Raw genomic sequence first — 1,153,433 nt, forward strand, 5'->3', positions numbered from 1 at the left:
TGAAGGCTGTGATTAGGAAAATATTAAAGACTGGCTTAAATGTGATGTTGGTAACACTGGCTAACAAGTATAGACAGGTGATGGAATAAGCCCCAGTGTCATCAGTGACCAAAATCCTTGCAATGAAAAGAAGGGTCCAGTGATAATGTGCTGAGAAAGTGACATCCAGTGAGGAAGCTTTTCACTGCCTTGAGGCAGCTATCCAGAACTGCCTTAAAAATAAAAAATTTAGCAACACAAAAAAGTTGTGGCCTAGAAGCAAAAACGAATTGTGGACTTATCATAACTGTAGTGTAGTGTAATGGCTATATTGATCTTTTCAGCCTTGCTTATGCAGTCAGTTTTGTGTGTTGTGTAAGATGTGTGATAAAAAATATATGCAAAAGTGTGTGTTTAATTCTGTTTTTCTTTGTTTTATGTCCCTACAAGTACTGGTACAATATGTATAAGCAAGTAATTGATTATCCGACAAATCAGTTATCAGAACACACCACACTCCAACTGCTTTGTTAATTGATGCTCTACTGTAAACACAAATGTAGAAGAAAATGTAAGGGAAAGTAGAAACACTGTGGGTTTTATTTTTTTTTCTCTAGAGCTTTAGTTTCTTTCTTGTAGTGAATGAAATAATCGCAGGTAATTAATGTGTTCTAATGGTAAAATCGGTGTTTATTGTCAAATAAAGTTTATTACAAATAAATAATAGATGTGTGTGTCACATCTTAGTACTGTAGAATGCCATTAAGTGATAGTGTTCGGGGATGTAAAAGGGTGGAATATGAGGGGAAGGGAGGCAGTTAAAAGGGTGGGAGAAAATAGGTTGCCAGATTGTTGTGATGCACTTCCCTCCAACATAGGTCTGCAAACCAAAGAGAGCAGGGTTCCCACCTATCTGCTGCACCAAGTCACAAATAGCAGCAACAGGATGTTAAACAAAGTTATACGAATGCTTCCATAGCTCGCCTTCCGAATCACTGACGACACAGTGTGCACACACTCCCATGGGTATTTACTTTCCACAAAGTGCATTAGCACTATATGCAATACAGATTTGCTACTTGTAACAGTAATACAAGTAGTACACATAAACAGAATATACATAAATCCCTGTACACTTTTCTAAACTGCCAGGGCAGTTGATTTTTAGTCATCCTGTACAACAGCATGAGCATTTTCTGGGAAAGGCAATTTTCTGAACCCCAAACACTTCTTGATTTTCAGTTTAGACAGACTATACCACCTCAGCATTTCCTGTCCAGTTCTCTCATGTGAGTAGGCGAAATAACTTCACTGAGCTTGTGTTTATATAATGGCATTATTTGCAGCTGTTAAGTAAGCTATTGTCAACTATCACAAGTAACTCTGCACCAAGTGTAACACAATAGTGATATGTATTAGACAGTGTCGATTTCATGGCCTCTACTATCAGTGTATGGAATGTCTTTCCCGTTAGGAGATATATAAAATGCACCATCCCAGCCTCAGCTCCCTCTACATTTGAAGGCCCAGAGATTAAGTTGGTTTCCTCTGCAGCAGGAGGAGGTCACATACGGATTGGGGGCTTCAGAAATTTCAGCCTAAGTCAAGCAGTGCATTATAGCAAATTACTGTTCCAGAGCTGAACATGATCAACCCTATTCCATCAGATACATTGACACCCTCCATGCAATATATTCTGTGGATGTATGGTAGGTGACTACACTCAGTTGAGCCTGCTCTAAAAGTGCCAGCAGTCTCATGGAAGAGGTTTATGTGGTCTACCAGTGAGAGTGGTGCAGTAACTTTTTGGTCATTCATTAATTCACCACCAGGTGATCACTGTGGTTACACACCTCTGTAATACACTGTAAATAACACACTGCCAAGATGTTAAATTACCAATCAGATCCCTTTCCCACCAACAGTACATGTTTACGGGAACATACTTTACATAAAAGCTCACTTAACAACTTAAAATAGGTACTCTTAATAAACTGAAAAGAACTCCACTGTACACTGAGGTGACAAGTCATGGGATACCTCCTAATATCAGTTCCAGATGTCCTTTTGTGTGACGGAGTGCAGCTACTTGATGTGACTTGGCCTCAGTAAGTCATTGGAAGACCCCAGCAGAAATATTGAGTCATGCTATCCCTATAGCCACAAACAATTGCAAAAGGCAGGGCAGGAGATTGTGCATGACCTGAGCTCTGAGTTGTCTCCCCTAAATGTTTAATGGGGTTCATCTCAGGTGATCTGAACGGCCAGCTCATATGCTCGAATTGCCCAGAATGTTCTTCAAACAACTGTGACCCAGTGACATGGTGCATTGTCATCCACAAGAATTCCACTGTTGTTTTGAACATGGAGTCCATAAAAAGCTGCAAATGGTCTCTTAAGTAGTCAAACATAACAATTCCCTGTCAATGATCGGATTGGGTTGGTTGGACCAGGGGACAAAGTCCATTACATGTAAACTCGGTCCACACCATCATGGAGCCACCATCAGCTTGTACAGTGCCTTGTTGACAACTTCAGTCCATGGCTTTGTGGGGTTTGTGCCACACTTGAACTCTAAACCTTTACCAAATGAAATAGAGACTTATCTGACTGGCCCCCGGTTTTTCGGTCATCTAGGGTCCAACCCCAGGAGAGGCGCTACAGTCAGTGTTTTGCTGTTAGCAAAGGCACTCGCACCAGTTGTCTGGTGCCATAGGTCATTAATGCCAAAGTTCATCACACTGTTCTAAAGGATACATTCATACATCCCACATTGATTTCTGCAGTTATTTCATGCAGTGTTGATCATCTGTTAGCACTGACAATTCTATGCCATCAGCCAGGTATTGTCCATGGTAAAAGGTAATGCTTGAAATTTGGTACTCTAGGCACATTCTTGGCACTGTGGATCTCGGCATATTGAATTTCTAACAATTTCCAAAACAGAATGTACCATGAATCTAGCCCCAACTACCGTTCCACATTCAGTCTTCTAATTCCCTTTCAGCAGCCATAATCATGTCGGAAACCATTTCACATGAATCACCTGAGTTAAAATTACTGCTTTGCCTATGCACTGCCCTTTTATAACTTGTGTATGTGATACAACCTCCTTCTGTATATGTGCACATCACTTTTCCATGACTTTTGTCGCCTCAGTGTATAAACGTGAGTTCAGTAAGTTATTGTGTCTCCTTACATAAAAAAGAACAGGATGGGAAATGCTAGGGAGGTATAGGAGGTATAGTCTGTAAACTCCAGGAGCACTCATGGTGGAAGGGGTCACTTTTACTGGAAGACTGTTCCTGTCAGGATGACTAAGAGTCAATTTTGCCTCACATTGTTATACAGTGTGTGGGGATTTACGTGGAATCTGTCCTATTCTTGCATCTGTATTCATTGTAGTGTTAACACACTTTGTGGAAAGTAAACACCCCCAGAAGTGGCTGTATACTGCTCAGTGATTCATAAGGCGAGCTGCAGAAGGTTTGGATAACTTTGTGCAACACCCTTTAGGTGTGTCTTGTGACTTAGTTCGCAGACTTGCAAGGGAGGAGGGATGTGCGTGACCACAGTTAGGCACCACGCCTTCCACTCTCGTGCATCTTCTAATCCCCACCGCCCTCTGCACTCCCACAGGACACAATCTGTCCCTTAGTGCAGTTCTGTTGCACTTAGATGGAGTACACACATTTAATTTTTGTTCTTACTCTGCTATTTTTAATAATCTATGGTTTTTTCCTGTCTTCTGCAAGAAAAATATGATCTTAAATGACCCCCACTCTCACACTCAAATTCCAGCAGTCAAGATTTTTAGTATGTTGTTCATGACATTCCTCCCTACTACTACACAAAAATGTGACTACATGAATTTTTTCCCCTATTTGTCCATTATTGGTCCTCTTTGACTGGGCTGCAAGTAAAACAATCTAGTGGGTAAAGACAGTGTACTTGCATCTGGAAGGTAACAAGCTTCCTCCATGGTCAGTCATAAATCTGCCCAACAGTTGTAACAATGAGCAGTAATAATGGCACTATAGAATGCTCTGCCAGGAATGTCTCTCAGAACTACAGTTTAGATAAAATACTTACTGTGCTAAACTGTGAGCTGATATCTGACATGCATACCATTTAATCAGGTACTTGAAATAATAATCTTTTGTATGTGGTTGACTGGTTATGGTGCAATGATCCTGAATAACAAGGTAGGTCATTAACTGGTATTTATTCAAGGCAGCAAAATGTAATGTCAAATTGAACTCTATCTACACCAGTCAACACGCCAGCTGCATCACACAAAAATCACACTTGACATGACAAAATTCAAATTCCTGTTGTTCCAATAGCTACAAGCACACAAAAATCAAAATATTATCCCACACAAAATATGTCCCAGACCAAACCAAAGAGTTTATAGGCTTCATACAGTGCAAAATTTCAGTATTAAATTTTTCACAACCTCCTTACCATTGTCCACGTTTCTGACTCAACAATATGCCTGCAATTGCTTTATAGAACTTTCATTTTTGTGAAATTAGTACAAGGTGTACTCCAGCTCAGGAGCAAACAGCTAGAACCCTTCATATCATTTGGGAAGGAAGTGGTCTTGAATAGGGAATTGCTCTTGGCTTTGAAATATCAAGGAGTGACTCTGAACAGTATGTACGTATAAGAAATAATACCTAAACATGAAACAGAAAGTGTCTGCCAGAAATAACATTGTGGATACTGATGAGTACCACATGCGAAGATCACCTCTACAGTGTGAGAACTAGCCATGTGTTCCTCAAGTGCTGAATATGCATGTTTGGTGTGTTCCAAGTCGAGCCATGCCAGAAACATAGATGTGGTGCTTAATGAGACATATTGCATTGTCATGGGTTGTTTAAAACCTACACCCATAAATAGACTTTACTGCGCACGGCTGCAGTCTGTGGCAGCTGAAGTCACACTGCGAGCAGCGATGGGAGTGGAAATTGGGTGGGAGTAAGGGGGAGGCTGGGGCTGGGGGACAGTGAAGTGCTGGTGGGGAGCAGGGATATCATATTTGGCAGTGTGCTCAGATAAAGGGTAGTCCACTTGTTTCCTGGCCACAGTTTGTCGGTGGCCATTTATGCGCATGAATGACCACCGACAAACTGTGGCCAAGAAATAAGTGGACCAACTTGTTGTTGATCACGCTGCCCAACATGACATTCTTCATTTCAGCGACTGCTTCACATCCTGTGCCATATGGATCCTCCCCACCAACACCAGCTTTTCTGAATTGCACAGGTGGGAATTGTCTCTGCAATATATCACATGTTCCCATAACCCTCCTGGCCTCAATCTTCATTAGTCATTGTTCTCACACATTCAGCCCCTTCCCTGTTCCCATTGTAGCACTAAACAGCCCTCATTTCACCAACACATGCAGTCTTTTTACTTCTCTCCTTTTCCGCTAATCCTCCACACCTCTCGCCTGCTCTCCGTCTAACCCCCTGACTGCCTAGCTGCCCTACCCTCTCTCCACCTCGTCCCTGCATGCTTCCCAGCAGCACTTTACTGACCCCCCCCACCCCACCCATATCCTACTATCCCTTTCCCTCCCTGCACCAGCCTCTTATTTATCCCAAACACTGCTGCATCTGTGCTATATGGTTAGTAGCAACTTTCCTTCTCCTTAGGCTGAGATTTAAATATTTAAACATAGCCTCAGAACTGCTGTTCCATTTATGGACAGAAGTAATCAAGATGATGTGACATTTCTAGATTTCGTAGGTTTTTGACTCTGGGCTATTGGTTTAGTCTTGGCTGTTAGTTTTTCATTGCTCCAATGCCTATTAAGGAAAGTACATTCACATAGGACACAAGTAGGTATTTGACTGAATTGAAGACTTCCATGAGAGCAGTGCACATCATGCAAGTGCAAATAGTCCTTCCCCATACAAGTGAATTGCAAATGCAAATAGTTCTTCCCCATACAAGTGAATTTTGTGTGCATTTCAAGGAAACATAACAGAGCCATAACTTTTCCTGTTGTGTGTAAATGAGCTAGTGGATAATATTCCTTGCAATCTGACATTTTGTGAATAATGTGGATGCCTGTCAGTGTAATTACAGTTAAATAATGTCAAGTCTGATCTAGACAAAATATCAGTGTGGTACAAGTCAGCTATTAATTGAGACAAATAATAAACTTGTTGAGGTCTTGAATACTTAATTTTGAGGAAACTGTGATATCATAATCCAATGAAATATTTTTGCTCATTACTTGTATTTATTATTGACTATGAATGGTTCTCTAAATTTTGAGAACATAAATGTCTTGGTAGTGAGTGTTGAGCAATCCTGTGAATAATACCAGTCAGCTGTAGTAGACAGAGGTGTGTGATGCATTTCAATAGATTAGATTGGTTGCTGTGAGACATGAATCAGGGTGAACAGGCAAGTACAGACTTTGCATTCGGGAAGAAATAAGCAGATGTGCTGGACAATTGAGCATTGTGTGGGGGGACTTGGATGAATAAACAATTTGAACTGATTGCTGATAAAAAGTTAGGATGTGAGAAGCTAAAGAACAACATCCAGTGCAAGTTGAAAGAGGCTCATAATCTCACTGGGGAAACTGTATTTTCTACTGGCTCTATTCAAATGACTGGTAAAAAGGTCTATTTCTTCAGGATCTTTGTTTTGAATACTACTACTGTGTACTTAGATGTACTGAGCTTTGTCAACAGAAAGATAGCAACAGTTGAATTAGTTATTTCTTTTGTACAGGGATTTTTTAAAATATATATCTTTCAGACGAATACCATGGACATCATACTGTTCCTCCATATCCGCAGTGCCTAAGGCAGGCTGTTCCAAAACTCCCCCATACGGCTCGGGTTCTCAGTTTGCCCGCAGGCAGACATGTGTAATATATACAGCCCACCAGGTGACCCTATTGCACACGCTCTGTGGATATGCGAGTTACTTGGTGACTGCTGCCACTTGGCCAGGGCAGCATGATCACCTATGCTATGGCCCATATGCTGAACTGTATGTGCATCATGTTTACTCACCTGTGGCTGGCTGCACACAAGTGGGCATTCAAGTTGGAACAGCTCAGCCTAAAGTCTGGACAAGAACTGTTGAAGTTCCTATAATTTCCATAATCATTGTAAAAAATGTTGTTGGCAGCAGCACCAGCTGCATCTTGACATGCCATTGCCAAAAAGCTCCTATAGTTCTGAAACATCAGATTCTAAGAGCTGCTTCTTCTAATTTCCTTAGTAGCTCTTAAGCAATCAAAGCATTCTTGTAATTTAATACAACAACAATTGTCCATGGCATGCTCCATGCATGAGTAGCAGTCTTTGCCATCAGGATCCTCCCCACCAACACAAACTGTAGGAACTCATCCTGAAACTAATCCTGAAACTAATCACATTTGCGGTCTTGCCTCAACCTTCACTAGTCCCTGTCCCCCACCTGTGTCTCTTCCATCCTGTGCTCCTATTCCAGCCTCACGCATACCTGTCCCAACAACTCACCTGCAAAGTCATTTCTCCATACCTACCCCCCTCCCACCCCAGCCTAGCAATCCCAATGCTTCACCTAGCAGGCCCCCATTTTTTCCCAACCACATCCCTTCATGCTTTTACAGCATCTTTCCATATCCCTGCTCTGTTATCTGTCCCTATTCCTGCCTCTTCTGTACCCCTACCCTGGCCAAGGTCACTACTCAACCCAGTGGAACCTCAGCACCCAGATATATGTCTGTGTGTGTGTGTGTGTGTGTGTGTGTGTGTTTTCTGTCTTTTTTCATCTAATGGACTTTGTGCAATAACTAAAGAATGTAATATGCCTTTCAGCTCTTCAATGGCTATGATGAGTAGCAATCTATCATAATTCGTATTGTCATGTTAAACTTACAACACTTTCACCCTACATCAAATTTTGACTGAAGTTTTGCATGTGCAAAAGGTTTGTGCAAAAAGAAAGCAAGCTTTAATGAGCAAATTAGAGATGAAAACAACACTCATTTGCTTTTTTGACAGTAGGGGTCCCGTGCATAAAGAATTTGTTCCTTCAGAACAAACTGTCAACCAAGATATCCATGAAATGCTCAGGAAATGTGTAAATCAAGTGAGATCGCAGACAAGTGTATGCTGTATCATGACAAAAGCGCCCCATGTCTGACGGCCACTTTCATCGTGGAATTTTTGACCTCAAAAGACATTCCTGCTGTTCCACAGCCCTCCCCCCCCCCCCCCCCCCCCCCCCCCCCCACCCCATTCACCTGATCTGAGTCCTTGTGATTTTTTTTTTTTCTTTCTTTGGGGGGGCTTGTGGAGAAGGTTCAAAAGAATGTGACCAACATTTAAAAGCCCCCAACCAGTTGATGCCTTTCAGCACTGCTACTGAGACTGGGAACAAAAATTCCCCTGGTGTGTATAGCTGTTGAGTGGAACTACTTTGAAGGGGACAATATTGTTTGAAAAAATAAAAACTTTTCTTAGATAAAAAAAATCTGTCTCATTACTTTCCTCACACACCTAATAGTGACCCTGTGTTGTATACCGAGGCACAACAAAATACGAACCCCTACATCGTACTGATATGACCTATTATGCAAAAGTCACAGTCATCACACCCACTATCTCTTTTTTTCCTAACTACTTCTCCCACCACCCTCCTCTCTTTGGGAACTATTACCTGCATCCGGTCTGAGGAACAGCTTCCTATTGCAGCCTCTAATGGTGACAGGGCTCTCTCATGGGACTCCTTTCCCTGGAAACGGATCAAGAGGGCCGACACCAGACAGTGCCTGAAGCAACTGCGGTCTGTGGGTCCTAGGAATGCCTGCTCTTCATTTGTTCCTACACTCATTGTGGATAGTCCCTTACAAGAATCCCAGCCACCAAAGGACTAAAAGAAGAAGAATGGGAACAAGGCTTCTCTGGTGACTCCGGAGGTGCCAGATCCCCCATGTAATCGGATTCTGAGCCAATTCTCATTTAAGGGGTTTCATTCCCTTTGGTGTTAGGCAATGATCCCGGGGCATGACTGGTCCTTGTGGCCCCTTCATGCCTAACTTTGGCAGCAGTAACACGATAATTCAGTGGAACTGTAGCTTGTCACCTGTCAGAACTACTACAACTTACGTCGTCCTCTTCTGCAGTTTGCATTGCTCTACAAGGAATGCACTTCACTGATAACTATTCCACAACACTTTGTGGTTATTGTGCATTCTGTTGGAACCATACTGGCCCTGTGGCCCTGAGAGGGCATCTGGAGGAGCCTGTACATTGGTTGCACAGATGTCATCAGTTAGTGGATTCCCATTTGTACCACATTGAAAGTAATAGTGGTGCGGGTGCAAACAACCTCAGCGGTTATCATTTGCAAAGTTTATTTACCTCCAGGTAGGCTACAGGACTTCAGTGCACAGCACCCTTTGAAGGAGTATCACTTTGTCTGGTAGGAGCTTTCTGACAGACCAGCTTAACAACTGTGCCCCCCCCCCCTTTTCTCCCCACGGCACCTTTCCAGCTACCTGATAATGATGTGTTCTCTCAATCTTGTGGCTGTGCTATTTCAGTCACTACATCAAAACTTTGTAACACCTACCACTTTTGATACTGTTGCTTCCTTGTCACTGCTAGAATGACCAATTACAATACAGAGGGTGCTTTGAAGAGCGAAGTGACAGTTGCGAGCCTCCGGGTACTTTTGCCGCTCTCACCCACCTCCTTCTCCTTGTCAGATTGTACTGACAACATTGTGCAAGATGTCTCCAATGTAGTTACCCATGCCACTGGAACTGCTATTCCCCTTTCTACAGCCCCCCCCCCCCCCTCCAATTCTACAGGTTCTCCTACATTGCCAGCCAGTGCCTTGGTGGACCAAGGACATTGCAATAACTACTCAGAATCACCAAAGAGCCCTGCGACGTTTCGAATGACGTTCTTCATAGATCAACTTTATCACTTTCAAGTGGCTTCATGCTGAGGATCACTATCTAACTAAACACAGTAAGAGGGAATGATGGAAGCACTACATCTTCTCCCTGCAACTGTATACCTCTTTCTTAACTAGAGGGAGAAGATAAGTAATTGCAAGCATCTGACTTAAGACAATGAATGAACATCATTTAGGTTGAGTATGATTGATGTAGAGGAATTATGGACAAAGTTTAAACTTTTTGTAAATCACACCCTGGGGAAGTTCATGCTGAGTAAGTGGATTAAGGACGGAAAAGAGCCACAGTTATTTGATAACGAAATTTGGAAAATGCTGAGGAAGCAGACTGTTGCACCCTCAGTTCAAAAAAGAGCGCAGAAATTACGACATGCAAAAGTTAGAAGAAACTCATGCATATGTAAAATGATTGATGCATGAAGCATACAACTTCCACTGTCACACCTTAGCAAAAGATCTTGATGAGAACCCGAGAAAATTCTGGTCCTACACGAAATCGCTAAATGGATGGAAGGCTTCTATTCAGTCACTCGTTGACCAGTCTGCTGTGGCAACAGAAGACAGCAAAAGGAAAGCTGAAGTTTAAGAAATCATTCATACAGGAAGGTTGTACAGCTAAATGAGAAAAAAGAAAATATGCAGACGACTTCCGAATATGAGATGGGTAAAAGGAAGGACCCACAAAATCGCAAATCAATATCCTTAATATCAGTTTACTTCAGAGTTCTTAAATATGTTCCAAGTTAGAATATATAAAAATTTCTGTGGAACAGAAAAGCTTCTGTCCACAAATCAGCATGGATTTATGAAACACAATGCCCTTTTCTCACATGATGTGGCGACAGGCAGATTCTATATTCCTAGACTAATGGAAAGCACTTGACATGACGCGCCCCCCCCCCCCCCCTCCCCTCTCTCTAGACTGTCGATGAAGGTCCAAGCGTATGAATTAGGAATTCCCAGCTATGCGAGTGAGCGCCTCAAAGACTTATTAAATAATAGAACCTAGTTTAATGTCCTCGACAGCGAGTGTTCATCAGAGACAAGGATATCATCAGGAGTGCCCTAGGAAAGTGTGAAACAACTTCTCTTCTTCTCTGTATACTTTTAATTATCTGATGGACAGGGTGAGTAGCAATCTGCAGCTGTTTGCTGATGACAGTGTGGTGTATGGGAAGTTGTCATCATTGAGTGAGTGTAGAAGGATACAACTTGACTTAGACAAAATTTTTTGTTGATTTGATGGACAGCTTGCTCTGAATGTAGAAAAATGTAAGTTAATGCAGATGGGTAGGAAAAACAATTCCATATTGTTCTAATATAGCATTAGTAGTGTGCTGCTTGACACAGTCATATCAATAAAATATGCATGTGCGATGTTGCAATTCAGTATGAAATGGTTTAAACACATAAGGGAGGTAGTAGGAAAGACAAATGGTCGATTTTAGTTTCTTGGGGAAATTTAGTAAAGAGTAGCTCAATCTATAAAGGAGACTGTATACAGACACACTGTAAATATATAGCATTATATTTTGTGATGTTACTTGATAATGCCCAAGGGGGTGACATTGGCTAATCTGAAATGACACTTTTTAATTTTTTTTTTCAAATGAGAAATAGCTTCATGCGGAAAAGATGCATTTAAAATGATTTTTTAAAATCCAATTTCTCTCTCGTTTCACTGACATTTGTGTAAGAAAAGGTTTCTTAAAAAACTGGCCAGGTGCTAGTAGAACTCTCACACCAAGGGTCCCCTACAAATTTAATTATCTACATAGACAGTCAATCCTTTCCAGGAATTGAGAATTTAAATTATTTTTGAATTATCGACATTGATACTGAAAAGATCTCAGTCCCAGGGATTCCGGGACTTTCGAGAAAGCTAATTTCAAGTTGGAAGTGGGATTACAAATGACAAAAGAAATAACAGTTTGTTTGATATAATTACAAATTAACAACTTCCTGTTTTTTCCCCTCATTACTTGTCCTGTGACACCTTTCTTCTTGCAAATTGTGTGATTCAACGTCAAGGAGAAGTAGGCATAAGTTTTTAATGAGAGAGTGAAGCAACTTAAAATCACTTAATAAAAGCAAGTCTTCTGGTCCAGACTGTATACCAATTAGGTTCCTTTCGGAGTATGCTGATGCATTAGCTCCATACTTAACAATCATATACAACCGTTTGCTCGATGAAAGATCTGTACCCAAAGACTGGAAAGTTGCACAGGTCACAGAAATATTCAAAAAAGGTAGTAGGAGTAATCCACTAAATTACAGGCCCATATCGTTAACGTCGATATGCAGCAGGATTTATAACATATATTGTGTTCGAACATTATGAATTACCTCGAAGAAAATGGTCTACTGACACACAGTCAACCTGGGTTTAAAGAACATCATTCCTGCGAAACACAACTAGTTCTTCATTCACATGAAGTGTTGAGTGCTATTAACAAGGGTTTTCAGATTGATTCCGTATTTCTGGATTTCCGGAAGGCTTTTGACACTGTACCACACAAGTGGCTCGTAGTGAAATTGCGTGCTTATGGAATATCATCACAGTTATGTGACTGGATCTGTGATTTCCTGTCAGAGGTGTCACAGTTCATTGTAATTGACAGAAAGTCATCGAGTAAAACAGAAATGATTTTTGGTGTTCCCCTAGGTAGTGTTAATAGACCCTTTGCTGTTCCTTATCTATATAAACTATTTGGGAGACAATCTGAGCAACCACCTTCGGTTGTTTGCAGATGACGCTGTCGTTTATCGACTAATAAAGTCATCAGAAGATCAAAACAAACTGCAAAACGATTTAGAAGAAATATCGAAATGGTGTGAAAAGGGGCAGTTGACCTTAAATAACGAAAAGTGTGAGGTCATCCACATGAGTGCTAAAAAGAACGCGTTAAACTTTGGTTACACGATAAATCAGTCTAATCTAAAATCCGTAAATTCAACTAAATACCTAGAAATTACAATTACGAACAATTTAAATTGGAAGGAACACACAGAAAATGTTGTGGGGAAGGCTAACCAAAGACTGTGTTTTATAGGCAGGACACTTAAAAAATGTAACAGATCTACTAGGGAGACTGCCTACACTACGCTTGTCCGTCCTCTTTTTAGAATACAGCTGCGCGCTGTGGTATCCTTACCAGATAGGACTGACTGAGTACATCGAAAAAGTTCAAAGAAAGGCAGCACGTTTTGTATTATCGCGAAGTATAGGAGAGAGTGTCACAGAAATGATACAGGATTTGGGATGGACATCATTAAAAGAAAGGCGTTTTTTGTTGCGATGGAATCTTCTCACGAAATTCCAATCACCAACTTTCTCCTCTGAATGCGAAAATATTTTGTTGACACCGACTTACATAGGGTGGAACAATCACAAAGATAAAATAAGGGAAATCAGAGCTCGTATGGAAAGATATAGGTGTTCATTCTTCCCGTGCGCTATACGAGATCGGAATAAAAGAGAATTGTGAAGGTGGTTTGTGAACCCTCTGCCAGGCACTTAAATGTGATTGGCAGAGTATCCTTGTAGATGTAGATGTAGAGTATCAATGTATGTCACAAATGGTCATATCTTTTGATAGCATTGACTTAGAAGCTTTGACAGATCTAACTGTACCTGAGAAAAGGGTTTGAGAAGTCAGTACAGAAACCTACAAATCATATAAATATTTAAAAGATTGTGCAATTAGTACATAGTAAAATTATGAAGTCAACTATTATAATATAACAATTATTGATCGGTCTTTCCTTATCCCCTCCAGTAAGTCTGCCCTGATCCAAGATTTTGGCCAACTTTTCTGTAACTCTTCCCATTTCCTAAACCTTTTTCTTCATGCCCATTCCTTTCACTTGAATCTTTCTGCCAGAAGGAGCCACTGCCTCCAAAATATCATGTGTTTCCATATGTTTTTGTGTTTTTTCGTGCCACTCTTTATCACCATTTTTTTAATCTATTCTACTGAAATATTGATCTTCGTTTGGCCCAGTTTTCGGTTTTTATCCATCCTATTAAAATACTGATCTTTGTTTGGCAAAGTTTTTACTTCACAAAGCTGAGTTGGTAAATGCATGCTTTATGTTAAAAATGTCTGCACGATCTAAAGGGTAGGTGTTCAGTTTGTGCTTCATTGCGTGATCACATGATGAAGATTAGCCATAATGGCTGCTTATTCTTAAATCCTGTAACTGAACTAAAGCCCATTTTTGTAGGCTCATTTCTCCTCATGGGGAGATAGTTGCTATTTCTTATTTTCACTGCTAATTTACAGGAAATGTGAAAAAGAAAGCTGTTTTTAAGCAATGGATCTTTGCTGTCCTGGTGTTAGTGGCTGAGTGTCTGATGCTACTTTCTTCTCTCCCTTTTCCCCCCTCCCCCAATTTTGCTGCACCTTACTATTGCCAAACAAAGTAGGAAAAGAAAAGTTTAATGAGCATAGCATTACTTTGTAGTTGTTATGAGTTTTGCAAATCTGCTGTGGGAAGTGTAAGGTTTGAGTGATGTCCAACATAAAATGTACACCTCATGTACCAATTAATCATCACTAATTGAATTGCTTCACATGAAGTCAGCAATACCTGGATGCCCGTGGCCACCACTTCCAGCATCTCTTATAAACAGGGAACTACATGTTTTTGAACATTACTATTACCTATTCTTTTTTTGTTAGTTCATTGTTACTAGAATCTCAAGCATGAGGCATGTTTTATGTGGAACACCCTGTACTTTCAGGTCAGAAGTTATAACTTTTAACTGACTGGTTTAATAACAATAAAATACAAACAGTGCTTTACAAAAGTTTACAAATATCATACATTTACAAGCATCCTACCAGACTTATAAACATTCATTACAATAGTGAGATTACTGTGATACACTTTTTCATACAAAAGAGTCTTATACTAGATATGGTCTTTTTTTGGTCAAATGTATAAATATGGATCTTCACACTAGAAGCAGTGCTAAAGTGTTTTCAGTGTACACTGATATTTAGCACACTAATAAAATTCGTCCTCGAAAACTGTCAGTTAACTTGTGGAGCACGTAGCCAATAAATAATAAAAGCGAAAGTGATTTGGTATTGTTGGCATTACAAAATTCCATACGTATTTCGGTATATAGACCGGTGTTGACAACATAAGTAACAAAATATTGAGCAATTAATTACATTCACAACAAACAATCTTTTATGCCTCGAGGAATAACATACATATTTCCTTTACAGCATTTTCACTTCCATTCAATTACTGAAAGAAACATAACATCCAATGTTATTTACATAGTTTTCTTGGTAGTAGGAACTGCATAAAAAGCTAAAAAAATTACTTGCTTGCAATTATTCACAGGATGATTTTCAAACTTTTTGGTTGACTTGGTGTTTTACATACAAGGGTAATCCCAAAAGTAAGGTCTCCTATTTTTTTTATAGGTACATAGATCTGTTTATTTCTACAATGGTTTACATCAGTTTACAGCTTGAACATTTAGCTATTTTTCGACATAATCACGATTTCTGTCAAAGCATTATTGTAGACACTGTGGCAGTTTTTGTATGCCCATGTCATACTAGCTTGTCGCCATGCTGTTCAGAAAGTTATGATTCTCTGCTTTCACCTCGTCGTCGGAGCAGAATCGCTGGGATCGCAATTAACGCTGACAGGTACTGTGAGACTCTGAAAAAACTCAAACGGGCAATTCAGAACTGGAGAATAGGAATGTTGAGCAAGGGCGTACACATTCTCCGTGACAACGCTTGCCCACGCATCGCCCGGCAAACCATTGCTCTCCTCCAACGGTTTTAGTGGAACATAATCACCCACCCACCCTATAGTCCTGACTGGGCACCCAGTTCCCTAGGTTAAAAGAACATTTGGCCGGAAAGCGACTCAGCTCTGATGACGAGGTGAAAGAAGAGGTTCATAACTTTTTGAACAGCATGGCGGTGAGCTGGTATGACATGGGCATACGAAAACTGCCACAGCATCTACAAAAATGCATTGACAGAAATAGTGATTATATTGAAAAATATCTAAATTTTCAAGCTGTAAACTGATATAAACCACTGCAGAAATAAACAGGTCTATGTACTTATAAAAAAAATAGGAGACCTTACTTTTGGGATTATCCTCGTATATACCCTACGACCGTAGCCTTGTCAAAGACTAGGTGCTGTGATAGCTGCCAACTCCACTAAGAGACTGATGGTGTTGTATTGATTTGCTGATGCGAGGTCTACGAGGAGCAGCAAAGGCTTTACGTAATGGCATCTACACCATTCGTTTTTATACTGTTTCTGTCAAAGTTGGCAACATGTTAACAGATTTGGTGGCATCCCCAAATAAACTGGGGTAGTAACTGTCAAAATTAGACATGACAATGTGTGTTACTGTTATGTACAAGAGTACCACTATGAAAATTATCCTGTGCATTACAATTCATTTGATGATCAGGGTTGCCTGAGTAATTGGCATGAGTTGTTAATTAAAAGCTTCATAAAAATGGAATCAATAAGAACTTTTCTATGAATGTTCTGTAATGGTTTTGTTTTTAAAAATACAAAGATGCCTTAGACCAATGAGAAGTAGAAAAAAAATGTTTACATGTAAGAACAAAACTACTAAAAAAAAGATAAAACTGAAATCAAAGGTATTTTGATGGGAGATATTAAGAAACATCCACAATAAAGATGCTATACTTTCAAAGGATATGAAAGTTACAGCATCACTTCTCTGTTACCTTATTTTGCCCACTTAGTATAATATTTTATTTTGGTCTTGTATCTAAGTTTCAAGCTTTTAACTTCAGCTTTCTATTTCAGTTTTTTATGTAAATATTCACCATAGACCTCAAAATTGTTCCAATGATTTTAGTTAGTAAAAACTGCAACAGGAAAATTAATGTGAATGGTCTATGGTAATATTAATTTATAAAGAAATTACTATTGTTACAAGCCTGTTTCTCAATGTGGAACAGTATCCTTCTGCGGACTCTTTATTGTCTTATTTTGAAGTGCAGTATCAAAATATAGTATCTTATTTTGTCTTTACTAGCTGAAAATGCAATTTAAAGTTACTGAAATTGCTGAAAGTGACATATTAATAAGAAGTTATCCAGTATACGGGTCCTGTATTCTTATTTTTAACAAAAATCGTAACTTTGCACTATAAAAACACTAGCATAGAATGGAAGTGGAATGTACTGCCTTCATTTTGTATATGGTCACAGGTATGGAGTAATATAATATGCACAAAGGATAACAGTTACATTACATTAATGAGTAGACATACAGGAAAAAATAACTATGTGCATTGCGTACTACACCTGATAACAAGCAGGATCAAGTATAATAAATAGTTATAGACATAGTAATACAATTTCGTGCAAGATATGCACTCCCCTCTACACTGTAGTCGCTAGGCTTAACAATAATTCATTTGACAGATGAAGAAAGCACAAAAAATATCCTGTATATCTTGGAACATAAATCTAGATCTGACTATGCTTCTGCATGAGCTTTAACAGTTAATTAAAAATAGCTATTGCATTGTTGTACCAGCAACCATTTGTTCCCCTTGAGCCTCGTAAAATAGAAGCATCAAATTTTGAAGTTCATAATTTTTGTTCTTTCTTTTCCCTTTCAATCCCCCCCCCCCCCCCCCACAATTTATCACGTGAATGGTGCGTAAATAGTAAATCAAGTTATCACAAAGGACAGCTACACTCTTATTATTATGTCACAATGCATATCATTTCATCAAGTCTCAAATACAGCAAAGTAAAATTTTCACTGTAGTTTACAAAGTATCTTTTGACAGAATAAAATTTTACTGATGTTTGGTTAGCTGATCTACAGAATTCATTTATGCCTGTAGTTATGACAAGTGTCAAATCTGTCATCAGTACAAACAGCAGAAGGCCAATGGCGTGCACTATTTGGTTTCCAGAAGGTAGTCTCTTACTTGCATGCTTATGAAATAAAATGGGTTGATGTCTGCAATATTACACGATACATGTGACTATTCTATTCAAATCGATTTTAACTAGATTTTTAACAGAGTCAATGGAATTAGGAAGGTATTTAAAAATTACTGCCTTCTTTACTGGAGTGATCAGGAGTTACAACTACATATTAGCAGAATACACACATGCTTTGAACCGGATGCATACAACTTGGAAAACAAATAGCTACTTGTGTCATACTACTTGATTTCACTACCAATGAGCAAAATGAGTGGGGCAGTTCCATTACAGCAAGGATCACAAATGAGCATGCATTCCTATATCGTTGTAAGGTTTTTAAATTAACTTGTAAGATATGAAAACTATCCCAGCTAGTGTTTCCCATGTTTGGTTGTATTTTCATACATGCCAGATAAGCTCTCTTAGTCCAATGCCATTACACTAGGAGATGGAAAGTAAGCACACTCATAGAAAATATTTTCAAACAAAGGCATTACCAGATATTAAGATAGGACAGGCAGTAGAATTAGCAGAAAGAGAGAGAGAGAGAGAGAGAGAGAGAGAGTGAGTGTGTGTGTGTGTGTGTGTGTGTGTGTGTGTGTGTGTGTGCCTTGGTTAACTGTTATAATTTTTTGTAAAACTGTGAAAGTGTAAGACTTTTATTCAAAATGTCCACAGGGCTTTAGCACAATGTTGCTGATCAAACAGATTCCTATTGTTTCACTGAGATACATACCTTTTCTGAAAGTATTTTTTGTTTCTTTTGACACTTCTACACTATTTAATGCATTTTATAATACTATATGGTTACATTGTACAGATGCATTACAAAACTTTGGATGTACCTTGGTCATTTGTGATATGTATGTACATAAATTAACAGATGCAAAATGTTATCTTACACGTTTATGAGTTACTCATAATACATTTATCTTATCTCATTTCTCTGTCAATTTCACTTGCTTGAACAAACATCAGCAAAACAAAGGCAGTGACTTGTATGAGGTTTTTATAAAATGACACAGTGCATAAACAGTTTGATGTGCACATTACTAGAAGACTAGTCAAATAGTTTATCAAAATATATGCAGCAAATATTTGTTTATTGACACAACTTTATAATCAAATAAATTCTCAAAATATGGCAGTGACTTCTTGCAATGAAAGGTGCTGATATTGTATAGGGATTGCATGTAGATTAGTTTATGTACAATTGTAAGTTCTTTAATGAAATGTTATATTACACAAATTTTTATCTGGGAAGTATAGCTCGAACTGTGGGGAAAACTAGGTGCAAAATTCAGAACATGACAATTATTGTAGTTGTAGGAGTGACAAATAACTTCACTTGTGACAATCATATGGTGGGTTCAAAAACTGATGAATCCATATTCAGTATATTTTTTCTTTGCCAGTTGTATCTCCATTTGTGAGTTAAGTATTCACTTACCTGTAGCCCTCTTATTCAAGTACTTTTTCTTACACAAAGCTGAAATGAGTCATTACAGACTATTTAAAAACAAGCTTTGAGCAACATTTTGAAATTTGTAGATTTTTTTACTAAGTTATAAAACTGTAGCAAATTTTTTAAGCAAAATCAAACTGATTTTGTGAAATTTGCCAGTGAAATGTAAGAAGGATGTGAGGATGCATTAGTGAGTTATTTGAAAAAATCAAAGCACACAGCGAAAGAACTGGGACCTGCATTCATGCTACTTAGTTCAGCAGACAACTATACCACTCTACAACAATGATATGGAATGTGGCTGCCTACAAGGCCATATCTTTGGGGAGAAAAATTAATTCTGTACTTCTACAGAGGTAGTACAGAAATTTGCAAAAACCAACCTCTTTTTCACAATGTATATACCTGGCAAGATATTTAAAAATGCTGATACAATTTATGGCAATATTAACACCATGTGGTACTCATTCAATAAGCAATAGATTCATTTGTTCCAGCTAGTGGTATATAATCTTCATCGCTGGTGATAAGCTGTCCCAACAGTCTAGTGTACCTTTACTTTTATTGGTGCACACACAACTACCTGAGGCTGACAGACAACCAGAAGGGAATGTCACAGTCACTACATGCCACCTTCATCCATTGCTCGGTTCATGTCTTCAACCACTCGCCCTAGTTCTGGCCGAAGTTCAGAATCTCGTCGAAATACTGTGTCGAGGAACTGGGGATCACCAAAGAAGTTGAAAATTGAGTCAATTCGTGTGATGCTCTTGTCAGTAAGGTGACGTCCAACCAGTAAACCCAGCGCTGTACGAGCTTCAGCCAGGGCAGTTAGAAGATACATACGATCATAACTGAAATCCACCTGAAATATGAAATAAGAATAAGTGTGGAAAAAAATATGACAACTATATCATGTGCACTTGCGCAGGAAATCAATGTGCCACTTAATCTTTTTTTTACTTGGTGGCAGTTTTGTTTTAAAAATCTAATATCCTAAATTTCTAGTATTATTCTCTAAATGAACAAGTTAACTATCCTCTTTATAAAATACGTAAATGCAAACATAATAAGACACACAATAACAAATTATCATTTATTACTACACTTCGGAAACACTATTAACTAGGGATGCCATCTTTCAAGAAAGCCTCAATCAAATGAAGTGAAGAAAATGCTAATATTTTACAATAAATATCATTAGTAATGTACTGAATTTTTTGTATGTATAATTTCGAAACATACCAAAATGTAGTTTTAATATTGTGTTAACACAAAAATAAAAGAGAAAGTCTTCTCTTTTTCACTCTTACTTGTAATGTACAGATTTGCCATTTAAAAAAGGAATGAATTTTTTAATGAACATTTAAATGCAATATATAACAAGTCCAGTTCAAAGTCTAGACAAAAAAACACAGAGAAAAAAATCTTGAAGAAAATGTCCAAAAGTAACATGACCACTGTTTTGTATTTTTGAATGCCTATTTTGTGTAGTTCTTTGCTGCTTTCAGTAGTCCTTTACTGCCCCCCCCTTTCCTTTTTAAGAAGATTCAGGAATTCACCACAACATTCAGAAAAGTTCACTTTTATTGGACGTTCTCTTTTCACCACAGCCCTGGACATCCAGTTTCTTTATTCTGATCGCTGGCTCTAGATCATATTGAAAATTCTTTCACCAAATGATTTACTGGCAGGAACTGAAATTATGTGTAACGTACGCTAAGCAACTGAGAATGGGAGATGTCAATTGTGGTCTGCTGCTTAAAGAAATCTACCCAAACCTGGTCTTCTGCTTTACTTTTTGTCATGCCCAGATTATGCCTTCTGGAAATCACAGAATTCACTGCATAACTGATCTTCATCGAGGGTGAAATTCAATTTGTTGGTAACCTTTAAAACACAGTACCATTGCAGATGAAAATCTTCCTGTTCTTTAAGCAAAAAGACTGAACACATTGTTCTCATAAAAGTCATATTTTTGTGACAAATAATTAATGCAATGCGTCAAAAAAGATTGTGACTCGTTTTCAACGTCTGTGATTTGCTATTTCTTCCACGGCTTCATTATATTTCTTTCCTAATAGTTTATCTTGCTTCCTGCTATCTAAGGTTGCTCTTAAGGTAGCTTATTATTAAGTCCAACTCAACAGAAGTAACTAAGCTGTTTTCTAGTTTTCTAATGGCAGTTTCAAACTGGGGCAAAATACAGCGCAGAAAACCAATAGCTTTCAGGAAAAGAAGTTCAGTATCTTCAGCGTCATGCTGCACATTTGATGCCACAAACTACCAAATCAGTCTTGAACAATCTTTCTCAAGCTCTGAAATAAAATAGTTGCTGGTAGGCCAGCAGTATACAATTCTGTCAATTGCAGGATGTAGTGAGTGCCATTTTAAACATCTCCACTAACTCTAAAATTCTCTCAGTGACTGAACATGTGGAACAGATAAACAAAATTCACTGTCGATTTTGAGAACTCGAGCATCATAATCAAATGTGTTAAGACCAAGTTTTACGGTATTATAAATTTATGACGAGGCAGTTTCAACTGGCTCTCAAAGTCAACGGATTTTTGTTTTTCAGTAAGACAAAAACAGATTTTTTTGCCATAGTTCACTAGAGCACTGTCAGCATTGTAGGACCTTACTTGGTTAAGATGAAAGACATTGGATTCTTTAATGTTCTCTATTCCATGAAAAATATCTTTGTGGGTTTCTTTGGAGTCTTCATAAAAATCTAGCAATCTCTGATGTATCCTGCAGTTTTATATTTCCTCAGTTTGAAGTGACTGAGGACACAAAAAAAAAAAAAAAACTTTATGAAGCTCATCATGACTATATGAGCCAAGAATTTTTTCGATATAGTTGTTGTCTTAGTTCTCCACACGAAATTTTAGATGCAGTATTACTGTCTGGAAACAAGGAATGATGCAATGATAATCCTGTGACTTGTAGCTAAGACCATGTTTTACACTGTGATAAACAGATGCAACTTCAGCACGTATCATGACATTGGACATATGTTTCTTCACAAAGAAAGTTGTGATTGTTTTTAGCGTTCCATACATGACTCAGTAAAATCGTAACTCTTATAGGGTCACTTTGTTGTCAGTCAGTCTGTCTGTCTATTAAGATCCCTTTTTCTCTGGAATGGGTATATGTACGAAGATGAAATTTATGTCACATACTAAAGTATGTGGTCCTTGGCAGCATAAAAGCTTCCAAGTCAGTGTAGTCTAAAGATGTGGCCAATTAGGTCACGTTTTTTGTACTCGTAAACTCACTCATCAAAAGTTATAGGGTGCTTCCCACTGACATAGAATTATGAAATTTGTCAAAAAGCAAAGTTTTATAGTATCAGTTAAAGAAAAAAAATCTGAAAATTGTTAATTCATAATTATATCATACGACATTCATGGAATTCCAAGGACCAATATCTTGCCAGTATCGAAACTGTAGATATTCTCGATTCTTCGGATAGAATTACTATCTGTATACATAATTAAGTTTGTATGGAACCCTGAGAGTGTGAGTCATGCTAGCACTTGGCCAATTTTATTTTTGTGGCACTGCTGTTGTGCCAGAATGTGTTTTTGTGTCTTCTGATGAGCCACTACAACTTTTCTTCATTGAAATTTGATCACAAACATGATGGGGCAAATTTACACATTTTGCTGTGAAGTCTTTTTCTTTTATCTATCATGTGAAAAAATCTTTGTTTTCTAACCAATTTTTGTTGAAACTTCTTGGTTCTTTGTTGTAACAGTTTTCATCAGAACAAACTTGATGAACTGTTTTCATCATCAGAGGAAGCACAAAACACCTTTTCAGAACAATGATCATTTCCAATTCGTAAATGTTCAAGCTGGACATGAAATGTGCTGCTGGCAACTTCACTACCCAATAATATCCAATTTAACAGGAAATTGTGTGTTCTGAACCATGTTTAGCACCTGAGGGAGGAAAGCCACATATCACTGTTTCACTTTGTTCTCATGAAGTGTAAATTCAGCACAAAGGTTCCTGGACAGTACTCTAATATGTAGACAATCCTGTCAAAAATTGGTGAGGTGGCAATGCTACCAATAATCCTAATAAACTTCACATTCACCTTCAAGAAACGTAAGCCATGGTACGTTCCATAATATTTCATTTAGAATACGTTGTTGAGGCATGCTAACAAAGATAAATTAAAATGCGGTTCAAAAAATATTTTTTTTAGCACTTATACAAGTGTTTCTAAATCAGCTTATCCGTTTCAGTGAGTTACCTGTTTGGAAATGATATTGTTAATCATTGATAATTGTTTAGAATTATGTAATATGAGTTTTTTTAGATCACAGTTGTTTCCTATTCGATAATTGTCTTTGCCGTGACTGTTGTGTTTGATTTAGACCCCTATCAATAGACTCGTAACTTTTTGGCCGAACTTACCCATGTGGGAACTCCAGACGATGAATGCCGTATGATCATTTCATTTCATTTTATTTGTATCATCAGGAAACATCAATTAAAAAATAGAGAGAGAAAACTTGAATTCCCTTAAATGAGAACTACTTCAGTCAAGACCATTTGTGGGTCAGCAACGGAATCTTGGGGGGCGCAAATTTGATTCTGAGTTGTTGTTATTCCAGCAGTGTGGGCTAATCTCTTTGTGGGTATCAATACATTTTATTGGTTATAATTTCAACAAAACATCATTGTTTTTAAATGACATCTGCAAAGACGATATGGGATAGTAAGGAAGGTGAGTCAGAAATGGTAATGGTAATGGTACACGACGTGCTCCTTGCTACAGGCCATATAGATGTACATGTAAATGACAATTGGGCAAACTTCCCATTGCAACCAAATGAAATCAGTTAACAGCCATACGCAGAAATGTTTATGTTCATGATTTTACTTAAGCGAGCTGATAAATGCAATGGAAAGAAAACACGGGAGGACGTAGGACGGGAGGGCAATGGAATACCACTTTAGGAAGAGTGGGAAAGATCTTGGGTAGAAACTCCCTTAATTCCAAGCGTGATGATACATAGTCAAAAATTCCTGTCATACGATATTGTTCAGTTTTCTAGGTGAGGGTGATGAGGGGGACAGTTCTTTGTAGCTGATTCTTGGGAGAGGTGGGAGGATTAGGGGAGTGTGATGATGTGGCATGAGAAAACTGTTTGCAGACTAGGTTTGGGGGGGAGGGGGTAGTGCCTGTCTGTAGAGTCCCTAGTGAGACTTTCAGCATACTAGGCAAGAGAATTCTTGTCACTGCAGATACACCACCCATGGTTGGCTAGCCTGTATGGGAGAGAATTTTTGCTGTAGAAGAGATGTTTCCACATGGGTAACCTTGGGTGCAGGGCTGAAGGTGACACCTTTGGATAGGATTGATACTTGGGGGAGGGAAGTTGAGTTTTTTTGTGGAAAGTTAATAACAGTATTTTGGGTCCGTTTGGGTTCTGAATTTCAAGGGAGAGTGTTTTGGAGGATGTGGCAAATTTAAAATGTCAGCTAGGCAAGATCTGGGTGCTATGAGGGATTGGTGAGGGGTTTCACTATGGGTAGGATAGGTAAGTTGAGGGTAGAATGTCCATATGTTGGAAGATTAATTGAGTTGATGTCTGAGATGATCTTCCAGGTGTTGCAGAGCAAGGATTTCAAACATGGAAAAAAGATGCATGTAGTCAGGATTGCACAGTAACAGTATTTTTCAGAGGGAGCAGAGATGGTTCTGGATTGCCTGTGCCATGGGGTTGGGCTTTTGCAGTACCAGGTTTGTGAGGAATAGGGACTGGTAGAATTTGAAAAGATAAGATCACTGTGAAAGGAAGGCTCAGTTCCTGAAAAGGGATTTTTATGGTTAGGTATTTGGGACAGGGGGATTCTATGGCTTAGGCTGCGTTTAAGGAACATGTTGTGGCATTGGGCTTCAGCTAGGAAAAGGGGCACTTTTCTGAACTGATTCAGATAGATGGAGCAGGGTCCGTTTAGGCTGGGATGGTGCTAGGAAAATATGAAATGACATGGGGAAATAGACAACTGAAAGCTTTAAATAGTTGTAAAGGGAACTGGATAACAAAGCACGAGTTTAGGAAATGAAAAGGGTGGAAGAAATTGTGCCGAGGGCAATAAAATAGTCCTGTAACTTAACTCGTGTCACTGCCCTCACCACAATTTCTTCCATCCTTTTGTATGTGGTTTATTGCATGTAAGTTATAGTCAGTGTGGAAACCAAACAGGAAAGACATAAAATTCTGACGGAAGCAATGTGTGAAAAGGGCTGGGTCAAGTGGAGATGAAATTTTGTGGTTTGTTACTAGAATAGTGTTGTAGCTGTGACCTGGTTGATGGGTGGTTCATAGAATAGCACGCAACACTGTTGAAATGGCCCTGACTGGTGCCACAAGGTCTCACAAGTCACACATGACCATGGTGGTCAGGGCCAGAGACGTGAGAAGAAAAAGGTAGGAACAGATGAGGATGGACAATAAAGGAGAGACAATATAAATGTAAACTGCAGGACAGATGATGTGAGATGTAGGATGGAAGGGAGCCACTAGGCAGTATAAATATAGGCATGTGATGGCTATGACATTCCAGCTCCCACACACTTGCCACAGGTATCACAACTCTGTGGAAGACCCAAGTGAAGATCTGCTCAATCCATCCACTAAGCACTTCCTCCTACTCCAGTCCTGTCACAGGCTTATCCTGTCTCATAACAAGCAGGGCCACCTATGAAGCATGTATGACACATACCAACTCTGGTGCAATTGCTGAACAGCTGTTTATGTTGGTGTGATAACCAGTTGCCCACCAGAATGAGTGGCCACTGCCAAACTATGGCTGAAAATAAAGTCACCACCCAGTGGCACAACAAGCAGCTGAGCACAACATGCTCAAGTTCAGTGGTTGCTTCAGAACCTGTGGCAACTGGATCCTTCCTTCCAGCACCAGCTTATGTGAGCTACACAAATGGGAGTGATACTTGTACCACATCTTTCGCTTCCATTACCCTCCTGGCCTCAGTCTCTGCTGATCCGCTGTCCCCATAACCTCCACCCACCAATTTCCCTTTCCTGTCTCCACATCACCCTCACTGTGCACTGCACCTCACTGGCTCTGGTACCCGTATATCTTATTCCTAGCCTGTGCAGCTGCCACCCCTGTTTGGAATTCCTAGGATCTCTCTCTCTCTCTCTCTCTCTCTCTCTCTCTCTCTCTCTCTCTCTCTCTCTCTCTCTCCCTCCCTGTGTGTGTGTGTGTGGGGGGGGGGGGGGTTTACAATATTTTGTAAAATGCAGACTGAATAAGGACAAATAGTTTATAGCAGTTTTAACAAAAGTAAATTATTAATGCAGTTTTTAATAGTTACTTCTGTTTGTATGTGCATGATTTGACTCATAGCATGTCCCTGCATGTTCTTTTTCATGGCAAGATCTACAAAAAACAATTACTGAATGAATTAACATTAATGAATCACTGTGAACAACATCCTTAACACTTTTTCCAAAATCTATCTCTTTTAAGGTTAGTCACATTTTTCATACATTCTTCTCCTTCTCATCTTCGATGTTATGTGATAATCATACAAATACAAAGTATCCATCAGAACACAGGTTCTGTTGTCACTGTATATCTTTAGATATATACATACCTCATAAAATGAAACAACAGCCATGGCAGTTGAATGAAACCGCTGTTTGAAGCGTTCTGCATGATGCAGCTCTTCATTGCTGAACTGCCCATTTCTGTAGAGCACTCCTAACTTCACAACCAGTTTTATGATGTTCTTCACCAACTTTTCCGCTTCTTTGCGATTTCCAGTCTGTTGAAAAGAAAAAGAATAAATGTAAATTTAGCTTATCTGTAAACCACTGTAAAGGTAAATAGATAATATGTGGTAGAAGCAATGTAAATCATGGAAAAAGTTAACAGCAAGACATAAGTAAATGAAATTAAATATGGTAAACAATTATAAGGCAGGAACAAATATAACAACAGCAATAATTCACTTTAAAAATAAAATAAAAGTGAGAAATATATAAAATAATCATTTCCTGTTTGACTTACTGGTAATATTATGTAACGGCTGTATTGCTATTCACCATATAGAGGAGATGTTGAGTCACAGACAGGCACAACAAAAAGACTGCTATACATTGGCAATGAGCAGAGACATTCGTCATGTGTGTGAGAGTTGTGCTTGTGTGATGGTGTGTGTGTATTTTCTGCTTTAGAAGAAAGCCTTTTGGCTGAAAGCTCAAATGTATTGCAGTCTTTTTGTTGTGCCTGTCTGTGACTCAGCATCTCCTCTATATGGTGAGCACTGATCTACCCTTCTGATAATATTGTAATCATTCCATCCTGTATTTTCCAAGGAAAAGGAACCGTACAAACATTTGCATAAAATGATTCGGAAAGATAGTGCATCTATGAGCAAAGTCCCATTCTATTCCATTGTCCTGACTGAACAATCTCATCAAGTTTAGTGTCCTAGCCAAGCCTACTAACATGCTACAAGTTTTTAACATGAGAAATATACATGTGGTACAACAGTTTTTATAATAATTATGGAGGCTTGATGGTGGAAAGTCAGGAGATGCCAGTGCCAATAATGAGGTATCTTTTTAAATGGCGAAAAGCTTCAGATTCTGAAGTGATACTATATTAAAATCTTCTGATTATCTTTTATGACAACACACTGCACTATATGTTGATGACTTCATTACATGTTTTTGTATAGTACTGCATCCTCACTATAGGTGAGTCTTTCTCAATTGATGCTCCAAGTGATCTTTCCTTCTTTTCCTACCTGCCACAACCTATCCCTCCTTCCTTCCTGAGGAAGGTATTATAATTTCTAAAAGTTACATATTGTTGTTAACACTTTTAAATGTATCTATCAGTAGTGCTACAAATTTCACTTCTTAGAAGTAAGCACTAGCCAGCTGTTCTATCTGCTTGTAATTCTTCTTGTCTATTAAAACTCTGAGTAAATTAAATATATAAACTTGTATATGAGAATTCCAGCAAATAGAAGAATTTTAAATAAAAAAGGGAGATCATGTAGTGCCAATAATTTTCTCAGCATCACTTGGAAGTCACAAAAACTTTTTACTCCTTGAGAGTTAGATGCTAGTATCATGTTAACAATTACTCGAGAGGTGGACTGTCTATATGCACGAACAGCAGAACCAAGTTCCTAGACCAAGGTGTAATAAGCCTGTGGTGAACAGCATTTATAATGTTGTGAAACAACCCACTAACCATGCCAAAGAACTGCTGTTCTTCTCATTTTCAAGTGATTCATAATGAGATGAATATTGGGGTTTTGGAAAAATGTCATGAAACAGGGATTTTCTAGTCTATAACATATCTTAACCATATAACTAATTAAGAGTTGTTGATGGTGTATCTTTAAAGGTGGAATATCTCTTTCAACAAGGAGATTACCAATAATGTTCATGCAAACACCTCCATGATGCCTCAGTTGTGGTGTACAGGGTGTAGTAGGTCTAAAACAGAATGTGCTGCTGACCTGTAAGCAACACATCTATAGTTTAATTAGATTACAATGAATAGCTGGTAATCTGAACATCTATCCTGGTTCATGGGTCAAGGTCATATTGCAGTCTCCTAAGCTAACGTCTTCCAGAGGCAGCAAAACTTTTATTTTCAATATTTTGCACAGTTGAACAAACTTAACAATTTAAATCACTTTCATAATCTACTCATTAAAAGATATAATCTTTGTTAAAGTTTTAATGCGGTAAGACAAATATAACAGTTAGAAAGTGAGTATGTCTCGAGGCAGCTTAACTACCCACAAGCAAATACCCAGCTAATTTTTGTAGAAAATTTACGTGTACATTGGAAGTATAGGTTATGGGAAATGCAAGTGGCTTATCTGTCACAGTAGACAAGAAACTCAAATCCTCCAAGATAGAAGCTGAAGTTGCATGCGAATCTGTTTGGGCAGGACTCAGTATCAGGAGTGGGCATAAAATGGTAAGTGGATCCTTTTGTTGCCCATCATACACACCTCCTGACCTAACCAAAAACTTTAGAGAGAACTTCAGTTCATTCGTGCATAAGTTCCCTTGTCATACTGTAATCATTGGTGGAGACTTTAATCAAACAACAATCAATTGAGAAAATTACAGTTTTGTTAGTCATGGGTGTGACAATACATACTGCAAAACATTACTAAATGTCTTCTCTGAAAACTACCGAGAACAGATAGATTGGAGCCCCACTCACGATGGAAATATATTAGATCTAATGACAACAAATATATCTGACCTCTTTGAGGATGTCCATATGAAGACTGGTATCAGTGAGCATGGTATGATTATGGCAACAATCCTTACCAAATACACAGGATAATTAAAACATGTAGAAAGATATACATACCTTCAGCAAACTATCAGTAGACTCTAAGCTCAATGAGGAACTTCAAACTTTTAGCACAGGACAGGAACATGTAGAGGAACTATGGCTCAAGTTTAAAAGAATAACTGATGATGCACTGGACAGATATGTATCCAGGTGAACAATTCATAATATGAGGGACCCTCCATGGGATCCAGTCACAGCAAAGAAACTTCTAAAGAAACAAAGACTACCGCACAATAGGTAAAACAAAGCACTGGGCTATAGAAAGAAAGACACTGAATGAAATGCATTTAGCTACCAAGTGAGCAATGCGTGAAGCTTTGAATGTTAACTGTAACAGAATCTTGTCAAATGATCTTTTACAAAACCCAAAGAAATTCTGGCTGTATGTAAGGGCTGTTAGTGGGATCTAGATTACTGTCAGTCACCCACAAATGAGGTGGGAACTGAAATTAAGGGTAGTAAAGCAAAAGCTGAAGTGCTTAACTCCATCTTAAAATGTTCCTTTGCAATGGAAAAACCAAGAATTGTCTCAATTTAATCCTCATTCCACTGAAAAGATGAGTGTAATAAGTGTTAGTGTCAGTGATGTTAAGAAACGGTTGAAATCGTTAAAACTGAACGAAGCTCAAGGGTCGATGGCATCCCTATCAGATTCTATAGTGAATTTGCGGCTGAGTTAGCCCCCCTTTTAACTACAATCTACGGGAGCTCGTTGGGGGGGAGGGGGGGAGTGCTCAGCATTTGGAAGAAAGCACAGTTCACATCCATTTACAAGAAGGATAGTAGAAGCTGATCTGATGGAATTACGTTTTCCTGGAGACATATGAGTCTAAACTTTATCTTTGATAAGGATAGAAACTGAAGCAATAGATTAAAATTTGTGCCATGGCTGGGACTTGAACATGAGTCTCCCACTTACTAGGCAGATGTGCTAACCACTACATTATGGCTACCACAGGCTACCCTAGACCAATGTTCTCCCTAACACAAACTTCAGTTCACACCTTCAGCCCATTTTCCTCTTCTTAAGTCATCAGTATTGCTGAGGCTCTCCAGCACTGGAATAGCACCCCAGCCTTGTATACAATGGGGAAATATTGTCACAATGCTATGGTGGTGTAGTGGTTAGCACATCTGCCTAGTAAGCAGAAGACCCATGTTCGAGTCCTGTCTGCAGCACAGATTTTAATTCATTGCTTCAGCTTCTATCCTTATTGATGATGGAGGTACACGCAGGATTTAACCCAAAACTGGACTAGGGTAGTCCATGTAGCTTTGGTAGCCCTACTGCTTCAGTGAAGTAGGGGTTAACCCATTTGTCTAGTGGGCAGGAGAACTGGGTTCAAGTGCCAGCTGTGGCACAAATTTTAATTCACTGCTTCAGCTTCTAGCCTTATCGAAGATAGAGGAAATGATCCACAAAACTACCACCCAATATCCTTTGTTGTAGAATCTTATAGCATATTCTGAGCTCAAACATAATGAGATATTTCGAACAGAATGACCTCCTCCATGCCAACCAGCATGGATTTCAAAAATATCGATCATGCGGACCCCAGCTTTTCTGACATGATATACTGAAAGCTTTGGATCAAGGCAGTCAGGTAGAGGCAACATTTCTTGAGTTCTGAAAAGCATTTGACTCAACAGCACATCCAGACTTGTTGTCGAAACTATGATCAAATGAGGTAGCAAGCAGAAAATGTCACTCGGCTGAGGATTTTTTGGTAGGGAGCACGCAGCATGTTATCTTGGATGTAGATGCAACTTTGGGTGCACACTAGGAAAGTGTGTTGGGACTCTTATTTTCATGTTTATATTAGTGACCTTGCAGATGATATTAATAGTAACCTTAGAATTTTTGTAGATGGTGCAGTCTTCTATAATAAAGTACTATCTGAAAGAAGGTGCACAAATATTCAGTCAGATCTTGATAAGATTCCAATGTGGTGCAAAGATTGGCAATTTGCTTTAAATGTTCAGAAATGCAAAATTGTGTACTCCACAAAACAAAAAAGAAACATACACTGAAGAGCCAAATAAACTGGTACACCTGCCTAATATTGTGTAGGGTCTCTGCAAGCTTGCAGAAGTGCCACAACACAATGTGGCATGGACTCAACTACCTGAAATAGTGCTGGAGGCAATTGACACCATGTATCCTGCAGGGCAGTCCATATATCTGTAAGAGTACGAGGTGGTGGAGATCTCTTCTGAATAGCACATTGCACGGCATCCCAGTTTGGCTCAATAATAATCATGTCTGGGGAGTTTGGTGGCCAGTGGAAGTGTTTAAACTCAGAAGAGTGTTCCTTGAGCCACTCTATAGCAAATATGGACGTGTGGGGTGCCACACTGTCTTGCTGGAATGCCCAACTCCTTCAGAATGCATGATGGACATTAACTGATGCAGGTGATCAGACAGGATGGTTATATAAGTGTCACCTGTCAGGATTGTATCTAGACATATCAGGGGTCCCATATCACTCCAACTTCATAAGCCCCCGCCATTACAGAGCCTTAAACAGTCCCCTGCTGACATTCAGGATCCATGAATTCATGAGGTTGTCTCCATACTCGTACACATCCATCCACTTGATACAATTTGAAACAAGACTCATCCGACCAGGCAACATGTTTCTAGTAATCAACAGATCAACAGTCCAATGTCGGTGTTGATGGGCCCAGGCAAGACGTAAAGCTTTGTGCTTTACAGTCATGAAGGGTACACGAGTGGGCCTTTGGCTCCAAAAGTCCAAATCGATGATGTTCCATTGAATGGTTCGCACACTGACGCTTGTTGATGGCCCAGCATTGAAATCTGCAGCAATTTGCGGAAAGGTTGTACTTCTGTCACATTGAACAATTCTCTTCAGTCATCGTTGGTTCCGTTCTTGCAGGATCTTTTTCTGGCCGCAGCGATGTAGGAGATTTGATGTTTTACAGGATTCCTGATATTCACGGTAGACCCGTGAAATGGTCATACAAGAGAACCCCACTTCATTGCTACCTCAGAGATGCTGTGTCCCATCACTCATGTACCGACTATAACACCAAGCTTAAACTCACTTAAATCTTGATAACCTGCCACTGTAGCAGCAGTAACTGATCAAATAACTGCACCAGACACTTGTTTTTCATATAGGCATTGCTGACCGCAACACTGTATCCTGCCTGTTTTCATATCTCTGTAACTGAATATGCATGCCTATACCAGTTTCTTTGGTGCTTCGGTGTAGAATCCTACGATTGTAATATCAATGAGTCACAGCTGGAATTAGACAACTCAAATAAATACCCGGGTGTAACACTTAGTAGGGACATGAAATGAAACAATCATGCAGGCTTAGTCACATGTAAAGTAAAAGGGCAGCACAAGTAGTCACAAGTTTGTTTGATCCATGGGAAAGTGTCACACAAATGCTGAAGAAACTGAACTGCAGACTTTGGAGGATAAACATAAACTATCCCAAGGAAGCCTACTTACAAAGTTTCAAGAACTGACTCTAGGAATGTACTACTACTCCCTTTGTATCACTCACACAGGGATCGTGATAGCAAGATTAGATTAATTACAGCACACACAGAGACATTAAACAATAATTCTTCCCATGCTCCATACATAAATGGAATGGGACATACCCTCTCCCATGCACTTCACAGTGGCTTGCAGAGTGTAGGTGTAGACAATGTGCAGATCATATTCGTCCAGCATTTCAGAATAAGAGCACTTAGTGACTTGCATCAAACTTTACACATAATTTCAAACTTCATTAAATATTTCCTCTACTTTAAATAAGAACATTTTAGGTTAGGCTTTACTGTGACTGTTATTGACATTGAATGAAACAACAAGTTTACTATTACCAGTCACTGTTTATTTCTCTCCACGGCGCATTTCAAAGGTTTAAACCTCCATCATCAGATGGATTTACATTTGTTAGTATGACATTTGTATGTGTGTGTGTGTGTGTGTGTGTGTGTGTGTGTGTGTGTGTGTGGAGTAACTTGTGGCACTGTCTAGTGGAGAAACAAAACACTATTTCAGAACATGGTTTTGGGTTACTTTTGACAATAAACTACATGTTTATCTAACAGTAAAAATAAAATAAGTAAAATAGAATACCTACAGAGGTCACAGGTTTTTTTCACTGTTGTAACACATCATATGTATACTGTCATATTTTATAAAAAAAAATATGCCGTTTGGAAACTATATGGTGCAGATATCATATAGCAGAAGAGAAAACATTATCACAAAGTACAAATAATATACATAGTAACAACATTATTACAGAATAAATTTTTTAAGGATTTTGGAGATGTTTGTTTTGAGGCGTCGAATGCATGTGATGGAATAAATACACTCCTGGAAATTGAAATAAGAACACCGTGAATTCATTGTCCCAGGAAGGGGAAACTTTATTGACACATTCCTGGGGTCAGATACATCACATGATCACACTGACAGAACCACAGGCACATAGACACAGGCAACAGAGCATGCACAATGTCGGCACTAGTACAGTGTATATCCACCTTTCGCAGCAATGCAGGCTGCTATTCTCCCATGGAGACGATCGTAGAGATGCTGGATGTAGTCCTGTGGAACGGCTTGCCATGCCATTTCCACCTGGCGCCTCAGTTGGACCAGCGTTCGTGCTGGACGTGCAGACCGCGTGAGACGACGCTTCATCCAGTCCCAAACATGCTCAATGGGGGACAGATCCGGAGATCTTGCTGGCCAGGGTAGTTGACTTACACCTTCTAGAGCATGTTGGGTGGCACGGGATACATGCGGACGTGCATTGTCCTGTTGGAACAGCAAGTTCCCTTGCTGGTCTAGGAATGGTAGAACGATGGGTTCGATGACGGTTTGGATGTACCGTGCACTATTCAGTGTCCCCTCGACGATCACCAGTGGTGTACGGCCAGTGTAGGAGATCGCTCCCCACACCATGATGCCGGGTGTTGGCCCTGTGTGCCGCGGTCGTATGCACTCCTGATTGTGGCGCTCACCTGCACGGCGCCAAACATGCATACGACCATCATTGGCACCAAGGCAGAAGCGACTCTCATCGCTGAAGACGACACGTCTCCATTCGTCCCTCCGATCACGCCTGTCGCGACACCACTGGAGGCGGGCTGCACGATGTTGGGGCGTGAGCGGAAGATGGCCTAACGGTGTGCGGGACCGTAGCCCAGCTTCATGGAGACGGTTGCGAATGGTCCTCGCCGATACCCCAGGAGCAACAGTGTCCCTAATTTGCTGGGAAGTGGCGGTGCGGTCCCCTACGGCACTGCGTAGGATCCTACGGTCTTGGCGTGCATCCGTGCGTCGCTGCGGTCCGGTCCCAGGTCGACGGGCACGTGCACCTTCCGCCGACCACTGGCGACAACATCGATGTACTGTGGAGACCTCACGCCCCACGTGTTGAGCAATTCGGCGGTACGTCCACCCGGCCTCCCGCATGCCCACTATACGCCCTCGCTCAAAGTCCGTCAACTGCACATACGGTTCACGTCCACGCTGTCGCGGCATGCTACCAGTGTTAAAGACTGCGATGGAGCTCCGTATGCCACGGCAAACTGGCTGACACTGACGGCGGCGGTGCACAAATGCTGCGCAGCTTGCGCCATTCGACGGCCAACACCGCGGTTCTTGGTGTGTCCACTGTGCCGTGCGTGTGATCATTGCTTGTACAGCCCTCTCGCAGTGTCCGGAGCAAGTATGGTGGGTCTGACACACCGGTGTCAATGTGTTCTTTTTTCCATTTCCAGGAGTGTATTTCTGGTGATATATAAATCCTATTTTGACAAGTTAATGTAGCTTAAACTTCATACTCGTTTATACAACCAGGTGGCACGTTATAAACTTCCAGTACAATAAGTATGTTGGCTACAGTGGTAAAATTTTAGTTGGGATTCACAGTTAGGCTGGAGGCAGAGGGAGAGGAAGAGAAAGAGAAAGTGAGACGCAGGGAGAAGGTGGAAAGAGTGATTGTATGAGAGCAAACTCTACAAAGCAGGGGGGTCTTAAGATTACATCTGTTACGTGTAATAACTGCCTAAAGGTTGGGGCTATACATTGGTTAATGCTTTAAAATATGCAGATGGATGTACAATTTTGGCCAGGAGTTGCTGTACAGAGTTTCAAGCTGACAGGGGGTACAAGCTGTTGGTGTGATGATATATTTGCAAATGAGGTCAATCCCTTCAACATTTGGGGGCTATCGTGGTAACATAACTAAATATTTATGCTAAATATTAAGGTGTCCACCATAATGCCACCTACACTGGTCAAGGGCTAACACCATGGCCATCACCCAGCATGTCCACCTAGTTTGATAGTCGTTGCTCAGAGTCCTGGTGGCATAAAAGGATAGGCATCTACCTACTCTTTCTCTTATGTAAGAAGGGATGGGGCGGGTTTAACAGCTCGGGCACCAACTGTATGGGTCATGGATTGTCAGTGAGCTATGGTCGAGAGGACATACGATGACACCCATCACATTGGATTCATTACTGCTTGGGCTGCTTGGCAGGAGTAGTTGTCCACGTATGGGGGATGTGGTGGTGGTCATGATATGCTATGCATTTGGTGCCATCTGAAGTGTCCTTTACTAAATGACCTGCACTACCATCAAAATTTTAAAAAAAGAGAAAAGGTGGTTCAAACCCGAAAATGGGGATTAGATTTTAATTTACCGGAATTGTGATACAAGAAAGCAAAGGGTGCGGTCCAGTTCAGAACTTAAGGAACAGGTTGACATGAAGACTTAACACAGGGTTCAGAAGAATCTGATAGATATTTGAAAGAGGGGAACAGAGAACTGCAACATGGGAAATGATAAAAATACTACAATAGCTCTGAGCCTCACACCAGCCATATACACACCCATGTAGTAGAGAGACAGCCCCTGGAGTGAATGTAATTTAGGGTCTTTGTGACTGAGAAAGAAAAATTCAGTGGAATGGTGATAATTCATTTTCTTGTCAGCTGCTAGTGGTTTGGCATTTTCATAATTACATTGAATTAGTGAATGGATTCCAGAAACGTCAGGCAGCAGTTGCAAGAAGCAGGTCCGACTGCAATTTCATAATTGTCTGATGTAAAACAGAAAAAACAGCTGTCAAACACAGCCACTACACCAAGCACCTGGAGATGGCACAACAGAAAAGAAAAGAAAAACACAGTTTGTGTTATACTTTGAGGGAAAAGGAGGTCATTACACTAGATTTAAGTAATCTGCCATTTAATAGAAGATAAGAACAATAATGGGGAAATATTGTTTCTGTGTGTCATTTGTTTTGGGTTGAGAAGATAGACAGACATATAAACTGAATGATGCAGTTTATCACTGTCGCTACATCATGATGGGAAATCTGCAACTACATTTACAATTATACTCTGCAAAATACCGTGATGTGCATGGCAGATGGTACGTCCCATAGTACCAGTTATTAGTGTTTCTTTCTCTTCCATTCACATATTGAGCATGGGAAGAATTATTGTCTGAATGCCTCCGTGCATGCAGTAATTATTTTAATCTTATCCTCGCAATCCCTACTGAGCGATACATAGGGGGTTGTAGTATATCCCTAGAGTAATCATTTAAAGCCGGGTCTTGAAACTTTGTTAATAAACTTTCTCGGGATAGTTTATGTCTGTCTTCAAGAGTCTGCCTTCAGTATCTCTGTGACACTCTCCCATAGATTAAACAAACTGTGACCATTCATGCTGTCCTTCTCTGTATAAGTTCAATACCCACTGTTAGTCCTATCTGGTATGACTCACCCAAATGCTTGAGTAATATTCTAGGATGGGCCACAAGAGTGATTTGCAAGCATTCTCTTTTGTAGACTGATTGCATTCCCCAGTATTCTACCAATAAACCAAAAACTACCACCTGCTCTACCCACAACAGAAGCGATGTGAGCACCCCATTCCACATCCTTACAAAGTGTTGCACCCAGGTAGTTATATCAGTTGACCAATTCCAACAGTGACTCACTGATATTATAGTCATAGGGTACTACATTTTTTCGTTTTGTAAAGTGCAAAATTTTAGATTTCTGAACATTTAGAGCAAGTTGTCAATCTCTGCACCACGTTGATATCTTATCAAGATCTTCTCTCAGATGGTACTTCATTATAAATAACTGTATCATCTGCAAAAAGCCTGAGTTTACTATTAATATTATCTGCAAGGTCATTAACATACAACATGAACAGCAAGGGTCCCAACACACATCTCTGGGGCACAGCCAAAGTTACTTCTACATCTGATGATGACTCTCCATCCAAGATAACATGCTGTGTCCTCCCTACCAAAAAGCCCTTAATTCAGTCACAAATTTTGCTTGATACTCCATATGATTGTACTTTTGACAACGAGCATACATGCAGTACTGAGTCAAATGCTTTGAAAATAGAGAAACACTGCATCTACCTGGTTGCCTTCATCCAAAGCTTTCAGTATATCAAGTGAGAAAAGTTCGAGTTGGGTTTCATATGATCGATGTTTTCAAAATCCATGCCGGTTGGCATTGAGGAGGTTGTTCTGTTCAAGATTCCTCATTGTGTTAGAGCTCAGAATATGTTGTAAGATACTACAACAAATCGATGACGAGGATTTTGAATGGTAGTTTTGAAGATCACTTCTACTATTCTTCTTGAAGACAGGTGTGACCTGTGCCTTTTCCCAAGAAGTGGGCATGGGTTTTTTGCTCAAGGGATCTAAGATAAATTATAATTAGAAGTGGGACTAACTTAGCTGCAAATTCAATATAGAATCTGACAGGGATTCCATTGGGGCCTGGAGATTTGTTCAATTTTAACAATTTCAGCTGTTTCTTATCTCCACTAACACTAACACTTGTCATTCATCTTTTCAGTGGTACAAGGACTAAATTGGGGCAGTTCTCATGGGTTTTTCTTTGCAAAGGAACATTTGAAAACAGAGTTAGCATTTCAACTGTTGCTGTGCTAGCATCAGTTTCAGTTCCTGCAGTGGCTGGGACAATAGAAGCAGCAGAGAGGCTGGTCGGTTCTCTCATGAACACATCGTTCACTCATGTTTCCTCACAGTGATTTTTTTCTGTTTCAATAACAATTATTCTGCATTGTTGCTACAAACAAACATATTTGTAAAACAGGGCAAATGCGTATAATCTTAAAGTTTTGTTCTAACTGTGACATGTAAACAAACAGTGACGTACTCTAACTGTGTGAGAATCTCAGGGTGATGCTAAGCTGCTAGCAAGGCTGCAGTGACGTGGTACAGAGGTAAAGGTACTGGACTTGTATTCGAGAGGAGTGGGCATCAAATTTCTTTGTGAACACAGGCTTTGTGTTGAAGTTTACACTTACTAACAGTCTTTAGTACATATTCACTGTACACACAAGCAGTGAACAAGAGGTACAGAATCACACTGTATATTGAAGCTAAGCTCATGGCAAAGTTGTTTTTTTTCCCTATGACCCCCTGCTTGCCTCATATGGACAGTGGGTGGGCTGGCAGCAGTACAATACTACACTCTTTGGCCAAGAGCATTCTTAAAAATCTACCAAAGATGAGGGAAAAAGCAACATGAGGACTTTTTTCATTTTAATTTAAAAAGATTAATGATGGACTGCTAAAAGGACAAAAAAAAAATACATAACATTTAAAAAAAACACAATTTCTATGTGCTGATATTCTTCTATGAAAAGGCTCTGAAGCACTGTACTTTCACTTAAAATGTGGAGGACCTGCACTGAGTGAGAAGCATTGTGACAGTACAAAATATGTTCCATAGGATTGAGGGGTGTGGGTAAAAAGATAAGGGTCTGTCAGGGAGGGAAACAATGCTCATTCCAATGGTATATCTGTACCCAGTGTCACAAGCAGCTGACAGTGCTTGCCATCTTTTTTCATTAGTTCATGCCTTTTCTGCTTTGACCGATCAAATACATGAAGACTAACGCGTCCTCCAAACAATATGTTTATACAATTTAGAAGGAAAAAAGGACGATTAGGATTTAATGTCCATGTACAAGCAGATTACCAGAAATTGAATACATATTCAGACTGAACATGGACAAGACAGGCAATTGGTCACATCGTTTTCAAAGGAACCATCCTGTCATAAGGCTTAGGTGGTTTGGGGGAATTGTGGAGAAACAAAGCATGTAACTGATTCAGTCACTGAAACGGGAGTTATCACAATGTCTGAAATCAGTCCATATTTGCTGCCAATAGTGCTGTGAGCTGCGAGTGGCTGTCACAAGACAAGTGCTGGGAAGAGGCCACACCCTTGAAATGTTTGCTGTGTTGCCTGGTAGAATCCCATGACTGAGCTGCTTGACATAAGTGAGCACTGTTTTGGGAATGGTAGTTTTCGTTGGTGCTCCCTGTATCTGCATATTAGACCGGTTGCTTTGTGATAACAACTGCCGCCTAAGACCTGGACTACTCTTGGACAGTACGATTCTGTACTTCTTGTTCACTGCTAGTATACTCAGTGAATACGCAATACAGAGTGTTAGTAAGTGTAAACATCAACACAAAGCCTGGGTGTTCACACAGAAATCTCATGCCCGCTCCTCCTGAATGCAAGTCCAATACCTTTACCTCTGCACCACATCACTCCTTGTATAAAATTTAAAATTTCAAGCCTTGCTAGCAGGAGAAATAATGAATGTATATGTTGATTATTTATCTGCCTTTCATATGCATCCAGAAAGGGGAGGGAGGGCAAGATAAGGCACTGGCCACATCCTTTAATTCAGGGGGCGGGGGGCAAGATGAGACTTGTAAGTAGCCATAAAAAAGTTCCAGTTCCGAACCTGTTAAAAAGATACGTAACACCACTATTAAATAACTTTCTTTAGAGAACAGCAGCTGACTGCACTATATTTTTTCCTTTCACTAAGAGCTGGAGGGAGAGGGGGGATGGGGGAAGGCTTGTGTGGCTGTCACTTCATTCAGAATAAATTGTGCCGGTTCCTCGGCATGGTGGTAGCTTCACAGATGCCCGGCAGGAAGGACCAGTTCAAAGTCCACGGTAAAGCTAAAAGTGGCTACATTATACATACACCCCAGTCTGACGGTTGTTTTCTAGCATTCGTCTCCCCTGGTTCATTCTTTACTCAAAAAGTTCAAAAATTTAGCTTTCAAACCACTTTTATTAATATGTAAGTCAACCTCAAAAATAGAAATTATGAAGATAATGAAATAAAACCGTTAATATGACGAGTTTTATAAGAAAACATTGTTTTTCAGTATCAACCCAAGATTACTTGTATACAAATAAAAATACCTTTTGTAATCATTTTCTAGCTCTATTTCCTAATTTGTTGGATGTGCTGCAGATAAGCATATGAGTGTCTAATTACAGATCATTAACTGAAAAAGTGGTTTACATATTCATATTGATTATATCAAATAACATACTTTGCATGTATGCTTCAATTTGGGAATCAAAGTAATTTACACTGAGGTGTCAAAAGTCATGGGATAGCGATACGCACATATACAGATGGCAGTAGTGTGGTGTCACCACCAGACACCACACTTGCTAGGTGGTAGCCTTTAAATCGGCCGCGGTCCGTCAGTATACGTCGGACCCGCGTGTCGCCACTGTCAGTGATTGCAGACCGAGCGCCGCCACACGGCAGGTCTAGAGAGCCGTCCTAGCACTCGCCCCAGTTGTACAGCCGACTTTGCTAGGAAAGGTTCACTGACAAATATGCTCTCATTTGCCGAGACGATAGTTAGCATAGCCTTCAGCTACGTCATTTGCTACGACCTAGCAAGGCGCCATTACCAGTTTGTATTGAGATTATTATTGATGTATCAACAAGAGCGATGTACACCAATTATGGATTAAAGTTAAGTATTACATCAACTACGTACTTTATTTGCTACTATTAATTCCCTTAACTGTTCCAGACCTCGCGCCGGCCTGCGTGAGCTTAAGCGCGTGCCTTTCGGCTTCACCTCATAGTGACTTGGCTGTCTTGCCAAGTCACAACAAGTAGCATACTGTACACTGTATTGATGTGATTCATATGAAAAGGTTTCAGACGTGATTATGGCCACATAATGAGAATCAACATACCTTGAACATGGAATGGTAGTTGAGGCTAAATGCATGGAGCATTCAATTTTACAAGTTGTTATGGAATACAGTATTCCAAGTTCCACAGTGTCAAGAGAATGCCGAACACAAATTTCAGGCATTACCTATCACAAAGGACAATACAATGATGAACTTCACTTAACAACCAAGAGCAGCGTTGTTTGCTTAGAGTTGTTAGTGCTACTAGACGAGCAACACTTCATAAAATAATGGCAGAAATCAATGTGGGACATAAAACGAATGTATCTGTTAGGACAGTGCAGTGACATGGTAGCAGATGACCACGTAAGTGCCTCTGCTAACAGCATGACATTATCTTCAATACCTCTCCTGGGCTCATGAACCCTAGATGACTGGAAAATTGTGGCCTGGTCACATGAGTCTTGATTTCAGTTGGTGGGAGCTGGCAGTAGGGTTTGAGTGTGGTGCAGATCCCTCAAAGCCATGGACTCAGACTGCCATAGAAGCAATGTGCACACTGGCGTTGGCTCACATGGAATGGACTGGGTTCTCTGGTCCAACTGAACTGATCACTGATTGGAAGTGTTTATGTTCAGCTACTTGGAGACCATTTGCAGCAAATCATGGACTTTATGCTCCCAAATAATGATGGAATTTTCACATCATCGTGCCGAAACTGTTTGCGACTGGTTTAAAGAACATTCTGGACAATTCAAATGGATGATCTGGCTACCCAGATCACCCGACATGAATCCCATCAAACATTTATGGGGTTTAATCGAGAGGTCAGTTTGTGCACAAAATTCAGCACTGGCAGCACTTTTGCAATTATGGACAGCTATAAAGGCACCATGACTCAATATTTCTCCAGGAGACTTCCAACAACTTGCTGAGGCCATGCCACTTCAAGGTTCTGCACTACACCAGGCAAAAGGAGATCTGACATGGTATTAGAAGGTATTCCATGACTTTTGTCACCTCTGTGTAGTTTCAAAACAATACTGAGTAGCTAATATTTGAGATATATTATGTTTTATGAGCTTCGTGTCAAATTCAGTTCTGAGGTTCTGACCCATCCACTGATTCATCGAATCAGTCTCATAAAAAGTAACAATTTCAAAATCTGCCCCCTACTATATAAATTTCTGCCGACGCCTATACCACTTTCATGGACTTTTACCATTTCTTTTGTAACAATATTCACATTATTAACTGTCATTTTTGAATGAGGGCATATTGTGGCTGTAACATTTAGGTTAGGGTATTTAATGATATTAAAATGTTCACACTAGTGAATGAAAAGTTTTAATAAGCACACCAGACAAACTTTAGGTGTGCCCCAGGGCAGCGTAATAGGTCCGCTGCTTTTTACGATTTACATAAACTATCTAGTTGATGGTATTGAAGCAGCATTAGACTGTTTGCCAATGATGCTGTAGTCTACAGGAAAGTAGTACCACACAAAAGTTTTCAGTGAGGATTTGCAGACAATAAATGCGTGGTGCAACGACTGGCAGTTATCCCTCAATATTAGTAAGTGTAATCTACTGCGTATAACAAGGTGAAAATACCCATTATAGCACGAGTAAAAAATAAATGCCCAGTCTTTGGGAGCGGTAACATCTGTCAAGTATCTGGGTGTGACTATTCAAAATGATCTCAAATGGAATGAACAGAATACACAAGTAATGGGCAAGGTGAACTCTAGATTGCTGTTTATTGGTAGAATCCTGAAGCGATGCAGTCCTTCAACAAAGAAGATTGCTCACAACACGTTAGTTCGTCCAGTCTTGCGAGTATTGTTTGTCTGTATGGGACCCTTACCAGTTGATTCAAGAGATTCAGAAGGTCCAAAGAAGAGGGACAAGATTCGTGTCTGGTGCATTTAGCCATCGGGAGAGCATTACAAATCTCATATAAAGTTTGAAGTGGCACACACTCGCAGATAGGCGACGCGCTAAACGGAAGGGGCTGCTCACTAACTTCAGAAATCCGATCTTCGCTGAGGATGTAGAGCACATATTATTATCTCCAACTTTCAGATCCCGGAATGATCACCATTCAAAGAAAAGGGAAAAGGGAAATTAGAGCTTGTACTGAGGCGCTCAGACAGTCGTTTTTTCCCTCGCGCGATCCGCGAGTGGAACAATGGGGGGGAATATGACTTTGGCGCGAATTGTGCCCTCCACCACGCACTGTGGAGTATATATGTAGATGTAGTCACCTCAGGAGAGATCACGCTACTACCACCATCTCTAGCCTGGGCAATGGCCTCAATTCGGCAAAGAAGAGGTTACACAAGTTTCTTCAGGCATGCTAAATCCAGGTGAAGTCACTCAGTGATAATTAGATCCTGTACACCTACAAAACTAGGGCGATGTTCAGAACGAATTTTCACTATGGGGCAGAGAGTAAGTGATTTAAAACTTCTCAGAAGATTAAAACTGTGTGCCATACTGGGACTCAAACCTGGAACCTTTGCCTTTCGCTACGATAAGTGCCTTAATTGAAATGGCAACTATGTAGAAAAGTAGTATTTAAGTGTGGCTTTCATCTGCATATAATAAAAAAATTCCAATACTTTATTTATTTTTAATTCCAAAACGTAATGTATTTTGTGGATAGCCTTCGTAGATGAGTTTTGCTTTTTGGGGGACAAAATAACTGATGATGGTCGAAGAAGAGAGGATATAAAATGTAGAATGACTCTGGCAAGGAAAGCGTTTCTGAAGAAGAGAAATTTGTTGACATCGAGTATAGATTTAAGTGTCAGGATGTCTTTTCTGAAAACATTTGTATGGAGTATGGCCACGAATGGAAGCGAAACATGGACGATAAATGGTTTAGACAAGAAGAGAATGGAAATATGGTGCTACATAAGAATGCTGAAGATTAGGTGGGCAGTCCCTCCATGAACCATGGACCTTGCCGTTGGTGAGGAGGCTTGCGTGCCTCAGCGATACAGGTAGCCATACCGTAGGTGCAACCACAACAGGGGGGTATCTGTTGAGAGGTCAGACAAACGTGTGGTTCCTGAAGAGGGGCAGCAGCCTTTTCAGTAGTTGCAGGGGCAACAGTCTGGATGATTGACTGATCTGGCCTTGTAACACCAACCAAAATAGCCTTGCTGTGCTGGTACTGCGAACGGCTGAAAGCAAGCGGAAACTACGGCCGTAATTTTTCCTGAGGGCATGCAGCTTTACTGTATGGATAAATGATGATGGCGTCCTCTTGGGTAAAATATTCCGGAGGTAAAATAGTCCCTCATTCGGATCTCCAGGCGGAGACTACTCAGGAGGACGTTGTTATCAGGAGAAAGAAAACTGGCGTTCTACGGATCGGAGTGTGGAATGTCAGATCCCTTAATCGAGTAAGTAGGTTAGAAAATTTAAAAAGGGAAATGGATAGGTTAAAGTCAGATATAAAGGGAATTAGTGAAGTTCGGTGGCAGGAGGAACAATACTTTTGGTCAGGTGAATACAGAGTTATAAATACAAAATCAAATAGGGATAATGCAGGAGTAGGTTTAATAATGAATAAAAAATAGGAATGCCGGTAAGCTACTACAAACAGCATAGTGAACGCATTATTGTGGCCAAGATAAATATGAAGCCCACCCCTACCACAGTAGTACAAGTTTATATGCCAACTAGCTCCGCAGATGACGAAGAGATTGATGAAATGTATGATGAGATAAAAGAAATTATTCAGATAGTGGAGGGAGACGAAAATTTAATAGCCATGGGAGACTGGAACTCGACAGTAGGAAAAGGAAGAGAAGGAAATGTAGTAGGTGAATATGGGATGGGGGTAAGGAATAAAAGAGGAAGCCGCCTGGTAGAATTTTGCACAGGGCATAACTTAATCATAGCTAACACTTGGTTCAAGAGTCATGAAAGAAGGTTGTATACATGGAAGAAGCCTGGAGATACTGGAAAGTATCACATAGATTATATAATGGTAAAACAGAGATTCAGGAACCAGGTTTTAAATTGAAAGACATTTCCAGGGGCAGATGTGGACTCTGACCACAATCTATTGGTTATGAACTGTAGATTAAAACTGAAGAAACTGCAAAAAGGTGGGAATTTGAGGAGATGAGACCTGGATAAACTGAAAGAACCAGCGGTTGTAGAGAGTTTCAGGGAGAGCATTAGGGAACAACTGACAGGAATGGGGGAAAGAAATACAGTAGATGAAGAATAGGTAGCTTTGAGAGACGAAATAGTGAAGGTAGCAGAGGATCAAGTAGGTAGAAATACGAGGGGTAATAGAAATCCTTGGGTAATAGAAGAGATATTAAATTTAATTGATGAAAGCGAAAATACAAAAATGCAGTAAATGAAGCAGGCAAAAAAGAATACAAACGTCTCAAAAATGAGATCGACAGGAAGTGCAAAGTGGCTAAACAGGGATGGCTAAAGGACAAATGTAAGGATATAGAGGCGCATATCACTAGGGGTAACATAGATACTGCCTACAGGAAAGTTAAAGAGATCTTTGGAGAAAAGAGAACGACCTGCATGAATATCAAGAGCTCAGATGGAAATCCACTAATAAGCAAAGAGGGGAAAGCAGAAAGGTGGAAGGGGTATATAGAGGATCTATACAAGGGCAATGTTCTTGAGGACAATATCATAGAAATGGAAGAGAATGTAGAAGATGAAATAGGAGATATGATATTGCATGAAGAGTTTGGCAGAGCACTGAAAGACCTGAGTCGCAACAAAGCTCCGGGAGTAGACAACATCTCATTAGAACTAATGACAGCCTTGGGAGAGACAGGCCTAACAAAACTCTAGCATCTAGTGAGCAAGATGTATGAGACAGGCCAAATACCCTCAGACGTCAAGAAGAATATAATAATTTCAATCCCAAAGAAAGCAGGAGTTGACAGGTGTGAAAATTACCGAACTACCAGTTTAATAAGCCACGGGTGCAAAATACTAACACGGATTCTTTACAGACGAATGGAAAAACTGGTAGAAGCCGACCTCGGGGTAGATCAGTTTGGATTTCGTAGAAAGACTTAGAGAAAGCTTTTGACAATTTTGACTGGAATACTCTCTTTCAAATTCTGAAGGTGGCAGGGGTCAAACACAGGGAGCGAAAGGCTATTTACAATTTGTACAGAAACCAGATGGCAGTTATAAGAGCCGAGGGGCATGAAAGGGAAGCAGTGGTTGGGAAGGAAGAGAGACAAGGTTGTAGCCTATCCCCGATGTTATTGAATTTGTATATCTAGCAAGCAGTAAAGGAAACAAAAGAAAAATTCGGAGTAGGGATTAAAATCCACGGAGAAGAAATAAAGACTTTGAGGTTCGCCGATGACATTGTAAGTCTGTCAGAGACAGCAAAGGACCTAGAAGAGCAGCTGAACGGAATGGACAGTGTCTTGAAAGGAGGATATAAGACGAACATTAGCAGAAGCAAAACGAGGATAATGGAATGTAGTCGAATTAAATCGGGTAATGCTGCGGGAATTAGATTAGGAAATGAGGGGCTTAAAGTAGTAAATGAGTTTTGCTATTTGGGGAGCAAAATAACTGATGATGGTCGAAGTAGAGAGGATATAAAATGTAGACTGGCAATGGCAAGGAAAGCGTCTCTGAAGAAGAGAAATTTGTTAACATCGAGTATAGATTTAAGTGTCAGGAAGCCGTTTCTGAAAGTATTTGTATGGAATGTAGCATGTATGGAAGTGAAACGTGGACGATACATAGTTTGGACAAAAAGAGAATAGAAGCTTTTGAAATGTGGTGCTACAGAAGAATGCTGAAGATTAGATGGGTAGATCACATAACTAATGAGGAGGTATTGAATAGAAGCGAAATTTGTGGCACAACTTGACTAGAAGAAGGGATCGGTTAGTAGGGCATATTCTGAGACATCGACGGATCACCAATTTAGTATTGGAGGGCAGCGTGGAGGGTAAAAATCGTAGAGGGAGACCAAGAAATGAATATACTAAACAGATTCAGAAGGATGTAGGTTGCAGTAGGTAGTGGGAGATGAAGAAGCTTGCACAGGATAGAGCAACATGGAGAGCTGCATCAAACCAGTCTCTGGACTGAAGACCACAACAACAACAGTTGGGCAGTTCACGTAACTAATGAGGAGGTTGAGAATGAGGAGGTGCTCAACAGAAGTGGGGAGAAGAGGAATTTGTTACACAACCTGACTAAAAGAAGTGATCAGTTGGTAGGACACGTTCTGAGGCATCAAGAAATGACCAATTTAGCACTGGAGGGAAGCGTGGAGCGTAAGAACCGTAGTGGGAGACCAAGAGATGAATATACTAAGCAGATTCTGAAAGGTGTTGGAGTAGTTAAAAAGCTTGCACAGGATGGAGTAGCACGGAGAGCTGCATCAAACTAGTCTCTGGGCTGGAGCCCACAACAACAAGAGCGTGCCATTCAACACTATTATTCTGCGGCGTTCGTTGTATGAACGACGTGGACGACGCGAAATTGATCTGTAGTGGTACTCACGTATGCTTTGGCCAGCCGGTAGACGTTGTCGAGTAGCGAGCCCGTGGTTTCGTCAATGAAGACTTTCGCCACCGACTTGTTGCTGGCCATGCGGCCGAGGATCTTCTTCTGGGCGCGCAGGCCAATGTCCCGCGCGCGGAAGCCCTCCGACATGGCTGCAACAGTGGAAGGATGCACTCACTCACGGTAGCTGAAATAGACCTCTTTGCAGGCGCTACATGAAGAAACAACGACGATTAGTAAAATATGTTTACGGAACAACATCGCACAGCACACAGAAAGTACTGACAAATACACTACTGGCCATTAAAATAGCCACACCAAGAAGAAATGCAGATGATAAACGAGTATTCATTGGATAAATATATTATACCAGAACTGGCATGTCATTACACTTTCACGCAATGTGGGTGCATAGAGCCTGAGAAATCAGTACCCAGAACAACCATCTCTGGCAGTAATAACGGCCTTGGTACGCCCGAGCATTGAGTCAAACAGAGCTTGGATGGAATGTACAGGTACAGCTGCCCATGCAGCTTCAACACGATACCACAGTTCATCAAGAGTATTGTGACGAGCCAGTTGCTCGGCCACCATTGACCAGACGTTTTCAATTGGTGAGAGATCTGGAGAATGTGCTGGCCAGGGCAGGACCTGCAACATGCGATCGTGCATTATCCTGCTGAAATGTAGGGTTTCGCAGGGATCAAATGAAGGGGAGAGCCACGGGTCGTAACACATCTGAAATTTAAATTCCACTGTTCAAAGTGCCGTCAATGTGAACAAGAGGTGACCGAGACGTGTAACCAAATGCAACCCATATCATCACGCCGGGTGATACGCCAGTATGGCGATGACGAATACACGCTTCCAATGTGCGTTCACCGCGATGTCGCTAGACACGGATGCGACCATAATGATGCTGTAAACAGAACCTGGATTAATTGGTTTGCCATTCGTGCACCCAGGTTCGTCGTTGAGTACACCATCATAGGTGCTCCTGTCTGTGGGGTAACCGCAGCCATGGTCTGTGAGGTGATAGTCCATGCTGCTGCAAACGTCGTCGAATTGTTCGTGCAGATGGTTGTTGTCTTGGAAACGCCCCATCTGTCGACTCAGTGATCGAGACGTGGCTGCACGATCCGTTACAGCCATGCGCATAAGATGCCTGTCATCTCGACTGCTAGTGATACGAGGCCGTTGGGATCCAGCACGGCGTTCCGTACTATCCTCCTGAACGCACTGATTCCCCCGTTGGGATCCAGCACGGCGTTCCGTACTATCCTCCTGAACGCACTGATTCCTTCTGCTAACAGTCATTGGATCTCGACCAACGTGAGCAGCAATGTCGCGATACGATGAACCGCAATCGCGATAGGCTACAATACGGCCTTTATCAAAGTCGGAAACGTGATGGTACGCATTTCTTCTCCTTACACGAGGCATCACAACAACGCTTCACCAGGCAACGCCGGTCAACTGCTGTTTGTGTACGAGAAATCGGTTGGAAACTTTCCTCATGTCAGCACATTGTCGGTGTCGCTACCGGCGCCAACCTTGTGTGAATGCTGTGAAAAGCTAATCATTTGCATATCACAGCATCTTCTTCCTCTCGGTTAAATTTCGCGTCTGTAGCACGTCATCTTTGTGGTGTAGCAATTTTGATGGCCAGTAGAGTAAGTCTTTATTTACAGATAAGGTACACAACAGCTGCGCGGAGTGGCCGCGCGGTTAGAGGCGTCATGTCACTGATTGTGCGGCCACTCCCGCCGGAGGTTCGAGTCCTCCCTCGGGCATGGGTGTGTTTGTTGTTCTTAGTATAAGTTTGTTTAATCAGTGTGTAAGTCTAGGGACCGAAGACCTCAGCAGTTTGGTCCCTTAGGAATTCACACACATTTGAACATCAGCTACACAACAAAACATTATTGCTATCCCCGCGCCATGAGATGCCCCAGCTCGTGCTGACGCTATAGCCTGAACTACAGATCGCACGCTTTTACTTGGCCACTGAGCGCAGGGTGCTGGGTGCTGGGAGTGGAAGTTTGCGATCGTCTCGCAGCGCTTTGGCTGCTGGGACAAGGCCCGCCTCCTTCTTCCAGAGCAGCCACCTTCGCACATAGATCAACACTAATTCACAACGGCTACTTATCGGTACGCTGCACAATACTGTTACGTAGTAATGATGGCAGGGACAGTAAGAAATTCGGAGAGGCGCGAAGTCAGCCGACTTTCATCAATCACAGAGGGGCCAAGCAGAAGTGCGTGAACAACAATGAGCTAATTACTACCTAACAATGAGAAGACTTACGAGGGTCACAGTGTGTAGATACATCCTTCCCGCTTGTTTTCAAACATAGTTCAATCTGTTCCCGTGTGTGGCGCCGTCACAGCATGTCTTGAAGATGGCTGCTACACTTGACGTTCGTCAGAAGCAACGTGCTGTCATAGGATTCCTGTGCTGTGAAAACGAGACAGCGGAAAACATCCACAACAAGTTGAAAAAGGTGTATGGAGATGCTGCTGTCGATTGCAGTACAGTTAGTCGGTGGGCAAGCATTTTACGTGATGAAAGCGGGAACGGCAATATTGAGGATTGTCCTCGCAGCGGCAGGCCTCTTACTGCACACACTCCAGCCAATCTGCAGAGAGTTAACGAATTGGTGACTGCTGACAGACGCATCACAGTGAACGAATTGTCACGCTACGTTGGGATAGGGAAAGGAAGTGTTTGCAGAATACTGAAAGTGTTGGCGTTAAAAAAGGTTTCTGCCAGGTGGGTTCCCAGGATGTTGACAGTGGCTCACAAAGAAGCAAGAAAAACGGTATGCAGCGAACTTTTGGAACAGTACGAGAATGGTGGAGATGAATATCTTGGAAGAATTGTGACAGGTGATGAAACATGACTCCATCATTTTTCACCAGAGACGAAGAGGCAATCAATGGAGTGGCATCACGCAAATTCACCCAAGAAAAAAAATTCAAAACCACACCATCTGCTGGAAAAGTTTTGGCTATGTTGTTTTTCGATTCCGAAGGGCTCTTGCCTGTGGACATCATGCCAAGTGGAACCACCATAAATTCTGATGCATATGTGACGACACTGAAGAAACTTCAAGCTCGACTGAGTCGTGTTCGACCACATCGGCAAAACCAGGATGTTTTGCTGTTGCACGACAATGCACAGCCACATGTCAGTCAAAAAACCATGAAAGCGATCACAAAACTCGGATGGACAACACTGAAACACCTACCAAACAGTGGCTCCAACAGGTTGGTCCAGAATTTTACCGTGTGGGTATACAGGCGCTGGTTCCAAGATGGCGTAAGGCAGTTGAGAGGGATGGAAATTATGTGGAGAAATGAAAATATTGTTCCTAAAGGATGCATCTACACACAGTAAAACTTTCAAACATTTAGAATAAAAGATGGATTTTTAAAAAAATAATGTGCATTTCTTTTGGAGTGACCCTCGTACAATGAATCTGGACGCATACACATCATGACTTTGCACCCATTTCAATATTCCCCTCCGCCAACCTGTTCAAGACTGCAACACCATTTTGAGATGGGTTGAAAACTTAAACACACTCCATAATGAAGAAAAAGCTACCTGGCCTGTCAACACTGCACATACGCCCGAATGCACTGAGCGAGTTACGGGTGTCTGCACTTGAGCTGAACGACCGGTTCGCTCGCGTGTTGCTAGTAGGGATCACAAGGTGTATGCGTAGTTGCAATCCACGCCACTGAACCCAACCAGCACTCGGTACCTCGCGATTGCCGTAACGTATTGTGTTGTAATTTGGTTTACGAGCGAAAACAATGTTGCTTACGGCAGTGTGGATTTTTATTAGTAACTGGCGGCTGAGTTCGGAGTTGCGCCATAATTATCAGTGTACTGTGGGATTTTTAGAGTAAGTTTTCAAGTGAAAAATAATGGTTTGCTGCGCGATCGCCAGTTGTACTAATCACTGCAGACAACTAAGTAAGTTAGGAATTAAATTTCACGTGCTTCCTAAAAACAATGAAATGAAACGAAAGTGGATAAATGCTTGTAAACATGGATATTCATTTTCTGTCGAAAATGCTCTTGTCTGTTCAATAATTTCACTGATTCGGATTATGAAACGGATCTGAATATTCCTTCGAAACGCAAGTTTAATACTGGATGCTGTTCCAGCTCTACATCTACCATCCCCTGGTGCTGTCTTAGGGCGTAGTAATGGACCTAATAATGTGAGAAATATTCGGGCACACGTTACCGTAAAGAAGTAGAAAATATTTTAAAGGTAAATACTTTACTAACTATTGAAGAAGCTACAACTAGACAATAACTGTGAAAACAAACACTGTTGCAAATGCGCCAATGTGAGGTTACGCCAACATTTTGAAATTATGAAAACGGAAATAAGAGACCCGAGGCAAAAGAACGCAGATTTTTGGGATCGTCTCTCACGACGTAGGACTGAGTTACATGAAATTAAACATGTTCAAATAGTGATTCAAGGCTCTTTTTCTACCAGTCAACAATAAGTGGTTATGAAAGAACGGTTTAAAAACTGGTCCTCTGAGGATATTGCAAAGGGTGCGACTTTACACCGCCTACGTTATAAACTGTTATCTTTCGTCAGAGATGTACAGAAATAGCCTTTACCTTGTGAAGTCACTATTAGAGAGAAGACTCACGCAACTTAGCGTTTCATCCCTTTTTCCTGATTTAAGCCTTAGTGTTTTGGAAACGCAAACTTTTAAACAAAATTTCAAAAAGACGTAGCTCGGAAGTATTGCATTAGCATTTCACCGAACACAGAAAAAAAACTGTCTAACTAATACAGAGCGACTAATAATAACAATAATAACTAAAACATGGAAAATCTCGATTACATTCATACCTGCGTATCAGGTAAATATTTGTGCGCGTACTTATATGCTTCAATGCAGCGCGGGAAGGTTCACGGTGACGTCACAGCTCACAGTCCGCCTGTGCGTCACTCCTACCGAGTATTCTAGTAACCGTGGGTGCCATATTACGATGCTCCATACCTCCGAGTTCCTAATTTCATGGCTGTCTTACGAAATCAGTTTCCAGGCCACATTATCTCCAGATATGGCAATCTTCACTGACCTACTCGCATCCCTAATCTAAGCTTAATTCAGTTATTTTTGTGGAGATACCTCCTGTCCCGAGTATATATTAACTAGCCACACTGCCTTGAATATCTTAAGATGACAGCCAAAGAAGAAAACGTTCGCATTCCACGCCAGATGCCAATCGATGCTACTTTTCGGTTTTCAGAACCGCTTAGAATCAAGGATAAACCTAAATACCGGTAGCCAAAATCTGAGATCTTCAAATCATAAATGACGCAATGGAATTCCCAACATAAACTTAGCCTATGCACTATCATAAATGAAACTATTTTTACGCAAAACTAACTGCATCATATTTGAAAATCGTGACGGACCCTAGTAACGAACATGTAATGGATAAATGCGTGTCAGAACTGACACGAAAGTCGAAAGCGAGTCGCTGGAAGTACCAGGTATATTCTCTCTCCTTATTTATGTAAATATTATCAGCCAGTACAAACAATGTCCAACACAATCAAGACTACATACAGAATGACTACTTACTGCGATAGCGCACAATAATGTTACGCCGTTACGGTTTGCAACGATCGTGAACATTCCGGAGCGCCACTTGGCCGACTTTCACCCATCACGAAGGGCAAGTTCAAGTGTGCAATCTGTACTGACGCCCTATAGAAATACTGGCAAGGTAACGAGACAGCACGGTGTTTCAAATCCAGAAGTCGCAAGGTGGAAACCACAGAGAAAATCAGAAAGCTTTTATTTGCAACACCTTCCGGCTGCTTCTCTACATAGTCGCCGCTCCGGTTCACACATCTGTCGTATCGTGCTACCAGCTTTCCAGTACCCTTGTCATAAGAAGGCAGCCAACTGTGCTGTCAGCCAATTCCCTATGGTGTTTATCAGGTCGTTGTCTGTGCCAAAATGCTGTCCGCCCCCGATAGCAGCTGCGTGGTCAGCGTCGCGGAATGTCATGCCAAGGGTCCCAGGTTCGATTCCCGGCTGGGTCAGGAGATTTTCGCCGCTCAGGGACTCGGGGCTGTGTTGTCCTCATCATCATTTCATCCCCGTCTCCGACAAGCAAGTCGACCAATGTGGCGTTGAATGCAAAAAGTACTTGCCCTCAGCGGCCGAACTTCCCCGAGTAGGGGACTCCCGGCCCACAATGCCGTACGCTCATTTCCATTTTTGTCCCAAATTCTGCCCTCCTGTCCCGCGTTTCTTGTCAGCATATGATGAAAATCAAAGGGAGCCGAGTCTGAACTTTATGTGTTCAAATGTGTGTGAAATCTTATGAGACTTAACTGCTAAGGTCATCAGTCCCTAAGCTTACACACTACTTAACCGAAATCATCCTAAGGACCCATGCCCGAGGGAGGACTCGAACCTCCGCGGGGACCAGCCGCACAGTCCATGACTGCAGCGCCTAAGACCGCTCGCCTAATCCCGCGCGGCTGGACTTTATGCTGAGTGATCAACAACTCCCATCGAAAACGCTGCAGAAACGTCTTTGCTGCAGCTGGAGCGTCCAGACCAGTGATGTTGAACTTTGGCTATCTGATCGTGCCAGCCATAGATGCTCATGTTTCGTTTCTTGGCAAACTACAACATGGCTGCTAGGAAATGTCACTAGAACACGAAAAGAAAATACTTTTCAATTCCGCTCCCTCATCAGCCTATTACATCATATGTTGACATAAAGTTCAAAATAAGAAATTAGTCTGCAATTCTTTGTCACATGCAGACCGATGGAAATTTATTTGCCAAACTACAATATGGCGGACGATGCAAAGCACGTGTATTTGCAGACACGCTGCAGTTCTATACTCAGAGACCAGACTTATACATCCAGATTGTATAGAGATCAGTGGTTCAGCCGGACATTGACATAAAGAAGAACAAAGGCTCATGACAACAGTCTTCCTCGCTTGTTCTGAGTCACCCAACGTAGACGTTGAAGAGTCACGCTGCAGTGATGGTCGTGCCACGTTCCACGAATTCCAACAACGAAATTCCTTTTCGGTCCCGGAACACTTGCTCGTGGAATGAGGATGAATCAACTGTTAACCTGCTCTGTTGTTTCTTAATTTTCGAAATGGACCAATGTCTCGTTCCAGTGTCAATTTTGTTCAAAAAATCTTCTTCATCATGGTGGTTCTGGAGAAATGTTAAGGCGGCGCCCATTCGCTGTGTTTGCTGTTAGTCGGACAGCATCTTGAGAACCCATCTCGCACATTTGTCTCTCACTCAAGATGGTACAAAGAGCTTTGCTTGAAATTTCGCGAAATAAATAACTCAACAAAGAAACTGTAAACTGTCGATTTTCTCGAATCGCTTGATTCACTCACTGAACAAGATCATCGGTTGACATTCGTTTCTTTCCCAGACTTGCTGCATGATGAACGTTTCTACATCTCGCTTCAAATTTCCTGCACCATTGCTGCACTTTGTTGTCACTCATGAAAGTTTCACTGTACACATTACTCATGCGTCAATGAATTTAGGCAGCTTTGGACCCCTCAACATGTTTCTGAGGGAAAATTCTATTGTTTCAGCACCTACAGATAGAATTTCTCGCATATTTTCATTTAATTTGTCCAATGGCATAATTTTCACGAGAAATGCATGTAGGGAAATAAGAAATGTGCAGTATGGATATTATGTAACGCTGATAACCGACTTTCTTGAGGAAGCATCTTACATCCTCATACAGTGGATTTGGAGTGAAGTGTTCAATCCACAACAACAATACCAGAAGTAAATATAAATTTCCACACAGGCTGCATCCCCATCTCAGATTCAGAGAGGAGTTCTATATTCTGATACAAAAGTCCGTAACAGGTTGCTGGCATACTGAGACAGAAAACTGAAACTGCTCCGATATTAAAAAAAACAAAGTAAAAGAATACTTAAGAATATTTGGGCTGTGGGATGCATATTCTGCTTCACTATAAAAGTATTAATCAGGTTTTGATTTTGGCAGTATGCAAAAATATGTTAGCGTTCTATGTGAAGCAGATAAATACTTTGAAGTGTTAGACACAAACTGTAGCTGAGTAGTGTAAAAGAAGTAGTGGCCTTTTCCAAGTAGCTGTCGTTCTCCTAAATTACATTACTGTACTACTATATACGGTAAGTCGCTGTTTAACGTTGTTACCAAAAATCTCTTGATGGATTTACTTCTAATTTTTATAGAACCGTTATTGGCAAAAATCGAAAACTTCTTGGTCGATTTACTTTAAATAATTACACGACGCTGTAATAAACTTTCTGACGGACGTAATCTATATACACATGGTGTATATAGATATCTACATACAACATACAGTGTATATCAAAAAGAATTATCCGATTTGACACGTCTATATTTCTGAAACTAATAAATATATAAATGAACTGTATTTTTTGATGAACGGGAAACTCCAAAAGTATTTTTTCATATCTTTTCATGGGTGTTCAATATGCCTCTCTTGAGATGCACAGCATATGTCAATGCGGTATTCAAATTGTTCCCACATTGCAGCGAGCATGTCTTGAGTTACAGCTTCCACAGCTGCTGTTATACGATGTCTCAGTTCATTCACTGTTGCTGGTAATGGAGGCACGTAAGCAGAGTCTTTTATAAACCCCCACAACAAATCAATGACTATGGCGGATGCGTTCAACGTCTGTGTCAGACACTCGGGGACGGCCCAGCGATTTGCCTTTACACAAACAACCAACCTGTTTCTTGGAATTGCCCATGCCATTGTCTAATGCTCTGTGCTACAGGAGTACGAAAGTCACGCTGAGCAGTTATTACTGAACCGCACTGCGCAAAACATACACTCCTGGAAATTGAAATAAGAACACCGTGAATTCATTGTCCCAGGAAGGGGAAACTTTATTGACACATTCCTGGGGTCAGATACATCACATGATCACACTGACAGAACCACAGGCACATAGACACAGGCAACAGAGCATGCACAATGTCGGCACTAGTACAGTGTATATCCACCTTTCGCAGCAATGCAGACTGCTATTCTCCCATGGAGACGATCGTAGAGATGCTGGATGTAGTCCTGTGGAACGGCTTGCCATGCCATTTCCACCTGGCGCCTCAGTTGGACCAGCGTTCGTGCTGGACGTGCAGACCGCGTGAGACGACGCTTCATCCAGTCCCAAACATGCTCAATGGGAGACAGATCCGGAGATCTTGCTGGCCAGGGTAGTTGACTTACACCTTCTAGAGCACGTTGGGTGGCACGGGATACATGCGGACGTGCATTGTCCTGTTGGAACAGCAAGTTCCCTTGCCGGTCTAGGAATGGTAGAACGATGGGTTCGATGACGGTTTGGATGTACCGTGCACTATTCAGTGTCCCCTCGACGATCACCAGTGGTGTACGGCCAGTGTAGGAGATCGCTCCCCACACCATGATGCCGGGTGTTGGCACTGTGTGCCTAGGTCGTATGCAGTCCTAATTGTGGCGCTCACCTGCACGGCGCCAAACACGCATACGACCATCATTGGCACCAAGGCAGATGCGACTCTCATCGCTGAAGACGACACGTCTCCATTCGTCCCTCCATTCACGCCTGTCGCGACACCACTGGAGGCGGGCTGCACGATGTTGGGGCGTGAGCAGAAGACGGCCTAACGGTGTGCGGGACCGTAGCCCAGCTTCATGGAGACGGTTGCGAATGGTCCTCGCCGATACCCCAGGAGCAACAGTGTCCCTAATTTGCTGGGAAGTGGCGGTGCGGTCCCCTACGGCACTGCGTAGGATCCTACGGTCTTGGCGTGCATACGTGCGTCGCTGCGGTCCGGTCCCAGGTCGACGGGCACGTGCACCTTCCGCCGACCACTGGCGACAACATCGATGTACTGTGGAGACCTCACGCCCCACGTGTTGAGCAATTCGGCGGTACGTCCACCCGGCCTCCCGCATGCCCACTATACGCCCTCGCTCAAAGTCCGTCAACTGCACATACGGTTCACGTCCACGCTGTCGCGGCATGCTACCAGTGTTAAAGACTGCGATGGAGCTCCGTATGCCACGGCAAACTGGCTGACACTGACGGCGGCGGTGCACAAATGCTGCGCAGCTAGCGCCATTCGACGGCCAACACCGCGGTTCCTGGTGTGTCCGCTGTGCCGTGCGTGTGATCATTGCTTGTACAGCCCTCTCGCAGTGTCAGGAGCAAGTATGGTGGGTCTGACACACGGGTGTCAATGTGTTCTTTTTTCCATTTCCAGGAGTGTGTAACACAAAACTATTTCTTTTGTACAGACATCATTTTTACTACTTAGTGGGTGCACATTGCTGCTACCTAGCGGGCACCATGTAAAACTCGAGAGTTTGGGCTTTTCAAGAGTACATTGTTCGCACACATATCTCAAATAACATAATAGTTATGATTTTTTTAAATCGGTGGATCTTTTTGATATACCTTGTATAACAGGGAAAAGCTGGTATCAAATATCTCGAAAAATTCTTGGCCGTCTTACTTCAAATTTGTACAGGATACACCAATAAACATTCAGACGTACGTAGGCTCTGTTAAAAAAGAAAATAAAAAACAATGTATAGGTTTTCTGTTAAAATAGACTGCGATAAAGCAAATACTATAGTATGCTGTACTGTGAAAGAAATTGTGCTGTTTTGTTTTCTTTCTCGCAGACAATTTTTTGCTATGATAGCAGAGCATTTAAACCACTAGAAAAATTGTTTCTCATGTTATATATTCTTCCTCCTTACATATAATTTTAAACAAAATTGTTTACACAAAAATGTGCTGTTTTTTTTCTTCAAGTCGGTTTTAATACAGAACAGGAAAGTTGTTTTTCTGACTTATCAGCTCCAATTAGCATACCACTACGAAACTTTGCAGATTAAAACTATACGCAACACTATCTTTGGAGCTGCTATCCTCACACACCCAACAGCAGGAGAGGTCTCTCATACCCTGTATACCAATGATCCCAACCAATTTATCTATTCATTTTAAGTGACTTCAATTCGCAATCGATGTTTTGTTGGGAATTATCAACAAAAAAGCCTCGATGTGTGAGAGAGAAAGAAAAAGAGTGGGGGGGGGGGGGGGAAGAGGAGTTGGGCATAAAGGGGACAAAGGAAATCAACTTAGATGGAGATTGAGGGGAGGAGGAGGTGGAGAGAGACAGGGGAGGAGGAAAAGACAGAAAGAGGGAGGTGGAGGCGGTGGACAGAGAGATGCTGAGGAGGAGGAGGAGATGGACAAAGAGATGGAGGAGAAGGGGATGGACTGAGAAAGGGGAAGAAAGAGATTAGATCTTACATCCAATACTCTTACATATTCCGCAATTGCAAAGGGTTAAATAAATCACTAGTAAAACTGGAGCAAATCTCTTCATATTAATTAACCTAGAAGTTAATCTGAACAGATTAACACTGTCCATAATCTTATCTTTCGTAGAAGAGACTTTGGTGGCTGGTCCTGTTTATTATTGTATAACTTTACACGTTCCACATCCCTGAGCGCTCTCCTTTATTATGGGATATTTGGCGCACGATGTACGAATGAATGAAAGCATAGGCCTTGTGCGCACGTGTAGGCCTCTTGCACCAAAATACGTCTACCTGTGTAACGTGCAACACAAAAAGTCATTTGAATCCGGAATTTAATACCGTTACGATTTACTGATTCGAGTCACATATAACATAATAATACAGTCTCAAATATGTGTGATATGATTGTAACCGGGATTGATTTAAAATCGCACGAGGCACTTATAGGAACACCTTTTCAACAATGTGTGCGATACTAATTTTTTTAAATGTTATATTTTATTTTCCGATAATGCGTGAAGGTAAAGTATAATAAAATTTTATTTCAAAATTTTAAGCACTAGCGGTATCTACACACCTTATCTTTGAACGGTTATATGGATAACATAATATACATTACTTAAAACACGACCAGCCACAGATGAATCTTATGAATATCTTTGAACGGTTATATGGATAACATAATATACATTACTTGAAACACGACCAGCCACAGATGAATCTTATGAATAGCTTTCGCATTGCAGAAAAAAAACACATTTCCGAATAAAAGGTTTCTCCGTCACAAAATTAAAAAAAATGGCCCACTGCCTACTTACGCCTTATATACATTGAATCTAACTAAGTGAAAGTGTTTTCACAATGTAGGAAGAAAAATGTAATCAATGCTCCAAATTTTTACCATCGCTCTAGTTACGGGCATGCGGAACACAACACTTCCCGCCGTAACAGGCACTGACCGTTCAGTCTGTCTGGAAATTAGTTGTAAAGAAGTTGTTAACAGGTAATAAGTGTCGTAATACAAATTTATAATGTTCAGACCTGTGGATAGAACAAAATTTGACGATATAATTCGCAGAACTGTGCAACACATCACAACGTTGAGGCACACCGGTTAGGAGAGCCTGGTGCACATTGTTTTTAGAGCAGGAAACTGGAAACCTAACGCTGCATCTTTCGGCGGCAGAGAAAAACCACAAGGCATAATAGGATGGGTTAGACAAATAATGTACGAAAACTTCGAAACGTGTTACACGAAAACATTGTAAATACATACTGCCTGAACTCAAATTAGTGAAAGGAACATAAACAGGCTGCAAATGAGCACTATGGGAGCAAGATTATCACTAACGTTAACTAAAACAAATTTCATTGCGATTATTGTCCAACCGTTTCGCGCAGCGGCCTACTTCGACAGACGAACCGCACGCGAGCCTTGTTAACAATGTATAGTAGATAATCTCTGTCGACTATATTGTGGCGCAAGTCGGTAATAATTCATAGCTGACCGCATGAGAGAGGGAGAGCTCGCGAATAAATCTCTTATTCCGGTGTTTAACAAGTGAAATGTGGTTTAATAACATTACGTCAAATGTATTATTTAAACTCTCGAAAATACACACATTTTATGTCACTGACCAGCTATTTCCATTGCTTTAAAAGAACTGTACAATCATGCGCACATAATCCTAAAAGAGTTTTATTATCTTCAATGTAAAATTGTTAACAGTTAATTTACGCCGAAAAAAAAGTATGGCGGCGTGGGATCACTGACTGAGCATGGATTAGCCGCTTCTGATAATTGTATTGCGGGCGGAAAGGAACATGCCTTACCTGTCATTTCATCCATGAACTGAGAGAACTGTTGGGTTGATCACTAACATTTAACTTGGCCATCTACGTAGGAAGGAAGACAAGCATTTTAACAATACAAAAACCTCCTATTTTCAAAACGTTTACTGCGCCTGCGCAACAGAAGTTTACAGGTCGCCAAAGATCTTTGCTCTAAGAAAGTCTTTGTGCCACCCTCTTGCAGGTGTTTCTACAGCCCTAGAAGCAGCGAGCGGACGTCCGAGCGCACCTGCAACTTGCGTCACGTGTCTGCAGAGCACTGCTGGCGCCACTTCTGCGCGGAAGCACTCGCCTAATGAACAGCGACGCACTGGGACGCCGCTCGTCGTCGTCCGCAGTCACGCTGCGTAGTGCCTCCAGCGATTTACGATTCACCTCTGCTACGGCGCGAAAGCGCTTCCCTTTCAGGTGCCTTTTCATTCTAGTGAACAGTGTAAGGTCACAGCGCGTGTGCGAAACAGCTGTCGTTTCAGGCCAAGAACTGCTCGACAACAGACTCTGTTTCAGTGACAGCGTTGTGCTAGAGGAACTACACTATTGGCCATGAAAATTGCCACACCAAGAAGAAATGCAGATGATAAACGGGTATTCATTGGACAAATGTACTATCCTAGAACTGACATGTGATTACATTTTCAAGCAATTTGGGTGCATAGATCCTGAGAAATCAGTACCCAGTACAACCACCTCAGTAGTGGGACGAGGTTCGTGCGGCCCCACTTTCCATTGTTGCCAAATTTATTCAAGGCACCACTGCATACCTAATATAAATAGGTCATTTCATATTTTGCTTTCTAACCGATAGATAGGAAGACTCGGAAGTTTAAATTTTTCCAGTACATTATTAAAAAATAACTAAAACCATATGGACAAATGTTCCAAACGAAAAAATAATAAGAGGAAATAAATAATGAGAGCAAATAAAAAATTAATACGATGATTAAAATGACGGGACAATGAATTATAAATACAAAAAATTATTTTCTAAGCCAATTATTTTAATAGAAATAACGATCGCAGTCGTTTCGATAAAGATGTAAAACAAGCAAATTGTACCTGACGGGATTCGAACCAACAACTTTCAGCACACAAACCAAAATAACTTATCCGCTACACTACGCCGCCGTTTTGTTGTTGCCTGTTTTTAAGGCTCTTGTGGATCATAAGAATTCTGAAATGGGTGAATAACTGCAGGGTGTGATGCCTGCGACCGTAACCAACACCAACGTATAGGTAGCTCGAAGAAGTCGATAGCGCTATTGTCGACCTCTCCTATCCTGTAACATACTGAAGGAAGTCATAGGCAGTATAGTGTACCCCTTAACACATTGTATAAACAAATGTCTAGCTGAAGGATATTTTCCTGATGGGCTTAAACTGTCTAGGGTAGTTCCAGTTCATAAAAAAGGGGATAAAGACTCTGCCTCTAGTTACTGGCCAATTTCCATAGACCCATCTTTTTCTAAAATTCTGGAATGCACAATTTACAAACAATTATCTGATTACTTTGATAATATAGGAATTATTAGTGGATCTCAATATGGATTTAGGAAAAACTTATCAACAATTGATGTGATAGATGCTGTTGTAAAATACATCCATCAAGTATTTGAGGATAAAGACTTCGCTCAAGTCACTTTTTTTGTCCTACGTAAAGCCTTTGACTGTGTAGAACATACACTACTACTAGAAAAATTGGACTTCTATGGTGTTAGAGGTAACAGCCTTAAACTATTAAGATCATTTTTACAGATCCGTAAGCAAGCTGTCTGTGTTGGCAACTGTCTAGTGCAGAACTAGTTAAGGTTGGTGTCCCACAGGGATCTGTACTGGGCCCTTTCCTGTTCCTAATGATGATTAACGACCTGCCGTCATGTATTAAATCAAAAACTGTACTATATGCAGATGATACTCCTTTTCTGAACAGCAGTAATGACCTCAATAGCCTTAAAACTTGTGTTACAGAGACAGTTGCTCAAGCATCATACTGGTTTAAAGCAAATGGATTTTTGCTTAGTGAAAATAAAACTCAGCAGATATTATTTAGTCTAAAAGACAAGCTACCATCTGATGATCCTAGTTATGTTAAGTTTTTAGGGGTATATTTGGATGACAAATTATTTTGGGGTCAACATGTCAAGTGTCTTAGTGGTAAGTTGTCTAGGTAACCTATCTGTTAAAGTGACTAATGGATTTTGTACCTAAAAATTATGTTACAATATCCTATCTCTCATTCTCCCAAAGCATAATAACCTATGGTATGATTTTATGGGGAAACTCCAGTTGAGTGCGTGACATCCTTCTACTGCAGAAGAAAGCTATTAGGGTAATTACAGGCTCATCATATAAGGCACACTGTAAACCTTTGTTTTCTGAGCAAAAAATTATGACAGTGGTAAACCTATATATATATATATATATATATATATATATATATACTATGTTTTAATCTACATGAAAAAGAAGCTACCCAAAGCTAAACGCAGAGAAAATATACATTGCTACAACACTAGGACGAATAGATGTATTTATATTCCATTCCACAGACACTCAAAATCACTGAACAGTTATGAACTAATGGGGCACAAATTATTTAATAAACTTCCACTAGCTATGCGAGATTTACCAGAGCAACCATTCAAACAAGCACTGTATGACTGGTTAGTTGCCCACCCATTCTACGACATAAAGGATTTTATCAATTGTAAAATTATACTGTAATAACAAACCGATTACTCTTTTGCCACAGGAATTGTACAGCAATATAAGTATGACTTTGTAGGATTTCATCAATTGTAGTATTACACTGTAATAACAAACCTATTGCTCTATTGCAACATGAATTATATTGTATTATATGTATGACTTTGTCTATTGCCTTAATGGCCTAACGACAATAAAATTATTCTGTTCTATTCTCTATTCTTCTCAGTAGGAGAGTAGGTCCTAGTTCCGGTCGGCAGACAGTTTTAATCCGCCAGGAAGTTCCAAAACAGAGCAGCACGCATTCTGGAATCACTTTGTTATTCACCGGTAAAGAGATCCCTTACAGGTTTAACAGTCCTTTCAGGCACGTGTCGGACTGTGAGGGACTTCATTTTTATCTGTCGCCAACGGAGACGGAGCAGAAACAGCTGCCGTGCGTGCTGGACATGAGCACTCCCGCGGCGCAGCTCGCAGCGAGTGACGCACTTCCAGCGCTCAGAATGGGAAACAGACAGCAGAGCATCAGAGGCGCACTGGAGAAACAAACCACTGGCCAGACATAACACTCGCGACTCCAAATAAGCGCCGTCCCCGCTATGAAGCAGCAGCTGCCACCGGAAACTCTCCGGCGGCCGATGACGTACGATCAGGCGGGGCGTCCATCACGGGACCTGCTTGTCTATTTAGTCTGGAGTGGTCATTAGTCTACAAGGCAAGCCCCAGCGTGAAGTTACGTTCACCTTATAGGTGCAGCCATAGGCATCCGAAAGATGGGGGAGGGGGGGGGAGGAGTGGGGAGGGGTGGGCCGGGACAAGAGTGGGGTCGCTTGCTCCCTCTTGGAATACGGGTACAGGATTTTTTTATTCATTATAGAATTCTCGCTAATGTCCAGCAATGATTGTGTACGATACTACTAAACTACTTACTTAGTGTTGCCGACCGCGTCTTGAAATTCTGTGAATTTAATAGTCACTATGTACACTATGCAGGAGTAGGTTTAATAATGAATAAAAAAATAGGAGTACGGGTAAGCTACTACAAACAGCATAGTGAACGCATTATTGTGTCCAAGATAGACACAAAGCCCACGCCTACTACAGTAGTACAAGTTTATATGCCAATTAGCTCTGCAGATGAAGAAATTGATGAAATGTATGATGAGATAAAAGAAATTATTCAGGTAGTGGAGGGAGACGAAAATTTAATAGTCATGGGTGACTGGAATTCAAGAGTAGGAAAAGGGAGAGATGGAACCATAGTAGGTGAATATTGATTGGGGCTAAGAAATGAAAGAGGAAGCCGCCTGGTAGAATTCTGCGCAGAGCATAACTTAATCATAGCTAACACTTGGTTTAAGAATCGTGAAATAAGATTGTATACATGGAAGAACCCTGGAGATACTAAAAGGTATCAGATAGATTATATAATGGTAAGACAGAGATTTAGGAACCAGGTTTTAAATTGTAAGACATTTCTGACCACAATCTATTGGTTATGAACTGTAGATTAAAAAACTGAAGAAACTGCAAAACGGTGGGAATTTAAGGAGATGGGACCCGGATAAACTGAAAGAACCAGAGATCGTACACAGTTTCAGGGAGAGCATAAGGGAACAATAGACAGGAATGGGGGAAAGAAATACAGTAGAAGAAGAATGGGTAGCTTTGAGGGATGAAATAGTGAAGGCACCAGAGGATCAAATAGGTAAAAAGACGAGGGCTAGTAGAAACCCTTGGGTAACAGAAGAAATATTGAATTTAAATGATGAAAGGAGAAAAAATAAAAATGCAGTAAATGAAGCAGGAAAAACGAATACAAACGTCTCAAAAATGAGATCGACAGGACGTGCAAAATGGCTAAGCAGGGATGGCTAGAGGACAAATGTAAGGATGTAGAGGCTTATCTCACTAGGGGTAAGATAGATACTGCCTACAGAAAAATTAAAAAGACCTTTGGAGAAAGGAGAACCACTTGCATGAATATCAAGAGGTTTGATGGAAACCCAGTTCTAAGCAAAGATGGGAAAGCAGAAAGGTGGAAGGAGTATATAGAGGGTCTATACAAGGGCGATGTACTTAAGGACAATATTATGGAAATGGAAGAGGATGTAGATGAAGATGAAATGAGAGATATGATACTGCGTGAAGAGTTTGACAGAGCACTGAAAGACATGAGTCGAAACAAGGCCCCCAGAGTAGACAACATTCCATTAGAACTACTGACAGCCTTGGAAGAGCCAGTCTAAACTCTAAACTCTAAACTCTAAAAATTGGTGAGCAAGATGTATGAGACAGGCGAAATACCCTCAGACTTCAAGAAGAATATAATAATTCCAATCCCAAAGAAAGCAGGTGTTGACAGATGTGAAAATTACCGAACTATCAGTTTAATAAGTCACAGCCGCAAAATACTAACACGAATTCTTTACAGACGAATGGAAAAACTTATAGAAGCCCACCTCGGGGAAGACCAGTTTGGATTCCGTAGAAATGTTGGAACACGTGAGGCAATACTGACCCTACGACTTATCTTAGATGAAAGATTAAGGGAAGGCAAACCTACGTTTCTAGCATTTGTAGACTCAGAGAAAGCTTTTGACAATGTTGACTGGAATACTCTCTTTCAAATTCTGAAGGTGGCAGGGGTAAAATACAGGGAGCGAAAGGCTATTTACAATTTGTACAGAAAGCAGATGGCAGTTATAAGAGTCGATGAGTATGAAAGGGTAGCAATCGTTGGAAAGGGAGTGAGACAGGGTTGTAGCCTATCCCCGATGTTATTCAATCTGTATATTGAGCAAACAATAAAGGAAACAAAAGAATATGGTTCAAATGGCTCTGAGCACTATGCGACTTAACTTCTGAGGTCATCAGTCGCCTAGAACTTAGAACTACTTAAACCTAACTAACCTAAGGACATCACACACATCCATGCCCGAGGCAGGATTCGAATTTGCGACCGGAGCGGTCGCTCGGCTCCAGACTGTAGCGCCTAGAGCCGCACGGCCACTCCGGCCGGCAAACAAAAGAATAGTTCGGAGTAGGGATTAAAATCCATGGATAAGAAATAAAAACTTTGAGGTTCGCCGATGACATTGTAATTCTGTCAGACAGCAAAGGACTTGGAAGAGCAGTTGAACGGAATGTATAGTCTTGAAGGGAGGGTATAAGATGAACACCAACAAAAGCTAAACGAGAATAATGGAATGTACTCGAATTAAGTCGGGTGATGCTGAGGGAATCAGATTAGGAAATGAGACACTTAAAGTAGTAAAGGAGTTTTGCTATTTGCGGAGCAAAATAACTGATGATGGTCGAAGTAGAGTGGATATAAAATGTAGACTGGTAATGGCAAGGAAAGCGTTTCTGAAGAAGAAAAATTTGTTAACACCGAGTATAGATTTAAATGTCCGGAAGTCGTTTTTGAAAGTATTTGTATGGAGTGTAGCCACGGTTGGAAGTGAAACGTGGACGATAAATAGTTTAGACAAGAAGAGAATAGAAGCTTTCGAAATGTGGTGCTACAGAAGAATGCTGAAGATTAGATGGGTAGATCACATAACTAATGAGGAGGTATTGAATAAAATTGGGGAGAAGAGGAGCTTGTGGCACAACTTGACTAGAAGAAGGGATCGGTTGGTAGGACATGTTCTGAGACATCGACGGATCACCAATTTAGTATTGGAGGGCAGCGTGGAGGGTAAAAATCGTAGAGGGAGACCAAGCGATGAATACACTAAGCAGATTCAGAAGGATGTAGGCTGCAGTAGGTACTGGGAGATGGAGAAGCTTGCACGGGATAGAGTAGCATGGAGAGCTGCATCAAACCAGTCCCAGGACTGAAGACCGCAACAACAACAACATGTACACTACTGGCCATTGAAATTGCTAAACCACGAAGATGACGTGCTACAGACGCGAAATTTAACCGACAGGAAGAAGATACTGTGATATGCAAATGATTAGCTTTTCAGAGCATTCACACAAGGTTTTCGCCGGTGGCGACACCTACAACGTGCTGACATGAGGGAAGTTTCCAACCGATTTCTCATACACAAACAGCAGTTGACTGGCGTTACCTGGTGAAACGTTGTTGTGATGCCTCGTGTAAGGAGGAGAAATGTGGACCATCACGTTTCCGACTTTGATAAAGGTTGGATTGTAGCCTATCGCGATTGCGGTTTATCGTATCGCGACATTGCTGCTCGCGTTGGTCGAGATCCGATGACTGTTAGCAGAATATGGAATCTGTGGGTTCAGGAGGGTAATACGGAACGCCGTGCTGGATCCCAACGGCCTCGTATCACTAGCAGTCGAGATGACAGGCATCTTATGCGCATGGCTGTAACGGATCGTGCAGCCACGTCTCGATCACTGAGTCGACAGATGGGGACGTTTGCAAGACGACAACCATCTGCACGAACAGTTCGACGACGTTTCCAGCAGCATGGACTACTAGCTCGGAGACCAAGGCTGCGGTTACCCTCGACGCTGCATCACAGACAAGAGAGCCTGCGATGGTGTACTCAACGACGAACCTGGTTGCACGAATGGCAAAACATTTATCCGGAGTAATCCAGGTTCTGTTTTCAGGATCATGATGGTCGCATCCGTTGGCGACATCGTGGTGAACGCACATTGGAAGCGTGTATTCGTCATCGCCATGCTCGAGTTTCACCAGGCGTGATGGTATGGGGTGCCATTGGTTACACGTCTCGGTCACCTGTTGTTCGCATTGACGGCACTTTTAATAGTGGACGTTAAATTTCATATGTGCTACGACCCGTGGCTCTACCCTTCATTCGATCCCTGCGGAACCCTACATTTCAGCAGGATAATGCACGACCGCAGGTTGCAGGTCCTGTACAGGCCTTTCTGGATACAGAAAATGTTCGACTGCTGCCCTGGCCAGCACATTCTCCACGTCTCTCACCAACTGAAAACGTCTGGTCAATGGCTAGCAACTGGCTCGTCGCAATACACCAGACTCTTGATGAACTGTGGTATTGTGTTGAATCTGCATGGGCAGCTGTACCTGTACACGCCATCCAAGTTCTGTTTGACTCAATGCCCAGGTGTATCAAGGCCTTTATTACGGCCAGGTTACTGATTTCTCAGGATCTATGCACCCAAATTGCTTTAAAATGTAATCACATGTAAGTTCTAGTATAATATATTTGTCCAATGAATACCCGTTTATCATCGGGATTTCTTCTTGGTGTAGCATTTTTAATGGCCAGTAGTGTACAACAGCGCAACGTGCCGTTTCATTAGCATCTAATTTATTTCTCACGATTTTTCCATACTTTTGTCCAACGCCTGTAGTGCCCTCAATCTCTTATTTGGCGCTTACTCGTAACGCTTTTATCGTGTTGCAGAAAGGAACGGATCCGACACACTGATGCGCTGATTACCGGCGTAACACACAATTGGCAGCAGTCTGTGTGACCCTCAGAAGTCCCAAATTTCTTTAAGAAAAAAAAAACTGAACGCGAGAAAATGCCGTACATCCAGTAACACCATCAGTTCTGAAGTTCTGTAAGCAAACGAAGTGTTATTGTTGTCATTTAAGTTGGAGAAGGCTTTTTTCAAGTTTATTCCACGTTTCTTCATTTCAAAGTCTGTCTATTGTTGCTAATTTTTGTTGACATTCAATAGGATTTTCTCAATTCGTCTGACTTTCTTTTCGATTTCAGATTTTTAATTCTGAGTTTCAACCTAACTTCGTGGCAATATGAATAAATATTTCTTGTGGATGTTTGTTAGTTTTTTTCCCATAACTCGTTGCATACCGTGAGTTTAATCTTATGAGGGTGTAATTTCAGATCGTTGAATAAAAAAGGTGACGTCCATGTTAATATTAATCAGTTATATAAAAAATTGAACTTTTGGAATTTTGCCCCCTCTTAGATACGTTTCTACGAACGCCCAAGGGCACAGCCACAACCTCGCACCGCAGCTGACTCATTGTCGGTCCTTGTACTCATTGCCCACCATGGCGTGGTAGACTGGGTTCGATTGGCAGCTCCCACTGTCTTACTCCGGCGCGTGAAAGCAACTGAGAAAACCACAGTTTAAATACTTGAGATTATTACAGGACTCGGCAGCAGCAAACAGTACGAAACGGAGGTACTAATGGGTGCGGAGGTTACCAGAAGTTGCCAAATACTGTCACGAATTATGTAGAGAATGGTAAAACTGACAGAAGCCAACCTCAAGGAAGATCAGTTTGGGTCTTGGAGAGACGTAGGAAAGCAGGAGAAAATATTGACCCTAATACTTATCTTAGGTTCACGAAAGGCAAACCAAGTTTATGTATAGCATTTGTAGATTTAGAGACCTCGTTTTTTGGAAAACACACTATGTAATTCTGAAGGAAGCAGGGGTAACTTACAGGGAGCGAAAGGTTATCTACAACTTGCATAGAAATCAGAATGCAATTACTATAAGAGTACCAGAACATGGAAAGGGAAGCAGTAGTTGAGAAGGGAGTGAGGCTGGATGTTATTTAGTTTGATGATTGAACTGGTAATAAAGGAAAGCAAGGAGAAAATTGAAAAGGAAAGTAAAGTTCCGAGAGAAAAAATAAAAAAAAATTTTCACTGACACTGTAATTCTATCAGAGATGGTACATGACATAGTAGAGCAGTTGAATGGAACGGACAGTGTCATGAAAAGACGGTATTAAATGAATATCAACTAAAGGACAAGAAGAGTAATGGAAAGCAGTCCAATTAAACAAGAGGATGCTGAGGGAATTACAATAAAAAAATGAGGCACTCAGGGTAGTGGACTAGTTTTTTTGTTTGGACAGCAAAATAACTACTGATGGCAAAAAAGCCTACGCCCCCCCCTCCCCCTTCCGCCACATGGATCTTGCCGTTGGTGGGGAGGCTTGCGTGCCTCAGCGGTACATATAGCCGTACCGTAGGGGCTACCACAACGGTAGGGTATCTATTGAGAGACCAGACAAACGTTTGGTTAGTGAAGAGGGGCAGCAGCCTTCTACTAGTGCAACAGTATAGATGCTTGAGTGATCTAGCCTTGTAACATCAACCAAAACGGCCTTCCTGTGGTGGTACTGGGAACGGCAGGAAACAAGGGGAAACTATCGCTGTCATTTTACCCGAGAGCATGCAGCTCTACTGTATGGTTAAATGACGATGGCGTCCTCTTGGGTAAAATGTTGCGGAGGTAAAACAGTCCCCTATTTGAATCTCCGGGACTACTCTGGAGGATCTTGTCATCAGGAGAAACAGAACAGGCATTCTACGGGTCGGAGCGTGGAATGGTGGATCCTTTAATCGGGCAGGTACGTTATAAAATGTAAGAAGGAAAATGGGTCGATTAAAGTTAGATGTACTGGGAATTAGAGAAGTTCGGTGGCGGGAGGGACAGGACCTCTGAATACAATGTTATAAATACAAAATCAAATAGGGGCAATGCAGGAGTAGATTTAATAATGAATAAGAAAATAGGAATGCGGATAAGCTACTACGAACAGCATAGTGAACGCTTTATTGTTGCCAAGACAGACACGCAAATGGCTCTAGGACTATGAGACTTAACATCTGAGGTCATCAACCCCCAGAACTTAGAACTACTTAAACGTAACTAACCTAAGTACATCACACATAGCCGCTCCCGAGGCAGGATTCGAACCTGCGACCGTAGCAGCAGCGCAGTTCCGGACTGAAGCACCTAGAGCCGCTCGCTCACAGCGGCCGGCCATTCGTATGAGTGCTAAAAGGAATCCGTTAAACTTCGGTTACACGATAAATTAGTCAAATCTCAAGGCTGTAAATTCAACATTACTAAATACCTAGAAGTCACAATCACGAACGACTTAAATTGGAACGAACACACAGAAAATGTTGTGGGGAACGCTAACCAAAGACTGCGTTATATTGGTAGAACACTTAGAATATGTACCAGATCTACCAAGGAGACTGACTACACTACGCTTGTACGCCCTCTTTTAGAATACTGCTGTGCCGTGTGGGATCATTCCCAGATAGGATTCACGGAGTATACCCACGTGGTCTAGGGCGCCTTGCCACGGTTCGCAGGCTCCCCCCGTCGGAGGTTCGAGTCCTCCATCGGGCATGGGTGTGTGTGTGTTGTCCTTAGCGTAAGTTAGTTAAAGTGAGATTAAATAGTGTGTAAGCCTAGGGCCGACGACCTCAGCAGTTTGGTCCCACAGGAACTTACCAGCACCACTGATGGAGTACATCGAGAAACTTCATAGATAGACAGCACGTTCTGTATTATCGCGGAGTAGGGGAGAAAGTGTCACTGAAACAATACAGGATTTGGGGTGGACATCATTAAAACAAAAGCAGTTTTCGTTGCGGCAGAATCTTCTCACGAAATTTCAATCACCAATTTTCTTCTCCCAATGTGAAAATATTTTGTTGATGCCGACATACATAGGGAGAAACGATCATCATAATAAAATAAGGGAAAACAGAACTCGCACGGAGAGGTATAGGTGTTCGTTTTTTCCGCGCGCTGTACGAGACTGGAATAATAGAAAATTATTGTGAAGATGGTTCCACGATTCCTCTGCCAGGCACTTAAATGTCATTTGTTGAGTATTCGTGTAGATGTAAATGCAGACCTAGATCTACAGATATACTGAATTGTTGGGACGACACTTTTCTTATTCTTTCAGTTCACAATTTACCAAGCGATCTTTGTCACGAACCTCCACAATGAAGTTTGTTTTGGTCACAACGGATGGTCCCTTACAACCTCAATTTCTTCGTGCAGGTTCCAAAATGCACAGCAGACAGCTTTCCCAAAATAAGTTATTTTGTCGTGGCGTGTAAACGAAAACGACCACTCGTAACAGACGAGACTCAGTACACGTACAAAACGGCACGAGCGCTGCAGGAGAAGCGCTCGCCGCCAAGAAGTCGACTGAGGAAAGAAATTCGCTTGTTTGGAAGGCGCTTAAGTTATTCCTGCATTTGGTGTGCGGCGGCCCTCACCGGAAGTGGGAGTTGTCTACGTCGGCACTACACACTTCCCGCGCTTTATGCTAACGACCGCGAAACCGGTACAGCGCCGGCCCCGTGCCTGGATGCGAACTCGCTCTCCTCACAGGAGAAGGCCGGCCTCATGAGGTCAGCATCAGGAAAAACCCCCGACGGGCGCTTCGGATAACTGAGGTGTGTGTGTGTGTGTGTGTGTGTGTGTGTGTGTGTGTGTGTGCATCGAGCTACAAAGGCGCGTTTACTAACTCGCGTTGAGTTCGTTACTGGCTGCTTTCGTTACCAAACACTACAAATGGTTCAAATGGCTCTGAGCGCTATCGGACTCAACTTCTAACGTCATCAGTCCCCAAGAACTTAGAACTACTTAAACCTAACTAACCTAAGGACATCACACACACCCATGCCTGAGGCAGGATTCGAACCTGCGACCGTAGCGGGCGCACGGTTCCAGACTGAAGCGCCTAGAACCGCTCGGCCACCCCGGCCGGCGCTGCATCACAGACAGGAGCGCCGCGATGGTGTACTCAACGACGCACCTGGGTGCACGAATGGCAAAACGTCATTTTTTCGGATGAACCCAGGTTCTGTTAACAGCAACATGATGGTCGCATCCGTGTTTGTCGACATGGCGGTGAAAGCACATTGGAATCGTGTATTCGTCATCACCCGGCGTGATGGTATGGGGTGCAATTGGTTACACGTCTCGGTCACCTCTTGTTCGCATTGACGGCACTTTGAACAGTGGACGTTACATTTCAGATGTGTTACGACCCGTGGCTCTACCCTTCATTCGATCCCTGCGAAACGCTACATTTCAGCAGGATAATGCACGACCGCATGTTGCAGGTCTTGTACGGGCCGTTCTGGATACAGAAAATGTTTGACGGCTGCCCTGGCCAGATCTCTCACCAATTGAAACGTCTGGTCAATGGTGGCCGAGCAACTGGCTCGTCACAATACGCCAGTCACTACTGTGGTATCGTGCTGAAGCTGCATGGGCAGCTGTACCTGTACACGCCATTCAAGCTCTGACTCAATGCCGAGGCGTATCAAGGCTGTTATTGCGACCGGAGGTGGGTGTTCTGGGTATTGACTTCTCAGGATCGATGCACCCAAATTGCGTGAAAATGTAATGACATGTCAGTTCTAGTATAATATATTTGTCCAATGAATACCCGTTTATCATCTGCAATTCTTCTTGGTGTAGCAATTTTAATGGCCAGTAGTATATTACGAATTGTATGATGTGAGCCATTATTCATCTGTCTTGTGAAAATATGTGCGGTAATTTATGGAATATTAATTGCAAGGTCTCTCACGTAATCTGAAAACTGATGAAGTACGGAGCAATGTTTGTATCCTTGCTTTGAATAGGAAGAATTTTAAGCCGAGTGTCTACACAAGAGTATCCTTCAAACATGCTTCAAAATACTTGCAGAGACATTTCCATGATTTGAAAGTTAGGATGTATGTTGGTCCTCGGACAGGTTTGCCATATCTAGCTGGGACCTCGTCGGAACATTCTGAGGCCCCAGTGCAAAAAGTAAGTAAACTATTATTTAACGTGATTACTTTTTATTTAGAACACAATTACATGGAACTTGTTGTGGCAGAAGTAGTTGGTACACCACATGTTTCGGAAGATTTCATCTTTTACAGCATGTCTCTTTTCCCTTTTAATAAAACCATGTAAATCAGCTTGTAGTTAAACAGGCAGCATAAGACTGATTCGACAGTCCCTGGGCCAGCAGCGAAAATATGTACTCTTTCCACAGTAGCGTTGTGTGCTCGAATAAAAAGCAAATACTTTCATAACTTTAGCAGTTGGCATTAGCCTTCAGGATTTTTGGTTTCCTTAGGAAAGTAAATCCACCTTTCTTCCACGGGGTGTTAATCAAATGCTATGGTATAGAAAGCCATAGTATCAAATTTCGAAATCAAAGTAATTATTTCTTGGTTAGGGTTCTCCTTCTTTAACTTGTTCAAATTCATCTTGGTTAGCATGTCAATGAAATTGGCGGTCTTCCATTTATTCAGACATCTTTGAGTGTCGATTAATATATTTATTTTTCAATTATCGAGATTTCATTCTTCTCGATGCTTTTTATATATTTTTTCCAACAGAGCCAAGTTTGACTGCAGAAACATGAAGCAAATTTCACTGATAGGCTGCAGAAAAAATCTGAAGTTATTTTAGGTGGCCTGTCTTCGACGTCAATAAATTTTTAATGGAATCCAAAACTGCGGTCATTAACGACAGCCATCTAATTTTTGAATGAGAAGAGTCTGATGATTGACATCAATGTATAAGCAGAACTCTTTCAGCTTCTCTATCCATCCAGTGCATATTGAAAAATAATTACATATTTTCAGGAGCATTTTTTTCAATGGCGACAGTTAAGACTCCAGCAGCGCTTGATATAGTATTGTGGAGAATATGGGCAGGCCATCCAGTTCCTTCTACATTTCTTTCTAGTTCTTTTTTAATGTGGTGAAACACATTCCGCTGCCGCGTCGATGAAGCACTCCGAAGTTGCTATTTGCTACTGTCTCCACAAAAAGCGCTTAATTTATCTAATGGAATTTGTCTTAAAGTGCCTAGATAAAACTTTGCAATTGCCTCCGATGTTTCGTTATTCAGCGAATCAAACTGCAACAGCTTCTGTTGGATCCCGTCAGTTTCAGGAAAGGACTGAACCACTAAAGGAATGAAACTTCTTGTAACTCTTCTATGAATTCGTAAGCGGAGTGTGGTCCATGCTGCAGACTTCTTTGCGGCGACTTTTGAGTCAGGATGCGTTGCTACATTCAGTCTTACGGCACGGTCAAAAGAACTAGGGACTGCTGATGCTTGACAACTTTGTAAGCTGTTGTTAGTTAATGTCAATATCTCACTACAAGAGTTTCCTCTAAAAGCATGCTTTCTAATATATTATGCTTATTATCTTGATATTGTTTTAATATCTGCACTGAATTAAGCAGAAGTCGTAAAACATAAAATCTTATTTTGTTTAAGAACTGGAAATTAAGGATAGAAACGATTGTCACTTCTTACAAAAGCATAATAAAACAGGTCACATATATTGCTGAGCAATCGACAAAAAACTAAATGCTTCCTGCCAAACTGATATTTTGTTTTCTATATCCGTGGAAGCGCTGTTTAAAATGACTCAAGTTCGACAAAAACAGAAATTCTTTGAAGTACTGTAATTCTATTGTCAGTAACAAGAAAGAACTGTTTGTTATCCTTTCACTTGACTCAATGTAAAAGCTTTAACTATTGCATTAATATTGGGAATTTCGGAGAAAATAGGTTAAATCTACTACACATGTGTAATACTAATAAAATAAATCTTTCAATTGTTAAAAATATACTTCGTGAATGAGAAAACTTAGCTGCCGACTTCGTACAGTGTGTAGTGATGGAGGCTCGGCTTTTTTCACCTCCACTATATGTTGGTTTCAAACCTTAACACGAGAGAGATCGCGGTCGAAGCCACCGAGGGTAGCGAATTGGAGAGATTCGACAGCTATCGATTCGGCTACTAACTAATTGCGCAGGATAAAGCATACGAGTAAAGAAACGTTTAGGCAGTAAAGAGCCGATATTTCAGTTTTTGTGGAATATTCGTTGCTCAGTAGCAAACACATTCGATATGCAACGGCCCTCGTCACAAGCAAATATTCAGCGGTCAACACAGGACAACAACAATGATGGTTGGCACGGGAGGGGACACCGCCACCGGGGCTCGCGTAAATTTGGATACGCCGCGCCGACTGGAGTGCTTCCGGTTAACTGACGTTTCGACTAAACGTTCGGTACTGGAATGTCAACAGGTGATGTCTTTCTTTGGCTCGTTCCGTCCCGTGACCTTTGCTGGGGAAGACAAAGTGGTGAGTGGATTAGAGGCGAGAGGAGGTAGCCTTGAGCGGTTTCTCGCCGCAAGTGATGCCAAGGTCGGCAGCCGCAGTCCAGTCGGGTCATTGTCCAGGCCGCGCCGCGCCGTACGTAACACGACGCAAGACAGACGGGCTACGCGTGTCCCCTACCCTCGCGTGCCCTTCTTTTTATTCCGGCGCTTCCGGTGAGAAGCTCGCAGCCACTGGCTGCCAGTGCGGGGACGCAACTCTTCACACGCACTCCGCTCGTCATGTGCAAATGTAAACGTAAACTACATGGAAGCTACCCCCGCCAAACACTCGTCAACGCCAATTAGTCACATGGTTTTTGTGGAGCACTGCTATCCATAGTGAGATGACGCAGTACATTGTACCCCTCACGCATAGCTGATTCTTTGGGACTTTGGGAGCTGAGCGCGCCTTTTCCAGCACGGACAGTCGTGCTGTTAAGTTCCCATGTGCAGTGCCAACAGTGAACAAGGGTAGAGATTATGCTTACGGTTGGCGGTGTTTTACATGGTTTTACGACGCTTCAGAAAACGCTAAATGCAGAAGAATATGAACACATTTTACGGGTTTTACTGGCTACAGTAGGGGAACAGCTTGGTGACGAGGACTGTATCAACATAAGAATGCATCCTGTCATAAAAGCACCTGGAAGGAAATGATCTTCACCAATACCATTCTTGAAATGGACTGGCTTGCCCACACTCCCGTCCCGAACCCAATGGAACAACACTGGGACTTCGCTTCAGACCCCAATGTCGAACGTCACCTTCTCTGGTTTCGGCTCTTGAGGAAAAATGGGCTGCCATTCCTCCAAAGACATTCAGACACCGCAATGAAACGGCCCACCGCACAGTTCAAGAAGTCATACAGGCGAAGAGTGGACACATCCCACATTAATGTCCACTAATACATGTCTGGATGCTTTTGAAGAGACAGTGTATGTAAGGGATAACTCTGACCGTGGAATACAACTGACCAACGCTGTTTCGACTACATAATAAACTGCTTACGTATGTAGTTGAAGGCATAGGGTTCGCACAACCGACAAGCATGTAGCCATACATTTTTCAAGCACCATGATATTTTACACATATCAAAGGAAATTTTGCATCACCTCGGTTCCGAGAGTTCCGGAACATGTTCAGAAAATTGGAATAGAGACCAACATAAACGTCATTTCCGCCGTTTTTATTGCTCGTGAAAACCACACATTGCATGTTGTACCACCATACAGCGACACCAGAGGTGGTGGTCCACATTGCTGTACACACCGGTACCTCTAATACCCAGTAGCACGTCCTCTTGCATTGATGCTTGCCTGTATTCGTCTTGGTATACTATCCACAAGTTCATCAAGGGGTCCAGATTGTTCCACTCCTCAACGGCGATTCGGAGTAGATCCCACAGAGTGGTTGGTGGATCACGTTGTCTATAAACAGTCCTTTCCAATCTATCAAAATGGTTCAAATGGCTCTGAGCACTATGGGACTTAACTGCTGTGGTCATCAGTCCCCTATAACTTAGAACTACTTAAACCTAACTAACCTAAGGACATCACACACATCCATGCCCGTGGCAGGATTCGAACCTGCGACCGTAGCAGTCGGCGGTTCCAGACTGAAGCGCCTAGAACCGCACGGCCACTCCGGACGGCTTTCGAATCTACCCCAGGAATGTTCGATAGGGTTCACGTCTGGAGAACATGCTGGTCACTCTAGTCGAGGGATGCCGTTATCCTGAAGGAAGTCATTCACAAGACGTGCACGTTGGGGGCGCGAATTGCCGCCCATGAAGACGAATGCCTCACCATGTGCTGCCGATATGGTTGCACTATCGGTCAGAGGATGACATTCACGTATCGTACAGCTGTTACGGCGCCTTCCATGACCACCAGCGGCGTACGTCGGCACCACAAAATGCCACCCCAAAGTAGCAGGGAACATCCACCTTGTTACACTCGCGGGACAGTGTGTCTAAGCGTTCAGTCTGACCGGGTTGCCTTCAAACACATCTCCGACGATTGTCTGGTTGAAGGCATATGCGACACTCATCGGTGAAAACATGATGCCAATCCTGAGCGGTCCATTCGGCATGTTGTTGGGAGCACCTGTACCACGTTGCATGGTGTGGTTGCAAAGGTGGACCTTGCCATGGACGTCAGGGTAGGCGCTGCACCCAATAGCAAGCGTTTTTGCCTAAGTGCCCCCCCCCCCCCTGGATGAGACGACGTCAGCCAATAGCCCGCTGACAAGGACCGCACCACGACAGGAGCGCAGGAGCGCCCTCTTTTTTTTTTTTTGTCATCAGTCTACTGACTGGTTTGATGCGGACCGCCACGAATTCCTTTCCTGTGCTAACCTCTTCATCTCAGAGTAGCGATTGCAACCTACGCCCTCAATTATTTGCTTGACGTATTCCAATCTCTGTCTTCCTCTACAGTTTTTGCCCTCTACAGCTCCCTCTAGTACCATGGAAGTCATTCCCTCATGTCTTAGCAGATGTCCTATCATCCTGTCCCTTCTCCTTATCAGTGTTTTCCACATATTCCTTTCCTCTCCGATTCTGCATAGAACCTTCTCATTCCTTACCTTATCAGTCCACCTGATTTTCAACATTCGTCTATAGCACCACATCTCAAATGCTTCGATTCTCTTCTGTTCCGGTTTTCCCACAGTCCATGTTTCACTACCATACAATGCTGTACTCCAGACGTACATCCTCAGAAATTTCTTCCTCAAATTAAGGCCGGTATTTGATGTTAGTAGACTTCTCTTGGCCAGAAATGCCTTCTTTGCCATAGCGAGTCTGCTTTTGATGTCCTCCTTGCTCCGTCCGTCATTAGTTATTTTACTGCCTAGGTAGCAGATTTCCTTAACTTCACTGACTTCGTGACCATCAATCCTGATGTTAAGTTTCTCGCTGTTCTCATTTCTACTACTTCTCATTACCTTCGTCTTTCTCCGATTTACTCTCAAACCATACTGTGTACTCATTAGACTGTTCATTCCGTTCAGCAGATCATTTAATTCTTCTTCACTTTCACTCAGGATAACAATGTCATCAGCGAATCGTATCATTGATATCCTTTCACCTTGTATTTTAATTCCACTCCCGAACCTTTCTTTTATTTCCATCATTACTTCCTCGATGTACAGATTGAAGAGTAGGGGCGAAAGGCTACAGCCTTGTCTTACAGCCTTCTTAATACGAGCACTTCGTTCTTGATCGTCCACTCTTATTATTCCCTCTTGGTTGTTGTACATATTGTATATGACCTGTCTCTCCCTATAGCTTACCCCTACTTTTTTCAGAATCTCGAACAGCTTGCACCATTTTATATTGTCGAACGCTTTTTCCAGGTCGACAAATCTTATGAATGTGTCTTGATTTTTCTTTAGCCTTGCTTCCATTATTAGCCGTAACGTCAGAATTGCCTCTCTCGTCCCTTTACTTTTCCTAAAGCCAAACTGATCGTCACCTAGCGTATTCTCAATTTTCTTTTCCATTCTTCTGTATATTATTCTTGTAAGCAGCTTCGATGCATGAGCTGTTAAGCTGATTGTGCGATAATTCTCGCACTTGTCAGCTCTTGCCGTCTTCGGAATTGTGTGGATTATGCTTTTCCGAAAGGCAGATGGTATGTCGCCAGACTCATATTCTACACACCAACGTGAATAGTCGTTTTGTTGCCACTTCCCTCTAGCCGAAGGAAATATAAGCGCCGCTGCTGCCAGCCTCGGTCGCACAGTATTCGCACAGCACCACACCGGGACTCGCGGACCAGCACAGTTGTTGACCGGCTCTACAATGGCAGTTATTAGTGATCCATATCTATTGCTTACAGGGACATTGTCTATAACGAAGAACATTTCTCGTCTGCATGTCGCCCATCGCTTGCGACACCGTTGTAAATCCAAAGTTAATAATAAAAGCTATTAATGTGATTTGCTTGAATTGTCGTATAGCATTCCGAGAACGCAGCATTCTTTAGGCACCCTATACGAGACGAGTGGGCAGGGCCCCACACTTATCTCTTCTGGCCATAATTAGCATTGTCCTTTACTTTTAGAATAGTAATGTAAGCGAACTTCGCGACTGTGTGCCAGAGATATTCGATTGCTTATATTTTAAGGTTGTGCATTGCACCCTACGCTAATTCCGAAGAATATTTTAATTACGTGCTATTGTGTTTTTATTGTAGGGTGGCCTGATGATATTACTTGGTACCGAAACTGATAGTCATTAGGCAAAATAACAGTGTGATTACAGACACATTGTGTTGCCCGCTGCTCCAACTGGCAATGTGTCATGTTATCCAAAGTTTTTTTAACATCTCGTTGTCTTGCAAGCGAGCTCCAGCTTTTTTTTCTTGTCTTGCAGCAGTGGTCTCCCGAAAGGTGGGCAGGAACTAGAGCCGCTGTTTCATGGCCGCCTCGTCCACCTGATCTTCTTGTAGCGCCAAGTGAAAGTTCCTGCACATACACGAGACGCTTGTGGAGGCTGCAGATGATCTCACCACGAGAATTCTCGCCTCCCCCGCCCCCACCCCCCGTCACTGCTACGCTACAGTTCGAGCAGCACCAGGGTTGTCCATTGTCCGAGCTGATAGGGCTGAGCTTTGTCTGACCATGTCGCGCCTGCGTAGAAGCTTCGGAACGTTATTGTCAACAGTTGTTTTGAACGTAGCTTTATGTTCAACAAATGTATTCCGGAAGACGTTATCCAGCAAGAGTGCCAATTCAGCGAATATGCAAAAAATGTACTGGGTGGACACTTGCATACTTCGCAGAGGATAAGAACCAAGCATATGACGAGCGGAGCGAACGAAAGAGATGTACACGAAGCTGTTGCTAATAATTCATGTAGCACCGTTCAGAGATCGCGGTGCTACACCAAAGTCGGCAACTCAACTCGATACGCTAGACGTCAGCGAGATCTCGCTGCAATCCGCAACAACGTATGGGAGGCGCCCCAAAAGAAAAAAAAATGGCTCTGAGCACTATGGGACTTAACATCTATGGACATCAGTCCCCTAGAACTTAGAACTACTTAAACCTAACTAACCCAAGGACAGCACACAACACCCAGTCATCACGAGGCAGAGAAAAACCCTGACCCCGCCGGGAATCGAACCCGCACGACCACGACCACGAGCTGCGGACCCCAGAAGAAAAGCAGTGCCCTCACGCTAAGGTCACTATAGTGTCGAGCATGTGAGAGCTCAGCCCAGTTCGTGAACTCAGCTATAGCAGTCAACACCATCGTGTAGGACAGTTCAAAATGGTTCAAGTGGCTCTGAGCACTATGCGACTTAACTTCTGAGGTCATCAGTCGCCTAGAACTTAGAAGTATTTAAACCTAATTCCATGGACTGTGTACAAAGCCAGACCAACAGGCGTTATATGCATTGGCCAAAACAGCATAGTGCATTGAGAATGGCTAGTTGCTAGCCGAAATCTAGATCTGCCAATAAAAATTCCAAAGGACGACTGATAGCTGAAATCTATTATTTACAAAAGGAAGAGAAAGTATTTTGTGTGCTAGAATTTCCCCTTTGTCAATCGGTGGTTTGTGTCCGAGCTTTCCGTGTCAAGTTTCACAAGTCACCAATAGTTTACATAAGCACAGTGAAGTGGCACAAGAAATTCCGTGAAGATGGTTGTGTGTGCAACTGTGTGAGTCAGTCAGCAGTGGACTGCATGCGGGACAAGATGCTGCGAAGTCCCTAAGTCTACCCTTCGAGCTAGTGCAGAACGGAACGTCCCTTATCCAACGCGTGGAAAATCTTCCGTTAATTGAAACTTCCTGGCAGATTAAAACTGTGTGCCCGACCGAGACTCGAACTCGGGACCTTTGCCTTTCGCGGGCAAGTGTTCTACCATCTGAGTTACCGAAGCACGACTCACGCCCGGTATCCACAGCTTTACTTCTGCCAGTATGTCGTCTCCTACCTTCCAAACTTTACAGAAGCTCTCCTGCGAACCTTGCAGAACTAGCACTCCTGAAAGAAAGGATACTGCGGAGACATGGCTTAGCCACAGCCTGGGGGATGTTTCCAGAATGAGATTTTCACTCTGCAGCGGAGTGTGCGGTGATATGAAACTTCCTGGCAGATTAAAACTGTGTGCCCGACCGAGACTCGAACACGGGACCTTTGCCTTTCGCGGGCAAGTGCTCTACCATCTGAGCTACCGAAGCACGACTCACGCCCGGTACCTACAGCTTTACTTCTGGCAGTATCTCGTCTCCTACCTTCCAGACTTTACAGAAGCTCTCCTGCTTCCGTTAATTGAGTAAAAGTTGAGCCGTACAAATTGCAGCTCCTGCAAGCCAAAAGCTATGATGACAAGTAGCGCCGTCTGCAGTTCTGCATCGATATGCAGAACCACCTTGAAAATGTCTTCGCAATCAAATTAATCTTCAGTGACGAAACAGTTTTCCATCTGTCTGGAAATGTCAACCGACACAACACGCGCTTAACCAACAGCCGAACACGTTTGGGATTCCAACAAGCTAACGTGTTTTATGCTGTGTCCAACAAGTCAGTCAGTCTTCTTCTTCTTCGTTGAGAGAGCTGTCAATGGTGTTACATATTTCGACGTGGTACAGCTGTGGCTCATATTGCAACCTGCAAATTGAAGCAGGGATTTCATCTTTGAACAAGATAGCGGCCCTTGGTATTTCCACAATTGTGTACGAGATTAACCGAATGAGACGTTGCCACGTTGCTGGATAGGCCGTCCTACGGCCGCTGGTCTGGCGCTACAGTAGTGGCCACCACGATCCCCGGACTTCACGGCTAGCGATCTTTTCTTGTGAGGCTACGTCAAAGATATCGTTTAGCAAAGGTAAATTTGTAAGTTTTCTAATTTTCGCTTCTAAATTTCGACTCAGTAATTACGGACCACGACTCTGTACATCAAATTGAAAAATTTATCTTCTGTGTCATACCAGATAATTACCACATGCGACACTGCATCGTAGCAGCTGTTCACACCGTTAGTCTTGATATGCTGCGTGGGGCATAAGCACAATTGAGCTACCGATTAGATGCGTGCGCGTGACAAAGAGTGGAGAGATAGAACATTTACAAATAAAGTAAATTTGTGAATTTGTCTTTCACACATTATATAATTTGTTGCATTGTTCTTAACCATTTATCTGTAACGATTTTTTTAAGTGTTTCGTGGACGCCGTAGTTACCCTGTACTCGCTATTTTATCAAATTAAGCAGAACAACGGTAAATTTGAAAATTTTCTAATTTTTGCTTCTAACTTTCGACTGAGTTGTAACGGACCACGACTCTGTACTTCAAATTGAAAAATTTACCTCCTGTGTCATCCCAGACAGTTTCTATCAGTATTGCGGGAACATCTTGAATACAAGCCAAGTACAAACGAGCAAAAATATTCCAAATATTGTATTGTGCTGTGCACTGGTCGCTGAAAGTTCTTACCTCTACTCTCCTGGACTAACTGTTTAAAAATTACGAAACGTGTTAACCATGTAACGAGACTTTGAAGGACCTCGACATTTAACACTTCTAATGCTACCACATATACCGCACGTGACAGACTAAAAGCCTAATGCGCTTTGGCCAACGCAAAAGAACTTATCGTGGGATACGACAAGTGCTTAGAAGCCTCACAAGAAGAGCTCAAGGCAGAATTTCTGAAGAGATGGAAAGAAAACTAACGCAGGCTTTGGAAACCTTGGGAAATTACTACGAGGAAAATCATCAGCGACCTATTCCAGGAAAATCTCAAGCTTGCGTACTTCACCTGCCTAATAGACAGCTGGCAGAAGAATGGAAGGGGGTTGAGACCGGATCACTGACCCCAAAATATTTTAGATTCAGTTAACGCCGCACGCCGTCATTTAAAAACAAAAAAGACTGCAGAGAGCGTACAGGAAAAATAAGTGGTAGAAACAAAAGTGTACGTAAACTGACTGGATCAACATGGGGAGCACACAGCTGTGGGACTTGTTTTGCAGCCAGTGAATATGCGGCACCATTATGGGAGCCATCTTGCCATTCCGAGCAAGTACTTAGCTACTTTCCGTCTGATATTTTATGGTGCTATGGCCGCAAGTGGGTAAATTTTGTGGAGAGTTGTAAGCCTCAGTTATCTCGCGAAAATCCTGATAGTCTCATTGAAAGTCTACATCTACATATATACTCCGCTAGCTATCAAGCGGTGTAAGCCGGAGGGCACAATTCGCGCCAAAGTCCTACTCTCCCCCCCCCCCCCCCCCCCTTCTGTTTCAGACGTAGATCGCGCGAGGGAGGAACAACTGTATGAACGCCTCATGGTTCCGGCGGAGGTTCGAATCCTCCCTAGAGCATGGGTGTATGTGTTTGTCCTTAGAATAATTTAGGTTAAGTGGTGTGTAAGGAGGAGGAGGAGATTATTGTTTAACGTCCCGTCGACAACGAGGTCATTAGAGACGGAGCGCAAGCTCGGGTGAGGGAAGGACGGGGAAGGAAATCGGCCGTGCCCTTTCAAAGGAACCATCCCGGCATTTGCCTGAAGCGATTTAGGGAAATCACAGAAAACCTAAATCAGCATGGCCGGAGACGGGATTGAACCGTCGTCCTCCCGAATGCGAGTCCAGTGTGCTAACCACTGCGCCACCTCGCTCGGTAGTGTGTAAGCTTAGGGACTGATGACCTTAGCAGTTAAGTCCCATAAGATTTCACACACATTTTGTTTGAACGCCTCAGTACGAGCTCTTATTTCCCTTGTCTTTGAATGGTGATCATTGTCTGTATGGGCCCCTCACCAGTTGGGTCTGATTCAAGAGATTGAGAAGGTCCAAAGAAGAGCGGCAAGATTCGTGAATGGTACATTTAGCCATAGCGAGAGCGTTACAAATGTCATTGAAAGTTTGAAGTGGGACACACGTGCAGATAGACGACGCGTTAAACGAAAGGGGCTGCTCATTAAATTTCGAAATCCGATCTTCGCCGAGGATGTAGAGCATATATTATTACCACCAACTTTCAAATTGCGCAATGATCACTATTCAAAGATAAGGGAAATTAGAGCTCGTACTGAGGCGTTCAGACAGTCGTTTCTCCCTCGCGCGATCTACGACTGGAACAGAGTGAGGGAAATAGGGCTTTGGCGCGAATTGTGCCCTCTGCCACACATCGTTTGGTGGCTAGCGGAGTATATATGTAGATGTAGACTTTCAATGAGACTGTCAGGATTTTCGCGAGATGCCTGAGGCTTACACCTGTCCACAAAATTTACCCACTTGTGGCCATTGCACCATAAAATATCAGACGAAAAGTAGCCGGCAAAACAGGGAGGAAAAACAGCAAACCGGCGCACGGCAATTCACGTACAACCCCTGAAAATTTCCAACTCATTTTATGTCAAGGAAGAGCTTTACCCAGCGGACATTACCGATAGGAGCGACCCGAGACCTGCCGCGTATCTTTGAAGTTAGACTCAGTACAAAATAGAAACTTGCTTCCCAAAGAAGAAATCACAAAAGCGCAGCAACTGAGTTATAGCATATGGAGGACACTGAATAGATTAAGAACAGGAGTCTCACAATATAAAGTAAACATGGTTAAGTAGGGCTATCCTGAAGATGACCAGTGTCAATGCAGTGACAAGGCTGTTAACGGTGCATAATTTCAGAAAAAGGGAGTTTAGACGTTCTTGTCTGGACACTGAAAGTAAGTAAGAACTTGAAACTTCCTGGCAGATTAAAACTGTGTGCCGGACCGAGACTCAAAGTCGGGACCTGTTGCCCTTCGCGGGCAAGTGCTCTATCATCTGCCCTACCCAAGCACGACTCACGACCCGTTCTCACAGCTTTAATTCCGCCAGTAACTCGTCTCCTACCTTCCAAACTTCACAGAAGCTCTCCTGCGAAACTTTCAGGACTAACACTCCTGGAAGAAAGGATATTGCGGAGATATGGCTTTGTCACAGCCTGGAGGATGTTTCCAGAATGAAATTTTTCACTCTGCAGTGGAGTGTGCGCTGAGATGAAACTTGCTGGCAGATTAGATGTGCGTGCCGGACCGAGACTCTGACTCGGGTCCCAAGTTCGAATCTCAGTCCGGCATACAGTTTCAATCTGCCAGGAAGTTTCTTATCAGCTCACACTCCGCTGCAGAGTGAAAAATTTCATCCTGGTACTAAGAACTTATGAAGCACGCACTTCCGTATGTGGCAGACTGTGCCGCCTCGTCAGTCACGGTAACAACAGCCCGCCTCTCAAAGAAGAACGTGACGTGGCCGTCCTGTTTACAATGCAGTCAGCGGTACAAACTACTGCAGCCTGCAGGATTGTGTCAGACTTGCCGCTCTTTCCTCGTGGTATTTGCCGGCACACAGGAAAACTTAAAGACTCACTTCTCGGATTTAAAGGTCAGTGGGACTGCCATTTTTTACGTAGAATAACGATAAAAAATTTAATTCAAGGTGAGACAGCTTGTGCGAAATATGTTTTCCTCATTTACGGCACAACAGGATCCGCCCAGATACCCGAGCACTTCAGCGCGCCGCTTCCGTGATACGGGGAGGCGAGCCAGCCACAGATCAAATTCGTCTCGCGGATTACTGATGAGGACTGGTGACCCGGCAGCCTGGAGGTGGTTTATAGGAGGTTTTCCACATCCAACTAGGTAAATGCTGAGCTGGGAATCACGTCTGGCCCCAGATACACGCTCCGCAAGCATTTAGAAAAACATTACCGCACTTGAACATAGATTTACTCTAGACTCAGACAGATTGGGTAGAGCGATTCCGCCACGGGGACAGTGGTGGTGTCAGGAAGGGCGCACCACTTTCGTGTTGGGGCCTATACACCACCAGGCCGACCATGTGGTGCAGGCCCTTACACAGGAAATTTTGTAATAATTAAAAGTAAAAAGAGCATTTTAGAGCAATTTTCGAATTAAAAGCCTATAACGCGGCATTTAAAGTTCATTATTTATTTAATATGCAATGAGTTATTTAATTAATTGATGAGATTAGAAATGAAAAGAACTGAAATCATTATGGTATTCAATACTACTTATTAACTACCTGTATTATTAAATGACTAAATTGGTTACCCAATAGTCTTATTTGCAGGTTGCCTATCTAACGACTCCCAGCGAGAACAAAAATTTTTATGTCATTATTTCATTCTGTTAATAACCGAATTAAAAAATTTAAAATGCTATCACAATGTCTCATTAAGAAGTATATTCAAAAATGGTTGAAATGGCTCTGAGCACTATGGGACTTAACATTTGAGGTCATCAGTCCCCTAGAACTTAGAACTACTTAAACCTAACTAACCTAAGGACATCACACACATCGATGCCCGAGGCAGGACTCGAACCCGCGACCGTAGCGGTCGCGCGGTCCCAAACTGAAGCGCCTAGAACCGCTTGGCCACACCAAGAGGTATATTATGTACAGGTTTAAGAGACTAAGATAAATATTACAATTAAAAACTGCCTATATATCTCGAAGCAGTGTAACTCATGACGCGCAAGTTACCCACACTGCTTTCGTCCACTATTTCAGAATGACAGGTCTTAGCTGCTTCCAGCGAATTTTGTACATAATTTCAAACCTTTTCGATACTTGTTCTCGCTGACAGCCCCCACAAAGTAATGAAAAGAATGAATTTTATCGCTGGCCACATTTTCACTGTTCATTCAAATGTGAAGCGTAATGGGTTGCAGCCGAAAACAATGTAACAGTCGTCTATAGAGTTCTGACAACACTGAGGCGTTGCCACAGCACACATACAAAATCGCGTTACCTGATTGATGGATGCACACGTGCGAAGCAGCCGCCCCAAGCCCACCGCAACTGTCAGGGATCTTCTTTCATTGACTGTACTATGGTTGAAACCACATCACAATATTATAAAATGGCTGAGTCTTTGAAATAAAGGAAGGAAATCTATAATTTTCGTAATGAGTATGGCCAAAAATGTGCTGGCTGTAAGTTTTAACAGCCAGATCCAGTTTCCCCCTTTAAAATTTGGAAAACGAAAACACATGCTGTAGAATGCAGAAAATTACCCTATGCTGTTCGAGTTAAAGAGGGGGCCACGTCATCTATACAGGGAGAAATTACTACGAGAGTCGTTCAAGGCTCAATCAACGGCTTATTTAGTTATTGTTAATTATCTGCCATTTTATTTGAATCCGGAGGCATAATTAGCCCTTTTCGTAGATGATACAAGCATTGTTGTGAAGTCGACGCATCAACAGAGAAAATAATAAACGATGTCTCTGTAAAAGTTACTGACTGGTTTTGCATAATAGCTTCAGACTTTGAAAGAACACAGCTCATCCAACTCTGTTCTGTTATAAATATACCACCTGCTGTTAATCAAGACACGAACAAGAAGTAACATGAAACTTCCTGGCAGATTAAAACTGTGTGCCGGACCGAGACTCGAACTCGGGACCTTTGCCTTTCGCGCGCAAGTGCTCTACCATCCGAGCTACCCAAGCACGACTCACACACCGTCGTCACAGCCTTACTTCTGCCAATACCTCGTCTCCTACCTTCCAAACTTTACAGAAGCTCTCCTTCGAACCTTGCAGAACTAGCACTCCTGAAAGAAAGGATATTGCGGAGACATGGCTTAGCCACAGCCTGGGGGATGTTTCCAGAATGAGATTTTCACTCTGCAGCGGAGTTTGCGCTGATATGAAAATTCCTGGCAGATTAAAACTGTATGCCGGACGAAGACTCGAACTCGGGACATTTGCCTTTCGCGGGCAAATGCTCTACCACCTCCTTTCATTCTGGAAGGAAGTAACATATACAGTAGAAAGTTCGAAGTTCTCAGATATGAAATTGATGAAAACTTAAACTGCAAAAACCTTATAACAGAAACGCTAAACGTTGACGTTCAACAACTTCTGCCATAAAAATAATTGCCAACTATGTGATACAGGAGTCAGTAAGGTAACGTATTTTGTATATTTTCATTCTGTGATGTATTATGGGATAATATTCTTGGTAGCTTTTCACTTAGACAAGAAGTACGTATTGCATAAAAGAACACAATTAGAATTATGTGTGGGGTTAAAAAATATACATCTTTCAGGAATCTCTTTAACCAGCTGGGAATATTAAGCACAGCCTCAAAATACATTCATTCACTTTTCGAATTTATTAGCGATCAGGCAGAGGCCGAGAGTAATAGATATTCACAGGTACAATACTAGAGGGGAAGGATCTGCATTACCGTATAACGAATCCAACTTGGGAACAGACATGGACGAAACGCACAGCTATAAAACCTCTTGACAATCTACCGATGGAAATAACCTGTTCGACAGATAGGAGAAATATTTTCAAATGTAGATTGAAGATGCTTCTCCTCAACACCTCATTCTATACCACAGATAAATTCTTGATATGCTATAAACATTTCTTTAGACGACGTCGCTAACGGACGCTGGAAGTGCTCGACCTGGAGGTAAGCCGGTCATATCCTAATAGGGGAAAAATTTCAAATGGTTCAAATGGCTCTGAGCACTATGGGACTTAACATCTGAGGTAATCAGTCCCCTAGAACTTAGAACTACTTAAACCTAACTAACCTAAGGACGTCACACACATCCATGCGCGAGGCAGGATTCGAACCTGTGACCGTAGCGGTCGCGCGGTTCCAGACTGAGGCGCCTAGAACCGTTGGCCACCCCCGGCCGGCCTGGAAAATTTTCACTGCCAGTTTTTGGCCGGCGGGAGAGGAGAGATGGTGCTACAAAGTTCCGGATCACCCTTCATACCAGCGTCCTGGATTATCTTCCAATGCTCTCCGCATTACCCGTCAGATGGGGAAGCTGAGCTTGACGGTTCCCTCGGTGCTATACGAGAGGACAGGCAATGCGCCGGCAGTGGGTTTCCCTTCATCCGCAACAACACAAACCCAACACTACACTGTACAAGCAGTCCACACTTCACTGTACAAGCAGTCCTCACAGTCACTCACACGATACGTGTACATACTTGACACCTCATGACAGATCGGAGGAAGACATCTATGCAAGGACTTTGCCACGAGCGGTGATGCAGGACTATCGTATCTGTCTCCGGAAATCCATTTTCGGAGTATAGGACTACGATCTATGAAACAAGTAACTAACTGCTTTAATAAGAAGGAGTGGCTCCAAGGTCTGGGAAGTCAACACGAGCGGGAGGGCGGTGTGTTGACCCCATGTTCCTCCACAGCGCATGCCAAAAATGTTCAAATGTGTGTGAAATCTTATGGGACTTAACTGCTAAGGTCATCAGTCCCTAAGCTTACACACTACTTAACCTAAATTATCCTAAGGACAAACACACACACACACCCATGCCCAAAGGAGGACTCGAAGCTCCGCCGGGACCAGCCGCACAGTCCATGACTGCAGCGCCGCAGACCGCTCGGCTAATACCGCGCGGCCAGCGCATACCTCCATGCCTCCCAGTGACGCCATGTGGACAGGATGACACGGAGGTCGGTCGGAAATTGCGAAGTTCTCTGGGCATTCTTTTTTTCTTTTTCACGTCGCAAGACGAATTTTGTGCATCAAGTGACGTCACTCATCGCAACACAGTTTAAGTTTTTGTTGGTTGGTTAGTCGGTTAGTTGGTTGGGGGGAGGGAACAAAACAGCGGTCATCGGTCCCGTCGAATCAGGGAAGGATGGCGAAGTACATCGGTCGTGCGCTTTCAAAGGAACTATCCCAGCATTTGCCTGAAGCAATTTAGGTAAATCACGGAAAACCGCAATCAGGATGGCCGGACGCGGGTTTGAACCGTCGTCCTCCCGAATGCGGGACCAGCCACCTTGCTCGTTTTTTTTTTAATAAGTTTGTTGGTGCGGTTACTTTTCGCAGCAAGTGTAAAAATATCTGTTACAATAATTTTAAAAGTATTTTTCTTTCTGCTGCCTGGTATTTATGTGAAACACTTTTCGCCTTTTATATTAAAACAGTCTTCCATGGATATTTCCATGAAGAATACAGTTTTCTAATTACTTGTGATTCTGAAACTTACCAAGGCTGATCACCTTTGGCTAATCCCTGCACCGCATTTGTGGCTGTTTTTTTTTTTATTTTTCTCAAAAATAGGACTGGAACAGCAATTTGTTGTAGATTATGTTACATTAATTTTCAGTAATTTAATTCAAATCAGCCATTTGATATGGATATTAACTGTTACTCCTCGTAAGGAAAAATATATTCTATGTTGAGAACTATGTGGTTGTAGTAGTGTGGAGTCCATTTTCGTTTTGGTTCTAAGTTACGTAAATTATTGTCGCTTAAAGCAACTGCACTGAAATCCGTCTACGGTCATTGTATCTGGAGTGAGAGTATTATGCAGGAGCAAGAAGATAACAGACTTTTATTTGTGTGATTCGCCTGGAATCCAAAATCGGTGTTGGTAAAACACACATATGTTATGGGTAAAACTGAAGAAGCGTTCTACCAACCGATAGCTGACATTTGCGGTAAAGATTTTTCCCTTTTACCTATAGGTAGAAATTGTAGTGACACTGTTAGAAGTTATACGTGAAAACAAAAATGTATCATGCTGACGGTCCCTTTAATATAAAAGCCGAAACTTTTCTGGAATGTAAGAGTAAATAAATATTCTATTGCAGAAAGGAAAGGTCATTAGAAGTTCTAAAAGAAAAGTTTAAAGTGTGTTTACTACGAAGCGAAGATACCTGGGTGTTCAGTTGGCGTACTCTTCCTTTCTCCGCGTGGTTACGTAGCAGCTCCCAGCGACTGCGCCTCCCTTCCCTCGTGGACGTAACAGCTGTTTCGAAACTAGTTCCCATCGTCGCGTGCTACTCATCCTACAATGCGCTACGCTAAAGGAACTCCCACGAATGTTACTCGTTCTTCAGACACTCCGCTCACTAAGATCCTAGTCTCTGCTGATCCTCAAGTATATTCACAGATGCGCCAACATAAGTCCTGGTTTGCACTGGAACGAATGGAAGGGAACACTAGTGAACGGGCAACCGCTGACAATTCGCCAGTATTCACAGCCATTCGTTTGTACCTGTGAATAAGCGTTTACACCAGAAGGAACGGAAGAGAACACGGGATAACGAGTATAGCCTATGGTTGCTGCGTTATTGCTTTTTAGTGCTAACAATTGTCACGTTGGATACAACATTACAGCAATCATGCAGAACTCTGATATTCAGAGAGGATTTTATTCCAATGCGAGAGTCATGTTTTTGACGAAGTAAGCAAAATGGCGTAGGAAAAAAAAAGTTTGATCTGTGAGTTTGTGCGCACACTGAACTACATTTTTAGTTAGCATTATTCCAAAACCTCGCACATATATCAGTTGACGCGTTTTGCTGGCTTCTCATTACAAATGGGGAGGGATTTAAAAGGGGAACACTAATCATCGACGACCAGCATAAGCTGACGGCTAGCGTTTACATTCTGATTAGTAGCAGATGGGAATATTTACGTTATTAATTGTTTCGCATCTCAGTAGCTGCTATGAATTAGACAGTTTCTGATGTCAGCAATGACATGCGCGGAGTACTTAAAATATTTCATTAATGTGTTAGGGAGATAACGTCAATTAAATATGGTTAATTAAATGGGAAATATACATATCAACTGTCACATAGCCTTTAATCTGCTAAATCAGGGGTTTCCAACAAAATTTTATCGAGGACCCCCTCATCTGTGAAACCACTAGCAATAAATTAATAATGGCCGATTGTCGTCTGAAATGCGAGTTTCTGTGTAAAGTGACTGTCAGTTGTCAGCTGCAAAGAGGCAGCGTGCGCAGTCTAACGGCATACCGCATAACTATTTGCTTCTAATTCTAGTTTTGCGCTAGAGTGTGATCGCGTCAGTTGGCTCTAGGAAGACGCTAGACGCAGAAGTTCGCTATATTTAATATATTTTTTATTCTAATAGCATCTTGCCGACCCCTCTGGCATAGCTGTTAAGATCGACAGATGTAAAGTCCCATAGTGCTCAGGGCCATTTGAACCATTTGAAGCGTCTAGAACCGCTCGGCCACAGCGGCCGACCAGACAAGACATCTGACGATAGATTACCAAGCTGATATGCTTATATGTGCTTAGTTTTCATCTTTGGGATCAGGTGTACCAGAAAAATGCTTATTACCGAAAACTGCGTCATACAGTAATAATACAGAATGAGATTTTCACTCTGCGCTGATATGAAACTTCCTGGCAGATTAAACCTGTGTGCCGGACCGAGACTCGAACTCGGGACCTTTGCCTTTCGCGGGCAAGTTCGCAGGAGAGCTTCTGTAAAGTTTGGAAAGTAGGAGACAGGGTACTGACAGAAGTAAAGCTGTGAGTACGGGGCGTGAGTCGTGCTTGGGTAGCTCAGTTGGTAGAGCACTTGCCCGCGAAAGGCAAAGGTCCCGAGTTCGAGTCTCGGTCCGGCACACAGTGTTAATCTGCCAGGAAGATTCAGTAATAATACACTTTGAGAAAGAAGGCTAAAAAGTGTTCAGTTAATACAAAATAAATGGTTACCATTATGCATATGTGACGTATATGTTTTTTCTGAAAATCTCTTCATCTGCACTATTTTCTCTCAGCTGACGTATCAAAACACACTTATTTAAAAAGTTAAAACGGAAGAAGGGTGGCGAGTTTTCATGAAGACTCAAGGAAAACACCGTATACTTAATCCTCAGTTCTATTTGCAAACTGCTTCGCATTGCCTTGGCTGCATTTGTTTGCTTCCATTCGCTTCGTCCTGTGTATCGTTCCCTGATAAAAACAATGGACTGCGAAGGTGATTGCAAGTATAGCGAGAGACCACTGTCGTGATATACGCTACCGCACAAATGGCAGACTGATTTTCTAAAATACTTAAGAAACTGTCAAAAATGCTAAAGAAAGTACAATAAAAAAACACGGAATTCACCAAAGAACATGACAGACCAAATATGTAAAACAGAAAGTGAATTACACACATATTCAAAAGATGAATGAATCAGTGTAACGGACAAGTACATACTTTACTGGTGTATATCCACTATATGCACAAGCTTAGTTAACGAATCTACAGACATTGGAAAGAAGAAATGCACAAACATAATGGATACAAACTGGACGAAAGATGGATGGAAAAGTAGAAGTACTACGGAAATTTACCAAAGAAAAGAGAAAGTATGGGAAGCAACGGCAAAGCGAAAACTGACATTTATTATTATTATTATTTAAATTATGCAGCATGAGTTTACACAAATAAATATTCCAGTATCTTCTATATAGGCATCAACAACTGACCGGAACAAGGAGAAAAAAGATTTGAAACAACTGCCAAGAATTAAAAAGTGGAAGGAGTAAATGCGAATAAAAGGACTTTACAAGGGAAATGAACTTGAAGACAATATTGTATAAAGGGAAGAGGAAGTAAATCACGTTGGGATGGAAGGTTATATTACTGCGAGAAGAATTTGACAGAGCACTGAAATACGTACATCGAAACAAGGTCCCTGGAACAGACGATATTCCCACTGGATTATTGAGAGCATTCGGAGAGCCAGCCTTGAAAAAATTATTTCACTTGGTACGGAAGATTGATGGGACAGGCGAAACACCATCATACTTCAGGAAGAATGTAATAATTCTATTTCTGAAGAATCCAGGCGCTGACAGGTGTGAATATTACCGAACTATCAGTTTAATACGTCATGGTTACAAAAATTATTTAAAAGATACTGTAATGAGAAAAACTGGTACAAGCCGATCTCAGGGAAGATCTGTTTGAATTCCGAAGAAATGTAAGAACACACAAGACGATACTGACCTTACGGCTGATCTTAGAAGATAGCTTAAAGAAAGCCAAACCCATGCTTATAAAGAACAGATTTTGACAATGTTGACTGAGATGTCTCTGAAATTCTGAGGGTAGCATAGATAAAATACAGGGAGCGAAAGGCTATTTACAACTCGTACAGAAACCAGACTGCAGTTGTAAGAGTCATGGAAGGGGTGTAAAGGGAAGCAGTGGTTGCGAAAAGAGTGACATAGGACAACAGTCTATTCCAGGTGTTATTCAATCTGTACATTCAGTAAGCAGTGAAAGAAATCAAAGAGAAATTTGGAAAGCGAATTAAAGTTCAGCGAGGATAAATAAACACTTCGAGATTTGTCGATGACATGGTAACTCTATCAGGGACGGCAAAGTACTTGAGAGATCAGTTGAGTGAAACGCGCAATGTCTTGAAAGCTAATCGAATGTAGTCGAATTAAAACAGGCGATGCTGATAGAACTAGACTAAGAAATGAGACTCTAAAAGTAGTACAAGAGTTTTGCTATTTCGGCAGCAAAATAACTGATGATGGACGAAATAGAGGAGATACAAATTGCAGACTGGCAATAGGAGGAAAAGTATTTCTGAAAATGAGACAGTTGTTGAAAGCGAATATAAATTCAAACGTTAGGAAGCCTTTTGCGGAGATATTTCTCTGGACTGTAGCCTTACACGGAATTGAATGAAACATGGACGACAAGCAGTTTAGATAAGAAGATAATAGAAGCATTTGAAATCTAGTACGACACAAGAGTGATGAAGATTAGATGGGTAGATTGCGTAACCAAAGAGGAGGTACTGAAGAGAATTGAGAAAAACGAAATTTATGGCACAACTTAACTAAAAGACGGGATGAATGGATAGGATACATCATGAGGGGTCAATGAATTGTTAGTTTGGCAATGGAGGGAAGTATGGGCGGTAAAAATTGTGGATAGCTTGACTTCAAAGAACAAATTCAAGACAATGCAGGTTACAGATGTTTCGCAGGGATGAATAGACATGCTCACGATAGTCTGGAAATTGCATCAAATCAGTTTTCAAATTGAAGTGCTTGACAAATTTCTAGACGAGAGACATTGCCTTAAAAATAAAGTATGAAATTTACAAGGATACCTATATGTGCGAACATTTTAGGTTAGGCTTTACCGTGATTGTTATTGACATTAAATGAAACAAGTTTACTGTTACCAGTCACTGTTTATTTATCTCCACGACGCGTTTCAAAGGTTTAAACCTCCATCATCAGGTGGATTTACCTTTGTTAATATTACATTTGTGTGTGTGTGTTGTGTTACGATTTTTTGGAGGAACTTGTGGCACTGTCTCCAGTGGCCACAGGTTCCTTTCACTGTCGTAACACATTACATGTATCAAGTGCGTCAATACATGTTGTACGTGTTCGTATCAATGCCCGTCCAACTCTGAAGAGCACGTCAGGATTCTGTTGAACTTCGTAGAATCCATCAATCATTCGACCTATCAATTCATCTGTGGTGGCAATTGGAGTAACGTAAACCACAGCCTTGACACGTACCAAAGGAAGCAGTTAAGGGGCGTCAAGTCAGAACAACCAGCTGGCCATGCAAGACGACCTCCTTGTCCTATCTAGTGTTCCCTAAGATCGAAACCTCCGCTCACGGCAAGAGTAGATTTTCCTGCTGTTCCAGAACTGTGGTATGCAGGAACTCTAAGGAAGCTTCTTCAGTTAACAAACGTGGCAGTATTACAAGTCACAGCAGATGATTATTCACAACTTCCACCCACATGTTTACGGAGAATCTTCGCTGGTGCGATCTAAAAGCAACCAACGGCATCCGGGCTCTCATAGTCCCAGATGTTGCTGTTCCTGCTGTTAAATTACTCCTCACGTGTAAGGAAGGCCCCATCTACGAATAAAAAATGTACGTGAAAAGCAACCTCGTTCAATCGTCAGTGTACGAAACAAGGCAATCAGTTGGTCCTGAAACCTGCATCCTTTGAAAATGGTACAGTTAGGCTGTACTGCAACACTCTTCAAACAGGTACCTGACCCGTCGCGCGTGCCGCTTGGACGTTCATTGCTTAATCGACTCTCTTGTCACGCCTGTCCATACCAACAGGCTGAGGAAGCAAAGTCCATGTTTCTCGTAAACGTCCATGAAATGTAACAAAGGTGTTATGGTGTCGGTGTCTTCTCTTAAGGCAACGATTTTCGTAGGTACAAAGAACTGCTCTTACATTTCCCCTCGCTTCGCCGTAATAGATAATCATGTCAGTGAGCTCAGAAAATCCATACTCCGTGTTTCACTGAGTACTAGCAGCAAGAAAATTTTAATTCAGGACCAGAAATATACACGACACTGAAGATACAGTATTAAAACACAAGCTGAGAGACGTGACTGGCACGACTGCACAGAATGACATTGTCACTGGAAGCTGCGCAACAGATCGGTAGGCACCGGAGCGTATCTTGAACGTACGCATAATGTAGCGGACTGGCCAGACAGACAATCCACTATGACCGGTAGCTGAAAGGCACGCGTTTAAGCTCACGCAGGCTGGCGTGAGGTCTGGAACAGGTCAGAGAAATAAGACTAGCAAAACAGGAGGTAACTGGTAGAATACTTAACTTTAATCCACAATTGGTGTACATCGCTCTTGACGGTTCATGTTATAATCTCAATATAAACTGGTAATGGCGCCTTGCTAGGTCGTAGCAAATGACGTAGCTGAAGGCTATGCTAACTATCGTCTCGGCAAATGAGAGCGTATTTGTCAGTGAACCTTTCCTAGCAAAGTCGGCTGTACACTGGGGCGAGTGCTATGACGTCTCACTAGATCTGCCGTGTGGTGGCGCTCGGTCTGCAATCACTGACAGTGGCGACACGCGGGTCCGACGTATACTAGCGGACCGCGGCCGATTTAAAGGCTACCCACCTAGCAAGTGTGGTGTCTGGCGGTGAGACCACACATAACTCTTAAACGGCGGACGGAAACGTATATGTTCCTTAACAAAAAATGATCGTTTTTGTGTGATCTATCATCCCTTCGCGTTTGTTGGTGAGGTCCTGCAGCATCCTGCATAACAAGCAGGACAAACTGACTGTCAATAGAAAGTGATGTTTTAATAGAAAACATCGAACATAAAAGAAGTATTTTATGCAAGTGGTGTTGTACTGCTTTAATGAATGTTCAGATCTGCGTTATGTAACACACAACTGTATCGCTTTATTGTATCAGAGACGAACGATTTCAGTCTAGGATCAGACCATCATCGGGTCCCAAAACCATCTCAGTTATTCACTTGCGTGTTTGGCCTAACAGTTATCAGATGCACACTGTACTTCACTAATAACAGCTGTATATATGTGGCATATAAACAGCTACCATTAGCGTTGTACAATGTATATCTGATAATTGTTATTACAGTTACGCAAATGCAAAGATGAGGGTTTTTTTGGAATCGATGATGGTTTTATCCTGTACCGAAATCGATCGTTTCTAATAAAATATGCCGATACAGCTGTGTATTGCACAGTAGCGGTTCTAAAAATAAAAAAATGTGTTAGGACGTCTCTTCTGAAAGTATTTGTTTGGAATAGGAGTGAAACGTGGACGAAAAATATTACAGACAGAAGGTTGATGTTTTTGAAATGTGGAGTGCTGAATATCTGACAGAATAAGTAATGGAGATGTAAAACGTGAATAGCGTGGGAAGGGGGTGGGGGGCAGAATTTTGTGGCACAACTAGACCAGAAGAAAAACTAGGTTAATAGGACATGTCCTAAGGCAGCATTAAATGGGAAAAAACTAAATTTGTATGAAGTATTTGGCTGGGATGCTCCTAACGTCAGGTTGAGCTGCTTCACCATAAGAAGGTGCGTCAAACATTTTAGCTTACCTGGGCCATACAGGACGAAGACGAGCATATTTGGGCTGCGCATAATATACTTAACACTAACTATAATAGCCGAGAAAAAAAGAGAGGAGAGAATAGCATCGTGTGACGGGAATTTCAAATTGAAAATATTCTTTTTATCACAACTTTACTCCCACGGAGTTTTATGGTTTCTTTAATGATCGTGTAATAGCTGCTTACTTGTTGGGCCGCACTAACACTTGCTTTGGGGCGCATGCGGCCCGCTGGCTGCAGGTCACGTCGGAGACCCTGTTTTAAAGGTTTTATTTGTTCGTTCACAGTAACGCCCTTTCCTGTTGTTGTGTCCAGAGTCTTCCTGACTGATGAGTGGAGGTGACTGTGAGCAGTGCTTGTGTAGTTCCGGTTTATTGTTTGCTTGATGATATCCAAGAGAGAGAAGTGTCGGAACAGAACATACTCGTCTGGAATAACACGAAGGCGGCCACCGAACTTAACATCCCCCTGCGGCGGACGAATGACCATCAAGATTAACAGTTTATAAATCACTTATAGGACCAGTGCTTACATATGCCTGGGAAACTTGGTCCTTGACGTCAAAAGATATTGGAACGCTAGATGCCTCTGAGAGAAAGGTGGATCAAAGAATTGTTGGTGGATGGAGGACGGGGCAAAAATTTGAGCCGTGCACTGTATACAAAGATCTGCCTATAAGAATTTAAAAAATGCACCTATTGGAACTAGCCAGATTGAGAGTGCAGGGGCAGATGGCACGGATGAGTTATATGGTAGTATCTGAAAGGTTATCGGAAGGAAAGCCAGGAGTTCAAAGAGGCCGAGATCGATCGAGAACCACTTGGATCGATGGAGTGATGGAGGACCAGCAGAAAATGGGCTCTAGAGGATACTAAGTCGAGGAGTGGATCGTGGTAATTGATGAAGAAATATTGAAGAGGCCAAGATTCACAGCGAACTGCAGAACCACAAAGAAGAAGAAGAAGAATACCATACACAAAATGTATGGAATCAACACAACAAGAGTACCTTGATACGGTTGAAACCAACGCTGCCAGACCCCAGAGGGACACGACTAGTTGGTGAGATGCGTGGCTGGCGACTGCGCCGCTTTAAACAGACGGACCACACTTCAGTGAATCACCGACCACCTCACTATGGCCGGTCGAAGCGTCGTCTGGAGTGATGAGTCAGGCACTCGTTAGTACATCCCTGCAGCGGAGTGTGAATGCGATGGAAAGACACTCGAGCCGACGCAAGCACATTCCTTTTCCATTTAGTTTATTGTGAAGTTTAAGACCTGTATTATTTAAAATAGGGCGTAAATGTGACAGTTTTAATATTATAACAACATAGATTGTTCCTAGTTTAGGTGTGCATGTGGCCATAGCATTTTGAATTATGTAAATAAGCCTTTGTCGCCCATAATCAACACTGCCTTGTATATCGCCAAGTTCTTGTCTTTCTACAGGGGGAATCCAACCTTCAGCAACAAAATTTTGTAGTTATAAGTTCTTAGGCTTCCACGGTCAGTGTCATTCTGAATAAAATAATTTTGGGTATTAGGTCGCATCATTATAAAACGCTATAGCAACTAAACTGCTGACGTTTCGGCCAACATTTCAGCGATTCTCTTCAGGACGGTTAACTGCTGGGTACTGCTGAATGTCGTCCCCTATACATGGAGTTCGAAATTCCCGTTACAAAGTTCTAGGACTTGTAGAGGGGAGTGAGTATATAATATTTTGAACAGGAACCCATGTCAGGAAACGTACAATTTCTGTTCTACGACGGTTTTAAGTCAGATGTTTAACTCATCCATTTCTTCTTGAGGAAATGTATTATGCCTGATGCAGTACAATTATTACGTAAGAATTCGAAAGGAAACATAACGGAACACCCGTTTCGCACTTAAGCACATTTGCTTGCATTAACACATAAACATTACCTGTTTACATTATTCCAAAATAAAAAAAAGGAGCGAGCATACTGTACATATAGAATAGTACCGGCTCGATGTGGTGACCATCAACGTTGTAACAGACATTGTGCCCACGAAGCATGTTATGGTCCACACTACCTCCACCTGGCGTCTCTTCTATTTCTAGTGCAGTCCCCAGAACTCTTCCAGCAGATCTTCCTCTGTCTCTACAGAGGTCTCGTAAATTAAACTTTGCATACGAGCCCACAGACGTTAAATAACATCAGGTGACCGTCTGACGTAATACACGACGTCTTGTCTATCCTACTGCGTAGCAGTATAAGTAACCCTGAAACTTTACTCATTCCCTCAGCAGACGTCGACGCGCTACACATCCCAACTGAAACCGTCGTAGAACGGAAACGGTTCCGTACGTTTCCGTAAATGTACTCACTCCCCTCTACAAGTCCTAGATGTTTGTAAACGAAGTTTAAGAACACTCCGTACAGTATTTCAGTTATATGGTGGCTACCGACGTCATCATCATCATCAGTTATCTGCTATATTAGCAGGTCCTTTGCCTCTCCATTTTCTGCGATCCATTGCTTCCTTCTTAAGGCTGCTGTATGTTGTACCGTCCATCATGTCATCCAGTATCTGGAATCTCTTCCTTCCTCGCTTTCTTTTCCCTTCTACATAACCTTCTAATTCTTTCTTAATATATGCCCAATCCAATTTCTTTTTCTTCTCTTTATTACATCTAGTAACTGCCTTTTCTCTCCCTCTCTTCTCAGTACTTATTCATTTTTTACTCTGTCCATCCAACTTATTCTTTCCATCTTCCGCCATGTCCAGATCTCAAAAGCCTCACCGAGCGAGGTGGCGCAGTGGTTAGCACACTGATTTAGGTTTTCCGTGATTTCCCTAAATCGCTTCGGGCAAATGCCGGGATGGTTCCTTTGAAAGGGCACGGCCGACTTCCTTCCCCATCCTTCCCTCATCCGAGCTTGCGCTCCGTCTCTAATGACCTCGTTGTCGACGGGACGTTAAACACTAATCTCCTCCTCCTCAAAAGCCTCCAGCCTTCCTCTGTCTTTTTTCCTCATAGTCCATGTTTCAGCGGCATATAGAAGAACACTCCATACAAGACATTTTATGAGTCTCTTTCTGAGTTCTCTGTCCAGACCGCTGCAGAAGATTCTCCTTTTCTTATAAAACGCCTCTTCTGCCATTGCTATCCTTGTTTTAATTTCTGTGGTGCACTTCCAGTCGGTGTCTATCCTGCTTCCAAGATACTCAAAATTTTGCACCTGTTCTAGTGTTTCTCCATTCAGCACAATTTTTATTTCCTTATTTCCTCCTATTGCCAATACTTTTGTTTTATTTGTGTTAATTTTCATTCCATATTTTTTTCCGTTAGTTGCAATGGTGTCCACCAAATCCTGTACCGACGTCACATATCTGAAATGTCAGTGGACAGTTTGAAAAAGAATGCTATGCAGGGGGATGGCTGTAGGGGGGGGGGGGGGGGGGGATGGCTGCACGGTAGGCGATTGCTGTGCTTCTCTGGGAGGTGACTGGTAGGTAACTCTCGTAGCTGATTGGTAGGCCAAAGCAAATCGGCAGCTTGTACGCGTGGGTAGTGTTTTCCTGCAGCGAAATTTTGAAATGACAAGGCAGTTCTCTCGTGACCGCTGTTTCTGCTGTTAAACCCGCTTCAGGCGATGCCAGTGGCTGGGCAACACATGCGGCCAGGTCCTGGGTAACTCGAAGCCATCCTCCGTGTTCATGCTGTTAGGGCGTTTGGTTCAGTGTTGCCAACAGTTAAAGTGAGCTCGCCACCAGTTTCAAGTGCAAAAACCACCAGAAAACCACTAACCAAAATGGCCCTACTCTCATAATCTCTAAAATGTCTACTAAATTTTTTAAATTATTATGAAATAAAACAATAGGTACGTTATTAATTAGTTTCATATTTATTATTAAGTAATAAAATATTGAAAATCATTAAATCAGCATACAACAAATAAATCAGCCACTCTAGGTCAGGAACATACAAAAATTTCTATAACATCAGCTAATTATTTAAATGTATTCATCTTCTTCAGATGAATCATTTTTGTCTGTATCATCATCGTCGGTTTCAGACTGATGCGGTTCCTTGGTACCTATTTGTTTTACAACGTTTATTGGAATGTCATATTCGTTGCAGCATTTTACTTCCAACTTCAAACCACCCTATACTTAGAATATCAGCTAAAAGATTTAACTTCATTCTATTCCTCTGCTTGTTTTTTATTACATTGATACTGCTAAACCGTCTCCCAACATCGGCATTGGAATGAGACAGTATTAGGAGAATAATCGCAGAAGTCGGTAATTCCTCAAATCTGGATTCCCTTTGAGCATCTTTGAAATACAATACTTCATTCCAAACTTTTTTTGTATCTTTGGTCTCGTTCCCATTCAACAAATGAATTTTTCGCCACTGATCATCCATTCTTGCTATAAGTTCTACATTTTTATTGAACTGAGCCATTACATGAATTATATTTCCTTTGTTGTGATTTAGTGCTTGTTCAACACTTATCCTGGAAATTTATTTCATCACGTCAAATTTTCTGGTAACCTGTTTTTTATTTCTTCAATTTTATGCACAGATTACGCAACATTTCTTCGTCTTCCCGAAGAAATTCTTTTTCTCTCATTTCAAGCAACTTTTCAAAGCGGAACCCCCGATAACATCTTCTATCGAAGAAATCACGAATAAATGGTTCAAATGGCTCTGAGCACTATGCGACTTAACTTCTGAGGTCATCAGTCGCCTAGAACTTAGAACTAATTAAACCAAACTAACCTAAGGACATCACACACACCCATGCCCGAGGCAGGATTCGAACCTGCGACCGTAGCGGTCGCTCGGTTCCAGACTGTAGCGCCCAGAACCGCACGGCCACTCCGGCCGCCAAATCACGAATATTTTGAGTAAAAATATTAACTTTATTTGCAGATAACGTAACTTTGCTGACAAGCATATCTATCAGGTTGGGCAACTGATCAAAGAGTTTGATGTTGTCTGTATCTCTTGATTCGAGCATTTCATTGACTGTTTATTTCAGTTAATATTGGACATAAAAATGAAATATATGCGTAATTAATCTCCTTCGCATACATAGCTTCCAATAACTCTGCCATGTGACACCTTTCGCGCACTTTAGCTACGGAAACATGTGTTGTTAGCTCTGACCATTGCGTTTCTTGATACAGCGGGTTCTATTGATAACCACCTTGTCTGGGTCGCTTGAACTATTTTTAACGGTTTCTGTCCATCGTTGATGTTTTTGTATAGATCCTTATAAAGAGACTGTCTGGAAGAGGATGGTGATGATGTTTCGGATTGTGGGGCGCTCAAATGCGCTGTTATCAACGTCCGTAAAAATTCCCAACCTTTACTCAGTCCAATCTCGCCACTTTCATGAATGATGATGAAACGATAGGACAACACAAACACCCAGTCATCTCGAGGCAGGTGAAAACCCCAGACTCCGCCGGGAATCGAAGCCGTGACCCCGTGGTCGCGAAGCGAGAACGCCACCGCGAGACCACAAGCTGCCGACCTGGAAGAGAGCGACTAAACCAGTGATATGTCTCTTTAATTAAAAACTTCAAATTTCTCGGTAAAAATTCTTTTGCAGCAGCTGAAACAGCCAGTTGCATGGAATGGCACAAGCAACGTACTAAAATCTGGTGTCGTACCTCTTCTTTCAGTTCCGTAAATACTCCGTTATTTACTCCAACCATGACACAGGCATTATCTGTACCAATGCCCATTAAATTTTCAAGTCGCAAATCGAATCGTTGAAATGTCTTCTTTATAACAGAGACACCAGCTTCAGCATTACATTCGTGCAGTTCAGCAAGGTCAAGGTATGCAGGTTCTATTTTTTTTGGTCTAATTTTCTGTAATAAACTATAATCAATCCCAAGTATTTATGTACAGCAATGTCAGTAGATTCATCAATTAATAAGCTAAACTGATCTCTACAATGTTGTTTTAGAACATCAAAATGGCTCTGAGCACTATGGGACTCAACTGCTGTGGTCATAAGTCCCCTAGAACTTAGAACTACTTAAACCTTACTAACCTAAGGACATCACACACATCCATGCCCGAGGCAGGATTCGAACCTGCGACCGTAGCGGTCGTGCGGTTCCAGACTGTAGCGCCTTTAACCGCTCGGCCACTCCGGCCGGCTTAGAACGTCAGTAAAATGCGGTGCTAATACGTTTTTTATAACTGAGGTGCGCTTAGTTCGGGCACCTGAACTTTTTTGCTATCTTTTGCATGACTTTGATAAATTACCTCTCCCAAATGGTCGACTACACATATGCATGGCTGTGAACAATGCAAGTCTTGCTTCTTCCTTTTTCTTATTTCCAATGGGCTCTGGCTTAAAAGCAATTTTAGGCTGCATTATTACAACCTATAACAATTTACTTATCAAAGAGTGGTCAAAGATGTAAATCCGATCAATGAATGACTAATCTATTAGAAAAAAGGTTTCTTACCTTTTTATTTTGTAGATGCTTTTTTGAAATCCAAAGAGACTTCAAATCTCCATAGCGACTCCTTAAGACAGTACCACAAAATTTCCGCTTCGCTACGTGACCCGTAGTACTTTCAATAATTTGAAGCCACTTTTTTTAAATGTGGGTCTTGAAGCCATGCATCCAGAAACTTTTGCGAATATTGTGTTTCCAGCATAGTTGTCCACGTATGAAGTCGTGAAATAAGACCATACACTGAGAATCACAATTGTGTAGTGCACACCACGAACGACGACAGTCGAGTTACTTTTTCTGCGCATCTGACGTGACGCACCCTGCTTGAGCCAACAACAAGCGCTCAGTGGTTATTCGAAGCGACAGTGAAATAAGTGAGCAACCATTGTTTGGAACCCGTTGCTGCACTCCCTCCACTTGCGCAAGCCGCCTCCTTCCGTGAAATGAACTATAACTAGGTGCCACCAAATACTGTTGATCCTACAGGGAATCGCCGCATGTAGTCTAGCGAGTGTGATGGTTTGTTTGATGTCACATGGTAGTGCATCAGTGTTGTCTTCGCAGTAAAAGTCAAATACTCCTGAAATCAAATAAAGTAGAAATAACATATTTAGTGGTTAAGAGATTGGATTTTCAGTAACTGAAACTGAATTTTACTAAACCACTATAAAATCCACCAGCCACTAGAAGCAATATCTCGCCACTAAAAGGAGGGTAGAAACCACCAGTTTTAGTGGAAAATCCACTAAGTTGGCAACACTAGTTTGGTTATTTCAACAGCTTCTCTTATTTTTCGCTGCCGAGTGCACGACTGCAGAGTACACACCGCGAGGTTTTAGAATACTGATACAGAGGTCATATTACTGGTGGTATTCAGCAACCTGTTGTTCTGTCTGTTCATGCTCAGACACTCGAGCGCTAATGGGTCTCCTAGATTCACCAACATAGACTTTGCCGCATACACATTAAAGTTTGTAGACGCCTGCAGTGTAGAGAGCATCTACGGGCTTCAACAGATCTCGGATTTTACGGCCACTCTCAAATATGGATTTAATTCCTCCGCGACGCAGGACCTTTTGCCTACACGGTCGCTGACCCCCTCTCACATGAGATAAGAGAGCAACAGGAAGAGTTTATTCTGTACCGTTGTCTATTTTGCCTGTGACGAACTTCCAGAAACTAAAGGTCGTTTATACCAAAAAGTTGAAGAGAAGAATAATTACATTAAGTTGCATATCTCTGGCGATATTTACTCCTATAGGATGTTAATGGATTCTGCTATAGGTACGTTGGTAAACAAGAGTTTTATGTCAGAGCTGTGCTTGTCATCAACATATTTCACTTAATAGGGCAAATTTTATGAGCAGGCAGACGGAATGGCAATGGGTTCATCCTTTTTCACCTCTAGCAGCTAACATTTTCATGGAAGCTTTCGAACAGACGGTGCTTAATTCCACACCAGTAAGCCACGCAGCCGGCCGGTGTGGCCGAGCGGTTCTAGGCGCTTCAGTCTGGAACCGCGCGACCGCTACGGTCGCAGGTTCGAATCCTGCCTCGGGCATGGATGTGTGTGATGTCCTTAGGTTAGTTAGGTTTAAGTAGTTCTAAGTTCTAGGGGACTGATGACCACAGATGTTAAGTCCCATAGTGCTCAGAGTCATTTGAACCATTTTCTAGGGGACTGATGACCTCAGATGTTAAGTCCCGCCGTAGTGCTCAGAGCCATTTAACCATTTTACGTCACGCTACTGGCTCAGGTACGTGGACGACACGTTCGCCACGTACATTAAATGAATTCGCAATTGAGAATGACAACCATAAGCTGTAGAATGGAATGACGACAAAGAAAATTTGTGCCGGATCAGGACTCGAAACCGGGCTTCCCGCTTTCTGCGTGCGGTCACCTTACCATTTGGCTATCCGTGCACGACTCAGTGCCAGAGTCAAACTTCCATATGTCGCCAACCACATGTCTACGGCCCATACTCGTACATCCATTATGTATATTCCAGTGCAGGTCAGACATTGTACTTGAAAGTCGCTTGCTTAGTATCGACAGATAAGTACGATATTGCCGTGCCTGTGTTATTCTGATTACGATGCAAAGTTTCTTTGGTCATACATGCACGTCCAAAGAATCTTTGCATGGTAGTCAGAATAACACAGGCACGGCAATATCGTTCGTCGTATGGTCGCCTGGGGAAACAGAATAACTCCGATTCCATCAGCACCTCAACAGCTTACATAATAACATACATTCCACGCTAGAAATGGATAATAACGGGGTGATTCATTTTCTGGGTCTGGAGGTGTAGTGGAACATGTAGCGGCAAACTAGGACATAAAGTTTACAGGAAACAGACGCACAACAACAGATACGTGCATGCGGATTCGCAGTACTATCGATTATGTCCCATAGATGTTCGATGGGATTCATGTCGGGCAATCTGGGCGGCCAAATCATTCGCTCGAATTGTCCAGAATGTTCTTCAAACCAATCAGGAACAATTATGCCCCAAAGAAACGGCGGACTGTCATTCATAAAAATTCCACCGTTGTTTGGGAAAGTGAATTCTATGAATGGTTGCAAAAGGTCTGCGAGTAGCAGAACATAAACATTTCCAGTCAGTGATCGGTTCAGTTGGGCAAGAGCACTCAGTCCATTCCATGTAAACACAGCCCACACTATTATGGAGCCGCTTCTAGCTTGTACAGTGCCTTGTTTGCAACCTGGGTCCATGTCTTCGTGGGGTCTGCGCCACACTCGAACCCTACCAATAGCTCTCACCAACAGAAATCGGGCCTCATCTAATCAGGCCAAGGCTTTCAGTCGTCTAGGGTCCAACGGATATTGTCACGACCCCAGGAGAGGCGTTGCAGGCGATGTCCTGCTGTTACCAAAGACACTCGCATTGTTTGTCTTCACCCATAGTCCATTAACGCCAAATTTTGCGGCACTATCCTAACCGGGTACGTTAGTCGTACGTCCCGCATTGGTTTCTACGGTTATTTCGCGCAAAGTTGCTTGTCTGTTAGCACTGGCAACTGCGTGCAAACGCTGCTGCTCTCGGTCGTTAGGTGAGGGCCATCGGCCACTGCGTTGTCCGTGGTGAGTGGTAACGCCTGAAATGTGGTATTGTCGACTCACTCTTGACACTGTGGACCGCAGAATACTGAATTCCCTAAGTATTTCCGATATGGAATGTCTCATCCATCTATCTCCAACTACCATTCCGCGTTCAGAGTCTGTTAATTACCGTTACGCAGCCACAGCCAAGCCGAAAACCTTTTCACATGACTCACCTGAGTACAATTGACATCTCCGCCAATGCACTGCCCTTTCTTATCTTGCGCACGCAATACTGCCGCCATATGTAATGTGGATATAGTGCAAGCTAGCCAATGGTGGCGGCAGTTCTCCGTCTGCCAAACGACTAGCTTGCAACAGCTTGTCACCTCACCTCAGTGTAAACACGGCTACCAATATTTGTTCGACACGATATTTCGTGTTTCACACACACACACATATATATATATATATATATATATATATATATATATATATATATATTTGTGTGTGAAACACGAAATATCGTGTCGAACAATATATATATATATATATATATATATTTGTGTGTGAAACACGAAATATCGTGTCGAACAATATATATCGTGTCGTTGCAATATATATTGCAAGCCTACAATGCAACTACGGCACACTCAATATGTCATGTGCTACACATTTATCGTACAGTTCCAACTCGAATTTTACTCGTTTTTCCACTTTCTTTTCGAAAATTTATCACTTTAAAATGTTTTCACTGTAGCGTTCCACAGTATTCTAAGCATTCGAGAGCTGTTGGACAGAAAACGTAAACACCAGTCGGGGATTAGACCTTAGACTTGTTCCAACTGGCCGACTGCTGTCTAGAAGGCAGCATGAGGAGCGATCTATGCCCATGGGACATGTGATCAGAATGTCGCAAATTCCTCCAGCCGTTATTGCCAGTAGGTGAATACTGGTGGTGACGCCGTTTCTTTATTCAGGCAACACAACGCTGTGTGGGCCCCATTCCAGACCTCACTACCTCAGCAAAAGTCTGAGGTGATACGGAGAATCGAAGCCGGGCCCTTCTGCTCTGAACGCAGCGATGCTAACCACATTTTTGTCGTCTTCCTTTCGATCTGTTTCTTCGTCGTTATTCGTCAGTGGTACTGTGTGGATGTTGCATGATATCTCTTAAATTCTATCGATGAGAACTTCACTCAATTTTGTTATTATTACAGAGGGCGGCCAGTCTCCTGATCGAACACCCTGAGCTACAATGCTGGCACACCATTCAACTATGGTGGTGGTTTGTCCTTTAAATACAGTGCAACCATGTCATCATGAACACAACGTTCGAAACCTGTTGTCGTGCACAAAGCAAGGGATCCATGACAAATAATGCGAAAGGCTGCCACCATACGCATAACCCGCTGTCTGGCAACTTTCATGTCAGTGCGGCAGCCTCCAGACAATGCTTACGAAGACGGGCCTCTTCCTGCTTCAGCGCCACTGCCTCCAGTGCTTCATGCACACCCGCCAAATCTGTGGTCAGCTTATAGGGAATGCTGTAGACCACGTGTGGATTACTTCGCTTCCACCTTATACTGGAACACACCGAAATCCTTCCGTCAAGAGGCAGCAAAATACACCACTGGCCATTAAAATTGCTACACCAAGAATAAATGCAGATGATAAATGAGTATTCATTGGACGTATATATTATACTAGAACTGACATGTGATTACATTTTCACGCAATTTGGGTGCATAGATCCTGAGAAATTAGTACCCAGAACAACCACCTCTGGCCGTAATAACGGCCTTGATACGCCTGGGCATTGAGTCAAACAGAGCTTGGATGGTGTGTACAGGTACAGCTGCCCATACAGCTTCAACACGATACCACAGTTCATCAAGAGCAGTGACTGACGTATTGTGACAAGCCAGCTGCTCGGCCACCATTGACCAGACGTTTTCAATTGGTGAGAGATCTGGAGAATGTGCTGACCAGGGCAGCAGTCGAACATTTTCTGTATCCACAAAGGCCCGTACAGGACCTGCAATATAAGGTCGTGCATTATCCTGCTGAAATGTAGGGTTCTGCAGGAATCGAATGAAGGGTAGAACCACGGGTCGTAACACGTCTGAAATGTAACGTCCACAGTTCGAAGTGCCGTCAATGCGAACAAGAGGTGACCGAGACGTGTAACCAATGGCACCCCATACCATCACCCCAGGTGATACGCCAGTAGGGCGATGAATACACGCTTCCAATGTGCGTTCACCGCGATGTCGCCAAACACGGGTGCGACCATCATGATGCTGTAAACAGAACCTGGATTCATCCGAAAAAATGTTTTGCCATTCGTGCACCCAGGTTCGTCATTGAGTACACCATCGCAGGCGCTCCTGTCTGTGGTGCAGCGTCAAGGGTAACCGCAGCCATGGTCTCCGAGCTGATAGTCCATGCTGCTGCAAACGTCGTCGAACTGCTCGTGCAGATAGTTGTTGTCTTGCAAACGTTCCCATCTGGTGACTCAGGGATCGAGACGTGGCTGCACGATCCGTTACAGCCATGCGGATAAGATGCCTGTCATCTCGACTGCCAGTGATACGAGACCGTTGAGATCCAGCACGGCGTTCCGTATTACCCTCCTGAACCCCCTGATTCCGTATTCTGCTAACAGTCACTGGATCTCGACCAAAGCGAGCAGCAAGTCGGAAACGTGATGGTACGCATTTCTCCTCCTTACACGAGGCATCACGACAACGTTTTACCAGGCAACGCCGGTCAACTGTTGTTCGTGTATGAGAAATCGGTTGGAAACTTTCCTCATGTGAGCGCGTTGTAGGTGTCGCCACCGGCGCCAACCTTGTGTGAATGCTCTGAAAAGCTAATCATTTGCTTAAATTTCGCGTCTGTAGCACGTCATCTTCGTGGTGTAGCAATTTTAATGGCCAGTAGTGTATGATGTGGCGCGGGCACTAAACAATTAGAGAGTATTGTTCAGTGCCTGCAGTCACGTCAGCACAGTACTCTTCCGACCTAGCAGTCAGTGTTTACGCAGAACTTGAACCAGTCCAGAGTGTCTGCGAAATTACATTCAGTGATAGTGACTCGATCAACGAGTGTCAACAGTCTGCAAAGTTATATTAAATATCACTGTATTAGGTTTAGGACATCAAGTGTGATACATCAAACTGTACCAAAGTTCTTACTGTGTTGCCACGTCTTTGTAATAGTGCCACCCTATGAAAAAATTGCTGCAAGTGTTCAAACCAGCCGCAATTAATAAAAATTAGCAGAGAACAGGTTTTTTTGCAATGTGAATGTTTGGGCTGAAGTAATATACGATTCAACTACTACATTCACAACACCGGTAACGGCAAGAAACAATGAAATATGTTAAAATAAAATGTCATCACGTTAGTGGCTGGAAGCTTCTTAACAACGTACCGTATGTCCTCTACTTACAAAGTAAGTACCTTAACACCGTGTCATAATAGTGGCGACTGTGACAGGAAGCACAGTTTCCACCCGGGAGAAAGTTAAGTCGCAGCGCCAACGGCGGTGGCAGACGGCATAAAAAGCGACAGCGCCGTGGTGGGGGCTCGGTGTCGCCGCCTATCGACCGGCGTCGCGACCTCACCCTCTGCCTCGGCGGCCCATCTGGCCTGGTTCGATCCGAGCGGATCGGGTGCGAGCCGGCGTGGCACGGCCACAGGCCGCCCGCCCCCTGCTGCCCCTGGGGGCCGGGGGCTCTGCCGCCGTCGCACATCCTCCCCGCCTCCTCCACTGCCATTCAGGCCTCCGACCTCGGTGAGGAGTCGCCCGCCAGCCACCACCTCACCCTCAGTACAGCTGCGTTCACACGGACAGTGCTTTACGGCACTGTGCGGCCGCGGTAGTGTTGCCGGTAACGCTTCTCTAGTCTGGCTACCTTACCTGGCGATATTGCTGTATGGCCGGGTAATACACCACTGGCGATTAAAATTGCTTCACCACGAAGATGACGTGCTACAGACGCGAAATTTAACCGACAGGAAGAAGATGCTGTGATATGCAAATGATTATCTTTTCAGAGCATTCACACAAGGTTGGCGCCGGTGGCGACACCTACAACGTGCTGACATGAGGAAAGTTTCCAACCGATTTCTCATACACAAACAGAAGTTGACCGGCGTTGCCTGGGGAAACGTTGTTGTGATGCCTCGTGCAAGGAGAAGAAATGCGTACCATCACCTTTCCGACTTTGATAAAGGTCGGATTGCAGCCTATCGCTATTGCGGTTTATCGTATCGCGACATTGCTCCTCGCGTTGGTCGAGATCCAATGACTGTTAGCAGAATATGGAATCGGGGGGTTCAGGAGGGTAATACGGAACGCCGTGCTGGATCCCAACGGCCTCGTATGGTTAGCAGTCGAGATGACAGGCATCTTATCCGCATGGCTGTAACGGATCGTGCAGCCACGTCTCGATCCCTGAGTCAACAGATGGGGAAGTTTGCGAGACAACAACCATCTGCACGAACAGTTCGACGACGTTTGCAGCAGCATGGACTATTAGCACGGAGACCAAGGCTGCGGTTACCCTCGATGCTGCATCACAGACAGGAGAGCCTGCGATGGTGTACTCAACGACGAACCTGGGTGCACGAATGGCAAAACGTCATATTTTCGGATGAATCCAGGTTCTATTTACAGCATCATGATGGCCGCATCCGTGTTTGGCGACATCGCGGTGAACGCGCATTGGAAGTGTGTATTCGTCATCGCCCTACTGGCATTATCACCTGGCGTGATGTTATGGGGTGCCATTGGTTACACGTCTCGGTCACCTCTTGCTTGCACTGACTGCACTTCTAACAGTGGACGTTCCATTTCAGATGTGTTACGACCCGTGGCTCTACCCTTCATTCGATCCCTTCGATACCCTACATTTCAACAGGATAATTCACGACCGCATGTTGCAGCTCCTGTACGGACCTTTCTGGATACAGAAAATGTTCGACTGCTGCCGTAGCCAGCACATTCTCCAGATCTCTCACCAATTGAAAACGTTTGGTCAATGGTGGCCGAGCAACAGGCTCGTCACAATACGCCACTCACTACTCTTGATGAACTGTAGTATCGTGCTGAATGGTTCAAATGGCTCTGAGCACTATGGGACTTAACATCTGTGGTCATCACTCCCCTAGAACTTAGAACTACTTAAACCTAACTAACCTAAGGACATCACACACATCCATGCCCGAGGCAGGATTCGAACCTGCGACCGTAGCGGTCACGCGGTTCCAGACTGAAGCGCCTAGAACCGCACGGCCACACCTGCCGACTATCGTGTTGAAGCTGCACGGGCAGCTGTACCTGTACACGCCATCCAAGCTCTGTTTGACTCAATGCCCAGGCGTATCAAGGCCGTTATTACGGTCAGAGGTGGTTGTCCTGGGTACTGATTTCTCAGGTCCTATGCACCCAAACTGTGTGAAAGTGTAATCACATGTGTGCTCTAGTATAATATATTTGTCCAATAAATACCCGTTTATCATCTGCATTTCTTCTTGGTGTAGCAATTTTAATGGCCAGTAGTGTAATATTAATATAGATGTGCTCAAAGAAGCCGGCTTGCGTAATCAGCGAAGCGCTCACAGTGTCAAGAAAGAAGGAGTCGGCCTAGACAGATCACAGAACGTGAATACCAAGTAACGGTGAGAGTGGCACTCAGAGCTCTGGTTCATCGTTGTCATCGTTCCGACGTGCATCCGGTGCTCCAATGATTCCAAGGACCATTAACTGGCGGCTCACAGAAAGGGAGCTGAGTTCCCGGCGCCCTTGCGCCCACTACCGTTGACCTCTACACACCAACAAGCACGTTTGCTCTGGTGTCAGGCGTGTTGACACTAGAACCTCACTGACTGGTGCAGAACTGTCTTCAGTGACGAGTCCCGCTTGGGAAAGTGTTCCGATGACCAGTGAAGTTGTATCTTGAGACGCCCCGGACAGTGATCGGATAGCAACTAGACTGTCGCCCGCCGTACAGTCCGACAACCAGGGGTGATGGTCTGAGGTGCCATTTCACAGCAGGATCCATTCGGTTGCCATCCGTGGCACTTTACAGCAAAGCGATACGTCGACGATATTCTACACCCCGTTTTGTTGCCCTTCATTGCAAACCATCCTGAGCTTACATTTCAGCAAGACACTGCCCTCTCACACACAATAAGAGTTTCTATTGCTTGCCTTCATGTTTCCCAACCTTGACCAGCAAGGCCGCCGGGTCTCTCCCCAGTTGAGAATGTCAGGAACATCCGAGCAGGGCCCTCAAACCAGCTGGGGATTTTGGCGATCTAACGCGCCAATCAGACAGAACTTGGCACGATATCCCTCAGGAGGAGATCCAACAACTCAATCAATCACTGCCAAGACGAACGACTTCCTACATAAGGGACAGAGGTGGAGCAACGAGTTATCGACTTGCTCAATTTGTGAACCTGTTTCTCTGGAATAAATCATCCATTTTTTAAAAATTGTAATCATTTGTTTGTCTGTACATGTACATCACATCTACGGATTTGTCTCCCACTCGTATAATTCCTTCGTGGTGCGTCTTTTTTTTTTTTTGTTCTTGTCAGAGTGTATTACAGAACATATGTGGATCTATTTGGAACAGCAGGTGTAAGCCTTTGGAATCCAATAACCGACGAGTGTCTGCAGCTGGGTATAGTAATCGAGCGAGGTGGCGCTGTGGTCATCACACTGGACTCTCATTCGTTAGGACCACCGTCCAAATCCCCGTCCGGCCATGCTGATTTCGATTTCCCATGATTTCCCTAAATTGTTCCAGACAAATAGGATGGTTCGTTGGAAAAAGGAACACCCCTATTTCCTTGCCCATTCTTTCGTAACCCTAGCTTGTTCTCAGTCTCTAGTGACTGCGTTGCCGACGGGACGTTAAACTCTAATCTTCCTACGCTTCCTTTGGGTATAGCATACCTGAAGAAACCTATCGACCCTCTTCCTCGCCCAACTTACGTAATTGTCAATGTTAGGGGCAGTGTTAGTTTCCTGGGGGTGACAAATATTTGTCTGGTTTACTTGAAACTGTATTTTTCCATGGACTTTTTTCCTGCACTGAATCGCAAAAAGACTTGTGATTTTTCGGAGAGCCTGACTGTGGACAGAAAGGGAGGATATTTGATGGTTCATCGGCAGGATCTCTCTACTTAGCAAGCCAAGTAAGACCTCTTCAATAAATTTCTATTAGTGGCTTGTGAACTTCTTTTCTCGGAAGGTGTAGGTAAAGTGACACGCCACAGAACTCATATTTCTGAACAATACCTGTTATTTCATGTCTTTAGGTAGCGTCTCGGAAGAGAGTCCTTTGCCACTTGAATATTTGAATCTGCAGCAGAGTGTGCTTTTATTTTTGAATGACACGATTTCTTTATTGCCTGACGATATTTTTTCGAGTTGTTAAACAAGTACGTCGAAATCTCATTTGGCCAGATAAGCAATCAATGCGCAAATTGCCAGTGCGACGGTATTTTGAAATTGTACCGGCGATGATCTTGTAACGGCGAAGTTTTAAGTCCTTCGCCATTCTCCAAACTTACCTTACCCTTCCTTAATTAAGAACGAAGCCAAGTCTTTAGAAAGTCCAACAAAAGAGAAGTTCACAGAAGTTAAAGTGGATATTGAGGGCGCACAGGGCAAAACGAATGATTGAATCGAGGTCGTAGTGGCTTCTTGTTATTAAGAAAGGACTCTCGAGCTTAACACTGGGCAAATGAAGCAAATGAAAAAAAACTCCTTTGCTGTTGAACAAGTGCAGTAGCACAGCGTGTCCCAAAAGGTACGTTAAAACTCCAATAACTCGACTTTGTTTGCCTCATGCACCACATTATATATAAGGTAATTTACAAAAGTTTTCCCTTTCGAGATGAAAAGAGCAACGTGACTGAAAAAAATGTTTTCTCTCTTTTTGCATGGTGTCCTGAGCGCCATAAATGAATCGAAGAATGTAATCGCTACAGGAAAAGGGACAGAGTGTGGCTTGATTTATTGAAACGAAATCAGGCACCTGAACTCAGAGAAATTTCAGAGCGCGATACGGAAACCATCTCCCTCTCGACTTCCATAAGAAAATTGCAAAGGGACTTCATGGAAACAAAGAGTGTGGATCTGAAGCACAGTGTTGGGAGGCCAAGGAGAAGTGGCGAAGATACGGTGAGAATTCGACAGGTGTTGTAGCGTTCACCACAGAGGTCTGCTCCTAAGGCATCAAACAACTGCGAAGAACCAGAATAACGTTTTTTGAATTGGTGCATCAATTAATCAGTTAATTACAAGACGAGTGATATGGGACACCGTGTATATTTTTTATTTATATTGTAGTTTGATGTACCTCTCCACACAAGCCTCTATATTTCTGCTCAGGCACTTAAATCTAAATCCGCTTTAACCTGCTCAATGTACTCGATCCGTGGTCTCCCTCTGCAGTTTTTACCTGCCACACTTCGCTCCATTATCAAACTGACGATCCCTTGATGTCTCAGGATGTATCCTATCAACCGATCCCTTCTTTTAGTTAGGTTGTGTCATAAATTTCAGTCCTCCTTATTTCAATTCAGTACCTCTTCATTAGTTACTAGATTTTCCCACATAATCTTCAGCACCCTTCTGTACCACCACGAGTGTTCTGCTTATCAACCACGTTACATTCCCACAAAAAGCTAGACTGCACTTAAACAATTTAATTTACATTATATGCTAAGAAATTTTAGTTTTTCAGAACTCCTTTTCTTGCTATAGTCAGTCTGAATTTTGAATCCTCTATATTTCTTCTATCATAAGTCATTTTGCTGCCTAAATAGCAAAATTCGTCAATTAGTTTTAGTATCTCATTTGATAACCTAGTTCCCTACAGAGCATCTAACATAATTCGACTGTTTTACTCTGAACTCTTGTTTTGCTTTTGTTGATATCCTTCCTTCCAAGACACTATCCATTCCGTTCAATAGATCTTCCAAGTCCTTTGAGATCCATGGTATAGAAAAACGCTAAAGGTTTAATTCTTTCTCCTTCAGCTGTAGCCGAATAGCTCCTTGGTTTCCTTTGCTGCTTTCTTCAGGTACTGATCGAATGAAATCGAGAATAGGCTGTCTCACTCCCTTCTCAACGATTACTTCTCTTCCACCCCCACCTCCTTCGTTTCTTATAACTGTAGTTTGGTTTCTGTACAATCTGAACATTTTGTCTGTGCTACCTTCAGAACTTCAGAAAGTGTATTCCACTCAACATTGTCACAAGTTTTCCCTAAATTTGGAAACGTAGGTTGGAGTCTCTTCAGTTTATAAGTTGTACGAGGGCAGTTCAATAAGTAATGCAACACATTTTTTTTCTCGGCCAATTTTGGTTGAAAAAAACCGGATATTTCTTGTGGAATATTTTCAAACATTCCCGCTTCGTCTCGTATAGTTTCATTGACTTCCGACAGGTGGCAGCGCTGTACGGAGCTGTTAAAATGGCGTCTGTAACGGATGTGCGTTGCAAACAACGGGCAGTGATCGAGTTTCTTTTGGCGGAAAACCAGGGCATTTCAGATATTCATAGGCGCTTGCAGAATGTCTACGGTGATCTGGCAGTGGACAAAAGCACGGTGAGTCGTTGGGCAAAGCGTGTGTCATCATCGCCGCAAGGTCAAGCAAGACTGTCTGATCTCCCGCGTGCGGGTCGGCCGCGCACAGCTGTGACTCCTGCAATGGCGGAGCGTGCGAACACACTCGTTCGAGATGATCGACGGATCACCATCAAACAACTCAGTGCTCAACTTGACATCTCTGTTGGTAGTGCTGTCACAATTGTTCACCAGTTGGGATATTCAAAGGTTTGTTCCCGCTTGGTCCCTCGTTGTCTAACCGAACACCACAAAGAGCAAAGGAGAACCATCTGTGCGGAATTGCTTGCTCGTCATGTGGCTGAGGGTGACAATTTCTTGTCAAAGATTGTTACACGCGATGAAACATGGGTTCATCACTTCGAACCTGAAACAAAACGGCAATCAATGGAGTGGCGCCACACCCACTCCCCTACCAAGAAAAAGTTTAAAGCCATACCCTCAGCCGGTAAAGTCATGGTTACAGTCTTCTGGGACGCTGAAGGGGTTATTCTGTTCGATGTCCTTCCCCATGGTCAAACGATCAACTCTGAAGTGTATTGTGCTACTCTTCAGAAATTGAAGAAACGACTTCAGCGTGTTCGTAGGCACAACAATCTGAACGAACTTCTCCTTCTTCATGACAACGCAAGACCTCACACAAGTCTTCGCACCCGAGAGGAGCTCACAAAACTTCAGTGGACTGTTCTTCCTCATGCACCCTACAGCTCCGATCTCGCACCGTCGGATTTCCATATGTTTGGCCCAATGAAGGACGCAATCCGTGGGAGGCACTACGCGGATGATGAAGAAGTTATTGATGCAGTACGACGTTGGTTCCGACATCGACCAGTGGAATGGTACCGTGCAGGCATACAGGACCTCATTTCAAGGTGGCGTAAGGCCGTAGCATTGAATGGAGATTACGTTGAAAAATAGTGTTGTGTAGCTAAAAGATTGGGGAATAACCTGGTGTATTTCAATGCTGAATAAAACAACCCATGTTTCAGAAAAAAAATGTGTTGCATTACTTATTGAACTGCCCTCGTAAATTACTAGGGACTCCGGTGTTTCATACATGTCCCCGGAACCAAAACAGATCGTTCCCGGGATACATTCTACCAATTTTCACACCCTTCCGTAAATAATTTGTTAGAGTATTTTTCAGCCGTGACGTATTAAACTGTTGGTTCGATACCATTCACTCCTATCAACACCTGCTTTCTTTGGAACTGAAATTATTAGTTTCTTCTTCAAGTCTGAGGGTATTTCTCACGAGTCATACGTCTTGCACAAGAGGTGAAGTAGTTTTGTCATGACTGCCTCCCCCAATAATGACAGCAGTTCTGATGGAAGGTAATATACATCCGCGTTCACATACAATAAGCATAACTATGCCGTTCTGGATGCCGTTATGTGGATACATAATGGCCAACTATCTATGCACGTATCACTACAGTAGCCTAAGTTGACTGATGGTACTTACGGCGATGATAACTACAAATACAGAGTGAACATTAATTGGAACTGACAAACTGCAGGGAAAGATTGCTGACTGGAAATGGAGGAGAAAAGATCCTATGCACATGTGTCCGTAAATGGGCGGTGTCCATGCAACGTCCAGGAACACAGTACAGAGCTGCTTCGCATCCAAGTTACAACGGATGCTCAAAGTGGCCTCCATGGGGTTGCAGGTGACAGGGATAGTAGCGGTTCTCGCCGTACTTTGGTTCACACTATGTTGGCGGGACACTTGCCTGGAGCTTACACGAGAGTTCGTCTACATATTCTGTAGAACATGGTCCTCCAGATCTGATGTACGCACAGTCCGCCATCTCCCTGCATGTTCATCTGTCTCAAAGGACCCAAAATCACGCAAACGCCCAAAAAGAGCTTGAAATTTTGTGTAATGTTGTTGGTGTCTGTTAGGGTACTTGTTTTGGTATAGTCGTGCTACCCCTCGACCTTCTGCTTGGCCGTACACAATCACGATCTCGGGTTGTTCTCAACATGAATAACGGACCATTCTGCTGCTTACAGTACGCTGCGTCACTCACACAGCCTGCAACACACAAGGAACACACGACGCGTGGTCAGAGCAACTGTCATTCGTCAGCGCCATCTACGGTGGCAACGGTGCATTTCCGTATGTTCACGCTGTATAGCTACGTCTCGCTATCACAAATACATACATCAAAAAAGGTTTTGCATCACCCCGGCTCCCAGAACGCCTGCAGATACACGTTGAATGTAGATATTGTATCACAGACACAGTCCCTTTGACTGTTCAGAGATGTCACTAAACCGGCCCAAAGATGTAAACAACCATGGCAAGAGGCAGCGCCTATTAGACGAAGGGATCCGACAGCCGATCAGTTCCAGTCATTCTACCAGGAAAGAGGTACGCGGCTAGTGTTGTCTCTAGTTCAACCACACCTAGACGATCAATACCGTGCTTCGATCGCGTCCGCATTGTTACTTTGTGCCAGGAAGGGCTCTCAACAACTGAACAGGCGTCTCGGAGTGAGCCAAAGCGATGTTGTTCGGACATGGAGGGGTACAGATAGACAGGAAGTGTCGATGACATGCCTCGCTCAGGTCGCTCAAGGGCAGTGGATGATCGCTACCTACGGATTATGGCTCGGAGGAACCCTGACAGCAAAGGCAATACGTTGAATAATGCTCTTCCTGCAGCCACAGGACGTCAAGTTACGACTCAAACTGCGCGCAATAGGCTGCATGATGCGCAACTTCACTCCAGACGTCCATGGCGAGATCCATCTTTGCATCCACGACACCATGCAGTGCGGTACAGATGGGCCCAACAACATGCCGAATGGACCGCTCAGTATTGGCATCACGTTCCCTTCACCGACGAGTGTCGCATATGCCTTCAGCCAGACAATAGTCGGAGACGAGTTTGGAGGCAACCCGGTCAGGCTGAACGCCTTAGACACACTGTCCAGCGAGTGCAGCAACGTGGAGGTTCCCTGCTGTTTTAGGGTGGCATTACGCCGTTGGTGGTCATGGAAGGCGCCATAACTGCTGCACGATACGTGAATACCATCCTCTGGCCGATAGTGCAATCATATTGGCAGCATATTGGCGAGGCATTCGTCTTCATGGATGACAATTCGTGCCCCGATCGTGTATATCTTGTGAATGACTTCCTTTAGAATAACGACATCGCTCGACTAGAGTGCCCAGCATGTTCTGCAGACATGAACCCTATCTAAAATGCCTGGGATAGATTGGAAAGGGCCGTTTATGAATGACGTGACTCACCAACCACTCTGAGGGATCTACGCCGAATTGCCGTTGAGGAGTGGGACAATCTGGACCAACCGTGCCTTGATGAACTTGCGGATAGTAGGCCACGACGAATAGAGGCAGGCATCAATCGAAGAGTACGTGCTACTGGGTATTAGAGGCAGACGTGTGTACAGCAATCTGGACCACCACCTCTGAAGGTCTCGCTGTATGGTGGTACAACATGCAATAAAAAGAGCGGAAATGATGTTTATGTTGACCTCTATTCAAATGTCAAATGTGTGTGAAATCTTATGGGACTTAACTGGCTCTGATCACTATGGGACTTAACTTATGAGGTCATCAGCCCCTTAGAACTTAGAACTACTTAAACCTAACTAATCTAAGGACATCCACATCCATGCCTGAGGCAGGATTCGAACCTGCGACCGTAGCGGTCGCGCGGCTCCAGACTGTAGCGCCTAGAAACGCTCGGCCATCTCGGCCGGCTGGGACTTAACTGCTAAGGTCATCAGTCCCTAAGCTTACACACTGTTTAACCTAAATTATCCTAAGGACAAACACACACACCCATGCCCGAGGGAGGACTCGAACCTCCGCCGGGACCAGCCGCACAGTCCATGACTGCAGCGCTTTAGACTACTCGGTTAATCCCGCGCGGCTGACCTTTATTCCAGTTTTCTGCAATGGTTCCGGAACTCTCGGAACCGAGGTGATGCAGAACCTGTTTTTGATGTGTGTATATCCAGAACGACTAAATTCATAGAGGGCGGTTTTAGTCAATGTATAGCGGACTATGTGACGAATTTTATGATGTAAGCAAATGTTTTGTAAAGTTTGTAGCTGCCAATGTAGAGCAGAAGTTTCTGCGTCCTCTTCTTCTGAAGGCGAGATTGTGGCGCTGTTATCTCGTTGTTATATCATCACGTTTCACACAGGCTGTATCGTCGAAGTCCTCTTTCTCTTATCTCAGGAAAAAGTGTCTAGATTATAGAATTTTTAAAAGCGAATCGCTTTCACGTTGGAGGGGTAGTGCCAATCGTTACACTCAGCCCATCAAAGAAAGAGGCTGTTACTATCAGTGCAACTTAAATTCCAATCGCAGATTTTAGCGGCTGATGAAATTACTAATTGAATTACCGAAATCACGGGTCGATTGCGCGGATATTCAGCAAGTCCACAAAATTAATATGTAAATCTCTGCCAGCTAATTAATTATGCGTGAAGTGCTGAAAATAGCGCCGGCCGCAGGTGGCCGAGCGGTTCTGGCGCTACAGTCTGGAACCGCGCGACCGCTACGGTCGCAGGTTCGAATCCTGCCTCGGGCATGGATGTGTGTGTTGTCCTTAGGTTAGTTAGGTTTAAGTAGTTCTAAGTTCTAGGGGACTTATGACCTCAGCAGTTGAGTCCCGTGGTGCTCAGAGCCATTTGAACCATTTGCTGAAAATAGCAATGTGTTGCGGAAGGATAGACCTATCAGACAGTGATGTCGGATTAATTATGTGATTTTTGTAAAAGCCCCAGTATTGCGCTGATCATTAGGAAAAATTATTTCTGTTGAAATTTTGTTCGTGGCCCACACGATCCCGGGATGAATTGTTTCTCTACTCGCCCTCACGTTGTCACTGCGTGCGAGGAACAACCCTCGCTCCCTCCATTAATGGAGTGAACATGTTGACAGAATAACCAGCTGCAGACGCGAGAAACAGGATGCTGTTGCCACTACACGCTGATTTACTGTAATTTATTGGGACAAGCTAAGCAGCATATGAAACATTGTAGACAAGTCCAAATTTTTCATGTAACTCACTTTTTATCAAAATGAATACTCACAGAATTACTGTGATCGTGGATTATCGCATCGGCTTCTATATAAAAAGAACGCCAACAGATAATGACACAGCTCTCTTTTGTTTGGACGGTGGGGGAAGCTGAAAAGAAAAGAGTCTAAGCACTGGGGCTAAATAAGGATGCGGAAAATAGGGTAGACATAAGGTACGAAATAAGGTGGTTCTACGCAGAATAGGTGTGGATAGAAATAAGACAAGAAAAAGGACAGTGTGAGAGGACATGTGTTCGAAGCCAGCGAGTAACTTCCATAGTACTAGAGGTAAGAAAGAAGGAAGGAATATCAGTAGTGTTCCGGTGGCATACAGGTCATTAGAGACGGATCACAAGCTCGGACTGTTTCAACGATGGAAAAGGAAATCGGCCGTGGCATCCTGGCATTTGCGTAGAGCGATTAAGGGAAATAACGGAAAACCTAGATTTGGATAGCTCGACGGGGATTTGAGCCATCATTCTCCCGAATGAGCGTCCGGTGTGCTAACCGCTGCGCCACCTCGTTCCATGCTCCGAGAGGGATCTGTACAGGGTACAACGGTAGGAAAATACATAGGTTTGAATATATCCAAGAAATAAATGTGAGCGTTGGGTGTAGGTGCTACTGTGAGATAAAGAGGTTGGCACGTGAGTGGAAGACATGACGGGTCATGTCAAACCAGTCCGATAAGTGATGACCCCTCCCCTGCTCCCCAAATATATATATATATATCATCTATCTTCAAATTCTTATCCTTGAATGACAAATTAAACTAAGGCGGCAGCAAAGATAAGGGCGCTCAAGTGAGCTACTAATTAATCACAAAAACACGCAAAAGCAAACAAGCCTAATGCTACTGTCAATCGCGCAACTAAGAGAATTAATTTAGATCGCAGCCGAGAGAAGTGTAATATGACAAGTATTACGGTAACCAATGGACAATGTTAGGATACAAGAATATTAAACTACAGAGGAATGTGGAAGGAAGACTACGGTTTAACGTTCCGTCGACGACGAGATGATGAGAGTCGGAGCACAAGCCCGGATTGTGTAAAGATGGGGAAGGCAATCGGTCGTGACCATTCGAAAGAACCATCCAGGAATTTTCTTTAGGCGGTTTGGGGAAATCAGAGAAAATTTGAAGCTGGATGGCAGGACGGGAATTGATCCGATGTCCTGATGGAGTCCAGCGTGTTATCACTGCACCACCTCGCTGTGTTTAGCTATAGTAAACGATCTGCCCAGAAGTATACGGACCCCTCTATGTAATGCGGAAATGAGCACTAGAAGCCACGAGAGGAGGAGCTGCGAGAGGAAAAAAAAGTATTGTGTTGTCAGTATAGAAGCAGCAACAGTAGAACTGGTAGCTCAGTGATGTCGGACGTGGATTAGTCATTGCAGTGCAAGAGCCATCAGCGATATTTCTACCCTTCTAAACCTATCCAAGTCAACTGTTAGTGACATAGTTGTGAAGTGGAACGAGAAGGAACAACCAGAGCTAAGCCAAGACCAAGCAGACTTTATGTACTGTCGGCCACAGGCTGTCGAGCATTGCGGAGGGTGTGTGTAAAACGATCGCAGAAGGAATCATCCATTAGTTCCAAAGTGCTACAAGCAGTCCAGCTAGCACAATGACTGTGCGTAGCGAGTTAAAAAGGTTGGGGTACAACGATCGAGCAATTTCTCATAAACCAAACGCATCTGTAGTGAGTGCTAACGATGTAAGCGACACTTGTGGTGGCGTAACGAGCTACAGGGTGACACACGTGAGACGGACGGTTTTGAACTGCGTAGTACTGAGGGCGCGGTGGTGGGAGGTGGTCGTGGTGGGGATAGTTCTAATCCACACAAGACGCCATTTCATTTACTCAGTCACTATGGAGCAGTGGGAATTTCAACGTCGAGTGTTTGTCTATGAAAAAGTGGCGAGTCCATTATCGCTATGCAGCGATTGTTTAGTGCGCGGTTTAATGTCGGTCGACATGAAGCTGTTCTTAGCTGTAACACAATCCTCAGATGGGTGGAAAACTTCAGATCAACTGGAAACATACTGGATAAGAAGCACCCTGGCCCGAGACGCAGAGTAACGACACCAGAAAACGTTGAAAGGGTAAGGCAAGCGGCAGTCAGAAGCCCAGGACGGTCAGCTAGACATCATGCTAGAGAGTTACGAATCAATCGTAAATCGGTTGGACGAATTTTGCATGAAGAATTAAAATTCCATCCCTACAAAATGCTCATTGTCCAACAACTTAAGGAAACCGATTTTGCTGTACAGAATGCTAGTGATTTTGGGATCGAATGAAAATGAAATTTTATTGATGAGCGATGAAGCTCATTTTCATTTAAATGGGACCGTGAATAAGCAAAGCCTACGTTACTGGGCTCCAGAGCATCCACACCTTATCCACCAGCGTCCTCTACATTCAGAAAAAGTAACAGTCTCGTGTGCTCTTTGCTCTATTGGCATTATTGGACCCTATTTTTTTGAAGAGAATGGGGCCACAGTTACTGTTAATTCGGTTCGTTACATTCGTATGCTTGAAACATTCTTGAAACCAGAACTAAGAAGAAGACGAATCCCTTTAAAATGCATTTGGTTCCAGCAGCATGGGGCAACATCGCACACCACAAACACTTCAATGACAGTTCTTAGACTCATGTTCCCTGGCAGGATTATCTCACGTTTTGGCAATGTTCCTTGGCCTGCCAGGTCTCCCGACTTGTCAGTATGTGACTTTTTTCTGTGGGGGTACCTTAAGAACCGTGTCTATAACCACAAACCACGAAATTTGGACGAGTTAAAGAATGCAATCATTCAAGAAATTGCTGCCATCCCTGCAAAGATTTTAGTCCGTGTGATGGAGGATTCTGAGAAGAGACTTGAATCCTGCATTCGAAATGATGGACATCAATTTGACGACATTATTTTTCACAAATAACTTTGTTAACTAAAATGGCAAATAATGAGCTTTCATTTTGTGTAAATAAAAATAAACATGCATTAATTTTAAAGTTGGCTGAGTATTATTTCATTAAAAATCGTCCGTCTCTCCCCTGTACATCACTGGACAGTGGACGACTGAAAAGGAGTGATTTTGCGTGATGGATCACACTGTGACAATCCGCTGCAACGGTTTGTGTTAGGCGAATAGCTGAAGTACGTTACCTGTCGTCATGTATCATGCCGACACTGAAGTACGCGTGGTTTGGAGTTGAGATATGCGGTTGCTTTCGTGATTAAGGTGTGGTCCCCTTAGAGCGCTTGAGAAAACGCTAAAAGCGGAAAGATGTGAAAATATTTTACAGAACTGTGTACTGCATACAACAGAGGAGCAGTTCGGAGACGACCATTGTTTGCATCATCATGGCAATGCGCCCTGTCATAAAGCATCATCTGCGAGGAAAAGACATTAGCATTGCTGAAATGTACTGACCTACCCAGAGTCCAGACCGGAATCCAATGGAACACTACTGGGATGAGTTACAACGCCGACTTCGCTGGTGGCCCCAGTATCAAACATCACTGCCTTCTCTGCTTTCGGCTCTTGATCAAGAGTCCGAAGCCCGTAGTCTAGTGGCTAGCGTTGCTGCCTTTGGATCGCGGGGTTCCGGGTTCGATTCCCCGCCGGGTTGGGGATTTTCTCCGCCCGAGAACTGGGTGTTTGTGTCCTCCTCATCATTTCATCATCATTCATGAAAGTGGCGAGATTGGACTGAGTAAAGAATGGAATTTGTACAAGCGCTGATAACTGCGCAGTTCAGCGCCCCACAAACCACACATCATCATCATCTTGATCAAGAATGGGCAGCCATACCTCTTCAGACATTGATACCTCATTGGTTGGTTGGTTGGTTTGGGGAAGGAGACCAGACAGCGTGGTCATCGGTCTCATCGGATTAGGGAAGGAAGGGGAAGGAAGTCGGCCGTGCCCTTTCAGAGGAACCATCCCGGCATTTGCCTGGAGTGATTTAGGGAAATCACGGAAAACCTAAATCAGGATGGCCGGACGCGGGATTGAACCGTCGTCCTTCCGAATGCGAGTCTAGTGTCTAACCACTGCGCCACCTCGCTCGGTATTGATACCTCATTGAAAGTGTCCCTAGCAGAGATCAATCCATCGTAAAGGCTAAAAGTGGACACGCTTCATATTAATGTACAGAAGTACAGAGACTTTTGACCAGATAGTGTACAGCTTACAGAATGAACAGTACGAAAACACGCCAAAAAGAGAACACACTTTGTTAAAGTACACACTGATAAAATCTGTGTACTAAAAAAATATTTGTGGGGAAAAAGGCAGATTATTTGTTGTTCGCTATTACATATGAATTTGTTCCGCCAACAAGCGAATGAAGACCCTCCTAACATAATTATACGGATGATTGGTGAGAAATAAATAGCATTTTGTGTACGGTGAACCCTGTGGCGCGTTGTCGAGTGGACGAGCTGAGAGCGGCGAGAAAATGCCTGGTATCACTCGTCACTCTGTTACAGATAGCGCGCGGCTATTTGTGTGTGTGTGTGTGTGTGTGTGGAGAGCAGCAGCGGGCAGCGGATATACTGCCGTAATCTCATCGGCCGGTAAACAAACACCGTTACTGGCCCGAGAAATGAGTACCATCTGCTTTCTGTGCAAGCGCTTCAAGATGTGCCGCTGTGCTTGCGTAAATCTCCCGGACAGAGTTTACAGAGCAAAGGAGAATTTTACCGCAACAGGAGCTACAGCGAATGAGCAGCGCAAAGCATTATAAGCGTATGATGCCACAAGAACATCGGACGCACCCTCTACATGAGCAGTAGCCGCGACGAACAGGCAAGCTGTGTCGTGCATGGTTAGGACGCCCAATGAAACTCAACTCAAGAGTATCGTTAACACTGGTTAGTGGGTGAGGAGTACAGGACTGATTACGCTACTGTGTGAAGTCTACAATCCGAAGTACTATCTGTATCACCTAACAGCTAAAAAACGCTGCACAGTTCCAATTGTAGGTTGCCTATCTCACGGTTTCCAGTGGCAATTATTTTCATTATTTCGACACTCATTAATAAATATGACTGTAATGCAAAACATCACGCAACGACAAAGCAGTTTTTACTCGACTCTCATAGTTTTCGGTATTCTTTCATTAGAGTGCTGTGATAGATTTCACCCATAATATCTTTGTACCAACTATTCAATAATGACGTGCTCCCCAATAAAAGAACAAATATTTATAAGTTATTTTAAAGAAATTACATACTGTTATGTTTACGCAAATGATTAACGTTAATTGAATAAAATTGAGAAGAAAACCAATGCGGGTTAATTAACAAATTTCTATAAAATAATTATAACCTTCCTAGTGTTACATTGGTTGAAACATGAGGCTTATATAGAAGAGCTTTGCAACAACTGCTCGACAGCAACGTGCTCCTAAAATAGCGTAAAACATCTCGGATTGATTTTATGAGCATGACATGGAGCCATAGGAGCAACGACATATAGGGCATAATTTACTACTAAAAATCATCCACAAAGTAAGTTATAACGCGCCTAGTATATCTACAGATATGACTTGTTCCTACATCAAAATCACAAGTATCACTAATGTATCCAAAGTATAGCTAATTCTTCCGATTTAGATACTTGAAAATGGCCTAAGGCTAAAACTGTACAATCGCACATGAAATAAAGAGAATGGCAGCTGAAGGCATTATGAAATATTTTTTAAAAAAAAGGTGAAGTATTAAAATTAGACTCTGCGTACATGTGTAGAGGTCTTGTAACACACTGCACAGAAATTACCCATACTTTATTCATCCACTATTTGAGAATGACAACACTTAGCGACTTCTAATAAACGTTACACATTAATTTCAAACCTGACAGCCTCACAGACTGATGAAAGGGAAAAACTTCATCGCTTACCACATTTTCGCAGTTCTTGGCGTAAAACTTCAGTATTATGCATGATGTTTTAATTTATTACGTCTTTACTACAAACGCTATTCGCAACACATTTTGTAGACAGTATCAATCACGGTTTTGCACATTCAGTCATAAAGATTTTACATCCTTAACGTCAAATATTTAACACATTAACTCATTTGTAAAGTAATCAGATGCTGGACGCTGTTTTAGCCATGCACGGCCGGTTCAAGACAACTTTTTCCACACAAGCGACTTATCATTCGGTGCTCCCCTCCTCCCTGCGTTTCGCTGGTGAACTTTCACTGGTGTCAGATTTCTCTGCTAATTGTGATATGGCAGTGTATACAAATCTTGCACTTGGGCGCCCCTGCCAGCTGTAGTGGAGTCATGTATAGAAATCTTTCGTAATTATTTTTCGCTTTTAGTCTTGTATGAGCTCAATGGATTTTAAACATTTTAAGACTATACGACAGAGATGTGTTAAATGTCATACTTATTTCAGTGTCTTTGCTCCTTATCATATCTGAAATAGAATACCTATAAATAACATTTCACTTTGTTTAATTATTATTTTCCTAAAAAATAAAATAAAGAAGAAAGAAAAAATAATTTTGTATAATTTTTATTTGAGATTGCAAACTAATGTGATCGGTATCTGACAAGGATTGAGACTGACTCGAAGAACAAGGAGAGACTGGCAGATTGGCCTGGGGGCCATCAGCAGTGGTTAACTGACTGAAGGGCAAGAAAGCAGGATAATGAAGTTCTAAAGAGTAATCCAAGAGCGAAACCATAATGTGTAGAGAAATATGGGGTGAAACCCATCCTGTATAATGAGAAGGATACAAGAGCGCAGCGAGCACACAACTGAAGGCAGAGCCTCAGTGTGGCTAGCTCTGTAGTCTACACTAATTGAAAGGCAAGTACTGTGGTATCACGAGGAGAGTGCTGTTGAGGCGATACGCAGATGTAGCAGTGCTGTCTAGCAACCATCATCGAGCTCTTCGCTTACCGCCTGGAATGCATTCCGATGCTATCCACACAACACGCTGGTCCTGCAGGGCAGCCGAGATGCCCGGCGTTACCAACCCTTTCCACCCCACCCCTAGGAAAGCTAGGTGGATCAGACAGACAAGATAGCGAGTTAATATGGCATTGTTATCCAACTGAGAGCTACATTTAAAATTTCAAGTCTCTGGCACGTTCGGTGTTTTCACCAAACAGACAGACAGACAAGAAAGTAATCTAATAAAGATGTGTTAAAAAAAGACAAAAAGAAGGGAAACAGACTGTCGTCATGGGAAAGTGTTCGACACAGTGACCCATACAGACTGGATTAACGAAGGTACAAGAATATGAAATAGGTTCCCAGTTATGTGAATGGCTTGAAAAGTTCTTAAATAATAGAACCTAGTATGTCATCCCCGACAGTGAGTGGTCATCAGAGACAAGGGTATCGTTAGGAGTGCCCCAGAGAAGTGTGATAGAATGGCTATTATTCTCTACGTGCATAAATGATCTCGTGGGCCAGCTGAGCAGCAGTTTGCGTCTGTTTGCTGGTGATGCTGTGGTGAACAGGAAGGTGTCGTCATTGAGTGACTGTAGCCAAGTGGAACTACCATAAATTCTAATGCATATGTGACTTAGACAGGATTTCTAATTGATGTGCACTGAGTGTAGAAGTCAATGCAGCTGAGTAGGGGGAAAAAAGTCATGTGACTTTCGAATACAGCATTAGTTGTGTGCTGCTTGATACAGTTACATAATTAAATATCTAGGAGCAACGTTGCATAGTACGAGGGTCACCCCAAAAGAAATGCGCACTATTTTTGTAAAAATACAGTTTTCATTCTGCATGTGTGAAAATTTTACAGTGTGTAGATACATTCTTCACGCTTGTTTTCAAACTTAGTTCAACCTGTGCCATCACAGCATGTCTTCAAGATGGCTGCTACACTTGACGTTCGTCAGAAGCAACGTGCTGCCATAGAATTCCTGTACCGTGGAAACGAGACAGTGGGAAACATCCACAAGAGATTGAAAAACGTGTATGGAGATGCTGCTGTCGATCGCAGTACAGTTAGTCGGTGGGCAAGCAGGTTATGTGATGTAAGAAGGCACGGCAATATTGAGGATTGTCCTCGCAGTGGCAGGCCTCGTACTGCACACACTCCAGGCAATGTGCAGAGAGTAAACGAACTGGTGACTGCTGACAGACGCGTCACAGTGAAGGAATTGTCACACTACGTTGGGCTAGGGGAAGGAAGTGTTTGTGCCAGGTGGGTTCCCAGGATGTTGACAGTGGCTCACAAAGAAACAAGAAAAACGGTATGCAGCGAACTTCTGGAACAGTACGAGAATGGTGGAGATGAATTTCTTGGAAGAATTGTGACAGGTGATGAAACGTGGCTCCTTCGTTTTTCATCAGAGACCAAAAGGCAATCAATGGAGTGGCATCACGCAAATTCACCCAATAAAAAAAAATTCAAAACCACACCCTCTGCTGGAAAGTTATGGCTATGTTGTTTTTCAATTCCGAGGACTCTTGCTTGTGGACCTCGTGCCAAGTGGAACTACCATAAATTCTGATGCATATGTGACGAAACTGAAAAAACTTCAAGCTCGACCGAGTCGTGTTCGACTACATCGGCAAAAACAGGATGTTTTGCTGTTGCACGACAATGCACGGCCACATGTCAGTCAAAAAACCATGGAAGTGATCACTAAACTGGGATGGACAACAATGAAACACCCGCCTTACAGTCCTGACCTGGCTCCATGTGACTGTCATCTCTTTGGGAAACTGCAAGTCTCTTTTCGTGGAACAAGGTTTGAAGATGATGACTCCTTTGTGCACGCTGCTAAACAGTGGCTCCAACAGGTTGGTCCAGAATTTTACCGTGCGGGTATACAGGCGCTGGTTCCAAGATGGCGTAAGGCAGTTGAGAGGGATGGAAATTATGTGAAGAAATGGAAATATTGCTCCTAAAGGATGTATCTACACATTGTAAAACTTTCAAACATGTAGAATAAAAGATGGATTTAAAAAAATAGTGTGCATTTCCTTTGGAGTGACCCTCGTAATATGCAATGAACGAGCACGTCAGGTTGACAGTAGGGAAGACGTACGGCCGACTTCGTCTTATAGGGAGAATTTTCGGAAAGTGTCACTCATCTACCCATAGAACAATAGTGCAACCCATTCTAGAGTACTGCTCGAGTGTTTCGGATCCCCTCCAGGTCGGATTAAAGAAAGACAGCAGCCTGTTAGATTTGTCACCAGTAGTAGCGATCGAAATGCAAGTATTACGGAGATGTCTCGGGAACTTAAATGGGAATCTCTGGAGGGAAGCCGACGTTCTTTTCGCGGAACAGTATTAAGAAAATTTAGCGACATCTGAAGCTGACTGCAGAACGATTCTAATGTCCCCAACGTACATTTCGCGTAAGGGTCACGAATTAAAGAGAAATTAGTGCTCTTGTGGTTGTATGTAAGCAGTTGTTTTACTCTTGCTCCATTTTCGAGTGCAACACGAAAGGAAATGACTAGTAGTGGCAAAACGCACCCTCCGTCACGCACCGTACGGTGGCTTGCGGGTTATGTACGCAGATGTAGATGTGGAATACAGTCCCGATGTCAATTTCCAGGCAATTTTGCGCCACTCTATATGTTACACTGCAGCTCATGCAGTAACCACTAACGTGCAGTAACCACTATCGTTTTAGTAGCCATTTTCTTGAGCAACTTTAATGTTTGCATCTCAAACACTTAATTTTGGTTTTACTTAACAAGACAATGAGCAAATAGTAGTACTGCTACTGAGATGAACTAGCGGAGGTGAGTTAACAGTGCCGTCCTTGAAACAGCCTCATGGTGTCGCAACAAAACAGGCCCATAAACTGAAAGAGAATCAGCAAGCTTAGTTTAAAGTTTTTTGTTTACCGCTCGGCAAAATATTGCACTGGTCACTGTACAGCTTCGCTACGTATGATGTCCTCGGGCAGAGCATGAATCAAGAAGAAAAAATGAGTTGTAAAGAACAGTATGAAACGAAGAGATATATTGGTTGGATACATACACTACTGGCCATTAAAATTGCTACACCACGAAGATGACGTGCTACAGACGAGAAATTTAAACGACAGGAAGAAGATACTGTGATATGCAAATCATTAGCTTTTCAGAGCATTCACACAAAGTTGGCGCCGGTGGCGACACCTACAACGTGCTGACATGAGGAAACTTTCCAACCGATTTCTCATACACAAACAGCAGTTGACCATCGTTGCCTTGTGAAACGTTGTTGTGATGCCTCGTGTAAGGAGGAGAGATGCGTACCATCACGTTTCCGACTTTGATAAAGGTCGGATTGTAGCCTATCGCGATTGTGGTTTACCGTATCCCGACATTGCTGCTAGCGTTGGTCGAGATCCAATGAGTGTTAGCATAATATGGAATCGGTCGTGTCAGGAGAGTAATACGAAACGCCGTGCTGGATCCCAACGGCCTCGTATCACTAGCAGTCGAGATGACAGGCATCTTATCCGCATGGCTGTAACGGATCGTGCAGCCACGTCTCGATCCCTGAGACAACAGATGGGGATGTTTGCAAGACAACAACCTTCGGCACGAAAGTTCGACGACGTTTTGCAGCAGCATGGACTATCGGCTCGGAGACAATTACCCTTAACGCTGCATCACAGACAGGATGGTGTACTCACCGACGAACCTGGGTTCACGAATGGCAAAACGTCATTTTTTCGGATGAACCCAGGTTTTGTTTACAGCATCAAGATGTGTTTGGCGACATCGCGGTGAACGTACATTGCAAGCGTGTATTCGTCATTGCCGTACTGGCGTATCAATCGGCGTGATGGTATGGGGTGCCATTGGTCACACGTCTCGGTCATCTCTTGTTCACATTGACTGTGCTTTGAACAGTGGACGTTACATTTCAGATGTGTTACGACCCGTGGCTCTATCCTTCAAAAATGGTTCAAATGGCTCTGAGCACTATGGGACTTAACTTCTGAGGTCACGCGACTGCTACGGTCGCAGGTTCGAATCCTGCCTCGGGCATGGATGTGTGTGATGTCCTTAGGTTAGTTAGGTTTAAGTAGTTCTAAGTTCTAGGGGACTGATGACCACAGATGTTAAGTCCCATAGTGCGCAGAGCCATTTGAACCATTTTGAACTTCTGAGGTCATCAGTCCCCTAGAACTTAGAACTATTTAAACCTAACTAACCTAAAGACATGCCCGAGGCAGGATTCGAATCTGCGACCGTAGCGGTCGCGCGGCTCCAGACTGTAGGGCCTAGAACCACTCGGCCACCCCGACCGGCTCTACCCTTCATTCGATCCCTGCGGAACCCTACATTTCAGCAGGAAAATGCACGACCGCATGTTGCAGGTCCCATGCGGGCCTTTCGGGATACGGAAAATGTTCGACTGCTGCCCTGGCCAGCACATGCTCCAGATCTCTCACCAATTGAAACGTCTGGTCAATGGTGCCCGAGCAACCGGCTCGTCACAATACGCCAGTGACTACCCCTGATGAACTGTGGTATCGTGTTGATGCTGGATGGGCAGCTGTACCTGTACACGCCATCCAAGCTCTGTTTGACTCAATGCCCAGGCATATCAAGGCTGTTATTACGGCCAGAGGTGGTTGTTCTGCGTACTGATTTCTCAGGATATATGCACACAAATTGCGTGAAAATGTAATCACACGTCAGTTCTAGTACAATATATTTGTCCAATGAATACCCGTTTATCATCTACAATTCTTCTTGGTGTAGCAATTTTAATGGCCAGTGGTGTATTACCACATGAATCGTTGGTGAAAGCTGTCGTTGAAGGGATGTTAGAGGGACAAATCAGAGGATCTTACACAGATTTGAGTACATAAGGCAGACTGATGATGGTGTGGGCTGCAGCATTTGTGCTGAGACGGACAGGACATCTCGTAAGGTAGAAGAGTGGACAGCTGAATCTCACGAACCTAGCAGTTGGTCACCCAGATAAACAAAGCAGAAACCTATAAAGTTTCTGTAAAAACTGAAACTGTTAGTATAGAGACTGCAGAATGGTAAGCGAACGGCGTGTTCTCCGAGCCAGTTCAGTAACACGCTATATTTCGTACATGTTCTCTGGTGCAACTACGCTATATAAGTACCTGCCACGGCGTTTACTTCTTTCCACTCGCACACGTAAAGCGCTGCGGAGCACGGAAAGGCCGCGTAGTCGGTCGTAAAATGGACCGTTATCTACCGGATACGACGGGCTGACGGCGACATCGACAGCGCGATAACGGCTCCGCGAGAATTTAATGGACGCTTTCGACTTCTATCGAGTCTTATCTGTTACGCAATGTTGTAGATGTGATTCTGCAGCGATACCTACCTCATATCGCTGCTTCTGTTTTGGTCAATGCAAGATATCGTGAACACACACATTCCATCGTCATCAAGCAACAGGTTTTAAACAGTACACAAAAAAATGTGGAAATTCCGGGTATTGTATTCCTTCTAGTTATTTCCTTAAGTAGACTATGGAGGGGAGAGCCTTCTGACGCAATGTGTCAGAACCGAAACGCTGTACGTAGAGCTGACAATGACTGGGTCTTTGTCGGGGAATTAGCACCAGAAACTTCACAGACTATTGCTAAATGCCTCATTAAAGTCTCTTGTCATTACAGTCAATGACTAGTAGCGAGATGCATCACAGAACCTCAGCACGAAGTGCGGACAAATGAGTAAAACAAACTTTAGTATCTACAAGTAATCAGCCAGCGTAACGTAGAGGAAAGAACGCTACCAGAGCAATAATAAGAAAGATGACTTATGATTCAAATTAACGAACGATGGTAACAACAAAATCTAACTCTCCAGAAATTCCAATATACACTACTACGTTCAGAATGCACCTATCAAAAATGGTTCATATGGTTCTGAGCATTATCGGACTCAACATCTGAGCTCATCAGTCCCCGACAACTTAGAACTACTTAAACCTAACTAACCTAAGGACATCACACACATACATGCCCTATGCAGGATTCGAACCTGCGACCGTAGCAGTCGCGCGGTTCCGGACTGAAGCGCCTAGAACCGCTCGGCCACCGATGACGGCAATGCACGTATCGACCAGAAACACTAGCACTGGGGTCGATGAAAGTAAGTGAAGAAATCAAGAAATGAGAAAAAAAGACAAACAACACATCGTCAGCACAAACATTTAAATTACGATGGACACAAACACAGCGAAAAAATTTTCCTCTTGATTTCACTTACAACATTAATATTAGACAGGCACGTTCAATGAATAAGTTAGTGCTGGCTGACTAGACGAATTGTGCAACACACTGAACCGCCTTTTAAGGCAGACCTAACTGGTTTATGAACGTACGTGAAGATGTGAAGGAAACTGGCATACAAAAGCAAGGGCAAAGCAGACCTATAACGAAAAATAAGAAGAAAGATAAGAGTTCTGTTCTCCATTGACGAAGAGCAAACTTCGTTTACTAATGTACGCTCAGCGGTCACGTTATTTTGTTTTAGAGCTATGAGAAAGAGGCAAGAAAAGTCTGCTAGGAAGTTTCATATAAGCGCACACTCCGTTGCAGAGTGAAAATCTCATTGAGGCAAGAAAAAGTAAAATAAATAATTTTAGAATAACGCTAACTGACTTTTCTGTCGTTGCTTGGGAGAACATGATAATAACATTAAAAAGGATGTCACTTCCTTATGTTCTGCAAAATTATATTTATTTGGTCCCGAACCGACTTTCGGCTTCTCAGGTCATCTTCATGTGACAATCCATCTTCGTGTGACAACTGACTCCTCAAACACAGATAAACAGGATGTGCGACTTAAACAGATATTATTTGTACAAAAGATACAGAAATGAGCAAGTGTTTGCATAGGAAAACATCACAATAATTACATTAACTAAAAAAGGGGTAAACAGAATTTTTATGTAGAGATACAGATAACAAATGATGAGAAATGAAATGGACTTATAGCCAGAATCTAATATTTGTAACGAAAACTTAATTTAACTAGAGGGGAAACTGAGTTTGATCGTCTAATACGTGGCTGGCATTCTGTGTCACGAGTTTGTTGATTTTCATTATTTCCATTAGGGTCATCTTTCTGTTTTTTTTTTCCTTTTTTTTGGCAGAATGTAAAACTTCACAGTCTACATTATATGATATAGTCATTGTGTTGTGTACGCATAGGACTGTAATTCCTTAGTCTGGCTGTTTCTAGCCTTCTACCAATGGTGCGGGATGACGGAGTGCTGCACGGAGCCCATTACTTGTTCTCGGATAGAAGGCACAGATGTAAAGGGGTGACGACGTGTTTTGTGCATAACACAGCGATTGTCCCTTGTGGCCGTTGGACGTGGTCGACGGGAACCTTGTCTTCACACTCCTGTGCAGTCCAACACCGGGCCACTGTCACATTCCAATGCGACATAGTTCCCGATAACGCACGAAGCGGCCAACCGGCAAAACAGAGTCCCACAGTGAGAACCCTTTAAAATTCTGTCATGTTCTGATAACGCTGTAACATCCTCGTGTCGTTCACAGTGATCACTGAACATCCGACGCTGTTCACATTCCTTACATACCCGACCAGGCCTGGTAACGACGCTAAATACGAACAACGGTACGTAAGGCTCTCTGATGGCTGTTTTACCCACACACAGAACTCAAATCCTGATAATTTATACAGGGTGAATTTCTCCACCGTGTACAAACTCTAGGGATTCTTCGATGATAGGATATGGAACAAAAAAGGTCTAACGAACTTAGGTCCGGAAATGCATGGTTTCCATGCTAAAGACTTCATACTCTGTGGCTATCATACTTTGTTAAAAAAGACTGCAGTCTAATACGCGTTGTACCGCGCAGCCACAGTCACAGTACGCATGGGGAGGTGGTACTGTTCCTCATAGTCACGCCCTAGCGCCTTCTCCTACCGTAGTAATTGCTAATGTTGTGTCACTTCTCTTGCTGACTCACTTTGTAGTGGATACGATACAGCGTTGTACACAGTGGTTCTGCGTTCGAATCGAGAGCTTGCCGACATGGTGTTTACATACGAAAAGGCAAACGGTAACGGGTGGCGGGCAGCAAGGTTGCATCGGGAGACCTATCCCAGGCGGCAACAACCACAGCATTCAACGCTGTTTCGCCGCTTGAGACAGGGTGTTTCTCAGGAAGCAGGAAATCATGAACGACGTGCCCGAGATGTTCGGACACTAGACTTGGAGGAAAACGTGATTAACACTGTGGAAGGCGACCACCGTTTGAGTATCAGGCAGTTGGCCCGCCAGTGCTGGGTAAGCCCGACCACTGTGTGGAACATTCCCCATGACAGTTGTTACTACCCTTATCACTTACTGCGTGTCCAGTGCTTACAAGCGACATTCCCACATAGGGAGCGGTTTTGTCTCTGGTTTCTTCACCGGGCGACCAAAATCCCCAGATTTGTGTCATCCATCATATTCACAGCATAGTATTTACAGGGTGTTTCAAAAATGACCGGTATATTTGAAACGGCAATAAAAACTAAACGAGCAGCGATAGAAATACACCGTTTGTTGCAATATGCTTGGGACAACAGTACATTTTCTGGCGGACAAACTTTCGAAATTACAGTAGTTACAATTTTCAACAACAGATGGCGCTGCAAGTGATGTGAAAGATATAGAAGACAACGCAGTCTGTGGGTGCGCCATTCTGTACGTCGTCTTTCTGCTGTAAGCGTGTGCTGTTCACAACGTGCAAGTGTGCTGTAGACAACATGGTTTATTCCTTAGAACAGAGGATTTTTCTGGTGTTGGAATTCCACCGCCTAGAACACAGTGTTGTTGCAACAAGACGAAGATTTCAACGGAGGTTTAATGTAACCAAAGGACCGAAAAGCGATACAATAAAGGATCTGTTTCAAAAATTTCAACAGACTGGGAACATGACGGATGAACGTGCTGGAAAGGTAGGGCGACCGCGTATGGCAACCACAGAGGGCAACGTGCAGCTAGTGCAGCATGTGATCCAACAGCGGCCTCGGGTTTCCGTTCGCCGTGTTGCAGCTGCTGTCCAAATGACGCCAACGTCCACGTATCGTCTCATGCGCCAGAGATACACCTCTATCCATACAAAATTCAAACGCGGCAACCCCTCAGCGCCGCTACAATTGCTGCACGAGAGACATTCGCTAACGATATAGTGCACAGGATTGATGACGGCGATATGCATGTGGGCAGCATTTGGTATACTGACGAAGCTTATTTTTACCTGGACGGCTTCGTCAATAAACAGAACTGGCGCATATGGGGAACCGAAAAGCCCCAAGTTGCAGTCCCATCGTCCCTGCATCCTCAAAAAGTACTGGTCTGGGCCGCCATTTCTTCCAAAGGAATCATTGGCCCATTTTTCAGATCCGAAACGATTACTGCATCACGCTATCTGGACATTCTTCGTGAATTTGTGGCGGTACAAACTGCCTTAGACGACACTGTGAACACCTCGTGGTTTATGCAAGATGGTGCCCGGCCACATCGCACGGCCGACGTCTTTAATTTCCTGAATGAATATTTCGATGATCGTGTGATTGCTTTGGGCTATCCGAAACATACAGGAGGCGGCGTGGATTGGCCTCCCTATTCGCCAGACATGAACCCCTGTGACTTCTTTCTGTGGGGACACTTGAAAGACCAGGTGTACCGCCAGAATCCAGAAACAATTGAACAGCTGAAGCAGTACATCTCATCTGCATGTGAAGCCATTCCGCCAGACACGTTGTCAAAGGTTTCGGGTAATTTCATTCAGAGACTACGCCATATTATTGCTACGCATGGTGGATATGTGGAAAATATCGTACTATAGAGTTTCCCAGACCGCAGCGCCATCTGTTGTTGACAATTGTAACTACTGTAATTTCGAAAGTTTGTCTGCCTGAAAATGTACTGTTGTCCCAAGCATATTGCAACAAACGGTGTATTTCTATCGCTGCTCGTTTAGTTTGTATTGCCGTTTCAAATATACCGGTCATTTTTGAAACACCCTGTACTTTCATAACATTCATCTGTGGGATACTACGCAGAACCCCCTTGGTATGGTGACAGCGAATCATCAGCATCCATGCAGCCGGATGTGTGAGCCAGGATTATTGGCGACAGTATTTTGGGACCAGTCTTCTTTCCACGTCGCCTAACAGGCCGGACCTATAGACATTTTTTGCGGGTGACTTTGCCTCGCCTGATGGAAGAAGTGCAATTGATGATTCGAAGGTTTATGCTGGTTGTGCTCCAGCCCACATTGTCGTTAACGTCCAGACGCATCTTATTCGTGTCTTTCCTGGCAGATGGGTCGGACGATGGGGTCATGCGATTTCTGGTTATGAGGCCATCTGAAAAGTATCGTGTATGCAGAGCCCATTCCAGATGTGGATACACTGGAGCCCCGTATACATGCTGCCTTCGACACTGTTCGGATGCAACCTAGCCGATGTGAAAGTGGGAGACAGAATATGCTACGGCTCGTACACACATGCGCTGAGGCACATCGAAATAACCTACAACACATACTGTAACTGTGGCTGCATGGTACAGAATTAGACCGCAGTCTCTGTAACAATGTAAGATTGAATAAATAGTCTCTAGCGTGGAATCCATGCATTGCTGGACAAAAAATTCATTAGACCTTCTTCGTTCCCTATCCTCTCATCGATCAATACCTAGACTAGAGCTCATACACGGTGGAAAAAATAACCCTGTATATTGTAACGAAACAGGCTGTATTGGGTCATATTGAGTACCCGATACAGCAGGTTTCGTAGTATGCGATACACTCTGATACAGATGCGAGTAGTGTAGAAGGACACTTATTGAATAAGTTCACTTAGTGCAACAGTGTGAAATAGTTGTAACGAAAATGTTAAACTGTGTCACAGACCAGTTAATGTATGTTCTTAATCAGGTAAAGTAATGTACAGTTAGGTTAAGTCATTATCACTTTGCTATGAATTTTGGGACGTTTTGAACAGGAAGAACAAGTTCTGGAATCAGTGTTAATAGTGTATACATGTTAGTAACTGTTTTCATTCAGTTTCGTAATTAGAATTCAATTAGTAAAATTCATTGTTTACCAGAACGCAAATTAACTGTGTTAACCATTAATTTTGGAAAAGCTTAACATTTATGTATCTTTGCAACTGAGGACAACATATTCTTACGGAAATCACCAACTAAAAATCAGTAATTAAACTCGTAATTAATGATTCTGGAACATTCTATATGGAATTTCAGTGTAATGTCCACATATTACGAAAACTAGAGAATATTCCTTTAAACTGGGGACATAAACTGATTCAGAAAGACAATTTGTATCATGTTAAAAGAACGATTCATCAGTTTTTTGTAACACGATTTAAAGATTTTGTTATGTACGTAATTATTCCTCATTTTAGCCTTCAAATGTTGTAAAAAGTCATTTTGAACGTTACCAGCCAAAAATTGTTTCATAAAATCGCATAATTAATTAAATTACGTAAAGATATTCGAGAATGTTCTGGATTGAATAATACGAATTTAATTGTTAACTGTATGTATGTTTCAAAATTGCACTTGTAAAAGATCGTTAATTTCGGAAATATGCATTAATTTCTACTAAAACTCTGTAATCTCAGTTTTGCCGGATTAACTTATTGCAGTTGTTACATCAAACATGAAATAACATAATAATGTCAAAGAACGTAATTGTTAAAAGATGTGTAAATACACCTTGTCAAAAGCCTTTGGGGGCGGAGGGCAGTTGGAGTACCAGCAGGTGTGTTACGGTGCCTGTAAAGTCTTGACAAATAAACAAGTGTTATCAACAGATTAATTGGTGTACGTCTGGTAGTGACCCAAGACTTTCTAAAAAATGTAAAACATGGTACGATCAGCTGTACTATGTTAAACCTGAATTGATGGGATTGCAACGTTAGATTTGGTGAATGGGGCTAGTATGAGAAGTTACGTTAGATTTGACGTTGGAGCTGGGCTTCTGGACCTGGTTAAGTTTTAATAGTCGCCGATGGTATGTACGAAGTACTTTGAAATCCGACCATGTCTTCTGGGTGAGTCATCTTTTTTTGTCAGGCAGTGTATACTCGAAATCAACAATACTGTGCGTGGCGGAGGATATTTCTCGTACTATTATCGTTTCCTTCCTTCCCAGTTTCATTCGCACATACTGCGTGGGAAGGAAGACTGCCCCTAAGCCTCCATGTTAGCTCTAATTTCTCTAATTTTTCCGTCGTTGATATTTCAGAAGGTGTATGTAGGCGGAAGTAATATGTTTCCTGACTTCATGAATCTTGAACTCACAGGGCAAACATTAGTCACTTCCTCAAAAGACCGTACTGGACGATTTGGAGCGTTGTAGATGGTGTAAAAGTAGTACCAGCGGTCACTGGGCCCTTCACCGATGTGTGACTGACGGTATTGAAGTTACGTGTACGTACGAGTTACTTGTATGGAATCAGCGCAATAGAATGGGTTGCCTCTGCGACAGTACCTAACGGTGACTGCTGCTGCGTTGCTCATCTACACCGCAATCCATAGGAGCAAGTCATTTGCGACTTTGCCTGATATTGGTCGTACCTTAGGTACTTGGGCCATGCACGGCTCTGTTTAAAAAAGGACAATAGCTCGATGTAGTCACAGGATCGAGCAGCTATTTCGCTGCAAACAATAACCTGTAGCTGTGTTCCTGCAGTCAAATAGTCTAAGCACTGGCTAGAATCGCCAATTAATAAAATACATAGAAATATATAAATGTTTGATGGATAATTTAATGGTTCAAATGGCTCTGAGCACTATGGGACTTAACATCTATGGTCATCAGTCCCCTAGAACTTAGAACTACTTAAACCTAACTAACCTAAGGACAGCACACAACACCCAGTCATCACGAGGCAGAGAAAATCCCTGACCCCGCCGGGAATCGAACCCGGGAACCCGGGCGTGGGAAGCGAGAACGTTACCGCACGACCACGAGCTGCGGACGATAATTTAATAACAAGGGTTCTACTATGACGTCTGTAATAGACGGAGAATTACGCTGAATAATGTTTGTTCAAGAAACGGCATCTCTGATAAATGGGGAGTGGTCATATGATATTCAGTTAAATTACAGACGTAAAATATCCTTGTCAGATGCAGACAAGTTACGTTGAGAGCGTTACAAGGATGGTAGCAAAATTCCTAAACTAAACAGTCATGAAAGATACGCGAAAACTAAGTCCATTTCGTAATTACAATACACGAACATTCACCAGCTCGAAACAGTTCATGATGATTCACAAATTAACACATGCGATGCTAAGAATAGTAATTCATACTCTGTTTATTCTCAGTTCCATAAATCAAGCGGAAACGGAGACCTTTTCTGGAACACCTCAGACCTCGCGAAATATGCAGTCCCTTCAGGAGTTAAAAAATGGTAGCGGCCGTTCACTGCCTACAGTCAAACATCTCCACGATAAAATATCACTCGTTATTCCTCTTTCCAGAACTCGCGTATAAGTGTCCAGAATCGCTTCCTTGAGCTCTTCATTCGAAAAGTCCCAGTCTTCACTCGACTCCCGTAGTGTTCCGCTACTGTTGTTTGTCCATTGGCAGAAGGCCGTTCCCACCGGAAATACGTGCCACAGACATGATTTGACACATCTTGTTCACATCCTGGAGTAAACTAATATCATACAAGAATATTACATCCGGTTACACTCAGATCATTCACAGTAATTACAAATAAAGTGTTGTTCATAAAAAATAAGCTAGTATTCTTGCACAAGTGCACTCACGTTAAATGACTACGAATTCTCATAAAATATTATTCAAACAATTATTTACGCCTTTCCTTTGGTTCTCTTTTCAATTGAGGTGTCCGCCGACTCATCGATTCACCACCTTTAAATTTGCACAGTTTTTAACAGCACTTGCAGTCACCATCTGAATAAAGTTACTGGCAATATAGTAAACTGTTTACGAAATAAACACACAAGTATGACAAAATATGAGATACTGATATTGTGTTCATTTGCTGTGTAAATGTGGAGAACACGATGTTTCAACAAACATTTGCGCAATTAAAAGGATATAAAAGACGTAATTAATCTAGAAATAAAATAGCTACAGGTACGTAGCTTTCAGAGACGATGGCTGTAGTGTAATGCTATCATCTGAGTTATCGTTTGTTGATATCGGATGAAGAGCTCCATTCTGCAAATGTTTATTCACAGTGAAATATTAAATTCTGTAGTTGTCCAGAATGAGATTTTCACTTTGCAGCGGCGTGTGCGCTGATATGAAACTTCCTGGCAGATTAAAACTGTGTGCCCGACCGAGACTCGAACTCGGGACCTTCGCCTTTCGCGGATAAGTGCTCTACCATCTGAGCTACCCAAGCGCGACTCACGTCCCGTCCTCACAGTTTTACTTCTGCCAGTACCTCGCCTCCTACCTTCCAGACTTTACAGAAGCTCTCCTGTGAACCTTGCAGAACTAGCACTCAGATGGTAGAACACTTGCCCGCGAAAGGCAAAGGTCCCAAGTTCGAGTCTCGGTCCGGCACACAGTTTTAATCTGCCAGGAAGTTTCATACCAGCGCACACTCCGCTGCAGAGTGAAAATCTCATTCTGGAAACAGCTTCCAGGCTGTGCCTAAGCCATGTTTCCACAATATCCTTTCTTTCAGGAGTGCCAGTTCTGCAAGGTTTGCAGGAGAGCTTCCGTAATGTTTGGAAGGTAGGAGACGAGGTACTGGCAGAAGTAAAGCTCTGAGAAGGGCTCGTGAGTCGTGCACTTGTCCGCGAAAGGCAAAGTTTCCGAGTTCGAGTCTCGGTCCGGCACACAGTTTTAATCTGCCAGGAAGTTTCTGTAGTTCTAAAAGTATTGAAATTATTGTTGTGTCACTGGATGTGCCTCATTTTTCTGGGATCGCCGGTGTACTCAGATTTGCTTTAGTATTTGATGTGAATTATTGTTATAGCTTCTCAAAGAGTAGTGAGAAGCTATCTTTCGGCTTGTGTGGCTCTCCGCCATATGTTGGAGCATGGTCTCCTCCACGAAGGTCGTGCGAATGACAGCCGTCAAAATTCCCCATACTGAGATTTTTCCATGTCCGGCCACTCTGCTAGTCTACGCACCTGGACTCGCTCGTGCCGGTCACATAACCGGCTGATGGAACTGCTCCGGCGCGACCTGAGACCTGGACCCATTAGCATTCAGACGTACAACAAATCCATCTTACCTCGTAACACATGCGGTTGACCACTTTTAAATTGGCATAGTTTTTCAATAGCACTTGCAATCAACATTTGAATAAAGTAACTGGCAAAATAGTAAACTGGGCGGCCAATTAGCTCGCCTAAATACGCGCTCGTTACACCATGGAGACGTGGCAGAAAGGAGTTACCGTATTTGGACATGCCCATGATAACTCCGTGAATGAAGTTATCCGACTGTTGGCGTATCAACGCGTTCTGTCGAAAGTGTCTCCAGGGAATGTTGTACCACTCCTACGGAAGTTCCACGGCGTATAAGCAGCCGTCATAAAAAGTTCCCAACCGACAAGAACCGGATACGAATGTCTAGCCTTGTAGGTATAAATCGGTTTCAAACCGGACAGGAATTGCCGCTGTCAGTAACCGTAACTCAACCAGTCTCGGAGTGAACACTGGGAAGGGAACTGCGTGCAGCAGACATTCGCAGTTGGGTACCTTCGAAAAGGGCATAGCTCACAGCGGCATATAACGGTGCACGCCTTCAGTGGGCCAGACCTGATAACAATTGCTCAAAAGCGGACTGGAAGCGTTTAGTGTGGTCCAGTGACTCGCTATTGCCGGCCGAAGTGGCCGTGCGGTTCTAGGCGCTGCAGTCTGGAACCGCGAGACCGCTACGGTCGCAGGTTCGAATCCTGCCTCGGGCGTGGATGTGTGTGATGTCCTTAGGTCAGTTAGGTTTAACTAGTTCTGTTCTAGGGGACTTAGGGGACTAATGACCTCAGAAGTTGAGTCCCACAGTGCTCAGAGCCATTTTTGACTCGCTATTTTGCACCGACCGCCCTGTGAGTAGTTTAAGAGGTAATGAGTGGAGGCTGTAGCACTTCTGTGAAGCTCTAAGTGCGCTACCATGGGTTGGGCCGCGACATTCTGGTTGCCGTGGACATAAATGAGGATGTGTATTTCACCATTCTACGTCTATATGATGAGTGCGCTGTGGACACTCCAGAGATGACGACAGCCATGTTCACAGGGCGGCACATATAAGATCCCGGTTTAACAGCCACTCACGCACCCATTCACAGCTCGACTAGGCCGCTACAACACACGACCCTATACTCAAAAAAATGGTTCAAATGACTCTGAGCACTATGGGACTTAACATCTGATGTCATCAGTCCCCTAGAACTTAGAACTTCTTAAACCTAACTAACCTAAGGACATCACACACATCCATGCCCGAGGCAGGATTCGAACCTGCGACCGTAGCAGTCGTGCGGTTCCGGACTGAAGCGCCTAGAACCGTTCGGCCACAGCGGCAGGCTCCTAAACTCGAAGAAAATGTTAGAAACTGTTTGCAGCAGCAGGTGAAACTATCAACATTCTCACAGTTTGGCAGTTCTGTGATACCTAATCACCAGTGAATGACTTCAGTTTGATCTGGCATACTTCAAGAAACTTGTGGAGTGTTCCAACGAATTGAGCCCATTATCGAGGCTAGAGGCAGTACTGTACGATATTAGCATCATATCTCCTAGAATTAACTACTTTTTTGTCCAGTGCTCTTATTACTAGAAAGTACTACCTACAGTTAACTCTACGGTCAGGCCTAGAAGGCTCCACAAAGCTGTCACCATATGGGGTCACAGGATATCAATATACAGTCGCACATAGTTAGCACTCCACTCTTCCAGTTTTTTAATTTTGATATATACGTTTGTCATTGCGTCAATCGTTGGGGATAATCTGACTTATATTATTCTTGAAGAATCAAGCGTGACGAGATCGATGAAGTTCCCTGCTACTTTTTATTACAATTTGACGCAACATCACTACGTAACTTTCAGATCCGATGATGACATAGTAGATCTGTCGAAAGTGTTAACAGTAATAAAAATCTGGCAAACTTGGTTCTTCAACAATAACATACCGAGCGAGAAGGTGCAGTGGTTAGCAGACTGGACTCGCATTCTGGAGGACGACGGTTCAAACCTGCGTCCGGCTATCCTGATTTCGGTTTTTCTAAATCGCTGCAGCCAAAGTCAGGGATGGTTCCTTTGAAAGGCCACGGCCGACTTCCTTCCCTAATCTGACGGGACCGATGACATCGCTGTTTTGTCCCCTTCCCCAAATCAAGCAACCAACCAAGAATAATAGGATTTTAATCTTGCCTTTTCCAGACTGGAGTCGCTACTTCTCCCTTCATCGACTCCTCAGTGCTGCTTTGACTCAGTTACACCGAAATCCAGTCCACAGTCCATCATGGACCTATAAGGGAACGAACCCAGGTACTCTGCGCGGTACGCAGACACGCGCTCGTCATTCGGTTACGGAGGTGGACTGCTAAAATACTGGTGATGACAATTTATTGCACCATCAGGATTCGAAGCAGCAACTTTCGGTGGGAGCACCACTGTATAAGCGCACGTTGGCGATCTAGGATAGAAAGGCATGTATACATGGAATTGAATAGAAAATTCGTCATTGAGACTCATGAATGCGCCATATAAGAAGCGTCTCTCCCAGTGTACAAAGGGCACTAATTACGAAATTTTGTCTACTGCCTAATTATTCGTTTAGTTATATTTATTCAGAGCGGTAGGTAATTTTAGAGGAAGTCAGAAGCAGCATACACGACACGCGATTTGGAATTTTGACGACTGAATCTCTTCAAGTTGTGACATGAATTTTATGATTTAGTGTTTCATTTACTGTTGGTGATTGTGGTAGCATGCATGAAAAAGGCTCATAGATATAGTGCGAGTGCGACAGTAAATGTGAGCAAATTTCTGGTCTACTCATGTCGTCATTAACCACATTTGATGTCTTCTGTAAAGACCAAACTTTTGAAGAACTGCGAGCGTAATAAGAAGGAAGATGAGAGGCTTTAACGTTCTTTCAAGGACGAAGTCATTAGTGGAACGTCACAAGCTGCGATTGGGGAAATATGAAAACAAGACTCGGTCCTGTCCTTTCTATTTCTTTCGGTATTTGCCTTACACAATTTAGAGAAACCAAGGGCAACCTGCATCTGAATGAGTTGACGGAGATGTGAACTCAGTTCTTCTAAAACGCGAGACCAGTATCTTACAATGCGTCAACGTTTTCGTTGTGCACATAAGCACGCTGGCGGAAATAAGCAGGACTTGTGAGTCAGTCACCGGGCATGGGAATTCTGTCGACGTCAGATTCTCAGCAGAGGCGCTGTCCCTTTATCTGTTATCTGGGGAGATTTCTGCCTAGTATTACGCCCAATTCGTCACAAGCGGTCAGGCGCTTTAAGCTGGATGGGGTTTTTCGACGTTGTATCAATTTGCTTGACAACTAAACAGCTAATATTTTGGAAATAACGTGCAGTTTGTGGATAGGCTTATATTCAACATTAATTTAAGAAATTGTCCTTCAAGCAGGACGCAAGCGGTTTCACGAGGGAGGCTAGAAGCTTTCAAAGCATTCATTAGACCCACATATATTATCTGAGGAAAAGTATCCGAACAGCTACTAGTGGTCAGTAATCTGGGGTGTGTCCCCCCTTCGTGTTTATGACGGCTTGGACTTTGCTGAGGATACTTTCAATTAGGTGCCCTAAAGTCTGAACGTGGGGGTCTGCAACAAAATCGACATTTTAGCTCATCCCAAAGGTGTTCCATTGTGCTCAGGAATGTTATTGTCCACAAACCATTGCCTCGCGCATGCTGCTTTATGACGTGATGCGTTGTCATGCTGATGCAAAACAGTCATCATCTCCGAACTGTTCTCCAACAGTACGCTGTAAAACGTGTCTATATCCTTCCACATTTAACACCCGAAGCAGGAAGAAGCTCCCCTACAGCAACACAGCTTCCTCCGTACATCACTGCTGGTACTAGTAGGTTCTCCAGGCATTCGCCAAACCCAAACCCTTCGACAGCATTGCCGCAGGTTATAGCGTGACTCGTCACCTCACATCACTCGTTTCCAATCACCCACCGTCGAGTGATGTCGCTCTGTGTACACCACCTCAAGCGTCGCTTAGCACTACCTACAGAAATGTCTGGCCTACGAGGAGGAACTGATCGACCATTCTGCCCCATAATTTTTAACTTATTGCTCACAGTTATTATGCTAACTAGACTTCTGGTAGCACTTTGAAACTCGCGGGTAATTCCATCCGCTGATGTCAATAATCTTCTGACAACCACCGTCCACAATAGTCTACGTTTCCCGTCCGTCAGCACGTGACGTCTGCTTAGACTTGTTTTAGCTGTGGTTGTTCTTCCTCACTTCAAATCGCCTCATCAATAGTCGACTTCGGCATCTTTAGAAGGTTTCAAATGTCCCTGGTGGTCTCGTTACTCAGGTGACATTCGGTGACTAGTCTACGTCCGAGGTCACTGGCCTGACCGACCGATTCTGCTGTTACTGCCGATAACACAGTATTCTGCGCCTCCTTTTATACTGGCCGGACCACCCCTCCTGACATCTAGTTTATGGACATCTTTAACCAGATAGTGTAAATTGACAACTCTGGCCGGCCGCTGTGATCGAGCAGTTCTAGGCGCTTCAGTCCGGAACAACGCGGCTGCTATGGTCGCAGGTCCGAATCCTGCCTCGGGCATGGATGTGTGTGATGTCCTTAGGTTGGTTAGGTTGAAGTAGTTCTAAGTCTAGGGGACTGATGACCTCAGATGTTAAGTCCCATAGTGCTTAGAGCCATTTGAACTTTTTGACAACTATCGCCCAACTAGACTGAAGCACGGAAACCACTTAAATGGCAGAGCTGGAGATTCTGTGTGATATAGTACAGGGCTATTACAAATGACTGAAGCGATTTCATAAATTCACTGTAGCTCCATTCATTGACATATGGTCACGACACACTACAGATACGTAGAAAAACTTATAAAGTTTTGTTCGGCTGAAGCCGCACTTCAGGTTTCTGCCGTCAGAGCGCTCGAGAGCGCTGTGAGACAAAATGGCGACAAGAGCCGAGAAAGCGTATGTCGTGCTTGAAATGCACTCACATCAGTCAGTCATAACAGTGCAACGACACTTCAGGACGAAGTTCAACAAAGATCCACCAACAGCTAACTCCATTCGGCGATGATATGCGCAGTTTAAAGCTTCTGGATGCCTCTGTAAGGGGAAATCAACGTGTCGGCCTGCACTGAGCGAAGAAACGGTTGAACGCGTAGCCCGCGGAAAATTGGCTCATGCCACAACTGGAGACCGACAGCGCCGACTTCATCTTTCAACAGGATGGTGCTCCACCGCACTTCCATCATGATGTTCCGCATTTCTTAAACAGGAGATTGGAAAACCCATGGATCGGTCGTGGTGGAGATCATGATCAGCAATTCATGTCATGGCCTCCACGCTCTCCCGACTTAACCCCGTGCGATTTCTTTCTGTGGGGTTATGTGAAAGAGTCAGTGTTTAAACCGCCTCTACCAAGAAACGTGCCAGAACTGCGAGCTCGCATCAACGATGCTTTCGAACTCATTGATGGGGACATGCTGCGCCCAGTGTGGGAGGAACTTGATTATCGGCTTGATGTCTGCCGAATCACTAAAGGCGCACATATCGAACATTTGTGAATGCCTAAAAAAACTTTTTGAGTTTTTGTATGTGTGTGCAAAGCATTTTGAAAATATCTCAAATAATAAAGTTATTGTAGAGCTGTGAAATCGCTTCAATCATTTGTAATAACCCTGTACATGTCGTCTGTTTCGCATTTTTTTCGCTGGATCACTCGGGGGACTGATTTTCCATTAACGAAAATATACGCCATTCGAAGCTGTCAATATTGTAACTCGATGCACTCGGACGCTGTTTTCAGTTTGTAAAATATCAGGTTACTACAGCTAAGTGCATTTGTACATTGCAAGTTAATTTTCCGTACCTTTTAGCAGTAATACAGTCACTGTTAAATGTGTTACAAATTGTTGGCACGCTCGCATGACGTTAGTTCATTTTTAGCAGCCTGAATTTACTCGCATTTCACTATGCCGGCAAGCTTCTTCCGTTTATCAGTCGCACAGCACACAACAGAGAGGATAATTTTCATGCTTGTGACACTGAAACTTTTAATCGTCTTCCATATCATGGAGAGCACATTCGTTGGTTCTGCAGTACAGAGACTGTGCAGTTTCTGATAATACCGCCAACCACGTATGAGGAGTATTCAGAAAGCAAAGACTGTTCGATCACAGCAGAAACATTCTGTTTTGAAAAAATCTTTTACTGGCGGTTTTAGTTTCATTTCACCATTCACTTCTACAAAATTTTCGTTAACATTGCACTAACTTTAATCCATCTAAATAGTCGCTGTCCGCTGGGAAGAGTAACGGTTCACAACGGCAGTCTGGTTTTCCTCTCCTTGAAATTGTTCTCTACCGATCCTTTATTTCAGATGATGTGATGATGTGTGAAATCTTATAGGACTTAACTGGTAAGGTCATCAGTCCCTAAGCTTACACACTACTTAACCTAAATTATCCTAAGGGCAAACACACACACCCATGCCCGAGGGAGGACTCGAACCTCCGCCGGGACCAGCCGCACAGTCCATGACTGCAGCGCTTCAGACCGCTCGGCTAATCCCGCGCGGCTTATTTCAGATGATCGTTGAGTACGTGTTAGGGAGTGTCGGGCGGTTGGTCGAAAAGTTCCCGGCGGAAATAGTGGCTATTATCTTTGGCACGCTCCGAGGCTTGTTCCGTTTTTGATAGTTCCTCATTTCTCCACTAAAGGCCTGTTGGGCCTATCACAGCTTCACCAGACGCTCGAGCTCTGATAGTTTCCGGGGTTCCAGCTACCGTAGCGCTCACGGGCCACAGCGTCCCGTCGTACTTAGCCCCTACGGGCAGCATCCTAGTTCATGTCATTACTTGTCAACCACGACTTGGACGAGATCTTGGGCTTCAGTGTGTGAGCGGAATGATATCGAACAATGAAAGAGGGTGATGGATGAACCGTATTATCTAACAATTCTGTTGCATCCTGTAGAAATCTGCGGCACGAAGAAAAGGGGAAAAATGTGTGATCAAGTTTATCGAATCTTGTTAGAAGTAAAATAGGTTGTAACAAAAATGTAACGGATGAGAAATGAGAGTTTTATGGAGATAATACATGTAGAAATCCTGCGACAGAAGATTGAGGAGAAAAAATGAAAATGGCGTGGACATGTGAACAGAATAGATGAGATACCAAGAGTGATGTACAAGCTGAAGATGGAGATCAAGATACAAAGATTAAGACGAAGGAAAAGTGGCTAAAAGGAGCAGCAGAAGGCAGAGAGAAGAAAACCAAAAGAGCGCCCTTTTCATCACAGTAAACGGTAGCCAAGTTTTTTCGACTCAAGTAAAGAGGACAGTACAGACAGAAAAAAGATAATTTAAAGTTGAAAAGAAACAAAATGAGTTTTTGTTCTATCTGTATTTTTTTTAAATCGAATGGTTTTCGGATTATTAGACTATGTTCAGGAAACTAGTATGTTGAAACTATTAATAGTTACGGAACTGGGTCGACAGGGATCTTTTTGGTTGCACTTGGCTACGTTAAGACGGCTTTGAGGTTTTGTAATATCAAAATTCTACGCCTCATTATTATGAAAATGGAGGTTACTGCTACGCTGAATCCGAAGGTTATTAAAGAGGAAGTTTAGTAAGTGAGAATTTCAGATAAGAACTGTGATCTGTGTTGACTAAGTGCTGCAGTGTATCGAACTGCGATTTTTTCCTTCAGGGCTGTATTAAGGAGAGTGTCATTTTAAGCAATAGGCTGAAGTTTAAAACAGACAGAAGGTGAACGACCGCAGGAGACATTCATGCATTTTAAACGGTATGCGTGTGGAATGAAATAAATATACACGCTCTGATAAAATAACTATGGAACACGCATACACTGTTGACCGTATTACTTGTGTTTTGCACTAGTTGGACATCAAATTCCCATCCTGGCACCATTACGTGAATGTTGAGACTCTCAGCATGTCGCAAACTGCCGAACGGTGGACTCTTAGCGCAAATCCCATTACACTGAATTTGAATCTGCTGTTTATGGTTGTCAAACACATTACCAAGAGCGTCCATTTTGTCTTGGCGTAGCAGCGGTCGCAGATTTTATTGCATCTTCGGCGAGGCAACGCCATTGCAAGGCATGTCCAAGGAAGTTAGGGTATGTCTTCTCTGACACATCTCTCGTCTTTGACGGAACTCACTTTCAGAGGCGGCAAGAAAAGACATCACAGATTACGAGAAATTTGTACGTCAGTGTCTATTTATGAGAATGAACTAAACAGATCTGAGAGCAAAGTCAAAATTAAAACTATTAAAAGAGTAAAAACGTTCTCACTTTCGAGAGTTAATTCTTTTGTAATCAAACATAAAAAATAGCTCATCTACTGTGGGAGTTTATGTGATGTAAAAGTACAATATACAGAGAGCGACGTACACTCCTGGAAATGGAAAAAAGAACACATTGACACCGGTGTGTCAGACCCACCATACTTGCTCCGGACACTGCGAGAGGGCTGTACAAGCAATGATCACACGCACGGCACAGCGGACACACCAGGAACCGCGGTGTTGGCCGTCGAATGGCGCTAGCTGCGCAGCATTTGTGCACCGCCGCCGTCAGTGTCAGCCAGTTTGCCGTGGCATACGGAGCTCCATCGCAGTCTTTAACACTGGTAGCATGCCGCGACAGTGTGGACGTGAACCGTATGTGCAGTTGATGGACTTTGAGCGAGGGCGTATAGTGGGCATGCGGGAGGCCGGGTGGACGTACCGCCGAATTGCTCAACACGTGGGGCGTGAGGTCTCCACAGTACATCGATGTTGTCGCCAGTGGTCGGCGGAAGGTGCACGTGCCCGTCGACCTGGGACCGGACCGCAGCGACGCACGGATGTACGCCAAGACCGTAGGATCCTACGCAGTGCCGTAGGGGACCGCACCGCCACTTCCCAGCAAATTAGGGACACTGTTGCTCCTGGGGTATCGGCGAGGACCATTCGCAACCGTCTCCATGAAGCTGGGCTACGGTCCCGCACACCGTTAGGCCGTCTTCCGCTCACGCCCCAACATCGTGCAGCCCGCCTCCAGTGGTGTCGCGACAGGCGTGAATGGAGGGACGAATGGAGACGTGTCGTCTTCAGCGATGAGAGTCGCTTCTGCCTTGGTGCCAATGATGGTCGTATGCGTGTTTGGCGCCGTGCAGGTGAGCGCCACAATCAGGACTGCATACGACCGAGGCACACAGGGCCAACATCCGGCATCATGGTGTGGGGAGCGATCTCCTACACTGGCCGTACACCACTGGTGATCGTCGAGGGGACACTGAATAGTGCACGGTACATCCAAACCGTCATCGAACCCATCGTTCTACCATTCCTAGACCGGCAAGGGAACTTGCTGTTCCAACAGGACAATGCACGTCCGCATGTATCCCGTGCCACCCAACGTGCTCTAGAAGGTGTAAGTCAACTACCCTGGCCAGCAAGATCTCCGGATCTGTCCCCCATTGAGCATGTTTGGGACTGGATGAAGCGTCGTCTCACGCGGTCTGCACGTCCAGCACGAACGCTGGTCCAACTGAGGCGCCAGGTGGAAATGGAATGGCAAGCCGTTCCACAGGACTACATCCAGCATATCTACGATCATCTTCATGGGAGAATAGCAGCCTGCATTGCTGCGAAAGGTGGATATACACTGTACTAGTGCCGACATTGTGCATGCTCTGTTGCCTGTGTCTATGTGCCTGTGGTTCTGTCAGTGTGATCATGTGATGTATCTGACCCCAGGAATGTGTCAATAAAGTTTCCCCTTCCTGGGACAATGAATTCACGGTGTTCTTATTTCAATTTCCAGGAGTGTATTTGATTGACAGCCTGGCAACAGTATTCGACAAGTCATTCTAACTGAATAGTGTTAAGTATCATTTATTATTTCACACGGACAGCTAAAACAGAGCAGGAAACGGTTAGTGTTTATTAAGCAGTTTTGAACTGCTAGATATTGAATATCATACAAAATTACAAGTTGCAGTCGTCTGCTGTCAAGGGCCAGTGTCGATATTACATCTTAGTTGCCTAATACCTTGCATCAATAATCTTTATTCATACGTTACTTTCAAACAGTTGCCTGTTCTTTGAATATCTTATTATGTACTATGACAGAGAGAGCGTAGTTGAGTGTGTGCTAGTTACGCGTACCTCTGACAGATAAGAAGTGAATCTAGCATTCTGTAGGAAATCCGTTTAGCGGGGGACAACAGCTTTTCTGACAGTCGCTAATATACTCTTCTGTAAGATTAATTTTATATTACAAGAACCGGATTTATTTCAACAGAAAAAAATCTATCCGTATAGCACGAACATAGGAACAAAATAGGAGAGTTATAGCGGAATAACGTGCAAACCTTTTCACGCAACCGTTCGTTATACCTTGCATTTTCCCGATCTGACACCGTTTCGCTCCTGCGGCGTATTCCGTTGTTGTAGCTTAAGGCGAGTTGCCGACTCGCTGGACGCCTGAGTACGGTGTGTCAGACGCGACTTTTTTTTCCCTCGACCACATCCGACTCTGATTCTTTATCTGCATCCGGGAATGGCTTTCGCTGCAGCCTTTCCATAAGCAGCACTAGAATTATCAGCTGTCTCCGACGCCATGAGTCAGCTGTAAAGCAACCGAAATATTAGCAGAATAGTAGTCCAAAAGTGACAGGAAAACGATTGTATTGGTAACAACTTGTGGTTTCTACGAGCAGACAGCAGGGCAAACTGAGTGCTACTCACTCACGGCTAAACCCTCGTAGACAGAGACTGAGGTGAGCGCAGAGCTCGAGACGTTGTTCTCGCTTTTGAGAGGGCAAGGGTTCAGTTCTGCATCAGGCCATCCAGATTTAAGTTTTCTGTTGTTTTCCCTAAATCAGGGCAAAGTAAATCCTGGTATAGCTCTTTTGAAGAAGATGTGGTTGATATGTCTCATCTTTTTTCACTCTGAGCTTGCGCTCTGCCTTCGTCTTTGTAATCTTAATGTTATTTTATTTCTGAGAGTAATGCACCATAGAACTATTTCGCATCCATATTACCTCAAAATGTGTAACTGGGAACTGCAAGATAACTTTAATTTCGTCTTTGGGGCAAAAAATACCTATGACAGTTTGGAATATCAAAAGTGAAAGAATACTAATTTCAAACCTTCCCACTAGCGTGATGGTTCAGTTATCCTGTGATAGCAGCAGCAGGAGACCGCTCCAAAGTGGCGTCTGACATCAAGATTCGTATAAAACATTAAAAAAAAGAAAGAAAACAATACGAACGAATATTTTAAGGAAATAATTTGGTTGGAAAAGTTGAAAATGTTGAAAGAACAAAAGTTTTCAATTTGAACGTCATTGTAATTTTTTTAAAGGAAAAGCAAATATATACTTTGAAAATTCGAAGCACGAATTGTTACCAATATTGCATTGGCCACCGCGCCATTCGGTTCAGTGAGCGGACGCATGGGTATTATATACTGTAGGACTGATAGTTTCGGATCGTTTTTCTCGTGAATGGCTGACCATCTGGCCGTATGGCTGGGGCATTGTAACTCTATGCGGTAGTGCTGCAAACACGCGCCGTCCCACTCTAGACTTCATTTCCCAGCCCTGGCACTCCCCTTGTGAGTGCACCCCACTCGCCAACAGCACTCGGCAGACCCGGAGGGTCACACATCCAAGCGCTAGCCAAGCCCGACAGCGCTGAACTTCGGTGCTCGACGGGAACCGGCTTTATCACTGCGGCAAAGCTACTAATAATAATAATAACAATAATGATAAGAAGAATAGTAATAAATGTTGATCGTGTTAGGACAGCAACCAGCCACAAATTTACTTTGAGTTCCTTTATTCAAAGGAAACCGTTACCGGTTTCGAATCGTTGCGATTCATCATCAGACGGTTTACACGCTTTCTTTCTACATTTGGTGTGTTTTTTACAGATTAATTGTCCTAAAATATAAATAAAACACAATTACAAACACGCCACACACAGATGGTTGCGTTGCAGATTTTCGTTGCATGTGACTTACGTGAAACGTCGGTTTCGAGTGATTGTTTCTATAACGTTCATCCAATCGATGTAAATGCATTCCCACTGCATCCCACTGCATACTGACCTACCGTGAACCACCATTTAGGCTAAGTGAGGATGACGGGACGGAGTACAGGGTCTTGGCAGCCGAATGCCTGCAGCTCTGTTATTTTTTTTTTTTAGTTCCGCTGTACGTGCCGGCCCGGCAGCGAGGGCAGCGCCGACTGTGCAGCGGTGCGCCAGTGAGAGCGAGGGTAGGGAGGTGCTTGACTGGTTAATATCTATACCCGCTGTATCGTGAGAACTATTACGTGTGCAACAACGAGGATGCAGTGGGAATGCATTTACATCGATTGGATGAACGTTATAGAAACAATCACTCGAAACCGACGTTTCACGTAAGTCACATGCAACGAAAATCTGCAACGCAACCATCTGTGTGTGGCGTGTTTGTAATTGTGTTTTATTTATATTTTAGGGCAATTAATCTGTAAAAAACACACCAAATGTAGAAAGAAAGCGTGTAAACCGTCTGATGATGAATCGCAACGATTCGAAACCGGTAACGGTTTCCTTTGAATAAAGGAACTCAAAGTAAATTTGTGGCTGGTTGCTGTCCTAACACGATCAACATTTGTCTTCAAAAACAGCCACGGTCTCCAACATGTCATCATATGACAAAATTGCAGAATAGTAATAATAAAAACGCGATCTGAGGCGGTTTTTTCTTTACACTATAAACAGCTATTCACATCTGTGCAGACCGAGCGAGGTGGCGCAGTGGTTAGCACACTGGACTCGCATTCGGGAGGACGACGGTTCAATCCCGTCTCCAGCCATCCTGATTTAGGTTTTCCGTGATTTCCCTAAATCGTTTCAGGCAAATGCCGGGATGGTTCCTTTGAAAGGGCACGGCCGATTTCCTTCCCAATCCTTCCCTAACCCGAGCTTGCGCTCCGTCTCTAATGACCTCGTTGTCGACGGGACGTTAAACACTAACCACCACCACCACCAACATCTGTGCAGCGGTGCGCCAGTGAGAGCGAGGGTAGGGAGGTGCTTGACTGGTTAATATCTATACCCGCTGTATCGTGCGCCCACGAAACCACTGTGCTAAACTGATTGAGTAAAGAATGTCGTCCGCACACGTTTAGTAGCTAAATCACACGCTGCTTACCTGATTTACTGACCTACCGTGAACCACCCTTTAGGCTAAGTGAGGATGACGGGACGGAGTACAGGGTCTTGGCAGCCGAATGCCTGCAGCTCTGTTATTTTTTTTTAGTTCCGCTGTACGTGCCGGCCCGGCAGCGAGGGCAGAGCCGACTGTCAGCAGAGCGGTCACAGGTCATCCTATTCCTGGCGCCGCCGCTCGCCGGCACGCAGCGTGTATTAATGATGGCCTCCACAGCCACGGACACGTCTCTGACACACGGAAAATCTGCCTCTGGCCCAGCGTGCCGCCTATGTCGAGGGCATTTGTGTACTGTGTTGAAGAACCTACGAGGAACAATAATAACGCAATATGCAGCTGAGATTAAAACCGGAGGAATGAAGTCTCCTTCTTTTACTGTTTAACCCGTGTATTTAAGAAGCGATGAAGGAAATTTGGTAAGTGGATTAAAATTCGGACTGAAAGGATATGACCTTTAAGATCTGCTGTTTCCGTTCCTATTCTCAGTGTAAGCGAAGAGGAATTACAAGGCCAATTAAATGGAATGTACAGTTTAAGGAGTGCACAATATGACTTGAGAGTAAATCGAAGAAAGACGACAGAAATTAGGAGTAGCAAAGGTGAGAGTAGCGGTAAACTTAACGGCAAAATTGGTGATTACATACTAGGCATAGTGGAGGAAATTGCGAATTTGGAAGCAAAAATAAAAAATGGCGGACGAAGCAAGGAGCACTTAAAAAGCAAACTAGCATAGTCGAAGAACTGGCGGAAGTGGCCGAGCGGTTCTAGACTCTTCAGTCTGGAACCGCGCGACCGCTACGGTCGCCGGTTCGAATCCGGCCTCGGGCATGGATGTGTGTGAAGTCCTTAGCATAGTTAGGTTTAAGTATTTCTAAGTTCTAGCCGAGTGATGACCTCAGATGTTAAGTCCCATAGGGCTCAGAGCCATTTTTTCTAGGGACTGATGACCTCAGATGTTAAGTCCCATAGTGCTCAGAGCCATTTGAACCATAGACGAAGAGGGCATCCTTGACCAAAGGAAATAAACTTGTGTCAAACATCGGCCCTAAACTGTAGAAGAAATTTCTGAGAGTGTACGTTACGAGCACGGTATTGTATGGTAGCGCCTCATGGGTGTGGGAGAATGGGAAGTGAAAAGAATCAGCGTCTGAGATGAGGGTCTGTAGAAGAATGTTGAAAATTACGTAGACTGGTAAAATAAGAAATAAAGACGTTCTCCGCAGAATCGACGAGGAGAGAAACATCGACAAGAGAAACGGACAGTATGATAGGACATGTATTAAGACATTAGGGAGTAACTTCCATGGTACAGAAGGAGCTGGAGACAGCAAAAACTGTACGAGGAGACAGAGATACGAATATAAATGGGCGTGTTGTTGAGGAACATATTGATAGGCACCAATGTCCACAAACGCCATCGAACGAGGCTACAGAGTGTATAAGTTTCAGGGGCCACCACCCGACCTCGGACAGTCTTTCCGGTTGCAAACCTGAGTTGCTGCGTTGACGTAATGCAGCCCAAATTCCTCGCAATAGACCCGACAGCGCTCAGGACGTCAGACTGCGTCCAAGCGCCCATTCTCATGTTGCTATAAGCGTGCAAGAGTTCGCGGAGTTGCGCAGATTGCCTAACTGGCCACCCTTACTCTGCTGCTGCTGCATGCGGCACCGAACCAAAGGCAAGTTGTGCGTGAAAGAGCATACGATGATACGCGAATGTTACCGATCGAAGCCGAAGCGTTCACTCACAGCTGCGCTTTCAAGCGAGGAAGACTTCTCAAGCCATGCACTTCATAGTTTCCACTGCCCGCTGACGAACTAATTTCGAGAAGAATGCTTCAAATGGCTCTAAGCACTATGGGACTTAGCATCTGAGGTTCAAATGGCTCTGAGCACTATGGGACTTAACATCTGAGGTCATCAGTCCCTTAGAACTTAGACCTAGTTAAACCTAACTAACCTAAGGACATCCATGCCCGAGGCAGGATTCGAACCTGCGACTGTAGCGGTCACGCGGTTCCAGACTGAAGCCCCTACAACCGCTCGGCCACAGCGGCCGGCTCGAGAAGAATGAACATAGAATGTGATATTTGCTGTGAAGACCCCGTGACTGTTTTAAATAAATAATACGAACTGAAGCCCGTGTCTCTTTGACATCAGAAGTAAACATTACCTCAACAGCAACGAAGGTGATAAAGCATTAAATGAAATATGCTGAAAATTTTTTTAAAAAATATGTTATGTTACATTTAATTATACTTTCGGTTGCTAAAGAAATTATGTCTATTTACACCGAAGGTTAGAACGTCACCGTCCGATATTATTTCTTGACGCATGCTTATTAGTGAGGCAAAAATCGGTACACTGCGGGTTATACCAATAAAGCTATAGTGTGCAATACAGAACCATGCTTCTCTGCAACTTCGCTGGCATAACCAACAGAGTATTGAATCTAGGCTCATTAATGAGAATGTATCAAGATATATTATTAGACAATGGCATTCTAGCCTACAGCGTACGTAGATACAGAGTCATTACAATGCGTGATCTGAAGACGAGTTTTAGCAGCCGAAACTACAATCGGCCGCATGAGTGGCCGAGCTGTTCTAGGCGCTACAGTCTCGAACCGCGCGACCGCTACGGTCGCAGGTTCGAATCGGGCATGGATGTGTGTGATGTCCTTAGGTTCGTTAGGTTTAAGTAGTTCTACGTTCTAGGGGACTGATGACCTTAGAAGTTAAGTCCCATAGTGCTCAGAGCCATTTGAACCATTTTTTTGAAACTACAATCAAATACAACGTAACATATTTTTGCGATCAAGACAATTAAAAGATTGTCTAATTTTTTTAAAAAAGAACATCTAAACACACATAATTTCGCTTTCCTATATCACCTGCTAATGTCAAATGTTACTAAATGTGCTGAACGTTCAGTGTAGGCTGCAGACAATAGTGGAGGAAAGTAAAAGGAAAATAAACACTATGTGTTCACAGTAATGCTAAAAATAGACATGGCACTCAGACCTCGAAGAGAAGTGATGATAGTAAGTAGGTTTTCTTTTTGCTTACCATAAGTATAGTTTTCCGAATGACTTACCTGTGGCATAGAATGTTAGAGTACCCGATAACTTCTCAGTAGAGGTGGTCCCACAGATTACCAATTAGATTTAAATCAGGGGAGTTTAGTGGCACGGGAGTACGGTAGCCTTATCCTGCTGCGCTTCGAACCATGCACGCACATTGCGAGCTCTGTGAGACGCTGCACTGTCCTGCTGGTAGATGCCATCAAATGGTTCAAATGGCTCTGAGGACCATGGGACTTAACATCTGAGGTCATCAGTCCCCTAGAACTTAGAACTACTTAAACCTAACTAACCTAAGGACGTTACAAACGTCCATGCCCGAGGCAGGATTCGAACCTGCGACCGTAGTACCAGCGCGGTTCCGGACTGAAGCGCCTAGAACCGCTCGGTCACAGCGGCCGGCGAGGTGCCATAGTGCCGAGGAACACCATATTGCATGCAGGGATGGACAGATGGTTCAAATGGCTCTGAGCACTATGGGACTTAACATCTGATGTCATCAGTTCCCTAGACTTCGAACTACTTCAACCTAACTAATCTAAGGACATCACACACATCGATGCCCGTGGCAGGATTAGAACCTGCGACCGTAGCAGCAGCGCGGTTCCGGACTGAAGCGCCTAGAACCACTCGGTCACAGCGGTCGGCAGGCATTCTGCGTCCTCGTGTATTGTCTCTCATGCGATAGAATCCTGGTGCGATTTACCAAAAAGATAAAGCTCGTCCTCACATGGCAAATCTCGCTATGAGCTGCCTGCCTGATGGTGAGCTATCCATGTGGCCTGCAAGATTTGTCCACATTAGAATATGGGTGAGACCAGCTCGGGCATCAACCCCGTCCCAGTGGCAGTATCCAGGATATCAGGGACCGGTTACGTCTGTTGTGGGCCGGCTTGCCTCAGGAAAGGTTACTACGGCTCTATGATACTCTTGCAAACCGAATCAGTGCATGAATCCAGGCCAGGGGCTGTGCAATGTCATACTGGTAAGTGGGTTCAAACTGCAAAGTTGTTTGTAAATTTGACTCGATTTTGTCAGCGCGGAAATAACATCGCATACACTCTCAACCCGTGAAGTTTATTTCGTTTCCGTCACCCACTGCGGGTGCTTCACTTTTTTTTGCTAGGTGGTGTTCGATCACGAGAATGGTAGAAACGGACGGCCTTTTACGACGACTAAATAAATAAAAAGTTTCAATGGGAACTTTCCTCCGGTACATTGCTGATGTTATTATTTTAATTGCCCAGTGCAATTGACTGCGGTTCATTTAACGTAATGACACGTTCCATGATGTTTCCGTGATCCTTGGAATAGAAATTAAGAAAATGTCAATGGTTGAAGACGTTAGTAAAGTATATGTCCTGAGTGCTCACAATGGTCCACACGCGGAATGCTGTGCCGTGCGTGTTCCAAGTGGTTCTTACGACTAATAAACGGTGGATACATTAGTTTCAACCTGTGCTCTGTGCTCACTCAGAGGCATTTATTGCCCCATCAGCGGGAAATGCAAGATACAAGTCTCTTCCCATTCGCAGCTCGTGGTATTTGTCGGATACCGGAAAGAAACAAATCACCGCAGGCAGATATTATGAATATATACTACGTAAATCTCACAAGTAACAGATAAAACAGCGATTTCATTTGCCTAGATACAAAATAGCTTTTATAACGTAATGATCTCAGCCATGTACATTGATAAGCCAGAGCATTATGACCACCGACATAATATCGATATAAATTCGTCCGGGTGATAGCAGCGTCACCTGGCGAAGAATGACTGCTAGTCAGACACAAGTACGATGCATATACACTGAAGAGCAAAAGAAACTGGTACACCTGCCTAATATCGAGCACAGCCCCTGCGAGCACGCAGAAGTGCCGCAACACGGCGTGGCATGGACTCGTGTTGTAGTGCTGGAGGGAGCTGACACCATGAATCCTACAGGGCTGTCCATAAGTCCGTGAGAGTACGAGGGGTACGGATCTCATTTAGAAAGCACGTTGCAAGATATACCAGATATGCGTAATAACGTTATGTCTGGAAAGTTTGGCGGCCAGCGGAAGTGTTTAAACGCAAAAGAGTGTTTCTGGAGCCATTCTGTAGCAATTCTGGGTATGTGGGGCGTCGCATTAACCTGCTGGAATTACCCAGATTCGTGGGAATGCACAATGGACATGAATGGCAGTACGTAATCAGATAAGATGTTTAAGTACGTGCCACCTATCGGAGTCGTATTTAGACGTATCAGGGGTCCAACTGTACACGGCACACACAATTACAGAGCCTCCACCAGCTTGAACAGTCCCCTGCTGACAATGGATTCACGAGGTTGTCTCCATACCCGTACACGTCCTTCCGCTCGATACAATTTGAATCGAGACTCGTCCGACCAGGCAATATCTTTACAGTCATAAACAGTCCAATGTCGGTGTTTACGGGCCAAGCGAGGCGTAAAACTTTCTGTCGTACTGTCATCAAGGGGAAACAAGTGGGCCTTCGGCTCCGAAAGCCCATATCGATGACGTTTCGTAGAATGGTTTGCACGCTGACCCTTGTTAATGGCCCAGGATTGAACTCTGCACCAATTTGCGGAAGCATGGCGCTTCTGTCACGTTGAACGATTCTATTCAGTCGTCGTTAGTCCCGTTCTTGCAGGATCTTTTTCCGGCCGCAGCGATGTCGGAGCCAGGATGTTTTACCGGATTCCTGATATTCAAAGTACACTCGTGATGTGGTCTTACGGGAAAATCCCCACTTCTTTGCTACCTCGGAGATGCTGTGTCCCATAGCTTGTGCGCCGACTATAGCACCACGTTCAGTTTCACTTAAATCTTGATAACCTGCCATTGTTGCAGCAGTAACCGATCTAACAACTGCACCAGACACTTGTTGTCTTATATAGGCGTTGCTGACCGCAGTGCCGCATTATGCCTGTTTACGTATCTCTGTATTTGAATAAACATGCATATACCAGTTTCTCTGGCGCCTCAGTGAAGTTACAGTGAGTGTGCTGTCCGTGTGTGGAATGTGGAAGGTTCAAAAAATGGTTCAAATGGCTCTGAGCACTACGGGACTTAACATCTGTGGTCATCAATCCCCTAGAACTTAGAACTACTTAAACCTAACTAACCTAAGGACATCACACACATCCATTCCCGAGGCAGGATTCGAACCTGCGACCGTAGCGGTCACGCGGTTCCAGACTGAAGCGCCTAGAACCGCACGGCCACACCAGCCGGCGGAATGTGGAAGGCGCGCGAGGATATCGAGGATAGATTGTGATGGCCCGGAGGCTCCGCACGGATTATTGGGTGTTCGATGAGTGCTGTGGTGAGTGTTTTCAGCACGCGGCAAAACCAAGGTGAAACCACGTCTAGACGTCGTAGGTTGGGCGTCCACCCCTCATTACAGATGTCGGACGTCGTAGGCCGGGTAGACTGCTAAAACAGGACAGGCGGGAACTGTGGCGGAATTGCTTATAACGTCAAAATTGAATGCTGGACAGAGTACAAAAATGTCTGACACACTCTCTATCCAACACTCCTAAAGGTGTGTCTCCACAGCCGACGACACATACGTGTGCCAATGTTAACATCACGACATCGGCAACTACGACTGAAATGGGCACGTGACCTTCGGCACTCGACGTTGGCGCAGTGACAGAGCGTTGCATGGTCTGATAAATCCCAATACCTTCTTCGTCATACCGATGGGTGGGCGCGAATCCGTCGTCTTCCAGGGGGAACAGCTCCTTGACACCTGGACTGCAGGACGGAAACAAGCTGGCGGCGCCTCCATTATGCTCTTGGGAACATTCACGTGGAGATCTATGGGTCAAGTGGAACTTGTACAAGGCACCATAACGGCCAAGGAGCATCGATCACTGGTTGCACACTACTTCATGACGATCGGTTTCCCGACAGCAGCAGTTGGCATTTTTCAGCAAGATAATGCGCCATGTCACAAGGCAAGGAGTGTGACGGAGTGGTTCGAGGAACACAGTGGTGACTTCCTATTGACATACTGGCCCCCCAACTCGCCAGATCTGAACCCGATTGAAGACATCTGGGAATGGATTGAACGAGGCGTCAGAGCTCATTGCCCTCCTCCCCGGAATTCAGGAAAATTAGGTCTATTAGGTAGGTGGTCATAATATTCTGGCTGATCAGTGTATCTGACCCTGTAATGGTCGAGAGTTGTGGAAATGCACCTTGAAATATTATCTAATTCACCCTATTCTACAAGTTTGGTCGAGTGGTGCCAAAGCACAGTAAAACGTATTAAAACTAAAAAGGAGACGATGTCGGAAAAAGAAGAAAATTTCTTTTAAAAAATTACAGGCTTTGAAACGTATCGTGTTGGATATGATCTCTACTGGCGCGTTGAGTCTGTAAATCTCATATGCAGGTTTCCACCCTTACGATTCGTAGCAATGTCAGTGAAAACAAAAATGGACGTAACTTGCTGCATTTTAAGTTCTTCTCAAAAATTCATCTCACTAACTCCTCATTAAAACATGTACCCACTTCTTCTTTTGTCACACTCTAGAGAGTTTAATGTCAAAAAACTCACAAACAGAATGGCTTCTCCGTATGTCGCTACAGCAGTCGATATCATTTTCGTGCGTTAGCTTCATGTAATGCGTTGACCGATCTGTTCCTCATTACTATTAAGAAGGGCCTCAAGCAAGGCTAATGGACCATATTTCTCTGTCTGCATCTAAAGAGGATGTGAGAGAAAGTCGTGAGGAACTCAACTACGAAAAACTAGGAAAACAAATTCGCTTAGAAACATTCACAGGAACGGAGGGGACGTAATTTTTTTAAAGACTGCTCATTTCAACGTTCGCCAGCGCAAGTAACCTAGGGAGGACCACTTCTCGGTGCTCGTAAACGGTCCAGCGATGCAGTTCCTCCTCCTCCACCGCTGCTCCACCGAGCGTGTAGCGTGTCGGAGGTTCTCCGCCATTCCACGGCCAACACTGCGATCTCACGAAGTGACTGAAGCTACGACACCGCTAGCAACCTCAGCTCTCCCACTGCGTTCATCAAACCGCAGACAGTGTTAATCATTTCAAAAAATGTTCCTTGAGTAACTTTCTACACCCTTCTGTTATACGTTTTTGGTCATTGCAATACACTACTAGCCATTAAAATTGCTACACCACGAAGATGACGTGTTACAGACGCGAAATTTAACCGACAGGAAGAAGATGCTGTGATATGCAAATGCTTAGCTTCTCAGAGCATTCACACTAGTTTGGCACCGGTGGCGACATCTACAACGTGCTGACATGAGGAAAGTTTCCAACCGATTTCTCATACACAAACAGCAGTTGACCGGCGTTGCCTGGTGAAACGTTGTTGTGATGCCTCGTATAAGAATGAGAAATGCGTACCATCACGTTTCTGACTTTGATAAAGGTCGGATTGTAGCCTGTCGCGATTGCGGTTTATCGTGTCGCGAAATTGCTGCTCGCGTTGGTCGAGATCCAAGGACAATTAGCAGAATATGGAATCGGTGGGTTCAGGAGGGTAATACGGAACGCCGTGCTGGATCCCAAAGGCCTCGTATCACTAGCAGTCGAGATGATAGGCATCTTATCCGCATGGATGTAACGGATCGCGCAGCCACGTCTCGATCCCTGAGTCAACAGATGGGGACGTTTGCAAGACAACAACAATCTGCACGATCAGTTCGACGACATTTGCAGCAGCAAGGACTATCAGCTCGGAGACCATGGCTGCGGTTACCCTTGACGCTGCATCACACACAGGAGCGCCTGCGATGGTGTACTCAGCGACGAACCTGGGTACACGAATGGCAAAACGTCATGAATCCAGGTTCTGTTTACAGCATCATGGTGGTCGCATCCATGTTTGGTGACATCGCGGTGAACGCACATTGGAAGTGTGTATTCGTCATCGCCATACTGGCGTATCACCTGGCGTGATGGTATGGGGTGCCATTGATTACACCTCTCGGTCACCTCTTGTTCGCACTGACGGTACTTTGAACAGTGGACGTTACATTTCAGATGTGTTACGACCCGTGGCCTTACCCTGGATTCGATCCCTACGAAATCCTACATTTCAAGGATAATGCACGACCGCATGTTCTGGGTCCTGTACGGGCCTTTCTGGGTACAGAAAATGTTCGACTGCTGCTGCCCTGGTCAGCACATTCTCCAGATCTCTATCCATTTGAAAAAGTCTGGTCAATGGTGGCCGAGCAACTGGCTCGTCACAATACGCCAGTCACTACTCTTTATGAACTGTGGTATCGTGTTGAAGCTGCATGGGCAGCTGTACCTGCACATGCCATCCAAGCTCTGATTGGATCATTGCCCAGGCGTATCAAGGCCGTTATAACGGCCAGAGCTGGTTGTTCCGGGTACTGGTTTCTCAGGATCTATGTACCCAAATTGCGTGAAAATTGTATCACATGTCAGTTCTGGTATATTTTTCCAATGAATACCCGTTTATCATCTGCATTTCTTCTTAGTGTAGCAGTTTTAATGGCCGGTAGTGTAGTAACACTAGGAACGAAATTTTGCTTATTGTGCGTGTACAGTATAGTAAGAAGAATGCGTGACTAAAGTTGTAGGTGATTCGGGGGTATACACGATGCACAGGCCTGCCACATCTCGCATGAACAATTACTGTACCCTGGATGGGAATCGCGTGAACTGAGCTGGGATGACAGATGCAGATACGTCATTTTATGCTGTATGCCAGAGTCCGTCACTCTAATGGCCGGCGAATGTGGAGTACGTCTCTTGGCAAATCCATGACGAGATGTTTTCACTGGGTGAGATGTCTGGAAAACGTACTGACCAAGTCAACAGCATAACACCCTCTTCATCGAGGTAGGTCAGGATAGCACGGGGAGCATGAGTTCTTGCATTATCTTGTTGAAAGAGAACGTACACTTGTAGTGGAAGTGCAAACAGCTGTGTGCGCGCATAATTTGTGGACACATACTCCGAGGACGCGTCCGCCTGCGCAGCCAGGTGCGTCGCCACGGTAGCTCAAGCATGTTCGATGACGGGACTGGCCACCCTCACTGTTTTTTTTATTTTTTATTTTTTTTTAAAACTTAGTGGCGTCCTCATCGACGAAAGATGTCATGCGACATCCGCACAGAACCACACACGAAAAAGGACGAAGTAACTGATCGAGAGAAAGAAGGAAAGGAGGAAAAAATGGTCACCGTAGATGGCTGCCATGCAGAGGACTGGGTTCCAGCCCCGGCACTGCCAAAGGGTTTTCCTTGTCAGGAGGTCTGGTTCGGGGTGTTCTAAGCCTAGTGATGCCAACTGAGGAGCTGCCTACATGAGACGTAGCTGCTCCACGGTCTGGAATGTTGGAAAAGGCCGGGAGAGCGCTGAGCTCACCACAGCCCATACATATCACATCCGCATGACGCCACAAGGCAGCGAATGACACAGCAGCCAGTCGACATCGCTTGGGCTTTGAAGACGTGGGCGAGGAACCCATATTTTTTTTTAAATTTATTCCTAGGACGCGCACGTGCGCATGATGGGTGAACTTTGTTTCGTACGACTTATGAGGCTGACGTATCAAAGAATAGAAAATCCAGGATGGGATGTAACAATATTATGAAGAGGAAAGTTGCCACTCACCGTATAGCGGGGTGGTGAGTCGCAGATAGGCACAACAAAAGGATTTTCACACTTAAAGCTATCCGCCCCCGGTAGCTGAATGGTCAGCGTGACGGATTATCAGTCCTCTGGGCCCGGGTTCCATTCCCAGGGACTGGGTGTTGTGCTGTCCTCATCATCATCCTATCATCCTCATCGACTGCAGGTCGCCGAAGTGGCGTCAAATTTGGCACCCGGTGACCGGCCTGCCCGACGGGGGGGGCCTAGCCGTGCCATTAAATAAAACACTTAAAAGCTTTCGGCCAACGGCCTTTGTCAACAATAGACACACATACACACACACTCACGCAAACGCAATTCACACACACAACTGGTTTCAGCTGCCTGAGACTGCAGTTGTGTGTGTGAATTGCGTTTGCGCGAGTGTGTGTAAGCGTATGTGTGTCTATTGTTGACAAAGACCATTGGCCGGAAGCTTTAAGTGTGAAAATCTTTTTGTTGTGCCTATATGCGACACAGCATCTCCGCTATATAGAGACTGACGTATCCACACACATAATGTACTAGGGAATGAGCAAGGCTCGGAACTAGGTGCAAGAGCTTAATAAAGGACTATTTTAAAACAACAGGCTGGTCGGAACGACATCATTCTCCGAAATCCAATTCCTGTATAACGTTCCACCGGAGACCAGGTGTTCCTTACACCCAAAATAATCAGAAAGTATCCCTCAGCAAAATCCGCAATACTGTCGGTCGATTTCGGTTTCACTATGGGCATGTACAAAGATTGCTTGTAAATACCGCAGGCGTTACAGACGCTGCACACCAAGATCTATGGTTTCTAGGGCTGCCCCACCCCACAGTATTGTTTTCCAGACGGCACGTCACGGGTGTAGCAAACTTGACTGAAATCGCTCCAGCAGTTCCTGACCTATTATGGAAGAAACGCACACGCATATATACATTTATATACACGTAGTGGGGAATGTTGTACCTGGAGAATAGCATAGCTAGGAACAACTGATGGTTCCTGCTCTGTCTGTCAGTCCAATGACAGGTTTTAAGGGCACCTGAAGGTATGCGCACTAAAGACAATCTAAGCAGTTTCCGGCATTTTCTCTCTTTTTGTTGTTGTTGAGAAACAAGAGGTTGTGTTTTGTTTTGTTAACAGTTTGTAAATATATTTAGTTACATACATCTAAGTACTACATAATATAGTAAAGCTATTTCGAAAGTATTCTTAATTCTTCATTTATAGAATTTAATGATGAGTTAAATTTTAGAAATTTTTAAAACTAGTTGAATAACGTGTGGACGCTTAGGCCATACTTCGTCGGTCTTGCTCTATCTTGTATTCTGAAACGGTAGAAGGTCTTCTATGATGGAACATCTGATATTTGCATGAGTTTCTTTAACGTCTTAAAATTTATCCCTGTCTTGAATATGGAAATTTGTGTTATTTTTAGTAGCTTCTGTTTCAAAATGTGCTTAATTACACCTAGTTTTTTATGTATTTTGTGGTAAGTTCCTATGGGTCCAAACGGTCCCTAGGTTTACACACTACTTAATCTAACTTAAAGTAACTGAGGCTAAGGACAACACACACACCCATGCCCGAGGGAGAACTCGAACATCCGACGGGTGGAGCCGCGCGAACCGTGGCAAGGCGCGGGAGACCGCGCGATTACCCCGCGCGGCTAGTTTTTGATAATAATTCTACGTAATCTAATTTCAGTTATTGATTATTAAGATATCTTGAAGTTATAATGTAACAGATAGACTATTCAGTACAGTACTGGCAAGATTTTCTCCATCGGGAAATTTAAATTTCAATATATTATTTGTTCCTAGTCACATAACCCTGTTCTAGCTTGGAAAACATTTTCACATTGGGAAAAACATTACTTTTCTAGAAAATTTTTTGTCATTTCAGAAAAAGACTGCAGAACATTAAAAGTGAATGCTATTATTTAAAAATGGAATAGGAAAATAAATCAAAATTCTATTACAGGGTTGGCTAGAAACGATAATCTGCACATGCTCCAAGGTACAACATTTTGCCCTAATTATGGAGAGGAACGGCTAAGAAAATATTATACGACTGTGGAACGACACATAAAGATTTTAAGAGAAAGTGTCCTTCATGAGCAGACGCATGAGATTTAGCCGGAGGTAGGCAGCCGGCTAACATGTGTCGGAAATGGACAAACAAAGGAACTGGATGCGGTTGGCGGCAGTTGAGGACGGATGCAGCCAGATCCAGAGGAGACTGGTAGTATCAACTGTCCAGTCACGAGGCAGGTTGTACTCGCAAGTCACGGGTAACGGGGCAACACAACTTTCGAAACGAGCTGATACAATTTTTAAGAGACATGCCGATATGTTTCAACTGTACAACAGAGAAATCCGCACAGCACTGGAGAAGAATGTTGTGAACAATTTCTGAAATTACTGTACAGCACACACAGGTTACAATCCCACACGCAGAAAGTCAGCACTAGACTAGGCAGTACGACGTTTACATCCTCAACTCGGATGGGCGGCAGTGTGTGACGAAGGGCACACAGAAAACATTATTTTGCCCATTATGTACCTGATTTGCAGAGAATGACCATCGGCACGATTATGTGTAGGGCAGAATCTCTAACTGGATGTTAGTAGTATATTACTCGGCACTCAGGGGATTTCAGGAGGAAACCTTGACACGTCACGCAATGCGTTCCCTAAAGCATCGCCCACCGGACGCCCTTCATTATCTCGGGGTTCCGTAGTAACACGGGAAAAAAGCGAAAGAATCGACAATATGTATACAGGGTGGTCCATTGACCGTGACCGGGCCAAACATCTCACGAAATAAGCGTCAAACGAAAAATCTACAAAGAACGAAACTTGTGTAGCTTGCAGGGGGAAACCAGATGATGATGATGATGTTTGGATTGTGGGGCGCTCAACTGCGCAGTTATCAGCGCCCGTCCAAATTCCCAACTTTTCTGAGTCCAATTTTGCCACTTGCATGAATGATGATGAAATGATGAGGACAACACAAACACCCAGTCATCTCGAGGCAGGTGAAAATCCCTGACCCCGCCGGGAATCGAACCCGGGATCCGTGCTCGGGAAGCGAGAACACGACCGCGAGACGACGAGCTGCGGACGGGGGAAACCAGATAGCGCTATTGTTGGCCCGCTAGATGAGATGGCGCTGCCATGGGTCAAACGGATATCAGCTGCGTTTTTAAAAATAGGAACCACCATTTTTCATTACATATTCGTGTAGTACGCAAAGAAATATCAATGTTTTAGTTGGACCACTTTTTTCGCTTTGTGATAGATGGCGCTGTAATAGTCACAAACATATGGCTCACAATTTTAGACGAACAGTTGGTAACAGGTAGGTTTTTTAAATTAAAATACAGAATGTAGGTAAGTTTGAACATTTTATTTCGGTTGTTCCAATGTGATACATGTACCTTTGTGAACTTATCATTTCTGAGATCGGATGCTGTTACAGCGTGATTACCTGTAAATACCACATTAATGCAAAAAAATGGTTCAAATGGCTCTGAGCACTATGGGACTTAACATCGATGGTCATCAGTCCCCTAGAACTTAGAACTACTTGAACCTAACTAACCTAAGGACAGCACACAACACCCAGTTATCACGAGTCAGAGAAAATCCCTGACCCCGCCGGGAATCGAACCCGGGAACCCGGGAACCCGGGCGCGGGATGCGAGAACGCTACCGCAAGATCACGAGCTGCGGACCCACATTAATGCAATAAATGCTCAAAATGATGTCCGTCAACCTCAATGCATTTGGCAATACGTGTAACGACATTCCTCTCAACAGCGAGTAGTTCGCCTTCTGTAATGATCGCACATGCATTAACAATGCGCTGACGCATGTTGTCAGGCGTTGTCGGTGGATCACGGTAGCAAATATCCTTCAACTTTCCCCACAGAAAGAAACCCGGGGACGTCAGATCCGGTGAACGTGCGGGCCATGGTATGGTGCTTCGACGACCAATCCACCTGTCATGAAATATGCAGTTCAATACCGCTTCAACCGCACGCGAGCTGTTCCGGACATCCATCATGTTGGAAGTACATCGCCATTCTGTCATGCAGTGAAACATCATGTAGTATCATCGGTAGACCATTACGTAGGAAATCAGCATACATTGCACCATTTAGATTGCCATCGATAAGATGGGGGCCAGTTATCCTTCCTCCCATAATGTCGCACCATACATTAACCCGCCAAGGTCGCTGATGTTACACTTGTCGCAGCCATCGTGGATTTTCCGTTGCCCAATAGTGCATATTATGCCGGTGTACGTTACCGCTGTTGGTGAATGACGCTTCGTCGCTAAATAGAACGCATGCAAAAAATCTGTCATCGTCCCGTAATTTCTCTCGTGCCCAATGGCGCAGAACTGTACAGGACGTTCAAAGTCGTCGCCATGCAATTCCTGGTGCATAGAAATATGGTACGGGTACAGTCGATGTTGATGTAGCATTCTCAACACCGATGTTTTTGAGATTCCCGATTCTCGCGCAATTTGTCTGCTACTGATGTGCGGATTAGCCACGACAGCAGCTAGAACACCTACTTGGGCATCATCATTTGTTGCAGGTCGTGGTTGACGTTTCACATGTGGCTGAACACTTCCTGTTTCCTTAAATAACGTAACTATCCGGCGAACGGTCCGGACACTTGGATGATGTCGTCCAGGATACCGAGCAGCATACATAGCACACGGCCGTTGGGCATTTTGATCACAATAGCCATACATCAATACGATATCGACCTTTTCCGCAATTGGTAAACGGTCCATTTTAACACTAAGCAAATACCGTCCGCACTGGTGGAATGTTACGTGATACAACGTACTTATTCGTTGGGACTATTACAGCGCCATCTATCACAAAGCGAAAAAAAGTGGTCCAAATAAAACATTCATATTTATTTACGTACCACATGAATATGTAATAAAAAATGGGGGTTCCTATTTAAAAAAAACGCAGTTGATATCCGTTTGACCTATGGCAGCGCCATCTAGCGGGCCAACCACAGTGCCATCTGGTTTCCCTCTTCAAGCTAGACGCGTTTCGTTCTTTGTAGTTTTTTCGTTTGACGCTTATTTCGTGAGATATTTGGCCCGATCACTATCAATGGACCACCCTGAATAATTAAGGTGAGTACGACCAACTGATCACTTCATTGCGGATGTTCATCATCCTGGAACGCTTATGGGAATCGGCGAAATGCCGCGAGTAACGAAGATAATGGGCAAAGAGCAGTACACCAGTTATGTGTGGATAAGCTGATAATCTGGGTGTCCGGATGCCGCAGTGGTCAGCGCTTGTACTTAGTAAGCAGGAGATCCGAGTTCGAATCCCATTCCGGCACAAATTTTCAGCTTCCCCAATTTATTTAAGTTAATGTCCACTGATGGCTGATCTGATCGATTCGTTTGTGTAGAAACTTTTTATTGGGAAACTGCGTTGACCATATTTCTCCACATGATTCCTTCAGTCTCTACATACTTGTCCATCTCTTAACGTGCTTCTGCCATTGTTAAGGCCCGTAATAACACTTCACACGTCTGGCCTAGGACAGCAGGTGGTACTGTGAGGCAATATAGGCGGCTGGCAGCCAGCAGGGAGCGCGACGCTCGTGCAGCGGCGGCAGGATGCAGGCTGCGACGTAATTCGCCCCGGCACAAGTGGCGGCGGGAAAAAGCCGGCGGCCGGCGCTGGCGCAGGCGGACACTGCGGCCGCAAAAAGGCGCCGGAAGGCAGGCGGTCTGACAGGCAGGCGGCAGAGGAGGGGCGCCCACAGCTCACTACCACCTCCCGTCGCCACAAGCAGTTTCCCTCATTTGTACAAAGCAAAGAGAGGAAGGGGCGTACGAGTCAACCGTTCCGTGACACGCGGAGCAGTATCACAGCCGGAAATGCAGTCGTGCGAGTAACTGGCTGTAGACCGTTTCCAGGAACCACTGTAATTCAGAGACAGCGCAGAAAATGTAATTGAGGACCGTCTTTCAGTGGCTTGATCTCCGCTTCTCTCGCAATCTCATCGGATAAAATTCTGTCGTTGTTGTTGTGGTCTTCAGTCCTGAGACTGGTTTGATGCAGCTATCCATGCTACTCTATCCTGTGCAAGCTTCTTCATCTCCCAGCACCTACTGCAGCCTACATCCTTCTGAATCTGCTTAGTGTATTCATCTCTTGGTCCCCCTCTACGATTTTTACCCTCCGCGCTGCCCTCCAGTACTAAATTGGTGATCCCTTGATGCCTCAGAACATGTCCTACCAACCGATCCCTTCTTCTAGTCAAGTTGTGCCACAAACTCCTCTTCTCCCCAATTCTATTCAATACCTCCTCATTAGTTATGTGATCTACCCATCTAATCTTCAGCATTCTTCTGTAGCACCACATTTCGAAAGCTTCTATTCTCTTCTTGTCTAAACTATTTATCGTCCATGTTTCACTTCCATACATGGCTACACTCCAAACAAATACTTTCAGAAACCACTTCCTGAACCACTTCCTGACACTTAAATCTGTACTCGATGTTAACAAATTTCTCTTCTTCAGAAAGGCTTTCCTTTCCATTGCCAGTCTACATTTTATATCCTACTTCGACCATCATCAGTTATTTTGCTCCCTAAATAACAAAACTCCTTTACTACTTTAAGTATCTTATTTCCTGATCTAATTCCCTCAGCATCACCCGACTTAATTCGACTACATTCCATAATCCTCGTTTTGCTTTTGTTGATGTTCATCTTATACCCTCCTTTCATGACACTGTCCATTCCGTTGAACTGCTCTTCCAAGTCCTTTGCTGTCTCTGACAGAATTACAATGTCATCGGCGAACCTCAAAGTTTGTATTACTTCTCCATGGATTTTTACCTACTCCGAACTTTTCTTTTGTTTCCTTTACAGCTTACTCAATACACAGATTGAATAACATCGGGGAGAGGCTACAACCCCGTCTCACTCCCTTCCCAACCACTGCTTCCTTTTCATGTCCCTCGACTCTTATAACTGCCATCTGCTTTCTGTACAAATGGTAAATAGCCTTTTGCTCCCTGTATGTTACCCATGCCACCTTCAGAATTTGAAAGAGATTATTCCAGTCAACATTGTCAAAAGCTTTCTCTAAGTCTGCAAATGCTAGAAACGTAGGTTTGCCTGCCTTCATCTTTCTTCTAAGATAAGTCATAGGGTCAGTATTGCCTCACATGTGCAACATTTCTCCGGAATCCAAACTGATCTTCCCCGAGGTCGGATTCTACCAGTTTTTCCATTCGTCTGTAAAGAATTCGCGTTAGTATTTTGCAGCTGTGACTTATTAAACTGATAGTTCGGCAATTTTCACATCTGTCAACACCTGCTTTCTTTGGGATTGGAATTATTATATTCTTCTTGAAGTCTGAGGGAATTTCGCCTGTCTCATACATCTTGCACACCAGATGGTAGAGTTTTGTCAGACTGGCTCTCTCAAGGCTGTCAGTAGTTCTAATGGAATGTTGTCTACTCCCAGGGCCTTGTTTCGACTTAGGTCTTTCACTGCTCTGTCAAACTCTTCACGCAGTATCATATCTCCCATTTCATCTTCATCTACCTCCTCTTCCATTTCCATAATATTGTCCTCAAGGACATCGCCCCTGTATAGACCCTCTATACACTCCTTCCACCTTTCTGCTTTCCCTTCTTTGTTTAGAACTGGGTTTCCATCTGAGATCTTGATATTCATGCAAGTGGTTCTCTTTTCTCTAAAGGTCTCCTTAATTTTCCTGTAGGCAGCATCTTACCCCTCGTGAGATAAGCCTATACATTCTTACATTTGTCCTCTAGCCATCCCTGCTTAGCCATTTTGCACTTCCTGTCGATCTCGTTTTTGAGACGTTTGTATTCCGTTTTGCCTGCTTCACTTGTTGCATTTTTGTATTTTCTCCTTTCATCAATTAAATTCAGTATCTCTTCCGTTACCCAAGGATTTCTACTAGCCTTCGTCCTTTTACCTACTTGATCCTCCGCTGCCTTCACTATTTCATTCATCAAAAAAATGGTTCAAATGGCTCTGAGGACTATGGGACTTAACATCTGTGATCATCAGTCCCCTAGAACTTAGAAGTACTTAAACCTAACTAACCTAAGGATATCACACACATCCATGCCCGAGGCAGGATTCGAACCTGCGACCGTAGCAGTCGCGCGGTTCCGGACTGAGCGCCTTAACCGCTAGACATTCATCAAGGCTACCCATTCTTCTTTTACTGTATTTCTTTCATCATTCCTGTCAATTGTTCCCTTATGCTCTCCCTGAAACTGTGTACAACCTCTTATTCTTTCAGTTTATCCAGGTCCCATCTCCTTAAATTCCCACCTTTTTGTAGTTTCTTCAGTTTTAATCTGCAGTTCATAACCAATAGATTGTGGTCATAGTCCACATCTGCCCCTGGAAATGTCTTACAATTTAAAATCGGTAAACCTCTTAAAAGAACACAAGATCGCTGTGGATTGCGAAGAGTTAGCATCAATCGCCCATGTGACGTGAGTCATGGCAGGCAGTCAACGTGTCGATTGCCCGCTGGACCTGATGGGATACCAGTTCGATTTTACACAGAGTACGCGAAGGAACTTGCCCCCCTTCTTGCAGCGGTGTACCGTAGGTCTCTAGAAGAGCGTAGCGTTCCAAAGGATTGGAAAAGGGCACAGGTCATCCCCGTTTTCAAGAAGGGACGTCGAACAGATGTGCAGAACTATAGACTTATATCTCTAACGTCGATCAGTTGTAGAATTTTGGAACACGTATTATGTTCGAGTATAATGACTTTTCTGGAGACTAGAAATCTACTCTGTTGGAATCAGCGTGGGTTTCGAAAAAGACGCTCGTGTGAAACCCCTCCTCGCGCTATTCGTCCACGAGACTCAGAGGGCCATAGACACGGGTTCCCAGGTAGATGCCGTGTTTCTTGACTTCCGCAAGGCGTTTGATACAGTTCCCCATAGTCGTTTAATGAACAAAGTAAGAGCGTATGGACTACCAGACCAATTGTGTGATTGGATTGAAGAGTTCCTAGATAACAGAACGCAGCATGTCATTCACAATGGAGAGAAGTCTTCTGAAGTAAGAGTGATTTCAGGTGTGGCTCAGGAGAATGTCGTAGCACCGTTGCTATTCACAATATATACAAATGACCTTGCGGATAACATCGGAAGTTCACTGAGGCTTTTTGCGGATGATGCTGTAGTATATTGAGAGGTTGTAACAACGGAAAATTGTATTGAAATGAAGGAGGATCTGCAGCGAATTGACGCATGGTGCAGGGAATGGCAATTGAATCTCAATGTAGGTAAGTGTAATGTGCTGCGAATACATAGAAAGAAAGATCCTTTATCATTTAGCTACAATATAGAAGGTCAGCAACTGGAAGCAGTTAATTCCATAAATTATCTGGGAGTAGGCATTAGGAGTGATTTGAAATGGAATGAGCATATAAAATTAATCGTCAGATGCCAGACTGAGATTCATTGGAAGAATCCTAAGGAAATGCAATCCGAAAACAAAGGAAGTAGGTTACAGTACACTTGTTCGCCCACTGCTTGAATACTGCTCACCGGTGAGGGATCCGTAACAGACAGGGTTGATTGAAGAGATAGAGAAGATCCGACGGAGAGCAGCGCGCTTCGTTACAGGATCATTTAGTAATCGCGAAAGCGTTACGGAGATGATAGATAAACTCCAGTTGAAGACTCTGCGAGAGAGACGCTCAGTAGCTCGGTACGGGCTTTTGTTGAAGTTTCGAGAAAATACCTTCACTGAGGAGTCAAGCAGTATATTGCTCCCTCCTACGTAAATCTCGCGAAGAGACCATGAGGATAAAATCAGAGAGATTAGAGCCCACACAGGGGCATACCGACAATCTTTCTTTCCACGAACAATACGAGACTGGAATAGAAGGGGGAACCGACAGAGGTACTTAAAGTACCCTCTGCCACACACCGTCAGGTGTCTTGCGGAGTATGGATGTAGATGTAGATGTAGATTGAGGAGAATCAGTGCAGTAAGATGCATGGATGTCGAGGTTGGCGGAATAAATTTTCAGTCAGCAGCGGAATGTGTGCTGATCTGATACTTCCTGGCGGATCAAAACGGTGTATTGGACAGGGCCTCGAACCCGGTAGCAATGTCTTTCGCAGAAAGTGTTTCTTCTGCTAAAAGCAATGGTCATAGGCAAGTGCTTGCCTACGAAAGGCAATGGTCCTAGGAAAGAACTCGCCCATGAAATGCAATGATCCCAAGCAAGCCATTCCCCACAAATGGCAATGGTTCCAGGAAAGAGCTAGGTTGTGAAAAGCAATGGTCCCAGACAAGAGGTTGCCTGCGAAAGGCAACGGTCCCAGGCAAGAACTAGCTCGTGAAAAGCAATGGTCCCATGAAAATATTTTTCTGTTTAGGGCAATGGTTTCTGGCAATGTTTGCCTGTGAAACGAATTGTACCAGATAAGTACTTTGTTGCGAAAGGTAATGGTACAAGGCGAGTGCTTGCCCATAAAAGTCAATGGTTCAAGGCAGGCAAGCGCTTGCCCATGAAAGGCAATGGCCCCTAGCAAGTGCTTGCCCATGAAAGACAATGGTTCCAGACAACAGCTCGCCCATGAAACTCAATAGTCCCAGACAGCTGCTTGTCTGCAAAAGGCAACAGTTCCAGGAAAATACTTTCCTGTGTAGGGCAATAGTTCCAGGGAAATGTACCAGACAAGTACTTGGCTGCCAAAGGTAATGGTTCCAGGCGAGTGCTTGCCTGAGAAAGGCAATGGTCCCAGGCAAGAGATTGCCCATGAAAAGCAATGATCCAAGGCAAGATGTTGCCTGCTTGTGAAAGGCAATGGTCCCAGGCAAGACGTTGCCTGCAAAAGGAGATGGTCCCAAGCAAGAGCTTGTCCATTAAAGGCAATGATCACAAGCAAGACGGTGTCCCACAAAAGACAATGGTACCAGGCAAGAGCTTGTTCACAAAAGGCAATGGTCCCAGGAAACTGCCTGAAATGGTGTACCACTCGCAGCCATGTAACATGGAGTTCGAACAATCGTCATAAAAAAGATCCTTACAGTTGGGGCAGGACTCGAGTGGCATTCCTCGTCAATGTCAACCCATTCTCTGATGTTTTGAGAGTGTTTTTCGTACCATGACTTGGGCCCAGTAATTCATCTTATTGCGAACTTGGAGCAGGATAATTATTTCAGCATTTTCGGTGACCAGGTGTTGAATTTTTTTCTACATCTTCACCACGAGTGTGTTATGGACCCTCCTGTCTTCTAAGATGACAACAGCCACGTTCAAAGGGCTGTACGTATATGTTCTTGGTTTGGCGAACACTCAGGCACCCTATCTGAAGAAACTCGTGGACTCTCTCCTCACTGAAATGAGGCCATCATCGAGGTAGAGACGGTGTTACACGGTATTGGTGCGGTGCCTCCTGCAGGTGACAATTTTTTTCTCTCCAGTGTGGTTATATCTACCAATACCGTAGCCACTAAGACCGCTCTGAAGCTGAGTCTGTCAGGGTACGCTAGTGCGATGGCGCCCGACCAGTAGTATCCTACTCAACTGCCGCTGATGGGAGAAATTTTCATGACGAAATTTTGATTGCTATGACGATTTTAGAGCTCCGACATTTCACACGTTGATTAATAGAACTTTAGCTTTAATAGTCCTCCTCCTGATAACCCCTTCTAAGCAATCCATCTCTAGATAACCTCTGGAATGCTTTTCGAAGGAAATGGTCATGATGTCAGTGTTTTCAGAAGGCTACATGTCCTTGAGCTATACTTTCCATTGTATTGTGCATCCTGGAGTCACTGATCATTCCATTGCCGTTGATTAGTGACAGCTTTCCATCATAAGTTAAAGAGAGCCCCTTAAGCGTCTATCCGTTCCTCCGCCAACTTTGACAAGTCTACTGGAAGAATGACGGTAATTACTTATAGCGGAAGTCTTCGGCCACAATAGCTGATGATATTATCCAGACTCTAAGCTGCGACTTGGATGCAACCCGGACTTAGAACCTATGCGTTGATCGCTAGACACTATCCCTAGTCATGGCCTGTTCATTGATTTCATCGTCATTGACCCATTAATTACCATACGAATTTAATTCTTTCCATAAATTACAATCGTCCAGTAGACACAGACATAGTCTCAAAATCGCTACTATAATGTGAATAATTATAATCCATCCATTACTAACTGGTTGTTCACATGTGTCAGCTATTAGTGCGGCTAGGATGAATTTGTTTGGTAACGAGAGAGAACACAGCCCTAACCACTGACAAATAATCTCGATACAATTTACTTTCGTTACTTTTCTCGAAACTTTTACGCTACCACGGACATCCACATGCTCATTTAATCTCGTTAAACACGGTGGCCACTTGTGGCCCATATCAGTCTCAGTCCACGTCACATAGGGATTGTGATGATACATCGTGGCACTGCAAACGACAACGTTCGGCTGTTATCATTCTGCAAACCAGACATCGGCGATAAGGGCGAGCAGGGCGTAAAAGGTGCTCAAGTAGCGTCGTGACAGTTGTTGCGTATTTTATAGCAGCACCGGACTACAGGAACTAATGTTCATTTTTTATTTTCCATTAGCTATAGGTATACAACACTGATAGCAGACAGACGGAATCACTCCTACCACAAATTTCCGACAGTTTTCATTAGTTACCCTTGTTCAGTTGGACAGAAACTGCAAAGCAAGTGAGCCGTGGCTTGTCTGAAGAATCGTCCCGACACACAGCTGGAGAGGGTGAGCAAATTCTTCCGTGGTCCATGGAATGCTTCTATTCCTAACGTTTCGTCCAATACTACGTTGGACATCCTCAGAGGTATGGCTGGTCCTGCTGAGTCCTGCCGACTGACGAGTCGGGCGGCGGAGAGCGGCCTAAATACCGAGGAAAGTGGGCGTGGTCTAGCTTGCACATAGTAGCAGAGAGAAAACTAGTCAAAGGTAAAATGTAACTATCGAAAATAGTCCGTCATAGATAAAAATCACTTATCGATTCTGTAACGCCACTGTCCATATCTCGCTTCATTTCGAGGCCTCTTCTTTTCTATTAAAATTATCTTCATGTTTATAAATTTCAATAGCCTCCCTATACAGTCGTGGATAATAGTTCGTGGTAGCACTTAAAACTGTAGTTTCAGAAAACTTAACTACATGGTCACGGGACTGAAGTGCATGTTCGGCAACGGCCGATTTATCTATTTCACCCAGTCGGCAAAGCCTTTTATGCTCCTTTACCCTCGTATTCACACTTCTTTTCGTAGTACCAATATAGACCTTGCCACAGGTACATGGAATTTTATACACACCGCTAGATGATAATGGTGGCCTTCTATCTTTAACAGAACGAAGTACTTGTTCTATTTTTCTGGTAGGTTTGAATACCGGTTTCACTTTATGTTTCAGCAAAATTTTGCCGATTCGATCTGTAACCTTACTAATGAAAGGTAAAGTCACCGTGTTCTTCCATTGATGTGTACTATCCTTGTCCTTTGGCCTGCTGTAATTAGGTCTTAAAACTCTATTAATTTCTTTGTTTGAGTACCCATTCAACAGGACCAGCCATGCCTCTCAGGATGTCCAACGTAGTATTGGACGAAACGTTAGGAATAGAAGTATTCCACGGACCACGGCCATATAACCCGAAAGAATTATCAACAGTACCATCCGGTCGTGAAAGCCTTCATTGTAGGGTGAGCAAAACCGCGCAAAACCTGTGCGCGGTGGCTGCACGGGGGTCCATCTAGGGCCCGATGTCTGACAAGAGTCACCTTGTTACGCTGCCTACCCCTAAAATGCAGCAACAGTTAACTATTCCATAGAAAGACGTTCTTTACGTCATCGTAAATTAAGTACGGAAAGTGATATAACGTAGGAGTACCTTATTTGAAGTGGACTCTCGGAAACGACGATGTAGTGACATCAAATCAATCAGGACTGAAGCTTATCCCAGTCTGACAGTCACGACAAACTCATAATACAGAGGGTCCAAAAAAATGTATCCACTGTTTAAAAGTCCATAACTGGCAAACTAATTGACGAGTTGTCTCATCTTTGGTAGTGTAGTAGTTTGTAGTTCCGGCTATCGCCACACAAGCGTTGTATTGCGTTGTTTTGTCAGATGACAGTCGCCAGATAGTCAGTGTTTTGTTCTTAGTTGCACCTAGTTACTCGAGTAAACATGGCTGGTGCACGGCTTACATTCGAGGAAAGGAAGTCAGTTTTGATGTGGTATTTTAAGTACGAAAACATTAATGAAGTTCAACCGTAATGGCGAAATGAGTATCAAACAGATCCACCGACACGTTTAACAATTCGTCACATTCGAGACAAATTTGAAGCCGAAGGCTGTGTTAAAGATGTACACAAACAACGATCTGGACGACCTGTAACAGTAACAAGTCCAGCTAACTCCCGTCGTGTGTTACAACAGTTCACTCGCTCACCACATAAGTCTGTGAGACAGTGTGCCCGTGAAACTGGAGTGAGTCGCTCAAGTGTTCGGCGAATTTTGAAGACAGCAAAGTGGAAGTGCTACATCCCACGATTGGTACACGCAATGAACGAGGGCGACCCAGATCGTAGAATGGAGTACTGCGAGTGGTTTACTAATATGGTGCGCAACGATGAAGATTTTGCAGAGAAGATTGTGTGGTCTGATGAGGCACAGCTCAAATTTGCCAGGAGTAGATGTGTGGTGTGGGTTGTCTTACCGGGGGTTGATTGGGCCATTCTTTGACAGCACAGTTACCGGTGAGGTGTACCTTCAGAAGCTTCAGACATCCATTTTACCTGCCATCCGACACTTGTATGGAGACGGAAGAATTTACTTTCAACAAGATGGTGCCCCAGCCCACTACCAAAATAGTGTTAGGGCGTATGTGGACGAAAATCTACCAGGAAGATGGATAGGCCGTAGAGGTGCTGTGGAGTATCCACCACGTTCCCCAGACCTAACTCCTCTGGACTTTTACCTGTGGGGAACACTAACGGACGTCGTTTATCGACAAAAGCCACGCACATTGGATGAACTTCGAGAATTCATCGTACATTCATGTGCAAATATCCAGCTGAACACGTTGCAGTCAGTAGTTCGTGCTGCAGTTCGGCGGCAGCATTTGTGTGTGGACGTTAATGGTGACCATGTCGAACACCTACAATGATATCTTTAAGTTGGGCCTTAAGCTACACTTTCACCAAAAATTAGGCAACTCTGTCAAATAGTTTGCAAGTTATGGACTTTTAAACAGTGCATACATTTTTTGAACCCCTCTGTATTCTAGGTTCAGCATTTCTGACCAGTGTTCACTAATATCATTTCATGTCAGTGAAGCAAACCTGATACCATCCACATGGATCCGTTCATTACGCTTAAATGAAATCAGTTGATGTACACTGTGACACAAAAAAGTGAAGCGATCAGAAGGGCAGGATGAAGCGAAATGAAACTTCCCGGTTTGATAGGGTATGTGATACTGCTTCAGTGATTACAAAATCGACTCAGAATTACAAAGAACTTGGCAGTATGAGCCCACTAATCTGTATGACGTTGCACCCACTCTGGCGTGGGTGAATGCTCTGATTCGGTTGGGAAGGGTTTCTTAAAACCACTGTACCCTCTCCTACGGCAAGCTGGCACACAGATGTCGTAACTCGTCCTTTACATCCTGTTTATTGGCACTGGGACAGAGGTGATGTCCGAGCTGATACCAGACGCGTTCTGTCGGGGACAGATCTGGGGATTTCTCTAGCCACAAGTTTTAGAAAACTGCAGCTTGTACAATAACTGAGGCCCGAGATTGTGAGGCCGCGACTTGACCACGAACGGTGGAGGCGACTGAGTACTTATCTTCGAATTAGGATGTGGACTCCGTTTGTACTTCCACCCCGTTCAGAACACCGAAATCGGAACCAAATAGCACACGCGAGCTCAGGCGAAGTCCACCGCCCGTACACCCGCTAGTAGGAGGCTCTGTACTTCGGTGGCCCACTGCTTCCGATCTCTGAAACTTAAATCAGAAGCGACAATAGGGAACCAAACAACCCTTCCTTCACCTTAATACTTAAACTTATATAGAAAACTACTTCGATAAAATTGACAATAATAAAACTGATTTCATTCCTTTAAGCAGAACCACGTACACGAATGATGCAAACGGAACTGGCTCATTAAAACCCAAGCATCACATGGAGCACCTTATGTGGGTCTGTAAGGTACCACACGCCAATCTTTAGACACGGTATACAGATCGTTCGGTAAGGCTGCGCACACGTATCAATGTTTTAGACACCTACGTAATGTGTTCCAGGGGCAGAAAGAAATTCAGTTTTCAGTATTTTAGTTATATACCGAATTTTAAAATTTAAAATGCTGCCATAACCTATTCATTAACAGGTGTAACCTTACGTTAAAGGTTTATCACAATAACTCAAGAATTAAACTTAGAAACTATGTACATGTCTTGACATTGTGTAACTCACGGCGCACAAATTATCCACGCTATATTCTTCCAGTATTTGAGAATGAGAGCAGTTAGCACCTTCAAACAAATTTCGCATATAATTTCAAAGCATGTTGAAATTTTTTGGCTGAGACCGTGCACAAAACCGCGAAAGTTAGGAAGCAATTCATCGCTTACTGCAATGTGCAACAGAATTAAAGGATCACTGTGTCGAAACGCGGTAACTGTGTCACATTCCGTCACGTGAGTTTGAAGTTTCGCTCAACGGTGCCGACAACCTTCGTGCGTAATGGTGCAAAAGCGCGGGACGTGCGACGTCACGGCTTTACGACGCTTCACATAGCAAGGTGTCGACATTTACGAAAAAAAGGACCAGAACTTGGAATTAATTTGAGGCGGGTTAATGATGTGACACCGGTACCAAATGCCACCACAATTCTGCCCAATCCCACCCTAGACGTTTCACCCGATAAGAATGTCGTCACAGTCCATCTTACCCATATTTCACCGCTTCTTTTGACGCCTCTGCGACAGAGGTCAGATCCGCGATGCCCAACATTGCAATCACGCGGTTTTCTTATGGATGGCCGAGGATAACGTTTCAGACATACCGCTGCTCAGAATCGAAACGAAAAGGCCTTAGCGGGTAGTATGAAGGGCATCAATGAAACCACACCTTTCCTTGGGATGTTGACTCCCACATAGTTAGCGGTCGAAATGTGCAGTTCACAGTGTGTGAACAATAGTAAGAAGTTGTTGACAACCTTCGACATTGCTGACACCCTGGAACGTTTTAACCCTATTATATGGAGAGTGAATGAATGTGATCACACCCCTTTAAAGTGCAGTGCGACTGCAATTTTTGCTTCCTTTCGCAGGTTGGAACCACTAGGAACTGTACAAAACCTTTTGACAAAATAATGTGATCTGAAGCAGCAAAGAGTCCTTATACTTTCTCACTGCTGCTCTTTCACAGCCCCCTGTGGTGTGCTCACAGAGGGGTATGACATTGACACAGGCGAGAATAAAACTGCAAAAGTCCCTCTAAGACTTCCCAGATTGGCAAAAGTCTCGGTGGCACCCAACCACATTTATTGAGAATTTTGAAACTGTACCTTTACTGAGAAAACCTCCCAAGGGGCCTGCATGTAGGTAACCACCTGACACACGTCTGAGGCCTGTTGCCTGCCTGCAGGCGCCTAGGAGTATTTTGCTGCTTTTCTCTGTAAAGGCACACTTTTGAAATACTCAATAAATGCATGCTGGAGCCTCCTAGAATTTTGTGGACTGGTGGCGTATTAGAGGGATCCTCTGCCATTTTATTAATGCATGTGTCAATGTTGCACCTCTCCACGATCACATCATAGGAGCATGAGAAACAGAGGCATGAGAAAAGCATAAGGGCCCTTTGCTAGTTAAGATCAGGTTCAAATTTCTTTAAATGATTTTGAATGGTCCTTAGTCGTTCCACACTTAACACCAGAGCAAAAATTGTAGTCGCACTGCACTCCAAAGGTGACAACATGTTCAGTGGCGTTGCAGCCCCACGATGTCCGTTGAAATGGGTTGAATCGCCAATGAGCTGCCAACAGTGCCAAAGGTGGTCCAGCATGTCCTTTTGTTGATCGCACTCTGACTTGTCGCTTTCGACCACGAAATGTGTGTGACTCCACGTCCCAGTGAAAGGGCCGATTTCACTGACGCCCTTTATGCCACACCCTGAGGCATTTTCGTTTCGATTCTGAGCGGCGGTACGTATGAAATGTTTCCTAGCCCACTCACAAGAAAATCGCATGATTTCAGCGCTGTTTGTCGTGGTTCCGACCTCCATCGCAGAAGCATCAAAAGAAGGGGTTAAATGTGGGAAAATGGCGTCGTAACAACCGTCCTATCATGTGACACGTCCGCGGTGTCGTCGGGCAGAATTGTGGTGAAATTTGGTGCCAATGTGACACTCTGTCTGAAGCACCGTCGAGCGCGTGGGCGGTGTCTCACGGCGCCACACATTTGCTTCGTTACATAGGAATGTTACAGGCGCCTTTGAGCCACATTTTAAATTTATTCGTTGGAAGGATACACAATCGTGAGGTTTCGAATAAGTGATCCTTTAATTTTGTTGAGCAGTGTACATTTTCGATGCAGTATAACCTTAGCATGAAGCATGATATTTTAATTCATTAATTCTTGAATACTAACACATTTTGCATACAGCATACACATAATCCACTGAATGTACCTGCAAAATTATATCAGTGAATGACACGTAGGTTAGGAGATATGACGTCATAAACGTCGAGATGCGTGAAAAACTAGCTTTTCGTGTAACGATTCTTTAAATAATCGGCGAAGGGGTTACTTTTATTGACTAGTGGGCGAATTTGGGAAGACGGTGGCTCTTATTAACCAAAAAAGGTCCAGTGAAGGGCTAAGAATGCAGTGTTGAGACTGGGATTCCCACAAGCTAGGAGTGCAGTCGGAGAAAGATGCTCTTTGGGATATATGTTGGGGTGCATATATAGAAGAAAATTAATCGCCTTTGGAACTTCCAACGCACTTTGAGCAAACATTTATAGAAGAGAGCGTCAGGGACTTTCAGTGTGAAGGAAGCGAGGGTTGGAATCAGCCGATGGCAATAAGATGTCCAGAGTCGAGGTTCTGCGTGTCTGAAGTTTGGAGGTACTTTTTGGTGAGTAAAAGGGCGAAACCGGTAATCAACGTTGTTTCACCCTTTTTTATGCTTTCCAGTTCGTAGACAGAACGGGTTGTTCTGGAGCTGGGGGAGTCCAAATTGAGAATGTTTGGGAGAGGGGGTTCCAGTTTCGGCAGCTGTCTTACGACGACGAGAAACCTCCTGAAAACCTTGGTGAGTAGAGTGTCAGAATAATGAAATTAAGGGGACTGACTATTCTGGCAATAAAACAATTTCATCACTTGAGACAAAAAGCCTCTCAGATCTGCGATGAATTTTAGCACTGAATGGTAGGCACAGATGGTAGCAGGAATGTAGCAAGAGGTGCTGACAGATCTGATGATGGGGATACCCCAAAAAGGCGTTGTGGTGAAATGTTAATAGAAATTAGATTGATGACCAAGCCTAGTGTGTTTCCATTCAAAATAATTTCATTTGTTTAAACATCAGTAGAACGTTTTTACTAGTAACTGGAATTCACGAATTATATTTCTTTTTCTTTTGCGGTGTCTCTTAGGAGAGCTGAAAGTTACATTTAAATATAATCTGCAAGAGTGTAGTAAAATTCTGCTTCGCTGTATCACGAGTAATAGCGAGGTTAACTGCTCGGATGAGACACTGACGATGATGATAAGGCGGCTGGAGACGGAACCGGGGGCGCCGCTGCCGTGTATTTCTGGCCGCGCTTAATGAGTGTAGCGGGCCAAAACTAACTGGCTTCACGAACTTCAGCGACGGCTCTGAGGGGGCATCGTCGGAGCGAGAGGTTTCTCCTTGATAAGAAACAGGGCATGACGACATAAACCTCAGTTAGACTTCCGCTCGCCAGACAGTATGACTCATGAATTCGCAGTAGGCGTCTGTCACGCGCGAATAACAAACGGCCGTATTTACTTTGGCGCAGAAATGACAGCGACGGATCAGCGAAACTACGGCAGGGTTCCAACACCAGCAATGCTGCCTATTACGCATGATGCTAAAAATGCCGTAAACAAAAACTTACAAGTTATCCTACATGTGTCATCGGCTAAACTCGTAATTCCTGTAATATATGACTACATTATTCATTGCAGAGGTTCAAATGGTTCAAATGGCTCTGAGCACTATGCGACTTAACTTCTGAGGTCATCAGTCGTCTAGAACTTAGAACTAATTAAACCTAACTAACCTATGGACATCACACACATCCATGTCCGAGGCAGGATTCGAACCTGCGACCGTATCGGTCGCTCGGTTCCAGACTGTAGCGCCTAGAACCGCACGGCCACTCCAGCCGGACATTGCAGAGGAATGAATTGATGTTTTGTTTATAGATGATGGCTTTAGTACCCTGAAGTTACTTTAATCGACAACAAAAAGAGAAACGCCGCAACTATCTACAATTTCGTGGAACGAACGATGTTCACTGAGGTGACCAAAGTCACGTGATACCTCCTAATATCGTATCGGATCTCCTATTCCATGGCGTAGTGCACCAAATCGACGTGGCGTGGAGTCAACTAGTCTCTGCCTCTATAGCCGTCCATGATTACCAAAGTGTTGTCGGTTCAGCATTTTGTGCACGGGCTGACCTCTCGATTGCGTCCAGTAAATGTTCATTGGGATTTACATCGGGCGATCTGGATAGCGAACACAGTGAAAACTCCTGGCTTATGCAGATGATATAGTGTTGCTGAGTGAAACTGAAGACGAACTGAAAGACATGTACAGATCTCTCAGGCACAGTGCCAGCAGAATCGGGCTTTTGATTAACCAAGAGAAAACCGAATATATGGAAATAGGTCGAGTCATAAATTCAAATCCTTACTTTTAAATTCACTAACATTCTAAATTCAGAAAACTGCTCCAGTTTAAATAACTTGGATCACGTTTCAACAGTAAAAATATCATAACAATGGATATAAATGAAAGAATAGTCTCAGGGTCAAGATATCTGTACTCACTAAGCAAGCCACTCAAAAGTACAGCTTTGTCAATCACCACAATAATGAAGATATACAACACTATTATCTGCCCCATAATACTGTACGGATCAGAAAGCTGGATGCTTACAAAGAATGAAAGAGAAAAACTGAATGTTTTCGAAACAAAAGTAAAGAGAAAAATCTGGGGATCTGTGTTGGAGAATGGCGTATGGAGAATTCGAAAGAACAATGAAATTTATCAGTTAATGAAGCAACCCACTATCATCCAGAAATTAAGAAGTAGGAGACTGCAATGGGCTGGACATGTGGCCAGAATGGAAAACAACAGAATCACCAAGAAAGCATTTGAATGAACTCTCCAGGCAACAAGACCATTGGGCCAACCTCGTGCAAGGTGGATAGATGACACAGAGAAGGACATCGCAGCATTAGGAATTCCCCCAGGGTGGAGAGAGGCTGCGAGGGATAGAAGGCACTGGAAGCAGATCGTTGATGCAGCGCGTGGTCTACTCGGCCTGTGATCACTGAGGAGAGAGAGAGAGAGAGAGAGAGAGAGAGAGAGAGAGAGAGAGAGAGAGAGAGAGAGAGAGAGAGACCTGGACAGCTAAATCATTTATTCTTCGCACCAACAGCGAACAGTAGTCGACCGGTGACACGGCGCATTTTCATTCATAAAAATTCCATCGTTTTTTTGGGTAGAAGTCCATGAATGGCTGCAGATAGTCTCCGAGTAGCCGAACATAACATTTCCAGTCAATGATCGGTTCCGTCAGACCACAGAACCCAGTTGATTCCATGTAAACATAGTCCACACCATTATGGAGCCACCAACAGCTTGCACAGTGCTTTGTTTGCAACCAGGGTCCATGGATTCGTAGGGTCTGCGTCACACTCGAACACTACAATCAGCTCTTACAAACTGAAATCAGGACTCGTCTGACTAGATTCCCAGTCGCCTAGGGTCCACAGGACATGGTCGCCGGCTCAGGAGAGGCGCTGCTGGCGATTTCGTGCTGTTAGCAAAGGGTATCGCGTCGGTCGTCTGCTGCCATAGCCCATTAACGCCAAATTTCGCCTCACTGTCCAAACGGATATGTTCATAGCACGTTCCACATTGCTTCTGCTGTTATTTCACGCCGCGTTTCTTCTCTGTTAGCGCTGACAACTTTACGCAAACGCTGCTGCTCTCGGTCGTTAAGTGAAGGCCGTTAGCCACTAAACTGTCTATGGTGAGAGGCAATGACTGAAATTATATATTCTCGGCACACTCTTGAAAATGTTGATGTCGGAATACTAATTTCCTAACGATTTCCGAAATGGAATGTCCTATGCGTCGAGCTATATCTACCATTCCTATGGTGCGGCCATAGTCACGTTGGAAGCCTTTTCACACAAATCCCCGGAGTACAACTGACAGCTCCGTCAATGCACTGCCATGTTATACCTTGTGTACACGATACTGTCGCATCACTGTCCCATGACTTAAGTCACTTCAGTGTATTTATCCGTAAACAGTTAACTTCCATCTTCAAGTGGCGGCGTACATCGCCTATTCAACTGACATGTTTACTTTGCTGTTTTATGAATGAATAAAGTTGGTTAATAATGTACATGGACATACATGAAATTTATGCACCGGTTTCGGGAATCACGCCTGTGGAAATAGTTCTCTCTCTGAAATAATGCTAACTACAGAAGACCATAGGGGATTGTCATTACATGGTAGTGTGGCCCTTTACTGTTCCTTATCTATATAAACGATTTAGGAGACAATTTGAGCAGCCGCCTTCGGATGTTTGCAGATGACGCTGTCGTTTATCGACTAATAAAGTCATCAGAAGATCAAAACAAACTGCAAAACGATTTAGTAGAAATATCGGAATGGTGCGAAAAGTGGCAGTTGACCTTAAATAACGAAAAGTGTGAGATCATCCAAATGAGTGCTAAAAGGAAGGCGTTGAACTTCGGTTACACGATAAATCAGTATAATCTAAAGGCCGTAAATTCAACTAAATACCTAGGTATTACAATTACGAACAATTTAAATTGGAAGGAACACACAGAAAATGTTGTGGGGAAGGCTAACCAAAGACTGCGTTTCATTGGCAGGACACTTAGAAAATGTAACAGACCTACTAAGGAGACTGCCTACACTACGCTTGTCAGTCCTCTTTTAGAATACTGTTGCGCATTGTGAGATCCTTACCAGATAGGACTGACTGAGTACATCGAAAAAGTTCAAAGAAAGGCAGCACGTTTTGTATTATCGCGAAATGTGGGAGAGAGTATCACAGAAATGATACAGGATTTGCGATGGACATCATTAAAAGAAAGGCGTTTTTCGTTGCGACGGAATCTTTTAATGGCTCTGAGCACTATGGGACTTAACTTCTGTGGTCATCAGTCCCCTAGAACTTAGAACTACTTAAACCTAACGACATCACACACATCCATGCCCGAGGCAGGATTCGAACCTGCGACCGTAGCAGTCGCGCGGTTCCGGACTGAGCGCCTTGACCGCGAGACCACCGCGACCGGCGACGGAATCTTTTCACGAAATTCCAATCACCAACTTTCTCCTCCGAGTGCGAAAATATTTTGTTGACACCGACTTACATAGGGAGGAATGATCACAAAGGGAAATCAGAGCTCGTACGGAAAGATACATGTGTATACGAGATTAATAGAGAATTGTGAAGGTGCTTCGATGAACCCTCTGCCAGGCACTTAAATGTGATTTGCAGAGTATCCATGTAGATGTAGATGTAGACATGGGGATTAGGCCGTAGTCCAAAGCATGTCTCTGTGTCTAAATTTTCTTCCCATAATGTTGAAAACGCCTGCAGAGAATGCAAATACTCTGAATTTTCTAACTCAGTGCTCAGCTAGCCGCCCTGTTTATACCCAACCACACAACGGTCGGGTCGTGAAGGAAGTCGACCGCTGTCTTAAGATCGTGGAACCGCGCAGACGCGTGTTAGCGAGCTTGCATTGAGGAACATTTGGCACTTTTCGCTTTCTTTAATAATAAAGCCCACGGCTTGTCTCATTTCAATGCTTCTTCTTTATTACTGTGGTCTCTTTGTTCGTCCCAGTGTGGTAATTATTGGACATTGACATACCGGAGAAACGAATTTGGTGGTTTCCTGTCTAAGCATACATTGCTTAGATCATGATCTAAGTGCTATGCAGTTACCAAGGACGCCAATACTCCTGTCTAGATACACAAACGTTCCTTAAATCACGGCCTAAGTCCTATATAAGAAGCTTCCAAGGATGCTAATGCCGGCAGTGGAAGCCTACAGACCACACTACAATTTTAGAAAAAGAACACTTTCTCTAACTTTAGATAAGTACTTTATAGTATGTTTGTGCGTTATTATTAAGTTGCAACACAGGAGAAACACTTAAGTTGCGTTAGAAATCCGTGCCCCCTTCTGAGGATATGTTTGGGTCGAAACTTATACCATTATTTTTCTCGTCACTGTAAGATCTTTCATTCAAAGACTAACTAATGGCCAGTATGCGTTGCAATGCCTCTTTCAATTGTTTTGTAATTTATTGGAAGTAGATACACATGAACGAAACATACACTAACGTACAAAACAATGATTTCTTCATCATTGCTTTATATCTGAATAAGTTTATTCATGTGTGAGCCATGCGTGGCTCGCTCTCGTGCCATCTCTTAGTTTACATCCTGGGCTTTTTTTTTTTTCGTGCTCCCACCTCGTTATGTTAGTTTCAATTTCTGTTGTCCCTGAATTGCTGCTTTGTCCGCCCGTGAGCGGCAGCAGCAGCTCCTATCGATATAGCCCTCACGTGTTATATCTGCTGCACTGCTAGTACTTCCCGGTTGTCGTCTGTCGTGGGGGGTCAGTTGGAATGCGCCAAGAGTGCAGTTCGGACCTGCCAGTCGGGGAGTTGGAACGCGGCACTAGTTCAGTCGGTTTGAAGCAGCAGTGAGGCCCGCATCTCCATGGCTCGCCCGACCGTTAACGCCACACATCACTTGAGCCGGTGACGGTCATCGTGGATCTTCGGTCGATCGTCCTACCGGACGACGTGAATTGGCTCGCCGATCGCTTCTGGGGTGGCTGTGTGTGCGAATCGACTCCCGAGTAGTGTCGTTCAAGTCTTCTTGCAAATGTTTGTCAAACTGTGTGTGTAGTTGGTGTCATTTCCACTGACAACTTGTTTTAAATGTTGACGGGGTACTGGCATTGAGTCGGTCGGCTGGAGCGGATCAGCAAGCAAGTCTCCGGGCGGCGCAGTCGGCCGGGCCCGCGCGCTCTCTCTACGCAGTGTTGGAGCGTCTGGGGGACCGTTCGAGTGCTGCGAGGTTCGTGGCTCACCGACCCAGGACATGGAAGTTGAGTGGTGATTTAATTACCGAAGCCACGTCTGTTCACGTTGTGCCGTTGGTTGGTGGTTCGCTGTTGGTGGTGTTCCTGGGAGCAACAGCGAGTGTTCGTTAGTGAAGATTTAGCCGCCGTGTGGTGGAATTAACTATATTTCTCGATTTGAAATTCAAGTGCACCAGCGGAGTTTTCTGCCTTGTGGCCGTTAGTGTTCCGGTTACCTGCCCTGGTCGCTGACGTAAATTCAGGCAGCGTCCTTTTCTCACCTGATGTCGCTGTCCAACATGGTGTGTAGTTTTTGACAGCTTAATGTTTATGGACGGCTGTATCTGTAACGTTTTGGCTTTGGAAACCTCGTATACTGGTCGGTGGTTAGCAAGTCGTCTTTCGGTGGGTTCCTGACTGCCTCTTGGTTGTGTTGCCGTCGGATCGAGTATAGTTGGGCCGACTTCTTGTCTCACCTAAGCGAACGTTAAGAGTTCAAGGGCAGACCGAGCCCCCTGGAAACTTCTGAGCGCCGTTGCCTATACTGCCTTCTTATTAGCGTTTAACTGTGTATTTTTAATGGCTCATAGCCGATGGTTGGAATTTGTATGCTTGTAATTGTGTTTTATAAGCAAAGGCCTTCAGCCGTTTTAAAAGTAAGTTTTTCAAAATTGGGCAAGTCTTACGTTGTCTGAAGATAAAGCTTGGGCCTTCTGCCTGTTGAAAATTTATTGAATTGTTTTTTCTTTTTAAAGCATCGGCCTTCAGCCGCTTTAGGTTTTAAGGATTCTACTTATTAAGTGTTATCTTTTGGGAGATAAAGCTGTGGGCTTCCTGCCTGTTGAAAATTTATTGTAGTGTGTTATTTTTAAAAGCATCAGCCTTCAGCCGCTACAAGTTTTAAGGTTCTTACTTATTAAGTATTACTTTCTTTCAAGATAAAGCTGTGGGCCTTCGGCCTGTTGAAAATTTGTTGTAGTTGTGTTGTTCTCAAAATGACGGGCCTTCAGCCGCTTTAAAATTTTGGATTCTTACTTATCGAGTCTTACATCACTTGCGCTTAAATACTATTTACGCTTAAAGGCTTTGGGCCTTCTGCCTTGGAAAATTGTAATTTTTTTTTAACAAAGGCCTTCAGCCGCTTTGAAGTAAGGTTTCTTATTGGTAATGAAGCCTAGAGCCTTCTGTCTCAAAAATAATAATAATAATAATAATAATAAATAAATAAATAAAAATTATAGAAATTGTATTTAATTCATGGGCCTTCAGCCGTTTTAGAATTGAAGACGTTTTCTGTCGATAGTCAAGCTTAGAAGTTGCGCTGTAATGTTTGGACAACTAAATAAAGTGTTATGTTTGGAGTGTAAGTGACAGCCGCTCATTCTGGCCCCCTTCCACAATTCCTACTACTTGTCCTGTCCTGCGGGTTTAGCAGGGCGTCTCAATGTGCTCTGGGATATAAAATGATTTTGGTCTTTTCGTCCTGTGCAAAAACAAATAAATTTTTCGCCTGTCACCCTGATGAGCATGCAACATATAACTGGCCATGCGAAAAGCATTGATTTTCCAGATGTAATCCACATACTTGGACTGTCCTTGTTCTTTGGCGATGGTAATTGAGAATGCTGGGCAATGGGGAAATGTCTGGAATGAAATGACATGCCGATATGGTTGATAGGAATATGTGGAATGAGCATATCATTTCCGTTTGAATTTCGATTCAGGATTGTCGCCTCAATGATGTGCCGCGTAAACTTTGTGGCGAGGAGCCTTGTTTCATTGCACAGTCGAGGTGAATTAATGTTGCACAGAGGAATTATTGGTGCCCCAATTTTCAGTTACAATGTATGCGGAGAACACCAGGAAGATCCAAGGAATCCAAAAACTCAAACAGTTTAAAGTACCGTCCGCATTCACGACGCTGTCATTCAATTTGTATGAGAGGTAACGTGTTCGTGGATGGTGTAGTTGGGTGCACCGACTTCGGTGTTTTCTGGTGCCAAAATAAGACGTTCGGAAAGCCATCGATGATTTTTGTAATTCTTGGCAATTTGTGGGGAAACGTCCACGTAAACGATCAGCTAAATTTCCTGCTGCGCGTTGCCCTTGTGATTCCAAAGCACGCGATCGAGCAGCTCGTAAACGGTCAGATAAATCTCTTGCCAGTTACTGAGCAACTCGTAAACGATGCTTGAGTTGCAGGTAATCACTTTCTTCTTCGTGCCTGGCTGGTGGACCCACCAACTGATGCGAGTTTAGGACGGATGATCATTTTCAAGGAGAAAGTAGCGACAACTGTGCAAAGTTTCACTCAATCGTATAAACTAATTATTTTGCTTATGTACGGAAATTACTGTATAGGCTACTCACTTTTTTCAAACAAATTGTCATACAGGATTACCGACATGTGGGTGCATTCAGAAAAGTCGAGAAATGCAGCATTGTATTTCTCGCAGCCGATTTAAACAGTAAAGCGGTAGAATGTTGCTCGAAAACTAATAGCTACAAACTTTCTCCAAAGAGTGCCGATCATGTTGTAAAACACCGCATGTAAATGAGGTTATCACTTTTTGAGCTCATACGTGCATAACAGACAGAGAAATGTTCAAACGGGATCATCAGTCGCTAAGCTTACACACTACTTAACCTAAATTATCCTAAGGACAAACACACACACCCATGTCCGAGGGAGGACTCGAACCTCCGCCGGGGCCAGCCGCACAGTCCATGACTGCAGCGCTTTAGACCGCTCGGCTAATCCCGCGCGGCTACAGACAGACAAACACTCATTTTTACATATATAAGGATTATATAGTATATTTTGAAAAGGAAGAAACAATATAAGCTATAATTTTTATGAAGTGTAGTAGTAGACCGGCTTAAGACCATACAGCTTCATTATCAGTACCCTATCAGTTTAATAAGTCACAGCTGCAAAAATACTAACGCGAATTCTTTACAGACGAATGGAAAAACTGGTAGAAGCCGACCTCGGGGAAGATCAGTTTGGATTCCGTAGAAATGTTGGAACACGTGAGGCAATACTGACCTTACGACTTATCTTAGAAGAAAGATTAAGAAAAGGCAAACCTACGTTTCTAGCATTTGTAGACTTAGAGAAACCTTTTGACAATGTTAACTGGAATACTCTCTTTCAAATTCTGAAGGTGGCAGGTGTAAAATACAGGGAGCGAAAGGCTATTTACAACTTGTACAGAAACCAGATGGCAGTTATAAGAGTCGAGGGGCATGAAAGGGAAGCTGTGGTTGGGAAAGGAGTGAGACAGGGTTGTAGCCTTTCCCCGATGTTATTCAATCTGTATATTGAGCAAGCAGTAAAGGAAACAAAAGAAAAATTCGGAGTAGGTATTAAAATTCATGGAGAAGAAGTAAAAACTTTGAGGTTCGTCGATGACACTGTAATTCTGTCAGAGACAGCAAAGGACTTGGAAGAGCAGCTGAACGGAATGGACAGTGTCTTGAAAGGAGGATATAAGATGAACATCAACAAAAGCAAAACGAGGATAATGGAAGGCAGTCAAATTAAGTCGGGTGATGCTGAGGGAATTAGATTAGGAAATGAGACACTTAGAGTAGTAAAGGAGTTTTGCTATTTAGGGAGTAAAATAACCGATGATGGTCGAAGCAGAGAGGATATAAAATGTAGACTGGCAATGGCAAGGAAAGCGTTTCTCAAGAAGAGAAACTTGTTAACATCGAGTATAGATTTAAGTGTCAGGAAGTCGTTTCTGAAAGTATTTGTATGGAGTGTAGCCATGTATGGAAGTGAAACATGGACGATAACTAGTTTGAACAAGAAGAGAATAGAAGCTTTCGAAATGTGGTGCTACAGAAGAATGCTGAAGATAAGGTGGGTAGATCACGTAACTAATGAGGAGGTATTGAGTAGGATTGGGGAGAAGAGGAGTTTGTGGCACAACTTGACTAGAAGAAGGGATCGGTTGGTAGGACATGTTTTGAGGCATCGAGGGATCACAAATTTAGCATTGGAGGGCACCGTGGAGGGTAAAAATCGTAGAGGGAGACCAAGAGATGAATACACTAAGCAGATTCAGAAGGATGTAGGTTGCAGTAGGTACTGGGAGATGAAGAAGCTTGCACAGGATAGAGTAGCATGGAGAGCTGCATCAAACCAGTCTCAGGACTGAAGACCACAACAACAACAACAACATCAGTACCTTGTATAAACTATTAAAGTTCCCGTCACATACAGGGTGATTCAAAAAGAATACCACAACTTTAGGAATTTAAAACTCTGCAACGACAAAAGGCAGAGCTAAGCACTATCTGTCGGCGAATTAAGGGAGCTATAAAGTTTCATTTAGTTGTACATTTGTTCGCCATTTCAGCCAATAAAGTTTTTGGTCTCTTTTTCTTCGAAGGTGCTACTGTAACTGGACTACAGTATCTGGAGATGTTAGAGAATTGGCTGTTCCCTCAGCTCGAACAAGAAGCACAACAATTCATATTTCAGCAGGATGGAGCGCCACCACATTGGCACTTATCTGTCCGTAACTACCTGAACGTCAACTACCCGAGGCGATGGATCGGCCGCCAGGCAGCCCGTGACAGAGCACTTCATCACTGGCCTCCAAGAAGCCCTGATCTTACCCCCTGCGATTTTTTCTTATGGGTGTATGTTAAGGATATGGTGTTTCGGCCACCTCTCCCAGCCACCATTGATGATTTGAAACGAGAAATAACAGCAGCTATCCAAACTGTTACGCCTGATATGCTACAGAGAGTGTGGAAGGAGTTGGAGTATCGGGTTGATATTGCTCGTGTGTCTGGAGGGGGCCATATTGAACATCTCTGAACTTGTTTTTGAGTGAAAAAAAACCTTTTTAAATACTCTTTGTAATGATGTATAACAGAAGGTTATATTATGTTTCTTTCATTAAATACACATTTTTAAAGTTGTGGTATTCTTTTTGAATCACCCTGTATTATAAAAAAACACCGATATTTCATAAAAATTGTAGCCGCTAGGTGAATTTCCTTTCTCCACCAAATGAACTGCGTATCTACGGATGCACTGCAATCAGGGTTGCAATTTGGGTTGTGGGGCGCTCAACTGCGCCGTTATCAGCGCCCGTACAATTTCCCAACCTTTGCTCAGCCGAATCTCGCCACTTTCATGAATGATGATGAAATGGTGAGGACAACACGAACACCCAGTCATCTCGAGGCAGGTGAAAATCCCTGATTCCGCCGGGAATCGAACCCGGGACCCCGTGCTCGGGAAGCGAGAACGCTACCCCGTGACCACGAGCTGTGGACATCAGCCACTTTGTGGAATAGAATCAAGATTATTTAATATCTAGGAAAGTTTTCCTAATGGACTGGTATCTACTATAGATGTGTTGTCCAAGTGTTCCAACATTAACTGTGTACAACTTTTTCAGAATTTAGTGCTGGTGTCTATAGTTCGGTGCTGCATTACTTTGTCAGTCCCTGGAACTCTGTTATATTGGAGCGTCACTGGAACTGCGGTCGGCGGTTGTTAACAGCGGAAGCTCAGCGCAGTCCAGAACACAGCACCCGTGTCAACAAAAAGTTGTAACAGCGCAGCTCTCCCCAGATGTTCGCCGTCCTACTCCGAGCAAAAGAACGGTCTGCGGCGTGAATCTGGCGCCGTGTTACGGGAGCTGCTGCGTGCAGCTTTACGCTTCAGAAGGAATTTCAATTTCGTTCGCTCCACGAGTAAATTCGGCGTGATCTGATTATTCCACATTGCGACTGCTGACGCTCGGAGACTATCTTTCTCGAAGACGTTGGCGAAGTATTCCAATGTATTACGCTGAAACAACAATTTCCTGTGGAAAGGGCAGCAACATCTATGTCTACAACGATACGATGAGCGACACAAATCGCGTTATCACTGTCGTCGTGGCTGCAGATCGAGGTGCGCACACTTATGCTAACAGGATATTTCAGGATGTCCAGAGTGATCCCCTGTTTTACAGGAATGTGAAGAAATAAAAAAAGAATGTAAGGTTCGACGAGTACATTACAATCCCTGTTAGACGCGGCAAAGAACTTGGAAGAGCAGTTGTAGGCCACTGATACTGCCATGAAAAGAGGCTATAAAATGATTATCAACTAAACTAAAACAAGGGTAATGAAATACAGTGGAATTATATGACGCGATGCTGAGGGAATTAGATTACAGCATGAGGTACTGAAATAAGTACCTGAGTGTTATTATTTGTGCAGCAAAAACGAAAAACATTTGTGAAAAAGAAAAATTGGTTTGTTGTTGTTGTGGTCTTCAGTCCAAAGATCTGGTTTACAAGCTTCTTCATCTCCGAGTAACTACTGCAACTATATCCTTCTGTATCTATTTAGTGTATTGATGCCTTGGTCTCCCTCTACGATTTTTACCCTCCGCGCTTTCCCTCCAATACTAAACTGATGATCAAAAAAATGGTTCAAATGGCTCTGAGCACTATGGGACTTAACTTCTGTGGTCATCAGTCCCCTAGAACTCTGAACTATTTAAACCTAACTAACCTAAGGACATCACACACATCCATGGCCGAGGCAGGATTCGAACCTGCGACTGGAGCGGTCGCGCGGTTCCAGACTGTAGCGCCTAGAACCGCTTGGCCACCCCGGCCGGCAAACTGATGATCCCTTGCTTCAATTCTCTTCTTGTCTAAATTATTTATCGTCCATGTTCCACTTCCATACATGGCTACACTCCGAACAAATGCTTTCAGAAGAGTTCCTGACACTTAAAGCTATATTCAACGTTAACAAATTTAAATTTCTCTTCTTCAGAAACGCTTTCCTTGCCATTTCCAGTCTACATTTTACATCCTATCTACTTAGACCATCATCAGTTATTTTGCTCCACAAACAGCAAAACTCATCTACTACTTTAATGTGTCTCATTTCCTAATCCAATTCTCCCAGCATCATCTGATTTAATTCGCTTACATTCCATTATCCTCGTTTTGCTTTTGTTGACGTTCATCTTATATCCTCCTTTCAAGACACTGTCCATTCCGTTCAACTGCTCCTCCAGGTCCTTTGCTGTCTCTGACAGAATTACAACGTTGTCGGCAAACCTCAAAGTTTTTATTTCTTCTCCACGGATTTTAATTCCCACTCCAAATTTTTCTTTTGTTTCCTTTACTGGTTGCTCAATGTACAGGTTGAATAACATCTGGGATAGGCCACAACCCTGTCTCACTCCCTTTCCAACCACTGCTTCCCTTTCATGCCTCTCGTCTCTTATAATTGCCATCTGGTTTCTGTAAAATAAATAGCCTGTGTTTGACACCTGCCACCTTCAGAATTTCAAAAAGAGAGTATTCCAGTCAACATTGTCAAAAGCGTTCTCTAAGTCTACAAATACTAGAAACGTACGTTTGCCTTTCCTTGATCTAAGGTAAGTCGTAGGGTCAGTATTGCCTCACGCGTTCCATCATTTCTACGGAATCGAAACGGGTCTTCCCCGAGGTCGGCTTCTACCAGTTTTTTCATCTGTAAAGAATTCGTCTTAGTATTTTGCTGAAGTGACTTATTAAACTGATTCGGCAATTTTCACTCCTATCAGCACTTGCTTTCTTTGGGATTGGAATTACTATATCGTTTAAAATCGCATATAAATCTGAGTGGCAGAAAATATTTTCTGGAGTATAGCCTTGCACGGAAGTGAAAATGGACGCTAAAGAGTTCACATAAGAAAAGAATGGCAGATGTTTATATGTAGTCTTCAGAAGAACGGTGAACGTTATGTGGATATGTCGAATAATTAATGAGGATGAAGCAAATGGAATTAGTTAGAAGAGAAATCAGAAATTAACTAAAAGAGATCGGTTCATTGGACACATCCTGAGGTGTCAAGGAATCGTCAGTTCGGAAAACTTGGAAAGTGTGTGTGTGGGTGGGGGGAGGGGGGGGGGGGGAGCTACAAATTGTAGGAAACCAAGCGCTTGCTACAGCTAGCAGTTTGAAATGGATGTAAGTCACACCAGTTATGCAGTAGTTATGCTTGCACAGGCAATACTAGCGTGGAGAACTGCATACAAACCAGTCATCGTAGCGGGGGTGGTAACAACATGATGGGTACAGCCTGCGATCGGCTACAGGCGGATTTTGTAACACTCAAACACTGGCCGGAAACACGATGCGCGTGAAACGCTCACAACACAAACAGTGAAACAGTCGGAGCAGTGAGACACCGTTACCTACACACCGCGTCGAGCGAAGCGTGTCGGGAGGTACTACGAGTATATTAACGAGCTATGTACAGCAGTGTAACGACTTCGGAGTAAGCACACATGAACAACGATCCGCGTCGCGTGACGCTTTACAGTCGTCGTCACACGTTCAGAAATGATTAGCGTGCTGGTAAAGGGGACAAAGAAAATGAATGTACTAACACGTTTTGTTCCTAGTAACTCGAATGGGTTACGCTAATGGGACAAGAGAACGCCGAAAACGGCTGTAGTGTAAAGGAAATGACAGGCAAATCTCCACAAAGGGTGAAACATTTAACTGTTCCAGCAGTCTAGAGCAGCCTCACATGTATCATAATTAGAGTTGCAAAACTGTCGTAAGCCACCGCACACTGTCATAAGGAGGCGCTGTCTACGGTAGGTTTGGTCAGTTAAGATCGTAACCGCGTTAGCTGTACGTTTGGTGCGTTGTACAGCTGTCGGGCGTTACCTCATTTCGATCGCTTTGTTTGCGTATGCGATCAGTGTCTTAATAGATACCTCTAGAAACCGGAAGCGGTGAACCGTCTTGAAACTGAGTGAGGACCGCGCAACATACGGAACATTTTTGTTCTGCATGGTTTACCTCCAGTCTGTTACTAAAAAATAAACAGTATTTATAGCAAAACTTAAACTGTCAGTGTTCCGTTCGGGTATTACTCGATATTGTTGGTTTACCACGTGAAACATACGGATGTTGTAGTAAAAATAAAAAAAAAGCGATACAGATTTATCATTTAGCTACGGGAAACGCTATTTCCTCAAAAAAGGTACAATAAAAAAAGCGCAGAACAAAAGCATATCAAATGTCGCTTCAATACTTCGACGAGCTTATATAACCATGTTTCTGTTATTCCCAAACAACACTTGCACTTATCAATAATAAGACGAAGCAATTGCCTTCGATCATGACGAAGAACGTTGTACAGAGTACAAAGTAATAATGATAATTACATAGACTTCTTTATGATTGCGAAAAGTTACACGAGCAACTGATTTTTATTAGTTGTAAAATGAAATTTATATTTTGTAAGAATATAAAATGCATAATGCACGAACACTGAACGATCTGCGGTTCTAACTACGGGAAAACAAACAAGCAAAGTCGTCGTCTCCCGGTTTCCCTCTCATAATTCATTTACGTCTCTTTCCCTACCAATGCTACCAATATTACCGGTAATCCTACCATTCACTACATTATTTATGTACTGTACTAAAACTCACGAACCGCAGCCTTCGTAGAGAGCTGGTCTGCAGTATATCGATTAGCCCTGTAGAGACAGCAAATCCTGTAGTATTCTGTACCTAGAACCGTGTTGAAGTTCACGCCAGCCACACTGTCGCCTAATAAACAAAATACGAACGAACTGGATATCCTAATAGCTTTGTTACTGTCTAGAACAGTTCCCAAGAAACATAACACAGCATGTCGTAAAAATAGCTTCGTACCATTACAGTTCAAAAGAGGAAAAGTCAGATACTGTAGGGGGTGTCTCAGAACTCGGCGCTAAAACTTCAGGAATGGTTCAAATGGCTCTGAGCACTATGGGACTTAACTTCTGAGCTCATCAGTCCCCTAGATCTTATAAATACTTAAACCTAACTAATCTAAGGACATCACACGGATCCATGCCCGAGGCAGGATTCGGACCTGCGACCGTATCGGTCGCGCGGTTCCAGACTGTAGCGCCTAGAACCGCTCGGCGACGTTCAGGAATGGATTCCTCATGTAACGGGGAGAAAAAAAGGCTATGTGAGCATGAGTCCGGCGGAAATGCATAGTTACAGAGTTGTTCGAGCATATTACGCACTGCATGAGGAAAACGCAAGATGCCGATTACAAGTGTTACACAAGTAATAAATTTGTGAATCAATGTGATTTGGGCCTGAATATTCTCCAGCAAACGCACCTGAAGTGCAGTGATCGCCAGTTAAATACGCAGCTGTCGGTTTATGTGTGATTAGTAATTGTGATGTGCACTCTGCTCTGATGTGACACAAAACTGCCAGGAACGTTAGCCAGCCGTTGTGACCGAGCGGTTCTAGGCGCTTCAGTCTGTAACCGCGCGACCGCTACGATCGCAGGTTCGAATCCTGCCTCGGGCATGGATGGGAGTGCTGTCCTTAGGTTAGTTACGTTTAAGTAGTTCTAAGTTCTAGGGAACAGATAACGTCGGATTAAGTCCCATAGTGTTCAGAGCCATTTGAACCATTTTTGAACGTTAAATATATCCGTAGTAATTAGCAAAGAAGTATATAGGGTGGTTTGTAATTGCCTGTGCACGTGGTTTGCAGTCTGCAAATGCACACCAACCAAGAGATCTTGACCATGCATTACATGTACGCTTTGGCGGACACCAGTGCATTGAAGGCACGTCGCTTGTACCAGGAACTCTGCCCATTTGGAAGATTACCAGACCCAAAGACATTGACGGAATTCATGGCTGGCTCTGTGAATACTGGAGTTCCACACGTCCATCAGGCAGCGGGGGTCGGCCAAGACGTACACCAGAGGACGGTATACTCAACTCTGTGGTGGAAAGTCCTGGCATCAGCACGTGACGATCTGGACACATATGTGTGGAAAAATGCTATGTCGACACCATCTGCAATATGTACAATCCTTGTCTCCTGCAGATCATCCTCCAACAGTAACGTCCTGCCAGTGATTCCTGCAGCAATGTGTTATGACGCCCAACTAAGCAGCTGTTGTTTTATTCACAGATGAAGCCACTTTGGCAGGCTGTGATGGCCGAGCGGTTCTAGGCGCTTCAGTCTAGAATCGCGCGAAAGGCTACGGTCTCAGGTTAGAATCCTGCCTCGGGCATGGATGTGAATGATGTCCTTAGGTAGGTTTAAGCAGTTCTAAGTTCTAAGGGACAGATGACCTCAGATGTTGCGTCCCATAGTGCTCAGAGCTATTGGAACCATGAAGCCACATTCACAAGAGACGCAATCCAAAATCTGCTTAACCACCAGGTGTGGATAGACACAAATCGATAAGCAACTAACCAATCGTCTCACCAACAGATGTTCTCCATTATCGTCTAGGCAGTCGTTGTTGCCAACTACTCGTTGGGACCAAACGTCCTTCCAAGGAGGCTTACTGAACAGAACTATACAGATTTCTTCGGCACTGCGCTGCACTGCCTGACTACTTGGAAGACTTGTCACACGTATCGCGTCGACAACTGTATTTGACGCACGAAGGTGCTCCCGCACGCTTCAGTCTGTATGCCCGGAGGCACGGCGTGAATGCACATTTGTCTGAGCGTTGGATAGGTAGAGGCGGACCGATTGCTTGGCCACCCCGTCACTCCAAAAGAAATGAACACTATTTTTGTAAAAATACAGTTTTCACTCTGCATGTGTGAAAGTCTTACAGTGTCTAGATACATCCTTCCCTCTTGTTTTCAAACTTAGTTCAACCTGTTCCCGTGAGTGGCGCCGTCACAGCATGTCTTCAAGATGGCTGCTACACTTGACGTTCGTCAGAAGCAACGTGCTGTCATAGAATTCCTGTGCTGTGAAAACGAGACAGTGGGAAACATCCACAAGAGGTTGAAAAAGGTCTATGGAGATGCTGCTGTCGATTGCAGTACATTTAGTCGGTGGGCCAGCAGGTTACGTGATGAAAGAAGGCACGGCAATATTGAGAATTGACCTCGCAGTGGCAGGCCCTCTACTGAACACACTTCAGACAATGTGCAGAGTTAACGAAATGGTGACTGCTGATGACGCATTACATTGACCGAATTGTCACGCTACGATGGGATAGGAGAAGGAAGTGTTTGCAGAATACTGAAAGTGTTGGCATTAAAAAACGTTTGTCCCAGGTGGGTTCCCAGGACGTTGACAGTGGCTCACAAAGAAACAAGAAAAACGGTATGCAGCGAACTTTTGGAACAGTACGAGAATGGTGGAGATTTCTTGGAAGAGTTGTAACAGGTGATGAAACATGGCTCCATCATTTTTCACCAGAGACGAAGAGGCAATCAATGGAGTGGCATCACGCAAATTCACCCAAGAAAAAAAATTCAAAACCACACTTTCTGCTGGAAAAGCTATGGCTATGTTGTTTTTCGATTCCGAAGGGCGCTTGCTTGTGGACATCATGCCAAGTGGAACCACCATAAATTCTGATGCATATGTGACGACACTGAAGAAACTTCAAGCTCGACTGAGTCGTGTTCGACCACATCGGCAAAAGGAGGATGTTTTGCTGTTGCACGACAATGCACGGCCACATGTTAGTCAAAAAACCATGGAAGCGATCACAAAACTCGGATGGACAACACTGAAACACCCGCCTTACAGTCCTGACCTGGCTCCATGTGACTATCATCTCTCTGGGAAACTGAAAGATTCCCTTCGCGGGACAAGCTTTGAAGATGATGACTCCCTTGTGCACGCTGTCAAACAGTGGCTCCAACAGGTTGGTCCAGTATTTTACCATGCGGGTATACAGGCGCTGGTTCCAAGATGGCGTAAGGCAGTTGAGAGGGATGGAAATTATGTGCAGAAATGAAAATATTGTTCCTAAAGGATGTACCACACACTGTAAAACTTTCAAGCATGTAGAATGAAAGATGGATTTAAAAAAATAGTGTGCATTTCTTTTGGAGTGACCCTCGTAAAACTCCCTGAACTTTCACTTGTGTAGTCACGTAAAGTCTCTCGCGTATTCTACTGCTGTTGTGGATGAACGTATTCTCCGTGCACGCATTGAGGCAGTCTTTCAGACAGTACGAATTACAGCAGGCATTTCTGATCGTGTGCGTAATTCAGCGGGGCGACAAACGGAGCCCTGTGTTCAGCCAGAAGGAGGTCACGTTGAACATTTCCACTGATATGTAGCCAGAAAGCTGGCGTTACCGATGTACAATACAGTTTGTAGGAGCTAAAGGTCGAAGAAAACTTTAATGATGTATTTCCAGACCGATTTTAACGTAGCGTTTTTTTTTATTTATTTATTTTTTTTTTTTTTTTTATTGTGGCACGAGGAATCCATTCCTGAACTTTTGCCGTCGACTTTTAAAACACCCAGTATACACTTTCGTCACAACATACCTTTGAAATTTTCGCGCGCGCTGGCAGTTGGTACCACTGCAGTCATGTACGCGCCAGTCAACCCCGACCTCTTCAATTGCATTCTGTCAGTGGCGGCGCAAACATGTCAGTCCCGAGAAGCTGGAGGAACTCCTCCAAGGAGGGACAACGAGCAGTGATTCATTTCCTTGTTCGAAAGGGGTGAAATGGTCTGAAATTCATCGTAGACTTTCAGCACAGTAAGGGAATAGTTCCTTGTCACGTAAAAGTGTTTTTTTTTTTTTTGGAGCGAGATGTTTGGGAAGTCGCCGGACAAGTGTGACGTATGAGAAGGGAGAAAGACTCCCGTCAATATCCACCACGGTCCAAAACATCCAGCAAGTGCAAGAGAAAGTTTTAGAGTAAAGGCGACGCCACTTCGAAGGCAGCATATTGTCTATTCATCTACATTGTGTCTCACCTGTTTGCAGTTTGGTTTCAAGTTTTCGCAGACCTTTCCTGTTCATACGAGCTGTACCTACTGCATCTGTTCTTCCTTCGGGCAAGTAGTGGTGCAGAGATGGGCTTGTATACCAGTCGTTCATATACAGTGCGTTTTTTATAACATGCAGTTACTAAGAAAACCTCAAAACGTGTGTATTTGATGTTAGCACTCCTGGCATGCTCATTTCCTTTCGTGTGTACAGGGTGGTCCATTGATCGTGACCGAGCCAAATATCTCACGAAATAAGCGTCAAAGGAAAAAACTACAAAGAACGAAACTTGTCTAGCTTGAATGGGGAAACCAGATGGCGCTATGGTTGGCCCGCTAGATGGCGCTGCCATAGGTCAAACGGATACCAACTGCGTTTTTTTGTATAGAAACCCCAATTTTTTATTACATATTCGTGTAGTACGTAAAGAAATATGAATGTTTTAGTTGGACCACTTTTTTCGCTTTGTAATAGAAAGCGCTCTAATAGTCGCAAACATATGGCTCACAATTTTAGACGAACAGTTGGTAATATCGGTAGAACATTATGTAGCAAATCAGCATACTTTGCACCATTTAGATTGCCATCGATAAAATGGTGGCCAATTATCCTTCCTCCCATAATGCCACACCATACATTAACCCGCCAAGGTCGCTGATGTTCCAGCCGTGGTGGATTTTCCGTTGCCCAATAGTGCATATTATGCCGGTTTACGTTGCCGCTGTTGGTGAATGACGCTTCGTCGCTAAATAGAACGAGTGCAAAGAATCTGTCATCGCCCCGTAATTTCTCCTGTGCCCAGTGGCAGAACTGTACACGACGTTCAGAGTCGTCGCCATGCAATTCCTGGTGCATAGAAATGTGGTACGGGTGCAATCGATGTTGATGTAGCATTTTCAACACCGACGTTTTTGAGATTCCCGATTCTCGCGCAATTTGTCTGCTACTGATATGCGGATTAGCCGCGACAGCAAAATGGCTCAAATGGCTCTGAGCACTATGGGACTTAACTACGGAAGTCATCAGTCCCCTAGAACTTAGAACTACTTAAACCTAAGGACATCACACACATCCATGCCCGAGGCAGGATTCGAACCTGCGACCGTAGCGGTCACGCGGTTCCAAACTGACGCGCTTAGAACCGCACGGCCACACCGGCCGGCCCGCGACAGCAGCTACAACACCTACTTGGGCATCATCATTTGTTGCAGGTCGTGGTTGACGTTTCACATGTGGCTGAACACTTCCTGTTTCCTTAAATAACGTAACTATCCGGCGAATGGTCCGGACACTTGGATGATGTCGTCCAGGATACCGAGCAGCATACATAGCACACGCCCGTTGGGCATTTTGACCACAACAGCGATACATCAACACCATATCGACCTTTTCCGCAATTGGTAAATGGTCCATTTTAACACGGGTAATGTATCACGAAGCAAATACCGTCCGCACTGGCGGAATGTTACGTGATACCACGGACTTATACGTTTGTGATTATTACAGCGCCATCTGTCACAAAGCGAAAAAAGTGGTGCAACTAAAACATTCATATTTCTTTACGTACTACTCGAATATGTAGCAAAAAATGGGGGTTCCTATTTTTAAAAAAATCGCAGTTAATATCCGTTTGACCAATGGCAGCGTCATCTAGCGGGCCAACCGTAGCATCATCTGGTTTCCCCCTTGAAGCTAGACGAGTTTCGTTCTTTTACGTTTGACGCTTATTTCGTGAGGTATTTGGCATGGTCACTATCAATGGACCACACTGTATGCGTCATTAGCAGTTAAAGGGTTAGTGTGGTAAATGGGCCAATGCTAGTAGTTTCGGCTGCAGCGTCGGCGCCAGCTAACACGCCCACAAGCTGCTGCGGGGACAGCAGCTGCAACGAGTCCCAGAGACTATCAGGGAAGGGCCCGCCGGGTGGTGGCGCGTGCTATCTGAACGGCGCCCAGACGTCCGGCGTCTGCTGTCCCGCTGGGCAGCTGCCGCGACGACACAGCAGTCGCTCCGGCGGAGGACGCTCTTATGCGGTGTCCAGTGCTTACTGAATGTCAGGGTCAGTTGTAGCTAAGGGGGTCCATTTCTAGGGCTTCTGCCTCGATTATGTGTTCATCATGTCAACACACACGGTGCTGGCTCGGTTCAGGTGTGGTTGCCGAGAAACAGGTGAGTGCAGAGAGATAGAGGGCAAAATACACTCACAAGATATAAACAACGACGCGCCACGAAGGAATTATTTAGATGTGATGTGGATGTACAGACAAATGATTACAATTTCAGAAAAACTGGGTGATTTATTCGAGAAGAAGAACTTCACAAACTCGGCACGCCAATAACGCATTGGTCCACCTCTGCCTCGGCTTGGCGTTGATGGACAGACTTGTTGAATGTACTCCTGAGGGACATCGCGCCAAATCTTGTCCAACTGGTCCGTTAAGCTGTCGGCAAACGGACCGTGCTGTCGAACGTTAACGTTGAGCGTGCCAAATTCAACGTGCTGCTGAACGCTCAGGAATGATGCGACTTGTGCATACGGTACGTGGGCCTCAACGTGGTATACGCGATCGCAACGCACTCCGGCAGCAGTTGAGCGATGTTTCTAGTTCGTAAATCACACTTTTACTCAACGGGCGCGCGTAAAATTCCCATGTTAGCACTATTAAAACGCACATTTCCTCCATCGTCCACGAAAAGGAAAGTACCATGTCCAATCAATAAGGACAGAGACATATAAAAGTTCCATTACAAACAGTGCGGTACAAATTTGGAATACTTCTCCGCATAAGATAAACATTATTTCATCATTCCCACATTTTATTAAAACCCCAAGGTCAGTCTTACTCAATCACTGTTCCTACCCAACAGCAGAATCTTTGCAACATGTGAATTACGAAGCGAAAAAATATCTTTATGGAAGTAGCGCAAGCTGTCCTGTAGATTAAGCCAATCGAACAAAGACACCCCTCAAAAAAAGGTGCACTTATATTTACATAATATCAAATATCATAGTATATACTTATATTAAACTAATAATAAAGTACCAGAACCTAATAAAAACGCTAATGTTAAGAAATGAAATACGGAAGTGTCAAGATGCGAACCACCGCCCCAACTACATACGAGACAGTTACGCTACTCATTACGCTAATCCAACAACACGCAGAAATTTCTCGCAATTAATCCAAGTATGTTACCCGTTCAGAAAACGTTATCGTAGATACGTTACTAATTGAAATTTAATTATAACAAATTGTACAAGAACAATGCGTTTTGGGTGGATCATCCTTGTGTAACTGCCTTCAAATAGCCTACTCTCATAAGACGCAAGTTACAATAATTCTTTTGCCATGAATATGATGTTTCTCGTTATTTTATTGGAACGAATCACAGAATTAACAACGGGTTTTCCAATTATTCTCAATTTGCTGGTGCTCAGAAACGGCATATATACATGTAGGCTTGAAATGAATGCCAATATGGCGCATCACGACTCTGTACTGAAGGGAGACGGCGTGCGTGTGACGTAGGTGGCGTTGTGCCATCTCATTGGTCAACGCTCAGACGTACGCTCAGAATATCTGACATGCCAGATATTGCTCTGCACGTTCTGAAAGACTCCCGAGCGTGCTATTCCACGCTATGACGTCAGAAACTCGGCACGCTCAACGTTCAACGTTCGGATGCACGGTCCGTGTGCCGACGGCTTTAGGTTGATGTGCTTGGAGGGTCCTGTCCCAAAATTTCTTACTTGTGAAAGATCGGGCCACTTTGCTGCTCAAGGTAGGGCTGGCAAGCATAAAGACAAGCAGCAGAAACTTTCGGCCGTGCAGGCGAGCGTTACCTTGCTGCAACGTAAGCCCAGGATGGCTTGCCACGAAGGGCAACAAAGCGGGATGTAGAATATGCTCGACCAACCGCTATTCTCTAAGGGTGTCGCGGATGACAACCAAAGGGCTCCTGCTACGAAATGAAATAGTATCCCAGAGATTCACTCCCACTTGTCCAGCCGTTGTTACCCCATCGCTGTCCGGGCCGTCTCCAGACACGCCTTCGCTGGACATCGCGGCTCAGTCCGAAGCCGGAATCATTACTGAAGACAATTCCACTCCAGTCAATGAGATTCCAGGACGAAGACCTGTCTCGAAACGCCCCGAAGGAGGGAGGCCACGGTGCGTTCAGGGCTCAGTCCTCGCATTCGGCAGACACTGGGTTCGTTCCCATCCAAGTATCAAGGTCCTATTTGCCGCAAATAGTTCCCGACGTACGTCGGACATGTCCTTCGAAAGATTGTGGCCAAATTCCCATTACGTTGTCAAACACTCCAAGCATTGTTTATACGGGGGCTGGACAAAGATGCATGCTTGAACATAAATGCAGATACTTACCAAGCCTGCAGGTTGCGGTGTTGTTCAAATGGTTCAAATGGCTCTGAGCACTATGGGACTTCTGAGATCTTCAGTCCCGTAGAACTTAGAACTACTTAAACCTAACTAACCTAAGGACATCACACACATCCATGCCCGAGGCAGGATTCGAACCTGCAACCGTAGCGGTCGCATGGTTCCAGACTGTAGCGCCTAGAACGGCTCGGCCACCCCGGCCAGCTCCGGTGTTGTATTTCACCACGAATGGCGCTTGTGCAATGTTCTCAACACGTTGCAAAGGTCCGTCGTTTTCAGAACAATGTTCTCCGTAACTGTGAGTGTATTATGTCGGAGCTCCGTGAATTTGAACGTGGGCAAATGGTTGGTCCTCGCATGGTAGGTGCTTCCGTGACGAAGCTAGCAGAAGTGTTTGGTATTTCAAGAGCCACTGTATCGAAGATTTATACCGCATACAGGGATTGCGGAAAATCAACATCCGTTACGTCTCAACGCGGACAAAAGTGTGTAGTAAGTGACCGTGACAGACTATCACTGAAGTGGATTGTGGGAAAAATAAGGCAACAAAACCTGCAGAAGTCACTGCAGAACTGAATGTCGCACTCGCGAATCCTGTCAGCATAAAAAACAACACCAAGGGAGCAGGGAATTGCAGGGCTAACTGAAATACCGAACCCAGTCATCGGTGATGTCTCTAAAAGGAAAACGTGGAGCTGAAGCCATACAACTTGGACTATCGGGCATTAGAAGAAAGTCAGTGGGTCGGATGAGTCTTGTTTCAGACTGTTTCCAACTTCTGGCCGAGATTACGTCCTAAGGCCGAAACGTGGTGGAGGTTCGGTGATGATCTGGGCATCCATATCGTGGCATTCCTTGAGTCTCTGCTAGGTCGCATTACTGCCAAGAACTATGTGACCCGCTACAGTCTGGAACCGTGCGACCGCTACGGTCGCAGGTTGGAATCCTACCTCGGGCATGGATGTGTGTGTAGTCCTTAGGTTAATTAAGTTTAAGTAGTTCTAAGTTCTAGGGGACTGATGACCTCAGCAGTTAAGTCCCATAGTGCCCAGAGCCATTTGAACCATTTGAACCAACCATGTGACCATTTTGGCTGATCCAGACGTTGTACAAGGTTTGCTCCGGCAGTGATGATGCTGAATTCCAAGATGGCAGGTCTCCTGTTCACACAGCTCACATTGTACAGCATGAGGATCAATTGTGTCTCCACCGGCCATCACCAGACCTCAGTATCACTGAGCCTTTTCATTCTACAATTTTGAACATGGCCGATAATGCAGCAACCGTAGACGAAATTTATAATATTACTTGAAAATACAGCTCTTCGGTTGCACAGGTAAAAAATGTTCAACCTTACCTAGGTTTCAACTGCTCTAAGGCAGCCTTCATCAGAAGTAAAAAATGTACTCTATGTAATGTAAAAATTTTTTACTTCTGATGAAGGCTGCCTTAAAGCAGTTGAAACCTAGGTAAAGTTGAAAATTTTTTACCTGTGCAACCGAAGAGCTGTATTTTCAAGTAATATTATAAACTTTTTATTCTACTTTGGAGAAGAGGGTCCGTGATCGCTATCCACCTCTGTTACCGTTGCCTAAACTTGCCACCACTGTGCAGGAAGAACACTGCAAGACTCCCTTGAAAAACATACAGAACCACTACTTATCCATTCTGAGACGACAGGAAACTGTTCTGAATGCCAACGGTTTTCCTACATCATATTAGGCACTGTAATGTGTTGTGTTTGTGGTGTCTCCATATTTTTGTCTAGTCCCTGTATTGGTCAAGCGTTTGTCATCAACTGGACATTAATTTCTTGAATCCTTAGAGCTAAAGACACAAGGCAAATGTGCAAGAGACCTACGTTTTTTTCGTAATACTGGTACCTGATTTTTAAGGTAACTCAAATTCAATTGATTGGTTGTTTGGGGGAAGAGGCCAAACAGCGAGGTTGTCGGTCTCGTAGGTTTGGGGAAGGAAGTCGGACGTGCCCTTTCAAAGGAACCATCCCGCCATTTGCCTGGAGCGATTTAGGGAAATCACGGAAAACCTAAATCAGGATGGCCGGATGCGGGATTGAACCGTCGTCCTTCCGAATGTCAAATTCAGTTAATCCCACACGTTCAAACTGGCGAAAAGACTAGATACGGGTTTCACTGCACCATCAATGACGTAGTCAGTCAGAAGCTAGCTGTGAGTAAGCCGGTTATGCAAGAAAATCGCAAACTACAACTCATCGACGAAGGCCGTCACTCGTTCAACTCATTATTGGGAATAACTGATGATGTTCAAATGTGTGTGAAATCTTATGGGACTTAACTAAAAATGGTTCAAATGGCTCTGAGCACTATGGGGCTTAACTTGTGAAGTCATCAGTCCCCTAGAACTTACAACTACTGAAACTTAACCAACCTAAGGACATCACACAGATCCGTGCCTGAGGCAGGATTCGAACCTGCGACCGTAGCGGTCGCGCGGCTCCAGACTGAAGCGCCTAGAACCGCTCGGCCAGTCCGGCCGGCTTATCCTAAGGACAAACACACACACCCATGCCCGAGGGAGGACTCGAACCTTCGCCGGGACCAGCCGCACAGTCTATGACTGCAGCGCCTGAGACCGCTCGGCTAATCCCGCGCGGCGGGATTTACTCGCTGGTGCGAATTTAATCACATTGGATTAAAGGAAGAGACAGGATGTTCGGAGAAGAACAGCTCAGTTTGCCAGGTTTCTTTAATCAGCATTAGAACGTGAAGCAAAAATTCTTCAATTTACAGTGGGAGATGCTCCTGTAGATGTTGTGCATAAAGAGAGCCGCTAGCCCAAGATGAGTGAAGAGACACACTACTTTCTCCACCGTAGTATCTCGTGCAGGAGTGATGAGGGGTTAGAGCTTACACAGCTGGACAGTTGGTCTTCCGTGAACGGGAAAGGGAAAGGAAAGGCGGCAGAAACGACTGGGGCACGGCACGATCGCTCCGGCATAGTGGCTTGTGGAGCACAGCTATAAATTTATCGAGTATTGCAGTCGGAAAAATAATCGAGGAATGGTCGACCAACTTGTGCGACTTCAAGCGTAAATAGCGCGGAATCTGTTCCCAGCCCTAAAACTAATTAACTCAACGCTGAATTAACGGTGCAAACTGTACCGTGATGCCGTGCGCTCAACTCGAGCAAATAACGATTTTATGAGGCATTAAATCACGAAAAATGTTTTTAAGCAACCTGCTGCATCAGAAATGAGTCCAGCGGCCGGCGATCGTTTTACATAAACATGAATGTCTGATTAATAATCACCAACTTTTATTATTAATTATGACTGCTGAGTGCATTCCTCTCCGGTGTACCGAGGTTTGCAACAGCAACACGATAAACCGGGTGAAAATTGTAAAACTGAATGCTTCATTGTAGATTAAATTTAACGAAATATTGACGCATTACATGGGACTAAAGCCGGCTGAAGTGGCCGTGCGGTTAAAGGCGCTGCAGTCTGGAACCGCAAGATCGCTACGGTCGCAGGTTCGAATCCTGCCTCGGGCATGGATGTTTGTGATGTCCTTAGGTTAGTTAGGTTTAACTAGTTCTAAGTTCTAGGGGACTAATGACCTCAGCAGTTGAGTCCCATAGTGCTCAGAGCCATTTTTGAACATGGGACTAAGTTAGTCACTTGCAGGCAACAGTAGCAGCTGTATAGAAAAAATATCGATTATTCTTCAGTGATTGCTATTTCGCGTATTATGTTAGCAATTTCGCGTAACTTTATTTCACAGGTCCGTCTTGCTCACACAAACTTTCACACTTCACTATTACCGGTTTCGGCAAATGTCGTCTTCAGATATGTTACAAATGAAAACAGTGTGTAATCAACTAAGTTCATTTTGCTGACGCTAAATCTATAAAAGTCCTGGTGCTACATAAGAAAGATAAAAAGTGTTTACATGATTAACAGCCATGTATACCAGCCATACATACCATAAAATAATGTGATGTAGTATCAATGTCAAATTAAACATGTAGGTACATAGTAAGTGCTGGTGATGAACAGAATGCGTCTGGTATTTATACAGGGAAACTGAGGCCAGCAGAGGGCACTATAGCTAGTGTAAATGATTAACCAGTATCTCAAAAATGGTTAAAATGCGGTATGCGTAGTCATTAATTACAGTTACACTACTGGCCATTAAAATTGCTACACCACGAAGATGACGTGCTACACACGCGAAATTTAACCGACTGGAAGAAGATGCGCTGATATGCAAATGATTAGCTTTTCAGAGCATTCACACAAGGTTGGCGACGGTGGCGACACCTACAACGTGCTGACATGGGGAAACTTTCCAACCGATTTCTCATACACAAACAGCAGTTGGCCGGCGTTGCCTGGTGAAACGTTGTTGTGATGCCTCGTGTAAGGAGGAGAAATGCTTACCATCACATTTCCGACTTTGATAAGGGTCGGATTGTAACCTATCGCGATTGCGGTTTATCGTATCGCGACATTGCTGCTAGCGTTGGTCGAGATCCAATGACTGTTAGCAGAATATGGAATCGGGGGGTTCAGGAGGGTAATACGGAACGCCGTGCTGGATCCCAACGGCCTTGTATCACTAGCAGTTGAGATGACAGGCAGCTTATCCGCATGGCTGTAACGGATCGTGCAGCCATGTCTCGATCCCTGAGTCAACAGATGGGGACGTTAGCAAGACAACAACCATCTGCACGAACAGTTTGCAGCAGCATGGACTATCAGTTCGGAGACCATGGCTGCGGTCACCCTTGACGGTGCATCACAGACAGGAGCGCCAGCGATGGTGTACTCAACGACGAACCTGGGTGCACGAATGGCAAAACGTCATTTTTTTCGGATGACTCCAGGTTCTGTTTACAGCATCATGATGGTCGCATCCGTTTTTGGCGACATCGTGGTGAACGCACATTGGAAGCGTGTATTCGTCATCGCCACACTGGCGTATCACCTAGCGTGATGTTATGGGGTGCCATTGGTTACACGTCTCGGTCACCTCTTGTTCGCATTGACGGCACTTTGAACAGTGGACGCTACATTTCAGATGTGTTACGACCCGTGGCTCTACCCTTCATTTGATCCCTGCGATACCCTACATTTCAGCAGGATAATGCACGACCTCATGTTGCAGGTCCTGTACGGGCCTTTCTGGATACAGAAAATGTTCGACTGCTGCCCTGGCCAGCACATTCTCCAGATCTCTCACCAACTGCAAACGTCTGGTCAATAGTGGCCTAGCTACTGGCTAGTCACAATACGCCACTCACTACTCTTGATGATCTGTGGTTTCGTGTTGAAGCTGCATGGGCAGCTGTACCTGTACACGCCATCCAAGCTCTGTTTGACTCAATGCCCAGGCGTATCAAGGCCCTTATTACGGCCAGAGGTGATTGTTCTGGGTACTGATTTCTCAGGATCTATGCAGCCAAATTGCGTGAAAATGTAATCACATGTCAGTTCTAGTATAATATATTTGTCCAATGAATACCCGTTTATCATCTGCATTTCTTCTTGGCGTAGCAATTTCAATGGCCAGTAGTCTACTTCACATGGCAAAACGAGCTTCTTACAATAAAATATCTACTGACATACTATACGTGGAATTGTTGGTTACACACTGTTTTTGTTTATAACAGATCTGAAGATGGCAGTAGCCGAAACCGGTAATAGTGACGTGTAAAATTTTGTGTGATCAAGACGGATCTGTAAAATAGAGTACCAAAAATACGATCACGGACTCATTTTCAGACTTTATATCTTCAATTGATAATTTCGCCTAAGTTTTCTTTCCCGTCTTCCTTTCAATTGATAATTTTGCCTAAGTTTTCTTTCCCGTCTTCCTATAACGTGCGTCTGAAAAGTCCGGTGAATGACCTCAGAAAATAAAGGTGATAAGAGTTACAAACAAAATATCTTTACTGGCCTTCAGAGTAATCGCCATTTGCTACACACATCTGCTGTAAAGCTTTGCATCATACGCATCGTGTGGAATCGCTCGAAGCACCGTGGTCGCGCGTTGTTGGATAGCCGAATCATTGCAGAGGACCGAGACCCGGGGCTACCAATGTGATCTGGAGACCAGGCAATAGTCAATGGCATTATGTTCATCGGCTTGTTCACCTTTCTGGGGAAGACCTTCATGGTGCTATCGAAAAAGGAAATCAACATCGTTTTGATCTTGAATTTCGTCAGCCGATTTTTTTTGGGAGGCGGGGAAAACGATGAACGTCCTGCCATTGAATGTCACTTAGTGTCCAGATTGTACTTATAGCGCCAGGCTTCATCTCCTAAAATTACAGAATAATGATACTCGTCGACAATATAGTCCACTCCTAAAGCCAAAATATGTCGGCAGCATCTGATGTTTACAGCCATTATAGGATGAACGGAACTGATTTGATTCAAATGGTTCAAATGGCTCTGAGCACTATGGGACTTAACATCTATGGTCATCAGTCCCCTAGAACTTAAGAACTACTTAAACCTAACTAACCTAAGGACATCACACAACACCCAGTCATCACGAGGCAGAGAAAATCCCTGACCCCGCCGGGAATCGAACCCGGGAACCCGGGCGCGTGAAGCGAGAACGCTACCGCACGAGGAACTGATTTGAGATTATGACAAGAGTCAAGAAAGCACTTGCTTGTCGTCATGCTATGAGTCGCAGAATACTCTGCAGTTTAAACACAGCACGGGAGCATACGTCATACTAGGGACTGGAGCGGAGAAACAGTAAATAGTATTGCTGGCGCACAAGGAGAGGCGGAAGTTTCGCAAGGCCAGTGTCAGAACAGGAAATATGTGGGTACCTGTATAGCGCAGTGCACGTTGGCGGCAATCAAAACACCCGCGCAAATCACTGACGTGCGATATGCCAGAGCGCATTATGTTTGTGTGTGCGCGTACGAGATTTCCATGGCCCTTGCTTGCCGAAGCTACGAATCCTCACCTTTCAATATCTTAGCGTCTCTTCCATACAACTTCACAAAAAGAAAAAGTTTGTAGGACTTTCTACATTTACAATTAAAACCTCAAAGCAAAGCACCTGACATTTGATATCGTCCCTCCATTCTTACTGTAACTTTCCACAGTCGAATGAAGGAATGATGCATTTAAAATTCTTGGGGATTTAAGAAGCCGCTTCAGCTGCATTTAAATCTTTTTATAATCAGATCACAACATGTTTAATGACACTGAAAACCATATCCGTAGGTGTCCCACGAGCCGGGTGTGATCTGATAACAAAAATATTAATTATAGCTGAAGCGAATTCTCAATCCCCCAGATGATTACTCACAGCTGTGGTTGCCCTGCCTACAAGGTTTTCTGCAATCTACGTCAGCTTCCATTTAATGAAGTTCGAATATTCAGCCATCTTGCATGTACGGCTCACACATGAATGTAAAGTACATTTTTTCGGTGTACTGTTACATTTCTTCACAATAATCAGACGCATATGTAGGAATTTGCTTCAATATCCCCCGCAAATCTAGAGGGAGTACACAGTAATTGTACAATTAAAACTCTCATAATATCAGAGAATTCGAATCGCTAACCTCACACTACGAGACAGCCAGGCTATCCTGAGGCAACGAAGATACATTCATGCATAGTTTTTAACCAGAGACAATTTACCCGTCTCTAGCGATTTCAACGTCGACGGGAAGTTCTCTGACCGGTTTTCCTCTACATCTCTCTTTCGTCCTTCTATCCATCCTCAATAAAATGATTCAAATGGCTCTAAGCACTATGGGACTTAACATCTGAGGTCATCAGTCCCCTGGACTTAGAACTGCTTAAACCTAACTAACCTAAGGACATCACACACATCCATGCCCGAGGCAGGATTCGAACCTGCGACCGTAGCAGCCGCGTGGTTCCGGACTGAAGTGCCCACAGCCGCTCGACCACAGCGGCCGACCATCCTTCATAGACACACGTATAATATGGTATCGTATATGAAGCCGAACAAGAACTTGAAATAGTTCGTAAGTTATCCGTGTGTCAGTACCGTCCTTTTTGTAGATTGCGTTTTTCGGCCTGTAGTCCGAAAACTGGTTTTATGCACCTCTCCAAGCTGGTCTATCTTGTAACAGTCTGCTCGGACACTGTATCCTACGTACATTTAAACCCGCTTACTACATTCAAACCTTGCCTTCCTCCTCAGCTTTGACCAACCACCCCCTCTATTACCATATTAACGATTCCTGATGCCTGAGAACGTGCCCTGTCCCCCGATCCCTTCTTTTGGTAAAGTTGGGTCATAAATTATTTTGCTCCCATTCAGCACCTCCTCACTGGGAACTGGATCTACTCATCTAATCTATAGCGTTCTTCTGGAACACCACACCTCGAATGCTTCTATTCACGTCCGTACTTTGGTCCACTTTCCTCTTTCATATTAGGCGACAACCCAAACAAACGCCTTCAGAATCTACAGAGCGTGGGCGAAAATATGGAAATAAAGTCACAACACGTTACCACGCCTTATACCGTCTAGGAAAATCGCTGGTTCCAGTCGTCTCGGAACGGATACGTACAAGTCCTGTACGGTTTTCAAGGGAACCTTGTACCACCCTTCCTGCGAAATAATGGCGAGTTCAGCTAACAATGATGAAGGTGGATACCCATCACGCACTCCTCTCTCCAAAATGGATCAAAAGGCTCAATAATACTAAGATCTGGTGACTATGGTGGCCAGGGGAGATGGGACAATTCATCTACGTGCTCACAAAACCAAGTATGGACGATTTGAGCTCTGTGAACAGCGACCCTCTCGTCTCGGAAAACAGCATCACCAATAGGGAACAAACATTATATCATGGGATGGATTTTATCTACCAAAATCTTTGGAAGTAACGTGACGTTGAACAATACTAATGGGGTCCATGAAATACCACGGTATGGCTTTCCAAATCATCATCGATTCCCCATCATGTTTCACTGATGGACCGTGAACCCGGACAGAAGTCGGAAACCATGTGAAACAACACTAATCCGACCAAATGACTTTCTTCCATTGCTCCCTAGTCCAATCTCTATAGCTTCGGCGCCACATTTTCCTTTTAAAGACGTATTGGAACTCGCCCTGCAATTCCATGCTTACGGAGTTCGTGTTGGTTTTGTGGTGACAGGATTCTCGAGGGCGAGATGCAGTTCTGCAGTCACTTTTGTACCTGTCCTCGTCACATTCCTCTTCAATAATCGTCTGTTACGATCGCTCAACAAACATTTGCGTCCACGTTGTGACTTAGCGGGTGATGTTTCTCGCTTTACCTGTATGCGATATAAATCTTTGATGTGGTGCCTCTAGAAATACCAAACACTTCTGCCACATTGATTACGGAAGGACCAATCATACGAGCACTAACAATTTGCTCACGTTCGAATTCACTTATCTGCAACATAGTGCACTCACGACTACACAGAACGTTTTTGTGACCATGAGAGGCTGGTTAGCACACTGGACTCGCATTCGGGAGGACGACGGTTCAATCCCGTCTCCGGCCATCCTGATTTAGGTTTTCCGTGATTTTCCTAAATCGTTTCAGGCAAATGCCGGGATGGTTCCTTTGAAAGGGCACGGCCACTTTCCTTCCCAATCCTTCCCTAACCCGAGCTTGCGCTCCGTCTCTAATGACCTCGTTGTCGACGGGACGTTAAACACTAACCACCACCACCACCACCATGAGAGGCACTTCAACGTACTGCGGACACTGCACGGGTGCCGTTCCTGGTCAATTGCGACAGCGCAACGTGCAGGCTTGACTACCATCCGCATTTATGTACAAGCACGTATTTCTTACGCTGTTTCCATATTACTGTCCATCCGCTGTATTTCCTAATATCTGAACTTATTTTGTATACTAACATGTATCTGTTTTCCAGGAGAGGTTTTCTTGCTATTGACAATCTATTTTCTATCAACTGCCTACTTCTGCGAAAGCGAATTCATTTGGTTCTCACATAGCAATAGCTGTTCCTCTACTACTTCAAGTGTCCCATTTCGTAATTTAGCGTCCCTCAGTATTACCTGACGTAATGTTGCAACATTCCATTACCCTTACTGTTTAGATTATTGATGTCCATCTCATAACTTGTTCGAAGGAATTGTCCCTTCCATTCTACCAATCTTCCAAGGCTTCTTGTATCTCTTGGCACAATTACAATGTCATCGGGAAATGTTAAAGTTCTTACTTGTTCTTCCTGAGCTTCAATTCCGTTTCTAACTTTTTTATTTTATTTTATTCTTTTACACTGCTTGGTCCATGCACGCATCGAATAACGTCGGGGATACTGTACAGTTCTGCCTCTCTTCCTTCGCTATGCCTTCATTTCATGCTCTCCGACGCCTAGAGTTATTATAGTCTGGTTTCTATACAAGTTGTAAATAACATTTCTCTCCCTGTGTTTTATTGCTGATAATTCCAGAATTCGCGTCTTCCAGTCAACATGGTCAAAAACTTTTTTCAAAATCCCCAAATGCTTCAAATGCGGCCTTGTGTTTCTTCAACTTACCTTCTACGACAAATCGTATGATCAGGAATGATGACAGTGCGCCTTCGTATGCATCTTTATTTCTCTTATTGTCTTGTGTCCGTATGGAAGCAACAAAATCTTTTACCGTTTGTTCCAAAATGTTTTCATAAAAGTGCGAACGTTAAAATGATTTTACGAGTGTAGCTCAAAAGCGAGCGAGATGGCATAGTGGTTAGCATAGTGGACTCGCATTCGGGAGGGCGACGGTTCAAATCCCCTTCTCACCATCCAGATTTAGATTTTACGTGATTTTCCTAAATCGCTCCAGGTCCTTCATAAAGGGCATGGCACATTTCCTTCCCTATCTTTTCGTAATCCGAGCTTGTGTTCCATCTGTAATGACCGCGCTATTTACACGCATATATATATATATATATATATATATATATATATATATATATATATATATATATATACAGGGTGTTACAAAAAAGTACGGCCAAACTTTCAGGAAACATTCCTCACATGCAAAAAAAAAAAAAAAAAAAAAAATGTTATGTGGACATGTGTCCGGAAACGCTTACTTTCCATGTTAGAGCTCATTTTATTACTTCTCTTCAAATCACATTAATCATGGAATGGAAACACACAGCAACAGAACGTACCAGCGTGACTTCACTTAGTTACAGGAAATGTTCAAAATGTCCTCCGTTAGCGGGGATACATGCATCCACCCTCCGTCGCATGGAATCCCTGATGCGCTGATGCAGCCCTGGAGAATGGCGTATTGTATCACAGCCGTCCACAATACGAGCACGAAGAGTCTCTACATTTGGTACCGGGGTTGCGTAGACAAGAGCTTTCAAATGCCCCCATAAATGAAAGTCAAGAGAGTTGAGGTCAGGAGAGCGTGGAGGCCATGGAATTGGTCCGCCTCTACCAATCCATCGGTCACCGAATCTGTTGTTGACAAGCGTACGAACACTTCGACTGAAATGTCTAGGAGCTCCATGGTGCATGAATCACATGTTGTGTCGTACTTGTAAAGGCACATGTTCTAGCATCCCGTATGAAATCATGGCGGTGAATCGAGGAAGTACAGTACAGTACATACTGACGAAACTAAAATGAGCTCTAACATGGAAATTAAGCGTTTCCGGATACATGTCCACATAACATCTTTTCTTTATTGATGCGTGAGGATTGTTTCCTGAAAGTTTGGCTGTACCTTTTTGTAACACCATATATATATATATATATATATATATATATATATATATATATATATATATATACTCCTGGAAATTGAATTAAGAACACCGTGAATTCATTGTCCCAGGAAGGGGAAACTTTATTGACACATTCCTGGGGTCAGATACATCACATGATCACACTGACAGAACCACAGGCACATAGACACAGGCAACAGAGCATGCACAATGTCGGCACTAGTACAGTGTATATCCACCTTTCGCAGCAATGCAGGCTGCTATTCTCCCATGGAGACGATCGTAGAGATGCTGGATGTAGTCCTGTGGAACGGCTTGCCATGCCATTTCCACCTGGCGCCTCAGTTGGACCAGCGTTCGTGCTGGACGTGCAGACCGCGTGAGACGACGCTTCATCCAGTCCCAAACATGCTCAATGGGGGACAGATCCGGAGATCTTGCTGGCCAGGGTAGTTGACTTACACCTTCTAGATCACGTTGAGTGGCACGTGATACATGCGGACGTGCATTGTCCTGTTGGAACAGCAAGTTCCCTTGCCGGTCTAGGAATGGTAGAACGATGGGTTCGATGACGGTTTGGATGTACCGTGCACTATTCAGTGTCCCCTCGACGATCACCAGTGGTGTACGGCCAGTGTAGGAGATCGCTCCCCACACCATGATGCCGGGTGTTGGCCCTGTGTGCCTCGGTCGTATGCAGTCCTCATTGTGGCGCTCACCTGCACGGCGCCAAACACACATACGACCATCATTGGCACCAAGGCAGAAGCGGCTCTCATCGCTGAAGACGACACGTCTCCATTCGTCCCTCCATTCGCGCCTGTCGCGACACCACTGGAGGCGGGCTGCACGATGTTGGGGCGTGAGCGGAAGACGGCCTAACGGTGTGCGGGACCGTAGCCCAGCTTCATGGAGACGGTTGCGAATGGTCCTCGCCGATACCCCAGGAGCAACAGTGTCCCTAATTTGCTGGGAAGTGGCGGTGCGGTCCCCTACGGCACTGCGTAGGATCCTACGGTCTTGGCGTGCATCCGTGCGTCGCTGCGGTCCGGTCCCAGGTCGACGGGCACGTGCACCTTCCGCCGACCACTGGCGACAACATCGATGTACTGTGGAGACCTCACGCCCCACGTGTTGAGCAATTCGGCGGTACGTCCACCCGGCCTCCCGCATGCCCACTGTACGCCCTCGCTCAAAGTCCGTCAACTGCACATACGGTTCACGTCCACGCTGTCGCGGCATGCTACCAGTGTTAAAGACTGCGATGGAGCTCCGTATGCCACGGCAAACTGGCTGACACTGACGGCGGCGGTGCACAAATGCTGCGAAGCTAGCGCCATTCGACGGCCAACACCGCGGTTCCTGGTGTGTCCGCTGTGCCGTGCGTGTGATCATTGCTTGTACAGCCCTCTCGCAGTGTCCGGAGCAAGTATGGTGGGTCTGACACACCGGTGTCAATGTGTTCTTTTTTCCATTTCCAGGAGTGTATATAGCAGATGTCAGAAAAAGAAGGTTGAAGTACTATGGACACATCATCAGGCTGTCACCAAAACGACTAACCAAGAGAATTCTAACATACGCACAAAGGGTCAAATCAGCAATACCATGGATCACACAAGTCAAATTGGACCTAGAAGCAGCAAAAATCGATCCAATAGAAACTGAAGACAGAAATGTATAGGGGGCAAGATACACAAGTGGAATGTGAGGGCAGAGAATGAAGTCCCAAAGAAACGAGAGACAAAGTGGACAGAAGATAGAAAGAGACGTCATGGAGATACAATGAGAAAATCGTGGAAGATTAGAAAGAACACTCAAATTAGGCAGAATGCTCTGCGTGATCCTACAGGGTCTCGACGCAAATAATAACAACAATAATAATAATAATAGTAATATATAAGGAGTTAAGAATACGTAGGCAGGAGGTACACGCCGTGAAGCCGCTAGGGGCAGCTGCTGCCAGAGCACAGACGGACCAACAAAAGCCCAGTGTGTCGCTTTAAACAGACGATCATATAGTGAGATGCGGGTTCAGACCTTCAGCACACGAGGCCGTCGCAACAGAATCAGCTGCACTGTGCGGCAGTAGACGCGGACCAACTCTGGTTCACACAATCGAATCTGCGTCTATCAGACCAGGTATAGACAACTTTCTGACAAACAGTTTCTGATTAAATCATTGCCATTTATTTCTTATACTGCCATTACTGCCGCTTTGATAAGCAGGACGAGTAATATATAGCTCGAGACGTCGTTTTCGCTGAGTCATAGCGGCGAATATTCTGACGTTCACAAAAAATTTGGAACGTTTTAACTGCTGAATTATGATGACGACTTTTTTTTATGGTAGCCCTATTACGTCAGATGTAGGCGAATATTCAACTCAGCTGCGGTTAGAGAAAAACGTCAACTGGGCTCTTTATCTCGTGAAAACATAAGTGAAATACAGGAGCTGGACAAGAAAACTGCACACCACGATAACTGCATGTTTGAACATACATGCAGATAGATGCTAGCCAAGACTCCACAATGCGCTAGCCGGCCGGGGTGGCCGATCGGTTCTATGCGCCACGGTCTGGAACGCGCGACCGCTACGGTCGCAGGTTCGAATCCCGCCTCAGACATGGATTTGTGTGGTGTCCTTAGGTTAGTTAGGTTTAAGTAGTTCTAAGTTCTAGGGGGCTGATGACTTCAGAAGTTAAGTCCCATACTGCTCAGAGCCAAGTAGTGCAAGTCCACAGTGCGCTGTTGTACTTGATCACACACGGCACCTTTACAATGCCCTCAAATCGTTGCAAGTGTCTGTCATGGACCGAACAATGTTCTGCGTGGTTCTGAGTGGATTATGTCTCTGCTAAGTGAATTCGAACGACGCCAAATTGTTGGTGCTCGTTTGGTGACGGCTTCCGTAGCCAACTGAGTCGAAGTATTTGGTGTTTCAAGAGGCGCCTTATCAAGATTCTTATCGGGTACAGGGTAAGCGGAAAATCATCATCTGCTACATCACAACGCGCATGCAAGTCGAATAACATTTCTCCGGAAACATGTAAGTCTCAACTTTATCTTCGTTAAGGATTTATTGCTTCAGCTTCTACCCTCAGCGGATGACAGTGTTTATTGAGTGATCGTGACAGCGGACATTGAAGAGAATTGTGACGAAAAACAAGCGGGCGTCAGCTGCAGAAGTCATTGCAGCGTTGAAAAAGCCAACAGACTTATGATGTATGGAGAGTGTAGGAAGAACGCAGTTCGTTCTTGTACGGTGTATGCGGCAAGATATCCCAAGAGACGTCAACAATCTCGGCGTTTATTTATCATCCTCTTCGAGCAATGACGTGAAAGTGGTAGAGCAACACTTGCACAGCGTAACAGAAGGAAACAAGCGACGACAGAAGACGGGAAATCAATGTTCTTGCTGCTGTTGCAGTTATCAGCCCGTTAACTCCCGCGCGATCGCACGAAGACGTGGCGTGTGTCAGGCTAGTGTCCTAGACATTCTCCATCTACATAGGTTCCATCCCTATAACGTTTCTCTATCAAGATCAGCATGGAAACGATTAGGAGAATCGTGTTAACTTCTGTACATGGACGTTAAGACAGGCCATTCTTGATGTATCATGCATCTTGTTTAGCGATGAAGTTCGTTTACCAATAACGGCCAGGTAAACCGCCGAAACACGCACTACTGATCCATCGACCAATCCCCGTTCGCTTTGTGAGGTGGAACGTCAGCGTCCGTGGAGTGTAAGCGTGTGGTGTGAGATAGTGAGCCCTATTCTTCATAGACAGAACACAACACGCACCAGCCTCCTATTATACCATTTTCTACAGATGCTGGAAGATGGTCATCGGCAGACTAGGAGGAACCTGTGGTACCAACATGAAGGCTATACAGCCCATAGTGCACGAAGTACTACAGCATATCTCCACAAACTGTTTCCAAATCGTTAGATTGGACGCGGAAGACCTGTACCTTGGCCGACCTGTTCCCTGGACTTCACGCCTGTAGACTCTTTTCTGTAGGGGAAAAAATGGTTCAAATGGCTCTGAGCACTATAGGACTTAACTTCTGAGGTCATAAGTCCCCTGGAAATTAGACCTACTTAAACCTAGCTAACCTAAGGACATCACACACATCCATGCCCGAGGCAGAATTCGAACCTGCGACCGTAGCGGTCGCGCGATTCCAGACTGTAGCGCCTAGAACCGTCTGTGGGGAAACATGACATACTATGTCTATAAGGGCATACCAACTACATCCGATGGTATGTGACGATGTATTACTGCAGACTGCTCGGACATCCCTGCTGAAATGCCAGCACGTGTGCAGCAATCGTTCCATTCCCGACTGGGCCGGCCGCTGTGGTCGAGCGGTTCTAGGCGCTTCAGTCCGGAACCGCGCTGCTCCTACGGTCGCAGGTTCGAATCCTGCCTCGGGTATGGATGTGTGTGATGTCCTTAGGTTAGTTAGGTTTAAGTAGTTCTAAGTCTAGGGGTCTGATGACCTCAGACGTTAAGTCCCATAGTGCTTAGAGCCATTTGAACCATACCCTACTGAAAGCTTGTATTGCCGCTGTCTGCGGTCGTTTTCAACACCATGATGGTAAATTGTCACGTTACTGGTCAGAATTCACGTAACTAGGTATACACTCGCATTGTTTTTGAGTTTGTGCTACCACACGTATCGTACAAGTGTCGCTGTGGGAATTTTTCAAACTACGACTCGTAAACGACTCACCATAGAATCTTGCAGCAAACAGCACAGAAATTTTAATTTACTATACTTTTAGTTTGTTAATGCTAATAGGCCTTGTTCCATTAAAAAAAGTATTTTTGGAGAAGAAATACACTTTCTAAGTATTATTACAATCTGTTGGTTGGATAACAACACGAACCCTTGATTACCAATCCAATCTGTGAAAATCGCACTTCCCATTTCCACAGTATTTGCGGTGTAAGTTTTAGGTGGTTCATCCCGTAGGTACGAATTGACCGATTACAACTGAGACTCACTGATATTGTGATTATAGGTTAACACATTATTTTCGTTTTGAGAACTGCAGAATTCCATATTTCCGTACATTTAGAGCACGTTATCAATATTTGCACAGATAAAAAATCTTATAAAAATTTGGATATTCGTCCAAATCCCTTTAGACAGCACTTCCTTATGTGAAACGTCAAATACGCAAAAAATAAAAAATAAAATCTGACGTTACTGGTAATACTAGCTCCCTTGTCATTAGCAAGCTATGTGAACAGTCTCACTACACAACATATATGTGGTATATCCACTCATGAAATTGTAACAAGAGAAGTAACGCAGTTCGATCAGCTAAAATTGGATACAAATGGTCCTAAAATACGGAGATGTATCATTTCTGCTAAACGTCAAAGAGACAACGAAGAGAGATACTAAGCGAGGGTCAGTGGTCATATAAATTCCACTTCGCTCTTTTAGATTTGGGTTTGTTGTAAGGAAGGTGCGAAGATTAAGAGGCGAATGTCCTTTCACTAGTGACGGAATACAAGCTCGGATAACGGAAGGTTGGAGAGCGAAATCGGCCGTACCCGTATCGTCCGCGATTTGCCTTAAGCGAGTACGGGAAGCCAAGTAAAATCTGTATCTGGGTAATGTGAAACGTTTCTTAACCACTGCCCTATCTCGCTAAATAGCTTAAGGCGAATGCTGGGATGACCCTTCGGAAAAGGCGTGGCTGATTTCCTCCCCCGTCTTTGGCCCACCAAACATGGAATTCCGTATCTACTGAGGTTATCAGCAAGACGTGGAACACAGTCTTCCTTCCTTCAGCGGAAAGATGTCTAATATCTCGTGGGAACTTAACTACGCATAACTCGCAGACTCACGAAGATAAAACCGCTAGCATTATCACCTCGCACTGGCGCATGTAAACAGTCATTCTCCATTTCCTCCATCCATGAACCGACCAGGGAGATATCCTAATTTATGATACAGCGAAAATCTCCTCTGTCATGTGCTTTATATAGATACGGTCTGCAACGACCCAGGACTGATGCTCTGTAAACTTTACTGCATCCACTGGTGCCCAGTTTTTTCAACTGAAATTATTGGTAGCGTTCGTGCCTATCTCGGCTTTTGCAGGGGATCTTGTTATATCAATATTATTTTCTGTTATTAGCATTCCTCTGCCCTATTCGAAGTTTATCTAGGAATTTTGTAAATACTCAGAAGAAAACGAAATGTTAGCCATGTTTAATTGAAACAGAGTTTGTTAAAATAATAATTATAAACATAAATACAAATCATAGTCTGCAAGATCGCATGAATTTGTACCTTTTAATGTACCAAAAATATTGTTATCACAGTTTACATTTTAATATCAATGTAAAAACTTCGAAAATTATCGTTAATACATTTTTGACTTTGTCAGTAAGAGGGGCAGTCAAATGAAAACTGAACTACGCCGCAACGGGACCATGGAATCGTTCCATTCAAAAGTAATCACATCTATCGCATTGGAAGACGAGACGATCGATTCCTGTTTCGTAGAACGCGGTCGGCCGGTGAAGGATCCACAACCGCAGCTACTCTTGCATTCCTCGACCGACTGCCTTTCTTCAGGTGGCCAAATATGTGAAAACCACACACTGAAAGATTCAGGTTGTAGGAGGATTTGTAGCGTATCCCAACAATATAGCTGAAGTGTAGCATTCGTCCTGGTGGCAGTGTGGGGGCGGGCGTTACCGTGCAACAGGTTGATTCCGTCCGAGAGCATTCCAGGCCGTTTTGACTTGCTGGCGCGTCACGGTTTCAGCAAAGTGTCTTCATAGCACTGGACCTTGATTGTGGTTCCGCGCTCGAGGGGCGGCTCTACGAGCAGGGGAAATAGCTTGTTTTGCGATAACGCCCCCCCCCCCTCCCCACAGCAACTGCCAATCACACGGCGGCTACGCGTCAGCATTTTTTTTTTTTTTAAACAGTGGAACATCCTGTGTGCAGCCCGAAACTTCCACCATGTGTTTTTTTGCGTGCATGGACACCGGTTTCGGTACGACGGGTAAGTGCAAGAGTGGCTGCGGTCGTGGATCCGTGAGCAGCCGACACGTTCTACGAAACAGGAACTGATAGTCTCGTCTCCGAGTGGAATAATTGTCTTAGCGTGTGTGGTGATTACCTTTGACTGGATACAATCCATTGCCCCGTTGTGCCGGGTATTTCGTTTTCGTTTGACTGCCCCTTATACACTCCTGGAAATTGAAATAAGAACACCGTGAATTCATTGTCCCAGGAAGGGGAAACTTTATTGACACATTCCTGGGGTCAGATACATCACATGATCACACTGACAGAACCACAGGCACATAGACACAGGCAACAGAGCATGCACAATGTCGGCACTAGTACAGTGTATACCCACCTTTCGCAGCAATGCAGGCTGCTATTCTCCCATGGAGACGATCGTAGAGATGCTGGATGTAGTCCTGTGGAACGGCTTGCCATGCCATTTCCACCTGGCGCCTCAGTTGGACCAGCGTTCGTGCTGGACGTGCAGACCGCGTGAGACGACGCTTCATCCAGTCCCAAACATGCTCAATGGGGGACAGATCCGGAGATCTTGCTGGCCAGGGTAGTTGACTTACACCTTCTAGAGCACGTTGGGTGGCACGGGATACATGCGGACGTGCATTGTCCTGTTGGAACAGCAAGTTCCCTTGCCGGTCTAGGAATGGTAGAACGATGGGTTCGATGACGGTTTGGATGTACCGTGCACTATTCAGTGTCCCCTCGACGATCACCAGTGGTGTACGGCCAGTGTAGGAGATCGCTCCCCACACCATGATGCCGGGTGTTGGCCCTGTGTGCCTCGGTCGTATGCAGTCCTCATTGTGGCGCTCACCTGCACGGCGCCAAACACGCATACGACCATCATTGGCACCAAGGCAGAAGCGACTCTCATCGCTGAAGACGACACGTCTCCATTCGTCCCTCCATTCACGCCTGTCGCGACACCACTGGAGGCGGGCTGCACGATGTTGGGGCGTGAGCGGAAGACGGCCTAACGGTGTGCGGGACCGTAGCCCAGCTTCATGGAGACGGTTGCGAATGGTCCTCGCCGATACCCCAGGAGCAACAGTGTCCCTAATTTGCTGGGAAGTGGCGGTGCGGTCCCCTACGGCACTGCGTAGGATCCTACGGTCTTGGCGTGCATCCGTGCGTCGCTGCGGTCCGGTCCCAGGTCGACGGGCACGTGCACCTTCCGCCGACCATTGGCGACAACATCGATGTACTGTGGAGACCTCACGCCCCACGTGTTGAGCAATTCGGCGGTACGTCCACCCGGCCTCCCGCATGCCCACTGTACGCCCTCGCTCAAAGTTCGTCAACTGCACATAAGGATCACGTCCACGCTGTCGCGGCATGCTACCAGTGTTAAAGACTGCGATGGAGCTCCGTATGCCACGGCAAACTGGCTGACACTGACGGCGGCGGTGCACAAATGCTGCGCAGCTAGCGCCATTCGACGGCCAACACCGCGGTTCCTGGTGTGTCCGCTGTGCCGTGCGTGTGATCATTGCTTGTACAGCCCTCTCGCAGTGTCCGGAGCAAGTATGGTGGGTCTGACACACCGGTGTCAATGTGTTCTTTTTTCCATTTCCAGGAGTGTATTTTGACGCCATGTTTGGCAGAGAGAGTTTTTCTGAGTTCTAAGTTACGGACTGTGTTGACAATGCAATAGACTTGTTGCGAACGATGTTTGCTGCTAATGTAACTGTGGTGTCACCGCCAGACACCACACTTGCTAGGTGGTAGCCTTTAAATCGGCCGCGGTCCGTTAGTATACGTCGGATCCGCGTGTCGCCACCATCAGTGATTGCAGACCGAGCGCCGCCACACGGCAGGTCTAGTCTAGAGAGACTCCCTAGCATTCGCCCAGTTGTACAGCTGACTTTACTAGCGATGGTTGACTGTCTACATACGCTCTCATTTGCAGAGACGATAGCTTAGCATAGCCTTCAGCTACGTCTTTTGCTACGACCTAGCAAGGCGCCATATTCAGTAATTAGAATGAATTCTGAACAGACAATATTGTGAATCATGTACCGTCAAGAGCGACGTTCATCATTAATGGATTAAAATTAAGTATGAAACTAATTACGTCCGTTTTCTGAATACTAATTCCTTCTCATGTTCCACACCTCACGTCAGTATAGTTCTTCCCTCCTCACGCCAGCCTGCGTGAGCTAAAACTCGTGCTTCTTGGCCTCCTCTTGTGAGACGGTGTTGGCTCTTCTGCCAACACAACAGTAACGTTTTGAACATTCTGGCGAGTTTATACGAAAAGAGTTTCGGACTGGAAGTAATCCAGTCTTTTTCTTCCTCTACAGTTTTTACCATCTTCATCTCCCTCTAGTACCATGAAAGTTGCTCCCTGGTGTCTTAACACACGTCCTATCGTCCAACCCCTTCTTCTTGTCAATGTTTTCCACCTACTTTATCGTCGCCAGCTCTTAGGAGAACCTAGACTAGACTAGAAATCAACTCTGTAGTAATCAGCATGGGTTTCGAAAAGACGATCGTGTGAAACCCAGCTCGCGCTTTTCGTCCACGAGACTCAGAGGGCCATAGACACGGGCTCCCAGGTAGATGCCATGTTTCTTTATTTCCGCAAGGCGTTCGATACAGTTCCCCACAGTCGTTTAATGAACAAAGTAAGAGCATATGGACTATCAGACCAATTGTGTGATTGGATTGAAGAGTTCCTAGATAACAGAACGCAGCATGTCATTCTCAATGGAGAGAAGTCTTCCGAAGTAAGACTGATTTCACGTGTGCCGCAGGGGAGTGTCGTAGGACCGTTGCTATTCACAATATACATAAATGACCTTGTGGATGACATCGGAAGTTCACCGAGGCTTTTTGCGGATGATGCTGTAGTATATCGAGAGCTTGTAACAATGGAAAATTGTACTGAAATGTAGGAGGATCTGCAACGAATTCACGCATGGTGCAGGGAACGGAAATTGAATCTGTATGTAGACAAGTGTAATGTGCTGCGAATACATAGAAAGAAAGATCCTTTATCATTTAGCTACAATATAGCAGGTCAGCAACTAGAAGCAGTTAATCCCATAAATTATCTGGGAGTAGGCATTAGGAGTGATTTAAAATGGAATGACCATATAAAATTAATCGTCGGTAAAGTAGATGCCAGACTGAGATTCACTGGAAGAATCCGAAGGAAATGCAATCCGAAAACAAAGGAAGTAGGTTACAGTACACTTGTTCGCCCACTGCTTGTATACTGCTCATCGGTGTGGGATCCGTACCAGATAGAAGAGATAGAGAAGATCCAACGGAGAGCAGCGCGCTTCGTTACAGGATCATTTAGTAATCGTGAAAGCGTTACGGAGATGATAGATAAACTCTAGTGGAAGACTGCAAGAGAGACGCTCAGTAACTCGGTACGGGCTTTTGTTAAAGTTTCGAGACCATACCTTCACAGAGGAGTCATGCAGTATGTATTGCTCCCTCCTACCTATATCTCGTGAAGAGATCATGAGGATAAAATCAGAGGCCACACAGAGGCATACCGACAATCATTCTTTCCACGAACAATACGAGACTGGAATAGAAGGGAGAACCGATAGAGGTTCTCAAAGTACCCTCCGCCACACACCGTCAGGTGACTTGCGCAGTATGGATGTAGATGTAGAACCTCCTCAATTCCTATCAGTCCACTGAATTTTCAGCATCTTTCCATAACACTATACCTCAAAAGCTCCAATTCTCTACTTCTCCAGTTCCCCCACAGCCCATAATTCACTTCCGTAAAATGTTATGCTCCAGAGGTACGTACACGTGGTAGTTAGAAACATGGAAACACCAAAACCGCAACACATTACCATGCCTAATAGGTATGGTAAAACCGCTGGCTTTCAAAACAGCTTCCAGTCGTCTCGGAATGGATAAATACAGATCCCGTATGGCTTCCCACGGTACCTTATTCCAGTCTTCCTATAAAATAGTAGCAAGTTCAGCTAACGATAGTGAAGGTGGATAGCAATCGCGGTCTATCCAACGTAGAACATAAAGGCTCAATAATACTGAGATCTGGTGACCGTGGTGGAAAGGGGAGAAGGGACAACTTATCCCTGTACTCAAGAAACCAGTCTTGGGCGATGCGAGCAGGGAAAAGGGGCCCTATCGTCTTGGAACGCAGTGTCGTTTTCGAGGAACAAACATTGTATCGTAGGGTTAACCTGATCAGCCAAAATAGTCAGATACAGCGACCTCGCAAAGTAACCATGGGGCACATGGTATACCACGATGTAGCTGGCCGAAACATCACCACAACCCCGCATGTCTCGCTCTTGGGACGTAAACTCGCGCAGAAGTTGGGAACAGTGTGCAACAAGACTCATCCGACCAAACGACTTTCTTCCACTGTTCCACAGTCCAGGTTTTATGGCTTCGGCACGACGTTTCCCTGTTGGCGCATCTGCATCGCTGTTGAGTGTTCTCAGCTCGCCTTGCAATTCCTTGCTTATGGAACTCCCTTCATGTAGATTTGGTGCTGACAGGATTCGAGGGGGGGGGGGGGGGGGTGACTTCCGTAACTGTCGTTCTCTTATTTTCCTTCGCATTCCTCTTCAATGACCGTCTGTCATTATCGCGCAACTCACACTTTTCTCCGCGTTGTGACAGTGAAGATGTGTTTTTCAAATGTCGCTCTGAGCACTATGGGACTTAACTTCTGAGGTCATCAGTCCCCTAGAACTCAGAACTACTTCAACCTAATTAACCTAAGGACATCACACACATCCATGCCCGAGGCAGGATTCGAACCTTCGACCGTAGCGGTCACGCGGTTCCAGACTATAGCGCCTAGAACCGCTCGGTCACCCCGGCCGGCAGATGTGGTTTTGTGCCTTCTCTGTGTAAGGCATGAATCTTCGATAAGGCACCTATTGAAACATCAAACACTTCTACTCCCTTGGTTACGGAAGCATCCACCATAGAAGCACCAACAATTTGCCCACGTTCGAATTCACTTAGCTGCGATGTGATGCACTCAGAACTACGCAGAACATTGGTCGGACCATGATAGACACTTGCAAGGGACTGACGACCCTATACATTAGTCCCTTTAGTCTCCAAACCACCCAACACTTGCAAAGTATTGAGAATATCGCACAGGTGCCGTTCGTGGTCAAATACAGCAGCGCAATCTGCACGTTTGGCTAGCATCTGCATTTACACTACTGGCCATTAAAATTGCTATACCAAGAAGAAATGCAGATTATAAGCGGGTATTGAATAGACAAATTTATTATAGTAGAACTGGCATGTGATCACATTTTGACGACCGGTGTGGCCGAGCGGTTCTAGGCGCTTCAGTCTGGAACCGCGCGACCGCTACGGTCGCAGGTTCGAATCCTGCCTCGGGTATGGATGTGTGTGTGGTGTCCTTAGTTAGGTTTTAGTTCTAAGTTTTAGGGGACTGATGACCTCAGACGTTAAGTCCCATAGTGCTCAGAGCCATTTGAATCCTTTTTGATTACGTTAACACGCAATTTGGGTGCATAGATCCTGAGAAATCAGTACCCAGAACAATCACCTCTGGCCGTAATAACGGCCTTGATATGTCTGGGCATTGAGTCAAACACAGCTTCGATGGCGTGTACAGGTACAGCTGCCCATGCAGCTTCAACACGATACCACAGTTCATCAAGAGTAGTGACTGGTGTATTGTGACGAGCCAGTTGCTCGGCCACCATTTACCAGACGTTTTCAATTGGTGAGAGATCTGGAGAATGAGCTGGCCAGGGCAGCAGTACAACATTTTCTGTATCCAGAAAGGCCCGTACAGGACCTGCAACATGCGGTCGTGCATTACCCTGCTGAAAGGTAGGGTATCGCAGGGATCGAATGAAGGGTAGAGCCACGGGTCGTAACACAACTGAAATCTAACGTCCACTGTTCAAAGAGCCGTCAATGCGAACAAGAGGTGACCGAGACGTGTAACCAGTGGCACCCCATACCATCACGCCGGGTGATACGCCAGTATGGCGATGACGAATACACGCTTCCAATGTGCGTTCACCGCAATGTCGGCAAACACGGATGCGACCATCATGATCCTTTAAACAGAACCTGGATTCATCCGAAAAAAATGACGTTTTGCCATTCGTGCACCCAGGTTCGTCGTTGAGTACACCATCGCAGGCGCTCCTGTCTGTGATGCACCGTCAAGGGTAACCGCAGCCATGGTCTCCGAGCTGATAGTCCATTCTGCTGCAAACGTCGTCGAACTTTTCGTGCAGTTGGTTGTTGTCTAGCAAACGTCCCCATCTGTTGACTCAGGGATCGAGACATGGCTGCACGATCCGCTACAGCCATGCGGATAAGGTGCCTGCCATCTCGACTGCTAGTGATACGAGGCCGTTGGGATCCAGCACGGCGTTCCGTATTACCCTCCTGAACCCACCGATTCCATATTCTGCTAACAGTCATTGGATCTCGACCAACGCGAGCAGCAATGTCGCGTTACGATAAACCGCAATCGCGACAGGCTACAATCCGACCTTTATCAAAGTCGGAAACGTGATGGTACGCATTTCTCCTCTTTACACGAGGCATCATAACAACGTTTCACCAGGCAACGCCGGTCAACTGCTGTTTGTGTGGCAGAAAAAAAAAGTGTGTGAAATCTTATGGGAGTTAACTGCTAAGGTCATCAGTCCCTAGGCTTTCACACTACTTAACCTAAATTATCCTAAGGACAAACACACACACCCATGCTCGAGGGAGCACTCGAACCTCCGTCGGGACCAGCCGCACAGTCCATGACTGCAGCGCCCTAGACCGCTCGGCCAATCCCGTGCGGCTGTGTGTGAGAAATCGGTCGGAAACTATCCTCATGTCAGCACGTTGTAGGTGTCGCCACCAGCGCCGACCTTGTGTGAATGCTCTGAAAAGCTAATCATTTGCATATCACAGCATCTTCTTCCTGTCGGTTAAATTTCGCGTCTGTAGCACGTCATCTTCGTGGTGTAGCAATTGTAACGACCAGTAGTGTATGTTCAAGCATGCATTTCTCGCGATGTCCACACTCTTGTCCTACCCCTGTAAATATGGGGATAACGTTATTCAAATATTTATCTAAATTTTCTCCGGACGTCTTCAAGCGTACAGCAGCTACATGTCCTTCCAAAGCCACAGCTACCAAGGGCCTCGTTTTAAGTGTACTTTCGAAAGTATAATTAATTACGTGGAGCGACGAGTGACAAAAGCGCCAACAGAGGTGTCCTTGACGCCTGACTGACCCTCCTCTTTAGTTTACCAGTATTGTCTTTCTTGAGGCCTTCGCGCTACGATGGCGTGGGATTGCGGCGGAAACACAAGCGGACCGAGAAAGGGAAAGGCGACTTCGTGCTGGCGAGCATTTGGCGGTGTTCTTGTAATATTTCTGGCTTAGCCAGCCATCATATTAGGCTCCAAGAAGCTGTTCCCAGAGCAGTGGAGATGCAAGAAGTATATAGATGACGAAGTGTGGTGTGCGGTACCTGTGACAGATGTTAGATTCGGTAGCACTCCCGTGAGAAAGACCCCCTTCATAATGCTACTGCTCTGTGATTGGCTGCTGGGTTCGGAGCAAGGGCGCCAAAACGTTAAAGTACAGTTATTATTATTAGTTAAACAACTCATTGGAATGACTTCACTTTTTAATATAAATATCTCTCAACAGCTGACTATCAATCAGTCATTTTAGAATTATTAAAAACAATTTAAATCAAAAGCAAAAGACTGACGAAATTGCAGACGAAGCACTTCGGAAGCGTCAGGTCACGCGTCTTCTGGTATGGCGTGCGAAGTGTTTCGGGGTGTTCGTCACTCTGGATTAGGCAGTCGAGAAGAACAGACGTGTTGTCTGTCGTAGGATGTGTTTCCAAGTTTTATTGAAGTTCCTGTTCTGGATTAGGCAGTCGAGTTGTACAGTCATGTTGTCTGTGGCAGGATGTGTTTGCCAGTATTCAGTATTAGAACATTCACTCCGGTAGTCATCAGGCACAGACACGTGCCACAAATAGTATAAAGATACATTTTCGTAAACATTGTGTTTGATCATGTACTTTGCTGTATCAGAAGGTGTTGTATTAAGATCATACAGTCTTCTCGTGTGGCTATATTAAAATACGCGAGTGGCATGCCAAAGAAGTGATACATTATTTCAGAACACAATCTCGCTAAAAGTCAGTTTCAGCCTCAGGATACAGAACCTACGACCTGCGTGCTGTTTTCTGCGCTGGGGACATAAATTGGAAGACAGCAGGTTAGTGAACCATAACAGAACCTTCGTATTCCACACAGTGCAGTGGAAACAACTAGGCGTCTCACGTGTACTGCATGCACAGAACAAATGTGCTCAGTGACCCGTCATCTGCAGTAATGCAGAGGAGGTAAAGGAGGATGATCGTTATTATCACCAACAATCAATTCATTCTTCCTTTCTTGCCGTATTCTGCAGCCTTCGAATTAATCCGACGATCGAGGCGTCGCAGCAGGAAAACACTGGACTCGTATTCGGGAAGAAGGCGTTTCAAATCCCCGTCCTCCCATCCAGGTTAAGGTTTTCAGTGATATCCCCAAATCACTAAAGAAGAATGCCGGTATGTTCCCTTTTATAGAGAATGACCGACTTCCTCACATCCTTCCCCAATCCGAACTCCTGTTCCAATGGCGTTGCCGTCGACGGACAGCAAAACCATAATCTTCTTTAATGTGGTTTCCTGTTTATGAGATACTGGCCTCTTCTTGCAGTACCAAGAAGCGAGTGTCGCAACTGTAACGAAGTAACAAAAAATATTAAAAATGGAGGAAGTCTGAGCAAAAAGCGTTGCTTCTCCCTCTCGCTTCTGTTTCCTGGAGTCTAAATGTTTCTCAGTCTTTCCTCGCTCTACAGATCAGGAATATGCGACGATACTATCGGGCCACGTACGTACGTGTCTTTCAACCGCAGTGCGCAAATTAGACAGTAAATTCTGTTGGAAAAAATCCTCCGGAGAGCGGAGCATCGGGGAAGCGGCAACATGCGGTAGACGACCGCCTTCCGGTATGTGGAGGTTTCTCAGAGGCTACGAATTATCTGATACACCAAATTTAAGATACACGGGGCATTCAATAAGTAACGCAACAGATGCTGTTTTCTAGACCAATTTAGGTTAGACAATTTGCATTGTGTTGTGGGACATCGTGCAGTACTCCCGCTTCAGCCCCTGTAAGCTCTGATAGGTGGCCCCGCTATCGTATCCTTCAAATTGGCATCTGTAACGGAGGTTGGTTCCAAGCAGAGAGCTGCCATTGAGTTTCTTTTGGAGGAAAACCAGAGCATCACGGATCTTCATAAGTGCTTGTAGAATGCCTACAGAGACCTTACAGTGAACAAAAGCACGGTGAGCAGGTGGATGATGCATCTGTCATTACCACAACAAGGTCGCACATACCCGTCCGTTCTAGAGGGCGCCGGCCGGTCACACGCAGCTGTGACTCCTGCAATGTTGGACGTGCGGACACTCTCACTTGAGGTGATTCAACGGTTCGTAAGCAAGCACCCAGCTGCACAATTCAGCGTTTCTGTCGGTAGTGCTGGCGCACTGATCCACCAGTTGGGGTACTGTAAGGTGTGTGCCAGCTCGGTTCCCCGCCGCCAAACATGAGACTCTAAAGACCAACGAAAGACCATCTACGCAGGACTGCTTCCGCGTTACGAAGCTGAGCGTGACAATTTCTTGTCGAACATCGTCACAGGTGGTGAAACACGTGTGGTTTGGCTCCACCAGCTCCCATCTCTTCCCCAGGCTCAAAATTTTCCTCGGTGGACGGACATTCTCTTCACATGAAAAAGTGGCAGCCGAAGTTGAGCTTTCGTGATGAGATCAGGGCATTGAAACATAGCTGGACGAAATACATCACTGTAGAGAGAGAATACATTTAAAAACAAAAATGATTCACTGAGGTAAGACATATCTTTCAGCTCCGTTTCCAGAATTGTTCAAACTATCCTTCTATTGTTGATTATAAACTTTATATTACAAGTAGTTTTGAGAGATGAAATAGTGAAAACAGGACAGGATCGAATAGGTAAATAGACAAGGCATAGTAGAAATCCTTGGATATCATAGGACATATTGAATTTAATTGATGAAAGGCAAAAATATTTAAAGATGCAGCACATAAAGCAGTCGAAAAGGAATACAACGTCTAAAAAACCAAATTGACAGGAAGTGCAAACAGGTTGAGCAGGAATGGATAGACGACAAATGTAAGGATTTAGAAGCATACATCACTAGGGGAAAAATAGATATCGTCTACAGGAAAAATAGAGAGACGTTTGGAAAAAAAGAAGCAGCCCTTATCAAGGGCTCAGATGGAAAATCAGACCTAAGCAACGAAGGGAAATCTGAAAGATGGAAAGAGTATATAGAAAGTCTATGTAAGGGAGATGTACTCGACGGCAATACTATGGAAATAGAGGAGGATGTAGATGAAAATGAGATGGGAGATATGATACAGTATGAAGAATTTCACAGAGCAATGAAAGATCTAAGGCGAAGTAAGGCCCCGAAGTTGACGAATTCTGTCAGATCTACTGATTGCCTTGAGAGAGCCAGCCCTGACAAAACCGTTCCATCTGGTGTACAGGATATATGAAACAGGCGAAATATCCTCAGACTGCAAGAACAACGTAATAATTCAGATTCCAAAGAAAGCAGGAGCTCGCAGGTGTGTATATTACCGAACTATCAGATTAATAAGTCAATGTTGCAAAATACTAACACGCATTCTTTACAGAAGAATGCAAAATCTGGCAGAAGCCGATCTTGGGGAAGACCAGTTTGGATTTCAGAGAAATGTTGGAACACTCGAGACAATACTAACTCAACGGCATCTCTTAGGTGATAGGTAAAGGAAAGACAAACCAACACTTGTAGCATTTGTAGACTAAGGGAAAGGCTTTGACAAGGTTGACTGGAATGCTCCGTTTGAAATACAAGGAACGGAAGGCTAATTACAGCTTGAACAGGAACCAGACGGCAGTTATAAGAGTCGAGAAGCATGAAAGGAAACAATGATTGACATGCGAGTAAGACAGGATTACAGGCTATCGCCGATGTTATTCCAGCTGTACTTTGAGCAAGCAGTAAAGGAAAATCAAGAAAAATTTGGAGTAGGTAGAAGAATAACTAATGATGAGTTAGTAAAGCGAACAGGAGTAAAAGAAGAGTAGGGAGAAAAAATAAAAACTTTGAAGTTTGCCGATAACATTGTAATTCTGTTAGAGACAGCAAAAGACTTGATAAAGCAGTTGAACGGAATGGGCAGTGCATTGAAAGGAGGATACACGATGAATATCAACAAAAGCAGAACGAGGAATGCAGTAGAATTAAATCAGGTGATGCTGACGAAATTAGACTAGGAAACGAGACACTTAAGGTAGCAGATGAGTTTTGCTATTTGAGCAGCAAAATGATGGCGAGGTAGAGAGAGGCTATAAAATGTAGGCTGGCAACAGCGAGAAACACGTTTCTGAAAACCAGGAATTTGTTAACGTCTAAAGTCATTTTACGTGTTCAGAAGCCATTTCTGATTTGTCTGGAGATTTGTCTTGCACGGAACTGAAAAGTGGACGATAAACAGCGCACACGAGAACAGGAGAGAAGCATCTGAAAGGTGGCACTACAAAAGAATGTTGAAGATTAGGTGTGTGCAGTAGACTGAATAACTAATGAGGAGATAGTAAAGCGAATGGCGGCAAAAAAAGTTGTGGTACAGCTGAAATAAAAAGAAGGGATTGGTTGACAGGGCACCTCCCGAGGCATCAAAGACTTGTCAGATTCTTGATGGAAGTGGAGGAGGGTAAAAATAGTAGATCTACATCTACATGATTACTCTGCAATTCTCATTTAAGTGCTTGACAGAGGATTCATTAAACCACAATCATACTATCTCTCTACCATTCCACTCCCAAACAGCGGCGGAAAAAACGAACACTTAAACCTTTCTGTTGGAGCTCTGATTTCTCTTATTTTATTTTGATGATCATTCCTACCTATGTAGGTTGGGCTCAACAAAATATTTTCGCATTCGGAAGAGAAAGTTGGTGACTGAAATTTCGTAACTAGATCTCGCCGCGACGAAAAACGTCTTTGCTTTAATGAATCCATCCCAACTCGCGTATCATATCTGCCACACTCTCTCCCCTATTACGTGATAATACAAAACGAGCTGCACTTTTTTGCACCCTTTCGATGTCCTCCGTCAATCCCACCTGGTAAGGATCCCACACCGCGCAGCAATAGTCCAACAGAGGACGAACGAGTGTAGGGTAAGCTGTCTCTTTAGTGGACTTGTTGCATCTTCTAAGTGTCCTGCCAATGAAACGCAACCTTTGGCTCGCCTTCCCCACAATATTATCTATGTGGTCTTTCCAACTGAAGTTGTTCGTAATTTTAACACCCAAGTACGTAGTTGAATTGACAGCCGTGAGAATTGTACTAATTATCGAGTAGTGGAATTCCAACGGATTTCTTTTGGAACTCATGTGGACCACCTCACACTTTTCGTTATTTAGCGTCAACTGCCACCTGTCACACCATACAGCAATCTTTTCTAAATCGCTTTGCAACTGATACTGGTCTTCGCATGACCTTACTAGACGGTAAATTACAGCATCATCTGCGAACAACCTAAGAGAACTGCTCAGATTGTCATCCAGATGGAGGCAAAGACATGAATACAGTAAACAAGTTCAAATTAGTTATGCAGAGATCAAGAACAGTGTGAAGAGCTGCGTCAAGTCAGTAATCAGACCAAAGACCACGCCGACAAACTAACATTTTCACACGTGTCAGTTACCGTAACTATGATATATCCTGCATAATAAGCAGTTACTTGTACAACAGAACGGCGCCTGTGCCTTTCTCGGAGTTACAGAGGCTGCAGCGATCCGGAAACCGACCCCGGATACACACAAACGTACGGACAGAAAAAAACCAGCGACAAGTGTGTGTCGGCGGGCAGCCTAGTTCCTGTGGCGTCCGCGGCGAGCGCTGCTGTCGCAGCACCACTTGCCAGTCGGCCGCTGCCGGCTGGAGCGAGCGGAGTGACCTCAGGTGACGTCAGCGCCGGGCTACCGGAATCTGCGCGGCTTCCAGTCACCGGGCGAACGCGTCTGGTGATGCGCGCGAGAGCAGATTGCGTCCCACACTGTGCACCGCTGCCCCCTTCCTTCTGACAACAGCAAGCCGGCTTCAACGACGCTCCACCGTGGCTCACGCACTCCACACTCGAGAGTCGATGCGTAGGCAGGGGTGGAACTGGCGGCCGGTCTAACACGTACGGCGACACGGCTCTTCACTGTACTCAAATCGCCATTCCTTTTACTTACAGCGGTTCATCAATTGCTCAACGTCGGACGGTCAGTTTTGCCCTGTTTTCGGAAACGGAGAATATGGAAAAATCGAAACATGTAATAGTAGGAGAGCCATCAACAGTTGTGGACTGTGATGCAGAAACGATTTAAATACAAGAAATACTGCCAAAATCCGGATATATTCTGACAGGAAAATAAGAAGGAGATGTCTGAGCTTGGGATGCAATAAGAAACCTAATTTCTCTGTCATTATTATCCACAATACGGAAGAACACAAATCGGAGTGGCTGGTACATTTGCGACATATGACGCGGAATGTTCGCACGTTGCAAATAGAACCGAGAACATAATAAAAGCCCTGGAAGTGGACCATAAAGCTGCACTATTAAGAGCGTTTATCATGCACGCCCCAAACATACCGTCAGATAATTGTGGTACTGTTCTACAAAAACTACAGCTCTCTGAGGATTCAACTGAATCTTGATGAACTCAAGTGTCAAATCCGCTTCGTCACACCCTTATGTTAGCTTAATTTTGTTATTCCTTTACTGCTTCAAATTTTTGCTTCAAATTAGTTAGTTCCTCAGGGTAGTCGCTTATGGATCTACTATTACATCTGTACTCTGCAAGCACATTTTATTCCCCTAATTCTACTCTTGTCTGATACCTCTCCAACATTACACAGTGTCTGCTGTGATGATCCAAAAAGGGCAGGTTTCTTGCTCAGAGCATACAAGAGGAGGGGGAAAAAAATTTACTGGAACGATTGGTACACAATTATTGGGTAACGAAAACTCATTCTAAACGAATGGTATTTTGTCCATAAAGTATTTTACTTGCACTACACCATCACCACATTTGTCACATAAAGTTGCCTCTTCCAGATAATCAGAGATTTCGCCAAGCAGAGCTTTGTGCAAAACGGTGTTCGTGTATGCAGGCCGTTTCTAGACTCCTCTTGCAAATCTCCAAGATACATGGCGGAAGCTGTGCGAAAATGGATGGATCAGGATTCCACGTTCTGACCTATCATACGTAAATAATAGAGAAGAGACTGTTACACTCGGTCCGATTCCGCTGGGTAAAAGAGCGGCACAATAACAATTTCCCGTAACTCTGATAACTGTTAACTTTTCTAATCATACGACTGACGTGGTAATAATAAATAGTCAATGTCAGATACCGGCTTAATACAGCACCATCAGCTGAAGAGAAAGTGCTGCATATATGTCACACAAATGGTCTATATTTCCTGTGTATCTTGGTAATGGACATTGTTACGTTTCTCTGATCGTTATATACTTCATGATGTAATAATTGTTTTGCATGTCTTTTTCTTATCACGGCAGAAGTATACCTCTATGTTCCTCTTCAAACCATCATTTACGGAGAGCAGTCAACACGCCGCTCGCCCAACATGTAAAGAGAAGAGGAAAATGTGTAGGCAAAAATGTCACGGAAGGTGCCTTCACAATTCTACATTTTCAGCTACCTTCACTTCTCGGAAGTAGATGCAACACGACATACTTCTAAAAAGTTTTATACGCTTCTGAAGATATGGTACACTTATTGCGTTACTGAATGATATACAAGACTCTTACAGCAGATGTTCTTGCTTGGATATTCAGCCGATAACAAAAGATCAATGTCAACTCTCAGAATACAAGAGGGAATCTATCAAACCATTTACGAAAACTGTTTCATCTGACATCATCATCAATTCATTAGGCCAAAAAAACCCAAATTTGCTTCATAAACGTCCACAAATGGCTCACACACACTTTATGGGCGAACATTTACAGACTTCGCAAACATAACTAGACATTCAAACTCCACATTTTCTACTCATGTGTAGCACAGTCAAGTCGAACGGTCATAACGCCCTGCCGAACTTCTTCTAGCTTTATATGATCAATACGCTCACTCTCAGAATAGATAGCGAGGTTTTGCATGGCACATGGCCTTTGCCAAGCAACGGTTGGCAGCATACACACGTACGAAACAGTTAAGATGGTTCACCTGTTCGCACGTGTGTGTGTGTGCGGTCAGAGCGGTAAGGTAACGACAACGTAAATGCATTCACCAGGAAAGTAAATTTCTTACCTGTCAGGCGGGAACGAATGGCGGACGAAATCTTGACTGACTTTTGGAGACTGTTTGAAAAGATACCGCCTCCTGCGAGACGGAACACCACCACAACTATTGTGCGCTGTTGTAGTTTATCGTGGCTCGTGTCACGACTAAACGCTGCAGCACAATGCCTCGGGGCGAGAGCCAACAGTAGAGAGCGAAGAACAATAACACACGCGACACGATATCAAACCGCTGGCCTCCGCTCGGCAGAGACTGCAATTACCGTCCCCGCACACTGGAAACACAGCAGCGCCATGGCTCGCGGCAGTTCTGGTTTTTGCAAAATACGTAGCCGAGCGCCGAGACGCTGCGCGGAGCTGGTCCAGCAACGGTCGCTGGACACTATCCAAGATCCGCACACTGGAACGTCCTTGAAGCGGCAATAATGACGTTACGCGCGCGCCCACGCTCCGGAACTTACTGGAACGGTTGCAATCCTTTCACCTGGTCTTCGACTATGTCTTCTTCTAGGAGAATTCCTGGAGAGTCTACACTTCACCACTTCACTGTGTTTTAGTGACGTCAAATCCGCGCGGACCAGTAGGGAAAGGACGTCACAGAGCGCTGTCGGATACTGCGTGTGGTAACTAACGGCACTTGCGAGGAGCAGAGAAACCACTCGTGGAGGGATAGCAGGTGCGTCACTTTGACAGCTGCGTTTTCCACAGGTGGCACGGTTGAAGCGGTACTGGCTGTGGCGGACGCGGATTCCAGCGGGCGGTTGGCGGGTGCTGTCAGTCAGCTGCAGACCGTTGTAGCGGGGCTGGAGGCGCCAACACGCGCACGCCGACGCAGGCACGCGCTAACGCACTGGCACTCGCACCTGTACAGTGTCCCCCCCTCGTGGCGGCAGCTGCGCGCTGACTGGCTACAGCGCCAACGGGCGGCCGCTTTTGAAGGAAGGCCAGCGGCTGCGGCGCGACGGTTAGGAGGGGCAGCCCCAGCCGACTGGCCACCTGGCCGCTGGCTGCGCTGCGATGACAGCTGCCCGTGACGTCACGGTGCGCTCCCTGCACGCAGCGGCAGGACCTCTAGGTCTAGGCCTCTAGGCGATCAGTTGCCTGCTCGACGAATCATGCAGATCAGGGGTGAGGCGTGCTCGTAAAAGCTGTAATTGCCGATTACAGTTACAGATAAAACGCTTTTTTTTCTTTTTTTTTACGTCTAAACGTTCTTGGTATATACATGATGTCTCACTCAAACCTCCCTGATTTCAAGGACCCAGGAGAGAAAAACCACAGTAAATACAATGAAAAATGCACCACATTGCAGAACGTCTCATAGAATTTATATTCCCGCGTCAGAAGTGCCAAGTATCGTCGCCAGAGTGCATCAAGGTCTCATGAACTGTAGAGAGCCTGTAGGCTCGCTAATAAACTGTAGAGAGCCTGTGTAGGGAGAGAGTGGCCAACGGGACGACACGGCGGCCATTTTTCTGCCAAACTGCGGGCGGGACTTTTGAATGGCCAGCGGAGTAGTGGAGTACACACTCACCGAATCAAAAGAACAAGACAATACGGCGAAATCATTCGTTAAATGCCTTTCTTTACAGCTACAATATACTCATAGTAGCCTACTACGTACAGCAGAGGAAAATTTGATACAGTGCCTGTAAACATTATTCGTTACTTGCATTTATCTCCTTTAAAGTTCGTTTACTAGACATATTGCAATGAAAGTAACGCAAATAAAAAAAATATAGTGTATAGCATTTGTTTTGTATCGGAAGTGCATAACGCTAAAAAATGGCTCTGAGCACTATGCGACTTAACTTCTGAGGTCATCAGTCGCCTAGAACTTAGAACTAATTAAAGCTAACTAACCTAAGGACATCACACACATCCATGCCCGCAGCAGGATTCGAACCTGCGACCTTAGCGGTCGCTCGGTTCCAGACTGTAGCGACTAGAATCGCACGGCCACTCCGGCCGGCCCATAACGCTAAAGATTTAACCTACCTGTATTACGTCAGATGAATGAAAGTCGTAAGGAGTTGTTGTGACATACAAAAAGTATGAGACGTATTAGTATTTCTTGTCACGTCTTCAAACTTTTTGCATGTCACAACTAAACAACTCGTTACGACTTTCTTTCATATATATATATAAAACTTAACTACCGGATACGGTACCCCACAGTAAGTAGGCCTATTAAAATCTATCTTCAAGAGTATCTACAATTATTTGCTACGAATAATGTTTCAGCAAACACGACAACTGCGGAAAACGTGCTTACAACTTGCCTGCGTCAACAGTCAGGCAATAATACTGAAAGCAAAATAATGCCTAGTGTTGTGATTCGGAACGAAGTAAAGTTTGACGCTATAACGTCGAATGAGCATGACACAACAATTACAGGAACTTTCCGTTTCCAGTAAGGACTGTCAGATATTGGCTTCAGAAGAGTTTGTGATGCTACCAGTATGCACGCAAACGCTAATTACGTACTAAAAACGATATACAACTAAATCGAACATGCATGCACAACGCATAACAAGTCTCTCAATAATCAAATACCTTTTAATCGTTTCCAAAAGTCCTCTGAACTTCAATTCAACTTAAAAGCACGGCGAACATAGGAAGCGCAAGAGACGTTTGGCAGAAAAATGGCGCCAAAGCTAATCAACCAATCACCGGCAACTTCACCTATGACCACTCTCTCTGTGTACAGGCTCTCTAATTAACTGAAAATGGCGACGCCACAGCAGCGCACACAAGCAGTAGTGTGGATTGCAGAAACAAATTCGCCGATTACTGCGCAATTTCATTATCGTCGAGTGCATGAATGTGATCCACCTGATGTGAAAACAATTAAGGAATGATATTGGAAGTTTCTGGCAACAGGAAGTGTTCTGAAACATTCTGGCGGTGCACGTTACGGAGTTTCAGAAGAGACAGTGGAGGACATGAGACAAACGTTTCTCAGAAGCCCACGTAAGTCAATTCGTCAAGCATCTAGGCAACTAGATGTGCCTCGATCAACATTGCATCGTGTAGTTCACCAGCTTCTTCGTATGTGTGCTTACAAAGTGCAAATTCTGCAACATCTGACGCCAAACGACAAACCACACCGACAACAATTTGCTGCGGATATGCTGCAGCGTATTGATATGGATGCCAGCTTCCTGGAAAGATGTTGTTTATTCTCAGATGAGGCAAACTTTCATCTATCAGGAAGGTTTAACAGGCATAATGTTCGGATTTGGGGTTCGCAAAATCCACACGTTGGTGAACCATGAATTTACTTTCAAAACATTTTCTTAAGGAATTTACTTTATTTACTAGCGATTCTTCAAGAACTTTAACACATTTAATCACACTATGTGAGCGTGGAAGTAGTTGCCAGTGGGTAACTGATGAAAACAACTTAAATTTCAGCAAATGAAAATTTTATTCCTAAAAACACTTTCCTTAAAAAAAATTACAGATTTAAAAACTATAATCAGAAAGCACCCTCTAAATATCAACTTACAATTTATTCAGAGACAGAAATAATAATTTTTTTTTGAGTATGAGCTTTCGGGCTGAGAAGCTTGCCGCTCCCTTTTAACACGGCGGTAGTCACGACCGCTCACAACAGCCTCTGAAAGCCTCTGGTGCAAATCTGCAACACACCAGATTACTTTAAACTAAAAATTTTAACAACCCACACAAACACATAAACTATGCACCCCATAGGAGGGATGGAAATGGTACAAAACACTCACATTAAAAAATTTCTTGCCACCGAAAGTGCAACTTGTTTTAAAAGAAAACTCTTAAGGTGGAAGGATGGCAACTTTATATACTATAATGACCATTTAAACAAAACCCATGAAATGCAGTCTTTCATTAAATGTACAAACATGGTCTACATTACACATATACCGCCTCTCAAGATGGTAGGCAAGATAAAAAACATATTTCGTTGACACCGAATCCGACAAACATGACAGAGGGAGCTATTAACGTACGGCAGACCGACAGACAGACAGACAGACAGACACTAACTGCCTAATAAATGCGGACGAGAGACAGACGAGCAAGCTGGTAACGAGAGACTGACCAAGAACACAAATATAATTTAACCAGCAAGTGAAACAACATATCACGAATCACTTAACTTTTAATAAACTGCGCTGGCCGAAGTGGCGAGCGGTTCTAGGCGCTTCAGTCTGGAACCGCGGGACCGCTACGATCGCAGGTTCGAATCCTGCCTCGGGCATAGATATGTGTGATCTCCTTAGGTTAGTTAGGTTTAAGTAGTTCTAAGTTCTAGGGGACTGATGACCTCAGAAGTTAAGTCCCATAGTGCTCAGAGTAATTTGAACCATTTTTTTTTATAAACCGCGATGTCTGGTGAAGACCTGGCGCTGCACCCCCAAAACGCTCTCCCGAACCGTCCGCTGCCAGCCGCTTCAACGGACGCAGGAAGGCGCGCCGATCTCCCGTCTCACGGCGTCGCAGCTCGCACCGGCCAGCCGATGTCGTGGGTTGGCTCCTGTTGCTCTCGTGTCGGCCGCGAAGCCACTACCCCTCGCTATACGGCGCGGCCCACTGGACCGACGTGGCGACCTCATATGCGCCGACGCTCAAGACGGAGAAGACATCTTGTGTCCCAGCGCGATCGTCCAACCGATCGATCCAACAGCCAATGCCCATTGCCTGAACAAACTCGACCAGACCCTAGCACTCCGGGCGACAGACAGACACTGACTGCCCCACACTGAGCCGGCTGACCAACCGACCAGACTCGCCCTGACTGACAGACTGCCCCCTTGCCGAGTTTTTTTTTTCCTTTATTGAATTTCAATTCCCCCCGAAGGGGGCGGGCTGGCAGCAGCTTAGTATGCCGCTCTTCAGCCTACAGACTTTGTTAGAAATATGAAGAGAATAAATAAGAAAAACAGGCGATAAAATCGGAGACTTAAAGAGTAACATGGCGAAAAGAAATCGTGGAACTTAAAACAAAGAACAGAGGGATGATGACGCTAAGAAAATACATACAAAGCAGACAGGTAAAACAATAGACAGACAATTAAAAAAAAAAAAAACACGGTGACAGTCTGGTTTCTGTTCGCAAAAGACATAAAATTCACACCCAGCGACAGCATGGTTTCTGTTCGCAACACGAGAAAGACGAACAACACTGAACAGTCACTGGAACACTGCACTAAAAAGTTGGCAAGTGTGACATACCACAGCCGACAGCAGGTGGGGGGGGGGGGGGGGGGGAACTGGACCCTTGCCGAGCTGATAGCGCCCCTTAAATGCACGTGAACAGGCAGCTTTTCCCCTTTCCCACCAGAGGGAGAAACCAAAGCTGCAATTGCCACAGCGGCGCCACCGCCAGAAACGGAAGGCGACTGCTTTACACTACGCGCTGCGGCGCGCTCTTCAAAACAGCAAATTTTACCACGGCTCACGTTGTCATTGAACATGTTCGTGATAGCTCTAAACTAAACGTCTGGTGCTGGCTAATGCAGGACAGGATTATTGGACCGTTTTTCTTTGTGGAACAAACAGTGAATGGGTCAGTGTGTCTGGAGATGTTGGAGGAGTTTGTGTACCGTCAGATACAAGACTTGCAACCCAACGTCATTTTTCAACAAGATGGAGCTCCGCCGCTCTGGTCAACGGCTGTTCGCAAATTCCTTGATAGGAAATGTCCCAGCCGTTGAATCGGACGTGGAGGACCCATTGCCTGGACACCACGTTCACCCGACATTAAGCCGCTTGATTTCTTCATGTGAGGATTCGTCAAGGCGCGCGTGTATGCGACCAAAGTGGACGATATTCCTACGTTGCGACATCGTATCGCTAATGCGATTGCAACAATAACAGAGGAAATGTTACAAAGAACTTGGCAAGAAATTATATAGACTCGATAGTCTTCGTGCTACAAATGGTTCACATGTAGAGGTGTATTGATGATAAATAAATAAATTCTTTGAGATGCTCTACAATGTGGTGCATTTTTCATTGTCGTATCTTCTGTGGTTTTTTTTTTCTTTCCTGGGTCTTTGAAATCAGGGAGATTTGAGTGGGACACCCTGTATTTTTCTGAAATTTCGGTTGTGGACATACTCACACTTGCGAAATGCACTGTTAGCCCGGGGGCGGTTAAGACATTAACGGCTGCCAGTGTGACAGGCGCAAGCTTGAGGGGCCACAGGGGCTGGTCAGCTACATGCTACACCTCTGTAACTTACCAGCAACAGCGATTACCGGTGCTCTTGCATCCCAATGCAAAGTCCATCCATCTCTCGCAGAGTGCAGAGTGAGAAATACAATACTTTCAGTTCAGTTTACAAAAGTGATGTGTAAATAACCCGAATGCACCGTAAGAAATACTGCAAACTGGCAAAAACGCCAAGCGCATACGTGTTTCGGCGTGAACCGCTGATAATAAGGAGGGAAGAGGCAATGATTTGGAGAATATGTAAAGGCTGTAAGTAACTTGCACTGCAACTTTACAAACAAAACGCTGTTTTTGATTTAAAACAACCAAAATGTACAAACATTTGTATCCAATCTGCAGAGTAACTACGGAAAATGCTTTATAAATAAAAGCGAAATGCGTCTGGTGTAATTCTCTTTGATTAAATTGCAGTAAGTTCAAGATGGAAAAATCAATAATAACTGGCAACAGGAGTTTGTGCAGTAGTAGGGTTTAATGCTTTTTCCTCCAATGTTGCACGAAATTTATGCGCAGCCCCATCTTATTGTTGCGGCTAGCTGGTAGTTTCTTGTTTATCCCTTGAACCCGCGCCGCGATTGTTCGAACAAGCTCGATACTGCTCGACCCCCTTCGAACGCGAGTATCGTTTGTAGTGTGGAAACGCGTGTAGCCAAGATACTGATTCGGGTGTCATTGTGAAGAGCTTACGGGGCACTGCTAATGAAAGATGTCGATTCATATGACTCGTACATACGCTCGGAATTATAGAAAACGCTGGCCAATGGAAAGTCCCAGTCGAAAGGAATCCACAAAGTCTAAAATGCGCCAGTGCGAGAGTTACGGTAGCGTCGAGAAGAAAATGGAAAAATGGCGCAAAGCGACTACCTAGTTGGCTCATCGGGCACACAGCGAACAGCGATAGTCCAAACCTGTGGTTTATCTGTTCTGTAACCATTAGACTGTGCAACTATTGTACTAAAGATATTGATAATTAAATTATATATTAATACGAAACCTTTATTATGATTTTATGCAGAGGTTTTCACGAAAAATACGTTCCACAGATCCGATCTGTGCACACAGAATTTTCTTTATTTGCCCGTTTCGAGCATGGCGACCTCGAAGAAGAACTCAATACAGAGTATCGTGTGAAATGATGTTACGGTCCATATCATTTCACACGATATTCTGTATTAGGTTCTTCTCTGATGTTCTGATGATCAACCATAGCCGAAACATGTAAATAAACTTTTAACAAATGCACCCTTGTTATTAGCGACCAGATAAAGATATGCTCACATTTCATACAATGGTCGCAGGCCTTTTGCGCGACTTTATGTACCAGCTTAAACTATGCAGACACCTGTGAAATTTAAATTCATCTTGTTATATGAATCAGGGTTAGGTCTACGAGTGTCTTACGAATTTTATAAACAGCATGGTTTTGGTATCTTGTCAAAAGTAGATATAGTGCGAACTGTGGCTGAATAAAACATGTTTGATTGCGCTCTTGTACTTTACAAATTTTGGTCAGCTAATGTCCCATTTTCAATGCTGGTTCCATTTAGTGTACAAATACTTTATCTGTTCACAATGTCAAACAATATCCCTAGATCTGACAGGACAGTTTACACATACAAACCGTTCATTGTTATTTGTTTGTGTAATTTTAGCTATTCAATAGAATGCCATATTGTAATTTACTGTAAATAATTTCACTTCTATTTTCACCCTTGAAATTAAGTTCATCGCTCTGGAAAAGAAATATTTTACTGTGACCATACATGCTATACAGCTAGTTACTTAGTTTCATCACCAGCTGCGACATAGTTGCGAATATAAACAGTGATCCAGGTACTGTCAAATATTTTTTATTCCAGTCTTTGATCACAATATAAAATCGTTCGACGATGACCGGTTTCAGTCAGTAATGATCATCTTCAGATCTGTTGTACACCATATCCTAATGTGATAAAGCTGTAATAGCATCGTAATGGCGTAGAACAGATCTGAAGATGGTCATTACTGACCGAAACCGGTCATCGTCGATGAAATTTATATTGTGATCAAAGACTGGAATTAAAAAAAAAACATTTGACTTAGTTTCATGTTTCGTGGATCATTTGTACCATTAACTGTAATGGCGTGGAATGAGTCATTTTGTATTCACATTAGGCATTCCTATCTAAATGTGGCTACATGCTGATTATCTATAATATTTCTAAACTGTTGTGAGTTGGTAATTTCCACCCAACACCTTTCACACATTACAAAATTAGAAATTCGTCTACGGAACAGAAGGCGTTGTCAAGGATAGACTTTTTCAGTTCTATTCAAGTTTGATTTTGCTGTCTGACATTTATATGACTAGGTAAGCGATCAAAAATTTTGGTGGCAGCACTATGCACCATTGTTCGTGCTAAAGACAGCGTTAATGTGGAGTAATGAACGTCATTGTTTCTTCTGATATTGTAATTACGCACATCAATGTTCCTTTTTATCTGCAGTGGATTATTTACACCAAAATTCACCAGGGAATAAATATCTGTGATGCGTTAGTAAAAATTCGTAACTCCTTAAACAGATGTCTACAAGACGATGTGGGTGAGCACCACTGATTATTCATACGGAACACTTTTGAGCAATGGAGACTTTACTTCTTAAAGATGAGTCACCCCAGAGCATTATTCCATACTGAATGAAAATATACAATTTTATCAACTTAACAATTTGTCTCTCCCCAAGACCTGCAATGATTATTAGTCCAAATGTGCTTGAACTATTTTGTTTCAAGAGTTCTAAAACGTACTTTTTCATGTTTATATTGTCATCAATATGGCCACCTAAATTTTTTTTGAAGTTTCCACCCTCTTTATTATTTCCTCGCCATGTGTTACACTTATCATTGATGTAGTATCTCTAGATGTGCAAAACTGAATATGTATATCTTCTCAAAATTGAGAGAGAGACGATTCGCAGAAAACAAATCAATGATATATTTAAGAACATTGTTTACCGTTTCTTCTATTGTTATATGTATATTTGAATTGATTAAAAAACTAAAAAGCATCTGTAACTTGCCATATTTTCTATAACATCCTTTAAACTGTTACTTATGTTAAGCTGAGCCGCATTTTGTAAATGTTGACGGTTTATACTGCCATGCAACGTAGAATGGTGTGTGTTACAACAGTTTCCATAGAATTTAACAGCACTCACAAAGTTTATGTCCAAAAATGTGTTAACTTAAAAACACATAACAGAAACACACAGAGTACTGGCCGCACAGAAGTATACGATACGTAAGTTATTCCCACAATTCATGCTTTATTAACGCTAAAGTCATCCATGGATATTTCAGTGAAGATCAAGCAGAGAAAAGATCTCCTGAGTTTGCCAAATCCTGAACGAAGAAACTTCCTTTTTATCTTAGTGCACAAAACCAGTAAGAAGTACAAAACGAGCGCCCTGCAAGGAAAGAGAGGAAACCCGTAACAGGCATCTGAAGATGGCTTTGTATTAACTGCAATGGCTTAATTTAAATAAACTTCTATAAACCATATTTGTGGGTAGTTGCTGCTGAAATTATAAACGCTAGAACACACTTTTGTATGACTACAAGGGATAGTCAAAAAGTTTTAATTATCACATCGAAAAAATAAAGTTAAGTAATCATTATTTTGTTTTCTGGTATATGTCTGCAGTCCTGGTATACACTGAAACCACAGAGCAGCAGTACTAACTATTCACTCTAAAAAAGACTCTCACCGCGGTAGCTGATGGCAGTAAGCATTTTCTCAACAGTCAGAAGACGGTGTATTGCTTCCAACCGATATTAACTTGTTTCCGATGTCCACCAACGTTGGTTTTCACAATTGTAACCTAGTGCACTGACATTTTTGTAGGCATATTGTTTCTTCGTTAACGTTGTCTTGGGATATTGTGATCTACACAGGACATGCACATCCTAGTGGGTAAAACTGATAATATAGTTTCGTTCAGAAATACGTAGAGGCACCGAGTGCAGTGTGGGTTGTTAGTTGCGGCTGACTGTATAGTTGGCTGCACTGAGAAATTATAGGCTATTCCCAGCAGCCACCGCGGCGATAATCTTCTGAGAGTGAAAAATCGGTACAGTACAGCAGCACATCATTAGGTGACTCAACACAAAATGGCGCAGTCAGTCTATTTTGTCAGTGGGCTGTGCCATTATATCATGGCTAGTTTAGCTGCATACTTCGCTCCCGCAGTGTGAGTATATCATTGTGCATCACGCAGATAAACAAAAAATTAATTACACATTATTTTGTCGCGGTGGTAATTAAACTTTATGAAAAACCCACTATCAATGATGCGAAGCTTTTGTATAGAATTGTGGTGAGATGGCGAAGTTCTTCCGAGAAATTTACTACGAATTAGGATCCAACAATGACTGAACTTTTATGTACCATATATTCAGTTGAATAATTCATTGATTACATGTAGTGATAAGATATATTCCAATTTGTAACACATAAAGCCCTACATAGAAACAATAACATCATTTCCCCTTACACAGAGTTATGTTTATACAGGACTGAAAGACTGGTAAGATACTGTACATGAACACATATTTTATTATTGTTGCATTACATTAAAAGAGCCGTTAGAATAGGATCACAGGAAAGTATGATATATATTAATACAAACTTAATTTTTGTAAAGAAGAACTCAAGTATAAAAATGCTTGGATCACATCACACAGCAAATTTCATGCCAGGACTCCACCATCACAACAACAATAATTACAAGTAAATCACACCCATGTCAAATGTGATCATACAGACTCATGAATAATTTATAAATGGGCACCTGATGATGGCAGCACCCTGCCAAAACACGTTGTGACCAACGATGTGATGTTAGTGAACGCAACCACAGCAGCAAATTGTTTGTAAGAATAAGAAACTTCTACTCCAGCATCCAACTGACGGATATACAGTAACGTGAAGGTGTTCCTCAGCGTTCAAGAAATGGATCGACTGTTTTCTAATGACTTTCATTCATCTTCTATTACAAGCATAATTGTTATTAATTCAGGATGGAACTGAATAATGCAGTATATCAGTTTTGGAGAGAAGCAACTTTTTGTTTGCACGTAGTGAGTTGGTCGATTCTCCAGTCAAACCATTGTTCACAGTGGCATTCTACTCTCCTACTATCAGGACACACTAGGTTTCTGTGGCTGAAGGTGGACGGTAAGCCCCTGTGACTGGCACATACTTACGAATTTTTTACAGCCAATACCACTAACACAACAACACTTGTTCACTTTCCATGTTTTCATTCCTTAATGTTATAAGGGTTAAAATTTGGTGCAACTCATTTCAGACACAAAGAGAATTTGTAGTAAGAATAAATGAGCTGAATGACCATATTTCCACTGTAAGTAGCCCCAGTGCCCTAAATTACGGGCCTTTTTGACCTTCAAATTTGAATATCCATTCTGTGACTTCCGCCATTGTCACTGTCATAGCCAGTAGCAACTGACAGGAAGTCAATGAAATGTGGACTAAAATTTGACCTATGTAGAAGGCCGAAGTTTTTTCTTTATAAACTACACTGTCTTGCTGACACAGATCCATCTGACGTCCGATGTCAGCCTACTGCAAGTGCGGAAAGTTGAAAGATAAGCACCTAATATGATCATCCCCTCCTACCTACATTATCGTCCACTATCTCGACTAAAGACCAACGTCAATTTCCAACGCTGTGTATCACCAGTTAACGCAATTGTAACGATTACAGAGTCGTAAGCTTCTCAACCTCGGGGTAAGTGTAGAGGCTGAATGAAGACTATCCACTGATCATGAAGAACGCTAGACTATGTGTAAATAGCTCAATAGTCTGTGAACAGGCAGCGATACGTCCATAATAAGAAGCGAAATACCCTGGAAGAGGGAGACACGTCTTGTCTATGTTACAAATCGTCGACGACATCACGCGTGTTGGATTGTTGCCTGTGACGAGACAGCTATAGGCGGCTTGACTAGACACATAGCATCACTGCAATTAATACGATGAAATTTTGGGCTGATTCTGTGTAAATAAATCCGTAGATAAAAAAGCGAATTCTTATACACTCCTGGAAATGGAAAAAAGAACACATTGACACCGGTGTGTCAGACCCACCATACTTGCTCCGGACACTGCGAGAGGGCTGTACAAGCAATGATCACACGCACGGCACAGCGGACACACCAGGAACCGCGGTGTTGGCCGTCGAATGGCGCTAGCTGCGCAGCATTTGTGCACCGCCGCCGTCAGTGTCAGCCAGTTTGCCGTGGCATACGGAGCTCCATCGCAGTCTTTAACACTGGTAGCATGCCGCGACAGCGTGGACGTGAACCGTATGTGCAGTTGACGGACTTTGAGCGAGGGCGTATAGTGGGCATGCGGGAGGCCGGGTGGACGTACCGCCGAATTGCTCAACACGGGGGGCGTGAGGTCTCCACAGTACATCGATGTTGTCGCCAGTGGTCGGCGGAAGGTGCACGTGCCCGTCGACCTGGGACCGGACCGCAGCGACGCACGGATGCACGCCAAGACCGTAGGATCCTACGCAGTGCCGTAGGGGACCGCACCGCCACTTCCCAGCAAATTAGGGACACTGTTGCTCCTGGGGTATCGGCGAGGACCATTCGCAACCGTCTCCATGAAGCTGGGCTACGGTCCCGCATACCGTTAGGCCGTCTTCCGCTCACGCCCCAACATCGTGCAGCCCGCCTCCAGTGGTGTCGCGACAGGCGTGAATGGAGGGACGAATGGAGACGTGTCGTCTTCAGCGATGAGAGTCGCTTCTGTCTTGGTGCCAATGATGGTCGTATGCGTGTTTGGCGCCGTGCAGGTGAGCGCCACAATCAGGACTGCATACCGTCATCGAACCCATCGTTCTACCATTCCTAGACCGGCAAGGGAACTTGCTGTTCCAACAGGACAATGCACGTCCGCATGTATCCCGTGCCACCCAACGTGCTCTAGAAGGTGTAAGTCAACTACCCTGGCCAGCAAGATCTCCGGATCTGTCCCCCATTGAGCATGTTTGGGACTGGATGAAGCGTCGTCTCACGCGGTCTGCACGTCCAGCACGAACGCTGGTCCAACTGAGGCGCCAGGTGGAAATGGCATGGCAAGCCGTTCCACAGGACTACATCCAGCATCTCTACGGACGTCTCCATGGGAGAATAGCAGCCTGCATTGCTGCGAAAGGTGGATATACACTGTACTAGTGCCGACATTGTGCATGCTCTGTTGCCTGTGTCTATGTGCCTGTGGTTCTGTCAGTGTGATCATGTGATGTATCTGACCCCAGGAATGTGTCAATAAAGTTTCCACTTCCTGGGACAATGAATTCACGGTGTTCTTATTTCAATTTCCAGGAGTGTATTTTAGCTTATATCTCACAGCGACTGACATTACCTTATTTAATAAGTGCATGGGCGCTGACATCAGTTGCAAAAATTTACATATTGTTTTTCACCGGTAATTAAATGGTGATAACAAATTAAGAACACGTTTCATTCTTCGTACGCAAGTTAAAGACAGTTTTGGAAGGAGGTGGCTTCAAGTTCAGTATGGAAAATCTTAACGTGTCACAGCACGAGAGATATAAATAGATTTTGACGTTTAGGAAGAAAGTATTACATAGAAAAAAGACTGCTAGTGTCTCTCGACTCTACTGTTACAGTGTGAGGTGTGCATGTCACCTTGGTCATTCTTTCTTTCGCATATCGATATACAAGCATCTGAGAGCAAACCATGTTGATCCGCGATCTTTGGTTGTGTTGTTACACGATCTATGCCTGAGGCACTCACAGAGTGAGCATTACTATTAGTCGAGCTATGTTGGGAAGCAGACGTTTAACTGAATGGTCGAATTGAACTACTAAGTACTGAATACAGATTTGCTGTAAGTGAATGAATAAAATGATGATGAGAGTATTTACGGATTTTGAAAAGATTTTTGTGAAGAACGGCGATTCAACGTAAATCTGCAGCTTTGCATACTTGCGCGTAGTTAGCACCCTGTTGTAAAATTCATTGTCGTACCTAAATTTTGTTGAGAAATATCTCACGGATTGCTCACACGCAGGGAAGTTAGTTCGCCTCCCCCTCAAACACATTTTGTAAAGTAATGAACATCATGTTGGGTAGGTTAATCTTTTGTAAAGGAAAATTTTGTATGAACAACCTGTTAGAATTGTTTCTAAAAGCAATCATTTCTGTATAAAGTCAATATTGGTCACGGTCCTGAAAGTCAAGTTATGAAGTAGTTCTTTGCTATAATATTGTTATGTTCAAAACTATCCACTGTGATTTAAGGAAACACACCACCGTTTACCTGACTGCGCAGTACAGGGCTCAAATAATCACAATTTCAGTAATTTTGTGTACTACACTACACACACACACACACACACACACACACACACACACACACACACACACATACAGGGTTTAAAACAGAAAATTTACGACAGCAGATGGGAAATGTGAAAATTACATCAGGAAGAGAGTTGCCTCAGCTTCGGGAGGAACAAGAAATCTCATTTAGTTAGCCTTGGTAAGAAAGAATACAAAGATACAGGTATACTGAATATGACTGTAGTTGAACCATTTACAAATGTCATGGAATATTGGCCGACAAGGTGCTAATAGACCTGAACAAAAGATCACGCAACAAGTATATCACGAATGTAACGCGGAAGAAAAGGAGACTTCAGAACTAGGTTTTATGCCTAGGATACCGCAATTTACAGAGGTAGCAGTTGTTTTCTTATACCAGGATGGGAGAACTCAGTACGAAAGACGGCCTAATAAGATGTTGGATTACTGTCCAGGAAAATGCTGAAGAGGAGGTCGCCCTAAAAAAATGACTGCAGAGACTTTCAGCAAGGCTGCTGCCATACGGACAACTATGCAGTTCCTGGTGCGAAAAGCGGGGAATCCCGTAAATAAGTAAGTGAAATCCTGTATTCATTCACTTACACCTTTGTATTTTGTTTATTTTTTTTAGATTTCTATATGACGATTGTCTGAAACAATTACTTTAACTTCTTTCTCGTGTTACACTGTAGTAGACATGATCTGCATTCTTGTTTTTATAATGAGTTAATCCAATTACTGGCACGATTGAAGAAACAGAGATCACGTTCATTCGCAGGTACCCAGAGTTACTGCACCTAGAGCAGCTAGACAAGCTACCAGTTACTTGAGAAATTGTTAGTACGCGTCTTCCATGCATCTGGAGCCTTGCTGTTTGTGTTCCTTAGACTTCGGTTGAAGGGTGTGTGATGGAGGATTCACATAGCCAACACGACGTATGACGTAAGCCATTGATGTTCACTTGGGCTATGGTTCGAGAAATATGGGACCTGGAAAGTAGTTTGTTCGTGCTCTTTCAGCTATTTTTTGAACGTAAAAACGTCTGGCAATTCGTACTCTCTTTCTAGAACATTCCATACTCTTTCAACGCACAGTCATTCATACAGAGATGTGCATAGTCTTCAAGCGCAGTGTTAATCAGTTTTAACGTCAATGGCTTCTTGAGCTCCACGCTTTCGGAACTAGGCCATTTACAATAGCCTTTCACCATAAAGGTAGGCAAGCAGTTCCTAAACTTTGTTTTTACAGAAAATGAACCGAAAATTGGTAAGAACGCTTTCTTAAAATGTTTTACACGTTACAGTAGTTAGAGAAATGTGTAAAAATAGTCAGTCAATTCAGTTATTTATCCGCTAATCATCTTGCTGGGATTGGGAGCTCCTGTTGACTTTTCACGAGTTTGCGAATAAACTTTGGGTTTTTATCCTCCGCCTTCTGCAAAACACAATGTATTTATTTTCTTTTTACCTAACCGTGTTTCGACACCAATGTGTCATGTTCTGTGGGTCTCGATTTATTTCTGTAAAATTTCATACAAAGTTCATGGTTATTTTTCTATTTTAGGCCTAAAAACTGTTTTCTCAAATCTCGTTTTGTGTAAAAATCGTGTGAAAATAGGTGGGTAAAATATAGAAAGGTGTATTTAACTACATTAAAAGAAACCACGCAAAATATTCACAGCTTAATGAAGAAATGGAAGTACAGGATATACATAAATACTACTTTTAACAAAGTATTTTAAAAAATAAACAAATTCCCTACGACTTCTTTGCAGATGAGACACTTCAGAAGATAAAAAGCATAAAAACTAGCCAACGTGTAGAACTCCACTTTTCAGAAGTAATGTTGTTTCAAGTTAACAATCAAGACGAAATAAATAAAATATAACTGTAATAGTTTTTATGCCTAATATAAAAAGACAACTATGAACATTGTGTTACATTTTACAGAAATAAATCGAGACCCACAGAAGATGACACATAGGTGTTGAAACATGTTTGGGTAAACAGAAAAAGAAATACGTCGAGTTTTGCAGAAACCAGAGTACAGAAACAAACTTGTTTCTCTGCTTCATCAGAGCACATGTTGTGGCATATGTCACAATCTCCATCCTCTAGGAGTGACATCCAAGACGTGTTTGTTATGATGTGAGATTACAGTCTATGGTGTGCCTTTTCTTCAACACACATCTTCCATTATGCTGTCGGAGCCTACGTCTCTTCTTACAATGAGGAACTCAGGAAAATTACTTCGTCCATCGTCCATAATTTTGTCTTCCTCTATAAACCCAACTACACTAGTCACTATTACATCTTAAAATGGTTCAAATGTGTGTGAAATCTTATGGGACTTAACTGCTAATGGTATCAGTCCCTAAGCTTACACACTACTTATCTTAAATTATCCTAAGGACAAACACACACATCCATGCCCGAGGGAGGACTCGAAACTCTGCCAGGACCAGCCGTACAGATTACATCTTAAAGTACTGAATTTATTTCTCTAACTTCCTATCCCACTTATTATTCTCAAGATCTTCCTTTTCATTCTCTGTTGGGCGACTCTCAGTTTTGGTGTTTTCACATGTACAGTTTCTGTTTTGTGGTAAAAAGGGAATAGCAGGCAAATACATTTTTACAGAGTGCGAATATACTTTCGAAGACGGTGTTCCAGTTCCGCGTTCAGATTCTCTTCATTGTGTTTAATGTCAGTGTCCAACTGTACTGTTTCTCAGTTGCCTTACGAATGCAAATGTGTCGCCTAACTCAACAACATCTGTGTTAAACATCAATATCTCCCCGCGTACTGATTACGCAGCAGTCAGTATTTGATAGCGATTCAGATTCCCCTCCCAGTCCGATTATCGATCTTGCAGTTTAATCAACGATTTCGCCGCGCAGTCAGAGATACTCGTGTTGTCCAGCCAACAGGTTGTCTCGTGGCGCTGTGGAGGGCGTAACCAATGTGTGCGCCGGGCGCGGCCGCCGGCGCGATACTGCGAATAAATACAGCGCGGCCGGGAGAGCCGTACTCGCCCTAAAACCGCATTCGATAAGGTTTGGCACATGGGACTCGCAGACAAAGACATCCACACTAGTTGCCGTCTCCATTTAGTTAAAATTTTATTCTCTTTTTGCGCAACAGACAGCTGTTCGCAACTATAAAACGAAACAATAGGCAACTACACAACACAGCTGCAGGGGTCCCACAAGACTTTATTTTCTCTACCAGGACTGTTGATATTTTTAAACATATCAGGAGTCCGATATATCGATAGTTGAAAGAATATCACGATGGGGCCGCCATATATTGTAAAAGTATCGATATATTTTGTTATCGTGACGGAAGAAAGATCGACGTAGTGGCGTATAAAAATATCGGCTGCAAATTGTAAATATAGTGTCAGTTTTAGAGCTTTAGTCTTAGGCATTGATGTATTATTAGATATTCTGTACGTCAACAAGCTAGCAGCCCGCCTATCCCAGTTGGAACAAGGACTGAAAGGAAAACGATGCACGTTCACGCTTGCCGATAATCACTTTGCTAACAGTGGCAACTGAACGGTGTCCCAAGGTGTCCCAAGTATCGCCCCTGCGCCTAATATCACCTATTTGTATTTCCAAGCTGTTCCGCGTGCCATCTATGAGTCTGTGTAGTAAACTTAAGCTTCTGCAGTTTTGCCACAGACGGCACTAGTTGCAAACTTCTTAAGAGTAATAGCGGAAACAGTGTAGCATTTGAAGTGTTTGCGGCTGTGTCAATCGTTTTAACTTCCTGCAGCAAATCGAAGGAACTACCAGGTTTACTGATAACAATTTCGTTTATACTACTAGGAAGTATGTTAAATAAGGATTGCAATCGTATTATTAATAGCGAGAAAAGGTGTTTTGAAAAACTGTAACGTGTATGAAACTTCCTGGCAGATTAAAACTGTGTTCCGGACCGAGATTCGAACTCGGGACCATTGCCTTTCGCGGGCAAGTGCTCTACGAACTGAGCTACCCAAGCACGACTCACGCCCCCTACTCACAGCTTCACTTCTGCCAGTACCTCGTCTCCTACCTTCCAAACTTTACAGAAGCTCTCCTGCGAACCTTGCAGAACTAGCACTCCTGAAATAAAGGATATTTCGGAGACATGGCTTGGCCACAGCCCTGCGAATGATCCAAAATGAGATTTTCACTCTGCAGCGGAGTGTGCGCTGATATGAAACTTCCTGGCAGATTAAAACTGTGTGCCGGACCGAGACTCGATCTCGGGACCTTTGCCTTTCGCGGGCAAGTCTCCGCAATATCCTTTCTTTCAGGAGTGTTAGTTCTGCACGGTTTGCAGGAGAGCTTCTGTAAAGTTTAGAGGGTAGGAGACGAGGTACTGGCAGAAGTGAAGCTGTGAGGAGGGGGCGTGAGTCGTGCTTGGGTAGCTCAGTTCGTAGAGCACCTGCCTGCGAAAGGCAAAGGTCCCGAGTTCAAGTCATGTTGCGGCACACAGTTTTAATCTGCCAGGAAATTTCATATCAACGCACACTCCGCTGCAGAGTGAAAATCTCATTCTGTAACGTGTATGTTTTGGTTGATTGTACTGTGTTCCCAATATCGCCCATCAACTGGATCGTAATATCGCCAGTAGGCGATATTGGGAGCAGCTATTTTAATTTGTTAACCGATCTATCTCGTACTTATCTCAAACCAAGGGAAAAGAAGAAGAGACAGACTTGGAGCACGTCAAATCTTGAAGCTGCATGTCGGGCTGTCCAAAAAAACAAAAAAAATGGGCACGCTGAGAGCATCAAAGATCAACGATTCGAGACTACATTAAAAGATGTGCAAAAGGGGAGAATTAACAGGAAGCTGCAGTTGTAAGACAGAAATTTGGAAGGAAACATACGTTGACATAAAAAAATTCTTTGGTTTGACGAGAAATGATGTAAAGCAGATGGCATTCCAACTTGCCTTAAGGAACAATCTGCCCCATCTCTTTTCAAAAACTGGAAACATGGCAGGCCTAAAGTGGCTGAACGTGTTTATGAAAAGAAATTGTTCCCAGTTAACAATACGAACGCCACAATCACTGTCAAGAGCTAGAATCATAGGCTTTACTCAAGACAATGTGAGGTCATTTTTCTGGATTCTCAGAGCAGAACTTGATAAAATCACGTTCCACCCTGCTAGAACTTTTAATACTGACGAAACTGGAATAACAACTGTCCAAAGCAAAAATGTGAAGGTGATTTGCACAAAAGGAAAATCGGCAGTCTACAAAATGTCATCAGCAGAGAGAGGAAAGCTGAACACCATCATCACCTGTATGTCAGCTGCCGGCCAGATATACCTCCGACGATAGTGTTCCCCAGAAAGAAGCAGGACCTGAAGCTAATGAAAGGATCCCCTCCTGGAGCTATTCCAGGATTTCACCCATCAGGCTGGATTCAGTGTGATTTATTTTGTAAGTGGATGAAGCATTTTACCTCTTTTGTAAAGTCTACTGCAGAAGACCCAGTTGTTAATCCTGGATGGACACTACATCCCCAAAAGGAACCTAGACGTTATAAACTTTGTCAGAGAAAATCACATCATAATGGTCTGCTTTCCTCCTCATAGCAAGCATAGGATGCAGCCACTGGATGTTGCCTTCATAAAACCTTCTACAATCAAGAAATTGAGAAGTGGATTTCCAATAATGAGGGTAGACTTGTGGCTCAATATGACGTCGCTGAACTCAGGGGCAAAGCATACATTAGAGCAGCAACCATGAGTAATGTATTGAATGATTTTCGTGCCACTGGTATCTATCCTTACGAGGAATCAGTATTTACTGAAGCTGATTTTATTTATGAAGCGAACGATAACAGACCACAGTCTATTTCTGAAGCTCAGTGTGGACCTCAATTACTTGCAAATACTGCCACAGTTGAAGTAGCACGTAGGCCTATTTCACACATTGTTGACAATGAAATTCCATCTGCTGGTAAAAATGAATCTCATTCCTCATCTGCTTCCATGTCATTGCATCCTTTAATCTCGCCCAGACATAAAAGCTGTACCAAAAGTTCAACCAGCATCTCACGAACGAAAGAATGGGGAGAGCGTTGTGTTGACTTCTCCTTATAAGAAGAAGTTGGAAACCTTTTATGCTTCTAAAAGCACAAACAAGTCCAATGAGGCTTCAAAAAGTGGAGCAACACGAAAGAGGAATCCTGCCACCAAGAGGAAAGTTAAAAGAAAGTAAAAAATCTCTGACAGTGAGGCTGCTAGCGAACCTTCACTGGTAGACACCGATGACGATCATGACCTGGGTGTTGATTCTACAGATGCCACCTGTGCATTTTGTAATAGAAGTTTTCCGACGATTTTAGTGGAGAACAGTGGCTTTCAACTGGAATCACAAATTTTGTGATGCAGCGAGTGGCGAGCGGAAAAAATATATATGTTCTTTCAGTCTAAATAACTAAGTTAAATTTGTTTTACATAATTCTGATATTAATAATCCCACCTTGTGTATAAAATATTCTCGGTATTCTTGCCGCGTCAGTTCTAGATAAAATCTCGAGCTTTCGACGATTACCTCCATCGTCATCGTCAGGAGCTGACTGTCTCTACTGCTGCTATGGTAGCAAATCCCACCTTATTGTACAATTGCGTTATAGTTTTCCAATAAATTCCAAACAACTTGATTTGGTCTTACTTTTAACTTATTTTTTTTCAGAGAACCATATTCAAAACCACCTACAAAAGCTAAACAAATATGGCATGTGCTTTTAATTTTGGTGGGTGGGCGATAACAGGAACAGGGGTAGGCAGTATTAGGAACCCACTCTGAGACCATTCCCTATCACCGCTTTCTAAATTTTCCAAAATAACTCAAAGTAGCATAGTTTTAGAAGTAATTTGGCCTATGGAAACCAAAGACGGATAGTTTCTACTAATATTCATTTAGTTTAAAGCTTGATTTCACCAACCAAGAGGTTGATAAACAGGAAAATAATAATGGTAGGCGATATTGGGGGCCCTTACCCTAAGTGGCGGAATGAAAGATGCCCGATGGGTCCATCATTCGGTTTCGTCACATATCGGATTTGTCAGGAACGCTTCATGTCGACTTCTATGTTTTTTTCATTTCGGCCAAATCCAGTAACCTTGCAGTTGTAGTGTCAAAACTGTGTGGTGAAGTTAAACGTTGCAGTTTCTGTTGGCAGTCCTGAGAGCTGAATACGTCAGCATTCAGCCTCACATGTGTCCGCCCACCGTAAAGACCAGTCTTATCATTTAGATTTTTGTTCATCATTTTCAGCAAATTGTTTTTTAACGCAACTGGTCTGCTATTTCCTCACATCGGAAATCTTGTTATTCCATTGACACCGTCACCCCCAACTGCAATCGGACTTCTCCTTTGTGCCACCTATACTTTCTTCATACAGTTGAAGAGAAAGACTGGACGTAATGAAAGCTCAAAAAGTAGTAAGAGTCCTTCACGCAGTGAAAGTAAAATTATGTTCTACTACAATTTCAAAAGAGCAGTTTCAAAGATTTACCGGAAACTGAGGAAAAAAATAGAATATAAAATAAAAATATCGACACTCGATATTATCATTTCGTTATCGATATATTGATAAAAGGCGGAATGAATATGACCGATACATATCGATATGCTTGACGTTACGATACATCGACGTTTTGTCAACAACCCAACTCTATACACCGACGACATTCGACAACAACCGGGAGGCCGATTGTCTTCTTCCGCCGACAACACAGCCGTGTATAGAAGCAGCTACAACATAAAAAATTTTGCACAAAAATTCAGGAAGATCTAGACGATATGCAACCATGGACACTTTTTGGAAGGTCACTCTGACTGTTGGGATGATTCATGCCAACCTTTCTACTTACAGGGTTTTTGCGGTATGAGTACAAATACTGTGAACATTGATATTTTAATATGTCCGCACTTAAGTGTGTAAGTTGTTTTATCTCTGCTTCCAACTATATTCCCTCAAACTTATCATTTACTTTACCACTTGATGTATTTTTGCACGGTCGCAACTACACAAGGAAGTGGACTACATCAGTCAGAACAGACTATCCTTTTGCATCCACACTTCAGTACGTGCGCTGCAGCCCAGGGAAAAACTTCAATGGCTTCTTGGTGCCATGTGTACTAATCAACGTAAAAATATGCTATTCGTAATAGCTGTAATTACTAGGTTGCAAATGAAGTAAATGCTGATATAGTGTTGTTCAGTACATGGTCCACAGACAGCATTAGAAATACACTAATGGCCATTAAAATTACTACACCACGACGATGACGTGCTACACACGCAAAATTTAGCCGACAGGAAAAAGATGCTGTGATATGCAGATGATTAGCTTTTCAGAGCATACACACAAGGTTGGCGCCGGTGGCGACACCTACAACGTGCTGACATGAGGAAAGTTTCCAACCGGTTTCTCATACACAAATTGCCTGGTGAAACGTTGTTGTGACGCTTCGTGTAAGCAGGAGAGATGTGTAACATCGCGTTTCCGACTTTGATAAAGGTCGGATTGTAGCCTTTCGCGATTGCAGTTTATCGTATCGGGACATTGCTGCTCGCGTTGGTCGAGATCCAATGACTGTTAGCAGAATCTGGAATCGGTTTGCTCAGGAGGGTAATACGGAACGCCGTGCTGGATCCCAACGGCCTCGTATTACGAGCAGTCGAGATGACAGGCATCTTATCCACATGGCTGTAACGGATCGTGCAGCCACGTCTCGATCCCTGAGTCAACAGATGGGGACGTTTGCAAGACAACAACCATCTGCACGAACAGTTCGACGACGTTTGCAGCAGCATGGACTATCAGCTCGGAGACCGTGGCTGCGGTTACCCTTGACGGTGCATCACAGACAGGAGCGCCTGCGATGGTGTACTCAACGACGAACTTGGGTGCACGAATGTCAAAACGTCATTTTTTCGGATGAATTCAGGTTCTATTTACAGCATCATGATGGTGGCATCCGTGTTTGGCGACATCGCGGTGAACGCACATTGGAAGCGTGTATTCGTCATCGCCATACTGGCGTATCACCCGGCGTGATGGTATGGGGTGCCATTGGTTATACGTCTCGGTCACCTCTTGTTCGCATTGACGGTACTTTGAACAGTGGACGTTACATTTCAGATGTTCTATGACCCGTGGCTCTACCCTTCATTCGATCCCTGCATAACCCTACATTTCAGCAGGACAATGCACTATCGCATGTTGCAGGTGCTGTACGGGCCTTTTCTGGATACAGAAAATGTTCGACTGCTGCTCTGGCCAGCACATTCTCCAGATCTCTCACCAACTGACAACTTCTCGTCAATGGTGGGCGAGCAACTGGTTCGTCACAATACGCCAGTCACTACTCTTGATGAACTGTGGTATCGTGTTGAAGCTGCATGGGCTGCTGTACCTGTACACGCCATCCAAGCTCTGTTTGACTCAATGCCCAGGCGTATCAAGGCCGTTATTACGGCCAGAGGTGGTTGTGAAAATGTAATCACATGTCAGTTGTAGTATAATATATTTGTCCAATGAATACCTGTTTATCATCTGCATTTCTTCTTGGTGTAGCAATTTTAACGGCCAGTAGTGTACTTTAGTTAACAAGGGTAAATTTTGTTGTGCCTCTTTAGTTTCTTCGATTTCACAACCGAAAATTTGCAAATCTTTCACGTAAGCAAGGGAGGATAATTGGGTGAAACACACAAATAAGATCATCTAAATAAATTATAACCTCCACAAAAACAAAACTATGAAACTCAAATTGTACACATCTACACAAGAAACACAGCCATACACTCAGTGACCAATACGACAAACTGTCTTGCTTTCTGCAGAGCACAGCTCAGCGTCAACACGCCCACTTGCGATGAGACTTCCAGTCAGAATGTACTGACTGGACAGCAAAGTTTCTCAGTGCTGAATCAAGATACGTGTCATATTTTTGTTTACAGTATTGGCCTTCCTTTGATTTCCGTTTTCTTTTGAAAATATGCTCAGGACGAAATTTTGCTAGTGACATGTTTGTACTGTTAGTGTGCAAAAAATGCGGCTGTAGCGTTCGTGTGCGAGAAATTTGGTCCACGCTGAATGCTATGTGCTTAGCTAAGCAGACGAACAGTATTTCTGAACAACTGCTTAAAGTAAGTAGGAATAATGCCATCTAAAACTAGAAACTAAATTCTGTTCTAACAGGCCCCAGAAGGGCAAACGGTACCGACCGACAGCCGTGTCATCCACTACCGATAGGCGTCACTGGATGCGGATACGGAGGGGCATGTGGTCAGCAAACCGTTCTCCCGGCCGTTTTCAGTTTTCGTGACCGGAGACGCTACTTCTCAATCGCCCCTCAACTGGCGTCACAAGGGCTGAGTGCACCCACGTTGCCAACAGCGCTCGGCAGACCAGGATGACCACCCATCCAAGTGTTAGCCAAGCGAAACAGCGCTTAACTTGGTGACCTGACAGGAACCGGTGTTGCCACTGCTGCAAGGCCGTTGGCAATAACGCCATCTACATTATGTATATTAGGAAAGATCACGTGACAAGTTTCTTGTTCAGCAGTTGCACTTGGATGTTGTTTGTTTGTCAGAAGGTCGTGTTATGGTTCGTCCAAGAAGCAGAAACGTCCACCAGCACATGCCGGTATTCGGCAGCGGTTGGATCCTGGCCTACTTGGACTGTAATTATTCGTTCCACGACGTTGTCAAGCGCCTTCGTGGCGATCCCTCGACTGTCATCCGGATACGGAATCGACGGATTCCGGAGGGCCATAATCAACGCCACACAGGACCCCAGCGGCCCTGTGTGACTAACGTTGTACAACCACAGAACATACAGAACCGACAAGCCTACACAACACGCGCAGTGAAATCAGGAACCTCCCGAAATGACAAACGCACATTTGTGGACACAGTGAATTCATGAAAAAGTGTCGTTTAAACGAAACAAAAATATGAGAACGGCTGTCGTTAGATGGCCGATTAACGACTATTAAACATACAGCATAATCATTTACCTGATTTTTACGAAGCTTAATAACGTGTTATGGTAGGAGGAGGTGTCTCTACGTCACTTCCACGATCATAACTGCAGCGCGAGTAAAATCTTTCGTGTATAATATTGCACCATATCGAAAAATAAAATAAAATAAGTCCACAAGTTTGTACAGATTTTCTGTGAGCTTCTTTGTGGCGTAGAAGGTGTATTTGTAGCGTTTACGTGGCAATAGTGCACCTACCCAGACTTGATCATCTAGTATCTGAGAATGACAGCACTTGCTTTTCCTAAATTCCCCCCCCCCCCCCCCCCCTCGCCCCGCGCACTTGGTACAGTTTTTATAAAATTTGTATGTATATCGCTTAAAATAGACCTCAAATTACCCAGACTGTATTTGTCTAGTGTTTGATAATGATAGTATTTAACGATTTCCAACAAACATTAAAGATCATTTCAATCCTTTTCTAAACTTTTTGTCGCTTACGTACTTGAACACATTAACTCAGTTGTAAAGTGAACAGAAATTTGGAGCTGTTTTATACATGGGAGTTCGATTCTTTAAGAAATAGGGGGTTCGGTGGTATTATACAGGGTGTCCGAGGAGGAATGGTCGTTATTCACAGATATGACAGGAACGATCGTTGGGAGCAGAAAAGTCCAAAATGAAATTTTCACTCGGCGTGCCGGACCGAGACTCGAACTCGGAACATTTGCCTTTCACGGGCAAGTTCTTGGAGGTTAGGAGACAAGGTTCTGGCGGAAGTAAAGGTGTGAGGACAGGTTGTGAGTCGTGCTTGGGTAGCTCAGGCGGTAGAGCAGTTGCCCACGGAGGGCAAAGGAACCGATTTCGAGTCTCGATCCAGCACACAGTTTTAACCTGCCAGGAAGTTTCAGAAAAGTCTAATAAACATGGGCTCTAAAATGCATACCTTAAGAGCTATGAGCACTTGTTCAATAGAAAAGGTCTGTTTTACAGTAGAGAAGATGAACAAGTGCTCATAGCTATTAAGCTACGCACTTTAGAGGAACCATATTTACTGGGAATGTGTGTGAAATCTTATGGGACTTAACTGCTAAGGTCATCAGTCCATAAGCTTACACACTACTTAACCTAAATTATCCTAAGGACAAACACACACACCCATGCCCGAGGGAGGACTCGAACCTCCGCCGGGACCAGCCGCACAGTCCATGTCTGCAGCGCCTCAGACTACTCGGCTAATCCCGCGCGGCCCATATTTACTGGAGATATTTTCTAGTTTTGGTCCATACTACTACCTACAAAAATATGGAAAGCTAAAAGCTCGCAGTAGGACAGATTCGTTTCCCAGTGTCGAAGATGAAAAGTGCTCATAGCTCTTAGGGTATGAATTTTAGAGCCCATGTATAGGGGAGTGTATTGCTTGATCGGTCCTGCCATATCTCTGAATACTGACTGTGAAACGTCCCCTTAAAAAAAATTTACAAATTGATTTGGGCAGTGGCCAATAATGATTTGATAAAATTTTTCATAATTACAAAAACAAAGATATCAAATGCACACACTTATTGATACAATGTTGGTCAAAAGCTAAAATTTTCTCACAGTCCATAAAGACAGTCCTCATCATTCGTCACAGTAAAATTGCAGTGTTTTTCTCAAAGTCTGAGCAGTAAAAGACAATGCACACGGAAGTAGTGGATTTCCACGCAGTCTTGAAGAAGTAGTGTTGTCCTTCCAACGGAAAGACAGTGCTGACTCTTGACATGCAGACAGGTAATGGGCCACAACAGAGCAAACCCACAGCTGAGTCAGTCGAAGTTTTGAAGAATACTGGTAGGTAGGTCATCACAGAGCAAACCCACTGTAGTCCTGGTAGAGATTATGGTATAGGTGGGCCACCAAAGGTGCAGATCCACTACAGTCCTTGTAGAAATAATGGTACTGATGAATCATCAAAGATGCAGACCCACTGTAGTCCTTGTAGAGACGGCCAGCAGCCATCTGCTGCGACTGTGCAGGTGCACAATCACCATTGAAGAGTCTTGCAGATAATATAGCAAGTCCATGAACCACCACTTGTGCACTCACAAAAATTTTTTTGAAATGTCCTTCGAACCAGCAATGCTGTTATCCAGTCCCTTGCTGAATTATTAACACACGTGCAAACACTATCAGTCCCTACTTCTCACATATTGTCCATATACTATGACCAACAGAAACGTGTGCAGTGAAATGATACTTAATTTGAAGAACTGGTGTCAATTACAATTTTATAACATGAGAATACAATAACAAAGGTACAAAATACATCATTAAAGAACATAACAATACAGATAACATTTGTAGTAAAACAGGCTTTACAGAAGAATCGAAATAACATATACAACAGTGTTACAGGAATTATGACATGAGTACATACATAAAAGATCAGAATAACTTTCGAAACATCAACTTCACACGTGAGCATTAAAACAAAACAGAATAAATAATGTCTAAACATCTTTACAAAGAAAATAACATATTATTTGAAAAATTCTACAACATAACTCCTGTTAGCTAAACACATAAAGACAGGAAAAACACAAATATACAATTTAGAGCCCATGTTTAGGGGAGTGTATTGCTTGATCGGTCCTGCCATATCTCTGAATACTGACTGTTCCTCCAGGGGCACCTGGCATATCTGACGTATTTTATGTAGCGTAGGCGATTTTATTTATGGCTTTTGATTTAATGATCTTACAGCCAACTATAGTTTGTACATATCATTAACAACTGTCACTTTTGATATCCCCGTACAAATTTAAATCCACTTATAGCAAAAAAGTTATAATTTTTATCAAATTTGTACATATATCTATACAGGGTGGTCCATTTATCGTGGCCGGGCCAAATAACTCACGAAATAAGCGTCAAGCGAAAAAACTACAAAGAACGAAACTTGACTAGCTTGAAGGGGGAAACCAGATGACGCTATGGCTGGCCCGCTAGATGGCGCTGCCATAGATCAAACGGATATCAACTGCGTTTTTTAAAATAGGAACCACCATTTTTTATTACATATCCATTTAATACGTAAAGAAATACGAATGTTTTAGAAAGACCACTTTTTTCGCTTTGTGATAGATGGCGCTGTAATAGTCACAAACACATGGCTCACAATTTTAGACGAAGAGTTGGTAACAGGTAGTTTTTTTAAAGTAAAATACAGAACTTAGGTATGATTGAAAATTTAATTCGGTTGTTCCAATGGGATACATGTACCTTTGTGCACTTATCATTTCTGAGAACGCATGCTGTTACAGCGTGATTACCTGCAAATACCACATTAATGCAATAAATGCTCAAAATGATGTCCGTCAACCTCAATGCTTTTGGCAATACGTGTGACGACATTCCTCTCAACAACGAGTAGTTCGCCTTCCGCAATGTTAGCACATGCATTGACAATGCGCTGACGAATGTTCAGGCGTTGTCGGTGGATCACGATAGCAAATCAACTTTCCCCACAGAGAGAAATCCGGGGACGTCAGATCCGGTGAACGTGTGGGCCATAGTATGGTGCTTCGATGACCAATCCACCTGTCATGAAATATGCTATTTAGTACCGCTTCAACTGCACGCGAGCTATGTGCCGAACATCCATCATGTTGGAAGTACATCGCCATTCTGTCATGCAGTGAAACATCCTGTAGTAACATAGGTAGAACATTACGTAGGAAATTGCACCATTTAGATTGCCATCGATAAAATGGGGGCCACTTATCCTTCCTCCCATAATGCCGCACCATACATTAACCCTTCAAGGTCGCTGATGTTCCACTTGTCCCAGCTATCGTGGATTTTCCGTTGCCCAATAGTGCATATTATGCAGATTTACCTTACCGCTGTTGGCGAATGACGCTTCGTCGCTAAATTGAACGCGTAATTTCTCTTGTGCCCAGTGGCAGAACTGTACACGACGTTCAATGTCGTCCCCATGTAATTCTTGGTGCATAGAAATATGGTACGGGTGCTGTCATTGTTGATGTACCATTCTCGACACCGACGTTATTGAGATTCCCGATTCTCGCGCAATTTGTCTGCTACTGATGAGCGGGTTAGCCGCGACAGCAGCTAAAACACCTACTTGGGCATCATCATTTGTTTCAGGTCGTGGTTGACGTTTCACATGTGACTGAACATTAACGTAACTATCCGGCGAACTGTCCGGACACTTGGATGATGTCGTCCAGGATACCGAACAGCATACATAGTTTTGTGGACTGGCAAGACAGCCAATCCACTAGGACGGGAGGACGGTAGGCACGCGTTTTTGCTCACGCAGGCTGGCGTGAGGTCTGGAACAGTTAAAGGAATATAGACTAGCAAAAAAGGTACGTAGCTTCTGGAATACTTAACTTTAATCCATAATTGGTGAACATCGGTCTGACGGTACATGCATCACAAGATAAATAGCAATTGATAATGGCGCCTTGCTAGGTCGTAGCAAATGACGTAGCTGAAGGCTATGCTAACTATCGTCTCGGCAAATGAGAGCGTAATTTGTCAGTGAACCATCGCTAGCAAAGTCGGCTGTACAACTGGGGCGAGTGCTAGGACGTCTCTCTAGACCTGCCGTGTGGCGGCGCTCGGTCTGCAATCACTGATAGTGGCGACACGCGGGTCCGACGTATACTACCGGACCGCGGCCGATTTAAAGGCTACCACCTAGCAAGTGTGGTGTCTGGCGGTGACACCACACATAGCACACTCCCGTTTGCCATCTTAATCACAATAGCCATATATCAACACGATATCGACCTTTTCTGGAATTCGCAAACGGTCGATTTTAATACGGGTAATGCATCACGATGCAAAAACCGTCCGCACTGGCGGAATGGTACGTGATACCATGTACTTATACGTTTGTGACTATTACAGCGCCATCTATCACAAAGCGAAAAAAGTGGTCCAACTAAAACATTCATTTTTTTATGTACTTCACGAATATGTAAAAAAAAGGGGAGTTCCTATTTAAAAACAAAAAACGCAGTTGATATCCGTTTGACGTATGGCAGCGCCCTCTAGCGGGGCAACGATAGCGCCATCTGGTTTCCCCCTTCAAGCTAGACGAGTTTCGTTCATTGTAGTTTTTTCGTTTGATGCTTATTTCGTGAGATATTTGGGCCGGTCACTATCAATGGACCACCCTGTATACGAAATGTAAAGTCAGTTACTGGAAAGGGTGTGCTTATTCGATATTAGCTGATGCATCCTGGGAGGTGATCAATTTTTTTTTTTTTATCCTGTGTGGTTATTCGGGCAGGTATGCGCATACGAGCGGGCTTGTAGCCAAAATCGTAGAGGGAACGTCAGGCACGGAGCGTTTGTCCTGGGAACGCAGCTACTTCTAAGCTCGGCAGGTGTTTCTGGGAAGGCCGGCGGGCTGTTGTCCGGCTGACGCGGCAGCCCCGCCCCGCTGACCTGCCTCGCCTCGGAGGATGCTAAGTTCACCCAACCTGGGTATGATGTGACGTCATTATGACGTATATACGCTTTAGTCGAATAACACACCTATCGACTTTTACGAACGTTCGAGATACTAAACTGTCGACTGCTAGTGGTTTGTTTTGACATGTGCGATTCTGAAAACAGCTCAGTGTGGCAGCGTATATGTACTTCGCCAAAATAAAAGTAAAAGAGCTGGATATTAGTAGAAATATTCCTGACCGTGGCCTTGAAAACACCACGGACAACACGTTTCTTAAAAAAGTGAAGTCTTCTTATGTCCCGACCAGATTAGATTGTGTGATTGTTGTATTGAATGCTTACGCCGAAAATAATATTTATTTACTATCAACATTTTAGTATGGTTTCATACAATTGGTCTTGTCAGTACATATTAGATTGTAGCAGTCTTGCTGACTTGTTTTCTTAATTTATATAGCTGAAAGAGAACTCGTGCACGTTTATTAGCTCAGTAATTTATATGTCCATCCCAAGATAGTCTTTTATCAACCATAATTCCAAGTAATTTTACACTCGGACTGCAGAGACAGGTACCTTAGTGTCCAGTAATGACTGGTGTGTAGAATGATTGAATTTCGAACTTAAAAAGAAAAATATGAGGCACTGTTGAAGAAAAATCGTCGACCGGAGATGAAATACAAGGGGAAGTGGATTTCTCAATGTAATCATAACCAAAGGTTAGTGTCTAGTACTGATTGACGTATGAAATAATTGAATGCAGTGTCAAAGCATTCCACGGTGGTATGATAAACCAGACGTACTGTTTATTATGCCGTGTATACAACCACAATAGTTTTAGCATGTACCTGGGCATGTCAATGTGGTTTATGTCAGCAGTATAATTTGCTACGACAAGATTATGCAAAATACGAATTGCATCACAACATGAGCGGATACCTTAAACTATGCAGAAGTCTTGTTACTTTTGCTGGATGCAGCTTGCAGAAGATGGCAACAGTAAAGGTCTCTTACTCGGAGAACCAATGTGTTAGGTCATCATATACTCAGTTCAGCTTTGGAGTCTACTGTTCACAAACGAATGGCGCAGAGCACAGCGCTATCCTGTCACAACCTCTCGAAAGTTCACAAAAGTCGAATAGTTGATATACGGTTTCTATCGTTTTCGATGTAGCGTGTGTACGTCATAATGACGTCACATCGTATCCAAGTCCGGTGAACTTAGCATCCTCCCCTCGCCTCGGGCGCTGACGGCTCGCGCTGTTATCGCTGATAGTCGCGCCTGAATCACCTCTGGGCGGACGCGCGCGCGTCACCCTGTAGCGGCCAGCGGGCAGCAGCCGGCGGGCACACTTCTTCCTCTTACGCGCTCTGGCCGCCCACTCGAGGACGGCCACACGTAATGACGTCCCACACGGGATGTGTTTCGCAACGCGATGCACGCCACACGCGGTTGGTGCACGCTGAGGAAGCAGCTGGAGCATCACACGGGACATACTTCTCAACGTGATTTGCGACTTGTAATGTCATAATAAATTCAATGCGCAGACACACGATTAAATTTTCTGTCTTTTCTTTCCAGATTTATTATGCAATTAGTTAGAACCATTTCGATATACACTACTGGCCATTAAAATTGCTACACCACGAAGATGACGTGCTACAGAAGCGAAATTTAACCGACAGGAAGATGATGCTGTGATATGCAAATGATTAGCTTTTCAGAGCATTCACACAAGGCTGGCGCCGGTGGCGACACCTACAACGTGCTGACATGAGGAATGTTTCCAACCGATTTCTCATATACAAACAGCAGTTGACTGGCGTTGCCTGGTGAAACGTTGTTGTGATGCCTCGTTTAAGGAGGAGAAATGCGTACCATCACGTTTCCGACTTTGATAAAGGTGTACCCAACGACGAACCTGGGTGCAAAACGTCATTTTTTGGATGAATCCAGATTCTGTTTACAGCTTCATGATGGTCGCATCCGTGTTTGGCTACATCGTGATGAACGCACATTGGAAGCGTGTATTCGTCATGGCCATACTGGCGTATCACCCGGCGTGATGGTATGGGGTGCCATTGGTTACACGTCTGGATCACCTCTTGTTCGCATTGACGGCGCTTTGAACAGTGGACGTTACATTTCAGATGTGTTACGACCCGTGGCTCTGCCCTTCATTCGATCCCTGCGAAACCCTACATTTCAGAAGCATAATGCACGACCGCATATTGCAGGTGCTGTACGGGCCTTTCTGGATACAGAAAACGTTCGGCTGCTACCCTGGCCAACACATTCTCCAGATCTCTCACCAACTGAAAACGTCTGGTCAGTGGTGGCCCAGCAACTGGCTCGTCACAATACGCCAGTCACTACTCTTGATGAACTGTGGTATCGTGTTGAAGCTGCATGGGCAGCTGTACCTGTACACGCCATCCGAGCTCTGTTTAACGCCCAGGCGTATCAAGACCGTTATTATGGCCAGAGGTGGTTGTTCTGGGTACTAATTTCTCAGGATCTATGCACCCAAATTGCGTGAAAATGTAATCACACGTCAGTTCTAGTATAACATATTTGTCCAATGAATACCCGTTTATCATGTGCATTTCTTCTTGGTGTAGCAATTTTAATGACCAATAGTGTACTTCTTGCATCTCCATTGTTCTGGGAACAGCTTCTTGGAGCCTAATATGATGGCTGACTAAGCCAGAAATATTAGAATGTGTTTCCTCGCCTTGCCGCTGCTGTCCGGTAAGGCGTGTAGCTTTGACAGCTTTCTTGATTGTAGGCCGGTGAGTGATATATTCTACTTTGGTGGTAGTGGTTCCTTTCTCGTTCCGGGCGCTCTAAACGCAGTATTCTGGGGACGTAGTGCCGCCGGTTTCGGCTTTGGCGGTTTGTTCCATAGTTGCATTTGGTTTATCGGACGTCAGGTAGCTTCAGAAAGATTATCATTAGTTATTTGTTAGACTGCCACTAGTTACCATCTTGTGAAGTGAATGCAACTCTAGGCTGCCTATCTGATCGCTCGCGACAGTGTTTGTTGCCGGACCTTCTCAGAGGTCGATTCCTGGAGCACCGTCTGTGGCACCTTGGTTCTTGTAAGACACGTGTTTTCTAAAAGGACGTCTGATGGCCAGTAGTTCAGTGTAACGCTCTTTCAGTCCACGCCTTCTGCGGGTATAATCTGCCTCAGTACCCTTTTAGGAACTTATGTATTGGTCCTTGTGTTTTATTATTGTATTATTAATTACAATACCTTGTAACGCCTACACTAAAGGTTATATATGTCTAGTTAATAGTTCTGGTCGCCTTCTGATATGAATCTAGCAGTGTAGTGTTCAGTGGAAGTTAAGGGTTGTATTACAAAGTTTACCATCATCTTATTTCACCCACTTAGTGATCAGTTCCTTCTTTTTTAATTAACCATTGCTACTGTATTTGCTGTTTTACAGCAGGTTTCTAAATTTTCAATATTATTTCCGTTCCTGCCTTGTTAGACCTTCAGCGGTGATTGTGGTCATTTGCCTTAGCATTCTAATTTGGTATTTGTATTTACGCAGTAAGCCTTGAAGACTTATTTATTGCCATTCCTGATGTCTGATGCCTTCTGCTGTGTTTGTGGCGTCTTACCTTTAATATTTCAATACCTGTAAGTTGTAAATTGCAGCGAGTTCTTAAAAATTTCTTAATTTATTGCCATTCTTGGCGTGTAAGGCCTTCAGCCATGATTGTGGTCACTTGCCTTAAAATTCTAATTTGGTATTTGTATTTGCACAGTAAGCCTTTAAAACCTTATTTACTACCATTCCTGGCGTCTGATGCCTTCTACTGTGTTTGTGGCGACTTGCCTTTAATATTTCAATACCTGTAATTCGTAAGTTGCAGCGAGTTTTAAACAGTTCTCAATTTATTGCCATTCCTGGCGTGTAAGGTCTTCTGCCCAGATCACAGTGGCTTGCTTTTAAAACATTATCCGCTGTATCTGCATTTAATGGTGATTTGCTAAATTGTAGCTCACTGAAAACAGTATTATTTACACAGTTGTTTATGCTTTCACTAATAACGTGTGGTATTTTTATTTATTGTTGAGTCTGGAATTGCTGGTTTAAAATAAATTGTGTGTAAGTGTAAAAGGCAACCAATAGTAACTAATTACGGTCCCGTCCACAATCGTAACCGAATCCTGCCTTCCCTTGACTACCAGGTTTCACATATAGGGCAGCATGCTTGTCGAGAACCGTCGTTATGGAATGGTGCGCCAAGTCCCGTGCTGTCGTAACACAGAAGATACGCCAAGTCAAGTGGGAGACACTGGAGCAGCCGGCCTATGATTCTGATCTCTCCCCGTCTGATAATCACGTCTTTGGACCCTTAGAAAAAGCCTTGAAGGGTAGACGAGTTCTGTTGGATGAGAATGTACAGCAGGCACGTACTTCACACAACATGAGACGGTCTTGAAAGTCTCTTCGGGTTTGCTGCCGGATCCTAAAATCAACTTGACTCGATATTTCAGCGATCCAACTGTTCGCCAGCTTCAGGAAAATGCTGCTTCTGCTGATGAGTCCTGCTGAGAACTGACGCCAGGCAGCAAATCGACGTCCTATATAGGCCACTGTTCAGTACACGGCGCATGCGCCGCTCATCACGGTCGCTGCCCTCCAAGACAGGGAGGTGGCGCCGCCCTTAGTGAAACACTGCTGGCAACGATATATCGCACTCAGGGCCGCACCGAAGAACGTTCAGTTTTGATGCGAGATAATACAGGATTCCACGTCTTGCTAAGAGGAAATCAATTGTCTCTGTTGATTAAATTATCCGCCAACCTAAATTCAACCGCCTCTTTATAGACACTGTTCCAGAAACCGGAAATGTTGGCAACTACCGCAGTTTCATCAAATTTCATGCTGGGTCATTTAAGCAATGTTCTGCTACTGCCGATTTTTCCGGCTGTTGTAGCTTCGTATGACGGTGATGTTCCACACACCTGTCATGCACTGTGCGCATCGAACGGCCAATGTAAGCTTTCCCACATTGACACGAAATTTTGTACACCCAGGGATTCCTAAGCCCCAAATCATCTTTCGCAGAGCCGAGCAGTGCCCTAATCTTAGAAGGTGGACGGAACACACTCTTAATGTTAAAATTTCCTTAAATTTCGTCCAATCTTAAACGATAAGCCTCCAGCATAAGGAAGAAAGGCCACCGATCTATGTTCCTCCGGAGATGGTCCAAACTCCATAGCCCGACGAATCTGCTTCTCGTATGCCTCGGAGCTTACGTCGATTTTGCCTGATTCTGGACTCTGAGCTTTCTAACGGAAACTTTTTGATCCCCCTTATAGAATTCATAGAATTCCGTCAGTACCTGTTCCTTGTTTGCTTCTAGCGGTTTAATTCCTGTAAACCATACAAAATGTCAATCAAGATGAATGCACTGAATACTGGAATGCCAGTCACAGGTCTCTTGTACTGTGACCAAAAACTGTGTACTGCATACTGTGCAATAGTGGTCCGTCATAAGAAATTAGAATTTCCAACTATGACAGTTCCTTCCCTTGTGCCTTCCCCCTCATCCCCAAAAATCCCATCACATTCTTGTTCAAAATGGCTCTGAGCACTATGGGACTTAACATCTATGGTCATCAGTCCCCTAGAACTTAGAACTACTTAAACCTAACTAACCTAAGGACATCACACAACACCCAGCCATCACGAGGCAGAGAAAATCCCTGACCCCGCCGGGAATCGAACCAGGGAACCCGGGCGCGCGAAGCAAGAACGCTACCGCACGACCACGAGCTGCGGGCACCATTCTTGTTCCAAATTATCATTTTGTTAACCTTTCCATGTGCATTGCATCACTTTGACATTCGAAGAAAAAAGAGTTTCCAAGTCTCAAAACATCCAGTGCTAGTTTTTTCCCTCTCCAACCAGATGTTTTTGTCCTGCACTATCATTTATTTTACTTTGTGAAGATCAAAAGTCTTTCTCATTTCCTGCAATGGGTACGCCAGAAGATTCATAGTATTTTTTTCTTTGAAGACGATTACAAGCAAGAAATAGCGAAAGTACGGAAAATGGAAAACTGGAAAATTAAAGAATGATGCAGCAGGAAGTACACTGTCAGAAAAAAAAAATTGTACAGCCGTTTAGAGGTTTCCAATTCACTCAAGATTTGTTGTTGTAAAAGTACATATGATGAAATGATTATATTTACACATCAGTAGCACAAAAGCTTCTGAGGTACCACCATGTGTCGACCATGCAGAAACACCCATATCAGTTTGTGGTGTAGCCTGCACAGGTGGCAATACAGGCGCTGACTCTGCCATCCAGTCGATCCCACAGATGGCGAACACCATCCTGGGACACGTTATGCCAAGCCTGCTCACCCAGTTCACATAGTTCTATAAGAGTAGTTGGCTGACGAGTCACACAAGTCGCTTCTCCTTCCATCATATCCAACACATCCTCGACTTGAGACGAGTCCGGAGATCGTGCTGGCCAGGGATGTCGCTGCACAGCTTGCAGAGTGTGTTGATCTCCACTGGCAGGGTGCGAGTGAGCATTATCCTATTGGAACAACACATCACCTTCCTGTTGCAAGAATGGCAAAAGATGGGTCTAACAACGTTCTGCATATACCGTGCGGTTGTTAGCGAACTTTCCAGAAAAATACCAAAGGTGAACGAGAGTTGAAGCTTATCGCACCTCCGGCCTTAAGGGGCTCCGGAAAGGCTCAAAATCATGAAAAAATCAATTTTTACTTTTTTGCGTTTTCTGAATCTGCAGACTATTACCTTTTAATAGATATATAATTTGTTCAATTCCGAAGACTACAACTATTTTTAAATTTTTTTTGAAATGTGTTCTACATGAGCGTGACCCACTGTGGCGCTGTTAAACTGCTGTCAAATGGTGTTATTATTAACGTCCGTGTTCATCAGGTACATTTTAGTGATGTGAGATAAAGTATGTGTTGTGGCTAACCTGTGATGGTTCAAAATATATCGCTGGTGTGATTGTCGATTGTTTCATGTTTATTTACTCTGTCGTTATCTCGAAAATATTCGTAATTAATTCTGTTTCTTGAGTCTCTGTTTTGTTGAAGTATAATAATGAGTAAAAGTAAAGTTATTAGAAATCCTCTGAAGGCTTTTAAGAAAAGGAGAAATGTTGGAAAGCCAAAGGTATGTGTTATTACTGTAAACAATAAAGACGATAACCAAGTGAGTGAACCTAACCTCTCAAGTACACCTGCCCATATCAGTCAAAGTGGGAAAGAAAATACTTCACAGAAGAAGCTTGGTTCAATGAGTGAAAACTATGAATGTTTTATGGGCGAATCGGATGTGAATGAAATATTTGATATGTTGGTTCTCAAAGGAATTTTTTCAAACTGTGTAAGATGTATTCATTGTAGTGAAGTTGGTCTGGAACTCTCCATAATAAAGTACGTAGGACTTGCTAGTGAAATACAACTGAAATGTGATAAGTGTTCATACATGACCACCTTTTGGAACAGCGTTGCAGTAACTGAAACTGAAGAAAATGGTAGCAAAATCTACGAACACAACAACGAGCGATTCTTGCTTTAGACAAGGAACGCCTTCGCGCTGCAGACAGGGCTGTAAAGAGTCTAGAAATACAAGCAAGAGTAAACAGGAGGAGGAACAAGAGCAAGCTGGAGGAGGAGTTTGCAGAGGATGAAGATAATCCATCCTATGGACCTGGAATGCACTAAAAAGTTAATCCAATCTTTGTCGCTCGATTCCCAAAACTTTTATTGTCTCATACTAATTACATGTTTTCTAAGGATCTTCCAAACATATTTGTTTCAAACTTTCAGTAAATGTTACACAGTACCTTCTGCATAATTTAACGCAGCCTTTTTTCCAAAAAACTGTATATTTTTGAATATATAAATAAAAATTGCAAAAAAAGTTGTGAATTTTCATTACAATTGAAAAAAAATCATCTTTAATAACTGAACTAAAATTTTGTAAAATCCCTGTGTTAAGTTGTAGGCCATATTCCAATAAATAATCTGTAAAAAGTTCAACTTCCTACCTCAAATACTTTGTGAGGAAAGATGTAATTTATAAGCGTTATTTTAACATTGCAAGTATAAGGCGTTCCGGAGCCTCTTAAGGCTTTGGGTGGAGCCCAGGGGCCTTGGACAAGTGCACTCTACCAGACAGTACTCATCAGGTCTATATCGTATGCGAAAACGACCATCATTTGCGTGCAAGCAAAATCTGTGTTCATCGCCGAAGACCACAGTGCGTGATTCTCCAAGTGTTCCTGTGATGGCACCAGCCGAGCCGTGCACGGCGATGCTGTAGCACGAGTGGAGCACAGGCTAGAGGTGCCGACACGTCGCGCGGCTGGCACCAGTACCTCTTTCTTGTAGTGTCATCTTTGCCATCGATTTCGCTTTGGCTGGCCGCGAGTCAGTTGTTCATCGCGGGTTCTGCAGCGCAGAGGCAGCAACCCTCACTATTTGGTCTGTCGGTTGTGCTTACAACGGCGTTGGGAGGTTGGTCCTTACTTGGTGAGCACGCAGACTGCGCGTGGTACTATTGGGTTCCGGCACGAGGCGTGGTGTTTGGCCATTCTCGCCTTGCCGTGCATGTTGAGAAGAGCACATGGTGTCTGATTTAAACAGATGCAGTTGTGTGCTTATCTAGATTTGTTGTCTTCAGTGTGAATTTGGTGACGAATCTAATACGTCAAAGTTGTGTCACACGCGGCATGATTACAGGGCTTGGACTTTCCATCTTAGTTTCCTACCACTTGATGAACGATCTGCAGCTATATGTAAGGAAGCCAGGTGAGCTACTCATTATTGAGCGCTTCTGTATCTACAGTTGTTGGAAACTTGGTGATTAAGTACCAAAGTTTGCACCTTAGTTTACGAATAACAAAAGACTGTGCTGTCTCGTAAAACTACATCAAATTCCATGAAGGTGTAGTTCTGGTGGGCTCTTTAGTATTTACTCCATCAGAAATTTTGTTAATGTTTTATACATTTGATATGCATATTTTAACAGGGGTTTAGGAAAAAGTTTTATGCTACTCCTGTGAGGTTGTTAAATTTATCTGTCTTGTTGTATTAAATTGTGCAAGGTAATAAACATTGTTTAACAAATGCTGTGTATGTTTGATACTTACGGCCCTGCTGCTTCCTGTCTTATTATTGGACGCCAACAGCACGTTCCAGGTGTGCGTGCCCGTAGTCCCACAACTAATAACTGGTTCGCAAAAGTTCGTGTAGACTCGTCTGGGCTCACAAGTCCTCTTATGTGTGCTGTGTAGGCGTACGATCTGTCACCGCTACATTTACAATACGACGATCCTGTCGTGCGTCTGTGCTCCATGTACGTCCAGAACCTCATTTTTGGTTCAAATGCTTCTGAGCACTATGTTACTCAACTTCTGAGGTCATTAGTCCCCTAGAACTTAGAACTAGTTAAACCCAACTAACCTAAGGACACCACAAACATCCACGCCCGAGGGAGGATTCGAACCTGCGACCGTAGCTGTGTTGCGGTTCCAGACTGCAGCGCCTTTAACCGCACGGCCACTTCGGCCGGCACCTCATTTTTGAGTGTGTGAATCTTCACGTGACCACTGATACCAACATCGTTGCACGATCAACGCGGCACGTCTAACTTGTGTGGCAATTCTCCGAAAGGATCGTCCCACCATGCGGAAGGCCACAATTGTCAGCCTTCAAAGCCGCTCAATTGTAAGAAGCTCTAGTGCGTATTTGTGGTATGGTCGCCTGCTTGCTTCACACATTTGTAGCACACTTAGCCTTCTGGCTGTGAGCATTCCCTATTCCAGGGTAGATACAGATGGCGCTATGTTAGCTATTCTGCGCTATCTGTTGGCGAACGATATTGAAACCATTATCAATACATCTGGTATCCCAAGTGGTATAAGCCGTTGGGGAATCAAAATCGACGTCGTCTTCCCAGCAATGTCTTTTAATGCAGAAAATCGTGCATACGACAACATCTGGATGATATCAAAAGAGAGACGGGGAGAACTACTGGCTATTTGAAAGCGGAGTGTCAACTAGCGATCAGGTGGGCAAGAGACCACGTTCCTCTGTCACGGTCGTCTCTGGACAAGGGCAGCGATGTGACAGAGCAGGTCAGGGAAGTCAAACAGCGTCCGCTATCTGGCAGAGACGGCCGCTGGTGGCTGTGCCTCCACGGTTGACGACCCGGGGCAGATAAGCTCCCCGTCAGCCGCCGCCGCCTCGTCCTGCACAGGTGCACGTAGGGCGACAGCGGCGCTCTCAGCCGACACCACAGCTGCCTGCTCGCCGACGCCTTTTCCTTCATACAGTGCACTTTACGTTTGGACGACATCAGTATATGGAAACGGCAGTATCAACGTTAAAAAACAAAGGTAATTTTAATGAAGCTTATTAAAACATTCAAAACGAAATTGGGCTTACATTTACACACATTACAAAAGGTGACTACCTGTTTATTTAAATTTCTAGCTGCACCCCAACCGAGTATTTTTGCGTTTGTCCTGTAAAAATCAGAACATATCTATGTACTATACGTGCCTTTTCTTCCTGTTTTGCAACTGGTGCTTGCTTCTTCTTGCATCGACAAAAAATGGTTCAAATGGCTCTGAGCACTATGGGACTTAACGTCTGAGGTCATCAGTCCCCTAGAACTTAGAAGTACTTAAACCTAACTAACCTAAGGACATAACACACATCCATCCCCGAGGCAGGATTCGAACCTGCGTCCGTAGCGGTCGCGCGGTTCTAGACTGCAGCGCCTAGAACCGCTCGGCCACCCGGCCGGCCAATGCCCAGACTAGCCTGTTATTCCTGAAGAGGGGTAGGAGCCTCTCCAGTAGATACAGGGGTAGCAGTCTGGTGTAGTGGGACGCGATATTGAAGCGTCACCCATCCACTAGTGTCAGCCCAGTTTGCAGGTGAATATAAGTTTAATTTAGTGTTTTGTTTATGTATTTTGTAATATTTGTAATGGTTGTGAATTATCTAAAGTTTTGTATTTATTTTTATGTTTCATGAACGGAGAGGGCGGCGCAACGAACGGAGACAGCATCTTCACTGCCGGGACTAGAGAGAAAATTGCTGGCCACTGTATGTCGCGCGTCGACAGCTAAAGAGCAACAGAAGATCCTGAAACCGAGTTGTTGCGTCGTGCTTCTAAAAACTGAAAAAATAAGAATTTGTAATGTTTCTACAACAATGACGTCATAGAAAGTTTAATCATATTGTAAATGTTCAGTTCTATCTTGTCAAGGCTCAGGTTCACGTCTATATGTAGTATATAGGAAGATAATAAACCAGTGTATACTAAAAAAGTTTAAATACGTGTTCCGAGAATTTATTTATGAAGAATTATGTTAAGGAAGAAGTATTACTGATTTATTTGACAAGATTATTAACTTGTGACAACGTTCACCGCGAGTTTGAGTCTTGAAAGTTTATTCAATGTGGTTTCAATATTTATTAAAGCCGATAACGCGCATTAATATAATTTCTGAGAAGAAACAAACGACATCTAAATTGAAAAAAGTTTGCGCAAACCAATTGGACTGAGTGACGTAATTCTGCGCATACGACTCAAATGATGATGCTTTAATTACAGCTTCGTTCAAGAACCATTCAGAGACAACTTTAAAAGAATTTAAATAATTTTGAAGTATTTTGTAACTGACGTAGGTGACGAAGTCTGCACATGGTCATATGTCAAAAAAAAATCATTTATACAAAACATACGTCGTTACACTACACTGGTCGATTGAATTATCTGGCCTTGTAACATTAGCCAACATGGGCTTGCTGTGCTCGTACTGCGAATGCTGAAAGTAACGGGAAACTACTGATGATGTTATTTTCCCAAGGGCTTGAAGCTCTTCTGTCCGACTTACTCCTGATATCATTCTCTTGGGTCAAAAATTTCGGAGGTAAAATGGTCCCTATTCGGATCTGCTCCTGTGGACTACTCAGAAGGATGTAGTCATCAGGAAAGCCGGCCGGTGTGGCCGAGCGGTTCGAGGCGCTTCAGTCTCGAACTGCGCGACCGCTACGGTCGCAGGTTCGAATCCTGCCTCGGGCCTGGATGTGTGTGTCGTTCTTAGGTTAATTAGGTTTAAGAAGTTCTAAGTTCTAGGGTACTGATGATCTCAGATGTTAAGTCCCATAGTGGTCAGAGCCATTTGAACCATTTACTCATCAGGAAAAACAAAACTGGCATTTACGGGTGGGAATGTTGGAATGTTAAATTCCTTAATTGTGGAGGTAGTTTCGGCTGGTCTGGGCGGAGGTTCGAGTCCTCCCTCGGGCATGGGTGTGTGTGTTTGTCCTTAGGATAATTTAGATTAAGTAGTGTGTAAGCTTAGGGACTGATGACCTTAGCAGTTAAGTCCCATAAGATTTCACACACATTTGAACATTTTTTTCTTTTTTTTTTTTGGAGGTAGTTTAGAAGATTTAAAAAGGGAAATGGTCGCTTTGAAGTTAGATATAGTGGGAATTAGTGAAGGGCAGTGGTAGAGAGAACAAGACTTCTGCCCAGGTTAGTGCAGTTTTAAATACAAAATAAAAAACGTATAATGCAGAAGTAGGTCTAATAATAACTAAAGAAATAGGAGGCAGGTAGGCTACTATGAAAAGCATAGTGAACGGATTATCGTAGCCAACACCCACCACAATAGTACAAGTTTATAAAACAACTTGCTCTGGAGATGATGAAGAGATTGAAAATTTGTATGAGAGGATGAAAGAAATTATTCAGACAGTTAAGAGATGATGGGGTACTGGAATTCGATGGTAGGGAAAAGGAAAAATAGTAGGAGTACGCCGCGCGGTTTAGCCGTGCGGTGTAAGGCGCCTTGCCACGGTTCGCGCGGCTTCCCCCGTCGGACCTTCGAGACCTCCCTTGGGCATGGGTGCGTGTGTTGTCCTTAGCGTAAGTTAGCTTTCGTTCGTAGGAGAACATGGACAGGAGAAAGGAATGAAAGAGGAAGAGCCTTCTGGTAGAAATTTTGCACAGAGTGTAATTTAATCATTCCTAACACTTGGTTTAAGAATCGTGTGTGATGGTCGTGTACGTGGAACGGACCTGGAAACAATGGAATGTTTCATATTGATTATAGAATGGTAACTTAGTGATTTTGAAACCAGATTTTCAATTGTAAGACTTTCCCAGGGGCAGGTATGGACTTAGACTATGATTAATGATTATGAACTGCAAGTTAAAACTACAAAAAGATAGAAAGTTAAGGCGATGGAACCTGGATAACTTGAAGTAACCACACGTTACTGAGAGTTTCAGGAGGACGATTAGGCATTGACTGACAGAAACAACGGAAAGAAATACGTTGGGAAACGAATGAGAGAACTGAGAGATGAAATAGTGAATCCAACAGAAGATCAGGTACGTAAAAAGACAAGGTCTCGTTGATGTTCTTTGATAACACGGGAGATAATGAATTTATCGACGAACGCAATAAATGAAGTAGGCGAAACTCAATGCAGGCGTCTAAAACATGGGATTGGGGCACAATGCCAATTGGTTAAGCAGATTTTGGTAGAGGAAAAATGCAAGGCTGTAGAAGCATGCATGAATATGGGAAATTTAATGGCCGCGTATAGGAAAATTAAAGAGGACTTCGGAGGAAAGAGAAGCAGCTGTATGGATATCAAGTGTTAAGACGGCAACAGAGAGCAAAGAAGGGAAAACTAATAGATGGTGGGAATATAATGATAGAAGGGCTAGGGCTGTACAAGGGAAAGTAACTTGAAAACAATATTTCATAAAGGGAAGATGAGGTACATGAGGATGAGATGGGAGACAATACACTGGAAGAAGAATTTGGCAGAATACTGAAAGATGTAAGACGAAAAATCAACATATACGAAAGTAATTTCCGGATCACCCCAAGGAAGTGTGATTGGATCGTTTTTGTTTACAATGTACACAATGCAGAAGAAAGCTTCGGGAGGTCTGTAAGAATGTTCGCAGATGATGCGGTTGTTTATAAGAAAGCAACAAAGCCAGAAGACAGTTTTGATTTGTAGAATGACGTACACAGGATTTATGAATGTTGCAGACCCTGGCAGGTGACCCTGAACGGAAATAAATGTAACATACTGCGCATACATAGGAAATGAAACCCACTACCGTACAACTGTACTATTGATGACAAATTGCTGGAAGCAATAAATGGTTCAAATGGCTCTGAGCACTATGGGACTTAACATCTATGGTCATCAGTCCCCTAGAACTTAGAACTACTTAAACCTAACTAACCTAAGGACAACACACAACACCCAGCCATCACGAGGCAGAGAAAATCCCTGACCCCGCCGGGAATCGAACCCGGGAACCCGGGCGTGGAAGCGAGAACGCTACCGCACGACCACGAGATGCGGGCGCTGGAAGCAATATCTACCGTAAAATATCTAGGAGGAAACTATCCGGAGCGACCTTAAGTGGAATGGCCGCGTAAACCAATAGCAAGAAACGCGGATGCCAGACTAAGATTCCGGGAAGAATATTAAGGAAATGTAAAGAAGATGCTTACAACGAGCTTGTTCGGCTGATACTATTGCCCATCACTCTGAGACCCTTGCGAGGTAGGATTCATAGAAGTAGAGAAGATCCAACGAAGAGCGGTGAGTTTCGTCACGGGATGGTTTAGTCGGCACGAGAGCGTTACGGAGATGGGTCAAATGGCTCTGAGCACTATGGGACTCAACATCTTAGGTCATAAGTCCCCTAGAACTTAGAAGTACTTAAACCTAACTAACCTAAGGACAGCACACACACCCATGCCCGAGACAGGATTCGAACCTGCGACCGTAGCAGTCCCGCGGTTCCGGACTGCAGCGCCAGAACCGCACGGCCACCGCGGCCGGCGTTACGGAGATGCTCGAGAAACTCCAGTCGAAGACGCTACATGACAGTCATTGTGCGTCACGGAGAGGTTTGCTATCGAAATTCCGAGAGAGCACTTTCTGGAAAATATCAGACGACGTATAACTTCCTCCCACGTACATCTCACAAAATGACCAGGACGAGAAAATTCGAGAAATTAGAGCTAATGCAGAGACTTATCGACAATATTTTTTTCCATGCGCCATGCGCGAGTGTGCCCGCATCTCGTGGTCGTGCGGTAGCGTTCTTGCTTCCCACGCCCGGGTTCCCGGGTTCGATTCCCGGCGGGGTCAGGGATTTTCTCTGCCTCGTGATGGCTGGGTGTTGTGTGATGTCCTTAGATTAGTTAGGTTTAAGTAGTTCTAAGTTCTAGGGGACTGATGACCTAAGATGTTAAGTCCCATAGTGCTCAGAGCCATTTGAACCATTTTTTTTGCGCGAGTGTAACACGGAAGGGCGAATGAGTTGGTGGTACCAGAAATATCCTCCACCTCACGCCTTCAGGTGCTCATGTGGTCTGCCAAGTATTGATGTGGATGTGGAAACTGGATCCCTGGAGTAGACGACTATGTGGACGCGATATAGAGGGCCATGTGCTCAGCACATCGTTCTCCCGGCTGTTTTGCCGACTTTCCAGACCTCGGAGCCGCTGGTTCTCAATCAGGTAGCTCCTCAGTCGGCATCACGAGCGTGAGTCCACACAGTATCTTTATTCACAACAAGGAAAAATCCTTGGTCATGAATCGAACACGGGTCCCCTGCATCCCGTATGGCAGCCATCAAAGGTAACCACTCAGCAGCAGAGGCGAAAAGGAATAGACAACATTCCCACAAATTAGACTACTGGCCATTAAAATTGCTACACCACGAAGATGTGCTACAGACGCGAAATTTAACCGACAGGAAGAAGATGCTGTGATATGCAAATGATTAGCTTTTCAGAGCATTCACACAAGGTCGGCGCCGGTGGCGACACCTACAACGTGCTCACATGAGGAATGTTTCCAATCGATTTCTCATACACAAACAGCAGCTGACCGGCGCTGTCTGGTGAAACGTTGTTCAAATGGTTCAAATGGCTCTGAGCACTATAGGACTTAACTACTGCGGTCACCACTCCCCTAGAACTTAGAACTACTTAAACCTAACTAACCTAAGGACATCACACACATCCATGCCCGAGGCAGGATTCGAACCTGCGACCGTAGCGGTCACGCGGTTCCAGACTGTAGCGCCTTTAACCGCTTGGCCACACCGGCCGGCTGAAACGTTGTTGTGATGCCTCGTGTAAGGAGGAGAAATGCGTACCATCACGTTTCCGACTTTGATAAAGGTCGGATTGTAGTCTATTGGGAATGCGGTTTATCGTATCGCGACATTGCTGCTCGCGTTGGTCGAGATCCAATGATTGTTAGCAGAATATGGAATCGGTGGGTTCAGGGGGGTAATACGGAACGCCGTACTGGATCCCAACGGCCTCGAAACACTAGCAGTCGAGATGACAGGCATCTTATCCGCATGGCTGTAACGCATCGTGCAGCCACGTCTCGATCCCTGAGTCAACAGATGGGGACGTTTGCAAGCAACAACCATCTGCAAGAACAGTTCGACGACTTTTGCAGCAGCATGGACTATATCAGCTCGGAGACCATGGCTGCGGTTATCCTTGACGCTGCATAACAGACAGGAGCGCCTGTGATGGTGAACTCATCTACGAACCTGGGTGCACGAATGGCAAAACGTCATTTTTTTCGGATGAATCCAGGTTTGTTATAGCTTCATGATGGTCGCATCCGTGTTTGGCGACATCACGGTGAACGCACATTGGAAGCGTGTATTCATTATCGCCATACTGGCATATCACCCGGCGTGGTGGTATGGGGTGCCATTGGTTACACGTCTCGGTCACCTCTTTTTCGCATTGACGACACTCTGAACAGTGGACGTTACATTTCAGATGTGGCTCTACCCTTCATTCACTCCCTGCGAAACCCTACATTTCAGCAGGATAATGCATGTTGCAGGTCCTGTACGGGCCTTTCTGGATACAGAAAATGTTCGAATTGTGCCCTGGCCAGCACATTCTCCAGATCTCTCACCAATTGAAAACGTCTGGTCAATAGTGGCCGAGCAACTGGCTCGTCCCAATACGCCAGTCACTACTCTTGATGAACTGTGGTATCGTGTTGAAGCTACATGGGCAGCTGTACCCGTACACGCCATCCAAGCTCTGTTTACTCAATGCCCAGGCGTATCAAGGCCGTTATTACGGCCAGAGGTGGTTGTTCTGGGTACTGATTTCTCAGGATCTATGGACCCGAATTGCGTGAAAATGTAATCACATGTCAGTTTTAGTATAATATATTTGTCTAATGAATACCCGTTTATCATCTGCATTTCTTCATGGTGTAGCAATATTAATGGCCAGTAGTGTATTGACAACCGTGGAAGAACTACTCAACCTGGTATGCAAGATATAAGAGACAGGGAAATATATCTAGGTTCAAGAAGGATGTAATAATTCCAACTCCGATGAAGCTCTGAGCTCTGAGTATTACCGAACCACCAATTTAATAAATCAAGGCTTCAAAAATACTGACACGAATTGTTTACAGAAGTATGGAAAAACTGGTAAACGGCGACCTACGTGTAGATAAGCTTTGGCTCCGGAAAATGTAGGAACACGCGAGGCAATACTGACCTTTTGTCCGCCTCATTAGGTGAGTAGGCAGCGCGTCTAACTCCCATGCACTGGGGTCAGGTTCATGTTACCGTCCGGGTCGGAAATTTTCTCCGCTCGGGGACTGGGTGTTGAGTTGTATTCATCGTTATCGACACGCAAGTCGTTCAATGCGGCGTTAACCGAAAGGACCTGAAACTCGGCGGCCGAAATTCCCCCGGTGGAGACTCCCGGCCGTCAGTGCCATACGATCATCATCAGTGACCTTTCTACTGATCTTAGAAGATAGGTTGAAGAAAGACAAACATGTGTTTAGAACATCTGCAGATTTAGATGATGTCAACTGGAATAAACTTCTTGAAATTCTGAAAATAGCAGAGTTACACTACAGCGAGTGAAAGATTATTTACAGCATGTAGAGAAACCAGATTGTAGTTATGTCGAAAGACGTGAAAGGGAAGCAGTGGCTCAGAAGGAAGTGAGCCTATAGACAATGTTAAACAATGTGTACAAGCAGTAAAGCAAACCAAGGAGAAATTTGGAAAGAGCATTAAAGTTCACGGAGAAGATGTACAAAATTTGAGGTTTGCCGATTCTGTCACAGGCTACAAAGAACATGGAAGCGCAACTGAATGGAATGGATTCTCTTGAAAAGAGATTAGAATATGAACATCAATGAAAATAAAAACACGGGTAATTGAACGTAGTAGAATTGAATTAGCGATGCCGAGGAATTGGATTAGGAAATGAGGCACTAAAATTAGTAGATGAATTTTGATATTTAGGCAGAAAAATAAATGATGTCGACAGAAGTAGAGAGGATATAAAATATAAACTGGCAACATAAAGAAAAAATTTGTGAAAAAGAGGAATTCGTTAATATCTAATATAAATTTAACTAATAGGAAGTCTTTCCTGAAGGTATTTGTCTGGAATGTAGCGTCGTACGGGGTTGAAACGTGTTGATGAGTATTTCAGAATAAGCTCTTGAAATGTGGTGCTTCAGGAGAATGCTGAATATTAAATGGGCGGTCTAGGGGTAAAGAATAGGGGGAGTAGCGTCTTTGGCTTCTAATCAAAACGTCCTGAGTCCCACGTTCTAAACTGCCAACTGCTTAAATTTTGAATAAAACTCACAACAATGGCCGAAGACTTTGGGCATAAGAAGTCATCATCATACTGCCAGCGACCACGTCAAAGAGGGCGGAGGAGCGGACAAGGGTTCACGGCACTCTCTTGCCCTTGGGATAGGGAACTGTCCCTAAAAGGCAGAAGAATTAGCAGTGACCAATGGCATGGGGATGTAGAGAGCAACGGGAACTACTGCATTAAAGACACACAATTTGTAACCACTGGACATGTGGCTTGTTATTGAAAAAGTGTCGTGATGATCTCTCCATTGGTAAAAGGTCCTGGACTAGTCTTCCATTAGGATCTCCGTAGGGGACTGACATGGGAGAGGCGATCATGAGGACAAGTTTGGATAACCAATTAAAGAGTAGCGTTCTGCGGGTTGGGGAGTGGAATGTCAGATGTATGAACATTATAGGGAAGCCAGAAAATCCGAAAAGGGAAACGCTATGCCTAAATACTAGATATAATGGGGATCAGTGAAGTGAAATGGAAAGAAGGCAAGGATTTCTGGTCAGACGAGTATAGCTTAATTCCAACAGCAGCAGAAAATGTTATAACGAGAGTAGGATTCGTGAACAATAGGGAAGTAGGCAGAGAATGAGTTACTGCGAACAGTTCAGTGGCCATCCCCATCAGAACCAACACCGGCATCGATAGTTCAGGCATACATGGTGACAAGTAGAAGATGAAGAAACAGAGAAAGTATATGAGGATACTGAATGGGTAATTCAGTACGTAAAGCGAGAGGAAAATCTAATAGTCATGGGATGCGGTTATAGGGGAAGGAGTAGAAGAAAGGATTGCGGGAGCATATGGACTTGGTTGTGGGAAGGAGCGAGGAAAAGACTAATTGAATTCTGCAGTAGATTTCAGGTAGTAATAACGAATACTCTGCTCCAGAGTCAAAGGGGAGGAGATACTTGGTAAAGGCCGGGAGGTACGGGAAGATTCCAGTTAGATTACATCATAGGCAGGCAGAGATTCCGAAATCAGAGACTGGATTGTAAGGCGTGCCCAGGAGCAGGTACAGACTCAGATCACCACTTAGTAAAGATGAAGAGCAGGATGAAGTTTATGAGTCTAGTCAGGAAGAATCAGTTCGCAAAGAAGTGAGATACGACGGTACTAATGAACAAAGGGACACACTTGGGATTCTCTGAGGCTCTGCGATATGAATAGCCAGTAGGCAGTTCAGTTGAATGGACATCTCTAAAAAGGGCAGTCACGAAGGTTGGAAAGAGAAACATGGACATAAGGAAGGTGACTGCGAAGAAACCACGGCTTTTCGCGGATGATGCTGTAGTATACAGAGAAGTTGCTGCATTAGAAAATTGTAGCGAAATACAGGAAGATCTGCAGCGGATAGGCACTTGGTGCAGGGAGTGGCAACTGACCCTTAACATAGACAAATGTAATGTATTGCGAATACATAGAAAGAAGGATCCTTTATTGTATGATTATATGATAGCGGAACAAACACTGGTAGCAGTTACTTCCGTAAAATATCTGGGAGTATGCGTACGGAACGATTTGAAGTGGAATGATCATATAAAACTAATTGTTGGTAAGGCGGGTACCAGGTTGAGATTCATTGGGAGAGTGCTTAGAAAATGTAGTCCATCAACAAAGGAGGTGGCTTACAAAACACTCGTTCGACCTATACTTGAGTATTGCTCATCAGTGTGGGATCCGTACCAGGTCGGGTTGACGGAGGAGATAGAGAAGATCCAAAGAAGAGCGGCGCGTTTCGTCACTGAGTTATTTGGTAACCGTGATAGCGTTACGGAGATGTTTAATAAACTCAAGTGGCAGACTCTGCAAGAGAGGCGCTCTGCATCGCGGTGTAGCTTGCTCGCCAGGTTTCGAGAGGGTGCGTTTCTGGATGAGGTATCGAATATATTGCTTCCCCCTACTTATACTTCCCGAGGAGATCACGAATGTAAAATTAGAGAGATTAGAGCGCGCACGGAGGCTTTCAGACAGTCGTTCTTCCCGCGAACCATACGCGACTGGAACAGGAAGGAGAGGTAATGACAGTGGCACGTAAAGTGCCCTCCGCCACACACCGTTGGGTGGCTTGCGGAGTATCAATGTAGATGTAGATGTAGTAGATGTAGATGAACACAAGAAATACTTCATTGGATCGAAGAAAGAAGGAAGTACAAAAATGTACAGGAAAATTCTGGAATGTAGGAATACAAGTCACTTAGGAATTAAATAAATAGAAAGTGTGCGGAAGCGAAGGGAAAATGGCTCCATGGAAAATGTGAAGAAATCAGAAAAGAAATGATCGAAAGAGAAATGAAAAAGAAAAATCAAGACAACCTTTTGTGAAATGAAAAGCAGGGGCGGTAACATTGAGTGCAATGGGCATTTCACTGTTAAATGCAGAGGGGAGAGCGGATAGGTAGAAAGAGTACATTAAAGGCCTCTATGAGGGGAAGGAGTTGTCTGACGACGTGACAGAAGAAGAAACAGGAGTCGATAAGGAAGAGATAGGGGATCCAGTGTTAGAATAAGACCACAAAAGAGCTTTGCTTTGGAAGAGTTAAGATCAAATAAGGCGAAGGGATACATAACATTCCATCAGAATTTCTAACATTATTGGGGGAACTGGCAAGAAAACGACTAGACACGTTAGTGCGTAGAATGTATGAGACTGGCGATATACCATCAGATTTTCGAAAAAATATCATTCACACAGTTTCGAACATAGCAAGATCCGACAAGTGCGCGAATCATCCCACAATCAGCTTAACAGCTCATGCATCTAAGTTATTGACAAGAATAATGTACAGAAGAAAGGGAAAGAAAGGTGAGGATCTGTTAGATGCCGATCAGTTTGGTTTTAGGATAGGTGAAGGCACCGGAAAGGCAGTTCTGACATTACGGTTGATAACGGAAGCAAGACTTAAGAAAAGTGAAGACACTGTCTAGGATTGCCAATCTGGAAAAAGCGTTCAACAACGTCAAATGGTACAAGGTGTTCGAAATTCCGAGCAAAACAGGGGTAAGCTATAGGGCAGACGGGTAACATACAATATACACTGGAACCAAGGCGAAACAAGAAGATTGGAAGACCAAGAACGAAGTGTTCTGATTAAAAAGGTTGTAAGACAGGGACGTAATTTTCGCCCGTACTGTTAAAGCTATTAATCGAAGAAGCAATGACGGAAATATAGGAAGGATTCAAGAGTGGAATTAAAATTCAAGGTGAAAGGATATCAGCGATAAGATCTGCTGATGACATTGCTATACTCAGTGAAAGTGAAAAAGAATTAGTGCCCGTTGAATGGAATGAACGGTCTGACGAGTATAGAATATGGACTGAGCGTAAATCGAAGAAAGACGAAAGTAATGAGTTGTAGCAGAAACGGGAACAGCGGAAAACTTAACTTCAGAATTAGAGGTCACGAAACAGAAGAATAGAGGAATTCCGCTACCTTGGAAGCGGAACAAGGAGGTCATGAAAAGCAGACTAGCACTGGAAGAAAGGGCAGTCCTGGCCAAGAGAAGTCAGCTAGTATCAAACATACGCCTTAATTTGAGGAAGAAATATCTGAGAATGTACGTTTGGAGCACGGAATATTTTGTTAATGAAACATGGACTGTGGAAAGAATTTGAGATGTAGCACTACAGAAGAATGTGGAAAATTAGAAGTACTCATAAGGAATGAAGAAGTTCTCCGCAGAATCGGCGAGGAATGGAATACATGGGAAACACCAACAAGAATAAGGGATAGGATGACAGGAGTGTGGCTGCTGAGTTATTGCCGGGAGCAGTACTTGTCTGATTCGTGTACAAAAGAGAAAGTTAAACTGCACAAAAATGGCACAGAGACATTCAGCTAGTATTAACGAGGTGATGGACGCTTTTACGGAGCAAACTTCCAAATTACTAGACGAAAATGAACGACAGGAAGCACTTCATAAACAGCTAAGTCAGCAGTTAGAAGCTTTATCGGCACAACAGCAACCGCAATCTTCTTTGAATGAAATTACTGTCGTAAATTTTGCCCCTTCATCCATTGATCCTATCGCTATGAACTACATAACTCCCTTCTCCGGCAAACATCGGAGGAAGTTACTGTGTTTGCAGACGATGTATTAGCCACGGCCGCATTAAGTAGCTGGTCAGATGAAACATGCTTGCGGATGGGCAAGTTATGTATCAGGGGTGAGGCAACAACGTGTATCTTGTACCATGAAGTGCCAAATAAGAATCCACACTCAGTGAGTTATCGCAGGTTTTGCATCAGAGGTATAGAAAACAAACCAGTACACGGTTTTTTCAGGGAGAGACTCACTATTTTAACACATAAGCTACATGAAACAGTGGAATCATTTTCTGACAGAATACGCAAAATCAATGGACATACTTACAAATTGACACACAAACCAGATGCGGGCAGAGCCTCGCTCAAAGAAGAAAAAATAGAGCGTTGGACGTGTGTCTCAGAGGAATTCAACCAGATTTTTCACGACGGGTGTGAATAGAAAGCTCTGAGGTTTAGCCGACGCAGTTTGTGTTGATACGCGTTTATAAGTGGTCAGTGCAACTAGGATGCGTGTTGAATGGAAGATATTCAGATCTGGTAAAGAAGTAACCGTTGTGGTCAGCAGGGACATTTGCAGGCACAGTGTTGCCAATCACAATGCTATAATTGCCAACAGTTTGGCCATAAGGCTCGGGGTTGTGAATTTAGGAAACAGGGCAACTACAGTGCGAAAAAGTAACCGTTAAACACCAACGGGAAAGTTTCTTCCGTCGGGAAGCATTGGCAGTAAAGTGCAGTACTGTAAAAACGTAGGCAGAGACGAATTGTTGCTTCATAGCTTGGGTTAATGAAAGGAAGTATAAGTTTCTACTAGATACTAGGGATTATGTATCGGTTGCGAGTCTGGACCTCGTGGAGAAGAGGTGACCGAAAACGCCGATATACAGATTGTGCGCAATAGGGGATAACAAAATAAATTCACTGGGGACAAGACAGCTCAAGTTTAGGATAGGAAACTAAAGTTTTCGTGAACAAGTGGAAATGTTGCTAACTGTGGGACAAGTATTATCTGCGATATTCGGCGCAGATTCTCCGGTTAGGCATCATGCTAAAATCGACCTTTGGCAACAAAGAGTTGAACTCAACAGAGACTCGTTTCCGATGGGTGTAAGAGTTGTAAATGTCTCCGTGTCACAACGTACATCCATGCTGCCTCCATTTCCAGTCAACCACAGGTTCAGTTGGACTGGAGGATCCAGTTCACTTCATGTAAACACAGCCCACACCATTATGGAGCCGCCACCAGGTTGTACAGTGCTTTGTGGACAACATGGGTCCATATACATGACATGTTTTAAAAAAGTAGCCTACGTCGATCTAAACGTTTATTAGAGTTATTTCTAAGGGTAGAAACTGAAGCAATCAGTTGGTCAGCTATTTTTCGAGATTTTTGGTAACAACGTTAATCGACGACTTGTCTTTATACAGGGTGGAGCGATTTCGCGCACTCGGGCTTCGCAGCGCGACTCCTCACATGCCAACGATAAAAAATGTCTGTCACAAAATTTCGTCCGGCGAGTACATCAGGCAGAAAAAGGACGTTAAAGAGTGGCAATATGGCAACACTGTAACCACATGTATAGTAACTACCTCTGTCAAGACAAAACACTTCGGCTGTACGGTTAGTGCAGAAGATAAGAGTTTTGGGTTAGCATGCAGGAGGTCGAGGGTTCGATACTGCGTTCAAGCGTATGTTTTTCATTTGGTAAATGTAGTCCAGGTGGTACGGTATCTGGCATCTTAATCGTCAGCAGCGGTTGCAGGGGGTCCTCTGGAAAACATTTGCACTTACATACTACAATCGGAGAAATGTCTCAGGTTTGAAAGAAGCCCTTTCCATGTCGTGGGCTCGAATTTATTCGCACCAATTCATCTACTAGATGTGAAATCTGTTTTCTTTGTACCTTCCTCTAATGTTCACATAGATTGGTACTAACTGTTATTCTTGCCTCGTTCAGGTGCATTACATTTCGTTAAGGCCTTACGTTATCAGTAGGACTAGCAACATGCTTTGCAAATAAAGTCCAAATTTTGTTACTATTTCTATGTGTTATCACCATGGTCCAATTAATTGTTTCAACTGTCTATTTCTTATTTGCCTAACCACCTATCTGTTGTTTTCAGCATTACAAAATGTTGTAAATTTAGGATGCATGTGACATAAGAAACGGTATATACTACAGTATGAAATGTCAGAATGAAATTATCAAGTAAAAAAAAATGCGCCCCAACCCAGGGTTGAACCCTCGACCTCCTGCATGCTAACCCAAAACTCTATCCATTGCACCAACTGTACAGTACAAATTATCTGTGCTATCAGCGGTAGTTACCATTCATGTGGTTACAGTGCTACTGTATCGAAAACGATTGTTTTGCTGTTTTCACTTCCTTCCTCTAGCGCACAGTTATTAAAGATCAGTAAAAAAGCGACTCATTGCTGTACATAATTATGAGTTGACGAATTAAATATTTTTGGTTACTCAAATGAAACTATATGGTTCCAGAGACCTTTTCATGCCTCAAACATCTACGATATACACATGCAGAGTGAAGCAACGAATGAAAATTTGTATCAAGGCCGGAATTCGAACCCTGGTCTCCTACTCACTAGACAAAGGCACTGTCCCGTTCGTCATTCTTGCACAATTGCTTTGCACTGCTGCACGGACTACCCTAGAATGTGTCACTCCTCGATCCATATTCCCATTGATGCGTCAGTCCAGTTGGTATTCTTCCTAAACTGAAACTGTGCTGTTCTTATTTAGGGGGAATACCAAACTGGCTGAAGCACGAATGGGAATTTGGACTGAGGATGGAGGCGTGCTAGGACAGTCTGTGCAGTTGTGCAAAGCGACTGCGCCAGGGTGGCGTGGTGGTTGGCATATCTGTCTAGTGAGCAGGAGACTCAGGTTCGACTCCTGGGCTTGGAACAAATTTTCATTCTTCACTTCAGTCTGCATATGTACATTTCACGTTAAGCATGCAAGCGAGAAAAAAAAATTACAAAAGAATTTTTTTCTAAAAGAATTTATCCACTTTGTAAGCGCTGGAGGACTTGCTTTGAGCGTAGGGGAGATTATGTTGAAAAGTGATACAGCTTTGTACCACTTCTGCACAATAAATAATATTTAAAAAAACATTTAAGGTTTTCATTTGACTCACCCTCGTATGGCGACAATGACTGCAAAGTGTGCTGCGAATAGAGTTGCTAGATAAGATAATAAATTAGAACGGCATGTCTGAAGTTGAAGTTTTACTGCGCGCCATTTTAAGCGTAAGTTTTTCACGCTTCTTAAGTCATACTGCTCCGCCTCCATAGCTGAGCGGTCAGCGTAGGTGATTGCCCTGAGGAGCACCCAGGTTCGATTCTCGGGAGTGACATTTATTTTTCCTTAGTGGGAGGACTGGTTCGGGGTGAACTCAGCCTCGTGATGCCTATTGAGGAGCTACTTGAGCGAGTACTAGCAGCGGCTCCACCGTCTGGGAAGTTTGCCCATCGGCCGGGAGAGTGCTGTGCTGGCCCCACACTCCTCCATACCGCGTCCACATGACGCCGCGAGGCAGAGGAAGACACGGCGGCCGGCAGATATCCCTTGGGCCTTCATGACCTGGCGAGAGGGTCGTTAAAAGTGTATGACGTCATATCTCCTGAACTTCGTTATGTAAAAGATATATTTTTCAAGCACATTAGTGGTATATGTGGATCCTGTCTGCAAACTATCTTACGAATGGAGTTAGTACTAAAGAAGTAATAAAAAAAAAGTCGTATCCGATGTAGAAGTTTTACTGCATGAAGCCCGCATCTCGTGGTCGTGCGGTAGCGTTCTCGCTTCCCACGCCCGGGTTCCCGGGTTCGATTCCCGGCGGAGTCAGGGATTTTCTCTGCCTCGTGATGGCTGGGTGTTGTGTGCTGTCCTTAGGTTAGTTAGGTTTAAGTAGTTCTAAGTTCTAGGGGACTTATGACCACAGCAGTTGAGTCCCATAGTGCTCAGAGCCATTTTTTTTTACTGCATGAACAGCGAAAATGTAGTAAGCGATAAACTTCGTTTCTTCTCACATTTTATGAGATGTTTCGTAAAAGTTTGAAAGGGTGTGTAAAGTTTGACTAAAGTACTGAGTGCTGTCAGTCTCAAATACTGGATTAATAAAGTCCGCGTATTTGCGCGCCGTCAGTTACCCCGTCTCAAGACAAACACACAGTTTCCAACTATAATACTTGGCTCATTGTGTTGAACTTTTAATATAAGATCATACTTCTCAATGGGTGGATTATCAAAGCATTTTAAATTCGGTCAGTAATCACGCGAAATATTGAAAATCAAATTGTTGTTGTCCCTGGAAGCGGTTGCATAGGCAACTTGCAAGTGAATCTCTGTTCCGGGTTCCGAGATCGTCGCTTGGTAATATACACTGTAGCGCCAAAGAAACTGGTATAGACATTCGTATTCAAATCCAGAGATATGTAAACAAGCAGAATACGGAGCAACGGTCGGCAACGCCTATAAAAGACACCAAGTGTCCGGCGCAGTTGTTAGATCGGTTACGTCTGCTACAATGGTAGGTTACCAAGATTTAAGCGAGTTTGAACGTGGTGTTATAGTCGGTGCACGAGCGATGGGAACCAGCATCTCCGAGGTAGCGATGAAGTGGGGATTTTCCCGTGCGACCTTTTCACGAGTGTACCGTGAATATCAGGAATCGGTAAACCATCAAATCTGTGACACTACTGCCGCGGGAAAAAGATCCTGCATGAACGGGACCAACGACGACTGAAGAGAATCGTTCAACGTGACAGAAGTGCAACCCTTCCACAAATTGCTGCAGATTTCAATGCTAGCCATCAACAAATGTCAGCGTGCGAACAGTTCAATGAAACACCATCGATATGTGCTTTCGGAACCGTCAACACCAACATTGGGCTGTCGATGACTGGAAACATGTTTCAGATTGTATCGAGCGGATAGACGTGTACGGGTATGAATCCATCGACGTTGCATGTCAGCAGGGGACTGTTCAGGCTCGTGGAGGCTCTGTAATAGTGCAGTTGGAGTGATATGGAACTCCTGATACGACTCTGACAGGTGACACGTACGTAACCATCCTGTCTGATCACCTGAGTCCATTCATGTCCATTATTGCATGCCAACGGATTTTGGCACTTCCAGCAGGACAGCGCGACACCCTACATGTCCAGAATTGCTGCAGAGTAGTTCCAGGAACTTTCTTCTGATTTAAACACTTCCACTGGCCACCAGACTTCCCACACGCGAACATTATTGAGCATATCCGGGATGCCTTGCAAGGTGCTGTTTAGAATAGATCTCCACCCCATCGAATTCTTACTGATTTATGGACAGCCGTGCAGGATTCATGGTGTCAAGTCCCTCCCGAACTACTTCAGACATTAATCGAGTCCATGCCTCCTCGTGTTGCGGCACTTCTGAGTGCTCGTGCGGGCCCTACACGATATTGGGCAGGTGTACCAGTTTCTTTGGCTCTTCAGTGTAGATGAGAAAGGGAGCGATACAGACATTAATTAGTCTACGATAATGGTGCAACGGCACTTCAGACCGGTGTTCCACAGAGGTGCAACGGAAGTCTACACCGTTCGGCGATGTCACGATGGCAAGCAGTTTCAAACACACGAGGACTCTGGAAAGGGATATTGTAACGGTATGACCATCAGTAAACGGAGAAACGCTGCGCTCTCGGGACAGTCCCCTACGTAGCCCACAGAAGCCGATCTAAAGCGGCAAGCAGAATGCTGATACGTTCTACGAATAGCACAACTTTCGCAAACAATTCGAGAAGAAACCTTATCACTTGTTGTTGCTACAAGTTCTCACGTCTGAAGACAGTGTCAGTCAGTTGCAAACTAATATATATTGTAACAGCATAAGGAACAGTATGGTTTTCGTAAGAATCTTGTCTTAAGTCATCAAGCAACTTTTTCTTCTGTGAGTGGTGCAATGATCAGATACAAAATGCGAATCACAGAAAATGCCAGCACTGTTGTCCGGTACGTTCGCGGACTCAGTACTTACGAGGTGCATTCAAGTTCTAAGGCCTCCGATTTTTTTTCTCCGGACTGGAAAGAGATAGAAACATGCGCATTGTTTTAAAATGAGGCCGCGTTCATTGTCAATACGTCCCAGAGATGGCAGCACCGTACGGCAGATGGAATTTTACCGCCAGCGGCGAGAATGAGAACTGTTTTAAATACTCAAAATGGCGACGTTTTCCTTACTTGAACAGCGTGCAATCATTCGTTTTCTGAATTTGCGTGGTGTGAAACCAATTGAAATTCATCGACAGTTGAAGGAGACATGTGGTGATGGAGTTATGGATGTGTCGAAAGTGCGTTCGTGGGTGCGACAGTTTAATGAAAGTAGAACATCGTGTGACAACAAACCGAAACAACCTCGGGCTCACACAAGCCGGTCTGACGACATGATCGAGAAAGTGGAGAGATTTGTTTTGGGGGATCGCCGAATGACTGTTGAACAGATCGCCTCCAGAGTTGGCATTTCTGTGGGTTCTGTGCACACAATCCTGCATGACGAGCAAAAATGCGAAAAGTGTCATCCAGGTGGGTGCCACGAATGCTGACAGATGACCACATGGCTGCCCGTGTGGCATGTTGCCAAGCAATGTTGACGCGCAACGACAGCATGAATGGGACTTTCTTTTCGTCGGTTGTGACAATGGATGAGACGTGGATGCCATTTTTCAATCCAGAAACAAAGCGCCAGTCAGCTCAATGGAAGCACGCAGATTCACCGCCACCAAAAAAATTTCGGGTAACCGCCAGTGCTGAAAAAATGATGGTGTCCATGTTCTGGGACAGCTACGGCGTAATCCTTACCCATTGCGTTCCAAAGGGCACTACGGTAACAGGTGCATCCTTCGAAAATATTTTGAAGAACAAATTCCTTCCTGCACTGCAACAAAAACGTCCGGGAAGGGCTGTGCGTGTGCTGTTTCACCAAGACAACGCACCCGCACATCGAGCTAACGTTACGCAACAGTTTCTTCGTGATAACAACTTTGAAGTGATTCCTCATGCTCCCTACTCACCTGACCTGGCTCCTAGTGACTTTTGGCTTTTTCCAACAATGAAAGACACACTCCGTGGCCGCACATTCACCAGCCGTGCTGCTATTGCCTCAGCGATTTTCCAGTGGTCAAAACAGACCCCTAAAGAAGCCTTCGCCGCTGCCATGGAATCATGGCGTCAGCGTTGTGAAAAATGTGTACGTCTGCAGGGCGATTACGTCGAGAAGTAACGCCAGTTTCATCGATTTCGGGTCAGTAGTTAATTAGAAAAAAAATCGGAGGCCTTAGAACTTGAATGCACCTCGTAATGTGTTCTTGGCGATCTCACAGTTTAAATATTATAGCGTCTTTTTACGCGGTGAAAGAGACCATTACAGGATAAGTGTATCTGGAGATTGTACCACAGGCACAGTACCTAAGTGTGTCCTAGCGTTCAGCTGGCAGCGTCAGGGTGCTCCACTTCATTGGCACCTCGATATTCTTAAATTCTGAAACACGGCAATGATAAACCGATGGAGGAGTCGTACTGTGGACAATGGTCAGAAATTAGTGTCACGGCCTCTGCATACGTATCTGGCTTACCTTATAAGCTTCTTTGGTGCAGGTGTGTAGAAAAACTTCAGTGATGGTGTAAAATTTTCCAGTAAATCTACCAGAAAATGGCTCTGAGCACTATGCGACTTAACTTCTGAGGTCATCAGTCGCCTAGAACTTAGAACTAATTAAACCTAACTAACCTAAGGACATCACACACATCCATGTCCGAGGCAGGATTCGAACCTGCGACCGTAGCGGTCGCTCGGTTCCAGACTGTAGCGCCTAGAACCGCACGGCCACACCGGCCGGCTAAATCTACCAGAGCTCCACCCTGCTATCGATAACTCTTTTGCACTGATTTTGATGTGAATGCGCTTCATCGCATCTAGTATGTATAATTTTTTTCGGTTTTCACTCTTCCGACTGGTTTTATGTGAGATGTCACGATTTAATCTCTTCTACCAATCTCTTCGTTTCGGAGCAGCGCCTGCACCCAACGTTCTCAATTGTTTGTCGTATAAAATCTAATCTCTGTATTCAACTACAGTTTTGCCTCTTACAGTTCCCTCCAGTACCAAGAACTATCCCATCCTGTCTTAACACATGTCCCATTACCCTATCGCTCATTCTATTTAGTGCGTTCCATACCTTACTTTCCTCGCCGATTATGCAAAGAACCTCCTTTCTTCTTACCTTATCAGTCCTCATTATTACAGACTTCCTGATGATAAACGGTATGGAAACGATAAGGGCTTCTGACAAATATTTTGTAGATTCCTCTCTCTCTCTCTCCCTGAAGAGCACAACAAGTTCTATAAACACTTCTGAGTTATCGTAGACAAATGATTTAAATCATTTGTAACAACCGTATACATGGTGGTCAGAACAGTTTGAAAAGTTTGTGAGAGTGCTGCAGCGTATGTTGCATTAATAAATCATCGTTAAGTAAAAAATTCGAAACTTCGCATCTTTTCCGATTAAATAGCATCAAAGTTAGCCAACCAAGCGGTTGCGCGGGAAAATTGAAGCGGTGCGCCAAAAACGGTTTCGCCAAATGTGTTCTACTTTTGGTTTCCAAAAAGCGAAAGAAAGAGCGTTACAAAATTTGGACATGGAACGGTAAGTAAGGATCGAACCCGAGCCAAAGGCTGAGCAGTCTCGTGCGCTACCATCCGCTGTTATCTACGCTATGACAACAGCAGACACAACTTGTATGTGGAGATCCACTTGAATTCGCGGGCGCAACGGTCTGATGGACTAAATTCAATGCTAATTAACTAGGAAACGACGCAACGAATCGGTTTTTTTGTTAACAATTATTTCTCAGCACAATCTACCCTGCAGTACATTTACAAGCTTTACAGGCTGTTGCTGACCACCTTATATACACTATGTGATCAAAAGTATCCGGACACCCACAAAAACATACGTTTTTCATATTAGGTGCATTGTGCTGCCACCTTCTGCCAAGTACTCCATACCAGCAATGTCAGTAGTCATCAGACATTGTGAGAGAGCAGAATGGGGCGCTCCGAGGAACTTGTAAGTAGGCTGTTTAGGTTTTCTTATTGGTAACGCCACGTAGCGCTCTGTATGAAAAATCACTCGCAGTGCTGTGTGCAGTCTGTGGCTAGTTTGCATTGTTGTCTGCCATTGTAGTGTTGGGCAGCTGGATGTTAACAGCGCGTAGTGTTGCGCAGTTGGAGGTGAGCCGCCAGCAGTGGTGGATGTGGGGAGAGAGATGGCGGAGTTTTGAAATTTGTAAGACTGGATGTCATGAACTGCTATATATATTATGACTATTAAGGTAAATACATTGTTTGTTCTCTATTAAAATCTTTCATTTGCTAACTATGCCTATCAGTAGTTACTGCCTTCCGTAGTTTGAATCTTTTATTTAGCTGGCAGTAGTGGCGCTCGCTGTATAGCAGTAGTTTGAGTAACGAAGATTTTTGTGAGGTAAGTGATTTGTGAAAGGTATAGGTTCATGTTAGTCAGGGCCATTCTTTTGAAGGGATTTTTGAAAGTCAGATTGCGTTGCGCTAAAAATATTGTGTGTCAGTTTAAGCACAGTCATGTACAATTTTTCAAAAGGGGACTTTTCAAACTCACTGACGTCGAACGTGGTCAGATGATTGGGTGTCACTTGTGTCATACGTCTGTACGCGGGATTTCCACACTCCTAAACATCCTTAGGTGCACTGTTTCCGGTGAGGTAGTGAAGTGGAAACGTGAAGTGACACGTACAGCAAAAAAACGTGTACAGGCCGACCTCGTCTATTGACTGACAGAGATCGCCGACAGGCGGGCATTTATCCAGACCATCACACAGGAATTCCAAACTGCATCAGGATCTACTGCAAGTACTATTAAAGTTAGGCGGGAGGTGAGAAAACTTGGATTTCATGGTCGAGCGGCTGATCATAAGCCACATATCACGCCGGTAAATGCCAAACGACACTTCGCTTGGTGTAATGAGAGTAAACATTGGACGATTGAAGAGTGGAGAAACGTTATGTGGAGTGGCGAATCACGGTACACAATGTGGCGATCCGATGGCAGGGTGTGTCTGTGTGGCGAATGCCCGGTGAACGTCATCTGACAGCGTGTGTAGTGCCAATAGTAAAATTCGGAGGCTGTGGTGTTATGGTGTGGTCGTGTCTGTCTTGGAGAGGGTTTGCTCCCCTTGTTGTTTTGCGTGGCACTATCACGGCACAGGCCTACACTGATTTTAAGCACCTTCTTGCTTCCCACTGTTGAAGAGCAATTCGGAGATGGTGACTGCATCTTTCAACACGATAGAGCAGCTGTTCGTAATGCACGCCCTGTGGCGGAGTGGTTACATGACAAAAACATCCCTGTAATGAACTGACCTGCACAGAGTACTGACCTGAATCCTATAGAACACCTTTGGGATGTTTTGGAACGCCGACTTCGTGCCAGGTCTCACCGACCGACATCGATACCTCTCCTCAGTGCAGCACTCCGTGAAGAATGGGCTGCCATTCCCCAAGAAACCTTCCAGAACGTGATTGAAAGTACGCCTGCGAGAGTGGAAGCTGTCAAGGCTAAGGGTGGGCCAACACCGTATTGAATTCCAGCATTACCGATGAAGGGCGCCAAGAAATTGTAAGTCGTTTTCTGCCAGGTGTCCGGATACTTTTTATCACATAGTGTACTGTTGAGGGCTTATAAGAGCTAAATTATAAATTCTCTATTACCCTCCAAGTGCTTTGAGAGTAAATTCTTGTCTGACTGTCGAGATTTCTGCTCTGCATTGAATTTCTCTAAACCTAATTGCCGGCCGGACTGGCCGAGCGGTTCTAGGCGCTACAGTCTGGAACCGAGCGTCGGCTACGGTCGCAGGCTCGAATCCTGCCTCGGGCATGGATGTGTGTGATGTCCTTAGGTTAGTTAGGTTTAAGTAGTTCTAAGTTCTAGGGGACTAATAACCTCAGAAGTTAAGTCCCATAGTGTTCAGAGCCATTTGAACCATTTTAAACCTAACGACATTCGTTACTTAACTACACAGTGCAGAATAAGAGCTAAATATGTCTTTGTAAATAGACCAGTCAGTTTTCTAAAGGGGGTATTGAGATGACAACAGTATATCGAAAAATTGGAGGAGTTGAATGCGTTATTTCTAATTTGTAACGAGTCTTTTTAGGTAGTGTGACATTTAAAGTGTGAGATAATCGACCTTTTTTAACCAAATGTAGCCCAGAGTTGAAAAAGAATATGGGAATAGAAAATTGAGGATCTGTTACGTGACATACAGTTTGGGTTCCCGAAAGATGAGGGCTCAATAGAGACAGTTCTGACATTAGAATTGATAATGGAAGTGAGACTTAAGAAAAATCGAGACGCGTTCATAGAATCTGATGATCTGGAAAAAGCGTTCGACAATGTAAAATGGTTAGAAATTCTGAGAAAAATAAGAGTTGGCTATAGGGAAAGACGGGAAATATGCGACATGTACAAGATGTACCAAGAGGTGAGAAAAAGACTGGAAGACCGAGAACGAAGTGCTCGGATTAAAAACGATGTATAACAGCCATTCAATCTTCCTTCCCTACCGTTCAGTGTATACATCGAAGAAGCAATGACGGAAATAATGGGAATACTGGAGAGCGCGATGACATTGCAATCCTCAGTGAAAGTGAAGAATTACAGGAGCTGTTGAACATGAAGAGTTTGAGTACGGAATTTGGATTGAGAGTAAACCAAAGAAAGAGGAACGTAATGATGAGTAGGAGAAATGATATTAGCGAGAAACGTGGCATCAAAATTGTGGACCACGAAGTAGATGAGGTTGAGTAGTTCTGCTAGCTCGGAAACAAAATAACCCACGACGGACGAAGCAAGGTGGACATAAAAAGGTCACTAACACAGGCAAAGAGAGCATTACTGACCAAAAGAAATCTGGTTGTATCAAACTTGAGGAAGAAATTTCTGAGAATGTAATTTTGGAGCACAGGATTGGATGGTAGTGAATCATGGACTGTGTGAAAACCGGAACAAAAGAGAATCGAAGTGTCTCAGATGTTGTGCTGCAGAAGAATGCTGAAAATTAGGTGGATTTACAGAATAAGAAATGAAGAGGTTCTTGGCAGAATTGGCGAAGAAGGGAACGAACACTGACAAGAAGACATGACAGAATGATAGGATATGTGTTGAGACATCAGGAATACCATCTTTGGTACTAGAGGAAGCTGTAGAGGGTAAAAACTGTAGGGGAAGACAGATATTTGAATGTATGCAATAAATAATTGAGGACGCAGGGCGCCCATACAACCCTGAGATGAAGAGGTTGTCACAAGAGAGACATTCGTGGCGATACACATCGAATAAATCAGAAGACCGATGACTGGCCGAAGACCCACCACCTGGCACTCATTCTCATAGAAGGCAGATACAGACTGTCATCGTACTGCCCTGCTGACACACTAGTCTGCTTACCTCTTACATGTGAGCAGACATGGTGCAAAATAGCGTTTGATCACTGTTAGTAACATAAGTTGCGAGGTGCCGGGGTGGAGAAGAGTTTGTACCTCTTTAATTCAGACGAATTTTGCATGAGAGCGAGAAATGCTCTCGACCCCCTCTTTATCTACCAGCTAATTAACTATGCGCGCAACGGTAACGGAAGAAAATGATGGTGGACCCTGCTAGTTGGTAAAATAAGGAGTGTACACTCACAATAATTTAATAAAAATCGTAAACTACTCAAAAAAAGAGAACTTTATCATAATAAACAACAGGAAATGGGATTCTGCCTATATCTACGAAATGATATGCGGATTAAATATTACAATGAGACTTGTTGTATATCAGAATATAAATGCACATGATTGTCGACACACACACACAGTAGGTTAAAGGAGAGGGTATACTGAAATATTATGAGAATAAGAGTTGGGTCGAGAGCAAGGGGCTCCTACTCTCTGTGATGCAATAGATTGACGATAATGTCCGGAGGTCCTAATGAATCAAATGTTAATCTCCCGACTACATAGCAGTATCGCAATTAGTAGTGTAGGCGCCGACTTCTGGCGTGCAGCAACTCTGTGTCAACCCCTGGCCACGAAGGCTGTCCGAGAATTCTAAGTTCTTCCGAAAACGAGCGACCAAGTCGCAAGACCAACTTCGAAGAAGATCAGATCCCGAATTCCCCTCTGTGATCCGATGCAAGCTCAACTCCCTACTCTCCTCGAAAATTGTGAATCAGCATTCAGTTCTGATTCCAAAATTCCCCCACACTGTCTCAGAACATCAATTGCGCCAATAGCGACCGTTCCCTCCAATTTCGAGCAGGGCTTTATGACGTCAACTAGCCTCAGTTTAAGTTGACCAATTGTGCCTCTGCTAATCAGCTGAGGACACTGAACTTGCCGTTTGACTGGCTACGAAAACAGCCTGCCTAGACCACCGGCCATCCGGCGCCAGACAGTCGCACACAGCAGGGCACGGTCCACAAGTATTCTCAGAATCAAGAGGATAATGCAGTCAGTCGGTGCCAGAAATCTTCGTTCCGGACGCGCCGGAACGGTAAACACATAAATTGCACTGACACTCAAACGTCTCGCAGGTCGTTTCGCCCCGCATACAGTAGGCGAAACTCGACCGACGTCAGTAGTTCCGCCAGGCGTTTAAACCTATTGTTCGAACCCCTCAGAATTCAGGGAATTGCAGCCCTCAACCGGAAACGCAGTGTGCCGCGTCCTCCGATGCTCACCTCTCACAGGCCACCCAGGGAAGTAAAACAACATGTTAAAAGTATTTTTTGAGCTCTCAGTACAAATACTCTCATTACTATAACCTTATTCGGTCTGTTACTACCGTGCAATGACATAGAACATCAATAAAATTGATGAAAATGAGAGGAGACATGGAAAAGAGGGCATGGAAGCTCTCCGAGTGTACACAGTTACCATAATCATGGGGCTGGATATAGTGAAGACGTTAATTTTTTTCTTTGACAGTTGCTAAAACAGAGTAAGTCGCCAGTTTCTCGAGTAACCGAAGAGTACGTGCACATGAGCCATAAAAACTGCATTTTGACGACAACATAGCCTCGAAAGGTGTCTGGCAACATCCTTGTCTGACCACTTCAGCATTAGGTTTTCCGTGATGTCCCTAAATTGCTCCTTGCAAATGTCCGGATGGTTCCTTTCAAAAGTGTACCGCCGATTTCGTCCCTCATCCTTTCGTAATCCTTTTGTGCTCTGTCTCTAATGACCTCGCTGTCCTTCCTCCCTTCTCCAGCGTTTGCTTCTCACAAGGAAAAAAGTTAACTCAAAAAGGAGAGATTGAGTTCAGTTGGTGCGGTCTTTTTTTAAGTAAGTTAGCTCCTTTCGAAAGTTTAAGCTATGAACTGCTATACTCAGAATGTTGAAACACGATTTTGAATATATCGCTTAAAAGCAAATCCTAGGAGATCTGGTAAGATCAGTAGGTATATGAAAGACAGTATACCAGTTACACACAGACGTGATCACCTTAATTTTTGGTTACAGCCAATTCATATATGCGTCTCTTTAAAGTGTAAACCTACTTCTCGTCAATATGGTTTTGGTACCAGGAGTTGCGGCCTTTGCTGGAAGGACTTACGAAATTTATTTAATTACATAGAAATAACAATGAAATGTTTATGTTAATTTTTATTGCGGTTTGCCAGTACAGTGACAGAACTATGAATTTAAAAAATGCTCTACATCTAGGAGCAGAGATGTGGAACATGTAACGCATACAGAGAGAGAGAGAGAGAGAGAGAGAGAGAGAGAGAGAGAGAGAGAGAGAGAGAGAGGGAGGGGGAGGGGGGGCTGTCAGACTGGCATGTTGCTCCCACGAACATGGAGTCAGAGAGATGACCCTTCAAAAACTTTTATAAGTCTTAAGAATCTAGACAGAACAAAATTATGGCTCGCTGCTGGGTCGTTCCATGGTTACGGACATCACGTTTGTACATTGTTCACTGAAGTATTAACATGAAAATTAAAAAAAGAAAACAGACAGACCTACATATGAACAATATACAGGGAAGGTTTGATGGTTTGCTTATACGGGGTACGCTGCCACGGGTTGGTTGTCCGCAATTGGTCAGGGCTGAGGAAATTGGATATTTTTTTATTTCATCCGTCTCAGTTGCAGTGACACAGAATTCTACTGCAAGCTTGCCGGTTTCGCGCTGACAGGCCCATTCTCAAGCCACACACCTTGCTAATAGTACCGGTAACCACTGCAGCAGAATTTTGTATCAGTGCAGCTGAAACGGACGAAATAAAAAATTATCCAGTTTCCTCTCTGGTAATCTTGTCCAGTCCTAAGAAAAAAACAAATTAATAATGATTGTATTAAGCAATACTTGTCAGATGAAATGAGCGGAGAACAACTGTCACTTCATGAAGTTAGAAACCTCAGAGTTTGAGAGACCCTAGTGGAGGATATTTGTGAAGGGGAGAGAGATAAAACGCATACGATTAAAATACGCACATTAAGACATTATTTGAACCGCAGTTGGACGACAACAGAAGTTTTCCGTATGTTATGTAAAGTAGGGACCTCCAGTAGCCTGTCAGATCATGGACTAAACACGTGATGGAACTATTTGAGACTTCGCCATGGGTTACAAGCCCTGACGTCAACGAAAGCTTTCCAGTATACGTAAGTGGTAACATCGAGCGGAAACCTCTAGGAGAAATCCGAAATTAAAGTATTTACGCGTCAAGGGAGCCAGCTAATGGAAATATCCCGAAAGGCTATTATCGAGAGTCAGTCGCAGCTTAGATGGCATATAAGCAAGAGGTAAAGTGAGAAGAGTCTGATGGAGCCGTTTGATGGAGAAGTCTGACGGAGCAGTCTGATGGAGAATTCTGATGGAGTAGTCTGACGGAGGAGTCCCAAAGCAGTAGTATGCCAGTCTGCCGCGCAACCTGAGTATGCAGAACTAATATTCGCAGCGATAAGTCGGTGATCAGAGCTGGAGACACACACAGCAACTGCAAGATAAGTAATCATTATCTAGTCTGGGGAATAGCTCTGAACAGAGACGATCTGTCTTTGTCTCAATGAACAGCTAGCATTTGTACCTTTGTAATTAACAAGAACAATTTACAGAATAGTAATTGTCTCTTGTAAGCTTAGGCGAGTGGCCTGTTGATAAGAGTAATACAGAAAGAAATACAAGTAATACAGAAAGGGGTTAGGAATTGGCACCTCTTTTATAAGTTATCAAAGAGAATAAAGATATTACTTAGATAAATACTGAATTTTTCAGCATACCCAGCCTGCCATTAATCCTAAAAGATTACCACTGTAACCAATAACCACCCAGTTCTACCCCTGAAGAGCTTTCTCCCTCTCATCTCCGACAATAAAGGTGGACACTCAAACAACCCTCAGATTGTTGCGAACGTTCCAATGGCGCTACAAAACTGTGCTGGGACGCGACAATCTGTTAACAAAAAAAGGAACAGGAAGTGTTACACTAACAAAACCTTCACTTTTCATGGACTGACCCCCTAGTACAGACTATCTGCTGCGACAGTGGCAGCAGGAATGATCATCGTTCTTTGTATTACATTGCTTTCTCCGTGTTCCATAGCTCTGGTCGTAGATGTATGGTCCGTTCACATTTATGGAATTCATGGATGCCTTGTTTGCCCAGTTCTGCATTCCTACCAACAAAAAATAAATTGAGGGCCTCTACGTATATGCGGCATCATTCGAAATGAGGCGAAATGTGATAACATTGTTTCACAGCTCAAATTACCTGACGTGTTACTGCATCGCCGTAGGCGTGAGAAAGAGGAGTCAAGAGTCAGACTGAGAGAGAAGCATTTACAGACAAGGACAGAGGTAGATATGGCTTAGTAACATGAAATGTTCCCCGCCCTTGGTGCAACAACACCAGCAACAGCTCGAAAATACGTCTGCAACAGCCTATAACAGGCTGATCTATTAGTAACTAGCTGATTCGGCGAACTCTGTTCCGCCTTAAAGCCAATAAATAATCAGATTTTGGATGTTAAGTTCAATTTTTTATTACGAAATACAAATAAAAAAATTAAATATTTTAATGATTCTTTATTCTTTATGTTTTTTGATGCATAGCTTCCACTCTTCAATTAAGTACCTTGTGATACACGACATTTTTAGTTTTATTATCAGACGCAAGAACAAACAACGCAGATGGTCTTCCGACCCGTGAACATGCCACATATAATTGACCATGTGAAAAACATGGATATTCCAGATTTAAACCACAAACTTTCAAGGATTGTCCTTGTGATTTGTTAATGGTCATGGCGAATGCAAGACGGATAGCAAATTGAACTCAAACAGCATATCGGTTGGGATCATCGGGATCCTAGTAAAGAGAACTTCCTCACCTTCGAACTTTCCTTTGAGTATTGTCGCGTAAATAACATTGTTCATCAATTTACTTACGACCAAACGCGTACAGTTGCAGAATTTTGGTTGGTTTATGTTTTGAAGCTTGATTACTACGGAGCCAACTTTTAGGCGTAAATGGTATGCCAGGCACATCCAAGGAGTTTAAAAATTCAGTTGGATAGTTGGTGACTTCATCTTCCTTTGTTACACAGTCAATAGATTTGAATGAATGCATTTTATCAATGATGTCATTCTGAATTATATAGTTTAGGTCATCTACATCTTTATTCTTAGCCGCTAAAATTGCTCGCTCACTGAACCATTCATTACTTTTGTGGTTGGTAATGATGTTTGGGAATACTTTGTTGATAAGTTCGTCTTTCGATGAGACAAAGTTACAGAAATTATGAGGAAATGAAATCAATCCGCTCGATTCTTCGACAGGTATTCGACCATTACTGATAGTCAGCAATTGCTCAGAGAAATCATCAGCAGATGTATCATTGAGCAATGCAACTCTCATGTTTGTTGTCAGTTGAAGTTTCTTCACATAGCGCCATAGATTCGTTGATTTGAGGCAAGCATTTATTTCGTCCGCAACCGTTGATCTTGGAAGTACTGGCAGTGTTTGGCGGAAATCGCCAGACTGTGAAATCATTGCTCCTTCAAAACATCTCGAGTCATTGCGTAAATCTTTCAATGTTCGGTTAAGTGCCTCTAATGCACGTTTATGCGCCATTGTGCATTCGTCCCAGATGATGATCTTGGATGCTCTGTTGTTCGCTCGACGATTTCGCATTGCCAACCGAGCCGTTTCACGGGCTGCCCCACTTTGCTCTTGTGATTGAGAAGCACGAAGTCGAGCCATACTAACGCGGCGCTTCCCACGGGCAATTTGTTGTTCTTCTTCAGTCCTTTCATTCGCAATGTTTTGTATCCTTCTTGCATTACGGCTTTGTCGACAAATATTCGATCGTCTTGGTCGCGGCATTGTTAATGATGATTCAAAAAAATACAAATTATTTCTTTAAATTTTTAATTACTGATATGTACTGATACTTAACCATAGACGTTTAGCTGTCATTTGCGTATTGTTATTCTATGTCAGATGCGTTTTTGTTATACCACATTTTATAGTGACGTTTAGCTGACATTTGCGTTTTGTTATTCCATGCCAGATGCGTTTTGTTATACCACGTTTTATAGCGGTCGAACGGGATAAAAAGTATCCTGTGTCCGTCTCCTGGTTCTAAGCTACCTCTCCACCAATTTTCAGCCAAATCGGTCCAGCCGTTCTTGAGTTATAAATAGTGTAACTAACACGACTTTCTTTTATATACCGGGTGATCAAAAAGTCAGTATAAATTTGAAAACTTAATAAACCACGGAATAATGTAGGTGGAGAGGTAAAAATTGACACACATGCTTGGAATGACATGGGGTTTTATTAGAACAAAAAAAAACAAAGTTCACAAAATGTCCGACAGATGGCGCTGGACAGCAAAACGTCAGTGACTGCGCATGACAATCGTGTATAAAAGGAGCTGTAATGAGAGAGAGAATATTGCTCTCCGCCTTGCCTATCGCATCCGTCTCCCCTCCCCCACGCGGATCCTGTATGATCTCATCCCCTTCCCCCACCTCCTCCTTTTCCTTGAAAGGATTCGTATCCTGTACACCTCACGTAAACTTGATCCTCCTCACCCGCTCGTTTCCCCACTCCTCTCCCACCCCCGCCCGCTGCCGCGCCTGTATTCGCACGTCCCACCCGGTCTCCATCTCTCCACCCTCCATGCCCTCTCCCAAGGTGGCTTCCGCCGGCTCCCTCTCCCTGATGATGTCCTCGTCCCCTCCATCTACCCCTCCTATCAACTTTGACCCTGCCCCACCCCCCACTTCCCGTGTCCTTTCCTTTCGGCACCCTCCCTCCCTTCTCTTCTCTTCCCTTCTTTTCCCATCTCCCTGTCCCCTCCCTTCCCCCTCTTCCCCCGGGCTTCCTCTCCCCCTTCCTCCCTCCCCCTATCTCCCCTGCCCGTGGCATCTCTGCTCTCCCCTCTCGCTCTCCCACTCCCCTCCCTCCTCCTCCTCTCTTGGCAGGTCCCCGGACTCGCACACGTATAGTGAACATTCGCGCGCCGGAGATCGTCGCCTTTTGTGCTTCGTGTGTGTGACGTCATATAGTGTTTTTGGTGTCCGCCGTCCCACTCCTACGTTCACTTGTGCCGTCGGACTCACCAGTGTTTTGTGCGCCGTGCCAACGTGTTTTCAGTGTTGTTATCGTCACCTGTGAACGACTCCGTGTTTTTTATGTCTCTGTGACCTCTCTCTTTTGCCCGTCACTTTGTTCATTGTCATTCACCATGTTTCATACTCTTGTAAAACGCTATGGCTGAAGAGCGGCGTAGTGTGCCGCTGCCAGCCTACCTGAATTGTACAGGTTTTAAAATAACAATAAAGTAAAAAAAAAAAAAGAGAGAGAATCAGATGCGCCAGCAATCGCAGCATGTTGACACCTGAAAAGGAGCTTTTAGTGAAGCTGTATTATCAGACGCGTGAAAGATCTCTTGCGCGCGTCGTTTGGTGATGATCGTGTGCTCAACCGCCACTTTCGTCATGCTTGGCCTCCCAGGTCCCCAGATGTCAGTCCGTGCGATTATTGGCTTTGGAGTTACCTGAAGTCGCAAGTGTATCGTGATCGACCGACATCTCTAGGGATGCTGAAAGACAACATCCGACGCCAATGCCTCACCATAACTCCAGACATGCTTTACAGTGTTGTTCACAACATTATTCCTCGACTACAGCTATTGTTGACGAATGATGGTGGACATATTGAGCATTTCCTGTAAAGAATATCATCTTTGCTTTGTCTTACTTTGTTACGGTAATTATTGCCATTTTGATCAGATGAAGCGCCATCTGGTTGGTTGGTTGGTTTGGGGGAAGAGACCAAACAGCGAGGTCATCGGTCTCATCGGGTTAGGGAAGGACGGAGAAGGAAGTCGGCCGTGCCCTTTCAAAGGAACCATCCCGGCATTTGCCTGGAGTGATTTAGGGAAATCACGGAAAACCTAAATCAGGATGGCCGGACGCGGGATTGAACCGTCGTCCTCCCGAATGCGAGTCCAGTGTGCTAGCCACTGCGCCACCTCGCCCGGTGAAGCGCCATCTGTCTGAGATTTTTTGAACTTTTGTATTTTGTTGGTTATAATAAAACCCCATGTCATTCCAGGCATGTATGTCAATTTGTACCTCTCTATCTACATTCTGCCGTGATTTATTCAGTTTTCAAATTTATACTGACTTTTTGATCACCCGGTATATAGATACTGTCATGCCATACCGTAATATGGCCGCATTGCAGCAATATTGACGACAATATTATTGCGGCCACATATTGCTGTGAAATATGGACCGCGTAAACGTCAGTGGAGCAGTTCGCCAGGGAGGCGGGAGCAATATTTCACAGCCAGGACAGTGTAAGGCCGCGCGCTGCCCCGCGTCACCGGCTGCCCTGGAGATGGGCGCCGGCCACGCTCGCTAATTTCCCACGGCGCGCCAAGGAACGACACGGCTGGCTCACTGGCCGACGCCGCAAATAACTGTCGTGGGCTGGCGGAGCGATGCGCTCTCCCCAGTCCCCGTGGCGGAACAGCACCAGGAAAGAACACCCTGTACACTGCAGTCCACTACTGCAGGCTGCGCAATGTCCGGGCTCTGCGCGGCGACTTCAGTCCTCTTTATAGTGTCACGTACACTACTGGCCGTTAAAATTGCTACACCAAGAAGAAACGCAGATGATAAAAGGGTATTCATTGGACAAATATATTACACTAGAACTGACATGTGGTTACATATTCACGCAATTTGGATGCATAGATCCTGAGAAATCAGTACCCAGAACAACCACCTCTGGCCGTAATAACGGCCTTGATACGCCTGGGCATTGAGTCAAACAGAGCTTGGATGGCGTGTACAGGTACAGCTGCCCATGCAGCTACAACACGATACCACAGTTCATCAAGAGTACTGAGTGGCGTATTGTGACGAGCCAGTTGCTCGGCCACCACTGACCAGATGTTTTCCATTGGTGAGAGATCTGGAGAATGTTCTGGCCAGGGCAGCAGTCGAACATTTTCTGTATCCACAAAGGCCCGTACAGGACCTGCAACATGCGGTCGTGCATTATCCTGCTGAAATATAGGTTTTCGCAGGGATCGAATGAGGGGTAGAGCCACTGCTCGCAACACATCTGAAATGTAACTTCCACTGTTCAAAGTGCCGTCAATGTAAACAAGAGGTGACCGAAACGTGTAACTAATGGCACCCCGTACCATCACGCCGGGTGATACGCCAATATGGCGATGACGAATACACGCTTCCAATGTGCGTTCACCGCGATGTCGCCAAACACGGATGCGACCTTCATGATGCTGTAAACAGAAACTGGATTCATCCGAAAAAATGACGTTTTGCCATTCGTGCACCCAGGTTCGTCGTTGAGTACACCATCGCAGGCGCTCCTGTCTGTGATGCTGGGTCAAGGGTAACCTGCATCCATACTCTATAGTCCTGGTCGATCTGCTAGAAGGCACTCGGCTGAGTTGTGCCTCAGTAATCGCTCGGTAAGGCGTATTTTGCATTCTAACCTAAAATTTCATCCTTACAAAAGGGCCATTGTGCAAAAATTAAGCCCAGGAGATTATGAACAACCACTAGACAGCAGGACACGGTGTTTTACCAGGTGGGCATCTTCAACCTAGTGCGTCAGTGTGACGATTGTCTCAATGCTCACTGCGATTTTGCCTGACTCGCATAACGATTCTGAACTGCACGGCCTACGAACAAACTTTTTAATCACACTTTATTGGAAGGCTGGTTATTGTATGATTACATGATTGCAGAGCAGTAGTCACATCCATTAAATATCTGGTATTGTGTTGTGTTGTATTGTATTGTATTTAAACTGGGGACCTAGAAATGACGGAGAGGCTTCATCCCGCCGAGGCCCCCAGTGGTTCACAACCCCACAACAGGCCACAGCAGTCCACCCACCCCACCGCCGCCCCACACCGAACCCACAGTTATTGTGCGGTTTGATCCCCAGTGGACCCACCCCCCCTCCCTTCCCCCCGGTAACGTCTCATACCAGACGAGTGTAACCCCAAATGTTTGTGTGGTAGAATAATTATGGTGTACGCATATGTGAAACCGATATTTGCGCAGCAATCGCTGACACAATGTAACTGAGGCGGAATAAGGGGAACGAGCCCGCATTCGCTGAGGTAGATGGAAAGCTGCCTAAAATACATTCATAGCAGGCCGGCATACCGGATCTCGACACTAACCCGCCGGGCGGATTCGTGCTGGGGACCAGCACGCCTTCCCGCTCGGGAAGCAGCACGTTAGATCACGGGGCTAGCCGGGAGGGCTAAATATCTGGTAGTATGCGGATAGAGAAATAATTTAATATTGAACGACCATGTAAAACTAAATTGTACAACACCAAGATGGCAGACTGATGTTCATGGAAAGAATGTCCAGTAAGTGCAATCAGCCCACAAAGGAGGCAACTAATACAAAAACCATATTCGATCTCTGTTGAGTATTGCTCTTCATTCTGGGTCACTTACCTGATAGGATTTATAGTTGAAATAGAGAAGACCTAAAGATGAGTAGTACGTTTGGTGCAAGTTTGTTTCGCAAGCGCGCAAGCGTCATGGCGGTGCAGGTCCAATTCAAGCGGCATACGCTACAAGAGAGGTGTTGTGACTCACGGAGTGATTTGCTACTAAACCTCCGTGGGCGTGATTTACTAGAACAGTCAGCCAATATACGAGGGGCGTTCAGTAAGTGATGTAACACATTTTTTCCTGAAAGCTGATTGGTTTTATCCAGAATTCCAATACACCGTATTATTACCAGTATGTTTGGCTACAAAAAACTATTTTTCAACGTTCAATGCGAGGGCCTTACGCCATCTTGCTGGGATGGGCTATACTGCCTCAGGGTACGACTCTACTGGTAGACATCGGAGCCAATGTCTTCCTGCATCAATAACCTCACCATCATCCACATATTGCTTCCAGTGGAGTGCATTATTCATTGGGCCAAACAGATATGAGCCGTGGCTGGCTCATGTTAAACATTGGATTAAAACTTGATTGCTATTCTGTGTTTAGTCTCCCGCGGTTATCGTGATTATGCTGTTATCCTATCTCTCCGCGAGTGGCAGCAGCGGTGTGTATCAATATTCGACCTTGCACTATCTTTGGCCTGGCGCTTATACACTACTGGCCATTAAAATTGCTACACCAAGAAGAAATGCAGATGATAAACGGGTATTCATTAGACAAATATATTATACTAAAACTGACATGTGATTACATTTTCACGCAATTTGGGTGCATAGATCCTGAGAAATCAGTGCCCAGAACAATCACCTCTGGCCGTAATAACGACCTTGATACGCCTGAGCATTGAGTCAAACACAGCTTGGATGGCGTGTACAGGTACAGCTGCCCATGTAGCTTCAACACGATACCACAGTTCATCAAGAGTAGTGAGTGGCGTATTGTGACGAGCCAGTTGCTCGGCCACCACTGACCAGACGTTTCCAGTTGGTGAGAGATCTGGAGAATGTTCTGGTCAGGGCAGCAGTCGAACATTTTCTGTATCCAGAAAGGCCCGTACAGGACCAGCAACATGCGGTCGTGCATTATCCTGCTGAAATGTAGGGTTTCGCAGGGATCGAATGAAAGGTCGTAACACATCTGAAATGTAACGTCCACTGTTCAAGGTGCCGTCAGTGCGAACAAGAGGTGACTGAGGCGTGTAAACAATGGCACCACATACCATCACGCCGGGTGATATGCCAGTATGGGGATAATGAATACACGCTTCCAATGTGCGTTCACTGCGGTGTCGCCAAACACGGATGCGACCATCATGATGCTGTAAACAGAACCTGTATTCATCCGAAAAAATAGCGTTTTGCCATTCGTGCACCCAGGTTCGTCGTCGAGTACACCATCGCAGGCGCTACTGTCGGTGATGCAGCGCCAAGAGTAACCGCAGCCATGGTCTCCGAGCTGGGTGATGAACTGTTCGTACAGATGTTTGTTGTCTTGCAAACGCCCCCGTCTGCTGACTCAGGGATCCAGACGTGGCTGCATGATCCGTTACAGCCATGCGGATAAGATGCCTGTCATCTCGACTGCTAGTGATACGAGGCCGTTGGGAACCAGCACGGCGTTCCGTACTACCCTTCTAAACCCATCGATTCCATATTCTGCTAACAGTCATTGCATCTCGACCAACGCGAGCAGCAATGTCGCGATACGATAAACCGCAATCACGATAGGCTGCAATCCGACCTTTATTAAAGTCGGAAACGTGATGGTACGCATTTCTCCTCCTCACACGAGGCATCACAACAACGTTCCACCAAGCAACGCCGGTCAACTGCTGTTTGTGTATGAGAAATCGGTTGGAAACTTTCCCCATGTCAGCACGTTGTAGGTGTCGCCACCGGCGCCAACCTTGTGTGAATGCTCTGAAACGCTAATCATTTACATATCACCGCATCTTCTTCCCGTTGGTTAAATTTCGCGTCTGTAGAACGTCATCTTATTGGTGTAGCAATTTTAATGCCCAGTAGAGTATGTTCGGGCTTACTGCCACAAAGGCTTACCTATAATTTCTCTACGCGCGCCCCATTCGTGACTGGAACTGTAAAATGTAGAAATGCACAGTGCTACGCAAAGTTCCCTCCGTAGATGTATCTTTATTTTGTCGTACCATAACTTGTAACGAACAATGTTGTATAGCCATCGAGTTTCGTATAACCTGGATGCAGTCACGTTATGACTGACGGTGAGTCTTCCTACAGATTTTCTCTACACGCAGCCAGCCAACGCCCCCTTGAACTGCGCCTCTGGGAACCAATATCGGCCAGCCGGCTGGTGGCTGTTGTCTGGTGGCTGGCGCGCCGACATGTGCCGACTTCCTTTAAATGTGGGTCACCAGTTCCGGCCGCGGCGTGGCAGCTGGCGTCGGTACGCAGAGGAACGCGGAGGGAGGGGCTCACACCCCGCCAATCTGGGGGCCGCGTTTCATTACTCGTCTGCAGTTGGGTTCCGGGTTCCCTGGAGCCTAAAACTCTTAATATTCCAAAGACATTCATGTCTCCATCGCAGTGGCGTCACTGGGCTGGGCCCCCGAAGATGTTGGGCCCCGGGCCACCGAAAGAAAGATAAAAAAGGATTAAAATGTAAAGAAAAATTGGAAAAAATAGCTAAAATTTATCAGCCAAATGATGTCTTTCCCCAAATAAAAAATCAAAGGTGGTTTTGGGAACCATCCTGACGTAAAGAAATGTGAAACATCTAGTCAACACCGGGTAACAAACGCCCTGTGTTCAGTGTGCCTATATACCTGTAAACGAAAGCAGACGTAACACGCGGAGTTCGTAGAAAAGCTACATTTAGTTGAATCTGAAGTGGTCATAAAGTACTGCACACTTTAGAAAAGAGTTGGAAAATGGACATCTTGGTGGAAATGGAAATTTTCATCCTTGGCCAAAAGTCGAAAAACGACATCCTAAATCAAGAGAGGGAGATTAAAAACTCATATTTCATCAACAACATCAAGGCAATACTCTTAAAATAGAAAGTACATAAAAATATAAATTAAGATTGTATATGTATCTAGGTCGCTACAATATCTTTGTAATTACAAATATGGCATTTCAGTCTTTGATCGCAATTTTTTATTTTCAGTGACCGGTTTCAGGCTAGCTGCCCATCTTCAGATCATATATTGCAGTTACAGAGTAACTTGTCAGTACAGAACTAAGTTACTCTGTAACTGCAATATAAGATCTGAAGATCGGCAGCTAGCCTGAAACCGCTCACTGAAAATAAAAAAAATTGCGATCAAAGACTGAAATGCCATATTTTTATTCAGTGAACGATCGCGGAAAGCCCGTTAAGACAATCATGTCTAGTTTTGATATCTTTGTAATTCTTTAACATAAATTTCTGTACTGGCCTTTTTAATATAAAATTGTTAATTTCTCATTATGTAACATATCCAGTCTAGCAATATAAATGACGCGACAGTAAGATGTGCGAAAGACATTGCAAGTGACTGTTAACACTAGGACCGATTTATCGGTAGTCAAATCGAAAAAAGCTTTGTTTTGACCGCCATCTTGTTTCTCTGCACTGTTGAGTAGTCCGCGATATCGTCTTTCAAGCCATCTTTAAAAGTTTGTGAACTGTGGCTGTGATGTTTAAGAGTCATAGAGAAGGAGCTATTATAACATATCGTAAGAAGACAGCCACCTCACAAGAAATGATGTGAGTGGTTAATTACAATTTTTCGTGCGAAAAAAGACCAACATACAAAGGTACGTCGCCTTTTATTGTAGTCAAGTCAGCGTAAGTTGGTTCCTGGCACGCCGGCAGCTGTGGCCCAGTGGTTCTAGGCGCTTTAGTCCAGAACCCCTCTGTTGCAACGGTCGCAGGTTCGAATCCTGCCTCAGGCATGGGTGTGTGTGATGTCCTTAGATTAGTTAGGTTTAAGTAGTTCTAAGTCTAGGGGACTGATGACCTCAGATGCTACAGAAGCCATTTGAACCATTTAATCCCTGGCAGCTGCAGTGTGTTGGGCGCGAAAGCTTCGCTCGCCGACCGCGCGATTTCGTAAATGTCTCTTTGGCGACGCCTCAGTATTGTCGCAGCTCTATAGGCTACTGTTCTCGCCTGAGCTTCAAAGTTAAAAGCTGGCAACAGTGTTGCCGACAGTCAGGAAACTTCTTACGCCATCTCGACTGTAAGTTATCCTTCTTTTTCTCCACAGGATTTGTACAGCGCACACCACGACCAAACAATAACAAAGGACTTCAGTATCTACGTGCACTAGTGTTGGTATAGCACTTGCCCGCGAAAGGCAAAGGAACCGAGTTTGAGTCTCGGTCTGGCACACAGTTTAATCTGCCAGGAAGTTTCATATGAGCGCACACTCCACTGCAGAGTGAAAATCTCATTCTGGAAACATCCCCCAGGCTGTGGCTAAGCCATGTCTCCGCAATATCCTTTCTTCCAGGAGTGCTAGTTCTGCAAGGTTCGCAGGAGAGCTTCTGTGAAGTTTGGGAAGTAGGAGACGAGGTACTGACAGAAGTAAAGCTGTGAGGACGGGGCGTGAGTCGTGCTTGGGTAGCTCAGTTGGTAGAGCACTTGCCCGTGAAAGGCAAAGGAACCGAGTTCGAGTGTCTATCTGGCACACAGTTTTAATCTGACAGGAAGTTTGACCAGTGTTGAATGTGTTTGTAGAACCACTGGAGCCTTACGACGAGGTCTAACTTCGAAACAAGTTGCTAACTGAATATTTTAAGTAGTAGTCCATTTTGTGATTGGCAGCGGTATTTGGAAAACCCTTTCGCACAATATATCTTTAAATTGTCTTAAATTTATTGATCCGTTTAGTGAAGATTCTCGTTGCACACAATATTGAAAGTTAAGATTGGTAGCGACCAGAAACAAATGAACGTCTTATGGCAGTCACACACAAACCTTTCGACTTTTATCGAAACAGCCACTTCCTTCATTCCGTTTATAAGACACCTATGACTTAAAAGGCGAAACAGTTTTTGGCTAAAATACGGTATCATATTTGAGATTCCTCAATAACTGTTAGAAATTCTTATAAAAATTCTTATGACATGTGCTTGGAAAACGTGTGTATGAGGACACTATAGTGATACAGTACATTTGACGTGTCACACAATGTCTCTACGAGCATACACAGAGATAACTTGGCAAGGAAAATTCGTAGGGAAAAGTACGATTTGTAGTACTGCAATATTCCTGAAATTGCAAGGTACATCAAATTCATACATCTCCAACACAAACTGCCTCCGACAAAGCTTGATAAGTGGTCTGGACTATTGGTTTTCAAAATCAAAGTACTTTGAATATTAATTCTGTGCCGAAGATCTCCATATTCATTAAATCTAAATCCCTGGGAGATTTTATGTTATGTGTCTGCAGAAAGCTGCACTCCATGTGACGCCTGTATTTTGGGTGCCAGGAATTGGGGGAACTCTGTTGTTTTGTTGACGGCTCATCTTCTGACTGCTGCACTTTTACAACAGTTCACGGTTTTCTTAAGATTTTGCTGACTGTGACGGACACATTCATGTTGCTGGGCAGTCGCCTCTTTTGAAACTGATGCAAAACAACGGCGCAAGCCGCTGCAGAAACCCCTGTATTGTGGAGACCTGCGTCACCTCACGATATTTTAACTGTAAGACGATACGTCGAAAGTAGTCACTACTACTATCCAACGTTAATACAGGAGCGTAACTTGGCTGGATCGACCGCAGCAGTGTCCCAAGGGTAGGTGTCTCGGAAAAGAGGAAAAAATAGGAAAACAATTAGGAAATTTTAAAATACAAAGGAAAAGAGGAAAAACTATAAAACTGATCAGTCAAGAGAAATCAAATTGTGTTAAATCATTCTCGCATAAAGATATGGCTGTAATTGACCTCCCTTATCTAGGTCAAAGATGAGTCTGCATTAGATACGGAAATGAGTTAACTCAATTTACAGAATGAAAGGGGGGACTAGATGTGAGCAAGTGTTTCAGCCAGGGCTGTGACGGAGCATCCGTTATGAGCGGCGTTTGCAGTAGTGTGGGAAGTTGAATCAAGACATAATTTAAATGTAATCCTTAAAGACTTTGTAGAGGCTAAGAGGCTAGTCAGGAAACAGGTCTATGTTTCGAAACATCTACAAATTTTCTGGTCACAGCATGCGTCGGTGGTAGGATTTAAGTGACACTGTGAAATATATGCACCACTGTGTTAACTGATGATTACTATTTTATTTTCTGCAGACAGTCGCTTTTATTGGTATTAATATATTCAGGGTAGTTTCTCTGCTAAGCGCGAAAATCATTTTTATGTTTCGAAGTGGGGACGTTTCAGATATCAGCGAGTAAGTGGGTAATGGTATGAATATTTACCGATGGCCTTTGCGACACTTGTCTTCAAAGCTGACTTTGTGCTCAGCTATCATTTGTGGCCTGTGGATCTACGTTGGTGATATGTTCTGAAATAAACGTCGACAAGTTGAGTTCAGTGTACCATGTCCTACGCTATAAAGTGTAAAATTAATGACGCGCCCACATGTTGCCAAGGTTGTTTCGAGTACGCTGAAAATGTTCTCTGCTAAGCCCTTAAATATCTTCCACACAGTCCCGATTTCTCTCCATGCGATTTCCATAGGTTTGGCGCGCTGAAGGAAGACATTCGTGGCCGTCCGTTTGCTTCGAAGAATGAGGTGCACGTCTGCGTAAAGACATGGTTCCAGAGACAACCGCAAACATTTTTCCATGAAGTCATTGACCGTCTTGTCTCACAGTGGCATACATGTATTAATAGTTATGGCGGTTAATTATGAAATTACAGTTTACTTACTTTTTTCCATCTGTCTCATTTTCATTTGGTTGCCCCTTATAGCTGAATATACAGGGAGATTCAAAAAGAATACCACAACTTTAAAAATGTGTATTTAATGAAAGAAACATAATATAACCTTCTGTTATACATCATTACAAAGAGTATTTAAAAAGGTTTTTTTTTCACTCAAAAAAAAGTTCAGAGATGTTCAATATGGCCCCCTCCAGACACACGAGCAATATCAACCCGATACTCCCACTCGTTCCACACTCTCTGTAGCATATCAGGCGTAACAGTTTGGATAGCTGCTGTTATTTCTCGTTTCAAATCATCAATGGTGGCTGGGAGAGGTGGCCGAAACACCATATCCTTAACATACCCCCATAAGAAAAAATCGCAGGGGGTAAGATCAGGGCTTCTTGGAGGCCAGTGATGACGTGCTCTGTTACGGGCTGCCTGGCGGCCGATCCATCGCCTCGGGTAGTTGACGTTCAGGTTTCATAACTAACCTTTTTCGTAGGACTCTCCATACAGTTGATTGTGGAATTTTCAGCTCTCTGCTAGCTCTGCGAGTCGATTTTCCTGGGCTGTGAACAAATGCTTGCTGGATGAGTGCTACATTTTCATCACTCGTTCTCGGCCGTCCAGAACTTTTCCCTTTGCACAAACACCCATTCTCTATAAACTGTTTATACCAACGTTTAATACACCACCTATCAGAAGGTTTAACACCATACTTCGTTCGAAATGCACGCTGAACAACTGTCGTCGATAACACAAAAAGCTTTCTGTTGAGCGGTCGCCATCTTAGCATCAACTGACGCTGACGCCTAGTCAACAGCGCCTCAAGCGAACAAATGTACAACTAAATGAAACTTTATAGCTCCCTTAATTCACCGACAGATAGTGCTTAGCTCTGCCTTTTGTCGTTGCAGAGTTTTAAATTCCTAAAGTTGTGGTACTCTTTGAATCACCCTGTATATTCTGATCAGAGAGAGTTTGGTTTTGTATTTAATTAATATGTGTCGTAGCTAGTGTGCAGTATTTATTGTTAAACGGATACGAAGAGCTGTTAGTGTATGGGTAGCTCAGGAAAAAATTGTAAAAATTAAGTTTCGCTTCAGCACAATATTCAAAAAGAAGTAGTCTTTTTTTAAAAAGGATTTGTTACTTAAAGGGTGTCCCATAAAGAAAGCAATTTTTAAATTGAGTGCATCTTGCGGTTTTTTATGTTGCCAGACCTGAAATTTAAGCGACTGTCATCTGTTGCTATTGCATTAACCGATTGTAATTGTCAATTGGCATTTGTGCTTATTATCATCATCTAAAATGGATCAATACACGATGGATCGACGCATCCAGATTTTGAAAGTGCACGTCAAGTACAGAGAATACTGTTCAGAGACCGTTCGAAGACTTTGTGTAATTTTTGGTATACAAAGTGGGCCCAATGTGTCAACAGTGCAGAAACTGGTAAGGAAAATTGGAAATACAGGATCGACATGAACATTCAGATCAGCTGGACGTCCTCCTCGTCGATCAGTAGAGAAAGTTGCTCTCGTCAGAGTCCGGTGAAAACGATTTGCCGCCGTTCTCAGCTGTTAGCCATTCCGACAAACAGTTTACATCGAATTTTAACAAAAGATTTACATTTGCATCCTTTTACGATACAATTAACACAAGAGCTGAAGCCGATGGACCATTTGAAGCGCCGAACATTTGCCGACTGGGCATTCACAAAACAAGAATTCGATAGTGATTTTCATGAAAAGATAATCTTCATGAGACGATAATCTTTCATAAGAAGATAATCACTTGCAGCATAATGGTCATGTGAAGAAACAAAATTGTCGAATTTGAGGCACAGAGAATCCTCGAATGGTCAGTGAGAAGTGTCTATCCAGAACGAGTCATTTTTTGGTGCCGGTTATGGCGTGGAGGACAAAGTGAGCCACACTTTTTTGAACACGAAACTAGAAAAGCAGTGACAATGACCGGTGATAATTATCCCCACATGGTAACACAGTTTGTATGGCCGCAATCACAAGAACTGAATGTGGAACACACGTGGTTCCACCAGCGTGGGGCAACCTCACACTGCCGTTGAAACAAGGCTGCTGGGAGGATTCTCTGTCTCATCTCTCACAGTGGCGATCAGAACTGTCCACTGAGATCGTCTGATTTGAATCCATGTGAATTTTTTGTGGAAGTATGGCAAACCTTGTCTTTATGTGAACAACCATCCCTCAACTCTAGGCAGAAATTAGACTTGTCACGGGTCAAATTCAAGCGGAACTTGGCTCTAGAGTCGTCGAAAATTTTGTCCACAGGATGGATGTGAAGACGAAGTCGTGGAGGACATTTCCCTTATGTTTTGTTTCATGTGTAATGGCAGTGTTTGTGTTTCCTATTGACATAATAAAATTTTCAAACAAATTACGTGTTTTATTACAAAATTAAAAATTGCCTTCTTTATGGGACACCTTACATTTATCTTTTTGGCTCACGAAGGAGGAGAGGAACTGTGGAATTGTCTAATGTAATGTGTGTGTCCTTAGCAGTTAAGTCCCATAAGATTTCACACGCATTTGAACATTTTGTGTGTGTGTAGATGTGTGTGTGTGTGTGTGTGTGTTGAAACGCGTCTGCCAACTTCATGTCTGGCTCGTTTTATATAGATCTATTTCGGCCGCTAAATAGGATTAATTCTGCCAGTAATTCGATATAGGAACAAGAATATCCAGTTATGGCGGAAATAATTGCCGTCTAACATATACTCTGTACCCTCATTCTGCCCTTTACTGTGTAATATAATGTACCTGTTAATATGGCAGTGCAGGAACAATACTGATTTCCCAAATGTAACAAAAGCTGTGCGATGTAGCAACGATAGGGTCAGTGTGTCATTGCTTTGTCGGTTACTTACGAAGTCTCGTGGAGAGTGGGAGTCCTAGACTGCCGCTTCCGGGAGACAGCACTGGGTGGCGGCGGCGTATTGTATTTCCTTTGACGGCCAGCCGTGAAAATTTCTGGACAAAAGCGACTGCGAAAATGACGTGTCTCCGTCCATGTATTTAATGGCGGCTGCGTGGCGTCTTACCTTGACGTTGCATCTGAGGTGTGCTGCCTTACGGGGGCAGCGCAACTACTTCGTGCCGCGCATAGGCGTTGCACACTTCAAATATTTAATACGCGATCTTTGTGTGTTTTCGTTGGCCTGGTCGGCCAGTTCAGAGTTTCAGTAGGGAGGAGAAAGTCGGAAGGGTAGACTACGCTGCTTACAGGGCAGCAACTTGTTGCTGACGTTGATTGGCCGATAGCAATTCTGGCTAGGACTGTTGACATTTCTAAAAATATCAGGTATCCGATACATCGATATTTAGTGGTGTTATTATCGGTGATCGATATATCGAAAAATGTATGTCTATTTCGATATATAACTTGCAAAATATCGACGTACCGGCATGTGAAAATATCGGGCTGCACATTGTAAATATACTGCCGGTTTTAAAGCTGTTTATTTAAGTACTGAATTATTATTAGATGTTCTGTACATCAACAGGCTAGCAGCCTGCCTATCCGCATTAGAGCAAGAATAGAAAGGAAAGCGATGCACGTTCACGCTTGGCGATAACCATCTTGCTAACAATGTTAGCTGCATGTAAGTGGCACAAAAAAAAGGTCGCGATGGGAAAAAAAATGGTCGCAATGGGTCGGTTTCGTCACACATCGGATTTGTCCGGAACACTTCACATGACTTCTCTGTTTTTCCATTTCTGCAAACGCCTGCGAAATAGCAGCTGCAGCATTTCCCCTCATGCCTCCGCTCACAGCAAAGACCAGACTTGTCATTTAGATTTTTGTTTATATTTTCAGCAACTGTTTTCGAAGAATGTCGATGTGAAGAAATGGCACACTAGTTGCGTTAAAAATTGTTTTGTAACGCATCTGTTGTGCTATGTATTCACATCGGAAATCTTGTTATTGCATTCACACCGCCACCCGCCAGTGCAACCGGATTTCTTCTACAGTCAATACTTGCTTCACACGGGCAAAGAGAAAGACTCGACGTGGAGAATGCTCAAAAAGTAGTAAGTAAAATAATGTTCTACTACAATTCCAAAGCAATTTCAAATATTTAACGAAAATTCGAAAAAGTACAATATAAATTAACAATATCGGCAATTGAAATCGCAATTTCGATATCGATATATCATATATAGCTGAAAATAGCACAGCCGATATATATCGAAGCTTTTTGGAAAAGTGTGGGTATATTGATATTTCGATATCTTATCAAAACCCCTTGACTACTGGCGCGCTGATTTTTCGGAAGTGCCACAAGAGACTGGGTATTCTAAACGGCAATTTTGTCTAGTTTGATAGTACAACAAGCAGCTACTCGTTTTGCTTAGCTGATAATAGATTTGGCACGAGGCCACGAGTCAAAATAAAGAATTTTCCTACACTTTCTTTTGCGAGCTGTTCAGGGAGACACTTGTGTCAATGTGACACTCTTACGCAGACGCTGAGACGAAACTCTGAGTTCAGACTATGATAGGGAGAGACGCTTCGACCTCTGGATCTGACTTTGGTGCCGTACAGATTCGTCTAGCGAACTTGTTTTAGGTGTAGGCGGGTAAATGTTGCTTCAGTCTGGTGTATTTATTGGTGCCGATCAGGCATCGGCTGATTGTTGGGACCGTCGCGGTAAGATGTGATTTTGCGTAGTATCGTTCTTCATGAATTTATTACTCACTTATTTAATTTCTTTCTGCAGTCCGCGAGTGGATGCTTACTACAGTGCATGTCACCAGCTCCTTGCCTGTCGGCTTAGTATCTCTCATTGTAACGTTTATACCGGCCGTGGTGGCCGAGCGGTTCTAGGCGCTTCAGTCCGGAATCGCGCGACTGCTACGGTCGCAGGTTCGTAGCCTGCCTTGGGCATGGATGTGTGTGATGTCCTTAGGTTAGTTAGGTTTAAGTAGTTCTAAGTTCTAGGGGACTGATGACCTCAGATGTTAAGTCCCATAGTGCTCAGACCCATTTGAACCATTTCTTTTTTCTTTTTTTTTTTTTTTTGTAACGTTTATAGCGCGGTTACTGTATTTCTGTCAAATCGATGTATATCGATTACAGTATGATTCCTGGTGGTAATATTTTTCATTCCGTGTTCCATTTTTTCTTCTATATCTAAATCCATACTGTGAGAACCAGTGTGAATGCACGGCAGAGGGTACTTCACACTGTACGCTGTTATGGCTTTTTCCCTTTCCATTCACGTGTGGAGTGCGGGAAGAATTGTTGTGCTGTGCTGTGCGTACTGTAATTAATATAATCTTGTTCCCACGATTCCTATGGGAACAATATGTAGGCGGTTGTAGTATATTCCTAGAATCATCATTTTAAACTGTTCTTGAAACTTTGCAGATACACTTTCTCGACATAGTTTCCGTCTACAATCCGTCTTCAAAGTCCTTGCAACTCTCTCATACATGAATAAAGTGTGAATGAGCTAGCTTATTGTTTTCACCTGCGTATTGTTAGTCTTTTTTTAGAATATAGGTTTTCTGGATGTGCGATTGCACTACGTGCGTACCCATGTTTGTAAAATAAACAGTTCAGTGACTGTACTTCCTTTTGCTATTATTTCTGTAGGTAAGTAACCTCTGCCACTGCTGATTAGTGATTTTGCTAGGGCCGTCAGCCATTACTCATATAGGGGTGCCATTTTGCTCTAATTTCGTTGCAAGAAACTTAGTTCACTTTCATGAATAGTGAAGAGCGTCCTGATTGCTGGAAAGTCCAGCCGCCAGCGGACATTAACCGAAAGTCACGTCGAAGCTCACGACCGTCCTCTTGTAGTGTATATGTGTGTGTATGACATTAATAACATTGTCCGTCCCGATAGCTGAGTGGTCAGCGCGAAGGAACAGCACGCAAAGGGGCCTGGGTTCGATTCCCGGCTGGGTGTTGTGTTGTCTTCATCAATATCATCTCATCCCCATCGACATACAAGTCGCCGAAGTGGCGTCAACTCAAGAGACTTGCACCAGGCGAATGGTCTACCCGACGGGAGGCCCTAGCCACACTACATTTCATTTCATTAATGACATTAACCGAGAGTCACGGCGAGGCTCACGACCGTCATTTTACAGTGTGTGTGTGTGTGTGTGTGTGTGTGTGTGTGTGTGTGTGTGGCATATAGGAGAGGGAGACAGCCGCACTAGATGATCTTGACCCGGGAGCCCCACGAATGTTATTACGCCGCTGCTCAGGTGACAACTCGAGGCGAGCATGCGCTCCTGGCGTATTGTTCATGCAGTGTCCCGCCCGCTACGACTAGAGGTTTCTGTTTACACGTCGGCGCCAAAATTGCGAGTATTGTGAGAGCTTTCTGCTGTGCAGTTCGGCGCATGAAAGTTGGAAGTGATGTTCTGAGGAACCGTCCGTCTTGCTAGAAGTCGAAATATCAGGAGCTATCAAAGATAACGGAGTTTATGAAAGACCAAAGCAAAGTGTATTGTGTATGTTCTTCACAAAAGTTGTATGAAAAATTCTCCACACTTCTGACCACTGAAAGAGTAAAAAAAAGTGTCGTCCAAACATTTCAAATTACCAACATTTGTTTACTCGAGAAAATATATACACGCAAGTTTATAAAACAATATTTAAAAGGCAATAAATAGCGCCTGTTATACTTTGTAACTTGTGTTGTTATCTTCCTAAGTGCCTAGTAACATCTGAAACTATTTCTCTCGTTTGTTGATGTGTGGGCAAATGTGCCAACACCTTGTAGATAGAGGAGGCTGAAATGCACGCTATCTAACGCAGACGGGCGTGAATTCTGGAACAGGATAAGTAGTGAATGGTAGCAAGAAAAGTACGTTGCTTTGGGAATACTTAACTTTTATATAGTCCTTTGGTTTACAACGTTCTTCTTGTTGAGACAATTCATACGATAACTATCAAACTATGTAAGGCTAATGGCGCCTTGCTAGGTCGTAGCCATGGACTTAGCTGAAGGCTATTCTAACTGTCTCTCGGCAAATGAGAGAAAGGCTTCGTCAGTGTAGTCGCTAGCAATGTCGTCGTACAACTGGGGCGAGTGCTAGCCCGTATCTCGAGACCTGCCTTGTGGTGGCGCTCGGTCTGCGATCACACAGTGGCGACACGCGGGTCCGACATGTACTAAATGGACCGCGGCCGATTTAAGCTACCACCTAGCAAGTGTGGTGTCTGGCGGTGACACCACATTTGTCACATATGACTTTTTCTGTACTGAAATAAATTTCATTATCCATCTATTGGAAAACATGTATACATTTTTGCTTTAAAACATTTGGTCTTTTTTGTCGGAGAACGTTTGTAGAAAAATATGTCAAGTCCTCAGTGAACCTTTGCATATGTCACGAAAACTAAGTAAGAAATGAAATGAACGTTAAGAAGACGCAAAATTCGTTGCCGTAACATGAGTGAACGCGGCGAGAATTGAGTATAAATTCCGACGTTAGCAGCCTTGACGTCACTGATCTATTACAGGCACGGGAGGCGCACCCCCTACGAGCCGTCCACTGCAACCACAAAGTCGCCTGTATAAAAATGGCCTTATGTGACATGCTAACTAACAAGAAGGATGGAAGCTTTTTCCGCGCTGCCGACCATGAGTTCATTAAAGACCAACTTCAGTTTCGAACTGAACTAGTTTTGGGAATTATATCGGCGGGGCTTTTCGAAGGAACCGATGCAGTTCTGTACTGTAGTGATCGTAGCGAGACAACAGCAGATCTAAGTCATGATTGGCTGGTCAGGGATTTCTGTATGGTAAACGTATTACAGAATGAATAGTCCATAGTTTTCGTGAAGCTGATTCAAGTCTCTTTTTAGTTGATAACGCGGGTCGTTCAATAATGCCCCAATTCTTTTCTCACAACTGTCAGTACATACGGGAAAATGTCATTTCTAGGAGTTCAAATTTGATGTTTCTGCTATACGTGTGCGAAGTTCCGAACAACTGTGGCAGATGAAAGAGCTGTAGTGAATGGCGTCCACGCAAATCACCAGTTAGAAGCAACGTGGTGCAACTGAATTCTTGATTGCGGAAAAAGAAATATCCACAAATGTTTGTGTGAACTGCATAGTAATGATGCAGTTGATGCCTCTGCGGTTGGGAGATCGGTCTACAAGAGAGTCCGCCTATTTAAATATCAGGGATGGTTGTTTTCACGAAGAACTCGTTATACGAAGTAGAAATCTATGTCGGGATCCTGGCAGGAAACCGATCCTTCCAGAGCCTGACACAACTGTTTTCGTCCACATGTCTTTTGAGACGGTGAAGATTCGGCTATATAAAACCGTGATCCAACCCGCTCTACTATATGGCTGTGAGACGTGGATTATACGAAAGCAAGACTTTCATAAACACCTCGTATTTGAGAGAAGAGTCCTTAGAAAGATCTTTGGTCCGATGTTAGATGCAAAAACGGGTGAATAGAGGATGAGCCACAAGCATGAGCTACATAAACTTTACTGAGATGCCAATATAGCATGAATCGTCTGAAGCAAGCGAGTGCAGTGACCTGGACATGGGGCTCGATGGAAGACGACAGGTGGCAAAGGAAGCTCCTGGATATCAAATGTTCAAATGGCTCTGAGCACTATGGGACTTAACTTCTGAGGTCATCAGTCCCCTAGACTTATAACTACTTAAACCTAACTAACCTAAGGACATCACACACATCCACGCCCGAGGCAGGATTCGAGCCTGCGACCGTAGCGGTCGCGCGGTTCCAGACTGAAGCGCCTAGAACCACTCGGCCAACACGGCCGGCTCCTGGATATCATCCCCACTGTTAGGAGGCCCCGGAATTGCCAATGAAGAGGAGGAGGGATGGTTTCCATGACGACCAACAATAGTCAGTGATGGTTGTTGTAACCTCCCAACAGACAAAAAACATAATGTATAGCATTCACATTTAGTGTAACCTCGCAACAGATAAATTCCGTAACCTACCAATAATACAATGTGACTAACCTCCTAATAAAAAATGTGACTCATATATAACCTTTCAATCATTAACTGACTGTGAATCTAAACTGGTAAATTTTGGACTTCAGAAGTGCTGCGTCATGGCCCTGAAAGTTCGTTCTGAATAAATTGAAAATTCTTGCCTCAATGAAGTCACCGGATAAGGCGTATATATCTGCTCCTATAAGAAAATTTTCTGGCACAGCCCAGTGCAATGCTGTCCGATAGATTTGTCATGCATAAAAAGAAACAACTGATTTTTCTTTACAATAATCGGAATGACCATGGATTGGAGAAATTAGTAAATTCTTTAAATTGAGATGAACGATTGTCAAAAGTTACTTTTTACAAGAAAGATTATTATTAAGAGTTTTTTTTTACGTATACATGGAACTTGATATTACAATAGTACATATGCACGACGCTACTTTTACCTTATACTACAACGCTCAGGCACCGCCATCGCTCCCCACGACCGACCCAGCCAACTCAATACACCAGACTGCACGCTACAACTTACTCCTACTACCACACAGTTCCTACTGCAGGCAACACTGCTCTCTGGTCTGAGATTCTCTTATAGTTTACATATCGCAGGCAGTGCGTGAGTAGTCCATCGAAATTACATCTGCTCGAGTGCTAGCAATAAATTCCTTAGTCATGGACCTCTTACATTGTGAACGGACGGTGGATGGCAGCGGTGGACAGAAGACGACAGTGAAAGAAACTTGTAGCAGCCCTCGGTCCGTTGGGCCTGTTCGCGTGAAAATAAAAGTAAGTTAGTCAATGAGCAAAGAGAGTTAAAGCGTCAGGAAGTGCAGAAACTGCTCTCCATGATCGGCCACGTTCAGAGCGTCCTGTCACGGTCACTGCTTTCGATATGGTGAATAGCGCGGATTTCATTATTGCTGCAGATCGATGCATCACAACTCGCCAAATGATTCTATAGCTATCGGTGAGCATTTAAAGTGGGTGTGTAATGACTGAGGCGGTTGGAAATTCAAAGATGGGTTACACGAATGCCTCAACAGACCACAAGATTCAAGAAGAGTCATTTCACTGAAACTATTGGAGTAGTCTGAGACCAACAGGGAAGTCTTCCTGCCACGTTTCATTACAGGCGACGAAATCTGCGTACATCACCTTGAGACGGAAACAACTAGGCATTCATTGGTGGGGCGCCACTGACAGTCACCTAAAAAGAATAAGTTCAGAGCAGCTCCCTCTGCTGTCAAAGACACCAAGTGTAGCGGCAGCTGCCGAGCCGAGAGAGCGCGCAGCAGAGCACCAGCAGCACTTCTCTGATAAACTGTAAATTAATTTAGTCTTTGTTTTTTGTTCACGTGCTTCTGAAAAGAAGTGAACTGTGCGTGTGTATTTTAATGTGTAGACTAGTGGTTAGAAAATTAATCGTAGTTTTTGTTTTTTCGTAAGTCCTGCGAATCTCCCTATGTAGGGCGGCTTCCTTGTGTAAATTTTCCTGTCACCAGAAACTGCGTCACGCCACTAAGTTTTAATTCTGTGCTAGTAGACAGCACACAGTTTAGATCACTGCATTCTAGTTTGAATATTTATCTCGTGCAGTAACTTTTCGGCGAACAGGATGGGTCACGATCTGTAGTTCTAGAGCGCTTCAGACAGAACTTTCCTGATCATGCCGTTGTAACAGGGGGTGACTTCAACTTGCCAGGTATAGACTGGGAGTTTTATGCCCTCAAACTGGTGCCAGAGACAGGCAATCGTGTGGCGTTGTTCTTGGTGTCTTGTCCGAGAATTACCTTGAGCAGATTGTTGGAGAAACAACTCGTGAGGATAATGTTTCAGACCTCCTGGCAATATACAGACCTGAAGGTATAGAATCAGTTAACGTAGAGGAAGGTATCAGTGCTCATAAGGCTGTGACAGCATCTATGACGACGGGTGTTACAAGGAATGTTGAGAAAGGTAGGAAGATATATTTGCTCAGTAAGGATGACAGGACACAAATTTCAGAATATCTCAGCAGTCAGTATCAAAAATTCGGTGATGACGACAAAGATGTGGAGAACAAATGGAAAAAATTCAAAGGCATCATTCAATATGCCCTATACAACGATATTCCGAATAAGGTTTTAAGGGATGAGAAAGATCCACCATGGTTTAATAGCCGAGTTAGAAAAGCGCTATGTAAACAAAGAGCACTTCATCTCAGATTCAAGAGACGTAAAACCCTAGCTGACAAACAAAAGCTGAACGAAGCGAAAATGAGCATTAGGAGAGCAATGAGTGAAGCGTTCAATGATTTTGAAGGTAAGACGTTGTAAGAGGTCCGAGCAGATGTAATACAGATGTAATTTTATGTAAGAGGTCCGAGCAGATGTAATTTCGATGTACTGCTCATGCGCTGCCTGCGATATGCAAGGTATAAGAGAATCGCTGACCAGAGAGCAGTGTTGACTGTACGAACTCTGTAGCAGTAGCAATAAGTTGTTGCTAGTCTGCGCTAGTCTGGTGTGTGTGTCTGTTCTGGTCTGGTCTGGTGTATCATGTTGGCTGGGCCGGTCGCGGTGCAGCGATGACGGAGCCTGAGTATTATTGTATAAGGTAAAAAAAAAGCAGCCTCGCGCATATCTAGTAATATTATGTAAACTCCCATGTATATCTTTTAAAAATGTCCTAATAATAACAAGCATTCATTTCAATTTAAAGAATTTAATATTTTTTTCAATGCATGATCATTCCGATTGTTGCAAAAGAAAAATCATTTGCTTCCTTTCATAAATAACAAATGTATAGGCCAGCATTGCACAGAGCTGTGCCGGAAAAGAGCTATTGTAAGAGCAGATAGTTGCCGACTTTATCGAGTTGAGAATTTTTGCTTTTTATTCAGAATGATCTTACAGGGCCATGACGCAGCACTGCTGTCGTCCAAATTTTTTTATTACGAGGTTTAGGAATTTTTCTGTTTCGAGCTTATATTAAATGAGAAAAGAATTTTGTGGGTACATTAAATGGGAACCAGTTTTGTTCTGAGGTTACACTAAAATTAGAATCATTAACCAAATAATATTTAAATGATATTTTTTGTGGGGAGGTTACACTTGGCGACATCCGGCCAGGATCGTATTTCTTTGTGAATCTCTGAGAAGTAGTCATATATCTGCTCTTATTTACTTAAATGTAGTTTGCATGTGGCGCAACGCATTTACTAATTTGTCACTCTTTCTTTCACAGATCATCAGCAATTTATTGCTCTTTGTTGTAATTGTGTTTGTTCCATTTTTGCTTCGTCTTTGTTTCATTTTTGTGCTTAATTTTGATTTGTGAAAAATGCCGCGAAAAACTGTTAACAGTACATCGCGATGTGCAATGAGTGAAATAGCCGACTCGAATAGCTTGACCGATAATATTTGCGACACTCAGTGTAATAATGATAATCCTCCATTTACAGACAATCAGTGCGTACCGACCACTAATATTGATTTTGATCCTAAAGATGAGCTAACAAATCCAATTATGTCCAGAGTAAATGTAACAATTGATGACGCGGCACGTTCCGTTACAACGCTGCTCAGTTTGTCACACCGGATTTGCAAAATTTGAATTGTGAGCAAATAATTGTTTCTAACGAAGGTGAACAATGTACTCAAAGTACGTCAGATTTGTTTGATTCCGATGTAGTGGCCAACAGTGCACATCCGATTGGCAAACCTTTTTGTAAATCACAGAATGACCAAATGGTTATACAAAACGTGACACATACAGATACACCATCACACGGCACAGAAAATACAGCAGCTAATTTTGGGATGGATCAAGTTATGGCATTATTACTACAACTCAATGAAAAATACGACAACCAGAATAAACAACTTAAAGAAAATATCAAAGAACAACTTAACGAATCGAACAAACAACTTAATGAAAAACAAGACAACAATTTTAAGCAGCTTAGTGAACAGATTACAGCCGTTGCCATGCAATGTCATGATACTAAAGAACAATTACGTGAAGAAATTAAGGCTTGTGCTAAGAACAGTAGTGAAGAAATTAGATCTGTGGCACAAGAATTAAATAATACACATGCAGCCACAAATTACTTGGAGATGAAATTAGTGCAATCGCTAAACAATGCTCTGAAAACGCAACACAGTTACGCGACGAGTTTAAATTAATGTCAGCAGAACTTTCACGCACGCTGGATGCGAAAGTAGACGCGAAATTTGACCAACAGAACAGCCAAATTGACGAGCGTTTTAATCACCACCTACAAAACAGTGAAACGCGTTACCGTAAATTTATACAGGAACAGAATAAAGTAAAGCGACAAGTCATGGAAACAATTACTGCACAGAGACAGGAAGATAAGCGTAAATTGTTTACGAAAGCAAAAACATACGTAGACAACAATATTGCTACAGTATCAGACGAAATTAATGCTATCAAACAGTTGAACACAAAATTACATGATGAAATCTCTGACCTTAAAAAAAAACAGACACACACACAGTAGACTTTCAGACAGTGACCGACAGACTTGAACAATTAGAACTAATACAGGATCCCAATGCCATCAAAGCAGACGTTAAGAAATTAAACAAAACCACACGTAAAATACAAGAACAAATTAATGCTTGCGATACTAAAAACGATGATCAGGTAAAAATACTGACTGAAAAATATGATGAACTGGCCTGTCGTATTGATGTTATTGAAAGTAATAATGACACCAAATCAGACGATACGTCACCAGTTTCGTTTAATCAAACACCCGAATTCCAAAATTTACAGCAGACGATCAGTGAGATAGGTTCGTCCAATAATACATTACGTAGAAAGTTGTCATCTTTACAGCACGAAGTGACGGAGATGAAAAATATTTCAGCCTTTAACACATCACAGCATACGCCACTTTGCGAACATTTGACAGACTTACACAGCCAGTATAATTTAGGTAATTTTCAGAGAGTACGTGACTTAGATTCCGAACAGTCACAGACAAATAGATTCTCATACAATCCTGAACCTGTTCAGACATACAGAGACGATAATTTTGATTATAAGCCCTTTCTATCCGTGAAAAAATTTAAGGTATTTAATAATGACAGAACACAGGTACACGCTTTGGACTGGATACGACAATTTGCTTTTGTATTTTCAACAGCATTGCCTGTAATGCAGAAACTAGAACTGGCCTGGATACAACAATTTACTTTTGAATTTTTACCGCCATTGCCTGTAACGCAGAAACTAAAATTTATTTGCCGTGTGTAAGTGACCTCAGGGGATTCATTACACTTCGATGAATATGTGCCGTAGCGTGCACAGGGCCCCGAGCCGTAGCAGTGCTATTTCATCTTTAGTTTTCTGCACTGCTGCCTTTTCTTCTACTATCCTTTGTATCTATTAAAATATTCAACTATCGATCTATCTAGGATCAGAAACGTGTAAAGAAAACCCGATATGACAAGTTTTACCGAAAGTGACAATTTTCATTAGACACTCCCGAAATGGCAAGAACTACCAGCGTAACTTTAATAACAGACAAAATTTTAATTATCAGTATCGTCAAAATTATCAGCAACAGGAACAGCATTTTGGTAACAATAGAGGCTTTTCTCCGCAACAGCAACAAAACCAGCCGGTTAGCATACCTAACCAACAATGTAGTCTGCAAGGTCAACCAAGCTTTAATGTTTCGCCGTCTACACGTATAGCGTCGGCTCCGCCAAATAGCAACGCACAGCAACAAGGAAATCAGTACGTGCAGAAAACACACCATTTCAACCCATATCGCAATGCACAGTATAGAAATGACAATAATGACAGACGTAAAAATAATGGTCACAATTTTCAGCGTACGTTTAATAACAGTCGGTCTTACCAGCAGCAAAATCATCCGCAACAACAGATTATCATGAATGAACCAGACAGTAGATATCATCCCGAACGTAATACGTCAGGAAGAAATAACAGAATAGTACAAATAGTCGAGATGCCACAGCATCCTCCCGAAAATAACAGCACGCCAGAAAGAATTTGACTAGATACAGAAAAGATTGAATCTTCCAGCAACGTAAGCAATACTTTTGACACGCAGAATCTTGTTCACGAAAATGTTATTACTTTTGACGACATCCGAGACCAGTTATTCAAAAAACCATTTCACACCCTGTCATTGAAGTAAAGATTGGATCATTCAAATTTTCAGCAGTAATCGATTCTGGATCGCATATGTCAGTTATAAATGAGGAAACTTTCAACGAATGTAACAAAAAGAATACCTATCCTATATTACCATTAGACAAAACTAATGTAAAAGGAGCAGTATCTGGTAAAGGAGTAGATGTAAAATTACAGACACATTTATCATTTTGTATTGCAGGTCATACATTTCACTCAAATTTTTGGATTGTTCCGTTATTGACAACAGACGTTATTTTAGGTACGAATTTTCTAGTACAACAGGACGCAATTATTGACTTTCAAAATTCCTATTTAATGTTAAAGGATGAAAATGTACAACTGGCATTAGAATTACAGCACTCTTTATCTGCAGAAGAACAAACAATTAATCGTACAGAGGTCATTTCCGCATCACGTAACATAGACTGTCATTCCACATTGTTCACAGATACGTACGTACACAAATATAATACTCCAGACGAAGCCGACTATGATTTTATGCAAATGATTTCTGATAAAGTTAAACAGAGCAATGCAAATACAGACGACGAACGCACGCAACTGCGCAAAATTCTTTTACAGCAAGCTCCAGTTTTTGACAACGTCCCTGGTACTATGTCCGGTTTTATGTATGAATTTCAAGTTAAACAGCACGACACATTTAAAGCCAAACATTATCCCATTCCGTATATTCACAGAGAACAAGTTAAGAAAGAATTGCAAGCTATGCTTGACCAAGGAATTATTGAACCGGCAGTTAGTCCGTACATAAACCCACTCCATATTGTTAAGAAAAAGGATGGTTCACTTCGTCTCGTACTTGATTCGCGTCACATCAACGACATTATTATTAATGAATTCAAGCTTTACGTGACATTACTGTTCCTACGACGAAGAAACAACTACGCAGCTTTTTGGGTTTAATTAACTTTTTTCGTAAATTTATTCATTACTCTGCTTTAGACACCCTTAGATTATGTCAGTTGACGGGTAAAAACACTATTTGGTCCTGGGATAGCCAAGCACATTCTGAATTTGTGAATCTGAAAGTAGCTTTGTTGAACGCACCACTTTTATCACATCCAGATCTTACTAGAAATTTTTCCATTGCTACCGACAGTTCTAACACCGCTTTAGGCGTACACATTTTTCAGGAAATTGAAGAAGGTGGTACTACAGTAATTAAAAACATCGCTTTGTGAGTCGCATTCTGTCACCTGCTGAACGCAATTATTCCGTTACAGAACTTGAAACATTATGTGTTGTATGGGCATTTACGAGATTTAGGCATTTTCTTTATGGAAGACACACTGCCGTTTACACAGATCGTAGAGCTATACAGTTTTTTTTACTTTTCGCTAAATTTACACACGATAGATTAAGCAGATGGAAACTTTATTTACAGGAATTTAATTTTACAATTGTTCACATTCCCGGTACACAAAATATTGTAGCAGACGCACTATCCCGTTCTCTCAGCAACAATCAGCAAGACATCGCAACCAACTTCTGCAAAGCAAATTTCAGCGTCATGTATATTCAACAAGTTGCATTTGAAAATTTCATTTCGTCGTCATTACGAGACATAGCACAAGAGCAGAGTAATGACAACGTATGGAAAGAAATTAAACACCTTTGGCAAGATAGGAATAATGTTACCATTAGAAACCATTACACTGTACGCAATAATATTCTGTTTCGCCACTCTCACCCTGACAGCAACAACTGGTTACTATGCATTCCTGACGAGGTTGTTAACAAATTAATTTGGTATACTCATTTAAGTTACGCACATTATGGAGCCAGAAAATGTTTTCTAATACTGAGACAGAACTGTTATTTTACCAACATGGAGAAACGTATTCGACGAGTTTTAGCGTCACGTAAAATCTGCCAGAAAGCTAAGTCAGACACGACTTCACATATTCCTCCGTTACATCCCATTGTACCTGTTAAATTGAGACACATGGCCGCTGTAGACATTATTGGTCCGATTCCCAGAACTAATAGAGGTTTTTGCTACATCTTTGTCGCCGTTGAACTCACTTCAAAATTTGTTACCTTCACTCCGTTACGCAAAGCTACTGCTAAATCTGTTTCGAAAGCATTTGTAAAACATTTTTTATTTCATGTAGAGCATGTATTGAAAGTAATTTCCGACAATGGACCACAATTTCGATCTGCTATATGGACACGTATGTTACGAACAAGAAACATTTCTCCGATCTATATGTCCAAGTATCATGCTTCTTCGAACCCTTGTGAACGATTAATGAAAGAAATTGGTAAACTGTGTAGAATATACTGCCATAAAAGACATATTGATTGGGACACACAAATACTCTCATTCCAGGATGTAATTAATTACATACCAAATGAATCTACTATGCTATCTCAGACTGTTATACTGAAAAATGTTGAACCACCTAACAAAATTAAAGAATTAGTATCCTTTCCTACCTCTCGTCGACTACGACACCATGAAATAATTGACATTGCGCTGAACAACATCAAACGTGCCACAGAGCGCCGGAGAAGACAGCAAAAATAGGTTTGTACACGCCGTGACTTTCACATTGGACAGAAGATATTAATACGTACACACTATTTATCTAACAGAGGAAAGAATAGATGTAGTAAATTTGAGCTTCTATATGCAGGTCCATACAGAATTCGCAGCATTCGTCACCCCAATGTAGTACACGTCGAAACTCTGAGAACCAGAAAAAGTAAAGGCAATCACCATGTCTCCAATATTAAACCCTTTATTGAATGAACATACTTTATGATTTATCACACTGTAATGCCTTTTCCTGACTTTTATATGACCAATGATGCAATTATTTATATGAACACTTACTGATGATTATTATATTTTTTCTTGGCAAGTGCCCGGCAAGGTAAGGTTAGCAGGTCGCTTTTCTTGTCGTTACACATCAGACCGTGCACATTTTTCCAGATAAACTTACGCATTTTATGACCACTTATGCAATTATATCTATGTGATTACTTACTGGTGATTATCATATTTTTTTCTTGGCAAGTGTCCGGCAAGGTAAGGTTAGCAGGTCGCTTTTCTTGTCGTTACACATCAGACCGTGCAGATTTTTCCAGATAAACTTACACATTTTATGACCACTTATGCAATTATATCTATGTGATTACTTACTGATGATTATTATATTTTTTCCTGGCAAGTGCCCAGAAAGGTAAGGTTAGCAGGTCGCCTTTCTTGTCGTTACACATAAGACCGTGCACATTTTCCAGATAAACTTACATACTTTATGAACAATTATGCGATTCTATCTAGTGACATATTAATTTTATCAAATTCTTTCTCCATTAAAATCTTCAACTCTCGCCTCTATCAACTACACAACATACAAGCTGAACACAAAGAAAGTCATTTCTTGTCGTTATATATCAGATGTGCACATTTTCCATTTTTCATGTATGTATGATTGTTTTCCTGTTTGTTTGTATGCACTATGAAATCTTTAAGATATAACAAACACCAGTTGACTTTGACATTTTTGCCTTATGATATCTCAACATCGTGACTATTTTTCATTTTTTTTGCTACTACATTATGATACTCTGTGCACATTTTTGCACCTGCACACTTCTATGTTTTTGACATATTACGTTTTCCGTCATGCTATGCTGTATGCTTAATTATATCACTAGAAACCAGTTTTTATTTAATGGGTATATGATTTAAATGCAAGACATTAATCATTGTTCATCATTTTCAGAAAGCAATAACGTGTAAATGAAATAAATGAAACAAACCACAGTGGATTACTATGAAATGGGAATTTCACCTTCGGAATGAACGAAAGAAGATGCAATACCTCGTCACGAAGAGTAAATGGATCAAAATTAACAAACATTAACATGAATATACTATACACATCGTATGATAGCAGTCTTAACTAATCATTTTTCTTTCAGAATACGAGGCGATTGATGCAGGCTGTCAGACAGAACTACACAACTTAGTTTTAGTGATGAAATACGCTAGAAATAAGGAACTCTATACTATGAATAGTTGTATGAAGTAAATGGTAATATGAATAATGAAGTGTTTTTTTGCAGATGATAATGAATGATGATGAATAGTGATGAAGAATATGGTAATATGAATAATGAAGTTTTTCTTTGCAGGTGATGATAGTAATGAAGTTATGGTGATATGAATAATGAAGTTTTTGTTTACAGATGATGATAGTGATAAAATTTATATGGCCACTAAACGCACCACTTTTAAGTTTTTCTTTGCAGATGAGGATAATGATGAAGTTTATATATTTACTGTTAGTTAAGAAATGCTATGTAGTTATTTAGTATTTGTTGCAGTTTGTTTTGACAGTATGTCTTATGTCGCATGGTATAGTGACTGAAGGTTTTGGAAAGGACAGCTAGCGTACATACATATTGAGTACACGTTTCATTACCTGTTAATTCGAAGTTCACTACTTTTCAGCATAATATGCGTTTCTTCTTTCAGCTTAATAATCCATTTTGTATTTTTCCAGGAGAAGTTTTTCATGAAATTAATGTGCTATAAGCAGTTAGCCATTAAACCTGTTCTAGTACTTGCATTTTTTTTTACCCATTTGTGTGTGTCATTCATGAATGTGATCACATATACTCCACTTGTTTCATAACCTTGCTACAGCTGACTCATGACAAATGACGTTACTAATCCTTATTTGCAGCAATAAGTCAAAAGCAAATATTTTCATGCCCCAGCAATTAATTATCGATCCAAACGCAATGCATTGCTAGCACAAAAAAATGTATTACCAGTCTCAAATAATGCTACCAGTTTAAGAGAGTTCTGAGTAATACTGAATGATGTCTTCTAACCACAGACCTTGAGTAATAGTTACAGTGTGTTACATTTTAAATATGTCCTATATCACTTGAATGATGAGTTCTGAGTAATACTGAATGATGTTTTGTAACAATGTATAAATGCTATGCCAATAACTTCTGTAAATAATATTTTTGTTATACTCTATAAATGATATGCCAATAATTAACTCTCATTTTGAATGATAACTTCTGAATAATACTGAATAAAGTGTTATAAAAATATAAGAATACTTTGTAATTGGCCAATGAGTGCCAATAATTATTTTAAATATATCGTATGTCACTTGAATGATGAAAAATGTTTAGTACTATTCAATACTTGCTATATGTTTAGTAACTGGCCAATGAATGCCACTGTTTATTATTTTAATTTTGTATTATATCACCTACATGCTATTATATATGAATACCAGTAGCTTGATGCTATACTCATTAGCTACTGGTTTGTAACTGGCCAAAGAGTGCCAATGATTACTATAACTAGACGAATTATGTAAATGGTATGCCATTAATTAACTCTTGCTTTGAATGATCACTTTTAAATGGTTTGTAACTGGCCAATGAGTGCCAATATTTACTGTCATCAGATGACTTATGAATTATATTCTGTAATACTCCATATATAGTACAGAAATATTTAGTAACTGGGCAATGAGTGCCACCAATTACTCAAATCGGTTGATAGACTAGTGTAATTCTCAATGATGACTAGCATAAGACTTAATGTCCTTCATCTTCTGACCTAATTACCAGAAATTACTGCAATATACGTTTGTCCTGTCTATCCTTATGATCATGGAGCACTATATTTGGTTTCTGCACTAATTCTACGTTGGTGAAAGAGTGTGGTGTTGACACATCATGGTGTCCACTACCTTGAACAATGGAGATGTGATTATGGTTCCACTGTTTGGTGTACCTAATGTACTACCAAAATGATAACATTGAATATTCATACGACATTTCAGTGTCTTGGCTACACTGATTAATACTTCAGGGAAGAGAACTTCAGATTGTCTCACTTGCTGTTGTGCTTCTGTAGAAAGATATGGACTTTCAGTGCAGCTATGTGCAACCTACTGTGCTACAACCATGATGCAATCCTTCCCTTTTCTATCCTAGTTCTTGTAAAATGGTAAAAAATACTACAGTGAGTATGCACTTTATGTCATTTGTTAATATGTTTTGTACTCATTGTGTATACATTTTGTCATTGCTAGGTATGTTCTGTACTACAGTGCATATGCGCTTTATGTCATTTGTTAATATGATTTGTACTCATTGCGTATACATTTTGTGATTTCTTGATATGTTCTGTACTCAGTGCATGAGCACTCTATTTCATTTCATGTTCTGCACTTATATATATATATAAACTTAGTTAATTAAGAAAAATTTGTTGCTCATGGCAAGTCCAATTGACTCACCATCGCTGCCAAATTTTTGCCACCCCCCCTCCCCCCCCCCCCCCCCCCCCCCCCCGTGGCGGGTTATGTAAGAGGTCCGAGCAGATGTAGTACAGATGTAATTTTATGTAAGAGGTCCGAGCAGATGTAATTTCGATGTATTGCTCATGCGCTGCCTGCGATATGCAAGGTATAAGAGAATCGCTGACCAGAGAGCAGTGTTGACTGTACGAACTGTGTAGTAGTAGCAGTAAGTTGTTGCTAGTCTGCGCTAGTCTGGTGTGTGTGTCTGCTCTGGTCTGGTCTGGTGTATCGTGTTGGCTGGGCCGGTCGCGGTGCAGCGATGACGGAGCCTGAGTATTATTGTATAAGGTAAAAAAAAAGCAGCCTCGCGCATATCTAGTAATATTATGTAAACTCCCATGTATATCTTTTAAAAATGTCCTAATAATAACAAGCATTCATTTCAATTTAAAGAATTTAATATTTTTTTCAATGCATGATCATTCCGATTGTTGCAAAAGAAAAATCATTTGCTTCCTTTCATAAATAACAAATGTATAGGCCAGCATTGCACAGAGCTGTGCCGGAAAAGAGCTACGAGGTTTAGGAATTTTTCTGTTTCGAGCTTATATTAAATGAGAAAAGAATTTTGTGGGTACATTAAATGGGAACCAGTTTTGTTCTGAGGTTACACTAAAATTAGAATCATTAACCAAATAATATTTAATTAATTATATTTTTGTGGGGAGGTCACAACGTTGTCAACCGACCTGAGTAAAAACCCTGTAACTGTAAAATCAGTAAGTGGGTCAAAGTCATCTATTCCTTCTCTCAGCGACCACACCGGAACCGAAACGGAAGATAGCAGAGAGAAGGCCGAAATACTGTATTCGGTCTTCCGAAGTTGTTTCACCGCGGAAGATCGTGACACTGTCCCTCCTTTCAATCGTCGTACGAACGTCGAAATGGCAGATATTGAGATAACCGATGGCGGAACTGAAAAGCAGCTACAGTTGCTTAGTAGCGGAAAGGCTTCAGGACCAGATGATATACCTGTAAGATTCTATAAAGATTATGCGAAAGAACTTGCTCCCCTTCTAGCAGTAATTTATCGTAGATCGCTGCTCAAGCGATCAAGGTACTGGGACAAAGCGCAGGTCATTTCCATTTTTAAGAAAGTCCGTAAGACAGATCCACACAATTATAGACCTATATCGTTGACGTCAATCTGTTGTAGAATTATGGAACCTTTTTTTTGCTCAAGAATTATGACGTTTCTGGAAAATGAACATCTCCTGTATAAAAATCGACATGGACTCCGCAAACAGAGATCCTGCGAAACTCAGCTCGCTCTGTTCCTCCATGAGATCCACAGCACAGTGGACAACGGCGCTCAGGTTGATGCCGTGTACCTCGATTTCAGGAAGGCGTGTGACACCGTCCCGCATCGCCGTTTAATGAAAAAAATACGAGCTTACGGAGCATCGGAGCTATTGGATTCAAGATTTTCTTGCAGATAGAACTCAACACGTCGCTCTTAATGGAACAAAATCGACAGATGTAAAGGGAATGTCCGGAGTACCACAGGGAAGTGTGATAGGATCGTTGCTCTTTACTGTATAAATAAATGATCGAGTAGAAAGCGTCGGATGCTCTTTAAGGCTATTCGTAGATGATGTAGTTGTCGGTACCAAAGTAGCAACGCCACTAGATAGTAAGAATTTGCAGAACAATCTACAGAGAATTGATGAATGGTTCAGGCTCTGGCAGCTGACCCTGCACCTACATAAATGTAACATATTGCGCATATGTAGGAAAAGAAATCCACTACTTTACAGCTTCACTATTGATGACAAACAGCTAAGGACAGCGTCTAGGCTTAACTAGCCAGAGCGACCTTAAGTGGAATGACCATATAAAACAGATAGTGGGAAAATCAGACCCCAGACTCAGATTCATCGGAAGAATATTAAGGAAGTGTAACTCATCCATGAAAGAAGTGGCTTATAAGGCACTTGTTCACCCAATTCTTGAGTACTGTTCGTCTGTTTGGGATCCCTTTCAGGTAGGACTGACAGAGAGAAGATCCAACGAAGAGCGGCGCGTTTCGTGACGGGATCTTTTAGCTGGCGAAACAGCGTTCGGAAATGCTAAACAAACTCCACTGACAGACGTTACAAGCGAGGCGTTGTGCATCACGGAGAGATTTGCTATTGAAATTTCGGGACAGCGTTTTTCAGGAAGAGTTGGACAACATATTACTTCCCCCCCCCCCCCCCCCCCCCTCTCTCCCCACATACATGTCGCGTACTGACCACTTGGAGAAAATTCGAGAAATTAGAGCCAATACAGAGGCTTACCGACAATTATTCTTCCCACGCACTATTCTCGAGTGGAACATGGTTGGAGGGATCAGATAGTGGTACCGAAAGTACCCTCCGCCACACACCGTTAGGTGGCTTGCGGAGTATGATGTAGATGTAGATGAAAATGTTTTGGTGTAGTTGTTACGATGCAAATTTTCTCTTAAACTGTCACACAACATACTATATGCTAATCCCCTTGATCAATGTAGTCATTCTCTTATGCTGCTCCATAATTGCAGACTATATTCTGTACCTCCAGTTACTCTCCTTTTTATTGCCTTCGTTTCGCTTCTCGTTTATTAAGGTACAGGACAGGAGAGTTAAAGAGCCTATGAGATGACTGGGAAAAGACAAGACTTTTCTTAAAGGCAGGGTCGTAAACTTGTTAGTCCAGGGCTGAAATTCAGCCTCAGGGAGCAAACACAGCATTGGTGTCCCCCCATCCCACACACCCTGGGCGGTTAACGGGGACAGGTATCCGCCAGAGAAAGACTCTAGCAGAAAGATAAAGAATCTAGCCGGCTATCACTTTCCAGAGCTTGAGAACCGCCGTCGCCTCTGTGGCCACGCTACGTAATAGCGCGAGAGATATCGTATTTCTCAGCTTCAGAATCGTATTGCGGAGTGGATGAAGTCTCCTGGTCGCTTCCTCACATCACAATGCTATTGGTTAATAATGACGAAATCTGCAAGAGTATGAGTTTGTTTAACCTTGTTACTTGAATTTTACTCGACGGAACTCGGATGTCCGCGTCTATTGACCAGCAATATTCCTGCTGTGACAGAAAGAACGAAGTTTCACAGCGATGACACTACTAGAAGATGGAGGAGTAAACACTTGCTGCTATGCTACAGGAGAGTTATGACTCGGCACTGGGAGATGGAAGAGTCAAGACGTCTGTTGAGATGGGTCCTGAAGCACTGAGTACAGAGAGCGAGCTAAATTCAAAGCCCCAACTGGTACCGCAGATGCCTGCAGCATTCGTGCTACGCGAATTTGGAAATATGTGTCAGCGTTGCTACACCAATGCAGTGGGAACGTGAAATTAGTTCACTCCCTTCAGGAGCCAGTTATACAGTTTAACCTTTCCGCAGCCAGCTAGTTGCTTTCATGTGCACTTTCGTGAGCTTTCTGGTGTCCATACCTACTTTTCCGTATCCTTTCTGTAAACAACTAACCACTCTTGCAGTCACTGGTGACATCTTCGAAGCACTCTCGTAATTATTTTTTTATCGTGCCCATCCAGCTTTGCCAAGGTTGGATCTTACAGTTACTGTCCTTTGTCCGGATACTAAATGTTCATTCAGTTATATCAGCGGGTAACTCGTACATTGATGTTTACGATACTACACCTCAGTGTTATAGTGACCGCTTGTTTCTGTTATAGATAGCTGGTCACTCCCCTCATTAATGTGAGTGGTCTGGTACACATATTTTCATGCTTGACTGGGAGATCCCTATTTAATTATCATTTCAGTTACGTATTTCCGTTTGCACTCAAACGGACATTATTATTTCCTTTAAATTAATTTGCGTTATCATATGGGATGTCTCCCTTTTCTGGAGGTCACCAGGAATGGGACTCAGTATGATAGGGGCATGCTAAACAACAGAACCGACGCCCCACACACTGGTGGTGTCATTCTCAACAATTCAGAAGCGTATGTGAAGACTCTGAACAAACTCAAGAATCGTTTCCACTGTATTCGGTCTGACAAGAATCCAAAAGGAATTTGCTCCAACACGACAATGCAAACCCACACACAATTCTCAGAACGTGGCAACACATCTGGAAATTAGCGACACGATTGCCTCATCTACTCTATAGCCCAGACCTGGCGCCTTTGGACTTCCATATGTTTGGACCACTTAAGGGTCACTCCACAGGGCTCAACTGAGGATAACGAGAGCGAAACGTGGCTACGAGGACTTCTGCCAACAGAAAAAAATACATGCTCTTGCACAACGCTGGCGTAAGGCCATAGAGCTTGATGGATACTACGTAAAATAAATAACGGTTGGTATCCTAGTCAAATTCTAAGTCAAGAAAAAATGCGCTCTGAGAAAAAATTGTGGCAAATTATTTATTGAACGATCTTAGGACTCACGCGTGAGGGATCCAGCAAGCAGTTCTACTCCACATCGTGTCGTGCCGAGCTGCCTGAACAGGCAACAACGAGGGTCAACTGGTGTCCGTCGTATCTCAGCGTTCTGTGTGCTCGTAGGTTACGTCGCGCTATCATCTGTGTGGCCTTCATTCTTTAACTGCCTGACTCACCCTTTTTAAATACCGAAAACGCTGTCTCAATTGAGATCTGATTCTTATGCTGAGCGTGTAAAATACAATGGTGTGCAAAATTTATGGACGAAAGCAACTTTCGTATGGCGTGTCGCTGTCAAGTAACATAGCTCGATGAAACATTGGCAACAGTTTAGCACAGAAGATAACGGTCAGAAATATGCAGTGAGATGAACAGAAATGACACTTTTAGTCAAAGACAATAATTACACTGAAGTCAGACTCTTGTTAGGATCCTGACGAACAGAGGACTTGATGGAACTACACAAGAACTCATAAAAGAAATTCTGACAGACACAAAAGCAAGGGTGAGATTCAGAGGAGCACTGTCAGAAGAATTTGAGATCAAGACTGGTGTTAAACGGGGAGATGGATTGTCACCATTGTTGTTCAGTATAGCACTGGACGTAGTGATCAGGCAGTGGAGAGCAATAAAAGAGGAAATGGGAATACTAAAGACCCATGTGGGGGACAAAAAGGACAACAGGGCTCAAGTGGACTGCCTAGCCTTTGCAGATGACATAGCAATAGTAAGTGAGACAGAAGAAGACGCAAAGACACAACTCGACAATTGGAAGGGCATGGTTCTTAAAAGGGCGTGTGATCACCATGGACGGCAACGCATGCTCTGCAACGTGCTCCCTTGTTGGCCACAAGGTGGGACTGAGGATCGCCTATAACAAGACAAAGACATTAAATACCACTGCAGACTGGGAAACACCGGAAGGCACTGTGCAAATGGTGGACAGATTTAAATACCTGGGAGAATTTATAACAAGAAGGAACAGGAGCAAGGAGGGAATAACAGAGAGGATAAAGAAGATGAGGACAGCCTTCTGCATGACGAGAGAGATATACAAGAAAAATAATATATCCACAGAGGCAAAGATAAGCCACTGCAAGGCAACGGTGAGGAATGCAGTATTATATGCTGCTGAGACGTTGACACTAGGAAGAAATGGGACAGAATAACTAGAGAAAGAAGAGAGAAAAATACTGTGAAAAATACTAGGTCCCAAAGAGGTGGAGAGAGGTGGATGCGAAGACCTAGGGAAGAATTGCATCGGATCATGAGAACAATATCCGGGGAAATCAGATTCAAAAGGGCCAGGTTTGCTGGACATGTAGTTAGGATGAGTATGGACAGAATGACGAAGATAGTGTGGGAAACAACAAGGAGGACAATGGGAAAGACAGGAACCAAGTGGGTTGTTGAACTTCGGAAGGACTGGTTGGAATTGGGGATCAAGGTCGAAGGAAAGGAAAATTGGAGGAACAAATACACACCGACCAATATACCGGAGATCAATGACAGAGAAGAGTACAGGAAAAGACAAGAGTGTCACCGAAAGGAGAAACGGAAATTGAAGATCTCGGAAGAAGTGCGGGCAAGAAGAAGAGAAAGAATGAAGAGGTTCTGGGAGAAGAAGAGAAAGAATGAAGAGGTTGTGGGAGAAGAAGAGGTAAATGCAGTCCACGAAGGGTCTACCCGTGGTGCTACAGAGGCCGTAACGCAAGGAGAAGAAGAAGTCACCGCGTCCCCTGGACGTTACAAATGGAAGGGCATGATTCTTAAAAGGGCGTGTGATCACCATGGACGACAACGCATGCTCGGCAACGTGCTCCCTTGTTGGCCACAAGATTGGTGAGGAGTTGCTTTGACAGGGCGTTCCATTCCTACAACACCGCACCTCCACCTGCCGTGTTCATGCGGTCGCTCATTCTCACTCATAAAAATGAAGTGAGGGCCCCATGCAGCACTGAAAAGATGCTCGTGGGGAGTGAGTGCAGTGTCATAATAATAATGTTGATAGGTGAGTGTTCCACGTTCAAAGATTTGGAGATCAGTACTCCCATGCAGCATCTATCCCACTCCGCACCACAGCACCCGGACTACCAATACGATCATTTTCGGTGCATTACTTGTTCCCTTCTCCCGCCATGTGATGGTACGTCCAGAATCACTACTCACAATGAATGTGCTCTCTTCCGAGAAGAGCACGGGACCCCTCTCCTCGCTGCCGCAATCCATATGCTCTTGGCGTCTTCGTAAACGGTGCCGTCGACGATTTGACAGAAAATCCTAGGAAGTTCTGGTCTTACGTTAAATCAGTAAGTGGATCGAAACAGGATATCCAGACACTCTGGGATGATGATGGCATTGAAACAGAGGATGACACGCGTAAAGCTGAAATACTAAACACCTTTTTCCAAAGCTGTTTCACAGAGGAAGACCGCACTGCAGTTCCTTCTCTAAATCATCGCACGAACGAAAAAATGGCTGACATCGAAGTAAGTGTCCAAGGAATAGAAAAGCAACTGAAATCACTCAACAGAGGAAAGTCCACCGGACCTGACGGGATACCAATTCGATTCTACAGAGAGTACGCGAAAGAACTTGCCCCCCTTCTAACAACTGTGTACCGCAAGTCTCTAGAGGAACGGAAGGTCCCAAATTATTGGAAAAGAGCACAGGTAGTTCCAGTTTTCAAAAAGGGTCGTCGAGCAGATGCGCAAAACTATAGGCATATATCTCTGACATTGATGTGTTGTAGAATTTGAGAACGGGTTTTTTGCTCGCGTAACATGTCATTTCTGGAGACCCAGAATCTACTCTGTAGGAATCAACATGGATTCCGGAAACAGCGATCGTGTGAGACCCAGCTCGCTTTATTGGTTCATGAGACCCAGGAAATATTAGATACAGGCTCCCAGGTAGATGCCATTTTCCTTGACTTCCGGAAGGCGTTCGATACTGTTCCGCAATGTCGCCTGATAAACAAAGTAAGAGCCTACGGAATATCAGACCAGCTGTGTGGATGGATTGAAGAGTTTTTAGCAAACAGAACACAGCATGTTGTCCTCAATGGAGAGACGTCTACAGACGTTAAAATATGGCGTGCCACAGGGGAGTGTTATGGGACCATTGGTTTTGACAATATATATAAATGACCTAAGAGACAGTGCCGGAAGTTCCATGCGGCTTTTCGCGGATGACGCTGTAGTATACAGAGAAGTTGCAGCATTAGAAAATTGCAGCGAAATGCAGGAAGATCTGCAGCGGATAGGCACTCGGTGCAGGAAGTGGTAACTGGCCCTTAACATAGACAAATGTAATGTATTGCCAATACACAGAAAGAAGGATCCTTTATTGTATGATTATATGATAGCGGAACAAACACTGGTAGCAGTTACTTCTGTAAAATATCTGGGAGTATGCGTGCGGAACGATTTGAAGTGGAATGATCATATAAAATTAATTGTTGGTAAGGCGGGTACCAGGTTGAGATTCATTGGGAGAGTCCTCAACAAAGGAGGTGGCTTACAAAACACTCGTTCGACCTATACTTGAGTATTGCTCATCGGTGTGGGATCCGTACCAGGTCGGGTTGACAGAGGAGATGGAGAAGATCCAAAGAAGAGCGGTGCGTTTCGTCACAAGGTTATTTGGTAAGCGTGATAGCGTTACGGAGATGTTGGCAAACTCAAGTGGCAGACTCTGCAAGAGAGGCACTCTGCATCGCGGTGTAGCTTGCTGTCCAAGTTTCGAGAGGGTGCGTTTCTGGATGAGGTATCGAATATATTGCTTCCCCCTACTTATACCTCCCGAGGAGATCACGAATGTAAAATTAGAGAGATTCGAGCGCGCACGGAGGCTTTCCTGCAGTCGTTCTTCCCGCGAACCATACGCGAGTGGAACAGGAAAGGGAGGTAATGACAGTGGCACGTAAAGTGCCCTCCGCCACACACCATTGGGTGGCTTGCGGAGTATAAATGTAGATGTAGATCTGGTGCCGCAGTTGAGCTTCGTCGATCACCTCCTATGTTTCGGAAACGAGTCTCTGTGATTCGGAACGCTCCCCACGCACGCAAAACAATGCTGCGAGCACTACGAAACTCTTGCGTTACACACCTCACACTTCGCTCTTCTTTTAGTTTCCAGATGACTCCTACCCGTGTGAAATCGTCCAGATGTTGTCTTTGGACCATGTTGTAGAAAACAGCACCACAGTGCACCGTATCTGCTCGCTGACCGATACACACTGTGTCATTTCCCTTTGCTGTAACTGTTTCGTGTTGTGCGGCCATCCCATTGGCGCTGCAGCCAAGCTGACCCCTACGCCGTGCGATGTCCGACTTTCTATGCACGACTGGGCGACATATCGCGACATGCTCCCACAATTTTATTCAGTTACAGCGATTATTTAATATGTTGTGTTGTTTTATCTATCTCGTCCTTAAATTTTGAAGAGCAATGTACAAGACCACTGGGTAGCTAGTGTCAAATCAAGGGACTTCAAGGAAAAAATATCACTGACGAATCCACTTCGACCAATTCGCGTTAGTGGTGTTGCTCTTTACACTGAGGTACCCGCTTCGATGGGTGGTGGGAATCGTTTTCGTCACAAATATTTGGCTGTCATGGGATGGAGACTTGATGGCCTGACCTTCCCTAACTACGTGCGAAAATGTTCCTGTATGAATCTTAAATCTTGCTACAGTCCGATCCGATATTCACAATAAATGATTTACGGAAACCTTGGTGAAAACCTAAATCACAATGACGAGACGGTGACTTAAATACCTGTAGATAGCCAGCTAAAGTTGTTAGAATGACAATAGGATCAGAAAATGAGAAAAAAGAGATTCAAGAATTTAAACCCGTTTGACTTTGAGCATTCTGCACTGAGAATGTGTACGTTCTGATTAAAAATAGGAAAAGTAGTCGTAGAAACACAACCGGCTCACAAGAAAAAGTAATTTTTTTTATATAGCGAAGGAATATTGCTAAATAATGTCCTCGAAATTGCTGATATTGTAGGCAAATTCAATGACAGAGAATAATATATTTTCTCGAAAAATTGGACACGAAAAATACCCGCGTTCTTGTTGCGAATGTTGGCTTTCTGACAAAATGTAAATGTTGCAGAATCCTTCAGTGCCGAAACTGACTATATTTAAAAGTAGGCCATTTTGCTAGTATTCGGAACTAAGGACGGAATTTGGATCCATCATTATATCATCCAAAGAACATTCAAGACCACGAGAAAAAAATCCGGACATTTTATGCAAGCGCATGGGGAATGTTTTGTTTAGTGTGAAGGTGTTGGTCACTGCTTTTTGGGGTTCCCAGGGAGTAATCCTGTGAGATGTATTCGCACAAAGGCGGACATATAACTAAGGGCAAACGTACTTTATTACTGGATCGTTTCTTCAAGTAACTGTTCATCGAAATCACGGCAAAAGGATTGGCACAGGAAGTCTCTTTCACGTGAACAATGCGCTAATCAGCACAACAGTAGTCAAAATGGCGAGAATGCATCATCATTTAGAGTTAGGTTTGGTGCCATATTGCTGTAGTTATTCACGCAAGTTGAATAACGTTACAGTTTGTTTTATGGGAATACTTCTCATTGTTCCATGAACCACTCGTTAGCATACCTGCCAACCTTCAAAAACCAAAAATCAGGAGATTCAGTTTTAAAAATCAGGAGAAATGAGGAGATATGAAAGATCAAAAAGCTGTGGCTCATTTTTGTATACACCTAAGACAACTGAAAAGTTTTCCTTTAAGGTGCCACAAAGCTATATAATGGCTAAAAAACATCGAAACATTGGAAATACCCAAAATGTTGATTCCGTAACCCTTATTTGTAGTTTTGCCCAGCTAATTGCTGTTAGGTTGGGATGTTTTTTGGCATTAGAAAAAAAAAGTATGATTGCCGTAAAACAGCATCCACCATACTGATTTGTGACACAAGAAAACTGTAAAAATAGGCTTGCCAACTGGTTCTCCGGTGTATGCTGAAATCTTAACACAACCACTTTTTTATTTTTCAAGGGCAGCATCTACTTTCTCCTCGTAAGATTTCACATGTTATATCTCTGCATGTTCAAAGTTAGCTAGTATTTCACATTTTCAGGGAAACTATGTCATTACAGAAATTCGTAAAATTCTCATATTTAACTCTAGCTATGTAGCCTATTAGTATTCAGTATTAGCGAGAAACATTGGAACAATCATGAGAACATGTACAATACCTTTCTTCTCACAGGTGAAGTTGAAGCTGCTTCTGCAGTAGGAAACATTGCAGAATCTGAATAATGATGATGTACAAACAAACTAAAACAGTTACCAAATAAAATAGTAGTTCACTCTTAAAATGTTTCGAGATAATACACATTAGTGTTCTCACTTATTTAACAATGTTGTTATCCGTTCACATAGAGGTCTATCATTTCCTCCTTAATTAAATTTCCAATACATGATGAGGATGGAGAAAATATGTTAACACACAGGTATAATTATCTTTTCACGAAACACTTCACATTTCTATTGATTTAAGGAATTGAGTGTTGAAGACTTAGCCTTTCTGAGAAATTCTTTGTTGAAGGTTTGCTGAAAGCAGTCAACCTGTAGTCTTGATTTTACTGTCAACAATCACCGGTAGATGATCTAAACTGTGTCCTTGTTTTAGTTACTTGACTACATATCCTCTCACATTCTGCATTACTATGAGGGACCGTTAGAATACCTAACATAACACGAATTAATTTGTCAAATTTTAGGCTCCCATCACTATTTCTTAGTTTTCCTATCAGAGACCACTGCACATCAATTCTTTCTTCCCTTAAGATTTCATCCGGTATATCATATATCTGAAATGCACATAACTGGGATTGTAATTCATCCACGGCATCATGCTGTTTACCTTCATCTGCATTGAATAATACTGGTAACTTTTCCACAAAATACTTTAGGGTAGAAAAGGATGCATTGGAAGCAGATCTGATTTGCACAACTGTTGCATTCCTCAGCATTTCACTCTTCAATGGGAATTTGTGAACCATGTAGTCACAGGCGGCAATTAAGTATTTCCGAACAGATGAGAAGAATTCCACTTTCTCATCATGCTTGAGGCAATCCACAAGTTGAGAAGTACAACTGTCAATGACCAAATCACAATCATCCTTCTGGTTTCTTCTGCTGTGGTAATCAACCACAAAAGGAGAACAGGATTTTATCACTGTAGGTTTACAAAACAAATATCGTAAGTTTGACGATAACTAGTAAAAATCGGGAGAAATACTGGAATAATCGGGAGGCGGGAGAAAAAGTGGAAAATCGGGAGTCTCCCGCCTAAATCGGGCGAGTTGGCAGGTATGCCTTAGGGTTTCTTCTCGTCCCAGTCCTGTATGGAGCGCGGAAACGATGAGTGACTGAATGACTCTGAGCCTGCTGCAAATAATAGTATCCCTCCTTCGCGAACTTCAGGGGTGGGACACGCGGGCCGCGGCGTCGTAATCAAACTTTCGGTTGAGGGCAGCTTTACCTACATAAAGTATACATTCTGATCCCATCGATTTCAGTCTTTCTTTACACTAGAAGCCACTCCTCTCTGTTCACTACACGGTATACATAAAGTGCGGAAACACACTCAATTATTTATAGCACAAGAACCAAACATTGTACAGGTATCTTATAAATGTAATTTTGAACAGAAACACTGAAAGGTTCTTTTTTTCGTGTATACCGCCACAGCGTTTTTTTGTAATTTGCCGATAGTCAGAGCTAGTCGCAAACATGGCGAGTTCAGGTGCGGAATGAGCTCTCTGTGTGTTGGAGTTCGACAAAAACAAATGTGCTACAGCTGTTCAACGGATGTTTAGAACCAAGTACGGTAAGAAGCCTCCAACAAGGAAGGCCATTTACCACTGGCACAACAAATTCGTTACGACGGGCTCCTTATGCCTGGTAAAGTGAAGCGGACGTCCCAGTGTGAGTGAAGTGATGTCGAGCGCGTAGAGAGACATTCGTAAGGAGTCCAAAGAAATGGGTGTTCGCATATCGAATTTTTGTAAAAAAAAAAAAACTTTCAGTGTTTCTCTTCGAAATGCAGTATGTATGACATCTGTACAATGTTTAGTTCCTGTGCAATAAATGACTGAAAATATTCCCGGACTTTATGTGCACCCTGTATTTTGACAAAGGTGAAAAGGTGCAGTGGGCTGTCGTGCAGCATCTCCGATCACAGTCGGCTGTCTTCTACGACACACCGAAGGGGTTGGCGCAGTCGTTGACCCGCTTTCTGTACGACCAAGGTGTAAGTCACCGTCTGGTCATACAAACTGACGTTTTTCTATGTTTCCCTAAACCGCTTAAGGTAAGTAACAGAACGGTTCCTTTGAAAAGGAATAGGCTCTGTTTTATTTCCATCATTTCCCAGTCTGAGCTTGCGTCTCCCCTTCTATGATGTCCGGACGCTAAACGCTACTCTTGTTTCCTCTTGAACACTAAATACATTTTCAGCAGCCAAGCTCGCTAAAATCGTTTATTCATATTAATAACCGGTTTCGACAATTCTTTTCTGCCATCTTCGGATTTGCAAAAGGTGGGACCGAAAATGCTAGGCCACAGCACGTAATATAACAGCACACGTAAATTTGCAGTACATGGAATAGCAATATACCTATGTTTACATCATTGCACAATCTTCTCCTTCACTGCAGTAAGTGGTATGTCCATGATGGTTGTTCTTGTTGTGGTCTTCAGTCCTGAGACTGGTTTGCTGCAGCTCTCCATGCTACTCTATCCTGTGCAAGTTTCTTCATTTCCCAGTACCTACTGCAGCCTACATCCTTCTGAATCTGCTTAGTATATTCATCTCTTGGTCTCCCTCTACGATTTTTACCCTCCACGCTGCCCTCCAGTACCAAATTGGTGATCCCTTGATGCCTCAGAACATGCCCAACCAACCGATCCCTTCTTCTAGTCAAGCTGTGCCACAAACTCCTCTTCTCCCCAATTCTGTTCAATACCTCCTCATTAGTTATATGACCTACCCACCTAATCTTCAGCATTATTCTGTACCACATTTCGAAAGCTTCTATTCTCTCCATGCTTCACTTCCATACATGGCTACACTCCATACAAATACTTTCAGAAACGACTTCCTGACACTTAAATCAATACTCGATGTTAACAAATTTCTCTTCTTCAGAAACGCTTTCCTTGCCATTGCCAGTCTACATTTTATATCCTCTCTACTTAGACCATCATCAGTTATTTTGCTCCCCAAATAGCAAAACTCCTTTACTGCTTTAAGTGTCTCATTTCCTAATCTAATTCCCTCAGCATCAGCCGACTTAATTCGACTACATTCCATTATCCATGATGGTATCGTGAACTATATTAGAGGTACGAATGTCGGTTTTCAAACAACAGCTATGTACACACATAATATTACACCCATTACACTTGCTCACATTCATCGTCACTTTACATCTGACATATCCCAGCATATACGATCTAAGTTATACGTAAGTATATCAGATGGAGCAGTGGTAGTACAGATCGATACTATCATTTCATATTAGATTAAGGCATGGATCTACTATTCCATATAATTACATACCCCTACATTATTATCATAGCACTTAATCCAAGTCAGTATTCTACATTTTTAAGAAAACTGTTTGTAAAATCACGTGCAACATTCATAAAAAGTAATTTATACATAAACATCTTTACATCAATTAAGAGAATTTTTAAAAACATTTTATAAATACTCGTATTAATTCTCTACCAAATTTTCCTTTATACAAAATCACAACAAATACGACAACCTTTAACCACTTCTTCCGAGACACAGATATATGAAAGTGACCACACGGGAAGACGCATGTTTCAGTACTAGTGGTAGATACGTTGAGAAATTACTTAATGACGGCTTTGTCTGTTACAGAAATATTTCCAGGCAACTACGTTTTCTTTCTGAGTAAAGCAATAGGAAAATGCAGACTCTGCAACTGAAGGTGAAATAACAATACGACGGCTGCTGTATGTTAACAATCTACTCACAAATTCCTGGAACAAAAACTTCTCTGTCTGACAGAACATTAAGAAAAATCGATACTTACTGGAGATGGAGCGCTCGGTGGATTCTGCAGCTGTAAGCGGAAAGCTGATTTAGAAACAGAAACGGGCAGTTTCCAGAGAATGGACAAGCAGGTCGAAATCGCGGGAAGTAAACAATGGTTTCGATCCGCGAATGCTGCGCTGAATCACCCGCACGCTTCAGGCTGTGTACATCACTGGACTGAAGTAGGCCACCTGTAATAACGGACCGGACGTGACGTTTATTTTACATACTGACCGCGCATGGCGCCCGGAAGGACTGCACGCAAACTGCAAATTGTTTTGTTTCACAATCTGTATCACTAAACGACTAGCACGGTCATCCGGTCACCTAATCTCAGCTCCAAGTTGCCTGTGTAACGGCTTCCATGGATAAAAAAAAAAAAACTTGATTTCCAGTATTTCATACAGTTATTGACCAAACTGAAAAAAAAAATAAAATGCTGTCGTAATCTACTTATTAAGAGGCAAAATCTTACGATAAAGGTTTAACACTGTAAGTCAAATATTAAAGTTAGAAATGTGTGAATGTCTTGAAGCAGCACACCACACGGCGCGCAAATTACACAGACTGTATTCATCCAGTATTTGAGAATGAGAGCACTTAACGACTTCTGAAAACATTAGACATATTGAAACCTTTTCGAAACTTTTTCTCGCTAACAGACCTCACCCCCTCCCGCAAAATAATTAAAAGAAAAACGTTTATCGTATAATACATTTTTCACTTTTCATACAGCTGCTCACTATTAACAACATCAGTCTGAAAATAAGGAAACGTATCATGTAAGGTTTCGTTTGGAGTGTCGTCCTATACGGATGTGAGACTTGAACAACTGGAAGAGAAGAGAGAAGACGGCTACAGGCCCTGGAGATGTGGTGCTATAGAAGGATGATGAAGATCAGCTGGAGAGACAAAGTAACAAATGAAGAGGTGCTTAGAAGAGTACAGGAAACCAGGTCTCTGTGGAGACACATCCAAACAGGAAGAGACAAACTTGTAGGGAACATCCTACGACACAACAACATCCTTGGAACAATAGCAGAAGGAACTATTGAGGGAAGGAATCGGCGGGGGCGACCAAGGATAACATACATGCAACAGATCATGAGTGACCTTGGGTGTAACACATACGTGGAAATGAAGAGGAAGGCAGACAGAAGAGAGCAATGGTGCTCTGCTGCAAACCAGCCTCAGGGTTGAACACTAAAAGAAGATACAGTAAAGCTTCAGCATCAAGTATGACATTTGCATTAATTACTTCTTTACTAATAACTCTGTTCGCAACGAGTTTTGCAGACAGCACCCACATACACCACTGAATGTGCCTGCAAAATTGGATCATTGTACGACACATATTTCAGAAGATAATGAGCTGATAAACATTGAGAGGCATGAAAAAGTTTTGATTTTGGTTTTGTGGGTACAGAATCGGAAACTAATAAAATAAAACTAATTAAGATTTTGCATCTTCCACAATAAAGTTTTTACATACTTAAAGTCAAATATTCAACATATTAGCCAATATGTATAGTAATCACAGGTTTCAAGCTGTTTTGCACATGGGAGTTGGATTCTGTAAGGAGTCGTGAGTTAAGGGAGGAGGTGTTACTGGTATATGTCCATAATACATAGTCCTAGTAAATGAGATCCATCAAGCTACGTGATCCTCTAACTCATCGCGGAAAAAATTCGACAATCGTTTCACAGAACCTCTTAGGCATGTTCTGACATCAACTTATTTTCTGGTCGACGAAACCGATGGTGCTCCGCGGTGTAGCCATGCGGTCTTGGGCGCCTTGCCACGGTTCGCGCGGCTTCCCCCGTCGGAGGTTCCCTTGGGCATAGGTGTGTATGATGTCCTTAGCGTAAGTTAGTTTAAGTTGGATTAAGTAGTTTGCAAGCCTAGGGACCGATGCTCAGCAGATTGGTCCCATAGAACTTACCACAAATTTCCAATTTCAAACCGATGGTTTGGTGATGGGTAGTCTGTTATGGCCTGTCGTGGTGAACCTATACATGGAACCCTTTGAAGTAAAGGCACCAGAATCCGCCAAGTTGAAACCTGCGCGTTTCTATCAGTACTTGGACGACATATTTGATGTCTGGTCACACGGAGCGAAAAAGCTTCAAGAGTTCCTGGAACATTTAAACTCTGTCCATTGTAATATAAAATTTTCACGATGGAACTTGAAAAAGGGGGCCAACTGCCTTTCTTAGACGTGTTAGTTAAGAGAAGATCGGACGGATCTCTGGGCCAGAGTGTATATTGAAAACCTACCCACTCTGATCTTATCTTCACCCCTCGAGCCACCACCATCCTTCGCAAAGAAATTCAGTGCTGAAGACTCTGATCCATAGATTTCGAACACTTTCAGACAAGGATAGCCTCGTCGGAGACTTACAACATCTATGGCTGGGATTCCAAAGGAATGGGTATTCAGGGCATCAAACTAAACGGGAGATATAGTCAAAATCAAGAACGCCTGAGAAGTTGAGACTGAGGCCCAGGAAGAGAAACTAAAAAACGTTTATCTGCCTTATTCTGGCCCCATAGCCGGAAACATCGGTAGAATCCTACGGAAACTTGGGATCCAGTGCATTTCGCTCCCTTCAAGTAAGATAAAAAGTACTCTCTGTAAGAGACGATTTAGGTCTCCGAAAGCCGGGTCTGTGTCACATTCCATGCATATTTGGCATGTCTTACTTTGGGCAGGCTGTCAGAACAGTCGAGGAGAGATGCAAGAAAAATTAACGACACGCTCGACTAAAACAACCGCCTCGAATATAATAATGAAATGAAATACGATGAGACCAGTGTCGTGGTGCAAACGCCAAGTGTCTAGGACAGCATAGTTAAGGAGTATATCGAAATAAGTATGTCAGACAACGCAGTAAAGAGGAATGGAGATTTCAGTTTAAATGACTCTCGGGGTCCGACGCTCAATTTATTAAAATCTCGCCCACCATCACATCCATCAGAGTTGGAAAACGCTGACTGAATTTGACTTTCACTGAGTATGAGTGCGTGCTCGGTAAAACAAAAAGAAAGAGCATCAAAGGGTGCAGCGGACGTCGGTAATCGAACTCGGCTGTAAATAGCGGAGTGAGACGAACAACAGCTCATAGTACAGAATAGTTGGAGTCCAGGCAGGGAGCGTACGTAACAGTAAAAATCACAGCACCTGAAGAAGACGGCAGAGTCGGTCATCGAAACACTGCGCAGAAAATGGAAGCAACAACTCGGATGAACATCCGAAAGCTCACCATTACTCCATCAGGTTGTTCTTAGATGATGCTGTTGCACAAAGAAAACTTGCAACGCTAGAAAATCGCAGCGAAATGCAGGAAGAGGTGCAAAGGATCATGCTGAAGGCCTTGGCATTTGACCTTCAACATAGACAAATGTAAGGCATTACTCATAAATACACAAGAAGATCCTTTATTGTATGACTACTCGATTGTCGAACAAACGCTGGAACCGCCATATCAATTAAATATCTGGGAGTATGAGGACGGAGCTATTTAAGGCGGAACGAACACATAGAACTAATTGTAGGAACGGCGCATGACAGACCAGAAGCTCTCAGGAAAGGCAGTCCACCCGAAAATGAGACTTACAAAGGCCTGATTATACCAGCACTTGAGTATTGCTCACATTCGGTGACTCTTGACAGGTGCTACTGATACGGGAAGTAGAGGAGGGCCGACGAAGAGTGATGCATTACCTCAGCAGTGCCACCTGCTTGCTACCAGGCCTGTGTTGCAGCTGACCTGGAACTTCAGAGAGCACCCCTGTTTCTGGCAGCATCGATTCCTAAAAATGTGACGTGGAACAGCTACACTTTTAAAGCCGAAGAGATTTTATCTGTTGTGTTTTATTTGCCGGCGAGCTTTTACACTACCTGTATCGGAGACCTACACGGGAAAGCGCTCACCCGCTTCGATTTTTCATTACGCAGTTGGCTTGTTCGCGCCCGCTACTCATAACACCGATTCAGACGAAAAGAGCGCGTTGCTCTCCTGTTTTGAGTGCTCGACTCTTCTTCTTGTTCAGTTGCACATGATAGTTCACAGTGGACTTCGAAAGCTATTTTACATTTTCCATTTTCCATTTTATTAGGCCATCTTCTCATCTGGTGTCCCCATCACCACATTGCTGACGTGTTTTAACATTGGTTCAGCTTTCACGCCAGTATAAAAGAACTACGCCTGCGTACAGCCACTAAAGTATTTTTTACGTATTTAATTGCTTACCCATGAGATTTTTGATTTCATCTTTCATACGCTACTCATGAGAGTAATGAAACTTGGTCCTTCCTGAAAAATTCCAGCAAGCCGCGAGCGGGACAAAAAGGTTCCAGTTTGTGACTATTCTGTAAGGTATTATTTATTCGTTTATTTATTGAGGGATCATCTCACACTCAGAATATGCAAGTATGTTTCTATGACTATAGGACAGATTGTCGCCCGTGGTCTCGATGAATGAATCATCCAACAACTTGTCTGAAATGATTCACGAAAAGCTAAATTAGTGCAGCCGAACAGAATATACTCAGTCCTCCCGAATATGAGGTCAGTATCTTAAAACTACACAGCATCGTGCGGTTGATTCCTAATGTACAATATTCTTAGATTTACACAAAGTTTCCTTCATACAACTTACAAAACATAGTTTTACACTTTATCGCTGCACACATTAACAGCACTCGCTGTTGGTTCCTGGAGCACGAACATACTGCTACGGCACTTGCACTAACTCCAGTCTGCTCAGAAAACGAGCTTCAGGCCGGTGAACAATACCACATACGTCCCAGTCACGTCTTCATGCCCTCCCCACAGTCCGCCGGAAAAACTGAGTCAGCAACCCCCTACCATGATGAATGAGTTGCTGAGCTCACGAGAATGACAAGACATTGTTATCTAGCACTATAGATCTTACTATGTTGTAAAAACATTCCATTGTGATGTGACACGATGTTGTAGCTATCCCTCTTCATTATTTACCATTGTTCTGACTCCTTTACGTAGTCTTTAATTGTGCACCATGCATATATGCTTTAGCTGATTTTTTGCACGATGTATTTCAGTAATCTTTTTCAACTCCATGAGCAATTTATTATATTATTCCTGACAGAAAATGCTGTTTTGAGTTTTTTGGTTTTTTCTTGGCAAATGTAAGTCCAAATTGGCTCTTTGTCCATGACTATGAACCGAACTGTTATTGAAATAAAAGGTGTACAACTTTGCTTCCGCTGTTTGCCGATAGATGGCGACAACGGTAAGTGGCGGTCTAAAGAAACAGATCGCAGACGTCAGGCAGTTAGCTTGGACCTCGGTCAACACAACCTCATTCAAACATTAGTCGATTTGTGTCGGCATCATAAAGTTGTTCTTGATTGAAAATGTCACTTTACGAGCCTAATTCTCGTCATTTGCGGGAGGTGTACTGTTTTGTTTCAGTATGACGAAAACAGCGGCTGAGTCTATCGAATGGTCTCAAGTACGTATGGCAAGGACGCTATTTGTGAAAGAATGTGTCGTGAGTGGTTTCAACGCTTCAAGAACGGTGATTTTAACGTCGTAGACCGGCATGGTAGTGGAAGAGAAAATGTTTTCGATGATGCAGAATTGGAGACATTGCTGAGTGAAGACTCGCGTCAAACTCAAGAAGAATAGGTACGGTTAGTGGGAGTGACACAGCAAGCCATTTTAAAACGTCTCAAGGCTATGGGCATGATTCAGAAAGAAGGAACTTGGGTCCCGTGTGAGCTGAAACCAAGAGACGTTGAACGGCGTTTATGTGTTCGGGAACAATTGCTTCAGAGGCAAAAACGGAAGCAATTTCTGCATCGCATGGTGACCGGAGACGAAAAATGGGTTCATTACGATAACCCTAAACGCAAAAAATCATTGGGATAGCCCGGCCACGCTTCCAAGTCGACGGCCAAACCGAATATTCACGGCTGCAAGATCATGCTCTGTATTTGGTGGGACCAGCTCGGCGTCGTGTACTATGAGGTGTTAAAACCAAGTGAAACAACCACAGGTGCTCGTTATCGAACGCAATTAATGCGTTTGAGCAGAGCATTAAAAGACAAACGGCCGCAAAACAGCAAGAGACACGATAAAGTGATTTTGCAGCACGACAACGCTCTACCCCACGTTGCAAAAGAGGTCAAAACGTACTTGGAAACGTTAAAATGGGAAGTCCTACCCCACCCGCCGTATTCTCCAGACATTGCTCCCTCTGACTATCGCCTGTTTAGATCAATGATGCATGGATTGGCTGACCAACACTTCCGAGCTCATGAAGAAGTCGATTCGTGGATCGCTTCAAAAGATGAACAGTTTTTTCGACGCGGGATTCGTACACTGCCCGAAAGATGGGAGAAAGTAGTGGCCAGCCATGGAAAATACTTTGAATAATACATGTGAAACCAATTTGTTTCTTTTAAGCCTCAAATGTTGGGGGAAAACGGCGGAAGCAAAGTTGTACACCTTATATTTAATAACAATTTCCCTGATATGCCAAAGAGATTGGTAGGCGTACTCACTCGGTGTAGTAAACACATCCAGAATCCCACACCAATGTAATGAATGTGGTAAATATAGGAATGATCGGGAAATTCCCGCTGGCTATATAATAACTTCTAGCTTTTGAGGTAATAATTGGAAGTAGGGAGGAGTGGAGGAATGAACCACAATTCTGTCTGGGGCCGGAGTGTACGGGTACAGCCTAGACTTGGGAGAGCAGTCCCTCTAGGCAAGCTGGTTACGGTATTCCAAGCGGAAATATTTGCTATCTATGTCTGGAGGAGCATCTGCGTAGTGCTACAAGTATCTTGGCATCGACATTCATTCGCACAGCCGAGAACCAGAGATCACAGATCTTTGCAGAATGCCATGAAGCCCTTGCGAGACTAAAGGAAACCAACAGGGTAAACCTACTGTGGGTCCGTGGCACTCAGGAATCTGTGGCTACGAACAAGCTCATAGGGGGGAACAACGATTTCGGCTGTTGGAGCAGAGCCTGTCCATCACCGAGCCGACAGTAAAATCAAAGCTGCGCAGTTGTATCAGGAGGCAGCACGTAAAATACTAGTGCTAAGATCCAAAAACAAACACGTGGCTAATTACTGATGCCGAAACCATATTTCAAGAGAAGTTCTTCTCAAGATAACAGTAATAACAGGCCATGGGAACTTAAGGAAACACCTGCATATGTTGGTTATAGAGAAAGAAGCCTCTAAGTGTGGATTCTGTGACGAGGGGGATGAAACCATACCGCAATTAGTCTTCGAATGCCACGCGTTGGACGCCAAAAGATTCAGAATGTTTGGGTCATTAATTTATGAAGAAACTGTGTCTAATAAAGAACTAGTAATGGGTCTCTCACTACTCTTTAAGGGTACTGGCTGAATTTACTGGACTGACAGGGAGAGAATGTTGTTGTTGTTGTTGTGGTCTTCAGTCCTGAGACTGGTTTGATGCAGCTCTCCATGCTACTCTATCCTGTGTAAGCTCCCAGTACCTACTGCAGCCTACCTCCTTCTGAATGTGCTTAGTGTATTCATCTCTTGGTCTTCCTCTACGAGAGAAACCCCACAGGAAACTCAGTTTCGATGCGCGCTTTAGGGGACTAAGACCACTGTTGTTTTGTCTCCCTGCGCAGATTAAATCAAATGAGATACTTAAAATGAGCCCGACTACTACTACTACTACTACTACTACTACTACCACTACTATCACTATTAGTTACTATTCTTGTGGCCCTTCACTGTAATTTAAAAACTGTTTTCTTGTTTTGTACTTCCGATCCCCAGATAAGAATTCGACAGCTAAGAATTGAGTGCAGGCCGAGCGGTTCTAGGTGCTTCAGTCCGGAACCGCACTGCTGCTGCGGTCGCAGGTTCGAATCCTGCCTCGGGTATGGATGTGTGTGATGTCCTTAGGTTAGTTAGTTCTAAGTCGAGGGGACTGATGACCTCAGATGTTAAGTCCCATAGTGCTTAGAGCCATTTGAAAAATTTGAATTGAGTTCACGTAGAAATAATATATCTACAAGACAATGGTTGTTACAAACTGATGGTAGAATCCTAATAGCATAACGTGCTGATGACATTCTTCTTGTCAATATTTTTGTGTGTTTCCATGTTACTTGACAATCAATTTTCATCCCTACAAACTTTCTGTATGTTACGTAATCTATAGATTTGTCCTCTATCATTAATGGGAAAGAGTTGTTGTCCCCCTTCATGCCGAAATGCATACCCTTTGCTTTGTTTGTTTTCAACGTTTATTTGTTAGATACTGCCCCATCGCAAACATCCTTGAGAGTTTCATTTGCCTTCTCCAGCAGGAGTTCTGGCGCTTTATCAGTGACTGTGATGTTGCCGTCATTAGAAAAAATGTTCAAATGTGTGTGAAATATTATGGGACTGCTAAGGTCACCAGTCTCTAAGCTTACACACTATTTAACCTAAATTATCCTAAGGACAAACACACACACCCATGCCCGAGGGAGGACTCGAACCTCCGCCGGCACCAGCCGCACAGTCCACGACTGCAGCGCCTAAGACCGCTCGGCTAATCTCGCGCGGCCTGTCATTAGAAAACACAACTTTTTCTCCATTGTCTTAAGCTGTCTGGAGTAATTATTTTAAGAGAAGAATTGGACCCAATATGCCACCCTGAAGAACATCTGTGTTTATATGTTTCTTGTGTGACAAATGTTGTACTAAGAATTTAACATCAACAAAATGGCTCAAATGGCTCTGAGCACTATGGGACTTAACATTTATGGTCATCAGTCCCCTAGAACTTAGAACTACTTAAACCTAACTAACCTAAGGACATCACACAACACCCAGTCATCACGAGGCAGAGTAACATCAACAGAAAAGTGATAACCTGATGACCTCAAAAAACCTGGTCAAAAGATTTTTCACTATCGCCATGATGCCCATCCGGCTTGTGTACAATGTCCAGTCTGTTAGTGTGCCTTGAAGGATAATTGCAAGCACACACGCGCACTGTCTCTTTAAGGCTTCTGAGCACGGGAATTTGACCGCCGAACTGTCACTCACTAAAGACACATCATTCCAAGATCAAATTGCTATCGTGAGACAGAACACTGAAGATATGACTCACAGTGGTCGCCTGACCTCAGCACCCACTGATGACTGCAGGCTGCGAATTACCGCTCTTGCGTACACGGAGGAGAAGACAGCAGAACTGCGCGCTACCTTTCTGGACTGGGACGTCTATTTCGACGCAGACAGTACAGAACCCATCGAGGTTATTAGAGACGGAGGACAAGCTCGGATGGGGTCAGGGATGGGGAAAGATATCGGCTGCGCCTTTCAGAGGAACCGCCCCGGAATTTTATTAGATTACTTTTGGGAAATCGTGGAAAACCTAAATCTGAGAGGCCTGACGCGGGTTTGAACCGTCGGCCTCCCGAATGCGAGTCCACTGTGGTAACCACTGCGCCACCTCGCTCGGTACCGCCTTGATATGGTCGATTTGGCCTCGAGGCATCCATTACGAAGTACACTGGAAATTCCACTGCGCTAAGATTGGCGTAGAAGGTGGAGAGTGGAGCACCTGGAATGACATCGGGTGGAGGATTTGTATCACATTTGGTGGTCGTCGTGGAAGAGTCTGGACGTGATCAGGTGCCTATGCATTTCAGGTGTACAGTCACGGCTTCGGCAGGGAGGTGGGTCCCTCAAGCTCTGGGCTGGTAAAGTTGTACAGCATTAATGGCTGGGAGACCCCGAAGTGCGGCCTTAGCCGCCTGATGAGATACGGTTTTTCCTATCTTCCACTTCCGCAAGCATCTTTTCTTCGCGATGTATGAGAGGTGTGTGGAATGAAGATGACTATCATGATGTGCGCGTGGTGTAGTGCCATCTTCTTGTCGGAGATGATTAGGGAAGGGATAGGATGAAACCCTGCTCCAGCACACAGCCTATTCCTCTCGAACAGCACCAAGTCGTCCGCCGGTCATGACGTCCGCACCCGACGGACGGATCACCTTCAACAGTGTCGCACGACTTCACCCCGCGACACACTGAGGAGGGGTTTGGAATTTAATCCAGCACATTGGCGCAACGACTGGTGATCAGGAACTATACGCCACCAGCCCTCGTGTCCTCTCTACCATAAAGGCAAAGGGAAAATTGCACAGAGCATCCTGCGTACCTGGATGGTTACCCACCAAAGTACTGTCGACGCCCGATGGTGCTTAACTTCCGTGATCCGACAGGAACCGGAGTAATCACATTGGCACAGCTCTTTAGGCCTCGCCTCAAGTAACAATGCCTCTTGTGGCTATCGAGGTTACGTTTGAGGAATGTGCAATAGCAGGAAGTGTCCTCCAAGCTATTGTTCAGATGTGCAATCAGCTTTCTGGCGACAGGTTCATCTTCCTTGAAGTGGTACTAAATGCAATCTTTTTGTAAGTTGTAGTTCTTCTGTCACTTTCAGTAACATATTTAACGTTAATGTCGAATTTTCTTTGATATGATAAACTTAATTATGTAACTCGGCGCGCCTTTGTAACCAAGTAGCTGCCGACTGATTCCTTCAGTCTTAAAATATAACATCACAGAATGCACATCAGATTTAATGGCACAGTATTCACTGCAGTGCAGCTTTGGTAAATGATATCTTGGTACACGTGCGCCTACCTGACGAAAGATGACTGTGATAGTGGAAACCATTTACACTACTGGCCATAAAAATTGCTACTACACCAAGAAGAAATGCAAATGATAAACGGGTATTCATTGGACAAATACATTATACTAGAACTGACATGTGATTACATTTTCACGCAATTTGGGTGCATAGTACCCAGAACAGCCACCTCTGGCCGTAATAGCGGCCTTGATACGCCTGGGCACTAAGTCCAACAGAGCTTGGATGGCGTGTACAAGTACAGCTGCCCATGCAGCTTCACTCAACACGATACCACAGTTCATCGAGAGTAGTGACTGGCGTATTGTGACGAGCCAGTTGCTCGGCCACCATGGACCAGACGTTTTCAATTGGTGAGAGATCTGGAGAACGTGCTGGCCGGGTAGCGATGTCGCCAAACACGGATGCGACCGTCATGATGCTGTAAACAGAACCTGGATTCATCCGAAACAATGACATTTTGCCATTCGTGCACCTAGTTTCGCCGTTGCGTACACCATCGCAGGCACTCCTGTCTGTGATGCAGCGTCACGGGCAACCGCAGCCATGGTCTCCGAGCTGGTAGTCCATGCTGCTGCAAACGTCGTCGAACTGTTCGTACAGATGGTTGTTGTCTTGAAAACGTCCACATCTGTTGACTCAGGGATCGAGACGTGGCTGCACGATTCGTTACAACCATGCGGATAAGATGCCTGTCATCTCGACTGCTAGTGATACGAGGCCGTTGGGATCCAGCACGGCGTTCCGTATTACCCTACTGAACCCACCGATTCTATATTCTGCAAACAGTCATTGGATCTCGACCAACGCGAGCAGCTGTGTCGCGATACGATAGACCGCAATCGCGATAGGCTACAATCCGACCTTTATCAAAGTCGGAAACGTGATGGTGCGCATTTCTCCTCCTTACACGAGGCATCACAACAACGTTTCAGCGGGCAACACCGATCAACTGCTGTTTGTGTATGAGAAATCGGTTGTAAGCTTTCCTCATGTCAGCACGTTATAGGTGTCGCCATCGGCGCCAACCTTGTGTGAATGCTCTGAAAAGCCAATCATTTGCATATCACAGCATCTTCTTCCTGTCGGTTAAATTTCGCGTCTGTAGCACGTCATCTTCGTGGTGTAGCAATTTTAACAGCAAGTAGTGTATTATTTAAATAGTGTGGGGTCTAAAGCCGTTTGGAGGTCTGGCTATTGTTTGTGCATGTAAACTAATACGGGCGGATATCGCACATTACGGTGGGACGGCGATTACAGCATTACCGCTAGTTGCGGTACATGCTGGGCGTTGAGCTATGCCGTGCTTCTGCCTCCTGGCTTAGAGAAGCGTGCCACGCCATCGAGTAAAGAGGGTGCCTTGTCAATGCTGACGATGTCACCAAAAACATAAGACGAGCACTTATTTGTCAAATATGTTAGCATTCTTTGCTGTATTTCAAACTGTCAATTTGAATTTTACACTGAGGTCGAATGATGATTGCAGTGTTCGTTTTGGAGAAATGTCAGTGTGAAGAGTTATTGCTCATTGACAGCAAGAATACATGCCACATTAATTGAAGAAGTATCGTACCCATTTTTGCAATGGGAAATTATGCTGAATTCTTGACTTCCAGAATTTATCGCTATACCGTAAGATGAGGTCGCAGCTTTATCCACAATCAAGCGTAAAGGTGGGTCTAAGTCATAGTAATCACCGATCAATAGAAAAGCCAAATTTCTATAAAAGCTGCTTATTAACATCGGGAACACTGCAGCGCTTATATTACATTTGAGGAGATACTCTTTGTAACAAGGTTTAAATAGCATTTCCTCCGTTATTTGTTAAGTACAGTGTATATTGTACTCGTATGAAGTTACAGCAGTTTACGAAGAATGCTTTTATATGTCAATTGTGAATCTAGAGATGATTGAGTCTAAACCGGTCATCCTAGTATGAAATGGCGATAAAGACAAAATAAATTTTATATTTTCATCAGCATAGAAGCACAGAATGCAATATTCGTGGGTGGGATCATACATAAAAACAAACAAAACTCCGTTGTATGAAGACATACAGATGACACACAATATGAGTTGAAGTTTTCCTTAAAGAACGTAACAGAGCCGAGACAGAAGTGAATGCAAGTAAGTGTTGCCCTGCTGTGAACTCACAGCATAGATTTAACGGCGTAGAAACCACCAGAAGCCATCCGAAGGCTGCGGCCCTGGCACGGAAAAGTCTAGCACCAACAAAGAGAGCGATTGCATTGTCATACTCGGCGACTGCCTCAGGAAAAAAGCTCAGAACTACGAGACCTCGTGCGGAAGCAAATACCACCAGTTTGGAGTATGAGCGGAAATATCAGTACAGTTTCTGTTCTACTTAATGTGTGTGTTTCGGTATCTTTGGTTGTTTGCCGTGTAGAGTTACAATGAGAGTAATTGGCGTGCACAGGACGGCATGTGTACCTAATATGTTCCAAACGTGCATATAAAAACGGGATTTCCCGGTGGTTATACCTTTGGTTCTATTGGTGAAGAAAAGGTAGGGTCAAGTATTTTGCGTAGCCCACGGGGTAGGGGCTATTTGTGTAGCCAGTAGAAGGATCGTCTTAGTGTCACTATCCAAAGTACAGGGTCAAAGTATGAGTATTACACACCTCCTACTGCTTAGGCAAATGGAGAAAATCTGTTGGTTCTTTCTGGATTTGATGTGGTGTACGGTGGGCTTCATGGGACTTGATGGAGACACCATTAGTTCATGGGTGGTTCCTCGGAAAACTCCGAAAAAGTTTTTTTTACTATATCTTCGCCGTCGCCAGCTGATCATAATCGAGCCGAGGATTCCAAGACCGCTATACACAGAAAATGGCTGAATTTTTTTACGATATATTCCTACGATCCCGATCTCGAGTAACCTTGAAATTTTTTAATATCTTTTCCGTTTCCAAGATACAGAGGTTCAAAGTTATTCTGCTTCTACACGTAATATCCGGTATGAGGTGAAATATAAATAATAAATAATCGCAGTAAATTGCCAACTTTTAACGATATATCCTCTAGGCATTTATCTATAAGAGCTATTTCCTCGTTTCCAAAAAACTGCATCCGTCATCGAGAAACACCCCAAAAACTTATTTTTTGGGTACCAAAATCCAGTCGCGGATTCCGAGAAGATTATGCTCCACAAATGCCTTGAAAATTTTCTTCGTATCTTTGTCTGTTTCCGAGAAACAGAGGTTCAAAGGTACCCTCTTTGTACGCGTAAATTACGCACGCGCTATCTGGTGTGAGGTATGACATAGTTTGCAAAGTGACGTAGCAGGAAGAAATATATTGTAAAGTGTCTCCATTATCATCTTGGAACCCCATGTTGAAATACTGAAGGCATATGCAGAATTTTTTTCATGCATAATTCTGTCTGAGGTGCAAAATTATTTTTGCATTATTTAAATTTCACGTAGTAAACTATTTAAACATTACTGACCAACAGATTTCTTTTTACATGAATTACTTGCTCTGCTGCAATAGGGAAAAGAAAGAATGCTCATATCGGAGCACAGAAAATGCGAATAATTCCTGTATATTTAAAATAAAAGATGCTGACTGAACAGTGGAGTACTAGCTGCTCATTCTGCGTTTTTCAGCACCTTTAAAAATGTTCCCAAAATTTTTGGCATACGAACACTTTCGCGCTTTTTATGTTAAGAGACAAAAGGGCATTGGCAGTGGTAAAGAGCCCGGAAAGTAATAAATAATTTAAGATAGTAGACAGTGTTTGTGTTATTTTCTAGAGCGAGGAGACAGTGCGGGTGACAGAGAAAGTGAGGGACACAGTGATAGTGGAACATGGTTGATAGGATAGTGGTAGGAAAAGAGTGAAGGAGACGATGCTAGGAGGGGAGGGGGAATAAAGAGGAAAGATGTGGAAGTGGATGAGAGCCAGTGATAATGAGAGGCGAGTGCATGAAAATCACAGTGAGGAAGAGAGACAAAGTGACAGTGAGAAGAGACAACAGCAGTAGAAATGAAGCACTGAAATATTAGCAGTGAGAGAGGGCAAGAGAGAGCCAATAACAGTAAGAGGAGACTGTAGTTTTAGGACAGAACAAAGGGGACTGTGGTTGTGACAACACATGCGTCAATGACATAGAGATATAAAGACATGATGACTGTGACTTAGCTGAATAAGTGAGTGAGAAAGGGCAACTGGGACTGGATAGGTATGAGCGATTTAGGGTGATGGACCAGTGAGTGTGAGTGAATTATAATTGGGGGAGCTTGCGGGAGTTTGAGGTGAGTTGCACGTTAAAAAAAGTGCGAATATGTTCGCATGCCAAAATTTGTAGGAAAATTTTAAAGGTCCTGGGGAAGGTAGAATGAGGCAGTTGGTACCACACTTTCAAGTTAGTCTTTTATTTTAAATAAAACATTATCGTATTTGCAATTTATGCTCCGATGGGAGCATTTTTCCGCTGGTATTAATCTATGATGCTTATTTATAGGAAAAATACATGTGTAATAAGACAGTGTACGGCTACTAGGCCAATCGCTGTTATCGTTCCACCTTTACTCTCTGACCCATGATGGGATCGCAGGGAAAGGCGATTATATTTTATTCTTTTGTATCGTACATTCAAATGTACGTAAATATCCTGGTGTAGAAAAAAAGCATATTACACAACATGTACTGTATTCATCAGTGAGAAAATTTTACAATAAATGTTAGCACTGTTATAACTTTTATTCCAAGGCGTGAACTACAGACAGTGTTCGAAACTAATTGGTTTAAATAGTTTATTTTTGTCACAGAGCTTACCTTATCACCGTGTCATCTCCTTTAAGGGGACAACACCCTGCCTATCTAACCCATGTTAATTTAGGCAAGTATTTCACCTATTCCTGAAAAAACTATTTGATGCAGGACCTTAATATTTATACTTTTTGTTACAAGATGCTAACAGAGTCAACTGTACTAAAATCTACTTTATCCATTTTATAGTTTTTAAGAAATACTTTTTTAAATTTATTAACGAAAAATATTAAGTTTTTTCTGCAGAAAATATTTTTTGTGAACTTCCTAATGGGGGAATATTAATGAATGTAGTACCAGAGGTGGATTTTTATGTTATGCAGCGTCTCTGAAAATTTCATTCATTTATCTATGATAGTTTCTGATATAATGGGGCATATGTACTGAAAATTTTAATTTGCGGGAAAAATACTTTAAAGAAAAACTTTTGAAATTTGTTACTTACAGTTAATTAAAACTGTCCTGCTGCATATGATGGGCGTTCTTTGGCCACTAGCAGGTCTTCCAGCTTCTTTTTCATCTTCCTGGATGTTTGTCTTGCTTTCTTGGCCATATTATTTGCAGACCTGTCTGCATCGGCTATCCTCATCTTATCGCAATGTTGCAGCCCAGTGATCATATTTTCACCAGCATTAATTCCCAGCTTTTTCAATACCAAACACTTTCCAATATTACCGTAGTAGCAGCATCATGAACTCCTAGTTTCACTGTATGCATGCCTACAAATACAGTTTTACGAAGGCGGTTCCAAATTATGCTGTTGAAACATTTATTTGGGTTCTGTGTCTGCCCGTGCAGACATTTCCTTATAAGGTCAGGGCGAGCCAAGCCTCTGAAAATAGGTTTAATTGCTGTAATAACAGCAGCAGCAAGAGAATGCTGGTGAGAATATTCTCCAGTTGCCTGAGCCGTATTTTATTCGCACCACGAATTTTCTCCTGATGGACACAATCCATGACATGGCTTATCATCAGTAGATGACTTATGGAAGAATATGGCCCAAACATCTCTCTTCATTGCCTCCAGATTTTCTTTATTTCTTCTAATGACCTGCCAATAGTGTACCTGCAAGTTTTCTATAACAACTACTCGCAATCACACTTGAACAAAACTAACCGCGTGTTTGAAAGCGTGTTGTTTACAAACCGCAGAAACAAAAGAATACCTACAGTTGCATTCCAAGGATAGCCAACCCACTCGCGAGTAAGAAAAAATCCCTAACGTGCAATGTAGGGGATATAAAGATCTAAAATATATGCAGAAAAGTGAGTGACAGGAAAGTGGGCGTGCCACATAAACAAACGTAGTAGGAAAATGCTCTTTAAATGCTCGAAAAAAAATTTTCAGCAAAATCCTTTTCAGAGAACTTAAATAAAATCTTAATCTATCGAAATATGATGAAAAGCGAAAATCGAATTTTTTCGACCTGAACCACGGTGTTGCCTCCTTAAAAAATAGTTGTCTAAAAGCACAAGAAAGAAAGAAAAAGCAAAACACGACGGAGGAATTATCCGAATGGCACAGAAATCGGTGAATGTGATGTACACATACGGATAAATAAATGATTACAATTTCAGAAAAATTGGATGATTTACTTAAGAGAAAGAGCTTTACAAACTGAGCAAGACAATAACGCGTTTATCTATCACTGGCCCTTATGCAAGCAGTTATTCGACTTGGTATTCATTGATAGAGTCGTTGGGTGTCCTCTTGAGAGGTATCGTGCCAGATTCTATCCGATTGAAGCGTTAGGTCGTCAAAATCCCGAGATGGTTGGAGGGCCCTGGATAAAATGCTCCAAATGTTCTATTGGGAGCCGTCCGGCAACCTGGCCAAGGTAGGGTTGTACAAGAACGAAGACATGCAGCAGAAACTGTCGCCGTGTATGGGGGGCATTTATGTTACTGAAATGTAAGCTGGTCGTCGGGGATCAGTACGAAGTGGGACTCATCACTTAAGACAATTCTACTCTACTCAATGAGGTTCCAGACTGAAAATGTGTCTGGAGACACCCCGGAATAGCAGTGGGACACCAACCTGACTGTTGCCCGCCATATGGCCAGACAACCAGCAGCTACACTATTGATGACAAACCGCTGGAAACAGTATCTGCCACAAAATAACTAGGAGTAACTATCCAGAGCGACTTTAAGTGGAATGGCCACATAAAACAGACAGTGGAAAACAGATGCCAGGCTCAGATTCGTAGGAAAAATCTCAAGGAAATGTAACTTATCCACGGAGGCAGTGGCTTATAAGGCGCTTGCTCGACCGATATTGAGTATTATTCATCTATCTGGGATCCCTACCAGATAGGACTGATAGAAGAGGTAGAGAAGATCCAACGAAAAGCGGCACGTTTCGTCACGGGACCGTTTACCCGGCGCGAAAGCGTTACGGAGATGCTCCACAAACTCCATTGGCAGACGTTACGAAGAGGTGTCATGCATCACGGGGAGATTTACTACTGAAATTTCGACAGAGCTCTTTCCGGGAAGAGTCTGACAACATATTGCCTTCCGCCCCCCCCCCCCCCCCCCCCACTCCACACACACATAAATCTCGTGTAATGACCACGTTGAGGAAATTCGATAAATTATAGAATTATAACGAATACAGAGGCTTACCTACAATCATTCTTCACATGCGTTATTCACGAGTGGAGCAGGGCTCAGTTAATGGTCCAAAAGTACTCACCGCCACACACCATTAGGTGGTTTGCAGAATATGACGTAGATGTACTGCTTGTCTCTGTGCTTGCTAAACCATACTTTGGACAGCAAGGTCTCCAGATCTCTCCCAAGCTGAAAATATGTTGAGCATTATGAGCATGTCCCTTCAACCAGCTCGGGATTTTGGTTATCTAACCCGTGAATTGGACAGAAATTGGCACGACATCCCTCAGGACAACATTCAGCAACTCTGTCAAGCAATGCCACGCCGAATAACTGCTTGCCTAAGGGCCAGAGATGGAACAACACGGCGTTTACTCGCTCTATTTGTGAAGCTCTTTCTCTTGAAGAAATCATCCAATATTTCTGAAATTGTACTCATTTATTTTTCTGCACATGTACATCACATCTGCCGACTTCCGTCCAATTCGAACAATTCCTTCGTGGTGCGTCGTCTTTTTTGTCTTAGAGTATTATATCAACAGGTTCTACATTGAAATACTAAATTTTTACAGGAGTGTTGACCTTTATTATAAATTTTCTCGCTAATCACTACATTGCATGTTACCTAATAAGCTTTTCTCCGATAAGACACCTTGTGATGTATCGATACGAAAGAACAGATTATAATCATCTTACTCTCCAATTTCATCGACGGGCAGCGAGTAAAGGTGCGAAGGAACGCAACGATTTAAATTGAAATTTATAACTTTGGCCTAGTATATGTACGCGATCCTGTCTTGCAATTACACTACTGGCCATTAAAATTGCTACACCAAGAAGAAATGCAGATGATAACGGGTATTCATCGGACAAATATATTATACTAGAACTGACATGTGATTACATTTTCACGCAATCTGGGTGCATAGATCGTGACAAATCAGTACCCAGAACAACCACCTCTGGCCGTAATAACGGCCTTGATACGCCTGGGCATTGAGTAAACAGAGCTTGGATGGCGTGTACAGGTACAGCTGCCCATGCAGCTTCAACACGATACCACAGTTCATCAAGAGTAATGACTGGCGTATTGTGATGAGCCAGTTGCTGGGCCACAATTGGCCAGACGTTTCCAGTTGGTGAGAGATCTGGAGAATGTGCTGGCCAGGGCAGCAGACGAACATTTTCTGTATCCAGAAAGGCCCGTACAGGATCTGCAACATGCGGTCGTGCATTATCCTGCTGAAATGTAGGGTTTCGCAGGGATCTAATGAAGGGTAGAGCCACGGGTTGTAACACATCAGAAAAGTAACGGCAAAGTGCCGTCAATGCGAACAAGAGGTGACCGAGACGTGTAACCAATGGCACCCCATACCATCACGCCGGGTGATACGCCTGTATGGCGATGACGAATACACGCTTCCAATGTGCGTTCACCGCGATGTCGCCAAACATGGATGCGACCATCATGATGCTGGAAACAGACTCTGATTCATCTGAAAAAATGACGTTTTATCATTCGTTCACCCAGTTTCGTCGTTGAGTACACCATCGCAGACGCTCCTGTCTGTGATGCAGCGTCAAGGGTAACCGCAGCCATGGTCTCCGAGCTGATAGTCCATGCTGCTGCAAACGTCGTGGAACTGTTCGTGCAGATGGTTGTTGTCTTGCAAACGTCCCCATCTGTTCACTCAGGGATCGAGACGTGCCTGCACGATCCGTTACAGCCATGCGGGTAAGTTGCCTGTCATCTCGACTGCTAGTGATACGAGGCTGTTGGGATCCAGCACGGCGTTCCGTATTAACCTCCTGAACCCACCAATTCCATATTCTGCTAACAGCCATTGGATCTCGACCAACGAGAACAGCAATGTCGCGATACGATAAACAGCAATCGCGATAGGCTACAATCAGACCTTTGTCAAAGTCGGGAACGTGACGGTACGCATTTCTCCTCCTTACACCAGGCATCACAACAACGTTTCACCAGGCAACGCCGGTCAACTACTGTTTGTGTATGAGAAATCGGTTGGAAACTTTCCTCATGTCAGCACGTTGTAGGTGTCGCCACCGGCACCAACCTTGTGTGAATGCTCCGAAAAGCAAATCATTTGCATATTACAGCATCATCTTCCTGTCGGTTAAATTTCGCGTCTGTAGCACTTTATCTTCTTGTTGTAGCAATTTTAATGGCCAGTAGTGTATTTTTACCCTAAATAGGCATCGCATACTAATATTATTATCATAGTAATGCTACAGCCGCTGTCGTAACTAATGGAAAGGAGCTTCAAAATTGAGTGTTTAATGAACTAATACGTCAGAACGGACAACCTCCGTCCCACAATCATCACGGCAGCCTCACAGTGGTGGAGTGGCCCAGCCGCTGGAGAGGCTCGCCCCCTAATTACCCCTTCCGGCCAGAGGGAGGTGGAGGCGTCTGTGTATGTATGCGGGTACGCTGTGGGTGAGTTGGGCACATCCAGTAGACTGGAGTTTCGTTGTTTTGCTGTCGTCTTCAGCACCAAGATAGTGTCGCTGCAGTTCTCCACGCTAGCCTGTCCACTGCAGTGCAAGCCTCTTCATCTCTAAATAACTATTTGCAACCTACATCCATCTGAACCAGCTTGTAGTGAGGTCTCCTTCTCCCTCGACAAGTTGTACTTCCGTCCCCTCCCCCATACGTCACTCCATTGTGAGATCAACCGTTCTGTGACACCTCAGGACGCGTACTTGTTTTACTGTTTATCATCCACGTTTTTACTGCCATATGAGGCCACACTCCAGACAAATAGTCTCAGGAAAAGACACTTGAATTAACTCAGCTCGCTCACGATTATCCGAGTGCAGATTATCTGCGTACAGTTCGGCGATTTCTGAAAAAAATAAATAAATAACGAAGCTTGAAGCATTCTGTGATAATTAGAACGAATATTTTGTATCTAGAACACAAATTTATGGTTGTGAACACGCAGATGACGACAACATCCGTGAGTGGATAGTGATGCCTATGAACCGGGATCTGAGAACCTAAGTGAGGCGAATATAACAAACATGCTGTGCTCAGGACAGGAAGAGAGCGAACAAGAGGCGATCGAGAAACGGGAATGCGTTGGGCTGTAATTAGAGTGTGCATGACAAAATTAGTTTGTTTCTAGCGATATTCTGACTCTTCGAAACATGAGAGCCGTCGTTATGAAAGAAAATGACTGAAAAAGAGAAAGAGAACAAATTGGACGATTTTTTTCCGAATATGAACCGATAGCAAATGGTACGAAATAAAATGCGTTTTAAATGTAGAATTTGTCATTTTCCAGCGAGTAACGTGTACGTTATAAAACCGGCGATCAATTAATGTGACGTTGCATTTTTTGTAAGTATACTAAACAGTAGTTTCCGTTAAAAGCATATGTGTTTTATATTATACATGCAGTCCAAGGCTCGCATTAACCGAAATAATCGTAGTATGCTGTTTAATTAGTTAACACATTTTTCTTTTTCGGAAACACTTTTCTTGCTATTGTCAGTGTGCAGTTTATCTCCCCTCTAATTCGTCAGTTAATTTTCTGTCCAAATAGTAAAACACGTCTACTACTTTAAATATCTCAAGTACTTATCTAATTCCCTCAGCATCACCTCATTCACTTCGACTATAATCCATTACCCTTGTTTTACTACATTTGATGTCGTTTTTATAACGGCTTATGAAGATACCACGTATACAGTTCAACTGAGCTTCCATTTGTCGTCTTTCTGTCGTCTCTTCCAGCATTACAGTTTCCTGAGTAAACCGTCAAGATTTAATGTCTTCTTCTTTGATCTTTAATTCGCCTTTGTAACAAATTACATTACATGTTGCAACGATATTAGCGATAAGATTAGTATGAACTTTATTTCGATGTCGTAATTATCTGCGAGAATTTTTATTTTCTTTTGTTAAAAAATAGGTGAACGGATAATCAGTCTTCCTTCTTCTTGTTCGAGCCTCGCTACTAGAAGACCGACTCGTCCATTGCACGAGGAATATATTTAAGTCATTTACGATTTTAAGTTAGTAGCTGTAACCCTGCACACCTGTAATAATGAAAACTTTTGTATATTTTTTCAGCCTTTTAAATTAGTTGGAAGTCAGTTTGGTGGCGCAAGAATCGCGCACCATAAGCACGCTATCGTATTCACGTTTCAGCATTCATAAGTCGAACCTGCAGTCTATGTTTTTATGCAAACTATTTGTTTGCGGTTACCAATTAACAATAACACGGTTTTGTGTCATCAAGTTTACTGCTTTCCATTGACGAATTCGGGGTCTATAGCAAAATTCGCATGAGCGATGAGCTACTCTCACGCAGAAATATTTTATGCCGAAAGAGCCGTGTTGGGTAAATGCGTTTCTGTAATTTTCACAACTATATGTTTTCTCTTCTTTCTGGCAGTGTGATGTTTCCTTCCTTCACCAACCTTTTACTTTTTATTTAAATTTAAAATCGAAAAAATTAGCACCTTAGAATGGAGGAAACATTACATTTTCCAAATTCCTTGCTGGCTTCCTTTACTGATTATGTACATACGCTGAAGGGAGGAGGACATCCTAAAACCGTGCCTAGAGTCCTTTTCGACATGTCTAATTCATGTACAAGCTGAAGAAAACGTTTCGCTCCCTGTATTTTATCGTCGCTGTCTTCAGAATTCCAACGAGTGAATACCAGTCAACATCGTCGAATTTTCTTCTATAAATGTAGGTTTGTCGTTTTGGTGCTTCATATGACAGGCAGAACATAGTCAGTTCATTCGCTGGAGAGTGTTCCTGAAAGTTCCTTTCTCCAGACAATGTTGTCAACATAAGAGGGTGAATTAGTAAGTCTGACTAATTTAAACGAAACATCGGGAACACTGAGATTCTTTTCCTACTTTTACTGGAGTGTGGGCTGCGATGAATATTTATGAGGAGTTGAAATTGTGTGCTGTATCGGCTCTTGAACTAGAGTCCTCGCCTCTCGCAGAACGTGCGCTGCCAACTGCGCACCTGTGCACAGTCCGCGGTGCAGCTCAAAGCTTCAACTTTCGTTCCAAGTTCCAAAGAAAGCGCAGTTGAATCCGGGATCGCTTCTTTTTTCGGACTTGACTCTAACACCAGTGTGGTTGGGCGGTCTCTTTCTGCAGTATCGTGGTTTGGTGCCAAGGACGGCGATGGAACTCTTCTCAACATAATAACGCAATGATGAGGTCAGTATTATGAATACCAGCAAAGACGTGGCACCTGAAGCGATCGCACACAGAACCTGGCATAAGGATCTCGAATCGTGTAGTGTTCCCTAATAACAAATAACAGTCCGTCTTGGTTTTGACCAAGATGGCTCGACTTACACATTCAGTGGTCATTCTTAACTGTACAGAAGAATGATTGTTCACTGACACCATACACAATGTCTGATACTACTGATGGCTTCCTGTCATAGCGTTGTAATTCTGGCTTACTCGCCACAGCTGCTCATGTATCGAAGGAGACCGCAAGCGGTTCACAGAGCAATAATTCAATCAATGACTCACTCACGTTGATGAGTGCTAAGGTCGTCTTAGTGGTCTCACATCTGCCATTGTTTCCCTGATTATCTCCCTGTCATATGCTGGTAGCAATCGAGTGTGCCACCTCAGTAAAGGGATACTGTTTATCAAAAAGTACGTTTGAGATGTCAATAGAAACCACTGTTTAACTGAACCTGTTGATCAAATCACAATAATATTGTCCTACATCAGAACAATGAGACAACACAGCCACAGTGCCCACTTAGGCGATACAGTATGAGATCGACATATGATGTGACTTGCGAAACAACCTGCGCTGGTGGAGGGCATAGATACGTAGTTCACAGTGGGATGAAAGCGATATCTTTGTTTCTCCACAATACACGGGGCTTGAAGAGGAAAGCCAAATTTCGAGTCCTGATGTGCCTCCAAAAATGTTTAATGTAAATGAAGCAAAGCTACTTCTGTCTACTTTGTTCCCTAGTAAATGTTTTACATATTGCATAAAAAGTTTAAAAAAGCACAATTGTTAGATTCGCATATGTCCTCCGTTATGCATTATTTCTCATCTGATTCTACGGAAATTATTCAGTAAAAATGATGTTTTTCGTATCGTACATAGTGAACACATTTCTTTTTGCTATTGGCCACGCTTCGACGTGAAGTAAATCACTGTGCACATTTTGAAAAGTTTTCACAGAAAAATGAGTCTCTGGCCGGTTAATGTTTGGTACATTTTACATCACACATAGCCATGTATAAAATGTAGGTAACATACAGAAATTATTGCTAACGCTGGAAGCAGTACCGCACCTTCTTTCCACTCTCAAATAAATATGTGGTACATATGAGAACGAAATCTTTCGCGACGTTACTGTTGCACAAATCAGTCTCGGACTTCTTACCGCGTCAGTTCCGGATAAAATCTCGAAGTTTCGAAGATTACATCCTCGGTCTTCGTTAGGAGCAACTGACTGTCAAAACTGCATATTTTTTTCTTTATTGTAATTTCAGTTACGCACAACGAGGGCGGGTTGGCAGCGGATAAAAACCGTTCTTCAGCCAGAGGTTACATAAACTGTATTCAAAGATGGTTAAAACACATAAAAGGTGACAATGACAAATGGTTTTGCAAAAAATACATAGAATGACGATCTTGACGATTTTACTAAAATCTTCTGCTGTGGTGGTCTTATATAGCGCATAGACGACTTCTGATTGATCGGTAATTACGTCATGCCTTCGCAGATGGTGTCAACGTCGGCGTTGGTGGCGTCACCAGTCCGGCCGAAGTCAAACATTGCGGGGAATATCTCTGGCTCTTCTTTGGCCCGAAAGCTCTCTTCCATGCACCACTGAGATTATACCCGCTGTCACGGTTGAAGATCTCACACGTTCTTATTTCTGCAGCCTCTTTAATTACAGAATCCCAGTATTTAGAACCCCGGGATAAAACGTTATTTTCGTTAAATAGTATTTTATTTATATTCGCGAGTCTGTGCTCAGCAACTGCAGATTTCTCCAGTTGTCGATTTTAACAGCGGTCGGAAACGGCGAGGGCGGGCTGACCGATGTAATTCCTTCCGCTCTCACAGGGGTGTTATTAATCTCAAAGATCCTGAGGCCGAGCTCGTCATTAACAGAGCGTAGCATTTCCTTTATGTTCTTAGGAGATTGGAAAATACACATTGTACCTCGTCTTCCGAGGAGTCTGCCTATTTTTCTGGCTACAGTTCCGCAGAAAGGAAGGAATGCAAGCGATGGTTCAAAAATGGTTCAATTGGCTCTGAGCACTATGGGACTTAACTTCTGAGGTCATCAGTCCCCTAGAACTTAGAACTACTTAAACCTAACTAACCTAAGGACATCACACACATCCATGCCCGAGGCCGGATTCTAACCTGCGACCGTAGCGGTCGCGCGGTCCCAGACTGTAGCGCTTAGAACCGCTCGGCCACCCCAGCCGGCCTGCAAGCGGTGGCTGTTCACGTGAATGTTCGACACCTTCACGTTTCCTTTCCTTGGAGCACGCTTACTTCATACCACGTGACCCATAGCCGCTCTTGCGGAACACATACTTCAGTGGTCCTCGTCAGACGAATGTTTTATACGAGGCCTGTTCAGAAAGTAAGCTCCGATTAATTGCCAAATTGAAACCACAGTGAACATCAGAAATGTTTTACTTGTAACAATTAGCTACACCTTTCAGCTACTTCTCTACGTAGTCGCCGTTCTGATTGTCATAGCGTTGTACCAACTTTTCAATAGCCTCATCATAGAAGGCAGCCGCCAGTGCTTTCCGCCAATTCTCCACGCTGGCCTACACCTCGTTGTCTGTGTCAAAATGTTGTCTTCAAAGACAGCGGTTCATGTGACCAGAGATGAAACTCAGGGGGAGACAATTGCGGACTGTATTGTGGGTAATCTAACATTTCCATTTGAAAACGATGCAGGAGCATCTTCATTGCCCCTGCAGAATGCGGCTGAGAATTGTCGTGAAGACGAAACAGCACGACAGTTATGTAATGTTAGCTGCATAGCTGCAGGCGAAATTTCTCACCAGGCCCTCGTACTTGGCGGCAGACCCTATTTTCTAGACATCTTTACGCACTCACTGCGAGCTCAGAAATGAGAAGAGCGACGTGATGCTAACTGGGGTTATACTAGAGACACTACCCAACACATCTGTGCAAAGCTTTATCGGATTTTCATAGTCGTTTCCATTTCGCGACCGATCGGAGCTTACTTTCTGAACGCCCCTCGTACATGTGATACATGCCTGAGGCGAGATTGGCGCACACGAGGCTATTGCCACACGCTATGCTAGCGCACCTGCTTTGTGTTTCTCTTTTCTGTACGTCGCTGGTAAAAGCCGAAGCATGCACTTGGAAGTGTGCTTTCAAGCTGGAAAAATGTTTGCACCTGTGCAGGATTCGGCATCCGCTGCTACACCATCGGTGATGACTGATCTCACTTCAAATCCAGTAACACTTCTTCCGAATACACCTCAAATTTAAACAGTTGTGGTGTAAGACGTCGTGGTCTCCTGACCTTCATTGCTTACATATTCCGCCCTCACAATCATATTCTGCACATCAAGACGCTTCATTCGAACCCAAACTCGATAAGATAATGTTGTAAGAATTCATGTAAACGATATGCAAATAACAAGTAACCACACCATGGTTGAAATACTCGAGGTTGACATACACACACATATTCAAGCCACGATGGTCGCAGGGGCTTGCTTTTAGTTCTGGAGATGCAAACCACACGCCAGGGGGCTGGTCCCTTCAGAGGATGACTCAGCCTATCTATGTCGGCCGGTGACCACCCGTAGAGCAGACAGCGTTGGCCCGAGTGAAAGGAGGAATGACCCCATGTTCGGCTTAAAAGCAAATTCTGGTACACTGTGTGTGAGTGGCCAGCCTACGCATTCTTTACACATACCACACAGTTTCAGAGATTTTCACAGGGAGACAGCAAACGCCAAACGCCAAACGCCAATGCTACGGATTTCCGGATTGGTCGCCTTAAACGAAACGTCATTCTCCCGTTTTAGAAGAGCAATGCTCATTGGCAGACGATATTTCTGACGCTTTGAGCTGAAGGAGTAATGGAAGAGACCAAAAGATATACCCCCTCACATCTGGCGTGGAGAGTTGCTGTTCCGTTGTCGCTCTTGGAGCGGGAACACGTAACGAGAGTGTGCGCGCTCGTATGTGTAGTCAAAGAGCGAGGAACAAGTCTCTCCTCAGTACTTTACTGGGAGAGCACCTCTGTTGAGAGCAAATCGAAGTGCGACTCTATATTAAGCGTTGTTCACTGTGTTGACCGACACACTTATTGTGCAGTGTGAATGGACAGAGTTATAGTTAAAGGCCTGCGAGCGAATTTTTTAGTGGCATCGCAGTGGACGGTGGACTAGTTATCTGACTGGTGTACCACGCCAGTAGTTAGACTAGGGGCGAATAGCAGTCCTTGACTTCATCAAGGCGTAGGGAGAGTTTGATTGGCGAAGGTCAATCCAGATCGAACGAGAGTTATTTGTCAGCAGCGAGCGGCACAGACGGCAGTCATCGCAGCTTATGGTATTGTGCACTACAGGTCTTGCGAGCCCCATATTTCCTCCACAACAGTACACTTCACTGCATTTCACACGCGACAGCCTCGACTGTACCTAGCAACATTCTAATGGATAATTATTCAAGTTGAGTAGGCGTGGCTCTCAGCCATTCTGCCAAGTCAATAACAATCTTAAACATTGTACAGAAATGTCATTAGCGAATCCTATCCTTGAGAGGTAACTTCACATTCTGAAAAGAACCCGGAAATAACGTGTTAAGTTCATAACTAAAAGTGCCATTGTGATTTCTCAGAATTTTTGCAAAATAAATTATAATTTTCGTTAGTTTCATGTTTTTCTTACACTAACTAGCACTACTCCAGTATCCAAGTATCCCGCAAGTTACGTACGAAATTTTGTGAATTTTTGTGTCATTTCCTTACAGTGGACGACTCCAGAAGATATTTATTGCTGAATGTTTTTCACACATTTCTCTTTATAACGTTAGGAGCGTCTGTCTGACTTCTGTCTGTCTGACTTCTGTAGTAGAGTGGGGGTGGAAATTGCATCTTGCAGGAGCCACAGGGTAAAGGGTACATCTCAGATTAATTCGTTGCGCAGAATAACATCTCAGATCAATCTCGCGCTCACAGTGGAAATGCTGTCCTACGTTTATTAACTTGTAACCATTATTTACATACGTACCACTGCGAATTAAGTACCATACTGGGTGGTCTTCATAAAAATCAACTTTTCATAGAAGCTTTTTTAATGTCACTCAAACATTTGCACCGGTTTACCTTATTATAATGCGTAGTTTCTCAGCAAGAGAAATAGCAAGTCGAAAATTTTTGTCCTATTTTGTCAGAGCAGCTCATGCTAGTTGCTCTAAAAAGTGGAAATTGGTGGAATTTGTTTCCGCGCTGAGAGAGCTCTCGAGGAACCACAGCCGAAGTATGTTTGCTGTTTATAGTAGTGTCCTGATGCACCCAGTACTTCTTTTTGTTTTTCAGTTTTATGGGCTTTAAACGATGGTAAGACATGATAACGTCCTCTTCAGGACAGCTATTAACTATAACTGAAGCAGGAACGTGGTTCGTGCCCTCTTATTGTGTGTCGTATCGCTCCAGGGACAACACGAGTGTAGCACGTATTAAGAGTCGCGTGTCTCGGCTTTGTTGCAACGTGTCGTGTGGCACAAAGCATCACTTAACTGGAGTAGCGTCTTAGTGTGATTAGTGCGCATAGATTAGAATCCACAGCAGCCACTGACGGATTTCTGACGTCTTACCGATCCCCGCCAACCACTGATGTGCCTTCATACCTAGTGTCTCATATTGCACTCTGAATTGCCGTGAAGAGATTTCTTGGGACAAAATAAATTCAAATAAATGTTGCAACGGGTTCTCCTGCGATTACTAGCGTAAGTGAGCTGTCCTATACATTACGGGTTTGTTCAAACTTACTGTCGAGAGCACTTAGATTCTACAAAAATCTAGCAAAGAGATCACCATCCACCAAGTCCCAGAGTTACCCAGTATCCAACTAATCCCTGCAACTGAGTTACTGCACTAAGTATCTAACTGGTAGTCACTTGTGCAAGGTTAGTCTAGAAATGTCGTCTAACAATCTGCAACGGCGCAGATCCTTTCTTTCGACTGCAATATATACTCACTTTCGTTGGTGAACTATTATTAAACTCAGCTTTCTATGAAGCGGAGTACTACGCGGTTCAGCACGGAAAACCTGTCTCCAAACAAGCAGCACTACGCGTGTCAGAACTGTGCATAAAACTTTCTGTTTCCTACTGCTTAGATGATTCATTCTATGAGGTCTGATTAAAGCTATTAAATAAAACACGTTTTTGTCTAAAATGTCTGTGCTATATTCTCATTTTAACGCCACACATGTTGCTACCAAGTCCGCCGTAACCTTGACGTACGAACTTATACTTGCTCGCAGTTTCTACTGTAATGTTCAGTAACATAGCACATTCTCTCGCTAGTAGCCAGCCTAACTACAAAACTCGCGACGTATTGTCCAAAGAACCACAACTATTATCAGTCAACTGGTAAGTTCAGACGATGTATACAAGTTTTGTATGCTCGCTCAGTACTACACAGTTCACCAATACTCAGTAATCTAAAGTTTATCAACTGCTACTGCGTAGCATGTTACCCGGAATTTTTCGAGCCGATCGAAAAGAAGTAAAAAAGTTCTCCATAATTCTCGATACTTCTTGAGAAGTTGTTTGTACCCGATTTCATCACTTTCCGAGCCACTGTCCTTCTCAGCAAAAGCAAATTACAACTTTTTTACAAAGTTACGAGACCTTGACGCTTCACGTTACTAAAGTTGCATTATGACTCATCGAGATGAGAGCGCGTCGCGAGCGAAAATCTCTCCCGCTTCCAGAAAGCGCGACCGCTCACCTCTCTAATTGGCTGCAACATACTGTAGCGAATCACGTTGATAGCTTTTCGCTGACAGCGCGATAATTTCCTTCTAGGACTAATTTCCAACACCGAATTTTTCTTTTTCTTACCATGTGTGCGAGTCACTGCTCGATTACACAAATGATTCATACACTCATTGATCATTAATTATTTCAAATTCCAACGTACATACGTCACATATACAGGTTGGTCCATTGATCGTGACCGGCCCAAATATCTTACGAAATAAGCGTCAAACGAAAAAACTACAAAGAACGAAACTTCTCTAGCTTGAAGGGGGAAACCAGATGGCGCTATGGTTGGCCCGCTAGGTGGCGCTGCCATAGGTCAAACGAATATCAACTGCATTTATTTAAATAGGAACCCCCAGTTTTTATTACATACTCGTGTAGTATGTAAAGAAATATGAATTAGTTGGACCACTTTTTTCGCTTTGTGGTAGATGGCGCTGTAATAGTCACAAACATATGGCTCACAATTTTAGACGAACAGTTGGTAACACGTAGGTTTTTTAATTTAAAATACAGAAAGTAGGTCCGTTTGAACATTTTATTTCGGTTGTTCCAATGTGATACGTGTACCTTTCTGAACTTGTCATTTCGGAGAACGCATGCTGTTACAGCGTGATTACCTGTAAATACCACGTTAATGCAATAAATGCTCAAAATAATGTCCGTCAACCTCAATGCATTTGGCAATACGTGTAACGACATTCCTGTCAACAGCGAGTAGTTCGCCTTAAGTAATGTTCGCACATGCATTGACAATGCGCTGAGGCATATTGTCAGGCGTTGTCGGTGGATCAAGATAGCAAATATCTTTCAACTTTCCCCACAGAAAGATATCCGGAGACGTCAGATCCGGTGAACGTGCGGGCCATGGTATGGTGCTTCGACGACCAATCCACCTGTCTTGAAATATGCTATTCAATACCGCTTCAACTGCACGCGAGCTGTGTGCCGTACATCCATCATGTTGGAAGTACATCGCCATTCTCTCATGCAGTGAAACATCTTGCAGTAACGTCGGTAGAGCATTACGTAGGAAATCAGCATACATTGCACCATATAGATTGCCATCGATAAAATGGGGGCCAATTATCCTTCCTCCCATAATGCCGCACCGTACATTAACCCGCCAAGATCGCTGATGTTCCACTTGTCGCAGTCCTCATGGATTTTCCGTTGCCCAATAATGCGTATTATGCCGGTTTACGTTACAGCTGTTGGTGAATGACGCTTCATCGCTAAATAGAACGCGTGCAAAAAATTTGTCATCGTTCCGTAATTTCTCTTGTGCCCAGTGGCAGAACTGTACACGACGTTCAAAGTCGTCGCCATGCAATTCCTGGCGCATAGAAATATGGTATGGGTGCAATCGATGTTGATGTAGCATTCTCAACACCGACGTTTTTGAGATTCCCGATTCTCGCGCAATTTATCTGCTACTGATGTGCAGATTAGCCGCGTCAGCAGCTAAAACACCTACTTGGGCATCTTCATTTGTTGCAGGTCGTGGTTGACGTTTCACATGTGGCTGAATACTTCCTGTTTCCTTAAATAACGTAACTATCCGGCGAATGGTCCGGAAACGGATGATGTCGTCCAGGATACCGAGCAGCGTACATAGCATACGCCCGATGGGCATTTTAATCACAATAGCCATACATCAACACGATATCGACCTTTTCCGCAATTGGTAAACGGTCCATTTTAACACGGGTAGTGTATCACGAAGTAAATACCGTCCGCACTGGCGGAATGTTACGTGATACCACGTACTTATACATTTGTGACTATTACAGCGCCATCTATCACAAAGCGAAAAAAGTGGTCCAACTAAAACATTCATATTTTCTTATGTACTACACGAGTATGTAATAAAAAATGGGGGTTTCTACTTAAAAAATCGCAGATCATATCCGTTTGACCTATGGCAGCGCCATCCAGCGGGCCAACCATAGCGCCATGTGGTTTCCCCTTCAAGCTAGACGAGTTTCATTCTTTGCAGTTTTTTCGTTTGATGCTTATTTCGTTAGATATTTGGCCCGGTCACTATCAATGGACCACCCTGTATAATGCGTTCAACCCATCACTTACTCTGACAGCATAACAAATGAAAATAATAATGTCAAAGAAATGAGGATAATAATTACTCTTTCAAAAGTGAAAACATTAGTTAACTCACGAGTATTCCGTTATGAACAAAATAATGTTTAATTAAGTTTTTAGCTACAAGGTGTTTAAGTCATCCACTAATGTAATTATGAAATAGAATTTAAAAATTCTATAAGGTACCTCAAAATTATGCGCTGGTTTCTTGTGAATTCCTTTATTGTGTCTTGTCATCACGTGTTTCGAGATTATCCCACCATCTGTTTTCACGTACTGTATGTGTTGCAAGAGTCTTGTAATGGTCATTACAATAACACAATAGTCAAGAGTAATAAAACGTAGATGTCCCATACATACCATTGAGTACATACTCTATGTGATCAAAAGTATCCGGACACCTGACTCAAAATGACTTACAAGCTCGTGGCGCCCTCCAACGGTAATGCTGGAATTCAGTATGGTGTTGGCCCACCCTTAGCTTTGATGACAGCTTCCTCTCTCGCAGGCATAGATTCAATCAAGTGCTGGATGGTTTCTTGGGCAATGGCAGCCCATTCTTCACGGAGTCCTGCACTGAGGAAGAGTATCGATGTCGGTGGGTGAGGCATGGCATGAAGTCGGCGTTCCAAAACATTCCAAAGATGTTCTATAGGATTCAGGTCAGGACTCTGTGCAGGCCAGTCCGTTACAGGGATGTTATTGTCGCGTAACCACGCCGCCACAGACCGCGTATTAGGAACAGGTTCTCGATCGTGTTGAAAGATGCAATCGCCATCCACGAATTGCTCTTCAACAGTGGGAAGCAAGAAGGTGCTTAAAACATCAATGTAGTCCTGTGCTGTGATAGTGCCACGCAAAACAGCAGGGGGTGCAAGCCCCCTCCATAAAAAACATGACTACACCATAACACCACCGCCATCGAATTTTACTATTGGCACTACACACGCTGGCAGATGACGTTCACCGGGAATTTACCATACCCACAGCCGGCCATCGGATCGCCACATTGTGTACCGTGATTGGTCACTCCATACAACGTTTTTAGATTGTTCAGTCGTCCAATGTTTACGCTCCTTACACCAAGCGAGGCGTCGTTTGGCATTTACCGGCCTGGTGTGTGGCTTATGAGCAGCCGCTCGACCATGGAATTCTAGTTTTGTCACCTCCCGCCTAACTGCCACAGTACTTACAGTGGATCCTGATGCATTTTGAAATTCCTGTGTGATGGTCTGGATAGATGTCTGCCCTCTTCAACTGCCGGCGGTCTCTGTCAGTCAACAGACGAGGTCAGCCTGTACGTTTTTGTGCTGTACGTGTCCCTTCACGTTTCCACTTCACTATCACATCGGAAACAGTGGACCTAGGGATGCTTAGCAGTGTGGAAACCTCCCGTACAGACGTATGACACAAGTGACACCCAATCGTCTGACCATGTTCGAAGTCCGTGAGTTCTGCGGAGCACCCCACTGTGCTCTCTGACGATGCCTACTGACTACTGAGGTCGCCGATATGTAGTACCTGGCAGTACGCCTTCATGGAGTTGCCTAGAACTTTGTAGCTGTATAGCTGAAGGACGTTACCACTGTACGTTAAAAAGCAGCACGTAAGGAGCAGATAAAGGATCGTATTGATAGTAGGTGCTAATCCTTACTGTTAATGAAGAAATCACATATTCAGGTGGGAAGCTAATAGGCGGTTGTCTGAATATTAGGCAGACTACACTACTTTCTTGCATGCACTTCTCTGTGTTGGAGACATACGTAAACCACAACCTGGTACAAATTTTCATACAACTGGATGTGGAACTGGGTGCACGGAACTAATCAGGTTTCCAGTGCGGCTATTTTATCAAATTAACTTCAAGTACAAGTTATTGATAAAATTAGGAAACGGCATTTGAAACTGACGGCCGAACAATTCTACTGCCGCGAACATACACTGCTCGTAAGGTCCAAGAAGATAAGATACGTGAAAATTTGGGCTCATACGGAGTCATATAGACAGTAGTTTTTCCCTCGATCTACTTGCGATTGCAACAGGAAAGGAAATGACTACTTGTGGTACAGGGTATCCTCCGCCACGCGCAGTACGATGGTCTCCGGAGTATCTACGTAGGTGCAGATGTACATGGTTACAGTGTACTCGAGGTGTGAGCCGCGCATCGACCATGTACAGCTTACACTACATACTCGCATATTACTTCATAATATGTGATACGTATGCCTGTCAGCTTCTCGTTGCTCCACTCTTTGATACACCCAGTGAAGAACTACCTCGCTGCCAGATGAGGCAACAGCCAAACAAAGAAACGCATAAAAATGACAACTATACAGATAATACGTTTTTTCCCGCAGTAATTTCTCAGTTTTGTAAGGCTGCTACATTAGGATATGGACACAAACCGGGACGTCAGTTTGCACGATACACACGGGGGTAATGTGGGCTGCCTACCTCCCAGGTAACTAACTCTCAATTTTCCAGCTAGAACAAAGTGAATTCGGCATTAAAAGGGAAATACAGCCCTTATTACGAAGACGACCTTTTATACAGCACCTTAAGATACAGTCAAAGCTTGCTTTAAGTCTAAGTTCAAATAGTACTATTAAAGATTGTTGAGCGAGGTCGCAACCAGCCACAACTATTTTTCAAAGAAAACTTCAGCTCATTGCCATGAATGGTCTACGGCAGCTACCCTCATCTTCAGATGGAAACGCTTATTTTATTAACATTCAATCATATATTATTACTGAATTCATATGGGCAATATAAGAACAAAGCGTCGTTCACAGGAAAACACCGCAGGAGCAAACGAAATGCCACTGACGAAACTGACAGCGTAATAAACGAGCTGCAGACAACTGAAGACAGGCAGATTGGTCAGAAACCGATGATGACAATGAAATATAAGTTTTTTAGATGGTTACCTTTGCCTGTATACCAAAAGCTGGTGCTTTATCGCAAGCTATTTCCCGCTTATACGAAGGCTGTTCGGAAAGTAAGATCCGATCGGTCGCGAAATGAAAACCACAGTGAAAATCAAAAATTTTTTATTCGCAGCAGTTAGCGACACCTTCCAGCTACCTCTCTAAATAGTCGCCGCTCCAATGTAGACATTTGTCGTTGCGTTGCACAAACTTTCCAGTACCCTCGTCACAGAAAGCAGCCGCCTGTGATTTCTGCCAGTTCTCTACGCTGGTCTGCCTTTCGTTGTTTGTGCGAAAATGTTGTCTTGGTAGCCAGCTGTTCACATGAGTAGAGATGAACAACGGAAGGAGCCAGTTAAGGGCTTCCCATCGAAAACGCTGCAGGAACGTCTTCATTGCCCCTGCAGAAAGAGATTGAATTTTTTCCTGAAGAAACAAACGCATGCGATTTATGTTATGTGGGCTGCACAGTCAAAATCTCACACCAGATCCTAATACTTGGCGGGAGACACTGTTGTTTTAGGAATTTGTACGTCATCACTTTGCGCTCTGAACTAAAAGAGAGACGTGAAGCGATCGACAGGCACACAAAAGACACTGCCCACCACATCTGTGCATAGTATTCAATCAACAGCACATCAAGTTGGTGCCAGGGTACTTCCAGCCACTTTCTCTATAGCGAATAGCCAGTCTGACTTCTATATCAATATTTATTTATTGCTATTTTCATACTGTCTAAAATTAGATACTGTTTAAAGATTCTTCGAACTTGTTTATTGATATGATTAATAACTAAGTTACATTTTAGCAACAATTTATTGGTAACAATAATAATAATAATAATAATAATAAAATGATGATTAGATAATGATAAACATATTACCTACGAGGAGGAATATTGAGAGAAAATGTAAACAAATAGACGTTTAAAAAGAAAATATGAACAGTAAATTTAGCAGTAAGAAACGTTATAAGCAAAATTCAAAACAAGACTGTTAGAAAGAAGATTGTCACCTAATAAAGTTGTGGGCTCCGCTTTTCATGAGTAAGAAAGATAATTTCCAATGTACGGTAAACAATGTCGTGTTAATTGTTATCACAGGGTCACGAGAAAAATCTCCGCCAATCTACCGCTGTACGGTTGTCGAACACCAAAGTCCACGCATTAGCTACGTAAATTTCGGTAGGAAATAACTTGATCCCAGGGTCCCTCAGTGCACGTAGTTTTTGAAGGCAGACGTAGAAAATCTTTACAGTGAGCATCAAACATCAGGACTCGTTTCAGCCAGCCGCTGTGGTCGAGTGGTTCTAGGCGCTTCAGTCCAGGTTCGAATCCTGCGTCGGGCATGGATGTGTGTGATGTCCTCAGGTCCATAGTGGCCAAACGGCAATTACTTTTATTCTGAAGAAGGTTGGGTTATCCCGACTGAAACCTAGGTAAATCTAAGTAATCTGTGCAACTTAGGATGTTGATTTTTAAAATTAAAATTAATATTTACACAGTTGCTGACAGGGCCGCGAAATGTTGAAAATATTTACCTACTTCTTTGTTTCCTTAGTCAGAGAATGAATTAGACTATATGTCCGGAAAAAATTCCATCACACAGTTACGTTTTTGTAAAACATCTTTATTATTTAGGGTGAGGGTCACGGAGTCTTGCGACATCGGCAGTTTCTTACAGCTTGCTAACAGACTGAATTGTTCCACTACACAGCACCATATTGAACACAGTGGTCTTCAATCTATTTGTTGAAATTTAGTCCAGTATCTAATATCGACATATAATAGCAGTTATCCACTATTAAGACGCTAAAGTCTAATGTAATTCAAGTTACCAACACAATTCAGCAGTGTTCACGTCATTTACATACAGTTAACTACCATAACGCGTTACCATCTGAACTACATGGAGGAGGACGTGTACGTTGTCCGACCTTCCACTTTTATTTATCTATATGCTAGATTATACATATCACCTTAAATGCCCAACCATAAATGCATTTTGAAAGAGGAAATTATTCTCGTCACTCGCATAAATACAGGGTGATGTATAAACTCTAGGAATTGATCGATGAGAGGAACGGAACAAAAAAGTTCTAACGATCTTATGTCCATAAATGCATAGTTTCCATCCTAGAGACCACTTATTCAGTCATACTGTACAGAGACCGGTCAAATACGCGCTGTACCAAGCAGCCACATTTAAAGTATGTTTTGGAAATTGTTTCCTTGCGCCTCAACGCATGCGTGCACGCACCGTTGCATGTTCTGTCTCACACGTTCACATCGGCCAGGCTGCATCCGAACAGTGTCAAAGGCAACATGAATACGCCGCCCCAGTATCTCCACATCTGGGACGGACTCTGCATACACGATACTTTTGAGATGGCCCCATAACCAGAAATAGCACGGACTGAGATCCGGTAAACAAGAAAACCAAGCAATGGGCCCCCTCGTCCGATCCATCGACCAGGGAAACCACAACTGAGATGTGCGGCGAAGTGGACTAGAGCACCATCATGCAGAAGCCACATAATCCTTCCAGTCATCAATGGCATCTGTTCCAGAGGGGGAGGCAAATTCACTCGCAAGAAACGCCGATAGTTCAGCCTATTAGGTGGCGTGGAAGGAAGACTGGTCCCAAAATACGGTCGCCAATTATCCCGGCCAACACATTCCCACTGCACCGATGCTGATGATTAGATGTCACCATGTCATGGGGATTGTGCAATACCAATCTACAGTGACTGTTACGAAAGCTGAAGCTACCATTCCTCGTAAAGGTGGCCTCATCTGTGAATAGCATGGATGACACAAATCCCGGTATTGTGATTGCCTGGTGAAGAAACCAGTGACAAAACTGCTCCCGATGTGGAAAGTCTGTTTCTAGCAAGCCCTGAACACGCTTTAAGTGATAAGTGTAGTAACAATTGTCCTGGAGAATGTTCCACACGGTCGTCTGGCTGACCTTGCACTGGCAGGCCAGTTACCTGGCACTGACTCGGCGGTCGCCTTCCACAGTGTTAATCACATTTTCCTTCAAGTATGGTGTCCGAATATTTCGGGTACGTCGTTCATCATTTCCTGCTTACTGAAACGGCCCTATCTCATACAAACGGCGAAAAACTATTGCAAAAATTGAATGCTGTGGTTGTCGTTATATCTACATACATACTCCGCAATCCACCATACGGTGCGTGGCGGAGGGTACCTCGTACCACAACTGGCATCTTCTCTCCCTGTTCCACTCCCAAACAGAACCAGGGAAAAATGACTGCTTATATGCCTCTGTACGAGCCCTAATCTCTCTTATCTTATTTTTGTGGTCTTTCCGCGAAACGTAAGTTGGCGACAGTAAAATTGTACTGCAGTCAGCCTCAAATTTCCTCAGTAGCGATTCACGAAAGGAACTCCTCCTTTCCTCTAGAGACTCACACCCAAGTTCCTGAAGCATGTCTGTAACACTCGCCTGATGATCAAACCTACCAGTAACAAATCTAGCAGCCCGCCTCTGAATTGCTTCTAAGTCCTCCCTCAATCCGACCTGATAGGGATCCCAAACGCTCGAGCAGTACTCAAGAATAGGTCGTATTAGTGTTTTATAAGCGGTCTCCTTTACAGATGAACCACATCTTCCCAAAATTCTACCAATGAACCGAAGACGACTATCCGCCTTCCCCACAACTGCCATTACATGCTTGTCCCACTTCATATCGCTCTGCAATGTTACGCCCAAATATCTAATCGACGTGACTGTGTCAAGCGCTACACTACTAATGGAGTATTCAAACATTACAGGATTCTTTATCCTATTCATCTGCATTAATTTACATTTATCTATATTTAGAGTTAGCTGCCATTCTTTACACCAATCACAAATCCTGTCCAAGTCATCTTGTATCCCCCTACAGTCACTCAAGGACGACACCTTCCCGTACACCACAGCATCATCAGCAAACAGCCGCACATTGCTATCCACTCTATCCAAAAGATAATTTATGTAGATAGAAAACAACAGCGGACCTAGCACACTGGGGCACTCCAGATGATACCCTCACCTCTGATGAACACTCACCATCGAGGACAACGTACTGGGTTCTATTACTTAAGAAGTCTTCGAGCCAGTCACATACTTGGGAACCAATCCCATATGATCGTACCTTAGTTAGGAGTCTGCAGTGGGGCACTGAGTCAAACGCTTTCCGGAAGTCAAAGAATATGGCATCCGTCTGATACCCTTCATCCATGGTTCGCAAGATATCATGTGAAAAAAGGGCGAGTTGTTTTTCGCAGGAGCGATGCTTTCTAAAGCCGTGCTGATGCATGGACAGCAAATTCTCTGTCTCAAGGAAATTCATTATACTCGAACTGAGAATATGTTCGAGAATCCTGCAACAAACCGATGTTAAGGATATTGGTCTGTAATTTTGATGATCTGTCCTTCTAGCCTTCTTATATACAGGCGTCACCTGCGCTTTTTTCCAGTCGCTCGGGACCTTACGTTGGGCAAGAGATTCGCGATAAATGCAAGCTAAGTAAGGAGCCAATGCAGTAGAGTACTCTGTGTGAAACCGAATTGGAATCCCATCAGGACCTGGCGATTTATTTATTTTCAACCCATTCAGCTGCTTCTCAACCCCAGGGATGTCTATCACTATGTCCTCCATATGGGAATCTATACGAGACTCAAACGGCGTTATGTTTGTTTGATCCTCCTGCGTGAAAGATGTCTCAAATGCTAAATTTAAAATTTCAGCTTTCGTTTTGCTGTCTTCCGTTGCCAGGCCAGACTGATCAGTGAGTGACTGGATGGAAGCCTTCGACACGCTTACCGATTTTACGTAAGACCATAATTTCCTTGGGTTTTCAGCAAGATCTTTTGCTAAGGTATGACGGTGGCAGTGGTTGAATGCTTCGCGCATCGTTATTTTTACAGCAGCACGAATCTCTACTAACTTTTGCCTGTCCTCATTCTCCCGGTCTTTCTTGTACCCCGAGTGCAACTGCCTTTGCTTCGTGAGCATTCTCCGAATTGCGCTGTTAAACCACGGTGGGTCTTTTCCGTCCGTAACCCACTTTTTCGGCACATACTTGTCCAATACGTGATTTACAACGTTTTTAAAATTTGCCCATAATTCTTCCACGTCCATCGTACCGGAAGTAAATGAAGTCTATTCATTTACTAAGCAAACACCATGTCGGCAAGCTCTCGATTCGAAAACGGAACCACTACGTTCAACGTTGTATCACATGCACTGCGAGGTAAGTCAGCATGAGAAATGAATCGGTCACAGCATTACCAGCTACTACGGTAGGAGAGGTCGCAAGGGCATGACGTACGAAGAACAATACCACCCTTTAGGAGAAAAACATGCATAGTGTAACTGTGGCTGCATGGTACAGCGCGTATAAAGACCACAGTCTTTGTGACAAAGTATGATTTAATAAATGGTCTCTAGCATGGAAACCATACATTTCCGGACATAAGTTCATTAGACCTCTTTTGTTCCGTATCCTCTCACCGATCATTCCCTAGAGTTCGTACACGGTAGAAAAAATTACCTTGTGTAGGTAGCTGAGTTCTATGTTTCAGACCTCGTCAGTGTGTCCTGTTCTTTTACATACAGCCTCCTATGTCTTTTTAAACGTATCTGTAAAATATTCTTGTCTCCTAGACTGCGTGGCTAGTGGACTAACCACTCGTTGACAAGAGTCGACGATAGCACACCCTGCTGAGGGAACATAAGCGCACCGCACAAAATATCAGTCTAACCGTTAAAAGCGCACCCTGGTCGCTTTGGAGCAGTGATAATCGTATGAGGCTGGTGACCCGCCATGATAAACGAGCTCACTAATGCGCCGCTTGTAGAACACGGGAACGCGAGTGAGTCCCGGATCAAAAACTTTGGTGGATTAACGACGAGGGCTCTTGAGCCAGCCAGCTTGGATGTGATTTTTAGGCGGTTTTCACATCCACTAAGGTGAATGCCAGGCTGGTACCCATGTCGTATATTAGGTACACTTTCTGAAAACACTTTGAAAACGTTACCGTATTTTTAGACGAGATTTACACAGACAGATGGGGTGCGCAGATTCTTTACAGGAGCAGTCGTGGCGTTGAAAGGGCATCCGCCCACCAGATGGCATTAACGTCGTCGAAACCCATGTAACAATATCGACCCCGTGTGGAATCGTGAAAGAAAAGAAGAGGAGGAAGGGAAGTATAAGATGGTGTAGAAATGGTAGTAGGTTGTCACGTAACCCTCCATCGCTGACGTATGTTATAGCAGCGCTGCGGTGTGTATCTGCCAGTCGGTAGCATGGCATCAGCGCACTAAGATCGGTCGACAAGGGGAAGCGAGAGAATGGCAGGAAGGAATTATGGTAACGTGACCATACTCTGAATGAAAATGCCCGATTAACACAGACTGTCAATGCCTCAAAAAGAAAGGGTGTACAACTCGCAGTCATGTATCATGGCGTAGGAACAGTGGTCATAAAAGAGATCCCAACCGAGAAGCGAGAGCCACTTCCTCTCGAAGGTAACCGGTTTCTAAACCGTAAGGAGTTGATGGTGTCAGTGAACGCAAGTCCAAATCAACCAGTTTGCGAGTGAACGCTGTGGAGAGAACTGCATGCAATGGACATGTGGAATCGGACACCTAAAAAAGCAATTACCCGCAGCGGTACATAAAGCTGTACGTCTTCTATGGGCCATACAAGGCAGAAACTGGACAGCAGCTGACTGGAGTCGTGTAGTGTGGCTAGACGAGTCGCTATTTGAGCTCTTTTCAAGACACGAGATACCGAGAGCAACAACCGTCTAACGAGGGATTAACCATCAGTGCCTGGAGGGTGTAGTTCAGGCCGGAAGTGTTTTTGTTAAATTTTGGGGGTGTTTTTGTGTCACGGCATGGAGATTTACATTCCGGCTATGGTGAACACAGACCAAGGTGTTTACTTCAACACCCACAGTGATCAGATGTTGTCCTTTCCTCTACATTTGCACGATGAATATGCTTTGGACACTTCCGTCTTCGAAAATTACAATGGCAGTGTTCACAGAGCTGCTTGCGTAATTTTTGGTTTGACGAACATTCAGGCTTCTTATCGCACTATGGCTGGCTCGCTAAATCAGCCGATCTCAGTGTGGGGTCCTGCCAACTCGTCTCTTATAGGGTGCCTAAAGGATGCTGCTTTCTCGGATAGCTGTACAATTCAAGCTAAACTTCGATTTACAGTGGTGTCGCAAGTGATGGGCGAGATGCACATAATCATTGTTCTTCACTATGTACAACGTCCATGCAAGTAATGGATATGGATCACAAGGCCGGGTCTACTTCTGTCCGTCTTCTACTGTCCCGCCGAGGCTGGCAGGGGCGGCGCTTATATTCCCTTCTTGTAGAGGCCGCTCCTGTCGTGGTGCGGTCCTAGTCAGCGTGCTATTGGCTGACATCGTCTCACAGCCCTCTCTGCTGTAACGTTCCAGGCCGATGTGCCGGAGCTTGTCGCTACGGCAGAACACTTAATGCAACAGAAAATATCTGGGACAGTGCCGCTTCTGGAACAAAGGTCCCATTGTTCTCCTTGTGTAAACAAAATCGCCACTTGGCCTAGCCTTCTTATATAAACAAACCGGTGTAATTTATGATCCTCACGTAAACAACCTGTTCACTTGTGCTCATAGTTATGTTTACACAAGTGTAATTTATGACCAAATCTATAATTACCATAATTTATGGCCCAAAATGGCCTCCTCCCCTCCCCCACTCCTGTAAGCCAATTGTATAAATGTCAGACTGGGCTGAATTGTCATAATGAATATAATTTATAACCCAAAAATGACGCCAGACACACTGACACTACAGCTGATGTGTGAAATGCTAGTGATACTTGCAGTTTCGATATGCAGTTTGCCGCAGAGTGCTGTAGCCAGTGACATTTTCTGCAAGCAGTCCAACGTATGACTATCTACCATTACTGTTTACAGTTTTCAGGCTATCTGTTACAATTATTCTGATTTTCTCTCAGTATTCCAAATACTCACTTTTCAAGATTGTCATCGAAGTAAACATGTAAAAGTTTTATGTTTACCACCACAAAGCGCTATTGAAACGAGTACACTGATATTCCAATAATGCTTCTTAGACTTCAGCAAAGCCTTTGACACTGTCGACTTCGATATTTTACTTGTCAAGCTTAGAAGTGAAAATTTATCACCAAATGCAGTGTAATGTTTTGCTCTAACCTGACCTTTCGCCAGCAGTGCGACACGTCTGGGACCATTAAGTCACAATGGAGGCGGGTAGTACCAGGTGTCGCCCAGGGTTCGATATTAAGTCGTATACTCTTTTCGTTGCAGATAAATGATGTGTCTTCTGTTTTATCCCACTGCAGATACGAGTACCACATGTACGCTCATGACTTCCATTTGCAGCTAAGTGCAAAACCGATACACCTGAACACAGCTATCGACAATCTCAGTACCAACCGGTGTGCGTTATCAAAATGGGCGCCGGATACAAGGTTGAAGTTCAACCCATTCAAAACCTAAGTGGGGCTGGTTGGTCATTCCAGGCGCATTGGCCAGAAGTATTATCAATTCATCTATAACCCTAAATGGGACAAATATCAACTTCTCTGCTTTAGCAAAGAGTCTAGAAGTGATACTAGACGAAAATATAAATGGGACTGAGCAGGTAACTGCAGTGTGCAAGAAGGCATCAGCATCTCTCCACGCCATACAAAAATATGAAAAGCTCTTCTCTCTTGAACTGAAAAAGAAACTTGTACAAACACTTATACTGCGATGTTATCCTCCAAGGCTTTTGTCAGGAAAGCTCACGGCGCCAGGAACTGGCCATGAATGCCTGCTTTCGATATATCTGAGATGTTCGACTCTTTGATCATGTTTCACCATCATATGCATAGCTATCCTGGCTGTGTGCAGCTAAGCGCACAAATGTCCATACCCTCTGTCTTGTCTGTCTGACCTACGAACACTGTCCACCATATCACTCCTCGACCTTAACGCTCTGGTCTTAACTACACGGTAGAAACAACCGTTCCCATCAGAGCAAAATCCTTTCTTCCCACTCCATAGTTCAGCCACTTTTCGAAGTCCTTCTCAGTGGCAGGAACCCTACTCTGGAATAACGTGCCACATTGTGGTAGAGAACTGAATAACCTCTCCAGTTTCAGAACTAATGACACATGTACTAAAGCAACAATAAGGATTACCATTGTCCCTGTACACACTCGTTGCCCTTTCACATCCTTATTTCCAACCACATCTTCCTCGTGACTCAGTATTCTTAAATGGTGCAATATCCTTAAATATCCTTTCCTCAGAACTTTCTTTATCAGAAAAGATCTATATTGTACACTTCTAAATACTTTTTATATCTGCCGTTATTATTATTATTTTTATTATTATTATTATCATTGTCATTGCTCTTCTTACTATTATCGCTATTAGTGGCAGCATCTGCAGTAGCACAAGTACTGCTAGTATTAACTTTATTAGTTCATAGGCAATATAATGTACTCAAACTGTCACTTCAGACATTCAAATCATTTTAATACTGTTTGCCGTATTAAAATTATTATGTCTTAGGAAACTGTGCCAACCCCCGCACACCCCCCCCCCCCCCCCCCCAACCATGAACCATGGACCTTGCCGTTGGTGGGGAGGCTTGCGTACCTCAGCGATACAGAGAGCCGTACCATAGGTGCAACCACAACTGAGGCCAGACAAACGTGTGGTTCCTGAAGAGGGGCAGCAGTCTTTTCAGTAGTTGCAGGGGCAACAGTCTGGATGATTCATTGATCTGCCCTTATAACACTAACCAAAATGGCCTTGCTGTGCTGGTGCTTCGAACGGCTGAAAGCAAGGGGAAACTACAGCCGTAATTTTTCCCGAGGGCATGCAGCTTTACTGTATGGTTGAATGATGATGGCTTCCTCTTGGGTAAAATATTCCGTAGGTAAAATAGTCCCCCATTCGGATCTCCGGGCGGGGACTAACCAAGATGTACTTGAGGGCAATATTATGGAAATGGAAGAGGATGTAGAGGAAGATGAAATGGGAGATATGATCCTGCGTGAAGAGATTGACAGAGCACTGAAAAACCTAAGTCGAAACAAGGCCCCGGGAGTAGACAACATTCAATTAGAACTACTGATGGCCTTGTAAGAGCCAGTCCTGACAAAACTCTACCATCTGGCGATCAAAATGTATGAGACAGGCGAAATACCCTAAGACTTCAAGAAGAATATAATAATTCCAATCCCAAAAAAAGCAGGTGTTGACAGATGTGGAAATTACCGAACTATCAGTTTAATAAGTCACAGCTGCAAAATACTAATGCGAATTATTTACAGACGAATGGAAAAACTGGTAGAAGCCGACATCGGGGAAGATCAGTTTAGATTCTGTAGAAATATTGGGACACGTGAGGCAATACTGACCCTACGACTTACCTTAGAACATAGATTAAGGAAAGGCAAACCTACGTTTCTAGCATTTGTAGACTTAGAGAAAGCTTTTGACAATGTTGACTGGAATACGCTCTTTCAAATTCTGAAGGTGGCAGGGGTAAAATACAGGGAGCGAAAGGTTACTTAAAATTTGTACAGAAACCAGATGGCAGTTATGAGTCGAGGGGCATGAAGGGGAAACAGTGGTTGGGAAGGGAGTGAGACAGGGTTGAAGCCTCTCCCCGATGTTATTCAATGTGTATAGTGAGCAAGCATTAACGGAAACAAAAGAAAAATTCGGAGTAGGTATTAACATCCATGGAGAAGAAATAACAACTTTAAGGTTCACCGATGACATTGAAATTCTGTCAGAGACAGCAAAGGAGTTGGAAGAGCATTTGAACGGAATGGACAGTGTCTTGAAAGGAAGCTATAAGATGAACATCAACAAAAGCAAAACGAGGATAATGGAATGTAGTAGAATTAAGTCGGATGTTGCTGAGGGAATTAGATTAGGAAATGAGACACTTAAAGTAGTGAAGGAGTTTTGCTATTTGGGAAGCAAAATAACTGATGATGGTCGAAGTAGAGAGGATATAAAATGTAGACTGGCAATGGCAAGGAAAGCGTTTCTGAAGAAGAGAAATTTTTTAACATCGAGTATAGATTTAAGTGTCAGGAAGTCGTTTCTGAGAGTATTTGTATGGAGTGTAGCCATGTATGGAAGTGAAACATGGACGATAAATAGTTCGAACAAGAAGAGAATAGAAGCTTTCTATATGTGAGGCTACAGAAAAATGCTGAAGATTGGATGTGTAGATCAGATAACTAATGAGGAAGTATCGAATAGAATTGGGGAGAAGAGGAGTTTGTGGCACAACTTGACTAGAAGAAGGGATCGGTTGGTAGGACATGTTCTGAGGCATCAAAGGATTACTAATTTAGTATTGGAGGGCAGCGTGGAGGGTAAAAATCGTAGAGGGAGACCAAGAGATGAATACACTAAGCAGATTCAGAAGGATGTAGGCTGCAGTAGGTTCTGGGAGATGAAGAGGCTTGCACAGGATAGAGTGCATGGAGAGCTGCATCAAATTAGTCTCAGGACTGAAGACCACAACAACAACAACAGGAAGCTGAGATGTATAAGAAAAGCCACTGTACGGTTGAAACTGGTCCGATGTACTCGCTTCGGCGGTACATATACTAAAATTGGAACGATACAGAGAAGCGCCGGCACGGTAGCTCAGCGTGTTCGGTCAGAGAGCCGGTTGGCCTCTGTATTAAAAAACTGAGTGGAAAGATCAACCACCGAACGCAACGACCAAACACAACGATCAATAACGAACAAAACACACACAAAAAAAAACCACATGAGTTTAAATAAATAAAAACATTTCGATGTTTTACAGTTAGGACCCTGCAACAAATACGCTTTGATACATACTAAGTTTACGTTAACTTGTTATGAAGTTGTTCCTGCATTATTTATGTGTTAAAAACAATGAGTTCACCCCAAAGAAGTGTGACACGATAGGTTTATAGTGGACTTGTAAATAACGGTGGGAAATCGAGAAAAATGCAAGTAATAGTGCACACAAACGAAAAACATCGATAAATTACGCTGTAAACAATGTGCTACCACAGCCCGTTTAAAAGTACTTGGAGAGTGTTGTGCTGTCTGTGGAGAAGCAGTAGCAGCCGAATCAGTCTGAGGCAACGGTTTGTGGACAATAACATTCCTGAAATGGACTGGCCTACGAAGAGTCCTGACCTGATCCCAGTGGAACACGTTTCGAATGAGTCAGGACGTCGACTTCGCTCCAGACCGCAGCGTCCAACATGATTACATTCTCTGGTTTCGGCTCTTAAGGACGACTGTGCTGCCGTTCCTCTACTGAGATGCAGACACCTGATTGCAAGTGTTCCAAGCAGATTTCAAACAGTCGTAAAGGCGATGGGCGGTCAAACCACACATTAATGTCCACTAAGAAGTATCCGGATACTTTTGATCACATAGTCTACGTTCGCAGATAGGCAGGGGGGTGGTGCAAAGTAGATATGGGAAAAGTCGTTCATCCTTGGGAACTAGTTCACTGGTGATCGCTCTTTTTTGGGAATCGTTCACCGTCCACTGTGTTTGGTCTACGGTTCTAATGTAAAATTGAAAATTAGTAGCATAAGTGACTGAAGATGGTAGGCGCCAAGAGGGGGTACTTGCCTCCGCCCTGGAGTAATGAGTTTTTTTCACAACAGAATTATCACAGACTTGTAATTTTCGTGATTCTGCAAAACATCTCGTTTAGCCAACTGTAGCGTTATGTGGACGATCGCAGTGAAATAATATAAGACGGCACACGAATAACCGGACTCGAGTACAGACTGCTCGCCAATTACGTACGATTTGTTGACCGCTACGACCAGAATAGATAAACATGTAATAATTAGGCAGTGAAGAAATAACAAATAAGCTAATGCAAACAACTTCGAAACAGTAGACGACGACTCTAAGCAACAATGAGCAGCTAGTAGTCGGAGGCGATTTTTCGTGCGCCACCCTGTACCACTGAAATAATACTGTAGGAGTTATCATATTCTCTTTACAAAATCTGACACCATACACTCGATTACGAAGCGCGAGCTTCATTCGGTTGGAAGTCGGTATGCCCTTCGTAACAATCAACATGTTCTTTTACCTTGGATAAAAAAAAGACTAGTGTGTGCTGTGCCGACGTCCTTTGCATGTGTAATAACAACAAATCTTACCTTTTTACAAGTATTTCTTCTCCTGTTTGTCGAAATAGTGAAGTAAGCTGATACGCCATTTTGTTACCCGAAAAGACGTATGTACTACGTACCACATAATTTTTATGTAATTTACGTATTTGTAAGATACATTTTAATTGCCGGTCGTGGAAGCTGAATAGAATACGAAAAGAACCAGACGTTCAGAGTTCAAAAAGGTTTGGAACAGATCTAGAATGGGCGTGCAAAGCGATCGGACAACAAAAACTCGATACTGAAGTATGAGCAGTCGCCCGTGGAATTGCGACGAGTAGCCACACGAAGAAAGACGTGTCCGGCAGAGGGAGACTGAGACTGAGACAGAGACGAGAACGAGACTGGCTGACGTGCCGTTCGGGAACGAGACCGACCGTTTCCCATTCCCGTGAACTATAAGTAGAAAGACGCGACCGAAACCGATACAGACGGGAATGAGGCTGGCCGACGTGCGGTTCGGGAACAAGACCGACCGTTTCCCATTCCCGGGAACTATAAGTAGAAAGACGCGACCGAGACCGAGACAGACGGGAACGACACCGGCCGATGTGCCGTTCGGTAAGGAGACCGGCCGTTTCCCATTCCTGGGAACTATAAGTAGAAAGATGCGACCGAGTCCAAGACAGATGGGAACGAGACTGGCCGACGTGCCGTTCGGGAACGAGACCGACCGTATCCCATTCTCGGGCACTGTAAGTAGAAAGACGCGACCGAAACCGAGACAGATGGGAACGAGACCAGCCGACGTGCCCATTGGGAACGAGACCGACCGTTTCCCATTCCCAGGAACTATAAGTAGAAAGACGCGACCGAGACCGAGACAGATGGGAACGAGACCGGCCGACATGCCGTTCGGGAACGAGACCGACCGTTTCCCATTCCCGGGAACAATAAGTAGAAAGACGCGACCGAGACCGAGACAGATGGGAACGAGACCAGCCGACGTGCCCATTGGGAACGAGACCGACCGTTTCCCATTCCCGGGAACAATAAGTAGAAAGACGCGACCGAAACCGAGACAGATGGGAACGAGACCAGCCGACGTGCCCATTGGGAACGAGACCGACCGTTTCCCATTCCCAGGAACTATAAGTAGAAAGACGCGACCGAGACCGAGACAGATGGGAACGAGACCGGCCGACATGCCGTTCGGGAACGAGACCGACCGTTTCCCATTCCCGGGAACAATAAGTAGAAAGACGCGACCGAGACCGAGACAGATGGGAACGAGACCAGCCGACGTGCCCATTGGGAACGAGACTGACCGTTTCCCATTCCCGGGAACTGTAAGTAGAAAGACGCGACCAAGACCGAGACAGATGGGAACGAGACCGGCCGACATGGCGTTCGGGAACGAGACCGACCGTTTCTCATTCCCGGGCACTATAAGTAGAAAGACGCGACCGAAACCGATACAGACGGAAATGAGACTAGCTGATGTGCGGTTCGGGAACGAGACGGACCATTTCCCATTCCCGGGAACTATAAGTAGAAAGACGCGAGCGAGACCGACGGGAACGGCACCGGCCAATGTGCCGTTCGGGAAGGAGACCGACCGTTTCCCATTCCTGGGAACTATAAGTAGAAAGACGCGACCGAGACCGAGACAGACGGGAACGAGACTGGCCGACGTGCCGTTCAGGAAGGAGGCCGACCATTTCCTGTTCCCGGGAACTATAAGTAGAAAGACGGGACCGAGACCGAGACAGACGCGAACGAGACTGGCCGACGTGGAATTCAGGAAGGAGAGCGACCGTTTCCTGTTCCTGGGAACTATAAGTAGAAAGACGCGACCGAGATCGAGACAGACGGGAACGAGACCGGCCGACATGCGGTTCGTGAACGAGACCGACCGTTTCCCATTCCCGGGAACAATAAGTAGAAAGACGCGACCGAGACCGAGACAGATGGGAACGAGACCAGCCGACGTGCCCATTGGGAACGAGACCGACCGTTTCCCATTCCCGGGAACTATAAGTAGAAAGACGCGACCGAGACTGAGACAGATGGGAACGAGACCGGCCGACATGCCGTTCGGGAACGAGACCGACCGTTACCCATTCCCGGGAACAATAAGTAGAAAGACGCGACCGAGACAGATGGGAACGAGACCGGCCGACACGGCGTTCGGGAACGAGACCGACCGTTTCTCATTCCCGCGCACTATAAGTAGAAAGACGCGACCGAAACCGATACAGACGGAAATGAGACTGGCCGATGTGCGGTTCGGGAACGAAACGGACCATTTCCCATTCCCGGGAACTATAAGTAGAAAGACGGGACCGAGACCGAGACAGACGCGAACGAGACTGGCCGACGTGCCATTCAGGAAGGAGAGCGACCGTTTCCTGTTCCTGGGAACTATAAGTAGAAAGACGCGACCGAGATCGAGACAGACGGGAACGAGACCGGCCGACGTGTGGTTTGGGAACGAGATCGACCGTTTCCCATTCCCGGACACTATAAGTAGAAAGACGCGACCGAAACCGATACAGAAGGGAATGAGACTGGCCGATGTGCGGTTCGGGAACGAGACGGACCATTTCCCATTCCCGGGAATTATAAATAGAAAGACGCGAGCGAGACCGACGGGAACGGCACCGGCCAATGTGGCGTTCGGGAAGGAGACCGACTGTTTCCCATTCCTGGGAACTATAAGTAGGACACAACCGAGACAGACGGGAACGAGACCGACCGACGTGCCCTTTGGGAAGGAGACCGACCGTTTCCCATTCCCGGGAACTATAAGTAGGAAGACGTGACCGAGACCGAGACAGATGGGAACGTGACCGGCCGACATGCCGTTCGGGAACGAGACCGACCGTTTCCCATTCCCGGGCACTATAAGTAGAAAGACGCGACCGAAACCGATACAGACGGGAATGAGACTGGCCGATGTGCGGTTCGGGAGCGAGACGGACCATTTCCCATTCCCGGGAACTATAAGTAGAAAGACGCGAGCGAGACCGACGGGAACGGCACCGGCCAATGTGCCGTTCGGGAAGGAGACCGACCGTTTCCCATTCCTGGGAACTATAAGTGGAAAGACGCGACCGAGACCGAGACGGACGGGAACGAGACCGGCGGACGTGCCATTTGGGAACGAGACCGACCGTTTCCCATTCTCTGGAACTACAAGTAGAAAGACGCGACCGAGACCGAGACAGACGGGAACGAGACCGACCGACGTGCCGTTCGGGAACGAGACCGACCGTTTCTCGTTCCCGGGAATTATAAGTTGAAAGCCATGACTGAAGTGAACCGTGAATGACCGTTCCTTAGAATTCGTTCCTCGCTCGTTCAGTTCATCTTGGTGAACCGTTCCTTTGGACCTGTTAGTTCGCGAACCTCCCATCTCTAGTGCAAATCATGTTTTGAGTAGTTTATATAATCTTTTCTGTAGTTTATAAACGTCACGCTGCTGGGTACGCTGAGCGCTCAGTAGGGTCACATCTGAAACTCACACTTGATTCCTCTCTGTGGGACGTGCACTGTGGCACCAGCACTTAGCGAGACAGCGACAGCACGGAGACCACCGGGTTCGCCGGCTGGCTGCCGCCGCGACAGCTGCCAAGGCAGGAGTCACGAGGCCGTCTCCGTTCCGTGTCTTTGTCATTCTGTGCGGACGGCCACGGCCGTGGCTTTGGCGCGGTCGATTGCTGAGAGCCGCCAGTTGCCAGCTGACGTGGGACATGCAGGCGCGCGGCAGTGGTCGGCGACCGGTTCGCGGGATCACGGCGGCTGCACTGCTCCGCACAGTGAACCATCTGTCAGAGCGCCGACCGACCGACCGCCAGCTTCCGGGCTAGCGCTGGTTTATCCAGTTGGCCAAAGTATACGAATTCACTTGACATGTGAGCAGTGATACCTGTTGTCTACCGTAATTTGTTTTGGCGATTTTATTCAAGCTTTCAAACAGTTGCGATTAGAGTTGGAAAACTACTGTTAACAACTGCCAACATCAGGGTAGGAGGTAGATCCTCGGAGTAGTGAGAAACTTAAATCAGTAAGTCTTCCGGCCCAGACTGTATACCAAATAGATTCCTCTCAGAGTATACTGATACAATAACGCCATACTAAACAATCATATATACTACTGGCCATTAACATTGCTACACCACGAAGATGACGTGCTACGGACGCGCCGCGCAGGATTAGCCGAGCGGTCTAAGGGGCTGCAGTCATGGACTGTGCGGCTGATCCCGGCGGAGGTTCGAGTCCTCACTCGGCAGGGGTGTGTGTGTTTGTCCGTAGGATAATTTAGGTTAAGTAGTGTGTAAGCTTAGGAACTGATGACCTTAGCATTTAAGTCCCATAAGATTTCACACACGTCTGAACATTTTTTTACTACAGACGGCAAATTCAACCGACAGGGTTGGGTTGGGTTGTTTTGGGGATGGACACCAGACAGCGAGGTCATCGGTCTCATCGGGTTAGGGAAGGATGGGGAAGGTAGTCGGCCGTGTCCTTTCAGAGGAACCATTCTGGCATTTGCCTGGAGTGATTTACGGAAATCACGGAAAACCTAAATCAGGATGGCCGGACGCAGGATTGAACCGTCGTCGTCCCGAATGCGAGTCCAGTGTCTAGCCACCAACCGACAGGAAGAAGATGCTGTGATATGCAAATGATTAGCTTTTCAGAGCATTCACACAAGGTTGGCGACGCTGGCGACACCTACAACGTGCTGACACGAAGAATGTTTCCTACCGACTTCTCATACACAAACAGCAGCTGACCGGCGTTGCCTGCGTTGTTGTGTTGCCTCGTGTAAGGAGGAGAAATGCGCACCATCAAGTTTCCGACTTTGATAAAGGTCGGATTGTAGCCTATCACGATTGCGGTTTATCGTATCGCGACATTGCTGCTGGCATTGGTCGAGATCCAATGACTGTTAGCAGAATATGGAATAGGTGGGTTCAGGAGGGTAATACGGAACGCTGTGCTGGATCCCAACAGCCTCGTATCAATAGCAGTCGAGATGACAAGCATCTTATCCGCATGGCTGTAACCGATCGTGCAGCCACGTCTCTCTCTCTGAGTCCACAGATAGGGACGTTTGCAAGACAACAACCAGTTCGACGACGTTTGCAGCAGCATGGACTATCAGCTCTAAGACCATGGCTGCGGTTATCCTTGACGCTGCATCACAGACAGGAGCGCCTGCGATGGTGTACTCAACGACGAACCTGGGTGCATGAATGGCAAAACGTCATTTTTTCGGATGAATCCATGTTCCGTTTAAAGCATCATGATGGTCGCATCCGTGTTTGGCGACATCGCGGTGAACGCACATTGGAAGCATGTATTCATCGCCATACTGGCGTATCACCCGGCGTGATAGTATGGGGTGCCGTTGGTTACACGTCTCAGTCACCTCTTATTCGCATTGATGACTCTTTGAACAGTGGACGTTACATTTCAGATGTGTTAGGAGCCGTGGCTCTACCCTTCATTCGATCCCTGCGAAACCCTACATTTCAGCAGGATAATGCACGACCGCATGTCGCAGGTCCTGTACTGGCCCTTCTGGATACATAAAATGTTCGACTGCTGCCCTGGCCAGCACATTCTCCAGATCTCTCACCAATTGAAAACGTCTGGTCAATGGTGGCCGAGCAACTGGCTCGTCACAATACGCCAGTCACAACTCTTGATGAACTGTGGTATCGTGTTGAAGCTGCATGGGCAACTGTACCTGTACACGCCATCCAAGCTCTGTTTGTCTCGATGCCCAGGCGTATCAAGGCCGTTATTACGGCAAGAGGTGGTTGTTCTGGGTACTGATTTCTCAGGTTGTATTCACCCAAATTGCGTGAAAATGTAATCACATGTCAGTTCTAGTATAATATATTTGTCCAATGAGTACCCGCTTATCATCTGCATTTCTTCTTGGTGTAGCAGTTTTAATGGCTAGTAGTGTACAACCGCTCATTGGACGAAATATCCGTACCCAATGACTGGAAGTTGGCACAGGTCACACCAATTTCAAGAAAGGCAATAGGAGTAATCCACTAAATTACAGGCCCATATCACTAACGTCGATATGCAGCAGGATTTTGGAACATTTATTGTGTTCGAACATTATGTATTACCTCGAAGAGAAGGGTCTATTGACACACAGTCAATACGGATTTAGAAAAAATCGCTCTTGTGAAATACATTTAGCTCTTTACTCTCACGAAATGTTGAATGCTATCGACAAAGGATTCAAATTTATTCCGTGTTTCTGGATGTTCAGAGCGCTTTTTCCACAATATCTCACTAGTTGCTGCGAGGTCTGCAATCATTACGAGATAGGATTAACAGATTACATCGAGAAAGTTCAAAGAAGGACAAGACGTTTTGTTGTGAAATAGGGGAGATAGTGACACAGAGATGATACAGGATATGTGGTGGACATCATTACAACAAAGACGTTCCTCGCTGCTTCTTGATCTTCTCATGAAATTTCAATCATCAAATTTCTCCCCTGAATGCGAAAATATTTTTTTGACGCCGACCTGCGTAGGGAGAAACGATCATCACAACAAAATAAGGGAAATCAGAGCTCACACGGATATATATATGTGTTCCTTTTCTCCGCGTGCTGTTCGAGAGTGGAACAGAGAAGTGTTGTGAAGGTGGTTCGATGAACCCTGTGCCAGGCGCTTAACTGTGATTTTTAGTGTAGCCAAGTAGATATAGATGTACTGTTGAAATGTTCAAATGTTTGTGAAATATTATGGGAATTAACTGCTAAGGTCATCAGTCCCTAAGCTTACATACTGCTCAACCTAAATTATCCTAAGGACAAACACACACACTCATGTCCGAGGGGGGACTCGAACCTCCGCCTGGACCAGCCGCACGATGTAGATGTACTGTATGCTACCGCAGACTATCATAAATAAGAGTAAACTACGATAGTTTCCTGGTAGACTTGGTCAGCTAAGACCCCAACGGCATAACCTATACGTTAACTGTGTTGAATACAATCTCATAACGATTGCTTTCTTTAAGTATGCGATCAATGTCTTACTTGATTCCCCTAAAAGCCGAAAGCGGTGAACCATCTAGAAGCTCGGTGACGGTATGTAAAGAGCCATTTAACCCACGGAACGTTTTTGTCCTACATGGACATGCTCGTAAGTGTTGCTTAAAAATAAAAAGTATTTATGGCAAAAATGAAATTGTCAGCCTATATTCCGACATAATTGTCGTAAAGGAGTGTGACTATAATATAAGTTAAATGTTTATTTGACACTACAATAGTGAAGGCACAGTCACAATACATAAAATTTTCCTTCGAAACAAGGGGTTACATTACCGGTTTCAATGAACAACGTCGTCATTTTCAAATGTAAAACATCAGTTGGAGAATATACGAAGGCTGGAACTTTAATAGTGGCAACTATTTATTTACAGCTCGTACAAAATAGATACGTGTATCGAAGTAGTCACCAGCATTGTGTATAATCCGTTGCCAGCGATGTGCATGTCGAAGAATACTCTTAACAGTGCCAATTGTGTTGACAGTTCGAGCTGCACGGTCTACGGCCCGACGAATTTGTAGCAGTCCTGAAGCGAATGCCGTGAAGTCTTTCCTTCAGTTTAGAAATCGAGTTGAACTCACGAGGGCTTAAGTCAGGGGAGTGCAGTAGGTGGTATAGCACTTAGCAGCCCCATCAGTCAAACAAATCAGTAACAGCTTGCACTGTACGTGCTTGAACATTGTCCTGCAAAATGATGGTCAGGTCCTGCAGAAAGTGTCATCACTTCTGTCTCTATGCTGCTCATTTTTGGAACACAACCTATTACCACCTTACAAGGGGAGGCCGCCAATTGTGAAATTCAGATTCGATTCATACTGCGCATAATAAAAGCTCATGGCCAGAGGTGTAATGTGGCAAAGCACCAAGATGCACTTCTCAGCCGCTGTCGAGAAAATCGACAGTTAAAAGAAACCGTACCGGTCAAATACTCTCTACGATTAATAGTTTTCTACAGCGTCGTGGCGCAGCGGTAAGCGCTCGGATTCGTAATCCGAAGGTCGCCGGATCGAATATCGCGCCATGCGAGGTTTTTTTATTATTAGTTTTTAGTAATTCATATATATATATATATATGTTGGTGAAGGCGGATCGCTCTCCAATTGTACCGCTTCCATTTTTCCGTTTGTTTAACAGGGTGTACCAAAGCTCTCACGTCCGCACTGATTTTCGACGATGTTATAAGTTGCGCTAGGGACCGCATCTACCTTCTTTCGAAGTTAGCAGGCAACTACGCTGTTATTCGGCGGCTCGTTTCGGCCCATTCAACATCTGTCCTTCAAGTGTAACGAGCGAGTAACGGAATTTATATTTCATACCTGCGACAGCAAATTTGTGTTCGTGGGGTCTCTATTCTAATTCGAACGTTTACTTACGCTGTACGTATTCGTTTCGGAATATCGTTTCTACGTCTTCCGTTAACTATACATGGTTAACATTATGAAGACAATTAATCACATTTCTGAAATACAACTATGTTTTGCGGTTTTTCCACGACAAACGACTTTCAACAACTTATTATATGCATAATTGTTGCAATTGATTGCCGGGAATTATATATATATATATATATATATATATATATATATATATATATATATATGTGTGTGTGTGTGTGTGTGTGTGTATACATTTGAATTACAAAAAACAAATACTAAAAAAAAGGTTGATGCAATTTTGTCATATGATGACATTTTGGAGACCGTGGCTGTTTTTGAAGACAAATGTTGATCGTGTTAGGACAGCAACCAGCCACACATGAGTTATTTGTGGCTGGTTGCTGTCCTAACACGATCAAAAAAAAGGTTGCATCGCGCGAGATTCGATCCGGAAGACTTTCGGATTACGAACCCGAGCGCTTACTGCTGCGCCACGACGCTGTAGAAAACTATTAATCGTAGAGAGTATTTGACCGCAACGGTTTCTTTTAACTGTCGATTTTCTCGACAGCGGCTGAGAAGTGCATCTTGGTGCTTTGCCACATTACACCTCTGGCCACGAGCTTCTATTATGCGCAGTATGAATCGAATCTGAATTTCACAATTGGCGGCCTGCCCTTGTTAGAGAGAGCAGTGATGACACCGTGCTGCCCTGATCTACGTCGATACAGAGGGTGCCCTACCGCCGCCCTGACAAGCCACCACGACTGACGACCTCTGGCATAGAGCTGGAGCAGCAGGGAATCTGTTGGAAAACTCGATTCGATGCTGTGCCAGGATGTACTGCGCTACAGAATTAAAGGATCATTTTTTCGAAATCCTGTAACTGCCTTTCATTGCAACACATGAGTCTGAAAACTGGCTCAAAGATGCCTTGAACCATCCTCTGCAATACTATGAAAGTGTGGCTCCCAGCGATGTCACACTCGAGCTCGTCAGTGCTTCAAAAAGGAAGGGGTCGATACAAGCGAAAGGAGACAACAGCTCGGAAGTTCATGTGAGCTGTAAGGTGGGTTAATGATGTCACATTCCACCCTTCTTTTTCCGTCTCTGCGTCTAAGGTCAGAACTGCGACACAGGGCGTTGAAATCACGCGGTTTTCTGGCGGTTGTCCGACGGAAATATTTCAGACATACCGCCGCTAGGAATCGACACGAAAGGGCCTCAAGGCGTGTCGTAAAGGGCGTCACTGAAACCACTGTTTTCCGTGGAGAGTTCATTCCACACATTTCCCGGTTGAAAACGCCGGATCGCACTGCGCTCAGCAACAGGAAGAAGTTCTTGGCAGCCTTTGACACTGCAGACGCCCTTCGACGTTTCAACCCTTCTTTAAGGACATTGTGAGGCAGCATCATATTGAACTTGGTCGCACCCCTGTGGAGTGCAGCACGACCGCTATTTTTGTTTTGGTGTACAAGTTCGAACCACTAGGAACCGTTCAAGATCATTCGACGAAATTTGAACACGATCCAGAACAGCAAAAGGTATTTATACTTTTTTAGCCCTCAAAAATCAAATGGTTCCAAGCACTATGGGACTTAACATCTGAGGTCATCAGTCACCTAGACTTAGAAATACTTAAACCTAACTAACCTAAGGACATCACACGCGTCCATGCCCAAGGCAGGATTCGTACCTGCTACGTTAGCAGCAGGGCGGTTCCGGACTGAAGCGCCTAGAACCGCTCGCCACAGCAGCCGGCTTTTAGCCCTCCTGTGTCATAATCACGCGGGAGCGCAATATTAACATAAGCTGGATAAAACGACAAAGGGTCCTCTTAGACACCCCCCCCCCCTCCCCCCCCCCGCCCAGTTCAGTAACACCCTCGGTGCCGCCACCCACGCACCCTGGCTGAGCACGTTAGAAATATAAGTTCAGAAATTTTGGTACAGCCTGGCGACTGCTAGTGGGCCTGAGGGTTAGGCAATCCCTTACACACCCCTTGGATGGCGGTTTGCTACCTTCAGGCGCTACAGCAGCTGCCAGGATGGTGCTAAAGCTTCTAACATGTATTTTAACGTGCTCATCAAAGTTGCGTGGGTGGCACTGAAAGTGTTACCGAACTGGGGAGGGGGGGCGTCTTGGGGGCACCCTTTGCCGTTTTATTCATGCACATATTCATGTTGCACTCCTGCATGATCACACCACAAAAGGATGGCATGCAGGAGGGCTATAAAACGAACCCGTTTAAATTCCTTTGAACCGTTTTGAATGGTCCCTGGTGGTTCCAACCTTTCCACCAGGGCAAAAACTGCGGTCGCTCTGCACTACAAAAGGGTGCGCTCACGTTCAAAGTCCCACAATGTCCTACGGAGGAGCTGAAATGACCGAGGGCGTCAGCAGAGTCAAAGTTTGTAAAAAAACATTTCCTGTTCCTCACAGCACTACGGATTGTCGTTTTCAACCGCGACGTGTGTGGCAATCAATGCACTTGTGAAGTGGGTTGTTTCATTGACACCCTGCCGGCCGAAGCGGCCGTGCGGTTAAAGGCGCTGCAGTCTGGATCCGCAAGACCGCTACGGTCGCAGGTTCGAATCCTGCCTCGGGCATGGATGTTTGTGATGTCCTTAGGTTAGTTAGGTTTGACTAGTTCTAAGTTCTAGGGGACTAATGACCTCAGCAGTTGAGTCCCATAGTGCTCAGAGCCATTCATTGACACCCTTTATGCCGTCTTCTGAGGCCTTTTCGTTTCGATTCTGAGCAGCGGTGCGTCTCAAATGTTTTCCTCGGCGACCTATTTCAACGACAGGTGTTGCAGTTCTGACCTCCATCTCAGAGACGTCAAAAGAAGGGATGAAACGTAGATGAGAGGGTCTGTGACGACCTCATCGTGTAACGTCTCCACGGTGACATTGGGCAGAATTGTGGCGAAATTTGGTGTTGATGTGACATCACTAAAGCACATTACAGCTCACACGAGCTACTGAGATGTGGCCTTTTCTTCGCATGTATCTACACCTCGCTGTTTGAAGCCTCGCCGAGACCGAGGGTGAAATAGCAGTGCTCCACGCCTTTGCGCCATTACAGAGGAAGGTTGCAGCCACCTCTGAGCCAAATTTCTAACTTAGCGTCGCAATGGACGGCAATTACGGGGTTTCAAAAAAAGCTGAAACGTCTCTGTGAAGTTGTTTCATAAGACGCTTGTCGAATTCGGTACAACTTATTCACTTTACTACCTGATTTTAGCTCAATTCATGAACTCTTCCAGAAAGACTGAGCACTCAAATAAGGCCTATTGAATATTATATGTGTGTTTTAATATGGGGTTTCGGTTTTGTTTTGTGGGAAACGCTGAGCTGGTCATCGTCTGCTGGGAGCAGACGATGTTGCTTCTCGTTCGAAGGAGAGCACAAGATGACCAACTTAGGTTTCCAATACCTGAACAGAGGGGTTTACCCATCATAGTCGAAGGTTGTGTCGAGGGTGTTTTTGTGTGCGAGGTTGGTGACGGAGGGCTACCCCTCTGGGAGATTCCGCTGCACGGGGAGCTAGGTAATCTCGAAAGAGAAAGCGACACTCTTCGGAGAACTCTTGGTGAGTACGGATCGTAGCTCTTAAGGGGGGTTTCAGATGATAGGAAGCAGATTGAGTTAGGACTTCGTTATGTTTAACTGTTGAAATACTTAAGAACTTCAGCTAAACTGAAGCGTGTGAAGCGAGTTATTTTTCCGAATGTGCCATAATTATATTGCTTTAAATAGGCGATTTTTGGGTGTTTGAGTTAAAAGAGTGGAAGTTACTTTATTCATTTTGAACAACGATGAAGTAGAATTTTAAACGGTAAATCTGATTAGGGAAAGCTGGTTAGGATCACTTCAACCGTACGTGAGTGTAATACTGTGTCGAAGCTAGTATGATTTTTAATGATTCTTAATCTTATATTTTGTGGAAGTTGCTTTTGTCTTTGTGTGTCGATTTTGTGCGACGTGTTTGGTAATCAATGACCCTTCGGGTCCACCACGGCACCGCGATAGGCTTTATTTTAACAGTTTTCTGTTTAATGAGCTACAATTTCTGCAAGAATATCTGTTCTTTCGTGCGCTTTCTACAGAGCAGCAGAACAGTTTGATTCGAAATGCGCCACGTGCTCTAGTTCTGCCGTTTTCAAGCATTAGACGCAGTTAGTATGTTGAATGATTATCGCACTACCTCGTGCATTGGTTAAACCTGTGTCCAGAATAGTGCATGCGTAGAATCGTAATGCGTATCTCACTGAGGTATTTTTATGGTATGAATGCAAAGGAGATGATAGTATCATTGTCTCCCTCTCCCGTTTTCTGTGTTTCTTCTTGCTGTAATGAAATTGTGCTCTGTTACATTCTCTTGTAATTCTTACTTAAATGTTTCTAGTAAGGCACTAGTTATGTGTAGTTAGGATGTGCAACCAAATAATTAGATGCAATAAATAATCTACGTGAAAGATAAATTCTGTGGTGTTGATCTTACCCACTTACTCAGATTTCCAATCCAGAATTAATCAAGTTGCTTCATGCACGACATGGAGTGCTATTTATCTGACTACTTATAGAAATTTGCATACTTGTAATTGAATTATTAAAGTAGTTAAACTAATAATTTTCCAACTCCGTCTTTTCCTAAATGGTTAGGAAGGGCTTTGGCTGGTAGCGACCCTGAATTTCTGAATTTTTATCATTATTTGTGCGAGAGAAGCAGCGAGAAGTGCGAGATAACGTATATGGCTCGACGAGAAAAGTCTTAAAGATAGTAATACGTTACAATGTGAGCCATTAATTTTGTTGTGTAATGTAGATCCTGTCGTTGCTGCTGGAGGTGACAGCTGTCTTTACTAAATTTCTTACCCTATACTTCCCCAAGTCACTTAAAAACTAATAATCTCTTTCTTCTGGTATACTGTACATGTGCAATAAAAGTTTCGTTGTCTACTATCGTTCCTGGTGTCGCAATTTCAGTGTCCACCTGTGTGCTTTTGTTGCTATTCACGAGCGTTTCGCTGTAATAAGGATGTTTAAAGATCATCAGTACCATGGAGGTCTGGTGCAAAACATACGAACGTCGGGATTTAATGACGACATGATGAAGAAGTTGGACACAGATCCATTCACAGACCCTCACGTTACAGTACACAAATTGGAATGCAAGCACTGTTTGTGAGACTGATGCGTGAGGAAAGAAGGGACCCAGTTCCTTCTCAAAATGCACAACCGCTTAAGGCTCTAGATTTTACTTCCCAGAACAGAATTCTGGGAGTGGATTTTGCAGCGTTACGCCCACAACCACATTATGCCACTTATGTTTTGTCAATGGACGAGATGTCATTGTGCTGTGTACAATGCTCACGACTGGCATATCTGAAAAGACTGTCATAGTACACGATTGGTTGATTTCACCTTGCATGTTTCCCCTTCGTCTCGCAGTTACTGAATGCTGGTCGTTAACGCTGCAGCACTCTGTTGTAGAAATAATTCAAAAGCCAAGCTCGCCTAAATACTGTTTACTGGATATCCGGTTTCAACACACTAAAGGTGCCATCATCGGATCTGAATGTAGCTTAACATTTATAAACCATTTGGATATAACGATATCGTTTATAACGATATCGTTGGATATAACGATATCGTTATATCCAAATAGTTTATAAATGTTAAGCTACATTCAGGTCCGATGATGGTACCTTTAGTGTGTTGAAACCGGTTATCCAGTAATCAGTACTAGGCGATCTTAGCTTTTGAATTATTTCTATAAATAAGGAAATTTTACTTATTGCTCATATCGAATAGAGAGGGAAGAGTACTTGATTAAATTTTTAGATGATTTGGAGGTGTACAGGGTGTGATATTTAGTACGCAGCGTTGCCACATTTCGTTGCGCCAAATGACGAACCTGTTTTTGAGCTACGCCACGCTGGGCCTAATATTGTTCCCCATTAAATGTATGCGAGAAAGCGATCCTATCGCTGTTTCCAGCTTGCCTAACGTCTCACAATAGGTCACTTGCCTGTGCTCTTGAATCATATTGGCACATCGTCAATGTTTTATGGATCAACAATCGACATTGGTCAACCTCCACGGAAGTCCACATACCAGTCTGACCCGTCTTTCATGAAGCTGACTGATTACCAACACTTCAAGAAAGTGATTTGAGATATTGTTGTCGATTTTACGAAAACATAAAAAAATTCATCGAACAAAAACATTGACTTGAAGTATCCCTTTTTCATTACTTTGTTTCCTTAAACGCTCACAATATACTCACCCAATTTATGACCTGTCATCGTTTTAACAATAATAATAATAATGTCGTGTGGCCAGGGCCTCCAGTCGGGTAGACCGTTCGCCTGGTGCAAGTCTTTCGATTTGACGCCACTTCGGCGACATGCGCGTCGATGGGGATGAAATGATGATTAGAACAACACAACACCCAGTGCCTGAGCGGAGAAAATCTCCGACCCAGCCGGGAATCGAACCCGGGCCCTTAGGATTGACATTCCGTCACGCCGACCACATTTTTTTTTTGCATTTTGTTCTTTTTTGATCGTTGTGTTTGGTCGTTGCGGACGTCACATGAGATTCGTTCAAGTTCGTTTGTTGATCCTTCACTCAGTTTTTTTATTACAGAGGCCAACTAGCTCTCTGACCGAACACGCTGAGGTACCGTGCCGGCTGTCCACTCAGCTACCGGGGGCGAACGTTTTAACAATAAAAAGGACAGACTTTAAAAGAATAGTGATGTCACCTCTCAATAGAACCATCCAGAGGTAATTTGTAAAAGTTATAAGGGTGACACTTGTGATGAGTTCGACAGATGTACTCAATCTGTACAGAGTACCTGACCAACTGACTGATCGTATGACTCGGGACGTTCTTTATGGAACGCGTTGAAGTACTACGATTCCACATAAAATTATACAAACCGGCACAGTTAGGAGCCGAAGGTCCAGCTACAGAGCTCGCCCGAGCCCACCGCCAGCAGCGGGTGCCCCCCTCCCCCCCCCCCCTCCAGCTGGCAGTGGCAGGCAGCAGGCAGCAGGCACGTGCTTTATCGACTGTGGCAGCTGGTCGTTCTCGTCCACAAGTCAGCTCCCGCCGCCCCGCCAGGGACAGCTGGAGCAGCAGAGGCGACTCACGATGTCACAAGACATAATTATATCCGCGCTAACGAGAACACAGCTGATATTCCCAGCTAACCGGTTCAGTGAATGACATCTTGTCCAGTAGCGAAGCGATGTTGATCAATACATCCCCTTGCACTTTAATTTTTTAATCTGGCCGCTCTAGATGATCGAACTATCTTGTAAAAAGAATTGTATAACTCCAGGTGTTCGCTGAAAGTGCCATTTCACTTTTTCCCCTTCTTTCAACGTCTACTTCCTCTTTTTCGTTTTGCTTGTCACTGACTCTGTTTCATTCCAAAAGTATGAGTCGCGTCGGTCCGTGAGGTGTATTTGGATGACGTAATCGTTGGAAGAGGTAACGTATATGACAGAAATTCGACCGTGCCCTTCTCAAAGGAACGAACCCATAGTTAACATTAATCTGTTTAGGTAAAGACAAAGAACATAGATCCTGGTGGATAGACGCGCATTTGAACCCCTCTCCTGTTTTCTCTTGCTCTGACAGCATAACTACGAAAGAAGATTTCATCACTTTTATAACACTTTGAATTCATTGATTTAAAAATATTATTTGGTTATTTCGATTCGACCCAAGACGACCATACAGTATCTTCTTCACTCAACTCATTGATTTGATTTGACATCCCTTGGTTTATAATGGTTTAATTTGTTTCGACTGCACATGATCGTTGTCGGCTTGAATTACCGAAGCAGGTGGTACAGTGGCTAGCACACTTCACTGTTTATGGTGAGAAGAGACCAAACAACTTGATGCAGTCATTCCGCAAGTTCCTTATTTCATATGTCTCATACGCCGAAACTTCGTTGACTTTCTATGGTTGTTGTTGTTGTTGTTGTGGTCTTCAGTCTTGAGACTAATTTGCTGCAGCTCTCCTTGCTACTTTATCCTGTGCAAGCTTCTTCATCTCCCAGTACCTACTGCAACCTACATCCTTCTGAATCTGCTTAGTGTATTCATCTCTTGGTCTCCCTCTACGATTTTTACCCTCCACGCTGCCCTCCAATACTAAATTGGTGATCCCTTGATGCCTCAGAACATGTCCTACCAACCGATCCCTTCTTCTAGTCAAGTTGTGCCACAAACTCCTCTTCTCCCCAGTTCTATTCAATACTTCATCATTAGTTATGTGATCTACCCATCTAATCTTCAGCATTCTTCTGTAGCACCACATTTCGAAAGCTTCTATTCTCTTCTTGTCCAAGCTATTTATCGTCCATGTTTCACTTCCATACATGGCTACACTCCATACAAATACCTTCAGAAACGACTTCCTGACACTTAAATCTATACTCGATGTTAACAAATTTCTGTTCTTCAGAAACGCTTTTCTTGCCATTGCCAGTCTACATTTTATATCCTCTCTACTTCGACCATCATCAGTTATTTTGCTCCCCAAATAGCAAAACTCCTTTACTACTTTAAGTGTGTCATTTCCTAATCTAATTCCCTCAGCAACACCCGACTTAATTCTACTACATTCCATTATCCTCGTTTTGCTTTTGTTGATGTTCATCTTATATTCTCCTTTTAAGACACTGTCCATTCCGTTCAACTGCTCTTCCAAGTCCTTTGCTGTCTCTGACAGAATTACATGTCACCGGCGAATCTCAAAGTTTTCATTTCTTCCACATGGATTTTAATACCTACTCCGAATTTTTCTTTTGTTTCCTTTACTGCTTGCTCAATATACAGATTGAATAACATCGGGGAGAGGCTACAACCCTGTCTCACTCCCTTCCCAACCACTGCTTCCCTTTGGTGTCCCTCGCCTCTTATAACTGCCATCTGGTTTCTGTACAAATTGTAAATAGCCTTTCGCTCCCTGTGTTTTACCCCTGCCACCTTCAGAATTTGAAAGAGACTATTCCAGTCAACATTGTCGAGAGCTTTCTCTAAGTCTACAAATACTAGAAACGTAGGTTTGCCTTTCCTTAATCTATGTTCTAAGATAAGTCGTAGGGTCAGTATTGCCCAATGTGTTCCAGGGTTTCTAAGGAACCCATGGTCTAATCGAAAAATATTGTGTCCTTGAAAACTGGGACGTCTGTGATGGACTTACAGAATCTCCTTAATTTCACCATAACAGGCGCAGATAATGACGTAGACGCTAACATCCACCACCGGTGGCTGCACAATATAAGCAAAGCAGATTGGTAACTTTCAAAGGTAGAATTCAGGAGAAAACAACTGTAAGGATGCGAACTTGATGTTGACGTCAAAGCCTATGAATTGGTGCGACCGTTGCAGAAGTCGCAAGAAAAGAGATCCCGACATTTGTTAGGAAGTCAAAAGGCTTTAAAATTCCTTGTAGTCCCGTCGTACAGCCTGTAAGACGCAGAACATGGCAGGAGAGAACATACTACCAGAGATGTCTAGGCGAAATAGAAATACGAAGAACGCTGAGTTTCTGTCGAACAGTTAAACGACAATATGATGGAATCTTACAGCAAAGAGACACATTTGTCGAAAACAACATGGTAGTAGATGTTTGGAGTTTTTCATACGAACTTGGGCAACAAACAGGGTTCGATTAACCGCTGTGTTATCAAGTCTGAGATGAGCCGATGGCACGTTGACGACAGATTGGAGACATCAGTACACTACCTACATAGATTTCTGTTGCCGGGCTATACAACGGTGGAAGACACAGAGTACCATCAGCAGCTTCACTTTGAATTACCAGAGCGACATGCGAATAAGAGTGTTGTGATTCAATTTGCCCAGGAGGGAGGTAGGCTGGCAATAATGAAGTTAAAGAAGATGAAAGCATCAGGAGCTGACAGAATTTGGCACAAGTGCTGCATCAGCTAGTGGACCAAATTGTACCATATATGACAGTGTTATTAAACGAAAGTCTTTTGCACGGACGGGCGCCAAAAATCACGAATACCTTTATACTGAAAAGAAGAGGAAGACAAAGACCCAAAAGAACCTAAATATTACAGGCCGATTTGTTTGGTAAATGCTCTATCTAAAGTACAGGAAAGGCCACTGTGTCGCCGCTAGAGGTACCCAGAGACAGAAAATAAGCATGAGCCCCTTGCAGTACAGTTGCAGGAGAGGTAAATCTACCGACGATGCGATAAATTACGCACTGAATATTACGAACACCTCAGAAGTCGAGTATGTCATAGACATTATGTCTGATATAGCTGGGAGTTTGCTAATTTATGGTGGCCCGCACTGTTCGAAAGAGCGAAACAGATGGATTGTCCCATGTGTTCCCATATCAGCTCACAAGATTACCCAGGGCTCTGTCTGTGGTCCAGAGTTCTGGGATTTTGGAACAGAGCTGCTACTGAACCAGCTTCAGAGTATAACAAATATTAGAGGCTGCATCCTTTACGTAGACCATATGCTAATAACTGTATCTCCCAATACAAAGGTTAAATTAGAGTAAAATAGTAGGGTAGTTCTTGAAAGACTACGTAACTGGCATGTGGAAAACAATCTAACGATAGCAGCACACAAAACAATTTATATGTTGCCAAAGAGGAACGTGTCGAGAAGCCCTACAATCAGAATAACTGGCCAACTTGTGAAAAGAAGTATAGACGTAGCCATCTTGGTACAAATATCGACAAAAAGCAAAACCTTCCTGCACGTGTAGAAATCGTCTGCCGGAGAGGCATTAAAATCCTGAACAAAATAGTAACAATTGGCCAAAGGAGTTTTCAGCTGGGACCAAGTGCAATAAGAACGTATCACAGTGCAATCTGAATCGCCATTGTGGGGTACAGACTGAGCGTTCTGCCTCATAGAACCAGAAAGGTAAGGATAGTGCAGATTCTTAGCTGAGCAGAAAGAAGTGTACTCCTGCGTCTGACAGGATCGTATACAACGACATCGACTGAGGCGCTGACACCAGGCTTCCTAACTCTGGACGTCGGCTTAAGAAAGAGGGATGCACAGTAACGGTTCAAAAACGGTGAATATGATTAGGTAAAGGAGTTACTGGGCACAAGAGCCACATGGAACTAGAAAATAAAAATACAACAACGCATCTCAGACACTTGTGACTGTGAGCAGTCGGCACCCCAAACCACATTACTGGGAGTGCGCCTTTGACAAGATGTTTCAGACCAGGACAGGAACGTCTTTGGTAATACAACAGTCTGTAATATAATATGGGATGAGGAACTGTGGTATAAGCTGAACTCGCTGACAGCTAAAATATCAGCTTATGGAGTGCAAGTCTACATGTGTGAGAGACAACCAAGAAGAGGCCATACACCGTGAAAACGAGACGCACCACGGCAGCACGTCCACCTACAGTAACCTTTCGGAGGCAGTGAGCAGATAAGCCTCAGCGAGGATCAGGGAGGATTTATTGAGGCCCTGACAGCCAATCTCTACACCTACACTGCAGTACGAGCATAGCCTCTATGAAACCTGAGTTGTGCCACAGCGCGTCAGGGGCTAACTATCCAGACAAATGAGGAATCTAGCTTGGTTCTGATACCAAGTATAGCAGTGCTGTGTAATCCCGTGTAGCGTAGTACTGGATAGCAGTGTACTCCTGCATTCTAAATCACAAAACGTGTGATCCAAGCGGAATAGTGGCATATGCCTTCTGGATTCCGGATGAACATATATTCTAGGGAAAAAAAGAACCATGATGACATAGGTAGATGTGATGTACATGTCCATAGAAATGAATAAAAATTCAGAAAAGTTGAGCTTCACAAACTGAACAAGTGTGAACCATCAATTAGGGCGGTTCACAAACAACAACTCAATTACACATGTTATTCCAAAACGTTATCGTGGAAGTAGGGGCCAGGAGGTGCTGGTAAAATAACACACACTGCTGAAAATACTTTTTATTTTAAAAGACTTACTAAATAATAAATTTTTAAGCCTGGCTTTAAAAAAAAAAAAAACAATTTCAAAAACAATTTCCAATAGATGACAAATTTTCTTTATGATAAGGAGATTGCAAGGTATGACGTTAACAACTTCCCAATAAGATTTTAAACTTATCATATATATATATATAAGAGAACAATTGCTTAAAAAAACCTTTAAGTAGCTGGTTTCTTCTAAAGTTAAAATAGTTGTCTTTTGCCAATTAAATAACTTATATTACACCTGTCAGTTGTTACAAGATAAATGTGAATAAGCCAGCACACAAACCTTGACACATTAAAGGCAGTTCCAAAAAAAAAAAAAAAAAATTTCTTTAGCTGGGTGAGGGAGTGACACGTCTAAAGGGGCCCAGATCACAATAGTCGGAATAGTTATTGGTGGTCTACAGGGCCACAGCAGATCAGCCCCAAAACTTGCATTACAAGTCAGCATCTCCCCGAGTTACCCAAACCCAAAACGTGTAGCAAGGGCTGTGCCTGTACAGACTCTGAACCACAGAAACACACGACACCGACCCTAAATCACCTAATCGAGGCCTGAATAAACGGCCCGACCAAGAAGCAATTACCATATTCCCGCGGACAGGCAAACGAAAACTGTGCTGGGAAGACCCCAACAAAACCACTGGTGCAGAAACTCATACACTTCACTAGAACTTGAAAAAGCCCTTATACATAAATATAACTCCGTTACATAAAAACAGTACTCAACTTCTCACACTCCACCAAAGCGCCGGGAAGACGTTGCACTTCCTTATGCCCGTCAGAGTCAACCGCTGCCAGTGGTTTCAAAGGACGATAAGAAGACATACGGTCCCACGCGCTGATCTCCTGCACCACGGCTTCTAAGCATCATAAGCCACGTATATGCAGGTAAGGCAGACCTTTTTTTTTTTTTCATCAGTCTACTGACTGGTTTGATGCGACCCGCCACGAATTCCTTTCTTGTGCTAACCTCTTCATCTCAGAGTAGCACTTGCAACCTACGTCCTCAATTATTTGCTTGACGTATTCCATTCTCTGTCTTCCCCTACAGTTTTTGCCCTCTACAGCTCCCTCTAGTACCATGGAAGTCATTCCCTCATGTCTTAGCAGATGTCCTATCATCCTGTCCCTTCTCCTTATCAGTGTTTTCCACATATTCCTTTCGATTCTGCGTAGAACCTCCTCATTCCTTACCTTATCAGTCCACCTAATTTTCAACATTCGTCTATAGCACCACATCTCAAATGCTTCGATTCTCTTCTGTTCCGGTTTTCCCGCAGTCCATGTTTCACTACCATACAATACTGTACTCCAGACGTACATCCTCAGAAATGTCTTCCTCAAATTAAGGCCGGTATTTGATATTAGTAGACTTCTCTTGGCCAGAAATGCCTTTTTTGCCATAGCGAGTCTGCTTTTGATGTCCTCCTTGCTCCGTCCGTCATTGGTTATTTTACTGCCTAGGGAGCAGAATTCATTGACTTCGTGACCATCAATCCTGATGTTAAGTTTCTCGCTGTTCTCATTTCTACTACTTCTCATTACCTTCGTCTTTCTCCGATTTACTCTCAAACCATACTGTGTACTCATTAGACTGTTCATTCCGTTCAGCAGATCATTTAATTCTTCTTCACTTTCACTCAGGATAGCAATGTCATCAGCGAATCGTATCATTAATATCCTTTCACCTTGTATTTTAATTCCACAACTGAACCTTTCTTTTATTTCCATCATTGCTTCCTCGATGTACAGATTGAAGAGTAGGGGCGAAAGGCTACAGCCTTGTCTTACGCCCTTCTTAATACGAGCACTTCGTTCTTGATCGTCCACTCTTATTATTCCCTCTTGGTTGTTGTACATATTGTATATGACCCGTCTCTCCCTATAGCTTACCCCTACTTTTCTCAGAATCTGCACCATTTTATACTGTCGAACGCTTTTTCAGGTCGACAAATCCTATGAAAGTGCCTTGATTTTTCTTTAGCCTTGCTTCCATTATTAGAAGTAACGTCAGAATTGCCTCTCTCGTGCCTTTACTTTTCCTAAAGCCAAACTGAACGTCACCTAGCGCATTCTCAATTTTCTTTTCCATTCTTCTGTATATTATTCTTGTAAGCAGCTTCGATACATGAGCTGTTAAGCTGATTGTGCGATAATTCTCGCACTTGTCAGCTCTTGCCGTCTTCGGAATTGTGTGGATGATGCTTTTCCGAAAGTCAGATGGTATATCGCCAGACTCATATATTCTACACACCAACGTGAATAGTCGTTTTGTTGCCGCTTCCCCCAATGATTTTAGAAATTCTGATGGAATGTTATCTATCCCTTCTGCCTTATTTGACCGTAATTCCTCCAAAGCTCTTTTAAATTCCGATTCTAATACTGGATCCCCTATCTCTTCTAAATCGACTCCTGTTTCTTCTTCTATCACATCAGGCAAATCTTCACCCTCATAGAGGCTTTCAATGTATTCTTTCAACCTATCTGCTCACTCCTCTGCATTTAACAGGGGAATTCCCGTTGCACTCTTAATGTTACCACCGTTGCTTTTAATGTCACCAAAGTTTGTTTTGACTTTTCTGTATGCTGAGTCTGTCCTTCCGACAATCATATCTTTTTCGATGTCTCACATTTTTCCTGCAGCCATTTCGTCTTAGCTTCCCTGCACTTCCTATTTATTTCATTCCTCAGCGACTTGTATTTCTGTATTCCTGATTTTCCCGGAACATGTTTGTACTTCCTCTTTTCATCAATCAACTGAAGTATTTCTTCTGTTACCCATGGTTTCTTCGCAGCTACCTTCTTTGTACCTATGTTTTCATTCCCAACTTCTGTGATGGCCCTTTTTAGAGATGTCCATTGCTCTTCAACTGTACTGCCTACTGCGCTATTCCTTATTGCTGTATCTATAGCGTTAGAGAACTTCAAACGTATCTCGTCATTCCTTAGTACTTCCGTATCCCACTTCTTTGTGTATTGATTCTTCATGACTAATGTCTTCAGCCTACTCTTCATCATTACTATATTGTGATCAGAGTCTATATCTGCTCCTGGGTACGCCTTACAATCCAGTATCTGATTTCGGAATCTCTGTCTGACCATGATGTAATCTAATTGAAATCTTCCCGTATCTCCCGGCCTTTTCCAAGTATACCTCCTCCTCTTGTGATTCTTGAACAGGGTATTCGCTATTACTAGCTGATACTTGTTACAGAACTCAATTAGTCTTTCTCCTCTTTCATTCCTTGTCCCAAGCCCATATTCTCCTGTAACCTTTTCTTCTACTCCTACCCCTACAACTGCATACCAGTCGCCCATGACTATTAGATTTTCGTCCCCCTTTACATACTGCATTACCCTTTCAATATCCTCATACACTTTCTCTATCTGTTCATCTTCAGCTTGCGACGTCGGCATGTGTACCTGAACTATCGTTGTCAGTGTTGGTCTGCTGCCGATTCTGATTAGAACAACCCGGTCACTGAACTGTTCACAGTAACACACCCTCTGCCCTACCTTCCTATTCATAACGAATCCTACACCTGTTATACCATTTTCTACTGCTGTTGATATTACCCTATACTCATCTGACCAGGAATCCTTGTCTTCCTTCCACTTCACTTCACTGACCCCTACTATATCTAGATTGAGCCTTTGCATTTCCCTTTTCAGATTTTCTAGTTTACCTACCACGTTCAAGCTTCTGACATTCCACGCCCCGACTCGTAGAACGTTATCCTTTCGTTGATTATTCAATCTTTTTCTCATGGTAACCTCCCCCTTGGCAGTCCCCTCCCGGAAATCCGAATGGGGGACTATTCCGGAATCTTTTGCCAATGGAGAGATCATCATGACACTTCTTCAATTACAGGCCACATATCCTGTGGATACACGTTACATGTCTTTAATGCAGTGGTTTACATTGCCTTCTGCATACTCATGTCGTTGATCATTGCTGATTCTTCCGCCTTTAGGGGCAATTTCCCACCCCTAGGACAAGAGAGTGCCCTGAACCTCTATCCGCTCCTCCGCCCTCTTTGACAAGGCCGTTGGCAGAATGAGGCTGACTTCTTATGCCGGAAGTCTTCGGCCGCCAATGCTGATTATTTATCAAAATATAGGCAGTGGCGGGAATCGAACCCGGGACCGAAGTCGTTTTGATTATGAATCAAAGACGCTACCCCTAGACAACGGGTACAATTCAAGGCAGACCTACCCCGTGATTTGGCCAACTTCTCGGCTTTCAGGGGCTAAGTCTTCTTCAGGGGAAAAGGCAGACTTAGCCCCTGAAAGCCGAGAAGTCGGCCAAAGCACGTGGCGAGCAGTTGACGACCCCAAACAACAGGGCCCCGCTCGCGCCACCACCTCTCTCGGTCACCGCCCAGTACGTACTCTTCGATCGTCACGCCACCGTACACTTGCTCCACCTTCCGCCAGAGGGCGGTAGCGATCCAAACAGCGCGCCAAACCGAAAGCGCCACCGCAAACACTAGACGCGAAGCGAAAGCACTCCACCTGGTGCGCTTTTCGAAGAGATAGACACAACTACGGCTCAAAGTGAACAAGTCACTACCGCCTGGAATTTCATTGACTGGAGTAGAATTGTCTGCAGTGATGAGCCCCGCTTCGTACTGATCCCCGATGTCCAGCGACGACGTGTCTGCTGACGACTCGGACACCTTCGAAATGCCCAACTGACTGTCGCCAGCCGCACAGTCCGACAACCAGGAGTGGTGGTCTGGGGGCCGTTTCTTTTAATAGCAGCACCCCTAACAGCACAGAATACATCGACAATATTCTACGCCCCGTTTTGTTGCCCTTCATGCCAAGTCAACCTGAGCTTACGAGAGTTTCTATTGATTATATCCATGCTTGCCAAACCGTACCTTTGCCAGTAAGTTGGGTTGGGATGTTTGGGGAAGGAGACCAGACAGCGAGGTCATCGGTCTCATCGGATTAGGGAAGGACGGAGAAGGAAGTCGGCCGTACCCTTTCAGAGGAACCATCGCAGCATTTGCCTGGAGTGATTGAGGGAAATCACGGAAAACCTAAATCAGGATGGCCGGACGCGGGATTGAACCGTCGTCGTCCCGAATGCGAGTCCAGTGTCTAACCACTGCGCCATCTCGCTCGGTTTTGCCAGTAAGGTCGCCGGATCTGTCCACAACTGATAATAGTTTGAAGCATTAAGGGCAGGGACCCCAGTCAGCTCGGGATTTTGATAACCTAACACGCCAACTTTATAGAATTTGGCACGTTATTCCCCAGGAGGACATCCAACAACTCTATCAATCAATACCAAGCCGAATAACTGCGTGCACAAGGGCCAGAATTTGACCAACACGTTACTGCTTGCTCAGTTTGTGAAGCTCTTTCTCTTGAACAAATCATCCAACTTTTCTGAAAATGTAATACTTTGTCTGTGCATGTACATCACATCTACCGATTTCCTTCCAATTCCTTCGTGGTGCTTCCTTTTTTGTCTTAGACTGTATATAAGCGCGCCAGATGGCCAAAGGGTAGTGTATGGCATTTTTTCTTTCTTTCTTTAAAATTTGTTATCGTTTATGCAGAAGTTCTATGTAGATACCCTGCCCCTTAAATTCATAATCCTCAGTTATACTAACGAATTTGAAATTTCGATATTATACGTTATATTCATGCCAACTCACGTGTAACATTTGGTCTATTTCATAGCTAGCTGGCAAACTAAAAGAAAATAGCAGATAACATAAAAATTGATTTTTTTCAGTCTATTTATGTGCAATAAGGTATATTTACTTGTGCTGAAAGTCAACTGTCAGTTCCTGTACCTAATGTTTCGAATTACACACATCATCGTCCACAGTACGTTTCATTGGCCTATTAACGTTGTCTTTCAGATCAGCTTTACACAAAAGCTAAACCATGTAACTTTGACGCTCTGTTTGTTTCTTCAACCAATAAGTATCGGAAAGGCTTTTCCAGCAAATGGTAATAGGAAATGGGCAAGTAATTTGCTTTTTTGGTAACGCTCGTTTATTTTTTTTTTTCAGTCGTAAATGTTTGCGCGGAACATTAAATTTTTCTCCTGTGGAAAGAAGAGTACTGTGATATAACGTTTGTATTACCCTCTGCCAGGCACTTAAATGTGATCTTCAGAGTATCCATGTAGACGTAGATATTGTCTAAGAGTGAGTTTTTTTCTGCAAAAGCGACTCGATAATTTAAGTAGTGTCGAATGGGATGCATTTCAACGAATAATTTCACCGGTTCTCTAGCATTCATATCAAACTCACCATAAATTAAAAGAATATCTAGCAAGTTTCATTACCGACTCGCACTCCTGACGCGCTGTCACAAATGTAGAGACAATAGGATCCGCACGCTGCACTGTTTCAAGCATTAGAGCGGGTCCCATTCGACGATATTTACGCCTGTAGCGGAGGATATACAGCGTCTTGTCACCTAGCCTCTTTTGATGTTATTGTTGTAATTGAGTCAACTATCATTGTTTGCTCATTAGTGAAACAACGTGACAAAGAGAAGTGTTTTGTTGCAAGATTGGTTCACATCAAATTACATAAATTACGAACGTTAGGTAGATATAGTTTTTCCTTTTTGTGTTTCTAAGTCGAGTGCCATCTCTTAGAACAATGTACAACATGTATAATAAATTATGTTTATTCGAGACATTTGTTTCAAATTAACGAGTTACATGGAAATATGCATCTATATTGTGAGAGTCAGTCCAACCAACGCATAAAAATATCTGCATAAAGTATAATATTGTAAAATATAACAAACTTATAAATATCAAAAGAAAAACAATACGTGCTAGATATTCAGATGGGGCACTTGTCTTTTGTTGACTACATTGTCAAACCGCACAGCGACAGTAATCTGTAGTCATAGTTCAACATGTTACAGGAGTAAAACGGCTGTTATGGTGCAACCAGTACGCAGTTTGTTGTATCTGAGGTGAAGAATAAAGCTATATTTTGGAGAATAACGTCACAAAATAATGTACATAATTTACTGAAAAAAGAATCAACCAGATTCTGTACTTGAAATATAAAGAAAACAAGGTAAGATGAGAATTAACACACGTTAAAAGTGGAAAACAATGAAAAGCGAACAAGACTCTTAACAATCTGCACTGTACTTCGCACTCTCACTTAATTTTGTAACATATATGAGTAATTCGTAGATGTTAGAAAAAACTCACGAAGTATGTGCAGTGTTTTGAGCCAACTGGAGAACCCAGAAGTTACGCATGGCACATGTGTTTTGCAAACATTTCAGAGCAAATCTTAACAAACACTGTAAAATTGAACTTTTTGCAAGAGATTTCAAATACAGTTAAAAATTCAATCTTTCCACTTAAAAAACTTTAGTACCTCCAAAATCTTGGAAGATAAAAAAGAGGCAAAAATTACCAATACTGCAAATAACTTGTTCTAACCGTTTGCATATGGTCATTTGCCGGAAACTTTGTTTCCATACCTAGAAACGTTTACGAAGTATTCGGGGTGTCCAATTCAAGTGCTACAATGTGTTAATTACGAACTGCCACGCTCTGACAACTCCTGTGGAGTAAGTCCGCTGCGAAATCCACATCCGATAGTTTCTCCCCAGTGTATGTTCCTTAATATTGTACTCCTTTCTGGACCAAGGTAAGTGATTTTAGGTCTTTATGTAGATTGTTCTTATTCCTAGCATTGATACTGTGCATTGAGCTATTAGTTGGAGATAGAAACATATTATTTGCAACAAATTTCATTAAGGAATAAATATATTGAGAAGCAATGGCTAAAATAATAAGCTCCTCCAAAGGGTTTCTACGCTATGTTCTTGAATATGCATCACAAATGAGTCTTATTACACGCTTTTGCACTCTTAAAATGCGTGTTCGATTTGACGAGTTATTCCAAAATATGATCTCGAATGACATAATAGAATGAAAGAAAGCAAAGTATGCAAGTTTTTCTTACACTACTGGCCATTACAATTGCTGCACCACGAGGATGACGTGCTACAGACGCGAAATTTAACCGACAGGAAGAAGATGCTGTGACATGCAAATGATTAGGTTTTCAGAGCATTCACACAATGTTGGCGCCGGTGAAGACACCTACAACGTGCTGACATTAGGAAAGTTTCCAACCGATTCCTCATACACAAACTGCAGTTGACCGGCGTTGCCTGGTGAAACGTTGTTGTGATGCCTCGTGTAAGGAGAGAAATGCGTACCATCACGTTTCCGACTTTGATGAAGGTCGGATTGTAGCCTATCGCGATTGCGGTTTATCGTATCGCGACATTGCTGATCGCGTTGGTCGAGATCCAATGACTGTTAGCAGAATACGGAATCGGTGGGTTCAGGGGGGTAATACGGAACGCCGTGCTGGATCCCATCGACCTCGTATCACTAGTAGTCGAGATGACAGGCATCTTATCCGCATGGCTGTAACGGATCGTACAGCCACGTCTCGATCCATGAGTCAACAGATGGGGATGTTTGCAAGGCAACAACCATCTGCACGAAGAGTTCGACGACGTTTGCAGCAGCACGAACTACCAGCTCGGAGACCATGGCTGCGGTTACGCTTGACGCTGCATACAAGACAGGTGCGCCTGCGATGGCGTACTCAACTACGAACCTGGGTACACGAATGGCAAAACGTCATTTTTTCGGATGAATCCAGGTTCTGTTTACAGCATCATTATGGTCGCATCCGTGTTTGGTGACATCTCGGTGAACACACATTGGAAGCGTGTACTCGTCGTCGCCATACTGGCGTATCACACGGCGTGATGATATGGGGTGCCATCGGTTACGCGTCTCGGTCACCTCTTGTTTGCATTGACGGCACTTTGAACACTGGACCTTACATTTCAGATGTGTTACGACCCGTGGCTCTACACTTCATTCGATCCCTGCGAAACCCTACATTTCAGCAGGATAATGCACGACCGCATGTTGCAGGTCCTGTACGGGCCTTTCTGGATACAGAAAATGTTCGACTGCAGCCCTGCCCAGCACATTCTGCAGATCTCTCACCAATTGAAAACGCCTGGTCAATGGTGGCCGAGCAACTGGCTCGTCACAATACGCCAGTCACTACTCTTGATGAACTGTGGTATCGTGTTGAAGCTGCATGGGCAGCTGTACCTGTACACACCATCCAAGCTCTGACTCAATGCCCAGGCGTTTCAAGGCCGTATTTACGGCCAGAGGTGGTTGTTCTGGGTACTGATTTCTCAGGATCTATGCACCCAAATTGCGTGAAAATGTAATCACATGTCAGTTCTAGTATAATATATTTGTCCAATGAATACCCGTTTATTATCTGCATTTCTTCTTGGTGTAGCAATTTTAATGGCCAGTAGTGTATTTGAAAATGCACTAACTCACGGAATAATGTAGCTAGTGAGGGAAAACTTGACACACATGCCTGAAATGACCTAGATTTTATTGAAATAAAAAACGAGTGCGAAAATCGGCCAACAGATGGCGCTGGACAGAAAACGTCAGTGAAGCCGCATAAGAATGCCCTCAACTGCAAAATCTGGGCTGCCGAAAATCCTAGAACTGTCGCGGAAATCCCATTGCATGATGGGAAAGGCGCGATGTGGTGTGGAGTTACCACGTCAATCGTGATCGGACACTTTTTCTTCGTGGAAGTGCGGGGTGGTGCTTTTCAGACTGTCAGCTTTAGAGGTGCGAGGCATCGCAGTGTTTTACAGAATCGCATCACCCCTAGCATGGCCGATAAACACCTGCTGGAAGGTACAACTGTTACGCAGGATGGCATTCCACTCGATATTGCTACATGTGTGGAATATCTCTTGCGCACATCGTATGCTGAGCCGCCACTGCCATCGCGCCTGATCTCCCAGGTCCCCAGATCTCAATCCGCGTGATTATTAGTTGTGGGATTACCTGAAGTCTCAGGTCTACCGCAGACGTCCGACTTAATTAGGGGTGTTAAAAGCCAACATCCCACGGCAATTTCTCACCATACCTACTGACATGCTGTACAGTGCTGTTCACAACATTGTCCCTCGACTACAGGCTTTGTTGATGAACGATGGCAGACAAGTTGAACATTTGTTACAAAGAACATCGTCTTTGCTAATAACCAATAGTTATGCTAATTATTGTTTTATATCATATGAAGCGCCATCTGTTGATCATTTTGTGCACTTTTTTCGTTTCAACAAAACCCCACGTCATTTCAAGCATGTGATTCGATTTTTATCTCTCTACCCACATTATTGCGTGAACTATTGAATTTCCAAATGTTAACAGACTTTCGGGTCACCCTATACTTCAGGCTTCCAGTCTCGTAAACATCTTGTTTGCGAGCAGTGAGACGTTTCTTGTTTGCTGTCGCTGGCTTTCTAGCTCTGAGACTTCTTCCATCTAAATTTTCTGAACGTCATCTGTTTCCATTAATTTCTTCGTATTACTTCTTTTCATGATTGTTTCTCACATGTCTAACTGCAAATTTCAAGTCTATGTATTTTATCGCTTCCCACTGTCCACCTTTCCTGCCCTCTACGGGCCCTCCCTGTAACCTCATATCCCCTATTTAAGCTCTGCCTCGTTACGTCATGCCCCACTTGTCTGTATCTCTGTACATCCACAACGTTAGACTCATACGTTCAGACATTATTTACGTTTCCATTGTAAAATTTAAACGATGACTTGTTGCATTTGTACCCTGTTTTCTTACAACATTGTTATGTATCTTTAATAATATAACCACCTGAAAATTGTCTTGGAGGCAGAAACCGGTTGTACAATTAAAAAAATAAAAACTGCATCTGGTGCTGTAATTCGTTGCCAATCATAACAGAAGTGTCTGACTGTGGCACCGCACGGTACTTTTAAGTCTACATTGTGCCCACCAGAGTACTGATTATCAGATGATGTTCGTGTGTGACGAACGAAAGTGGTTATAGTAAGTCATAATGTGGGCGACTAGTGTCTGTTTTATCTGAAATTTAACAGTATCTGTTGTTGCACTTCACTGACAGAACGTCGGCAATTCACAGGGGACCAAAGGGAACTCAATTAGGAGCAAGGCCCACTAATGTTGCTGGAGAGCAGGTCTTTGGAGATAAGGGCTGGAAGACTGCGATAACACCGACGAGTAAAGTAAACGTTCCCTAACGCCAGAGAATGTTTCAGACAGGTCCACGTCCTCCTAGTCCGGAGACGTTTTGCTACCTAACGGGACACGGCCCTTAGTCCACGCACTTCATGAAACCAAACAACGTCCACTACACGAGAGAAACAACTTGTACCTTTCAAAAATGTACACGCTAAATATTTAAGTTTCAAGCGTCCCAAATGACCTGTAATTCCACTGAAAACTCCGTTGGCCTCTTACCTGGATAGTGTGTCAATATGGTGAAATAAAACTAAATTGGTAATATACTTTAAATTTTGATGACTTGAAATGTTTATTATAACTTATTATTGCAGACAGTTGCTAGTGTTCAAGGCGACAATCAATCCGAAATTATTGTGTTACTATATTTCTTTCGATTGCCATCATTAAAGCAGATAATAAAAGTAGATTACAGTAAGATCTATATAATTTACTGAACAGCTACTCCTCGAGGCAGAATACGAATTGTATTCTATATTTCATCACAGTAAAAGTGCCTCTTGTGACAAGTACTTTGCCTTAAGAATTTCTCCATGCTCATATGAAATATTATGAATTATCTCTAAACTGTTAATGGAAATGAACAAACATCTTATTCAATAACTGGATGCACCTACACACATCAAAAAAAAGTTTTGCATCACCTCAGTTCCCAGAACTCCTGAAGATAGACGGTGATTGTGGATATTGTATGACAGACACAGTCCTTTTGACTGTTGAGAGATATCACTGAACCCGCCCAAAAATGTACAAAACCGTGCATGAGCAGCGCCTATTAGACGGAGGGGGTCAGACAGCCGATCATTTCCAGTCATTCCACCAAGAAGGAGGTACACAGCTTGTGTCGTCTGTTGTTTAACAGTGCCTAGACAGCCAATACCGCGGTTCGATCGCGTCCGCATTGTGACTGTACCAGGAAGGGTTCTCAACAAGGGAAGTGTCCAGGCGTCTCGGAGTGAACCAAAGTGATGTTGTTCGGACATGGAGGAGATAGAGAGAGACAGGAACTGTCGATTACGTACCTCGCTCAGGCCGCCCAAAGGCTACTACTGCAGTGGATGACCGCTACCTATGGATTATGGTTCGGAGGAATACTGATAGCAACGCCACCATGTTGAATAATGCTTTTGGTACAGCCACAGGACGTCGTGTTACGACTCAAACTGTGCGCAACAGGCTGCATGATGCGCAACTTCACTGCTGACGTCCATGGCGAGGTCCATCTTTGCAACCACGACACCACGCAGCGCAGTGCAGGTGGGCCCAACAATACGCCGAATGGGCTGCTCAGGATTGGCATCAAGTTTTCTTCACCGATGAGTGTCGCATATGTCTTCAACCAGATAATCGTCAGAGACGCCTTAGACCCACTGTCCACCGAGTGCAGCGAGGTGGAGATTCCCTACTGTTTTGGGGTAGCATTATGTGGAGACGACGTAAGCCGCTGGTGGTCATGGAAGGCGCCATAACGGCTATGCGATACGTGAATGCCATCCTCCGACCGATAGTGCAACCATATCGGTAGCATATTGGCGAGGCATTCGTCTTCATGGACGATAATTAATGCACATCTTGTGAATAACTTCTTTCAGGGTAACGACATCGCTTGACTAGACATGAACCCTACCGAACATGCCTGGGATAGATTGAAAAGGGCTGTTTACGGACGACGTGCCCCACCAACCACTCTGAGGGATCTGCACCGAATCGCCGTTGAGGAGTGGGACAGTCTGGACCAACAGTGCCTTGGATAAATTGTGGATTGTATGCCACGACCAATACCGACAAGCATCAATGCAAGAGGACGTGCCACTGGGCCTCAGTGGTGCCGGTGTGTACAGCAATCTGGACCACCATCTCTGAAGGTCTCGCTGTTTGGTGGTACAACACGCAATGTGTGATTTTCATGAGCAATAAAAATGGCGGAAATGATGTTTATGTTGATCTCTATTCTAATTTTCTGTACCGGAACCGAGGTGACGCAAAACTTTTTTTGATGTTTGTATTTGTATAGCTGTAATTTGTGTAATATGTCGTCAATGTTTTCAAAAATATTCACAAGACATAGGCTTGATACAGTTCAATCACTTACGTATTTGTTGACATTAAAAGTGATCTAGGAAAACAAATTTATAAATTAATATACACTGCCTATTTATATTCTATGACTTCCTACGGAACTGTATTAAGGGCCGGGTCGTGTCCAAGAGATAATGTTTCCACTAGACGTAAAACTGATGTTCTTTGTCCTCCCACAATCGTCTTGTAGATAACTAGCAAGTTGGTAGGATTTTTGGTGCAGTATCACAACGCATATTATATTCCCTCATGAAAATCTGTTGTAAGGAATTCAGGAAATTCATCAGGAATACCGACGTCTGAAATCATAATACTAAAACGCCAAATTAATTTATTTACTCTTAATTAACTGACAACGCTACTGTTAAAATCTTTGATCGTTTAAGCAATGATATAAAATGCCTGACGAATAAGAAACTAAATGTGAAATCGAACTGAGCTATGGTTATTCTTCAACAGAAGCACTATTGTTTTGAAACTGGTAGCTTATGTAGTGCAGACTAATTACATATTTATGTTAGTTGCATAATTCTTTTTGAAACGAAGCTCTTTGTTTTGTAAATAAAAACCGCCTTTTCTTGCTGTACTGTATTTATTTCTCCCAGATGCGTTTTGCCTTTTTCATCTTCAGTGGGATAGTTCCTCGCATTTTTGTTGGCATCTGCGTTTCATCTCATCTGGTCACATGCTGGAGGTGGCACTTGCATGTTTTTATGTTCCGAACCGTTTTCTTCACAATATTCTGGTTTGCTATTGCTGTTGCGCATTATTAGTCTTCTACCACTATTTGTAGATATTTGATCGAAAACTGTGATTTAGAGACATAATTATTATGAGTTCACTATATGTCTCGTCCATTTTAGATTGTTCTTTATACATCGTCTGCATGCAGAGATATTTAAACATGATTAATTTAATATCCTCTTGGTTGACTCATTCCACGGAATTTCGATAAACCGTGCAAGCGATGAATGGAAAATAACTAATTAGTTACTGGTGGGTAAAAAGTTTACAAGAACTGACCATACAGCAAAACACTCGTCCCTTTGAATACTCTCATTCACTAACAGTTTTTAGTTTGGTATTTTCAGCTGTTCAGAAAAATATTTTAGGTTTACACTTTAAGTGAGTCTGGTTGTAGCAGAAGAGTCGCTAAATTTTCTATCATAAAAGCTTATGCAGTAACTGCGCTGACAACATTGCACAAAAGATATATTCTGCAGCTTTGAACACTAAGGGCTCTTCTTACAGATCTTTATTGACTACTTACCCGCATGAGTTGGCGTACTTGCTCTAGTAGCAGACTTTTGATTCCTTCAAATTAAAAGTACATGTAAAATTCAGTAACCACAATCATGAAGGAATAAATTTCGTGTCTTATCCTATATTAGACAAAATTACCTGATTGCCACAATATTGTAAGTCTGATGCTGTAATTAAGCCGTAACGAGCAAACACTACACTACAACTATTGATAAGAACTTTTCAAAAGCAGAAACATTACTGTGTTTTATTAATAGGGAAAGCAGGAAAGGTGTTAGCACTGGATTACACAGCATACGTGCACTTGGAGAGTCCCGGTGAATACATATAAGAGAGCAGCTCAATAAATACCCGTGTGTGGAGGCACATGTTATTGTTAACGCAATTAGTATTATAATCGTGCAATTTCATGTGCTAGACGACGTTGAAACAAAAATGTCAATTATTTATAACTTAGTTTGGACCTGAAAGTCGTTTCAGTAAGCTGTGCTACGTGGGCTTCGCCGAAATGGATTGAAGCGTTGTATCGCTCAGTGATATGGTTCGTTCGCTTTTGGATGGGAAAATGTGTGGTGAAATAAGAGCAAAACTGGATGCTGTTCATGCCAACGTTATTATTCAACAAATTTAAACGTGGTCGAATATCTGCTTTTGGCGAGAATTTCTCAGCAGGCTAGGAACCGAAGAAAACATTGAAAAATCCACCATCTGATTCTTGTAGTTGGTCGAACGAAATTATACGAAGGCCGTAGCTTTGTAGACGGGAACGGCAATTAATATTTACATTACATGATAAGATGGCGGTGATAAAGGATGTTGCGATTGGTGACAGTGGACAGCAAGTCGGTGCGACTTACACTACCAAGCTCTGTTTGGAACGCTTCAAACGAGTTTGGAAGAACTTCTTGCGTCGAGTTTCATTGTCTAAAAGACCTAGAATCATTAATGTATCCTGAAACCCAGCCAGTGATAAAAATCAGACTAGTTTCCGGTGAAACTGCTCGCAGGAGGGCGAAGGCGGTCCCATCGACTGGAAAAGTTATAGCAACGATTTTTGGGATGCATAGAGTGCATAATGGAAACATGACTTAAGAAAAATCAAGACTGGTTCGTAGGACATGTCGATCTAGAATAAGCATTTGGCGATGTAAACTGGTGCAATTTGTTCGGTCTTCTCAGAAAAGTGTGTAAACGCTATAGGTAAATACAATACGAAGAAGGACCAGATAGGGAAGAACAAGAATGAGAGACCAAGAACGAAATTTAAAAGGGATGTAGGTCAAGAATACATCGAAGATGCAATGATGGAAATAACAGAAATGCTCGAGAGTGGGACTGAAATTCAAGTTGAGAGGATATCAATGATGAGATACGCTCATGACTTTGCTATCATAAGTGAGGAAGAATTGCAAAAAATGGCTCTGAGCACTATGCGACTTAACTTCTGAGGTCATCAGTCCCCTAGAACTTAGAACTAATTAAACCTAACTAACCTAAGGACATCACACACATCCATGCCCGAGGCAGGATTCGAACCTGCGACCGTAGCGGTCGCGCGGTTCAGACTGTAGCGCCTAGAACCGCACGGCCACTCCGGCCGGCAAGAATTGCTAGATTTGCTGAATGGAATGAAGCATAGAATAAGTATAGAAAATGGACTGAGATTAAATCGAAGAGAGACGAAAGCAACGGGAAACAGCAGAAATAAGACTAGCGCGAAACTTGACATCAGAATTGGATTGGGTTTGGTTGGGTTGTTTGGGGAAGAGACCAAACAGCGAGGTCATCGGTCTCATTGGATTAGGGAAGGATAGGGAAGAAAGTCGGCCGTGCCCTTTCAAAGGTACCATCCCGGTATTTGCCTGAAGCGATTTAGGGAAATCGCGGAAAATCTATATCAGGATGGCTGGACGCGGGATTGAACCGTCGTCCTCAGATTTGGGGACCATGAAACAGACCAAGTGAAGAAATTCTGTTACCTTGGAAGTAAAATTACGCATGACGATCGCAGCATAGATGGTATAACAAGCAAGATAGCACAGGCATTCCTCGCTAAATGTAGTGCAGCTAAAGGCGCTGCAGTCTGGAACCGCAAGACCTCTACGGTCGCAGGTTCGAGTCCTGCCTCGGGCATGGATGTTTGTGATGTCCTTAGGTTGGTTAGGTTTGGCTAGTTCTAGGTTCTAGGGGACTAATGACCTCAGCAGTTGAGTCCCATAGTGCTCAGAGCCATTTGAACCATTTTTTTGTAGTGCAGCAATATCAAACACAGACCTTAATTCGAGGAAGAAATTTCTGAAAATGTACTTTTGGATCGCAGTATTGTACAGAAGTGAATAATAGACTTTGAGAAAACGGAAAAAGACAAGTTGAAACGTTTGAGATGTGGCGATATTGAAGGATACTGAAAATCAGATGGGCTGACAAGACAAGAAATGAGGAGGTTCTCGAAGAATCCGAGAGAAAAGGAATATTTTAAAACACTGATGAGCACAAGAAGCATGAATGATAGGAACTGTATTAAGACATGTAAAGATGACTCCAAAAATAGTTCAAATGGCTCTAAGCTCTATGGGACTTACCATTTGAGGTCATCAGTCCCCTAAACTTAGAACTACTTAAACCTAACTAACCTAAGGACATCACACACATCCATGCCCAAGGCAGGATTCGAACCTGCGACCGTAGCGGCCGCGTGGTTCTAAACATGACTCCCATTGCACCTGAGGGAACTGTATATGTGAAAACTGTAGAGGAATACAAAGACTTCAATGGAGTAATACTCGTATATGTAACAGATAATTGAAGTTGTTGGTTGCTACTCTGAGATAAAGAAGATGGCACAGGAGAAGAGGTTGTAGCTACCCGTAACAACATTCATGGCCCTAAAAAAGAACGTCGTACTAACAAGACTTTTTAGAAATACAACAACGGGACACTGGGCTGCTTAGACAAGAGACTGAAGGGAAGACAACCCCATACGACGACGAAGAGTGTGCAGCTGTTTCACCACGACAGCGTACCAGCGCATATTGTTGCTACCGTACCCAATATTCGCTTGGCATAGCATCCTGCAATTTCTTACGGTTCAGAAACATCAATGAATGGCTCGTAGGTATAAAAATTCTGCGCTAATGAGAATAGTCTTTTATAATTCGACACTTGATATTTTTTGAAGGACTTAAAAAGGGGAAGAACGTCGGGAAAAGTGTATACCTACATCTACATCTATACACGTACTCCACAAACCATCATACTGTGCATGGAGGTGGGTACGCTATACTACTGCTTTTTATTTGCTTTCCTCTTCCATTCGCACTATATGCTGCCGCAAGAGCCCTGCTTTCTCTTGTCTTGTCTTCGCTACCCTTACGCGAAATCTATGTCGCTGGTAGTAGGATCTCTAAATTTTCTCAATAATGTTTCGCGAGAAGAATACCTTGATCCCTCCATGATTCCCATTTGAGTTTTCAGAACATTTCCTTAATACTCGCGTTTCGATTGAACCTTCAGATAATAAATCTAGCACTCTACCTCTGAATTGCTTCGAAGCCTTCCTTTAATCGAGCCTAGTGGGGATCCGGAAAATTTGACCAGTACTCAACAATCGGTCGCACAAGAGTTCTATAGTCGAAATCCTTTATAGATGAGCTACACTTTCATGGAACTCTCCCAATAAACCTAAGTCGCCCATTCGCTTCTCTATAGCCGACCTCAATTGCTCGTTCCATTTCACGTCGGCTTGCAACGTTACGCCTAGGTGTTTAATCGACGTCAAGCAGAACGCCACTAATATTGTATTCGAACATTTCAAGATTGTTTTTCCTTCTCATCGGCATCAAATTACATTTTCCCACATATGACGCAACCTGCCTTTCATCTCACGAAACAGAATTTCTATACAAGCCATCCAATCACTCTGTGTGATCACATTTTCCCTTACACTACAGCGTCACGAGCAAATAGTCGCAGATGGCTGCTCACCCTATCTGAAAGATGGTTTATGTATGCAGAGAACATGAGCGGTCCTATCACACTTCGCCGAGGCATTCCAGACGATGGGAACTGTGTTGAAAAATTAAAAAAAAATGTTTTTGAAAAAATAAAAGAACTTCATTTCCATCCCTAACACGGGTGCTTAATGAGCCGCCCACGTATGAGAGCAAAGAGGCGTGCGCGTGAGGAGAAGATTACGTCGCGTGATACTCACCCGAGACCACTAGGCGGCGGCGACATCGGCAGCGGGCGCAGGGGGTGCGAGCGGTGCGGGGGCGGGGGAAGGGTGCACAACTGCTGCAAAACAAAAATACCATGCCAGCCAGCTACAGGTGGCGCGACGGGGGCTTGGCAGGGAAGCTGCGCTACTGGCGTGTGCTGTGCTGCCGCCTCGCCACTTCGTCCTTCAGAAGTGTCAGCACTGTGTCAGTGGCGCAGCACAGTAATAAGGAGGCGCTGCATGCAACTAGCTTCTACAGTGTGCCGCAAGGAACCATGCTTTCTAGTCTGGCGAGCAGCCGGAATCTCTCCATTCACTTCCCGACTTGCAGCGCTTAACATTACTCAGCTTCTGGGTGACTAACATGTTTATTGTACACGTCACACTTCTGCAAGTTGAATTTTTTGGATTCAAAAAAGAGACGTACTGCCTTAAAAATGGTTCAAATGGCTCTAAGCACTATGGGACTTAAAATCTGAGGTCATCAGTCCCCTAGACTTAGAACTACTTAAACCTAACTAACCTAAGGACATCACACACATCCATGCCCGAGGCAGGATTCGAACCTGCGACCGTAGCAGCAACGCGCTTCCGGACTGAAGCACCTAGAACCGCTCGGCCACATCAGCCGGCGTACTGCCTTTAATATGACGTCTTTTGAGATTTGTAAGACGAAAATACGAAGGGTAGTAGGAAAGTACACTACTGGTCATTAAACTTGCTACACCAAGAAGAAATGCAGATGATAAACGGGTATTCATTGGACAAATATATTATGCTAGAACTGACATATTACCTTTTCACGCAACTTGGGTGCATAGATCCTCAGAAATCAGTACCCAGAACAACCACCTCTGGCCGTAATAACGGCCTTGATGCGCCTGGGCATTGAGTCAAACAAGGCTTGGATGGCGTGTACAGGTACAGGTGCCCATGAAGCTTCAACACGATACCACAGTTCATCGAGATAAGTGACGGCTGTATTGTGACGAGCCAGTTGATCAGCCACCATTTACCAGACGTTTCCAGTTGGTGAGAGATCTGGAGAATGTGCTGGCCAGGGCAGCAGTCGAACATTTTCTGTATCCAGGAGGCCCCTACAGGACCTGCAACATGCGGTCGGGCATTATCCTGCTGAAATGTAGGGTTTCACAGGGATCGAATGAAGGGTAGAGCCATGGGTCGTAACACATCTGAAAAGTAACGTCCACTGATCAAAGTGCCGTTAATGCGAACAAGAGGTGACCGAGACGTATAACCAACGGTACCCCATGCCATCACGCCGGGTGATATGCCAGTATGGCGATGACGAATACACGCTTCCAATGTGCGTTCACCGTGATGTTGCCAAACACGGATGCGACCATCATGATGCTGTAAACAGAACCTGGATTCATCCGAAAAAATGACGTTTTGCCATTCGTGCACCCAGGTTCGTCGTTGAGTACACCATCGCAGGCGCTACTGTCTGTGATGCACCGTCAAGGGTAGCCGCAGCCTTGGTCTCCAAGCTGATGGTCCATGCTGCAGCAAACGTCGTCGAACTGTCATCTCCACTGCTAGTGATACGAGGCCGTTGGGATGCAGCACGGCGTTCCGTATTACCCTCCTGTACCCACCGATTCCATATTCCGCTAAGAGTCATTGGATCTCGACCACCGCGAGCAGCAATATCGCGATACGATAAACCGCAATCGCGATAGGCTACAACCCGACCTTTATCAAAGTCGGAAACGTGATGGATGGTACGCATTTCTCCTCCTTACACGGGGCCTCACAACAACCTTTCACCAGGCAACGCCGGACAACTGCTGTTTGTGTATGAGAAATCGGTTGGAAACTTTCCTAATGTCAGCACGTTGTAGGTGTCACCACCGGCGCCAACCTTGATTGAATGCTCTGAAAAGCTAATCGTTTGCGTATCACAGCATCTTCTTCCTCTCGGTTAAATTTCGCGTCTGTAGCGCGTCATCTCCGTGGTGTAGCAATTTTAATGGCCAGTAGTGTATTAATTGTAAGTAAATCTGCGACCATGACGTTGGAGGCAGTGTCATTCCTTCTCTACGTTTCACTCTTCAATGCAGCAAATTTTTCCGAACGATAGACGATTTGCTGGAGGCCTGGTTGTAGAAGTACTCTTTTTGCATGTGCAGGAAACGCTGTAACTCGAAAATCGCCTCTTCGCCATTCTGGAAATGCCTGCCACGCACTGGTTTCTTCGTTCGAGGAAAGAGCAAGAAATCACTGGTGCTTTATCAGGAGAATATGGAGTGGGTTGGCGTGAGAAGAATCTGCTCTCCAGAAAGATCAGTATGTGCGACGACATCCTGTGCAGAATCAGCTGGGGCGCTGTCGCGGAGCAAAAACACCATGGGCAGCTTCACTCGATACTTCGCCTTGACAGCCTCATGTAATCTCGTCAGGAGATTTCAGCAGTACGCTCCTGTGACGGTTTATCATTTCCGAGCATAGTATGTGAACAAAACACCAAAGGTAGTCGTACAAAACTATCAGCATTAACTTGTCCGACGATGCTTGGGTATTTGCCTTTGTCGGTGGTGGTGAATCCACATGGTTCCGCTGTTTGCTTTGTTCCTTTGTGACGCGGTCATAGTGATACACACCCAGCACAAATTCATGGTAATTGGGCGGAGTAAAAAGTCACGGGGACACAGCTTGAACATTTTACCTGTTGTCTCGCTTCGGTGGGCTTTTTGAATGAGTGTGAGCAGTCGTAGAAGACAACTGCGGCGACCTACGTCATGTTCAAAATGTCGTGCAGGATGGTGAAAACCGAGGCATGACCGATTTATCACTTTTTGCACTATCGCTTCAGTCTTAGTAAGCTGGTCTTTGAACACAAGGCAAATCCGGCAATTTTATTCACAGTGTGGTCATGGGTGCGTCCAAACAGACAGCTTCTTTCTGCCAGTTTGTCATGTCTCCGTATCGATCCATATGACAGCGCAGATTCCATAGAAACGACTGCCACATACACATCACTTTACTGGCGCGACTCATTTCAGCGGTCGAGGATGACATGTCTGCTAACAGTTCTACACCATCTACAGCGCTGCAAAGTTCCCAGTATGCTCTTTCAGAGGGATGAGTAAATTTTTTTGTGGCGAGCGTATTTTTCACCTCTTTCAGGGACGTGCTCAGTGGGAGAGCGGTATTGAAATATTCATCATTCCTATAGTATGGGGACCAACAGAGGAAGTAGATATGGATAAGACCTTCGACTGTGGTCCGCACCAGCAAATCTGGCCCGTTCTCTGTGACGCTAACGTGATTGAGCACCTCATCGAGGGGATGAGGATGCTGTGCAATATTATTGCCAGTGGCCTGAACTGTCTATTTGTTCCACCGAACATCTTTACAATTGAAATTGAATATTTCGTCACCGTTTGTTTGCTAGGCGCGAAAGTGCCGGGGGGAGAGGCTCATCCACATCTAATAGCTACGAGAGAGAAGTTGAGCGAACAATGTAGTCTAGTACTGAAATTCTGACGGCGATACATTTCTTTCCCCTGCCTGACAAAAGAAATGAAGCACCCAGGAGAAATGGTCCAGTGTCGACGCAACTTGGTGTACGTACGCATGATCGGCAGGTATGTAAATGATTAGACAGGTAGAATGTATTACTGTCGTGCGCGTTTAGTGCTATTGCCAGGCCTGGTATATTTCTGTAAGGGGCATGAACAGTGTTAGGTGTTTAGTGATCGCTGTGAAGAACACGATGAGGCCATGAGCTCGTGCTAGACCACATAATCAGCAGCTGACAGAGTTCCAAATGGGCCGCATTGTGGCTCTCCATTAGGCCGGTTGTTCGAGTAGTGCAGTATCTAAATTTGTGGCGCATTCGAATGTGACAGTGGCACGATGCTGGACTGCAGGGGAACGCGGGGGCAAGCGCGCTCACCTTCAAAATTCTTATCGACCGTATCTGACCACCGCAGGGGACGATCGTCGTATTGTGCACCGAGCACATCGTTACCCCTCCACTCCTGCACCCACCATCTGAGAACAAGTAATGGACTTCCTGCAACATACTGTGTGTCACCCCACAACATTGGTCAGTGACTAGTAGCAGCCAGACTATGGCCGCCATTCACGTCACTAACACAAACAGCTGCGTTTGGAGTGATGCCGTGACTGGGAAGCATGGATTGCTGATCAGTGGCGTCGAATTGTGTTCAGCAATAAATCGCAGTTCTGCACTACCCCGAGTGAGGACTGTCGGCTGGTATGGCAGCTAGCTGGGAAGAGGTTCGATACTTCTAATGTTTTGGAGAAGCTCAACAATCATGTCCATTATAATTATCCGGGCTGTTATGCCGTGGTTGGTTGATGAATTCTGTGTCAATTCCCAACGTTTCGTCCCCGTCTGTGGAGGACATCTTCAAGGGGGTCTGTAGCTCGATGGAAGGTCCAACACACCCACTGGCTCGCTAATGACTGCCGCTAAATTCCGTGACCGCGCTTCTACGCCGAGGCGTGACGTCACGTGTTTTGAAAACGTCAGTGCAATTGGCCGCTGTCCGCTGCCGTCGATCGCCGTTGCCATCACCCAGTGGTGGACGGGTGGTACACTTCTTCTTCAACACCGGCGTCCACATACCGTTTAATTTCACGCCCTCCTCCTTTCGATTGTAATTATTGGGGAGTTTGGCGATTTCGATTGTCTCCCTGTAGAGCCTTTCGTAATATCCGCTTGTGGCCGCTAGTACTTGCGTCTCCTCAAAACGAATACGGTGGTTACCTGGCTGGAAAGCACGCTCCGCAACAGCTGATCGTTCCGTTTCTCCTCTTCTACAATTGGCCTTGTGCTCTTCCAAACGTTTTGAAACAGTTCTTCTAGTGGTACCCACATAAACATCTGCACAGCTGCATGGGATCCTGTTCACTCCAGCTTTTTCCAATGGTTTGCGAGCGTCCTTGGCAGGCTTAAGGCATTTCTGTATCTTCCTGGTGGGCTTGTAAATTACGGTAATATTCCGCTTCGTCAAGATCCTCCCTATTCTTTCCGTTACATTTTTAACAAATGGCAGGAAAACCTTAGATTTTGCAGTAGCCAGTACGTCACTATGGTTTCTGCGTGACTGTCTCAACGCGCGTTTTATTTCAGCGGACGAATATCCGTTCTTCATTAGTGCATTGTGGAGATGTTCCATCTCCGCGTCGAGCAACTCAGGTTTAGCACTGTCCGCTAACGTCTTGATAGTCTTGATAACACCCCGCTTCTCAGCAATGTTACTCCTGGTGTCATAGAGTGGGGTGCTATCAGAGACGGTACGGTATATCACAGACATTCTGCGTTTTTATGTGTTACATCTCATGCGACAGCTTTGTCTTGGCATTTTTCAACACGGCAATGCTCGTCCACACATGGCAGGTGTCTATATGAACTCTCAGTGTGATGCTGAGGTAGCCCTGTGGCCAACAAGATCCACAGATCTGTCCCCAGCAGAGCATTTGTTGGACCAGCTCAGACGTCAGTGCCATGCCAATGTCATCTTTCAGGATATCGAGGGCCAGTTACAACAGTTGTGAGCCAGATTGCCTCGCGAGAGAATATAACGCCTTTATTAAGCACTTCCCAACCGAATCAGCGGGTCAGACAGAGTGCAACACCACTCTGATCAGTGGACTCGTACCGATAGGTGTGCTCATATTGCCAACTTCTTTGTAAATGTGCCTCTGTTTTTTCGCTGAAATAACATCACATACCCTCTCAACACGCGTAGTTTCATTTCGTAGTCTCGTCCCATTCCGTGTGCTGCATATGTTTCGTCAGGCAGCATTTATCTCGCGCAGAGCTCATGGTGGTAAAGTTAGAGGGTTTCCAACTCATACTGAGGTTCATCAGCATTCGCTGCTGGAGTAGCAAAATGGAGAAATGATAGTGAATCGCCGGCCGAAGTGGCCGTGCGGTTCTAGGCGCTGCAGTCTGGAACCGCGAGACCGCTACGGTCGCAGGTTCGAATCCTGCCTCGGGTATGAATGTGTGTGATGTCCTTAGGTCAGTTAGGTTTAACTAGTTCTAAGTTGTAGGGGACTAATGACCTCAGAAGTTGAGTGCTCAGAGCCATTTGAACCATTTGACAGTGGTTCACGAAGTTTCCTGTATCTTATATCTTAAGGTGGCATGCAGAGTAAATGTGAAAATGTAACAGAATACGCGAGAATGGAGGAGAAGTTACGTCGCGAGCGAAACATGGACCTTCAGGGTGTGAAACTGTAGCAGCTAGGTGATCGCCCACACTCAAGGAACTCAGCTACTAAAAATAGCTGGTGAGAGGCAGCGTAATGGCGCGCTCGCTCCACAGTGCTAATGAGACGTGATTTATGGGCTTGGCTGAAGATACTGGGCGTCGATGCAGCGTACAGGCACGACACGTGGGCGTGCGGCGCTCCGGCAGTTAACCCGGCGACGTGCGCAGGTCACGTGTCAGCCAGTGGCGGCTGCGATCACGTGGCTGGCACACGGGGCCACAATTGTTCCGCAACGCACCAGAGTCTAGAACAGTCGCCGTTTGTTGACGGAGGCGTTAAAGCTACCTGTTCAAAACATTGGTAACCCTCTCAAAACAGCATGCTGCTCGCATTGGAGCGCTGTAGATCTTCTAGAACTGGTACCCATCACTACTGACGTAGATCATGGCACTAAAACGTTGTGTATGTGCCAGCTGCTTGTGTTGAATAACTGCAGTTAAATGGCTTGCGCGGATATTTGTGTCATGATACACATCTCGTGTCACTATACACACTTGGGCTCCTTGGTGCTTCCACTCCCGCGCCTCAGAGAACAACTGGAAAATGATCAAGAGTACCCAGGGGAATCACCCAGGCAACTGTGCGAGTTATATTCAAGGTCATGATATAACTACATCATTGATGGGAGGCTCTCAGCGAACGGGAGCACTAGCCATTAAATTTGCTACACCACGAAGATGACGATGACGTGCTACAGACGCGAAATTTAACCGACAGGAAGAAGATGCTGTGAAATGCAAATGATTAGCTTTTCAGAGCATTCACACAAGGTTGGTGGCGGTGGCGACACCTACAACGTGCTGACATGAGAAAAGTTTCCAACCGATTTCTCATACACAAACAGTAGCTGACCGGCGTTGCCTTGTCAAATGTTGTTGTGATGCCTCGTGTAAGGAGGAAAAATGCGTACCATCACGTTTCCGACTTTGATAAAGGTCGGATCGTAACATGTCGCGATTGCGGTGTATTGTATCATGGCATTGCTGCTCGCGTTGGTCGAGATCCAATGACTTTTAGCAAAATATGGAATCGGTGGGTTCAGGAGGGTAATGCGGAACGCCGTGGTGGATCCCAACGGCCTCGTATCACTAGCAGTCGAGATGACAGGCATCTTATCCGCATGGCTGTAACGTATCGTCCAGCCACGTCTCGATCCCTGAGTCAACAGATGGGGACGTTTGCAAGACGACAACCATCTGCACGAACAGTTCGACGACGTTTGCAGCAACATGGACTATCAGCTCGGAGACCATGGCTGCGGTTACCCTTGACGCTGCATCACAGACAGGAGCGCCTGCGATAGTGTACTCAACGACGAACCTGGGTGCACGAATGGCAAAACGTCATTTTTTCGGATGAATCCAGGTTCTGTTGACAGCATCATGATGGTCGCATCCGTGTTTGCTGACATTGCGGTCGCTGTGAAACCCTACATTTCAGCAGGATAATGCACGACCACATGTTGCAGGTCCTGTACGGGCCTTTCTGGATACAGAAAATGTTCGACTGCTGCCCTGGCCAGCACATTATCCAGATCTCTCACCAACTGAAAACGTCTGGTCAATGGTGGTCGAGTAACTGGCTCGTCACAATACGCCACTCACTACCCTTGATGAACTGTGGTATCGTGGTGAAGCTGCATGGGCAGCTGTAGCTGTACACGACATCCAAGCTCTGTTTGACTCAATGCCCAGGCGTATCAAGGCCGTTATTAAGCCAGAGGTGGTTGTTCTGGGTACTGATTTCTCAGGATCCATGCACCCAAATTGCGTGAAAAAGTAATCACATGTCACTTCTAGTATAATATATTTGTCCAATGAATATCCGTTTATCATCCGCATTTCTTCTTGGTGCAGCAATTTTAATGGCCAGTAGTGTATATATAGAGATAGATAGATAGATAGATAGATAGATAGATAGATAGAGAGAGAGAGAGAGAGAGAGAGAGAGAGCGATGTTAAGACCGCTAATGAAGGGTTGAGCTAATTATAAAAGATGATATTGCGAAGGAGAAGAGGGTGCTTGAACTTCACTGGTCCCATTGGTTGAGATGGGTTTCCCACCAATTTTAAGTCAAGTGACCATTACAGAGTTACGTCAGGATCTTGAATATAGGTCGCACAGTTGCCTGGGGGTTTCACATGGGTCCTTTTGATCAGTTCCCAGTGGTTCCCCGTGGGAGATGGAGTCGGGGCACCAATGAATCCAAGAGTGTAATATGACAACGGATGTGTAACATGATACCGGATGTGATAAGATAGTTATCTGGCCTTGATCTGGCCCTCGATAACTAATACTTGCCAGTTGTGGCTGTATGTGTATGTGGCTGTATGGTGTCACAAGCATATATTGCTCACACAGCTGCAGGATATCGAAATCCTGAAACTTTTCTCAATGCGTGGCAGTATGTTTTGGAAATGGTGCTCACCGGGCGTGACTTGAAGCGACGCTCTGGAAGTGATACATCGCCCGAAGTTTACCTGTTTCTGAACTGGTCCCGCTGCCCTATTGATGTGCACATAATCACACGCTGAATAATGTTGTCCGATTTGTTGCTGTATCAACCCAGAATAGTGTACTCGTAGCCATGTAATGCAGCACAGGAACAGTGCTGTAAAGATGCTGACTGATAGGGACTAGGGACAAGCGTCGCGCCTTGTCAGCGATAATCGGTTTCAAGCTCTACAGGAGATGCTGCTGTCAGTGAATGCAGTTCCATCTCAACCAGTTTACCACTGGACTCTGGAAGGGAAGTGCATGAAATGGACATTTGGAGTCGGGAGTTACACTCGCTGTGAGCAGGCGGTGCAATTCAGGCTGCAAGTGTTTCCGTAATTTTTTTCGTACCATGATTTGGCCCCACTCATTCAAGTTACCCTGAACATGAATCAAGATGTTTACTTCAGTATTCTCCGTGACCAGCTACTATACTTTCTTCTGCATTTTCATGATATCTTCCAAAATGACAGCAACTGGTTTCAAACTGGTTGCGAACGCTGAAGCAGCCTATCGCAACTCTACTACTACTCCCTTAAATCACCCGGTCAGAATCCAATAGAAAATGTCTGAGGCTATTTGGAGCAGCGGTTGAAACGAAGCCAATAACATCCTCATAATATGGTAGCTGTAGTGGATCTAATCATCGAATAGTGACTTTATCTGGACATGGAGTAGCTGAAGAAATATGTGGACTCTCTTCCTCGCCGAATAGAAGCCATTATAAAGGCTAGACGCGGTGTGGCACTGTATTAACGTGAGATCTCCATGGGGGTGACTAATATTTGGTCCAATTTGTCGTTAGTTGCAGGTCCATTTGTAAATCACAGTGCTTTGCTAGCCATGGCCCTATTCCAGGTGGTATGCCTCTGCCGGACGTAGAGATGACTTAGACCAGTTGGAAGGAATGGATGAATACATTATGTGGTTTGAGGATAAACTGAGCAGAGACCAAAGAGTGATAAAGAGAAGTGAAAGGTACAGGTAAAGTCTGTGACGGAAGTCAATGACTTGGCTAATGGCCTGACAGCATGCAGAGTGCGGCCTTTCTCCACTATGGCACTGGAAGTGGAAGGATACCGGGCCCATCGCCCCAGAAGCCTTTTACCTTTGGGAAAGCTGCACAGTACTCAGATGATAGCAGGCTGAGTGGACCTGTGGCCCTCCTAGAGGGACTGGAGTTAGTAAAACTCCGCGCCCCTATCTGGGTTTGAAACTGGGTCCTAAAGGACTGCAGCCTAGTGCCGTACTGAGCAGACCACCACAACCACGACGGCGAGTAGTAGGAAAATAACCACTTCTTTAATATCAAAATGAACTTCATTTTGATATTAGTAGAACATGTAAAAGAATTCTTTTCTCTAGAAAATTACACTGGATGCCTGAAGTAAGGAAGATATCAGAAGTGTGTTGACATAGGGAAAGAGAATCTTCTTTATTTAGAGAGATCTGCTGATATTCAAATTTGATGTGGAACTGAGGAAGCTGTTCCTTAAAGCGTATGTCTGGACCACACTATAGTAAAGAAACGAAACTTAAGTACGTTAAAAATTAAGTGGATAGGTGAACTAAGAAATAAAGCAGTGCTAAACATAGTAGGCGAGGGAGACCTATTCGAAAATGTGACGGTTCCGTGGTCCGGGGGGGGGGGGGGGGGGGGGGGAATCGAGCGCACACGGGCACGGGGTTGGTTACGTTGTTTGAGAGCACGCACAGAACGCTTGTAAAAGGGGCTGGCGTCGGATAGCCTATACTAGCTGCGCATGCGCACGAGTGAGCTGAAGGAGCTGAAGGGCTGTCGACAGTGCCCACGCCCTGCGCTTTCAACATTGTAACAGCCTAAACGATATCCATGAATAGTTGTTTTGGGATCGGAAGGAGCGATAAAAGGGAAAATAATAAAGGGAGGCCAAGTCTAGAATAATGAAGGAAATTATAGAGGATTTAGGCGTAGACATCCGGCATAAGAAGTCAGCCTCATTCTGCCAACGGCCTTGTCAAAGAGGGCGGAGGAGCGAATAGAAGGTTCAGGGCACTCTCTTGTCCTAGGGGTGGGAAATTACCCCTAAAGGCGGAAGAATCAGCAATGATCAACGACATGAGGATGCAGAAGGCAATGGAAACCACTGCATTAAAGACACGTAACGTGTATCCACAGGACATGTGGCCTGCAATAGAAGAAGTGTCATGATGATCTCTCCATTGGCAAAAGTTTCCGGAATAGTCCCCCATTCGGATCTCCGGGAGGGGACTGCCAAGGGGGAGGTTACCATGAGAAAAAGATTGAATAATTAACGAAAGGATAACGTTCTACGAGTCGGGGCGTGGAATGTCAGAAGCTTGAACGTGGTAGGGAAACTAGAAAATCTGAAAAGGGAAATGCAAAGGCTCAATCTAGATATAGTGGGGGTCAGTGAAGTGAACTGGAAGAAAGACAAGTATTTCTGGTCAGATGAGTTCAAATGGTTCAAATGGCTCTGAGCACTATGGGACTTAACATCTATGGTAATCAGTCCCCTTGAACTTAGAACTACTTAAACCTAACTAACCTAAGGACATCACACAACACCCAGTCACCACGAGGCAGAGAAAATCCCTGACCCCGCCGGGAATCGAACCCGGGAACCCGGGCGCGGGAGGTCAGATGAGTATCGGGTAATATCAACAGCAACAGAAAATGGTATAACAGGTGTAGGATTCGTTATGAATAGGAAGGTAGGGCAGAGGGTGTGTTACTGCGAACAGTTCAGTGACCGGGTTGTTCTAGTCAGAATCGACAGCAGACCAACACCGACAACGATAGTTCAGGTATACATACCGACGTCGCAAGCTGAAGATGAACAGATAGAGAAAGTGTATGAGGTTATTGAAAGGGTAATGCAGTATGTAAAGGGGGACGAAAATCTAATAGTCATGGGCGACTGGAATGCAGTTGCAGGGGGAAGGAGTAGAAGAAAAGGTTACAGGAGAATATGGGCTTGGGACAAGGAATGAAAGAGGAGAAAGACTAATTGAGTTCTGTAATAGTTTCAGCTAGCAATAGCGAATACCCTGTTCTAGAATCACGAGAGGAGGAGGTATACTTGGAAAAGGCCGGGAGATACGGGAAGATTTCAATTATATTACATCATGGTCAGACAGATTCCGAAATCAGATACTGGATTGTAAGGCGTACCCAGGAGCAGATATAGACTCAAATCACAATACAGTAGTGATGAAGAGTAGGCTGAAGTTCAAGACATTAGTCAGGAAGAATCAATACGCAAAGAAGTGGGATACGGAAGTACTAAGGAATGACGAGATACGTTTGAAGTTCTCTAACGCTATAGATACAGCAATAAGGAATAGCGCAGTAGGCAGTACAGTTGAAGAGGAATGGTCATCTCTAAAAAGCGCCATCACAGAAGTTGGGAAGGAAAACGTAAGTACAAAGAAGGTAGCTGCGAAGAAACCATGGGTAACAGAAGAAATACTTCAGTTGATTGATGAAAGGAGGAAGTACAAACACGTTCCGGGAAAATGAGGAATACAGAAATACAAGTCGCTGAGGAATGAAATAAATAGGAAGTGCAGGGAAGCTAAGACGGCTGCAGGAAAAATGTGAAGACATCGAAAAAGATATGATTGTCGGAAGGACAGACTCAGCATACAGGAAAGTCAAAACAAACTTTGGTGACATTAAAAGCAACGGTGGTAACATTGAGAGTGCAACGGGAATTCCACTGTTAAATGCAGAGGAGAGAGCAGATAGGTGGAAAGAATACACTGAAAGCCTCTATGAGGGTGAAGATTTGTCTGATGTGATAGAAGAAGAAACAGGAGTCGATTTAGAAGAGATAGGGGATCCAGTATTAGAATCGGAATTTAAAAGAGCTTTGGAGGACTTACGGTCAAATAAGGCAGAAGGGATCGATAACAGTCCATCAGAATTTCTAAAATCATTGGGGGAAGTGGCAACAAAACGACTATTCACGTTGGTGTGTAGAATATATGAGTCTGGCGACATACCATCTGACTTTCGGAAAAGCATCATCCACACAATTCCAAAGACGGCAAGAGCTGACAAGTGCGAGAATTATCGCACAATCAGCTTAACAGCTCATGCATCGAAGCTGCTTACAAGAATAATATACAGAAGAATGGAAAAGAAAATTGAGAATGCGCTAGGTGACGATCAGTTTGGCTTTAGGAAAAGTAAAGAGACGAGAGAGGCAATTCTAACGTTACGGCTAATAATGGAAGCAAGGCTAAAGGTAAATCAGGACACTTTCATAGGATTTGTCGACCTGGAAAAAGCGTTCGACAATATAAAATGGTGCAAGCTGTTCGAGATTCTGAAAAAAGTAGGGGTAAGCTATAGGGAGAGACGGGTCATATACGATATGTACAACAACCAAGAGGGAATAATAAGAGTGGACGATCAAGAACGAAGTACTCGTATTAAGAAGGGTGTAAGACTAGGTTGTAGCCTTTCACCCCTACTCTTCAATCTGTACATCGAGGAAGCAATGACGGAAATAAAAGAAAGGTTCAGGAGTGGAATTAAAATACAAGGTGAAAGGATATCAATGATACGATTCGCTGATGACATTGCTATCCTGAGTGAAAGTGAAGAAGAATTAAATGATGTGCTGAACGGAATGAACAGTCTAATGAGTACACAGTATGGTTTGAGAGTAAATCGGAGAAAGACGACGGTAATGAGAAGTAGTAGAAATGTGAACAGCGAGAAACTTAACATCAGGATTGATGGTCACGAAGTCAATGAAGTTAAGGAATTCTGCCACCTAGGCAGTAAAATAACCAATTACGGACGGAGCAAGGAGGACATCAAAAGCAGACTCGCTATGGCAAAAAGGCATTTCTGGCCAAGAGAAGTCTACTAATATCAAATACCGGCCTTAATTTGAGGAAGAAATTTCTGAGGATGTACGTCTGGAGTACAGCATTGTATGGTAGTGAAACATGGACTGTGGGAAAACCGGAACAGAAGAGAATCGAAGCATTTGAGATGTGGTGCTACAGACGAATGTTGAAAATTAGGTGGACTGATAAGGTAAGGAATGAGGAGGTTCTACGCAGAATCGGAGAGGAAAGGAATATGTGGAAAACACTGATAAGGAGAAGGGACAGGATGACAGGACATCTGCTAAGACATGAGGGAATGACTTCCATGGTACTAGAGGGAGCTGTAGAGGGCAAAAACTGTAGAGGAAGACAGAGATTGGAATATGTCAAGCAAATAATTGAGGACGTAGGTTGCAAGTGCTACTCTGAGATGAAGAGGTTAGCACAGGAAAGGAATTCGTGGCGGGCCGCATCAAACCAGTCAGTAGACTGAAGACCAAAAAAAAAAAAAAAGTTATACAGAGACGACGAGAGAAGCAAAGACAACAAAAGTTGTACGATAGCATCAGGCCATTCGAAAGACTGACGACTTAACACTGCAGACGTTTTTCATTTTGTAACCTGTAGGTTGCAAGTGCTACTCTGAGATGAAGAGGTTAGCACAGGAAAGGAATTCGTGGCGGGCCGCATCAAACCAGTGAGTAGACTGAAGACAAAAAAAAAAAAAAAAAAGTTATACAGAGACGACGAGAGAAGCAAAGACAACAAAAGTTGTACGATAGCATCAGGCCATTCGAAAGACTGACGACTTAACACTGCAGACGTTTTTCATTTTGTAACCTGTAGGCCCTGTTTTGTATATGGATTCACGAAGCTAAAAGTGTGCGTGCTATGCATATAAATGCTAAATTTGCGACTACGGGTTACAGAATAAAATGGAGCTGCAACGTTGAAAATACAGTCGCCAAAAATGTAGTATTGGATGAAATATACAAATGTATAACGACGCCTGAAGATGGGTAAAAATCCGAAAGCGTCTGGATATAAATATAGGTATACAAGAAGCAGTTGGTTGCTGCATTTTTATATTTTCTTCCCTAACGGATGGGGGTACCCCGTGTATCCTACCCAGAAATTTGTTTAACTCCTAGACTTCCAAGCAGTTAGAACTGTGTTTAATCGGTATTGGCTTCTTCTTTAGTAACAAACAGTCCTATCCACTGTGTTTTGCTAGTTATTCCTACATGTTTAATGTTTTCTTCTCGCTCTTCCTGATCTCCTGGCAAACTTTCTCTTACATCATGGAAAAACTAAGACCTTCAAGGTACGCACGAAGAGTCCAGCCTAAACGATATCCATGAATAATTGTTTCGGGATCGGAAGGAGCGATAACACTGAGGCCTTTCTCGACAGCAGAAGCAAAAACATTTCAGTAAACATGCATCGGTGAATGAGCCTTTTGCGAGATAATTGCATGTGCACGGCTACGAGCTGCTGCTGACGTCAGGTATGAAATATTTTCCTGATCAGTAGAAATGTATATGGAATATAAACTTTTTAATTAAGTCTCCATCTAGTTGGGCTCAAATTTCACCATGGGCCATTCTGGGGAATGCGATGAATAAGTGATGGGCACCGGAAATTTTTTCTGCTGATGCCAGCCGACATGTAACGCGCCAATATGCTCCAAGATGTGCGTATAGGTTAGTCAGGCCCTGTACCTTTGCCTCCAAGATCACCTAACCTCAAACCTCTTGCTTTTTCTATATGGGATCATGTCAAAAGTGAAGTGTACCACACTGCTATCGATAGTGTTGAACTGGAGCAGCAAACTGTGCAGTTTCGTCGAGGTTTACGAGGTAATCTACGGGTGTTGGAAAGAAATGGTAACTCAGTCTGTAGCTCCGGGTCTATACTTAGCATTTCTCTTTCCAGATTGCGGGATCCGGAGTTCGATTCTCAGCCAGGCCGAAGACTATATTCATTCGGGGATTGGGTGTCTGTGTTGTTGCAATCATTTCATTTCATCTTCATCCACATGCAAGTACTTGCCTTACTTCGCCACACTCTGTTCTGCTGCCTTTCGCAATATGTACAGATTTCAGGCAATTCGTTATGATGCAGCCCGCTGATGTACACAATTCGGAGCAGCGACGCCATCAGATCAGTCTATCTACATAAGTTTCGTTATTATTTATCAGAAATAAAAAAATTCTTCCCATGGTTGGTTAGTTTCATATCGAACGTATGGTAAATACATCTGTTCTGCGCGAATTTCGTCTACAAGATGAAAGTCATTGTACGTCTCTTCATCAAAGCAATAGCATTTATAGCTAAGATTTATCAATATACTTTCCGGAAACTTTTCAACAGTGGTGAAGGCACTACAGCTGCGTTGAAATATGCCAATCAGATTGCTTTATCAGGTAATCACATCTGAATACTGGCTGAAAATCTGGGTGAAACTTCTTTCAAAATTTTAAATGAACATTTAGCTTAATTTTTCAAGATAGGTTTTCAACTCACTATTTCGAATAGATATTTCACTATGTGTAAGCTCATTCCTATAAAGCTACAGAATTTTGGTGGCAAATAGAGGCGAGATGCCTGGGCTGATAATATACTATAAAAGCTGTGGCAGCGGGCTGACAGGTTTCCTGTACTCACAGCAGGGGTAGTCCGCGGTGGACTGCAGCCAGTGGTAGATGAGCCACCCCTCCAGCTCCAGGAGGGTGGAGCGGCCCAGCGACACGAGCCCCCAGCCCGCCAGCCTGGTGCTTCTCTATTCTGGAAAAACAACGACAACAGCGTCATCACACCTAATACATCACAGTACGATCTACAGGGTGTTCAAAATGAAAGTGGCCCACAAAATACAGGGTGATTCAAAAAGAATACCACAACTTTAGAAAGGTGTATTTAATGAAAGAAACATAATATAACCTTCTGTTATACATCATTACAAAGAGTATTTAAAAAGGTTTTTTTCACTCAAAAACAAGTTCAGAGATGTTCAATATGGCCCCCTCCAGACACACGAGCAATATCAACCCGATACTCCAACTCGTTCCACACTCTCTGTAGCATATCAGGCGTAACAGTTTGGACAGCTGCTGTTATTTCTCGTTTCAAATCATCAATGGTGGCTGGGAGAGGTGGCCGAAACACCATATCCTTAACATACCCCCATAAGAAAAAATCGCAGGGGGTAAGATCAGGGCTTCTTGGAGGCCAGTGATGACGTGCTCTGTCACGGGCTGCCTGGTGGCCGATCCATCGCCTCGGGTGGTTGACGTTCAGGTAGTTACGGACAGATAAGTGCCAATGTGGTGGCGCTCCATCCTGCTGAAATATGAACTGTTGTGCCTCTTGTTCGAGCTGAGGGAACAGCCAATTCTCTAACACCTCCAGATACTGTAGTCCAGTTACAGTAGCACCTTCGAAGAAAAAGGGACCAAAAACTTTATTGGCTGAAATGGCGAACAAATGTACAACTAAATGAAACTTTATAGCTCCCTTAATTCGCCGACAGATAGTGCTTAGCTCTGCCTTTTGTCGTTGCAGAGTTTTAAATTCCTAAAGTTGTGGTATTCTTTTTGAATCACCCTGTACATCACGCACCTTAAGACAGGCAACCGACCTTATATCTCCATCTAGGAGCAGATGGCGTAAGTTGGATTGCCTACCTTAAGGGGCGTGATATATTTACCGAGAGATTTTTGTTTTGCCTAAACTGTGCAAACAAGCGGCGCTGTCCCCTATTGTAAGCTCATTACCTATTTTTATAACGTGTATGACATGTAGTTTACTTATACTTTTTGACAGTGAATTGCTGCCTAAGACACACGAAACTGAATTTCGATTAGGGACACTTACCACAGTTCACGTGCAACAGTAATTAGTACCATGTGGTTCGATCGTATAGCACACATCTGTGTAGTTGGTCTCTTTCGAAATAAATATCAGGACTATTGAAACAACATAAAACCTGTTTCAAATATTAATGTTTATTTTTTTCAGAGTACAACGGCAATAATCACTGTACTGAAATCAATCAGTGAAGTTGCATAATCTCCGCTTGCTTTTACCCATATAAAGTGAAAAATGCTACAAAATTAACAGATGTGCAGTAGAAGCAGCGAACTATTATTAGACAAGTATGAGTCAGCACAAAAAGGCACCACAACAACGTAAGAAGGAAAAAAGGCACTACTTCGGTAACTTTTTCCAAGTTTTCACTCTAGTTTTGTATTGCGAATATTTTAGTCTTATATTTGATACTCAACAGTTATCAACTTTATGCTGTTACATTAGTAACTGTAACTTTCAGTTCCAACGATCAGAGAGTAGATATGTTTACAATGTGGTGCCTCTCCAGCCCTGTTCGCTTGAAGAATTACTATGTAGCGTATTATGTTGTGTACAGAAGTTAGTTGGGCTCATAACTTATTTTCTAAGTGCTTTACTACTGCCTTTATCTTTCTTTTTCAAACAGATTATATGATGATGACATGTTGATACTTTGAGAGTGACAACTGAATCACTTTATTCCATACTAAATTTGTCTCGGTATTTAAAAATTGCTTTCTTAGCTGGAGTGGCCGTGCGGTTCTAGGCGCTACAGTCTGGAACCGAGTGACCGCTACGGTCGCAGGTTCGAATCCTGCCTCGGGCATGGATGTGTGTGATGTCCTTAGGTTAGTTAGGTTTAAGTAGTTCTGAGTTCTAGGCGGCTGATGACCTCAGAAGTTAAGTCGCATAGTGCTCAGAGCCATTTGAACCATTACTTTCCTAAAAAATTGCTGGAAGCTTAATTAAAAAAAAAGAAACAAGTAAGCTGTGGATAATCAAGGGAATTGAAATCTCATGCAAGAAGAAGAGGGAAATTTGTATAAAGGCCAAAGTGAGTGAACATCAGACATTATTTGCATATTACAAAAAATACTGTAATATTTTAAGGAAAGTCATTACAGTGTCCAGAAGTATGCACATTCTGACAGAAGTAAATAATGGAGATAATAAGATTAAAACTATATGGGACATTGTCAAACAGCAGACAGGACAGTCAGTCAGTGTACAAGATACCACAAAAATTAAACTAAATGACACTGTTGTGACTGATAATTCACAGGTTGCAAGTACTTTTAACGAACAGTTTCTAAGTGTAGCAGCAATAGCAGGATTACATGGTTCAGTGGCAGAAGCATGAGACTATATTAAAAATAGATGTAGCACCAACATCCTTCAATGACATAAATATAATTCTCAAAATTCTAAAAAAACAAAAGCTCATGTGGTGTTGATGGAATTTCAAACAGAATCCTGATGGAATTTCAAAAAGAATTCTGAAAAGTTATTCCAGCTTAAAAAGTAATGTCCTCAGTAACATATGCAATGTATCACTGACACAAGGACTTATTCCAGACAGGCTAAAATATGTAACATATCTCTTCACTAGAAAGATGACAAGACATACTTAAACAATTATGGTCTAATTTCCTTACTGGCATTTTCTTCCAAAATATTCGGAAAAGTAATGTTCTCGATAGTAGTCTCACAATTAAGTGGAAACAATTTACTTAGCATATGAAACTTCCTGGCACATTAAAACTGTGTGCCGGGCCGAGACTCGAACTCGGGACCTGTGGCTAAGCAATGTCTCCGCAGTTTCCTTTCTTCCAGGAGTGCTAGTTCTGCAAGGTTCGCAGGGGAGCTTCTGTGATGTTTGGAAGGTAGGAGACGAATTACTGGCAGAAGTAAAGTTGTGAGGACGGGGCGTGAGTCGTGCTTGGGTAGCTCAGATGGTAGAGCACTTGCCCGCGAAAGGCAATGGTCCCGAGTTCGAGTCTCGGCCCGGCACACAGTTTTAATCGGCAGGAAGTTTCATATCAGCGCGCACTCCGCTGCAGAGTGAAAATCTCATTCTGGATACTTAGCATATAACAGTTTGGATTCCAGAAGGGTTGATCAACTGCAAATGCTATTTATACATACTCTCATTAAACAGCACAAGCATTAAATAGAAAAATATAGCCAGCTGGTGCTTTTCGTCATCTTCCCAAGGTGTTTGGATGTGTAGATCATGTTACTCTCGTAGAAAAACGCAAGTTTTATGTAACTGGTGCCTTTACACAAATCTAGTTTGAATCATTCTTAACTAACAGAATGCAAAACGTTGTGATGAATAACTCAAAAAATTTCGGAAGGATAGACAATTTCAGTGACTGGAGAGAAATCTCAAAGGGAGTCCCACAGGGTTCAATTTTGTGTCCACTCTATTCCTTATTCACTGACAGATACAAATTGCAACACCAAAAAATAATGTAGTGTAACGAAATTTTGGGAATACATTTCTTTAGGTAATATATTTAAGTGATTAACATAGCTGGATCACAGGTTGATGTAAGTGGGAGGTAAGCCGTTGCAAATGTGAAATTCTGGTAAATTAATAATAGGTGTAACCGCCAATATGCTGAAATCAAGCACACAAATAAGCATGAATTGTGTTGTACAAAAGCCGGACGTCAGTTTGCGGGACGGATTCCGTGCATGTTGCACTTGGTCGGTCAATACAGTGACGGCGAATGCTGTTTGTGGATTACGCTGGAGTTGTCGTCGGACTGTGCGCCATATGTGCTCGTTTTGAGACATATCTGGTGATCGAGCAGCCCAAGCTAACATATCGACACTCTGTAGAGCAGGTTGGGTTAAAACAGCGGTATGTGGGAGAGAGCATTATCCTGTTGGAAAACACCCCATTGAATGCTGGTCATGAGTGGCAGCACACCAGGTTGAATCACCAGACTGACGTAGAGATTTACAGTGATGGTACGTAGGACAGCCACGAGAGTGCTCCTCCTGTTATAAGGAATCGGACCTCAGATCATAACTCCACGTGTAACTCCAGTGTGTCTACCGCGCAGGTTGGTTGCAGGCCGTCAACTAGCCTCCTAACCAACATACGGCCATCAGTGGCTCCAGGGCAAAACCACGTTTCATCATCAAGCACGACTGACCTCCACTCTGCCGCCAAGGAGCTCTCGATTTTCACCACTTAAGTTGCAAATGACGGTGTGAAACATCCTCTTAGAAAAATTTATGAATGATTGTGCTGATAAACCCCTTACGTAATTTGATTTTCAAACAGCTGAGCAAAACTGAACGTGCTCAGACATTTCTCTCTTTACTTATTCAGATCATCAATAAACTGACATACAATATTTTTAGCACAACGCAATCTGACTTTCAATAATCCCTACAAGAGACTAACAATAACCTGTAACTTTCATGAATCACTTACCTCACAAAAATCTTCGTTACTCGAACTACTGCAATACAGCGAGCGCCAATACTGCCAGCTAAATAAAAGATTCTAACTACTGAAGGTACTAACTGCTGATCGGCATATTTAGCAAATGAAAGATTTCGATAGAGAACAAACAATGTATTTACCTTAATAGTGTTCAAAAGTCATTATATATCTATATATATATATATATATATATATATATATCAATTCATGATATTCAGTATTACAAATTTACTCTTTCTGGCGGACACACGTCCAGATCGTCCGCTCTTAAAATTCTGTCATCTCTCTCCCCACATCTACCACTGCCGGCGGCCAACCTGCAACTGCGCAACGCTACGCTCTGTTCACATCCAACTGCCCAACACTACAATGGTAAATATTCTATCAATGCAAACCAGCTACAGTCTGCACACAGCACAGTCAGTGATTTTCATACAGAGCACTACGTGGCGTTACCTCAAAAAAATTTCACAAACTGTTTTGGGAAGTGGCCAATACATATTTGTTAAGAATTTTTTATATTAACGCTAACAAATATATCAAATGCACACACTTATCGATACAATATTGGTCAAAAGCTAAAATTTTCTCACAGTCCGTAAGAGCCGCCAGCAGTGGTGGATGTGGGGAGAGAGATGGCGGAATTTTAAGAGCGGACGATCTGGACGTGTGTCCGCCAGAAAGAGTAAATTTGTAATACTGAATATCATGAATTGATATATATATATATATATATATATATATATATATATATATATATATATATATATATAATGACTTTTGAACACTATTAAGGTAAATACATTGTTTGTTCTCTATCGAAATCTTTCATTTGCTAAATATGCCGATCAGCAGTTAGTGCCTTTAATAGTTAGAATCTTTTATTTAGCTGGCAGTATTGGCGCTCGCTATATTGCAGTAGTTTGAGTTACGAAGATTTTTGTGTGGTAAGTGATTCATGAAAGTTATAGGTTATTGTTAGTCAGGGCCATTCTTTTGTAGGGATTATTGAAAGTCAGATTGCGTTGTGCTAAAAATATTGTGTGTCAGTTGTTTGATGATCTGAATAAGTAAAGAGAGAAATGTCTGTGCACGTTCAGTTTTGCTCAGGTGTTTGAAAATCAAATAACGTAAGGGGTTTATCAGCACAATCATTCATAAATTTTTCGAAGGGGGTGTTTCAGGTGGCTTGGGGTCAATGGAACGCACACTACATGGCGTCAGTGGAATGCCCGCCACAGAGCGTCTGATTCGGACCTGTCGTTGAAGTAAACGACTGATAACAGTTCGTTGTGTTACTGTGGTGCCAACTGCTACTCGGATTACTACTGCAGACGCAGTCGGTGCGCCAGACCCATACGGAGAACACGATTGTTTTATCTCTCGGTAGTACGTCGTGGCCATCCGTAGCGTGGCATTCTTGCAACCGTACATTCTCGTTACCACTACCGTCAGTAATCACGTACAGTTGTTACATTCCTGTCAATTCATTCTGCAATATCGCAGAAGGAACACCCAGCTACTCGTAACCCTTTCACACGAGCTCGTGCAGAATCCGTGATTTGTTGACAATGACGTCTATGTCACCTAAAGGCATTCTTGACTAACATCAACGCACAACGTCCAATCTCAAAGGTAATTAACGCTCACTACTCATTTGCAGCCTAATAGTGGCACTAGTAGCATCGCTCTTTTGCGACTGTTGGGAAATCTGAATATACGTCATCTTTCAGATGTAGAAATGTGCTTACCAACTTTCGTTTATGTCGCACATCTCCTTCTTGCTGCTGCGGTTTTTCCATTAGTGTATATGTGAATGACGTTTCACTTACACAACTTACACACAACAAGCAGAATTACTACTTTTTGGAGACGATACCAGTATTATAATAAATTTTATTAGAGCGAGAGCAACAAAAGGATAGTAAATGATACTTTCCAAATCATTATGAAGTGGTCCGCAGGAATGTACTCTCGCTAAATTTTGAGAACAGCACACCATATTCAGTTCTGCAAAATAAATAGACTCATACCGACAATAGATGTAGCAAATGAGCATAATTCAGTAAATAGGGTAGATCGTTTCAAATTTTTGAGTGCATGTATTGGTGGAAACCTGAAATTGAAGAAGCATGTTAATGAAATTTTCATACAATTAAGCCGGCCGCGGTGGCCGAGCCGTTCTAGGCGCTTCAGTCCGGAACCGCGCGACTGCTACTGTCGCAGGTTCGAATCCTGCCTCGGGCATGGGTGTGTGTGTCGTCCTTAGGTTAGTTAGGTTTAAGTAGTTCTAAGTTCTAGGGGACTGATGACCTCAGATGTTAAGTCCCATGGTGCTCAGAGCTATTTGAACCATACAGTTAAGTTCAACTACTTTTCCTCTTCGTATAATTGCTAATCTCGGAAACAAAAGAATCGACTTCTGACAATATTTTCATCAAATGACGTGTTATGGAATAACTTTCTGGGGTAACTAATCACCTAGAAAGAGAGTACTGATTGCACAAAAGCGAGCAGTAAGAATAATATGCAGCGTTCACCCACGGACGTCACCTGGGCAGCTCTCCAAGGAGCTACTCATTTTAATTCCGCTATCATAATACATATATTCGCTAATGACATTCGTCATATACAGGGTGGTCAGAAAATGTGTGAAATGCTTGGAGGGATGTTACAGGGCAGGTTGTACTGAGACATAAACGTTAAGAAAGAAATTCGATACGTTGCGCCGTTTCCGAGTTATTTAGCATTGGAGTTAGCCAATCAGATCGTCGCGCGCGTAAATTCAAGTTTCAGATAACGAGACAAAGCACTCGTTGGGCAACACTGCCCCTGGCAGGCCGCTTGAATGTGAGCGCGCGACGCCCCGATTGGCTAAATTCTATGCTAAATAACTCGGAAACAGAGCAACGTATCGAATTTCTTTCTTAACATTTATGTCTCAGTACAACCTACCCTGTAACATCCCTACAAGCATTTCACACATTTTCTGACCAGCCTGTATAATCCATCACAAACTGCTAACAGTGATGTTCACACATACAACGCTAGAGGGAAAAATGACATTAATTACCATTATTAAAGCTGTCAGTGGCAGAGAAAGGAGTTCAATATGCAGCGAAAAAAATTTTTTTGATCATTTTCCCAGTAATAGCAGAAGAAGATTTAAATCTAACTTAAAGTCATTTCTCCTGGACAACTCCTTCTATTCCCTTGACGAATTTGTACTTAAAAATTGGTAGCCAGTAACAAAAAAATGCATTCATTAATGTTAACGATAAACACACTATAGGGTTGCCATCTGCCACGATACATCTGGATCGTCACCGTTATGGATGTTCTTGTCCCGACCCAATTTTGTCCCGATTTCGCAAAATACTGTTATGAGCTTGGCTCAGATACTGAAGTAACACTATCTGTTGGCGCAACATGTAAATGCAGCCTCAGTTAATTTTATGTCAACAAGTCTATGTTCACAAGGCCGTCTCGCAGCACCTCCTACATCTAGCACCCTCATTCGCGAAAATACCAGACTTCTCCAGTAGTACGTGACTGGAACTATTTAAGCAGCACTGCGTGGAAGAATCGGGCAATTCCCATTTGAACAGCGATCTGGAAAGACGATTCTTTCTATACGTAATACGAACAACGAGTGCAAGATAGTAATGTCTGAAGTATATACAGCGGATACACAGGACGTGAGTATATAGTGACGTGTACTTCGGTGACTGAGTGTTACTGTCGACTGTTCACCGTCTAATAGCTTATAGCTTACGAATATGCCTAAGGATGGAAAGAGAAAGTGTCACTTCTCGGATCATTACACAAAGGAGTGGTCTTTTATCAAGAAAGGACATACGGATCATGAAGCATTGTATGAGATTTATAGTTGTTTCGTCTCGGTAATTCACCGAGGTAAGGGAGATGTGAGGCATCACATTTCTACAAAGAATCAGACAAACAGATTCACGATGGTATCGACATCAAAGCCTATTTCTACATTCATGATTAAAGAAGATACCCGCCGCGCGGGATTAGCCGAGCGGTCTAGGGCGCTGCAGTCATGGACTGTATGGACTGTGCGGCTGGTCCCGGCGGAGGTTCGAGTCCTCCCTCGGGCATGGGTTGTGTTTGTCCTTAGGATAATTTAGGTTAAGTAGTATGTAAGCTGATGACCTTAGCAGTTAGGTCCCATAAGATAAAAAAAAAGAAGATACCCAGAAAGAACTGCTCGTTGTTACTGTAGAGCTAACAACAGTTTGTAAAGTTGTCATGCATCATCAGTCCCTAGTTCTCTTCACCGTAGCGTAAAACTGAATGTAGCAATGCATCCTGACTCAAAAGTCGACGCAAAGTAGTCTGCAGCCAGGCCCAAAGCTACAGCGGTTGTTAAAAATATTCTTGGGCCACACTCCGTGTCCGAATGCATAAAAAAGTTGCAAGAAGTTTCATTTTATGGCATAGGAATCGACGCATCGAACCGCAAGTCTGAAAGATGTTTCCTTCAGTGGTTCAATACTGTACTGAAACTGACGGAATCCAACAGAAGCTGTTGAAATTTGATTCTCTGAATAACGAAACATCGGAAGAAATTGCAAAGTTTTGTGTAGACGCTTTAAGACAACTGCAAATTCCATTAGATAAATTAATCCTGTTTTGTGGAGACAGTACCAATAGCAAATTCTGGGTGCTTCGTCGATGTGGCCAGCGGAATACGTTTCACCAAATTAGAGAACAGCTAGGAAAAAGTCTAGAAGGAATTTGATGCCCAGCCCATTTTCTCTTACAGTACTATATCAAGCGCTGCTGGAGTCTTAACTGTCGACATTGAAATAATTATTATGGTAATATTTTTCAATATACACTCTTGGAAATTGAAATAAGAACACCGTGAATTCATTGTCCCAGGAAGGGGAAACTTTATTGACACACTCCTGGGGTCAGATACATCACATGATCACACTGAATGAACCACAGGCACATAGACACAGGCAACAAAGCATGCACAATGTCGGCACTAGTACAGTGTATATCCACATTTCGCAGCAATACAGGCTGCTATTCTCCCATGGAGACGATCGCAGAGATGCTGGATGTAGTCCTGTGGAACGGCTTGCCATGCCATTTCCACCTGGCGCCTCAGTTGGACCAGCGTTCGTGCTGGACGTGCAGACCGCGTGAGACGACGCTTCATCCAGTCCCAAACATGCTCAATGGGGGACAGACCCGGAGATCTTGCTGGCCAGGGTAGTTGACTTACACCTTCTAGAGCACGTTGGGTGGCACGGGATACATGCGGACGTGCATTGTCCTGTTGGAACAGCAAGTTCCCTTGCCGGTCTAGGAATGGTAGAACGATGGGTTCGATGACGGTTTGGATGTACCGTGCACTATTCAGTGTCCCCTCGACGATCACCAGTGGTGTACGGCCAGTGTAGGAGATCGCTCCCCACACCATGATGCCGGGTGTTGGCCCTGTGTGCCTCGGTCGTATGCAGTCCTGATTGTGGCGCTCACCTGCACGGCGCCAAACACGCATACGACCATCATTGGCACCAAGGCAGAAGCGACTCTCATCGCTGAAGACGACACGTCTCCATTCGTCTCTCCATTCACGCCTGTCGCGACACCACTGGAGGCGGGCTGCACGATGTTGGGGCGTGAGCGGAAGACGGCCTAACGGTGTGCGGGACCGTAGCCCAGCTTCATGGAGACGGTTGCGAATGGTCCTCGCCGATACCCCAGGAGCAACAGTGTCCCTAATTTGCTGGGAAGTGGCGGTGCGGTCCCCTACGGCACTGCGTAGGATCCTACGGTCTTGGCGTGCATCCGTGCGTCGCTGCGGTCCGGTCCCAGGTCGACGGGCACGTGCACCTTCCGCCGACCACTGGCGACAACATCGATGTACTGTGGAGACCTCACGCCCCACGTGTTGAGCAATTCGGCGGTACGTCCACCTGGCCTCCCGCATGCCCACTATACGCCCTCGCTCAAAGTCCGTCAACTGCACATACGGTTCACGTCCACGCTGTCGCGGCATGCTACCAGTGTTAAAGACTGCGATGGAGCTCCGTATGCCACGGCAAACTGGCTGACACTGACGGCGGCGGTGCACAAATGCTGCGCAGCTAGCGCCATTCGACGGCCAACACCGCGGTTCCTGGTGTGTCCGCTGTGCCGTGCGTGTGATCATTGCTTGTACAGCCCTCTCGCAGTGTCCGGAGCAAGTATGGTGGCTCTGACACACCGGTGTCAATGTGTTCTTTTTTCCATTTCCAGGAGTGTACATGGTAAAGAAAGGGAAGCTGAAGGAGTTCTGCTTATATGTTGATGTCAATCATCAGACTCTTCTATCTCACTCAAAAACAAGATGCTGTCGTTAATGCCCGCAGGTCAGAGAATTCTTAAATTCTGAATTCCATTAAAATAACTTTTTTTGGCCGAAGACAGGCCGCCAAAAATAATTACAGATTTGTTGAAAAAGATGAAATCTTTCGAAAAATATGGTGTACTAATTACTTCTGCCGCAACAAGTTCCATGTAATTGTGTTCAAAAAGCAGTTATAATAAGGAAATTTTTTACTTCATTTCTACACCCCCATCTCAGAGTGCCCGTCGAGGTTCCAGCTAGATATGTCAACCGTACATGTAAACATATCACGTAAACTCACTCGTTCCACATCATTTCGATAAAATAATCGTTCAAATGATCTGTGGAACGTTTAACTAACTAATTACAGATACTATTTTTGAGATGGGTGGCTGTAATAACTTTTTTTGGCCCTTTTTCCTACAAAAGGTAGAGTTATCAAAAGTTCCTGTAATGATATTGCGAAAGGATTACGCCATTTAAATTAATTCCTTGACCGCTATTTTGCAGTCACATTTGTGGGCACTGGAAAGCTGGAGAGAAATCTACACGGTCTCCTAGCGGTTCTACATTTACATCTACATCTACATGGATACTCTGCAAATCACATTACTCGATGACTTTCCGTCAATTATTACACCTTTTCTGTCCCAAAAGAGGTAACCACGTGGTTGAAGGCGCAGGCGGCCGAATTTTACGACGAAGGAATTTCCAAGCTCGTCCATCGCTACGATAAGTGCCTTAATTTAAATGGCAACTATGTAGAAAAGTAGTATTTAAGTGTGGCTTTCATCTGTATATAATAAAAAAAAATTCCAATACTTTATTTATTTTTAATTCCAAAACGTAATGTACTTTGTGGATACCCCTCGTATGTTCCAAAATCCTGCTGCATATCGACGTTAACGATATGGGCCTGTAATTTAGTGGATTACTCCTACCACCTTTCTTGAATATTGGTGTGACCTGTGCTACTTTCCAGTCTTTGGTACGGATCTTTCGTCGAGCGAACGGTTGTATATGATTGTTAAGTATGGAGCTAATGCATCAGCATATTCCGAAAGGATCTTAACTGGTATACAGTCTGGACCAGAAGACTCGCTTTTATTAAGTAATTTAAATTGCTTCACTACTCCGAGGATATTTACTTCTACGTTACACATGTTGGCAGGTGTTCTCGATTCGAATTCTGGAATATTTACTTCGTCTTCTTTTGAGAAAGCATTTCGGAAGGTTGTGTTTAGTAATTCAGCTTTGGCAGCACTGTCTTCGATAGTATCTCCATTGCTATCGCGTAGAGAAGGCATTGATTGTTTCTTACCGCTAAAATACTTCACAAACGACCAGAATGTCTTCGGGTTTTCTGCCAGGTTTCGAGACAGAGTTTCGTTGTTGAAACTGTTATAAGTATGTCGCATTGAAGTCCGCGACAAATTCCCAGCTTTCGTAAAAGATCGCCAATTTTGGGGATCTTGCGCCTGTTTCAATTTGGCATCTTTGTTGCACGTGGGTTCCGAATTGATCACAGGTGCCCTATGTTGGCAGAGGTCAGTCGTAGAACCTCATTAGGCAAGCACGTCTCCGTGGGGTGTTGACAACTTTTCTCAGAAGCCAGGCTGCGGCCCCCTCCGCTGCTTTTGTGTGAACACGGATGGCGCCGGTTCGCATGCTGGACTATGAACGCCGCGCCTGCCGTGTCATCCCTTGGAGACAGTATGTTCGCGACATTTTAGCTTTTCTGTGGTAACTTCAAAGTCCCGGACGCGTTGGTGTCACTCAGTTAGCGTCGGAGCTTCGGTTCCAACGAGACTGCACTGTGCCAGTGAGCACACGGTTCACAAAGGCCGACCAATCAACGCAGCACTGCTTCAGTGCAGTGCCAAGTGCCAACGTCGTCATGGTAAAACGTGCATCTTATATGGAAAAAAGTGGGTATCTGCTGCCTTTTTTTTTTGTAAATTTTGTTGAATTTCTCGTCCGTCACATTGGCAGTAGCTTGTAATCGTCCCCTCCACGTTGAATTTTTGGTAAGTTGGAATTTGGACCGGACGAAGGAACTTCTTGGGCAATCGGGGACTCACGAGAGATTCGGAGAGGGAGCAGATGGGAGCTGATGGCCATCTGGAACTGCTTGGCACAGTTTGCTGTTCTTGAGGAGATGTAAACTTTCGCTGTCTGTGGTAGCACGATCTGTAATCTGAGCAGCTCGCTTGTCTTACGCTCCTGGTACGCAACTTCCGTTGCTGATTTAATCGAATTTGTATTTTGTTTTGATAATCTCATATTCGTGGGCTTCAAAGGTGGGTATATCTTGAGGCGTTATTGTCTATGCAGTCTTTCTTTCATTTGTTACCTCCCACAATGTCAGTGCCACTTTTTGTCAACGTAAATCATCATTCATTAACATTCGTTCTCTGAGAACTTCTGTCTAACTATTATGGAGCTTAAGAGTAGATAAAATTCTGTTAAAGGTAGAGCTGACTTGTATTTCAATATCCTAAACTTGTCCTACAACTTTCCTGGTCAGGCGAGGCACTAACTAATAAATATAACCGGGTACACTTCCAAGTTGTGCGTTGCTGTGTCGTCGTTGTCTCTGCGTACAAAGGTCAAGTAGAAACGTAATTATGAAGCTCCAACACAATTTAGGAACCAAGACCTGCAACTTGGATTAGTAAATTTCCTTTTTTTTCCCCAATTTTTGTCACAATTGCGTTCAAAAATTTTTATTTGCGGTGACTAGTTTCGTACTACATTGTCCGTTCCCAAACCACAGCGTTCGTTGTAAACGTTAACGTACTTTTGGAGGGAGCTGATACTAACGGTCATGGTGAAATTTCTGGATCATGAGAAAGCATTACTGTTCTGTACGTATAAAAATAACAGTTATGGTTATTGTATACGTGTGCGCCGGTCGAAATGTACGGTAACGTTTACAACGAAGACAATGTAGTCCGAAAAATAGAGTCCCATTTTACTACACATTTTCCTACCATAAACAAAAAAATTTTAACCCACTTGTAACAGAAACTGTAGTAAAATAATTCTGAGAAAGTAATGAGCACTGAACATGCCCGGCTGATGTAGCACAATAGCATTTATAAGAAAAAGAAACCTTCAGTATATCTGGAAACCAATGCCTGTTCAGATACGGATCGTCGAATACCTGTAGGCCTACTCACAGCCTGCGTTTGATTTGCGGTTCATTCAGGATTCGCAAGCGTAGTAATTTATGACAATATGCACGCGTGGACAGATGAAAATTCTCGAGAAATCACGGCGATGAGGCATTAGAATCGCTTCAGTATCAGTGTATGGGCTGGAATTGTCGCTGATGGACTCAGAGGGACACACATTTTACGAAACAGATTAACAGGTGAGGTGCATCACCGTTTTCTGTGCGATTAATTGCCAGCGCTATTGGAGACTGTCGCACTTGCAGAAAGTCGACTGTGGTTTATGCGTGTCGGACCACCACCCCATTCTCTACGGATCGTATGGCAGTATGTGACTACAACGTTTCACGGCCTCACCGTTCAGTCGACCTGAATCTGTTGAATTTCTCGCTGTGGGGACGTTTAACAATACTGCTGTACGAGCAACCCACCGACAGTGTGCAGACCTCAGAGGGATGTGTGATGAATGCACGTGACGAGTGAAGCCAGGCGTACCTGGAATAGTACGCGAATTATGGCGAAGCAGGGCTGAAGAATGTGGCAGGGTACTTGGTAAGCACACGCAGCACTGTCTATAGCATCAAATTCTACTGACAGAGAGAGGGGAATGAGAGGAGGGATTGGCCCATATCACAACAGCTATTGATTCCCGGATATTCCATTATGGAAACTTTTTTTTCTGGTTTTGACCGATACTGCCTCCTGTAGGAACATGTGACACACGTTTTAAAAGAACCTGTATACTTAACAAAATTTCTGGATGGCCAATGTGTTTCCTTAAGGCACTATGCCTAGTTAGTGCAATAGTGTACACTACTGGCCATTAAAAATGCTACACCAAGAAGAAATGCAAATCATAAACGGGTATTCATTGGACAAATATATTATACTAGAACTGACATGTGATTACATTTTCACGCAATTTGGGTGCATAGATCCTGAGAAATCAGTACCCAGAACAACCACCTCTGGCCGTAATAACGGCCTTGATACGCCTGGGCATTGATGCAAACAGAGCTTGGAGGCGTGTACAGGTACAGCTGCCCATGCAGCTTCAACACGATACCACAGTTCATCAAGAGTAGTGACTGACGTATTGTGACGAGCCAGTAGCTCGGCCACCATTGACCAGATGTTTCCAGTTGGTAAGAAATATGGAGAACGTGCTGACCAGGGCAGCAGTCGAACATCTTCTGTATCCAGAAAGGCCCGTATAGGACCTGCAACATACGGTCGTGCATTATCTTGCTGAAATGTAGGATTTCGCAGGGATCGAATGAAGGGTAGAACCACGGGTCGTAACACATCTGAAATGTAACGTCCACTGTTCAAAGTGCCGTCAATTTGAACAAGAGGTGACCGAGACGTGTAACCAATGGCACCCCATACCATCACGCCGGGTGATACGCCAGTATGGCGAAGACGAATACACGCTTCCAATGTGCGTTCACCGCGATGTCGCCAAACACGGATGCGACCATCGTGATGCTGTCAACAGAACCTGGATTCATCCGAAAAAATGACGTTTTGCCATTCGTGCACCCAGGTTCGTCGTTGAGTACGCCATCGCAGGCGCTCCTGTCTGTAATGCAGCGTCAAGTGTAACCGCAGCCACGGTATCCGAGCTGATAGTCCATGCTGCTGCAAAAGTCGCCGAACTGTTCGTGCAGATGGTTGTTGTCTTGCAAACGTCCCCATCTGTTGACTCAGGTATCGAGACGTGGCTGCACGATCCATTACATCCATGCGGATAAGATGCCGTCATCTCGACTGCTAGTGACACGAGGCTGTTGGGATCCAGAACGGCGTTCCGTACTACCCACCTGAACCCACCGATTCCATATTCTGCTAACAGTCATTGGATCTCGATCAACGCGAGCAGCAATATCGCGATACGATAAACCGAAATCGCGATAGGCTACAATCCGCCCTTTATCAAAGTCGGAAACGTGATGGTACGCATTTCTCCTCCTTACACGAGGCATCACAACGTCGTTTCACCAGGCAACGCCGGTCAACACCTGTTTGTGTACGAGAAATCGGTTGGAAACTTTCCTCATGTCAGCACGTTGTAGGTGTGGCCACCGGCGCCAACGTTGTGTGAATGCTCTGAAAAGATAATCATTTGCATATCGCAGCATCTTCTTCCTGTCGGTTAAATTTCGCGTCTGTAGCACGTCATCCTCGTGGTGTAGCAATTTTTATGGCCAATAGTGTAGTTTATTTAACAATTTACGATATTTGTTAATTATTGTCACTGGTCTGTGTCTAGGTCTACAGCGAAAATTCGTTTTTGACGTAACTCATCAGTGCAACTTACCTACGCTCGCTGGTGATAAGAGTGGAGGAAGCATCACAGAGAGTGCGACACGTATTGAGAGCGCAGGAGGCAACGTGTTGAATAAGCATGGTAGCAGCGCGTCCGAGCTACTTTTCCGCTTCGAGCGCCGCGACGGAAAAAATGTGAACAATGCATGGCTAATAATGCTGCGCCCAATCCTCCACAGCAAAGATGCGGCCTGTTGCGCTCAAAGGCTGCCATAATTGTCAGCCGTAACATCTGAAGCTGACTGCGAGCTGAGCTGGGTGTCGCCAGTCTGCATTGCGCAGTAGGCAGCCGTCACCATCGGTAGCAACGTGAAGATTGCTGCAACTTCCCACAGTCGCCGGGTAAGGTACGAGGGTGAGTCAATTGAAAACCTTAAATAGTTTTTTAAATATTATTTATTGTGCAGAAGTGGTACAAAGCTGTATCACTTCTCTACATAATCTCTCCCACGCTCAATGTAAGTCCTCCAGCGCTTACAAAGTGCACAAGTTCCTTTTTCCTTTAGAAAAAAATTCTTTTGGTAGTCCGCGCAACCACTCATCCACTGCGTGGCGTACCTCTTCATCAGAACGGAGCTTCTTTCCTCCCATTGCGTCTCTGAGTGGTCCAGACATATGGAAATCACTTGGGGCAAAGTCTGGTGAGTGTGGTGGATGAGGTAGACACTCAAAATGCGGGTCTGTGATTGTTACAACTGTTGTACGGGCAGTGTGGGGCCTTGCATTGTCATGTTGCAAAAGGACACCTGCTGACAGTAGTCCACGTCGCTTTGATTTGATTGCAGGCCGCAGATGATCTTTTAGGAGATCTGTGTATGATGCACTGGTGACAGTGGTCCCTCTAGGCATGTAATGCTCCAAAATGACCCCTTTTTCGTCCCAAAAGAGAGTCAGCATAACTTTCCCTGCCGATGGTTCTGTTAGAAACTTCTTTGATTTTTGGTGATGAGCAATGGCGGCATTCCTTGCTCGTTCTCTTCGTTTCCGGTTGATGGAAGTGACCCCAGGTTTCGTCCCCAGTAACGATTCTTGCAAGGAAGCCATCATCTTCTCGTTCAAAGCGCCGAAGAAGTTCTTCACAGGGATCATCACGTCCTTCTCTCATTTCAGGAGTCAGCTACCGTGGCACCCACCTTGCAGACACTTTGTGAAACTGGATCACATCACGCACAATGTGGTGTCCTGACCCATGACTAATCTGTAAACATACTGCAATGTCATTCAGTGTTACTCGGCGGTTTACCTTCACTCTGGCTTCAACTGCTGCAATGTTCTGTGGAGTCACAACTTGTTGTGCCTTCCACTGAAGTCACACCATTTGCGAACTTCCTACTCCATTCGTAGACTTGCTGCTGTGACAAACATGTATCACCGTACTGAACCTTCATTCGTCGATGAATTTCAATACGTTTCACACCTTCATTACGCAAAAACCGAATAACAGAACGCTGTTCTTCACTGGTGAAAGTCGCAAGTGGGGCGGCCATCCTTACACTGATACTGCGACGGTATGTATGCATCTGCACTATGCTGCGACCTACAGACCATTCTGCACGCTGTTTGTAGCACGCTTACCAACTTACAGGATAACGGCGCGAAATTTCAATTTGTTATTACAAATTTAAGGTTTTCATATGACTCACCCTCGCATTTGTGATTCGCTATAAGAGTATAAAGAGCGATCTTCACTGTGACTGTCATAATGGCTGTACATAAATGCGTATTTCGGTTAACTTCTAAGCTACAACTAGTGAATTTACAAGTGATTGTATTAAATGTTTATGTTACTACGACCGATAATTCGACAAATAGAGACGTTCAAAGTCAGTACTTTATCACAAGAGTGCAGAAAAAGTAGTACTATATTAAAAGTAAGGAACAACAAAAGGAATCATTTCCCACCATATACTGCCAGAAGGAAATTTCATAAAACAAAACAAGAGCTAAAAATGGAGCGTAGTGGACAATATCGTTTACAGCAACACTGACAGTATGAAATAAAGGACGTGTCATATGGAACCTAGCTATCCCCTGACAACTTGCTCGTCAATATTACTTAATTTAGCTGAGAAACCTTGGATTGCTCGGGTCATCATTTTGCCAGTTTTTTTTATTAGAAACAACGACAATAAATGAACTATGTTAGTATTTAAGAGTACAAAAAATTTAATTTTCATGTCTTCGTGAAAACACGTTTGAAATTATGAAACAGGCGTACAAAGAAACATGGATAACGTAAAAATGTATTAGTACAGTGTGCGTACGCCTTCGCCAGCACACAGGTCGCCACTAGGAAATATTGTAAAGCAACCGTGCCTATGACAAGAGAAGAAGAAGGCACGGCCCCAGTCTATGCGCCGATAACGCCCCCTGGTCAGCGTGCATATAGGCCGCCGCCGCCGCGCACCTAGCTGTTTCAATCTCTCAATCTCAGTACCTCAGAACGTCGCATCGGGACTCAGTTCTCATTGCACCTCAATACGTCGCACTGCGCTCCAGTCTTCCACACTGATAGTTGTCGCCTCTCACCTTAGCTAGATGTGAGGGAACGTTATTCATTGTATATAGTTGCGATATGGACACGGACAAGATTCTACACTCCTGGAAATGGAAAAAAGAACACATTGACACCGGTGTGTCAGACCCACCATACTTGCTCCGGACACTGCGAGAGGGCTGTACAAGCAATGATCACACGCACGGCACAGCGGACACACCAGGAACCGCGGTGTTGGCCGTCGAATGGCGCTAGCTGCGCAGCATTTGTGCACCGCCGCCGTCAGTGTCAGCCAGTTTGCCGTGGCATACGGAGCTCCATCGCAGTCTTTAACACTGGTAGCATGCCGCGACAGCGTGGACGTGAACCTTATGTGCAGTTGACGGACTTTGAGCGAGGGCGTATAGTGGGCATGCGGGAGGCCGGGTGGACGTACCGCCGAATTGCTCAACACGTGGGGCGTGAGGTCTCCACAGTACATCGATGTTGTCGCCAGTGGTCGGCGGAAGGTGCAAGTGCCCGTCGACCTGGGACCGGACCGCAGCGACGCACGGATGCACGCCAAGACCGTAGGATCCTACGCAGTGCCGTAGGGGACCGCACCGCCACTTCCCAGCAAATTAGGGACACTGTTGCTCCTGGGGTATCGGCGAGGACCATTCGCAACCGTCCCCATGAAGCTGGGCTACGGTCCCGCACACCGTTAGGCCGTCTTCCGCTCACGCCCCAACATCGTGCAGCCCGCCTCCAGTGGTGTCGCGACAGGCGTGAATGGAGGGACGAATGGAGACGTGTCGTCTTCAGCGATGAGAGTCGCTTCTGCCTTGGTGCCAATGATGGTCGTATGCGTGTTTGGCGCCGTGCAGGTGAGCGCCACAATCAGGACTGCATACGACCGAGGCACACAGGGCCAACACCCCGCATCATGGTGTGGGGAGCGATCTCCTACACTGGCCGTACACCACTGGTGATCGTCGAGGGGACACTGAATAGTGCACGGTACATCCAAACCGTCATCGAACCCATCGTTCTACCATTCCTAGACCGGCAAGGGAACTTGCTGTTCCAACAGGACAATGCACGTCCGCATGTATCCCGTGCCACCCAACGTGCTCTAGAAGGCGTACGTCAACTACCCTGGCCAGCAAGATCTCCGGATCTGTCCCCCATTGAGCATGTTTGGGACTGGATGAAGCGTCGTCTCACGCGGTCTGCACGTCCAGCACGAACGCTGGTCCAACTGAGGCGCCAGGTGGAAATGGCATGGCAAGCCGTTCCACAGGACTACATCCAGCATCTCTACGATCGTCTCCATGGGAGAATAGCAGCCTGCATTGCTGCGAAAGGTGGATATACACCGTACTAGTGCCGACATTGTGCATGCTCTGTTGCCTGTGTCTATGTGCCTGTGGTTCTGTCAGTGTGATCATGTGATGTATCCGACCCCAGGAATGTGTCAATAAAGTTTCCCCTTCCTGGGACAATGAATTCACGGTGTTCTTATTTCAATTTCCAGGAGTGTATATTTACATCTACATATATACTCCGCTAGCCACCAAGCGGTGTGTGGCGGAGGGCACAATTCCCGCCAAAGTCATATTCCCCCCCCCCCCCCCTTCTTTTTCACTCGCGGATCGCGCGAGGGAAAAACGACTGTCTGAACGCCTCAGTACGAGCTCTTATTTCCCTTATCTTTGGATGGTGATCACTGCGTGATTTGAAAGTTGGTGGTAATAATATATGCTCTACATTCTCGGTGAAGATCGGATTTCGGAATTTAGTGGGGAGCCCCTTCTGTTCAGCGCGCCGTCTATCTGCAAGTGTGTTCCACTTCAAACTTTCTATGAGATCTGTAACGCTCTCGCGATGGCTAAATGTGCCAGTCACGAATCTTGCCGCTCTGCTTTGGACCTTCTCAATCTCTTGAATCAGACCCAACTGGTAAGGGTCCCATACAGACGAACAATACTCCAAGACTGGACGAACTAACGTATTGTAAGCTATTTCCTTTGTTGAAAGACTGCATCGCTTCAGGATTCTACCAATAAACCGCAATCTAGAATTCGCCTTACCCGTTAATTGTGTAATCTGATCATTCCATTTGAGATCATTTCGAATAGATACTTGACGGACGTTACCGCTTCCAAAGACTGGGCATTTATTTTGTATTCGTACATTAATGGGGATTTTCCCCTTGTTATACGCAGTAGGTTACACTTACTAATACTGAGAGATAACTGCCAGTCGTCATGCATGATGCAGCATGTTTTCTCGCTTCTCCGTGTTTATGACGTCATATCTCCTGATCTATGTGTCACACAATGATATAACTTCGTAGGTACGTTGAGTCGCATACGCGGTTACTGTCTGCAAAAATGTGTAGCGAAGAGGGTTAGTAGAAAAGAAGTAATAAATTTAAACGTCACGCGAAATGTGGCAGTTTTTCACGCATCTCAGTGTTTATGGCAACATATCTCCTGAACTACGTGTGCTACCGTGACATACTTCTGTAGGTGCATTTAGCGGTATATGTGGATACTTCCTGCGATATTTATGGCGGATACAGTTCGTAGCACAGAGGTAATACATTTCAATATCATAGATGACGCGGCAGTCTTTCACGCATCTCATTGTTTATAACGTCATATCTGCTGAACTATGATAGGTAGGTGGTTCTTATCCAAACAGAGATTGTTGTGACAGTAAGGGATATGCGTACCAAGTTTGGCCGAAATCGGTCCAGTGGTTTAAGGGGAGACGTGGAAAACACACACACACACACACACACACACACACACACACACACACACACGTACATACATTTTATAATATGGATAGATATGATATTATTTTACCCGTCTTCCACATATTTTCTGAAGTAGTAAAGCCTTGGTAAGTACTTGTAGCTACGTTTTACAACTCCTTCATTCTCTTTATCGTGAACTGGAATAACTAACAGTTCGTGCAACCCTCTGAAGCATGCTTTTTAATAATAATTTTGCTCTCTCGTTTAACTCTCCCAATGTAAATTTTAAGGCATTGCGTTATGATCAGACATGCCCCTAGCTATGAACAGCTTTTTCCGCATCTACGGGCCGTGAAAACCGTTGTGCCATGCTGCGTAGTAAACCACTAATCACGAGAATGACAAGAGTGTGCAGCTTGGGATGCGACGGTCAACTGAGGCAGTCTCCCCTTCGGAACAAAGTGACGAACTCGCCCTGTATTCAGGATGAGAATACTGGCGCCACTGCCTTGAGGGATATACAGATCTCTGAGTAGCCTGACCAGTCCTGTGAGGTTTCACCTATGAAGCACATCTGGGATGCGACAGGAAGAATACCACATACAGGTCATAAGTTTCCCACGTCCTATCTCACCTATCCTCCCCATGAACCATAGACCTTGCGGTTGGTGGGGAGGCTTGCGTGCCTCAACGACACAGATAGCCGTACCGTAGGTGCAACCACAACGGAGGGGTATCTGTTGAGAGGCCAGACAAACTTGTGGTCCCTGAAGAGGAGCAGCAGCCTTTTCAGTAGTTGCAGGGGCAGCAGTCTGGATGATTGACTGATCTAGTCCTGTAACACTAAACAAAACGGCCTTGCTGTTGTGGTACTGCGATCGGCTGAAAGCAAGGGGAAACAACAGCCGTACTTTTTCCCGAGGACATGCAGCATTACTGTATGATTAAATGATGATGGCGTCCTCTGGGGTAAAATATTCCGGAGGTAAAATAGTCCCCCATTCGGATCTCCGGGCGGGGACTACTCAAGAGGAGAAAGAAAACTGGCGTTCTACGGATCGGAGCGTGGAATGTCAAATCCCTTAATCGGGTAGGTAGGTTAGAAAATTTAAAAAGAGAAATTGATAGGTTAAAATTAGATATAGTGGGAATTAGTGAAGTTCGGTGGCAGGAGGAACACGACATTTGGTCAGGTGAATACAGGGTTATAAATACAAAATCAAATAGGGGTAATGCAAGAGTAGGTTTAATAATGAATAAAAAATAGGATTGCGGGTAAGCTACTACAAACAGCACAGTGAACGCATTATTGTGGCCAAGATAGACACGAAGCCCACGCCTACTACAGTAGTACAAGTTTATATGCCAACTAGCTCTGCAGATGATGAAGAAATTGATGAAATGTATGATGAGATAAAAGAAATTATTCAGATAGTGAAGGGAGACGAAAATTTAATAGTCATGGGTGACTGTAATTCGACAGTAGGAAAAGGAAGAGAAGGAAACGTACTAGGTGAATATGGATTGGGGCTAAGAAATGGAAGAGGAGGCCGCCTGGTGGAATTTTGCACAGACCGTAACTTAATCATAGCTAACACTTGGTTCAAGAATCATGAAAGAAGGTTGTATACATGGAAGAACCCTGGAGATACTAGAAGGTTTCAGACAGATTATATAATGGTAAGACAGAGATTTAGGAACCAGATTTTAAATTGTAAGACATTTCCAGGGGCAGATGTGGACTCTGACCACAATCTATTGGTTACGAACTGTAGATTAAAACTGGAGAAACTGGGAAAAAGTGGGAATTTAAGGAGATGGGACCTGGATAAACTGAAAGAACCAGAGGTTGTACAAAGTTTCAGGGAGAGCATAAGGGAACAATTGACAGGAATGGGGGAAAGAAATACAGTAGAAGAACAATGGGTAGCTTTGAGGAATGAAATAGTGAAGGCAGCAGAGCATCAAGTAGGTAAAAAGACGAGGGCTAGTAGAAATCCTTGGGTAACAGAAGAGATACTGAATTTAATTGACGAAAGGAGAAAATACAAAAATGCACTAAGTGAAGCAGGCAAAAAGGAATACAAATGTCTCAAAAATGAGATCGACAGGAAGTGCAAAATGCTTAAGCAGGGATGGCTAGAAGACAAATGTAAGGATGTACAGGCTTATCTCACGAGAGGTAAGATAGATACTGCCTACAGAACCACTTGCATGAATATCAAGAGCCCAGATGGAAACCCAGTTCTAAGCAAAGAAGGGAAAACAGAAAGGAGGAAGGAGTATATAGAGGGTCTATACAGGGGCGATGTTCTTGAGGACAATTTAGGGAACTGGAAGAGGAGGTAGCTGAAGATGAAATGGGAGATATGATACTGCGTGAAGAGTTTGACAGGGCGCTGAAAGACCTAAGTCCAAACAAGGCCCCGGGAGTAGACACATTCCATTAGAACTACTGACGGCCTTGGGAGAGCCAGTCCTGACAAAACTCTACCATCTGGTGAGCAAGATGTATGAGACAGGCGAAATTCCCTCAGACTTCAAGAAGAATATAATAATTCCAATCCCAAAGAAAGCAGGTGTTGACAGATGTGAAAATTACCGAACTATCAGTTTAATAAGTCACGGCTGGAAAATACTAACGTGAATTCTTTGCAGATGAATGGAAACCTGGTAGAAGCCGACATCGGGGAAGATAAGTTTGGATTCCGTAGAAATTTTGGGACACGTGAGGCAGTACTGACCCTACAACTTATCTTACAAGAAAGATTAAGGAAAGGTAAACCTACGTTTCTAGCATTTGTAGACTTAGAGAAAGCTTTTGAGAATGTTGACTAGAATACTCTCTTTCAAATTCTGAAGGTGGCAGGCGTAAAATACAGGGAGCGAAAGGCTATTTACAATTTATACAGAAACCAGATGGCAGTTATAAGAGTCGAGGGACATGAAAGGGAAGCAGTGGTTGGGAAGGGAGTGAGACAGGGTTGTAGCCTCTCCCCGATGCTATTCAATCTGTATATTGAGCAAGCAGTGAAGGAAAAAAAAGAAAAATTCGGAGCAGGTACTAAACTCCATGGAGAAGAAATAAAAACTTTGAGGTTCGCCGATGACATTGTAATTCTGTCAGACACAGCAAAGGACTTGGAAGAGCAGTTGAACGGAATGAACAGTGTCTTGAAAGGAGGGTATAAGATGAACATCAACAAAAGCAAAACGAGGATAATGGAATGTAGTCGAATTGAGTCGGGTGATGCTGAGGGAATTAGATTAGGAAATGAGATAATTAAAGTAGTAAAGGAGTTTTGCTATTTGGGGAGCAAAATATCTGATGATGGTCGAAGTAGAGAGGATATAAAATGTAGACTGGCAATGGCAAGGAAAGCGTTTCTGAATAAGAGAAATTTGTTAACATCGAGTATTGATTTAAGTGTCAGGGAGTCGTTTCTGGAAGTACTTGCATGGAGTGTAGCCATGTATGGAAGTGAAACATGGATGATAAATAGTTTGGACAAGATGAGAATATTAGCTTTCGAAATATGGTGCTACAGAAGAATGCTGAAGATTAGATGGGTAGATCACATAACTAATGAGGAGGTATTGAATAGAATTGGGGAGAAGAGGAGTTTGTGGCACAACTTGACTAGAAGATGGAACCGGTTGGTAGGACATGTTCTCAGGCATCGAGGGATCACCGGAGGGCAGCGTGGAGGGTAAAAATCGTAGAGGGAGACCAAGAGATTAATACACTAAGCAGATTTAGAAGGATGTAGGCTGCAGTAGGTACTGGAAGATGATGAAGCTTGGACAGGATAGAGTAGCATGGAGAGCTGCATCAAACCAGTCTCAGGACTGAAGACCACAACAACAACGACATCTCACCTATAGATTTGTGGTTAAAACAGGGGTTTAGTTTTGAATATTTACCATACCCGTGTTTTAATAATAAAACAAGTGTAACATACGTAAAGACTAAGCGCCTCTGTTGTGATTCGACAGGTTGTTCGACTAGCGGGGCGCTGATGAATAACCACAACAACACTGAGGTGTCTTATCGTAAGACGGTTCCATTCGAACAGGCCTCATTCTGCCGTCTGAGTAGCAATCAGTTAGCATTAGTTTACATTACATTGTGAGCATATAGGATTGTGTTTGTATACCTGATCAGGTTCATACCATATTGCCTCCAAACGGAACAGAAGCAGGAGATTGGAATTGAAAAACATGCTGTAATTGTAGCATCAGTAAGGCTGTTCTAGTAAGACAATAGCAACAAAGGTTGGCGTAGCCCAATCTACAGTGGTGTATACGTTGCAGTGATTCGAGTAAACTGGTGCCACTGCAAGAGTTTCGCTATCTGGAAGACCCCAGTTCATATATACAGAGAAGATCGGTTCATGTGTGTACAGAGTAAACGTCAGAGGACCCGTAATGCACCTGAAACTCACGAGGAAGTAAATAGTATGCAGGCAGCTCCAATCTTTGTCGTAACAGTGTAAAGCCGTCTCCGTGAACATGGTTTAAAAGGGTTACATAGCGGCCAGTAAACCTTTATTGCGCAAACAATATAAGGGGAAATGATTGCAGTTGGCATAAAAATTGGAGCGTGCAGCAATAGTATGAAGTGTTATTCAGTTTCAAGTATTTGGAAGCCATTGTCGAATGTTTATCCGTTGACTTCGTGGAAAATTATAAAGAGTCAATGTGTGTCGTAACGGTTAAGCATGGTGGGGGATCGGTCATCGTGAGGGGGTGTTTTGGGGGTGCTAAAGTCTTTGATCTAGTGACAATATAGAAGGGTATATCACAGGATACTGATCAACAGTGCAGTTCCATATGTCAAGAGACTTATTGGTTCGGGGTTTGTTCTGCAGCAGGACAATGATCCCAGACATGCTTCTAAATTCTACAGAGGATACGTCAATCGAAAAGAGAAATATGGAGAACTGAAGAATATGATTTGGCAAACTGAATTATCTGACTTCAAACCCAATGAACCCTTATGGCATGAACTTAGCAGGATGGTCAGAAAAAATAGATCATTTGATGTTGAAGATCTATGGAATAATTTGCAGACGTGTTGGACTGCAATATCTGTAAATTCTCTACAAAATCTTATCTCCAGAAAGCGAGGAGTTTCTCCAGCCATTCTGAGGACACAAGGGACGCTTTCAAGAGGCTAAAATCTAAAACAATTTGTATCACGCTTAATGATAGAGAAGTATTTATTTTGCTTGTCTGTTTAGTTTGTATGATGTGATTGTAGATTTAAATAAAGTATGTAGCTTTTTTCATGGGGACTGAAAACTTTTTACCGGTAATGTACTTTCATACCAGAGTTCAGCCAGCAGTCTTCATGAACTGACACAGAGTGTGTTTCACCCACGGCAATAAATTCCTGAAGATGACATTTGGAAGCAGTTTCCTTCCATGCCACAACAAATACGAGGCGGTATACTTGCATGTGGGAGTCACATTCATACTGGCGTTGATGGTACAAATGAGTTCCGAATGAACTGAAAATTTGGTCATTTACTATCCATGAACAGCTCATGAAGTATTATAAATTTCAGACTGGTTTTTCAGTGTGTAACATTTTCTATTTCTCACCTTAAACGACTGTCTGACTATTCGTATCGTCCTAGGATAGTCGTTTCCGAGGTGTAGAATGAGATACAAGCTGACTTGCATATTTATTATTCTAGAATCCTGCCATTCCAAAGATGTAGAGACAGTAACAAAGGCAGCGATATTATTTGTACGCTTCACCGTTCTGCCTTCGGCAACCGCAACTTTAGTGGTTGCGGCAAACACGTCACGTGCGGATGGCCGTTACAAACGCACCGCAAATAAATACCCGGCACGGCGGGTGGATGCAACCGTTCGTGTTTCGCCATTGAAGCCATAGGAAGGCCGACACTGGAACGCAGCTTTCAACTTGCTTTCTGGACACGGGCTTTGCTTTGGGACTCGATGGATTGAGTCGATGAGGTGGGGAGGAGAGGGGCTGCAATGTGCGATTGGATGTTTTTTTTTTCTGTTCTGCGCATTACGTCACTGTCGAGAAGCTCCGCTCAGTTTGCACCTCTTCTCACGTGTTGAAGCATGTTGTTGCTCTTTGTTTTCCTGTTCTATCGACTTTGTTCGTTCTGTTTGACAATAATAATTTCGAGCTGTGTTGCACCCCCGGAACTGAAGAATGTAACGAGAAACCTATAGGTAGTAGTATTTCCTATCATAATCTTCCGAAAAATCGAGAAACATGTGACCGGTAGGTTCAACTCTGCGGAAGAAGAGATGTTATTAACATTAGAAATGCTACTATCTCTAACATACCTTTTAAAGGGGACTATCGTTCACTTGATCTCTAGGCCGAATTACTGAAACTCCCACAAAAGAAAATCTTAAAGCCGACTGCAGTGCTTACATTGCACCATATTACGTCCAAATGCACGTCTGCTGCTGTTCCACCCTCTATCCAACAGGTACCACACAGAATTGTAGAACGAATATTCGTGAAACTCGTTGACTTAAGCTTAATACACTAGTTGCACTGTTTTCAAATAAGAAACTGTTATGTCTTTCTTTGCACGCTGTGTGATTATTAAGTGGATACAGGAGCAAGGAACAGATGCTGTTCATGGACACAGAATTCAGATATTAATTTATTCTGCATCTAACATCAAATAGTAAAAATAATACGTAACTTTGTTGTTGTATTTGCGGCGTCAGCTGCAAACAGTAGATCTGAACGTAGAAATATATACAGATACAAAAGATTTATAAATCTGTCTAGCTTAAATACAATATTTATTCAGCAGATTTTGAGCCCTGGCCACTATGAGAGTCTGTAAATGCTATTCAACTGGCAAATACACAAAAATGGGGTCAGCGCATGGGTGTTCGAACTTCAGAAGACCTGCCGCTGGTGCGCCGGAGAGGGGATGCTTACATATCATTGGCAGCCGTGAAATCGTTCGTGGCAGCGCCCTCGAGCAGTGTAACTGGCGGCGCCGTATTTGAAAGTGCGGCCGACCGGATAACGGCCGTTACCGCAGAAAAAAATGGATCAAAGCGTAGAAACAGAAAAAAGAAACTGGAGAAAGAACTAATACTACTGGAAAAAACAGCGTTTAGCAACAGAAAAGTACGTATATGAATGCGTGGTGTCTATTCTATCAGACTTATTGGAAAGGGAAGACACCACGTATTCATATAACTGATTCGTCTAGATGAGCAATCGATTCACCTTCTTCAGTACGGCTGCGTAAGTATAAGGGGCGTTCAAAAAGAAACGAGTCGGAGGCTTAATTACAGAAATCAGCACATGTATGTTATAAGTATTGTTGAGACGCTTGCCCCACTGTGACACAAGGGATGAATGGCTGTCTCATAAAATTCCCGGGGCTGTGATGTTAACCAGTCCCGCACCTACAGCTGGACATCGTCGTCCGCGGTGAATCGTTTGCCCCTCAGAGCCTTTTTAAGGGGAGCAAAAATGGAGTAATCACAGGGTGAGAGGTCCGGACTGTATGGAGGGTGGCCAAGAACCTCCCATTTGGATTTCTGCAGGAGTGCCACGGCTGTGTTGCCCGTATGAGGCTTTGCATTGTCGTGGAGCAGAATGCTCCCACAGGTGAAATTGCGTGGTCGTTTCGATTTGATCGCTTGGCGAAGGGTAGTCAAGGTTTGCATGTAACGCTGGGCATTCACTGTTGACCTGTGATGCTGGAAGTGAATCAGAAGGGGCCACCTTGGTCAAAGAAGAACGTCAACATAACCTTTCCTGCGCTCGCATGGATGCCCTTGGCTTTTTTTGGTGATGGTGACCCTGGATGCTTCCACTGGAGACTTTGTCGTTTTGATTCTGTTTCGAAGTGATGACACCATGACTCATCTCCAGCCACTACTCGTGCCAGGAACACATTCCCTTACCGAGCATACCGCTGCAGATGAGCAAGACAGTGGGCCATTCGACATGCTTCCTGATGTGGTTGAAGACTGTGGGGCACCCATTGGGCACACACTTTGCGCATGTGCAGTCGTTCCTTCATGATGGTGTGAACACTTCCGACGCTCAATCCGGCCACGGCGGCTATGGCTTTCACTGTCACTATGCGGTCCTAGTTAATGAGTGCATCCACCAGCTGGACGATGTCATCAGTAACGCAGTGTGGTGCTCCAGTCCGTGCATCATCTGCGCTTGTGCCGCGCCTTGACGCTTGCAAGGGACATACACTGTTCGCCGTACACTTGTGACATTCGTCGATGAATGTCCGTTCCTTCTAATCCTTCCGCTGTCAGAAAACGAACAACGCCTCTTTGCTCTTCATTTGACGCCTCCATGACACAGTTTGCAATGCGACTGATAGCGTTGGACGATTGATGCATTCTACTGCTAGCTCTGTCTAGTCACGTGACGTGCACGCGTGCCCTCTAGCGACCGACTGTGAACTTCCACGCTCTGGTCGGAACCACACCTCGTTACACGCGCCACGACCTTCTCCTCCTGTCACCGGTTTGAGCATTCCAGATTCCGGCTCGTTTCTTTTTAAACGCCCCTTATACATCCGGCCTCCTGCGGGACTCTCAGAGTAGCGAGCATGGAGGAAATGGACAGCGACTGCGAATAGATGGCGGTCGGTGGGAGTGTGGGTAGGCCGGGAGGGGTGCCGAGACAGTCCACTGATTCCGGATTCGAAACCTCGTGTGGTACACATTTATATAAAACAACAGGTTTGTGCTTTCGCAGAGGAAGCTATGCTGGACTTTTGACACATTGCAAACCAATAACGACATAGGTATATAAAGTTCTAGAAAACATCTTAGAGGCAAACAAATTAAAAGTGTCGTCAGCTGCAAGAAGAATTGCCACTGAAGTCGGGTGGGTACAAGGAAAAATCCTTTTTTTACGCTGTATAGGAAAACTTATATTTGTGCGAGAAATGTGATTAATATACAACTATCAGGATTTTATATTTTAAAAAAGAAAGATATTTAATTATTTTCGTTGTTATTCGGACATTTTGATTAATGTGTGTCGATTAATCTCAGTTTTCTCTGTTACTGTCGAGTGTCTAGTAACTGTGACTATTGTGTCTTCTTATTACTTCATACCTACATGAAAAATACACTCCTGGAAATGGAAAAAAGAACACATTGACACCGGTGTGTCAGACCCACCATACTTGCTCCGGACACTGCGAGAGGGCTGTACAAGCAATGATCACACGCACGGCACAGCGGACACACCAGGAACCGCGGTGTTGGCCGTCGAATGGCGCTAGCTGCGCAGCATTTGTGCACCGCCGCCGTCAGTGTCAGCCAGTTTGCCGTGGCATACGGAGCTCCATCGCAGTCTTTAACACTGGTAGCATGCCGCGACAGCGTGGACGTGAACCGTATGTGCAGTTGACGGACTTTGAGCGAGGGCATATAGTGGGCATGCGGGAGGCCGGGTGGACGTACCGCCGAATTGCTCAACACGTGGGGCGTGAGGTCTCCACAGTACATCACCGAGCGAGGTGGCGCAGTGGTTAGCACACTGGACTCGCATTCGGGAAGACGACGGTTCAATCGCGTCTCCGGCCAGCCTGATTTAGGTTTTCCGTGATTTCCCTCAATCGCTTCAGGCAAATGCCGGGATGGTTCCTTTGAAAGGGCACGGCCGATTTCCTTCCCCATCCTTCACTCACCCGAGCTTGCGCTCCGTCTCTAATGACCTCGTTGTCGACGGGACGTTAATCACTAATATCCTCCTCTCCCTCCACAGTACATCGATGTTGTCGCCAGTGGTCGGCGGAAGGTGCACGTGCCCGTCGACCTGGGACCGGACCGCAGCGACGCACGGATGCACGCCAAGACCGTAGGATCCTACGCAGTGCCGTAGGGGACCGCACCGCCACTTCCCAGCAAATTAGGGACACTGTTGCTCCTGGGGTATCGGCGAGGACCATTCGCAACCGTCTCCATGAAGCTGGGCTACGGTCCCGCGCACCGTTAGGCCGTCTTCCGCTCACGCCCCAACATCGTGCAGCCCGCCTCCAGTGGTGTCGCGACAGGCGTGAATGGAGGGACGAATGGAGACGTGTCGTCTTCAGCGATGAGAGTCGCTTCTGCCTTGGTGCCAATGATGGTCGTATGCGCGTTTGGCGCCGTGCAGGTGAGCGCCACAATCAGGACTGCATACGACCGAGGCACACAGGGCCAACATCCGGCATCATGGTGTGGGGAGCGATCTCCTACACTGGCCGTACACCACTGGTGATCGTCGAGGGGACACTGAATAGTGCACGGTACATCCAAACCGTCATCGAACCCATCGTTCTACCATTCCTAGACCGGCAAGGGAACTTGCTGTTCCAACAGGACAATGCACGTCCGCATGTATCCCGTGCCACCCAACGTGCTCTAGAAGGTGTAAGTCAACTACCCTGGCCAGCAAGATCTCCGGATCTGTCCCCCATTGAGCATGTTTGGGACTGGATGAAGCGTCGTCTCACGCGGTCTGCACGTCCAGCACGAACGCTGGTCCAACTGAGGCGCCAGGTGGAAATGGCATGGCAAGCCGTTCCACAGGACTACATCCAGCATCTCTACGATCGTCTCCATGGGAGAATAGCAGCCTGCATTGCTGCGAAAGGTGGATATACACTGTACTAGTGCCGACATTGTGCATGCTCTGTTGCCTGTGTCTATGTGCCTGTGGTTCTGTCAGTGTGATCATGTGATGTATGTGACCCCAGGAATGCGTCAATAAAGTTTCCTCTTCCTGGGACAATGAATTCACGGTGTTCTTATTTCAATTTCCAGGAGTGTATATTAAACATTTTTGCCGCTTGTGATGCACAAAATCTGTTTACTACATGGAAAACTCTTCTGATTATTGCGTGTGCAGTGCTATTCGAAGTGAAGGACGGCGGGTCAGAAGTTTTCTAGTACAGAATACTCACACAGAGTGTCGCAGAAAGAATGGCGAGTATTCATGAATATGTCAGAAACCATCATTCGAAGTCTAGTCAATGGGGACTCTAAAATGCATACCTTAGGAGCTATGAGCACTTCTTCATTCTCGATACTATGAAACAAATCTCTTCTAATGCAGGCTCTATACTTTCTACATTTTTAGAGGTGGAAGTATCAACTAAAACAAGGAAAAAAATCTTTAGTAAACATGGGCTCTAAAGAACATAAATTAAATGCTATGATCACCTGTTCAGCTCAGCTATTGTGAAACATATCTCTTCTACTAAACAAGTTGAGTCCTTCCACCACCAGGACAACAAAATGAGCATCCCAAAAGGCTTTTATCAAAGCCAGTAGTCTCCATTAACATTGAAGGAATATCACATGAGAAAGAAACTCTGCTGTCAGACATCTGCAAACACACAAATTGTGACTTTCTTTTGATACAAGAGACCCACAGAGGCCACAATGAACCGAATCCAAAGGTAAATGGAATGAAATTGATCGTCGAAAGACTAAGCGCTCAATATGGTAGCGCAATATTTGCCAGTCCGGACCTTCTAAACCTATCCACAGGCATAACGGCAGAAGATGATACAGAAATTCTGACCGTTGAAGTCTAGTCATGCGCAATAACATCGGTATATAAACCGCCAAAGACAGACTTCAGTTTCAAGGAACTTCTGCCGCAGATCAACAAAACTGGTTACGGGTGATTTCAGTGGTCACAGCTCATCATGGGGCTACATGGACAAGGACAAGAATGGAGAACACCTTGCAGATTGGGCCGAAAGAATGGAACTGAACCCCATACACGATCCTAAGAAACCATCCTCTTTCAGCTGTGGAAGGTGGCGCTCCGGATATGTCTGATAACATCTTCGTAAGTAAACGTATAGCACACCAGTGGAAGAAAGATGTTATGGAATCAATCTCACATCCTCAACTTCGACTTATAATCTGTTTTGTGGAAGTAGCTGTGGTACCAGAAAGAGACCCATTCAAGAGACGATTTAATTTTAAGAGAGCGCAGTGGAGCAATTTCGCAAAGATCTGGATAAGGAAGTGGAAAATGTGGAACCCGTGCCAGAAATGAATGACCAGTTTGTCGACCTAGTGAAGACCATATCACAAGGAAATATCCCTAGGGAATGCAGAACTTATTTCAATAGTGATACAAGTCCATTACTTCCACTTTTCTGTCTATAATGCTTCTGAAATTAATGGTCCAAACAAACAAAAAATGGTTCAAATGGCTCTGAGCACTATGGGACTTAACTTCTGAGGTCATCGGTCCCCTAGAACTTAGACCTAGTTAAACCTAACTAACCTAAGAACATCACACACATCCATGCCCGATGCAGGATTCGAACCTGCGACCGTAGCGGTCGCTCGGTTCCAGACTGTAGCGCCTAGAACCGCTCGGCCACTCACCCGGCTTCCAAACAAACAGAAAGAAACGTTCATCTCTAGCAAGAAACCATATCCTTGAATATTTCTGGTTTCTCTAATGCAGATTTTTCAGCGCTCATTTAACTTTAGGAATGAACAAAAATGGACGAGTACCACTATTGAAATAAGCCCTTCATATATTTCAGGACTTAACAAAGGTTCAAATTCACTGCTGGAAAAATATGAACAATTATTCAATGAGGACCCTTTTTGTGAAGAAACAATTGAAGCAGGTGAACAGCTGATGTCTGACATATGTGCCTCCAGAATAGAAAAGTGGTGCAGTCTAGTGACACAGTTAGAGATGAAGCATAGCAGTTATAAAGCTTGGAAACTCTTGAAAAACCTCAACAATGACCACACTAAAGTTCCTGCTGAAATGGCTAAAGTAACTCCTGATCAAGTAGCTAATCATCTGCTATTAAATGACAAAACGAAAAGAAGATATGTCAAGACCAAACTACAAAGATATGCTGAAGAAAATGACTTTATTGCCTGCCCTTTAACATTAGCAGAACTAGAGGACGCCAAGCGCTGCATGAAGAATAACGAAGCTCCAGGATTATATAATCTACGATTAGAACAAATAAAAAGGTTCGGACCAGGCACAAAAAGGTGGATTTTAAATCTAATTAATAATTGAATTTCTAAACTACAGGTACCCAAAATCTGGCGTAAAGCGAAAGTGGTAGTCTTACTGAAACCTGGGAAGGATTCGACAGATCCCGAGAACATTCGACCAGTCACATCTGTGCCATCTATACAAACTGTAGGAACGAATGATCTTGAACCGCATATCAAGCTATGTAGACCGGAGCCTAAACGAACAACAGGCAGGATTTCGGCCAGGAAAACCATCTTGTGACCAAATCCTCAAACTAACTCAGCACATAGAGAACGGATATGAGAGAGGTCAAATTACAGGTGTGGCGTTCGTGGACCGAACAAAAGCATACGATACAGTAAATCACAACCAACTCATAAGGAAGATTTATATAATCACCAAGGACTATCGACTAATGCACCCAATGCTTACTTCAAACAGGCAGTTCTTCGCCATCCTGAACAACAAGAGAAGTTGACGGAGAAGACAGGAGAGTGGTCTCCCCCAAGGCAGTGTGCTGACGCCGATGCTGTACAGTATCTGCACCAATGAGCAACCAGTCTGGACAGATACAAGATCTTTCATCTATACCGACGATACAGCAGTTGCAGCCCATGGACGTACATTTGAAGAGGGGGAAATGAAACTGACTGCAGTCTTCGAATACCTGACAATATTCTATGACAACAACAACCTAAAGCCTAACCCATCCAAAACACAGGTGCGTTTCACCTGAGAAATAGACAAGCTAGAAGAAAACTGGATATAACTTGGAGGGAAATGTAATTACAACACACATACACCCCTACATACCTCGGAGTAAAGCTTGACCCAAAACTCACTTTCAAAGATCACTGCGAGAAAACAAAGCTCAAAGTCTGCAGCCAAAATAAAATAATATGGGACCTCACTAACAGCTCAAGGGGAGTTCAACCAAATGTCCTACGCGCGCACATCTGTCCTAGCTTTATGTTTCTCCACAGTCGAATATGCAGCACCAGTGTGGCAGAACTCTACACACACCAAGCATGTTGATACCGCTCTTAACGAGACAGGCTGCATCATAACAGATTGCCTACGAACAACTCCAATCGACAAAATCTACCTGCTGGCAGGCATAGCTCCCTCGGAGATAAGACAAAGAACAGCGGCAGAAGTTGAAAAGAAAGAACAGGAAAGCGATCGCAGGCACCCCATGTTTGGAAGTGAAGCACCGTGTTCAAGGCTGAAATCTAGAAAGAGTTTCTTGCAAACAACTGAAGCAATTACATCTTTACTTTCCACTCGCCGAATTAAGATGTGGTGGGACAAAATAATTGAAAATAATAGCCAAAACCTAAAGGAAGAGCCTGCTGCTGGTTTCCAACTACCCTATCAGACGGTTCAAATGGTTCAAATGGCTCTGAGCACTATGGGACTTAACTTCCGAGGTAATCAGTCCCCTAGAACTTAGAACTACTTAAATGTAACCAACCTAAGGACGTCACACACATCCACGCCCGAGGCAGGATTCGAACCTGCGACCGTAGCGCCTGTCAGACGTGGAAGACTTTGGACAGACTGCGAACTGGAGTGACGCGGAGCAAACAAAACCTGAAACGACGGGGATACATTTCTGGAGACGCAGCCTGCGAAGGTGGAGATCCTCAAGATGATGCAAACCTCTTGGTCTGTCCGAAGTTGCCTGAATCCTGCACAGTTGATGAACTGATCGCAGCAGATGTTCCAGCAATCAAGAGTGCCGATTTCTGGGTCTCAACACCAATTTGACTTGTAGAAAATACTGTGTATCTATTGTAGAGACGTTTGATTTCATACATAATCTTACTGTACTATCCTGGATACGAAAATAGTAATAATAATAATATACTATAGAAGTGCTCATAGCTCTTACGGTATAGAGCCCATGTTTACTAGACAATGTTTTCTTGTTCTGGTCCATATTACCTCCTCTCAAAATATGGAAAGCAAAGAGTCTGCATTCAAAGACATTTGTTTCACAGTATCGAAGACAAATAAGTGCTCATAGCTCTCAAGGCACGCTTTTTAGAGCCCATGTTTACTAGATCTCTTTGCTTCGAATGATCGTTCCTGTCATACGAGGGGGAGTTGGAAAATAAGTTTCCCCTATCGACTGTGGGCAGAGTTGTATGATATGGACGAAAGACGACACGCAGGTGAACGCGCACGTGCAAGACACCGATAAACCTTTGAGAAGAGGTCAACCGCGATCAAGCAGATGGCGCTGTCGCAGTGCCTGCGCAAAGCGGAGGCCAGCCGCTCAGTCTTTTCCCGGAGCTATGGAGAGAAGGTGCGTTTTGGAGTTGTGGTCAAAGGCGGAAGTGAGAGCTGTTATCCGCTGTGAATGGGCATGTGGAGTATCAGGCACAGAAATTCATAACCGCCTTGTTGAGGTGTATGGGTCAGGTGGGATGTCGAGGCAAATGGTGCGGAGATGGTGCCAGCAATTCAGTGAGGGACGTCAGCAAGTGCAGGACATAACGAGACCTGGATGGACGGGCACGGCCACTACAGATGCAAATGTCAGGATGGTGGATGACGTGATTAAAGCGAACTGGCGTGTCACCATCGACGGAGTAGCGGCAGAACTTGGAATCAGACATGAGTGAGCTCACAAGATCATCCACGACCTTCTTCGATACAGGAAGGTGTCAGCACGATGGCTGTCCCGCCAACTGACCCCGACACACATGGAACAACGCATGGCGTTCAGCCTGGAACAGGTCGTAAGTTACCATGAATCTGGCAATGACCTTCTGTTTCGGATTGTGACGGGGGATGAAACGTGGGTCCACCATGACACGCCCGAATCGAAGGTCCGAAAGAAGTTCAAAAGCACTCCGTCTGCAGATAAAGTGCTAGTCACCATTTTCTGGGACGCCAAAGGAGTTTTGCTGCTGGACTTTCTTGAGGATGCAACCATCAATGCTGCGCGGTACTGTGCCACTCTGTCGAAATTAAAAGAGGTGATTCGGAAAAAGCGGCCTGGCCTTCTCAGATCTGGCGTTCTGCTGTTGGATGACAATGCGAGACCATACAGGATGACGACAACGCAAAACCTTATTGAAACTCTTGGTTGGGAGCGCCTACACCATCCGCCTTACAGTCCGGATCTCGCACCAAGTGACTTCCATCTGTTTCCTGCTTTGAAGAAGACTCTCGGCGGAAGGCGCTTTGGCAGCTATGCTGACATCAAACAAGCCGTTCAACGCTTCTTCCGTATGCAACGCCCTGATTTTTTCCTGGAAGGCTTTTTGAAGGTTAAAAAGCGGTATGACAAATGTCTGAATGTACTTGGAAATTATGTAGAAAAATAAAGATATGTCTTATCTCTAACGTCTCATTCTCTTTTTCTTCCTTTCACACACAACTCTAACCTCAGTCGACAGGGGAAATTTATTTTTCAACTGCCCCACGTATCTCTGACTATTGACCACTGCTTCTGGGACACATTATACGGGGTAAATCACGTAAAACTTGCATCACAGATATTTCGGAAATGGGAAGTGCTATTGAGGTACGATTTTCACAGAATGGATTGGTAGTCAGGGGCCGTATTATTAGCCAGTCAACAGATTGTAATAACTTTAAGAAAGTGTATTTTTTGAGCAAATACACACTTTTTAAGTGGAACAATGTCTATTGACATTAACAAACTGTAAGTAGGGTAAATTAGAATGTCAGAGGTGTTTCTTACAGGATTCTAGTAAGAGTCGTTTACGAGATATCGTATTTTGGAAAGTTCCCTCACCGACACGCGTTATTGCTAGGTACGATGTTGTTATGTTCGCTTACACTGTGCTTGTGTGTTCCACGAGTACAGTGTGACTTACTAGTCCCTCATTCTATGACAGTCTAAACAGTAGGTCGTCACTGGACGATGGGATTTACCAGCTCATAAGAAGCCGATATGCTTAGGGTGTGTGGAGAGAGTAGGAAGAATGCAGTTACTTTTTCGTACGGTGTATGCAGCAAGATATACCAACAGATGTCAACCATCTTGGCAATTATTTATCATCCTCTTCAACCAGTTACGTGAAAGTGGTAGTGTGACACCCAGACAATATAACGGGAGAACACAAGTGACGTCAGAAGAGGAAGAAATTAGTGTTCTTGCTGCTATTGTAGTAGATCCGGACGTTGGCTCCCGCGCGATCGCACGAGGAAGTGTCCTACGCAGTCTATATCGACATAGCTTCCATCTCTATCACATCTCTCTCTATCAGGAGCTGCATGCAACGATTACGAGAATCGTGTTGGCTTCTGTACGTAGACATTACGACGGGATACTCCAGGTGTATCATGTATCTTGTTTGGCGATGAAGACACATTTACCAGTCAAGGCCAGATTAACAGCCGAAAACAGGCACTATTGGTCTATTGACTATCCCTGTTGGCTTTGTTAGGTGAAACATCAGCGTCCACCTAATGTGAACGTGTGGTTTTGGATAGTGAACCATGAGCTCATAGGCGCGTTTTTCAGAGACGGAATACTGAACGTGCCCAAGTATCGCAGCCTCCTAACAGACCATCTTCGAGGGATGCTAGAAGACGCTCCTCCGCAAATTAGAAGGAACTCGTGGTACCGACTTGATGGCTAATGTTCAAATGGCTCTACGCACTATGGGACTCAACATCTGAGGTCATAAGTCCAGTAGACTTAGAACTACTTAAACATAACCAACCTAAGGACATCACACAACGCCCAGTCATCACGAGGCGGAGAAAATCCCTGACCCCGCCGGGAATCGAACCCGGGAACCCGGGAACCCGGGCGCGGGAAGCGAGAACGCTACCGCACGACCACGAGCTGCGGACCCCTGGATTTGGCGCCTGTATTTTCTGGGGGAAAGCTAAAAGACGCTGTCTACGAGAAGACACCAATTGCACCCAACGATATGCAACAACATCTTACTGCAACCTGCTCGGACATCTCCGCGGAAATGCTAGCACGAATGGAGCAGTTGTTCCATACCTGACTGGAAGCATATATTGCTGCTGCCGGTGGTGATTTTGAACACAACATGTGATGGTCAATTGTCTCGTTACTGGTCAGAATCCACATACCTAGTGTATATACTCGTATTGTTCTGTAGTGTGTGCTACCACAGATACTGTGTGGGAACATTTCAAAATACGGTGTCTCGTAAACGATTCGTACAAGAATCCTGCAACAAACACCACTGGCATTCAAATTTAGTCTACTTTTAGTTTGTCGGGAGGCATTGTTCCATATAAAAGCGTATTTTTGCACATAATTACGGTTTCTAAGTGTTAAAACAATCTGTTAAGCGGCTAGCAATACGAGCCCCTGAGTACCAATCCATTCTGTGGAAACCTCACATCAATAGCACTTTCGATTTCCGCAGAATTTTCTGTACAAGTTTCACTCCGTATATACAGGGCAGTCGTAATTTATACGTACATCAATTCAGTAGAAGGAAAGCAAAAAATGAGTTTCAGTGGCGTAAAAAATACTAACAGTCAGTCCCTGTGTTGAATATGTTTTATCGTATCCATAATTCATTGCAAAGTCTTCCATTTTTCATAAAGTGATGTTAGTTTGAACGGGACAGTGCCACACCCGAACGTGAGAATATGCCTAGGGCTGCTACCGCTTCTCGACAGTGATGTCACGCGGAAACCCGAGATCGCTGCCGAATGCATAAGCCGAACCTTCTACGTAATAATCGTAAGACTGAGTAGTGTTGTGCAAGACGATTCTGGCTTTTATTCACCCGTAAGTGTTGTGCAAGACGATTCTGGCCTTTATTCACCCGTACTCATGGGGCTCTCGTTAGTTTAGTAGTAACATTCATTCTCTCCACGTGAGGGTTGTGGCCATTGTCTACAGCACAGCAATACTACATAGTTCGCGAAAGCACTGCAGCCGACTTACGAGTATTGAATATTTGTCGAGAGCGGCAGAAAGCAAGTTGTCTTTCCAGCAGCAAGGCGTGTCATCCGAGGTCCGCAGGCGGCTCAAGAAGGGCGTAAAGCGAGGCGGACAGGCGCCTGCGCGGCGGCAGGGCCGCCGTAAAGCCGCGAGGTTGTTTACTGCCGCCGCTGCCGGGGATATTACTGCGCCGGATGAAAACACTCCGCGCCAAAGCGGTGCGGCAGAGGCGCCGCAGCCAGCAATTACGACTGCAAGGGGAGCATGGGGCTGCCGGTATTGCAGAGCGGCTGTCTGCTGGGAAGCAAAGCAAAGAAGAAAGGCGTAGCAGCTGCTCCGGTAGCACGTGTATTCTTCTCCTTGAGATCTTTTTGTGCTGCAATGTGCGATTTGTGCTTTTACCAGTGTGTGTGTGTGTGGGGGGGGGGGGGGGGAGGGGAGGGATGTCTTAGGAGTTTAGTACAATTATATATGTTACTAGCATGGACCGTGGCGTTGCCCATGGTTAAACACTTATTTATAAATACACTCCTGGAAATTGAAATAAGAACACCGTGAATTCATTGTCCCAGGAAGGGGAAACTTTATTGACACATTCCTTGGGTCAGATACATCACATGATCACACGGACAGAACCACAGGCACATAGACACAGGCAATACAGCATGCACAATGTCGGCACTAGTACAGTGTATATCCACCTTTCGCAGCAATGCAGGCTGCTATTCTCCCATGGAGACGATCGTAGAGATGCTGGATGTAGTCCTGTGGAACGGCTTGCCATGCCATTTCCACCTGGCGCCTCAGTTGGACCAGCGTTCGTGCTGGACGTGCAGACCGCGTGAGACGACGCTTCATCCAGTCCCAAACATGCTCAATGGGGGACAGATCCGGAGATCTTGCTGGCCAGGGTAGTTGACTTACACCTTCTAGAGCACGTTGGGTGGCACGGGATACATGCGGACGTGCATTGTGCTGTTGGAACAGCAAGTTCCCTTGCCGGTCTAGGAATGGTAGAACGATGGGTTCGATGACGGTTTGGATGTACCGTGCACTATTCAGTGTCCCCTCGACGATCACCAGTGGTGTACGGCCAGTGTAGGAGATCGCTCCCCACACCATGATGCCGGATGTTGGCCCTGTGTGCCTCGGTCGTATGCAGTCCTGATTGTGGCGCTCACCTGCACGGCGCCAAACGCGCATACGACCATCATTGGCACCAAGGCAAAAGCGACTCTCATCGCTGAAGACGACACGTCTCCATTCGTCCCTCCATTCACGCCTGTCGCGACACCACTGGAGGCGGGCTGCACGATGTTGGGGCGTGAGCGGAAGACGGCCTAACGGTGTGCGGGACCGAAGCCCAGCATCATGGAGACGGTTGCGAATGGTCCTCGCCGATACCCCAGAAGCAACAGTGTCCCTAATTTGCTGGGAAGTGGCGGTGCGGTCCCCTACGGCACTGCGTAGGATCCTACGGTCTTGGCGTGCATCCGTGCGTCGCTGCGGTCCGGTCCCAGGTCGACGGGCACGTGCACCTTCCGCCGACCACTGGCGACAACATCGATGTACTGTGGAGACCTCACGCCCCACGTGTTGAGCAATTCGGCGGTACGTCCACCCGGCCTCCCGCATGCCCACTATACGCCCTCGCTCAAAGTCCGTCAATTGCACATACGGTTCACGTCCACGCTGTCGCGGCATGCTACCAGTGTTAAAGACTGCGATGGAGCTCCGTATGCCACGGCAAACTGGCTGACACTGACGGCGGCGGTGCACAAATGCTGCGCAGCTAGCGCCATTCGACGGCCAACACCGCGGTTCCTGGTGTGTCCGCTGTGCCGTGCGTGTGATCATTGATTGTACAGCCCTCTCGCAGTGTCCGGAGCAAGTATGGTGGGTCTGACACAGCGGCGTCAATGTGTTCTTTTTTCCATTTCCAGGAGTGTAGATGTTAATGCCGAAACTCACTATTCACGCGTATGCACTATCATAAAATCCATCCCTTATTATATCTTTAAAAGTACGTTATAGGTAAAGCTTATTTACAACATCTTCTACATACAGGGATACGAGGGGAATTCAGAAAGTAAAGGCACATTTGTGAAAAGCTGTACTTATTCTGATGACAGAAAACTGAAATATGCGTTATTTTTCTACGTAACCTCCCTGGACTTCAATAGAGTTTTCCCGACGTTTTACGAGTTTTTATTATTTCATCAGAAAATACGTTTTTAGGTTGCATCTGTAACCAATTTCGCACCGCAGCAATGACGTCTTCATCACTTTCAAACCTTCTTCCCTGTAGTGCTTCCGTTAAGGGTCCAAACATGTGAAAATCATTTGGAGCCAGGTCTGGATGTTCACGCACATGTCCGCAGCTCGTGGTCGTGCGGTAGCGTTCTCGCTTCCCGCGCCCGGGTTCCCGGGTTCGATTCCCGGCGGGGTCAGGGATTTTCTCTGCCTCGTGATGGCTGGGTGTTGTGTGATGTCCTTAGGTTAGTTAGGTTTAAGTAGTTCTTTAAGTCACATAGTGCTCAGAGCCATTTGAATCATTTCCAGCACCTCGAATCTGCTCTTAAGGAAATCAAAAACTTTGCTTTGTTTGAATGACATCCTAAAATTCCGTAGTTCTTACAGGCCCAGACGCACTCAACTCACTAATGAAGCTACTGAAGCGGGAACGTGTGAAGATCGCCGTGTGTTTGGCGGACGCGAGGCAACGAACGAACGGCACCAATTAATTTGGAGTACGCGATGCTGCGGAGCCCGTGTTGAGCTCCACCCACATGGTTCGCTGCTAGCGAAGTCAGATGTCCGATCACGTCTGGTAGGTAACGTAGCTCACTTCGCACTACTTTGTGCTTTCGTCCCAGGCGCCTTAGTCCGCGCCATACCGTTGCCAAAAGGTGGCCTAACGGTAAATGTTCGCAAAGGTACCGGGCCGGTCACTACCCTGTGTCAGCGCCCGGGGTGGGAATTTCAGCCCCCAGCTCACCCAACTCTGCGGTACGACTGCTGCGACATGAGTGCCACACTACTTCCCTCGCAAGCTCGCAAGTAAACGGATGACGCACCTTAGACGAAAGCAACAGTGACAACATGAGAATGATGATTTAGTTCTAAATGTTTTGAAATGCTTAACTACTACATAACACTTTTTCAGAATTAATAATCAAATATATTAATAGTATTAATAGTAAGACTGTATCAAAAACTCAGTGTTCGGCTCCACAAACTTAAATTATATGTAAAGTTTTACTCCAGTGCGTGGGAAATAAACATCCCAGGTTGGGATGCATAAACTAAAACCAGAGGAGGGGATGGTCTTCTGCAGAGGGAGGGAAATCCCCCCCCCCCCCCCCCCCTGCAAATCGCACACTGTTCTGCTGTGTATGCAACTGAAGTCTTTCTGTATCTGTCGCAGTCTCCATGAAAATAAATGGGAGACAGTGTGAGACACCGGTAATTTGGTTATCTTCAGTGTTATGTTAATTAAAACAGATATTTTATACCAAGAGAGAACGCCGGCCGCTGTGGCCGAGCGGTTCTAGGCGCTTCAGTCTGGAACCGCGCAACCGCTACGGTCGCAGGTTCGAATCCTGCCTCGGGCATGGATGTGTGTGATGTCCTTAGGTTAGTTAGGTGACCTCAGATGTTAAGTCCCATAGTGCTCAGAGCCAAGAGAGAACGATGGTTAGAGGAGTTGTCACTTTATTAAATGGAAGGGCTGATACTGGCTAGTTTCTCCGTAACACAATAAAATTGCATTCGCTGGGAAAATTAAATTTTTATCTGGCCGTAGAAATGAAGAGGCAGGGAGCCTTTCTAAGGGCTGTGGGCAGCCCCTATTGGTGGGAATTTCAAAAAGTTTCTTTGTCCCAGAGCTGTGCTGTACAGAAGGCTACCTTGTGTTAAAGCTGTGTATAGGGACGTTGCAGAGTATATAACTACGAACAGTGTGCATGTAGACAACTTAGAACAGTGGGTCAATATGGTGCCAACGAAAACTAATGTACTGCCAATAAGTTTGAGAGAAATACATGCAGAATTCTGTGCTTTCGAGTAGGCTTTATTTTCTATGTTCTGTACTGGTATTAAAGAATCTGTTGATGTAGTGCATCGTGTGTGTGATTACTGGCCAAAAATATATATAACCATGTACGTGTTTTTATTTCTTACCTCCCATTATATTGCAAGTAGTAAAGCTGTTGTCACCAGTATTTCAACTGCAAACATGCAATAGCAGAAAATTATGTCACTTAACTAAATTCTCTGATAAAGACCATCGCAAGCCAGTGACTAACACAGTCGGTCTCGTGACAAGACATAGTATTCATTATATTCTACAGAAACCCATTGTCAGCACCTGACGTAGGGTGGGTGAAGCGTCAAGACTTCGTTGCAAGCGACTAGAGATATGACGGTGTGCAAGAAGACCGGAAGAAGAATGGCGTACACCTTTCCGACGACATACGTAAATTATTGTGGGTCCATCCAACTGCTGCAAGACAAATGTTCTCACATCCGGATGGAGTCCGCTTTGAGCATGTATGTCTTTTCAAAAACACTGTTTCAGCCCAAATGCCGACTATTACAGGAGATATTGCAGGGTGTAGATGGTGTGACACACACGACATTCAGTGAGGTCACTCATATCCCTCCACTGAAAGCCAAACACAGAGTTCATATTTGACGATATTGTTGTGGAAAACCAGAACCAAACTCGGCGATATTTCTGTCGCCATATGGCTGTTGATGTGTTTTATCTGACTCAGACAAATTCCAAAATCCCAAAACAACTGGTGAGTGAGATAATGCAAACCCCACTATAGCATTCAAACAGGACACCCTGAATTTAAAATATATTTACCTGGCTCATGTAGGAACCGATATATCGATCAATGATTTTGTAAAGATATGTTCATATTGCTGGAGTAACTCACAGTATGGGTTTGTCGTTATTGATGAGACAAGAAAACCGAAAATGGCGCGTATAGATGGAACTTCCAGGAGTTTCTGTTTACACAAGTATAGCCATGCAAAGAGGTGAAAACATCGGTATACGCATTACCATGGATAAATTCACACGCATGCCGGGTGCTCAGTCTGATAGGATGGGTGCCTACAAACTCGCGAACGTAAGTTGCAGGCGAATGTAACGAATTAGAGACGTATTGTCATACCCTTCTGAGACTGCATAATACACTGAATGATCGGGTTTTGCAGTCGAGAATAAACGACTTAATTGAAGGAGAAATAGCCGTTATTGAGAAGGAGACAGTATATGAAAAGGTTAACGCAAGTGAAAGGAAAGTAGGCGATTTAACTGAAGGGAAAATAGCTATTACCGAGAAGGGGAAGCAGCGTAAGAAGAAGAAGAGCGGATACATAAAACCTCACACTGCACACTGCACACTGATTAGTATACAATGAGATTTCGACTAAGCATAAAGTCATCGAGGCACGGGAGGCCATTGGAGTGAAGGTACGGTTGCTGGGGTTAGGGCATTTGAAGCGGGAGCAAACACTTCGAGAAACCTTTAAACCAGATACTGAGTATCTCAATGAACTCTCAGCCAAATACCACCACGATGACGGTGACGCTATTGCCGATTTCGTGAACTGTTACGGCGATGCTAGGATAGACAGTGTTAGTGACGAAAAGCCACACATGTTGGACGTGCAGCCCGTAACTTTAAATGAAAAAACAATACAGATCGGCGATAGGCAGCTGCAAAGAACACACGGTTTACTGAACCTTATTTTCCTAAGACCCACGAAAACTGTAAACTATTTGTAAATGTATTGCGAAATATTGCTTTTGACTGATCTCCAAAAGGAATGCAAAAAGCCGAAGCAATGTGAAAGACAAATCCACTATAAAACCTATAGTGTTGATGGTATTGACATTCAGCGTAAAAGAGTGAGCAATCGACTGTACATTATATATTGCGGCAACCCCAATGAGCTAATAGACCAGTCCATGCTGCTCATGTCATCAGCTGCCAGTTGTTACACAGCTCATTCAAATGAAGTTCTTTCAACAATGTCTGAGCTTAGAGGGAGTTATCAAGTACCTAAACTGAAGTTCGAGATCTGCACATAACAGCACGCAAAACACACCTTCGAAGAAATGTTCTGATTAAAGTTTTGGACGACCTATAGCAGGCGCATCTTGTCGATATGAGGGAATATTCATGTGTGAATAACGGATTCAAATATATTTTAATGGTCATCGATACTTATTCTACATTTGCCTGGGCATTACCCGTGAAAGCGAAAACAAGGAAGGACGTCACACATGTGTTTGAATGATTGCTGCGAATCGAAGCCCGGACAGACTTCAAACAGATCACGGCGGCGAGTTTTGCAATAGATATTTGAAGACTGTGATGGAGCGATATGGAATACATCACTACTCGACATTGACCCACCTGAAGGCAAGTATTGTGCAACGTCTGAACAGAACCGTGAAAGCCCAAATGTGAATGCGAGTCAATCTTCGTGTGTCACACAACTGGACCGTTGTGCTCCCGCAAATATTTATACAGTATAATCTAAACAAACATCTCACAACAAAAATGAGATCAATCGACGTTGGTGATAACAGACTTCTAGATACAGTATACAATCGTATTAAAATGTAAGATACGCGCAAATAACAATTTACTCTATGTATGCATGTATGTACGTATTTCAAAACACAAGACAGAATTTGAGAAGTTATACATACCAAACTGGTCAACCGAGGTATCCGTTTCCAAAGTGCAGAGAACGAATCCTAGAACCTACCTCTTAAAAGGCAGTAGTGGTACTCACACTGCAAGTTGTTTTTACACAGAAGAGTCGCAGAAGAGCTCGGAACCAGATGTGTGTCTTGTAGAGAGCGTCTTACGGCGTCGAGGGAATAGAGTGGTAGTTAAATGGCTTTGTTTTCCTGCACCGCAAAGCAGCTGGATCGGCGCTGACGTTTTGCTATATAACAGGATGCGTAGACCACAACCACCTCCGTAGCATAACATGCGTGATGCAAGATGCATTACAGGAAGAGGCGGTATTCTCGACAAACTACTAGTCGAATTACACATACCTGGATATAAGTGCTGTGAAATCGATTGGCACGCGATAAAATGTGCTCGACGAAGCATCAGAACCATCCGGCACTTCTTGGATGGAGCAAATTCCACAATTGTTGTGAACGGCTGCCGATCACGACCGATTCCTATCAGACGATCAGTCCGACAAGGGTGTCCCTTGTCAATGTATTTGTTCGCTATAGCGCTGGACCCCATGCTGCGTGACATCGGACGGATGGTAGATGGTGTCGCTCTCCCAGGCGTCACCTTCCGCAGTGCGGCATACGCGGATGATGTCGGTGTGTTCGTCGCAAACGCTAGGGACATCGATTCAGTTCGCCGAGTTCTCAACGTTTATGAACGAGCATCCGGTGCCATGTTAAATTCCAACAAAACGGTGCTGCTCCCGCTAGGACCACGATCATTGACCATCGAACGCCCATGGTACCGAGTTGTGGGGAAACAACGTATCTTGGGCCTTGAGGTGACTGCCTGTCCGCAGCGCATGTTAACACTCACGTGGAGGCGGCTTCTCACGCGCATCAGAGGACTTTGCGTGAGTCACGCTGCTCGACGACTCGACCTCCATCAACGAATCCAATTGATTAATACTTACATCCTATCAAGGGCATGGTATGTAGCACAACTCCTTACGCTACCGAAAGAAACCGGCAGGGCCATCTCACAAACAGTATATTGGCTCTTGTGGCGGCATGCACTGTTCAAAGTTGATGCGCAGACTTGTACACTGCCAAAGGTCGATGGTGGCCTCGGACTCATTGACTTTCCCCGCAAATGTGCGGCCCTCCTTATTCACCGTATCGCCACCTTGCGTGAAACTGACCCAGGCGGGACAACAGCTGTTCTTTTTGACCGTTATCGCCCACGATCGGCGCGCGCACCAGTATGTTTGACACATATTCCGTTCCGGATGACGACAGTCAAGGACTATTACCTCAATCAAAGCTACGCCCTAACAGTGGCCACTGACAAGGCACGCACATCGAAGCGCCTTTACCAGGCACTTCGAGGCCAGCCCACGCCACATAAATTTGAGGACAGACGACCGTCGGTCATCTGGCACCAAGCTTGGGCTAATATCAACAACCCAGCCCTTCCCACGGCAGTTTCAGCGCTATGGTACCGTGTCGTAAACAATTTAATATCCACTAATCATCGCCTGGCGGCCATCCGCCTACGGCCCTCGGCTGCTTGCGGCCGATGTGGTGACGTCGACACCAGAGAGCATCGCCTCTTATGCTCCCACGTCACAGAAGTGTGGGACCTTGCACGTGTGCTCATAGCGCTGATCGTTGGGACGACACCAGAAAATGTGTCCATCGACTGGTTCCTTACCCCTGATATTCAAACCCACCCCCGACCAAGACGTAACGCAATGGTGTGGCTCTTGGGCCACACCATTTTCACGATCTACGACCTTTCCCTCACCGATGCTGTCTCTTTCATGGACTACCTGTGGAGTCAGCATCGCCTGGCGGAATCTGCTCGGAACTATACGACTACCTTTGCACGATTTCTGAAAGTTGCAATGATCCATGGATATCAAAAGGTGTTCCGGGTTGACTAAGGCCCCTCGTCTGGGAATTGCCTGGGTTTACCCCTGGATCCTTGTCAATCGGACTTTGCAACAACCTTTGACTTGACTATACCTAAGATTCGCAATTGGAAAAATTATTGCAAAACATTATTGGAAACATAGGAAACACGCCATCTATCTTAGAAGATTATTCCTTCGTTAATTCTATGGGCGATGGGATTATCTCGCCAGTTTCTTTTTCTTTTGTGTGTGGTGCCGTCCCTGTTTTTAATTTGCCTTCATTTCTGTCTTTATTTATTTCTTCATTTTTAGTTCCAAAATCACCATTTGCTTCACACCTGCAGAGAGAGGTGTCTTTCTGAGTAATGTGTCGTCGCCCCCTGAGGCATAGCAGAGTATGCCCCCGCTTTTATTTTCGTTTTATGGCAAAAGGTCTTGCTACTAAAAGCACCCTGCTGCACGTGCTGCGATGACACTCGAGGATGGCGGCAATTTTGGAGAGGAAAAGGTAGGGCTATAGGGGAGGAAGGAGGCCCATAAAAAAAAAGGATGTATGGAACACGACATGGCATATGCAGCAAATAAAGAACATCACACCGCCGATCGAATTTTAGCTGATAAAGCTAAGGCAAAACGTGCGAGAAGAGACATTGGTATAGGTCAATGCATTGCAGCATTTGCAGTTGAAGAAATTATGCATGGCAAAGTGAAGTTAGGCTTGGGTGTGAAGACGTTCAGTCAAGTTATGAGTGCTGCAAGTAGGGCGCTAAGGAAGAAGATGACAAACAAAGGGTGCATGAAAAGCTGTATCCTTACAGCCCTGAAGCAGAAATGAGAGAGAAAAAAAGATCGATTAAACCACCCAGGGTCCTACCAATATCCTAGACGTCGAGTGGAAGTATTCCCTTCCTCATTCTTGGTCTAGCCGGTCCCTCAGCGGTGGGTTTAGTTGGCTGGGGGTGCTGCGGCTATTGCTAGGACGGTCAGGAACGCAAAAGACTCTCAGCAGCAAATGCAGGAGGAATGACGACATAACCGTATGTGGAGGCAGCAGCCATAGGAAAACGTCTATACGCGAAACCCTAGAAGAAAGAACTAGATTTCTTTCATAAACAGACAGAAAGCCCCTAGTAGTCCTACCAGACAGGGCGCTTACAAATACAGATCTACTTAACTTTGTTAAGAATAAACTCAACATCCCACGATTCCGAGGTATGTTTACTGCATTAGAATGTTAGTGAGATGAATAGTTATGAACTCTGCTGTGTTCTGGCGAAAGAAGTACATTTTAACACGACAACAAGGGAACTTATGTATTACTCGAAACTTGTCACTGATAACGTTTATTTGAAAAAAAATAAAGGGAATAAGAAATGTGGTGAAAATAAATCGCTGATTATGTCGAAATTTCAAGTAATGGATGATGTGGATTGAAACTGGCCAAAGAATTTTATTTCTGTTTCTCAGTGATCTGCGATACGAAAACTGCTAAATTTGCAGAATCCTGTCAACAGCACATCAAAGTGTAAATAGTTGTATTTGATGAACTAGAAGATGTTTTTGTTGAAAACTTACAATCCTTCATACTGTATAGGGCCAGAAAATAACAGATGGCATACTACGTGTTGTTAATTGTTTTCATTTATTTCATATATATGTATTTCATATATGTATTCATATATGTCATATTTCTTAAATAATTGAGATATAGAAATAAAACCCAATGGTCACTTTCAGTTCATATCATTCGTTATTAAAAATACGATGGGGCATAGGATTCCGCCGAGGTTTCAACAGAAGTGGCTATTTATTTTGTCCATACCTTAATTTTTTTTTTCAAAGAAATTTTGTCTGTAACGAGATTTGCGTAATATGTTTGGCTCTGAGCACTATGGGACTTAACTGCTAAGGTCATCATTCCCCTAGAACTTAGAACTACTTAAACCTAACTAACCTAAGGACGTCACACACATCCATGCCCGAGGCAGGATTCGAACCTGCGACCTAGCGGTCGCGCGGTTCCAGACTGTAGCGCCTAGAACCGCTCGGTCACCTCGGCCGGCCGTAATATGTTTAAGTCCTCTTGTTGCTACATTTGAATCCGCTTTCTTCGACAAAATACAGAAGAGTTTATAAATATTCATCTTAAAACATTTTAATGCTGTTGAAATTGCTGTAGAAGCATGTAACAGCATATTATTGAACTAGCAACTGAAGAAAAGACAAGTCTGTAATTTCTTCACATATATTATTCCATACTCACAGCAATTCTCATGTCACCAGCTATTATGGCACTTAAATAATACATTATTTCATTGAAAAAATTTGTAGTCCCTTGAACATTGCGTCAGATATGGAAAATTCACATATTAATCATCTGGCAAAATACTCTCCTCTTTGAGTGCTATCATTTGCCAAATCCGGTTTCCTTATCTGAAACTGTTTATGATATGTGAGGAATTATATGAATATGTCATTTTGGGTTTTTAGTTGGACTCGAGTTCGAGACAAAGTACTTTACATATAATCCATTTTATAGAGACTGGTGATAGGTAGCAACAAACTTGCAGGTTTGAAGAATAATTCAGTAGTTAGCTACATTTCATAAGCAGCAATGTATGGCCCAAATGCACCAAACGCAAATTCAAGCGATCTCTTTTTTTGTTTTGTTTTTAATGCAAACTTTCCGGAATTCTTGGAGTAGTTAACTTAAAACTGAAATATCACAGTAAATATGATAATTAATGAAATGACAGGCAGTTCATGATGAAGCTGATTAATTAATCTATGAACTGTGTAAGAATATTTTTTTTATCTGAATAGTTTCTTTAAAATCGTTTGCGAAAGGCTGTACATCGGCCAGCAGGCCCACGACGTTCTGTTTGGTCTCAAGGGCTAACTGGCATTGTCTGAGAATTCCCATGCTGTATGCTATGACGCCAGACACCAAACAGGATTTCTGATTAGCCAGCGCAGGGAGCATTCAGGGAACCTTACATGGCCTCACAAGGAAAAAAGCACAGTAGTTATCACGGAAAAAATGCGCAGTTCCCTGCAGGGCAGCGAGCTTTCAGATGACACAGCCTGCAAGGGAGCTGTCGAGTGGGGCCGGCAAGCACGAGTAAGCCTGCAGCAAATCCTCCTCTGTGAGAGACAGTTTAACGGTAGACCATCGGATGGCATTGTTCTTGCAGGCAATAGATAAGAAAGGTGTGGTCGAAACTAACTATGCAATGCACTCACTCCGTCTTCAGCCCACGAGTGGCCTACCGGGACCATCCGACCGCCGTGTCATCCTCAGAGAAGAATGCGGATAGGAGGGGCGTGTGGTCAGCATACCGCTCTCCCGGTCGTTATGATATTATTCTTGACCGAGCTACTATTCGGTCGAGTAGCTCCTCAATTGCCATCACGAGGCTGAGTGCACCCCTAACTATGCACTGGTACAAAGATATTGGAATATTATGTATGTGAGTTAATAATCTGATTAACAATTTATAGTTTAGCGTTAAGATGTTTGTAAGGACTTTAGTAGTCAATTTGAGCACAATTATGTGTGTAAGCGAATTATCTGAACTTCTAAGGGAGAAGCTTTGTCTGTAGGACAAGTTTCAACCATGTACCCCTGGTAGCACATGGGAACCATGCCTTTGTTTAATGATTTTGAAACTAATTTTACTACTATTGTTTTGAGGAACAAGGGACCGAAATTCATGATGTTTTCGCGACTTAGGAAATTTAGGAAAATGTTCAAATGTATGTGAATGCCTAAGGGACCAAACTGTTGAAGTCATCGGTCTCTAGGCTTACACGCTACTTAAAGTAACTTATGCTAAGAGCAACACATACACACCCACCCATGCCTGAGGGAGGACTCGAACCTCCGGCAGTAGGGGCTACGCAATCCGTGACATGGCGCCTCAAACCGTGCGGCCACTCCGCGCGGCGGAATTTAGGAGATTATGTTTTCGTTTAGGTCTTATGTTCACATGAACAGCGTCAGATATCATCTTGTACGGTCTTAAACCACTAATAAGTTGTATTTTTTGCGTCCCTTTCTAGTTCTGTTTCTTGAATGCACGTACAAACGACTGTTTTTCTTCTGTGGACTGGGATCATATGTATCCCTATGTCTATTCTGCAACGATTATGCACAACTAAGAGGTGTAAGCTCCAATTGATACTGAAAAATTTAATTCCACGAGGGGACCAGTTGAACTTATGCTAATATCTATGCTTTGTCTTTGACGTTGCCCACTCTTTTATTGTTTAATAAATCCCCTGTGGAATTTCTCAGAAGTCTACATCTACTGTTTTCACGATGCCAAACCCAAATCTCCCTAAAACTTACTGATTCTACCCATTATGTGTTCCTTGAAATAGTTTCAGCTCGGCGGATACTGGTCAGCCAAGGTCAAAAGCAAATAATTTCGCATTACCTCTTGTCTATATGAAGTTACAGTGTCATCTTTAAATTCTTTAAACATTTATCTCATGGGGTATCCTATTACGATATAAGTGAACTGGCATTTAGGCCATTGCAATCAACCTGTTTGAAAAACCCTGGTCCTCCTAAGATACCTCCTATTATCAGAGTTCACAAATAGAATCAATCAGATCAACGCAGGAAAATTTTGCAGTGTTTACATTTTTTCATAAATTTTGCGATGTGGTCTATACGTATACTAAAAAGAGTCAGTGACATACTGCGTCCTTGTCGTCCTTCACGTGTCGTTTTTAATTTGATGTAATTCCTCCTTTCTGTATTGAGAACTAGTATGTAATTCTGTAAAGTATTTTTGAAATTTGATTCTCTGGCATTTATGGCGTCCAAAAGTTTAGCTCTGTACAATTGACTGAAGACCTTCTTAAAAATCTAAAAGTGCGGTATGTGTTTCTAAATGTACTTTCGGCATTTTTCTATTATTTGTTTAAGATTAAAGATGTTATCCGCAAAGTAGTGACCTTTCCTGAAATGAGCTTAGTCCTCACCTCATATTATCTCTTATATTGTCTGTACTCTGTTGTTTATTATACTTGAATACATTTTTACGCCAATTTTAGCAAATATGTGCCACGATACTTTTCACTTTTTTGTCAATCGTTATGTATAAAAAGAGAAACGGTCTCAACAATTTGCCACGTACGTGGAATAAGTTACCATATTTGCTCCAACATTCTTTCATCCTGGGATGTTCACATCATCTGCTCCACAAATTTCTTTCTTTGTAGACTGCTTAATTGTTTTTTCAAATCTGCTAGCGTTATCGGCTCTTTAATATCACGGCTTGTTCCCATTTCTGTATCATCTTCAATTACACCTTTATTTCAGAATAAATTCTCTTAGTACTCTCTACGGTTCTTATCTTATTTAGTATTCAGTTTGGCTATATCTCTCTCCGAAGAATCAAGAGATGTTTATATTTTATATATCATGTTTTGTTCAATACGTACATCATGTTTCACATTATTTACATATGTATTCCAAGACTGTTAGTACAGTATCCTTACTAGACGTTTAATGTTGCAGGAAAGTATGGTGAGAAGTAGTGTGTGTTACTATTTTTGATATGTGTATTCTAAAGGCGGTTAACTTACATATGTTAGCATTTTCTTTGTAACCATATAAAAGCTAATTTCCAGGTCGCACTCATACACTACCAGAAAAATTTTCTGATAATTTTTTTTATCGATTTGTTTGTTTGTCCTGGAATGATTAGGAGCATGACGCGCTGTCTTACATCTAAAACATTCTTCATACACCTAAGATGAAATCCAACACTTTGTAACTATTATTCTTCATTTTGATCTACAGGAGGGGATATGATCGTACGAGAAAGACTGAATAATCGAGGTGTGGCGTATGGATGTGATAAGGCAGCTAGAAAAACAGGAAAGGTAAATCAAAAAGTTACTGAGCCGAAATGGGATACGCTGTGAATAGTTAGGTATGGCAAACAGTGATTACTGCCAACAATTCAATGATGGGATTATTCTCATGAGAATCGACACCAAACAAATGCCAATAATAACAGTTCGGGTGTGCATAGCTCCCTCAGAAGATGAATGTAAAAAGATACAGAAACCATATAAGGATACTGAAATATATGAAAATCTAATAATGATGGGGGAAGAAAAATAAGAAAGTGTCTGGTAGTGGCAATGAGAGAAGAGAGAACTAACAGAGTCCTGCAATAAATTTCAGCTAGTAACAGCGAACACTCTGTCCAAGGATCACAAGGGAAGGTGGTATACTTGGAAAAGGCCCAGAAACACGGGAGGATTCCATTTGGGTTACATCATGGTCAGACAGAGATTCCAAAATCAGATATCAAATTGTTAGGGATACTCAGGAACAGACCTGTGTTCTCACTTGTCGGTGAATGATGTTTTCTGAAATACACTGACGAAAAAAAAAATCGTGACACTAAGAGGGAATTGTCTGACATAAACGACAGTTGATTGGCATGTTTCCACATTTGAAAGATGATGTCTATTCAATGTTCGCGCCAGTCGCATAAAATTGGTCCCATTAGCGCCACTATAAGGACACAAATCAAGTTTGCTTTAAATACAAGCTGTAACGGTCGTGAGAATTAGTTAGTTTGGAAACCAGTGATTCACCTGTTGTGTTGGAATTCATTAGTAGCATACCGGGGGTGTTTTACAGCAGGATAATGTTGCCCACATACCGCTGTAGTTACCCAGCATACTCTACAGAGTGTTGACATGCTGCCTTGGGCCGCTCGATCACCAGATCTGTCTCCAATCGAGCACTTTTGGGACATCAGACGATAACTCCAGCTTAATCCACAAACAGCATTAGCTGTCGCTGTATTGACCAACCGAGTGCAAAAGGCAAGGAACCCAGAAACTGAATCCAGTACCTGTACAACTCAATGCATGCACGACTGCATGCTTGCAATCAACAGTCTGGCGATGACAGTAGATATTAAAGTATCAGCATTTCACATTTGCAATGGCTATCCCGCGCTTACAGTAAGCCGTGAACTTGCAATATCACTTAAATATGTTGTAAGGTGGCAGAGTAAATGAAGGTCAGATTTGCACCTTACATGAGAGCTTTATATATCACAATGGTAAGGTGAATATGGCATCTAACTTAATTCAGTGGTAATGAGCAAATTTGCCTACCAGTATGTAATGCAAAAAGGGATGAAATTCAATCGATGGTAACTAACACACCATTCCTATAATGCATGTTTGAGCAGAAGGTGAAACAAGCAGCGAGAGGCGTTTTAGTTTGGAATTCAGAGGGAGGACGCAGAGGCAAGGCCACGCTACAGGGGATACCACGTAAACCACTTAAAGGGGTGTCCCAGGTGGAAAGTCAATGACCGACCAGGTGACTCAGATGGGAAGAGTGAGTATAACAGCCCATCTGAGGGAAGACAGGAAAGAAAGCTTTTAGAAAACTGCGTTTCGGAATTCCAAATGGATACAAAACAAGACCAGTGACGCATTTTCGATCACATGTCCAGCGAGTGGTACACACGTGTGAGAGTCAATGTATGCATTAAGGCGTCTGGACTGGGCACAAAACGTCCGATTGGCGGAAACGCGCTAGGAAGGAGAAAAGAGACAAAGTAGGGTAGGGACTTTGCGATTGGTAGAGAGAGTTTCCAAAAAATAAGAGGAACGCTCTTATTGGTCGAAAAAAACCGTGACGTGAAGAACGAAAGAACCCAGGTAGGGAGACAGTTTGGCTATGAGTAAGACAAGACGGAAATTTTCGGGGACTCTTCTCTGAACTGGAACGCAGAATGGAGTGCACAACGCTATGTACGACACAGAGGAGTAATTTAGCTCCAACTGTGGGGAAACAAACCAGCTAATTAGTTAATTGCTCTTGCGAGAACTGAGAGGGCATTATAATATGCACGCTGCTCCAACCATGCAAGCGTATATCGCCACATTCTAAGACTGGGGATGAATACATGTTCTCTCGCATAACGAGAAACATAGGGAAAGTTTCTGCAGGAAAAGTCAGCACAGGTGTAATTAGTTTTATAGGAATTTCAGCGGAAGAGAGTGGCCTAGCAGACGACAGCTCATCGCAGCTTAAGGTAAATACCGCGTGCAGAAGTGTTAACTTGTTGGTTCACCAGCTTGCATCCAGTGTAAACTCGAGCGACCTTGAGTAATCTTTTGCTCAATTTGTCACATAACTAAACATCCACCATCCACTTGATGGTCATCCTAAAAATAGTACCGAACGTTGAACTGGAATCGGACGATTTTCGTAGTACTGACCAACATCATACTGTAAGTGTAGAAACAATTTTGTAAAGAAACTTCTAGTTAAACTTTAAATTGTCATGTTTAGGAAAATTTAGCCTTCTGAGAGTTAATATTTAATGTTTTTGTGTTTAGGATTATTTCACTTTTTGATGCTGATGAGATGCATTATCTTGACAACTGTTATTTGTTGTCACATTGAAAACTGTGTATTTTTGTGCTAATATTGCGACATTAAACATGTCATTTCAACTTACACAGTTTTCTTCAATCCTAGAATAAGTAAACCACAAAATATTGTACCTTACAATGTTGCCTAGACAAATGTATTCCCCAAATTTCATTACTGTATATCAATTATTTTTGGTGCTGCGATTTTTTTCTATCACTGTATTTATGTGCTGCGGAGCACGAATTTTTCAAAAATATTAAGTCATTCACCGCTAGTTCTAACAGTCTGGAGCAGTGGATGTCAAACTTGCCGATAATGCGGACCTCCTGTTTATTTGGAAAGTGACCTGCGGACCGCCTTGGAATGTTGTCTGAAATTTCACATGGTATTAGAAGAGGTACTAATTAGAATTACCGCTGACAATAAAAGATCAAGAAAAATAATGAAATAAGTAATTTATTCTAAAGATACATGATTGTTGCCATGCGAACTAAACTTCAGTTGAAAATACAGTAACTTACAGTAAGACAGTAACACTACAGAAATATAGTAACAGAGAAATTACAGTACTACAGTACAGTAACTAAAACACAATGTCTTCTTTTTAAAGGAAATCCACTTGATAAATAACGTTCTCAGACGTATGATCACTGACGTGATCAATGATATTCCTTATGTTTTCCATAATCCACTGAAATCTGGAATACGTTTTGCCACCATAATTCTTAGGACCGATTCTACATTAAGACGGTTTCGCTTTAAGGTTTTAATACTACAAAGAGCAGAGAAGGTCTGCTGACATAAGTAAGTGGTACGGAAAGGCATCAAATGTTGCAATGCATTTTTTGACAAGTCTTCATACTTACAGAGCACACGCAGACAGAAGCTACAAAGTTAATTTTACCTGAACACTTTTTTTCATGAAGAATTGCAGGATAGTTCCAATAGCTGTTCTTGTTCTGTATCAGAGAGATTCATAACTTGTATGTCATGTATAGCAGGTAGACGGGGGGCACGAGCGCAATTTTGATATCAAATTGATATGTAAATTATTTAAATTCATCAATTAATTACATCTACATCTACATGGATACTCTGTAAATCACATTTAAGTGCCTGGCAGAGGGTTCATCGAACCACCTTCACAATACTCTATTATTCCAATCTCGTATAGCGCGCGGAAAGAACGAAGACCTATATCTTTCCGTACGAGCTCTGATTTCCCTTATTTTATCGTAGTGATCGTTCCTCCCTATATAGGTCAGTGTCAACAAAATATTTCCGCATTCGGTGGAGAAAGTTGGTGATTGGAATTTCGTGAGAAGATTCCGTCGCTACGAAAAACGCCTTTCTTTTAATGATGTCCAGCCCAAATCCTGTATCATTTCTGTTACAGTCTCTCCCATATTTCGCGATAATACAAAACGTGCTGCCTTTTTTTGAACTTTTTCGATGTACTCCGTCAGTCCTATCTGGTAAGGATGCCACACCGCGGAGCAGTATTCTAAAAGAGGACGGACAAGCGTAGTGTAGGCAGTCTCCTTAGTAGGTCTGTTACATTTTCTAAGTGTCCTGCCAATAAAACGCAGCCTTTGGTTAGCCTTCCCCACAACAATTTCTGTGTGTTCTTTCCAATTTAAGTTGTTCGTAATTGTAATATCTAGGTATTTAGTTGTATTTACGGCTTTTAGATTATACCGATTTATCGTGAACCGAAGTTTAACGAGTTCCTTTTAGCACTCATGTGGATGACCTCACACTTTTCGTTATTTAGGATCAACTGCCAGTTTTCGCACCATTCCGATATTTCTTCTAAATCGTTTTGCAATTTGTTTTGATCTATTAGTCGATAAACGACAGCGTCATCTGCAAGCAACCGAATACGGCTGCTCAGATTGTCTCCCAAATCGTTTATATAGATAAGGGACAGCAAAGGGCCTATAACACTACCTTGGGGAACGCCTAAAATCACTTCTGTTTTACTCGATGACTTTCCGTCAATTACTACGAACTGTTACCTCTCTGACAGGAAATCGCAAATTCAGTCACATAACTGAGACGATATTCCGTAAGCACGGAATTTTACTACGAGCCGCTTGTGTGGTACAGCGTCAAAAGCCTTCCGGAAATCTAGGAATACGGAATCGATCTGAAATTGACAATAGCACTCAGCACTTCATGTGAATAAAGAGCTAGTTGTGTTTCACAGGAACGATGTTTTCTCAACGCATGTTGACTGTGTGTCAATAGAGAGCTTTCTTCGAGGTAATTCATAATGTTCGAATATAATATATGTTCTGAAATCCTGCTGCATAACGACGTTAACGATATGGGCCTGTAATTTAGTGGATTACTCCTACTACCTTTCTTGAATATTGGTGTGACCTGTGCAACTTTCCAGTCTTTGGCTACGGTGCTTTCGTCGAGCGAATGGTTGTATATGATAAGTATGGAGCTAATGCATCAGCATACCTCCACCCCTCCCCCACCCCACCCCCACATGAAGTCATGTATTTTGCTCAGCCTGCATGTGTGTCCCCGCACTCTACGCCCTGCCCAACCCCTTCTCCTTTTGGCGGGAATTTAGAATTTTAGCGGAAATTTCGAATTTTCGTTGTACAATTCAATTGTCAATTCAGAGGACGTGATATTAACGGAAATTGTTGATGGAAATTATTTATAAAACAGGAATAGGTGGTAGAAATTGAAAAAAAAATTCAGAGGACGGGAAATCGGTGGATTATGCTCTGAGAAGTACATAATTTGCATTTTGTAGGACAGGGTGCTCTTGTTTAACTTCTGATTGCTTCATAGTTTCATATACTGTGATTGCAAAGTCGTTTGGTATCTCAGTTTTCATCCCTTCCCCATCTTTTGCACCATGCCGCCTTGCACGACTTTGGGACAGAGGAGGACGGACTGGGTCCGCATTCATGACGGCTGCTGCAGCCCCCTCGCCTCGCGGGACCCGACCAGATATGCCTAGCCCTGCCTCCTAGTCTGCTCAGGTGGTTTCAGACGAAAGGACGCTGCGCCACGCGCATTTGTAACTCTCCCTAGGTGTTAGATGAGACAACCCGTACCACGTTCGCTGCTTGGCTCGATGTTTGCATCTGCACGAGGAATACGCCACAGGGGGGAGAGGGAGGGGGGGGAAGGGAGACAGCTGCTGGAAATCGGCAGATGATTGTAATATACAATGCTGCTCTCAAGGTGTGCTTTGTTGGGCATCTTCCACAGAAAATAGAATTGTTTTCGAAGGTTAGCGTCTTCCTCCACAGCTCTGTCCTAACTAAAACAACATATATTTCGGTGAATGCGGCTGGCATTGGGCGTCCCAGACTATCCATCTCTCTCAGAATGAACAAATGGTGTTTTTCTAAAGATAGCAGATGCATTCAAGTCTTCCAGCCACTTGGCAGCAAAGAAAGGATGTTTCCAGTAGGGGCCTCTATCTGCTGCACAGAACTTTTTTGTTCCCCACGTCAACCACCCGCACCAAGCCTGCCTGAAAAAGAAAAGGAAGGTTAGGTTACTGTCCTCACCCCACAACTTTACCCTGACTAACAGCAACATGTATTTCGTGGGATGCAGCTGACATCAGAAGTATTAAGCTATCTGTTTGCCTCAGAAGGAAGAAGAGTGTCTTTCCAAAGCTGGCAGCTACGTCCAGTTTTCCAGCCACTTGCCAGCAAACAACGGATGTTTGTCTCAGAATATTTTTTTCGCCCTACAGATGCGATCTGGTCCTCAAACACCTGCACCAATCTTGCTTGAAGAAAAAGCAAGGCAAGATATAACTTGCCCATATGGCATTCTGAGTTCCTATTGGTCCTCTGCAAAATGGCGGAGTCTCAAGGTATATAAAGCCCAATCCTCACCACAATCATCATCAATCTTTGACAGTACCTAGCTGTGTCAATGTGATTCATGCAATATAAAACAGTCAACCAGCAGTGATGCCAGCGGTAGCGACGGTGGGAAAGGCAAAACTTGGGTCAATTGCCACGTAATGTGTTTATAAAAAAATTATGAATTCAAATTGCGATAGTTATAAAATTTCGTAGCGAAAGTATTCAATATTTTCCAGACTGTGATACAGTTTCGTAACAAGTGGCTATAAAAGTTCCTCTTTTTCTAGCTATTGCAGCATTCACTCCAGATGTGTTGGCAGAACTACAACGGCAGCTGGAAGCTGAAAGTCGCTAGCAAGCCGAAAAGGTTGTGCTACCATCATGCAAGTACATCTCCAAATTCTGTGTGATGGTTTCATGACCGTAAAACAGCTCTTTAGTTTTCAGAAGGTAATAAGTGTTTATGAAATTTTTGATCTCGCTGATGCAAAATTAGAGAATCAGGTGATAGACACCGTCGGCCGGTAGAGGTCTAAATGAAGCAAGAACGAAAGTACATTTGTAGTACAAAGCCGTTAGACTTTTTTTAATCGTATACGGTTGTGTGAAGTACACGACTGGTCATTAAAATAGCTACACCAAGAAGAAATGCAGATGATAAACGGGTATTCATTGGACAAATATATTATACTAGAACTGACATGTGATTACATTTTCACGCAATTTGGGTGCATAGATCCTGAGAAATCAGTACCCAGAACAACCACCTCTGGCCGCAATAACGGCCTTGATGCGTCTGGGCGTTGAGTCAAACAGAGCTTGGATGGCGTGTACAGGTACAGATGCCCAGGCAGCTTCAACACGATACCACAGTTCATCAAGATTAGTGACTGGCGTACTGTGACGAGCCAGTTGCTCGACCACAATTGACCAGACGTTTTCAATTGGTGAGAGATCTGGAGAATCTGCTGGCCAGAGCAGCAGTCGAACATTTTCTGTATCCAGAAAGGCCCGTACAGGACCTGCAACATGCGGTCGTGCATTATCCTGCTGAACTGTAGGGTTTCGCAGGGATCGAATGAAGGGTAGAGCCACCGGTCGTAACACATCTGAAATGTAACGTCCACTGTTCAAAGTGCCGTCAATGCGAACGAGTGGTGGCAGAGACGTGTAACCATCACGCCGGGTGATACGCCAGTATGGCGATGACGAATACACGATCCAATGTGCATTGTCGCACGATGTCGCCAAACACGGATGCGACTATCATGAAGCTGTAACCAGAACCGGGATTCATCCGAAAAAATGACGTTTTGCCATTCGTACAGCCAGGCTGCTGCAAACTTCGTCGAACTGTTCGTGCAGATGGTTGTTGTCTTGCAAACGCCCCCATCTGTTGGCCGGGGGATCGGGACGTGGCTGCACGATCCGTTACAGCCATGCGCATAAGATGCCTCTCACCTCGACTGCTAGTGATACGAGGCGGTTGGGATCCTGAACCCACAGATTCCAAATTCTCCTAATAGTCATTGGATCTCGAGCAATGCGAGCAGCAATGTCGCGATACGATAAACCGCAATCGCTATAGGCTACAAACCGACCTTTATCAAAGTCGGAAACGTGATGGTACGCATTTCTCCTCCTTACACGAGGAATCACAACAACGTTTCACCAGGAAACGCCGGTCAACTGCTGTTTGTGTATGAGAAATCGATTGGAAACTTTCCTCATGTCAGCACGTTGTAGGCGTCGCCACCGGCGCCAACCTTATGTGAATGCTCTGAAAAGCTAATCATTTGCATATCACAGCATCTTCTTCCTGTCGGTTAAATTTCGCGTCTGTAGGACGTCATCTTCGTGGTGTAGCAATTTTAATGGCCAGTAGTGTATATATCATTCATTGTTGAAGATGTTGCTATAGATCAAGAGGAGGGTGAAATTCTAGTAAGAATTGAACTTTTTATTTCTTTCTTTTTGTAGTCATGTATAATCAATATCTCGCTGTATGCAAATTCAGTAGAAATTTGTTGTTGTTTTGTTTCTTATATTCAATATGTTGTTGTAGATGACTTCCACTAGATGGATCGGTGGCTCCAAAAAACAACAATTTCAAAGAGTGTGAAATGCTGGAGTGGAAGAGGAGAAGGAGATATTTGACTGGGTGGGAGAACAAGCAGAAAGATCGACTGAACTGCTCAGTCCGGGGACCCAGAGAGTAAAAGGTGATTTTAATATGACCGTCATCGCTACAGAAAATAATTTTTATTCTGGAATGCTGATTTACTTTATTGTTGTTATTTGTTTACAGCATATATTTACTCATAAAAAATGTTGAGCATTGTACTTAATTTTTTCCATTATTAGTATGTTACACAGATGCCATCAATATCTCCATGGCAACAGCTTGTTGTGGAATGTGCACCTAGAGCAGTAGTTGCGGGGTTACGTATCAAACGCTCGCCTGATCGACGTGCAAGGTCGTGCAAAGCGTTGCCCATTTCAGCGCGAGAGGCGGCTTCGGCTGCTGCAGAGCCTGCCCCAGAACCACTGCGTACCCTCTGGCGTCCGTTGGTGGTTCCGTCAGACCAACGATCTCCCACCCCCAGACTGGTGACGTTGATGGCTCCGATATGCAGCAGCATCATCGAGCACCCTCTCCACAGCAGGGTGCTCCTGCAGGAGCTCGCCACCGCCACCTCCTCCTACTCTGGCTACGGCTGCTAGCCCTCGTCGGCAACGAAAGGTATGTGTGCCTCGGAGCATACCACTCGCCCCTGAAGGTGCGTCCTTCCCAGCGCCCTCATCCACCAGGTGGACGCAATCGTGTCCTAGTTGTAGTATTAACGATAATGAACCTATGGCTAGCGTTAGTCCTCTATCCCGTCCTTACAGTGAAGGACATCAGATTAGCGGCGTCATGAGCCCTACAGAATACTTAGCAGTTGCTAGGGCCTTTGAGGGGTTATCTCAGTTAGTTAGTTAGTTAGTTAGTTACGTGTTCCATCGATCGATAGCACAGAAAACCGTTATGATGTGGAACGTGTCAAGTGCACAAGAAATGCGCACAGGAAACAAGGTTTTTCTTTCTTTCTTCTTCTTTTTTGTTTAAATTACAGTGTCATACCTAAATATTTCTATTATCTATCTCATTCCCTTAAATGGCACAAAATGCATATATTATATCTCCAGAGTTATTTACTCATATTCAAGAATTCATCTATGGTATAGAAGGAGTTGTCAAGGAGGTATGATTTCAATTTGTTTTTTAAACTATTACTGCTGTCTGTCAGACATTTTATTTCATCGGGTAATTTATCAAAAGGTTTTATAGCAGCATATTTTACTCCTTTCTGTGCCAAAGACAGGTTAAGTGAAGGATAGTGTAGGTCTTTCTTTTTTCTGGTATTGTAATCATGAATGTCGCCGTTGATTTTCAACTGGTCCATGTTGTTGAGAAAAAATTTCATTACTGAGTAAATGTACTGTGAAGCAATTGTAAGAATTCCTAACCTTTTAAACAGATGCCTACAAGATGTGTGACCATGAACCCACACATTATTCTAACTACTTTCTTTTGAGCAGTGAATACCTTTTGCCTAACTGTTGAGTTGCCCCAGAATATTATTCCGTATGACATCAGAAAGTGAGAATATGCAAAGTATGTTAGCTTGCTAATTTCTACATCCTCAAAATTGGCAATTATTCTGACTGCAAAAGTTGCTGAACCTAGTCGCTTTAGGAGATTCAAAATATTAATTTTCCAATTAAGATTTTCATCTATATGTACACCCAGAAACTTAGTATGCACTACCCTGGCTACTGATTAGTTTTGATGTGTTATGTTTATTGAAGAAATTATACTTTTTGCAGCAGAAAATTGGATGTACTATGTTTTTTCAAAGTCCAGAGCAAGCCCATTCGCAGAAAACGAATTAATAACTTTTCCAAAGACCTTATTTGTATCGTTTCCTATCGGACTTCCTTTTACTGGATTAATAATTATGCTTGTATCATCAGCAAACAGTTTCAGTTCAGCATCTTGTTTCACATAAGAAGGGAGGTCATTCGCATATATCAAGAATAGGAGGGGACCCATGATCGAACCTTGTGGATCACCTAATGTAATTTCACCCCAGTTAGATGAAGTGGCAAACTCCTTTGAATCACTTGAAGCATATAAAGAGACTTCTTGCTTCTTGTTCTGTAGAAATGAATTAAACCACTCATATGCTGTTCAGTTTATACAATAGAATTGTAATTTCTCCAACATAATGTCATGGTTCACATAATCAAATGCTTTGGATAAGTCACACAATATTCCTACTGGTGACATTTTACTATTCAAAGACTATTATGTTGACGCTGGAATTGTATATTGCCGTCTCAGTGGAACAGAATTTCTGAATTTACTAGAATTGAGAATTTACTAGAACTGAGAATCCAGCTGGGGAGCATTGTGGCCCAGTTAGGTTTCTAGAAGCATGCCTTCTAGTGCTGAAGGCAGAGTTCCTCAAACCCCTAGATAATCTGAGATATAATGCCATTAAATGCAATGCAGTACTCTTCTGCGAGTTGACTCACTCTCCTGAAAAGCAGGATGCTGCTGAGCAGAAAACCTTACACTACATCTAGGGTGATAATAGTGTTATAACTCGGAGTACATCAATCGCCGAGTGGTATCGTGAATCCAAATTGGGTGCTGTACTGGCCCAGTTTTCCGAGATGGAAGTAAGAGGGTCAGCTAAAGCACTCAGCCAAGTAACACCCCGTGACCTCTATATGCATGTCTTTCATCTGTTGAATGGAGTGTCGAGTTAAACTCCATGAGGATATTAAGAACAACCAGCCTTATATGAACGTTCAAAATTAAAAGGATAATGCTTGTTTTTTAATGGTCAATCCTGGCTTGTGAAAGAAATTACACAGAAAATCTGCAGCAAACATTTCGATACAGTATAGGTCTTAACATTCGTGGATGATGGTATCGAAGTCCCTGTAAAGGTTCAGAACATACCAAAATTTGAGGCACAAAATCTCAGATTGTCAGTTCACTTTTATGGCCTGAAGAAGAAGCAGAAAACCAAGCCAGATGAGCGGACAAGCATACTGTAGTTGAACCTCTCCATTTTTCAAAATATACAGGTGAGCGTGACCTTTATGTAAACACCCTGCTATTCTGTGGAGGTGATAGTCAGCGTTACGAATGGACCAAAGACGTGTCCCGCCTCCTTTACAGCCACGTGTCGAAACGTAAAGATAAGAAACTCATTTGCTTCAGGTGTCTAAACACCTTTTCAGAAGAGAAGTATTTAAAATGGTATCTGGAGGATTGTGAATACAAGGAACTGGTAAGTGTTGTTATGCCTACATAAAATAACAAGTTTATTAAACTGAAGAATGCCTACCACTAGGAACGATGTCCGTTTGTTGTATACGTAGACTTTCAATGTCTCCTTGTCCCTATCAGTCATTGTGAAGGGAACCCCTTAGCATCACATACCACCTTCAAGCAAATGCATATCAAATTTCATGTTCACGTGATTCAGGTCTGAACCACTGTGGAATTTAATGTCAAGGATAATTCTGCAGTCTGGTTGCTCACTGATCTTGAAAACTTCCCATGGGATGTTGATAGGCTTCACAGCACCAACATCCTCATCAACGAATCGGAGGAGGATACAAAATTATACAATGATGTTATTAACTGTTATATTTGTGGGCTGCCATTAGACAGAAAAGCTGAAACTCTGCATGGAGATCATTGTCATCTTACGAGGAAGTTGTGTGGTGCAGCTCACAAAGCATGCAATTTTAAGTATCAGTTACCACGACACATATCCATTTCTTTCCATAATTTAAGTGGGTATGATGCTCATTTTCACGTTGAGAAATTGGTTAATTTCTGTTGGGAGAAAAATCAGGTCAGTGGCCTGCCTCACAGTGTTGATAAGTATATTTCATCCTTCAAACGAATGACGCCAAAAATTACGCTCCGCCACCTGGACATGCTACGTTTTATGCAGGTGCCACTACAGAATCTCGATGAAACCCAACCTCGTGATGACATCCAACTCTCCCGATCTCCATACACCGACGAGGAAAAGTTTCAGGTTGTGGCTACGAAAGGAGTTTTCCCTTATGACTGTCTGGATAGTAAGACGACACTCGACGAAACCAGCCAATCTGCATTTACCAGTACTCTCACAGGCGACGCCTTAACTAGTGCAGGTTAAGAGCGTGTCTGAATGTCTGGTGGGAATTGAGCATTCCCAATATGGGTGAATATGCAAGACTATACATGGACACCGACATCACTTGTTTCTGGATGTTTTTGAAAAATTCCAGAGTGTGTGCATGGCCACATACTCTCTGGACCTTGGCTTTTATTATGCGGTACCTGAGTTGTCTCCGGGTGCAACGCTCAAGAAAACGACACACACCATCGAACTTTTGACAGATGCTGATATGGTTCTTTTCTTTGAGAGCGGGATCTGTGGAGGACTCTGCCAGTGTGTCCATAGACACGCCTAGGCAAGTAATCCACGTGCGGGGTTCAACAAATCCCTCGATTCAAATTATATTCTATATTTGGATGTGAATAACTTTTACAGGCATAGCATGATGCAGCCACTACATCTATCTGCATCTACATGGTTACTCTGCAATTCACACTTAAGTGCTTGGCAGAGGGTTCACCGAATCATTTTCATACTACTTCTCTACCATTCCACTCTCGAATGGCGCGTGGCAAAAAGGAACACCCAAATCTTTCCGTTCGAACTCTGATTTCTCTTATTTTATTATTATAATCATTTCTCCATAAGTAGGTGGGTGTCAACAAAATATTTTCGCATTCAGAAGAGAAAGTTGGTGATTGAAATTTCGTAAATAGATCTTGCCGCAAAGAAAACCGCTTTTGTTTCAGTGACTGCCACCCCAACTCGCGTATCATATTAGTGACACTCTCAGCCCTACTGCAAAATAACACGAAACGAGCTGCCCTTCTTTGCGGTTTTTCGATGTCCTCCGTCAATCATACCTGGTAAGGATCCCACACCGCACAGCAATACTCCAGCAGAGGACGGACAAGTGTGATGTAGGCTGTCTCTTTCGCGGGTTTGTCTCATCTTCTACCACTACCGTTTGGTGGGTTTCAGTGGGTGCCCGAAAACGAATTAGAGGGATTAGGTGGAAAAATACTGGGTCTTGTGTCTAATGTAGGGTATGTGGTGGAGGCAACCTCATATATCCTGTTAGTTTGCATGAATTTTACATTTTCATAAACAGCCACAACACTGTTTTCACACATTCGTCTTCTTGAGCTAATGGACAGCAGGGCACCCAGAGAATACCAGGTCTTGAACAGATGCAAACTTGAAGATTCGCTGCAGCCATGTGAGATTCTCCTCGCCTTTGACGTAAACGATGGTCTCAGGATGATCAAATATTCGAAGTGACGTCATCATTTCTTCATAAGGTATACCAGGATCGTCCCAGTGAAGTCCATGAAAGAAACGTGTTAGCCAGTTTGCATTCCTCCGTGCCTTAGCACAATTGACGTTCTTGAAAGGTCTTGGTGATGCAGTTCTTGCTGAGAATATTATACCAGCATCTACGTATGCTATGAGTGCAACATCTTTAAATATGATTTCTCTGCACTCATCATCATAGAAACGTTGAATTACGTCAACGACGATCACACTGCAAGTTGTCACTGAGAAATGCTCTGGGCATGCCACAGCACTTGGTCATTTATATAGCACGCTGCACAACACCAGTAAGTGGGCAATAGTTAATCACACGGTCAAGTAGAACTGGAGCGTGCGTTGCAGTGTGTTCTGGGAAATTTGATGACGATTCAAGTTCGATTCGTGCATCTATTGGCCCAGATTGAAGTATCTTATTATGCTTAGAACAGTCTATTATGATGATTGGTGGCAGCTCCTTGAATTTCCATGGACTGAGTAGGTATCCTTCCTCCTCAACACCTTCAAGTGAGAAGCACGGGATCTTGCATACCTGTCAAATGCTAGAATGTGTACATTCTGATCCCACTGTAGCAGTAAATTGCTATACAGATACAATTCTGAATTCCAGTATACTCTGGCATTAGTTAATTACAGTTGTCAAATACGGTGGAATCATTTGCTAAATCCCCCCCCCCCATCTATTGGTCTGAAAAGCAAGTATCATGAATCTCGGTGTTTCCAGTTGCACGGAGGTTTTAATAGCCCTTGTTTGTCAGCTCGCTGTCAGTAGCACGGAGTACTCGAAAACCTCCCATGAGCTGAAATTCAGTGGCAGATATGTACCATTATTGAGAACTTTTAAAAGGTTCAAACGCTCCTCGTCGGTCACGTTGATGAGTGGCATTTTTCATATAATTTTATTAATGATTGTATGATTCTCCTCCTGAATTCCTTGAATGTAGGAGTAGCTAACTCTTTCACCTCATACCAGAATAAGCTCCTGTTTAGCATTCATAATAATCTACATCTACATCCATACTCCGCAAGTCACTTGACGGTGTGTGGCGGAGGGTACCCTGAGTACCTCTATCGGTTCTCCCTTCTATTCCAGTCTCGTATTGTTCGTGGAAAGAAGGATTGTCGGCATGCTTCTGTGTGGGCTCTAATCTCTCTGATTTTATCCTCATGGTCTCTTCGCGAGATATACACAGGAGGGAGCAATATACTGCTTGACTCCTCGGTCAAGGTATGTTCTCGAAACTTTAACAAAAGCCCGTATCGAGCTACTGAGCGTCTCTCCTGCAGAGTCTTCCACTGCAGTTTATCTATCATCTCCGTAACGCTTTCGCGATTACTAAATGATCCTGTAACGAAGAGCGGTGCTCTCCGTTGGATCTTCTCTATATCTTCTATCAACCCTATCTGGTACGGATCCCACACTGCTGAGCAGTATTCAAGCAGTGGGCGAACAAGTGTACTGTAACCTACTTCCTTTGTTTTCGGATTGCATTTCCTTAGGATTCATCCAATGAATTTGTCTGGCATCTGCTTTACCGACGATCAACTTTATATGATCATTCCATTTTAAATCACTCCTAATGCGTACTCCGTGATAATTTATGGAATTAACTGCTTACAGTTGCTGACCTGCTATATTGTAGCTAAATGATAAAGGATCTTTCTTTCTATGTATTCGCAGCACATTACACTTGTCTACACTGAGATTCAATTGCCATTCCCTGCACCATGCGTCAATTCGCTGCAGATCCTCCTGCATTTCAGCACAATTTTCCATTGTTACAACCTCTCGATACACCACAGCATCATCTGCAAAAAGCCTCAGTGAACTTCCGATGTCATCCAGAAGATCATTTATGTATATTGTGAATAGCAACGGTCCTATGACACTACCCTGCTGCACACCTGAAATCACTCTTACTTCGGAAGACTTCTCTCCATTGAGAACGACATGCTGCGTTCTGTTATCTAGGAACTCTTCAATCCAATCACACAATTGGTCTGATAGTCCATATGCTCTTACTTTGTTCATTAAACGACTGTGGGGAACTGTATCGAACGCCTTGCGGAAGTCAAGAAACACGGCGTCTACCTGTGAACCCGTGTCTATGGCCCTCTGAGTCTCGTGGACGAATAGCGCGAGCTGGGTTTCACACGATCGTCTTTTTCGAAACCCATGCTGATTCCTACAGTGTAGATTTCTAGTCTCCAGAAAAGTCATTATACTCGAACATAATACGTGTTCCAAAATTGTACAACTGATCGACGTTAGAGATATAGGTCTATAGTTCTGCACATCTGTTCGACGTACCTTCTTGAAAACGGGGATGACCTGTGCCCTTTTCCAATCCTTTGGAACGCTACGCTCTTCTAGAGACCTACGGTACACCGTTGCAAGAAGGGGGGCAAGTTCCTTCGTGTACTCTGTGTAAAATCGAACTGGTATCCCATCAGGTCCAGCGGCCTTTCCTCTTTTGAGCGATTTTAATTGTTTCTCTATCCCTCTGTCGTCTATTTCGATATCTACCATTTTGTCATCGGTGCGACAATCTAGAGAAGGAACTAGAGTGCAGTCTTCCTCTGTGAAACAGCTTTGGAAAAAGACATTTAGTATTTCGGCCTTTAGTCTGTCATCCTCTGTTTCAGTACCATTTTGGTCACAAAGTGTCTGGACATTTTGTTTTGATCCACCTACTGCTTCGACATAAGACCAAAATTTCTTAGGATTTTCTGCCAAGTCAGTACATAGAACTTTACTTTCGAATTCATTGAACGCCTCTCGCATAGCCCTCCTCACACTACATTTCGCTTCGCGTAATTTTTGTTTGTCTGCAAGGCTTTGGGTACGTTTATGTTTGCTGTGAAGTTCCCTTTGCTTCCGCAGCAGTTTTCTAACTCGGTTGTTGTATCACGGTGGCTCTTTTCCATCTCTTACGATCTTGCTTCGCACATACTCATCTAACGCATATTGTACGACGGTTTTCAACTTTGCGCACCGCATGTCATCAGAGTACCCGATAAGCATTTTTTACTCTTCTGCTGTTCTGCCCACAGGCTCGTCTATGAACCATCCTGCATTTTCCAAACGATTAAAATCCGAGGGTGATGATGAGACGTATGTCTTAAGGGTGATGCTATGCCGACAGTACGTTTACGATCAATCTCTACCCCATTAAGTTCATATCGTATTACATGGAACAGGAATGACAAAGCATTACATGTAACCTTTGATCCCTCTATATGACTACCATCCTTTTTCTTAAATGATCCGTCCAAATATATGAAACTCTTGAATGGAAGAGTTAAATCGTCTTGGTGCTAAATGACAATCCTAATTTCATCGTTCTTGTTAAATGTCGTTGAAGCATAAGGTTTATGTAAGAGGTATTCCTGTCGTATGATTCGCTCATCATATTCCACTGGGTGAGATATATTGAACGATGACATGATTGCGAGGCTTCAAGCCTACTGATTTAAGAAACTTATAATTCGCACATGTTATCACGTTGCAGTGCTGCTGTGAAGTGCTGTACTGTGCTGTTCTGTGCGCTGTGTGCGCTGGTTTTAAACCTTACGTCCATCTTGTCTTAGACGTAGTCGTACAATGATTTCCTCACCACCAAAGCCAATAATTTATTCCGATCCACAATACGCAGCTCCAGATAGTCCAGTGTCTAAACTGACACTGGGTGGTATGCAGCGTTGGTAGGAATCTCAACAATCTTATGCAGTGTTCTAACCGATGGGAAGAATTCATAAATTGAATGAACCAATCTATAGTTGAGATATGAATTCGTTGCAATGTTACACTCAAGACGGTTTATATCCGTCTTCAAAACCTATCCCTTTGTGAAACCCAGTAGTGGGCCTCTTGAACTTTTCTGCTTAAAGTCAATCGATGCATTCACCGACTTTATTTCAGATTTAAGTGTACTGATGTTTGCAAGGAGCTCAATCGCTTTTCCAGACTGTTTTAAAATTTCGTTTAAATTGTTAGTATAGTATGCATCAAGTTCAATTTACACAATTTCGTTTTTACCATCTAAGGAGTGTGTCAGAACTCTCCATTACACTGAAAACAATATGTTCCACTTAACGCTGTTCTTTGCATTGTGTAAGTACTCAAATATCGACAGTAACAATCTGAGGGCGAAACTTGGGAGCGCGATTCTAAGCATTGTTGTGAGACGAGGTCTGTCTGCGAGAGTCAGTGTTGCCAATTTAGCGACTTTGTCGCTAGAAATGGCGACTTTTGCCTTCGTCTTAGCGACCAAAAAAACTTTTTAGCGACAAAAACTATTTAGCGACTTATCTGGCGACTTTTGGAGTACTGACGACTTTTGAAGTACAAATGAAAATTATTTTTGGGCCAGTATTTTTATTAACAAAACTAATAAGATTTTAACTATAGAATGGGTACTACACTGACTTTGTTCTAGATTTATTAAGTTAAATTAAGTTCTTAGCAGATCATGTAGCATTGTTCAGCATTTAGTAAACCTGAATGTGGGAATTGCGTACAGAATAAGAAAACCTTGACTATAGAACAATTCTATTTTGACTAAAGTTCAGTCTTGATCACACCATTTATGTTTCAATGATATAGATAACCGGTTTCGGTTATTTTTACATAACCATCATCAGACCCACGGCTCCCTTAGGATGGTAGGCAGAGCAGCTGAGGAGAGCTCCGAAACCGGTTACCTATATCATTGAAACATAAATGGTGTGATCAAGACTGAACTTCAGTCAAAATATAATAATCTATTGATCGCCGTATTCCAAAAATGTTAAAAAAATAGAACAATTCATTATTCATTACCCACTAGTCTGTTATCGTCGATAGCATATCGATCTATAATTCTTCAACTTTCGAACTCCCTTTATTTTTCGAATTGACAAAAAACATACGTAATATTAAATATAATAAAATACGTTTCTGTCTAGCAACCTCTAATTTTTCGAAATGTTAACTCGCAGTCAAATTATTACCACATGCACAGTGGTAAAGCAAGAACAATTCGGTGGGGGTACCTCAGACATTATTACGTTTTAAACAATGAACAATGGGACTGATATCGAGTTATCGAGTGAGTAGATTGTTTCATGACCTCTGGTTCACCTGAGTTTTAATGTATTTTCAGTGATTATAAATTGGTGAAACTTACGTTGTGGTGGCTTACATAATGGATTTACCGCAGAAGAAGAAGCAGCACGCTCAAAAATATCGGGATGCGTGGGAAGCAGAACCTGAATTCAATGGGTGGCGGAAACCAGTCGTTGGAGACTTATCCAAGACAAGATGTCAAGTATGTGCAAGAGAGTTTTACGCTAAATTGTGTGATATTAGAAAGCATTCGAAAACTATTAAGCATAAACAAAAAATTGATTAAAAAAAAACACAAACCACCTTATCTGTGAAAATTGTTCCGAAAACTATATTTAGAATAGCAAGCAGAGCGGAAGGCACCCTTTCTTTATTTATTGCTGAACATTGTTCTATTTTAGCTGTAGATCATTTAGGAATACTGTGAAAGAAGGTGTTTTCCGGTGTTGAGGGCGCTAAAAACATGCAATTACATCGTAAAAAGTGCACTAACATTATAACTGAAGGTTTGGCTCCATATTTTACACAATCATTGGTTGAAGATATAGGTAACCAAAAATACAGTGTACTAATAGATGAATCCACAGATGTATCAATATCTAAAATGTTAGGTATCGTTATACAGTACTATAATGTAAACAACCAAACCATTAGATCAGCATTTCTCAAACTCGCTGTAGTAGATCAGCATTTCTCAAACTCGCTGTAGTAGATCAGCATTTCTCAAACTCGCTGTAGTAGAAATCTGCAAGAAATCTGGCTGCTGTTCTTGTGAATTCTTTGAAAGATCTCAAACTTCCAATCGCTAATATGGTAGGAATTGGCACAGATAATGCTTCTGCAATGGTTCGAATAAACAATGGGCTTTTCGAACAACTCAAGAGAGAATACGGTTTGAAGCATTTCGTATTGATCCGCTGCATTTGTTACTCTCTTCAGCTTGCAGCTTCGCACGCCTCAGTGAATACCATACCTAGAAACATAGAGTTTCTTGTACGGGAAACCTACAATTGGTTCTCCATTGCACCCAAAAGACAGGAGGAATATAAAAAGGTTCATGAGACAATAAATTGTGGAAAACAGCCACTAAAAACTTTGAAGGTCTGTGCAACACGTTGGCTTTCAATTGAACCAGCAATTCGAAGAATTCTGGAGCAGTGGTAAGAACTAAAGCTACATTTTTCACTTGCTATGGTTCAAGACAACTGTTACGCTGCCGATCTTTTGTACAAGATGTATTGTGACGACTCAAATCATCTTTACATGTTTTACCTTAAACATGCTTTAAAAGACGTACAAATAACAATAAAAGCTTTTGAAGGAGAAGACAATGACCCCACTAAATTACTAGATACACTTATATTTCTCATGCAGTCACTCGGACAAAACATAGTTTTTCCAACTGTTGATTTGTTGACAACACCAGTTCCAAGCGAATGTATGTACGCAAATCCCAACCTTGGCTTTATGTTTGAACAGAAATTGTCTGAGTCAAGTTTGTCTGAAGAAAATAAAGTTTATTTGAAGAAGAGATGCATTCAGTTTAGTCTGAAACTCATAAAAGAAATTCAACAAAGACTGCCAAGTAACGTTACGATCCTGAAAAAAAGTCAATGCTGAATGTTGAAGAAATACTTAAAGTGAATAAAAATAATGCTGTAGCGGATGTAGCCAAAGAATTGGGTTTTAGTGGCGATTTCATAGACGGTATGCTGCAAGAATGGCATAATATCAACTTCATTAGGTGGAATAACACTACTAACACTGTTCGATTTTGGAGTGAGGTTTTGCAGTATAAAAATGCCGCAGGGGAGAATCCTTTTTCTTCGATTTCACAGCTAGCAATAACTGTTCTATGCCTACCGCATTCAAATGCAGAAGTGGAAAGAATTTTCAGTTCTATGAACATTATAAAAACTAAACAACGTAACAGTTTTTCGTTAAAGACAATTAATGCTTTGATCATATTGAGAGACCAGCTGAAGAAACAAAATAAAGATTTTGCTTCATTTGATCATTGGAAGTAACTCTTTTGCGACAAAACCAGTAGAACTGCAACATCGCCTTCTGAGCGACGTTCAACCCTCTACATCAACTGCAGTTGTGTCAGAGCATGAAACAGAATAGTTATTCCATCTTCTAAGTGACGACGATGAATAGCTCACATTCCGGTATGTATATATTTTGTAACCTAATTTGAGTTCTTGCTTTCTTTTGTTACAAATATAGTTGTATATTTGTAGTATATTTGACTACTGTGATTGAAACAACAATTTATGTGTTGCGTCAATTATGATAACATGTTTAAATAAACGTTAGCGTATTTTATATGTATGTTGTTGCAAGCGATGCGTCATTTAATTAAGACAATATAGCAATTACGTATGAGACAATTTTTATTAATATTTTATTACGCCCCCCCTCCCCCCACTGGCTTATTGCACTATTCACAGCACGAAATTTTCAATGCACCCCTAGTAAAATCAGTTTTAGCGACTTTCTAGCGACTTTTGATATTCAATCTAGCGACTCGGGTTTTTTAGAGTTGGCAACACTGGCGAGAGTGTCAGTCGACAGCTCGGAGTCAGAAGACGTGTCACGCTGCCCTCATGTCGGTGATGGCAGATCTCACCAGACTCAAGGCCTGATTTCAGTTATACAGCCAGGAGAGGTTCAGATGGCTTAAATACGCTTGAAGATGGAATTCAAGGTAAAATTGGAAAGCATAACGCAAAAGCAGTTGCAGGGTTTGGCTCGTGATTCTTAGCCCGAGTTTGTAATAATACCATGTTTTGCTTGCCAGTTAAAGAAGCTTCCTTATCCTCCAAATAATGATAATTATTCTCCACGTATAAATAATATGATTTACTTACTAAATGTTAATGTAACTTTGAAATTGAAATAATTTGTTAATATAGCACTCACAAGGGAACCTCCCCATCGCACCCCCCTCAGATTTACTTACAAGTTGGCACAGTGGATAGGCCTTGAAAAACTGAACACAGATCAGTCGATAAAACAGGAAGAAGTTGTGTGGAACTATGAAAAAAATAAGCAAAATATACAAACTGAGTAGTCCATGTACAAGATAGGCAACATCAAGGACACTGTGAGCTCAGGAGCTCCGCGGTCCCGTGGTTAGCGTGAGCACCTGCGGAACGAGAGGTCCGTGGTTCAGGTCTTCCCTCAAGTGAAAAGTTTAGTTTCTTTATTTTCGCAAACTTATGATCCGTCCGTTCGTTCATTGACGTCTCTGTTCACTGTAATAAGTTTAGTGTCTGTGTTTTGCCGCCGCACCGCAAAACCCCACGGAATACATCTCACGTATTTAATGCAATCGCGTCCAAAGTAGCGAACAGCCAACTGCCAGCCAGGGAACCTCGTTAGCAGGAATACTCTCTCTTCCGTGCGCTGTGTTTCGATGTTTGTTTAGGTGTAGCGTCCCCATACTATGGGGCCGCATCGTCCACACAGTCATTGAGTTGCAATGACTGTGTGCACGATGCGGACTATTCTACACCTTATTTTAGATCTATATGACGATGCTATGCTGATTATATTTATATGTTTTGACGATGCCATTATGGCCTTATCACTTTAGGACATGGTGTAAAAAAGATCCGGGGATGGTTATTACGGACTGAAACCGGTCATCGTCTAAAGAGTTCATATTGTGATCAAAGACTGGAATAAAAAACATTTAACTGGTTTTTTCTTTATGTTAAATCCAGTACAGAAAATAAAGCCTTCTTGTAAGCACAGAATTCAGGATGTATTCTCTCAAACAACTTGGCAGTACATTAGTTTTCCATGGCACTATATTAACCCATTGTTCGAAGTCTATTCATGCACACTGTTCATACTTAGATACTCTGCAATGTCTTTAGACACGGCTTTAAGACAAGGCTACCAAGTGTTCAGTCTTTCCAACACAATGGATAGCACCAGCTGTAGACTGAAAAATTTTTTACGGTGGAGTGCTGTAGATAAATGGATGTCTTATCTGATTTCTCATGGAGTGCCGAGTCATTGTACACTGTTGTAATAGATTGAGTTAGAGCAGCACAATAAATGTCTGGAGGAGGACGGCTCGGATGATACTCGACGGTCAACTGCTGCTTGATGTTGGCTTTGGAGCGACACAGTTCATCCCAATGCTCTCTGTAAACCGCACTTTAGCACTTTTGGCTTCATTCTAGATCTCTGTCGCAGCACACCAGTCTATGTCTGTGGTTGCTTCTATACCAATATATAATTATTACACACTATAATAAGTAAATATTATGCAATGAAGTGAACAGTAGTGGTGCACGGGGCTTAATTGGTATCTTCTCATCCACCACATCCTCACATTGTCCATGCAATATCACTGGAATATTCTGTGATGGCGCGGATGATGGGGTCCAGTACCGACCTGCGTCATATTGTTTAGGACTCCCGGTGCGCTTCACCCAGTGAGGGGCTTGCTGGGCATCTTCAACCGACAATAACAGCTCATAGTCCTGCTCCATCAAACTGACCAGGGGCGCAACAGGAACCCAGGATGCCGCCGCTGTTGCGGGTCCCGACGGGCTGGGACACGTCGCTGTTGCAGACCCCAGCAGGCTGGACGGCGTCGCATCTACATCTACATCTACATATCTATATACATACTCCGCAAGCCACCATACAGTGCGTGGCGGAGTGTACCTCGTACCACAACTAGCACCTTCTCTCCCTGTTCCACTTCCAAACAGAACGAGGGAAAAATGACTGCCTATATGCCTCTGTACGAGACCTAATCTCTCTTATCTTATCTTTGTGGTCTTTCCGCGAAATGTAAGTTGGCGGCAGTAAAATTGTACTGCAGTCAGCCTTAAATGCTGGTTCTCTAAATTTCCTCAGTAGCGATTCACGAAAAGAACGCCTCCTTTCCTCTAGAGACTCCCACCCGAGTTCCTGAAGCATTTCCGTAACACTCGTGTGGTGATCAAACCTACCAGTAACAAATCTAGCAGCGCGTCTCTGAATTTCTTCTATGTCCTCCCTCAATCCGACCTGATAGGGATCCCAAACGCTCGAGCAGTATTCAAGAATAGGTCGTATTCGTCTTTTATAAGCGGTCTCCTTTACAGATGATTCACATCTTCCCAAAATTCTACCAATAAACCGAAGACGACTATCCGCCTTCCCCACAACTACCATTATATGCTTGTCCCACTTCATATCGCTCTGCAATGTTACGCTCAAATATTTAATCGACGTGACTGTGTCAAGCGCTACACTACTAATGGAGTATTCAAATATTACGGGATTCTTTTTCCTATTCATCTGCATTAATTTACATTTATCTATATTTAGAGTTAGCTGCCATTCTTTACACCAATCACAAATCCTGTCAAAGTCATCTTGTATCCTCCTACAGTCACTCAACGACGACACCTTCCCGTACACCACAGTATCATCAGCAAATAGCCGCACAATGCTATCCACTCTATCCAAAAGATCATTTATGTAGATAGAAAACAACAGCGGACCTACCTCACTTCCCTGGGGCACTCCAGATGATACCCTCACCTCTGATGAACACTCAGCACCGAGGACAACGTACTGGGTTATATTACTTAAGAAGTCTTCGAGCCACTCACATATTTGGGAACCAATCCCATATGCTCGTACCTTAGTTAGGAGTCTGCAGTGGGGCACGGAGTCAAACGCTTTCAGGAAGTCAAGGAATGTGGCATCCGTCTGATACCCTTCATCCATGGTTCGCAAGATATCATGTGAAAAAAGGGCGAGTTGCGTTTCGCAGGAGCGATGCTTTATAAAGCCGTGCTGATGCATTGACAGCAACTTCTCTGTCTCAAGGAAATTCATTATATTCGAACTGAGAATATGTTCGAGAATCCTGTAACAAACCGACGTTAAGGATATTGGTCTGTAATTTTGAGGATCCGTCCTTCTACCCTTCTTATACACAGGCGTCACCTGCGCTTTTTTCCAGTCGCTCGGGACTTTACGTTCGGCAAGATATTTGCGGTAAATGCAAGCTAAGTAAGGAGCCAATGCAGTAGAATACTCTCCGTAAAACCGAACTGGATTCCCATCACGACCTGGCGATTTATTTATTTTCAACCCATTCAGCTGCTTCACAACCCCAGGGATGTCTATCACTATGTCCTCCATACGGGAATCTGTACGAGACTCATCGGCGGTATGTTTGTACGATCCTCCTGCGTGAAAGATTTCTCAAATGTTAAATTTAAAATTTCAGTTTTCGTTTTGCTGTCTTCCGTTGCCAGGCAAGACTGATCAGCAAAGAAGAAAAACCGTTACACGCCTTGACAAAAGCACAAAGAGGTCATCTTCCTCACACGACAATAAGCGCAGACATTAAGTAGCGGGTACTTAGTCTTCTGCGGCTTCTTCCTATTCTGTTGCTGCTGCACCGGAGCGGCGCTGGACGATCTCGACTGGCGCTTCATACTGACTGACTGCAAACTGACGCTGCAGAGCTGCTGGACGCATCTTATATCCCCGACGTGACCAGATTCTGCGTTCCTATTGGCTTTTGCCAATTTCTTGCGCCTCTGGTGGTATAACTGTATTAGGGAGGTGCACTTCCTTCCAGGAGAACCAGTGTTCAAGTCCCAGAAAGGGCACCGCCATTTTTAATTTCCCACCAGTTCCTGGGTGGGGATGGGATGGGACGTCAGCACAGCCCTAGACAATGAAATTCCTGCCAAAATTGGAAAGTCCCACCATTTTTGAAATTCTGGTCAGTAGGTTAGGTGTGGGAGGGGGTAGGGTGGGGAGGGAGGACTGGACTGGGACCCACGTGTAGGCTAACGAAAGCACATGACTTCATCTAGGGTGGGGCTGAACATGATTGGATGGGGTAAGTAATTGACCCAGTTAATTAGTTTGATATCAAAATTAATTTGATATCAAAATTGCGCTCATGCCTCCATCTCCCTACTACTGCCATAGAGTTCCTTAGTAGTCAAAGAATTCTCAGTCCAACAACTAACAGGTTGTGGGACAGGGAAATATTCTGGAAAACTTGCAGCTAATGCACTCAAATGTCCTACAATCGTTTTGTGGCACTTCAGTAGACAGTTTTCACCCTGCAAGTTCTTGATCACTGGAAATGATGAATAGATATTCTTTTGTGCTCGTACTGCCTACAGCTGCAGCTTCTTAATTGTAGCTTCAACTTTATTTTTAACCTGGAAGATATTTTATTCCTTGCAGGTCTATGTTAAGGTCGTTGAGAAAGGAGAAAGTATCCACCGAATAGACCGCTTTACACAACCAGTCAAAATCACACCATATTTCACTTGAAAAAGAATGTTGCTTGTCCAGAAGAAACAAGCGTATTTGATCACGCAGCTCAGAGAACCGATATAAAGCTTTACTTCTTGACAAGAAAAGCTAAGTGTGTTCACTGTCAATTTCTTCACTTAAAACTGTGAAAAGACGGAAATTTAGATAACATGATTTACTTCATCCAGAATGCATCTCCAACTCTCGGGCGTTTTTCTCGCTGCTAAAGCTTCTCTGTGTATGAAGCAACGAGTGCACTTTACTTCTGATGGCCGTCTTCAAAAATCCAAAAGCACGTGCTTCGTCCGTACTGACAGCCGCACATTTATTCCACGTAATATTCTTGTATCATGAACCGATTAAGCGCACAAAACACTTCTTCTTCGAAGAGTATCCGTTCGGAACAAAAGCTCCTCATAAGTTGTCTCTTTACACTCAGTACGGCTGAAAACGAATAGATCTGCTTTCCTGTTTATGTCTGTACTTTTATCAGGTGGTTGCGATCTATCTTCCAAGACAATTTTACATTAACCGCGCCGAATTTGAGTCAAGAGCTACTCGCAATGGCGGATCTAGGAACATGTCTTGGCAGGAGCTGCTCATCGTTTTTTTTAGAAATCCCAGAATTGGGGGAGGGGGGGGGGGGCGCATGATGCTTATGAGCATAAGAAAGACTAAGGTTTACTTTTTTAACTGAAATTGGTGGAAGTGGTGCCAGCTTTCCTCCACTTGAAGAAGAAATCCACGAAATTCCGAGGCTTTGTGCCGTTAATGTACAACCGCTTTTGGATAAGTGCCCTAACGAAGAAGGAGTTTCTCCCACTTGAAGTAGTCCTATATAACGGTTGACAGGCTTCAGGGCAGAAGTTTAGTAAAAAAGGAAAACATTTAAATTTATAAACGTAGGAATAATATCTAACTGCTTTCTTTTCAGTAACTGAAAAAACACTTATCGCTTAAAATCTGTGAGTTTCATTTTACGAGGGTCACTCCAAAAGAAATGCACCCTATTTTTGTAAAAATACAGTTTTCATTCTGCATGTGTGAAAGTTTTACAGTTTGTAGATACATCCTTCCTGCTTGTTTTCAAACTTAGTTCAACCTGTTCCCGTGAGTGGCGCCGTCACACCACGTCTTCAAGATGGCTGCTACACTTGACGTTCGCCAGAAGCAACGTGCTGTCATGGACTTCCTGTGCTGTGAAAACGAGACAGTGGGAAACATCCACAAGAGGTTGAAGAAGGTGCATGGAGATGATGCTGTCGATCGCAGTACAGAGTTAGTCGGTGGGCAGGCAGGTTACGTGATGAAAGTAGGCACGGCAATATTGAGGATTGTCCTCGCAGCGGCAGGCCTCGTGCTGCACACACTCCAGACAATGCGCAGAGAGGTAACGAATTGGTGACTGCTGACAGACGCGTCACAATGAACGAACTGTCATGCTACTTTGGGATAGGGGAAGGAAGTGTTTGCAGAATACTGAAAATGTTGGAGTTAAAAAAGGTTTGGACAAGGTGGCTCACAAAGAAACGAGAAACACGGTATGCAGCGAACTTTTGGAACAGTACGAGAATGGTGGAGATGAAGTTCTTGGAAGAATTGTGACAGGTGATGAAACATGGCTCCATCATTTTTCACCAGAGACGAAGAGGCAATCAATGGAGTGGCATCATGCAAATTCACCCAAGAAAAAAAATTCAAAACCACACCTTCTGCTGGAAAAGTTATGGCTATGTAGTTTTTCGATTCCGAAGGACTCTTGCTTGTGGACATCATGCCAAGTGGAACCACCATAAATTCTGATGCATATGTGACAACACTGAAGAAACCTCAAGCTCGACTGAGTCGTGTTCGACCACATCGTCAAAAGCAGGATATTTTGCTATTGCACGACAATGCACGGTCACATGTCAGTCAAAAGACCATGGAAGCGATCACAAAACTCGGATGGACAACACTGAAACACCCGATTTACAGTCCTGACCTGGCTCCTGGTAACTATCATCTCTCTGGGAAACTGGAAGTCTCTCTTCGTGGAACGAGGTTTGAAGATGATGACTCCCTTGTGCACGCTGCCAAACAGTAGCTCCAACAGGTTGGTCCAGAATTTTACCCTGCGGGTATACAGGCGCTGGTTCCAAGATGGCGTAAGGCAGTTGAGAGGGATGGAAATTATGTGGAGTAATGAAAATATTGTTCCTAAAGGATGTATCTACACGCTGTAAAACTTTCAAACATGGAGAATAAAAGATAGATAAAAAAAATAGAGTGCATATCTTTTGGAGTGACCTTCGCATTACAACACGTTTCAAATTCGTCGCTGGCTTCCTGCCTAGGTGCCGCGGACTTCCAGGGGTCGGTGCACCCCACTTTGAGAAATACTGGTCTATAGTGTTCACTCCTCGTGGCTTCTTGGGCTATACTGCAATCGTGGAGAACTAATGACTGCTCGAGTTTACGTTCCACATTCTGTGGGGATACACTACCAATCTGGACACAGAGGGAAGTCGAAGCTAAAATGGCATGCGTATTGTAAAAGTACAAGGATCTAGTCGCCTGCTGGCAGTTTGCCAGAGTCGGGCGGCCGTCAGTGGGAGTGGCTGGTTACCTGCGGAACGTAGCGAAAGGTGCGGGCGGCGGAGTCCCGTGCAGGCGCAGGCGCCGGCTGTGAGGTGGCGAGGGCGGCGGCTGTCTGGTCCTGGTCTGGCGCCCTCAACAGGTGGCCATCCCACAGGGTCAAGGCCCTCGCTCTGGCGGAGGCGGCGGCTGTCGCGTGCTCGCGACTCGCTGGGCTGCGGGCGGCGGACACCTCCTGCACTGCCTGCCAATCACAAAGGCACACGCTGTCAGCGCCAGATTCTTTCTGTAAAACAGACGTAGAATAATGACACGGCTGGAAGTACACGGTAATAGAAGCAAAGACGTTCTGGTAGGTACAGGGGTCGGAAACTAGCCGATGATGACAGGATTGCGAATGTGCGCTGACGACTTCAGTTCGATATATTGTCAAGTTCTTACAAACCAGTAATCTTCCCCCCCCCCCCCCCCCCCCCCCGTCGTTAATTCATTAAGAATTTCACGCGGGACCTGCAAATTGTGCTTCTCGCTGTGGGGCAGCAGCCGTATTCAAACTCCGTACGCTACTACACTACTGGCCACTAAAATTCCTACACCACGAAGATGACGTGCTACAGACGTTAAATTTAACCGACAGGAAGAAGGTGCTGTGATACGCAAATGATTAGTTTTTCAGAGCATTCACACAAGGTCGGCGCCGGTGGCGACACCTATAACGTGCTGACATGAGGAAACGTTTCCAACCGATTTCTCGTACACAAACAGCAGTTGACCGGCGTTGCCTGGTGAAACGTTGTTGTGATGCCTCGTGGAAGGAGGAGAAATCCATACCATCACGTTTCCGACTTTGATAAAGGTCGGATTGTAGCCCATCGCGATTGCGGTTTATCGTATCGCGACATTGCTGCTCGCGTTAGTCGAGATCCAATGACTTAGCAGAATATGGAATCGGTGGGATCAGGAGGGTAATATGGAACGCCGTGCTGGATCCCAACGGCCTCGTATCACTAGCAGTCGAGATGACAGGCATCTTATCCGCATGGCTGTAACGGATCGTGCAGCCACGTCTCGATCCCTGAGTCAACAGATGGGGACGTTTGCAAGACAACAACCATGTGCACAAACAGTTCGACGGCGTATGCAGCAGCATGGACTATCAGCTCCGAGACCATGGCTGCGGTTACACTTGACGCTGCATCACAGACAGGAGCGCCTGCGATGGCGTACTCAACGACGAACCTGGGTGCACGAATGGCAAAACGTCATTTTTTCGGATGAATCCAGGTTCTGTTTACAGCATCACGATGGTCGCATCCGTGTTTGGCGACATCGCGATGAACGCACATTGGAAGCGCGTATTCGTCATCGCCATACTGGCGGATCACGCGGCGTGATGGTATGGGGTGCCATTGGTTACACGTCCCGGTCGCCTCTTGTTCGCATTGACGGGACTTTGAACAGTGGACGTTACATTTCAGATGCGTTACGACCCGTGGCTCTACCATTCATTCGATCCTTGCGAAACCCTACATTTCAGGAGGATAATGCACGACCGCATGTTGCAGGTCCTGTACGATCCTTTCTGGATACAGAAAATGATAGACTGTTGCCCTGGCCAGCACATTCCGCAGATCTCTCACCAATTGAAAACGTCTGGTCAATGGTCGCCGAGCAACTGGCTCGTCAGAATACGCCAGTCACTACCCTTGATGAATTGTGGTATCGTGTTGAAGCTGCATAGGTAGCTGTACCTGTACACGCCATCGAAGCTGTGTTTGACTCAATGCCCAGACGTATCAAGCCCGCTATTACGGCCAGAGGTGGTTGTTCTGGGTGCTAATTTCTCAGGATCTATGCACCCAAGTTGCGTGAAAATGTAATCACATATCAGTTCTAGTATAATATATTTGTCCAATGAATATCCGTCTATAATTTGCATTTCTTCTTGGTGTAGCAATTTGCATGGCCAGTAGCGTACTTTAATATATTGACCTTTTATTTTTAAACAACAAAACATCACAGAAAACAATTGGAAATTAAGTAAATCAGAAATTATGTTATAACTTATTCGTTCAGAAATCTCCCTCGCTAAAGGCTCAAAGAAATTGTATTCGGAACTGTTCGTTGTGCCCATCTGTTACGTAATACATCACACTTTATTGTACTGGATAGAGTCGCGTGTGAAGCACCCATGGTACAGGCCACCTTGAATATATTAAACAATCGATCATGCATGTATAAAAAAGTTTCATACGCCTGGTTACTTTCTAAGTGAGTTAATGTGTTAAATATTTGACGTTAAGTACGTAAAACCCTAATGGTTGATGACGCTAAATCCAAGTTATATTGGTTTTATAATCATTTATAGACTTGGAGAAAGCTTTTGACAATGTTGACTGGAAAACTCTCAAATTCTGAAGGTGGCAGGGGTAAAATACAGGGAGAGAATGGCTATTTACAATTTGTACAGAAACCAGAGGGCAATTATAAGACTCGAGGGACATGAAAGGGAAGCAGTGGTTGGGAAGGGAGTGAGACAGGTCTGTAGCCTCTCCCTGATGTTATTCAATCTGTATATTGAGCAAGCAGTAAAGGAAACAAAAGAAAAATTCGGAGTAGGTAGCAAAATCCATGGAGATGAAATAAAAACTTTGAGGTTCGCTGAAGACATTGTAATTATATCAGAGAGAGCAAAGCACTTGGAAGAACAGTTGAACGGAATTCACTGTGTCTTGAAAGGAAGATATAAGATGAACATCAACAAAAGCAAAACTAGGATAATGGAATGTAGTCGAATTAAGTGGGGTGATGCAGAGGGAATTAGATTAGGGAATGAGACGCTTTAAGTAGTAAAGGAGTTTTGCTATTTGGGGAGCAAAATAACTGATGATGGTCGAAGTAGAGAGGATATAAAATGTAGACTGGCAATGGCAAGAAAAGCGTTTCTGAAGAAGAGAAATTTGTTATAATCGAGTATAGATTTAATTGTTAGGAAGTCGTTTCTGAAAGTATTTGTGTAGTGTAGCCATGTATGGAAGTGAAACATGGACGATAAATGGTTTGGACAAGAAGAGAATAGAAGCTTTCGAAATGTGGTGCTACAGAAGAATGCTGAAGATTAGATGGGTAGATCACATAACTAATGAGGAGAAATTGACTAGAATTGGGGAGAAGAGGAGTTTGTGGCACAACGTGACTAGAAGAAGGGATCGGTTGGTAGGACATGTTCTGAGGTATCAAGGGTTCACCAATTTAGTATTGGAGGGCAGCGTAGAGGGTAAAAAACGTAGAGGGAGGCCAAGCAGATTCAGAAGGATGTATGTTGCAGTAGGTACTGGGAGATGAATCAGCTTGCACAGGATAGAGTAGCATGGAGAGCTGCATCAAACCAGTCTCAGGACTGAAGAACAAACACAACAACAACAAGTTTCCGATTATTCACCGATAGAGTAACGGAAAAATGAAAACCAGAACCGAAGTTTTACCTTGTGAGCAACGATGGTTTAGTAAGCGATAACATGTCTTCCCATGGTTTTTGTGGGGTTATAACCGAGAAAAAGCTTAGAAAAGTTTTGAAATTATGTTTAAATTTCCTGTGAATTTGCTAAGTGCTCCCATTGTTACCACAGGACGAGTGCAGTCTAGGCTATTCGCGCTCCGCGCACCTGTTATTCACGCATATCAAAGTTTAAGACGTCGTACACCCTGAACGACGTATTGCGCAGCGATATAGTTTTGCAGGTACATTCAGTGGTATATGTGGATATTGTGTCCAAAATATACGGAGAATAGAATTAGCAGCAAAGAAGTAATAAATTAAAACGTCGTGCCTGATGCTGACGTCTTAGTGCCGGAAGAGCGAAAATGTAGTAAGCGATAAACTTTTTTCCTTTCATTAGTTTGTGGAGGATATTTGCGAAGAATTTCGGAAAGGTTTGAATTATATTTGAAGTTTGTAGTGTTCTCATTCTCAAATACTGGATGTGCTATGAGTTACGCTACTTCGTGAAGTACACGCAGTTTTTATCTTTCATTTTCGGCTTATTTTGTCAACCGTTTAAAGTGGCATTATACCTCTTAATGAGTAGATTACCAGAACAGTGTGAAGTTTTAAATTCGGTCAGTAATAGTATCAAACACTGAAAGTCAATATTTTTCCGCCGTGCTATACGCGTCTTGCAGCTGGTAACTGGTGACCGTTTTAACTGTTCACTGGTACACAGGGTGATTCCGTGATGATGTTACAAATTTTCAGGGATGATGGAGAAGAGTAAAAGTATCAGTTTGACGAAAGGACCCTGCTCTGGAAAGGACCGAGTGAAAAGTTATAAGCGAAAACCCTTGTGATACCGGTGACAGTGGAATATGTGTACCGGTATTGTTGCTGCTACGGTTGTAGGGTAGGCAACTTCTAGAGGTGGTAGTATGGACCATAACAAGAAAAGATGTTCAGTGCTCCTTTGACCACTTGTTTAGTAGAAGATAAGATGAACAAGTGCTCATAGCTCTTAAGGTATGCACTTTAGAGCCCTTATTTACTGGACCTTTTTTCTTCTTTTGGTTCATACTAACACCTACGGAAGCGTCTAGCCTACAACCTTAGCAACAACAGTACCCGTACACAGATCCCACTGTCACAGGAATCACAAGGATTTTCGCTTATAACTTTCGACTCAGTGCTTTTCGGATCAGGGTCCCTTACGTCAATGTGATACAGTTATCTTCTTCAATCATCCCTGAAAGTCTTAACACATTCATGAAATAACTGTGTAAATGCTTGAGATCTGAGGCTGGAAAATAAAATAAAGTATTTCACCTTCTTTATTTGTTTATCAAGTCAGGAAAAAGTACATATGTACATCTACACATATATTACGCTAGCCATCTTATGGTCTGTAGCAGTGTGAGCCGAAACAAGCACTTATTTTATTTATTCGTATCGCTCAAACGCAGTTTAAAAATACAGTTATATAACACTAGTATTTGTATATAACAAGAATACGAAAATACAAAAATAGATTTAAAACTAACTAAATCTCAATATCTATGTTCCTAATCCATATAAGAGCTGTGTCATCAGCTTTTATTAGGTCGCTCCAACTCCCTGATAGGAACGCAAGGGGGATCATCTCTAATCTGCTTGATTGTCTGGTTCGGAGCCCCACAGTCACAAATCAGAGACTCTTAGCACTCCAATAGTAAAGAGAGGCTGCGCATTGTCCATGCCCAGTGCGAGCTCCGTTCAGTTTGATCCATAGTTTCCTGTCGAGTTCTGTGTCAGCAGTATCACAGTTATGTTTTCGGAATCACTCATGCTCTTCAAGATTATCAGAAGGTTGACAGTTCTATCGCACAAGTCTCTCACCCCAGTATAACTGGCATCTACCTGATCTGCTTGCCTCTGGAGAGAATGGATGATATACAATTTACTAAAAACAATCCGATGACGAAAAAGTGTAACTCTCGTCAACACCATGATAAAACATAGATATTTTCGTGTTTGACTGTGAGAAAATGTGAACAAGGAGAGGAAATTAAGTGGTGGCCTACCACAGGGCTCCGTCTTAGCCCCCCTATTATTCAATCTACACACATTAAAAAAAGTTTTGCATCACCCCAGTTCCCAGAACACCTGAAGATAGACGCTGACTGTGGATATTCTGTGGATATTGTATCACAGACACAGTCCCTTTGACTGTTCAGGGATGTCATTAACCCGCCCAAAGATATAAACAACCACGCATGAGCAGCGCCTATTAGACGGAGGGGGTTCGACAGCCGATCATTTCCAGTCATTCCACCAGTAGGAGGTACACTGCTCGTGTTGTCTGTAGTTCAACCATGCCTAGACGGTCAATACCGCGGTTAAATCGTGTACGCATTGTTACTTTGTGCCAGGAAGGGCTCTCAATAAGGGAAGTATCCACGCGTCTCGGATGAACCAAAGCGATGATGGTCGGACATGGAGGAGATAGAGAGAGACAGGAACTGTCGATGACATGCCTCGCACAGGCTGCCCAAGGGCTACTATTGCAGCGGATGACCGCTACCTACGGATTATGTCTCGGAGGAACCCTGACAGCAATGCCACCATGTTGAATAATGCTTTTGGTACAGTCACAGGACGTCGTGTAACGACTCAAACTGTGCGCAATAGGCTGCATGATGTGCAACTTCACTCCCAACGCCCATGGCGAGGTCCATCTTTGCAACCACGTCACCATTCAGCGCGGTACAGATGGGCCCAACAACATGTCGAATGGACTGCTCAGGATTGCCATCACGTTCTCTTCATCGATGAGTGTCGCTTATGCCTTCAACCAGACAATCGTCGGGGACATGTCTGGAGGCAATCCGGTCAGGCTGAACGCCTTAGGCACACAGTCCAGCGAGTGAAGCAAGGTGGAGAGTCAATGCTGTTTTGGGGTGGCATTATGTGGGGCAGACGTACGCCGCTGGTGGTCATGGAAGGTGCCGTAGCGGTTGTACGATACGTGAATGCCATCCTCCGACCGATAGCGCAACCATATCGGCAGCATATTGGCGAGGCATTCGTCTTCATGGACGACAATTCGCACCTCCATCGTGCACATCTTGTGAATGACTTCCTTCAGGATAAAGACATTGCTCGACTAGAGTGGTCAGCACGTTCTCCAGACGTGAATCCTATCGAATATGCCTGGAATAGATTGAAAAGTGCTGTTTATGGATGACGTGACCCACCATCAATCTGAGGGATCTGTGCCGAATCGCCGTTGAGGAGCGGGACAATCTAGACCAACCGTGCCTTCATGAACTTGGCGATAGTATGGACGACGAATACAGGTATGCATCAAAGCAAGAGGCCGCGCTACTGGGCATTATAAGTACTGGTGTGTACAGCAATCTGGACCACCACCTCTGAAGGTCTCGTTGTACGGTGGTACAACATGCAATGTGTGGTTTTCATGAGCAATAAAAAGGGCGGAAATGATTTGTTGATCTCTATTCCAATTTTCTGTACAGGTTCCGGAACGCTCGAAACGGAGGTGATGCAAAACTTTTTTTGATGTGTGTAAATATCTCCGACCTTCCCAATACCAGGTCAACAAAATTCTGCTACATTAACGATATCGCTCTTCCTTGTAGAAATAAGGATTTCGGACATGCGGAGACACTTCTCACGGAAGATCTAGCCGTTATGAGCTCCTATTTTAGAAAGTGGCGACTCAAACCCAGTACAAGTAAAACTGAAGTATGTACATTCCATCTGAACAACAAACAAGCTAACGCGGAGCTCAGCGAGAAACTTAACGGAAACACTCTTTGTCATGACAAATACCCTCAGTACCTTGGTGGCACCATTTGACCGCGCCTTTTCATACAGAAAACGTTTTGAAAACAGTGCTGCCAAGAAAAAGACTCGAAACAATCGCTGTGTCATTGTAACAGGCACAGAGGCGAGCGAGTGTGCCTTGCTTAATCCAGCCCTCTTCTACCAGCGCACCGAGCGAGATGGCGCATTGGTTGGCACTCTGGACTCGCACTTGGGAGGGTGATGGTTCAAACCCGTGTACGACCATCCTGGTTTTCCGTGATTTCCCTAAATCGCTTCAGGCAAATGCAGGGATAGTTCCTTTGAAATGGCGCGGCCGACTTCCTTCACAATCCTTACCTAATTCGCTGGGACCGATGACCTCACTTTGTTCCCTTCCCCAGTAAATCAACCAACCAACTACCAGCGCCACATCATCATAACGCGCCTGTGCTTAACAGACAAAGGACTGCTCCTTAAGGTAAGAGTGAATTTAAAACAACTTTTCCAAACATCATCAGCGTATGCTTCAGTATATTAATGTCAACATTGTTAAGGTCTCAGAAAGATCAAATGAATATTTTACACAAAATATCGAACTTAAGAAAAAATAAGTGGCTCTAAATAATAAGCCGAGAAAGACAAAAATTTGTCAGAATATGCAAATGTACGTCACAATTAAAACTTAGAAGTCTCAACTTGATCAGCGCAATGTTTTGATCAAAATCGGCGTTCTTACGAAAATTTGAAGGCGATAAATATTAGACCCAGAGAGACGAAAATTCGTATGTAATCTCAGTTACATGTAAAAACCCTGTATCTGTGTCACCAGTAAGCTACCTCTATTAGTTTTCAAGTTATTTACTAAAAACCAAATTTGGAACCGAAACCTTTTCATTCACGGTAGATTAAGTATCAATTGTATTTGTAATAAAATTTTCTAATTACACTCGGTTCCAATCAGGGAATAATAAATCTGTACCAAGTTTCAAGACTGTATTGCAGATAATAATAACTATATAGAATCTTAAAGACGCTGTTCAGATGTCATGTTCAACTGTCGCTTCCGTTCTAAAAATTCTATCCGGCAGTCGACCCAAAAAATTTTCGGTCACTAAATCAAACTTAACTCAGTTTACATAAAAATTAAGAAGATTTTAAATTGTTAAACGATAGAGATCTTAATTAATACATGCCCGAGAAAACGGGCTATTTAAATACTGCTACCTCTGCCTAAGGCGGCTGATAGCAGATGTCTCGTTTGGTGGTCCGCTGCGTCCATGTATAGTCAGAGAGGCAACTGCAGAAGACACTTCGCACCGAGATGTCTGCGTCAGTCAAACGCCCGCATGCGCTGTGTCTCGGATGAAGTCAGCGCCGCGTAGCTACAAAAAGTGTTTTCGGTAAAAGTAAGAAGTGAACTCGCGAGGAGTGTGCACCGTCCTGGATTGCTTAGATTTCACGGAAGCAACTGTGCCGTCCGTAACGTTGACAAAACCGTGCGGCAAGTGGCGAGATTATTTTTTACTTTCAAGGCGAGCAGTAAACTTTTGGTGATTAGAAGTAAGGGCGATACGGCACTTTACTTGGAACTTCCCCAGATGTAGCCTCTGAACTGTTAATAGTGCTGTTTCCGAGAAGGCTATTAGTTAGAATTAAGAGTTATATTTTGTGGATGTGCACTTTTACTGAATACATCAATCAGTAAAAATCTCAAAACTATTATTTATAACCATAGTTCCTGATCCAGCCGCTTAAGTAGCAAGTAGGGTCATTAGCTTCCAGTGAGCACAAAGAGTGATGTGGACTTGCAGGCTGGAAATTATTGTCAATATATTCTCCATTGCTTCCTGGCTGACTGCAAAAATAATTTTCCGGTTCTTGGAAACGGCGAAGATAAGTGTAAAGCATGTACAGACAATTTGAGTGCCTATTATAACTAAACACACTGACCATTGGATTATTACCCGCCGCCCCACAAGTGGATACAGCAGTCGCTTTCGGCCTTTAATATTCCAGGGTGAAATAGTGCGAGTCTTGGAAACCTTCCATAGGAAATGCTCGAATCTACACTGAAGAGCCAACCCGCGCGCCGCGCAGAGTGGCAGCGCGGTTTAAGGCGCCATGGCACGGATTGCGCGGTCCCTTCCGCCGGAGGTTCGAGTCCCTCGGGCATGGGTGTGTGTGTGTTGTTCCTAGCATAAGTTAGTTTAAGTAGTGTGTAAGTCTAGGGACAGATGACCTCAGCAGTTTGGTCCCTTAGGAATTCACACACACATTTTAGGGCCCCCGCGAGATTGCAGAAGTGCCGCATCACGACGTGGCATGGACTCGACTAGTGTCTGAAGTAGTGCTGGAGGGAACTGAAACCATGCGGGGCTGACCATAAGTCCGTAAGAGTACGACGGGGTGGCGATCTCTTCTGAACAGCACGTTGCAAGACATCTCAGATATGCTCAGTAATGTTCATGTCTGGAGAGTTTGGCGGCCAGCGGAGGTATTTAAACTCAGGAGAGTGTTCCTGGAGCCACTCTGTAGCAGTTCTGGAAACGTAGGGCGTCGCATTGTCCTAATGAAAATTCCCAAGTCCGTCGGAATGTACGATGGACATGGATGGATGCAGGTAATCAGATAGAATGCATACGTACGTGTCACCTGTCAGAGTCGTATCTAGACGTATCTGTGGTCGCAAATCTCTCCAAATGCACGCGTCCCACATCGTTAGACAGCCCCTCCAGCAGCATGAACAGTCCCCGCTGACATGCAGGTCTATGGAGTCATGGGGTTGTCTCCGTAACCGTACACGTCCATCCGATCGATACAATTTGAAACAACTCGTCCAGCCAGGCAGCATGTTTTCCGACATCTACAGTCCATTGTCGGTGTTGACGGCCCAGGCGAGGCGAAAAGCTTTGTTTCGTGTAGTCATCGGGGTTACACGTGTGGGGCTTCGGCTCCGAAAGTCCGCATTGATGATGTTTCGTTGAATGGTCCGCACGCTGACATCTGTTGATGTCCCAGCTTTGAAATCTGCATCAATCTGATGCTACCTGTAGCTCGACATATGCAAGCAGCCCGTCCAAAAATTTTCAAATGTGTGTGAAATCTTATGAGACTTAACTGCTAAGGTCATCATGCCCTAAGCTTACACACTACTTAACCTAAATTATCCTAAGGACAAACACACACACCCATGCCCGAGGCAGGACTCGAACCTCCTACGGGACCAGCCGCACAGTCCATGACTGCAGCGCCCTAGACCGCTCGGCTAATCCAGCGCAAGCAGCCCTTAGTGGCTTGCTTTCCACGTATTCTACTTTAAAATTGTGGCTAAAGCTTTTTCGCTTAATATTTATCTTATACGCGTCGTGAAAGTACTGTTTTTTTTCTTTTGTACGGTTAATCAGTTTAAACTGTATTTCTATGCTTTTACAGAAAGAAAAAAGTTACCAAGTTTGCTGTTGTCAAATAAAACTTTGCCTGTGAGATCGTGTACTAAATACTGTTCATTTTAACATTCAACTGTCTATATTTTAAATGTGAAGTAGCCTACCTATATTTACAGCTACCACATGGCACTCTTGGTGTAATGTTCACCTGCCCGCACTTGCTAACGCGGGCGGCTCAGTCTGTTGCTTCCTGTGGCTTTATAGGTATGAGCAGGCCAAAGTGGCTCGCCTTTCATGTATTATTTTTAAATTTTTGTGACTAAAGCCTTTCTGGCTTGATATTTATTTTATACGTGATAGTGTCTCTTTCTGTTAGTCGGTACTTACACTTTTATATTAAAAAATCTCTTTTCCCATAAATTTGTACTTATGTTATGGGCCACTTTAAATATTTAATTTCTGATGAAGGCACTCGTGGAAGTGTTGAAACCTGGTCAGAAAGACTAAAAATTGTGACCGAGGGCTTATTTAGTTCAACTTTAATTCTCCAGGTCACCAGGAAACATCTTGAAATGTCTGCGTAAGCAGAAGAAACTAACGATCAAAGTCCGAAAACAATCTATTGGACTGATCAATTAACCAAAACAAATTCTCCCAGTATAACACCAACACAAGATAGTGATTCGTCTTCGAATCACAACTGCATACAAAAATAATATAGAAAACGACAGAAATAAGTTCCTACTAGCCTCCGCCAGAGACTTCTCCGATATACCAAGCCTAATCCAGAGATCAGCGAGAAGATCCTAGCCAGGCTGTCGGGGCGGCAGCTATCCACGTCTGCTGGCGGTCGATGAACTCCCGATGTGCGGCCGAGCGCCGGCCTTTATAGCGCTTCGGCGGATGAGTACCTCGGAACTATTTTCCATTACGTGGTTCGACGTATGAAAATAGTTCCGGGATCTGCAGCGACCTCTTCCTTATGATTATGAGGGCCGGCAGTGGCCCCTGGTGGCCCCTGGTGTCTTTGCAGTGGTGTTGTTGTTGTTGTTGCTGATTTGGCCATTCATCAATATTGCCTGTCGGTTGTGTAGTGCTTCGGTGTGCGTGCGAGCGGGCAACCCGCGGCTGCTGGCTGTCAGTTTGGTTGCTGATACTCTAGGCGCCGTGATGTCTGGTGGAGAAGGCCACAGCACATCTGTTTACCACGATTCATGTCAAGCGGTACAGAATTTTGCCTCGAGTGTATCAAGACTTCGTGGTAAGTCCTTGGAGGAGATTGATCGATGTGACAGCAGGGAATTCGGACCGTACACGCAGTTAGTGATATAGTCGGCGCCTTTAAAACCAATAGCATCGGGACTCCAGAGAATATAGAATACAGCAACAAGCACACAAAATTTAGGAGAAAACATTGCTGCATGAAAGGCTGAGGGCTGAAGCCTCCATAGGGCCGACACGTCGTTACCAAGCCGTCCCCGGGGCGTCCCGCGGCGCTCGGGTTCGCCAGCCAGCGACCCATCACTGCCACTCACCGCCGCGCCTCTCCCGTTTCCGTCTTGGTCGCTAACGACCATCAGAAGCAGCCTTTGAAACATTACATACTGCACCGGCGAACGTTGCTCTGGAAGTAATTCATGACCAGATGCCGGCCGAAGTGGCCGTGCGGTTAAAGGCGCTGCAGTCTGGAACCGCAAGACCGCTACGGTCGCAGGTTCGAATCCTGCCTCGGGCATGGATGTTTGTGATGTCCTTAGGTTAGTTAGGTTTAACTAGTTCTAAGTTCTAGGGGACTAATGACCTCAGCAGTTGAGTCCCATAGTGCTCAGAGCCATTTGAACCATGACCAGATGCTTAATTCGAAGCACATGAACAACTTGTGGCATCACATGTATAACTTGCTACCTCTAACTTGTACACGTGTACACCGAGGTTAAAAAGTCGAGGCTGGCATACACAACATCATGGCCACAGGAATTTTCGTTCTAAAGAGGAAACCAGCCCACTGGGAAGACCGTCCCTTCAGAGGGCTGGGTCAACAATATACATACTTTGGCCGAAGCGACTGCCCAGAGAGAAGACAGCTTTTGCCCGTGTGTTCGACTTAAAAGCAAATTCCGCTACATTGTGTGGGAGCGCCCAGAAGACGCATTTTATCACGGACCGAGTGTGTAGTTATGGAGTTCTCACAGGAGGACAGTATACGCCTAACGGAAATGCTACAGATTTCCACATTGGTCGACTTAAACGAGACATCATTCTCCCTTTTAAAAGAGCAATGCTGATTGCCGGAATATTTCTGACGCAAAGAGTCAGAGGAGTGAGGGAACACAGCGAATGATATACCCATGCAACTTTTCCAGAAAAATGGGCCGTTCCGCATTCGCTCTTGGAGCGGGAACACGTAACAAGAGCGAGTGCGCTCGTACGTGTAAGCAAAGAGCGAGGAACAAAGTCTCTCCTCAGTACTTCACTGGGAGAGCACCTCTGTCGTTAGTGAATCGGAGTGACACTCTATACTGAGTCGCTCGCGATTGAGCGTTGTTCACTGTGTTGGCCACCACACTTATTGTGCGGTGTGAACACGGACAGATTACTAGCTAAACGCCTGCGAGCGACTATTGAGTGGCATCGCGGTGGACTGGTTATCTGACCGGTGTACCACGCCAATAGTTAGACTAGGGGCGGATAAGAGTCCTTGACTTCATCAAGGCGTAGGGAGAGTTTGATTGGCGAAGGTCAATCCAGACAGAAAGAGATAGTTGTGTTATTTGTCAGCAGCGAGCGACGCAGGCAGCAGTGGTCGCAGTTCACGTTATTGTGCGCTACAGCGTATGCGAGCCCCATCTGTCCTCCCTAACAGTACACTCCACTACATTTCTCACGCGACATTCTTAAAGAAAAGGGAGAAAAGAAACTTTCCATACTTTGTAAAATAATAACATTCCTATCCATAAGAGGCAATCTACTGTTCCGAAAAGAACCCGGAAATTTATTATTATTTTATAAGAAAAATTTTCACTTGATTCCTCAGAATTTTTTTGTAATAAATAATATTGTTCGTTCGTTTATTGTTTTTCTTACACTAACTAGCAATACTCCTGTGCCCAAGTATCCCACTACTTACGTAAGAATATATAGAATATTTTTGTGTCTTTTCCTTACAGCCGACGACTCCAGAAGATATTTGTTGCCGAATGTTTTTCAAGCAGTTCTTCTTGGTACATTAGGAGCGTCTGTCTGACTTCCGTAGTAGTGTGAGGTGGAAACAGTTTCTTGCAGGAGCCAAAGGGTACTTGTTGGATCAATCCATTGCGCAACTTGACAAAAATAAAACCCACACACTCGCATTGTGGTGGCAATTTTCATGTGATATTTACCGAAGTCAGCAACTGCATTCATTTAATGGCATAATCTTTAATAATAATAATCTCTGAAAGCTTCCAACATGTGTGCTATTCACACTGACTTGTTTCATTGATACATAACTTGTAACTACTCTGTCTTCTCCACGGAAGAAAGTAGTTCAGATACGATACTATCTCTGGCAGCCAGTCCGACGTCTCTGTATGGTGCATGTGGAACGTATCTTGCACGGGTTTGCCTCTTGGACTAGTGCCAGCCAATCAGTTCTTTTTGTTCTTTTTATTCTTGTTTTTCTTAGTTTTAATTGGATCCTACGAACGCCACCAGAAGCTTCCCAGTCGCCTTCGCGTAATGAGTGTAAGGGGCTCCGTCTAAACCGTTTTCTCTGAGGATCAATCGTGTGCCGTGAATCATTTTCAAGTGTGCCTTCTAGTACTCGGACCGCCCCAATGGGCAGGAGGATCCTCGAATAATGCACCTAAATAATTCGATAGTCGTGTGCGGTAGGATGCATGGTGGCGGAACGCCTCAGGAGTCGTCGTCAGATGGACCCCCAAGTCCAGAGCGTTTTCAGGCGCGGCTTGCAAAATGTAATACAGAACGATGCCCTTCAGCCAGTTGACGGCGTTCGTCCTGGTAGTGGGAAACGGTATCTGGGTGTAGGAACTCGTCAGGCGTGACAGACTCTTGCTGTCGTCGCAACAGAAGCGCCAGCATACGTTGTACAAGATCCCAGCATCTGCCTGTCACAGCACATGTCAGGCGGTGCGCGTCCGAATCGACGACGGCTCAGTGGGGACACAAAGGGTCGTCAGTGAGATGGATGGAATGGAGGCGCTGGTGTGTGGCTAATTTGCCGTTCACCACAACATACCACAAGGAACGAGCGTACGTGGGCAGGTAAGGGGTTTGGACGGCTCGTCACACCCTGGTCCAGCGGACGGTTGGATGTTGTTGTTCGACGTTGTTACTGATAGATGCGGTAGTAATCTCTCGTGCTCGGCGCCCTTGTTGCCGGTAGATCCTCGGTCATGTAGCTCAGTTCGATCAGGGAATCGCGGATGTGGGCAAGAGACGGAGCTATGTGGCCCTCGGCGACCGGTGGACGAAGATCTAGCGGCGCGACGATCTGTAGCAGCGTCCCCGTCTAGCTGTTGTGAGCACGGGTGTAAACTCCGATGTTCATACCTCCATGCATACTGTATGAGATCTCGGTATTTTTCAAACTGTTGAAACACAATAAGAGTTTGTGCAGTGGTAGGATTTAAAACTGTTCCCTCCACTGTTTCATGAAATTGAGAAATCTGTGCTGCGGCTGGTTCGTAGTTTCTTTCGCAACCTTCGCACTCACGCCGCGCGAGTCAAATGTCACGTGATTGATCGTCAAGCTCGATACTGTATCAAACGCTGCGGCGTATCGCGAAATCTCGAGCCCGTTCGAAAGTGAGTATGTTTGCCCAGCCCTAGTAGTAGGTAGGATCACAAGGCAGACTCATATAACGACTTGCCAGATGTTCACATAGGGTGGGAACGGACGGGAGAGCAAGAGCCCTATCGTACTGGAACAGGGAGAGACAATGTGGATGCCTCTACAACTCTGGGCGCCAAGTAGCGAATCTTTTATTATTTATATTTACTATTTAAATCCAACTGTGCTGATGATACTTGTACTGAGAACTTGTTAATAATAATAATTTCAATATCACTCAACTAATCAGAAAACGATAATTACTAATCGTAGTTACTGTCAGTGTTTATTGATAGAAAGGATGCACCAATCAAAAGTGCGCCCTGAGAGGAAAGACACCAAAGTACTAAGATAGCTCACCATTTGTGTACGATCGGTTTCTGACGAGGCAATACATGAATCCGTATTTAAAATCTGATCTCATGTCAAGACGGAACAGTTCGTCGAAAAAGTGCCTCGGATGACGTAATTGTGCGATGCTGTGTTAATCCAAGGCAGTCTACGATCTGTTTTCGAGGTGGAAACATGCGCACTAGTGTGAAGTGCAACTACGCGTAAAGATGGAATTAATTGTTAAAGCTGCCTCGGAAAACATATTTGTGCGATCTCACTTGGATTATAAAATCGTGTGAAGCATTTTGAGACTTTTACGGTGCTCGGGAACTAATTATTAATGACCAGGAATCTCGTTATAAATATAAACGATAGACTATCTCTAGAAATCGCTTTACCAATTTTGTGATTGGACAAATAAAACAAAATTAATTATAATCCTAACATTTTACGATGATCATTAAGCTTAGCATTTAAACTTATGCTCTTGTCATATTATTTAACGCTTTTTGGTGCACTTCCATACAAAACCGAGCATTTGTCTGTAGACACTGTAAAGGAACTGTCTGTACACATCTAGCTCGGCAATATACATAGCAAGTCATTTTACGCTTTTTGCTGCACTTCCATATAAAACCGAGCGTTTGTCTGTAGACATTGTAGAGGAACTGTCTATACACATCTAGCTCGGCAATGTATGTAGCCAGTCTAGATACTTCACCTCATGTACACGCTTGAATGCCTTGTTCCTCGACATTTGCTAAATATGGCTCACGTTGTTGGGAACGCTCCCTGTGCAGTGACAATAATAAATGGTGGAAGAAATCGAAAGAGCAGACGTTGGTGGAAACGTCAAATGTTTGCGGAGGGGCTTCGTTTAGGCAGTAATTTACTTTCGACTTTGTAAGTAGAGGACAGTATGTTTTTTTTCCGACATCACTCACTCATACCTAACATCTGTTTCGGCGGTTCTTTGATAACCAACTTCTTGTTGTTGTGAATTTTATATTCGGAATTACTAACTAGCCACAAACACGACGCCGCGTGGAAATCTTCAGTTGGGTGCAACACTTTCTCCGGTGGCCACATCTTGATAATTGATGTTTAACAATAAGAAAAACAAAAGTAATAGAAAAACCGACGACGTGTTACCACGGCGCAAAGAGAATAACTAGAGGCTCTGTCTACCAACACGTCCACACTACGACATGTTGGGCAACTTCGTCTAAGAATTTTCTCATGTGTCCTATTTGGAACACGGGTCAAAAGTTCTGCGATTTTGTTGAAAAAGCGTCTCTATGGGCAAGAAATGTCTCTCAGTTGTCTAGATAAAAAATCGCTCGATTGTCTATAGACGTTGTCTAGATATAAAAATTGCTCGACTTTGTGCACTAGTGTGTACAAGGCTTAAAGCTCGCGACCGACGGACAAGAAACTGATTGCAGCAACATCTACGGGACGCGGGATAACAAGTTGGCTACAATTCTTACGAGAAGTGGGGGTGGGGGGTGGACGCACTGTACTTTCATATGTAAATCCCACGTAACATCACTATGCGCCCCCGAGTACATATTGTGTGGCAGGCAATATTTCGAACATTCTTTCCCCCCATCTGCTGTGATAAAGTTTTAAGATCTCACGGCATAGTATTACAAACTATATCAGATAAAATTTCTTATCGTATGCGAATTCCCTGAAATGGTGACTAATACTGTTCGCTTTGTCATTAACAGTTGTAACAGTAACACCATTGGGTCTATGATATCTCTGTGCGTACATCAGACATTATTTCCGTGACTGTAGATGATTCTCCACTCAAGATAACATACGCGAAATTTTTTGTTCAAAGCTAACCATTCCTAAGCCATCGATGCGAACGTATCTTTTTAACAGGCGACAGCCTGATACTGAACACAAGAGTTTTCGAGAATACAGTAACAACGGATCCACCTGGTTACCTCTCAGGGCTCAGAACACTGTGTGTGAAAAACGCGAGTTGTTTGATTTTCTTATGATCGACGCATGTGGAATGCATGCTGATGCCTTCGAGCGGATCACCTAATTTCAAGGTAAGTCTTTATGTTCAAAACCAAAATAACGGTTGAGACTTTTGTCAGTTCACATGCAAATTCTAAATGGAAGGTCCTAGGGCTTACAGTTCAAGCAGTTTTAGCTGCTTTTCAACACGTTTTCACTACCGTATCAGCCATCTTCTTGGTAATGGATATGACGAATAATTACAACATATCTAAGTTTTCTTGTTCCAAGGAACATCTGAAGATACAATTTTCTTAGGGTTTTGGAAGAGGTAGTTTGCTATGGTAGTTGTCAACGTTTGCGTGTATCGATCTTCTGGTATACTAGCATGTTTCAATTGATGGCAGCCCATCTTTTGGAGTAATGCTTCCTATCGTACCTATTTTTCAGTAAGCACTGGTTCTCAAGAGACTACCGATAATGTTTGTACACCAACAGAGATCTCTGTCGTCTTTAATTATACCGCTAAGTACATGTTTTTCTGGAGCTTGCTAGAATATTCACGTGAAGCTAAAGCACAGTTCATTTGAGTGTTCATTGTCAGACCTTTATGATTTTATTTCCTATTTGATAGATGTTTCTAAGCTGCATTGCGGTAACCTATACTAGTCCCGTGGGTTACAATGGACGTGCGCATGGGTCTCTGAACCGACTTAAAGTTGGTAGGAGGCGTAATGGCTGGCCAGGATTACACTATCAGGTAACTTAATATTTTCAGTAAATGAGTAAAATATATGATTATTTATAGAGACTGTTGTTCCCCGGCAGCCGGCAGTGTGCACGAAATATCGCACGTATCCGTTCGCAAGCGGTGACCGCGACGCAAAAAGAACTCGGCGATAATTCCGTAATCAACGGAACACATAGGCCGTCACCAGCTAATTGCGTTGCTTTCTGTTTGGGGTCGAGCGTGGAATTTTTTTCCCTTTATTGTTATTTCATATCCCTAACCCCTCTTGGGCGGTGGGTGGGCTGTTAGCGGTGCAATATTCAGCACTGTAACCAAGCGCTTTTTTAAAAATATAACACAAATGAGAAGAAGTATTATTAAGCAGAAACATTACAAATAGTTTTAAAAACAAGAAATAATATGAAATTTTGTTGGCGTGCATATAATAAACATTAAAACTGTTTTCTTCTTTAAATTAAAACTCAAAGAACTAACAGCGTATATATATATATATATATATATATATATATATATATATATATATATATATATATTATCTCTGGAACAATAACAACTATTGGAAAATGACTTTCACCGGTATCAATGTAGGGCTGGGGCCCATGAATTTACATATTTGGGAACATTCTAAAACGAAAGCATATGTGTTTTTTAACACAAACTTATGTTTTTTTAAATGGACCTCCTATATTTTTTCTTCAGCAATCCATAGCATGACAAAGCACATACACAATGGTGTTGATTGCATCGCAATATTCCCATTACATCCCGAGATATTGAGACGCGAAGTTGACGCTTGAAACACCCGACATGCGCTGCTAGCGCACGTCCTGAGGCTCAGGCGTGAACCCCATGCTGCCCGTAATCGCGATGTGATTGACATGTGTAATCACACCTCCATACTTATCAAGAGGTCCGAAACGAATAATATGGTCTGCTGCCATCAGCTCTCATAAGCACATAATGGTTTCCCTCTTGCACGTTTTACGTATCTACGTACACAATATGAACCAGTACCGACCGGTGTACACCCGTCACGTTGTCTTATTTATCCTGCACACCCAAAATAAGGTTTATCTAATGCGCTATATGACCCATTGTGCCTGTCGCGCAGGGCCTGGCTCTACCTAGTCAAGTGTCCAACGTAGTTCCCACTACTGCCACAGTTACCACTTCGCCTTGTTTATGATTTGCGACCAATGCAAACTCCTGTACTCCACCACCCTCCGAGCATCCCATTTGTTGTTGCTTTGGCGTGCAGTACACCGCTTGCCAGTATAGTCGTGCATCAGAGTAATCTAGTGACGGCACGGAGGTAGTACACATTGTGAATAAACGTTGTGTTGTGGAACCTATACTGTACAGTATAATGTACACACCTGAAGATATGGTGGAAATGCTGCTGATCTGTGGAGAATGTACGTTGACGGGAAATACGTTATGAGATTGCTTGTTTGTTGATAGTACTGTTAGCGAACATTATGATTATTAAGTTAATATGTCTGTTTTCTACCCTACTCTGCATACCTGTACTGTACCCTGTTGTAGGTGGACGAAATGCTGTTCAGGCAGAACGACTGCACAGAAGACGATTCCCTGACAAGCCAGCGCCTTCGCGCCGGATGTTTGGTCGTCTCACATCTCGTCTACGTGAAACGGGAAGCTTAAATCCAAGACCTCGACATCGTCCTAGAACACGCACAGATGAACGTGCTGAAGTTGCTGTGCTCGCTACCATAGCTGTGAATCCTCAAATCGGCACACGTCAAATTGAACGTGAAGTTGGTGTGTCGAAATCAAGCGCACAGCGTATTCTTAAACATAAATTTCATCCTTACCATGTTCATTTACACCAGGATCTTCATGAAATTGACTTCCGCAATAGGGTCGGTGGGCTCAGCAAAAACTTCTGACTAATCCAAATTTTTTTGCAGATGTTCTCTTTACCGACGAGGTATCATTCTCCAACAAAGGAATTGTCAATATGAGGAATATGCATTATTGGTCCGCAGACAATCCAAAATGGCTCCGTCAGGTAGAGCATCAACGTCCATGGAAAGTTAATGTTTGATGTGGGATTATTGGAGGTACCATTATCGGACCTTTCTTTATAAATGGCATCCAAAATGGCAGACAATACTTCAGATTTATACGACACAATCTTCCTGTTCTCTTGGACACCGTACCTCTGAACCGGAGAATGGTCATGTGGTATCAGCATGACGGATGCCCTGCACATAACGCCTTACGAGCACGACGACTTCTGAACCGTAAGTTCCCGGGTAGGTGGATTCGACGGGGTGGCCCAGTTAGGTGGCCTGCCCGATCTCCGGACCTTACACCGCTGGATTATTTTCTTTGGGGAGCAGTGAAGGACGCTGTTTACCAACATGAACCAACAACACCAGAGGACATGAAGCAACGCATTATTGATGCTTGTACAGCCATCAAAGAGGAAAAAGTAGCACGAAGTAGGGCATCCTTTATCCGCAGAGTGACCCTATGTATGCAAGCCAATGGACATCACTTTGAGCATGAGATGTGAACGCTACGTTTAGTATGTAGTGCTGGTATCACAGTGGAAGTTTCTACAAAGGGCCATTTTATCCAGTGATGTTAAGAAACATTTGTTTGCAACAATTTGTCATTTAACGCATTAGATAAACATAACATTGATAATTATATGATAATAAAACTAATTGGTTAAACATGTTTACATTCATCTTCTATGACCTACCTGAACTTCCCAAATCAAAACATTTTTACCTAAACAACGGTAAAACTTTTAGTCCACTTGCTCGTTTCACTAAAACCATCAACATGAAATATACTATTACGAGTGAATGATTAACTGTCACTTGCGCTAGATCTACAGTAAAGTAAAGTTTTAACGTTGAACGGCATTACCTTTTTAGTAACGGATTAACGATAAGCGAAGTTAACTTTGTGACTAACGTTGCGGTACACAGATATGTATCAGCGCATCACCCCTAGCCTATGGGATAAATACCTGCTGGAATGTACGACGTTAATGCAGGATGGCACCAGACCGTATTATTCGTTTCGGACCTCTTGATAACTATGAAAGTGTGATTACGCATGTCAATCACATCGCGATTACGGGCAGCATGGGGTTTACGCCCGAGCCACAGGACGTGCGCTAGCAGCGCATGTCGGGTGTTTCAAGCGTCAACTTCGCGTCTCAATATCTCGGGATGTAATGGAAATATTACGATGCAATCAACGCCACTGTGTATGTGCTTTGTCATGCTATGGATTGCTGAAGAAAAAATATAGGTGGTCCATTTAAGAAAACATAAGCTTGTGTTAAAAAACACATATGCTTTCGTTTTAGAATGTTTCCAAATATGTACATTCATGGGCCCCAGCCTTACATTGATACCGGTGAAAGTCGTTTTCCAATACCTGTTATTGTTCCAGAGATATTTTGGGTGGACAAGATAGCTGGGATACCCTGTATATACAGGGTGTTACGAAAAGGTACGGCCAAACTTTCAGGAAACATTCCTGACACATAAAGAAAGAAAATATGTTATGTGGACATGTGTCCGGAAACGCTTACTTTCCATGTTAGAGCTCATTTTATTACTTCTCTTCAAATCACATTAATCATGGAATGGAAACACACAGCAACAGAACGTACCAGCGTGACTTCAAACACTTTGTTACAGGAAATGTTCAAAATGTGCGCCGTTAGCGAGGATACATGCACCCACCCACCGTCGCATGGAATCCCTGATGCGCTGATGCAGCCCTGGAGAATGGCGTATTGTATCACAGCCGTCCACAATACGAGCACGAAGAGTCTCTACATTTGGTACCGGGGTTGCGTAGACAAGAGCTTTCAAATGCCCCCATAAATGAAAGTCAAGAGGGTTGAGGTCAGGAGAGCGTGGAGGTCATGGAATTGGTTCACCTCTACCAATCCATCGGTCACCGAATCTGTTGTTGAAAAGTGTACGGACACTTCGACTGAAATGTGCAGGAGCTCCATCGTGCATGAACCACATGTTGTGTCGTACTTGTAAAGGCACATGTTCTAGCAGCACAGGTAGAGTATCTCGTATGAAATCATGATAACGTGCTTCACTGGGCGTAGGCGGAAGAACATGGGGCCCAATCAAGACATCACCAACAATGCCTGCCCAAACGTTCACAGAAAATCTGTGTTGATGACGTGATTGCACAATTGCAACATTACCTTCCTTCAATTGGGCCAACTGGCGGTGAATCGAGGAAGTACAGTACATACTGACGAAACTAAAATGAGCTCTAACATGGAAATTAAGCGTTTCCGGACACATGTCCACATAACATCTTTTCTTTATTTGTGTGTGAGAGATGATTCCTGAAAGTTAGGCCGTACCTTTTGTAACGAATCTGAAATGGGAGAAAAGGATTTATGGATTTCGGGAGGAAAGAATATGTATCATGTGGTTGAAGGGTGTGGGTTGAAAACGATAAGGATCTCTTAGGCAGCAAGATATGGCAATCGCTGCGGCAAACCTCACTGTGTGCCTCATGAAACGTTCTGTGTGCAGAAACATTCAAACAGTGGTGAATTCTTTTAACTTTTACCTGCAAAGAACTAAAAATGATAATAGTTAACTGCAACAACCAGTTACGTTATCATCCATGTTCCGCCGACCCACAGTCAACTTGTCAGTCATTCTACAACGAATAATTCTTCTTGCAGTTCTGCCAGACGCTTTTTCATAAACTGGTGTCCTATTCCGTGTCATACAGCCAGTCACTCATCTACAGTAAGCTACTACCTGACTACCCGCTGTTTTGCAACATACCTCTCCTTCCTGGAGGTTTGTACTCCATGCTGTTTTTTTTTTTTCTTTGCTCCTTTCAACATACATTAATAATGGTTACGTACGTTCGTATGTCGACAGGTGAATAATTTCTTAAAATGGTTCAAATGGCTCTGAGCACTATGGGACTCAACTGCTGAGGTCATTAGTCCCCTAGAACTTAGAACTAGTTAAACCTAACTAACCTAAGGACATCACAAACATCCATGCCCGAGGCAGGATTCGAACCTGCGACCGTAGCGGTCTTGCGGTTCCAGACTGCAGCGCCTTTAACCGCACGGCCACTTCGGCCGGCATAATTTCTTAGAACACAATAACATGGAAATACGTTGCGTTGTTTTTTTTTTGGTTCCTTGTAGAAGGTTCAAAAATCTTCTGTTTGTTCCACAGAGTTCAGTTCCACCAAACTTTGGCATAAATGTTAGACACGTTATCACTAGGCAAAGCGACCATAAACACTGTATATTTGACACAAATATCGACTATTCTCGATTAATATGATCCTCATTCTTCTCTCACCTCCATCTGTAACTGTGCCAGGACACACTACATTTAGCTGGCTGCTGTGGCCTAGCGTTTCTAGGCGCTTCATTGTGGAACCGCGCTGCTGCTAGGGTAGCAGGTTCGAATCCTACCTCGGGCATGGATGTGTGTGATGTCCTTAGGTTAGTTGGGTTTAAGTAGTTCTAAGTCTACGGGACTGATGACCTCAGATGTTAAGTCCCGTAGTGCTTAGAGCCATTTGAACCATATGAACACTAATTTTTGGGCACATAGTATGTACAGGTAATATGCGTAACAAATCATCTGAAGTTACCATAGAGCTTGAAGAGATACGTGGAAATGTACTCACATACATTCGTGTAAATCTTCTCATAATTGCAATTACTCCTCACAAATTATGCAGTATTTCCGTCAAATTTTGTTTTCACAGATTAACAACACAACGAAGGAAAATCTTACGGTGCTTAACACTAACATCTGAACCAAACTGAGGATGCACTCGCCAACAGCACATTTGAAAATCCATGTCCACACAGGATTCGAACCGCGACCTCCGCTTGAGGAGCCACAGATGCCACGCCGAGTTCACAAACTCCTACCCAGCCGGCCATTTTCGACACGTTCGCAGACAGCGATACAGCCGCTGTGACGTCTCCAGGCGGCTTTTACTCGTATCTGCAGGGCGCCGCCGTGCAGAGTGGCCGCGAGGTTTGAGGCGCCATGCCACGGATTGCGCGGCCTCTCCCGCCGAAGGTTCGAGGCCTCCCTCAGGCAACACACACCGATGTCCGAGGGCGGACTCGAACCTCCGGCGGGAGGGGCCGCGCAATCCGTGGCATGGCGCCTCAAACGGCGCGGCCACTCCGCGCGGCCTGTATATTAGCCCTCCACCTAAAGGCGCCCTTTTAATCGCCAAGGCTTCCGACGAAGTTCTTACAGTCCTCCCTGGTCGCTGACGGCACAACTGCTCTGCATGTTCTCTCAGCACTATTATTCCTGGCATGGTGACAAATACAAAAGTTGCAATCAAATCAAACACGTGCGGTATTTTCACTAATTAAGATGACACGTACACATATCAAAAGTAAAATTATATGCACATTTATGTAAAACATATACAGTCAGAATTTATCATATGTAGACGTACCTCATTATGGTACACCACGTCTAGAGGATAATATACAGGGTGGTCCATTGATCGTGATCGGGACAAATATCTCACGAAATAAGAATCAAACGAAAAAACTACGAAGAACGAAACTTGTCTGGCTTGAAGGGGGAAACCAGATGGCGCTATGGTTGGCCCGCTAGATGGCGCTGCCATAGGTCAAACGGGTATCAATTGCGTTTCTTAAATAGGAACCCCCCCTTTTTTTATTACGTATTCGTGTAGTACGTAAAGAAACATGAAAGTTCGAGTTGAACCAATTTTTTCGCTTTGTGATAGATGGCGCTGTAGTAGTTACAAACATATGGCTCATAATTTTAGACGAACAGTTGGTAACCGGTAGGTTTTTAAAATTAAAATACAGAACGTAGGTACGTTTGAACATTTTATTTCGGTTGTTCCAATTTTATACATGTACCTTTGTGAACTTATCATTTCTGAGAACGCATGTTGTTACAGCGTGGTTACCTGTAAATACCACATTAACGCAATAAATGCTCAAAATGATGTCCGTCAACCTCAATGCATCTGGCAATACGTTTAACGACATTCCTCTCAACAGCGAATAGTTCGCCTTCCGTAATGTTCCCACATGCATTGACAATGCGCTGACGCATGTTGTCAGGCGTTGTTGGTGGATCACGATAGCAAATATCCTTCAACTTTCCCCACAGAAAGAAATCCGGGGACGTCAGATCCGGTGAACGTGCGGGCCAAAGCATAGTGCTTCGACGACCAATCCACCTGTCATGAAATATGCTATTCAATACCGCTTCAACCGCACGCGAGCTATGTGCCGGACATCCATCATGTTGGAAGTACATCGCCATTCTCTCATGCAGTAAAACATCTTGTAGTAACATCTCTAGAACATTACGTAGCAAATCAAAATACATTGCACCATTTACATTGCCATCGATAAAATGGGAGCCAATTATCCTTCCTCCCATAATGCCGCACCATTTCTTGCCGCGTAATTTCTCTTGTGCCCAGTGGCAGAACTTTACACGACGTTCAAAGTCGTCGCCATGCAATTCCTGGTGGATAGAAATATGATACGGGTGCAATCTATGTTGATATAGCATTCTCAACACCGACTTTTTGAGATTCCCGATTCTCGCGCAATTTGTCTGCTACTGATGTGCGGATTAGCCGCGACAGCAGCTAAAACACCTACTTGGGCATCATCATAAGTTGCAGGTCGTAGTTGACGTTTCACAGGTGCCTGAACACTCCTGTTTCCTTAAATAAATTTTCCTTAAATAAAGTAACTATCCGGCGAACGGTCCGGACACTTGGATGATGTCGTCCAGGATACCGAGCAGCATACATAGCACACGCCCGTTGGGCATTTTGATCACGATATCGACCTTTTCCTCAATTGGGAAACGGTCCATTTTAACACGGGTAATGTATCACGAAACAAATACCGTCCGCTCTGGCGGAATATTACGTGATACCACGCTCTTATACGTTTGTGACGGTTACAGCGCCATCTGTCACAAAGCGAAAAAAGTGGTCCAACTAAAACGTTCATATATCTTTACGTACTACAGGGATATGTAATGAAAAATGGGGGTTCCTACTTAAAAAACGCAGTTGATATCCGTTTGACCTATGGCAGCGCCATCTAGCGGGCGAACCATAGCGCCATCTGGTTTCCCTCTTCAAGCTAGACGAGTTGCGCTCTTTGTAGTTTTTTCGTTCATGCTTATTTCGTGAGATATTTGGCCCGGTCACTATCAATGGATCACCCTGTAGACACATTTCCTTGCTGTATGTATCGATAAGCAGGCTTACTTATTTGTTTCTGTCCACTTTGCGATAAGAAGCTATCATTAGATATAAATCTTTTCTTAACGTAAATACAAAAAAGAGAATTTTAGCTTGTTTTGTTACTCTATTTATAAAAAAATTATTCTCTAAAAAAGATGTAGAATATCTCATGCGATAGCGAAAAGAGTCCTCAAGAGATAACGTATATCTCGTCCGCTCACTGCTGACCACCGGTGAGGCCGGCCGAAGTGGCCGTGCGGTTAAAGGCGCTGCAGTCTGGAACCGCAAGACCGCTACGGTCGCAGGTTCGAATCCTGCCTCGGGCATGGATGTTTGTGATGTCCTTAGGTTAGTTAGGTTTAACTAGTTCTAAGTTCTAGGGGACTAATGACCTCAGCAGTTGAGTCCCATAGTGCTCAGAGCCATTTGAACCACCGGTGAAAACATTAACGAGCAGGAAGGCTGCGTTCTACGCACGTGTGTATAGTATACACATCCTCTACTGCGCATGAGCGGATCCACGGCAGATTAAGCAGTTCTATTTCTCGCCGACGGATAACCGTCAGCTAAAATCGCAACTTCACCCGTTCTCCCTCTATATGTCACTCCGTCTCCACCTGACTTCTACATGTTAGAGGTATCGTATCATGGGGCCCATGAAAACGTTACCGTTCCAGACTTACATGCTTGGGCCGCTGGTGAAGACTTGTATACGTTATGTGTGTCGTGTAATACCGACGTCCGCTGCTCTAATCGTACTAATCACACTCAAAGAGAAGTATCCAAAGACGCAGCAACGCGCACAGAGGAATATGCAACACGTTGCTCGTGTGAGGTCCTAAAGCATCGACTACACACAGGCACGACACATGGCGCCGCGGGTTACAGAACCAATGCTGCCTTCGCTCTTCGCCGCTACGTCACAGCGCGTCACTAATATTTCTCTGTTCCCTTTCAGTGGAGCATTGCTACTAATTGCGTTCTCTCTTGCAGACTAGTCGCAGCGCTTCAGCTATTTCTGTATTTCCACTGCTTCTAATTATTTTGTTCCAGCGCTCCTCTCATTAAAAAGGCCTCTAACTCGCCTCCTACACCAACTGCGCCTACGCCTCCGGTTGCTGCTGGCTCCGATCTAATGCAGTTTTTTCAGTTTCAGAACTACACCAAATGTCTCAGTTGATGACGGCAGTACAGCATCTCATTACTGCACAAGCCACAGCTGCATCAAATCCGCCACAACAGCTAGCCACATCCACGGCACATGAATTCGTAGATTCCACCGTTCTGAGCTTCCACGCATAACAAGAGGAATGGAAAGAGTGGTACGCTCAGTTCAACGCTCACTGTGCTACAGGCCGCGCGGGATTAACTGAGCGGTCTGGGCGCTGCAGTCATGGACTGTGCGGCTGGTCCCGGCGGAGGTTCGAGTCCTCCCTTCGGCATGGTGTGTGTGTGTTTGTCCTTAAGATAATTTAGGTTAAGTCGTGTGTAAGCTTAGGGACTGATGACCTTAGCAGTTAAGTCCCGGCCGGCCGAGGTGGCCGTGCGGTTCTAGGCGCTGCAGTCTGGAACCGCGAGACCGCTACGGTCGCAGGTTCGAATCCTGCCTCGGGCACGGTTGTGTGTGATGTCCTTAGGTTAGTTAGGTTTAACTAGTTCTAAGTTCTAGGGGACTAATGACCTCAGAAGTTGAGTCCCATAGTGCTCCGAGCCATTTTTGCAGTTAAGTCCCATAAGATTTTACACACATTTGAACATTTCTGAACTGTGCTACACAAGAATTGCAATGTACATTGAAACTTTCTTATTTCCTGTCAACAGCCGCACAGGAATTTACTGCCTTGCTCAGAAGCTACTACTGACTAGTAGATCAGAGTTGTTAGTTTTTGAAGACTTACACTACTGGCCATTAAAATTTCTACACCACGAAGATGACGTGCTACAGATGCGAAATTTAACCGACGAAGAAAATGCTGTGATATGCAAATGATTAGCTTTTGAGGACATTCACACAAGGTTGGCGCCGGTGGCGACACCTACAACGTGCTGACATTATGAAAGTTTCCTACCGATTTCTCATACACAAACAGCAATTGACCGGCGTTGCCTGGTGAAACGTTGTTGTGATGCCTCGTGTAAGGAGGAGAAATGCGTACCATCACGTTTCCGACTTTGATATAGGTCGGAATGTAGCCTATCGCGATTGCGGTTTATCCTATCACGACATTGCTGCTCGCGTTGGTCGAGATCCAATGACTGTTAGCAGAATATGGAATCGGTGGGTTCAGGAGGGTAATACGGAACGCCGTGCTGGATCCCAACGGTGTCGTACCACTAGCAGTCGAGATGACAGGCATCTTGTGCTCATGGCTGTAACGGATCTTGCAGCCACGTCTCGATCCCTGAGTCAAGAGATGGGGATGTTTGCAAGACAATATCCATCTGCATGAACAGTTCGACGACGTTTGCAGCAGCATGGACTATCAGCGCGGAGACCGTGGCTGCGGTTACCGTTGACGCTGTATCACAGACAGGAGCGCCTGCGATGGTGTACTCAACGACGAACCTGGGTGCACGAATGGCAAAACGTCATATTTTCGGATGAATCCAGATTCTGTTTACAGCATCATGATGGTCGCATCCGTGTTTGGCGACATCGCGGTGAACGCACATTGGAAGCGTGTTTTCGTCATCGCCATACTGGCGTATCACCCAGCGTGATGGTATGGGGTGTCATTGGTTACACGTCTCGGTCACGTAGTGTTCGCATTGACGGTACTTTGAATAGTGGACGTTACATTTCAGATGTGATACGACCGGTGGCTCTACCCTTCAGCCGGCCGCTTTGGCCATGCGGTTCTAGGCGCTCCAGTCCGGAGCCGCGCAGCTGCTACGGTCGCAGGTTCGAATCCTGCCTCGGGCATGGGTGTGTGTGCTGTCCTTAGGTTAGTTAGGTTTAAGTAGTTCTAAGTTCTAGGGGACTAATGACCACAGCAGTTGAGTCCCATAGTGCTCAGAGCCATTTGAACCATTTTTTCTACCCTTCATTCGATCGCTGCGAAACCCTACATTTCAGCAGCATAATGCACGACCGCGTGTTGCAGGTCCTTTACGGGCTTTTCTGGGTACAGAAAATGTTCAACTGCTGTCCTGGCCAACACATTCTCCAGATCTCTCACCAACTGAAAACGTCTGGTTAATGGTGGCCGAGCAACTGGCTCGTCACAATACGCCAGTCACTACTCTTGATGATCTGTGGTATCGTATTGAAGCTGCATGGGCAGCTGTACCTGTACACGCCATCCAAGCTCTGTTTGACTCAATGCACAGGCGTATCAAGGCTGTTATTACGGCCAGAGGTAGTTGTTCTGGGTACTGATTTCTCAGGATCTACGCACGCAAATTGCGTGAAAATGTAATCACAGGTCAGTTCTAGTATAATATATTTTGACTCGACAGTGTCGTCTTCAACGTAGCTGTGAACAGCAATATACTGATGCAATAATTCATGCAGCTATTTTATACAATGTACCACACAATAGTATTCGTGAACAAATTCTTTAAACATTCTGAATCCACATTGAAACAAGTGTTACAAATTATTGAACATCAGGACACGTGTCACAGTGCCGTGTAATTCTTTGTGGTAGCTCCCATTTGCAGAGTAACGCGAAGTGACAAATAGGTGTGGCCTTGTGACCGATCACAGCACGCAGTCGGGTCACCACGCCGTAAACAGAATACACAAGCGTCAACTCGTGTGTCTGGTGTGAAATCATGTCGCCTCTCCTTTTCCACACGTAAAAGACAACACTGTCCTTCTTGGAACGCGACTTGTTTTGCTTGTGGAAAGCCAGGTCTTGTGCAGTCTGTGTGCCTGCAACACAGAAAAAGAACTCTACCCAAATTTGCTCTCGTATGTGCGGAGCACCTTTCCACTCAGTGAATGTACTTCTTTCTAAACAGGCTACCGGTACTAGTAATGACCAAATTCAGGATGTGCCTAGACCCTGCCCAGGTTCTGTGCAACGACAGTTGAAAAAACCGTTTCTGAACTTGGTCATTGCCTGACATTTTGTGCGGCTTCAGTAGTACACTGGCGCTTCTGTTACAGTGCTTAATTGTGCCACTTATGAACACCTGGGTTCGCTACAGTTGACAAAATCTTGCACACAACTTACTGCGTTTAACGGTCAGGACATTTCACTGCTTGGTACATGTTGTTTGCCTGCCACAGTCCAGTTTCTCACCAGAATAGTGACATTTACAATCTTGCATTCGCGAGACAGTGATTCACTTGATTTGTTCGGTCTTCGTATTCAGGACAATGTACTTTCTGTTTCTGCTTTCAGTCCAAATTACATTGTTACTCAATTGATTCTGGAGTCTTCTGAAGGAATTGAAAGAGAAAATAAGTTTGTGGCGAATGTGACAATGAAGGACAATGCGCATCCTAAGCTTTTCCAGGTGTGTCCTGCCCCTCACGCACTTAGACGCAAAGTCGAAAGTGAACTTAAGGCATGGAAGTACAATAGTGTTGTTGCTCCTATCCCGACTAATCAACGGGATTCTCCCTTAGTAATCTTACTAAAGCCTTCTGGAACATTTCGCCTTGTGTTGACTTTAAAACCACTGTGAGTAGACAAACAATAATTGTAAGTTATCGATTGCCTCGCCCTGGGGAGTTAAAGGACGGGCTTGGCGCAAGTCTCTATTTTTCAAAAATTGACTTACGCGATGCGTATTTGCAAATTTCGCTAGACGAGGAATCTCTGAAAGTGTCTGTAGTCAACAGACATTCAACGTTGTTCAAATTTTTTCGCTTACCCTTTGGTAGCGCTTCTGCGCCTGCGATATTCCAGCTCTACTTAGACCAGCTTAATGCAAAAGTTCTATTCTGTTCAAATTACTTACGATAGTGTGCTATCAGGACGTGCACCGGAGGAACACATCACTAACATTCGTACACTTTTCAAGTACTTTCTACTGCAGGTCTGAAGTGTTGTCTGGACAAATGTGCCGTTTTTCAGACTGAAATTCAGTACTTACGCCATGTTTTTAGTAGACCGCGTGTTTGTCCCCTTCAATCACATTTGCTGGCCGTGCTGGACCCCCCTGTCCCGTGGAACGTGACGGAATTGCAGTCAGTTCTCCGGAAGTTGACATATTATATCCGGCTCTTACCCAACGCAGCCCAGATTCAGGCTCCGTTGCATAGTCTGATCCGGAAGAATGTGACTTTTATTTGAACCAAAAAATGTCAGAATGTATTCGAGAAACATAAAGATGCGTTGTTGTGTGGCAGATGCCTTTTTCTTTTCGATCCCGCTAAGCCTGCGATTTTGGCAGTGAACGCTTCTTCGTTCGGAAGCGGTGCTGTACCCTCGCACAGATTTGGTTCACAGATAGGTCTATTGCTTTCGCTTCCAAGTTATTGACCAAGACTCAGTGTAACTATTTCCAAGTCGAGAAGGAAGCGCTCGCTGTTACCTACGGCATGACGAAGTTTCACCATTACCTAGTGACGTACCATGAAGCCAACTCAGTCTTTGTTTCAAGACCTGTTTCCGCCACACGCGTCTCACAAGGTGCAACGTTGGGCTTTGTTATTGTCACAGTATCAGTACGAAATATTGTACTGGCCCACGTCGAAGCATGCAAATGCTGACACCCTTTCTCGTCTTACTGGTTTTTTTTTTTTTTTTTCTTTGTGGTTTTAGGGCGCAAAACTTCTATGGTCATTAGCGCCCAGCCCGTGACGTAGAAAACCGGAAAAAAACGAAATTTAAAATCAGCAGCAATGGAAACAAAGTCAGAAAATCTGAGAAACTAAAGGCAGAAGGAATGCTTAAAAGTCCACTATAGAAATGGGTTGGTTGTCCCAAAAAAAAAAAAACTTCAAATGACTGACGTCATTTCACTGTCACTAATAAACTGCAAAACACGGTCAGCTGAGCGCGTGTCATCTGCTAAAATCGACGATAGATCAGGCGATAGCTGTAGACGGGAGCGTAACGGATTAAAATAGGGGCATTCAATTAAAAGGTGTCTGACCGTCCACAGCTGAGAGCAGTGGGGACAGAGTGGGGGAGGATCACCGCTTAAAAGATTTCGATGACTAAAAAGACAGTGCCCTATCCGGAGTCGAGCTAAAATTACCTCCTCCCGACGACGCGTTCGGGAGGAAGAGGTCCAAGCGCAAGGAAGGGCTTTCACTTCCCGCAATTTATTGTGGGGAAGTGTTGACCAATGCGCATGCCATAAAAGAGTAACTTGGCGACATAAACCGCTCCGTAGATCGGTAAACGGAAGAGACTGAAGAGCTGGCCGAGGAAGAGAGACTGCAGCCTTGGCCGCTATATCGGCCGCCTCATTTCCACTGATACCAGCGTGTCCCGGGAGCCAGAGGAACGCCACTGAGACGCCCCCCAGGTGGAGCAAGCGCAGACAGTCCTGAATCCGGTGGACCAGAGGGTGCACAGGGTAAAGAGCTTGGAGACTTAGGAGAGAGCTGAGAGAATCTGAGCAGATTACGTACTGTATCCGCTGATGGCGGCGGATGTAGTGGACAGCCTGGAGAACAGCGTAAAGCTCCGCAGTATAAACCGAACACTGGTCGGGAAGCCGAAAGTGATTTGGGGTGTCGCCAACAATATAGGCACTCCCTACACCTAACGATGTTTTCGAGCCATCGGTGTAAATAAATGTGGCTTCCGTCATTTGTGCACATAGAGCAGCAAATGCCCGACGGTAAACAAGTGTAGGGGTACCATCCTTGGGAAATTGACATAGGTCTCTGAGCAAGTCGATCCGGGGACGGAGCCAAGGCGGTGCTGTACCCCAAGTTGTCAAGAAGGTTTTAGGAAAGCGGAAGGAAAGAGAATGGAGCAGTTGACGGAAGCGGACTCCCGGGGGTAGTAGGGAGGAGGAGCGGCCGGCATACCCGACATCAAAGGAGGCGTCGAAAAAAAGGTTATGGGCTGGATTAGCAGGCATGGAAGACAGATGGCTAGCATAACGACTCAGAAGGACTGCCCGCCGATTGGACAGCGGAGGTTCAGCAGTCTCAGCATAAAGGCTTTCCACAGGGCTGGTGTAAAAAGCTCCAGACACTAAACGTAATCCACGGTGGTGGATAGAGTCGAGACGCCGAAGAATAGACGGCCGAGCAGAGGAGTAGACTATGCTTCCATAGTCCAATTTCGAGCGCACTAAGGCGCGATAGAGGCGGAGAAGGACCACTCGGTCCGCTCCCCAAGAGGTACCATTCAGGACACGGAGGGTGTTAAGGGAACGCAGACAGCGAGCCGAAAGATAGGAAACGTGGGAGGACCAGCACAGTTTTCTGTCAAACATAAGACCCAAGAATTTAGCGACGTCGGAAAACGGAAGGTTGACAGGACCTAGATGTAAGGAGGGCGGAAGAAACTCCTTACGTCGCCAAAAATTAACACAAACGGTCTTACTGGGTGAGAAACGGAAGCCGGTTTCGAGGCTCCACGAGTGGAGGCGATCGAGACATCCTTGAAGACGTCTTTCAAGAAGGCTGGTCCGTTGAGAGCTGTAGTAGATCGCAAAATCGTCCACAAAGAGGGAGCCCGAGACATCAGGTAGGAGACAATCCATAATTGGATTAATGGCGATGGCAAACAGTACAACACTCAGCACGGAGCCCTGGGGTACCCCGTTTTCTTGGGAGAAAGTACGGGAGAGAGTAGTGTTCACCCGCACCCTAAATGTGCGCTCTGCCATAAATTCGCGAAGAAAAAGGGGCAGCCGGCCTCTAAAGCCCCAAGAGAACAGTGTGCGGAGGATGCCTGTCCTCCAACAGGTATCGTACGCTCTCTCCAGATCAAAAAATATTGCTACCGTTTGGCGTTTCCGGAGAAAATTGTTCATGATATAAGTGGAGAGAGCAACAAGATGGTCAACAGCAGAACGATGCTTTCGGAATCCGCATTGGGCTGGTGTTAAAAGACTGCGGGACTCCAGCCACCAAGCTAAACGGTAATTCACCATACGCTCCAAAACCTTACAGACACTACTCGTGAGAGAAATGGGGCGATAGCTAGAGGGGAGATGTTTGTCCTTTCCAGGTTTCGGAACGGGAACGACAATAGCTTCCCGCCATCGCCTGGGAAAGGTACTGTCGGTCCAAATTCGATTATAAAGGCGAAGGAGGTAACGCAGGCTATGGGTTGATAAATGCAGCAACATTTGGACATGGATACCATCCGGTCCTGGGGCGGAGGAGCGAGAAGAAGAGAGGGCATGTTGGAGTTCGCGCATGGAGAAAAAAGTATTATAGCTTTCGCGATTTTGAGAGGAGAAAGCAAGATGTCGCACTTCCGCTGCACGTTTCTTCGGGAGAAACGCTGGCGGGTAATTTGAAGAGCTCGAAATCTCAGCAAAGTGCTGACCCAATGAGTTAGAAATTGCGACGGGGTCCACTAAGGTATCATGCGCGACAGTGAGCCCAGAGACCGGGGAGAAACTAGGCGCGCCTGAGAACCGTCGAAGCCGACTCCAAACTTCCGAGGAGGGAGTGAAGTTGTTAAATGAGCTAGTAAAGAATTTCCAGCTTGCCTTCTTACTATCGCGGATGACGCGACGGCATCGCGCACGGAGCTGCTTATATCGGATACAGTTGGACAAAGTTGGATGGTGACGGAAAATGCGAAGAGCACGTCGCCGCTCACGTATTGCGTCACGGCATGCCTCGTTCCACCAAGGGACTGGAGGGCGCCGGGGCAATTCGGAGGTGCGTGGTATTGAACATTCCGCAGCTGTGAGAATAACGTCGGTAAAATGTGTGACCTCATCGTCGACGCTGGGAAAGCGACGGTCATCGAATGTCGCTAGAGACGAAAAAAGTGTCCAATCGGCTTGGGCAAACTTCCAGCGTCGCGAGCGCATATATGGCAGTTGAGGCTGCAGTCGAAGAACACATGGAAAGTGGTCACTCGAGTGTGTATCATCAAGGGCGAACCATTCGAAGCGCCGAGCTAGCGGAACAGTACCGACCGCAAGGTCCAAATGGGATAAATTTGCCATGGAGGCAGACAAAAATGTGGGGACCCCAGTGTTGAGGCAGACTAAATCCGCTTGGTGGAAGACGTCTAGCAATAGTGAGCCACATGGACAAGGATGTGGAGATCCCCAAAGCGGGTGGTGGGCATTGAAGTCCCCAACCAGCAAATAGGGGGGTGGAAGCTGATCAAGAAGATGAAGGAGATCAGCTCGTGTCATTGGTGTAGACGATGGAATGTATACCGTACAAAGAGAGAACGTGTATCCAGAAAGGGAAAGACGGACGGCGACAGCTTGGAAGGAAGTGTTTAAGGGGATTGGGTGATAATGGAGAGTATCATGGAGCAGAATCATGAGTCCTCCATGGGCTGGAGAGCCTTCAACAGAGGGGAGGTCATATCGGACGGACTGAAAATGAGGGAGAACAAAGCGGTCATGGGGACGCAGTTTTGTTTCCTGAAGACAGAAGATGACCGGCGAGTAGGATCGTAAGAGGATCGACAATTCCTCCCGATTGGCGCGAATTCCGCGGATATTCCAGTGGATAATGGACATAGGGTGAACAGAAAATGGAGGAACGTGACCAAGGGTGCTGTCAACTCAACGACTGCTCAGAGCTTGCGACCGACAGCATGGAATGGCATTCAGTCGAAGGCAGAAGATCCTGATCCATAGGTTGGTCAGGAGCAGCTCCTGCCACCAACGATCGGCCAGTTGACCGGCCACCAACAGTGCGCCTCGGCGACACAGAAGATGGCCGAGGGCGATTTCCGCCAGGTGGTGCTGTAGATGGGACACGCCTTGGCGGAGAAGGAGAGGAACTGTGTTTCTTCGTAGCCTTCTTGGAGGTATGTTTAGATGATTGAGGAACCGATGGTTGTGAAGTTGCAGTACGTAAAAACTCTTCACGAGAATGCTCTTTTTTTGAAGACTTGGCGTCTGACTTTTGGGCTCGAGATTTAGCAGAACCCGACGAAGGGTGAGCCATAGAGTGGGCAGGCGAAAGAGGTGAAGTTGAATGGGCGATCTTTGCGCTGGCCGATCTGACGACCGTGGTACTAAATGTGAGGTCGCAAGTCTGCGTGGCCGCCTCCTTTGTTGGCCGAGGAGAAGCAAGGACAGTGCTGTATTTTCCTTTCTGAGGCACGGTGGGCTGTCGACTGGCGAGTAACTTTCGAGCAGCAAAGGTCGACACCTTTTCCTTCACTCTTATTTCCTGGATCAGGTTTTCGTCCTTAAAAACAGGGCAATCTCGAGAGGAAGCAGCGTGGTCACCCATACAGTTGATGCAGCGAGGGGATGGAGGTGGACAAGCACCCTCATGGGCATCCCTGCCACACGTAACACATTTGGCCGGATTGGAACAGGACTGGCTGGTGTGGTTGAACCGCTGACATCGATAGCAACGCGTAGGGTTTGGGACATAAGGGCGAACGGAAATTATCTCATAGCCTGCTTTGATTTTTGATGGGAGTTGAACTTTGTCAAATGTCAAGAAGACAGTGCGGGTTGGAATGATGTTCGAGTCAACCCTTTTCATAACCCGATGAACAGCCGTGACGCCTTGGTCAGACAGATAGTGCTGAATTTCTTCGTCAGACAATCCATCGAGGGAGCGTGTATAAACGACTCCACGCGAGGAATTTAAAGTGCGGTGCACTTCAACCCAGACAAGGAAGGTGTGGAGCAGAGAAGTACGCAGCAATTTTTGTGCCTGGAGGGCACTGACTGTTTCTAACAACAGGGTGCCATTCCGTAATCTGGAACAAGACTTTACAGGACCCGCAATTGCGTCGACACCTTTCTGAATAATGAAAGGGTTGACCGTGGAAAAGTCGTGACCTTCGTCAGACCGAGAAACAACAAGGAACTGTGGCAACGATGGAAGAACCGTCTGTGGCTGAGACTCAGTGAACTTACGTTTGTGAGCAGACATAGTGGAAGGTGAGGAAACCATTGCGGAAGAATCCCCCATGATTACCGGCGTCTCCGATGGCGCGCTCCTCCCTTGTGGGGGCCCTCACCGAGGGCACACCCGCCTTAGGTGATTGTTCACACCTCAGGTCACACCTCCCGACAAACGGACGGAGGGACCAATCGGCACTTTCGGAAGGTATCAGCTCGGGTAATCACCCCTCCCTGGGCCTGGCCTTTACCAGGGGGTACGTACGTGTCCTACCTGTCTACCCGGGGCGGGGAATTACGCGTTACCCCGTCACCGGCTACGCATGGAAGTGCGTGGGTCGGCCTTCAGACACGCACAGGGAGGAAGAAAGAGACAGGGAAAGGAAAGAAGAGAGGTCTCAAACGCCGCAGCGGAGAAAAGGGTAAAGAGAAGAGGTAAAGAGAAGAGGTAAGGAATAGAGAAGGACGAAGAAGGATGAAGACATACAAGCAAGGAAGGCGAAGAGTGCGGTACAGTTACAAGCGTCCGTCTCCGGACGTAGGCACAAACCATACTCCCCAGAGGGGGAGAAAGGGAAGGAAATAGCCAGAGGTGAGGGGGGGGGGCGAAGATGGGGGATGGGGAAGGATACGGAAAGGGAAGGTATGCAGCCCGGAAAGGAAGGAAGGCCACATTAGCTCGGGGTCCCGTGCTCGCTACACACGTATCCACAAAAGAGTTGTGGATCCCCTGGGGGGCGTCTTACTGGTGATCCTGATGCTGAATTCGATGGTACTGCCGCATTTTGCCGTCAGATCGATGTGCGGGACACTGGACGTTTACAGACTTTTCCACTGCTCTACAGAAAAATTGCACCGATCACAGAAGTAGATGCTGACAGGAACCTTTTGTTGTACTACACCCGTACTGCTTAGCCTCGTTCAGTGAATAATATTCAGAATTCTTTTGTGTGCCGACATTTTGCTCGTCGGTGTAGCCTCTCCGTCCAGTACGGTTTGATTTTATTGCAAAATGAGTCTGGAGAATCGCGTGTTGTAAAAAGATATGTTGCGTGAGCCGTGGTAAAAATTGCTGTTTTGAAGAGCGCGCCGCAGCCTGTAGTGTGAAGCAGTCGTCCTCCGTTTTTGGCGGTGGCGCCGCTGTGGCCTTCGCAGCTTTGTTGTCTCCCTCTGGTGGGAAAGGGGAAAGGTTGCCTGTTCATGTGCATTTAAGGGGCGCTATGAGCTCGCCGGTCAGTCAGTCTGCGTCTGTCTCTCGTCCGCATTTGTTAGGCAGTTAGTGTCTGTCTGTCGTTTGGAGTGCTAGTATGTCTGTCGTTCGGATCAACCTTTAAAGCCGGCAAAATGAGAGTCTTTCCACTCCGCCAGTAAGAGAACTCAGCGAGTGGTTGCCTTGTCGGGGCTTAGTTTCTGCATCTGAATCTGCGCGTTAGGCCGCCAGTCTGCTCAGGCAAGGGTCATTGGCGGTTGGATCGATCGGCTGGTCCGTCGCGCACTGAGACAAGAGATGACTTGTCCGTCTTGAGCGTCGGTTCATGCGAGGTCGCCACGTGAGTCCAGTGGGCCGCGGCGTATAGGGGTAGTGACTTCGAGGTCGACACGAGAGTAACAGGAGTCAACCCACGTCATCAGTCTGGCCGGTGCGAGCTGCGACGCCGTGAGACGGGAGATCGGCGCGCCTTGCTGCGTCTGTTGAAGCGGCTGGCAGCGGACGGTTCGGGAGAGCGATTTGGGGGTGCTGCGCCAGGTCTTCTCGAGAAATCGCAGTTTATTAGAAGTTAAGTGATTGGTGATATGTTGTTTGATTTACTCTTGTTAAATTCTACTTGTTTTCTTGGTGAGGTCACCAGCCGTTTTGCTTTGGGGTCGTCCCACAATTCTTCTCCGTTTGCCCACACGCGGGAAGGTGGTTATTTATAAATTGGGTGGTCCGTTTTTCCCTTGTGGAATAGGGGCGGGTTAGAGCAACCTGCAGTTCGGGTTGTTCGGTAATCTCCCAATCGATCTACCGTACGTTAGTAGCTGCCTCTGTCATGTTTGTCGGATTTGGTGTGTTAACGAATTTATTGCTTGGAGTGTAACGGCCTAATACCTGAAATATGTTTTGATCTTTGGAAACTTTGATATTATTGCCTTTGATCTTGAGAGGCGGTATCTATGTACTGTAGAGTATCTTAACTGTTGTTTGGCCAACCTTGTAGAATTTTATATAAGATTGCGTTTCATGGGCTTTTATTTAAATGATCATTTTAGTATATAAAGTTGCCACCCTTCAACTGTAAGACTTTTCTTAGAAGTTAAAATCAACTTGCACCTTCGGTGGCAAGGTTAATATTTTAATTGTTAGTTTTTTGTACCCTTTCCATCCCTCCTACGGGAGGTGCATAGTTTGTGTGCTTGTGTAAATTGTTAAAACTCTTGGTTTAAAGTTATCAGGTGTATTGCAGATTTGCACCAGTGTAGTCTTTAGAGGCTGTTGTGAGCGGTCGTAACTACGGCTGTGTCAAAAGGGAGCGGCAAGGTTCTCTGCCCGAAAGCTCACACAGTCAAAACTTGTTTCTTTCTGCCTCTGAATAAATTGTAACTTTGATATTTAGAGGGTGCTTTCTGATTATAATTTTAAATCTATTTCTTTTAAAAAATCTTTTAGGCACTATTAAAGTGAATAAAATTCCCATTTGTTAAAAGGGATTTGGTTATGTTTTCATCAGTTACTCCCTGGCAACTATTTCCATGCTTATACAGTGTCATTGAAACGATGTTCTTGATAAATCGCTAGTAAATAAAATAAATTCTTAAGAATATTCTTTGAAAATAAATCACGGTACATTTCGATCCGCGGACCTCTGAGTTATGGGCCCAGCACGCTTCCACTGCGTACCAAGGACAATAGCGAATTGTACGCACAAAACATTTAGCGCGTCGGCACTGTACTTGGCCGGGCATGGACGCCCACATTGAACTGATGACGCACAGTGTCGGGCTTCCGCTGAAAATCTGTCGGAGCCGCCCCAAACGTTTGCAGCTTGGCCAAAGTCTCAACTGCCGTAGCAACCAGTGCATATTGAATTAGCTGGTCCATTTTCGAACACTCGTTGGCTTATTGCTGCGGACTCTTTCAGCAAACATCAGTTTGCAGTGCCCATGAACTCGCTTCCGTCACGTAGTACCATTCAGGCTTTGTCATCTCTTTTTTGCTCGGAAGGTTTGCGTGAAGTTTTGGTTACAGACAACAGACCATAGATTACTGCTGAGGACCTTGAACAGTCTTGTGACATGAATGGTGTCACCTTACCAGTGCTCCGTTTCAACCTCAGTCGGAAGGGGAATACGAACGATTTGTAGGCGCGTTCTAGCAACAGAGGACCAAACGACGTGCCTCCCACACAGGTAGCAAGCGCTGCCGCTCTTCTTTGGAACGTACCGCTCCCAGCCCTGCGGCGGTCCGTCTCCGGCGGAGTTGCCTACACGGCCGGCGCCACCGCACGCTGCTGCAGTTGCTGCACCCACCATAGCGCACGGCGCTTCCCACGCTCCGCAAGTACCGCTATGCGCCTAATGTTTGATATAGAGCTGAGTTTCGTGTTATTTTGCAGGGAAACACATCACATTTTCTACCTTAAACTAAAGATGTTGTTTGTGGCTTCCGTTGGTTATCCTGCACACATCCAAGTTAATTTCATCCCAAACTCGCTGTAGCATTGCAAGTGTAACTTTTTCAGTGGCGGCGTAAATTCTTGCTCTAATTTCAGGCAGAGAAGTCGGCACAGGAGGTACAAACACGATATACTTGATGAATCTCCATTATAAATAATCGAGTGGTATCAGGTCAAGGGAACGTGGGGGCCATGTAATTGGCGCATCATGGCCGACCCATTGATCTTGAAAGCAGTCACTGAGAAAATCTCGGATGTCAGCCAGGTAGAGGGATGGTACACCATCTTGCATGAAGTAAACATTTCGTTCTTGGTCATCCTCATCGATCTGTGGTATCAAAAATTGTTGTAACACATCCAGGTACACTATCCCGTTGATGGTTCTCTCGCGGAAAGAAAAGATGCCGTAGACTTTGTTCTTGCTCAATGCAAAAAAAACTTTCAGTTTGGGGCTGTCATGAACACGTTGCAGTGTTTGATGTGGATTTTCACTGCCCCAAATCCTACAGTTATGTGTATTAACCTTGCCACTTAAGTGACAAGTGCACTCGTGAGAGAAGATGATTGTCCAATAAGTGTTCATCCTCATGTAATCGATTTAACATATCCACACAGAAGTTCTTTTATTGCTTGTACGATCGTCAGTCCGTATGGTTCCAAATTCAAACGGCTTCTCAACACACACAAAACAGTCGTATGTGGGATTTACAGTTCGCGAGGTGCACGCCGGGTCGATTTCGTAGGGCTGTTGACAAAACACTGTCTCACTCGCTCACGACGTCGTCAGCTGTGCTTGGACGACCTAGTGATCTCCCATGTCTTACCGAGCGCCCTGTTTCTACAATATTTATTCCACTCATGAACTGTAGGCCTCCTAGGAGGATCTTTATCGTACTTGGTACGGAAATTACGCTGAACTGTTGTCGCCGACACAGAGCTAGCACGCTCGGCTCCATTGAAGGCAGCCATCTTTAAGGGGGGTAGGACGTCAAACGGGTCGACTTGGAGCAGGAGAGGCACCACAGGACATTTTTATTTACACTGTCTATACTTTTACAAATAAATCCATAAAACTTTGTCAGCATGACCAGGAAGGATTCAGAATTCACACTAATAGCAATAGAAGTTCGAAAACATAACGAAGTAATTTTTTTTACATGTGAAATTTCATAATTTTTTCACTTACTAATGGTAGAATTTGTTGTTATAGGCACACTTTTCTTAAGTAAGAGAGATTTTTCGATGAATTTTGCACAGCATACAAACCAAACTTAAAGGTGTACGAAACTCTAGAATTTTCCAAATCTATTAAAAACTGCGGTAAAAATTGAGGTAATTAACTTGAAAATTTGTGTTTTTCCTAAACATGAAGTTTAAAATATAACAGTTCATTCGTTTTTTCAAAAATTAAATAAATTCTAGAGTTTCATACACCTGTGAGTGTGGTATGTATGATTTGCAAAATTCATCGAAGAATCTCTTTAATTTATGAAGAAAAGTGTACCTAACGCAACAAACGCAGCCATTAGAAGCGAAAAAATGATGAAATTTCACACGTAAAAAAAATTTATTTTGTTATGTTTTCGAATTTCCACTGCAATGAGTGTGAATCCTGAATCCTTCCTGGTGATGCTGACAAAGTTTCATGAATTTTGTTTGTAAAAGTATAGGCACTGGAAATTAAAATGTCCCGTGATGCCTCTCCTGCTCCAAGTCGCCCCTTTTGACGTATAAATATGACAATATTGTCTTCTATCTTTCATTAATGACAGAAATATTGAAATTGAATAGTATGGATGACAGTGGAGACATTTGTCCAAAGCCGTGAGTTGTCTCAGCTTGTGTGATGTCATCTAAAATTCTAACATTCCTCTTCTCGTACATACTTCCTGTTATTCTTGCTATATATTGTTGGAGACCCTTGTTCACAAAAATTTAGAACAGCTTCACTCACGATCAGTCATAAGCCATCATAAAACCCGACCAGGATTATCGGAAGAAATACTGCCGGAGTTGAACAGTAAATGCCTGTACATTGAAAATGGTCATGATCAAGGCTTCGTTATGTTTCGAACATGGCAGACAAATATGAAGATGTTCAAGCACGAATATGCCAAAAAGATGATGATGATAATTTGTGCCTCTCGCATCATACGGTCTAAATTTTGTTGGCTTTCGGGCCGCGGAAATGTTAGTTCCAATGACCACGTTCTTTGGAAAATTGTTACAGTTTTTCAACTATTTCAGCAGCTCTACTTTGTGGTGGGAAACCTTATTCGATCGTTTAGACAATTCTGAAAAGACACTGAGATACAAGATGGTCTTCTAGTTGTTAGCCTGTGACAGCTCTTCAGAAACTGAGCGAGGGACTCGCACTCGGGAGGGCGACGATTCAAATCCCCGTCTGACCACCTGTGACTTCCCTAAATTGCTTCTGGCAAAGGCTGGGATAGTAATTTGAAAGAGAGCAACCGATTTCCTTCCACATCCTTCCCTAATCCGAGCTTGCACTCCGTCTCTAATGACTTTGTTATCGACGGTACTTAAAGACTTTCTCCCATCCTTCCTTTTATTCTTCAGAACAACTATGCATCTGTACACTAGGTGTTACCAGATGTGAACAACAGAAACAAACGGACCACTGAAACAGCAACAGTTGCTGTCATCCTTCTTGGGGAACTTAATCACCACTCTGTGTGCCCTTTAGAGGTGTGATCAAACGTATTAATAAAATTGGATTTAACTAAGAAATCACTACAAGGAGAGAGAGGTATCTTTGATGTAACATCGAGTTTGTTACCCGTTAAGGCGAAAAATATTAAACATCTACGGGACGAAGGTGTGCAGAAATACACAGCCAAGGCCAAAGATGTTTGGGGGTCTATAAATATCCGAAGCAGTTTTGTAAGAGTTTGGGAAAGGTGGAGAGGATGGCTGGAGGGACGTCTGAATGAGAAGCGAGCTTGATTTGCGCTGTCAGTCAGAGTACTTCAAAGGATTTTCTAGAATAATATCTGAAATAATCGCTTTAAATGAAAAGTCTGTATATCTTGAGAGGCGTGCAGCTATTTTGGTGCTAAATACAAGTATAGGAGGTATACGATAAAGCGGAGCTAGTTAATGAAATATCTGCTTTCAAGTTCCAGGCGAAAGAGGTAATTAAGGGTACTAACACGGCTTCCAATTTGGATATTTTAGAGGTATTTTCAGGCAGCTTGAGGATGTTTATGAGAACATAAGGTCAACTACATCTTATGAATGCAGGTTCAGCAAACTATAGACGGTAAAAAACAATTTAAGGCCGAGGAAAGGTGTAGTGGCACATAGCAATACGTCTCACTACTACATTTTACTAGACCGATGGAAGATGTGTGTATGAAAAACGTGACATTATTAGTAGGATAAAGAACATCTACTGTGTCCAGGTTTGTTGGAATTTATGTGCAGACGCGAGAAAGAAAAATGCGGGCACAGCGCAGAAAACGACGATGGTTATATACGAGGGTAATCCCAAAAGTAAGGTCTCCCATTTTTTATAAGTACATAGAACTGTTTATTTCTACAGTGGTTTACATCAGTTTACAGCTTGAACATTTTATTATTTTTCGACATAATCACCATTCCTGTCGATGCATTTTTGTAGACGCTGTGGCAGTTTTTGTATGCCCAAGTCATACCAGCTCGCCGCCATGCTGTTCAGGAAGTTATGAACCTCTTCTTTCACCTCGTCGTCGGAGCTGAATCGATTTCCGGCTAAATGTTCTTTTAACCCAGGGAACAGGTGACAGTCACTGGGCGCCAAGTCAGGACTATAGGGTGGGTGAATGATTATGTTCCACTGAAACTGTTGCAGGAGAGCAACGGTTTGCCGAGCGATGTGTGGGCGAGCGTTGTCATGGAGAATGTGTACGCCCTTGCTCAGCATTCCTCTTCTCCGGTTCTGAATAGCCCATTTGAGTTTTTTCAGTCTCACCGTACCTGTCAAGCGTTAATTGTGGTCCCAGCGATTCAGCTCCGATGACGAGGCGAAAGAACAAGTTCATAACTTTCTAAACAGCATGGCGGCGAGTTGATATGACATGGGCATACAGAAACTGCCATAGCGTCTACAGAAATGCATCGACAGAAATGGTGGTTATGCCGAAAAATAGCTAAATGCTCATACTCTAAACTGATGTAAACCACTGTAGAAATAAACAGGTCTATGTACTAATAAAAAATAGGAGACCTTACTTTTGGGATTACCCTCGTAATTTGGACTGGCCAGTGACGGGTCACTTGCACTTTGCTCTAGGGGTGCTGTGGACTCCAATGGAGAAAAGGCCTGACGACAATGGTCAAGCAGAAATGAAAAACGAATGTTGTAATATAGACTCTGTGCCATGCTACTTCGAGTTAAGTACGAATTTATAGTTCCGGTGAAGCATTGAAGCATCGTCTATGAACATGTTGTCTGAAAAGCTTTGTTAATTATCAGATATTATGTGTTGAGAACTTATTTGAATATAGAAGAATTGCTTAAACAGTGTTTTGTGATTTCACAGTAAGTTATTTAAATGTAGAAGCTTTCTTATAACCTCCGACCCTCTGCAATCGGAAACGAAGCCCGTGGTTAAATACGTGGCACTGCATAGCAGGACCACAATATCAAGAGAAAACAGGACGGCGACCGGAAAATTCGGAAAAGAAGGTAACTGTTATTACTTGGGAACGAGTAAAGACTTGGCCTCTCGTAATATATCGATCACTTGAAGTCAGCCCACAACAAGAGAAACACATCATGTGGCATCCTAAGTGAAGGATACGGAAAGAGACCTATAAAACTAAAATTTTATGGAAAACGGGAAGATCTATGTCGTTACCTAGGGCGACAGTTGTAAACAAGAACTGTATCGTAAGCGTATACGCTGCAACGGTACAAATGACAGCAACATTATTCAAACTAAAGGGATTGTGACTCTAAGTAAACCCAAACAATATAGACTGTCACGATCTTTAACAAAACGAATAGCAAATGGTCGAAATGGCTCTGAGCACTATGGGACTTAACATCCGAGGTCATCAGTCCCCTAGACTTAGAACTACTTAAACCCAATTAACCTAAGGACATCACACACATCCATGCCCGAGGCAGGATACGAACCTGCGACCGTAGCAGCAGCGCGGTTCCGGACTAAAGCGCCTAGAACCGCTCCGTCACAACGGCCGGCTCAACACGAATACCAGTTGACCATAGCAACTAGGTCAACAACGAATACTCGTCTTATTAACGTGTTAGAATATGTTCTCGACTCGTAAATCACGAGACGATAAACTGACTACAGAGAAGATTTTCGGTGAGCGGTTTGACGGGTGCTGTGACGGCGTGACTGCAGTTGACTACGGTAGCGGCTACACGGTGACTGTCCGAGATTGCGCTAAGCACAGGACGCCTTCGACAAGGCGCTACAGCGGCTGGCGCGACAAATTAGGTGAGCTTTACAATTTACCGCCTCCAGAACTTGTGTGCAGTTATTTAATCTGCAGCAACTGGCTGTGAACGACGTTGACTAACATTGGGTGATAATGTAAATACAACCAAGGCTTTTGGAGCGAGGAACGCTTTAAGTCGTACGGTAATTTATATTACACGCCTGTAACAATCGGAAGTGTGGATAGTACGGTTTTAGCGGAAATTCTAGATAAACTTAAAGCATTAGGAAAACTAGCTGCACTATCTCAAAACAGCAAAAGTCAAGCAGATAAACTACATGATCTCAAAACAGGAAAAGTCAAGCAGATAAACTACGTGAGCTATCTCAAAATAATAAAAAATCAGGCGATTTTGTCGCAAAAAATATATAAAACCTTAGCCAAATTACCAAAGAAGTTCGAAAAGAAAATACTCGAGCATTGTGATATAGTTAGACAGGAAGTGAAAATATAGTTTAAAGATGTAAATGATAAGATGACACAGTTAGAGAAATCATCTTCGAGCAGTACGAAACTATATGCAATCAAATCTCAGAGGCTCAAGACAGGGTAGAAATACACTCCTGGAAATTGAAATAAGAACACCGTGAATTCATTGTCCCAGGAAGGGGAAACTTTATTGACACATTCCTGGGGTCAGATACATCACATGATCACACTGACAGAACCACAGGCACATAGACACAGGCAACAGAGCATCCACAATGTCGGCGCTAGTACAGTGTATATCCACCTTTCGCAGCAATGCAGGCTGCTATTCTCCCATGGAGACGATCGTAGAGATGCTGGATGTAGTCCTGTGGAACGGCTTGCCATGCCATTTCCACCTGGCGCCTCAGTTGGACCAGCGTTCGTGCTGGACGTGCAGACCGCGTGAGACGACGCTTCATCCAGTCCCAAACATGCTCAATGGGGGACAGATCCGGAGATCTTGCTGGCCAGGGTAGTTGACTTACACCTTCTAGAGCACGTTGGGTGGCACGGGATACATGCGGACGTGCATTGTCCTGTTGGAACAGCAAGTTCCCTTGCCGGTGTAGGAATGGTAGAACGATGGGTTCGATGACGGTTTGGATGTACCGTGCACTATTCAGTGTCCCCTCGACGATCACCAGTGGTGTACGGCCAGTGTAGGAGATCGCTCCCCACACCATGATGCCGGGTGTTGGCCCTGTGTGCCTCGGTCGTATGCAGTCCTGATTGTGGCGCTCACCTGCACGGCGCCAAACGCGCATACGACCATCATTGGCACCAAGGCAGAAGCGACTGTCATCGCTGAAGACGACACGTCTCCATTCGTCCCTCCATTCACGCCTGTCGCGACACCACTGGAGGCGGGCTGCACGATGTTGGGGCGTGAGCGGAAGACGGCCTAACGGTGTGCGGGACCGTAGCCCAGCTTCATGGAGACGGTTGCGAATGGTCCTCGCCGATACCCCAGGAGCAACAGTGTCCCTAATTTGCTGGGAAGTGGCGGTGCGGTCCCCTACGGCACTGCGTAGGATCCTACGGTCTTGGCGTGCATCCGTGCGTCGCTGCGGTCCGGTCCCAGGTCGACGGGCACGTGCGCCGTCCGCCGACCACTGGCGACAACATCGATGTACTGTGGAGACCTCACGCCCCACGTGTTGAGCAATTCGGCGGTACGTCCACCCGGCCTCCCGCATGCCCACTATACCTCCTCGCTCAAAGTCCGTCAACTGCACATACGGTTCACGTCCACGCTGTCGCGGCATGCTACCAGTGTTAAAGACTGCGATGGAGCTCCGTATGCCACGGCAAACTGGCTGACACTGACGGCGGCGGTGCACAAATGCTGCGCAGCTAGCGCCATTCGACGGCCAACACCGCGGTTCCTGGTGTGTCCGCTGTGCCGTGCATGTGAACATTGCTTGTACAGCCCTCTCGCAGTGTCCGGAGCAAGTATGGTGGGTCTGACACACCGGTGTCAATGTGTTCTTTTCTCCATTTCCAGGAGTGTATTAGAACTAAATGAAAAACTTATTTAAATTTCCGGTGATCCAAATACCTTAACTAATTTGGAGAAGCGTCTAGAACAATTCGTAGAGAATAAAGTACACGAAAAACTGGATAGCAACAACGCTATCTCTAATTCTGTGGACGATAGTATTAATAATAAGAGTGATTTACAGAAATTATGGGAGGAATTAAAAGACACTAAACAGGAACTTAGAAGTAAAATAGCTATATTCAACAATGGATTACCGGCAGAATTATTAGAAGAATTACAAATACGAAGTGGAGTTGGTTGTGCTAAGCAGTTTCCACAGTTAAATCCGGAAGGAAAAGTACGTTCAACGTATTTCTGAAGAGTATTTTCTCAATCTATGCCTCAGAAATGGGATTATAACAAAAAAATAAATAAATCTTGCACTAGGATATTTATCAGCTGATGCAGAGGAATGGGGAACAACTCATTCAGAGGAATTTAAATCGTGGGAAGATTTTCAACAGAAATTTAAGATAAAATATTGGCCCACAAGTTTGCAAGAAAAACTGACACTAGAGTTGTTAGAGCCGAAGTATTATAGTAGTTCATGGGGTACATATAAGAAGTATATTGAGTGGCATCTACCTAGTTCTACGTATTTAGATAGCCCACTAGACGAAAAACTTTATAACACTGATACAACAAAAATGTTTAATTCCTCAGGATAATCTGCCCTCTTTGCATATTAGGCGGGGTGAGACCGCCAGGTTCCGAGTTAATTGCTTCATTTTTTTCCGCTTTAGCTTCCTATGAGGCAGTTTCTTCCTCTTTAACTGTTCTGTAGCCTTTCAGCTTTCTCCTACCATCTTAGAGAGATTTTGCCAACCTGAGGGGTAGCTATTAAAAGGCTACAGATACATCTATATTTCGAATGCATAAGTATAGCTTAATCTTCGTAAATCGTTGCAGGAAAGTAAAGATTCGCTATAAAAATTGAAGAAAATAGTAGAGTACAATAAGATTTGGTATTTATTTCTACAATCTTTACAAAAATGATCCAAATTCTCTTATATGTTTCGTATGTGGGATTTCGTTTTTCTTCCTTCCATATGAACAATAAGTTGGGCAGAGGAGTCAGACATCCTTTGCTGAATCACGTTGTATTTTAACCTGGCCGCATCATAATACGAAAGGCCAGTTGCGACTGTAATACTGGCGACGGATTGACCACCTGGACTAATATTGTGATTATCAACATGCTGCATGATGACTGTTGAGTAGACTCTTTAAGTGAAGTCAGAGTGTTAAGACTGGAAGGGTTAATTCCAGAATAGAAATTTCAGCCGCACCACTGGTGAACAGACGTTGACCACTTTGCCGCTTGCTACAAGACAGACACAAAGTGGATTTCTAACACTGATTAAGGAGACGTTAACCGACACCAGCTCTAAAGTTAAATTCTTGGGAGAAATTTCTGAACCATTTGATATAAAGACTGGTGTTAGACAGTGAAATGGACTCTCCCCATTACTTTTTAACGGTGTGCTGGAGAAGATAATTACAGAATAGCGAGAGCAAAAGTAAAGTCAACATACAGATCGATCAATCAATTTAGGTAGAAGTAATATTAGAGTAGATTGCCTCGCCTTTACAGATGATGTGGCAATTTTAACTAGGGGTGTTACCACAGTCCAAAAATAAACTGAAATTCTGAAAGAAGTTGCGGAAAAAGTAGGACTACAAATATCATTCGAAAAAACGGAATATATGACAAGCAACACACAAACACAAAAGTTTTTGAACATTAAATATGGAAACATAAAAAGGGTTTCTCAGTTTAAATACTTGAGGGAAGTCATGTAAAAAACGGTCTGGAAAAAGGTGCAAACCACGTTCGCTGTCAAAAAATGGCAAATGCATTAAGCTTAACACAGAATATGTATAATAAAAAGTCACTTTCTAAATTCAGGAAACTTTGGCATCACAGCACTGTAATCAAACTTGAATGTCTTTATGGAGCAGGAAGTTTCATTTTAATAGAAAGAGAGACACTGAAGAAATTAAAAAGAAAGAAAAAAACATTATTAGGAAAATATTAGGCCCCAAAATTACTGATGGAGAAACTTATAGGCTGAGAAGTAATAAGGAAATAGAAGAATACACAGATATTCTCTTACATGGTGACATGAGGAAACGAAGAGTTAAATTCTATGGGCAGATTAAAAGAATGGTACCCACTGACAAAACAAATAGTAGAATTCCACGAAAAGAGGAGTAAGGCGAAAACTGAGCCAATTAAACGGATCGCTGCGATTAAAGAGGATCTTAAAGTAGTCGGTATAACTCAGGCAGAGGTTACAGATACGAGAATAACATTCAGACGAAAGATATTTCATTGGGAAGTTAGTCAGAGAGAAATTATAAAATGGACTGGAACACCGTGGTGAAATGAAAGGATGAAACAAATTTGGACACAAAAGAAGGGCAACCATCAAAAGCGACATTCATTGATTGTACAGGGTGGCGCAGAGATACGGGAAATTTCGAGATAACGTCATTTCCATGAATAAATTCATAAAACTAGTAACTTATTAACGAAAGTGAATGTATTCAGTATGCCATTATTCAGAATGTCTTTACAATCAAAATGTCCAAAAGTGTCTCTTTACTTTTTAAAGATGACATCGGAAAGATGTGCTCCCATTCGGCGTTCACACTCTAACAGCCTGTTATGAAAACTCTGGAATGCGCGGTGTAGCAAATCTTGGGGAATGGCAGTGATTTCGTTTTCAATGTTCTCCTTCAGTTCATGGATTGTTGCAGGACGTGTACGGTACACCTTGCCTTTAAGATATCCCCACAGGAAGAAGTCGCACACACTAAGATCAGGGGATCTCGCGGGCCATGCAATGTCACCGTTAAGTGAAGTAATGCGTCTTCCAAACAATTGACGAACTGCTGCCATCGATTGTCGAGCAGCGTGTGACGTGGCTCCGTCCTGCTGAAACCACATGTTTTCGACGTTAAGATTAAGCTCGTACAGTCTCGGTGTAAAGAATGTTTGAGGCATTTCAACATATCGAGCGGATGTTACTGTCACTGCACTACCATCCTCCCGTTCAAAAAAATAAGGGTCGATAACCCCATGACATGATACAGCACACCATATTGTGACCTTGGCGCTATGTAGTGGTCGCTGGTGAAACTCACAAGGCTTGTCCTGTGCCAAATAACGAAAATTCTGTTTGTTCACGAATCCGTTCAGGTGGAAATGGGCTTCGTCTGATATCCATAAGTCACCAAGGAAATTCGCGTCCTCGTTGATTTTAGCCAATATCTGGCTACTAAACTCCATACTTGACGCTGGGTCTCGTTCATGTAAGTGTTGCACAATCTGCAACTTATAGGGATGGAAGTCTAATTTGTGCAGTATTCTTTGTAAGCTTCGTCGCTTAATCCCTAGCGAAGATGCATGCTATCGAACGGAGCGGCGAGGACTTCTCTCGATTGCAGCTCTAGCAGCTGCAATGTTTTCTGGGGTACGTGCCGTTGGAATGCCACCTGGAGGTTTCTTTTTCAAGGCAGATCCTGTTTCTTCAAAATTACGCACCCACGTTGTAATCGCATGCGCAGATGGGACACGTCCATGACGTCCAAGCTGGTAATGCTGTCGAAATGTTCTCTGCGCGGCAGTCGCACCATCACCATTTTTGTAAAACGCTCTCACAGCTACTGCACGTTCCGCACCAGTCCAATTCTCCATGGTTACTAAATGGCAATGCGTTCATATCAATTGTGCAAAGTTTCGAACATCTGCTGGCGCTACAGTGCTGCCAACTGTAACGTTCAAAATTTCCCGGTCCCCTGCTCCACCCTGTACCTCGCGTGGTTCTATTGGGCCCATACGTGAATAATAATAATAATAAACAATAAGTTGGGTTTTATATACGTTTTATAGGGGAGGTTAACTACTCGAATGAATAATATATTTTTCTTAGTACAGTTGTACGCGTCACATGCTGGGTGTGTTTAGAACGACCAAGTATTCACACGTTTGTTACGATTCAGAAAAGTAATTAACAAAGACATTAGGGAAAATGACAAAAACTGAATGATGGATAAAGTGTGACTATCAAGTCTCTACTGGCTACCCAGACAGGTGGGTTAGGATCAATTTTCGGAGTCTGCGACGGTAAAGATGTGACAGTCCGTTCTGTAGGGAATGCCGATCGTCTTCTCTCTCCGGCGTCGCAGTCAAGAGCCTTAGCAGAAGGGCACTATTGGTTGGGGGGTGGAAAGGGAATCTGTCTTCGTGGTCTCGATCCTAACGCACTTATTCTTATACTTTCTTTCTTTCTTCTCCATCGGCAGTGCCAATTCTATCCTCCCTCTATCCATATGCATATGTTACTATCGATGTAACCTTTCTCTTATCCGGACCACTCTTGTTCTCTATACACCGAGTGATCAAAAAGTCAGTGTAAATTTGAAAACTGAATAAATCACGGAATAATGTAGATAGAGAGGTAAAAATTGACACACATGCTTGGAATGACATGGGGTTTTATTAGAACCAAAAAAATACAAACGTTCACAAAATGTCCGACAGATGGCGCTTCATCTGATCAGAATACCAATAATTGGCATAACAAAGTAAGACAAAGCAAAGATGATGTTCTTTACAGGAAATGCTCAATATGTCCACCATCATTCGTCAACAATAGCTGTAGTCGAGGAATAATGTTGTGAACAGCACTGTAAAGCATGTCCGGAGTTATGGTGAGGCATTGGCGTCGGGAGTTGTCTTTGAGTATCCCTAGAGGTGTCGGTCGATCACGATACACTTGCCACTTCAGGTAACCCCAAAGCCAATAATCGTACGGACTGGGGTCTGGGGACCTGGGAGGCCAAGCATGACGAAAGTGACGGCGGAGCACACGATCATCACCAAACGACGCGCGCAAGAGATCTTTCACGCGTCTAGCAATATGGGGTGGTTCTAATAAAATCCCATGTCATTCCAAGCATGTGTGTCAATTTTTATCTCTCTGTCTACATCATTCCGTGGTTTATTAAGTTTTCAAATTTATACTGACTTTTTGGTCAACCGGTACATAAATGATTTGGTGGACAGGTTGGGCTGTGGTGTACGGTGAGGTGTCGAAGTTGAGTGACTGTAGGAAGATACAAGACGACTTGGACAAAATTTATATTTGGTGTGATGAATAGCAGCTAGCTCTAAACGTGGAAAAAATGTAAGCTAATCTGGATGAGTAGGAAGAACAAACTTGTAATATTCGGTTACAATATCACTAGTGTCCTGCTTGACACAGTCAAATGGTTTAAATATCTGGGCGTAACGTTGCAAAGCGATATGAAATGGAATGAACGTGTGAGAACTGTATTAGGGAAGCAGAATGGTCAGTTTAGGTTTATTGCGAGAATTTTAGGGAAGAGTGGTTCACCTGTAAAGAAGACAGCATATAAGACGCCGGTGCGACTTATTCTTGAGTACTGGTCGAGTGTTTGGTATCCATACCAAGGCTAGATTGGAGCAAGATATCGAAGCAATTCAGAGGCGGGCTGCTGGATTTGTTACCTTAGGTTCGAACAACACGTAAGTATTACGGACATGCTTTGGGAACTCATATGGGAATCCCTGGAGGGAAGGCGACGTTCTTTACCAGAAACAGTATTTAGAGAACCGGCATTTCAAGCTGACTGCCAAACGATTCTACTGCCGCCAACATACACTGCGTGTAAGGAACAGTAAGATAATATTAGGGAAATTAGGGCTCATACGGAGGCATATAGATAGTCGTTTTTCCCTCGTTCTATTTTCGAGTGGAACAGGGAAGGAAGCTTCAGTCCGGAACCGCTACGGTCGCAGGTTCGAATCCTGCCTCGGGCATGGATGTGTGTGATGTCCTTAGGTTAGTCAGGTTTAAGTAGTTCTAAGTCTAGGGGACTGATGACCTCAGATGTTAAGTCCTATAGTGCTTAGTGCCATTTGAACCATTGTTTTTTAGGGAAGGAGGTGACTAGTAGTGGTACATGGTACCTTCCGCCATGTACGGTGGCGAGCGGAGTATGGATGTAGATGTTGATGACACCACATTTTCTCAGTAAAGCCATCAGATTACGATAAAAATGACACAGCGACACAGACTAACTTTCTTTCTTTAAAACGTTCAGTTTTCTCCAGTAAGCCGCGCGGGATTAGCCGAGCGCTCTCAGGCGCTGCAGTCATGGACTGTGCGGCTGATCCCGGCGGAGGTTCGAATCCTCCCTCGGGCATGGGTGTGTGTGTTTGTCCTTAGGATAATTTAGGTTAAGTAGTGTGTAAGCTTAGGGACTGATGACCTTAGCAGTTAAGTCCCATAAGATTTCACAAATATTTGAACATTTTTCTCCAGTAAGTTGAATGGTTGGAGCTCATATTAGTGACGTCATGTGAACCGGGGTGGGGTGGGAGCTGTAGAGAAGAGGCTACAGAACAAGCCAGTACCTGCCGCATACCAATGCGCCAACTGTTGAAGAGTTACGAAGGTGGAAGCATTACCTTTCAGTCAACCCTCGTACAAGTGAACCTGTGGCGTCATCTGCGTGCGTTTTCCTACTGGTTTCGCTCTGATAAGGTCGCGTGGCTGTCTGTAGTTCGAGTCAGGTCTTACCGTCAAATAGATAACAACTGCAATGTACGCCAGCGAAGACTACACCGACACGATACTGATCTAAGGGGAGACGCACGGAAATGCAGCTGAGGCACGAAGGCCGTCGTCACAACGCTTTACAACTCGACGTCTACCTTCTGCGGATGTTTTCAGACGTACAGAGATGCGTTTAAGAACCGAAGGAGCTTTCCAGGTACAATGTATCGCGGAAAAACCAAACCACGAAGCAGCCAATGTTGCTCGCAACGTATTGGAGCACACCCATCATTCGGTAGTCACGGCTTAACTGAAAATAACGTTTACGTACACGTAGTATAAAAGAAAGTGCTATCGTGCTATTGCATTTATGTTGCAGTATTGTTTGTACCTACAATAATAATATTGTTGTTGTTGTGGTCTTCAATCCAGAGACTGGTTCGATGCAGCTCTCCATGCTACTCTATCCTGTGCAAGCTTCTTCATCTCCCAGTACCTACTGCAACCTACATCCTTCTGAATCTGCTTAGTCCATTTATCTCTTGGTCTGCCTCTACGATTCATAACCTCCACCCTGCCCTCCAATACTAAACTGGTGATCCCTTGATGCCTCAGAATATGCCCTACCAACCGATCCCTTCTTCTAGTCAAGTTGTGCCACAAATTTCTCTTCTCCCCGATTCTGTTCAATACCTCCTCGTTAGTTATGTGATCTACCCATCTAATCTTCAGCACTCTTCTGTAGCGCCACATTTCGAAAGGTTCTATCCTCTTCTCGTCTAAACTATTTATCGTCCATGCTTCACTTCCATACAGGGCTACACTTTATAGAAATACTTTCAGAAGAGACTTTCTGACACTTAAATCTATACTCGATGTTAACAAGATTCTCTTCTTCAGAAACGCTTTTATTACAATTGCCTGTCTACGTTTTATATCTTCTCTACTTCGACCATCATCAGTTATTTTGCTCCCCAAATAGTAAAACTCATTTCTACTTTAAGTGTCTCATTTCCTAACCTAATTCCCTCAGCATCACCTGACTTAATTCGACCACATTCCATTATCCTCGCTTTGCTTTTGTTGATGTTCATCTTATATACACCTTTCAAGACACCTGCTCTTCCAGGTCCTTTGCTGTCTCTGACAGAATTACAATGTCATCGGTGAACCTCAAGGTTTTAATTTCTTCTCCGAATTTTTCTTTTGTTTCCTTTACTGCTTGCTCAACATACAGACTGAATAACATCGGGGAGAGGCTACAACCCTGTCTCACTCCCTTGCCAACTACCGTCTGGTTTCGGTACAAGTTCTAAATAGACTTCCGCTCCCTGTATTTTACCCCTGCCACCTTCAGAATTTGAAAGAGAGTATTCCAGTCAACCTTGTCAAAAGCTTTCTCTAAGTCTACAAATGCTAGAAACGTAGATTTGCCTTTCCTTAATCTATTTTCTAAGATAAGTCGTAGGGTCAGTAATGCCTCACGCATTCCAACATTTCTGCGGAATCCAAACTGATCTTCCCCGAGGTCGGCTTCTACCAGTTTTTCCATTCGTCTGTAAAAAATTCGTGTTAGTATTTTTAAGCCGTGGCTTATTAAACTGATAGTTCGGTAATTTTCACATCTGTCAGCACCTGCTTTCTTTGGGATTGTAATTATTATATTCTTCTTGAAGTCTGAGGGTATTTCGCCTGTCTCATACATCTTGCTCACTAGATGGTAGAGTTTTGTTAGGCCTGGCTCTCCCAAGGCTGTCAGTTGTTCTAATGGAATGTTGTCTACTTCCGGGGCCTTGTTTCGACGTAGGTCTTTCAGTGCTCTAATAATATTAATATGGTCATTATTATTATTAATATTACAAAAGTCATTAGATCTCGCCCAGAAATACCTATTTCTCATCGTAATTAGGACAAAGAAGAGCTGCAGCGCATCTGGGGATATCGAGGTCTTCTGTACAAAGGTTTCTGGAGGAACGAAAATGCCATCCCTTTAAGCTGCACCTACTCCAACAGCTATGTGGAAACGATTTCCAAAATCTGGTATCGTTCTGCAGACGTCTCATAAATAAAGTAGCCGCTGGATTTAATCAGGCAGATTTTATTGGCCAATGACGCAATGCCAATAGACAGAATCCACATTTATCGAATCTGCAAAACATAAGTGGTTACCACGACATCACAAGCAGGTGCACTTGGTGTTAATGTATGGTGCGGCATTCTAGGAGAACACATTACAGGTGCAGTTTATTTTGCTCCCAGGCTAACGGGTCGGCTGTATTTGCAATTCCTACAGAATGAGCTTAGGTATCTCCTAGAAGACGTCTCATTCCAGTTAGCTGTGAGGCACTGGTTTCAGAACGATGGTTATTGTAGAAGGGTTAGGGAATATCTCAACAATGTGTACCCCGAACGGTGGACAGGTCGTGGTGAGATTCCCTGATTTAATGTCCTTGGATTTTTTGTTATGGGGCTTTACCAAAGCCAGGGTTTACGAAACGGTACCGAAAAATCCAGATGTGTTAAAAGAACGAATACGTCATGCTTGCGCTTCAGTATCTGCAGAAATGTTAGTAGGTGTCCATGCTAATACCGAGAGGCGTATACATGAATGCATCCAACAAGGCGGACATGCCTTTCAACCTTTGTATTATAAATAATGTAATTAGAAAGATCTGTCATTCCACAACATAGGTTTAAGGTAAGATCGATTATGATGTTGATATTATTTATTGTTCTTTATTGCAGTCAAATATATGATAGCATTTATGTAATACTGCCGGTTGTGAAGCACGAACTGGTGCCTTATGTATTGTTAATAAATTAGCTGTCATATGTTGATATGCCTTGGAACAGGAAATTTGTATGCACTGGCCCGTGTGCATATTGTTTTGGACAGAGACATTCATTCTTCTACCTTGTACACAGACACCTTTCTCAAGGCCAGTAACAAGAAAGTTTTCTATAGGATCTGTTATAGCTGTAAAGTGTTTGCATTCAAGCGCTGATCTTAGAATTAGCAGGGACTTTTCTCTGTTACTGTGTAGTCCCCTACACTGTTCTGCCTAGGCAAACCTTTCGGCGTCTGTGGTATCCGGGAGTAACTAACGTCAGCGGCGAACGGAGGACGGCGTGCACGGGCCACCATATACACTACTGGCCATTAAAATTGCTACACCACGAAGACGACGTGCTACAGACGCGAAATTTAACAAACAGGAAGAAGATCAGTGATATGCAAATGATTAGCTTTTCAGAGCACTCACACAAGGTTGCCGCCGGTGGCGACACCTCAACGTGCTGACATGAGGAAAGTTTCCAACCGATTTCTCATACACAATCAGCAGTTGGGAAACGTTGTTGTGATCCATCGTGTAAGGAGGATAAATGCGTACCATCACGTTTCCGACTTTGATAAAGATTGGATTGTAGCCCATCGCGATTGTGGTTTATCGAATCGCGACGTTGCTGCTAGCGTTGGTCCACATCCAATGACTGTTAGCAGAATAAGGAATCGGTGGGTTCGGGAGGGTAATACGGAACGCCGTTCTGGATCCCAACGGCCTCGTATCACTAGCAGTCGAGATGACAGGCATCTTATCCTCATGGCTGTAACGGTACATCTGATGTGAACCATGTCAGCCGACAGTGAGTGGTCTTCCTCACTGAAAACCATGTCTCAACCCGTCTTCCTCCCTTCAGCTGTTGCCTAGAGTGGAATAATCTCACCTCTCCTCAGCCAAAACAGTTTAACAAAAGCGTTCAATTCTTTGCTAATACACAACTTACTGATTGCCGAGAGTGACGAATATTGCGACCAGGCGACAGACCGATCACAACCTCCATACACTCCTCTCCTGGGATAAAAAATGGCGGATAAAACCAAACACTGACAAAACACTGGTTGATGAAATCTCGTCTTATCAGCCAAATGGTGACGGCGTGTGTGCGAAAAGTTTCGACGAGTTCCGTAGTCGTCATTTTCAGACTGCAGATAATCCGAGAAGGTTTCAGCAATAAATTCTCCGAGATAGCCTGCATTCTGGTTTTACTATGAAGGGCGTTCTATAAGTGACGAAATACATTCTTTTCTCGACCAGTTTCTGTTCAAATAATGTGAAATTTGTTGTGGGATATCGGTGGACATTATCGGCTCAGCCCCTGTAGTTTCATGAAGTTCCGATAAGTGGCGGCGTTATACGTAGTCTTCAAAATGGCGTCTGTAACGGAGGTGCCTTCCAGGCAGAGAGCTGTCACTGAGTTTCTTTTGGCGAAAACCAGAGCATCGCAGATATTTGTAGGCGCGTGCACAGTATCTACGGAGATCTGGCAGTGAACAAAATCCCGCTGAGTTGTTGGGCGAGGGTTTTGTCATCATCGCAAAAAGCTCGTGGAAACCTGTCCGATGTCCCGCGTGCCGGCTGCCCGCACACATGTGATTCCTGCAGTGTAGGGACGTGCGGACACACTATATCGAGGTCATGGACGGGTCACAACCGAGCATTTCTCTGGGCGTCTCTGCCTGTAGCGCTGACAAACTCGTCTACGAGTTGGGGTTCTCGAAGGTTTGTTCCCGCTGTGTTCCTCGCCACCTAACAGTAGCCATAACGAGCAACGAAGAACTATCTGTGCGCAATTGCTTGCGTGTTACGAGACTGATCGTCACACTTTTCTACCAAACATCGTCACAGGCGATGGAAAACCGTAAAGTCATGGCGACCGTCTTCTTTGACTCTGAAGGGGTTTTTCTGTTCCTCCCTCCAGATGCAACGATCAACGCAGAAATGTACTGTGCTACCGTCAGGAAAGTGAAGAAACGATTCCAGTGTGTTTGTCACCACTAAAATGGAAACGAATTTCTCCATTACAACGGAAGACCTCACACAAATCTGCACGAAGGTGATGAGCTCACAAAACATAATTGGACTGTTCTTCCTCATCCACCCTACAGCCCGGATCTCGCACTTACCGATTTCCAATGTCTGGCCCAGCGAAGGATACACTTCACGGGTAGCAGTACGTGGATAATGGGGAAGTTTTTGATGCAGCAAGACGTCACCTCTGACGTTGAGCAGTAGAGTGGTACCGTGCGGGCATACAGGCCCTTGGCAGTAAGGTGGTGTAACGCCGTTGCATTGAACGCAGATTGCGTTGAAAACCAGGGTTTTGTAACCAAAAGAATGAGGAATAATATGGTGTATTTGAATCCTGAATAAAGCCAACCTGCTTTCAGAAAAAAATGCTGTATTACCTATTGAAAGCCCCTCGTATTTACACTACTAGCCATTAAAATTGCTACACCAACAAGAAATGCAGGTTACAAACGGGTATTATTTGGAATAAATATATTATACTAGAACTGACATGTGATTACATTTTCACGCAATTTGGGTGCATAGATCCTGAGAAATCAGTACCCAGAACAATCACCTCTGGCCGTAATAACGGGCTTGATGCGCTTGGGCATTGAGTCAGACTGAGCTTGGATGGCGTGTACAGGTACAGCTGCCCATGCAGCTTCACCACTATACCACAGTTCATCAAGAGTAGTGACTGCCGTATTGTGACGAGGCAATTGCTCGGCCACCATTGACCAGACGTTTTCAATTGGTGAGAGATCTGGAGAATGTGCTGGCCAGGGCAGCAGTCGAACATTTTCTGTATCCAGAAAGGCCCGTACAGGATCTGCAACATGCGGTCGTGCATTATCCTGCTGAAATGTAGGGTTTCGCAGGGATCGAATGAAGGGTAGAGCCACGGGTCGTAACACATCTGAAATGTAACATCCACTATTCAAAGTGCCGTCAATGCGAACAAGAGGAGACTGAGACGTGTAATCAATGGCACCCCATATCATCACGCCGGATGATACGCCAGTATGGCGATGACGAATACACCCTTCCAGTGTGCGTACACCGCGATGTCGCCAAACACGGATCCGACCATCATGATGCTGTAAACAGAACCTGGACTCATCCGAAAAAATGACGTTTTGCTATTCGTGCACCCAGATTCGTCGTTGAAAAATGGTTCAAATGGCACTGAGCACGATGGGGCTTAACGTCTGATGTCATCAGTCCCCTAGAACATAGAACTACTTAAACCTAACTAACCTAAGGACATGACACACATCCATACCCGAGGCAGGATTCGAACCTGCGACTATAGTAGGCGCGCGGTTCCAAACTGAAGCCCCTAGAACCGCTCATCCACAGCGGTCGGCCGGTTCGTCGTTGAGTACACCATCGCAGGTGCTGCTGTCTGTGATGCAGCGTCAAGGGTAACCGCAGCCATGGTCTCCGAGCTGATAGTCCATGCTGCTGCAAACGTCGTCGAACTTCGTGCAGATGGTTGTTGTCTTGCAAACGTCCACATCTTTTGACTCAGGGATCGAGACGTGGCTGCACGATCCGTTACAGCCATGCGGATAAGATGCCTGTCATCTCGACTGCTAGTGATAAGAGGCCGTTGGGATCCAGCACGGCGTTCAGTAATACCCTCCTGAACCCACCGATTCCATATTCTGCTAACAGTCATTGGATGTCGACCAACGCGAGCAGCAATGTCGCGATATGATAAACCGCAATCGCGATAGGCTACAATCCGACCTTTATCAAAGTCGGAAACGTGATGGTACGCATTTCTGCTCGTTACACGTGGCATCACAACAACGTTTCACCAGGCAACGCCGGTCAACAGCTGTTTGTGTATGTGATATCGGTTGGAAACTTTCCTCATGTCAGCACATTGTAGATGTCGCCACAGGCGCCAACCTTGTGTGAATGCTCTGAAAAGCTAATCATTTGCATATCACAGCATCTTCTTCCTGTCGGTTAAATTTCGCGTCTGTAGCACATCTTCGTGGTGTAGCATATTTAATGGTCAGTAGTGTACACATCGAAAGACGTTGTAGCAAATACAGCTGAATAGATATCAGATTAAGTGTCAAGGTCATTCCACTGATGTTACCGTATGAAACGAAACAGGCTACCTCGGTGAACAAATTCAATTTCAGTGCAAATTCACTGCCTAACAAAAAAAGTGAAACACCCACAATCGGAGCAGGAAACTAAATGAAGCTTCACGAGTTGAAAGATGTTATTTCAATGACTACAGAAACGAATCAAGCTTACAAAGACCTTGGCAGTATCAGCCCCGTTATCAGTATGCCCCCGCATCCCGTCTGGTCAGGATGCTTGCACTGACTCGGTTGGGAAGCGTATTATAAAGCCGTTTTGTGCTCTCACGACGCAAGGTGGCCCTCAGCTGTTGTAAACTCTCCTTGATGTCCTGGACACTGACGTCTTAGGAGGTCGCACACGTGTTCTACTGGGGACACATTTGAGGATCTTGCTGGCCGTGGGAGTTCCGCAACACCACGCAGACATTTGATTGAGCCAAGTACCTTATGTGGACGACCAATGTGCTGTTAAAAAAATTTTACCACAGTAGTGTCGCACGAGAGGTAACATGTCAGGAAGCACCACGTCCGTGACGTACCGTTCAGCCATCATGGTACACTCTACCAGCTTGTAAGCGTATTGTCATATCGCTGGATTAGTTGTGGAGTATCTTTGCGGGCAGTCGCGTCTGTCGAGTCGAGCACGGGACACGGAACTGTTATGTTGTGTTGTGGGTAGCTCTGCATGTGAGAGGCATTGTTAGTATGGAAGTTGAAGTGTTCCTACAAGTGCTATTACAGTAAAGTGGTAAAATAAGTAAATGATTCAGAGGAAAGTGCGTGAAGAAGTAATTTAAAAATGAGCAGTGCCGCCGATAACGTATTTGTGTATCCTTCGATGCGTGTCGTACCGTACTGTATCAATCATCCGCGCCGTGTTCGGTCTCCCAGAATGAACTAATGTGAATCAGCAAAAATTAATTAACATAAAACAGTGCAGTCAAGTGCCAATGTCTTGTAGCAGGCGTGAGGACGTGCGTTCGGTCATCGCGTTCCGCATTATCAACAATCAGCCGCGCAGCGACGGTTACGCGCACGCTCGTACAAGTGAGAACTGAGAACTGAAAAATTAACTTTACTAACAGTGTTATATCATTACTAGTGTCAAGGAGGACTTGTACCAAATATCTGTGTATGAGTGACGAACGGAAGAACTTTCGTGTGATCATTCGGCTTCCGCATCATCAACAATCACCCGCGTCGTGTCGGTTACGCTTGCGCTCGTCCGAATGATATTGTGGACTGTTAATCAACCATCAATTGGGATAACACTTCTGAATTAGAATGTAAACAGTGCAACTTGCGACTTTCTTTTGTCGTCTCAGAATATAGTTGTTCATACCAGACGTCGGACAGTGTTGTGTTTTAACGTTGGGTGGCTCCTCTAAACCCGCTTGCATATTTCGATAGATAATTTCAGGCAAGCCAGCAGCAGTGTGGAGCAGAACAGTACGACCGCCGCGGGATTATCAGGTACGTGGTATGGACAGGGTGCACGGTCAAGAAAAGCAGAAGCGACAAACAGTTAAAGGGACCCCACCCATTTGTACTCCCAGCCATGTTACAAGCTGTGCCCTGAAGTGGTACCTGCTGGTAGCCCACACCACGACGCTGTGCCCTCCAAAACATTGAATGAATCTCAGCTCACCCCAGGTCAGCGTCATAAACACCGGTATAGTGCCGAACGGCCATTGACCAGTGATCAGAATGCACTGCCATTCAGGAGCAGCCCTTGCTACCCGGCACCACTCCAAACGCAACCGTTTGTTTCGCGTTGTTAAAGGCGGCCTACGCGTGGAACTGCAATCTGCTAGACCAGAGGCTGCTAGTCAGCCAATAGTGACAGGCGATGACACAGAATGTTGGAGAGATTCCGATACTTGCTCTCCAATGGCAGGCACTGATGCGAACGGGTTTCGATGTGACTGGTGCATACCACAGCGATTCTCCCATATATGGTGGGACGTGGCAGGCTGGAACCTTGAAAACGAGTATTCCTGCCCTTTTGATCCCATGCAGTCCAATATGGGGCCACTGTCACGTCCGAATGCCCCACAAATTTGGATGGATGCAGATTCGATCAGCTGGCCAAAAGGAGACCCACAATTAGGTTCCTTTCAAAATCCATCAGGTGCTGATAAGGCTCTCATCGCCTTAAAAGTGATCACTCGACACACACACACACACACACACACACACACATATATATATATATATATATATATATATATATATATATATATATATATATATATATATCCCAGAGTTTAGTGCAGGTACTCGGGGTAATGGAACATATCTACGTGCTGACGCTGACAGAGGACAAATGTAAACATAAGTAGAACGCACACCCGCCATTCCGCCAACCATTGTCAGTTGAAGAGTTGTGTGAGTAGAATGTACACCAACGAAGAGAAGGTAGAAACGCTACTCATCTATGGGGAATGTAAGTTAGCAGAACAGTTGTTACAGTACTGTTTTCTTATGTACGGGTACATTTGGTACAGTAGTTCAGTCCTTTTAAATACTTTTGTGTAGAGTAGGCATACAGTAAAGGCTGTCCTTCCCCCAAACTGCATCGACATAACGTGTCTTATTGTTGTTGTTGAAGACAGGCGAAATACTACGAAGGCAGCGGAACTGAAGAGAGAGCCATATCTCGACAAGAACTCTCTTTCCCGACGGATGTTTTCTCGTCTTTTTGCGACGCTTCAGGGAACGGGAAGTTTCAACCCACGACAATACAATCGTCGTAGCACTCGCACAGACGAAGCTGCCGACGTTACTGTTCCCGCTTCCGTTGATATGTATCCACATGTGAGCACACGACAGGTTGAACACGAGATTGGCATTCCTAAACCTAGTGTACATCGCATTCTTACACGTCACCGGTTCCACCCTTACCATGTACACCTACATCAAGAATTAAATGGGAATGATTTCCAGAATCGTGTACAGTTCTGTCTGGGCACATCCATATCTACATCTACATTCATACTCCGCAAGCTACCTGACGGTGTGTGGCGGAGGGTACCTTGAGTACCTCTATCGGTTCTCCCTTTTATTCCAGTCTCGTATTGTTCGTGGGGAGAAAGATTGTCGGTATGCCTCTGTGTGGGCTCTAATCTCTCTGATTTTATCCTCATAGTCCCTTCGCAAGATATACGTAGGAGGGAGCAATATACTGCTTGACTCCTCGGTGATGGCGTGAACTTCATCAAAAGTCCGTACCGAGCTACTGAGCGTCTCTCCTGCAGAGTCTTCCACTGCAGTTTATCTACCATCTCCGTAACGCTTTCTCGATTACTAAATGATCCTGTAACGACGCGCGCTGCTCTCCGTTGAATCTTCTCTATCTCTTCTATCAACCCTGTCTGGTACGGATCCCACACTGGTGAGCAATATTCGAGCAGTGGGCGAACAAGTGTACTGTAACCAACTTCCTTTGTTTTCGGATTGCATTTCCTTAGGATCCTTCCAATGAATCTCAGTCTGGCATCTGCTTTACCGACGATTAAATTTATATGATTATTCCATTTTAAATCACTCCTAATGCCTACTCCCAGATAATTTATGGAATTAACTGCTTCCAGTTGCTGACCTGCTATACTGTAGCTAAATGATAAAGGATCTTTCTTTCTATGTATTCGCAGCACATTACACTTGTCTACATTGAGATTCAATTGCCATTCCCTGCACCATGCGTCAATTCGTTGCAGATCCTCCTGCAATTCAGTACAATTTTCCATTGTTACAACCTCTCGATATACCACAGCATCATCCGCAAAAAGCCTCAGTGAACTTCCGATGTCATCCACAAGGTCATTTATGTGTATTGCGAATAGCAACGGTCCTACGACAGTCCCCTGCGGCACACCTGAAATCACTCTTACTTCGGAAGACTTCTCTCCATTGAGAATGACAGCAGCAAGTCCTCGCCAACCCCAACTTCTTCTCCAATGTTCTATTTACCGATGAATGTTCCTTCTCAAAGAAAGGACAGGTAAATACAAGGAACATGCATTATTGGTCTAGCGACAACCCACTATGGCTTAGACAGGTGGAACATCAGCGTCAATGAAGAGTTAACGTCTGGTGTGCGATGCTTGGTACCACAATTATTGGCCCTTACTTCAGCATTGGTAGTCTAAATGGCACAGCGTATGCCAACTTCCTCAGACGAATTCTTTCTCCTCTACTGGATGAAGTGCCGCTAAGAACCAGAATGCTTATGTGGTACCAAAACTATGGATATCCAACACATAAAGCCCTGCGTGCACGTCGTGTTCTAAACCGAAGGTATCCTGCCAGATTGACTAGTCGAGGAGGAACAGTTCCTTGGCCTACTAGGTCTTCTGATTTACATCCTCTGGATTTTTTTCTTTGTCTATCGCGATATTCTAAAAATTCCAGAGGACATGCGGGATCGTATCGTGCTTGCTTGTAATTCTCTTCAGCAGGCAACACTGGAAGCAGTAAATAATTCCTTCATTCAACGAGTGCACCAGTGTATCGGTGTCCAGGGTCACCACTATGAGCCCCTCTGAATGTTACACTCCTGGGCAATGGTACAGGAGAGTCAAAATCAATTTTGTTTTATGTCTTTACTTGGTTTTCATTTGTTTTTTGACAACTCCAGCAAATGGACGAGTTTGTGATCCTTGGCTCAAAGTCAGTGTTGTGTTATGTAATTAATAACGTTGTGTTTCAGTGAATGGTACACTGTAATACATTTTTGAACAGTTTTTTAGGAGAAGAAATGAATTACCGAATAAAAATACAAGATGCCACTTAAAAAAAATCATACTGCTGTTCATATCTTTGTAAAAAACAAAGCTACAACGAAGGCAATCATGCTGATTGATGTCCTCCAAACGGCTAAAGAACATTTCCTTGAAACATTTTGTAATTTGCATCTGGACAAACAGTTATTTAGGGTGGTCAAGATGTGTCGTGTCTGTGAAGTGGTACCGACTTTGTGGCTGGACTTCCGTGTGTGAGGTAGGTGGGGTAATATTATCTTCATTTACTCATCGTAAGGACTGTGGGTTGTTTGCCCTTGAGCCCTTATATTATGATGGTTCTTCTACAGGTATCGTGTCATTGTGGAACTTCAGTGATAGCACGAGGCACTCGAACCCATGCCAGTGTTTCGCATTCCATGCCTGTGCATTCCACTCAACATCTGATGCCTCTCATACACCGTAACAGGGCTGGTGTTAACACTAACGCACTCTGGTGGCCGTTCTATCCTTCACAAGGGATTGCAATTCCCATCGTTTACGTGCCCGCTGATGGTGAGCACGTGAACGAAGATACTTTGAGATCGTACCATGTCTTCTGGGAGCTTCACTTCTTTCGTCATGCAGCGTAATTATATATCGTCACACGCCATCAGTGCAGTACGTGTCTCGTGAGAGATTACAAGAATCCTACATCAAGTAAAGAATTTGTTTACTATATGATCGCGCCCTATTTTCCCCGTCTGTTGCAGAGAACAATAACGGTGAAAAGAAGGTACTGAACACAATTCTAGCTGAGAGACATTACTGGGGCTTCCTGTTGCCGGCGTCTCTTCTTATTCCAGCAGCGAAGAGGAGGGCGGGCGCATCTGGCGGAGTGGGAATACATCACACAGGCGGCGCAAATTAACGCTGCGAGACAGACAATTACCACGGGTCGCGGCCCAAGTTCCGCGCGCTATTTATTCACAACTGTGCGCTGCAAATTCAGCCGGCAGCGGCAAAGCGGTCTCGTCAACAAACGCTCTTATTTCGAGGCCCTTACAAATAATCGGTAATGGCGACACTTATGTTCACACTAGCTTGAACTACACTACGACGGATCAGACCGTTTTTAGAAAAACAAACTAATTTCTACATACTTTTTTATATTACAGAATTCATTCCAGTTAGAATTTTAGTTACTGACAAAACTCTACCACCTGGTGAGCAAGATGTACGAGACAGGTGAAATACCCTCAGACTTCATGAAGAATATAATAATTCCAATCCCAAAGAAAGCAGGTGTTGACAGATGTGAAAATTACCGAACCATTAGTTTAATAAGTCACAGATGCAAAATACTAACACGAATTCTTTACAGACGAATGGAAAAATTGTTAGAAGCCGACCTCGGGGAATATCAGTTTGGATTCCGTAGAAATATTGGAACACGTGAGGCAATACTGACCTAACGACTTATCTTAGAAGAAAGATTAAGGAAAGGCAAACCTACGTTTCTAGCATTTGTAGACTCAGAGAAAGCTTTTGACAATGTTGACTGGAATACTCTCTTTCAAATTCTAAAGGTGGCAGGGATAAAATACAGGGAGCGAAAGGCTATTTACAATTTCTACAGAAACCAGATGGCAGTTATAAGAGTCGAGGGGCATGAAAGGGAAGCAGTGGTTGGGAAGGGTGTGAGACAGGGTTGTAGCCTCTCCCCGATGTTAGTCAATCTGTATATTGAACAAGCAGTAAAGGAAACAAAAGAAAAATTCGGAGTAGGAATTAAAATTCATGGTGAAGAAATTAAAGCTTTGAGGTTCGCCGATGACATCGTAATTCTGTCAGAGACAGCAAAGGACCTGGTTGAGCAACTGCACGGAATGGACAGTGTCTTAAAAGAAGGATAATGGAATCTAGTCGAACCAAATCATGTGGTGCTGAGTGAATTAGATTTGGAAATGAGACACTTAAAGTAGTAAAGGAGTTTTGGTATGTGGGAAGCAAAATAACTGATGATGGTCGAAGTAGAGAGGATATAAAATGTAGACTGGCAGTGGCAAGGAAAGCGTTTCTGAGGAAGAGAAATTTGTTAACATCGAGTATAGATTTAAGTGTCAGGAAGTCGTTTCTGAAAGTATTTGTATGGAGTGTAGCCATGTATGGAAGTGAAACGTGGAATATAAATAGTTTAGAGAAAAAGAGAACTGAAGCTTTCGAAATGTGATGCTACAGAAGAACGCTGAAGGTTAGATGGGTAGATCACATAACTAATGAGGAGGTATTGAATATAATTGGGGAGAAGAGAAATTTGTGGCACAACTTGACTAGAAGAAGAGATCGGTTGGTAGGACATGTTCTGAAGCATCAAGGGATCACCAATTTAGTATTGGAGGGCAGCGCGGAGGCTAAAAATCGTAGAGGGAGACCAAGAGACGAATACACTAAACAGATTCAGGTTGCAGTAGGTACTGGGAGATGAAGAAGCTTGCACAGCATAGAGTAGCATGGAGAGCTGCATCAAACCAGCCTCTGGACTGAAGACAACAACACATCAACATGAACTAAAAATTGTAGACGTCTGTTAAGGGCTTTGAGACGAAAACGTCGTAGAAAATATGCTCTGTATTCTACGTCTATGCTCTCCGCAAGCCACGTTGTATTGTGTGGCAAGGTGTTCCTCGTGCACATAAAGGGGGCGGGGAGAGGACGCTTAAGGCAGCAGGAACTAGCCAATCACAGGCTAGTGCAGTTCGCGTCGCGAGTTTCCTAGCCGCCTTGAACGGTGGACAAAACGCGTACCGTTTCTGCATTCTGTTTCTGCTTTCCCTGTTTTCTGCATGCCGTTTTGTTCAGGACGACTGGTTCACAGCTTGTTCGAGTACATTGGTACGTGAACAGAGGTGCTTTCTGACGGCCGTACTTACGCTACGAACTACGAGTATGAAGAGAATGTGGGATGCGTTTTGCAGCTTAGCTTAAAGTTCTGTCTGCAAAGTTTCAGGTGTTTAAATGTTCCTTCACTGAAGCTCATACTCACCTGCAATTGTTCAGGGAGATTCGTTGTGTTCCATACTCGTGGCACAGAATCGGCTTACCACTTGTTCATTCGTCCTACAGGAGTATGGTAGCATCACTTTCTCGTTAATTTACGTGCGTTCAGGACTTGTTATGTATGTGGAGTTTTCCTTTTTTCAATTTTTCATATATCATGGATTTATATATCACATGGCCCATCACAGGACAAGTATAATCTGATGTTTTGTATTGCTTTTGAGTTGAGTCTTAATAATCATAAGTTAGTACACATACATCGGCACATTTTAGAGCCTCTCATAATTTTTCTAGGGCTATCCGGCAATTTGGATGCCTTCCACGTAAAAATCAGCTGTGTGAATTTAGGTTATGTAGGGTAAGGAGGGAAAAAGACCCGTGGACCTTCAGAATGGGAACATCCAAGAAAAAGAACTTTGCAGAATATTTCTACGATTTATTTTAATTCCCGGGTCACTCAATGAAATACACGCTGAAATGTGATTTTAGAATCATTTTTATATTCATTTTAATACATATACTTAATTCGACTGCGAACTTTGAATTCTGCATTCATCAAGGATATTAGTCAAAGCGAAGAATAACTGCAATTACTAAAAGATTTTAGAAACCACAATCAGCGGAAACCTTTTCAATTCTTTGCATGCTCAGCAGATAGTGTTGCTCCAGCGATTCCGGGACTGTCTGGTGGTTATCAGATTACGTTCGACATGATTGTCATATAGAGCGGGCGATAAAAAAGCTTCTGTTTGAGGAAGTCGTTGCAGTGCGACTCCGATGCGAGAATGTAAGCAGCGACATGTAGGCAAGGCATTAATAGGCATTCGTGTCTTTCCGATGTGCGTGCGGTAAATTCTGAAACGCGAACTATGATGACGTTATAACCAAATGCGTCCAAACAGGACTAACGTGCTGTTACTCTTTTCTTGGCTGACGAAGGACAAATATCGGTAGCCATCCGGAGAATGAAGAACGTGCTTGGGGCAGCACGTCTGTCGAAAACCGCCGTTGTCGAGTGGTACGCCAAGTCGCCTACTGCTTCATGACAACACACGTCCCCATGTCGCAAATGTCGTAATGCAGAAGTTATGGAAACTCACATGGGAGACAATCGAGCACCCGCTCTATAATGTTGACCTCTCCACATACTACTATCACGCCTCCAGTCCCTTAAAACAGGCCTTGAAGTGTCGACGATTCCTGTCGGACTAGGACGTGCAGCAGGCAGGAGTTCTTCGCGCAGCAGGTTCAAAATGGTTCAAATGGCTCTGAGCACTATGGGACTTAACTTCTGAGGTCATCAGTCCCCTAGAACTTAGAACTACTTAAACCTAACTAACCTAAGGACATCACACACATCCATGCCCGAGTCAGGATTCGAACCTGCGACCGTAGCAGTCGCGCGGTTCCGGACCGTAGCGCCTAGAACCGCTCGCCCACCCCGGCCGGCTATCGTGTTGAAGCTGGATGGGCAGCTGTACCTGTACACGCCATCCAAGCTCTGTTTGACTCAATGCCCAGGCGTATCAAGGCCGTTATTAGGGCCAGAGGTGGTTGTTCTGGGTACTGATTTCTCAGGATCTATGCACCCAAATTGCGTGAAAAGATAATCACATGTCAGTTCTACTATAATATATTTGTCCAATGAATACCCGTTTATCGTCTGCATTTCTTCTTGGTGTAGCAATTTTAATGGCCAGTAGTGTAGAAACCTATTGCGATCAGGTACCCTTTTCAGTGCATCGGCTGCTTTATAATAACCACTGTGCTGCTCATGGTTATTGCTGCAGAATACGATTTCAACAGCCTTCTTATTTGAATATTTTTTCGTCATGGAGGCCGTTGACATCACAAAGTGTAGCAGTAATTTCTTTAACCGGGGCTATCACTATAGCTTTAGTGATGCGAAAAAAGTCTTTAAGCGAGATATTAGTCGCTTGCTAGGTACAATGACACACTATGCACGGATTTCTTCTGCCAGGAATGACAGTCTTTCGGTGCACGCGAAGGCACATCTGTAGGCTGTCCCAGGAAAGTTGAGACAAACGTCGAGAGGCTGTAGAAGGTGTCTTGAGGAACAAACTGAGGATAGGAACCACTGTCGAGAAACTCATCCGACGAAAGCTACAGAGTGCCAAAGTTTTAGGTGCCGTTTCGCAATGTTCTTTGTTATTCGGTGATCGCGCCTGATTGCCACGATCGCCAGATAGAGTTGTGTAAAAACGCCTTGTCTCCTATGAGTGCGATGCTCTGTTGTCTCGGTGGATGACAGTTTCAGACACGGGTTTCTATCCGCAGTTTATTTTTCTCCTGGAACCCTATAAAATCTTCAGTGTTTTTCGGTACGCAGGAGATAAATAAACTGCAGATGGAAACCCGTGTCTCAAACTGTCATCCACCAAGATAGCAGGGAATTGCATACATAGAAGACAATGCCTGCCTACGCACCAGATAGCTCCACCTTCTCCACTGGCGGTCGTAATAATCACTCGCAATCACTGAGTAACAAACAACAATGCGAAACGTTTCACCTACGGTTTGTTAGCGCACAACGACTTGCTGCCAAATGCACGGCCTAATGGTAGCGTCGTTAGACGATGTTTCTGGACGCGGCTTCCTATCCTCGGTTCGTTCCTCAAGACTCCTTCTACAACACCTCGAAGTTTGTTGCAACATTTCGGGGACACGCTGTATACGCTACACTTTTCAAAGCGACGCACAAGTCTGCCCAGCACAATAGAGTTTGAGCAGTGTTTCCGATTAGACGGTCCGACATAGCACACTTGTGTTACCGGGGGCGTTGGGGCTAGGTGCATTACGAGAAATAGCCTGCAGTATATCCATAGCTGTCTATTGTCTCATTTCTAGGACGTTTCCATTGCCACAATAGTTTGCGGTGAGCTCGTAGCGTGAATACATGCACTGACGTAATATCTCATTCACAGGGTTTTCAGCTTTACAGATGTATTAACTCTGTGATCAAGGTTAAATCAGTTGTTTAAAGCGAGAGGCTTTGTTCTACGCTTTAGGATCAATACCGGCATTTAATCTATTCGTCCGTGAATTTAGCCAATGGCATACATTGCTATCTTACTTATTCGTTATTACGATGGAAATTTAAAATTGTATGGGACTCGTTTTTGTACTAATTCAAATGCCTCGTGGAACTGTTTTCGAAATGCTTCGTTAGAGAAGAAATGTGGCCTTGCAGTGGAAAGTTCTCACTTGTTTGTTGAATAATAATAAGAAGTTACTCGATATTTCTCTTCTGTTACTTCGATCTCACAGTCATTTCTGAAAATTAGCATGTTTTCCTGGAATGTTCCCACGTGTTCAGGTGTTCTTAGTTAAATCGGTAACTGACACGAGCACAATTCACTGGACAAGCTTTGTCTTCAGCACAACCGTTTTTCAGAGCAGCTGCCATCAGTAAAAGAATTTTCAAATTCTTTGCATGTCGTTTACAGCAAGTATAACGTAGATTTGCGTTCCTGTGAACTTCGAGAACTTCTGCTGACCTTGAATAGGTGTTACACCATACAATTTGAGTCTTTATTTACTCATTACTTGTATTCTCTGTATAAGACAGGGTAGAAATATACTTTCAAATCGTATCATGAGATTATAAAGTATTGATTGTAATGTTGCATTTACTTGAATGCATGCTCAACCTTCCCTAAATTAATCGTTTCGCTAGTAAGATCTTTCCTACTTCTAAATACATAGAACAAATAGCAGTCAGATCGCACAACTCTTCTTTCACAGATCAAAATATTGGATAAAAGAGGAAATATTCTCAAGGTGTTTTCACTGAAATCATTCCTGTTATGTACTCAACGTAGATCAAAATAATTTTAAGTTTCCGTCTTGTAAGACTAGCTCTGGTTCTTCCTCCTACATGGTCGATTGCCATTCCCCGGTCTCGGTAGGTTTCTACTATTCGGGAAGTGGCAGCAGTGCAAGAGAGTCGTGTGGATTGAGTCTGTTGTTAAACTGACAGCATCTTCCACATACTCTGCAGCAGCGATGCATTTATATTCAGTGACGGGACTAAGAATCCAATCCGATGTTAGTCTATCGAGTAATAGACAAAAAATTGAGTAAGCAGTTCCTTTAGCGCTAAAAACACTTGGAAATTTCCTCCCGTCGGATATTTACCATAGCCTTTCTGGCATGGGATGGTTTATTGTGTTACCGGACGCACAGTGTTCTTAATCCTATCCAAATAGATGCGAATTCCAAGTTACATCCGCAATCCTCTGATCTTTTCCAGCATATGTTGCGGTAGTCGAGGAATATGCATATCATCTATAAAAGACGAAGCATCGGGTGTATAAGGCTAGACGTAAAGAATGTGACATCCGTGTGCAGGTTGCCGTAGCATTGAGCATTGTTGCTACAATAGTTAGTCAATTAAAACTATTTACATTTATATTACATATTGTGTAAATAAAGCATGATTAACAGTGACTGGTTGCTGTTTTTTACTTTGCAAGAATCAGCTTGTATTTCGTATGCAGCCATGTTCTCACAATGTAAGTTTTATATAATATGGCAGGCAGAAAGTTTTTATTTCAAGTGCCATTAATACTGTGCCACTACGTTTTATTTGTGACAATGCGAGTGCAACTACTGAAGTACTACGTACTAGAAAAGTAGCAAAAAAAAATGTCCTTTGAATAAAGAATAATGAAACTCGAGAGGGTAGCACCGCTCGGCGCAAAGACTACGCACCATTTACTGGTATATGTCTGAGACACTTCTCCATGGTTTTGCACCTGGAACAGAGGTGGAGACGCGGAACAGAGTACCCGGAATACAACTGCACTGAAAACGCGACCTGTGAAAAACGGCACTTACAAGGGAACCACTCCATCGCACCCCCTTCAGATTTAGTTATAAGTTGGTGCTGTGGATAGGCCTTGAAAAACTGAACGCAGATAAATTGAGAAAACAGGAAGAAGTTGTGTGGAACTATGAAAAAAATAAGCAAAATATACAAACTGAGTAGTCCATGTGCAAGATAGGCAACAACAAGGATGACGTAAGCTCAGCAGCGCCGTGGTCCCGTGGTTAGGGTGAGCAGCTGCGGAATGAGAGGTCCTTGGTTCCAGTCTTCCCTCGAGTGAAAAGTTAAATTTTTTTATTTTCAGACTATTATTATCTGTCCGTCCGTCCGTCCGATGCGAGGTAACTGTGCCGTAGTATGGGGACGCTACACCTAAACTAACATCGAAACACACGACGTCAGTCGACTACAGCGCACGGAAGAGAGAGTGTTCCTGCTAAAGAGGCTCCCTGGCTGGCAGTTGACTGTTCGCTACTTTGGACGAGAGTGCATTAAATACGTGAGATGCATTCCGTGGGCAATATGAATCCAGCAAATATAGCTCGCGACTTACTACAATGAACAGAGTCGTCAATGAACGAACGGACAGATCATAACTTTGCGAAAATAAAGAAAGTAACATTTTCACTCGAGGGAAGACATGAACCAAGGACCTTTTTTTTAAACTCATTTTTGTTCGTTTTTGATCGTTGTATCTGCTCGGGCGGACGTCGCACGACACCCGTTTCAGTTCGTCGTTGATCCATTAACTCAGCTTTTTTTTTTTTTTTTTTTTAATTGCAGAGGGCAGCTAACCCTCTGACCGAACACGCTGAGTTGCCGTGCCGGCTTCCTCTCGTTCCGCAGCTGCTCACGCTAGCCACGGGACCACGGCGCTCCTGAGCTCATATTATCCTTGATGTTGCCTATCTTGCTCATGGACTACTCAGTTCGTATATTTTGCTTATTTTTTTCATAGTTCCACACAACTTCTTCCCGTTTTCTCGATTGATCTGTGTTCAGTTTTTCGAGGCCTATCCACTGTGCCAACTTATAACTAAATCTGAAGGGGGTGCGATGGGGAGGTTCCCTTGTTAGGACAGTTCCGTTTCCACTCTTCATTTCTTTCTAGACTGAGACCTTTGCTCTTAGTCATCATGGAAACCGTCTCTATACCACTTCAGTAGAGAAGACAAGCAGAACAAAATGTTACATTGAGATTACGAAAGTACACTTCGTTGTAGTTATACTTTCTCAAAACTGACTCAGAGCTATGACGATTGCGTTCTGTAGTAAATTTGTTGTGAACTATTGGAAATCTGTTATGAACTATACTAAATTTGCAACCTGACAAATAAATGTAGGATCTTTGAAAATGGTCGCCAACATTATGTTTTCGGAATACATAACAGAATACACAAGCGTGTTCATTACACCTCATCATTTTACGTATGAAAATTGATGTCAGGCATACGATCTCGTCTACTGCACTGAAATGCAATAATTCCGTCCGTGAAACTCGCTAAGACTGCCTTACAAGACTTGAATTTCCCGCACACCACGTCGAACTTCCTCTTCTAACGCACAGATGTTTCGGCGTTTACTGACATGCACCATTAATTTGAGGTAAAGCCAAAGAAATAAAATCACCAAGAGTTAGGGCAATTGTTGGTCATCATTATACGACGTGAGGCGATCCGGAAACAGTCGTAGAACAACTCAATTGCTTCCTGGGAAATGTTACAGGTGGCACCATCCTGCTTAAACTACAAATGTTGAACGTCCATTCCACTGAAATGAGGCCTTAGAAAGTCTCTTTATCATCGCATGCTCTCTGTTTCCATCAGAAAATGGTTCAAATGGCTCTGAGCACTATGGGATTTAACTTCTGAGGTCATCAGTCCCCTAGAACTTAGAACTACTTAAACCTAACTAACCTAAGGACATCACACACATCCATGCCCAAGGCAGGATTCGAACCTGAGACCGTAGCGGTCGCGCGGTTCCAGACTGTAGCGCCTAGAACCGCTCGGCCACCGCGGCCGGCTGTGTTTCCATCAGTTGTCACATCCGATCCTACCTTATCTTCATATATAACGGCTTCTGATGGTCCCCGCCAAAAATCTACAAGAAATCGTGAACCACTGTAGATGGATCTCTCTCTCTCTCTCTCTCTTGCACCATTCAAGCATTTTTCACCTCCAGAAACAACAGTTCTGTTTATTGACAAATTGTCACTAAGTGGATGTGCACCACGTCACTAAAAATGATCTTGTTCGCAAAATTGTTGTCTTTCTATAGTCTTCTCAGAATCGCGCCAACAAAACTTCACCTTCCCTCATTATCGGCTTCTTCCAGCTGCTGCGTTAAATGACCTCGGTAAGTATGATAACGGAGATCATACCGGATAATTCGCTATATTGAAGCATACCTTATGCCCTGTTCTCGGGAAAGGCGAAGAACCGACTTTGCTGGACTAACGGCAACACTACAGCGCAATGTTTCGTACAGATCGCCTAGGACGAGAGCGCCCCTAGCTCTCTAATGTTCACTATTGAACCCGTTTCACTTAACTTACCAGTAAGTTCGCAAACTGTCGATTCATTCGGTAATTCATTGTACAATAGAATCGTGCTAAGACATTTCACAGTTGCTGCATAATTTTCTCTGTTCTGATAAAATGTTTTCACCATTAGCACACGCTGCCGAATGGTAATCAGCTCCATGGTGTAATATTATTGGATTTCAGATACGTTGCATATGAGATATTTGCCATAAAAGAAAAGGACAGCCAACGAGCTGTAGTTCGTAAAGATGCTAAGCATCACATCGCGAGAGTAAAGAGACGAAATATTTATTTAATTTGCGCCTATACCAAGACTTGCGTCCAGCGTTTAAATACTCTAAATAAACACTATGATCCGCTGATCGCAGATATTTAAAATCATTGCCGCAGCGCTTGATAGCAAGAAGTTGCGAAACAGAAGAAAGAACAATCTATCTTTTTAAGAAATATTCTAGAGACTTCATTATCCCTTGTACTTTTGGTCGCCGACATGTTAAGACGTACTACATAGCATTGCTGCAAGTTGTATTTTTATTTTGTGTAAAAACTATGTGAAACGACGAACAAACATTTCGGTAACTCGGGTGTGGATACAATGTACTTACGCGCACGCGAGAACATTTAATTTTTAAGAAGGAACGGACTGACAAAGCAGCGTTTATTGGACTGCGCCATGTACAAAAGAAATATCAGATGTAAGTCATGCATTTATTGTGTATTTGTCAATGTCTAGAAGTTTAAAGCCAATTTGTTCAAAATATATTAATACTTTACAATGCAGTAATTTTCTTCTAATTCTTTTCTTTCACTAACCAAAAATGATGTTCAAATTGTACATGGGTTTTGTTGCAGGTTCGCTCTTTATCGCGGTGTCTCGATTGTATTTGGGAGACCACTAATGTGTTCAACTTCCGATCTGTTAATCTTTCTCTTACGAAATTCCACTAATTTGCTCTCATTTCCATCTTTATATTCAAATAGGTATTTTCATCGAAGATTCTGATTGCGTGAAGGCAATCCGGGTCAAAAGGTCAATTAAGAAAACCCCTTCGCGTAATCAATCCGTACGTCTCGTGAACACAATCGAGAACCGACGCATCGGTGATCAATTAATAATCTCACTCTCTTTTTAAGTCGTACTAAAAAACGGCGACACAGGTTAGCCGTAATCTAGCGTTAGGTTGCATTTTGTCAGTAAATATTACCAACCAACAGTTAGAGCATCAGTATTATGCTGCTATTTCTTATACAGAATAAGCAAGTTCCTAACGCCAGAATGGATGGACACACAATGCAGAAATGGGAGAAATTGTGACCGAAGCGACAGTCAGAATTTTAATGGGAATCGAAACGATACACAACGATGTGGTCAACCGACAAACTATAATTCAAAACTGGCGCGCTTTTTGAAGGACATAAAAATAAATAACAAAGTGAAAGAGACACTTGTTGACAGCAAGTTATGACAAGCATTTTGGATCAGAGCATATGATTATGTGAACTTCTGTACCTGAAACGAATGTTCTATCGACCTGTTCTCTTACAACAACTTGATAGACTCGCTGCGGATGGGACAGGACAAACTAAGCGTGCAAAGACAAAAATATGTACAAGCGGAAGAAAAAGGCATTGCGAGCTGTCAGACAGTAGCAGCAGGTGTGTTGGGGTGGTGAGGCTCGGGGGGGGGGGGGGGGGGGGGGGGGAAGGGGGGGGGACACAGGCAGGCGGAGACATCGACCAGGCGCTGCGCCGTGTCTGGCGCTGCCGGCTCGGTTTATTGCGTCTGCTCTCTCTCTCTCTCTCTCTCTCTCTCTCACACACACACACACACACACACACACACACAAACCTCGCGCTCCGCTCTGTCAGGTTAGCTCCCTGCGTCTGAGGCGGTCGCTCTGCCCGACTAGCAAGCTGAACACGCTTCCGCGACTCCCAAACGAGTACGTGTCTTACATGCTCGTCTGAAAAAAAAGAGCCTGCAGACGATCCACAGCTATACTAAGTAAACTGATCAGCCAGAATATTATGACCACCAACCTACTATCGATATAAACCCTCCCGGGCGACAGCAGCTGCACCTGGCGAGGAATGACTGCTCAGTCAGACACGAACGGTGCATGTACACTACTGGCCATTAAAATTGCTACACCAAAAAGAAATGCAGATGATAAACGGGTATTCGTTGGACAAATATATTATACTAGAACTGACTTGTGATTACATTTTCACGCAATTTGGGTGCACAGATCCTGAGAAATCAGTATCCAGAACAATCACCTCTGGCCGTAATAACGACCTTGATACGCCTAGGCATTGAGTCAAACAGAGCTTGGATGGCGTGTACAGGTACAGCTGCCCATGCAGCTTCAACACGATACCTCTGTTCATCAAGAGTAGTGACTGGCGTATTGTGACGAGCCAGTTGCACGGCCACCATTGACCAGAAGTTTTCAATTGGCGAGAGATCTGGAGAATGTGCTGGCCAGGGCAGGAGCCGAACATTTTCTGTATCCAGAAAGGCCCGTACAGGATCTGCAACATGCGGTCGTGCATTATCCTGCTGAAATGTAGGGCTTCGCAGGGATCGAATGAAGGGTAGAGCCACGGGTCGTAACACATCTGAGATGTAACGTCCACTGTTCAAAGTTCCGTCAATGCAAACAAGAGGTGAGCGAGACGTGTAACCAATGGCACCCGATACCATCACGCCGGGTGATAAAGCCAGTATGGCGATGACGAACACACGTTTCCAATGTGCGTTCACCGCGATGTCGCCAAACACGGATGCGGCCATCATGATGCTGTAAACAGAACCTGGATTCATCCGAAAAAATGACGTTTTGCCATTCGTGCATCCAGGTTCGTCGTTGAGTACATCATCGCAGGCGCTCCTGTCTGTGACGCAGCGTCAAGGGTAACCGCAGCCATGGTCTCTGAGCTGATAGACCATGCTGCTGCAAACGTCGTCGAACTGTTCGTGCAGATGGTTGATGTCTTGCAAACGTCCCCATCTGTTGACTCATGGATCGAGACGTGGCTGCACGATCCGTTACAGCCATGCGGATAAGTTGCCTGGCATCTCGACTGCTAGTGATACGAGGCCGTTGGGATCCACCACTACGTTCCGTATTACCCTCCTGAACCCACCGATTACATATTCTGCTAACAGTCATTGGATCTCGACAACGCGAGCAGCAATGTCGCGATACGATAAACCGCAATCGCGATGTGCTACAATCCGATCTTTATCAAAGTCGGAAACGTGATGGTACGCATTTCTCCTCCTTACACGAGGCATCACAACAACATTTCACCAGGCAACGCCGGTCAACTGCTGTTTGTGTATGAGAAATCGGTTGGAAACTTTCCTCATGTCAGCACGTTGTAGGTGTCGCCACCGGCGCCAACCTTATGTGGATGCTCTGAAAAGCTAATCATTTGCATATCACAGCATCTTCTTCCTGTCGGTTAAATTTCCCGTCTGTAGCACGTCATCTCCGTGGTGTAGCAATTTTAATAGCCAGTAGTGTAGTATCAGTGAGCATGCTGTCCGTGCGTCGAATGGCGAAGGCGAGCAATTTGTCTGAGTTTGACCGAGGGCAGATTTTGAAGGCCCGGAGGCTCGGCACGAGCATTTCGAAAACTTCAGGACTTGTTGGGTGCTCTAGAAGTGCTGTGATGAGTGTCTTCAACACGTAGCGAAACCAGGATGAAACCACGTCCAGACGTCGTGGGGTAGGGCGGCCGCCCCTCATTACAGGTGTCGGGCGTCGAGGGCTGGACAGACTGGTAAAACAGGAAAGGCGGCCAACTGTGGCGGAACTACCATCAGGCTTTAATGCTGGACAGAGTATAGTTGTGTCTCAACACTTCCAAGGATGGGCCTCCGCAACTGACGACCCAAGCATGTGCCAATGTTAACACCACGACGCCGGAAACAACTTAAACGGCACGTGACCATTGGCACTGGCGCAGTGGCATACCGTTGCATGATCTGATAAATCCCGATACCCTCCACATCATGCCGATGGGAGGGCGCGAATCTGTCGTCTTCCCGGGGGATAGCTCGTTGACACCTATACTGCGTGGGGAAGACAAGATTGTGGTGCCTCCACTATGCTCCGGAGAACCTTCACGTGGGCATCCATGGGTTCGGTGGAGTTCGTGTAAGGCACCATAATGACCAAGGAGGCCGTACGCTGGTTGCTGACCTCGTACTGCTCTTCGTGACGGTCATGTTTCCCGACAGAAGTGGAATTTTTCAAATATAGTGACTCATAAAAGTATTCGGCCACCAGTGTTACATTTTATTTTTACTTCATCATATACAGGCATCACATATTACAGAAATGGCCTCGGCACAAAATGATAAAAAAAACTATGTAATAAATAGCAGAACAGCATTTTCTTATTTGCAAACTTAACTCAAACAACATATACAAAAATACATAAAGAAACAAGCCCACTATCACAGCCACAAAAGTTTTCGAGTGGCAAGTATAACAATCACAAGCCTTTACATTTTAATATCTTGTATGCAGTCCTTTTTGCATAATCACTTGTTCCAAATGTTTACGGATGCTGTGAACGAGTTTTCGCGTATAATCAGGACTTATTTGTCGCCATTCTTCCAGTATTCGTTCCTTTAAAGCATGTTTTGATGTCACTATCGTTTGTCGTACTTTTCGCTTCAATTCACTCCACAGATTTTCTATTGGGTTAAGTCTGGACTCTGAGGAGGGGTATCCAAAACCTTAGGGCAATTATACAGCGTCCATCGTCTCACAATATCCACTTTATGCTTCGGATTATTGCCTTGATACAATTTGAATGTCCTCGAAAGCCAGAAACTTGTAGCATTTCACGGTAAGTTTAGGATACTCAGGTACTTATGCTTGTGCATTCTACCTTCAATGAATACTAATTCGACTACCCCAGATGACGATATGGAACCCCAAATCATGACACCTTCACCACCGTGTTTAACTGTGGGTTGCATATGCTTCGACTGAAATTCTTCATGTGGTTTTCTCCACGTCATAGGAGAACATCTGCACTTAACATTCATCGACAAAAATTACTTCGTCCCACCAACTGATACTTTTATTTAATTGCTGCTTCGCGAAGTCCAGTCGTTTCTTTCAATTCCTCTCTTTTATCATAGGCTTCTTCATGCTTACTCGATCATTATACCCCTCTCATCTCAGAATTCGTCGGACCGTTTCAGGGTGCACGTTCTTCCCATATTCCTGCTGCACTGTGGGAGCAATTTTCCTTGCCGAGAACCTTGGATTTGTTTTAATTTTTCTTATTACTCCGCTTTCCTCTCTTCTACTCAGTTTCTTTGGTCCCCCTGTTTTTGATTCATCTTCAATTCTATCTTCTTTGTTTAATCTCCATATAAAGTCCCCTACAGCAGTTTTACTCATTTGTAACAATGTGGCAATCTGTCTTTCGGAACGTCCTTTAACGTTATTGAAAATAACAAGTCGTCTCTTTTCAAATGACGTATTTTTTCCTTCACCATGATCGCTGGAAAAGTGGTTGAGATGGACAAGTATTCATTCCTGTTGCACTTGAAACCGATTGTCACTGACGAGGCGTTGACACTTGTCTTCAGTCCCTGTCGGCTAGAATCTTTTCACGACCACTTAACTTGTGTTATGAGGTTGTGAGAGGTACTCCATTAGTTGTAGACACATTGGACTGTCGGCGTTGATGCACCAACAAATTCGACAACGTCGTTCAAGCTTTGGTCGCGTGCACATCGGAATCATGTCTTTCGTGGACAGCGCTGTTACCGAATGAGCTATCCAGGCAGTAGTCACGACGTGTCCTCACAGCTGCTCTTCTGTCGGGCTCTTCCAATGTCCACATTGCACGCTGGCTCTCCTGCAAACCTTGCGTACTAGCACTTCCGGAAGAAAGGGTGTACATCAGAACTTCTGAGAAGTTTGGGAGGTAGGGCAGAGGTACTGGCAGAAACTGTGAGGACAGGTCGTGAGTCGTGCTTGGATAGCTCAGTCGGTAAGGACATTGCCCACAAAAGGCAACTTTCCGTAATCGAGTCCCAGTGCACCACGCACTTTTCGTTCCTTACGTCAGTTTCCAATATTTCGCTCAAAATAACGAAGTTACTTTGTGACGTGTCTATCCGTCCAGTAGCATGTCACCTCGGTATGAATGCGCCACTGTAGAGTCAGAGACAACTACACAACGGGCGCTGATAACCTCGCTGTTGTGCGCCCTAAAACACTAATCATCATCATCACAACTACACAAATAAAGAATCCAAGTACCATAACCGTATCTAGTAGAACACTCAACAGAAAACTCTAATATAACTGAAGACAAATAGCTTCCAACAATTAAATTCACAGCTGGATAATGCAATCCGTGACTGACAGTTCCTCTTGTAAGTCCATAATTACCACGTTGTATTCTGAGCTGGCTTCCTGGAGGTCCACTGAACAGGCGATGGTACGGCTCACTGATGACTGCAACAAGAGGCAGCTCGCTGGCTTCTTGGTGGGGACCCCAATCGTGGACTTCCGTGAAATCGCTGTGGGCTGAGTGTGGACTCACTGTAGAGGCCCACTGGCGCTGGTTATACTGTCACGCGGATGAATACACACAATCTGCGTGACTGGCTACAACTGGCCGTGATGACAGGCTGCTTGCTCATTGGCTCTGCGCTAACATGATGTCCTCTGGCAGCTGACTGATGTCTGTGGAAGGCGTGGCAAGGTAGTTCTGTCGGCTGTCGTGCCTTCATAAGGCGGCCGTCGCTGTGATGCTTGTCGAGCAGTCGCACCTGCTATGCACGCAACCGGTGAAACGGCACCGTATCACGGGATGTCACCCGGCGAGCCCCGGACGATGTAACACCCACAACAAAAGGGGCCCCGTTCTCTTGTGTATAGAAAGAGAACAGTAGTAACATGTCGAGAATCTGCCGACAAACATAGACCGGTACAGTGTGTTTTACTATTATAGCTACAAAGCCAAGATGCGTATAGACGAGAATGAAATAAGCAGATAATTCTAATAGAAATAGGTCCGAAAACCAAGGGCCACGAGGAAGACAGGTCGCGGCGCGTACGTCATAGCACGTGATACTACAGGTCTTACGAGTGCCAGCAGCCTTCTCCGGTGGAGAGCGAATAACTATTTCAGACGACTGTAATAATTTTTGACTGCGTGTTTAAATGCATATAGGTTCTCGACAGTACACGGCAAATATTATGACCTATAGAAGGTATCTTTCCAATGAAGTATTGATTTCCCGTGGGTCCTGCATGGAGCCGAGCGTTCGCGTAGTGCGACGGACAAGCCGACTAGTACGACGTCACAAGTTCGTTGCAGGGCCCGTATATCTCGCTGGCCCCTGTTTCTGCGATATGATGTATTATGACTAGGGCCCGGATTTTAATTACCTAAAAAAACAGTGAAATACGCAAGCATTTATGACCTAAAACGTACATAAATATGACCTTAAAAATAAAATATGACTTAATAGAAGTTTATTTAAAGTATTCTTGTTTGTTTATTTAATTTTTATTCACCAAAAAGTAATACATAATTCACCTCTCAAAATATTGTAAGTATAGTTCTTTCTTTCTGTAGGGTTTGTGGCTAATCTGCACCTATTTTTTTAATGTCTGAATGTTTTATTTTCTAAACACAAAGCACAGCAAAAAGATCATCTATCGAAACAGTAAAACAATGTTTTTATTTCTACATAGTATTTAAACAGTTTCACATTATTTAATACCTTATGTCAATCTTCAGTATCTGCAAAGTTGCACTGGATCACAAGGTGCATCTTCAGGTTCTCCATTGTCAATGATCTACGGTTGTCACTGAGGATAGTTTTGTACCTGGAAAAGCTCCTCTCCACTTCACAAGACGTCACTGGAGCGTATTTGAAATCAGCCAGGTCACTGGAGTTCAGCTTTGTTTTAGTATCTTCAAATGTTGCGGCATTCCTTGAAAGACTGCCACTAATTTTGCACAGTGTAGAATATCCAGGATTCCGTTGGAGAACACTTTTCAATTTGGTTTTCACTTTACCAGCCGCATGACCACCAGCTCGACCCAACTCACTCTGCACATGTTACACAATACTCAGGGCCTCACATAGCTGAGTGTCAACAGCTTCCAGTCGTTTGATGGCTTTTGATCTCACTGAAAAAATGGCGTTGATGTATGCCAAGTTTCGAGGCAATGTATCTGTAAAAACTTCTTTCACAATTTTGATAGCACTTGATTCAAAGCTTTGAAGCTCACAGATGATTGTCTTTATTTGGGTGTAGTTGGTGCAGTAATACTCAGGAGCATTAAGCCAAGAACCCCTATATGTAAGAACAGGTTTAGATGGGAAGGGCGTTGAAGGTGCTTGTTCCTTGAATTTTTGTACCTGTAGCGGAGCCTTCACACAGATTTTCGTGCCACAGGAAATTAATTTGTCCACATCAGGGTAATTTGATCGCACATTTTCGGCAACTCTGTGCAACGCATGTGCAAGGCAAGTGGCGTACACCAGACTAGGGTAGAGAATCTGAAGCCCTTTGGCTGCTTTAGCCATATATAAAGCACCATCTGTTACAAGCAGCAAAACCTTGTCTGTTTTCACACCATCCGGCCACAGTAGCTTCAGAGAGTTGTCAAACAAAATAGCAATCGTCGAATTGTTTGCTCTATCGAGAGCTACACACGTTAGTAGGAACATATCTCCAGAGCCATCAACTTTTAGAACACCAACAACAACATTTGCAATATATCGCCCACTAATATCCGTAGTTTCATCTATCGACAGCCAGATCTTTTGCTCAGCAATAATAATTCGTATTTTGTTGAGCACATCATTGTAGCATGCGGATAAATAGTTCTTTCTCAGTGTGGATTCATCTGGAACTGGATGCGTTGTGTACTTCTCCAAGAACCGTCTGAAGCGTGGATTGTTCAGCTTTTCCAATGGGATGCTGCAGGACACCATCATCTCACACAGATCCTTGCAGAATGAGTGCACGGTTGACAATTGACCTGTCTGTTCAAATAACAGCGTTTGCCTGCTGTTATTTTCAGCACTTCGTTCCACAAAAGCTGCTGTGTTTAGCGGTATTCCAGTGTTGCTGCACATTAAAGCGCTTCTCTGCACTAACTTTCTCACAGTATACAAAATAATATTTTCCCATCAGTACTAAAGAACTTCTCTCCAAATTCTCGAACATATCCTCGCAACTTCACGCTGTCGGAGCACTTTGCTTTAGGCATGTTGAATAAGACAAAGGCTGTATTCGAACTGGTTACTGGGAACGCCTGTGCGACTGCGATGATTATTACGGCAGAAGCCGCCTTTCTTGGCTCTGAGAGCGTGTTGTCGACTCTGCGTAACAATGTTTTATGTTCACGAAACTACTGTTGTGGTACACCGATTTTCTGCTATAGTCCTAAGAAATAAAGTTGTGTACTAATTTATCTGTTTACCTTTCATTACAGCACGTTAAATATTGTCTCGTGAGCATATTCATGTTCTTATTCGTGTGTCCCGTAAGATACGAGAAAAACGGTATATGCACTTTTGGCAAAAATTGACGGAAATATGATCTATTATATTAAAAGTTAGCCGCAATATGACCTATTATTAAAATTTGTTGAAATATGACTTTATATGCACATTCAAAATACATTTTTCGACACTAAAATGCCTAGATTTGTGTATAAATTGTTCTAAAATTCACCCTATTGTTCGAAAAAAATACGACTTGTCATTAAAATCCCCGACAATCAAAACTGCAGATATGCACTTGAGGTCGTATTGCAGTAGCTGTCCCACATGGCAGCCGTTCATGTGAAGGCAGCCTGCTGCACATCTCTTCATCGATTTTCACACATGTTTAAAAATCCCAGGCATATTCTAGACACACTGAAAACCATGTAAAACGGTTTCCGGAGTTCATCGGCACAATCAACACGGGTAGACTACACCAAAACTGTTAAATATCCCCACAAAAAAGAATTCCAACGCATTCAAGTCAAGGGGTCTGGGAGACCATAGCTCTGACGAACCACGACCAATACACTTGTTGCCAAAAATTCGAGACACATATTCCTGAGGAGATACATGAAAGCGTGCCGGTGTATCGTCATGCATGCACTATATAGGCATCCTCTCCTCATAAGGAACATCATCCCAATAGTCGATTAACTTGTGTTGCAGTGAATGAAGCAACACACGACCAGGAAGCCTGTCAAGTAGAAAATGTGGCCCTGTCAACCAATCACCAGCGACGCTTTATACTTGGAAGAAGCCTGGAGATACTTTAGGGTTTCAGACAGATTATATAATGGTAAGACAGAGATTTAGGAACCAGGTACTAATTGTATGACATTTCCAGGGGCAGACGTGGACTCTGAACACAATCTATTGGTGATGAACTGTAGATTAAAACTGAAGGAACTGCAAAAAGGTGGGAATTTAAGGAGATGGGACCTGGATAAACTGACAGAACCAGAGGCTGTAGAGAGTTTCAGGGAGAACATTAGGGAACGATTGACAAGACTGGGGGAAAGAAATACAGTAGAAGAAGAATAGGTAGCTTTGAGAGATGAAATAGTGAAGGTAGCAGAGGACAAAGTAGATAAAAAGACGAGGGCTATTAGAAATTCTTGGGTAACAGAAGAGATATTGAATTTAATTGATGAAAGGAGAAAATACAAAAATGCAGTAAATGAAGCAGGCAAAAAGGAATACAAACGGCTCAACAATGAGATCGACAGGAAGTGCAAAATGGCTAAGCAGGGATGGCTACAGGACAAATGTAAGGATGTAGAGGCTTATCTCACTAGAGGTAAGATAGATACCGCCTACAGGAAAATTAAAGAGACCTTTGGAGAAAAGAGAACCACTTGTATGAATATCAAGAGCTCCGAGGGAAACCCAGTTCTAAGCAAAGAAGGGAAAGCAGAAAGGTGGAAGGAGTATATAGAGGGTCCATACAAGGGCGATGTTCTTGAGGACAATAATATCGAAATGGAAGAGGATGTAGATGAAGATGAATTGGGAGATATAATACTGCGTGAAGAGTTTGACAGAGCGCTGAAAGACCTAAGTCGAAACAAGACACCGGGAGCAGACAACATTCCATTAGAACTACTGATAGCCTTGGGAGAGCCAGCCCTACCATCTGGTAAGTAAGCTGTATAAGACAGGCGAAATACCCTCAGACTTCAAGACGAATATAATAATTCCAATCCCAAAGGAAGCAAGTGTTGATAGATGTGAAAATTACCGAACAATCAGTTTAATAAGCCACGACTGCAAAATACTAACACAAATTCTTTACAGACGAATGGAAAAACTGGTAGAAGCCGACTTCGGGGAAGATCAGTTTGGATTCCATAGAAACGTTGGAACACGTGAGGCAATACTGACCCTACGACTTATCTTAGAAAATAGATTAAGGAAAGGCAAACCAGCGTTTCTAGCATTTGTAGACTCACAGAAAGCTTGCGACAATGTTGACTGGAATACTCTCTTTCAAATTCTTAAGATGGCAGTGGTAAAATACAGGGAGCGAAAGGCTATTTACAATTTGCACAGAAACCAGATGGCAGTTATAAGAGTCGAGGGGCATGAAAGAAAAACAGTGGTTTAGAAGGGAGTGAGGCAGGGTTGTAGCCTATCCCCGATGTTATTGAATGTGTATATTGAGCAAGCAGTAAAGGAAACAAAAGAAAAATTCGGAGTAGGAATTAAAATCCATGGAGAAGAAATAAAAACTTTGAGGTTCGCCGATGACATTGTAATTATGTCAGAGACAGCAAAGACTTGGAATGGACAGTGTCTTGAAAGGAGGATACAAGATGAACATCAACAAAAGCAAACCGAGGATAATGGAATGTAGTAGAATTATATCGGGTGACGCTGAGAGTATTAGATAAGGAAATGAGACCCTTAAAGTAGTAAAGGAGTTTTGCTATTTGGGGAGCAAAATAACTAATGATGGTCGAAGTAGAAAGGATATAAAATGTAGACTGGCAATGGCAAGGAAAGCGTTTCTGAAGAAGAGAAATTTGTTAACATCGAGTATAGATTTAAGTGTCAGGAAGTCTTTTTTGAAAGTATTTGTATGGAGTGTAGCCATGTATGGAAGTGAAACGTGGACGATAAATAGTTTGGACAAGAAGAGAATAGAAGCTTTCGAAATGTGGTGCTACAGAAGTATGATGAAGATTAGATGGGTAGATCACATAACTAATGAGGAGATAGTGAACAGAGTTGGGAAGAAGAGAAATTTGTGGTACAATTTGACTAGAAGAAGGGATCGCTTGGTAGGACATATTCTGAGGCATCAAGGGATCACCAATTTAGTATTGGAGGGCATCGTGGAGGGTTCGCACTGACGCCACTTTGAATAGTGGACGTTACATTTCAAATGTGTTACGACCCCTGGCTCCACCCTTCATTCGATCCCTGCGAAACCCTGCATTTCAGCGGGATAATGCACGACCGCATGTTGCAGCTCCTGTACGGGCCTTTCTGGATACAGAAAATGTTCGACTGCTGCCCTGGCCAGATCTCTCACCAATTGAAGACGTCTGGTCAATGGTGGCCGACAAACTGGCTCGATGATAAATGGGTATCCATTGGTCAAATATATTATACCAGAACTGACATGTGATTACATTTTCACGCAATTTGGGTGCATTGATCCTGAGAAATCAGTACCCAGAACAACCGCCTCTGGCCATAATAACGGCATTGATACGCCTAGGCATTGAGTCAAACAGAGCTTGGATGGCGTGTACAGGTACAGATGCCCATGCAGCTTCAACACGATACCACAGTTCATCAAGAGTAGTGACTGGTGTATTGTAACGACCCAGTTGCTCGGTCACCATTGACCAGACGTTTTCAATTGTGAGAGATCTGGAGAATGTGCTGGCCAGGGCAGCAGTCGAGCATTTTCTGTATCCAGAAAGGCCCACACAGGACGTGCAACATGCAGTCGTGCATTATCCTACTGAAATGTAGGGTTTCGCAGGGATCGAATGAAGGGTAGAGCCACGGGTCGTAACACAGATGTAGATGTAGATCTGAAATGTAACGTCCACTGTTCAAAGTGGCGTCAGTGCGAACAAGAGGTGACCGAGAAGTGTAACCAATGGCACCCCATACCATCAACCGGGTGATACGTCAGTATGGCGATAACGAATACACGCTTCCAATGTACGTTCACCGCGATGTCGCCAAACACTGATGCGACCATCATGATGCTGTAAACAGAACCTGGATTCATCCGAAAAAATGACGTTTTGCCATTCGTGCACCCAGGTTCGTCGTTGAGTACACCATCGCAGGCGCTCCTGTCTGTGATGCAGCGTCAAGGGTAACCGCAGCCATGATCTCCTAGCTGATAGTCCATGCTGCTGCAAACGTCGTCGAACTGTTCGTGCAGATGGTTGTTGTATTGCAAATGTCCCCATCTGTTAACTCAGGGAACGAGACGTGTCTGCACGATCCGTTACAGCCATGCAGATAAGATGCCTGTCATTTCGACTGCTAGTGATACGAGGCCGTTGGGATCCAGCACGGCGTTCCGTATTGCCCTCCTGAACCCACCGATTCCATATTCTGTTAAGTCATTGGATCTCGATCAACGCGAGCAGGAATGTCGCGATACGATAAACCGCAATCGCGCTAGGCTACAATCCGACCTTTATCTAAGTCGGAAACGTGATGGTATCCATTTCTCCTCCTTACACGAGGCATCACAACAACGTTTCAACGTCTCGTGTGAAGACCGGATGGAAGCAAATTGGGGTGAAGAGTTCTGGAGGGTACGTCACAGGACACGGGAAGTACCGCGACGGTACGGCGCGAGGGACGGACGGTTGACGGAAAGACTTGGTTAGCAGAGTAGTTTGCGCGTGGTCGCTGAGGAGTGCCGACCTGTGCTCTTGTGCGATTTCCGTGCCTTCTGCAGAGAAGACGTAGTGTGCGTTTAGAAGTGAATGTCTCCTGAGCTATGTTGTTGCTCATAACTAATTACGTGCTGTAGGAATCTATTGTTTCAGTATTATTCAACTTATGTTTTATATAATTGCTGGACCATCGACACCAATAAGTGTTTTGCAGAAATATACGGCATTCTCAAAAGTACTCCTGCTATCGTACCCATCATTTAAAGTCGTTGAAATAGTACCTGCAGATTTTATTTAATTGCAATCTTCCATTTATAAATTTTTACATAAATTCGCAATTCCCGAGTGATAGGAACCTTCGACCATTCGATTCATGTGTGTATTCATATTGTATACTGTAGACTCAGTAGTATTTGGCTTGTAATGCGGCAACTACGTATCCCAGCTCCTAGACAACGAAACCAGACAAAAGTTTTAATATTGCAACTCTGAGTCTGAGGGTGCGTAGTATTTTGAAAGGCCGCATGTCTAATATAGCGAGAGTTTTCAGGTTGCTCGCTTAAATATAGCACGCCCGTCCCGCCAAGACAACCGGTGGTGCAGCGTGCGGAGCGCTAGCAGAAGCTGGAAGCGACGCAGCCATTAGCCGGAGGCGCCGTTCCAGTAACGACGCGTCACATTAGCGCTCGCAGATGTAGAGGGCGCCGCCAGACACACTGCAGATTGCTGAGTGCACCTGCTACCTGCCGAGGGGCAGATCAGAGATAAGCCCCGATAACAGCGCAGCTAAAAGTGTCGAGAAAGCAAGTAGCAGAGGCGGAATTACTGGCAGATTACAGGGAGCTTTAAAGCTGAAAGCCGTCCTCTGTTTCAGTCTTTTGTGGCAGGTAGGACACGCGCCATTATCGTCCTGGTACCGCGCTGTAGTGGTGTGCACGTGAGGAAGCGGGTGATGGAGTGGTGTGCAGTGGCAAGGAGCAGCGTACCACATGACACTGCAGCCAACAGCGTCATTCCGCCGCCTCAGTCATTAGCCTGCGCTTCGCCTTGCCCGTAGAAAATTTAGCGTTGATTTTCATGTTAGTTTATTATGTTGTTCATTATGCGTGGTATTGAGCAAGCATGACAAGTGTTACGCTAAGAAGTGAAACCTAGAGTTTTACGAGCGTTTAAATTTTTCTGGGATAGAGGTCGTCATAAACTTGTGGCAATACCGAAAAAACTGGACACAGATCAGAAAGAAATCTGCTGTTTAGAAAATTTACATTGGAATCAGACAAAATACGTGCGTTTAATAATAATGTCAACGAATTCCTTAATATCTGTAGACGAGTGCTCTATTATTGAAATTGTATTCGGAGAGTGTCTTTCAAGAAGCAATTGTTGAGATAGGAAATGACATAAAGGTTAATAGAGCCATAATCAACAACATTTACTATGCTAATAGCACAGTACTGATTGAAACTTCATGGCAGATTAAAACTGTGTGCTGGACCGAGACTCGGGACCTTTGCCTTTCGCGGGCAAGTCCTCTACCAACTGAGCTACCCAAGCACGACTCAAGCCCCGTCCTCACAGCTTTACGTCCGCCAGTACCTCTACTCCTACCTTCCAAACTATACAAAGCTCTCCTGCGAACCTTGCAGAACTAGCACGCCTGACAGAAAGGATATTGCGGAGACTAGGCTTACCCACAGCCTAGGGGATGTTTCCAGAATGAGATTTTCACTCCGCAGCGGTGTGTGTGCTGATATGAAACTTCCTGGCAGATTAAAACTGTGTGCCGGATCGAGACTCGAACTCGGGACCTTTGCCTATCGCGGGAAAGTGCTCTACCAACTGAGCTACCCAATCACGACTCACGCCCCGTCCTCACAGCCTTCATATCAGCGCACACGCCACTGCAGAGTGAAAATCTCAGGTTGTGGCTAAGCCATGTCTCCGCAACATCCTTTCTTTCAAGAGTGCTAGTTCTGCAAGTTTCACAGGAGAGCTTCAGTAAAGTTTGGAAGGTAGGAGACGAGGTACTGGCAGAGGTGAAGCTGTGAGGCCAGGACGTAAGTCATGCTTGGGTAGCTCAGTTGGTAGAGCACTGGCCCGCAAAAGGCAAAGGTCCCGAGTTCGAGTCTCGGTCCGGCACACAGTTTTAATCTGCCACGAAGTTTCATATCAGCGCACACTCCACTGCAGAGTGAAAATCTCATTCTGAAGACAGTACTGATTGCTGATAATGTAGATGATCTTCAAAAGTAGCTCTGAGCACTATGGGACTTAACATCTGTGGTCATCAGTCACTTAGAACTACTTAAACCTAACTAACCTAAGGACATCACACACATCCATGCCCGAGGCAGGATTTGAACCTGCGACCGTAGCGGTCACTCAGTTCCAGACTGAAGCGCCTAGAACCGCACGGCCACAACGGCCGGCTAGATTATCTTCAGCAACGTGTCACATAGTACGAGTTTAAAGCAGTAATCTAGGTCTGAATATCAACATCAAAAAGAAACATTCCATAACTGTCAAATTGAAGCCCGATTCCTTTGCAAATGCAAATATACGATCAGCGGTTCCAAAATAAAGAGTGGAAATATTTAAGTACCTTGGAACATGACTCTGTAAAGACTAGAGAAGAGGCATGGAATGAAAAATTTCGCGTAGAGGCCGCCTGTAATGCTTTCATAAAATTCAAGACAATTCTCATTAGCGTAGACCTAGACCTAAACTTCAGAGTTCGATTTGTATCATGCTACGTCTGGTCTGTATTTCTACATGGTTATGGACGACTGACTTTAAATATGCAAAGAAGATCGAAGTTTCCGAAATGTGTGTTTACTGCAGAACGTTTAAAACAGAGGGGACAGCAAGCATAACTTACATCGAAGTATTGTGACGAATACGCAAATAACAAAAAATGTTAACAACTTTTGAAAGAAGAAAAACAGCATACCTAGAACATAGCTTATGGAACACCAGATATATACCTGTAACTAACTCCGTTCACGGGTCCTGGCAACTCCATTAGTACCGATCGGTTGGCGTGTCATCATGTGCCAATGATGTCACTGGGATGCGGTATGGAAGATCGTGGGGTTAACATCTCGCCTTGTAACAAGGACTTCTTGTAGCCGAGCGCTATCTGTTGCGCAAATACTGTGATTGACATTACATTCTCGGCCCTGAATGTCAAGTCGTCTGAAGTTCGAGGAGTATTACGTGATTATTAGCCCCTAGTCTCTATCCTGAAGAGAAAACTGCACAGCAGAATTTCAGTTAGTGAACTCTAGAATGAGCGATCAGGGTTTGGACGTGGAACAAATTAAGTAATTTTCTCTCACAGGATGTTTGTAATTACAGATTACTAGAAGGGGTAAAAGTGTGCTATTGTACGGGGCAAATTAAATCGACTCAGTAATTGCGTTATTAACTTTTACTGAACAGGTGGAGCGTACTCCTGAAACTGCATTTACATGGAACACCCATAAAAATAGTAATTCTATGGCACTTGACGAGCAACCGATGTCGATCAATATTAGTCAAGAAGGATTTGTGGACTAAAGTAACGCAACTTGGACGTGCGCCGTCCGAGGTGGCCGAGCGGTTCTAGGCGCTTCAGTCTGGAACCGCGCGACCGCTACGGTCGCAGGTTCGAATCCTGCCTCGGGCATGGATGTGTGTGACATCCTTAGGTTAGTTAGGTTTAAGTAGTTCTAAGTATAGGGGACTGATGACCTCAGATGTTAAGTCCCATAGTGCTCAGAGTCATTTGAACCATTTGAACTTGGACGTGCAAACTACTCATACACAGAGATTTGACTAAAAAATTCATCACTGTGTATTACTAAGTGACAGTGAAAGCAATAATGACCATCAACTGGACAGACGATACATGAAGTGCATTGCGACTGCTTAAAAACACCAAATTTGGTTCCATTTGAGTTTAAACGATGCTGAAATCATCTTTCATAAGAATTCCGATCTCCTCCTGACGATGGAATTTTAGAGAAACTTAACTCAAAATCGACCTAATTCCCATCCAACAATCACTACTTACTAGCTAACGGAGCAGCACGTGCTTTCTGCTCCTCAACTACTCCGCGTCCCAGTAAGTTCTCTCCTAACCTTAAACTATGTACTTCGCCTCTGCATACAGAGAGCGACAGAACTCGGCGGGCATGTACTGATCAGTCATCAAGCTGATTTTTTCCCCTGTCCATTTCGGCCTAAAATTTTTAACGCCTTTCAAAGACTGAAATTTTGAAGATGGCGTCCCAATGCTCGGATTTGAAATGGGCAACGGCGCAGCCCAGTCCTTGAGACACGCGGACGCGTTCGGCGAGAAAGCGTCGTGACAACATATGGCCATTGGAGCAGTCTTCGAAAATAATATTCACCTGCCTTCCATGGCTGCTACAACAAAGCTAAGGCAAGAGATTCTCTCTGAATTTGCGAAGTTTCAACCATTTATTATTACACATACATTCATTCAAATTGAGCAGTCATCCATGTTTGGGACATGTGGTTAAAGATACACAGGGGCGGTGGCAAGGGGGGGGGGGACTGGGGGCTATACCCCCCCCCCCCCCCACCCTCCCAATGGAGTATCATATTACACTGGATAAAATGACTTTAGAAATCAGCAAATATATTGCTTCAACAGATTCAATCATTTTTTGTAATTATGTAGCAATATAGGTTGCAAAGAATTTCAAACACATTTTAACAAAAGAATAAGACCGGAAAATTGCTTACTATCTAAACCAATAAATATCATTTAACTTAAAATGGGCGTCTTATTATTTATTAATATATACTGGATTTATAGTAATGTACAAGTACCACTTACAATAATCAAGAAAGCTAAATATGCCGGGTTTGCCTACCAACACTTAAATTGCTGACCTCAGACAAAAATTTCGAAATCGCCGGACATCTGGGTCAAATCGTATTATTTTCCCGGGCACACACATTCTGTAGACACGTTTTCACCCTGAACTCCAAAAAAAAAAAAAAAAAAAAAAATAGTTCAAATGACTCTGAGCACTATGGGACTCAACATCTTAGGTCATAAGTCCCCTAGAACTTAGAACTACTTAAACCTAACTAACCTAAGGACATCACACACATCCATGCCCGAGGCAGGATTCGAACCTGCGACCGTAGCAGTCCCGCGGTTTCAGACTGAAGCGCCAGAACCGCACGGCCACCGCGGCCGGCGAACTCCAAAACAATTACCCAAAACTACTTTAAGTAACACCAAATTTTACCAATTTGCAATTTGTCGGTGGAGGACCCCAACTCTCCTCTCGTTAAGCGATATTCCACTCCCCCAAACCCCCTGCCCCTATGACGAGAGACAATAATATGGAATATCGTCTCTATAAGGTATCTGTATGCATTTTATGTTGGTTTCACGTTAGAATTTTCCATAATTGTTCCTTTACGTACTTTACGGTTGTGTCCAGTCAATGTGAACAGTCGACGAAATGGATTGCCCCTGTAAAATTTTTTTCTATACAAATTATCCTAATATGGCGATTTAAGTTTGCTGAAACTTGTAATCATTGTGAATTTTTATGTGATCTGGGTGAGTAAACTTCTGTTATAAGAAGATCAACCGTGTTTAACTACAAATATATTCTCCAGTCACATTAATGTGACCAGCTGTAAAATGCGTGAATAACCACCCTTTGCAGAGTGAGATGTACAGGAAGAGAGCCAATGAGGTTCTGGAAGCTTGACGTAGTCACGTCGATTAAATATTTGGGCGTAACATTGCAGAGCGATATGAAATGGGACAAGCATGTAATGGCCGTTTGGGGAAGGCGGATAGTCGTTTTCGGTTCGTTGGTAGAATTTTGGGAAGATGTGGTTCATCTGTAAAGGAGACCGCTTATAAAACAGTAATACGGCCTATTCTTGAGTACTGCTCGAGCGTTTGGGATCCCTATCAGGTCGGATTGAGGGAGGACATAGAAGCAATTCAGAGGCGGGCTGCTAGATTTGTTACTGGTAGGTTTGATCATAACTCGAGTGTTACGGAAATGCTTCAGAAACTCGGGTGGGAGTCTCTAGAGGAAAGGAGGCGTTCTTTTGGAGAATCGCTAGTGAGGAAATTTAGAGAACCAGCATTTGAGGCTGACTGTAGTACAATTTTACTGTCGCCAACTTATATTTCGCGGGAAGACCACAAAGATAAGAGAGATTAGGGCTCGTACAGAGGCATATAGGCATTCATTTTTCCCTCGTTCTGTTTGGGAGTGGAACAGGGAGAGAAGATGCTAGTTGTGGTACGAGGTACCCTCCGCCACGCACCGTATGGTGGACTGCGGAGTATGTATGTAGGTGTAGATGTAGATAGCACTGACATCGACTGGGTTTAAATTCAGGGAGTTTGCTGGCCAGGGGAGTACAGTAAAGTGATCCTGATTGCTCTTAGAACCATGGACGTACAGCACGAACTGGGTGACACGTTGCATTGTCCAGCTGGTAGATACCATCGTGCCGGGGGAAAAGTAAACTACACGTAGGAGTTGACATGGTCCCTGTTGATGGTGCACACCTGTGTTGATCCATTATGCTTCCAGAATGGTGACGCATTATTCCCCAGGCCACACACAACGCCCCCTCCTCCGTCCTGGACGCCTTAGCTTTCCGATGGTTTCCGCCGTACATGCCAACGACCATCTGTCCGATCTGAAAAGACCACCTCTCGCCACTCAGTGGATGTTCGGTTGCGGTGCTGACGTGCTAATTCTAGCCTCCATCGCTCACGAACTGCAGTCAGCGTGGGTGCATGAACCAGACGCCTGCAGCGGAACTCATACGGAACAACATTCGCTGAGCGGTCGTTGAGTTGACACTGGTGGTACGCCCTTGCTTCATCTGTACAATCAATTGCCCAACAGTTGCACATCTATTTGCCCATTCACATGTCTTCAGCCGTCGTTCCCCCCTGTCATCTACGCCCCATGATACATCACAGTTGCCTTGGCTCCAGTTTTGGATAGATCCATTTTCCCATGCGTGGTATACTTTAACCACTCTGTCACGCCAGCAGTTTACTAACTTAACCGTTTAGGAAATGGTTCCACACTTAGACTGGAACGTAAGATCATGCCCTTTTGGACATAAGATAAATTGCTCCGTTTTCACATTACGACAACGACTACACTCTTTTCCGCGCCTCCCTTCTCGCTTTTACACTACTGGCCATTAAAATTGCCACACCAAGAAGAACTGCAGATGATAAACGGGTATTCATTGGACAAATATAATATACTAGAACTGACATGTGATTACATTTTCACGCAATTTGGGTGCATAGATCCTCAGAAATCAGTACCCACAACAACCACCTCTAGCCGTAATAACGCCTTGATACGCCTGGGCATAGAGTCAAACAGTGCTTGGATGGCGTGTACAGGTACAGCTGCCCATGCAGCTTCAACTCGATACCACAGTTCATCAAGAGTAGTGACTGGAGTATTGTGACGAGCCAGTTGCTCGGCCACAATTGGCTAGACGTTTTCAGTTGGTGAGAGATCTAGAGAATGTACTGCCCAGGGCAGCAGACGAACATTTCCTGTATCCAGAAAGGTCGGTACAGGACCTGCAACATGCGGTCGTGCGTTATACTGCTGAAATATAGCGTTTCGCAGGGATCGAATGATGGGTAGAGCCACGGGTCGTAACACATCTGAAATGTAACGTCCACTGTTCAAAATGCCGTCAATGCGAACAAGAGGTGACCGAGACGTGTAACCAATGGCACCTCATACCATCCCGCCGGGTGATACGCCAGTATGGCGATGACGAATACACGCTTCCAATGTGCGTTCGCCGCGATGTCACCAAACACGGATGCGACCATCATGACGCTGTAAACAGAACCTGAATTCATCCGAAAAAAAGACGTTTTGCCATTCGTACACCCAGGTTCGTCGTTGAGCACACTATCGAAGGAGCTCCTGTCTGTGATGCAGCGTCAAGGGTAAACGCAGTCATAGTCTCCGAGCTGATAGTCCATGCTGCTGCAAACGTCGACGAACTGTTCGTGCGGATGGTTGTTGTCTTGAAAACGCTCCATCTGTTGACTCAGGAATCGAGACGTGGCTGCACGATCCGTTACAGCCATGCGGATAAGATGCCTGTCATCTCGACTGCTAGTGATACGAGGCCGCTGGGATCCAGCACGGCGTTCCGTATTACCCTCCTGAACCCACCGATTCCATCTTCTGCTAACAGTCATTGGATCTCGACCACCGCGAGCAGCAATCGTGGAAGGTTACAATCCAACCTTTATCAAAGTGGGAAACGGTATGGTACGCATTTCTCCTCTTTACACGAGGCCTCACAACAACGTTTCACCAGGACACGCCGGTCAACTGATGTTTGTGTATGAGAAATCGGCTGGAAACTTTCCTCATGTCAGCACGTTGTAGGTGTCACCACCGGCGCCAACCTTGTGTGAATGCTCTGGAAAGCTAATCATTTGCATATCACAGCACCTTCTTCCTGTCGGTTAAATTTCGCGTCTGTAGCACGTCATCTTCGTGGTGTAGCAATTTTAATGGCCAGTAGTGTATATCTCCACTGCCACATGGCGACTGCGAGCGATTATTGCAGATCGACGTCGAACACAGGTGATGGTTAAATTAATGTGATTGGACCGTGAAAATGTGAGAGCGTAGAATCAACGTCAATGTCAATGTCAAGCATGGTTCAAAAAGCATGGTACAAAAAGGGTGACTGAGTTTTACCGAGGACATGTGGACCGATGACAAGTAAGATACCAAGATCATATGGACTGCAACGTGTTTCAAAGGGAGCAACTGGATCGAAGAAGTCAGGGAAGATTGGACAGTACTTTTGCAGCTCTAGTCTCCTTATTTTTCGTCACAATCCTCTTGAATGACCGTCTGTCACGAACACTCAATACACACTTTCGTCCCAGTTGTGAGTTAACTAACGATGTTTTTCCGCTTTCCCCGTATGCAGAAGAAGTCTTCGATACAGTGCTCTTAAACTACAAACAACATCGGCTATCTTGGTCACAGGAGCACCTATCATACGAGCACCAACAACATGCCCACGTTCTGATTCATTTAGCTCGGACGTAACGCACTCACAACTACACAGAGCACTGCTGTCACCACCTCTGACGCTTGCTACGTACTGAGCACATTCTGCAGGGACTTCTTGGTCAAGTACAACCTGCATTTATTTAAGCCTTTCGCTCCCTGTATTTTGCCCCTGCCACCTTTAGAATTTGAAACTAGAGTATTCCAGTCAAGACAGCATGTTAGTGAACTATAACAGAACCTTCCACACAGCGCCGTGGAAACAACTAGGCGCCTCACGTGTACTGCATGCACAGAAAAAATGTGCTCAGTGACACGTCATCTGCAGCAATGCAGAGGAGGTAAAGGAGGATAATCGTTATTAACACCAACAATCAATTCATTCTTCCTTTCATGCCGTAGAGTCTGCAAAAGCAAAACAGCTGCTCGCAGTGCCACGGCCAGGTGTGGAGGTGTGTGCTGTGACCTTGCGGAGCAGTCTGGAGCACGGCACAGAATCGGCAACATCAACTTTGATCCAGCGCCAGGGTCCGTGGGCAGGGTGTGCTACCGAACCGCGTGGGGCATGCCAGCTACTCTAGCTTATGCCTGGAGTGGCCTGTTCAGGATGTTGTCTGGGGAGCAGCCGTGCCTCGCAGCACAGGCAGCTGCTGTCGCGCTGAGGAGCGGAAGCTAAAGAAGACACAAGCTGCGGCTGAGCGAAGGAAGTGACATCAGCTTGGTGCCAGCAACGCGGGTTGCGGGCAGTGACAGTGAAGTCTTGGCGTCCGCCGCTGGGCCACGCATGGCACGCTGGCTGAGCTTGTTTACATCCTGGCGTAGCCGGCCCAGAGAGGTTGCCACGATAGCGGCGCCGTGTAGATAGAGGGCAGGGTGGCCGACGTCGCCGTCTGGTGGAACCTCGGTGGAGTGGAGCGAGTTTCAAGATGGCCAGGTAGGAAGCAACACACTTATCGACTTCCAGAGACAGCAGCCTGACCTTGGGAAGCAGGAAGTTGAGAAGCAAAGCAGCGAGGCAATCTTGTGGACTTGTAGCAGGGGCTGGTGGTAGTTTGCCGTCAACACATTGACTCTAGATACCGGCTCCCAGGTTGATGCCATATTTCTCGACTTTCGAAAGGCTTTCGACTCAGTTCCGCACTGTCACTTGCTACAAAAAGTGCGCTCTTACGGTCTGTCCAATGACATATGCGGTTGGACAGAAAGTTTTCTAACAGACAGGGAGCAGTATGTCGTCCTCAACGGGGTAACTTCAACAGAAACTCATGGACTGTGCGGCTGATCCCAGCGGAAGTTCGAGTCCTCCCTCGGGCATGGGTGTGTGTGTTTGTCCTTAGGATAATTTAGGTTAAGTAGTGTGTAAGCTTAGGGACTGATGACCTTAGCAGTTAAGTCCCATAACATTTCACACACATTTGAACTTTTTTTTTTTCAACAGAAACAAGTGTAACTTCAGGTGTGCCCCACGGCAGCCTAATAGGTCCTCTGCTTTTTATTCTTTACATAAACGATCTCGTTGATGGTATTGACAGCGGCCTTCGACTGTTAGCCGATGATGCTGTAGTCTACAGGAAAGTAGTATCACACGAAAGTTGTGAACAAATCAATGAGGATTTGCAGAAAATAAATGCGTGGTGCAATGACTGGCAGTTATCTCTGAATATTAGTAAGTGTAACCTACTGCGTATAACAAGGCGAAAATCCCCGTTAATGTATGAGTACAAAATAAATGATCAGTCTTTGGAAGCGGTAACATCAGTCAAGTACCTGGGTGTGACCATTCGAAATGATCTCAAATAGAATGATCAGATTACACAAGTAACGGGTAAGGCGAACTCTAGATTGCGGTTTATTAGTAGAATCCTGAAGCAATGCAGTCCTTCACCAAAGGAAATAGCTTACAATACGTTCGTTCGTCCAGTATTAGAGTATTGTTCATCTGTGTGGGACCCGTACCAGTTGGATCTGATTCAAGAGATTGAGAAGGTCCAAAGAAGAACGGCAAGATTCGTGACTGGTACATTTAGCCATCGCGAGAGCGTTACAAATCTCATAGAAAGTTTGAAGTGGGACACACTTGCAGACAGACGAAGCGCTAAACGGAAGGGGCTGTTCACTAAATTCCGAAATCCAATCTTCACCGAGGATGTATAGCATATACATACATATATTACTACCAACTTTCAAATCGCGTAATGATCATCATTCAAAATATGGGAAATAAGAGCTCGTACTGAGGCGTTCAGACAGTCGTTTTTCCCTCACGCGATCCGCGAGTGGAACAGAGGGGGGGGGGGGGGGGATATGACTTTGGCGCGAATTGTGCCCTCCGCCACACACCGCTTGGTGGCTAGCGGAGTATATATGTAGATGTAGATGTAGATTGTTCCGGCCTGGACCGGAACACTGTGTGCCCTGGAATCTAGTGTTGTCAGCTGCGGTGTGTTTTAAGCTATGATGATTACTGTGCTGCCTGTGATTAGTGCAGTTTTTGGTGCAGTCGAGTGTGTCTATGTTGGCCAATTAACTTGTCAAGAAGTCGTATTTTTCAACTATGGTGAGACAACTGTAGGATCAGTGTATTAAAATTGGAAAATTTTATTTGATTGTTGTTGTGGTCAGTGAAATTTTACCCTATCCTTGTTGCTAACATTCACTGCTTTGTTGTCCTTGCTTATTCTGCCCATCAGAGACTAACTCGAGCTGTTGTATTGAGTGATGCGAATCAGACATAGAGTCTACTTGGTAGTCTCTAGGACCTAGATTTAGCGTTGAGTATTTGTGAAGCGAATAGTTAGGAACTGAGAAAGATAGTAATGTTCAGTTGGAAAATCCAAGCAGATTCTACAAGAGCAGATTGTAACACCCTAATGAACCCCAAAACCCAATTAGGAAAGACCATCATGACGTAAAGAGGGGAAAAGTTATCCTGACAGGTACGACAACTTTGCCGATAATATAACAGTAGAAAGTCTTGATAAACACCAACATTAAGCATTACAGACTGTGTTTTGGTAGAAAGAAAGAAGAAAGAAAGGTCATGTTTAATTATTTGCCAAACATAATTTGCCAAAGTAATAATTTCAAATTAATACCATGGAAGTTAAGTCCAAAGAAATGTCGGTCAGAGATAACTTTTATGTGGAAGAGAGTTGTAAACGCCACGAAGAAATTCAATGCGTCTACAGAAGTTAGTCCGCAGCTCGTGGTCTTACGGTAGCGTTCTCGCTTCCCGCGCACGGGGTCCCAGGTTCGATTCCCGCCGGGGTTAGGGATTTTCTCTGCGTCGTGATGACTGGGTGTCGTGTGTATTTCATCATCATTTCATCAACATCGACTCACAAGTCGCCGAAGTGGCGTCAACTAAAAAGGACTTGCAATACGGCGGCCGAACTTCCCCGCATGGGCCCTCCCGGCCAACAATGCCATACGATCATTTCATTTCATTCACGGAAAAAGTAAGTCGCTTGCAAGCTATCGTGCTATCAAGTCACACGAGAGCAGCTCTTGCCATAGTTGAGCGAAAGGAGCGCGACGAGATTGTTTTACTTTCAAGGGTCGTCGTTGCGTGACGTAGACGCACAGATTTTGTGAACTGATATTCAGGCTAGAGACTTGAACCGAGATAGTAGGCTGACTGTGTATACCGAGTTGTTGGACTTTATTAACGGAAGTAGGCAATATTGGACTCAACATTCATACAAGTGAACTTATGGAAAGGAATGGACAAAGTTTCAAAAGACTATAATACACGTTTAGTCTCGAGTAGGAGACATTGACACGAATACATGAAGAAGATACAATTACGCAGAGGGTTAAAGCTGTCGAATTCTCACGATACTTGAAACTAACAGAACTACCAGTGCTAATTAATTGTGTATGCGTGTGGCGCAATGTTTATAAAATATTTAGCGAAAAGGAACAATAAAATTGTTCATCAAAAGTGGAAATTCAACGTGTCGCCTCCATCATTCTATGAATATTTGGTAATTGCTCTTCAAAAGTTAATGAACAGTGACTATTTAACTTGGAATTAAATTCGTAGGCTGTTGGTTGTGACAAGGAAGGTTTGGACATACATAAATTACGACGCAAGATCATTAAGACATTGTTAAAGAGTATCTGTGGATCTCGCGTCATATAGAGCGAACAATTTTACTTAGCAACGAACAAACAACGACCAATACGATCTGCAATTGAACTTTTTCCTCGCTTTTGGTGATGTGGACGATGCGCCTGAGGGAAGATTAATCAATTACTGCACTAAAGTGTTAACCGGGCACATAATAATTCAACTTCAAACCATAAGAGACAATCAGAGTGCACAGTTCGCATTAATAAGGTAACTGTGCGGACTCGCAATCAAACTTTAATCATTACGAGAGTAATGATTTCTTAAGAGCTTTTTCAGATCTTGTCTCTTGTTAACCGACGGAGACATCCATCATCGCGCATCGCGTCCGGACTCCACCGACCGAGCTGTAGCAGTAACAGCTCCATGGCGTAGATAACACCAGCACGCGGCGGAGAGGGGACGTCACAAGATGCAGTCCAAGGACAACATACATCTTGATCTTCACTGTGAGTCAGGGTTCGCCTGTTCACGACAAATCGAAGCTATTTTTCGTCTACCCCCGCTCCCCCTCCCTCTCCCCACCCCCAACTCTCTCGACTCTTTGTACTCATCCCAAACGTTAGTTGCATGTAGATTACACTGAACAGCAAATTTGAAGTGAAAGTGTGTAAATTGCATGATTTTGATTTAGTTATATTTATTTCAGTATAAAATGATACAAAATCATCATCTTCATAAATATTTAGCTCTAGCTTTTTCTAAAAAAGTAATCTACATTTATGTATAAATAATTATTATGCATTCATGTTCCAAGATTTAGCATAACAAATTTTAAGTGAATAATTACTTGAATTATGATATGTGTTATGGATTGATAAATTTCAGTGTCAGTTTGGAAGTACAAAAGTAAAGTATTAAGAAAAAAAATGAAGATAATATTACATGAATGAAAATACTTTGTAAGTCTGCATTGTACCAGAACTATGTAAAGCACAACAGAAAATATATAAATTAACTGGTCACAAATGTATATAAAGGATTACAAATGTTAAATGTCCATATGTACAGTATATACAATTACATATTTTGTTCAGAGATAAATTCAGAAGATGACCGTTTTCGCTTGGCTTGACGTTCATACACATACTCGGGAACATCCATTATGTCAGGCCAGCAGTAATCTGCTAAAATAGTAAGGCTCCACTTTTCGGGCTAACTCTTCTCAAATGTGGCAATATCTTGATAAATCGCTCCCCATGTTCATTACGTACTGCACCACAATCTTTGGGGAAGAAGTCAAGATGACTATGTAAGAAATGCATTTTCAATGACATGTTGCAACTAAATTTTCCATAAGATGACAACATGTTATCTACAATTCCCTTATAATTTATTGCTCGTTTGTTCCCTAAGAACTGTAAACAGACTGTCTAAAAACATTCCCACCTCGTATGATTCCATCAAAAGTATGGTCTCCAAAAAGCTCTCGAGTCTGTGGGCCTACAAAGATGCCCTCCTTTGCTTTGGCATCACTTAAGTAAGGAAATTTTTGTCTTAAGTACTTAAACATGTCACGATCTTCGTTCATTCCATTAAAAAAGTTATTCATGAGACCCAACGTGATGTGCAAGGGCGGGAGCAGAACCTTTCTAGGGGATACTATAGGTTCACTCTTAATGTTCTTTATACATGGTTGAAGAGCTTTTCTGGTGGGCCATTCATATTTACACAGAGAAAGCAGCAATATTTAGTATACCGTAACTGTATATCTAATAGCAGTGCAACCACTTTCATGTCACCACAAGTGTGCCATTGAGAGTCATTATACTTAATTGCTGCAAGTAAAACTTTCATGTTTTGTTATGACTCTTTCATAAGCACACTACGCCCAACTGGAATAAAAGGAAGCTCATTACCAATATGTAAAATCATTGCTTTGAAGCTCAACTTTGACGAATCAATATAGAGTCCCCACTCATCAGAGTTGTAATTAACTCTGAGAGCCTTAATTAGACCATTTATGTCTACACATGCCACAAGACTATCTTGCATGTTAAAAAAAGGAGTGAGTTGTTGCTCTCTTCAGCGACAGAATGAAACATTTACTTTGCTTTCCAGAAAATTGCGCTGCTGCAATCTTAGTGCTAAAATCTCAGACTTAGCTTTAGAGAGCTCCAAACTTCTAATGAGATCACTTAACTCCTTTTGAGACAATTTTTGTGGATCATCAGTTGATGATATATTTGGAAGAAACTCTGGATCTTGTGATGTACTTAGTTCAGGACATTCAGAATCCCCATCAGAAGCAATCTCGTACTGTGTCAGTGGTTCAGGTTTTGGCAATCCTTCCCCATGTAGAACTAGACGTATGGCAGATGGAATGTTAGGATAGATCACTGTCCGCTTGTTCTTCTTAGATATTCCCTTCTTGATAGGAGGACCCAAATCACATGTGGAGCCCAGGGTTTATTGTGATCACCTATTATGTACCAAAAATAACAACTGTAAGCCTTTTTAAACAATGGAGTTATTTGCTGTTTTTGTGAAGCAAATGTCACTTCTCCACACACATAGCAAAATGTGTCAGCACCGTTAACACAGACACGTGGCATTATTGTTCACTTCAATAGCAGTCAACTTGAACAATTGGTACTTAATCTGGAAACAAATGTGCAAAAATTATTACATGCATTAATAAAGTCACTGAAGTTGAAGAGGAGAGAGACAAAAAGATCACTAAAATTGTTATCAAAATGTTTATATCCAAAATATTGAACACAAGTAAGACCAGGGACAACAATATAATCCATTGTTACTAGTTATTATGACTTTGAGAAACCATTAGAATTGATAAGAATTGGCTATTTTCATTCGATTTACATTTTCATTGTTGCACAGTGTATCGTGACGTGCAGGTCGTGCTGGTTTACGAGCCAATTGTCGACATGTCTTCAATTGAAACGGAAGACGGCGGCAAGACCACAGTTAACAAACAACTGTTCGTCAATTTGATATCTGAGCACATTATCGTGTTACAAAAATATAGAATATCGAAAGTAGTGTCAGAAAAGAATAATTATTGAATACTGTTGTCGAAGGAAATTTTCCCACAGAAATGGCAAACACTACAGTGTTGCACAGATTAACAATCTGCTCGCTGATATGAAGAGTCAAATAAAAATGAAAACCGATCTGAAGAAAAAGGAAATAATCCGATTAAACTTAAAGACTGGGAAAATGATGTATCCATATGACTTCCCTAGGAAGATAATTCTGTTTTTAAAATGGTTGCAGGGGCTATTTCGGTTGGTGTCAAGCACGAATCAAATGCTGCTAAGCACTGCTATAGAAATGAAGATCAGAGGGAAATGTCATACGCAGCTATGTGTCCAGTTGTTGCTCCTTCGGCAACATGACCGACGACATCAGCATACATTCGGCCTGGAGAAAATCCCTTACAGCCTACGAAGCTGAAGAAAAAAATCTTATCTTTACCGCAACTTCAGAAACTTATATTGTTCAAACAATTGGAATTACAAAACCTTCAAATACGAAACGAAAAGAAAAAGCTAGAAAAAACTGTACAGGATAAATCCACTCAAATAAATTACCAACATGAAACATAAATATTGTATTGTCAAACTGTCGCATTACCAAATCCTTTCCATTCATTTCTTTATTGTCTACAAGAAAGAAATAAAAATACAATTCGTACATTTATTTGATCTCTTGTAGCTACGCGACTTTCAGTTATTGTTACATTGCTTGTATGTTCCTTATTACATTTGGATAGTACAGAATTAAGCCAAGGTAAAACATCTAAATAAATCCGAGCATTTACCGCCGCTTCTGTTTATCACGAACCTCGCTTCCACTGCTTTCCAACTGTCTGTCGGTAGTCTCGTGTTCATCAGGACATTCACTTTCGTCGCTGCCGTCTTCTGTAACTTTCCGGTCCTCCAAATGAAACTGAAAGTGATCTTTCAGGTGCACAGAGATGTTGCGCAGTACCGCACACGTTACTGTTAGTTTGTGACACTCTCTCTCTCTCTCTCTCTCTCTCTCTAAAGGAAGTGTTACAACGTCAGCGATGATCGGAAATCGTTGCTCCAACTGACCAAAGGCTCTCTCCATTATCGTTCTTCCTGTGCCACGGACCAAATTGAATCGTCGCTGATCAATATTTCTTGCTGGCTTCAATTAAGTGACTAAACATGGATATATTCTGTACCCTGAATCACAAAGTAAGCAAAATCCCCGTTGTACCCTGAAATTATATTTCTGATTGGACTACATCTCCATATTCTAACATCATGCACGCTACCAGGCTATTCGCCACTTATGCTACTAAATTTCTTACCACCATCTACGGCCGCTTGCACATTAATAGCGGTATAAACCTCTGCAATTGACAAACTTATCATCATTTAATCTTGGTTTTCTATTTTCTCTTTGGGTGCAATACAAAGCCCCTACAACATTTGGCAGTCGAAATATTTTTTGCCATTCTAGATTAGCCATATCAATCTCCTGTATTTTGGAGGGGAATCGAATACATTCATCAGCTTTTAAAACATAACATCGTTCACTGGTTTACATACTATTGTCCGGTCAACTCCAAAATCCTCGGCCACGCTAGTCTGCAATCTAGGATCGCCCACACAACGAAGAAATATCTCCATCTGTTTTCGGGAAATCAAGACTAATATATGCGTTTCATCACTTACTGCCATAAATTCCACAGTCAAAAAGTCCACATTTTGAGTTTCGAATCTTAACAGCTCTTTACACCTACTGATATCTCTCCGAATCTGATAACGGTTCTCATGTCTGACCGGCAGGGACATCGCAAGGCGCAGACTGAAGGACGGTTGTTAAGAATTAGCATGCCGTACCACCGTCTTACAAAGAACCAAGCTGTATCTCAGCTTGAAGAGTGAATGAGATTCTACGCTTTATTCACAGCTTAAGTCCAGCCCAAGATACATCTTGGCATTGAATCTACAACGCTTATTCACACACAACTTAGATACGCCTTAAAATCGGGACTTAGCTGCATCTCGATTTTACTCACATCGCTCATTCTACTGCTAATTCCTGCTGTGTTATTAATTGCTTGATTAGTGTTAGTTAGGGTGTCGGCTTTAGTTGTATATATTTTAGGCTTTGTTATTTTTGGATTATATTTATTGCTGTGTGTTTTTTTGTTTTCCTTTTACTGTTGCGTATTTATTTTTGGTGTAATATTTTTTATGCCTCTTATGGTAAAGTTAGAGAAATTCAAGAGGGTAGATTATTGTACCTTGCATTCTGTTGTCAGATATTAAGCTTTTGGTACAATGAGTGGTGAATACCTTCATTGTGTCACCTTGCGTATGTGCTCAGAATTACTAAACTTGATTGATAAAAAATTTCACTATCGTTTATGCTCACACATGCTCTAGCTTATTGTTAAAGCTCTCTGTTCACAAATCCTTCAGCCACTTTACATCCACACAGTTTCCTACAGCTACAGATTTTTATATTCTTCCGTATACTGTGCATGATTTGGCCTGGTTATATTTTATATATTTGAATATCTTATGCAATATGTTATTCTCTTATGCTCAGTTCATGAAAACAAATACTATAAAATGACTTAGTCTACAGTGGGAAGATGAGAGTGAATATGAAGTGATTTGTGTGTGTGGTGGGCGGCGAGGGGAGGGAGGGGGTGGGGGAGATTTTGAGGGATGTGATGTGATGTGGGAGGCGAGAGCGAGGTAGAGCTGTGGTGGAGGGTGGACATAGCGGAGAGGAGAGGGCTTATTTACGTATATTTAAGGGGGAGGGAATTTTGTCTGACCATTTTTGTGATTCTGTTGTATTGAGAATAATAATTACTGAGCATGTAAAGTAGAGACTTCTTATCGATGTGTTCCGAAAACTTGAGAAATGATTCATCACTGGCCTGGGGTGTTTGAAAGGTTGTGACAATGCACGATCCGACGAGGGCTTGTGTGTGTGCAACAGCGAACGGATAACGTTTTTCCTTTTATGAGTCTCTAACTTTAGAGCTTTCTACACTACTAGCCATTAAAATTGCTACACCACGAAGATGACGTGCTACAGACGCGAAATTTAACAGACAGGAAGATGATGCTGTGATACGCAAATGATTAGCTTTTCAGAGCATTCACACAAGGTTGGCGCCGGTGGCGACACCTACAACGTGATGACATGAGGAAATCTTCCAGCCGATTTCTCATACACAAACAGCAGTTGACCGGCGTTGCCTGGTCAAACATTATTGTGATGCCTCGTGTAAGGAGGAGAAATGCGTACCATCACGTTTCCGACTTTGATACAGCTCGGATTGTAGACTATCGCGACTGCAGTTTATCGTATCGCGACATTGCTGCTCGCATTGGTCGAGACCCAATGACTGTTAGCAGAATATGGAATACGGAACGCCGTGCTGGATCCCAACGGCCTCGTATCACTAGCAGTCGAGATGACAGGCGTCTTATCTGCATGGTTCTAACGGATCGTGTAGCCACGCCTTGATCCCTGAGTCATCAGATGCGGACGTTTACAAGACAACAACCATTTGCACGAACAGTTCGACGACGTTTGCAGCAGCATGGACTATCAGCTCGGAGACCATGGCTGCGGTTACCCTTGACGCTGCATCACAGACAGGAGCGCCTGCGATGGTGTGCTCAACGACGAACCTGGGTGCACGAATGGCAAATCGTCATTTTTTCGGATGAATCCAGGTTCTGTTTACAGCATCATGATGGTCGCATCCGTGTTTGGCAACATAGCGAAGAACGCACATTGGAAGCGTGTATTCGTCATCGACATACTGGCGTATCACCCGGCGGGATGGTATGGGGTGCCATTGGTTACACGTCCCGGTCACCTCTTGTTCGCATTGACGGCACTCTGAACAGTGGACGTTACGTTTCAGATGTGTTACGACCCGTTGCTCTACCCTTCATTCGATCCCTGCGAAACCCAACATTTCAGCAGAATAATGCACGACCGCATGTTGCACGTCCTGTAGGGGCCTTTCTGGATACAGAAAATGTTCGACTGCTGCCCTGGCCAGCACATTCTCCAGATCACTCACCAATTGAATACGTCTGGTCAATGGTGGCCGAGCAGCTGGCTCGCCACAATACGCCAGTCACTACTCTTGATGAACTATGATATCGTGCTGAAGCTGCATGGGCAGCTGTACCTGTACACGCCATCCAAGCTCTGTTTGACTCAGTGCCAGGCGTATCAAGGCCGTTATTACGGCCAGAGGTGGTTGTTCTGGGTACTGATTTCTCAGGATCTATGCACCCAAATTTCGTGAAAATGTAATCACATGTAGTTCTAGTATAATGTATTTGTCCAATGAATACCCGTTTATCATCTGCATTTCTTCTTGGTGTAGCAATTTTAATGGCCAGTAGTGTAAGTATTGTTTCTTTAACAAATCTGCAAAAAAAGGATTTTCGAAGATATCGTTAGATGTTCTTTTTGTCCGAGAAATCCTCCTCCAAACTTGTGAAAGTTATTCGACACATCTTGAACGCTCATCAGTTGGCCGATAACGTTAGCTATTTGCAAGCGGCGCTGATACTTATCACGATATAATCTTCCAGATGAAAGTATAATTGTACAGATATTGGGTCATACTCATAAAATGATTTTATCCTGGAGCAAAATCTTGTGACTAACTGTAGTCGGTGAAAGCTATATGTAAAGCTGTACGATTCGCAAAACGAAAAATGCAGTAACTTTTGTTTGCAGAATTAATGAGTCACAAATGCAGTCAGCGAAGATAAACGGATACCTGGGACTAACAGTGAGAGGGGATATTAAATAGAACGATTAGTTAGTCTCAGATGTAGGTAAAACAAGGGTCAGTCTTGGATCGATTGACTGAATACTTCAATTAATCACCGGACAAATACGCTCGGCCACAATAGACACGAAGGGTGGACGACGATGGGTGAAACGAAATGTCAGGAGGTCGTTCACCTCATGGAGCAGTGCCACGGACATGGAAAATTACATATATTCCACGAAAGATGTGCAATATCTCTCGAAAACCGACGAATAGAGAGAATTACTGAAAAGGCAGTGGCGTAAACATTATAAGTGCAATGGGAATTCCGCTGTTAAGCGCAGTGGAGAGAGCGAATAGGTGAAAAAATACATTGAAGGCGTCTACGAGGGCTAAGACACATGATTAAGGAAGAAATGGGAGTTGATATAGAAGAAAAAAGTGATCCAATGTTAGACGTAGAGTGAAACAGAACTTTGGAGGGCTTGGTATCAAATTAGGCAGAAGGGATGATAGTGTTCCTTAGAAAGTCTTAAATCGTTAGAGGTAATATGAATCAAGCGACTATTGAGGATCTGTTAGATGACGATCAGTTTGACTTTCCTAAAGATAAGGGCACCGGACAGGCAGTTCTGAAGCTGCATTTGATAATGGAGGCAAGACTTAAGAAAAACTGAGACACGTTCATAGGATTTGCCGACCTGGAGAAAGCGTTCGACCGCTGTAAAAGTGTGCAAGATGTTCGAAATTACGAGAAGAATAGGACTAAGTTACAGGGAAAGGCACCTAATATAAAGCATGCACAAGAACCAAGAAGGTACAAGAAGTACGAAAGATCAATAAGAAAGTGCTCGGATTAAAAAGAAATATAAGACAGGGTCGTAGTCTTCCGTTCCTAGTGTTAAATGTATACGTGAAAGAAGCAATGATGGAAACAAAAGAAAAGTTTAAGATTAGTTTTGAAATTAAAGTTGAGTGGATATCAATAAAGTTGAATGATGACAGTGCCGTCATCTTTGAAAGTGAAGAAGAATTACAGGACGTGTGGAACGGAATTAATAATACACTGGGCAGAAAATAAGGACAGAGTAAACCGAAGAAAGGTGAAAATAATGAAGAGTAGCAAAAATGACATTAGCGATAAGCTTAACATCAATACTGGAGACTAAGGAATTCTGTTACCTTGGAATGAAATAATACATGAAGGAAAAAGCAAAGAGGACTTAAAAAGCAGACTATACAGACATAGAGGGCATTCCTGGCCAAGAGAAGTCAGCTAGTATCGAATGTAGGTCTTAATTTGAGGAAGATACAAGTAAGGATAAACGTCTGCAGCACAGAACTGTATGGTAGCGAATCATGTTGAAAATCAGCTGGACTTGTAAGGTGAGTAATGAGGAGGTTCTCGCAAGGTGAAGATAGAAACACAAGGAAAACACTGACAAGAAAAGGGGACAAGATGACAGGATACGTGTTAAGACATCAGGGAATAACCTACATGGTACTATAGGAAACTGTAAAAACTAGAAGACACAGATTGGAATACATCCGTCGTTTGCATCGAACCAGTCAGAAGACGGATGACTTAAAAAAAACTGGTAATATCTTGTGCACACGATTGTAGACAGGGGAGGCTGAACGTAGCGTTTTTGGGAGGATACTGTTGGAATAGTGGTGGTAACAGTTGGTAACACGTTAGGGAAGTGGTGGGGGAAAGGTGGCCTGCCGCAATACCGCAGAGGTTGCGGCCGGCTCTCCGCAGCCACACTGCGGCTTGCGTGGAGTCGGAGGGCTCGCGTGACGTCTGAGAATAGCGAAGTAGCGGGTCGTTTGTTTATAGGTCGCAGCCATCACCTCAACCGACGCCGTGGATGCGCGGAATGGCTGCTTCTCGAAAATTCCCCTCAAAGTCTCGGTGCTACACTTTTGTATCAAATTCCATTCCCTAAACCCGATAATGGAAACCGGTCTCACAATCACTACGGAATATGCGGTAGACAGTGTTTGTAACTGTCTGTAACGCTAAATGATTAAACGCTCACACGAGCACCCGGTCCCAGTTACAGGTTTCCTCTCTAATGGCTTCCAGAGGCAACAAAATCTTGATTTTCAGTATTTCATACAACTATTTATCAACTTTAAACTTAAAATTCCCATCGTAATCTACTCATTAAGAGGTATAATCTTAAGTTTAAGGTTTAACATAATGTGTCGAGTATCCAAGTTAGAAACTGTGTACATATTTTCATGCATCACAGCTCACGGTGTGCAAATTACCCTGACTATATCCATCCAGTACCTGAGAATGAGACCACTTAGCGACTTCCAACAAACTTCACAAATAATTTCAAACCATTTCGAAAATTTTTCTCGCTGACGCACCCCTCTTCCACTCTCCATCCCCACAAGATAATGTGAGCAAAAAAGTTTCGCGATTACTACAATTTCCTTGTTCATGCAGTAAAACTTCAGCATCAGTAATAATGCCTTAATTTATTACGCCTTTACTAAAAACTCTGTTTGCTACCCATTCTGCAGATAATATCTACATATACTACTGAAGAGGCCTACAAAATTATATCATTGCACGACTCATAGCTTAGGAGAAAAACCAACTTTAGGAAAAATGTAAATATTTCTCAATATCTGTTTTGACTTTTTCCTTACTCTATCGGTGAATAATCCGAAACTTGTGCAATCAACATAATTATCGTTTTGTTTGTTCAGCTATAAAAGTTTTACATGCTTAACGTCAGCTATTTCACACATTAACTCATACGCAAGGTAATCATAAGTTTGAAGCCGTTTCACAAATGGGAGTTTAATTCTTTAAAATACCTTAGGCGCGTCATGCCCAGTGTTTTTTCAAATAGTAGATGACCAGAAACCCCTACCCCTGATTCTGTAAAGAGTCGAATTACCATGCATAAAACAGCTTCAGACGTCGGATTACTCAAAGAAAAGAGTTAACGTGTCAAACAATACACGTTAAGCATGCAAATCCTTTGTGGTAGAAGAGGCAAAATTTAATGGTGTACAAGGATGCTTGCATCATGTGTTGTGCTGCTTAGACACACGAAAACTTACGCATAACCGTATATTATATTGTTTTGGGAGTGTCTGTTTTACAATAACAAAAGTAATAATAACAATAATAATACTTTGTAGCTCTGTAGATTTTACAAAAAACCTTATGACTTAGTGGACCATAAGCCTCTTTCAAATTCTGAAAGAACAATGTATGCATCTAAAAACCATTGGAATTATTAGTGAATCACTAAATCCTACAAAATATTAGGTAGAATTCGGGAAGAAGTATGGGAACATTTTGAGATTAAAAAAGGAGTGAGAGAAGGTGTTGCACTCTCTCCATTAATTTTCAACTGTATCTTACGAAAAGTAATTGAAGCGTGAGGAAAAATAAAGTCAGAGCTTAAAGTTGACAAACTAACAAAATTGGGAAGAAGCAAAACTAGGATAGACTCCGAAGCATTTGAAGACAACCTGCCAGTTCTACGTCAGGGCATTCGGACAGCACAAAAACAGATGTTCTTAAAAAGCAGAAAGAATCGGTCTCAAAATATAATTTGAAAAATGCAAAATATGTTTGTACGTCCTAAATTGTTCTATATTCCAAACCGGATGTCCTTGACGTCCGTCTTAGAAAGTATATTTCTACAGGTTCGATCTTCTCCGTCATCGTCCAGCACTCTGAGCCATAGGTGGTAACTGGCTCAATAGTAGCTTTACACATATGAAGTTTCATTTTTAAAGCGTTTTTGTGGAGCATAAAAGGGAATTAGTTTTGATATTGCTTCCCTTCCTAAGATCAATCTGTTCCACAAGTCATCTTCACATGTTCCATCTTCATTAATTACACTCCCTAGATACTTAAAACTTTCACAATCATCGATAGTTACATTGTCTGATATTTCAAGATGTACCGATTGCGGTCCAGTGGTTAAGTATTCCATTCTCTTGATGTTCAACTTCCAACCGCTGTGACCGAACTGTTCTAGGCGCTTCAATCTGGAACCACGCGACCGCTACGGTCGCAGGTTCGAATCCTGCCTCGAGCATGGACGTGTGTGATGTCCTTAGGTTAGTTAGGTTTAAGTAGTTCTAAGTTCTAGGGGACTGATGACCTCAGATGTTAAGCCCCATAGTGCTCAGAGCCATTTGAACCATTTGATGTTCAACTTCAGTCCTCATACGCTATGATCTTCTATAAATTTTCTCGCTCTATAGGAGGTGTCTTTTTCATCGATCGCAACCAACACATCTGCGAACAAAAGGACAGTGTGGCCTTCTAAATGAATTCCCATTCTACTCCACTTACTTTTCCAATTCTGCAAGACGATTTGTAGATATGTCTTGAATAATTTTGGAGATAAGCAACAGCTTCGTTTCTATTCTCCATTATTTTCTTTTTTTTTTACGATTTAGATTTGATACCCTACCTTTGTTCTTCCGAGAAATATCTTTGTGTATGTTATACAGGGTGAGTCAGGAAGAAATGTATATGCTTTCAGCGGCGAGAGTATTAGTTATTCCGAATAATAAAGGTCATAGTTATTAACATACACTCCTGGAAATGGAAAAAAGAACACATTGACACCGGTGTGTCAGACCCACCATACTTGCTCCGGACACTGCGAGAGGGCTGTACAAGCAATGATCACACGCACGGCACAGCGGACACACCAGGAACCGTGGTGTTGGCCGTCGAATGGCGCTAGCTGCGCAGCATTTGTGCACCGCCGCCGTCAGTGTCAGTCAGTTTGCCGTGGCATACGGAGCTCCATCGCAGTCTTTAACACTGGTAGCATGCCGCGACAGCGTGGACGTGAACCGTATGTGCAGTTGACGGACTTTGAGGGAGGGCGTATAGTGGGCATGCGGGAGGCCGGGTGGACGTACCGCCGAATTGCTCAACACGTGGGGCGTGAGGTCTCCACAGTACATCGATGTTGTCGCCAGTGGTCGGCGGAAGGTGCACGTGCCCGTCGACCTGGGACCGGACCGCAGCGACGCACGGATGCACGCCAAGACCGTAGGACCCTACGCAGTGCCGTAGGGGACCGCACCGCCACTTCCCAGCAAATTAGGGACACTGTTGCTCCTGGGGTATCGGCGAGGACCATTCGCAACCGTCTCCATGAAGCTGGGCTACGGTCCCGCACACCGTTAGGCCGTCTTCCGCTCACGCCCCAACATCGTGCAGCCCGCCTCCAGTGGTGTCGCGACAGGCGTGAATGGAGGGACGAATGGAGACGTGTCGTCTTCAGCGATGAGAGTTGCTTCTGCCTTGGTGCCAATGATGGTCGTATGCGTGTTTGGCGCCGTGCAGGTGATCGCCACAATCAGGACTGCATACGACCGAGGCACACAGGGCCAACACCCGGCATCATGGTGTGGGGAGCGATCTCCTACACTGGCCGTACACCACTGGTGATCGTCGAGGGGACACTGAATAGTGCACGGTACATCCAAACCGTCATCGAACCCATCGTTCTACCATTCCTAGACCGGCAAGGGAACTTGCTGTTCCAACAGGACAATGCACGTCCGCATGTATCCCGTGCCACCCAACGTACTCTAGAAGGTGTAAGTCAACTACCCTGGCCAGCAAGATCTCCGGATCTGTTCCCCATTGAGCATGTTTGGGACTGGATGAAGCGTCGTCTCACGCGGTCTGCACGTCCAGCACGAACGCTGGTCCAACTGGGGCGCCAGGTGGAAATGGCATGGCAAGCCGTTCCACAGGACTACATCCAGCATCTCTACGATCGTCTCCATGGGAGAATAGCAGCCTGCATTGCTGCGAAAGGTGGATATACACTGTACTAGTGCCGACATTGTGCATGCTCTGTTGCCTGTGTCTATGTGCCTGTTGTTCTGTCAGTGTGATCATGTGATGTATCTGACCCCAGGAATGTGTCAATAAAGTTTCCCCTTCCTTGGACAATGAATTCACGGTGTTCTTATTTCAATTTCCTGGAGTGTGTATCCCGTTCTTAGCAGTTTCCGAGGAAACTTACGAAAACAATGGGCAAAAGGGCAATTGCAGGTGATAGTACGACGGGCGTTCAATAATTACTTATAGAAAGCAAAAGATTTTTTTCTCGACCAGTTTCGGTTGAAAAAATGCGGAATTTGTTGTGGGAGAACGTGGAATAGTCGCGCTTCACCCTCCGTTAGTTTTATGGAGTCCCGATACGCGACGGAGTCTGTAACGGTGACGGAAACCCAGAGCAACGTAGTTATTCATAGGTGCTTGCAGAACATTAAGAAGACCTGGCAGTGAACAGAAGCGGCACGAGTTATTGGGGGAGGCGCCTGTCTCGGTTCAGCAAGTCGCTCAAACCTGTCCGATCTCCCGCGTTCCGGACGGCCGTACGTAACTGTGACTTCTGCAGTGTTGGAACGTGCTGGCACTCACTCGAGGTGATCGACAAATCACAATCAAACAGCTCGCTGCAAAAAACGGCCGTCTGCGTCGGTAGTGATGATACACTCGTCCACTAATTGGGGTGCACGGCCAGTATCTCGCACATTCCGACTTTCATTTGTGTGGCCCAATGAAACTTGCACTCTGCTGGAGGCAGTACGTGGACGGTGGGAAGGATATTGATGCATCAAAGACGTTGGCTCCGGCGTCGACCATGCGGTCATACTGGCCCTCACAGTAAGTCGGCGAGAGCCGTCGCACTTAACGGAAATTATGTTCAAAAATAGGGTTCTGTAGCCAAAAGGCTGGGGATTAATACGGTGTATCGGAATCCCCAATACAACCAACCTGCTTTTAGGAAAAAAGTATGTTGCACTATATATTGAATGCCCCTCGTAATTGTGATCTAATGTTTTGTTTATTTGTGTTCCATTTCCTCAAAAAGTCCACCATTTTGCAGCTCTTCTAAAGAGAAACTGTGTTGCTAGTCTGAGATCATTCGTACTGTCCTTTGATTGAGTACACGCATGTAAAACATGAGGGAGGTGTTCCTCCTTTGTGCCCTCTCTGCGCTTGTAGACTTCACTTTTGAGTCAACTCCACAAACAATAGTCTAATGGAGTATGATTAGTGCTAGTGAAGAAGGTGTAATATCCACAACACTATGTTCTAGCCACAAGATGTTAAAATGAACTAAGTGTACAAACTTCAACAAATATTATCGATACTACGTATAAAAAGACTGTATCGTGTAAAAATGACGGTAATTATTTCATTATTTCTGTAATAATTTAATTTCTGTGTGAATTAAAACTATTATCAGAGAACTACACTCATGGACAACGACAATCATAATCTCTTTTTGTTATTTGTGATAATTGTGGTTCAGTTGTTCTTCCTGTGCTAACGGGTGAGCTGTTCGGACGTGAGACGTGTGAGGTCTGTAAAGAGAAAACCAGTAACTATATTGTTAATTATTATTTGAAAAATAGAGTCGCTATTGTCTAGACGTGGATTTGTATTTATTTCAATTGTAATCCAATCTAGTTCATGTTTTTAAGTGTTAATTTTCAGACCCGCAATTAAGAGCGCAGCCATTAGCGCTAGTAACTTACAGCGCAGTTTACTAGTAGCTGGTATAAAAAATATGAAACATTTTCATTGAACATAATTTTAAATGCTAAAGAATAAAGAACAAGAGACTTTTATCTAAATATATTAACTTGATATAAAATAAATCGAGAATAACAATAAATTGACTATCGTCTGTCTGCCGCCATCTTAGTAAAAATATCTCCGCGGCAGTTTTGAATCGAGAATTTTAAAAAACATAAATGTTGTTAGATATAAATGAATGGAAATAAATGTGCACCGGTGGTCCAGGAACTACTTTAAAAGTCAGAATTCAACTCAGTTTCAATCATTAAAAATAGTATTCACAGCACGTTACGTAATATCAATTTCTTATTTGCTGATGTATGAAGCCTAATTATTTCTGACGATTTACATGAAATATTTTAATAGGAGACATATGTCAGTGTTGTGCGTGGGTAGTATTTTGTGAGTAAATGTTCCCTTTGCTAGAGAAAAGTGCTTCCATCTTAAGTAACAGTTGTGCAAAATCTGATAAATGATATGCAATTTAGTGCCACTCACACGACTTTACGGATTACATTTCTTCATAACGTCAAGTGGAGATTTCTTTCGCAGAATAACAAATATTAGCCGGGATAATCATTTTTGAGATCAAACGAATTGTTACGCTGACAATAGGTAACTGGTTTTAAATATTTCTTGATCCACCTGAAATATCATTTATAAGTAATTAAAGTCATGAAATACTATAAACCGGTTCCGCCACAAAGAACATGCTATCTGATGCCAAAGATTTTCAAACAGCTCTATGTGGGATACGGTTAAGAAAAGCGCGTATGTTCATTTGAAACTTTTTGTTCAGAATCACCAATTCTGTCGCTCCTGAAAGCATGTACCTTTCCTCCTGACTCATCCTGTGTATGATATACACAAAAGACGTCTATAAAAAAGCATTTCAAAATATACAAAAAAGCGACACTACAACACACCTGTCAAACCAGAGGGTCTTTTGGAACTGAAACATTCATTTTAAACTAAAATTGAAACAGTAAAATGGTCGTTTATAGTGTCTGCCGTTTGCAGAATGTATTCCTCCTCTGCGCTGCTCGCCTCACGTCTCAGTGCCGATACGACGCGCAGCGACGAGGTGGTTCGATGTGTCGGCGCTCCCGGTGTCGAATCAGAACAGCGAAAGGCAGCGGCCGGTGGCCGGCGGCGTGGTCGCGCGATCCGAGATATCGATTACCACCGGCGGGCTCTCGCCGCTGAGCCGACACGTGAGTTGGCAGCCGCTCCAGTAGTGGCGTGCGGCAGTCGTGTGAAGTTAGCACCCCTTTTTCGAGAAATATACATTTTTTTCAGAGTTCTTGATAGATATGGCATAGTTCTAGAGTTCTTTGTACAAAATTTCAATAGTTCTGCAGAATTTAGCGAAGAAAACAACAATATTCGAAAAAATTTTCGTATCGAAAACGTTCTTTGGCAATTTCCGCAAAATGTAAATAAGTACAAGAGTTCTGAGCACAGTTCTGAACAGAGCTCCAAGAGTTCTTTCGAAAATCCAAGTAACGTTTTTTTGTGCAGCTAATAGTTTACGAGATAATTGCATTTTAATGAGAAAATCTTTTCACTTACTGTGAAGTTGGCACCCTTTTTTTCACAAATGTATACTTTTTTCAGATTTCTTGATAGATATGCCATAGTTCTAGAGTTCTTTGTACAAAATTTCAATAGTTCTGCAAAATTTAGCGACGAAAACAATATTCGAAAAAATTTTCGTATCGAAGACATTCTTCGTCAATTTTCGCAAATTGTAAATAAGTACAACAGTTCTGAACACAGTTCTGAACAGAACTCCAAGAGTTCTATCGAAAACCCTATTAACAATTTTTTGTGCAGCTAATAGTTTACGAGATAATTGCAATTTAAGGAGAAAATCTTTTCACTTACTGTGAAGTTGGCACCCTTTTTTTCAGAAATGTATACTTTTTTCAGATTTCTTGATAGATATGCCATAGTTCTAGAGTTCTTTGTACAAAATTTCAATAGTTCTGCAAAATTTAGCGACGTAAACAATATTCGAAAAAATTTTCGTATCGAAAACATTCTTCGTCTATTTTCGCAAATTGTAAATAAGTACAACAGTTCTGAGCACAGTTCTGAACAGAACTCCAAGAGTTCTATCGAAAACCCAATTAACATTTTTTTGTGCAGCTAATAGTTTACGAAATAATTGCAATTTAAGGAGAAAATCTTTTCATTTACTGTGAAGTTGGCACCCTTTTCTTCAGAAATGTATATTTCTTTCACAGTTCTTGACAGGTATGCCATAGTTCTAGAGTTATTTGTACAAAATTTCAATAGTTCTGCAGAATTTAGGGAAGAAAACAACAATACTCGAAAAAAATTTTCTATCGAAATCATTTTTTGTCAATTTTCGCAAAAATTAAACTGGTACAACAGTTCTGAGGACAGTTCTGAACAGAACCCCAAGAGCTCTATCGAAAATCCTAATAACATTTTTCTATGGCGATAATAGTTTGTGATAAATTGATTTAATGTGGGACACACTTTCTCTACAGAAAATATAAATATATTCGTACAACAGTTCTGATGACAGTTCTGGACTCCACGTGAAGAGTTCTATCGAAATTCCTAGTAGAATTTTTTAGTGCAGGTAATAGTTTAAGAGGTAATCGCAACTTAATTAAGAACCCCATAAGAGCTCCTACTGTGAAGCTGGCACCCTTTTTTTCAGAAATATATATTTTTTTCAGAGTTCTTGATAGATAAGTCATAGTTATAGAGTTCTCGGTACAAAATTTCAATAGTTACGCAGAATTTAGCGAAGAAAACAACATTGTATAACAAAGCTGACTCAGGAACCCTTTCCTTTTGATACAATTCTTCCTGTTGCCACAATAAATCACTTGTGCATAGATTCCAACTGTACTGATCATTACAAAAATACAATCATTGACCAGCGGCGCACATTTCTTGCAGCGTTGTACAAAGCATTCGGCTTATCCGCTGTGAAAATACTACACTTAACGCTATTTTAAAATTTACGGTGGATGGCTTCCGTTTATCTACAATGTCAGCATCTATCGAATTATCTTCATGCAAACGTGATGCCTGGATCACTCACTTCCCCTTTTAGGTACGGAGGAAACTAGAGTTCAGTCTTGTGGAAGTCAAAAAAGGAAATGTGGGCAGCCCTTCTTTTACCGATAGCAAACTCTAGAGAAATCTCCACACTTGTTTTTCTTCATCATGCCAACAAAAGAAAAACTCTCCCTTCATAGCTCTATTATCATTCCAGTACTAGTAAACCAGTTGTCCGCTTTCACATTTCGACCTGACTGATATATAGGTTTACACAGTCACAGAACAACATCAAATTGTTTATTGCTCAGTTGGTAAATCCTTCTGGTTGCAACACAGCGTATATTTCCAAATTGTACAGGTAAAATACTTAAGAATCCACACTTAAGAATCCATACTCGTTTGTTTTGATTGATACATATTGGCGAAAACTGTACCTTCCACAGAATCCTTCCAGCTTCTTGCCTACTGTAACATTTTCTCCAAGGGTGTAAGATTTGTGGTAGTTGCGTACAAACACAGTAAATATTTCCCGAATAGCTGTTAGCTTGTCTAATTGTCTCCTTTCATCACGAATAGCGCGACTGTAAAATCTAAGGCTCTCCAGAATAAATTTGAAACGTTTTATGTTCGTTTGCGAGGCGAAATTTTTCAATGCCATCACCATCAGTTCCACACAGATCTTCCAGGCTTTATCTGTTACTTTTGTTAACAACAATTAAAAACAAGAGACTGATGAAGGCTTTCAATTCAATATCATCTATTGATTTTACCCCTCTCTCACGCTGAAATGAGGCTTTGATGCTCTCAAAATTCTGATTGGAATACAAAACTACAATACACAAATATCGTTATCTATGAGGTAATTACAGCATCACAAATGCTGCTTTGGCTGCACCTATTGGTACAGGTAAATTTCGAATAATATTATGCTCTTCGAACAATATGCTTCGAATTTCTTCAACATTATCTAGTACTTCCCACTTAAAATAATAAAATTCCTATAAAATAACGCAACCAGGCGCAGTGTATTAATCTGATATTTGACGTTCAGACAGTGGACACTGACTATCAAACAGTTCAAACAGAATTTAAGTGCAGTTTACATTCTGGATTAGCTTTGTACTACTTACTACGTTGATAAACAAATAAACTAATCGCTGAAATGAAATACGAAAGGGCACAGTGGATAAAAACGAGCAATCGGCTCATATCTCATCAAGAGAGTATTAGCGTCGATACTGAATCATACATACAACAATGAAAGGCACACATGAAGTGTATGTTTTTAGAATCAGGAAGAACCAGATGAATTTTATCACGTAAAACAGTAATTGATTTGAACTCTCATGACATCCAGGACCCACTAACAGCTAAAAATATGCCCAGGACCCTCATGGATGAAAGTTATATTGCAACATCACCAGCCGCTAGGATACATAAAAACATGTGCTGTGTGTAACGAATAAATTTGAAATTGATGTCGTTAATATTGTTGCAAACATTTGTTCTAGCTAGAAAGGAAGTGTGGAAGTTTGATGAGTTACACTACAGCGAGAGTTAAAAGTCTTTACAATGCATAGAAATGTAAGTATATTTACTGAATATATCGTACAAACGAACTAAGTAGTATGTTTAAATCCTAATTCAATACATGACTGATAGAGGTGTTATAATGTTGAGGGGATACAGTATTAAAGTTAATAAGAAGTTCGAAATTTGTAAATAAGAACCTCGTTTATTTGGTCCTCAATAATCCGGATTTCCGGTTTATCCGGATTCATATTTTGTGTCCCTTGGTATTTTTCTCTTTTTTTTCTTATAACACGAAGATGTGTAGTCGGTGAGGTACATAGGCTGCTTATCACCAGGCCGGTAATTTAGTCTAGTACTGAGTGATAAGGAACTCGGAGTGTGTGAATGACATTGTTTCTCAAGTATTGTACATTAATATAACGGTGTATTGATGCCCATCAAGTAAGTTGCATAGTAACCACGCCAACAGCACTCCACCACAGCTCATTGTACCTCTGGTGCGATTCTCGACAGGTGTGACACCATCTGGTTAGTGGCGCGTGTGAATGTATCTGCTCTCTCAGCCATCTGTTTGTTTTGCACTGACGAGCCTTCTCTCCTTGAATCATCTAAGCGTGCACATCCCACGCTTCCACCTACAGTTACTACAGTCAGTCTTAAGAAGGTGTACTGGCATTTGTATAGTGCTGAACATTTAGACTTTTTGTATTTAGTAGAATATACATCCGGTTTTCGATTTTCGGTTTTCCAAAATAAAAGTGAGAATTTACGATCGTACTCATAGCTGTACTTCCAGCAGTACTTCATCTCCTGCGTTCCCAATTTCGTAGAAGTTGTCCTACGAAAATTGCAGAAGAAGCACTCCTGGACGAAAGGATATTGTGACGATATTCTTTGGTCACAGCCTGGGGTTAGAGACCCGGTCCGGCACACAGTTTTTATCTGCCAGTAAGTTTCACATCGGCGCACACCCACTGCACAGTGAACACACAATCTATTTCATAATCTACTGGCACCATAAAAATGTTATGAGGGTTTTTAAAAGAACTCTTTCGGTGCTATCCAGAACTGGCAGCAAAAGGGTTGTGCCAATTTATTATAATGTAGACCAAGTGGGTCTCTCGAAAATGCTATTATCTCATTAATTGTTATCCCCACAAAAAATGTTATTACAGTTGTCGGTAGAACTCTTAGGGTCGTATTAAGAAAAGCCGTCAGATCTTTTGTACGAATTTATTACTTTTACATGACAAAAGTGAGTCCCACATTAATTATCTCATATAATGTCATCGTCACAAATAATGTTATTATAGTTTTTGGTAGAACTCTGTGGGTGATATTCAGAACTGTCATCAGAACTATTCTACGAATTTTGCTATATTAGATAAAGTGAGTATCAGATTAAAACAATTATTGTATAAACTATTATCGCCACAAAAATGTTCTTATCATTTTCAATGCAACTCTTCCGGTGCTATCCAGAACTGCCAACAGAACTGTTATACAAATTTATTTTTTCCAAACTGACAAATAATTTTTTACCATACCAAAATTTTGCCGTGTTATTGTTTTCTTCCCGAAATTCTGTAGAACTATTCGTGTTTTGAGCAGGGAAATCTAGAACTATTGCATATATATCAAGAACTGTGAAAAAAATTTATATTTATCATAAAAGGGGTTCAAACTTCACGGGAAATGCTCATAAGCATTCCTTAATAATGACAGTTACTACGTAAACAATTACCTGCACAGAATATGTTACTAGTTTTTGCGATAGAACTCTTACAATGCTATCCAGAGCTGGCATCAGAGCATACGAACAGACATAATTTTTTTTTTGAGTAAGAGTGCCCCACAATTAATCAATTACCATACAAACTATTACAACCACAAAAAATGTTATCATGATTATAGATAGAAGTCTTGACGTGTTAACCAGAACTGTTCATCAAAACTGTTGAACGAATTTACTTTTTCTGTGGAGAAAGTGGGTCTAACATCAAAGCAGTTACCGTATAAACTATCATCGCCACAAAAAGATGTTATTAGGATTTTCGATGGAGCTCTTGGTGTTCTGTTCACAACTGTTGTACGAATTTACTTTTTGCGAAAATTAATAACGAATGTTTGCTATACGAAATTTTTTTCGAGTATTGTTGTTTTCTTCGTTAAATTCTGCAGAACTATTGAAATTTTGTACAAAGAACTCTAGAACTATGCCATATCTATCAAGAACTCTGAAAAAAATATATATTTCTAAAAAAAAGGGTGCCAACTTCACAGTAAGTGAAAAGATTTTCTCATTAAAATGCAATTATCTCGTAAACTATTAGCTGCACAAAAAAATGTTACTTGGCTTTTCGATAGAACTCTTGGAGTTCTGCTCAGAACTGTGCTCAGAACTGTTGTACTTATTTACAGTTTGCGAAAATTGACGAAGAATGTTTTCGATACGAAAATTTTTTCGAATATTGTTTTCGTCGCTAAATTCTGTAGAACTATTGAAATTTTGTACAAAGAACTCTAGAACTATGGCATATCTATCAAGAAATCTGAAAAAAGTATACATTTGTGAAAAAAAGGGTGCCAACTTCACAGTAAGTGAAAAGATTTTCTCCTTAAATTGCAATTATCTCGTAAACTATTAGCTGCGCAAAAAAATGTTACTTGGGTTTTCGATAGAACTCTTGGAGTTCTGTTCAGAACTGTGCTCAGAACTGTTGTACTTATTTACAATTTGCGAAAATTGACAAAGAATATTTTCGATACGAAAATTTTTTCGAATATTGTTTTCGTCGCTAAATTCTGCAGAACTATTGAAATTTTGTACAAAGAACTCTAGAACTATGGCATATCTATCAAGAAATCTGAAAAAAGTATACATTTGTGAAAAAAAGGGTGCCAGCTTCACAGTAAGAGCTCTTATGGAATTCTTAATTAAGTTGCAATTACCTCTTAACCTATTACCTGCACAAAAAAATTTCACTAGGATTTTCGATAGAACTCTTCACGTGGTGTCCAGAACTGTCATCAGAACTGTTGTACGAATATATTTATATTTTCCGTAAAGAAAGTGTTCCCATATTAAATCAATTTATCTCAAACCATTATCGCCATAGAAAAATGTTGTTGGGATTTTCGATAGAGCTCTTGGGGTTCTGTTCAGAACTGTCCTCAGAACTGTTGTACAAGTTTAATTTTTACGAAAATTGACAAAAAATGTTTTCGATACGAAAATTTTTTCGTATTTTGTTGTTTTCTTCGCTAAATTCTGCAGAACTATTGAAATTTTGTACAAAGAACTCTAGAACTATGCCATATCTATCAAGAACTCTGAAAAAAATATATATTTCTGAAAAAAAGGGTGCCAACTTCACAGTAAGTGAAAAGATTTTCTCATTAAAATGCAATTATCTCGTAAACTATTAGCTGCACAAAAAAATGTTACTTGGATTTTCGAAAGAACTCTTGGAGCTCTATTCAGAACTGTGCTCAGAACTCTCGTACTTATTTACATTTTGCGGAAATTGCCAAAGAACGTTTTCGATACGAAAATTTTTTCGAATATTGTTGTTTTCTTCGCTAAATTCTGCAGAACTATTGAAATTTTGTACAAAGAACTCTAGAACTATGCCATATCTATCAAGAACTCCGAAAAAAATGTATATTTCTCGAAAAAGGGGTGCTAACTTCACACGACTGCGTGCGGCCCGTGACATCGCTGTGCCTGAACATTCTGCGACAATACTCTGGTCTACACAGAGTAAACGGTCCCTGCGTTCGAAATTATACTCTATTCGTGTCAGTAACGCACATTACTTTAAAACCGTGACAATAACAGAATTTCTTTAACGTAGGTATGGGATGCTGCAAAACTTTAACCAGAAGCGAGCAAGATTCTAATGGTGCCATTTTCCATGTAACTCATCGTGTGGCTTTTAGGACGTATAATGCCACAAGAATAACATTTCAGACGATATAGACAAATTTCATTGTATCACAATGATTTATATTATCAACTGACAATTTTATGGAAAGAGAACTAAAAGGTGAGGATATTTTATTAGCACGTATAAAGAAGATCTTTTTATGCTATTAACATTGAAGAGTGTTCGTAATTACTTTTAATTATTATTTGTTAAGGTGAAAGACGTACGGAAATGTGTGACGCTGCATCTCTGACAATGATAGAATTCTGATTGACAACCAGAAGAAACAGAAATTTATTACTCTTCCTACAAGTCATAAGGAAATCACATCTCAAGTATCTGACCGCGATTTTAACACATCCTTTAACAACCCCTAACAACTGTTCTGCAATGCTCCTGTACGAAATACATAACTTACCCTACTGGCCATTAAAATTGCTACACCAAGAAAAAATGCAGATGATAAACGGGTATTCATTGGACAAATATATTATGCAAGAACTGACATGTGATTACATTTTCACGCAATTTGGGTCCGTACCTCATGAGAAATCAGTACCCAGAACAACCACCTCAGCCAGCCGTGGTTGCCCAGCGTTTCTAGGCGATACAATCAGGAACCGCGCGACCGCTACGGTCGCAGGTTCGAATCATGCCTCGGGCATGAAAGTGTGTGATGTCCTTAGGTTAGTTCGGTTTAAGTAGTTCTAAGAACTAGGAGACAGATGACCTTCGAAGTTAAGTCGCATAGTGCTGAGAGCCATTTGAACCAACCACCTCTGGCCGTAATAACGGCCTTGATACGCCTGGGCATTGAGTCTAATAGGGCTTGGATGGCGTGTACAGCTGGCCATGCAGCTTCAACACGATACCACAGTTCATCAAGATTGTGACGAGCCAGTTGCTCGGCCACCATTGACCAGACGTTTTCAATTGGTGAAAGATCTGGAGAACGTGATAGCCAGGGCAGCAGTCGAACATTTTCTGTATCCAGAAAGGCCCGTACAGGACCTTCAACATGCGGTCGTGCATTATCCTGCTGAAATGTAGGGTTTCGCAGGGATCGAATGAAGGGTAGAGCCACCGGTCGTAACACATCTGAAATATAACGTCCACTGTTCAAAGTGCCGTCAATGCGAACAAGAGGTGACCGAGACGTGTAACCAATGGCACCCCATACCATCACGCCGGGTGATACGCCAGTATGGCGATGACGAATAAACGCTTCCAATGTGCGTTCACCGCGATGTCGCCAAACACGGATGCGACCATCATGGTGCTGTAAACAGAACCTGGATTCATCTGAAAAAAAAATGACGTTTTGCCTTTCGTGCACCCAGGTTTGTCGTTGAGTACACCATCGCAGGCGCTCCTGTCTATGATGCAGCGTCAAGGGTAACCGCAGCCACGGTCTCCGAGCTGATAGTCCATGCTGCTGCAAACGTCATCGAACTGTTCGTACAGATGGTTGTTGTCTTGTGAACGTCCCCATCTGTTGACTCAGAGATCGAGACGTGGCTGCACGATCCGTTACAGCCATGCGGATAAGATGCCTATCATCTCGACTGCTAGTGATACGAGGCCGTTGGGATCCAGCACGGCATTCCGTATTACCCTCCTGAACCCACCGATTCCATATTGTGCTAACTGTCATTGGATCTCGACCAACGTGTGCAGCAATGTCGCGATACGATAAACCGCAATCGCGATAGGCTACAATCCGACGTTTATAGAAGTCGGAAACGTGATGGTGCGCGCTTCTCCTCGCGCTTCTCCTCCTTACACGAGGCATCACAACAACGTTTCACCAGGCAACGCCGGTGAACTGCTGTCTGTGTATGAGAAATCAGTTGGAAACTTTCCTCATGTCAGCACATTGTAGGTGTCGCCACCTGTGCCAACCTTGTGTGAATGCTCTGAAAAGCTAATAATTTGCATATCACAGCATCTTCTTCCTGTCTGTTAAATTTCGCGTCTGTAGCACGTCATCTTTGTGGTGCAGCAATTTTAATGGCCAGTAGTGTATATTATCCCTTCCACGTGTGGCGTGCTGTAACGCAATGAAACACGCATTTGTGACCAAAAGCGGTTGCTTCCACGGGTATGTTTTTTACACGTAACAATTGTTGTGAAACCTATTACATTCATTTTTTCCTCCCTGTCGCGCAAGTCAGTCGTTAACGGCTGGGTGAGCCCACGTGATGTCCTCCTGCTTGCCACGTGCCCGGCGGCGGCAGCTGTGACGTCTGGCGGTGCGAGGAGCGCCCCCGGACTTTGCAGAGGACGCGTAAATACCGCCGACCTCCGTCCTTGGGGAGAAATAAATGCCCACTCTTACTCTCGCGCCGCTGCGCAAATTAAGCCTCGCGGTGAAATGGGAAGCCATGTTTCTCCGAGCCTCCACAATGCTCTACTGACGGCTCAACAGCGTCCTCCTCGAGTCTAGAAAACGTACTGCAGTAGTGATGCAAGGACGCACTTGTCAGTCTAATCTTTTGTAGATAAAAAAACATTAAAAATAAAATAGTAACGCCGTCGTTGGTTTCCGAAAGGGGGTGTTCCTGTCGTCTTGTCTGTTCCAAAACATTCTCTGGCAGCATGCTTTTAATGACACACTCGTTCATCACTGATTATAAGTACGCTTACAGAGAGAGGTCGCCAGGGTTGAGAATGACTTTAAAACCACCTACTTCGTGGCGTAGGCTAGGGTTCAAAGTATCACACCCAGCAACCATTCGCTCTGAAGGGCTCCCGTTTGCAAGTAATCGACAGAACCGTACTTTAAAACCACCTACTCCGTGGTGTAGGCTAGGTTCAAAGTATGACACCCAACAGCCATTCGCTCTCGAGGCCTCCCGTTTGCTAGTAATCGACAGAGCCGTATTTCATAGTTTCGTGAGATTGACCAGAGTGCTGAAATTAATCAGTAACTTCAAAGTGATGCCACAGCGTAGCGGATAAATTACGTGGCTGGTACGCGAAAGGTTGTGGATTTCAATCCAGTCGTGTCATACCTACTTCTTTTAGTCTTAATCTAAACGACTGTGATTGTTAATTTAAATCACTTACTCGGTTTACGTCTAATTCGTTTCATTTCTAATCGTTTGCCCCTTCTTTTTTCACTTAATTCTTATTTGCTATAATTTTTATTTCTTTCTCCGTGTGATACTAAATATTTTTGTTTATCTGCCGTAATATTTAAATTTTAGAAAACCCCAATCTATTGAACAAAAAATAAAAGACGAAATAATCTATCAACATCAAAAATTCATTTTTCGTTACGTGATGTACGTTTTTTGGATGGTAATCATGGAAATATTTAAAACATAAATTTTTCTTGGATCATGGACGTATTAAAGCAGAGAATAATTTAAATTAAACAAAGTTTATAAATACAATAAAATTCAAGCGAAATAGGTGGTTACGTAATAGAAACAACGATTGCAATAATATCGAATAAAATATGATGAATAATGATATTAAAAATCACCTGGATAAAGAGTCCAAATGAAAAACGAATGAAGAGTGCAAATAATCGAAATTTATGTATTGATTAAGGTGATAGTACCAAGGATTAGAAATGAAACAAATTACAGTTATACCAAGTAACTGATTTAAAATAATGATCTCAGTCATTTAGCTAACGACGTAAGAAAGAAGTAGACTCTGTACTTCGTGCGATTTGGACTCACAGCCTTCAGCATCCATACGTATTAACTTATCCTCCACGCTTCGGCGGTGCTTCGAAATTACTGATCATTTCAAGGCTATAGTCTTTCGAAGGGATGCTCAAATTTTGTTTCCTCGATTGGTCGCAGACGAGGGCCCACCGGGGTGAATGGCTGCAGGATGTGATACATGGGACCCTAACTTACGCCACCCTGTGGGTGGTTTCGATTGTTTATTATAGGCAAACTATGAAAGATAGAAACACGTTGCGCATGTCACTAAAACTAGGAAGGTTCAAAATATTATGTTCGCACAGACATTGTACTATAAAGTCCATATACTCAACATGAGCAGCATGCGTTGCTCGCGAAACATCGGAACGGTAGTCAGTTTCATTCCACACATGAATCAACAGGTTCACCGAGCGAGGTGGCGCAGTGGTTAGCACACTAGACTCGCATTTGGGAGGACGACGGTTCAATCCCGTCTCCGGCCATCCTGATTTAGGTTTTCCGTGATTTCCCTAAATCGTTTAAGGCAAATGCCGGGATGGTTCCTTTGAAAGGGCACGGTCGATTTCCTTCCCACTCCTTCCCTAACCCGAGCTTGCGCTCCGTCTCTAATGACCTCGTTGTCGACGGGACGTTAAACACTAACCACCACCAACCACCACCACCATCAACAGGTTCTTGTTTACTAAATCGATAGCTTCAACAATTCGATCTCAGCTCTTGAAGAGTAGCTGCAATAGGTGGGACAAAACTCTGCCTTTTATATACCTCCACAGAAAAAAATGCAAGGTGTGAGATCTGGTGACCTGGGAGGCCAACAGTAATGAATAAGATCTTGTCGTCCACCTCGTCCAACCGAACGCTGTGGGATGATGTTGTAAAGATAATGCCGTCTCTCAGGGTGATAGTTAGACGGAGCGCCGTGATGCATAAGAAATTGAAAATTTCGTGAAGTTGAGGAAACAACCAATTTTGCAGCATGTGCAAGTATGACATTCGTGTCGCGGCTACCTCCTCAGAAAAAGAAGATCCATAATCTTTATGGACAGAAACGGCACAAAAACCCATTCAGTTGGGGTCCGTGTGTTTCATGTTCGACGACGACACCAGAATTTTGTGACCCCCAAATTCTTACAATTGGCGGATTACTTTATCCAATAGATGAAACGTCTTTTCCGCGTGAACACATCTCAGATACACTCGACATTTTCATCACGCGTGGCCGACCAGTGCTCTTCTCTCTGCATATGCAACCAGCTTCTAAGAATTCTGTACGCCAGTCATAAATATGCTTGTGCAGAATCGGCTTCTTGCTGAATCGTCGGTTGGATGCTGATTGCACTTGAACAGCGTATTGAATTCACGCAAATTCCACCACACAAAATCATTTCTCTTGTGGTGTTGTCGCCCTAAGGCTACAAACAACAGCGCAGCCATGTCAAAACTTTTCGACCTTGCTCTACCCAGTGACATGCGCAGTGTGTTTCTATCTCTTATAGTTCGTCTATAATAAACATGTGAAATATGTTCCTTCCTTTTGAATCAGCAGATATAGCTTTTTTTCCCAGTAGTGTAACTTCCAGTTTACAAGGGCACAACCGTGTTACAATGTACTGGAGAACTTACGATGAACTCTAGTTGACGTTCATAACCCCAGAAACACGACGGCTGTTGTGGCCGAGCGGTTCCAGGCGCTTCAGTCTGGAACCGCGCAACCGCTACGGTCACAGGTTCGAATCCGACCTCAGGCACGGATGTGTGAGATGTCCTTAAGTTCGTTAGGTTTAAGAAGTTCTAAGTTCTAGGGGACTGATGACCTCAGATGTTATGTCCCATAGTGCTCAGAGCCATTTGAACCATTTTGAACCAAAAACACCTAATATCTACTCCTTCGGACGTAAAGCAGTGCCATCGAGAATCTGCTCAGAGTTAACATCGAGCAATGTTGCGCAGTGGTAAGACCTTGGTTTCGTGTCCAGAAGGACGGTGGTTCAAATCCCACTCAAAACATTCACGTTAATCTTTCCCGTGATTTCCCTAAAGAGCGCGAGGAAAATACTGCGATGGATCCTTTGAAAGAGCGCAGACAACTTCCTTCCCAGTCCTCCCTGAATTTGAGTTTTTGCTCTGTCTGTAATGGTACTGTCGTGGGCGGGACGATAAACCATAACGTTCCTTCCTTTGTTTCAGATCTAACAAGTTGCTTCCTCCTAATTTCTAGGACCTGCGTGGCCTCTGTCCGGAACTTTAGTTACATCTACCATAGCCCACTTACGAAGGACTTCGAGGCTGCAAGCTGCTTTCTGTGGTAAAAGGTTGTTAAACGTGATTCTAGGTGGCTGCTCATAATTTCGTTGCTAAGCAGTGGACTGGATGATTCCTAAATCCAACGATAAAATTTCGGAAGTTGTCCAGGTTTATTGTCTAAGTATTTTGGTATGAGGCATTCTTAGTTTCTGGTGGGTCGTTGCAGAGTAATCACGTAGTTAAGATTTACTCGGGTGGTTACCCCAGCTGTCTTCGTTTCTGTTATAATGGATTCACAAAAATGAAAAGGCCTGAAACGTGTGATCACGAAAACGTACAACACAAAACAGAGTTATGCAACGACCCTCACACAAAACACGTACACTTTCATCACACTGTGTTCACTCTGTTATGCCAGCGCACAATACGTAACAAATGCAGATCTGTTATCTTACAGGTGTTTTTCAAAATTTCGGCCACCATGATCACGGCAGAGTGCACAGCGACATAGCATAGGTTGGTTGGTTGGTTTGGGGTGTAATAGGACCACACTACAAGGTCATCACTCCCTTTTTCCTGACGCAAACAAGGCTCAAGGTAAAACAATACCCACATTTAGTTTGGGAAAGTAAAAGGAGGTAAAAAAAAATGGTTCAAATGGCTCTGAGCACTATGGGACTTAACAGCTGTGGTCATCAGTCCCCTAGAACTTAGAACTACTTAAACCTAACTAACCTAAGGACATCACACACATCCATGCCCGAGGCAGGATTCGAACCTGCGACCGTAGCAGTCGCGCGGTTCCGGACTGCGCGCCTAGAACCGCGAGACCACCGCGGCCGGCTAGGAGGTAAAAGGAATGGGTAACCACCACGAAAGAGAAATCGAAGGAAACGAACAAAAAGGGGGAAAACGTTTACCACAAGGAAAAGTAGAGGAAGGTATTAAAACCATAGAGCAGATGGTCTGGGCTGGCTGATCACAAGAATAAAAAGAGAATGAGCCAGCCACTCTGAAATACACTAAAATGTCCAGCCCAAAAAGACAAGGCGAGATGGACACACACAGGGAACATATGGACAACAAGGCAAACAAAATGCAAAAGAAACGGTGACAGAGAGTGAAATCGGAGGGAGGGTGGAGGCATCGGATAGAAGGGCAGACGTCCACCCTTAGTTGGTACGATAAAAAAAACCTCACGAATAAAACCTCCTGAAACTGAATCTGCTGATTATATGCTTATAAGTCCCAGGACTTTTTCAGACTACTTTCGAGGCTGTGGCAATTCAGGCAACCACGTCCACGTAGTATTTATGTAAATTAAGCTCTTTTGATTCCACCTAAAGGAGAAATCGAATAGTGTCATATCTGGTCCCCGAGATGGTCATGGAACAAAACCATTGGGATGCATGCACTGTTTCAGAAATGTAGACGAATGTGATTCCTACCAAGGAATGTCAAGTGTGACCGCGGCTCATTAACCTCCTCTGCTTGGAGCAGCCAGTGCCGTCACCTGGCTTCCACTGGGCGTCTGCGTTGTCCCCATCATTTCATCATCACCACTATTTGTGGTAGTGACTAGATTGAATTGTGAAATGAAAATGGACTGCGTAAAAAGTGTCACTTCTTACGGGCGCTGATGACTGTGCAGTTGAGCGCCCCGCAAACCAAACATCATCGTCATCATCACCAGGCTCCGCAGAGACGTGACCTCTGCACCAGGGACAACCAGGGACATCTGTGAACTTTGCTATTGGCCATCGTGTGCTTCGTGTTATTAAATTTTTCGTTCCAAAGTGAACTGACAAATTAACTTCGCTATTTCTTGGGGCTGTTAGCCCACAAACAGTTAATGTACCATTAAAATGCAATTCTGACTTAACCAAGTACGGTCAACGTAAAAGCTTGCTCCATGGAAGAGACTCGAGTTCATATATTTACTAATAAACTTGTTCTGCATTGCTTACCTGCGCTCTGTTCTCACTGCACCCCCAGAGGGGTGATACATGTTATTTTTAATTACACTCCTGGAAATGGAAAAAAGAACACACTGACACCGGTGTGTCAGACCCACCATACTTGCTCCGGACACTGCGAGAGGGCTGTACAAGCAACGATCACACGCACGGTACAGCGGACACACCAGGAACCGCGGTGTTAACCGTCGAATGGCGCTAGCTGCGCAGTATTTGTGCACCGCCGCCGTCAGTATCAGCCAGTTTGCCGTGGCATACGGAGCTCCATCGCAGTCTTTAACACTGGTAGCATGCCGCGACAGCGTGGACGTGAACCGTATGTGCAGTTGACGGACTTTGAGCGAGGGCGTATAGTGGGCATGCGGGAGGCCGGGTGGACGTACCGCCGAATTGCTCAACACGTGGGGCGTGAGGTCTCCACAGTACATCGATGTTGTCGCCAGTGGTCGGCGGAAGGTGCACGTGCCCTTCGACCTGGGACTGGACCGCAGCGACGCACGGATGCACGCCAAGACCGTAGGATCCTATGCAGTGCCGTAGGGGACCGCACCGCCACTTCCCAGCAAATTAGGGACACTGTTGTTCCTGGGGTATCGGCGAGGACCATTCGCAACCGTCTCCATGAAGCTGGGCTACGGTCCCGCACACCGTTAGGCCGTCTTCCGCTCACGCCCCAACATCGTGCAGCCCGCCTCCAGTGGTGTCGCGACAGGCGTGAATGGAGGGACGAATGGAGACGTGTCGTCTTCAGCGATGAGAGTCGCTTCTGCCTTGGTGCCAATGATGGTCGTATGCGTGTTTGGCGCCGTGCAGGTGAGCGCCACAATCAGGACTGCATACGACCGAGGCACACAGGGCCAACACCCGGCATCATGGTGTGGGGAGCGATCTCCTACACTGGCCGTACACCACTGGTGATCGTCGAGGGGACACTGAATAGTGCACGGTACATCCAAACCGTCATCGAACCCATCGTTCTACCATTCCTAGACCGGCAAGGGAACTTGCTGTTCCAACAGGACAATGCACGTCCGCATGTATCCCGTGCCACCCAACGTGCTCTAGAAGGTGTAAGTCAACTACCCTGGCCAGCAAGATCTCCGGATCTGTCCCCCATTGAGCATGTTTGGGACTGGATGAAGCGTCGTCTCACGCGGTCTGCACGTCCAGCACGAACGCTGGTCCAACTGAGGCGGCAGGTGGAAATGGCATGGCAAGCCGTTCCACAGGACTACATCCAGCATCTCTACGATCGTCTCCATGGGGGAATAGCAGCCTGCATTGCTGCAAAAGGTGGATATACACTGTACTAGTGCCGACATTGTGCATGCTCTGTTGCCTGTGTCTATGTGCCTGTGGTTCTGTCAGTGTGATCATGTGATGTATCTGACCCCAGGAATGTGTCAATAAAGTTTCCCCTTCCTGGGACAATGAATTCACGGTGTTCTTATTTCAATTTCCAGGAGTGTATATAGCGCTCACGACACCAGTATTGTATTATTAGTGAGATTTATCTTTCGTTATTGTCTCAAGCGCCAAATAAGCAACATTTTCAGCTACAGTTGATGGCAATGCTTCGGAAGTAATTCCTTAACGCCAAAATCAGTGGAGAAAAGTGGTTGCTCGGTTGCTGCTGTCTCTTTCTTTCTTTCACTTACGCCATAGTCCTGCAGCGATCGCAGGGTCGGCGTGGTTACAACGAATTTGGCAAGGTTAGTTTTATGGGTGGCCAGATGCCCTTCCTGCCGCCATCCCGTACCCCCAGGGATGGAATCAGTGTACCCCAGCTGTCTGCATCTAGCGTAAATCGTGAAAGAGTGCAAATGTGTTTCAAATGTCTGTGACGCGTGTAACTGAAGCGGAACGTGGGGACCAGCCCGGTGTTCACCTAGTGGGATGTGGAAAACCGCCTAAAATCCACATCCAGGCTGGCCAGCACACCGGCCCTCGTCGTTAATCCGCTGGGCGGACTCCACCCGGGGCCGGGACGCCTACCCGAGTCCAGGAAGCACCGCGTTAGCGCTCCTTTTTTTTGTTCGTTGTTGATCGATTAACTCAGTTTTTTTTTTTTTTTTTTTTTTTTTTTTTTGTTACAGCGGGCAGCTAACTCTCGGACCGAACACGCTGAGCTACCGTGCCGGCGCTCTCTCGGCTACCCTGGCGGGTCGCTCGGTTGCCGCTGTATCTCTCTTAAATAATCGTGACGGGTCTGGCAGTGGGTTTTCCGACGCCGGGCGTCGTATCACATACACCGCCTGAAAAGGAACAAAGTGAGACGCTAAGATGAAAGTTTGGAAGCGCAGGCCGAGGAGAGAAAAAGACGAGGGCGCGTTTTGTGTCGCCGCTGACGGCGCTCCCACGCATTCTGCCGAGGAGCTTCCACCCAGGCGCGGGTGTCTGGCTTTGTCAGTGTCAGGCGCCGCCAGCCAGGGGGGTTCCCTTGCCTCTTTCTCGCGACGGAGCTGCTTCTGCATATTTATCTTATTCCTAGGGGTTTAGCGCTCATTTTCTTTCATTATCTAGCGAGGTGGCACAGTGGCTGCAACACTGGCAGTCCACATTTACGCATGCTGTAGTTTCGTTAAATCAGATCAAGCGGCCGTCTTTCAATAACTGACGCCAATTCCCTTACGCACCCTCGATCTCTCTGACACTCCATTTCGCTCCAAGTGCCAAGCCGCTCACAGGGATCTAAATTACAGACTTCCTCACCCATCTGCTGGGGTGATCACGATTGAGAAAGTACGATACAGGATTGCAACACGTATATTTAAACTGTACAGAGGGTACAGAAAGCTTTGAAATGTGGTGCTGGGAAAAGATCAAGTGGACAGATCGCATAAAAATTGACGATGTACTGCGAAGAGTAGGAGAGAAGAGAAGTATTCTGCGTACAATTCTTCAGAGAAAGGCCAACTGGATTGGACATATACTTAGACACGAGGGACTCATAGATGATGCCATCGAAAGGAAACTCAGAGGAAACGCAGGACGAGGAACAAGAAGAATTTTATTGTTTTGGACACGTCTGCTTGCATGTTTTACTTTTTTCACGCATTCGTTTGCGCTCCACAGATGCAGTAATATTGTAGAGGGCCTTGGAATCGACAGGTGGCGCGCATGCTACGGTAACTTGCGCATGCGCGCCTGCGGCACTTTTACGTACAAATAGAGCGATTGCACCACTAGCAATCTCCAGTGTCAAACACTCGCCTGAGGATGGCTGTAAGGTTGTCAGCCGAAATATCGTGGAAAGAAGCCGATCAGATCCGGCTGCAATCCCGAAATCTTGTGGAATGTTCGATACGCCGGGAAAACTTCAAGAGTCACAAGAATTCAACATCTGGACGACATGAAAGATGGAAGGAGATAAAACAGGCTGAAGGAAGAAGCCGAAGACAGGGAACAGTGGAATCAGAAATTCTCCGTACGAAGACATGGACCTGCCACTAGGCAGAATACTACATAATTATAATAATAATAATATAACAGAGGGTACAAAGAAATTTTACAGTCGAGAAACTCTCAAAATTCTTTTCAAGTTTTTAACTTATTTGCCGTGTCATTACTCCTTCCTCTTTTTTCTGTCGGACTCTGATGCCGAATTCAAATACATATTCTGGTCTACCTTGAAAAACACGGTCTTTTCAACGACAAACACAGAACGGATTTCCTGCTCAAAAGATTTTCTAAAAGCCACATGCACTCGCATTTCCATGATTTTCGATTCAGTATCTGCCGATATTCTAAACGTTTTATAGTTGCTTTTGCTTAGGTGCCTTGCAAAGGAATTATGTCCCTAGGGCATATGTAGCTAAGCTGGACTGAAAAACAGAATGCATTACGTTTCCTCGGTAAAGAGACTTCGACACGGAAGTAATTACGAATGTGCTCCACTGGTCAAATAACTGAGATCGTAGTGTGCAGAAAAATATCCGCTACCTGTCACAATAAAAGGTTATTTATTTGTCACACGACCGGTTTCGGGCATGCGCCCATCCTCAGGTGTTCATACATCCATGTACATCTTTATACTTCTGAAGATCACTGTATAAATACAAAAAAAAAAAATTATTTGCTGGTGACAAGACAGATACAAGTGGGACAACTGTAAGTGGCAAGGCATGATTTGACGAAAATATATCCGTACTTACATAAAGATGAAGCACCATTAATTTAGTTATGCTGTGATAAAGGAACAGCCACAGAGTTCGACAGCATCCACTGCGGATAAAATTCATTTCAGATCGTAGTGTTAATTGTAATGTTCGACTTCTCTGTTTTCTGTAACCTAAAACAGATACTCGATAAAAATTGAAGTAACATTTTACCTGATTACTAACTGTTCCCAGCCACATCTTGTGTGGTACAGTCTGGTTAAATGGAAAAGAAAGAAATAGAAAGTATACGTTTCTAACTTGTATGGGAATCGGATATATGTCCTAATCTCCTTGTCCCCCACTGGCTCTGCCCCTTTCCTCCTCTCCCTCTCTTTGTCCATCTCCCCGCTCTCCCTGTCCATCACCTCCCACCCCTCTCTCTCCATTTCCTACTGCCGCCTCCCTCTGTCTATCTCCTCCTTTCCGCTTTCTGTATCCTTTCCTCCCAGCCCTCTTTCCATCTCCTCTTCCCCCTCTCCCAGTCCATCACCTCCTACCCCTCTCTCTCCATATCCTGCTGCCACCTTCCTCTGTCCATCTCCTCCTTTCCACTTTCTGTATCCATTTCCACCCAGCCCTCTTCCATCTCCTCTTCCCACTCTCCCTGTCCATCACCTCTACCCCTCTCTCTCTATCTCCTACTGCTGCCTCCCTCAGTCCATATCCTCTTTCTGCTTTCTGTGTCCTTTCCTCCCAGCCCTCTCTACACCTCCTCTTCCTGTTCTCCCTGTCTATCACATCCTACCCTTCTCTCTCTACATCTCCTACTGCCACCTCCTTATGTCCACTCCTCCTTTTCGCTTTCTGTATCCATTTCCACCCAGCCCTCTCTCCATCTACACTTCCCCTGCAGCTTTCTTTATTGTTACTGCATATTTAGAGTCTGTAGTAAAATTCTAACCATAACCCAAAAAGGCATACATACAACTTTCCTGTTTGCTAACGAAGTTTCGCTGTTTTTATACACACGCACACACACACACACACACACACACACACACACACACACATATATATATATATATATATATATATATATATATATATATATATACTAGTGGAAATTGAAATAAGAACACTGTGAATTCATTGTCCCAGGAAGGGGAAACTTTATTGACGCATTCCTGGGGTCAGATACATCACATGATCACACTGACAGAACCACAGGCACATAGACACAGGCAACAGAGCATGCACAATGTCGGCACTAGTACAGTGTATTTCCACCTTTCGCAGCAATGCAGGCTGCTATTCTCCCATGGAGACGATCGTAGAGATGCTAGATGTAGTCCTGTGGAACGGCTTGCCATGCTATTTCCACCTGGCGCCTCAGTTGGACCAGCGTTCGTGCTGGACGTGCAGACCGCGTGAGACGACGCTTCATCCAGTCCCAAACATGCTCAATGGGGGACAGATCCGGAGATCTTGCTGGCCAGGGTAGTTGACTCACACCTTCTAGAGCACGTTGGGTGGCACGGGATACATGCGGACGTGCATTGTCCTGTTGGAACAGCAAGTTCCCTTGCCGGTCTAGGAATGGTAGAACGATGGGTTCGATGACGGTTTGGATGTACCGTGCACTATTCAGTGTCCCCTCGACGATCACCAGTGGTGTACGGCCAGTGTAGGAGATCGCTCCTCACACCATGATGCCGGGTGTTGGCCCTGTGTGCCTCGGTCGTATGCAGTCCTGATTGTGGCGCTCACCTGCACGGCGCCAAACACGCATACGACCATCATTGGCACCAAGGCAGAAGCGACTCTCATCGCTGAAGACGACACGTCTCCATTCGTCCCTCCATTCACGCCTGTCGCGACACCACTGGAGGCGGGCTGCACGATGTTGGGGCGTGAGCGGAAGACGGCCTAACGGTGTGCGGGACCGTAGCCCAGCTTCATGGAGACGGTTGCGAATGGTCCTCGCCGATACCCCAGGAGCAACAGTGTCCCTAATTTGCTGGGAAGTGGCGGTGCGGTCCCCTACGGCACTGCGTAGGATCCTACTGTCTTGGCGTGCATCCGTGCGTCGCTGCGGTCCGGTCCCAGGTCGACGGGCACGTGCACCTTCCGCCGACCACTGGCGACAACATCGATGTACTGTGGAGACCTCACGCCCCACGTGTTGAGCAATTCGGCGGTACGTCCACCCGGCCTCCCGCATGCCCACTATACGCCCTCGCTCAAAGTCCGTCAACTGCACATACGGTTCACGTCCACGCTGTTGCGGCATGCTACCAGTGTTAAAGACTGCGATGGAGCTCCGTACGCCACGGCAAACTGGCTGACACTGACGGCGGCGGTGCACAAATGCTGCGCAGCTAGCGCCATTCGACTGCCAACACCGCGGTTCCTGGTGTGTCCGCTGTGCCGTGCGTGTGATCATTGCTTGTACAGCCCTCTCGCAGTGTCCGGAGCAAGTATGGTGGGTCTGACACACTTGCTCCGGACACTGCGAGAGGGCTGTACAAGCAATGATCACACGCACGGCACAGCGGACACACCAGGAACCGCGGTGTTGGCCGTCGAATGGCGCTAGCTGCGCAGCATTTGTGCGCCGCCGCCGTCAGTGTCAGCCAGTTTGCTGTGGCGTACGGAGCTCCATCGCAGTCTTTAACACTGGTAGCATGCCGCGACAGCGTGGACGTGAACCGTATGTGCAGATGACGGACTTTGAGCGAGGGCATATAGTGGGCATGCGGGAGGCCGGGTGGACGTTCCGCCGAATTGCTCAACACGTGGGGCGTGACGTCTCCACAGTACATCGATGTTGTCGCCAGTGGTCGGCGGAAGGTGCCCGTGCCCGTCGACCTGGGACCGGACCGCAGCGACGCACGGATGCACGCCAAGACCGTAGGATCCTACGCAGTGCCGTAGGGGACCGCACCGCCACTTCCCAGCAAATTAGGGACACTGTTGCTCCTGGGGTATCGGCGAGGACCATTCGCAACCATCTCCATGAAGCTGGGCTACGGTCCCGCACACCGTTAGGCCGTCTTCCGCTCACGCCCCAACATCGTGCAGCCCGCCTCCAGTGGTGTCGCGATAGGCGTGAATGGAGGGACGAATGGAGACGTGTCGTCTTCAGCGATGAGAGTCGCTTCTGCCTTAGTGCCAATGATGGTCGTATGCGTGTTTGGCGCCGTGCAGGTGAGCGCCACAATCAGGACTGCATACGACCGAGGCACACAGGGCCAACACCCGGCATCATGGTGTGGGGAGCGATCTCCTACACTGGCCGTACACCACTGAATAGTGCACGGTACATCCAAACCGTCATCGAACCCATCGTTCTACCATTCCTAGACCGGAAAGGGAACTTGCTGTTCCAACAGGACAATGCACGTACGCATGTATCCCGTGCCACCCAACGTGCTCTAGAAGGTGTAAGTCAACTACCCTGGCCAGCAAAATCTCCGGATCTGTCCCCCATTGAGCATGTTTGGGACTGGATGAAGCGTCGTCTCACGCGGTCTGCACGTCCAGCACGAACGCTGGTCCAACTGAGGCGCCAGGTGGAAATGGCATGGCAAGCCGTTCCACAGGACTACATCCAGCATCTCTACGATCGTCTCCATGGGAGAATAGCAGCCTGCATTGCTGCGAAAGGTGGATATACACTGTACTAGTGCCGACATTGTGCATGCTCTGTTGCCTGTGTCTATGTGCCTGTGGTTCTGTCAGTGTGATCATGTGATGTATTTGACCCCAGGAATGTGTCAATAAAGTCTCCCCTTCCTGGGACAATGAATTCACGGTGTTCTTATTTCAATTTCCAGGAGTGTATATAATAAGCCTTCTCGGTTAGCCGTGCTGTCTAACACACTGCTTTCTGGACAGGAAGGAACGCCGGTCCCCGGCACGAATCTGCCCTGACGATTAGTGTCGAGGTCCGGTGTGCCGGCCAGTCTGTGGATGGTTTTTGAGGCGGTTTTCTATCTGCCTCGGCGTATGCGTGCTGGTTCCCCTTATTCTGCCTCAGTTACACTATGTCGGCGATTGCTGCGCAAACACTTTCTCGATGTACGCATACACTATATTACTCTAGCATGCACACATTGGGTTACACTCGTCTGGTGTGAGACGTCGCTGGGGGGTCGACTGGGGCCGAACTGCACAATAATCCTGGGTTCGGTGTTGGGCGGTGGCGGGTGAGTGGACTGCTGTAGCCTGTTCTGGGGTTGTGAACCACTGCAGGCTACGGCGAGGTGACAGCTACATCGCAGAGCCAGTACGCAGGATACCACGGACCTGTTATAACAGTTGTGGTTCAGTTAGCTTCAGGATAGAATACAATGGCTTCGTTGCGCCTTTCCTACCCCAATCAGTGCCTGTATCCTGGCCAGAAGGGGTGGATTGTATTACTAATAAGCGAGCTTATACTGTCAAGTTCTCTGTAAATTTGCCTCGATTTTGTTATCATCGAAGTGACATCATACATCTTATAATTTGTTGAAGTTTCATTTCGTTTCCTCCTTCCTTTCTAGGAGGCAGTGTATCATTAAAACGCTTTATAACGTAGTCTTTAGAATCCTATGAATTCGAAACTTGGGCGCCAAATTTGGCTGAAGTGACTGTTTCCAATAATTAAATATTTAAAAAAAAAAGGGGGGGGGGTTGTGGACTGTAATTGTAACATAATCTGCAACTGAAATGGTTACACCAGCATGCTGCTGCTGACTATCTGAAACACGGAAGGCAGTCACCGCCTTCCAGCACAGTCATCACAGTGTAGTTTCACCAACTGCAATATAATCGCGTATACAAACAGTGATCCAATACTGTCAAATGTTTTTTATTCCAGTCTCTGATCACAATATCAATTCTTTAGACGATGATCGGTTTCAGTCCGTAATGACAATTCTTAGATCTAAAATATATAAATATATACATATAGTGAGCAGTGTGTCTTTCAACATAAAACAGCAATATGTATCACAATATACTGTCATACAACCAGGGAAATGTACAGATAAAATATGGTATAACGTACCTTTTTTACCCCATGTCCTAAAGTGATAAGGCCATAATGGCATCGTCAAAATATATAAATATAATCAGCACAGCACTGTCACATATAAGGCGTAGAATAGGCCACATCGTCCACATAGTGATTATTGCAACTGGCTACTGAAGTACAGTAGCAACCAGAAACCTATTTGCCTACACCCTCGCTAGATGTCGCTGCTGTGGGCTTACCTAGATGTAGTTATCATTTACGCAAAAACCATAATCTGATAAAAACACATTAGGAAAAATGCATGTAGTAGACATATTAAAATTAATGACTATCATAGAAACCAATTGTGATACATAAAAAAGATGAATGCAGTTACTCATATAAAATTATTAAAAGGAAATATATGAAGAGTATAGGTCTGACCATTTTTTATGGTGAATTTACAGTCAACAATTAATATACGTAATACATTGCCTGTGGCAACCTATAAATTGATTGTGAAAGATAAAATGTCTATATGACCGTTGAAAAAGAGACAGATCAATGATCAGCGCCCTCTGTTGGGTCGGCCGCTAGGATGTTATGTAGGCGCGCACCGATCATAAGAACTTAACCACTAGAGGCCTTTACATACATCGTGACACATCTCCCACAGAAAACGATGAAATGTATATATATTTATATATTTTAGATGTGAGGATGGTCATTACGGACTAAAACCGGTCATCGTCTAAAGAACTGATATTGTGATCAGAGACTAGAATAAAAAACATTTCCCGGCTTGTGTGGCCGTGCGGTTCTAGGCGCTTCAGTCTGGAACCGCGTGACTGCTACGGTCGCAGGTTCGAATCCTGTCTCGGGCATGAATGTGTGTGATGTCCTTAGGGTAGTTAGGTTTAATGAGTTCTAAGTTCTAGACGACTGATGACCTCAGAAGTTAAGTCGCATAGTGCTAAGAGCCATTTGAACCATTTGAAAAAAACATTTGACAGTGTAGTTTATTACGGAATAGAGAGATTATTGGACAATACTATCTCGTCAGACAACCACCTGACACCCACCACCACACCCCTGCAGCTACGTGCAGGGTGGTGAACTGCAGGCGTCCAGAGCTATCACGGCCAGCCTCACTGCGCATTGTAGACGTCACATCGCTGTAAGGGTAAAAACTACGTGGGAAGACAGATATGGAAATACTTCCAACAAATAACTGAGGACGCCGGGTGCAAATGTTACTATGACATGAAGAGTTTGGCACGGAAGAGGAATTCGTATCAGGCAGCATAAAAGATAAAAAGTAAATAAAGAAAAGAGAGAGAGACATGTAGAGGGTTGGATTCCCTCCTTCGAAGGCACAAGATTCCAGAGCCTGGACTACCCTCAGGGTGTAATCTACGTCTTCGAAGCGCTAGTTGCTGTTGCTGTTACGTTTGGTGTCTGTCTGTCTGTCTGTTGCCTTCTGCTGTTGCTGTCTGTCCATCCGCCTGCCTGCCTGCTCGCCGTCCATCGTCGTCGCCGCTGCCTGCTGTCTGTCCGTCTGTTCGTCGCCGTCCATCGCCGCCGCCGCCTGCTGTCCGTCCGTCGCCGTCCGACCGCCATCGTCCATCGCCGCCGTCGCCGCCGCCGCCTGCTGTCCGTCCGTCGCCGTTCGTCCACCATGAGCACCCCCACCTCCACTGTCCTCTACATCTCCCGATCCCCCTCTTCCACAGCCACTTCCTGGAGTGCCGCCCCTGGTCTCCCTCCTTACACCTCACCTCCCCTTCCTCCACTTACCTATCCCCCCTATCTCCTCCCCTGCTGTATACCCCCACCTCTACACCCTTCCTCGCACCCTCAACAGCTCCCACTACTACCCCCACCCTCACATACGCTTCCGTTCATGCCTCTGCTGCCGCCCGTCAGGTGGTAAGCTTCCCCTCTCTCACCCACTCCATCACTTCATCATCCCCTGCACGCATCACCTCACACCGAGCCTCGATCGCCGCCACTGAACCGGCTGCTTCTCCCAGCACCTCCACTACATCAGAGGGCTCGCCACCCGCCACCACCCTCTCCTTCCCGTCCCTCTCCCCTCCTCCCAGCCTCCAGTCTCCAAAAAACCCCAAAAGCGCGTCATTACCGACTCTGCTCCCGCCACTTCCCACAAAAAGTCAGCACCACCTCCACCTCCTCCTGTCGTCTCATACTCCAGCCCCCACCCTCCACACCTTTGTCCTGTCAAATCCCGATCCTAAGTTCCTTGATGCCCGTACGCTCACCATGAAGATACGAAAGTATTTACCTGGTGCTCCAATCTCCCAACTCATACCCTGCAGGGACTCAGTCCTTATCAAGTCCCCGTCCCCCTCCTTTCACACAGACCTCCTCCATAAACTCCCACGATTTATGTTTGGCCCCCATGCATCTCTGACACCCTTCTTTTCCTCTTCCACTCCTCGTCAGCCCCAGCCTCACCCTGCCCTCCCCCCCCCCCCCCCCATCTACACTGCTGTGATCACCAAGCTCAGCCCGGTGATCATGGAGGATGAGGTGTTGGCGGAACTAAACTCCCACCCGGACCTGGAAATCCACTCTGCCCACCATACCCACAATGCCTCTGGTCCCACCTACTCATGCGGGTCTTCTTGGAGTCCGCCCCCTCCACTGACGTCCCCTCCATTGACCGTCTCTTCACCCATGGTGCCCTGATTTACTACCGTCGCCACCCTGTTGAACCCTCCAAATCCCCTCCCCAATCCTACTGCTGCTAGCAATGCCTCATGTACAATGACCACCTGACCCCCAACTGCAAAAATCCACCTGCCCCCATTGCAAGGCCTCCAACTTTCTTAAAAATTGCCCCAACCTCACTGCTCCTCGTTCCTGTAACACCTGTGATGGCCCCCATCCCACCTACTCCCACAAGTGTAAAGCCAAACCCCCTCCCCCCACCCCCAAGCTTACAGTACCTGTCCGTCCCATTGATCCCCCAGTCCTCCCAGCAATTCCCTCTGTCCACCCCTCACAGCTGAGGACATGATCCAGTTCCATACTGTTGTACTCCAAAACATTCACCCTTTTCAACGCCCCCAAACCTTCCAACAGATCTCCCTTGCCACCCACTCCATTTTCCACCTGAACACCTTTGCCACTTACTCCCACAACCAAGCCCACTTCACCTTCACCCATCTCGACACTCTTGTTTAAGCCTCTACCCTTCCCTCTCTTCCTCCCCTCTCTTCCCACCATGGCACGGCATGAGTATTGCATCCTCTTCCAGAACATTCGCTCCTTCCGCTCCAACAAATACCTACTCGTGCACACCCTCCCTCGCCACCAGGTCGACACCTTCTTCTTGGACGAAACCTTTCTCGAGCTCCACCATTCTATCTGCACCTCTCCCTATATCCTCCACCACACTAATGCTCCTGGTCCTCGTGCGCAGGGTGGAGTTGCGATTGGCCACCTTATGCATATCCCCATCCGGCAGCAACATCTCAATGGCCCCACAGAACACCTTATCCTCAGCGTCTTCTCCCCCTCTCTCACCATTACCTGTGCCATCATCCATGTCCGCTCCACTGCTCCTCTTCCTTATGACTTCATCTCGCACATTGGCCTCACCTTCTCCACCTATGTGATTGCCGCCAACCTCAACATCCATAGCCACTCTCCTGCCGCCCTTCAGCGGTGGCATCAGTTCCTCTCCACAATCCAAGGTTACCTTGTTCCCCTTCCCCAGCACACCCGACCCAAAAGTGACACCACCCCAGATGTTGTCATTGCCTCCGCCAACCTCCTTGGACGTATCGCCATCGCCATCCTTGACCCCACAGGTAGCAATCACCTCCCCGTCCTTCTCACCATAATGTCTGCTCACCGCCCCCCTCCAGCTCCCCACCCTGCACCCCCTCACAACGTCGTCCATGACTACCACCATGCCAACTGGCATGCCTACCAGGAGTCCATCACCACCCAGGTTGAAAGCCACCTTCTTACCTATTGCCATCCTCATGACATCGTCCACACCTCGTCCTACCTTCAGAAGGTAATTACTGACGCCATGGAGGCCCATGTTCCTACTAAAACCATCCATCCCCACCGTCCCAGCCTCCACGGGCTGTCCTCCTCCTCTGTGAATCCCGCCGCCTCTATCGCTCCTTCCTGAGCACCCATGACAGGGATACACTCCAACGCCGCCGGCAAATACAGCGACATGTACGAAACCTTATTACAGCAACGAAACGCCGAGACTGGCTCCAGACCTGCACACAACTCAATGCCACCCTCCCTTTCAACTCCTCCAAGTACTGGTCCGCCTTCCATCGCCTTACTGGTTCCTATTCTGCTCCCCACTACCCCCTTCTCTATAACGATCGCCCCCTTCCTGACAACCTCAGTAAGGCCAACCACTTCACTTCCTAACTTTCCGAGGTCTTCTCCACCCCAGAAGATCCCCACTTTGATTATTCTCTTTCTCCCTCTGTCATGGAATGTGCCGATACTTCGGTCGCTCTACTTGCTCCTAGTCTCCACTACTTGGGGCAGTTGTCTCCCTCCGACATCAACACTCCAATCACAGCATAAGACATTAAACTTATCCTCCTGTCCAAACGCAACACGGCACCTCGTCACGACTGTGTCACCTACCGTCACCTTAGAGAAAGCCCCTACTCCTTCCTGATGTCCTCACCCATCTCTATAATGTCATCCTTTCTACTGGTTTCTACCCTGATCTGTGGAAGACTTCCCGTGTCCTCTTATTCCTCAAACACAACAAACCCCCATCTGCCACCTCTTCCTATCGTCCCATCTGCCTCACCTCCGTCTCCAGTAAGGTCTTCGAATCCATCCTCTCCTGCCGTATCCATCAGCACCTTAATCAACACCATCCTCTCTCCTTTACACATTGTGGCTTCTGACCCTCCTTTTCCGCTGAAGACCAGCTCCTTAACCTCATTCACCTTCTCTCCCTCCAGTCGCTCCACCATTTTTGTTTCCCTTGACCTCCAAAATGTCTATGACCGTGTATGGCATCCCGGTCTCCTCTTTAAACTCCAAACCTACACCCTGCCTATCAATTTTGTCCATCTGGTCGCTTCCTTCCTCTCGCGCCGTCCTTCCTATGTCACCCTCCACAACACCAACTCCTGTCTCTTTTATACCACTGCTGGCGTCCCCCAGGTATCTGTCCTCTCCCCTCTCCTTTATCTCTTGTATACGGCTGATATGCACAAGCCTCCCCCACCTGTCCACCTTCTCCAGTATGCTGATGACACCGTCTTCCTGGCTTTCTATCCTACCCTTCAATGGTCCCAACGCACCCTCCAAACCCACCTTAACCAGTTCACCACTTCATGTAACCAGTGGTTCCTCCATCTCAAACCCTCCAAAACCCAGACAATCATCGTAGGCTGCACCAACTGCTCCTTTCGTCTCCATGATTTGTACTGTTTTGGTTGGCAGGAGAGCCAACACCGTGTTACTAGAGGAGGCCGAAAGGCACGCGTTTTAGCTCACGCAGGGTGGCGTGAGGTCTGGAACAGGACAAGGAAATTAGAATTTAGAAAAACGGATGTAGCTGGTGGAATACTTAACTTTAATCCATTAATGGTGAACGTCAGTCTGACGGTACATGATTCACAAGATCAATAGTAACTGATAATGGCGCCTTGCTAGGTCATAGCAAATGACGTAGCTGAAGGCTATGTTCAACTATCGTCTCAGCAAATGAGAGCGTAATTTGTCAGTGAACCATCGCTAGCAAAGTCGGTTGTACAACTGGGGCGAGTGCTAGGAAGTCTCTCTAGACCTGCCATGTGGCGGCGCTCGGTCTGCAATCACTGATAGTGGCGACATGTGGGTCTGATGTATACTAACGGACCATGGCCGATTTAAAGGCTATCACCTAGCAAGTGTGGTGTCTGGCGGTGACACCACATCTACCTCACCCTTTATGATCGTCCCATCCAGCTCACCCCCACCCTGAGATACCTTGGCTTCACCCTCGACCATCACCTCACCTGGACCCCTCACCTCCAGACCATCCAGCAGAAAGCCCTTTCCCGCCTCCACCTCCTGAAACTCCTGTCTGGCCGGACATGGGGATTGCATCCTTCCACCATCCTCCACACCTACAAATCCCTCATCCGTTCTATCCTGTGTTATGCCAGAATTGCCTGGATCTCTGCACCTACCCGCTTTTACAAGGCCCCCAAATCCTCAAACGCCGTGCACTCCGCCTTGCCTTCCATATCCGCCTTCCTTTCCCCACATGGTTCCTGGATGAACTCACCTCCTCTTGTTCCTCCAACATCTCCGCATCCTTTACATTGTCTGCAGGCTTGATCCCCCCCACCCTCTGGTTTCCACATTCCTCTCCACCCCCCCGCCCATTGCTGTGCCTCTATCGCTGTACGCCTCCCTCTCTCCACCTCCACACTCTCCATCTCCTTCACCAGGGCAATTCCCAGCACCTCCCCATCCCAGATGATGAACTTCGCTGTGACATATACCCTTCCTTCCAACTATAACCTGACCTTGTTCCCCCCTCCCCAGGGCCCCCTTTTTCGTCTCCCCACCTTCTCCCAGAGCGGATTTTTCTGCTTAACCCCCTTCCCCCCGAGACCCTGCACCCCATCCTTGCCTCTTTCCCTCCCCAATCCCTCCCTACCTGACCCCTCTTTGGTGGGCCCCCCACCCATCTCCCCCCTCTCTTCTCCTCCCTCCAATCTTCCGTTCACCCTCATCTCCATGCACCTGGCAGATCCTCCGTTTTGATCATCGTCAGTGTGCCACGTAAGTGCTGTGTTTAATGCTGTTTCTCCTGTGCGTCAAGAGATGTATTTTAATTCTGTGTTGGCCTTGTACCTAGTGTTACAGTCGGTGTTTGTTATGTGCTATGCCATCCGTCGATACTTTTATGCTTCAGTCATACTGTGCCTTGTGTTCTTTAATTGTCCCAGTGTGTAGTTTTTTGTGTGCACTACTATTTTACGGTTTTTAATCTCCATTTTACAGAAGCCCCTTTTTTGTCTATTGTCTTTCATGATGTTCAACCCTTTTTATATCTATGTTTACCATGTTTTCACCTTTGTTATTTTTGAATGTCTTCTATTGTTTGTTCTATGTCATTCGGCTGCAGAGCAGCGCATATGCTGCTGCCAGCCCACCCCGTTTGGGAACTGAAATACAATAAATGAAAAAAGAGAGAGAGAGACACAGAGAGAGAGAGAAAGAGAGAGAGAGAGAGAGAGAGAGAGAGAGAGAGAGAGAGAGAGGAAGAGCCAATATTCCGTAGATGACGAGGTGAATAGGGGCGGAGCACACCCTCACACTGGACGATGTGGAAGAAAACTAAGGTAATCGTGTTGCCAGGGAATTTCATAAACGCCTGGTTTTCGAAGACCTAGGTCATCTGTCAGTGCGGAAAATCATACATTGGGGAGACAGTCCGCACTGTAAAAGGGAGGTGCCGCGAGCACAAGCGCCATATCGAATTACGCCAGACCAATAAATCAGCCGTGGCTGACCATTGTATAAAGACTGGCCATACTATGGACAATGAAAAAACAAAAATACTCGGTCAGTTCTCCTACTTCTGGGACTGTGTTACTAAAGAGGCCATCGAAATCCGACTGCAGGGCGATCTAATTAATAAAGACAGCGGTCTTCAACTTAGTCAGGCTTGGAACCCTGCACTCAGCCTGGAGAGAAAGATGCGGTCCCAGAGATCGAGGGCCGCCCCCGACGGCGGCAACAGGGAGACTGCAGACCCTAGTTCAGACCCAGGCGCCGCTTCCCCCACCAACCTCCAGTAGCCGCCGCGCCGGCCGCACCGAAGACACCAGGAGAGGAACGGTGGAGGTGGTAACGGCTAGTATATACAGTGCGCCGAGAGGAACAGCACAGAATTCGCCAGGAACCACCTGAAGATGGAAGCGTATACGTCTGCCGAAATATTTTGGAGAAATTACGACGCTACCCGGTCGGATACCCGAGAACTGTTCAAACTGGAAATATGACAGGCAAACAATAATACACCACGATATCACAAGGCCAGGTGTGTGATGGAGCAGTTAGAGTAGCACAGTGGCGAGTTCCAATTAACTGCTGCCCCCCCCCCCCCCAACCCGCCAGATCTTAACCCAATCGAACACATCTGGGCTTTGATTCAATGTGGCATCAGAGCTCATCGCCCCCCCTCCCCGCAACTTACGGGAATTAGGTGACTTGCGTGCGCAGGTGTGGCACCGACTCCTTCAACCGACATACCAAGGCCTCTTTGCTTCCATGCCAAGACGCGTCGCTGCTGTTTATCAGAGGTGAGCACACCGGGTATTAGGTAGGTGGGCACAATTTTCTGGCTGATCAGTGTGTTTTGACTCGAGTCTTAGCAGAAAACTGTCAATCAGGTGACAGAGAAATGAAAGAATCGCAGAGCCAGGCCACAATACAGTATAAATATGTAGGACGCATACGGTACTATAAAATGCAGTGCTGTGAGAAAGAGGGTAGCTAATAAGCGACAAGAATAGTAAATGACAACGGGGCAGGATATGACGCGAAGCAACTGATGCTGCTACGATAGCTACAATCCTCTACATATTTCACAACTTATGATGGCCTTATTCGGTTTAAACCGGTCCTAGAATAATAAAAAATACGTGGTTTAGACAGTGCTGTGTTCATAAAAACTCAACATGTTAGTTTTTTATGTTACACTAGTGACCTACCGCGACTTCGCACGGGTAACAGCAAGTATGAATGATCGGACGATATACACTACTGGCCATTAAAATTGCTACACCAAGAAGAGATGCAGGTGATAAACGAGTATTCATTGAACAAATATATTATACTAGAACTGACATGTGATTACATTTTCACGCAATTTGGGTGCATAGATCCTGACAAATCAGTATCCAGAACAACCACCGCTGGCCGTAATAACGGCCTTGATACGCATGGGAATTGAGTCAAACAGAGCATGGATGGCGTGTACAGGTACAGCTGCCTATGCAGCTTCAACACGATACCACAGTTCATCAAGCGTAGTGACTGGCGTATTGTGACGAGCAAGTTGCTCGCCCACCATTGACCAGACGTTTTCTATTGGTGAGAGACCTCGAGAATGTGCTGGCCAGGGCAGCAGTCGAACATTTTCTGTATCCAGAAAGGCCCGTACAGGACCTGCAACATGCGGTCGTGTATTATCCTGCTGAAATGTAGGATTTCGCAGGGATCGAATGAAGGGTAGAGCCACGGGTCGTAACACATCTGAGATGTAACGTCCACTGTTCAAAGTTCCGTCAATGCAAACAAGAGGTGAGCTAGACGTGTAACCAATGGCACCCGATACCATCACGCCGGGTGATAAAGCCAGTATGGCGATGACGAACACACGTTTCCAATGTGCGTTCACCGCGATGTCGCCAAACACGGATGCGGCCATCATGATGCTGTAAACAGAACCTGGATTCATCCGAAAAAACGACGTTTTGCCATTCGTGCATCCAGGTTCGTCGTTGAGTACATCATCGCAGGCGCCCCTGTCTGTGATGCAGCGTCAAGGGTAACCGCAGCCACGGTCTCCGAGCTGATAGTCCGTGCTGCTGCAAACATCGTCAAACTGTTTGTGCAGATGATTGTTGTCTTGCAAACGTCCCCATCTGTTGATTCAGGGATCGAGACGTGGCTGCACGATCCGTTACAGCCATGCGGATAAGATGCCTGTCATCTCGACTGCTAGTGATGCGAGGCCGTTTGGATCCAGCACGGCATTCCGTATTACCCTCCTGAACCCACCGATTCCATATTTTGCTAACAGTCATTGGATCTCGACCAACGCGAGCAGCAATGTCGCGATACGATAAACCGCAATCGCAATAGGCTACAATCCAACCCTTATCAAAGTCGGAAACTTGATGTTACGCATTTCTCCTCCTTGCACGAGGCATCGGAACAACGTTTCACCAGGCAACGCCGGTCAACTGCTGTTTGTGTATGAGAAATTGGGTGGAAACTTTACTCATATCAGCACGTTGTAGGTGTTGCCACCGGCGCCAACCTTGTTCAAATGGTTCAAATGGCTCTGAGCACTATGGAACTTAACATCTATGGTCATCAGTCCCCTAGAACTTAGAACTACTTAAACCTAACTAACCTAAGGACATCACACAACACCCAGTCATCACGAGGCAGAGAAAATCCCTGACCCCGCCGGGAATCGAACCCGGGAACCCGGGCCGGGAAGCGAGAACGCTACCGCACGACCACGAGCTGCGGACGCCAACCTTGTGTGAATGCTCTGAAAAGATAATCATTTGCATATCACAGCATCTCCTTCCTGTCGGTTAAATTTCGCGTCTGTAGCACGTCATTTCGTGGTGTAGCAATTTTAATGGCCAGCAGTGTATGTGGCGTAGCAGTAATAATTATATACCTTCCTCGTGAATCAGTATATCTACTAATGGTTATCCAATCAAAAATAGTTCCTGACATTAGTCTTCACTTACAGACAGAAACGTTCGGCGCGGTACTCTAATTTATAATGTGCATAGATTTGCACAAATATTGTGCAAATGTTGTAACGCAATACCGCAGATATTTATTTATAATTAGATTAATTACATAAGATAATCAGTTTATATTTATGTAATTAACGTAATTTGTCTTTGCTTTCTTCCATTTACGTGACTGTAGTAGCAGTTGTTTGGTTTTCTTTTGCTTCTGGCGGCAAACAGAGATATCACAGCAAACAAAAAAATGGTTCAAATGGCTCCGAGCACTATGGGACTTAACATCTATGGTCATCAGTCCCCTAGAACTTAGAACTACTTAAACCTAACTAACCTAAGGACAGCACACAACACCCAGTCATCACGAGGCCGGGAATCGAACCCGGGAACCCGGGCGTGGGAAGCGAGAACGCTACCGCACGACCACGAGCTGCGGACACACAGCAAACAAATAAATAAAGAAATGTTAGACATTAGATACCTTTATATATTGGAGTTTTTATGTTCTCAATTGAGTTGCTATTGGTGGTGGCCGAGTAAGCTTCAAAATTACTTCCACAAATACAAATACGAGTAGTAGCAGAACAAGTAAAAGTTACTCGTTTTCACCCTTAGGTATATAGGAAGAAATGTTTCAATAGCGCTGTCGCCATAGACAATAATGCTCGACGTCTAATGCGGCTGCTCAGATAAATACGGAAGCCGCCCTTGCGCGTCGACAACAGCCTGGTCATATTTTTGCAGCAGGAGCGCGCCCAGTCCAGAGCTCGTGCAAAACCGGCTCAGCAGCGAACAGGGAAGCCCACATCATCTCGTTAGACAACAGCCGACGCTGCATCGGACGGCCGGCCGTAAGCGCTCAGCAGAGAGTTACATAAAGGGGTGACCGGGAGAGAAAGGGGGAGGGGGGAGGGAGTCTGCTGTTAATGTTACTTGGCGTTTCTGCTCGTGCTTGCGTAAAAACGATCCTAAGGCCTGTAAACGGAAACTTCTACCTGTATTTAAGAAGTACTGACTAGCATTGTTAAAGCACTTGTTCCACTGCGATACGTGGCTGTGAATTTCCGTCTCGTAATAATCCTGGGACTGCGTTGTGAACCAGTTCCGAATGTATTGCTTGACGTCCTTGTCCGAGATGAATCGTTTGCCTCTCAGAGCCTTGTTCAGCTCACCAAAAATGGCGTAATCGTAGGGAGACAGGTCCGGACTGTAAGGAGGGTGACTGAGGACCTCCATTTGAATGTCTGACAACTGCTTGACTGAGTTTACCGTATGGAGACTTACATTGCCGTGGAGCGGAATGACTCCGCAGGTGAGCTGCTGTTGTCGATTGGATCGCTTTGCAAATAGTAGTCAATATTCATGAGTATCGCTGCGCAGTCACTGTTTTCCCATACTGCAGGAAGTCAATAAGAAGGGAGCTCTCTTGATCATACAAGAACGTGAACGCAACCTTTCCTGCACTTGTCTGAACGGCTTTGGATTTTTTGTGTGTCATCGACAGTGCATGCTTCCGCTGAAGACAACGTCGTTTCGACTCGGGTTCAAAGTGATGAACCATGTCTCGTCTCCAGGGACCACTCATGACAGGAACTTCTTCCCTTCCTCTGGACAGCGCCGCAGAGATTAAAATATGAGTCCCATAGCGCATGCTTCCTGTGTTGGTTGAAGACAGTGAGGCACCACTGAGGGAACACTTTGCGAAATCTCAATCTCTCCTTAACGGTGGCGTGAACACTTCCGACCCTCAGTTTGACCTCTGCAGCAATCATTGCTACCCTAAAGGCGCCCATTCGCATGCCGACAAGTGAGCCGACATGTTCGCCGACCCATCCGACTGTGTGTGGACACTGGCGACTGCTTGGTAGATCCCACCTGCCTCTACTGTCAAAGTGTGGGGTAGCAGGTAGCGGTCAGGGCTAGTAGATAGCGGTTCGGCGGTCAAACCGACGCACCCAGACCACAGACCCAACCACGAACCCATCGCACACACACAGGCGAACGGTTCGGGGCAGATCCTCTTGGCAGACGAGTCGGCCGATTTGTCTGCCTGTGTATGGGGCCCTTAACCCGTCAGTCTTGAATAATGAGGGCATCCACCTGCTCGACAATGGCATCGGCAACACACTGTGCCGTTCGAGGCCGTGCACCACAGGCCAGTGTTATCGGTCCTTCCCTGAATCATCCCTGAATCATTTGTGCCAAGCCTTGACCCCTGCGTCAGACATGCAGTGCTCTACGTACACTCGTCTCATTCTTCAGTGAATTCCCACTCAGCGCACTCCTTCCGCTTTCTCGAAAAGCAACCCCACTGCTCTTCTTTTAATGCTTCGATATCACTGTTTTCATCCCTACTGAGTGCAGTGGATGGTTGACACATGCATGTGTTCGCTCTGTTGTCATCTGGGTGTGCGCTAGTGTGCTTCTAGCGGCGAGTTTAGACTATTAGTTCTCTTACAGGAACTGCACCTTCTTCTGAAGGCAATGACTTTACGATCCTTTCAGCTGTTTTTATCTCACAGCCCTCAGATCATTTCTTTTCGAATGCATCCTAAACATATAGAATTCCCTGTTGGGTGTGTATAAGATGAAAAGAGCGTCTAACTTGTTCGGAGAATGGACCAAGATATACTCTACATGTTGGCTGACGGCTGGTTGATCTGAGGGAGGGGACCAAACACTGAGGTCATCGGTCCCATCCACGCCACCCCACTCGCCTGATATCTTCTGTTTCAAGTTAGTCCTCCACGATGGCAGCTCGGTGGGGTGCGCGTTATCATCCGTCAGGAGGAAGGTGGGACCCACTGCGCCCTTGAAAAGGCGGACATATTGGTCAAAATGACGTCCCGATACACCTGACCTGCTACAGTTCCTCTGTCAAAGACATACAGGGGTGTACGTGCACCAATCATAGTCCCACCCCACACTATCAAACCACGACCTCCATACAGGTCTCTTTCAAGGACATTAATGGGCTGGTGTCTGGCTCCTGGTTCACACCAGATGAAAACCCGGACAGAATCACTGTTCAGACTCCACCTGGACTAGTCCGTGAACATAACCTGCGACCACTGTTCCATTGACCATGTACTGTGTTCTTGACACTAGGCTTTACGGGCTCTCCTGTGACCAGGGGTCCGTAGAATGCACCTTGCATGTCTCCGGGCCAATAAACCGTGTCTGTTCAGTCGTCTGTAGACTGTGTGTCTGGAGACAACTATTCTAGTGGCTGCAGTAAGGTCCCGAGCAAGGCTACCTGCAGAACTCCGTGGCCGTCTGCGGGAACTGATGGTGAGATATCGGTCTTCTTGTGGTGTTGTACACTGTTGACATCCCGTACTGTAGAGTCTGGACACGTTTCCTGTCTGCTGAAATCGTTGCCATTGTCTTGAGAGCACACTTTGTGGCACACCGAGGGCCCGTGCTACGACCTGCTGTGCTTGACCTGCCTCGAGTCGCCCTAGTATTCTACCCCTCATAACGTCATCAATATGTGTTCTTTGAGCCATCTTCAACACACAGTCACCATTAGCACTTCTGAAAACGTCTGCACAGTTATTCGCTGCACCGTACTCTGACATGCACCAACACACCACTGCGTATGTGGACTGCTGTCAGCGCCACCGTGCGACGACAACAGGTCAAATGCACCGTATGGGCATACCCCGAGGTGATTTAATCCCGCAAACAGCCCACCAGAGCGTTGATCACCATGTATCAGCATTATCCTTAATTTATGAGCATGAGTGTAGATATTCAGCACGGAGCCGCACAGCTTCTGCTACTGGAGCACGTAGCGTAAAACTGACAACGTTCTCCCTTTCCATGCCCAGTTGTCAATGGCTTTGTTGTTCTGATCCAGATATACAGAGGTGAACTATCATACTGAAAAGCCCTTAACCGGTGGCTGCATCACTGTGTAGTAGCAGAGTCCTCTTGTAGAAGACGTCGAGGAGACCAACGTCCCCACTGCATACTGACGCAGCCAACGGCTAAGAGCTATTGAGAAAGACGAAAGTCTCAAAACCGGTCTAGCCTACAAATAATAAATATGAGCATAGACTGTTAACCTCTGTAGTCAAATTTATTGTGCCTATTGATGCACTATGCAACAATATGGCAGTTCCGATCTTTCGGGTTACCCTGGACATGAACAGGAATTTTTGTTTCAGGTTTCTCGGTGACCAAGTATTGCTCTTTTCTCCACCTTCTCATGGTGAGTATGCTGTGGACAATCCAGCCGTGTCCACAGGGCTGCAAGTATGCGGAACAGTGCGTGAAACAGACCAGTGGACAACCTTGCGGTTTGGTAGCGCCTTGAGATAAAGAAACTCGTGGGCTCTGTTCCTCGCCGCAACGAAGTCATCATCAACGCTAGAAGGAATACCCGAGTTCCTGGCTGCAATATTAGGCTGTAATGTCCACAAAGAAAAAACGCCAAGAGAATGGAGCAAATGACGCCTATTGCAGTCCTCGATGCTGACTTCAGAATAATATCGAGAAAGCTCAAAGTGAGGATGAAATCTGTTTTTGATAAAAGCCTTGGGATGTATCAGCACAGCACCATACCTGGACGCAGCGTTACAACTGCAGAGGCGACTTCCGCACAACAGTGGAAATCAAAGGTGGCTATTTACTGACTTCGAACTAGGCTCTGACCGTATTAGCCACGAATACCTACTATAGACGCTCCAGAAAATGGATTACGGAGATAATTTGACGGACTTCATAAGGAAATTTATCACGAACGCTAGCTCCAAGATCTTACTCAATGGACACTTCAACAAAGACCCACGAGGCAAGGGTGTCCGCTGTCAACGGCGACGCGAGAAATGCATCCTGGGACATAAATGCAGATTCTGGCCAAGCCTGCAGGTGGCGCTGTTTATTTGACCACGAACGGTACCTACACCATGTACTCAATACATTGCAACTGTCAGTCGTGGTCATAACAGTGTTCTGTGTAGTTGTGAGTGCATTATGTCGGAGCTGAGTGACTTTGAACGTAAGCAAGGTTCTAGTGCTCGTATGGTGGGTACTTCTGTAACTGTGACGTAACGGGCGAGTTGTGGTGCCCTGAAAATACCAGGTGTACCGGTATGAAATGAGCGTTAAGACAGAAATGTGTCGATAGGGAACATTTGTTGTGAACGAGCCTTAATTTTTTTTGTTTGGTTGGTATGACATCCGTCAAAGATATTTAGTATGCATCAAGTGATGGAACAAACGACATCATATGTTTTCATCGTGTTAACAATGTCGAATTTTGTACCGGAAAGTGATGATTTGCGGCAAGCATTAACTTTTTGTTTACATTTGAAAAAAAAAGTGCTGCAGAGTCGCATCGAATGATTGTCGAGGCATATGATGACCATGCTCTATCAGAAGCAACATGCAAAAGATGGTTTCAACGGTTCAGAAATAATGATTTTGATGTAAGAAATGAAGAACATGGAAGACCACCAAAAAAGTTAGAAGACGCCGAATTGCAAGCAATATTGGATGAAGATGATACTTTGAGTCAGAAGCAAATGGCAGCAATGCTAAATGTTGCACAACAAACAATTTCTGACCGTTTGAAAGCTAAGGGAAAGATCCAAAAGTGTGGAAAATGGGTGCCACATGAATTGATGGAAAACCGAAAAACCATTTGTCAAATTTTGCTTCAAAGACATGAAAGAAAATTTTGCATCGAATTGTTACTGGCGATGAAAAATGGATTTCTTTTAAGAATCCTAAACGGGAAAAATCGTGGGTTAATCCGGGACAACCATCAACATCGACTGCAAAACCAGATCGATTCGGCAAGAAGACAATGCTCTGTGTTTGATGGAATCAGAAAGGTGTGGTGTATCATGAGCTTCTAAAACCCAGTGAAACTGTGAATACTAATCGCTACAGACAACAAATGATCAATCTGAACTGTGCATTGATCGAAAAAAGACCAGAATGGGCCAGAAGATATGGCAAAGTATTTTTTTTTACACGACAGTGCACCTGCACACAAAGCAAAACTGGTTCAGGATGCAATCAAAACACTTGGCTGGGAGCTGCTACCCCAGCCACCGTATTCACCAGACTTGGCCCCTTCCGACTACCATTTGTTTTCATCAATGGGACACGAGTTGGCTGAGGAACACTTCGATTCCTACGAAGAATCCTAAACGGGAAAAATCGTAGGTTAATCCGGGACAACCATCAACATCGACTGCAAAACCAGATCGATTCGGCAAGAAGACAATGCTCTGTGTTTGATGGAATCAGAAAGGTGTGGTGTATCATGAGCTTCTAAAACCCAGTGAAACTGTGAATACTAATCGCTACAGACAACAAATGATCAATCTGAACTGTGCATTGATCGAAAAAAGACCAGAATGGGCCAGAAGATATGGCAAAGTAATTTTTTTTTACACGACAATGCACCTGCACACAAAGCAAAACTGGTTCAGGATGCAATCAAAACACTTGGCTGGGAGCTGCTACCCCAGCCACCGTATTCACCAGACTTGGCCCCTTCCGACTACCATTTGTTTTCATCAATGGGACACGCATTGGCTGAGGAACACTTCTAAAATTGGGTGTCCAATTGGTTTGCTTCAAAAGACGAACATTTCTATTGGCGTGGTGTCCACAAATTGCCAGAAAGGTGGTCAAAATGTATAGAAAGCAATGGTCAGTACTTTGAATAAAATGTTTTTACTTTTCAATTCAAAATTAGTGTTTCATTTTCACAAAAAACGCTCATTTCATATCGGTACACCTGGTATTCTAAGTTCAGAGTTGGCGTGGCCGCACGGGACGCTCGGGAAGCCAGTTCTCATGAGCAACCGTGTGGTGCCGAACATTGGCCGGAGCAAGAGGGGTAGCCCCAGCGCGTGGTGGCCCAGGCTGACCATGTGGCTCGGAATTCCAAGTTGACACTGTGTCGAGGTCTGTGCTTTGTGTCGATGAATGAATTTGTATGCCGGGAGTGCCAAAGGTGGCGGACGTTGTGAAACCATAATGGCAGACATTCCACAGTTCATGCAGAAATAAATGATAGCCAGAGGAATCATGATACCTTAAAAGAAACGTGTACATTACCATTGTTTGCACGACGATTCTGATGGTGTAGTCAGATTTTCAATATCTTTATTAGTTTGAGGTTTAGTATGTGACTGTAAATTATATGCGTAACGTCCAGGAACGAATTTCCAAAATCTAAACGGTTCATCCGATTTTGTCGATCGACGTGTCTTTAGAAAGCTATTAGTGTAAGCCTAAATTGGTATGAATTACAGGCATGTAACTTGAATAGTACTTGAGTTATTGAAGGTCAAAGTGGCCGATTTCTGTTGATTGCGTCAGGCCCCAACTACTCCACAATTACACGAAAAAACGGTAGCAGCATGCTTATAAATACAGGGTTATTACAAATGATTGAAGCGATTTCACAGTTCTACAATAACTTTATTATTTGAGATATTTTCACAATGCTTTGCACACACATACAAAAACTCAAAAAGTTTTTTTAGGCATTCACAAATGGTCGATATGTGCCCCTTTAGTGATTCGGCAGACATCAAGCCGATAATCATGTTCCTCCCACACTCGGCGCAGCATGTCCCCATCAATGAGTTCGAAAGCATCGTTGATGCGAGCTCGCAGTTCTGGCACGTTTCTTGGTAGAGGAGGTTTAAACACTGAATCTTTCACATAACCCCACAGAAAGAAATCGCATGGGGTTAAGTCGGGAGAGCGTGGAGGCCATGACATGAATTGCTGATCATGATCTCCACCACGACCGATCCATCGGTTTTCCAATCTCCTGTTTAAGAAATGCCGAACATCATGATGGAAGTGCGGTGGAGTACCATCCTGTTGAAAGATGAAGTCGGCGCTGTCGGTCTCCAGTTGTGGCATGAGCCAATTTTCCAGCATGTCCAGATATACGTGTCCTGTAACGTTTGTTTCGCAGAAGAAAAAGGGGACGTAAACTTTAAACCGTGAGATTGCACAAAACACGTTAACTTCTGGTGAATTTCGAATTTGCTGCACGAATGCGTGAGGATTCTCTACCGCCCAGATTCGCACATTGTGTCTGTTCACTTCACCATTAAGAAAAAATGTTGCTTCATCATCGAAAACAAGTTTCGCACTGAACGCATCCTCTTCCATGAGCTGTTGCAACCGCGCCGAAAACTCAAAGCGTTTGACTTTGTCATCGGGTGTCAGGGCTTGTAGCAATTGCAAACGGTAAGGCTTCTGCTTTAGCCTTTTCCGTAAGATTTTCCAAACCGTCGGCTGTGGTACGTTTAGCTCCCTGCTTGCTTTATCCGTCGACTTCCGCGGGCTACGCGTGAAACTTGCCCGCACGAGTTCAACCGTTTCTTCGCTCGCTGCAGGCCGACCCGTTGATTTCCCCTTACAGAGGCATCCAGAAGCTTTAAACTGCGCATACCATCGCCGAATGAAGTTAGCAGTTGGTGGATCTTTGTTGAACTTCGTCATGAATTGTCGTTGCACTGTTATGACTGACTGATGTGAGTGCATTTCAAGCACGACATACGCTTTCTCGGCTCCTGTCGCCATTTTGTCTCACTGCGCTCTCGAGCGCTCTGGCGGCAGAAACCTGAAGTGCGGCTTCAGCCGAACAAAACTTTATGAGTTTTTCTACGTATCTGTAGTGTGTCGTGACCATATGTCAATGAATGGAGCTACAGTGAATTTATGAAATCGCTTCAATCATTTGTAATAGCCCTGTATATTTATTCGTCTGTGTCTTTGTTTATATCCGATATCTGGTTCCGCTTCCCACGGATTTTGAATCCGCGTCAGACGGCATGGACGTCGAAGACCTCTAGAGGTCTCTGCAGCGTCGCGCCGTAAGCCGTGGCGGCGCGCGCCTCCTGGTCCACATTTAATGTGAGGGCGCCACAGTGGAACACGTGGTCCCAGCGGCCAATAGCGGCGTCCCCGATAGTGTATTTAAGTGCCCGCCTCTCGCTCAGTCAGTTGCTTTTAACTTTCCGCATTTTTCCGCCATTTTACACTTTAAGACACCGTTTTATTGCCTATTTTTCTTGTTTCTTTTCTTCTTCCGTTTTTTAAAAAAACGTCTGTAGGCTGTAGAGCAGCGTACTAAGCTGCTGCCAGCCCGCCCCCTTCGGGGGGAATTGAAAATCAATAAAGAGAAAAAAAAGGTCAGTCAGTCTGTCTAATCTTTGCGTGCGTCTATTGACATCTCGCCTCAGACAACGTATTTACATTGCTTTGTTCCGTGTACGAGTGGACGTGGTTGATTCGTGAGGTTTTCTTGTGACTCCATTGTTTCTTGCTTGTTACGGTTCTTAAGGTCTCGCTCGGTTGTCCTTCGCTGTTTGTGTCCGTCCTCTCCCGTTTGTGTTGTTCGCGAGCCGCTCCGTGGGTCCCGCCGCGCTTTCCTCCACGACAACCCCACGACTGTTCCGGTCGCTGCTACAACACGATATATTCATGAAGAAATTGGACAAATATTTACTGTGTTTTAGAAAGCGCAGAGACATTAGGCTGCTGGCCTACTTCTGTTTCTATTCCTTTGATATATGTTTATTTAATTTTTTTATGTATTTAATAATGATGTCTAAGCGTGTTTATGGTCCAGCCATAGGAATATTCATTTAATTTCAAGTTATTTAAATGTAAATTCAGTATTTCGTATGTGTTTCAATATGTTTGTGACTGTGCATTGGCTTGGAGACATGGCGGGAGCGCTCTAGCCAATCACAGCGCTCGTAGGCGACTACCGAAGTCAATGGAGAGACTGGATGGAAGTCGGGGAGGAGAATCGGGTGGCAGGGGACAGGGGAGTGATGGACGGGAAGGCGCGATGGACGGTCGTAGGAAATACTTGGAGAGTGTTGAGCAGTTTGAGCATGGTCGCGGGAGGTAGAAATATTTCGTAGTGCCGACTTGTGCACTTGTGAGATTTCCGTGGTTTCTGCAGTGAATAAGTAGTATGCGTTTAGAAGTGAATATCTCACGAACTATGTTGTTGCTCATAACTAATTACGTGAAGTAGAGGTCTATTGTTTCCCTGTTATTCGCCGGCCGAAGTGGCCGTGCGGTTAAAGGCGCTGCAGTCTGGAACCGCAAGACCGCTACGGTCGCAGGTTCGAATCCTGCCTCGGGCATGGATGTTTGTGATGTCCTTAGGTTAGTTAGGTTTAACTAGTTCTAAGTTCTAGGGGACTGATGACCTCAGAAGTTGAGTCCCATAGTGCTCAGAGCCATTTGAACCATTTTTTCCCTGTTATTCAACTTATATTTTATTTAATTGCTGGACCATCGACACAAATAAGTGTTTTGCAGCAATAAACGGCATTCTTAAGGGTACTCCTGCTATCGTACTCATCATTTAAAGACGTTAAAAATAGTACCTGCAGATTTTATTTAATTATAAAAATCTTTCATTTATAAATTTCTATGTTGCATTCAAAATTCGCAATTGCCGAGTGATAGGAACCTTCGACCATTCGATTCATCTGTATATTCATATTGTATACTGTATACTCAGCAGTATTTGGCTTGTAATGCGGCAACTACGTTTCCCAGCCCCTATACAATGAAACCAGCCAAAACTTTTAATATTTCAACTCTGAGTCTGAGGGTAGATAGTTGAGGGTCACCATTAATTCTTTTAGAAAGCCCACAGTAACCAAGGTATCCGCAGTATTTGGAGTTTCGAGGGGCATCCTACCGAAGATTTTGTACCGCATACAGGTGGAGAAACATCATCCGCTGAGCCACAACACAGACGAAAGCGTGTGTTGAGTTATGGTGTCAGTGAAGAGGACTGTGACGAAAAATAAGATGACGACATCTGCAAAAGTCGCTGCAATGAAGATCGCGCCTCGCAAACCCTGTCGGCACCAAAACAATACGAAGGGAGCTCCAGAGGCAGTGAACTGCTGGGTGCGCTGGAATTCTACACCGCACACATCAGTGATGTAAATGCCGAAGCCATAAAACAGCGACTGTGGAACAATGGAAGAAACTCGATTGTTCGTATAAGACTTGTTTCACTCTGTTTCCGTATTCCACCCGAATTTACGCCTGGCGTACACCATACCAGGCCTACGACGCAGACTGACTGTGTCGAGACTAAGACATGGTGAGGGTTTGGCGGTGATTTATGCAACCATGCCTTGTTATTCCATGGGCTCCGTAGTTACTCTGCAAAATCATGTTACTCACAGAGATTATGTGACCATTTTCACCGACCACGTTCCTTCCATGGTACAATGTTTGTTCACCAATGGTCATCCTGTGTTACCGAGCGAGGTGGCGCAGTGGTTAGCTCACTGGACTCGCATTCGGGACGACGACGGTTCAATCCCGCGTCCGGCCATCCTGATTTAGGTTTCCGGGATTTCCCTAAATCGGTTCAGACAAATGATGGGATGGTTTCTTTGAAAGGGCACAGCCGACTGCTTTCCCCATCCTTCCCTAACCCGATGCGACCGATGACCTCGCTTTTGGTCTCTTCCACCAAATTAACCAATCATCCTGTGTTCCAAGAAGACAGGGCCGCTGGCCTACATTAGAGAGAAGGGTGCGTGATCGCTATGCACCTGCATTATCGTTATTTGAAATCGTCACTGTTTTGCAGTAAGAATGGTAAAGATTCCCTTGAAAACCATACGGAACCTATATTTATCCACTCAGAGACGACTGGAAGCTGTTTTGAATGCCATCGGGTTTCCTACGTCACATTAGGTTTTGTAAAGTGTTGTGTTTTTCGTGTTTCCACATTTTTTTCCACCTCATGTAGAAGGCCTAACTCTCCATAATATCAAAATTCTGCATGTCGGACGCAGGGGACATCTGTGTAACACTGTCATCGCTCCTGAAGATCTCACGAAGTCAGAGGCGGTATTATGGGGTATTAGCGTGATGTTTCGTGGGCAGAGGAGGGGGGGGCGTGGTTATGACTAATGTTTTTGCCTAGAATGCTTACCTCACGAAACGATTCTGAAGTTAGAATAAGAGAAATTCGAGCTCACAGAAATTTACCATCAATCTTCCTCCCCATGCAACATTCGCGTCTACGTCAAGAAAGTACCCTCCACTAGACACCATACATCTACATCTACATTTATACTCCGCAAGCCACCCAACGGTGTGTGGCGGAGGGCACTTTACGTGCCACTGTCATTACTTCCCTTTCCTGTTCCAGTCGCATTGGTTCGCGGGAAGAACGACTGCCGGAAACTCTCCGTGCGCGCTCGAATCCCTCTAATTTTACATTCTTGATCTCCTCGGGAGGTATAAGTAGGGGGAAGCAATATATTCGATACCTCATCCAGAAACGCACCCTCTCGAAACCTGGACAGCAAGCTACACCGCGATGCAGAGTGCCTCTCTTTCAGAGTCTGCCACTTGAGTTTGCTAAACATCTCCGTAACGCTATCACGCTTACCAAATAACCCTGTGACGAAACGCGCCACTCTTCTTTGGACCTTCTCTATCTCCTCCGCCAACCCGACCTGGTACGGATCCCACACTGACGAGCAATACTCAAGTATAGGCCGAACGAGTGTTTTGTAAGCCACCTTCTTTGTTGATGGACTACATTTTCTAAGGACTCTCCCAATGAATCTCAACCTGGTACCCGCCTTACCAACATATAATTTTATATGATCATTCCACTTCAAATCGTTTCGCACCCACACTCCCAGATATTTTACAGAAGTAACTGCTACCAGTGTTTGTTCCGCTATCATATAATCATACAATAAAGGATCCTTCTTTCTATGTATTTGCAATACATTACATTTGTCTATGTTAAGGGTCAGTTGCCACTCCCTGCACCAAGTGCCTATCCGCTGCAGATCTTCCAGAATTTCGCTGCAATTTTCTAATGCTGCAACTTCTCTGCATACTACAGCATCATCCGCGAAAAGCCGCATGGAACTTCCGACACTATCTACTAGGTCATTTATATATATAGTAAAAAGCAATGGTCCCATAACACTCCCCTGTGGCACGCTAGAGGTTACGTCTCTCCATTGAGAACAACATGGTGTGTTCTGTTTGCTAAAAACTCTTCAATCCAGCCACACAGCTGGTCTGATATTCCGTAGGCTCTTACTTTGTTTATCAGGCGACAGTGCGAAACTGTATCGAACGCCTTCCGGAAGTCAAGGAAAATGGCATCTACCTGGGAGCCTGTATCTAATACTTTCTGGGTCTCATGAACAAATAAAGCGAGTTAGGTCTCACACGATCGCTGTTTCCGGAATCCATGTTGATTCCTACAGAGTAGATTCTGGGTTTCCAGAAACGACATGATACGCGAGCAAAAAACATGTTCTAAAATTCTACAAGTGCAATAAGGATCTTTATTCTTTGGAGTATAGCAGTTTACCGAATTTTTTAGGCTTCTGTACCTCATTCGGTACAAACAAAACGCTTATAGGATCACTTCATTGTCCGTTCGTCTTTCTGTCTGATTATTAAAAACCCATTTTCTAAGTCAAGTTGAAATTTATGCCTAACGCTACGCTCTATGGTCCTTTGATGGTGTGACAAATGTAATAAAAAAATCGGCCATTCGTGTTTAATATTTTCACACTCGTAAACTCCCTCATCAAAATCTATAGGGCACTTCCCTCTAGTCCAGAATACCGAAATTTGGTGGCAAGAAGCCAGGTTTCGCAGTACAAGTAAATGAAAAATCAGAAAAATTATAATTTGTAATTATATCACACAAAAAATGCCTCTTTTAATTTGTTATCCGAGTCCAAAATTAAAATTAAGACATTCTCGAAAGTCTTGGTATTCCCGGGACCGATATCTTGCCAGTATTAATGTCAATAACAGGCAAAATTCGTCGATACCCAACAGGGACTAACTGTCTATATGCATAATTAAGTTTGTACGGAACCCGCAGTGGGCGAGTCCTGCTCGCTTTGTCTAAAAGGCTTCGCAGAAACGCCCTTTGGCAGGTGCAGGTGGCTTGGCTGTCCTCACTGCAGTGGAAGTCAGTCCCGTGCCTGGCGCGGCGCCGCCGCTACCGAAGTCACGGCAACGGCTGGGCGCGTGCCGGCCGGCTGCCTGTCTGGCGCATCGATTATTTAGCAGCCACTCCGCACCGATTGCCGAGCTGGGTTGCCTAATGCACAGGCGCCACAGACATCGCGTGACGTTTCCGGGAAGAGGCAAAACCTCGACAGCTGACGGCCACGTTCAGTCGTAGGCGCCTTTACGACAGGCGTATATTACGATTCACAAATTAAAATTTAAAATCTATAATCATCACTCGAGTAAGTAAGTCAAGAATATATGGAAATCACATTAACTACTCCCCTGCTCTTCCTAAACCCCTTTAAGGGGAGTCGTACCGCCCTAAATGACAAAGTTTGACATTTTTACTTTTATGCGAATTATGAAAATATGGATGTTTATGCTTAATTTGGTGTTGGTTTTATTGAAATATTCCATTATTTACTATTTTAAGTAAATATATGAAAATAATCATGCAATGACATTTCCGAGAATTTCGTTTTCCATCATTTCGCATATTGGCATTTTTCTCTGGAACTATTTAGTCTAGAAGGCTGTGGTTTCTTCTGTTTTGTAGAGACTGTCCGTTTCATAAGTTGCCAACACTGACGGTACTTCTCAGTAAACTCTTTGAACTGTACATTTGTTTGTGTTTGACAACAACAGTTATCCACTTGCCGCGTTTTATTTTCTGTGTTTCCTGTGATAGTTTTCGTCATGACTAAACCAAAAGGAGTGTTTAAAAAATACGAAACAAAAGAAACAGATGCTACAGAACAAATATAGCAGCAGTAAAAAGTGTGGTTAGTTGCGACGGGCAGGATAATTTGGTTGTAAATAGTGACAGTCCTACTCCTCCGAGTGCTTCCAAGAAAAAACTGCTGGGTAATGATGTAAAATACAACGCAGCTTCAGACAGTGAAACAAACTTCAATATCATTACTAATCTCCATACATTTATTTCAGCTTTGTGCGAAACAGTGTGTTGTCCTGTATGTGGAGGGGAAATCTAAATTTCTGAAAAGCTATCTAAACGCAATGGTCTGGTGTGCACTTTACAAATAATATGTTTGAACTGTGAAAACGAAAAGACTTTCAAGACTTCAGAAGTAAGTGTAAAGAATGGACTTTTTGACACTAATCTAAGATACTTCTACGGACTTAGATGCATAGGAAAAGGCCATTACGCTGGTATGGCTCTTTGTGGCTTGCTGAACCTCCCTAGTCGCCCTACAAAGAAAGAAGTAGTGTCAAAACGTGTGCTATGGACTCAATAACTACAGCAGCAGAGCAGGCTGTAACAGAAACTGGTAGTTCTGATATATCAATATTATTCGACAGAACCTGGCAAACAAGAGGTTTAAAGTCAAAGAATTCATGTGCATCTATTATCAGCATCGACAGTGGGAAAGTGTTGGATGTTGATGTGTTGACCATGTACTGTCAGGGTTGTAGGCAAGCGGGCTGTAAAGCAAACTAAGCACGAAATGAATTGTCAGAGAAACTATGAAGGAACTAGTGGAGGGATGGAGGTTGCTTCTGCAGTGAAAATGTTCCCAGCATGACCGTGCTGTTCGCTACATGAGTTTTCTTGGGGATGGAGACTCACGATCGTATAAGACAGTGGTGATGGCAGAACATGTGATAAAAACATCACATTTATATACTCAACAGTTCCTGAGAAAACGGGGCATTTATATAGCCAATTTAACATTGTCGAGATAGGGCAGTACGACTCCTCTTAACCTCAATGATCCTCTTCCTAATTTTAAGAAACTCTATCTGAGAGCACCAGCCCATTTATAATATACGAGTAACTCCGTTTTCATATATTGAATTTGAGCTATTTCGTGTCACGACCGCTATAAGCAAAATTACCTTTTGGAAAGGCCCGACAAATCGTTCCTTCGGTGAACTTACCAAAGTTCCTACAGTGAGACATTATCGTGTAAACTAAGACAGCTTTAGGGTCTGCGACTATCGCCAGCCGCGAGGTTCTCCAGGGCCGTCGACAATGCCGAGCGAGCACGTCTTACACAGAAACAGACTCCGATCTCGAAGAACGAAGCCTCAGAACGAGAAACCATTCTTGATGCTGGCACGAAGAGTTCGTCCTGGAGGCTGCCTTTAATTCGCGTTGTGCCATATTTGGATCATACTTGAATATTATTGTGCTGAATAGAATTGTGATTCTTGGATAGATGCTTCACGAATTTCTTGCCGCGTCAGATTTGTATGCAATCTCAAGCTTTCGACGACTTCCTCCGGCATCATCGTCATGTGTTATCGTAGGCCATGTGTCATTTTATTTACTTGGCCTAATTATGTCATGCAGGAGTTACGAAATTGGTTGGTTGGTTTTGGGGAAAGAGACCAAACAGCGAGGTCATCGGCTCATCGGATTAGGGAAGGACAGGGAAGGAAGTCGGCCGTGCCCTTTCAGAGGAACCATCCCGGCATTTGCCTGGAGCGATTTAGGGAAATCACGGAAAACCTAAATCAGGATTGCCGGACGTGGGATAGTTACGAAATCACAAAGCTTCCGTATATTACCACACATTATGTCAACGTCTATGCTGGAACAAACATTAGTAGCGATTTTGCTTTTGTTAATGGCGAATGACTCAGCTTATATCTTTGTCGGCTTTCAGGGTATCGAAGGTCCGTGATTTCGTGACGTCTCCGTTACATTACTAAGCCAATAACACCGTTTGACATAAAAGTGGAGCACTCAGATGGGATGGAGAAAACAAAATCATAATTTACAAGTTCAGAATGTATGTAATGCTATTCCAATGATTATAATAACAAGTCAGATTTAGAAAGAACACATATTGACACAAGAAGATAGTCCTGTAGCGTCGAACCTTCAAGAGTTCCCTCAGTCACCGCTAGCCCTGACATGAGGTTATGTTCGATGGCTTCCCACACCAAGCTGCCAAGAGTAGAATGGCTTCGATTTTGCAAAACATTAGAAGAATAGTACTTCTCTTCAGGTCACTGATATAGTCACCGACGGTGGACGTCAGGGGCAGTGCAGAACCTCAATTCATCGCTGAACACAATGCGACGCTGTTCATGAGCAGTCCATGCTTCCTCGACCCGGAACCAGTACAGTCACAGTTGTTTGTGACGAAAAGCCAGCGGCTGTGGCCGAGCGGTTCTAGGCGCTTCAGTCCGGAACTGCGCTGCTGTTACGGTCGCAGGTTCGAATCCTGCCTCGGGCATGGATGTGTGTGATGTCCTTAGGTTAGTTGGGTTTAAGTAGTTCTAAGTTATAGGGGATTGAGGAACCTCAGATGTTAAGTCTCATAGTGCTCAGAACTATTTCAACCATTTGTGACGAAAACCTACACGGCTGCTGGAAGCCTCCAAAAAATTGTGCAGGATGGAACGGAATGTTCCAAGGAGTCCTTTACTTGTTCTGGGATGGCAGGCGCAGATGAGAAGGGGTTACGCTGGTTCGGTGTAAAATATGGCGACCTCCCTTATGGTGGTCAGAAATGGTCGACCGGAATCTTGATGAAGACTTTACCTGCCCACACGTTCTCATCCAGTCCCACATCATAACCGAATGCTGCACAAATCTGGATATTGTTCGATTCGACCAGCTTGCCACAATGAGGTCCCTGTTCTACTACTGTCAGGTACTGATAACGCTGCCTCATCCGTCGCGCACCTCCGGGTCATTCATCATGATCACTCAACATGTGACGCTGTTGACGCCTCTTATGTATCTTAGAAGGTGTGGTGACCACACTAAACACCAACAACATAACGCAGCTTGGTGAGCGATCCACCAGGCACAGAGAATTGCTACTCCAATCACCTACATACCTGCCAAAGGTGTGTACGTGTACGAATTCACGTTGACATCCGACCCTATCTTCTGGGTGCTTCACTTACGGCCTGCAGATAACTTCTGTCTATGACGACGGAGGAATTCGTCCAAAAGCTTGTGACTCCACACAAATTTAACGTAGCAAGAAATCCATGTAGCATTTATTTAAGAACTTCACCGCGAAAAATTACTTTCTCATTATTACGACTCCTGCATTTTCATTAGTATAACACATTTGCGTAGATGTGCAGGAAACGAAACAAATTCACAAATTATTAAAACAGCAGTTGTGATCCAGCAGGGGGTCGGTGCATCCCCATTGCCCCGTTCTACTGCCTTTATAATCGTACAGGGTGAACCCCAATACCACTGACAAAATTTCAGAGCTCGTTCTGGATACACTACCTGATCAGAAATATCCGGACACCCGAGTGTAACGCGAAATTCACAGTTAGAAGTCAACTAGGTGTTGAACTGGCGGTTTGCAAGAAGGTAGGTAGGAGGAGGTATTCAGACAGCTATACTTTGCGTATGTGCAACAAATTTGAGCAACTGTCAGAGTTGAGTGGAGTGGAGCCTCTTGTAACAGTAGGTGTGGGGAACATGCAGCAGTCCTCAGCAGTTAGGAGGCCTAGGTCAGTTGTAAAGTCTAACAGAAAGGAGAAGGCTCTGCTGCTAGGTAGTTCACACGATAGAGGTGTGGGACAGAAGTTGCAGGAAGTGTTGAGGAGTGAGTACCATGTCACCAGCATTGTGAATCCTAGTGCAGGGTTGGCTCAGGTGACTGACAGCATAGGGGAGTTATGTAGGAATTTTACAAAAGAGGATCAGGTAGTGATAGCGGGTGGAGCAGGGAACAGTCTTGATAGGGATGGGGAATATGATGTCGGTGGTGACTTGGTTAAAATAGCTACTCAAATTGGTGGCACTAATGTACATTTCGTGCAACTGTTTCAGCGTCATGATCGGCCTCACCTTAATGCGGCTGTTACGCGCGTTAACGTGGGACTGGGGAGGCCACTGATGGCAGAAGGCATGGATCACATCTCAGTGGCGCTAGTTGAGTCTAGCAGCAGATCGGGATTCACTAAGCAAGGCCTACACCTCTACAGGTTTGGGAAGGGGAGGCTGGCAAAGCTTATAGGTGACGGTGTAGTAGGTGATAGTGGGATCACTCATGGAAAAATTCTTGTAGTAGGTGATGTTAGAGCTGCACCTTTTTTGGATTGAAGTCAGCTTAAAGGAAGTCCCTCTAACTAAGGACTCACCTTCAGAGGACGTTATGTTTCCAAGCAGAGAAGGAACTAGCATATTTAATAAAAAAAGAGGTATTAGAGATAAAGTTAGTGAACTTCATGTAGATGTTGACTCTGTAATTATTGGTATATCGGAGCACCACTAAAATAATTTTACAGTTCAGAGGCTTCCTTTACCAGGATACGGATTAGCTGGCTGTTTTTCAGGGAGTTCCTTGCGGGGTGGGGGGAGTGGCCATATACGTAAAACACAATATTACATTTGAGTCTGTAGACGTATCGCGGCACTGCACTGAATAGATATTTGAATGTCGCGCAGGGGCAGTTGAATTTTTGTGAAACTAAACTTCTAAATGTTGTTGTTTCTAGATCCCCTAACTTTGACTTCAGAGCATTTCTGCTCAAGCAAGAGAGGGTTCTTAATTCACTTTATAGGAGGTACCAGAAATTAGTTATGTGTGGTGACTTTAATATTAATTTTGTATATGATGATGCAAGAAAATGGATGTTGGTAGATCTCCTAAATTCATATGATCTGATGCAGACTGTGCTTTTCCCCAACCAGGGTGCAAGGGAACAGTAGTACAGCCATAGACAATATTTTTATTCATTCTTCATTACTAGATGGGCATTCTGTTAGTAAAAGGGTGAATGGCCTTTCAAACCATGATGCATAAATTTTAACTCTAAGACGCTTCTGTACTCAAACAAATGTCACATATAATTACAAACTATTTTTATAGTGCCGAATACATAAATGACACATATAAAGCTTTCCTTAACACATTTATCATGCTGTTTTAGAGTTGCTTTCTATTAGAACGATCTAAACGGGGTACTAGCAGTACTGGCTGGCTAGTGGGATAAGGATATCATGTAGAAAAAAGTGGGAATATATATCAAAATGTTAGAAGTAGTCACAATCAAGCTACAGTAGTCCATTACAAACAGTATTGTAAAGCGCTTAAAAATGTTATTAGGAAGGCAAAGAGTGTGTGGTATGCAAATAGACTAGCTAATTCACAGGAGAAAATTAAAACCATATGGTCAGTTGTGAAGGAAGTGTCTGGTCAGCAGCACAAGGTCGACGATATAAAGTCAGTTCGCAGTAAAAATATTTCTGTTACTGATAAATCAGATATATGTACAGTATTTAACAATCATTTTCTGAGCATTGTTGGTGAATTAAATGAAAATTTAGTTTCTACAGGGCATCAAAGAACTCTCTTGGCAAATGCCTTTCCGAGATTGATGTCTGAAATACTCCTCTGTGATACAGAAAAGGGGGAGACTGAGTCAATAATTAAATCACTGACGACTAAGGACTCAAGTGGATATGATGGAGTGCCTAACAGAATGTTAAAAATACTGTGCTGCAGATGTTAGCCCTGTATTTAGGCATATTTGTAATTTTTCCATTAGGAATGGTCGGTTTTCTTAACGATTAAAGTACTCAGTCCTAAAGATGCTTTATTAAAGGAGGAAGGGATAATTTAGACAATTTTAGACCTATTTCTATGGCATCACTGTTTGCTAAAGATATTGAAAAGGCTGTGCATGTAAGGATAATTGATCATTTTATATCATATGATTTGCTATCAAACGTACAGTTCGGCTTTAGAAGTCGTATAACAACTGAAAATACTATATTCTCTTTTCTCTGTGAGGTACTGGATGGGTTAAACAAAAGATTTCGAACGCTAGGCATATTTTTTTATTTAAATAAGGCGTTTGGTTGTGTTTATCACAAAATATTGCTCCAGAAGTTGGATTATTACGGAATACGGGGAGTAGCTCACAACTGGTTCACTTCTCACTTTAGCAACACACACCAAAAGGTCATTTTTCACAGTGCTGAGAATGGCTGTGGTGTGGGGTCTGAGTGGGGCGCGGTCAAGTGGGGGGTGCCCCAGGGATCAGCGTTGGGGCCACTCATGTTCCTTATTCATATAAATTGGTTCAAATGGCTCTGAGCACTATGGGACTTAACATCTGAGGTCATCAGTCCCCTAGATCTTAGAACTACTTAAACCTAACCAACCTAAGGACATCACACACATCCATGCCCGAGGCAGGATTCGAACCTGCGGCCGTAGCAGTCGCGCTGTTCCGGACTGAAGCGCCTAGAACCGCTCGGTCATCGCAGCCGGCTATTCATATAAATGATATGCCCTCTAGTATTACAGGTAACTCTAAAATATTTCTGTTTGCTGACGACACTAGCTTGATAGTAAAGGATGATGTGTGCAACATTGGCTTGGTTTCAAATAGGGCACTTCAGTACATAAGTTAATGGCGTGTAGAAAATAAACTAACGCTAAATGACAGTAAGACTCAGTTTTTACAATTTCTAACACACAATTCAAAAAAACCTGACCTTTTAATTTCACAGAATGGGCATATGATTAGTGAAACTGAACAGTTCAAGTTTCTAAGTGTTGAGATAGACAGTAAACCATCATGGAAAGCCCACGTTCAGGATCCTGTACAAAGACTTAATGCTGCCATTTTTACTATTCGAACGGTATCTGAAGTGAGTGATCGTTCGACACGAAAATTAGTCTACTTTGCTTATTTTCATTCGCTTATGTCGTATGGTTTTATATTTTGGGGTAGCTCTTCTCATTCTAAAAGGATATTTTTGGCTCAGAAACGGGTGGTTCGAGCAATAAGTGGTGTAAGTTCACGAACCTCTTGTCGACCACTGTTCAGGAGTCTGGGTATTTTTACATTGGCCTATATATATATATATATATATATATCTAAAAAGAAAGATGATGAAACCTACCAAACAAAAGCGCTGGCAGGTCGACAGACACACAAACAAACACAAACATACACACAAAATTCTAGCTTTCGCAACCAATGGTTGCCTCGTCAGGAAAGAGGGAAGGAGAAGGAAAGACAAAAGGATATGGGTTTTAAGGGAGAGGGTAGGGAGTCATTCCAATCCCGGGAGCGGAAAGACTTACCTTAGGGGGAAAAAAGGACAGGTATACACTCGCACACACACACATATCCATCCACACATACACAGACACAAGCAGACATTTCATATATATATATATATATATATAGGGTGAGTCACCTAACATTACCGCTGGATATATTTCGTAAACCACATCAAATACTGACGAATCGATTCCACAGACAAAACGTGAGGAGAGGGGCTAGTGTAATTGGTTAATACAAACCATAAAAAAATGCACGGAAGTATGTTTTTTAACACAAACCTACGTTTTCTTTCAATGGAACCCCGTTAGTTTTGTTAGCACATCTGAACATATAAACAAATACGTAATCAGTGGCGTTTGTTGCATTGTAAAATGTTAATTACATCCGGAGATATTGTAACCTACAGTTGACGCTTGAGTACCACTCCTCCGCTGTTCGATCGTGTGTATCGGAGAGCACCGAATTACGTAGGGATCCGAAGGGAACGGTGGTGGACCTTAGGTACAGAAGAGACTGGAACAGCACATTACGTCCACATGCTAACACCTTTTTATCGGTCTTTTTCACTGACGCACATGTACATTACCATGAGGGGTGAGTTACACGTACACACGTGGTTTCCGTTTTCAATTACGGAGTAGAATAGAGTGTGTCCCGACATGTCAGGCCAATAGATGTTCAATGTGGTGGCCATCATTTGCTGCACACAATTGCAATATCTGGCGTAATGAATGTCGTACACGCCGCAGTACATCTGGTGTAATGTCGCCGCAGGCAGCCATAATACGTTGTTTCATATCCTCTGGGGTTGTAGGCACATCACGGTACACATTCTCCTTTAACGTACCCCACAGAAAGAAGTCCAGAGGTGAAAGATCAGGAGAACGGATTGGCCAATTTATGCGTCCTCCACGTCCTATGAAACGCCCGTCGAACATCCTGTCAAGGGTCAGCTTAGTGTTAATTTCGGAATGTGCAGGTGCACCATCACGCTGATACCACATACGTCGACGCGTTTCCAGTGGGACATTTTCGAGCAACGTTGGCAGATCATTCTGTAGAAACGCTATGTATGTTGCAGCTGTTTGCGCCCCTGCAATGAAGTGAGGACCAATAAGGTGGTCGCCAATGATTCCGCACCATACGTTTACAGTCCACGGTCGCTGTCGCTCTACCTGTCTGAGCCAGCGAGGATTGTCCACGGACCAGTAATGCATGTTCCGTAGATTCACTGCCCCGTGGTTTGTGAAACCCGCTTCTTCGGTAAACAGGTAGAACTGCAACGCATTCTCTGTTAATGCCCATTGCCAGAATTGCACTCGATAATTAAACACATCACCACGTAATTGCTGATGTAGCGACACACGAAACGGGTGAAAGCGGTGACGATGCAGTATGCGCATGACACTACTCTGACTCAGTCCACCGGCTCTCGCAATGTCCCGTGTACTCATGTGTGGGTTCATGGCAAAAGCAGCTAACACACCAACTGCACCCGCTTCTTCTGTGACGGGCCTGTTACGGACCCGTTTGCGTGCTACGACAATACCTGTTGCATACAGTTGGCGGTAGATGTTTTGCAATGTGCGGCACGTTGGATGCCCTCTGTCCAGGTATCGTTCTGCATACACCCTGCACGCTTCAGCTGCATTTCGTCGACACTCGCCATAGATGAATATCATCTCCGCCTTTTCAGAGTTCGAATACACCACGGTCACAGTTCCTACAACACTACAGTATCACAGACGTCTGGTAACACGGTGTACTACAGTTGGTCTGCGTGCGGAGACGATTGCAGAATAACAATAGCAGGAAGCGCTACATGCGGACATTGCGACAGCTAGACCAAACCACAACAGTGCACTACAGCCACACTCGTAAACACGGTCGTCATCGTAAACATGTCCCTGCAGATGCTGCTCGCCGACCGTGGCCCGTGTTTGTTACAACATGCAACAGAACGTCGGAGGTTTCAAGCGTCAACTTTAGGTTACAATATCTCCGGATGTAATTAACATTTTGCAATGCAACAAACGCCACTGATTACGTATTTGTTTATATGTTCAGATGTGCTAACAAAACTAACGTGGTTCAATTTAAAAAAACGTAGGTTTGTGTTAAAAAAACATACTTCCGTGCATTTTTGTATGGTTTGTATTAAACAATTACACTAGCCCCTCTCCTCACGTTCGGTCTGTGGATCGGTTCGTCAGTATTTGATGTGGTTTACGAAATATATCCAGCGGTAACGTTAGGTGACTCACCCTATATATATATATATATATATATATATATATATATATATATATATATATATATATATAATTAACTGAGTGAAAGCTGCTTATTCTTGGGAATAAGCTACTACTGTTAACAAGAAATGACAGTAAGGACTATATATATATATATATATATAGTCCTTACTGTCATTTCTTGTTAACAGTAGTAGCTTATTCCCAAGAATAAGCAGCTTTCACTCAGTTAATACTCGGCAGAATCAAACCTGCATTTGGATCTGACTTCCTTAACTTTTGTGCAGTATACTGCTGCATCCATTTTCAATAAGCTACCACCAGAATTCAAAAATCTTAGCAGTAATCCACCCGCTTTCAAACAGCAACTGAAGTGTTTCCTCATGGGTCACTCCTTCTATTCTGTCGAGGAGTTCCTTGAAAAATTAAGCTGATTCTTGTTGTTTTGTTGATTGCGTTTACTTAAACTTCTGACTTGACTTTTTACGGGTTCATTAACATTTTATTTTTATCTGTTATTACTTTTATGTTGTAATTTCATGTACGGACACGTTACATGATCTTAGAGATTTGCTCCTCAATTTGGTCTTACGGAACTTGACGTGTAAGTAAGTAAATAAATAAACCCTGAGGCAACCTGCGAGTATGAAATGAGGCGGAAATTACTGTGCTGTCAGTAGAGAAGCAGTAACAGCGGAACTGGTCGATCAAGAGAGTTCAGTGACTTCGAACTTGGATTACTCACTGTGTATCACCTGAATAACAACTGCTTCTGGGACATTTCAACCTTTTTAAACGTGTGCGTGTCGATTGGTGGTTATGTGATTGTGAACTGGAAACATGGAGGAATAACCACAGGTAAACCAAAACCAAGACCTCGCGTACCGACGGACACAGACCGTCGAGCACAGTGGAGGCTGGTTGTAAAAAATAGCCCGAAATCACCGGAAGGAATCACTAATGAGCTCCAAAGTGCTACCAGTAGTCCATATAGGACAGTGGCTGCGTATAGTAAGTTAAAAGTAATGTGGTACAATGATCGAAGAGGTCCTCATAACACACATTTCTGTAGTCAATGCAAAGAGACATTTTAGGTGCAACGAGAGAACCCACTGGACAGTGAATGGCTGGGATGGGTGAAAAATGCTATACCCTTTGGCATCCAGATGGAAGGATTTATGTTTCGCAAATCCCAGGAGCAGGTTGTGTACTGCGTACAGTAGAGGAACAGTTCGGAGACGATGTTTTATTGTCCAATTTGACAAAGCACCCTGTGATAAAGCAACATATGTGAGACAACGGTTTGTGGACATTATTGAATTGCCAATGGAACACCTTTGGGATGAGTTAAAATGTCGAATTCACTCCAGATCCCAGTTCCCAACATCACTGTCTTTTCTAGTTTCCGCTCTTGAGGAAGAATGGGCTGTCATTCCTCTAAGGACATTCAGACAAATCATTGTAAGTGTTTCAAACAGAGTTCCAGCCGTCATGAAGGCGGAGGGTGACACATCGCTAATATGCATCCGAACACTTTTGGTTAGATAGGAAATCTTCTGAGTATTTTCGTATAAGACTCTCGTGACACGTTACAGAGGAGTAACGCAATTATGATTTATTTCATGTTGGTCATCTACCTTCTTTGTGAGAATAGCTCACAACAGTGAAGAAGCCAGTAACATGCAAAGGAAATAGTGGTTGCTGGTGATTTTAATGTGGGTTTATTGGAAAGCCCTGTCGGTGAACAATTATTGCAATAAGTAACACTGTCATTCAATTTAATTCCTACTGTGAACTTTGCAACTGGGGTATTTAAATGCTCTGACACTGCTACTGATAATATCTTTGTAGACAAATCTAGGAAAAAAAGTGAAATTACAGAACCAATAGTAAATGGGCTGTCTCATCTAGTCATGCAGTATCTTGTATCAAATGTTGAAAGTTGTCAAAGTAAAAAATCTATTAAATCTGAATACAGGAGGGTAATAAATCGGTCAAAAACTGGAAATTTTAAGAGATTGTCCAAAGACATGGACTGGATAGATCTTTACAATAATTCTGACACATATGTAAAATACAAAGCATTCATTAATGAAGTTACTTCCTCTTTTGGTCGCGCGGGATTAGCCAAGCGGTCTAAGGCGCTGCAGTCATGGACTGTGCGGCTGGTCCTGGCGGAGGTTCGAGTCCTTCCTCGGGCATGGGTGTGTGTGTTGTCCTTAGGATAATTTAGGTTAAGTAGTGTGTAAGCTTAGAAACTGATGACCTTAGCAGTTAAGTCCCGTAAGATCTCACACACATTTGAACATTTTTGAACTTATTCTTTTGGAAATTATTTTCCCCTAAAGGTAACTCAAATCAAACAGAAGTCTAAAAAACATCATGGATTATACAAGGAATAAAGATGTCATGTGGCACGAAAAGGAGACTGTATCTACTATCTAGGAACAGCTCTGATACTAGCATTGTAATGCATTACAAAGAATACTGCAAAATATGGAAGCAAGTAATCCAGAAATCTAAGCAGCTTTATTACGAGAAAAAGATAAGTACATCAGGCAACAAAATAAAAACTATATGGAATGTAGTGAAGACAGATACAAATAAGGTCAAAGTGGGAAACAGATAGCTCTAAAAATAAATGGTGTGTTGGTGACAATTGCATGTAGAGTTGGAAACCTGTTAAACAAGTACTTCGTTTCTGTTAATGACAGCTTGTGGTTATAAGGTTCCGTAAACAGTGCAATGAAATACCTGAGACCACTCTTTACAGATAGTTTCAGCAAAATGGAAATGCCACTCATGTCTCCCAAAGAAGTAGCATCAATCATAAAATCCTAAAAATCCAAGTATTCTAGTGGTTATGATGTCATATCGACGTCGTTAATCAAAGAGTACTCATGGAACATTTTCGGACTGGCTATAATATGCTGAAGTTAAGGCTCTTTACAAGAAGGAGGATAAAGGGAGAGATACGATCAAACTATCGACCAATTTCACTTTTGCCAGCTTTTTCAAAAATATTTGTTCAGCAAGCAGTCAGTCTTTATCTGACTGGGAATTAATTACATGTGGTGTTCCTCAAAGTTCCATCTTCTTAAGCATCTGACTGCAAATAATATATTACTTTTGAATGCATAATATATTGTCCAAGTCACAGTCTGGGTCCCTTAAGGTTTCCGATATAGAGAAAGCTATTTACACGTACAGTGAGAATGTACTTAATTCATTAGATGACAAATTAGAGACTACTGGCATTTTCTGTGAGCTGTCAAAAGCCTTTGACTGTGTGAATCACAGTATTCTCTTAAGTAAATTGGAATATTATGATGTCACCGGCAGTGCTGTCAAATGGTTCGAATCTTATCGACCTACCAGAAAACAAAGGGTGTTTTGCGAAATTAATTGTTCAGCAAGCAGTCAGTCTTTATCTGACTGGGAATTAATTACATGTGGTGTTCCTCAAAGTTCCATCTTGGGTCTGTTGCTTTTTCTTCTGTACATTAATGACTTCTCGTCTGTTACATTGCAAGGTGCTAAGTTTGTTATGTTTGCAGATGATACAAACATTGCAACAAGTAGCAAGTTAAGTACAGATTCATAAATGGCTGCTAATCAAATTTCCACTGAGATTAATAAATAATTTACAGCTAATTCATTGTCATTAAACTTTGAAAAGACCCATTATATGCAGTTCAGAACCTGTAAGAGATTTCCTTCCAGCATGTTTATGACATGTGAAGACATACAGATCGAAGAGGTTGACTGTTAAACTGCTAGGATGAAAAGTCGATAGTAAATTCAGTTGGGAAAGGCATACACAGAGCTGCTGAAGCGCCTAAGCACGCCTTTATTTGCAGTATGAATGATGTCAAATGTAAGAGCTATAAATATTTAAAAAATCTTGCCTCTTCCCTACTTTCATTCTATTATGTTATAGAGGATCATATTCTGCAGTAATTTGTCAAACTGAGTAAAAGTTTTTAGCATGCAGACTCATATTTGGTGTAAATTCGAGAACATCGCGTAGAACCCTCTTCAAGGAACTTTGTAGGCTAACCAGTATTCTCAGTACATTTGTTCCTTAATGAAATTTGTTGCAAGTAATGTATCTCTATTTCCAACCAAAAGTTCAATAGATGGCATCAATACTAGGAATAAGAACAATCTACATAAAGACCTAAAATCAATTTCCGTGGTCGCAAAAGGGGTTCAACATTCAGGGACACATATCTTCAATAAAATGCCAGCAACCGTTAAAAACGTGGTTTCAGATAAAGCGCAGTTTAAACAGAGATTGAAAGACTTTTGGATAGGCAGCTACTTCTACTCCATAGATGAATATCTTCACAGGGACTGTTGGACCAGTTTAAGTAAAAATACCTGTTAGATTTCACTTTTAACAGCACTTGGTCACAACAGTCAAAATTAGGTATTTTGTGTATGGTAAATGTATTAAAAGTGCATAATTATGTTCGTTCTGACAGCATATTAATTCGGTAAATATTAGCGGTTCCAGTTTACTGTAATGTAGTCACCTATTTTAATGATCTCCTGACAAATGGTTAGGGTTGTGAGTATTATATTCAAACATTTTGTATTTTTTAATTCGTTCCAGACCCACGAAAATAATCTCATTTTTGGGTCTATGGAACGAAAACGGAATCTAATCTAATGTAATCTAACCAGCAAAACGTAGAAAACAATACGAACAGCACTGAGACAGGCGTAGAAATCCTGTGGCGTGGTTGCCTTCGTTGTGCTGCTCTTTCATCGTGTTCAGTGAACACACGCACACGAGATAAATACCGGCCAGACGTTCATCAGTAAATCTGTCCATACAACCGTGTGTCGCTGTTAACGTACAGCCAATATTGCCGGAAAAACAAACCAGTGACGTAAACGAACAGCACTCAGCGCATCCTGGGGACGAAAATTAAACTGGGATTTATTGTTGTCAATAGCAAGTCAAGTGAGTAAATGGAACAAGTTTGTTTCCAAATACGGCACAGAGCGCATACATCGGCATTTCCTTTGTCTTCCACATGCTTTCAGTTCATGTATGTCGGCTGTTTATAATTAAACTTTCCTTACTTAACACGTTATAACACGGAAACTAATTACTAAATGGGGACCAAACGTGGTACCATTAATTTGAAGGACATGGGGTAGAGAAATAATGCAGAATCAATTCAGTTGAAACATTTTTAATGTGCTGCTACAGTACATCATACGATTACACACAGGTACATTACTGCTACAAAAGGAGGTATTCAGTGACCAGAAGAGTGTGAAAGTACAGGATTGCATTCTGCTCATCAGAATGAAGCATATCGGTAGGCATGCTGGCTACCTCTCTTGATATGCTGCACTTCAGATCAGAACATGTGTGAATATTCCCCAGGTAAGCCGGCCGGTGTGGCCGTGCGGTTCTAGGCGCTTCAGTCTGGAACCGCACGACCGCTACGGTCGCAGGTTCGAATCCTGCCTCGGGCATGGATGTGTGTGATGTCCTTAGGTTAGTTAAGTTTAAGTAGTTCTAAGTTCTAGGGGACTGATGACCACAGATGTTAATTCCCATAGTGCTCAGAGCCATTTGAACCATTTTTTTGTTGCCCAGGTAAACCCCGTCCTTCAGGTAGCCCCACAACCAGAAATCACAGGGAGTGAGATCATGTTTCGCAGGAGAGCTTCTGTAAAGTTTGGAAAGTAGGAGATGACGTACTGGCAGAAGTAAATCTGTGAGGACGGGGCGTGAGTCGTGCTTGGGTAGCTCAGTTGGTAGAGCACTTGCCTGCGAAAGGCAAAGGTCCCGAGTTCGAGTCTCGGTTCGGCACTCAGTTTTAATACGCCAGGAAGTTTCAGTGAGATCATGTGATCGTGCCAGCCAAGCATTTGAAAACGACCGGCTAATAATTCGATCGTTCCAAATGTGTTATGGAGAAGCACGTGAACTTCTCGAACCATGTGCAGTGGGGCCCCATATTACATGAAAACTGTTAAGTTCAATGCTCCTCTCTCCAGTAGAGTGGGTATGACGTGCTGGCGAAGCATATCACAGTAACCCTGGCCAGTCACACTGCACGTCTTTGGTCCTGAAGCTCCAACCTGTTCGAAAAAGAATGGGCGAATTATGAACGCCGGCCAAAGTGGCCGTGCGGTTCTAGGCGCTTCAGTCTGGAACCGCACGACCGCTACGGTCGCAGGTTCGAATCCTGCCTCGGGCATGGATGTGTGTGATGTCCTTAGGTTAGTTAAGTTTAAGTAGTTCTAAGTTCTAGGGGACTGATGACCTCAGATGTTGAGTCCCATAGTGCTCAGAGCCATTTGAACCATTTGAACCAATTATGAACGTAGCCTTGAAGCCACACCATACGGCGACACATTCGCCATGCAGAGGAACTTCATGCACAGTGACTGGAGGTGAAGATCCCCACGTTCGGCAGTTCTATGTGTTCACCTCACCCGTCACAGAAAAATGAGCTTCGTCTGTCTATAGGATGCTCCAGGGCCAGCCCTCGTCAACTTCAATCCTTGCGAGAAAGTGGAGATCGAAGTCAACATGTCGTTGTGTGTCGTGTGGCGCAAGCTGCCGTGCGATATGGATCTTGCACGGATACCATTTGAGAATGGCTCGGAGTACCTTCCCTACAGTAGACCACGGGATGTTCAACTGTCGTGACACAGCAAGCCCACTGCCTGACGATAGGGAATTGCGCGCAGCGTTGTCTGCCATAGTAACAGCGATTTCATCAACTACCTGTGGTGCAACCGGTTGTCGGCCTTTTCCCGGAGCGACACCCGGTGCTCCAGTTGATTCGAAGTTCTTCATCATGCTCCGCACGGCAGGTGGAGAAAGAGGAGCCTTCTGTAATCCTCTGAGCAGGCGATATTCTCGAAGTGCAGCTCCAGCATTACTGTTGTTTTGATAATAGAGCTTCACCAATAATGCCATGCTCCTTTTGTACCAGCTGATGTAGAGACGTTAACAAGTACACTGCGACTGGTCAGGCGTGTGAGACTACGAAACATGATGACTGATCACGAAACCTGGTGGCCATAGTTGGAAGTTGACGGTGGCCCTGTGACGCATGGAAGTCATGCACCCCATACTCTGGACATTAATGCTACTAGGTTTGGCATTTGGCCGGTACTTAGTTCACGTGTTATAACGTTTTAAATAGGGAAAGTTTAATTATAACCACGTGGTAGATACAAAGACAAATAGAAGTACGAAATTCAATTATTGTGTAACGAGCGACTGAAGACCACGGGTTCTTCGTACCAAAATATTCAGAAAATGACGCTGGACAAATTCTGAAGTTTTGTCAGTGGAGTTCAGATAAACCTTGTAGAAGCACAAGCGTGCCCATTTCCATCAACAGTTTTGAATCAATGATTAGATCTGGAACTATTTTATTCAATATGAGAGGATGAGAACAGGGTAAGCAGAATAAAACTGGCCCAAAATATGGGCAACCTGTGTCACATAATCCGTCCTGGATCCGGAAGATGGGTCCCCTGTCTTAAGATGCATGAAATATTTTCTGGGCCAATTTACTTACAGCTGCCTGTTGATTATGTGTCTAAGGGCGCTAAAAGTCTAAGGTTATCAGTCTCCCCATCCCCCCCCCCCCACCCCAGGACGGAATTAGTATACCCATCTGTCTGCGTCTAGAGTAAATTCTATGTGGAAGTGTGAGAAAGTTTCCGAAATGTTTGTATACAATGTATGCCAGGCGGGACCTGTATACCACACTTAGTAGGATGTGGGGAACCGCCTAAAAACCATATCCCGGCTGGCCTGTGGACCGGCCCTCACCGTTTATCTGCCGGGCATATTCGAACCGGCACCGGCGCGTCTCACTGTATCCCGAAAGCGGGCACTTCAATACTCACAGCTTGCCAGCCGTGTATCACTGTTATCGTACAGCCAATACTGCCGGAAAAACAAACCAGTGACATAAAGAAAATGGTTGAAATGGCTCTGAGCAGCATGAGACTTAACATCTGAGGTCATCAGTCCTCTAGAACTTAGAACTACACTCCTGGAAATGGAAAAAAGAACACATTGACACCGGTGTGTCAGACCCACCATACTTGCTCCGGACACTGCGAGAGGGCTGTACAAGCAATGATCACACGCACGGCACAGCGGACACACCAGGAACCGCGGTGTTGGCCGTCGAATGGCGCTAGCTGCGCAGCATTTGTGCACCGCCGCCGTCAGTGTCAGCCAGTTTGCCGTGGCATACGGAGCTCCATCGCAGTCTTTAACACTGGTAGCATGCCTCGACAGCGTGGACGTGAACCGTATGTGCAGTTGACGGACTTTGAGCGAGGGCGTATAGTGGGCATGCGGGAGGCCGGGTGGACGTACCGCCGAATTGCTCAACACGTGGGGCCGGACCGCAGCGACGCACGGATGCACTCCAAGACCGTAGGATCCTACGCAGTGCCGTAGGGGACCGCACCGCCACTTCCCAGCAAATTAGGGACACTGTTGCTCCTGGGGTATCGGCGAGGTCCATTCCCAACCGTCTCCATGAAGGTGGGCTACGGTCCCGCACACCGTTAGGCCGACTTCCGCTCACGCCCCAACATCGTGCAGCCCGCCTCCAGTGGTGTCGCGACAGGCGTGAATGGAGGGACGAATGGAGACGTGTCGTCTTCAGCGATGAGAGTCGCTTCTGCCTTGGTGCCAATGATGGTCGTATGCGTGTTTGGCGCCGTGCAGGTGAGCGCCACAATCAGGACTGCATACGACCGAGGCACACAGGGCCAACACCCGGCATCATGGTGTGGGGAGCGATCTCCTACACTGGCCGTACAGCACTGGTGATCGTCGAGGGGACACTGAATAGTGCACGGTACATCCAAACCGTCATCGAACCCATCGTTCTACCATTCCTAGACCGGCAAGGGAACTTGCTGTTCCAACAGGACAATGCACGTCCGCATGTATCCCGTGCCACCCAACGTGCTCTAGAAGGTGTAAGGCAACTACCCTGGCCAGCAAGATCTCCGGATCTGTCCCCCATTGAGCATGTTTGGGACTGGATGAAGCGTCGTCTCACGCGGTCTGCACGTCCAGCACGAACGCTGGTCCAACTGAGGCGCCAGGTGGAAATGGCATGGCAAGCCGTTCCACAGGACTACATCCAGCATCTCTACGATCGTCTCCATGGGAGAATAGCAGCCTGCATTGCTGCGAAAGGTGGATATACACTGTACTAGTGCCGACATTGTGCATGCTCTGTTGCCTGTGTCTATGTGCCTGTGGTTCTGTCAGTGTGATCATGTGATGTATCTGACCCCAGGAATGTGTCAATAAAGTTTCCCCTTCCTGGGACAATGAATTCACGGTGTTCTTATTTCAATTTCCAGGAGTGTACTTAAACCTAACTAACCTAAGGACATCACACACATCCATGCTCGAGGCAGGATTCGAACCTGCGATCGTAGCGGTCACGCGGTTCCAGACTGAAGCGCCTAGAACCGCTCGGCCACACCAGTGACATAAACGAACAGGACTGAAAGCATCCTGAGGACGAAAATTAAACTGGGAATTATTGTTGTCAACAGCAAGTAACGTGAGTAAATGGAACAAGTTTGTTCTCAAATAAGACACAGAGAGCATACATCGACATTTCCGCTGTTTTCCACATGCTTTAAGTACAATACAGACACAAAGACAAATGGAGGTAAGAAATGCAATTATTCTGTAACGAGCGACTGAAGGTCACAGGTTCTTCATACCAAAATATTCAGAAAATGACGCTGAACAACTTCTGATGGGAGCAATGTAAGTCAGGTTCCCTATCTTAAGGTGCATGGAATGTTTTCCGGACACTTCTGTTTTGTGCACCCTGTATAGTGGTAACAGGTACATCAAAGGATGTTGGTCGCAAGTGTATTTTTTCTGTGTGTGCATGTTCATACTTGGACATAAAACGCGGCCAGAGGCCGGTAGCTGCAGAGCCTTAAGTTCACGGCAGTCGCGACATGCATGGGACAAATGGTATGGCAACCTTGATAATTCTCTAAGTCCGGCTGACAATCTGGAAACACTGTAGATTGTGGCAGTTCCTGAAGGAATTCTTATTTTCTTTTCGATCTGTTGTCTACGCCGGTGGTCTAGCAGTAAACCGCGTGCCCGCTGAATGCAACGTCTGGCGGTCTCAACCATTTGATGCCGAAACCTTTCATCTGACTGCTGAAGTATGAGTATAGTAGTACTGCAGCTACAAATTATTTCATTTTCTGACACACAGGCAATAACAGTATCGCCCAATAACCTTTTACAGATATCTTGGCAGACTGACTGCCTCTGAAAGACACATGCACCAAAGCTCTCTGGGACCCATTTGCTGGCCCCACTAGAGACTCCCATGGCGGTGTTACACTCCCTTGCAGATTTTGGAACGTGCATCGCTTTGGATAGCACAAAATGCTTTACTGTTGTTGAGTAATGCTCCACAAAAAAGTCTACGATTTGCATTTCACGCTTGACAACAACGTTGGCGGACCACCCATTTTAATATGAGTAGTGTATTACAATAACATGCAAGACATGAGAATGGCTTGAACTTATTTTATAGTTTGTGATCGAAATAAAATACCTTACGTCATTGAGTAACACTATTGCTAATGCTTCGTATCTCGTTTCTTTTCCTTTTGGAGGCTTTTCTCCACAAATTTTTTATCAAGAATTTGCATGATTTCGTCAAGGTATAGTGAATAAATATTGTGTAACGTGTTTTATTGTCGCTGTTTGATTGCTTACCGTAAGTGCATGCGATAAACTGTGTGAATATCTTGCAGCCCATGCTCTATAGCACAGCAGGCAGACTGCACATTTTGAGTTCTACGTATGGATTTATGGAGAACTGAACGCTCATCGAATCTCGTACTTAAGATATTCAAGTAGACTTAAAGTAACAAAAGTGAGGATTTTTTAAACAAGCCAGTACGGAAGTGCTCGTTTCATAACTATGCCCTTGACATGTGGGCCTGCGTGACAAAAAGAACAACCCAAATTCATATCGTTGACGGCCGATTCGAATCTTTTCCGAGACGATTCCATCATGAAGCACCTTGGTATTCGCAGTGCAGACATCTATAACCACTAATGCAGCCTACTGAGTCGAGCTTGCGGGAGTATTTAATATGTAAAGGTTTTCTTCTCCAATTTTGCAGCTCCATTAAATAAAACGTCAAATTAAAAACCTGAATACACTGGTCTCCACTGCCGTTAGAACTGACAAATCACACTGCCCCTGAATCGCAAAACGTGTGGATCCACTGAGCTAACAAGAGGCTGGTAGCAGCAGTTGTCTTATTACCATTGCAATATTCGTCGCTGAGCCTCGTAATGCAATGCTAAAAATATGAACAGTTGTTACTTATGTGAAGTACGGCAAACCTGGAGTCCAAAAATTAAATTCTGTCTCATTGTCTTATCTTACATGTGGATCATGTAGCGTCAGACATCGAAGTGAAAAGGGAATGCCAATTAAATTTAGCGGGACGATTCAGGATCGCATACGGGAGTAAATGCACCATCACAGGGTTGTTAAATGTTTGAAACGATGTTGCCAATTCTTAGCTGTGTGAGAGGCAGCTCTGTAACGAAATTCTTGGCGTGCTCGTCTTATATGGGCTTCCATAGGGGATGTGTGCATGTTTTTCGTTTCTCTGCAACGTTATCTCCTGATAAATTGTAGTGTCAGCTATTTGTATTAAGGAATTCAGCTATAATAGAAGGAGGTTGTTGACGCCTATGTTATATGATTTCAGCGTAGAGTAGCAAGGCTAGTGATATTCGCTTCGCTCATACAGCATATAAAACATTACAGTATATGATTTTCCATGACAATTACGGTTTCCCCAAAATAGAAACGAATAAAAAAAATGGTTCAAATGGCTCTGAGCACTATGGGACTTAACATCTCTGGTCATCAGTCCCCTAGAACTTAGAACTACTTAAACCTAACTAACCTAAGGACATGACACACATCCATGCCCGAGGCAGGATTCGAACCTGCGACCGTAGCAGTCGCGCGGTTCCGAACTGAGCACCTAGAACCGCGAGACCACCGCGGCCGGCAGCGAATAAAACAATTACATTGATAGTTCTCAAGAAAAGTTTATTCCATTGGAATAAAAAGCAGTTGTCAATCAACCATGCCCCACATATCATGAAACAGTCACATATCAAACTCTTTGCATCTCTAAATCGGCCGAGTGTATATGCAGTCGTGTGCCATATAAAAATAGAATTTCACGACTACCACGAGAATGCAGAAATACACTACGTGATCAAAAGTATCCGGAAACCCCGAAAAAATACGCTTTTCGTATTAGGCGCATTGTGATGCCACCTACTGCCAGGTACTCCATATTAGCGACCACAGTAGTCATTAGACATTGTGGGAGAGCAGATTGGGGCGCTTCGCGGGACTCACGGACTTCGAACGTGGTCAGGTAATTGGGAGTCACTTGTGTCATACGTCTGTACGCGGGATTTCCACACTCCGATACATTCCTAGATCCGCTGTTTCCGATGTGATAGTGAAGTGGAGACGTGAAGGGAGACGTACAGTACAAGAGTGTACTGGCCAGCCTCGTGTGTTGACTGACAGAGACCACGGACTGTAGAAGAGGGTCGTAACGTGTAATAGGCAGATATTTATCCAGACCATCACCCAGGAATTCCAAACTGCATCAGGATCCACTGCAGGTACAATGACAGTCAGGCGGGAGTTGAGAAAACTTGGATTTCATGGTCGAACGGCAGCTCGTAAGCAACACATCACGCCGGTAAATGTCAAACGACGCCTCACTTGTTGTAAGGAGCGTAAACATTGGACGATTGAACAGTGGAAAAACGTTGTCTGGAGTGACGGATCACGGTACACAATGTGGCGATCTGATGGCAAGGTGTGGGTGTGGCGATGCCCGGTGAACATCATTTGCCAGCATATGTAGTGCCAACAGTAAAATTCAGAGGCGGTGGTGTTGTGGTGTGGTCGTCTTTTTCATGGAAGGGGCTTGCACCCCTTGTTGATTTGCGTGGCACTATCACAGCACTGCCCTACCTTGATGTTTTAAGCACCTTCTTGCTACCCACTGTTGAAGAGCAATTCGAGGATGGCGATTACATCTTTCAACACAATCGAGCACCTGTTCATAATGCACGGTCTGTGGCGGAGTGGTTACACGACAATAACGTCCCTGTAATGGACTGGTCTGCGTAGAGTGCTGACCTGAAACCTATAGAACACCTTTGGGATGTTTTGGAACACCGACTTGTTGCCAGGCTTCACCGACCGACATCGATACCTCTCCTCAGTGCAGCACTCCGTGAATAATGGGCTGCCATTCCCCAAGAAACTTTCCAGCACCTGACTGAACGTATGCCTGCGAGAGTGGAAGCTGTCATCAGGGCTAAGGGTGGCCGAACACCATACTGAATTCCAGCTTTACCGATGGAGGGCGCCACGAACTTGTAAGTTATTTTCAGCCAGGTGTCCGGATACTTTTGATCACATAGCGTATGTTGGTGGGGATGGAAGCGAAAAGAAACGCACTTAACTAATTACTCAATGCCACACAGTAATCAAGTAATTCGAGTATCCAGATGAGAAGAAATTGTGAATTATATTTATTAAAACAGAAATTAGACTGCACGTATGGGCAATGTACAACTCTGTGCCATCATACGTTTTTCACCCTGAGATCTATACATGTATTGTATACTACCTAGTTCATTCAATGCTTTCGTAATGTTTCTATCTTTTCTGCTCCCTAAATGATGAAAAAATCGAGATCCGTATCGCTGCATGTCACTGATGGGCCCTTCGAATTTTTCCGGCGACTTTTATTGTTTGTTTTCGCCTGGTACTCTTACAACGACCAGTATGCCTGCTCCCACGAGGTTCTGGATCGCAGTTGCCAGAATGCTTACGAATTGTATTTGAAATCGAATATCACCATTAAAATTCCGATATTAGTCTACGTAGCTGTTTTTCGAAGCAAGAAGAAACCCTACTTTATCCACTCGTACAACTCACTCGAACAGCAGCAGCACAGAATGATCAAACATAGTCTTCAATTTATTGTGGTAGTACTATAACAAGTAGCTGAGCTAACCGTAAACAATGGTCATAGTCACAAATTTGTAGCTATCTGTAATACTGACAGAGTCCGTACTACATGTTCTTTTACTGAATAATGCACTGCGACTCCAATTTATCTGTCGCCAAGGTGGAAAATCCACAGAAGTTGTAGCAGAGTTCTGCCTCCTGTTGTCATTTCTCCTTATTGGGCTTTCTCCAACACAAGACGCGGAGTTAAATGGAGTGTGTTCTGTGAGGCGAAACAACCGATATTCCATTCTTGCAGATACACTGATCACGAGCAGCGATACCAAGCAGGGATAGGAAAGCTCTTGCAAATGAACGAATAACAATAATAATGGTAGCAATAAGAAACTAATAATAAATGAAGTTTATTGCATTACAGAAGAAGGTTGACATGAAAAATAAAAATAGGCTGATCGTTGGGTCGGTGCAATGCAAAGGTTTTCTTAGTACTTCGTTTCTGAATTCCATTCTGGCTATTTGCAGAAGAAAAGAGAAAACAGAAGGGATACACCTCGCTAGTCTAACGACATCTGAACCACCAGTTACCCTTTCCACGAGACGAACATAGAGCCAAGGAGCAAACATGATACTGCTGCGTTCAGCTCCCTGCCATTGCTCTCCTGGAAGTTAATGCAGAAGTTCACGACAGGAAACGAAAAATCAATTGCACTTTAAGCATGCGATGACTTTCTGAGGGTCGAAAAATTAAATTTACTCTCACGATGTCATACAAACGTGATGGCTATTCAGGTTACTTCACCAATATGAAAAGAGAATGTTACGAGAGTTTAGCAGGATTAGTCAGCACCAATACCGAAAGCGAGTGAACGACCACAGAGGTGCCAAACAGTGACAGTAACATTGCCAAGTTTCAATTGCTCTAGCACTATGAAGACCTTCTTGGACAGTTCACGTCGTCCTCATCGTCATGCAGAGACTGCTCCGCCAGCCCTCAGTGGGGCTACACTACAAGACGCCAATTTAAGAGAAGGCTTGAAACCAGCAGCAGGTTACGACACTGGAAAATATGAATGAACTGCACACGTGTCTTGACAGGCTTTCGGTGAAAGCTGAAAATTAAAACGAGAGCAAAACTTCCTTGCCCAAAGGAAGAAACAGTGTTGGCCTCGACGGACTGTATCTTTGTCTGGTCTTGCGTCAAACACGACTAGAATATCAGGAATACCAACAAAATGTGGAGACATTATGGATTATACACTAATACATCGATGTAAAATTGTGGATTCATAAGAAAAAGTTTCATATATGACTACTGACGCAGAATCAAAACACAAGAAGTAGGCATATGTGCAGTTTTGCATTTTCATTCGTTTCCACCTCCAGACCTACCGCTGATAACGCGTATTAACAACCTTGTTCAGTGCTTCCGTAATTTTTGCGGTCTTGTTTGATACCGAGAGGTTGGACAAAATACAAATTCATGACACTAAAAGTTGATTCGAAACTTTTCTTTTTCTTTGTTGGTGATTTAACTTAGTATTCACGAAGCAAACAACTATGGCAACTCCTGCGAGGTTGCCAGAACACTTACAACATGGAGGGTTAACATTCGTCACTTCTTTGCGACAGTTAGCAGCCCAGTTAAAGCAGTCGTGAAAGGAATTGATATTTTTTCATCAAAATTAGAACTGATTTCGGGAGCATAGAAAGTGAGCACTTCAGCACTATGTGGTCAAGGCATCGCTGTAGTAAACACACTCTCATTGCCATTATCGTAGCTGAGGTGCATATCTCGCATCATGAAAGATAGAACAAAGCGTTACTTATGCATGAAATGACCTTCTTCGACTACAAGATTTTCACTTTACTAACTCAGTATAACACCTTCAGTGGGAATTACTCAAAAGATTTCATCGAAATGACGAGAAACTGCATGCGAATTTAGCAGGACAAATCAGTCACACACCTGCAAATTACTATCATGACAATAGAGCTGGCAAATAATGACTACGATTCGAAGTCTTGACTACGCTAGAAGAATGCGCTTTCGTAGCTGTTATTCTGTGTGATCAGATTTGTCAGATATGCAGTGCAAACACGTGTCCAAAAGAGTAGAAAACTGAATAATACTCCCCTGAGTATTATTCCCGTTTCTGAGACTCAAATCGTGGGTACAGCCTAGCTAGGACTCACGTTTATTTGCACTAATAACAACGTACACCATTAAATAACAGCAGGGAGGCTGACAAATACATTCAGAAAAGCTTTCCTGACACTCAAATTTATGTTCAGTGTTGGCATGTTTATCTTTTCAGGGAATCTATTCTTTCTATTTCCAGTCTGCATTTTTTTATCTGCTTTACTTCTGCTGCTAATAGGTATTTCACTGCACACATAGCAAAACTTGTCTACTACTTTCACCCTCTCATTTTGTTCACTCAGCATCGTCTCAGTTTGCATACGGTTTTTTCCCCTTCTATTTATGTATACACATCAAAAGAACTAAAAGTCGCGAGTGTAACGACGCATGAAGAGGCGGCAGTGACGGCCATGGTTACCTTCGGTAAATGCAGCACACTGAGCAACTGAGCGTGTGTAAAGATCACAGAGAATGGCCCTAGTTGTTTTTGCGCCCTAAAACAGCAACAAAAAACAAAACAGATCTATATCTTTCTTGTATAATTGCGAGACGAAAGAGAGAAAAATAATAGTAAACTAAAGGCTAGCCGTCGTTTTGAATTTGCAAGCGTATGAGCGTTTCCAGCCATGACAGACAGTCTTAACAAAAATTCAGTAAACATCTCCTTTATTTTCATTAACAAACACTAAAGCATACCGACGCCAACGAAAATAAAAAAGTAAAATATTACTTTTTTTTGTAGAACTCAAGACCCCAAACAGGCCAGCCTAACAGCAGACATACTTGACAATTTCACCATTACGAAACGTGACACTATTTTAAATTAATCTCGTCCGCTGTCTGAGAAGGATGTATCCTGAACGAAAGTCTACTGGCGTGAGACACTTGGCATCTTAAAGTACATCACCATTCATTCCAGACTCTGATTCCGATCCCCGACACCACACCCTCCCCTTGTGGGTGCGGTTTTCTGTCTACTGCACCCACAGAAATACCACGCAATCTGAAACCTCTTTTTCCTTTAAACGTCTAGCATAGATGATACAGCTATTGGAGGGATCGAATTTATTTCACAGTACAGAAATTAAAACTGTATTGTATTAGTTTTTTGTTTATTTATTTACAATATGCTCCATTACAAAAATTTTAATACTACATGTATATAGTGTGTGTGTGTTGTATGGTGAAGATGTGATGCAGAAGGGAAGGGTGAAACCCACTGCCAGCAATGGCCTACTACTCGCGAATAGCACCAACAAGGCCGTCAAGCTTAACATCCCCATACAACAGATGGATCACCATCAACAGTGTTACATGCCGTCGTTTCACTAGACACTGTGGAGAGCTTTGGTATTTAAAACACTCGGACATTGCTACAAAGCCTGGTGACTGGGAACTTTATGCCGCCACCTCTCCTCCCCTTGCTGGCCAAATAATGGCAGTGAAAATTTTTGCCACCACCAGGATTCGAACCATCTTACCCCTGAATCTAGCGCCGCCACATAGGCGTACTTTATCGACCTCGACCTGCCTTACTCAGAAATATATCCTTTCAAAATTAATAGATGATAATTTGTTTAGAGGACCTTAGCCCGATTCATAGCAGCAGAGCCTTCTAGAATAGTTTCAAAGCCAACAGAGAATAAAACTTTTCCCTTTCATGCCAAAGTAACCAGACCTTAGCCCCACTGAAAATGTGTGGGCAAAGGGTACGAGATCCCTACTGCCTGGTGCAACGAATGCAGATGATCTGTTATCAAATATAGAGAATACCTAGTGCGAAATAAACGATCATCAGAATCTGTCGACATTTAGCAATACAGTAGGGTGTCATGAGAGAACGAGATACTCATACACCCCAACAGTATTGAAGAAGGTGTAACAGTGTCATATTACAGCTGACACAATTGTGCATGTCATATTCAAGGTCTCTGTCAACATGTGTCAAGGTTCCTGCTGGTAGGGCGATGGGAATGGCATGGGTGGGGGAGGGGAGGGGGAGGATCGGCCATTCGAGGTCTGTACACAGTGGCTATTTTGCTGTCGACCAGCAGGGAGTTCTGCCTGTTTGGTGAACAGAGCACTGTAATACACTATCAGCAAGGGCCATGCATTGCCTCCAAAAAGCTGATAAAGACGGAAAGTAAGTACAAGAATATTAATAATGGGGAGTAGAGGGCGAACAATTGACAGGGACTTCCTGCTCTCAGGCAATTTCCTCAGAAGGACCTGAATTATTTATCAAATAATACGTCACACACCTCCAATCAGGGCTTAGTGTGACTATTACAATGTAGCCCAATACACATCGAAGTATCTGACATGCATAAAAATGACATTTTTACTCGTATTAACATATTCTCGCCCACAGATTTATCCAGCTATTGTGTACCACAGCGCAGTAATATACATCCCAGACACTGAGTTCCCTCTATACAACTCGTCAGACCTCTACCATTGCTTACCTCACCTGTTAAGGTGATTTTAAATGCCTGTAGGAGTAAACATTTGCTTGTAGGATTACCCACAATGTACTGGCGACGACTGAAAATGTAATGCTTTCACACAACGAAAAATGTGACGTGTAGTACGTGAGATTTTCTCAGATGTATATGGCAGTCGAACACGTACACTGTGTGTGTTGGCAGCTACCTGAAAATCAGTTAACATATGTATGAGGAGTACACTCACATTTAGAAACCTAATATGTGTTAGACAAACCATACAGAGAGAGTATCTCTATACACTGACAAACCATTTCAGAGAAGGACTTAGAAACAATTTTTATGACTGTTGTGCCCATATGTGCAGTGTATTATTTTGTGGAGAGGTAAGACCACTGCTCTGTCCTTGTTCTACTTTACACTGTATGCAGAGCAAAATTATTGACAACCTGCTTCCACGCACATCACATAAAGCGATGTAGGATCAGAAGTATCCGGACATTAATGTGAGATCTGTCAAATGGGAAGCATTGCTCTATTCCCCATTAAAAAAAATTAAAGTGGAAAAATGCCTCACACTTAGTCTAGTTCGATATTCACATAATCTAGATGTATTAACACACAGTCAGTAGTCCAGAGTGCCTAGGAACAACATACCAATAATCTGCCTACGTTCACTAATTAAAATAAATTCTTGTCATTCCAACTGAATCTACCTTATACAACACTGCACCTCAATCCTTAAGTGTGCTGTGTAGGGCTCTATTGCTCTCGCACTGTTCACAAGATATGATGTGTTCAACAGAAGAAATAGCTCATGTGAGAATGAAAGCCCTATAATTACAATTTGCATAAAGTACATATGATACGGGCATTAATGTGAGATCTGTGAACAGAAAGCATTGTTTGCGCACTCGATAAATGATCTTACATTTAATTTAGTGTAGGAAGGTTACACACGCACGGATAACAAACGACTGTGCTCGTCCTGTATGTAGTCTCTTAATCGTCTGTGATACTTCCAGCAATAATACACTACTTTTTACGACACAGATGCAACCCAACCACCTACAATAATACAATTAATTTGCATTCGATGGGCTTTTATCTCGTTTAAATTAGATGGTGCTAACGTAGTCATAGCGATCAGAGATTCGCAATTAACTAGTACATTAGGACAACCAACCTCTACGTATGTTTTGGTGTTCCATTGAAGAAAGTCCAAGTAATCCTTGTGACAACTCTGCCCTCAACATCGTATGTCTTGCACAAAGACTACGCCTCTGCGACACCTAATATGTAATACATAACACACAGTAAGGTCTATTGCACTTGATACACAACATTATCACAATCAACTTGTAGAAGAAAGTCCTACATCAAAACAAATACCCCACAAGCCGCTGTACAGTCCATTTATAGACAACTGAGGACCTATGATCCCAATATTGAGGGTAGATACAATGCATACACAAGGGTTAAGGAGCACTTTCATTCACACACACTAATGATGTGGAGTTACAACTCACTGCAAATTAAGCTCATATTACAATACTAATTTTTCATTTAATTTTACATACAAAAAGGTCATTTGTTATGGAGAATGATCCTAGGCTTGTTTCATGCAGCGAAGTACCCTTTAGGTAGCTGTTGGAAAGTGATTGGTAGACAACAGCAGCTGGGGTGTGAATGGGGAGGGAGGGGCTACATGCATAGATATAAACCCACCAGCTCATTTAGCCGTTAGTGCCATGCTACTGTTCATGAGGACATTATATTTGACCGGTTGCCATTCATAGCGTGTCAATGTAAGTATTTCACCTGGCGTTGAGTTTGAGGTGGTAGCTGGGACAGAGAACGTGCTAACTTGTAGGAAGCTTCAGCTCACGCAAATACAATGGCACGGCTTGTGCGACAGACTGCTGTACATTGAGAACCAGTTAACAAGTTCAGCCCATATAAATCAACATCAATGTTTTTCCCCAGTACCAACACCAGCAACGTGTGTCTTTGCGCCTTAATAGTTTTTCTGTGGCTGTTCATTATGAAGAAGTTGATTTTGTATATTGGAACCAACAGCGAAAGCTGTAAGTGCGTCTGTACGCCGAAAAAACTTGGCTAGATCATAACACATGCCTTGGGAAGGGCAGGGGATCCACTTTACCTCTCTGTCAGGGAGTTCGATTGTAGATGAAGTTTTCAATTTTTTTCATACAACTTCTGGACTAAAGAAATACTATAGCAGTTTCAACTTGCTATAAATTCTAAATTAATCAGTTCATTACTGATGGCATCATCACCGAGAGGTAGACCAGGATGCGATCAATCATGGAGGAGAAAAAACTCAGGAACCCACTTGACAGGCATTGGGGATTTTCAGCTTGTTGTGCTAATCGCATTTTGTCAATCTATTCGCATCATGTAATCATTTTTATGGATGGCGTGCGCCGTGACCAATTTCTTGGCATAAAAGCTTCTCCCGTGGAGTAAGTTCTTGCAGAAGATGAGATCAAGACTTTTCCTTGTACCTTTTTTGTAATCTTTTGCATTGTAGATTATCTGAAGGTGGCCATCACAGGCGAAATGCGTAACTGACATGTGGAAATAAAAAGCGCTGCAAATAAGACTGTGCTTTTTCCCCGATCTTACACTGGTTGTTGTATCAAACGCAATGATGGAGTGTAAGAAAAATTTTGAAAAAAATAATAAATTATGGTTTCTTTAAGTTACAGTACGTGCATAATTTCCTTCCTAAAAGAGAACGTGGGTTTAGCTGAAATTTACAACTATGGAATGGATTGTCCAAGCTTGACTCTGTGGAGAGTCGTCTAAATTTTATTGTTCACTTGAGCATTTCGTATGTGTATATGACATGAAACTGAAATAAATCAATATTTTTTCCACAAGTTGTGATATGTGTTAAATTCTGTTATATATGGTACTACGTTTCCCTGGGAATAGATGTATTTTTTCACAATATGTAAAGTAATGATAATTCCTACAAAAATGTTCTTATTGTAACTGCAACATGTCTGTGGCACACAGCACACGAGGAAAGCGAAGGTTTACACTTTATGCGAGCTGTGACATGTCTACATGGAAAGAATGTCACTTCCAGTTGAGACGTGGCACTGCGCTCTCTCAAAGTCTCGATAAAATAAATATAAGATTTTGTGTATTGAATCATGAAAGTTAGCTAATTAAAAACGCATGTCAGTAAAGTAGTAAATTACAGGGCTGTTCGGAAAGTAAAGTCCGATCGGTCGCGAAATGAAAACCACAGTGAAAATCAAAAAAATTTTATTCGCAATAGTCATCCACACCTTCCAACTACCTCTCTAAATAGCCGCCGCTCCGACTTAGACATCTATCGTGGCGTTGTACCCTCGCCACAGAAAGCAACCGCCTATGTTTTCCGCCAATTCTCTACTCTGGTCTGCCTTTCGTTTTTTAGCCAGTGGTTCATTTGAGCAGAGATGAACAACGGAGGAAGCCAATTAAGGGCTGTATTGTGGGTGATCAAACAATTCTCATCGAAAACCCTGCAGGAGCGTCTTCATTGCCCCTGCAGAATGTGGCTGAAAATTTTCTTGAGGAAAGAAACGCATGACATTTATGTTACGTGGGCTGCATAGCTTCAGGCGAAATCTTTCACCAAATCCACATACTTGGCGGGAAACACTGTTGTTCTAGGAGTTTCTACGAGATCACTTTACACTCCGAACTGGAAAGAGCGACGTGAAGCGATAGAAGACACACTAAAGACACTGCCCAACACATCTGTACAAAGTTCCATTGGATTTTCACAGTGGTTTCCATTTCGCGCCTAATCGGACCTTACTTTCCGAATACACCTCGTATCAGAGTTCAAATGGTGAAAACAGTCTGGAAATCAGACTAAGGGTACGAGAGAAATTTTCAGCTTAATTCTGTGGGCCTGTCAGAATTAAGGCGGAGATATCAGGCACGAGTGGCAGCGAGTGGCTTACATATGGCCCAGTGTGGGGAGCAGCTCCCAGTGTTGCAAGGCAGCATGGTGGCTATTGACTGCTGGGCTCGTAGATGGTACACAGATGTGCAGTGTTACCAAAGGAGGCCTAAAGCAGAGAGTTACGATAACTGCAAACTCTTTCAGTTTCTGTACGTTGAGGTGTCTTCCACATTTTTGTGGATAAAAAACGCCGCCTCTGTCTTTTATTTCAATCATCCTGTGTGTTGTGGGAGCAACATACCTTAAACCATGTAATGTCCTGCTTTATGTGAGAGCCAATGCATCGCAATGTGTTAACGTCAGTTTAGAACGTGAGACCGACATGGAACCCATGGAAGAAAAACAAAATGTATGATTGTGTGCACAGCTGCATTCATACACTGCTTCGATGTATTACAGTAACAAACGATGTGTCAAATTGCTTATGAAACAACAACGCAAAAACTCTCTCCTTATGATTGATAGTTTGTGCAATAAGGTCTTATTTGAGTACTGGCGAGAGAAATTTACACTGGTCTGTGTCTATTTCCATTGAATAGAGAACACCCTTTCGCCTGACTTCAGACGGACGAGTTCATGAGCTGTCGCATTTTGGGGGAAATATAGCCCCTTGAAAAGTTTGTTGTGGCAGGCGTTGGGACAATGGTCACCTCTACTGAAATTCGGTTTCACGTTCTGCTCTATGAATCTTCATAACAAAGGAGGTCAGAGTTGAAAATATATTTGATATCCAGTGAATGGCAGTGGCTGACATGACGAAGTGATGGGGAGAGGACAGGCAGTCATTGTTACAGCAGACACAGTGGTACGCTCGATTCTGACAAAAATTGGTTCAAATGGCTCTGAGCACTATGGGACTTAACTGCTCAGGTCATCAGTCCCCTAGAACTTAGAACTACTTAAACCTAACTAACCTAAGGAGATCACACACATCCACGCCCGAGGCAGGATTCGAACCTGCGACCGTAGCGGTCGCGCGGTTCCAGACTGTAGCACCTACAACCGCTCGGCCACACCGGCCGCCGATTCTGACAGAAGAGTGAAAGTGGCTCCATGTAAAAATCACCGAGTAAGCTGTGTTAGTGCTCATACCGAGCGAGTAACGTTGTATGTGTAATATTCATGTAGGAAGTGGCTTCGAACATGTGCAGTAAGTGTATTATGTTAGTGACAAACTGAAGGGGTTAATGTAAACAGTCAAAGGACAAGCGAATGGTTATTATGTCATACCACGACCGAGGATCAAGGCAGATGGTTTGTGGCGTGCTGGGAGGCTGCGCATTACTCAAGTGTTGTGTAGAGAACATAACTGAGAACCGTATGGTCGCGAATCGTCGTTTACCGTAGTGGCATCCGTATGGAGAATAATTAGCAAAACATTCCGGCCAGATTTCACAAATCCCGTGTGGCAAGGCAAGGCAGGGAAAGGCAATGCAGAGAGTACTGAAGAAGGTCCCCAAAACAGATTATCGGTGGCGTGGCGTTTAAACAATTATGTGAGTGAAGGGTCGTGCAAGGCATTCTTCTGTTGGTAACGCTCCAGCCTGTCGGAGTGAACTCCTTGAATTCTGATACGTGCCGTCTTGGAGGATGCGTTGTTGTAAGGAAGAGTGTACAATCACTGATTTCAAGAACATTGTGTCTCCATAAGAAAGCTCACTTCTACCAGAATTTGGAACCGTCTTATTTGGTAGTGGTGCACCTCTCCGTAAGTGTGGTTGTATGTAAATAGGTAACAGTAGAATTCACGTATTGTGGAGCACAGCATTTCCGTGAGCTCTGCGAAAGGTAGGTCGGGTAAGTTTGACAGATGACTGACGTGCGGCGGATGTGCAAGCAAACAGCGCTGACAGGAGGTCAGTGTACCCAGTCTGCCACGCACCCCTCTGCTCTACCCTGTACTGTGACGCTGGGTTATATTTTAAGTTGCGCTGTCGAGTAGAGTTTGTCATTACCGGCCATAAACCAGTTCACATCGATGCAGCAGCACACGTCTTGAATAGGTTTCTTCTAGGTTGCACGGTTGGATAATGTTACACACTTCTTCTGGAAGCAAATTTTACGCAGGTGAGCCTTGCTGGAAGCTCCCAAGGGTCATGGCGTTCTGGTGCTGCTTTCAGAAGAGTTGACGGAGCTCTATTATGAGCTGCTCCCTTTGCAGTAATTTATGCATCTCGTTTCTGACAAATATTATACATAAAATCTTTACCCTTTGCAAGAATTGTGAATAAACACTTGGAAAACCACATACCATGTTGAACCCATGGATCGTCCATTTGTTCCCAATACCTCAACCGCCTGCAACAGTGGAAGCACACTGTTTGATCTCCATCACCAGTATAAAAGAACCCAATCTCATATAGTTTGTCAGAATGTTGCTTAATAGCTAACGGCTAACCATCAAAAGATTCCAGCCTCACATCATATGTTCTAAATTTATGGCAAGGCAACTGAATGTTATGCACATCACACGTTGGACTACACAATAGCGCTGAGTCAGAAGATGAATGTGGGGGTATATCGATCCTGTACAGGCCACAGATATACTTTCACAGACATCCGCTACGTTACTATATACTTTCAAGAACCAAGGTGATGACACTTCCAGCCACGTAATCATGATTTCACATATTCTTGCAGACATAATCCAGTTGTATTGCGCTATATTCTAACCACTAAGATTCCAGCTTCCCACTTCGCTCTACAATCCTTAAGTGTGCTGTGCGGAGTTTTGTGGTTGTGTAACAGTGTCCTGTAGAATGTTATCGGATTCCACGCATGTAACCAGACATAGGTGGTTTAGCTCCAGTCAGAATTCTATACTGTGTTGCAGACAATAGATCATCCACTCTGACGTAGCTACTCTCATAGGTATTACAATTAAGTTCTTGTATTGTGTGTTTCTTAAGGATGCCACACCCAAGCGGGTGTTGGTGGCTGTTGAGGTCTCAAGTCGTTCTCAGACTGGGGTTAGTTAATGCTGTTTGGACACCATTTATATGTTTATTTCATGGGGGAGTCATGCCTACTTGGGTTGATAGTTTTGTCCTGGCTCATGCCAATTTACTGTCAGATTTCGCCTAAATCTGTGTGTGTGTGTGTGTGTGTGTGTGTGTGTGTTCATTGATGGAGACGTCTCACTGTAGGTATCTCGAAAGACATATTTGGAATGAAGTAATATATCTTTGGACGTACAACCCCGAAAGTGCAACACCTCTCTTGCAGCATTTACCAGAAATGCTTGTCGCTGACCGTCCTGTAATATTTTCACGCCCACTAAACGATTGAAGTTCTTTAGCTCACCACATCGTTGAACTAACCCCCTGGCGACTATACTAATCTACAGCAAGCTATTCTCGGTGAGAGACAACAGCAGTGATGAATTCCACCTGTCGGAATCAGAGTGGTGAGGGGTCAAGCCACGCTCTTTTTTGCTCGATGGTGAGGCTGAGAAGCTAGGTGTTCGACAGGGAGAGTGTACTAACGACGGCACGTGCGGATAGCAAAACTGTTCAGGGAATTTCAGGTTAACGATCAACGTATAATACACTACTGGCCGTTAAAATTGCTACACCAAGAAGAAATGCAGATGATAAACGGGTATTCACTGGACAAATATATTATACTAGAACTGACATGTGATTACATTGACACGCAGTTTGGGTGCATACATCCTGAGAAATCAGTACCCGGAACAACCACCTCTGGCCGTAATAACGGCCTTGACACGCCTGGGCATTGAGTCAAACAGAGCTTCGATGGTGTGTACAGGTACAGCTGCCCATGCAGCTTAAACACGATACCACAGTTCATCAAGAGTAGTGACTGGTGTATTGCGACGAGCCAGTTGCTCGGCCACCATTGACTAGACGTTTTCAATTCTTGAGAGATCTGGAGAATGCGCTGGCCAGGGCAGAAGTCGAACATTTTCTGTATCCAGAGAGGTCCGTAGAGGACCTGCAACATACGGTCGTGCATCATCCTGCTGAAATGTAGGGTTTCGCAGGGATCGAATGAAGGATAGAGCCACGGGTCGTAACACATCTGAATTGTAACGTCCACTGTTCAAAGTGCCGTCAATGTGAACAACAGGTGACCGAGACGTGTAACCAATGGCACCCCATACCATCACACCGGGTGATACGCCAGTACGGCGACGACGAATACACGCTTCCAATGTGGGTTCACCGCGATGTCGCCAAACACGGATGCGACCATCATGATGCTGTAAACAGAACCTGCATTCATCCGAAAAAATGACATTTAGCCATTCGTGCACCCAGGTTCGTCGTTGAGTACACCATCGCAGGCGCTCCTGTCTGTGATGCAGCGTCAAGAGTAACGGCAGCCATGGTCTCCGAGCTGACAGTCCATGCTGCTTTAAACGTCGTCGAACTGTTCGTGCAGATGGTTGTTGTCATGTCCCCATGAAACTCAGGGATCGAGACGTGGCTGCACGATCCGTTACCGCCATGCGGATAAGATGCCTCTCATCTCGACTGCTAGTGATACGAGGCTGTTGGGATCCAGCACGACGTTCCGTATTACCCTCCTGAACCCACCGATTCCATATTCTGCTAACAGTCATTGGATCTCGACCAACACGAGCAGCAATGTCGCGATACGATAAACCGCAATCGCGATAGGCTACACTCCCACCTTTATCAAAGTCGGAAACGTGATGGTACGCATTTCTCCTCATTACACGAGGCATCACAACAACGTGTCACCGGGAAACGCCGGTCAACTGCTGTTTGTGCATAAGAAATCGGTTGGAAACTTTCCTCATGTCAGCACGTTGTAGGTGTCGCCACCGGCGCCAACCTTGTGTAAATGCTCTGAAAAGCTAATCATTTGCATATCACAGCATCTTCTTCCTGTCGGTTAAATTTCGCGTCTGTAGCACGTCATCTTCGTGGTGTAGCAATTTTAATGGCCAATAGTATATTAGTAGAATTGATACGGAGACGGTGGAAATATAAAGCTAAATTGGCCGACTACTGCACTGCCTTCGAATTAAAAACTTATGGATCTGGATCTTTCGGGACGCTGGTATCAGTGGTCACACAAAAACATTCTCACACATAGACGAGCTTCTGGACGTCCACGCTGCACAGACGTCCGCAAGGATTATCGTATTGTAAGGGCAGTAGAGGCAGATCGTACAGACACCACAGCACAGATGGCTTGTGAGCCCAGACGTGTCAACACGTTGCGTACCGATTATTAGCAGTGGGACTACGAGCGCCCACATCTCTAGCCTGTCTTTCATTCACACCACAGCATCGAGGTGCACGGCTCGACTGATGCCGCCAGAGGATCACTTGGAAGACAGAATGGCGAGCCGCGGTCTTCAGCGATGAAAGCAGATTCTGTCTGCACGCACGTGATGGTCGTTTGTGCGTACGACGCAGACTTGGTGAGCTCTGCCTCGTAGGGTGTATTCGTCCAAGTTACACTGATCCCACCCCAGGTCTTCTGGTGTGGTGTACGATAAGCAACAACTCTCGTTCACCTTGGAGGGGACGCGAACAAGCTCTCGGCACGCGCAAAATGTTGTTAGACCCGTTCCTCTGCCGTGCCTGCAACAGGAAGGTGATGTGTTGTTCCAACAGGACAATGCTCGTCCACAGACTGCCCGTGAAACGCAACGTGCTCTGCAAGACGTGAAGAAATTTCCCTGGCCATCATGATCTCCGGACTTGTCTCTAGTCAAAATGGTTCAAATGGCTCTGAGCACTATGGGACTCAACATCTTAGGTCATAAGTCCCCTAGAACTTAGAACTACTTAAACCTAACTAACCTAAGGACATCACACACACCCATGCCCGAGGCAGGATTCGAACCTGCGATCGTAGCAGTCCCGCGGTTCCGGACTGCAGCGCCAGAACCGCTAGACCACCGCGGCCGGCTGTCTCTAGTCGAGCAGGTGTGGAATATGATGGGACGAGAAATGACTGCCGCGCGGCTTAGCCCAGCGGTCTAGGGCGCCTTGTCACGGTCCCTGCGGCTTCCCTTGCCGGAGGTTCGAGTCCTTCCTCGGGCATGGGTGTGTGTGTTGTCCGTAGCGTAAGTTAGTTCAAGTTAGATTAAGTAGTGTGTAAGCTTAGCGACCGATGACCTCAGCAGTTTGGTCCGATAAGACCTTACCACAAATTTCGAAATTTCGAGAAATGAGTCGTCCGACTCGTCAACCAACAACTCTCACAGAACTGCGGGAACAGACTGAGCGGGCGTGGTATAACGGATGTCAGGACAGCATTCGTCATCTGAACGATGGAGTGAATGATAGAGTCAGCGCTTGCATTACCGCCTGTGGACGCTACACCATATACTAAAATGAGTGTTTTAGCATCGCTCAATACCTGCTTTGCCTCAGAACTGTTTATGCTATTGATCTGTAAATGTAATCATTTCATGTAGTCCATATGCACTGTTGCAACAACAGACCTCGAGTGAATTGGGAACCTCTAGAAGGGTGTGCAAATTTTTTTTCGGCAGTGCATTCAGAAATTCCTTGACCCAGGGATTTTTTAATTACAGTTATTAAATGTGAAATTAGAAGGAAGGTCAGCGTTGGCCGTAATATTGATGGTTTTTTGACAGCAAAATAGATTTTCAATCACATATTGATCATTTCAGTGTTGTGGTGTACAAATTAAACTCATAGGCACTGGTGTCAAGTTATTATCAGTAACCAAAGCTATGAAACGATCACAATGGCGCCGGCCGAAGTGGCCGTGCGGTACTAGGCGCTGCAGTCTGGAACCGCGAGACCGCTACGGTCGCAGGTTCGAATCCTGCCTCGGGCATGGATGTGTGTGATTTCCTTAGTTTAGTTAGGTTTAACTAATTCTAAGTTCTAGGGGACTGATGACCTCAGAAGTTGAATCCCATAGTGCTCAGAGCCATTTGAACCATTTTTTATCACAATAAGTCACACTTACTGTGATAGCTTCATAGATTTGGTTACTCATAATAACTTGACACCAGTGCCTATGAGTTTAATTTGTACACCACATCACTGAAGATGATCACTATGTGATTGAAGATCGATTTTGCTGTCAATAAACCATCAATTGGCTCTGAGCACTATACGACTTAACTTCTGAGGTCATCAGTCGCCTAGAGCTTAGAACTAATTAAACCTAACTAACCTAAGGACATCACACACATCCATGCCCGAGGCAGGATTCGAACCTGCGACCGTAGCGGTCACGCGGTTCCAGACTCAAGCGCCTAGAACCGCACGGCCACACCGGCCGGCAATAAACCATCAATATTACGGCCAACGCTGACCTTTCTTCTAATTTCACGTATATGGTCGTTGTGCACACAGCACTGTATGGAGTCGCCAATCAATAAGTTATTAAATGTGTAAAGTTACATTGATTAAATCTGTAAAACATTCCTGATTAAAGCGTTTGTATCCACTGCGCTGTTTCAAATTACTGTGGCTTCCCTGAAAATATACATAATCTAACTGTTTTATATATTTGTGTATAGAAGTAACTTTAATATTTGTCTTTTAGAGTGATACGTATAAGCCAATTGTCAACTTTCCGTCTCAGAATTTGGTGAATATTTTTTGAGACGATTTTTATTCACTTAGAGGAAAACTACTGAATGGACTTCTATCAATTTACGTAAATAGGTCTCTCAGTACGCTGTGATCATGAAAATAAAATAAAATTTATATTTTGTCGTAACACCCAAAATTAACAAAAAATGAAGCCTGCCACGTGTGCTCCCCGCCTTGGGGATTTCCGTGTTACGCTCCGACAAGTATTGATCCGTTCTTTCAGTAGCTGCATGCGCTATAGGCTCTTAAATGCAGCTTACTCACGGCCACCAGCCAGTCGTGTCCCTACAGCTTACTAACCGCTCGTCTTATTAGGTCCTATATAAGCGCATCTATTTCAAGTTCCTCATAACAATTCCTGTCTGCAATGCATTTGATGGCGTTAGAGAGAGACCAGCAAACGCAGCAAACGCTGTCTCGTCTGGACTAAATTTGCCTTTCTCCACGGGCAGGCCACAGCACATACCAAGACAGAAAACTACTAAATTGGCTGAGTTAGCAAGTAGACGCCTTTTTGCATGCAGTGGGTGATCTAGCATATTACACGATTTTTCGTCCCGAGCAGGGTGAGACAGTGAGCACACTGGGCTTGCATTCGGGAGGACGCCCGTTCAAACCCGCGCCTAGTCACCCTGATTTAGGTTTTCCGTGATTTCCCTAAACAGCTTCAGGCAAATTCCGAGATGGTTCCTTCGAAAGGGCACGGCCGCTTTCTCCATCCTTCTCTAGTCTGAGGTTATGCTCCGGCTCTGATGATCTCGTTGTCGACGGGATGGTAAACACTAATCTCCCCCTCCTCCGATTTTTCGTTTTTACGTATTGCGTTTCAGATTCAAACCGGTCCTCGAAAATATTTTACAGTAAAACAAAAAGGTACTTAAAGTAGAAACGTGTAATTCAATACCCGAAGATAAGTAGTTTCCATCTATATGGATAAACGGTTGAAAGTTGCATTTTTTGTTTAATCACTGTAATTTCGTAACGTAACACTAACTCGACTACCGTCTAATGTGTCATTTGTTTCTATAAGTAATGCCAACTTATCAGATTTTTTTGTTCTTACTTGTTTTTTCTGTTTGTATTTTCATGTAAGTACTATGTGTGTGTATGTGTATACGACCGCGTGTGTATTTGTGCACATGTAAGAAAGCTTTTTTAACACATAAAATTAGGAGTGGAATGGTATTTGTGATGCTCTTTCTGGATGTTTATCTACTACGTAATTAGATAGTGCATAAAATGATGGTTCAAACGGCTCTAAGCACTATGGGCCTTAACATCTGAGGTCATCAGTCCCCTAAGCTTAGAACTACTTAAACCTAACTAACCTACGGACATCACACACATCCATACCCGAGGCAGAATTCGAACCTGCGACCGTAGCAGCAGCGCCGTTCCGGACTGAAGCACCTAGAACCGCTCGACCACAGCGGCCGGGGTAAAAAATGAGTTACTTATTACATACACTTGGTCATGGAATAGTATTTCTTATTCCGCCTTTGTTTTGTAGTTGTAATAGTTTCCTTGCAAAGCTAGCAGGAGTCTTTCATTATTTATTCAAACAATTTCGATGCATACTACTACACTGCCTGACAAAAGAACTGAACCACCCAGAAGAGCAGGTGGAAACAAAATGAAACTTCACCGGTTCAGAGGGTATGTGATGTTACTGCAAAATCTAGTCATATTTTTAAAAAATGAGCCCACTTATCACTATGACGGTGCACCCCTACTGGCCTGCATGCAAGCACTGATTCGATTAGGAAAACAAAGTAAGAACCTACTGAATATCAGACCAGCTGTGTGGCTGGATTGAAGAGTTTTTAGCAAACAGAGCTCAGCATGTTGTTCTCAATGGAGAGACGTCTACAGACGTTAAAGTAACCTCTGGCGTGTCACAGGGGAGTTTATGGGACCATTGCTTTTCACAATATATATAAATGACCTAGTAGATAGTGGCGGAAGTTCCATGCGGCTTTTCGCGGATGATGCTGTAGTATACAGAGAAGTTGCAGCATTAGAAAATTGCAGCGAAATGCAGGAAGATCTGCAGTGGATAGACACTTGATGCAGGGAGTGGCAACTGACCCTTAACATAGACAAATGTAGTGTATTGCGAATACATAGAAAGAAGGATCCATTATTGTATGATTATATGATAGCAGAAGAAACACTGGTAGCAGTTACTTCTGTAAAATATCTCGGAGTGTGCGTACGGAACGATTTGAAGTGGAATTATCATATAAAATTAATTGTTGGTATGGTAGGTGCCAGGTTGAGCTTCATTGGCAGAGTCCTTAGAAAATGTAGTCCATCAACAAAGGAGGTGGCTTACAAAATACCCGTTCGACCTATACTTGAGTATTGCTCATCAGTGTGGGATGCGGGCCAGGTCGGGTTGACAGAGGAGATTGAGAAGATCCAAAGAAGAGCGTCGCGTTTCGTCACAGGGTTATTTAGTAAGCGTGATTAGCGTTACGGAGATGTTTAGCAAACTCAAGTGGCAGACTCTGCAAGAGAGGCGCTCTGCATCGCGGTGTAGCTTGCTGTCCAGGTTTCGAGAGGGTGCGTTTCTGGATGAGGTATCGAATATATTGCTTCCCACTACTTATACCTCCAGAGGAGACCACGAATGTAAAATTAGAGACATTCGAGCGCGCACGGAAGCTTTCCGGCAGTCGTTCTTCCCGCGAACCATACGCGACTGGAACAGGAAAGGGAGGTAATGACAGTGGCACGTAAAGTGCCCTCCGCCACACACCGTTGGGTGGCTTTCGGAGTATAAATGTAGATGTAGAAAGGCTCCATAAAACCGTTGCATCCTCCCCTTAGGCGAGATGCTCAACAACTGTTGTAACTATTTATTTTCAGCCGTAGTGACTATGTTTGTGAACCGTGACTGTGTGGGATAATTATTTATTTCTAGTTACTGCTACCAGTCAATTTTTATTTTATGTTTAATCTAACATAATGCAACGCGTTTCGAACATGTTCTGTTCATCTTCAGGCGTTTATACATACATACATAGAGAGAAATGTTACTTGAAGTTAAACAGTCTTAAACTAGATTAATCTAGAACTCTTTGTCCATTGTTTGTTACTGTAGCTGACGGTGATGACGCCCTAGCTTGTTCTACAAATACCATGAGCGAACGAGCATTGTCCTGCTGAAAAATGGCTCGACGATACAGTCGCATGAGAGGTAGTACATGACGACGCGGGATGTCCGTGACGTACCACTATGCCGTTAGATTTCCCTCAGTCGCTGCCAGCCGAGCCCTTTAGTCATCCACTATTGTTCCCCACATCTTGACGCCAGGAGTGATGCCGTTGTTCCCATCCTAAACATTGGTAGATTGGGGCCTCTTCTCAGGGGGCCGCCTTCCTCGTCGACGATGATCATCCGGGTAGTACACAACCGCGATTTTTCACTGAACAAAATACGACGCCACTGACCAACAGTCCACCCTTTCTGCTCACTGCGCCACTCCAAACGCAGCTATTTGTGCTGTGGTGTTAACGGTAGGCTTCGCGAGTGACTGAAATTCCCTAGACCGACTGCAATGGTATGGGATGGCAAAGGGTATCCATCATTTGTTCTCAGATGGCAGACACAACTGAGGGGCTTCTTTCAATAGTGGTACAAGTCCATTTTTGTTCATATTGAGATACAGAGTCCTAAAGTTAAATGAGCGCTGAAAAATCTGCAGTTGAGATACCAGAAATATTCAAGCATATAGCTTCTTGCTAGAGATGAACCATTATTTCTGTTTGTTCGGCTCATTAATTTCAGAAGCGTTATAAACAGAAAATTGGAGGTAATGGACTTGTACCACTATTGAAATAAGCCCTTAAAATGTTACGATATGCTTGGTGCATAATATGGCGATCTTCCCTTGTGGAGGGCAGACGTGTTCGACTGTAACGTTGACGACGAATACGCCTATGCAGTCCAGTGTCTGGCCATTGTCACGTCCGAATGGCCAGCTATTCGGGACACTGTACGATCGGATCAGCCGGCCAAATGGAGACCCACACTGCGTCTCCTTTCAAACGCTATCAGGTGCTGATAACGTTGTCTCACACCAGTACGTGAGACCTCCGTGTCCTTCACAGTGATCACTCAACATCTGGCAGTGTTCACACTCTGTATATACTCTACCAGGCCTGCTCACAACACTAAACAAGGGAAATACTAATGCTCTTCAGTAGCCGTTCTATCAGTCACAGAGAAATGGAACTCAAATCATTTACGCACCCCCCCCCCCCCCCCCCCCCACTGATGGCGTGTACGTGTACAAAGTTTCACTGACATCCGACCAAGTCTTCTGTGTGATTCACTTTTTTTTGTAAGGAACTGTACTGTAAGATATATGAGTATTCGTAGTAAAGGTTTTTGTGTTGCCTTTTTTGGTCCGATGAAACTGTTATACCTTGAAACATGTTGCAATACTTAGTAATTCAAGTGTGTTAACAACGGTAGCGGTCTCTGAAAAACCTGTTTGTACACCTGAAAGCTGTTAACACGGACCAAGGATTGTTTCCTCGGCTGTAGTCGGTGTTTTGCGTACTGACAGAGCGCAGACGAACCGCCAGGTTGGGCGTAGTGTAAAGGCAAGAGCGTCAGACCTACCACAGTACAGACGGGTAAATGGCTCTGTAAATGTCAGCACAAACTGGAAATGCAACTGTGCGCACACAGGCCTCAAAGCTGCCGCTAGTCTTTCACTCAAAGCACTGCGCCGCTTGGCTTGTACTACCATGCGAGCAACTGAATGTAGAACAGATACAGGAGACGCCTTTGACCTCGATCGCTCGGAGCCGCACGAAACCCTGCTTAGACTAACACTCGATGGTAAGGGCAACAGTGTTCTGTTTCATTTCCATGCAACTCCACGCTTGTGTGCTAGCGTCATTAGACGGTGGCATGTTGTATCTCCACTTAGAAGTGCTCGATTTGTGTGAATGGTATTCCTGCAGTATGAATGTCCCTCTTTGAGTGATCAATTGCGGGTTACTTTGTAAGCTGTGTACAGTGTTATCATGAACAGAATTAATCCTACGAATGTCGTCCATATACGTATTACGGACAAAGTTGCGACGTGTTGAAGATGAAGATGAAATCGGTGCTGAGGATAGAGAGAGCGCGGAGATATTACATAACATAATAATTCAGAAATATAATGGGGATGACACAGAAATACATGACGCTGGATAGATATACTGATTCTGAAGGACGGAAGGAACCTCGAGCTAAAGGAGCAGCCCACGATTTTCATATCCAGAGCAACAGAAACAGTCTAGTTAGAATGAGTACCAACTATCTCCACAGAAATAGTCGAGGCCCATTATATTAGAGGATATGGATGGCCCAGTATATTAGAAGATATGGATGACAGGATATTTATGAAGACTGTTACAATCGTGGCTTCAATTCATATAGCAAACTAAAGAGGCACTGTAAGTTCTTTAAAAGTAAATCAAATTGCAGATTAATCCTGAATTATGTGTCTAGCAAAGGGCGAGCAGGAGCTCGTGTCAAAGGAAAATTATGTGTCTATCAAAAGATGAGCAGGAGTTCGTTTCAAAGGAAACAGACTGTCACAATTACAAAATATAAAAGGGCATGTAATATCGTAGGCTGACAGAGCAAGATCATATGATATGAAGTTCACTATTGGCATCTGCAAATGTGGGCACTAGAAGCGTCTGAAATGGTTGGCTTGGACAATTTCAAAGCTTCGATTTCTTTTATCGCCAATCTTAAGGCTGAACATGACAATTTGATGCAGGCATACTACTACATTTGTCACACGTAAGGACGTAGAAGACGATAATGGTAGACGTCAGAAGGAACAACAGTTTGTGGAGGAAGTGAACATGTTTGTGACAGGGCAGAGTGTGAAGAAAGGAAATATTTGGAATAGTGACCAGAGTTAATTCCAGTGTGAAATGTCGACGTCATCAACACTGTCTCACAGAGGAGACAAAACTACAGATAATTTGTTGCCGTCTGTACATAGCTCTACACACAGCTACACAATGTCTGTATCAATGGCTGGCAGACTAGCGACCAAGTTGTACATATGTTTTCAAGAGGCACAAGACACCTTCGGCCCAAATATTTCAGAGAAACTTGAAACAACCTGGGAACAAACAAAAGTGGAAAAATGACAGAAGAACACACGAAAGATTTCCTAAGTTCAGTCTTTCACGAACATGTAACAAGCGAAAAGAGTCGGCCGCGGTGGTCTAGTGGTTCTAGGCGCGCAGTCCGGAACCGCGCGACTGCTACGGTCGCAGGTTCGAATCCTGCCTCGGGCATGGATGTGTGTGATGTCCTTAGGTTAGTTAGGTTTAAGTAGTTCTAAGTTCTAGGAGACTGATGACCGCAGATGTTAAGTCCCATAGTGCTCAGAGCCATTTGAGCCAAGCGAAAAGAGCCTATTGCTGTGTGATTCCTGGTCAGGGCATACAGATTGTACCCTTCTGAAGCAGGTTTCCAAACAAAGATGTTATGCTAAAGATATTGGCACCGTAAACAACCAAATGTTGCCAAACCCTCGATTGTTACTTTTTTCAGCAGTATAAGCTCTATATCAGAAGGACTGCTGATTTTGTGATACTAAAATGTGCCACAACAAAACTAAAGATACATGATCGTTACTTCATCATTAAACTTCCCTCTGTGATTTACAATCAATTTTCTGAACCAAAATATTCAACTATGTTGCAATATGCTTGGCGAAAGGGAACTTGTAACACTGACGTAGGCAGCATTTGAAAATGAAATTGGTGTGGTTGTATATGGTGTCTGCTAGAACGCGACAGTGATTTTAAATGTAAGATCGTGGCTCTACTGAGATGTGCACATTGTTCTCTTCCACTTTGTTTCAACCACTTCATCGAAATCCCGCATCTGTACTATGAGGGCTAATATAAGAAATATTTGTTGTGCAGGATATGTGAGTTTTGCTCTCTTATAATTACTTCGAGCAGGGGGCTTCTGCTACTGCTGATTGAAAATGTAATGATATACTGACGTAACTGAATCACGTATAATTTCCCTCCCATGCTACTGTTATCTTGTTGCTTTGTTTCTCTCTGTTAAAATGTCACTTGTGGTAGAATGCAACGTTTTACACGAAAATGACGCACACCACTATTGTTTTTATGATCAAGTGTTACTATAAGCATGGTTTCGTGCTGTTCTGGGCGTTCGAGACCTAAGGTTTCCCTTGCCAGTGGGCTTCAGAGACGATAGACGACTCTGCGTGCACGTGATGGGCAATCGCAGGTATGGTATATCTCTGAACGAAGCTTCATACAGCGTTAACATGAAATAGCACAGACGTTCAACATCAGTTCTGAAATGTAAGGTAACCTCCATGTTAATGTGCGACGTTTTTGGAGGGACCTTAGCAGTGCTTGCTATGTGTCAAATGTTGATGTTATTGTTGGAGTTGATCTTATTGTCGTATTGTACACGCGATAATGCGATCGTTTGTGCGCAAACGTGAAACAATAAGGATTCCTACAAAGCAGATTTTACCGAATAAAACGTAATCCAAAACGTCAATTAAAATCATTAATAGCAGTCCTAATATAGGAGATGCACGCAAGTCTGTAACTAAGATCATGCCACATCAGTCAAATACTTACAGCGACATAACAGATTTAGCATCACATAAATCAGATGGCAGGTATCCAGCCATGGAAGTAAAACTTGGACAATAAACAGTCAAACAAGAAGAGATTAGAAGTTTTAGAAATGTGGTGCTATACTTTAACGCTGAATGTAAATTGGGTGGTGGGGTAACTAATGAAAAGCTACTGAACACAACTGGAGAGAAAAGATTTCTATGATACAATTTGTCTAAATGAAGAAATAAGTTGACAAAGCTCATCACGAGGAATCGAGGATTTGTCATTTTGGTAATGGTGAAAAAGAGAGGGCGGAAAAAACTGTAAAAGAAGACCAAGGCATGATACAGTAGGCAAGTTCAAATGGATGTGTGGTACAGTAGTTATGCAAATAAAAGACAAAACATTTGCATAGGACAGATTGGAGTTGAGAGCTGCATCAAGTCAGTCTAATGGATGATTTTTACTACAACAACAAGAGTAACACACAGCAAAAATTGTGGATTACCTCCTCGATAGAAATTGGTGGACATTACAATAGCCGCGCGGGGTAGCCATGCAGTCCAGGGCGCCTTGTCATGGTTCGTGTGGCTCCCCCCTTGGAGGTTCGAGCTCTCCCTTGGGCATGGGTGTTTGTTGCGTCCATAGCGTATGTTAGTTTACGTTCGTTTAGTTACTGTGTAAACCTAGGGACTGATGACCTCAGCAGTTTGTTTTCATAGAACCTTATCACAAATTTTTTACATTACAACAGAGTCTGGCATACTCATGTTTGATGTCAATAGCCAAAAACAATAGTTTGACGATTTCTCTCCCTAAAGAAGGAATTGGTGTGTCAATAGGCCGTGTCCAATCCGAAGGCGGTTTAATACAGGGTGCATCACGTGGCGGGCGTTCATGTGGTCTGCGCGTAACGATGTGTGGTTATAGACGTATAATCACGTCCAATCGTATCCTCTCGCCCGGGCCACTTTTATTTGCCCCACCCTGTAAAATATTCTACTATGTAGGGAATAGAACATACACTACTGGCCATTAAAATTGCTACACCACGAAGATGAACGTGCTACAGACTACAAATTTAACCGACAGGAAGAATATGCTGTGATATGCAAATGATTAGCTTTTCAGAGCATTCACACAAGGTTGGCACAGGTGGCGACACCTACAACCTGCTGACATGTGGAAAGTTCCCAACCGATTTCTCATACACAAACAGCAGCTGACCGGCGTTGCCTGGTGAAATGTTGTTACGATGTCTCGTGTAAGGAGGAGAAATTCGTAACATCGCATCCGTGTTTGGCGACATCGCGGTGAACGCACATTCGAAGCGTGTGTTCGTCATCGGCATACTGGCGTATCACCCAGCGTGATGCTATGGGGTGCCATTGGTTACACGTCTCGGTCACCTCTTGTTCGCATTGACGGCACTTTGAACGGTGGACGTTACATTTCAGTTGTGTTACGACCCGTGGCTCTACCCTTCATTCGATCCCTGCGAAATCCTACATTTCAGCAGGATAATGCACGACCGCATGTTGCAGGTCCTGTACGGGCCTTTCTGGATACAGAAAATGTTCGACTGCTGCCCTGCCCAGCACATTCTCCAGATCTCTCACCAATTGAAAACGTCTGGTCAATGGTGGCCGAGGAACGTCACAATACCACAGTCGCTACTCTTGATGAACTGTGGTATCGCATTGAAGCTGCATGAGCAGCTGTACATGTACACGCCATCCAACCTCTGTTTGACTCAATGCCCAGGCGTATGAAGGCCGTTATTACGGCCAGAGGTGGTTGTTCTGGGTACTGATTTCTCAGGATCTATGCACCCAAACTGCGTGAAAATGTAATCACATGTCAGTTCTAGTATAATATATTTGTCCAATGAATACCCGTTTATCATCTGCATTTCTTCTTGGTGTAGCAATCGTAATGACCAATAGTGTAGTTCTAGCGAAACTCTGCATGCTAATTATATACCAGGTCTATTAATCCAACCAGGTAACGGACTCAGCAAACAAGCAAACCTCGTAACCTGATGTTTTTATGTAAAACACCATGAAAATCTGAATCATTTCCAGAAACATGGTGTGTAGGTTATAAATAATCACAGATTAGATCGGTCACGCTTCGAAACACTTGTGCGTGCCCCACCATTGTGCTCTTTTGGCAAAGATGCCACATATCACCATTTATCCTACTTTACAGAGCAGACAAGCCTCCGAATCACACATTCTGTGAAGAGTCGTGGACACCCGACCATTTAGCGCCTGGTGGTAGTTTCGCTGTCCTGCTGCCTCTTGCCGTAGATACTCACTACACTGGCACGTGTACATTCGACAAGATTCGCCGTTTTCGAGATACTGGTTCACAGGCTTTGCGTAGTAATAATCTGCCCTTTGTCAGAATCGTTTATCTCAGTGGATTTCCCCATTTGCTGCCCGTATCTTCGCTAGGGTGATTCCCCGTCTATCTCAGTGGATTTCCCCATTTGCTGCCCGTATCTTCGCTAGGGTGATTCCCCTCCCGTGTATGCTCCGCTTACATACTTTCGTTTCGGCGTTATGCGTTCGCAATGCCACAAGGCGGCATCCAGCATTGCGGTTGTCAGTGGTCATAATGTTCCAGCTTATTGGTGTAGGTGACGCGACAACCTATGTTTACTACCTGCTATATGCTGCTTTAATCAAGACGAGGGCGATAACTGAAGACTGCTGGGTACACTGCGTCAGCTGTCTACATCATGGATAAGCGACTCGCCTTTCAGATAGCGAAGCTGCACGTGTAGAGGAGGTGACTCACAGCGCAATACGTTTATGAAGAAGGTTCTTTCAAACTGCGTTTTCAAAATATGACAATGTACTAGATTTTTTGTTAAATTTAAAAGTTATAACAATGAAGAATGACAAATTATGTGTTTTTCGCAAAATTGTTTATAAATTGTATAACGTCACTGGAAAGTTCGTGATTATTTTGAGTTGTGTGTTGGGCGCTGCACTAACGCTACAATAGATAACATTATGCCTGGAAGTGTGTCACAGCTCCATCACTCTATGCTAATGGCAATACACTGCCGTAAAATACCATGCTCACCCGTCATGGACGATCCAATCTATATCAAATGATATCTTGCGAACCATGGATGAAGGGTATCAGACGGATGCCATATTCCTTGACTGCTCGGTGCCCCGCTGCAGACCCCTAACTAAGGTACGAGCATATGGGACTGGTTCCCAAGTATGTGAGTGGCTCGAAGACTTCTTAAGCAATAGAACCCAGTACGTTGTCCTCAATGGTGAGTGTTCATCGGCGTGAGGGTATCATCTGGAGTGCCCCAGGGAAGTGTGGTAGGTCCGCTGTTGTTTTCTATCTACATAAATGATCTTTAGGATAGGGTGGATAGCAACGTGCGGCTGTTTGCTGATGATGCTGCCGTGTACGGGAAGGTGTCGTCGTTGAGTGACTGTAGGAGGATACAAGATGACTTGGACACGATTTGTGATTGGTGTACAGAATTGTAGCTAACTCTAAATGTAGATAAATGTAAATTAGTGCAGATGAATAGGAAAAAGAATTCCGTAATGTTTGAATACTCCATTAGTAGTGTAGCGCTTGACACAGTCACGTCGATTAAATACTTGGGCGTAACATTGCAGAGCGATATGAAGTGGGACAAGCATGTAATGGCAGTTGTGGGGAAGGCGGATAGTCGTCTTCGGTTCACTGGTAGAATTTTGGGAAGATGTGATTCATCTGTAAGGGAGACCGCTTATAAAACACTAATACGGCCTATTCTTGAGTACTGCTCGAGCGTTTGGTATCCCCAGTAGGTCGAATTGAGGGAGGACATAGAAGCAATTCAGAGGCGGGCTGCTAGATTTGTTACTGGTAGGTTTGATCATCACGCGAGTGTTACGGAAATGCTTCAGGAACTCGGGTGGGAGTCTCTAGAGGAAAGGAGGCGTTCTTTTCGTGAATCGCTACTGAGGAAATTTAGAGAACCAGCATTTGAGGCTGATTGCAGTACAATTTTACTGCCGCCAACTTACATTTCGCGGAAACAGCACAAATATAAGATAAGAGTGATTAGGGCTCGTACAGAGGCATATAGGCAGTCATTTTTCCCTCGTTCTGTTTGTGAGTGGAACAGGGAGAGAAGATGCTAGTTGTGGTACGAGGTACCCTCCGCCACGCACCGTATGGTGGATTGCGGAACATGTACGTAGATGTAGATTATTATTTATCACATATCACGTTTCTGCATATGATTCGGATTTTCGTGATGTGTTACGTAAGAACATTTGGTTACGAGATTTGCTTCTTTGCTGAGACCATTACCAGGGTGGATTAATAGATGTGGTATGTAAGTATCATGCAAAGTTTCGCGAGAACTATGTTCTGGCTCCCACCAGCACGGCGTTCATTATACATTGTTGAACACAAAACTCCGTAGCAGACCACCCCTACGCGTTCACATGTTGACCCAACGACATCGTCAGTTACGCTTGCAGTGGGCACGTGACCATCGGGATTCGACCGTCGATCCATTGAAACCTGTCGGCTCTCCTGGTGAGTCACACTTTTGCTACACTAGGTAGATGGTCGTCTCCACGACGGCTCGAAACGTGCAGCGCACCACGGACGCAGGCTGATGGGAGCAGCATTACGCTATGGGAGACATTCTCCTGCGCTTGCATGGGACCTTTCATAGTAACCGAAGTCACGCTGACAGGTGCGAATCACCTGCATACCTTCATGCTTGTTGTCTTCCCCGACGGCGATGTTGTCTTTCAGCAATATAACTGTCCGTGTCTAGGAGCCAGAACCATACTACAGTGCTTGAGGAGCATGACGGTAAGCTAACGTTAGTGTCTCGGCGAGCAAATTCGCCTGATGTAAATCCTATGGAACCCATCTGGATCGCTATCGGGCGTCTTCGTCGCGTACGAAAATCAGAGGCCCGTTATTTCCGCCTATGGGTGGACATCTAACGCCACATACCTCCACAAACCTACCAACAAACTGTCGGATCCCTCACACGCAGAATCAAGTACATATTTCATTCCAGAGACGGACAAACAGGCTATTAAGGAGGTGGTCATGATGTTTTGGCTCATCAGTGTACAACTTCAAGCCAAGTTCTTTTAGGTGACGGACCTTCCTTTTCACATACCCTATTTTCAAAACGTTCCGAATATTATGCAGATTTATGCAGGACTTTTCTTTTGTGTGAGATGTCTTTGTATAAATTGAGAAGTCCGGTGCTCAGAAATTTTCTTACGAAATACCAGGATGATCAACATTATGTGTCTGCCTGTTAAGAAGAGATGCTAAGAAAGATCAGAGCAGAATCGGAAAATTAAAAAAAATGAGTAATCAGTGACAAATTACCAGACTTTAGCGGTAGGAAAGTGGTAGATGTACTAGAAAATGTTGAAACAGATTCTAAGCGGTGTTTTCTGTTGGCATGTAAAGAAATATCAGCATCGAATCATGTAACAATGGCTCGCTTATTCAATTAATCTCTGCAGTTGTTATGGCCCGATGGAGAGAAATCTGATAATGTTTTACTCTTACTAATGGATGCTGCTCCGTATAGGAAGAAGGAAGCCAAATGTCACTCTATAACCTTGCCGAGCTTGATACAGGTAACTAAAATAGTACACGGTTTACACAGAGTACGTGAGCAGATACTTACATTGTATCCTAAAGTGGACAAATTGACCTGAAACAGCAAAGAGGTGTCTGTGTAAACGCCAACAAGAATTGATTTTTCCATAACCAAAATTCCAGATCTTGCATTTCCACTTTGACCCATATTTATTCTTTGGGGGACATGGTTGGAAGCCGAGCGGTTATAGGCGCTTCCGTCCGCAACAGCGCGACTGCTACGGTCTCAGGTTCGAATGCTGCCTCGGGCATGGCTGTGTGTGCTGTCCTTAGGTTAGTTAGGTTTAAGTAGTTCTGGAAGTTCTAGGGGACTGATGACCTCAGATGTTAAGTCCCATAGTACTCAGAGCCACTTGAACCATGGTTGGAAGCAACACGGTATAATGCAAACACTTTTGAAAAGTTTAATTCGGTGACTGATTAAAAAGTAAGGATGACGCTTCTTCAGTTGTAGTTCTCTAGAACTTACTCTCGATAGTACACTAGAAAAATGAGTCGTCTTTCGTAACTGAAAATTTGTGTTTTTTAGTTTAACTCTATTAAAAACTGAAGTGCATGACTTTGAGAAAAAAATTAATGCACTAAAAGGGCCAAAAGTGGAAGGAAATAAATAGACATTAAAGGTCTCTTAGAATAAAAAAAAAAGTTGGATTTAGTACTAAGTGTAAAATTGCAAAGGTTTTGGAAGGGGAAGTAGACGTGGTGAAATTGAAAATTATGTGCCAGTGACATTAATTTTATGAAATATGCAAGACTGTCATCATGTGATGTTGAAAGGTTCTTCTCCCGGTATCGTACATTGTTTTGACGGAACCGACATCAATTTATGACGAAAAACTTGGGAGAAAGTTTTCGTGGTTCACTGCAACAGCGAGTTATTTCAGTCCACCACTACGTTAGCATGACTGGGAAGTAATTTTTAACATAAGTATTAACAGATTTTTAATACTGAAACTCAGTATTTTTGCATTTCTTATGAATATTTTTTATGTTTTCGTTGATAAAAAATAAAATATTTTTAAATTTTTAGTATATAAAAATCCGTTCACTAGTAATGATTTTAGTCTGCTCGACAGAGAAGTTCCTTTAAGCATCGGGAAGACCAGAATTGCTCTATATCTTTGGCTGCAAGACAATCAGACCACACTGTTGTTAAAGAGAAGTACAGTTCTTGTTTGCACTCGCAGATTTGCCGATATAGAGACAACGACTATCATCAGATTTTTCCATACGTTTAACATTAGCAAAAATCTTTTGGGAGGTAGAGCTTTTGCCAGTCATGAATGCGAGTGCGTAACTGTACATAATAAACATGTTTGCCAGTATCATCATCTTATCCAGTCTTCGTTCTAGAGCAGCTATCTGACCCTAATATCTTCGATGACGAATCTTTTTCCACGTACACGAAGAGCCAGACAGTTAGTTCCTCGCACCATTAACAAGTATTCCGTTAAAAAGCATTAGTGCAACGTATATTTTGAGATGTGACTTGCTTACGACGAATAAATAGTCATCTAGATGCACAACATCGAATGCCCACCAAGATATAGTCTACAACAGAACAATCGAAATCGCTGTTTAGTAATATTTGTAATCGATTTCCATGTAATACAAGTATAATTAAAACTATAGACCTACAGACATAGTTCCATAACCTATTATAGGTCCAGATTATCTGGAATGTCTGTACTTCCAAACAAGTCAACCATACTTACTTCAGTCTCCGGAAGATGGCGGTTTAGATCACACGTCGGTCTGTCTTAGTATTTGTAGGAGTACATGTGCAGGACAAACACTGGAATGAGTTTTGTCAAAGCAATATGATCAGAATGGCTGCCTTTTTTTGATGAAGATTATTCATAGGATTAGCAGTATCTCCAGATAGAAGCCATAATGATAACACATCAGGTCACATGATCTTCCAGTCATAGCTACCAAATTAGATTAGACTTGCAATCCAGTTGCACCACATTGTGTGTGTGTGTGTGTGTGTGTGTGTGTGTGTGTGTGTGTAAAAACGCATACTTACTGGCGTACATTTATTAAAGTACCACCCCAGATGTGTATAAAAGATGCGAGATACCACTACCAAACAAACAGTACAGTCCAACACCAATAACTAGGTCGAAGGATGTGATAATGTAACCCAAGACTGAAAGTTCGTCATAATAAATGGATGACGTTCACATCATTTTTTAAGCAGAACTAAGACACTTATTTTGACAACATAATAAACAGTGTCTAGACTTTAGTCCTCAACAGATGCGCCTCTACATCTGTGTAGTAGTAAAAGTCTCAGAATACCATTATTTTATACGAGTGCGCAAATAGTGTTCCTTTGGAAAATTGATTTCGAATTTAAATAATTGAAGCTACAGATACACAGATAATTAGTTTGCATTAAATCTCCACCAGCCGAACGAACACTACTGGCCATTAAAATTGCTACGCCACGAAGACGACGTGTTACAGACGCGAAATTTAACCGACAGGAAGAAGATACTGTGATATGCAAATGCAATATGCATTCACACAAGGTTGGCGCCGGTGGCGACACCTACAACGTACTGACATGAGGAAAGTTTGCAAACGATTTCTCATACACAAACAGCAGTTGCCCGGCGTTGCCTGGTGAAACGTTGTTGTGATGCCTCGCGTAAGGAGGAGAAATGCGTACCATCACGTTTCCGACTTTAATAAAGGTCGGATTGTAACCTATAGTGATTGCGGTTTATCGTATCGCGACATTGCTGCTCGCGTTGGTCGAGATCCAATGACTGTTAGCAGAATATGGAATCGGTGGGTTCAGGTGGGTAGTACGGAACGCCGTGCTGGATCCCAACGGCCTCGCATCACTAGCAGTCGAGATGATAGGCATCTTATCGGCATGGCTGTAACGGATCGTGGAGCCACGTCTCGATCCCTGACTCAACAGATGGGGACGTTTGCAAGACAACAACCATCTGCACGAACAGTTCGACGACGTCTGCAGCAGCTTGGACTATCAGCTCGGAGACCATGGCTGTGGTTACTCTTGACGCTGCATCACAGACAGGAGCGCCTGCGATGGTGTACTCAACGACGAACCTGGGTGCACGAATGGCTAAACGTCATTTTTTCGGATGAATGCAGGTTTTGTTTACAGCATCACGATGGTCGCATCCGTGTTTGGCGACATCGCGGTAAACGCACATTCGAAGCGTGTATTCGTCATCGACATACTGGCGTATCACCCGGCGTGATGGTATGGGGTGCCATTGGTTACACATATCGGTCACCTTTTGTTCGCATTGAAGGCACTTTGAACAGTGGACGTTACATTTCAGATGTGTTACGACCCGTGGCTCTACCCTTCATTCGATCCCTGCGAAACCGTACATTTCAGCAGGATAATGCACGACCGCATGTTGCAGGTCCTGTACGGACCTTTCTGGATACAGAAAATGTTCGACTGCTGGCCTGATTAACACATTGTCCAGATCGCTGACCAAATGAAAACGTCTGGTCAATGGCTGCCGAGCAACTGGCTCGTCACAGTACGCCAGTTACTACTCTTGATGAACTGTGGTATTGCGTTGAAGCTGCATGGGCAGCCGTACTTGTACACGCCATCTAAGCTCTGTTTGACGCAATACCCAGGCGTATCAAGGCCGTTATTACGGCGAGAGGTGCTTGCGCACAAAGATGGCTCGCATGATCGCCCTATTGCCTTTGCGTCCAAATTTCTCTCGTCAGCGCAAAGAATTTATTCACAGATCGAGAAAGAAGCTTTGGCTCTCGTATTTGGTGTTACAAAGTTTCACGATTTCTTGTATGGTCGTCACTTTACCATAATCACAGACCACAAACCTTTGACATCGCTTTTTCATCCGTCCAAGCCTGTACCTCCGCGTACAGCGCAGAAATTCATTCGTTGGTCTATTTTCCTCTCGCAGTACCGCTACGATATCTTGTATCGGTCCACTGCTAAGCACGGAAACGCCGATGCGTTGTCCCGTTTGCCTGTTGCTGAGGATAGAGCATTCGATTCCTTCGAACTTGCTTGCATGTTCATTGATGCGGAAACCGATGACGTGGTCGAATCGTTTCCGATTGATTTTCGTCGTGTAGCTACAGCCACAGGGACAAACAAAACTTGTGTCATTTTACGTCCTTCGTTCTTCTTCTGCAGTGAACTTGTTTGGTTTAGATTTATTTCAGTTGTTTAACTTGTCTATAGTCAATCAGGTCCTATCAGTGAACCAGACTGCCTTCAGACAGTGTTTCTCCTCTATGTGAGGAATTTGCAGACATTTTTGCATCGGGCCTTGGTTGCGCTAAGAACTACAAAGCACATTTGGAACTGAAAGTACACACGCAACCTGTCCTTGCTACCGTTTTGCGTTTTGTTGCCACGCAATGGCCCTTGTCAAAGTCGCGGATCGCGGATCCGTTGGTTCGCCGATTTTTTGCTCACAAGGAGAGACTTTTTGTTCGACGTGGTGTTTTGTTGTTGCGTTCTGATAATGATCAGTCCAGGGTCGTGGTCCCACGTTCGTTACAGTCCTCTGTCTTACGGCTTCTCCACCAAGGACATTGGGGTATAGTGCGAAACAACTTGCTCGTCAGCACTGTACTTGGTTCGGAATCGATGCTGCGATTACGAGTATGTGCTCTTCTTGCATGGCGTGTGCCGAACAACAATCCGCACCGCCGCGGAAATTCTTTGCATGGCCAAAAGCCACTTCTCCTTGGCAACGCTTACACATTGATTTTGCTGGTCCCTTCTGAAATGCTCGCTGGTTGGTTCTGGTCGATTCATTCAGTAATTTTCCTTTTGTTCTCCGGATGTCTTCCACGACGTCATCTGCCACAATCCAAGCGTTATCCGCTATCTTTTGCATTGAAGGTCTTCCACAGACTATTGTTTCCGACAATGGCCTACAATTCATGTCCGCAGAATTTCAGTCATTCTGCAAGGCAAATGGTACTCAACATCTGACATCCGCGCCGTTTTCGCCTCAGTCAAACGGTGCCGCTGAACGATTGGTCCGGACTTTCAAGTCACAGATGTTGAAGCTGAAAGAGTCGCATTCTCGGGGGGACGCGTTATTGTTCTTCTTGTCCTCGTATCGCTCTCAGCCCCGAGATGGTCGCTCGCCGGCTGAGTTGTTGCACGGTCGTCCTCATCGAAACTTGATGTCTTTGCTGCATCCGCCGCATCAGGTTCCTGTGCAGCGGCAGACGCCTGCTTTTGCTCCAGGCGACGTTGTATACTATGGCAACTATCGAGGTTCACGGCGTTGGCTCGCAGGGCGCATTCTTCGCTGCCTCGGCCGCACTATGTATTTGGTTGTGGGGGCTTCTGGTGAGGTGCGTCGGCATCTCAATCAGCTGCGCCTCTGTCATCGCACGGGTTCTGCCACTCCCCGTCTGCTTTCAGCGACGGTGCCGTCCGGTCAGCGCCCTGGGGACCCATCTACTGGCTCGCCTCATCCCCAGGTGTTACCGACGATGCCTTCCATTTTGCCCCATGCCGACGCGCCGCCGCCGCCGCCGCCTGTTCGCCCGCCGGCGACGCCCGCAGTGGACGCTTCGCTGCAACCGCCGGACGCCTCCCTGGGTCCCGCGCCGCCGATCGCGTCCCGTGACCAGCTGTCCTCCGACATGGAACTCTTGCCCGCTCCGGACCAGATGTCGTCTTCGCCAGTCGGGTGCTCCGGCTCGATGGAGGTCGACACTTCGGCCCCTCCTGACTATCTTCGGGCGCATACCCCGCATGTTGGCGTGCACCCTGGACTAGGTTTTCAGGCGTTTCCTAGCTCCCCTCGGACCGAATGGCCGGGTGCGGGTGGCACAGCCTCGCCTGTTGTTAGGCTCCCCACCTCGTTGCATACGTCAACATGGGGTCCTCCCCACGGCGGGCGGAAGCCTTATAATACAACCGTTCGCCGATTTGCGGGGGAGGAATGTGGTGTCACCGCCAGACACCACACTTGCTAGGTGGTAGCTTTTTAAATCGGCCGCGGTCCATTAGTATACGACGGACCCGCGTGTCGCCACTGTCAGTAATTGCAGACCGAGCGCCGCCACACGGCAGGTCTAGAGAGACTTACTAGCACTCGCCCCAGTTGTACAGCCGACTTTGCTAGGAAAGGTTCACTGAGAATTACGCTCTCATTTGCCGAGACGATAGTTAGCATAGCCTTCAGCTAAGTCAATTGCTACGACCTAGCAAGGCGCCATTTATCCTTTGCTATGTATCTGATGAAGCATGTACAGTAACAAGACCAATGTTCACCAATTGTGGATTAAAGTTAAGTATTCCAACAGCTACGTACTTTTCTTTATAGCATTCATTACGTATCCTGTTTCAGACCTCACGCCAGCCTGCGTGAGTTTAAGCGCGTGCCTTTCGGTTACCCGTCACTGTGGATTGGCTGTCTTGCCAGTCCACAACAAGTCTGCTGGGAAGTAATACGAGCTTTTAAGTTTGTCACGTGATCATAACACCACTTCCAGTCATGACTCAATTAGAGTACCTATTGACTGTATGGGTAAAAAAAACGCGTAACGTGATTGGTTCGCGATGTTTTCAATTTGTGTGTGAGACACTGCTTTAATGCTACAACAGATAATGTTATACCTGGAAGTGTGCCACAGCTCCACCACTCTATTTTAATGGCAATATACTGTCGTAAAATACCCACGATTACCCGTCATGATCGATTTAATCCATAATTATTTATCACTTACATACCGTGTTTCGGACACTGATTCAGATGTTCTTGGCGTGTTACATAAAAACATCAGGTTACTAGGTTTGCTCATCTACCTGAAACCATTACCAGTTGGCATTAACACACAGTCCATAATTATCATTCAAGTTACCTTAAACATACATTCCCGTAAAAACTATCCAACAGAGTTACGTGAGAACTATGTTGTGACTCGTCCACAGTAGAATTATTTTGCTACAGGATGGGAAGCCAGTCCAGGGTTTACATATGCATGTGCCCCATCAATTGCCAGACTCAAATACATGCTAGTTCTACGCACATGTCAAAAGGTTTCTTCGTATTTTTTTTAAATTCTGTAGCGAGCTATATGTCGCTGTACGCTTACAGTTGATCATCTGATCATGTTATCTCTCCCTAAATTTTTAGAACACACATACTCCGCAAACCACTGTATGGTTCCTTGGCCACTCGCAAAAATAAAGATCTAGAATTTTTTACTGTGAAGATGGGGAGCTAGACCAGATTTTACACCGAATGGCTATCAGAGTGAAACGCTTCCTAATTCTGCACACATGTCACAGAATCTCCGTGGTTTTTAGTCTCACTGTTAATATACGTATTGCATATAAGTTGGTCACGCCATCATGATGGCTCTCCCTACATTGTTAAAAGACACGTACTTCGCTTACCACGGTATGGAGCCTGATGTATGGTACTTTATGCCTTTCGCAAAAAAATAGATCGATAGATTAAAAATCACTGCCTAGTATATGCCTTTGTACGAGGATTAATTTCTGTTATCGTACACATAATGTACGAGGGGCGTTCAATAAATGAGGGAACACGTTTTTTTCTGAAAGCAGGTTGATTTTATTTAGGATTCCAATACACCATGTTGTTCTCCTCTTTCTATTTTTCGACGTGATCAATGATCAATGTCACGGCCTGAAGCCACGTTGCTGAGGAAGGGGAGGGGAGGGGGGGGGGGTGTACCACTCACAGCTCAACTGGTCGACGCCGAAGCCAACACCTTGCTGCATCAGTAACCTGCCCATTATCCACGTAGTGCTTCCTGCAGAGTGCATCCCTAGTTGGGTCAAACGTATGGAAGTCGGAAGGAGCGAGACCCGGCTGTAGTGTGAATGAGGAAGAACCGTCCAACGAAATTTTGCGAGTACCTCTCTAACGCGCAGACTTGTGTGAGACTATGCATTGTCAAGGAGAACGAGAAGCTCGTTTCCATTTTGGTGGCGACAAACACGACGAAGTCGTTTCTTCAGTTTACTGAGAATAGCACGATACACTTCCCTATGAGGGAGGAGATCAAACAGAGTAGCTCCTTCAGGGTTCCAGAAGACCGTCGTCATGACTATACGATTGAGAGTGCAGATTTGAAGATTTACTTTGAAGGATTGCCATTTTGTTTCCGTTTGGAAGTGACGAAACCTACTTTCTTCGCCTGTAATGATATCCGACAGAAAATTTTCACAATTAGCCTCGTAACGCTCTTTCAATTCTGCATATGTGCTCCTTCGTCGCTCTTTATGGTCTTCTGTTAGGCGGCGAGGAACCCAGCGGCTATACACCTTTGAGTACCCCAACTGTTAGACGAGTGTGTCAGCACTACCAACAGAGCACGTGCAGTCGAGCAAAGAGGTGTCTGACTGCGATCCGTCGATCATCTCGATTGAGAGTCCCTGCACGTTCCAACATCGCAGGAATCAGAGCTGTGTGTAGCCTCCTGGTACGCAGAAGATCGGACACGATTGCGCGACATTGTTCCGATGATGACGGACTTCTCGCCCAACGACTCACCGTGCTTTTGTTCACTACCAGGTCTCCGTAGACTTCTACAAGCGCCTATGGATATCTGCGATATTCTGATTTTCTACCAAAGGAAACTCAAAGAACGCACCTCCGTTACGGACGCCATTTTGAAGGCTGCGTAGAGCGGCGCTTGTAACGGGTCATCCTCCTCTAGCATTACGTTCCCTCAACAGTAGTTGTCGATACCAGTACTGTTTTTCGTATTTTCAACAGGTCAATATTATCTCAATTGCTTTTCTGAAAAATAGTTTTATACACAGTATGTTATATTTGAGGCTAAAATTTATGAAAATGAGTTACTTAACAAAATGTTTGAGTCTAGATGTTATAATCGATGAGTACTAATTCTGAATGTACAGTTAAAATTATTTTTTTAGAAACATTTGAAATTACGAAATATTTGCACACTTAAAATTTCTATTATTAATTATGCAATCCAGCACTGCTTACTACACTCCTGGAAATGGAAAAAAGAACACATTGACACCGGTGTGTCAGACCCACCATACTTGCTCCGGACACTGCGAGAGGGCTGTACAAGCAATGATCACACGCACGGCACAGTGGACACACCAGGAACCGCGGTGTTGGCCGTCGAATGGCGCTAGCTGCGCAGCATTTGTGCACCGCCGCCGTCAGTGTCAGCCAGTTTGCCGTGGCATACGGAGCTCCATCGCAGTCTTTAACACTGGTAGCATGCCGCGACAGCGTGGACGTGAACCGTATGTGCAGTTGACGGACTTTGAGCGAGGGCGTGTAGTGGGCATGCGGGAGGCCGGGTGGACGTACCGCCGAATTGCTCAACACGTGGGGCGTGAGGTCTCCACAGTACATCGATGTTGTCGCCAGTGGTCGGCGGAAGGTGCACGTGCCCGTCGACCTGGGACCGGACCGCAGCGACACACGGATGCACGCCAAGACCGTAGGATCCTACGCAGTGCCGTAGGGGACCGCACCGCCACTTCCCAGCAAATTAGGGACACTGTTGCTCCTGGGGTATCGGCGAGGACCATTCGCAACCGTCTCCATGAAGCTGGGCTACGGTCCCGCACACCGTTAGGCCGTCTTCCGCTCACGCCCCAACATCGTGCAGCCCGCCTCCAGTGGTGTCGCGACAGGCGTGAATGGAGGGACGAATGGAGACGTGTCGTCTTCAGCGATGAGAGTCGCTTCTGCCTTGGTGCCAATGATGGTCGTATGCGTGTTTGGCGCCGTGCAGGTGAGCGCCACAATCAGGACTGCATACGACCGAGGCACACAGGGCCAACACCCGGCATCATGGTGTGGGGAGCGATCTCCTACACTGGCTGTACACCACTGGTGATCGTCGAGGGGACACTGAATAGTGCACGGTACATCCAAACCGTCATCGAACCCATCGTTCTACCATTCCTAGACCGGCAAGGGAACTTGCTGTTCCAACAGGACAATGCACGTCCGCATGTATCCCGTGCCACCCAACGTGCTCTAGAAGGTGTAAGTCAACTACCCTGGCCAGCAAGATCTCCGGATCTGTCCCCCATTGAGCATGTTTGGGACTGGATGAAGCGTCGTCTCACGCGGTCTGCACGTCCAGCACAAACGCTGGTCCAACTGAGGCGCCAGGTGGAAATGGCATGGCAAGCCGTTCCACAGGACTACATCCAGCATCTCTACGATCGTCTCCATGGGAGAATAGCAGCCTGCATTGCTGCGAAAGGTGGATATACACTGTACTAGTGCCGACATTGTGCATGCTCTGTTGCCTGTGTCTATGTGCCTGTGGTTCTGTCAGTGTGATCATGTGATGTATCTGACCCCAGGAATGTGTCAATAAAGTTTCCCCTTCCTGGGACAATGAATTCACGGTGTTCTTATTTCAATTTCCAGGAGTGTATGTTTATTTCTGGATTCATTTACGAAATAATGATGGAAAGTAATAATGTAACAGAAACTAGTAGAAATTCATTTGTTAATAAAAATTGTACACCCTTTGGAATATGGTTGTTTCCGCAAAATGAGGGAGTCGTAAGCATGGCTCTGATGTGATCAGACGTATTTTTGTATTTTGTGCGAGCAATGTAATTTCGGCTTTGTTAGTGGGAAAAATCAAAAGACTGTATTATATAATAAAATGTGAGAAAATACATTAACGTAAAAACAAAAATTCTGCAACAACAAGTTCCAAATTTATTTAGATCACTCCAACCTTGAGGATCTAAAATGTGACATTTTCAGCTGCAGCAATCAGACCCCTAGAAAGGAGAACTGGAGCCAACTCTAAATGACAAGCTAAGTGTACTAGAAAGTTTATTATAATCTTCACTCCTCTCAAATATTCATAAAAGACTAATGAGGACAATAGATGGAATTAGGAAGGAGCGGCGAGATTACACGCTGAAGTGGGAATATTTTACTCTGTCCCCCAACAAATTCCGCATTTTTTAACCTAAACTGACCGAGAAAGTAAGATTTGTTGCATTAATTATTCATCGCCCCTCGTACATAGTCAGTTGGGAATGTCAGTCATATAAATTTTCCCGATAAGAACGGCATCTTCCCTACTGCGATCACGAAGCATCTCCGTAATATTCGTGTGTTGATTGGACCTACCGGTACCAGATCTAGTATTATGTGACTGATTTAGACAAAGCAGTCTATCGCCGATAGTTATGAGTATGTTACAGTATTTTGACATCCCTGCAGGCAACAAAACATTCAACCAAAGTGCAGCCAGAAACCTTACAAACTCTAAAGTAATGTGAGGTTTACATCCAACGAAATAAACACCGAGGAAATAACGTTTCCAGCCTCCTTTGCATGTCTCTCGTAGAATATTAAGTGTGTTTAAAATAGCGCTACTGTAGCACGTTTCCGTCAATCTCACCTAGCCACGCTGCGCTGGATTAGCCGAGCGGTCCAAGGCGCTGCAGTCACGGACTGAGCGGCTGGTCACCGTGGAGGTTCGAGTCCTCCCTTGGGCATGGGTGTGTGTAGTGTGTGTTTGTCCTTAGGATACTTTAGGTTAAGTAGTGTGTAAGCTTAGGGACTGATGACCTTAGCAGTTAAGTCCCATAAGGTTTCATACACATTTGAACATTTTTTTTTTTCACCTAGCCGCACCCTGCGAATGGTAATAAGTACAGGGCTATTACAAATGATTGAAGCGATTTCATAAATTCACTGTAGCTCCATTCATTGACATATTGTCACGACACACTACAAATACGTAGAAAAACTCATAAAGTTTTGTTCAGCTTAAGCCGCACTTCAGGTTTCTGCCACCAGAGCGCTCGAGAGCGCAGTGAGACAAAATGGCGACAGGAGCCGAGAAAGCGTATGTCGTGCTTGAAATGCACTCACATCAGTCAGTCATAACAGTGCAACGACACTTCAGGACGAAGTTCAACAAAGATTCACCAACTGCTAACTCCATTCGGCGATGGTATGCGCAGTTTAAAGCTTCTGGATGCCTCTGTAAGGGGAAATCAACGGGTCGGCCTGCAGTGAGCGAAGAAACGTTTGAATGCGTGCGGGCAAGTTTCACGTACCACAGCCGACGGTTTGGAAAATCTTATGGAAAAGGCTAAAGCAGAAGCCTTACCGTTTACAATTGCTACAAGCCCTGACACCCGATGACAAAGTCAAGCGCTTTGAATTTTCGGCGCGGTTGCAACAGCTCATGGAAGAGGATGCGCTCAGTGCGAAACTTGTTTTCAGTGATGAAGCAACATTTTTTCTTAATGGTGAAGTGAACAGACACAATGTGCGAATCTGGGGGATAGAGAATCCTCACGCATTCGTGCAGCAAATTAGCAATTCACCAAAAGTTAACGTGTTTTGTGCAATCTCACGGTTTAAAGTTTACGACCCCTTTTTCTTCTGCGAAAAAAACGTTGCAGGACACGTGTATCTGGACATTCTGGAAAATTGGCTCATGCCACAACTGGAGACCGACTGCGCCGACTTCATCTTTCAACAGGATGGTGCTCCACCGCACTTCCATCATGATGTTCGGCATTTCTTAAACAGGAGATTGGAAAACCGATGGATCAGTCGTGGTGGAGATCATGATCAGCAATTCATGTCATGGCCTCCACGCTCTCCCGACTTAACCCCATGCGATTTCTTTCTGTGGGGTTATGTGAAAGATTCAGTGCTTAAACCTCCTCTACCAAGAAACATGCCAGAATTGCGAGCTCGCATCAACGATGCTTTCGAACTCATTCATGGGGACATGCTGCGCCGAGTGTGGGAGGAACTTGATTATCGGCTTGATGTCTGCCGAATCACTAAAGGGGCACATATCGAACATTTGTGAATGCCTAAAAAAACTTTTTGAGTTTTTGTATGTGTGTGCAAAGCATTGTGAAAATATCTCAAATAATAAAGTTATTGTAGAGCTGTGAAATCGCTTCAGTCATTTGTAATAACCCTGTAAGTCTGGGCATTATTTACTTGGAGTGAGAGACTTCTGGGCGTCACTGTTCGATCGTTGCCCGGCCGTTACAGACAGCCAATGAGCGTGCTGTGTTCTGAATTTTAATACTGTCGGTTGCACAGAGAGGCGTGTCGGTACTTCTCCCATCTAGACGGTTCACATATACTCGAGATGGAGACGCTCTGGCCATCTCAGATAGGAGTGGCCGTGAAAACGTACCGTCGTACCCGCGAGTTTTTCCGACAGTCAGCGTGCTTGTATTGTCCGTATGTCGATACTCCGCCGGGTAAATAGCTCGTAAAGAGCCATTCTTCTTGCGAGACAGGTAGCGGAGAGCACGTTTTGAGTTTTTGTGCGGGCTGCGAGCTGAGAGCTTCTGACGGCTTATCGAAAGACGGCACGCGAACGCTGCATGTCTCTACAGTCGCATTTACCGTATGGCGACAAAGGTGCCGTGACCCAGGACAGTCGATGATTTGGCATGTAGAAATAGTTTATCTTTGCTGCACTATGGTCATTGATCAGTCTAATTTGGGTGGTGGGGACTTGTATGTACTTTGCGTTTTCTGTAGTTATTTACGAACCTTAGAGTGACGTCACACAGTAATAATGCATGATTTATTTATTTAGATACTGTAATCATCTTCTGACTTTTTCTTCTTCTGTCCGGTAGCACAAGCTGATCGAGAGTTGGTCACACAATTTTTCTGATAAAAAAGCACGGTGGTTGTGGGAGCTTGTTCCTTATTAGTCTAGAGAGACGACGTGGAGAGGATGGTCCTTATCTGCATAAGCCAACAGCCTTACCACAGTGGTAACACCGGTTCCCATCAGATCACCGAAGTTACCGAAGTTAAGCTCTGTTGGGCTGGGCTAGCACTTGGATGGGGCCGCTGTGGCCGAGCGGCTCTAGACGCTTCAGTCTGGAACCGCGCTGCTGCTACGGTCGCAGGTTCAAATCCTGACTCGGGCATGGATGTGTGTGATGTCAAGTTTAAGTAGTTCTAAGTCTAGGGGACTGATGACCTCAGATGTTAAGTCCCATAGTGCTTAGAGGCATTTGAACCATTTGAACTTGGATGGGTGACCATCTGGTCTGCCAACGCTGTTGGCAAGCGGGGTGCACTCAGCACTTGTGAGGCAAACTGAGGAGCTACTTGACTGAGAAGTAGTAGCTCCTGTCTCGTAAACTGACATACAGCTGGGAGAGCAGTGTGCTGACCACATGTCTCTCCATATCCACATCCAGTAACGACTGTGGGCGGATGATTACGTGGTGGCCAATCGGTACTGTCGAGCCTTCCAAGGCCTGGAGTTTAGTTTTAGTTTAGACAATGGCTGATGAAACTTACATAATTATAATAAATTTATTATTATTATTTATAACAACTACCAACCCCCTCGTTCTCTCTGTACACTGTGAGTAACATGGATTAACGTAACTACAACAACATTAATTTGCTATTAACAAATTGCCACACCTTGATCCTCTCCTTACGGTGTCTCACTCAAGAATGAAGCCACCCACTTAAGTGGTCTAGTCAGAAAAACAGAAATGAGGTTAGGTTGCTTCAGTTGTTTTGGCCATTGGGCGAGGGGGGGGGAGAGGGTGCGTGTATATGAGTAGGAGGTGAAGGGGGGAGGGGAGGGGGAGGCGAGGTGGGTGACCTTGAATCTCACCTAGTATGCCCATTTACGTAACCTGACACTAGAATTGATGTGATCGGTGACGACTTTGGAATTGCACCAGAACTGGTATTACTACCCTACTACTGATCAGTTACAGTGTCATCTTGTCACCGGAAGTGATGCGACGCCCGATGTTTAACTGGTCCCAGACATAGACTGTAGAACTACTATTGTCCACATACCATTGCCTCATAGATGCTGCTTTATGACAGGGTGCATTGTCATGCTGATGTAAACTATGCCTCCCAAAAATTCCTGTACTGTACGCAGTACAGAATGCTGTAAAATGTGTTCATATCTTTCTGTACTTAGCGTTTTATTAAGCGCAATAAGGGGATCACGACTCACTCACGGAAAACACCCCTTATCTTATACACATGCCTCCATATTTCACTGTTGGCACTACACGTTCTGCAACCATTCGCCAAACCGACAATCCTGCAGCGAATTGCCACAGAGTAAACGTGATTCATCGCTCCAAATCGCTCGTCTCCAATTATCCACTGTCAACTGCCGTCACTCTTTATATGGCACCATGTGCGCTTAGCAATGACAACACAAATGTGCGGCTTATGAGGAATTGCTCGACCAACTGTGTCACACTCCTTTTAGCTCCTTACGCACAGTCATTTGGCAAGCTGAACTACTGACAGCACTTTGGTAGTGACGAGTTATTCATTCCGCTGATTTCATGCGATTTTCACAACCACCATCAGCAATGCTCGATAGTCACTGTCCGACACTACATGAAGTGTGCTGGTCTCTCTTGAGCTGTAGTTGCTGCTTGACGTTCCTACTTCACAACCGCTTCACCAAGAGTCGACTCGGGAATCACTAGGAGGGCTGAAATGTCTCTGAAGGACTTGTCACTCAGGTGCTGTCCAGTGACTGGCCCACGCCACAAGTCACTGAGCTGTCCTGACCGACACACTCTGCTATTACTGCTTCTCTGCTGGTAACGCAATACTCCCTACTTCCTTCTATGCAATTGCATCGGCCTCTCATAACATCTTATGGGTAATTCCCCATAACCAGAGGTGTCCGGATATCGCCCTGTGCTACAAGTTAGACGCAAGTCAAACAGCAACTTGCACTTCTGTTCCCTGTGGCCAGTGTCACTGTAAGTTCTTTTCGTTACGATGTCGTTTGCGAAGGAACTGTAAAACGTTCATCGTCAAATGTGAGTGTAATATTAAAACCATCCTTATCGTGAAAAAGTAGTAAATGCCTCACGACTGTACATGAAGAAGTTTTCTTGCCACAGTCCACATTTATGAAAATTACTTTTACACTACTGGCCATTAAAATTGCTACACCACAAAGATGACGTGCTACAGACGCGAAATTTAACCGACAGGAAGAAAGTTCTGTGATATGCAAGTGATTAGCTTTTCAGAGCATTCACACAAAGTTGGCGCCGGCCTCGTATCACTAGCAGTCGAGATGACAGGCATCTTATCCGCATGGCTGTAACGGATCGTGGAGCCACGTCTCGATCCTTGAGTCAACAGATGGGGACGTTTGCAAGACAACAACCATCTGCACGAACAGTTCGACGACGTTCGCAGCAGTATGGACTTACATCTCGGAGACCACGGCCGTGGTTACCTTTGACGCTGCATGACAGACAGGAGCGCCTGCGATGGTGTACTCAACGACGAACCTGGGTGCACGAATGGAAAAGTCATTTTTTCGGATGAATCCAGGTTCTGTTTACAGCATCATGATGGTCGCATCCGTGTTTGGCTACATCGCGGTGAACGCACATTGGAAGCGTTTATTCGTCATCGCCATACTGGCGTGATGGTATGGGGTGCCATTGGTTACACGTTTCGGTCACCTCTTGTTCACATTGACGGCACTTTGAACAGTGGACGTTGCATTTCAGATGTGTTACGACCCGTGGCCCTACTCTTCATTCGATCCCTGCGAAACCCTACATTTCAACAGGATAATGCACGACCGCATGTTGCAGGTCCTGTACCGTCCTTTCTGGACACAGAAAATGTTCGACTGCTGCCCTGTCCAGCACATTCTCCAGATCTCTCACCAATTGAAAACGTCTGGTCAATGGTGGCCGAGCAACTGGCTCGTCACAATACGCCAGTCACTATTCTTGATGAACTGTGGTATCGTGTTGAAGCTGCATGGGCACTGTACCTGTACACGCCATCCAAGCTCTGTTTGACTCAATGCCCAGGCGTATCAAGGCCGTTATTATGACCAGAGGTGGTTGTTCTGGGTACTGATTTCTCAGTATCTATGTACCCAAATTGCGTGAAAATCTAATCACATGTCAGTTCTAGTATATTATATTTGTCCATGAATACCCGTTTACCATCTGCATTTCTTCTTGTTGTAGCAATTTTAATGGCCAGTAGGGTATGAGTATGCTGGGACCAATGGAGAAGCACTAGCCAGAGAGGTGGTTACGCTTGGTGTCATTCAAGGCGCATAGTACTGTGCATTTTCCCCTACTGCAGGTGCCTGTAACACACAATCAAACGGCTTCAAATCAGCCCATGTACGTAGGGACTGCAGAAAGAGAGTTCTACATGGCGTCCCGTAGTAAGACTATTGCGCAACAAGTGTGACGTAATGTCAGAGGGGAGTACATGTTCCGGGATCCCTGCAGACACACAGTTCTGCTGCAGTACAGACAACAAGTGCATCACAGTGTGGAAGGCAGTGGCACGGTAGCTGCAAAACGTACTCCACAGTTGAAGTGCGCGGGACAGTATGACTCTTGTGGGCAACTGCATTTAGTGCCTACATCTGCATCTACATGGATACTCTGCAAACCACACTGACGTCGTGCCTGGCAGAGGTTTAATCTTACCACCTTCGCAATAATTCTCTATTACTCCAATTTCGAACAGCGCGCGGGAAAAACTAACACCCATATCTTTCCGTGCGAGCTCTTACTTCCCTTGTTTTATTACGATTATAGTTTCTCTCTGTGTAGGTTGGAGTCAACAAAATATTTTCGCATTTCGAGAAGATAGTTGGTGATTGAAATTTCGTGAGAAGATTCCGCCGCAACGAAAAACTCCTTTGCTTTAATGATGTCCGCCCTAAATCCTGTATCATCCGTGGCACTCACTCCCCTATTTCTTAGAGCTTTCTCGATATACTCCGTTAATCCTATGTGGTAATGATCCCAGACCGCGCAGCAGTACTCCAAAAAGAGGGCCGACAAGCGTAGTATAGGCAGTCACTTTAGTAGATCTTTTACACTGAGTAAGTGTTTTGCCAATATAACGCCGTCCTTGGTTTGCCTTCCCCACAATATTTTCTGTGTGTTTTTCCAGTTTAAGATGTTCGTAACTGTAATTCCTAGGTATTTACTTGAATTTACGGCCTTTAGATTTGACTGAATTATCGTGTAACCAAAGCTTAACGGATTCCTTTCAGCACTGATGAGGATGACATCACACTTTTCATTATTTATGGTCAATTACCAATTTTCGCACCATTCACATAGCTTTTCTAAATCGTTTCTAATTTGTTTCGATCTTCTGATGACTTTAATAGACGATAAACGACATCATCCGGAAACAACTTAAGATGGCTGCTCAGACTGTCTCCTAAATCGCTTATATAGACAAGGAACAGCGGAGGGCCTATAACACCACCTTGGCGAATACCAGAAATCACTTCAATTTTATTCGATGACTTTCCGTGAATTCCGACGAACTGCGATCTCTCACAACAGGAAATCAGGACTCTAGCCGCCAAACTGAGGCGATATTCCATAAACACGCAATTTTACTACAAACTTTTTGCGTGGTACAGTGTCAAAAGCCTTCTGGAAATCTAGAAATATGGAATGAATCTGAAATCCCTTGCCGATAACACCCAACACTTCGTGTGTGTAAAGATCTCGTTGGAACCGCGTGATCGCTACGGTCGCAGGGACGAATCCTGCCTCGGGCATGAATGTGTGTGATGTCCTTAGGTTAGTTAGGTTTAAGTAGTTCTAAGTTCTAGCGGACTGATGACCGCAGATGTTAAATCCCATAGTGCTCAGAGCCATTTGAAAGATCTCGTTGTGTTTCACAAAAACGATGTTTTCTAAATCCGTCTTGACTGCGTGTCAATAGACGGTTCTCTTCGAGGTAATGTTCGAACACAATACATATTCGAAAATCCTGCTGCATATCGACGTTAGATATGGGGCTGTAATCAATGGATTGCCCCTATCAGTTTTCTTGAATGTTGGTGTGACCTGTGGAACTTTACAGTCTTTGGGTACGGATCTTTTGCCGAGCGAGCGGTTGTAGTATACGATCGTTATGTACGGAGCTATTGCATCAGCATACTCTGAGAGGAACGTAATTGGTTTACATTTTGGACCGGGAGACTTGCTTTTATGAAGTGATTTAACTTGCTGTACTACTCCGGGGATATCTTCTCCTAAGTTACCCATGTTGGCAGCTGTTCCTGATTCGAACTCTCGAATATTTAATTCGTCTTCTTTGGTAAAGGGATTTCGGAAGGCTGTGTTTAGTACCTCTGCTTTGGCAGCACTGTCGTCGATACTTCCGTTGCTATCGCGCAGAGAAGGCATTGACTGTGTCTTGACGCTAGCATATTTTACATACGACCAGAATCTCTTTGGATTTTCTGTCAGGTTTCGAGGCAAAGTTTCGTTCTCGAAATTATTACAAGCATCTCGCATTGAAGTCTGCGCTAAATTTAGAACTTACGTATAAGATTGTCAATATGGGAGATTTTGCGTTCGTTTGAATTTGGCAAGCTTTTTTCGTTGTTTCTGCAACAGTATTCTGAATCGTTTTGTTTACCAAGGGGCATCAGCTCCATCGTTTGTTAATTTATTTGGTGTAAATCCCTCAATTTCCGTCGATACTATTTCTTTCAATTCAAACAAAAAAAATGGTTCTGAGCACTATGGGACTTAATTTCTGAGGTTATCAGTCCCCTAAGAACTACTTAAACCTAACTAACCTTAGGACATCACACACATCCATGCCCGAGGCAGGATTCGAACCTGCGACCGTAGCGGTCGTGCGGTTCCAGACTGTAGCGCCTAGAACCGCTTGGCCACTCCGGCCGGCTTCAAGCCACATCTGGTCTGCACTTACATTGTTAATTTGGAAGGAGTTGAGATTGTCTCTCAGGAACGCTTCAAGTGATTTTTATCTGCTTTTTTGAATAGGAATAATTTTAGTTTATTTTTGGAGGATTTGGAGGTTACAATGCTCAGTCTGGCTACGACAAGCCTGTGTTCACTAGTCCCTGTATCGGCTTTGATGCTCGCTGGTAGCTTAGGATTATTTGTTGCTAATAGGTCAAGGGTGTTTTCACAACCGTTTACTATTCGGGTGGGCTCATGAACTAACTGCTCGAAATAATTTTCAGAGAATGCGTTTAGCACAATTTCGGATGCTGTTTTATGGGTACCTCCGTATGGTTACCGTCGTATGCACGGAGGTTTGCGGATAAGTGCGGAAGAATTACCGATAAATCTTTCAGCTCTATTAGTCTGTGAATGTTGTACTTGAAAAAGAAACATCCTTTCGGTAAAACATTTCGCATATATTTTTGATAAAAAAGGGTTGGTAGCAACGGTACACCGTAGTGCTGCGTTTACAGATCCCCGTCGCATATAGCCTGCATCTCCCTACAAAACGATAGCAAGCGCAGCTCCAGGCGGGGTGAGCCACCCGGCTCCACATAACTGTTTGTTTACAGGCCTGCTCTCCCAGCGTTTCGCGGTTGTATACACACCACTGCGCGCCATGAAAGCGAGCTCATTAGCTTGCGCAAATTTGGGGCACACATTCAGTTAAACTGATCCATATTCGTGTCTGTGTCAGTTTTCCAGCCTCCTCTTTCAATATTTTCTGTTGGTTGCACAGTGATAAAAGAGAATTGCTTCCGTTTCTGATGAGCTTCCATTCCTTCGTAACGCAGCAGCCAGAAGGGCGCGTCACATGGTCATATTTTGTAGAGCGTGTGTGTTATTTCAATTAGTTGGTCTAACAGTGCGTGTGATGCTCCTGAATTGGACGTATCATCTCTTCCATGTCTTAATTCGTAGAACACCTGCACAACCCACACAATAAATAAATGTTAAGGGGGGTAGGACGTCAAACGGGCCGAGTTGGAGCAAGAGAGGCACTACAGGACATTTTAATTTCCACTGTCTATACTTTTACAAATAAATTCATGAAACTTTGTCAGCATGACTAGGAAGGATTCAGAATTCACACTCATTGCAAAGGATGTTCAAGAACGTAACAAAATTATTTTTTTTTTAGATGTGAAATTTCAGCATTTTTGCACGTACTGTTCGCTGCATTTGTTGCTATACGTACACTTTTGTTCAAAGGTAAGAGAGATTCTTCCATGAATTTTGCACTGCATACAAACCAAACTTACAGGCGTATGAAACTCTAGAATTTTCCAAATGTTTTAAAAATTGTAGTCAGTGCTAAACGAAGTTTGAGATGGTGCAACGAGCGACCCCACTGGACGGTGAACGACAAAAACGAGCGATTTGGAATGATGAATCCTGCGTCAGTCCGATGGAAAGGTTTGGGTTCGGCGAATGCCTGGAGAACGTTAGCCGCCATCTTGTGTAGTGCCAACAGTGTAGTATGGAGGAGATGGTGTTATGAAATGGGCTTTTTTCATCATATGTGCACAATTTACAGTGTTGTGTACTGCGTGCACAAGAGGAACAGTTCTGAGACGATGGTTGGAAAATCGTGCCATTGTACCCTGTCAAACAGAAACATACGTGAAGCAGTGTTTTGTGAATAACGACTTTCCTGAAACGGATTGGCCTGCCAAGAGTCCCGAGATGAATCCACTTGAACACGCTCGGGATGAGTTAGAACGTCGACTTCAATCCAGACCCTAGAGTCCAACATCATAGCTTCGGCTCTTGAGGAAGAGTGGGCTAACAGTCCTCCACAGGCAATCAGCCGCCTCATTAAAAGTGTCCCCAGCGAAGATCAAGCCGTCATAAAGGCAAAGGGTGGACACACCTCATATAAAGTCGCCATTCATTTCAGCTGATAACCGGACGAACTGGTGAAGAAGCAGAGGAGTTCCCAATTGGGAATAAATGGGAGCCGATTACCAACATTTAGCTGACAACCGAGGGAAACATACCAGAAACCTTGGTCGGAACCAGGGGATTGAAAATATTTTCATTTATTCCTGGGGCAAATATTGGCCATTGTTCCATCCAAAACCATAAAAACTCGTGTATGTATGTTGTGTATATGTGTTATGCATGCGCTTGTATATCATTGTATGGTGTCAGGCTTGTGTCAAGACAAAACATCATACAGATAGCAAAATGCATGTCATCTGCAACAGCCATGCCAGTAGCCCTCCCCCCCCCCCCCCCCCCCGCCCTCCCTCAAATTCGTCGAACAACTGAGCTTCCATGTATAAAACGTCGTATCTTCTGAACTATGTCTCGTACAATAATATAATTTTGCAGGTATATTGAGTGGTATATGTGGATACCGTCTGCAAAATGTGTTGCGAATAGAGTTAATAGTAAAGACGGTTCAAATGGTTCAAATGGCTCTGAGCACTATGGGACTCAACATCTGTGGTCATAAGTCCCCTAGAACTTAGAACTACTTAAACCTAACTAACCTAAGGACATCACACACATCCATGCCCGAGGCAGGATTCGAACCTGCGACCGTAGTGGTCACGCGGTTCCAGACTGAAGCGCCTTTAACCGCACGGCCACACCGGTCGGCATAGTAAAGACGTAATAAGTTAAAACGTCATGCCTGATGCTGAGGTTTTCCTGCATGAACATCGAAACGGTTGTGAGCGATGAACTTTTTACCTTTCATTATTTTATTGCGAATGTCAGGAAGGAAAAATCTCGAAAAGATATGAAATTGCGAGTGAAATTAGTAGGGAGTCTTTAAGTGCTATCATCCTCAAATACTGGATCAATATAGACTGGGTAATTTGCGCGCTATGAGTTACGCTGCCTCAATGGATATACGCTGTTTCTAACTCGATACTTGACCGACAGTGTTAAATCTGTAGCGTGAGATTATGTCTATTAATGAGTAGATTATGACAGCATTTTAAAAATTCGATCAATAATTACATAAAATACTTACAACCAGTTTTTGTGGCCCCTGGAAGACAGGCAACCGGCAACTGCGATTGTTTCCCGTTTTAGCCGTTCAGTAATACAGATCGCGAAACTGGTGGAGCACATTTATACCGAGGCTGCTGAAACTTTGCACTTGACGTATGCGTTTCAGGTTGGCAACAACATAACAGTTTAACAAGTGAAGAACGGGAACGCGAAGCGCCAGGCGCGTGGCGCAAACCAATCCCAGCGCAGTAATCGCTTCCGGTCGTGACGTCAAAGCTTCAGTGTTGCCGGCCTTGTTTTGTGTGCGCATAAACAACGAGCCTTGTGGTTGGTTTCTGCCGTGTGCTTGCATTGTTCTGTGCATTACAAAATTTTGATACGCTAAAAATGCCATAGAAAAGAGTTCGATCGCCCACTGACAATGCTTTTGCGCTGAGGTGTGCCGCTAAACAGCCAGGCCACTGGAGTTAACTACGGAGAACTAGTGAGTTTTACGAGCAGGAGAAAGAATACGAAAGTATTCATGGACAGACATCAGTTCCTGCCTACATAGGAAGGCTCATCAAAAACTCTTGGAATTAGTGCAAGAACAGAAGTAAGCAAGGGAGCGTTAGTGCAAAAGTTGGCAGTTGGAAATGTGAGGCGCAATGATTCCGAGACGACTGGATCAGATAATGTATTTTAACGACTCCGGGAAAGAAGAAAACCCAGCCTCACCCTGTCACCGACTTAGTTTCTTTCAAGACTGGTGCAATTCGAATACATATTTATGCTTACTACAACAGGAAATAGTATCCTACCGTAGGAAAGTTTCTAGTGTCGTTAAAAGAAAGTGAGATTTGCAGGGGTGAGAAAACGTCACTAAAAATTGTGCTGAAAAGTATGGGGCCGGACGAAGTGGCCGAGCGGTTCTAGGTGCTACAGTCTGGAGCCGTGCAACCGCTACGGTCGCACGTTCGAATCCTGCCTCGGGCATGGATGTGTGTGATATCCTTAGGTTAGTTAGGTTTAAGTAGTTCTAAGTTCTAGGGGACTGATGACCTCAGATGTTAAGTCCCATAGCGCTCAGAGCCTTTTTTTTGAAAAGTATGGGTTTCCGTTACAAAGTGCTAGACGGACGCAAAGTCCTGTTAGAAGAAGCGCATATTGTAACGGCTCGAAGCATATTCTCGCACAAAATTGTGGACGATGACATTCATTCAATCGAAACGTGGGTTAATGCCAGGGAAGCTGTCAATAAATGTTGGACGGATGACACTCCAAGCAGTTGCAGTCTTCATCCGAGGAGCAAGGTTAATTATGATCCACGTAGGTTCTTACAGTGGTTTTTCTCCTGATGTACGTTTAGTTTTTGGTCCAGAAATACATGTGGTTATCATGAAGAAATGGACCACTCGATATTTGTTAGGTAGTCGTTAAAATTGTCTTTTGTCTTTACAGCACTTGTAATGGAAAATGCCGCATATAATTCGGTGATACCAAACAAAGTCCCAACCACAAACGACTGCAAAGAAGTTATGGTCAAGTCGTTAGAGGCACGAAATATTGCTGCGGATATGAGCATGACGAAGGTTCTGTTATATTCGCTCCTTAAAGGAAATAAGTCTATGGTGCCTACATATGAAGGGCTTATTTCAGTAGTGGTACAAGTCCATTTTTGTTTCTTTTGAGATACAGAGTCCTAAAGTTAAATGAGCGCTGAAAAATCTGCAATTGAGAAACCAGAAATATTCAATCATATGGCTACAGTTGCTACAGTTGAACCTGTCTTTCTGTTTGTTTGGATCATTAATTTCAGAAGCATTATAGGCACAAAAGTGGAGGTAATGAACTTGTACCACTATTGAAATAAGCCCTTCATATATAGTAGCCGCATATGTAGTAGCCGAAGTCACCGTGGAGCAGTATCATACTGTAATAAGACTGCCATCATGTCACTGCCATTTCAACCCCATCAAGTTGGTGTGGAGTGATGTGAAGACGTAAATAAGGAACAAGAATAAGCCCTTTACAATAACAGAGGTAGAACCTCTTGCGAGTGTGGATGCAGCCTCGTGTAGGAAAAAGGTTGAGCACATAGAAAAACTTATTCGAGCAGTACAGACAGTGGAGGGTATCATTAGTGACCATGAACAGTTAATGATCTGTGTTGGTAACGACGACGAAGAGAGCGGTTTTGGCACAGATTCCGACAACAGTGATGCTGGGAGCTGGTGGAATTGCGCCACTGTCGCCGTAGCTTGGCGAGTGAAAAGCTACGAATATAGGTTATTTATTGCATCACTGTCATAACAAAAACTAACGCGAGGAGTTACTAGCTCGCTCGTCATTTATTTTGCAAACTATATACCGTGTTGTTTTGAAGATATCGGTCTTAATCAAATGCCCAGACCTAGGGAGGGGTGATTGTCTGAGCTGCTACCTTCACAAATTGCCAATTGGTCCCTCTGTCAGGTGTTCGGGGGTGTGACCTGAGGTGTGAACAATCACCTAAGGCGAGTGTGCCCGGAGCGCGCCATCGGAGACGCTAGCAATCATGGGGGATTTTCTCGCAATGAGTCGATCATCTTCATAATCAACGGCTACGAAATGTAAATGGAATGAGGGTAACGATTCAAAGACCCTCCTAGCTGCACAAAGATTCGTCGTGGTCCCACGCAGTGAAGACGGTCAGTCCTTGGCTATGGTAAAACCGTTTTTTATCCAGAAAGGTGTTGATGCAATTGCTGGCCCTGTGAAATGCTGCTCTCATTTACGCAATGGCAGTTTGCTTTTGGAGACTACTTCCGATTATCAAGCACAACAACTGCTTACAGCTTCGCTCCTCCTGTTCGTGTCGAGGTCCACTGAACGCTGGATTCTTCAAAAATGGTTCAAATGGCTCTGAGCACTATGGGACTTAACATCTATGGTCATCAGTCCCCTAGAACTTAGAACTACTTAAACCTAACTAACCTAAGGACATCACACAACACCCAGTCATCACGAGGCAGAGAAAATCCCTGACCCCGCCGGGAATCGAACCCGGGAACCCAGGCGCGGGAAGCGAGAACGCTACCGCACGACCACGAGCTGCGGACGCTGAGTTCTTCCCGTGGTGTTATTTACACTAGGCTGCTCGGTGGTCTGACCGAGGCAGAAATCCAAACGTACCTCTCTGATCAGGGTGTCATTGCCGTCCATCGGGTGATGAAAAATGTAGATGCCTCCTTAGTGTCCACACGCACTCTCTTTCTCACTTTTGACAGTGTAGTTCTTCCGTCAAAGATCAAATCAGGTTATGAAGTTATCACAGTCAGACCGTATATTCCGAACCCGGTGCGCTGCTACCAATGTCATAGTTTCAACCACACGCGAGAGTCCTGTTGATATCCAGCCAAATGTGTAACATGTAGTAGGGATGCTCACAGGGGCGATTGTCTGCCTTCTTCTCCACGCTGAATCAACTGCAATGGCGACCATGCCGCCTCCTCCCGCGATTGCCCCACGTATCTCGATGAGCGGGCTCTCCAGGAGATCTGGGTGAACGAAAAAGTGCCTTACCCGGTCGCCCGCAAGTTGCTGCGTTCTACCATCTGGCACCTACAGTACTGTTCTTATTACATCTCGCTCCACAAAGAACATGGCCACGCAGACATGTAACCTCAAATTTAGCACCGTGGTTGTGAAATCACCCAGCGTCATGGTAGCGTCCTCGTCTCCTCTTCCAGCTGTGCAACACGCCACCAAACTCTCGCATCATGGGGTGAAGTCACCAGCTACACAACTGGCAGGCTAGAAAGGTCAGAAGGAATACTCCCGTGAAGACTTCCTACATCCCTCCAGCCAACCAACACCTGTGTCTTCCTCTGCTAACCGGAAAGGCTGGAAGGAAGTCAAACAAAGACAAACGGTCTTCTCCTTCGCCGACTCCAAGATCCTCTTCGACGGTGTCGTCACGTGATACCCTCGCCCAGCCGACCTCCGTGTCGCCGGTGCGCACCACCAACGTTTTTTCTGCCGTCGACTCCGCAGGCCGACAGCATAAGAATACCGACATTTCTGTAGACCTCATGGAGCAGGATCCTCCTTCCTCTGTGTCCTGTAGCAGCGAGTCTTCGAAGGATGGCACTCGGCAGCCGCCGAGGTGACACCTCTTCATTTTTTCCTGGTCATGACCCTCCTCCTATGGAACGTTCGCGGCCTTCGATCCAACAACGAGGATTTACAGTTCCTCTTACAATCGCAGCGTCCACGTGTTCTCTGCCTTCAGGAAACAAAATTGCATCCTCAAGGTCACTTTGAGCTCTCGTATTTCGTCCCGGTCCGTTTTGACCTTCCCCCCGCGTTCGGCATCTCATGGGGGAGCCACGCTGCTCATACAGGATGATATTCAAAGCTGACACATCTCCCTGACTACCCTCCTTCAAGCTGTTGCAGATCGCCTTTTCCTTCCACAGTTGACGTTTTCCCTTTGTACCGTTAGCATCCCTCTCTCATACTATGTCACCAGGGCAGACTTCCTCCAGTTTATTGGCCATCTACCTCACCCCATTCTGCAGCTCGGTGACTTTAATGAGCGCCATACCCTTTGGGGCTCTCCCAGACTCTGTCTGAGAGGAGCCCTCTTGATCCTCTTAATCAACTTAACCTCCTCTGCCTTAACACAGGAGCATCAACGTTACTTTCAGACTCCACGCACACCTATTTCCATCTGGATCTATCGTTCTGCACTGCCCAGCTTGCCCATCGTCTCGAGTGGGCCGTTCTCTCTGACACATACTCGTCCGACACTTTCCCGTGTGCTTTCCGTCTGCTGACTCCTACCCCGCCTCCGTACACACCCACATGGCAGCTTACTATATTACTGGCCATTAAAATTGCTACACCACGAAGATAACGTGCTACAGACGCGAAATTTAACGACAGGAAGAAGATGCTGAGGTATGCAAATGATTAGCTTTTCAGAGCATTCACACAAGGTTGGCGCCTTGACCGGCGTTGCCTGGTGAAACGTTGTTGTGATGCCTCGTGTAAGGAGTAGAAATGGGTACCATCACGTTTCCGACTTTGATAAAGGTCGGATTGTAGCCTATCGCGATTGCGGTTTATCGTATCGCGACATTGCTGCTCACGTTGGTCCAGATCCAATGACTGTTAGCAGAATATGGAATCGGTGGGTTTAGGAGGGTAATACGGAACGCCGTGCTGGATCCCAACGTGCTACAGACGCGAAATTTAACGACAGGAAGAAGATGCTGAGGTATGCAAATGATTAGCTTTTCAGAGCATTCACACAAGGTTAGCGCCTTGACCGGCGTTGCCTAGTGAAACGTTGTTGTGATGCCTCGTGTAAGGAGTAGAAATGGGTACCATCACGTTTCCGACTTTGATAAAGGTCGGATTGTAGCCTATCGCGATTGCGGTTTATCGTATCGCGACATTGCTGCTAGCGTTGGTCCAGATCCAATGACTGTTAGCAGAATATGGAATCGGTGGGTTTAGGAGGGTAATACGGAACGCCGTGCTGGATCCCAACGGCCTCGTATCACTAGCAGTCGAGATGACAGGCATCTGATCCGCATGGCTGAACCAGATCGTGCAGCCCCGTCTCGATCCCTGAGTCAACAGATGGGGACGTTTGCAAGACAACAACCATCTGCACGAACAGTTTGACGACGTTTGCAGCAGCATCGACTATCAGCTCGGAGACCATGGCTGCGGTTACCCTTGACGCTGCATCACAGACAGGAGCGCCTGCGATGGTGTACTCAACGACGAACCTGGGTGCACGAATGGCAAAACGTCATTTTTTCGGATGAGTCTAGGTTCTGTTTACAGCATTATGATGGTCGCATCTGTGTTTGGCGACATCGCGGTGAACGCACATTGGAATGGTGTATTCGTCATCGCCAAACTGGCGAATCACCCGGCGTGCTGGTATGGGGTGCCATTGGTTACACGTCTCGGTCACCTCTCGTCCGCACTGACGGCACTCTGAACAGTGGACGTTACATTTCAGATGTGTTACCACCCGTGGAATGTTCTTTTTTTAACCGTTTACGTTCCCGTTTGTGCTTGTTGTCTGAGTTATCGGCCGTTTTAGCGAACGGCGGGCGGGATGACGACCGTGTTTTACTTTTTATCCATCGTACCAATACGGCGAAGGGCGTTCAGTTTTAGTTCTGGATCTCCGTTTCTCTATGCCGTATTTTATAGGCATTTTTCCACGTCCGTATTTTTAACTGTCTTCTCTTCCGTCGACTGGGATTGACTGTAGTCGTTTTTAACTCCTCTGTTTGTCTTCGTGTTCTATAGTTTTGACATGGGCGCGTATGACGTGATTTCATGCGTTCCCCAAGGTAGTGTTATAGGCCCTTTGCTGTTCCTTATCGATATAAACGGTTTGGGAGGCAATCTGAGCAGCCGTCTTCGCTTGTTTGCAGATGACGCTGTCGTTTATCGACTAATAAAGTCGTCAGAAGATCAAAACAAACTGAAAAAAGGTTTAGAAAAAATAACTGAATGGTGCGAAAAGTGGCAGTTGACCCTATATAACGAAAAGTGTGAGGTCATCCGCATGGGTGCTAAAAGGAACTCGTTAAACTTCGGTTACACGATAAATCAGTCTAATCTAAAAGCCGTAAATTTAACTAAATATCCAGGTATTACAATTACGAACAACTTAAATTGGAAAGAACGCACAGAAAATGTGGTGGGGAAGGCTAACCAAAGGCTGCGTTTTATTGGCAGGACACTTAGAAAATGTAACAGACCTACTAAGGAGACTGCCTACACTTAGCTTGTTCGTCCTCTTTTAGAATACTCCTGCGTGGTGTTGGATGCTTACCAGGTAGGACAGATGGAGTACATCGAAAAAGTTCAAAGAAAGGCAGCACATTTTGTATTATCGCGAAATATGGGAGAGAGTGTCACAGAAATGATACAGGATTTGGGCTGGAAATCATTAAAAGAGAGGCATTTTTCGTGCGACGGAATCTTCTCACGAAATTCCAATCGCCAACTTTCTCCTCCGAATGCGAAAATATTTTGTTGACACCGACCTACATAGGGAGGAACGATCACTACGATAAAATAAGGGAAGTCAGCCGCCCGGGCGGTTCTAGGCGCTACAGTCTGGAACCGCGCGACCGCTACGGTCGCAGGTTCGAATCCTGCCTCGTACATGGGTGTGTGTGATGTCCTTAGGTTAGTTAGGTTTAAGTAGTTCTAAGTTCTAGGGGACTGATGACCTCAGAAGTTAAGTCCCATAGTGCTCAGAGCCATTTGAATCATTTTAAGGGAAGTCAGAGCTCGTACGGAAAGATATGGGTGTTCATTCCTTCCGCGCGCTGAACGCGATTGGAATAATAGAGAATTGTGAAGGTGGTTCGATGAACCCTCTGCCAGGCAATTAAATGTGATTTGCAGAGCATCCGTGTATATGTAGATGTAGACCCTAGTTGTCTTTTTGGGCCCTTAAAGAAATCAAAACAAACACCATAAATGCTTATTTTTTGTTTATTTGCTCCTTTATCGAAAGCGTGTGCTTTGTTATACGAGTATCTACAGTATTATGCGGTTGTTTATTTGCTCTTAGTGTGCTAGCAAATCCAAAAGGAATTGTTATTGCTCAGTAGCTTACATTTACGAGGTGGAACGGAAATATGTGTACAGTGGCTGCTCTTCAATATGGCTGTCGCAGTATAGTCAACGTAATTTGACATAACGCGAACTGTCAAATGCAATGTTTCGCCGGCTCACGTATAATACGAGGGTAATCCCAAAAGTAAGGTCTCCTACTTTTTTATAAGTACATAGACCTGTTTATTTCTACAATGGTTTACATCAGTTTACAGCTTGAACATTTTGCTATTTTTCGACATAATCACCATTTATGTCGATGCATTTTTGTAGACGCTGTGGCAATTTTTGTATGCCCATGTCATACCAGCTCGCAGCCATGTTATTCATAAAGTTACTAACCTCTTCTTTCACCCCGTCGTCGTCGTCCGCCCCGGTAGCTGAGTGGTCAGCGTGACAGACTGTCAATCCTAAGGGCCCGGATTCGATTCCCGGCTGCGTCGGAGATTGTCTCCGCTCAGGGACTGGGTGTTGTGCTGTCCTAATCATCATCATTTCGTCTCCATCGACGCGCAGGTCGCCGAAGTGGCGTCAACTCGAAGGACTTGCACCAGGCGAACGGTCTACCCGACGGGAGGCCCTGGCCACACGACATTTTTTTTTTTTTTTTTTTTTTACCTCGTCGTCGGAGCTGAATCCCTTTCCGGCCAAATGTTCTCGTCACCCGTGGCTCAGAAATTTGTCCTGTTCAGCTGCAACACGGTGAACAAATGTGCGGGAAGCATCAACTTGTTGCCGCATGTGGTCTTCAGTCAGCATGCCTGGCACCCATCTTCCGCACACCTTCCGGTAGTTCAATATTTCCGTTAAAATTCTGTGAGCGGTGCTTCGGGAAACCTCAGGAACCAACGTGCAGAGATCATCCAGGGTGATCCGCCGATCTTCACGCATGCTTTACTCAACCATCAACACTGTCTCCTCCGAAACTGACGGTGTCCCGCTTTTTTGTTCGTCGTGAATTTCGGTCCGACCAGCTGCAAACTCTCTACACTACTTACGAACATTTTTGACATCCATGTACGACTCACCATAGACTTCCGTCAATTGGTGATTGATTTCAATCGAGGCAGTGCCCTTCGCGTTCAAAAAGCGAATAACTGCGCGCAATTCACACTTGGCGGTAACATCCAACGGGAGCTCAATTCTAAACGGCTGCCAAACCAAGACTGAGCGCCTCAGCGTGAAGCACTCTGCATGACAGTATGAGCAACTGCCACACAAAGAGAGTACTGTACTTATAAAAAAAAATAGGAGACCTTACTTTTGGAATTACCCTCATAGATGCACTGTACAAAAAAAAATAGAAAATAAAAAAGGGATGTCTTGGATTACTCAGATGGCGGTATATACAAGGTGTTACAAAAAGGTACGGCCAAACTTTCAGGAAACATTCCTCACACACAAAGAAAGAAAATATGTTATGTGGACATGTGTCCGGAAACGCTTACATTCCATGTTAGAGCTCATTTTATTACTTCTCTTCAAATCACATTAATCATGGAATGGAAACACACAGCAACAGAATGTACCAGCGTGACTGCAAACACTTTGTTACAGGAAATGTTCAAAATGTCCTCCGTTAGCGAGGATACATGCATCTACCCTCCGTCGCATGGAATTCCTGATGCGCTGATGCAGCCCTGGAGAATAGCGTATTGTATCACAGCCGTCCACAATACGAGCACGACATTTGGTACCGGGGTTGCGTAGACAAGAGCTTTCAAATGCCCCCATAAATGAAAGTCAAGAGGGTTGAGGTCAGGAGAGCGTGGAGGCCATGGAATTGGTACGCCTCTACCAATCCATCTGTCACCGAATCTGTTGTTGAGAAGCCTACGAACACTTCGATTGAAATGTGCAGGAGCTCCATCGTGCATGAACTACATGTTGTGTCGCACTTGTAAAGGCACATGTTCTAGCAGCACAGGTAGAGTATCCCGTATGAAATCATGATAACGTGCTCCATTGAACGTAGGTGGAAGAACATGCGGCCCAATCAAGACATCACCAACAATGCCTGCCCAAACGTTCACAGAAAATCTGTGTTGATGACGTGATTGCACAATTGCGTGCGGATTCTCGTCAGCCCACACATGTTGATTGTGAAAATTTACAATTTGATCACGTTGGAATGAAGCCTCATCCATAAAGAGAACATTTGCACTGAAATGAGGATTGACACATTGTTGGATGAACCATTCGCAGAAGTGTACCCGTGGAGGCCAATCAGCTGTTGATAGTGCCTGCACACGCTGTACAAGGTATGGAAACAACTGGTTCTCCTGTAGCACTCTCCATACAGTGACGTGGTCAACGTTGACTTGTACAGCAGCAACTTCTCTGACGCTGACATTAGGGTTATCGTCAACTGCACGAAGAATTGCCTCGTCCATTGCAGGTGTCCTAGGTCTTCCCCAGTCGCGAGTCATAGGCTGGAATGTTCCGTGCTCCCTAAGACGCCGATCAATTGATGAATTGCTTCGAACGTCTTCCTCTAGGGACACCTTCATTCCGGAAATCTGTCTCGATACAGACGTACCGCGCGACGGCTATTGCCCCGTGCTAATCCATACATCAAATGGGCGTCTGCCAACTCCGCATTTGTAAACATTGCACTGACTGCAAAACCATGTTCTTGATGAACACTAACCTGTTGATGCTACGTACTGATGTGCTTGATGCTAGTACTGTAGAGCAATGATCGCATGTCAACACAAGCACCGAAGTCAACATTACCTTCCTTCAATTGGGCCAACTGGCAGTGAATCGAGGAAGTACAGTACATACTGACGAAACTAAAATGGGCTCTAACATGGAAATTAAGCGTTTCCGGACACAAGTCCACATAACATCTTTTCCTTATTTGCGTGCGAGAAATGTTTCCTCAAAGTTTGGCCGTACCGTTTTGTAACAGAGAGAGATCTCTTGGATTAGTCAGATGGCAGCATTTATAACTGAAGTACACCGGCAGCGAGCCGTCTGACGGGTGTAGAGGACGCGGTGTAAATCCCTCGCAGCGGCGTGCCCTGAGGGCAGCGTGCCGGCCCGCAGTGGCCCCCTGCGGCCGCTTCTTGTGGAGGCAGCGCCACAGAGCGGCCTCTGTCCGGCACGGCGGAGGAGATAGCGCCACGGGCGGGCTGGGAGCCGGCAATGCCGCCTTTTATACTGGACTCCACTGCGTCAGCCGGCCAGCAACAGGCGGCTGGCGGCGAGCGGCGGGCGGCCAGGCCGACGAACTGTTGCGCTCCCAGCGTGCAGCGCGCGCGGTTCCGTTTCCTGCTCTACTTTGCACTGCTCCACACTCCCATATTCTACATTACTGGCCGTTACAATTGCTACACCGAGAAGAAATGATAAACGGGTATCCATTGGACAAATATATTATACTAGAACTGACATGTGACGACATTTCCACGCAATTTGGGTGCATAGATCCTGAGAAATCAGTACCCAGAACAACCACCTCTGGCCGTAATAACGGCCTTGATACGCCTGGGCGTGTACAGGTACAGCTGCCCATGCAGCTTCAACACGATACCACAGTTCATCAAGTGTTGTGACCGGCGTATTGTGACGAGCCAGTTGCTCGGCCACCATTGACCAGACGTTTTCAATTGGTGAGAGATCTGGAGAATGTGCTGGCCAGGGTGGCAGTCGAACATTTTCTGTATCGAGAAAGGCCCGTACAGAACCTGCAACATGCGGTCGTGCATTATCCTGCCGAAATGTAGGGTTTCGCTGGGACTGAATGGAGGGTAGAGCCACGGGTTGTAACACATCTGAAATGTAACGTCCACTGTTCAGAGTGCCGTCAATGCGAACAAGAGGTGACAGAGATGTATAACCAATGGCATCCCATACCATCACGCCGGGTGACACGCCAGTATGGTGACGACGAATACACGCTTCCAATGTGCATTCACCGCGATGTCGCCAAACACGGATGCGACCATCATGATGCTGTAAACAGAATCTGGATTCATCCGAAAAAATGACGTTTTGCCATTCGTGCGCCCAGGTTCGGATTTGAGTACACCATCGCAGGCGCTCCTGTCTGTGATGCAACGTCAAGGGTAACTGCAGCAACGGTCTCCGAGCTGATAGTCGATGCTGCTGCAAACGTCGTCGAACTGTTCGTGCAGATGGTTGTTGTCTTGCAAACGTCCCCATCCGTTGGCTCAGGGATCGAGACGTGGCTGCACGATCCGTTACAGCGATGCGGATAAGATGCCTGTCATCTCGACTGCTAGTGAAACGAGGCCGTTGGGATCCAGCACGGCGTTCCGTATTACCCTCCTGAACCCACCGATTCCATCTTCTGCTAACAGTCATTGGATCTGGACCATCGCGAGCAGCAATGTCGCTACACGATAAACCGCAATCGCGATAGGCTACAATCCGACCTTTATCAAAGTCGGAGACGTGATGGTACGCATTTCTCCTCCTTACACGAGGCATCACAACAACGTTTCACCGGGCAACGCCGGTCAACTGCTGTTTGTGTATGAGAAATCGGTTGGAAACGTTCCTTATGTCACGCGTTGTAGGTGTCGCCACCGGCGCCAACTTTGTGTGAATGCTCTGAAAAGCTAATCATTTGCATATCACAGCATCTTCTACCTGTCGGTTAAATTTAGCGTCTGTAGCACGTCATCTTTGTGGTGTAGCAATTTTAATGGCCAGTAATGTATCTAAACTGCCTTGACACGGAACGGCTTCTGTCCACAAATCAGCACGGATTTGGAAAGCATCGCTCGTGCGAAACTCAGCTTGCCCTTTTCTCGCACGATATCCTGCGACTCAGGAAACGAAATGTGTGTGTGTGTGTGTGTGTGTGTGTGTGTGGCATCTTTGCCATCAGTCTTCTTAGAGTTCGAGCGCCTGGCGTAAGGTTTTTTTTTTTATTCGACACCACTTCGGCGACTAGTACATCGATGATTACGAAATGGTGATGAGAACAACACACACGCACCCCGACCCGACCAGGAATCGAATCCCGAACCCTGTTCTCGAGAGTCAGCAACGCTAACCACCAGACCGCGGGCTGCTGACCTGCGAACTACGGATGAAGGATGAAGAGCAACAGGCACGTGTCATATTCCTAGACTGCCGGTAAGCGTTTGATACGGCGCCCGCTGCAGACTAGTAAAAAAATGTCCGAACACACGGAGCTGGTTCTCAGACATGTATATGACTGGAAAACTTGTTAAGGAACAACACCAATATGTTGTGCTGGAAGGCAAGTGTTCATTACAGATAAGGTTATCGTTAAGAGTTCTCCAGGAAATCTCACAAGGCAGTCATGTTCTTTACGTACAGGGTGTCTCACAATTCATGTGACACACTTTTGGACGTTGTAGAAGGAACTTGGTATATCAAGTTTTATATAAGACAGCATGTCCGAAAACGTCATCCAGTTACGCTACAGAGCGTCAAAGTTACAGGCGCTGGCGCCTGTATATGAAGGGCTTATTTCAATAGTGGTACAAGTCCATTACCTCCACTTTTCTGCCTATAATGCTTCTGAAATTAATGAGCCAAACAAACAGAAAGGAAGGTTTATCTCTAGCAAGAAGCCATATGCTTGAATATTTTTGTTATCTAAACTGCAGATTTTTCAGCGCTCATTTAACTTAAAGACTCTGTATCTCAATATGAACTAAAATGGTCTTGTACCACTACTGAAATAAGCCCTTTATATGTACGTATATGCAGTGTGATTCCGTGATGATGTCACAAACTTTCAAGGTTCATGGAGAAGGACAAATGCATCAATTTGTGGTAAGTGTCCATGTACCGGAAACGAACGGATCGAAAGTTATAAGCGAAAAACGTTCTGATGCCTCTTAACAGTGGAATACATGTACTACTATTGTTTTTGCTAAGATTTTAGCGTAGGCAGCTTTCACACCACAAGAAAAAAATTCCAGTAAACATGGGCTTTAAAATGCATACCTCAAGAACTATGAGCCCTTGTTCAGTAGGGGAGATGTGTTTCACAGTAGCGGACACGAATAAGTGTTCATAGATCCTCAGCTATCCGTTTTAGAGGGCATGTTTACTGGAAATTTTTCCTTTTTACCACTTCTGAAAGTTGCCTACCCTACAATCTTAGCAACAACAGTACCAGTAAGTGTATGCCTCTGTCAGAGGTATCAGAACTGTTTCTGGTACATGGACCCTCACCTCAAATTGATACATATATCCTTCTCCATCATCCTAGAAAGTCTGTAACATTATCACGGAATCACCCTGTATAAACGCACATTTACAGGCTCCGGCGTCTTTAACATTGATGCTCTGTAGCGTCGTTGGATATTATTTTAGATTACCGGAGATGGATTCCTATGAAAAATTGATGTGCTAAGTCCCCTCTACAGCCTCTAGAATAGTGTAACACGAATTGTGAAACAACCTGCACTTAAGCGAGCTGACAATCTGTGAATCCAGAATGAGATTTTCACTCTGCAGCAGAGTGTGCGACTGTTTGCTGGTGACGCGGTAATGTACGCAAAAGTGTCGTATTTGAATGGCTGCAGAGGAATACGGGGTGACTTCTACAGAATTTCTATTTGCTGTGATGAATGGCAGCTTACTTTAAATGTGAAATATATAAGTTAACGCAGTTGATTATGTGAAAACAGTCTTGTCATGTTCATATACAGTATTAATGATGTACTCGTTTTCAGAGTCATGTCAATCAAATGTCCGAGCATAACATTGCTATGCAATTTGAAATGGAACACTAACGTCAGGTCGGTAGTAAGGAAGGTGAATGCAGCACTTCGTTTTATTGGGAGAATTCTGGGGAAGCGTAGCTCATGTATAAAGGAGACCGCGTACAGAATGGTTGTGCGACCCATTCTTGAATACAGCTCGAGTGTTCGGGATCCGCACCAGGTCGAATTAAATGAAGACATCGAACCAGTCCACAAGCGTGATGTGTTACCGCTAGATTCGATCAACACGTGAGTATTACGAAAATGCTCCCTGAACTGAAATGGAAATTCCTGAGAGCAAGACCAATTTCTTTTCTGCGAAACGCTGTTGAGATAGTTTGGAGAACCGGCATTTGCGGCTGACCGCTGAAAGATTCTACTGCTGCCTACGTACATTTCGCGCCAGTAACACGCAGACAAGAAATTAGGGCTTGTGCGTAGGCATATTCACAGTCATTTTGTCCTTCACTCCGTTTGCGACTGGAACAGGAAAGAGTTACTAGTAATGACATAAGATACCCACCGCCATGCACTGTATGGTGGCTTGCGAAGTATGAATGCAGAGGCAGATGTAGATTCTGTGTCTTCCTGTGCCAGAGTCGCCTTCGCCAACACTCCCCGAGCGTATAATTTCCGCGTGATTGGTGGCGCGTGTGCTTTCATCGTCTGCCATGTTACAGTGACAAAACGTTTCTGTCACTCTGTACTTCATTAAGGAATATTTGCCCATTTCAGACTTTAAACTTTATGTTATGATCTATAACGGTAATTGAAGTCGGGAATTAAAATAATTGCTTGGTTCACATATGGAACGAATTTTACATACTCTCACTTCACCTTGTACTTGTACCTCTCTTCTCAGAACAGGCAGTTTGCAGCACCCATACGTGCAGATAACTTTCCTGAGAACTCGATATTTATGCCCTGTTGAAGGAAAGATTTTGTGAAGCTTGCGGTACGTGTTTCTATGACACTGTCTGGCAACATAAATGCTAGTAGGAAATATGTCATTTCAGAGACCAAGTATGTAAAAATGTTTTTCATTTTATATTGACATTTAGTTCCCATTCCACATTTTAACATCAGTTTAAAATTAATAAATTCATGCCTTTTTCACACATGTATCAGTAGTGGAATGTCAGAACAAAATATGTCAGCGTCATACAAGCGGCGTCTGCATTGTTTACAACACTTGATTTTAAGAACTATATGTATTTGAAGGTTTGGCTAATGTAATACCCAGATTACTGATTTCCTCTGCTTCTGTTGCTGTTTTTTCGCCTGGCAATGGAATGTATCAATAAAACATCAGTGAATTCAACCAGAATCTATTTTATGGTCATCCTGTCAGTATCCGGATAACACGAGATTTTTAAATCATGCAGCACAATTATCACCTCTCTCTCTCTCTCTCTCTCTCTCTCTCTCTCTCTCTCTTTAAGGTTGCATGCGTCAGTCGGTAAAAGCAGAATCCCTATAGGATCACTTTCTTCTCCATCTGCTGTCTGTCCGACTTTTAAAACCAGCTTTTCTCAGGAATTTATGTCACATACTAAGGTCTATGATGCCTTGGTGTGAAAAATTGAAGCTTCTAAGTCAATGCAGTCAAAAGATACGGCCATTTACGTCACATATTTTGATATTCGGAAACACATTCATCAATTTCCCAGTGACCTAGAATGACGAAATTTGGCAAGAAGCAAGGTTTCACAGTACAACTAAAGGAAAAGAATCCAAAAATTGTTGAGTTGCAATCATACAGGGTGGAGCAGAGGAAACGCATGTGTTTTGAACCGCTAGTACGCGGCGACAAGAGGGGGTATTGACCTTGAATGAATTTTGGCAGACTGCCCATACAGTGCAGTTTCAGTCGCTGTGGAGCGTTGGAGCGTAGAGCATCGTGTGTTCGTTGTCGAGCAGTACTTTAGAAACAATGATTCCGCAGTCACAGTGCAACGACTTTTCCGTCAAAATTTTAGACGTCGAGGTGCAGTGCCTGATCGAAATATTGAACTCCGATGGGTTGCAGCGTTTAGAAGTACTGGATCTGTGATGAAAAAGAAACCATCTGGTCTTCCCCGTTCAGTTCGTACTCCGGAAAATGTAAACAGAGTGAGAATGGCAGTTGTTGCTTGTCCGAAACGATCGGCTAGACGACAGGCTGTAGCGCTGGGTATGTCATATCGTTCGCTTCAGCGCATCTTACATGATGATCTTAAGTTTCACCCGTACAAGATGATGAGCGTCCAGCAGCTTAGTGGAAGGGATTTTGTGGAGCGCAGAGAGCTTTGTCGCGTAATGGACGAAATTTTTACGGAAGATGCAGATGCTACAGTCTTCATGAGTGATGAAGCACATTTTCATGTAGACGGTTACGTCAGTGTTTAAAATTGTCGGTATTGAGCGCCGGAGAACTCACATGAATTACACCAAAGACCTCTCCACAGTTTAAAAGTAACAGTGTGGTGCTCCATTTCAAGGATGGGGATTGTTGGACCCTATGTTTTTGAAGAGGGAGGAACTGCAGTTGCTGCGACATCAGCGCGCTACGTTAAAATGCTAAATAACTTTCTTCGTCCAGAACTTGAAAGGCGTCAAGTGAACACGAGAGAAATATGGTTTCAGCAGGACGGCGCCACAGCTCACACGGCGAGAGCATCCATGGAAGCGGTTCGACAAATGTTCCCAGGACATGTTATTTCGAGATATGGTGATGTTTACTGGACCCCTCGCTCACCCGATTGTTCGATATGTGACTTCTTTTTGTGGGGATATTTAAAATCAAAAGTCTACATGATCAAGCCTCGCACAATCGATGACCTGAAGAATTCCATTCGTAAGGAAAGTGAAGCCGTGCCGAATGAAATGTTAGTGAAAGCCACTCGTAACTTTCGGGAGAGGATCCAGATTTGTATCCAGCAAGAAGGACGTCATCTCCAAGACATTATTTTTTGAATGTAATTATTATCTATATTTCAAAACTGCCTTAAAAATCTGTCACTTAATGCTTGTTTTTATTATTTTTATCAAACAGTGTCCCAGTCATTCAATAGTGAAAAACATGCATTTCCTCTGCTCCCGCCTGTATAACGTGAAAAAATTGTTTTGTTATTTGTTATCCGGTTACCTGCCTGTTCGTCCTCTTTTTCTCATGAACGGGTTAACATGTCACGTTGAAATATACGTCACATACTAATGTCTGTAGTCTCTCGGCGGCAGTAGTGGACACCAAAAGATCCTGAGGAAGATCCCAGCAGAGAGGTCGAAACGTCGAACATTTTAGAAGAAACATGACGCGGCCTAATAACCCAGAAGATTTTAACTTCAGTAACAACGGCCACGAAAGCCTGCACACTTACATAAAAGGCTTCATCGTTCATCGACATCTTGGCTTTTTGTTATCGCGCTGTGAAATGGAAATATTGACATAATTGTTGATAGTGTGATGATGGCTCCAATATATTGAACGACTTACAACACAGCATTGTTAATAAATATTGAACTGGTGGAGCCCCCATATGTACCGGTCGTATCGCGAAAGATGGGACATGACGGCTTGAAAGCGGAGATTTACGAACACCCTCAGCTCGAGTAAGGCCTTCTGTCATCCCGAGGGATGTGTGCCCAAACCACCGGCCACAGGTGGTGTCCGCAAATCACCTGCAAACCCTGCTGTCGCGTATTTCCATGTCCGCATCTCTCCGGGATTATTCTTCATTTCTTCCTCTTCATGGTATTAACGTTACCACAATGTTAAATGCTAACCATCATTACATTTGTCTCAACCAGAGAGGTAAAGGATTTATTTAATTCAGCATTCATTAGTACCATTATATGTTTATCTTGCAAATAGTAGCTGAAACCATAACATGTATTTTCTAGCGAATAAAAATTATTTTGCATAAGTCGCGTGGCGTAATATAAATTTGCAAATGCCTCTATGGCTGTCTAATTACTTTTTCTGTTAAATTTATTACGGAAACTATAATGAGGCAGCCGTATGAACTGAAACGTGCAGCAAGTAGTCATTTTGTTATGGAAACGTAACAGAATTAAAATGGAAAACGTGTCTGGAATACGGAGAGATAGATCGTTACATTTGACCTCTATTCTGCATTAGCGCAGAATACGCACACTAGAAATGATGACACAAAATCGAGTTTCGATACTGATTCCTATCTGAAATGTCAAGGGTAAATTTGATGACTTGATAAAACAGGGTAAATGAAACAGTATTCCTTTTCAAATGAGCTGTCGAATTGTCTGTAAATACTGAAAACAGATTTGCTCATTACATACCAGTAACATTGTTGTGAAAAGAGCGGAGGAAAACAAAAAGTGAGTAGTTCTAGCAAACATATTAGTCGACTAAAATACTTTTGCTCGTGGCAGTGAGGACGCTTCGGTAGGCTTATCGTGACTTTTTATCTCGATATTTCACCAGGAAATTCTGAAACATTTGTAAACCTACATCTACATATGTGTGATTACTCTGCTATTCACAATAAAGTGAATGGCTGAGGGTTCAATGAACCACCTTCAAGCTGTCTGTCTACCGTACCACTCGAACGGCGTGCGGGAAAAATGAGCACTTAAATATTTCTGTCCGAGCCCTGATTTCTCTTATTTAATCGTGATGATCATTTCTTCCTATGTAGCTGGGTGCCAACAGCGCAATCGGAGGAGAACACTGGCGACTGAAATTTCATAAGAAGATCCCGTCGCAACGAAAACGCCTTTGTTTTAATGATTGCCACTCCAATTGACGTATTATGTCTGTGGCTCTATCTCCCCTATTTCGCCACAATACAAAACGAGCCGCCCTACTTTGAATTTTTTCGATGTCATCCACAAGTCCCACCTGATGCGGATCCCACACCGCACAGCAATACTCCGGAATAGGGCGGACAACCGTGGTGTAAGCTGTCTCTTTAGTAGACCTGTTGCACCTTCTAAGTGTTCTGCGAATGAATCGCAGTCTTTGGTTTGCTCTATTCACAACATTATCTACGTGATCGTTCTAATTTAGGTTGTTTGTAATTGTAATCCCTAAGCATTTAGTTGAATTTGAGTGCCTTATCGCGTAATCTAAATTTAGTGGATTTCTTTTAGTACTCACGTGAACAACTTCACACTTTTCTTCATACAGGGTCATTTGCCACTTTTCGCACCATTTAGATATATTATCTATGAAGGCCCAACGGTACCGACCGGCCGCCGTGTCATCTTCAGCCCACAGGCGTCACGGGATACGTATATGGATGGACATGTGGTCAGCACACCGCTCTCCCGGCCGTATGTCAGTTTCCGAGACCGGAGCCGCTACTTCTCAATCAAGTATCTCCTCAGTTTGCATCACAAGGGCTGAGTGCACCCCGCTTGCCAACAGCGCTCGACAGACCGGGTGGTCCACCCATCCACGTGCTAGCCAAGCCCGACAGCGCTTAACTTCGGTGATCTAAAGGGAACCGGGGTTACCACTGCGGCAAGGCCGTTGGCATCTGATGACTTTACAAGATGGTAAATGACAGCATCATCTGCAATCAATTTAATAGGGCTTCTCAGATTGTCTCCTATGTCGTTAACACAGATCAGGAACAATACAGGGCCTATAACACTTCCTTGGGGAATCCCGGATATTACGTCTGTTTTACTCGATGACTTTCCGTCTATTACTACGAACTGTGACCTTTCTGACAGGAAATCACGAATCCAGTCGCACAACTGAGGCGATATTGCATAGACACGCAGTTTGTTTAGAAAACGCTTTTGAGGAACAGTGTCGAAAGCCTTCTGGAAATCTAAAAATATGGAATCAATCTGACATCCCCTGTCGATAGCACTGATTACTTCATGAGTATAAAGAGCTAGTTGTGTGTCACAAGAACGATATTTTCTGAATCCGTGCTGACTACGTCTAATGAATCGTTTTCTTCGAGGTACTTCATACTGTTCGAACACAGCATATGTTCCAAAACTCTACTGGAAATCGACGTTAGTGGTATGGGCCTGTGATTCAGTGGATTACTCCTACTTCCCTTTCTGGGTATTGTTGTGACTTAAGCAAATTTGAAGTCCTTAGATACGGATCTTTCTATGAGCGAACGGTTGCATATAATTGCTAAATATGAAGCTATTGTATCACCATATTCTGAGAAGTATCTGACTGGTATACAATCAGGACCGGAGGCCTTGCCTTTATTAAGTGATCTAAGCTGCTTTGCAACACCGAGGATATCTACTTCTATGTTTCTCATCTTGGCAGTAGTTCTTGATTGGAATTCAGGAATATTCACTTCGCCTTCTTTGGCGAGGCAGTTTCGGAAAACTGTGTTTAATAACTGTGCTTTAGTGGCACCGTCATCAGTGACTTCACAGATGTTATCGCGCAGTGAAGGTACTGATTGCGTCTTGCTACTGATGTGCGTTATGTATGGCCAGAATCTATGGGTTTTCTGCCAGATTCCGAGACATAGTTGCGTTGTGGAAATTATTAAAAGCATCTCGCATTGCAGTACGCGCTATACTTCTGCAAAACTTTGCTAATCTTGAGGATTTTGTGTTCTTTTAAATTTGGCATGCTTTCTTCGTTGCTTCTGCAACAGCGATCTGACCTGTTTTGTGTACCATGGGGGATCAGTACCATCACTTACTTATGTGGTATATATCTCTCACTTGCCGCCGATACTATCTCTTTGAAATCATTCTACATCTTTTCTACGCTTACATGATCAGATCGGAAGGAGTGAGGACTGTCTCTTAAAAAGGCGTTAGGAGTCTTTTTATCAGCTTTTTAAAATATATATACTTTGCGTTTCTTTTTGTTGGTTGTAGGTGTTACGATATTCAGCCCACCAGCAACTGCGTCGTGGTCGCTAATCCCTGTATTCGTCACGATACTTACAATTTGGCGAGGATTATTTTTTGCTAAGAGGGCAAGTATGCTTTCGCAACCGTTTACGCTTCTAGTGGGCTTATGAACTAATTGTTCAAAATAATTTTCTGAGAAAACATTCACTACAGTTTTGGATGACGTTTTATGCCTGCCGCCGGATTTAAACGTATAATTTTTCCAGCATATCGATGGTAGATTGAAGTCACTACCGACTATGATTGTATGAGTGGGGTACCTGTTTGAAATGAGACTCAAGTTTTCTTTGAATTGTTCAGCAACTATAACTTCTAAGTCGGGGGGAGGGGGGGTGGTTGATAAAACGATACAATTAATAATTTAGTCCGATTGTCAAGTATAACCTCTAACCATACTATTTCGCAGGAACTATCTATTTTGATTTCACTACAAAATAAACTACTCCTGACAGCAATAAATACTCCACCACCAACTGTATTTAATCTATCCTTTTTGAATAGTGCTAGATCGTTTGAAAAAAAACGAGTCTGATTAAATAGAAAATTAAGAAAATAGAAAGGACGTGTTCCTAATATGTTTCCTGAATCCGTGCAATAAATCGTTTTCTTCGAGGTAATTCATAATGTTCGAACACGGTATACGTTCCAAAACCCTACTGCAAATCGACGTTAGTCATATCGGCCTGCAATTCAGCGGATTACTCCTATTTCCATTTTTGGGTGTTGGTGTGACTTGAGAAATTTTCCTGTCTTTAGGTACGGAACTTTCTATGAACGAGAGGTTGTATATAAATGCTAAATATGGAGCTATTGTATCAGCATACTCTGAAAGGAACCTGACTGGTATACAGTCTGGATTGGAGGCCTTGCCTTTATTAAGTGATTTGAGCTGCTTTGCTGCACCGAGGATATCTACTTCTATGTTTGCAGTTGTTCTTCATCGGAATTCGGAATTATTTACTTCGTCTTCTTTGGTGAAGGAGATTCGGAAAACGGTGTTTAATAACTCTGCATTAGTGGCACTGTCATCAGTGACTTCACCGTTGTTATCGAGCAGTGAAGGTATTGAGTGTCTTGCCACTGATGTGCTTTATGTACGACCAGAATCTCTTTGGGATTTCTGCCAGATTCCAAGACAATGTTTCGTTGTGGAAATTATTAAAAGTATCTCGCATTGAAGTGCGCGATATATTTCGAACTTTTGCAAAACTTTGCCAATCTTGGGGATTTTGCGTTCTTTTAAATTTGTCATTCTTTTTTCGTTGCTTCTGCAACTGTGACCTGACCCGTTTTGTGTACCATGGGGTATCAGTATCATCACATTGATTTATGTGGCATATATCTCTCAATTGCAGTCGATACTATCTCTTTGAAATCATTATACATCTTTTCTACGCTTACGTGGCCAGATCGGAAGGAGCGGAGAGCTGTCTGTTAAAAAGGCGTTAAGAGCATTTTTATCAGCTTTTTTAAACAGATGTACTTTGCGTTTCATTTTGATTGTTGTGGGTGTTACGGTACTCAGCCTAGCAGCAGCTCACTTGTGGTCGCTAATCCCTGTATTCGCCATGATACTCCAGGATTATTTATTGCTAAGAGATCAAGTATGCTTTCGCAACCATTTACGCTTCAAGTGGGCTCATGAACTAATTGTTCAAAATAATTTTCTGAGAAAGCATTCAGCACAATTTCGGATCACGTTTTATACCCGCCGCCGCCTTAAAAAGTATAATTTTTCCAGCATATCTAGGGTATATTGAAGTCACCACCGACTAATAAATACTCCACCACCAACTGTATTTAATCTCTCCTTTCTGAACACTGTTAGGTCGTTTGAAAAAATTTCGGCTGAACTTATTTCCGGCTTTAGACAGCTTTCCGTAACTATAAGTAATTGAGCTTCAGTGCTTTCTATTAGGGCTTGGAGCTCTGGTTCTTGATAGTGCAAGCACAACCGTCTTGATATCATTCTCAGTGTTATGTGTTTTCATTAGTAATCACTGCACTTGTTTACTGTAACGTCGGTTGGTGTATGTGTAGCGCTCTTTAGTCTTCGTTTCTACATTTTGCAGTCATTTGTTTGGTTTGCGGTGCGCGGAGCGGGGAACATTTATTTCAGTGCAGACATATTAAAATTAGGAATTTAGCGATGATTTTTGTACTCGTAACTTAAAGTTCTCCAAGGGATTCTTATTTATGGACCCTTCTCGTGGTGGTTCACCAGAGAGAAACTGTAAGAACTAAATTATTACTGAACTTAGCGCTCGGGACTGAATAACATGTAATTAAATTCAAGCCTCATTATTAAGAAAGGGAGCCACCATAACGGTCAGCGAAGCCAGAAAATGTGCAAAGTAATTATTAGTGAAGCCTTTGCATCTCTACTTTCTTCTATGTTATAGTTATTTGTGAACATTCGCAATGTGGTGCGAGGTAACAGAACTACGTCTGCCACAGATCGATGGCAAGTGGCGGTTCTCCTACGAGAGGAGATGTCTCCGCCGCCATGTTTCAGTGGTCACCAATAAGAGAGCGGTCCTGTAAGTCGAAATATTGACTTGTGGCTAAGAGTACGTTGTATTCCTATAGGATAATCTGTCTATACTCGTTTAAGCGTAAATTATGTTTCTAGAGGTAAAAATAGAAAAAAATATTCGAGATAGTACTTTTATTAGTATTTGTTGTCACACTCATCAAACACATCAGAAGAAAGCAATGCTTATACCCTCAGATCTCTATCGTGGTGGAGAAAGCGCTTCTGTTAAGGAACACTGCGACGTATCACAGGAATGGAATGACGTCAGACCTCGTACTGGGCGTCGGCGCGACAGTGAAGTGCAGATGGGCAAGACATGTGACATTGGCTCAGTTCATCGCGGCCAGATCTTGGGTGCCTGAGGTGTGAGATACTGCATTCCCTGCATTGTGCAAGCACTGTGTCATTCAGTCACCATCACGTCAAGTGTGTACCGTGAGCATCCCGAATTGGAGCCAACGCCATGAAATTTTCTGGCAGACAGTGAGACTCGGATCCGAATCTTGTCTTTGGTAAGGAATACTCGTAACAGCTGAGCTATCCAGACACGACTAACGACCTCGCCATTACTATTCTGCTAGTAACTTTGTCCTATTTTTCCGAACTTCAGACAACTTCTTTTACGTACTATCCATCCAAAGTATTTGGGCAATTACACTACTGGCCATTAAAATTGCTACAACACGAAGATGACGTGCTACAGACGCGAAATTTAACCGACAAGAAGAAGATACTGCGATATGCAAATGATCAGCTTTTCAGAGCATTCACACAAGGTTGGCGCCGGTGGCGACACCTGCAACATGCTGAAATGAGGAAAGTTTCCAACCGATTTCTCATACACAAACAGCAGTTGGCCGGCGTTGCCTAGGGAAACGTTGTTGTGATGCCTCATGTAAGAAGGAGAAATGCGTACCATCACGTTTCCGACTTTGATAAAGGTTGGCCTATCGCGACTGCGGTTTATCGTATCGCGACATTGCTGCTCGCGTTGGTCGAGATCCAATGACGATTACCAGAATATGGAATCGGTGGGTTCAGGAGGGTAATACGGAACACCAGGCTGGATACCAACGGTCACGTATCACTAGCAGTCGAGATGACAGGCATCTTATCCGCAGGGTTGTAACGGATCGTGCAGCCACGTCTCGATCCCTGAGTCAACAGATGGGGACGTTTGCAAGACAACAACTATCTGCACGAACAGTTCGACGCAGCAGCATGGACTATCAGCTCGGAGACCATGGCTGCGGTTACCCTTGACGCTGCATCACAGACAGGAACGCCTGCGATGGTGTACTCAACGACTAACCTGGGCGCACGAATGGCAAAACGTCATTGTTCGGATGAATCCAGGTTCTGTTTACAGCATCATGATGGTCGCATCCGTGTTTGGCGACATCGCGGTGAACGCACATTGGAAGCGTGTATTCGTCATCGCCATATTGGCGTATCACCCGGCGTGATGGCATGGGGTGCCATTGGTTACACGTCTCTGTCACCTCTTGTTCGCATTGACGACACTTTGAACAGTGTATGATACATTTCCGATGTGTTACGACCTGTGGCTCTACACTTCATTCGATCCCCGCGAAACCCTACATTTCAGCAGGATAGTGCACGACCGCATGTTGCAGGTCCTGTACGGGCCTTTCTGGATTCACAAAATGTTCGACTGCTGCCCTGGCCAGCACATTCTCCAGATCTCTCACCAATTGAAAACGTCTGGTCAATGGTGGCCGAGCAACTGGCTCGTCACAATACGCCAGTCACTACTCTTGATGAACTGTGGTATCGTGTTGAAGCTGAATGGGCAGCCGTACCTGTATACGCCATCCAAGCTCTGTTTGACTCAATGCCCAGGCGTATAAAGGCCGTTATTACGGTCAGAGGTGGTTGTTCTGGGTACTGATTTCTCAGGATCCATGCACCATAATGTAATCACATGTGAGTTTTAGTATAATATATTTGTCCAATGAAATCCCGTTTATCATCTGCATTTCTTCTTTTGTAGCAATTTTAATGGCCAGTAGTGTACAATTATTCTTTACTACTAAGACACTCCTACAGTGGAGTCAATTTTAGGAAATCCCTGACACCTGTCAACGCTTTTGACAGCTTTCAACTGTGAAGCGCAAGTGGCTTAGGCGAAAACAATTGCAATCTATAGACGTGTGAAGAGACGTTACGGTAGAGACGTAAACAAAATCGCATAGCAGACACGCAAAGCAGCTGCGCCCTGGGCACAGAAACTGCCCGGTATACTGTAATACAAACACAGTTTTATTTTTTTTCTGCTTTTGTTCCTAATAGCAAATTGGTAAAATGTATATCCGGGTAATGCAAAGTTTTTTAAGCAATAGTTCTGCCAACAACTTGTCAAAAGACGGCGCAGAAGCAAACAGAGGTTAAAGTCGCTCTCTTGTACTATGGTTTGGAAACTGTCCTTAAAAGGCAGAAGAATTAGCAATCATCAACGGCATGAGGACGCAAAAGGCAATAGAAAAAAAAAATTGTGTCAAATCTTATGGGACTTAACTGCTAAGGACATCAGTCCCAAAGCTTACACATTACTTAACCTAAAGTATCCTAAGGACAAACACAAACACACCCATGCCCGAGGGAGGACTCGAACCTGCGCGGGATCAGCCGCACAGTCCATGACAGCAGCGCCTTAGGCCGCTCGGCTAATCCCTCGCGGCAAGGCAATAGAAGCTACTGCATTAAAGACACATAATGTGTATCTACGGGACGTGAGGCCTGTAACTGAAAAAGCGTCATTATGATCTCCATTGGCAAAAATTCTGGATTAGTGTCCCAGTCGGATTTCCGAGAGGAGCCTACCAAAACGGATGTAATCTTGAGAAAAAGATTAAAAAACGAAACAAAGGTTAACATTTTGCGAGACCGAGCAGGTGATCTCATACGTATGGAAGGGAAGCTATAAAACCTGAAAAGCCAAATGTAAAGACTTAATCTAGATCCAGTGGGAGTCAGTGAAGCGGAATGGATAGAAGATAAGGATTTCTGGTCGGATCAACAGTGGATAATATCAAAAGCAGCAGAAAATGACATAACGAAGTAGGACCCTTTATGAATAGGAAGATGTGACAATGAGTTACTGTGAACAGTTCAGTGATACGGTTGTTCTCACCAGAGTCGGCATCACCAACGCCAGCAACAATAGTTCAGGTCTACGGGATTTCATCACGAGCAAAAGATGGAAAGGTAAAGAAAGTGTACGCGGATACTGAATTCAGAATGTAAAGAAAAATGGCAGAAATACAGCAATGTAAGTCACTTTGGAATGAAATAAATAGGAATTGTAGGAAAGTGAAGAAATGGCTGCACAGCGTATAGGTCGAAAGAGTACCAGCGTAGAAAATCCAGTATTATCGTCATTATTGTAGTTACAGTGCTTTGGAAAAGTTGCGAACAAATAAGGCAGAATGGATGGATAACATTTCTTCCGAATTTTCGAAATCATTAGTGTAAGTGGCAACTAAACGACTACTCAAACTGGTGTGTGTAATCTATAAAACTGGAGTAATATCATCGGACTTCCTGAGGGATATCATCAATACAATCCCGAAATAAAAAGAGAAATTACGTGCGAAAGCTATCGCAAAATCGTGCAAGTTGCTGATCAGAATAATGTATAGAGGAATGGAAAAAAACTGAATATTTGTAAAATGACAATCAGTTTGGGTTTAAAAACAGATGAAGGTACCATGGAAACAGTTTTGACGTAAAAGTTGCTGATCAGAATAATGTATAGAGGAATGGAAAAAACTGAATATTTGTAAAATGACAATCAGTTTGGGTTTAAAAACAGATGAAGGTACCATGGAAACAGTTTTGACGTTGCATTTGGTAATGAGTGAAAGAAAGACACTTTCATAGCATTTACCGTAATAAGGAGTAGCAGAAATAGGTTAGTGAACAACTAAACATCAAATTGGGGACAATGTACGAGGGAAGATCGGAAAGAACCGCGCAATAATTTTATTACCAAAAAGTTTAATAGGTAAAAAAGAAAAAAAAACACAAATGAACCATCTTTTCCATACTTTTGTGCATAGTCGCCAACATTGTCAATCTATTTCTCCCATCATGGTAACAGTTTAAGTAGGAGTCTGTTTGATTGGAGTACAGCCATCTGCGGGCTGCCGATTTCACTACCGCATCTGTCACAAAGCGTTGGCCGACCACGACTTTCTCCATGGGATCAAACAGATGAAAGGTTCGGGGTGCGTGGAGGATGCTGGAGCATCTCCCACCCAAATTTGGCGATTTTCTCATGAACAAGCGCAGTAACATGGGGACGAGCATTGTCATGAAGAAATATGACACGGTCAGCACTAATGTTGTGGCGTTTGTCACGAAGGGCACGACGCAACTTAACTTAAGTTTTAATGTAGGCTGCACCGTTCACAGTGGTCCCGCGTTCAGAAAAATCAGCCGATAACACACCATGCATGTCCCAGAACACTGTCTCAAGCACTTTCCTAGCAGACTGAGTCAGTCTGAATTTTTTTCGTACTGAGGAATCAGCATGTTTCCACTCAGCAGAGGCCTGCTTGGTTTCGGGCATGTACAGGTACACCGACGACTCATCACCAGTCAGGATTCCTTTCAGAAACTCATGGCCTTCTGCGGTGTAACGCGTAAAGTGATCCAAGCTCGTCAGCCTTCGCTGGCCCTTGTGATTGTCTGTCTGGTTCTTAGGCACCCAGCGAGGGCTAACTTTCACCGTGTCATGAACAATATCGTACGCTGCACCATAGGAAATGTTGAACTGCTGCGATGAGGTTAGCAGCTGCAGGCGCCGGTCGTTCAAAATTGCTCCTTCAATGGCTCCAACATTCAGCGTGGTTGCAGCTGTTACCGGACGCCTGGTGCGTGGCGAATCACTAAATTCCACACGGCCCTCTTGGAAGAGTGCACACCACCTATAGACATTGCTACGATGTGTACAGTTATCCCCATACATGCCAAGCATGCCCTTGTGAATTTCACGCGGTTTGTGCCCTTTGGCTCACAAATATCTAACTACACCTCGCTGCTCTTCACAAGTTGAGGACAGTGACATGCGCGCCACGTTTGTTTGGTGGTTCAGGCTTCTCTCGCTAAAGGTGCCCATGAAAACAAAATACCATCTGCAGTGCAAACTTATAACTATATCGTCGTGAAGTCTCAACACTCCACCAGTAGCAATACCAGGGAGAAATAAGTTATTCTGCATTGCCCTCCTATCCTCCCTCGTAGTAATCAAAGTGAAGGAATTACGTTACTCTGAAAGCAAAATAACCCACGACAGACGAAGCAAAAAGCAAAGAAGAATTAGGCTATCACATGCAAAGAACATACTACTTTCCGGAAGAAATGTACTAGTATCAAACACAGGGCTTAACCCGAATAAGATATTTATGAGAAAATCTGTCTGGAACACAGTGTTGTATGGAAGTGAATCAAGGACAACGGAAAAACCACAAAAGAAGAGCATCGAAGCGTTTGAAATGTGGTATTACAGAAGAATGTTGAAAATTAGGTGGACTGATACTACAAGAAATGTGGATGCTCTCCGCAGAATCGGTGAGGAAACAAATACGTAGAATAGACTAACTATAACAGGGATATGAAGATGGGCCAGTGTCGAGACATTAGAGAATAGTTTACATGGTACTAGAGATAGCCACAGAGGAACAGCGATGTAGGGGAAGATATGGACTGAAATAAGTTCAGAAAAGTTACATGAGGACGTTGGGCGTAACAGCTCGAAGAGATTGGCGCAGCACAGGAAATCACGGAGCGCCTCATCAAACCAGCCAAAAAACTGTCAAGCCCGCCACCCTCCCCTCCCCACCTCCAAAAAAACTTTTGCAAAGTCGGTTGTGGACATTGGAATTAATAGAAAACTACGTACCGCAAGGCGGGATGCAGCACGTTTACTGGGAACTGGATGCTCTGGAGCAGATGGAATAAAGCACTCAGCGAATGTGCTCTCGCTTGAAATGTTTCTTCAGAAAATGTAATTTTTTTCTTATTGGTATGAAGAGTGGAGCCTAGCTGTAGTGCATACGAGCGTCTTCTTTCTTTGACATAGCAAACATAAATTTCTTTCAAATCGATATTGTAAAAACGCAGATATCCTGTCAAAGATACAAGCGACTTGCATTATAAGTATTCGTTGGCAAAAACAAAAAAGGAGACAATACTTTTGCGGTTTCTTTTTTCGAGCGGTAGCGCACTTCTGTCTGGTCTTCGATCGGTGCTACGGTGTAGACATATTATGTCAGTGTCTCTCGTATATGTAATTGTCAACTGGGTTTAATTAAGATTAAACTTCACTATGTAATGTACTCTATTGTTATAATTTGAAAAATAATTTCTTTCTCTCGAACTTTGACGTGTATCGGTATTTATTCTCTATTTTTCAGAATATTCAACGGCTGGAACAGCGAAGATGGCGACGAATTGTGTCACGCCGTCCAAGTAGGACCTGTGGTTGCTAGTCCTACGTCTGTGGTTGCTAGTCCTACGTTCCCATGCGCTCGTTTGACGCGAGTGTGATCCCCAATGTCTGAACGTCCCTACTGCCACACATTCGTCTTTTCGTAATTATTTGGTGGCACCTGAAGATGAAACTTTAAGCTTCGAAATCAGTTGTGGGGTAAATTAAGAAAATTACTAGCAGCTGAAGCGGATTTTTCTTCCATAAATACATTCCTTAGTTCCGGATGTTCCCCTGATCAAATATTTTATCGATTTAATGAGTTATAATTGCCACAATACAATCTAGTGTACGTAAAAGACAAATACACACAGCAAAACAATTTTTGCATCACCCCCCTTCCCAGAACTCCTGAAAATAGACGTTGACTGTGGATATTGTATCACAGACACAGTCCCTTTGACTGTTCAGAGATGTCACTAACCCCGCCCAAATATGGAAACAACCATGCATGAACAGCGTTTATTAGACGGAGGGGGTCTGACAGCCGATCAGTTCCAGTCATTCCACCAGGAATGAGGAACAAGGCTCGTGTTGTTGTAGTTTAACCATACCTCGACGGTCCATCGCTTCTGCATTGTTACTTTGTGCCAGGAAGGGCTCTCAACAAGGGAAGTGTCCAGGCGTCTTGGAGTGAAGCAAAGCGACGTCGTTCGGACATGGAGGAGATACAGAGAGACAGAAACTGACGACGACATGCCTCGCTCAGGTCGCCCAAGGGCTACTACTGCAGTGGATGACCTCTACCTACCGATTATGGCTCGGAGGAACCCTGACAGCAACGCCACTATGTTGAATAATGCTTTTCGTGCAGCCACAGGACGTCGTGTTACGACTCAAACTGTGCGCAATAGGCTGCATGATGCGTAACTTCACTCCCGACGTCCATCTCTACAACCACGACACCATGCAGTACGGTGCAGATGAGCGCAACAACATGCCGAATGGACCGCTTAGGATTAGCATTACGCTCTCTTCAACGATGAGTGTCGCATATGCCTTCAACCAGACAATCGTCGGAGACGTGTTTGGAGGCAACCCGGTCACGCTGAACGCCTTAGACACACTGTCCAGCGAGTGCAGCAAAGTGGGCGTTTCCTGCTGTTTTTGGGTGGCATTATGTGCGACCGACGAACGCCGCTGGTGGTCAAGGAAGGCGCCGTAACGGCTGTACGATACGTGAATGCCATCCTCCGACCGATAGTGCAATCATATCGGCAGCATATGACGAGGCATTCGTCTTCGTGGACGACGGTTCGTGCCCCCATCTTGCACATCTTGTGAATGACTTCCTTCAGGATAACGACATAGCTCGACTAGAGTGGCCAGCATGTTCTCCGGACATGAACCCTATCGAACATGCCTGGGATAGATTAAAAAGGGCTGTTTATGGACTACGTGACCCACCAACCACTCTGAGGAATCTACGCCGAATTGCCGTTGAGGAGTGGGACAATCTGGAACAACATTGCTTTGATGATCTTGTGGGTAGTATGCCACGACGAATACAGGGATGCATCAGTGCAAGAGGACGTGCTACTGGGTATTAGAGGTAACGGTGTGTACAGCAATCTGGACCGTCACCTCTGAATGTCTCACTGTATAGTGGTAAAACATGCAACGTCTGGTTTTCATGATCAATAAAAAGGGCGGAAATGATGTTTATGTTGATCTCCATTCCAATTTTTTGTACAGGTTTCGGAACTCTAGGAACGGAGGTGATGCATATACAGTGTATTGTGTATTAAGGACTTATTGCAGTGAGTTACGTTCTCATAACGCAATGAAGTGCACCTTACGCTTTTCTGGAGGTAAACTCCCAGGTTATAGTAAAGAACTGAATAACATATCCAGTTTCGAAAGACAATTAGAGACATATCTACCAAAGCAACAATAAGAATTACCATTGTCTTGTACGTACTCGTAACCCCGTACAACTCTCCTTCCAACCTAATCTTCCCGGTTTTCCAGTATTCTTAGCCGATGCAGTCTCCTTAAATTTCCTCTCCCCAGAACTCGCTATATCAGAAAACATCTAGTCTGTACACCTACAAATTATTCTTGATGTGCCACTATAAGTATTGTTCGTATTGTCACCATTATTGTGATTATTTTTACTGTTTATATTATCACTGTCAGTGCCAGCAGCTGCAGTAGAACAAGTACAGCCAGTATTAACTTTATTAGTTCATAGTCAGTACTATTTACTCATACTATCACTTCAGATGCTCTTATAATTTGAATACTAGTTATCGTATTAAAATCGTTATTTCTTATTTAACTATGAAGTAGAAAACGTACTGAACGTGTGAAATCCTGGTCTGATGTAAGAGAGGGCCATCAGGCTAATCAGATCAGGTTAAATAAATAAATAAAAACAAATGGAATGACTTTGCCAGAAGGAAACGCCTCATCTTTGTTTATAAAATCTGTAGTTTGTGAGTAACCGTCCCAACTGTTGTGAAAGCTGACATCACCTGTAATGTTGCAAACTGCCGAACAGCTTTTCGGAGAGGGGTGAAGAAAGTGCTCGCAAAACGGTGATCATTCTTCCGTCTTTGTTTGCTATTGTTCGTGTTAACATACTTCGAGTTTTCAGTCACAAATATTATAAACTAGTACATGGACTGTCAAGTCAGCATAAGACTCTCAAACTCGTCAAAAGGAGACCTACACGAGGTTTGTGAAATGACGCCGACTGGGGGTCAGATAACGTGCTCTTTATTTAAAAATATTATTTTCGCCCGAACTGAGTTCCTACCACACATAAAAGTAAACACGTTCAGTGCAGAAGGTGAACATTACTCCAAAAGTAAGTGTAGATGCATTCGAGTTCTCTTGATATATCTTGAACGAGGCCACTTACGAGAGTACTTCACTTACTGCCACGCCTACAGATCTCGTGAATCTGTTAATGTCCCACCCCACAAGAGGAGTGAGTGTCAGTTTACTCATAACTACGCACAAGAAACCGAAACAAGTATAAAATTTTATGAAGTGACGATTGTGCCAGTTCTGCATCATGGCCCAAAGACGAGGTTAGCAAGTACTAAACATGTCAGTAACGTATAAGGATCCGAAGTGAAAGTACTGCTGTTCGTGAAAGACAGGAGGAGACTGGATAGATTCAAAACGAGAATGCTTGAAAGGATCTGAATAATTTCTTAAGCAGAAGATGTAATCAGCGACAATTTAAAAAAAGTGACTGTCACACATGAACAGAATTGAAGACTGAAGGATGCCAAGAGAAGTTCTGTCATACAAACCGAAAGATAGAAGAGACAATGAAGACCAAGGAAATATTGACAATTTTCACTGTGACCAGAACAGGTTTACCGTGTTCTCCAGGAAAGAGGAAGAAGAACAGGATGACGCCGACGACGACGATGATGATGATGAAGTAGAGAAAAAGGTTCTCTAGTAAGATCAAGTTGCTGGGTTCGAGTCTTGATCCAACTATATTTTTCATCTGCAACAAATTTTGGAATTTTCAATACGTTTTATTAACAGAATGGGAAAGGAAGCTAATAATTGGAAACTTTGTTCCTAAAAATAAATTACAGCACACGTACACACACACATAAACGACACACACGCACACACACACCCACACACGCATATACACATACGCGCACGCACGCACGGACAGTGAATGTATTGCACACTCCACCCCAGCAAGAAAGATATGACAATGGTGGTCTACATGGAAAAGGGTAGCAGCGCGACGTCAGCTTGGAATTATCGAACCAACGTCAGTGACGAAAGCCATCGCGTGGGGAAACTTCCAGAGCGTGCTTTTGTGGGTCTCTCCGGAGTCACGCAAGACATCTGGGCGCCTGCTCGTGCGACCGATACTATCCGCATGGCAGGTAGGTCATGCAAGGTTGCCTATGGCTATCCTGGTAGGAGCTAACCGCTGTGGCTCGCTGAATACCCATTTATTCGCCACGATACTACAGTAGTTATCTGATGGTTAAGTAGCTATCTAGCTTTATGCCAGTTACCTGCTTGATGTTCCCTTGTTGTTTGTGTGTCTCGAAAACAATGTCGTGTACTACTCTTAAGGATGGAGATACAGAAAAAACAATATGGTGTGACGATGATTATAGAAAACAACGTGAAAACATTTTGGCCAACCACGGGAGATACTCTCCGTTAAAAAATGAATTACTTTTAGATGAAGGCTCCATTTAGTTTTATCACTTTGCCCAACGGTTTTCTTCAGAGCCTCTCCATCCCTGGAATGTCACTGCGTTAAGTCTGCAAGACATTCATCTACGCCTGCCGTAATTTCTAAACCGGACCCAAAATGTTGTCCAACTGCTAATTTTTAGTGATTATTTAGTTTATACTGCTACTAATCACACTGCTTATTTTGTTTTAATTTAAGATACTGCGACTCGTTTCGAAGGTGTTTTATCCATTACCAGGATATTTTGTGCTCATCTGGTAACAAAAGTTATGTACCCTTAAAAAATAGCCCGAGCAGGTATCGGATGACATGAGACAAGTTTCTTTCCTTCCCTTGCACATGACGGGGACTTCTCTTGGATCAGAAAAACAGTGGAATATATCGTTCATACATCAGAAAACAACTGTCTTGAGTGAGACACGGCTTTTGCGGAAATCCATTTACACGTATTATAGAAATGTATGTATGTATGTGTGTAGGTTCCACATCTCCTCCTAAACCACAAGACCAATTTAAACCAGACTTCGTACACATATCCATCCGTTACTGTCAGTCAAAAATTCCTGTGTGGTTAAGAACCATCTCCTATCATAGTGCAGGTGATATGACGTCATAAACAATGAGATGCGTAAAAAAACTGCTTCAGTACGCATGATGTTTAATTTTATTACTTTTCAGAAGGTATGGCGTTATGAACAATGAGATGCGTGAAAACCTGCTGCATTATGCAAGAATTTATTATTTTTGTGAACTAAACCTTTTCGCAACAAATTTTGCAGACAGTATCAACATATGCCGATGAATGTATGTACAAAAGTATATCATATTACCACACACAGTCAAACAGATATAACGCCATAAACACTGAGATGAGAGAGAAAATGCTGCATCATGAATGAAGTTTTGACACCTTTATTCTTTATTACTAAGGCACTTCTAGAATGAAGTCAAGGAAATCCCTGACCCCTTGCACTGCTTTTGACAGCTATCAACTGCGAATCGCAAGAAAAAATAGCCATCTATAAAGCAATGAAGAGATTGCCATAAAGACGTTTACAAAATCGCGTTGTAGACACGCGAAGCAGCAGTGCCGGGCGTACAGAAATATGGATACTGTACTTAAACATTTGTACATTTTGCACATGTCTTTGTACAACAGTTTCTTAAATTCAAAGGTGTTTTCACGTATACATGGAAATGAAATTTCTTCGGTACTTCACTGCGAACATAGTTTATTTTTTGTTTTCGTTTCCAATAGAAAATTGACAACATGAATTCCCAGGCAATGCCGGTTTTGTCAGCTAGAAGTACCAATAAAGCACGGCAGGTTGGAATTCTCTACATCATTTCGTTGTCACACTATTCAATCGCAAATATAGGTCTAAAACCTTTGACTTAAAATCTTTTTTCAAGTAGCCATGCACTGTTGATAGCGGTACCGGACGTTTAGCTGCTCTTTTGGGAATGGGTTTCATTGGCGACTGCTAATTTGACTGAGCGACAGTGGTCTCTTTCACCGTCGCGTTTTCTTACGTCCACAATGCGGCTTGTCTTTGATACTGCCTGAAATTAAATCACGTTTTCCCAACCAAGCAGGGTCGCTTTGCGAGGCTGACCGCTGCCAAAGTGAACTCTAAACGCACTCATTATCTCTGCCATTGTCAACCCTCTGGTTGGTCGTCCGTCTACACTTACAATCTTGTGTTACGTACTGCCCAATGAGTGAGTGCCACTATTCGGCTCCTGTGGAAAACTGCAAATGGCAGAAAAGAACGTGTGCATCCGAAAGGACAAACTGAGAGAAATTCAGCAAGACGAGGATATTGCTGTTCTTCAGTCCAACGTGCAGTTTGTAGCGGCACTCCATATTAGTCTATCCTATGCAAGTCGCTTCATCTCTGCATAACTACCAGAACCTACATCTACTTGAACCTGCTGTAAAGACTTCTTGGCCTCCATCAATTTCTTTCTTCTCCAGTTAGATTCAGTAGGGCATTAGATACGTTATCTACCCGTCTATTCTCCAGCATTCTTGTATAGCATCACATTTCGAAAGTTTCTATTCTCCTCTCGCATGAACTGCTTATCGTCCACGGTGACTTCCGTAAAAGGCTACATTCCAGACAAACACCTTCAGAAAAGACTTCCTAACACTTAAATTTATATTTGACGTTAACAAATTCATCTTTTTCATAAATTCTTTTCTTGCTATTGCCAGTCTGCATTTTATGTCCTCTCTACTTCATCAATCATAATCTTTTTTGCTGCTCAAATAACAAAACTTGGTTTTTATTTTTAATATCTTATTTCTTACATAAATTCTCTCAGCGTCGTCCGATGTAATTTGATTACATTCCAATATCGTTGTTTTACTTTTATTGATGTTCATCAGTTTCTCTTTTCCACCACTCTTCCAAGTCCTTTGTTGTCTCCGACAAAATAACGGTGACGTCGGCGTGCTTCTATATTTCAATTTTTCCTTCCTTTCCAAGTTTCTTATCGGTTTCATTCACAGTTTTCTCAACGTATAGATTGAATAACATTGGGGATAGGTTGGAATCCTGAGTCGCTCCATTCTCAACCACTTCTTCTCTTTCGTATCCTTCGAATCTTGCAACAACAGTCTGATTTCTATACATCTTGTAAATAACATAACGCTCCATCTATTTTGTTCGCGCTCCCTTCAGAATTTCAGAGAGCGTAGTCCCGTGAACATTGTCAAAAGCGTTTTCTAAATATACAACCGCTATAAACGTAGTTTTGTCTTGTTTCAATCTACTTTTTTTAGATAGTTGCAGGGTCAATATTGCTTCGAGTGTTCCAACATTTATGCGAAACACAACTGATCTCCCCTGCGGTCGATCTCTTAAGTTTTTCGGCTCAAATGTAAACAACTAGTGTCATTATTAGACAAACATGAATTATTAAACTGACACTTCGGTAGTATTCACATGTGGCAGCAGCCGCTTTCTTTGGAACTGGAATTATTACATACTTCCTGAAGTCTGAGGTATTTCGCCTGTCTCATTTACCTTGTGTACCAGGGAGAGTAATTTTGTCGTGGTTCTCTCTCTCAAGGATCTCAATAATTCTGAAGAAATCTCTGTTTCCAGAGACCTTGCTTCCACTTACGTCTTTCAGTGATCTGTCAATTTTTTCTCGCAGTATCATATCTTCATATCATCGTCACCTACTTCCTCTTCTCTTTCTACACTACTGGCCATTAAAATTGCTACACCAAGAAGAAATGCAGATGATAAACAGGTATTCATTGGACAAATTATTATACTAGAACTGTCATGTGATTACATTTTTACGCAATTTGGGTGCATAGATCCTGAGAAATCAGTACCCACAACAACTACCTCTAGCCGTAATAACGGCCTTAATACGCCTGGGCATTGAGTCAAACAGAGCTTGGATGGCGTGTACAGGTACAGCTGCCCATGCAGCTTCAATACGATACCACAATTCATCAAGAGTAGTGACTGGCTTATTGTGACGAGCCAGTTGCTCGGCCACCAATGACCAGTTGTTTTCAGTTGGTGAGAGATCTGGAGAATGTGCTGTCCAGGGCAGCAGTCAAACATTTTCTGTATCCAGAAAGGCCCGTACACGACCTGCAACATGCGGAGGTGCATTATCCTATTGAAATGTAGGGTTTCGCAGAGATCGAATGAAGGGTAGAGCCACGGGTCGTAACACATCTGAAATGTAACGTCCACTGTTCAAAGTGCCACCAATGCGAACAAGAGGTGACCGAGACTTGTGCCAATGGCACCCCATACCATCACGCCGCGTGGTACGCCAGTACGGCGATGACGAATACACGATTCCAATGTGCGTTCACCGCGATGTCGCCAAACACGGATGCGATCATCATGATGCTGTAAACAGAACCTGGATTCATCCGAAAAAATGATATTTTGCCATTCGTGCACCCAGGTTCGTCGTTGAGTACACAATCGCAGGCGCTCCTGTCTGTGATGCAGCGTCAAGAGTAACCGCAGCCATGGTCTCCGAGCTGATAATCCATGCTACTGCAAACGTAGTCGAACTGTTCGTGCAGATGGTTGTTGTCTTGCAAACTTTCCCATTTGTTGACTCAGGTATCGAGACGTGGCTGCACGATCCGTTACAGCCATGCGGATAAGATGCCTGTCATCTCGACTGCTAGTGATACGAGGCCGTTGGGATCCAGCACGGCGTTCGGTATTACCCTCCCGAACTCACCGATGGTAACAGTCATAGGATCTCGACCAAGGCGAGCAGCAATGTCGTGATACGATAAACCGCAGTCGCGATAGGATACAATCTGACCTTTATCAAAGTCGGAAATGTGATGGTACGCATTTCTCCTCCTTACACGAGGCATCACAACAACGTTTCACAAGGCAACGCCGGTCAATTGCTGTTTGTGTATGATAAATCGGTTGGAAACTTTCCTCATGTGAGCACGTTGTAGGTGTCGCCACCGGCGCCAACCTTGTGTGAATCCTCTGGAAAGCTAATCATTTGCATATAACAGCATCCTGTCCCTGTCGGTTAAATTTCGCGTCTGTAGCACATCTTCGTGGTGTAGCAATTTTAATGGCCAGTAGTGTATAATGTCTCAAGTGTGTCTCCCTTATACAGGCCCCCAAGACATTCATCCACATTTTGCATCCCCTTCCTAATTTTGTACTGATTTGCCATCTGAGCTCTTGATATTAATACAGCTGTTTCTATTTTCTGCAAATGTCTCTTTAATTTTCCTGAAGGTAGCATGTATTTTTCGCCTAGTTATGCATCGTGCATTAACAATTACATAATTGCAATAACTACAGAGGTATATTTGAATCGACAATCTGTTTCTCTTGGTGCTAACGTGGGTCTGCAATCACCGGATCTGATAGTCAGATATATGTGGGAATGGCTAATAAGTAATTTTCTTTTTCTTTTGAAGTTTTCGAGTTTCCATATTTCTTGCTCTGTATCTGATAGGAGCTTGCTGGATAGATACGCTGAAATATTCCTCATTGGGAATACATCCACAAGATCACAAGTAGATGCAACTAAACTTTGTTTATTTGAAAAAGAAAACTTCGAACAGTCCGCTGTTTCTGATGCAGTACAACGAAAGAAAATAAACGTTCTCCAGAAATCCTTTTAGTAATGTGAAGGAAAAGTGTGTCACAAATAAATGTTCTTCAACGAAAGGAAACATAGACTCTTGAGACAGTACATTAATTTCTCTTGACACCGACGAAAAATCTATCTTAAAAACAAAACTACCAAGGGGCGGAGTGCAGGTCGCGGGAGCGCAACCATCCGGGTGGTGAGAGCGACGTCCGATCCGAGGCGGTGTCCAAACGGTGATAGTACATCAGTCGCTGGCTGGAGAAGACAGAACTGGGTCTAGCCGGCTCCGCGTGGACAGAAATACTCGCGCTCTGGAAGGTTGCAATTTTTCCTATTGTATATCGAAGTTGCGGCTGGTGCAGCAAGAGGTGCATGTCTGGAGCGACCCCTGTTACTATATTCTGCGCTCTCTGGCTGGTTACCGGGAGACCTTCTGGGAGCTGAGCCGGATACCGCGGAAGGCAGCCTCACCGCAGGAGTTGAGCTAACCCGCTAAGTATAGGTGCATTGCGGGTTGGCGGCATCGAAGGCGAAGCCGAGAGACAAGCAGTAGAGCACCCAGTTCCGTACACTAAGACAGGGAGACGACAAGCCTTGGTTTCCCTGTGCAATGTTACTCCTCCACATTTCCTCCACTACAAAATTGTCGCTTCCTTGATTGCTGTGTTCAATCAACCTACGTCTGTGTTCAATCAACCTACGTCTTCTTTTAATCCTTTGAGTACCGGTGGTTTCTGCCTGAGACTATGATATTTAGGAGATCACTGACAGTGAATGTAAGTATATCTAAAGTTATTGTTACATAAGTTGATGTATGTACTATTACTTTCATGAGTGGTTGCGAAGTGAAAGCACTGAGGCGGTATTTGCTTTTGATATAAATTTGGTAAATTTTAGGCCCACTTTTGATTGTTACTGAGGACTACAATTTATCTGAGGCATCATGAGTTTATGAGAGTGTTTACATTTGGGAAATTGCTTTCAAACACATCACATGAAATGATGTGTTGTTGGAAATTGTATGTGCCAGTGGTTCCAAAGTGAAACCGGGTCCTTAAAACAAGTGTCTACATTTTGCCAATTTCTTCCTGTATTCGTCGCTTATTATTATCACAAAGCTTAATTCTGCGAAGCGTTTCAAAATTTTATTCCACAATTAAACCAGCTCCTTGAAACAACGGACTGTATACCTTCTACAAATTTCTGCTTGTAATAGTTGCTTACTACGATAATAAAGCTTAATTTTGAGACCAATCTAATCTTGAGATTTCTTCTGTAGCATCACATTTCAAAAGCTTGTATTCTCTTCTTTTCTGAACTGTTTACCATCCACGTTTCACTGCCATGCAAAAGCCTACACTCCAGGTAAATAGCTTCAAAAAATTCCTAACATTTAAATTTACATTCGATGTTAGTAGTTTTCTCTTTACCAGAAATTGCCAGCCTGCATTTTATATCCTGTCTAGTGGCACCATCATCAGTTAGTCTGCTGCCCAAATGGCAGTACTGACCTAGCACTTTAAGCGTCTCTTTCTCTACTGTAATTCCCTCAGCATAGCCTGATTTAATTCGATTGTGTGCCATGATACTCGTTTTGTGTTCATCTTATACCTCTTTTCAAGACACTATCGATTACGTTCGAATGCTCTTCCATGTTTTACATCTCTGACAGGATTACGATGTCATTGCCATACCTCAAAGTTATTTCTTCTCCCTGAACTTTATCTCCCATTCTATAGTTCACCTCGGTTCCGATTACTTCTTGCTCGATGTACAGATTGAATAACGTCGAGGATAGGCTACAAACCTGTCCCTCTCACTCCACCACTTTCATGTCCCACGACTCTTATAATTGCCGTCTTGTGTCTGTACAAGATATAGACTGTGTATTACATCCACTACCTTCAGAATTTCAAAGAGTGCACTGAAGACAGCACTGTCAAAATCTTCCCGTAAATCTACAAATCTGTACACGTTGGTTTGCCTTTCTTTAACCTATCCTCTAAGACAAGTAGTAGGGTCACTATTACCTCGCGTGTTCTTACAGAGGGCTTCTTCCAGCATTTCCGTTTACCGTAGAGGTTTCGTTTCAGAATTTTACGGTCACAATCAGGTATAAATGTCGCAAGAACAACAACAATACCCGTCGACGTCTCGGCTGCGCTGGAGCTCGCTTGCTGCGACTGGCTGTGGCACAGCGCTGCGAGCCCGGAGCAGTGTGAACGGCGTGCTTTCCCCCTCGCCCTCCGGTGCGCACGTGTTCTAGAGCCGGCGGCGCCCCCGCCTGCAGCTACGGCCGGCCCTGCTCGCTTGGCGCCGGTCCAGCCAGCCGTCTCCTTGCCGTCGCGACGACACCTGCCATCGATCGGCCGCCAGCCCACGTGTCCTCCCACCCTCGCCCTCTCCCTCTCCTCCCCATCACCCCCGACTCGAAATCACAACAAGTGGAATCACCGGTCTGCAGCTCTGTTCGGGATAGCTTTAGGGCTGACACTTCGGCAGCAACATGTAGAGGCGCGTTGCAGAGCTTGTAATAACGAACCGCCCGCCTCCGCCTGTGACTTGAGGCAGTGCGTTTAGTTCTGCGCTTTTACAAGTGGCCTTATACATACACTCTGGCCATTAAAATTGCTACACCAAGAAGAAATGCAGATGATAAACGGGTATTCATTGGTCAAATATATTATACTAGAACTGACATGTGATTACATTTTCAGGCAATTTGAGTGCATAGATACTGAGAAACCAGTACCCAGAACAACCACCTGTGGTCGTAATAATGGCCTTGATACGCCTGGGCATTGAGTCAAACAGAGCTTGAATGGCGTGTACAGGTACAGCTGCCCATGCAACTTCAACACGATACCACACTTCATCAAGAGTAGTGACTGGCGTATTGTGACGAGCCAGTTCCTCGACCACCATTGACCATACGTTTTTAATTTGTGAGAGCTCTGGAGAATTTGCTGGCCTGGGCAGCAATCGAACATTTTCTGTATCCAGAAAGGTCCGTACAGGACCTGCAACATGCGGCCGCGCATTATAGTGCTGAAATCTAGGATTTCGCAGGGATCGAATGAAGAGTACAGCCACGGGTCGTAACACATCTGAAATGTAACGTCCACTGTTCAAAGTGCCGTCAATGCGAACAAGAGGCGATCGAGACGTGTAACCAATGGCACCCCATACCATCACGCCCAGTGATACGCCAGTATGGCGACGACGAATACGTGCTTCCAATGTGCGTTCACCGCGATGTCGCCAAACACGGATGCGACCATCATGATGCTGTAAACAGAAACTGGATTCATCCGAAAAATGACGTTTTACCATTTGTGCACCCAGGTTCGTCGTTAAGTACACAATCGCAGGCGCTCCTGACTGTGATGCAGCGTCAAGGATAACCACAGCCATGGTCTCCGAGCTGATAGTCCATGCTGCTGCAAACGTCGTCGAACTGTTCGTGCAGATGGTTGTTGTCTTGCAAACGTCCCCATCTGTTGACTCAGGGATCGAGACGTGGATGCACGATCCGTTACAGCCATGTGAATAAGATGCCTGTCATCTCGACTGCTAGTGATACGAGGCCGTTGGGATCCAGCACGGCGTTCCGTATTACCCTCCTGATTCCACCTTTAACATGATAATAAGTTGTCGTCTCTTCCTCTATGAATAGATGATGAATGCAGCTAGCCGCTAACTTTGTGTAATGTCTTGTCTATATAGACGTGTATCTGTGGCCTTTAATACACTGTCACCTTCACACATAAATCTATACAGTAATGTAAGGGCCTCCCGTGTCTTGGCTGATCCGTGATAAGACAGGCGAAAGGTTAGACTAATGGAGGATTATTAGTATTATCTCTATTTTCATTCGCTCTCTCTCTTTCTCTCCTTTATCTATGTACAGGTTTTAATATAATATTTCATTACGTGAAATCAGCCAAATAGGATCTTTGGTGGAGTCCTTCGTCTTGGCAATCAGCGGCTGGCTTGCTATAAGAGATCTTTACATTTATTATTACTGTTAAACACTGTATTCAGTCGGGAGAATCAATCGTGTGGACAATTTGTTCCTTTTACGAAAGATTGCGAATTCCAGATGTGTACGAAGCCTTTTTGGACGATTTAACACAGACTCAGTGATTGCAGGCTCTCTTCGACACAGCTGAAACTTCCCCACTAATTACAGGGCCAACATGATCATCAAATGGTTCAGAAAAAAACTCATTCGTTCATTCACTCCGGAACAAAAAGTCACAAACCTTATCTATGAAGTAAATTGTGTATTAAATCCATCTCCATTACATGTCCAGATCTCCCGTGATTCCACGTCTTAATTATTTTCCGTTTACACTCTCTTTCTATTCAAACAAACCGCTAGTGGCACAAAAGTTAATTCGCTCGATTTAGCGAGAAGAAAATCAGAATATGTATCTCTCAGAAATACGTCAATCTCTCAATCCCTACTCCAGAAGCTGTCCTAGTTACCACTCTAACAACCATGGAGAATGCATATATGCATCTCTGTTATTTCAAGGAACAAACGCGCTAGAAAATACTTTGGCGTCGTCTAGATGTCGCCGCATATGTTACGAGAAAATCAGATCAGATATTTTTCCAAAGTGAATGAATGTGGATGGTTTGATTGACAATGATTAATTGGTGCGTGGTAGAGGGTATTTTCTGTGGGGACATTACACACCGATTCCATATTCTGCTAACAGTCAATGGATCTCGACCAACGCGACCAGCAATGTCGCAATACGATAAACCGCAATCGCGATAGGCTACAATCCGACCTTTATCAAAGTCAGAAACGTGATGGTACGCATTTCTCTTCCTTACACGAGGCATCACAACAACGTTTCACCAGGCAACGCCGGTCAGCTGCTGTTTGTGTATGAGAAATCGGTTGGAAACTTTCCTCATGTCAGCACGTTGTAGGTGTCGCCACCGGCGCCAACCTTGTGTGAATGCTCTGAAAAGCTAATCGTTTGCATATCACAGCATCTTCTTCCTGTCGGTTAAACTTCGCGTCTGTAGTGGTGTAGCAATTTTAATGGCCAGTAGTGTATTTATTTGTATACACTAGATCAAAACTATTCGGACACCATATTGGTGAACATTGACATGCGGTACGGCCATCCTTCGCTTTTATGATAGCTTGAACTCTGGTGGGGTCACTTCCTCAAGAGCGAAACCAGAGAACGTAGTGATGTTAGACGCTGTAACCTCGAGCTAGTCAACATTCTCACTCATCCCAAAACAGTTCCATTGCGATCAGAGTGGTGCACTGGGCAGGCTAGTTGATTACAATAATGTTATTGTCCGCATACTACTGCCTCACACATCTGCTTTCTGACGTGGTACAGTGGTACGCTGATAAAATCATAGTCTCCAGACTGTTCCTCTACTGTACACAGTACACAATACTGTAAAACATGTTTCTATCGCGTTTAGCATTTTCTCTCAACGGCAATGAGGGGACCACATTCTAACCACGAAAAACACCCCATTACCATAACACCATCTCCTCCGCAATTCACTGTTGACGCTACACATGATGGCAGGTGGCGTTGTCCAGGATTCGCCAAACACAAACACTTCCATCGGATTGCCGCAGAGCATAGCGTTACTCACCACTCCAAATCACTTGTTTCTGGTCATCCACTGCCCACTGGCATCGCTCTTTACACAACGAGTGTCGCTCAGCACTTGCTACAGAAATTTCTACCATAATGAGATTTTCACTCTGCAGCGGAGTGTGCGCTGATATGAAACTTCCTGGCAGATTAAAACTGTGTGCCCAACCGAGACAATTTGTACCATAGTTCCCTGTTCTTTTTAACTTCTTATGCACAGTCACTATGTTACGTGGGTTGTTGCTATCACTTTTGACTTCACGAGTGATTCCTTCTGCTGATTTCAAGTAATTTTTTACATCTATCCTTCGCAGTGCTCCATGATCCCTGTCCATCAGTACATGAGGTCTGTCTGTTCTTAGTTTAGCAATGGTTGTCCTTCCACGTACCCACTTTAATATCACATCGATGGTCGACTTTGACAGCTTTAGAAGCGGTCAAATATCCCTGATGGATTTGTTACTCAGAAGATATCCAGTGACTAGTCCACGTTTCAAGTCACTGAGCTCTCCTGATCGAGCCATTCTCCTGTTACTGCTCCTTTATTGACGACACAAGAATTCCCCCTCCTTTTATACTGCCAAGTTTGAACCTCGTGAAGTCTAGTAGACAATTCCGCACTCTGAATACTTTAAATCAGATAATTTGGTAGTGAATCGGAAATATGTGGGTTTCAGCATCTGAGCATGCAATTCATTAAAAAGTATCCACACAAATTATATATATATATATATATATATATATATATATATATATATATATATATGTGTGTGTGTGTGTGTGTGTGTGTGTGTGTGTGTGTGTGTGTGTGTGTGTGTGTTTTCCACATCTCCTGCTAATCGCTGGACCTGTTTCAACCAAACTTAGTACACATATCACTTACCGACTGCAAAGAATAATTGTGGGGCGTAAGAATCACCCACCTATCAAAGAGTTAGGGGTGGGGTTGAAAAAGCAGTGTAACCCACGACTCTCATCATCCAGTATTTGAGAATGAGAGCACTTAGAATCTTGCAACAAACTTAACATATAATTTCAAACCTTTAAGGAACATTTTCCCACTGATTACCTCCACAAAATGAGGAAAGGAAAAACGTTTATCGCTTATTACATTTTCGCTGCCACTCGAAACATGGCGTTTTAATTTATTACATTTTTACTACCTGTTGTACTCATGACACATTTTGCCATCAATATTCATATACACCACTGAATGCACCAGAAAAATTACATTATTGTACGGCACTTACTTCAGGAGATATGAGGTCATAAACACTGCGATGTGTCAAAAACTACCGCATTAAGCACCAGTTTTTATTTTATTACTCCGTTGGTGCTAAACCTACTTGCATCACACTTCGCGGACGTATCCGCGTACGCAGCTGAATGCACCTAGAAAAGTATATCGTTGTACGACACATAGTTCACGAGATAATGACGCCATAAAGACTGAGATGCGTAAGAAACTGCCACATCATACACGACTTTCTAATTTATACCTTCTTTACTACTCGTAGTAACTCTATTCACAACACATTTCGTAGACAGTAGGCACACATACCACTGGATAAGCTACAAAATTATATAATTGTACAGCATATCGTTTAGGCGATACGAAACATTAACTTGTGTGAAAACGAGATTGTAGGCTAAAATTCTGTGAACGTACAGGTGAAATATGTGAACAAATATGCGTGAAATACGTTAGATACTTGTGAAATACACTTGACATGGGCGTATGCGGGCAAAGACATAAGGAAAAAGCTCAACGTAAACCCCTGTAACTATTTCAGTCAAATTTAGTACACATGTAAGTTACAGTCTGGAAACAGGTGAGAACCACCAGCCGCCTATTAGGGTGAGTATAATAACGTGGAGTGAGAGAGGCGGACGAGGAGACGGACATACAGCGAGGGGGAGGAGATAGTCACAGATTCGAGGAGGAAGAGATGGAAAATAAAAGGTAGAAGGAAATGGACGGAGAGAAGGAAGATGATGAGATGGACAAAGGGGAACGAGCAGATGGACGAAGGGGGGAGGAGGAGATTAACAGAGAGAGGGAGGAGGAAGAGATGAACAAATAATGGGGTCTGGAGATGGTGGACAAAGAGAGAGAGTGCTGGAGGTGGACAGAGAGAAGGCGAAGGAGGAGATGGACTAATAGTAGACTGGAATAAATACATAGCCGGGCAATGCCCGGTTCTCAGCTGGTACTGTTATAGACTACATTTGACATTTTGCTGGCGGTGCGAAGAGGAATAATTTTTGTGGAAATCCAACACGCGAACGCAATATGTATTTGCTCTTGCGAGAAACTTGATTCTTTCACACTCACTTCGCAACACTGGAACGTCTGCCCTTCTGCTTTATTGATAGCCATGCTGCGATGATGATGACTGGTTTGTGGGGCGCTCAACTGCGCGGTCATCAGCGCCCGTACAAGGTCCCAATTTTAACTCATTCCATTTTATTTTCACAATCCAATCTAGTCACTCACACAAATGATGATGAAGTGATGAGGACAACACAAACACCCAGTCCCTGGGCAGAGAAAATCCCCAACCTGGCCGGGATCGAACCCGGGACCCCGTGACCCAGAGGCAGCAACGCTAGCCCCTAGACCACGAGCTGCGGACATAGTTATACTGTAGGGCCTTTTAAAGTTGAATGGTAAGTTAGATGAAACGAATGGAATTCGTGGTATTAATACTGGCTTGTCTTTTTCTTTTATGGTTAACGTTTCCGTTTCTATGGTGATCTTTATAATGCGACACGTGTCTTTTCCAAGTTATGTTCTAGAACATATGAGAATCTTCTAAAAGATTCAAAAATATTGGTTAATATTCGAGAATATTGGTAAAAGCTGGATGACCTTATAGAACAATCTCGATCTTTTCATTTGAAAAATACATTGAAGCCAAAGTTTAGGGCGGATACAGACCGAATTCTCGTAAAACAACAGATAAATTTTCAGACTGGCAGTTCTTCTATTTTCAACCGTGTAACACGATCACGACAGCGTTGCAAAGTGACAATGGCTTATAACTGAAAGCTGGCTTTAAAAAGCTCCACACTACTACTGTACCTGACGATCAAGCCACACGAGACCACATTATATTTCTCGGCTCACGGCTTCATTTTCCAGAGGCCGCTTTCATTGCAATCTCTTGGCGCTTTTTGTGCGGAGCTCTGTAGGATTTACGTGATAAGGCGAGCAGAGCGGAATCGATCGGCAGGAGCTGTGCTCACGGACCCCGTGGCTCCAGCCAGTACCACAGAAGCAGCACAGCACCTTCTTCCTCTCCCATCTGACTTCTCATTTGGACCGGCGTTGGGAAACACATATTTTACACTAATATACTGTCTTCTGTAAATTAGAGAAAATTCAAAGGAAGAGCAATAGCCGAAGAAATCATAAAACCATTGACATGCGAGTTGAATGCTCTTATCACAGACGTGCTGCACAAAATTTTCCTGAGCAAGCCAGCGGCACTCCAATCCACTTGCATCATCTACACACGACAGTCAACTGCATACTCAAGAATACTTGTCAAATGGTAATGATTGTCATATAAGAAAAATGTAACTGTAACAGCAACAGAGCGGTTTCAGCTCATTAACCGAACGATCAAGGACAGAGGATCTTTGGCAGATTCCACAACGGCAGACTCCAGTGTATGTTGTCAAGTGGTAAATCTCACTCATCTGTTGTTTGTAGGCGGTCAAACTCAGACAGAGGTGAACTATGATTAAATGTTTACCTCTGTGTTGTTCTTAGATTGTGCTAACAGATACCGCTCTCAAAGGGTTGACGAAAAGACACCACGTGATCTGTTGACCGTTACTTGGTATTATATTGTGCACGAAGGTATAGGTGTGCGACCCCAACCCAATTAGGTTATGCCCTTTCTGCAGCCACCGTAAGGATGATGATATCCAATTATCACAGTACGAGGGTTGCTCAGAAAGTAATGCACAACTTTTTTTTTCTCAGCCGGAATTAATGCTACGAATGCGAAACGTTACATATATATTAGTTGAAGCCTCTTGAGGGAGCGCGCCAAGTTTCCGTCACTTTCCCCAAATAGCATAGCTGCAGGACAGTTTCAAAATGGCGATGTACGTTACGAGCAAAGTGCCGACATTGAATTTCTCATTACAGAGAGAGAGAAACTGTGGGGACTGTTCACAAACGCTTGTGCAAAGTCTATGGAGCATCTGCTGTCGACAGAAGTACAGTTTGTTACTGGTCACGGAGGGCGAGGTCATCAGAAGGCTGTTAGGTGGAGCTCCACGATTTGCAGCGGTCGGGGGACAATACACGGCTGTCACACCTGACATACCTGACCTAGCCCCCTCGGACTTCCGCTTGTTTGGGCCATAAAAGCATGCCATTCGTGGAAGACATTTTGAGGATGACGAGGAGGTGACTCACGCAGTGAAGCACAGGCTCCGCCACAAGGACAAGGAACAAGGATTGGTACCAACAGAGCACACACGCCCTTGTTTCGCGCTGGAGGAAGGCCGTAGAACGGGATGGAGATTACGTGGAAAAATAGGGTGTGGTGATGGAACACCATTCTTTCATGTACGTAAATCTCATTATGTTAAATAAAGAATTGTTGAAGAAAAAGAATGCGGCGCATCACTTACTGGGCAGCCCTCGTGGTAGGGGACGGGGATGCGTATGTGTGTATGAGAGGCAACCATCCACACGTATATCGCTCAGCACTGGGAGAGAGGATTGATAGCAGCATGCCAGCATGAAGTTAAGTTCTAGTTGTCATACAACAAACTGTGATTGAGGGAAGAAATCTTGCTTTTCTTTCAGAATAACTCTTCCTTGTAGCAACATAACATAAAATCAATGAACAGGTTATTAGTTAAGGTATTCCATACAAAAGTATTTTTAGACTCACCATTTTCTGGAGCAAATCTGTTACAAAATGAGTCCCAGTAGGGTGGAAAGGACAGTTCTGGAGGATAATGTCCTAGCATCAGCGTATTCTTAACTGTGGTGTCATTCTACAGTTGAGGCGATTGCACATGTCATGTTTTTCTGACAGCAGCATCAGCAATTCCTTAGCTCCGAGGCCAGTCCAGGAATCATGACATCCTGCCATATTCCAAGTTCCCCCTCCCCCCCCCCCTCCTCCTGCACTCATGTAATTTGCAAGAAGCATTCTACACACTAAGTGCCCCCACGCTGCAGGCAATGGCGTGAAAGTTTAAATGTGCATGCACAGTATCATATGTTGTCCAGAATGAAACACCCTTCACCCCACGATTCCCGCCCCGTGACCCGCGACCACGACCCACATACCCCTGCTCAGCGACCAAATGCGATAAAGCATCTTAATTGCCGAAAAATTTGCCACCTAGTTTGTATTACCTTCCAAAGTTCGTTTAAGGACGGGCTCACCTGTCACATTGGTAAATTTTATTTAAAGCTATAAATCATTCGCCGTGGACTATTAGAATGAGTAGACATCTGTCTCTACAAACAATTAAAAACATTTGCGTATATGGTATAAATAACGAATTAGGAATGCGCATGTGTTGAGAATAAGTTTCACCTTAAATACTATCCCACCAATCACGGAAATGTGAAAAAAAAAAGGAAGTCCTGTTTCGCATCCTGATTGCTCTTGTCACCAGCAGACGGCTGCACTGAGGGAAACGAGCGTCTACTGCCACCAGCACATAGCTGCAATGTAAAATCGAGCAATGTCAGATCTTCGTATTGCAACATCTTACTGCCACCAATAAATTGCTACACAGTCAAAAAAGGCAACAGAGTCGTAAATTAATTATGTCCCACATCTAAGATGTTGAAAAAGATCTAAAATGACCGCAAAAAACTTCGGCAGCGTGAAAAAGAGCGATGTTTACATTGTTTGTTGACGTTAATACATGAAAAAAGACAGTAAGACTCGAATCAATTTATGTGATGTCACAGTATTGGAAAAATACATCTGCAGTGTAAAAGAAAGCGTGAGTTAATTTCCACGTATACCTATATTTGCGACATTAGTGCCAAAAATTCTAAAATATGTACCCCATTGCTTTATTTCAACGCCAAATAATTCGATGTCATAAAACTAACCTTACCAGACTTATAACTGCAGAAAAACACGTGTTAGCTAAAAGTATTGCACTAAGCAAGCAAATGGACTGAATGTCACTAATTATGCCTACTCTTTATGTAAGTCACAGCACATCTCAAATTAAATATTTCTGTATTTAGATTATTCTCAAGCACCATTTTAAGAATATCAAAGATAACGCATCATGTTATTCATTAGAAGCAATATAAACGATGCTATTTATTGACATATATTGCTATTATTGCAAATGAAAAAAGCTTACTGAATGCTTTGAACAATAACAGCAGTTTACAATCAGATCTGTAGTGGTAATACACAACAGAGTCATAAAGTAATTATTTCAAGCATCTAAGATGCTGAAAAATGCTAAAATGTCTGTAGAATACGTAGGCAGTGCGAAAAATAAGATGTTTACATTGCTACTTGAGATTATTACTTGAAAAAAAAAGCGCTGTAGGAGTTAAATCAAGAAATGTCATGACACATACACCTGCAATGTAAAAGAAAACGCGGGTTAATTTCCACATACACGTGTACGCCAAATTAGCGCCTAAAATTCTTAAGTATGAATCCCAACGTTACGTTTCAGTACCTAATTTTAGTCGACATTTTAGAAGTTAGTCCTAATATTTCGATACCGTAAAACTAACCTGACCAGGATCTTGATCTACGTCACAACACACCCCCAAAGTACATATTCCCACATTTAAACTGTTTCATGCACCATTTTAGGAGGGACGGAGATAATGCATCATGTAATTCACTAAAAAATATATTAATCGATGATACTAATTGAAAATTACTGCTGTTGCTACAACTGACACAGGCTTATTGGACACTATGTAAATAACAGTAGTTTGCAATCAAAAGGCGCTCTAAAAGCTTTACAGATTGTATTTGTACTATATTAATGCTTACAATATTCTAAAACTACGTCAACAACGTGAAAATTGAGAGTTTCACGTTTTACCAGTCTCTAAATGAGTAAAGTGTGCATTCAGTCTGTACCGTTGCATTTCTGAAAACTATTGCTTATGAAAATAAAAACCTATAACCAACGGCACCACCACAAGCATACACACACACACCAAACAATTCTCTTATTGGGGAAGAAAGTAAGAAGGTGCTTTTGTTACCATGATTCACTTAAACTGCAGAAGTACTTGGACTGCTCTGTAAACATACCACCGGACATGGTAAGAGTGAGAGGACTTCCAATAAGCAAAGCTTAAACAAAATGGTTGTAAATATTACGAGGTGTGGTACCTCCCACTCCAGTGCGACAGCATGACAGTGTCGGTTTGCAGAGATGAAAATATCGACTTTGTAACACATGGAAAACAGAGATGAAATTATGTGATTACAGCAGCAATAGCGGTGAGGAATCACCAATAATCGCCGAAGAGATGTAATTAATAACAGAGTAGGTGGAAAGAAAGGTACAAGTCATCTTGTACATACCTAAACAGTCCTGTACAGGGCTCAAACACGATCCATTCTGTACTGGTCTCCAACCTGGCAATTCCATATTCTGTAGCCAAGGAAGGCGTAAAAAGTTTCCATAGTCACGTGTCTGGATACATTGTAAAATCTATAGGGTGGTTACCAATAACGTTGCCCGCTCCTGAGCTTGTGAGCTGACACATAAAATATATTACTCTACAATTGGAGGTCACTCACGCAAAACTGTCAACTTCAACTCTCTCATTGTATAGCATAGTTCTGGTTGTTGCTGTATATTCGAGATCTCACCTGCAAGCGAACTTAGCGCTACACCTAGAAAAAACTTTATACAACTTCCGAAGCAGGCTGGTTCTGTCAATATGGACTGATAGTGTAGTTTCGTGATAATACGAAAGTCACTCCAAAAGAAATGCACACTATGTTTTTTAAAATCCATCTTTTATTCTACATGTTTGAAAGTTTTACAATGTGTAGATACATCCTTTAGGACCAATATTTTCATTTCCCCACATCATTTCCATCCCCCTCAACTTCCTTACGCCATCTTGGAATCTGCGCCTGTATACCCGCACGGTAAAATTCTGGACCAACCTGTTGGAGCCACTGTTTGGCAGCGTGCACACGGGAGTCAACATATTCAAATCTTGTGCCTCGAAGAGAGTCTTTCAGTTTCCCAAAGAGATGATAGTCACATGGAGCCAGGTCAGTACTGTAAGGTGGGTGTTTCAGTGTTGTCCATCCGAGTTTTGTGATCGCTTCCATGGCTTTTTGACTGACATGTGGCCGTGCATTGTCGCGCAACAGCAAAATATCCTGCTTTTGCCGATGTGGTCGAACACGACTCAGTCGAGCTTGAGGTTTCTTCAGTGTCGTCACATATGCATTAGAATTTATGGCGGTTCCACTTGGCATGATGTCCACAAGCATGAGTCCTTCGGAATCGAAAACACCGTAGCCATAACTTTTCCAGCAGAAGGTATGGTTTTGAATTTTTTTTCTTGGATGACTTTGCATGATGTCACTCCATTGATTACCTCTTCGTCTCTGGTGAAAAATGATGGAGCCATGTTTCATCACCTGTCACAATTCTTCCTAGAAATTCATCTCCACCATTCTCGTACTGTTCCAAAAGTTCGCTGCATACCGTTTTTCTTGTTTCTTTGTGAGCCACTGTCAACATCCTGGAAAGCCACCTGGTCCAAACCTGCAAACACTTCCTTCCCCTATCCCATCGTAACGTGACAATTCGTTCACTGTGATGCGTCTGTCAGCAGTCACCAATTCGTTAACTCTCTGCACATTGTTTGGAGTGTGTGCAGTACGAGGCCTGCCGCTGCGAGGACAATCCTCAACATTTCCATGTCCGCCTTCATCACGTAACCTGCTCGCCCACCGACTAACTGTATTGCGATCGACAACAGCATCTCCATACACCTTTTTCAACCTCTTGTGGATGTTTCCCACCGTCTAGTTTTCACAGCACAGGAATTTTATGACAGCACGTTGCTTCTGACGAACGTCAAGTGTAACAGCCATCTTGAAGACATGCTGTGACGGCGCCACTCACGGGAACAGGTTGAACTAAGTTTGAAAACAATCGGGAATGATGTATCTATCCACTGTCATACTTTCACACATGCAGTTTGAAAACTGTATTTTTACAAAAATAGTGTGCATTTCTTTTGAAGAGACCCTCTTAGTATGTGAAACCCACGAGTGCTGTATATAAGTTAATGATGTCATAGCATAATGACGTAATGGGACAATTTAATGATATGTTATGTGATGTGTGTATACACAGTACCTGAGCACGACGGACCGACTGTACCGCTGACGGGATTGTGGAAAGCAATGTCCTGTCTCCCCCTCCTGTTTTAAAGTAGCACTTCTGTCGGTGTCAGAGTAGCTTATTATAACCATATGAAGGTAGAATATAGTTAACGGTCTACCTGTACACAAGTAGACACAACTACAGAAACGTTACTAAACATCATAAGCGACTGTCCTGTAAGCTATTCGTTAACTGACACAGACTCTTACTGAGCACTCGCCGCTATGAAGTCGCCAGAACCATTGGGGCCCAAGGTCCTTCCGATCCAATGTTAGCAAAACCGACAGAGTAACAGCATACAAATATAGGAGACACATTACCAGGCTGGGTACTCCAATACAATGAGTAGAACCCACCATAGTTAAGTGATAGTGACTTGTCATCTGTCGTCCAGTTCTCATGTGCTGTAAACTATTTGACTGCATCAGGAATGTGGAGCTGCAGCGGTGCTAGTGTTCAAAAATGGACTAACACTACTGGCATAGGGCTCTCAAACCACGTCATTCTACATGAAGTTTACATAACAAAAAAAAGTTTACGTAACAAAAGTGTACGGCACAAACTGCAGGATACATTCCTCACACGTAGAAGAAGGAATTATGTTATACAAACATGTGTCTGGAATCGCTTTGTTTCCATGTTACAGTTCATTTTCTCCGTGGAAAACACACATGAACAGAATGCACCAGCATACCACATCCAACTGTTTCTCACAGGAGATGTTCAATATGCCCTCCGTGGGCATCGATACAGGCATCAACCCGAACTCATAGTGAATCTCGGATGTATTGATGTTGCCCTGGAGTATTGTGAATGGTTTCGCAGTCTTCCATAACACTGGCACGGAGACTCCAAACATCTTGTACTGGAGTTCCATACACACGAGCTTCCAAATGCCCGCACAAATACAACTCCAGTGGGTTTAGGTCCGGAGAGCGTGGAGGCCAGGCAGTTGGTCCATCTCTACCTCTCCATGTGTCACCGAATCTGTTATTTAGCAGCCGAAGGGCGTTAATACTAAAATGAGGATATTTTGTCGCACAGCTATAGGCAAATCTGCTAACAGATCTGGTCGAACATTCTCTACGAAATTATGATAATTTTGTCCGTTGACCCTGGGTGGAAGAAGGTGAGGCCCTACCAAATAGTTCCCAACAATGCCGGCCCAAAAACTGACAGAAAATCTTTGTTGATGACTTGCTTCAACAGCTACGTGAGGAACGACGTCTGGCCATATGTGCCGATTGTGAAAATTTAGAATATGATCTCGCTGAAACGACGCCTCATCTGTGAACGACAGCGTTGACACTTTTCACATGTACCTTACATCTTCGATTCTGCGGATGACCTCCTTATTTCTTATCATTCTACATAATTGTCAACATCCTTCTATAGCACCAACTCTCAAATGGTTGGATTCTCTTCTTTTTCCATCATCCCTTGTCCATGATGCACTCCTATACAAATCTGAGCTCCAAAGCTACATTCTCAAAAATATCTTCCCTCAGATTAAGGCCGACCTTTGATACTAGCAGACTTCTGTCAGCAAGGAATGCCTTCTTTACTTACGTTATTCTGTTTTTTTATGTCTTTCTTGCTGCGCATGCGATGTATTATTTTGCTTCTAAAGTTGCAGAATTCCTTCACTTCATCTACTTGGTGGTCCCCAATTTCAATTTTAAGTTTTTCGCTAGTCACCTTTCTGCTATTCCTCATTACTTTCGTCTTTCTTCGGTTTACTCTCAGTCCATATTCTGTGTTCATTTGACTGTTCATCTGTTTATGCAGCTCTTCCTCACTTTCACTGGGGATAGCAATGCCATCAGCGAATTTTATTCTTGACTACTTATCTCCCTGAATTTGACTCCTATTCCTTTCTTTTCTTTCTGTCACTGCTTCTTCGATGTATAGATTTAACAGCAGATGCGAAAGACACATTCCTGTCTATATTCTTTTTAATCTCAGCAGTTTATTCGTGGTCTTCCACTCTTATTTTACTCTCTCGTTTTCCATACATATTGTATGTTATCCGTCTTTCCCTGTAGCTTACTCTTATTTTTCTGAGAATTCCGAACATTTTACACCACTTTAGATTATCGAATGCTTCTTCTAGGTCGATAAATCTTATGAACGTGTCTTTGTTTTTCTTAGCTCTTGCTTAAATTATCTTGCGCTATGTCAGAATTGCCTCTCTGGTGCCTTTAGAGTTAATACAACAAAACCAATCCTCTTCTGATCCAGATCTTCAGTTATATTTTTCATTTCTCTATTATTCTTGTCAGTCACTTGGATAAATAGGATCTAAAGCCGACTGTGCTCTTGCTATCTTCGGGTTTTTGTGGGTGCTACGAGGGTCACTCCAAAAGAAATGCACACTATTTTTGTAAAAATTCGGTTTTCATTCTGCATGCGTGAAAGTTTTACAGTGTGTAGATACATTCTTTTCGCTTGTTTTCAAACTTAATTTAACCTGTTCCCGTGACTGGCGCCGTCACAGCATGTCTTCAAGATTCTACACTTGACGTTCGTCAGAAGCAACGTGGTGTCATAGAATTCCTGTGCTGTGAAAACGAGACGGTGGGAAACATCCATAAGAGGTTGAAAAAAATGTGTATGGAGATGCTGTTGTCGATCGCAGTACAGTTGGTCGGTGGGCAAGCAGGTTATGGAATGAAAGTAGGCACGGCAATATTGAGGATTGTCCTCGCAGCGGCAGGCCTCGTACTGCACACACTCCAGACAATGTGCAGAGGGTTAACGAATTGGTAACTGCTGACAGACGCATCACAGTGAACGAATTGTCACGCTACGTTGGGATAGGGGAAGGAAGTGTTTGCAGAATACTAAAAGTGTTGGCGTTAAAAAAAGTTTGTGCCAGGTGGGTTCCCAGGATGTTGACAGTGGCTCACAAAGAAACAAGAAAAACGGTATGCAGCGAACTTTTGGAACAGTACGAGAATGGTGGAGATGAATTTCTTGGAAGAATTGTGAGAGGTGATGAAACATGGCTCCATCACTTTTCACCAGAGACGAAGAGGCAATCAATGGAGTTGTATCATGCAAATTCACCCAAGAAAAAAAAATTGCAGAACAACACCTTCTGCTGGAAAAGTTATGGCTACGGTGTTTTTCGATTCCGAAGGACTCTTGCTTGTGGACATCATGCCAAGTGGAACCGCCATAAATTCTAATGCATATGTGACGACACTGAAGAAACCTCAAGTTCGATTGAGTCGTGTTCGGCCACATCGGCAAAAGCAGGATATTTTGCTGTTGCACGACAATGCACGGCCACATGTCAGTCAAAAAAGCATGGAAGCGATCACAAAACTCGGATGGACAACACTGAAACATCCGCCTTACAGTACTGACCTGGCTCCATGTGACTATCATCTCTTTGGGAAACTGAATGACTCTCTTCGTGGAACAAGGTTTGAACGTGATGACTCCCGTGTGCACGCTGCCAAACAGTGGCTCCAACAGGTTGGCCCAGAATTTTACCGTGCAGGTATACAGGCGCTGGTTCCAAGATGGCGTAAGGCAGTTGAGAGGGATGGAAATTATGTACAGAAATGAAAATATTGTTCCTAAAGGATGTATCTACACACTGTAAGACTTTCAAAAATGTAGATAAAAGATAGATTTAAAAAAAATAGTGTGCGTTTCTTTTGGAGCGTACCTCGTATTTTCAGAAATTGGATGGTGTGTCTGCAGAGTAAGAGATTCTACATTGTCCACTCACACAAATGTGACCACCGCCTATGTTCGACGTCATCTTGCAATAAGCACTTACAGACGGCAGATGGAATCACTAGTAGTGGAGGGTATATAAAGTGTGTCGGAAGACACGAAACACAGTGCAGTCGTTGCCGTAATGTGGAAATGGAACGATTTAGGTGACGTCCAAAAGGACATGATTATTGGCTTCGGGCCAATGGTGGAAGCATTTCCGGAACTGTGGTTAAAGTACGAGGTACGACAATAAAGTAACGAGACTGATTTTCTTTGCAAGATGTGGTAACCCTGCAGGCTTTCGTAGACACAATACCTTTGACCTTGGTCTATAAGTTGCTTCTAGTCCAAGAGGCACATCCGATGCAACTGCTCAGTCATGAGTTGCGCTGTAATAAGTTAACACATGTTTGTGTCTCTCGTCACGGAAATGGAACCGCATAATATTGCGCAACGGTAAGCCATTCCTTTTTGCGTTAAATTGGGTGAAAACGCTACGACAACTTACGGTAAGCTTCAGAAGGCTTTTGGAGAAGAGGTTATGTCAAGAGCTCAAGTTTTTCGTTGGCATACAGTGTTTAGTGAAGGCAGAACGAATGCTGAAGATGAAGACTGCAGTGGTCGACCATCAACCTCAGGGACAAATGTCAACTTGGCCAGGGTACATGAACTCCTACGATGTGATCAAAGATTATCCGTGGAAATGATTGCAGAAGAACTGAACATCAATCGAGAAACGGTTCGTCTAATAATAACTGAAGATCTTGGTATGAGAAAGATTTGTGCAAAAATGGTCCCCAAAAATCTCACACCACAACAGCGAGAAACACGGAAAAATGTGGCAGCCAAACTGCTAGAGCAAACGGAAATCAATCCAGAATTGTTGAGTCGTGTTATCACTGGTAATGAAAATTGTTTTTTTCGGTACGATCCAGAGACAAAACGCCAAAGTTCACAATGGTGCTAAAAGGGATCAACCAGACCAAAAAAAAGCTCGCATATCAAAGTCAAAACTGAAATGCATGTGCCGGCTGTTGTGGCCGAGCGGTTCTAGGCGCGTCAGTATGGACCGGCGCGATCGCTACGGTCGCAGGTTCGAATCCTGCCTCGGGCATGGATGTGTGTGATGTCCTTAGGTTAGTTAGGTTTAAGTAGTTCTAAGTTCTAGGGGACTGATGACCTCAGATGTTAAGTCCTATAGTGCTCAGAGCCATCTTTTTTAAATGCATGCTTGTGCGCTTCTTAGATTCCAAGGGAATTGTTCAGAAAGAGTAGGTGCCTCCTGGACAAACAGTTAACCAATATTACTACAAAGAAATTTTAGAAAGACTTCGTAAAAGAATTCTTCGTGTCAACATTGCTGATAATTGGGTTCTGCATCACAATAATGCGCCATCCCATACTGCTCTCTCAGTACAGAAATTTTTAACCTCAAAACAAATTTCAGTACTACCACAGTCACCTTATTCATCAGATATCGCTCCGTGCAGCTTTTTTCTATTTCTAAGAGTCAAAACGGCGGTCAAGGGACACCATTTTCAAACCACACAGGGTGTCCAAAAAGCTGTGACTTGCAGGATGTTACAGAAGATGAGTTCCAGTAATGTTACCATCAATGGCAGAAGCGCTGGAAAAAGTGTGTGCAATCAAAAGGGAACTATTTTGAAGGAGACAACACTAAACTTGACTAAAACGGTAAGCAACAGTTGTTTTTCACATCACTCTCATTACTTTATTGTCGCAGCTTGTATATTGTGCATGGCAAAAAGGCACGATACAAAACCAGCATTGAGGCAACTGTGATAGACAATAGACCATAGATGACAGGGGTGAATAACGGCTGTGGAGATTTGCACGGACGAATGGATGTGCAACTGTTGAGCAACTAATAACTCCGCTGTACCAAAGGGCTACCAACAGTGTCTCCTCAACCACCGATCAGCGAACGTTGCTGCATGTGGACCTCCGCAGCACCCATGCTGACTGCTGTTCATGTGCGACGAAGGCTGGAATTTGGACGCCAGGACAGCAACTGGACTTTCACTGAGTGCCGACAGGTGGCCCTTTCAGATTAATCACGTTTAATGCCCGGTCGGACACATGACCGCAGGCGTGTTCAGGGCGAAGCTTCAGAAAGGAAAGGGCCAACCCCAAAGAGGGAGGTTATAGCCAGTCGAACCTTTTCGTGGCATTCCCTGGGCGATCTCGTCATTCTGAATGGCACAAGGAACCAGTAGAAATACACTACTGGCCATTAAAATTACTACACCAAGAAGACATGCAGATGATAAACGGGTATTCACTGGACAAATATATTATACTAGAACTCACGTGTGATTACATTTTCACGCAATTTGGGTGCGCAGATCCCGAGAAATCAGTACCCAGAACAACCGCCTGTGGCCGTAATAATGGCCTTGATACGCCTGGGCACTGAGTCAGAGCTTGGATGGCGTGTACAGGTACAGCTGCCCACGCAGCTTCAACACGATACCACAGTTCATCAAGAGTAGTGACTGGCGTATTGCGACGAGACAGTTCCTCGGCCACCATTGACCAGACGTTTCCAGTTGGTGAGAAACCTGGAGAATGTGCTGGCCAAGGCAGCAGTCGAACATTTTCTGTATCCAGAAAGGCCCGTACAGGACCTGCAACATGCGGTCGTGCATTATCCTGCTCAAATGTAGCGTTTCGCAGAGATCGAATGAAGGGTAGAGCCACGGGTCGTAACACATGTAAAATGTAACGACCACTGTTCAAAGTGCCGTCAATGCGAACAAGAGGTGACCGAGACGTGTAACCAATGGCACCCCATACCATCACGCCGGATGATACGCCAGTATGGCAATGAGGAATACACGCTTCCAATGTGTGTTCAGCGCGATGGCGCCAAACACGGATGCGACCATCATGATGCTGTAAACAGAACCTGGATTCATCCCAAAAAATGACGTTTTGCCATTCGTGCACCAAGGTTCGTCGTTGAGTACACTATCGCAGCCGCTCCTGTCTGTGATGCAGCGTCAACGGTAACCGCTGCCATGGTCTCTGAGGTGATAGTCCATGCTGCTGCAAACGTCGTCGAACTGTTCGTGCAGATGGTTGATCCCTTGCAACAGTCCCCATCTGACTCAGGGATCGAGACGTGGCTGCACGATCCGTTACAGCCATGCAGATAAGATGCCTGTCTTCTCGACTGCTAGTGATACGAGGCCGTTGGGATCCAGCACGGCGTTCCGTATTACCATCCTCAACCCACCGATTCCATATTCTGCTAACAGTCATTGGATCTCGACCAACGCGAGCACCAATGTCGCGATACGATAAACCGCAATCGCGATAGGCTACAATCCGACCTTTATCAAAGTCGGAAACGCGATGGTACTCATTTCTCCTCCTTACATTAGGCATCACAACAACGTTTCACCGGGCAACGCCTGTCAACTGCTGTTTGTGTATGAGAAATCGGTTGGAAACTTTCCTCATGTCAGCACGTTGTAGGTGTCGCCACCGGCGCCAACCTTGTGTGAACGCTCTGAAAAGCTAATCATTTGCATATCACAGCATCTTCTTCTTGTCGGTTAAATTTCGGTCTGTAGCACGTCATCTTAGTAATTTTAATGGCCACTAGTGTATCTATCTATTCTGGAGGACCATGTCCACTCCTTCATTCTGCTTGTTTTTCCTCGGAACAATGACATCTACCAGCAGGACAGTGCAAATTGCTACATAGCTCGTAGTGCGTATTCGTGGCTCGAAGAGCAGCAAGGCTAGTTTACCATTCTCCCTTGACCACCAGTCTCCCCTGGTTTAAAACCTACTCAAGAAACTGTGGGACGACCTCGATCAGGCTGGTGGTTCCTCAACCGACAAATGCAGTGCAGTTGGCCATGACACTGGAGTCAGTAAGGCCCCTCATTCCCGTCAGTATTTTCCGGGACTTGACAGACTCTTTCTGGACATCTCGCAGCGGTCCGCCCTGCAAAAGGTTGCTGTTCAGGCTTTTAACAGGTATTCACATTAATGTGACTGGCCAGTGTATAACTAACTTGAATAGTCGTTTCGTTGCCGCTTCTCCCACTGATTTCTGAAATTCTGCAGGAATGTTATCTATGCCTTCCACCTTATTTGTTTGCAAGTTGCAGGATCCCCTCGCTTCTAAACTGATACTGTTATTACTCAGCTTAGTCGCGAATCCGTAGAGGGTGGTATATGTGACATACAGTATAGCTGGTCAGCATTTCCACCCGGAATTTGCGAGTGTAAGTCGGACCTTCCTTGATCCGCCTTGGTGGGCCGTGTCGTCGGACTTCCACCTACCTGTGCGCGGTGCAGCTCTCGTAAATGTCGTCCCGTGCAGATTCTTCTTTGGCGCATTGGATGTTTCTGTCGGTGGAAGCTAATTATCTGAAATTTCTGTCAATCAACTTTGGGGTATCTATTTACTCGAAATCAACATTCAGAATGCGGTAATATCACTTTTAGTCCTATTAGATCAATAATGAAACACTCATGTCACAAACTACTCGTAACCGAGAGCATGGCTACCATCGAACAAGACAGGAAGAGCTCTTAACGCCGACTGCCGACTTTGGCGCGCAGTCCGTATCTCTTACTAGTTTCGTCACAGTTCGTGGATTTCCGATCACGTTCGTACTTACTAAGATATGCATTAGTCAATGGACGGGGCCGGCCGGAGTGGCCGAGCGGTTCTAAGCCCTACAGTCTGGAACAGGGCGACCGCTACGGTCGCAGGTTCGAATCCTGCCTCGGGCATGGCTGTGTGTGACGTCCTTAGGTTTGTTAGGTTTCAGTAGTTCTAAGTTCTAGGAGACTGATGACCTCAGCAGTTAGGTCCCATAGTGCTCAGAGCCATTTGAACCATTGGTTAATGGACGGGTGTGAATTTTAACGAGGCAAAATTATGATAAATGCCTGAGGCTCCTCCTAGTATTCATGTTGTCATAAATGACTTTAATTATTAAATATAAATAAACAAAATCGGTGACTTTGGCGCCAAGATGGCGGTACTTCCCGTCATGTATATTTCCCAGGCTGACGCTTGTTGCTATGGTCCAGCGCCGAGCCCCACCCCACTACGCGCGACATATGGTCGCTTCGTCACCTAGCCAGCCAGCGTGGGAAATGCTCTTCGACTCATGGTCGGCTACGGACTACAGCACTTCCTAACTATCATGAATATATCAATAAGAGACAATAATTTATTAAAACCGGTAAAAATGTCTTCCTCACGTAAGAGGCACCTTACAAAGTCTTCCAAGGCTCTGTTAAAGTCTGACTCTAATGTAGGACCCCTTAAGTCTTCCTTATTGACACCAACTTCTTGTTCTGTCATGTCATCGGACATTTCCTTCCCCCCACTCAGGCCTTAAACGTCTTCTTTCCCGCTATCCGCTGTCTCCTCTGGTTGAACAGTGGAATTCCTCTTGCACTCTTAATGGCATGCGATTCATCAGATTACACTGGAAATACGCGCGATCAGCGATCCACTGCTGCGATCTGCGAGTCGCTCACATAAGAGCGGTCTGCAAGTTGCTCTGATAAGAGCGGTCTGCGGGCGAATCGCACGACCTGGCGCCCGATTACTGCTATCCGTTGCTTCTACGTGGGACTCTTAAAGGCTAAATGACGTACCGACAGGTTTCCCTTCTTTCAGTGCCAGCCATGGCCTATGCGCCATCGCTTTTATGGCACGCTGGATCTGCCGGCTGCTGTAAACGTTGTTACAGAAAACGGTGTACAGCTGCTGAAACTGTACTGTTTAAACACGTAGTATGTTTCTAAAAGGACTTAACAAAACTGAAAATTCATACAGATTTATTCACATGATTTACAGACCTTATATTGGTGTCAATTTTTAGGAAGGTACGTCAAATATTTTACCTTATGCACTACTGGCCATTCAAATTGCTACACCACGAAGATGTGCTACAGACGCGAAATTTAACCGACAGGAAGAAGATGCTGTGATATGCAAATGATTAGCTTTTCAGAGCATTCACACAAGGTTGGCGCCGGTGGCGACACCTACAACGTGCTGACATGAGGAAAGTTTCCAACCGATTTCTCATACACAAACAGCAGTTGACCGGCGTTGCCTAGTGAAACGTTGTTGTGATGCCTCGTGTAACGAGGAGAAATGCGTACCATCACGTTTCCGACTCTGATAAAGCCTATCGTGATTGCGGTTTATCGTATCGCGACATTGCTGCTCGCGTTGGTCGAGATTCAATGACTGTTACCAGAATATGGAATCGGTGGTTCAGGAGGGTAACACGGAACGCCGTGCTGGATCCCAACGGCCTCGTATCACTAGCAGTCGAGATGACAGGCATCTTATTCACATGGCTGTTACGGATCGTGCAACCACGTCTCGATTCCTGAGTCAACAGATAAGGACGTCTGCAAGACAACAACCATCTGCACGAACAGTTCGACGACGTCTGCAGCAGCATGGACTATCAGCTCGGAGACCATGGCTGGGGTTACCCTTGACGCTACATCACAGACAGGAGCGTCTGCGATGGTGTACTCAACGACGAACCTGGGTGCACGAATGGCAAAACGCCATTTTTTCGGATGAATCCAGGTTCTGTTTATAGCATCATGATGGACGCATCCGTATTTGGCGACACCGCGGTGAATGCACATCGGAAGGGTCTATTCGTCATCGCCATCCTGGCGTATCACCCGGCGTGATGGTATGGGGTGCCATTTGTTACACGTCTCGGTCACCTCTTGTTCGCATTGACGGCACTTTCAACAGTGGACGTTACATTTCAGATGTGTTACGACCAGTGGGTCTACCCTTCATTCGATCCCTGCCAAACCCTACATTTCAGCAGGATAATGCACGACTGCATGTTGCATGTCCTGTACGGGCCTTTCTGGATACAGAAAATGTTCGACTGCTGCCCTGACCAGCACATTCTCCAGATCTCTCACCAACTGAAAACGTCTGGTCAATGGTGGCCGAGCAACTGGCTCGTCGCAATACGCCAGTCACTACTCTTGATGAACTATGGTATCGTGTTGAAGCTGCATGTGCAGCTGTACCTGAACACGCCATCCAAGCTATGTTTGCCTCAATGCCCAGGCGTATCAAGGCCGTTATTACGGCCAGAGGTGGTTGTTCTGGGTACTGATTTCTCAGGATCTATGCACCCAAATTGCGTGAAAATGTAATCACATGTCAGTTCTAGTATAATATATTTGTCCAATGAATACCCGTTTATCATCTGCATTTCTTCTTGGTATAGCAATTTTAATGGCCAGTAGTGTACCTAAACAGGTTGAATGTGACTTCCATTGGTTACGGTGAAATGATATGATTATATTGCTGTATCGGCTGGAAGACCCCATCTGGGGTTGTTCGGCTGCCTGGAGCAAGTCCTCCCTTTTGACGTAACTTTAGCGACCTACGCGTCGATGAAGACGACACGAAACACAAACACCCAGTCCCCGAACGAAGAAAATCTTCGACCTCGCCAGAAATCGAATCCGGAACCACTCGATCTAGAGCGACGCTGACCTACCACGACCTGTGGACACTGGCTATGTTCGGACATCCCGTCTGAAGTCGATGTCTTGGCAAACTCGCTACAGCATGTCAGGCGTAACGAGTTCAGTTGTGACACAGTTTCTTGCACTGACCCCTGCTAGAGAAATCGATAAGGATGAAACGAATCAAGAGGTGTCAGGTCCGGTGAATGTAGAGGCCATGCGCACAGGCGCACTTCGATCAATTCATTTACCTGGAAGCGGACGACAGTGAGGTAGTGCGGCGGTGCGCCATCTTGCATGATGAAGGTCACGCTGCGTTCTTGGGCAATCTCGTCAATTAGCGGGATTAAAATTCTTTCCAGCGCATGTAGGTACGTTGTTGCATTGATTCGTCTTGCTCAATGCACAAAAGACGTTACTTTTGGGCTACCACAAACTTGTTATGAAATTTGTCCAAATTCTACAGCTGTGTTTATTAACTTTACCACCTAAGTGAAAAGTTGACTCATCACTAAAGATAGTGATTCCAGTGAAATCTTAAGTCTTTCTTCAATTGATGTAACATTACCCCGGGGATGCTCTTGCGAGAAATCCTATCATTTATTAATGGTACATGTTCGGGTTTCTGCCGAGTTGTTGTTTCCATTATATGCACAATATTTCGACAACCGACCCAGTCGTCTCCTTCAGCTGTTGCGAGTACACATGACAACGAAACTCGCAACAGCTGAAGGAGACGCCTGGGTCGGTCGTCGAAATACACTCCTGGAAATGGAAATGAACACATTGACACCGGTGTGTCAGACCCACCATACTTGCTCCGGACACTGCGAGAGGGCTGTACAAGCAATGATCACACGCACGGCACAGCGGACACACCAGGAACCGCGGTGTTGGCCGTCGAATGGCGCTAGCTGCGCAGCATTTGTGCACCGCCGCCGTCAGTGTCAGCCAGTTTGCCGTGGCATACGGAGCTCCATCGCAGTCTTTAACACTGGTAGCATGCCGCGACAGCGTGGACGTGAACCGTATGCGCAGTTGACGGACTTTGAGCGAGGGCGTATAGTGGGCATGCGGGAGGCCGGGTGGACGTACCGCCGAATTGCTCAACACGTGGGGCGTGAGGTCTCCACAGTACATCGATGTTGTCGCCAGTGGTCGGCGGAATGTGTACGTGCCCGTCGACCTGGGACCGGACCGCAGCGACGCACGGATGCACGCCAAGACCGTAGGATCCTACGCAGTGCCGTAGGGGACCGCACCGCCACTTCCCAGCAAATTAGGGACACTGTTGCTCCTGGGGTATCGGCGAGGACCATTCGCAACCGTCTCCATGAAGCTGGGCTACGGTCCCGCACACCGTTAGGCCGTCTTCCGCTCACGCCCCAACATCGTGCAGCCCGCCTCCAGTGGTGTCGCGACAGGCGTGAATGGAGGGACGAATGGAGACGTGTCGTCTTCAGCGATGAGAGTCGCTTCTACCTTGGTGCCAATGATGTTCGTATGCATGTTTGGCGCCGTGCAGGTGAGCGCCACAATCAGGACTGCATACGACCGAGGCACACAGGGCCAACACCCGGCATCATGGTGTGGGGAGCGATCTCCTACACTGGCCGTACACCACTGGTGATCGTCGAGGGGACACTGAATAGTGCACGGTACATCCAAACCGTCATCGAACCCATCGTTCTACCATTCCTAGACCGGCAAGGGAACTTGCTGTTCCAACAGGACAATGCACGTCCGCATGTACCCCGTGTCACCCAACGTGCTCTAGAAGGTGTAAGTCAACTACCCTGGCCAGCAAGATCTCCGGATCTGTCCCCCATTGAGCATGTTTGGGACTGGATGAAGCGTCGTCTCACGCGGTCTGCACGTCCAGCACGAACGCTGGTCCAACTGAGGCGCCAGGTGGAAATGGCATGGCAAGCCGTTCCACAGGACTACATCCAGCATCTCTACGATCGTCTCCATGGGAGAGTAGCAGCCTGCATTGCTGCGAAAGGTGGATATACACTGTACTAGTGCCGACATTGTGCATGCTCTGTTGCCTGTGTCTATGTGCCTGTGGTTCTGTCAGTGTGATCATGTGATGTATCTGACCCCAGGAATGTGTCAATAAAGTTTCCCCTTCCTGGGACAATGAATTCACGGTGTTCTTATTTCAATTTCCAGGAGTGTATGTGCATATAATGGAAACAACAATTCCGCAGAAACCCGGACACATACCATTCATCAAACGCGCCGAGGAAACCTGAAAAATCAAGTCCTATCAGCGTTTTTTAGTACTTGGACCATTGTTAATTCGTACGCCAGACAGCCACATGTGAGACGCCCAGCTCGCGAGAAGCACGTTAGGTCGATTTTGTAGGACTATTAACAAAGTTTGTCTCACTCGGTCTACGACGTCTTCAGGCATATGAGGTCAATCTGAGAGTTTTTTTGGGCTACACGAGCACCCAGTTTGATCTATACTATTATGCCACTCACAAATGGCAGACTAACGAGGAGGCTCTTTACCTCACTCAGTCCGATAAGTGTGGTGCACAGTTGTCGCAGACTTGGATCTATCAAAGCCAAACACATAGCCAGCAAGCTCGTGACGAGTGAAGGCAACCATCTTTGCTGCAGCTGTCGCTGGTGCTAGAAGTGGTGTGGTTCAACATTATCGTATTACATGGGTCAAAACTTGATGTATATTACTTGGCGTACCAAGACTAGTCTGTAAATAGTATGATTAACTTTATACGGCTGTTCGAAGTTGTAAACTCCGTTTAGAAACACCCTGTGCGTACACTTATTCCCGAACATGTTTTTTTTTTTGTGTGTGTTTCCTTGTGTTACTGCTTCCGACACGAAGAAATTGAAAGCAAATTTTGTCACTCAGGATGCCCAGTCCAGTCTGAGGTTTTTGACATTCCTCAGCAATATGAACAGTCCCAGTCAATAGCAGTGAGAACTCCTGCCCAGCTGACTCCGCATGGATGCTGATCCACCTCCGGCAGAGGGCGTTCAACCGACCAGGCTGTACTCTGGCATGCTCAGCATCGAACCATACTGTGGATGGAGCTGTGTGGCCCGTTGCGGACATGCTGACAACGTGGTTGCCATCCCTTACTGTGGTTGCCAGCACTGTTCGTGTGCCCGCTCGATGCTCGTTGCTTTCTTATTTATAAAGTAAGAATATCTATGGAGTGAGAGTAATGTACTGTGAAGGTCGCCAATATCAAACTGAAACTGTCATGTCACTTTAGTACAACACTGTTTGTTTACATTTCGCACTAAGACACTTGTCTTACATAATTATCTGAAACCTAATCTATCTGAAAACTTCCCATGTTTCCAGGTATCTTCCACGAACACAATCATCTTCCATTATTTTTAAAGTAAGCTTTACCAATGATTAAACTGTGCTCAGCGCAAAATTCTACGTCAGTCTCCCCTTTCATTCCCACCTCCCAACCTTCCCCTGACCATGTTCTCCTACTATTTTTACAACTCTTGTTTTTTTCTGCTATCAAATTCCAGGTCTCCATCACAATTAAATTTTCGCCTCCCTTCACTAACTGAATAACCTTTTTCGTCATCTCCGCATTCTTTCAATCTCTTCATCATATGTGGAGCCAGTAGGCGTTTGAATTTATACCACTGTATTATTGTGGTTAGTCCCCCATCTTCGCTTCGCTATTGCATTCACTATACCGTTCATAATAGCTTACCCACATATTTATTTTCTTGTTCATTATTGCACCCACTCCTGCATTACTCCTATTCGCTTTTATATTTATATCCCTCTACTCACCTAGCCAGAGATGTTGTTCTTCCTCCCACCGCACTTCACTAATTCTCACTCTCTGTAACTTCAACTTATCCATTTCTCTTTTTAAACTCTCTAACCTATCTATCCAGTTAAGGGACCTAACTTTCTAAGTTGCAAATCTGTAGAATGCTTCCTTGATGGCAACGTCTTTCTGAGTTGTCACTATTCGTAGATCCGAATGAGAGACTATTCTATGTCCAAAATATTTTATCCAACAGGGTATCATCGTCATTTAAACATACAGTATAGCTGCAAGCGCCAGGGAAAAAATAACTTTCAGCCGCTCACAGTACTAGCATAACAAGGACATGTTTGCTAATGTTACAACGCCAGATCAGTCAGTTATCCAGAACGATGCCCTCGTAACTGCTGAAAAGGTTGCTGCTTCACCACAAGCTAGTCTAGTCTCTCCTTAATTACCTAACCGTTGTGGTTCCATCTACGTCCTGCGTATCATTGGGGCACGCAATCCAGCTCATCTCGGTATGGTCAAAGTTTCAATGGTCAATCTGCAAAAAGTCTGAGGCTATTACTGAAATTATGTACCACGTCATTAATGCGCAACATAAACAGCAAGGGTCGCAACACACTTCCCTGGGGCACACCAGAAGTTACTTCTCTGTTTGCCTGTAACTGCCCATCCAAGGTAACATGCTGCGTCCTCCCTCCCAAGAAAACTTCAATGCAGTCACAAATTTCGTATGATGCCCCGTATGATCGTAAGCTGATCCAATAAAAAATCTGTCGTTCTCTTAAACGAGCACACTGGTATATTCGGAGCTATGTAGAAGGTGTAGATCTACCAGACGGTCATGTGACACTTCACTGCTGACGTGAGACGTGACAGTAAAGTAATCAGTATGTGACAGACGGCTGTATCGATTCTGCACTGCAAGGTAGGTCGACGTTGAGACGTAACAGAATGGCAGAAAGCAGGTATCGTATCTGGATGCTCCCCTGACCACGCCGTGAATGCAGTTATTCAATGTGTTATACATGGATCATCCAGTGCACTTACAAGCAATGCTGAATCACTTGTAGACATGTAACATGGCGTAAGACCAGAGGTCGTAAAAGATATACTGGTCTATCTGTCCACCTCAACTAATTTCCGAACGGACATCGCGAGGGGAATTGCATGTAGTATACAGGGACGGGACGAAAATATGGAAACACCGCGAGATATACCCGTTTGAACATAAATGCAGATGCTAGCCAAGCCTGCACGTTGCGCTGTTGTATTAGAGCACGAACGGCACCTGTGTGTGCAATGTGTATATTAAAAAAAGACCTGTTTCAGCCAAAATATCAGCTATTGAAGCAGATATTGAAACAGTGAACTCATATTTGACAATGTCGCAGTGAAAAACAGTGAGATCCGGAAGTATTTCTGCTTTTGTCGTCGTATGCTATTCGATACATTTTATTTGAGTCAGACATACTGAAGGATCCCGAAGCAGCTGGCCTGGAATAATATGAGCCTTATGATAACTTCCAAATAGGAAAATCTATATTTGAAAGACGTTTACCAAGTTCCTTCAGGAACTGACATCTCATTCAACGCATCACGTGGTCGTGCGGTAGCGTTCTCGCTTCCTATGCCCGGGTTCCCGGGTTCGATTCCCGGCGGGGTCAGGGATTTTCTCTGCCTCGTGACGGGTGGGTGTTGTGTGCTGTCCTTAGGTTAGTTAGGTTTAAGTAGTTCTAAGTTCTAGGGGACTGATGACCATAGATGTTAAGTCCCATAGTGCTCAGAGCCATTTGCCATCTCATTCAATGAATTCGTAACAATATGCAGGGGTTTCTAGAATAACTCGCAGTATGACTTTCAGGTTATTGATAAAATGAGGAAACTGAATGAGTGCCAATGCAGACCATACAGGCTACGGACAAATTCACACAGATGTAATGTGCTCATCCCAATGTGATAAAAAAATGTGTGTGAAATCTTATGGGACTTAACTGCTAAGGTCATCAGTCCCTAAGCTTACACACTACTTAACCTAAACTATCCTAAGGACAAACACACACACTCATGCCCGAGGGAGGACTCTAACCTCCGCCGGGACCAGCCACACAGTCCATGACTGCAGCGCCTCAGACCAATCGGCTAATCCCGCGCGGCCCCAATGTGATAAAGCACAAGCCAAACATATCTTACAGAAAATAAAAAAAATCGAGATCATCAACTCAATATTAACGGAATTTGACAGCAGTGTAAACGCAGTCGGTGCGAAAGCTGAACCTTAACTGAATGACAGAATCCAGTGAAATGAGCAAGATATCAACACAGGGTTAACGGAGTTAGGTGGCATTATTGTGGTGTGCGTACTGTAAGACCTTCGGTACACACACCATCAGATTATTTGACTTGTCGCTCTAACGAAGTAGGCGAGTGTCAGCAATATGTCTCGTGGTCTTATCGTGGCGAGTTTATCTTCTGCCGTTAGGTCAGACGATAGAAATGCCACTTGCACGCTTAGAGTAGCAGATTGACGGTGACCAACTTTAAACAGAACTTGATTAATTTTCACACACATTTATTAAAATAATAATAAGCATAAACCTTACTTAACTTGATTCTGGATGCTATTTACAATTGACAATCTGAAGTTCCTTTGGTCTTGGTACATTAATCTTATTCTCCCATATGTCTGATACTTGACAAAGTGTCTATACATTTATTTTCATGGCTATGTACAGGAATATGGTAATCTTATTAGGCGCAGACTGAAACTTGAGTACAGACTAATGCAGACTGATTAATCGGAGGTCTGTACACTCGTTATAATACCTCGCGCGTTCAGGTATCACTGCGCGAGTGTGATCCGCGAGGAGAAAAGGTTCTACGTTAGCAGCAATCTCATTGGCTGCGTTACATATTAATACGCGGATCGGCAGAAGCAAAATTTGGTCCGTCTTTATGGCAGCGCCATCTCGTAGAGCGGAGACGGACGAGCGCTGCGCCTGTGCTGTTGTGCTTAGCGGGGCGCGCTCTAGTGGGAAAGTTGTGTACGCGCTGACTACGCGGAACTATGTACACAACAATTATCAAGGCAGCAGCTACGAAAGGTGAATCTCAGGTTCGGCAGTTGAATGAAAGAATATCGAGATCTCGAATGACAAACGCAAAGATCAACAAGGCTCTAACAGAGACTGTAAAGGCACAAAAACCATTAGACAGGATAAAAAATTATGTAAAAGTCGCGGAAAGAAAATCTCAGAAAGAAGGGAATGAATCCCTTCTGAGGTTACTCAGTGGGAGAGCTGACAAGCTTGAGAAAGTTATGTATAAGACTAAATAAAATGTGTATTATCTCGAAGTATGAGTCTGTGGTAGAACTGTAGATACTTTAATGTGATAATTCAATGGTTAGTACTACCTTATGTCGAAACTAAATCTGTTCTACGGGTTCAAGGTTATAGTAGGAATGTAAAACGTACTGTGTGAAGTATCATCGCGTTGACGCACACGGCTAAAGGCTTTATCATTTGCGCTAGTCAACTGTTCAATTTTGGAAAACTTCTTATGCCCTTTCTGGAGACAGAATAACAACATGTATTCCATAAACAATGGTTGTGTAGAACTCAGCTCGGACTGTTCATCCACAAGACCCAAAAGTTGGTGGATACATTAATGTAGTACTGCTCTATTGATTTTACGTTAACATCTGGTCCTAAGGACTGTTGGATGGTGTTCAATCGTCAGCACCAGATTCGTGCCGTAATAAATCTACTGCTTATGTTGGCTGTCCTGTGTAGAACGCAAAAAACTTACAATTTTGGTGAGGTTTTGTTAGCTCTATGCATACATTTCTTTAACCATTTGCTTGTCAACTATTTTGTGTGTGTGTGTGTGTGTGTGTGTGTGTGAGAGAAAGAGAGAGAGAGAGAGAGAGAGAGAGAGAAAGAGAGAGATTGTGATGATTTGGTGTTCTGTTCAAGAAGTTAGTGCAATATGCTGTTTAAGTTCACTCATAAAACAACGAGACTTCAAGAGAAATGAAAGGTGTATCAACGACTAAATAAGTAAACATCATGAACTTGAGAGACGCAGTTACGTCAGTCTTGTGAATCTGTGTGAAACATATCAAACTGTTACGAATACGATCATTACAAATTTTCGCAGAGTTGAGTCATTCTTTGGCTTTGTTAAAAAAAGAAGAACAGCTGGAAGACTAAGATTTCTTGGAAGATATTAACAAGCCGTTATACCACTAGCACCAGTATTCGTCAGTTTCCTAGTTGTTGTGGTTTTGGAGGTATAGCAGAAATGGGAATGGTGGTGCTTTTGGATTTGTTGCAGAAATGGGAATGGTGGGCATATCGTAAACTGCTCTTCGATCTGGTTGTCAGTATGTTTTCGAACATAAAGTTAGTGTTCGTAACTTCTGGTCGATGTTAAATACTGTCCCAAGATGTCAAACACGAGTAAAATACAGAATATTTATGTGACATTTATGACTGAACTGATGAGTTTCTAGCAAACAGTACGTTGTTCTTAACGGTGGGTGAACTCACTGTGCTCGTTCACGACCATGGATTACATAACATTTGTACACATATAAAGATGACGATAGTATCGCATACAGAACGTGTAAAAGGACAATTTACTGACGGAGCTGTCATTTGTATTCAGGTGATTGATGTGAAAAGCTTTCCGACGTGGTTGTGGCCGCATGATGCGAATTAACAGACTTTTAAAGTGAAATGATAGTTGGAGCTACAAACGTGGCACACTGAATTTCGGAAATCGTTAGGGAATTCAATATTCCGACATGCACAATTTCAAGAGTGTGCCGAAAATATAAAATTTCAGGCATCATCTCTACCACTGGCAATGGAGTGGCCGACGTCCTTCCCTTAACGACCGAGGGCAGCTGCGTTTGCCAAAGTTGTCAGTGCTAACAGTTAAGCAACACTCCGCGAAATTACCGCAGAAACCAATGTAGTACGTGCGATGAACTTATCCGTTAGGTCAGTGCGTCGAAATTTGGCGTTAGTGTTCTATGGCAGCAGACGATCGACCTGAGTGCCTTTGCTAACAGCACGACATCGCCTGCAGCGGCTCTGCTGACACGTGACCATATCGGTTGGACTCTAGACGACTGGAAAACCGTGGGCTGGCCAGACGAGCTCCGGTTTCAGTTGGTAAGAGCTGATGGTAGGGTTCGAGTGTGGCGCAGACCCCGCGAAGGCATGGACGCAAGATGTCAACAAGGCACCGTGCAAAACTGGTGGTGGCTTCATGATGACATGGGCTATACTTACATGGAATGGACTGGATCCTCTTGTCCAAATGAAAACTTGGAGGCCATTTGCAGCCATTCGTGTTTTTTCATGTTGCCAAACAACGATGGAACATTTATGGATGACAATGCGTCATGTCACTGAACCACAACTGTTGTTTTAGACTCCAGGGACTCTGACGTTCCGCCTGACGAAGCCAACGAGGACTGTCAACAGACCAATAGTGCATATTTGGGCGATTTACCTGGGCATGTTTGTTAAATCCGGCTTCATCGGCTGATACATCTGCAGTATTCTGTCTTAATGCCTACGTAGAAAAGTTAACACGATTTGCATAATCGTTTCCGCGCAGCTATTGATCAAAAAAGATGTGACAGGGTGGAACCTATGTCGATGTGGAATGCATAGGAGACTTGCCATTTCCTTGTGGTTCAAAATGGTTCGAATGGCTCTAAGCACTACGGGACTTAACATCTGAGGTCATCAGTCCCCTAGAACTTAGAACTACTTAAACCTAACTAACCTAAGGACATCACACACCCATGTCCGAGGCAGGATTCGAACCTGCGACCGCAGCGGTCGCGCGGTTCCAGACTGAAGCGCCAAGAACCGCTCGGCCAGACCGGCCGGCTTTCCTCGTGCGATTACGTGTGAGCTAACATGCGGATCAACTGCAACAGCAACAAGAACATTAATCTCCTCCTCTTCTGTCGTAACTTGTCGCTTGGTTGGTTGATACGGGGGAGTCGACCAAACAGCGAGGTCATTGGTTCCGTCAGATTAGGGGAAGGAAGTCGGCCGTGCCCTTTCAAACGAACCATCTCGGCATTTGCCTGAAGTGATTTAAGGAAATAACGGAAAACCTAAATCAGGATGGCCGAACGCGTCGTCCTTCCGAATGTGTCCAGGGTGCTTACCACAGCGCCATCTCGCTCGGTTCGTAACTTGCTTCCTTCTGTTACGTTGTCCGGGTGTTCCACGTAACTGATTAAAGAGTCTGATAAACAAGTGCGGAGATGGTTGACGTCTATTGGGATATCACGTTTTGTGTTATCGCGAAGTATGGGAGAGTGTCACAGAAATGATACAGGATTTGGGCTGGAAATCATTAAAAGAAAGGCGTTTCTCGTTGCGACGGAATCTTCTCACGAAATTCCAATCACCAACTTTCTCCTCCGAATGCGAAAATATTTTGTTGACATTGACCTACATAGGGAAGAACGATCACCACGATGAAATAAGGGAAATCAGAGCTCGTACGGAAAGATATAGGTGTTCATTCTTTCCGCGCGCTATACGAGATTGGAATAATAGAGAATTGTGAAGGTGATTCGATGAACCCTCTGACAGGCACTTAAATGTGATTTGCAATGTAGATGTAGATGTAGATACAGTGTACAACAATGACCTGCATTCTTCCTACACTCTACATATACCAGGGGCATTTCGCCCGTTTCTGCATTTGTCCACTCGCGACCTACTGCTTGGACTGTCACACACTAACTGACTAGCAAGTCGCAGTGCAGTCAAGGAACACATCAGCACACTGTAGGCAAACACGACAACAACATCCTACTTAGGAACTACGCGGGTGGAGGGCAAAAACAAGTGTTGGTGTGGAATCTTTTCGGGATACGATACCTTGTAAACGAATCGCTCTAGAATTATGCAGTAGACGCCGTTGGGATTCTAATTCACCCTACTTTAGTCTGATAATGTCAATGTTCCATTTGAAAAAGTGTATATTTGCACAAAAAATATATTTTCTATGTATTATTATAATTTGTTTATCGGCTAACAATACGAGTCCACGACTATCAATCCATCTCCGCCCCTGGTAGCTGAGTGGTCAGCGCGACGGAATGTCATACCTAACGGCCCGGATTCGATTCCCGGCTGGATCGGAGATTTTCTCCGTTCAGGGACTGGGTGTTGCATTGTCCCTATCATTATCATTTCATCCCCATCGACACGCAAGTCGCCGAAGTGGCGTCAACCCGAAAGACTTACAACAGGCGAACGGCCTACCCGACGGGAGGCCCTAGCCACACGGCATTTATTTATTTATCAATCCATTCTGCGAAAACTGCACATCTATCGAATTTCCGATTTCTGCAATGTTTGCGCTGCACGTTTTAGGTGGTTCATCCTTTACGTGGCAATCAGTACACATGGCAAACGAATATACACTCCTGGAAATGGAAAAAAGAACACATTGACACCGGTGTGTCAGACCCACCATACTTGCTCCGGACACTGCGAGAGGGCTGTACAAGCAATGATCACACGCACGGCACAGCGGACACACCAGGAACCGCGGTGTTGGCCGTCGAATGGCGCTAGCTGCGCAGCATTTGTGCACCGCCGCCGTCAGTGTCAGCCAGTTTGCCGTGGCAGACGGAGCTCCATCGCAGTCTTTAACGCTGGTAGCATGCCGCGACAGTGTGGACGTGAACCGTATGTGCAGTTGACGGACATTGAGCGAGGGCGTATAGTGGGCATGCGGGAGGCCGGGTGGACGTACCGCCGAATTGCTCAACACGTGGGGCGTGAGGTCTCCACAGTACATCGATGTTGTCGCCAGTGGTCGGCGGAAGGTGCACGTGCCCGTCGACCTGGGACCGCACCGCAGCGACGCACGGATGCACGCCAAGACCATAGGATCCTACGCAGTGCCGTAGGGGACCGCACCGCCACTTCCCAGCAAATTAGGGACACTGTTGCTCCTGGGGTATCGGCGAGGACCATTCGCAACCGTCTCCATGAAGCTGGGCTACGGTCCCGCACACCGTTAGGACATCTTCCGCTCACGCCCCAACATCGTGCAGCCCGCCTCCAGTGGTGTCGCGACAGGCGTGAATGGAGGGACGAATGGAGACGTGTCGTCTTCAGCAATGAGAGTCGCTTCTGCCTTGGTGCCAATGATGTTCGTATGCGTGTTTGGCGCCGTGCAGGTGAGCGCCACAATCAGGACTGCATACGACCGAGGCACACAGGGCCAACACCCGGCATCAAGGTGTGGGGAGCGATCTCCTACACTGGCCGTACACCACTGGTGATCGTCGAGGGGACACTGAATAGTGCACGGTACATCCAAACCGTCATCGAACCCATCGTTCTACCATTCCTAGACCGGCAAGGGAACTTGCTGTTCCAACAGGACAATGCACGTCCGCATGTACCCCGTGTCACCCAACGTGCTCTAGAAGGTGTAAGTCAACTACCCTGGCCAGCAAGATCTCCGGATCTGTCCCCCATTGAGCATGTTTGGGACTGGATGAAGCGTCGTCTCACGCGGTCTGCACGTCCAGCACGAACGCTGGTCCAACTGAGGCGCCAGGTGGAAATGGCATGGCAAGCCGTTCCACAGGACTACATCCAGCATCTCTACGATCGTCTCCATGGGAGAATAGCAGCCTGCATTGCTGCGAAAGGTGGATATACACTGTACTAGTGCCGACATTGTGCATGCTCTGTTGCCTGTGTCTATGTGCCTGTGGTTCTGTCAGTGTGATCATGTGATGTATCTGACCCCAGGAATGTGTCAATAAAGTTTCCCCTTCCTGGGACAATGAATTCACGGCGTTCTTATTTCAATTTCCAGGAGTGTATATTAGAGCCAATTTTTGTTTTCTGTGCCATGAATCTCGGAATAAGGTTCAAAATGGTTCAAATGGCTCTGAGCACTATGGGACTCAACTGCTGTGGTCATAAGTCCCCTAGAACTTAGAACTACTTAAACCTAACTAACCTAAGGACATCACACACATCCATGCCCGAGACAGGATTCGAACCTGCAACCGTAGCGGTCGTGCGGTTCCAGACTGAAGCGCCTTTAACCGCGCGGCCACTCCGGTCGGCTCTCGGAATAAGGAGCTGAAGCGAAGCTTTTATTGGTGTGGGTAGTAATCTTCCTCGCCCTATTCCCGTCCTGCAATCTACTGACTACCTAAAGAAGTGTTGCCGGTACGCGGCGAAAATAAAAATTTTTGAATAAATTCATTCATGCGACGAAGTAACATGCAAGTTGCGCTCCATGCAATATCTTGCTGTTGAAGAGAAGCAGTTCTTAGGAGTGAAGAGCGGAAAACTGGCACTGACCTTTGTCGGCCCGAGGTGCCGCCCTGTAGCAGGTGACAGGGAGAGAAAGGGGAGGTTCGGCGGCAGAGCAGGCGTCGCGCGGCAGGCGCCGTGTTTACAGGGCCGGCCTCCGGCGCCCGCCCACGCATCGATCTGAGCAGACAGCACGGAGCCAGGCCGGCCACAGTCGCTGGTGTATATATATATGTACATACCAGCCGCTCGCTAATCACGGCCTGGCTCCCATCTGTCAAGGGGACCCGAGGCACCGCCGAAACGCGCCCCCCCCCCCCTTCCCAATCCGCCTATAGGAGGAGGGCGACACCACTATGGGCTCTGCAGTCTGACTACAATAAACGAGCACCGACATCAAATGCAGTCTATTTCGCTATGTACGATGGGTTAAACGATTGGTTAACGACAGTAAGTGACTTCAATACACACTGACAGAAAAAAGCAAAGTACTTAAAAGACACAGTCAGATGACAACGTAACTTCGCGCACGTGCTCGCCAACGACATGTAAATAAATGAGCAGAGTTTGAGTTCTGCAACAGGTAGATCAGCCACCAAAGTACATTGCTATTGTTCCCGTTTAACGTTATTACCAGGCCTCGTACGATATACAGGGTGGTCCATTGATAGTGACCGGGCCAAATATCTCACGAAATAAGCATCAGACGAAAAAACTACAAAGAACGAAACTCGTCTAGCTTTAAGGGGGAAACCAGATGGCGCTATGGTTGGCCCGCTAGATGGCACTGCCATAGGTCAAACGGATATCGACTGTTTTTTTTTAAAGAGGAACCCCCATTTTTATTACATATTCGTGTAGTACGAAATGAAATATGAATGTTTTAGTTGGACCACTTTTTTCGCTTTCTGATAGATGGCGCTGTAATAGTCACAAACGTATAAGTACGTAACATTCCGCCGGTGCGGACAGTATTTGCTTCGTGATACATTACCCGTGTTAAAATGGACCGTTTGCCAATTGCAGAAAAGGTCTATATCGTGTTGATGTATGGCTATTGTGATCAAAATGCCCAACGGGCGTGTGCTATCTATGCTGCTCGGTATCCTGGACGACATCATCCAAGTGTCCGGACCGTTCGCCAGATAGTTACGTTATTTAAGGAAACAGGAATTGTTCAGCCACATGTGAAACGTCAACCACGATCTGCAACAAATGATGATGCCCAAGTAGGTGTTCTACCTGCTGTCGTGGCTATTCCGCACATCAGTAGCAGACAAATTGCGCGAGAATCGGGTATCTCAAAAACGTCGGTGTTGAGAATGCTACATCAACATCGACTGCACCCGTATCATACTTCTATGCACCAGGAATTGCATGGCGACGACTTTGAACGTCGCGTACAGTTTTACCACTGGGCACGAGAGAAATTACGGGACGATGACAGATTTTTTGCACGCGTTCTACTTGGCGACGAAGCGTCATTCACCAACAGCGGTAACGTAAACCGGCATAATACACAATGAGGGCAACGGAAAATCCACAATGGCTGCGACAAGTGGAACATGAGCGACCTTGACGGGTTAATGTATGGTGCGGCATTATGGGAGGAAGGATAATTGCCCCCATTTTGTCGATGGCAGTCTAAATGTTGCATTGTATGCTGATTTCCTACGTAATGTTTTACCGATGTTACTACAAGACAGAATGGCGATGTACTTCCAACATGATGGATATCCGGCACATAGCTCGCGTGCGGTTGAAGCGGTATTGAATAGCATATTTCATGACAGATGGATTAGTCGCCGGATCTGACGTCCCCGGATTTCTTTCTGTGGGGAAAGTTGAAGGATATTTGCTATCGTGATCCACCGCCAACGCCTGACAACATGCGTCAGCGCACTGTCAATGCATGTGCGACCATTACGGAAGGGGAACTACTCGCTGTTGAGAGGAAAGTCGTTACACGTATTGCCAAATGCATTGAGGTTGACGGACATCATTTTCAGCATTTATTCCAATAATGTGGTATTTACAGGTAATCACGCTGTATCAGCATGCGTTCTCAAAAATGATAAGTTCACAAAGGTACATGTATCACATTGGGACAACCGAAATAAAATCTTCAAACGTACCTACGTTCTGTATTTTAATTTAAAAAACCTAACTGTTACCAACTGTTCGTCTAAAATTGTGAGCCATATGTTTGTGACTATTAAAGCGTCATCTATCACAAAGCGAAAAAAGTGGTCCAACTAAAACATTCATATTTCTTTACGCACTACACGAATATGTAATAAAAAATAGGGGTTCCTAATAAAAAAAAGCAGTTGATATCCGTTTGACCTATGGCAGCGCCATCTAATGGGCAAATCTTAGCGCCACCTGGTTTTCCCCCTTCAAGCTAGACGAGTTTCGTTCTTTGCAGTTTTTTCGTTTGACGCTTATTTCGTGAGATATTTGGCCCGGTCAAGATCAATGGACCACCCTGTATAAGGAGCGTCAATGGCGTCAAATGTCGAGTGATCACCGCGAAGGACTCGGACGTGCCACTTATTCGTGTGAGACAGCGTTGTCAGCATCTGACAGAGTTTGAAAAGTGTATCATTGAGGCTGGCTGGTCGAGTCGTTCTATGTATGGATCTTTGGGGCATTCAGATGTGACAGTGGTCTGATGTTGGACTGGATGGAACCTAAGGGCAAGCGTACTCATCATCAAGGTTCTGGTCGACCATGTCTGACCACCAAAAGGGAGGATCGCCGAATTGAGCCCTAAGCACAACGTAACCCTTTCGCTTCTACTATTCGAGAACAAGTAATGGACGTTCTGCAACACTCGTCTGACCCCACATCATTGGTCAGAGAGTAGCACCAGCCAAACTAGAGAATTACTCTCCCACTTGTTGGTTCCCGTTAACACCACATCACCAACGTTTGTGTTTCTGGTAGTGCCGTGACAGGGAATGTTGATGAATGGCGTCGCAGTGTGGCCAGCATTGAATCTCGGTTGTGCACTACCTTGCATGACCATTGCTGGAGAGTATGGCAGCGACCTGAGGAGAGGTGCATTCTGCCGATGTTTTGGAGAGGCGCAGCACTGTTACTCTTGGCTCCGTGATGTTGGGAGCGCTTCAGGGCACGACTAGTAATGACTGAGGGAACTCTGACGGTACAATGAAACGTCATAGACACCCTGCGTCCTCATGTGTCATCTTTCATACAACAGTATCATTTTTCAACAGGACAGCGTTCGTTCACACGTGGCACATGTCCCTTTTCTCTGCCTGTGTGATGTTGAGGTAGGCCTACACCGGTGGCCAGTAAAATGCTATCCATAATGTGAAAGGCCAGATACAACAGCTGTAAGCCAACATGCCTCAGGACAGTATACAACGGCTCTGTGACACCCTTGTCAACCATATCAGTGCATGTAGCCAACCAAACGGGATGCAACGTCATATTGATAAATGGGCTCATACTGCCAAGTTCAATGTAAATATGACTCGATCTCGTAACCACTGAAATAACATCACACCGTGGAGTTAAATTTCGTTTTTCTCCTCCTCTTCCGAGTTTTTTTATCAGCCAGTGTAAATGCAGATCAAGCAAGCTGCCAGTTACAAAACATACTGGTGATCCAAACATTATGACCACCTGGGTAACTTCACTTTTGGAAAGCAATACAGCAGCCATTCTGCGGGGCACCCATTCGCCAAATCCTTGGCAGTTTTTCGGTGCTAGGTGACACCAGGGCTCTAATCACAGGTCACGCAATTCGCATAAATTACGGGCCGATTGTTTGTGGGCGCGCAGTTGGAGCACGATTGAGTCCCAGATGTGTTCCATCTGGTTCATATCAGGCGAATTTCGTGGCCAACACGCAAACGTGAATTCACTACCGTGCTCCTCAAACCACTGTAACACCATTTCGTCACTGTGACACCAAGACGTATTACCCGAGTGGAACATGCCATTGCTATGCAGAGGATAGTCTTCGACGGCTCATATCACTAAAGCAACGCACCTTCTCTGAACAAGGTACTAGAGATAGGAGCTAATCTACTACCTGAGATACTAGATATTTTACTGCGATTCGCACTACATGCCACTGCTATTGTCACGAACATCACGAAGGCTTTCTTCAACTGGTCTTGAATAAAGAAGACAAAGACCTCACCAGTGTCTTCTTGTTTAGTGCTAATTGGAACATAACTGGAAGTCTTCAAACTATGGCCGACATAATACGCAACCGCTTCCCTAGGCTGCAACCCATTTTTATCCTCAGCAATTGTAATAGAACACGCTGACATGAGTTGGACGTCATTTTCCACCGTGGCACCTCTCATAAACAAGAATACATACATGGACGAATTTGCGATCACAGTAGAAAATTTCGCGATCGCCATATACTATGAACTTATAGAGCTAATGAAATTGATCAGCCTCCCCTTACCGACATGGGCTACCAACTACGCACAGCTTAAAACTATTTGGAAGGCTGAAGGACGAGAATCACATGCACAGACTCAAGTTTTAAGTATAGATTGGAACGTCAAATATAAATGTCAGCGAAATTACCAGGAAGTCATCAGAAATCCAGTCACCAAACGACAGCTCTTGAAACGTACGGCTAGATTCTATGATCCTCTTGGACACATGATGTGGCAGAATTTGTTAGTATAAATTCATGCCTTGCGACCTTGTAGAACGATGGTGCACTTGGAATTCGAGCTTACCATCACTGTCGTCAGTACTTGTCCCCATATGGATAGATACAGCTCATGGAGGAGATAGGCTGGGGTACGTATACTCTGATACATCCAAAAAGGCATACGGAGCAGATCTGGACGTTTGTACAGCCTTCGAGAATAACGTCCTAACTTATTTAGTGTGTAGCAAGAACAGACTTTCTCCTCTTAAGAAGATGACCTTGCCACTATTTGAACTTTTAGCAGCATTAGTAGGAACCCAACTACTGTGTTACTTCTGCCATGCAACAGAATTTAAAAACGATCTGCGATATTATGAACATTTGCAGTCATCCAAAGAGATATAATGTTCTGGCATAACCACAAGCTCTGGAACGAAGAGGAAGAACACAAGATCAGAGAAGGCGGTGAGGAAACGTCATCCAATAGCCCACTGACAAGGACCGCACCGCGCCAGGAGCGACATCTGCAAGAAGTGAATGTAAGTGCTGCTCCTGCCAGCCTCGGCATCTCTTCCAAAACATCCGCTCCCTCCACACCAACAAATACCTCCTTAGGCACACCATCTCCCAACACCACGTTGACACGTTCCTCATGAACGAAACCTTTCTCCAGCCCTACTGTACTATCTGCACCTCTCCCTATATCCCCCACCAAACTGGTGCTCCTGGTCCCCAAGTGCAGGGTGAAGTCGCCATTGGCCACCTTAAGCACATCCCCGTCTGGCCACAACACCTCCTCAATGCCCCCCCCCTGAACACCTTATCCTCAGCATCTTCTTTCCCTCCCTCACCATCACCTGCGCCACCATCTATGTCCGCTCCACTGTTCCTGTTCCCTATGACTTCATCTCCCATGTTGACCATACCTTCTCCACCTATGTGACTGCTGCCGACATCAACATCCATAGCCACTCCCCTGCCGCCCTTCGGTGGTGGCATCAGTTCCCCCTCACAATCCAAGGTGTCCTTGTCCCCCATCCCCAGCACACCCGTCCCGAAAGTAACACCACTCCTGATGTGTGCCAACATCCTTGGGTGTATCGGCGTCGACATCCTTCACCCCACAGATAGTGACCACCTCCCCACCCTTCTCACTATAACGTCTCTGCACCACCTGCCTCTGGCTCCCTGCCCTTCACCCCCTCCCAAGGTAGTCCATGACTACCATCATGCCAACCTCGTCCTTCCTTCAGAAGGCCATTACTGACGCTGTGTAGGCCCATGTTCCTACTAAAACCATCCACCCCCACTGTACCACCGTCCCTCCACGGGGTGTCCTCATCCTCTGAAAATCCTGCCGCCTCTGTCATTCCTTCCTGCACACTCATGACAGGGTTACACTCCGATGCCACCGGCAAATACAGTGACACATCTGGAATCTTATTACAGCAAAGAAACGCTGGGACTGGGGCCAGACCTGTACATGACTCAACGCCATCCTCCCTATAAACTCCTCCAAATACTAGTCAGCCTTCCACCACCATACTGATTCCCATTCTGCACCCCATTACTCCCTTCTCCATAACGACTGCCACCTTCCCAACAACCTCAGTGAGGCCAACCACTTCGCTTCCCACCTTTCTGAGGTCTTCTCTGTCCCTGATGATCCCCACTTTGATTATTCACTTTCCCCCACTATCATGGAAAGCACCAACACCTCGGTTGCTCCACTTGCTCCCAGTCCCCAGTACTAGGGGCAGTTTCCCCACTCCAACATAAACTCTCAAATCACCGCACAAGACATTAAACTTATCTTCTGGTCCAAACGCAACATGGCCTCTAGTCACAACTGTGTGACCTACTGCCACCTCAGAGTCTCCTTCCTGAGTATCCTTGCCAATTTATACAACGTCATCCTCTCTACCAGCTTCTACCCTGATCTATGGAAGACTTACCACGTCTTCTTATTCTTCAGACCCAACAAACGCCCTTCTGTCACCTCTTCCTATCATCCCATCTGCCTCACTTCCATCTTCAGTAAGGTCTTAGAATCCATCCTCTCCTGTCATATCCATCACCACCTTAATCATCACCACCTCCTCCCTCTTACCCAGCGTGGCTTCTGACCCTCCTTCTCCACCAAAGACCAACTCCTTAACCTTGTCCACCTTCTCTCCCTCCAATGTAACTTCTGTCACTCTGCCATTTTTGTTTCCCTCGACCTCCAAAATGCCTACGGTCGCATATGGCATCCTGGCCTCCTCTTTAAACTCCAAACCTACGCCCTGCCTATCAATTTTGTCCATCTGGTCGCTTCCTTCCTCTCACACCATCCTTCCTATGTTACCCTCCATGACACCAACTCCCGTATCTTTTATCCCACTGCTGGCATCCCCCAGGGCTCCATCCTCTTCCCTCTCCTCTATCTCCTGTACACCGCAGATATGCCCAAGCCACCCCCACCTGTCCAATATCCTGATGACACTGCCTTCCTGGCTCTCTATTCTACCCTTCAATGGTCCCAATGCACCCTCCAAACCCACCTTGACCAGTTCACCACTTGGCGCAACCAACCCCTCCAAAACCCAGGCAATCATCATAGGCCACACCACCCGCTCCTTCCATCTCCATGATTTCTACCTACCTGTTCATGGGTGTCCCATTCACCTACCCCCACCCTAAGATACCTTGGCCTCACCCTCGACTGTTACCTCACCTGGATCCCTCATCTCCTGATCATCCAGCAGAAAGCCCATTCCTGCCTCCACCTCCTGAAACTCCTGTCTGGCCAGATATGGGAATTGCATCCTTCCACCATCCTCCACACCTACAAACCCCTATCCTCTGTTATACCAGCATTGCCTGGATCTCCGCCCCCTCCTGCTCTTATAAGGCTCTCCAAATCCTAGAATGTCACGTGCTCCACCTTGCCTTCCATATCTGCCTTCCTTCCCCACATGACTCCTGTACAACCTCATCTCCTTCCTGCCCATCACTGTATCCCTCCCTCTCTCCAACTCCACACCCTCCATCTCCTTCATCAGGGAATTTCCAGCACCTCCCCTCCAGGATGTTGAACTTTGCCATGACATCTACCCTTCCTACCAACTGTAGCCTGGCTGCTCAAGACACGACAACCGAGCTGATCATCTTCCACGAGTACTCCTCGGAGGCCAAAAATATCGCCTGGAAATTTGGTGACATGGACTGCCTTGGCTTAACGCCCTCCTGAGTGATTGCCGTCTGATACTCTGCCAGTGAACCGATTACCTCCTGAGGAGGCGAAGAATGTCCATACCGGAATTATGTCGGTATCTACACCGACCAGCCTCATTAACCTAGCTAAATTCAGCTCATACTGAAGGCTCATTCGTACTATAGCATTGACTCTCCGGTCTCTGCATAACATTCGTGAGAAAGAGAAATCTTAAGGAGACTTTACAGCCACTGAACTATCAGCTGCTCGACTACATTGGATACAAGAACCCAGAGAGAATCCTTCACCAGAAAACTAGACACGCTTCAAAATAACTTACCACTGCCAAGAGAGCTAAAGATCACATCGTACAAACCTTTCATGAGAGATGGAGTGATACGTTTAGCACGTTGGCTGCAGTTCACTAGCCTTGACGGTTCCCACAATTGGTTATTCGACAGGGAAACGTCCGCCTCCATCACTTCGGCGCTCGTTCTGTGCTATCAGAACTTCGAACTAAATTCTGGATCCCCAGAACTCGCCAGGCGATCAAAAAGAATCTTACACTCTTACTTCAAGATAGGTTATTGAAGAGCCCAAGAGAAGAGAAGAAACAACCTATTGTCATGAAACCGCGGAATTCCAGGGGTTTTCTGCAATCTCGTTGGTTAATCTGTTGTTGAAGTGACACATGATGCGGACGGATGCAGTCTGCGCCCAAAATGCGAATAACACTGGACCGATTTATTCCAGAGGTCCTCAAAATTGCTCTACAGCTTATATGTGAGTTACGATTAACCGCTGTCAGAACTTACATTTCGTTAGCTCTGCTCATTGCAGCGGAAATGTGGCAGCACTGAAACGTGCAAGTATGTTTACTTTGGAAATTCTCACTTGACTGCTTCTGTTTTGTCATATTTCTGGAACTCTGTGAAGTGACAAAGAGTAGTTCTTACCTCAGGGAAAAAGAGGTCTGAACAGTCTGCAATGCCAGTTCGCGAACTCTGTGTACGCCATCGCGTCAGTGCCTCAAAATTCTATCTCTCTTATTCTTGAGCAAGTTCTCCTTCATAGGGTTTGTGATTAACAATACAAACATATTCGAAAGTGACAGCAACATTCAGTAAAGGAATACTAGACAGGAAAACTATTTGTATGACGGTTGTGATACGCCTGCTAAACTCTCTGGGCAGAACAGGTAATAGAATTGTGGAAAGGGCGATGGGTTGAAGTCAGTTTCTGCTTCTAATTGTCATTTATCGTAATTTAGCAACTCTTTTACGGCTGAAGGCCTCCAACAAGAAATCTTAACAAGATACAAATCCAATTAAAATAGCAATAAAATAATTCTAAAACAACATACTCAAGGTGCAACACAAATGGCTGAGGGCCACAATTAAATTCCAAAATTTTACAATATATTACCGTAATTCTTAAAGGCAGAAGGCCGCAGTGTTTAAGCTTGAAAGATAAATTTAAAAATTAATTTTGCAAAATTTTAAGAAAACAGCAATAACCATAAGCCTAAAATTTAAAATAGCTGACAACAGATAATTAAATATCGGTGGCACTCAGAAGAGCTTCAGGGAGGTCGGTCTGCTCTCGTTCACTTAGGTGAGACAGGGGATGAGCCCAACAACATTTGACCCGTCGGAACCCACCCAAGGGACAGCCACGGACCGAGCGACAAACGACTTGCTTGCCGCCAATCGGTGCATGAGAATTCAAACACAAAATCTCCCCAACAGCGAACCACACAACATGAATGGACGCGGCTTGGGTACTTGAAACCACTGCTCCACTCTGACGTCCTGGGTCAGTGAACCACAAAGCTCGTAGCGATGGAACAGTTCCACACACGCTCCGACACTGCGCAGGGACCGGCAGCGGACCCAGCCGACAGCGCCGCGCGGAGATCCCTGGCCCGCAGCAACCGACCGACTGCCCGCTGGTCCGTCCGCGACTGCAATGCTGGTGCGTCTCCCACTCACTTCCAGACACACGACTGGCTCAGACCCAACCATGCAGAGGAAACACGCCCACTGGCTTAACGACATCCCTGCACCAGGAAAGGACCGACCCAAGTTCCACAACATGGTAACTGAAGGGGCCCAGAAGCACTCAGAGAATCAGTTACGCGTCGCCCCATGAGACGACCGACCTCTGAGAGCCGGTATGCCGACAACATTTAAAATAACTTGTCAAAGAAATCACGCCAATTACACACACAACCTGATAAACACTTGCACGAAGACCTGAACGATACCCAACAGTAACTAAACACACACGAGGATAATTAAGGAGTCGATGCACACACACACACACACACACACACACACACACACACACACACACACAGCTGACTCATGTACTATCGGCGAGCCAAAACGCGTCGTCCGGTAGGAGGACTGGCCGACGATCCACCGAGACCGTGGCCTGGCTCAAGTGATGCGTGGCGGCAATGGTCAGACGAGCCACGTCGACGCAGACCTCACTGCTGCTCCAATCCGACTGCACTAGTGCCGCATTGCAACTCCTCGACTGGCAGGTCCGGACTGCGCTCGAGATGCGTTCCAACTGACTGGCAGACCAGAACTCGCGATCCGAACTGGCGATCCGAACTGCTTATCCGAACTGCCCTCCGACAGACAACGACCGGGAAGTAATAGTAGTCGACAAAGATACTACTAGAGGGGATATATCGATACGCGCTGCTAGCGCCGGTCACGGTCAGGCAAAGCAGCAGCTCAATGACAGTAGTAATTGAAATTAACGTAGTGAGGTGGAAGTACGTTAAAACCAGGGTGTAAAATAGATGATGGTGGGAACATGAGCCACTCACGGCTCAGGCTGCACCGCAGAAAGTAATGCACCGAATTTTGTTTTCTTCAACAATTCTTTATTGAACATAATGAGAATTACACACGCGAAAAATGGTGTTTTATCTACATATCCTATTTTTCCACGTAATCTCCATCTCGATCTATGGCCTTTTTCTAGCCCGAAACAAGGACGTGTGTGCCCTATCGGTACCAATCCTTGTGCTGGTGGTTGAGCTGGTGCTTCACTGTTTGAATCAACTCCTCATCGTCCTCAAAATCTCTTCCACGAACGGAGTCTGTGCTCGCGAATGACAACACCAGCTCGCTGCAACATGTCAGATGACAGCCGTGGATGGTCTCCCCGACCGCTGCAAATCGTGGAGCTCCGCCGAACCGCCTTCTGATGGCCTCACCCTCCATGCCCAGGACTAACTCTACTTCTGTCGACAGCAGATGCTCCATAGACTTTTCACAAGGGTTAGTGAATATTCCCCACAGTTTCTTTCCCTGCAGTGAGAAATTCAACGACGGCACGTTGCTTGTACCGTTCATCACCTACAGACGTCATTTTGAAACTGTTCTGAAGCTACGTTATCTGTCGGAAGTGACGGAAACTTGGCGCACTCACTCAGGAGACCTCAAATACTATATACGTAACGTTTCGCTTTCCTAGCATTGTTTTCGGGTGAGAAAAAAAATTGCTGTGCATACTTTCTCGAGCGATCTAAGGCGCTGCAGTCATGGACTGTGCGGCTGGTCCCGGCGGAGGTTCGAGTCCTCCCTGGGGCATGGGTGTGTGTGTTTGGCTTTAGGATAATTTAGGTTAAGTAGTGTGTAAGCTTAGGGACTGATGACCTTAGCAGTTAAGTCCCATAAGATTTAAGAACTACACAGTACTCTTCCGGATAATATTCCCAGTAGGATTCTGGCAGACCTGAAAAATGTGACTGACAGTCCACAGCCTTATTGAAAGGTTTTCTTGCGACGCTACTTTTGTTCCGTCTCCGAGTCCCTTGTGGTTACTCAGAGGCTTCTGCAGTATAATGTTATTTACTTATGTGCACTGAGCTCTGGCTACAGTTTTTAAAATGCGAGTCCCCAACAGCAAAGTCTCAAATCCGCAAGTCCTGTGGATATACACTATCTGATGAAACGTATCTCGACACCGATTACAGGACATTAACATGGAGTGTGTCCATCCTTCGCCTTTGTGGCAACTTGAACTCTGCTGGGGACGCTTTCAATGAGGTTCTGAGTGTCTGTGGAGGAACAGAGCTCTATTCTTCCTGGAGAGCCGAAACCAGAGAAGGCAGTGAAGTTGGACGCTGGGGCCTCTAGCGAAGTCGATGGTCTAACAGTGGTGTTCCTGGGAAGAGCAGTCCAGTTCAGGAACGTTATGGTCCACAAACCAATACCCCACAGATGCTCCTTTATAACAGAGTAGACTGCCATGCTGAATCGTAGTCTCAGAACTTTTCCTAATAATAACGATATAATGTGTTAATATCCTTCCGCATTTAGCATTTTATTAATCGCAATAAGGAGACCACACGCTAACCATGCAAAAAACACTCCCGTACAGTAACACTACCTCCTCTGTAGTTCAGTACGGACACTACACATTATGACAGGTAAACTTCTCCGCGAATTCGCCAAATCCAAACCCGAACCCTTCCATCGTATTGCCGCAGGGTACAGCGTGATTAATCACTCTAAATAACTGCTTTCCAGTCATCTCCCGTCCAGTGGTGTCGCTCTTCACACCAACTCATGCGTCGCTTAGCAATGGCTGCAGAAATTTGTAGCTTATGGGGATGCGCTCGACTGTTATACCCCATTCTTTCTAGCTTCCTGAACACGGTCAATATGCTATCTAGACTGCTGGTAACACTTCGAACTCACGAGCGACTCCTTCCACTAATTTCAAGCAATTTTTTACAAACACCTTCCCCAATGCTTGACAGTCCCTGTCCGTCAGATCTGCCAGGTCTTGATTTGGCCTCGGTTTTTCCTTCGCGTTACCACTTAACAAGTCACATCAACAACAGTAAACTTGAGCACCTTTAGAGGGATTGAAATGTCCCTGACAGATTTTTTTTCTTTTTGCGACAGCCAGTGACCAGCCCATGTTCGAAGTCACTGAGCTCTCCTGACCGAGCCATTCTGCTGCTCCCGCGTCTCTATTGGCAACACGATACTGCCCGCCACAATTTACATTGGCGCATCCGCCTCTCCTGGCCTCTGGTGACAATGCCGCTTTACTTAGTGGTGGCCTGGCACCCGTGATCAGATAGTGTCGTTGATAGTCCAGGGTTGCCAACTCATTTTTTGATTGAAGTGTGTATTAGCTTTACGAATAACAAAGAGAAATCTTGGGCAATGTTTGTTTATTATTGTTCAGAGCAAAAAGAAAAGCATCTCGCACGTATCTTAGTCAGTGTTGTCAACGTATTATTTAATAACATGGAATAATCAGAATCACTGGTCTACGTAACTCAACGCTCTCGGTCCACACAACTGCCTACCTTCAGCTGGGGTGCTTTTTTATGCTACTGGCTTGTGACATCATTCTCACAGCGTCAGATGAGGCCTACCTGTGTCACATGTACGTTATGACTTATGGATCTAGAATCTAAATTTCTAGAATTTCCGATTACGCTGAAGGCCAATTTTCCACATGATTCAGTGGATCGAAATAGCATTCAGGGATCCTCACAGACTACTGGTTCTGTTTACACGCGTATCCTGTGTGTAATATATTGATCGAATCGGGCTGAAAGTGAACGCAAGGGCAAACGCATTCAAAAATTATAAAAATCATTAGAAAAGTGTAAAAATAAAAATCAAACAATGTTATTGTGATGTATATCAGTGATATCATTTCGTCAGAGAATTACGGCACTGAAATTAAATTTCATATAGACAGAGTATTATGATAACTTCGATATTTTAATTAATTAATAATAATTGTAACATCGTCTTTTAAGTAAAAACAGTTATTAGAATCAAGGTATTTTGATCTTTTGTTTGAGCTGAAATACCTTAATTGCTTCAAAAGACTTTTCGTTAAAACAAAATGGCCCGGTGCGTGTAAGACACGCGATCTGAGGGTTCCGCACAAACTCAATTATGTATCAGCCGGTTCATCCGACCTGCTAATTCAGAATCTCGACGATTTTTGCCTGTTGTCGACACTGATATTAGCAAATTATCGGTTCGGGGTATTCCAAGGCTTCCGCGAATGTTTTAATTTTAAGTTTGAAGTCGCATAACAAAAGACAAAATAAATATTTTTCCGTGTGATATAATTACAAACAAACACTTTTCGGATTTTTCCCCTTACTTGTAATGTGAAACGTCGCTTTTTACCAAGTTTCATGATTCTGGGCCATCGGGAAATACCCTAATTTAATGACTGAGTTTTCTTCAAAGTATGTGACACAAGAGGCCGGATATTTTGGTTGCATTGACTTAGAAACTTAAGGTTCTTACACCACCAAGGAAGTGTAGACCTCAGTACGTGACATAAATTTCAACTTGTTACGTCAACCCGTTCCGCGGGAAAAGGGGTCTTAATAGACCGACGGGCAGACAGATAGTAGCATAACAAATGACAATTTTTTTCATGTTATATAATTACAAATCGACAATTTTCCGATTTTCCCCTTTTGCTTCATGATTGCATTGACTTAGAAGTTTCAATTTTTTACACGCCAATGGACCGTAAATCTTAGTATGCATACTAATAATAAAACTGTAAATCCGTCGTGTCTGCCTGTCTGTCTTTGAACTCGCTAATTTCCAAAACCACCAGACGGATTTTTAAGGGATTTTCACTGATTACTTCCGTGTAACTTGGTACAGGCTTTATTTCATAAAAATCGCATCACGAAAAAAGAAAAGATATTGTGATTTAAAGTTTGTCTGAAGTAGTCGTGTCTGTCTGTTCGAACACGCTAGTCTCCAAAACTAACGGACGAATTTTTAAAGGGTTTCCACATATAACTTGACTGTACTTGGGGCACGATATAGGCCATCTTTCAGCAAAATCATATCAAAGGAGTGAGAGTGGAGGCGGAGTGAAAATGGAGTGTAGCTCACGACGCGCAAATACCCAGTCTATACTCAACTGGTGTTTGATGGTTCAAATGGCTCTGAGCACTATGGGACTTAACATCGGAGGTCACCAGTCCCCTACAACTTAGATCTACTTAAACCTAACTAACCTAAGGACATCACACACATCCATGCCCGAGGCAGGATTCGAACCTGCGGCCGTAGCAGTCGCGCGGTTCCAGACAGAAGCGCCTACAACCGCTCCGCCACAACTGGTGTTTGAGAATGTAAGCACTTAGTCATTTGCAATAAACGTTACACATAAATTCAAAGCTTTACGAAACTTTTTCTCGTTGACAACACTTTCAAAATGATGAAAAGGAAAAAGTTCATCACTTATTACATTTTCGCTGTTCGCGCATTAAAACTACTGCATCAGCCATGACGTTTTAATTTATTACTTATTTACGACTACATGTATTCGCGACACATTTTGTAGACAGTGTTCACATATACCACTGAATATACACACAAAATTATATTATTGTACGGCGCATAGTTCAGAAGATATGGCGTTATAAACATTGAGATGCAAGAAAACGAAACTGCAGGGCGAAATTCGCTAAAGATACAGGTGAAATGTGTGTTACATCTATCTGTTCTATACCTTCTCTTCTAATAATGAAACTGTAAAATCGCAGTGCTAGTTTCGCAGTACACCAAAGAACCAATATATGGCTCAGTTTTTTAACTCAGTGACATGTATTTTCACTAGTGTTTCCGTAAGTGACAAAATTTTGTGCAAGAACCTTATCTTTACGAATACAAGGCAGTATTGAAGTTACTTGGATAGGCTGTATGGAATTACTGATTTTTGTGTGTGTTGAAAACTTAAAAATCTTGCCTTACGTATTTCGATAGGTTTTACGTATGAAACTTCCTGGCAGATTAAAACTGTGTGCCGGACCGAGACTCGGTCTCGGGACCTTAGTCTTTCGCGGGCAAGTGTTGTACCAACTGAGCTACCCTCGTACGACCCAGGTCACGACCTGACAGCTTTAATTCCTCCAAAAATTTCATTCTGGAAACATCCCCCAGGCTGTGGCAAAGCCGTATCTCAGCAATATCCTTTCTTCCGGGAGTGCTAGTTCTGTAAGTTTCGCAGTAGAGCTTCCGTGAAGTTTACAAGGTAGTAGACGAGGTATTGGCGGAAGTACAGCTGTGAGGAGGCGTCCTGTGTCGTGCGTGGGTAGCTCAGTTGGGAGAGCACGTGCACGCCAAAGGCAAAGGTCCCGAGTTCGAGTTTCGGTCCGGCAAGCAGTTGTAATCTGCCAGGAAGTTTCGTATCAGCGCACATTCCGGTGCAGAACGAAAATTTTATTCAGTTTTTGTGTATATTTGCTAGGAAAAGCGAATTTATTAATTATACTTTGTGATTTGGGTGTCTACACATTACATTCTGATTTAGTTTCGTTTACGAATAAAAATTCCAAGAATATGGTCAAGTCCGTGCTAATTTTACATAGTGTATTAAAAACTTAACGATCTTTCTTTGCATCTTTCGATAGATTTGATGTTTATTCTTTGCTAGGAAAAAAGAATTTATTGTATTTGTTTTATGATTTGGGTGCCTCCTGATTATGATTTTGTTTTCTTTGCGAACAGTAATGACTAGAAAATGGTTGAGTGCACAATTTGAAACGCTTACACAGTTTTTCTCACAGGTAACCTCCACAAAGTGATGAAACGAGAAACATTTATCACTTACTTCGTTTTCGCTGTTTATGCAGTAAAAGCGGTGCATGAGGCATGACGTCATATTTAACTTTATTCCTTCTTTGCTACTAACTCTATTCGCAGCACATTTAGCACAGAGAGTACAGTATGCCGCTCAAAGTACCTACAAAATTATGTCATTGTACGACACACAGTTCAGAAGATATGAGGGATGGAGGAGTTTGACAGATAGGGAGGAGGAGATGAACACCAAAAGGGAAGAGGAGTAGATGGACAGAGAGAGGAGGAAGAGTAGATGAAGATAGAAAGAAAAGATGAGGAGATGGACAGATAGGAGGGGAGAGAGGGGTGAGTAGCAGATGGACAGAGAGGGGGGCAGGTGAGGATGGACAGAGAGTGGTCGGTGGGGAGGAGGACAGCGACAAGGGGAAGGAGGAGATGGATGATATAAGGGAAGAGGAAATGAACAGCAAGAGGGGGGAGGATTAATAGAATTTGTGAGTAACTGGGGTGATAAGAAACGGGGTGGGAAAGAGATAGGAAGGAAATAATGACTTCCAGTCGTACAGGGCACTGTAGCAATGCTGGGGCGAGAGTTGAAAATTTGTGCCAGACCGGAGATCTAACCTGAATGCTCCTCTTCTCTACAATGGTTGCCTTACCCGCCGGGTTTTCTTGTCATACCTCCCGATATTTTACTTCATAGAAAGGCCAAAAGAAGTATTCCGATTCTCAGCATATTATCAGACACCCCGAAAAAAATATCGAATGGAAAAATGACACGACCGACAACGGAACACGGACCTGCTGTTTGGTAGACTAACACTTCGACTGCTCTTTTTTTATTAACTTCTTCCTTTTTGTAGAATGTCTTGTATTACCTAATCATATGTTGTTTTTTTTTCAGTAGCGTGCTAACTCGCTTTTTTCGGCACTCTGCTTCTCATGCTTATTTTTTGTTGTTTTTTTGTGGAGTATGAGGGGGGATATAAACTTTATTTCCAAACAAACAATACACCAAATCAGCAGATAACGTCAGAAACTACAACCAAGAAAAATTGACAGTTCCTGGTAAGCAGACAGAAGGTAGAGATGATGGGATATGAGTGAGTACGTGTAGGTCGCCTCTGGCTCGATGACAGGGCGGTGGTGGAGTGGGCAGGGGTCAGCCACACGAGGCCTGGCCACGGTGTCCCCGACTCCACCAACCAACTGGAGGTCGATAAGAAGGGACATCAAGGCAGGAGGTATGTAACTGTAACCATGAAATTTCATCCTGCGACACAGCAGTGATAGGTGGCGGAGACAGGAATGGAAAACAAGGACAGTGCGGTATCAGGCGCTGCGCCCGCCAAGGGCTTGAAATAACGTGAGCGGTTGTCGATTGTGCACCCTCGACAACAGTCGAACCAACCACCCAGTCACATCCCAGCTGAGCGGGCACGGAGGTAACTGGTGAAATAGGCGCGGTTGCGTCGACGTCGTTCAATCACTGTATGCTCATTCCGTAGGAGGGTCAGAAGACTGAGCCGCCATTTGTCCCCGTTTCCATAAAAGTATTCGACTGTCCATCCTTTGACCCAGACTATCGCTTGAGTCTTGACTGCAGGGAAACACACGTCCTCTGGGCGAATGAATGCACACGGTTCGATCACTGATCGAGGGTCACGGAGGAAACAGGCGACCATTTGCAGCCCCAGCGTCTAGATTTTACGAACGAGGGAGGACGAGATGAACGGCAAAAGCGAAGAGAAGCAGATGGACAGAGAAGGGGGGCGTCATCGTCAGGTGATGGGCGCCATCGGCAACCGAGTCAGAGGTGGAACCTAATGGACTTCCCATTAAACTAGTCGCATGTAAACGCTGGTTAGTGGCGAATTTTCCACAGCCGACGTGATACCATGTCGCTCAGACTGATGTGGGGAAGTAGGAATGATGCAGGTTGCGCCACATCAATCGATACTTGATCTCAACCTCAACGTTGTTGCAAGGTATGATACGCAGTACTTGAATGTAAAAGTCCCTTGGACGTGGGAGGCGCAAACATGGGAGGCCAGCACTTTTATAGCTAAGGTCCACAAAAAAGACAGACTTATTTATAAAATGGTTCAAATTGCTCTCAGCACTATGGGACTTAACAGCTGAGGTCATCAGTCCCCTAGAACTACTTAAACCTAACTGACCTAAGGACATCACACACATCCATACCCGAGGCAATATTCGAACCTGCGACCGTAGCGAACGCTCGGTTCCAGTCTGAAGCGCCTAGAACAGCTTGGCCACTCCGGCCGGCACTTATTTATACTCGAACAGGGACGCAACCTGTCTCACCGACACTGGCGGTGACATGAGGCCCGGCGTGTAAACGTCCAAGAGTTGTAAAGCGAGTCAGGTCCCGACCCCTATTTGTTCACGGTGCTCAGGTATAGGACCGCTGCAGGAAACGACAGTGAGTCCCAATCCCCCAGATCTCCAGGGGAGGGTGAGTGTATCGTATCTGACCTTAAAAATGTTACCAGCCATTGGGCAGTGGTCCAATGCGACCAGTCGCCGACCTCATCGGAAGGATCTGTGCTATGGGCACCAGCTTCGAAACTACACTAAAGAGCCAAAGAAATTAGTACACCTGCTTAATATCCTGTAGGGTCCCTGCGAACAAGCAGAAGTGCCGCAACATGACGTGGCATGGACCTGACTAATGTCTGAAGTAATGCTGGAGGAAACTGACACCGTGAATCCTTCATGACTGTCCATAAATCCGTAAGAGTACGAAGTGGTGGAGATCTCTTCTGGATAGCACGTTGCAAGGCATCCCAGATATGCTCAATAATGTTTATTTCTGGGGAGTTTGGTGGCCAGCGGAAGTGTTTAAACTCAGAAGAGTGTTCCTGGAACCGCTCTGTAGCAATTGGGGACGTGTGAGGCGTCGCATTGTCCTGCTGGAATTGCCCAAGTCTGTCAGAATGCACAATGGACATGAATGGATACAGTTGATCAGACAGGATGCCTACGTACATGTCACCTGTCAGAGTCGTATCTAGACTCATCAGGAGTCCCTCATCAGTCCAATTGCGCACGCCCCACACCATTACAGAGCTTCTACCAGCTTGAACAGCCCCCTGCTGACATGTGAGATCCAAGGATTCGTAAGGTTGTCTCCATACCCGCACACGTCCGTCTGTTCGACACAATTTGAAACGAGACTCGTCCGACCTGGCAACATGTTTCCAGCCATCAACAGTGCAATGTCGGTGTTGGCGGGCCCAGCCGAGGCGGTGGTGGTGGTAAGTTCCTTTGGGACCAAACTGCTGAGGTCATCGGTCCCTAGGTTTACACACTACTTAACCTAGCTTAAACTAACTCTCACCAAGGACAACACACACCCGTGCCCAAGGGAGGACTCGAACCTCCGACGGAGGAGGCCGCACGAACCGTGGCATGGCGCCAAAGACCGCGCGGCTACCCCGCGAGGCCCGGCGAGGCGAACGCTTTGTGTCATGCACTCATCAAGGGTACACGAGTGGGCCTTCGGCTCCGAAAGCCCTTATCAATGATGTTTCATTGAATGCTTCGTACGCTGACATTTCTTGATGGCCCAGCACTGAAATCTGCAGCAATTCGCGGAAGGGTTGCACTTCTGTCTCGTTGAACGATTCTCTTCAGTTGTCGTTGGTTCCGTTCTTGCAGAATCCGGCCGTAGCGATGTCGGAGCTTTGGTGTCTTACCAAATTCCTAATATTCACGGTACACTTGTGAAGTGGTCGTACGGGAAAATCCCCACTTCATCGCTACCTCAGAGATGCTATGTCTCATTGTGGTGTCACCGCCAGACACCACACTTGCTAGGTGGTAGCCTTTAAATCGGCCGCGGTCCGTTAGTATACGTCGGACCCGTGTGTCGCCACTATCAGTGATTGCAGACCGAGCGCCGCCACACGGCAGGCCTAGTCTAGAGAGACTCCCTAGCACTCGCCAGTTGTACAACCGACTTCGCTAGCGATGGTTCACTGTCTACTCCTTTGCAGAGACGACAGTTTAGTATAGCCTTCAGCTACGTCATTTGCTACGACCTAACAAGGCGCCATTTTCAGTTACTATGTATGACAATGTATTCTGAACAGATAATATCGCGAATCATGTGCCGTCAAGAGCGACGTTCATCATTAATGGATTAAAGTTAAGTATCAAACTAATTACGTCCGCTTTCTGAATTTTCATTCCTTGTCATGTTCCACACCTCACGTCAGTACAGTTCTTCCCTCCTCACGCCAGCCTGCGTGAGCCAAAACGCGTGCATTTCGGCCTCCCCTCGTAACACGGTGTTGGCTCTTCTGCTAACACAAAACCCATCGCTCGTGCGCCGACTATAACATCACGTTCAGACTCACTTAAACCTTGATAACCTGCCATTGTAGCAGCAGTAACCGATCTAACAACTGCGTCAGACACTTGTCTTATATATAGGTGTTGTCGACCGCAGTGCCGTATTCTACCTGCTTACGTACCTCTGTATTTGAATATTTGAATATGCATGTCTTTACCAGTTTCTCTGGCGCTTCAGTGTATATGTACGTTCAGATCTTCTTCACGTTGTAAAGCATCAAGACGACGGAGGCGATGTGGGGTCACTTGGGAGCGCGCCGGAAGTTGACCACCGTGATATCCTGTAGAACGATGCTAAGGTGTTGGAAGCTCTGGGCACAGTCGATCATCCGGACACGCTATCTGTCAGACCTAAATTTTCAATTTCCTGCTCGCCGCACCGAAACCATTAATAAAACCGACAAACTGCAGGGACAGATTTCTGACTAGAAACGGAGAAAAAAATGTACGATGAACATGTGTCTGGAAATGGGCGGTGTGCGTGCAGGAACAACAAATCGTCCCTGAACACAGCGCAGAGCTGCATCGCATCAGTCACAACAGATGTTCAAAGTGGCCTCCATGGGACGCAATGCACGCGTTCACACATATCTGTCATGCAGGGTACACATAATCGTACTTTGTCTTACACCATGTTGGCGGACCACTTGCCTGGACCTTGTATTAGGGTTCATCTCAATATCCTGTAGAACCCGGTCCTCCATAACATGGTGTACGCACAGTCCGCCGCTTCCCTGTATGTTCCTCTATCTGAAAGGACCCATGATCTCGGCCGTTTCCATCTACTTGTTTCTTTGTTTGTTTTGTTTTAGGGCGCAAAAACAACTGGCGTCTTACGCGCCCAAGTCAAATCTATAGAACAAGATGACAGAGAGGATTTAAAAAACGACTATACGTCAATCCCAATTGACATAAGAGAAGACGGCAAACACAAGCGGGAACGTAAACAGTTAAAAAATGAGCATTCCATCACGAAGAGGCGGACAGTTAAAACTTGGGCGCAATGTGTACAAAGTGGTAGGTGAGCACTACTTATCAAATGACGATGGCTAAAAAGGCAGTGCCCAATAAGCAACCTACTTAAAAGGACTTCCTCCCGGCTGGAGGGCCGACAGGTGGTCGTCCAAGCAGCTGGGAGAGGCTTCGTAATACGGAGCTTATTCCACAGAAGGGAAGACCAATGGCGATGCCAAAGGGGCACCACCTCCTGACAGCCTCCTGACAGAAAGCAACATTGGAGGGAATATAGGAACTAGTGGGCTGAGATTCGAAGACTGCTGCCTTGGCAGCAACGTCAGCAGCCTCGTTTCCATGCAGACCAGCATGACCAGGAACCCACATTAACAGCACAGTGGCTCCACCAAGAGTGAGCAAGTGACGACAGCTTTCCTGGACCCGTTGCACTAAAGGATGGGCGGTAGCGCACATAGACTTTGAAGGGCGCTGAGAGAGTCTGAGCAGAGGACGCAAGTGAAATGTCTGTGTCGCTGGATGTACTCCGTGACCTGATAGAGGGCGAAGAATTCGGCTGTAAATACTGAGCAGTACGCCGGAAGCCGGTATCGAAAGACGTGGGCGCCAATGACGAAGGCACACCCGACACCATGGTCAGTCCGAGAGCCATCAGTATACACAAAGCTACTATCGCGAAGTTCCACGCGAAGGTCGTGAAACTGAAGGTGATAAAGCCAGGCTGGAGTAGTGTTCTTAGGAAGCGAATGAAGGCCAAGGTTAACATAGGCCGATTCACGAAGCCAAGGTGGTGAAGGGTTCACGTCCACCGGGAAAGTTGCAGGTATTGGGAAGCTAATTAAACCGCCGGAGAAAGAGTCGAAAGCGGACCCCACGAGATAACAGAAAAGAGGGATGTGCCCCACACTGGCGATCAAAGGAATCATCAAAGAAGGAGGCATAGGAGGGGTGGCAACGCATGGCAGACAAACGGCATGCATACATACTGAGGAGAGTCACGGCGGTAGGACAGTGGTAGTTCAGCAGCTTCAACGTACAGGCTCTCACTCGGGCTACTGTAAAAGGCGCCACTGGCCAAACGGATGTCACGATGGTAGATAGTATTGAGACGGCGTAAGAGGGATGGACGTGCAGACGCATAAACAAAGCACCCATAGTCTAGTTTCGAACGGACAAGGGACTGATAAAAATGGCGGAGGGTGGTTCTATTAGCACCCCAAGAAGTACCATTGAGGAGTCGGCCGGGATGGCCGAGCGGTTCTAGGCGCTACAGTCTGGAACCGCGCGACCGCTAGGGTCGCAGATTCGAATCCTGCCTCGGGCATGGATGTGTGTGATGTCCTTAAGTTAGTTACGCTTACGTAGTTCTAAGTTCTAGGGGACTGATGACCTCAGCAGTTAAGTCCCATAGTGCTCAGAGCCATTTGAACCAATTTTTTACCATTGAGACCACGTTGGACACTGAGGGGCCGCGTACAGCGAGCTGCCAGGTAAGGCACAGGGGAGGACCAAGAGAATTTCCTATCGAGCATGAGCCCCAGGAATTTGTTAGTTTCAACGAAGGGAAGAGCAACATGCCCAAGATGTAAAAATGGTGAGAAAAACCAATTGCGCCGCCGAAAATTCATACAGACGGTTTTGTCAGTAAGAAACGAAATCCATTGTCGATGCTCCGGGAGTAAAGACGATCAAGTCATCTCCATCTGCTTGGCAGTACACAACAGCATCCCAGCTTGTTCTTGTTCTCAACACGAATATTGTACCATTCTGATCCTTACAGTACGCTGCATCAATCACACAGCTTGCAACATACAAGGAACACAAGGCACGTGGTCAGAGGAACTGTCATCCGCCAGCGCGTCTACCGTGGCAACTATGCATTTCCGTACTCGTATTCATAGGATCGTTATTCCTGCATTTTCAGTCGGGAACCCGTCCCTGCAGGCTGTCGGTTTTTACTAATGTTCGCTCTGTATATATGAGTGGTGTCTGTTAGGTTGGACATGTCCGACAGACCAGAAACCACTTAGATATATAACGGAGTTTAAATACACACGCAGGAAACGCCGAGTACTCAGCTAACACGTGACATAAATTTCAACTTCATACGTCTACCCGTTCCTGAGAAAAAAGATTTGTATCAGTCGGATAGAGAGACGGACAGATGGACAACAAAGTAATCCACACCGGCCGGCCCGCGAAAAACCATTTTTGAAGGTGAGGTTCGGCGCAGCGCTGGGCGACCGTTGATGGCGTCACACGGGGCCGTTCTGCGCAGCAACAAACAAGTTCTGCTTGTAAGGTGTCTCTTACGTGAGAAAGACATTTTTACCAGTTTTGGTAAATTATTATCTCTTATTGATCTATTCGCGATAGTTAGGAAGTGCTGTATTCCGTAGCATTTCTCACGCTGGCTGGCTAGGTGACGAAGCGAACATATGTCGCGCATAGTGGGGTGGAGCTCGGCGCTGGACCGTAGCAAAAAGCGTCAGCTGGGGAAATATACATGACGGGAAGTACCGCCATCTTGGCGCCTAAGTCATCAATTTTGTTTATTTATATTTAATAATTAAAGTCATTTATGACAACATGAATACTAGGAGGAGCCTCTTGATGTTTAAAACTATTTATCATAATTTTAGCTCGTTAAAATTCACACCCGCTCATTAACAAATGCATATCTTAGTAAGTACGAACTTGATCGGAAATCCACGAACTGTGACGAAACTAGTAAGAGATACGGACTGCGCGCCAAAGTCGGCAGTCGGCGTTAAGAGCTCTTCCTGTCTTGTTCGATGGTAGCCATGCTCTCGGTTACGAGTAGTTTGTGACATGAGTGTTTCATTATTGATCTAATAGGACTAAAAGTGATATTACGGCATTCTGAATGTTCATTTCGAGTAAATAGATACCCCAAAGTTGATTGACAGCAATTTCAGATAATTAGCTTCCACCGGCAGAAACATCCGATGCGCCAAGGAAGAATCTGCACGGGACGACATTTACGAGAGCTGCACTGCGTACAGGTAGGAGGAAATCCGAGGACACGACCCACCAAGGCGGATCAAGGGAGGTTCGTCTTACACTTGCAAATTCCGGCTGGAAATGCTGACCAGTTATACTGTACGTCACATATACCACCATCTACGGACACGCGGCTAAGCTGAGTAATGACAGTATCAGTTTAGAAGCGAGGGGATCTTGCATGCTCTGTGTCGGTACATCAAAGGCAATGGTTCGTTCATGCGCGGCTCTGTTTGGACGGCGTTTCTCGTTTTCCATTGTTACTGCAGCGCGCGCGCGCATACCGGAACACTGCTGCGCACCTACGAATACTGCTCCATTGCGCGCAGTTCTGTGCTTTGTTCTGCGCCGAGCGTTTGTGTGCGGCGCGATGCAGTGCCGTGGCCGGGTCCGGTGGTGTGCATGAGGCACGTAAGGGTTCCGTTTTTACAGACTGAGGTACGGAATACTAAAACGGTGCCACAATTTACGTGAGAAGTGTTCTCACATCAGACTTTGACAGATTAGTTTACGCTAGACGTTCCCCAAAAGACCTGTTACGTCACTGTGAATAAGAGGTGGTTCTGATGATACGTGCTAGTAAAGATGTGGATAAAAGCTGAATGTGAACCCAAATATGAAAACTTGATCCACATAAAGCAATCCGCAAAGGCAAATACAAGGAAAAGAAAATCGATATGGAAAGGAGCGGATAATAACAAGCAATATTATGTAGTAGCTGAAAGTGTCAGTTATGATACATCAGAAACATCTTTGATCACTCAGAAATTCAGCTTATAGTTTACAAAGGAGATTTCGTCTGAAGCAATCGATTTGGAATAGATCGAGTGTTCACAATCGATCTTGGATGTCTGAAAAAGAACGGCGAGTTCGATAGTATTAGTTGTTCATCACAGTGCTATTGCAAATCTCTCTTAATTTTCGACATAATGCAGCAGAGAATTCAGCGAAAGATCGTTAAAACATTAATACTGTCACATTTCAAGTCGCGTTTTTATTTAAATTCTCGTCATCGGTTTCGATGCCCAGCTGACATGTGCCCCGGATACGACACTACTACTACTACTACTACTGCATCTGCATCTACATCTACATCTACACCACACTCTGCAAACCACCGTGAGGTGCATCACAGAGGGTACGTCCCATTGTACCGGTTATTAGGGTTTCTTCCTATTCTATTCACGTATGCAGCGCGGGAAAAACCACTGAATGCCTCTGTGCGTGCAGTAATTATTCTAATATTATTCTCACGATCCCTATGTGAACGATACGTAGGGGGTTGTAGTATATCCCTTGAGAACCATTTACAGCCGCTCATTGAAACCTTGTTAATAGACTTCCTCGGGACAGTTTACGTCTTAACTTCAAGAGCCTGCCAGTTCAGTTCCTTCAGTATCTCTGACACTCTCTCACAGATTAAACAAACCTGCAGCGCTGGCATGTCATCAGTTTCGGGTATTAGGTTAGTATAGTCGATACTGGTAACTAGAAAATAAACGGAAAGGTGACTTGGATTGTGTCAAGGTCAGTGTGGAAAGCCTACACTCGTATTGTTCCACGGCACCCTAGAAAATAGAAAATAAACAGTCCAGTTAACGATAGCATCGATCCTGGAGAGATGGCGTTACTGTCGTTTTGGCAAATGTAGTAGTTCTCGCTGTATATCTTAACATTTTCGTGGCAGTTGAGAAAATATTTGCGCGCTAGTTGAGGTTAACACATACACTGTAGAATTGTGTTCTGAGAAGGACATCAAGTTACGTATACGCACATTTAAAGCAGGCCGTACTCTTATAAGAACATTCAAATCAATAAAGACACTTGTTATCAACGACGAGTAGCACGTTCTACTTGTAGCACTTTCATAACGAGTTTACTATCCGAACAAAAACCAAACTGATCAAAACTGTTTAAAAACACATCATTAAGCTACATCTGTTAATACTAGATTTATGAAACCCCCCTAAGATGTACATAAACTATTTAACCACTCCTAATACACTACTGGCCATTAAAATTGCTACACCACGAAGATGACGTGTTACAGACGCGAAATTTAACCGACAGTAAGAAGATGCTGTGATATGCAAATGATTAGTTTTTCAGAGCATTCACAAAAGGTTGGTGCCGGTGGCGACACCTACAACGTGCTGACTTGAGGAAAGTTTCCAACCGATTTCTCATACACAAACAGCAGTCGACCGGCGTTGCCTGGTGAAACGTTGTGATGCCTCGTGTAAGGAGGAGAAATGCGTACCTTCACGTTTCCGACTTTCAAAAAAGGTCGGATTGTAGCCTATCGCGATTGCGGTTTATCGTATCGCGACATTGCTGGTCGCGTTCGTCGAGATCCAATGACTGTTAACAGAATATGGAATCGGTGGGTTCAGGAGAGTAGTACGGAACGCCGTGCTGGATCCCAACGGCCTCGTATCACTAGCAGTCGAGATGACAGCCATCTTATCCGCATGGCTGTAACTGATCGTGCAGCCACGTCTCGATCTCTGAGTCAACAGATGGGGAGGTTCGCAAGACAACAACAGTCTGCACGAACAGTTCGACGACGTTTGCAGCAGCATGGACTATCAGCTCGGAGACCATGGCTGCGGTTACCCTTGACGCTGCATCACAGACAGGAGCGCCTGCAATGGTGTACTCAACGACGAACCTGGGTGCACGAATGGCAAAACGTCATTTTTTCGGATGAAACCAGTTTCTGTTTACTTCATCAAGATGGTCACATCCGTGTTTGGCGACATCGCAGTGAACGCACATTGGAAGGGTGTACTCGTCATCGCCATACTGGCGTATCACCCGAAGTGATGGTATGGGTTGCCACTGGTTACACGTCTCGGTCACCTCTTGTTCGCATTGACGGCACTTTGAACAGTGGACGTTACATTTCAGATGTGTTACGACCCGTGGCTCTACCCTTCATTCGATCCCTGCGAAACCTTATATTTCAGCAGGATAATGCACGACCGCATGTTGCAGGTCCTGTACGGGCCTTCCTGTATACAGAAAATGTTCGACTGCTGCCCTGGCCAGCATATTCTCCAGATCTCTCATCAATTGAAAACGTCTGGTCAATGGTGGCCGAGCAACTAGCTCGTCGCAATACGCCAGTCACTACTCTTTATGACCTGTGGTGTCGTGTGAAGCTGCTTGGGCAGCTGTACCTGTACACGTCATGATTCATGCAAATAGGAGAGTAGGTTGCCACTTAGTTACTGTGCGTAACTTGCTTATCTAGCGCAATAAAACCTAAGTATCTACAGATTTTTTCAATGGAAAATGTAATTTTTTAAGTCATCGACAGCTGGTGAAACGTAAGTTGTTACAGGTTCCTAGGAACCACAAGAAGTTATCGAGATATGACGTTGACATTCACAACAGGATTCACAGCCACTGTAAGAATTGTGGAGTCAACTAGCGAAGGGTTGTGAGATTGCCTCCAGTCACTCTACTGAGAGTGCCTTCTGAAGATGATTTTCTACATACGGTAAATGATGTACATAATATACAGAACTTTCCAAATACAGTCAGTGATGCTGACAGAAAACACATTTGTCTAAAATGTCAGAAAATTCTGGTACAATGCTGTACAGTTACGAACATTTTCATTCAATCGTACTACAAGCAGTTACAAAGCCTCCCAGAAATTAATTATAATCGACGTTGGGGGATATGGTAAGGAAAGCGAAAGTGGTTGATTTCAGTCTTCAAGTGTATTTCCCTTGGTGCAAGAAGACGTTAGCATACCGCCAGACTGTCCACTACCGAAGACATCAGTTGTATTGCCTTTTCTGTTTGTTGGAGATGAGGTGTATCCATTGTTGCATCATTTTATCAAATATGACAGTCGATGTGTTTTAGATCCACGGAAAGAATATTTCAACAATTGCTTTTTCATACCCGAATACTAATTAAATGAGCTTTTGGGATAATGAGCACTAAGTAGAGCATGTCTTGAAATCCGTAGAAACCTCTCCAGAATTACCTGGTGATACTGTGAAATGCGCATGTTCTCCACAACACTGTCATTGGCCTAGGAGAATCCCTGAGTGTTGATGAGCAACATCCAGTAGAAATCGAGCCTTCTATGCAGAGTACTTACCAAGCAGAAACGAAGACATCGAAACGAGACCTAGACGAGTGACAGTACGCAGAGAGCACATATTTTTGCTCTGTATCTAATAATTTAATTCTTATATCAGCCAAGCTACTGAAGGAAGATTTTTTATTTCTTTTTGTATTTTTTTTTAAAGGAACGACTTACATTTGAATGGCATTCTAAAGCACTCGAAAAGCCGAGCCCAGTGATATCCCACTTGTTAATGTTGGCGTTGATACTTTTTGCGCCGGCCAGTGTGGCCGAGCGGTTCTAGGCGCTTCAGTCTGGAGCCACGCGACCGCTACGGTCGCAGGTTCGAATCCTGCCTCGGGCATGGATGTGTGTGATGTTCTTAGGTTAGTTAGGTTTAAGTAGTTCTAAGTTCTAGGGGACTGATGACCTCAGATGTTAAGTCCCATGGTGCTCAGAGCCATTTGAACACTTTTTGCAAAAGTGTAGCAGAAATGAGACAAAATTCGATGGCATAGTGACCAGTTGGGTATATAGCTCCACTTAAAACAATCGTAGGTGACGCTGCATGTGTGTCTTATGAGGTATGGGCAAGAGAAAACATGTTTAATTTTACAAGGGAAGCGCATGACCTTGTTTGCTCAGAACAGCACGAAAATATGCTTAGAATATAGATCGCCTGCCCAAAAGTATTGGTATGACCCAATCACATCAAAAATTGTGCATCTTACCTCAAGAAATATTTGAATGATCACTTATTCAAGGTCTAAGACAAGAATTCCAGTGACACAAAGAAACATAATATCTATCTTCAGACAGTGCAGTCACTTTAAACAGGACAGAGGATGACTAGAAACGAGTTGTTTGGAATAATTGATCATGCTGTATCCTGTGACAATCCGATGGAAGGGTTTGGGTTTGGCGAATTCGTGGAGAACGTTAACCTGCCATCAACGTGTAGTGCAAAAATGATCTACGGAGAAAGTGGTGTTCGAGTATTAGGAATTTTTTTCGTGGTTAAGGTGTGATCCCCTCATTGCGCTTAAGAAAACGTGGAATGCCAAAGGATATGAACGCTTTTTACAGCATTATCTATCGTGCACAGTAGAGGATTAGTTCGGAGAGGGCGATTTTTCGTATCGGCATGACTATGCACCCTGCTACAAAGCAGCATCCGTGAGGCAATGGTCTGTATACGGTAACACTTCTTAAATGGACTGGACTTCAGTGAGCCCCGACTTGAACCCAATGGAACACCTTTCGGATGAGTTAGAACGGCGACCTCGCTCCAGACCCCCACTGTCCAACATCACTACCCTGTCTGGTTTCAGTTCTCGAGGAAGAATGGACTACGATTCCTCCACAGACGTTCAGACATTACACTGAAAGTGTCTCCAGCAGAGTTCAAGCCTCATAAATGCGAAGGGTGGCCATACACTCCGTATTAATGTGCGCTAATAGGCGTCCAGGGTACTTTCGCTTAGACAATGAATATGACGGCGGAGCGCGACTTACCGGTCTTTACACCGAAATAGCCGATTTTGGCACCACGTATTTGCATTTTAACACATATCTCGGATACTTTTGTGAAAAGTTACAACGCTGACATTAACGGGCGTTCTATCATTGCAATCATCTTTCAAATAGCTTTCGAATATCGTTAAAATCGTATATCTTTCCATTCAAAAATGCTTATTTGCTTCAATGTTTCGATTGACACAAAACTTACGAGTATTAACAATTTGGCCTCCTGCTTACTGTTATTTGACGAAAACCTCATTTAGATATCTTGAAGCGCTCACAAAATAAACAGGGTGTTACGCTCCTCACGCTACACATATCTGCCCAAAAAATTCCGAGACTGATTTTATTCCCAGCGTATAAGCGACGTCAGCGCAGTAACTGCCGTGGCAGCTTGAACTATCGATTAAAAATAAACTGATGTGCTTTCCCTCTGCCAGTTGTAAGTAGGCAGTATCACGTAGTGGACGTGCGGCCGTAGTTTGTCGACGTTATTATATCACAAACTGCAGTGGAGCAACATCTCTCATGCAACTGATCGAAACGTTCTACAGAATGTTTTGAAGAAGAGACAGGTGTGTGCAAAGTTTGCCCCGCATATTCCCGAACGAAAACGACCAAACGTGCACGTGTGCCTCGACCTAATTGAAATGCAAAATGCAGATAATTTTTTTCATCAGGGGTGTCAAGAATCGTTATCAGTACGACCAATCACAAAACTATAAAGTGCACAAATTCACAAGGAGGGTCAACGTTTTGACGACATAATCGACATTCAAGGCAGTGTGATCTACGAATTGGACAACATTCCATAGAAGGACTTTTCTCGCAGTTTCACGTGGTGATATGAACGTTCTGTCCGTTGTACCCAAGTGGGGGGACCATTAAAACCACCATCTTAAATTTCCTCTGTTTTTTTTATTAATCCAGTCTCGAAACTTTTTGGACTGATGGGCTATTACGCTATAATAAGAGATCTGAAATCTGCACTTAGGCTTTAGAGGCACTGATTTTTTGTAAACGATGTATTCTCAGCACCAAATAATGAAGGCGATTTACAAAGATTTATACTTAAAAATATTTCAGACAAATACCGTACTCTCCGGAAATATCAAATGACAAAACCAAATGAATGGCCTTGTATGGCATACAAACCCATACAGAGGAAAATCTGTACAAATATAAAAAAACGTAGACTGAAATCTCCATAGAAGCATTGTTGTTCCAAGGACAGCATCAATAAAACTAATAGTGTGCAGGACGTCCTTTTTCCTGCTACATGGATGTTTCATTTTCCCGCCGAGCTTTGACACGTTGAAGGCGGAATTTCTTCTTGATCTTGATCTTGATCAATGGTTCATCCCACAGATGTCCGTGGTATTCATGTCAGGGCTTTCAGTTAAACCAGTGCTGAAAATTAATTTAATTATATTCGGAGCAAAAATATGTTGATAGGAAAAAGATCCGAATGTAACAAATTGCGCAAGTAAGGGGAATGTTCTATTGTTTAAAATATTTTCATATAACGCACAGCTGCGTTTCTTGTGCCGTCGGTCTGAGCTTATTTCATAGGACAAAAAACAGCCACTGACCAATGCACCACCGGCGCCGAATTTCAACATTGTCGGGAAAAACTCAGGTAAATACTCAGGCAGTTTGAATAAAAACGCCTTCAGTCATTATTATTTCGCGTTTTCTTAAATAATGCAATCCATTTCTGACCCTGTGGGTCCATTTTCAGGTGCAAATCGTCTAGTACATCATTTACATTTGTTCCTGAATGATGTGAAATGTATTTTACTATTATGAGGAACTTAGATGTTAGGTTTCGCATTCCGTGCGGAAATATGTGAGACGCCGTGGGAAAAAAAAATGAAAAACTTATTGAACAAACAAGAAAGAACATTTTTAATCTTTTAGGTGTGACATACGTTGATTTATGACTTAGATAACTTGTGTGCAAATACACCACCTGAAAAAACAATGAAGATAATCTTTAAAAACTTAGTAAAACACAAAAAGTTATCAGTTTCAGAACCATCAGAGATCACCGACATATTGCAATGTAACATAATTACTTTACCTTCAATGGGAAAGTTTACCAACTGAATGCCGGCCGGTGTGGCCTAGCAGTTCTGGGCGCTTCAGTCTAAAACCGCGCGACCGCAACGGCCGCAGGTTCGAATCCTGTCTCGGGCATGGATCTGTGTGATGTCCTCAGGTTATTTAGGTTTAAGTAGTTCTAAGTTCCAGGGGACTGGTGACCCCAGTCCCATAGTGCTCAGAGCCATTTGAATCTTTTTTTTATCAACTGAAAGAGGATCCTGCCATGGGCTGTACTATATTAAGTTTCTTGGCAGATATATTTCTCAGTCATCTGGACAATAATTTCTTTTTTAAAAAAAAGTAGATCGAAAAGTAAAATAGTATATTAATGGAGGTATATTGTTGATACATTGCTACTACATGATGGCGCAAAAGAGGAGATTAAGGAATACTTGCAGCATTCAGTTCTTTCCATAAAAATATAAAATTCACAGTTGTTGTTGTTGTGGTCTTCAGTCCTGAGACTGGTTTGATGCAGCTCTCCACTCTGCTCTATCCTGTGCAAGCTTCTTCATCTCCCAGTACCTACCGCAACCTACATCCTTCTGAATCTGCTTAGTGTATTCATCTCTTGGTCTCCCTCTATGATTTTTACCCTCTACGCTGCCCTCCAATACTAAATTTGCGATCCCTTGATGCCTCAGAACATGTCCTACCAACCGATCTCTTCTTATAGTCAAGTTGTGCCACAAACTCCTCTTCTCCCCAATCCTATTCAGTACCTCCTCATTCATTATGTGATCTACCCATCTAATCTTCAGCATTCTTCTGTAGCACCACATTTCGAAAGCTTCTATTCTCTTCTTGTCCAAACTATTTATCGTCCATGTTTCACTTCCATACATAGCTACACTCCATACATATACTTTCAGAAACGACTTCCTGACACTTAAATCTATACTCGATGTTAACAAATTTCTCTTCTTCAGAAACGCTTTCCTTGCCATTACCAGTCTACATTTTATATCCTCTGTACTTCGACCATCATCAGTTATTTTGCTCCCCAAATAGCAAAACTCCTTTACTGCTTTAAGTGTCTCATTTCCTAATCTAATTCCCTCAGCATCACCCGACTTAATTCGACTACATTCCATTACTCTCGTTTTGCTTTTGTTGATGTTCATCTTATATCCTCCTTTCAAGACACTGTCCATTCCATTCAACTGCTCTTCCAAGTCCTTTGCTATCTCTGACAGAATTACAATGTCATCGGCGAACCTCAACGTTTTTATTTCTTCTCCATGGATTTTAATACCTACTCCGAATTTTTCTTTTGTTTCCTTTACTGCTTGCTCAATATACAGATTGAATAACCTCGGGGAGAGGCTACAACCCTGTCTCACTCCCTTCCCAACCACTGCTTCCCTTTCATGTCCGTCGACTCTTATAACTGCCATCTGGTTTCTGTACAAATTGTAAATAGCCTTTTGCTACCTGTATTTTACCCCTGCCAACTTCAGAATTTGAAAGAGAGTATTCTAGTCAACATTGTCAAAAGCTTTCTCTAAGTCTACAAATGCTAGAAACGTAGGTTTGCCTTTTCTTAATCTAGCTTCTAAAATAAGTCGTACGGTCAGTATTGCCTCACGCGTCCCCATATTTCTACGGAATCCAAACTGATCTTCCCCAAGGTCGGCTTCTACCAGTTTTTCCATTCGTCTGTAAAGAATTCGCGTTAGTATTTTGCAGCCGTGACTTATTAAACTGATTGTTCGGTAATTTTCACATCTGTCAACGCCTGCTTTCTTTGGGATTAGAATTATTATATTCTTCTTGAAGTCTGAGGGTATTTCGCCTGCCTCATACATTTTGCTCACCAGATGGTAGAGTTTTGTTAGGACTGGCTCTCCCAAGGCCGTCAGTAGTTCTAATGGAATGTTGTCTACTCCTGGGGCCTTGTTTCGACTCAGGTCTTTCAGTGCTCTGTCAAACTCTTCACGCTGTATCATATTTCCCATTTTATCTTCATCTACGTCCTCTTCCATTTCCATAATATTGTCCTCAAGTACATCGCCCTTGTATAGTCCCTCTATATACTCTTTCCACCTTTCTTCTTTCCCTTCTTTGCTTAGAACTGGGTTTCCATCTGAGCTCTTGATATTCATACAAGTCGTTCTCTTTTCTCCAAAGGTCTCTTTAATTTTCCTGTAGGCAGTATCTATCTTACCTCTAGTGAGATAAGCCTCTATATCCTTACATTTGTCCTCTAGCCATGCCTGCTTAGCCATTTTGCACTTCTGTCGATCTCATTTTTGAGACGTTTGTATTCCTTCTTGCCTGCTTCATTTACTGCATTTTTATATTTTCTCCTTTCGTCAATTAAATTCAATATTTCTTCTGTCACCCAAGGATTTCTATTAGCCCTCGTCTTTTTACCTACTTGATCCTCTGCTGCCTTCACTACTTCATCCCTCAAAGCTACCCATTCTTCTTCTACTGTATTTCTTTCTCCCATTCTTTTCAATTGTTCCCTTATGTTCTCCCTGAAACTCTGTACAACCTCTGGTTCTTTCAGTTTATTCAGGTCCCATCTCCTTAAATTCCCACCTTTTTTCAGTTTCTTCAGTTTTAATCTACAGTTCATAACCAATAGATTGTGGTCAGAGCCCACATCTGCCCCTGGAAATGTCTTACAATTTAAAACCTGGTTCCTAAATCTCTGTCTTACCATTATATAATCTATCTGATACCTTTTAGTATCTCCAGGGCTCTTCCATGTATACAACCTTCTTTGATGATTCTTGAACCAAGTGTTAGCTATGATTAAGTTATGCTCTGCGCAAAATTCTACCAGGCGGCTTCCTCTTTCATTTCTTACCCCCAATCCATATTCACCTATTACGTTTCCTTCTCTCCCTTATCCTACTACCGAATTCCAGTCACCCATGACTATTAAATTTTCGTCTCCCTTCACTATCTGAATAATTTCTTTTATTTCATCATACATTTCTTCAATTTCTTCGTCATCTACAGAGCTAGTTGGCATATAGACTTGTACTACTGTCGTAGGCGTGGGCTTCGTGTCTATCTTGGCTACAACAATGCGTTTGCTGTGCTGTTTGTAGTAGCTTACCCGCATTCCTATTTTTTTATTCTAAAAAGGGCCATCACAGAAGTTGGGAAGGAAAACATAGGTACAAAGAAGGTAGCTGCGAAGAAACCATGGGTAACAGAAGAAATACTTCAGTTGATTGATGAAAGGAGGAAGTACAAACATGTTCCGGGAAAATCAGGAATACAGAAATACAAGTCGCTGAGGAATGAAATAAATGGAAGCAAGGCTAAAGAAAAATCAAGACACTTTCATAGGATTTGTCGACCTGGAAAAAGCGTTCGATAATATAAAATGGTGCAAGCTGTTCGAGATTCTGAAAAAAGTAGGGGTAAGCTATAGGGAGAGACGGGTCATATACAATATGTACAACAACCAAGAGGGAATAATAAGAGTGGACGATCAAGAACGAAGTGTTCGTATTAAGAAGGGTGTAGGACAAGACTGTAGCCTTTCGCCCCTACTCTTCAATCTGTACATCGAGGAAGCAATGATGGAAATAAAAGAAAGGTTCAGGAGTGGAATTAAAATACAAGGTGAAAGGATATCAATGATACGATTCGCTGATGACATTGCTATCCTGAGTGAAAGTGAAGAAGAATTAAATGATCTGCTGAACGGAATGAACAGTCTAATGAGTACACAGTATGGTTTGAGAGTAAATCGGAGAAAGACGAAGGTAATGAGAAGTAGTAGAAATGAGAACAGCGAGAAACTTAACATCAGGATTGATGGTCACGAAGTCAATGAAGTTAAGGAACTCTGCTACCTTGGCAGTAAAATAACCAATGACGGACGGAGCAAGGAGGACATCAAAAGCAGACTCGCTATGGCAAAAAAGGCATTTCTGGCCAAGGGAAATCTACTAATATCAAATACCGGCCTTAATTTGAGGAAAAAATTTCTGACGATGTACGTCTGGAGTACAGCATTGTATGGTAGTGAAACATGGACTGTGGGAAAACCGGAACAGAAGAGAATCGAAGCATTTGAGATGTGGTGCTATAGACAAATGATGAAAATTAGGTGGACTGATAAGGTAAGGAGTGAGGAGGTTCTATGCAGAATCGGAGAGGAAAGGAATATATGGAAAACACTGATAAGGAGAAGGGACAGGATAATAGGACATCTGCTAAGACATGATGGAATGACTTCCATGGTACTAGAGGGAGCTGTAGAGGGCAAAAACTGTAGAGGAAGACAGAGATTGGAATACGTCAAGCAAATAATTGGGGACGTAGGTTGCAAGTGCTACTCTGAGATGAAGAGGTTAGCACAGGAAAGGAATTCGTGGCGGGCCGCATCAAACCAGTCAGTAGACTGACGGAAAAAAAAAAGATGGAACCTACTCCTGCATTACCCCTATTTGATTTTGTATTTATAACCCTGTATTCACCTGACCAAAAGTCTTGTTCCTCCTGCCACCGAACTTCACAATTCCCACTACATCCAACTTTAATCTATCCATTTCCCTTTTTAAATTTTCTAACCTACCTGCCCGATTAAGGGATCTGACATTCCACGCTCCGATCCGTAGAACGCCAGTTTTCTTTCTCCGGATAACGACGTCCTCCTGAGTAGTCCCCGCCCGGAGACCCGAATGGGGGACTATTTTACCTCCAGAATATTTTACCCAAGAGGACGACATCATCATTTATTCATACAGTAAAGCTGCATGCCCTCGGGAAAAATTACGGCCGTAGTTTCCCCTTGCTTTCAGCCGTTCGCAGTACCAGCACAGCAAGGCCGTTTTGGTTAGTGTTACAAGGCCAGATCAGTCAATCATCCAGACTGTTGCCCCTGCAACTACTGAAAAGGCTGCTGCCCCTCTTCAGGAACCACACGTTTGTCTGGCCTCTCAACAGATACCCCTGCGTTGTGGTTGCACCTACGGTACGGCTATCTGTATAGGAGGCACGCAAGCCCCCCCCCCCCCCCCACCAACGGCAAGGTCTATGGTTCATAGTGGAGGGGGGGGAGGGGGGGAATCAAAAGTACCATGGTGAAAAAAAAGTATAAATTTCCTGGAACTTAGAATCACTAACCTCCAGCAAAAACATAAGTGCAGCATACACAGGAAACACATATGCACAGATATTAGTTAGTTAGTAATATGTTCCAGGATCACTTTGCATGATAGATCATAATGATATGAAACAAGTCATTATACATTCACATTGCAAATTAATTTGTACGTACATTTACATTCTGAATATTTTTTTTTTTTTTTACAAAAAGAAGAAAGAGATATACAGGTGTGAGTTAGTAATTCATACCCACCACCTTTTACACATCACAGTAATAGAGAGTCTTCTACAAAATTGAAGGAGTTGTCAAGGAGCAACTTTCTCAGTTTGTTATTAAATTTTACTTTGCAGTCCGTTACAAATTTTACACCACTGGATAAATGATCAAAAATTTTTGTTGCAGCATTGTGCACTCCTTTTTGTGCTAAGTACAACATTAATATGGAGTAACAATGTCATTTTTCTTTCTGGTATTGTAATTATGTACCACATTGATCCTCTTGAACTGCAGTGGATTATATACAACAAACTTCATGAGGGTGTAAATATACTGTGAAGCAGTAGTCGGAATGCCCAACTCCTCAAATGGATGTTTACAAGGTGCTTGTGAGCACCACATATTATTCTCACAGCATTTTTTTTTTTTTTTTTTTTTTTTTTTTTTTTTTTTTTTTTTTTTTTTGTGCAAGGAAAACTTTCTTTCTTAAAGATGAATTACCCTAGAACATTATTCCATATGGCATTATTGAATGAAAATATACCTACAAAATATCTCAGCTTACTGATTTATCTCTACCCAAGATTTGTAATGATTCTAAGCACAAATGTGGCTGAACTAAGTTGTTTTAGGAGTTCCAAATGAGTTTTTTCCAATTTAAATTCGCATCAATACTAGAATATCTCATCAATATCGGGATTTTGAAGTTTCCACCCTATTTATTACTTCCTTACCACGTAATACTTCTAGATGTACAGAACTGAATTTGTCGAGTTATTTTATAATTGATCGTGGGACCATTCACAGAAAACCAACCAATGACACTTTTAGGAACTGTGGTTACCATTTCTTCTGTTTCTGTATGTATGCTGAAGATGGACCCTCAGGATCAGAAATGCACCGTGTAATTTAATAAAATACGAAAGAAATTGTGACTGTAGGTGTTTTCATTCAAATTTCCTGTGTATTGAATAAGTTGCGCTCACAGCTGCAAAATACAGAAAAATTATATCAGATAAATACTGTTCGATATACATCATCTGTCTTGACTCCTTACTCCAAAAAACCTTCCACGTACCACTGACGGCGTTCTTTGTACTATGGTATCCTAATCGTTCGTTCTTGTGGTCAGTGTTTTCCTCAATGATATGTGTATCTGAGCTGCAACAGGTGTCCTCTCTTGAAGATGGTAAGGACCTCTGACAAATAGTACGGCTACACTATAGAATTAGCGGTCCGTATCAGCTGAGCGATGACTAGGTTTTGTGCTGCCCTTGTGTTTCCACAACATTAATAATGAACTTGCTCCGTGAGGCTTTTCGTGAACGACGTGCGATGTCTATAGAGTGCAACGCCAAAGGACTAGCGAAATGCCGAAAGAGCCGCAGGTGCTCGACAATTGTTGCAAGGAATGCAGTTGACCCTAAACGTAAATAAATGCAAGGCACTGCACATAAACAGGGGAAGAAAACCATTACTGTCCTATCGCACTAATGGCGAAAAATCGCTGGAAACAGGAACATCTTTCTAGACTGATTTAAACTGGAATGATGACCAGGAAAAGGTACTTGTAGGAAATCAGAGATTCATTGGAAGATATTCGAAAGTGTAATTCATCCACGAAAGAAGTGGCTTCTATATCACTCGTTCAATTGCATCTTGAGTACTGATCATCAGTCTGAGACCCTTACCAGATTGATTTAAAAGCAGAAATAGAGGCGATCCAACGAAGAGCGGCGCGTTTGGTCACAGGCTCGTGTAGTAAACGTGAGAACGTTACAGGGATGTTTCATAAACTCCAGGGGAAGCTGCTACAATTGCAAGAGAAGCGTTGGTATCACGGGCAGTTTGCTGTTCAAGTTCCGAGAGCGTACGTTGCAATGCGAATCGAAACATCCACAAGCGTCTCGCTAAGTCACAACAACGAGAAAAATCAGAGAAATTAGATTTCATACAGAGGATTACTGACTGTCGTTCTTCCGTCGTTCCGTTCCCGAACACAACAGGGAAGGGAACAAATGATTATGATACCAGAAGCACCCCGTATTGCATACCTTAAGGTGGTTTGCGGAGTACAGACGTACGTAGATGCAGACTTCGGCAAATGCAATTCTGTAAAATCTCCTTGTGACGCCTAAAATTGGGCCTCATTTGATTTTTGTCTGACGTCTCATACTGACAGAAAAATGCGCAATGAATTTTATTCGGGTGGTGTATGTTAGAGACGGGCTATCGTCATTATCATTCACGCAGATTTTAAGATAATGAGTAGCTTCGTCACATCAAAATGTAAAGTTTTGACAGTAAAATATAATTTTTTGAAAGATAATGTTTTTCTTCTCGAAGTCCGCTGATAAATTTCCGGAGAAAATCAAATTTAAGCGAACGACTGCAATAAAATTTGGCATAGAAAACTGATTTACTTAATGTAAGCGGTAGAACCTACCCATGAATAATGTTTGATAAAATAAAAATCCGTTACATCCTCTAACGTATGAAGTTGGCGGTCTTCTACAGGAAACAGAAGTTTCCCTGGTAAGAAGTCACATCATTTGTTAACCAGAACCACCGCGGTAAATGCTTTACTTATATTCTTGCTACTAAAAATCCTTGAAATCACGACATGTATATACCATGGAGTATATAAAAGAAGATAAAAAGGAGGAGGGTAACAATGAAGTTCAGCTGGGTAACTCATGCACTAAAGTATATTATAAAAAGCCTCAGTAAAACTGAAACTATCGCATACAAGATCTATGATTAAGAAACGAAAAGTAATGTTTCAACAATACAAATCTATGGTGCGACCATATGTGGTGCGTATGTATTCACTGAAATACGACTGATTGTCCTGTTCGTGCATTTTATGTACAACTTCGGCGTTGAACAAGTCAAGCTACCGAGTAACTCACCGGACGTCCTGTCTGATGTCAGCGTACTAAATCGTCTGCGCGCGCCAAATCTAAACTCGCATTAGATCAATCACGGAACACGCACGTATCAACTACTACGTTACCTAGCAACCCCGTCCGATCGTTCACCTCGCGGCGCCGTCGTGTGAAAACACACTACACCTGCGACCGACCCGGCGCAGTGGGCGTTCATCGCGAGCGATGGCGCCGAGTATCGATGCTCTGCATATCGATAGTCGCTCGTCTGACGCGCGAGAAAGCTATTGAACGTATATTTCATATTCAGATGAGCGTATATAGAATTTGCTGTTTATGAATGTTGTTATTGGAGCTTTCTTATAGTTACAAGTGCGTAGAGCAACTAGAAGCATAAACGTCTTTTGAAGTAAGCCATTTTCCTGAGAGGAAAGTTTCCCAAGCAGTCCAAAGGAATTTCACATTTTATTTGTCTCGTTAGGTCTATTTAGACACCCGCGGCTCTTTCGCTTTGTCTGTGCCTCCCAATTATTCCTCACACATTATTCTATATACGTCATTGAGAATTGCTTTAATTGTGGGGTACAGCACATTGCTAGACAATGTAAGGACGTATGAAATACCATAGTCATCATTGGTTGTTGACAACAATGGACGATTGCATTTAAGCTGCAAATTGAAAAGTGTTGACGAGAAAAACGGAATGGTTTGATTTCATTACAATTCTAAATGTAATGTTAATGGACATAAAATTTCTATTGCGTGTTAGTTATTCGACAGTGTAGTCCGGGAAGATTTATTTTGGCTGGGGAGAAATCACTTGGGTTCCATATGTATGTAAACTATTTCCCGTCCAAAATACAACAAGTAGAACTAGTTCTGTTTGTGGAAGACATTAGTATTGTAACCAGTCCAAGCACACACACACACACATACAGAAACATAAGATGTGGTAAACAAAGTTCTTTAAGGTTTCATTGACTGGTTTTCTGCGAACGGCCTCACCCTCAATTTCACAAAGACTCATCATATTCAGTTCTGCACATCTAGGTGTACTACGGCAGTGATAAGTGCAACCTGCAGTGAGGAAATAGTAACTATGGTGGAAACTTAGAAATTCTTAGGTGTTTACATTGATGTGAGTTTAAGAAGGAAAGAGCACATTTTACAACTTCTAAAACAAATCTTGGGTAGAGACAAACCAGTAAGTTGACATATTTTGCATATTTTCATTCAATAATGTTCTGGGATAATTCATCCTTAAGAAAGAAAGCCTTCGTTGCTGAAAACTGTGCTATAAGAATTGTATGTAGTCCTCACACATCGTCTTGTAGACATCTTGAAGATTTGGGCATTCTGACTGCTGCTTCAGTATACGTTTACTCCCTCATGAAGTTTGTGGTAAATAATCCATTGCAGTTCAAAAGGAACAATGAGGTGCATAATAATGATACCAGAAGAAAAAGTGACATCCATTACCCCACGTTAAGGTTGTCTTTAGCACGAAAAGGAGTACACAATGATGCAACTAAGAGTTTTGATAACTTAACCTGTAATATAAGATGTCTGAAAGAGAGCAAAGTAAAATTTGAAAACAAACTCAAAAAGTTTCTCCTTGATAGTCCTTCTATTCTATAGAAGAATTTCTGTTACTGTAATGTGTAAAATGTGGTGGGTAGGAATTATTAATTCACTTGTGCATATTTAAAAAAATATATATAAATTTTCAGGATTTATCCACATTTAAAACTTAATTTGCAATTGTATGTAAAATGACTCATTCCACATCGTTACAATTTATCATGCAAATGATCCATGGAACATGGAACTAACTTAAGATCATTCTCAGTTAAGCTGTAAAATGTAGCACCAGTGCAATACAAAAGCAACTTGGTAAAATGGGCATAAAAAAATAAGGTTGACAGTAGGAACTAAATTAAATAAAGTGGAGCAGTGGGGATTAATCATCCCCACTGCTCCACTTTATTTTATTTAGTTCCTGAATGCAATGTAAGTCCAAATGAAAACTAAGTATTGATGAAAATGACCTAATAATAACTTACTTTATGCACTAAGTGCTAACATTTGTAATAATACATTTTTCAATATAACAGTGACAATCTGCATAGCAAATTCAGAAGCTCTGCAGCAGACCTGTAGGAGAAAAGTGGTATTACAAGCATTCAGTGTAAATTTAGTTCATGCTACTTTTTTCTCAGAAAACCAGTACATCTCCAGGAGATAGTACCAGAGCAATATTTTAATCTCCTCTGTAAGAATAATATTGAGACAGGAATGAATAATTATCAACCTATTTCATGGTCAGTACTTTTCAATAAAATTTTAGGAGAAACAAGATTCAAAGTCAGTCCCAGTTTATATTACAATAGCATCTGTAAAATTATGCTAACAACAATCACTGCCAGTGGCAAAATGAGATGCCATGCTGTTTCACTTCCTATTCACATGAGCTCAGCAGGTAGCTGGACAACCAATCTGTTAGTTTGACTGCTCAGTAATAATAAACTTTCCTACTGCAGCCCTTCCTCAAAACTAATAAACTTTAAACTGCCTAGGGTCACTGGTCTCACAGACTGATGTGTACCCAGTGAAACTAGTTCAGTTTAATGCTTGTTAAATCCAGCTGTCTGTCTAACAAACATTTTCTGAGGGCCTATAAAGTATTAGTAATTGAATTTTGAGATCCAGATTAATTTTCCAAAATGTATTCGTGACAAGCATTCTTGGCCATCCATATCATCTTGCTCAGTTCTCTAAATACAAGGGAAATATTAGGCTGGAGAAAATGTATATCAGTGACACATCAAACATGAAAAGGATAATACAAAACTACCAGAAATAACACACTAAAATAATAACTGATATTATTTCAGTGAATGTCCATCTCACTTGTTTCCATTCACATTTTGCATCACTATTGAGTAATAATATCACAGCCCCAACCTGTGCTACCACTATAGCAGAATCACATTTATTTTTGTGTTTGTACATTTCCAACCTGATATCTAATACCGGTACTGAAGAATCTGTCTCCCACATAAACCCTACTCACTGGTATAGACCATGTGAAACTTACCTCAGTCCATCCCAATTTCTCCCTTCTAACACAACCAGGCCATTGAATACTGTTAAGATCATTTAGTTCATCTCAATTCCTTATGTTTATCTTCTCTTGCTGCTGCATCCATAGTTCCAGATGTCACCTTATTTCTATCTTCTCCATGAACTTACTATAGATCTCCAAATTCCTGATGAAAATTATTCCAGGGATTCCCCAAAATTGCTAGTAACAACCACATATAACTGTTCCAACAGGTCTCTCATTAGTGACAGCCTGAAACACTTTTGGTGGAGCACATTAGGGTTAACTGTATTTTTGTTTTTCCTGGATCAAGGTTACCTTTCCTAATGGTGAAAATACAGCACATATAACAGCTGCCTTGCTATTAGACTATGGAGCACACACCATTCAAATGTGGTACATTTCAATATGTACTTGATAGGCACTATAAGAAAAGGTTTCAGAGTGAAAAGCTATGGATCAGACAAAATCTCCTAGAGAGAATGGTAGTGAATAAAGAGTGGGGTGTGTGTCACTATATCCCATATCTGTAAAAATAAAGACGAACTTAACTTGTGAACATTTGATTTTAGCAACCGCAGATTATTGATCTTCACTAACATTCACTCTTCCTCTCGTCGACACATAACCTTGTGACTCAATAGCTAGGCAATGGCTCACAGGATATATTAATTTTCCAGGATGTATATTCTCAACAAGCATTCTTGACCATCATGTCAGCTTGCTCGGTTACGTGCTGGTACCATATTTTATGGACTATAAAAGGCTGCAGACTAAGACCTACCTTAATTTTTAAGCAATTTAAAAAAAAAAAAAACATTTTTGCCATTTTTATTATTAGATTCCAAAGCCAGACTAAAAAAATCTTAGTTTATAAAACTGAACTGACCTTTAAAATCCCTGTTACTGACAACACCAATCACTTTCAATTCAAGTCCACTGGCAGCGTAGATTGCAATGACGCATCACAGGACAGTGTTCTGGGTTTGTGATGGTGGGGGAGGAGGGAGACAGTGTTAACAAGCTCTGTGAATCCCCTTAGCTCTTGTTCATCGCCTCGGTGCATTGTTGCTGCCAGTTGAATCCAATCTTGTCAGATAGAGATAGTTTTTCTGCAGCATCAAATATATGGCCATTTTTAAGAATGGTGGGAATTTTAAGTCAAACATTGGACATTTTTATATTAATTTTGAGTATAAGACACAACTGAATTTTAGAGGCAATTTTTCGAAGAAAAATATGTGTCTTATGGTCCGTAAAATACAATAACCTTCAGAATGTGTCTTCCTTTCTCATTCTTTGTAGCATAAGATGGGATTCATGAATCATCTGATCTGTTTTCTCTGCTTGATATATCCACTGAGTCTCTTTGAAGGCACTGTGTTAACAGAAGCAGAAAAGAAAGTCCTTTCCTCAGTCATTTCTCCTTTGCTCTAACACTTTACTGCATATAGTCTGCACAATAAATAATGAATCCCCATTTGAAAGAGGAATCCTAGAAATGTGGCCAGGGAAAAATAACTAAGCAGTTGGCTGAATACCTCCTGTATAAACTATGAGCACAAACTGCAATAAAATTGCAATAACTGGCTAGAACTTGAATGAATTCTACTGAATTAAATTAAAACACTAGCAGTTCTCCCTCTTTTTTTTTTTTTTTTTTTTTTTTTTTTTTTTTTTTTTTTTTTTTAAAAAGTATCAGATTTTAAGTAGCACTAGGCCTCGTTAGAATCAGAGGTGGTTATTTGTACTGCTCTTGGCTTAACTTTCCTCAGATGCACCCATTTCTAAATTGTAGTTCTTTGTATTGGTCCTAAATGAAGTCAACTACCTGTAACCTGCTATTAAAATGTTGTTTTATGGATAAACCAGAAACAATTTGGTGTACCTATGCTCAATGTATAGACTGCACATGCTTGGCACTCAATGCCACTTGTTGTAATGTGGGAACTATGAATCTGAGGTTAAAGAAACAAGTAAAATATGTGATCGGGAAAGTAGCAAAATGGGGCAAAAATGTGAATCATAAATATAACCAAGTACCAAAGATAAATCATAAAATACATGTTTTTGTAAATAGCCATGAAGAGAATCACCGAAATTTTATGTACTAACACTAAGCCATGACTGTCTATATCTGAAGTTCTAAGAAACTGAAAGATCTTTACAGGCTGGAAGCAAGTGTGTTGTGCAAACAACATGTACTGCAATGAAGGTAGATGGACAACAAGGATTTTAAAAGATAAACTTTGAAGTAACCTACATATTTATTTTTTGTTGTGGCTCTTCCATGGAGGCATGACTTAAAATTTTTGTATCCATATTGAAATCATAAACACTAACAGAAGTCTATAAAAAATTTAAATAATTTCCCAATGCAAAATTTGCACCACTTGACAGCTCTGTTAGAGAACACTTTACAAAACATGGCCTGCCAAAAATAATAGGGGTAAAGAATTCATGCGTGTCAAAATAATAAAAGCTGTTCTATCAATATCTAAAGTAAACATCATCCCAATTCTCCTTCCAGGAATGACAGGTATAGATGGCCCAACCATATCTGTGCAAACAATGGAAGAACAAACAGAAACACTACCACAGCAATTGGCAGTACTACACATTTCTTTTCCTGTTGGTAAGCAGTGGCCGACAATTCTATCTCTCTACATAGCTATGTCACTTCAATATAATTCATTTAAATATTTGTCCTTGCCTTCTTTCAACGTACTACACACCTCTCTCCCCAGATTTTGTTTTATGAATAGAAATGATACGCAATTTCTGAATGTGACTATTTTTGCCAAAATAGTATGTAAACGAGAATTATTCATTGACAATAAATAGAATTTCATAAGTTTAAATAAAGCTTTTTACACTCAGATACTTTGCGTGAAGGAAATTTGTTATGAAAAGAAATGAAAATTATGTACTTTTAGCAAAATCCAGTCAAAAATATGTTCAGTTCACAAAGTGGCAGTTGGACTGGTCACTACTCACCTATACAAAATGCACAACTCCTAGAAGGTGGGTCTGTCTTGTTCTGTGTTCCAGAATAGACGCTCTGCCCTCAGCACCATCCTTCCTCAACTGTTCCCTATTTTCTAAACTGAAAAAGGAATCTGTATCTCAATAAGCTAGGACTACTATTGTTATTTATGTTTATGTTGTTCTAATTATTGTGCTGGAAAATGTGCTTCCTGAAACATGTAATGGCCAGCAGCACACCTGAGGTATCTAAATGTGTGACTACTCAAATCACTCAGTATTTTATACTGCTTTAGCAACAAGGCATAATAAGTAGAGCTTGCAGTACGAGGAAAAGACTGGATGAAGGAGCATTTAGAAACAGTCTTAACAACAGAATATGTGGTGAATCTGGTAATTTATTTTTGTTTTTCATTGTTGTTTAAGAGTGGTTTTTATTTTAGAGTGTATCAGAAAGAATGACCTAATTTAAAAACTTCATATTTATTCATGGAAACAGTTTATGAAACAGAAACAAATTGCAAAATACTCATAAAATCTTAAGAGTTTAGTTACGTTATTAAAAGTTCTCTGTGTCCACCACAGCAGCATGGACAACATCTATACAACAGGTAAATTCATCATAAATTCTATGTAATATATATACAGTGACAGAAGTCACCATGGTTCTTATGCAGTTCTTCAACACATCTATGTCAGGAGATAAATGGGGGAAAGACTTTACTTAATTTACTTCCACAAGAAAAAATCACATTGGGTTAAGCCTGGAGATCTTGGCTGCCAAAAATGTTGGGCAGTGTCTTGTTGCCCACGTACCCTATACAATGTTGAGGCAGCATGTCATTGAGGAATTGTCATGCAATGTTGCCCCAGTGTGATGGAGTTCCAACCTGTTGGAATATGAAGACATTACAGACCTTCTCAAGTTGTGGGAAATGCCAAATCTGCAGCATTTGAAGATAGCATTTTACAGTCACCGTGTTTTCCTAAAAAAGAACAGACCATGATGAACTCTCATAAGAGATGACACAAAAAATGTTCACTTTAGATGAGGCTTTTTCATGATCAAATTTGCATGAAAGCTTTGAACTACTGATAGGCTGACATTCTGATGGTTCACTTTACCACTAACATGAAATATACCTTCAGGACAGAAAATTAACCATGTCAAAAATCGGTCATCTTCTGTGTATTCCAGTAGAGTTTTGCTGAAGTCAGCATGTTTCCTTTCATCACCAGCCTCAAGAGCTTGCTGTAAAGGATGGGCCAGTCGGAAGGAAAATTTTAATTTATTTTATTAGCTCCCAGATGTAACTTCATTTTTCCATTACGGCCAAGCCATGGCCAGCAGTGTTGGCTGCCTGTAAATTCTTTCGTCCCACGGTCTAGTAACAGGAAATCAGCACCAAGGAAGGGCACCTTGATGACGCACCTCCATCATGAGCTGACGAAGTAGCGCCGTCACAGGCATCACTGACCAAGCCACACTCTGGAAAGTTCCATTGCTGCCCCTGCGGGTTTCTCGATCCCAACCAATCAGGGCGGAGGAAGCTGCATGGTGCGTCGAATATATCCGGCCGCCCGTCGCCGGGCCTGCTCTCTTGTTTTCTTGCTCTCCTGCAAGTCAGACGTGTGCCCTGTAGCAGTGAACATCTTCCACTTCTCCCGGTGCTGTGGCACTGTGGACTTACTTTTCGCAGACACCAACCTTCGCCATACTTTACCTTCTGGTTCACCCTCACCTCCCTTGGCCTGACGATGTATTCCCTATAGCATAGCTTTTGCCAATAAATGACCTTACAAAAGAAACTATGTCCTGCTCTTTCCAAAACACCCACCGCTGTCCCATCTGCCCATCCTGTACATTGCACTAATTGTAGCCTGAATGGTTTATAGACCAAATATAACCTTAACGCTAACCACAGCATCATATGGGGAATTACACGTTCACTGCTTCTGGAGGGAATAGACTTTCCTGGACTCTGCACAATCTTTCGCTGAGCTATTTGCACTGTTTAATCAGAGGTGCAGGTTCAGCCTAGATTCTTACATTTGCTTAAACACCCTTACTCATCAAGCTGACTACTGCAACAAAGAATGCTTTTTTGCCGAGATGGATCAATCTTGAAATGCTAGCAAAACCCATGCTGAAGTGTAATTGCTGACTCACTCTTGCTAAACTGTAACACACAAAATGCCTTCTTTTGAGCAGAGACCATCTTATTTCAACTGCCTGAGCAGATGCATGGACTGGCATCTAGCAGTGATTCTCTAGAACTCTAGATGATGCCCATTCAGTCAATGCACATTTCCGGTCCAGCATGGCCCTTGTTTCTTAATTATTATGTTCCTGTCATGAGGCTTATAGTCTAAATCATACACAGACATTAAAATGTGAGAGTTCAGATAACAAGCCAGATAACAGTTGTAATGATAGTCACACAAAAAATTATATGGCTTACAGTCTAAATTACATATAAAGCATTCTCTCAATAAGCAATACACAGAGCTTTGTTACTAAGTTCACTTAGTAATACTTAAACTCAATTCACAAAGTATTACACACTATGAAAAATTCTTACAGAGGGTAGAAAGAGCTATCCAAAAGATAAAGTTTTAGCTGTTTTTCTTAATTTAGTCAGGCCCATAATGGTTGATTTGACATGCAATGGTGAGAATCCCAGTCTGTTTGAATCATTTCTACAAGAACACCTAGGCTAAAGTCTGCTCATAATTCTGATGACCCTCTTCTGTGCAGTAAAGATTTAACTTGCTTATGATTGGTTTTCCCAGAATATGACATCATATGTCATAAGTGAATACAGTATCCAAGGTATGCAGATTTGATCATTTCCAAGTCACAAACAAAAACAATTGAGTGAATAGCAAATACCGCCAAATTTAATTTTTTATATTGATCAAAGAGGTGAACTGACTGGTTTAGGACATTATTAATATGTACTCGCAGGAATCTGAAAGACTCGACTGTAAATATTTCTTTGTCACCCCATTTTATTTCAACATCTTCCAATTTTTTGTGTACTGTGTACAATTGAAATGAATTGAATCTGGTTAATATTAAGGGACAGGCCATTTGAGCTGAATCAATGTAGAACTTCTTTGAATATAGTGGACACGATGTTCCTTGTACTGCAGTTGGACATTTTGAAAAATCATAATGCCTGTGAAACTTCCTGGCAGATTAAATTGTGCGCTGGAGTGGGACTTGAACTCGATATCTTTGTCTTTCCTAGGCCAGCACTCTACCAACTGAGCTACCCGAGCATGATTCACAACCTGCCCTCATACCTTTACTCTCGCCAGCACCTCATCTCCTGTCTTCCAAACTTCACAGTTGTGCTGTTTGAGACTTTTCAGTAGTGACCAGTCCAACTGTCACTTTGTGAACTGAACATATTTTTGACTGGATTTTGCTAAAAGTACATAATTTTCATTTCTTTTCATAGCAAATTTCCTTCACGCAAGGTATCTGAGTGTAAAAAGCTTTATTTAAACTTATGAAATTCTATTTATTGTCAATGAATAATTCTCGTTTACATACTATTTTGGCAAAAATAGTCACATTCAGAAATTGCGTAATCATTTCTATTCATAAAACAAAATCTGGGGAGAGAGGTATGTAGTACATTGAAAGAAGGCAAGGACAAATATTTAAATTAATTACATTGAAGTGACATAGCTATGTAGAGAGATAGAATTGTCGGCCACTGCTTACCAACAGGAAAAGAAATGTGTAGTACTACCAATTGATGCACATAAAAGTAAAAGTGATATTAATTCTTTCATTGTGTTCTGTATACCCTGTCAAGAAGCAGAGCACTTAAGGATATGGAACAATCCAAGGTATACATTAATGTAAGGCAAGGGATCATAGAAACATAATATGTATATTGCATTAACTATCTAAATTTAATTGAGTAAATACAAAAGTTGATACTTTGAAAAAAGTTGCTGCCTCCTCAGTTTTGCTGGATAGCTGCTGTTTATCTGTTATTAGTAGCTTACTGTGTAAAACTCTGTCTACATGCTCTAACAAGCCAATTAATATCAACCGACTGCCATCTTGTCTTCTGCCAATGGAAATACTGGATGCAGCATGGAGGGGCATGGGTGAGCACTGCACTCTCCCTGCTGTTATCAGTTTCTGCGACCTGGAGGTGCTTCTTAGTCAGCATCATGAGGCTAAATGCACTCTGTTCCAGTCCTATTGCCATGGAAAAGTTCTGCCAGTACTAGGAATCAAATCTGGATGCTCTGCATGGCAGTCAGCTGTGCTGACTATTGTGCTATGGAGGCAGACGCTGAATATGATATTTTTCAAAGAAAGTATTTTCTGACTTCTGTAAATACTGCCATATTAACAGTACACTACTACTTGTAATACAGTTTTATAGCATATGCTTCTATTTGCCATATAGCTAATAAAACTTTTCAATCTCTGAATCTAAATATTCAGATAATTTGTGGAAAGAGTGGCTAATGAGCTACTGTTTTCATTTAATTTTGCATTTGAAGGTATTCCCAATTTATTGCTTTGTGTTAGACAGGAGCTTGTTGAATATCTTACTACCAAAGTATGTAACTCCAGTCTAAATCCTGGAAAAGGAGACAAAGTTGTCACTCAAAAACTTTAAGTTGTTTCATTGCGTAATTGCTGATCCCCGTCTGTGGGTAGATACTGTACAAACTCATTTTAATCAGGTGAACTGCATCATACAAATTCCCTACTAATATGTGGTACAATCCATTTCTTTCCCAAATGTACATAACCCACTGTAGAGATCAGTCTCTTTCATGAATCTGTCTATCTGCCCTTTTATTTAAACCTTTTTCTAATGTGGGTACACCTCACTTTTTATTTTGAACCAATTGCACAACACCTCCTCAGATTTTCTCCTGTTTTTCCCCTTACATCGGTTTGAAGAGGTTCTTTCACTTGACTGTACCCAGATGTCAATCTATACTCTTGCTTATTTCATATCTTACTCTTCCTTATACTGTAATCACCTTGTTTTATTCAAAGGAAATCTACATACTTATAATATTTTATACAATAATTCCTCATCCTACCTGTTTAATTAAAGCTCAAAACTTTGCATTACCTACTATCGCTCATGATTTTCGCTATTTAACTTCATTGACATAAGTCATTAGTACATGTGATGAAATGTTACTTTGTGTTCATAACTAGAGTGTTTTCTTAGATCCATGTATCTGCTGTTCAAAGAAATGATGCTTCTGTCTCCATGTGTTCATCGCATCACCTCTATGCATATTCTGATTTCGGCCTGCCTAATAGCCCAAAAATATTTGGAGTGCCTAAACCTATTGGGACTTAAATTACTTGTTGCAATTGTCAATATCGTATGTCACATGGGAGTAGAGCATTCTCGGTGATCTTGTGAAAACAAGTTGCAGGTAAACAGAAATGAGAAGGGTTCCACAGTGGAGACTACTGCTTATGGAAATAGGGAAAATATGACCGGATCTCCTACAGGAGAAGAAAGAAAGGAAAACGAAGAGTGGATTTGTTGAAATTGAAGAAGAAAAGAAGACAGACCCCAAAGACAGATTCCCATTCCGCGCTGCACCCCACAAATGGCGCCACCTGGATAATGATAGATGCTGAAGAAATGAATTCGAATTTGTGCCAGAGCTGGGATTTGAACCCAGATCTCCTTGCTTATTAGGCAGGTGTGCTAGCCATTACACTATCACAGTAGTATAGTTAACACTGCTGCATGGACTACCATAGTCCAGTGCCCTCCTTAATGCAAACTTCAATTTATGTTTTCAGCTTATTTTACCCTTCTTAGATTGTCACTATTGCCAAGGCTCTCCGGTATTGGAACAGCACCCCAGCATTGGATGTAGTGGGGAAATCCTGCCTGTGCCTCAGGCATAGGTGATTTATGGATCTGATATAATTAAATTTTCCTTGGGACATTTGAGTCCATCTTTAGCTACAATAATGATAGAAGAATGGAAAAATAAGCTGAAGGCATGAATTGAAGATTGTATTAGGGAAGGCACTGGAGTGGGGTACTCCAAGCAACTGTATTTGCTATACAGCTGTGGTGGTGTTATGGTTAGCACAGCTGCCTAGTAAGCAAGGAGACCTGGGTTCAAGTCCTGGCTATCGCAGATTTTAATTCAGTTCTTTGGCTCCCATCATTATTGTAGATAAAGATGAGACTCAAATGTCTCAAAGAAAACTGAATTTTGTCAGATCTATAGACCACCTGAATAAGTTACTCACTGAAATGCTGGAAGACAAAGAGTGTTACCTTGCAGTACAGAACAGCTTGTTTTAGTTTCACCAAATTAAAACTGATTTCAACAAACCGCTATTGTATGCCTGGAGAGACCGATCTCCACAGTATGCATGCGTTTTCTTCCAAAATAACATCTTTCCCATACTTTGTCTGCAATATATTTGATTCATGTGATAACTGTTATATGGCCAATGGCCTTGTAACAGTGGTAACACTGGTTCCCATCATATCATCAAAGTTAAGTGCTGTCAGGCTGGGCTAGCACTTGTATGGGTGACCATCTGGTCTCCGAGCGCTGTTGGCAAGCGGGGTGCACTCGGCCCTTGTGAGGCAAACTGAGGAGCTACTTGATTGAGAAGTAGTGGCTCCAGTCTCAGAAACTGACATACGGCTGGGTGAGCAGTGTGCTGATCACATGCCCCTCCATATCTGCATCCAGTGACGCCTATGGGCTGAGTATGATATGGCTGCTCGGGAGGAGTTTAGTTTTAGATATCTGTTATCTAATGATATGGAAACTAATCAGTACAGTAACTGTATCTGTATGATTTCTTAAAGTTGATGTACACTGAAGCACCAAAGAAACTGGTATAGGCATGCGTATTCAAATACGAAGGTGTGTAAACAGGCAGAAATGGTGCTGCAGTCAGTAACGCCTATATGGCAGGTTATCAAGATTTAAGTGAGTTTGAATATGGTGTTACAGTTGGCGCACAAGTGACGGGACACAGCATCTCTGAGGTGGCGATGAAGTGGGGATTTTCCCTTATGACCATTACATGAATGTACCTTGAATATCAGGAATCTGGCAAAACATCAAATCTCTGACACTGCTATGACTGGAAAAAGATCCCGCAAGAATAGAACCAATGATGACTGAAGAGAATCATTCAGTGTGACGGAAGTGCAACCCTTCCCCAAATTACTGTCATGTGAACCTTTCAATGAAACATCATCAATATGGGCTTTCAGAGCCGAAGGTCCACTGATGTATCCTTGATGACTGCACAACACAAAGCTTTACAGCTCACCTAGGCCCATCAACACCAACATTGGACTGTTGATGACTGGAAATGTATTGCCTGGTCAGACAAGTTTCGTTTCAAATTGTATCGAGCGGATGGACGTGGACATGTACGGGTACGGAAACGACCTCTTGAATCCATGGACCCTGCATGTCAGCAGGGGACTGTTCAAGCTGGTGGAGGCTCTGTAATGGTGTGGGGCGTGTGCAGGTGGAGTGATATGGGACTCCTGATATGTCTAGATATGACTCTGACAAGTGACATGTACATAAGCATCCTGTCTGATCACCTGTATCCATTCATGTCCACCGTGCATTCCAGCAGACTTGAGAAATTCCAGCAGGGCAATGCAACTCCCTATATGTCCAGAATTGCCACAGAGTGGCTCCAGGAACAATTTTCTGAGTTTAAACATTTCCACTGGCCACCAGGCTCCACAGACATGAACATTATTGAGCATATCTGGGATGCCTTGCAACATGCTGTTCAGAAGAGATCTTCATCCCCTCATACTTCTAAAGAGTTATGGACAGCGCTGCAGGATTCATGGTGTCAGTTCCCTCCGGCACTACTTTGGACATTAGTTGAGTCCATGCCACGTCGTGTTGTGGCACTCTGCGTGCTTGAGGTGGCCCTACACGATATTAGGCAGGTGTACCAGTTTCTTTGGCTCTCCAGTGTAGCTCAACATCAGTGATACTATACATTATGTGCATTTAACAATTAACCAATAACAACTGGTAGTATTTTATGGTTATTTTATTATATTGCATAACGGAATAACTGATAATTTTGTTCTCTTTATTGAGTTTACTTTTAACAAAGTAGTGGTCTACAAATGTTCAGCATATCTACATTGTATTGTCCTTTTTCTTGAGTATAATTGGAACTGAATAAGAAAACAGCTTTTGAATCTGCTATGGTCCATTGTAACGAGGAAAAAATTGTGTGTTTCCTTCTTTATGTTATAACTGTGATGTTTGTTTTTCACTAATACTAAGTCATCTATATTAAATGTCAGTGTCCTTGCATTCTCATTCTATTTACTTAAATGCCTTTCAGCTGTTTGCTGCAAATGATTCCTTACTATATCTTCTAAATTTTCTCCTGTACTATATCTTCTAAATTTTCTCCTGCCGTCATATTGTTGTTCGGCCATTTAAATTATTTAAGCTAGGATTCACCAGTAAATTTATGCTTCATTACTTCTGCTGGGGATAAATCTGTGGACAGATGTAGCAATTCATTTAATATTACCTGAAATTCCTGTTTCATTTGCGACCAAGTGGTATGTTTGGTAGAGCAATATGTTTACACAATCTTCCAATCTCTTTAATAATACATTCACACAGGTTCAATCTTAGGTTACATTTTGATATAGTTATATGACATATGCCTCCCAAGCTAGGAATTCCTTAAAATTATGGCATATAAATTGTGTACTGCTGTCAGTTAAGAGCCGTTTCTGTTTCCCAACTTGTGCGAAGTAATTGCGCATACAGTTAATCACTGTATGTGTGTTTGCATGCTTAATACAATATAGTGTGACATATTTTGACCAACTTTTTAAAAACACGCAAATATATGTTACACCTCCCCTACCCATTGATAAAGGGCTGTAAAGACCCGTTAAAATTAAGTCATATAAACCCTTCAGTAAAATATGATATATTTTATAATTAGTATCACTGTTACCTTCCTTAAATTTTTGACAAATTTGGCATGTCTGTATCACTCTAACACCCTCCTTTCTCAACCCCTTAAAGTAGTAAAACTTTTTCATATGTTTTATACACTTATGAAACTAAAGTGACCACAACCTTTATGAATGAACCAACTAACATGGTCTCCACATCTTGTGGAATACATAGCTTCTAATATTGCCCCTGTGCATTTTCTCTCGTAAATAACATTTTATTTACAAGTTTGCATAGATGTTGTTCTAATGATGGTAATGATTCCTGTTCACACTGTTGAAGTTTACATTTTGTTAGTGGTATAATGTTAATGTTGTTGCAAGGCAGCAGCACTGTTTCTCTTCCATTTATGTTAATGCCCATTTTTCAGATGTTTTTCATTTTTTATGTCTATCCTGTGTGTGTGTTATTGTTGTATGCCATTGATATAAACTATCACATTGTTAAATATATCTGAACAGACAGACTTATAATAGAGCTTCATTTACTGTGCCTGATTATAGGTTATGGGTCCAGGTGCAGAAGTCTGTTTTTCAGTGTAGTGGCAGAGTTTTTTGGTGCTATCATGTGAAACAGCAAATTTAATGTTACCAGCGTAGTGCATGGGGATGACGTGGCACAGTGGAACAGTCTATGCATCAGTGTTCGAAGCTGTCTGGAGGAGACAACAGGGCGGTGCAGAAATTTCAAATGGAAGCGATATTAAGAGGAAAAGGTGTTTTATATATTGTCAGTTGCATAGATATTAAGCTCTAAAAGAGAAAGAAGCTGAGGATAAAACATGGCTGGAAAAGGATGCAAAAGTGCAGAAACTTATTGTATGGATGGAGTTTGTGTCGATCACTCATTTATGTTTGTGTACGACATAAGCTGGCATGTGGACTAAACTGATGACTGTGTATGAGAAAGAGCCCGCAGTGAGCATTTACCTACTTCAGCAAAAGTTTTTCTTGCTCCAATTTGATGATGACTCTGTGGTTACAGTTATGCTGAAAACAGATAAAAGCAACACTAATCTGAAAGAAGTGGGTGAACCACTTTCAGAGAAAATGATAATAACCGATGTGTTGATGTCATTGCCAGAGAAATATAAACATTTCCATTCAGCATGGGAGTCTGGCTCCTTTGAGAAGCAAACACTTAGCTTCAAGACTGTTTATTGAAGAAGAGAGCAGGAGTTGCTTTGGCCAGTGTAAGCAGGCAGTAAAAAGTTAACTATTACACTTGTGGTGAAGAGGACCATTTTTCAGAGGATTGCAAAAATAAAATGAAGAGAGAAATAGAAGCTGCAGTGATAATAAGAGAAGAGGTCATCTGAAGTCAGATTGTAGGTTGTTGAAGTCCAAGGGAAGCAAAGAGGCTCAGGATACAAATGCCTTTATGTGTATGAGTCAAGGAGTTGACATAGAAGATTAGCAGTTCATGGTGCAAGTGAGCATATGTACAGTAAGAGAGGATTGTTTGAGAAACTGGACTGTGTGCAAATCTCAGTGAAAGTTACTTGGTGTAACTGGATGCAGTACTGTCAAACTGTGTGCGTGGAATGGGGCTAAATTCATCAACATAGTACTTATGGTGCCTGAGATGAAATTCAATCTGTTTTTAGTTGGAACTGTGTTGGATAAAGATATGTATCTACTGTCGAACAAGGAACAATGTCAATTCTTGAACAGTAAGGGTGAAGTTCGTGCATTATCAAAACGTCAATAAAATGTATTGTATGTTATTTTCCTTAAATGGAATTCAATCAGAACTGTCAGTGGTTTACCTGATATATTTTTAAGTGTACTTGAAGATCTATTTTTTTTTGTTAGTGAACAAGAATACCATAAATGTATATTAAATTAAAAAAATGGAAAATCCAAGATGGAATGTGACAATATTATGAAAGGACAGTTACTGCTCATCATGTGGCAGAGATTCTGAGTTGCAGATAGACACAACAAAAATATTGTTGTGCCTATCTCCACTATATGATGAATAGTAACTATGCTTTTCATAATATTGTTTTATTCTTAAAAGAGTTATCAAAGGCCAAATAGCTTCCCTGTTTCCTGACTGGCAGATGTGTACAAAGTCCCAGTTTGCACCAACTAGTCTCTCAATAAAGACTGTTATGTACTCTTCCTTTTGCCCTCTTACCAGTACCACTTTAGGTTCTTCGATTTTAATTGGTTACCTCTTAGACAGTATGAGGAGTAAAGAGTCATGATCTGCCAGACATAATCATGCAAGTCTGACTGTGAAGTCTTCACTATGGAAATTCAGTATGATATCATCTTGCAGGCATTCTTATGTGTAGCACAGTTGTTTGTAGAATTAAGGTCCAATGATCTTAGCATATTCAGAAATGTCCTTGTGACTTGCTCCTTTATGTTGCCATTTCTATGTTAAAACCATCACATGTAGCAATCTTTGGCATATTCTTCATGTTTTTTTTTTTTTTTTTTTTTTTTTTTTTTTTTTTTTTTTTTTTTTTTTTTTTTTTTTTTAAAGTCTTAACTCACATTTTTCAATAAACAAATTACTTTCATGTAATTACCTGCCTCTCCCTCACAGTGCCTTTCGGTAGCAGCTGGTACTGTTGGCAGATTGTTAACAGAAGTTACTTCCTCGTCAATGTTTAGGATTTCATTCTCCAATTCCTTCCTATCTTTAACCTTCATCCTGTCGGCAGCACGCGTACTTTGCGCGGCGCTATTTACTCTCTCCTCTTCAAATTCGGGCCACGTCACCTTATCGACGTCCCTACTATTTCCTTTATCACTAATTAAACTCCTGGAGTTCTACACAGAGTAATTAACAACCATATTTTCATTCTCTAGTTTTATACAAGTAAACTTCCCATCCAATTCTGAGCAATATGTAGATAAATCAATTCTGGTGAATTTTATTTCTTCTTTGATAAAAATTCCAGCTCCACCATTCTTTCTCTGTTTTCTACACATTATGTCTGCAAGACCACATCCTTGGAGAACAAATATACTTACTTGATCTTAGGTTAACCAATGTTCAGATACAGGTATAATATCAAAATTCTGTTTGTTGCACAAATGTTCTAATTCTAAAAGCTTATTTCTAATGCAATGTATGTAGAAAAGTGAGTAGTTTGCCTCTATCTATATTCCTCTGGGAGCTATTTGTCTCTTTACTTGAAGTTTAGGCTCAGTTAATGTCTTTAATTCTAGTACACTGTGACAGTATGTGATTTGATAGTCACATTTGTGGTGTCACCGCCAGACACCACACTTGCTAGGTGGTAGCTTAAATCGGCCGCGGTCCATTTAGTACATGTCGGACCCGCGTGTCGCCACTGTGTGATCGCAGACCTAGCGCCACCACAAGGCAGGTCTCGAGATACGATATAGCACTCGCCCCAGTTGTACGGACGACATTGCTAGCGACAATACAGACGAAGCCTTCCTCTCATTTGCCGAGAGACAGTTAGAATAGCCTTCTGCTAAGTCCATGGCTACGACCTAGCAAGGCGCCATTAGCCTTACCTACTTTGAGAGTTATCGTATAAATGTCTCACGAAGAACGTTGTAAACAAACCAAGATTAAAAGTTAAGTATAAAGCAGCTACGTACTTTTCTTGCTACCATTCAATAGTTATCCTGTTCCAGACTTGACGCCAGTCGTCGTGTGTGTACGCGTGCCTTTCTTTCGGCTCCCTTCCCAGTGTGGCATAGCAGGCTTGTTACGCCACAACAGATTGGCGACGAGTGAAGTGTTCTTTCTGATTGCTTACATTTACTTGTGTCATGGCTTCACCAGATGTACTGTCCGAATTTTATCGCTTGCAAAATCAGCAGACACAGGCGTTATTGGATGCCCTTGGACAGCTCGTCCAGGGTCAACGTGCCATTCAAACCGATGCGGCAGCCGCCGCTTCACCGCTACCGCAGCCACAACATGCAGTTGCACCGCCGTTTCGCAGTTATAATGCGGCGCACGAGTCGTGGACTGAATGGTCCCGACAGTTCGGATTTCATCTAGCCGCCTACAGAATTCAAGGTAATGAGCGGCAGCCGTTTTTGCTTTCTTGTGTCGGTGTGTCCACCTACCGTGTGATAGTGAAATTGTTTCCCCGACACGACGTAGCAACTCTGTCCTACGAAGAAATTTTGTCTGCTTTAGATGCCTATTTCAAAGAAACAGTTAATGTGGTTGCAAAACGGTATACGTTTTTTCGTACAAAACGTACGGCCAGTCAAACTAATAGGGAGTGGGTAGCAACATTGCAAGGACTTACTAGGGACTGTGCCTTTGAATGTGACTGTGGCCTTTCTTATTCAGATACAATGGTACGTGATGCAATTGCACAGAACGTTTCTGATGTTCGCATACGGGAGCAAATTTTGAAACTAGTTAATCCCTCCCTTCAACAAGTGATAGACATATTGGATAGACAAGACACACTTGACTGTGCTCAGGAATCTTTTGAAACTTCGCCAGCAGTGTGTAACATAAACCGGCCCGCCGGACGCGCTGCGCGGCCCGGTAACCTGCCCTCTCGCACGTCGACGCAGCTGCCGCCGCGCTCTAAACCAAGTGTGCCGCGCCAGCACACAAATGCAGTGAAATCATGCCCGCGGTGTGCTACTAGACATTCTCGTGAACATTGCCTGTCACGCCAAGCTATTTGCTTTTTCTGCAATAGGAAAGGACATGTTCAAAGTGTTTGCCAGAAAAAGCTCAGATCAGACAATCACAACCATTCCAGGCCCTTTGCTTCGCGCCGGAATCGAACCAAGGACACTCAGGCTTGTGGACCTTCGCCCATGGATATTCATGTAGTTAATTCCGCTTCGTCCAGTGCCACTTTCTCTAACAGAGACTGTGTTCGTCCCACAAAAACTGTGTGTCGACGTCGCCGGAAATCACGTCAATTAGCAAGTGATTCTGTACCAGTGTCTGTTCAAATTGCACAAAACATTCGCTCTTGTCGTCAGCAGGACAATAAACTTTTTGTCGATTTGGACTTTAATGGCAAGGTCATACCATTCCAGCTCGATACCGGAGCTGCAGTTTCATTGCTCAATCACGACACGTACAAACAACTGGGCGCACCTCCGTTGCGTGCCGCAAATGTTAAGTTACATAGTTATTCAGGACAGAATATACCTGTGTTAGGACAGTGCACTCTTCTTGCCACATACATGGGACAAACAAAACTTGTGTCATTTTACGTTCTTTGTTCTTCTACTGCAGTGAACTTGTTTGGCTTAGATTTATTTCAGTTGTTTAACATGTCTATAGTAAATCAGGTCCTATCAGTGAATCAAACTGTGCCTTCAGACAGTGTTTCTCGCTTATGTGAAGAATTTGCAGACATTTTTGCACCGGGCCTGGGTTGCGCTACAAACTATGCAGCACATTTGGAACTGAAAGTAAACGCGCAACCGAAATTTTTCAGAGCGCGCAATGTTCCTCACGCATTGCGTGTTGCGGTCGCAAGAACATTAAACGATTTAGAATCACACGGTGTGGGTGCATGTGCGCAATGCCTTTTCTCTTTCAGCTCCGCTTCATCGCTTACGCCGTACAGGTGTTCCGTTCGTCTGGACGACGGAATGCGAACGCGCCTTTCGCCAGTTGAAATCGGCGTTGCTTTCAACTACTTGCCTTACGCCATTCGATCCCAGAAACCCCTTTTGTTGATGGTAGATGCATCGGATTTCGGGATCGGTGCTGTGCTTGCGCACACAGTTGGCTCGCATGATCGCTCTATTGCCTTTGCGTCCAAATTGCTCTCGTCTGCGCAAAGAAATTACTCACAGATAGAGAAAGAAGCTTTGGCTCTCGTCTTTGGTGTTACTAAGTTCCATGATTTCTTGTATGGTCGTCACTTCACCATCATCACAGACCACAAACCTTTGACGTCGCTTTTCCATCCGAACAAGCCTGTACCTCCGCGTACAGCGCAGAAATTCATTCGCTGGTCTATTTTCCTCTCGCAGTACCGCTACGATATCTTGTATCAGTCCACTGCTAAGCACGGAAACGCCGATGCGTTGTCCCGTTTGCCTGTTGCTGAGGATAAAGCATTCGATTCTTCCGAACTTGCTTGCATGTTCATTGATTCGGAAACCGATGAAGTGGTCGAATCGTTTCCGATTGATTTTCGTCGTGTAGCTACAGCCACAGCTGCTGATCCGGTCCTTGCTACCGTTTTGCGTTTTGTTGCTACGCAATGGCCTTTGCCAAAGTCTGGGATCGAGGATCCATTGGTTCGCCGATTTTTTGCTCACAAGGAGAGACTTTTTGTTCGACGTGGTGTTTTGTTGTTGCGTTCTGATAATGATCAGTCCAGAGTCGTGGTCCCACGTTCGTTACAGTCCTCTGTTTTATGGCTTCTTCACAAAGGACATTGGGGTATAGTTCGAACGAAACAACTTGCTCGTCAGCACTGTACTTGGTTCGGAATCGATGCTGCGAATACGAATATGTGTTCTTCTTGCATGACGTGTGCCGAACACCAATCCGCGCCGCCGCGAAAAGTCTTTGCATGGCCAAAAGCCACTTCCCCTTGGCAACGCTTCCACATCGATTTTGCTGGTCCATTCTGGAATGCTCGATGGTTGGTTCTGGTAGATGCCTTCAGTAATTTTCCTTTTGTTGTCCGGATGTCTTCCACGACGTCCACTGCCACCATCCAAGCGTTGTCAGCTATCTTTTGCATTGAAGGTCTTCCACAGACTATTGTTTCCGACAATGGCCCACAATTCATGTCCGCAGAATTTCAGTCATTCTGCCAGGCCAATGGTATTCAACATCTGACATCCGCGCCGTTTTCGCCTCAGTCAAACGGTGCCGCTGAACGATTGGTCCGGACTTTCAAGTCACAGATGTTGAAGTTGAAAGCATCGCATTCTCGGGAGGACGCCTTGTTGCTCTTTTTGTCTTCGTATTGCTCTCAGCCCCGAGATGGTCGCTCGCCGGCTGAGTTGCTCCACGGTCGTCCTCATCGAACCTTGATGTCTTTGCTGCATCCGCCGCATCAGGTTCCTGTGCAGCGGCAGACTTCTGCTTTTGCTACAGGCGACGTTGTATTTTATCGCAACTATCGAGGTTCACGGCGTTGGCTCGCAGGGCGCATTCTTCGCTGCCTCGGCCGCGCGATGTATTTGGTTTTGGGGGCCTCTGGTGAGGTGCGTCAGCATCTCAATCAGCTGCGCCTCTGTCGTCGCACGGGTTCTGCCGCTCCCCGTCTGCTTTCAGCGACGGTGCCGTCCGGTCAGCGCCCTGGGGACCCATCTACTGGCTCGCCTCATCCCCAGGTGTTACCGACAATGCCTTCCATTTTGCCCCATGGCGACGCGCCGCCGCAGCCGCCGCCGCCGCCGCCTGTTCTCCCGCCGGCGCCGCCCGCATTCGACGCTTCGCTGCAGCCGCCCAGCGCCTCCCTGGGTCACGCGCCACCGATCGCTTCCCGTGACCAGCCGTCCTCCGCCATGGACCTCTTGCCCGCTCCGGACCACATGACGTCATCGCGCGTCGGGTACCCCGACGCAATGGAGGTCGACCCTTCGGCCCCTCCTCTCTCTTTACGGGCGCATACACCGCATGTTGACGTGCACCCTGGACTAGGTTTTCAGGCGTTTCCTAGCTCCCCTCGGACCGAATGGCCGGGTGCGGGTGGCACAGCCTCGCCTGTTGTTAGGCTCCCCACCTCATCGCATACGTCAACATGGGGTCCTCCCCACGGCGGGCGGAAGCCTTATAACACGACCGTTCGCCGATTTGCGGGGGAGGAATGTGGTGTCACCGCCAGACACCACACTTGCTAGGTGGTAGCTTAAATCGGCCGCGGTCCATTTAGTACATGTCGGACCCGCGTGTCGCCACTGTGTGATCGCAGACCTAGTGCCACCACAAGGCAGGTCTCGAGATACGATATAGCACTCGCCCCAGTTGTACAGACGACATTGCTAGCGACAATACGGACGAAGCCTTCCTCTCATTTGCCGAGAGACAGTTAGAATAGCCTTCTGCTAAGTCCATGGCTACGACCTAGCAAGGCGTCATTAGCCTTACCTACTTTGAGAGTTATCGTATAAATGTCTCACGAAGAACGTTGTAAACAAACCAAGATTAAAAGTTAAGTATAAAGCAGCTACGTACTTTTCTTGCTACCATTCAATAGTTATCCTGTTCCAGACTTGACGCCAGTCGGCATGTGTGTACGCGTGCCTTTCTTTCGGCTCCCTTCCCAGTGTGGCGTAGCAGGCGTGTTACGCCACAACAACATTCATGTTCTTCTATTTGTTGGGTCACTTTGTTACCTGCTTTCTCTTGTGAGACAGCCTCTGATCCCACCATAAATCCTCTGGGAACTCCACTGTATTGAGGAAAAAATGTGTGTGTTTCCTTCTTTTCATTTTTCTCTTGCTGTCATATTGTTGTTTGGCCATTTAAATAATTTAAGCAAGGGTTCACCAATAAATTTATGCCCCATTACTTCTGCTGGGGATAAACCCACAGACAGATGTAGCAACTCATTTAATATTACCTGAAATTCCTGTTTCATTTGTGCCCAAGTTTGGTAGAGCAATATGTTTTACACAATCTTGCAAATTCTTTCATAATATGTTACCATGGTTTCAGTTCTGGGTTATATTTTAATGTAGTTATATGATGTATGCCTTCCCAAGCTAACAATTTCTTAAAATTATGACATGTAAATTGTGTACTGTTGTCAGTTAAGAGTTGTTTCTGTTTCCCAAAATCTGCAAAGTAATTGCACATACAGTTAATTATTGTATCTGTGTTTACATGCTTAATATAATATAGTGTGACATATTTTGCCCAACATTTTAAAAGTATGTAGATATATGTTATTCCTCCCCTACCCACTGGTAAAGGGGCATAAAAATCTGTCACCATTAAGTCACATAAACCCTTCAGTAAAATAGGGTACATTGTATAGTTAATACCGTTGCTTTGAACTTTTAGGTACTGGATAAGGTTTACAAAAGAATGGTTCTTTATTTTTTTATGTTAAAGCTATGTATGCAGTCATCTACAACACCAAGTTTGTCCAGAAAAACTTCTTCATAAGTACATAGAATTTGATATAAATCCTCCTTTTTCCAATCTGTTAATAGATCAGACTCATGTGCTTTTTGGTATAAATCAGCATGAGATACTTGAAGTAAAGCTTTTGAAAAGTCTTCATCTCTTTTTGCTCTAGCCACTAAACATAGCTTAGATAATAAATGGTTTTTGTTGCTGACTAATGGACTGGGTTTAAAAGACACTGCAACATAATAATTATCTAAATTACATTTTAACGATGTACAAAAATCCAAAATCACTTTGTACTTAAGGAACCAGTTTACACCTAATAGTATTTCCATATTTATATTAAGCACTACAAGTAATGTCTGTATGAAAGAGAATGATCCTATGTATATAGTTGTTCTGGTTTCCTGTTCAATTAATTTACCTCTTGTACCAGTAATTTCTACTATATTACATCTACTACTGGAAAAATAGAAAATAATTCTTTCTTTTTACATGTAGTTACTAGTTCTTTTGAGATCAAGGAAATTTTGCTACCTGAATCGATGTATTTCAAAAATGGTTCAAATGGCTCTGAGCACTATGGGACTTAACATCTGTGGTCATCAGTCCCCTAGAACTTAGAGCTACTTAAACCTAACTAACCTAAGGACATCACACACATCCATGCCTGAGGCAGGATTCGAACCTGCGACCGTAGCGGTCACGCGGTTCTAGACTTAAGTGTCTAGAACCGCACGGCCACACTGGCCGGCCGATATATTTCCCCACTCACTATATGTTTTGATATTTCCTTATCTTCTTCTAACAGCCATTCTCTCACTGGTATTCTGTGATTACAAGCAACAAATGTATCTATGTATGGGCTCAGTACTGACCAGTTACATCCTGGGTTTTGGCCTTCGCTCCAGGATGCATATTTCCTTAGCTGTGATCAGTAGGAGGCAGTAGTGCCTTAAAACACAAATGGATTTGTTATGCTAATTACCTCTCTAAACTCTTGTCCATTTCAAGGTGTGCTTCCTCCAGTAATGCATGGATTTGAAATGCAATCTATTCTTCCAAACACATGATGCATGGAACATATGATGCATGGGACATAGCCATAAATTTCATGCCCTTATTTCACGCTGTTCACATTTCATCCATAAGTCATAGTTGTTTAACATTGTCCATTGTTTTAGGTTAGGATATACTTGGTGGTACTGTGGACATTTTTGAAATTGTGAAATAAGATGAAGACAAAGATAATTACCAATGTAAAATATGATACTCCTTATCTTCTGAAAGAGGTTACGATGCAAAGTGTGATTATTTCATTAAAAAAGTTTTGCAATCAATTCAAACAAATTTGATTATGTTGAGGTTATTCACAGCAGGTACTATGATATGATTTTAGAAAAGTATGTAAGTGTCATAGCCGGCCGAAGTGGCCGTGCGGTTAAAGGCGCTGCAGTCTGGAACCGCAAGGCCGCTACGGTCGCAGGTTCGAATCCTGCCTCGGGCATGGATGTTTGTGATGTCCTTAGGTTAATTAGGTTTCACTAGTTCTAAGTTCTAGGGGACTAATGACCTCAGCAGTTGAGTCCCATAGTGCTCAGAGCCATTTGAACCATGTAAGTGTCATCTTTCAGAACGAAACAAAGACATAAAGACAGACATGACTAGAAACTTTAATTGTAAAGCAAATACAGGAATCAAGTTTTTAAAAGCAACTAAGAGTACCTTAAAAAATTCACCATTAATCATTTTCATCAAGGCAATTTCACCCAACCACTGAACCTACTGCAGTGATATAAATACACTATAAAGCAGCCTGAATCATATTTTGATGGTGGCATGAAGCTGCAGCAGCCAGATCTTATCATGAAATGACTATCATTGAGGAATGTGAGAAAAATGATAACATTACATTGTGAAAGGCACAATAAAATCCACTTGACCGTCAAGTTACATATTTATAAAAACAATGGCATCATCAAACCTAAGGGACACAAGGTATCAGTGATATTATCAACATTTTAAAGCAAAAGATGATTGAATTACCTAACATAAATGTACACATTTCAGTCAAAGAAGAACCAACTGTGTGCGTTATAATAACACCTACTGGCTAATTTGCTGATGAAATGGTGTTTATTGATACAGTTGGATCCTGTGACGATACAAATGCATGTGTTACATTTATATTAGCTGCAATAAAAATTGGTGTTAAGTCTGTTGTTATCTTTTGTACACAAGTCAGTCTCAAAAACGTTACATACATGCCTTTCAATCTGCAAAATATTATTTAGAGGAGAAAAAGTTATGCATCAGTACTTCCAAACATTAGGTTACTTTTCTGCATATTTCATGTTAATCCAGCTCTTTGGCACTGCTTGTGGGAAAGTGACTATAACGTTATTAAAGATGATCGACGACTATTCATGAGGGAATCAGAATTTTCTAGTAATTGGTTGTAATGTATTTCATTACACTGAAAGAAGTGAAGTCGGTATGTCTGATTTATTAAATGAAGAGGAAGTTAAGAAAAATAAAAAGCTGGAAAAACACTTTAACACATATGTGGGGACAGCATGAGAAGTGATGTTTGGCATATTGAGGCAATATCTTAACATGGGGGAATAACACAAATAATTACTGTGAATCCTCAACATGAATTTTTCAAGATGTAGTACTGCAGCACTGTAAAGTTGTGCATGTTAGTGAACTTTATCGTGAAGACTTTTGAAGCATACCACAAGGAAAGGTTGATATGGTTTGCCAATGGGAGAGTGAGAAATCTTACGTCAGCATGTGAAAAATTTTGCCAAAGATGTAGCAATATTGATCACACTGTACACATAGATGACAATACTTGCTTCATCAAAGAGAAGACTAACCAGTAGATTGCTGATTATGATGTGATTGTCCAAATGGTGCTGGGGGCTGATTCTGTAAACATCGCTGTTCTGTAGAAAGAAAAAAGAAAAAAAAAAAACTCAGGACCCAGATGAAATATCAGAAACATTTAGCTTTCCAATAAATTGAGGAAAAAGCAGCATAACTATCAGCAATGAAAACTTTGACAACGCTGTTCAAAATATTTAAGCTCAGTAGAAATGAATTACTGTTATTTTGGAAAGGAACCTCCCACTCCAGCTTAAATTTAGGAAATTATTTAGACAAATTTAAACTGCTTCCAATTTGTAAACCTTCTGAAATATCTTCCAATATTTCTATATTATTAATTACTTGTTTCCTTTGTAATGATTTCTGAGTTTCTCCTAATATGTCCCATATCTTTTGAAATTCCTATTGATGGTTAGCAACATCATCCACAGAAGTCGTCTTACTATTACTTGATTCAAGCATGAAATTTCAGTCTGTACGAACTTCAAGTTTTGCTTTGCATCCTTAAAATATTCCTTGAAATCATGAGAACCTATTGTATGTACTTCAGATGGTAGATTTTCTGTTAATACATTAACTTTGCTTACTGATTCTGTTAATTTGCTTTCATGTACCATGACTTTTGAGATGAATTTTACCCCCTGCGGGTTTGGGGGTAAGAATAGGCCCGCGGTATTCCTGCCTGTCGTAAGAGGCGACTAATAGGAGTCTCAAACATTTTGGCCTTAATGTGATGGTCCCCCTTTGGGTTTAACCTCCATTTTTCCAAATTTCCGTTGTTAGTGCATGCCATTTGGGGAAGGACGCCTTACATGGTGTTTTTCTATTGGTCCATCATGCACCACCATCTTGCATACTACCTATTGTCGTGTGGTGGGATTTACACCCAACGTCTTCTGGATTGCCTCCTTCTCGTCTTGTGCACAATTCCCTTCTTAGCGCCCCCGACAACTGTGGACCCTTTCAACACCTAAAATCCAGCATGGTAGCCAGTCCGTTGTGGTGGGGTTGTCATGTACCCTCTTGGTGGTAGCCCCCTGACCATGCAGGGATCGCACTACAGATGCCAGAGCTGTTTCCTCCCCACGCATGCCAAGGAGTATGTGCCCATCTTGTCTGGGGCACGGGGACTCCGGGCAACAGGATATCGGCCAGGTACCCATTGCTTTGGCTGGGTGGCGCCCTTGGGGAGAGCCCTCGTTCAGAGTAGGTGGCATCTGGGCGGACATGGCGCAATGAAGCGCAATAAATCACACCAAGCTGGTGGTCGCACGGCCACCAGTGTCTCTAAGCGAGGCAGGGTTGACTTTGATGCTGCGCAATATGATCCTCAGTCGTTCCCCTTGTTGGCTGCTCCGTGGGGGGGACGCCGATCTAGTGCCAAGCAGGAGCCTTACGTCCCACAATACCTTGTCTGCAGCAGGACTGATGGTGACTCCTTTCTTACGACGAAGCCTCTGTTTTTTGTGGAACACCTGGAGGATAAGTTTGGGGAAGTGGCGGGGTTGTCTAAAATGAGGAATGGCTCCATCCTCCTCAAGACGTCCTCCCCAGCCCAGTCACGAGCGTTGCTCTTGTGTGATACGCTGGGTGATGTCTCTGTTACCGTCACTCCCCACAGTAGCTTAAATATGGTCCAGGGGATTATTTACCATCGTGACCTACTGTTACAATCCGACGCTGAGCTGAGAGCCGACTTGGAACGACGTGGTGTACATTTTGTCCGTCGTGTACATAGAGGACCCAAGACTAACAGGGTGGCCACCGGTGCCTTTATCTTGGCCTTCGAGGGTGATGTCTTGCCCGAGAAGGTCAAGGTAATGGTTTACCGTTGTGATGTCAAGCCATACATCCCTCCCCCGGTGCGGTGCTTCCAGTGCTGGAAGTTTGGGCATATGTCCTCCCGTTGCCCATCCATCGCCACATGTCGAGATTGCGGACGCCCCTCTCATCCCGATTCTCCATGTGCGCCTCCGCCTGTATGTGTCATCTGTGGGGAACACCACTCTCCATGCGCGCCGGATTGCCCCGTTCTACATAAGGAGCGGAAGATAATGGAATTTAAGACCCTGGATCGGCTTACTTATCGAGAGGCAAAACTGAAATATGAAAGGTTGTATCCTGCTTCCCTTCGAACATCTTATGCTGCAGCCACGTTATCGTCACCCTCGCGAGCGGCGGTTGTCGCTTCATCTGTGCCGCCTTCAGTGGGCCCTCGGGGCCGTGCACCTCTGTCTGCCCCCCTCGTGTCTGGGGGCAAGCCTTCCTCTGTTGCCCCCTTAGCAGTTGGGGGCAAACCCTCTTCTGTCACTCCCCCCACGCTTACTTCGGGAGTGACATCTGCTCCAAAACCGGGAGGCTCGATCCCTCCCCCTCCTTATCCGCCGGCGTTGCCTCTGCCTGTTCCTCTCTCACGGAAGGGGTCCCTCGGGGCTCTCCCTTCCTCCATTTCTTCTCCTACCCAGCCAGATGTCAGCCAGTGGCTGAAGGTTCCGCCACCTGCTGGTCGTAGGGCTTCTGTGTCGTCGGGGACCTTTCCTATGGACACAGCTGCCTCTCCCCCAGTGGCAGCAGTTGGCTCTGAGGCGCCGTCTGCCTCTTAGTCACCTTCACGCCCTCCCAGTCCCTTCCTGCTTCCATTCTCCAGTGGAACTGCGGCGGTTATTTCCGCCACCTGCCTGAGCTCCGGATGCTTCTGAGTGTTTCCCCTGTTCTCTGCATTGCTCTGCAGGAAACTTGGTTTCCAGCAATGCGGACCCCCGCCCTTCGTGGTTATTGGGGATACTATAAGAACCGCGCTGCCTGTCAACGAGCGTCAGGTGGGGTTTGCCTCTTTGTTCACCACTCCGTCTGTAGCTCGCCAGTACCCCTTCTGACACCTTTAGAGGCAGTCGCTGCCAGGGTTGAGCTCTTGCCGGCTATTACTGTTTGCTCTGTTTACATTCCTCTGGATGGGGAGCTCCCCTGACATGTCTTGGCTGCGCTGCTGGCTCAACTCCCGCCACCATTGCTGCTTCTGGGTGATTTCAATGCCCGCAACTCTCTATGGGGTGGGACTGTCTCCGATGACCGCGGTCATGCCGTGGAGCATGTGTTGGCTCAGCTCGACCTTAGCCTCTTGAACACCGGTGCTCTCACGCATTTCAGTGTGGGCCATGGCTCGTTCTCGGCCATCGATCTCTCTCTTTGCAGTCCCGGACTTGTCCCATCCCTCCACTGGAGAGTGCATCCTGACCTGTGTGGTAGTGACCATTTTCCCATCTATTTGTCACTGTCCCAGTGTCATTCTTCTGCGCGCCTGCCCCGCTGGGCTCTCAACAGGGCTGACTGGCCAGCTTTTAATTCCGCTGCCACCATTGTGTCTCCCCCTCAGGGTGACATTGACGAGGTGGTCCGTGTCTTGACCACGTCAATCATTTCTGCGGCCAAGGCTGCCATCCCCCGCTCTTCTGGTCTCCCCTGGAGGAAGGCTGTACCCTGGTGGTCGCTGGAGATTGCTGAGGCTATTCGCGACCGTAGGCGGGCTCTCCAGCGTCATAGGCGGCACCCGTCTCTGGAGACCCTCATCGCCTTTAAGAGGCTCCGTGCCTTGGCCCGTCGTCTTATTGCACGGCGTAAGCAGGAGTGCTGGGAGAGGTATGTCTCATCCTTGGGCTCCCGTGTCTCTCCCTCGCTCGTGTGGTCCCGGATCCGGCGGATTTATGGCTACCGGACCCCTATGGGTGTCCCTGGGATCTCCCTGGACGGCGCTGTTTGCACGGACGCTGCCGCCATTGCTGAACACCTTGCCGTGCACTTTGCTACGAACTCTGCGACTGCAACTTACCCCCCCGCCTTTCGCTCTCTAAAGGAGTGAGCCGAGCAGACGCCGTTATCATTCCACACGCGTCGTTCTGAAAAATACAATGCTCCTTTCAGCGAGAGGGAATTCCTTGCTGCCCTCGCCGATTCCCCTGATACAGCACCAGGTCCAGACTGCATCCAAGCGCAGATGCTGAAGCACCTCTCCAGGGACTGCCAGACACACATCCTCACCATCTTTAACCGCATTTGGAGCGAGGACGTGTTCCCGTCGCAATGGCGAGAGGGTGTTATTGTCCCCATCTTGAAGCCCGCTGCTGACCCACTGGTGGTGGACAGCTATCATCCCATTACCCTCACCAACGTTTTGTGCAAATTGCTCGAACATATGGTGGGGCGGTGTTTGTCTTGGGTCCTTGAGTCGCGCGGTCTCCTCGCTCCATCCCAGGGTGGCTTCCGTCAGGGCCGGTCTGCTGCGGACAATTTGGTGCGGCTGGAATCTGCTATCCGTACGGCCTTTCCCCGACGTCAGCATCTTGTTGCTGTATTTTTTGATCTGCGGAAGGCGTATGATACCTCATGGAGGCATCACATCCTTGCTACGTTGCATGAGTGGGGTCTTCGTGGTCAGCTCCCGGCTTTTCTTCAAACCTTTTTATTGCGCTACTCTTTCCGGGTGCAAGTCGGTGCCACCTCTAGTTCATCTTATATACAGGAAAATGGGGTCCCGCAGGGCTCGGTGTTGAGCGTCTCCTTATTTCTAGTGGCCATAAATGGTCTGGCTGCAGCCGTGGGGTCGTTGGTGTCTCCTTCTTTGTATGCCGATGACTTCTGCATCTCATTTACCTCAACGACTACGGGCGTCGCCGGACGCAGGCTGCAAGTCGCCGTTCGCAAGGCAGCATCATGGGCTCTGACTCATAGTTTTCAGTTCTCTGCAGCCAACACTCGAGTTATGCACTTCTGCAGGCGTCAGACGGTCCACCCTCATCCTGAACTTTACCTCGACGGCCACCTCCTTGAAGTGGTGGACACTAGCCGCTTCTTAGGACTCATCTTTGATGCCCGGCTCACATGGGTTCCTCATATTACTCAGCTGAAGCAGATGTGCTGGCGGCATCTCAACGCCCTCCGCTGCCTGAGCCACACATCTTGGGGTGCAGATCGTTGCACGCTGTTGCGATTGTACAGAGCCCTTGTGCAGTCCAGGCTTGATTATGGGAGCCTGGCCTATGGGTCTGCATCACTCTCAGTGTTGACGTTGTTGGACCCCATACACCACTGTGGGGTTTGGCTTGCAACTGGCACTTTCCGTACGAGCCCCGTGGATAGTCTACTGGTGGAGGCCGGGGTTCCCCCGCTGCGGACTCGCCGTCATCGACTGCTCGCCGACTATGCTGTCCACATGCATTGCTCGCCGGGCCATCCCAATCATCGCCTGCTTTTCCCTGCCATGGTCCTCCATCTGTCCGAACGGCGACCTCGGTCTGGGCTTTCCATAGCTGTCCGCATCCAGTCCCTGCTGTCAGAACTGGGGTCATTCCCTCTTCTGCCTCCCTTCCGGGTCCGTGCACCTACGCCTCCCTGGTGTTTGCCCCGGCCGGCCGTCCGTCTGGACTTGGCACATGGACCCAAGGACTCGGTTCTGCCTGTGGCCCTCCGTCGCCGTTTTCTTGCGCTCCTCGCCTCATTTTCGGGCTGTGAGACTGTCTACACTGATGGTTCCCTGGTTGATGGTCGCTCTGCCTACACTTTTGCTCACGCTGCCCATGTTGAACAGTGCTCCTTGCCGGCTGGGTGCAGTATTTTTACTGCAGAGCTGGTGGCCATATTGCGTGCTCTTGAGCATATGCGTTCCTGCTCAGGTACGTCCATCGTCATCTGCAGTGACTCCCTGAGCAGCCTCCAGGCCATCGACCACTGCTATACCTCTTCTCCTCTGGTATCCTCTATTCGGGAGTCTGTTTCCGCCATTACCCACTCTGGTCGTTTGGTGGTCTTTGTTTGGACGCCAGGTCACGTTGGCATCCCGGGGAACGAACATGTCAACAGGCTGGCCAAAGGGGTGATTGACGCCCCAGCTTTGGAGATCGGCCTCACGGCTCGTGATCAGCAGTTGGTGTTGTGCCGTAAGGTGCTTGGGGTGTGGGCTGATGAGTGGCGTGGCCTGACATCCCCGAATAAACTGCGGGCTGTTAAGGAGACGACCGATGTGTGGCGCTCCTCCCTGCGGGCTTCTCGCAGGGACTCTGTCATCCTGTGTCGGCTCCGCATCGGCCATACCTACCTGACGCACGGCCATCTTTTGCGTCAGGAGGATCCCCTCCTGTGTCGGTGTGGGTCCCGGCTGACGGTCGCCCACATTTTGTTGGAGTGTCCCCGACTGCGCACCCTCTGGCAGTCTTTTAATCTCCCGGGCACTTTGCCTTTGGTTTTATGCGACGTTGCCTCCATGGCTGACGACGTTTTAAATTTTATCCGTGGTAGTCCTTTTTATGGTTCCATTTAGGGAGGTCCTGCACCTTTCCCTTTCTGTGTCTCTTGTCCTCGAGTCTCTCATATTTGGTTGCAGATTTTAGTGTGTAGTCGGAAGGTTGACTCTTTCCCTTTTTTTGTTCTCGTGGTCAGTCAACCAGTCTCTGGCCATCTTCTTTTCTTCTGTTTCTTTCTGTCTGGTGTTCATCTGTACTCTTCTTGTCTGTAGTGTTCGTTGCTGCATTTGTGTTCTTTCAATGCCTGGGGGGGTCTCCTTCCCCTTGGGGTTTTACCTACTCCGCAACTTTATGTCTCGCCTGTTTTTGGAATGGGGGACTCATGACCTTAGCTGTTTAGTCCCCCTTAAACATCCCAACAACCACCACCACCACCACCTGACATGAATTTAATTCTAATAGTTTCCTCCAGCAATCTATTTTTTTGTCTAACTTATTATTAATAATATCCTTGATCTTATCTTATTATTAATATCTTCAATTAATATTTTATTATGTTCTACAATTTTATTATTATTATCCTCCGTCACACTCTTATTCTCGTCCATCAATTTCCTATTGTTATCCTCTATCATTAGCTTTTTTTTTATTTTATTTTGTTATTTTGTGCAAAAACAGGTGTAAACTGAGACATCTGCACAATAGTTCAATAGTTGGTATGTAACAGTGCACCTAATCCTCAATATACCATTACTATGTACTGTCAATAACATGAATTAATTATTTTACAGAAATTAAGAAAAAAAAATTATGTATTCTTCTCATTCATTTTTGCTATATTAAAGATGTTGTAACAGCGACAGGAATGGTCATGGGGTTGCAGCTAACAAAAATGTGCCTTGATGAAAATGATAAATGGTGAATTTTTTAAGGTACTCTTAGTTGCTTTTAAAAACTTGATTCCTGTATTTGCTTTACAATTAAAGTTTCTAGTCATGTCTGTCTTTATGTCTTTGTTTCATTCTGAAAGATGACACTTACACACTTTTCTAAAATCATATCATAGTACCTGCTGTGAATAACCTCAACATAATCAAATTTATTTGAATTGATTCCAAAACTTTTTTAATGAAATGTACATATAGTAGAAATTACTGGTACAAGAGGTAAATTAAACAAACAAGACGGGTGAATAGGAATGGAAGGACAAGCATGATGACAGACAACTGAGCAAGACACCAAGATCAACAACAAAGTATTAAGCAATGGGGTCACAAGAGATAACCTCACAAAATCAAAACAACATACACTCGTAAACAGGAAGTAAGCACACGCAACGTAAACACGATGTCTGTAAGTGAGATATCAACCAACTCAATGCGGATACCAGACTGCCTCGCTGAGTGAGAGGCAGCTGCCTAAATACAGGACAAGATATGTCACTATTGCCCATTGGGACCACATGCTCCACAGTGGCAACCTCACATTAGACAAGGGGCCAGGAGTGCGTGCAGGCATGGCTTACGGTGCAACTGCTGCAGAGACCTCTAGTGGTCATCGAGTTCCATGCTGTCTGGCACAGATTCGAAACCCACCGCACTCAGTACGAGATCCCTCCCCACTGGAACTTGCGTGTAGGGGTGAAAATGCCTCAGACGGTGCCGTGGTGGTTGGCAGATGGGAGAAGACCCAGGCTCGTCAACTGTCGCTGTCTACATCTACATATATACTTCGCTAGCCACCAAGCGGTGTGTGGCAGAGGGCACAATTCGCGCCAAAGTCATATTTCCCCCCCTCTGTTCCACTCACGGATCGCGCGAGGGAAAAAAGACTGTCTGAACGCCTCAGTATGAGCTCTAATTTCCCTCATCTAAAAATGGTAATAATTCCGTGATTTGAAAGTATGCTCTACATCCTTGGTGGAGATCAGATTTCGAGATTTAGTGAGCAGCCCCTTCCGTTTAGCACGTCGTCTATCTGCAAGTGTGTCCCACTTCAAACTTTCTATGAGATTTGTAACGCTCTCGCGATGGCTAAACATGCCTGTCACGAATCTTGCCACTCTTCTTTGGACCTTCTCAATCTCTTGTATCAGACCCAACTGGTGAGGGACCCATACAGATGAAAAATATTCTAAGACTGGACGAACTAATGTATTGTAAGCTATTTCCTTTGTTGAAGGACTGCATCGCTTCAGGATTCTACCAATAAACCGTACTTGTGTAATCTGATCATTCCATTTGAGATCACTTCAAATAGTCACACCCAGATACTTGACAGATGTTACCGCTTCCAAAGAGTGGGCATTTATTTTGCACTCGTACATTAATGGAGATTTTTGCCTTGTTATATGCAGTAGGTTACACTTACTAATATTCAGAGATAACTGCCAGTCATTACACCACACATTTATTTTCTGCAAATCCTCATTGATTTGTTCACAACTTTCATGTGGTACTATTTTCCTGTAGACTACAGCATCATCAGCAAACAGTCTAATGCCACTGTCAACACCATCAAACAGATCATTTCTGTAAATTGTAAAAAGCAACGGACCTACTACGCTGCCCTGGGGCACACCTGAAGTTACGCTTGTTTCCGTTGATGTCATCCCGTTCAGGACGACACACTGCTCCCTGTCTGTTAGAAAACTTTCTATCCAATTGCATGTGTCATGAGATAGACCATACACGTGCACTTTTTGGAGCAAGCAACAGTGCAGAACTGAGTCGAACGCCTTTCGAAAGTCGAGAAATATGGCATCAACCTGGGAGCCGGTATCTAGAGCCTGTTGTATATCATGCACAAAGAGGGCCACCTGTGTCTCGCATGACCGCTGTTTCCTTAAACCGTGCTGGTTTCTGCAGATGAGCTTCTCAGGGTCTAGAAAGGTCATTATGTATGAACACATAATATGTTACATGATTCTACAACAAATTGATGTCAGTGAAATTGGCCGGTAATTATATGCATCCGATTTTCTACCCTGTTTATAGATTGCTATGACCTGGGCCTTCTTCCAGTCCCATACCATCTGGGCCAGATGCCTTCCTGGCATCTAAGGATCTTAACTGTTTTACAATCCCAGATACACTAAACACTATGTCAGCCATCCTTCCATTTGTTCAATAATTGAAAGGGGGAATGGTGCTGCAGTCCTCTATCGTAAACGAGCTTTTGAAGGCTAGGTTTAGAATTTCGGCCTTCTGTTTATCATCATCAGTTACATTACCCGTACTGTCAGCAAGAGGAGGTATTGAATTATTTGTAGCATTCATAGATTTTACGTACAAACAACATTTTTTTGGGTTATTTTTAGAATCTGCAGATAAAATATTGCTTTCAAATTCGTTAAAAGAATCTCTCATTGTCCTTCTGACAGCAGCTTTCATTTCACATAATTTCTGTTTGTCAGCGGGACAATGACTACATTTAAAATGACTGTGCAAAATTCTTGGCTTTCTCAGCAACTACCTAATATGTTTGTTGAACCAAGGTGGATCTTTTCCCTCCCCTATATTTTTGCCAGGCTCTACTTCTCTAGCACATGGTGGACAATACTTTTAAATTCTGATCAAAGATGCTCAATAGCTTTGTGTCCCATGGTGAATGCTTGGAGCTGACTATGAAGATATTCATTAATGACACTTTTATTTTCTTTCCCAAACAAGAAAACTGTATGCTGTTTCTTTGGTTTTTTTTTTTTTTTTTTTTTTGCAACTTCCACTGACGTAGAAGCCACAATGACATAATGGTCGCTAATGCCTTCTTCTAGATTAACTTCCTCAAAAATATCAGGTCTGTTTGTTGGCAGGATATCTAATATGTTCCCATCTTGAGTTGGTTTTCTAACCAATTGCTCAAGGTTATATGCTGAGAGCATCCCTAGAATAACTTCACGCAAATCTGTGCTTCTGCCCCCTGTGATAAACATTTAATTTTCCCAGTCAATGGATGCCAGATTAAAGTCTCCACCTATAACTAATGGATAATTTGGATATTTACTTCCTATGTACTCAAGACTTTCCCTGAAATGTTCTGCGACGTTTGTTGCAGATGTTGATGGTCTATAAAAACATCCTAATGCAATGGTCAATCCTTGTCTGAGTGACAGCTTTATCCAGACTATTTCACAGTCCGATACAGTATTGATCTCAACTGCATTTACTCAGTTTTTAACTGCAATGAACACACCACCTCCCATACCATCAGTCCTATCCTTCCTAAACATTGTCCAATTCGAGTTCAAAATTTCACTGCTTTTTATGTCTGGTTTCAACCAGCTCTCAGTACCTAATACAGTATTGGCATATTACTGTTTATTGGGGAGTAACTCGGGGATCTTGCTACAGACACTTCGACAATTTACTAACTTGAAATTAAGCATATTTAAATCCTTTGGTGTTCATGATGGCCGACCAGAGGCCAGGGTGTCGGAGGAAGCCTCCGATCTACCTGGGGGTCGGGAGGGCCGGCTGCAGGCTCACGGGGAGGCGGCAACCAGCAGCAATGGCGGCGACTCGAGGACCACATCGGAACCCAAAGGATGTAGTGTAGGAGGAGGTGGCAGCAGAAGTCCCACGGGGGTCCTTTCGATGTCTGCACTGTCATCACCCGCTGCCCATGGGGCATGATGACCATGGCGGGCGTCCAACCTGCCTTGCTCCCATACATGCGGGCCCACATGGTAGTGCCGGGAGCATAACACTGAGAGGGCCAGGAGTGGGGGTGGAAGGGTGACGGCATCATCAAATGGAGCATGGTCCGCGGCTGTCCCCCATGGAGGAGTTCCACCGGACAATGTCCATCAATTGGCATTGTGCGATATGTGTTCAAGAACAGGGTGAGGGCCAATGTGGTTGGAGACGTTTTGACTGCCTTTGTCATCTGCTGTCTAAATGTTCGGACAAGCCTCACTGCTGCGCCATTGGAGGAAAGGTGGAACGGTGGGCTACAGATATGTTTGATACCATTTGCCTGACAGAAGTCATGGAAGGAGGATGCCATGTATTTGCGGCCATTATCAGAGACCAATGTGTGTGGCAGGCCCTCATTGGTGAGAACTTGGGCCAGGGACGTGAGTGTGGCGTCTGTGGTGGTGGACACCATCATGCGGACGACATATGGGTATTTGGCGTAGGCATTAATGATAAGCAACCACATGGACTCCAAAAATGGGCCCACAAAATTGAGATGGATGCGATCCCAGGGCTAGTGAGGCACAGGCCAGGGTGCGAATGACTGGCGGGGGGGGGGGGGGGGGGGGGCCTTGCCTGGTGACATGCACACACAGTGCTCCTGTGGACCAGGCGGTAAATATCGCCATCAATGCCAGGCCAATACACGTGCCGGCGAGCCAAAACTTTAATGTGGGACATACCCCAGCACCCGTGGTGTAACAAACTGAGCATGTGATGTCGAAAATCTGGAGGGATGACCACCCGATGGGTATCTGACTCCGTGGCCAACAGAAGGACATCATAAACCATGGAGAGCCTGTGGGACAGGTGGAGCCAGGGGCTGAAGTTGGTCCACATCCAATGAGTAACATAGGACAGCCAACCGTGGACCACGTAGTGGAGAACGTGCCTCAAGGTAGGGTCTTGGCGTGTAGCTATGGCAATGTAAGTGGCCATAAGAGGCAGACCGTCCAGCGCGTCCTGGCGAGCGGAATCAATGTGAAGCAGAGGACCTCCTGTTGGTCAAATGCAGGGTCGGGGCCTGCTGGGAGACATGACAAAGCATCTGCATTAGCATGGTGGGCGGTGGGCTTATACCAGATGGTGTAAGTGTAATTGAGTAAAAATAACACCCAGCACTGGAGACATTGAGCCGTCCTCTCTGGAAGATGAGAGTGGGGTCCGAAAATTGTAACTAAGGGTTTATGGTCCATCAGGAGGGTGAACTTTGCCCCAAAGAGATAGAAGTGAAATTTTTGGATGACAAACGCTATTGCCAAGGCCTCCTTTTCAATCTGGGTGTAGTTCCGTTGTGCTGGGGTTAATGTCTTAGATGCATAAGCAATGGCCTGTTCTGAGCCATCGGTATTCCGATGTGTGAGGACTGCCCCAATGCTGTATGCCAACACATCAGCTGCCACAATGAAAGGGCGGTCCAGAGAGAAGGGAGTAAGGCAAGGGGCGGACTTCAGCATTGTCTTTAAACGGAGAAAAGCCTGGTCACAGGCAGGAGTCCAATCAAAAGTCACCCGTTTGCGACGCAAGTGATTGAGGGGTTGAGCAACGGAAGCAGCTTGGGGTAAGAACTTTAAATAATAAGTAACCTTCCCCAAAAACACCTGAAGTTCAGGTAAGTCCTTTGGGGGATGAGGAAGGGCCTCAATGGCTGTGACATTGCGGTCCGAAGGGCGAATGGCATCTTTGCAAAGCCATTGGCCTAAGTATTCCACTTCCAGTTGAAAACACAACACTTGTCCAGCCGACAGTGTAAACCTGCACATTGCAGAATATGAAACAAGGTGCTGAGGCTGTGCAAATGTTCCTGGCAGGAACGCCCGGTGACCAAGATGTCATCTAGATAATTCACAGAGACTGGGATAGGCTGCGTAAGCTGCTCCAGGAATCACTGGAAAATTGCCGGTGCCGAAGAGACACCAAATGGAAGGTGCTTGTATAATCCGAAAGGTGTGGTGATAACCATGAAGTTCTGAGAATTGGCATCCATGGGTAACTGGTGGTATGCCTCAGCCAGGTCGATCTTAGAAAAGTACTGCCCCCCCCCCCCCCCCCTAACTTGGCATGAAGGTCTTCCTGTCGGGGAATGGGGTAAGTGTCTACTAGGGACTGAGCACTGACAGTAGCGCCAAAGTCCTCACACCGTCAAAGGGACCCATTGGGTTTCTGTACAACCACCAACAGCATCGCCCAGGCACTGTATGTCAGGGGCTCTAGGATACCAGCAGTCTGGAGCTGATCAAGTTCCTGCTTGACTGCTGGCCATAAGGCCACTGGAATGGGTCTGGCACGGAAAAAAACGAGGCTGCGCATCCAGCCAAAGTGTGATGTGGCGGCTGAAAACGTGAAGTACACCTGAGATCCATAGCAAACAATGATGCAAAACCCGAGCACAGATTGTCCAAGTGCTGAAAAGGAACAACCTTGGAAATGACCTTAACTTCATTGGAAATTGAAAAGCCAAACAGTTGAAATGCATCCTCAGTAAAATGGTGGAGCGTGAGGAAGAGCTTTTGTGCTGATGAGTCCTCCAGTGGGATGACCAATTGCAAAGCGTGTACTGTATCCTGAGGCCTGGTAGGGGCAGGATGGGAGAAAGTTGAGCGACTACGAGAAACAGATTGGATGTAGCCCTCCTTTTCACACAGCATGTACGTTCTCCAGCGGTGGGGGCAATCAGCGTGAGTGTGCAGCAAAGCACTGTGGGGAAGATGGAAGTGGGCCGTGCAACCAGCAATGAGGGGGGACTGGAGGTTCTGGTGCCATAGAGACATCAGACAAAGAGGAGTCCTGACAGCAGTGGCCTCTGTTGGCTGGGCCACATCTACGTCGCGAGAGCAGAACCCGCAGAGACGCATCAATCACCGCCACTTGCGGCCGCACCATTAGACACTCGTTAGCCACCTGAGCTATTTCAAATGAGTTGGCAATGCGGAGAATCTCTTCCAATGAGGGATTATTGAGTTTCAATGCCACAGTGCAGACCTCCAGATCAGGAGTCAGCTGAACCACCACATCCCGGATCAGGGAGTCCGTATATGAAGCGTTACACTGCTGACTGGTGCATGTAAAATCGCATCGATGGCTGAGACCCTGCAAGTCTGTGACCCAGGAACAATATGATTGACCAGGCTGTTTATGGCACTGGTGGAACTCCAGCCAATAGGCAACCACATGGTAGCGCTGTGAATAATAGTTTGTTAGCAAAAGGCATATCTCCTGGAAAGGGAGAGCCACTGGATGGGTCAAGGGTTCCAACTTGAAGAGAAGAATAAATGTGTCTGGGGAGGCCAGAGACAAAAACAATGACTGCTGCAAGTGGTCATCTGTGAATTGAAAAGCCGTGAAATGTTGTTCCAGCCAATGTAAGTATGTTTCCCAGTCTTCTTCAGCATCATTAAAAGGTGGGAATGATGGCGGATGTGGGAAAGCATTGGACACCCGAGGACTCGGAAGCTGTTGTGGTAATGCATCCCGGGCATCAACTTTGTCCGTTAGCAACCCCATCGACTTTTGTACAATCTCTAATTGGAGCAGCTGCTGTTGTTCGAGAAGACAGACCAACTTAGCCTCCTTGCTAACACTACTACTGTTTACCTTGTTGCCAAAATGTTGTAACCACGACAGGAACAGTTGCGGGGTTGCCGCTAATGAAAATGCGGTGGGACTGAACGGGAGCAGCCATGAAAAAACAAGTCGGATGAACGGGAATAGAAGGACAAACATGACGACAGACAACCGAACAAGACACCAAGATCAACAACAAAGTATTAAGCAGTGGGGTCACAAGAGATAACCTCACGAAATCAAAACAGCATCCACTCGTAAACAGGAAGTAAGCACATGCAACGTAAACACATTGTCTGTAAGTGAGATATCTGCTGACTCAAAGCGAATACCAGACTGCATTGCTGAGTGAGAGGTATCCGCCTAAATACACGACAGGGTATGGCCACTGGCCACTGGGACCACGTGCTCCACAGTGGCGTGCTCACGTTAGACTTGGGGCCAGGAATGCGCACAGCCATGGCTTACGGTGTGACTGCTGCAGAGACCTCTAGTGATCATCAAGTTCCATGCTGTCTAGCGCGGATTTGAAACCTGTGGCACTCTGGAACGGAGAAGGTAGATGCAAATTACCAGTGCATTGCCGATGTGATGTCGATGTTTTTGTAGCTCGATGTGGCTGCAGCTGCAGCTACCATTGAACTCTTAACACTGCTTGTAGTCTTGTAGTTGATGACTGTGTAACAATCACTGATGCATAGTCTGCTGGCCACAATAATATTATCATCTTCACAAACTCATCCATAATGTTCTATGTGTCACAGATATTCAAATCTTGTTTAGTACTTACAATGCAAGTACATTGTCAACACTTTTTGCTGGATGTTTTGTATGTGGGAATTGATTTTCGTACATCTAAATAACACAGATTTTGTATGGTCTCCTTTACGAATTCTGGTGGTCCATCTATTCCGTACCACGACTGTGTATGAACATTCTCTTCTTCTGGACTTAAATCCATTGCAAGATGATGCTGAAATAAGAGACCATGATGACTTCTTCAAGCTATGAAATAAACATTGAACTCTGAAGTTTCACATCTCTATATTTTAAATTCTTCCTCCCTCTCACAATGACAGATTCCATTACTTAGAACTCCGAATAGTGTAAACCTCCAATGCACTATTATATGTGTGACCCATAGGCTGTACATCAAAGTTCCATCTTTTAACATTAAAAAGTGACTCAGTTCTTTGGGGTCCTCATTGACATTTTTGGTGCCCCCCTTACTTCAAACTGTGCACAACACTGCCAACTTGGAGTGTTGAATTATATCCATATCCTTGTTCAGCAAGGGAGTGACCTTCATCGCCTGACAACTCGCTGCTGCCTTCATTGTTACTGCTCAAATACGCTCTGTACAAACACAGATCGGGGCACACAGTACCTGCTCCTTTTTTTTACACCACTTAACATATGCTCAGCTATCACAATCAGTTTAACAGTATGAATATTAATGGAGCAGTAGGGTATGCGATAACATGCCCTGTTACACTACAGTCATTAGGGTTTTCCTACACAGCTATGGATGTCTATATGCATCCTGAGCCTCCCACTTCTCACTGCTGCAGACAAATTATTTCATATATCACTGAATAAAATAGTTTCAAGTATTTATCACACAACATATGTGCCTCAGTGCGTGCTATCATTTGCAGAATACCTTGTTTCGATATCTTTAATTGTTTATGAGATATGACAGTTTTTATGACCACATGATCCACATTGGGCAAGGACACACACACACACACACACACAGACACACACACACACACACACACACACACACACACACACACACAAAACTTTTTGCTTCTTTTAATTTTAACTGGCATTCATAACCCTGAATAACACAAGGTTGATATGACAATACCTTTTTATATTTCAAAAAGACTCCAATAATTCCCTGATGACTTAGCAATGAGCTGCTTTGTACCTTTTTCCTTAACTGATGTTCCACTTTGTTCTCCACTAATTCATTAGCTTGGTTACTTATGTTACTGTGTCCACTCACATGGATTAGAAAAAACTTCCCACAGTTTTCGAATGGCCTTCTCCTGTGTTTCACTCCCTAAGAAAGGAACTGTTAGTGTTTGGTTCTGCAGAGGTATACTTAATCAGTGGTTGTAGAACTCTAACACAGCCGTATATTTTTCTAACCAGTCAAGGACCAATGGAACCAACACGTCTAAATAAGCACCATTAAAATTTTTAATCACATTACCATGATCTGATTACCACAGGATAACACTTCCTCCCTAAGAGGCTTGCCTTTAACCTCAGTCATACCCACTACATGCATTCCTCTTATAAGGTACCAGGGATATTTCTCTCTCTCTCTTAAAACTTCTGGTTTATTATACTATGTCACTTGCAGAATCCAGCATTATCCGTACTTTGTATCCCTCTACATGGCCTAAAATTACAGATTTTATATTTTCCTGCACTGGACAGCCTTCCCCTTCTTCTTCTAATAAATCTTCTTGCAGTTGCTGTTCTTGTCGTATTGTCTGCATACATTGTCTCATCCTACCACTGCTGAAGATTCTGATTCCTCTTATTACTGTTCTGAAGTCTTGTTCTTTTGGTCTCACGTAAGTGACTGTTAACCACTTCCAGTCCCATTGTAATTTCCTTTATTATCAGGAACTCTATTTCTATTTGTAATGTAACAACTAAAACAGCTTCTGACACCCAAATGTAACAATTGTGTTACTAAATGTGACACTTCTGTCACTCAATGTAACTGGGTTTTCTCTTTTGATGCTGTCAATTGTCAGGATGAGCATTCTAAAGCATTCTGTCAGGGTGAAAATATTAAATAAATTAACTTTTCTCTCTTAACAACATGTGGGGCAGGGTGGGTTCTTCCTTGGCTCGGATATGAGGTCGAATGAAACATCATTTTTACACAAGATAACTTTTATTGAAGATTTGTACAACTGTATCTTACGGGATGTTCTGGTTCGGAGAGCGGCAGCTGTGTCGTTTGTGAAGTCTTCTGCTGCGGCAGCGGCGGCGCGTCTGATTACGCGTAGCGGTGTGAATCTCGTGTCGCCGTCTCGCCCAGCTGACTGGAGACGCACAGCGCGAGGTAGCCGGTTTAATTATTGCGAGCGAAGTCGTGCATCGGATGATACCTTGGGTGTGGCGTCCCAGTGTTTCTCTTCTCTAAGCGGCCGCGTGTGTTGTGCGTCGGCCAGCGGAGCGGTGCGGCAGGGGAAGGCCGGTGTCGCGGACTCGAACCACGGACTCCCGCTTGCCAGTCTTCGGCTGTCAGATCTTCATCCCAGCTCACAGGTGACTGCTGATGTGAGGCCGTCTCCTTCCCGTCCTCACAAGTCACCTGGGTGCGTAAAATCAGACTTCAAATACCTTTTAACTTCTGTCTTCTGGCGCCGCGGCTGCTGCTTGCTATTCCATTACAGCGGCGGACTTGGTGCGTCTGTGCATGATGCAGTCTCTTCTTGCATGACAGTCTTCAGCACCGAAACTGACTGAAAACTACTGCTGCTCTTCTTTTCTTCCTTCGTCTCTCGTCTTCGTCTCCGTCCCCGTCTCTGTCTTCGTCTTCGTCTTCGTCCCCGTCTTCATCCGTCTTCATCTGTCGGGCCCACCGCGTCTCGCGTATTTATTCACTTCAGTTCACTGGAGGTGAACGACTTCACGGCCATTGCCTCTTCTGTCACGGTGAAAAGCTTCTCGAAGAATCTTCTTGACCTCGGTCATTGGCTCTTGGAATGTAGGCGGGGGCCTCTGATCGCATGTGACGACTGAGAAACACGTGAGCCGGTCATTGCCTCTTCCGTCACGTTGAAAAGCTTCTCGAAGAATCTTCTTAACGTCGGTCATTGGCTCTTGGAATGTAGGCGAGGGCCTTTGCTCACATGCGACAACTGAGAAACACGTGAGCCGGTCGGGCGATGCCCTGACGGCTGAATCGACAGCGCCCGCTTATGTGGAACTTGCTGACTTCACGGTCATTGTCTCTTCTGTTCTGCCCGCTGAATGCGAGTATGTAACTCTTTAAACTAAACGAAGTTTTCCATTTATATTCTAATTTCTAGTTCACTTTGATTTCACTAATTTATTTACTTAAGTACCACTCAACATTCCTCCACCCTTCGGAGAAATTCGCCCTCGAATTTACCACTCAACATTCCTCCACTCTTCACACGGAAAAAGCACAAGCACTGAAAACTCTCGACTTAGAAGATTACACACGCTTCACATTAAGTATGTGGAAAATACTTTATCACTTTACAAAAGCACTGTACGGTCATGAATCACATAGTTCTTACATAAATGGTTGTAATAAGTGTAACAAATCTTGATGACAATGAATAAACAAAAAAATAGATTTTGCACTTAGAAAATTACAGAGCAACAGCTGTTTAATCTACCCTATACTAATTGAAGAATATCTATTCTACAGTATTGTTTATGTTAACAAGAGACTGTTTAATAAAGAATGAAGTACAATAAACAAAATTAATACACTAATGCTCAAAAGTAACTGCTGAAGTACACCAGTTAAGAGTGTGGTATCCAGTTAACAGGGATTTGATGAAGTGGTATATTATTATTTGGCTTATTTTTTCGTCTTAAATAAAAGAAAACTGTACAAAGCAGAAACACCAACACAAAGGTTCCAGATATACCCGTTCCTAGCATTATAATTTTAGTTTTGCGTTCACCTTTTAATCTTAAGACATGTTGCATCATAACATTGGCATCAATTTTGCCTTGCTGTGAGTTTATGACTTCAGAAGGGAACTGTCAAGGGAGTCATTGAGGTAGCATAGGTTTTGTGTAGGAAATGCTTGCATGGCGTTTTCTGAAAAAAGCAAACAACATGGTTATGAACCTACCGACCTAGTAAAAACAAAAACAAAGAAAAGAAGGAATACATTGTTAACTACAAGATCTACAAGTTTCTACGTTCAAGTTTTCTTTCTTATTTTTTCGTCTTAAATAAAAGAAAACTGTACAAAGCAGAAACACCAACACAAAGGTTCCAGATATACCCGTTCCTAGCATTATAATTTTAGTTTTGCGTTCACCTTTTAATCTTAAGACATGTTGCATCATAACATTGGCATCAATTTTGCCTTGCTGTGAGTTTATGACTTCAGAAGGGAACTGTCAAGGGAGTCATTGAGGTAGCATAGGTTTTGTGTAGGAAATGCTTGCATGGCGTTTTCTGAAAAAAGCAAACAACATGGTTATGAACCTACCGACCTAGTAAAAACAAAAACAAAGAAAAGAAGGAATACATTGTTAACTACAAGATCTACAAGTTTCTACGTTCAAGTTTTCTTTCTTAAAAAATAAACCATTATCATGTATTAATTATTCACATTTGTATATTATCCACAGTCTACTAAGATTCCACTAGGACATTCGCACCCTTGATCGAAGATTGTATGGTGCCATGTCTGTATGTTGTGCTGGCGTGGCCACTCTTCTTCCCCTTCGGGAACTTCCTCCACCCTTTGGAAAAGCAGATACTATTGTTGAAGGAATTATGTCTGGAGCGCCCTTAAAAGGTTTTAAACGACTTGCATGGACAATGGTAGTTCGGGTGGGCAGTTGCAATTTAACGTTGACTGGTGACGTGATCTCAATAATTTGATAAGGACCTCTGTAGTTTGTTACAAATTTCTTCGTTTTTCCTTTCGCTATGTAAGGAGTTGAAAGCATAACCCACTGACCGATTTTGTAATTTGGATATTTAGCTTGGGTATTACCTAATCTTTCCTGTCGTTCCAAAGCCTTTGTATTAGATTTTTGAACCTTTTTCCATACATCCTTCATCATTCGACTGAAATCTCTTACTGTTTCTCCGACTTTTCCATTTTTCTGCCTGATTACATCAAAAGGGGACGGCATTTTTTTCCCATAGACCACTTCATAAGGTGACATGCCAGTTGCTTCATGCGTTTTGGCGTTGTATACCGACACGATTATTGGTAAATACGTATCCCAATTAGAATGTTGTTCGTTAATATAATAACTAAGCATCTTGCCAATTGTCCGATGAACTCTTTCTGTGCGCCCATTGCACTGAGGGTGTAACGGAGTTGTGCGTAATTTGCGTATTTTTAATAAGTGGCATAGCTGTTTCATTAATTCAGACATAAAATTAGATCCCTGATCTGTGATAATAGCTTCAGGTACGCCAAATTTAAGTATCCAGTTGTCAACTAAAGCTTGGGCAACTGTATTTGCTTGCTGATCTGGGAGACTCACCATAGCTAGATAGCGTGAAAAGTGATCTATAATTGTAAGAACATACTTATTACCAGCAGGTGTTTTATGAAATGGCCCGTAGAGATCCAATCCGCAGATTTGAAATGGACATGAAGCCTCGGGGAGCCTCTGTAAGGGTATTTTTGAACGACAAAGTTCAGCTCGTTGTGCGCACGCAATGCAATTATGAACGTACTGCACAACATCCTGCTTTCTGGTTTGCCACCAAAATCGCTCTGCTACTCGTCTTTCGGTTGTCCGCTGTCCACCGTGTCCTGCAAGGATATGATCGTGGGCCTCTGCCATTATTTCTTGTCTAAGGTGTTGGGGAACAACAATTCGCGGTCCAAGTTTTGTTTTACGGCATAATACACCATCTTCAAAGCAAAATTGTTTTTGAGTTGCGTATTTTTTACATTCTGTATCCTCATCTTGTGCCTTTTTCCAGTCCTCAGTATCTCGGCCTGTTGCTTCCAAAAGTGCTATTTTCCGACTTAGGCAATCTGCATTCGTGTGTTTTTTGCCTGGTTTATGGATAACTTCGAAATCCATTTCGGAAAGACATAGGGCCCAACGGGTAAGACGACTAGATGGATCCTTTAATCCAAGCAACCATTTTAAAGCTGCGTGGTCTGTAATAACCTTGAATTTTCTACCATACAAGTAGCATTTAAAGTATTTGATACCATAAATAACACTTAACAATTCTTTCTCCGTTGTGGAATAATTTCTTTCTGCCGTTGTTAGTTGTCTCGAAGCGTAGGCTATGGGGTGTTCCGCGCCATTAATATTCTGACTCAAAACAACTCCTACTGAATGACCACTTGCGTCACAGGATAAAATAAATTCTTTGTTATAATCTGGGTAGGCTAATACTGGACTGTGTGTTAACTTATCTTTATGGGTTTGAAATGCTGATTCACAATCTTCAGACCAATGAAATTTTGCACCCTTTTTCAATAATTGGGTTAAGGGTCGGGCAATTTCAGCAAAATTTTGAACATATTTTTGGTAATATGATGCGAGACCAATGAAACTTTGTACCTCCTTAACGCGTTGTGGTGTTGGGAAGTCCTTAACTGCCGAAATTAATCGAGGATCTGTTTTAATTCCTTTTTCACTAATGACATGCCCTAGGTATGTAACCTCTGTCAATGCAAAACTACATTTTTCCATATTTAATGTTAATTTAGCTTTTCTAAGTCTCTGAAAAACATTACGCAGACGCACAGCATGTTCATTAATGTCTCTGGAGAATACAATAATATCGTCTAGATATACACAACATTGCTGAGTTTTGAGTCCTCGCAATACTCCATCGAGTAGTCTTTGAAAAGTTGCTGGCGCATTTTTCAAACCGAAAGGCATTCTTTTAAATTGCCAGTGGCCTCCAGGGGTAGAAAATGCTGTTTTATGCCTATGTTCAGGAGCAACTTCCAATTGATGATATCCACTACGTAGATCGATTGTTGAAAAGTATTTACTGTTACCCAAGCTGTTAATGATATCTGTAATGTTTGGAAGAGGATAAACATCTGAGATAGTTTGTTTGTTAAGGTGTCTGTAGTCACAACAAAATCTATATCGTTTTGTACCGTCGGGAGACTTCTTTGGAATAATTACAATATTTGAATTATAAGGCGAATCAGAATATTCTATAATTCCATCTTTTAGATGCTGTTCCAAAAATTCATCCAGTACTGGCTGTAAGTGATGCGGAACTCTATAAGGCTTCCTATAAACTGGGGGGCTATTTCCTGTTGGGATCCTATGCTGTGTGATGTCTGTTGCTGGCAATGGACCTTCTGCATTAAATAAATCTTGGAACTCAACTAAAACTGCTTCTATCGTGTCTCTATCCTTTCCTTTCAAATGCTCAATCTTCTGGCGCAATGCGGTTTTATAGGCGTCTGGTTTCTGACCATCATTAATATCTGACCAAATGAAATCTTCTTCTTCAAAAGTACTGACTGTAGCCACTAATATTCCCTTATGCAACTCTTTGTCCTCCACTCCGAAATTGTCAATATGTACCGGTACTTTTCTTTCTCCCTCAACGTCTTGAATCCGTACAACACTCCTACGTACAAAACAATGTGATACATCTAATTCCTCATTTTCCTCTAAAGGCTCTATTAGACACACTGTATCTGTAGGTACTTCGTGGTCAACGGTCATCCAGAGAAGTTTTCCTGAGCCAGATGGTATCTGATCCTGCGAATCACCCTTCAAGGACGTTGCACGCAGTATAATTGATTTCGCCTTCCGGTTAGGGAAATCTTGCGGCAGAGGGCCCTTTGCAGCGGTGTCACCTAGCTGAAACACTATTCCGCTAAGTTCTACAGTTTGCTGTCTGAGGTCGATTTTAGCGTGATGTTTATTCAGGAAATCCAACCCTAGGATCGCGTCGTACCCGTCAGTTACCTTTGTTACCAGTTCTACATCTTCTTGAAATTGTACACCGTGAATATAGAAAATCAATGATGTACATCCTAATGACTTAACTGTACCTCCTCCTACTCCATTCAATCTATACCTTGGAGGGTCATATTTCTTTTCTCCAATACATTCATTACTTACTATTGATACGTTTGCGCCTGTATCCACCAGTATCCTTGCCTCTTTATCCTGTATGGTAGCAGATAACCAGCGTTCCGCCTTCACATTCGCCTTAATGGCATGAAATTTTATTGGGAACGCCTGGCGGCGGCTCCGACATTCCCGTTTGAGTTTAACTGATTTCTATTTCCAAAAACTTTCTTAGACCTGCATTCCTTGAATGTGTGACCTATTCTTTGACAATTAGTGCATTGAGGTTGTCTGCAGTTTTTTGCTATATATCCGTGTCGATCGCACCTAAAACATCGTACTCCTGCTGAAAATATATTTCGCTTCTCCTTGTATCTGGTGGCAATGTCAATTTCTTCAAAAGCTGTCGCCACAGATACAGCTTCTGCTAAATTTTTAGGAAACTCTGCCCTGACATGACGGGACGTTTCAGGAGGTAACCCACGTAAAAATGTATCCAGAGCTCTATCTTCTGCCTCTTGTAAAATAACCTTATTTGCTTCATCACTAGTTGTCAACTGATAGGTGTTAATATTAACTTTTCTAATCCTATCTACAAAGCTTTCTAACGACTCGTTTTGCCTCTGAGTGATAGTGTTTAATTTTCCCCTATAAAATCTACAGCTGTTCTGTTTTTGAAAACGTTTAAGCAATCCTTTCTTCAATTCCTCAAATGTTGGAGCATTCCATAATTCTTCATGGTATAAGACATGTGCTTTAGCCTCTCCTGTCAATCTTAACTTTGTCATTTGTAAGAGCTGTTCATCTGACCATGATCCTAACTTTGCAGCTGCTACTAAATCATCAAAAAAGGCTGTTATGTCCTCGCCAGGTTTACCTGAAAAAGGAGTTACTAAGGCTGCTGCTGAGGAATCTAGGGTGGGAGGGATTGAACTGGTTTGCCTAACCTCACACAACTGCTTAAATAATGCATTATTATCATTTTTAAGCTGTGCTATTTGATTAACTAAGCTCTGAATAGCTTCCTCAGTAGAAACCGCTTGTGGTGCTGACTCTGACTTTGTACGATTTCGTGTCATCATTTTACAAACTATTAGTTACACAATCTTCCTATACTGAATTTAAAAGATGTTTAAATATTTCCGACAAACTATTAAAATCATGAGAGAAAATACACTTCTAAATAAAGAAAATATTACGACTGCTATGCAAACCTCTATCCCTTCACACATTAAAAAATACTAACTGGGGGCCTTTAGTGACTGTCATTCACACCTCATATTGAGCCAAGGGTTTTTTCTCTGATACCAAATGTAACAACTAAAACAGCTTCTGACACCCAAATGTAACAATTGTGTTACTAAATGTGACACTTCTGTCACTCAGTGTAACTGGGTTTCCTCTTTTGATGCTGTCAATTGTCAGGATGAGCATTCTAAAGCATTCTGTCAGGGTGAAAATATTAAATAAATTAACTTTTCTCTCTTAACAACATGTGGGGCAGGGTGGGTTCTTCCTTGGCTCGGGTATGAGGTCGAATGAAACATCATTTTTACACAAGATAACTTTTATTGAAGATTTGTACAACTGTATCTTACGGGATGTTCTGGTTCGGAGAGCGGCAGCTGTGTCGTTTGTGAAGTCTTCTGCTGCGGCAGCGGCGGCGGCGGCGCGTCTGATTACGCGTAGCGGTGTGAATCTCGTGTCGCCGTCTCGCCCAGCTGACTGGAGACGCGCAGCGCGAGGTGGCCGGTTTAATTATTGCGAGCGAAGTTGTGCATTGGATGATACCTTGGGTGTGGCGTCCCAGTGTTTCTCTTCTCTAAGCGGCCGCGTGTGTTGTGCGTCGGCCAGCGGAGCGGTGCGGCGGGGGAAGGCCGGTGTCGCAGACTCGAACTACGGACTCCCGCTTGCCAGTCTTCGGCTGTCAGATCTTCATCCCAGCTCACAGGTGACTGCTGATGTGAGGCCGTCTCCTTCCCGTCCTCACAAGTCACCCGGGCGCGTAAAATCAGACTTCAAATACCTTTTAACTTCTGTCTTCTGGCGCCGCGGCTGCTGCTTGCTATTCCATTACAGCGGCGGACTTGGTGCGTCTGTGCATGATGCAGTCTCTTCTTGCATGACAGTCTTCAGCACCGAAACTGACTGAAAACTACTGCTGCTCTTCTTTTCTTCCTTCATCTCTCGTCTTCGTCTCCGTCCCTGTCTCTGTCTTCGTCTTCGTCCCCGTCTTCATCCGTCTTCATCTGTCGGGCCCACCGCGTCTCGCGTATTTATTCACTTCAGTTCACTGGAGGTGAACGACTTCATGGCCATTGCCTCTTCTGTCACGTTGAAAAGCTTCTCGAAGAATCTTCTTGACCTCGGTCGTTGGCTCTTGGAATGTAGGCGGGGGCCTCTGATCGCATGTGACGACTGAGAAACACGTGAGCCGGTCATTGCCTCTTCCATCACGTTGAAAAGCTTCTCGAAGAATCTTCTTAACGTCGGTCATTGGCTCTTGGAATGTAGGCGAGGGCCTTTGCTCACATGCGGCAACTGAGAAACACGTGAGCCGGTCGGGCGATGCCCTGACGGCTGAATCGACAGCGCCCGCTTATGTGGAACTTGCTGACTTCACGGTCATTGTCTCTTCTGTTCTGCCCGCTGATTGTGAGTATGTAACTCTGTAAACTAAACCAAGTTTTCCATTTATATTCTAATTTCTAGTTCACTTTGATTTCACTAATGTATTTACTTAAGTACCACTCAACAGTAAGGGTCCATTCCTCCTCTTCATTCTTGTGTAAATTTTCTGGCTGCTCTAACTAATGCAGTAACTCACCTATTTTAATACATTCTTTAGACAACAATTTTTCTTGCGTGGAAATATGTAAGTGGTTGGTCAGTATTCTTACTAATTGCTCTCCATCTACTGGTTTATCCAAGGACTTGGTTAAATGCCACTAAAATTTTTTTGTAACCTCACGATCTCCGACTATATGGTTTATGATCAGTCAACATTAAGTACAGTTTCTCCTGGTTGCCTACATTCTAGTATTCTTCCACAAATTGTCTACAAAATTCTTTCCAATTTACAAAATCTTTCATACCGGTATTAAGAATTATGCATTGGTGCACTCATTTCTCAGAATTACCTAAAGTGAACTGTATTTTCCTGTGGTTGCTTCATGACAAAGGTACTTGTCCATCAAAAGATTTTAAAAATGAGAACTCCATTACCTGGTTTAAAGGCTGGTATCTTTTAGCCAACCCGTCCTGCTTTCAAACCCCCATTCCTCTAATAAATCTTTTGTTGAGCATGACCCTTTGTTTCACAACCGTTGTTCCATTTTCAGGAAACCTGCTGTGCGAAGTACTTACACTATTATGTTGATTATACTCTCTACATTCAGTTTTTCCCTGTCTCCCATTTCTAATCTATTTTTCATATAACCGTAATCTTGTGTAAGAGCTCCTCCTTTTTCTTGTGAAAAATACATATTCTTCACTTGATTTCAGATAGTTTCAAAATCAAGCCTATCACTTTTCCTTTGTAATTTTAAACTTCCAGCTAGTCCCTATAAATGATCAAAACCGTCCCCTAATTTCTCCACACTGAATTCTTGGACCAGATATAATCAGTTTTCACATAGTCTATATCTACCTAAAGTCCTTCCATCAGTTCTTGAGCTCTGTGATCTGCTGATTGTTGCACTTCTTTAACTTTTTCCTTTAAGTTATTCTCAAAATATATCTTAAAGCTACCAAGGTCTTCTGATAATTTATCAATTTTCTGGTTCATGAGCTCCTTTTCTATTTTAGATTCACAAATGCATATGTCTAACCTTGCAGTATTTGTACCTATCTTCTCAGAGATTCCCCCTTTAAACTTTTCTAACTGAGCTCTGATCACTTCTTTCTCTAACCTCAGCTCAGTGATGTGAGTTTCTATCTTATCTTATTTCTTGTAATCTGTAGTCAAATTTAAAATTACTTATAGCTACTGTTAAATCTTCAAATTTAACACATATATTTCGGACAACACAACAACACATATAAGTCACTGAGTAAGTGGACCTGTGAACAAGTCGGCATTCGATTAAACACTGAGTCTCAGTCTAGCGGCCGCTGCTCGGCTGGCCGCTTAGGTGGCGCAGCTGCTGCATGGCTGGCAGACAGCGCCGCACGTAGAGGACGTGCGTAATTGCGCAGCGGCACTTTGAATAATTGGCGAGTCACAACACTTTTCCCCCCTTTGAAATGGTTGCACTGGTCTTGATGGAGGTGTCCTGGAGATGGCTAACGTCCATAGGCATTGTTTGACTCGCCGTAAAGTCTCGAGGAGGAGGCTTCCCGTACGGACGGAAGTGTCCCCGATGATGACGGGTCGAGATGACAGGAGACGTAGGGGTCGAATCTGCTGGGGCCCCATGCACCAATCTGCCCGTTGCGGCAAGTCCAGTTGATATGACAGGAGACATGGGCGATGTGTCGGCGTCCGTTGGAGGAGGAGGCGAGTAGATGTACTCTGACAGAGGATGGTCCTCCGGTTCCTGCATGGGCACGTCTCCTGGTGGCGTCCGTTCTGGTGCTGGCATCGCGATGACGGTGAGAGGGCTGCGTTGTGAGTATTGAGAGATGCCAAGATCCCGAGCATCAGGCAAAGCCAAAGGTGGTGTGGCGGCATTCGGAACAGGCGTTGCTGGCACCCGAGGCCGAAGCTGGTCCGAATGATGCACTGCAACACCCGTGTCCGTCTGGATTTCATACAGGCGTCTGCCACGGTGTTGTAAGATGCAGCCCGGGCTCCATTTTGGCCGCCTGCCATATCCCCGTACCCAGACGAGGTCGTCGGCGGTGAACCGGCCAAGTGAAGGCACCCGCGGCCGTGAGGTGGGAAGCTGCAGAAGATGAAGTAGCATGCGGGGCTGTCGGCCATGTAAGAGCTCAGCCGGGCTGTGATCGCCCATGGGGGTGAAACGGTAAGACGCCAGGAACTGGAGAAGCGCATCATCAGCAGCAGAAGAAGTCAGAAGTTTCCGCATCTGAGCCTTAAATGTGTGGACCAGTCATTCAGCCTCACCGTTGGATTGTGGATGGAACGGCGGGGCCGTGACATGCGTAACGCCGTGACGAGCACAAAAATCACCAAAGTTGGAAGAGGCAAATTCCGGACCATTATCAGTAACAAGAGTAGAGGGGAGGCCTTCCAAAGAAAAAATGCGGGCGAGAGCACTGGTGGTTGCCACGGTGGTAGGTGACGTGCAACGGACAATGAAAGGAAAGTTAGAGTAGGCGTCAATTACGAGGAGCCAATAAGTACCTAAAAAGGGTCCCGCAAAGTCAGCACGAATGCGCTCCCAGGGCTTCTCAGGCGAAAGCCATGGTGACAAAGATGACTTCGGGGCAGCGGCCTGTGACGCACAAGGGCCGCAGGCAGCGACCATGTGTGCGATTTCAGAGTCGATGCCAGGCCAGTACACATGACGGCGCGCCAGAGATTTTGTGCAAGACACACCCCAGTGCCCCTGGTGAAGGAGGCGCAAGACCGAAGCACGCAAAGACGCAGGTACCACAACACGCGGCGAAGCATTGTCAGTGGAGAGGAGGATAACACCATCCCTAGCCGTGAGGCGGTAGCGCAAAGTGTAGTAGTTCCGCAACGGATCAGAAGTCTTAGCGGGCGGGCGATCGGGCCAACCCTTCTGAACACAGCGTAAAACCCGGGAGAGGGTAGGGTCAGAACCCGTAGCAGCCGCCACCCTGTCCCCAGTGATGGGGAACCCGTCCACAACCCACTGCTCGGCAACATCCAGGTGGAAACACAAAAGTTCGTCCCTATCGAATGCCTGATCCGGACCCATGGGAAGGCGAGACAAAGCATCAGCATTCGCATGTTGAGTCGTTGGCCGGAAATGAATCTCATAATTGAAACGGGACAAGTAAAGAGCCCAATGCTGGAGGTGGTGTGCAGCCTTGTCGGGAAGTGAAGTTGATGGATGAAACAAGGAAACATGTGGTTTGTGATCCGTAACAAGATGAAATTTTGAGCCATAGAGAAAAACACCAAACTTACGAAGAGCATAAATGATGGCCAAAGCTTCTTTCTCAATTTGAGAATACTTTTTTGGGGCATCCGTGAGCGTTTTGGAGGCATAAGCGACGGGTTGTTCCGAACCGTCAGAAAAACGGTGCGCAAGGACTGCACCGACCCCGTATTGAGAGGCATCTGTGGCAAGAACAAGATGTTGGCCAGGTCGATAAGTAGCCAGGCACGGGGCCTGTTTCAGCATAGTCTTTAATTTCCGGAAAGCCGCATCACATGACGCAGACCAGTGAAAAGGCACGTTTTTATGCAACAGGCGATGCAACGGCTGAGCCACCGACGCCGCAGATGGTAAAAACTTGTGATAGTATGCTATTTTCCCCAAGAAGGCCTGCAGTTCCTTAACAGATGTAGGGCGAGGAAGGGCATCGATCGCAGCAACAGTGTGTTGAAGCGGACGAATACCATCCTGAGAGAGTTGAAACCCCAAGTACGTGATAGATGCCTGAAAAAATGGTGATTTCTGAAGATTACACTTAAGACCGGCAGTCTGTAAGACATAAAAAGTGTGCGGAGATTTTGAAGATGTTCTTCAGTGGTGGAGCCAGTGACAACTATGTCGTCCATGTAATTGATACACCCTGGGACAGGGAGCAATAATTGTTCCAAGAATCGCTGAAAAAGAGCAGGGGCGCTAGCAACCCCGAATGGCAAGCGTTGGTATTGATAGAGGCCGAAAGGCGTGTTAAGGACCAGAAACTGCTGGGAAGCAGCGTCGAGAGGAAGTTGATGATAAGCTTCCGACAGGTCAATTTTAGAAAAATACTGTCCTCCAGCGAGTTTAGTGAACAGTTCTTCAGAACGGGGCATAGGGTAAGTGTCAATGAGGCATTGAGCATTTACAGTGGCTTTGAAATCGCCACAGAGACGAATATCACCATTGGGCTTAGCAACTACAACGACAGGAGAGGACCACTCACTGGAAGTGACAGGAAGCAAGACCCCTGAAGCAGTGAGATGATCCAACTCCCGTTTTACCCGATCACGAAGGGCCACAGGAATGGCCCGAGCCTGAAAAAACTTAGGCCGAGCAGTAGGTTTGAGCGTGATATGAGCTTCAAAGTCGTTTGCACGGCCTAACCCAGGAGAAAAAAGGGACGAAAATGTCGTCGACAAGGAATCCAGTTGAGCATAACGAATAGCATCAGAGACAATATTGACAGAGTCATCTATGGAAAACCCAAAAACGCGAAAGGCATCGAAACCAAAAAGATTTTCTGCGTTGCTCTGGTCGACCACAAATATGGGAACAGTGCGAACGACGGATTTGTAAGATACCTCAGCATTAAACTGTCCCAAGAGAGAAATCTTCTGTTTATTGTACGTCCGTAATTGCCGAGTGACAGGGGACAGGAGTGGAGAACCCAGCTGAAGATACGTCTGAGAATTAATTATAGTGGCAGCAGAACCGGTATCTACTTGCATGCGAACATGTCGACCAAGGATTTGGACAGTGAGGAATAACTTCCCTGAAAGGGAAGAAGTGCAATTGACAGACAACACAGAATCAGAATCAGCGTCATGTTCATGAACATCGTGTATGCGGTCGGATTTACAAACGGAAGACACATGACCTTTCTTTTTGCAATTGTGACACACAGCCCAACGTTGGGGACAATCCTCGCGTGAATGTTTCGTAAAACACCGCGGACATGAAGGAAGTTGCCGGGGATTTTGCTGCAGTTTCTTAGTGGGTTGTTTACGGCTAGGCCGAGGCTGCGCGTGGGAGCGTACTGCGGCCACATCGGCCAGCGGGGACGCGCCGCACGTGTCGTCAACAGCGCACAGAGGTTGTATTTCCCCGACGTCACCCCACGCTTCTATTTGCGCCCCAGCGGCGCGAGAAATTTCAAAAGACTGCGCAGTGGAGAGAACTTCATCTAGAGTCGGATTCGCCAACTGAAGGGCACGTTGCCGAACTTCTTTGTCGGCTGCCGACCGGATAATAGCATCCCGTACCATGGAATCGGCATAGGATTCTTTGTGAACGTCAGTAACAAATTGACACTTTTGACTGAGGCCGTGAAGTTCAGCAGCCCAAGCGTGATAGGACTGATTTGGTTGTTTTTGACAACGATAAAAGGCAACACGAGAGGCTACCACATGCGTTTGCTTTTGAAAATAGACAGGCAGAAGGGAGCACATTTCAGCAAAGGACAAAGACGCAGGATCCTTCAAAGGAGCCAATTCCGACAACAACCGATACATTTGAGGTGAAATCCAGGAAAGGAACAGAGACTTACATGGTTGTTCGTCCGTGACATGAAATGCCAAGAAGTGCTGTCGAAGACGTTTTTCATAATCAGACCAGTATTCCGCCGTCTCGTCGTAAGGTGGAAAAGGAGGTACAGCCAACGACGAGAAACGCCCCGCATTTGACGCTGCGACGAAATCGCGAATCGCCGCTGTTAGAAGCGTTTGCTGTTCAAGGAGATTTTGCAAGAGCTGCTCGACAGTAGCCATGGAACCCTGTGAGTCAATGGTGAAAAGGAAAAATCCACTACCTCGTCGCCAAATTTAACACATATATTTCGGACAACACAACAACACATACAAGTCACTGAGTGGACCTCTGAACAAGTCGGCATTCGATTAAACACTGAGTCTCAGTCTAGCGGCCGCTGCTCGGCTGGCCGCTTAGGTGGCGCAGCTGCTGCATGGCTGGCAGACAGCGCCGCACGTAGAGGACGTGCGTAATTGCGCGGCGGCACTTTGAATAATCGGCGAGTCACAACAGCTACACTCTGAGTTAATTCTTGCAGACAACTAAGTTTGCCCTTCATCCCTAATAAACTGTTATTCATTGATTTATAATTAATATTACAAGCATAATTAGCATTACTCATTCTGCCTTCTATTTCTTGCAAATTACTTTGCATTTAGTATGAACCACCATTTATTGGTGCCAATATTTTCTAAATTGTTCCATCATGAGAGTATAGCTGGAGTTGGGAGTGCCTACTTTGAAATGAGTGCTGCTTAATTGCTCACAAAGTTTTTCCTAATACAGAGGGGTCCAAAGAAATGTTTAAAAGTCCATAACTGGCAAACTAATTGATGGAGTTGTCTCATCTTTGGTAGTGTAATAGTTTGTAGTTCCGGCAATCGCCACACAAGCGTTGCATTGTGTTGTTTTGTTTTGTCAGATGACAGTGGCTAGATAGTCAGTTGCACCTAGTTACTTGAGTAAACATGGCTGGTGCAAGGCTTACATTCGATGAAAGGAAGTCAGTTTTGAAGTGGTATTTTAAGCACAAAAACATTAATGAGGTTCAACGGCAATGGCGAAATGAGTATCAAACAGAGCCACCGACACGTTTAACAATTCGTCGCATTCGAGACTTGTATGGAGACGGAAGAGTTTACTTTCAACTAGATGGTGCCCCAGCCCACTACCAAATTAGTGTTAGGGCGTATCTCGATGAAAATCTACCAGGAAGATGGATAGGCCGTAGAGGTGCTGTGGAGTATCCACCACGTTCCCCAGACCTAACTCCTCTGGACTTTTACCTGTGAGGAACACTAAAGGATGTTGTTTATCAACAAAAGCCACACACATTGGATGAACTTCGAGAATCCATCATACATTAATGTACAAATATCCAACTGAACACGTTGCAGTCAGTAGTTCGTGCTGCAGTTCGGCATCGTTTGTGTGTGGATGTTAATGGTGACTATTTCGAACACCTTCAGTGATATCTTTAAGTTTGACTTTAAGCTACACTTTCACCAAAAATGAGACAACTCCATCAAATAGTTATGGACTTTTAAACAGTAGATACATTTTTTTGGACCCCTCTGTATACGATGCTGCCATAACATTAATTAGGTGTCAATTCTAATAACTAATGTTTTCAGTAAAAATAACTGTGTTGTTATAATCAGTAACATAAGTATAAAAAATTGAGATATCAATTTATAAGAGCTTTTGTATAGAGAACAATTTGATATCTTCCTGTATATATGATACATAACATATTCACCTGTGACATATATAGCAAGAATATAAGAAAAATTTTCGTTTTTCTTGGAAGAAAAAAATGTAACAGATGGGTCGAATCCCAACTTGCTATGTTTCACAGTCTTTAAATAACCCTCCCCACACCAAAATCGCCAGTGATGGTCACACTATCAACCATATAATGCCTAGATCAAAAGCGTCTATGGGGTCCAGTAATCATATTAACATAACTGCGAAAATCTGGCTTTGGATACCTGTTGCTTAACATCCTTGATTCACTCACTTGTAAAACTCTGCAACTGTCAAGTAAGTGCATAACATCTATGTACTTCTTTTCGCCTGGGGCAGTGCAGCCACTCGATGTGGCATTGATTCCACAAGTCATTGGAAGTCTCCTGCAGAAATATTGAGCTGTGCTCTTTGCCATCCATAATTGTGAAAGTGTTGCCAGTACAGGAATTTGTGCATGAACTGACCTCTCAATTGTGTTGCGTAAATGTTTGATGGAATTCATTTCAGGTGATATAGGTGGACAAATCATTTGCTCTAATTGTCCAGAATGTTCTTCAAACCAATGGCAAACAATAGTCGCCTTGTGACAAGACACATTGCCATCCATAGATATTCCATTGTTGTATGGGAATGTGAAGTCATGACTGGCTGAACATAATCATTTCCATTCAGTGATAGTTTCAGTTGGACCAGAGGACCCAAGACATTCAATGTAAACACAGCCCACACTATTAAGGAGCCACCACCGGCTTGCACAATGCCTTGTTGACAGATTGGGTCCATGGCTTTTTGGGGTCTGTGCCACACTTGAACACTACCATCAGTTCTTACTAACTGAAATTGGGACTCATCTTACCCATCCACTGTTTTCCAGTCTAACCTATATGGTCCCAAGCCCAGGAGAAGCATTGTGCAGGCCATGTCATGCTGTTAGCAAAGGACTTGTGTCGCTTGTCTTCTGCCACAGCCCATTCAAGCCAAATTTCACCACACTGTCCCAACAGATATGTTTGTCATACGTCCCAAATTGACGTCTACAGTTATTTCATGCAGTCTTGCTTGTCCATTAGTACTGACAACTCCATGCAAATGCCACTGCTTTCAGTTGTTAAGTGAAGGTTGTCAGCCACTGCATTGTACATAAAATCGGGTATTCTCGGCACACTCTTGACAATATGGACCTTGGACTATTGAATTCCGTAACAATTTCCAAAATGGAATGCCCAGTGTATCTATATCCACCTACCATTCAATGTTCAGAGCCTATTAATTCCAGTCATGCAGCCATAATCATATCAGAAACCTTTTCACATTAACCATTTGAGTACAAATGACAGCTCTGCCTGAGCACTGCCCTTTTATACCTTGTGTATCTGATTCTACCACCATCTGAAAATGTGCGTATCACTATCCCATAACTTTTGTGAACTCAGTGTATATGATGAACAAGATATAGAAGGAGCATTGAGTTTCTCCTTACCTGTAAAAACTGTGAACTGTACAACAGGAACTGGCCATCAAAATCTTCTAAATGCAGATAAAGTGAGAAGAAACCGCATATTTTAACTATTGTGAGGTGTGAATAATTTGCAATTATTCCTCCTAAGATCTATTTTCATCATATTGCTTGGCAACTTCAAGAGAAAACAATGTAAGTTAAAAGGATCTTATGTTTATGTTGAAGCTACTGCTAGTTAGATAATAGACAAACTGTCGAGGGCTTCACCCAAGGAATATGGTAGTGTAAAGGGGGAAGAAAATAGTTGTGCAACAAGTAATGTTAAATAAAGAGTTTTATGAAGAAAATGAAAAGGTGCAAGGACAGCATGAAGTGGAGGACTTTCAGTCACTAGTAACGAAATATATGACAGCATTGCATTTAAAAACAGACAAAAGTAACAAAGAAATTGGTGTAATTAATATTAATCTTAAAAATATGGACTAAAAGATAAACATACTGAAATTTTTTTTGAAAATAACCAAGAAGTGTCAAAGAGTTTTGATTTGAAATTCAGAATCATTGCTAATGACACTTCGAACAGCAATGTAATTGAAAATATATGCACAAAGGATATGGCAGCTGCTGGGCTTAATTCTTGTCAGGATAAGGTAAAAGTAATTGAGTCATGTTTTTGTAATGTTGATGATGAACTGATTTCTGATACAGAGAAAGTACATTTACGTTCACAACTATTTGGTTAGGCCTACTCTCCGATTCGCAAATTAGGTGCCTGGCAGAGGGTTCATCAAACCACCTTTAACCTACTTCTCTACTGTTCAACGCTCCAACAGCTTGGCATTAATGAACACTTAAATCTTTGCATGCAAGCCCTGATTTCGTTTATTTTATTATGATAATCATTTCTCCCTGTGTGGGTGGATGCCAACAAAATATTTTCACACTCTGAGGAGAGAGTTGGTGATTGAAATTTCGTGAGAAGGTCCTGCAGCAGTCTTGTTGCAACCCTTGTTCAGTTAAGTACGAGCAGCCCTTAGTGGCTCGCCATCTTACTTCCAACTATTCATGACGTCGCCTTTTGGGCTTAGATCTTTTTTAATATGTGACTTGTAAGTGCTGCATCTTTTTCCTGTCAGTACAAACTTTAATTTTATTAATGTATTATATACCGAATATGTTTTAGAACAGTTAGTCTAATTCTGAAGACGACGCTCATAGTAGCGTCGAAACCTGGTCAATTTTGACTTAATGTTTGTGACTGAGGGCTTATTTGTTCTAATATAAAAATGCCTTTGTTTCCATGACTGCCCCCCGAGTTTGTGTATCATATACATGGCACTTCCTTATATCACAATAATACAAAACCGGCTGCCCTTCTTTGAACTTTTTCAATGTCCTCCATCAATTTTATCTGGTTTGGATCCCACAGTGCTCAGCAGTATTCCAGAAGAGGGTGGACAAGCCTAGTTTAAGCAATCTCTTTAGTAGATGTGTTACATTTTCTGATTGTTCTGCCAGTATACCACAGTCTTTGGTTTCCTTTCCCCACAAAATTATCTATGTGATCATTCCAGTTTAAGTTATTCATAAGTGTAATCCCTAGGTATTTAATTGAGTTTACAGCCTTTAGGTTGGAGTAACTCAAATTTCGTGGATTCTTCTTAGTGCTCATGTGGACGATTTCACACTTTTCATGATTTAGAGTCAGTTCCCACTTTTTGCTACATACGGATATCTTGTGTAAATTGTTTTGCAATTTGTTTTGATCATCTGATGACTTCACATGACACTAAACGACAGCATCATCTGTGAACAATCTAAGAGGGCTGCTCAGATTGTCACCTAAATCATTTATATATATCAGGAACAACAGATGGTCTATAATACATTCTTGGGGAATGCCAGATATTACTTCTGTTTTGCTGAATGACTTTGCCTCAATTATTATGAACTATGATATTTCTGACAAGAAATCATGAACCCAGTCACACAACTGAGATGATACTCCATAGGCACAAAATTTAATTAGAAGTCACTTGTGAGGAACTATCAAAAGCCGTCTGGAAATATAAAAATATGGAATCAATTTGACATCCCCTCTTGATAGCACTCATTACTTAGTGAGAATAAAGAGCTAGTTGTGTTCTAGTTGTGATTTTTTACAAGAACAGTATTTTCTGAATCCGTGTTGGCTATTTGTCAATAAATTATTTTCTTTGAGGTGTTATGGGTTCTGCAGTACTTGTTAGCAGCAGACACAGTGGCTGCGCCAAAGACTGAGATGGCGTGGAGTTTTACAATTATTTATTGAACTTTCTTTACAATTTCTCCCTCGTCGTCGCTGTCCAGCCCTGCGGATTGCTCCGCCTGGCTACTGCTGTGTAGAGTCTCTGACAAAGTGCGCAACGCACGCGACTGATCGCACTCAGTAGCCTCAGGCCACTAGTGCTCCGCTGAAGCCAGGATGCCCTGTGGTTGAGATGAACTCGTCGCTGCTCACCCATGGAGCCGTGAGGTCAGCTGCATCTTAACTAGATCCGTGATGTCAGCTGCTGACGCCTGCTGCACCAGCAGCTGGGAAGCCGTCAGTCGCGATGTCCGCGAGGTCTCATCATGGACGGACCATGCACCGTGGGGCCGGGTCGCCGTGAAGTACGGGCGTCAGTTGCCAGTGGCACCTGTGACCAAGACCGCGCTGCGGCCGGTCCTGCTGGAAGTTCTCACTGTAGTTAGTCAGCCATGGTGCCGACCAAACTTGGGCCGACCTCCAGAGCTGAAGTTGACATCTGGCGGCAAACAGATGACTCCTGTGAGCTGGAACAGACTTCCGAAATTGTCATACAAAGATTGAACATTCGGACACGGACCACGTCTGTCCTCAGATATGAACTGCTTCCTAATGGATTCTGTCTGTTGCTGCCTGCGCTCCACTATTTATATCCGGCAGGAGGATGTTTTTTACCCTCGGTAGTAGCTTTTTGTTATTACTCCCGCAGTATATTGCAGCGTAACTTAGCGTGCTGACCTCACTTCTCCTTACTCAGCACTCTCCAGGCTTCACTCGGCACTCGGTGTGTGTGCGTCCTTGCGTCAGCTTTTTGGTAGACTGCTACTGTCAGCAAGGCTATCTGTGCCACGCTTACTTCGTAGACACGATGAAGTGAGTAATTATCGACCAACCTCATTGTAATCAATGGTTTCCAAAATATTTCAAAGAGCTGCATGTACCTAGATAGTTACCTATAATAATGTGCATAATATTATCCAGAACAATCAGCATGGTTCCCAAAGAGGACACTGCACTGTGCAAGCTGAACTTTTTATAGTAGTCTAGATAAACATATGAATGTATCAGGCATCTTTTGTGACCTAAGTAAAGCCTTTGACACAGTAGATAACAAACTACTACTTCGCCAACTACAAGCATATGGTTTTAGTGAAAATTCGCTGACATGGATGTCATCTTACCCATTAACCAGGAAACAAAGAATAGTAATAGAAGAAACTGGTAAGAGATTCTTCTCAAGTTGGAAAAAGAAAGAACAAGGTGTGCCACAAGGAGCTATCCTTGGGCCAATATTGTTCTTGTATTATATAAATGACCTGCCGAATAACATAAATTCAGACACTACTCTTAATCAGTTGACTCTACAGCAATAGTCTGTTGCAAGAAAAGTGAAAATTTAATTAGTCATCTTCAGCAGTCTCTTGCTGAAATTGAGGTCTGGGTGAGAGATAATTGTCTGAAATTAAATCTAACAAAGACACAAATCATTCACTTTACCACAAAACAAACTGTACAGATTATACTAGAAATACCATATGAGGACAATCACCTTGCCACCACAAACTGTACCAAATTTCTAGGTGTAATGCTGAACAAAAATTTATCATGGACAGACCATGTAAATGCCATGTGTCACTATCTAAATAGTCTAATATTTGCAATGAATGTTACAAGCAGTACAATAGAAACACCCGTCAAAAGAGTTGTATATCATGCATATTTTGTATCTGTGATAAGATTTATGGTATAATTTTTTGGAGATCAGAGAAAACAAACTTACAGAGAGTCTTTACGCTACAGAGAAAAAGCATTAGATCCCTGGCAAGTCCAGAAAAATGACAATCATGTAGACCTCTGTTCAAGGCCCTTGATCTTATGGTTGTTCCTGGCCTCTATACCTATGAGACAATTAGATTTTCTAAACAAAACCGACAACTTTTTTGAGGATAACCTGTTTAAGCAAGATTATGAAACAAGAAACAAATATCAGTATAAGTTACCTACTCATAGGATAAAACTGATGGAGAAGACATCTTACTGTATGGGTATAAGGCTGGGAAATAAAGTCTATGAAAAATTAAAAAATTATGAACCAGAAGAATTAGGTCATCATTTAAAAAATACCTAGCAAGTAAATATAATTACAGTGTAGAAGAATTAATGACTGACTGTCACAAATAACTGTTACATTTTATTCTGTCATGCTAAAAAAAAGTACTTTAAGTAAATACTTGTTCTTAATTTTACTTTATCTTCAACATGATTATTTTAAATCAACTTGTGGTACTTAAAATTACAAATCAGCTGTAATTATTCTGTGTACTTACAATTAGAAGTACCTTTAAACTGACAAGACACATATGTCCCAATTATCTAATTGTACATGACATGTTATGTGACAATAAACTTTCTATTCTATTCTACTACCAGTTGACTGTGCAAATGCTAAGCTATATATAACAAAAAACAAAGATGATGTGACTTACCATATGAAAGCGCTGGCAGGTCGACAGAAACACAAACAAAGACACACACACACACACACACACACACACACACACACACACACACACACAAAATTCCAGCCCTCGCAACCAATGGCCGCCCCGTCAGGAAAGAGGGAAGGAGAGGGAAAGACGAAAGGATGCAGGCCCCAAGGGAGAGGGCAAGGAGTCACCCCAATCCCGGGAGCGGAAAGACCCACCCCAGGGGGAAAAAACGACAGGTACACACTCACACACACACACACACACACACACACACACACACACACACACACACACACACCCATCCGCACATACATAGACATAAGCAGACACCTGTAAAGGCAAAGAGTTTGGGCAGAGATGTCAGTCGAGGCGGAAGTACAGAGGCAAAGATGTTGTTGAAAGACAGGTGAGGTATGAGCAGCGGCAACTTGAAATTAGCGGAGATTGAGGCCTGGTGGATAACGAGAAGGGAGGATATACTGAAGGGCAAGTTCCCATCTCCAGAGTTCTGACAGGTTGGTGTTAGTGGGAAGTATCCAGATAACCCGGACGGTGTAACACTGTGCCAAGATGTGCTGGCCGTGCACCAAGGCATGTTTAGCCACAGGGTGATCCTCATTACCAACAAACACTGTCTGCCTGTGTCCATTCATGCGAATGGACAGTTTGTTGCTGGTCATTCCCACATAGAAAGCTTCACAGTGTAGGCAGGTCAGTTGGTAAATCACGTGGGTGCTTTCACAAGTGGCTCTGCCTTTGATCGTGTACACCTTCTGGGTTATAGGACTGGAGTAGGTGGTGGTGGGAGGGTGCATTGGACAGGTTTTACACCGGGGGCGGTTACAAGGGTAGGAGCCAGAGGGTAAGGAAGGTGGTTTGGGGATTTCATAGGGATGAACTAAGAGGTTACGAAGGTTAGGTGGACGGCGGAAAGACACTCTTGGTGGAGTGGGGAGGATTTCATGAAGGATGGATCTCATTTCAGGGCAGGATTTGAGGAAGTCGTATCCCTGCTGGAGAGTCACATTCAGAGTCTGATCCAGTCCCGGAAAGTATCCTGTCACAAGTGGGGCACTTTTGTGGTTCCTCTGTGGGAGGTTCTGGGTTTGAGGGGCGAGGAAGTGGCTCTGGTTATTTGCTTCTGTAGCAGGTCAGGAGGGTAGTTGCAGGATGTGAAAGCTGTTTTCAGGTCGTTGGTGTAATGGTTCAGGGATTCCGGACTGGAGCAGATTCGTTTGCCATGAAGACCTAGGCTGTAGGGAAGGGACTGTTTGATGTGGAATGGGTGGCAGGTGTCATAATGGAGGTACTGTTGCTTGTTGATGGGTTTGATGTGGACGGACGTGTGAAGCTGGCCATTGGACAGATGGAGGTCAACGTCAAGGAAAGTGGCTTGGGATTTGGAGTAGGACCAGGTGAATCTGATGGAACCAAAGGAGTTGAGGTTGGCAGGTGGGCTTGCCTTGGGGTGGGTGGGTGGGGGGGGGGGGGGGGCGGGGCGGGTGTGCACTCGCAAGTGTCCATCCGCACATGTGCGGACACGGGGCGGATGTGTTTAGGGGCAAAGAGTTTGGGCAACATCTCTGCCCAAACTCTTTGTCTTTAAGTGTGTCTGCTTGTGTCTGTGCGTGTGCGGTTGGATGTGTGTGTGTGTGCGGGTGTGTGCCTGTCCTTTTTTCCCCCTAGGGTGGGTCTTTCCACTCCCGGGATTGGAATGACTCCTTACCCTCTCCCTTAAAACCCACATCCTTTCGTCTTTCCCTCTCCTTCCCTCTTTCCTGACAAAGCAACCATTGGTTGCGAAAGCTAGAATTTTGTGTGTATGTATGTGTTTGTTTGTGTTCCTATCGACCTGCCAGCACTTTCGTATGGTAAGTCACATCATCTTTGTTTTTTTTATATATAACCATATATATATATATATATATATATATATATGGTTATAATAGAGGGAACCATTCCACGTAGGAAAAATATATCTAAAAACAAATAAGATGTGACTTACCAAATGAAAGCGCTGACAGGTTGATAGACACACAAACAAACACAAACATACACACAAAATAGAAGCTTTTGCAACCAACGGTTGCTTCATCAGGAAAGAGGGAAGGAGAGGAAAGACAAAAGGATGTGGGTTTTAAGGGAGAGGGTAGGGAGTCATTCCAATTCCAGGAGCGGATTGAAGCCTGCCTGGAACAGTTCCGTCCTCCGTCACAGCGGGACCCACCTCCTGTTCCTCAAAATCACCCTCTGCAAACCTTCCAGGAATTTCTGACTTCCAGCCTTGCCTCTCAATCCTTCTTAAAAGCCTTAATCCTACTCCCAACATCACCACTGCTGAAGCCCATGCTATCTGTGATCTGTAGGCCGACCGATCCATCGTCATTCTTCTGGCGGACAAGGGTTCCACGACCGTGGTACTTGATCGTCGGGAGTATGTGGCTGAGGGACTGCTTCAGCTTTCAGACAACACTACATACAAAGTTTGCCAAGGTAATCCCATTCCTGATGTCCAGGCAGAGCTTCAAGGAATCCTCAGAACCTTAGGCCCCCTGCAAAACCTTTCACCTGACTCCATCAACCTCCTGACCCCACCGACACCCCGCACCCCTACCTTCTACCCTCTTCCTAAAACTCACAAACCCAATCATCCTGGCCGCCCCATTGTAGCTGGTTACCAAGCCCCCACAGAACGTATCTCTGCCTACGTAGATCAACACCTTCAACCCATTACATGCAGTCTCCCATCCTTCATCAAAGACACCAACCACTTTCTCGAACGCCTGGAATCCTTACCCAGTCTGTTACCCCCGGAAATCATCCTTGTAACCATTGATGCCACTTCCTTATACACAAATATTCTGCACGTCCAGGGCCTCGCTGCGATGGAGCGCTTCCTTTCACGCTGATCACCTGCCACCCTACCTAAAACCTCTTTCCTCATTACCTTAGCCAGCTTCATCCTGACCCACAACTTCTTCACTTTCGAAGGCCAGACATACCAACAATTAAAGGGAACAGCCATGGGTACCAGGATGGCCCCCTTGTACGCCAACCTATTTATGGGTCGCTTAGAGGAAGCCTTCTTGCTTACCCAGGCCTGCGAACCCAAAGTTTGGTATAGATTTATTGATGACATCTTCATAATCTGGACTCACAGAGAAGAAGAACTCTAGAATTTCCTGTCCAACCTCAACTCCTTTGGTTCCATCAGATTCACCTGGTCCTACTCCAAATCCCATGCCACTTTTCTTGACGTTTACCTCCATCTGTCCAATGGTCAGCTTCACACATCCGTCCACATCAAACCCACCAACAAGCAACAGTACCTCCATTATGACACCTGCCACCCATTCCATATCAAACGGTCCCTTCCCTACAGCTTAGGTCTTCGTGGCAAATGAATCTGCTCCACTCCTGAATCCCTGAAACATTATACCAACAACCTGAAAACAGCTTTCGCATCCTGCAACTACCCTCCCAACCTGGTACAGAAGCAAATAACCAGAGCCACTTCCTCATCCCCTCAAACCCAGAATATCGTATGCTACAATAACGTAATGGTACGCGACTTTAACATATTGAGCAATAGGAGGTTATAGCCACAATACAACTGGGCCCAATTTTTTTAAAATAATCTGTTACGTCGGTGTACGTATTCACTAAGAGTTCTATTGTGGTATGAAAAGTAACCCATCTTACTACAACAAAACAACTAGGTATCATTACGAAACAGTCATATTTACTGTGTGTGAAGAATTTTTCAGTGACACCCTAGCTAATATGCCTATGTGAGTTTTCGATAGACAGAATATGTATAAGCGTATTTTCATTTTAGAAATCACATATGGTCATCCTCCTATTAAAAAGGAGCAAAAGACGACACACTCGTGCAGTCTGTGCATCAGTAATACTATATACACAGCATGCCAACAGTATCTGCAGATCGACACTTGCTGTTGCCTCTGCTTCTACTTTTAAAAGGAAGAAGAAGATGAGCAAAGTTTGTTTTATGGGGATCATAGAGAGGGCATTTTATAGAGAAGGAATACTGGCGGATGTCACGAGAGGACGTGTTTCCTAAAAACATACAGGATTACAGTAGGTTAGTTTTCATTCTGTAATTGTTTTCGGGTCACAAAACCTTGTCAGTGAATGAAGAATATGGAACTAAAGAGTCTGCTGTTTCCGGAATGACGATAATTCCAGGTGGAAGAAGATTTCCTGCTTTGTTCTCTGGCTAGTATGCCACCAAGCACGATACACAGTGACAGTATAGAAGTGAAGTGTGAAGAACACGGCAGATGCTTTTCCCGCTAACTCCGATTCGACCACAGATCTCGATCAGTCGACAAATGTGCAGCACGTTTGCATATACGCCATTTCACGTTTGCGCATACGTAATTTTGATGTTACGTTATTTCCTAGTGGTTTTGGACCGCAACCGTATGTGTGTTAGGCTTCCCTCACAGCTCTGGCTTTCTCCGGATTTATCTTCGCATTGACCGCATCCAAGGCCTTCCATTGCGGGGAGGGACTGTCTTGAGATAAGCCTGGACTTGTTTCTGTTGTCGGAGAAATTAGAATGATTGAAAACAACACATTAATAAACACTCTTTGCTAAAAATTTACTGAATAGTCACTGACAAGTTGTGTGCGCAGTTTCGTTCAATGGACGTTAAAAAAGTCAGTGCCATGCACACTTAACTGTTCTCCTGTTACTCGTATTTTTTTCGCCACTTCCTGCAAAATATGGTTTGACGTTGTTCCCGCGTCTGCAACTGGTGCCGGATACATCTTTGCTTTGTAAATTTTTATATTGGGACTAGCTTTTACCTGTGACTTTATCTGCACATAAATGACGCAGGCGCGGGTGGCAGCTCACAAAGTCCTGCCGGTACATTTGATTGTTTGCAGCAAGCGATAATGTCCTATGTGGTGTAACAGCACATGCTTTTATGGCAAAACTGTAATAACTTTGATTCTCACCGGTGTGTCAGAATGAAAGCAGTATCACATTTTAAGATAGACCTACAAAAAGGCAACTGAAAATCGCATCCAATTCCATGCATTAGTTTTTGCGTGGTGTGCATACAGACACACACACAAAAATTCTAAAAATATTTTTTGTCGTTTTGATAGCTGTTATAAAAACCATCCTCAAATTCAGTTTTCTTAAATATCTTGTACGTACAGACATCAAGTTACGATTTTATTATATGGATAAATTTACGATGTAGTGGAAACCATTGAGCGTATCATTCAAAATGTACCGTCTTATATGCAGCAGGAACCAACATACCTTTTTATTGTTTAAACTTCAGGACATATATGAACAAACAAGGACCTCAGCTTATGCTTCAGTGGTTCCCTCGTTTCAGTCAGCAACTTTGGAATCACTATATAAATTCAATGTCACCCACTTAATAATCTTCTACTTTGTGAAAGAAGTTGACGATTGGGCTCCAAGAACGGAGTATTGGATGTCTGTACCTCTCAGGACTTGTGTCGACTGCCCGTTTTGAATCGACGTTGCCAACGTCAACACTCCGGCACTTTTACGTTTCTAATTGTTGTGCTGTGTGGCATTGGTTGCATGCAAGGGGTATGTTACATGAACTAAATGTCACTAAGAAGCATTTGCTGGCCACCGAGGGTAGATCCAACACACCGATTACCCTGTTCTTCTTTGTGACGCCATAAACATTATTAATCAGTTGACAGAATGTTGTGAGATTAACCAAATAGTGAGATAATTCACCTTTTTCACTAGTCTACTTGCAACAAATAAATGCTATACTTGGCATGACCGAAAAAAAAACAAACAACCCTCTAACTTGACAAGAGTTTTCTCGCCCTGGCGCGTGCCCCCCCCCCCCCCCCCCCCCTCCCTCCCCCAAATGCACATTTTCCAACTCCTGCTATGTGGCAAGTCCGGCGCTGTAAGCATGCAGCTGTTGTAGCAGCATACTTTGAAAGGGACCTGACAGATATATAATCTGGATCAGAAGCATCTTCTTTCATGTGTTTTAAGCTGCTTCGCTACACTGAGGAATCTACTTCTATGTTAGTCAAGCAGTTTTTCTTTATTTGAATCCTGGAATATTTACTTTGTCTTCTTTTATGAATACACACACACATACACACACACACACACACACACACACACACACACACACACACACACACACTCAAAAGCACCTCTGCCACTTACCACAGACACAATAGAGTGCCTCATGTTATCTTTCAACCATGACCAACAATGCTTTTCTGCTAGATAGAATAATTGCATAACCCCCCTTAGAAGGTAGAGGAATCTGCATTAATAATGTTCTACATACAAGGTGAAACACCAGACTCATTGAGATAAAAAATAATGTGTTCAAGAAAGTTATTTTGTATAAGGCAAATGTCAAGCTCATTGTCCACAACATTTGGAACTGCCGATGAGAAGTTGCTGCTGAAAGAGACAAATTATAAAACCTGTTGAGCACTTTTATCACAAGCTCTGGTCAGTCAGTAACAAGCTAAAGCCTGTGTGACGAATCATAAAGATCAGATTGCGAGTTAGATACTTAAAATTGGAGGACGACACTTGAGGTAGCAATCCTAATTCTATTTAATTGGTGTCTCGAGGAAGGGAAGTCATGGAAAATTGTAGAAGTCATTGTCTCCTTCAAAAAGGTGACAATTCGAAAACTGAGAAATATGGGCCTATTACTCTTTTATCTATTTCAAGCTGCAATCAAAAATCATTACATACTGCCTGAGTCAGAAATTTGACTTTTACCAGCCAGTTGAACAGGCAGGATTCTGAAAATGTTTCAGTACAACTGATCATATCCTGACAGTATGAGAAATGTAAGGAGTATGATATCCCACTTCACATGGCCTACATAGACTACCAGAATGCATTCAACAAGATTGAAATCCAGACAACAGTGGGGCTGATGAACAAAGCTCATGTTGATTACAGTTGTACAAACTTAATCCGTTACATTTACAAGTATGCCACTTTACATGTAAAAATAAAGGAAGACCGGATCACTAGAAAGTTTCCATGAGGAGAGACATCAGACAAAAGTCATGAGATCTGTCAGTGTTATGGTCTTCATCAAAAAACCATGCTCTAGAAGTTGTTAATGTGTACAGTTATCTGGAACGCAAAAAAAAAAAACTTGGAAAAGATAACCAAACAGCAGAGATCATCAAGCGATTTGGCCTAATCCGGATGGCACTCGGGAACCCTGGTTACATTCTCTGATTGCTGACCAGCCATACTAATTTAAAGAGAAAGTTTCATGACACATGTATTTATCTTATTTATTTATTTATTTATTTATTCATCCGTGGAACAATATATATTGTATGGATGTCGTCAGTTTATAATACATGAGACACATTTACATTTACAATGAAACGGATTTCTCATATTTTGTGTATTTTTTATAACTAGTCATACACACATTTATAATAACTCATATTTCGGTGATAATGTCATATGTTGCTAATAATCTACATCTATGTTAAATATTCTTTTACAGTATAACAACGTTTACTTACTATAGTTCAATTCTTTTATCTTGGCGGTTCGCGCATGCCCGCCCAGACGCGGGAGATTGCTGCGTTGCCAGTTGTACACGCCAAGAGAAGTAGGGCCATAGTATAGTTCGCAAACTTATGTTTAGGGGGGAGCGCGCAGTTTATGAAGTAAAGCCACCACGGCCGCATTAACCCTTTCGCTGCTACAGAGACGTGCTCCCGGCATTCCACGATGTACGCGATTTTGTCATTGCACTGCTCGCCGGTGCAGACACATGGTGTTTCAACTGCTTTGACACACTTTATCATTCGATTTCACAAAAACTATTTGGCCCAAAAATTTGATTTTTACACATCTTCTTGACTGATACCTTCCCCCCATAAATGATTTAATTTTGTTTCGATATTCAACGCAGTTATTGTGCAGCATTAGATGTAGTAAACCATTGCACAAAATTTTGAAGACTTTCCAGAAGTAAAAGTCCATAGCGTATACTTTCCGTATGGTCGATTTTAGTTGCCACTAGAAATTTCAAAAAATTGCATTCAAACGAATAAAATTCATGAAGTAAGACACTTCGATATTGTTTTTAAAATAAAGAAAATATTAAGCACCGATCAACGTTTAAACTCAAAACCTTTTGCTTATCAGCCATAGACTTTAACCGTTGCGGTAATGCAGCACGGCGTTCATTATGTCTCCATTATCTCTCCCAGAGGACTTTACAATATCACGCAAAATACCGACAAACACTGTTGGTATGATTATGAATTACTCACGTTTCATCGAAGTACAATAGGAAATAAACAATTACCGCTGTTCTTTATTGCGAAAAAGCAGTTAGTGAGAATGATACAAACACCTTTCCTAGCTATTGCCTGAATTAGGAGGCTTATTGCGTGTTTGGTTTAATTAATTAATAGAATATGAAGCAATTGGTATAAAGAATGCTTTTTCCAAACTTTCTATAAAATAAAGTCTGCTATCAAGAGATTGCTTTTGTTCAATTACTTTATTTACGACTGAACGTTTCTAAAGCTGAAGACACTCGTCCGTGCTGTGCACTGCAGTCGATCTCTGGCAACGTCGCTCTCTGTTCATTGGCTGACTGTGTTTTGTGACGTAAGATGCGCAGAACGAACCTAAACTCGGCCGCCATCATAAATGACGCGCACTTTAGGAAGGTTTTAAGCTTTTGTCTGAAAGTGAGGGGCTTATTTATTTCTTTAATTTCCTGTGGTAATTTGTTATACAGTTTTATCCCATTATAAAACATACTTTTTTGCATCTTCGCCTTGTTCTTTCTATCTAGATAGAGGTGGTGACAAGATCTTGTTCCATGGTCATGTATTAGGCTGTTTGTGTTATACATGTTGAGATTTTTCTTAATGAACATTATGTTCTGAAAGATATACTCATAAGAAATAGTAGAATGCCTAGCTTTCTAAATAATTCTAGACAGTGGGCCCTGTTATTGCTGTTTGTTATTATCCGTATGGCTCTTTTTTGTACTTTGAACGCAGTTTGTATGTTACTGGCACTTGTTCCCCAAAACATGATCCCATAGCTGAGGACTGAGTGTAGATATCCATAATATGTTATTTTAAGACAGATATTATTGCATACCGGTGCAATGATTCTAAGAGCATAGCATGCTGCGGATAATTTCTTTGCCAAAATGTTGACTGGTTTGTCCATTTCAGTTGGCTGTCTACATTCATCCCTAAGAATTTGGTACTTGTTACACATTCTAATTCATTATTATTAACTTTTATTCTAGTGGCATTGTGTTTTTTGTTCAATTGGAAGTTAATATAGTAGGCTTTCTTTACATTTAGGGTTACTTTATTTTTTAATGACCACTTGTGGACATCATTGAGAGCCTCATTTGCTCTTTCTGACAGTTGTGTTGGATTTTCGCCTGCTTTTACTATGTTGCTGTCATCAGCAAAAAGTATTTTTCCTCCATGTCCTATACCTTGTGGGAAGTCATTAATGTATATAAGAAACAATATTCGGCATAATACACTTCCCTCTGGGACACATACATTCACATGTTCTGGGTCAGACAGGTGTTTTACAAGGGAATTGTTTGAAACTTGTGATATCTCAACTCGTTAAACTCTGTTTTCCAAGTATGATTTGAACCACTTCTTTGTCACACTTATTCCTATCTATCATAACAGTAACAAGATACAGACTCAAAACAGTGACCCAATAAGCAGCACAGATTGTCTAACTAATGTTGGAGTTTGACTAGAAAGTTGTCACTTCCATTGTTGATGCCTGTGTTGACACTGAAACAAATTGTATGTTAGTATTATATGACAGGGTTGATAAAAGTTGATGAGTTGGTAAATGAAGGCTGTCAAAAGTGTGTGTTTAATAATTAGATGTGTGACAAATGATTAGTAAAGATTAAGTAGGTGACAGTATGATGAAGTGTGGCACTGTTGGAAAGATGAAGATTGTTAAAGCAAAGAAGCATTTTGCTATGTTCCTAAGAGTAGTTATGGTCAAATTCTTGAAAGTAATTAATGATGATGTAAATAGCGCAATGGAGATAGAAAGAAGTTTTAGAGTTGACAATAAAGTAAGCAGTTTGTGAAAAGTAATGTTCAGTATAAGTAAGGAAAAGACGACTTCTAGGATAAATCTAATGTTCAATACTTTATTGTGTACATTTGACATTGCATCGCTTGTTGGGGGCGATCTGAAATTATGTTATTCTTAAATAATCAAGTTTGCCACGATCACTAACAATTCTTTTTCTTACTTAGCTAGCTAAGTTTTCATTGTGAAGTCAAGTGATTAGTGTATGCCGGGACATCAGCACATATTGCATGTTGTAATTGTGTGTTATTTTACTTGTGACATGCTAATGTTCCCTGCCACTTTTTATTACAATTTGACGCAACATCACTATGTGACTTTTAGTGTTAAACAAGAATGTACGTCTACTAATGTTACAAGATCCAATGATGACAGTGTAGATCTGCCAAAACTGGTCATTATAAAATAAAATAAAAATAAAAAAAAATCTAGTGATCTTGGCAAACTGAATAATACAATACTTTATGTTTACTAGATGCAAACTGGCCAGGCATTTGTTGTATTTCGCATTAGTCTATCTATTTTTTTGAAAAACAAGGGCAGAATTTCACCTAGTGTTGCAAAACTAGAATATGGTATCCACAGAGCTCTATTTTAGGTGAATAATATGCAAAAGTGTGACTGTAACATTACATTAATATGACAACAGCTGGAGTGAAATTAAAGCCATTTGTTTTAAGTAAAGTAAAAACTAAATTTGTTTGCTACACTAAAATACCAGATGGTATAAATGTATTTGTATTTGTATTTCTTTATTGGTCCTGTAAATCGTGTTTAGGTACATATTTTGCACAAACAATGCAGGACAAGCCAGATTGGTACAGTATATACATCATCATACACATTGTTATTTTGGAAGGATAAATAATTAAAAATTATTCAATACATGTTGAATATTGATGAGAAATTTAATATAATAAAATAAAATGATAGACTTATTAAGAATATTTGAGCAATTACACTACACTTTTCTGATACTCTAAAAACTCGGAAACAGAATAGAAGCAGTGGTCAAGCAAGAACTCTTTCAGTTTCACTTTAAACTTTTGTAAATTTTGAATATGTTTCAAATAGGATGGCAATGTGATTGTACAGCATTATGTACTCTATTACAGCTCCTCAGGACATGCTAAAGACTGTTAAAGTAGAAGTAAGTAAAGCTGCCCACAGAAAAGTTTATTGAGAACAAAGTTCATCAGTAACGAGCCCTTCATACTTGGACAATGAGAAATATATTGGATAAAGTGATTTAACACATGAATGCAGGTTGTTTTGTCTGTTACATGAAGGAACGAAAAGTTTTGCTAGTAATATTATGTTGCTGTTGAGTGTCATTCGGTAGCCATTTCTGTGGACAAAGCAAAGCACAGATTTTGAAAAAGTAATAATGAGAAATGTGGGAGATATGAGGCATCATATGATGAAGCAGTGTTTAAGGAAGTTGTTGGGTACCCTGTCTTGGTAGCAGTGGGTTTTTTATGTACTTCTTCAGTTAAAAAGTTTGTAAAGAGAAGGAATTTGAGAGCATAACAGACATTAGTAAGTTGATGAGAAAATATAATTATGTTCAGATGACTATGGTTGGGTGTAATGGAAGATTTAAGTGAACATAAAGGCAACATCTGATTTTTTTATATATATATATGTCTAAAAACAAAGATGATGTGACTTACCAAATGAAAGTGCTGGCAGGTCGACAGACACACAAACATACACACAAAATTCAAGCTTTCGCAACAAACTGTTACTGTTGCCTCATCAGGAAAGAGGGAAGGAGAGGGAAAGACGAAAGGATGTGGGTTTTAAGGGAGAGGGTAAGGAGTCATTCCAATCCCGGGAGCGGAAAGACTTACCTTAGGGGGGAAAAAAGGAAAAAAGGACGGGTATACACTCGCACACACACACATATCCATCCACACATATACAGACACAAGCAGACGTATTTAAATACGTCTTTAAATACGTCTGCTTACTTTCAAGGTAAAATTGAATGAAATGGAATTGCTGCATATTTTATTTTCAGTTATGTAAAGTATACTGGTCATGCTTGTGGCTTAAATGAACTACAGTGATACTGTCTCATGAAAAATATAATTTTCAAACTAACTGAATATAATCTAAATTAGATTTATAACAGGAGTTAACAAAAATAAAAAGATAAATTGTGCAGATTTGAAGTTTAATCTTGAAATTTTCCTATTTCATTATTTCAACTCCAAGAAAGGTGGTCATATTTCAGAGCATATCGTTTGAGTATATAAACCAGCTTCTATATCTATACATTTACATGTTTCTTGTTTAGAGTCTCTTCATTGTATATTAATGATATCTGTGGGCATTTGTGATATTTGACACGAAAAGATCGTAACTTCACGAAATCGCGTTTAGGCTTAAATTTTGTAAACGTGTTTGTTTCTTGTTTCATGGTAATTTGACTAGTTTCTCGGTAACAAATAAGTAAACTATCGTAAATAGTGTATAACTTCATTGTTTTAACACAGATTTCAGAAAAACAGCATAACTTTATATCAGAAACTTGCTTATATACATTTGTTTATAGGCCTAATTCTTGTAACGTTTTTGGAGAATCAAACTTGAAGTATCTCGTTTAATTGTCCTTTTTTTCATTCCATTGAGTGAAATATATAATAAATAGCGTATACCTTCATTGTTTTAATACAGATCTCAGAAAAACTGCGGAATTGTAAATCAGAAACTTGCTTATATACATTTGTGAATAGGCGTAATTCTTGTAACGTCCTTTTTGATTTTCAGTAATTTAATTGATTTATTCTAGCTAAAGTATTATTTTTGCCATGAGTGAGAAGTGCCTGACTTGCTGTAGAATTGTTAGTTCTGGGGTTTGTTGTGATGGATGCAGTAGTTTTTTTCATTGGGGGGACTGCAGTGGTGTGGGTGTTGGGAAAGTGGATCAGGCTCATCAGTGGTTATGTAGGATTTGCAGCAGAGATAGGATGATAGTGGAACAGGAGGGGAAAATTGCTGCCCTTCAGACTGAGCTAGATCAGGCTAGGGAAGATCTGGACATAGTTAAGGAGGGAATATGGCAAAGAGAGGTGGGAAGTGGCAACAGGTAACAGAAGGAACAGGCCTAGAACTAAATCTGACAGTTTTGTGGTGAATGTCAAAAATAAGTTTGACCTGTTGCTTCAGTTAGAAACTGATGAGGCTCAAGCAGAGGTAGGTGTAGACAGGACACAACAAACTTTCAATAGGAAATTGAAAAAGAATGTAGGAAAGTCATTGAAAAGGAAGAAAGTTTTGTTGTTAGGCAGTTCTCATGTCAGAGGTGTAGGTCAACTTCTGCAGGAGGAATTAGGACCAGAATACCATGTCACAATTTTTTTCAAACCAAGTGCTAGTCTGGATCAGGTGACAGAGGATTTAGGTTCACTCTATAAAGGATTTACTAGGGACGACACCGTGGTTATTGTGGGAGGGCCAGGGAACAGTATTGACAGAGATCCTGGGTAGAGTATAGAGTGTGACCTGGTAAAGATTGCGTCGGCATTGAGATACACCAATGTTGAATTTGTATCTGTCCTGAGACGCCATGACCGGCCTCATATGAACTCTTCTGTTGGGAGAGTTAATTTGGAGTTGGAACGGCTGCTTGGGTCGGGTGTGGGGGCTCATATTGGTGTGGTTCCTGTTGATTCTCTCAGTAGGTGGGACTATACCAGGCATGGTCGACATCTTAACAGGAAAGGGAAGGGTAAACTGGCTGGGGTAATAGCAGGAAATTTAAGGTGGGGAGGCACTGCCATGAATGGTAAAATACCAGTGGTTACAGGTGTTGGAGCAGCACCCTTTTTTAGGATAGGTAAGACAGAAAGATGTCAAGTTCTATGAGAGGTCAGGATTGAAACAAATCTTCAGCTTAGGAAAGAAATTAAACAGCACAATTCTAGCACATTGGATCACCAATCACAGCTGTCAATTATAAATTTTCACCAATCACCAGAAATTTTATCTCAACCAAGTTATATCTCAGTCCTAGGTAATTGCATTGATGAATTAGTCACCCAACCCAGTTGACATAATCTGCCTCTCTGAACACCATGTGACCACTGGTATAGGAACTAGGCCTAAGCACAATGAGAAACTCAGACAGGAGAGTACTGCAAATGTTAGAATAAGGAAAGGTTCTCATAAAAGTATAATTAAAAATAATGTAAGTATATTTCATCAAAATATTGGGAGTTTAAAGAATAAAATAGACGAGCTTCTGGTTCGTTTAGAAGATTTAGAAGCTGAGGATGAAATAGCTATACTATGGCTGTCTGAGCATCACATTGTTACTAATATGGATAAGGTAAATGTAAGTGGATATAAGCTCTCTGCACATGTAATTAGAGAAAATATGGAGAAAGGAGGAGTTGCCATATATGTCAAAAGTTATCATTGTGCAAAAAGTATAGAAACAAAAAAGTTTTGTGTAGAGAAACATATAGAAGCATGTGCCTGTGAGCTTAAATTAAATAAAGGCACATTTATAATTGTAACTGTATATAGGTCCCCATCGGGAAATTTTCATCTATTTCTTAAAAATTTGGACTCCTTGTTGTGCTGTCTGTCAGACAGGGGGAAGCAAATTATTATTTGTGGGGACTTCGATGTAGATTCTCTGAAAGGGGGTAATAGAAAAAATGACCTTGAAGTATTACTCGGTTCTTTCAATTTGACACCCGTTATTGGTTTTCCTACTCGGGTGGTAAAGGATAGCAGCTCACTGATAGATAACTTCTTTACAGACCAAGATAAGTTTAACCAGATAAATGCTCAGCCTGTTGAGAATGGTCTTTCTGATCATGGTGCACAGCTAGTTACAATATATGACATAGCTCCATTCAGCAGTACTAAACAGTCCTCCAAAGTAGTACATTCAGTCAACGATTTAACAATTGCAAATTTCAGGGAAAGCCTACAGCAGTTAGACTGGAATGAGGTGTACCGTGAACCTGACGCCAATTTAAAATATAATTTATTTCATGACACTTTTGTAAATGCATTTGAAAACTGCTTCCTCAAGAAAATAGTTAAATATACTCGTAAGAAACCATGTAACAAACCATGGCTTACTAAGGGTATAAAAATATCTTGTAACCGGAAAAGGGAAATGTATCTGACAGCAAGAAAGAGTAGTGACCCAGAAACTATCAAACATTATAAAAACTACTGTGCTATATTAAGAAAAGTTATCCAAAAATCCAGAAGTATGTGTATCATGTCTGAAATCACCAACTCTGATAATAAAATTAAAACAATTTGGAATATTATTAAAAGAGAAACAGGTCAACCAAGAGCACAGGAAGACAGTATTACCATTAAATTGAATGAAAACTTTACAAACAAAAAGTGAGAAGTTGAAAATATTTTTAATAATCATTTTCTAAATGTTGTGGATATAGTAGGATCCAAGTGTTCATTAGAAGATGCTAAGCTGTTAATGGAAGAGGCCATACCTATGCAATTTGATGCAATTGAAATCTCACCCACTTCTCCCTCTGAAATTAGGAAAATAATAAACTTGCTTAAAAGCAAAAACTCACATGGAATTGATGGCGTTTCTAGCAAAATACTAAAAGCTTGTTCTCAACAGATAAGTAAGATTCTCAGCCACCTGTGTAATAGCTCTCTGGAACAGGGCATTTTCCCTGATAGACTGAAATACGCTATTGTTATACCTTTGCATAAAAAAGGGGATAGATCTGATGTCAACAATTACTGTCCAATCTCCATTCTAAAAGCTTTATCCAAAATTTTTGAGAAAGTAATGTATTCAAGAGTAGCTTCACATATCTGTAAAAATGAAGTACTAACAAAGTGTCAGTTTGGTTTCCAGAAAGGTTTTTCAACAGAAAATGCCATATATGCTTTCACCAATCAAATTTTGATTGATCTGAATAACCGAACACCACCCATTGGGATTTTTTGTGATCTCTCAAAGGCTTTTGATAGTGTAAATCATGAAATTCTGCTAGACAAGCTCAAGTATTGTAGCATGAGTGGGATAGTGCACAAATGGTTTAATTCATACCTAACTAGAAGAGTGCAGAAAGTTGAAATAAGCAGTTCTCATAATATGCAAAGATCAGCACATTCCTCAAACTGGGGAACTATCAAGAATGGGGTTCCACAAGGGTCGGTCTTGGGTCCTTTGTTGTTCTTAATATATATTAATGACTTGCCATTCTATATTCATGAAGAGGCAAAGTTAGTTCTCTTTGCTGATGATACAAGTATAGTAATCACACCTGACAAACAAGGATTAACAGATGAAATTGTCAATAATGTCTTTCAGAAAATTACTAAGTGGTTCCTTGTAAACGGACTCTCACTGAATTTTGATAAGACACAGTACATACAGTTCCGTACAGTAAATGGTATGATGCCATTAATAAATATAGGCCTTAATCAGAAGCATATAGCTAAGGTAGAATATTCAAAATTTTTAGGTGTGTCCATTGATGAGAGATTAAATTGGAAGAAACACATTGATGATCTGCTGAAACGTTGAGTTCAGCTACTTATGCAATAAGGCTCATTGCAAATTTTGGTGATAAACATCTTAGTAAATTAGCTTACTATGCCTATTTTCACTCATTGCTTGCATATGGCATCATATTTTGGGGTAATTCATCACTGAGGAATAAAGTATTTATTGCACAAAAGCGTGTAATCAGAATAATAGCTGGAGTCCACCCAAGATCATCCTGCAGACATTTATTTAAGGGATATTCACAGTAGCTTCTCAGTATATATACACTCCTATGAAATTTGTTATTAACAACCAAACCCAATTCAAAAGTAATTGCAGTGTGCATAACTACAATACTAGGAGAAGGGATGATCTTCACTATTCAAGATTAAATATAACTTTGGCACAGAAAGGGGTGAATTATACTGCCACTAAAGTCTTTGGACACTTACCAAATATTATCAAAAGTCTGACAGATAACCAACAAGTATTTAAGAAGGAATTAAAACAATTTCTGAATGACAACTGCTTCTACTCCATAGAGGAATTTTTAGATATAAATTAAGAAAAAAAAGAAAAAACCAAACAAAAAATTTATAAAAAAATTAAAAAAAACAAAAAAATAAAAAAGTTGTTATATTAAATTAATTATGTTGTTAAATTAACTTAATTTTGTCATGTATTGGAAAATTTGACTCGTTCCACATCATTACAAAATATCGTATTCATGATCCATGGAACTAGTATTAATCTAGTCTAATCTGACAGGTGTCTAATTAATGAAACAACATTTTAATGCATGACTCACAGAATAGATCTGCAGCATGCATGGCAGTGGTGTTTGTGCAAATGTTGCCTTTTGTGAGTTAAAAAAAAATTCTTGTTATTAATTCAGTGCTAATAAGAATGTAAACCAGTGTTACATACAAAATAACAAGAGCTTTAAAAAAAACTGATTATGTAATAGAAAATTGGAGAAATCTTAAACATAATTTTTTGTATTATAAATGATACAATGTATTTGTGGTTTTATATTGTAATTTTACGTCACATGGTGACCAGGGAAGGTTATTAGGCTATTTATGTTTGTGAAATTTTGTGTAAAAATGTATTTAAATTGTCACAATAATTTTTTATGTTTTTTGGAAGATACTGTAACCTCTTACAACCCACTGAATAGTTTATTCGCTGTTTCTCAATAACTGTCTCTATAACTCAATCTTTTTAACCAACTTTTTTCCTAAATTTTCATTCTAATTTTAATACAGTTGTACAAAAAATATGTGCTATATACATGAATATTTAAAATGTTGTTTTGGCAAAGTTTGGTTTAAATTTGTTATCCAGTTGATGATATTGAACATAGTGGTCTCAGTGATGCCACCGGTTTTACTAGAAGCTTGATTAACTAAATGTTATGGTTAAATAAAAGTTCAACCACAATACGTAATGGGAAAACAAGGTGAGTTAATTCACATATTTGGATAAAATGACATATAACATTATAAAGGTTGGAATCCCAAGTTTACAGCAACATATTTTATGTAACACAAAACTAATTAACTTCTGAGGTAATTAATGATGAAGTTCATAAGTAGCTACATTTTCCAGTGCTAATTTTGCCTCTGTGATTCTGGCATTCTGTACTTTGACACTGTACTTTAATTGCTATATTCTTTGTAAATCAGATGACACCTTTCAGTTCTTAATTGAGCCACTAATTAAGATCTTTTTTAATTTATTATAATGTAAAATTATTTTCAAGATGGATGCCATACTTAGGGTATTATGAACTCAGAAGCTGAAGATGGTTCTGTATACTTTTATATTTTATTAACCTTTAACAGTTTCCATAGACCAGATAACATTTAATCCTATACTCTATTCAAAACAGCAAAATTTAAACTACCAGTTTTAAAAACATCATTTGGTTATGTAGTTTCCAAGATAAAAAAAATATCTGTACACTATTCTTTAAATAGCCTACCCCACTCCAAAATCACCAATCATGAGCGCTATCAACCACATAACACTATGTCAAAAGAGTCCAGTAGTTATCCTAATGAATTTGTTCCACTCAATTGTAGAAGTCTGTGACTGTCAAGTACTTGTGTAACATCTATGTACCTTAAAATCTAGGACATGGTACTGAACACCCAATATCTAAGTTTGACTGTCTCATAAAACCTATTTTCTGGAGGTTTTAATTATCTATATCTATACTCTGCAAACCAAGGTGCAGTGCATGGCAGCAGATACATCCCATTGTACCAGTTATTAGGGTTTCTTGCTGCTCCATCCTTGTATGGAGTGTGGGAAGAATGATTGTTTGAATGCCTCTGTGTGTGCAGTTATTATTCTAATCTTATCCTAATGAGCTCTATGTGAGTGATACATAGGGGATTGTAGCATATCCCTAGAGCAATCATTTAAAGCCGATTCTTGAAACTTTATTAAAAGTTTTTCTTGGAATACTTTATGTCTGACTTCAAGAGTCTGCCATTTCAGTTTCTTCAATATCTCTGTGACACCCTCCCATGGACTAAACAAACCTGTGCCCTTCTCTGTATATGTTCAATATCCCCTATTAATCCTATCTAGTATGGGTCCCACACACTTGAGCAGTATTCTAGAATCAATCACGCAAGTGATTTGTAAGTAACCTCTTTTGTAGACTGATAGCACTTTCCCAGTATTCCACCAATAAACTGAACTCCACTACCTGCTTTAACCATGGCTGAACTTACGTGATCATTCCATTTCATATCTCTACAAAGTGTTATACCCATTTGTATGAATTGTCCAATTCCAGCAGTGACTCATTTATTTTATGGTCATAGGTTACTACATTTCTTCATTTTGTGAAGTGCAAAATTTTACATTTCTGAACATTTAGAGCAAGTTTCCAATATCTGCACCATGTTGAAATCTTATCAAGACCTGATTGAATATTTATGGGGCTTCTCTCAGATAGTACTTCATTATAGATAACTTTGTCATCTGCAAAAAGTCCGCCCCGGTAGCTGAGTCGTCAGCGTGACAGACTGTCAATCCTAAGGGCCCGGGTTCGATTCCCGGCTGGGTCGGAAATTTTCTCCGCTCAGGGACTGGGTGTTGTGTTGTCCTAATCATCATCATTTCATCCCCATCGACACGCAGGTCGCCAAAGTGGCGTCAAATCGAAAGACCTGCACCAGGCGAATGGTCTACCCGACGGGAGGCCGTAGCCACACGACATTTCCATTTCCATCTGCAAAAAGACTAATTTTACTATTAATATCGTCTGCAAGGTCATTAATATACAACTTGAACAGCAAGTGTTCCAACACACTTCCCTGGTGCAAACCTGAAGTTAATTTTACATCTGACGAAGACTCTCCGTCTAAGATAACATGCTGTGTCCTCCCTAAAAAAACTCCTCAATCCAGTCACAAATTTCATTTGATACCCCATATGATGGTACTTTTGCCAACAAGCATACATATGGTACTGAATCAAATACTTTTCAGAAATCAACATCTACATGGTTGCCTTGATCCATAGCTTTCAGTACATCATGTGAGAAAAGTGCGAGTTGTTTTACATCATCAATGTTTTCGAAATCCATGCTGATCCACGTTGAGTAGATCATTATGTTGAGGATACCTCATGATGTTTGAGCTCAGAATATGTTCTATGATTCCACAACAAACTGATGTCAAGGATAATGAACGGTAGTTTTGTGGATGACTTCTACTACCCTTCTTGTAGACCGGTGTGACCTGTGTCTTTCTCCAAGAATTGGGCATGGTTTTTTGTTTGAGGGATCTGTGATAGATTATAGTTAGAAAAGGGTTAACTCAGCAGCAAATTCAGTATAGAATATGACAGGGATTGCATTGGGGCATGGAGCTTTGTTCAGTTTTAATGATTTCAGTTGTTTCTCAACACCACTGACGCTAATACTTACTTCATTCATCTTTTCAGTGGGGCTATTCTTCTGAGTTTTCTTATGTAAAGGAACATTTGAAAACTGGAGTTAAGCATGTCAGCTTTTGTTTTGCTATCCTCAGTTTCAGTTCCTGTCTCATTCACTACGGACGTACACTAACTTTGATGCTACTAATAGCCTTTATTCATTACCAAAATTTCTTTGGATTTAGTGAAATGTCATTTGACAATATTCTGCTACAGTAGTCACTGAAGGCATCACACACTGCTCTTTTGACAGTCAAATGCATTTCATTCAGCATCTCTCTGTCTATAGCCCTGCGCTTTCTTTTACACATATTATGCAGTGATCTCTGTTTCTTTAGAAGTTTCTTTATAGTGACTGTATGCCATGGAGGTTCCTTCTCATTATGAACTGTTGTACTGGGTACATGACTATCCAGTGCATGGTCAACTATTCTTTTAAACCTGAACCAAAGTTCCTCTACATGCTCCTGACTTGTGCTGAAAGTTTCAAGTTCCTCATTGATATATGACACTACTGATTTTTTATCTAATTTACAGAACATATATGTCTTTCTGCTTGTTTTAGTTGTCTTTTGTGCTTTGGTAACCATTGTTGCCACAACTGTGTCACGGTCACCGATATCAGTTTCGATGTTGAAATCCTCAAAGACATCGGGCCTATATGTTGCCATTAGATCCAATACATTTCCATCATTAGTGGGGTTCCTAACTATCCATTCTGGGTAGTTTACAGAGAGGGCATTTAGTAAAGTTTCATAGGATGTCTTATCATGACCTCCACTAACAAAACTGTAATTTTCTCAAGTAATTGTCAGATGATTAAAGTCTCCACCAATGATTACAAGTGAACTGAGGTTTTCTCTGAATCTAAAATTATAGTTTTATGCCCACCACTGATACTGAGTCTTGCCCAAACAATCTCAAATGCAGCTTTAATTCCTATCTCAGTGGATTTGAGTTTCCTGTCTACTGTGACAAATACACCACCTCCATTTCCCATTTGCCTATCCTTTCAATGTACACTTAAATTTTCCCCAAAAATCTCACTGGTATCAATTTCAGGTTTCAACCAGATTTCTGTACCTAGTGTGATGTGAGCTCCACTGCTTTTTATGAGTGCTTTAAACTCTGGTACTTTGAAACTTCCTGGCAGATTAAAACTGTGTGCCGGACCGAGACTCGAAATCGGGACCTTTGCCTTTCGCGGGCAAGTGCTCTACCAACTGAGCTACCCAAGCACAATTCACGCCCCGTCCTCACAGCTTTACTTCTGCCAGTACCTCGTCTCCTACCTTCCAAACTTTACAGAACCTCTCCTGTGAACCTTGCAGAACTAGCACTCCTGAAAGAAAGGATATTGGAGAGACATGGCTTAGCCACAGCCTGGGGGATGTTTCCAGAATGAGATTTTCACTCTGCAGCACAGAGCTTGTACCCTGTTCCCTCAGGGGCTGCCGGAATAGCGTCTTCAACATGTTGAATGAAGACCCCAGGCATACGCACTGAGTGCACCTGGTGTGCTTTCCTGTCCCTTGCTACCATTTCCTTAAGGGGTACCATCATTCACCAAATGTATGAACTGCCAATGATTAAATCTTTTATATATATTTGGCTTTCTACACAATAATAATCTGTGCATTATGTTTGTGATGATATTGCCAATGTGTCAAGATCTCACTGTGGTGCTCAACAAACAACTTGTTATTGCAGTATTGTATGGTGGATAAGACATAGAAGGAGAATTATGATTCTCTTTGCCAGTAAAAACTGTGTACTCTACAAATGGACCTGGCCATCAAAATATTCAAATTGCAAATAAAGTGAGATGGAACCACTTTATATTAAATACATTGTGGCACGAAGCATTTACCATTATCCTTCATAAGGTCAGTTTTCAACATATTGTTTGATAAAGTCAAGCTATGAGTCTTCGAGACATGTGGAGCAATCGTACTTGTACAGGTAAGGGAAATGCCACATTAACTGCTAGTAGCCTGGTGTAGGATAAATTGGTCATCACTCAAATGAAAATGTTGGGTGTGTTGTGTTTGTCACTGAACTGTATGACTCCCATTAAAAGCAAATTCAGATTATGTGACTTCAGTTCCGAGTGCACCGCCAAGGAACTTTAACCTACAACCAAGTTAGTACTTACAAGTAGTAGAGTCCCTGCTTATTGTAATATTTTAAGCTGTATAAACACAGATGCTATATACCAGTTTCATAATAATTAATTCTTTATGCAGCATACTGAAATACACAGCTGGTTATTAAAATTTCAATGCAAGGAAGGTTAACAAATACAGAAATTTGCTTATTGTGAGTGTACACTATAATATGAAGAATTTATGATTAAATTTGTATGTGATCTGGGGGTGTAAAAGATGAGAAATTAAGTACACAGAGCTCTCCCCTTTGGCAACTACAATGACTCTACGACCTCGGTGGGCATAAAGTTAAAGTACGCTTGGATGACTTATGCAGGCACATCATTCTATGCTGTTTCAATTTTATCCCAATTCCATCAATTGTACTGCTGTTCAACAAGTGGTAATCCCAAGTTTTATCATCATCCTCACAGCTTCCTGATCTCAAAGGCAGCATGAATGTTATATATGTCTGACTATATTTTCATTAATGGCTTGTTTTCAAAGACAAATGCCAGTGTCCGAGCATTGTCTTCTCTTCTCTTGCTTGGCAGCACTTCTTCTGAATGGATGCACTGGAAAAGGTTGTGTAATTTTATGATGTAAAATTTGGCTTAAATTATAATATTATGAATATTTACTTCATTCATTTGTCATTTGGTTCATTCATTGTCCCAATCTCATTTTTAACATTTTTTCAGAAAATTAATTGTGTGTCAGTCATCTTTATATGATGATTCAATTGATCAGTCGTCATTGTTGTGGCTTTAATTGCATATTGCGCGATCAAAGTTAGAGTCTGCGATCACTTAGATTTTACCCTAACATTATTCTGAAAAGTCATCCCTCCATGAAGCCAATATAGACTCGAAATTCTTAACAATCTTTTCACAGTAACGCATCATCTTGTTAAAGGTGGGTTGCCAATACAGGGTTCTCCAATTTTGATTGTTCCTGTCATCAATATAATTGCACTGTCTCTCTCTTTTGCTTATATTATTCCTTCCAATCAACATTTGAAACATTAACATTCAGAGGAAGACTGGATTTCTTTCTAACCATCTAACATTGTCTGCGTACTATGTTGCATGTACGACATCTTGCTGGAGGTTAACCATTAAAAAAAATTACCAAGAAGAAAAATGAATAACTAATCTTTGAGCATGAAAATTTTAATGATTATTAATTATTTGAAGGAAAATTTATTGGGAACATCAGTGCATGACTATTTGAGGTAAGGACAACAAGAAACACATAACAATGTTATGAAAAGGAAAGTTGCTACTCACCATATAGCAGAGATGCTGAGTCACAGATAGGCACAACAAGCAACTCACACACACAACTGCAGTCTCAGACAACTGTAGCCACACTGTGAGCAGCAGCACCAGTGCATGATGGAGTGACAAATGGGTGGGGGTAAGGAGGAGGCTGGGGTGGGGAGGGAGGAGGGGAAGGGATAGTAGGGTAGGTGTGGCAGACAATGAAGTGCTGCAGGTTAGACGAAGGGCAAGGGAGATGTGGGAGGGGGGGGGGGGGGGAGGGGGGGGGGGAGAGTAGTGGAAAAGGAGAAAAGTTAAAAGACTGGGTGCAATGGTGGAATGAGGGCTGTGTAGTGCAGGAAGGGGAACAGGGAAGGGGCTGGATGGGTGAGGACAATGATTAATGATTGTTGAGGCCAGGAGGGATATGGGAACGAGGATGTGTTGCAGGGAAAGTTCACACTTGCACAATTCAGAAAAGCTGGTGTTGGTGGGAAGGATCCATACAGCACAGGCTGTGAAGCAATCATTGAAATGAAGGATGTCATGTTTGGCAACGTGCCCAGCAGTAGGGTGGTCCACTTGTTTCTTGGCCACAGTTTGTTGGTGGCCATTCATGTGGACAGACAGCTTGTTGGTTTTCATGCCCACATGGAATGCAGGACAGTGGTTGCAGCTTAGCTTGTAGATCACACGACTGGTTTCACAGGTAGCCCTTTTAGGTCATTGTCCTCACCCATCCCCAGCCTCCTCCTTACCCCCACCCAGTTGCCACTCCCATCATGCACTGGTGATGCTGCTCGCACTGTGGCTACAGTTGCCAGTTGCGTGAGACTGCGGTCGTGTGTGTGTGTGTGTCATCTATTTTTGATTAAGATCTTACTGGCTGAAAGCTTATTTTTGACAGTCTTTTTGTTGTGCCTACCTCCAACTCAGCATCTCTGCTATATGGTGAGTAGCAACTTTCCTTTTCATAATATTGTTAACTTTAAATTATCATGCTGTGTACAACATGCACTAGTGAAATCTTCATCCATTAATGTAAATAACAAAATTTTCTGTATTACATTCTACCACTGCAAATAAGTAATGTTCAGAACAGTGATCCACAAGATGGTTATCTTGGTAATGTTTTATGTGTAATGGTGAGTCCTGTCATGCATTGTTGTATGAGCCTTCACACAGATAAAACTGGAAGCTAAATATTATTATCTAGTAGACGTCTTTTCTGATTGTAATTATTCAAAATATTTGCAAAGATACTTTTTGGTTTATGTAAATGTTACAGTGAAGATAGCCAAGGAAGCAAAAATGGCTGTGGGACAAAATGGTAGGGTGGAGTCTGTTCCTGAGCAAAGAGAATGCAGTACTGTGGAAGTTAAGAATTTATGCAGTAAATGTCCTGATAGATGATATTTCATTAGAAACAAATGCACAAATAAGTAGTCACTCAACTGATCTGATTACATTGTTATTACAAGGTCTTCAAACAATGGAAGAAAACATAAAAGGTCTTAGAACAGAACAATCATTGAACTTTAATCACTTGTCAACACAACAGAAAAGGATGTCAGATGAATTACAAAAACAATCTGATGACTCGGAAAAATTGAATGCTAATCTCAACACATTGTCAGTACAGTACAGTACTTCAGTGGCTGATTTTTCACAATTAAAGGAGACTTATTGTGGTCTCCTGGAAGCTGCACAGTCATTGTCTAAACATCAAAAACAATGAAAGTGTGCTGTTAAAAAGATAGAAAATAATGTAGATACTTTCATAGACGAACAAGGTGCAAAAGTTCTAAAGCAGTTCAATGATCAGTGCAAACATATTGTAGAGAACCATTCACAGAGGCTCTCCCCAAAGGATGCAGAAGTGAATAACAAACTAGGTTCAGAATGAAAACATGTTATAAATGATTTTGTCAATGCTGCTATGTCCAAGTGAGACAATTGCAACAAATTCATAAAATCCAAATTAACTCAAATCAGAGTCACTGTAAATAAAGATTTACCAGAATGGAGTGAAAGAGCAAATGCACAAGTAGTAAACATGCAATAAGAATTATCTACAGTCAAGTGTTTAGATCAAGGCACCCGAATGACTGCTAATATAGTTCTTGATAGATATGGCAATCCTTCTGCCCATATGGCAACAAAATAAATTTCAATAACTTATCGCTAAATTGTATACTATATGAGTATTAAAAGGTGTGTTGCCACAGTCTTGGAGTGAACACCAAAAGATCCCTTTCACCACAGGACACATACAAGCTGATGGAGCCTCTTGGGCCATGGACAGAACAGAACTCTGAAAAATTTATGAGTGGTATGAAAGAGCATTTTTATCTAAGTATTGGTCAAGAGACCATCAGGAGAGATTGAGAAAGTGTGTATTCAATCTGGAGCCCTTTCATACTAAACAGGAAGCCTCCAAAGATATTCCGAAAAATGCTGATACAAAAGTCATTACTGGGATGAGCCTGTTTCTCACAAAGATGTGTTAAGAATTCTGAAGGCAAAGTTACTTTTAGATATTCTTGAGAAACTTGTTCGTGATCCAGAAGAGGCTCTAGAGCATTTTATCTCTATTCTGGATTCTATTGATTTTATTCATGAAGATATGAAAGTCTCCAACCATAAAAATAACGGCCACAATAGCGTGCCACAGTCAAGCCAGCCGTGTGTGCAGAATAACAGTGACCATCCTAACGGCTATCGCATCACTCCAGTCATGTCACCTCCTATGTCATGTACCTTCTACATCATGATGCACGTAGTACAGACCAGCACCTGCAGAATTTGAATAGTAATAATAGAAGAAGGTTTGATAATAATCAGTACCACCTTTCTTACTAGGGAGATGGGGCAGACAAAATTTTAGAAATATCAACAATGATTACTGTAAACCAAGAAATGAAACCTGGGATGAAGAAATTGTTGGCAACACTTAACAACAAAACAATTATACACAACATGGCATGTCTAATACCAGTTGGCAAAATTGGTGAACAATGAGCCATTGCCACCTGTACCAAAGTTTCATCAGACTAATTCCTACCTCATTAAGCCCGCCAATGATGGTCATATCATGAGATGGGAGCAATCAAGGCAGTCACATCAATTTATTATGGTATAATGATGAGTTGATATCAGAGATGATTTAACTGTGGATCAACGTACGTGTACTAGTCATACACAAGCTTCAGTACACGCCTCAATAGAAGCCACAATATAAAGAAGTCTTACCACAATAGCATTAGATACAGGTGCCTCTATCAATGTTTTATTACAGAACTTATTAAAAATATTAAAGAAGTAGACAAAGTCCCAAACTGTTGCAAACTGTCAAGTGGCAGATGCAATACACTTTTTCTCTGGAAATGGAGCTATGGTGTCCTGTTCCTGATCTTGAAAAGTCTTGTGGTCAACTGCTTGCTAGGCATGGAGTTTTTCTGAGAAAAGGACATAAAATTAGACTTTCCTTTGGGTAAGGGCTACTTATGCATTAAGGGCAAGGGCATTGAAACTAACTTAATATAAACACCAGTGGAACACGGGAAGTACTACCTGGGAATTAAAATAAAATTTTTAAAGGCAAAGAGTGCATATGAAGATAGTTTCTCAACTCACTATGAAAAAAAGAACCTAAGATGAATGCTTCAATGGAAAATTATTGAATCATCACAATCTCCATGGTGCAGTCCATTACTAACAGTGGATAAATCTAATGGCCAAGTATGGCTAATTCTGGATTCCCAAGCCATTTGTAAAATAACTGTACCAGTCCACATGCAACCTGACAGTTTAGAAGAGCAATTGCAAACATTTCATGCTGTACACTATTTGACTAGTTAAGACCTCCACTGTTCCTATTGTCTGATTCTGGTGTTAGATGAATCCAGGAAATAAACAGCTTTTGTCAATGCTGGCAGAAGTTATCAGTTTTGTGTTTGGCCATTTGGACTTAATATGAGTTCTAGACACTGTCCTAGGACCCAGTCCATTAGATAAAGTAACATTATATGTCAATTATATCCTGATTGCAAGAGCTATGTGGAAAGAATACCTTGAATTGCTGCAGAGGACATTACATATTCAAAGGCTGGAGTGGCAGTTAACTTGGAGAAAATAAAGTCTGATGGTGAGGAAATAAAATTTTTGGGCAAATTCATAACTTCTCAAGGAATAATACCTGTTCCTGATAAAATAAGTGCAGTGAAAAATTTTCAGACTCAGAAAACAAAACAGCAAAGCATTTCTTAGTCTCCATTCGTTTTTTCACCATTAATAGTACAGCCCTCTTAAATTTATTAAAGAAGAAATCTGTATTGGTACTGGTCACACAAATGTCAAACAGATTTGTATACAGTAAGGAATGCTTTGGTAAATTCCGAGATTTTGTGCCATCCCAACATGAGTTTAGATTTTTGTATTGACATAGAAGCATTCTTTTTGTGATTTGGTGCTTGTCTATTTCATATGCCTGAAAGGGATGTAAAATTGAAGTTAACACACTAGTTTTGTCAGTAGAACACTTTCAAAGTGCAAATGTGGATATTCAGCTATTGAACTGGAAGATCTAGCCATAATATGAGCATTCATCCTGCAAGCCAAAAAAACATACAATGCCAACAGCATACATAATTCCACCAATAAATGCAAAACCGCTTGGAAAGTAATTAACAGTGCTGCCAGAGATACTAAAAAAGACAAAATTAATATCCCACCACAAACACTCAATGAGTTTTTTATTAATTCAGTGAAAGAAATAGGAGACGCAATTACCAAACCAGACATTGGTCCATCAGAGTTACTCTCCCAAAGTTGGGGCAGACAGTCACTAAATACAAGCATGGTAACCTTCTCCGAAGTATCGCCTAGATATGTACAAGGGGTCATAAAACAACTGAAATCATCTGATAGCTTAGATATATATGGCATATCATGCAACCTGCTAAAAAGGTGTGTGACTGCATTCTCTACCCCTTAACCCATTGCATAAACAAGTGCTTACTTGAGGGATATTTTCCTGATGAGTTAAAACTGTCTAGGATCGCACCAGTATACAAAAAGGGAGATAAAGACTCTCCATCTAGTTACAGGCCTATTTCAATAGTACCTGCATTCTCCAAGGTAATAGAATGCATCATGTACCAACAATTATCATCGAACTTTGACAATCTAGGAATAATTAATGCTACACAATACGGGTTTAGGAAGAATCTGTCAACCATTGATGCAATCAACACGGTAGTCAGTTACATCCTCAAAGTTTTTGAGAACAAAGGCTTTGCTCAGGTCTCATTCTGTGACCTAAGCAAGGCCTTCGACTGTGTTGAGCACATGCCACTACTAGAGAAACTAGAATTCTACAGCATCAAAGAAAACAGTCTCAGACTATTAAAAGCTTATCTCAACAACCGTAAACAGGTAGTTTGTGTTGGTAAGGAAATGTCAAACATAGAAAATGTTAAAGTAGGTGTGCCTCAGGGATCTGTACTGGGGCCCTTCCTGTTTCTGATAATGATCAATGTCCTCCCCTCGTTTATTAGATCCACCACTGTATTGTATGCAGATGATACGACTTTTCGCCATAGCAGTAACAATCTTAATGATCTTAAAACCTGTGCTGAAAATACACTCACTCATGCAGCATATTGGTTCAGAGCAAATGGTTTCCTGCTAAATGAAAATAAAACTCAGCAGATAATCTTCACTCTAAGAGACAAGCCACTATCTGATGACCCTAGTTCTGTTAAATTCCTGGGAGTTTATTTAGATGAAAAGTTATCCTGGGGCCAACATGTAAACTATATTAGTAGTAAGCTATCTAGAGTAATTTATTTATTAAGACAACTCAGAAATTGTGTACCTGAAACATACATCAGATCATCTTATTTAGCATTTTTCCAGAGTATACTATCCTATGGCATTATCTTGTGGGGTAACTGTAGTCATATACATGACATCCTATTATTGCAGAAGAAACCCATAAGGATAATTACAAATTCTTCACATAAGGCTCACTGCAAACCCTTATTTACTAAACAAAAAATTATGACTGTAATAAACCTATATATATATATACAATGTCTTAATCTTTATGAAGAAGAACCTACAAGATGTGAAACGTAGAGAAAATATACATTGTTACAACACAAGAAGCATCAAACACATATACACGCCTTACCACAGACTATCAAAATCAATAAATAGCTATGAAGTCACAGGGCACAAACTATTTGATAAGCTGCCACATGCCATACAGGATCTTCTTGAACATACATTCAAAGAAAGACTGCATGAATGGTTTATTGCCCACCCGTTCTAGGATATCAATGAATTCTTCAACTGTAAAATGCAGTAATCCAACAGATAACCCACTGTACATTTATTGTAATATAAGCTAAAATATTTCAGTAGTCAATACCTTATCACACTGTATTATAAATTGTAACTTCATTTGACATTGTCAATTGCTGTAATGGCCTAAAGACAATAAAATCTTTATTATTATTATTATTATTCAAGAAGTTCAGCTATTACACTTACGGAAAACACATTAAGGTATTTTGTGACCACAACACTCTGAGCTTTCTGTTAATCTCTAAGTTATTGTATCACAGGATTACAAGGTGGACGGCTTTTCTTCGGGAATACAGTTTCAAGATAATGCATGTAAAAGATAAGGATAATGTTGCAGCTGACACTTTGTCATGTCTACTGCAACAACTGACTGATCTTCCACATTTAACGAAACAGATAACTAACTACAGGATTTTGTTGATGAAAGACACTAACTGCAGACAATACTATTTAGATATGTGTATGTGTAGCAACAGGGCCACATTGCAATATGCAGATCCAAAGTGGAATAAAGATCATCTGTGAAAATTTTACAGCATTACAAAACTCAAAACAATGTGTTATTCTACAGATGTAATGTTCATGATGATCACTGGAATGTGTGTGTGTTCATCTTGCTTGTAAAGACATGTTAGTCTGACATACACATTATACTTTGGGTCACTATGGCGCCAAAAATGTTAAACAGAACTAAATTTATATTACTACTTTCCAAATATGCGAAGGTATATTGAATGACTATTGAAAACTTGTTTACTTTGTCAGAAAGCAAAGTCTACTGATAAGTGCTACTACACAGAATCATGCCTTATAGTACCAACACAGCCATTATAAATTGTGTCTCTTGATATTGGAGGGACAATGCCCACTGCATGAGGTGGTGTGGTGGTGTTAAGTACTTGGTAGTTCTATATGATCCTTTCTCAAAGCATTTCACTTCTTAAATATAAATTAGTAAAACATAGGACAACTACACTTAAAATATTAATTCCATCAGAAATATTTAAAATTCATTTTCAGTATTCACCTTGAAAGCTCATGTTACCTTTCATCATCTACAGTCATGGTTAAATGACCATTTCCTTGCATAGTAGAACTTAAAGCCTAATACACCATATACATGTGCTCATAACAACTGTTCACTAACAGGAAGGTAATGACTACTTGAGCAAAGTTAAAACTACTGTTCAGACTTTTGTCAAAGGAAAATAGTCTCTTCAGAAATTCAGTTTTCCACTTTATTGTTTCTCATTTCATATTTTTGTTCATACTACATTTCAATATACCGTATACACAGCAAGGTGAGTTGTAAAGTAATTTCCTTTGTAGTTATGTGTTATGTAATAATTCCCAGAACCTCTAATCTCTCAGTAATCTTCTTCTTCTTCTTCTTCTTCTCTTTTTTTTTTTTTTTTTTTTTTTTTTGACAACATGGTTGTGGAGATGAAGCAGCGATTAGTATGATTAATCAATTATTCAAAAACAGTCTTAATCACATTTATTATTATTATACCGCCAACCGGTTTCAACCTGACGTAGGGGTCATCTTCTGGTCGTTTGCACTGTGAAATTATAATTTGGAACAATTTTCTGTTGCAAGATTAGGGAGATTTAAAGACATTTAGGAAAATTAGAACTGCAATCATGAAATTAAATACGAAAATACTATTTAACAGAAAATGCTTGCAACAGAAAACTGTTCCAAATTATAATTTTACAGTGTAAACGCCCAGAAGATGACCCCTACGTCGGGTTGAAACCGGTTGGTGGTATAATAATAATAAATGTGATTAAGACTGTTTTTGAATAACTGATCTCAGTAATCTGTCCAGCAAATAAGATGGTATTTGCTACAATTAATGTAACCTGTACATATTACAGCAAGCTTATCTAAAATGGTGAACTCCATTTCATTACTTTTCTTACATTTTTATCGATCAGTGAAAAAACACACAGTGTGAAATCACTGGCTTCCTTTTCCTTTTTCTCAGTTTTTAAACCTAAGATACCAGCAAAAGATTTAGTACCTCTAATACTTCTTCAGCTTGGAGAATAGAATGACTACGACTACACACATGCCTTTTTTTTCCCCAGGTCCTGGTGGCAGTAAAGTTCTTTAATTCTATTATATTTAGGAAAGGCCAAAAGATAGGTATCTGGGAGCAGTATGTTGACTTTTTTATAGAGCCATGTGTGCAGTAATTGCCATTTGCTATTTCTTTTGTGTGAAGCAGAAGATTTTAGATTTTGGATGATATTTGAGTAATACTGTTTCTCCAGCTAAATATTTTTATGCATTACCTAACATTCTGTAATAATTGTACTTTCTGGTTCTGGCATGATCAGTGAGTATGAGGACTGTATTTCTTACCTTTTCTTTGAGTGCAGGTTCTTCTTTAGACAGGTGTGATTATGGGTTTATCCAATCATTGGTTTCTTTATAGTCATTCAGTAGTTCCATAAAGTAAATTAGCAAGTTATTTGCAATGTGTTCAGATGGTTCAATGAATCCCACCCAATGTGTGTGCTGTGTGCTGGTGTAAGTTCTTATAAATCTGTTAAATTCTCAGAAAGTGTGTCTAACGAGGGTTCTTTGTGGATGGTACAATGATATCAAGAAGTGCTTAATACTATTGGCTTGTAAAAAATCTTTCCATTCTTTACATGTATAATTAGATGCATTGTTTGTAAGCAATATGACAGGTTCGCCAACTGTTGTTGAGAATCATCCTTATAATGGGAGAAGCTTCCATCAATCTTGTAGCGTATAGAAGAGATGAAATTTTTGAGCCTAGATGAGGCACTAATTCATTAGCTTTAAGTAAATAAGTATTTGTAAATAATGATGATGAATGAATATTTCAATGAAGAGTTGTATGTAAGCTAAGATATACCTTTGTCTGGGCTAGTCTTATTTCCAGTTTGCTTGACATACATTTGCACATGTACACATGTCTTTGCTCTGCTGTATGTAGATGGTACTACTTTCATGACACAGGTAAAACCTGTTGTGTAAACTTTAAATAGTATTGAGCCCACATAGGAGCAAATTTTAAAGCAAAATCAGCTTAACCTGGCCTAAACTTTTGCCCATCATTTTGAAGGTACAATGTAAATACCCACATAAAGGACAAGGAAAAATTATAGAAATGAATATGAAATACTGATTTCTTTATGTAAATACAATGAAAAGGTCTTTAATTTCATGACTAATAACAAGATCCACAGGAACAAACGAGACTTTAACTGGGTAATGTAAATAACAAGGCTCTGGGCTAGAAACTCCTACTTACAGTTGTAGTGAAGTTTTAGCATGTTTAAAGAACTGTTAAATGTATATAACTGAGGCAAGAAATCTATGAAAGACATATCATGTGAGTGAAATACCATGTTTGGTGGGCACTACTGTATGTAATTGGAACGCTTCACTAAACACTGTGTATCTGGATTTTATCCTGTGAGCACAGTTTATACAATTCTGTACAGTACATGGCATAGCACCATTGATAGATATACACTATGAATGGAAGTCTGTTGCTAAATTTCTGGGCGTGTGCATTGGTGAGAAACTGAATTGGAAGAAACGCATAGATGATCTGCTGAAACAGTTAGGTTCAGCTACTTACGCTATTAGGGTTATTGCAAATTTTGGTGATAAACATATCAGTAAATCAGCCTACTATGCCTATTTTCATTCACTGCTTTCGTATGGCATCATATTTTGGGGCAGTTCATCATTAAGAGAGAAAGTATTGTTCCATAGACATTCGAACAGACATAAACACTGTGGCAGTGGAAAATGAGAAACAGTTCAAGAAAGTGAACTGTAAATAGTGCAGTGCAGGAAATACTGCAGAATGCCAAAAACTGCCAAGTGTAGGTGTGAAATGAAGCCTTTTGACACCACCCGCTGCTAGTAAGGAGAGAACAAGCAGAATATGTAAAGAAACCCCATAAGTAACTTGCAGACCAAGTTTATAAAGAAAACACTGTTTTTAACCTAAAACAATCAAAAATGTACAAATGTATGTATCTAATTTACAGAATAACCACTGAAGGTGCTTTATAAATAAAAGCAAAATGCATCTGGTGTAATTCTTTTCGATTAGACTGCAGTCAGCTCAAGACGGATAACCTACAGTAACAAATATTTTTGGTGTTTTTTGACACTTTGTCTAACATTTTGAGTTTTCAGTAGAACATTTCCATAAATAAATTGGATTTGTATATTATGCACCTAATTTCACTAAGTTTCATAGATATGGCAAGTGTAAGACAGCACAACTGAAAGTTCTGCATGTATGTAACATCCTGTACCTACGGATTTAGAAGTCATAGGTGAAAGTAATGAAATTAATGGTCGGTAGACATAACACTAAGCGTAAAGCTTTGTATGTCTTAAGATATTAAAGAAATCACCAGTTCTTATGCCTTATCAAGTTGAAAGTCACTGTAATGATTACTAAGATCTTACACCAGATGTATTTCCACAGATTCATTGATAACAGAATCCCAGAAGGATCTTGTGTCCAAAAATTTCGTGGTAGAATAATCCATAGAACATACCCTGGAGCTACAATGCTCAGCTATGGCTGGGTCACTGGGCTTCAAAAGGTAAGTGTGCCAACCGCGTTCATCTACATCTACATTGATGCTCCACAAGTCACCGTAAGGTGTGCGGCAGAGGGTACCCTATACCACTACTTGCCATTTTCCCTCCTGCTTCACTCGCAAATAGAGCGAGAGAAAAACGACTGTCTACATGCCTCCGTATAAGCCCTAATTTCTCATATCTTCATGGTCCTTATGCGTGATGTACGTTGGCAGCAGCAGAATCATTTGTCAGTCAGCTTCAAATACCAATTCTCTAAATTTTCTCAATAGTTCTTCCCGAAAAGAACACCGCCTTCCCTCCAGGGGTCCCCATTTAAGTTTCCGAAGCATCACCGCAACACTTGATGTTTTGTTCAAATCTATTGGTAACAATCTAGCAGACCTCCTCCTCACTTCTTCGATGTCTTCCTTCAATCAGACTTGGTATGGATCCCAAACACTCGAGCGGTTCTCAAACTGCAACATCACGCCCAGTGTCGAGCTGGACACTAGTAATACTGTATCCAAACATTACAGGTTTGTTGTTCTTGCTTGTCTGCATTAACTTACATTTCTTCACATTTAGGGCTAGCTGCCACCTCGAAATTTTGTCTACATCATCTCGTATCTTCCTACAGTCACTCAATTTGACACCTTACTGTACACTGTGGCGTCATCAGCAAACAACCACAGCCTGCTGCCCATCCTGTGCACCAAATCATTTATGTATATCTAAAAACAAAGATGATGTGACCCACCAAACGAAAGCGCTGGCAGGTCGATAGACACACAAACAAACACAAACACACACACCAAATTCAAGCTTTCGCAACAAACCATTTGTTGCGAAAGCTTGAATTTGGTGTGTGTGTTTGTGTTTGTTTGTGTGTCTATCCACCTGCCTGCGCTTTCGTTTGGTGGGTCACATCATCTTTGTTTTTAGATATATTTTTTCCATGTGGAATGTTTCCCTCTATTATATTCAAATCATTTATGTATATAGAGAACAACAGCGGTCCTATCACAATTCCGTGGGTCACTCCTGATGATACCCTTGTCTCTGCTGAACACTCGCCATCAAGTACAACACGCTGGGTTCTGTTATTTAAGAAGTCTCTGAGCCACTTGATATCTGTGAACTTATTCCATATGGTCGTACCTTCGTTAACAGCCTGCAATTGGGCACTGTGTCAAACACTTTCCAGAAATCTAGAAAAAGTGGAATCTGTTTGTTGCCCTTCATCCATAGTTCGCAGTATATCATGTGAGAAAAGGGCAAGCTGAGTTTCGCACGAGAGGGATGCTTTCTAAAACCAAGCCAATTTGTGGACATAAGCTTCTTAGTCTCAAGAAAGTTTATTATATTCAAACTGAGAATGTGTTCACGGACTCTGCAGCAAACAGAAGTTAGGGATATTGGTCTGTGATTTTGCGGGTCAGTTCTTTTACCTTTCTTGTATACAGGAGTCAACTCTACTTTTTTCCAGTCGCTTGGAACTAGGTGCTGGGTAAGAGATTCATGATAAAGGCAAGCTAGGTAAGGGGCCAATGTCATAGAGAACTGGGATTCCATCCGGACATGGTGATTTGTTTGTTTTCAAATCTTTTTTCTATGCTTTTCTACACCAGGTATGCTTATTTCTATGTCATCCATACAGGAGACTGTCCCACTGTCAAATGACAGTATGTTTGCATGGTTCTCCTGTGTGAATGATTTCTTGAACATGAAATTTAAAACCTTGGCTTTTGTTGTGCTATCTTTAATTGCACACCAGACTGGTCAAAAGGGGCTGAACAGAAGCCTTACATACTACGACAATTTTCTCAGATTTTCTGCCAGAACTTTTGCTAAGGTATGGCAGTAGTATTTGTTGTATACTTCATGCATAGATCTTTTCACAGGCACATGAATCTCTATTAACCTTCGGTTGTTGTGTGTCCTCTTTTGAACCTAGAGCGCAACAGCCTCTGCTTCCACAGCATCATATGAATTTCATTATTAAACCATGGTAGGTCTTTTCCAACCTTTACCCACTTACTAGGCACGTAACTCTCCAGACCACAACTTACAATCTGCTTCAACTTTCCCTATAATTCCTCTACATCCATCTTCCTGGTACTAAGTGATGCCAATTCACCGTCCAAGCAAGATGTTAATAACTGCTTATCTGCTCCATTTAGCAGAAATATTCTCCTAGCCTTCTTGACTGATTTATCAACTTTCGTAATCATAGTTCCTATAATGTTGCAATCTGAGGTCAGAAGAGCCCCTAAAAACCTAAAGATCAATGGGAAATGCTTCAAAGGAGTGTCCTCTTTCAACTACTTGGGAGCCCTAATAACAAATAACAGTATTGGAAAGGCTATAAGGGAAAGAATACAAGCAGGAAACAGAGCTTACATTGCAAATATGCAACTTTTCAAAAGCAGCCTTGTTACAAGAAAAACAAAACTGCTAATATATAATTTCCTAGTCCGCCCAGTTATCACAAACGGGTCAGAGGTATGGACGTTGACAGAACACGATAAAAATGCACTAAGAACCACTGAGCGGAAAATACTACGCAAAATCTATGGGCCAATAAGGGAGGAAGAAGGCTGGAGAATACACTCCAATGCCGAATTACAAGAGTTAATACAAGGCAGGGACATGGTAAAATTTGTGACATCACAGCGAATACGATGGCTAGGACACTTGGAGAGAATGGCAGAGGATAGAATTCCAAAGAAAATGATGAAAGGTGTGATCCATTCAGCTTGGCGAAAAGGGAGACCTAGAAGAAGATGGAAGGTAATAATGGATATTGTGGTGTCACCGCCAGACACCACACTTGCCAGGTGGTAGCCTTTAAATCGGCCGCGGTCCATTAGTATACGTCGGACCCGCGTGTCGCCACTGTCAGTGATACCAGACCGAGCGCCACCACACGGCAGGTCTAGAGAGACGTACTAGCACTCGCCCCAGTTGTACAGCCGACTTTGCTAGCGAAGCTACACTGACCAATACGCTCTCATTTGCCGAGACGATAGTTAGCTTAGCCTTCAGCTACGACCTAGCAAGGCACCATTACCAGTTTATATTCAGTGTCATAATGTCTAAACAAGAGCAATGTTCTCCAATTGTGGATTAAAGTTAAGTATTCCAAGAACTACGTTCTTTTCTTTATAGGATAATTACTTTACCTTGTTCCAGACCTCACGCCAATCTACGTGAGCTTAATGCGTGCCTTTCGGCTACCTCCGAGTGGCTTGGCTGTCTTGCCACGCCACTACAGATATCACCAGTATGGGAGTCCTGGCGTGGAAAAGAGCAGCAAATAACTGAGAAGTGTGGAGGAAGATTGTTTAAGAAGCCAAGGTACACCAAGGGCTGTAGTACTACAGAAGAGAAGAGAGTTCCTATAATGACATGATCGCTAACCCCTGTTTCTATACTGATGTTGTTGATAAGGTCTGGCTTACTTGTAGCTACAAGATCTAAGATATTTCCATTGTGTGTGGGCTGCCGAGCTAGCTGCTCAAGATAATTTTCAGAATAGTCTTCAAAAGTATTTCACATAGCTGTCTGTCTGTACCCTCTGCAATGAATCCATAGACATCCCAGTCTATACTCGGCAGGTTAAAGTCGCCTCCAGCTAGTATTGCCTGATCTGAGTATTTACGTGCTACTGACTGTAGACTTTCTTTGAATGACTCTACAACTGCCACAGCAGAATCAGGTGGCTGACAAAAACATCCAACAATTAACTTAGTTTCACCTACACCTGTTATATGTGACCAGATGACTTCACTGTCACACTCAACTTCGACCTCCATGCACCTTTCCACCATTGTGTGTATGATTTGCCCAAAGTAGGTTATGCCATTATGGCATGGTATTTTGTGGACTCTAGCTTTCCACAAACCTACAGCAACCTTTACTGAGTCGAGAAGGCTTAATATGATGCTTCTTAAGGATTCTACTTAATTTGGAGAAAGTATTGCCCACATATGGGAGTAGCATTCTGTGCTTGAATCTCCTCCTCTCCTTTGTGTTGTTGATCGTCATGTTCATTCCTCATTAGAGCAGTATTAAAGTGAGGGGGAATATCCATTACTTTTGAACACAAATAGTAGGCACTAAACCTTCTTTGGAAGGCTGTGTTCAGGTACAATGTGATTCCAGCACACAACTGTTCAAAGGGCATTCATAGTACGTGGAGAGGGTTGGCAGGTAGTTGCCTGCAAATACAGATCCTTATGTGCGGGCTTATGGTAAATGGAATGCCCCAATTACACATCCATTTTATGACTGACTAAGATAACTAGAAATAGCAGACAGACACCTTTTCCCACATTGATCGAACATTGGCTATCCTTGTGGACTGAATTTAGGTGTCATGGAAACTGGCAGTTCCTCCTTACTGTAGAGCCACACTACACAATTATCATTTACTTATCAATACAAGACTTCTGGTATAAGGAATTCATTTGAGGTCTTCACAATACCAGCTGTCACAAAAACATCTAGCGGAAATAAAAGTTTCCACAACTGGTTCAAACACATTTGAAGGCAAATATTTTGAGAAACAAGAAAATGATTTGCACCAGAAAAGTTTTTCTTTCATTGCAACTGTAAAAACTTAAAAGGCGGCCCACCTACTTATGACATAATAAGAAGAAAATCAGCTAATCTAAAAGGTAGAAGTAAATTTTTGGTCTTGTAGGAAGAGTCACGGCAGTTGTGAGCTCCTTTTGCAACAGTAGTGAAGGACCGGATTTTGTAGCCACATTAAAATCTAATCTGTCAAATATTAGAGAAACACTAGAGGAAGTTAACGAAGAGGAGACGGAAGATATAATATATTTGACAGAGCACTAAAAGACCTATGTGGAAACAAGGCTCCTGGAGTAGACAACATTCCCTCACAATTGATGAGATTCTTGGGAGAGCCAGCCATGGCCCAACTATTCCATCTGGTGTGAAATATAAATGAGATACGCAAAATACACTCAGACTTCAAGGCAACTTTAATAATTACATTTCCAAAGAAGACACACGTTGACAAGTGTGAAAACTACTGAAGCACCAGTTTAATAAATCATGGTTGTAAAATACTGACACATGATTTTTTACAGAAGAATGTAAAAACTGGTAGAAGCCAGCCTTGGGCATGATCAGTTTGGGTCACAGAGAAATGTAGGGACGCACAAGGCAATACTGATTGACACTATGACATACCTCAGAAGGTAGACTGAAGAAAGGCAAACTTACATTTATAGGACTTTTAGACTTAGAGAAAGCTTTTGACAATGTTGAGTAGGATACACTCTTGAAAATTCTGCAGACAACAGGGGTAAAACATAAGGAATGTACAGTTATTTACAATTTGTACAGAAACAAGATGGCAGTTGTAAAACACAAAGGGCATGAAATGGAAGCAGTGGTTCAGAAGGGAGTGAGACAGGGTTGTAGTCTATCCCCAATGATTTGAATTGTACACTGAACACACTGTGACAGAAACCAAGGAAAAATTATAAATTTGGACAAGAATTACAGCTCAGTGAGATGAAATAAAAACATTCAACTGTGCTGATAACATTATAATTCCTTTAGAGACAGCAAAAGGACTTGGAGGAGCAGTTAAATGGAATGGATAATGTCTTGAAAAGAAGTTATAAGATGAAGGTTAACAAAAGTAAAATAAGGGTAATAACAGACTGTAGTTGAACTAAATCAGGCAATGCTGAGGAATTAGATCAGAAAACAAGACACTAAAAGTAGTATATTTTTATTTAGGCAACAAAATAACTGATCATTGCCAAACTAGAAAGGGTATAAAATGCAGAGTGGAAAAGCATTTAAGAAAAAAAGAACTTTCTTAACATTAAATATAACTGCACAAAAACTGTGGACTGACTGGACAGATTGATGTGTGGTCCACATGAAAAGATATACCATCACACAATGTGTGAATGTGCCTAGCTTTTTTGTAAAATAAAGAATGAATGGTAACACTTTGTTAGGACTTGACATCTGTTGTCATCAGAGCAAAATCCCTCTATCCCACTTAATTACAGTTAAACATTTCAAAATGTTTCTCTGTTTAGACTACATAAATATGGAACAATATAATGTTCAAATCTCTCACAGTTCAGTTCATGGTCTGTTATCTATGTCCCACAGTGGTTCGCCCCAATGATCTGCCTGCAGCTCCTGTTGTGCTTCACTATTCTCCCATCCTATTTTATCACTCAAATTGTCTATTACTTCTTCCTTAACATTCACAACCACTGACATTTCTATCTTACATTTTCTGAAAAGTTTTTCATGTTAATTCCCTACTGACACTCAGTAATTATATCTACTTATTAACAATTAACAAAATATGCTGAACTATGTGACATGATTTTGGACTAAAGATCATATCTTTGGAAGTCTGCAGTCCTAAAGCATCGTCTGCATGCTGACCATAGCACCGCCGTGAAATGGCATCAGTGTGCTGACCTGCGCACCAATCAAAAAAGCAGGCCGTGCCACATCTCCAGGAAGACAGAGTTCAGCATTACCAGTCAATATTGACTTAACCAATCACAGGTCAGCCCAAGTTCGGTCGCAGACTTTGAGAGCATCAGTACTAAGTAATAGGATGACAATACTTACCAACCATACTGCAAGGAGTAATAGAGAGTAAATCTAATTGCACATAGGAGACACAAGACAACATCAGGTCACCTCATAAGGTATTCTATTGATCTGGAAGTGTTTTGTACACATCACTTTGTATTCCTGCCACTGGCCATTACAACATCTCTCCTTCCTTGTTTTTGTCGATGCTGACTTCCAAAGTAGTAACCAACACAACAGGGAGAGAGTTGGTTGGTTGGTTGATTCAGGTGAGGGGACCAAACAGCGAGGTCATCAGACCCATCAGAATAGGGAAGGAAGTAGGCCCTGCCGTTCCAAAAGAACCATCCCGAAATTTGCCTGAAGCGATTTAGGGAAATCATGGAAAACATAAATCAGGACGGCTGGACGTGGGTTTGAACCGTCGTCCTCCGGAAAGAGAGTCCAGTGTGCTAACCACTGTACCACCTCACTCGGTCAGGGAGAAGGTTAACAAATATCATCATCATCATTATACATCTCAGTGTAATTTTTTTTATTTTTTTTTATTTATGAAATTGGCCAGCTATGGACCGCATACGACTTAAGACTTATGGTGTTTCTTTTTCTTCCGTTCTTCCCAGTACTACTTCATTTTCTCGCCAACTGCTCGTCTCTGCTCATCTGTCCACACTCTCTTGGGTCGAGGTTTTGGCGTATCTTCTTCATAGTTTGTGTTTTCTATAAGTAGCCTAAAGTTATTCCTGTCACCTATTATTTCTTCTGTAACACCTATTTTGTTGCCGTCTTTCTTTACTGCTTCTATCCATCCTACAGTTTTTTTCAGCTTACTAACGTAATTAAAAATTTTCTTTGTAATCCGTGTTTCTTCCATTCTTTTTAAATGTCCATAAAATTTTAGCCGTCTCTTCCTCATTGTATCTGTGATCTTTTCTGTATTTTTGTATAGGTCTTCATTTCTCCTTTTAATCCACCTATTTTCCTTGTTTTTCTCCGGACCTAGAATTTTTCTTAATATTTTTCTCTCTCTTTTTTCTAGTTCTCTTAATTCGCCTTTCTTATTCAATGTTAGGCACTCTGATCCATATGTTGCTTGTGTCCTAATAACTGAATTATAATGTTTAATCTTTGCTTGTATGGATATTGATTTCTTATTGTAGTAGTTTTGTGTTAATTTATATGTGAATTCCAACTTTTTTATTCTTTCTTTATTTGTTGTGTTATCCAGTCCATTGGCTTGGATCCACTCCCCCAGGTATTTGAATCTATCAACTCTTTTAATTTTTCCATACTTTGTTTTCATAAACTTTTCTGTATTATGTTTGTGTTCTATATACTCAGTTTTTTCGTAGGATATTTTTAGCCCAGTCTTTTCAGCAATCTCGTGTAACATATCAAGCATAACTGTTGCGTTTGTTCGGTTTTCAGTTATCAATGCCATATCATCCGCAAAGGCTAAACATTTTATTTCAAATTTGTTCTTTCCTTGGCCCATGCTTATACCCTTTGTGCCTCTGTTTTTTAATGTGTTTCCCCATGTTTTTACTACTTTATCTAAAACCAAGTTAAAGAGAATTGGGGACAGTCCGTCACCTTGTCGAACTCCTGTTTTGATTTTGAATGGTTCAGAAATTTCGCCTTGAAACTTAATTCTTGATGTTGTATCTGTGAGCGTTTGTTCAACAAGTCTTCTGGTGTTTTCATCTATCCCTGATTCATAAAGTATCTGGAATAGTGTTTGTCTGTCAAATGTAATGATTATATTTAATTCCATAATATGAATTCACCAAAAATAAGAGATACAAGGAAACAATGTTTGCTAAAATGTGATCTGTATACTTCCTTCATGGCCTCAGGGCTTTAATTTGGTCAAAATAATCAAACCACTAAATTAATTCTGCATGTGTGGTGCTGAAAATGAATGATAGGTTTGTTTAAAATTCTGTCAAATATAAGATTTATCTGAATTAAGCCCCAAAATGAGATCCTCATTCTTTGATAGCAAGCACTTTTATTGTTTGTGTAGGTGATAAAACAGATATGCGGATAACTATGCCAACCCCACACCTATTCATCCAATGTTTAGCCAATACACCAGTCATGAGAGTGACAAGAGAAGAAACCACTGGCTATAGAAGTTACAGCTGAAAAAGTGAGTTTATGTAATGCAATACCTGCATAATGTCAATGACACAGCGGAAGTACAGTATAAGGGGCAGTCAAGTAAAAACATGGCAGATGGGGAAAAAAAGTAAACAGTTTATTATTTCAGAAGTAATTACTGTAACTGTTACTCCATTAACCCAACTGTGTGACAAGACAGTTGCTGCTTTCACGAAAAAATGTTTGCAATTGCTTACAGATCCTGGGCACACCTCTTTGTCAGTAACAAATAGACCACCACAACTGTCTTTTTTTATTGCACATGGACAGATTAGGACCGTATGGAGGATATGTAGGGGCTTCCAAGTAAAACTTCTGCAAACTACTCTTAAAAAAAAGCATGTGAACCCGCTGATTTTTTTGGAGCCCTGAAGAAAGATTTTTGTGGCCATCAATTTGCTTTGGATAAAGATGTACAAGCCTGGATACAATCATGGTTCCATAGGCAACTTCGGACATTTTTTCATGAAGCCATTGACCATCTTGTCTCACAGTGGGATCAATGTATTAACACAATGTGATTACTTTTGAAAAATAAACAGTCTGTAACCATTCAAATATATCTTACTTGAGCTATGTTACAATATATTAAGCAAGGTTTCAACAATGAACCAGAGTTGGCAGGCAGGCAAATGGATTAATTCCTTTTGCAAATGATGTTAATTGGGCTGAAATTAATGCTCAGCTAATGTCATCATTTGTGTGTTCACAGTTCCCATTTTAAGAGAAAAAAATTTGTTTTCTGTGAGGTTTTTGAAAAGCGCCACTTCTGTACTTTAAACTTGTATGAATCAGTTCAAATTTTGAACTAAGATAGATAATTAGATAAACTCAAACTGAAAATTAGTATCCAATAATCTAAATGCAGCACATAAAATTCATTCTTACGTGAATTAAATCCACATGAATGGTTTCAAGTGGTTCAAATAAATAAAAAATCCATTTTTATGATAAACTTGAAAACTTGCTTTCAAAAAGGTAGCTTCATTTGTAGTTTACACACAAAAATCAGACTTGTGTGAATTGGTTCAAATTTTGTAAGAAGGTAGACAAATACATGTAATTAATGGTCATCCTGTCGTTTTGTGAAACCTGTATGCATTGCCATGATATAAGCAACACGGTTCGAAAGACAATAAAAACCCTACACCGTATCAGTCGTCACCAGAGTCAATAAAAATCTACATTGATTGCCAAGCTATGGCAGTCTTATGTCAACATTATAATACGGTAGCAGTAGGGAACTAGACTGAAAAATGCTCCCATTACAGCAAAAAACAATGCAAAAGTGTCCTGGGCAGAGTCAGGAATGTAAAAGAAGGGAACTAGCTTTTTGACTTATCTGGTAGTTTCAGAGACACTGAAATCAAAATTCTGATTATATACATATATATTCTTAAGTGCTTAGCATTACAGGATCAATGTTGTAAAATGCAACATTAACATGGGTGTAAGATTCTTGAATACAGAACCAATTAGTAACTGAATACACATTACATTTTATTCTCTGGTACAAAATCTTTCAAAAGGAAGAAATGATCTACAGGTAAGACTTACAGCTGATGGTGTTTCATTCATGTGTAAAATTGCTCTTATATAAGGCAAATTGTAAAATTTTATGGATTTCAGATAACAATATTAACAATCATATTACAAGTATTATATGGAAGCATCACATTTTGGTGTTTTGACTATAAGCTCCAGGCATATGTTATATAGGCACCCCCAGTCAGTCATTTGTTGACATTAAAATTTATTTTTCTTCTCAGTATTACTGTAAATGACAAAATATCTAGATCATAATCACTATGGCTATATTGGTGTTCTGTGATTTGAGGCCACAGACAATTTCTTAAACAAATCTTATTTGCATCATTTGAAATACTATTTTGGTGACACTAATAATTGAAAAAAAAAACAAATGTACAGTAACAAACAGTTCATGTTAATGATCTTGCACTTCATCGTACCTCACATGATTTTGAATGATACAAGAACGAAACCCTTTAAACAAGAATCCTCAGTTTACTTCTCAGAAACAAAACTACAAATTGTGTAACTTCAACTATTTAAGATATTCCCTGATCTTTGTTTCTTCCTCCTTTTCCTTTTTTGGCAGTAACACACACCATTTTTAATGTTGATTCAACAGTAAACATACTGTATCTTATAAGAGAATAATTATTGTGAAGTGACAAACTAAAATGTGATTTTGATTTGACATACATCAAACTGTGACAGTGAATTTAATGACAGCACAACACAATAAAAAAGAAATGAAATTAAAATAGAAAAAATTAAGGCAAAGAAACCAACTGTATTTGGATCCTGGTAGAGTAAATAACATTATTTGGTACATCAACCAGATAAAGTGAACTATTAAATTAAACATTTAACCCATAAATACAATACTTCTCAATTTTATTAACTTGTTTGCACATTCATTTGCCATCAGTCAAAAACTTAATCAGCTGAATGGTAACTGAAAGGTTCACCACAATTACAACAGGCTGGGACAGGGATACTTTGAAACATTTCTGTGGTGATTGATTTGCAGTGTCAGAACTGTGATTCCTTTTTTAATTACCAGTTATTATGTAAAATCCTTCTGATATATCACTTTCATTATTCTTCTGAATATCTGAAGTCAGGACACAAACAAGTTCTGGCAATTTCAATATTAAATAGGTCAAGCATATTGGAAAGCAAGACGAAATAATACATACAAATTTTCATGACACACACCTGCTATTACATGGACAGGTTGTTGTGGATGTCATCTGCATTGCAGCACACTGTGAATGTGTATCTGTTACAAACAGTATGTTGAAAGAAATAGGTATTCTACTTACGATGGTTGTATGTGGCATTCCACTTATGTAGATTAAAATTCAACACCAGAGAAATTACGGACCACAAATAAACAAGAAGGGCAAACAGGCATGTGAAATAAATGAATGTGTGTTCTATACATATATCAGCACCTCACACTTTTTAACTGTTGTACCAACCAACTCAAAGTAAATGAGGGCACACAGAGTTCTTTAATTGATAACAGCAGGAATAGTAGTAATTCACATTCTTGCGAAATTTTATTAGGAAACTGAAAATTTGATGTAGTTGCCCTGAGTCCATAGTTTGACAATAGTTTTTGAAATCTAAGGTATTAGCCAGATAGTGTATGCACTGAAAATAATTAACAAAATTGAGTATTGTTTATATGTACATATGGAAAGATACTAATGGCAATACATCTTCAGATTAAGAGTATCTTTCTAACTGCAAAAGTGTAAATTTAAAATAGATAAAAATGAAAGAAATAGCTCCCACAAACACGACTCACTTTTAATGGTTATTTAATTTTACTTTCGGTTTTAATTTCACATGCAGGCATATCTTACTTAGGTTTCTGATTTACAGTAAGGGATGGGAGACAAACTGTAGCCATTATGAATAGCTTTGTTCATCTTTTGGACTGATTGGAAGAAAATACATAATATATGTTGGTGTGCAGATGACTGAAGGCAGAAAAAAAGTCTGCATTTTGTTGAACAAAAGGCACTTTTTTAAATTTCAAATAAAAAGTTATTTTGTCTGTAATGTGAATACCACATACCATGATATGCTGACCTTCGCATACATATTATAATGTTCTATTACAAGCATGATGCGTATTTAGTTACCAGTAAACAACACAGTTATAAAAAACAGAAGAAAGGAAAAGAATGTGATGGCAGTAAAGGTGTGTACCAGAATTTGGGTTCATTGAGAAGCAGGCTATCATCTGGTGTCATATACAAATGTTCAGGGACTTCATATTTGTAAGTATGAAACTATATGTGCATGCTTTTTAAACCTGAAATCTATGTTACAGTTACTACAGATGATGAAAGTTGTGTCTAAACTGACATATGGAAGGAAGTGTACTTTTTTTTAATCTCATTAAAGGTATCGGATGAAGTCTTCCTAAGGAATCTCCCTTATGAAATTGTAACCAGAAACTGCCAATGCAGGTGTGCTGTGTGTGTGTGTGTGTGTGTGTGTGTGTGTGTGTGTGTGTTCAGTCAGCTCTGTATGAGGACTCATCCACAAGCTTAGAAATGTTTTCCATTTTGTTTATGTGCCTATTGAGCACTGAATGGCTCAACAATATGATGAGTAGTTAACTTACACACTCTATTATTTATACCAAGGAGATTTCATTACCATATGTAATAAGGAAAAGGACTGTTCAGGACCTAAGTAGGAAATCGAGAGGTACATAGGAGAAGAAAAGGAGTGGACAACCAGCAACTGCTTTTTCATACTCTCTGAGTGGCCTCACTCCCCCAAACTTTTCCAAATTACAGAACTTCTAGTTCTATAATATAAGCTCCACATTTGTCACTAAATAACAAGATAAAGTCTTCACTTACATAACCACAGCATTTGAGTTTCAGTCGCCAATAATATGTCAAATTGGGTGACATCATAGAAACATTTTGCATCTACTTTACGGCATATTTAATTCAGCAGAAGAAAGGAGAAACTGTGCAAACATGGTAGAATTATATTGTTCAGTTTTTATGGTAAGCTATTTGTGTATGTCCACTGTTGGTTTTAAATCTCATATGAGTTACAAATTTTATACAATGCTGGTTTGACACAAGAGATGACAAACAAACCAAAATAACATAAGTAATAGACAGATATGATGCTGGAGAGTCTTGGAATACAAATAATGAAAGGAATAAAGATAACTATCATTGTGTAGCTATTCTTATTATCTTAAAATAATAAAATATCATACTCCATACTGGCACAGAGCTCAGCAGACAGCAAAATGGATAAATTATCACTGTATAGGCATGGTGTTACCAAATAGCTGCAGTCAATGTTTTCAATTATAAAATGTGGGTGTGGGAACAATATGCAACATGGCATCTGAACCTCTTCATAAGCCCATCTTTTGAAAACTTAGAATTATGACTGTCATCATTATTTGTTCTGCACTGTGAGACACTCACCGAGAGGAACTATCACAGCTGCCAACAGTAGGACATGTCCAAAGTACAATATCAGAAACAAATATGAAAATACGCCCTATCATCTACACAAAAAGGTGTAGGTGCTTCATACACATATAGAGTAAACTCTTCAGTACCAAATCTTGGCATTACACGGACCTATCAGTTCAACTACTCAATAGAGAGGTCAAATGAATTTCCTTAGAACTGAGAGTAAATGGCAAAGTTAAATTTTTAATAGAGGTAGAGAAACTAGCATGACTTAAAATGTGTATATTGGTGAAATTGCACAGTGTCCATAAGTGTATATTAGCATAAAGCATGTTTAATTTCAATGATTATAAATTTGTTGTACATTTTGCACAGTTAATGTACTGATGGTTGTAACATCTCAGATCACCCATAAGATTTTTTACTGATACTCATCATCCATTCATTGAATTTTTGTTTCTGTCCCACTGGTGCTTACAAAAACCACTTTAAAACAAACTCTCACAAAAATTAAGTGTCCTGTAACTTCTTGTTGCACACTACTCAAGTGAGCTAAGTGCAGGTCCAATACACAACAAGAAAAGGGCTATTAAAGTTATGAGGCCAAACCTAGTGAAGGGAAAATAAGGAAGGAAGGTTAGTATTTACGTATCACCACAGATATGCACTATGTAATAGTTTATCCCACATGAAAATGTTACATATGCAACACAATACTCTTAAATCATAAAATAGACAAAAATATGCTTTTTTCTTCTTGCTTTTTTTCTTCTTATACAAATGACCAATGCAATTTTGTAGGTCCCTATAATAAAAACTTTAAAAATAGTATGTTATTGATAACAGTAATATATTTATGTGAACCTTTCACTTTGTGCTATAGTTTCATTCATAAACACAGTAACTCTAATATTACAAGGAGATATATTCCTGTCAGCGAGTACATGAACTTCACCTTCTGAAGGTAAACTCTGGTCAGGTATTTATTCTATCTCCTTATAATTTCAAAAGTTTTCTTGATTTAACTTCGTAATTTTACAGTTTTCTCAACTGAATTTTCCTGTTGATGCAAACATGAAGTAAAATCAGATATGTATACTTGTAAGACTCCAATTGTACACAAATAAATATAAGCTATTTATATAGCCTTAGCAATAAAACACACAATACTAAAAAAAAAAAAAAACATTTTAGAATGATTATGAAAGACAAAAATCTTTAAAGGCTATACACAAATGTAAATAATACTGTTCTGGAATAATTTCTTTCCTCCTTTTTGAATAGATGTATTAGCATCAATGACTAATGTTACATGCTCTTAAAGCAGCAGAAGAAATGAAGTTATTGTGCGTGTACTAAAAATGCTTCAACAGAAGCCAGTCAATGTGTAAATTACTTATTGTCCCTTGACATACACAGTAAATTATCCACTCACTCATCACTTTTTACTATTTTAGTATATCACTACCAAGCAAAATAATCACCAAGGCAGCTTTTAAAACTTGTTTATCAGTTAACTTCCTCACAACAAAGGTAGCAAAACAATGCTTTATACAACATGTAAAAAATGTTCAGTTACCCGTTTTCCTTCCTGAATTTATATGGGATACACTGCTTTGTATTTTATGAAGAGGAACATGCAATAAATGACAACGAGCACCTGTTAAATAAAGAGGTGAGGTTTTGATTTAAAGATAGGTCTATACATAAAGGACAAGTCTATTACTAACAAATAGGAACCCTGCAGTCATAGCAGAAGTGACACATGTAAATACTTTTTCCCAGTAACTTGCAAAAGAAGGTAACATATCAAACATTTAATTTGATTGAAAGATTCAGTTATAAATGTCAAAAATAATGTTATTAATGAACAACATTCTTTACTGAATAATGTCGCATAATAATTTCTGAAAATGCTATGTACAATGATAACTTTGACCAGGTGTAATGTATACAGAACTTCTCACAACTACATTGTAAAGAGAATGCATAAACTTAAACACCTACTGTCACACTGTACATAAGAAATGTTGCACATAATCACAATAACTCATTACACCTGAAGTAATGAGAACCATAAGGGGCTAAAGCACACTGTTACTGACTTTTAGATTATAGCAAGTAGGCATGTTCCTGCCATCTATTGCTCTTATGGTGAATCAGCTTTATCTCTATCAGTAGACCCACATTGTGAACATGAAGATTAATAAAAATATGTCTCACCCATTTCTCAGATATTCATCTGCATATAGGCCCAAAGCACAGCACATTATTTTGTTACGCTGCAGTGCTCAAGTGTCATCTAGCATTTCCAACATAATTTAGTGTCTACATCATGTACATAGCAGTAGCATTTCGTAATCAGGGGAATAGTGGCAGTTTTAACTGAATGTCAAACTACAGAATGTGCTTAATGACAATGATGATATTGAGGAACATGAAGTGTTGGAACAGGTCATAATTATGTATATGGTGCATTCATTATCTGTTCTAAATGTTCTGATTCCAGTTTCACATTAATTACAAACTTTACAATTGTCAAACAACACTATTGTCACTATCCTCCACATGGAAATTTTGAGCTTTAACATTAGTAATAAAAATAATCCTAAATATTAATTAATATTTCATACCATAAAATGGGCACATTAGTTTTTTCATAGGTAATAACAGAAGTTGAGACTTGGTTAAAAACAGTTCAGACCTAAGAGAGTGGTGGTTTGTCTATAAATATGATTTTCCAAACATCTCTTTTCTCAAAACTTTGTGTCTGTGCTTTGGGCTCTCATGGTCCACAGTGTGTCATTTGATGAATGAAAATCTTTTATATCAGTTCCTCAGCACCCTCATGAGAATAATACTGACTAACTGAAGCAGACAGAATCTAATTAATTTTCTTGTCCCCATAGCTTACAAAAAGCTTCCTTTAAAAAACGAGGAAAAAGGAAAAAAAATACATAAAGCTTATAAACATTATTTCATTCCCACAAATGGACACTAATCAGATGCTAATACCAAACAGTGATCAAATTGCTGCTTAAGTAATTACCCATGTAAAAGTCATACCACAGAATAATCAAATGCCTGTTTATCAGCAAGTTTCATCATCTACATAAGCATCTACTAAAATACAGTGGGAGACTGCAATAGCTCTATGTACACAGCTATGCAGTGTTCTAATGTAAATCATAGTTAGCTTAATGTTATACAAGTACTGATAATAGTCTGCACAGCTTAAAACCAATCAAAATTTCTTGTGTCTCTTAAATACCAATTACAATCCTTGTTCAATTAAATGGAATACAGAGATTTTTGTAACATGGCTACTAAATCTTTTCGTTCATTATACAAACTAACATGGCTGTTAGGATTATAAAGGAATCACAGATTGTAATTCAACCATAAAATGAAACTCACAGTTGATCAATTCAATGCTTACTTTTTTCTGTGGGGGAAAATAGCACCATAGGAACAACATAAAAGCAGCTCTTGGAAAAGAAGTAAACACAGTTTTTCTTTTCACAGTACAAAAATGTCTCAAAGAAATTTGTCTTTTGGTATAGAAGTCACTGATGTGACTCAGTTCAAATGGGTTCCAAGTGACTTCATTAATAAACTGAGACACAATAGCCTATAAATTCATGAAATTTGGTCTATATAATATCTCAGGGATAATTAGGCAGTTGTGTGTTTACATATGATGCAAATGCTACTGCTTCATTTAAAACAGGCATCATCCATGAGCACAAACTAAAAGTACTTACCATAGAATTCAAAATTCAAGCACTTTTCATGAAAAAATTACAGTATGCCAATCATCATACAAAAAGAACACCACTTGGACTTTGGTACCCTTGTGTCTAGCACAGCTAATACACATATAATGAAGCAGAATTTGTGCTGCTCATTCTACCACTCTTTATGAATCTTCTTAAGTGTAGCAAATGCCCGCTGCGTGATATTAAGTCTGGGCTCAACAGGTAATAGCAGCTCTTCATCCATAAGGCTAAGGCCACAAAGACCTGTGAAAGTAAAGTTTTTCAATTAACTGTTGGAGGATATGAATATGATTTAGAAATTACATGCAGTAAAGACAGCTGCTACTATGTTTTCAAGCATTTACTGTCAGGTCCAAAACTACAAAGTGTGAACAAAGATTTAATTATCATTATTAATTTTCTGTTTCTTTTCAAGTGTATATTTGCAGTCATCGTACACATTGAAATCCCTGTGCCACAGTACTGTGGCCTGACACAAGAAAATCCAAAATAAAATGGTGGAATGTTTCCTGAAGAGCCAAAATGCAGACTTCTACAATCAAAGTCTCCAAAAAGTCATCTAATGTTGGGACAAATGAGTTACACTTACATTAGAAGATGGATATGTTGAGGTGGACTAACCCCATCACCAAGTTGATTTTTTTGGTATAATAAGTGAAGGGTATAGCAGAAGAAGTGTTAACCAACAGGAGCATATTTTGAGTTACTCCATAATAAGACAAGACCATAAGCAAAACAAGACAAAACACTTTATACACTAAACTGCCATTACTAGTGGTATCTACACGGTGTCTGTAATTAAAGCTGCAGTTTCAAAATGCTATAGAACAAGAACCATTGACCAGAATGACATCAAATTTGAACAGAATATTATTGAAGCAGGGGGGAACATCACTGGGGAAAAAAAGAAAATAGATGGCGCTGTAAGCATCAGAACATGCACACCAACAGATGCACTGACATGGCAGTTCCTCAGTTTGTGCCCAGGATGCCCAACACCACTACCTCCACAAAGGATTGTGTACTGCCAGTAGCCCTGCAGAAGTTCCAGACACTCAAGGATTTGAAAAAAGACATTGGTCCAATGTCTGCTAAGTGTTTGGAGAAAATGTTTACAGGTTCTTTTGAAGTGCTACATGGAAAAGGAGGAAACAGCTGATCTGATGTCTGTTAAAGTTGCGGCCACAGTGTTGCAGGAGGGGTCGAGTGGTGGTGTGCAAAGACGCAGTGCACAGAGAACTGCCCGAGCGTTGGATCTGCCTATGAGCATGGTGCACAACATCATACGAAACATCTTGCATAGCTGTCCATACAAAAATCAACCATGCTCAGGAGTTACTTCCTGCTAAATGCCAGCAAGACAAATGTTCACTCTGGAATTGCTTGCTTGCATGGAAGTGGGCAATGAATGACCATGGAACACTCTGTACATAGATGAAGCCCATTCCCATCTCCAAGGACATGTCAATACACAAAATTGGAGAATATGGGCAACAGGAAATGCACACACACATCAATTGGCACCACTTAATTCTGCAAATGTAACTGTGTGGTGCGGGTTGAAGGCTCTGTTTATTTTAGAGCGGTATTTTACAAGTCCTGCAGGTACTATTACGTGTACCGTCAGTGGTAAATGTCATGAGAGTCTTTTGCACACCAATGTCATTCCAGCTCTCCAACAGTGTGGAAGTGGGGGTAAGACCATTTTTATGCAAGACAGCACTCATCCAAACAATGCACAGCCGGTGGCAGAGGCAGTTTGGAAATGCTAGAATTATCAGCTGTCATTTTACCATAGCCAGGCTGTCCTGATCACTTTGTCTTAATTGGTGTGACTTCTGGCTGTGGAGTTATCTGAAAGATCATGTGTTCTGCACTCAAATTATGAATTTAGCCAAACTGAAGTCATGCACTGTGCAATGTATTCTGAATGTGATCCCCGAGATACTACGATCTATTGTGGAATATGCTGTTTCTCAACTTCAGCTTGTGGAGTGGTGGATAATGACATAGTCACTACGTTCTATGTTAATACTGATCTAGGACAATGTGTGACAGAACTTGAGAGAACACTGTTCCATCTATGGGAAACTGTTGTCAGTGACATCCTGTCATATGATTTTTATTTCATGAAAGATAACCGATCAAAATGCATCATTAAGGATCAATTCATTTGATAAAGTATTGCAAGGTACAGGAAGATTACTTTGAGTGAATGTGGCAACAGAACTATTTGTTAATGTAATACGTGTTGTGTAACTACTGGAAGAAAACGAGGAAGCATGGTGATTTGTACACACGAGTTTTGTATGCATATGGAAAATAGACAGTAACAGAGTAATGCCATTTGGTTTTGATAACTTTGGGAGCAAAGATGCAAGTTTATCTAAGATATTAGTGTTTGTCAGTTTAGAAGAACTAGATGAAAGATGAACACTTATGGAAAGGACAGACTGCTAACCACCGTGAAGATGACATGTTGAATCAGCACAATGAAAATATTCTTACACACTCAGCTTTTGGGCAAAGCTTTCTTCAGAAATGAAAGGAAAATACTGAAACATTCATACAAGCAGGCACACCTTATGCACGACTGCTATCTGGCTGCTCAGGTCAGACAGCACTGGTGGATGAAGATTATCCAGACACGAAAAGTTAGAAACCCAGTCATAAGTAAATCCACCAGCGTAACTGTATTATGTACTGTGTTACATGTGGAAGCCGAGCATTTAGAAGGAGCAGAGACAATAACAATGGAGAAGCCACTGTTGAAACCTTACGACTGTCAGCAGCAACCCTGGTGACGCAACACAGGATTCCAAATTGGAATCAATCACATGTTATCATAAGCCATACAGAGTGCCCATAAGATATAGCTGGTAATGGAGGAATCAATTAATCCGCAATTACATGATGGTATCATCCAGGATAGCAATAAAAGGAAAAAAGAGAAAACAGACACACTCAGGGTAGGTAGGTGGTTAGTGTTTAACGTCCCGTCGACAATGAGGTCATTAGAGACGGAGCCCAAGCTCGGATTAGGGAAGGATTGGGAAGGAAATCGGCCGTGCCCTTTTAAAGGAACCATCCCGGCACTTGCCTGAAACGATTTAGGGAAATCACGGGAAACCTAAATCAGGATGGTTGGAGATGGGATTGAACCGTCGTCCTCCCAATTGCGAGACACACTCACGCAAACCATATGCAAGATTCCATATATGTTAGGATGCAAAGGAAGAGCAGTAAAACTTGATCAAAGCAAAAGTGCTTAGTTCGGGCATCTGGCCAAACTGTACAAATATTTCAGTCCCAACACATTTAATACACTTTTATACACTGTGAGGGTGGTTTGGTAACTCGGGTAAAAAATGTTTGTTTCTAAACTCATGTTATTTCTCAACATAGTCTTCCTTGAAGGACACACACTTGGCCCAGTGATCCTCCAGCTTTTACATTCCATTTGAAAAATAAGTTCCGTCAAAGCCTGCAACTATCTCTTCCTCATGTCATGAAAATTTCTTCATAGCAAGCCAAAGTTTCAAGTTCGGGAATAGGAAAAAGTCACCTGGGGCTAAGTCTAGTGAACAGGGTGGATGAGGATGCAATTCAAAGCATAATTTGTGCACTTTCACCACTGCCGCTGCTGATGTGTGGGATGGTGCAGTATCCTGACAAAAGATCACTTTTTGTGTGCCAATCTGGGTTTTTGTTCAGTCAACGCAAGTTTCAAAAATCCAATGATGAAGCATAATAGGGTCCAGTTATGGTTCTGCCTTTTTCTGAGTAAAATGCTGTGGCCACCACCTTACCAGGTCACAAAATGGTTTTTGCCATCTTCAGTGCACTTTCACTAGCCTGTGTCCATTGTTTTGACTGTCATTATGACTCTGGAGTGTAATGATGAATCCAGGTTTCACTAGCAGTCATGAATGAGAGCAAAAAGTCTTGTGGATTGTGATTAAATACGTTGTGCTGGATGCATTTTTTGTGGACAGTGATCAATCATGGCACACATTTGCACACAGCTTCTTCGCAGACAATTTTCGGGGCAGGACATTATGAACTTGCTCAGTTGAGATGCCTACAGTCTCAGCACTATCACAAATTTTTATTCAACAGTCTTTTGATACCATATCAAGGATTTTGTCAATGGTTTCCTTTGTCATGACCTCAATTGGATGGCTGGATTGTGTTTCTTCTTCAGTGCTTGATGAACCATGTTTAAATACATTAATCCAAAAGTAACATTTGAGAAGAAAAGTTGCTACTCACCATATAGAGGAGATGCTGAGTTGTAGATATGAAAAAAATCCTCTCACAATTATAGCTTTCAGGCATTAAGGCCTTCGTCAACAATACACATACACACACACACACACACACACACACACACACGACTGTTGTCTCAGGCAACTGAAACCGTACTGCGAGCAGGAGCACCAGTGCATGATGGGAGTGGCAACTGGGTGGGGGATAAGGAGGAGGCTGGGGTGGGGTGGGGTGCGGAAGGGATAGTATAGTGGGGGTGGCGGACAGTGAAGTGCTGCAGTTTATGTGGATGGCAGGGGAGAGGGGGGAAGGGGGGAAGGAAGTAGCGGAAAAGGAGAGAAATAAAAAGACTGGGTGTGATGGTGGAATGACGGCTTTGTAGTGCTGGAATGACAACATAGGGGGAGAGGGGGCTGGATGGGTGAGGTCAGTGACTAACGAAGGTTGAGGCCAGCAGGGTTATGGGAACATAGGACATATTGCAGGGGAAGTTCTCACCTGAGCAGTTCAGAAAAGCTGGTGTTGGTGGGAGGGATCCATATGGCACAGGCTGTGAAGCAGTCATTGAAATGAAGGATATGATGTTTGGCAGCGTGTTCAGCAACAGGGTGGTCCACTTGTTTCTTGACCACAGTCTGTCGGTAGCCCGCCACACACCGTTGGGTGGCTTGCGGAGTATAAATGTAGATGTAGATGTGGACAGACAGTTTGTTGGCTGTCATGCCTTCATAGAATGCAGCACAATGGCTGCATCTTAGCTTGGAAATCACATGATTGGTTTCACAGGTAGCCCGACCTTTGATGGGATAGGTGGTATTAGAGACTGGACTGGAGTAGGTGATGGCGGGAGGATGTATGGGACAGGTCTTGCATCTAGGTCTACTACAGGGGTATGAGCCACGAGGTAAGGGATTGGGAGTAGGGGTTGTGTAAGGATGGATGAGTACATTGTGTAGGTTCGATGGACGACGGAACACCACCGTGCGAAGGTTGGGAAGGATAGTGGGCAGCACATTTCTTATTTCTGGGCACGATGAGAGTTAATCGAAACCCTGGCGGAGAATGTAATTCAGTTGCTCCAGTCCTGGGCGGTACTGAGTTACGAGGGGAATGCCCCTCGCGGGCGGATGGGGAGACTTCGGGAGCTGGTGGGAGACTGGAAAGATAAGGCACAGGTGATTAGTCTTTGTACAAGGTTGGGGGGATAATTGCAGTCAGTGAAGGCTTCAGTGAGACCCTCAGTATATTCTGAGACGGACTACTCATCATTGCAGATGCTACGACCATCGGCGGCTAGGCTGTATGGAACGGATTTCTTGGTATGGAATGTGTAGCATCTGTCAAAGTGGAGGTATTGCTGATGGTTAGTAGGTTTGATATGGGCAGAGGTACTGATGTAGCCATCTTTGAGGTGGAGGTCAACATCTAGGAAGGTGGCTTGTTGGGTTGAGTAGGACCAGGAGAAGCAAATGGGGGAGAAGTTGTTGAGGTTCTGGAAGAATAAGGTATCCTCATCTTCAATTCAGATAGCAAAGATGTCATCAATGAATCTTAACCAGGTGAGGTGTTTAAGGTTCTGGCCCACCAATAGGTTGGCACAGGATGGTGCCATGCAAGTGCCCATAGCCATACCCTGCATCTGTTTGTAGGTAATGTCTTCAAAGGAGAAGTAATTGTGAGTGAGAATATAGTTGGTCATGGCGACAAGGAAGGAGGTTGGTGGTTTGGAATTCACAGGGCGTTGGGAAAGGTAGATGCTATGAAATCAAGTAGACCAAAAAAGTGATCTCTCGTTACCCAAAAACACACTTAACAGTGTTTAATACAATCCTGTATTTGTCCAGGTTTGTAAAGATTTCAACTAATTCCTGTTGGTATCCTCTACCATGGCTGAAAAATGGGGATGCTGTCAAAGCATGTGAGTCAATATGACAAACCTTGAAGCCTGAGTCTATAAACTTCTGCCAAGCCTGTGCAGCATTTTGTAAGCTGAGCATCGCGAACCAACTCTTGAAGAGGCGAAATGGTGCAATAATATCTGTCTTCGGTTTGTCCTCATCAGACTCAGAAATTTGTGTGTAGGCTTTGGCACTGTCTAGCACACTAAATATCATTGCACTACATAATGCATAATTGTACTTTCTTAATATGGGTACAGGATAATGACCTGGCACCATCTGGCATTAAGGGTGTAGTAATATTTGCATGAGCACCCCGCATATCACTTTTTTTTGGCACCAAGTGTAGAGGCGAAAACTGTGGACTACTGGAAAGGCATATGATACCTTCCGTCAACACTGCAATACAGTCAGCTTTGGCAATAGGATAATAATCTGGAGCAAGGCCTCTTGGGCTACATGAAACTGGTTAGACCACGTTGGTGTTAATGTAGTGCACAGTGCTGTGACATACTTTTTTCAGAGTGCCTGGAGGTCCAGTGATACCTGGGAACTGCTCCAGTAGCTTGGCGTATCTGCTGCCTGTTGACTGGATAACTGTGGCATCATGCACTGCAGTGCATCATCGAAAACCGGTAGCAGACAGGCTGGTGATTATGTCACTGAACATGCAATGGCGATGTCTGGCAGCAGATGATAATGTACAAGAAAGTCAGCTCCGACTATGGGTTCTGTCACATTCAGTACTATCAAGTTCCAAGTGATGGCATGGTGTGATTCTAAATTCAGTTAGGCCTATCTGTGTTGCATGTCGTAGGCTGCTGTGGACAAGTTACTGGCTGTAGACAGATGGCACAGTGGCCAGTATTTATGCAGCAGGATCCCAGGAAAATACATAAATTGGATCAATACAGGAATAGTTAATAATTCTTTTACTTGTGGTGGTGGAGTGTTCTCAGCTAGGGCACTGGTATCGAGGTTGGGGCAGTAGTTGAGTGTAAGCATCAATTGAGAGTGGCGGTGGCAATGGCGGGGGGGGGGGGGGGGGGGGGGGGTTGCTGGTGCTGGTGAGGGGCTGGGGAGACTGGGGGGGATTAGCGATGGGGGCTGAGAGCGGTCGCAGGATTGGGGGGAGGGGGGGATTTACAGACTTTCTGTGAATCTGTGTAAAACCAAGTGCAGCTAAATACTCTGTGTATTTGCATACACAGCTTAATAATGTACATTATAGGAAGAGATCTGATATGGATACCACAAGGCAGCACTGCATCTAGCTACACTTGGTCCTCAACATAATGTTCTTGTAACGCCTCCATCTGATGATGAGCCTACAGTGGCTCAAAAACATGTCCATGCTTGAATAAGTTGAATTAAAGGAGAGACTGGTTGCATATTTATTACCAGATAAATCACCAATTTACATCACAATCGCAGTTCATCATCCACAATGGATTTACTGAAAAGAGAAAGGCAAGTTTGACCTGGGGTGATCTGTGGAGAGGAAAGGGAGCAGGGTACAGGGTGCACCCATCTGCAGGTGGTCGCTCATGTCGGCACCAATGATGTGTGTCGCTATGGATCGGAGGAAATCCTCTCTGGCTTCCGGCGGCTATCTGATTTGGTGAAGACTGCCAGTCTCGCTAGCGGGATGAAAGCAGAGCTCGCCATCTGCAGCATCGTCGACAGGCCTGACTGCGGACCTTTGGTACAGAACCGAGTGGAGGGTCTGAATCAGAGGCTGAGACGGTTCTGCGACCGTGTGGGCTGCAGATTCCTCGACTTGCGCCATAGGGTGGTGGGGTTTCGGGTTCCGCTGGATAGGTCAGGAGTCCACTACACGCAACAAGCGGCTAAACGGGTAGCAGGGGTTGTGTGGCGTGGGCTGGGCGGTTTTTTAGGTTAGATGGCCTTGGGCAAGTACAGAAAGGGCAACAGCCTCAACGGGTGCGGGGCAAAGTCTGGACATGCGGGGACCAAGCAGCAATCGGTATTGTAATTGTCAACTGTCGAAGCTGCGTTGGTAAAGTACCGGAACTTCAAGCGCTGATGGAAAGCACCGAAGCTGAAATCGTTATAGGTACAGAAAGCTGGCTTAAGCCAGAGATAAATTCTGCCGAAATTTTTACAGAGGTACAGACGGTGTTTAGAAAGGATAGAGTGCATGCAACCGGTGGTGGAGTGTTCGTCGCTGTTAGTAGTAGTTTATCCTGTAGTGAAGTAGAAGTGGATAGTTCCTGTGAATTATTATGGGTGGAGGTTACACTAAACAACCGATCTAGGTTAATAATTGGCTCCTTTTAACGACCTCCCGACTCAGCAGCATTAGTGGCAGAACAACTGAGAGAAAATTTGGAATACATTTCACATAAATTTTCTCAGCATGTTATAGTCTTAGGTGGAGATTTCAATTTACCAGATATAGACTGGGACACTCAGATGTTTAGGACGGGTGGTAGGGACAGAGCATCGAGTGACATTATACTGAGTGCACTATCCGAAAATTACCTCGAGCAATTAAACAGAGAACCGACTCGTGGAGATAACATCTTGGACCTATTGATAACAAACAGACCCGAACTTTTCGACTCTGTATGTACAGAACAGGAATCAGTGATCATAAGGCCGTTGCAGCATCCCTGAATATGGAAGTTAATAGGAATATAAAAAAAGGGAGGAAGGTTTATCTGTTTAGCAAGAGTAATAGAAGGCAGATTTCAGACTACCTAACAGATCAAAACGAAAATTTCTGTTCCGACACTGACAATGTTGAGTGTTTATGGAAAAAGTTCAAGGCAATCGTAAAATGCATTTTAGACAGGTACGTGCCGAGTAAAACTGTGAGGGACGGGAAAAACCCACCGTGGTACAACAACAAAGTTAGGAAACTACTGCCAAAGCAAAGAGAGCTCCACTCCAAGTTTAAACGCAGCCAAAACCTCTCAGACAAACAGAAGCTGAACGATGTCAAAGTTAGCGTAAGGAGGGCTATGCGTGAAGCGTTCATTGAATTCGAAAGTAAAATTCGATGTACCGACTTGACAGAAAATCCTCGGAAGTTCTGGTCTTACGTTAAATCAGTAAGTGGCTCGAAACAGCATATCCAGACACTACGGGATGATGATGGCATTGAAACAGAGGATGACACGCGTAAAGCTGAAATACTAAACACCTTTTTCCAAAGTTGTTTCACAGAGGAAGACCGCACTGCAGTTCCTTCTCTAAATCCTCGCACAAACGAAAAAATGGCTGACATCGAAATAAGTGTCCAAGGAATAGAAAAGCAACTGGAATCACTCAATAGAGGAAAGTCCACTGGGCCTGATGGGATACCAATTCGATTCTACACAGAGTACGCGAAATAACTTGCCCCCCTTCTAACAGCCGTGTACCGCAAGTCTCTAGAGGAACGGAGGGTTCCAAATGATTGGAAAAGAGCACAGGTAGTCCCAGTCTTCAAGAAGGGTCGTCGAGGAGATGCGCAAAACTATAGACCTATATCTCTGACGTCGATCTCTTGTAGAATTTTAGAACATGTTTTTTGCTCGCGTATCATGTCATTTCTGGAAACCCAGAATCTACTATGTAGGAATCAACATGGAATCCGGAAAAAGCGATCGTGTGAGACCCAACTCGCTTTATTTGTTCATGAGACCCAGAAAATATTAGATACAGGCTCCCAGGTAGATGCTATTTTTCTTGACTTCCGGAAGGCGTTCGATACAGTTCCGCACTGTCGCCTGATAAACAAAGTAAGAGCCTACGGAATATCAGACCAGCTGTGTGGCTGGATTGAAGAGTTTTTAGCAAACAGAACACAGCATGTTGTTATCAATGGAGAGACGCCTACAGACGTTAAAGTAACCTCTGGCGTGCCACAGGGGAGTGTTATGGGACCATTGCTTTTCACAATATATATAAATGACCTAGTAGATAGTGTCGGAAGTTCCATGCAGCTTTTCGCGGATGATGCTGTAGTATACAGAGAAGTTGCAGCATTAGAAAATTGTAGCGAAATGCAGGAAGATCTGCAGCGGATAGGCACTTGGTGCAGGGAGTGGCAACTGACCCTTAACGTAGACAAATGTAATGTATTGCGAATACATAGAAAGAAGGATCCTTTATTGTATGATTATATGATAGCGGAACAAACACTGGTAGCAGTTACTTCTGTAAAATATCTGGGAGTATGCGTGCGGAACGATTTGAAGTGGAATGATCATATAAAATTAATTGTTGGTAAGGCGGGTACCAGGTTGAGATTCATTGGGAGAGTGCTTAGACAATGTAGTCCATCAGCAAAGGAGGTGGCTTACAAAACACTCGTTCGACCTATACTTGAGTATTGCTCATCAGTGTGGGATCCGTACCAGATCGGTCTGACGGAGGAGATAGAGAAGATCCAAAGAAGAGCGGCGCATTTCGTCACAGGGTTATTTGGTAACCGTGATAGCGTTACGGAGATGTTTAATAAACTCAAGTGGCAGACTCTGCAAGAGAGGCGCTCTGCATCGCGGTGTAGCTTGCTCGCCAGGTTTCGAGAGGGTGCGTTTCTGGATGAGGTATCGAATATATTGCTTCCCCCTACTTATACATCCCGAGGAGATGACGAATGTAAAATTAGAGAGATTAGAGCGCACACGGAGGCTTTCAGACAGTCGTTCTTCCCGCGAACCATACGCGACTGGAACAGGAAAGGGAGGTAATGACAGTGGCACGTAAAGTGCCCTCCGCCATACACCGTTGGGTGGCTTGCGGAGTATCAATGTAGATGTAGATGTAGAGGCAGAGCAAGAGGGGCTTGGGAGAGGAGGGGGAAGCTGGGGAGAGAAGGGGGGAGCCAGGGTGAGGAGGTGGGAGCCGGGGGGTGGAGGCAGGAGCTGAGACTGAAGGTGAGAGCTGAGAGTAGAGGTGAGAGCTGAGATTAGAGGTTGGAGCTGAGTGTAGGGGAGGGAGCTAAGAGTGGCTGCAAGTGCTGGGAGTGGAGGTGGGAGAGGAGGAGGGAGGAAAGGGTGGTTGGAGGGGGAGTGGAGGTGGGAGAGGAGGAGGGAGGAAAGGGTGGTTGGAGGGGGAGTGGAGGTGGGAGAGGAGGTGGGGGATGAATAGTGGAGGTGGGAGAGGAGGTGGGGACTGGGGAGTGGAGGCAGGAGAGGAGGCAGGCAGGAGCTGGTGAGAGAAGGAGGGAGTTGGGGAGCAAAGGAGGAGTTGGGGAGAAAGTTAGGTCATTCAGACCCCAGGATGACAGGGACCCCCCTATAGTGAGGACGCTGGTAGCCATAGAAGAAGAAATTAATAGTTCTGAAAGGTTGAAAGTGTATTATTTTTACTTTTATATGCATCTATCTGCATTTCTTCATATACATGTCCTGAAGGTAAGTATTCACCAGCAAGTCTGTCTCAAGTTATGGAATTTATGTGAATGCAATTGACAGTAACAGAGCTGAAGCAATACAAATGTGGTGACTCTTTTATCCTCATCCCACATTCAAGACACGGCTGTGATTCCTATCTGGAATATTTTGTTAATACTGAGGTCTTGGGAATGATCCAGCTCTGCTGATAAATGTTACTTCCCCCAACGTATGCATAATTCCATCACACAATGCGGCCACACACTAAACACACAACTGTATCGACACCAATAGCAGAACCTTGGCACATAGCCTAGGTCTATAAAATGAGAACAGACATTTTAACTTCACCAAAGCAAGGTGGGAAGAGGGAGGCGGGGGTGATTCCAAGGAATCATCAGTGACACAGATTTGTGTTATCTAGGGATAAATCAATTAATTGCTTATGCAGTCAACTTGCTTTGGTGGTGAAAGGTTAATCTGTTCCATTTCCATAGGCTATAACGAAAGAAGTCCTGTCCTTGTGTTGTGGTTGTTCATGTAATGCAGATCTTGGAATTGCTTCTGCATATAAAGTCGGAGACAGCCAACATGATTGTAGTAAGTAATAGCCAATGAACAGCTGTTAACCATATATGCTTTTATGTCACTAATACGAGGGTCATTCCATACTCATGGGATCACTGCAATCACAGTAAATACATTCGAAAATCTGCGGTAAACATTACTGAAATCAACATACATGCTGCAGCTGCATGCAAGTATGGCTCCATACAAGTGCCTGAACCATTTAAACTAAGTTTGGCCATGCTACAATGTGATTCCTCCCCCAAACACCTTACTCATCAGACCTCAGTCCATGCAAATTAGACTTCATTCCACAATTGAGGAAACCACTCTGTGGGAGACGCTTTGCAAACATGGCAAATGGCCTCATAGCATTTCAACAACATGTGGCACACGTTGATGGCAATGGCAATGTGAATGGCACTCAAAGCCATCCCCATCATTGTCAACTCTTGTTAGTATGCACTGGGGAGCTATTTTGAAGAACAGTGACTGATTTTGATTTTTGTTCCATTTGTTCTTGCGCACAATACATTCATACACATTTGTCCTTGTGTACAATAAATTTACACATAGTACCAATGCATTTGTTTCATTTCAACCTTGGGTAGCGGAACCTAATGTACTGGAACCCTATTTTATGTTGGCATTCCAATACACACAGTCATACCACTTTAATGTACATCATGGAATTCTCATGTTGTCGCGTTCTTTCAAGATATACCATAGTTTCCATGACTTATGGAATGACCCCTTATATGTTTCCTTCACATTCTGCTTTTGTCACATACTGAAGTTTCACATGTACATCCACCCCACACCCAAACCCACCCCCACCCATCTCCAACCCATGCACGCGCACGCGCGCGCCCACACACACACACACACACACACACACACACACACACACACACACACACACAGCACATTTGCTCCTTTTACGTTGGAATGTTATAAATGATTGATGATGATTATGCGTTTAAAGGGACTAAACTACTGGGTCACCAGTTCCTCCATTTCATGAGAGAAACACGTTTAAAAAAACGTGGGGAGTGTGCTGCTCCAACTATGTAAGCAAGTCAAAAGAGTTTGTAAAAGGGTGTGGCAGTAGTTGTAACACTTTAGGTAAAAGAAGATAGAGCAGCTAGCATTTTGCACAAGATGGTCTAAAGGCACAGCAAACTGGCGGGGGAGTTATTCGATTTCATGCGAAATACAAATCTGGGTAGTGGTGATAAAATATATGAGGGTTGGAATTTAAATAGTGGCAACTATTTATTTACAACTGATACAAAAGAGTTACATGTTTGCACCTGTTACTGTCCTTCAAAGTAGTCACCAGCATTGTGTAGAACTTGTTGCCAGCGATGTGGAAGACATAGTATGCCATTAGCAGAGCCTGTTCTGTTGATGGTGCAAATGGAGCACTCTACTGCCTGTTGAGTCTCTGGAACAGACCTGAAGTGAATGCCACGAAGTGGCTCCTTCATCTTCGGAATCAAATCAAAGTCACAAGGACTTAAGTCCGGGGAGTACGGTGGATGGTACAGTACTTCCAGTCCCACCGACCGAACCGAGCAGCCACAGCTTGTGCTGTACGCACCCGTGCATTGTTGTGCAAAATAATGGGTGGATTGCGCAGGAAGTGTCACCGCTTCTTTCGCAAAGGTGGTCACAGGCGATGCTCCAAAAACGAACAGTAATACTGTGCATTGATCGTCTGCAGTGGAGGAACGTAATGCATTAGGATAACACCATCGCAGTCGAACATGAGAATTACCATAACTTTCACCATACTGGGGCTCTGACGCACTTTCAACTTTCGCAGCAACCCATAATGACACCATTCGTTGGATTGGCATTTCAGTTTTGGCTCATACGATGTAGCCCATGTCTCATCCAGTGTTATGATACGGCTTAAGAAAGCCTTTCCTTCGCATTACGTTAGACCGCTCGCTCACAAGTGACTGTGTTTCCCATGATTCTGTGCACGCCGGTGACGTGGGACAGGTGAGTTCATTTGCTCAGAGGTAAGATAGGTACATCAACAATGTGTGCTATCAGCAACAATAGCAGATTGCATTGCATAGTGTCTCCACAGCAGTGTTGCCACTATTTAAGTTCCAACCTATGTACAAATTACTTGCATTGTGTGGGTAGCCCTATTTTACCTTCTGCATTTGCAGCTTGCAGACATTTCTTTTATTCATGTATGCAGCACTTCTGAACTATTTGTGGTGAAATATTATTAATGATTTTTTTCTCAAAGATGGAAACTATTTTTTGGGGACAGACTGATATGTAGCACAGCCTTTTATGTTAGGGTAGAAAGTGACCAATTTGTGCAATTAATGTGGATGAAAGATCTCCTTTGTGGTGAGATACTCATCTATAGTACAGTTAGATGTCTATGTTAACATGGAAGGAGATACTTTCAGTTGCCATTATTTTCTGTTTGTTTGCATTCAAATTGCCGCAGTGTATGACGTTTTATTAATTTGGGAGCTTGTAGAGGATGAAATTTGCAATAAGAAACCTATACCCGGAAATGTGAGATGCAGTTCCTGCAGCAGTAGGTGTTTGAACTTCTATTGCCCTTCCAGCCATTGGCGTTATGTTATTGCTGCAGATGGAAAGCTGTAACAGGGTGTATACGCGGACAAAGAAAAAAAAATTCCCGGGTTTTTACCTGATTTCTCGGTTAAAAAATACACTTTCTCCTGGGTGAAAATACGCTTTTTCCATGTTGAGTGGCAGTATACTTTCCCTCTGGATCATAAAACTTATCAATCCTTTGAATGGTCAAGGTTTTACACACCAGTGTAGAACCCCCACGCCACTTTAGAACACGAACCCCAGAAAAAATGCATTTTGGAAAGATCTTTGATTTGCAGCAACATCAGTGCTGCATACTTTCGTATTACAGAAGTATATGGTCGATTTCGGCCAAACGTGGAACCTTAGTTTCCGAAGCATTGAAATCGAAATTGCCATGTGTTTTTGTAAGCCAATCATAGTTCTTGTCACGTGATCTCGCCAGCTGATGATAACAGACATTCTTCGCATTTACATGGGGCTCCCAAAACCTGATTTCGTAAATCGATCTCCCAATACTGCTCCTGGGTGGTCATGTAACACTTCAAAATCTATTCTGGAAATCCGCTTCTGGTTGCTGGTTTTCCAATTCCGCAATCGATTTTCACTGCCATGTAAACGCAGCCGGTATTGAAACATGCTTGGGCTGTCAGGTTTCGTCTTGTTTTTAAAAATTTTGGCTAATATTGACAGAGTGGCTTTTTGTACAATGAAGGACAAGTAGAAATATTAGACTGAAGCTGTTTACACCTCGTCTAATTGAATAGAAATAGCATCAACACACTGATTAAATCATAAACTACATTTGCTGTTTCCAGGTGCCGTAGTAAACTGGGCTTGCAAATCCACTTCAGACCTTAACATAGGAACACGACAGCGAAAAACGGTTTCCGAAATTCGGTTTTCACCTTTCGGAAGATGTGTCGCATGTAAAAGTAGTGATTCAGAGCATAGGACACGTGATGTAGTCGGTCTATAGCAACATACCTGTTAAGTAGTGTGAACACAAAAATAGGAAAAGTTAATGGTTTTATTTAATGTACATAGTGTAGCTAAAAGAAAAGCTAAGGTTTCACATACGGTATTTGTCGTTTTTGCATGTGTTACACATTGTGCTAGTAAAATTTTAAGTAATGACATAAATGTCTAATCTTCTGGGCTTGAAATTCTTCTAAGTGGCTGGTCCTCAAAGTGTTAAACTTCAAATGAAAATCAAACGCTCTGTGATTTAAGAAATTCAACGGCACGTTCGCACACATAACATAGCTCATATTGTGTAAAGTTAAATGTACTCTGAAAGTAACGCTTTTCAAATGACCAATTGCAATATTTTCCCACGACCTGTTACAATTCGTTTCAGCAGATGTCAGAGAGCACCAGAAAATGGGGTAACTGTGCCTGCGAAGTCACAATGACGTAGGTAGCCCGTATGTTCATACGTATAAGGCATTAACAGATCTTATACTACATCATAAACGAAACTGGGCATCAGAGGATAGTCCAAGAGCATCAGAATTTTGTAAACCATACTAAAATCCAGATTCACAAAGAAGTAGGCCACAAGGTGATATTAAACCTTTCAGTGTGGTTTTCAGAATGCAAATTTTCTTGAAGTACCAGTACTGTATTATCTCATGATTAGTTCTATGACATAATGCCATATGTCGCAAAAGGTAACAATGTGCACTTGGCACTATCCAATATTGTTTCAAATAAATTGACAGCAGAAAATATTAATTAATCACAATTTTTTAGCAAACTGATGAAAATAACTTCATTGTTTTGCAGGGCAATTAATACCTGACAGTCAAAAACCTGGAAACAAAATAAAGTCAGAAAACTGCGACTAATAACATATTTTAGCCTTCCATAATTATGTTAATATTTTAATTCACTTTATAGTTCCCGGCCACAGAAATCTGTTTTGTTTTTGAGAGCTGTAAACCAAACAGCAAAATCACTAAACATATACACGGTTCAAATGAAGATTACCGCTCATCCTACTACAACTCAGATTGCTCTATGCATGCGCGTATCTGTCAACTTGGGTGCATCAGAAAAATGTTTCCGGGTAGCACCTGGCTGCTTGTTGCTACTTCTGATACAGCTCGTGTCTAGTTACCTTGGATACAGCTAACAGTCACACTTCAAGTAGCCAGAAGAGTGAGAAGGTACTGCTCATACACGACTCAACTGCACATGTGTATAAGCCCACTGGCAACTTCTCACACGAACCTAACATTAATCATTGTGATGTTACGCCCATCAGAAGCACTTTGTTATGAATTACTGCATAGTCTTCATCCTAAAGCATTCGACACAGTTTGCTATTGGCAGGCGCTTGTGTGTGTGTGTGTGTGTGTGTGTGTGTGCGCGCGCGCGCGCGCTGTGTTTTGTTGCTGCAAATGGCACATTTCCTTTGCAATTTAAGTTTTACTTATTTTTTTCCTCGTTTATGTTTTATTGCTGCAGTATTATTTGCAGTAACGGGCTAAAGTAAAATTCTTTGTTAGAGTACCAGTTCTTACTGTCAAAACTACATAAATTTAACTGAAAACTAAAACAAAGAAAAATTCCCAGAATTCTTAAAAATTCCCAGGTTTTTCCCAGTTGTCCCGGAGCGTATACACCCTGTGTAAATAGTCAGTTACATGTCGACCGGAGCCTATGTACAGGAAGTTTATTTCGTGCTTATCATTCTTCAGTTCACCCTTTCCAACACTGACAATGTACTGTAAACACAGTTATCAACGTGAGTCAATGTACAGTTGCCTGTTTACTGTTCCTTTCATACTGGTAGGTTCTGACTTCGTGGAGGGACATTGCATCTTTGGAGAACTTGCTGATTCACATTTGTGTTATGGTGAAGCTCGCTGGAATGCCACTGCCGCTACTTGTTTGTACACAGGAAGGTACCCAAATGGACAATTTCATAGTGTCCTATTATTCAGCTATGTTGATAACTGACTGAGGGATAGGGGGAAATCTTGTCAGCTGATACACATCAGGCAGGTGCAAGGATGATGACATGAATCCCAGACTTTGAAGAAGATGTTATTGAACTTGTAATTTTCAATCCATGAACATGCACACATGCAATTGTCTGTGTAATTCATACAGATCACGAGTGGCTGACGGATTCTGTACAGTGTGCACCTACACCCATTCCATGACCAACCAGTTCAGACTATGAGACAGACTGATTTTAAAATACAACAATAATTCTCACAGTGGTTCTTCTTCAAATGTGTTGGTGTCCCCAGTTTTCCAGACCTCATGCTGTTTACTTATGAGTCAACTTTCACGAGGAAGGTTAATTTTAACTTTCACAACAGCCAATGCGCTGTTGAATATTCACACACTAAGCAAATGAGAAGTTACTAAGTTACTAGGCGAGACTCTCGGTCAACATTTTGGCTGGAACTCTTTGGAGATAATTGTATTCGACAACATATCTTACCAGATTGTTTCAATGGTACATGGTATTTGAACTTTCAGAGAATACCTTGTCTGAACTTCTGAAGGACATTCCCCTCCAACTGCGTGCTAGTTTGTGGTTTCAGTATGATGATAGTCCAGCGCACTTTGATTCTCGGGCCAGAGCATATCTCACAGACAACTTCAGGCAGAGAGTAATTGGAAGGGACTGCCCAGTCCCTAGGCCTGCATGCTCCTTGGAACTCACTGTTCTTGATTTTTTTCTCTGGTGTTATGTGAAGTCTCTTGTGTACTAACACCAGTAGGAGCAGTACCCAGCTTATGAGCATGTCTACACAACATTTGATAACAATATCAGATGAGTGTGTGGAATTTTAGAAGAGAATCGGACAAAACACGGTTTGGTACTGCACATTATATAACAAGTTCCCATTAGTGGTCATCATAATTAACATTTACTCTAAAGTAGCGAAGCCACAGATTCTGTTTACAGTATTCAACTGTACTGTTTTGTAAATAAAAGTTTTGCAAACTACAGTATTCTGGGATTTCATTTAGCCTACCAACTGCATAAAATGTATACAGTGCTGCAGAAACTTTACTTCACATTTCTGGTGGTAAGTTTCTTACTGTAAAAATGTTTCAAATGTCATCATCTGCAATATCACAAATTTTTAGAACGTCATTCTGTAACACCCTGTTCAATAAGAGAGAATCCAAGATGCAACAACAGCAGAAAATTAAAATTCAGTGTTGAATTACCTATTGCATGATTGTGTGTATTAACTCTGCATATGAGGTTTTATTTGCCAAAAATTCGATTTAATATCAATCAAGCACCAAGCGTACAAAGCTGACTGTTGCATTAAATACGTAACATTTCTCCTGCAATTGAAACAAAACATCATTACTATATTGGCTATAGAAATCAGCTGTTTGACCACCATAACTTCCCACAACCATTCGTGTCACGTATTACCAACCACATCCTTAAAGGTTGGAGCGAGGGTGGCCCCTTGTAACACTTTATCCTTTCACATACCGTATTTACTCGAAACTAAGCCGCACTCGACTCTAAGCCGCACCTGAAAAATGAGACTCGAAATCAAGGAAAAAAAAAATTTACCGAATCCAAGCTGCACCTGAAATTTGAGACTCGAAATTCAAGGGGAGAGAAAAGTTTTAGGTTGCACCTCCAAATCAAAACAAAGTTGGTCCATTGTAATGTTTAGGTCGAAAGAATGATGATACAGCTACAGTAGTTTGGTTCGAGTCGTAAGCTTAGCAGTTAACCTTTACCAGGTAGCCACTGCTATGCATCAGGCGCTTCGTCCGTATTTATACGGGTAACCTTCCTTTTTCATGTGCTTTGTCTCATTTGAATTGATTGCTTATTTTTCTTTGATCTGATAAGTGCCGTTCTCTTTGTTATAGGTGTTTACGTCACTCTAAGCTGAAAATGCATTATTGTACTGTGTCATGCATTGTTTGTTGCATTTGTTTATGACCTGTCACCGCTCGCGCCATGGCTTGCTTTTGTGCGCACTACTGCCGCTTCCAAAAAACAAAGATTCTGCATAGATATTAGTCATCTTAGATTTAAAAATCTAGTCAGTTGTCGTGCTTCATTTCTGACTGTATCACTGTTCACCGTAAGAATAATACGAATATAAACATGGCATGATATGTGTAATTCTTCCACATTTGCTGTTGTCTCACTCTAGTTTCGTAGTTTATTAGGCAGACATGATTTAAATGAGATAGCAGCAAACACGAAAGAATACATGGCAAAATGTTTATATTCGTATTATTCTTATGGTGAAGAGAGTACTGCATGTGGTTCACAATTCATAAAAGTTCCTATTAGCAACCATCTCTTGTCACAGCTAGGAAAAAATTCAGAACGTAGAGTTGACCTTACTTTGTGCCTGCAAAGTATGCCTCTGTAGCGCTACATATATTTGACGGCAGAAGTTAGTTGAGGCGGTACCTACCAACATTTTACAGAAATTCCACTTACTTTGCACTCGATTCTAAGCTGCAGGCGGTTTTTTGGATTACAAAAACCGGAAAAAAAGTGTGGCCTAGATTCGAGTAAATACGGTAATCTAAAACCACAGTTTTACCACGTCTGACTTCTTAATGGCATTTTTCAAGTTCTTCCCTGGTTATGTAGACTGTGATATTGTTAGTTTCCATCACTATTTGTTGTTCTGTTTTTGTTCTGTGTATGTGAGCTGTAATTTTTATGCAAGAGAGCACTGATGAACAACTCCATCAGGAGGCAAGTTGGTGTGTCCAGGAGCTATTTTGAAGTTAATACTAAGCCTTTACAATAATCTTTAAAGTTTTTGGTTGGTTTTGAGCACAATGTGCTTTTCAGGGGATGAGATAAAAATACTGTCTGTCTTCTACAACCTCTGTTGTCTGTCTGACACTCCCAGTAGCGAGTCTATCCTATATACAAGGCTGCAGAAACTGATGAAATTTTGAAATGTTCAAATTAATGCTATTCTGTCAGTTGTCAACACATTTTGACAAATGAGGCAACATTTTTTTGCACCACTTTCTTCAACTTTTACATTCTGCTGAAATAACTGTTTTTCAGTCAACAGGGTTTGAAGATAAGCACATAATTCATAGTAGTTTTTGGAAATTTGAAAGAGGTGTATACTGGAAAAAAAACACTGTTAAGTATTCTTTTAAACACAAGTATGTTTTTCTTTACATACACATGGTGTGTTAAATTACAGTTTTCATACAGAATCTTACTGTTTCTTTGTGTGGGAGATCTTGAAACAAGGTTCATTACATGAAGCAAAACCACTTTGCTCACACTGGTAACACATTTTACTGCAAGAAAGTTTTGTAGTTTCTTTCTCAAACTTGGAAGTACATGATATAAATGGGCAATACTTTTTATTTACAGGTGGTAAATGCTGCAGAAAATCCCTCTATGTCAATATACCTACAGCTCAACTTTGTTCAGTGTTATCACTAACTAGGTGCACATTGTTGTTGTTGTTGTGGTCTTCAGTCCTGAGACTGGTTTGATGCAGCTCTCCATGCTACTCTATCCTGTGCAAGCTGCCTCATCTCCCAGTATGTAACTGCAGCCTACATCCTTCTGAATCTGCTTAGTGTATTCATCTCTTGGTCTCCCTCTACGATTTTTACCCTCCACGCTGCTGAATTGGTCATGCCTTGATCCCTTCTTCTAGTCAAGTTGTGCCACAAACTCCTCTTCTCCCCAGTTCTATTCAATATCTCCTCATTAGTTATGTGATCAACCCATCTAATCTTCAGCATTCTTCTGTAGCATCACATTTCTAAAGCTTCTATTCTCTTCTTATCCGAACTATTTATCGTCCATGTTTCACTTCCATACATAGTGTAGCCACACTCCATATGAATACTTTCAGAAACGACTTCCTGACACTTAAATCTATACTCGATGTTAAAAAATTTCTCTTCTTCAGAATCGCATTCCATGCCATTGCCACTCTACATTTGAAGAGCACAAGGCAAAAATGATGATAGTCAATTTTTTCCCATTTTCAGGTTAGGACAGGAATTTGTAGCTCAAATACGGCCGGGAGTTCAACATGCTGTCTTCATTCTTTTGTTTACTTTGTGTTTGTGGTTAGAAAGTTGCCAAAGCTTATAGCTTGTGTTCTTGGTAGTAGTTTCTGTGAAAATGAGTGAATTAAGTGAGTCAAGTGTGGATGAAGACTGTGAAAACGTCAGTAAACCTAGCACAAAGAAGAGAGAATCCCACGGAAGGGTAAGAAATGTGATGAAAAAAACTTAAAGTCTGTACTCACGAAACTGGGCCCGATTGCAGATGTAAAAGACTACAGTGTTTTGATAGAGTTTGTGAAGGTGAAAGAAAAAGATTAATTTCTCATTTTAATAGTTTAGAATCTAATGATGCTCAGTCCACGTACTTGGCTGGGCTTATCAATGTTTATGACGTCAAAAATCGCAGACCAAGAAACCCCCAACAGACAAGAGAGGAAAGTATGATCACAAACATTGTAGGACCTAAGAAGAAGTTGAGCAAAGTGTCGTTGATCACACTGCATCGTTTAAGGGCCATACAAGCCATTATAGTTTTGATAAAACTAAAAAAACGTACTTGCCAAACACTTTAAATTTGAAAAAAAATGTACACATTGTACAAGACAGATAGACCTAGTGCTAAGATTGTGTCCTATGAATATTATATATAGATATTTGTATCTAAGTTTAACATAGCTTTCGGATATCCCAGAAGCGACACCTGCAGTGCATGTGACAGGTACCAAGCAGAAACGAAAGCTCTAAACCTCCAGCTGGAAGAGACTAATGATGACAAGGGAAAAGCAAATATATTAAGCAGCATTAAGACAAAAAAACGTGAGAACCAACCACACTTGAGGAAAGCTAACACATTTTATGACACAAAGAGAAAATGTAGGAAAATTTCAAGGAAAAGGGAGGAAACTGAGGTACTTACCATTGATTTAAAAAAAAAAATTTAAGCTTACCTAATTTGACCACAAATGACGTTTACTACCGCCGTCAATTGTCATTGTATTTGTTCAATGCCCACAGCCTATCTACGGGAAATGCAAGTTTTTTTTGCTTATCCAGAAACAGAAGGAGGTAAAGGTGCAGACAAAGTAGTATCAATGTTGCGCTATTATATCTTCCCCATGTTACAGTCCAATGTCAAAAACTTGTACATATTTTGCGATTCTTGTAGCGGACAGAACAAGAACTACACCATGTTTCGCTTCTGTCATTATGTGGTACAAATCCTAAAAAAAACTAGAGTGCATAACAATCATATTCCCTATTCGCAGCCACTCTTACCTAGAATGCGATAGAGATATGGTCCTGATAAATGGCAAATTTCCTGCAGACATACCAGAACATTGGGTAAATGAAATAAAGAATGCCAGAGTAAAGCCTTTGCTTTTCACTGTGATTGAAGCTGACCAAAACCTATTTAGAAAATGGACTGCTTTTTTGGAAAATCACTATCACAAGAAATGTCCATTTGCTACACGACCAATTCGTGAAATAAAATTTTCAAAAGACCGTTGTAGATTAGTTGAACACAGATCATCTTACACTGGGTACATTCTTATGTCACCGATCCTAACACAACACCAACTTACCAAGCTTTCAAGAGAGTCAGAAGACTGTGGTGATAATACGTCCTTCTCTTTACCACCAATTCTGCGTGAAGGTGAGAGAAAATGACTCAACGCTTTACCTTTGCTTTCACATATCAATAATCTATAGACCTATAATGAGTTATTACCTCATAACAATAAACCTTGAAAGTAATGCAAACTTATCAGTATAGGTAATATTTTTGTCACTATTGCAACACATATTTAGTTAGGTTATTAGCTAAATTCATAACACGCTATGTAAGTAGGTAGGTTACTATTTTATGACAAAAACCACCAGCAGGTTCCCTTGTTTTAGCCCAAAAGTTTGCTTATTTCCAGATCTGATTAAAATAGAACCTGGAAAGTACCCAGACCTGCAGCACCTGAAGCAGTTTTGCAGTCCATCTGCTCAAAAGTACTTTGAAGAACTTTCTCATTGACAAAACATAAGTTGCAAGTAACAATATTAAAATAAAATCTATAAGGGCCTAATGTGTTAAAATCTAGAATATTATAAATCTTATAAAATAAACAGTAAACAGAATCTGTTTACAGGTTACAAGATCCACTGAAGAAGAACAGAAAGATAGTGGACGTTCATCGTTTTTACCAAGTTTTTTATGACTACCATCCTTTTTACCATGTTTTTTGTGGTTGGTTGGTTTTGAGGAAGGAGACCAGACAGCGAGGTCATCGGTCTCATTGGATTGGGGAAGGACGGGGAAGGAAGTCGGCCGTGCCCTTTTAAAGGAACCATCCCGGCATTTGCCTGGAGTGATTTAGGGAAATCACGGAAAACCTAAATCAGGATGGCCGGACGCGGGATTGAACCGTCGTCCTCCCGAATGCGAGTCCAGTGTCTAACCACTGCGCCACCTCGCTCGGTCTGTTTTTTGTGTATCTATTTATGCTCTTAATTAATAAACTACCTTAAAATTGAAAATGTGTTTATTATATCACATTTATTACCTAAACAAATAGATACAGAACAATAAAAATGTTGTTGTGATAATTATACAGTGAACGTTGATGATATACGAGACCTTGGAGCACAAAATTCGTCATCCTGAAAAGTTACAAAAAAGTGACTATCATCATTTTTGCCTTGTGCTCTTCATTTTATATCCTCCCTACTTCGACCATCATCAGTTATTTTGCTCTCCAAATAGCAAAACTCCTTTACTATATTAAGTGTCTCATTTCCTAATCTAATTCCCTCAGCATCACCCGAGTTAACTCAACTACATTCCATTATCCTCGTTTTGCTTTTGTTGATGTTCATTTTATATCCTCCCTTCAAGATACTGTCTATTCCGTTCAACTGCTCTTCCAAGTCCTTTGCTGTCTCTGATAGAATTACAATGTCGTCGGCGAACCTCAAAGTTTTTATTTCTTCTCCATGGATTTTAATACCTACTCCGAATTTTTCTTTTTTTTCCTTTACTGCTTGCTCAATATACAGATTGAATAGCATCGGGGAGAGACTACAACTCTGTCTCACTCCCTTCCCAACCACTGCTTCTCTTTCATGTCCCTCGACTCTTATGACTGCCGTCAGGTTCTGTACGAAAATAGCCTTTCGCTCCCTGTATTTTACACCTGGCACCTTCAGAATTTGAAAGAGAGTATTCCAGTCAACATTGTCAAAAGCTTTCTCTAAGTCTACAAATGCTAGAAATGTAGGTTTGCCTTTTCTTAATCTAGCTTCTAAGATAAGCCGTAGGGTCAGTATTGCCTCACGTGTTCCAACATTTCTACGGAATCCAAAATGATCTTCCCCGAGGTCTTCTACCAGCTTTTCCATTCGCCTGTAAAGAATTAGGGTTAGTATTTTCCTGCCGTGACTTATTAAACTGATAGATAGGTAATTTTCACATCTCTCAACACCTGCTTTCTTTGGGATTGGAATTATTATATTCTTTTTGAAGTCTGAGAGTATTTTGCCTGTCTCATACATTTTGCTCACCAGTTGGTAGAGTTTTTTCAGGACTGGCTCTCCCAAGGCTGCAGTAGTTCTAATGGAATGTTGTCTACTTCCGGGGCCTTGTTTCGACTTAGGTCTTTCAGTGCTCTGTCAAACTTTTCATGCAGTATCATATCTCCCATTTAATCTTCATCTATATCCTCTTCCATTTCCATAATATTACTCTCAAGTACATCACCCTTGTATAGACCTATATACTCCTTCCAACTTTCTGCTTTCCCTTCTTTGCTTAGAACTGGGTTTCTATCTGAGCTCTTGATATTCATACAAGTGGTTCTCTTTTCTCCAAAGGTGTCTTTAATTTTCCTGTAGGCAGTATCTATCTTACCCCTAGTGAGATAAACCTCTACATCCTTACATTTGTCCTCTAGCCATCCCTGCTTAGCCATGTTGTTGCATTTCCTGTCGATCTCATTTTTGAGACGTTTGAATTCCTTTTTTGCCTGCTTCATTTACTGCATTTTAATATTTTCTCCTTTCATCAATTAAATTCAATATTTCTTGTGTTACCCAAGGATTTCTACTAGCCCTCGTCTTTTTACCTACTTCATCCTCTGCTGCCTTCACTACTTCATCCCTCAAAGCTACCCATTCTTCTTCTACTGTATTTCTCTCCCCCATTCTTGTCAACTGTTCTCTTAAGCTCTCCCTGAAACTCTGTACAACCTCTGGTTTAGTCAGTTTATCCAGGTCCCATCTCCTTAAACTCCCACCTTTTTGTAGTTTCTTCAGTTTTAATCTACAGTTCATAACCAACACATTGTGGTCAGAGTCCATGTCTGCCACTGGAAATGTCTTACAATTAAAAACTTGGTTCCTAAATCTCTGTATTACCATTATATAATCTATTTGCAATCTGTCAGTATCTCCAGGCTTCTTCCATGTGTACAACCTTTTTTTATGATTCTTGAACCAAGTGTTAGCTATGATTAAGTTATGCTCTGGGCAAAATTCTACCAGGTGGCTTCCTCTTTTATTTCTTACCCACAATCCATATTCACCTACTACGTTTCCTTCTCTTCCTTTTCCTACTATCGAATTCCAGGCACCCATGACTATTAAATTTTCGTCTCCCTTCACTATCTGAATAATTTCTTTTATGTCTCATCATACATTTCTTCAATTTCTTCGTCATCTGCAGAGCTAGTTGACATATAAAGTTGTACTACTGTAGTAGGTGTGAGCTTCGTGTCTATCTTAGCCACAATAATGCGTTCACTATCTGTTTGTAGTAGCTTATTCATTATTAAACCTACTCCTGCATTACCCCTATTTGATTTTGTATTTATAACCCTGTATTCCCCTGACCAAATGTCTTGTTGCTCCTGCCACCGAACATCACTAATTTCCACTATATCTAACTTTAACCTATCCATTTCCGTTTTTAAATTTTCTAACCTACCTGCCCAATTAAGGGATCTGACATCCCACGCTCCGATCCGTAGAATGCCAATTTTCTTTCTCCTGATAACAACGTCCTCTTGAGTAGTCCCCGCCCGGAGATCGGAATGGGGGACTATTTTACCTCCGGAATATTTTACCCAAGAGGACGACATCATCATTTAACCATACAGTAAAGCTGCACGCCCTCGAGAAAAATTACGGCTGTAGTTTCCCCTTGCTTTCAGTCATTTGCAGTACCAGCACAGCAAGGCCGTTTTGGTTAGTGTTACAAGGCCAGATCAGTCAATCATCCAGAGTGTTGCCCCTGCAACTACTGCAAAGGCTGCTGCCCCTCTTCAGGAACCACACGTTTGTCTGGCCCTCAACAGATACCCCTCCGTTGTGGTTGCACCTACGGTACAGCTATCTGTATTGCTGAGGCACGCAAGCCTCCCCACCAATGGCAAGGTCTATGGTTCATGGGGGAGTGGTGCACATTATCATCAACAAATTCAGCTGTAAATGCTGTGATGAAGGCAGTCACTGTTACTCTATGAACTGTAAAACAAAAATGCAGTTGACACTCTTATTAGCAGTAGATGAATGTACAACAGCCTCCACCATTTGACCTTTTGGTGCCAAAGGACGTTGTACTGCAGCATCAACACCAGCCTTGTTCATATTGCAATATAATACCTGAACTAACTTCAGTGTAACTGTGCCATTATTTCCGATGTGTGGTTCAAATTACAGTATTTGCATTGTAGACATCAAATAGAGATCTGTCTTGTATTCAGATTTCACAGCCAACACACTGTCTCTGCATTGCTTAGAGGGAACTAATGAAAAACTGAACGCAACAAATGTTGAAAGGTCATGGGGGCAACAGAGCCAATAGGAAGAGATAGGTCCTACTCTGTGGCCTGGGCATCATCCAAGGAGGAGTGAATGAGAAAACAAAAGGAACACAGTCCAGGGAGGGGAAATGGAGATCTCGGCAACCAAGGCACATTCCAACTGGTCATCCCATTTGAGGGCAGGAATAAGGACGACGATGACACTTCTAATATGTAAAGAGAATGGGATATGTGAGATGATGAGGGACTTGTCGAATGGAGATTGCATAAGAAACCAAGAGCTGGTACCATTGAATCTGAGGAGAGAAGATCCCAGCGTGACTTCTATGGGACTAGTCCGAAAGGCAGCAGTGGCCACATGCACACAACGATGATGGACTACGTCTACCAGTTTTAAGGCTGAGCCATAAACCTGGCAACCATTCTCCAGTTGGAATGAAAACAGTGTCCGGTAAATATGGATAAGAGTAGCACGATCCACACACCAAGATAAGTGGGCAAGGAAGCAGAGTGTGTTAAGCTTCTGCCTGCAGCTAGTCTTCAGCTAATGAATATGGAGCGGCAAAGTCAGCTTTCTAACAAAAAGGAGGCCCAAGAAATAGGACTGTACAACAACTTCCAGGTGCTGGTAGCTAAGTAGTTCCACATCAGCATGGAGCTTGGTATGATGGCAGAGATGCAAGACCTGTTTTTTTGTAGGAGAGAATCTGAAACCAAGGGAAGGGGCCCATGCAGAGGCCTGCTGAATGGCTCTCTGGAGCTGGTATTTTTGGAGCTTGCACTCAGCAGAGGGTACTAAAGCTGTACCAAATGAAAAAATCATTGACATACAACGCAGGGGGTGACTAGTGGCCCAACAGAGGTCACAAGACCATTGATGGCGATGAGGAAGTGAGTGGCACTCTAACCCTGATCAATCGGTGGGACAAAAACTGATGAATAAAGATTGGTAGTGGGCCTCAAATGCCCCATTCGTGGAGGATGAGTGATACTGAATGCCATATACAGGTCAGAAAAGATTCCAAAAAGTTTTGTGGATTGTCCCTCTAAAAACTGCACTGATAGGGAGCAAAAGGTCCAGTGATTCAAGAATTCAGCATAACACGTGGGCAACTGTCCTCTCAAGCAGCTTACGGAGTATGTTGGCGCTATCTTCCCATTCCGGGGGGAAGGCACCTTGCAGCCAAAGTTGGCCGAAGACCCTGAGGAGATGTTGCCTTTGTGGACCGTTCAGGAGTTGGATCATTTGATTGTGAATTGAATCCAGGCCTTCGGCTGTGTCATGGGATGAGGCACTAGCCTGATGTAGCTCCTAGTCAATGAAGAGTTCATTATAGGATTGAGATTGGTGGGGAGCGATATACAAGGGGATGTCTTCAACTTGTCACTTCTGCAGTAGACAGGAGGAGGACAAAAATGCTGTCACAAAGTGGGTCGCCAGGTGTTCTGCAAGAACTGATGAACTAGTCCAAAGACCACTCTTCAGAACAAGACATGTAACAGCTGTTGATCATTGGTGGCCCATGAGACTGTGGAGCTCAGCTCACACCTGAGGTGAAGAGGCATACATCCCAGGGAGGAGACATAGTGCTCCCAGCATTCCTTCTTACTGCATTTAGAGACAGCCATCGCATAAAGTCATTTAAAAGTACTAAGATTCACCTGTGTAAGATGTCATTTGGATCATTTCAGAGCTCATTGGTGATCCTGAATAACTATTGCAATGATTTGGTCTACCGCAGCACTAGTCAATGGTGGGGGGAGCTCCTTAGGAAGGGGAACAGCACTTCCAGCAGTGTGGGTGGTCACATCTGAGACATCTTGCACAACCTCATCAATGTAACAGAGAGGTGGCAAATGTAACAGCAAAGGCATAAAAAGGCCATTTGGCACTGTGAAGAGCCCAACAGCATAGTTGGTCTGTCTGGCAGTGACAAGGAAATGACAAGATTCCCAGAAAGTGGTCACTGTCAGAAATGTCACCATGTAATGATCAATGTATCGAAGTTACAAGATTAGAAGAAGAGGCTGTTAGATCAATAGCTGGAAAGACGTCATGGGCAGCACTAAGTGGGTGGGAGATCCATCATTCTGGAGGCACTGAGCGTGGTCAGTGAGAAGCTGGTCAATTAGAAGGTTCCTATCAGACAAAGTGGTACTCCCCTAAAAGTATTAATTCTACAGAGTTGGCATGGAGGATGTTAAGCCTTTATGCACATCTCTTAACCAAACAGGTTTAGTTACAACAGGGTAATACATTCAGATAACAGACTTTGTTCATGAATCAAGCAATAATGTTCAAGCATAAATGCAGATACACCCACCAACTGAATTTTGTTCTTTTGGATTACAGCATGCAGTACCCAACTTTGAACCTAACCCACTTGAGGGGAAAATGTGGCACGAATGTTAAATGGTTGCATTTCATTACTTTTCCATTAACTGGTGTCACACTGATGAAGATGATAAAACAATTTAAATCATTTTCAACAAAGGTCTTCCTAAATTTGGAGAACAATTCACACCAAATCAATGCCCCTTGAAATGAGAAAACCATTATACAAGGTGATTCAAAAAGAATACCACAACTTTAGGAATTTAAAACTCTGCAACGACAAAAGGCAGAGCTAAGCACTATCCGTCAGCGAATTAAGGGAGCTATAAAGTTTCATTTAGTTGTGCATTTGTTCGCCATTTCAGCCAATAAAGTTTTTGGTCCCTTTTTCTTCGAAGGTGCTACTGTAACTGGACTACAGTATCTGGAGATGTTAGAGAATTGGCTGTTCCCTCAGCTCGAACAAGAAGCACAACAATTCATATTTCAGCAGGATGGAGCGCCACCACATTGGCACTTATCTGTCCGTAACTACCTGAACGTCAACTACCCGAGGCGATGGATCGGCCGCCAGGCAGCCCGTGACAGAGCACGTCATCACTGGCCTCCAAGAAGCCCTGATCTTACCCCCTGCGATTTTTTCTTATGGGGCTATGTTAAGGATATGGTGTTTCGGCCACCTCTCCCAGCCACCATTGATGATTTGAAACGAGAAATAATAGCAGCTATCCAAACTGTTACGCCTGATATGCTACAGAGAGTGTGGAACAAGTTGGAGTATCGGGTTGATATTGCTCGTGTGTCTGGAGGGGGCCATATTGAACATCTCTGAACTTGTTTTTGAGTGAAAAAAAAAACTTTTTAAATACTCTTTGTAATGATGTATAACAGAAGGTTATATTATGTTTCTTTCATTAAATACACATTTTTAAAGTTGTGGTATTCTTTTTGAATCACCCTGTATTTTCATAATTTCACTGCAGGAACTCTCCTCACTCATGGCATACAGGTTTCGTGCTGTGGACATGTCTAACAAAATGCTGCAAACTTCTGTAAAATTTTCATTTTTTCTGGTAAATTCTAATATTGACTGTATATACTTTAATGTTCTGCCATATGCTGCATGAGCAACTGCCACATTATGGTTGTTATTGCACTATGTTCGCTCTGTTTATTGTAGATATTTCGCATGGAAAATCATATTACAACAACAAATGATTTTATGCTTGCCAAAGTAAGAGCAACAACATGTGTGATAGATCACAGACACATCATGTGATGCGGCATGAACAGCTGGGCATTGGCCAACCGCTGTTAGCTAGCAGCTGAAGTCAGTTGAGGTGCAGCATTCTCTCCATTAATGCCAAACTCCCAAGCATAATGGTTCTGCAGAAGCACATAATAGTTCTACGGTGGAAAATTTACTTTTATTACTATAGCAAAGTAAAATAAATTCCACTGCGTCTTCCATCAGGCAAATGTTTTTGGTATACGGACAAAACGTGGTTAGAAAATAATGGAATGTATGTTCTTGAAAGCTTCACTTTGCTTTTACGATGCACACTATTAACCACAAGATCACAATCATTAACAGGTTGAGTGGAAGAGAACGCTTCCTCCAGCTACTGCCACACACTACAGTGTCACCAATGGAGTCAAAGCAGTTCCTTAACAGAGCAAGCAGTCTCATTTTTGTTTTGTCAGATCTCATATTTTGGAGAAGATTTTACACATAAAATAACAATTATGTTAAAAAAATCTCAGTAGTTTGACACACACACACACACACACACACACACACACACACAAAGTATGAACACAGAAGATTTCAATGGCTTTATTTAGATGCTTCTTGCATTTCTGTGACATACCTAAGTAAGTGTGCATTGGATCTGAAGTTGTGTCAATCCATTTCGAAAAACCGCCAACAATTCTGTCTTGTGTAGAAAGTATGTAGAATCGGTTAGGCTTGTATGAGATCATATTAAAAACCCCAAGTATCTGAAAATATAAAGACATGCAACATTATTGAGGTTAAGTTACAAAGAATTACTTATTTTAGTTTCAAGACAGAAAGTAAACCATCACAGACATGAAAGCTCAGACAAAAATTTAAAAAAATATTGATAAATGTTACCTTCAATGAAGCTCCAACCCAGAAAGAATAACATGTGTCATCGGGTTTATTTGGACGTCCCTGAAATCCTGTCACCTGACGCATCAGAAGCCATTTCTTCAATCTTGAACGCTGAAATTAGAGGCCACAAATTACTGTAAGTGAAGACAGCAATAAAGCAGCAAATTTACACAATGTGTCATGAGAGATCTCTCACAAAACAGGACAAACTAGCAATTCATTAAATACTCACTCCAAACTTTACATAGAGTTTGCTTATCAGCTAACTAAAGTGTAATATTCATTGGTCATTTAATACTAACTTTAATGACAAACAATACATAATTGAAAAGAGTATATTATGCAAGTAATGATATGACTATAGCATGTACACAGTTCCAAGATAAAGATAATTTCTCCTCCTATCGAAGGTTTAAGGATGCTGCTGGGCTGTTGGCAGAAATATAGAGATCAAGGTAAGCCAATAACTTTTCAATTCTTTCTTCCCAACCTCTCGTGTTTCTGGGAAGATCAGCAGCAATGAACAATCACATCATCAATAAACAACACTGTCTCACCTTTCAAATGCCACATATTGTCTTTAGTGCAAAGCTCACACAAAATAACTTGGGTCTTGCGTAGAAACACTGAGTGCTAACCGAGTACATCTCTCTGTGCTGAAGGAGTGCCACTTAAGTTGTCTCTCCCTGTCACCCTGTGTTACTTTAATCAATAAAGAGCGGCCACCACAGATGTTTCTGTGATCGGTACTCTAGCCAGATACTACTGACTTTCAATATCTGTGTTTCAAATTGTTGGTGATACTACCCCAACCTATCCTTTGCAGACTCATTAGCTTTGGCTTAGAAATTCTGCAAGGTATGCATTTGTGCGACGGCTTCAGGTGTTGAACTAAGACTTCTCTATGGTGCAATAGCTGTTCCCAATGGGACACTCACCACAACTGTTGTTCCTCCTCTCCCATATTGTCCCTTGAGCCACACATAGAACCAATCTCATACAGGAACACAAGTATGTCATAAAGGCCATCTGAGATCTGACTTGTCAACTCATGGGTTAAGTGACCCAAAGGCCACCGGCAGGCCATCAACTTATGCATCTATGTGAAATGATTAACCACTAGGGTTGTGTCAGCAATATTAAATCGAGAACGAAAGATTACATTCTGTTACGCAACACATTTGACAGAGCAGCTCACTACAACGACAGCTTTGTAACAGATGGCCTCAAACTGCTGATCTAGATGGCTGGTTGGTTGATTGGGGTTGGAGGGACCAAACAGCAAGATTATCAGTCCCTTGTTTCAAAGGTGGTCCATTTGGACGAATTTACATCTCAGAAGATGTCATAATAGTAAAAAAAAGTGCTGTCATGTTGTCTATAGGGAAAACAAAAGGAAGGAAGTCAGCAAGTGGGCAACCAAAGGCTATGCTAGAGGTAGGAAATATGCCACCTATGACACAGTACAGGCAAGACCACGTGCTATTCAAAAGTATTCAACCACAAGAATGCACATCTACATCTACATTGATACTCCGCAAGCCACCCAACGGTGTGTGGCGGAGGGCACTTTACGTGCCACTGTCATTACCTCCCTTTCCTGTTCCAGTCGCGTATGGTTCGCGGGAAGAACGACTGTCTGAAAGCCTCCGTGCGCGCTCTAATCTCTCTAATTTTACATTCGTGATCTCCTCAGGAGGTATAAGTAGGGGGAAGCAATATATTCGATACCTCATCCAGAAACGCACCCTCTCGAAACCTGGCGAGCAAGCTACACCGCGATGCAGAGCGCCTCTCTTGCAGAGTCTACCACTTGAGTTTATTAAACATCTCCGTAACGCTATCACGGTTACCAAATAACCCTGTGACGAAATGCGCCGCTCTTCTTTGGATCTTCTCTATCTCCTCCGTCAGACCGATCTGGTACGGATCCCACACTGATGAGCAATACTCAAGTATAGGTCGAACGAGTGTTTTGTAAGCCACCTCCTTTGCTGATGGACTACATTGTCTAAGCACTCTCCCAATGAATCTCAACCTGGTACCCGCCTTACCAACAATTAATTTTATATGATCATTCCACTTCAAATCGTTCCGCACGCATACTCCCAGATATTTTACAGAAGTAACTGCTACCAGTGTTTGTTCCGCTATCATATAATCATACAATAAAGGATCCTTCTTTCTATGTATTCGCAATACATTACATTTGTCTACGTTAAGGGTCAGTTGCCACTCCCTGCACCAAGTGCCTATCCGCTGCAGATCTTCCTGCATTTCGCTACAATTTTCTAATGCTGCAACTTCTCTGTATACTACAGCATCATCCGCGAAAAGCCGCATGGAACTTCCGACACTATCTACTAGGTCATTTATATATATTGTGAAAAGCAATGGTCCCATAACACTCCCCTGTGGCACGCCAGAGGTTACTTTAACGTCTGTAGACGTCTCTCCATTGATAACAACATGCTGTGTTCTGTTTGCTAAAAACTCTTCAATCCAGCCACACAGCTGGTCTGATATTCCGTAGGCTCTTACTTTGTTTATCAGGCGACAGTGCGGAACTGTATCGAACGCCTTCCGGATGTCAAGAAAAATAGCATCTACCTGGGAGCCTGTCTCTAATATTTTCTGGGTCTCATGAACAAATAAAGCGAGTTGGGTGTCACACGATCGCTTTTTCCGGAATCCATGTTGATTTCTACATAGTAGATTCTGGGTTTCCAGAAATGACATGATACGCGAGCAAAAAACATGGTCTAAAATTCTACAAGAGATCGACGTCAGAGATATAGGTCTATAGTTTTGCGCATCTGCTCGACGACCCTTCTTGAAGACTGGGACTATCTGTGCTCTTTTCCAATCATTTGGAACCCTCCGTTCCTCTAGAGACTTGCGGTACACGGCTGTTAGAAGGCGGGCAAGTTCTTTCGCGTACTCTGTGTTGAATGTAAAAGTGTGTTTTGTAAAAAGAGACTAACCAAATTGAAAAAGTGATAAAAACAGAGTAAAAGGGAGAGAAAAGAGGATCTTGGCCAGGGAGGGGTGTCAGGAATCTCCAAAAACAGCTTACATTGGGAGACACCTCAACCCTCACTGCTCTGTCCCGAACTCCAGAGGGAGATTAAAAACCTTAGAAATGAAAATAAAAATCACTTTCACGGAGGAAACTGAGAACCAGTTCAACCCTCTGGGAATCTTCTGCCAGAATTAAAGGTAAAGTGCGGGGAAGTCTGTACTTAGTACGCAGACCCAAAATAAGGGGGCAATCCACCAAAATGTGGGCTACAGACTGGAAGGCTCCACAACCACAAAGTGGGGGTGGCTCATTACGCAAAAGAAAACCGTGGGTCAGCCTGGTATGGCCGATGCGGAGACGACACAGGGTGGTCGAGTCCTTTCAGGAGAGGCGGAAGGAAGAACGCCACGGGACAGATGTCACCTTAAGCGCACAAAATTTATTAGACAGGGAGGCAGCCTCCCAAGAGTTGGCCCATGATTGTGAGAAGTGGGATTTCATATGAAGATGTAAATCTGTTGCAGTAGAGGTTACAGAGAAAGTGGGGTAAGTGTCTGCTCCCCCAGCCAAACAATCAGCAAGCTCATTACCTGGGATACCCACATGGCCAGGGACCCAAAGGAAGTCAACGGAACAAGCAGCATGGTGAAGATGAGCAAGACGGTCATGGATGGCTGAGACCAAGGGATGGCAGGAAAAACACAAGTCAATAGCCTGAAGGCCACTCACTGAGTCCGTACATAACAAAACACGATTGAGTTGGGACTGTTTAATGAAGGTAAGGGTCTGAGAAATTGCCATCAATTCCACAGTAAACACCCCACATGCAGTTCGCAGGGGATGATTTTCCATGCCAGCAGAGGACATGAAGGCATATCTCACGCGATCAGCAGATTTAGAGCCATTGGTGCAAAAAACAACAGCATCCCAAAAATCCCATAAAATTCGGCAGAAAAAACAACGGTACACCATAGAGGGAACGGAATCTTTCGGACCTCGGCAGAGATCCATCCGAATCCAGTGCCAAGGAACTAAGCAAGGGGAGGTGTTGGTGAGGGAATGTGCGAGACAGGACAAAGAAGGAAGCTGAAAATCACGGCGAAGAGACGCAAGGTGGAGCCCATCCCGTAAACCCGCCCGAGGGCGGGAACCATGCGGGCGACAACCTTGGTCTGGGAACAGGATAGAATAGGAAGGGTGAGTGGGAGAGGAACGGACAGCAATTGCATAAGAAACCAGAAGCTGGGACCGCCAAACAGAAAGGGGGGGGGGGGGGGGGGGAACTGGGATCCCAGCTTCAACCAGGAGACTATCAACAGGGCTAGTAGGGAAGGCACCGGTGGCCGAATGGATACCACAATGGTGGACCAGATCCAGGAGGTGCAGTGTGGAAGGAGCAGCTGAACCATAAACTTGACAGCCATAGTCCAAGCGATACAGAACTAAAGCCCGACAAAGGCAGAGAAGAGTGGAACGATCCACACCCCAAGAGGTGTGGACAAGGAAGGAAGGGACAGTGAGTTTATGGAAACATCCCATCTTCAAAAGTCTGATATGAGGCAGCCCAAGTAAGCTTGTTGTAAAAAAGAAGACCCAGGAAATAAAACTGTAGGACCACAGGTAATCGTTGTGCATCGAGGTAGAGCTCTGGATCAGGGTGGACCATAGTATGGCGACAGAAGTGGACCACCCATGATTTTAAAGGTGAGAAATGAAACCCATGTGAGAGGGTCCATGCAGAGCCACGCCGTAAAGCACCCTGGACCTGCCGCTTTGCAGAGGCCATCAAAGAGGAACTAACCCAAATGCAGAAATCATCCATATACAGAGCAGGGGTGACTAAAGAACCAACGGACGCCTCAAGTCCATCTATAGCAATGAGGAAAAGAAGTACAATCAATATGGATCCCTGTGGGACGCCATTCTCCTGGGTTCATGGAGAACTAAAAACAGTACCAACCTGAACCCTGAATGACTGATGTAACAGGAACTGGTGGATAAAAATCGGGAGTGGGCTCCGAAGACCCCACTCATGAAGTGTAAGAAAGATATGATGGCGCCAAGCTATGTCATTGGCCTTGCGAAGGTCGAAAAATACTGGAACCAAATGGCGCCACTGGGATAAAGCCTGTTGAACTGCGGATTCCAAGTGAAGTAATTGATCGATCATAGACCGTCCCTCTCGGAAGCCACAGTGGTAAGGGGACAATAGATCCTTAGATTCGATGACCCAACTGAGCCAACGGGCTACCAACCATTCAAGTATCTTGCAAACAACATTTGTCAGACTAATTGGCCGATAGCTTTTGACAAACAGGGAGTTCCTTAAGGACAGGAACCATGATGCTATCCCTCCATTGAGAAGGGAAGTCATCCTGGAGCCAAATATGGTTAAGCACCCAGAGAAGATGGTGTCATCATGGAGCACCAAGATAATGAAGCAATTGGTTATGAACGGAGTCTGGGCCAGGGGCTGTTATCATGAGAAGAAGAAAGTGCGGAAAGAAGTTCCCATTCAGTAAAAGGTTCGTTGTAATATTCTGACTGACAAGGGGTAAAACATAAAGCGGAAGCTTCGGCCCACTGTTTCTGGTGAAGGAAAGCAGCCGGACAATAGGCTGATCCTGATGCTGCTGCAAAATGGGACGCACGATGTTCCGTGAGAATCAACGGGTCTGTGCAAAGGCCATCAGGGATGGCAAGGCCTGGGAGGGTAGACTGCTGATGGCAACCTTGGAGAGAGCGAAGTGTAGCCCACACCTGCGACATAGGGACAGTAGAGAGGGAAGAAACAAAGCATTCCTAGAACACCCATTTGCTCCATTTGATTAAGTAAAAGGCTTTGGCGCGGAGGCATTTAAAGGTCACATAACTAATGAGGAGGTATTGAACAGAATTGGGAAGAAGAGGGGTTTGTGGCACAACTTGACAAGAAGAAAGGACCAGTTGGTAGGACATGTTCTGACGCATCAGGGGATCACAAATTTAGCATTGGAGGGCAGTGTGGAGGGTAAAAATCATAGAGGGATGCCAAGAGATGAATACACTAAGCAGATTCAGAAAGATGTAGGTTGCAGTAAGTACTGGGAGATGAAGACACTTGCACAGGATAGAGTAGCATGGAGAGCTGCATCAAACCAGTCTCAGGACTGAAGACCACAACTACAACAACAAGATTGGCAGCAGATGGGTGCCTCTTAAGATGTTGCAAAGCTCAACAGCAATCACGGATGGCAATGGCAATGGCCGTTCTCCACCACGGGACTTGCCAGCGGCGAAATGGTCCAGATGAGCGTGGGATAGCAAGGCTAGCAGTGCAAACAATCGCATCAGACACGTCACCTAGGACGTCATCAATACAACCCGACAAAGAGGGAGAGAAATTGACCTGTGCAGTATATACAGGCCAATCTGTGCATTGGAAAGACCAACGAGGTAACCTGTCCGTCGGGGTGAGGGAAGCAAGTGAGAGAATAAATGGGAAGTGGTATACTGTGGTGTGCGTACTGTAAGACCTTCGGTACACACACCATCAGATTATTTGACTTGTCGCTCTAATGAAGTAGGCGAGTGTCAGCAATATGTCTCGTGGTCTTATCATGGTGTGTTTATCTTCTGCCATTAGGTCAGGTGATAGAAATGCCACTTGCACGTTTAGAGTAGCAGATTGATGGTGACCAACTTTAAACAGAACTTGATTAATTTTCACACACATTTATTAAAATAATAAAAATCATAGACATTACGTAACTTGATTCTGGATGCTGTTTACAATTGACAATCTGAAGTTCCTTTGGTCTTGGTATGTTAATCTTATTCTCACATATCTCTGATACTTGACAAAGTGTCTATACATCTCTCTTCATGGCTATGTACAGGAATGTGATAATCTTATTAGGCACAGACTGAAACTTGACTACAGACTGATGCAGACTGGTGCAGACAAATGCAGACTGGTGCAGACAAATGCAGACTGACTAATCGGAGGTCTGTGCACTCGTTATAATACCTCACGTGTTCAGGTATCACTGCGCGAGTGTGATCTGCGAGGAGAAAAGGTTCTACATTAGCAGCAATCTCATTGGCTGCGTTACATATTAATACGCGGATCAGCAGAAGCAGAATTTGGTCTGTCTCTAAGACAGCGCCATCTCGTAGTGCGGAGACGGACGAGCGCTGCGCCTGCGCTGTTGTGCTTAGCGGGGCGCGCTCTATTGGGAAAGTTGTGTATGCGCTGACTACGCGGGACTATGTACACAACATCTACATATACATCTACATTTATACTCCGCAAGCCACCCAATGGTGTGTGGCGGAGGGCACTTTACATGCCACTTTCATTACCTCCCTTTCCTGTTCCAGTCGCGTATGGTTCGCGGGAAGAACGACTGCCAGAAAGCCTCCGTGCGCGCTCTAATCTCTCTAATTTTACATTCGTGATCTCCTCGCGAGGTGTAAGTACGGGGAAGCAATATATTCAGTACCTCATCCAGAAACGCACCCTCTCTAAACATGGACAGCAAGCTACACCGCGATGCAGAGCGCCTCTCTTGAAGAGTCTGCCACTTGAGTTTTCTAAACAACTCTGTAACTCAATCATGCTTACCAAATAACCCTGTGACGAAATGCGCCGCTCTCCTTTGGATCTTCTCTATCTCCTCCGTCAACCCGATCTGGTACGGATCCCACACTGATGAGCAATACTGAAGTATAGGTCGAACGAGTGTTTTGTAAGCCACCTCCTTTGTTGATGGACTACATTTTCTAAGGACTCTCCCAATGAATCTCAACCTGGTACCCGCCTTACCAACAATTAATTTTATATGATCATTCCACTTCAAATCGTTCCACACGCATACTCCCACCCGCCTTACCAACAATTAATTTTATATGATCATTCCACTTCAAATTGTTCCACACGCATACTCCCAGATATTTTACAGAAGTAACTGCTACCAGTGTTTGTTCCGCTATCATATAATCATACAATAAAGGATCCTTCTTTCTATGTATTCGCAATACATTACATTTGTCTATGTTAAGGGTCAGTTGCCACTCCCTGTACCAAGTGCCTATCCGCTGCAGATCTTCCTGCATTTCGCGGGAGGGAGGAGAAAGAGAAAGATCAATGGCAGAAAATATACTAGGTAGGGGAGCAATCATTAAGAAGGCACAAGTCGTAGTTTGGAAGAAACTGGTCTATGAGAAGACCCCGACTAGATGGAAATGCACTGTCCCACAAGGGATGATGGGATTAAAATCCCCGAGAAGGAGGAAGTGAGGAGGAAGTTGCTGAAAAGGGCAGTTAAGGAAGCAGATTGCAAACTGTGACCCCAGAGTCCAGGTGGATCCTAACAGCAACCGCTTCCAATGTAGTCTGACGAGGAATCCTCGGGTTATCAACGTCCGTATGGACCAACGTACAAATGCCACCAGAGGCCCACAGGGAGCTGACCCAATTTTGACAGAAAGCAGGGAACCCATGGAGGGCCAGCGACTGATCATCAGTAAAGTGTGATTCCTGTAGAACCACACAAGCTGCAGAGTAAAACGAAATAAGGGATTTCAGCTCCGGAAGGTGACGGTAATATCCATTACAATTCCATTGGATAACCACAGAACAATGATTCAAATGGGGGGTGAACAGGCTAAAGCCAATCACGCCTCCGGGTCACCATCCATCACTGACAAGGAGGAGGTGACATCCATGGACAGCAGGTCAGAATCAGGTTGCGAAGGTGGGGATGGGACCTCTGGCGACACCAGAGGCTCTTTGTCCCGAGACTTATGCTTCTTCTTCTTTTCTGTTTGAGATCGAGGAGGGCTGTGCTGCAAAAGGGAGCCAGCTGCAGCAAGATCTGGAAAACAAAGCGAGCGGGCGACCTGAGGGCCCACAGACTGTGGTTCTCGTGGTCGTCGTGTGGCAGCAGACCTTTGGCATGGAAGGTGCCTGGAAGAGGGGTTCTGGGAGGGGCGCCCTTGACCGGCAGACGCCAAAGAAGAGGGACACTTCTCCAGCTGGGGAAGGGGAGCAGCACCCGGAGGGGTGTGGGAACTGCAGGGGACGGGGGTAGGAGAGGGGTTCAGGACTGTGGTAAGGAAGGGGGAGGAAGGGGTGAAGTTGTAACTAAAGCACAGCTAGACGTCACTGACACAGGATGAAGTGTGCATACTTCTTATGAGCCACAGTGTAGGTTAGACGATCAAGGGACTTATACTCCTGTATCTTCTTTTCTTTCTTATAAGCCAATAAACCATAATCTCAGAGAGGGTATCCCCTTCAAAGGCCAGGATAAAGGTGCCAGTATCAACGCGATTGTCCTTCGGGCCCTTCTGAACACACTCAACAAAGTGAACACCCCGCCGTCCTAGATTGTCCCTAAATTCTTCATCAGTTTGAAGGATGAGGTTCCTGTGAAAAATTACACCTTGAACCATATTCAAAGACTGGTGGGGGGTAATGGGACACAGGAATTGTGCCATGATGGTCACAGGCACGAAGGGCCGCAGACTGGGCAGCTGAAGCATTTTTGATCAACAATGAACTCGACTGCATCTTGCTCAGAGAGTTCACTTCGCCAAACTTGTCTTCAAGGTGTTCCACAAAAAATAAAGGTTTGGTATTGGTGAAAGTATCCCCATCAGTCCTGGTACAAACCAGATAGTGGGGGAAAGGTTTGGCCCCTAGCCGAGCCTGACCCCCCCTCCTAGAGGGCAGACAGGGAAGGAAAGGCTGAAGGGGCAGAAGAAGCAGCTCCATTCAAAGAGACGGCCATACAAGAACGGCCAGAGTTCTGGACTCGTATGTGTTTCATGTGCATAGCATCTGCCCTGATACCACCCACTCCGATCAGGGGCTCTCCCCAAGGGCGCCACCCAGCCACAGCAAGGGCCATCTGGCACGGCGGCCATTGCCAGAAGTTACAATGCTCCAGGAAGACGAGCAACCACTCCTAGACTTACATGAGAAGGTCACAGCTCAGGTATCAGAAGTGTGATCCCTATGTTTTCAGGGTGCTCAACCAAAAGGGTACATCTGATTTGATCCATTATAAGTGGTTTTAGAAAGCCTGTGACTAGAAACAATAGGTTTGTTTATAAATAAATAAATCTTCCACTACTAGTCACGATTTTTCTTTATTTTACTTTTCGCACAACACGTTTTGAGAAATAATTCTCATTTTCAAGTGTTTTTTTTTGTGTGTAAAATAAAGAAAAATTGTGACTGGTAGCGGAAGATTTATTTATTTATAAACAAACCAAAAGGGTACATAGTGACCCCACCACATGGGCTGGCTACCATGCTGGCTATGTACCCTAGCATCAGGCGACGATGTGAAAGAAAAGATGGAAGGAACTAGAAGGGCACACACTGGAGACACTAGGTAAGGTGCTCTTCCCCAAATGGCTCACACTATGGAATAGAAATTTAGTAATGGAGGTCAAACCCCAGAGGGGGGGGGGGGGGGGGGCAGAGGATGCCGAAAGGATGAGGTAATTACTCAACAATACCAAATTGCAAAGCCAACATAGCCAGGATGATAGCATGGCCAACATAAACAAGGACACCAAGAGAGGGCGGAAGGGATGGAGAAAGGACAGGAAAGGAGGGGAAGGGAAAGAAAATGCAGCCCCAGAAAGAAGGAAGGCTGCAATAGCTCGGGGTCCCATGCTCGCCACGCACATACTCATGATAGGACCGTGAGCTCCTTGGGGGGGGGGGGGGGGGGGGGGTTATCTAGAGTTTGCGAGCTAATGCCCTGGGTTAAAGCAGTGACTGGTGGCATACACCACACATCCAGATGAGGACTGGGCTGTATGCACCTCACTGCCTTTGGGGTTCAGCATAAGTAAAGCCTATCTGATGATTGCTTACACTGTGTCAGCAATGTCTACCATCCCAAGCTGACCCCGAGGAGTCCAACAAACTGTCTCATCGGCAGTGAGGTAAAAAGCTCACATGAAGAACCATTATGGGACAGGTGGCTGTGATACAGAAAAACAATGCTGAGTGAATCTATACAGCAGATGCTGAGAAATATAGCTGCTACTATATCACCACCTCATCTGGCATCTGCTCTGTAGCTGCAGCTACTGTTAATGGTAACTACCCTAGAAAGGACAGATGGTTTTGGTCCACATCCTATGTTTTTGGCTGTTAATTCCACATTTATTTTTCAGCAGCTACTCAAGTCTAACTAAATTGGGACACATGCACCTGCTTGCCTGTGGGAGTTGTTAGCTAATCACCACTACTACCTGCATGCTCAGCTGTTTGCCTGGAGGCAATTAATTAGTAGTATGCTTTCACGAATACGTACTGACACTTGTGATGGTTTGTGTCACTGCAGTTACTTTTATTTGCTACTTTCAAATAGTTGTGGAAAATAAAATAGCAAAGATACAAAACAACTGTGCTTTAGTATCCACTACAGTGGCAACTAACACAGCACAGAGGAGGTGAATATGATATTCCTTGTCCATGAGTTACTTTGTTACACATTCCCTGTGTAGTCTGGCCCTTACAGACTGGCGCAGTGTGTGTACGTAATAACTTCTATGATGTAAGCCCTTTGTGGGAGGTAGTGTCCCTATCAGTGGACTCAATTCGGTGTCTTTCACTGAATCAGTGTTCCTACCATTTCCTAGAAACCCTCCTGGATATAAAAAGAAGAAAACCAGTGAAAACACCCTTCTGATTTCGTTGTATTAAAAAATCCCTTTACTTGTAATGTAATCTCTACTCATCAATGTTCAAGAAGACTGAGTTACAGCCCTGCAGACCATTTGAACCACCGGAGAGTTGCTTTCAGGATACAAGGAAGCCCTACAAATGATTAGGGAAATACAGACATCACATTATCTGGATATACACTGATGAGCCAAAACATTATAACCACTGCCCCCTGAGAGGCTGAATGCTGTTGGGCATATGACAAAGTCAGGAAAGTAAATGACCAACACAGAGACAAATGGGGAATCATTAGCCGCAAATAGTGGAATCCACTGACATAACTGACTTGAATGAAGAGCACATTTATGGCCTAGCACCTGGTACAAGCATCTAAGAATCGGCAAAGCTGGTTGGCAATTCGTGTGCTACTATCATGAGCATCTATGGAGAGTGGCTGAAGGACTGTGAAGCCATGAGTAGGTGAGAAGGTGTCAGATATCCATACCTCATATCAAAGAATGTAGGGGTCCAAGGCTTGTACAATCTGTAAAGCAGGATGGGTGACAATCAGTGGCAGGTATGACAAAAAAATACAATGGTGGTGTAACCACAAGCATTTCAGAGTACTCTGTTTAGCACACATTGTTGCACACGACGCTCCACAGCAGATGTTCAACCAACGACACTGACAATTATGATTACAGTGTATCAGCCCATAACTTACGGAAATTGTGTCATCTGTCTATAGACGTCTATACCACACACCTAGCAAGGATTTGTCAAATCCATGCCATGCAGAATTGATGCAATACATTCCAAAGGTGGACCAACTGGCAATTAAGCGAGTGGTTATAATGTTTTTGCTTGTGTGTGTGTGTGTGTGTGTGTGTGTGTGTGTGTGTGATAAACTCATCTCGGCCTACGCTACATATTGATGAGGTGGATTATTATGGTGAGGCATAACAGTCATTAGTGGGCAACCTCAAGGGCAACTTTGTATCCCAACTGTATTACACCTGTGCAGATAATATGGTGTCTGCGTTGTGGGTTGGCAGGAGAGCCAACCCAGGAATACTAGAGGAAGCCGAAAGGCACGCTTTTTAGCTCACGCAGGCTGGCGTGGGGTCTGGAACAGGACAGGGAAATTAGCCTTTAGAAAAACGGACGTAGCTGGTGGAATACTTAACTTTAATCCCTTAATGGTGAACATCGGTCTGACGGTACATGCATCACAAGATCAATAGCAACTGATAATGGCGCCTTGTTAGGTCGTAGCAGAAGACGTAGCTGAAGGCTATGCTAACTATCGTCTCGGCAAATGAGAGCGTATTTTATCAGTGAACCATCGTTAGTAAAGTCAGCTGTACAACTGGGCGAGTGCTAGGAAGTCTCTCTAGACCTGCCGTGTGGCGGCGCTCGGTCTGCAATCACTGATAGTGGCGACACGCGGGTCCGACGTATACTAATGGACCGCGGCCGATTTAAAGGCTACCACCTAGCAAGTTTGGTGTCTGGCGGTGACACAACAGTCTCTATTTCAATAGTCATTCAAAGGATTTTTGTGGAGACTAATAATCTCTAACCAATTCTCACAGTGGTTCAGATGAGCCTCAAGGTTATAATCACACCGAACTCTATGAGAGAACATGTGAGTTCAGTATTCCTGAACAACTATAATTGACAATTAGTTGTAAGAAATGAAACACAATCAATTGTAGTTATGACATAATGTTTAGGACAAAAATATTAGTTTACAATAAACTGAATTTAGTTGCATTAACTCATGATTAGCATTTATGTCAAGTATGTTTGTGTAGAAACTATCAAGTGTTTTTGGTTTCATCTAGTAAAATCAAAAAATAAATTATGGTTATATGCAACATGTAGGTGGTCATGATTGTCAAAAATCTGTTGGCTTCCCTGTTACAGTGCTCAACTTCTTATTATTTACAAACAAGGTCCCATTACTATTTCATTTCATTGTTATTACTCAAGAATGTTACCTTCCAAGGGGGAATTGTGGTGTACTCCTGTAATCCCAGATACTGAGATGCTACTGTTTTGGAGAGATCTGTAGATTTACTAGAGATTTGGTCATTTTGTGAACTCAGAAACACCCGTGGCTCATATATCATACCCTGTCCTGGTGTTAGTGCGAAGGTTATTAAGCAAACAAAGCTCACAAAGTTAAAAGAAGCCAAAATTATAAAGTATTTATTTGTACAAATGACCCAGTGATCAGGCTGTGGAATGCAATGGAACTGAAGTAGATGTAAGACGGACATACGAAGAATTTATTTATTATTTTTTTAAAAAGTGAAAACCATACAATTTATGTTCTTTCTACCACTATATGTCTGATCATCATCTTATTTGACTATCATCAGGTAACAACAGGCTCCTCATTACTTGATGATAGTCCAACAATCCTAAACTTGGTGAGTAATAAATAAAATGTAATTTATTTGGTTGTCACCATTAAATGTGCAGTTATTCTACTAAAAAGATATCGATGAAAACATGAACATAGAATTGAATTCTTTGAGCAGCCTAGCAATACAATGACTGCATTTTATTACGTCAACCAATTGTGAGTTCCATAATCTTTTTTCTTAAACAGAATACTATTGTCACTTAATTTTAACCTTTTTCATATAGCCTCAAATTTTGCAAATGAAGGTAGACATGTATAAAAACAGCCTCCAGTTGTGTATGTGTTTTCCTAAGTGTGGTATTGCTGATAATATGAAGCAGCACTGACAGATTGATGTCCTTTTTATTCATTTACAGAATTAATTACTACTACTACATCAACTGCTACACATTTATACCAAATGTAAAATCATGATGCAACTGGAAACTTTCTGCATCTGAACATGGGATACAGGCAATTAACCTCATTGTGCTTCAGAACAAATATTTTGTGGTCAAAGGTGATTCTTGTAACTGTATATCACCTCCTACTTCTTTGCCTCCTTCTTGTCATGGCATTACATCTCTGTGTTAATCTCAGCCTCTTCAATAAGTTTCCTCCATTCTGCCCCCACCGCAGCAGTTCTCCACTATCTTCTATGCCCTGAGTTTTTATTTCTTCTTATATACAACATATCCACTGCTTTCATGCTCTTCCTCTCTTTCTCTTTCCAATTGGTCTCCATAATTTTTTTTTCATTCTTTCACATTCCAGCCAAAAAATGTGGCAAAGCTAGGCTACATTCCTACTTTTTATTGATTTTATCTCAGCGCCTTGCATAAGATGGTCCAACTGGGCATTTGTTCTAGATCTCCAAGTACCATTGTGACTATTACCATGAACTGCACCGACTATTACCCTGAACAGCACCCATTTTGCAACACCCTGTATTTAAATACTCTGAGCTGCTGTTCATCAATATTAACTAATATCCATGTTTTACATGTGTAGGTCATGACTGGCATGATCGCGACTAAGTATATTTGCCATTTAATCTGTCTGTCTTTAACACCCTGGAGCCTAGTAATTCCTTAAACCTTGAAACCACTTATTACTGTTTAAGACTTGCAATTTTATTTCAGCTGGCATAGAATTATTCCTATTAATATTATATCCCAGATATTCACGGTTCTGCATATGCCCCGAATTGGACCCTGCTGCTTATATTTTATTCAGATTGTCATTTAACTTCCTGGTAAACATCATGTACTTGATCTCATTGATAGCAAGGCCTCAGGGTTGTGTGGATTCCTTCAGCTCTTTAATGAACTGCCTCTCATGCTAGTAAGAGTTTCTGAGTAACTGCTTGCAGATTCAAACTGAAAAGTATTACAAAAATGGCATCCCCTTATCTTACTCCCATATTGATGCTGAATCAAGTACTTAGTTCTCCATCCACTCATACTGGAGCCTTGGAATCAGTCGGGATTGCCTTACATTTAGGATGCCAGCTTGAAGTCTATGCATAGGTTATTAAGCTCAATGTTATCTTTATATGACTTTTATGATTTGCAACAGGACAAATATGTGGTATGTTGTTGGTCAATTAGAATACACTGATATTATCCCAAAATCTCACTCGCATTTTGAGTTAGCTTACTGTAGAGTGTATTGGGTTGGCATAAATTTGTAGCATTTCTTCATAAGTTAAATAAACACAACAGATACACATAACTGAGACTTAAGTCATTGGTAATATATTCTCCTTCACCATTTACAACAACCTGCCAATGCTGTGGTAATTTTTCGATTCCACATCTGTAAAGGAAGTTCCTTGAAGGTTGCTTTGCAGAGAGTGGATAAAGGGAAAATCTGAGGATGCAAAATAGCTTTCCAACCTAACTACTGTATAGTACTTTTTTTGTCAGTCTAGTGTTATGGAGGTGGGCATTATCATGGAACAGCATCAATTCACACCATCTTCCTGGTAGCTGTTCTAGGACTGCATCTGCAAGATGTCTCATTGTTGACAATAATTGTCAGCAGTGATGGTTACACCTTGGGAAAGCGATCAGTAGTACACCACATTGTCACCATTCCACCAGATGGATAACATTATCTCTTATGGATGCATGTAGGTCTTTGTATGGGGAGTTGCTTCTTTGTTTGGGCTCAAACCTTCCTTTTTTTTTTCCTTTGTAAGCACTAAGACACCACTTTTCATCACCAGTAAGGGTACAGGGTAGAAATGGTTGGCGTTGTTCACGAGACAATTGATGATGAGCAAACAAAGCTACACATATGGCCACCCCCTGATATTAGTGATTTTACCTTAGAGCATGCCCACACCCATTTTTTGAACCTTCTCCATTGAAAGCAAATGTTGCACAATTGCAGAATGATCACCATTAATTGCATTCACCAGTTCTGAAGTATGCTGATATGCGTCATTGTGGATTAACACATTTAAATAATCTTCATCAAAACCCGAAGGTATTCTCAAATGAGTAACTAATGTCAAAATGATCCTCCTCAAAATGAGAAAACCATTTCTTTGCCATGCTCCATCCAATGACAATATCCTCATTCACGGCACAAATATCTCTGGCTGCCTCCGCTGCTGTGGCTCCTCTATTGAACTCAAACACAAGAATACATCAAAAATGTTTCGGTTCCTTCACTTGGCACCCCATTTTCTACAGCTCCAGTCACTATCTCAAAATGACAACACATAAACTCACATAGCAGCAATGAATTGCAGACAAAAATTGACAGTTGGTACATAAACTCATAGAAACTAGAATAGCAACATTCGGAACAAAACCACTACAATCTTATGCACCAACCTAATACCTGACAAACCTTCATAGGTTACATTGAAGGATAATTCCTCGGTATTTAGGACTGCAATTCTGGTCTATTTTCTTATGTACTGGTTGAATCACCAGTCTTCTGGGATTCTTCCCAGTTTCTACATCAGTTTCATGAATTTAAGGATTTCTTTATGAAGGGTCGGTGCTGTTTCTTATTTATGTAAATGATATGCCTTCTAGTATTACAGGTGATTCAAAAATATTTCTGTTTGCTGATGACACCACCTTGGTAGTGAAGGATCTTGTGTGTAATATTGAAACATTATCAAATAATGTAGTTCATGATATAAGTTCGTGGCTTGTGGAAAATAATTTGATGCTAAATCACAGTAAGACTCAGTTTTTACAGTTTCTAACCCACAATTCAACAAGAACTGACATTTTAATCAGACAGAATGGGCATGTTATAAGCGAGACGGAACAGTTCAAGTTCCTAGGCGTACGGATAGATAGTAAGCTGTTGTGGAAAGCCCATGTTCAGGATCTTGTTCAGAAACTAAATGCCGCTTTATTTACCATTAGAACAGTATCTGAAATAAGTGACATTTCAACATGAAAAGTAGTATACTTCGCATATTTTCATACGCTTATGTCACATGGTATTATTTTTTGGGGTAATTCTTCTGATTCAAAAAGGGTATTTTTGGCTCAAAAACGGGCTGTTCGAGCTATGTATGGTGTAAGTTCGAAAACCTCTTGTCGACCCCTATTCAATGGTCTGGGAATTTTGACATTGCCCTCACAGTATGTATTTTCTTTAATGTCGATTGTTGTTAGCAATATTAGCTTATTCCCAAGAGTTAGCAGCTTTCACTCAGTTAATACCAGGCAGAAATCAAATCTGCATGTGGAATGCACTTCCTTGACTCTTGTGCAGAAAGGAGTGCAGTATTCTGCTGCATCCATTTTCAATAAGCTACCACAAGAACTCAAAAATCTTAGCAGTAGCCCAAACACTTTTAAGTCTAAACTGAAGAGTTTCCTCATGGCTCACTCCTTCTATTCTGTCGAGGAGCTCCTGGAAGAGCTAAAAAATTAAGCAAATTCCAGTGTTACATTCTTGATTTTTTTTATTTAAACTAACGACTTGTCGCCTGAATATGTTTCTTATATTTCATTTTATCTGTTTCTACAATCGTGTTATAATTTCATGTATTGACTCGTTCCATGACCATGGAGACTTCTCCTAAATGTGGTCCCACAGAACAATAAATAAATAAAAAAAAAAATAAGAATGCTTCCTCTTTTTCCATAACATCAATTCCTGGTTTCTTGTAACTCTTTAGATAGTTCACTATCTTCAGTACTTTCAATCAGGTGGGTCCATACACCTTTGGGTCTAAATATAATTGAGTAGCTGCTCAGTTTCCTTCCAAATTCTTTATCTATGCAGACCATCTTCTTTATCGGTATGCAAACTTCTCTGTTTATCCTAACACTCTGCTATTTTATGTATATATTCCTTAGTTCTTTCTTCCTGAGCACCTGCAGACAACACTGGTCATGTGGGTGTGAAAAGTGCATGTAGTGGTCTGGTTCAAGAACAATTTTCCACAGAAATGACTCATCATTTTGCACCACCCTCCCCTCTCTCCCATACACCTTCAACTATGACAGTTTTCACAACTAATTGTGGTACATCCTGTATATAAATCTTGCAGTTGTGGCACCCCTCTCAGTATGGTGCCCCAAGCGGTGAGTTGTGTGGCTTGGGCCTTAAACCAGACCTGTGCATGTTTGAGTGTTCTTTTGCACCTGAAGGAAGACACTGCCTGACAGTTTAGCCTACATTTAAATGTACCAATCTGCTGCTCAATGCCTCTTATGCTGTAAGTAGCAATCTATCATACTTTAATTGTTGTCAACTTCTCTTCAAATTTCTTATCAAAATTTCTGCTTTAGTTCCTATGGTAAAGTATCTTGATCTCTTTCCCCTCATACCTTCCCCTTTTTTTCCTTCTTAAAACTTTGTGCCTCCATTCTCTATTTCTGTATACCACCTGATTAGCTCTTGTATTTTATTGCTTCCTTTTTCCATTCCACTGTCTTGTCTACATTCATCATAAAAGTGGTCTTCATCTTTAAATTCACTTCAGTCCAGCACTATTTCATGTGCTGTTATCAGAATAGCATTTTTAACAGAATGTCATTCTCTATTTATATCATCTCCACAATCCTAGCCACAAAACCTTGTACATTTAAATGAAGGTTCACATGCATTAAAATAGTCTTCAGTCACATATGTGTGTTTCTAAGAATCCTGATGCTAATAGCATGAAGCAGTCATGACTGTTTAACTTGTTTGTCTGCAGAATTAATTACTTTTACCGAATAAATTATTACACTTCTGTACCATCCTTCTTATTTATCTGCTCAATAACTACACACTTATACTAGTAAAGATGTAAAACTAAGATGCAAGTAACAAATTTCTGGTACAGACAACAGAACGTCATTGCACATAAGAAGATAAAAGTTTTGTGGTGTAAGGTGGTTTTTGTAATTCTACAGTTTTCATTTGTTGGTCTGAAGATATTACCACAGTTAATTGAGTTTAAATTAAAATACAAACAATTCAATAACTACACAGTGACTAATTTTCTCTTTGCTTTGACATCTCTCTTTCTTTCTGCTTTGGCTGTTGTTCAGTATGCTGCCTGCAGTGTGTGTATTTCTAATATTTAGTGAATTATTATTATTTATCTAAATATTGCTTCTCAGCTTTTAACTACATAATATTCACAGTAATTTATATTTATGACAGCAGGTTATGGGCATAGGGCTAGGTTTTACAGTACGACAGTAACAACAGTGGAAAACCAACTCATCAATTCAACATATAATCCATAATAACAACACAAAAACAGGGAGCTACAGAGTGCCATTTTTTGATGGCTCTAATTTTAGCAACTGGATACTTAGGATTGAAACTCATATGTGAGCTGGAATTATTGAGTTTTGTGGAAAGAGTTACATAGAAATGGTGGTGTCTACTCAGGACACAGCTGAACAATATGCACAGAAGGCTTTTCTGGGAGTACTTCACAAAAACGAAAGAAAGCGTGATTCACATACATTCAAATGAGTTCCAGACTGTCACTTAGAGTATTCCACGAACACAGAAACTGCTTGTAACTTGTGGAATTCATCACCTCAAACTTTTGAGCATGAGGAAGTGAAGACAATTTTTTTATTCTCTGCTGTTGCTGGAAGTCTTACATCTGGCACAGTGGAGCAATTTTGACTTAGGGACAATGGAACATTTAGTTCATGAATCTGTTCCTTTGAGAATCTCAAGGGAATGGAAAATCTAATAAGAATTAGGGTTGTCAAAACACACATTTTTCTTTGCCAGAAAGGTTTGAGGAGTTGGTGTTAAAAGCACCATTTGTGGAAAGAAATTTTAAATAAATGTAAAAGGTGTTCTTGTAGTGCCAGGGTTATTAAATAGTCTATTGTCAGTAGGTGAACTAGAAATGGAGGGTACATTGTTTTTGAATGGACTCAATTCAAAGAACTGATAAAGTTATAGACAAAAGCAATAAAGGAAGAACTGCACACTCTGCCAACCAATGGAACTTGGATTTATGTAGCACGTCCAGCAAATAAAAGAGCTATTGACAGCAGGTGGGTGTTCAAAGTAGAAAGAGATGCACATGGAAATACTGAAACAATCCAGTCTAATTCTCAGGGTGGGATTGGGGAGTGATGATTACACCCTGAAAACAGTGGGATAGAAGATTTTGTTTTTAACCCCTTTATGGGGTTGGAAAGACTGGAAAACCAGGTTTTGGCAACAAAATTTATGTTGGCTAACTTTCCTGTAGTCAAAAAATTTTGAAAATTTTAAATTTTTTCACTTTTTTGACAAAAAAATCTGCTTCTTGTGCTCCTAGCAATAATTCATGCTTTTGTTACTGGTCTAAGTGAAAATACGAGGGTGGATGGGAGGGGGGATATGAGGCATCTCGTTCTATATACTCACAACTATACAAATGCAGGAGCCACAGGTCTGCAAGTGAAATAGTTTTTGTACAAGGTTTTAAGATGGTGGTAATGAAATTGGGTGATACTTGATGCTTTAATTAAAAAAAAAAAAAAAAAAAAAAAATGTTCAAATGTATCTGAGCACTATGGGACTTAACTGCTGTGGTCATCAGTCCCCTAGAACTTAGAACTACTTAAACCTAACTAACCTAAGGACAACACACACATCCATGCCCGAGGCAGGATTCGAACCTGCGACCGTAGCGATCGCGTGGTTCCAGACTGTAGCGCCTAGAACCGCTCGGCCACCCCGGACGGCGATGCTTTAATGTTTGTGCTTGTAATCTGTCATGTGTCATTTTTTGAAAACTTCATGTACAGTTCTTGAGGATATTTTTATTTGGCCATTAAAACTACAAGAAAATGCACGTTTTTCTCAACAGATGCATTTTCTTTAATGAAGTAAAGCATCATCAGTGGCCTATTAAGTGATACTTACAATTTGACTTGTTTATTAGATCAAAATACCTTTAATTGCAGACCACTGATGATGCTTTACTTCAATAAAGTGAAATCCATCTGGTGAGAAAATACACATTTTCTTGTAGCTGTAATGATGGAACAAAAATATCCTCAGGAATTGTAAAGCAACTAGCCTACTGACAATATGACAACATAAATGAAGAAGTCAAGAAGAGTTATTAAATAACAATTTAATAATTATATTGTGACTACTTTTCTATTTTCTTTCTCTCTGCCTAGGCTGTTGTTTAGTATTTTGTCTTCAATGATGGTTGTACTGTAATTATAATATTTACTAAATTGTTATTAAATGTGTAACTGTGGCTTCATGGCTTTTAACTAGAAAACATTCCTGAAAGTTTCTAGTTATAATAAGTTATTTGTTCCATGGATCAAAATTGTGATCAATTACTTATCTCTCTCTCTCTCTCTACGATTTCAGTTTGTGTTTGAAGTTAATTTTAGGAATTATAAGATCCTTTACACCACTGGATGGGTGGTCAATTATTTTATGGCCAAGTTCCTCACATTTTTTCAGTTGCACATTAAGGCTGAGTGAAGGATAGTATAGGTCAGTTCTCCTTTTAGTATAATATTTGTTAGTGTCACTTCTGTTTTCGAACTGGGGTTACTATTGACTATGAACTTCATATAGGTGTAAACATTTGGACAACACATATTAGCCTATCTATTACATATGTTTGTGCTAAAAACATTTCACAGAAGAGCTGCATCAATATATGAAATCATAAGACAACTGTTAAATAAAAATAATATGCATATATCAACTTTCAAACTGTCACCTTGCAATCTAACCTAGACCTTGCACAATTCTACATATCAGTACGACAACTTACTGAGATTCTGTATTCACATTCATTGGCTCTAACCACTCACTACCAAATTAGCACCTTTCACGCTAATCTGTACTTTGGACTATGCTAAGGTTCAGTCTCTCATTGCAACTGACTGTCAAAAAAATATAGACAGAAAAAATATTGGCAATGTTCTGCTATACTTCTATTTGCAAATGTATTATGTCACATGCCACAGCACTTATGTCATGGAATGAAGTCAATGTGTAGTTTCAACTGACCCCAAAATTACATGTAGGCCTATTTTGTTCTACTGTTTCATGACAGTTCATTTGCAGAGACTGAGTAGCTATGTGATAGAAAGAAAACTGACAAAAGAAAGGTATTTTTGGACAATAAAAAGACACATGAAATACCTGAATGGGACTAATTTTTCTATCAAGCTCACCCATCAGAGCCAAGGCAGCAACAGCACAAAATGTAGTTCCTCCATGGCTTTCAAGATCAGGCCCTTGGCCAATTGCACCATCATATGACTATAACAGATGTAGATACACATTTGAAATCAGTCATCTGTGCTTTCAAGTCTTTGAAACTCAAAATTTGCCAATGACATTTACTGCATAAAATTAGGATACTCCCAAATTAAGTATCTCACTTACCATACTATCTAAGATGTACGAGATAGTTTTTTCTACATCCATTCCAGACCAATCATTTAGCATGTAAGAGATGCAGGCAGCACAATAGACAAACCTCATGTCACTTTCACTGCCGGAAAGTGTTGCGCAAAAGCTGGTAACATGAAACACTTTTAATCATAAACTTGATCCTGAATCAACAGAGATCAGTCATCAGGGGTAACATGGGCAGTACATACCTACCATCCTCTTGTTGCAAAGCCTTTATACCAGCAATAATTGCTTTCTTATTCACTTGAGACAAATTGTCACCAAGAATAATAAGTGCTGCAAGACCTGTATATGTCATTGCTAAATGACCACACACATATGGCCCTGAGCAATCGCTGCTGTCGCGCGAAAAGTTTAGTGTAGACGAACCCTGAAAACCGCATCGCTTCCAGCTTTCTTTGTCGTCTGTCGAAAGAATGATTTTAATTATTGACATGATTAATTTACTCTAAAGTTTATTTAAAGGACTGCGCTTACTCTAAGGTTACATGGCCTACAGCTTTACTTAAGACATAGTTACCTGTCTCTTGCGGTACGACCTGAAGGCTGTAAATCCAATTTATTATGTGTTTCTTTTTTTCTTCACTCAATTCATCTAGTGCGTTTAAAACGTCCAATCCGGAGAGTGCAAAAAACAAAATTGTCAGTCTAGCAGCATCATGATATGCTAACCGTGAAGGCAGAATATCGAGATGGCGAAGCAAATAGCGAATATGTTGCTTTCTTGCTAACTGGTTTTCCGATTCATCACAAATCATTTTAGATGTGCGATAAGTTAGCACCGTTCATAACATATTACCACAAACAAATCACAATTAAAATCGTCAACGAACGATATCGAAAACAACACACACAGATAAATCCCAAGTTATTGTTCAACACGCCGCATACCGCGCATCAAAACAAACATGACATTTTGGTCCTTTACCCTTTGGTGATGTTCACTGGTCACTGCCAAGCTTGACTTTCGATAAATTAATATCGACTTTGTACAATGTGCTGCGGCCAGTTCACACTGTCCTCACGTCGCGTTACGTAAAAACATTATACAATTAATTAAGCTTATCCATTACGGATATTTTAGAACCCGTGAATGTTAAATGAATGTAAATACATAAAGCTGCAACCTGTCACTTTTCTGAATATTATTTATAATTCCATGAACCGGTTTTCGAACCTTTTCAGGTCCATCCTCAGATGGTTTTCTGAATGCTACATCATTATTTATACCATAATGCTGTGTGACAATAAGATGCAACAGGCTTTAATGTATCGCCATGATTATTGTTTCCCTGTCGATATGGATGCAAAATAAACAATAATCATTATTGTTTACCTGTCGATACGGGTGCAAAATAAACAATAGTCATTGCGATACTGTCACAGACCCAGGGCCAGCATTATGCTAGAAATAATGATGTAACATCCAGCAAACCATCTGAAGATGAACCTGAAAAGGTTCGAAAACCGGTTCGTGGAATAATAAATAATATTGAAAAAAGTGTCTGGTTGCAGTTTCATGTACCGGTATTTACATTCTGCACTGCATTTAAAATGGTGATATTCACCTACGCTGTCAACGGATCGTCACGTCACATAGCGTCAATGTTTCTTAGGGGTAAAGTTTTGACGCCGTTGTCGTCTGGCAACATGGGAAATTAACCTATTTTCGCCGCACTGTTCTCATGTAGTAGTGAATTTTTGGGCTCTTGTAGTATCTAATCCTTACTTGTCATTTCCTTACATTTATAGAGTTCATTCCCAGTTTTTGTTTGATTTCCTCATTGTGGACACCCTCCTGCCATTGTTCCCATCTACTAGTACCTGCAATCATCCTAGCTACTTTCATATCCATAACCTCAACCTTATTGATAAGGTAACTTGAATCCACCTAGCTTTCGCACCCATACAACAAGATTGGTCGAAAGATTGAACGGTGCAGAGATAACTTAGTCTTGGTACTGACTTCCTTCTTGCAGAAGAGAGTAGATCGTAGCTGAGCGCTCACTGCATTAGCTTTGCTACACCTCGTTCCCAGTTCTTTCACTATGTTGCCATCCTGTGAGAATATGCACCCTAAGTACTTGAAATCGCCCACCTGTTCTAACTTTGTTCCTCCTATTTGGCACTTGATCCGTTTATATCTCTTTCCCACTGACATTACTTTCGTTTTGGAGATGCTAATCTTCATACCATAGTCCTTACATTTCTGATCTAGCTCTGAAATATTACTTTGCAAACTTTCAATCGAATCTGTCATCACAACTAAATCATCCACATATGTGAGACTGCTTATTTTGTGTTCACATATCTTCATCTCACCCGGCCAGTTTATTGTTTTCAACATATGATCCATAAATAATATGAACAACAGTGGAGACAGAATGAGATTTTCACTCTGCAGCGGAGTGTGCGCTGATATGAAACTTCCTGGCAGATTAAAACTGTGTGCCCGACCGAGACTCGAACTCGGGACCTTTGCCTTTCGCGGGCAAGTGCTCTACCAACTGAGCTACCGAAGCACGACTCACGTCCGGTACTCACAGCTTTACTTCTGCCAGTACCTCGTCTCCTACCTTCCGAACTTTACAGAAGCTCTCCTGCGAACCCTGCAGAACTAGCACTCCTGAAAGAAAGGATATTGCGGAGACATGGCTTAGCCACAGCCTGGGGGATGTTTCCAGAATGAGATTTTCACTCTGCAGCGGAGTGTGCGCTGATATGAAACTGGCAGAAGTAAAGCTGTGAGTACCGGACGTGAGTCGTGCTTCGGTAGCTCAGTTGGTAGAGCACTTGCCCGCGAAAGGCAAAGGTCCCGAGTTCGAGTCTCGGTCGGGCACACAGTTTTAATCTGCCAGGAAGTTTCATATCAGCGCACACTCCGCTGCAGAGTGAAAATCTCATTCTGGAAACATCCCCCAGGCTGTGGCTAAAGCCATGTCTCCGCAATATCCTTTCTTTCAGGAGTGCTAGTTCTGCAGGGTTCGCAGGAGAGCTTCTGTAAAGTTCGGAAGGTAGGAGACGAGGTACTGGCAGAAGTAAAGCTGTGAGTACCGGACGTGAGTCGTGCTTCGGTAGCTCAGTTGGTAGAGCACTTGCCCACGAAAGGCAAAGGTCCCGAGTTCGAGTCTCGGTCGGGCACACAGTTTTAATCTGCCAGGAAGTTTCATATCAGCGCACACTCCGCTGCAGAGTGAAAATCTCATTCTGGAAACATCCCCCAGGCTGTGGCTAAGCCATGTCTCCGCAATATCCTTTCTTTCAGGAGTGCTAGTTCTGCAGGGTTCGCAGGAGAGCTTCTGTAAAGTTCGGAAGGTAGGAGACGAGGTACTGGCAGAAGTAAAGCTGTGAGTACCGGACGTGAGTCGTGCTTCGGTAGCTCAGTTGGTAGAGCACTTGCCCGCGAAAGGCAAAGGTCCCGAGTTCGAGTCTCGGTCGGGCACACAGTTTTAATCTGCCAGGAAGTTTCAACAGTGGAGACAGGTTGCAGCCTTGTCTTATCCCTGAAACTACTCTTAACCATGAACTCAATTTACCATCAACTCTAACTGCTGCCTGACTATCTATGTAAAGACCTTTAATTGCTTGCAAAAGTTTGCCTCCTATTCCATAATCTCGTAGAACAGACAATAACTTCCTTCTAGGAACCTGGTCATATATGTTTTCTAGATCTATAAAGCATAGATACAATTCCTGTTCCACTCGTAACACTTCTCCATTATTTGCCGTAAGCTAAAGATCTGGTCCTGACAACCTCTAAGGGGTCTAAACCCATTCTGATTTTCATCCAATTTGTCCTCAACTAATACTCGCACTTTCCTTTCAACAATACCTAAGAAGATTTTACCCACAACGCTGATTAAAGAGATACCTCTGTAGTTGTTACAATCTTTTCTGTTTCCATGTTTAAAGATTGGTGTGATTACTGCTTTTGTCCAGTCTGATGGAACCTGTCCCAACTCCCATGCCATTTCAATTATCATGTGCAGCCATTTAAGACCTGACATACCACTGTATTTGAAGAGTTCCGACTTAATTTCATCCACCCCAGCCGCTTTATTGCACTGCAATATATTGACCATTTTCTCCACTTCCTCAAATGTGATCCTATTTCCATCATCATTACTGTCCCATTGTACATCGAAATCTGAAACATTACTGATCATATTTTCACCTACATTGAGCAACTCTTCAAAATATTCCCTCCATCTGCCCAAGGCATCAACAGGATTCACCAGCAGTTTTCCTGACCTGTCCATAATACTTGTCATTTCCTTCTTACCTCCCTTTCGAAGACTGCTAATTACACTCCAGAATGGTTTTCCAGCAGCTTGACCCAAAGTCTCCAACCTGTTTCCAAAGTCTTCCAAAGATTTCTTCGTGGATGCTGCAATTATCTGTTTGGCTCTGTTTCTTTCTTCGACATAACTTTCTCTGTCTACCTGAGTTCTAGTATGTAACCATTTTTGATACGCCATCTTTTTCCTTTTACAGGCTGCCTCGACTGTGTCATTGCACCAAGCTGTTTGCTTCATCCCACCTTTACACACTACTGTTCCAAGACATTCTTTAGCCACTTCTAGTACTGTGTCCCTGTACCTTGTCCATTCCTTTTCCAATGACTGTAATTGATATGGAATTATTAGCAAGTACTGTCATGGCTGTACTAGTGGAACTGCAAATCATATGTGTTTGATTAATTTTAGTGGTTATAGTGGAGGGATAGAATTTGAAGGTGTGTTTCACAGCTCATATGGTGACTCAAAAGATGGAGACTCAAAAGGGTATTAAAAAAGTTTGTGAATCCAAACCTTATGCTGACACAAAAATTGAAAATTATTATGGACAAACCTTAAGACAAAATAAAAATGAGCTTGAGGGAATGAAAAAGGCAGTATGGGCTACCTTCTTTCATAAATACTCCACAGATGACAATCCATGTTATGCACACTGGCCACCTGGCAGTGATTCATAGTGTGAGTACCAGAACACAGTTACTCTGGGTGAGACCTATAACTATAAACGTTCTTTGCCGTTTCCTATAATGGAAATTATAATACCTATTTATGGGGATCTTAGTGACACAAGATTATTAGAGAAATTCTTACATGGGAGGACTCAGAATCCAAATGAAAGTTTCAACAATTGTATATGGGAACAGATATGAAAAAGCGTTCTAGTTGGACTAAATACTTTGGAAATAGAGATGCTAAATGCTGTTCTATGTTTCAATGACAGTGCAGTGTCAAGACTTAATATTATGGAAATGATTGGAGTGCCTGGTGGACTAAATATGCATAGAGCCCTCATAGCCATTGATCGAGGGAGACTCTTTGAAGCAGAATAATCAATGTTGGAAGCCATCAAAGAAGCAAAAATAAGAAAAAGAAGTGTGAAAAAGAGAAGGGAGTAAGAAAAACACAGGAAACAAAATGAATATGGACCCGGGATGCATTATTGCCATACAAGTTTGATAGAAAAAGGAAGTTTTAAATTTAACTTGAATTTCTTGAAAATTAAATTATTTCATTGTCTGATACACTTTGGCTAAAAAATATTAAAGACAGAGAGCTGAAATTTTGTATACTATCTTAAAACATGCTTAACTAAAAAGTAGACTGCCCTTGTGATTTAACTTTGAAAATAAAATGCTTTTTTGAAGAAAAACTCTGAATTCATTTCCAAAAGTTTGGATAATTACATTTAAATTTTTTTTACCACGGTTTATGACAGCACTATCTTTTCAGTGGTCTACTTTAAAGATAATAGTGTAAAGAACCTACAGGAAAACAATAAACCTTCTACTTTGTTTTCTGAGGAATGTGTACCTGTGACGTACACAAATAATTAGCATGGTTTATTTCACCTGGAAAAAAAGAAAAAAAAAACAATTAAAGAAAAGTGTGAGAGCTAAAGCTGTAGTTCGTACATACAAATGTTCTCAAAAGATGTATTAAAAGGTGGTAAGCATTATATGGGGTCACAAATTTTATTCTTTGAGTTACACTTGTTTAGAAAATTGATAAATTTCTCAAGATTTCCTCTGGTATTCACAGACTTGTTCCCTTAAGCACTACCTGCCTAAGTGAAATTGTACCATACTGGACTCTTCGAAAATTGCTGTATATAGTCATAACTACAGTCAAAGATAAAACAATGGAAAGATGGAATTATGAACAGCTTGTAGTGTTCTAACATGTATATGTGCAGCTGTGCAGCATGAATGGCCTTTGCCAACAGTATTGGAACAAAAGTTCTGGATAGAACTTTAAACTAATGTTTTGGATTTATTAATTTAGTACATGAATCATCCTGTAAGTGATTGTCTGCTACATTTCCATACATTCACCTCAATTTGTAGACTGTTCTGCGATGTCCAAGTAGTACACATTGAAATTCTCAGTTATTCTTAAATAATAGTGTTTTGATTTAAGGTGTTAAAATGTTGCATTCCTGCTTGCAGGAGGAATTAGGACTCCAGCAAGGAAGAAGGTTGTATCTCATTGTTTAGATTCCCTACTGAAGAGGGAAACACAAAGGCAAATAAAAAACATTCCCAGACGTGAGTGGAATCCATCAAACTAAATTGTTATTTTTATTAAGTATTTTCACTAACATTGTGTGTCAAGAGTAGAGATTTACAAGGAGTCTGATGGGAATGATTTCCCTCATCAGAGACCACTGCTTTTACTAGAAGCTGTGCCAAAATTACCATTCGTTACCATTGTATTTAAGTAAGGTTCAGCCTCCAACAAAGTGTGCTCCAGAAATCAAAAAGGAAGAGTGCACTCAAAAAATAGGAGGAAAAGGATAAAGCCTGGTTAAAGGAGGATATAATAAATTTTCAGTCTTTTTTTTTAAGTATCAGTATAGAACAAACAGTGTAGGAAAGTAGTGTTACAGATAAAGACAATAAAATATTCATTTTTACTATAGATTATTTATTTTCTTTACTCAATTGGCATTTACAAGGCGAAGTATTAAACAAGGACATTATAGCAGTAAATTGACACATTCAGCATTACTTAATTACATAACACAAAATTTTATACAGTATCACTTATTTTTTGAAGTAATTCAGTAGCATTGTCCATGAGATTATGTATGTCCTCCAGTTCACCATTAAAACCATGCACAGTACACTCTATCTAGTGGGCCATTGATTGGTTGAGTCCACATTCACACTGAGGGTCGTTTGCAAGGCTCCGTGTTGTCTTCATCTCCCTGCATCTTTCGACACCTGTCCTCACACAGTTCAGTATAGTCCACATTCTTCTGGAAAGCTTAAAACCCTCTATTGGTATGCTTGGGTCAGTAACCAGATTTCTGTACTTTACTATGCTTTTCCATTCATTTTCCATTCATTTTCTGGGTCAGGAAACATCTCTTCACCTCTTTGCCGTAGAGATGACCTAGATATCAGGCAGTTTTTTGGTGATAGGTACTGGTGTGTGGGAAGGTTTGGATTTGCCAGTATTTTGCTATATTATCTTGATAGTATCTGATTTTTTCTAATTTCAGGTGGTGCTATATTCGACAGTACGTGTAGCCTATCTGTAGGTCTAGGTCTCAGTGTTCCCAATGTCGTTCTCATTGTTACTCTCAGCTGAATATCGGTTTTTGATATGTGCACACTTCTGGCCCATACAGGTGCACAATACTCGGCCATGCTGTATACCAGTGCCAAGGCTGAAGTTCTCAAGGTATTTGCATCCCATCCCCAGGTGGTTCCTTGGTAAGAATGGCATTTCTAGATTTCAGTTTTTGTTTTGTATCCTCTAGATGGGCTCTGTACCTTATGGACCGGTTGAGCTTTACTCCAAGGAACCAAGGAATATCTTCATGTTTAATGGTCTGGTTATTCATGCAGATGTGCAGCTTTCTCTTGGCCTCTCTGTTGTTGATATGCATGTTTACACTTACTGTCTTGTCTGGATTATGTTGTAGCCGTATACGGTGGCTTGCAGAGTATCTATGTAGATGGAAATGAAGGAAACGTGAGAGCAAAATTTTTTCTAAGTCTGAACAGGCAGCCTTGTTCAGTCATGTGGAAGTGTCGCCGTCCGGCAGCCAGGAAGCGTAAAAATTTCAACGTTACTGGATCAGCCAGACAGCCATTTTGACACTCAGCAGAATATGGTTAGAACAATGCAGATCAAATCGAATTTGTTACTCCGGTAACGTTACATAGGGTCACTAGGCAGGATGCAACAACGGCTAGCAGGGTTTTGACTGAGCACTAAACACGCCGTAACAAATTCGTTAACAAAATATAGCAGAACTAAGAACCACTGACAGTTCAGAAAGAGCAGAAGGCATTCAGTCATTATGAATGACACTGTAGAACAGAGCCTTTCCTCAGTGAGACAAATACTTCACACCCACTCCCTTTTAGCACTCCATCAGTAGGATCGATGGCGCTCAAGTTGTTTGCATTCAATTTTCTGGTTATTATATGCTAACATCTTGTATGTGAATTTATTCTAATGTTGGTCTTACACTTACTACCCCAAGAGATGATCAGCAATCCGAATCCAAGGCTGATGGAGTCCAGCGTCCAGAACTGACGTCATTACAGCGACCAGCACTGATGTTTAGTCCGAGGATCTAACAACAAGCCTGTGGTCCAGGGCAGAAGTTTCCCTAAACTCAAGTGTCACATGGGTTCAAATGGCTCGGAGCACTATGGGACTTAAAGGCTGAGGTCATCAGTACTCTAGAACTACTTAAACCTAACTAACCAAGGGACATCACACACATCCATGCCCAAGGCAGGATTCGAACCTACGACCGTAGCGGTCGCGCGGTTCCAGACTGAAGTGCCTACAACCTCTCAGCCACACCGGCCGGCCTGTCACATGGGTCTGAAGGCATTCAGCACAACTACATGGCATCCAACATCACGATCCATCTGAGGGGACAATGTGGGCAGTGATCTGGGAGGGATTGTGTACATAAAGTGTTTCATGATCCATGGGTATCCAGTCAAATGGAAAATTATCGACAAGTGGGTACAAGTGAAAAATAATTATGTGTTACTTCTGTCAGAACAAAGAGATGCACGGATTCTAATGTCGATTGGAGATCATAGAAATTGTGTCAAAGAGTTAGTCACCAGTTGTCCAGATTAGGTAGTTTAAACTGACAAAGAATCATATGAAATTCAGTAATTCCTAGCATTATGGAAGCACCAGAGGGTAACTAAGTAGTACCACTGCCATAGCCATATTTCCAGAGGACTGGTAATCGCCAGTTATATTCTATGTTTTCACCAGAGAAATTAATAGTAGCTTGCTACAATAATAAGATATTAATGGGTATGACAGAGTTGAAACAAAGTGGATTATTAGTAAGCGGATCGATGTGTGATATAGCTGGGGCAAAGTTTCACATTACTGCTATGATTACAGGTACCATTATATGCACAGGAACTTGATCAGTGTTGTATTGGCCAAAGAAACCTTTTAGCATTTTACCCATGCAAAACCTAACTTACCTAAATAATACTTCTGATCCCACTTTATTTAAGACAATAGATGAGTTAGTCATTGCAGAAAAAGAGCAAATTTCTGCAGATTTAATGTTACATCATGTTCAGAGATATCAAGAGAAGCGCAAACAAAATATCATGACAATCAGTATATCAATCAGCATTTATTATGATGTTACTAGCTTTTATTTGTGTAGTCAACTTTTGCCTCGGAAAGAGGGTAAATCATGCAAGGGAAGCAACTGTTCATGAAATTCCTTTGTAGTGGATTTGTAGTTTAGTTTAGTTTAATTTATTGAGCACCCGTTTTATCGTGTACAATGATATGGGATTTGTCATATGTTACATACAGAAAAAATATGAATAACAACATATTATGTAAAAACTATCAGTGAACAATCTGAATTAAATATATGGGCAAAACAATTATAGCTTACTTGATATAAATTTGTAACAATATAGGACACAAATAAGTTACATATATTCTGTGTATAATGGACAGCAGATTAATTAATTTTTGTGTGTACATAAAAGAGTCTACCCCACGACACAAGTTTGTATATGAGTAACTTATAAGACATGTGAAGGTACGCCATCTTTCTGAAGAATTCATATATTCACTAACACTGTAAAAACTATTACTGATTAACATTCTTTTGAGTTCACTTTTAAAACTGCTCAGCTGCTGAATCATTTTTATTTTTAAGGGAAGAGCACTATTGAGAATTTTTGGGTGGTATATTGCACTCTTGTTGTATTGGGCTTTCTTATGCACTTCTCTGTGAAATTCATTACTCTGTCTTGTTGTATAGTCGTGGAACTCACTGTTTAAAGAAGAAAACTGGGGGTGAGACTTCAGAAAGCATATACTTTCATAGATGTAAATGGATGGAAGAGTCATGATTTTATATTCCTTGAAAATTTCTCTACATGGATCTCTAGGTGCAGCTCCTTTTATGATTCTTATCGCTCATTTTTGAATAATAAAGGAGCATTTTGCCTGACTTGAATTGCCCCAAAATATGACACCATATCGCAAAAAACTATGCATAAATACGAGGGCAGTTCAATAAGTAATGCAACACATTTTTTTTCTCGGCCAATTTTGGTTGAAAAAACCGGAAATTTCTTGTGGAATATTTTCAAACATTCCCGCTTCGTCTCGTATAGTTTCATTGACTTCCGACAGGTGGCAGCGCTGTACAGAGCTGTTAAAATGGCGTCTGTAATGGATGTGCGTTGCAAACAACGGGCAGTGATCGAGTTTCTTTTGGCGGAAAACCAGGGCATCTCAGATATTCATAGGCGCTTGCACAATGTCTATGGTGATCTGGCAGTGGACAAAAGCATGGTGAGTCGTTGGGCAAAGCGTGTGTCATCATCGCCGCAAGGTCAAGCAAGACTGTCTGATCTCCCACGTGCGGGCCGGCCGCGCACAGCTGTGACTCCTGTAATGGCGGAGCGTGCGAACACATTCATTCGAGATGATCGACGGATCACCATCAAACAACTCAGTGCTCAATTTGACATCTCTGTTGGTAGTGCTGTCACAATTGTTCACCAGTTGGGATATTCAAAGGTTTGTTCCCGCTGGGTCCCTCGTTGTCTAACCGAACACCATAAAGAGCAAAGGAGAACCATCTGTGTGGAATTGCTTGCTCGTCATGTGGCTGAGGGTGACAAGTTCTTGTCAAAGATTGTTACAGGCGATGAAACATGGGTTCATCACTTCGAACCTGAAACAAAATGGCAATCAATGGAGTGGCGCCACACCCACTCCCCTACCAAGAAAAAGTTTAAAGCCATACCCTCAGCCGGTAAAGTCATGGTTACAGTCTTCTGGGACGCTGAAGGGGTTATTCTGTTCGATGTCCTTCCCCATGGCCAAACGATCAACTCTGAAGTGTATTGTGCTACTCTTCAGAAATTGAAGAAACGACTTCAGCGTGTTCGTAGGCACAAAAATCAGAACGAACTTCTCCTTCTTCATGACAACGCAAGACCTCACACAAGTCTTCGCACCTGAGAGGAGCTCACAAAGTCATCATCATCATCATCATGTTGGACAGTTTCCAGCCACTGGCTGGGTCTGTCGGGAACACAAGCCTCTCCACCGTGTTCTGTCTTTCCACCATTCCCCCTCTTCCACCTTCGTCCAGTTCTCTCCTCTTCTCATCACACATTCCTTCACTCCCTTCACCCATCTATCTCTTGGTCTTCCTCTGGGCCTCTTCCCCTCCAGTTGCAGATCAAACATCCTCTTTGGAATTCGTCCCTCATCCATTCTCTTCATGTGTCCATACCACTGCAGTCTTGATTTTTCTGTCCTGTCCTGTACTGGTTCCTCCTTTAGTCTTTCCCTCACATACAAATTTCGCAACCTGTCTCGTCTTGTTACACCCAACCTGCTCCTCTGGAACTTCATTTCACTAGCCTGTATTCTACTTTTGTCGCTTTTGTGCATTACCCATGTCTCACTTCCGTATGTCAATATGGGGACAAAGTAGGTTCGGTATATAATTCCCTTGGATTTCTGTGGCACCTCCTTGCTCCAAATAAGCCCCCTAATGCATTTGTAGAACTGCCCTGCTTTTCTGCATCTTTCATTTATTTCCATTGCGTTTCCCCCCTTACTTTCAATCACGCTTCCCAGGTACTTGAAGTTCTCTACCACTTGTAGTTTTTCCCCTCCACAAGTTATATCCACATTTGGCCTATTCTTCTTCCTTGTTGTGACGATTATTTCACTTTTCTTTGCAGAGAAATGCATTCCATATTGTGCTGCCGTTGCCTCCCATGCATCTAACTGCTCTTGCACCTCCTTCACGCAATTTCCCCATAACATCAGGTCATCGGCAAAAAGCACTGCTTTCATTTTATGATCTCCAATTGCATCTGATACTTGCTGTAGGATTTCATCCATAACAATAATAAACAATAAAGGCGAAAGTGCACTTCCCTGTCGCAGCCCATTTTCCAGCTTGAACCATGCAGTACGTTCCCTCCCCACTTTCACACAACTCTCACTTCCCTCATACATTTTTCTGACTTTTCGTGTAATCTCTTCATCTATCCCTTTTGCGTTCAGCACATCCCAGAGCTTGTCCCTACAGATACTATCATACGCCTTCTCAATATCCAAAAAGGCCATGATTAAGTCCTTCCCGTACTCATAGTGCCTTTCCTGCAGTTGCCTTACCGCAAATATGAGGTCCGTTGTTGATCTTCCCGGTCTGAAACCGTACTGCTCCTCTTGCAGTCTACTTTCAATACTGCTTCTTATTCTCTTCTCCAGCATCTTTTCATAGATTTTTCCACAGTGGCATAGCAGGGTGATTCCTCTGTAGTTCTCACATCTCCTTTTATCCCCTTTCTTGAAGATCGGGACTATAATTCCTTTCTTCCAATCCTCAGGAATTCTGTTCTCCTTCCACACCACCCTCAGCACTCTGTATAGCCACTGGGTTCCTACTTCTCCTGCTGCTCGTATCATATCCACTGTTACTTCGTCCCAACCTGGTGCCTTGCCCCCTTTCATCCTCTTTATGGCTTCTTCCACTTCATTCCAAGTTAGATCATCAATTTCCCCACTATTATAATCGTCTGCTGCCTTAGGCTCTCCATCGCTGTTAGTTACCTGCTTGGCAGCATTCAACAGATCTTCAAAGTACTCCTTCCAAATCTTTTTGAGCTCATGCATTTCCTCCACAACTCTTCCATTATTATCCATGATCCTCAGGCACTCGCTTCTGTCATTCCTCTTATTTCTTACCATGGTGTAAAGTACTTTTTTGTTCCCTTCACTGAGAGGAGCTCACAAAGTGCCTATCCGAATTCGCTGTGTGAGTTACTGAGTGAAAGAAGCTTTAGATTTGATTCAAGTGTTGTAGAGTGAATTTTGTGTTTCGAGAACAACTACCGAAACATTTTAAAGTTCTTGGGGAGCTTTAGAAGCTTTGAACGAAGCGAACACCCAGCTTCAGAACCGAGGAGCATTGTACCAGCAAGAGGTATGAGCTATTCGCGTATCTGTCACTTATTTATTCACCTTTCGGAATCATCTGTAGTTAGAATAGCGTAGAAGCTTTTAATTGTCTGTGTAGTTAGTGGAGAAATACTAGCAGGTTGAAGCATGTGGTAGAGTGTGATGTGATTACAGAACTTGACCTTATTAACGGTATATAACGTGAAACACCATTTTGTTTCAATATTTCATGGAGATGCAAATATTAAGCGCTTGCTTTTCCAGACAGATTTCTATACTTTCTAACTGGCGTAGTTCATGTACTTTCATTTTGTATTCTCAAACTAATTTCTTAGTTCCTCAATGGCTAACGTGTCAAGCGCATTGTTGTTTTCCACCCGTTTGCTTTGACCCATAACATGCTACGTGACGTCATGACTTTATGTTGAATTGGATGTAAGCGGACTGTTATTAACAGTTAGCCTGTGGTTGTGTTACTTACCAGTGTAATCTGTGATGTCTGTAAACTATGCCGTTATTCCAAATACGTCGCGACTTACGAGGGTTTGGTTTAGGTGGAACCTGAGACCAAAGATTAAACTGCCGTGGAGAAACCAGTAACGATTATATTTTTGTTCTGTTTTCTGACAAATATTTGTCTGTTTCTTTCTGCATATCCACGATTTCCCAGGGTAAGGGTAGGCAGGACATTCAGAGCATAAGATATAGTTTTGTTAGTGAAACGATTAGTAATTATGATTGTCATTTGATTCTGACAGTTATTTAGCTGTCTTTTTAATGTGGGGAGTTCGTCGAGAGCGAGGTTAGCCCTAACAAAATTGCATTGCTGGTGGTAATGTTATTCATAATCTTTTAATTTACAAATATTTGGCCGTTTTTGAATGTGACTCTTTGAGACGCTTCGATTATGAAATTCACTGTTCCTAACAGGCTCCATTTGTTTTTACCGGTCGCACACTCTCGCTCTGCATAATTGTTTTTTTGTGGTTCCTATTATTTGTTTAGCTGAATTGGATCGAGGTTTTGGTATTTATTGGTGAATTATTTGTTTTCGGTTTTGGAGCTATTTATTTCCGTTTATAGTGTGATTACAGTTTTTGTACTTCTTTTCTTTCGGTTTATCCTAAAGCAATTTGTGCATAAAATTTTTCGATTAGTTGATGTTATGTGGGTGTTGTTTTGTATCTCTGTCCTCGGTTTAGGAAGAGAGTTCACACGAAATATGATACCAGCTGCCCATGTGTATGTCTTATTGTTTCTTTTGTTCGCTTTATTCTGGAGAAATTCATGTGCGTCATCCTTGCATAGTGAGATTCGTGGCCGGCCGGAGTGGCTGAGCGGTTCTAGGCGCTACAGTCTGGAACCGTGCGATCGCTACGGTCGCAGGTTCGAATCCTGTCTCGGGCATGGGTGTGTGTGATGTCCTTAGGTTAGTTAGGATTAAGTAGTTCTGAGATCTAGGGGACTGATGACCTCAGAAGTTAAGTCCCATAGTGCTCAGAGCCATTTGAACCATTTTTTTTTAGATTCGTGTGTGTGTGTGTGTGTGTGTGTGTGTGTGTGTGTGTGTGTGTGTGTGTGTGTGTGTTTGGGGAGCGAGGAGAGTCTGGTATATACTCCGTTACCATTTGTGTGTTATTTTTTTATATTTTTAGGTTTATCACAGAAAGGTTCCTATGCGATATTTTTCCAATATGTCGTTTTGTGGAGCTGTGTGTGATATCACTGTCTTCCTTTGAGCTACAGGGCAAGTGAAGAATTCGATTCCAGTTCTGCCATTTTTGCAGTTTTTTTCTGTTTATGTTAGAGACATTTGTAGGGGATCTCTTATCGCTGTCTGTTAAAGCTATAGACCTATAGTTACAGCGTACGCTGCGATTAGACTTGTTTTTTAATGTTTTCGTTTGCATCATTCCGGAAGAATGTGTGTGTGTGCTATTTTCCAGTTATGTTGTTTTGTGGAGGTGTCTAGTACCACTGTCTTCATTTCATCTGTGTTGGTCAAGCGAATTATTCGAATCCAGTTTTGTGTTTACTATATATTTTCGTTCGGTTTATTCTCTAGAACAGAGACGTTCTTAAATGTTCTTAGGTTTAGTAACCTTTTTAGTATGTCCCCATCCACAACTCTCCCATTCCTGCTATTGTTCCGATAATTTCATTTCATATGGTGATTCAAATAGTTCCCATGTTTTTTTTTGTTTGTTAAGAAGTGCGTTATACAATCCAAAACGGTGTGTTTTAACAGAAACGATAGATTTCGGTCTATGACCAAACCATCATCGTGTCCAAAAACCATCTCAAATATCAGTCTGAGTAAATGGAATCGCAGTTATCAGATGTACGTTATTCCGTCATTGATACTAGCTGTACATTCATAACATTACGTCCATTTAACCTCGACAACGTTTTTTCCCAATATTCTATATATATGGATAATATCAATGTTGGTGCTTTGTACACCTGCTATCTGCTGTTTCAATTAAACAAACGCATAGGAGACATGGTTTTTGGATCCAATGTTTTACTGGTTCTAGACCGAAATTGATTGTCTGTAATAAAATATACCGTTATAGCTATGTGCTGCATATGACAGTTCTTAACAATCCTTAAATCTGTACAGCAGCTCCTATACAAATTGTTTTATTTTTTCTTATTGTGATGTTCTATATTGCGGTCGCCGTCTTGAATAATGCGTCTGTACTGGGGACGGCGTCTTGAAGAATGTCATCAGGCTCTTATTAAATGTTATCTGTGGTTATCGTAGTATCTCGTGTAAACTATCCACTTCACTCCAAATATGACGTCGTGGGTCAGAGCGGACGAATAGAATTGTAGTATGCCTTATTACTTTCAGTTGCTGAGATTCACAACGACAACGATGTTAGCGATCTTTCTCGCTTGTCGATTGCGCATTCATAGTGTCTGCGGTCATAACAGGGTCATGATGCTGGAATTTTCTTCCGTCTGTGAAAAAGAACACATTTTGGAAACTAATGCCAACTGTTTCGTGTCATACTGAGTTGACCTTCCACCGTAACAAAGGAGTATAACTCTCGTATTGGTTAAAGAAATTGAATTAAGAGCTTGGAGTATTTTTAATTGTAAAATTATTTTTGAATTTATTAGTTATTCGGGCGTTTTCAACCTTGAGACACTGCTGTATATCTTGCAATAGCAAGGCATGATCATTTCGTCTGACATATATTTAAATTGCTAAAAATTTTACTGCAGTACTTGTTTACCTGTTGATATCGACGTTCCTATAAAATAACGTGCTCTGTATTTGCTGGGGTTGGTGTTAGCGGAATTGCTGTTTAATGTTGATCACAGTGTATACAAACAACAATGCTATGTGACCTAAACCGTCGAGGACTGTTGCCTAGCAATTACTTCCGTATTCTCTCGAGTACTGGAAGTGCCTATACAAATTCGTTCTGTGAGCTATTCAGTAAATGAAGCTTCAGCTTTGATTCAAGTGTTGTAGCGTCGAATTTTGTGTTTCAAGAACAACTAAGGAAACTTTTTAAAGTTCTTGCGGAGCCTTAGAAGCTTTGAAGTAAGCTAACGCCCAGCTTCAGAGGCGAGGTGCATTGTACCCGCAAGAGGTATGAGCCATTCACTTAAATGTAACCTATTTATTTAACATACAAAGCCATCTGCAGTTAGAATATTGTACAAGCATTTAAATGACCTTGAATTTAGTGGAGAAGTACTGGCAAGTTGAAGTTTTACGACGGATCGTGTTATGATTTCGGAACACGTAATTAATTCATTGTAACATGTGAAAGATCACTTTGTCTTAATTTTTCATACAGGTTCATAAGTTAGGTGCCTGACTTGTAGAGACGAACCACTTTACTGAGATTCTGACGAAGTTCACTGACGTTTGTCATACCCGCACAGATTAATCACTTAGTTTCACAATAATAAGTGTCACCAACCTCCTTGCTTTTCAGTTGTACATACATGTTGGCTGTGATCATTGCACAGTTGTGCCGCTTGAACTTTCTTCCGTCTATGATGAAGAAGACGCTTTGGAAACTGATGTCAGCTGTGTAATAATATTTAGTCGATCTGGCTCTGTAACAAAAGAGTTTTCGTCTCCTGTTGCATCAGGAATTTGAATTAATTTCTTGGAATGTAGTTAGCTGTTAAATCCATTGGAAGTTGATTAGCTATTCAGGGTTTTTCATTAGATACATCTGGATACTCCTCAGTCGCAAAATACCATTGTTTTGTGGTACATACAATGATTTATTTAGAATTTTTCAGCGCTGCTCGATTACCCATTCCTAACGAAGTTGCTAATCAGCGTAGAGATCTGCAGCTACTGTTGTTCACAGGATATGCTAACTCCGTTGCTACGTTACCTAAACCGTAGAGGACGGTTGCCTAGCAATTACTTCCGTATTCACCCGAGCACTTGAAATAACGATACGAATTCGTCGTGTGAGTTATTGAAATAAAGAGGCTCCAGTTTTGGTTCATATATTGTACTGTTACCTTTTGTGTTTCGAGTACAAATAACGAAGCACTTTAAAGTTCTTGAGGACTTCTAGAAGCTTTGAACGAAGTGAACGCCCAGCTTCAGAAGCGACGTGCAACATATCCGAGAGAGGTATGAACTACTGACTCAAGTGTCTTCTGTTTACTTACCGTATTGAATCAGATGTAGTTTCAATATCGTATAAGCTTATAAATGACTGGATCTGTAGCGTCGATGTAAGCTTCAACGAGAGCGGCGTCACCTATCTCTGTCACCAAATCTGTTATATTCTTCCTCCTGTGAAGAAGAAGGCAATACGTAAACAAGTTCCAGCTGCGTGCAGTCATAAAGAGTTGGCATGGCACCGTATAAAAAGTATTTTCTCTTTCTGTTACTCAAAGAACTTAAATTAATACCTTTGAGCATCGTTAAATGTTAAATCCGATGGGAGTTTAAAAGCTGTACTAGCGTTTTCTTCATTCAGATTTCGCTGGTTAAATTTCAATCGTAAATATGGTTGTGACGTCGTACATATTATTGAATAGTTCACACGGCGCTGAAGAGTAATTCTAGGTTTAGTGTTGAACTTAGATTGTTGATGACTCTGCCACAAAGGAGGAAAGGCGCAGCCCAGTGAGAATACACCGACTCAGAAAACAGGTATTTGTAAAAATCGTAATCTCCCCAGACACTGCGGACAGATTTGGGATTTAAACCACTACACTGTTGCATAGATTATTTACCAGTAACTTCATATCACCAACAAGATGTTCCCTTAAGTACACACTAATTAAATTACCGATCCTGCCTCACGGTGCGATATTGAACGAACGGATGGTACTAACCAAATCGCGGCGTAATGTCTGTCCAAATGCGAGGTTTAAATAGCTGTACTTAGCGTATATCTGTAACTAGTGTAGCGAGGCACTGTCTTGCTAATAGTACTGTCTGTCTGTCTAATAGTGATAGCTTTAAATAACTGCTATCGAAACAAAATTATTCGTTGCAGAATAAATGCACCTCGTAATGAACACACCTTTGGCTGTCATCGAAGAACTTGTGTTATTGTAATCCATCTATTAGAAATTTGTAAAAGGGAATTAAAATAAGGAATTCCTCACCAGTCATAAATGGGTAATATTTTTCAAGTAAATCAATGATATTTAATCGATCTGGATGTTACAGATCCTTTGTAACACTGACAGTTCTTATTATTACAGAAGTTAAATTTAAAGACATGAAAACGCGGTCTCAATTTTTTCCTTGCGATACACTTGTGAGACATAACATTATGACTTACTCGTGGACACGGTATGGTCGTATCTAACGTGCTGCCCGTTATCGTTGCAGCAATGTTCTGACGAATCAAGGCGTTTCTCTCCCGGTGTGTGGGAGGGGAGAAAGACTAAGGTCTGCGACTGGACAAGACCTTGGTCGCTGCTCGACGTACCTTTGAGGAGAGCCACGTCACGTTGCATTACCGATATCATAAGAAGCAAAGCACTAAAGTTTTAGAGGTACTACATTGTCGATAGGGTGGTCAACGTATTACAGACTGTCACGATTTACTGTAAATGAATTTGCGGTTCGCTACAAACATCCCATTTGACAATTCAATATGAATAATACATCTAAGACAGGAACCTCTGCTAGACTATTGACTAGACGACTAGACGATTGTGTGTTGGTTTCCGAGCAAGAAAACAGTACGTTTATGGAAAGTTGTGAGGTTCAATGTGCTAAAACAGTAAAAGTTATTAAAATGTAATAAATGTCTAAAAGCCTTACTTACACACGCACGCACACAAAAGCACGCACGACTATACACACACACACACACACACACACACACACATACGCACATAATTAAAAAATCATATTTAATACCATTTCGACACCTGGTAATAAAAGTCACTGCGTTTCACTAGTTTAGTAGAATGATCTAAGGTACCAACTAAGAAACTTATTACGTCAGAACGAGCCTCTGAAGGCCCAACGGTACTGACCGATCACCACGTCACACTCAATAGATAAGCTTCACTGGCTGCAGATATGGAAGGATCAGTGTCAGTTTTCGCGACCGTATCCAAAATACAGCCACAGATGGACGTCACTGCCGAATGGATGGATTTGTCCATCACTGGAAGGAAATGGAATTTGCTGGTTACTCAGCAACACAGCAAAACCTTCAACCTCGTCTCCAAAGATACACAAAATTTTTAAAATTTACCATATCTCTACTCCAAGTAAAATAAATGGCTGGTCTCCTCTTAAATTCACTTCTGCCTTCTGGTCAAAAGATAACGTACACAGAAAATATGGTGTATAAGAACATTTACGCCACAGCCATTACAGATATAACTGTTTTCTCATCAGACTATGAAGACATTAGTTAGAAATGTAGCCTATTCGGATAGAAGTCAGAGTTACTTCATTGTGTGAAAGTGATATACATAAGGTCGGACTTGGTCTGGTGATTGGCCAGTCACACCTATTCCAACAGTCGTTAGTCTCTCTCACCTGCAGGATAATGGCACGTTGTCTCGATGGGTTGGTTGCTCACAGGCCTCCTTGGCTGCATGATATGCTTGCTCTTTTCCCCACATCCCTCAGGCTCCTGCTTGTCTCCTCCATGTTACTAGCACATTATATCCCCACTTCTAGCACTAGATACGACGAAGTTGATAGTCTAGCCGAAAGCCGATTGAATGGTTGCAACAACTCTACTGACGACTATTAAAATTAACACTGACCAACAGGGAATTGTCTCGCATTAGTTAAGAATGCCTGGACTATGATGCTGATACGGAGGTGCTTGGTAATGGAAAAGACCTTAATAAATTGTAGAGAATTCTGTCGAAATTTCTTGTAAGGGCAGAGCTTAACATAATATATGCGTCCAAGACAAGTGACTGGCTGAAGACAACATTGCAAACCATTTGGTTGCTCTACGAGTTACCTGCTAACTGGGATTAATACCTGATGATCAGAGGAAATGTATTCCTGAATTTCAGGCTTCGAAGCCTAATGTTGTTTTCGGAGGAGTCGGAGAATAGAGAAACTGGAATTGTCAGTAAAAATTGTCACAGCCCCACTTACATTCCTTTCCAGAGAAAGAACACAACAGAACAGAGAATAAAAAGGTCATGGCGACACTGTAACTCGAATAATTCCTCTGTCGTTCTCCAGCTTAATAGTTCGCCCATAATATAATGGTAGCTATTACAGCCAAACAATGTATACTCGCTATCGCTATCTAAAGGCCCATACATTCTTAATAAGTGTTACACTTCGTAACACCTGTACATATTAAGAAATATAGCTATATCTGAATTATAAGTGTTCTTTACGATAAAACTAATAAGTTCTTGTCCAACAGGACCGTTAATTTACACTTGACGAATTTTTTATGGAGCTACTGCAGAAACGGCTGCAGGAGGAAGAAGAAATCCGTGTTGCTCCGGTAAGTGTAAATTAGTTCAGTATAGGGAATAATGGCATTATGTTTCAACGTGTACTATTCGTTTCATGTTCAGATCAATACTCTCTTACGAACGTGAAAGTAGTTAATGCCCTGCTTCGGGTGTTTTGCCGAGTTGTTTGGATTTGCACAAAATGCTTCGATGACCGTGACCAGAGTGCAGCGAGCTTTGCCGTTATGTGCACTCGATCCCTGGACTCCATCTAGTCAGGGAATGTCATACGACCTGAAGGACACGGCTCGGTCGCTCGTTGAAATATTCTGCATACAGCAGAAACAACACCTCGGCATAACTCCCACAAGTACTTCAATAACAAGTCGCGCAAACAAAAAACTTGTGCATCGTGGAACATTGGTACTTGTTTAGTATTATTAGTTGGTTAGACATGGACTGAGTAGTGATGTTAATTGAATATTAAAGTCGATCATTGTATAAATATTATCAATAAATGTATCTTGCAAAATGGTTGATAAATGTAGCACTTCGTAAAATGCGGGCATGTTAGAATTTAGCACATGTTCTCTATTACTCCACATGTTGGATATCAGAAAAGTAATAAGTTCTTTTAGAACAGGAGCGTCAGTTTACGCTTGACGCGTTTTTTGAGGAGCTACTGCAGAGACGTCTGCAGTGAGAAGAGGAAAGCCACACTGCTACGGTGAGTAAAACTTCGATCTGTAGATTTTAGTTTCTAAGTGTATTTCTGTCTGGTTTCATGGCCACATCGTAACTCCCTTCAGAACGGTAACCCGCGTTTGCGTTATTTTTCCGACTTTACAATTGTACGTTTTTAGTATCACTGAAATGCTGTCAGCTTAGGTACAGAGACAAGCCTACAAAATGCAAAAGTCAATGGTCGAGCCATAAATTGTGTTGTACTAACCTGTGGGTTGTTAGCACGATGCTTGCAATACTGTTCATCTATAACTGTTTTGAATTGTGGGCGGATACGCAGCCTTTTTCGACAGTGTATTATTTCGCCCTACTATTGTTATGTTCAGCGTAATCTTAAGAATGAACGGTACAATATCGTTCCCTACCATTTCACAGTATGGGGGGAGTTTCAGAAAACATTCTTATCTCCTCCCGTCCATGAAAGAGTATCAAGTTTTCAGTATAGTTTACGCTGGTCTTTTGGTTTTGTTCCATTATACTGCATCAATCTTTTTTCTGGTATATAATTAACCATGACACCCTCGGAATTCAGTTCAACATTTTGTGAACATGTTTTAAGAAACGCCACGTTTCTGGCTTAAGTGCATATACCAACAGTCTCAGTTGTCTTGGTTGCTTTATGTGTAGAACGTAGTTCAGTCTAATGGTCAATATAAAGGTAGAAATATTCTCATACTTGTGACAGCCACCTGCCGTCATGATACAATGATCAGAAGGAGCTGTACTAAGGAAACAGGATAGAGGCAAACAGTCACATTTAGATTCTTATTCATAATACTTAGCAATCTGGAGTAGGGGAGACAGAAACATTCCTTCACTATACCCGTATCTGGGACGCAAAACAATTTATAAAATACATTGCCAATGCACTCTTTTACTACACTTGTGCCAATAGTTATAAACTAGTAACTCCATTTTGCGTCTATTTTACAGTTTCAACAATGTCGATACAGAAATCGTCCCTATATTAGCCTTGGGTCCTACAATAATTTTGCAGTTTTCTTGTATATCAACCCACCATAATGTGATCACGTTTTTAATTCTAAAATTTAAATTTGTCGACAGGTCACTCCAGTGGCCTTACCGCCAACCCACGCAGGCTGAACACACCACGCAGCTCTTCGTAGCCACCAAATCTTATGCTGGCTGTTGGGGGGGCCGCCGTCAACTCGGCGCCTGGAGAACAGTCACTCCAGTGGCCTCCCCGCCAACCCACGGAGGCTCAACACTGCACACCATGCAGCTCTTCATAGCCACCAAATCTTATGCTGCCTGCTGGTGGCTGCTAAGCTATTCGACCACGATACCGTGGCCAATACCACCTGAAACCAAAGTTGCCGGTTCAATAAAAGTTCGACTTAATGCGATAATATAATCTCGTTATTTGTTTTAGTTCTAGTGAGGTGGCATTATGGTAACACACGGGCCTCGTACTTGGATTGATAGTGGTACAAGTCAAGAATTCATACATCAACATCTATGGTTTCGGTGGTTTCTTTAAGTATATTAAGGAAACTATAAAGGCACATTTGCATGCCGTGCGTGAGTTTCCTCGGAAACACGAAATCTTAATTAAATAATTAATCTGTGACAAATAAATAAAGCCTATGGCACAGAACTGCAGCGCTGTGTCGCTGATAAAACAAAAACACAATTACGATACTCTTATGTTTCTTTAAGAAGAGAGGTCTTGGACAAGTGGTGCGGGAAGCACGTATATTTCATTGACTGGCACACCGCCATATTTGATGTTATTTAAGAACACTGCGTGCTGCAATCTTACTAGGCACTCGATTCTGTAAAGAATTTATATTTATGAAAGTAAGTAGAATTATTTAACTGTAGGCCTATTCGTTGAATATATCTGATTTAACTAACTGTGTAAACTTTCTGTGTTTAGTAGACAGTCACCTCTGTACGACGTATTGACATGGCTGGCAAATTATTCTAATATTGAGATTTAGATTTGAGTCCGCACCTACCGCAGCAGTCTTTGGAAACGATTTAAATACGAAGTCCGATTATTTGAGTCTTATTTCACGGTCAACTACGAATAACATTACATTTACGAAAAAGCCATTGTGAAGCGTCTGATACCGAATAATTAAACATCCACGTTCCAGATAAGCAAATATTAATTACATCCAATCACTATCATACATAATTAATAATTAATATTTTATTTTATTTATTTTATATTGGCGACTGCGTGTCGGACTTGTTATTTTGTCATTTGTTACACTGTTCTCTTTGTTTCATGTGAAAAATCAGCTTTCTGGACCTGGACTTGAATATATGAGAAATAACAAAAAATCTGAAGATATTTTCCAATTCTAAAATTTTGCGGGAAGGCGCAATGAAGCTTCCAGCAAAATAAGGTAAGACACAGCATTTGTGCGTTGGCAGGCTTGACCAGACGCATAATTCAGTGTATTAGCTCTTCAGTAGATTCTGTAGTATTTCTTTCGCGTTTAGCAGTTTTCAGTGATAAATTTCATTCTCAGTACTTTTCCTTAAACAGTAACTTCTGCAACAATACCAATACACGAGTGTACAATATGGCCGACTTCTGTACGATACGTTGCAACATGGACAGCAGCCATTAACAATAATCCCATATTCAGTTTACATTTTTAAATTAACAAACAGCCATTGTTGCTACGAGCGATTCATGCTCAACTGCATTTTATTTTAAAACCAGTGTAAAACATTATTTTCTTGAAACATATATCACGTGTGGCATGGTCATAACTAGAAAACAATACGCAAAGATGGGACAGCAAAGACATACTATTCAGACGCAATCCGACTCGGACGAGAGACATATGTTAGAAAATGACTTTACGACAGCAACCGGTAGTGACGATTCATCAAATATTGACGCAAGTGTTAACGGAAATTTTGACAATAGGCCGTCCACCACAAAAATTTCAAAGTCTCAGTCAGAGCCCATGTTAATACATGACGTCACGTCTAATGACGCGGCGGGGGCAGAGACCTTGCAAACAGTAAACATTGCCAACATGTTACAAATGCTAATGAAACAAAACGCAGAAAATGTGGCAACCTTAAGGATGCAGAACGCGGAAAACATGGCAACCTTAAGGATGCAGAACGCGGAAAACATGGCAACCTTAAAGACACAAAATGAGCAGTTGAAGACACAAAATGACGAAATTAAATCTGATCTCATAGCAATCAAGACAGGTAGTGACACTGTGCAAACGTGTGGAACTTATAGACGCCACACTTACCAAACAGATGACTGAACTCAGTACGAAATTTTCCAAGCTTAATACGATACAAGAAAAGACTACAAATGACGTAGCACTTTTACAGACACAATTAAAAAACCTTAATGTCACGTGTGAAGCTCTTACTGAACAAATTCAAACATATCCTTCAGTACTCGACAACCTTGAAAAACGAATTACAGACGTGCAGAATAAATTTGACGATGTTGAACAACACCTGACTGACATCTTACAATCTGATGCCATAGCTCATTTTCAAAATATTAATAAAGAATTTCGTGATTGGGTAGAGAACAAAGACAAACATTTTGATAGATGCATACGTGAAAATTTACCAACAATTGTGCACGACTCCGTAGCGGAATACATCACTAATAACAAACAGTTGATTAGTGACGCAGTACAATCCGTCACTGCACCCATGAGACAATTCACCGATCAAGCACAGTCTGAATGTAACGAAAATATCAGTCAAAATGTACAGTTCAGAAACCAATATACATTCGAGTATGACGCACACATACCGCACACGACAAACACACAAGAACACAACACACCACGACTACAACACATACCACGACGTGCAACCACAAACACAAGCTATTATCATGGTAAACCACAGCAACATTATCGTAATTACTCGCCAGCCGAACATTGCAGTAATTACAGTGGAACAAATCCATATCATAATGCAAAGGAAGAAGAAAGCTTAATAAAACACAGGCAATTTCAGGCTTTTATCCCAGAAAAACGAACCATTCATCCGGTGATTTTTCTTAAATCTTTTAGTAACGCATTTCCACGCACTTGGAGTGACCGGAGAATGATTTCATATATTGTCGGTTACATCCAAGGCGATTCAGCTGTCTGGGCATACAGTCAAGCTGACGTATGTACCACGTACAGTGAGTTTGAGCGTGCCTTTCTGAACAAATTCTGGTCGCAATCCGTCCAGGAGCGACTCAGATGACAAATTTTAGAACCTGAAACTTTTAACAGTAAAAATGGTAACTTACGCAGATATTTTGAAAAATACTTGAACATGGGACATTTTTTGGACGAACCAGTCGCAACACGTGATATACTCCGTGCGTTGAAGGCCAAATTGCCTTTCAATATTAAAGAAAAACTCTTACATATTCCGGATGACGATCCAGATTATTTTTTAACAGCTTTAGATTCGGTTGACATGTTACTAGAAGATCAGCGCTTCGCGCGGCAAAACAGCAGCCACAAATGTTTATACTAGTGGTATGCAAAACATGCAGGCTTGCCAACTCAATTCTGGCGCGCCCACAGTTGGATACGCGGTACAGCAAAAACAGCAAACTCACATGTCGTCTCAATACGGAAATCAAAATCAACACGCGTATTCCAATACAAACAACAGTTACAACAGTAATAACACTCCATGCGGCAATCCATACAAAAGGCACCGCGGTAATAACAACAACGGTAACAACGGATACAAATGTAACAACAAAAACACAAACAGAAATAGAAATAATAATAACTACGAGCCAAGACACCATCAAGGCTGGACTCGTAGCGAACAATACTTTCATTCAAACACTGCTTTACCACAGCAGCCACCAGGACAAAATTGGAGCATACCTTACGACCGACAGATAAGTTATAATGCGCAACAGCAACAACAACCGCAAAAGTTTGGAGATCACAACAGGCAATATCCGAATGTGAATATAATAGAAATGACACCTGATACACAACCTCAATCTTTGTCAGTACCTACTACAAATGCTAATCCAACAAACTAGAAACAGTCACTTCTATGCCCCGGGTCGTGGCTGAAGAATTCTTGGGGGGCGACTTCAATGTTAATCAGTTATTTGACACCACAATTGAACAACAATATATTGATATGCCTAATAATTCTAAACAAAAACTACCTGCTTTATTTATAAGATACAACCACAATGACAATATATCAGATGAACTTTTGCAAGACAGTACACAATGTCGTTCAAACACAAATGAAATTGTTTTAGCATCTACTACTGGTGTAGTAGGTGGGATTCCAACTACTATTATCTTAGATACAGGTGCAGCTGTGAGCGTTTTGTCTTTTAATTTCTATAGAAAGATGTGTGAATTGGAGCCTGTGCCTGAGTTTCCCGCCCAAAACTGTAAAATAACTACTGCTCTAGGTAATAAGTCATGTAGGGTTACGAAGCAAGTTTTTGTAAACATTAAAATAGGTAATGGAACCGTACAATGGCCATTCCTGGTTGTACAAAACCTTGTGACAAATTGCATATTAGGAATAGATATTATGAGCGAGAAGGACTGCATTATAGACTTCTCCAAAGGTAAATGTATTTTAAATGATAAAGGCAGTGTAATTATTATTGATTTGGACAGGAGAACTCTAAAGCATGACAAACACTGTACAGGATACAAGGTTCAGTTAGTACTTGACAATGACATTCAAGACATGCAAACACACTCATCTGACACAGAGCTAATGGACTTGAAAACATTGCTTGATCATAAGATAAATGAAGCTACAGCTCTCAGAGTACATGAACGTATAAAACTACAGGAAGTGTTATCCAAATATTTACAAGTTTCTACCAAACGATTAGGTGTTATCAACACGTATGTGTACAAGATTGAAGTTAAGCCTCACAAGATCTTCTACCACAAGACATATAACGTACCGTTATCTCAACGATCTGCTGTGTGGCAAGAACTAAAACAAATTACAACATAGATTATAAGTAGTCTAGAAATTTTCATTTCAGTGGTTCCAGTGACGCAGTTGAAGACAGAAGAACTTTTCTTTTAACGCCGCGGCACCACCGAGAAGACTGAATATTAAAGTAAAATTTATGATTACGTAGCAGTGAATGATATATTAATTTTTCACGGAACATTTGTGACTGTAGGTACCACTGACTTGGTATGACACCTGACGAACCGACAGACGTCATCTGTGAAGCGATCTTTTACTTCGAGAAATAGATTAGACACACATCTCTCAGCAAGAAAAGCATCTACCAGTAGCCAAGGCCACACAGACACTATACACACACGCACAAAACGCGAGGAATCGAACAGCTTTCCGTCTCTTATTATTTTGAATATTTATTGAGTAGTGAAAACGCCTGGTCTTGCCTACTGATGTAAAGAATGTTGTGTCTAACCTATCTTAATTTCAGATGACATCACAAAAAACATCGATAAAATCCCAGAAAAACCGTTAAAGAGAACGTAAATATCTGCAATTCATGTAATCAAATGTGACATAATGTAATAATTTATAGCTATGTAATGATGATGTAAACATGTTTATGTGTAACTGTATTATGTTTATGCTAAGAAAATATGTGACGTGTATATGTATGATTACTTTTTTTTTTTTTTTTTTTTTTTAAATAATGTATAATGTAACTGTTACTATGTGAAAATTTGAACCATAACGAGTGCCAAAACGTGAAAAACTTAAAAAAAAAATTGCATAGTGAACGACTGTTCACGGACATTAACGTACATTACTAAGTCTGCAACTACGCAGAAACCTATGTGAAAGAAACTGTTAATGACATTCATCATGCATCGTACCTTTGTAAACGCGATGAACGATTTCTTTGATAAGTAACTACGAACATTTAGGTGAGCTATATTTAGCAAAAAACTGAAAATGTGAAGTGCGTAATTTGTGCATCGTCTAGTGACATTACTACAGTATCTAACTTCAAGATGTTAACTGGATTAAATGGTCACAACGTGCCTGTCCAGAAAACAACACGACGAGTGGAAGAATTTTGGTTGGAACTTCAGGGAATGGGATGTTCTCGAAATGTGACGGACACACTTACCTGGACTGTCCAAGGATCGACGCCAGCTATGTGCCGTCCGAGGTTCTGCAACCAAGCTTCCACGGAATATCGAAAACGAACAGCATATGGACCAATTTCTCGACGGGTCACGTCTGATCTGTAATAAAAAATGCTTTTTGTCACAACGAACTGCATCACAACGACTATGATGGAAATAGGAAATGGACATGCTTATGTATCAATCACGTTGTTATACAGCGATGTTACTGTGATAAAAAAAAAAAAAAAAACTTTACCACGACGACACTAACCTGTGAAAAATTATTGTGCAGCAGATGAATATAAACTGTAATAACGACACGATGTGTATAGGTCAACGCACCTGAAACAAAAAGACATTTTTCTTTGAAGCATTTCAATGCAATACTATGCAACTAAGAACATTCAACAATCTAAAGTTGTATTGTATTATAACAAATATTTTAATTTTAAAACTAAGTTACCTGTCATAGAATGTAGTCTTCATATGTAACCTTGGTAGAATATTTTCTTTGTGCAACGACTAAGAAATGCGCGCGCACACGAACAATATGAACTGCAATGCTGTGCCGCGTGATCTAAATTTACGATATAACGGCAGTGCCGGAGTCACACAGACGCTTCTGCGCATGCGCGCAATCTATTTTGCCAACATAAGAACTTTTACGGCGCACGTGCGTCATTCAAATTTTGTATATAATATACAGTATAATGTAAGTCATGTAAATAGTTGTAGATAACTTAGATTTTCTTGTGCCTTTAGGTGAATTGCTCGCCTGCAGGTGTGTCCTTTCGCCTCGCAATTCAGGGGGCAATATAAAGGCACATTTGCATGCCGTGCGTGAGTTTCCTCGGAAACGCGAAATCTTAATTAAATAATTAATCTGTGACAAATAAATAAAGCCTATGGCACAGAACTGCAGCGCTGTGTCGCTGATAAAACAAAAACACAATTACGATACTCTTGTGTTTCTTTAAGAAGAGAGGTCTTGGACAAGTGGTGCGGGAAGCACGTATATTTCATTGACTGGCACACCGCCATATTTGATGTTATTTAAGAACACTGCGAGTTGCAATCTTACTAGGCACTCGATTCTGTAAAGAATTTATATTTATGAAAGTAAGTAGAATTATTTAACTGTAGGCTTATTCGTTGAATATATCTGATTTAACTAACTGTGTAAACTTTCTGTGTTTAGTAGACAGTCACCTCTGTACGACGTATTGACATGGCTGGCAAATTATTCTAATATTGACATTTAGATTTGAGTCCGCACCTACCGCGGCAGTCTTTGGAAACGATTTAAATACGAAGTCCGATTATTTGAGTCTTATTTCACGGTCAACTACGAATAACATTACATTTACGAAAAAGCCATTGTGAAGCGTCTGATACCGAATAATTAAACATCCACGTTCCAGATAAGCAAATATTAATTACATCCAATCACTATCATACATAATTAATTATTAATATTTTAATTTATTTATTTTATAAAATCTCAAGGATGGTTCCCTCCTAATTCGTCTTGTACGATTTTATGCACAATACTAACTCCGTTTGTTATTACCTCTTGCTCGATGGACGCTAGGTGCGAATAATTCCTACATCTTTCCTTTATTGAGTTAGAGATTCATTTGAGCAATATTGTTTTAAAAAAGCTATTGTAATATTGGTGTACCAATACAAGCATCTAGAACCCACAGAAGTTTCCTTTCAAAATTTGCTAAGTAAGTTCATCAGCAAATTCATTCAAACTAATAAAACTTCAAAGAATAATGTGACTAAAATATCTCTGCATCTAAGGATAGCAAGTCAGTGCCTGTCACCCCGACGGTTAGTTATTAACTCAGTGCACCACACGTAATATAACCCTAAACGATGCACTAACTACACCATAGCCGGCCGCGGTGGTCTCGCGGTTAAGGCGCTCGGTCCGGAACCGCGCGACTGCTACAGTCGCAGGTTCGAATCCTGCCTGGGGCATGGATGTGTGTGATGTCCTTAGGTTAGTTAGGTTTAAGTAGTTCTAAGTTCTAGGGGACTGATGACCGCAGAAGTTAAGTCCCATAGTGCAATAAAAAAAAAAACAAAAAAAAAACTACACCATAATCAACATTTGACATCGTCAGTATACTTTGTTATGCGCACTCGGTTAGTTTGTTTTCATTAATGAACCCATACTCGTTCCTGCAAAACTAGATGGGTGCGAAATAGAAGGTTCGTTGACACACTAAGCAACTGGTCATAAATGTAGCGGTTGCAGCTAGGAAACATAAGTTAAAGCACTCTTAGTGTAATATAACTGATGCTGCATTCCATTGTACTCCATCGTGCGAAAAATAATTGGTTAGCATATTGATGCAACTACAAACAAGTAAACGAAGCATTTGTGCTACGAACGCATGGCTCACACAATTCACAGAGCATGCGTGACCATTACCGCTTATAGCGCGGACGTCGCTTATTATCACGTACCCTTTCCCCTGTGATTTCTAATACTTTACCTTTCACTTTGAGCACTGTAGTAGTGCCAGAGAAGAAACGTCTGTAGCAGGAGACTCATTTTTAATTTTTCTTTCCATTTCCCCGAAAATTAGTGAGTTGGTTCACGTCTCACGGAAAATTGAAACTATCAAATGATGTGGGGAAATGAATATGCAATCAATATGCCCAAGCTCAGGGAGTAAGTGTATCAATGTTAATCACAAGGGAGTTGCACGTTCGATATATTAACATTGACCTACTTACTTTGTCCATATTCTAAATAAAAAACATTTATCAAAATACTTCATTCCATGATCCAAAAGAAAAAAAACAAAAACATTGATCAACACAGTTCCTCCCATGACTTAATTAAAAAACATTGACCCACTTACTGAGTGTGCTCACACAGATGGATTGCGTAGCAATAGGAAGCACAGAAATATTTCACTATATTTTCTTGTATATCATGAGTTGTGACGCTATCCTTAGTTTGCAGATACTAGCACAGTTTAAATAGCTACGACTCAAATAAGGAGCAAATAAATCTATAATCCACTTTTACGGCAATGTTTCGCCCTTTCTTCCTAAGTATTACTTCGAAACAAGTTGTCTGCCTGCTGGTCTCTCATTGGCTGTGTAACATGAACAGCTGACACGCCTTCTTTTGTTGCCATAGTACATCATGGCAAGCACAGGCAACATTCCTGCACGAAACACGTAAGTAAGCCGCTGGCCCTATTCTAAACTTTTCCTGAAACATCAGTCGACGTATATAACTCATCTGAAAAACTAGTCACCAGTACAAAGAGCAGACAGTGATACCAACACAAAAAGCCAAAAATTGATGCCGATACATACGGCCAAAAGTCGCTGAAACTGACGGAACGCGGTAAGAACAACAACATTTGGGATTACCGCACGTTCTGATTCCACGCGTCTACTTTGACCTATGACGTTATATCGGGGATATAAACCGTACTTTATTTATTATGACAACCACAGATTTAATAGCAGGCCTCTAGCATACTTCAACATTACTATCACAAATGGTTCAAATGGCTCTGAGCACTATGGGACTTAACATCTGTGGTCATCAGTCCCCTAGAACTTAGAACTACTTAAACCTAACTAACCTAAGGACATCACACACATCCATGCCCGAGGCAGGATTCGAACCTGCGACCGTAGCAGTCGCGCGGTTCCGGACTGAGCGCCTAGAACCGCTAGACCACCGCGGCCGGCTACTATCACAAGATAGACCATTATGGTCGGAAACGAACATAAGAAAGATGCTAAATAGTTTAGTCAATGAAAGGAAACTAATGGGACAACCACGGGGCCGGCCTCGGTGGCCGTGCGGTTCTAGGCGCTCCAGTCCGGAGCCGCGCTGCTGCTACGGTCGCAGGTTCGAATCCTGCCTCGGGCATGGGTGTGTGTGATGTCCTTAGGTTAGTTAGGTTTAAGTAGTTCTAAGTTCTAGGGGACTAATGACCACAGCAGTTGAGTCCCATAGTGCTCAGAGCCATTTGAACCATTTGACAACCACGGGAATTAGGGAGTTCTGGGCGGTACAAATTAAAAATACTACAATAAGACTAACATCAATCCAAGAGAGTCACATAATCGAAAAATAACTCTCACTAATTCCTCCAGAATCAGAATAAACCCAACCAAAAAGTGTAAGAAACACATAACTGGAATAGAATGTATTTCTAGACCAATGTAGCTCAAACGAAGACAGTGATCCCCCCCCCCCAACGTCCAACGCCAAAGAAGGAAATCCATTATGATCAATATTGGAAATTTGATTTGACATACATAGCTGAAACGAAGACAGTGATGTAGCAATCCCCCACCAAAAAAGCTAATGGTAACGAAATTCACTATATCTATACAGCGCCTATGAAGACATCGGTTCATTAATTCCCATCCCCCCCCCACACTACTCCCCTCAAATAAAACTAACCAAACACAAATCTAAGAACCTCATTTCAAAGTAATATCATTTCCATAAGCAAACTACGATCTAATACTAAACAAACAATCAAACAAACAAAAAATTTTAAAATCTTTCTTACCAATCATAGTCGAGTACTGCTCTGTGTTCACTTGGTATTAGTATGTTTGCTTCTGAAAGTCCTGTGGCGTATTTTGATATTCCTGACACGTTCTAACCAGTATTTAAGTAAGGGCAAATGTTACGTTGTGGCTTAAACCATTTTAACCCTTCCTTCCAAAAATGTTTAATCAAAGTGGCCAAACACACACACACACACACACACACACACACACACACACACACACACGCAACACAAACCATACTGCAAACAACAAATAATTTAAACACAACACAAAGGCAAAACTCCGCACAAACGCCGACCGGATTGGCTGTGCAGTTCTAGGTGCTACAGTCTGGAGCCGAGCGACCGCCACGGTCGCCGGTTCGAATCCTGCCTCGGGCATGGATGTGTGTGATGTCCTTAGGTTAGTTAAGTTTAATTAGTTCTAAGTTCTAGGCGACTGATGACCTCAGAAGTTAAGTCGCATAGTGCTCAGAGCCATTTGAACCATCCGCACAAACACACAACTTCCACTCTAGAATACCAAAACGAAGCCGGCCGATGTAGCCAAGCGGTTCTAGGCGCTACAGTCTGGAACCGCGCGACCGCTATGGTCGCAGGTTCGAATTCTGCCTCGGGCATGGATGTGTGTGATGTCCAAGAGGTTAGTTAGGTTTAAGTAGTTCTAAGTCTAGGGGACTGATGACCTCAGATGTTAAGTCCCATAGTGCTCAGAACCATTTTTTGAACCAAAACTAAAAGCAACAGTTCACAAACCAGAAACAATTAGATAACCAGTAACTACTAAAGACTCGTTCTCATTCAACCGCACCTTTACTAAAAAACCGAATCACAAACCTAGACGTTGTGATGTTACAAAATAAAAGCGATGTTGTTATTCAATGGGAAGTTGGAAATTGAGATTTAGCTTACTGTTTTATCAATCACAATTGGCGTAAGAATCATGGATTGACCATTGTCATAAAATATTGCATTATGAGATGTGATTAGTTTTTACTTGCAGTTTCGCGTGGCTTGAGGCAGTCACAACTAGCGTGCCATGGATTAAGAAATCGCATTATCGTCTTTCTAATTACTTCATGATCGTAAATACGATCATACCCGGTTGTGAAGTTATTGTTATGACAAAACAATTTCCTAAGGGACCAGAAAGTTCTTAAGGGCGCAAAAACAACTGTAACATCACACAAAAGGGAAATTCAATATTAAAGCTGATGCAAAAAGACGATAAAACAGTTTTCTTTTTATCAATGTAACACGCACATTGGACTGCTGATATCCGTGTCTGTAATCTTATCAAAATGCATAATTAAAATGAAAATAATATTGAGGAGATGATAGGAATGAGCACTGCTAAATGATTCAGTATTCCCAGAACAAATATTTATTATAAACTAAAACATATATCGTACCTTAAGCTTAGTACTACAATGACGGTAGATTTTTATGTCCGTATCATGTCCACTGAGCGCTCTTTTATATAGCCATTGTCTTCTTTGAGTCGCTCGTGCGTCGTCACGGTAAGTTATAACAGTTCTTTACACTTCACTCAAACTTAGACATAACACGTTTTTATACATTTAGTAAAAAATTAGATCAGACTGCCACAGATCTGCGTCCGTCTTACTTCAGAAAAACAGTACAAGTCTTCTTAGCGCTCAAGGCTTCATTTGTTCTCCAGCGAACAAAATAGTGAAGGATCGTATATCTATCCGTATTTTTCTGTTTTTATTGCCGCCCAAAGACGACAAATTACATCATTAGAAAATTCCACCGTCGCTATGCGACGCCTCATTATACATTAATCATTATTTACAAACAAGTATTTGCCTTCTGGCTGAAAGTATTAACTACTCGTATTTGCTGTTTTAATGAAGTCAAAAATAGCGAATATCTCAACGTCCACCATAAAGACTCAGCAACGGCCTACAACATGTCTTTTACAAAAATAATCCATTTAGAATGCGCCGGGTCTGCACGACGCCACATTCTAAAAAAAAAAAAAGAAATCTTTAAGAATCAAGATTATAAATATGATCACTACTATTCATTATTTTTATTTGCAGCTCCTTGTGTTGGCCGTGTTTGCAGTTGAAATTGATGGATGTGAGGCCCACCAGCTATGCAAAACACCGTTTTTTCTCAGTACCCAAACATGTTTCGGCACCACTGTCCCATCATCAGTGGGTTTTCGTTTCTATTTATTCCGCAATGTGAACATTTTTGTAAAATGATTACAAAATTATTTGCATCTTTAGTTCAAACAACAGGTCGTTTCATTTTGTAAATCACCTTTACATTTGGTGTGCATGAATTTTCTGGATCATTTGTATGTTAATTACTTTAGGTAGCTTGTCATCTGCAACCAAACGATGTTGGGTCACTGATCAGCTTTGTGATGTTGTCTTTCAGTAAATCTAGTGTTTTCTCTATGCAAGATACCAGAAAAACATTCAACAGACACTGAAAAACATCAATAATACATTCTCGAAACGCCCGGTAAAGAGGACCACAGTGAAAAATCCAAAAGCACCCACCCTAAATTCCCTACCAAAGGTTCACAAGGAGCATATCCCCTTAAGACCCATCATTAACTTCCGAAATGCTCCATCCTACCACCTAGCCCAACAAACACACGCACTACTGAAAAAACTGTACACATTTGATAACAGGAATCTGGAAAACTCAAACGACTTAATTGATGGAATCAAGAACATACACATACTGGACACAGAAACCCTCGTATCATTCGACGTCGCATCAATGTACACTTGTATTCCAATAAATGAAACAATCAACATCATCACACAAGACTAAAACAAAAACGAAACACACCAGATATAAGCATCAATGAAATAACAACCATACTCAAGACCATAACATCACAAAATTATTTTGTATTCAACAATGAATCGTGAAGGACTGCCAATGGGATCACCTATCAATGGCCTCCTACCTAACATATTCATAAACAACCTGGAGAACGTGATCTAAAGACACATAATAAAACCAAAAAACTACAAAGTTATATACTGGTACCGTTATGTTGATGATATAATATGCCTGATGGATGAACCACATAGATACATAGAACAGCTACACAATGAAATAAACAACTTGCATCCAAAACTTAACTTCACATTAAAAATAGAAACTAACAACACACCACACTTTCTAGATCTCAGCATACATAAAACAAAGAACCCGCACCACTTCACAATATTCAGGAAACCGACAACAACAGGCACCACCATTCACATCCCATTGACTCATAAGCATGCAAACTTCGGACTCAAGCTCCACCGATTAAGCAGAACACCCATGAACAAACAGAACTACACACAGGAACTAAGCACAATAAAACAAATAACCAAATAACAGTAGAAAATGGTTATACTACCCATATGGTGGACACATTAAGTCAAAAAATATGCAAACAGTACAAAATGAACACACACACACACACACACACACACACACACACACACACACACACACACGCACACAAACCCTCACCCAGCACAGAACAACACAAAACAAAAACAATGACCACACCAAGACACAACAGAGCAATAACAAACACACAAAACGAAATGGCACGTACTCACCTACAATAACAAGATTGTTCACAGAACAGGCAACATATTAAAGAAAAAGGGACTCGAAATAGGATACAGAATGGAGAACACAACACAGAAAAATATCAGAACACAAGCAACGCCCATGGCTAAATTTAACAGATCTGGAATATATGAACGCACATGCAACACCTGCCAGTCAGTGTACACAGGAAAAACATGCAGAAACTTCAAAACCAGATATTCAGAACATCTCAGAGCTTTAAAAAGCAAAAGCTCCCAAATAACCACAATAGAAACAGACTTAAGAATACTAAAACCCAGCCACAGCCTATACAGCAAACTGACCATTGAGGAGATCTTCCATATACAGAAGGCAATAGAAAAAGGAAAACACGTCTTAAACGAATACACTACGCTGTGCAAGGGCACACTTTTTAACACATTAAAGGAACTTTACAAATAAAAGCAGCACAAACAGATGAAGTCTGCACACACACACACACACACACACACACACACACACACACACACATAACACACACACACACGAAAAATAGATACACTAAAATCTGCGAAGACACACCATTTACCTACACAGCTAAGAAGCGCAGGCACACACACACACACACACACATGCACACACAAAGATAAAATGCAAACAAAATTCAGATTTGGCGCCGAGCTCTCTGGTGAACAAATGAACAGTCACTGGGCTGGGACACACAAAAAACCACAATCACACTGTGTTTTGGTGAAGTGGAAAGTGTTTTACTAGGTTATTTGTGGAAAATACTTGTTATAGTTACGTGTGCATCACAACACCTCAGCATCATGCGGAGAATGGAAGTGCTTGCTACACGAAAGCGTAAGTGAAAACGAATATAGGCGCGAAAACATCGCTACAAACTAAATTACACTTTAGAAGATAGGTTAACTCCCAGCAAAAAACTTTCTCATCAACATCGTTTGGTTGCAGATGACAAGCTACCTGTAGTAAGTAACACAGAAGTGATGCAGAAAATTCATGCACGCCAAATGTAAAGATATTTACAAAAAGAAACGATCTGTTGTTTGAACTAAAGATGCACATAATTTTATAATCATTTAACAAAAACCTTCACATTGCGAAATAAATAAAAACGAGAACCCACTGATGTTGGCACAGTGGTGGGGAAACATGTTTGGATACTGAGAAAAAACGGTGTTTTGCATAACTGGCGGACCTCACATCCAACAGTGATCACTACTTGTTTCTCTCGTAACAATCTAAGCTGTGTTCCTATGTTCGTACCTAACATGTCCATCGACAAAATTGTCAAATTCAAAAAACAACTAAATATTTGTGGGAAGCATGGTAAAAAAACATCATAAACCGTTTCTCTCGCAACAATTTAAGCCCTGCGCTTAGTTTCCTGCCTAGCCTTACTCTCGGAACTCGTGCCACATACGGAAAGAAACAGCAAGACGTTTGGAGATTGGCGCATGGTCTGATTCCACCAGTCGGCATTGACCCTTGACTTCTTCTTTGGAGTAGAAGCATATACAATTTACACCAGTCACTAAGGCCAAACCGCTCACATCCTTTGCATCCTAAACTCAAGACGTCACACAGAACGTCACTGATCAAAAAATTAAAATGGCTCTGAGCACTATGGGACTTAACTTCTGAGGCCATCAGTCTCCTGGAACTTAGAACTACTTAAAGGTAACTAACCTAAGGACATCACACACATCCACGCCCGAGGCAGTATTCGAACCTGCGACCGTAGCGCTCACGCGGTTCCAAACTGTAGCACCTAAAACCGCTAGGCCACTCCGGCCGGCTCACTGGTCAAAGTAATGGACAAAACACAGCATCGAAAACATGGCTTCACCAACACAGCGCAATTTAAAACAGCAAAACCAATTAGAGGGGAGTTCTACGCCCTAATCTGGACCTGGAAATGGCGAATTACTATATTCTGTCGCTCTTTACCGTCTTATCAGCTGTCCAACACAGGTAAGTCTGGTACACCATTACAGATCACTTTCAGTTATTAGTATCACATGTTTTACACTTGCGTTAAAATAGCTAATTCTTATTTAAAATTAAATTTCTGCAGGCTTACGAATTTAGTAACCATCGAATATCACCTTTTCTTATTTGAGTGGTATTACTATTAATGTTCATTAAATAAACTGAGAAAAATAAATTCCGACAGGAAGATGCCTTTTACAAATAATTCCAAGTACACATAGATTGTTTATCATTGTTTACTCTCGTTACTAAGATAATAATAATAATAATAAGAAGAAGAAGAAGAAGAAGAAGAAGAAGAAGATCAAAGACAATGTTTGAACTCAGGCTGATTGGGAGTGTAAGCAGAGTCACAGTAGAACATACACAGTCGCGACACTCCACTTCTTTTCTGTTGCCCACCGCGATTGCAGCGTGCCAAGCCGCCAGGAAGTTATACTGTAGAGTTCGCCGAGATTTTATAAAGGCGAAAGTTAATCTTAACTGTTTATATTGGTCTGTAGAATGGTTTTTACAAAGAGGAGCGTCTGCACTGAAATAAACTGCAGCAACAAGAAGAAGAAAGCAGTATATTTGCCATTTTTTAGGTTTCTTATCAACCGTAGTAGGTGTAAACCGCCATGTCACAGAACAGTTTATTTACGACTTTCTTCTAACCTAAAGATATTTACTTAAGAATGTCGCGTTCCTCAAGAAGCGAAAAAGTGCTAATAAATAGCAGCAGACCTGACCTTTTGCAGAAAGGGGTCGTATATTTGCTCAAAAACGTAAGTTTTCTTCGCTACACTTGCAGTCAAATCAGTGAATATGCAAAGAAGGAAATCAGTATGGAATGCAGTCACAACATTATTTTATGTAGCACACAAGCTAATACAACAGTAGCTGAAGAAAAAAACCCACACACATGTGATAAAAGAAAAATAATAATAAAACTATTTTCCAACACAGAAGAAACCAATTCCACTATTGTTGCTACATCTGAGCCACAAATGGCAAGAATCATCAACACATCTGCTTTTGCAACTAAAGTAATTACATTTACAAAGACATTTATGTGTTAAAAAGTCAATGAAGTGTAAGACTGTGCAAAACATTAGGTTCCATAAAAAGTTGTTACGTTTCAAGGAAAGTGTCTGGCATATTACTAACAGACAAAAAAAAAAAAAATAAAAAAAAAATGTTATTCTCGTGCATGAAATGTGTGTTTGTATGGTCTTGTTTTCAATGGAGTAAGCTCCAATTATACACATATTCGAAAGTATTTCTTTATAATTATGATGTAGCTTATGTCACTGAATCGGGGAGATTCGGTCGTTTTTACATGTGTCTCATGATCATTCATGTCTTATAATAATTTAATAATCATTTAGATAATTAACCAGAGAAATGATTAAAAACGAACTATAATTTTACCGCTGTTTTGTCGCCTCTTGGGGCGCTAGAGCTGCACAAACTTTCAGATGGTAACAATTTTCTCAGCAGTGAGTGTCGTGACTGTGTAGGTTAGACTGTGGCAGAGAGAAGCGGAAAAGTCATTATTTTCTGTTAAATAAACTTGTGGATTCAATAACGTGCCCAACCCATCAGAATTTGCAGTGCTCTCTATGAACCGAATTCAAATTACAAGCATGGTATAAGCTGACACTAGTAGCACGCCCAAACAAAACAAACCATCGCTCCGCACAAGTATGTCATTCGCTACGCCAGTACATCACAGCTCAAACCCGACGGGCGGTATCGAAGTCTCAAGCTGAGCCAACAACTATGCTGTCGTACTGCCTGCATCCTATCTTTTCTACGGTAAATCATTGAACAAGTCAAGCTAAAGCGAAAATTCTGTATCTCAGCACCGCAATGACTTTGATGACTGCTGTGTGCCGGCGGAAGGTTCTGTCCTGAAACAACCCCTATTCTTTGCAGTTCACGCACTTTTTCCTTTCAGATCGCTGTAGACAGATATTTCCCTTGCTTTTGTTTGTTTAAAGATAAAGGGAAGCATGTGATTAGAACGATGTGTCCCGGTGAAATTCATAGGGCGGGCCGTACAATTTTGCCATTCCCGTACTTATCGCTTCGATCTACATGATGCCGAAAGGCTCTGTACGAATAATTTTGTTTCTGTATTCAACGTAGACGTTTAACTCTGAATTTTTGAGACTTTTTTGCATCATGTTGCTGTTTCGCCAACCATTTCTAGTGTTACCAACTTACTAACAAGTAAAGAATTCGAGAAGCAGTAAAACAATTTAACTTTTCTAGTCTTATATAATCGCTCTGTTTCAATATAAGCTTCCCCATTGGATCAATTTCTTACAACCGCGCAGAGTGGTGGGAAGTTACATATCGGAAGGAACCAAGGGATATCTTTACTGCATCCAAATTTTTAATACTTCTAGAACAGAAATCACACAACGGGAACACATTCAGTCGACAAGCTAAGTACTGACGATAGTTCCTCTTCTAACAGCAGCCTATCTCAGGTCGCTGGAGCAATGAAAGGTGCTGTTCGACTGAAAAATGGGCAGGTCAATCTGTTTTTCAAGAAAACACACATAACAGTAGCCATATACCACTGATGTTATTTGGTCGCAGAACTGTGGGGCATGTTTTACGGTCACGGGTTACGTCCATCTTGTGCATCAGGAACCCCCTCTATAGAAATCAATATGGATTCCACAAACATAGATGTAGCGACATTCATCTCGCTATGATAGTCTGTGAGATCCAGAGCGCCGAAGAACGCGATGCCCAGGTGAACGCCGTGTCCCTCGCCTTCGGTACAGCCCAGCACTGTACTTTAGTGCAGAAAGTAGTACATGAAAGTAGTGCATCAGTACATACATCATTTACAGAATAGTAATTATAGCTTATAACAGTAAACGCCAAGATCGCACGATGAGAAATAGCTTATGTCATCACCAGACTCGACAATAAGTAGCTGTCATCCTGAGATTCTCAGATCTCCCTGAAATATAATTATACATGATTCAGTCGATGTTCTGAGAACACGGTCAATTACAATAACAGTTCCGCATTTGATTGTAAAATACATAAAGCTAACCGGTATATAGCTTTAGTATTATATTTAGAGAAACTTCGCAGTAATCGATGAGATGATTTGTAATTATGTTTCTAGGAGATCTGAGGGTCTGAGGATGACGGATGGGTACTGTCAAAAACTATTTCAAAGCGATCTTAGCTTCCAATATTATAAATTACAATATCAGATCGCCCCAAAAACATGTGTGAATTATATAATAACTATAGAAGGGACATTTAATCAGTAATGCAATACTTTCTTTCTGAAAACAGTTTTTCTATTCTTGATCTCAATGCACTATATTATTCTTCTCTCTTTTGGCTAGAAAAATCATAGTGTTCCACATAATTTCTTTCAGTATGGTGGCCTCATGCCTCTTCATTGGAAGGGCCTATATACACGCATGGTACCACAGCCAACGTCTTCCTGCATCAGTAACCTCCCCATCATCCACATACAGCTTCACGCAGAGTGCCAGAGTGCATCCTACATTGGGCCAAACAGATGGAATTTTGAAAGTACAAGATCTGTGCTGGAGGGTGGATGAGATGAAACAATGAAGTGTTCTGAGTTCCTCTTGGTTGCGCGGCCATTTTGAGTCCTTCTATTGTTACAGAGAAGGAGAATATAGTTTGCATTTTTGTGGCGATGAACATCCTGATGTTGTTTCTTCAATTTCCTGATGGTAGCACAATAGAGTGCAGAGTGGAACGTTGCAAAATGAGGGAGGACATCAAACAGAATAGCCGCTTCAGAGTGCCAGAAGACCGTTGCCATGACTTTACCCACTGTGGGTGCTGCTTTGAACTTTTTCTTCGGAGGAGAGGTGATGTACTGGTCCCCCATGGATTCCTTGTTTGTTTCCGCATCGAATGGAAGGAGATTCGCCTGTGTTAGTCTCATAACGGTCAAGCAATTCTGCACAGATGTTCTTCATTGATCTTTATGGTTTTCTGTTTGGCAGAGAGGCAACTGGTGGCGCCACAACTTCGAGTATACCAACTGGTGGATGAGAGTTTCAGCACTACCAACAGAGGCGTCCAGTTGTGTAGCGAGGTGTTTGATTGTGCTCGGCCAATCTTCTCTAATGAGAGTATCCACCCATGCCAGCAATGCAAGAGTCACGGCTGTGTGCTTCTAGCTGGCTAGTGGGAGATCGGACAGGCTTGTGTGACAGCCGACACGCCCAACGACTCACCACGCTTTTGTTCACTGGCAGATCTACATAGACATCTGTAAGTAATGCCCTGACATTCCAATAAAAGAAACCCACTGACAGTTTACTGTTTGAATTGCACCTACGTTATGCCCACTGTTTTGATGGCTACTTGTACCTCTGCGACCTACAGGAAATACACGAAACTGTAGTGGGGGGGGGGGGGGGGGGGGGGGGAAAGAGTGGTAATATTCCACAATGTTCCACAGTAAATTCTGCATTTTATCAAAGGAAACCGGCTGTAAAAAATGTGTTGCATTGCTTACTGAACGCCCCTCGTTGATATTACAAGTTGTTTGTTGTTAGGCTGGTTAGTAGCGCCAAATACAGGTGGCGAGAGCAAGCCATTAATGTCTATTTCCCCCTGGGCAGCAGGTCACGTGTTGAAGTGTGGACGCATGGAGGCGAAACGACTTATCTATATGACTGGCGATGTCCGTTTGGTGGTGTAGTTACTACAAGCAGAAAACATCAGGTTGTAACGTTTGTTACGCGTTTGTGGAAACACTGTGTGATGCAGAGAAAAAACAACTCACAAGTCCACGTGTGGACATATTAAGGTATCACATAGAAAATTATCTGGACTTATACCTGTTACCCCTGTATATAAATGGTGCAGTCTATAATGACGAGGCTGTTTGCAAATGATGCTGGTTGTCTATGGAAAGATTGCAACACCAGGAAACTTTAATTAATACAAGAAGATTTGCAAAGGATTGAAGATTGGTGTAACTGACTCTGATCACACAGAAATGTAGTGCGTAATTCCAGATGTCCATTACTCTTCTATTGCACCACTGGCGGTAAATCACTGGATACAGGAAGAAATGGAAAATATCTGAGAACAGCGAACAGATGACAAGCTGAGGTCTGTTGGAGCAAACTGAAGAGAACGATAACACTCATCAGTGAAAGAAGTGGCTTTCAAAACATTATAATGATCATTTCCTGTTTGTCGCTCATCAATATTCGAGATGGCTCTATGCACTATGGGAGTTAACATCTGAGGTCATCAGTCCCCTAGACTTAGAACTACTCAAACCTAACTAACCTAAGGACATCGCAGACATCCTTGCCAGAGGCAGGATTCGAACCTGCGACCGTAGCAGCCGCGTGTTTCCGGACTGAAGGGCCTAGAACCGCTCGACCACAGCGGCCGGCCAACAATATTCGATCACTACCAGTTGCTAGAAAGGAGAAAGAAGATGCAGTGAAGAGAAACGCGTTTTGTTGGCTAGCGCGAGATTTAACTGAAATACATAGAAAACTGAAGTGGCAGACATTATAAAAGAATCGTTATGAGTCACAGAGAGGTTTTCTGTTTAGATTCTGAGAGCGTACATTCGGAGAATGTCGTGCGCCATGTATTTTTTCTGATAGAAGCGTCACAAAATTGCGAAACATTTAGAGTAATTAGGTTTGCCGAAAGGTGTTCTTCCAATGCACTGTTCGAGAATGTAACAAAGAAAGAGAGAAGTGATAGATGTACCACATGTACCATCCACCACACACGATAAAGTGGCTTACAGAGTATAGATGTAGCGGCAGATGGTTCTTTCGAGCTTCTTTGAATTTCCCGCGTTACCCAAAGAGCAGACGAATCGTTAGACGACGTGGGCTCAGAACGCCACTAGCACGTAATTTTGTTTAACCAATGTTACCTGGCGATGTCCAAACTATCTTCCATACTTCAACTGTAGTGTAAAATATAAAAAATAGAGTGAATCGTCAAGTGATAAAAGTCACATATATAAGAATAATTCTATTAACTGAGAATATTCTCTGTATTGGCTAGTTAACTAATTTCAATGATACATAATTAAACACACGACACTGTACTACTTTTACAGATTCAGCTTGTCACAAAACAATCCCAACAGTCCGAGAGTATAAGGCATCTCAGCAATGTCCTTCACTACTAGTTCTCGCAATTGCTTAGTTGAATAACACGCTTAAAATGACACCCTATACGTAGATAATCGTGACAGAAAATGGGAATATTTGGTGAAAAAGAAATGAAGTACAGGTTTCCAAATACAAGGACGTGGTGCCTCCGAATTTTTAATGTGAAAACTCTTATAGCTTTTTAAATAAAACAAATGTTATTAACAGTCTACGTCTTTATTCTTCATTTATATATATTTGCAACTAGAGGTCTCCAAATTATAGCGAGTTAAATGGCGCTGTGTAACGGGACTACATCTGTGCTGAGAAATATCCTGATGTAGTCGAACTTCGAATTCCAACAGTTCGTCGAAACTAGAGCAAACTCTTCTTTCAGCATGGGATGCCATACCACACGCAACCGTTGAGTCTTCTGCATCAATTTCACGCCTTCTTTTACTTTTACCTCACTTTAATCTTTCAATAAATTCTATCCTATCTCACCACGGTTAATTACAAAACTACTAAGCGTCTATATCGATGATGTAAAGGTTGTAGACCAACAACTACTGTATGTTACCACCACAAGCGGTCATGGTTCTACAACTGCACACAAGTATCCATTTTGAAAGATATACTGGCTTTATAAATCGAGGTACGACATTACCTCTGAATCAGGTGGTGATAAGGCATTACCTCTGAATGAGGTGGGTTTTCTATCCGGACAAATACCGAGACCACGGTGATCGCTGGAGTGTATATTATCAGACCAGCACTCCGGTTACACGTGGCCCACAATGCAAACTCGTTATAAAATAGCTGAATTTTGAAAGTGATTCAGCTAATGGACGTGGTATGTAAGTGGTATTTGCCACTCTCTCACACAGCCCCAGTTAGATATTTCTATAGTACTTATAACTTTTCTGATTCGGTACCATATCAAAGGTTCTGCGATATATCCACTGAGTTATAGGTGATGACCGATTGAGAAGCAACACCAACAGTATTTGTAGATTATGTGCTGATTGAGGTCATAAGAAAATGTACACTTGCTTTTCAGATCTCTAGTGTTATACTGTCTGCTAGAAATGATGCCCATTAATTGGAATTTACTCTTTCCATTCAACCACATACCTGCGTCAGATCACACCCACAAGTGATTCATATTTCTGACACTCTCATATCTCGAAACGACACACCTTTGTCGAATATGTCTGCTACAGTAAAATTCCAACGTCGTTTTAGTCAACCCCTACGCATCTTGCATCTGCTCCCACTTCCACAGCTTAGCGCATGTGATCGTTCAAATTTAAGTCGGAACTGAGAAGAAGTCGGAGGAAGACATACCTATCACCTTCTGCAACCCATGTAGAAACAGAACGACCTGAGTTAGTGCAACAGTACCGTGTTTTGACCAATCGGTGGAAATGCACGCAATGTGGTACGTCTCTAAACTAGATACAGATACTACAGACCAAAGTAGATCCGTGTCCGTTCAAATCTATCAGCCCAACATGCTATCATCGTTATTCTGCACCATCCAACACAGAAAAATTACTAACTACAGTATATTGCAGATTCGCTTGAATTACACTCATAGCTTCAGCACCGAGAGGAACTGGGCGATACAAATTTTGTCGACGTGTGCTTTTGGCTACCAGACGTCGTATTAGCTAGGCTCGCGTTCTAGCTCAAGACTACGACTGTAGGCAAGAGGGATGTTCTCAGACAGCAGTCAAGACTTCCTCCGGTAAGTGCCGCAGTCTAAAATGTTGCCAGATCGAGCATATTGCCGGACATAAAATTATGAGGGCAGCACGACTGTACTGTCCACCTTACTTGAACGACTCGGCGTCAATTTTTTTGTCTAAGTTTACGGGAGCAACGTTAACTATAGCGTTCGAAGTCTTCATAGTATTGTATACATGTGTGTAAACGCCTTCCAATGCCCACTCAAGGAAGATAAGGATACACAGTCTAGCTTCAATATTATAAATATGCCTCAGTTTGTAGATGAACTCGGACTTAGGTTGATAATCATTTTGAATATTTAGCAGTACTGTACCCACTGGTGTTAAACTCGTTTTCAACCAATGATTCCCATAGCTACAGGAATACTACTTGTGATACCTCTAAGACAAAATACGCAGTGCTATCACACGAAAAGAGCAACCTGACACAAACTGTGGAAAGTTTGTTTTACAACATTTGTACCTGGATAAAGAGCTTTTCCTATTGCAGATATCTGTGAACGTTGCTGCATATGACAGTTTAAGAAGAAACTAAATTCCTTCAGCTACGACAATGTTTAAAGAAATCGTCTTCACGGCACTAAAGCGTGGTTTGTGAATAGTTTACCAGCCGTACTTCGCAGCATTTCGCTGGTTGGTAGGACAAAAGCTTACTGACAAACTTCACAGACGGAAAAGGGGAACTAAATGTCTCCCACTGGAAGGTTATGTTGTTTTATTTAAATGACTACAAAATCAGCTAAAACGAACAGTGAGGTTGTCAGTATAAGTACATTACTGTTGTCAGAATTATGTTGCACTGCCCATGGCCTGTAATGATAAAGGGTCCGTTTAGGTCAGGCATATTGTATACGGAAGTGGAAGAGAGAGCACCACTAAATTCCACAATCCGTATGCATTGCATACACACAGAAATTACTGTTACAGTGTACTTATGGGGCCGAATGAGTTAATTACGTATTTTCCGGTGAGAAAGAGCACTGGCAAACAGTCTTCGCTACATTAGGTTACTTAAGCTGGTGTCACTCTGAGCTAGAATTTATGGTCAGCGACTACGTGTAAGGTCAATGAGACAGATGCGGGTTTTGCAGCTGTAAAATACTTTCCTACATTATAGAAGCGAATATTAAATTTGACCTAATATTGCGAAAATTTTGAAATAGGATAGCTTAGAATGAAAACCTTTCTGTTTATTGCAAAGAAAAACAATCGATGTTCTAAAACATTATCTATCATACACAACTTGAAACAGGTCACGTCGATCATATCATATGGAAGAACTGACAGCGATGTATATCGAAGGCAGTAAGATCCCTTGGCTTTTGGTTTGGCAGTATTCGACAGCCATTTCTAGGCGAAAGTAAATGAAGAAAGGCAGCGCGGTTTTGTTATCAAGTAACGTCTTCATCAATTACTTTAGTTTTAATGTAATCTACAAGTAATTGCTGATGTTTGATATAAACATGTAAAGGATTCCGTAGACAGGGAAAGAACCTGTTCGTGAGTAACTACTTCTACAATGACCATAAGGCATTAAATGACCTTCAAGCACATGTGTTTCAGCAGCGGTATGAAGAAAATGATAGCAATAATGACGGTAATAATCGAATTATCCGGTAACTTCACACTTCACAGTGGATTTTCTCGAACTGAGGATTTGCTGAATTAGAGAACATTTCAAAATGGCTTCACATCGAGACTACGATGCCTTGAAGAGCCTTTACATCCTGCTGACATGAGAATAGCATAATCTCCGCGTAAGAAGCTTGCTTCTACTTAACCAGTTAATAGACCCGCATTTTATCTACCGTGACTAATTTTTTAAGCTAAGCACATCATCCGTAACAGGACACTCCTGGGGCTGGGAAATGTGGCCACAATGGTCTGGTGGAACAAACTATCACATTTACTTTTAAGAGGCACAAACAGATTTACTTTACCTCTGGTAACCTCAAGAGGAAGACGTTATAATCTAGAGTCCGCATTAAACATCATATTCTTTCATTACCAACTGGGCAGAGCCGGTTTACGTTGGGAAATGACATACGCGGAAGTCATGGTAAACAGAAATACTGTCGCCAGTAAACTTACTTACATTAGAACATTTTATTTTATTTGATGAACCGATAGCCATTTAAGGAACATGACTCTTTTTTTACTTGTACTTGATTGAACTAGAGGCGTTGAAAAATTTGGTGCTGGACTGTGATTCGAATTCGTATCTCCTCTTTCAAGGATCTGAATCTCTCGGAACAGTTCAATCATTTAGTTCCTTTTCCCAAGACTGCAATCTTCTCTAGGTCTCCTCCCAAGGTAAGTATATGGGTCTGATCCTGATCCAGTACAAAAATATTCATAATTTCATTTCAAGCCCTATCACATGCACACTGGCCTGTAGTCAAAACTAACGTGCATTTTTTATGTCTGTTCATGTGTTGCCAACAGTCTCAATAGGTGTCGTCATTTCTGGTCAAACACGTACATATCTTACTGTTGGTGAGTAAGCAATTGATACTTAAGCTATATTCGTGGATGGTAAAGAAGGACGGTAGGAGTGGGGTTCGATAGTCGCTCAGGCACAAAAATTTGTATCCTTATTTTAGTTTCAAACACCTATCAGCTGGTAAGAAGAACCGATACGTAACATTTGATTTTACTTAGTTAACAATCCGATTACATGTTAGTTTCGTATCTCCATCATAGAACTTCACATCATGCACTTCATCTTTAAATACATGCACACTTTGTTACTTCTGAATGGTGGTGTACCAGACATCTTTCGTGGTTAGTTAACAGGGACGAAAGTGTCTTGATAGGAGTCAAAGGTTTATTACAAAAACTGTCGTCATTTATTTTCAAGTTTAGATTTGGTTACTGATATTGGGGAAAATTTCGGTGATTCATGACTCTTCTTGGCTAGTCAGTAATATGATTAGATTAGATTAGATTAGATTAATACTTGTTCCATAGATCATGCATACGACATTTCGTCATGATGTGGAATGTGTCATTTTAATGAAAGGTTTCTTTACATATCATGATTCAATTGCTTTAGAACAATTTTTTACTCTCTCTCTCTCATTCTTTTTTATACTTATCTCTCTCTCTCTTCTCTCTCTCTCCCTCTCTCTCTCTCTCTCACACACACGCACACACTCACACACGCACACACACATTCATTTTTTATTTTTCATTTATTTGTTGTGCTCGACTATCGGCCAGGCACGAAAACGTCTGTGAATGAGTTTCTTAGTTTTGAGTACACTTACGAAAGAAACATAAAAACAACTACGAGAGTTACTGAATTATGATGCTTAGTTTGCAGTCAGTTCTGAATATTATTAGTAACTACGCTCCAGTCCCTAAACCTACTTACAGAAATGCGAATCAGACGCACTATGCATTCCAGACCTTGGCAGCCGTGTCTTCGAGATGGCAGCTATGGTCACTTCCCAGCCCGCTGTAGGAACACATCGGTTCGTCTTCTTCCTGCTGGTACTGTAACTGAGATTTGGCAACAAGGCAAGGTATGCTTGGCAACTCTGTGATCGACGAATTACTTCCTGGTGTGCACGGAATTAAGCCTCAAAGTTAACTTGATTTCTCCTGTCATTTCCATTGAATAATCTGAGTTATAATCGCTTGAGGTCTAACAAAAGATTGTAAATTCACGGTTTTCAGCCGAGCAGCCGAGGAAATTCGTTGCACGTGGAAATCGCAACTAATCTCGTCCTTTAAATGGCGGTTTACAAGTTCTAGAAACTATTGGCCTCGTAAGAGGAAGCCAAGACACATTCCTATTCACTTGTTCTGTGGTAACCTCCTGAACTGTGAAAAAGAGTCTGTTATGGTTCGCGATTCCAATCTCGCTGACTGTAACGTTTTTATCCCTTCTGTGAAAGAGCTACAAGCAGTCAGATGAAACTCGACAAGGAAAAGCGCAAGAAAATACTTTCGGTTCATAGTGCAATGGTGAGAAACTTACAATGCTGCACAACAAGTAACGCCTCTTTCCGCTGCTGACAAGCAAATTTTGTGTTTCTAGGAATACATAACTTTATTTATGAAATGCCACATTTGCATACCTCTTGAGTATGACACAACATACCAATTAAACACAGACCGAATCGAAATCTAAGTGAGTAGTATTTTACTAATTAGTGCCGATAGAGGCACGCTTGTGTACAGATACTCAGTTTTATTAAAACAGAATTTCGTTGTAAGGTTATTGTCGGTAGTTTTATTTCATTTCTTATAATATGGTGAACAATTTTCGTAAGGTTTCTTTTAGTGTTGTTAAAACTATAGTAAACATGAGAGAGAAATTAATCATCAACGATACATGCGAATTCCCTGATGTTATCCATAACAGTCTGACAATGCACATGCAGTTTATTGATTACATGCGTGTAGAAAACTTATTCTGAGTTAAAACTGTCAAACAGGGTTTGAAGAAGAATAAAATGCCACTACCACACGACGGCTAATGTAGAAAATACTTTTCTGACGCATTTTGGCACGATGTGCTCTCCCCATACATAATACAAAAGTTTCGAGATGCATCTGCTGCCTGGCCGTCTATTAAACCTGAAAAGAACAAAATGTCGCAGAAGTTATCCCTTTTTTCACATGCGACTGTTTTGAGTTGCGAAGTGAGGGGAATTATGTTGAAAGTTCCATTACATTGATAACTTCAGCAGACAGCAGAACTGCGTTTAAAAATGTAGCAGTGAATGTACTTGAACTCGCGACGTTATACCTGTAGTGTGTGACGCTACTGACTGACACGTAGCTACAGCACCTACAGGAGTCAACAACAGTTCCTCCAGAACTTCCGCATTCCACAGTGCTGTGAGATAATGCATATGGCCGGATCTAGGCTTCTGAGAGACAGACAGTTACAGCTTTTCTTTTACACTGCACGACGTTTTCAACAATCAGATAGCGCAACAGAGTAGCTCAAGTGGAAAGGAACACTTCCTATATACTTACTGCAGGTTGATGGGTCGGTAATTTTGTGGGAGAGAGTGGTTTGTCCCTGGTTTCCTGGACATTAGGACCTCTTCTAGCTCCCAAAGTGAGGGAAGTGTTATTATCATACGATGTCATACATCATGTATTTTAAGTATTATCTGGTTTAATATGTGAACTCCTTGAGGACAGGGGTTTGAATGCCATTGAGACCAGGAGCTTTCCTAGCTGAACTGTGCTTAATAAAAACTAAACTAAACTCCACTTGAACAGAGCATGAATGCCTAACGGTACAGACCGGCCGCAGTGTCATCTTTAGCCCGCACATGTCACTGGATGCAGATATGGAGGGGCATGTGCTCAGAACACCACCATCCCAGTCGTATCAGTTTACGAGACTGGTGCCGCTACTTCTCAGCCAAGTAGCTCATCAGTCTGCCCCACAAGGGCGAGTGAATCCCGCTTGCGAACAGTGCTCGGCAGACTGGATGGCCACCCATCCCAGCGCAAGCCCAGCCGAATAGCGCTTAACATCGTCAATCTGATGGGAACCGGCTTTACCACTGGGGCAAGGCCATTGGCAGCTGTGCTTAATAGCCCATGTGATTTCAAGTGTGCTAGCATATCTGATGACTCACAATGCTATGTTGAGTATGGTGCTGATATCGTGTGTTAAGATGTCATTTGGGGATTGTGTGACAATATTATTGCAGTATAGGCTCCGTTGAACTCGACCCTGATGGCCATGGCTTCTAATCTTTCGAATTAGGGAGCTCTATGTCTGTGTGTTCTGTGTCTGTATGTATACCTATGATGATTTCTGTCCCACATCCTGCCTTATCGCCCAGTCGTTTGGTACGACAGATGTAATAGCCAGAGAAGCGAAGGTGTTCGCGTGGTTTGAGTAGTGTTTCGTTCACGAGAATGATTTGAATACCCTACCACTCCCTGAACGCAACTAGTACAGTCCTTTTGTTGTAGATCCCATTTGTGTTCCGGAATAGGATCTGTGTCAGGGTTGTGTTGTTTGCACAGCAGGGTGGGTATGGGGTATTATATATTATTAGGTGTCAGAAATGCTTTCAAAAATGTTTTTCTGAAAGCCCACTTCTGAATAGGTTCGGAGAAGGCCATTTCATGATGAAGAAAGAGATCTTGAGAATGGCTGCTTCATCGTGTGACTGGAGAATACTTTCGCAACTAAGTTAGCAATGGTGTTTTGTGAGATACTTGTGACAACCTGTGGGCTATTAGGTGACGTGTAACGGCCGCTTGTTGTCGTGTGGCAGTCGTGAGTGGGCAGGCTTGCGTGTTCGGCGTGAGAATTGCACCTCTTGGCGCCTGTGAGGGATCTGTTGTGAGGGAGTGTCTAGTGTGGGTAATGGTTTCACTGTCCGAGTTGTGTAGCCATATTTGCATGTTCTGTTGTTGGTTTGGTTGTCATGGTGCACTTTTTGTTCAAAGTGTCCTTTCCTTCTACAGGGCTTCGGTTTCCCTTGAGTACGCGTGCCTGTTGTGTTTGTTTGTGTGTTGCAGTCCGCGTTTTCAGAGTTTCTGGTATGTTGTGAATTGTGTTGTCTGTTGTAGGCAGTGTGGACATCATTTCTGGTGGTGGTTGTGAAGACTGTCTTGTTGTTGCTGGGGGTACGTGTTACGTGAGTGCAGGGCGCCCAGGAGCCTCTGCCCTCCCCACTCCTTCGATGGCACCAGCAAAGGATACACCTTTCCAGGCGGGTTCTGGGAACTGGAGCTCATATGTATGTAGTGTAGCCTCTCCAGTTGGCCAGGTGTGGCTAGCCACATCTGACACATTTTCGTGCATCTTCCTGTTTTAGTGTGCAGTGTCCTGTGTGGTGATTGTCAGCGCATCAAACTGCAAAACTGCAGAGTGTACCTGTATGGTCACGTAGCTGGCAACTGTGGCACATAATGTTCACCATTCAGGTTAATTATTGAGTAGCTTTACTAGTCTTCTTTAAATCAAAAACAGAATAACATCAAGAAATGACTGTCAAAATCAAAAACTGAAACATATGCAAACAAATCACTTTCATAACCATAACCTATTTACGACTTAACGACAAAACTGACGATCGCAATAGCGAACTCATTGAGTGGTAAGTTAAATCAAATTTATGACTTGAACTGCCATGTCATGTAGCTGCGCTGCTCCGATACTGCAGGAATTGTTCAAATTGATTGCCATCCTACTTACGGGACATCCGAATACGTTTCATATAACTCTTGCGCTTATAACGAAATATAATAGGTGTTATTTCTGTACAGGCTCCTCTGATGTTTTCCTCCAGTTGCTGCAGTGCTTGGGGTCTGTTTCTGTACATGACAGATTTGAGATTGCCCCAGAGGTAAAAGTCAAGTGATGTCAAATCTGGCGACGTATGTGGGCATTCCACTGAACCTCTTCGACCTATCCAACATTGAGGTATAACTTCATTCAGGATTTTTCGAGTAGTTCGTCCGAAATGCGGCGGTGCTCCATCTTACTGAAAGAAAAACCCCATAATCTTGCTAGGTATAGATTACAGAAATAGGACAGGAGTGTCAGTTCAGTAGTGAGCTTGTTGTTAAGAAATATGGGATGGAGAAGAACATCTCTGTGTATGGCACAACACACATTTAACCTTGAGTGAGTGTGATGATGAGCATGTACAGCAATGTACATGCCCAATGTACTTGCTCAATAAACAGCTTTATGTCAATTCACTATCCCATTCAAGTGGAAAGAGCCCTCATTGCTGAGAAGAATATTCGCCTTATGATGTGGCTGGTGCGTTGGTCTTGTAAACTACTCGTAGAACTGCAGTCATCTATCTGTGTCATCTCCATGAACTTCCTGAAAAAAAAAGCACACAATATCCATGGAAATGATTTTTGGCTAATATCCTAGACACAGATGCTTGACTGATACCACAGTCTTGAGCCACTTTTCTTGTTGACTCTTTTGGACTGACTGTCAGCTTATCTAGTATGCTAGCTGAGAATGCGTGATCTGTTGCTGTAAGTGGCCACTCAGGCTGTCGTTTATCATGGGTACTGTTCGTTACCTTGACCCACCCCAGTAAACGACTAATGGTTATCTGATAAGGGGGCTGATCTGGATGGCATCTGTGATATTCCTCTGCAAATTTTCATAGACTCATGCTTGAAACACAAATAAGAACCATTTTCACCCTTTTCTGAAATTTGTACTGGGACATTGTTCTTAATTACTAGAAAAAAGAAAAATGTAACGTTAAGGTTATGATTCGAAACGTAATTTCCAACAACTTTTTGTTGATTACGGAAAAAATGAAAAATTGAGAAAAATACAATTTCAGCAACAAGGTCATGATTTAGAATGTATGTACAACAAGTTAGCCATCTGTCGGTTTTTAGGTATCTGCACAAATAGCAGTGCTGTCCTATGATGCACGAGTTTTGAATCACCCTGTGTAGTGACATGAAATTTCAGTCTCTGGTATTGGCTGAAACGAGTGACACAGAGTTTTCATTGTGTCAGCAGAAACTTGATGGTCATGGCAGGTAGCCTTAGCAGTGGTCACAGTGAAGTCACATCGGTGGTGGGTTTTTGCCAGTTATGTTAGTTATTACATTATAAATGCAGTTCAGGAGCGGGAGCCACAGAAACGGTCAAATCGGCGGTGGCGCTCGTCAACTGTTGAGAAGTATCATTAAAAATATTATGTATGAGTGTATGGTCGTGGGCCGGTCTATAGTGTGGCGAAAATATGTTTTAAGAGTATTTAATGTGTAATCTGCCAACAACTGCAGAATTATTGATAGCAAATGTCCTTCTGTGCAACGTAATAAGTGTAGAGTGAACTGATATCTGATTAAAAACACAGGTATCATTAAATGAATGTGGGCCCCTTACCACAAGCTAAGTAGTTAAGGGTTTCGTCTAATTATCTGCATTACAGCATCACATGCACCACATCTTTATGAGTACAGGACATCTCTGAAGATACAAGATTAGCGGATTCCAGAAAAACCGCGAGATGTGATGGATTTGCACATCCCCAATGACAATCTTGCATGTACAGTTCTGCAATTATTGCTGGAGGCTGAGACATGTCTTGCCAGCACAATGAGAGCGTTGTAAAGCAACGCTGAAAATAGCTTCAGGAGACACATGCACTTAAATTAAATACCCCAGTGTCGTCAATTTGCATAAACTGTACTGTGTTAGCGATCACAGCAGCGATCAATGGCACCTGTATGTCAGAGCTTCACAC

General features: G+C 43.3%; 2 protein-coding genes and 1 non-coding gene across 5 annotated transcripts; 1 reads left to right on the forward strand and 2 right to left on the reverse strand.

The window, feature by feature from the left end:
* Window positions 1-17,051: 17,051 nt before the first annotated feature.
* LOC124622399 (tumor necrosis factor alpha-induced protein 8-like protein) lies at window positions 17,052-922,966 on the reverse strand. 2 transcript variants are annotated; one of them, XM_047148087.1, is made up of 6 exons: window positions 922,848-922,966; window positions 556,227-556,439; window positions 472,101-472,220; window positions 48,338-48,492; window positions 27,016-27,186; window positions 17,052-20,232 (listed from the first exon to the last, which is right to left on the reverse strand). In XM_047148087.1, the coding sequence occupies exons 4-6, from the start codon at window positions 48,488-48,490 to the stop codon at window positions 19,990-19,992; spliced, it is 567 nt and encodes a 188-aa protein (XP_047004043.1). In that variant the 5' UTR covers window positions 48,491-48,492; window positions 472,101-472,220; window positions 556,227-556,439; window positions 922,848-922,966; the 3' UTR covers window positions 17,052-19,989. The 2 variants fall into 2 exon arrangements, with proteins under 2 accessions (XP_047004043.1, XP_047004042.1); XM_047148086.1 differs by lacking the exons at window positions 472,101-472,220; window positions 556,227-556,439; window positions 922,848-922,966 and adding an exon at window positions 248,270-249,145.
* Trnat-agu lies at window positions 30,867-30,938 on the forward strand. The gene has a single exon. It is a non-coding gene; the product is annotated as a tRNA-Thr (tRNA).
* Window positions 922,967-1,034,660: 111,694 nt separating the features above from the next.
* On the reverse strand, window positions 1,034,661-1,097,870 carry LOC124621871 (geranylgeranyl transferase type-1 subunit beta). Of its 2 annotated transcripts, XR_006980582.1 has the most exons (8): window positions 1,097,452-1,097,870; window positions 1,097,120-1,097,336; window positions 1,096,902-1,097,034; window positions 1,096,656-1,096,775; window positions 1,073,934-1,074,044; window positions 1,073,668-1,073,797; window positions 1,041,943-1,042,200; window positions 1,034,661-1,039,238 (listed from the first exon to the last, which is right to left on the reverse strand). XR_006980582.1 is itself a non-coding variant. In XM_047147334.1 (7 exons), exons 1-7 carry the CDS (start codon window positions 1,097,687-1,097,689, stop codon window positions 1,042,088-1,042,090), a joined length of 1,062 nt encoding a protein of 353 aa, XP_047003290.1. In that variant the 5' UTR covers window positions 1,097,690-1,097,870; the 3' UTR covers window positions 1,034,661-1,042,087. The 2 variants fall into 2 exon arrangements, 1 of the variants encoding a protein (XP_047003290.1); XM_047147334.1 differs by having other exon boundaries at window positions 1,034,661-1,042,200.
* Window positions 1,097,871-1,153,433: the final 55,563 nt, after the last annotated feature.

Source organism: Schistocerca americana, chromosome 7 (assembly GCF_021461395.2).
Source record: "Schistocerca americana isolate TAMUIC-IGC-003095 chromosome 7, iqSchAmer2.1, whole genome shotgun sequence".
NCBI classification, from domain to species: Eukaryota; Metazoa; Arthropoda; class Insecta; order Orthoptera; family Acrididae; genus Schistocerca; species Schistocerca americana.

Excerpts from the sequence above, each read along its gene's own strand:
- LOC124622399 (XM_047148087.1), bottom strand. The coding sequence starts at position 48,490 with ATGTCGGAGGGCTTCCGCGCGCGGGACATTGGCCTGCGCGCCCAGAAG. Across the intron at positions 27,187-48,337 it reads ACCGGCTGGCCAAAGCATAC|ACTGGAAATCGCAAAGAAGC; the intron begins GTGAGTACCACT and ends TCTTTTCAACAG. Across the intron at positions 20,233-27,015 it reads CTGTTGTTTCATTTTATGAG|GTGGATTTCAGTTATGATCG; the intron begins GTATGTATATAT and ends TTCATATTTCAG.
- LOC124621871 (XM_047147334.1), bottom strand. The coding sequence starts at position 1,097,689 with ATGATTTGTGATGAATCGGAAAACCAGTTAGCAAGAAAGCAACATATT. Across the intron at positions 1,096,776-1,096,901 it reads CGTACATCTTAGATAGTATG|TCATATGATGGTGCAATTGG; the intron begins GTAAGTGAGATA and ends CATCTGTTATAG. Across the intron at positions 1,074,045-1,096,655 it reads GAAAAATTAGTCCCATTCAG|CGTTCAAGATTGAAGAAATG; the intron begins GTATTTCATGTG and ends CTCTAATTTCAG.